General features: G+C 40.5%; 9 protein-coding genes, 1 long non-coding RNA gene, 1 other non-coding gene and 2 pseudogenes across 23 annotated transcripts; 7 read left to right on the top strand and 6 right to left on the bottom strand.

Moving 5' to 3' along the window:
* The first annotated feature begins 11831 nt into the window (after positions 1 to 11831).
* Positions 11832 to 12931, top strand: LOC136322793 (DNA repair protein XRCC4-like). The gene is given in 2 exon segments (XM_066254689.1): positions 11832 to 12306; positions 12308 to 12931. Coding segments are annotated over 2 exon segments (903 nt in total). The 5' UTR covers positions 11832 to 11857; the 3' UTR covers positions 12762 to 12931.
* A 32267-nt stretch (positions 12932 to 45198) lies between these two features.
* On the top strand, positions 45199 to 65824 carry LOC136322200 (serine/threonine-protein phosphatase with EF-hands 1-like; annotated as a pseudogene).
* Positions 65825 to 139756: 73932 nt separating this feature from the next.
* Positions 139757 to 150676, bottom strand: CAVIN4 (caveolae associated protein 4). The gene is made up of 2 exons (XM_066256638.1): positions 150174 to 150676; positions 139757 to 143389 (listed from the first exon to the last, which is right to left on the bottom strand). The coding sequence occupies exons 1-2, from the start codon at positions 150576 to 150578 to the stop codon at positions 142703 to 142705; spliced, it is 1092 nt and encodes a 363-aa protein (XP_066112735.1). The 5' UTR covers positions 150579 to 150676; the 3' UTR covers positions 139757 to 142702.
* A 502-nt stretch (positions 150677 to 151178) lies between these two features.
* On the bottom strand, positions 151179 to 247398 carry TMEFF1 (transmembrane protein with EGF like and two follistatin like domains 1). The gene is made up of 10 exons (XM_066256637.1): positions 246770 to 247398; positions 220188 to 220297; positions 211498 to 211627; positions 204560 to 204586; positions 201733 to 201829; positions 180875 to 181023; positions 178827 to 178892; positions 167615 to 167738; positions 157266 to 157424; positions 151179 to 152203 (listed from the first exon to the last, which is right to left on the bottom strand). Exons 1-10 carry the CDS (start codon positions 246951 to 246953, stop codon positions 152119 to 152121), a joined length of 1131 nt encoding a protein of 376 aa, XP_066112734.1. The 5' UTR covers positions 246954 to 247398; the 3' UTR covers positions 151179 to 152118.
* A 21230-nt stretch (positions 247399 to 268628) lies between these two features.
* Positions 268629 to 294017, bottom strand: MSANTD3 (Myb/SANT DNA binding domain containing 3). 3 transcript variants are annotated; one of them, XM_066256641.1, is made up of 4 exons: positions 293815 to 294017; positions 291217 to 291398; positions 280595 to 281045; positions 268629 to 271013 (listed from the first exon to the last, which is right to left on the bottom strand). In XM_066256641.1, the coding sequence occupies exons 3-4, from the start codon at positions 281010 to 281012 to the stop codon at positions 270604 to 270606; spliced, it is 828 nt and encodes a 275-aa protein (XP_066112738.1). In that variant the 5' UTR covers positions 281013 to 281045; positions 291217 to 291398; positions 293815 to 294017; the 3' UTR covers positions 268629 to 270603. The 3 variants fall into 3 exon arrangements, with proteins under 3 accessions (XP_066112738.1, XP_066112736.1, XP_066112737.1); XM_066256639.1 differs by lacking the exon at positions 291217 to 291398 and having other exon boundaries at positions 293815 to 294016; XM_066256640.1 differs by lacking the exons at positions 291217 to 291398; positions 293815 to 294017 and adding an exon at positions 293653 to 293798.
* Positions 294018 to 300534: 6517 nt separating this feature from the next.
* LOC136322201 (large ribosomal subunit protein eL15-like) lies at positions 300535 to 301248 on the top strand (annotated as a pseudogene).
* A 28007-nt stretch (positions 301249 to 329255) lies between these two features.
* Positions 329256 to 383217, top strand: TEX10 (testis expressed 10). Of its 2 annotated transcripts, XM_066256648.1 has the most exons (15): positions 329256 to 329433; positions 333011 to 333199; positions 334805 to 335517; positions 335904 to 336147; positions 341484 to 341596; positions 351003 to 351241; positions 352539 to 352674; positions 354019 to 354194; positions 356936 to 357113; positions 362132 to 362220; positions 363874 to 364007; positions 373145 to 373225; positions 374840 to 375021; positions 381658 to 381868; positions 382999 to 383217. In XM_066256648.1, the coding sequence occupies exons 2-15, from the start codon at positions 333020 to 333022 to the stop codon at positions 383137 to 383139; spliced, it is 2817 nt and encodes a 938-aa protein (XP_066112745.1). In that variant the 5' UTR covers positions 329256 to 329433; positions 333011 to 333019; the 3' UTR covers positions 383140 to 383217. The 2 variants fall into 2 exon arrangements, with proteins under 2 accessions (XP_066112745.1, XP_066112744.1); XM_066256647.1 differs by lacking the exon at positions 373145 to 373225 and having other exon boundaries at positions 329300 to 329433.
* A 990-nt stretch (positions 383218 to 384207) lies between these two features.
* On the bottom strand, positions 384208 to 520450 carry INVS (inversin). 4 transcript variants are annotated; one of them, XM_066256643.1, is made up of 18 exons: positions 520419 to 520450; positions 516508 to 516637; positions 503698 to 503864; positions 452791 to 452964; positions 448588 to 448755; positions 444504 to 444684; positions 442133 to 442242; positions 439507 to 439678; positions 431143 to 431298; positions 430511 to 430740; positions 425983 to 426089; positions 414757 to 414969; positions 400030 to 400316; positions 394518 to 395238; positions 388846 to 389075; positions 387741 to 387815; positions 384800 to 384934; positions 384208 to 384643 (listed from the first exon to the last, which is right to left on the bottom strand). In XM_066256643.1, exons 2-18 carry the CDS (start codon positions 516611 to 516613, stop codon positions 384528 to 384530), a joined length of 3348 nt encoding a protein of 1115 aa, XP_066112740.1. In that variant the 5' UTR covers positions 516614 to 516637; positions 520419 to 520450; the 3' UTR covers positions 384208 to 384527. The 4 variants fall into 4 exon arrangements, with proteins under 4 accessions (XP_066112740.1, XP_066112742.1, XP_066112739.1 ...); XM_066256645.1 differs by lacking the exon at positions 520419 to 520450 and adding an exon at positions 519639 to 519733; XM_066256642.1 differs by lacking the exon at positions 520419 to 520450 and adding an exon at positions 519186 to 519571.
* On the top strand, positions 434056 to 434159 carry LOC136327891 (U6 spliceosomal RNA). The gene has a single exon (XR_010729950.1). It is a non-coding gene; the product is annotated as a U6 spliceosomal RNA (small nuclear RNA).
* ERP44 (endoplasmic reticulum protein 44) lies at positions 519887 to 619195 on the top strand. Its single transcript, XM_066256654.1, has 12 exons — positions 519887 to 520018; positions 571415 to 571487; positions 573939 to 573978; positions 578615 to 578730; positions 594799 to 594983; positions 596257 to 596372; positions 596845 to 596902; positions 597978 to 598094; positions 601694 to 601805; positions 602637 to 602778; positions 616814 to 616916; positions 618628 to 619195. Exons 1-12 carry the CDS (start codon positions 519962 to 519964, stop codon positions 618727 to 618729), a joined length of 1221 nt encoding a protein of 406 aa, XP_066112751.1. The 5' UTR covers positions 519887 to 519961; the 3' UTR covers positions 618730 to 619195.
* Positions 619196 to 628830: 9635 nt separating this feature from the next.
* STX17 (syntaxin 17) lies at positions 628831 to 706993 on the bottom strand. Of its 3 annotated transcripts, none has more exons than XM_066256653.1 (8): positions 706917 to 706993; positions 693518 to 693701; positions 684333 to 684398; positions 658461 to 658686; positions 649698 to 649795; positions 649569 to 649619; positions 635690 to 635776; positions 628831 to 634956 (listed from the first exon to the last, which is right to left on the bottom strand). In XM_066256653.1, the coding sequence occupies exons 2-8, from the start codon at positions 693638 to 693640 to the stop codon at positions 634717 to 634719; spliced, it is 891 nt and encodes a 296-aa protein (XP_066112750.1). In that variant the 5' UTR covers positions 693641 to 693701; positions 706917 to 706993; the 3' UTR covers positions 628831 to 634716. The 3 variants fall into 3 exon arrangements, with proteins under 3 accessions (XP_066112750.1, XP_066112748.1, XP_066112749.1); XM_066256651.1 differs by having other exon boundaries at positions 649698 to 649813; XM_066256652.1 differs by having other exon boundaries at positions 649698 to 649813; positions 706818 to 706917.
* Positions 706994 to 707001: 8 nt separating this feature from the next.
* LOC136324169 (uncharacterized) lies at positions 707002 to 875756 on the top strand. 4 transcript variants are annotated; one of them, XR_010729053.1, is made up of 5 exons: positions 707002 to 707046; positions 718903 to 718965; positions 732399 to 732447; positions 872519 to 872641; positions 874768 to 875756. It is a non-coding gene; the product is annotated as an uncharacterized lncRNA (long non-coding RNA). The 4 variants fall into 4 exon arrangements; XR_010729056.1 differs by lacking the exons at positions 707002 to 707046; positions 718903 to 718965 and adding exons at positions 707263 to 707338; positions 731558 to 731649; XR_010729054.1 differs by lacking the exon at positions 718903 to 718965 and having other exon boundaries at positions 707009 to 707046.
* On the bottom strand, positions 751583 to 786174 carry NR4A3 (nuclear receptor subfamily 4 group A member 3). Of its 2 annotated transcripts, XM_066256650.1 has the most exons (9): positions 785750 to 786174; positions 782387 to 782560; positions 780775 to 780902; positions 779191 to 780167; positions 775282 to 775411; positions 774637 to 774809; positions 764672 to 764871; positions 761986 to 762164; positions 751583 to 752703 (listed from the first exon to the last, which is right to left on the bottom strand). In XM_066256650.1, the coding sequence occupies exons 4-9, from the start codon at positions 780163 to 780165 to the stop codon at positions 752456 to 752458; spliced, it is 1905 nt and encodes a 634-aa protein (XP_066112747.1). In that variant the 5' UTR covers positions 780166 to 780167; positions 780775 to 780902; positions 782387 to 782560; positions 785750 to 786174; the 3' UTR covers positions 751583 to 752455. The 2 variants fall into 2 exon arrangements, with proteins under 2 accessions (XP_066112747.1, XP_066112746.1); XM_066256649.1 differs by lacking the exon at positions 780775 to 780902.
* Positions 875757 to 1153433: the final 277677 nt, after the last annotated feature.

The raw sequence follows: 1153433 nt of genomic DNA on the forward strand, positions 1-1153433 counted from the left end.
AGCCTGAGCCAGTTTTGGATGAGGAGGTGTCACCTCAGGGTGTTCTGGAGACACTGTATTCTGCTGCAAGGTGGTAGGTTGTTCAGCCTTTTTCATAGAATGTGGATTGACAGTGAGCCCCAGGTCCACAGATTAAACTGAGCTTCAGCAAACTCTCGATGATGAGGTGACACTGTCGGTGCTGGACTGTCGGTGCACAGGCACACTGCGGAGCCTCTGCTTTGGGCCAAGAGCCACACAGGACAGTGTCTCATTCTTGCAGGAGCTTACAAACACCGGTGGTGGTTTTTTCTTCAGAATAAGGAACTAGTTCGAATGATTCTGGTTTCAGAGTTATAGTACCTTCCATGACCCCAAGCAAGGTTGGTTGTCGACTCTGAACAGAATCAGATATGAAAGAATCCAGACAACCTCAGGGTGCTCTGGCAGAGCTGTAGTCTGCTGCAGGTTGTTCAGCCTCCTCCATAAGATGTGGGTTGACAGTGAGCCCCAGGTCCACAGATTGGACTGTGAGCTGAAGAGTGGTTGACTGCTGAGCTTGAGTAGACCCTCGATGAGAAGGTGTCACCACAAGGTGTTCTGGAGACACTGTAGTCTGTTGCAGGGTGGAAGGTTGTTCAGGATACTCCACTGGACATGGGGTGATGGTGAGCCCCAGATCCACAGACTCAACTGCGATTTCAGGTGGGGTTCGCCCCTGAAACTGAGCAGGACCGGGATTGTGAGGTGTCACCTCAGGGTCTTCTGAAGATGCTGTATTCTGCGGCAGGGTGGTAGGTTGTTCAAGCTCCTCTATAAGACGTGGGGTGAATGTGAATCCCAAGTCCACAGACTCAACCGCGATTTCATGTGGGGTTCTCCCCTGAACCTGAGCAGAACCTGCATGGTGATGTGTCACCTCATGGTGTTCTGAAGACACTGTAGTCTGCTGAAGGTTTGTAGGTTGTTCAGCCTCCTCTCTAGTATGTAAGTTGAAAGTGAGCCCTAGGTCCACTGATCAGACTGTGACCTGAGGAAATGTTGACTGCTGACCTTGAGCAGACTCTCGATGAGGAGGTGTCACCTCAGGGTGTTCTGAAGATGCTGTAGTCTGCTGCAGAATGGTAAGTTTTTCATTTTCCTCCATAGGAGGTGGGGTGACGGGAGCCCCAATTCTACAGATTGGACTGTGATCTGAGGACCGGTTGACTGCTGACCTTGAGCAGACTCTCGATAAGGAGGTGGCACCTCAGTGTGTTCTGGAGGCACTGTAGTCTGTTGCAGGGTGGAAGGTTGTTCAGCCTACTCCATTGGACGTGGGGTGAAGGTGAGCCCCAGGGCCACAGATTCAACTGCAATTTCACATGGGGTTAGCCGCTGAGCCTGATCAGGACCTGGATGTTGAGGTATCACCTCACGGTGTTCTGAAGATGCTGTAGTCTACTGCAGGGTGGTAGGTTGTTCATCCTCCTCCATAAGATGTAGTGTGATGGTGAGCCCCAGATCCACAGACTCAACTGCAATTTTAGGCGAGGTTGCCTGCTGAGCCTGATCAGGACCTGAATGGTGAGGTGTTCACCTCAGGGTGTTCTGAAGATGCTGTAGTCTGCTGCAGGGTGGAGGTTGTTCAGCCTTCTCCATTGGACGTGGGGTGATGGTGAACCCCAGGTCCACAGAATCAACCGCATTTTCATTTGGGGTTTTCTGCTGAGCCTGAGAAGGCTATGGATGGGGAGGTGTCACCTCATGGTTTTCTGGAGACACCGTAGTCTGCTGCAGGTTGGTAGGTTTTTCAGCCTCCTACCTAGGATGTGTGTTCATAGTGAGCCCCAGGTCCATAAATTGGACTGTGACCTGAGGAACGGTTGACTGCTGAGCTTGAGCAGACTCTCAATGAAGAGTTGTCACCTCAGGGTGTTCTGAAGATGCTGTAGTCTTCTGTAGGGTGGTTGCTTGTTCAAGCTCCTCCATAGGACGGGGGTTGATGGGAGCCCCAAGTCCATAGACTCATCCGCGATTGCAGGCGGTGTTTTCTGCTGAGCCTGAGCCAGTTCTGGATGGGATGGTGTCACATCAGGATTCTCTGGTAATGCTGTAGTCTGCTGAAGGGTTGTTGTTTATTCAGCCTCCTCCATACGACGTGGGTTTACAGTGACCCAGGTCCACAGATTGGACTGTGACCTGAGGAGCGGTTGACTGCTGAGCTTGACCAGACTCTCTATTAGAAGGTGTCTCCTTATTGTGTTCTGGAGACAGTATAGTTTTCTGCAGGGTGGTAAGTTGTTCAGCCTTCTTCATAGGACGTTGGCTGATGGTGAGCCCAGGTCCACAACTCAACTGTGATTTCAGTGGGTGTGGTTTCTGCTGAGCGTGAGCAGGCTCTGGATGGGGTGGTGTCACCTCAGGGTGTTCTGGAGACACTGTAGTCTGCTTCATGGTTGTAGGTGGTTCAGCCCCCTTTCTAGGATGTGGGTTGACAGTGAGCCCCAGGTCCACAGAATGGACTGTGACCTAAGGAGCAATTGACTGCTTAGCTTGAACAGACTCTCAATGAGGAGGTGTCACCTCATGGTATTCTGGAGCCATTTTAGTCTATTGCAGGTTGGTAGATTGTTCAGCCTCCTCCATTGGATGTGGTGTGATGGTGAGCCGCAGTTCCACAGACTCAACTGCTATTTTAGGCGGGGTTGGCTGTTGAGCCTGAGCAGGACCTGGATGGTGAGGTGTCACCTCAGGGTGTTCTGAAGACACTGTATTCCGCTGCAGGGTGGTAGGTTGTTCAGCCTCCTCAGTAGGTTGTGGGGTGATGGTGAGCCCCAGGTCTACAGACTCCCGTGAATTCAGGCGGGATTTTCTACTGAGCCTGAGCAGGCTCTAGATGGGGAGGTGTCGCCTCAGGGTGTTCTGGAGATACCGTAGTCTGCTGCAGGGTGGTAGGTTGTTCAGCCTCATTTATAGGATGTGGGTTGACAGTGAGTCCTGGGTCCACAGATTATACCATGACCTGAGGACCGGTTGCCTGCTGAGCCTGAGTGGACTCTTGATCATGAGGTGTCACCTCAGGGTGCTCTGGAAACGCTGTAGTCTGCTGCAGGCTTGTAGGTTGTTCAGACTCCTCCGTAGGACGTTGGGTGATGGTTAGCCCCAGGTCCACCGAATCAACCACGTTTTCAGGCGGGGTTTTCTGCTGAGCCTGAGCAGGCTATGGATGGGGAGGTGTCACCTCAGGATGTTCTGAAGACACTGTAGTCTGCTGCAAGGTGGTAGGTTGTTCAGCCTCCTCCTTAGGATGTGTTCGGGAGGGGTGAGGGGTATGCAGCATAATCAAATGTCATAATAATCTACAGATGTTTTCTAAGAACATGTGTACCCTGATTTATCAATGTCACTGCATTAATAAAAATAAGATTTAAAAAAATATATGAAAAGGTGGGGGTAAGGGCTGTTGGAGATCCAGAGAGACTTCAGAAAGAGAGGCAACCTAATACAATGGGTAGATTCAAACAAAACAACTATAAAAATGCATGTAGGGGACAAATGTGAAAACTTTCAAAGAGAAAGTTTAATCAGATGATATGGAATCTTTGTTGATGGACAGTAGTGTTTTTATTCCTCGTATGTATATTACAAACAAACCAACATATTCGTGGGTGACATAGATTTGCGTTAATATGTCACCAAAAACTAAAGATGTGGGGGAGGAAAGAGATGAAATAAGATTGGCAAAATTTTAGTGCCTGCTGAAGCTGGTTAATTGGGTCCAGGAAGGTGCATTTTACTATTCTACCATTATGTGTGTTTGAAATATTCCATAAGAAGATTAAAAAGATACAACTGCTATGGAAAATTGTCCCCATAGTTTATCCTCCATTAACAAATCCCTGGAAAAAGTTCACAGAGGGGAGAGTGCACAAAAAGGGAGGAGAAAGAAGCAAGAAGGAGGAAGAAAAACACAACAGCTGGTCTGGTAGCTGCACGTCATTCTGCTCTCTCAAAGGGAGAAGACTTGAATTCACCTTTGTGATTGATTCTAGCTTTATTAAGGAAAAATAGTCTTTGATGAGCCCTTTAATTAACCATGTTCTCATTCATCATTTTTTCAGGAAAATGGCAATATAACATGAACATAGATGTTTAGTTTGAGAAGATACGATTTCCATTGGCAAAACAGATTACTGTAAAATTGTTTTGCCAGGATTGTGTCTCTAAGGCTTTATTGTTTATTTTAGAGTACTATTTCTTTTCTATGCATGGATTTAAATGGATGCTTTTCCATTGGAAATGATAAGTGGCTTCAGGAAAAGGCAGGTATATTCAGAGTTGCTTAGATAGATAAGGATATGGGACCCCCAGAATGGCAGAAAGACAAGCAGGCAAGGTCTTCAAATGCTTTAAAAGCACATCAAAAGGGGCTCCGCATGGCTCAAACTGGACAGGAATATGGCTTCCTTCTTCTGATATGCATTTTACTTAAACCTGAAAACCCCTAAATGTGCAGGTATTGGGCTACTGTAATTTGGTATAATTGCCTTGGTGGAAGCCATTAGTCAAGATCACTGATTGTGAGATTTCTTTAAAGAATTAAATATTCCTGCTGCCTACTTTTCTGAGAAAGAAGAGATCCTGAGGCACTAAACAAAAATTGAGAAGTCAGGCATAGACCAGAGGAAGAAATAAATTCCTTTTCTCTCTGGAAATTGGACCTGGCCTCCAAAGTGTCACCAGCCTGAGGTCACCATCAGGGACCCACCATCATGGATCCAGGCCTATGAGGGCTAAGAGGGTCTTCATCTAGAAGTGGTTTTTGGTTAAATTCCATTGTTAGATACTTCCCTTCCACTGTTCTTGAATCTTCATTAGTTTCATTAATGATGAGGTCTGGTCTGTCATCTCATGGGGACACACTCTGACAAAGGTTTGTGCCCATATTCATGATGCAAAGAAATAAAAGTTGCCAGTCAGGAATCTGTGGTGACCTAAAGCAGAGTGAGCAACACTGAACTCAAAACTCCAAAGCCAAACGGCTTGACACCAGGACAGGGACAGGCAAGCATCTGGATTCCTAAAGAACTGGGGGACGTTGGTCCTTACTGCTGCAAGTCAGAGCAGAAGCATGAGGACTCCGTAATATAGTCTATTAGTGGAACTGTGTTCTCACAAGCTGATGAGGCATATAACCAGTTAAAATTGTGAAAGAAACACTTAATTTCAGTTTAGATTTTAAAAACAAAACAAAATAGCAGTGCATTCAATCGCAAAGAATAAAACACGCTGCAGCTGAAGTACTGACAAAAAGCTCAAAACAATTAAATTTTTTGGATTTATATCATGTGTGTGTGTGTGTGTGTGTGTGTGTGAGAGAGAGAGAGAGAGAGAGAGAGAGAGAGAGAGAGAGAGAGAGATGGAGACAGAATTGTATCAAACAATGTATCCACATCTCCTGACACCAAGAAAATGGAAAAGGATTTTGTTAGGCATCAAAATTTGTATCAGATTCTGTTTTTGCTGGTGACCAAGTGCTCTGAATATGGTCATTTGATTCCGTTTGAAGAACTGTGGTGTCCATCAGTTGAGGTCTTCAGGCTTCAGGATACATTAATGTATGGTAAATAACAAGAATAGGTCTTCCAAAATAGATGGTGGTGTGAGCACAGTAACCAACTTTTCCAGCAGATATCCTCTAGAATGATCAAAGCCCAGATTTGGTTCTGTCTTCACTACTGAGGCTATATTTGGGGGTATTTTTAGGTATCTGCTCCTAGTCAGCTCTGCAGTAGATTCCTTACCCCCATCTCTATGACATCAGCTGAGAATCACTTATTTGATAGAGTCTAAGATTAAACGTGGTGATTACAACTAAACTTCCTCCCAGCATTGATTCTGCACCCACCCTCCCAACTGCCCTAACCAGGAAGGAAACCCAGTCCCTGTCAAGTTCATCTCAACATCCCCACTTAGTATCAACACACGCTCACCCAAGGATAAATGATCCTTTACCTAATCACGTTCTAATTAATCCCCACTATAGTTCTGCCATGGCCCATAAATTTCTTCCAATGTACTGCATCCCTGTCTAGTTGACACCCAACAGATCTAACCTCAGTAAAATTACCCCTATACAGATCTACATGAATCCTCAGTTAAATACCAAGTTTACTGTTCCCTTCCATGTGCCCAATACCAGTTCCTAAATTACACTAAACTGAAGATTTTTTTATTTATTCAGTAAATATATTTTTTTGTTTACTTACCCACCATGTTACTTATTATGTCCCAGTAAGTGCTGTAACACAGCTTAACTCATTTAATTCAATAAGCTAATATTTATTGACTGCCGTAAACCTAGGTATTAGACATTGTAAAACGAACAGAGCCATCTAATTTTCTAAACTTCACATCCTTGACATGTTGTTGAGTAAATAAGACTTAAACACAAAAAAAGCCATAATACATCAGTCAGTGCCATATAAGGGATTCAGACAGCAAGTTTTATAGAACCTTAGAAGTGGGAGAAAGATGTAACTGACACACAGTAACTGTGCAATCCATGTGTGATTGAATTAAACTGAACCAGGGCATTTAATATTGAAAGTAAAGACAGGTGGAGTGACATGAAAATTTGATAATCTGGAAATGTGCAGGAAAATGCTGAGAGATTATATGCATGGTTTCTTTTAAACAGGTTTTTTACTTAAAATAATATAAAAACATATTAAAGTGACACATTATGTTGGGCAACATCAGTTACACATGAGAATCTTTACAAGTGACATAGCTGATAATGTGCTAAAAATACGATCATAATTTTAATTCATTCTGGTTTTCAAAAGAACATCATTATAGTTGATGTGTATACTACAGTTTTGTTTAATTTGAGCCTTATGAAAAAGATGCTGTCATTTGATTAGTAACATTTCTTTTCTACTGCCATATTGGTTTTTATGTTTATTTCAAATAGAAAAAAAAGGCAGAATATGACATTATTCTGAAAGTTCACAATATATATTTGAAAAGTCATATTTTAAAGGAACACTACACAGGAAGTACTACAGACATTCCTGGGTGACAGGAATCTCACACCTTTCCTATGGCTTTGATTCATGAATCAAGATGTGTGTGGCTAAAACATCACAGTGTAGCATACTAGTATGATTTTCAATATAGAATCCCAGAACTAACATAGTCATATTAAAATGGCAAGGCCATAAATTGAATCAATATACTCCTATCAAAGTGGGAGGTTCATAATTAAGTCCCTAAAGTAGCAAGACCGGTATCACAACCTGAAATAGGCCTTGGAATTCCAATCTGCAGTCAGGATGTAAAAGAACAGATCTCCCAGGAAAATGTAAGTAAGGGAACCCTCTGAGTAATCAACTAGTAATAACATAATGAACATAGTACTAAAGGATAGTATATACTGCATTGATGTAGTGCTACTGTAAAGGCAGGCAGCCTGGAGCAGGGAAAGGACAGAGAGCCAGGCACATCCTGGTGTCGCCTGCAATGAGTGGATGGGGGGCCCTGGACAGTTGAGCAGCAGTAATGAAGGCTGGATGATACTGTCCATCACTATCCTTACTTCTCTTCCTGCTGTGGACTGGCCCCCAAGAAGCCTCTGGTTTTACTGGGCTTTCCCTGAACTTGCCGCATTGACTCAGCAAAGGAGGGTTTTCCATCTTTCCAGTGGAAGAGTCCTATTTGAAATAAATAACTTGAAACAAATGAATGTAGTTCTTACATTTTCTTCTTGAAGTGTGGTTATCCTGTGTCCAGAGCTTTGAGATATAATCACAGTGTAACTGATATTGTTGGTCTATGTACCCCTATACTGTGGCATTACTGTAATAATAACAGTAACAGCTAATGTTTATGGAATTTCTATTATGTACCAGACACTCTGCAAGGAATTTCTGCCCACTGCCATCAGTGAAAAAACAATGGCAGAGGTACTGAATCTGAGTCTCTGGCACATGGTAAAGGCGTGATAAATATTTGTTAGACAGGTGAACAAATGAACGTGACAAAACTAGGAAATTCCTATCCCTGCACTTCCTGGAGAAAAGGCATTCACAGTGGGGGAAGGGGCCTGTCCCTCCCTAGTGCTTTAATTATTGTAAGGTCGGTGGATAGAGGGATGGTGAGTAGGGACTCAGACCCGCCCACTTTGGCTAGGACCGCCCACAATCAAGCCCGCCAAAGGAAGCTTCCCAGGAACCATTTGGAAAGAAGTGATCATCTGCCAGCCAGTGAAATTTCACCACGTCATAGTAGCTCCACTTCCCTAGAGGGACCCTTTAAATATCTCCCACGCAGTTTAATCCGTGCAACTTCCCTAGCCTCCATCTTTCTTTCCTCGGGGCCAGGGAACCTTGCCAGGCGGGATGCGCGCTCTGTACTCAATAAAGCCGTTTATTATTCCACACTTTGCGGCTCTGGCCCGTTCCTTCCTTCTCGGCGGGGAAAAATACCTTACAATTATAACATGTTCATAACAAACACATGCACTCTTTTCTTGGCACCATCTCTACCAAGGTTCTCTTTACCTTCAACCATTTTCTGGTCCATTAGTTCTAAAACATGCTAAGAAGAGTCTAACTCTTACCCTCTTCATGTATCAGAGTAGCACATTCCGTGTTCCGTGCATGACAAATATGTGCAGAATTGAAGGAGCAGTTAAGAAAAGTCAAAGTAAGACCCAAGATTCATCCTGTAAAAGAAACATATAAATCCTAAGGGTGAAAGGGGCTTCAATTATTACATCATGACAACACAGCTCCTTCATCACCCAGTACATGAAGAACTGGCATGTGTGGTTTGAGTTTTACATGTTTCCAAAGCCAGGCATGAGCAGAAGCATAGAATCAATTGCCAATTTTGAAGAAATAGGCACTAATCTGAGTTTGAAATCTTCTTTTGGCCAGCAAATTCACACTGAGATGATAAAGGATTTCTCTATGTTCAGCTGTCTTTAGGGGTCATTTTGAGATAAGGGCATGAAAGAGCCAAAGGGATGACTATAGAAAGCCTGTTCTAAAAACGTCCAAACATTCGTATATTTATTTAATAGGCACTTACTGCATGCCTAACATGTGCATGACACCTCCCAGAGCACAAAAAAGACCTTTCAGTCTAGAGGGAGACACAGAAGTCAGGACTGTGCGTGGCTCCTGCTTCTTACAGGGAGCTCAGAGCACAGGAGGATCACCTGACCCAGCAGGGGCAGAGCACCTGGAGAAGATTATTTGCAAAACAAAAGGATCACTCTGAAAGAACCATTTCATCTGGCTTTCCGAGGCAGGGGTCCTGTCTGAAATATCTCCTCAGGCAATGCCAGAGCCCAAATTGAGAAGCCTTGGCTGAACACCAGAGGCAGGCGGAGAAGACCCTCTTGCAGACTCTCCTTCTAACCTGGAAGTTTTTGCTAAACTAACTCAACAACTCAGAGCAGTAAGATGTCCAAATTGTAAAATGCTCTTTGCATTATAGTAATATACGTAGTAATATAACGATGCTATGAAAACTTAGCTAACCTAAGCTTGAAATAGCCTGATGGTTTGGGAGTCAAGCTCAAACATACCTTCTCTCAGTGCAACCTGGAAAAAAAACTTACTTGAGAAAAAGAATCTCATCAGTTTATTTTCTTTCTAATCCCCCATCTTAAACTAGCTTTAATATGTTTTTAAAGGCATATAGTTCTTTATGCCAGAGTATGGCACGAATAAAAATATTGTAACTGTAGTTTTGCACACTATGAGCACTATCAAGCATTTTACTTAATAATGCCATTGTACAGGTACTCTCCCACTGAGTAACTGAGAACTGCAATAGAGCATATGAAAAAGGTTTTATAATTTAATTGCATTTTCCTGGAAAACTCTACAGATTCCAACAGTTTAACCTGGCATAATATACTGGTTTTTCTTTCTTTCATTTTTTTTATTCAATTACCCTATGATTGCATTAAGTAGATTGCTAATACAGATGATTAAATGAAGTTCTCTGAATGAAACGGGTGATTTTAATGTTCTTAGCTAAATAATAAATATCACTCCATTAAAGGCTTAAGTATGACTGTGTAGCCGGGAAAATGAAAGTTCATGAAGGTGGAGCTATGAAAAATGGATGGCTATCTTTAATTAAAAATCATTTGTTAATATTAGAAAAGAATAAATGGAAAGTTAACATGGCTATAAATGAATATTTAGATGTCAATGAGGTGTCAAGTTTACCAAGAATGCTAGGGGAGCTGGAAACTCAATTACATTAAAAAAAATTATCGGCCTGACCTGTGGTGGCGCAGTGGATAAAGCGTCGACCTGGAAATGCTGAGGTTGCTGGTTCGAAACCCTGGGCTTGCCTGGTCAAGGCACATATGGGAGTTGATGCTTCCTGCTCCTCCCCCTTTCCTCCTCCTTCTCTCTCTCTGTCTCCTCCCTCTCTCTCTCTCTCTCTCTCTCTCTCTCTTTCTCTCTCTCTCCTTTCTAAAATGAATAAATAAAATAAAAATTAAAAAAAAAAAATTATCATTGGTCCTGGACAGTTGGCTCTGTGGAATAGCGTAGAGCCGTAGACCTTGTGTTTAGAAGTCTCAGGTTCAATTCCCTGTCAGGGCACACCGGAGAAGCAACTGTCTGTTTCACCACCCTTTCCCTCCCCCTTCTCTCTCTCTCTCTGTCTCCCCCCCCCCCCACTGCAGCCCCGTGGCTCAAATGGTTCTAGCAAAGTTGGCCCCAGGTACTGAGGATGGCTCCATGGCCTCGCCTCAGGCGCTAAAGTAGCTCAGTTGCTTGCATGGTGGATCCTGGTCACGGTGCAGGCGGGAGTCTGTCTCTGCATCCTTGCCTCTCACTTAATAAAAAAAGAAAAATAAAATTATCATTGTTCATACCTGAAGTTATTTCTGTAAGATTCAAATATCCCCGTTAACATTTAAACACTAGAAAGTCTTATTTTATAGTCATATTGAAGTTTCTTATTATCAAAAGTAAATGTCAAAAATACAAAGAAAAAAGATTAAATCAGAGGTAAAGATTAGCAAGGTTTTCATTTATGAAAATGGCAGCATGGTAGATGAGAGCAGATGAAGAGTCCTTAAAACTAAAACAATAACATGTTAGATAAAACTACAAAATATTGTTTAAATGCAATTAAATGCAAAACTGAGCAGGTCAGAAAGTAGTACACACACAGAGCCCAGGAAGGAAGTGAACACAGGCACTCAAGCAAGCAGCAAAGCTGGCTGGTACCCTAAGGTTTGGGCTGAGCCCTAAGGACCTCAACTTCTACTTTGATTGCGGCATGGATCTCAGTGGATAGGAGATCATTCCTAAGATCTATTCAAAATGAGTAAACTAATAAAAAAAAAAACTACACATAATGCTGAAAGACTACAGTCTCAGGTGCAGAATAAACCCATTGCACAAAAGGGGATGGCAAATGTTGCCTGTTTTCACTTTGGCACTAGGTACATGGGGGAAATCCCCTGATAATTAGTAACAACTAGTCCGAACGTGAGTTTGTAGTCCAAATTCACACCACCTGTAAGGATAAAAATACTCAAGCGAGAATTTAACTCAAAGTGGTCCCAATTAAGTAGTTCCACTAAACAATGACAGAAGCTAGTGCTAATTAGAGGAACACTGTTTCGATCCAGAGCTCAGAAATAGAATTCCAAAGAAAATGTATAACCCACAGTAAGAAAAATGTTACTAAACACACAAGGCAAATAAGGTAATATGAGTAAGAAATATATAATAGACCTCCAAAAAGATCTGCAAATGAAATTATCAGGCACTGAAGGTAAAATAACCATATTGAATATGATTTAAAGAAATAAGAGAGAACCGGAAGTGGGATCACTGAGAGGTGACCAGAAATGGAGAAAAAAGTAAACAGAATCAGTCTTGCTTCTGAACCTGATATAATTCATTTTCTACAAATAGCTTGGGAGAAAACACTAGGATCTGGTTTTGTTATTATACTTACTGATGGCCAGTCAGCATGGACCGGGACAGTTTGTGAATCAGCGATTTCCCAAGAAGCTGATGACATGGCAATGGAAAAAGAGAAATATGTGGATGAACTGAGAAAAGCATTGGTGTCAGGAGCAGGACCAGCTGATGCATACACGTTTAATTTTTCCAAAGAATCTGGTCATTTCTCCTTTGAGAAAAACCTGAAAGACGTTTCATTCAAACTTGGTTCCTTCAACCTAGAGAAAGTTGCAAGCCCAGCTGAAGTCATTAGAAGACTTATTTGTGACTGTCTGGACACCATTGCAGACAACCAAGCCAAAAATGAGCACCTGCGGAATGAAAATGAAAGGCTTGAGAGATTGGAATGATGTTCAAGGACGGTTTGAAAGATGTGTTAGCGCTAAGGAAACTGTGGAGACGGATCTTTATAAGCGGTTTATCCTCGTGCTGAATGAGAAGAAAGCGAAGATCAGAAGCTTACACCAATTGTTAAGTGAAGTTCAAGAAGAAGAAAAGAACACCGATCCTGAAAGGGAAACTGCATGTTCTGACATTGCCGTGGACAGAGATACAGTCTACGATGAAAGTACTGATGAGGAAGGTAACAACCTGCCTGATTCCTCATTTTCAGCTCCAGGAAAAGATGATTCCATCATTTCAAGTCCTGATGTCACTGATATTGCACCAAGTAGAAAGAGGAGGCAAAGGATGCAGAAAAATCTCGGAACAGGACCTAAAATGGCTACTCAGGAATGTCAGCTTCAGGAAAAGGAAAAGTTTTTATTCTCTCCGCAATTGGCCTGATCTACTAGTACTGGAATATGTCATCAGTATAATGGTGGTTCCCTTATGTCTTCAGACAATTCATATGGAAACCCAGTGTGGGCTGCTACTCTTAATTGGCTTGTGTATATTATGTAAATTTATTCATTAGCTCATTACACCCCCTCCTGATTTATAGAGTTCACAGTATTTATTGTATTATCTCTTAAATAATGAATGAAAAATATATCCAATTTGCAAACATTACTGTAAGCAAACTCCTATAGGTTAATATGAGGAAAATAAAATTACAATTTGAAATATTCAAAAAAAAGAAATAAGAGAGCTTGAAAAACTGAGAGACAAACGAGAGTCCATGGAGAATAATTAAGCATACAGAATTGGAACCAAGTAGAATTATAAGTATAGATATTAAAATAAAAGAAATTAAAACCTCAGTGGAGAGATAAAATAGACAAGACACAGCTAAAAAGGGAATTGGTGGATATTAAAATTTTTCCCAAAATGAAATCCAGAAACATAAGGAAATGAAAACAAGCCCTGGCCGGTTGGCTCAGTGGTAGAGCATTGGCCCAGCATGTGGAAGTCCGGGATTCGATTCCCAGCCAGGACACACAGGAAAAGCACACATCTGCTTCTCCACCCCTCCCCCTCTCCTTTCTCTCTATCTCTCTCTTCCCCTCCTGCAGCCAAGGCTCCATTGGAGCAAAGTTGGCCTGGACGCTGAGAATGGCTCCATTGCCTCTGCCTCAGGTACTAGAATGTCTCCAATTGCAGTAGAGCAACACCGCAGATGGGCAGAGCATTGCCCCCTGGTGGGCATGCCAGGTGGATCCTGGTTCGGCACATGCAGGAGTCCATCTGTCTGCCTCTCCTCGCTTCTCACTTCGGAAAAATACAGAAGAGAGAGAGAGAGAGAGAGAGAGAGAGAGAGAGAGAGATATGAAAACAAGGAAAAACAGGTTAATGATATCAAATGGCAATATAGATTGTTCTTGACTTCACTCCCTCTCACAAGAAGACCAACTATCCATATATGACACTACTGTGAAAATCCTAGAACCCTGAGGGTAAGGCTGAAACCCCTGCTGGACAACTGAGATCAAGAAAGACCTCTTTAGAAGGGTAAGAGGAAACGCTTTACTTGGAATGCATTGCTCCCCACCCCCACCCCAGGTCAGCACAGCACCATAGGGAGAGAGCTCCTCTGGGCTTACAGTTTCACCAGTGGTTAAAAGTTCCCAGGATAGACATTCAGGTTCCCAAACTTTGAGGGGCACTTTCCAAGAAGCCCACTCAAATCTCACCCCATGGGGATCACTGAGGTAACTGCTAGGCCCAACCACTGGGGATCAAACAAAAATGAAATGTGCAGATCTGATACTAGAGAAATACAAAAGATCATAAGACACTAGTTTCAACAATTATATACAAACAAACAAGACTTAGAAGAAATTTTTTTAAATTCCTAGAAATGTACAACCTACCAAGACTAAATAATGAAGAAATAGAAAATTTGAACAGGCCAATAATGAATAAGGAGCTGTATCAATAATCAAAAAAATCTCCCAACAAAGAAAAGCCTAGGACCAGAACACTTCACTGGTGAAGTCTACCAAACATTTAAAGAGTAAACGCCAGTCCTTCTCAAACATTAACAAAAATAAGAAGAGAAACTACTCCTAAATTCATTTTACAAGGTCAACATTACCCTGAAAGCTAAGCCAGATAAGGACACTAAAGAAAAAAAAAATCTACAGGCCAATACTCTGATTAATACAGATGTAAAAAATCCTCAAGAAAATATGAGCATACTGAATTCAACAGCAAGCACATTAAAAAAATCATACAATATGATCAAGTGGGACTCATTCCTGGGATGCAAAGGTAATTTAGTACAAAAATCAATAAATTCTACATGATATTAAAAGAATGAAAGACAGGCCCTGGCAGGTTGGCTCAGTGGTAAAGTGTAAGCCCAGCATGCGGAAGTCCCGTGTTCGATTCCCAGCCAGGGCACACAGGAGAAGCATCCGTCTGCTTCTCCACCCCTCCCCATCTCCATTTTCTCTGTCTCTCTCTTCCCCTCCTGCAGCCAGGCTCCAATGGAGCAAAGTTGGCCTAGGTGCTGAGGATGGCTCCATGGCCTCCACCTCAGCACTAGAATGGCTCTGTTTACAATGGAGCAATGCCCCAGATGGACAGAGCATTGCCCACTAGTGGTCATGCCCAGTGGATCCTGGTCGGGCACATGCGGGAGTCTGTCTCTCTGCCTCCCTGCTTCTCACTTCAGGAAAATACCAAAAAAAAAATTAAAAAAGAATGAAAGACAAAAATCAAAAGGTCATTGCAATAGATGCAGTAAGAGCATTTGACACAATTCAACATCCTCTCAAGATTAAATTCTTAATAAACTGTATTGTAGAAAGATGTATTTCAACATAATAAAGGTGATTCAGGGAAAGCCCACAGCTAACATTATATTAACAATGAAAGGTTGAAAGGTTTTACTCTCAGATCAGGAACAAGACAAAGGTGCCCACCTCCCTACTCCTATTCAACATAATACTGGAAGGCCTAGCCAGAACAATCAATCAAGAAAAAGAATGAAAAAGCATCCAAATCAGAGAGGAGGAAGGTAAATTTCTCTGTCTACAGATTAATGAGTATACATATATAAAACCCAGAAGACCACCCAAAACCTGTTAGAACTAATAAACAAATTTAGTAAAGTTGTGGAATACAAAATCATGTCCTTTCAATGACCTCCTTCAGCAAAAAATTTTGATAACAGAGAAAGATGCCAATATACTGGAAGGGCCTTGAACAAAATTGTGTCATTCAGCATTGTTTTGTTATAGCATTGATCAGGAAAAAAATCAATTCCCAGCTGGGGCCACTGTCCATGTGAAATGTACATGATCTCCCCATGTCTGCAGTGGTTTCACCAGGTACTCATTTCCTCCTACATCCCAGAGATGTGCATGTCAGGTAAATAGGCATATCTAAATTGTGCTGGTCTGAGTCGGGGTGGGGGTGATTATTCCCTACAATGGGAGGGCGTCCTACCCAGAGTTGGTTTCCACTTTGTGCCCTGAGCTACTAGGATAGGCTCCAGCCACTCACGACCCTGAATAGCAATAAATGGGTTGTAAATTAATTATCTTGTTTTTATGAATCTTTCTTAAATGTTTGTATTGTTCGCATTTACTTCAATGTTTAATACTAGATGTCTTTGGGTCTTTATGTAGAAGCTTGGTGGTACTTTTGTGACCAGAAATATGCTGTATAAATTTAACTCTGTATCAATTAGCCTAGGGTAAAATAGGTTTTATTCTATGTTGTGGTGTATAAAGTTGCAGTTTCCAAGAACCTATCAACAATTTTAAATGAGGACTTACTATATTGGTAAATTACTATTATCTTGGTAGTGAATAAAGCAGATTAAAAAATGGTTGGTGTAGTATGATGCCAATGTGTTTATTTGAAAAATAAATATACATATAACATATAAAATCATATGATCTGAAAAACTTGAAGAATATATTTGTCATTGTAGCTACACCATCAAAAGATACTCCTATGCAAGACTTCAACTCTAAACCACATTTTGACAATGAAATTATCCATAGTTTTATACATTTTAGAGTTAATTATGTTTGATAGCAACTAAGTAAAAAAATATGCTAATTCTTCCTTCAAATCACCATAATGTGCAAATTACACGTGTACGTGATGAATGAATGCATGTTATAAAATTCTGCATGTAAATGATATTTAAGTTTTGATGGTTGCACTGCTTCTTTAGCCAATATACCTCCACAAATTATACATGTATATTAGAATCAGCAAAATAAAATTCACAATGTCTAGAATCCAATTAAAGATTACCATGACTACAAAAGAAAAAAAAAGCAGGAAACTATATCTATAGCGAGGAAAAAAAATCTATCAGAACTGACACAAATGTTGGCTTTAGTAGACAAGACATTAAAAAGTTTTAACTGTAATCCATAAATTCAAAATCTTAAGTATAAATACAGAAAATATTTAAAAGACCCAAATTGAATTTCTAAAGATTATAACTAAATACAATGTATAAAATGAATTGATGGTATTAACAGAAGAAAAGAAATTGCAGAATAAAGATTATCGAACTTGAAAACATAGCAATATCCAAAAAGAAAAATAAAGAGAAAAGAGAATATTTTTAATAATGTAGCATTAGTGAGCTGTGGGACAAATTCAAACGGCTTAATATATGTGTTTTGGAGGGCCTCAAAAAAAGAGGAAATTTGTTAAAAAGACAAAAAAATTCTAAAAAATTATAGCTGATATTTTTCCAAGTTTGGTAACCCATAGATCAAAGAAACTCAATAAACTCCAAATAAAAGAAATAAGAACAAAATTATACCAAGGCATCTCATAATCAAATTGCAAAAATAAAAGTGAAAAAGACAGATTTAAAGAGTAGCCAGTAAAAAAAGACCCACTGTATTTTAAAAAGAAGAAACAAATTCCAAAGGTGCCCTCGGAAGCTCTTGAGAGTGATGGATATGTTCATTATCTTGACTCTGAGTATTGCTTCACATTGTATTTATATACACATATACCTGGGTGTGAGTGTGTGTTTGTGTATGTACATCAAACACTGTCACATTGTACACTTGAAATATGTGCAGTTTGTTGTATGTCAGGATTCCTCAATAAAGCTGTTTGTAAAAAAAAAAAATGGGTCAAAGACAAAAGCATAGGTTTTGTCTTGGTCTTAGATCTCAAGATTATTTTTTATTTTCCTTTGTTTTGCCCTTGCTTCTGTGTACAACCTCAAACAGTCTTCTCTGTAGCATGGTATAATCGGAAGACTACTGGGTTAGAAATCAGAACCAAATTTTTATTTTGACACTAAATATCTGTGTGAGCTCATCATATTATTCAAACCTTGGACTCGGTTTTTTCATTCAAAAAAATTAGGTGGTCGAACTGGATAATCCCTACACTTCTTCAGCATCTGTGATTGCCTCTGAATCAGATTAGAAGTAACACACACAGACTCCTCCCCTCAAAACTGATTCCAGAGCAGCAGTAGGACTTGTATCTGGGCACACTTCCATCATTCACTATTCAAATAGATAGAAGCAAATGAAAGCAGAAAGAATATCTGGCACTCCATAAGTTTCCATCTGCTGTACATCGGAAGGTTATCAAAAAAGGGAAAGTATTGACCTGTGATATTGGACACCGAGGCAACAATAACAAGGCAGGCAGCCCCATCCTGTCATCCTGGGTGAGACACAGATACCTTCCATGGGGCTGGTGCAGCGAGGCCCACTTTGAATCGTAAATTAGGACTCTGGACTAAACGGTCTGTGAAGGCCCTCCTACTTGCTCCAACAGTCTGGGATTTGCATTTTTATTGTAGAATGAGAATTAAACTGAAAGCAGATGAACATTTTCACACCCAGTCCTAGTTTCATGTGAAATGTTTCTGCACAAAAATGTTTAATTGCTTTGCAAAGGTCACAAAGATGATTCAATGCCTCTTTCCTCTCCAAGTGTGTATAACTATTAACTCTGCTTGTACGATATAGAAAGTGTGATGTTTTGGGATAATTTGGAAATGAACATGGACAATATTTCATAAAACAGTTATCATTGCTATGTAAGTCAGCAGGTGCTTTCTGAAACTTCCTGTGTTCACTGCCCATTTTGGCTTTGGCCCTGAAGAATATTTGTATCTTTTAAAAAGTGTACTTCAACAAACAGAAAGATGGTGCAATTGTTTCTACAGTGGTTACTTACATTGATTGGTGGGTGTAGCAGCTCTTCGCAATACCCATTCCTGCCTGCCAGCCTTCTTCCACCTGCCTACCTTCATTAAAGTTTGAAGATATTTCTTGCCTATTTGAATCTAGGAGTGGACATGTGACCATTCTAGCCATTGGGTCATAAGCAGCAGCCTCTGGGAACTTTTGCTTATTTTGATGAGGTTTATACATCCCCATACTCCATATCAAACCACCTCACAGCACCTTCTTCCTTCTCTGCACACAGGTTTGATGTCCAAACTATTATATATAGCAGCTATAGAGCAACCATGCAGTTATGAGTCAGCATGCCAAGGACAGAAGAGGGAAAAAATAGAAAAGGCTTAGGTTCCCTAATGACATAGTTGAATCAGAAAGATAAATAAACAAACAAGTAAACGCCCATTTGTTTAAGCCTCTGTTCACCAGGCTGCCCAGTAGTTGCAGTAGAACCTATTCCTCATTGATACAATAGGTGTGGGCGGAGATTCATTGCCTTTTAGTTTAAGAATATACATGTCACTTGCCAAAACAAATGAAGTTGATCCTTGGTTATTTTTTAATATTAAGAACACCAGCACTACTTAACAGGGCTATTACATATATTGGTTTCCACCAACATTCCAAGGAGGAAATAATTAGCATAACATCATCATTTCAGATAAACAGCATATATGACACTATATATTACTTGTATATACAGTATATCGTGATCCAGTGTCTATTATGGTCATAGCCCTTTCCTGTTGTTAAAAACCATAGTTAAGTATTAGCATAAGTATATTTCATGCCTCAAGTCAAAGTCATTTCATTCATTCATCTAATAAATAGTTAAAAGACCCACTATGTGTCAGAAACTGATATTTTGTGTTTTCTCAACTGATAAGTGCAGGGACTTGTCAATCCTTGTCATCCAATGTGCTTCAAACTCGAAGGACCTACATTTTTTATGCATGGGAGAGAGTAAAATAGTTATGATTTGTTATATTATTTTAGCTATACTGAAAGTCAAGATCAGGAATCAGCAAACCGGTTCTATAAAGGGCCAAACAGTAAATATTTCAGGCATTACAGGATATAGGGTCTCTGTTGCAACTCCTCAGTTCTGTCACTGAAGCACAAAAACAGCCACAGACAACCTGAAAATGAATTAATCTGACTGTTGCAATAAAACTTTATTTATAGACAGTGAAATTTGCATTTCATATTACTTTCAGGTGTCACAAAATACTGTTCTTTCCAGTTCTTTTCAACCACATAAAAATGTAAACACCATGCTTAGCTCTTGGCTCATAAAAAATGTAGCAAGCCAGCACAAACCATTACTAAATGAAACCTGCTTGTTTCGCCCTGAGTACTTCAGGCACCTGCATATGCCTTGCAGAATAAACAAATGGGAACTTTTAAGACCTCACTAATGTTTCATGCGCAGTTTCTTTTCTAGTAACATTTTCAACAGCATCTCCAGTGTGTGATTTACAAATAAGTGATTCTATACTTCTTCATTCTCGCTTCATTGATTTGGGGGAAATCAGCCTTGTATAGCAAAAGACAGCATTGCCATGAATTATAATCTGAAATCACATTTCCACTGACAAGTGATAATCCCCATGGAAGCTGCATCCACAAAACAGGGGAACACCCCATTCACCTCCATGCTTACCCCTGTTATCTTCCCCAGGGTCACCCATCATGACTGCTCTGCTCATGTCACGTAACACCCTGGCAGGGTAATAAAGGAAGACATTCCTTGCGTGGCACATGATTTTAAGTGTCTTCCTTTAGTTTAGCCTGGTCACTAGAGATTTGCATCGTGTCCTGTTTCACATAGAAGTTAATGGGACATGGGGTCTCTAATAACTATTATTACTATTATAGCATTAAACAGGAAAAAAAAAGTGCTTTAGCACTCTTGGTGAAAGGACAACGTTATTAGAGAGTATAAGAAACTATGGTTTTTGTCATTCTAGGACTCAGAAATATAACCCCAAAGAATGCTTGGGCATTTCTTACTATTGTTGTTAAGATCATCTCCTATGTACATTTGGCATCAATAAATCATATAAACTGTCTTTGTAATCAAATATTTTCTAATTCCCTCATTGTGCTAGCCAGGAACAGAAATCAGTGCACTGCGAAAGCATCAAGCAGCTGCAGCCCACCCACCTTGGTCCCATTTGTTTGACTTATAACCCTTTCTGTGGTCGCAGCTCCTTTTAGGACTGGAGCTCTGCCCACATTTCCATTATTTTTGGCCAGAGTCCTATTAAATGAAGGTGACTTTGATTTTCAGGCCCAATAAAAAAACTTGAACATGGCTGTATGGAAAGTGAATGATTTAACTGAGAAGAGCAGCTACTAATAGTAAGGCACTATACTGAGCTCTTCATCTGTTTAACACATCACCTCGTATTATTCCTTTAACCTCTCGACAATAGCACAGATTAGGTGCTATTAACATCATCTAATAGATAAGGGGTGGTACTTGTCCCATTGCACCATACTGCCTCCTGGATTCTAGTTCTTTCCAGTCTCTCCCACTAGAATCTGAATTTAGTTCCACTTTCTCTGTATGGATATGGAAAGACTTCCCAAAACAATGCTCAATCACCCTGCATTGATTTTGGATGACCTGGAGCTGTGCCCATCATCTGTTTTCAGAATAAATTTGAGACTATCGTGTTCTTGCTCCAAGCCAACCCTCTACCCCTAGATAAGTTTTCTCCAGCCCATCTCCTATGCCTGGTGAAAAGATCCCACGCCCTCTCTGACAGACGGCCTTTCTAGTATACCCAAACCACGTCTATTCAAGTCACATTACTTTACTGTAAACCTTTGAGTGCGTAATCCTAACAGTGAATAGGAAGGACACTGTCTCACTTTAAATAACACTTCAATAATAAATTATATATATTTATAAAATTAAATTTGAATTTTTCTGTGAAATGACATATTCCAATTAAATTTTCATTTCTTTCAATAACAGTTTTCAGGTGTTAGGTCCTGGAAGATGTAATAGTATGTACAAAGAGATACATGGAGCTTTTATTATGTATTAATATAATGAGATCTAGTCCCAATTCCAAAATTTTAAATAAATCGGCTAGTGAATTTATGTCTACCAAAGAGTCTTGTTTTATGTTGCATAATGAGGGCACACACACCTGCAGCTCAGTCTGGGCCTATGTCAAGTACTGAAGTTGTCTCTGAAGTATTTCCACCCCCTCTGTAGTGCCTTTCCCTAGATACCATACTACTGTCATGTGTCACTCAGACCTGCCTATTGAGGGTTCCCTAAATGCCAGACCTTTACCATTCCCTGTTTTTTGTCTCTATCAGAATTACCTGTCTGGGGCCTCCTTTTCTCAGTCATATTCTCTATTTTCAACCATAAGAAAAAAAAATAAACATGATATATTCTAATTATAAATACCTTAGTATATCTCTTGTCAAAGAAAACAAATCATCAGTTTGGTTCCCAAGATTCTGAGCTAGAGGTCACTGGTCAGAACAAGGAGACTCAAGGTAAAAGATGTCAGATGCCCACAGAAGCACAGAATACTAGACAGCTTGGCGGATAGCCAAACACTGTGGCAGGTACAGATGGCAGCAGTCCAGGACCCAGGGATTCAGATGGCAGGGAACTGACAGGAAATAATCAGGCACATGGCTAACAGCACAGGAACAGCTATATAACATTAGGTCAGGCACAGAATCAGAAAAATCAGAACGTTAAGTCTGAGAAATAAGAAATTCATAGAAACTGAATAATTCTATCTGAAGAGCCTGGATTACTGAACTATTTCCCTCCCTATCTTCGGCAATACTTTTGTCCATGTGTGATTAACCATAAAAGTCTGAGAATAAAAGAGATGCGACAGGCTCCGATGAGAAGAAACCAGACCATCTCAGCTAAACTTAATAAGAACAGTGACTAAGTCTCATGAACAAATTCTTGATTATTTTCCTCCTTGAAGAGTGGGCAGAATTGTAATGACTGAATCCATTCTAAATGCAAAGCTCAAGTCCATTCTATAGCAAGGGGGGGGGGGGGGACTCAAGAGGTTAATTCCACCTGGAGCACCAGGTTGGACAAGAAATTGAGAACGGATGGTCAAGAGGGGTTTCACAAGGAGAGGATATTTGAGCTTGATTATAGAGCATAGAATATTATCATATAGGAAGAAGGCAAGGAGGCTTGAAAATACATATTGTACTTGAGGAATTGTGGGTTGTCTAGTGTGATTCGCTCATAGGCAACACGGTAGGAAATAGCAAAAATCAGCTGGACTATATATATACATACATATGTACATACACATACATGTGTGTATACTCATATATGTATATATAAATATACATGTATATACATACATATATATTTTGTTCTTGTTAAACTGTAATCAGATTGTGAAGGTCTTTGACTAGAATTTTTAGGGAATTGAACCTAACCTTAAGAAAATCCATTAAAAAAATTTAATCTAGCAGAGAGGTATTTCAGTTTTGTAAAATCAGTTAGAAGAATGCAGAGGGTGAACTGGAAGGAGAGAACCACAGCGCAGGGACCAGAGCCATCAAAGGTCAGTTATGACAGTCCATGCAAGAGCTGATGAAGGGCTAACGCGAGGCAGTGGTCATGAAGACGGAAAGAAAAGGGCCCCATCAGTAGTCTATAAGGCAGGGGTCCCCAAACTAAGACCCGCGGGCCGCATGCGGCCTGCTGAGGCCATTTATCCAGCCCCCGCCGCACTTCCGAAGGGGCACCTCTTTCATTGGTAGTCAGTGAGAGGAGCACATTGACCATCTCATTAGCCAAAAGCAGGCCCATAGTTCTCATTGAAATACTGGTCAGTTTGTTGATTTAAATTTACTTGTTCTTTATTTTAAATATTGTATTTGTTCCTGTTTTATTTTTTTACTTTAAAATAAGATATGTGCAGTGTGCATAGGGATTTACTCATAGTTTTTTTATAGTCTGGCCCTCCAGCGGTCTGAGGGACAGTGAACTGGCCCCCTGTGTAAAAAGTTTGGGGACCCCTGTTCTAAGGGGTCAAATCAACACAACTTCATAACCTGTTTTACATAAAGGAAGAGAAACATTGAGGTTCCTAACCTACGCAACTGATAAGATCTGAGATCGGAGTGCCATTAATGAAGACAAAGAAATAAGAGAAGATTTGAGGAATAGGATTATTAATTGGATTTAAATTTGAAAAAACAAAAAGCCTGGAACATCAGAGTGATGTTGTGCTACAGAATCAAGTATCCAGTATGTTCGGAGTGAAATAAGTAAATCAGAAAAAAACAAGAACTACATGATTCCATACATTGGTGGAACATAAAAACGAGACTAAGAGACATGGACAAGAGTGTGGTGGTTACCAGGGGTGGGGGGAGGGAGGATGCGGGAGGGAAGGAGGAAGAGGGTTAGGGGGAGGGGGAGGGGTACAAAGAAAACTAGATAGAGGGTGATGGAGGACAATCTGACTCTGGGTGATGGGTATGCAACATAATTTAGTGACAAGATAACCTAGACATGTTTTCTTTGAATATATGTACCCTGATTTATTAATGTCACCCCATTAACATTAATAAAAATTTATTTAAAAAAAAAAAGGATCCAGTATGTTAGTAATACTTGAACACTTGAGAATGCACTAAAATTATCCAGGGAAAATATCTAGGAGAGGAAAGGAGGAAGAGACAACATGGAGAACACTAGATTTGTGAAAAAATGAAAAATGTGTCATGACTACAAAAGTAATTATGCAGATAGTTCAGCCAAATGGCTATTACCCAATAGAGTGATTCTCTTTTGTTTTGTTTTTCGATTTTTAATTTATTGATTGAGAGAGCAAGACAGAAACTATCGATCCGTTCCTGTATGTGCCCTGACCAGACATTGAACCCGCAACTTTTGTGCATTGGGACAATGTTCCTACGAACTGAGCTATTCAGCCAGGACCAACAGAATGATTCTTATACTTGAAATAGGTAAAGGAGAAGGGGATAGATCATGCATAAGGGAGAAGTACTTAAATTAGCAAAGTTGTTCTCTATTCAAATATGCCCACAATGACAGCCTACTATTCTCCCTATTTATGGCTACTTGAAAGAACAAGAAAATAATGGTCTGTGAGGTCCTTTCTAGTCTTTGAATCTGTAGTCTTTTGACACTCTCCAATCAAAAGCACTTATTTCCCTTATACCTTATTGACAGAATCCTGGCCTTTTCAGGGGAGATGCTGGACTGGCAATGGCACAAGCACCATCTAAAATACATCTAATTAATGGGGTCATCACATTGTAAGGTTTAAAAAGTTGAATCACTATATTGTACACCTGAAACTAATATAACCAATGTAACATTGTATACCAACTATACTTAAATTTAAAAATAAATTTAAATAAATACATAAATATAAAATGTATCTAAGTTCATGACAACCAAATTTACCTACCATTGATATTATGCAGCAGATCTGGATGATAACTTTCTGGAAACATGCTATTTGTGACCAAAATACCCCATGCAAATTAAGCATTTATATTAATCCTTATTTGCTGGTAAAAAAACAATTTAGATGTAATTTTTCAGGTCATTTGCCAACATATACTAAGAGTCATCTATTATACTGGTCTAAAGCAAACACCCATATTAATTTAACCTGATTTTGGTAATTATTTCACAAAGCATACATATATCAAGTCATCATGTTATACACTTTAATTTTACTCAGTTTTACTTGTCAGTTATACTTCAAAAAATCTAAGGGGGGAAAGGACCAAACATCTCATTTATTATTAGAAACTTCAGTATTCTCAGTACTGAGATTACAAATGTACCTTACACAGTCAAATACTTGTAAAAATGTTTTATAAACTTTCAATTACTATATATTGTTAGTTGTTCTTAGTAGGATCAGACCTCTGAAGTTTTCATGTATAGCTAATGACACATAGGATTAAATGACAAAGTGATTTTCAATTCACTTTTACTACAGTTCATAAAAATATATGATTTAATACATTAACCCAAAGAAATGTGACATTTTAAGTCAAAATTTGTATTCTAATGAGCTTATCTGAAAAATATTCATAAAATTATATACTTTCAATTCAGCACCTACACAAATACAAACAGAAACCCTAGCCTTTTCATTGTGAATGATGAAATATAGTAACTAGTCTGCCAACAAGAACCTAAACAGATATGTTTCATCTAATCAATATATTGTGTGAATGGTAAAACTATTGAACATCAAGGAACTAAAAGAACACCAATTTCATTGCTATATTCTTGGAGTGATATTGCATGGAAATTATTTTCAAAGAAAATTCTGCTTCAAAATGATTAATCAAAGCTAGATAAAATGCAGAAAAGCACTGTTGTTCTTGATACTAGGTTTAATAAAGAATCAGGTAATTCTGAGGGGGTACATTCTAGTTTCCACACTTCCCTGCAATATTTTACATCTATGCTCAAGAAAGGCCTGGGGTGAAGAAAAAGATACAACTGAAAGATTGAACATTTCAGCGAAAAAACCCTTAAACTTATGGTAGAATGATGATGAGATGGGTTGGTTCAAGAGAAAATCAAACTATGGAAAGTAAAGAAAAATTTATAATCGAGATAAGCAAAGAAAATTCAAGCGTCCACATTTCACAAGAATATACGTTTGTAAAGCATAAAAATATATATGTTGACAATTAAGCCAGCTCTCTGCATAGCCCAAGCATTCGAGGGCATTGGGGAATGCAATTTTCTGAAAGAAAATTTCTGTTCAAGAAATAAGCATTATCTATAAATGGGGGCTTTTGTCTAAAAAGACAGGACAGAGAGAGACAAGAATCATTTGTACCCTAGAAGAAAGCTGCAGGTTTGTTCAGTGGTGATCTATTTGGGAGTACGGATCTAATTCTACTGTTCACGGTGCTTAATGTCTCCAGGAAATTTCAGCCCTTTGATTTTACTGAGACCCTGGTATATATGCTAACCACTAACATATGCTAAATGGGGCCCAGGATAAGAATCAATCCCAGCTGTCCATTTATGTGATCACAAGATAATTTTTAAAGCCAAAAAATTTTCCTTGATTGGGTGTTATGGCAATTGAGTTCTTTTTTCAATAGATGAAAATGCCTAACTATATATATTTAACCCTAAACACTTAAAAGGGAAGGAGAAAGCCATATTTCTCAAGAAAAGCCAGCGTGGCTTGCCTAGATTATTGATCAAATTAAGTGAGGGCCATAAGGCAAATGAGCCCAGATTTGGGACAACAAATTCTGTTGATTGATTTGGCTCCATTATACTTGGGGACAAACTACACCAAATAAATAAATAAATAAATAAATAAAATAAAGGCTCCTTCCCATTACAATCAACTACTACAGAATTCTGTAAGGGAAATACACTCAAATGAATTAGTTACATAACTGTTACTCTTTCATTAAAATGATTTAATAGTTTTACAGATGTCATGGTATCAGCATTTTATGCAAAGCTATAAAACAGTAGCAAGTAAAATATATCAACTGCCTTTAAAAGCCAGCACTTTTAGACTATGTTTATGACACTACACGGTCATTTTGTGATATGAAATGTTAACATCACTAAGATAAATACTATTTGCTGGCCAGTTTTATTTTGGGCAGGAGGCCATTAATGGAACGAGGCTGCCAAATTCATCTTTCGTTTGGATGGGCTTCAACAACGCATATACACTAACTAATGCATCCTATGGTTTCTCTGAGGAGAAGAGAAGCTTTTTGGAGTACATATATCCCTAAGAAACTATTTAATTACAAATTTTTACAATGTTTAAGCTGCCCCTTTCAAGGATACCTATCTAAATATCTAAATATAATAAATAAATCTCTATGAAAATATCTAAAAACATTTATAGGCAAGTAAGGGATCGATCGGTTATGGCAAAACCTTAACAAGTGACTTTCAGAAAGACCAAGGGTACATATGTAGGTGCTGACTATCTTGACAGTCTATCCTCAGTCCATTGGATCTCTAAATAAATATTAGACATTTTCCATCCTCATTAGAGTATGTAGGTAATGTTCATATTTTACATCTGTTATTTCCAATACTTTTCCTTAAACAAAATTTTGATGAGAATTAGCAACACACGTAGGCAGTATAGTAACTCACAAGGTTCCACAAGATTTACATTATTAATTGGACACTAGCCAATTGCTAAAGTTTAATGGTAACAAGGACCTAGTGAAATAGCATTCAGATTAAAAGTAGATGTTTAGATTGTCATAAATTTGAGTGTAAATTGATAAGATTTAAATTGCTAATACACTAAATGTGGTCTTTCAAGAGCTGATGCCACATAAGAGGTTGATTAGCAAATACGAATAGAAAACAGAATGTCTTTTCTGCGTTATTGGCCTTATTTGCATATTACCTAGGCTCTTCTTTTGCTTATATGTTCAATAACATGTGTTACAAAAGAGGCAGCAGGCTGTAGTGGGAGAACACTGAATTTGGAGTAAGATCTGAATTAAAATTCTGACTTGACCTTAGGAAATTACATAGCACATGTCTAAAACTAGGAGACTAGATTGGAAGATGTCTAAGATAACAGACTATGTGGTGTGAACAAAAAGAAAACACCTTGTCACCACACGACAGTGACAGACTTCTAGTGGTTTGCCCAACAGTTGTCAAGAGCAGTCAGAGTGTATAGAAAAGCTCTGTGTGGCCTCTTAATATCTATCTAATTGAATTGATGTGAAGTTTTGTCACAATGAATCCTAAGATTGCTTTTCTGGCCCCTATATTATTTCACTCCAATATCTCTTTTCCTTTATTATTAAAAATCTCCATTTTAAAGGCAGGCAAACTGCAGCAGGAAATGGAGATGCAGTGAGGCAGTGTCAGAACCTAGAGTAGTCATGAGACTATGTCCTCATTCTGGGTTCTAACCCTGTGGGGTCTTCCATTATTACAAGATGCTTTAATTGGAAGTTTCATCATACTGAATCTTTCCCACTGTTAATATATTTAACTTTCCTGCCTACATCAAAAGTACAAGTATAGGCCCTGGCCGGTTGGCTCACTGGTAGTGCCTCGGCCTGGTGTGCAGGAGTCCTGGGTTCGATTCCCGGTCAGGGCACACAGAAGAAGTGCCCATCTGCTTCTCCACCCCTCCCCCTCTCCTTCCTCTCTGTCTCTCTCTTCCCTTCCCGCAGCCAGGGCTCCATTGGAGCAAACTTGGCCCAGGCACTGAGGATGGCTCTGTGGCCTCTGCCTCAGGAGCTAGAATGGCTCTGGTAGCATCAGAGCAGCGCCCCAGATGGGCAGAGCATCGCCCCCTGGTGGGCGTGCCGGGTGGATCCCAGTTAGGTGCATGCGGGAGTCTGTCTGACTGCCTCCCCGTTTCCAACTTCAGAAAAATAAAAAATAAAAATAATGCAAGTATTACATAAACATGTAGTAAGTATCTAAACGTCCACAGATTTTATAATTTTTAGAATTCAGAATGTAGTAATAACATAATTCCTGACCTCAAAATATTTACTGTCTGATTAGAGAGGTGAATATAAAAGTGAAAAGTCAGCAAAGTGTGTGCAATAGTTCTCGTAATACAGTTTTTATTTTTCAGTTTCCAAGAATCACTTGGAAAGCTTGTTTAGAATGTAGATTCCTAGGCTCCACACCTAGACCCATGGAGTCTAAGACAGTAGAAGTGGGTTGTGTTCAGTAATCTGCATTCTTAACAGCACTCACATAGTTGATTCTAACTAATGCACACTGTCAGTAGACCACAGATTGAGAAACACCAATAGACAGGAGCTCAGGCTTGCGAGTCAAATAGTCTGGGTTTGACTCCCAACCCCTCTACTATCCAGCTGTGTGGCTTTAAGTTACTCAAGTCCACTGGGCCTTAGTGTTCATTTATAAACTAAAGAGGGTAATAATGCCTGTGTGTTAGGTGGTTGTAACATTGGAACGCACTAAGCACTTAATAAAAATGTTCTCGCTTTTGTTATCATTAATATTATTATAACACTAGAAACTGACCAAGTGCTAATGGGTCAGGTATTATTTCCAGAATTCAATGAATAAAAGGAGAATTCTGGATAAGGGTAGGGAAAGCCTTAAGGAGGAAGAAGTTGGCCTAAACGCTATACTCAGTGAAAGGTTGTATTATCAGAGTAATAAATTCTGGGTAAAAGAGACATACTGGGGAAAATTATCAAGGAAGGTGATAATGAGCTGTGTGAGAACCAGTAAAGAAGCAGCCCTGAAGTGGAAGGTTGGGATGGAGAGAAGTAGGAAATGAGTAACAACAAGACTGAAGGCTCAGAGAACCTTAAGTTCCCCCATCTTATTATTTGAAACACCTGTTTTAAGAGGCAACTACACTGAGGTAGGACCCCACATTAAGAAAAACAATATAAAAAGATCAATTTATAGTAACTTTTTACAAAAAAAAGCAATCCTTTATTTACAAACTACTTTATCACACAGAACCTAAATTCATTGGCTACAGTAACAGGTATAAGACACATTTCAATTTACTAAAGATAAATAATTCAACCTTCTAGTCATCAACCAAGGGTCACTGGCACCAATTCAGCATCAAAAGGAAATCCCCAATTTGGGATGCAGTGAAGCAAACTTTACTCGGTGTCAAACAGCTCAATTGTGATACAGCACAACTGTGAAAACAGGATGGCTGGGGAGGCAGTGCTGAGGCCAGGCCCCCCAGCTGGACCACTCTGCTCTGCTCCATGCTGCTCTGCTCCACTGTGCTCTGTCTGATCTGCACTGGTCTGCTCTGCACTGGCAAGACATCTTTGGTGTTTCAGCTCTGCCAGGGAAACACAGTTCACAGTTCCTAGTCTTCGCTGAAAAGAGAAAGTATGCTCCTTGAACCAGACGGGGTTTATATAGACAAAAGTCTCCACCCCTGATCCCTGATTGGTCTGTCCTCATGCTAATTAGGACTCCAAATATTAACAGTTTGGTTAGTCCAAAGGCACTGTCCTGGTTGGTCAGAATGAAGCTGCTGGGATTGGTGGGTGAAGAAGCTGAGCGTGGGGCTATAGCTATACAGCTCCAATTGGATGGGGTAAGCCTCAGTCCTATTGGTTGAAAGAGGATTCCAGGAACTCCATTGTAAGAACTGACTCAGAAGGCAGGAACACAATGCAGGCAGGCGGTTTAGCACAGAGGCCAGCAGTTCAGAGTAGACTTCTTCCTACAGTGCCCCTGTGTAGAAATGGCTGCTAGGCTCTGTTGCTTTTTTGTTTTTGTTTTTTTCTTGAGCCCAGTTAGCCACCGAGAGCCCTTCTTAGTAGGCATCTTCTTCCTTGGGGTCTACATTTTCCTTCTTTCAATCAGAACCTGTTGACAGATAGTGATGATCAATCAAGTCAGTGTGACCTGTGTCGGTGCCAGAGTGGCTTGACTACCTGCTCTGGTTCCATCTAGTCCCTCTGTGGGACTACGGTGGCAGGACAATAGCCAATAGAGCAACTAGAGCCATTTACTTATGAGAGGTCTCAGGCATCTGCCAACTTCAAAAATTTGATGGTCCCTTAAAAGCAGCCAAAACAAGGTGGGAAAGGTTAAAGAACAACAAAGGCACTTAATTCCTCAAAGAAACTAGGGCTGATCGACAAAAGGTATCTGGCATCATAATCATTATGAATCCAAAACATGAAGAGAATACAGTGCCTTGATGGATCGTTTCTATCCTTCATGCAACCATTACTCAAGTTTTTGTAGAAGACTTTAAATATTTGGTTGTACAGAACATTAACAGCTTGACAATGAAATATATTGAACAAATTAGATTGACAATTTGCAACCCAGACATTAAAATAGTTAAGCCCAGTTGGGAGCCAACTGAAAATATCAGAAAATGTAAATCCTCACCAGCCATTGACACTAGAAGCAAAACTGGAATGCTCAGTAATGGATCTGACAAGGTTAAGGAGTTTGGTTGTTTCTTATTCTACCTGGGAAGAAGTATCTATCCAGATACAGCAGGAGGTATTGGTTATGGCACATACTCCTCCTTAGACTGCGAGCACATAATCAGGGGTGACTTGTCAAGGACTGCTCATGCTCACGAATCTAAACATGTTAGTTTGCTGGGCTCAAATGGCTCTGGCAGTGGAGCAAGCGATTCAGTTGACAGTTCTAGTTAGGTTTCACATCATTATAGCTAATTGAGCACTACCAAGGCCACAGGATGAAAACACAATTCTGAGAAAGCAATTTGCCTGGCCTGTGGTGGCGCAGTGGATAAAGCATCGACCTGGAATACTGAGGTTGCCAGTTCAAAACTTCGGGCTTGCTTGGTCAAGTCACATATGAGAAGCACCTATGAGAAAGCAATTACCCTCATCTCCTGAAACACCTGCTAACAAGTGATACCCCACAGAAAGGCTGCAAGAGTTATCTTCATAAACAAAAGGATCTTCATCAGGGTAGGAATCTACTATGGATCTAGCCCTCTTTTTTCTCTGATGGGAACTTGAAGGGATGGCTGTTAATCATTTTCAGGATAATAAAAGATGTCAAGTGACCCAAAAGGCACTGTCCAGTCAGCCTCCAACTATCTAGACAATCAAATGTTCAAGGCTGATTTATGTATATACAGCCCAAAATAAAACCTGTGGGGGCACAATGGGTTCCTTCAAGAGTTTGATCATTTATAGACTGATTAACAGAAAAGGAGAACATTTTCCAATCAGAGCTCAGTCGGGTTGTAACATCCTTCTAGAAGTTTTCCCAGCATGCTTGAACATTTAGGGTGAATATTCAGGTCTTTGACAGTGTGGGCTGTTTCCATTCACAATAGTCTTACAAAGGGGAGTTCTACAGAAGTAGGGACTGAAATGTGTGCAACGAGATTTGAGGCATTTAAAATATTGGTATCAACAGGATAAGGGGTGGCTAGAAACCAGTTCAACAGTGGGAGATGGCTGTGTCCCATCTGGAAAGAGTGTGGCCAATGCATAGGTAGGTGTAGGCAGGTACAGGGTGAAACTCCCTTTTGCAGTTTAACCTGATACATTCAGAAGAGAGAGGTTTGGTGAAATCAACAGCAATGTTAGGGGTAGTTGGGAAATTGCTAACAGATCTAACAAGGGGACCATCAGTTTTATCAGAGGTAGAATCAGGCACTGGATGGGAAATCCAGCATTCAGATAGGTTTCATGAAGAGGCTAAAGTTTGAAGCATTGTAAAATAATATATCTTTGCCTGAGGTTTCCCATTTATAAGGGTTAAAACAGCAAAACCAGGAAGTACTGTATAGTCAAGGGTTAATAATAAGAACTAGAACACACAATTAGCAACTATAAAATAAAACTAGAACACACAATTAGCAACTATAAAATAAAATAAAATGTAAGTTATACATAGCAGGAGTTCAGTTTTCTGGCCCACTGCTGGATCCTAGCAAATGGTATTTGTTTTTAGTGCTATAAGCTTTTTCTCTGAGTGGTTTTCTGTTCTGAACAACTTTAATTTTGAGGTCTCCTATAGGCCGAGGTGTTCTATCAAGTAAATGAAATGCAAGTTTGGGAGCCTTTTAAAGTGAAAAACAATATCTTTTAACTATGCAACTCAGGCATTATGGAAAAATACCCAATGTGGTCCATTACAGTGAGGCTGGAGGGAGCCCTCATGGAAATGTCCTTTTTGATGGCCATGATGTTGTGTCTTGGTCATCTGGGAGCATGCTGTAGAAAGACTGACCTATAAGCTTGCATTAATTTCTAGAGCCTTTGTAAATTCTTTGAAATAAGTCTGAAGGTCTCCTTAATAAGGCAGATTCATATATTCCCTGATCTAACCTGACAAAATAGGTCTCCTGATAACAATTTTAGAAGTAAACAGTGTTTACCAAAAGAAATAGGTCTTAAGTTAAGCAAGACCAAGGGAAAGGCTTTAGGCCAAGGCAGATTAAAAGATTCAGTAAATTTTACCAACTGAATTTTGCCTACCTTGTCAGTTTGTTCTATAAAACCAGAGGACTGAGAATGATAAGCACAATGAAAATGCTACAATATCAGCCAAGTTTTGTATACCTGGTGTAGAATTTATCTAGTAAAATATGTTCCCCTTTCCCTACGGGACTCTGTGGGGATTTTCCAAGCAAGAAAAATCCTGTCTAAAAGTATTTTAGTAACCGCTGCGGCTGTAGCCTTTGAACATGGAAATGCTTCTGCCCAACGAGAAGACATATGGGTCATCATTAACACATTTTTATCCTTGAGGGAGGGAAGCTGGATTAAAAACCATTTTCCAAACACGAAATAGACCTAGTTACTTTCACTTCCCCCTTTTACAAAAAGAGATTCCCTTATTTTAGTTAAGAATTTAATCGTTTATTTAAAGTTCATAAGCTACTGTAGAAAGTTAAATGATTAGAAGTAAAATTTAGCTTTCTAAATATTAAGGTTTGGTTTACCTAAGCAATCAAAGACCTGAAAATGCAGAGCACATCTTTACTTTCCCTTTATCATCTCCTATTAAAAGCACACCAACAGTAGAGGAGGAAAAAACTTGTGTCCATTTAACAGAGATAGAAACCTAAATTTAAATTCTGCATCAGCACACTTTAAATTAAATAAATCCATCCCAATCTTAGTTTGACTATACATAAGATTTCTTTATCTCAAGATTCCTTTTCCATGAACTTTCTGTAACATATACAAACTTCCCACAACTTTCATAAACTTGCATCTTTTGTCCTTTTTACTTATTGCTTATTCCAGAACAACCATTTACTTTGGGAAAAAAATTAATCTTTTTTTTTTCAATAAAAATGTATTTCCATTCTTCACACCTTCTTTTACCAAACACACATCTTATCCTCTATATGCAATCATTTTCAATAACCATGACATCTAATCAGGCTTTATCACAAGTGTATGGCTCTTAATCTGAGGCACCTTGTGCCTTTCCAACATTGTAAAATGACACATTAAGCTCTTCACCTTATATCCTGGTTTCCCATCCGATTAGTTCCAAAGCTAAAGAAATGTGGACAACTGCATTGTCCTTAATTAAACCAACATTCTTAAGCTAGCTTTTATTTACTATAAACATTAAGCCTAGATCATGTGCATTTTAAAAGCAATTATGTTTGTTTCTGTTATTTCTCCAATTTGTATAAGCACTCATTTGTTTTAAGTCAATTGAATCAGGCCCTTTTACAATCTAAACTTCAATTTTACAAATCAATTGGGCAGTTCCATCTAATGATATCATTATCTATAAGAGACATACATATATATACATAAGCACAGAGATAGCACAAAACAAACCCCAAATGAACTATTATGGATCCATAAGTAAAGAGAATGGTCCCCAACGGTCTTAAAAGGAACAGATCTCTTCCTGGGGGTGGAAGGGAGACTGAAAAATGGCTCTAGAGGTGAATTCTGAGCATCAGATGGCTGCTGCCCATCTGGAGACAAAGATGGGGGAGGGGGATAGAGGTAGCATGTGGGCAGGGTGGTCGGCAAGGGTGGGAGATTGGAAAGTGAGAGATCTTCTAGAGTTGTTTTAGTAAACCAGGTTTTGGCTGGGTTTTTTTTATATTTTTCTTTTTTTAATTTTAATTTATTGATTTTAGTGAGAGAGGAAGAGAGAGACAGGAACATCAATCTGTTCCTGTATGTGCCCTGACTGGTGATCAAACCAGCAACCTCTGTTCTTCGGAACAATATTTTAACCAACCAAGCTATATATCAGGGCAGTAAACCAGGTTTTTGAGTTACAGGTGCAAGGGTCAGAGAAAAAGTTTTCCAATGATTTCTCTATTGTTCCACAAACACCATTTCCTTTTAATTTATCAAGGCTTTACCTAATTTAGAATTATTTTTTCCTGAGAAAGACAATAGTAGCCTCTCTTGATTTTACTCAGGGCTCTCAAGGTACCAGTTTTGAAAAAAAGGCCCTGACCAGCAGCCTAGTCAATAGAGGATAGGCCTGGCATTTGGACATCCCAGGTTCAACTCCCAGTCAGGGCACACAAGAAAAGTGACTATCTGCTTCTCTTCCCCATCCTTTCCCCCTTCTCTCCCTTTTTTCCTCCCACAGTCAGTGGCTCAACTGGTTTGAGCACCAGCCTCAGGCACTAAAAATAGCTCAGTTGTTTCAAGCATTGGTTCCAGATGGGGTTGCCATGTGGATCCCAATCACGGTGCATGTGGGAGTCTATCTCACTATCTCCCCTCCTCTAAACTTAAAAAAAAAAAGGAGAAGACAAGATGGCGCTGGAGTAGGTGGACGTACCAACATCCAACTCCCAGAACCAAAGTGGATTACAAACTAATTTTAAGAACTATCACCTGGAAAAACCAACTTTGGACTAAACTAAGAGGACTCTTAACCAAGGAACACTGAAGAAGCCACACCAAGACTGAGAAAATGCAAAGGCACAGAAATGCAACACAAATGAACCAAGAGAAATCCCCAGAAAAGGACCTAATGAATCAGATATAACCAAATTACCAGATGCAGAGTTTAAAATAATGATTGTTAGGATGCTCAAAGATATTAGAACAACAATAGATGGTCATTAAGAACACCTAAATAAAGAGAGAGCACATTAAAAAGGGACATTGAAATAATAAAAAAGAATCAGTCAGAAATGACAAATACAATATCTGAAATAAAGAACACAATGGAAGGAATTAAAAGCAGGATGGATGAAGCAGAGAATCGAATCAGCAAGTTAGAGGACACGATAAATAAAGGCACGGAAGCAGAGCAGAAAAAAGAAAAGAGACTCAAAAAGTCTGAGGAAACTCTAAGAGAGCTCTGTGACAACATGAAGAGAAATAACATCTGCATCATAGGGGTTCCTGAAGAAGAAGAGAAAGAACAAGGGATAGAGACTTTGTTCAAGCATATCATAGCTGAAAACTTCCCTCAATTAAGGCAGGAAAACATCTCACATGTTCAGGAAGCACAGAGAACTCCATTAAGGAGAAACCCAAAGAAATCAACACCAAGAAACATCTTAATTAAAATACCAAAGCTAAGTGATAAAGAGAAAATATTAAAAGCTGCTAGAGAAAAAAGACTATCACCTACAAAGGGGCCCCCATAAGGATAACTTCTGACTTCTCAACAGAAACACTTGAGGCCAGAAGGGAATGGAAAGAAATATTCAAAGTAATATAGAACAAGAGCCTACAACCAAGACTACTTTATCCAGCAAGGCTATTGTTTAAAATTGAAGGAGAAATAAAAAGCTTTACAGACAAAAAAAAACTCAAGGAATTCACTACAACTAAACCAAGGCTGCAAGAAATGCTAAGGGACCTGTTGTAAACAGATCAAAGGAGAAAAAGAATATAGCAAAAGAGAAAGACAGTTTTAAAGAATAAAATGGCAATAAACAATTACATATCAATAATAACCTTAAATGTAAATGGATTAAATGATCCAATCAAAAGACATAGGGTAGCTGCGTGGATAAGAAAACAGGACCCATACATATGCTGTCTACAAGAGACACACCTTAAATCAAAAGATACACATAGACTGAAGATAAAAGGATGGAAAAAAATATTTCACGCGAATGGAAATGAGAAAAAAGCTGGGGTAGCAATACTAATATCAGACAAAATGGACTTTAAAACAAAGACTATAGTTAGAGATAAAGAAGGTCACTACATAATGATAAAGGGAGCAATCCAACAGGAAGATATAACCATTATAAATATCCATGCACCTAATATAGGAGCACCTAAATATATAAAGCAGAGTATGATGGATTTAAAGAGCAAGATCAACAGCAATACTATAATAGTAGGGGATTTCAATACCCCATTAACATCATTAGATAGGTTCTCAAGAAAGAAAATTCACAAAGAAACAGCAGACTTAAAGGACATATTAGATCAACTCGATTTAATAGATATCTTCAGAACCTTTCACCCTAAAGCAGCAAAATATACATTCTTTTCAAGCACTCATGGTACATTCTCTAGAACAGACCCCATGTTAGGGCACAAAAGCGGTCTCAACAAATTTAAGAAGATTGAAATCATATCGAGCACTTTTCTGATCACAATGGCATGAAACTAGAAATCAACCACAACAGAAAAAGTCAAAAATACTCAAACAATTGAAAACTAAATAGCATGTTATTAAATAACAAATGGGTAAACAATGAGATCAAAGAAAAAATAAAAAAATTCCTGGAAACGAATGACAATGAGCATATAACAACTCAAAATTTATGGAACATAGCAAAAGCAGTCCTGAGAGGGAAGTTCATAGCATCACAGGCATACCTCAACAAGCTAGAAAAAGCTCAAATAAACAACTTGACCCAACATCTAAAAGAATTAGAAAAAGAACAGCAAGTAAAGCTCAGAGCTAGTAGAAGAAAGGAAATAATAAAGATCAGAGCAGAAATAAATGACATAGAGGCTAAAGAAACAATACAGAGGATCAATGAAACCAGGAGCTGGTTCTTTGAAAAGATAAACAAGATCGATGAACCTTTAACCAGACTCACCAAGAAAAAAAGAGACTCACCAGACTCAAATAAATAAAATTAGAAACGAGAGTGGAGAAATAACAACTGACACAACAGAAATACAAAATATTGTAAGAAAATACTATGAAGAACTGTATGCCAAAAAACTAGACAACCTAGATGAAATGGACAAATTCCTTGAAACATATAATCTTCCAAAAATTAATTTGGAAGAATCAGAAAACCTAAACAGACCAATTACAACAAATGAGATTGAAACAGTTATCAAAAAACTCCCAAAAAAGAAAAGTCCTGGGCCTGATGGCTTCACAAGTGAATTCTATCAAATATTCAAAGAAGAACAAACTCCTATCCTTCTCAAGCTATTTCAAAAAATTCAAGAGGAAGGAAGGCTTCCAAGCTCCTTTTATGAGGCAACCATAATTCTGATTCCAAAACCAAGCAAAGACAACACAAAGAAAGAAAATTATAGGCCAATATCTCTGATGAATTTAGATGCAAAAATCCTCAACAAAATATTAGCAAACTGGATCCAGCAATATATGAAAAAAATCATACACCATGATCAAGTGGGATTTATTCTTGGGAGGCAAGGCTGGTACAATATTCACAAATCAATCAATGTGATTCATTACATAAACAAAAAGGAGGAAAACCACATGATAATTTCAATAGATGCAGAAAAAGCATTTGATAAAATCCAGCACCCATTCATGATCAAAACTCTCAACAAAGTGGGAATACAGGGAACATACCTCAACATGATAAAGGCCATCTATGACAAACCCACAGCCAACATCATACTCAATGGGCAAAAATTAAAAGCAATCCCCTTAAGATCAGGAACAAGGCAGGGGTGCCCCCTTTCACCACTCTTATTCAACATAGTTCTGGAAGTCCTAGCCACAGCAATCAGACAAGAAAAAGAAATAAAAGGCATCCAAATTGGAAAAGAAGAAGTAAAACTATCATTATTTGCAGATGATATGATATTGAATATAGAAAACCCTAAAGTCTCAGTCAAAAAACTACTGGACCTGATAAATGAATTCAGCAAGGTGGCAGGATATAAAATCAATACTCAGAAGTCAGAGGCATTTTTATACACTAACAATGAACTGTCAGAAAAAGAAATTAAGGAAATCAATCCCCTTTACCATTGCAACCAAAAATATAAAGTACCTAGGAATAAATTTAACCAGGGAGATTAAAGACTTGTACTTGGAAAATTATAAAACATTGATAAAAACAAATCAGGGAAGATACAAACAAGTGGCAGCATATACCATGCTCATGGTTAGGAAGAATAAACATCATTAAAATGTCTATATTACTGAAAGCAATTTATAAATTCAATGCAATACCAATTAAAATACCAATGACTTACTTCAAAGATATAGAACACATATTCCAAAAATTTATATGGAACCAAAAGAGAACACAAATAGCCTCAGCAATCTTGAAAAGGAAGAATAAAGTGGGATGTATCACACTTCCGGATATCAAGTTATATTATAAGGCCATTGTACTCAAAACAGCCTGGTACTGGCATAAGAACAGGCATATAGATCAATGGAACAGAACTGAGAACCCAGAAATAAATCTGCACTTTTATGGACAACTGATATTTGACAAAGGGGGTAAGAGCATACATTGGAGTAAAGACAGCCTCTTCAACAAATGGTGTTGGGAAAATTGGACAGCTACCTGCAAAAAAATGAAACTAGACCACCAACTTACACCATTCACAAAAATAAACTCAAAATGTATAAAAGAGTTAAATGTAAGCCGTGAAACCATAAGCATCTTAGAAGAAAACATAGGCAGTAAGCTCTCCGACATCTCTCACAGCAATATATTGAATATTTGCCGATTTGTCTCCACAGGCAAGTGAAATAAAAGACAGGATAAACAAATGGGACTTTATCAAACTAAAAAGCTTCTGCACAGCTAAAGACAATAAGAACAGAATAAAAAGACAAACTACACAATGGGAGAATATATTTGACAATGCATCTGATAAGGGGTTAATAACCAAAATTTATAAAGAACTTGTAAAACTTAATACCAGGAAGACAAACAATCCAATCCAAAAATGGGCAAAAGAAATGAATAGACATTTCTCCAAAGAGGACATACAGATGGCCAATAGGCATATGAAAAAAATGCTCAACATCACTAATCATTAGAGAAATGCAAATTAAAACCACATGAGATATCACCTCACACCAGTCAGAATGGCGCTCATCAATAAAACAACACAGAATAAGTGCTGGCAAGGATGTGGAGAAAAGGGAACCCTCCTACACTGCTGGTGGGAATGCAGACTGGTGCAGCCACTGTGGGAAACAGTATGGAGATTCCTCAAGAAATTAAATATCGAACTGCCTTTTGACCCAGCTATACCACTGTTAGGAATGTACCCCAAGAACACCATAGCACGATTTGAAAAGAAGAAATGCACCCCCATGTTTATGGCAGCATTGTTCACAATAGAGAAGATCTGAAAACAGCCCAAGTGTCTGTCAGAGGACGAGTGGATTAAAAAGCTTTGGTACATATATACTATGGGATACTACTCAGCCATAAGAAATGATGACATCGGATCTTTTACAACATGTTTGGACCTTGATAACATTATACTGAGCGAAATAAGTAAATCAGAAAAAACTAAGAACTATATGATTCCATACATAGGTGGGACATAAAAATGAGACTCAGAGACATGGACAACAGTGTTGGGGTTACAGGGTGGGGGGGAGGAGAGGGTGGGGGTTGGGGGAGGGGAGGGGCACAAAGAAAACCAGTTAGAAGGTGACAGAAGACAATTTTATCAGTCACCCCATTAAAATTAATCAAAAAAAAAGACTCCCATTGTTTCTGAGAGGTACAGTACTTTCTTTGTTCTAATTGAGTGCACATATAAACAAGCTCTGAAATTGCAAAGAAACCCTATCTTGGTCAAAAAAGTTTTAGAGAAGTCTGACCTGTGGTGGCACAGTGGATAAAGCATCGACCTGGAACGCTGAGGTCGCCGGTTTGAAACCCTGGGCTTGCCCAGTCAAGGCACATATGGGAGCTGATGCTTCCTGCTCCTCCCCTCCCTCTCTCTCCCCTTCTCTAAAATGAATAAATAAAATCTTTAAAAAAAAATAATAGTTTAAAAAAAAAAGTTTGAGAGCAACTTGTGTGATTTTTGTTCAGATGCCTAATCAATTGCAATTCTATGGACTATAATTTTGGCACATGTAATCAGCCAAAGTCCCTGACAGTGGCTAATTATCGTGTAAAAATTTAAAGCGTCGGTTACCCATTTTGCATTCCTCCTTATGGGCAGCATCCCTGACAAGTGCCCATTAGTGTGAGCATCCTCACAAACCTTATGGACAAGGCCTAGTCCCAACCTGAAAGATACCTTCCTTAGATACCAAACATGACTGAGGAATACCCCTCCTAGGCACCAAATATGAATGGTATGAAGGAGCCCTCTTGGTCCAAATGTGCGAATCAAAGTCACTGGATGAGTGTCTCCTACCTAAACTGAATAAAGCTTGCATGGCTTCTATCGCAACTATGGAAGGTCTTGGAACTGAAAAAACCTACTAGAGGAGCTCCTCAGGCACTGCCAGGAATACAAGTCAAGCACTAGAGGCCCGTGCAGGCACCAGAAGAGTTGGTTTGAGAACATCAGGAGACTGAGTTGTCATTTCAGAGCTCCATGTTGGGCACCATGGAATGTCAATCAATGACATCAGTTCAGCACCAAAAGGAACCCCCAACTTGGGGCGTGATGAAGAAGGGGACTTTATTCAGTGCAGATCAGCGCAATTGTGAAACAGCACAACTGTGGAGGCAGCCCTGGGGCCAGGCCCCTCTCCAGAGAGACAGCTCTGCTCCATGCTGGGTGGGATGCCTTGCCCTGCACTGGTCTGCCCCATTCTGCATCTGCAAGGCATCTTTGGAGTTTCAGCTCAGCCAGGCAACACAGTCCTCAGTCTTCAGTGTAAAGGGAAAATGTGTTCCATGAGCCACAGGGGAGTGGATTATATAGACCAAAGTCCCTGCACTGGTTCCAGATTGGTCTGTCTTCATGCAAATGAGGACTCCAAATACTGGCAGTTTGACTGATTCAAAAAGGCAATGTCCTGACTGGTCAGAATGGAGCTGCTCAGATTGACTGGTGAAGAAGCTGAGGGGGCTATTGCTGCCCAGCTCCAGTTGGATGGGGAAAGCCTCAGTTCTATTGGTTAAAATAGGATTCAAGAAACTCCTTTATTAGGGCTGGCTCAGAAGGCAGGAACACAGTGCAGACATGTAGTTCAGTGCAGGGATAGGCAGTTCAGTGCAGGCTTCTCCCTGAAGTGCAGTTTGCGTGAGAGGTCCCTGTGTAGAAATGGCTGCTAGGCTCTGTTTTTTCCCTTTGAGCCCAGGTAGCCACCAGGATCTCTTCTCAGTAAGTATCTTCTCAGGGCCCACACAATAAAGGATTATGAGCTTTTTTGAAAGCAAGGGACTATTTTACTCATTTCAGAAACCTCAGACTCTAGCACAAGGCCAGGAACACAACATCAGCTCCAAAAACATATTGTTGCTCAACTAAATAGTTACAAATCTATATGGTTATATTAAAAGGAATAGCCATGAGGCTCTGGCCGGTTGGCTCAGTGGTAGAACGTCAGCCTGGCGTGCAGAAGTCCCGGGTTCGATTCCTGGCCAGGGCACACAGGAGAAGCGCCCATCTGCTTCTCCACCCCTCCACCTCTCCTTCCTCTCTGTCTCTCTCTTCCCCTCCTTCAGCAGAGGCTCCATTGGAGCAAAGATGGCCCGGGTGCTGGGGATGGCTCCTTGGCCTCTGCCCCAGGCACTAGAGTGGCTCTGGTCATGACAGAGCGACGCCCCGGAGGGGCAGAGCATCGCCCCCTGCTGGGCATGCTGGGTGGATCCCGGTGGGGCTCATGCAGAAGTCTGACTGTCTCTCCCCGTTTCCAGCTTCAGAAAAATACAAAAAAAATAAAAAATAAAAGGAATAGCCATGAAAAAAGTTTCTCTCCTTTGGAGAGCTGCCACATCCATTTATTGTTCATATTCCCAGGTGAGGCCATTGCTTTGAAATGCAGCCAAATTCATTGTTTATTTATACTTAGTGTTCATAACTATGTAAGCAGCAATAAATTAAATTAAATATTGCATACATCAATAGTCAAGCTGCACAACTCAACTGAAAATACACTGAACTCTCATTTGGCTTTGCAGGTATCTGACAACTTCATTCAAGTCATAATTTAGTGGATGATGAGAAAAACACACTGCACTGAGGTTCTAAGAGCTGTTCTGTTTCTCTTCCCTTGTCTCTGTTTACATGGCACCTTGGAGGGTCACTTACAGTGGCAACTTCATCCTTCATGAAACATGCACATCAAACATCTCTAAATCCCCAGAATGGAAGTACCCCCAAACTAGTTCCTATTGCCCATGAATTTCTTTTCTGATTTAGAATATTTTCAACTTCTCTCACTTTATTTCAGGAAAATAATGTTAAAGGAGCATCTGGGATAGTTCTTTTTTTCCTTTCTTTGACTCCTCAAATATCGTCTTGACAATTATGTCATGACCATGATACACTCAGAACACACAGCCACAAGTTCACGGAGGCGCAGGTACTTCACTGTCATGGAGGTTGTCCATACCCGCAGATAGGAAGCTGTGCTTATCGCCTATGAGGCACAAACTAAACACAGACCATGGGACTCGACCACTGAGGCATCAGTAGCCTAGGCAAGGGGAGATGGCCCTGCTGGTTATTAAAATATTCATTTTGAAAAATGAAAAGATTTGCCTTAAGAGAACCACAGCAGGAAATGGGAATTTATCTAAAGTGATACTTTTATATTACTATGCCCATGAAGTAATTACTATAATGAAAATATCGCAGTAATACAATTTGTAATCTTTGATGAACTAGAAAATATGTCTACTCCCACTAGAATTCATTTTCTGTTTTTGTGAACTGGAAATAAAATGATCAACTTAAGCTGCACTTCACTAATTTGGTTCCGGTTAATGCCCCAAGGGAGCTATCAGCATGTCTCTTCCAATTGCCTCCTAGGGAACAAAAGAGAAATATTTGGCCTATTAAAAACAATGGACACATTCCCTTCTGCGCTGGCCTAGTAGAGACCCCGTGCTTTCATTTACAACTGCCAGGTTCATTCAGCTCTTTGATTACCTTCTGGCAGTGTGTTCACAGCCAAGCAAGCCAATAGCAGGAGACAAACCCACTAAAACAGAGCAGTTTTTATGACCACACCTGTCTAATGTCACCCCAGTCCAGTTTCTGCATATGTAATTAAAAGTATTCTATGACAATAACTCAAACTTCCAGCAACATAGACTTTGGTGTTAAAAGTTTGGTTATTGCTTTGGAGTAAGCCAGGCCCGGGTTTGTGTTCCAGCTGACACATTTGGTAACTGCATGACCTCCAACACATTATTTAACCTCTTTAAACATCAGTTTCTCTATCTATAAACAAAGATAGTATTACCTCATGAGAATGCTGATAGAAAGAATCTACTACTCAGCATGTACTCAACCAGCATTAGTTCTTTAATGAACAATGCTCAAACTATATTAAAATAACTTTGATCATATGGGACTGAAATAATGAAACTGAAGATGGGTTCAGAACTGTTAGGTTTTAGTTACACAGAAATTAATCTGTCACATAAGTTCAAATAGTAAATAATTGCAATAAATTGATTCCCATCAAATATAAATGTGCCCTTAGAAAGATATACTGCCCTGTTATGAGGAACCTAAAATAATCAACTCATAGAAGTAGGGAGTAGAACAGTGGTTGTCAGAGGCTGAGAGCAGGGGAAAACAGAGAAGTTCAATGGGAATATATAGTTTCAGTTATGTGACATAAGTAAGTTCTAGAGATCCTTGGCACAACACAGTGCCTATCATTAACAATACAGCATCATACACTTTTTAACAAATGTTAAGAGGGCAGATAACATATTAAGTGTTCTTGGCACACACAAAACAGTTGGGACAGCATAAAGGGAAGCATTCTTCATACCATCTTGGAATGAGAAATTGAAGCTTTTTGAACATACACAATCTAGAGGACACAGGCTATGGTACTTCGCCCTGAGGATGCACTAAGATCTGTATTGATCATCCAGAAGCGGTACCGAGGTTACAGTGCTTGGCTGAGGACCAGACAATGCTATGTGCTCACCATCATCCAGTCCATCCAATATGCCAATAAACGAGGTCAAATGGAGCTATCCAACTTCTTTTTCTTCATGTTGGAAAATTACACAAATATACATGAGAAAGATTCAGAATTAGCAAATCAACTCTTTGGTACCATCTAAAACAACAAGGATAGACAGGACTATGTGAGGCTGATAGACATCCATTCTCCTATAGTGGCCCTTGGCTACAATTTGTGCTCACATTTACTGATACTGATTTACTAATGGAGGCCTTCAAGGACAACAATACTTCATGCTCATTATGTCTTAGAATTACTATTTGAAAACTAGAAAGTCCTGAAGCAAATGCTGAATTTTACTCACATAAAAACTTGTCCCTCCAGAATGCAGCACAACCACCATGGAAAACAGTGTGGAAGCTCCTCAAAAATTAAAAATGGAACTACCTTATGACCCAGTGATTCTATTTCTGGGAATGTATCCAAAGAATCACAAAACAATAATTTGAAAGAATATATGCACTTCTATGTTCACTGCAGCATCATTTGGGTTGCCAGTATCTGGAAGCAACCCAAGAGCCAGCCTATCAATAAATCAGTGGATAAAAAAAGCTGCGGTACAGACAGACAATAAAATACTACTTGGCCATAACAAAAAATAAAATCTTATCTTTTGCCCAGAGGGCATCATGCTAAATGAAATATGTCAGACAGAGAAAGACAAATACTGTATGATTTCCCTTATATGTGGAATCTAATGAACAAAGTTTTTAAAATAGAAACAGACTAATAGATACAAAGAACAAACAGACTGACAGTGTCAGAGGGAAGGGGTTGGGGGGCTGGGTGAAAAAGGTGAAGGGATTAAGAAGTACAAATTGGTAGTTACAGAACAGCCGCAGAGATGTAGATTACAACATAGGGAATACAGTCAATAATTTCCTGGTAAATATGTATAGGGCCAGGTGGGTACTTGAAGCAGCAGTGGGAGGGAACCACTCTGTAAAGTATATGATTTTCAACCAGTTTGCTGTACATCTGAAACTCATACAGAATAATATTGAAAGTAAAGTGTAATTGAAAAGTTTTTTTTAATTTTTTTTAAACTTATTCCTCCAAAGAGATAACAATCTGTGGTGATTTGCATGGGAAATTAGATGATCTCTTTTTTGATCTTCTCTATAAGAATGGTCTCCCTTAGGGAGGAACCCATGTGTTTTTCATGGTGAGTTTGTAGATTAAGGAAAAAATTTCACATAGATCTGAATAATCCTGTTTGTGAATTTCATTGTCTATCTCAGGGACCTGCACTTGAACAGAAGGAAAAATGAAGATTTTTTTTTAATATGGAAGTATGGCTTCAAAAGAGAAGTCTTGCATAAATATAAGCTATGAGTGTGTGCGGTGAGGGGGGGGGGTCTTACAAATCTTGGAAGAAGTCTACACCTGCCTCCCAATTGAACAATCACTTATAATGAAGTCCTGGTCAAACATGGTGGGATATCGGAGCCCAATGTTTTGAATTTACTCCATTACACAGAAAGAAACAAAATGATATTTGTGCTGACGCCACCAATCCAATAGATGAAGACCATACTTTATGACCTGAAGATATATAAAGTTAGTATGCCTCAGGAAGTCAAATGGATCTCTTTCTGAACAGTTAACCTTTAAAGCATAAGTAGAAACCGGTTATAAATATTCTGTGGAGTGACCCCAAAGGCAAAGAGGCTGTTATCCAAACACATGTTGAGGAGAGAGCTGCTATAGTAAACCAGATATTACCCTCAAGATTCTTAGTACCAACTGAAGATGCTTATTAGGGCTAATGAATGTAAGTCCTAAGGGTATAAAATCTGCCATGACGGGAAGTTTATTACAGTGGTGCCTCGAGATACGAGTAGACCAACATACGAATTTTTAAGATACGAGCTGTGACTCGGTCCGTAGTTTTGTTCGAGATCCAAGCGAAATTCCAAGATATGAGTCGTGATTCAGAAAGCTGCCTCTAGCTGGCGCGTTGGCGCACAGGTCCAGTATTGGCAGCACAAAACCAGCATCTTGTTCTTTCTCACGTGTTACCCACAGAATCAAGTCTAATCTCATGTGCTGTACTTGTTCTTGCATCATTTTTGCATTTTTTACTAACTTTTTTTGTGTGCTATTATGGGGACAAAGAAAGTGAGTGTAAAGAACAGTGGTGAGAAGAAGAAAATGATGTCAATAGAAGTAAAGCAAGAAATAAACTGATTTAGTGATTGAACTGGCGAGGCTGTACAACTGCAATACATCTACAATTTGTACCATCCTTAAACAAAAGGATGCCATCAAAAGCACAAATCCAGTGAAAGGAACTACAATTCTGTCCCAATTAAGGACAAATATCCATGAATAAATGGAGAAGCTTCTGCTGGTGTGGGTGAAAGAGAAAGAGCTGGCAGGAGATACAGTGACGGAGACTCTAATATGCAAAAAGGCACGTATTATTTATGGTGACTTGAAGAAGAAAGAACCATCAACCTCAAAAGAGGCAGCAGAAGATACATTTAAGGCAAATCACGACTGGTTTAAAATTTCAAGAAGAGATCTGGCATCCACTCGGTGGTGAGGCATGGTGAAGCTGTGAGCGCTGACGGTAAGGCAGCTGAGGAGCACATCACACGTTTTGCTGCACTTATCACAAAGGAAGGCTACATCCCCCAACAAGTGTTCAACTGTGACAAAACAAGATTATTTGGGGGAAAAAATGCCCCGGAGGACTTTCATCACCGCAGAGAAGAAGCTGCCAGGCCATAAACCCATGAAGGACTGTCTGATCCTTGCATTGTGTGCAAATGCTAGCAGTGACTGTAAAGTAAAGACATTGCTAGTGTATCATTCTGAAAATCCTCGAGCCTTTAAGACTCACAAGATTCTTAAAGAAAAACAGCAGGTTATGTGGCATGCCAATGCTAGGGCATGGATTAGGCGGCAGTTTTTTACTGAATGGGTAAATCTCATCTTTGGTCCTGCAGTGAAGAAATATCTTCAAGAAAATAAACTCCCGATGAAAGCATTACGAATCCTTGAAAATGCTCCAGCCCACCCACCTGGTCTTGAAGATGACATTCTCAATGAGTTCAAATTTGTGAAAGTCCTCTACCTCCCACCCAACACAACTTCAATCTTGCAACCTTTGGATCAGCAGGTCATTTCCAACTTTAAAAAGTTTTACACAAAGCACTTATTCCGCTGCTGCTTTGAGGTGACTGAGAATACAATTCTAACCCTTTGAGAGTTTTGGAAAGATCACTAAAACATCATGATATGTTTACGCATTATTGACTTGGCATGGCAAGAGGTTACAAGAAGAACCTTGAACTCGGCATGAAAAAAGTTATGGCCTGATGTTGTTGCAGACAGAGACTTCGAAGGATTCGAACCAGAGACCGAGATCGAGGTAGAAGCATTGAAGGAGACTGTGTCCCTTGGAAAGTCGATGGGTCTGGAGGTAGATGAGAGTGACGTAAACAAGCTCATCGAAGAACATGAGGAACTCTCAACTGAGGAGTTGAAGGAGCTACAGATGATGCAACATACAAAGCTTCTGTAAGAGATTAGTAGTGAGGAGGAGTTAGAGTCAGAGGAAGTGATTTCTACAAGTGAAATTAAAGACATGCTGGCAATGTGGGAGAAGCTTTCAAGTTTCAATGAAAAGAAACACCCTGAAAGAGTTTCAACTGGTCATGCTTCAGCACTTTTTAATGACCCTTGTTTGTCACATTTCCGTAACATTTTAAAAGGCAGGCAAAAGCAAACCTCTTTGGATAGACTTTTATTCAAAAGTCCTGCAAGTGAAAGTGCTGAAACTGCAGCCAAAAAGGCAAACACAGGTGATGATTAAATGAAAAATACGTAATATTAAGCTTAGGATAAGTTTAAAGTTAAAAAAGTGCAGTTTTTTACAATTAAGTTTTTGTGGTTTCATTTTAAGTAAAGAAAGTACCGTTTTAGTTTTGTTTAAAGAAAATGCAGTTTTAGTTTACATTTAGTGTTAAGAAAGTACAGTTTTAGTTTACGTGTCTACAGTGCATACATCCCTTCCTCCCTCCCTCCTCCTCCACCATTCACCTCCATTAGCCGCACTCATCTGTCTCCAAGGTAAGAATACAGTACTAAATAACACTTTTTTCTTTTATTTCATATATTTTGTTATGCACTGGTAAAGTATACATGTGTGTGTCTTAATTAAAAACATGTCTTTTTTTCATAATTTAGGATGGTTTGGGGATGTTTCACAGGACTGGAACAAATTAAATCTATTTCAGTTATTTTAAATGGGAGAAATTTGTTTGATATACGAGTTGACTGACTTACAAGCTCTGTTACAGAACAAATTAAACTTGTATCTCAAAGTACCACTGTACTGTAGTTTCTGCTTCTAATTATTATAAAGAAGGTAGCAATCGTGGAGCTTACATTGCTTGGGTTTTGGTATGACCCTTTGCTTTGTCCAGTACTATGTAACTAAGGCAATGTGCATAGGTCTCTTTATCAAAGGATGAATACTATTAAAAGTAGTGCCATCAGGATATTAAAAGAGAGAATGTTTCAGGAAAAATTGACCTCATTCATGCTTCCCAACTTCAAGACCACAATAAGTCAGGAAAACTTCCTATGGACCAATGGGCTTTTCCCATGGGGAATGTTTGAGGTCTGAACTTACCATGAAGATCCCTGGGTTCGCATCAGGTCACCACAGATAGCAATGGGAATATTGACTATATGTCCTGCTTCTACAATATCCACATTCAAAAGCCTGTGAAAGAGGTTCAGTCAGCTCTAATTGAAACTACAGATACTGATCTTACCTGCAAATCATCTTTAATGTCATTGATTCTGATCACCCAGGTCTGATCTCCATGGAAGAATTTTATTTCATGTGGAAACTCTTCAATAGTTACTACCATGTAATCATATTGATGATTCTCACATTGATGAGCTTGCAGAAAGAATAAACAAAGATAGAAGCACCAACTTTAATGAGTTTTTTTATTTAAAAGTTTTTAGTTTTTGTCTCTCCTTATATGTTTTCATTTAAATTTTATTTTTCAAGTACAGTTTACTTTCAATACTATTTTGTATTGGTTTCAGGTGTACAGTGTAATGGTTAGATAATCATATACTTTACATAGTGCCCCTTCTCAATAATTAATTCCAGTATCCACCTGGCACCATACATAGTTATCACAATATTACTGAATATATTCCGTGCTGCACTTTACATCCCCATGACTATTCTGTAACTACAAGGCTGTACTTCTTAATACCTTCACCTTTTTCTCCCAGTTTCCCAACCCCCCTCACCTTTGGAAACCACCAGTCTACTCTGTGTTTATATGTCCAATTCAGTTTTCTTTGTTCATTTATGTTCTTTTGATTCCACATATAAGTGAAATCATATGGTATTTGTCTTTCTATTTCACAGATCATAATATACCCTCTGAGTCCGTCCATGCAGTTACAAATGGTAAGATTTTGTTCTTTTGTATGGCTGGGTAATATTCCATTATAGTATATATATGTACCACTACCTTTTTATCTGGTTTACTGAGAGGCACTTGGGTTGCTTTCACATCATGGCTATTATAAATAATGCTGCAATAAACACAGGGATGCATATAATCTTTCAAATTAGTGTTTTGGGTTTCCTTGGATAAATCCCCAAAGGTGGAATTACTGAGTGATAAGGCAGTTCCGATTTTAATTTTTTTTAAGAAACTGCGAACTGTTTTCCATAGTGGCTGCACGAAACTGCATTCTCGCTTACAGTGCACAGGGGTTACCATCTCACAAAATCCTTGTCAGCCCTTGTCATTTGTGGATCTGTTGATAATTGCCATTCTGACAGGTGTGAGGTGAGATTTCATAGTTGTTTTAATTTGCATTTCCCTGATGATTAATGATGTTGAGCATCTTTGCATATGTCTACTGGCCATCTGTATGTCCTCTTTGGAGAAGTCCTATTCAGGTACGCTGTCCATTTTTTTTGGATTGTTTATTTGTTTTGGTGTTTAGTATGAGTTCTTTATAAATTTTAAATATTAACCCCTTATCAGATGTATCATTGGCAAGTATGTTCCCCCATTTAGTAGGTTTTCTTTTCATTTTGTTGATGGTTTCCTCTACTGTGCAAATACTTCTTAGTTTGATGTAGTCCCATTTGTTATTATTTTTGTTTCCCTTGCATGAGGTGATATGTCAGAAAAAATACTGCTAAGGAAAATGTCAGAAATTTCACTGCCTATGTTTTCTTCTAGGATTTTTATGGTTTCTGGTCTTACATTTAAGTATTTAATCCATTTTGAGTTTATTGTTGTATATGGTGTAAGAATGTGGTCTAGTTTCTTTTTTTTTTTGCCTGTATTTGTCCAATTTTCCAAGCACCATTTATTGAATAGACTGTCCTTATTCCATTTAATGTTCTGCCTCCTTTGTCAAATGTTGACAATATAGGTGTGTGTTTATTCCTGGCCTCTCTATTCTGTTCCATTGATCAACATGTCTGCTTGTAGGCCAGTACCATGCTGTTTTGATTAACATGACCTTATAGTTTCACATCAGTGTGATGCCTCCAATTTTGTTCTTTCTCAATATTGCTGAGGCTATTCAAGTTTTGTAGTTCCATGTAAATTTTTGGATTATTTGTTGTAGTTCTGTGAAATACGCTACTGGCATTTTGATAGGAATTGTGTTGAATATATAGATTGTTTGGGGTAGTATGAACATTTTAATGATGTTAATCTTCCTAGCCATCACCCTGGTATATGTTTCCATTTTTTAACATTTCTTTCTTCAGGATCTTATAATTTTCCTCCTTTTACCTCCTTGGTTAAATTTATTCCTAGGTATTTTTAATACAATTGTAAATGGGATTGTTTTCTTAGTTTCCCTTTCTTATAGTTACTGGTGTATAAAAATGTAACAAATTTCTGATTAATTCTGTATCCTATAACCCTGGCCAGTTGACTCAGTGGTAAAGAGTCACCCAGCATGTGGATGTCCTAGGTTTCATTCCCAGTCAAGGCACACAGGAGAAGTGACCAGCTGCTTCTCCACCCCTCCTCCTCCCCTTCTCTCTCTCTCTACCCCCCACCCCTGCAGCCATGGCTCAATAGATTCGATTGATTCAAGTGAGTTGGCCCCAGGCACTGAGGATGGCTCTGTGGCCTCTGCCTCAGGTGCTAAAAATAGCTCGGCTGCTGAGCAGCTAAGCAGCTAAGCAACTGAGCAATGTCTCAAATGGGCAAAGCATTTCCCCATAGGGAGCTTGCTGGGTAGATCCTGGTCAGGTGCATGTGGGGGTCTGTCTCTCTGCCTCCCCAGCTCTTACAATGTTGATAAGAATGGTGAAAAGTGGACATCCTGTCTTTCTGGTGGTAGGCAGACATATAACACACAAAGATTAATTCTAAGAGGACATTAATTAATTTTGTATTCAGCTACTCAATTCATTTATCAGTTTTAGTTTTTTGGTGGAGTCTTTAGGGTTCCTATATACAGTATCATATCACCTAAAAATAATGAGTTTACTTCCCTTTTTCCAATTTGGATGCCTTTTATTTCTCTTTCTTGTCCCATTGCTATGGCTAGGACATCTCGTACTATGTTGATAAGAATGGTGAAAAGTAGACATCCTGTCTTTCTGGTGGTAGGCAGACATATAACACACAAAGATTAATTCTAAGAGGACATTATGTGTTAGAATATAAGACACTGGTCAGAAGTTTTTAGTAAAGTTTTATGTTTAATTTTATGTTTGTTTAATTCAGATGTATTCAGTTTATGCCAGTGTGAAGGTATCAGAGTTTTAAATTGATTTTTTCCCTAAATACTTTCCTCCTTTAACGTCTATGATATAACTTTATCCTGATATTATCCTATCTTCTTCCTTCACTATCCTCCTTTTTTTATATTTAAGCCTAATTTTATCATTCCATCTAAGTAAAATTCCACCCACACACTACCTCTGCTCATCCTACATTATTTCAAGTTTAGTGAAAGCACCTACTGTCCTGGCACATACAACAAATGCCTTTGTTGCCTCTTTCTCTTTCCTTATCTGTTCTTTAGAATTCCTTCATCATCCAGCTTGCCCCATCTTCCCTTTTAGGAAACTGTCTCTAGCCTACCTAAGTACTAATAACCACTCTCACCTGATCTTAAGAAAAGTGGTTTCAGTTTTTTCCCACTGAGTATGATGTTGGCTGTTGTTTTATCATACATAGTCTTTATTACATTGAGATGTTCCCTATGTTCCCACTTTGCTGAGAATTTTTCATCATAAATGGTGCTAGGTTTTGTCAAATGCTTTCTCTGCATCTATTGATATGATCACGTGGTTTTCATTCTTCACTTTGTTTATGTGGTGTATCACATTAACTGATTTGTATATATAGTACCAGCCTTGCATCCCAGGAATAAATCCACTTGGTAATGGTCTCTGATCTATTTAATGTACTGCTGGATATGGATTGCTAATATTTTGTAGAGGATTTCTGTGTCTGTGTATCAGGGATATTGGCATATACACTTCTTTCTTTGTAGTGTCTTATCTGGTCTTGGAATTAGCATAAAGCTGACCTTGTAAAATGAATTTAAGAGTCTTCTCTTGAAATTTTTGGAATAGTTTGAGAAGGGGAGGTGTAAGTTCTTCATTCAATGTTTGATCAAATTCATTATGAAGCCATCCAATCCAGGACTTTTGTTTGCTTGGAGTATTTTTTTTTTTTAATCAATGCTTCAAATTTCATTAGTTGTAATTGGTCTGTTCAGATTTTCTGGTTCTTCTTGATACAGTTTTGGGAGACTTGACGTTTCTAGGAATTTACCCATTTCTCCCAGATTGTCTAATTTGGGGGCACATAGTTTATAATATTCTTACGATCCTTTGTATTTCTGTAGTATATTGGATAATATGTTGACAAGGAATATATCCTCTTTTTGGATTGATCCCTTTATGATTATATAATGTCCATTTTGTCTCTTAGGATAGCATTTGTTTTAAAGTCTATTTTGTCTGACAGAAGTATTGCTACTCCAGCTTTTTTTGTTTCTATTTGCACAAAATATCTTTTTCTATCCATTTACTTTTATTTTGTGTGTATCTTTCATTCTGAGGAGGGGTCTTATACACAGCATAATATGGGTCCTGTATACTTGAGCTACCTTATCTCTTTTGACAAAAACATTTAAGCTGTTTACTTTATAAAAAGATATTATTTATTGATTTTAGAAAGAAAGAAAGCACAAGAGGGATAGGAAACATCAACTCATAGTAGTTGCTCCTTGTATGCACCTTGGCTGGGCAAGCCTGGGGTTTAGAACCAGCAACCTCAGCATTCTATGTCGACGCTTTATCCACTGTGCCACCAGAGGTCAGGCTTTAAGCCATTTACTTTTAAAGTAATTATTGATAGGTACATGTTCATTGGCATTTTATTCTTTATCACTATGTTCCTCTTTCCCTTTTTTCTTCTTAAAGAATACCCTTTAACATTTCTTTTAATACTGGTTTGTTGGTAATGAGCTCCTTTAGTTCTTTCTTGACTTGAAAGCCTTTTATTTCATCTTCAATTTTAAATAATAGCCTTGCCAGGTAGAGTAGTCTCAGCTATAGGTTCTTGCTTTTCATCACTTTGACTACTTCATGCCAATATCTTCTGGCCTGAAATGTTTCTGTTGAGAAATCAGCTGTCAGTCTTATGGGAGTTCCCTCATAGGTAACTTTCTCTTGCCTCTTTTAATATTCTCTCTTCGTCTTTAACCTTTTCCATTTTAATTTTGATATATCTTTGGTGTGTGGGTCTCTTTGGGTTCATCTTTTTTGGACTCTCTGTACTTCCTGGACTTGTGTGTCATTTTCCTTCACTTGGTTAGGAAACTTCTCAGTCGTTATTTATTCAAATATGTTCTTGATTCCTTGCTCTCTCTCTTCTCCTTCTGGTACCCCTATGATGCAGATGTTGTTATATTTCATGTTGTCCCAAAGGTGCCTCAAACTATCCTCATCTTTTAAAGTTCTATTTCTTTTTGCTGCTCTGATTGGGTGTTTTCTGCTACCTTGTCTTCCAAATTGCTGATTCAACCCTCTGCTTTATTCAATATACTGTTTATTCCTTCTAGTGTATTCTTCATTTCAGACATTGTATTTATCATTTCTGATGTTCTTTTTTATGGTTTCTATGTCCTTTTTTATACTTGTTATCTCTTTGTTAAAGTTCTAAGTTCCTTCAGCATCCTTACAACCATTGTTTTGAACTCTGTATCTGGTAGCTTGCTTGCCTCAATTTTATTTCTTTTACTGGAAATTTCTCCTATTCTTTCATTTGGGGCATGTTTCTTTGTCTCCTCTGTTTCCCTGCCTCTCTATATTTTTTTCTGTGTACTTACTGGAGCCACATAACCCAGTCTCTTCTTTCACTATTTTAGTCAGTTCTGAGCTGTCCTCTCTCCACTGGAGCCTATGGTGAGTAGCCATAAATGAGATTTTATGCATTGGCCTTTTAAAAGGGTATCTGGGATTCTAGCAGACTCCCATCTCTCTGGCAGACAAAATTCATGCTGATTTTTACAGCCAGATGTTATGTGGGTACCTCTTCCTGGCACTGTTGCTCCAAGCTGGGAAGCCCCATATGGGGCTGAGACCACGTTCTTAAGGGGGGACCTTTGTAGCTGAGATATCCCTCCAGATTCTAAACCACTGCATGTGGGTGCTGGGCCAGCCCTTTTTGTGTCTCCACCCTTCCTAACAGTCTCATGTGGCTTCTTCTGTAAATCCATGGTTATAAGACTTCAGTTCAACTAGTCTTCAGTTGGTTATTCAGGTTAGCTGTTCTATAATTTAGCTGTAATTCCAGTTCAGGCCATGAAGGAGGTGAGTATAACTTCCACCTACTCCATCACCATCTTCTTCTAACTAATGAGTTTTTAGAGGCTTTCTATGTAGTACATAAACTTGGTAAGTTGAACAAATCAAACACTAAGCTTGTTTAACAAGAATTAGGGCTTTCCCTCCTTGTAAACACAGTCATTGATACAACCTTTTTCAGAACCCCTGAATTTCATGGTCAGTAGTAGAGAGAAGTAAACACCAATTTCTGCCATGAGCAGATGTATAGTGTGGGTATTGGAAATCCCTAGCTGTTACTGGTAAGATCAGATTGAAAGTCAGCTGATACATTTAGCCCCAATGATAGGATTCACACAGTTCTAGGTAGAATCTGGGTTTGAGCCTAGTATTGGTCTCTTGGATGTTATCTAGCCAGGAGATCAGAGTAGTCTGGAAGCACATTGAAAGGAACAGACAGAACAACATCTATGAGGGATAGGAGGAGGAATGCCAAACTATTAATAAAATATTTCCATCCTCAAAAAGATGTTGGGGGAGGGGCATGAGGGAACTTTTGGAGGTGATGGATGTTTACTACTTTTATTGTAGTGATAATTTCAGGGGTATACACATGTTCAAACTCATCAAATTGTATATGTGAAATATGCACAGTCTTTTGTGCACTAATTATACTTCAATAAAGCTGTGATAAAGGTTTTCTAAGTGTTTCTATTTCTTTCTTTTTTCTCTTTTAAAAAAAGAAATAGAAACACTTAGAAAGCCTTTATCACAACAGCTGCTCTCTACTCCACCCATGAAGAAGTGAATCTGGTGACTGGAAAGCTCTATAGTCACTGTTCGCTGCTTCATCTAACTGAAAGAGACTATCCCCTTTCCTTCTACTTGCCTTACTCAATTCTTCCATCCAGACTCAGCTTGGACATCTCATTCTCCAGCAAACCATCCCTTGAGTGCTCTCTTACATGCTCTACAGTGCCCTGTTCATAGATCTAAGGTTGCACTTAACACTTCCTTATAGTTTAACTCCCTTGGTAGGGCCACATCTTACTTATATCTCCAGCACCTACCAACCAGTGTGCAGCACATGTCAGGTGCCCTATAATGACTGCTGATATAATAGACACTGGTTTATAGTCAAGAACATGGAAACAAATTCTGACTCTACCATTTACCTCTCTGCCTTTTCCAATACTGTGACTCTAGATAATAAACAGAATGATGAAAGAATACAAATAAAGATAGAAATTACATTTGTTTGTGTATTAACAGTCAGTGCCATTGAAGTTCTCTCATCAAAAGTCACCTCTTTTCACTATAAGCAAGGGCAGAGTTGTGCACTGAACCAGACATTTGTTCTCCAAAGAATCATTTGAGTAGTTTCTCTTATGAAGGACAAATATGCACATTTGCTCTGGCACAAGAATAGAAACACTTGTGCCTTAACAAGTCAGACCCTTCATAATACCCATTGGCAACTGGGGCTAGTTTCTGGGAAGAAGGTGGATAACTAATTTGCATATTTCATATTCTAAGACAGAAAGGTCTGATACCCCCAAATGTGCCCTTTAATTCAGTCAGGAAGACCCACGAGAGTAGACCAGGGTGATCCAGAATAAGGTCCATAGGAAAGAAAGGCAAACCCTCTAGAATAAAATTACCTGTGGAAAGTGGTCATCTGAGTTAGCAATCCGAGTTTAAAAGGCCTTGCGATTTGGAAGTCAGAAAGCCTGATAATAGCACAATATATGCTGATGCTGTAAGTCTCTCAGGACCTAGCCATCCTAGCACTTGAAGTCTATACTCAAACGTTCCTTTGTCCAAATGCACTTAAGTATGATCATGAAGCCCAGCTGTGAGGCACCATAGTGGTTTCCACAGGCACCTGGGCCATGACCATACTGTAGAGAGAAACATGAGCATCCATGGGACACTAGAGTATCCACCTTCAAAAGTAACATGAGTTCATATGAGGCAATGTCCAGGATTCTTATTTCCCTCTAATTCTGGCTCTAGAAGAAGAAATAACCCTTCCCTCTACTTGGAAAAAATAAGCCTTTGGAGTTCTTATTTTTAACTGGGGTTAAAGACCTCAGAGCAAACACTGGACACCTTCCTAGTGAATCCTGAGGTCTTAAACATTTAATTTGACAAAATTAAGGTGATATGACCACATTTCTACACTGAATTTAAAAAGTAAGTTATATGTTTATGGGTTATGCTGATGCAAAGGCAGGATCCTTAAGAACAGGGCGGGCACCGGTCTGCTGAAGCACCAGTGCGGCAAGAAACATGCATCGGTCTCCCGGCAGCATGGAGCTGCCACTCTCTGAACCCACGCGTTTAGTTTACTTTCTTCTGTGTTAGAGTTCCAGACAAAGAGGAAATACGTCCATGCCCACTCCCAGTGCCAATTTAAATTTTTTTATTTAAACTTTAATAGAGAAGAGTATATGACATCTTCACATGAAAAACACTGACGTATTCCACAATGTTAGGCAAAGGGAACTAGATGGAAGGAAAGGTACCCGTTCCATGACGTCTCTCATGTATTAGACAAATTTATCTAAAGAGTAAGTGGGGGGTAGTAATGAGTAAAACAGGTCAAATATATGGTGACAGAAGGAGATTTGACTGTGGGTGGTGAACACACAATGCAATATACAGATGATGTATCATAGAACTGTACACCTGAAACCTATATAATTTTATCAAACAATGTCACCCCAATACATTCATAATAAAAAGTGGAAGATAACTCACTGGAAGTGACAAGTAATAGAGGAAGGCAAGAGTGTTCTGTGGGGCCATCCTCTGCCACATTTAATTCCCACGTGAGGCTTTGGAGAAAGCATGGGTGCTAGGGACCACATCAAGCAAGAACTCCAGTCAGGGCTTCCTCCTCCTGGCTCCCATTTAAGGGGCAATGCCATGCTTGACTCATACGGGGGCACTGTCAGAGCTAGCTCATTTTGAGAGCAGCCCTACCACATCAGAAAAAGTGACATTATTCTGGTTGAAGCCTGACTGCCACAACCATCAAGGAAATAAATACTGGTTCCAGCTCCCGCTCTTTTCCAACTAGGATGCTAGATCTCTAAATTAGTTGGCGGCTCAAAGCTCCAGACAACCTAACCTTTTCTTTTCCTCCTTCTTCATCTATACCTAATATATTCAAACAAGGATCCACATTCCCTCCATCAGACCCATTTCAACTTCCAATAGAAGATAAGCATTGACATCATTGACATTTTTCTCTAAGTTAAACAAAAAGGAGAGGAAAATATCACCATACAGGCCCTGGCCGGTTGGCTCAGCGGTAGAGCGTCGGCCTGGTGTGCGGGGGACCCAGGTTCGATTCCCGGCCAGGGCACATAGGAGAAGCGCCCATTTGCTTCTCCACCCCGCCCCCCCCTCCTTCCTCTCTGTCTCTCTCTTCCCCTCCCGCAGCCAAGGCTCCATTGGAGCAAAGATGGCCCGGGCGCTGGGGATGGCTCCTTGGCCTCTGCCCCAGGCGCTAGAACTCGGCTCTGGTCACTGCAGAGCGACCCCCCGGAGGGGCAGAGCATCGCCCCCTGGTGGGCAGAGCGTGGCCCCTGGTGGGCGTGCCGGGTGGATCCCGGTCGGGCGCATGCGGGAGTCTGTCTGACTGTCTCTCCCCGTTTCCGGCTTCAGAAAAAAAAAAAAATATCACCATACATGTAAAGCAGGGGTCCCCAAACTTTTTACACAGGGGGCCAGTTTACTGTCCCTCAGACCGTTGGAGGGCCGGATTATATAAAAAAAACTATGAGCGGTAGAGCGTCGGCCTAGCGTGCAGAGGACCCGGGTTCGATTCCCGGCCAGGGCACACAGGAGAAGCGCCCATTTGCTTCTCCACCCCTCCACCGCGCTTTCCTCTCTGTCTCTCTCTTCCCCTCCCGCAGCCAAGGCTCCATTGGAGCAAAGATGGCCCGGGCGCTGGGGATGGCTCTGTGGCCTATGCCTCAGGCGCTAGAGTGGCTCTGGTCGCAACATGGCGACACCCAGGAGGGTCGCAACATGGCGACGCCCAGGATGGGCAGAGCATCGCCCCCTGGTGGACAGAGCGTCGCCCCTGGTGGGCGTGCCGGGTGGATCCCGGTCGGGCGCATGCGGGAGTCTGTCTGACTGTCTCTCCCTGTTTCCAGCTTCAGAAAAATGAAAAAAAAAAAAAAAACAAAAAAAAAAACTATGAACAAATCCCTATGCATACTGCACATATCTTATTTTAAAGTAAAAAAACAGGGTCTGACCTGTGGTGGCGCAGTGGATAAAGCGTCAACCTGGAAACGCTGAGGCTACCGGTTCAAAACCCTGGGCTTTCCTGGTCAAGGCACATATGGGAGTTGATGCTTCCTGCTCCTCCCCCCTTCTCTCTCTCTCTCTCTCTCTCTCTCTCCTCTCTATAATGAATAAATAAAATCTTAAAAAAAAAAAAACAGGAACAAATACAATATTTAAAATAAAGAACAAGTAAATTTAAATCAACAAACTGACTAGTATTTCAATGGGAAATACTCCTCTCACTGACCACCAATGAAAGAGGTGCCCCTTCTGGAAGTGCGGAGGGAGCCAGATAAATGGCCTCGGGGGCCGCATGCGGCCCGCAGGCCGTAGTTTGGGGACCCCTGATGTAAAGTGATAAAGCAAATCAAATAAAGGGAAATTCAGGAGAACAACCAAAAAAACAAGTGCACATCTCTGAATTTATGACCACCTGAAGTAGGAGTAATTTTAGATATTTCCCGGTATGTGTTCTCAAAAAGAGTGGAGAGAAAAGCACACATTACACGTAACTGCTTACCTATCAAGAAGTCACAATATCCTGACATCAGAGAAAAAACTACATGGCATGAAAATGTAGTGAAAACACTACAATGGATGTAGTGAGTAGCTGTTTCAGTTTTTCTAATTTTTAATCGAGATTATAGAAGGTAAGTTCAAACTATTCTCCCACAAATGCAGAAGAAATTGACTAAAAGGCTTATTTAATGAAAGAAAGGATAAGATATACAGAGATCAGGAGCAAGTGCAAAAAGGAGGGCAGAAGTAAAAGCATACTGAGTTTCTCATTTCCCACAGGCAGAAGAGGGCTCAGAACAGCAAATGTTACTCCTCTCTTACCAATTCCAAGTTCACAGTCATTGTGTCAGGAGCTTGAAAACAGCCATGGGGAAAACATGTACACCACAGAACTCAAAAATGCTACAAATAATGCTCTTTTTCCCCCAGAGAGCCACTACTGTCCCACCACAGTAGGTAATATATATATATATATATATATATGCACACACACACACATATATATACATATATATACACATATATACATATAGGTATATACATATATATATATATAGTGGTAAAACACACATAACATACAACTTACCATTTTAGCAATCTTTAAGCACATACTTTAGTGACATTAAGTACATTCTCAATGTTAGGCAATCATCATCATCACCACCTATCCAGAAATTTTTCATCATCATCCCAAACTGCAATTCTGTATGCCGCATACAATAACCTCCATTCCCAAACCCCTCAATCCCTGGTAACAACTATTCTACCTTCTCCTTTAAATATCTTATGAAAGTGGAATCACACAATATGTGTCCTTTCATTGTCTGGTTTATTTCACTTAGCAAAACAGTTTGCAAAGTTCATCCATGTTATAGCATGTGCCAGAAATTCTTCCCATCTTAAGGCTGAAAAATCCCATTATCCATATGTACCACTTTTTTATCCATTCATCCATTAACGGAAGCAGACACTTTTTGATACCAGTTGATAAGTAGAAAGAAAATACATGTTTAAATAACAAAGATCAGTAGAAACTCTGTACTTCCTATTAACAGGGCATATATATACCCAAGCAATTACTTGGAAAATAAGATAAGAGCATACTGTAACTCACTATCAGTGAAATGGGTCATACTCTCTAACATGCTCAAGGATCCCAGAACACTGTGCTGGAAGCCACCGCTCACCTAGTCTTGATACAGGAATTAATGAATGAATAAACATGCACAGAGCACCTGTTCAATGCCAGGCGCGGTGCTGGGTACAGCCACACGCATCATCTCATTAATCCCCATGAACTAGAGACTGTCCCTATAAAATCTTATATACACACTTTGAACCAACAGTGTAAATCAATATCTAAACTTTTTAATGATACAAATGAAATGGGTTCTTTGTTAATTTACTAGTCTAGGCTGGACTGACAACAATCAAGGGGTTATCTATATCTAACCTGTTTCCATGTTCTCATAGCACAGAAGCCAGGCTCACAGAGGTATGTTGATGGGAATGAAAGAAGAGAGTTTTCAAATTTTTGCAAGCTCAGGATATTCATATTCATTTTTCAACAATACAAGGGAAGAAGGCAACTATTGCTGCTTTCCAGACAGGGAAAAAGGCTGAAAGTTGTCACGTGACTTACCAACCCGCCAAACAGGCTGGAAGTAAAAGGCAATTTCACCAGGAACTGAAAACCCAGTGTAGGGAATCCGACCCCCAGGACTGAAAGCTATGGGCAGTAAGTGGCTATCATGCAGCTTCGTGGTTTCCCATGACCACAGCCATGATCAGGAGCTGGGGTGGGATTTTGCCTCCCTCCCAAATATACCTAGCTTGGGATAGGGATTGTAGAGGGGACGATGTGGCCTCAAGGAATTCAGGCACTCCGAGTAGTCCCCTAACTTTGCCCTTTTGTCTTTCAAGTCAAACAAAGCAGAAAGGTGCAGGACAGTGGTCCTCAACACTGGCTATACCCTGGAGTCACCAGATCAGCTCTTATAAAGCACTGACACCCAGGCCCACCCAGATTAACCGCAGCAGAACCTGAGAGAGACACTAATGTAAAGCCACAACTCTCAGTAAGGGACCGGACCCTGCCTGTGTCTGCATCAAATATAAAGGGGTTCCCTCCTCTGCTATAACTTTTCTTGTGACCATCATTCCAGAGAGCAAAAGGCCAGAGTCCAGGGAAAGATTAGAAAGTGGAAGAACACACAGATGGTTCATAAACTATTCATCAAAATAAAAAGGAAAGCAATGCAGGCAACTCCAAGAACCTCATTTGAATTGTGGCTCAAATCTAAACAGTCCTCCGCGGGTTTCTTTTCTTCCACTCAGTTCTTTCTGCTGTTTTGACTTTGTTTTCTCTCTAGAGGTGATCTCTGTGGATCATGCCAAACAAGCTTATTCTGATTGATTCACTGCTATTAAGACACTTTCTGTGATTACCCAAGCCTCAGTGGAATTGTGGAAAGCATTCTCTATCCATTCAGACGTAGCAAACGAATAAAATGTTGGAATATATTATCAGCAGGCTACTGTAATGTTACAGTTAATAATACACTGCCTTCCCACAAATGAGCTAGAAGGACAGAGCCCTGGCTAGCTCATGACATTACTGAATTTTATTTCAGCTGGGTGCCAATGCTGATTAACCGGGACAATTTTTTTTTTCACTTCTCAAAATAAATATACAGCAGAGTTCAACTGAAGTGTGAAACATAAGAAACTGGTCCTAGTCTGAGCTCTGCGCTCCCCTCGAGAAGGTGGAGAAGGAAAGGGGGATGGCAACTACTAGATACTCTGAAGTGCTTCCTTGAAAAGAGAAGCTGCCATGGGAAGCTTTGGCCAAGCTTAGGCCAATTATGTGGCACTATCTACCCTTTAGGTATCACCACATGAGACATCTGTTATGGGTTGAATTGTGTCTCCCAAAATACCCCCCAGAACCTGTGCATGTGACCTTATTTGGAAATAAGGTCTTTGCAGATAATCAAGTTAAACAAAGGTGAACCCTAATCCAGTATGACTGGTGTCCTTATAAAAAGTAGAAATTTGGACACAGGCAGATATTTACAGAGGGAAGATGATGTCAAGATACAGCGCGAACACCACCTACAAGCTAAAGACCACCTGGGGCTACAGAAAGCCAGGAGAGCAACATAGCACAGATTCTCCCTCACAGCGCTCATAAGGAACCGACCTTGCTGACACCTGGATTTCTGATTTCTGATTTCTAGCCTCCAGGACTGTGAGGTAATAAATTTCTAGTGTTTAAGCCAGCAAGCTTGTTGTACTTTCTTACAATAGTGCTTAAGACTAATAAAGCATCAAAAAAGTAGTGATTTAAAACTCAGTGGGCCATTCAATACCAGACCCGTAATCCAGAGACCTAGGTCAAAAGAGGCATTCAAGATGACTATGTCAAAGAAGGCAGGCACCAGGGAGATGAACAGAGAAAGTTAAAGGGGTGGCAAGAACAGCACCAGAAGCAATCTCAAAACAACCAAAAAGGAGATTAGGTTCACTTCATGAACATGAATTTAGCATCCACGAGGTGCCAGGCACTGTCCTGGGTGCCGGGAATACTAAGCTGAGTAAGGAGTTCCCACTAGGCTTTTGGCGACCCGGTGTGCTGAGGGAGCAGTAGTGGGGTGCTCTGGGTCACAGGGGTGGAGGATGCTCGCACGCAACCTGGGGTTTGGAGAAGACTCCCTGGAGAATACAGTATCTGAGCATAATCCAAAAAAATGAGGATGGGCAGGGTTAACCAAAAGATGTCTATTTTCATAAAGAATCCAGGGGTCTCTTGGTACTGTGTTGAGATTGTCTAATAGGATATGATTTAAAAAAAAAAAAGAAGAAGAAGAGGTCCGACTTTCACACACACACATGAGCATAAACAAGTCCGGCACCTTTCGAGCCGGAGAGCACCTCCAGGATTAACCAGTGAAAGCAGCAGCCATGTTAGAGCAGACAGGGCAGGGCCAGTGGGAGGAACTGACCCCTCCCTGCCTACGAGGACGTGAGACCAGAGGGGAGTAAGACTGCACGTGCCACACAGAAATCAGCTGTACTGTTCATGATACATGAGAGACAGCCCACACCACTGCCACCTCTGGGAACTACCAGAAAAACACAGAAGACTTTGCATGGGCACGTGACAGCGAGAGGGAGCAGGCCAGAGAAACCAAGAGTAAAAGTTAAAATAATAAGGATCTCCTAGAGATGTTGTAGAAAATGAAGAAGGAATAAATAAGATAATATTTCAAAGCAACTGCAACACCCCCACTCCATCTATCAATGTTTGGTCCAATCTGCTTTTGTGTTTACTTTATCATCTTGTGTTAATTTGTCATCATTATCACTTACCAATATTCATTTCTTGAAAGCAACCTATTTTGGGAACGATGGCGCCGTACCACAAATGAGGCTGCTTTAACGACTCTGGCGAGTGACAATCTAATGGGGTTCATATCAGCTGCAAACGTGAGCACAGTCAGGCACGGCATGGACCTCCTTTGTGCCGCAGCGCGCTGCTAATTGGGTCTAATGGAGGAGTTGCGAGTATTCTCCTTCTGTTTTCCTAATGATGTTAACGTCTTCAGGAGGTTAATGAAACCATTAACACAAGCCGACTGTGAACGGCTTGCTGTATAACATAAAACCATCTAATTTCAGTCTTATGCAAACACTAGCAATTGTGGCAGTTTTGTATTGTATTTGTTACTGTGTAAAACATTGCAGCTTTTTTTTCTTCTTCTTCTTCTTAGGGCCAGAATCAGATCCCACCAAAGACCTAATACGGATTCAGAGACTCCTAGACTTCTAGGTGGACACCAGCTGGGGTGTTGAGGAGATAGCCCTGATTCTATCACATCCTTTATAGTCTCTACTGCTCCCTGCTGGCCTGTAGAGGGAGGAGCAGACCTCCAGCAACCCCTTGGGAAATGGAAAGCACCAGGAGACAAGATAAAATATGAACAGCTATTATTTACTGTCCCTTACTATGTGCTTTCTATTTTAATACATACAACATTCCCATGCGTTGGTCCTGTTGTGGCCGTTTTACAGATATAGAAGACTAGACTTGAGCAGTAAACCAAATTACCTAAAGATACAGGGTTTGTGAATGGCAGATCCAGGACAAATTATAAATCTGTCTCACGACTGTCTTTACACTCCCATTGTGAGACATGATATGGTGAAAAGTACACATATTTCACAACCAGATAAACCTGGGTTTTTATTTTAATTCTCCAGCTTAAGCTGTTTAAGATAAACAAGTTATTAAATGTATTTAAATTTTCTGAACTCGTTTCTTCATCTGTAGAATGTGAATCACTATACCTACTTTGGAGGATTGCTGTGATGGTCAGTGATAAAGTAGGCAAAGCACAGGACCTGGAATCAGTGGCTGCCCAGTAGACGGCAGGTGCTATCTGGGGCCAGAGACAGAAGGTTGACAAGGATCTGCTTTCCTGTGGCTCAGTGGTTGCTTCATTCAGGTTCCCAGGAAGTTTGCAACTCAAGTCTTCAGCTCAAAAAAAAAAATACTAGAATGTTCGAATAATAATGCCAACACATCTGAATAGCTCCTTAGCATTTATAAACCATTTTTGTGTACATTTTACTTGCCCTTCACAAACAGGTGCCTAGAAATGCATAAATATGCCACAAATAATTGAGGAAACTCACAATATGCCCAGCATTACATTACACACATAAAACAGATAGTTGAATTTCATCTTCAACCTATAGGATGGTATTATTATTTTCCCTATTGTCTAGATGAGAAAACTGAGGCTCAGAAAGGTTAAGTGACTTTCCCAGAATCACACTGCACTAAGTAGCAGAGCTAAGAGTTTAACACTGGCCCCTCTGATCACAAAGCTCATTTCTCCCAACCACTGACCTATATTGCCTTTTTCTGACGCAGGCAGGGCAACTATTACATTTTCACTATATACATGAGAACATTCTGACCCACAAAAGGGTAATCAACTTGCTCAAGGACTCACAAGCTATAGTTGGGAAAATCAGGCCTGAATGACGACCAGGAGTTTCTGCAACCAGGAGTAAGTAAGTCCCTTGTCTCTGAAGAAGATCAATGAGATAGGATGGCCATTCTCCAGATATAATACAGACAACACTTATAAATCAAATAAATGACATAATTTGCCTCTAAGATTCTTTTCAAACCTTTGATTCTATAATTCCATTTTTAATGTAGAAGGACTGAGTCTTAAGACTAATCTTTTATTAAGATAACTATAAAGCAACATTGGAACAGAAGGTTCCACGTGTGTTGGATTTACAATGTGACAGCTGGATAAGAACTTTGTGAAACTAGTCATTGTCCAAAAGTATTAATGTCCAAAGGTAAATTAATGATTATGAGAAAAACCAATTATTCGTTGAAACTGGAATGAGGTAAGGGAAAAAAATATTATCTCTTTACAAATATGGCCCAGCATTATCACTATAAATTAAAAGATATGTTAAATCACAAACAAATTGACTGAACAGCTGCAGCAGAAATTAAATTACCAAAGAAAAACTGCACATTTGGGGAATTTATGAACATGGAAACCACTATGAGAGATGATTTTAAATTCATTTCTTATTTTAAATCTTTTAAAGAACAAATGTGATGACTCCCACTTATTAGTTCCTTTTGAATATTATATATTTTCTAAGAACTGGACCGTGAAGAGAGTTTTCTCCAGGAGTAAATCCAGAAAATGTCATTGTCACAGTATCAGATACATAGGGACAGTGTAGCACAGGGAAGAGAATACATAACATAATGTCTAATTTCAAATTTAGCAAGTTGTGGATATAGATCTGAAACTTAAAACAATGGCATAAAACAAATCTCAGTTTAGTTATAATTATGAACATCATAAAAATGGAAAGGAAGCCTTTATATGATATATATGAACTTTCTCATCTTTAAAAATGACTTAGGTTTCTATATATAAAAACCTCCTTTATATTTAAAATGAACAGTGAGGAGAGTGTTATACAAGTAAAATAGCATTGTGTTTCCTAAAAGTTGTATATAAAGGGAAATTTTTTTTTTTTTTTTGTATTTTTCTGAAGCTGGAAACGGGGAGAGACAGTCAGACAGACTCCCGCATGCGCCCGACCGGGATCCACCCGGCACGCCCACCAGGGGGCGATGCTCTGCCCACCAGGGGGCGATGCTCTGCCCCTCCAGGGTGTCGCTCTGTCACAACCAGAGCCACTCTAGCACCTGGGGCAGAGGCCAAGGAGCCATCCCCAGCGCCCGGGCCATCAAGGAGCCTCGCTGTGGGAGGGGAAGAGAGAGACAGAAAGGAAGGAGAGGGAGAGGGTGGAGAAGCAGATGGGCGCTTCTCCTGTGTGCCCTGGCCGGGAATCAAACCTGGGACTTCTGCATGCCAGGCTGACACTCTACCACTGAGCCAACCGGTCAGGGCCGGGAAATTTTCTTAATCACTAAAGATCTTGCTATTTAAATAAACCTATAGCTTGTCCGTTTCCCTTTATAAAGTGAAAAATAATGTACGATTCCTCATACCTTATTGGCTTATTTTTATTAACTTATATTTTTCCTTTTAATGTAAATATTTATAGCTCTTCAAACAAGACTTCCAAGGTCTGAAATGAGGAAAGTTTGCCTTAAATACAGACTTTCCTGCTCTTCAAAGAGAGTTTTTTGTGACCACAGCATGAATGAGGACACACTTGGCCATTCGGCAATACTGCGCCAGGAAATTGCCTGCATCTCATAAACCACTATGGTCAACCACAACATAAGGACAACACAGAAAGATGGAAGGTGCCCAGGAGCTAAGAAAGAAAGCTCCCATCTATTACAACATGTTTTAATGTAGGGGAGTAGAGGGAGTCATCTCGACAACAAACATCACAAACTGTTAGCCTTTTCCTCTCCAAAACTGTGCCATCTCCTGATGAATTAAGGAGGCATCATTTTATCCTATACACCAGTGGTCCCCAACCCCCCGGCTGAAGACCGGTACCGGTCCGTGGGCCATTTGGTACCGGTCCGCAGAGAAAGAATAAATAACTTACATTATTTCCGTTTTATTTATATTTAAGTCTGAATGATGTCTTATTTTTTAAAAAATGACCAGATTCCCTCTGTTATATCCAAGACTCACTCTTGACGCTTGTCTTGGTCATGTGATACATTTATCCATCCCACCCTAAAGGCCGGTCCGTGAAAATATTTTCTGACATTAAACCGGTCCATGGCCCAAAAAAGGTTCGGGACCACTGGTATACACCATACTCTGCTGCTTATTATTTTTGCTCTTTCCCATTCCTGTTGATGGTATGATGTAAGACTCTCCTCTATATTCAACAGTGCGTCTCTTGGCAAAGAGGCAGACATAGCATTATTTTAGTTGTCTCTTGAGACATAGACAAGATCCACCCATTAGAACCAAAGCAGACCAAGGTATTCTCCATACCTTAGGCTGGACAGGACACCTGAGGCAATTAGGGCCAGGGTGTCCATGTGTCAGAAAGCCTCCTTATCTTTCCTCTAACAAGTAAGTCTTCACAACCCTGCCAGCGCAATAGCTGTCGACCTGGCCAAAGAAAATGTCCAGCCTCAATTTTTGCCATGTGTGAGTGTAACTTTGACATTTTAGAGAATACTATTATCTGGGTAAATAGTTTCTTTTCTTTTAGGGGGGGGGAAGACTAGGGAAGAAGTTTTTAATTTCAGAAATCCTTAAGGGATAAAATCAACCTAAACAGCCTAGAGAGGGAAATCAGTAAGTCACATATCAGAGCTTAAGCTTTCATTGGATACTAACTGTGAGCTGGGAGAGACACGTGGCAGAGGCCCGTCTGCCCCCTATGGGGTCTCAGACAGAGTATCACTACAGCTAAGACTGCGTTCCATAGCCAGACACTCCAGGCAGACCTGAGAAGATGGTCTTCTGCCTCCACAAACAGAAAGTCTAACTCAGAAAGCAAGAGACATCTCTATAGCACTTTTCTGACATGAAACTTATAAAAGGAGTTGGTGCTTTCTTTTTTTTCTAATGGTATAACATTATACAAATGTTAATGAGAATCATTATTTTCTGGAATAAATGCAGTAGAATTTAAAAGGAAAACATGCCAAAGTTTTATGGTGTGCGGTGAAGATGACTGGACCTCTATTCAGAAGACCCTGGCTCTCTCTGGCTCTCAGTTTCCTCATCTATAAACCTGGGAGATTGTGGCCCTGGCCAGTTGGCTCAGCGGTAGAGTGTCAACCCAGCATGTTGATGTCCTGAGTTCAATTCCCAGTCAGGACACACAGGAGAAGCGACCATCTGCCTCTCTACCCCTCCCTTTCTCCCTTCTCTCTCTGTCTCTCTCTTCCCCTCTCTCCGCCATGGCTCAGTTGGAGCAAGTTGGACCCAGGCACTGAGGATGTCTCCATAGCCTCACCTCAGGTGCTAAAATAGCTCAACTGCCAAGCAACAAAGCAATGACCCCAGATGGGCAGAGCATCACCCCATAGGGGGCTTGCCAGATGGATCTCGGTCAGGGCACATGCAGAAGACTATCTCTCTGTCTCCCCACTTCTCACTTAAGAAAAACAAAAACAAAAAATAAAATAAAATAAATAAAACTGGGCAATTGCAAGGATGGTGAATTGACAGCCCCTGAGCTGATTACTCCATGTTTCTCAAAAGTCTGAACTGAATCATCTTTAAATGGGGCACATGCTGCCAGGATGACAGAGCCCATCACTTTTTTGTCTTACACCTGGTCCTCCTCCACACATTTATGACACCAACCTAGCATTGGAGCTTGAAATTCAAGAACTCAGTCTTTCCCAGTCAAAAAAAAAAAAAATCCGTGTTTGATGCAGTCAGTCATAGCTAATGTCCCCTCAGTGCCCCTCTAACTGGATATCTCAGTTTGAGCTGCATTTTGAAAATGAAAAAAAGATACAAGCAGCCAGGTGCGAGGAAGGAAAAGCATATGTTAAAGTGTGGCACTGTGAAGCATCATGCCATGTTCCAGAAACACAAGCAGTTGGGCGCGAGCAGACAGAAGGGTGTAAGGGGAGAAATAAGGAGAAGAGGAAAACTGTAGAGAGATGTACAGCAAGAAGCAACTCTTGAAAGGAGTTGTGAGTTAAACTAAAGGCTCTGTACTTCATATTGCAAACAGAAGAGTGACAGCAGAAAGGGAATGGGGTCGTGGAAGGTTTTTAACCTGTTTGATTTGTATTTGAAGCCTCTCTACTCTGGCGGCTACATGAGAGATGGGCAAGTACTTCCCCCACCAGCAAAAGTACTCTCCCTATCAGTAAAATGACTTGGTGTAGACCAAGGGTTCACAATGCTGGCGGCAAATAAGAATTACCTGAGAAACTTATAAAAGTCTTGTGAAACTAGCCTCATGCCAAGAAATTTTTATTGAATTGGCAGAGGGGGAGAGAACGGAACAGATAAGGGAGTATTTTTAAAGCTTGCAAATCTTACAAACTGAAATTCTATCAGCTGTATCAAAGGAAGTTCCTACCATTCCAAGTGAAGTGTGGTGAAAAACCACTTCCTTTGCATCTTCAGACCCCAAATCTGGATCAAGGTTTGAAAAGCACCTCCAAACAGTTTATATCAGTCTTCTTTAAATAGGTTTCATTCTTGGGTGTATCGAGTTTCTCCCTGAAAAAGCATAGGATTACCTCAGAGAACAATTTCAAACTCCTATTTCAGAATTTCACACTATCGCCCCTGGCTGATTGGCTCAGCCCAGCTTGTGGACATCCTGGGTGTTCGATCCTGGTGAGGGCACAAAAGAGAAGTGACCATCTGCTTCTTTCCCCCTCCCTCTCCCCCTTCTCTCCCTCTTCCCCTCCCACAGCCGGTGGCCCCATTGGTTTTAGCTGAGGATAGCTGGTTAGTCCCAGCCACAGGTGCTAAAAATAGCTTGGTTGATTCAAGCATAGGCCCAGACCCCATATCCCAGTTGGGGTGTATGGGGAAGCCTATCTCCCCTCCTCTCCCTTAAAAAAAAGAAAAGAAAAGAAAAAGAATTTCACACTATTAAATCATTTAGATGTGAAACACCAGCACCTCCCAAATAAATGGAAAACCAATATAAAATGATCAGCAAAACCTTTTCACGTCTTGTGAAGGATTGCTTTTAATCAGTTAATGAACATATATAAAACCTTAGTCTGTAATATTTTCCCAACTTCCAGCCTGGTAAAAGAGTAGGTTCTTTACTCGTTTTCTGCCTCTCTCTCCCCTGAACCTGAGGCTGCTTGTTTATTTACTTGTTTGCATGTTTTTAAAGCTAATATTTATGGAGCACTTCCTATGAGCCAGGCATTGTGCCAAAGACATTCCAAAAAAGTATTTGTCACCATTTTATTAACAGGAAACTACAGAGAGGGGGGAAAAATTCCCTGGAGCGCACAGCTAGTAAGAAGCAGCGTCAGCATTTGAATCCAAATTTATGTCTCCTAAGTCCACATGCTTCACCATCTTGTATGGTCATTCCTCCCCACGCTCCCATCACATCTTGTCTCCCACCCACCACCCCATACCCCACACCTCTGACCAGATCTGTGGAACAGGATTCCACTTTGAGTTCACAAAAAGTATGTAAAAAGGGGACTGACATACACACACACACATACACACACACACACACACACACACACACACACACAACCTCAGGTCACCTGGTCCTCACTCCAGGGCAAGCTCTCAGCCTGCCTTCAGCAGGGTGCCCTCTGCTGTTGCGATGACTAAACACGGGCTAGGAAGAGGGGGACTGAAAGATTCGGAGGGCCACCTTACACTGAGGAGGTGTGATCTTGGAAAGAATCTGTATCTTATAAGCAAACTATACCTCCCGATCATAAAGAAAACATTCCTGCTCCACAGGTCAATTCAAAAGGGGCTTCAGGCCCTGGCCGGTTGGCTCAGCGGTAGAGCGTCGGCCTGGCGTGCGGGGGACCCGGGTTTGATTTCCGGCCAGGACACATAGGAGAAGCGTCCATTTACTTCTCCACCCCCCCCCTCCTTCCTCTCTGTCTCTCTCTTCCCCTCCCGCAGCCAAGGCTCCATTGGAGCAAAGATGGCCTGGGCGCTGGGGATGGCTCCTTGCCCTCTGCCCCAGGCGCTAGAGTGGCTCTGGTCGTGGCAGAGCTACGCCCCAGAGGGGCAGAGCATCGCCCCCTGGTGAACAGAGCATCACCCCTGGTGGGCGTGCCGGGTGGATCCTGGTCGGGCACATGCGGGAGTCTGTCTGACTGTCTCTCCCCGTTTCCAGCTTCAGAAAAATACAAAAAGGGGGGGGGGGGGCTTCAACCACCCATCCCAGCCGCCCCCCCAAAAAAACCCATGAGACATCAATCTGTTTCTAGATTTTATCCAAAGCTACAGTTCTTTACAGTTATCCTGAAATTAGTCCCCACCCCACCACTTAGGTGTTGTTTTTCCTGTGTTCACACTGTTCACATCAAACCAAACCTTTACCGCTACCATCTTCTTTTAAAAGTGTGACTGTGAGTCGGAGGAAGAATGTCTCCTATCTTAGGCTTTCTAATGATGCAGGATTTGCTGCTACAAGAAGCACATGGCCCTGGATGCTTTCTTCCTTTACTCAGGAATTATTAAAACATTTAAGCATCCCTGGGGCAGGCTCCTCATTAAATATTCAGCAACATCTGTGTCACATTATTTCCTGACACACTGACTAGACCCAGAAAACATGGCGCCGGTCCGCAGGCTGCCCCGCAGCACTTGGCCGTTAACTGCGGGATGGACGCGCGGCTTCTGGTTGGTCCTTCAATGGCCACCATGCTCTTCCTCAGGCACCCTTCCTCACCAGCACTCACAGGCACGGGGTTTCCAGGCCAAATGTAACAATAGGTTTATACGCAGTGTGTCCCAGAGCAAAGCAGTTTCTAACGACGGCTGCCTGGGAGGCTGATGAGCCACTAGGGAGCCAGGTCACAGCCTGAGGACGGCCTTACCTCCAAGTCAAAGTCAAGAGGACTTGGAGGAAACCGCTCCTACCCTGCCGTTTGCGCACGCGCGCTCGCACAGGCGCCCAGGGACACTTCAGGCTGCTCCGCCCCGGAAACTGGCAGAGTCTCGTGGAAATGAAAAGAGGGTGGAGGTCAAAATATCTGATTTCCGTTAGGCTGGCAGTCTATAACGGCAAAAAGTCACCACCTTCTCTGTGCCAGGCGCAGTCCTAGGCTCTGGCTTCCAGCCTTGCCTTTGCTGTCTTGTGACCCTAATACCTCTGTGATCCTCAGTGTGGGTTTCAGGATCCGGAGGGACAAGTCAGTCACCTGAGCTGTTGTAAATACATAGTGTTCCTGACACAGTAAATCTAAACAACTGCCTTCTCCTCCCCACTTCTTCCCATCCCCAATTGCATATTTATTGTGGAAAATATTCCTCACTAGATATAGCCCATCACCTTCAAGAACTACTAGATCAGACCCTTTAAAAGCAGAGTGACCGTACACCCAGCTTGTCCAGAACAATTTACACCTGTTGTCCTGGCTACTTTTACTAGTAGTATCCCCTTTCTTTCTCAAAAGTACCCCAGTTTGGGAATGTAAATTAAGGCCCCCTCCAGATTCAATGTGATTTTAAACACACCCTCACCAAAGATTTCAGACCTTCTGGAAACTCTTCTACAAAACTCTCCCCAGCTATTTTGGATTTCCCAATTGGGATGTGTCCTAAGTGTCTCATCCTTCATACTGAGCCTCCCATGCTTCCTCCCCTCCTGTTGTGCCTCCCCCAGGGTCTCCAGTGAGGAGCTATGTGAAGACCCCTCACCACTGAGGCTGCACGGCAGCAACTAACTGCCCTCAATTCTGTATATTGACGGGAGAGAAGCCTGCACACTTGCTGGTGCCACACCCAGAAAGCCTGGGAAGCAATATGAACCCAGGCTCCCTACGACTCCCAGAGGTCCTTCTTGCATAACACCAATTCTTACCGCTCAGTGCTCCTGGTAGACCACAAAATTAGGGCCAATCAACCAACCTAGGTTACAGGTATGTTTCTTTAGACTCACCCCGTTTTTTGTTTTTCATGTTGAACCAACATTTTAAAATTAGATTTCATAGAAAATTAATGATGTGTTCAAAATCCACTTGTGAGAGCCAAACGTTAAATGTTCAAGAATTTTGTGAGTTGTTAAACACAGATATTATTAAAACTTAAATTATACAAGCATACACCTAAATAAATTCTATTAAAAACAAAGGCCATACTTAGATTTTGATGATTGTTGAACAGTTCAGAAAACATACTAAAACTCATTGAACTATAAGCCTAACGTATTTAAAGTGTAAATATTATGGTATGTAAGTTATATTTCAATAAAAAGCTGTTAAAAAGCAAAATTTTATAGGTAATACAAGTCATCACTTTTTAATTATATTATTATAACTTACTATAATCTATATTCTTGATGTTATTTACATCTATTGGATCTGTAGGGTGGAAATTCTATCTAATAGCAAGCTACTGCACACCTCTTCTCAGCTCTACACTATGACATCTCTTCAAGGCTTGAAATAGCCAGAACAAGATTATTAACACCATGGAAATAGGCAAATGTTTCAAATCAGGACTTGGTTCCTTGTTTGTTGATTGTCTAGACTTAAGGTAATGGAGAAAATGTTAATAATTAATGTAAATTAAACTCAAAAGCATGTTGAGCCTGTTGTCTTTACATTGTGAATAGCACCAAGAATTGAGCCGGTGTTCTTCCAGTATTTGAAAACCATTATCCAATTCAGAAAATAAATCATTCACATCATGATGACCATGTGTACTTATGAGTGTTGATTGATATTTTCATTTACCATAACAAGTCATGTGAAAGTAAAACAAAGGCTTATGTCAGAATCACATTCATAATCAAGCTTTTATCCATAGTCTGATTTTGTAGTCCTCTTGTTGGTGATAGAATTATATAAACTGAGAGTGGATTTGGTAAGAAATAACAGTCACACAGAGTATTAATTTTTTTTAATGAGAGGAGGGGAGATAAGACAGACTTCCGCATGCACCCCACCCGGCATCCATCCAGCAACCCCCCATCTGGGGCCCATGCTCAAATCAATTGAGCTATCTTCAGCAGCTAAGGCTGACGCACTCGGACCAACCAAGTCATCCTCAGCACCCGGGGCCGACGCTCGAACCAATCAAGCCACTGGCTGTGAGAGGGGAAGAGGGAAAAGAAAAAGACAAGGGGGAGAAGGAAGGGAAAAGATGCAGAGGGTCGCTTCTCATGAGTACCCTGACCGGGGATTGAACCTGAGATATCCGCATGCCGGGCCAACATTCTATATCCACTGAGCCACCAGCCAGGCCCAAATATGTTAAATTTTGCAAATTGTTTGCTGCTACTTATCCTTCATATTAGTAAAATTTATAACACAGTATATATGTATACACACACACACATACTTTGTTGTACCAGCATGCCATTGTCTAATGTCCTCATTTCCAGGTTTCTGTTGAAAAATCCAAGCTGGTAATACTGTACCTATATGCCCACCTAGTAATTTGAATTGGCTGGAGTTGAGGCAATGTCTTGCCCCCTTAGACAGGCACACAGTCTCCAGTTCATGCACTGTCCTCACCATTTCCTATTGTCTTTACATTCCGCTTCTCATGTTTTCATTACCTGCCTGACGTCGGTGGGCTTCTGAGTCTAAGCCTACTGTTGTAGGTGTCCCGCCCCCCCACCCTGGAGAATCAGACACAAGTTCCTGATCCTGACCAGAGGACCAAAAACTAAAACAGATACAGTGCTGACCTCCTGTGGTAGGCTAACTAATGGCCCCCAAAGATGTTCAGGTCCTCATCCCCAGAACCTGTGAATGTTACCTTACACGGATAAAGAGATTTGCGGCTGTGATTAAGTTAAAGATACTGAGCTGGGGAAATTATCCTAGATTATCCGTGTGGGAAAAATGTAGTCACAGAGGTGATTGCAGAAGATGTGGGGACAGAGCAGTGGTTGCAATAATGTACTTTGAAGATGGAGGAGGGCTCCATGAGCTAAGGAATGCAGTTGGTCTCTAGAAGCTGGGAAAAGGAAACATTGTCCTCTGGAGCCTGCAGAAGGAATACAGTCCTCCTGACACTTTGATTTTAACCCCATAAGACTCATTTCCAATTTCTGACCTTCAGAACTATAAAAGAATCAATTAGCACTGTGTTAAGCCAGGAAGTTTGTGGTAATTTGTTACAGCAGCAATAGGAAACTAATATACCTCCCAGTTCCCTTCACTGATACATATTCTCCCTCTGCTTAAACTGTCCTTTTTTTTAACCAGCTACATACCTGCCTAATGTTTGTAACCAGATTCTTTAAACCAATAACTGTACTGCCGCTTAAAATCTTGACTTTAATTCTATGATGGATGGATGATCAAGGCAGAATAAGTAGGGAATTCACGTTTTGGAATTCTCCTGTTCTTCCATCTTACCGTATCTGGTACTACTCAACATATTCTCCATTCTTACTCAAAGAGACAGAGGTGGTGGGATAAGCAGAGTAGATGATCAGAACAACCCATGTTTCCTTCCCATCTGTCGGCATCGTTCTGCGTCTGGCTATCCTATTTCCAAATCTTTCTATTTTACCAACCCAATTTTTATTCTCCATCTCCCTTCCTACTTTGTCCTTTCAGATCAAGTAACTCACCAATCTGGTCTCCTGGTTTCTGAAAACTCCATCTAGCATGCTTATTTCTTCTATGGTGTAACCATGGACTGATAGTTCAGAATTAAAAGTCCCCCTGGAGCCCTGGCCAGTTAACTCAGTCAGTTAGATCATGGTCCCAAAGCAGAGAGGTTGCGGGTTCCACCCCTGGTCAGGGCACATACAGCTTGATATTCCTGCTTCTCCATCTCTCTCTCCCTGCCTCTCTCTAAAATAAATAAATAACAACATAAAAATAGAAGTCCCCATGGCCCAGTCCTAAAACCTCTCCTCTTTTCATGAAAACTGCCTTTATTCCACTGCTCAGAACTGTAAAAGAATTCAACTACTTAAAAATTATGAAAATAAAGTACATCGTTGGTACATATACTCTTTGTTAACAGCAGTATTTGAGAATTCAAATTCATATCACATTTTCCTGTAATAATTAAGTGGCAATTAAGCACTTGAACTTCAATGAATACAAAAAAAGAATGTAAAGTATTTCATTAATACTTTGTACATTAAGTAAATGTTTAAGTGACAATATTTGGGCACATTGGGTTAAATAAAACATTATTAAAATTAACTTCACTTTTTCAAGTTTTTAATGTGGTCTCTAGGAAATTTAAAATTATATTCATGGCTTGCATTTGTGGCTCACATTGTGTTTCCATTGGGCAGCACTTCCCAGACCCTTATATCCAAAGTGTTGTCCACAGACCAGCAGCTGGGAAGCTGCTGGCAGAATCACTGGCGCACTGATTTAGAGTCTGCGGTTTAACAAGATCCCCAGGTGATTGATTTATCTGTACATTAAAATTTGAAAAGCACAGTTCAGGAACCAGTAAGCTTTTTCTTTAAAGGGCCAGATAGTAAATATTTCAGGCTTTGAGAGTCATACAGTCTCCATCACAACTACAGAACTGTCGTTTTATGATACGCAAGTGAATGAGCGTGGATGTGTTCCTGAGAAACTTCATTTACAAAAACAGTTCACAAAGTTTGCCCGTCCTTGGCTAGACCAGTGGTTTCTCAAACGTTAGCATCCAATAGCATCACTTGGAGAGCCAGTTAAAACACAGCTTGCTGGGCCCCTGGCGTTTTTTTTATTCAGTAGGCTTAGGGAAGGGTCTGGAAGTTTGCATTTCAACAAGTTTCCAGGTGATGCCAGTTCTGCGGGACCAGAGACCACACTTTGAAAAACATTGCCCTATAGTTATGATTTTTCTATTCTGACTGTACATCGGAATTATCTAGTGTTGTATCGGAACAGCGAGAAAAAGACGTCTTACCACACACACAATTAAGTAGCCAAATTAAGGAGTCTTTAATGCCGGCGCGACCACACGGAGACCTAAGTCGTTCAAATCAATGCAGCCTCGAATATAGTCTGGGGTAGCTTTAAAAGGCAGAATTACTGATTGAGGAATGGGGAGGAGAGGAAGCATAGCAGTAGGACAGAGCAGTGAAACAAGCTTTCTTACAATGTTTATTATCTATAGGGTTAATTCAGGGAGAAACATTCTGAGAACACCTGCAACCTTGCAAAGCTAGGCCAAGGCCACAGTCTGGGAGACCAGCCTCAAGGCCAGGAATAGGGAGTCTTTTTAGAAAAGTAAGTCCTGCCAGAAGTCTCTTTGTTTTAGAGAAAGTAACTTCTGCTAAGAGTTGTCCATGCTAAGGGCCTTTCTTGTCTATATTTCATCTAGGAGTCTTTTTTAGAATCCTCAAGGCTGGGTCTCACTCCAGACCAATCAAATCACAATGTCTAAGGGTGGGGCCTGGTGGCATTGATATTTTTCTAAAAGTTCCCCATGTGTTTCTAGTATGTAACCAGGTATCCACACATAACAAAAGTACCTACTTTCCCTACATGATAATGGCAAGGAGTTAGGAGGACAGAAATATTAAAGAACTAATCTACAATTATCTGTGAAAGATCTATTACAGTGTCCCCAACCCCCAGGCTGCGGACCAGTACCAGTCTGTGGGCCATTTGGTACCGGTCCACAGAGAAAGAATAAATAACTTACATTATTTCCGTTTTATTTATATTTAAGTCTGAACAATGTTTTATTTTTTAAAAATGACCAGATTCCCTCTGTTACATCCGTCTAAGACTCACTCTTGACGCTTGTCTCGGTCACGTGATACATTTATCCATCCCACCCTAAAGGCTGGTCCGTGAAAATATTTTCTGACGTTAAAACGGTCTGTGGCCCAAAAAAGGTTGGGGACCACTGATCTATCGCACCTGAACACACCAAAGACAAGTATATTTTCTAAGGGATTTCTTCTTATGGCTCTCAAATAGAACAGTCAGCTCAACAAAGCATAGTTTTAAAGCTTGCTGGTTGTTTGGGAAGGTACTTTTAAGTGAGCAGGAAGAAAAATAGGTTATCAGGATTTGCTTTCCCACACTACTTCTTTTTTTGGTTTCACAAGTAAATAACTCAGCAACAGCAAGTACCAAGACCTGACTCCTAGTTCTGACCTTGCTGTTAAACCAGCAGTGTTATTTTGGATAAGTCACCTGAGCTTGTGCTTCCTTGACTATAAAATGAAAGGGTTAGACTTCTGTCCCTTCTAGCCCTAAATGTCTTTGCTTTTTGACTTGCATTTTACAAATCATGACTTATTATAAACATTTCAAGATATTTCTCTCTGCAGCAGTCATGGGTATTGTGTCAATATGGCCAGGCCAAGAATGAAGGCAACTGTTCATCCAGAGACATTCTGTACATACTCTTTGTTTATGTGGTTGTAAATCCTTCAGCACCAAGTAGTTGCCAGCTTTGTGGACCACCCTCAGAAATCAGAATCCTAGCCAGGATTGAAATCAAGTGGAGATGTCAGCTGCTGTGCCAAGTTCTCAGCTACTTTGAATATGGATATTGGGCGTGAGAGGAAGAGGAGAGTGAACAATCTTAACCATGAACAAAAAAAGTAAAGATGAAGTCATAGGATACAGGAGGCTTTATCCTTAAATGAAGAAGAGAAGAGACCCAAGAGAAGTCAATAGAGCTATCCCAGCATCGATATGAAAATACCGGTCAAGTGGGTAATGACAATTGCTGTGTACAGTCAGGAAGGCAACAGGGACACTCATGTGAACCAGAGGAAAACAGATGAGAGGGAAAAGCAGCAGACATACATAATTGACTTTCTGCATCTGTATTTCAGGCATAACTCACTCGAAAATAGTCTAAATGTCCTTAAAAAGCCATTTACAGTAATAAGAGCAATTCTGATTCTTTGGGAGCCTCCACCAAACAAAGATGTCCTTATTACTGGACAGATGTTGGACACTAAGAGTCATAATTTCTAGATGGGCTTTTTAAAGAAAGTATTTTATTAACTGACTTCACTAGATACTCTTTCTACTGAATCGTCTTTTTCATGTCATACACCCAAGGGACTGGCTTTCCAGTTAGATACTTATATTTTACTACTATAAATAATCTCAATTTAATGAGGAATTAACTAAATTTATATAGTGAAAAAAGCAGGTGGAATCATCACTAGCAACAGCCTAGTAATTCACCTTTTAATAATGGATGCGAATCAGGGTAAGGTGAATCAGTCTCTTTCTTCCCTTGAAGTCCTGCCTAGAGTCAGAAAATAGAAATTTTCACCAACACATCCACCCTCTTGAGAAACTTCCAACAACAATTCTGCCCTCTTCCTCTTCTGAAAGAGAGGAGGAGCGATTTAGCTGATTGTTGAGGTCAGGGTAAATGCATAGCTAATGTTTATCTTTGGCTGAATCTTGAGAACCAAAATGAGACACTAAAAAACTGAAAAGTGATGGAATTGGGCTGAATATTACTAAGCATTCCTGTTACTCAGCAGGGGGGAAATTTGAAAAAGATAGGTAAGTGACAGTTATGGAAGAAAATAGAAGCATTACATGTTTATGTTCCAATGAGGTGCATATTTGTGTCTGCATTTCTTTTTCTTTTTAATTTTAAATGGGATGATATGTTACACATTAATCTCCAACTAGCTCTCTTCACATAATAATGTCCCACTGGAATCCCTCTAGGTTAATATATGTAAATCTAATTTACTCTTTTTAATTGTGGTATGACAGCTTGCAGTAAAGATTATTGTAATTTCTTACCATTCTTCCATTAATGTTCATTCAGATTATTTCCAGCTTGTTATTTTTTGTTGTTGTTGTTGTTTTGCCACTACAAACATTAAATAAACATTCTTATTTATATATCCCTAAGTATCTGTGCTTTTGTTCCATAGTATAGGTTACCAAAAGAGATTACAAGATCAAGTGGTACGATGGATTTTAAACCTTGACAGATATTGCCACGTGTTTTCCCAAAATTTCTCACTATTCAAATTCCAATCAATACTGTATATAACTACCCATTTTTCATTATACCAACATGTAGCATTTTCAAACTTTCCCATTTTTAACACACTAATGACTTAATTTTTATTTTCCTAAAGTACTAATGAAATAAAGCACCTTTTCATGTATTTACTGGATATTTGCATTCTTTTTGTGAATTTTCTGTGCATATACTTTGCCCATGTTTTTAATTAGGTCATTCTCTTTATTCTTATCATTGTTTATTAGGGTTGTTAAATTTGTCCAACACAGATGTCAAAATGGTTTTTTTTTCCTTTTTGCCCTCTGTCTTTTGCTTTCATTTTTTAAATGTACATAGTTTTAAGTTTTTTTAAGTTTAAAATCCCAATCTCTTATTGCACCTGGGTTTCTTGTCTTGCTAGAAAGTTCTCCTTACCCAAGGTTATGAAAATATGCTCCTAAATATTATTATTTTATATTTCTACATTGAAATCTTTAATATATCAACAGTGTGTTTTTATTGAGGTAAAATATACATACAAAGAAAGGCACAGATCTTAAGGATAGGATTTGATGATTTTTGACAGACATGTGCACCCAAATAGACAAAAAAAAAAACCAAACCATTGAGATCTAGAACATTTCCATCGCTCCAAGAGTTTTCATGTGGCTTTTTGCCATCAATTCACAGACCTTTGACAGCCACTGCTCTGATTTCTATTAGATACATTAGTTTTGTCTATTATTAAACTTTATATTAAAAGAATCACACAGTGGAAACTTTTTTGTCTATCTTCTTTCACTCAACATAATGTTTTGAGATTTTTTCCATGGCCTTGGTAAGGCTGCTAAGCTGTATTCCATTGTATGAATACACAAGAGTTTTTCTACCCATTCCCCTGTTGATGGATATTTGGACTGTTTCCAGTTTGGGCTCTTATGAATACAGCATCCATGAACATTCATATAAAAAATCTTTTTATGGACAGATTGGATAGATATTTTCATTTCTCCCCAGGGAAATAGCTAGGAGTAGAATTGATATATGTCTTAGGGAAGATGAAGATTTAAACTTTTAAATAAACTGCCAAACCTTTTTCCAGAATGTATGTATCATCTGATACACCTACCAACAAAAATGAGAGTTCCTATTGCCTCACATCCTCACCATTTATTACAGTCTTCAAAGTCTTAGCCGTGTAAGTAGGTTTGAGGTGTCATCTCATTGTGGTTTAAATCTGCACTTCCCTAATAACTGATATGGAGCCCCTTTGAATGCCATTAGTAGCATTTAAATAGGGCAGTTTGTCTTTTATTGATGAGTTGCAGAGTTCTTTATATGTTCCCGACATAACCCTTGGACATAACCCTTTTGTCAGATCTATGCATTGCAAATATTCTTTCTCATTTGTGGCTTTTCATTTTCTTTCTCTGTGTGTGTGTGTGTGTGTGTGTGTGTGTGTGTGTGTGTGTGTGTCAGAGACAGAAAGAGAGAGAGAGAGAGGAACAGATCGGGACAGACAGACAGGAAGGGAGAGAGATGAAAAGCATCAATTCTTTGTTGTGGCACCTTAGTTGTTCATTACCTGCTTTCTCATATGTGCCTTGACCAAGGGTCCACAGCAGAACGAGTGACCCCTTGCTCATGCCAGCAACCTTGGGGTCATGTCTATGACCCAATGCTCAAGCCAGCGACTCCTCGCTCAAGCTGGTGAGCCTGCACTCAAGGCAGGTGAGCCCACGCTCAAGCTGGCAAGCTTGGGGTTTCGAACATGGGTCCTTAGCATACCAGTCTGATGCTCTATCCACTGTACCACCACCTGCTGGCTTTTCATTTTCCTAACAATGTCTTTTGATGACAAGGCATATTTAGTTTAAATAAAGCCTAATTCACAGATTTTTTTGTTTGTGGTTATCTTCATAAGAGATCTGCATTCTCTGAGTTTACAAAGATATTCTCCTGTGTTTCCTTCTAGAAACTTTATAATTTTACCATTTAAATTTAGGTCATTGATTAATTTTAATTAAGTTTTGTTCATCAGTATGAAATAGACCTTGGAGTTCATTTTTCTGAATGTTTAATTAGTTGTTCCAGCATCACTAAACTGAAATCTTCATGAGGGCAAGACTAGTCCAATCAGAATAAGAAGATAAAAATAATTGCAGTGCCTAGAATTGTCAAAGATAAGGAGAATTGGGCATTTTTATACAAGCTGGTATATAAAAATAAATCATAGATTGATAGTACTTTTCTTCATAGCAATTTGGCAAAGTATCAAGATCCTTAAAATATATGTAAACTTGGAACTAGCAATTAATTGATTCAAAAAGTTGAACTGGCAATTTAATTTCTATGGATTTACGGTAAGGAAATAATTCATATACCCAAAGATTTATGTACAATAGTCAGGATAGAAGTAATCCAAAATCAGGAGATAGGTAAAATAAATTATGACATTTATAATAAATTTTACAATAGAATTTTGTGCACCTATAAAATTGGATTCATAAATGCTTTACAATCCTACTGCTATGTATTTATAATATCTTAAGTAAAAAAGAAGTATAAAAGACCAAATATCATTTGATTACATTTTTGAGAAAAGATGACATAAAAGATCAGAAGGATAAACACCAAAACATTCTCTTTTTCTTTTTTTTTTAAAGTGAGAAGAGGGGAGGTAGTGAGACAGATTCCCACCTGAACCCCGACGGATCCATCGGGCAAACCCTATCTGGGGCCAATACTCAAATCAACCGAGTTATTTGACCTATTTTTAGCTCCTGAGGCTGCCGTGCTAGGGCCAACCAGAGCCATCCCCAGCACCTGCCAAAGCAACGCTGGAACCAATTGAGCCAAGCGGTGGGAGGGGAAGAAGGAGAGGCGCGAAGAGGGAGGCGGAGAGAAGCAGTTGGTTCCTTTCCCGTGTGCCCTGATTGGGAATCCAACCCAGACATCCATTTTCCGGGCCAGCGCTCTATCCACTGAACCAACAAGCCAGGGCCACATTCTACTCTTTTTCTTTTTTTTTTTTCTGAAGTTGGAAACGGAGAGGCAGTCAGACAGACTCCCGCATGCGCCTAACTGGGATCCACCCCGCTCGCCCACCAGGGGGTGATGCTCTGTTGCGACCAGAGCCACTCTAGCACCTGAGGCAGAAGCCATGGAGCCATCCCCAGCGCCTGGGCCATCTTTTGCTCCAATGGAGCCTTGGCTGCAGGAGGGGAAGAGAGAGACAGAGAGGAAGGAGAGGGGGAAGGGTGGAGAAGTAGATGGGCGCTTCTCCTTGTGCCCTGGCCTGGGATCGAACCTGGGACTCCTGCACGCCAGGCCGACCGGCCAGGGCCCCACATTCTACTCTTAAAAGAGCAATTTGCTCTTGGCACCCATTCATTTTTTAGCCTTCTGCAAAATTTGGGGTTGAGATTATAGACAGTGTTGTTGTTGTTTTTATATATATTTCCTTTTTCTCCACATATATTGCTTTTGTACTAAGAAAAAAATAATTTTAAAAGAAAAAAAGACAAGGTTCCAAAACCAGAATGTGTTTTGGTCTTTTTTTTTCCAATCAACTTCTAAACAGCAGTATTTCAGTGAATCACTACGTCTCTTCCCGTTCCCTGTGCAGAGATCACGTGGCTACATGGCAGATTTACAATTGCCCCTCCTCCACTTAGCGCATCCATTATTTTCATCCTAGCTCTGGTAGGTATGTGTCACGTGGGCAGCCATGGAGAAACAATGACAGCTCATCAACACTGCCACAGAGTCAAACAGGAAAATAAAAGACTAGGTTAGGAGAAAAGTTCACATGTAGCAGGTGTATCCAGAATTTCAGCTTTTGTGTAAAGAAGAAAATTCCGGCAAGACTGGAATTGCATTTACTGCCCACGTGTTAGAACAAAGAGAACTTGTCTCCTCGTCTACTCCCTCCCACCTTCGTACAGTTTGTACCAACATTTTATACACTTGCTTTGCAGATAATAAAAGAGGCATGCTGTTGTTGTTCTATTTCCTGTCTATGTCAGTAATATAATTTTAGCCCTATCAGCTGGCCCCATTTGACCAAGTGCCTGAAACCACAGGCTTTTCTTAAACCTTGAGCTGAAAGCACAATTCATTAGGATCAGTTTCCCTCTTCTGAAGTCAATTATTCTACGCAAAAGGAGTAATTTGCTCCTAGCTCCCATTCACCTGTTAGTCCTCAGTACTGCAGCATGCTGGAACCAGAAAAAGTCTTAGATAACAATAGCTCTCACTTAAGAGTGCTCACTCTATAATAGGCACTTTTCTAGGAGCCATGCACATGATATTAACACATTTATCCTTACAATTCTGAGGTCAGCTATATCCTCATTACAAAGAGCAGGAACTAAGGCACAAAGACATTAAGTGAAATTGTCCAATGTCACACAAGAAGTAGTCCAAGATTGAAAGGGAGTTTTTCTGGCACCAAAGTTCCCTTAACCTTCATGCTCTGCTTCACTGACATCATCTGTACATTCAGTCCCTTAGAGCAGTGGTCCCCCAACCCCCCGGGCCGCAGACTGGTACTGGTCCGTGGGCCATTTGGTACCATTCCGCAAAGAATAAATAACTTACATCATTTCCGTTTTATTTATATTTAAGTTTGAACGATGTTTTATTTTTTTTAAATGACCAGATTCCCTCTGTTACATCCGTCTAAGACTCACTCTTGACACTTGTCTCGGTCACGTGATACATTTATCTGTCCCACCCTAAAGGCCAGTCCATGAAAATATTTTCTGACATTAAACCGGTCCTTGTCACTGTCTTAGAGAACACCAAGTACCTTTCTGATAGGAGAATATTTAGAAAACACAGATTACAGAAACAATACATTATTCATGCATCTGTCTTTTATTTTTATTTATGGTGTTTCTGACATAGAAAACATTTTCCTCTTTATGTATCAAATCTTTCCATCTTATATTTCATGGTGTCTGCCTGTGGTGATATGCTTTGATTTTCAAACTTCCAAATGATATATAGATATGTCACCTGTATTTACTTCAGTTCTCCTACATTTATTTACTTATTCTATATCCTATTTACTTCAGTTCTTTTTAAACATTTATATCTCTAATTTGGATGGGATTTATTTTGGTGTAGTATGAAGTAACTTTTTCCTAAATTGTTTAGTCTGCTGCCTAGCATGATTTATGATACATTTATCCTTCTCCCACTGATTTTAAATGCAAATTTAAACATGAGCCTGTTTTTGGACCCTTCTATTCCATCAGTATGTTTCTTAACACTTTTTTATCCATATTTTTATTTTTAACATATTTTAATATTTATTGGGGAACACTCTTCTAAATTATCACTTTTTTGCAAAGTTTTTTCTCAACCTTTGGAAAATAATTGATATCATTTGAAATAACTTACTTTCCTTTCATTCTGTTGGTCTCTATTTGTGTGAATGTCTTTTTAGATCTTAGCTCTTGTCTGAAATAATAGAGCAATCATGTTATCTACCTAAAAAGATATGTTCTTAACCCAGGGATGTTTTCTTCTATGATAACTCTGATCATTGTTTCTGTTCTATTTGTTTATATTTCCCATCAGGAATACCTTTCATTCCTAAATTGGCTCATCTATTTTTGTTTTCCACCTTTCATCTTTGTATAGTGTCTTTTGTCTCTCCCCTTTTTCTCTGTATTCTGTGAGTATTCCTATGTATGTCTTCTCCTGTTTTGGTTTTCAGTAGGGTTAATTCTGCTCATACTGTCTCCCTGATACAGATGAGGAAAGTGAGGCTCAGAAAGAGTAAGCCACTTCCCCAAAGCCTCTCAGCTGCTGAGTGAAGAAGTAACATTCTAACCCAGATCCATCTGCTCATTGGTTACTCTATACCCACCCCCTTCTTGCAACTCTGTTGTTTCCTAATAACCTTTTGTGTAAATGAATATTAAAAGAGGGAGAGGTGGAATTTTGTACTTTTGCCATCTTAAAAGTCATCAGTTATGAAGAAAGGAAGATCAGACTGTGAGTTTAAAAGATGAGGCTGATATTGAACAGGAGGAATCACAGTATTTTTCTTTTTTTTCAAATGATGTCTGTTTCATAAGGTCAAAGATGGGTGTGCCAAAAAGAGAAGATAAAGGGGTATTTGTTAATCTACTCTCTGTTGATACATTCTTTTGTTCCAACCTTCTTAGGTGGTATGGTATGTACTGCTCACAATAATTACAGGATATTTCAAAATGAATATAAAGCGATAAAAAAAGCATTTAATTTTTTTTTATTAAACAAGAATATCAGAAAAGCAAATGACAAGTCAAAGAAAGTTGTTCGATTATACAAATGAGAAGCAAAACCAACTTTTATTTTATTGGTGAAATGCACTATACAAAAGGCTAAAAGTACTAGAGTATTTGCACATCCCCTGATCCCCTAATTTTTGTAAACAGTGTAGTTTTATGATTTTCCTTGTACCTTCATAGGCGTGGTCATGCAAAGTCGGGAAAGGCTATGTCAGAGACTGCTAGCCTAATATTATTTTAACCCTTCACTTTTCTACCATTAGGCCAGTTAGGTGGTTTACAAGAGCCACTGAAATAAATGGGGCACACTGACCTTCCCACCGCTCTCCGACACGTGAGCCTATTCCGCACAAACATAGATCACTAACCTGGGAAATCACAGAGGTCAAATGGGGAAATTTTCCTGCAAGCATTAAGCCACAAGTTTAAAAATACTCCATGCAGTTTGAGGTTAATTAGGGGACCAGTTTTGTCATAAGGCCAAACATCACCTCCAACCCAAAAGAATGATCATTCAGAGCATGTCAATCAAGGCGACAGAGAAGACCTCAGTCACTCAGTTCTTTTCAGAGTTGCTGGTTGTAATTATCTTTATTTATGTGGCCATTTTATAATTTTCTATTTGAATCAAATTTGGTGAAAAATCACTAGTATCCATTCTTTTCATCTCAGCATTCTTTTCATGCATGAATATGTTCCCCAGATATTTTTTCTGGATAAAGCATTAATTCAACAGAGAAGAATGCTGAGAAAGCAGGATATGATCTGGGTTATAAATTAACAGCTCATCCTATTAAATGATGAGGATCATTCATTAATGAGCTAAATACAATGGACAAAAAAAAATGCACTTTCCTTCTTCCAAGTCATTTGATGAAATATTAGAGCTTAATTAATTGTAACCTGAGAAAGAACATTCTCTAAAAATATTTTGACTTGATTCTTCAGTAACGGAAGCACACTATTTAGTTCCCAGGGGCCGTAAAATCTGTCCTTTATGCTCTTGCTATTAAGAATTTTGTACTTGGAACTATGAGTTACTAAAAATATTGAAGGAATTAGCACGGGGCTACAACAGACACTCAAAGCTGAAATCCTACGCCCAGAAACTGCTGTCACTCTGAAATCCCCCATCATTGCTGAGTCAGTCGTACAAGTGCATGTCTGCTGGAGAGCAGTGATCAACTTGTGCCAAATTTGGCAGGTGTTGTCCTCACATTCCCAAGTAAGGACAGAAGCTCTCTAAAAATATCTCCCTTCCTTATTCACACAGGCACCATACTCTTCTGGGAATGAATGCATTACTTCCAACAATAGGGTGTGTATGTATTTATTTATCTTTTATACCATTCCTTGTTACAAAAAAATAAAAAAGATTTGTGTTTATATCATATTTTAGGATGGAGCACCTGACCTGATGCCTGGCACATGGTACTCAAAGCAACTCAGAACCTCTTCCCCAGGAATTATATTGTAAAATACTAAAAGCCCAAAGAAGTTGCCTTGTTTATTTATTTTTTTATTAGTGAGAGACAGGGAGGCAGAAAGACAGACTCCTGCATGCACTCCTACTGGGATCCACCTGGCAAGCCCCTTACGTGGCCATGCTTTGCCCATCTGGGGCTGCTGCTCTGTCACTCAGGAACAAAGCTATTTTGGTGCCTGAGGCAAGGCTATGGTGCCATCCTCAGTGCCCAGGGCCAACTTGCTCAAACCATTCAAGCCATGGCTGTGGGAGGAGAGAAAGAGAGAGGAAGGGAGAGATAAAGGCGAGGTGGAGGTAGAGAAGCAGATGATCTTTCTTCCTGTGTGCCCTGACCAGGCATTGAATGTGGGACTTCCACACGCCAGGCTGACACTCTACGACTGAGCCAACTGACCAGGGCATGCCTTGTTTATTTCTAAGTACCAGTGCATTTCTTAGAAATTTCCATTTATTTTTTTTATAAATTTATTTATTTATTTATTAGAGAGGAGAGGGAGAGACGGAGAGAGAGAGAGAGAGGAGAGACAGAGCGAGAGAAGGGGGGAGGAACTGGAAGCATCAACTCCCATATGTGCCTTGACCAGGCAAGCCCAGGGTTTCGAACCGGCAACCTCAGCATTTCCAGGTCGATGCTTTATCCACTGTACCACCACAGGTCAGGCCTCCATTTATTTTTGTAGTACTGATTCTTGTGATTCTTATCTAGACATACGAAGTTTATGGAACTACAACTCTCTTTGCCAACATAGCCCTTGGCTTCTTTCTGAGCTTTCTCCTATAGGTATCTCCCTAGGATTCTTCTCACTATCTTTGTTCAAGCTGTTACTAACTCCTCTGCTGATCTCCTTATCACTAACAACAATAGGAATCATTTAAGCCCCAGCTCAAAATTCACCTCTTCTGAGAATCTTGCCCCAGGCGCCTGCCATCCTTCCCCATCTTCATCCCTCAGCACATACACACTCTGTCCACACTAGTTGCCCTTCTAGTACTTCTGGTCTCCATCCTTTATGGGTTCTCAAGCTCCATGTGGTGTGCAGCTATTTTATCTCTCCTTAATTATGAAAGGATTGATTTCCTAACTTTGTATATGATAAGAACTCAATGCATGCTTCACTGTTTAAAGATCACACTTCACAAGGTATCAGCCGACTCTAAAAGCAGTCTTTTGTTCTTGGTCCTTTGGGCAATCCACACAGCACTCTGTTCCACAGCCTTTGTATCCGGCACTTCATATACACACATTTTCTTACAACCATAGTCATGTTCTGGTGATGTATTCTAACTGATCTTCGATAAGGCCTTCCTAATGGGACCTCACAAGTAATTTTATGTCAGATTAATGTGTGGATGTGTTTTTATTTCTATGTCTAGAGCTTCCTTCCGCTTGTTCAATGTAACAATAGACAAATCAAGAGAAAGGTGTCATCGATGCATAAAATCATCTTTACTCTGGGAGCAAAAGAAACCATTGTATTTTGTTAATTGTACAAAGCAGAAAATCAACCACTGTCCTGTTCCAACTTCTCAAATGATAATGCTAAAAGAAATGGGGGGGGGGCGGCTTGGTAAGACAGTGGAGAGTATTCAGGTAAGATATGCTTCAAGTGCACAGAAGCTACTCGACAACTCTAAGCAGGGTGGAAGTCTTTTAAAGATCACTCAGAAAAATAAAATAAAAATTTAAAGAAAGATTTCTCAGGCTGCAAGGCTGAGAACAGTTGTAGGGACAGAGAGTAATTGCAGGAGGAGACTAGAGAGTAGTGCCATGAGGCTGGCTTGGACCATAGCGATCTTTCCTAAGAGCATATTGGAAAATAGCTGTAAAGAAAAATAGGTGGATAATTACAAAGAGGAAATCAAATGCACCTTTTTGCAATGCAGCCTTGGGGGAAAAAGAAAACCACAGGAGTTGAGTCAATAAACACAGAAACCTGGGGCATTCCTGGATTGCTTGTGAGAAAGCTGAGAGACTTGCATGCACATCGAACAGAGCAGGTAAGATTTCCCTACTGTGCCCTGATGTTTGCGGTTGGTCACTGCTTTGCCTGGGGTTCAGGAGAGTTCCTCAGGTGTTGAGAAACGTTGTCAGAATATTATGCTCCTGGAGGTATGTCAAGATTTCTCTCTGAGCTACACCAAGCTGAAAGGCTAAGCAGAGTCTAGCTGCATTATTTTTGTCTGAAGCACCTATTTACCGTCTATCTACAAACCAGGGGGGATTAGCATCCATAAAAACAAGTTTATCTGTGTCCATGAAACTGTGCTCTCGCATTCTTCAGTCACCAAAGTTAACTATCCAAGATCTGACCCAACAGATGTAGGGCAAATATTTTACAAAGGTCAGGAAATGAGAAATAATCCTTATTAAACTTCTCTGTGCCAAATTGTGATAGTTATTTTATACTTAGTGTATCATTTATTTCTTCCATCAAGCCAGCAAGGTAGTTATGTCCATTCCCAATTTACAGAACGGTAAACTGAAATCCAGCAAAGGCAAGGACATATAGCCATTGAGTGGCAAGGCCCAGATTTGATTTCAAAGCTCATATTTTTAAGGAAGCCAAATATATAATATGGCTTTGATTTTGCTAAAAGTTGATGTTTTAAAAAGTGAACTATTATGCCTTAAGTTCATAAAGCTTTGTTTTTGGTTTTGTAAAAGAAATACATACTCAACAGAACAGATTCAAATAATACAGAAGGTATTATTTGGTATCTGTAAGGTATTTTTCCCCGCCGAGAAGGAAGGAAGAGGGCTGGAGCCACAAAGTGTGGAATAAGTAAACGGCTTTATTGAGTACAGAGTGCGCATCCTGCCCAGCAAGGTTCCCTGGCCCCGAGGAAAGAAAGAGAGATGGAGGTGCAAGATGGAGGCTAGGGAAGTTTCACGGATTAAACCGCATGGGAGATATTTAAAGGGTCCCTCTAGGGAAGTGGAGCTACTATGATGTGGTAAAATTTCACTGGCTGGCAGACGATCGCTTCTTTCCAAATGGTTCCTGGGAAGCTTCCTTTGGCGGGCTTGATTGTGGGCGGTCCTAGCAAAAGTTGGGCAGGTCTGAGTCCCTAGGTCACCATCCCTCTATCCACCGACTTTACGGTATCCCACTTTCTGCCAATGCTCAACTCAGACTCATCCCTGCTCCTTTCCCTGTCTCTGGTAAATTCAAAGCCTTTTACAATTCTTAGTCCAAATTTCCTTCAAAGGCTTCCCTGCGTTCTTCACCTTGCCCCCCACCTCCCTCTGACAGACAGAGCCGCTCTATCCTCCACCTCCTGTGTAGTTCAGCTGATGCCTCTGGAAACACTTCTGTCATCTGCTGTTTCTGTTGAGCTCGCTCTCTCTCCTCCACTAAAGCATGAGCTCTATGAGGCTAGGAGCCAACTCTTATTCACCTTTATGTCATAAGCAGAAATCAGTGGTTCTCAAACTTTTTGAAGTCGGGGCGCATTTAAAATTCTACAGATAATTGTAGGCACACTATATACAAATTTCTGAGAAATGTTATAATAATTAAGTCAAATATTAAATAAAAAATATAAAGTCCAAGAGTGCTTTCATGATAATTAAATGAAATAAATACAACAAAATTAAATTTACTCTGACATTAAAAAACATTTTTATGTTACATTTTTTTGTTATGCTTTTTAGAATTCGTAAAAAAGAGGGGTTAAAAAATAAACGACAAAAAAAAATTATCTTTTTATATATATAGATACATTCTTAATATGATTTAGTAAACTCGACAGGTCCCTGTGTGAATGTGTTTTTTCATTCATACATATCATCTTAACTTTACACCAAACAAAGGATAGAAGAAACTTGCCTCCAGTCTTTCTGGGGAACATGGGGGGTAGTGTAAACAATCCAGCACCACAGCTTAACAGCCTTTTGCAACCTAATCAGGAAAGTGAGGTGGGGGGTTGGGCAGACTATCAGCTCACAGCCAATTCCCCACACCTCTGTCCCCCAAAAAGCTAAACTCCAAAAACCCTATTGGTTTTTTTGGTCCCCAACAGGCACATATTTCTCTGGAATCCCATAGGGCACACCTGGAAATCTTCTAGGGCACACCAGTGAGCCCTGGCACACACTTTGAGAACCACTGGCATAAGGCATGGCACCATTGCAGCCTAACCTGGCTACAGGGGAAGAAACTATTTATCTTTATTATTATGTGGAGAGACAGCATCATGCGGTGGTTAGGAGTAGACCTCGGACAGACTGCCGGGGTTCAAAACCAGGCTCTGCCCCTACTAGTTGTCTCTTTACATGAGTTAATCAAACTCTCCATGCTTCAATTTTCTCGTCTGTAATATAGGAATAATACTAGCCCTTACCTCACAGCAAGAGCATGAGAATTTTATAAGGTGGTATTTTTCAGAAGCTTAGAAGAGTGCCTGGTGCTAAATAAATGTTTGTTTAAAAATATGTGCTTAAAAATAAATATTAGTCAAGCCCTATTCCTGTGCCACATCATTCAAGAGAGAAGAAAATGCAGTTCAAATTCGAACTCTTAAGCCTGCCTCTCCCTCCCCCCGCCCCTGGCACTGTTTTTATCAAGTATTTGTGCAGTCAGCGCACATGGACAGTTCACATTGTTCCCCATCCTGAAAAGAGGGATTTGGTAGTTGGAGCTGATTTCAGAGATCACTGAGTTTAAGCTTATCATTTTATGGGCGAGGACACCAAGGTGAAGTGGCTTTCTGAGGGCACAGGCTCATTCACAACAACACTGCGTATGTCAACCCTATGCTCTTTCCACACATGCTCAGATAACACCAGAAAGTTGGAGCTTTCTGGTTGTTAAAATTATTTGGAGAAAAAACAGTCATCAAAACTTGTGTAAGCACGAGGCCAATGTTGATTAATCCACTGTTTCTTATTCAAAACAGACCTCATTATTTTCCGACCAACGTTGGCTTCTACTATTTCTGGTGAGCTGTTGTGCCCTTCTCCTTGGATAAAATTTCCATCAGTTTCAGAAAATGCCTCTAATTACTTAATGAGTGGCAGGAAGAGTTACAGAATGTTAAATTGCCTTAGTATCATCTGGGGAGAATCTCTTCAATTTTATGCTTCCAGTGGGAGAGTCCAGATGATTGTTCCTGTTACAATGTGGGGATATCATGGAAGAGAATGCAAAATGTGCAGACCTTTTTTTTTTAAGGGTTAAAGTGACATTGCAAAGAAATTTCTCGTGTCTTAGGGGAATGCTTCAGGCTACACGTCCAGCCCCTGGAGATCAAGTTCACTCTCTGCTACCCTCATGGGTACTTCAGTTGGACGTTTTAAGGATGCAGTGAAACAGTCAAGGATATGGACCACTCAGTGGGTTTACATTCTAAAATCCTCACACATGAAGTCTAGTCCTAAAGACACAAGCAAAATCCAAACCAGCGTGGTCTCTTGGGAAAGATGATTCCTGGTTTTTTGCCTGCTTCTCTTTGACAAACATGACGTGCAGCTGGGAGCATTTTCATAAATGTTTCATTCTCCCTTCTGCAGGCGTAGCATCGCTGGAGCATGAGTTATGGCCGCTTGGCCGGCAAGCCTCTTTCCATGAGCACATCCTTTCTCATTTGTGGTCACCAGAGTGCCTCCAGTGGAACTGACTGGGTGAAAAGAGCATTGGAAAACACCCGCGGCTTCCGCAACTGCTGGCCAATCCCTTGCCCGAGAGTTTACCAGGCAGTTGATTTATATTTTTTGCTCCAAGCCAAGATGAACGGTCTTTTCTTTTTTTCATGCTTCATTGCAAACATAGAAAAATTCTGCTGCTGCTGACTTCTCCTCCTTATGATTCCCGCTTTCAAGCACTATTTCCATTGTGCCATATTTGAACAATAAATCACTGTCAATTCTTTTTTTAAAATGGTGAACAACTCTCACAGTTGCTGAGTGATAATATTCGTGACTGATGCCAGTCAGGAGAATCTGTCCGCGGGTGTTTCCCATGGCAGCTGTACGGCAGCACTGCAGGGGAAGAACCAGGAGAAAGAACCCGATGTAGCCAAGAAGTTTCCTTTCCTCCTGTTGATGCCCACCCATCCCCATCCCAAGTAGCCTATGTTCTACGTATACTAGACAGTTGCCTTAAATGTACCTATCAAAGTACATTGCTGCCATCTTAGCTGGGGAAGACATAAAGAGGTCAGGGAAGGTTTAACAGAGGTATCATTCCTTGTCTGGATCTTAAAAGAAAAAAGATGGAAGCCACTCTAAATATGGTCCTGGTGGGTACAGAGGTCAGAGATGCTCTACTGTGCAAATATTCTTATCTGATTTTGGGGTTCTAGAATCAGAGATGCTCTTGCAGAAGCAGAAGCTCATGTCAACAAGATACTTGTTTGTGGAATGGGAGTTCTGGCACCAATATTCAGGCTATGGGTTTTTATCCACAAGCAATTGTTAGTGGTCTTCATATAATAGTAAGAAAGCAAAGATGAAATAGATGTTGGAGGACCTCTTGGGTGACTAGGAACCACTACACTGTGTGGTTATTTTTCAGGAGATTTATTAAGGGACAATCAAAGCTAGAAATAAGACATCAAGTATGATTAATGGCTTGCCAAAAGGAGACAGTGTTGGCTATATGAACTTAGGTGATGAGCAACCTTTCTGTGCCTCAGTTTTCTCATTTGTAAAATGGGGACAGAAATAGTTCTCTACCTTACAAAATTACAATGAACAGAAAATGAGATTTTTGAATGTAGAGTACTTAGCATTGCTTGGTACATAGTTAAGCACTTAAAAATTTAAGTATTATTATCACTAGTATTGCAATGTTTGATATTTTAACAGCCTATCAATAGTAACAGCTAACATTCTTGGAATGCCAAATCTGTTCTCGGTGCCATGTTAAATACTTCTAGAGATCTTCCTTTTTAATCTTGACAATAAACTTTGAAGGAAGCTACTAACATTAGCACTTACTACATGAGAACAGTTATGTTTAGAGTTTTTAACTTCCCCAAAGTGCAACAGCTGATCAGTGTGGGCAGCAATAGTCAGACCAAGCAATATGACCCATGGAGCCCATGCTTTGACTCAAGGGCTCTGCTGCTGCCATACTGAATCTGAAAGTCTGGGTTTCTGAGCAGTTCCTTGGATGTCACAGTTTTTTATTCATCCTTTAACTAATTATCTTTCTCTTTTTTTCTTTTTGCTGAGGAAGGCAGGACCAATTTTCAGTGCTTCCTGGGGAAAAGCCAGCATATTGGAGAATGGCTTAGCTCTGATCAATCAGATATGGGCCCATGTCTCGAACCATCCCAGCTCCATCACTTCAGCCGTGTGAACACGGGCCAGTGAGTTTACCTCTTGGACCTCTGATTCCTCATAGAAAAGAGCAACACATACCTGCGTAGGGTTAGCATAAGTATGCAGTTAGATAAATTAATGTATGTTGTCTTATTTATTACTAGGCTGGCAGTACTGCATTTGATTAAAAGATGTCAGCCTTATGTAGTAAGTATAAGCACCAATTCATAAAATGTTTTGTTTGCTGTTGATTGCTTTTATGCACATCCCACTGTGTCACCTTGTAAAATATGTTTGAGCTGAGGCCAAAGTTTCAAAGCCACTGCTCTAACTCCTCCTCCCTCCCACCCCTTTCTCTGAGATCTCTGGGGTCCCTTTCTACCCTCTTTTTGTTTCTCTTGCAATGAGAAGGGGAATCCCCTTTTCTTCCATGTCTGAGCTTCCTGACAGAGACATTAAAAATAGATTCATCCCAAGGAAATAAACTCTTCTGTACAGGCCCTTTCTGGTCTGGGGGAAAGAAACCAAAAACTTTATGATGGTGTCCTAAGCTAAGTGACAGAAATTTGTCTGATTTTCAAATGCTGTCCACAGATATCTCTGTACATACATAGAAGAAAGCCCAGCACAGTCCTCTGACCAAGTGGCTTGCTAATAACTCTTAAGTAACCAACAAATCTCCCAAGTGAGTGGGTCTGGTGATTAGGATCAAATACCTCTCTCTGATTCTTCCGTTTTTCTTGTGTTTATCTCCTTCTCACGACCCCTCTTGCCTATTTCTTTACTTCTTTAAATCCTTCTTTTCTTCCTTCTGGCCAAACAACTTATTGGAATGCAAAATGCTAATTTATAGTTCTTCATCATGTAGTCTTAATAACAGTAATACAAAATCAACTTCCTTTAGTCAATTTGAATTAGCACAACTCTTCGGTAGGAGATGGTCATCAGAACAGATTGGAACAGTAGTATTGATAACAATTGTTTCCACTTTCAGTCTGCCATTAATCCATCATCAGGGCCATTAAGCATACATTGAACTTCCCAAATTCAAGCAGCACCTCTACAAAGTGACTTAGGAAGCTGCCCTTTGATTTGCTAATCACTCAGGCTTATAGTAGAATAGCCCTACATTCAGAAGGCATCCTCATAGAAGCAAACAGCTCTATTAACAACCTGAAACACTGACAGTCATTCCAAGCCAGTATCATTATATACACAAAACAAGATGAATGGCACAGTTTATGAGGCCAAGCGAAATCCCTTCCAATTCAGGATAATAAAAAAAAAGACACCTGATTTAGCGTGAATTCAAGAGACAATCGTCATCCTATAATATATAGTTACTTTTCTCCACTGTAAACCATGAGGAAATGTTTCAATCATGTTATCTGGGGTTTTTACTTTCACCACAATAATTATTATTGACAGATTCATTTGGCGTAAGAAATGGTCTTTCAGAAAAACACTGGGGGATTGCAGCAGAGCCCCGAGTATGGGAGCAGATGTGCATTATAAAGCAATATGTGGCATAATGAGAAAACCATTCTTCCCTATCCTATTAATTGTAAGCACTACCTGATAATCAAGAATTACTGACCTCTCCCACCTTGCAGCTAGCAGATAGCGGTGCACCGTAATGCACGGTGGCCCAAACACAAGCTCTGTGTAATGTTGAGAACCAGAGTTTCAGTAATATCAACCACAACGCCGCCTATTCCCTCTGCATTCCCTAAAACACGACTTGTGAATAATACATAAGTTTCTTCCAATAGGTGAAGAGTTTTAGTAAATGATACAGCGTAATTAATGCCCTGTTGCATGGAAATTTTAATTGTTAATTATGAAAATGATTTTAAAATATGGAAAGTGCTTTAGACAGGAGGTTAAATGATAAAAGGAGAATGCAAACCTGTCAGAATGCTAAGATTACAGATAGGTGAAAATGCAGTTGGATGTAGGGAAGCAGGAAAAGGCAAGAACTGACAGAGGATGACAAGCAATTTCTTTATTTTCCTTTTGAAAATAGCCTTTAATGTTCTTATATATTCTTATCATAAAAGTTATTTTAAAAGCAAAGCTCTGCTCTGACAGAAAAAGTTACTCTTTATCATAAAATGCATAAACTAAAACCAGCATGTGATAAACACTGAAACTTTTTTTTTCCCCCAGGTTCAAAAATAGTGTTGGGATCTGCCAAGAAATCAGCTCACATTATTCAATGTCAGACACATTTACACTCATATGTATTAGTAATTCCTTTGGTTGACTTTTCCTTGCCGTCGTCATGGCAACCATTTCCACTGCCATTAGTACCTCTAGGGCCCAGCTTCGTTCACATATTTTTAGGCCATTTCTCTTCTAACAAAGCAATTAATACTTGCGGTATATCTGTATCAGAGGCCCTGGCGACCTGCTCTGCTCTTGGAATCGCTGAGCACTCAGTTTTCTTCCTTTCTGCTTTTATAGGTGTTTCTGTTTCTCTTCATGGTGTATTTCTTCACTAACTCTTCCAAGCCTCTTTATTGTTTCTAATTATATCCGATTTGGATTATTTAAAGTTTCTTATTTTCACACATATTCCGTGCTTCCCTATCAAATAATCCTTTATCCGTCATCAATAAAATAGCACCTTTTCATTAGTGGTCACTTTGGACTACCACCATAGAAGAGGAATCAAAATGCCATGGGACTGACTAATTGAGACTTCAGAGTGATTCTAAACTGGTCATCACAGGTTGATGTAGTCTGGACGTCCACAACTTTCGTCGCAAGGAGTTCACAAAAGCACAAGATAGCCCATTGCATTTTCTGACCATTGGAATCATCTAATAGTCCTTTCTAAGGAAGATTAAGAATATCAGCTTCCTTTTGCTAAGTCAAATTAATTTTTCATAGTAATGACTAATGTGGCAAGGTTGCTATAAGATGGACTCATTCTTATACTGCTGATTCAAGAATACATTTTGAACTTTCTGTTCAGCTATAACCACTATAAAAAGCCTTATCAATGTTTACTTGCTTTGGCTCTAAATTCTTGTAGTAATATTTTCTAAGAAAATAATCTAAAATATAGGAAATTAGGTATATAATTTATTGCAAAGTTGCTTATAATTGCAAAACCATTGGGAGCCATCTAAATGTCTAATAGTAGAAAATATGATATTTACAAGGTATAATTTATGCAAATGATACATCTAGAACAACATAGCATGGGCAGATGATATAATGATAATTTAATATGAATTTAAAAAGCCAGATGGGAATATGTGATAACTTTGTAAAGAGAATAAACTAAAGCACAAACCCCATTAAGAATAGGAATCATATTTGTCTTATCTATCTTGTATCTATATAACCTACAATATCTATATATATTTGTTGTCTAAGTGAGCAAATGAATGGACAGATGAATACGTGTACCCAAAGAAATGGAAAGCAATACATCAAATTTTTAAAAATGCTTGTCTTTGGGCCTGACCTGTGGTGGCTCAGTGGATAAAGCACCAACCTGGAAACACTGAGGTTGCTGGTTCAAATCCCTGGCTTGCCTGGTCAAGGCACATATGGGAGTTGATGCTTCCTGCTCCTCCCCCTTCTCTCTCTCTCTCTCTCTATCTCTCTCTATCTCCCCCCCTCTCTAAAATGAATAAATAAATAAATAAAAATTTAAATGCTTGTCTTTGGGAGACAACTTTCAGTGTTTTCTAAATTCTTCTTTACTTAATTCTGTTTTCTATCTTATTAACTTTTTTATTTATTTATTTATTTATTTTTTAGACAGACAGGAACGGAGAGAGATGAGAAGCATCAATCATCAGTTTCGCGTTGCGACTTCTTAGTTGTTCATTGACTGCTTTCTCACATGTGCCTTGACCGCGGGCCTTCAGCAGACCGAGTAACCCCCTGCTGGAGCCAGCGACCTTGGGTCTAAGCTGGTGAGCTCTTTGCTCAAGCCAGATGAGCCCGCGCTCAAGCTGGCGACCTCGGGGTCTTGAACCTGGGTCCTTCCACATCCCAGTCCGATGCTCTATCCACTGTGCCACCACCTGATCAGGCTATCTTACTAACTTTTAAATATTTTTTGGAGGAGTTGAATTAAACTTCTTAGGTCTATACCTTTCCTATGAATCAGTACAGAATACCTCTGTACCGTCTTTATAGGGAACCATTCAAATAGTGTGGGTCAGTTGCATTGATTTCAAACAGACTTTGTGTGACACAAATTCCCAACCTCACCTAAGGCTTTATCTACTTCATTCCATAGAATTAAATATTTTTAAATTAGGTAGAAATGTTAGAACTTAGTACTATATAGGAATTCTGTACATTAAAATTACTTTTATTATTTTATAAATTCTCTTCCTAATGCATGGGTCAGATCTTTTCCATCTTCAATAAAAATTTTTCTTATTAAATGAGAGGCAGGGAGGAAGAGAGATAGACTCCCACATGCCTACTGGGATCCACCATGCAAGCCCCCATGGAGCAATGCTCTGCCCACCTGGAGCTGCTGCACTGTTGCTCAGCAGCCGAGCTATATCAGTGTCTGAAGCAAGGCCATGGAGCCATCCTCAGTGCCCTGAGCCAAATGCTCAAACCATTGGAGACATGGCTGCAGGAGGTGAAGAGAGAGAAATAGAAAGAGTGAGGGGAGTGGGGGGGAGATAAAGGAGAGGGGAGAGGAGTGGAAAAGCAGATGGTTTCTTCTCTTGTATGCCCTGACCAGGAATCAAACCCGGGACTTCCACACACCAGGCCAACACTTTACCACTGAGCCACCCAGCCAGGGCCATCTTCAAAAATTTTCTTCCCTAGCTAGGTATCTCAGTTGGTTAGAGTGTTGTCCTGATACACCAAGGTGGCAGGTTTGATCCCCAGTCAGGGCACACACAAGAATCAACCAATGAATGCATAAATAAGTGGAACAACAAATTAAGCTCTCCCTGTTTCTCTCTCTCTCTCTCTCTCTCTCTCTCTCTCTCTCCCTCCCTCTCTCTCTTTCTCTCAATCAATAAATTTTAAAAAAAAATTTTCTCGCTTAATGAATAAAATTCAACTTCTTAGTCTGGCATTCAAGTATAGCTCCCAAACCTGGTTTCAAAGCATATCTCCAATTTTACATTCCATCACAGTATTACCCAAACCCTACACACTAGCCTCCCTACATTATTTGCCATTTGCTGTGTATACAGTACAATGCCTCGGCTTCCTACTTGCGCTCACACTGTACCTTGAACTTGAACTGCTCTTTCCCTTACTTCTTTTCAAAATCTTTCGACACCAACTCAAATATATCTTCTCTGGGCCATGAAGATATTATCAGTGGTGAAAATCAGTCTGTGGGATGCTTAAGATTAAATCCCTTTTACATTTCCAAATACTCAGGCATTTTAGTTTTCACTAATCGATCAAAAATTAAAGCATCAATTATTCATTACCCTTCTAATTAGGACCTACTGTGAGCAAGTCTCATTAATGAGATACATCCATTGTACCTGGCAAAGGTTCACTCAACTCCATCCTGACAGGGAACTCGTGTGTGTGTGTGTGTGTGTGTGTGTGTGTGTGTGAGAGAGAGAGAGAGAGAGAGAGAGAGAGAGAGAGAGGGAGAGAGAGAGAGAGAGAGAGAGAAAGAGAGAGAGAGATGGAGGTTAAGATTCAGGATTAATGTAACCAGCACTCAGCAGCATGTATTTAATGTGTACATTGGGTGATGAGAAAGAGTAGCACATAGGAGAAATTTCTGGGATTCTGCAACCATTTGAAGAGTTCTAAAACTGAAGCATGGATCACTGGTGGTGAGAGGAAAAGAGAGTAGTCATTTTCAAGCCTGGTAGACAGGCCAAGAATAACATGTGAAGGAAAAAATAAATTTCAAAAGACATGTGTCTCTACCTTTTAAGGCATACTTGGAGAATTCATCAAAAGATGACATTTTAAAATGTTTCTCTTTTATAATGGTTGCCCAATGCTAGCCTTCACCCTGCCAACGAGCACGCACACGAGATATCACCACCAACCCAGAAAAACACCAACTGTCAGAAGAGACTGACGCGTGGCAGCCTCAGTTCACTCGCACAGAAATGCCTTCACGAAGCGCCAGGCTCCCTTCTTTCCCTCCTGCTCCAAACCATTTTTCTTGCCTTGTAATCATCTTTCTGCAGTCTTTTAGAGTATTTAGTACATTTCCATTTTTTATGAATGTTCACATTTTCATCCTCATCAGTAAAGGCCATGTTTATAATACTCCTCTTCCAATTTGTATAAAAATTCACTCAACCAGTTCATTCCCAATAAACGGAATGCACTTTTCCTCCCCTTGTACGTCCCTAACTCCCTCAATAAGAGCTAACAGAATCACACCAATATTTCATCTCCCTGCGCCTTTTTCCACTAATTCGCTGGAGGATTGCTAGTTCAAACCGTTTCAAGGGTCCAGATAATTGATTGATGGTGACTGGTATTACTCCATCTCTCTGGAACACTGAACAAAAAGAAATGGAATTAAATCACCTCTAAGAGGAAATTCTGAGACAAAAGGAAAAAGTGTCTCAAGCATATAAATCAAATATTACAAGAGTTTCTGTGACAGTTTTATAACGCCAATCATTGAAGTTCTTTAAAAAGAAGTTGAATCTATTTTTAAAGCCCCAACCTTCTTGGAAGATGTAATCTTGAATGAAAGACCTCTTGATGCCTTGTTCTTCACAAAAATCTATGATTACCAAATATTATAGCAGCTGCTGCTGCTAACTGCCTACCTAAAATCCATTCTTCCCCCTTTCTGGCCAAGAGACTCCTCTCCTGCTGCTAGAGATGGCCATGTAAACCTGGCCAATGAGATATAAGCAGAAGTGACTGGGAGGAGCTTCTGAGGAAGCTTTTCAAAACGAAATCAGACTCAGTCAGCATACTTCCTTTCCCCTTTGCCCTTTGCTCTTTACCCTTTCCTAGTCTTCTGACTGAAAGGCAAATTTAAAATCCAGAAATGCAGCCACCATGCTGGAAATGTGATAAAAGGAGCCACTCACTAAACATAGCAGAGGAGGGACACAGTGGCACCTCACTCTAGTACTCCAGCCAGGCATGGATGGCCTCTTCTAGACTGATTGTTATAAGACAAAAATAAACATTTTCTTTGATGAAACCATTGGGTTTTCCATTGTTGACAGCTAAACCCAATGCTGAGACACTATATTCTCTCTTTCTTAAAATTACTTTTGGCTTTTATGACACCATATTTTTCTAGTTTTCTTCTCTCACTGCGCCTTAGTCCTTCTCCTTGGCTAGATATTCTCTGTTCAACCTCCTACGAACACTCCAGGACCCAGTCTTGGGCCCTTTGACAGGCAAAATAATGACCCCTGAAGTTGTTCACATCCTAATCCCCAGAACATATGAATATTTTAACTAACATGATAAAGGGATTTTGCAGATTAAGAATATTGACATGGGGAGATTATTCTGGATTATCCAGTTGGGCCCAATGAAATTACAAGGATTTTTATTAGAAAAAGAGAGAGGCAGGAGAGTCAGAGTCCAAAAAAGTTGTAACAACAAAAACCGGTTGGAATGGTGTACTTTAAATATGATGGAAGCTCTGGCCAGTTGGCTCAGTGGTAGAGCATCAGCCCTGTATGTAGATGCCTTGGGGTTTGATTCCCAGTCAGGGCACACAGTAGAAGTGCCCATCTGATTCTCTACCCCTCTCCCTCTTGCTTCTCTCTCTCTCTTTCTTTCCCTCCTGTAGCCATGGCTTGATTGGAGCAAGTTGGCCCTGGGCACTGAGGATGGCACCATGGCCTCACCTTGGGCACTAAGAAGAGCTTGGTTGCTGAGCAACAGAGCAATGCCCCAGATGGGCAGAGCAACACCCTCTAGTGGGTTTTCTGGGTGGATTCTGGTCAGGGTGCATGCAGGAGTCTGTCTCTGCCTCCCCTCCTCTCACTGAATTAAATAAGAAGAAGAAGAAGAAGAAGAAGTAGTAAAATAAATATGAAGGAAGGGGCCACAAGCCAGTGCAAGCAGGGAGTCTCTAGAAACTAGAAAAGGTGAGAAAATAGATTGTGCCCTATACCCTCCAAAGAGATCTCAGGAGATCTCTTGAATCAAATGCCTTGATTTTAGCCCAGTGAGAGACACATTTTTAACTTCTGACCTCCAGCACTATAAAATACTGAATTTGTGTTGTTTTAAGCTACTAAAGGTTTAGTAATTTCTTACAGCTGCAATAGGACATTAATATAGGCTCCTTTCCCTGCTCTATCTACATGTTCTTCCTAAGGGACCTCAAGGCATCCTGTGGCTTTAAAACCCATCTATAGCCCTCACCAAATCTTTCTCAGAAAATATGACTTCTCCCCAGAATAATAAACTCATATATCCAAATTACTTCTTGTGAGGAAAAAGAAAAGTAGCAGCCCCTTTACAAAATTCAAACTTAACTAAGTCTATTTTTGTCTAAACACATTAGTATTGAATTAGTCTGTTCCTTTCTATACTCCCCATGTGATGAGGCAGCATCTGATGACAGTGAGGATGTAGTGACAATGCAGGTCACCATCTTCTTCATTCATTCATTCTTTCACCCCAAAATGGTTATTGACCCAACCCAGAATGTGCCAGTTGTCATTCCAGTCCCAAAAATGGATAGGGCATGTCCTGTCTTGTGTGTCTAAGGTTATCTTACACTCCACACAGCCATTTTGGAACCCCTAATTTTATATTACTACCTCATCTTCCATACTAGCATCTTCCTTCCCCCCCCCAAAAAAAAAGAACTCAGCTCTTTTCCCAGGCTTCGTCCTCTCACTAAACTGTACACCACCCACCCAGTTGCTTACGCCAAAAACCTAACATCTTCTCTTCCATTCATTCTTCTTTTCCTCACTCCACACTTCCAGCCAGTTAGAAAATCCTACCTACCAACTCTGTCTTCAAAACACACCCCAAATACATTTCCATCCTTCCCTCTCTACTGCTTCCTCTGTAACCCAAGCCACCACTTCTATTAGTTGTTGTAGGACACCTTCAATGATCTAGTCCCCACCTACACAGCAGCCAGAAGTAGTACGTTTTTTCCTGTAAATTAGATAATAAATGTCACTCTCCTTAAAACCACCAATGACATCTCAATGCTTTTATAATGAGAGTCAACCTCCATAGGCTGGCTTTCAAAGACCTTCTTGCCTGTTCCTAACTCTCCATCTTTGTCCCGTTCCTGACTTGCTATGTGCCAGCCCTGATGGCCTTCTTTAAAACATGCCAATTTTCATTTTACAGTAGGACATTTCCACTAGTTTTTTTCTCTGCCTCAAATGTTCTTCCCCTAAAGGTTTTTTCTCCTCCACCTTTAGGTTTCAACTGTCACCTTCCCAGTATGTCTTTGTGACTATCATGTGCTCATCACACATGAGGGGCACATGAAGATATAAACTAAATTAACTGGTAGACAATTCACTCAAAAATAGACTTAGCTAGCCTGACCGGGTGGTGGCGCAGTGGATAGAGCATCAGACGGGGATGCGGAGGACCCAGATTCGAGACTCCAAGGTTGCCAGCTTGAGCGTAGACTCATCTGGTTTGAGCAAAGTTCACCAGCTTGGACCCAAGGTCACTGGCTTGAGCAAGGGGTTACTCGGTCTGCTGTAGCCCCACGATCAAGGCACATATGAGAAAGCAGTCAATGAACAACTAAAGTACCACAACAAAAACTGATGACTGATGCTTCTCATCTCTCTGCATTCCTGTCTGTCTCTCCCTATCTATCCCTCTCTCTGACTCTCACTGTCTCTGTTAAAAAAAAAAAAAAAAGACTTAGCTAAGGCTAAATTCTAAGAGGGGGCTGGGCTGCTTATATGATTCTAGTTTTCACTCTGGTCAATCCATTAGATAGAATCAACCTGACCTATGAATTGATATAGAAAAAACCCCTAAAGAGGCTCTGCTTAGGAATACTATAAAGAGTATAATAGGATTTGTAGGGAATTTCTAAACCCTCATTTTGCAATGAAAATGAGATACAGTTCACTAACTATGCTAATATACTAAAAGCCATAAAAAACATTGAGTGGATTCTAATATAAGTCTCATTTCACTATGGAACTAATAATAATATAATTACATTATCATTTATACAGCTAACATTTATGGAAAATTTAGTAGGTTCCAGAAATTTCGCTAAGAGCTCCATATGAGATATGATATCATTATTCTTATTTTGCAGAAAACATAACTGAGTTTGAAAAACACAGTTCCACCTGACCTGTGGTGGCACAGTGGATAAAGTGGTGACCTGGAATGCTGAGGTCACTGGTTCAAAACCCTGGGCTTGCCCAGTTAAGGCACATTCGAGAAGCAACTGCTGTGAGAAACACAAGGTTATGTAGTTATTACATCGCAGATCCAGGTTATAAACCTGGTGTTCAGACTCCTGAGCCCACACACTTAACCACCACACTAACCTGAATTAACTAGCGGGGCCAGGGGCTGGCCAGACTTTCTCAGATGGTTCTCTTAGAACCCTCTTCTGAATGGCTTCATATATGTGGCTCCCACCACATCCAGCCAGTCCTCTGCTGGGCTGTCTGGATGTCTTATGTTTATTTCAGGGCTCTTATTACAAAGACTTGGGTCTGTGGTTAAGTACATACTCAAAGACTGATTTTATCATAGCCTAAATCCTAAACATCTGGCTTGGCTTCCCTCTCACAGATTCTGGGTAGTGCTGTGCACGGCTGCTTAGGGCTGGAGCTCCCTGCTTATCCAATCGGAGTACTCTGCAGCTGGCTTTCTTGGCCCCGATGCTCCTTCCTATAGCTGAGCTCTGGCAGCAGGATTAACCAATTCCAAAGGCCCTTTGACATCAAAAGTATACATCTGCTTGAAGTAGAAAGTTAAAATGACTTCCCCATTGGACAGAAGCATGGAAGCAATGACAACCCTGTGAGAAACACCAGTGAACAACCCCACATAAAATGTTTAATTAGGCCCTGGCCGGTTGGCTCAGCGGTAGAGCGTCGGCCTGGCGTGTGGGGGACCCGGGTTCGATTCCTGGCCAGGGCACATAGGAGAAGCGCCCATTTGCGTCTCCACCCCCCCCCCCCCCCGCTTCCTCTCTGTCTCTCTCTTCCCCTCCCGCAGCCAAGGCTCCATTGGAGCAAAGATGGCCCGGGCGCTGGGGATGGCTCCTTGGCCGCTGCTCCAGGCGCTAGAGTGGCTCTGGTCGCGGCAGTGCGATGCCCCGGAGGGGCAGAGCATCGCCCCCTGGTGGGCGAGCCGGGTGGATCCCGGTCGGGCGCATGCGGGAGTCTGTCTGACTGTCTCTCCCTGTTTCCAGCTTCAGAAAAAATACAAATAAAATAAAATAAAATAAAATAAAAAAATGTTTAATTACTTCACACCCAATTTTGTCTAGGTGATTCTAGAATACCTTAAGAGGGAAGAGCGTTCTTTACTTGCTTTGGTAGATTCTAAATTGAAAACACTTTAACGTACAAACTCGCCGGGTACTTTCATGGCTTCAGCCTTCCCACCCTGCAGCACACACACAATAAGAGTGTCAGTTGTACTCCTCCATTAAAACGCCCTTGGCACTGGGTCAGACAGTGATACTTTTGTCTTTCTATAATGCTTTTTGCTTTGGCACTTGGCCATTTACCACAGAGGAGGTAAGGATGATAGGGATAAAAGATGGAAATGTGTAGTTCTGCTACTTCACCCCCCAAAAAATATTTTAAAGGCATATGGTCTCTACATTGTGTGTTTTTCTTTTGGGTTCCCATTATGGGAATATTGAAGTGCCGGGGAGAAGTCCAGCCAAACTGGAAAGGAAGAAACACCAAGGTAGTCATCAGTCATGTTTTCAAGCAGATACCAGCATATTTTTAAATGTTTACTAAAAAAGGCATCTGAATAAGGGGATGTTGGAAAACTCTAAAAATGCAACTACATTTGAACTGGCTAAAATTTCCTGCCTCAGTAAATGCAATAGGTAAATTCCAAATGGGGGCCATGTGGCTGGCTTTAAGAAAATAAAGGCTCTAACAATAGTAGATAAATAGCCAATCATAATTACCAAAAATAATTTGTCTATATTGTTTAGTGCCCAAGGCATCTCTTATACCCAAAAAGAAATATTAGGGCTTCATGTTATGGCAGCTTCTCACAGCTGTCAAAAGCCAGCGTTCTTATCAGTCCAGCAGGAGTGTAATTAAAGACAATAGCCAGAGCAGTTGTATTGAAAAAAAAACAAGCCATTTGTCTTCCCCTTCCCCCACCCCTTCTGCTAAAGTCGTTAATCTGCACATAGCATCAGCTCCAATTGTCAGCGCTTGTTCAAAAGGAAGAATAGGAAACATAGAACTCTTTCCCACTGTGTATTGTGAGGGCAGAAGAAATACTCGCTCTTATCTTGCTATCACATTATACAAAATGCAAGTAATTTAGGTCTGGAAATTCAAATGCTCCTGAGATAGGGCAAGTTTTAGAGAATGAGAAAATTTACCTTAGGGAGGAAGAGAAGCTGGGAAAACAGCTTATACTCGTTGTTATTGTATTTTGGAAAATGTTTAGCAACAGTGTCTCCAAGGGAAAAGCCCTTATTTGTAACATTTTCCGATGTCTGTGATGTGACTATGCCCACTGTGGCTGATTTCAAGCTACCAACATGACATCATGGAACAATGAGTTGGAAAAAGATGCCCAGAAGAATGCCATCCTATAATATTTCCAGCAAACATACAATAGATGCAAATCATCTCTAGAACATAGGTAATAGTAAAATAACTAGGAAGTAGTGCATCTTGAGTATTTGGTCCCTTTGTTTTTAATTTGTTAAAATAACATAGAATTTTTAACAATGGCTATGTTTTTCACCTTGCAGAATTCCTGAACAAAATCATCTCTTGCAAACCAGTCCAGGCCGACTCCAGCCGACCATTATCCATACTATGTTTTCTCTACCACATTACTGGCAATACTAAATAGCTCCCTAGTCATAACACGTGAAGGAGATTGCACGAGAACAGAATTCATTTTTTCCAACAGTGGAATTGGGTCACTTCTTTAATAATGTTCCCAAGACCTACCTTTCCAGAATGATCTCCCCAAAGCCAAGAAAAGGTCTAATCTGGGAACATGTTTATGTGTTGTTACCTAAACCATGAAAACCTCAGTGCTTGTCATAATCATAATTGTTGAGAATGTATTCTATAATCCTTCTTCTTCATGTGTATATAACTAGATGCTAATAGGATGTTTTGGCTGAGTCACCAAGACAATGATGTCAGATTCCAAGTGAACAGCAAAGCTATGCTGAGACCCTGCAAAAGAGGTGATCGAATAACAGGTACACAGCCTTCCACTTCTGGGGAAAATGGAGTTTTCTCCTGTACCATTACGTACGTCTAAAAACCTTGGACATTATAAATAAAACAAACGAAAAACAACTCTGAAAGGTGGAGAGAAGAAGGCAGACCAGCTAGGGAGTAACAGTGGTGAGTTTCCTGGTTTTTAATTTTGCCTCATAAATCGCAGAGAAGAAGCTGAAGAAGGCAGCAACCAGAAACAGCAATGGGTGAAGAATAAACCCCTGCAAGAGCCCATGCTCTCTGACCTCATGATCTGTGAGGATGGGACTGTCGGTTTCTTGACTCTTCTGCTGCCAGTGTCCTGCTTGTAATGCTATCCTGTAGTTTTGCAGCATGTGACCGTTGGGGAAAACTGAGAAGGGCACATGAGATCCCTCTGAATTATTTCTTACAACTGCATAAATTTATAACAATGTCAAAATAAACGTATTTCATTAAAACAGGAACAGTTATATCAGGACATACAAGGTTCAGAAGTCAGAGGTTATTTAGAGATTTTAAAGAAAGTTATTAGTGTACCAAGAAGTCCAACCTTCCTCCCAAGGCAATGAACTAGGAGATGTTTCTTGATGGCCTGCAAATCAAAATAGAGGGTCTTGAAGATGACCACTTGGAGAGTTTGCTATTTGGCCTCCAGAGATGGGGACATGTAAACTGACTCTTACCTGCAAAATCTACAGGGCAAGGAACCAGCTAGCCAGGGGCTTTGATCAGCCTACACTCCCAGAGTTTGTAAAGCAAAGGATATGTGACCATGTCCTGTGGCCCTAATGGGGACCACGCACAAAAGAGTCTTCTTAGATTGCATGGTCTTCTTAGATCAAGTCCAAGAGAGTCACTAAGAGGCACAGAAAGACGTTGACAGAATGAAGCCAGGATACTTCTGAGTCCCGGAGGGATAAGGGAGCTTCCCCAAGCCTTGCTTCAGAATATAAGCACCCACGTCAGCAGAACAGTGCCTTTTCACTTAGAAGGAACAAAAAATCAACATGGGGAAGAGGAACAGAAGCCCTAGGCTGGACAGAAACATGCAGCAGCCAATGCTGTATTGTCTATAGTGTTCACACGTGGAGTTGTCCTGTGTTACCACAGGACGGCAAACACTCGTTATTGGTTCTCAAATTGAACAATCCTATGGCCTCCTGTAAATGGGAGCCTAGAGATCATTTTTAATCATCACGTAAACAGGACAGGGTCTTCATATCTCAAATGTACTTTGAAATTGTTTTTTAATTAACAGAATTACAATATAAACAGCAAGAGTAAATGCATTAAAATTAAGTCAATGGAATCATTTTTTTCTTCCTAAACATATTCTCTGATGTTGCCGTCTTTTATGAGAAGACATACTTTCTTAGTCTTCTCTCTTACCTTCCCTGCTCTCTTCACACCCCTGCTCTGAACCCCACCCCCACCCCATTCTTCTCTCCAAAGAGGAATTCTAATTATAAGTCACATTCCAGGGCATGGATTAGACCACACTTGCATGGATTAGACCACACTTACTAGTGAGTGGAGCCACCATGCATAAAAGGGTCAGCATACAAGTGTGTTCTCTTTTCTTCTTTCAATTCATTATGCAATGTTGAAGTGATAAGGTGTCCCATGTCCTAGCCATATGCTCCCTGAGGATGATATGATGACTCTTAAAAAAAATCTTAAGGGGAGTAAAGGAGGTCATAGAAAATTACTATAGTATAATAATATCTATTTCTTTCTCATGTTCTCTTTTCCATCTTTTTTTTGAAAAGTGTCTTAACATACCTTTTTAATTTTGTACCTAGTAACTATTTCAGAATTCCTTTTTTTTTTTTTTTTTTTTTTTTTTGTATTTTTCTGAAGTGAGAAGTAGGGAGGCAGAGGAACAGACTCCCGCATGAGCCCAACCGGGATCCACCCAGCATGCCCACCAGAAGGCAATGCTCTGCCCATCTGGGGCATTGTTCAGTTGCAACTAGAGCCATTCTAGCACCTGAGCTGGAGGCCATGGAACCATCCTCAGCACCCGGGCCAACTTTACTCCAATGGAGCTTTGGCTGCAGGAGGGAAAGAGAGAGATAGAGAGAAAGGAGATGGGGGGAAGGGTAGAGAAGCAGATGGATGCTTCTCCTATGTGCCCTGGCCAGAAATCAAACCCAGGACTTCCACACACCGGGCTGATGCTCTACCACTGAGCCAACTGACCAGGGCCTCAGAATTCTTGAAGTTCTCATTCTACTACTTCTTTTGGTGACTCTCACTCAAGGTGAGTTGTTTCCATGTGTGTTTTGTACTCTTAGATTGTGAACTCATGTTTAGTGGAACCTCTAATTTGAAAGCTAAGTGTATAGCAAGAGTGTTCCCATCATTTACTCTTTAACAAACATTGACTAACATACCAGGTAGACCTATTCATAGTTTCTACCCTAAGAAACTTACAGTTATAACTACCTGTACTGATTGGGTCAAATAGTCAACATCCTAGTCATAATATTAATCACTAACACTTATTGAGCAATCACTAGGTGCCAAGCCCTTGATATGCATTACATGTCATCCTTCAACAATCCTTTCAGAAAGGTTAATTATTATCCCCATTTTATAAATAAGAAAAGCTGAAGCCCATAGAGAGGTTGATAACTTTTCCATGGTCACTCCTAGTAAATTGTAGAACCAGAATTTAAAATCATGTCATCCTGATTCCAGAACCCAAAATTTTATGCATGAGGCTATATTATAGTCACACATAAATTTCAAAGCACTCAGGCTCAGGCATGAAGGAAAGGTCACAACATAAGGCCAGCAAGAGAAAGACTAGACTTAGATCCAGACATTCCTCATTCATTTGGACATAAAATAGGGGCTGAGAATAAATAACCAGGGGCAGCAATCAGTCTTAGGGAGTCACATCCAAGGTCTGGTCTGAAGCAAGGTTCAATTTCCAGTTTCACAAAATAGAAAGACTGAATTTTTGAAAATACCTTTCCTTTAGAAGAGGTAGCATCTGCTAGTAAGTGGGCACAGGCATCCTTGATGTTTATTGGCACCAAGCATCTATTTACCAAATGATAAATAGATGCTCCCGTGCACCCATCGAACAGTCCTGGGCTCTCAGCAGTCCAGCTGCAGGGAGTTTGAAGGGGAAAATAAAGCTGGGGGCTCTGTGGTAGGGGCAGACACAAAAGCACCGACATGAGTGTGGCTACACTGAAGTTTACTGGTACACCAAAGCCCACCAGGTAGTACACACATTTTATTAGGATAGCGAAATCAGCATTTCATCCCATGCTGTGGTGTTCGAAAATGACACTGCATGGGTCTGGAGGACACAGCTCTGAAAAATTCATGTTTTCTGGATTTTAAACAGCAGACAAGTTCAGAAGAAGATTTGTTGACTTGAAAACATGAGAAGCTAAGGTGTTTGGGGAATGAGCTTCTAAGCAGCGCTTTTAAGTCATTCGGTAAATAGATGCTCAGTGCCAACAAACATCAAGGACGCCTGTGCCCACTTACTAGCAGATGCTACCTCTTCTAAAGGAAAGGTATTTTCAAAAACTCAGACTAAATGAAGTACAGTAAAATTCTTGCACCTCAATAGAATACGTTGTACAACCTTGAAAAATCTCATTTTAAGTTGTTTATACCACTATTGCCATCTATAGAAGTTCTACCTGGAACAATTAAGAAGGAGAAATAAAACGGTATACATTCTTTCAAAATAACCCATGCTCTTGAGTATTATGAAATAAGCACTATGTAAATATTAAACTATTGGATTCTCGCCAGAGGCTGGTTCATCTCCGGAGAACACCAGATAGGGTTCTGGTTAATGAAGCCATGGCCAGTGGCCAGTTATCAGGAAGGCTATTCAGGGTCCCTGTGTTTCATGACTTCCACTACCCCACCTAGTGGCAAGGGGACAAAGTAAGATAGAGGGAGGCAATAGCCCTACTGACAGCAGAGGAAGAGCACTGCCTATATATATATATATATATATATATATATATATATATATATATATAAAGGAAAACGTATTATTAGGTCCGTTGCTGACATTTAACAGGTAATTGACTCAAATGACTTGCCATTTCATACCCTGTAATATGAAGTGATTCTCCTCTTAATGGCGTACTAAACAGATGCACATTTCCCATTTACATTCAAAATCACAGTGATTTCTCCTTTCACCGGCATGGCTCTTCTGAAAGATGAGGAATAGGAAGGTGAGCATACAAGGGAGACATACACAGACCTCCGGACTTAACTGCCTGTCACGCCATCACTCTGCCTCCATCGGCCCTCTTCGCCTCCATGAGCCCGTGTCACCCCTGCGTTGGGGCTTGCCTGCTTTCCCTTCTATTTCAGAGCTAGTGTCCCCTGGGTAGTTTTTCAGGGAATCTCTCCCTTTGTGCTTCAGTATATAAACACCAACAGCATTCTTAAGGGTGTTGCCTGTTTATCACAGTGGGAAAACAAACAGGTGTTAACCATGGTAACAAATACACATAAGTCACAAACTGACAAAACTACCCCCGTCCCCTCCCCTGTAGTTGTCCTCTGGGAATCACAGTTCTTGGGATAGAGAAGATCCAATCTATGTGTCCAAAATGAAGAATGTACTACCATTGAGTAGTTTATGGTATAACTGAACAAAGTAAGACCTAAACTGCCTTAAAAAAAAAAAGAAGAGGTGAGGCAGGGGCAGGAGGAGGTAGGGGGAGCAGAAGAGTACTTGTATCTTCATATGGAGTGATCTCCAAGATAAATTAAGTGAACGCTAAGTGTAGAACAGACGCATTTGGTGTAAAAAAAAAAAGGAAAAATATAGTTAAATATGTTTATGCATAAATGAAAAAAACATGCCTACAATGATACACTAGAAACAGATAACACAGGTTCTGGCTGGTGGCTCAGTGGGTAAAGCAACAGCCCGGCATATGGATGTCCTGGATTCGATTCCTGGTCAGAGCACACAAAGAGAAGTGACGATCTGCTTCTCCCTCACTTCCTCTCACCTTCTCCCTCTTCCTCTTCTGCAGCCAGTAGCTCAATTGTTTTGAGCATGGCCATGGGTGCTGAGGCTAGCTTGGTTGGTCAAGCATGTCAGCCTCAGGTGCTAAAAATAGCTTGGTTGATTTGAGCATTGCCCATGATGGGAGTTGCCAGGATAGATCCCAGCTGGGGTGCATATAGGAGTCTGCCTCACTGTCTCCCCTGCTCTCACCTAAAAAAACAGACAGACAACACAGATTGCCTGTGGAAGGGACCTGTGTGGCTGCAGGTGTCCTTTGGCAAGAAAACTCTCTACAGTACCTTTTTTACCTGTTGACATTCTATTCTTTCCTCTCTCAGCCCTTTACATATTAATGTACTCACCATTTCATAGATATAGTTAGATTTATGATAGACAGGTTTTAATGTTAAGAATCTGAAGAGATCATCCAATCATCTGGTATGAGAAAGATGATCCTCTCCCTTTCTCTCATGGTCACACCTGTCTTCACCCATCCATACATTAAAGAATGGTTGTGAAATTAAAAAGCATTCTTGAAGTATAAGAAAAATAGAATAGATTCAAAATAACTACCTTCTCTTCCCCATTTCTCTCCTCTACCTTGCCTCACTTTATATAGAGCCTTCCTCTTCTTAAAAATAAATTTTGAACAAAGCTCTTGAAGGATATTTAATACCTTGTTGATTATTAAATTGAGCTTTCAAACATTTTTAAAGACTTGTGGCAACATACCCTTTGTTCCCAGGGCTTTTCATCTTTCTTTGAGTACCACCAGTATATTTAACCACCTAAAGTTAAACATTCTCTGAAAATTAAGTTGAAGGCCTTGCAAGTCTTCTGATACAAGACTACAAAGACTACAGTCTCCTGCACATAATGTCCCCCTTCCACTGAGCATTTTTCAAAAGAAAATTAACTTCCTCAAGTTTAGTAAAAAAAAAAAAAATTAATTCAAAGGAGAATTGATTGTTGCAGATGGCATTCAACTTCTGTTGCAGCTTTGGAAACATTCTTCCCAAGTAACCAAAAATTGTTAGTCTAAGGTGAAAAACATGAGAACTCAGCCCTGCCCTCAAAAATGTAGCAAAAGCCAATAACTTGCACTTCTGCAGAGCTGAAACTGAGAAGAAAACAGTAGGTCAAATAAAGGTACCACATTAAAATATGTGTCAATTTGCTGACACGATGGTTGACAACTATTTGTACCCTACCCTGCAAGAGAATCACACATCTTCGTTGTTTGCCACAATTCCTACTAGGCTGAGCCCATCTCACTGCCCATTGTCAGACTTGGCCACCATGGGCTTGATTGGCCAATGAATGTTAGCAGAAATCACAGTGTTCTCCTTCCAATCAGAAGCTTAAGTGGCCTGCTCTCGGTTTTTCATCTCTGCTTGAAGAACAGCATGCCCTAGATGGAATTAGCCTGGATTCCAAACTGAAGACCTGGAAAAGAGCATCATGGAACAGAGCCACAGCCACAGCTGCAACCGCAGGCAACCTGCAGCAATAGGGGGAGGGTCTGGCCCACCCACAGAGGACAGGCGTGAAGACAATCAGTCTCTGTTGTTATTTACCACTGAGATTTGGGGGTGGCCTTTTTATCACAGATTAATAATACAACAAACAAATCATGATGCACCCATCCCAAAAATGGGGAAACTAGATATCTGTGTTCTAGGAGAAGGGGGAAAGAAATGAACGTTTACAGAACATTTGCTCTACCTAGGCCAACTACCATTCTAGGAGTTTTCATGAAATTGCCTACTAATTTGATACCTGAAATAACCTCGAGTCTCATCTAGAAAGTGAGAGGATAGGGTTCTATAATCTGCAAATTGCCAGAGCGGCATTTCACATGAGTGTTTTTATTGGAGCCTTTTGTTTAAAAACAAAAAGATTCATGACATAACTTACAGTCACTGCTTTTTCAAGAAAGTGGATATTGAGATTAATCTTCATGTTTTTAAAATAATATGACTAGTGATTTCAATGTACCAAGAATTATTAGTACTATTTTCAGAGAAGATTGGCTTCTCATTCACTAATGTTTGAATTTTTTTTCTTCTTTTCCAAGTGAGAGGAGGGATGACAGAGAGACAGACTCCCACATGCACCCTAACTAGGATCACCCGAGAACCCCCCATCTAGAGCTGATGCTCTTCCCATCCGGGGCCATGTTGCAACCAACCTACTTTTAGTGCCTGAGGTGGAGCCTCCATGGAGCTATCTTCAGCACCCAGGGCCAATGCACTTGAACCAATCGAGCCATGGATGAAGGAGTGGAAGAGAGAGAGAGAAGGGGGGAAGGGAAGGGGGAGGGAAGCAGATGGTCACTTCTCCTATGTGCCCTGATTAGAAATCAAACCCAAAACAACCACATGCAGGCCGACATTCTACCACTGAGGCAACCAGCCAGGGCCTAAATTTTCTTTTACTTTAGAAAACAAACCCATTTTTTATTTCCTATTTTCATCTACTTAATATTACCTATCAAAAATCTTGGGATTCTTCCATTTGTAAGGGCAATCGTTAATTAAAATTTAGCTTCCTCTTACATGCTCATGAATTTCATTAAGACGCCAAGAAGTGTAATGATATAAATGTGAATCTAACTACTAATCTGTCTGTTTCAAAAGTTTATATAATAAGAGATATCACCAAAAGATTCCAAGTCATCAGAGTCTAGTATTATTAAAGATCAATACCCATCATCATTAATAACACATAGTCATTGTTCTGGGAAGGGAAACACATCTAGAATTTGATAAATGGATTTCAAATAAAGAAGAATGGAAATAATCAATTCAGGCTGAAGAAAAGCTTTTAAAGGCAGGCAAAGTCAAATGTAGTATTCTGAAGGAAAATTCCTCATGCCTCTCCTGATTTAAAAGGGAAAAATATCTATCTGCAGAAAGATACCATAAACATCTTCTGGTGATGTTAATATTTTTAATCATTTTATTGAATGCTTTATATACTGATTAGATAGAACAAGATATCTATAAATGTGCCAATCATTTTAATGCTAGGCAAAAAATAAGATGTTGGACCAGAATTAGAAACAGGGTATTAGAAAAAAATACATATATGGAGGTTATTTTTTTCCCCAAAGTACATCATTAAAATTCAATGCTATGAACACTCATTTAACATATGCACTATTATACCTGCATATGAAATGTAGGCAGAGACTGAAAAATATAAAAGGTAAGTCAAATGAAGGGATTCGAGGTAATGTTTTGGTTTATAGATCTTTTATTATTATCATAATATTTTTAAACAATTATAAATAAATGCTGCTACTATTATTACAGATACTAATTTTAATGTTCTATATATATATACATATATAACACAAGTATTTGATTAATTAAAAGAACAAAGAAAAAAGAGCATAGACTAGTAGGACAAATGAGTATTAAGATGACTGCTTTAAACCCAAATATATCAATAATACATTGAATGTGAATCAATCAAATACATAATTAAAAATAAAGGTTGGCAGATTGTCAAATTAAACATAAGCAATTCAATCATCATAACAGATATATCATAAATAAATGAGACTGAGAATAAAAGGGTGGTAAAATTACACATGCCCTGAAAACACTAACCAGAAGAAAGCTGGTGTATCTTCACTTCTATAAGACAAAGTAGACTACATATCCATTTTTTTTCCCCTGAAGCTGGAAACGGGGAGAGACAGTCAGACAGACTCCCGCATGCGCCCGACCGGGATCCACCCGGCACGCCCACTAGGGGGCGACGCTCTGCCCACCAGGGGGCGATGCTCTGCCCCTCCGGGGCATCGCTCTGTTGCGACCAGAGCCACTCTAGCGCCTGGGGCAAAGGCCAAGGAGCCATCCCCAGCGCCCGGGCCATCTTTGCTCTAATGGAGCCTTGGCTGTGGGAGGGGAAGAGAGACACAGAGAGGCAGGAGAGGGGGAGGGGTGGAGAAGCAGATGGGCGCTTCTCCTGTGTGCCCTGGCCGGGAATCGAACCCGGGACTTCTGCATGCCAGGCTGACGCTCTACCACTGAGCCAACCCGCCAGGGCCTACATATCCATTTTTACAGATGGAGAACTAAAACCACACTAAGAGCATTTATGGTCTTAGATGTGCATATTAGAAAAATGAGAAAGGCTAAGAAGCCTCAGAACTCATCTTAAGAAGTTAGAAAGAGAAAAGGACATTTAATCAAAAGCAAAGAATGGTGAAGAGAGGAAAAAGTAAAGATCAGAAATTAAATGAATCAACAGCAACCAGATGAGAGAATCCTTGAAAAGTCTATTGAAATTAACAAACCTTCACTAAGATCAAATAAAAAGGCAAAAATAGGAATATACAAGGACTTCAACTACAGTGTCTACAGACATTAAGACATAATGAGTGGAGCCTGACCAGGTTGTGGTACAGTGGATAGAGCTCAGAGGACCCAGGTTCAAAACCCTGACATTGCCAGCTTGAGCGTGGGCTCACCAGCTTGAGCACAGGGTCGCTGGCATGAGTGTGGGATCATAGACATGACCCCATGGTCACTGGCTTGAGCCCAAAGGTAGCTGGCTTGAAGTCCAAGGTCACTGGCTTGAGTAAGGGGTCACTCACTCTGCTGTAGCCCCCCAGTCAAGGCACATATGAGAAAGCAATCAATGAACAATGAAGGAGCTGCAATTAAGAATTGATGCTTCTCATCTCTCTCCCTTCCTGTCTGTCTGTCCCTATCTTTCCCTCTCTCTGTCTCCCTTTCTGTCTCTGTCACACACACAAAGAATAGATTTAATGAGTGGATATTATTGACAACTTTACACTGATAAATTTGAAATGATAGATCAGCTGAACTAATTCTGAGAAAAACATTAACTTACCATAAGTGTAATGCCAATGGCCAAGGCCAGGCAGGTTCACGTTGGATTCGGGCAGATAGTAGAGAAACTGCGGAGCCGGAAAGTGCTGGGCCATTCCCACTTAGTGTTTCACAATGGCAGACGAGCAAACAGGCAGGGAAAACTGCTTCTCTAGGCAAACGAACAGCAAAACGGCCCCTCACAGTGGCAGGCAAGCAATCTGCCCTGAGGGCAAGCACCTGTAGCCTTACAGAGGCTATATACACACTTGGTTCTGCCACATGCTCACGCACTAATTATGCAAAATGCAAGTGAGCAAGCCTAACACAGCTGTTTTCCCAACATTAAGCGAAAGTATTAGCAAGTAAGAGCAGCTCTATATCCTTAGAAATGGAATATAGCCTAACCTATTTTTTTATGTAGCAATTTATTACAAATATTTTCTTAATGTCATTAAACATACCTATTCAGCGATAGAGGACATTTATTATAGTAGCTAAGATTGAGGTTTCATAAACTTTACTAATTCTTTACAATGTGACCTTTGGTAAATTATATAACCTCTTCACACCACACTTTTTTTAAATGCTAACCTCATCGGTGGGATAGCATATATTCACTTAGTATGTTCAGGGCCTTGGATCTAGTCAATGTTTGATAAGGATAGCAATGAGTATGTTTAATGACTGTATAGTAGCCTATTTTTCCCTCTTACAAACGTTACAAGAAAGTCCTTGTTTATCTACCTTTACTCAGATCTCTAGTTTACGCAGGATAAAATCCTGGCAGTAAAATTGATCAAAAGAGATTCCTGATGCACAAGGCCCAACTGTCCTTCAGAAAAGCTGAATTTGCTTACACTTCCACAAACAGTATAAAAATGCTCATTTTCTCCTATACCTTTGTCCCCCTGGATATTATCTTTTTATATTTTTGCCAGTTTGGTAGGACAAAATGAAAGATCTAGATTACATTTATTTTGCCTTTTATTTATTATTAAGTGTGAAATTTATCAGCTGTCTTGACATCTATAATTGCCCTTTCATAAAGACTTTTTCCTACATTTTTACCAGAGCAGAAGAGAGGGTGGGAACCAGGTGCAGATCACAAAGTCCAGGGGTCCCAAGGCAGATATCTCCCTGTTGGCTCCCAAATTGGCCCCCGGACTTGGAGGGCAAGGAGAGATGAAGAAAAAGGCAGACTGTCCCAGACTGGCAGGGGGCAGGTTTCAAAAGCAAGGGAACTTACATACAAGGCTTGTCTTCAGCAGCCACACCTGCCCACTGGAATCTCAGAAATGTATAGAGAGGCCTTGACAGGGTCCAGCCACATGTCCAGTCCTGATGGCCCAACAGCACAAGGCTCTCAAGGCTGCCCCCTTGAAAATGACCCCCACCACGGGACCTGGGGGTGAAAGCTACCGTATTTCCCCATGCATAAGATGCACTTTCTTTGAAAAAGTTGGGGTCTAAAAACAGGGTGCATCTTATACAGTGGTTGGAGAAGTGTGGCATTTCAAATGCCATAGATGGAACCGAGGACGAGGCAGGCTATGAAGACAGTGATTCGTCATCAGACACAGCTAATGGATGGGAGTTTTGACAGTGATGAGGAGTTGTATGAATTTTATGATGAATAAAACTTGAGTTCAATAACTTTATGTAATACATTTTTTTCAAATTTCAGGCCCCCAAATTAAGGTGCATCTTATACATGGGAGCATCTTATACATGGGGAAATACGGTACATTCCGAAGACAGGTGAGGGGCCTGGGTTGCCCGAATTTAGCACTGGGGTCAACGGGACAGGACGTCTCCTCCTCTCAGTCCAGTCACCTTCTCAAACACCATCTGAAAATGCTTTAGCTAGTCTTCCCTTTCTGGAGACCTAAACATTGTATGGGCCTTCTTGACAGCCCTCCTTTCATCCATTTTTCTCCTGAGATACTGGTGTATATATTTTTCATATTGATTTACAAGAGTCTTACAGAGTTGTTACCTTTTAATTCTGCTTAAGTTTATTTGCTTTCACCCCCATTTAATAATGAAAGTATTAAGGCAATGGATTTGTCCCTGCAGTTTTTGTCATAGCCTACGGGTCCCTACAGGGAGTTTTCTCATTATCCTCTCAATTCTTGCAATCTGCAATTTGTTTTTCCTAGTATCTGGATTTCGTACAGAAATATAAGAGAGAAAATAAAATCACAGCACAATTACCAACTCACATTATGGTAAGTTTAGATTCTGTAATAATTATAGAATGTCAAACAAAGCACATAAAAACCATACCATGAGGATATTCTCAACCAGAGTAGTTGGGGTTGTTCCCAATTCAAAGGCTAAAGAAAAAAATACAGGAGCAGGACCTAAAAGGCAAGAAATTATATATATCCTGGGCAGAAGTTATACGTAGCTGAAATCATGCCGCACCCATTATTAAACAGTGTTGTGATATCCCAGATGAAATCTGTCAGGCTTAGGTCTCCCAAAATAAAAGCATTCCCATGCCAGGCTGTGGACAGGCACCAGCTGCAGTCGGGTCTTTAGTGATCTCAAGTGAAAAACATGCCAACACAACAAACTGCCCTGGGGTCTGTTTGCCTGGGACTAAAAATGGCTTCTATGACTCACAATGTATGTAGCATTGTTTATATCATAGTGTTGACAGTTTAGAAGTTGTTGACATTTCCAAAAGAGCCATCTGATGAGAGGTTTTGGAATTATTTGAATGGAGGGCAGCCCATGGAGCCTTGTCCAATTAAGCTCCTGTGCAGGCCTGAGGATACTGCGCACGAGGGGACCCAGCACAAGGCGCGCAGGAATGCAAAATACAACAAACAGATGCTGGAGTACTGACCAAACCGTGCCATTTACTAAACTTTTACAGATAAAACTCTTTACAGCCTGAGCAGGTGGTGGCACAGTGGATAGAGCGTCAGACTGGGACACAGAGGACCCAGGTTCGAAACCCTGAGGTCGCCAGCTTGAGTGTGGGCTCATCTGGTTTGAGCACAGCTTACCAGCTTGACCCCAAGGTTGCTGGCTTGAGCAAGGGGTCACTCACTCGCTCTGCTGTAGCGCCCCCCCCCCCCCCCGTCAAGGCACATATGAGAAAGCAATCAATGAACAACTAAGGTACCACAACAAAGAGCTGATACTTCTCATCTCTCTCCCTTCCTGTCTGTCTGTCTCTATCTGTCCCTCTCTCTATCCCTCTGTCTTTCACACACACACACACAAAAAACTCTTTACAGATAAACTTTACAAATAAAAGCTACATGTAATATCTGTGCAGTATTTGAGAAAAACGGGCAACTGTAATTTTGCTTAATAGTGTTTATAAAATTAATAGTTAATACCTTCCCGAATGAGTAGAGATACAATCGTATCAAAAAGATCCAGTAAAATGGGCCATGAGAGCTTGGAAAAGCAAAGAAAAAAGGATGGGCAAAATTTTCAGTTGCATAAAGGACACTGATTCTAGCTTCTATTGTTTCAAGTGACTCTGTTCCTGTCAAAGTATAACTATAACAATCTGAGGCACTGGCTCTTTTCAGATGTAAGAGACACAGAAGATTTCTGGATATCAGCGTTTCCCAAAATGACTTCCCGTGGAATCCTTATAACCCAGCGCACATGTAACATTGGTCTAGGAAACATCATTTGGAATATAGTATTTTGTAAAATTATGTTTATTGCCATGTGTACAATATGTTGCCAAGTTAGTGCAATGCAGCCTGAGCACATTAGTGTATATATTTTACATACTATTCTTATTTATGTGTCTATATAAGGTAAATATACGTAAAATAGTATATTCACATGGTATTTTTGTTATATATACATTATGCAGTTGATCTTCATTAATCTTAAGAGTCTATATCTGCAAAGTTGTCTATTTGCTAAAATTTATTCATAACCCCCAAATCAGACTCATGGCCCTTTCATGGCCATCTGCTGACATGCAAAAAGTGGGGGGAATGTTGAGTTGCCTGATGCTTATAGCCTCAGCTCTGATCAAATAAGGATAGATTCTGGCTTCTTGTGGTAGCTCTCCTACTATAAACAAATGTGTTTTGTGTGTGTATGTGTGTGCAATTTATTTAGTAGTTTGACTCTACTCCAAAATTCATTTTGTGTGCTGTATGTATGTGTGTGTGTGTATATACTGTATATAATACATATATACAGAAGCTTAAATCAACATTAAATATAGATATTAAAAATAACAAATATTAAACATTAAATAATATAAATAACATAGAATAACAAAGAACTAAAATTCAACACTGAAATTTCTTAAATATAAATCATAAGGATAATTATATCTAGAGGTTGCAAATAGGGGAATAGAATGTTTCCAAAAGAACAAATAATATTTTAAAAACAAATTTGTGTACAATAACCTGGAGAGGATTCTAAGATGTGATGTATGTATATGACTGAGCTTCCCGTGCCCAATTCCCTGCCTAGGTAGATGGAAAAATCCTATTCCATAATTACCTTGGAATGTAAAGAACCACTTCATGCCTGAAAAACTTTCTGCAAAAAAAAGGGTACCATTAAGAGGAGGGTGGACAGCCCACCCGCTTTGTTCTCCACCAATAGTCTCAAGCTGAAGGTTTTCCCTTCCGGCCTCTCCTTCCTGCAAGACTGCCAAATACAAACCTTCCCATGGTTACGGCAATCAGCTGCCTAAATTAGAGGGATCAAACAGGGGCCAGGTAATCTCTGATCTGTGTATACACAAAATAATTAGCTTAGTGCTGACTTGCCTGTTTTTATAAGAATACTCAGAAACCACTATCTTTTACCCAAAATGTCTTGTCAGGAAAATGATCCATAGACAAACGTATTTTACTGTTTAAAATTCACAAAACGAATTAACAACATTCTGACTCAGCAATGTATGAGTATTTACAAAACTCATAAATAATCCAAACTACCCATGTCAAGAATATTTCCTGAATGAAAGGTACATACCTACAGGGCCTTTGATTGGTATCTTGACAAATGAAGTAATTAGTATACCAATGACTTAATAGTCCCACTATGGGAAAGCTTGCTAAGAAACTACTAGTAATTTACATCATGTATGCCCATGTTTTCCACATAAAAAAAGAAAAGATATAGCACACTTGAATGGCTAACTCCTAAAATGAATTAATAAATATAATCTTGATTTATGTGGGCAAAATTTCCAAGAAACCTCAAGAAATTCATATCATCTCACCCAGAACATTTGCTCCTTGGAAAGACAGGTCTTCTCCCAGAAAGATCAAGACAGTGCTTTTTATGAGAAGTCAGCTAAATGCTAATCATATATCAAAGTGTCTAAAAAGATTACATCCCTCTGGTATTGGTTGCCCTTCTTGCTTGGGATGGGTGTGATTATATTCATGTGTGTTGGGGGCAGGCTGTGGGCAGGCAGGATCCTTGTAGCCTGGGGCTTGGTTTTGGGACTAAGCCTTTCCCACCCTTTTTGATGTGGAGTGGTACACTCTCATGAGGAATCCCATTATGCTTCAGATAAGTGACTTTGTATCAGAGACTTCCTTGTTTGTATATTGGATTAAAGGTTTTGGTTTCTACACTATAAAATGGGGGCAGACCAGGAGCTTGCTCTCTCTTTTGGTTCCTGAGATTAGCATTAGAGAGGAGAGCAGAAAAAGGCCATGTGGAAGAGGCCAGGAGAAGCAGCCAAGATGGTGGAGTGCTGAATGAGAAGCCAGTTTGTGCAGAGTTTGTGCAGGGAGAAGGAAGGAGATGGGGAACAGAAGTGAATAAGTCTGGTGTAAAGCCAGAAGCCACGGACAGGGCCACCATCAGAGCAGCCCAGCCCTTGCAGGTTCGCATTGGATTCGGACAGTCGGTAAAGAAACAACGGAGCCAAGAACTGCTGGGCCTTCATCTTTAATCCTAGCTTGCACCCGGCGGGCAAGTAAAACACACACTGGGCTCCAAAACCCAATCACATTCAGTGCTCACAAAGCTACTGATTTATCCGAGTTTCCTAGAATCAAAGGTTTCTAGCTCACCAGACTTATTCTCCTCAGTTCCCCATCTCCTTCCTTCTCCAGCGTCAAACTGCACAAACTGGCATCTCACTCAGCACTCCGCCATCTTGGCTGCTTCTCCTGGCCACATGGCCTCTTTCTGCTCTCTGCTCTGCTCCCTCTGCTCTCTCATGCTAATCATCCCAGGAACCAAGAGCATAAGCTCCTGCTCCGTCCCCATTTTATAGTGTAGAAATCCAAACCCTTAATCCAATATACAAAATAGGGAAGTCTCTAATACAAAGTCACTTCTCTGAGGCATGATTGGATTGTACCACCCCACATCAAGACGGGTGGGAAAGACTTAATCCTAAAACCAAGCCCCAGGCTACAAGGATTCTGCCTGCCTTTAGCCCACCGCCAACACACATTAATATCACCTGGGCGACGGCCTCCTCGTGGGCAGCGGCGTCTTTAACAAAGTGAGCATAATATATTTTATCTGCCCAACATCTGGTGAGCTAGAAACCTTTGATTCTAGGAAACTCGGATAAGTCGGTAGCTTTGTGAGCACCGAATGAGTGGGTTTTGGAGCCCAGTGTGTGTTTTTACTTGCCCGCTGGGTGCAAGCTAGGATTAAAGATGATGGCCCACCAAAAAAAAAAAAAAAAAAAGATTACATCCCTCTAAATCAGATGTCCCCAAATTTTGTCTTAAAGGGCCAAATAGTAAATATTTTGGGGCTTTGCAGACCCTATGGTCTCTGTCACAACTATTCCTAGTTGTGCAAAAGATTGACAATGTGTCAACAAATGGGCATGGCTGTTTCAATTAAACTTATTTTCAAAAACAGGCCGAGAGCCAGATCTGGCATTAGGGGCTAGAGCTGGCTGACCCGTTGCTCTAAGCCTTTCCTACTGAACTCAGTGTTAATGCAAAAAAAATGTGTGAGAAGGGCAATAAATACTCCCCCTTCATCCCACCTCTGTCCCTGCATCGGCGCTCAGAGTTCTGGGGGTTTTCTAAAGTACAGTAGCCAACGAGACTCCCTCCTTTGTCGTGCTTGTTAGTGTGACAGGTTGTTCCTCAGAGCCAGTGAAGAAGTGAAGAAGCAGAGGACGTTTTCAGAGAAATCTTCTGTAAGAGTATGTGACTCAATCCCACTTCAAAGGGATCCCCTTCTGGTTCAGAGAAAGGCATTTTAACCTGAAGCATCACTTCTTTGTCAAAGAAAATCAAGTACCAGAGTGTCTTAGCCTGTCACCTTGTGGCGAATTAGAGTATGGACAGGGAAATCGTTGGACCGAGATGACAGGGACACGCTGGAATGTCTGCTCTGAAACAGGCGTTGCATGACATACGCTAGACTCTGGGGCTACACAGGCTGTACAAGGAGCCAACAGAGCAAGTCTCTGGTCCTCGAGAAGTTTACAGTCTGCAGAGGAGCAGACAGATGATCATCCAAAGGAACTGTACAAACAGATATAAAACCACAGCCACAGAAATATAGTCTTATGTGGTGCCCTGAAAGGGAATCAAAGCAATTCAACCTAGGCAGGGAAGGTGGGGAAAGCTTCTGTTGGGCAGATAAAATGTACTGTGCTCACTTTGTTAAAAACGGTGCTGCCCACGTGAGGCCGTTGCCCAGGTGATATTAATGTGTGTTGAAAAATCCTTGTAGCTTGGGGCTTGGTTTTGGGATTAAGCCTTTCCCACCCTTTTTGATGTGGGGTGGTACAATCCAATCATGCCTCAGAGAGGTGACTTTGTATTAGAGACTTCCCTACTTTGTATATTGGATTAGAGATTGTGAAGCTGCAGTATAAAGTGGGGGCAAAACGGGAGTTTGCCCTCTTGGTTCCTGAGGTTAGCATGAGAGAGAGAGAGAGAGAGAGAGAGTAGAGCCAGCAGCGGGAGGAGGCCACGTGGAGGAGGCCAGGAAAAGCAGCCAAGATGGCGGAGTGCTGAGTGAGATGCCAGTTTGTACAGAGTTTGTATTTGGGATAAGGAAGGAGATGGGGAACTGAGGAGAATAAGGCTGGTGAGCTAGAAACTTTTGATTCTAGGAAACTCGGATAAGTCAGTGGCTTTGTGAGCACTGAATGCGATTGGGTTTTGGAGCCCAGTGTGTATTTTTACTTGCCCGCCGGGTGCAAGCTAGGATTAAAGACTATGGCCCACCAGTTTGTGGCTCCGTTGTTTCTTTACCGACTGTCCGAATCCAATGCGAACCTGCATGGGCCAGAAGGTGGCTGTGATAGTGGCCCTGGCCGTGGCTTCTGGCTTTACAGCTTCCCTGGGTAGGAGATGTTAAACTGAGGCCTGAAGGCAAGTAGGGACTTCCCAGGTGAGAAAGTAAGGGAGGATGACTGCAGAAAGGGGACAGTGTCTGTAAGAACGCTGCAAGGCACGGGGGACTCTGCCGTGAGACAAGGACAGGCCCCAGAAACCATGAAAATAAGGGGGAGGGAATGTCAGTAAGGTGAACTTATAAAAAGGTTTGAAGCAACGAGGAGTGACAAAATCAGATTTACGTTTACACTTACAGTCAAGGTGTAATCAGGAAACACAAACTACACAGTGATTTGGGGAAGTTTGACAGCAAGAATTATCAACTATTGAACAGGAGTTTGGAGTGACAGACAACCGGCCTGGAAGAAGTAAAGAGAACTCTAAAAATACAGGGTGAGACAAAAGTAGGTTTCCAGTTGTGAGTACTCAACGCACGGAGTTTATTCAGTATTATTACTTATTTATTAGTGTGTTATTTTCCATACTAACAGTTATAAACCTACTTTAGCCCACCCTGTATAAGCATAGCAAACAGAAGGAGCAACTGCTCCCCAAGGAAGAGCCTCCATTTCCAGGCTGAGACCTGGACCTTGTTGGAAAGGGAACTGTGTGGCTCCCTGCAGGGCAGGGGGTGGGGGGCTAGCTGAATGTCCCTCCTGCAGGAATGCAGGGGAAAGTCACTCAAAGGCAGGTAACTCTGGCATCACTCTGCTATGAAACCACCCACGAGAGGAACCACAGCGGGTTCCGGCTGCTGGGTGCTGTGCTGCTGGCCCGGCAGGCTATGGGAGCTGGGCTCAGGGGCCAGGGGCTGGGGAAGCCAGCACTGGAAGAGCCACGCACACCAGGGAGCCTGCTGAGAGCAACACTCCCACGAGCAGAGAGAACTCCCCTCCTCCAGTATCTCTCCAGTACCCTCTACTAACAAAGTTTAACACCATGCAGATGGCAAAGGAAACATTTAAAGGACCCAGCAACGCCCAGTATACTTGAAGCTCAGAGACCATATATTGAAAACCAGCACACACACGCAGGCCTTCATGTGGAGAGCCTTCTAGAAGAGGGGGAAGAGTGGATGAAAGCAGAACACCTAGGAGGTACTTAAGTAATCCAGGAGAAAGAAGAGAAAGTGGTAATAACCTATAAGATGCTACACAAAATACACTAGGCAAGTTCCCTATGGGTTATGGCAAGGACACCAAATAGCATGGTTTATGTCCCCATGTTCACTGGACTTGAAGAAGAGCTGCCTCGGAAGACACGGCTGAGAGAGTAAGAGGGTCAGCTGTCACGGGTGCCAAGGCAAGAGATTGGTAGCACCCGCTGCACTGAGTCAGGTCTTCATATACAAAAGGCACGGGAGTACTATTGCTCCCAGAGACAGACCGGCCAGGCTTACAGACACCTCCTGTGCCACTGGAGACGCATCCCATGTGGGCCACAGCCAGGCTCACAGAAGCAGTTTGGGTCTACAAATTACTAGAGAAAAAATGAGCATTGTTTGTGACAAACCATCACTCTTATTTTTTTTAAAAAACTCTTAAAGGCCCTCGCTGGGTAGCTCAGTTGGTTAGGTCAACGTCCCAATATGCTAAGGTTGCGAGTTCAGTCCCCACTCAGGGACCATATGAAAATCAACCAATGAATACCTAAGTAAGTAGAACAACAAATCAATGTTTCTCTCTTTCTCTCCCCTCCCCCACTCTCGTCAATAAATTTAAAAAAAAAAAAGTTTTTAAATGAACGCCCTTAAAAAAATCCAGCACACCTGGACTTCTGGTGCTTCATACAGGTCTTCGGTTGACCTGCTCTCTCAAGACCATCAGGGAGCAAGGCCCAGGCGAGGAGTCTAAGTGCCCCAGCTTGTCTATGGGAGTCACCTGCATTTCTCCACATTACCACCACCAGGTGGTAGAACTTGAATACCAGCTGAGAAGATAGGGTTGAAATAAATTTGTCCACAACTAAAACTTACTACCTGTAATGCCGGTGGCTGAGGCCACGCAGGTGCACATTGAATTCGAGCAGACGGTAGAGAAACTGCGGAGCCGGAAAGCGTTGGGCCATACCCGTTTATTGGAGGCTCACAAAGACTGACGAGCAAATAAACACCAAAAGGGAAAGAGCTAGTGAAATAAGGAAAACCTGCTGTTCGCAGTCAGGGCAAGGGAGCAGGGAAACCGCACCCCACGGTGGCGGGAGAGAGATCTGGGAGAACCCCGCCGCGGGGAAGCACCCGTAGCCTTATACAGGCTGTGCACACGTGCCTCTGCCACGTGCTCACCACCGATCAGGCAAAGTGCTTGCAGCCGGTAAATCCGCAAGCCTAACACAGAGAGTGACTACAGCTATAGTACACACCTGAGAAAGTCAGTGGGGAAAGAATATACCCGCCCCGCTTTGAATCCAACCGGCATCCATAGGACGTGCACTGAGAAAGAACTGTCTAGAACTGAGCTCTGCCTGCTCGGTGGGACCAGGAGTCGGACAGGTTTCATCGAGGGGTAGCCTTGGTTTCTGCGGGAGAGTAGAGCAAGCTCTTTTATTCCATGAAAAGTTTTGCTTGCTTCTTGCAGGTTGATTTTTGATAAAGTTGAAGCCTCAAACCTAAATTCTTCCTGTTTAGGGGGACATGAATCAATACAGGGGTGGGCAAAACTAGGTTAATAATAATAAATAATACAAGAATCAATCAATAATACAGGAATAAACTGTCTCGAGTACTCACAACTGTAAACCTACTTTTGTCCACCCCTAAGAATCAAAAGTAATAGTGAAACAGACCATCCTAGTGGACCTGCAAAGAACTTGGCTAAAAACATCTTGAATCCGTCATCCTGCCCATAGCAAGATATGAACGGGCAAGAGGAGAGACGGGGAGGAGGTGGGGTGGAGATTCCTTTGGAGAGCCCCGCCGGTGCTCCAACCCAGGTGGTGGGTGGAGGAGGCCGCCTCCAACTTCAAGCTTAGTCGTGGCCCCCCCACACACACAGGACTACGCCGAGAGCTTGTAGTTCAGGGTCAGTGAACTCCCAACCAGGGAATCGGGAGGACAATGGTGCCTCCCACGTGTGGCAAATTCTCAGGGCTGATTCTTTTTCCTGAAGAGCGATTTCAGAGCTTCCTCCTTCAGTGCCTCTCCTTCCTCCAGTCCCTGACGCCGCCGCCTGCAGCTTCTGCATCTGACAGCACAGCCCTACCCCTCGTCTGCTCACGTCTCCTCATCTCTGGAAGATGCCAGAAATGGAGGAGCTGGGTTAGACTCCTCTCTCCCCTTCACACCCAGTTGTGGCCAGTCCCCTAGAAACAGACTCCTGAGACCTGTGAGCATAGGATGGTTTATGGAAGGTGGGTGCTCTCGAGAACAGCGCCTCTGGGGACGTAGGGAGGGAGGATGAACCGTTGATACAGTTCCAACAGGGGCCTCAGCCGCTCCGACGCGTAGCTCTGGAGCGGGCGGGGGGGGGGGGGGGGTTCAGAACAGTACCACATGGAGGCAAGGGGTGGGACCCAAACTCTCCACTCAACCTGGCACTGGATGTGGGCCGTTCTCAGGAGGGGACTTTTCCTTGGGTGAGGTAGATCTCTTCGCTGAGGGCAATTCCTGTAGCAGGACTAGAGTGAGAGGCACCCGCCATTCAAACCACTAGCATCTGGAGGAATGAGCGCCTAGTCCAAAGGAGGGAACCTGGACATCACGCTAAGGAACCCACCGCACCTCTACTACTCCAAGTGAGTCACTGAGGGTCTTTCGTATCTCTACATTTGACTTTTCAAGTAAGGTCCTTCTCTCTTCAGATTCCTCTTTTCACTATTCCAAAAATACCTGAAAGTCTAAATGCACGAGGCACTGTGGTAGGGATAGAGCAATGGGTCAAGCAGACAAATAATCATCCAAGTACACTTTGAAAATATGCTGTCCAAAGAGAAGTTTAAAAATGCAGAAAGCTATATAACAAGATAACCAGGGAGGTTGCCCCATGGGGAGTAGGGGCCCCATGGGGAGTGGGGAGTGGAGTGGAGGCAGGGAAAGCTTCCCTGAAGAAATGCCCTTAATGACAGAATCTGAAAGATGAATGGGTGCTAACCAAGAGTGTTTTGGGTTGATTGGTGGCATGGGGTGGGAGAGGTGTGGACAGGCTAGGAGAATGGCTTATGCAAAGGTCCTGAGACAGGTGGGACAAGGGATTGGAAGGCCCTGAAGAAGACCAACATGTCTAGGGTGCAGAAGCTGAGGGAAGAGTAATGATTTATGAGGATGAACATGCAGTGAGAGCCATGTTTGGGTCCTTTTTTCCTAAAATTAACAAAAGCCACTAAACAATTTTAATCCCTAGGTAGTATAAATTAAATACCTTAGTTAAGCCCTGGTTGGTTGGCTCAGTGGTAGAGCTTCGGCACGGCGTGTGGATATCCTGGGTTCAATTCCCAGCCAGGGCACACAGGAGAAGTGCTCATCTGCTTCTCCACCCTTACCCCTCTCTTTCCTCTCTGTCTCTCCCCCTCCCACAGCCAAGGCTCCATTGGAACAAAGTTGGTCTGGGCACTGAGGATGGCTCCATGGCCTCTGCCTCAGGTGCTAGAATGGCTCCAGTTGCAATGGAGCAACTGCCCAGATGGGCAAAGCATTGCCCCCTGGTGGGCATGCCCGAGCGGATCCTGGTCGGGTGCCAGTCAGGTGCATGCGAGAATCTGTCTGTCTCCCTGCTTTTCACCTCAGAAAAATACAATAAATAATAAATAAATACCTTAGTTAAGCAGAAGATTCAACTCTCCCCAATCAATGCAGTAGGATCATAAAGATAACAAAATGGTTAAAAGCTAAACTCTGTGACTGTTAAGTGCTGGGGGCAAAAAAAAAAAAGTCTTTAATGCAGATGCTATTATTACTACAATAGCCTGTTTCTCTGCCTTTAATGGCTACTTGTGGTTTCTCTAAACAATAATTCCTAGCTGTTACTGCTTCTAAACGCTAGTGTGTGAAGTGCTTTGCATAAATTACCTGACTTAATAAAACATTTTCACAAAGCAGGTACCATTTAGAAACTGAGAGTGCAACTTGCCCAACTTCTCACAGCCAGTAAATGGCAGAATAAGGCATGGAGCCAAGTGTCCAATTATAAAGCTAAAGCTCTTTACTGCGGCATTGAAATGCCCCACCCAGGTTTTGGAAAGCACCCAACCTGACCTGAGCTTGCCAGTATTTCCACACTGCCTTGAACTTCCTCCCACCATGCCCTACTTCACACTCCTTTTATAAATCAGTGCCAACCTGTCCACGCCCAACTTTGAAACACACACACTCTTAGACACCACACAATAAACCACAGAGTACCTTTTCAGGGTCACCCCTAAAGTCAGAGACTATTCTCTGACTATTCTCCCCTTTCTAGCCCATCACTTTGATGCCGCAATATTCCGGCAGCTAAACTCACCATTTCTTATTAGAAACTCTCCTAGAAAAATGCAAATTTACCTGAATATGAGTAAAAAAAAAAACCAACAAGGAGGCAAATCCACTGTAATATTCTAATAGCATTATTATTGTTTTATCATCCTGTTTGTGAAATGAAAGTGTCACCCTCTGTGCTTAAAGAGCCGGGGCATTCCAAACTGCGGGTTTATAAAGTTATCCACTAGATGTCAGGCTTGAGCTACATCCAGGGTTTACTACGATGAGTAAGCTATGGAGCATATATTTGGAGTTTGGGTGGTTTCCTTTGCAGTGGGAACTAAGACAAGAATCGCAGGTAGCTTTTTGTGTGAACACTGTGGTTTGATTTTTCAATGAGTATAAATAATTAGAACAACAGATTAACTCGTGTCACTACTCAGCAAGCTCCAATGTGTCCTGATCATTCAGAGTAAAAATCAAAGCCGGCCACAGCCTGTAACAGCCACCTCCTCCCACTCTTCCATTCTCATCCACTTTAGCCATTGTCCCCTGATCTACTAGAATGTTTTCCCAGAAATACCTGCCTGGTTGACTCATTACATTCAGAATATGGCAGCCACCTCATCAGATACGCCTTCCTGGACACCCTTTTTAAGATGGCATCCAGCCTGTACCACCCCACCCATCAGGTCCTAACCCATACCCCTGACTTATTTTTCTTCATAACACTTAACAGCTCCTGACATGTTAGATTTACTCAGTCTCTGTCTGGAATGTTAGCTCTCTGAGAGTTAACTGCATTATTCCCAGAGCCTTGACTATACCAGGCTTCTAGGAGGTACTCGATAGATACCAAATAAATAAATGACCTGAGATCAAAGATCTTCAGAGATGTCGTAGTTCAGAGTCATTCATTTTCATTCAGCAAATACTTATTAAATACCTCATAGAAAGAAGACATTGAATTATGGAAGGTACAAGAGACATTACCTCATTGATGAGAAATAGTCTCTTGCCATGAACTGAGAATCTCAGACAGAAGGCACGCACATTATAAAAGGTTTTACAGAAACAGCTGTATCAGTGTGACACTCATGGCTGCTCACTATAAAAAAACTGTGGAACAAAACTATGCATGCATTCATCTCTAGACACTTGACTTACCACCCTGCTCCCAAACAGGAGATTGGTCCATTTGTAAACTCTTTCTGGAAGGAGGGTTAATGCAGAGTAGAAGCCCGCCATGTGGATAACCCGACTCCCTTTCCCTACATGGGAAGCCTGTGTCCTGTGCCTTCTCCTTGGAGACAGCGGAGACCACCAGTTGCCCTTCTCCAGATTCCTCAACATGCACTACTTAAAGACGGTCCTGGCTTTGATCTCTAATTCACAGTAGACCCAGTTGGCTTTGGCCTAGAACACTCACGATTAAGTTTCACAATTTTCATTTCCATTCTCCCCATTTCTACCCCTCATACCATGGGGAGGATAATCATCACCATCCTTTCTGAACGAAATTTTGAAAGGCAAGGAAAATAGACCACCTTCTGCCTATGGCCTGGTTTCCATTAAACCCTAAGAATAAATTACAGACTCCTTTGGACCCTAACCAGTTATTTAGCCTCTTCCCAGCCACGCTCCCTTCCAGATGCTATCATTCTGAAGAGGAAAAAACATGTTTAAGATTATCATCGGAAGGTAAAAATGTTTTAAGAATATGGGAGAATGAGTAGTAAATCTTAAGTGATTTTACTCTCCAATACAGGTTTGCCTATAACCTACAATGCTGGTGGTCTCTTTTTTCCGTGCGAAAGATGAGTTTCAAGTAGAGATCATCCTGGTGAACTCTTCCTCACAGATCTACAGCCAATGGCTTACTTGAATATTTTCTCTCCTGTTGAAGAAAATGCAGTCCCATTTCTTTACAGTTGACAAGCAGATGTGTGTTTTCCTCTGAAATCTTCATGGCTTTGAACTAGAGCCAAGCACATCCCATGCATAATTCTGTTGCTTTATTTCTCCACCTTATGGAAACAGTCTAAATAAATGTGGCCACTTCAAAGGTGCTAATACAATAAAAGTGACAAACTCCTTTCATTGGATTTTATTTTACCCTGAAACAACGTATCTACATAGCCAGTTTATTGAGAATTTAAAGTTTATTCAGATAAAAGGCCTAATGAGATGCTAATATCAAAGTTATGAATATTAGCCCATAAGATTACCAGGATATTTACAAGATTATGCTGTGGGCAAACTTCAGCTAAAACTAGTATATCAATAAACTCAAAGCAAGAAATTGAACCAAACCATCCAGACTGCGGTGTGCACTGTAGTTCCAAATTTAAGCTTAGAACAATCTGTTTCAAGTGAATTATATCAGGGAGGTTTGGAAATCAGTGTCCGAGGATAGAGAATCCCTTGAAAGGTAACGATAGAGTGATCAGGAGAAAACTCTAAATTGTTCAAAAGAAAAGCTTAATTTAGAAGTTAGCCAACTTCTTTTACCCACTCCTTTCTTCCAAGATCTTTATCCACTCCTTCCTTCAAAGTCAAGCTGCCTGAATTTTCTCGTAAAAACCCACGATTTCACTCACCTGACCTTCATCTAGCAGGTGAATTTCTCCAGCCATCTCCTGTGGGCTGTGATGTGTAAAACCCAGCGTGCCTCCCCTCCCCGGTGCTCACTGAAGCTGAGCACCTCAAGTCAGTGCGCCCAAAACAGGCCTCAGGAACAGCAGCCTCCTTCATTGGGCTGCACTTCACTGCACATCAGGCCTCAACAGCACGAAGCAAGCTGTAGCTTCAAACTAGACCCTGCCTTCTGATGGGTGGGTTTTCTGGCTACCTGCCCAGCCAAGCTGGGCCACTCAGAAGGGAAGCCTCCACTTCCGCTGCCCCCCCTGAAGCAGTGTGTGAGGCAGGCCTGTGGCAACTCTGCCAGCTGAGAAAATGGCCTCTGTCCGGCTCCGCGAGCCTCGCTCTCCATACTGCCCCACCAGAGCATGCAGTAGGGAGCGTGGGGGCGGGGGGGGGGGGGGGGGGGTGTCTATCACGTGTCTTAGGTGTCAGCTACATTCTCCAACAGCATCTACCAGACGCTGTACATTGGAGGGATTGGGCATGTAATAAAGTAATAAAGATGGTACTTCAGTCTCCTTACATGAACTTTCCCATCAGCCATAACCTTTAGGAAGAATGGGTTGCTTCAAACCCCACCTTAAACCCCTAATACATTTGTGATGACATGACTCAGGTTTAACGGGACAGTCAAAAACCAGGAGATGGAGGCTCCTGCTGTAACTACAGCGGCCAACGTGAGTAGCTGCATGAACTTGGCATTGGCCTCGGCCAATGTACCAGGTCGCAGCAGCTTTTCCTGTAGTGTCAGCAGCAGCATCAAGCACAGCGTTGACTGGAATCCTCAGGTACCAAAAAACTGATGTTGGAGGTGGGAAAATCCCATTCTAAGAATCAGGAGTGCTTCTCTTTGGTGCACACAGAGAGCAAGCAGACACTTGGCCTTGAGCAAAGCCTGGAATGGGAGGGAAGCTCTCACAATGGCCTTAAACCCAAGGCCATTCTGCTCCTCAAGGGCTTCAGAGTCCTGGTAGAGAGCTCACAGAGCTTGTTAAAGAGTCAATAAAGGGTCACTTCAAATCAGGCTTTTCTTCAAGCACAGGGAGAGCCGCCAGGGCCAGAGCAGGCCCCTGGCGTGGAGCTTCTGGAGTCCAGTCGTGGCTCCCCTTTGTTTCTCGGGCCATGTCCAGGGACGGGCCACCAAGGCCGTCAGAGCATCAGGAGTGTTATCTCAGAATCCCTATCCCAGCAAACAGCATTGACACTTGCCCAGGTCAGAAACTACCCTGTTCGCAGCTCCGTCAATGCTTTAGGTCAGGAATGACTCTTCCCTGGAAATGCAAGGGCCCTGGTCTCCCTGCCTCTGGGGAGTTCATGGAGCAACCTTTCGGAAACATCAATCAGGGCACTCCTTGTTTTAAAATCCCTATGACTTTCTGATAAGTCTTTGATGTAAATAAAACCCAAAACCCTGTCACAGAGCCTCTCTTAGTTGCATCTTGCCTTGAATGCTCTGTTATTTAGCTGACTCTTGGTCTTCAAATGCCCACGTAAGCATACTTCTCTCTACCTCTCCGACAGCCCTTCCCCAGCTTACCAGATGCTCTTCCTCTGTGCTCCCATCATCTTTTTTTAAACCCGAGGCCCTTATCACATAGCTCAACGACGCTGGGTTACGCGTTTGTCTCCTCCACGGGTGGAAAAACTCCTTAAGTGCAGGAGCCATGTCATTCATCTCCGGATTCACGATACCTAAGGAGGCTCTCCGACCGCTGCTGACCCAAATGCGAGCAAAATAATAGTTCCTGCCCTTGAGAAGGAGTCCACAGTTACACAAACTACAATACAAGGTAAGTGCTACGACAGATGTATACGTACTTAAAATTCTATATAAACCTCTTCCTCTCTACAGTTCCATCATCTTCCACTCAGCCCTCGTCACATGATTGAATTTTTGCTTGGCTGACTGTCAGAACACTGAGCCAGGGATAAAGGGTCAGGAGAGTGGGAGGGAGGGCTTCTATCCATCTCTCAATCTTCAGTGGCATATATAGAGTCTGACATATAAAGGTACTATATATAGTGAATATATGAAGTAATCGTGCCCTTCCTAGGGGTGTGGGAGGTAACCAAGGAAAACTAAAACAAGAAAATTGACTATCGTTGAATTGGAGTGTCATCTCCCAGAATGGCAGGGAAACAGATGGCATGGGCAAAGGCCTCAAGTGGCAAGGCAGACTGGCGAGGGCCCGTGACAAGCACAGCTGATTTTAGAAAGATGCCCAAAGTACAGTCAAAGCCTAAGGATATGCAGCTACTCCATTCTTTCCCCTCGGGAATCCTTGGATGTCCTAAGGGAATCGGCGAAGAAACAATTATTCTAGATCTCCTATCCACTTACAAACCATGAGGGATTCCGACCTGGCAAGAACAGTTATCAAGTCTTAGGTATCACATAACTGGGATGTAGTCACAAGAAAGAACACATTATTCAGCACTGAGGATTCTTCCTTTTCCGGTGACTACAAACCAGGGACTAGCATGCCCCAAATTCAAAAAGAACTGAAGATGAGACCATACTGATCATTCCCTCTAGTCTTGACTCTAATATGCCGTGCAATCTATTTTGGGTACAATTTCTTCTTTTTATCAGGTTTCAATTTTAAAAAAGCTATAGAAAACCTGTTTCAGCCTGACCAAGCGGTGGTGCAGCGGATAGAGCGTTGGACTGGGATGTGAAGGACCCAGGTTCAAAACCCTGAGGTCACTGGCTTGAGTGTGGGGTCACTCTGTCTGCTGTAGCCCCTCGGTCAAGGCACATGTGAGAGAGCAATCAATGAACAATTAAGGAGTCACAACAAAGAATTGATGCTTCTCATCTCTCTCCTTCCTGTCTCTCTGTCCCCCTTTCTCTCGCTGTTACAAAAAAGAAAAAAGAAAACCTGTCAGAAAAAAAGGCCCGGTAATGTCATGTAATGAAATTGCAGTTAACAATAATTCTGTGTGACCCATGCTTTTCAGCTCTTAGAATCACAATATAAGAAGCAATCAATGAACAACTAAAGTGCCACAACAAAGAATTGATGCTTCTAATCTCTCTCCCTTTCTGTCCCTATCTGTCCATCTCTCTGTCTGTCACACACACACACACACACACACCCCAAAAAGAAAAAAAAAAGGAGAGACAAATCCTGCTAGTGATTTTATTGGAATAAATTGTCTAAAATCTAACATATAATTTCAAAAACAGAGAAGAGTAAAATAAATAGAAAATCCATTGTGCTGTCTGAAACTGATAAGAAATGTTGACAAGAATACTCCTTGCATCAAAGGGGGATGTGTGATTTTACAACCCATTATAAATAGACATTCTTTACATCAAGAAAACAGGAAATAAGAAAAAATTATGAATGCAGAAATGAGGAATGTCCAAATATGGGGTACAATTCAAGAGACAGAGTGACAGGGAGGGAAAAATCTTAGTCCAAAAATGCAGTGCAAGGTCACAGTGAACCTCTGGAGACATGAAATTGTTTTACTGTTTCTGAGTTTGCACAAATCTTACCATGATGAAAAGCTGACCAGGTTGTAACTCCTTCTTCATCAAAATTCAAATATGTCTCTATGGGAACTGTTCCATAACATGTCAACTCTGGTTATATAAAGGGTCAGGAAGCAAACAGATGTTACAAAAAATCCTTGACAGTAACACTTGCCGAAAAATATTTTAGCCCAATTGACATGTATTCTGCACAGGGCTAGAAAAAAGACAATGCTTATAACTTTACATTCTTCTTAATCTAGAAACATATCTATTACTAGAAGAGGGTTGTTATATCAAATTCACACCATGCTATTTGCATTTATTATTCACAACAATATTTACAAATAGAACACGGACATCAAACTTTGTAATAATGTGTATTTTTTTAGATTTTATTTATTCATTTTAGAGAGGGGAGAGAGAAAGAGAGAGGGGGGGGGAGAGGGAGAGAGAGAGAGAGAGAGAGAGAGAGAGAAGGGGGAATGGACCAGGAAGCATCAACTCCCATATGTGCCCTGACCAGGCAAGCCTAGGGTTTCAAATCGGCAATCTCAGCATTCCAGGTTGATGCTCTATCCACTGCACCACCACAGGTCAAGCAATAATGTGTATTTTTTAAATTCAAATTTATTATGGCTTTAAGGAAATACGTGGTTAGGCATCTAAGCTCTTTTTAAGTGATAATATTTGTAAAATTATTCATTTCATAGTATTGTTTAATGTTGTACACTTTAGTTTTCAATATAAAAAGATGAACTGAACAATGTATGATTTTATGTATTCATGCAGCATGAAGAAAAGACACTGAATCAAACTCCGAAACCTAAATTTCTTAGTAACGAAGTCAAATATCTTCAAGTTGGTTTGTTGTGTGTATGACTGTTCTCTAGATGTGTACATTTGTTACTATATGAGCATCCAAAACTGATCTGAAAGCTGACTGTGGTCCAAATACTTCACATTTAATAATTCCATCATTTTTTCCCTATTACAAAACCAGAGGATTTAGACACCACCAGAAGTGTAGAACCAGTATGATCACTTCTGTCTTTCTTTAGCAATAATGTCTACTTCCAGATTAGCTAGATCTAAAGCTAAGGGAGGAACCTGGTTTCTTCCCAAAGCAGCTATGATGAACCCCTATGAATACTGTTTTGGACAGACACACCCTGAGGGGTTCACTCTATAAAACAGAAATATCTGCAGTCATTCCAAACCTACTCCACTGGGGCTGACTTAATAGGGAGCTCTTAAAGACACAGCCACAGTCTTCTGCCTCACACCCCTCATACCAATATTACTGCAGTCTACCACAGATCTAAATAAAAGTTAGAAAAAGACTTCTCAATAAAACTTTTAAGATACAATTCAATTTTTTTTAGTCTATGACTTAAAAAAAGAGAGAGAGAGACGTCACCCAAACATTTATTTTCATTGCTAACTCTATGAAAAGATTTCTGAAGACCAACTTTAATGTCTGTTCAATTTAGAGCTTCATGGCTTGGTGCCCAGAGCTTTTTCAGAAGCTGAAATGAACTCAGTTCTGTTTTTGAGAAATCAGTAGGGCTCGTCTCGTTTCCTCTGGATGTGTTTCCTGTTCCCCCAGAATGTACAACGTTTTCTTTAATCTTCCCAACAGGAGATGGGCAAACCCCTCTCCATGTCACTGGTGTGAGCTTATTAGCAGGCAACTTGCCAAGTGGCTCACTATAAGTAAAGCTACGATGCCAGAACAAAAAAGATGTGTGATTGCTAATTTACTAACAAATCTCTCCAAGTGACCATATGGATGAGATCAGCCCCTTGGACGTTGGCCACCACATGACATCTAGACCAAAACTGTGCCCTGGCCGGATAGCTCAGTTGGTTGAAGCGCCGTCCTGAAGTGCAGAGGTGGCAGGCTCAATCCCATCAGGGCACACACAGGAACAGACAGAATATTCCTGTCTCTTTCTCTCTCGCTCTCTCCCTTCCTATCTCACTAAAAATCAATAAATACATTTCTTTTAAAATCTACACCAAAAATGAGACTTTACTTGAAAATGTTGGCCACAAATTTACCCTTCACTTGTTTTAAACTACTAAATACCCAGCTGACCCCTCCAGGGAACCACTTCTCTAGTGGGCAGGAGAAAGGAACTTCAACACCCACAGCAACCACAGCAGTGACAGGGGAGGAGGCTGCTAGAATCTGATAAGCCTGGGGACAAAGAAAGAATTCCCAAGGAAGCTACTAGGCATTGTATTTAATATTTGTATTACCTTTAAGATTTCAAACATAAAAAAAATTTTTTTTAACTTTTATTTATTCAGTGAGAGAGGAAGGGAGAGAGAGAGAGAGAGAGAGAGAAACTGGAACATCAATCTGTTCCTGTATGTGCCCTGACCAGGGATCAAACCGACAACCTCTGCGCTTCAAGACGAAGCTCTAACCAACTGAGCTGTCTGGCCAGGGACAGAAATCTTTTTAAAAAAGAAATTAAAAATTCATACCGTTTAATTTTTCCCTAAATGACCTATAAATGTTAAGTGACTACACTACTTGAACTGGAACTGCATGATGAAGGTGATTCATACTTAAAATAACCTTAATTCCTCTTTAGGAAGACTGCTTTAAATCTAGCAAAAGAGAGTCGTCATCATCCACTTTCACCTGGGGTTTAAAAGTAACCCTTAAAGGCTCAGGGGTTGGGGTTTCCCCGCCTTCCCGGGGAGGGTACACCGCCCTGGCCTCCTCGCGGTCCGTGTCACTGAGCTCCTCACTGTAGAGCTCACGGACAGGACCCAGGGCCTCGCTCCGGGCAAGGATGTCCACGCCCATCTCCCGGACCTCCTCCGGACCCGCGGCTGCCGGCGGGCCTTTTGCCTTCCGGAGGCTGTGCATCTTAAAAGCTTCCTTCGAGGGAGCTGCATTAGAAATAGATTTCTTAAATCTCTCCCCGGACTGTTTCAGCCTCTCTCCGGACTGCCTCAGCCTCTCCCCTGACTGCCTTAGCCTCTCTCTCCTCTCTGGGGTCACAATTCTGGTTCTAATTCTGTTGACTCTCTTGTCAAAGTTCTGCCGCGTCTTCTCCATGTTTTCCTTGGAAAATGCCTTTTTGATATTATCAATGCGCTCCTTGCCTGACTTCCTAAGCTTGGCGGATCTGCTTTCTTCAACGAAGTATTCTTCATCTGAAGACAGATCTATTGGGGGGTCGAAGACCTCTTCCTCGTCTTCCTCTTGACTCTCAGAGAGGGTTTTGTCTTTAACGATAGACAGGGACGTGGGACACCGAACCTCCTCCTGCAGGAGAGAGAGAGAGAGCGCGTCAGGGGCCAGTTCCGCTACCCTCCGCCTCGCCTCGAATCTCCTCCGCAGGCTGTTTATCCCCCACCCACCCCTCAAACACTGGTGTTTCTCCGGGCTTCTCACTTCTTGGCCCTTTTTCCTTCTTCAGCTCCCAAGCTCACCCTGAGCGACCACAGCCACTCCTCTGCCTTCGGATCCAACTGCACATGAATTCACAAATATTTTCCCTTCGCCTCTCCCTTTCTCCTAAGATGAAGGCGCCTTTTAAAATAAATAATGGACAGACTAACGGACAGACTTTTGCACCTAGGTGTCACACAAGCACCTCAAACGTAATGTTTAAAACGTAAGGCCCAGCCATTATTTGCTCCACGGCTACTTCCCTCCCTGGACCTGTCAGGCCCATCCAGGTGCCATCCAGCTGAAACTTCAGAATCATTGTCCCGGATATTTCCTCTCCTCCTCGTCCCCTATCCAACTGCTCATGGCAGACTGTCAGTAACAGCGTGGTAACTCTTCTGTTCCCTCCTCCTTCCCCCTCACCTCTATCAAGGTCTCAATTCAGGTCCTTGTCACCCGAGGCCTGAATTTGTGTAATACTTCTACCTCCAAAGCATCACATAACCATTTCCTGAGAAATATTTCTAAACCAAGCTCTGATCACATCCTTTCTCTACTTTAAAGCTTCTGGGAGCTCACCAATACTTAAAGGACTGCGCTCAGACTCCTGAGTAAGATCAGAAGGCTCTTTGGTTTGAGGGGAGCCACTTGTTCACACCTCCAGTCCAGCAACACACAGCCACTGTGGATCCCCCAGACACATAATGAAAACACCGCATACGTGGTTCTTACTACCTGAAATGCCTCTAACACCTCTTTCCAGCTTTGTAAAGGATATCTTTCTTCAAAAATGGACTCAAATGCCCCCAACTTCCCAAAAAGGCTGTGTACCCAATTTACATCAAAATGACATGTGCATACCCCTATTTATAGCAATTATCACAGTCTGAATTGAATCGGGACCCTACTTATTTATAAATATCTCCCTAGGCTTTCACTTGATAAGTTCATGAAAGCAAAGATGTGCCCAATTAGAACTCATGTGCCCAGTATGACTGCTGGTCCAAGTAAGAGGCTTATATCTTCAACAAATAGTAACTAAGCATAAACCATGCACAATGTTCTAGGAACTGAGAACACCTTCCTGTGAAGAAAACAGTAAGAGGGCTGATAGTTTCAGAGAAGTAAGCAAGTTAGATATCAAGTATGGTGGATGGCGGTTAAGTGCTAAGAGGTGAAAAAGAAAGCAGGGAAGGAGGAAATAAATACAGTGACTGTAGTGGATTCTCAGAAAGGCCTCACTAATAAGGTGACATTCTAGCCTAGACTTGCAGGTGATGCACCTGAGAGGAAAGGACCAACAGCAAGGTGGGCAGAGTGGATGGAGCAGAGCGATCAAGGGGCAAGACGAGGAGGAGAGAGGGCAAAAGAGACAACAGGAGGGCCAAGTCACGTAGGGCTCTGTCTCCAATACCAAGGCTTTTATTTTGAGTGTGAGCGGAAGTCATTAAAAGAGTTTTGAGGAGAGTAGTGACATGATCTGACCCATGCCGTGAAAGGATCACTCTTAAAAAGGGGCTGTAGGGACAAGATAAGAAGCAGGGAGAACAGCTGGAGACCACTGAGATCAGTCAGACGAGACACGAGTTACGGTGCTGGCAGAGGTGGTGGTGAAAAGTGGCCTGATTCCCAACACACTCTGAAGCGAGGAGCCAACAGGATTTGCTGTTGATCTGGATGTGGAGTGTTAGAGAGTGTCAATGATAATTCTCAAGTGCAGGGTCTACATGACTCAAGGACAGATATGTCATTAAATGAGCTGACAAGCACAGCAAGAGGAAGAGGCTGGCGGGGAAGGATGGCTCTACACGTGATGACTCGGAGATGCCCACTATAAATCCACACAGAGATGTTAATCAGGCAGCTGAGTATGTAAGTATGGAGTTCAGAAGGGAGGTCTGGACCAGAAAGAGAAATTTAGGACTTATTAACATAAAGAGAACTCATGAGATTAAAGAGATCACCAAGATAATTGAGTGAATGAGTCTACACTATGTTATTCAAACTCCTTGGGGCCAGAGTATATTTCAGAACTCAGACTATTTCAGATTTGGGAAAAATAATATATTTTATATGACATTTCCACGGAGATCTTGGGGAGAAATATTTCTGTGGCACAACTCGAAGGTGGGCTAAGGACTATAAACAGCCTCATGCTATTTCAGGTCAGGTTCTGCCATAAAACAAGTTCAGATCAAGTTAGGGTCTTGTTGCCAAGCAAGTTATTAAAAAAATTAGAAATGTTTGGATTTTGGTGTTATAGATAAATGGATTTTGGACTTGTAGATAAGCAGAGATGAGAGAACCAAAAGGAGAAACATCAGCCAGTGAGGCAGGAAGGAATCCAGGAGAGAGGAGCACCCCCAGCAGCTCAGGGGCGGAAGTTTCAGAAGAGAGGGAGGGACCAACTACCAAATATGTCAAAAGGATAAGAACAAGACTTGGATTTTGGAAGAGGGAAGACACTGATGACCTTGAGAGCCATCCCAGAAACACAGCTGCTAAAAGAAGCCAACTCACTATTAGAGATTGTTTCTAAAATCAAACACGAGACTTTTAACTAAAACCCTGAGTTAAAATTTCTCAAGTACACTGTGCTCCTCTACTTGATATCCAGATTAAATCTGTTTGAAAAAAAATAAATAGGTAAGAAACACATTAACATGTATTCCAAAACCTACCGGCCTGATAGTCAAGAAGGTGTCCCTGGAACCTTATTTATTTGGATACTAATTTAAATTAAATTGGCTAGAGGACTAGAGTCTACCTACTAAAAAAAAAAAAAAAAAAAAAAAAAAGGCCGGTGGGCGTCTCATAGCTCCCTGATGAATCAGAAGCAGCAAAATGACTCCTCTCCTCTCCTGACAGCTGCTGCAGGGAGTAGCTTCAGCAACACTGCGTGGCTGGTATGGCTTGAGAAGGTGTAATTAGAAAAGGAAGGAGTCAAATAATAATTACTGCGCGGTAGGGGAAAAACCCCTCACAGTCCTGTTGTGAAATCAGATATAATTTAACTCAGGAATCACATATCCCTCTTCAACTGCACAACAAATTATACAAAAGCAGACTTAAAAAACAAAAGAAAATGGCAGAGTCAGGAAAGTACTTGTTATGCTGGATCTATTTGTTGTCACTCCTGTGAGTCAGAGATACCATGAGTCAGTGGTGAGTATACTGTAATAATAATTAAAGATTATAGGGCTGAATTATAATTGATTTCCAAATACAGTAATACATATATCTTTGTATGTAAAAAATCCAGGTAAAAAAGACCGTTTTTATAACAAAACAAGTACTTTGAATCATAATTGATATCATACTAACATAGCTAGGGGAATTGGGAATACATAGAAGTCTGGGATTTATCCTTAGGGAATGACCAATTATCTCATTTGGTGAGCACAGGCAAGTGCTTAGTAAGCAAAATTGTTAGAAGACATGCTAAGAGTCCTGGCTTGTATGAAGAGAAGGTCATCAAAGTGAAAAGTATGTTCAAAGAGACATGATAATTGTATGGGAAATAGTAGGTAATTATTATTTTTTTTTTTCACTTTTTCATTTTTCTGAAGCTGGAAACGGGGAGAGACAGTCAGACAGACTCCCGCATGCGCCCGACCGGGATCCACCCGGCACGCCCACCAGGGGCGACGCTCTGCCCACCAGGGGGCGATGCTCTGCCCATCCTGGGCGTCGCCATATTGTGACCAGAGCCACTCTAGCGCCTGAGGCAGAGGCCACAGAGCCATCCCCAGCGCCCGGGCCATCTCTGCTCCAATGGAGCCTTGGCTGCGGGAGGGGAAGAGAGAGACAGAGAGGAAAGCGCGGCGGAGGGTTGGAGAAGCAAATGGGCGCTTCTCCTGTGTGCCCTGGCCGGGAATCGAACCCGGGTCCTCCACACGCTAGGCCGACGCTCTACCGCTGAGCCAACCGGCCAGGGCCTAGTAGGTAATTATTTTAATACTAATGTTCAAGATTGAAAGCTCGGCCATACACAACTGGGAAATAAAATACCAATAAAGATCACCACCAAGGCCCTGGCTGGTTGGCTCAGTGGTAGATCATCAGCCAGCATGTGGAAGTTTCAGGTTCAATTCCCAGTCAGGGCACAGAGGAGAAGCGCCCATCTGCTTCCCCTTTCCCCCTCTTTCTCTCTCTCTTTCCCTCCCACAGCCAAGGCTCCATGGGAGCAAAGTTGGCCCGGGTGCTGAAGATGGCTTCATGGCCTCTGCCTCAGGTGCTAGAATGGCTCCAGTTGCAATCAAGCAACCAATGCTCCAGATGGGCAGAGCAGCGCCCTCTAGTGGGCATGCCAGGTGATCCCAGTCAGGTACATGCAAGAGTCTCTACCTCCCTGCTTCTCGCTTCAGAAAAATACAAAAAAAAAAAAAAAAAAAAAATCACCACCAAAAGATACATGCAGGGAAAACTTTTTGAGGAAAGACCCAAATGGAAATCATATCCTATAGCTGAATTACTCAGCTTCAAGTTAATTTTAGTAGAAGGGGCATTTTCAATACAACCAATTATACATATTAACTCTGAGAATGAATTTTAAGAAATAACTTTAAGAATAATCCTGTGAATATTGTATAGTGTTCTAACATCTGATAAACCATCAAATCTAAGTTCTACGTCCATTATTATTTGCCTTTGTCTTTTCTCTACAAGCTCTCCTTTTACAGCTGACCGCTTATTGACAAACTGCTGCTTATTCTGAACAACTTAAGTTCACGGGATCTTCATAGCACTCTATCTTACAAGGACAGCTATCTGACCTGACTAGTGCCTCTCAGCTGCCTTTGCATACTATCTTCTATTTGTTCAAGTAACTTACAGGAGCTCAAAGAAAGGGGAAAATAGCAAGTTTCAGGGAATAATTTTTTTTTTTAAAAAAAAGAATTATGTCAATAGACTAGAGTCAATTAGAACTTTTCGGAAACTTCTTGACTCTAGCCTCTACCAATCTTGATTGGCACACAGGTTCTCGGAGAAATTCTGGATGCTAAGAAGGTTTGGTGGCATGCTCCGTGCAAGTGGAGGCTGATGTGTACCCATTACCGCTAATGCCTTCAGTGGATTGGGGAACAGATACCACATTCTCCGGTAATAAATCTCATCCCCATTACCTACCTTAACACTGGAACTCACCTCTCAGCCTAAGGTGACTGATTTTTTCAGATTTTTAAGTCTGCGAAAGAACTTCCCGGGGGTTGGAAGGAAAGGGAAATGGCATGGTCCAACCTATCTAGTTTGAAATAGCAACACTTCTCTCTCCTCCCTATTCTTCAAATAACCAACAGGCTCTTAAACACATTCCAAATACTACACTGTAACTTTAACAGTCAACACAGGGCTATGAAGAACTGACTAATGTGTAAGGAATGCTCTGGGGGTTTAAAGCCCACATCCCTGGTATCTTACAAATATCTGCCTACACAATCCAACCACGTTCCTATTTCATTTCATTTCATTTTTATTCTCCTAGATTTTTTCTCCTGAGCATATGGGCATTCATCCATTTTATTAATATAGTGTGATAGCAATGTATATGTGCACCAATGAACATCCTTGAATATATTACTGATTTTATACTTAGGACAAATTCTTTGACATAAATTTTTTGGGCCAAAACATTTGTGAGTTTTTAAGTTCTTAATACATACTAACAAAACTTCCCTGTAGAAATGTACCAATTAATACCGCTACTAGAAGAATATGAAGTGCTTGGATTTTCCTACCCTTAAACTCTGTGTTATGTTTTATTTAGTAACTGCAAATATTTCAATAAATGAAGGTGGAATTCTGCTCGTTTGTCTTTTGTGAACTAATAATGATGTTCCCTTTTTTCTACCATGGGAGGAGAGTTCAACTTTTTCCTTTTGATCTGTAAGAGTTTTAAAATATATTATAGATATTATGCATTTGCCATGAATATGGTCCTTTTAAAAAAATGGAGTTCAACTATACAGTAATTTAGGAATTTTGCTCGATATACAATGCCACACAAAAACTACTCTATTAAACCAGCTAAGTAAAAACTTTGTAATTAAATCATATAAGGAAATCACTATGTGACTCCCACATTTGCATAACAATTAAAAATAAGAACAACTGCCTGATTCATTACAAAATAGTTTATTACTGTGTCTCATAGGTAAATATTTCAATTGATTGTATTATGGAAAGCTTAAATTTTGCTGTTTAGGGCTTTCCTGGCCATAATAACCAAAAAAAAAAAAGTCACATTGTAAGCCTACTGGTCCTCAGTTTCTTTATATAAGAGGTGTTTTATAGTAGAGGTTTCTTAGGTCTCTTCAAGTTCTAACACTCTAAGGTCTATGAGAAAGCATCACGCTAATATGGCTAATATTCTGAAAGAGCTTTACCAATATTAAGTTTCAAAGGCAAGAAATAGCCTCTGCTATGGCCTACAGTTCATATTACACGAAATGGTTGAGAGGCTCAAAATACTGATCTGATAGTACGTTACGTTAGCAAAGAATTGGTTTTACCCTGAGATATCTGCTGATACAGAATTCTCCATGAATATACAAAGTAGTTAAGCATCCACACTTCAAAGTTCTGATAGGACTTGTTGGCAGTTACAGGAGGCGAGAGACTGCAGCAGCCATCAAGGTAAACCCAAGTGCAAGCTTACCTGGAATATCACCACACGGAATCTGTTTTTCTTCATTATTTCCTCTTGCTTAGTTTCAACTTTCGTGACATGAATTTGTTGCTTCTCCACCCGGGCCTTCACATCTCTAATGTGAGCACTGACTTTGCGGGTTTTCTCAAACAACTTGTTGATGGCGTAGCCCGTGTTGCCGTGTGCCTGTGAGAGCTTCAGCAGGTCGATCTGCACCGACTTGATGGCATTTTCCATGCCCCGGTGTCGCTCCTCTATTCTCTTCTGGCTGGCCTGCACGCTGTCCACGATGGTGGCAACCTTGTCCAGCACAGTCACAATGGTAAGAGCAGCGTCTTGGTCTTCGTCTGTCACACTCGACAGGCGATTCTGGTGCATCTTCCCAGCATTTGAAGCAGACCCGTTGTGCTCCATTTTATGTCTTCTTCAGTGAACAATGGCCTACCACAATCAATTCTGGCACTGAGAGCAAACAGTTAGCTTGATAACAGGCCACGGGGCTGTTTAAAGGGTTGGAAGCCCCACCCCTGAAGGCTGGTCAAGTATTTATAACTACAAAAACCCATGCGTGACTGTTCTGCAACATGAGCCCTTGCAAAGCACTGGGGACTGTTCCAGACATGCTTACTGACTGACTAAGAGACTCAAATAAGACTGTGTGGATAAGAAGAAAGCTTTTTTCAAAAACTTCACTGAAGCCACCATGTTTCTTTTATATTAAGTCTAGAAACCAAATGATCAAAAAAGCAAACTCCAAAAGTTGGGTGAGGTTTTCGCCATTAGATAATTTCTAGCAGCATTTGTAAAAGCAAAGGGGGAATTTTAAGCTAAAAACCTGCCTTTTTCTGTTAAATTCACATATTAATTGCACTGGTATATCAATATCAAAGAATGCAGTAAATAAACACACCAAAACTAAGGGCATATAGTGAAAACATTATATTATGACATGCTTTTCCAAATCAAGTATTAAAATTAATATTCAATTTTGAACATATTCTTAAATTCTACATGCATACTTCTGAATATGTAAACTACACATTAAACAGCTGAATACATTCTACTCACACTTCAGATCTTGAAACACCAACAATCTATTAATACAGCTATTACTATAGGACAAATTTGGATAGAGGTCTTAGGTGATTTTTAAGCTCACTTTAAGAGCACCAATCATTAACAGTTATTTCTGCATTTTATTCACAAACACTGATACAATTTATTTATGTTAAAACAAATATTTTCTTTAAAAATTAATGTGTATTAAAGTATATAGGGTAACTGATAGAGTAGGCTTTATTCCAATCTGTTTGTTAAACAGACTATTTTTACGATATCTAAATCTACTTTTCAGTGATCGGTTCCCATCATTGCTACCAGATACTTCTTTGAATTATCAGAATTATTTCTTTCAATGAGAGGAATAATAAAATTCCAGTCCATACATCTTATAAATATTTTACACCTAACACACACAGCTTTACAGTTCATGCGATAGGCAGTGTCTAAAAAATCAGTTACTAAATCTCAAAACATTTAAATGTCTATTTAAACACAGTGTCTTCTAAAATTTTTTTTGTAAGAAAAGTAATCTGTAAACATCTTTACCTTTAGTTCATGCTTGGTCATTTGCTGTGGAAGAAGTGAGTATGACTTTATAACCATTTGTGAAGTGGTCCACCTTTGCAAAAATATTACATTCCATGGGTAAAGAGCAAGTCTTAGAATTACCATGTGGTACAAATTTGTGAAATCAATTTTTGTATTTAAAAACATAAAACAAAGACTACTAAACAGTCCAAAATTGTTGTAGCTGAAGAGTCTAAATACGAGCCAACTGTACTACACCAAAAATGTCCAAAAATAAGGCCTCTGAAATAAATATTTTCATTCTTTAAAAAAAGACATAATAAATGTACATCACATGGTCAGTGTACATATAAAAGTCATCATTTTAAACCATTCTGGATGACGTATCTGAAGTAAAATGACCTAGGTTTTGCTTCTGTCGTCGTCCTCTATTGTTTTTAGGGCATTTTCTGTTGAGTTAAAAAAAAAGAAAGAAAAAAAGTCATTTTGTTTAGGATATTTCAAATGTTTCCAGAGTAACGCACATTTCAAACATAAAACCGTATTGCATGCTATCACATGGAAGGGAAACAGGACACCATTTCATGTGAAACAAGGAGGTGAGGATCAGCATGTCAGACTATCTTCCTGACCGAGTTGGGAGGTGAGTGAAAAGCAGAAACCGCAGGACGAACCGAAAACAAGAGACTAGTGTGTTCCAGAAGGAAAATTTATTTTAAAAGTGCCTGGACGCTAGATACAAGTGGGCTGAGACCAGCAAGGTCTCAGCTCTAAACTGCGGGATGAGCAGTTAGATATAGGAGTTGCTGCAAATGTTTGCTGGCATGGGGTCGCTTGCACCTGGACATACTCAGATTAGCATATGGGGGGTGGCCTTATCACTGACTTGACAATGAACAGAAAGAGGGGACATCTTGCTGCAGAAACACAAGCTCTTCAATGTAGCACAGGTTTGGTGTCATAAAGTTGGTAAATTCTGAAGACAGCCAGGAGGTCAGGAATCTCCCAGGAACAGCTAGGGGCCTGAATCTGTGTCTAGGCTTTTACAAATGACTCTTGTGATTTAAAGCTCCCCTAATGGTCACACACGCGCACACACACACACACACACACACAATGCAAGCTTTCCCAGATATTTCTTCAAAGGTAAACTTTTTGCTACATTTCAAAGTGAAGGCCAGGAAGCTGTGAAGTGAGAGAATAGCCAGCAAGTTAACGACAACCTTACAGAACTTTCCCAGGGTGGGGGAGCTGCTTCAGGGAAGGAGGAGGTTGGGAGAGGTATAGTTTATTGAACAAGTTGCCCTCGTGGGAGTTGGGTGAGGGGAATTTGAGTTTTATAGGGGCTAATTTAACCCTAACAGTGAGAAGTCAGATAGATACATGATGCAGTTACAGACACAAGCAAAATTAATTTCCGGGGTTTCTACAGCTGACTTGCATCCCCCAAAAGACTTCTCACCCTTCCTCTGGCCCAGCAACCCCCAAGCCACAATAGCTAATAATAGATATATAAATCCACGACTGTAGAAAGGATCCTGGCCTACGTACTTTCCCTGAACACTGACACCCCCAAGATGATAAGTACAGCTTATCAGGCATCTCCAAACAAGGCCCGCGGGCCGCATGTGGCCCCCTGAGGCCATTTACCCGGCCCACCGCCGCACTTCCAGAAGGGCCACTTCTTTCATTGGTGGTCAGTGAGAGGAGCACTGTATGTGGCAGCCCTCCAACAGTCTGAGGGACAGTGAACTGGCCCCTTGTGTAAAAAGTTTGGGGACCCCTGGCTTAGATGAAGCAAGAAATCAGAAAGAAATATGCTTATTTAATCTCCAATAGGAATATATAGGAAATACCTAGAGATTTTAGGCAATGACTGAAAAGAAGTTGTTCCACACCCTGCTTGGGCAAAACCACAGAAGCTAAAAAAGAACAGCCATGCGGGGGATAAGGGACATTCCTGGACTCGGCCCTCACTTAAGCGTCCGAGTCTCTCCACAGTGGTGCGAGTCTCGTGCTGTAGCTGTGTCTGTCTGTCCACGAGGATGCAAACACAGAGCTCTGACCACGCACATGGTACCATGCAATAAAGGGACGGCCATGAATTCTGGTCATTCCGAGCTTGTGCTCTGCTCAAAACTAGCTGTTCAACCTTCTCTTCATACGTGAAAATTTTTAAAGAGTTGGACTAACCTCTAAAATCTCTGCCAGCAGGACATTTATAATCTAATGGAAAGAAAGGCTTGCAACAATGAGGACTCCCAAATTTCTGTTTTTAACCAATTTTAAAAAACACTGCTTTGTGTTGATTTAAATGCCTTGGTGGTAACACTTTCATTTTATACACTGGTTTTTCATAAACTTTATCTCACTAATCCTCATAAAAACACTTTGAGAGCATGTGGAAATCATCTCTATTTCAGGAATGGGGAAACTGGTTGAGAAGTCAAGCAACTTCTCTTTTAACTGTCACCAATTCACTATGACCTTGGAAAAGTTCCAACTTCCTGGGGCCATGGTTTTTTCTTCCATAAAATAAGGGGATATAGCTAGGATGATGTTGAAGGTCCCTGCCAATCTGACATTCTGTGCATCTAAAAAACAAGAAAAAAGATTCCAAGCAGAAAAGAAGAAAATTTCACTCCTGCAGTCTGGGTAAGTGGGTCGGTAGGAACACCCTTGAAAGGAAGATTCCTCTCATGTAACAGCCACCATGGCGAAAGTGGACAGCTGTCCCATAATGGACTGTGTGGGAGAGGCAGTCCTTAAAAATGCAAAGGTGACAAGTCCAAGTCATTACAATCATACTATTCTAAATCCAAGAGACCCAGGCATTCTAGGAGAGAAAATACCACAGTAAAAAGACAGGCCTCAAGGACAGCTCTATGATCAATTCAATGAGATGACACTTCAGTGGTGGAAACTGTGGGCAGCGGAAAACTACGCCCACAGTTAAAAATACACTGTGATGTCCTAGAGTCTGTGAAGCCAGGAGGTGGGTCTGGGGTGTAAACTGGAGGGTTTTAACTAGAAAACTAACTGCCAGATGATTTCCATACAGCAGTTTATTTATTTATTTATTTATTTTTCATTTTTAGAAAGGAGAGAGTGAGGGAGAGAGAGAGGAGAGAGAGAGAAGTGGGAAGGAGGAGCAGGAAGCATCAACTCCCATATGTACCTTGACCAGGCAAGCCCAGGGTTTCGAACCGGCGACCTCAGCATTTCCAGGTCAACGCTTTATCCACTGCGCTACCATAGGTCAGGCCTCCATACAGCAGTTTAGAATGACAGCCGGTGAGAACGGGAGCACAGCGCTGGACAAAGGTCTGGATGAGGCTTTACAGAAGGGCTCAACTATCACTGCGATCTTGGGTGAGGTACTTCCTATCCCGGAGCTTCAGTTTCCTCAGTCAAAGCCGGCCTCCCCTGACTCGGACATCCTTTGACCTTCTTAAAGATGACACTATGACTGGGCCTCAGGTTCCTCCCTTCCCTTTACTTCACTTTACTTCTTGCTCTCCCCTCCTACATCATTTATTACTCCACTCACCCTTCCTTTGCTGGTCTCCCCACCTCATATTTCCTCACCTCCAATGAATTTTGCAGATGACCTTCAATTTAATTCTCTGTAAGAATGTTTTATACCGCCTTGGCCGGTTGACTCAGTGGTAGAGCGTCAGCCTGGTGTGCAGGAGTCCGGGGTTCGATTCCCGGCCAGGGCACACAGGAGAAGCGCCCATCTGCTTCTCCACCCCTCCCCCTCTCCTTCCTCTCTGTCTCTCTCTTCCCCTCCCACAGCCAAGGCTCCATTGGAGCAAAGTTGGCCTGGGCGTTGAGGATGGCTCTATGGCCTCTGCCTCAGGCGCTAGAATGGCTCTGGTTGCAACAGAGCGACACCCCAGATGGGCAAAACATCGCCCCCTGGTGGGCGTGCCGGGTGGATCCCGGGCAGGTGCATGCGAGGGTCTGTCTGACTGCCTCCCTGTTTCCAACTTCAGAAAAATACAAAAAAAAAAAAAAAATGTTTTATACCAAATCCGTCCCCTGTGCAAAATCCTGAACTGCTACAAAATCAAGTTGAACCCTGCTCCCATGCAGAGATCAGACTTGGCAACTACATTTCCCAGGATGACTGAAAGTGGACCCCCTCTCAACGGTTCAGTAGAAAGAGGAATGGTTTAGGGGGATCAGGTAGCACTCCCCCCCCCCCCCCCGTCCAAGCCCTTACACTTACTAGTTGGGGTGACCACAGGCACATTCCTTAACCTCTAAGCCTCTTAGATGGCCCCGGGCAGGTCTGCTGCTGCATCTTTTGTTTCAGTTTTTTTCTCTTTTCTTTCTTCTGTCAGCACTTTTTATATCATTATGTCTCTACTTTAATCTACTGCCCAACTTTATACTCAGTAATCTTGTCTAAGGGTAGATCATCTGTTCTATAGAATAAAGTCCACTGACTTTGGGCCTGAATTTTATAAAAAGTACGTTACTCAGAGAACACTTTTTTAAAAAAAAAATAATAATTTCTAGATTTATCATTTCAGCTCCAGATGGCTGAAACTACTGATGTTCTGGCCGCCATCCAGACCTTGGATAGAAGAGTCATAAATCCTGTATGGCCTGCCAATCCCTGTACTTGATATGCTCCAATCCCCTGCCCCGAATAATGCAGAAAATTACACAGATGATGTTTGCGAAACTTCTGAACTAAACCACAAAGGACGTAAGAAAGAGGCAAGCAAGAAGGAGAGACATGAGGCTGGGAAGCATGACGACAATAGGAACTTGATTTGCTGCAACTTTTTTCAGGCCCAGCTCACAGTTCTGACTTAGTTATTGCCACTCAGTGTGGAAAACACCCACTTTATGCCAACTGCACTCTAAATAGTCCTTTAATTTGGAGTTGAGTTATGATAAGTTCCAATTGTTTTAGTTGTAATGAAGAATTTTAAAGTTTAGTAATTATGACTGCATTCCAGAAAATGAAGTAACATTAAGACAATGCTATAATAAGAAAAGCAGTTTTCTTTAACCTCTAGTTTTTTCCTTTCTTGTTATATTTACTACAGATAAAGTATATCCATAGGGCATAAAACACTTTGCAGCTCAGCGGGGCTTAAAAACTCTCAGCACTGCTCCTCCGTGCACGTGCAGACCACGCTGAAGTCTGCTACTACCGTTCCTGTCCCCGGACGCAGCGCTCAGAACTGACACACAGTCCTAAGATCCCTGAATTCCTCCGTGCGATTGAACAGTCTCACGCTCCCTCCACCTGCCGTTCGGACAGACTTGAAACCCTGGCAATTAGTTCTTGCCCATCTTCTAAAGAAGCAAGACAGGGAGAGGTCAGACCCACATGGAACTGTCAGTGAACTGAATCTAGGATTTTTTTCCCTAACAGGCTGGTGGACTTAAAAGCCCCTATCATTCTGAGTACTGTATGCTTCAAGGTTCTTCAACTGAACAGCTAGCCACTGCTAATTTAAAGCTGGTCTTTCTTAGGTCATCACCTACCTTGTTATGCACATGACAATAGCTACTATGATGGCAATCTGCACAGCTCCGATGATGGCTGCAATGAGGACATGAGTGAGCTTCTGCCTGCTTGGCACTACATAGAGAATACTAAAGTCTGTCTTTTCACAGTGCTGTCCAGTGTAACCAGATTCACATCTGAAAGGAGGGAAAGAGAATTCCTATGAGAATGATAAATTCTAATAACTTCAGGTTTTAAAATTCAAAGATACAAAAAGAATGATACATTTCAACAGGAATAGAAAATCAGGCAGCCTCCCACCATCTAAAAAAAAAATGCCATTTGTGGATTCCCTTACATTCTTCTCTATTTTACATAGTGTTTCTTTCCCCTATCGTTATATATCACATTATTTTTAAAGTTGCTAAATAGTCTTTCTTACCTTCATTCAAAAAGATACATATTTCTTTCAGTGACTATAAAATATAGCTAACTCATCTATTTCTTGTTCTAGACATATTAGTTATTTTCCATTTTTCACAGTTATAAATTATGTGTGGTACACATCTTGGTGAATGTGTACACTTCTATATTAGTATTATTCCTTGGGCTAGATAGTTAGAAATGGGGTTACTGAATAAATACGTATAAACATTTACAGTTTTTTTAACATAGTATCGAATTACAGTCAAGACATTTTTCAGTGTACATAATACAATCATTTATGATGCAGGAAGAAGACAAAAAATAAGCTATTTAAGACAATAATGGAGACAAGGAGTCAAGCAGGTGCTAGTCTTAAAAATTAATTAATTACAATTAAAAGTAAATAAAAAGGCAACATCATGATGATAATATGACAGGGAGAAACATTTAAGATATTTAACAGAAAAGTCACAATTTTAGCTGACAGAAGTTAAAATGTATGAATTAGGCAGCCTTCAGTTGGAACTGATTAACAAAACATCTGAGGTGTAAAGACAGTATACTTAAAAATGTCCCACACTTCATTACAAAAAAAAAAAAAAAAAAAAGCTTTTTAAATAAAGCACATATAACAACAACAAAGAAATCTGGAGGCAGGGATGAAACGGGGGAAGCCAGGGGTGATGTAAGTCTACCAATCCCATCCCTCAGGTGCCCAGACACCTGCCAGAATGTTTCACACTGGGCTCTAAGCTTCTTAGCAGACAACAAATAAATAAATAAGGAGTGAGGTAGGTATATAGACCAAGGAGTGGAATTGAGAGCCCAGAAATAAACCCATATATCTATGGTCAACTGATTTTTGACAATAGTACTAAAACAATTCAATGGGAGAAAAGTAGTCTCTTCAACAAATGGTGCTGGGACAACCGGCCCTCTTCTTCACAACACACCGAAAAATTAACTCAAAATTGATCACATTCTAAGCCTAAGAGCTAAAACTATAAAACTCTTAGAATAAAAGAAGTGAATCTTCAGACCTCTAGGTTAGGCAATGATTTCTTAGCTATGACACCAAAAGCCCAGGCATCAACAACAAAACGTTAAACTGCACTAAAAGAAAATTAAAATCTTATGTGCATAAGGACACTGTCGAGAAAGTAAAAAGATAACACACACTGCAGAAGAAATTTGCAAACTATATATCTGATAAAAGACATCTAGAATATATAAAACTATAACAACTCATTAACAAAAACTCAAAAAATTATAAAATGGGCAAAATATCTGAACAGACATTTCTCCAAATAATATAAATGGCAAATAAACACATAAAAAAGATAGTAACATCAGTAGTCTTCCGAGAAATGCAAATCAAAACCACAACCACAATAAGATAGTACCTCATACCCATTAGAATGGCCAGAATCAAATATTCAGACAAATGTTGGTGAGGATACTGCAGAAAATGTAATATGATATAGATACCTCTGAAAACAGTCTAAAGAGTTACTATTTGGCCCAACAATTTCACTCCTTCTCATTTAACTGAAATTAAAACATATGTCCATACAAAACCTGCAATTATTCAGGACAGCATTATTCTTTTTTTTTTTTTTTTTTTTAAACAGAGAGTCAGAGAGAGGGATAGAGAGGGACAGACAGACAGGAACGAAGAGAGATGAGAAGCATCAATCATCAGTTTTTCGTTGCGACACCTTAGTTGTTCATTGATTGCTTTCTCATATGTGCCTTGACCGTGGGGCTACAGCAGACTGAGTAACCCCTTGCTCAAGCCAGCGACCTTGGGTCCAAGCTGGTGAGCTTTGCTCAAACCAGATAAGCCCGCGCTCAAGCTGGCGACCTCAGGGTCTCAAACCTGGGTCCTCTGCATCCCAGTCCTATGCTCTATCCACTGCGCCACCTCCTGGTCAGGCGATTCAGGGCAGCATTATTCTTAAAGCCAAAAAGTGTAAACAATCCCAATATCTATCAACTGGTAAGTGGATTAAAAAATGTGGTATTATTCATTCAATGAAATTTATTCAGCCATAAAAAGGAACAAAAGTACTGATACATGTTACAACAAGGATAAACCTTGAAAACATTATATTAAGTGAAAGAGACTAGATGCAGCCGACTCAGTATTATATAAGTCCACTTAGATGATATGTCCAGAATAGGTCAATCTAGAGACAAAACAGATTAGTGGTTGTCTAAGACTGAGGAGGATGGGGAGGTCTGGGAGTAACAGATAAGGGTATGGAATTTCTTCTTGGGGTGATGAAATGTTCTAAAATTGATGTGCTGCTTGCAACACTCTACAAATACACTGAAGACCAATGGATTGTGTAAAAAATGAAAGAAAAAGAAGTGGACAGGTCACTGACCCAAAATACAATCTTCACAAAACAGAGTCAAAACAATTGCCATTGTTATTAAATTCAAGGGAACTTTATCTCACTGGTCCTGTAATGCCTTCTGATATAGAAAACATCATCCTCTACAATACAGCTGCAATAAATTCAGTAATATAATAGAGTCCCATAGGAGTCCTTAAATAATGTTCTTCATGGTAAGCTAATGGCCAAAAGTCAAAGCTCAGTAAAATAATAACAGTTCCACAGGGAGCCATACCAACGTCCTAGACGTGCAGCTCTCTGACAGTTATCCAAAGATTAAAATCAGAGTATCAAGAAGAATGTACAGAGCATATAGTGTTCAGACAATCCTCCCTGGATATTATTTTCTGCAACTGACTTTGAGTTATACCTTCCAAATATCTTGAGTATTAACTTAGGTTATTAGTTCTTCATCTGTTATTTATTAAAGGCAGACCCAGGCATTCGGTACCCTACCCTCTATTCTTTCATCCCACACGCCCACCTAGGTCATCTCACTCAGGCCCGCGGCCACAAGTGCTGATTCATTCAACTACCATGTTGACTTAGCACCTGACCTGTGGCAAGGACTGCAGTGGGCATTTGGGACACATCAATGAGTAAAAGAAATAAAGATCCCTGGCCTGTTCAACCTCTAGCTGGCGGAGGGAAAGCCAATAAACATGCAGAGTAAATTAAATGGTTATTTTTAGAAGGTGATATGTACTACAGAAGAGAGAGTGTGTTATGGCAAATTATGAGTGCCAGGTATGAGCTAGGAAGGGAGGACTGCAATTTTAAATAAGGTCGTCAGTGGATTATCATGAAGAAGATGACAGGCGAGTAAGACATGAAGGAGGTAAGGCAGTTTGTCATGTGGAGAGGCAAGAAAAGAATCAGTGCAAAGGCCCTGAGGTGGGAGCATGAGTGCAATGTCATGACTGAGGAACAGCAAGTTTGTCTGGAGTGAGCGGGCAATGAGGAGGGAGGCAGGGGACCCAGACAGAATGAAGGGGCCAGACCGTGTGGGACTTCTGCACGCAGCGAGATGGAGGGGCCGCTAGAAGAGCAATGACATGAACTGATTTTTATTTTTAAAGTCTCACTCTGGCTGTTGTGTTGAATATGGACCATGGGATACAATCAGGGAGGCTACTACAATAATGCCAGAGAGAAAAGATGCTGGCCTGCACTCTAGGAAGACCGGTAGCACTAATAAGACATAATCAAATTCCGAACGTATTCTGAAATAAAACTAACAGGATTTCCCAACTAACTGGATATGGGGTAAGAGAAAGAAAGAGAGAAGTCAAAGATGTATCAAAGGTGTTTTGTCTGAGCAAATGAAGATGGAGTTGGCATAAACTCAGATGAAGAAGGCCACAGGTGGAGCAGGTTTAAGGGATGGCAGGATCAGAGATCAGCTTGGGTCCTGCTAAGCTTGAGGTGTCAGACATCCACATGAAAATGTCAAGGGGGAGAGGGTCCCATGAGTCTTCCGTTGAGGTGAAAGGTCTGGGGCTTATGTAAATTAGGAGCCATCAGTATTTGTCATATAAAGCACTTAAACGGAAGCACTAAAGAAGAGGACCAGGACTGCACTCTGATGTGCACCAACACTAAATGGTCAGGCAGCCAAAGGAACCAGCTAAGACCAAAAGGAATGGCCAATGAGGTGAGAGAAAACCAAGAGAGAATATAATCGCAGAAGCCCAGTAAAGAACATGTACTGCACGGGACGGATCAGTTGTGTCAGATGTAATCTAAGACCAAGAACTGACCCCTGAATCTAGCAACAAGAACAGTCTTGGTGAAGTGTCGGGGGCAAAAGCTTACTGAGTGGCCTCAAGAGACACAGGAAGTGAGGAACTGGAGACAGTGGAAAACTCTTTTGAGCTCTACAAATGAAAGAAATGAGACAGGAGCTGGTGGGAGTGAGAATTCCCAAGAGAGCATAAAAATATAATTATATTTTTATAAAAGATATAGATAACTGATATGGAGAAGGGGCGGCAGGAGAACTGATGACAGGTGCTAGAGAAGAGTGTGTGGAATTTCTGGTCATATTCCTTCAGGTTTCTCAGTGAGCTTGGACACCAGGTCATCAGCCAAGAGTGAGGATGGGAAAGGAGATGCTGAAGGCCTGAAGAGAGGGGTGATGGTATAAAACAGACATCTAGGAGAGAAGGAGAATGAACGGACCGCAGTTACAGAATGACTGCCCAGCAGCATGCAGGGGCCACTTTGCGTATGAGCGTCAGTGAGACAAGTGAACCTTGTGGTATGCTTCGGAAACAACACCTGTAGGGGCACAGGTGTACAATGCAGGAAGGAAGAGGAATGGACCAGGATGCCGGTTTTGTCAGGTTCGTATGGTGAAGCAAGCTAGGGGCTAGAATGGCTGACCGTGGGATTTGAGCTGAGTAAGGACGGAATGAGGACAAGCAGGGAGTGAGGGACACTGAAAAGCGATAGGATCTATATGTTGAAGGCCTAGTGCAATGGAAGGAGTGCTAGGCAGGAGCTATAAAGGATATGCTACAGATGGAACGATTCCTGAACGTATGTCTTCAACCTACATCAGTCTCATGAGTTCTAAAGCCAACATATATCCAGTAGTCTACTACACACCCATAAGTGGATACCCACAGGCACCTGACACCAAGAATATTAAACTGAATACACAATTCTCCCCACCCCAATCCTCTTCCCTCTTCCCTTGTTTCCCTGCTCAATTTTGCCTTAGTCCAGAAAACTCTGTTGACTCTTCCTTCCCAATACCCCCCATCAATCCCACGTTCCCATCCTCGTATCTGACTAGTCACCAAAACTTCAGGTTCCAACCACCTCATCGTCTCTGCAATGCGTCCACTTATCTCAGTCCCAGTAAAATTCCCTGAGTTCAGCCTCTCCCTCCTCACTAATATAGCCTCCTAACTTTCAGTCTTCTAGTCCATTTCTAATCAGATCTGACCCCATCTTTCTTACTTAAACCCTTAAATGGCTTCTCACTGCCTTAAAATAAAGGACAAGCTCCTGAGATGGCACAAACGTTTCTGTAAAACCCACCCTTTCTCCCATAATGTCTTCCAACCCCTTCAGACTGCAGTGCCTTGTTTCAAGTCCCAAGTTACCTCATGGACATCTACGTATAAAACCATTTTCACATGATATTTTAATTGCTTATTGTCAGTCTCATCTATCGAATCGTTTTTTGGAAGATGAGACCCTGGATCCTCATCACATTTAAATTTGAAAGCCCAGTGCCAGGTAAAATTTGGTACAGAATAAGCAATTCACGAACAAACTAGTGGTGGGATAGCGTTAGAAGATTTTTACCTAACAACAGGATTGTGGCTAAGATGCTCATCCCCAACTATTTACTGCTGCCCAAACATACCCACTTACTAGTCAAATGCATGTGACGTTTTGCCTGATTCTCATAGACACCGTCAATACTTAAACAAAAGTAAAAGGTCAACTGCTTTTTGGGAGTTGTAAGTGTGCAGAAATAAATTCTTTAGCATTTAAGAATTTTCTCTGGGCCCTGGCCGGTTGGCTCGGCAGTGGAGCGTCGCCCTGGCATGCGGGGGACCCGGGTTCGATTCCCGGCCAGGGCACATAGGAGAGGCGCCCATTTGCTTCTCCACCCCCACCCTCCTTCCTCTCTGTCTCTCTCTTCCCCTCCAGCGGGGGCTCCATTGGAGCGGGGATGGCCCGGGCGCTGGGGATGGCTCCTTGGCCTCTGCCCCAGGTGCTGGAGTGGCTCTGGTCTCGGCCGGAGGAGCAGGGCATCGCCCCCTGGTGGGTATGCCAGGTGGATCCCGGTGGGACGCATGCGGGAGTCTGTCTGTCTCTCCCCGTTTCCAGCTTCGGAAAAATGCAAAAAAAAAAAAAGAATTTTCTCTGGTCTAGAGAAAAGGTAAAAGTTGATCATCATTATGTCATTCAAAAATTACTTACTGAGAAGCTGCTGGGATAGCTTCTATGCTGGGCACTGGGAAGAGTGGTTAGGAAAATAGCCCCTAACCGAACAGCACTTTCAGCCTAATAACATTAATTGCTATGTATTAAATATATAGTGTGTACTAGGTATTATACTAATCATTTGACATTTAATTTTAACAACACTGCCCTGGCTAAATAGCTAAGCTGGTCAGAGCATCACCTGATGTGCAGAGGTTGCTGGTTCAACTCCTATTCAGGAGACATATAGGAACAGATCAATGTTTCTGTCTGTCTGTCCCTTCCTTTCTCTCTAAAATCAATAAATTAAATTTTTTTTAAATGTTGAACAACACTAAGAGATAGGCGCCACTATTACTATAATTTTAGAAGTGAGGAAAACAAGGCTTATAAATGTTAAGTAACTTCCACAGGGTATAGTCAGTAACTGGGCACTCTAAAACTTGACCACTATCCCATTGAATCGTCTTCCTGTCAAATACTTAAAGCCTATGAAATAAGCTGGTATCACTTTACTAAAAAGGACATCACCTTCTCTCATCCCTCACTTGAGTATTTTGAAAGATGCCCCCTGTTAAGAGGATGATCTGAACTTCTATCAAAATATGTATGCCACTGTAAGACAAATGAGGAAACCACTGCATGATTTTTTTTTTTTTTTTTTGGTCATCAAATTATGTTGCAAACCCCTCGCCCAAAGTCAGATTGTCCTCCGTCACCCTCTATCTAGTTCTGTGCCCCTCCCCCTCCCCCTAACTCTCTCCCTCCCTCCCTCCCATGTCCTCCCTCCCCCCCCACCCTTGGTAACCACCACACTCTTGTCCATGTCTCTTAGTCTCATTTTTATGTTCCACCAATGTATGGAATCATGTAGTTCTTGTTTTTTTCTGATTTGCTTATTTCACTCCTTATAATGTTATCAAGATCCCACCATTTTGCTGTAAATGATCTGATGTCATCATTTCTTATGGCTGAGTAGTATTCCATAGTGTATATGTGCCACATCTTCTTTATCCAGTCTTCTATTGAAGGGCTTTTTGGTTGTTTCCATGTCTTGGCCACTGTGAACAGTGCTGCAATGAACATGGGGCTACATGTGTCTTCACGTATCAATGTTTCTGAGGTTTTGGGGTATATACCCAGTAGAGGGATTGCTGGGTCATAAGGTAGTTCTATTTGCAGTTTTTTGAGGAACCACCATACTTTCCTCCATAATGGTTGTACTACTTTACAGTCCCACCAACAGTGAATGAGGGTTCCTTTTTCTCCACAGCCTCTCCAACATTTGCTATTACCCATCTTGTTGATAATAGCTAATCTAACAGGAGTGAGGTGGTATCTCATTGTAGTTTTGATTTGCATTTCTCTAATAACTAATGAAGCTGAGCATCTTTTCATATATCTGTTGGCCATTTGTATCTCTTCCTGGGAGAAGTGTCTGTTCATGTCCTCTTCCCATTTTTTTATTGGATTGTTTGTTTGTTTGTTGTTGAGTTTTATGAGTTCTTTGTAAATTTTGGATATTAGGCCCTTATCTGAGCTGTCGTTTGAAAATATCAGTTCCCATATAGTTGGCTGTCTGTTTATTTTGATATCAGTTTCTCTTGCTGAGCAAAAACTTTTAATTCTGATGTAGTCCCATTCATTTATCTTTGCCTTCACTTCTCTTGCCATTGGAGTCAAGTTCATAAAATGTTCTTTAAAACCCAGGTCCATGATTTTAGTACCTATGTCTTCTTCTATGTACTTTATTGTTTCAGGTCTTATATTTAGGTCTTTGATCCATTTTGAATTAATTTTAGTACACGGGGACAGGCTGTAGTCGAGTTTCATTCTTTTGCATGTGGCTTTCCAGTTTTCCCAACACCATTTGTTGAAGAGGCTTTCTTTTCTCCATTGTGTGTTGTTGGCCCCTTTATCAAAGATTATTTGACCATATATATGTGGTTTTATTTCTGGGCTTTCTATTCTGTTCCATTGGTCTGAGTGTCTATTTTTTTGCCAATACCATGCTGTTTTGATTATCGTGGCCCTATAATATAGTTTAAAACTGCATGATTTTAAAACTGACTTACACATAATGTTATGTATCAATTATATCTTAATGTTTTAATTAATTGTTTTTCTTCTGCACAGCTGTGGGTTTGGGGGAGCTAGCTCCTTCAAAGACAAGTTCTTTTTTTATCTTCTTTTCCAAGTGAGAGGAGGGGAGATAGAGAGACAGACTCCTGCATGCGCCCCAACCAGGATCCACCTGGCAACATCTGTCTGGGGCTGATGTTCTGCCCATCTGGGGCCATGCTCGCAACCGAGCTCGTTTTAGCACCTGACATAGAGGCTCCATGGAACCATCCTCAGCACCTGGGGCTGATGCACTCAAACCAATCGAGCCATGGCTGCAGGAGAGGAAGAGAGAGAGAAGAGAGAGAGAGAGAAGGGAGAGAGAGAGAAAGAAAGAAGAAGATGGAGGAGGAAGGAGGAGGAGGAAGGAGGAGGAGGAGGAGGAGGAGGAGGAGGAGGAGGGTGAAGAAGCAGAAGGTCACTTCTCCTGTGTGCCCTGACCGGGAATCGAACCTGGGACATCCACACACCAGGCTGATACTCTACCCCTGTGCCAACCAGCCAAGGGCCAGACAAGAAGTTTCAATCAAGAAAAGGCCAAAAGCCTAACAAAAAATTATTTAACCATTTATAGGTTTTTTGTTTTTTTAAAGTAGGAAGAGAGGAGGAAAATGAAGATCAGAAGGGAACTAGAGGAGCAGAGAAACAAAGAGACCTGATTTCAAAGGGCCTCTTTTCTTCTTGGAGAGAAAGACTCACTGGCTTGCAGGCTGCTAGAACAAAAGACAGTATAGTGTTTCTCCATGGTTTTTGATGTTTTTACAAAGAAAGGAAAAGGATTCTGGCCAGACTTCGGGAGGCAGACATGCACAAAATACTAGCATCTCCCCTGGCTGATGGGAGCACACCTGGCTAACGAGACCAACCTGAGGGAGAGGGCGAGCGCGAAAGGCAGCAAGCAGCAGGAAGTGCCACTGGTAGACAGACAGAGAACAGCAAGAAGTACAGACACAGGTTGGGTATCAGGAAATCAGAGTTCTGTTTTTGTCCCAACTCTATTTCTAACTTGCTGCTGACCTTGAACAAGTTGCATAAGCTCCCCGGAATCAGACAGGTTTACACCCCTTCTGTTTCCATCTCTCACATCACACCTGGCTCTACCTCTTCGTCCCATTATTTTTAGAAATCTATTTTAGTATATATTCTGAGTTACAGGTTCTCTGTTCCTAACACATTTTTTAGTCCCTCAAGCACCTTATATGACAGATTACCTAAAAACCAAAATAGTGTTGAAACATGAAATATTTACTTCTATATTAAAATATATATAACATTATATTTAAAATATTAAATCTCAAAATCCTAATACAATATTGTTTTTTCCTATCATCTGCCAATTATGTTTGAAATGATCCTAATGTTTTTTTATATCTCTACTGCAAATAAACAGTCCTTTTTAGTAAGTTCATACCCATTTCACTGTCTTCTATAGAGCAGTGACCAGTGATGGAAAACACTCCTCATCACTGACCTTGCAGGAAATGCCAACTCACCTACAAGAAGCCTTCTGAGTAGCATAGATGAATTCACACTTTCCATGGATGCAGTAACCATTGAGGTTTTCAGGGCAAGGCATGTGGTTTCCCATATAAACATCTTCTCTTTGATCACTAGCATCTTAAAAGAACATAAACCAGGTCAATAAATAGTGAAAAGCATATTGAGTAATACAGACTTCTCAAGGGTTCTGAGACAACAAATAAATTCACCCTTCACTGGGTAATCGGGAAGGGAAATGTATCAAATAGGGGCTGGATAAGAATCAAGGTCCCATACTGCCCCAAACACAGCAGGTAGACTGTTTAGACTCAAAGTGTTTGAAAACATTTGCAGGATGTGACCACTATGAGCTACTGTTATTTAGAAGCAATCTACTATGCCCAAAATAATGGCTTTGTTAAAGAAATAAATGTGACTTCTGCAAGAAAGCTCACCTCTGTGACAGAGAGATGCTGTATATAGCATTGACTTCTGGGGAATCAACTTATTGTAGTCATTTACCTGGGGGCTATGAAATTGAGGCCAAAGAACACTGGAATAGCAGAGAGTAAGTTATGGAATTCTGAAATTTAGAGTGAAAGGTTTATTTTTAGAATGAACACTAAGGAGTACACTGATTTTTTACCAAATGAAAATAGTTTTACTATTCTTTTTATATAGTTTTTTTAGTAAATGTTAATGTAAAAAATTCAAATAATATGGAGAAAACAATATTTAATCACCTGGGATGCCTCTATCCTAATAAGACTATTGTAAACATGGTGATGAACATCTGTTCAGAATTAGGTATACTGATTTGAACTGAACTGAGTTGAAGCAAAGAAAATGGAAATGTAGTGAGTAATTCCACTGTCAGAAAAGGGAGTAAGGTCAGGAAGGAAAAATAAAAAAAAGCAGAATAAAGACATAAGGACCCAATCTTCAAAATTAATTATATCCATTAATTTATGCTCTCTCTATCCCTCTCTCTCTATTCTCTCTCTCTCTCTCTCTCTCTCTCTCTCTCTCTCTTATATACTTACTTGCGCACACTAATTCAATAAAGCCACACATTTTGGAATGGATTTTTGTACATTTTTCCAGCATATACATTTAATCTTCAACTCTATGGACCCAGAGTTCCCCAATGCATACAGGTCTGTCAACATGTAAGAAAATTTCCCGGGGTTCCTACAGTTTCTACAGACAGTTCCAGCTTCCAGATTCTGCATATCATTAGCTGTGTGGCCTGAAGCATACTACTCTCTCTAAGCCTGACATTTCATAACTGTAAAATCAAGATCATACTAGGACCTAACATCGTGCAGTCGTGAGAGGACTGAGTGAGATGATTAATGCACCCACGAGACACTAACACAACCAGTTAGCACCTCGTGTAACAGCAGAGGCTCATCTCCCCCAAATACAAACAAGGGTGCTAACAAGATTTGAAGAATGTTAATGGAAACAAAAAGACAAAAGGAATAAAACAGGAGGCTGTGTGTAGATACGGGAATGTGTATGAAAAGGGGAAGAGCAAAGAGAAAAGTGGGAAGAGAGGTGCCAACGGCTGAAAAAACTGAGAACAAACAATTCAGACAGATTTTTCTGAAGATCGAAATTTACACATAAGAGGAAAAAAATTTAAAGACTATTAAAGCTCGATGATAGGATAACTGAAGCAGAGAGGTCACATCACCCCTAACAAGACCAAATGAATGCCTTTTAACCTCAAATTTTCTGTGTTTACATTGTACTAAGCTATGCCTAGAAAAAGAACTCGACTAGAATTCAAGTACAACATGTAAATCCTGAATTTTGAAGCTATCTCTGCTATTTTGTGACCTCAGTCACAGCACTCCTCTCTGATGGAGTTAATGCGATCGGCACCGTCCAACAGAAGTGGAATATGAGACGCAATGTAATTTTTATCTCCTAGTAGCCATATTTTTAAAAAGTAAAAATAGGTGCATTAATTTTAATCATATATTTAACCCAGTATATCAAATAAATATCATTTCAACACTTAATCAATAGTTCTTGTAAAACTGTGGTATTTTCCACTCTTTTTTCTTAAGTCATCAAAACCCAGTAAGCACCTCATACTCAGTTCCTGCTAGCCACACTCCAGGTACTCAATAGCCACAGCTACCCCACTGGCCAGCACAGAATAGATGGCTTATCCATTCATCATTTACTCATCATGTTCCATATGTCATGCACTCTGCTAGGTGCTACAGACAGAAAAATAGTAAAGGCATATCCTGTCCTCAAAGGACCTACAAGGTGTCCTCCAGCTCCCAAACTGTACTTCTGCTGTGACCAAAGACATGAAGCCCCCTTTCAAGCTGCTGAAATCCTGAGCACCTGCTCGTCTGCTACAACAAACACTCAGGATACTGTCAGATAACTGTTTGGGTTTTTTAAATCAGTCTCTACCATCAGAGTGTGAGCCCCTCTGAAAATCTAGACATCTGTGTGACTCATTGCTGTGTAACTCCTAACACTTACAATGCAGTACTTTTCATGCTCCGGTTTAAGACTAAAAAGTGCTATTCTACATTTAATATCAAGCTGTAAGTGACTTCGGGGGGAAAGCACTGCCTCCCATAGCACCCATCACCCCGCCAACTCCTCAGAACGCGGTACTTTCGTGGCGTGGCACACAAGGAAGTACATAATAGTGGGACTATAGAGACTGAGGTTAGGTACCAACCTATCATAATGAAACCCTGTAAGGTGTACAACAACAGGATTGGATAGGTCCATAGAAACTGTGGTAATGTACTAATCTACCATAAGAAAGTCCTACAAGCAGCAGAAATTTTCAAGAATAATGCTGAAGCTGAAAGCTATCAGAATTCAGCAACATGACAGCAATGAGAAAAAGCTAACTAATTTAAGAATAGGGTTTTGAGAAATTGATAGACAAAGTATGGCACAACAGCATTTACTGAATGAATTAATAAAAGAATATGGCATCAAGCTCTAGACAAAGAGAAGCCGTATAAAACCTGGACACGTCAAAAAAGACTTTGAAGTCTGTGGCTGTCACAGAATCAAAATTCAGCATTCTGCTCAATACCAACACTGCTCATCCCATTATACCCACATGCTATTTCTGTGCATAGACATATGCTCAGCTAAACTACAGAAGATACTTTTAAAAGTACACATGGTCCCTTCCCTGAAAAAGCTCATAATCAATTTAGGAAATCAACAAACAAAAAGCTGAACAATACGTGGGAAATAATCCCACATGGAGTTTATAATTATATGCCAAAAGGTTTTACAATATTAGGTGCCAAGAAGGGTAAACACAAAGGAAACTAATAATACGCGACATTACTCGGGAAAGCATTCGCAGAGAGGGTAGGACTTAGGTCTCAAAACATAGATAAAGAGGAACAGTGGAAACTAAAGGGAAGGTAGAACACACACAACATTCTCGAGAACAAGTAGTAGATGAACCTACAAAGACCTGTAAATTCAGACTGGGGAAGGGTATAAGTCAAAATTAGAAAAATAAGGTGAAATCGGATTATGGAAAAACATTAAACTCCAGGTAAGAAATGTTTTCTTAATCATACAAAGAAGACACTAAAGGACTTGTAGATAAAAAGCAACAAAATCAAAGCCATGCTTTACATAAGAAGTGAATTGAGAGTGGTTGCCCAGGGCTGGTGGTCAGGGGAAAGGGAGAGTGGCTGCTAATAGGTGTAAAGATTATAACGGCCCTGGCCAGTTGGCTCAGTGGTAGAGCGTCCGCCCAGTGTGTGGTCGACCTGGGTTCGATTCCCAGTCAGGGCACACAGAAGTGCCCATCTGCTTCTCCATCCCTCCCTCTCTCACTTCTCTCTCTCTTTGTCTCTCTCTGTCTCTCCTTCTCTGCAGCCATGGCTCGATTAGAGAAAGTTGGCCCCTGGCGCTGGGGATGGCTCCATGGCTTCTGCCTCAGGTGCTAAGAAGAGCATCAGGTACTTAGAGCATCACCCCCTAGTGGTCTTGACAGGTGGATCTCACTCAGGGCACATGCAGGAGTCTGTCTGTGCCTCCCCTCTCTCACTGAATAAAAAAAATTAGATTATGATGATGCTTATACAACTCTAAATATACCAAAAACACATTGAATTGCTCACTTCACATGCGTGAACTGGCCCGACCTGTGGTGGTACAGAGGATAAAGCATCATCCATAACAGGTGAACTTAACAGCATACAAAGACTCAAAAAAGTTGAAAAATTAATTGGATACCAGCATGCAAGATAAAGGGGCACAAGAACTAGAAAGACCAGGTGACCTATTGGGAGGTTACTACATAATCCAAACTTGTGACAATGGAAAGCTAAGCTAGGGCTCAGGAGTAGGAACGGGCATTAGAGATGCAGAAAAACAAATATGGCTTAAAGATGTTCTGGAAAGTAAATGAACTCAATAACTCAGATCTGGAAGGGTCCTTGGAGGCCCTCTGGTCTGATGAAGGAATTCCTTTAGTTAATAACCCCAAAAACTTGTTTCTACCTGAATACTTCCAGAGGTTAGAAACTCAATGCAGTTAATTCCAACATTATCAAGTTTTCCTTATGCTAAATGAAGTCTCTTTTCCTTTAACTTGTGTAGATTTCTCCCATGTCTATTCACCCTCTAAACCACTGCCCACCAATTATTTTTCTTAAGGTCAAACTTCTCAGTCCAATCCTTTAGATCAGCGGTTCTCAACCTGTGTATTTTCCGATGGCTTTAGGCGACCCCTGTGTTTTGGTCGTTCGACCCCCACCAGGGTCACGACCCATAGGTTGAGAACCGCTGCTTTAGATAGTTTGATACAACTATCACTAACCCCCAGTACATTGAAGCATTTAGTAGAACAGAACTGCCCGGTTTATTAAAGATGCTCTTAACATAGAATTAATTACACAAATGACTCTACTCCAAAGAAGATATACAAATGGTCAATAAACACATGAGAAGATTTTCCACATCATTAATTAGGGAAATGCAAATCAAAACTACAAGACAGCACCTTACATTCATAAGGATGACTTCTATACAAAACCCAGAAAAAAGCAAGTGTTGCTGAGGATATGAAGAAATTGGAGCCCTGTGCACTGCTGGTGAGAATGTCTAATGGTACAACCACTGTAGAAAACAGTATGGTGGTTCCTCAAAAAAACAGCATTACCATCTGATCCGGCAATTCCACTCCCAGGTGCACGTCCAAAAGACTTGAAAGCAGGGTCTTGAAGAGATAGCTATAAGCCCACATTCATAGCAGCATCGTTCACAACAGCTAAAACCTGGCAGGATCCCAAGCATCCATCAGTGGATGAATGGGTAAATGGGTAAACAAAATGTGGTATATACAAGGGAATATTATTCAACCTGAAAAAGGAGGGAAATTCTGACGTATGTCACACCATGGATGAACCCTGGAGACCTCACGTTAATTGAAATAAGCCAGTCACAGACAAACTCTGTATGATTCCACTTACATATGGTACTTAGAGCAGTCAAAATCATAGAGACAAAGAAACCAGAATGGTGGCTGCAGGGGCTGAGGGGAGTGGGGGGAGGGAGTGGGAGTTATTATTTAACGGCTATCATCCCAATTTTACAAGACGAAGAGTCCTAGAGACGGGCGGTGGTGACAGCTGTACAACATCATGAATGTATTTAAAACCACTGAGCTGTACACTTAAAAATGGTTAAGATGGTGAATGCTGTTATGCACATTTCATCACAAATTTAAAGATTGGAAAATAAAAAACAAACTCGAAATGTGAGCCTAATGACAGAAGGTTCAGTCGAGAGAATGTAGTAGGCTGAATTCAAATTTAGACCTTCAGTCATCCAAAAGGCATTTATTAAGCACCTATTATGTTCTGGTAGTCCCTGGAATTTCAGGCAGTGGAGGTACAAACAAATGTTAAGTACAAAGACCCACAAGGAAAATGAATATACGAAACTGGTGCTTAAAGAAAGATGAAGGATAGAGAACAAATTTTGCCAAGGTGCTCGCTGAGAGGTAGATGAACTATTCAGAAGGAAATTAAGAAAGAAAGCAAGGGGAGCAGAACAGAATTCTAGAATAGTTGTGATCCCAGAGAAAGAGCACCAAGGTTCAGAGTCAGACATCCTTGCCTGGCCGTTCTACACGAACCACAGAATCTCCTAGTTTCAGCTTTTTCATCTGTACAGTGAGGATAACGTGGCTGACGAGGATAAAACAACACAAATATGTGGAAGCCCCTGGTACATAATAGGGTATTCAACTGATAACTGTTGAATGGGTGAACATCCTATTGATGTTTCTCATGAATCATATTAAACATGCTACAGATAGGAAGACCTTTGAGCACAGCCAGCTTACCAACAAGAAAACTAGAAAACGAAAGTATTAACCATCACTGTAAAAACACCAATAAGAAATTCAATGACACAGCATCTAATATTCAGAGAAATCTTAAGCTGTAGATATCGCTGCCCCCACCTTATAGATGTGATGACTGAGGCTCAGAGAAATCAGGCCACACAGCCTTTAGGTGTGGACCAAGCCTGACTCCTGAGCACGCACTCTCAACCTTCGCACTGTGTACTTCTCCAAGCTCCCCTAGGAGGCGTGTCGGGAATGGACAGAAGCAGACTGTCCAAGCACCTGCTCTCTAAGCCAAGTACATTAAAAACTTCAAAAAATGAAAGATAAAAAGGCTTTAAAGATGTCAGAAAGCCTGGGCAGACACAAAGCCTCACACAGCAAGAACTGGGCAGAGAATGGTCCAGTCTAAACAATGCCCTCAGGCAAGTGGTGACAGGCTCCAGGAGTAACAGCTGCAACTGCTGGTCTCTGAACAGTGTTCCGTGTGTCTGCAGCACACAAAGTGCACTTGGTCACCCAGAACTTCCTTCTACCCAGAAACAAATCCACCACCAGTGGCAATGTTTTCAAATACAAAAGCGAGTATGGTTCTAGGTGATGATGTTATAAAAAAAAAACCCAGCACCAGATGGTTTATCTGCAAAGGCATGTTCCACTGGTTATCTGTCCGGGTCCATCAGTGTACAACCCGAATAAAACATGAGGAGTTGTATTAATAACCAAGACAAGCATTTTGGAGGTCAACTGCTGAAACCACAACAACTACATCAATACTGTATCAGCAAGTCTAGGGCTCATTTCTTCTACAAATCCCCAATTAAAGCACTCAATATACTCTTTCTTTCTTCCCCTAAACTACCCTACACCCCAAGATTCATCATCACGAACATATCCCTCCATATATCCTTCCCTAACCCCCAGTCTTTTTAGACCCCATGAAAGAACTTTCTACACAAGTAAAAACTCCTACCTACCTCCAACCCTTCCCACTCTCACAGTCCTAAATCCACTGTTTTCCACACCAATCTTTTCCTAACTGTCCACTCTGCCCAGTGAAACACCTTTTCTAAAGAGAACACATTCATCCATCCCTTCAGCTATTCCCTTAGAAAGTCTTCCTTTCAGCTTCGTGATACATCAAGATGGCAGGACTTCCTTCAACACCTTCCCTTATACCTTCCCCTGCTGTCTTACAACCTGCCACCCACAGGTTAGCATTCCACTCTCCCCTTCAACAACCTTCCTTCTTAAGGGTCTGTGCTGTCCACCTGCACGTCCCAACCACCCTCATCGTGACTCTCCACCATGCCCCACACACACATCCTCAGACTTCCTTCAGTGATTTTAGCAACTGGCTCAGTCTGACCTTTTGATGAGGCAAAAGTTTTCAAGACCATTTTTAAAAGGGCATATCAGAAGTATTAAGCCCTGTCCAGGTGGTGCAGTGGATAAAGCGTTGTCCATCCCTAGTCAGGGCACGTATGAGAAGCAATCAATGGGTACACAACTAAATGGAACAACCTGAAGCTTCTCTCTCTCTCTCTCTCTCTCTCTCTCTCTTTCCCATCAATGGAAATTTTAAAAAATAATAACTGCATTAAAATATATAAAAAACAGTCACCAAGCAATGGAATACTTCAGTATCTCTGGTATCACTGGCCAGAAGTAGAGACTATTACGAGAAAGAGATCATAGATGCTTTGAGGGCTGGGGTGAGGTAAAGCCCAGGAAGGAAGCAAGACTGTCTTGGTAATAAAATTGTGTTATTTATTTAGGCTGTATGAAAAAATCTTTTGATAAAAAGTGGCCTCATTAAAATGTCATATGCCACAAAGGAACTTCCTGGGTAAGTGGAAATAATATAGATTGTGCTGAGGTGTAGTGCACATGGGTGTATCCACTTGTCAAAACTGATAGCTAACATTTGTGCGTTTCAGTTGTATGTCAATTATATCTCAAAAAACACCGTACAATAAGCGACAACCAAGCAGACGGGAGTAGAAAGGCAAAACAAGAATGACAACACTGATTACCTGATGGAGGTGAGTGCATAAGGGTCCATTACAGTATTCTGTTTTTCTATGTTTGAAATTTTCTATAATCAGGTTTTTAAATGTCACATACCCACCTCCCACACACCTCATGCTCAACCATCATATCCATTATGCCTTCAACATCTACGGAAAAGCTTCTAACACTGCAATTTCGATCGTTACCCATGGTTTTCCAACAGCCGGGGAAAAGCACTGACTCGGCCACCATGCTGAACACCCGAGCGCCCCCTCTCACGAGCACTCTGCCCCAGGAGCTCGGCTTCGGAGTCCTTCCTGCTGAGCTGGGCACTGCCTTACAACTTTTCCAGCTGCTCGCTGACGCTGCGTCCCTGCTCTCACTTTGTAGCCTCCATCCCTCGATCCCTGCCTATGCGCTTAGTCTTGGTTGTACACTGAGAGGACACCCATAGTTACTGAAGGCCTCCTATGAACGCTTGTGAGAACAAAAAAAATAAAAGCAAATGAAGTAAAACACAAAGTAGAGTAGCCTTTTGACTCTATTCCTCACTACTGGAACATTTCTTAACCACCATGATTTGGATCTTGCCTTTATAACTCGATAGAAACTCCTGAGAAACACTTCATAATCTGGCCCCGGGTTATCTTCCTCATCTTGCCTTCTACTTCTACCTCCTCAACCCCCTACTCTGCAGACAAAAAGGATTCCTCACCATTCTCTAATACGTCCTACCCTGTTAGCACCCACACCTCTCTTCGTGCTCATCCATCCTCCTGGGGTACTCTTTAGACCTCTGCTCAAATCCTAATCATCCTTCAAGGTTCAGCTCAACTTCCACCTCTTTCACAAAGTTTCTCAGATTCTCACTATCTTTCTTTTATGAATCCCCTTTTTATTTTTGAGCTGCATTATGTTCATGATGATAACCAATTTCTACTTTGTTAGAATTGGTTATCATTTCTTATTACATCACAAGCTCTTTAAAGACAGATGTTCATATATTAAATATCTTTCGATCCACCAAGAACATCTGGTAAAATGACGAGTATAAAGTAGGCAGATTATAAATTTTATCTACTGATTACTATCATTTCATTTGACTTACAGATCAATTCTTAAATGTAAAAAAATTTTCAGTATCTCAAACGTGACCTCGGCACTAAACTATCCCTGTGACTTATCAAAGGCAGACAAGTATTTTGAGCAGATACAACTCTCCAAATTGCCGTAAGTATGAGCCTCAACCTACTGAAAAATAGCTTTCCTATTACGGTCATGCACTATCAGTATAAAGTATAAAACTGGACTGATCTATCATGTCTCATATGGAAATACAGGAGATTTCCTATTTTAAATACAGCATTTTGTACAGACAGAACAAAGGTTACCCAGAGTGACAAGAAAATTTCTCCAAGAGAAGTATTTAATTGTAGAATGCAAAATGATGCAGGTCAGAAAGGGTGACCCCATGAGTAGCACACAGCCCAACCAAAAGAAAACAGTTAAGTTTTATAATAATCCTGGCCCAGATTGTTGAAAAATGGCCAAAATGTTTAATAAAAGTTCTGGGGGGAAAATAAATAAATAAAAATAAATAAATACCACATTTTGTATCAAAATGAGAAACTGATATATCGGGCTCATGGGATAATATTAACTGATTCAGGTTCAGTATGATTCAAGTGAGAAAAAATAAATTATTCAATGATAAGAACAGCCACCATTTATTAAGCACTTGTGAGTACTGTTAGAAACACCTGACATATATTACCTCATATCGTTTTTATGAAACTCCTGAGACAGGCACTGTTACTATTCGCATTTTACAAATTTTTTTTAAAAGTAGGCATAAAGAATGGATCACACATGTAAGAAATGGTGCATTAGTATAATTAAACAAATGAATAAAAGATGCATGTAGAAGAGCAACTATACAGAAGTCCCGGTCTAGGAGCTCCAAGACCTAGACCTGCTTTGGTCCTCTAGCTAGAACCTCATTCAGCCTCAATATTCCCATCGGTCCTTTCCTGAGAGTAGCTGTAAGAACCAAACGAAAGAATGAATATGAAAATGAGAAGTGAAAGAGCACCACACCGGAGGTCAGGGGACCTAGAACCCAACCTCTGCTTGGACCTTTACAACACATAAGATTATACAAAAAAACCCTATAGCTGCTTTGAGCTACATCCATTCTTAGAGAAGTACACAATGCCTACACATGTGTTAGACATTCTACTGAGTGTTAGGAATACGAAAGGGAACACGAAAGAGACAGTCTCCTGTCCTCACTGAACTCATGGCCTAAAGGGGGAAACGATGAGTAAAATAGGCATTAAAATGAGATTAAGTGCCGGCATCGAGGAGTTTGTAAGAGAGGTAGCTAATCTAGATTTAAGGGTCAAGGAATATTTCCCAAAAGGAAATGACTTTTAAGGTGAGCCTGAAATGAAAAATCAGGCAAAGAAGAGTTCCAGGCAGAGGGAACAGGGCTGAAAGGCCTGTGCTCAGAGGGCAAGCGTTAATAGTGGGTTCTACAGAAGTAAAGAGGATATAAAAAGCAAATATGAGGGATCGTTCTACACAATTTCCTACAACTGCAAGGGAGTCTACAATTATCTCAATAAAAATTTCAATTTAAAGAAGCATAGAGCATTCTGTAAACTGAGAAGCACTTTAGCTATTTCGGTTCATAGTATTAGTACTAATCACTATATAATGTACACTGCTACAGAGAGCAAAGTGGGAAAGGTCATTATAATAGAAATAGATCTACTAAGGACTGCTAGTGACCACATTTCAATAACTGGCCAAAATTTAAAAAAATCATGATTCAGTACCTTTCACATCTGGTCGATACTGTAGTCCATCATCTTTCTTTCCCAACAAACTAGTGTCATCTGTGTCTATAAGAGAAAACAGTTTTCAAATTAAGATACGTACAATGTTTCAGTCACAGCATGAAAACTCCCAAATATTCCACATGCTCCTCCAGGTCTTCGTCAACTCTGTCCACTATCCTGCTCACATTTTCTACCATTCTCTTGATCTACTGTGCCATTTCTACCTTCAGCCTCAGGGCCTTCCAGATATAAACGTGCTCTGCATGATGAAGTCTAATTTCATTTAGACTTCATCTCACATGCCATCGCCTTAAAACGTCTTCCTTGTGCACACTAAAATAACGCATACCCTGAAGAGAAAGGATTAATCCTTTCTCCAAGGGACAATGGTCTCAAAATTTACCTTCTACCACGGTTTCCCTGGAAACACATCAGATTAAGATAAACATGAAACCTCAGCTGTGTTATCAGACAACTGTCTATAAAAACAACCCCTGACTGGAGAATTGTATTTAGACTGGCAAGACTGAAATGAATAAATACCTGCTGGGAAGCACAGCTACAGCTCCCCCACACACACACACAGGGGGGAGGGAAGGGAAGATATGGTGAGGTATGGATGGAAAAATTACACAGGGGACCAAAATAAAAGTTAGGGACCAACCACTCCAAAGGATTCTAAATCTGCGTGAATTTGAATCAACAAAATTCTTAATCTTAGCCAACTGCTCCAAATTTGAAATTCCAGGTAGTACCATTCAACAATGCTCCAGTTCCTCCGAAAAAAAAATGTATATATATTCTTTCTCTAAGCTCCTCTTTCAACCTAGGCTCTAAATGCCGCCCATGAAAGACAAACAAACCATGCTACAGTCTCAAGATCAAAGCTACATGGACTGTCTACCTATCAGCAAATAGTTTCCTCTACCATGCCCATAATCCGACCCCCACCTAGAACTCCTCGGGTGAGTTTCTTAGGTATTACTTGGTTGGTAGCTTAGACCAGAGTGTTGCAAAGAGCTGTGTACTATTTCACAAATAATTTCTTGCCAATATAAAGTACCAAAGTTTGACTTAAAACTTTCCCCACGTAGCTCAGATAAAAATATATCCCTTTAGTAAGTCCAAAATAGGGAGAGGACCTCGTAAGCAAGAACAGTGTACAACCCTAGTCACTGAGAACGGGCCTGGCCCTCAGTTACGAGGAAATAATACAATGTGCTAGCTCACGTGCATATCACTGAGGAAAGAAGATTTGAAAACCTCTGCCTTTAGTGCCTGAATATTTCTAGTAAGGGTGCAAAACAAACACTCATTCTGAGTTGGAATCATGGCTTCTAAATTATAACAAAAAGCAAGAGGGATTAAAAAAAAAAGACTTTTTAACTAAGGTAATTTTTTCTTACATTCTGTAACTTCACACCCAAAGCTCTAACAGTGCAAAAACAGTAGTGAGAGTGTGGAGACAAAGTGAACTATTATACTCTAGAGAAAAAGATGAAGAACTATACAGCAAACTTTATAATTTTTCTATAATTAAAGTAAGTTGACTAATTCTTTTTTTATAAATTTTAAGATTTTATTTCTTGATTTTCGAGGGAGAGAAAGTAGGGTAGGAGCCAAAAGCATCAACTCGTAGTAGTTGCTCCTCTATGTGCCTTGACCAGGCAAGCCCAGGGTTTTGAACCAGCAACCTCAGCATTCCAGGTCAATGCCTTATCCACTGCATCACCATAGGTCAGGCAAACTGACTAATTCTTAAACAGCTATAATCATTACAAATTTAAGAACTAAAATGTATCTAGAAATCCATGATAAGGTCAGCTTCAAAACTAAATCATATGGCTAGTGCCTTGAGACAATGAAAATAAATTTTAAAATATCTAAAATAATAACAGAACAAAGAAATTCTAAAATCTAATAACAGAAAATAAAGCATCAAAGATTTCTAATTTTATAAATTTGGAACACTACCAAATGTACAAATAAGATTACAGACATGAAATATTAAAGACAGGACTCTGGGTAAGTAGAAGGAATTTTACCTGTGCAATGACCAAGATGCCTTATATCAATCTGTTCTTGCTTTATACAGGATGCTTCTCGAACAAAACAGGGATTGTTATATGAACTCCCATCAGAAGCACACACAGGATTAAAACTGTATCCACTGCAATCTATATTACATACACACCTGTAGGAAAAAACAAAAATTACCCATATTTTAAAACAAGTGTGTTTCTCAATGCTACAACTACAAAGAGAAATTCTTTTTTCCTGCCTTTTGTAGCAGAACTCAACATATTTTAAGTCACTCAACATATTTTAAGTCACTCAACATATTTAAGTCTATCTAAGACTTATCAAGTCTAAGCAAAGTGAATGCTCAGGTAACAGTTTCTTTCAGGTAAGAATTTACAGATAATTTCATCCATATACTGTATTATTAATCCAGTGGTTTCTCTAGAATTTTCCTATCTGGATACAATAATCAGGAGGTGTCAAATGTCAACAACATTCCTTAAAAAGCAACATGGTATACTGAAAAGGACCCAGAATTATGAGTCAGAAGTCATGGATCTAAATCCCAGCCCAACTGATTACCGGATTTGTGTCCAGATTCTTCCTCTACCTCTTAGTTTACTGGTCCGTAGAAAAGGAAGTAATAATAGTATACTACCTCACCAAATAATTGAGAAAAATAGACAAAATAAATAACAGTAGATATAAAACATACAAAATGGAAGTCCTTAAAAGTTGTACAGCTATGTACAGTGGTACCTTGAGATACGAGCAGATCAACATTTTTTAAAGATACGAGCTGTGACTCAGTCTGTAGTTTTGTTTGAGATCCGAGCAAAATTCCAAGATATGAGTCGTGATTCGGGAAGCTGCCACTAGTTGGCGCATTGGCTCACAGATCCAATATCGGCAACACAACACCAGCATCTTGTTCTTTCTCACATGTTACCCACAGAATCAAGTCAAATCTCATGCGGTGTACTCGTTCTTGCATCATTTTTGCATTTTTTACTAACTTTTTTGTGTGCTATCATTGGGCTGAAGAAAGTGAGAGTAAAGGACAGTGGTGAGAAGAAGAAGAGAATGATATCGATAGACGTAAAGCAAAAAATAATAGAAAAACATGAGCATGGTATACGAGTGATTGAACGGGCAAGGCTGTACGACTGCAATACATCTACAATTTGCACCATCCTAAACAAAAGAATGCCATCAAAAGTGCAAATCCAGCAAAAGGAACTACAATTCTGTCCCAATTAAGGCCAAACATCCATGAAGAAATGGAGAAGCTTCTGCTGGTGTGGGTGAAAAGAGAAAGAGCTGGCAGGAGATACAGTGATGGAGACTGTAATATGCAAAAAGCCACATATTATTTATGGTGACTTAAAGAAAAAAGAACCATCAACCTCAAAACAGGCAGCAGAAGATACGTTTAAGGCAAGTCATGGCTGGTTTGAAAATTTCAAGAAGAGATCTGGCATCCCCTCGGTGGTGAAGGCATGGTGAAGCTGCGAGTGCTGACGTTAAGGCAGCTGAGGAGTACATTGCATGTTTTGCTGTGCTCATCTCAAAGGAAGGCTACATCTCCCAACAAATGTTCAACTGTGATGTATGTAAAAGGATTGTTTTGGAAAAAAATGCCCTGGAGGACTTTCATCACAGCAGAGAAGAAGCTGCCAGGCCATAAAGGACCATCATGACCCTTGCATTGTATACAAATGCTAGCGGTGACTGTACAGTAAAGCCAATGCTAGTGTATCATTAGGAAAATCCTCGAGCCTTTAAGACTCACAAGATTCCTAAAGAAAAACTGCAAGTTATGTGGCGCGCCAATGCTAGGGCATGGGTTATGCGGCAGTTTTTTACTGAATGGGTAAATCTCATCTTTGGTCCTGCAGTGAAGAAATATCTTCAAGAAAATAAACTCCCGATGAAAGCATTACTAATCCTTGAAAATGCTCCAGCCCACCGACCTGGTCTTGAAGATGACATTCTCAATGAGTTCAAATTCATGAAAGTCCTCTACCTCCCACCCAACAGGACTTCAATCGTGCAACCTATGGATCAGCAGGTCATTTCCAACTTTAAAAAGCTTTACACAAAGCACTTGTTCCACCGCTGCTTTGAGGTGACTGAGAATACAATTCTAACCCTTCAAGAGTTTTGGAAAGATCACTACAACATAGTGATATGTTTACGCATTATTGACTTGGCATGGCAAGAGGTTACAAGAAGAACCTTGAACTCGGCATGGAAAAAGTTATGGCCTGATGTTGTGGCAGACAGGGACTTTGAAGGATTTAAACCAGAGACCGAGGCCGAGGTAGAAGCGCTGGAGGAGATTGTGTCCCTCGGAAAGTCGATGGGTCTGGAGGTAGATGAGGGTGACATAAATGAGCTCATTGAGGAACATGAGGAGGAACTCTCAACTGAGGAGTTGAAGGAGCTACAGATGATGCAACATACAGAGCTTCTGCAAGAGATTAGTAGTGAGGAGGAGGTAGAGTCGGAGGAAGTGATTTCTACAAGTGAAATTAAAGACACGCTGGCAATGTGGGAGAAGCTTTCAAGTTTCATTGAAAAGAAACACCCAGAAAAAGTTTCAATTGGTCGTGCTTCAGCACTTTTTAATGACACTTGTCACATTTCCGTAACATTTTAAAAGGCAGGCAAAAGCAAACATCTTTGGATTGATTTTTATTCAAAAGTCCTATAAGTGAAAGTGCCGAAACTGCAGCCAAAAAGGCAAAAACAGGTGATGATTATGTGAAAAATATGTAATGTTAAGCTTAGGTTAAGTTTAAAGTTAAGAAAGTGCATTTTTTTTACAATTAAGTTTTTGTGGTTTCATTTTAAGTAAAGAAAGTGCAGTTTTAGTTTTGTTTAAAGTAAAGAAAATGCAGTTTTAGTTTCATTTAGTGTTAAGAAAGTGCAGTTTTAGTTTACGGGTCTCCAGTGCCTGCATCCCTTCCTCCCTCCCCCCTCCTCCTCCATTCACCTCCGTTAGCTGCATTCATCTGTCTCCAAGGTAAGAATACAGTACTAAATAACTTTTTTCTTTTATTTCATATATTTTGTTATGCATTGGTAAAGTACACTATACATGTGTGTTTCTTAATTAAAAACGTCTTTTTTTATAATTTAGCATGGTTTGGGATGTTCCATGGAGCTGGAACAGATTAAATCTATTTCAGTTATTTTAAATGGGAGAAATTTGTTTGATATACGAGTTGACTGACTTACAAGCTCAGTTACAGAACAAATTAAACTCGTATCTCAAGGTACCACTGTATATAACTGAGTGCCCACTGAACACTGAGACTGCAAGACTGCCTTATAGAGAAGGCCAAGGGAGTCCAAGGCATGGATGATAAAAATAAAAACATGCAGAGACCCATGGTGGACTAGGACTCTGGACTAACTCTCCTGTGGAAAAACATTAAAAAACACTGGGTAAAATATTTTTAAACAGTCTCTTAAATACATTCATAGGTTGGCAAGAAAGCAAGAAATATGCAAGACAAAAGCTAAATGAAGACAAAAACAGAGAAAGGTCAAATGAGCATGCTGAGGCTGATTTTCAGCTTGAAGGTATTGACCAGTTAGTATTTTCAATTACTAACATTTTTGGCTTTGCAGCCTCTGGGAATAGAAGTCAAAGAATGCTGACCTACCCAAGGCGGGGAGTCTGAAGAGCCGAGAAAGATCGCACCTCAAACAGCTACAATCCACTGCACATGGGTAAGCTAGAAATCAGTTTCCATATCCTAAGGGGACTGGTTCAAGGGGAGAAAAAGTGCTGCCCTGAGCCAAGGCGGTGAAGAAAGGGAAGAAAAAAAGCATCTCCCCAGAGAATTCGAAACCACAAGCCAGCTCTCACATGGGAAATTACAACTTAAAATACTACTTGGGTGTTCTAAAAAACCTCAAAACCAGAATTTATTTTAAGAGTCAAGGAGCACAAGGGGCCCTAAGCAATTGACAGAAGCAAAGCAATCTCCTCTGGAGAAACCCTACTTGATTATCTCAGACTCCAGGCACTTTCCAAAAGACAGTTCAGAGAAAAACGCAGCCCAGACACACTCACATATCCACAACAAACAAGGAATTAAACACCATAAGCAGAGCAAGCTGATTTTAAAAGACCCAAACAGAACATATAATAAATAATGTATTAGTAGAAAAAAAAATGCAGCGGTCAGATTTCATAGCAGATTAGAAAATCTAAAGGTGAATGAGTGAACTGTTAGGTCAGAGAAAATCACCCAGACCACAGCAGAGAGTCAGAGACAGGACCCAGGGAAGATGAGGAGGCATGGACACGTACAACAACAGTGCGGTGACTGCCGGGAAGGAAGGAGGCGAGGTGGAGGAGGGCGTGCGGGATAAATGGTCACGGACGAAGACTTGACTGGGAGGAGGAGGAGTAAAACACAAAACCGTGTACAGAGATGTGTTGTAGAATTGAATGCTCAAGCCTGAGCTGTGGTGGCGCAGTGGATAAAGCGTCAACCTGGAATGCTGAGGTCACCGGTTCAAAACCCTGGGTTTGCCTGGTCAGGACACATGTGGGAGTTGATGTTTCCTGCTCCTCTGCCCCCTTCTCTCTCTCTTTCCTCTCTAAAATGAATAAATAGTTTAAAAAAAAAAGAATTGAACACTCAAAACCTGTATATTTATGTTAACCAGTGTCACCCCAATAATTCAATATAATTCAATTTTTTTTTAAATAGGGGCATGGACAATGGCGTCACAAGACCTAATAGAAAGAAATCTGAATGAGGCAACGTAAATATGCTCAACAACTGCTCATCAAACTTTCCAAAACTATAAAAACATAGTGTAAATATACAAGAAGCCTAATACATTCCAAACAGGATTATTCAAAAAGAATCTAGACACTAAAATATCACAATGAAATTCTGTAACAACAAAAAAGACTTATTTTAAAAGCAGCCAGAAAAAAGAGAAAGATTACCATCAAGAAGCAAGCATAAGAAGGGCAAGTGTCTTCAAAAGCAATGGGAAAGCCAGATTTTTACTTATACTCAAAAGACAGGGAAATAATACCTACAATGTCCTGATAAAATAGAATCTCATATAAAGAGAATCCTTCAGGAATGAGGGTAAAATAAAAAAATTTGGAAGAAGTAAAAACTTAAGTTTGTCACCTGCTGTCAATAAAAGAAATTCTAAAGGTAGCAGAAAATGATCCTATAAGGGAAACCTGGCATGTAAATGCAAATGAAGAACAGAAGTATACCTACGTGGTAATGTTTAACAAAATACTATCTCAGACAACATCAATAATGCTCTGTGGGGTTAAAGTTTTTTAAAACAAAAAAAGTGAAATACATGAAAGAAGAGACAGGAAAGGCAAGATCAAATTACAAAATAAGAAAAAAAAGCAGAATACACCAGTATTTATAATATATTTAAGTAAACTAAATTTTCCAGCTAAAACGCCAACATAACAATGCAATAAACAGATGATGTACTGACGAAATGTGCACCTGAAATCTGTATAATTTTATTAACTGTCACCCCAATAAATTCAATAAAAATTAACCCCCCCAAAAGATAATCTGTATAAAAATACAAAGGCAGCTATATGCTGCTTATTAGACAACGTGAAATGTAATGATATGGGTAATCGTCATGGGCGGGGGGAAAGGGAGACTGCCAAGTTAGTGTTTAACCGGTAGAGTTTTTTTGCAAGATGAAAAGAGTTTGGGCGGTGAATAAGGGTGTGGTAACACAACATTATGAATGTGCTTAATACTTCTAAACTGTACACTTAAAAATAGTCAAGATGGTAAACTCAAAGTTAGGGGTATTTTTACCAGAATAAAAAATAATTGGAAAAAAGTTCTTTTTTAAGTGAGAAGAGTGGAGACAGACTCCCACATGCACCCTGACTGGGTTCCACCTGGCAATCCCACCTGGGGCCAATGCTCGTATCAGCCAAGCTATCCTCCGTGTATGAGGCTGACGCTCAGACCAATCGAGCCACTGGCTGCAGGAGAGGAAGAGAGAGGGAAGGGGGAAAGGGAAGGGAAGAGAAGTGGATGGTTGCTTCTCCTGTGTGCCCTGACTGGGGATTGAACCCAGGATGGGCATGCCAGGCCAACGCTCTATCCACTGAGTCAACCAGCCAAGGTCTAGAAATTATTTAATGATATAAAAAATTGAAAATAAAAGTGATATCACACCTGAAATGGAAGAAACCTGGTGCTCTATCTAATATCAGACGTAAGAGACTGCACAGCAAAAAGCATTATGAGAAAGAAAGAAGGTCCCTTTACAATAATAACAAATTTCATTCACCAACAAGATACAATAATTCTAAACATTTTAAGATAGCCCCAAAATCAATACAGCAAAAACTGATAAAACCATAGTAGAAATAACCAAATCCACCGTAATGGATTTTAGCATGCCTCTTTCTGCAGTCATATATCAAAGAGATAAAATATGAGGAAAACTGAAATATTTACAGGTAAAATGACATGATGCCAGGATATTATTTTAAATACTTTCCCCAAGAATGTAGGAAGGTAAAAATAGATGAAACAAAACTGGGCTTTTTGAAGCTGAGTGATGGATCTATGGGAAGGAGTTAAGCTTTATTTTTTCTCCTTTTCTATGTTTGAAGATTTCCTTAATCCCTGACGAATTAAAGACCTATATTTGAAAGACAAAATTACAAAAGACCTAGAGGATCAAATATAAGAGACCAATAAATTTAACTTTGAAATGAAGTGTGCCCCCATAAAGAGAACAAAAGACAAGTTATAACTCAATAAGCAATGAATAATCAGTATCTAAAATATATAAATAAAAATCTATTTTAAAAAAGATATATAAGTCAATGGGTAAGAGGCAGGCAAAGTCATAAATAGAAAATAAACAGAAAAATAGGAATAAAAGAAGCAGCTTACAGGAGAAATATATGTGAAAAGATACGCAACTATGCAATAATCAGGAAAATGCAATTAAACCCACACTAAGATAGACACGATCACATTCACTAAAAGCCAAAACCTGAGAATAAGGACAATACAAGCGTTGGCAAGGATAAGGTACAAAGGGCGTTCTCTTCCTTTGCTGGGGGAGAGCTCACCGGTACAACCAGTTTGGAAAACAGACATTACCATGAAAAGCTGGATTTGCATTAGCCCAACAATTTCACTACTAATAAAATCTCTTACTTGTGCTCCAGGAGACAGGAGTGAGAATGTCCTCAGCAGCATTATTCATGAGAGCAAAAGACTGAAACAACCTAAAAGTCCAACAGCAGTGAAATGAACTTTGTAAAAAAAAGGATGTGGGCTAGTCAACCCATTCAATAAGCAGCAAAATTGAATGACCTACTGTTGTGTGCATTAACATTCATGAATCCCAACAACAGAACGCTGAGCAAAAGAAGGAACACATAACTACAATTCCAGTTATACAAAATTCAAAATCAATCAAAAGCCATATAATACAATGTGTCCGTAAAGTCATGGTGCACTTTTGACCATTCACAGGAAAGCAACAAAAGATGATAGAAATGTGAAATCTGCACCAAATAAAAGGAAAACCCTCCCCGTTTCTGTAGGATGATGTGGCAGCATGTGTGCATGTGCAGATGATGACGTAACACCGTGTATATAGCGGAGCAGCCCACGGCCATGCCAGTCGAGATGTGGATGGTACAGAGGAAAGTTCAGTGTGTTCTGTGGCTCACTAAATTCAAATCGATGACCAAAGTGCAACATGAATATCGGCGCGTTTATAACAAAGCACCATCACATAGGAATAACATTACTCGGTGGGATAAGCAATTGAAGGAAACCGGCAGTTTGGTGGAGAAACCCCATTCTGGTAGGCCATCAGTCAGTGACAAGTTTGTAGAGGCTATACGGGATAGCTACCTAAGGAGCCCTAAAAAATCTGTGCGTGAGCCCACATTGAACTGCACTGAATAGGTATGAAACTGGGAGAGTTTTCCTTTTATTTGGTGCAGATTTCACATTTCTATCGTCTTTTGTTACTTTCCTGTGACCTGTCAAAAGTGCACCATGACTTTATGGACACACTGTATATAATTACAAAACTTACCACATGTGGTAAAACTACAAAGAAAGCAGAGGCATGACTTCAACAAGACGCGATATAGCAAGTGGGTGGAAGAAAGATGCGACTGGGGAGGGACAGGCAGGGCCAGATCTGAAGTACGTATTGATAAAAGTCTATTTCTGGCTTGGAAGCTAGAAGTCACAAAAGTTTGTTTCATTTTTATGTATTAAACCAAATGTGTACGTTTTCATATACTTTTGAATATATGCTCTATTTCTCAATTTTAAAATTAGGGCACCAGAAAACAATGAAAAATTCATAGGAAGAACAACAGTTACTAACTTAAGTCAAAATGGTTTTTACATATTTAAAGGGTGGAGGAGAGGCAGAATACATAAGAGAGACCACATGAGGCCTGTAATATATTCACCATCTGGCCCTTTATAGAGAAACTTTGCTGACCCGAGGGTTTAAGGGCAAAATTGCGCTGGCAGTATAAAGAGAAACAGTGGCTAATGGAAGAAAGTATTACAGAACTATTTCAGGATTAAGACAAGGCTCATCAACAAAGATGAGATACCATTCCAATCTGGTAAGGAGAAACAAGTGACTCAGCAGCGGGCAATGCCGCTCAACTGGGAACCGGGTGGTCAAGTATATGAAAGTTGGCGTCCCCGGTGGGATGGCACCACTGCATCGAAGACCAAGAACAGAGAACAAACCATCGCTTCTGTTTCAACAGCACATGAAGGAAGAAAATGAAATTACCAGCTCAAGGAAAGTCCAGCTCAGTGAAACAGTGAGCCAAGGAGGAAAATATTAGACCCCAGAGGCCACTGATACACCTGATTACAGCAATGACAGGTGTTCGCAGACTGAGGACAGTAGCAGAGGGAAGGATGCCCAAAGCACGGGAGTGTGCACTCGAGTGGAAAGAAATCATTTCAGTAAATACAACAAATTCAACACACCTAGCAGCCATGTACTCTGCACCTACTGTAAGGGGATAGTCACATTTGCCTCCCGTAATCCTGACTCCAACAAATGATGAATAGAAAAATCGAATATGAAGGAAGTTAGCCTAAGACTGTAAGCTAATGAGTGGCGGAGACAGTGTTCTCTCTAGTTACAGCTGTGACATATATATCCAGCATAGACACTGACCAATGAAAGGAAGGAAGTAGTTATTTTCCACATTTATATCATGAAAAATATATATTTCCACTAAACTGGCCTTGCTGCTCCCGCAGACATGCCAAGGACCCTCGAGCCCCAGGCCGCCTCTTCCTGGGACACCTTTGCCTCGAACAGCCACCCGGCTGTCCTTTACAGCCTTCAAGGTGTTGCTCAAATCCTAAAAGAGCAGCTAAAAATGAAATCTCTAAGCATCCATTTAAGAAGTTAGAAAAAGAGTAATGGAATTAAGTCCAGTGAAAATAAAGGGAGGAGAAAATATAGGTGATATAGTTTTGGATATACAGATATATTTTAGCAGAAATAGAAAACACAGTTACAAATGAGAAGACCAATAAAGTCAAAAGCTGCTCCTTTCAAAAGACTTTCACACTGACAAAGCAGAATTTAAAAAAAAGAAAGAGAAAAAATATATATTAGGAATAAAAAAGACTATAGATTCAATGAGGATTATGGATTAAAAGATAAAGTTATCATATTATACAATATGTTAGCAAGTTTGAAAATGGGAAATTAAAAACTTTAAAAATATTAACTATCAAATTTTACCAAAAAAGAAACAGAAGTTGAATGGTACTATAGTCATTAAAGAAATTAAATCAGGTTTTTGGGGGTTCTTTTTTAGAAAAAAATCCCTAAAGACAGCATCAGATCCAGGTGTTTTTAAAAAGTTCATGAACACATTCATTCCAATCATTCAAGAAAGAGATAATACTGTTATTACACAAAGTCAGCCAGAGAATAGAAATAATACTGCCTAATTTATTTTATAAGGCCATATAACTTTAAACTAAAGTACAGATTATAACCCATTGAATACAAATGTGTAAGAGAAAATTTCATCATTTCATCAGATAGAGTACCAACTAATAATTCACAATCATAAAAAAGATATGTAATAGTGAAGCAACAATAGGATGTTATAAAAAAGGTGCAAAAAAAAAAAAGGTGCAACCATGAGAACAAAAATGAGCTTTTGGAAATTAAAAAGTGTGGCAGAATTGAAAAAAACTCAAAAACGTACTAGAAGATCAAGTTGAAAGCACAGAAAAACTGTTTAAAATAGAAAATAGGAAAGGAAAGAATTAAAAAACTAATCTAGAATGTCCAACATCAAATAACAGAAACTCCAGAAATAGAAAAGATAGGAAAGGCCCCGGCTGGTTGGATCAGTAGTAGAGCATCAGCCCAGCGTGTGTATGTTCCAGGTTTGATTACTGGTCAGGGCACATAGGAGAAGCACTCATCTGCTTCTCCATCCCTCCCTCTCTCGCTTCTCTCTTTGTCTCTCTCTTCCTTTCCTGCAGCCATGGCTCAATTGGAGTGAGTTGGCCCCGGGTGCTGAGGCTAGCTGCATGGCCTCTCCCTCAGGCACTAAGAAGAGCTTGGTTACTGAGCAACCCAGCAATGCCCCAGAAGAACAGAGCATCACCCCCTTAGTGGGCTTGCTGGGTTGATCCCAGTTGGGATGCATGTGAGAGTCTGTCTGGGAGAGAAGGACAGAGGGAAGGAGGGAGAGGGGACAGGAGGAGAGGGGAGAGGAGGGGAAGAAATGAAATCATCAAAGAATTAACTGGAAGATGTCTCAAATCAGAAGTCACTAAGTTTCCAAGGAAGGGCATCATAACACTGTGAAATTTCATTACAATGGGGACATGTACAAAGAAGATGCTTGGAGAGAGAAAACAAATCCTATACAAAGGCTCAGGAATCAGAATGGCTTCAGACTTCAGAGCAACACTGGAAGCTAGAAAACAACAGCAACACTGCTTTCACGATTCCAAGGGGAAATGATCTTCCAGCTAGAATTATGCACTTGCCAAGTTATAGTATTAGCTGCAGCTGAAAAACATTTTCAAGCATCTTGTACCCTTTTCTCAAGAAGATACAGAAAGATATACTAAACTGGGAGACTAAAATCAAGAAGTTAAAGATAAAAATTATAAGAAACAGAGTATTCTACATAGGCATGAGGTAAAGGAATTTATGAAATCATATCTGTGGCATAACAAAAAAATATATATCTGGTCTTTATCCCCTGTTCCTGGCTCAGAGCTCTTAAAAACCCTTTCTCAGTGATTGCAGTGTCTTGTATGCTGATGAGATGGCTCACAGCTCCCTACTGACTTCTGAGAGTCCTCTGAATCATTTTAGCAAATTATCAAATGTAGGAAAGGTCTTGGGAACCTCTAAATTAATAGTATGCTAGGCAGAAGTGCAAGAGACCTCATTTGTAGCTAGTGTTTAAAGTGGAGACAGTCTTGTGGGTCTGAGCCCTTAAGCTTTAGGCTCTATGCTAACTCCAAGTAGACAGTGTCAGAATTGAAATGAAATTAATGATGGCACATCCAGTTTGTAGAGAATTGGAGAACTGAGTGTTGTTGGCAAAGGCACTCATTAAAAGAAGATCCTGGGAAGACAGCTACATACAAGATGGAAAAGCAACCAGCAACACGGAAACAGTTTCACTGTGGAAACCATCTTGTTACTGGCTGCCATTACCAAGATGCCCAATGTCACTGTGTCCTCTTTTTAGCCAGAGGACAGAACGCCAGCCTGGTCCAGATTCTGATCTGTATTTAACTTGTCTTGACTGTATGGCATTAAAGTTCTTAGTCTCCCCTCCGTGTCCTGCTGCCTGAACCTAATGAGCACATTCACTTAACTGACATGCTCCCGAGAGCTAGAAGTCAGCTACAGTGAGGTCAGAAGTAGAAAATACACAAAGTCCACTCTCTGAGGATGTTCCTGCCCGTCAGCCATACTCAGGGACATCAGAATCCTGACAGGTATCTCAACTTCAGTGAGCCCTCTGTTCTCCAGGACTCACTCATGGTCTTGCCCACTGACTTTCCCAAAAGGGAACCATGTAAACTCTCTGGGAAGCCAAAAGCCAGGCTGTGACCCAAAGACTGCTCAATGTAAGAGTGGCAATACTGCTCTTTCTTCCCATGGCTGGGTTAATGCTCAGCAAGCACTGGTAATATGGCGATATTCTATTCTGCACCCAAAGTGTTAGGGACATAGGTGTACTATTCTTTAAACTGCCTGTACATGTGTTAAACACTTGTTTGCACAATGTACATTTTACAATAAAAGCTTTAAATAAAGTGCAGACCAGTATGTATAATGTGCTGTCATTAGCTTGAAAAAAGCAAAAAGAATGCATGTACATATTTGCCTGCAGATGCATAAAATATTTCTGGGAGATTAAAAAAGAAACAGATCACAGTGACTGCCTCTGGCAAAGACAACTGGGAGGCTGGGGAACGGGGGGGGGGGGGGGGGGAACAGACCTTTTAGTGTAATGCTTCTTAAAGTTTTTTCATTACTAACACTGCAAATTTCAAAGGCATGAAGGCATACATAAATAAATGATTCATTGACTTCTATGATTTAACTCTATGATTTTACAAATCACAAATAGGGATGATACCTCACAATACTGGTGGAAGACAATCAAATAAGCTTTTGTAAAAAGCCCTTCAAAATCATCAAATACTATGCACATTTGGAAGGTATTATTATTATGGAAAAATACCTACCCTTTCCCTTCCTTTCTCCTTAGTCTACATAAAAAGTGCCATTCTGGCCCTGGCCAGTTGGCTCAGTGGTACAGCGTCGGCCTGGCATGCAGGAGTCCCGGGTTCGATTCCCGGCCAGGGTACACAAGAGAAGTGCCCATCTGCTTCTCCCAGCCCTCCCCCTCTCCTTTCTCTCTATCTCTTCCCCTCTCGCAGCTGGGGCTCCATTGGAGCAAAGTTGGCCCAGGCCCTGAGGATGGCTCCATGGCCTCTGCCTCGGGCACTAGAATGGCTCTGGTTGCAACAGAGCAAAGCCCCAGATGGGCGGGGCATCGCCCCCTGGTGGGCGTGCTGGGTGGATCCTGGTCGGGCGCATGAGGGAGTCTGTCTGCCTGCCTCCCCTTTTCCAACTTCAGAAAAATAAAAAAATAAAAAAAAAGTGCCGTTCCTTCTCAACATACCATATTCCCCTAGGTATAAAACGCTCCCATATATAAGATGCACCTTAATTTGGGGACCTGAAATTTTTTTTTTTAATGTATTACATAAAGTTATTGAACTCAAGTTTTATTCATCATAAAATTCATACAACTCATCCCCGCAAAAAAGCAGGAAATGCAAGTAAAAAAACCCTACAACCACTGTATAAGACGCACCCAGTTTTTAGACCCCAAATTTTTCAAAAAAAGAGGTGTGTTTTATATATAGGGAAATATGGCAAGTTTACTAGCAGGTGAGAAAACAATGGCTTAAATAACTTTATGTGAAGTTATTCAGATTTAACCAACACTTAATGAAACTAGAAGTTCAGTATACTACTTACTAGTCTCTTTCACACATATTAAGTCCTCAAGATGACCCTGTGCACAGTTCTACATGAATAACAAAGCTCTGGTGTGAACTGCCGGGAGTTCACAAAAGATCCATGGAGGAACTCTATGATATCCAACCTTATGACAAATTCATCCAATGTAGGAATCAGCAAGACAGAGTTCCTGTCCTCAAGGAGCCCGCAGCCTGCAGGGATCCCAGCAGTGTACTAAGTGCGGTACAGAGGATGCTTCTCAAGACCAAGGAGGAACACAGAATTAAGTCACCTAATACATAGGGACTGTGGAACAGAGCAACAGAGGCTTCCGAGAAGAGGTACTAACTTCTAACTCAAGTCATGCTTCATCCAAGTCTAGAGGAATAGAAACAAATAGGTAAACAGAGATGGGACTCCAGACAGAAGAAATAACAGAGGCAAAGTATCAAAGAGTACGGGAGCATTCAGAAAAGTGCAAGAGGTCACAAGAGGTCACGGGGATACCACATTTTGCATTTTAAAAACAAACCTCTCAAAGGAAACATTCCCTGGCAGCACCTCCAAAGAGATGGACATCAAAGGGGTGGAAGAGCAGGAGCTACCTCCACAAAATGCATCACGCATCACTAAGTTAAAACAAATTTTTTGAGGATTTTTGTAACTCACCTTGTGAGTTATATGCCTTACACATCTACAGACTATCCAAACCATTCGTAGGCAGGAATTTAGGTCAGGAATTGAAAAGATATTAATGAAAAGGAGTTCTATGATTATTCGGCCCACTGTCCAGGCAAGTAGCTGATGGCTATCTTGCAGCAATAACTTCAGATTAGAAATATTACTTAGAAAAAGACAAGGTGTGATTGCTAAAAATATGTGGTTTAAGAAATATAATTTCCTACAAAACAAGTACTGTTTCCAACTTTTAGGTTTAAGTAGAAAGTCTACCCACTGTATTTCACAAAGGTCACAATGGGATACTGAAACCTCACCCACGTGAGAGTCGAATTTCTTGGAACCTCAACTACCTCATACTACATATAAATTCAAAAGGTTAGTATTAGTGAGGACAGCCACCACAAACCCAGGCAAAAACTCATGATATTACCAGAGAGACAGTGCTTCAGGAAGAAAGGGGTGGAAAAACCTCTCAGAAGCAAAAATAATTCAAATTGTAAAAATTTAAATAGCCACTAAGCAGACAAGAGCAATAAAATACAGTATATGCAATAAGTAAAGTTCCTACAGTACACTCAAGGACCTATTTACTCTGGTCTTACATTTAGCATTTATTTTACGTTAGATACAGTTACTACAATCGTTTTGTTTCCTATGGCAGGAAAGCAGAGAAGCAAATTAACAACTGGGGCCATCTTCAGTTAGGCTAGGGCTCACTGACAGGGTACATAGCACCAGAAGCAACAGCTAAGAGCTCTACAGGGAAGAAGAAAAAAATATTTTTAAAAAACAACAGAATAATCCAAAGCACAAGCAAAACGGATCCCCAAGCCAAGGGGTGAAACAAGTGCTACCAGGAGCACCAAAGGCCCCTGAGAACAGCGCAGTACACACATGTACACACAACGCGCTGAGTAAGCCCTTCGTGGTAAGGGCTGTGTTCTGGTTCTGCTGCTTACTTGCAAGCCACTCAACCTCTTCTGACCTCACCTTCATCTGTAGGATAAGGACAAAATTTCCTTACTCTCCCACCATAAAGAGCTAAAAATAATTTATGTAAAAATGTCTAAAAACTATAATAACACTAATATTGTTAAAATATGTTCTGTATACTCTGTTGAAGAAGACAATATATTTAAATCAATTTCCATTTAAATGACTAAATAAAAACTCAGCACTTATCTCCCAGCAGAAAATCAACCTACATGGTACCATCTATCCTCTTCCCCCAAATGCTAGATTTTTTTAAACTATTAACAAGATAAAGAGGGAAAGCTTTTCACAGCAAGAGAAAGAATTTAGCTGCCCTTTGGAAACTAACTAGGATATATAACATCTCTCCTGACAGGAAAGACATTTCAAAATGAGAAAAATATAAAATATTTTTAAATGAATAGCAATACCTAAAAGTATGACATTAAATACCATATCCTTTATGGTTATATTATAGAGCATTATTTTTCAAACTGAGGATCATAATCACTAGTGGGTTATGAAGTCACTTTAGTGAATCACTCCCAGCTGTTTTTAAGAAAATAGGATGGAGCCTGACCAGTGGTGGTGCAGTAGATAGTGTCAACCTGGGATGCTGAAGTCCCAGGTTTGAGACCCCTGAGGTCACCAGATTGAGCACGACTCAGGTGGCTTGAGTGTGGGCTTACCAGCTTGAGCAGAGGGTCACCAGATTGAGTATGGGATTATCAACATGATTATTACCATGTGTCTGTGAACATGGGTGTTAGGTCATAGTGTAAGCTGTGGTCAAAAAGTCTGCAAGTCATTGATAAAGAGAATCAATAATTGGCAGGTAGTAGTCTAGATAAAAACTAAACCAAAAATTTTAAAGCACTTAGTACTCAGAGGAAATGATAAGTAAAGAATTCACAGGTACAACCAGGCTAAAGAAGAGGGCACTGATTTTTAAAAAGTCATCAAGCCACAGTCCACAACATAGGAGAAAACAGACAAAAATAGGGAGGCAGGTGTTTAAAAAAAAACTGTTCTAGAACTTAGGAGAATTTGCCCCACAAAACCCTCTGACTTTAGTCCTCAGTATTCTCATCTGTAAAGCGAATGGATTAAATTAGAAAATAAATTTTATAGCAAAGGTTGGAGAGGCTGTGGAGAAAAAGGAACCCCCATACACTGTTGGTGGGAATGTAAAGTAGTACAACCATTATGGAAGAAAGTATGGTGGTTCCTCAAAAAACTGAAAATAGAACTACCTTATGACCCAGCAATCCCTCTACTGGGTATATATCCCCAAAACTCAGAAACATTGATACGTAAAGACACATGCAGCCCCATGTTTATTGCAGCATTGTTCACAGTGGCCAGGACATGGAAACAACCAAAAAGCCCATCAATAGATGACTGGATAAAGAAGATGTGGCACATATACACTATGGAATACTACTCAGCCATAAGAAATGATGACATCGGAACATTTACAGCAAAATGGTGGGATCTTGATAACATGATACGAAGCGAAATAAGTAAATCAGAAAAAAACAGGAACTGTATTATTCCATACGTAGGTGGGACATAATAGTGAAACTAAGAGACATTGATAAGAGTGTGGTGGTTACGGGGGGGGAGGGGGGAATGGGAGAGGGATAGGGGGTGGGAGGGGCACAAAGAAAACAAGATAGAAGGTGACAGAGGACAATCTGACTTTGGGTGGTGGGTATGCAACATAATTGAACGACAAGATAACCTGGACTTGTTATCTTTGAATATATGTATCCTGATTTATTGATGTCACCCCATTAAAAAAATAAAATTATAAAATAAAAAAAAATTAAAAAAAATAAAAAAATAAAAAAAAAAAAGAAAATAAATTTTATGATCCTATTCAACTTTAACATTCTCTGATTCTGACAGAATTTATAATAGTCATGATCCGAGTACTTGGTTTGTAACTAAGATCTTTTTTATTTAATAATTAAAATCTTATCTTTTAATAAAAATTATGTAATACCTTCTTAATAAATATGTTTTGTCAGCGGTAGAGCGTCGGCCTAGCGTGCGGAGGACCCGGGTTCGATTCCCGGCCAGGGCACACAGGAGAGGCGCCCATTTGCCTCTCCACCCCTCCGCCGCGCTTTCCTCTCTGTCTCTCTCTTCCCCTCCCGCAGCCAAGGCTCCATTGGAGCAAAGATGGCCCGGGAGCTGGGGATGGCTCTGTGGCCTCTGCCTCAGGCGCTAGAGTGGCTCTGGTCGCAATATGGCGACGCCCAGGATGGGCAGAGCATCGCCCCCTGGTGGGCAGAGCGTCGCCCCATGGTGGGCGTGCCGGGTGGATCCCGGTCGGGCGCATGCGGGAGTCTGTCTGACTGTCTCTCCCTGTTTCCAACTTCAGAAAAATGAAAAGAAAAAAAATAAATAAAAATAAAATAAAAAAATAAATATGTTTTGCCCTGGCCGGTTGGCTCAGCGGTGGAGCGTCGGCCTAGCGTGCGGAGGACCTGGGTTCGATTCCCGGCCAGGGCACACAGGAGAAGCGCCCATTTGCTTCTCCACCCCTCCGCCGCGCTTTCCTCTCTGTCTCTCTCTTCCCCTCCCGCAGCCGAGGCTCCATTGGAGCAATGATGGCCCGGGCGCTGGGGATGGCTCTGTGGCCTCTGCCTCAGGCGCTAGAGTGGCTCTGGTCGCAATATGGCGACGCCCAGGATGGGCAGAGCATCGCCCCCTGGTGGGCAGAGCGTCGCCCATGGTGGGCGTGCCGGGTGGATCCCGGTCGGGCGCATGCGGGAGTCTGTCTGACTGTCTCTCCCCGTTTCCAGCTTCAGAAAAATGAAAAAAAATAAAATAAAAATAAATAAATAAATAAATATGTTTTTACATAAAAATCAAGGCTTAATGGCTAATGTCATATTTTAGCATCTCTCAGTTTTCTATATCTAACAGGTCTAGATAGTTGTGTCAAAATTGCCTTTAGACAAATGTTAGTACTCACCTGGCAGCAACCATGAAAAGCACACAGAAGGTTCCTTGAAGTAGTTATACAACCCTTATACAGCCTTCTTGTACTATGGCCCATTTAAAAATTGTTGTTTTTTTAATTACAACAACCACTACAATCGATACATATAAAATGTCAAACCCAAGTACAATCAATCATAAATGTTTTATAGACTATAATAGAGATTCCTATAATTTCCTTTTGTCTCCTTCCATAGTAGGAACAACCATTTTATTTTATTTTATTTTATTAATTTTTTTTTCTTTTTTTCAGTTTTTAGTGAGAGGAAGGGAAGCAGAGAGACAGACTCCTGCATGCACCCTGACTGGGATCCACCCGGCAAGCCCACTAGGGGACAGTGCTCTGCCCATCTGGGACCCTTGCTCCATTGGAACTGGAGCCATTTCTTAGCACCCAAGGCAGAGGCCGTGGAGCCATCCTCAGCGCCTGGGGCCATCTTGCTCTAATCAAGCCACTGCTGCAGGAGGGGAGAAGAGAGAGAGAGAGAAGAGAGAGGAGAGTGAGGAGAGAGAGGAGCAAGAGGGGGAAGGGTGGAGAAGCAGATGGGCGCTTCTCCTGTGTGACCTAACCAGGAATTGAACCTGGGACATCCATACGGCAGGCTGAAGCTCTACCACTGAGCCAACCGAGGAACAACCATTTTAGCTTAATCACTTATTATCTAGGTAAAAGTACTAACTGCTTCCTTAATGTACTTTCCTATGATTGCATCAATTTCCTGGCCTGGACTTGGCTGCTGGTCCCAGTGTATCTCCTCCTTAGCTGGCTCCTTAGTCTGCATGCTCCTTATTATCAGTAAGTCCTCCATTATCAGTAAGTGTTCTGCGCTCACTTCTTTATGTTTAGAGCCTATATTTGCAAGAATAGTGGCTGCAATCTCTAAATAAATAAACACACACAAAATAAATTTAGTACACACCACAGAGTTGGTCTGATGGACATAGACTATCTATTATATCCTGAGGAAGTATTCAGAGAAAGATGTGCATTTTCCATGTAGATGTCACACTTGGACCACCTCTGATACTAGATGGAATTGGTTCTACTTCTAAGCCCAAGATCTCTTTCAATTTAGAGATGAAAAATGATTGCAGAAAAATATACAAAATAGGACTGAACAGAGAGAGATACTGTCAAAGGAATAAAAACAGATCAATAAACCAAGCCAACCCATCACTGACTCTGAATGCTATTATAAAACAGTCCTGAGGAAAAAACACTGAAAAGAACTAGCTCTCTACAAACACACACTCGAGCATGCTGCTGTTTCATCATGTCATATTATTCACAGAGTGAGGAAGTGAGAAGAGAGTGTAACATCGAGTATGTGTTCTCTCTGCAAGTCTATATTACTCATTTCTCCCTTGTCCTACAGACTATACTATCTACCTTGGAAAACATGTTCTTCCAAATCAAACCACTCTGACTGAAATCGATAGATGTATGTCAATCCAAGTGACCAGCATGCAGAAGCAGAGCAAATTCAGGCTTTGCTGAATTCACTTTTTCCTGAACAAACTGGTCGCTTGCCAATTCGCATCTACTTTGAAATACATAACAAGTAAATTATCAGACATTTTACCAAGTGCCATCCAAATGGCTGATTTTGAACATTACATAATACCGAAAATGGTGTGATCTTGATTTGTAAAACTCATTGTGGCAATCATGCCAATTATAGCGTATTACTACTATTCAATGAAAGGCTCAAACACACAGTGCAGGCTGAATAAAACACAGGACTGGAAAATACACAGCAAACGTGTATGAGTAAGAAAGAAACAGTAAGTCTCTATAAAACAAGCATTTTAAAATATGCACGGAGGGTAAGCTGAAGAAGTGAAGAGCCGTTTGTGCTGCGAGGGCCTGAAGAGGGCCTGAAGTCGGCATTAAAGCTTTTAGAAGCGGCCACATAAAGGGCAAGCACCACAGGGAGGGGAGAGCAGGCTGAGACCCGGAATAAATAGATCGGAGCCTGATAAAAGGAAGAAACAAACAGTACTGTGTTGGTGATTTAGTGATATCATTCCACCAGATAATGCCGTTTCTTACAGAGTAAATGGAAAACTGGACACACAACGTCGTCCAGCCACAAAACCCACCTCAGCGAAGGCTGAACATCAGTGAGAAAAATAAAACAACATAACCTTAGTCTGTGCAACAGGGAATTTCTATAAATAAATTTTACTTATATGATATTTACTTATTAGAATCTAAAATTTTGAAAGTTTGGGAATTTCTGATACATGAAAGTACAATGTAAATTTTTTGTGTAAAAATTCAAGTTAAGAAGAAACTATTGTTGACACTGAAGGTATAATATAGGATAATTCAGAATAGGAGTATTTCTACTTCATCCTTTGGTATAAAATATATAAAACTATCACTGGAAAAAAAAAGACAGAGGTAAAATTTTTTTAAAAGTACAATGAATTATCATTCTAAAATATAACACTTAAACAGACTTAAATAACTATAGCACCGTATCAACTTAAGAGAGAAGTCAATAGACTAATATTAAACAAAAAAAAGGTGCACATAAAATATAAAGAAACAAGTTAAATGATACTTTCTATAATATAATAATAAAAAACTAGTAAGTTAATCCGTTTTTCTTAATGAACTCACCCAACATTCTCTGCATCTTCGTCACACTCAGCTTTATATTTGCAAGGTCCACACTTGGAGTGTTTTCTGTGAACTTCGGCCCCTGACCCTTCCTCTTCTGTTTAAAAAGAAAAATTTAATTTTCAATCAAGAGTTGGGATCCTTCCCAGATATGCTTCACATTTTCAGCAGCAATTATTCTATTTCTGGGGAAAATGTACTCCAGCCCTTGAAACAATTACTTCCAAAATCTCTCAGTGCTTGAAAACATTGCCATTACTGAGTGAAACATATTCTGTGAGGAACAAGTACTGGTGCTAGCAAAGTAATACCTTAATCTATGCACAAAGGAACAATATGGCAGGTTTTCATAATTAGTTACCTTTAAAAAAAAAACTACCAAATAACATTATTTGAGAAGAGGAAAAAAAGAACAATAATTTTAGTCCAGTCACTTATTCTATTAAAATAGTCTTTCTAACTACATAACAACTAATTCTAGCGTTTAAAAAGATCTCCAAATTTTTAAAAGGAAAGGGGGGTTTCCATACAAAGGACTTGCCCCTTTTTTCTGCTTTGCCACTTAGCACAGCCAAAAATACCCAAGTGTGTGGGACTCCCATGATCCAGCTCAATAAACAATACCTACCATCAGATCCCAATTCAGCACACATCACACATTTTAGGGAACCCTACATTTGGAGGTCTGAACATGAGTGGACCCTATTATGATGATCTCAAACTAGACAAAGAAGTCAGTTTTGAGGCCTGCTTAGGGATTACAGCAGGAGTCCCCAAAGTTTTTACACAGAGGGCCAGTTCACTGTCCCTCAGACCGTTGGAAGGCCAGACTATAAAAAAAAACTATAAATAAATCCCTATGCACACTGCACATATATTATTTTAAAGTAAAAAAACAAAACGGGAACAAATACAATATTTAAAATAAAGAACAAGTAAATTTAAATCAACAAACTGACCAGTATTTCAATGGGAACTATGGGCCTGCTTTTGGCTAATGAGATGGTCAATGTCCGGTTCCATATTTGTCACTGTTGGCCGTAACAAGTGATATGACGCGCTTCCGGAGCCATGATGCATGCGTCCAGCGTCACTGGAAGTAGTACTGTACGTGAGTGACACTGTGCTTTGTGGCTCCACCACATACAGTACTCTTCTCACTGACCACCAATGAAAGAGGTGCCCCTTCCGGAAGTGCGGCGGGGGCCGGATAAATGGCCTCAGGGGGCCGCATGCGCCCCGCGGGCTGTAGTTTGGGGACCCCTGGATTACAGTTTACTCATTTAATTTCCCAGTCTGGTTTGGGAAAGAACACCTTATTCAAGGGATGCCAATCAGTGAAAAGGTGCTGAAAGAGAAGTATCCAGATCTAGTGTGCCTGTTTGATAAAACTTCCAAATTCTGGTGTCTGTCTATACTTTAAGTCAGAATCCTCACCAAAATTTCATGAACACTCCCAAAAAGACTCAAGGAATCATAATCCTAAGTAATTCTAAGGCCTCAGAAACATCATGAGATCTAGCAATCATATAGTCACCACGAGCTCACTAATGTTTACATATTAATCTCAGTGAACCACTAATATCACCTCCCTAAAAATATTGTCAGTCTACATCCACAAGGCAAGACATTCTACATCTGTACTATATATAATATATAAGCAAATCTTACAATCAACTTCCACTTCTTTAATGTAGTATCAATGACAGTTTCCTAATTACGTAATATCTGACCACACGGGCCAAACCACATGATCTCTTAAAATCCTTTGCAGCACTATGATATAGAATTCCTGATCTGACTCTTCACGCATGACCATGAAGTTTCTGCTGGAACATGTCCATTTCAATCAAATTCTCTTGTTCAACAGCCGCCATCATTTTTCCACGCTGAAACTGTCATCCCTGAACTTCTTCCTCAGGACAGGGCTATTCTCTAGGTGATTTTTAAAACCCCTGCCAGAGGAGAACTTTGAGGATTCTGTGAAATGTGGAAGTCTAGAGTCAGGTTTTAAATAGCGTTGAAAGGATCCCAACTGTAGTTCTCATTTGTGTAAGTGAGAACTTTCCCAGTGAGTTTTCTCTTACTACATCTATAGTACCTCAAACATTATTTTGTATACAGTGGATATCCATTAAGAATTAGAGCTTCATTAACTATGAGAAGAATAATTTAACTCTTATCTGATAATTTAGAGAAGCATTGTTAGCTTCTTTTCCCAAATATTAGTTTTATACAGCAGAAATAATTCATATACTTAGAAAATAAAATTAAAAACAGGAAAATATGAATGGTTTAATTTAAACTCTAGATTCCACTAGCGTTGCTCTGTCAGTCTTCTCTACGCTGTGCGCAACTCACCCTAGAGTTTCCAATACTGTACCTTGAAAATTTTTGATGAGAAAAAATGTGTAAGCATGGGGTGGGAGAGAGTTACAAATAGTAACCTGGTCCAAGCCAAAATCACGCGTGGGGATGACTAAGGAGAGCACGCTCTGGTACGACCCCAATTTAACAGGCACTACATTTCCCCTTCGTCAGACAACACACCTTTAGTGAAAAACAACCACATGAAACACAGAGTGCCAGGCTAGGGGGACAGAGGGACTAGAGTTCATGGCTAACAGGGGGGTTTCTTTCTGGAATAATGAAAATGTTTTTCAGTTGACTGTGGTAAGGAATGTACAACTCTGTGAACGTAATAAAAGCCATTGAATTATCCACTTTAAATGGGCAGATTGTATATGGAATGTAAATTTTAGCTCAATAAAACTATTTTAAAAAGTGAAAGAAAACAAATGCACTTTAAGGGGTACTTGAAACTTACCTCCTTCTCCAGATCCAGAGCCATTATCTGAGAAGGAAAACAGAGTAAATATGAACACTTTTCCTGGAAATTTCATTTTATCAAATAGAAAATTTCTTATCAAAATATCAAACATAGATATCCTTTTCTCATTTTTTAAATATAGCTAATGGTTTATTCTTATATAGCTATTTTGTATCTTTCTCACATATAAATTCCTTGGACATACAATCATCTGTATCTCATACATCTTTGCAGTCCATTCAGGAAATACCCAGGTGCCCTGCACAGAGCAGTAACCAAAAAATATGGTAAAGTAAAAGACTAAATAGAAAATATTTTAATTAACTCATTTAAAAGGTAGGAGAAAATTTAATTTTGTTAAAGCTTGAGAGTAATAATGAATAAGCTGTTTTTATTAAAAAGGGAGGGAAAGAGCTTTGGGTCTTGCTCCAAAAATCTTCTTAATGAAATTTGTGGATAAAAACTCAAAGCTGAAAAAGATTTTAAAAAGCCCCAAGGTTTTGAAGGGAATAACCTCAAGGTTGATGTTTTCATATCATTGATGAAAGCAACTTCCTAGCCTGACCAAAGCAGTGCAGTGGATACAGCAGGGGTCCCCAAACTTTTTACACAGGGGGCCAGTTCACTGTCCCTCAGATCGTTGGAGGGCCAAACTATAAAAAAAACTGTAAAAAAATCCCTATGCACACTGCACATATCTTATTTTAAAGTAAAAAAACAAAACGGTAACAAATACAATATTTAAAATAAAGAACAAGTAAATTTAAATCAACAAAATGACCAGTATTTCAATGGGAACTATGGGCCTGCTTTTGGCTAATGAGATAGTCAATATGCTCCTCTCACTGACTACCAATGAAAGAGGTGCCCCTTCCAGAAGTGCAGCGGGGGGCCGGATGAATGGCCTCAGGGGGCCGCATGCGGCCTGCGGTCCGTAGTTTGGGGACCCCTGGGATTCAGTGTCGACCCGGAATGCTGAGGTCGCTGGCTCTGAGAGTGGGCTCGTCCACAGGATACCAAAGCTTGCCAGCTTGAGCCCAGAAGGTCACCGGCAGGAAGACCTCAAGGTCGCTGGCTGGAGCAACAGGACTCGCCACGGTCAAGGCACAAGCACGTACAAGAACAATCAATGTACAACTAAAGTGAAAGCAACTAGGAGTTGATGCTTCTCACCATCTCTCTGAGCCTTTCTGTGTCTCTCACTCTCTCAAAAAAAAAAAAAAAAGAAAGGAAGGAAGAAATTAACTTCCCCTAGGAAACCTAACCAGAAGGAATCTCACCAAGATGTGTAGGTGGGAGACTTGTTACTAGTGAAATTAAAGAGCCTCCCTCAAAATTACAAGCAAGAAGTCAGCCTAAAATGTAATGAATGTAAAATATTTATTTTATAATCCTATAAAAAAAAATAACATATGGCGCAGAACATGTTGAAAAAAGAGTACTGCTATAGTATCATGAGCCCACAGCAGTAAAAAGCAGAGATGGCAAGTGGAGAACTTGACGCTTTCTCCAGCACTGCGCAGGCGGGGGAGATCCTAGAGAACCCACCCAGTTCCTCCAACAGTTCTCCAGAGGGGGAGACAACACTCGCGACAGTACTGCCCCCTCCCCTTCAAGCTCCTTCAGACAGGAATCAAATTCCCAGATGTGGCAGAATCAGGAAAAACTGGAAAAATTTTTTTTTTTTTATTTTTATTTATTTATTTATTTATTTATTTTCATTTTTCTGAAGCTGGAAACAGGGAGAGACAGTCAGACAGACTCCCGCATGCGCCCGACCGGGATCCACCCGGCACGCCCACCAGGGGCGAAGCTCTGCCCACCAGGGGGCGATGCTCTGCCCATCCTGGGCGTCGCCATGTTGCGACCAGAGCCACTCTAGCGCCTGAGGCAGAGGCCACAGAGCCATCCCCAGCGCCCGGCCATCTTTGCTCCAATGGAGCCTTGGCTGCGGGAGGGGAAGAGAGAGACAGAGAGGAAAGCACGGCAGAGGGGTGGAGAAGCAAATGGGCGCTTCTCCTGTGTGCCCTGGCCGGGAATCGAACCCGGGTCCTCCGCACGCTAGGCCGACGCTCGACCGCTGAGCCAACCGGCCAGGGCTATTTTTATTTCTTTTGCATTTTTCCAAAGCTGGAAACGGGGAGGCAGTCAGACAGACTCCCGCAGGCAGCCGACCGGGATCCACCCAGCACGCCCACCAGGGGGTGATGCTCTGCCCCTCTGGGGCGTTGCTCTGTTGCAACCAGAGCCATTCTAGCGCCTGAGGCAGAGGCCACAGAGCCATCCTCAGCACCCGGGCCATCTTTCCTCCAATGGAGCCTCGGCTGCAGGAGGGGAAGAGACAGAGAGGAAGGAGAGGTGGAGGGGTGGAGAAGCAGATGGGCACTTCTCCTATGTGCCCTGGCCGGGAATCAAACCCAGGACTCCTGCACGCCAGGCCGACACTCTCCCACTGAGCCAACCGGCCAGGGCCTGGAAAAATATATTTTATATAATACAGTACCCATTGCAAAATCCTAATGGGATTTTACAGAAAGTCTTACATTGTGTTCCATTTTGATTAATCCACCATAAAAAAAATTACATCTTCTATAAGTAAAAAGGAAAAGGAGTGAAAGCAGTAAAAGAAGAGATGGAAGCCCTGGCCGGTTGGCTCAGTGGTAGAGCGTCGGCCTGGCGTGCAAGGGGTCCTGGGTTCGAATTCCAGCCAGGGCACACAGGAGAGGCGCCCATCTGCTTCTCCACTCCTCCTCCTCTCCTTCCGCTCTGTCTCTCTCTTCCCCTCCCGCAGCCGAGGCTCCACTAGAGCAAAGATGGCCCGGGCGCTGGGGATGGCTCCTTGGCCTCTGCCCCAGGTGCTACAGTGGCTCTGGTCGCTGCAGAGCGAAGCCCCGGAGGGGCAGAGCATCACCCCCTGGTGGGCAGAGCGTCGCCCCCTGGTGGGCGTGCCGGGTGGATCCCGGTCGGGCACATGCGGGAGTCTGTCTGACTGTCTGTCCCCGTTTCTAGCTTCAGAAAAATACAAAAAAAAAAAAAAAAAGGAGAGATGGAAGAGGGGAACTCAATTTAAAATTGTATATATTTATGACCAAAATTTTCCTCTCCTTTTTTCCTTCTCTCCCACACTCATTGGGTACTAATGTGCTAGGCAACATGGTGAATGTCAGGAATAACTGATAAATAAAACTGCCCCAGTGCATGATACTTAATCACTCCCAACCTTTTTTTCAATCCATATCCAATCTCTTTTTCTTTTTCTTTTTTTTAAAGTCAGGGAAGGGGAGATAGAGAGGCAGACTCCCACATGCACTCTGACTGGGATCCACCCAGCAACCTTGTCTGGGGCTGATGCTCAAGTACTAAGCTATTTTTAGTGCCTAAGGCTGATGCACTTCAATGGAGCTATCCTCAGTGCCCAGGGCCACACTTGAAACAATCAAGCCATTGGCTGAAGGAGGGGAAGAAGGAGAGAAGTAGGAGGGGGAGAGAAGCAGATGGTTGCTTTTCCTGTGTGCCCTGAACGGGAATCGAACCCAGGACGTCCATACACTGAGCCAACACTCTATCCACTGAGCCACCAGCCAGGGCCCCAATTTTCAAAGATACATCTAACAGTTTCCTTTAGTGTTATTTAAAATTCCCAAATAAATTAAATATTGTAACTGCAGAACCAGCTCAAACTGGTCTTATCCTGTTTCTAACCAGATACTAGTTGTTTTTCAGAATACAACAATAAGACATGCAGCCAAAGCATATGCAGGGGAGAGAATTTTGACCTTCAATAAAAATAGGACCCAAAGTTTCACATCCCGTCCCCACCCCTCAACCAAAGAACCAGGATGGGACCAGAACTCAATCATGGGAACCCTTTCAGAAGCAAAAGGGTCCAGGAAGATCCCGAGCTAAAAAAGCCCCCCAGTTGAAACCTGCTCCACCTGCGCTTCCACACACCAGCCCCTCCTTCCCTAAAACATTAAATTCTACCCAAAACACTAATGGGGAGACAGATGTGAGCCTTGCCTCCAGTCTCCTTGCCAGCAGACCTCGCAATAAAGCCTTTTCTTTTCTCAAAAGCCAGCATCATGGTATTGGCTTCTCTGCACAGGCAGCAAGCCCTCGCTTGGTAACACCGTGACTTCTCTGATAGTGAGGTTGAATTTGTATTGTACACACACCTTCCCCGGCCCACACAACCCCATCCCAACCCTGGGATTATGATGTATCTCCCTAAGCAAGCCATACTGCCTTCCAGTTGAGAAATAACTGATTTGGCTAGAAACAGATATGTCAGGTAAATGAAATACAGTGTGATATATACACAGAGATATGCACAAAGTGTGAACAAACTCTGCCAGGAGACAGCATGAAAGAAAGGTTGCCGGCCTAGCGTGCGGAGGACCCGGGTTTGATTCCTGGCCAGGGCACACAGGAGAAGCGCCCATTTGCTTCTCCACCCCTCCGCAGCGCTTTCCTCTCTGTCTCTCTCTTCCCCTCCCGCAGCCAAGGCTCCATTAGAGCAAAGATGGCCCGGGCGCTGGGGATGGCTCCTTGGCCTCTGCCCCAGGCGCTAGAGTGGCTCTGGTCGCAATATGGCGATGCCCAGGATGGGCAGAGCATCGCCCCCTGGTGGGCAGAGCGTCGCCCCTGGTGGGCGTGCCGGGTGGATCCCGGTTGGGCGCATGCGGGAGTCTGTCTGACTGTCTCTCCCTGTTTCCAGCTTCAGAAAAATGAAAAAAAAAAAAAAGAAAGGTTTCACAGAGGAGCAAAGGCTTAAACTCAATCTTAAAGCATTAGGAGCCTTCAAGTGAACAAAAGAGTATGTATACTTAGCACAGGGCAGAGGACCAATCAAAGACCAAATGACATGAACAACACTGGCACACTCAGCACACAACAAAATTGATACAGTAACTTAGAGCTGAGCTCATTCAATCCTTATTTAACTACCCCAGGAGATGGTATCCATTTAACAATTTGGGTCAATGGGGCTCTGAGTGGTTAAGTGACTTGTCCAAGCTCATATAGTAAATAAGAGCTGGAGTTACTTTAAAGGCAGGTCTTTCAACCCTAGTGAGGTGCTCCTTCCAATGTACCACTCTGCCTTCTAACGTTTAATATTCACTGCCTATCAAAGCAGTTGGTGCCTTAAACACATACTCCTCATAAATGATGCACAATTAATCAGTGAATGTAAAGAACTCCATACTTCTTTTTAGTCTCTAAGTCAAGTCTTTGAAACACAATGTGCTTAGAGAAGTATACAAGAACCACACCAAATGACAGCTGACTGGCCTAAAGAACATAATTTCACCAAGCACCTAATTATTTAGTATATGGAAAAGAACTTGGCCTTGCCCAGGGAGAGGTCAGGCTTTTGTCCTCAGCTTCTAGTAGGTAATCTACGTCATACCTGATAGAAGTACAGGGGGTCCTCAGGTTATAACAGTTTCATTCCTAGGACAGTGATGTAACCAGAATTTTGGTGTAAGTTGAAATACACCTTAGCTTAACACAAACAGAACACTTGCACTTTTAACTGTCCGAAACGGAATAGGTAAGCTTACTGGGGAACACCAACTCCCTCACTCACAAGCTGCGCTACTGCGTATTCTTCTGCCCTGTGCAACCAAACTAGTTCGCCCACGTAGTCCGTAAGTACAATGCTAATAGCATAAGCTAAAACACTCCTGTCTCAATTTCTTAAAGTTTTTATGGGAGTGAGCACCATAAACTCGAAACATGATATGTCAAGACTGTCATAACCCAATGCCCCCCATCTTGTTTAGGGAGGGTTCTGACCATATAAGATATGAGGGCGGGGCCAGTCACACTCAGTAGTCATAGGGTGAAAGACCACCCATGTCATTTAGAGTGGGAGCTCTGAGTCATGTGGTATTAGAGGACATGGAGTTTGAGATCAGCCACATGGACAAATCAACCAACCATGCTTATGGAATGGAGCCTCAATAAAGACTCTGCACATAAGCACCATAATATGTGGGGAAAGAAAGGAAATGGAATTTATCATGAGAGAGTAGTCTCCACCTTTACTGCTAACCTTCATACAATAATTCTAATTGCCTCACCTTCCTCACTGCCCACAAATGCAAGAAGAAATTTGCAGTCATGCTCTCCAAAATAAACCACTACCAATTCAGGAAGAAAAAGAGAAGGAAGTAAATACGAACAACTGAGGGGAGGCAGGTGATGAGGGTTGGCAGAGGAGAGAGGAAAAGGGAAGAGCTAAGAAAGAGACGTACTTGAGATGCTACTAATGGCTTTCTGTGGATATTGCCCACCCCACCTTCCCACCAAAAAATAAAAACCAACACAATCGATCCCATATCATTTCCCAACCTTATTCTAATAGTCAAACCACAGGAAAAAAAAAAAAAAAGCAAAGTCCTCCCCCCCACACACATACACACACAAAAGCATTAAGCATTAAAAGTATACCAAGAAGTAACAGAGTTGATACAAGATCCCTGGTGGTTAAAAAAAAAACATGAGCCTGACCAGAGGATGCTGAGAACCCAGGTGTGAAACTCAAGATCGACAGCTTGAGTACAGGGTCATTCATCTTGAGCATGAGGTCACCAGCTTGAGCACAGGGTCTCCAGCTTGAGCAAGAGGTCACTGGCTGAGCCTGAACCCACCAACCCCCAATCAAGACACATAGGAGAAATAGTCAATGATCAATTCAAGTGTCACAACTACAAGTTGATGCTTCTCACCTCTCTCCCTCTCTGCCTGTCTCTCTCTCTCTCTAAAAAATTTAAATAAACTAAAATGGGAAAACTGAGCCTCCCCACCCCCCACACAATCACCACCATTCCATACAGCAGTTCTGAGAATACACCTCTCACTGCAACTTCCTTTTAGAAAACATGGCAGAACCATTACTAACATTTATTCAGAAGACTTTCACAACATACCAGAGTAACATGGTCCTCTTGCTACTACTGTTATCTCTTTCTGGTGCTTACAAGCAGCTCTTCTGAGAAAACATTCATTTTGATAAGTGTCCCCGTTTGAGGCACAGACGGGAATGTAATTTGTATGGCACTGTGAAAGAAACAAAAATAAATTCTCAGAAATAGGCATGAATATTAATAGTTTATTTCATATTCATGAATGCAATACCATGGTCTTATGACATACTTCTAACTACAGATTAGTACATTACTTTATTTGGTTAAAAAAAAAAGTTAGACTAATTTCTCATACCTTTTTTCACATTCATAATGAAAAGAACTATTAACTATCCATAAAAATAAGAATGAGAATCCCTTTCCTATCGACTTCACTTGCTTGCTATAAAGATCCAGTGAGATAGTTTGTAATGAGCACTAAAAATTCCTGGTAATGTTTGTAATGAGTGCTAAAAATGAAATGTCATTTTATTATAATCAAAATTCATTTATTCTATACTTCTGGTACATAGCCCCAGACACAAAGAAATACATGATCTCTGTTCTAAAAGACCTTATAATCTTGTTAGAGCACCATACAAATAGGAAAAAAAAAAAAGAATACACACACACACACACACACACACACATATTAAAGATAGCTCATGTACTAAATCAAAAGTGTAGACAATAAGTATACTATCTAAAACCTACTATTGTAAGCTGGATTATACAAGAAAAGCCTTCTCAGAGAAAGCGAAATATAAATTGGGCCTTGAAAGATGAGTAGAAATAAGACAGATAAAGAAAAAGGGTTTGACACAGGACCTGTAATGTTTAAAAATTTTTTAAATTCTATTAATATGTGTCAAAAATATCAAACAACCAATGTTTTAAAATCTGGAGAGAATGTAGTATGATACAAGTTACTGTCATTGCTAAAAAGAGATAATACAAATTAATAAAAAATGGACAGAAAACAAATTTACAGAATTACCAATGGCCAATTAATATATAAAAAAGGCCTACTTTTGCTAGTAATCAGTAAAATGAGATGCTACATTTAGCTTATAAAATTGGCTATTAAGAAAAAACTTCAACTTGGGCATTACCAATGCACCTGTTGTGGTAATGTAAATTGGTTCAAGCTTTTGAGAACATAATTTAAAAACATATTTCAAGAGTCTTGAAAAAGGAATGCTGTTTTCGATCCAGATTTGCATATTTAGGGAATCTATCTGAAGGAAACCATTATAGACAAAAATTCAGTATAACCACTTCAAACAAAAATTTATTTTTTAATTTTATCTTTCAATTAGTCAATATTATTTTGTATTAGTTTCGGGTGTACAACATAGTGGTTAGACAATTACATATTTTACAAAGTGTTTCTCTCAATATTTCCAGTACCCACCTGGTACCATATACGGTAGTTACTTCAAAATTATTGACTACGTTCCCTATGCTGTACTTTAATTCTTATGATTATTTTGTAACTAGCAATTTGTATTTCTTAATCCCTTCTCCTTTTTTAGCCAGTCCCCCAAGCCCCATCCCCTCTCTCAGCCTTCCATCTCTTCTCTGTACCTGAGTCTGTTTCAATTTCAAACAAAAATTTGTTAACATAAAAAAATGTAAAAACCTAAAACATGTTATATTGTTCAAGTAATTAATATTACAGTCACTGAAAATTACCTTCTATAAGAATAATGTGTGACAGAAAAAGATAACATAACATTAGGTGTAAAGCAGGCAATAATACCACATATATAACTTCTGAGAATTTTGTGCCATTTTAAAATGTATTATCTAGTCCACAAAACTAAATGCAAACTTTAAAATGACAAAAGTAAAAATATGGCAAGAAAATAAATTACATATACAAATATACATATATATATATATATGATCTCAATTATTTAGAAAAAATAAAGTCATAAAGTAAATCCTGGAAAACATCAATAAATTATTCACATTACTTGTCATGATTTTTTATTTCTATGATTTTCTGTATTTCTCAATTTTTTCCCAATGAACAAGATTTACTTTTATCATTTATTTACTCTTAAAAAGTGATCGATTTACTTTATGAACCATAAATATGACATGCTACCATGGGTCAAACACTGGTATAAACAATCTCTAATAAAATATTTTATGACCAAGTTGACTTGCTATACACATTATCAGCAGACTCCTATATCAACTTTAATTAATATTAAATTTTTACTTTAGAAAGCCTTCCTATATTGCTCCAATTATTCATGGATCATCTCCCTTTTACTCTCTTTCCCTAAAACGTACATAATAACTTGTATGATGTCTGCAGGAGTCAATATGTTGCTTTGTAATTATACAATGCATAATTAGCAAAGTAGACCATAAGCTCCATAATGTCAAGTGCAAAGTCTATGCACTTTTCAACCAACATTTTGCTCAACAGCTTTCCAATGGTGTGCTCTCAAAGCTGCTAATATTGCCCCCTACGCATAGATACCTCTATGAAGGACTTTTTGGTTGTTACAATGATAAAGGACATTACTGGTGGATTCCATGGATGCTAGATATATGTATTACACAGGAAAAAACAGTTCCACTCAACACAGACATACATGTCATACTATGCTAAGGCTACCATATACAAAGAAGCCTGCTCTGTTATAACTTATCCTAATACTAGTTTTTATTCTAGCACTCACCATACCTCTGCATTTTTGTTTTGAGATATTTCTGGTATGAAACTGCATTAATCTTTATTAAATCCAAACATTCAATTGTAAGTAGATATAAGCATCTGACTACCATATTGTCTGCTAGTGTAATCATGCCCAAGCATTTACATTTTAAATAATTTATAGTAACATAATTTATTTTACTATAAAATTTCTCTTTTACATTGCAATTTTATATTATATTGATTTCTTTAATTATGCAGGTTACATTATCTACAAATTTCATTAAAGAATAGTAAAGGAGTGGAATACAAATTATTGGTTATAAAAAAGGGCCATTAAGTCTGATTGAGAATCTCTAAGGTAACAGCAAACAGTTATTCAAGTTTCTACCTAGCAACCACCAGCTACAACTCTAAATGTCCCATGGAACTTAAACACTTTAACAATCCTGTGAAGCACACTGACTTAGTACTAGAGCTGGGACTCTGAAGTCAATGTTGTGCCCTGGGTCCACCATCCACATGACTATGTGCTAACACTAGTGCCATTTTCCCCCTAAAATGGTAATTATAATAGTCTCTTTCTAATAAAGCTGTTGTGAGGATTAAACAAAAGAAATTCATCTTTAGCATTTTTATGTGGCCATAATAAGTTCTCAATAAATATTAGCTGGTTCTGGTATTGCTACGATTATTTCTGAGTCTTAAGTAGGCCCAGGATCACAACTATTAAGTGGAAGATCTTGACCACTACACACTCAAGTTATATGTCACCTAGGTGGTAGTGACAGAGAGCTGAATACAGTCTAGGCAAGTCCCTCAAATTCAACCTAATGAGCACAAACCTAGAGTGAGCATGAGATGGTAGAAGTACACCTGCTATTCTTTGGTCTGTTTCCAGTCTCCTTATGCTATGGGCAATTTAAGAGATTTGGGCAATTTTTACATGCCTCCACCTGATTTAGGCACTGACTCTAACCTAAGGTCCGCCTCCTCTCTACTGCCTCTTGCTGGTGGGAAAGAACTCTCCCCTATAACTTCTATTTAGCAGGAAGAAAGTGATTCAAAGTGTATAGTTCAGAAAGGTTGGCAGTGTACAACTCTGGAGCCACATCCATTCATTCAAGCATTTATCGCGTACCTTATGTGTATCAGGAACAGTGCTGAACACAATAAATAAGAAAATAAGGTTGTGATGGCCAACTTAATGCATCAATTTGATTGGGCCCCAGGGTGCTCAGATTAAACAGAATATGTGGGTATGTCTGTGAGGGTGTTTCTGAATGATATTAGCATTTGAATCAGCAAACTAAGTGCCCTCCCCAATATAGGTAAGATCATCCAATCCACTGAGGGCCTGACTAGAATGAAATGGTGGAGGAAGAAAGAATTCACTCTCTGCCTAACTGTTGAATGGGAATTTGGGTCTTCTCCTGGTTCTTGAGCCTTCAGACTCAGACTGAGACTTAAATCATCGGCTTACCTGATTCTCAAACCTTCAGACTTGGACTAGAACAAAGAGGAGAACGAACACAGGAAAGACATCTTAGGCACTCCTCTTTGTACATTCCCCAAGTTTTAATGGAAATATGCAGTACTGACCACTTTTCTTTGTACCAAATAAATAAAAAGTAGCTTTGTTTATGTAATGTGGCAAGATATAATAGCTCTTATTCATAGACTAAAAAAAAAATTTTACCTTTAAAATCCTATTATTGTTTGTTAAAATCATATCCCTGAAAGCTTATATATATTAACACTGAAAGCAAGCTGGATCACAACCAAGTTTTTTAAATGAACTTAAAGATATTTCTAAAGCATCCATATATGTTTAATGAACTTATGAGGTCATTGTTCTTAAAATGGCAAGAACCTAAGTCTAACTTGAACCGATTTACAAGCTTCTAAGAAGACAGAGTAGTCAAAGGAAGGTGTGCTCAGCAGCAGGATCAAATCATGCTGTAACCCCCTAGGCAGTTTGCTCCTACAAGGCAAGGAACTTGACTTTAAACATCTTTATATCCTCAGCATGTAGCCAGCCTAGCACGTAGCACGAAGTAAGCACTGGATCAATGTCCACTGATCTCAACTCCTAACTTTTATTTCCCTTTCCTGCTTTGCCACAAAGTAAGAATGCAAGGGATTCAGACAGATCATGACAGGATTTTCTAGCTGTTCAAGTATGTTTAAAAGGTCAAAACCACTATTTCTTTATCATCTTAAGAGTTGCAGGGAAAGGCTTTCAAAGAATGATGAGAATCATAAAGACAAAGGCAGATAAGCCCTGGCCGGTTGGCTCAGCGGTAGAGCGTCGGCCTAGCGTGCGGAGGACCCAGGTTCGAATCCCGGCCAGGGCACATAGGAGAAGCGCCCATTTGCTTCTCCACCCCTCCGCCGCGCCTTCCTCTCTGTCTCTCTCTTCCCCTCCCGCAGCCAAGGCTCCATTGGAGCAAAGATGGCCCGGGCGCTGGGGATGGCTCTGTGGCCTCTGCCCCAGGCGCTAGAGTGGCTCTGATTGCAACATGGCGACACCCAGGAGGGTCGCAACATGGCGACGCCCAGGATGGGCAGAGCATCGCCCCCTGGTGGGCAGAGCGTCGCTCCCTGGTGGGCGTGCCGGTGGATCCCAGTCGGGCGCATGCGGGAGTCTGTCTGACTGTCTCTCCCTGTTTCCAGCTTCAGGAAAAAAAAAAAAAAAGACAAAGGCAGATAAATAGGAAGTGAAAAATTTAAATGATATAAAAAAATGGAAATGACATTAGGATACCTTCTTTAAAGTGCAGAATTCCTTTTCTATTATCTATGTAAAATGAAAAGGAACCATCTCTAAGGTAAATATTATTAACTGATTTATAGTACTTAAAGGAGAAATTAAACACTTGTATGTATAAGATAAAGAATATTTCTGGGAGGAAACATAAAAAAGTAACATGCTACCTCCGAGAAGAGAATTGGTAGTCTAGAACTGAAGGAAGACCTTTTTCATTATATACAATATTATGTGGACATGCTCACAGCAAACAACTTGAACAATATATAATAATATATTATTATTATATATAATTATATGTAATATATATTTATATATAACATGATATGATATAATATAAATATATATACTTACATATAATATTAAATATATTATATATGTATATATATAATATATATATGGGGTGACTAAAACACTAATAAAAAAACTACAGTCTTTCTTGGTTGCAAAACTGGAGGACAAAATTCAGGGCAACAAAAACCACTGGAAAGTGAGAGAAAATACCCAAAAGGAGAATCAGAGGGGAGTCCCATCTTCTGTGTACAAACTCAGAACAAATTTCTGGCTGACTTCTTCTAAACAACTCATGGGGTATATTCCAAGTAGCCCAGCTAAGGTTAAAAAGAAAAATGAGGCTCTGGCTGGTTGGCTCAGTGGATAGAGCATTAGCCTGGCATATGGACGTCCCAGGTTTGATTCCCGGGCAGGGCACACAGGAGAAGCATCCATCTGTGTCTCTCCCCCTCCCTCTCCCCCTTCTTTCCCTCTTCACCTCCTGCAGACAGTGGCTTGATTGGTTTGATTGTCAGCCCCAGGTGCTGAGGATAGTTCAGTTGGTCCAAATATGTCAGCCTCAGGAGCTAAAAAGCTTGATTGAGCCCTGGCCGGTTGGCTCAGTGGTAGAGAGTCGGCCTGGCGTGCAGAAGTCCGGGGTTCGATTCCCGGCCAGGGCACACAGGAGAGGCACCCATCTGCTTCTCCACCCCTCCCCCTCTCCTTCCTCTCTGTCTCTCTCTTCCCCTCCCGCAGCCAAGGCTCCACTGGAGCAAAGTTGGCCCGGGTGCTGGGGATGGCTCCTTGGCCTCTGCCCCAGGCGCTAGAGTGGCTCTGGTCGCGACAGAGCAACCCCCCAGATGGGCACAGCATCGCCCCCTGGTGGGCATGCCGGGTGGATCCTGGTCGGGGCGCATGTGGGAGTCAGTCTGACTGCCTCCCCGTTTCCAGCTTCAGAAAAATACCAAAAAAAAAAAAAAAAAAAAAGATTGATTGATTATAGCATCAGCCATACAGGAGTTGCTAGGTGGATCCTTGTCGGGGTGCATGCGGGAATCTGTCTATTTCCCTTCCTCTCACTTAAAAAAAAAAAAAAGAAAAATGAACTAATTTTTGTGTTGCTGCCACAACAGGGAAGACAGAATTTGCCATCTGAATTCATCTAATTTAACTGTTGCAAAACAACTATAGTCTTCAGAGTAGTATAACAGAATTCAACGCTCTAAAACACATCATTCACAATGTGTAAGATAAATTCAAAATTACACTAATACAAAAAGAAGGCAAGCACGATCCATTCTCAAATGAAAAGACCATCATCTACAGAGATGATCCCTGAGATGCCCCAGATGTTGAAATTAGCAAAGATTTTAAAGCAGCAATAATATTTGTGCTCACAGAAAATAAGCTTGCAATGAATGAAAAGACAGGAAATATCAACAGACGAACAGAAACTATATATTCTGGAAATAAAATATTTGAAATTAAAAACTCACTGGATAAGCCCTGGCCAGGTAGCTCAAGTCCTATATGCCAAGGTTGTGGGTTTGATAACCAGTCCGGGTATATACAAGAATCAACCAATGAATATATAAATAAATGGAACAGCAAATTGATCTCTCCCCCACCTCCACTTTCTCTCTCTCTAAAAATCAATAAATTAATTTTTTTTTAAAAAGCCTCACTGGATGAAAAGAATGATTATGAAAGAAGAAAGGACTAGTGAACCCAGAGATAGAGCAATAAAAATTATCTAATGTAAGTAGAAAGAAGTTCATACAGGGGGTATATACTATGCATAGTAATACCTTCTTTTAAGGAATGAAGCCCACTTTAGTTATCATCCCTTTAAAGAGGGTTTGGGAAAGGAGGCAGGGCAGCCAGACACAACATACTGGCCAGACAATTGCATGAGTAACCATATAGAGGTGAGCACAAGATTAGCTAAGCCACATCAAAAGTGGGTATTGTGAATAAATAATGGATTGTAAAGTCCCTCTTGATCATTAACAACCTATCTGACTGGACAATAGTATACCCACTACTATCCACTTCTTTTAATAAAAATACACAACATGATTGCTAGTTTATAGCTTTCAAAGAAGTTTCCTATGCAAGCTCTCTTTCTGATTTTGATTCTCATTACAATATCCTAAGAGAAAATCTGCCTTCTCTCTTCAGATGGAGCTCACAGAAACTGTCTGAGGTTACAGTTACTGAAAGGATTGACTTCCCTCTGTTTTGATCCCTGATCTCTGGAGCCTTACTTCCCCCTAAAATCCAAAATGGTGGGTATGATTAGACAAGATCGTGAGTGGAAAGAAAAGCCTAGTTCCTTCTTTATTTCCTCTGAAGTCTGGAATCAGGTACCATCTACAGAGCAACATGCTAACACCAGATTGTAATTCAATCACAGAAAATAAACAAAGAGAAAGAACTGAGCATAATACATTTTACTTCCCTTCTTTTTACTTCTTTCTTAGACAATAACATCACAACTGAAATAGCACCTGAAAAGCAAGATCTGAATGTGAGGTTACCGTTTCTACGCTGTTTCTAACCCTGACCTACCCTGAGGCACCAAGTCATGGAGGTTCTTTAACCTAAAAAGATGAGACAGCAGCAAGTCAGAATAGAAGGGAAAGAGGCTGGAAAGAGAAGGAAAGGGGGGGAAATGTCAATGTCTTAAATAAGAGTCTCAAATGCAACCTGTACCTGTTCCCTTTGGTGACAATTATACCTTACATTTGAATAGACCTTTAATCTTTTTTTTCAAACTATTTTCACATCTATTATTGCCAGTCTGTCCTCTTAGTTCAAGGGAAGTAGCAGAGAAGGTACAAATAAAAGCACTTCATTTGACAAAAAACAATCAGTGGACTGTGAACCCAATTTCCTTACTGGGGTCAAGGTGTTTTAAGCTCTGTAATTTGAAGAATGTGAAATTAGCAAATATAAGAAATGTAAAATATTTCAAAATAGGATGGGTTTTCTCACCTGAAATTGGCATGCACATTTCAAACCATCTCCATCTTCCTTACAGACTCCTCCATATTTACACGATGACTCGTCACAAACTCTCACATCAGACTCCCTCACATTTAATTCTGCAAAAGAGGAAAAATTGTTTCATATATATGTTTGTCTTTTTGTATCCAAATATACATATATAAATAAAATAAAATCCTTCACATTTGTAGAGCATCTCATTCACAGGTGTAATAATAAGACATAATATACAAAAAGCATATTGTACAGGACACAAAATGTTCAGGATTCCCCACTGAGAATCTTGCATGATAATATGCCTAAAAATAATCCAAACCAAAATAAAACTCAAAATTTCAGGATTCCACATAATTCCAAAGGTAAATCGACAAAATGTTTCTATTTTGGCCTCCCAAGATCTTAATATAATCTTCTTAGTATTGTTTTAATACTTTAGATTTCTTTTTTAGTGCTTTCTACTTTTAAGAACAAATAATTATGCAATGTGTAAATGTGGGGTCATTATGTTGTACATCTGAAACTAATATAATGTTATGTCAATTAAGCCTCAATAAAGAAATTTAAAAGAAATAAAAAGGCAAGTCACATCCAGAATAACACCATTTATACAAAGTTTAAAGCCATGAGAAACAAAACAATATGATGGTTAGGAATATTATTTGTGTATATAAAATATTACATGATAAAAGATTTTAAGCACTTTCAATCATCATTTCAGAAGCCAAAAAGATAAAACAGAAAAAGGAATAAAAGTAACAAAAAGGAATCATAATTCTTTTGATACCCAGAATAAAGTTAGGGTGATTATTATTCTCTCTAGACAAATAAACTATTTTAATTACAAAAGAACTATAAAGTGAACTTGAATTTCATACAATGGATATATACATAACATCTATATGCACAAAATTAAAGAGATTCAAAATATACTAGACTTAAATTTTTAAATGACTGATGTAACTTTATTCCACCACAGAAAGCACAGCCACTACTACTAGCCTTCTGTGGTCATTCTGTTCCCGCTCCAAGACTCAGTCTTTTTTTTGTATTGGGATACAGATTTCAAGTGTACAGTCTTACTCAAAAAGCATCAACTTAGCTTTCTAGAAAACCTAATAAATTGTTTCAAAGTATAAGCCATAAGTAAAGCTGCCAATCACGTGGTATTGGGTAAAAATATAAAGCAATTTTCACATTTTTCATATGGGGAATGAGCTCTACAACGAATGCCTTTATGCAAACAATAAACACATGCTTGTTTAAAAAACACTTCCCAGGACAGTGGTGAATAAATACATGAGTCTGGAAGGAGAGAGGCCTAAGTTAGCTTCTGACTGACACTCAATAGCTGAGGCTCTGGGAAGAGCACAAAGTCTCCTGCAGCTCTACATCAAGATGAGGTCTTGGCAAGTAGGTCTCAGGGACCAATTCTCCAGTGATCCCACATCCCTCGTTGCCAACGACTTCTAGATTTCAAAGCAGGAATTTGTAGACTGAGTCAAGGAAGTTCTGTATCTAGTGACATCCATCTTGGTGACATTTCATTGCCTCTCTCTGCCCTATTTGTTCTCACTGCTCTACAATGGTGTCATGGGGCCCCTACTCTTAGCTCACGCGCCAAGGAGCTGGTAGTCAAGTACCTAAATACCCAAGGAGTTGACAGCAACAGTTCTTAGTTGAGTAACCACTCTGAACCAAGCACTGTACTAGGGTAAGCATATGTCTGTGTAAGCATAGGTTACCAAAAATTTTTTTTCACTTTCCTTAAATGGATCTCAGGTGCACAGGATTAGATTCAAGCATACATGTTCAAGTATACATGTAAAAATAAAAGACATGAGCTAAAACTTATTACAGAAAATGAAGACAGCTGTTATGTTGTCCTCACTGTTTCACAAACTACTCCAGGCACTGATGACCACCTTTGAATTCCTTTTACTTTGGCCATGAAGGCTTCAGGTTCTTGGCTCTCCTCACATCCCAGCTTTTACTTCTTCATCCCCTTCTGCTTTGACCACTTGGATTAGCTCTTAAGTCTCAATCCTAAATATGGGGTCTGCTTTTTCTCAATCTACCTAGAATCTTACTAGAAACTTGCACAAGGTCCAGTTCCATTCCAATTACTATCTAATGTACACCCTGAGACCCAAGGAAGATAACTAAATGTTAATGAAGAACCATTCTGGAAAAGAGGTAAGAGTGTATAATATCTTTGCTCATACAGGCTTAACCAATTTCAGGGAATAATAAGAAATGAACAATTTCAGACATAAAATTTAGTCCCTTTCTTTTGTTTTCTTTCCTTTGTAGCCTTCAAGTTCCCACTGGGTTCCAATATAATCAGACATATAAAACAAGAATAAGTAAAGTTTTAATTTTGCCTATAGATCAAGATCATGCTGAGTTACAATTTGCTATCTTGCCTGGAGATTCTTCGAGTTGCAATATGGTTCACCTACTGTATTTTAAAAATACAACGGTATTTAATCTAGATCCTAAATTATCCCAGTCACTAAGCTTCACAAATGTCTGCAGACCTAAAATTTTTCAGGTATCTGTCTGCATGAGGCACTAAGGAACACCTGGGGAGAATACCTCTCCTTACTAAAGTGAGGTAGAAAAGCTTGGTCCAATAAGCAAAGCCTCGGACAGGTGGAGTGTCCCAAATACAGGGTGGTGTCTGGTACTCGGGCTGTTCCCACAGCCCAGCTACAAAGGCCCATCGTGACAGACACAGGAGCTACAGTGACACTGAAGAATGGTTTTCACTAAAAGCTCTGAAGGAACAGATAGAAAGAGCTCTGCTTTGATGCCCACATCACAAGAGGAGAGAAAACGGGCTGGAAACACCTCAATGGGCCCAGCATACCAGGAGCAACCAGGCAGGACAGCATAATGCCAAGAAGATAACAATGTCAGGCACAGAGGTACCTCTGATATCTCTGTCAGGGGGAGGTACCACTGTGCAAGCACAGCAAGCATCAGAGAAAGAAAAAAACATGCCACATGGCAGTGGCCGGAACACATTAGTGAGCCCACCTGAAACACCCCTTGGTGAACCCAGGAGTAAAACAAGGGGTGAGGATGTGGGGGGAGCATTCTGGGGGAGCTAGAGGTCCTACATGAATAGGAAAGGGTAAAAGTCATGAAATTCTGATTACATGATTAGTCATGTTTTACTTTATACCTATCTTGCTATCAAATCCACCTTATTTTCCAGTGTTAATATGTTAAATGTGATTATTTATTTGAACAGAAGCAATTCAGTATCTACTATGTACCTAATCCTATGCAAAGAATTTGGGACACACAGAAATATATAAGAGGGAGTTTATGATCTTGTAACATGCGAAATGATTAGTGGTGAATTTAATATAGCCTACAGTTATAGAACTGTGCTCTTGATGTTTCAAGAGGTAGGAAATAGCCTGACCTGTGGTGGCGCAGTGGAGAAAGCATCGACCTGGAATACTGAGGTCGCCGGTTGGAAACCCCAGGTTTGTCCAGTCAAGGCACATAAGGGAAGCAACTACTACAAGTTGATGCTTCCCGTTCCTCTCCCCCTTTCTTAATTTCTTCTAAAATCTTAAAAAATAATAATAATAAAGTAGGAAATAAGAAATAGATGTGAAGCATAAGGTGCAGTGTCAGAGACAGTAAGAGTTGCACTGACCTTCAAAAATTAGTAAGATCTTTTATCTAATTATGAAACTAATATAGGATCATTATACAAAATTTAGAAAAGACATTTAAAAATAAAGAATGTTTTAACTGCCCTCAACATATTAGTCATATCAAAAGAGAGAAAAGAGAATTTCTTATCTAGGAAAACAACATTAGTGAAAGAGATGCACATAAACAGTATCAGTGGGAAACAGGTCCTCAGCTAAATAATCTGATTCCCAGCCTCCCTCACTCCATACCACAGTTCATAAATAAATACTGTCCCTTCCCCCTTCATTCTCCCGCTCTCTCTCATGCCTGGAGAGTGAACCTGCGCCCAAGGTGGTAGCAGCTGCCTCACAGGCATGCAAACAACAGCTACAGACTCAAGAGGATAGACTAGAAAGGCAGAAGCAAGAACACAGAAAGAGAATTAGGATACCACAACAACTACCCTGGATTTCATCCCTCCAGACTTACTGTTAAAAGAAATAAACACATAAATAAAGCCCTTATTTAAGCCACTGGTAGTCAGTCATTGATACATGTAATTAAACACAATCCTGATATTTTAATTGCATGTAAATTTAATTAAAGAAAATTTTCCAAGTGAAAGCCTTTAATAAGTTTATGCTGCATCATATAATAAAATTGATTTATCAAGAGCATCCTGACTTCTTGGTGCTCTGACTCCTCACAAATACGAGAACCATTGCCTCAGCTCAAACTCAGAACAGAAGGATTTCTATTTTGGGGATCACCTTCAGAATGTTATTTCAAGTATTCTGTATCGTACAAGGCACCAAGAAGGTACTCTACTACCTATCAATAGTGACAATGATCGCACACCTACTCTCCTGGGCCCAAGATGGAAATTCAGCAAAACAGATGAACCATTGCTGAGGCCCTCAAAACTCAGCTCTCCAAATAGAAATATTTTACACAAAGAAGCACTCAGAAGAGTGGCTCAAAACAAAAACATTTAGCTCTGGTTGCAAATCTGCTCCATCAGACAATTCTTTCAATGTAAAACGTCTCAATTTTCATTAACATTTCAAAGCCGGGAAACAATACACACTTAAAGAAAGAAACCCTACACTACCTATGAACCTCAGGTGCCAAAATACCCAATTTTTGGCAGTATGAGCTCAGGTTGCAGTTCAAAATGGGACCCGCTGGCCTTCCAGAATAATATATGACTTTTCTACCACCTTTTCATTAAACAGAAGGTAGCTCTGAGAATCTAATGACTTAGACTGGAAAGCCAAAAGTGATTAAATAATGCAAGCTGTCATAACGGAATTCAGGGCTTGCCAACCTTGGCCCCACTGACATTTTGCGTTAGATTATTACTTGTTGTAGGGGCCTCTCCTGTGCACTGGAGGATGTTTAGCAACATCTACCCATTAGACGCCAGTAGGACCATCCCAGCTGTAACAACCATATGTCTTCAGACACTACCAAACGTCCCCCAGGAAGCGAAAATCACCCCCATTTGAGAACCACTACAAAAGTTGAAACCAAAAGCTTTTCATTTGGTTCTCTAACACAATCCCTATAAAAAATAAAAAAGAGTCAAATAAGCAGCAATCACCAAGATCTCTATACAACACACAGCTATTTTTCATTTCAACAGAGGGACCTTAAATATATTGCCTCCAAGTTTATGTCAAGTCCTGGCATAGAGTGGATGCCCCGTTTTTTAATTTAATAATTATTTTATTTTCAATTACAGTTGACATACAATATATGAGTTTCAGGTGTACAACCCAGTGATTAGGCATTAATGTAACTAACAAAGTGATCACCCTGATAAATCTAGTACCCATCTGGCACCATATGTAGTTATTATATGTATTACTGACATATTCCCTGTGTTATACTTTACATCCCTGTGACTACTATTCTTTAACTGGCAATTTGTGCTTCTTATTCCCTTCACCTTTTTCACCCAACCTCCCCAAACCCCTTCCCCTCTGGCAACCTTCAAAATGTTCTCTGTATCTATGACTCTGTTTTATTTGTTTACTTTGTTCTCTAGATTCCCACATGTAAGTGAAATCATAGGGTATTTGTCTTTCTTGTATGACCTATTTCATTTGGCACAGTACACTGCCGTCCATCCATGCTGTCACAAATGGCAAGATTTCTTTTTTTATGGCTGAGTAATATTCCGTTATACATATACCACCTCTTCTTTATTCATTTGTCTAATGATGGACACTTAGACTGCTTCCACATCTTGGCTATTGTAAATAATACTGCAAAGAACATCGGGATTGCATATGTCTTTTCGAATTAGTGTTTTTAATTTCTTCAAATAAATACCCAGAAGTGGAATTACTGGGATCGTCTTTGTCTCGTTATAATCATTGTTTCAAAGTCTATTTTGTCTGGGATAAGTATTACTACCCCAGCTTTTTTTTTTTTTTTTTTTCATTTTTCTGAAGCTGGAAACAGGGAGAGACAGTCAGACAGACTCCCGCATGCACCTGACCGGCACGCCCACCAGGGGCGACACTCTGCCCACCAGGAGGCGATGCTCTGCCCATCCTGGGTGTCGCCATGTTGCGACCAGAGCCACTCTAGCGCCTGAGGCAGAGGCCACAGAGCCATCCCCAGCGCCCGGGCCATCTTTGCTCCAATGGAGCCTTGGCTGCTGGAGGGGAAGAGAGAGACAGAGAGGAAAGCGCGGCAGAGGGGTGGAGAAGCAAATGGGCGCTTCTCCTGTGTGCCCTGGCCGGGAATCGAACCTGGGTCCTCTGCACGCTAGGCCGACGCTCTACCGCTGAGCCAACCGGCCAGGGCTACCCCAGCTTTTTTTATTTGTTTCTATTTTCATGAAATATCTTTCTCCATCCCTTTACTTTCACTCTGTGTTTCTTGCGATCTGACGTGAGTCTCTTGTAGACAGCATATGTAAGGGTTTTGCTTTCTAATCCCTTCAACTACCCTGTGTCTTTTGATTAGAGCCTTTAAATATTTGCATTTAAAGTAATTAATTGTTGATAGATACATATTTATTGCCATTTTACTATTCATATTTTTTCTATTTCTCTTCTTCTTAAAGAAGACATTTTAACATTTCCTGTAATACTGCTTTGGTGGTGATGAACTCCTTTAGTTTTTTTTTGTGTTTTTTTTTTGTCCAGGAAATTCTTTATCTGTCCTTCTATTCGAAATGACAGCTTTGATGGGTAGAGTAATCTTTTTTTTTTTTTAATATATGCTTTTTTTTTATTTTTTTTTTATTCATTTTAAAGAGGAGAGGGAAAGACAGAGAAAGAGAGAGAGAGAGAAGGGGGGAGGAGCTGGAAGCATCAACTCCCATATGTGCCTTGACCAGGCAAGCCCAGGGTTTCGAACCAGCGACCTCAGCATTTCCAGGTCGACGCTTTATCCACTGTGCCACCACAGGTCAGGCTGGGTAGAGTAATCTTGTTTGTAGGTCTTTGCTTTTCATCACTTTGAATATTTCGTGCCAATCCCCTCTGGCTTGAAATGTTTCTAATTAAGAAATTAGCAGATAGCCTGACCAGGCGGTGGTGCAGTGGATAGAGCATTGGACTGGGATGCGGAGGGCCCAGGTTCGAGACCCTGAGGTCGCCAGCTTGAGCACAGGCTCATCTGTTTTGGGCAAAAAATTCACCAGTTTGGACCCAAGGTCGCTGGCTTGAGCAAGGGGTTACTTGGTATGCTGTAGCCCCACGGTCAAGGCACATATGAGAAAGCAATCAATGAACAACTAATGTGTCGCAACGAAAAACTGATGATTGATGCTTCTCATCTCTCTCTGTTCCTGTCTGTCTGTCCCTATCTATCCTTCTCTCTGACTCTCTGTCTCTGAAAAAAAAAAAATTAGCAGATAGTCTAATGCCAGTTCCCTTGTAGATAACTGCTTTTCTCTTGCTGCTTTTAAGATTCTCTCTTTGTCTTCAACCTTTATTTTAAATATGATGTGTCCTAATGTGGGCCTCTTTGGGTTCATACTGTTTGGGACTCTGTGCTCTCAAGACTTGTGTGTCTCTTTCCTTTGCCAATTTAGGGAAATTTCCTGTCCTTATTTTTTCAAATATTTTATCAATTCTTTGCTCTCTTCTCCTGGCCTTCCCATGATGCAAACGTTGGTACGCTTGTTGTTGTCCCAGAGGCCCCTTAAACAATTCTTTTTTTTTATTATTCTTATTTCTTTTTGCTCTTCTGATTGGGTGTTTTCTGCTTGTCTTGTCTTCCAACTCACTGATTTGATCCTCTGCTTCACCTAATCTACCGCTGATTCCTTCTAGTGTATTCTTCATTTCAGATATTGTATGCTTCATTTACAACTATTCCTTTTTTGTTTTCTATCTCCATTTTTATGTTTTCTATCTCTTAGTCAAAGTTCTCACTTAGCTAACCCTATTCTTCCCCTGAGTTCGTTGAGCATCTTTATAACCAGTGGCTTGAACTCTGCATTTACATCCTCCACCATCTTGACCGGAAGCCTGGGTGCCCCTTTTTTAATAATGCCTTAACCTAAAGCAAGCCTGGCTTCCTCCTCATACTATGAAAACTCTTTTTTTCAACATCAACATGACCTCTGTTCTAAAGATCCCATAGCTTTTTTTTCTTAGTCTTTCAACTCATTTCTTGACCCTTCTACAGCAGTTAATACTGCTGCCCACCCTTTCCAACCTAATGATTATCCCCCAACTCTGACGACTTCTCATTTACTCACTCTTTTTTCCTTCTGTTGCCCAGTCCCTGTCCACAGAACTCTTAGAATTTATCTCCAACTTAATCAACTCTCCAAATTAATCAAAGTGTGCTATTCTCTGTAAAACATACCAATGATGGCATAATAGGACCCTCAAGGCTACTCTCTACCTCAAGGTCACTCTCTAGAATAGTCATGAGTGTTTTTAGCTCCAACCAGGGGAGCTGTTATTTTGCTTCAAAAAGCAGTTATAGATGTTACCCAGTTTATGTATGCCAACTGCATATGTTATCTCAAGTATGTGCTTTCAACTTTTCATAAAAGTGAAAATAAATTCTATCTATGAAAATAAAATTGAATGCTATTAAAGGACTTTTAAAAAGGTTAGGTGCTTTTTAAAAATCACTATTGCATTAGATATAGGCAAGATAGAAAACTAGACCTGTACATCCCCCCAAGTCTTTCAGTTTCTTTTTAAAGAGATTATAACCGGAATTTATAATCAATGTATTATGAATGTGGTTTATTCAAGAAAAGTAAAATTCTAACTATTCTCTACGAAAAATTCTGGACCTTCACTCAAAAAGTTGTTTAATAAATGTATATGTTTTCAAGTTAAAATAAAATGCTATAGGAATTTATGAATCATTTGTAACTCCTCACCTTAAATAACTTTCTTGAGCCCTGGCCTACACAGTGGAAAGAACATTGCCCCAAATTGCCAGTTTCATCCCAAGATCGCTGGCTCAATCCAGTGGTTCAAGCCCCAGTCAGGGCACATATGAGAAGCAAGCAATGGCACAATTAAGTGAAACCAAGAACTTTCTTGATTAACCAACTAACTACCAGAATCTCAAGGCAGCAAGATGAGGGGTCTCTCACAGGGTGGGACAAAAGTAGGTTTACTGGCCCTGGCTGGTTAGCTCAGTCAGCTAAGATCATCATCCCGAAACAACAAGGGTGTGGGTTCGATCCCCCATCAGAGCACACACTGGAAGCAACCAAAAAATGCATGACTCAGTGGAACAACAAATGCTTCCCTTCCCCCTCCCCTCTCTCTCCCTCCTTTCTCTATCTCTCTATAAATCAAGACTAAATTAAGCCCTGGCCTGACAGCTTGGTTGGTTGGAGCGTTCCCCTGGAGCACTGAGGTTGCCGGTTCCATTCCCCGGTCAGGGCACATACAGGAGCAGCTCCTTGTTCTGTCTCTCTGTCCCTGCCCCTCTCAAAAAAAAAAAGTAGGTTTAGAGTTGTGAGTATACGAAACACAGAGTTTATTCTTGTGTGATTATTTATTAATTATTGTCTTATTTTCCATACGAACTGTAAACCTCTTTTTTCCCAAACCTGTATACAAAAATGTACTGCCCTCAGCCATCCCATCATGTCATCTCATCTGGTTTCTTCGCTTCGGCGGTCTCATTCACTCCCACCACTTTAGGCTCTCCCCATCCTTACAAAGAAAGCCGAAAGTTGGCTCATCTGCTTTTGCCAGTGCTATTTCCAGTCTTCAGAGCCCTGCTGGGAAGTCCCACGGAGCGCTCTCAAAGTACTTACCAACATGTGGAAATTTTTAGTTCGCTTCTAGGTGATTCCTTCCTGACTCCCCACAAAACATGTTTAAACTTTTTACCAAGTTTCTTAGGAATAACCCAATTTCAATGGGTTTATACTCATCTAGATGTTAAAAGTATTTGGGAAAGCCTCCTCTCTTTTAGAAAAGCATGCCAATCTGATCCGACAGGATTCCCGCTGGGTGGTTTCCCTCCCAGAACAGGTTCAGCGTGTTCCAGACCAGGCATCCAGCTGTCCAGGAGACAGTTCCACACTCTCTACACTGAAAACTCAGTTTAAATATTTAAACATGTAGCCTGACCTGTGGCGGCGCAGTGGATAAAGCGTCAACCTGGAAACGCTGAGGTTGCCGGTTCAAAAACCCTGGGCTTGCCTGGTCAAGGCACATATGGGAGTTGATGCTTCCTGCTCCTCCCCCCTTCTCTCTCTCTCTCCCCTCTCTATAATGAATAAATAAAATCTTTTTTAAAAAATAAAAATATTTAAACATGTAAAATACCCTACACCAGGAAATGGTGTGGTATAGCCATGAAATGTTATATAGCTATTTAAGAGGTTGTGTATATTTTATGTGGCAATATGAAAATATGCTGATGACTGTCACGTGAAAAAACAGAAGACAAAACATAGGTCGTATGACTGCGTTATAACAAACTCATCTAGGACAATCCAGTCAGGAAAAAACAAAAAACGGTAACAAGGGCCGTGTTTACACCAGCTGGACAATGAATGATTTCTTCCTCTATTCTCTACGGTTATATTTAAGAGAGTAGGATGGGTGGGGGAGAATGGGATTTCTAACACATCCCAGACCATTTGCTACACACAGACAAAGCATTAGTTTGGGGGTCAACAGGGCCAGGTTCACATGCCAGTTCTTCACCTTTTAGAACAATAACACCTTCCTTAGACATTGTAATGGTTACATATGTACTCAAAAGCAACAGTGCCTAGAACAAGCGGTATGTGAGGAACAACTTTAATGATACAAATAACTGAAAATACACTTAAGGGTAAAAGCAAGTAATATATTTGGTAAATGTTGACGCCAGTCCCAAGAAATGAGATGAATTAGAAATTAAATTCTCTTCAACTTCTTTACTAAATTAACCATGTAACAGTTGTTATCTTCTACTAGAAAGATATGAGGGAGAAAATAAACTGTACTCAGCAACTCATGATACAAAACCAAAAGCAGTTTACATTAATAATAAAAAGCATTAACAGCAGAGATGACTAAAACTTCTCTAAGCTATATTTAACCAGAGCAATTTTGCATATGCCACACAATTATCTGACTCCAATATTTTTCACCCAATCTACATACTACTTACTGCCAAACTACCCTTTGTTCAACACCCTTTGGTTGGTGTCAGTCCTCCACCTCAACACCTACCATCATCCTCTGCTGCCTCCTTCAGTTCTAAATGGCTCTGTGTCAGGATGCTCAGCCAAGGTGATGCGGAGGACAACCTACTGCAGGATCAGAAGGCAAACAGACCTAGATCCCAGCTGGGTATTAAAGGTACTCAAGGTCTTTCCAGCCCTATCCAGTCCTAACCAAAGGTCTTGAACTGAGATACTCTCTCCCTTTACTCCTACTTCTGACTAGCTTGCCAAACCTGTGTGTTTCCCTCTCACAGACCCAGAAATGAAATGTTATATTACAGTTATTGAAAAGAATAATGAAGAATATGCACATTTCCTGGCATGATACATTAAGTTTTTTAAAACGTAGATTTTCAAAAATATATAACACAATTTATTTTTTGATGCCTATTTAAAAAAAAAAAATCTGGAAGATAATATAAACCAAAATCTGGACCAGAGTTATCTCTTGGTAGAATTTAAACTTTCCTCCTTAATTCCATATTTTTCTGAGTTGTTTGAGTTTTACAATGAACTTTTACTACTTATAAAATCAGATCAAACAATTACATACTACAACATGCAAGAATTGAAAACTATACGCTAAGTGAAAGTACGAGACCACATATGATATGATTCTATTCATATGAAATGCCCAGAATAGGTAAATCCATAGACACCAAGTCTCCATGTGGTTGCCAGGGCATGGAGGCAGAGGAGTACTGGGACTAAAATATAAAAAGGTACAAAAATTCTTTTGAGGGTAATAAAAATGTTCTATATAATCAGATAGTAGGTAATGGGATGGTTGCACAACATTGTGAATTTATTAAAAACCACTGAATTGTATAATACCTTAAAATGGCAAATTTTGTGTTTGTGAACGATCTCTCAATAAAAAATAGGCCCTGGCCGGTTGGCTCAGTGGTAGAGCGTCGGCCTGGCGTGCAGGAGTCCCGGGTTTGATTCCCAGCCAGGGCACACAGGAGAGGCGCCCATCTGCTTCTCCACCCCTCCCCCTCTCTTTCCTCTCTGTCTCTCTCTTCCCCTCCTGCAGCCAAGGCTCCATTGGAGCAAAAGATGGCCCAGGCGCTGGGGATGGTTCCATGGCCTCTGCCTCAGGCGCTAGAGTGGCTCTGGTCGCAACAGAGCATCACCCCCTGGTGGGCGTGCCGGGTGGATCCCGGTCGGGCGCATGCGGGAGTCTGTCTGACTGCCTCCCCATTTCCAGCTTCAGAAAAAAAATAATAATAATAATAATAAATAAAAATAATTTTGAAAATCAAATAAATCATATTAAATTTGGGGGGAAAAATGAACAGGCATTATATATAATTCTAGGGCAGACCCTAGAACCAGTCCGCCTAGATCAGTATCCTGGCTCTGTCACCCAGCAACATTTGACCTTAGTAATTTATCATTCTGTGCCCCCTTCCCCCATCTACACAAGAGGATAATAATAGTACCTATCTCATAAATGTTGACGGAGGACTAAATAAAGATATGGAAAGCACTCAGAGTAGTACAGGACACATCAGAAGTGCTATATTAAGAGTTAGCTATTATATTTTTTAATTAATACCAGTGCTGGAGAAGGTGTGGGAAAATGAGTGCTCAAACCAACTGTGAGGGTATACATTGATAAAACCTCTCACAGAATAATGTGACAGTATATTTAATTGCCTTTATACTTTAACCCAACAATTCTATTTCCAGGAAATTATGATACAGATAGAAGAAAAAGCATACAAAAATGTATATGCAAGATTGTTACCATCAGCATTTTTTATAACAGCAAAGTGGAACACAACCTAAGGCCCATCTGTTGGGAATTAATTAGTAAATCACTGATGAAACACTATACAGCCATTAAAATTACAGTGTGTGATGGAAACATGTTGATATGGAAAGATCAAGATCCTCTGTGAGGTAAAAAAAAAAAGGGTTATAAAACTATATACTATATATAGTGTTACAATCTCATTTATATTGTGCAACATATACATGTTTACTATATATTTCTTAGGATTTTGTAAGTATATTCAACACATTTCCTCCATCAAAAAATTTTAAATATCAATAAATAAAACTAAACATAAGACTATCACCCTTTGGCTCTATTCCGAACCGCTATTTCTCAGTGTCTACAACATTAAGTGATCTAAGGGGTAGCCAGAATCCAGCACTGGTGAACCTGATAGAAACTATTTTTGAAAAGAATTTTATAACTACTTTACAAAACTCTAGTGCATTAGAAAGAGCTCCCAAGTTTAGTTCCAATTATTTGATTAAGGAACAATATGATCTTGGCCAGTCCTAGTTCCCTGGAGTGAAAACAAGTATAACAATAATCTCCCCTAGGGTTGCAAGGACTAAGCGAGATCTTTACAAAACAGCAATGGAACCTTACACAGGATTCTTCTCCTCTTGGTTGAAACAACCAAAACCAAGACTTTAAAACAATACAACCTTAAACCTCAGCAAACTGTTGTAAAATCGTGAAGAATTAGAAAAACAAATAAGTCTAATTAAATGGTAATTAGGAAACAGTTATGGTCTAAACTAGAAAAAGGAAGCAATAATGGTAAACATAACTGCACCACCTAAAAAATACCTCAAAACACTTTGAAGAGAAAAAATATTATGAAAAATGAACACAGGATACTAAACAACTGAGCTGACTTGTGAACAACAGAGAATTTAAATATATCATTTAGGCTGTCAACAACAGAACAGATACAGAAATGTCAGCAGTTTAGATTCATTTGTAAAACAGTATTCAGATGAACTGCTGACAAGGCAAAATACATTGAATTTTAAAATCCGAAAAGGAGATCTGACCTGTGAACAACAGTGACTCCAAATTAAACCAAAAAAAATGCCAAAGTAAATTTACTCTTATCGTGAAGAAAAAGGCTCAAAATGTTTCTGGCATAAAATGAAGTAACTTCAGCATAAACAGTTATTACAGAGGCAAGTGGTAATCCTCACACATTTCTTCATATTTTTCCATATCCCTCAATTTTTTTTACATCAAATGCTGCTTTTTTAACAACAAAAAACAAAGGTGTGGTGTTTCTTTTTCTTTTTTAAACCATGGAAAAGCAAGCTCAGAATACCTGTACAAAAGTGTGAGAAACTGAGCTGAGGCTGCAAACAATACCTGTCAGTTTCTAAAGTCAGAAGGATATGTTAAGAACTTCAGAACCCGAAGAGACTTTTCAAAAAATGATGAAATAACTGGGCCATGAAAAATGTATGACACTGGTAAAAAAGAAATACATTCAAATAGTAGTAGGAAAGGATTAAAAATCATTTGATAAACTAAAAGCAAATGCTGAGAGAATTTTAAGACTTAAACAGAATTTCAAAGTGCATCAGAAGTAGGCCAACTCCTAAGTGCCTCATATTCCCCCACCAGAGCAGCTAATAAGGATACTAATAGTAGGAATAATGAAAATAATTTTTTTTAAATAATTTTATTAAAACAGTATTTCACAATAAAAAAAAGGAGGGAGGAGGAGGAAGGGAGGAAATAGGATGACATTATCTCCCAATCCAGCTTAAAAGAAATTAAGGGCCCTGGCCGGTTGGCTCAGCAGTAGAGCGTCGGCCTGGCATGCGGGGGACCCGGGTTCAATTCCCGGCCAGGGCACATAGGAGAAGCGCCCATTTGCTTCTCCTCCCCCCCTTCCTCTCTGTCTCTCTCTTCCCCTCCTGCAGCCAAGGCTCCATTGGAGCAAAGATGGCCCGGGCGCTGGGGATGGCTCCTTGGCCTCTGCCCCAGGCGCTAGAGTGGCTCTGGTCGCGGCAGAGCGAAGCCCCGGAGGGGCAGAGCATCGCCCCCTGGTGGGCGTGCCGGGTGGATCCCGGTCGGGCGCATGCGGGAGTCTGTCTGTCTCCCCGTTTCCAGCTTCAGAAAATTAAAAAAAAAAAGAAGAAATTAAGAATTCAGTCAATTAAAGAAACCACAAATGTATATAGGGAAAACGAGGGATAAAAAAAATATGAACTTAAAAGAACAAAGTTGGTTATAATACTTTTTTTAAAAAGAAAATTACAGAGAATGGCTACAATGTAGAGAAATTAGACCCATCAGACACTGTTGAAGAAAATAAAAAATGATGCAGGCACTCTGAAAAACTGTTTGGCAGTTCCTCAAAATGTTAAACACAGAGTTACCATGTGACCCAGTAATTTTACCCCTAGGTATAAACCCAAGAGAACTGAAAACATATGTCCATACAAAATCTTTATATGAATGTTCATAGCAGTATTATTCATAACAGCAAAAAAGTGAAAACATCCCAAATGCCCATCAGCTGATAAATGGATAAACAAAATGTGTGTATATATACACAAATACACACACACACTCACACACACACACACACACCTCCATGAAATAAAATATTATTCAGACACAAAAAGTAGTGAAATTCTGATATATGCTATAACACTGATGAACCTTGAAAACATGCTGCTAAGTGAAAGAAGCCAATTACAAAAAGCTATATGACTCCACTCACAGGAAATGCCCACAATAGGCAAATATAGAGCAAAAGATAGTAAATTAGTGGTTGGCAGGGGAAATGGGGATTAGGGAGTGACTGCTAAACAATATGGTTTCTTTTGGGGAGGAAGAAATTCATGTTCTAAAACTGATGGTGGAAATAACAGCAAAACCTTGTGGCTACACTAAAAAATACTTGTTTGTACACTTTTAAAAATGATGACAACACGCTGGCTGGTTGGCTCAGTGGTAGTGTGTCGACCTGGCGTGTGGCTGTCCGGGGTTCCATTCCTGGTCAGGGCACACAGGAGGAGCGCCCATCTGCTTCTCCACCCCTCTCCCTTCTCTCTTTCTCTCTCTCTCTCTCTCTCTTTCCCCCTCTCCCTCTTCCCCTCTGGCGGCCATGGCTTGATTGGTTTGATGGGTTTGAACGCACTGGCCCTGGGCACTGAGGATGGCTCCATGGAAGCTTCACCTCGTGCTTAAACAGCTCAGTTGTGAGCATGGCCCCAGATAGGCAGAGCATCGGCCTCAGACCCCAAGGGGTTGCCAGGTGGATCTTGGTTGGGGCACATACGGGAATCTGTCTATCTCACTTGGAAAAGAAGGGGAAAAAATGATGACGATAACAACAATGATGATGATGGACAGTAGCATAAATATCCTAATTACTCCACTTAAACTTGACGGGTGAATGCCCATGAAAACAGAATGGTCTATATATATGTTGAGAAACAAATCCTAACACTTAAAGACTAAAAGACAAACACAAATTCAAAAACAGATGGGCATCATTATGACTTCCGGAGATACCTTAAATCCAACTTACACAAAAATTAAAAGTACAACAAAAAAATGAAACAAGCTAAAATTTTGTTTTCATTTGTTTATATATAATATATATCTGGGAAAGTATATATGTCCTAAATAGAGCAACAAAAATGTAAGATAGGCCCTGGCCGGTTGGCTCAGCGGTAGAGCGTCGGCCTGGCGTGTGGGGGACCCGGGTTCGATTCCGGCCAGGACACATAGAAGCGCCCATTTGCTTCTCCACCCCTCCCCCTCTCCTTCCTCTCTGTCTCTCTCTTCCCCTCCTGCAGCCAAGGCTCCATTGGAGCAAAGATGGCCCGGGCGCTGGGGATGGCTCCTTGGCCTCTGCCCCAGGCGCTAGAGTGGCTCTGGTCGCGGCAGAGCGACGCCCCTGAGGGGCAGAGCATCGCCCCTGGTGGGTGTGCCGGGTGGATCCCGGTAGGGTGCATGCGGGAGTCTGTCTGACTGTCTCTCCCCATTTCCAGCTTCAGAAAAATACAAAAAAAAAAAGTAAGATAAACTGGAAAACTGTGAAAAAATATACCATTGTAATTGGAGGCTTCAATAGTTCTTTAACAGAAGATAAAAAAAAAAAACCACAAAGAAAAGTACAGAACTGGTATATTTTCAATGATTCCCCTGGCTTGGGGCCAACTTAGCTGAGTCAGGTTCAGAAAAAGAAAGCTTTAGATCAGTGGTAGTCAACCTGGTCTGTACCACCCACTAGTGGGCGTTCCAGCTTTCATTGCAGGTGGTAGAGGAGCAACCAAACTATAAATAGAAAGACAGATTTAACTATAGTAAGTTGTTTTATAAAGATTTATTCTGCCAAACAGCAAAAATCCGACATAAAGTACTTGGTAAGTAGTTATTATTATATGCTTTAACTTGCTGTAACTCTGCTTTATAAATTTATAAAGTAAAGTTACTTCCCTACTTTATAAATCACCATTACTGTGGAACCGGTGGGCGGTTAGAAAATTTTACTACTAACAAGAGATACAAAAGTGGGCAGTAGGTATAAAAAGGTTTACTACCACTGCTTTAGATAGATAAACAATACAACCAATCTGGTAAAATCTTAACAACTGGGAAACCTGAAACTTTTCTCCAAGTTTGAAGTTAATTCAAAATAAAAGATTTAGGTAAAATTAAGTTCTATAATTGGACTTAGAAGCCAAAGAAATAGAACTTTCTTTTCTAGGGTACAAGTATCTCTCACACAACTTGTTCTCATACTAGGACCCAAGCACACACCTAGCTTTAATACAAAAGCTAGAAATTCCATGACGGTCCCTTAGACCATAACGTGAAAAAACAAAATAAACTGTAAACACATCTAAATTCATGTATTATAATGATGAGAGGAATTTAAATTTTATCAGAAATACCTGAAGTAGAAAGAAAAACAACATGATGATCTATTTCCCCAAAAAGAATTTAGAAAAAAATAAAAGTTGAAAAAGAGGAAATACTAAAACTAAGATATAAAATTAATAAAGAAAAAATAGATATGATAACAACATCACCAGAAAGAGTTTCAGGACAATGGTATAATCAGAGGTAGCAGGGTAGCTTTCCAGTACAAAGAGGTGGGAGGTGGATTCCAGGAAAGAGTAGAAAAGACCAGAGTACAGTGGAAGTTGCAGGAGGGGGGTTAGGACAGGAAGGTGGGCACTGCAGGAGTAAGGATGTCCATCCAACTTGGTGATTGTGAATGACAGGAATGAGGGAAGAAGTAGACACCAATCCGACTCTCTTCCAAACAGGCTCTCTATCCCAAATTAAAAACATCACAAGTCAGCCCTCCTCCTTACAGCAGGAGAGCCAGAAGCTCAAGGGGGAAAAGATGAGAGGGAAGGCACCCGGACAGCACTGGCTGATGCCCGCAACACAGAAATGAGAACCCAGTGTTCAATACCTCCACCTTTAGAAGGGAAGACCAAACTCCAGATTTTTAAGTGAAACTTCTACATTTTTAATGGTTAATAACAACCAATGCAATTTTTAAAAAAAACACTGTGCTGGCCAAACATATCCTCTTAGTTCCCCTCACTTCACCATGCTCTCAGTCTCCTCCCTCTGCCTTTCATCTTCAGCAATTCCGACTTTGCTTTCTAAAACCACTGTTACCAAATCCTTTAAAAGTCTCCCTTTGTCTTCAGAGCAAGTGCCAAACCTTCAGACCAGCCTCCACGGCCTCCCACTAATGTGGTGGCAATGTGTGACTCATCTCCTGCCTAAATCTCCATTTCCCAGTGTCCCAAAATGTTCCCTTCACTGCCCCATCTTTGTGCCTTTTTATTTTTTTATTTAGAAAATTAAATTTAACAGGGTAACATTGATCAATAAGAGTATATAGGCAAAGGTCTCAGGCAAATGTTTCCACAGCATTGTTGTGTACCCATCACCAAATGTCAAATCATTTTCCATCACCGTCTATTTGTCCCTCTTTCCTCCCTTCCCCCACCCCCCACTCCTTTGTGCCTTTTCTAAGGCCAAATACTCTTCCCTACTTTCCTCAGTTTCTGTGTTCACTGAGTCATTAATTCATCCTGCATACATTAAATATGTAAGGGATGCCTCATTTTGTGCCAGACACTAACTAGGCACATTGATACAGCAGTGAACAAAACAGACAAAACCCCCTGGCGTCCTGGAGCTACAGAGAGGAGACCTGAGGAACACATCACACTGGCAAAGGTGCTCTGGAGCAGGAAAACAGGATAAAGGAAGACGAGGGGAGGAGAGGGGTAGAGGGGAGGAAGGTGGAAAGGGCTATAATTTTAGGGCATTATTTTGGAAGTGCTATTTAAACACCTGCAACAGCTGAAGGGTAAATAACTGGAACAAGAAGGTTCCAAGCAAAAGGACAGCAGCAAAGACCTCAAGCAAGTGTGCCTGGTGTTCTATGAGGCATTCCACTGCCTGGGAAGCCCAGTTCAAGTGTCACTAACTCAGGGAAAGGGTTTCTGATTCCTACAAATCAAAATGTCCCATTCTGCTGACACTGTATCAGAATCTTCCATAGGGCACCATGTACAGTGGAAGCCCTCTTTTCAAACATATACAGAACTAATGACTGAGAAATTTAATAAAAAAAAGTCAGGTAAAAAAGAAATCGTGTAGAAATGCTATGTACATATTTTAACCATTTTTAACCTCAAATAATAAATGCACATTTCTTTCCTCGTGTAGTACCAAAACTAGTTCTCCAAGCCTGGGGGTCACTTTCACAGCTAAACCACACCCACAATCCATTAACTACATGTCCACTTCTTTTCCTTTAAAGTGGAACCGGGACTTTAAAAACTATCTGCAAAGTTTTCTGGAACCAGAATCCTTCCAGAGATTGACAGCATTTCTCCAAACTGCTTCAGTTGTCCTGACCACAATCTAACACACTGAGAGGCAATTCTTTCAGCCTCTTGCCCTTATCAAGCCTTTTCAATGCCATTTCATAAAACTCTTTCTGTATTCCTATCTAATCAATTTGAGTAATACTTATTAATTTATACTAATAAACACCCATGGTACATATAAGTTTGACAACAAACAACTGACTTTCTTAGTAAGCAGAGAAATGTACTTACCAGTAGATCTTCTATCTGTGTACTATGGGACTCAGTTAGTATGGCTTAATTCAGATTGTTAAAATTACGCCAGAAAAGAATCCGAATAGACGTTTCTCCAAATAAGAAACTTATATGGCCATTGGCATTGCCAGTAAGTACATGAAAATGTGCTCAACATCATTAGTCATTAGGGAAATGCAAATCAAGACCGAATGGATACACAACTTCACACCCCCTAGGATGACTATGATCAAAAAGCCAGAAACAAGCATTGGAGAGGATGTGAAAAAATTAGGACCCTCAGACACTGCTAGTAAAAATGTAAAATAGTGCAGCCGCTTTGGGAAGCAGTTTGGCAGTTCCTTAAAATGTTAAGAGTTACCACGACCCAGCAATTCTACCCCTACATATATACCCAAGAAAACTGAAATCATATGTACACACAAAAACTTTACACGACTGTTCACAGCAGCATTATTTATAACAGCCAAAGAGTAGAAATAACTCAAATGTCCATCAACTGATGAATGGATAAACAGAATGTTATGTTTATCCATTCAATAAATAATATCCATACAATGCGATATTATTCAGCATAAAAAGGAATGAGGTTCTTATATACGCTACAACATGAAGAACCCTGAAAACATATTGTACTAAGTGAAAGAAGCCAATTACACAGGCCACATATTGTATTATCCCATTAGTGTGCAATATCCAAAGCAGACAAATTCACAGAGATAAAAAGCAAAATAATTGTCAGGGGCTGGGGGGAGAAAGGGATCAGCAATGACTAGTAATAAGTATGGGGGTTTCTTTTGGGGGTGACGAAAATGCTCTGGAATTAGATAGTGGTGATGGTTGCGTAACCTTGTGAATATACTGAAAACATTAATTGCACAACTTAAAAACTGTCAGTGTTGTCAGTGTTCAATAAATGCTTATTGATGCAAGGGGAGAATGTTCAGATGTGTTAAATAGAAATTTCCACTGTATATATAATATTTACATGAGGCTATTAACTGCTTCTTTTAGAAACACAAGGCCCTTAATGGCAGAGATGGCTTCTCATAACCAGTATTTCCCGTAACATCTGGTATATTAGATTACACTAAACAGGTATTCAATCAAAGTTTACTAAATAAATTAATAAATACCCACATGTTATATATACCAAGGATCTAGAAGTGCCCCGACCAAGATTCCATGCTAATTAGGGAAAACTTACTTTTTATTCCCCATAATCCTGCATTGCCACTAACAAGGCACTTCTCTTCATCTAAAGTACATGCCATCCACTTATACTAGCCTTACCACCATACCAAAATCCAAAGGACATACTTCTAACCTCCATGACATTTTTAAAATCTAGTTAGTCAGGCCCTGGCAAGTTGGCTCTGTGGTTAGAGCATCAGCCAGAGTATGGACCTTCTGAGTTCGATTCCCAGTAAGGGCACACATGAAGCAACCATCTGCTTCTCTCCACCTCCCTCTACCCCTTCCACAGCCAGTGGCTAGATTGGTTACAGCCTCAGCCCTGGCCAGGCACTGTAGCTCAACTAGTCTCAGCACATCAGCCTCAGGCACTAAAAATAGCTGCTGATTTAAGCATCCTCCCCAGACAGGGGTCGATGAGTGGATCTCAGTCAACATGCCAGAGTCTGTCTCACTATCTCCCCTCCTCTCACTTAAAAAACAAAGAAAAACCAACCAAACAAACAAAAAACACCTAGTTAGTCCAAATTCTCTACCTTGTCTGACACCAAACACGACCTAATGGTCTCTTAGTATGTTTTCCTACCTCTTTGACCACATTCCCTATGACAGAAACATCTCAAATATTTAGCCTCCTCCTCCTTCTCATGCTAGAACCAAAAAGGACTATTATCTTCATGATACAAATGAGAAAGAAATGTTAATGTCTAAGGTAATCTTTCTTCGAAGTTCATCTTTCTTTACATGAATTATGCATTTCCAAGTTCTTTTCTCTTTAGATAAAGAGGCAACTTTCTAATAAGTTGGATTTTAAAAGAATAAATATAAACAAAGCAGTAAGTATAAAGTCCAGAATGATTGGAGAGCTGAGGCAAGAGAACAATAAAAAAATAAAGAAAAAAGAAAGCCTGTTTATAATACAAAGAGCTAAACGAAGGGCCCACTGCTTAGAGAAGATGATGTAATAATATCAAGGGATGACAGGGACAAGTGCAGACCCATTTAGCTGCTTCTTTGCTTTGGTTTTCTTCATCAAGGAGCATGATCTTCAAACTGGGAAGGGCAGAACTCTGATAAAAGGGAGCTAATATTTAAGTAAGTGGCATGGAGATGGAGAGCAGACAGTCATGGGGTACAGAGCTAGTTCAAGAATTTCCTTTCTGATCCAAACAAATCACACTCCATGATACTGAAAAACTTTTACATCTAACTGCTGATTAAGCTATCTTGACAAGGATAAAAGAATATCTTCTCAATTTTCAAAATGGGAGAAATGTGAATCCAGAAAATAAAATCTGTGGGTAAACTTGCCATGTATCCCCTGAAAAATGCTAGAATGGGTAGGGTAAATAAGTATTTGAACGTATAAGAAAGAAAAGGCCTTGCCCGACCTGTGGTGGCACAGTGGATAGGGATAGAGCATAGACCTGGAATGCTGAGGTCACTAGTTTAAAGCCTAGGGCTTGCTGGGTCAAGGCACATGCCAGAGGTAACTGCAGGTTGATGCTTCCCACTCCTTTCCCCCGACCCCCCACCTCTCTTTCTTCACTCTAAAATAATAAATAAAATCTTTAAAAAAAGAAAGTGAGAGAGAAGGAAATAAAGAGCAAGAGAAAAAGAGAGAGAAGGAAGGAGGAAGGGAGGGAGCCACCATGGTGTCTTTATTAAGGTAGATTTCACAGTATTTGTTTTTTGATAGGATTACTAAAATGATAAAAGAGAGGATAATACACACTTATACATAACTGATTCTAACAAGACGATCTAACAGAATCTTTTCATGATAGGCTGGTAACAACTGGGAAAATGTTGAACAGCAGAAGCTAAAAAAATGTTAAACTCTACCAGGAAGATGTATGGAAGATGTACAGCTAGCTGGTTGAACATCTGGTTGATTAATGTGTCAACATCAAGCAATTTGGAAGAAAGTCTCTGGTAAAATATCATAGAATCCCATTTTGTCCATGATCTTGACTTCTATTAATTTAATAAAGTTATATACCAGCTCTACACATTTGCAAGGGCCACAAAGCTGTGAGTGACCCCATCACACACAGCCTGACAGCTCAGGCTGCAGAAAGGTCAGAGTAAGCTGATTTAGGGTCCAAAACCAAATATGAAAATCAACCAAGAGTAAAGGCCAGCATTTAGATTTTAAAACTTAAAAACATAAAGGAGAAAATGTGGCAAATACCTGGGTAATAAAAGCTACAAAAAGAACCTAATCTCAAGATGTGTTAATAGATACATATGTCCAGACCCAATTACTCTCATTTTCTAATTAATCAACTTAAAATTTTTTTCCATATGAATCATCCCCAGATCTTCACCTTAACAAAAATCTACAAATGACATTTAAGTAAAACTCTAGCTTTAGACTCAGTTATTCAAGTGTATCTTAGCATTAGAAAACATTTTATTTGATCAGCCTAATTTACTGACATTTATATCAATATATCCTTAAAGAAGGCTCAGATATTATTAAATCCAAGTCCTTCTTTTAATAGAAAAGTAAGAAAAATTAAGTAATTTGCCCCAAATAATACAGCTGCTTAGCAAGGGCCATGATCCCCAAATCAGTCCTCTTTTCCCCCATCACATGGGTTTCTGACCCTCTATGTCCTTTCTTAAAATGTGTACGCACTAGAGTTGGAAACATACACAAAACATATATCAACACTGTATTTGCTAAGGGAAAATTATCTTAGCAAGAACCACAGTACATTAACACATAAAATATTTTTATTTTTTTACAGAGACAGAGAGAGTGTCAGACAGAGGGATAGATAGGGACAGACAGACAGGAACGGAGGGAGATGAGAAGCATCAATCATTAGTTTTTTGTTGCGACACCTTAGTTGTTCACTGATTTGCTTTCTCATATGTGCCTTGACCACGGGCCTTCAGCAGACCGAGTAACCCCTTGTTCGAGCCAGCGACCTTGGGTCCAAGCTGGTGAGCTTTTTGCTCAAACCAGATGAGCGCCTGCTCAAGCTGGCAACCTCGGGGTCTTGAACCTGGGTCCTCCGCATCCCAGTCCAACATGCTATCCACTGTGCCACTGCCTGGTCAGGCGCATAAAATATTTTGACATGGTATGATCACTTACAAGTTTGAGAAACAATGTGTTACCAAAAGGCACTCTAAAAATACAAATGGTTTTTATTCTCAACCATTAGTGTGTGATTATTTATTAAAGCATTATCCCATATCCCATTTAACATTAGAAAAATAAAGTAAAAGTTATTACATAGGTGGAAAAGTTTTTTTTTTTTTTAATTTAAGTTTTTCTCTGTGTCATTTCTTTTTTATTTATTCATTTATTTATTCATTATAGGGGAGAGAGAGAGAGAGAGAGAGAGTAGGGGTAGGAGCAAGAAGCATCAACTCCCATATGTGCCTTGACCAGGCAAGCCCAAGGTTTTGAACCGGCAACCTCAGCATTTCCAGGTTGACGCTTCATCCACTGAGCCACCACAGGTCAGGCTGGAAAAGCTTTTAATAGACATGCCATTGTTTACTATGTTGAAAATCCTGCCCCATCATAAAACCATGACAAAAATTATTAAAAGATTTTAGACCTTCAAACTAAACAGCAGGCCAAAGGTTTTCTTCATTTTTTAGGGTTGCATAAGAGTCTGTGCTAAGGCCCTTTACCTTCCTTCTCACTCCTCCAGAAACAAAGCCCCTTCAATAGCCCAAAGGTACAAAGGTTCTGTGGCAGGCAAGCCAGCAGATCCCCAGCGACCTCATGTCCATTCTCCCCTTTCCCCTCCTCCTCCCTCTTGTCCTCCTCCCTCCCCCGCCCCCGCCCCAGCCTCTTGTCCCACCCCCTTAGTTTAAAGAAGACAAATGGAGAATTGAGAATTGATAAAGGGGGAAGTTAGCAAGGCTGTGGCTTATGATCACTAGCATCTGCTAGGCCAGCTCCAGGAGGACCCACCCACCCCTAAATGAGACCTGGATGTCTCTCCTAGCCCCGGGGCTCCTCTGGGACCCCTTTTGAAAGGAAAAGGGAACTTTACTGTCTGAATACCCTCCTCCCCAGTCTCATCCATTAGAGCCCCCGCAAGCTCTTTGTTTCCAACAGCTGTGGGGGGGTGGGGGGTAGGCGGCCTCAGAGTGAGGGGAGAGGTCACTCCCTAACTCCCGTTGCTGCCAATCTTCAGGTCCTCCTGCAAAACATACAAACACACATACGGGATCATTCCCTTGTTCCTCACCACCTTAATAACCCAGGGTTACAACTTGCTAAACCAGACACTCCCTGAAAGCTAATTACCTCTTATTCAAACCCTACACAGGATGACACCCTAATTTCTTCCTTCTGAGTCGACACAACGGGATTCACTCCAGGACCCCCATCTTTCCCACTCAATGCACATACTAGGGCATATCCATGAGCCCCAAGCTTCACCCATATACAACACAAAAACATAGGGTCACTTCCTGGGCCCCAAAAGTATTCCCTGCCCGGATTCACGGACCTGGGGTCACACCAACCCCCTAGCGCGCCCACCTCTGCACCCAAAGGACATACACACACACACACACACACACAAAACACACACACACACTGACTCTACATCGCCAATCTTCGTCCTCTGCGCCTCCCGTTCCTTTTACTCAAGCCACCGCTTGAGACCCCAGTGTCGTAAGGAAGAACCTCTCCAGCACATGGTCATTTCCCCGGCCCTTGGCGTCGGACCCCCGAGTCCTCGCCATCTCACACACACACACACACACACACACACGTACACACAATCCCTATTTGGGGTTTTACTCCCTCCCCTGAGCCTTCATCAACACAAACACGCGCTCCCGCGTGCACACCCACGATCGCACCGGGAGCCCCAGCCGGCTACCTCCGCCTTGCTGGGTCCCGGCCTCACCATCTCTCAACACGCCGGACCACCCTCGCCCAGCGACTCGACACACATGGACGCACGCACGGCCACTCCCCATCCCCAACGCCGGTCCCCAAGCCCGCACGGCTCGCTTGCGCTCTGCCCTCCGCCCTCGACCGCCCTCGGGCCCCACTCCCCGGGACCCCCACGCCGGGGCCTTTCCCAGCCAGCCAGGCGGCGGGGACCCGGAGGAAGGGGGCGCAGCGCAGGAGGGAGGGGCCGCAGGGGCAGGCTCCGGCCGGTCCTACCTGAGCAGTTGATGCTCTTGCCTTTGCCGCCGGGACACTCCCCGCCGCCACCCGCGGGCTGGTTGGACGCGCGGCTCCCGGGCAGAGAGAAGGCGAAGAGTAAAAGCACCGACGTGTAGCAGCAGAAGGCGAGCGGGGGCGCGGCAGGCAGCCGGAGCGGCGCCTCAGCGGCCGCGGCGCCCATGGCTGGCGCCCCTGGACGGCGGGAAGCGCAGGGAGCCGCAGGCCCGGGGCATCCAGCCGCGCGCCGGGAGCCCCGCCGCTGCCTCGGCGCCTCCTAGCAGCCGCGCCGCTGCGCCCGGGCGCAGCCCTTCAGCATCGCCGTCCCACCCGCAGCGCCCGCCAGGCCCCGGCCCGCCGCACTCGGGACAGAGTCGGAGGGTCGGGGCGCGTGCGAGGGTCGCGGGCGCGCGAGGGTGCGCGCGAGGGTGCGAGCTCGCGTAGGGGAGACCGAGGCTGGGGAGAGCGAGCGGGCGCGCGCACGGCGGGCGAAGGTCGCGGGGGCGAGCCAAGCCCCTCACTCGCCTCCTCTTCTTCCCTTTGTGTCCGCGACCGTCGCCTCCGCGTCACAAAGACCCCGGCCCGCCCGGTGAGGGGCGCGTGACAGAGCCGCCGGCGGGAGGGGTGGCTGCGACCCCGCCCCGCGCACACCCCCTGCGCCCGCGCCGGCAGCTCCGCCCCCGCCCGTGGCCGGCGCCGCCTCCGGGGGAGCTATTGTTCCTGCGGCTGGGCGGGAGCGCAGGGCGGGGGTCGCGACCACCCTGCGGTCCGACCGCGGTGGGCTGGCCTGCCCGGGGTTGCCCAGTAGACATTACCCTAACAGGCAGCTTTGCCGGCCTTTGTAAGCGTTTTTGAAGCCTTTCCTTAGCCCAGCAGCTGGATGGGAAAGAAAGGCAAGTAGTCTCTTATACAGTATATCTATTTTCTAGGTGAGCAAAGTTAGCCCTGAAAAGGTAAAGGTGACTTGTCCAAGGTCACAGACCCTGAAATGGGCCCTCCAGAATTAGAACCCAAGTTCTGACTCCAGCTATGTAATTCTTAGAGATGGGAGTAAATGGCTAAATTTCTAGAATCCTCATTCCAACTCCATTTCTACATACACTAACTTAATTTAAAATATTGTTTTAAAGTAAGGGATAGAGTGAAGAAATAAAAGGGAGTTACTATAGTCAAGCAGCCAAATTACTAAAATCAAGTAGGTTAAAATATGAGAAAATAATTCTGTTCTTGTTTTAACTAGCCTGGGAACTTAAACTTTTCTGAACTTTCTAGTCTTGCATAGGGATATACATCAAACCACCAGATAATCCTCTGGTAACCAACTGAAGGACTAAGGAAAGAATGGTCATGTATCCAGAATGTCACATAACCTGACATCCATTATGCAGACCACTGGTCATCAGCAACGACTTCCCACTGGTGCGCCACAAGAATTTTCAAAACATGAAATACCTGACTAGTCAGGGGCACTGACCTCTTTTCCCTTAGATTGCCAAATAAAAAAATGACAACAGCCAACACAACAGTAGCCATCCAGTATGAACGAATCAAAATTATACTTTTGTGTGTCAGGTCAGCAAAAAAAAAAAAAAATATATATATATATATACATATATGTATATATTTTTTTTTGGTGTGCCCAAAATTTTAGTAGTTTATGTGTGCTTCAAGATGAAATGGTTGAAAATTGCTGATTTAGAGAATTATTATCTAAGACCAACTCAGAACTGTTTCTTCTCAAGAATGTACTTTCTATTATAAGAACTCTCCAGCTTTTCTTTCTTTGGAACACTGGTATTGGCTAGTTGTGTTTACTGTTTGGAAACCATAAGAACCTTGAATAAATCTTTATCATTTATCTCTAGCCAAAGCCACCTGATTTCATTTTTGCTGTGTCAACAAAAGATTCCATAATAAGAGCTAATAGAGAGAGAGGATTTGCTATATACTAGACCTAGATAAAGCTCTTTACCTGCCTGCGCTCCAATTCTTTTTTAGTCCGACAGGGGAGTTTTCATTCTCCTCCCAGTTTTACAGGTGAGGAAGTTGGGACTCAAGAGAGGTAAAGATATCTGACTCCCAATCCAGTGCTCTTCCTATGCCATGATAAGTGAGACCCAGCGAAGATTATGGGGAAAATTCATAGGCGGATTTAACAGCAGGCGCACTGGGCAAATGCCCTGAGCCCCAACTTCTGGAGGGCCCCACAAACCCCCAACTTTACACTTTTCTCTAATGTCAACAAGTTTGGTTTCATATGTGCAATTTTAACATTAATAGTACATAATATTTTTTATTTATTTAAAAATATGGTTAACGTGTATTTTTATTTTCCCTATCTCTCTCTCCCTCTTAATTTTTTTATTTTTAGAGAGGAGAGAGAGACAGAGGAGAGAGAGACAGAGAGAGAAGGAGGGAAGAGCTGGAAGCATCAGCTCCCATATGTGCCTTGACCAGGCAAGCCCAGGGTTTCAAACCGGCGACCTCAGCATTTCCAGGTCGAAACGCTTTATCCACTGCACCACCATAGGTCAGGCCCTCTCTCTCTTTTTTTAAGGGGCCCAATATTTTCTTCTGTGCCTGGGGCCTCAATCAACCTTAATCTGCCTCTGGGCAAATTGTTTTAAAGATCTGTGCCTTTTTTATTCTCTTATACTGCCTCTAGCCTCAAAAGGATTTTATTTTTAATTTTTTTCAACATTTATTTATTGATTTTAGTGAGGAAGAGAAAAAGAGACAGGAACATCAATCCATTCTTGCATGTGCCCTGACCAGGAATTGAACCAGCAACCTCTGTGCTTCAGGCCAATGCTTTAACCAACCAAGTTATCCAGCCAGGGCTCAGAAGAAATTTTTTTAATCTCATTGAAAAACTGATAAATTTTACTTAAAACAATTTTAAACATGTGAAAAGCCACCACAAGCAAAGCCACATTAGGGAAAATATATTCAGTGTAAATAACAGACAATACACTTAATATAAAGAACTAATATAAATCAAGAAATGACAACAGAAAAGTGGGAAGCTATATTTTATGTCTTATTTAAAATACAGACAACAAATATATAAAAAGATATTTAAACCCTCTGGTAATAAGAAGCAAATTAAAACCACAAGTTTTTTTTTCTGTAGATGATTAACAACAGTTAAAAAAAGTGACAAAACCTAGCTCTATTAATTTATACATTTTAGGAGGGCAATGCAACCATGTATGACAAAAACCTTTAAACTGTGTTTACCCTTTAATCCAATTCCACATGTTGAAATTTATCCTAAAGAAATAATTGGGCCAGTACACAAAATGTATATATGAATGTTCAGCTGCCTTTTTATAATAGTAAATATATTCTAAATGTCCATCCATGTAAAATAAAATATGGTGCCTCTTTGTACATTGAACTATCATGCAGCTTTAACAATGATGATTAGGTTAGCGGTTATGGACACAGAGAAAAGCAGGTTGCTAATGAATAGGTATAAGAAAATCCTATGGTTAAGAAAACTTTTTTTTAAATATCCATGTGTGTGTACACATCCACAGGAAAATTCAAGAGGAATATACAGTAATATATTAATAGTGATTATTTCTGAAAGCTGGGTTTATGACTGATAACATACTTGTCCTTTATATTTATATTTTTCTGTGTTGTCTGAAATTTTTTCAACGTGTTTTTATTGTTATATTTTTATTTTTATTTTTTTTTTTTTTGACTTTTCTGAAGCTGGAAACAGGGAGAGACAGTCAGACAGACTCCCGCATGCGCCCGACCGGGATCCACCCGGCACGCCCACCAGGGGCAATGCTCTGCCCACCAGGGGGCGATGCTCTGCCCATCCTGGGCGTCGACATGTTGCGACCAGAGCCACTCTAGCGCCTGAGGCAGAGGCCACAGAGCCATCCCCAGCGCCCGGGCCATCTTTGCTCCAATGGAGCCTTGGCTGCGGGAGGGGAAGAGAGAGACAGAGAGGAAAGCGCGGCGGAGGGGTGGAGAAGCAAATGGGCGCTTCTCCTGTGTGCCCTGGCCGGGAATCGAACCCGGGTCCTCCGCACGCTAGGCCGACGCTCTACCGCTGAGCCAACCGGCCAGGGCTGTTATATTTTTAAAAGCTCTTTCCTTTTAAATTATACTTTCATGATGCTTTTTATGTAAATTTGCATTTTTAACATTTTATTAAGATTTGCCCCAGACGTCTAACCTATAAGCAATGGCATGGCATGTGTTACAACTGAAATTCAACTTCCGACCTTTGAATCAGGTATGGTCCTAGGTTGCTGACTGCTCAGCCACAGCTGAGGGCTCCTCCCCAGGCCACTCCTTTGGCAAGCTTCTCTAGTGAGCTTGACCTCCCCTGTGCTTCTTTCCTGCCCTGTGTCTTGGCTCTCCCAGACTCAGTATTTTCATTTGCCTGTTAACCATAGCAAGACAGAAATACTAAGAAGAAACTATCTTAAATAAAAAGCAAAAACTTGGCCTGACCTGTGGTGGCGCAGTGGATAAAGCATCAACCTGAAAATGCTGAGTTCGCTGGTTCAAAACCCTGGGCTTGCCTGGTCAAGGCACATATGGGAATTGATACTTCCAGCTCCTCCCCCCTTCTCTCTCTCTGTCTCTCCTCTCTGTCTCTCTCCTCTCTAAATGAATAAATTAAAAAATAATAATTTAAAAAAAAGCAAAAACTCTGTGGCTGTAGATCACAAATTAATTTTCGTCTGCATCTTTTTCCAAATTAGGTTTAAAAAATTGAACACAGATTTCTCAAAAGTTTTCAAAAACTGAAAAGCACTCTACTTCAGACCCAGGATATTTCCGATGTCAATTATCCAGTCTCAGAGAGGAAAAAAGACTTGTTAAGTGGTCATCTAATACAACCCCCCCATCACATGCTTTAATATTGGTAACCCCAAAATGTCAGAGAGCAAAGAGTGTGGGACTTGCTACATAAAACTACTCATAGTGTTCTAAAGAATGTAGATTTCTGAACACCACTCCAGACATTCTGGGGGAAATTCAAGTGCCCCTTATTTATATTAAAGTTCTATAAGTAACTCAGATACACTGCTAGTTGGAAAACCCTGCTCTAACCTTGATCAGTTAGTTATTGTTCCTTAACAAACAACCACAAAATGTCAGCTGTGTGCCACAATAAACATTCCTTTCCTAGAGGTCTGAACATTGACTAATGTAGGCTAGGCTTGGCTGAATGGTTCTGCTTCAACCTGGGCTTGACTTCTGTGTGCAGGTTGAGTTCCAATCTGCTCCAGTAGTATTCATTTTGGGGCCTGACTGAAGGGGCAGAAACTGTCAAGGGGGAATTCTTCCTTTGTTTTTTAAATTTATTTTCCAATTGCAGTGAACGTTCAGTAGTAATCTGTATTACTTTCAGGTGTACAGCATAGTGATTAGACAAGCATATACTTTACAAATGATCCCTTCAGTATTTCAAATACCCACCTGGAACCACACATAGTTATTACAATATTATTGACTATATTCCCTATGCTGTATTTTTATATCCCCATGACTGTTTTGTAACCACCAATCTGTACTTCTTAATCCGTTCACCTTTTTCACCCAGCCCCCGACCTCCTCCCTTCTGGCAACCATCAGTCTGTTCTCAACATCTAAGAGTCTGCTTCTATTTTGTTTGTTTATTTTGTTCTTTAGATTCTCCATGTAAGTGAAATTATATGGTGTTTGTCTTTCTCTATCTGACTCATTTCACTTAGCATAACACCCTCTGGGTTCATCAGGGGAAAACCTTATGGAGATGGCATTGGTTCCAGGGGACATGCCCAACTGTACAAATACTTTTCACACCCCTGCTTGTACATGTCTGCTAACATCCAACTGACTAAAGCAGCTCTCGTAGCTGAACTCAAAGACAAGGGGTAGGGAAGTCTATTCTTCTTAATAAAATGAGTGAGACAGAGTGAATATACGAGTATTTTTGAACAATAATCTATCAGAAAGAAATCCTATAATAGAACACTATTAGTTATGCTCTGCAGAATGTCTTTAGTTCCAAGCAACAGAAAACCCAAACCAAATTAGACAAGAAATTGACTTAGCTATTTTTAAAAAGCCACAGGTAGTGCCTTCTCGTATGAGTTGGTTTTTGTCCTCAATAAAGCTCCATTCATGGGAAACATTGCGTTCCTTCAAGAAATTGTTGTGGGCACGCACTGCATGCTAGGCACCACAGCAGCCTCTGGGGCAAGAGATTGTCCTGCCTCAATGTCTGGGGGTCAGGGGGAACATCTGAAAATTAACAATTACAACTCACTGTGATAAACACTAAATCAAAATGGGAGTGGGGGGGAGGTAGGAGGGAGTAATAAACAGCAAATTCTATACCACACTCCCAGCCCAGACAAAAGTCTGGCTTTTCCGGACCTCCTGCTGGAGGGTCTAGCTGCATAATGGAGCCCTGCTAAACAGTAATGAGACAGTTTGGGACCAACAAATTGGCCCTGGTAGGAGAGAGACACAGCACTTGAGCACGGTCCAGAAACACTGAAATAATTCATGGTGCAGCACTGGTGCAAGCCTGGGATTGACCTCTGACCTGGTGTGAGCTATTGGGCCCCACTTCCTAGAAAGAGGCATCTTTAAAAAGAAACAAAAAGAGCGAATAAAGACATTCATTTATTCAGTAATTTTTTATTGAAGGCCCACTACTAATCCCTGGAAATACAATGATGAGCATAACAGACCTCCTTATGAAGTTTACAGTCAAATATTAATCAAACAATTATGCAAATAAAAGTAAAATTGCAACAGTATTGATAAATGCTATGAAGGGGAAGATCAGAGGGTGCGCCTGTTAGAGTAACACCTGTGCTAAGATCAGAAGGGTGAAAAGAAATTAACCAAGCAAAGAGGAGGTATTCCAGGCAGAGGGAATATCATAAGCAAATGACCTGTGAGTACAAGGATCCGAGTGCTCGTGTAGTAAGGACAGAGATCAAGATCAACTTGTTTTAAAGTTCATTCACTGATTAAACAAATAGTTACTCAGCACCTATTATATATATGATTTAGGCGCTGTTAGATGCAGAGAAACAGTGGCAAACAAAGCAAAGTCCCTGCTTCTCATAGAACTTCTAGTAGGGGAGACCCATTATGGGATCAATAATAATATTGGTGGGAGAGAATAATTGTTGGATCGAGCCATAACGATAGTAACTATAATTTACTGAAGACCTGCTACATCCCAGGAACTGCCAGGAACCTTATATTTGTTATCATTAATCTTCCAACCCATCCAGTTGGTAGGTATTACTTCCATTTTATAGATGAGGAAATTAAGACTCGTAAACTTAAGCAACCTACCCAAACCACAAAGCTAGAAAGTTGAAGTTACTTGATTCCATCTGACTCCAAAGCCTTACCACACCACTAGCATGAACAGGTGAAGTATCATCACCTGGTACAAAATGAGGCAAAGATTGGCACCAGTAAGACTGCAGCCACCAAGGAGTGTGCAAGAGCTATGCTGAGCTCCCTGCCAATGTAGCAGGAGACTTTCGTGGAGGCTTCTTGTGATTGTATGTGGGGATTATTGTGATTGCATTGCTTGTAATTACAACTCCAGCTGAAGGCACTAGTATCGCTACCCACATCTCCTTGCTGGTCCTCAATCACATAAATGTGAAGCAGCCAAGGAGCCAAAGATCACCGATATCTGAATACAAAATGCTAAGGGATTGCAGAGAGGTAGCCTCACTCTGCCTGGAGAATAGGCTTCACCACTATCATTCTGTCAATTTGAAAGACTTCTCACCCAAACAGTCCCTGTGAGTGGGTAGAGAAACCGAGGACGCATGTCTGGGTTTTTCCTGCAGGTCTTGTGTTTTGATTGTTCAGGACCGCTCTGAATACAGAATGAAGATATTTCTCCACCTTTCAGCAAATGGAAATTTTTAACTTCAATTCAAAAATTTCTCCAAGGGTCTAACTCATAAAGGACTCTACCAAGGAAATAGCTTCCCTGATAAAAACAATCACACGTAAATGGCAAGAGGTATAGCATCGTAGTTAAGGGTGTAAGCTCTGGAACTGAACCATCTGGTTGTGCATCTGATCTCTGCCACTTGCTAGCTCTATGACCTTGGGAAAGTTACTTAACTTCTCTATGCTTCAGCTTCATAATCTGTAACATAGACATAAAAATGTTAACTATGTCATAGGGTTGTTGTAAGGATAAAATGAGTGTGTATAGGTAAAGTGCTTAGAACCAGGTTTAGTATATTGTAAGTACTCCATAAATAATCAGCTAGAAGTAATAGTGGCATAGTAAGCACATAATAAGTGGAGCTATTATTAGTAACAGTAGCCATTAACTGCATGTACATGCTAGGCTAAGAACTCCACGTGGATTATCTAATTAATGCTCCCAAAAACCTAATGGAGAAGGTGCTATTATTATCCTCATTCTGTAGATGAGAAAACTAAGATTGGGAGAGGTTAAGTAATTTGCCAGAGGTTACACAGTGAGTGGGCAGCAGAATTGGGACTCAAATTGAGGTCTCTCTGACTCTAAAACAAAATCAAGGAGTGAAATTCAGCAGTCGAAAGTGCTTACCTGAGCTGTCTGGCTACTAGAGACACCTGCAGGAGGGCAGCCTTGTACTAGCAAGGACAGCCAAACCAGAGAGGAAAAGTTGTGACAAATAGCCAGGTGGGTCAAAGGGAAGGACACAAAGTTATAACCTCAAGTTTCAATTCAAAAATGAGAATGGCATCCACTGATTTAAGAATTATGAAAGAGGCCCTGGCTGGTTGGCTCACTGGTAGAGTGTCAGCCTGGCATGTGGGTGTTCTGGGTTCAATTCTCATTCAGGGCACACAGGAAAAGTGCCCATCTGCTTCTCCACTTCTCTTGCTCTCACTTCTCTCTCTCTCTTTCTCTCTCTCTCTCTCTCTCTCTCTCTCTCTCTTTGATCCCCTCCTGCAGCCCTGGCTTAATTGGAGCAAGCTGGGCCGGGGTGCTGAGGATGGCTCCATGGCCTCTACTTCAGGTGCTAAGAAGAGCTCGGTTGCTGAACAATGGAGCAGTGGTCCCAAATGGGCAGAGCATCACCACCTAGTGGGCTTGCTGGGTGGATCCCAGTCGGGGCGCATGCAGGAGTCTGTCTCTGCCTCCCCTCCTCTCACTGAGTAAAAGAAAAAACATTGTGAAAGAGAGATAAAGCAAGGAGACAAGTATGTGGAGAAATTAGAGTCAAATGAAGCTAGTTATATTTTGCCACTGCATGTATTTAAGTATGTCAGCTTGTCTCTGTATGTATGCATATGTATCAAACATATGTCATTTGCCTGTGTGTGTACATATGTAATGAGTGTATCAGCTTGCCTCTGTACATATGCATAAGTGCCAAGCATATGTCATTTTACACTCTGTGTACATATGTAAGGAATGAGCATATATCAGGTTGCCTCTGTGAGAGTGTGTATGCATGCATATTTGAGTGTGACAGCTGGGCCTCGTGTTTGTATCTGCACACTCACATGTGTGTATCCATGCACACATTACTATATATAGCAACTGACCTATACAGCATTCATTCAACATTCATCTAACAGTATTTATGTTACGTGCCAAGCAACCATGTTAGCCAGTGAGGGTGGAGAGGTAAATAATATAGACGCAGTCTCTGTCCTACAAAGAGGAAGTCAGACTTTAAACAATCATTTACAATTGTGAAGGGTTTTATGAAGGATGTGTGAAAGCATCAGACAGTGACTCCCTAATATGCCAGGGGCTGGAAGTATTAAGGAAACATCCCCAAAGAAGTAATATTCAAGCTAAGGCTGAAAGACCGATGAAGAGTTAGAAGGGGGTAGAAGGGAAACAGTATTCTATAGAGAAAGCTCCACATGTAAAAATGAAATAAAGAATGTAGAAAGAAACGGAGAAAAGGCAGCTGTGGCTGAACCCTGGAGAATGAGGAGGCGACTCACACAAGGAACGAAGCTGGAGACTCCAGGAAGCAAGGGCCAGTCATACACGGCCTTTTAGACCAGAAGACAGATTCAGACTTGATCCTAAGATTATAAACAGGGACTATCCTGCTGAGAATTGTGTTTTTTAAAGATCATTTGATTAAATGTGTGTTTGTACATGCACATAATGTATATTAATTATATCTCAATGAAACTGCTAAAAAAATCACTTGGGCTGCCGTGTGCAGAAGGAACCTGCAAGGTAAAACACGCCCAGGGAACCCGTGGGGAGGGAGTGCAGTGGTCCAGGGGAGCGATGAGTCTGGCTCTGACTGGGGAAAATGGGGGCAAGTAGCTTCATTAGACAGATGAAGAAGGTAAAATCAATACAATTTGGTGACTGACTAGATGTGGGAGGTGAGAGACAGAAAAATGTCAAACCAGGGCTAGCCTCAGGTTCATCAGCATTTACTAAACTATCTATCTCTGGAGACAAAGCAGGTTTGGAAAGAGGTTAAGTTCAGTTATAGGCTCATATTGAGTTTGAGAGGCCAGTGAGGCACCTGTCTCAATCCGTCCAGTAGCAGTTAGATTTTTAGGTCTGGTGGTGTAAGTATGGGAGTTATCAGAGGATAAATTAAATGAAGTCATGGAAGTGGGTGTGGGACTTAGTGAGATACTATAAAATTAGAAGAGAAGAGAGCCTAAGCTGAAGCCCTGAGGAATTCCGGTGGAGAGAACAATGAAGGAACTACTAGAAAATTGAAAACAAGGAACAAAAAAATAAATAAATGAAATAAAAAATCCAACGGACAAAAGTGTTTCAAAAAGCAGGACAAGGGCCCTGGCTGGTTGGCTCAGCGGTAGAATGTCAGCCTGGCATGTGGATTCCATGTTTGATTCCCAGTCAGGGCACAGAGGATAAGCACCCATCTGCTTCTCCACCCACCCACCGCCCTTCCTTTCCTGCAGCCATGGCTCAATTGGAGCAAGTTTGCCCTAAGCACTGAGGAAAGATAGCTCCGTGGCCTCCGACTCAGGTACTAATAGGAGCTTGGTTGCTGAGCAACAGAGCAATGCCCCAGATGGGCAGAGCATTGCCCCCTTCTGGGCTTGCCACATGGATCCTGGTCTGGGCACATGGCTGGAGTCTGTCTCCCTGCCTTCCCTCCTCTCACTGAATTAAAAAGGGGGGAGGGCATGACATGGTCAACTGGTCAATTGCTGCTGAGCAGTCAAGCACGATAATTACTGAATAGTGTCCAATGGCTATCATCACTTGAAGTCATCAGTGACCTCAGCAAGAGCCATTTGGTACAGCAGTAAGAGCAGAATCCAGATTAGAGTTTAATGGATAGGAAGTAGGAATTAGAGACAGAACATTTAGACTGCTTGGCTGTGAAGAGAAGAGAAACAAAGTCAGAGGTGACTATAGATGGAAGGAGGACTTTTTTAGATGAGACTGTAAAATATTTAAAAGCTGGTGATAAAGACCCAGTGGGGTGGGGTCAGTTGAATACACAACACAGGAAAAAAGGGTAATGAGTGATAAAAGATTCTTTTTTAAAAAAAACATAAATAGTAATATAACACTTCACTTAGCTTTAATTTAGCTAAGAAACCAGATCCTGGAGTAAACTCAATACACTCTTTTTCCTTACTGGAATGTTTAAGTTGTTTTTAAACAAGAGCTAGCATATTTTAGTCTTTATATGGACATAGTAGCTACATAAAAAGTATACATATAATATTAAAGTACTGATTTCAAAAACTGATTTTTGCAGCTAGCAATTTAGTTAAGGACAGATTACTAAGTAAGTAATCATCTGATTCAACAGACAGAGTCCCCCTTGGGTGTGACCTGGTCATCTGGTCCACTGAAGTGGATCAAATGCAGTTCCTGTTTCAGCCTCAGGTTCTGATGAGGCTTCTGCCTCTTGCCTGGTCTCATTGAGTAAAGAACCCGTTTCTGATGTGGCTTCTTATGAGGGGCAGGGACTGAGTTCTGAAAAGGTCTTGAGAAGACAGGAAGGGGTAAAATTCAAAGCACAGATGGAGTGATTGGTTTTTGAGAGAAGGCACTTTCTTTTTTGTAACAAGAGGTAAGGTAGAGAGAATGAAAGCTGATGCAGGTGGTTATGGTAGTGAGATATCCACGAAGTTCCTGGATCCTGGCTTCTATGTTCTAGGGAAAGGGAGGTAGGGTGGAATGTGGGGAGTGCCTGCATCAAAAGGTGGCTAAAGGCAGCTTTGTTACCACTATATGTCTTTATTTATTTATTTATTTATTTTTAGCAAAAGAGAGAGAGAGAGAGAGACAGACGGAAAGAGAGAGAGGTGAGAAACATCAACTTGTAGCTGAAGCACTCTTAGTTGTTCATTAATTGCTTCTCATACATTCCCTGGTAGGGGTAGGGGGAGGCTCTAGCCAAGCCAAAGACTCCTTGCTCAAGCCAATGAACTTGGGCTCAAGCCAACAACTTTGGGCTCAAGCCAACAACCTTAGGTTTCAAGCTAGCAACCTTGGGCTCAAGCCAATGACCTTAGGCTTTAAGTCAGTAAGCTTTGGGCTCAAGGCAGTGATCATGGGGTCATGTCTATGATCCCACACTCAAACCAGTGACCCCTCACTCAAAGTAGTAAACCCATGCTCAAGCTGGTGAGCCCACACTCAAGCCAGCAATCTCAGGGTTTCAAACCTGGGTCCTCAGCATCCCAGGTTGACACTCTATCCACTGCGCCACCACCTGGTGAGGCAGCTTTGATACCACTATAATCTCCATCAACTCCCTCTTAGTCCTTCTACCCCAATCTTCATCATCATATTTGATGTGGGCAACTGCTTTCTCAGTCTTATATGAAAAGTTATTATTTTGAAAAAACTGATTTATAACATATAATGTACATAACAGGTACCATTTTCAACTAGATTGCTGCCCCAACTCCCTACTATACAGAAATTTTGGATCAGATTTGAGAAGAGTGGGAAAAATTTGAAGTTGTCCTTGACGATAAGGGGAGAGAAAGCATGTGATTGTCCCCAGCAGAGCTGAGGAGATAAGGATAGCACCAGAGACAGCCACTGGGTAGAGAAACAACCTGGAGCAAGGGCGCCGAGAAGCGAGTTAGGGGCCTTTTCTCTCTGGTGGGCATTTATCTGCGTTGGAGGGAAAACGACGCACCTCCAGCAAAGGAATTCTAAAGGAGATGGTCTCCTAAGAGAGTTGGGGCAAAGTGGAGCCTTTGCTTTCTTAGTAGACAGTGTGACTTGAGGTAACCTGATTCAGATTCTCTCAAATCCAGCATATCTTTTTTCCATATGAATCCTGGCAAATGGCAAAGACAGGTCTAAGCACCATTTGGCAATTCTCATGAAATAATTGAGTAATGAATGAACATCAATGGATGCTAAAACCATTGTACGAAAGGTTGTCGGGGATAAGAATATTCATAAAAGATCACTTCACAGATAACCGATTAACTATGAGTGAAAAAAAGTAACTTTATAATGGAAATCCCCTTCACCAAGTGATCAAATTTAGCCTCACTGATGGTGGGCAGCTTTTGATCATGTGGCTCCTGACATGATGTAATGAGAGGTCTGCAGACTGATGCTAGTCTGCTAGAATTTCAAGCCAGTCCGCAAAAGAGTGCCACCCTGATATTGTATGAAGATCATAGAATCTCTAATCATTGGGTCTATAATCTTCATACAACATCAGGATGGCTAACACTTTTGCAGATCGGCATGAAATTTCTGACAGACCAGTGGTTGAAAAACACTGATCTACACGATAGTCTTGTCAAAGGAGTTTAACCTGAATCTAATCACAAGGAAGTAATCAAATAAATCCAGAATGTAGGGCACATTGACAGGGCCTGGACTAAAAGAAACTTAATATCATGAAAAACAAACAAATGAGAGGTTTGTTCTAGATTAAATTATACTAAAGAAACAAAACAACCAAATGCAATAAACATGGATTGGACACAAGTAAATAGAGAGCAATAAAGGCATTCTTAAGACAACTGAAGAAATTTGTAGACTTTATGTAGATGATATTATTAATATTAGTTTTCTAAGGTGTGACAATGGGGTTGCAGTAATGTAGAAGAATGTTCTTATTCTTAGCACATGTATACTAGAGAATTTAGAGGTGAAGTGTTATAATGTGTGCAACTTTCTTTCAAGTGGTTGAAAGCGAGACAAAAGCAAACCGTTAACAATTGGTATACTCAGGTTAAAAATAAAGATTAAGAAAGAACTCGATGCAGTCTATTTCTTCATTACTTCAAACATTTTTCTTTTACCACGACCTTCGATCGCTTTATGTTTATAAGCATAACTGTGCTTCTTAATGGGCTAAATTAGATTGAAATCTTTAAAAGCATCATAGCAAAAAAAATCACCCTGCAAAGCTTTCAAACATAAAAGAACTTCTAATTTGTGTAGAAGTATAAGGGAAGCTATGGTAAAGTGAGAGAGAAAGCCATGAAACCATAAAAAAGAACTTTCCTGAAAGTTAGAAAATCTTTGTGTCCAGAACTTAGTCACTGGAAATGTCAGTTTCCTCATCTGCAAGATGGGGCTAATGGTATCCCCTTCATTAGCATTCTGAACAGGTTCAGGAGAAGCAGGATGTAAAAGGTTTTATAAACTGGAAATGGTGATGCAACAGAAGCAGTTTTTGTTATCAGGCCATGGTGATATCCTAATTAGCAGGGGTTCTCAAACTTGATTATGCCTAATACGTAACTGGGAAGCTTGGTAAAAGTCTAGATTCCCATCTTCCCCTTAGAGATTCTAATTCCGTAGGTCTGGGTTGTGGCCTAATTTTTTCTTTTTGAAAGCACCCCCCTTTCCCTAGGTACAAGGAATATGAAAAACACACTTAGCAGCCCTGGGTATTACTGTGTGCAACTGGCCCTGGCCGGTTGGCTCAGTGGTAGAGCATCAGCCTGGTATATGGATGTCCCAGGTTTGATTCTGGTCAGGAAACACAGGAGAAGTGCCCATCTGTTTCTCCACCCCTCCCTTTCTCATCTCTCCTCTCTCTCTCTCTCTCTCTCTCTCCTTCCCTCCTTCCTCCTCCTCTTGCAGCCATGGTTCCATTTGAACAAGTTGGCCTCAGGCACTCAGGATGGCTCCATGGTCTCTGCCTTAGGCACTAAGAAGAGCTCGGTTGCTAAGCAATGGAATAATGCCCGAGATAGGCAGAACATCACCCTCTGGTGGGCTTGCCAGATAGATCCCAGTTGGGATGCATGCGGGAGTCTGTCTCAGCTTCCCCTCCTCTCACTGAATGAAATAAATAAATAAATAAAATCCTTGCAACTCAGAGTGTGGCCCATGGACCAGCAACATCAGGAGTACCTTGGAGCTTGTTATATGCAACATCTGGCCCCACCCCAGACCTACTGAATCAGAATCTGCATTTGTAACGAGATGCCTGGGTGATTCCTTTGCTCATTCATACTGAAGAAGCACTAATCTAAATGGCAAGACTGATTGGTGACCTTCTTTTTGCCTTCGTCACCAATTCTCTGCCTGCTCTCAGATGGAATTGGGGTACTGCCTTTGCCATTGCTGACATCTTTCACCTCACCTCACTCTTCTCTTTGCTTCTCTTCATTTCTGGCTCTGCAATCGTATGAGATCCTGGTAAACATAACCAGGCTATCAAGTTACTTATTTTCTCCCATGCCATTAAGAGGCCAACCAAAGCATACTGACTCAGGATCTAAATCTAGTTAAGCTAGGTATGTGATTTTTTTTTTTTTATTGTGCTGAAATAACATGATGTTTACAGTTTTACCAATTTTTTAAGTGTACGGTTCAGTGACATTAATACAGCCACATTGTTGTGCAACCATCTCCAAAATTTTTGGTGTGTGATTTTGAACAAGCTACTTAACCTCTACAATCATTTCATTATCTTTAATATATGGGTAATATTACCTACTCCTGCAGACTATTGTGTTTTGTTTTGTGTTTTTTAGATTTTATTTATTGATTTTTGGAGTGGGAGAGAGGGAATGTGAGAAAGGGGGGAGAAGCAGGAAGCATCAACTCATAGTGGTTGCTTCCTATATGTGCTTTGACCAGGCAAGCCCAGGGATTTGAACCAGCAACCACCATGTTCCAGGTTGACGCTTTACCCACTGCACCACCACAGGCCAGACTCTTGCAGAATATTTTAATAACTAAATAAAATAATACACAAATGTGCCTAGGTTCCATAGAAGGTGTTTAATAAATGCTAACTTCTTTCCTTACATCTGAAGTAGGTTTTTAGAAAGCCCTAGATGTTTATAACAAATATCATCTATTGAAATCAACTGATAAATTTTAAAAGCATATACAAAAATCTACATATTCTGGGCACATTATTGCCTTAGAACAGGGCAATTTATAAAGTACAAGTATTCTATATTTGATAGAATCAGGCAATTTGAAACAGCTAAAGCCAACAGCAGCCAATTACATTTTGTTGGGGAAATTATATTTTGGAAGGCAACAACCTTTTTGTGCCCATTATATAGGAATTCTTATACTGACTATATTTAAACTGTTTTATAAACAATTTAAGTACAATCATGCTCATATCAATAACTTTCACAAATGGTGCATTCAGACTTGGGGCTGATCCACTTGGATGAAGCATTTGCATTCCATTTATGTACACATTATCTTTTAAGAAGAATGCAAAATTGAAAACTTGGGTTACATGAGGTAAATTGAAAAGATTCATTTAGCTTCAGAATTAGACTATTTAGAGCAGGGGAATGGAATTTAAAGATCCTCTCCTCCAACACTCTTATTTTACAAACAAAAAAAATAAGTTAATATCCAAAGAGACCTAGTAAGTTGTCCTCAACCACATGGTGAGTTACTAGCAAAACTGGTACCCAGAGCCCAAATTCCATGACTGTTTCCTAGAGTCACATGACCTTAAAGAATGAGTGACACTTTGGCAGCATAGGTCATGACGAGAAAGGGTTCTAAAGAGGCTGAGAGCACTCCATACAGAGATCAACAGAATTGCAGAGCCTGGCTCTGAAACCAGGAGACTGATGTTTGTATTTGGGAAGTGTTCCAGAGTGGGGAGGCTGGGAGAAGAGATGAAAATGAAGGTTGTGATGGGAGAAGAGAGTCTTGGACTCTCTCGTAACACGGACTATCAGAAGAGAAGTTTAGGAATTTTAGGGGGGTGATTTTATAGTTTATATGGTTCTCCCATATTTGTATTCTCTTGTAGTCATTAATAGCAATCTTGGGAAATGGGTACTTTACAGATGATGGTCTAATATTCAGAAGCAAAGATTTGAACTCAGGCTCTGAATAGAAAGCAGATACAGTCTAATTATTAAAAGCATGATTTTTTAAATCTGAAGCAAGGCAACATGGGTTCAAATCTTTCTGGCCCCATTTAGAAGTCATATGACCTTAAGAGAAAAAAAGTGGCTAAAACTTATAGTGTTTATATACCAGGGTCTGTTATAAATACATAGAACTAAATACATATTATTCACTTAATTCAACATCCCTATGACATATATTCTATTGTTATCACGATTTAAAGCCCCCTCCCTCAAAAAAAAACAACAACACAGAGAAGGAAAATATTAAGGAATGGTGTGTGTCTCGATAGTTAATAAGGAACACCCTCCACCCAGATTCTGTTTCTTGATTTATAATATAGTCTCAACTCCTTGGTATCCCACTAATTCCCTTCCCACTTGTGATACTGTAGTATTTAATTATTGTGCAAAAATATTTACCTCATCACCTCACCTTCTTAGGAAAAGTTTACTCCTCTCCTCTTGACTTTGGGTTCAACCATGAGACTTGCCTTGGCCAAGGAGGTATTAGCAGATACAACACTGAAACGTGCTTCCATAGTTGGGCTTGCCCTCTTGTATCTGCTGTTACAATGAGAAGAGCTTCCCCTGGATAGCTTCTATCCCTTTAGCCTGAGGCTCAAAGTGACTGCATGAGAGATCTGCCCCAGCCACCCCCAGATTCCTCAATGGCTGTGTGACTGGGGTGACCACCCTCCAGTCCTGTAGAAAGTGTAACACCACTCCATCTAAAGACACTCTTGAAAACTCAAGGATAAGAATCTAGATCCAGGCCCTGGCCGGTTGGCTCAGTGGTAAAGCATCGGCCTGGCATGTAGGAGTCCCGGGTTCGATTCCCGGCCAGGGCACACAGGAGAAGCACCCATCTGCTTCTCCACCCCTCCCCCTCTCCTTCCTCTCTGTCTCTCTCTTCCCCTCCCGCAGCCGAGGCTCCATTGGAGCAAAGTTGGCCCGGGCGCTGAGGATGGCTCTATGGCCTCTGCCTCAGGTGCTAGAATGGCTCTGGTTGCAACAGAGTGACGCCCCAGATGGCAGAGCATCGCCCCCTGGTGGGCATGCCGGGTGGATCCCAGTCCGGCGCATGCGGGAGTCTGTCTGACTGCCTCCCCATTTCCAACTTCAGAAAAAAAAAGAAAAAAAAAAGAATCTAGATCCATATGCAGCTAGCTCACCAGCACAGCACCAGCTTCTGAGTTTCCTTCTGGGTCGCTCTGGAAGCTGAGTCAAATAATGGGACAGAAACAGAACTGGAAGCTACCTTCTACTGCTACTTCCAGTATTTCCACTATCACAAGTATCTTTTTGATGAAAACTAACCAAATTTTTAAACAACAAGATTTGAAGTTTTTCCCCAACAAACCCATTCCCGTCAGTGGCAACAGTGAGAAAACTTTCGCACACAATCTGGGGATCCAGATAATGTAGAAAGAGACGTTGCCCATCCACTGATGATAAACTGCACTGTTAGGTGAATACTCAACTTGCAGATACTACAATGATATCAGGAGATACAAGTTCAACTGATGTATTCTTTAAGCATCTTATGTAAATCACCCTTCTATAAATTGAATCTCATGCTCAATGCACCAAGGAACTATTTAAGGAAATGCCAAGTTGAGATTTTTCCCAAATAATCACACTCTGGTATCTGTTATGGACTGTTTCTATCCTGGGTGTTCCTAACCCATGGTATACCTGGGTACTTCCCCTACAGAACAGCATCTCCATGAGGGCATTCATATCACAATGACAAACAATAATGTTAAAAATGCTTTACATCACCTTTATTTCAAAAGTGCTTTGCTAACAGACTAAGCTTCACAACATTCAAGGGAGGTAGATAAGTATTACACCACTTTCACAGATGGAGAAACTGAGGCAGAGATTAGTAAATTGTGCTGAAGGGCATAATATATAGCACAATTAGGAAAAGAATGTGTCATAGTCATGGATCATCAGTGACCTTTCCCATGACCTCTGAATCCCACTAACACAGAAGCAGTGGAGGCAGCTTGGACGCCAGTCATGGACAGCTTGGCCAGCCCAAGGCTGCACTTCACCTTGCTGATACCAGGTGTTGAATTTGCTGTCCTTTGGCAAGTATTTCCCTCACACACATTCTCACACGACTACATCTCTAAAACAGGGAAGAGAAGGATCGTTGTAGGTAGAGAGAGAGGTGTTGGAGAAACAGGGCTGGGAAGGAGGAAGACAGAAGGAAAAACAAACGGATATCCAAGCGAGGGGGAGAAAGAACAGGAGGACCAGCTGGGAAGCAGCCCCACAGACAGGAAAGCCACGGCAGAAAAGGAGTGACAGTCCATTTGAAAAGCTCCGGCATCCAGAAATGCTATTAAAGGGTAATTCTTAGCAATGACATTACAGAGCCACTCTTCCTGGCTTTGCCAAATATAATTATCAGGTCCTTCTGACATTCCCAGGAGGCAAAGCCATTCATTTCCCCTGGCCCGGACAAAGTGCTGATGTGATTGATCTGACACGGTGGAGGTTGCTGACAGCTCAAATGCACGCCCCCACCATGCCACCTCTCCTCCGAAATCTTTCTAAAAAAAAAAAAAAAGCCAGTGCATTATAAAATTCTGCCTGTCTGAAAAATTCCTACAATATTTCCTACCCTAACAGGGTATGATCCCATGTTTGGTTTTTGTAAAGGGGCTGCACTAAGCAATACATGGGGACTATAACAGCCCCCTCTCAGCCAGTACTCCTTTATACAACATGGGACATTTAAAAAAAATAAAATTTGTGGATGCCAACTAGCTAGAAAAGAAAGCTCAAGGCAAAGAAATAATCTTTTCTGATCTTTCTAGCACAAAGTCATTATAAGAGATAATGATTGACAGGCCACCAGCTGCGATGGAGATGATGATGGCAGCAGAGAAAGTAGCAAAGGAGTGGGGTGACAAGGACCCAGCAGGGAGGGGCTAAGGTGTCAGATGAACAGGTAGGGGAGGCAGCACAGGCAGCTGAAGAGGCCAAAGTGAGAGCAAAGAGGTGACAGCTAAACAGACGAGAGGAGGTGCTGGTGTTTGAAGCTGAGTGGGAGGCAATTGCACTGGTTTGTGTGTAGGTCTCCCTTAAGACAGGTCACAGCCATAAATGCATCCTTCCTTCTTTTATTTCAAGAGGCAGCATCATTCTTTCAGGTACCTAGCTTTAAACTTTACCCTTTCTTTCCAACAAAAGCAATCAACTAGCCAATTCTGCTTCTATTTCTGCACTGCCCTTCACATAGGTGTCCCTAGTGTTTACTACAGCCTCCTCTAGATCCCCCTATCATCTCATCCTAAGCAGGGTTAAACCCTCCTAGCTCGTCACCTGGACCTCAGTCTTCCCTATACTCAGTTTCATCTTCTCATCTTCCTCCTGGAGCACAGTATGGATCACATTACTGCCCAATATGGAAATTCCCCATGTTCTCAGTGCCTCACAATTTTGTCTCATCATCTTGAATAGTCAGTGGGCCCTTGCATCTAGTGAAGTTCCTCTCCTTTCCAACGCTCCACCTGCCAAAATGCCAACTCTAAAGATTTAGCTCGAGTGCCACTCCCCCAGGAGGCCTTCCTTCAAGTCTCTTTGCTCTCTGCTGAGAGCTACAAATACACTCGAAGACACAACTGATCGAGCATATGACGGCTGTACACAAGCCTTCCCTCTCCTACTCAGCTGTGTCCATGACTTGGCAGGGCAGAGGACGGTGAACTGTGTCAACATTTATCTGTCAATTCTCAAGCACCAGTCAAGAAATGGTCATTGCTTTTCCATCTCCAGTAACTAACTGCTCGAAAGTGAAATGAATTGGGATGGACCTGTTCTTGAATGGAGACGTTACAAGTACCCTGTAGATGTGATTTAGCTCTCAGGATATAACAAATCCACAATATAGCTTTGAGGGATGGGGCAGGGGCAGGCAGGTAGAACTATTTTTTTTTCCAAGTTGAGACCTGAGACTGAGATTCTGCTTTGCCATTCGATAGTTATGGGCTGGTGCCACGTGGTTCTTCTCTGAGCATTATTCCCTCACTCTACAGGACCTCATAGGATAAACGATCAAATGAGACACATTTCTGAACTCCACCCGAGTGGTTCTCAATCCAAATTATGTATCATGATCCCCTAAAAAGCTGTCCAACACTATAGCAGACCAGGCCCCAACCCAGGTCACCTGAATCAGAATCATCTGGTAGCAGGACCCAGTGGGATTAATTATTTAGTAAATACTGTTTCTAATGCATAGCCAAGGTTGAAAACTACTGTTAGAAACTCATAAATACCACTAACAGTAGAACAAGGTGCTTTAGACTGCCGGCTTAATTATCCTTGATTTGTTCAGTTAGGAATTTGTTTGACGCTTTTACAGTTACATTTTGTGTGTGTTTTAGATTATCATTTGTGTGCTTATGTGGTCAATTCTGAGCAAATAATACCCAGTACACAGCTGTACACAAAAAATACCTACCCCCCCTTTTTTTTTTAGAATCTCGGGCCCTCTAAAACCTTGCTACCCAGAAGTGTGGTGACCAGACAAGCAGCACTGGAACAACCTGGGTGCTTATGAGAAACGCAAACTCCCAGGTCCAGCTGTAGAGTCTGCCTAGCAACAAGATTTCCAGCTGGATGGACAGGTGAAGCAAAGGCAAATTTTTCTCAGTTCACGCCTGTGTTCCTTACAGGGCGAGATGAAATGGAAGTCAAGTTCCATCTGCCATAAACCACTGAACTTTGTGACTTGACTCAGATGCTTCTTCACTAAAAGGATCATCTGGTAAAATCTGAGTTAGGAACACAAATCCTTACCAGAGGATCCTAACTTTCAAAGACTAGTCCTCACAGGGTTCCTTTCTTTAAATAACCAGCTCCTCTAAGAGATTTAATATAATAGTGTACAATGATACCCATTTGTTTTATGCATATATAATGAGTATATGTGTACCTTACTGAACTTACAGTCCCTAAGACCCAAATTCCAAAATTAGGAAGGACGGAAGCTTAGCCAAAGCAGTAACCTATTGACCCATGCCCTTGGACAATTATGATGTTAGCAGTCCCCATCCAAGACTGTGGAGACCCAACTATAGTCAAGAAGTTGTAGCAAATTCTGAACATTCTAGACCAGCTCCCTTGTTGTTTTGTTTGTTTGTTTTTTGAGAGCAAAGACCATAGCCAAGGATTAAAAGGAGTCCCCCAAGGTCACGGAGCAGTTGAGGCAGAACTAAGTTCAGAAGGCAGGCCCTGACTCCTAGTCCTACACTCTCTACATGGCCTCTGACATATCTATTCCTCCTTCTTCCCTCAAATAATGGCCTTGAAATTTCATCCTCAGGAACTGTTCACCAGACTTGGCATTAAAGTGTCACTTTTGCTTCTGCCAGATACTGCTATGCCCAACTTCCAGGGCTGTTTTTAACACTCGGCTACGAGGAAAAGCTACATCACAGCTCAAACAAAATATCCACTTATCAATCCATATTTCCACATATGTTGGTGGTAATGGATTCTTAGAAAGCTCAATGCTAACCGCGTGATGTAAACTACATAGCGTTACTATTAGCTAGCACCAGGAGCATGGTGAGGGAAGGAGCCTTATGTGGCTAAAGATTAGCGGCAAGGGCACCCATGAACTCAGTGGTGTAAGTAGGCAGGAAACCTGAGAGGGAAGGCCAAAACAGGAGCACAGTAGGGAAGGCAGCACCTTTAAATAACATACACAGTGTGACTATAAAATTGCAAGTCTTCTTTTAATAAAACAGACATAACAGAATGTAGAAATCTAAATGAACATTTCTCCCTCCAAGTAGCTACATCCTTAGTTCCCGGAGAGCTACCTTCGTTGGCGGCATTATTGGAACTCCTCTTTGGGAAAGACCTTACAAGGCAGCTCAGGAGCCACAAGAGAAAACATCCTTCCAAATGTTGGGCTGTTTAAAATCAGAAAATCCACACTCAGAGGAGGCCACTGAAAAAAAGGAACAAGGTGCTACAGCCCTCGAGGTTCTCCAAAGACCTCGAGCAAGTGCTGAGCACCAGCTTCACCACCGGGGAAATGTGGAGCCTCCCGGGACAGCCATGCTCCACCGGAGGGCGTTCGTTGCGGCAGAAAAGTTCTGCTGTCCAGATTAAAAAAAAAGAAAAAAAAAAAAACCAAAAAATTCAGCCACACTCCTTCATAGTCACACTTACATTTGGTAAAAAAAAAAAAATTAAAAAAAAAAAATACAACAACACTCACACATGGTTCTTGTAGGAATTCTAATTAGGAGACATTACATTCAGAATTATAGCACTCATAGTGATAACGTTCAGAAGACTCTAACAGCTTCTTTGCCACATAAGCAGTACAGAAGGTGCAGCTGTTTACCTGAATGCATTTTTTTTTAAATAAGTGACTACTACCACTCTAAGTGTCCTAATTGTAGCTCTGTTACAGGTTACTAACCGCAAGTTCATGTTCCAGACTTTCTTTGCCAACACAGATTAATCACAAGAGAGCCACCCTCACAGTCTTAGGGTGAATTGGGAAAGGGCCGGTTAAATGAGGAAACAGGCCACTCCTTGGTAAAAGTTTGTAGTTTTCTTTCCCAATACATCTTCTTTTTATTGAGAACTTCCATTTTTATCCTGTGTTCCTCCTCTGCCATCTCACACTCTCGCTCTATCTGCTGGATTTTGGCCACATGCACCTCATTCATTTGTATCAGCTGCAGTTGTAAGATGGACATTTGTTGATGGTGTTCTTCCTCATGCATCTTTTTTAAAGCACCTTCCTGAGAGGTTTTGCTCCTGTAGTTTTTATTGGCTGTTATTCTGACAGCTGAACACGAGGGTTCAGGTTGAGAGGTCCCCTCACATACTGGAAAATGTATGAACTCTTTCTCATCATCGCACAGTTCTCTATTTGAAACAGCAAATGATTCTGAAAAACAGTAGCAGAAAACATACGTTCAAAGATTTTACAGGCAGCGAGTAAATCATCCTATTTCAACAACAGGGTCCCCCATGACAGGATAGATCTGAAATAGCACCCGCTTTGGCCTGCGTGTCTGTAGGAAACCTTGCAACACCTGACTTTTTAAAAACCCATAAATCCAAGGCAATTTTCCCTGAAGAAACAGTGATAAACTGTTTCATCACATCACTTCTAGAACTGCGGACTACAGGAACAGTGGTCAGAGACTGTGCATATCAGTCAAGAATCGATCACCTTGTTATGTTGATAGAAGTTCTAAAAGGCAGCGTACACAACTCCGAAAGAGCAGAAGACCACAGTACAAGGCCAACAGTGGGTTTTCAGATTAAGTTCTCCCTCAGTCTGATCCCCCTTTCTCATTTTCCTGTCCAGCCATGAACACATGTCCCACGCCCACAAGGGTGCCATTGCTCTATTTCCTGGTCACTACCCTTCTCCTGGGTAGCTATCTCATAAATGTTCTTCCTTGGACAATGAGTCTGCACTCCCTGGCTTAACTTCCTCAGCATGTCATGTCTTTTCAGTCTCCTACATATGGCTGTTACCTCTCACATGCCATCTGGGGATAAATTTTCAGATCCAAAGACACTTTTCAATGTCCATTTTATGTAACCTCTCCCTAGCACTTGACAACACTTTCTGAATTTTGTTTTCCTCTGTTAGCTTCTGAACCACCGCCCTCTCCTAAATTTTCTACGGCTTCCTCTTCGATCGCGTCTTCTCCCGACACCTTTTGGGTCTCAGATTATTGCTCTACCTTTTAATATTCTCTTGAGGTTCATTGGCTGCTTTCAATCTACCTAAATAACCCTCACAATCTGGTCCTAACCCTCCTTTATCTTTCCTGACTCACTCTCCAAAATACCCTGTGCACCTGTCGATCCTGACACAAGCTATTTACACGCTTAAAGGCCATGCTTTTGTTCATAATTCTCACTCACTGTTCCCTAAGCCTGAAGTTGGGCTTACTATCTGTCCTCCCAACTCACTCAAACACACAGACTCCAATCTCCCTTTTCCCACCTCCCCCCTAACTGCTACTTCATTCAGGATCAATGCCACTTGCTCTGTGAAACCTCAGCTCTATGCTAACTCTTTGGGTACAGCACTTAACACATACAGGGTGGGGGTTACAGTTATTCACATGAGAAATAATACAATAAGTAATAAATACAAATACAAGAATAAACTGTACTGCACATACAACTGTAAACCTCCTGTTGCCCCTCCCCCCCATATTAGTATTATTTTGGGACTACACTTTATTCGTTTCTGTTATCCTTGGCACCATTGCCTTTGCCTAACACACATAGATGCCTGGTAAACATTTACTGGACGAAGCCTTGAACAAAAGGGGTAAAGAGACTATGGATACAAAACGATGCCATTTTTTGGTGGTGCCATGTTTGCACCACTATTTTTATGGGGCAATGACATTAGTATCAATTAGGAGTTTCTATAAGAAAACCACCAAATCCACTAACCCACAGCTTCCAGCTGTGTGTCCAAGGCCTTCTTGGGAAGCTTTACACTTCCAATACTGAAAATCGTCTTGTTGGAGAAAAGCACTATCAATTTATTCATAGAGTTGATTACATTTTTATACCCTCTCCATTATTCCAGAAAAGGGGGTGCTAGGGATGTTGATGGCAACTGGCGGAAGCCTAACTCATAATAGTCTGTTAATAAAAGGAAAATGGCGGCTGTTAGATTATTTCACTCCAAGGGGTTCAGTAACAAGCATAACTAGTCCCTGATGAAGGTTAAAAAAAAAGGTAAAAATCTTACTTTTGAAAAAGAAGGTTAAAAAGAGTACATCTGTGTCATCCAGAGATAATGGAAAGGTCTCTCTAAAGATCTTTCCCAACTTCAATGGCTCAGCCTTTTCTAGATGTCCTTTCTTCATGCTGCCACTGCCTTCGGAGCCTCCGCCTGGCAGAGCACTCGTTAAAGCTGGTGGTTTAACTACCACCGCTTCAGGTCTCTGAATACTCTGAAGATAGAGGCTAGGCCCTGGCTGGTTGGCTCAGTGGTAGAGCGTCGGCCTGGTGTGCAGAAGTCCCGGGTTCGATTCCCAGACAGGGCACACAGGAGAGGCGCCTATCTGCTTCTCCACCCCTCCCCCTCTCCTTCCTCTCTGTCTCTCTCTTCCCCTCCCGCAGCCAAGGCTCCATTGGAGCCAAGTTTGCCTGGGCGCTGAGGATGGCTCTGTGGCCTCTGCCTCAGGCACTAGAATGGCTCTGATTGCGGCAGAGTGATGCCCCAAGGTGGGCAGAGCATCGCCCCCTGGTGGGCGTGCCGGGTGGATCCCGGTCGGGCTCATGCGGGAGTCTGTCTGACTGCCTCCCCGTTTCCAGCTTCAGAAAAAAAAAAAAGAAAAAAGAAAAAAAAGACAGAGGCTAGCTCTTAGTCATCCTCTGAAAAAAGCCAGCCCATAGCCCGGTACACTGCGGGGCATGCCAGAAATGTGGCGGGGATGAACTGGCTGCAGTGGGTTGCATCCTCCCAACACAGCACAGTCAGGTAGAGAGAGCAGTGTTCTGAGTGCTCAGCCGAGGCTGGGGACAAAGGAATGGGAAACGCTAAGAATAGGGTCCCTCAGATGTGAGCATCAATTGTAAAGAGATTACCTCATCCGTTTCCTTTCTAGTTGTAGATCTGAAAGTACCTTCTTTAAAAACTAGACACATTAGATTTCTTTTTTTTAGGTGCCTTTGGCCTCTTTCTTCTTGATTTCTTTCCAGAGGATACTCCTGAGTTCGTGCCCTCACAATTACTCCCCTCTCCCAGTATCTAAATGCTCATTTTTATCTTGATAATTCTAGGCTTTAGGGATATGATGACAGTGATGATGTTAATGACAGCAGCTATTATTTCTAGGTAGCTAACCAGGTGCTAGGCTAGTACTTTACAGGTATTACTACCTCATTTAATCTCCACAACAACCCTCTGAAGGAGGTATTATTCTAGAAAACCAAACACAACATCCAAGTTCATCTGGCTAGTTGAAAGAACCAGAATTCCATTCCAGGTCTTCATCATTCCAATCCAAGCTCATCAATGACAACACCTAGCCTCCTGTTACTCCTCTTGCTCAGCTGATCACTTACGTGTCTGAAAATACAGCCTCCAAGTTATGTCCACAATAAGACCATCCACTGATAAGAAGACAGATGTATGCTCCAGATTTTGATCTCCAGATTTCTCTTTAGAGCTATGAACATGAAGACAGTTCAAGTCTGGGAGCAAAAAAATGACTGTACTTTAAAACTATTCTTTTTAGTTTACATGTGTGCTAACCTACACATTTTAAGGGGAAATAAAATCCAGGCCTGTTAAGAAGACTCTGGCAGAAGCTGGGGCTTAAAACTAGAGCAGCCCAATGGAGTACCTAATTAACTTTCACACAAATATTAGCTCCGACAAATGGAAGCTAGCGTTCAGATGGGGAGAACCTTCTCTTAATTGGAAAAAGACTACTCTGGGAATGGCAACCTGCTGCAAACAAACACCATGTAATTTCTCTCCCAGGTAAAACAAAGCTACCCGAAGTAGAAAACAACTCAGTCTTGTGCAAAATGGATATGAAGGCCTAAGGGCTTTCCTGGGACAGGAGAACACAGTCAAGGGAGTGTTCTTTCATTCGGGCAATTGGAATAGATTTAATATCAGCAGGAAAAACCTACTATAGCCGTAAAAGAACGGGAAAGAAACTGTGTTCAGGCCAAAGCCCAGCTCTTCTCAACAGAACAAAGGGAATAGGACCAAGTGGTAGAATGAATAAATAATGTGTAATAGATGCATCAACTAAGAGAAACAAATTAGACTTATACGCTGCAATGGGAATAGATCTTAAAAATGTTATTCTAAATGAAAAAAAAGGCAAGAAAATGGTATCTTTAGCACAATTTTAATGTATGTAACTTAAAGATATATGCACACACAAAACAGCAATGCATGCTTTCAAGAACAAGTAAGAGAATGTGCAACCGCATTAGAATCATTAAGGGATAGGGAAAGAGAATGAAAATGCTGAAAGGGGATAAATAGGGAATAAATATATAAGTAACACAAAACAGGGCTTTTCAGTGGTGCTAGTGTGCCATGACTGGCAATATAACCCAGTCCCCTGTACTTGAACTCTTACCCCAAAAGAATAGGATTGGATTAAATAGCAATCATAGTAGAATTTATAAAGGAATGTAGTGTTACTTTATTATAAGTTTGAGTATCGCATTTGCATTATTTAAATATAGCTTTATAGCAAATAACAGCATATGAAATTAAATATAAGTTCTCTTAAGATATTTGAACACTACCCTAAAGCTCAGTTTGCTTAAATATATTTGACATTTAGTCCTCCTGTCCTCCTGATCACTTCCAGCAAATTCGGTGGTTTCCCTTAGTTTGTTCTTCAATCCTATTCCCCAATGATATCTCTCACTTAACTTAAAATAGAAGATAAGTGTCAAAGTCAAATCATCACATATCATAAATCTGTAGAATATATAGTGTTTTAATCTATTTAAGGGGAAAATACAGGCTTTTTTGAAAATATATTCCTAAGTGTTAAAACATATTTTAAAACTACTGTGTTCAAAGGCAGATGTGAGAAAGTCATTAACAAAGCTAGTAATGTCCAGGGTACCATGATGAAGATGACAACAATAAAATCATGTTACACACACACAAAAAAAAATTGTTGGAGGGAGGCCAAAAAAAAAATTGTTGGAGGGAGGCCTCTAGTGGAATACTGCTAGGCTCCATCCTGGTGAACAAACTCTAGCAATTCTCTGAGTCCCTACTTCTGTAACAGGTACTCTGTAAGGTGTTAGCACAGTGCTGTCCTAGAGAAATACAATACAAGCTACACAGGTGGGTTTTAAATTCTCATGTGCCACATTAAAGAAATAAAACTAATTGTAGTAAAATACCTTTCCATCCCATATTTCTAAAATATTATCCTTTCAGCATGTAATCAATATACAAATTATTAGTAAGAGATTTACTTTTCTTTTTCTTTAGGTACTAAGTCTTTAGGATACCATGTGTATATTGACAGCATGTCTCAATGTGATCTACCCACACTGCAAGGGTTTACTAGCCTGATATAGCTGATTGCTACTGTGTCAGACAGAAAACACAGTGTTAGAGATACTAATTAGAGTAAAACACACACGCACCCACACATGCACGCACGCGCACACACACACACACACACACACACACACACAGACTCTGTGTGTCAAAATACATGTGATGTAATGAGAGCCATAACCCTATTGCAGATTTTCAACATTTTTCCCACCAGGACTCAGAAGAAATGATTGACAGTTGCAGCTTTCTTTGTATTTCCTAAAAGTAAATTACATAAAAATGAATTGGGCCCTGGCTGGTTGGCTCAGTGGTAGAGCATTGGCCTGGCGTGCGGGAGTCCCGGGTTCAATTCCCGGCCAGGGCACACAGGAGAAGCGCCCATCTGCTTCTCCACCCCTCCCCATCTCCTTCCTCTCTGTCTCTCTCTTCCCCTCCCGCAGCCGAGGCTCCTTTGGAGCAAAGTTTGCCTGGGCGCTGGGGACAGCTCTGTGGCCTCTGCCTCAGGCGCTAGAATGGCTCTGATTACAGCAGAGCAACGCCCCAGAGGGGCAGAGCATCGCCCCCTAGTGGGCTTGCCGGGTGGATCCCAGTCAGGACTCATGTGGGAGTCTGTCTCTCTGCCTCCCCTCCTCTCACTAAAATAAAATTTAAAAATTAAAAGAAAGAAAAAAGAAAGAGAAAAAAACAGAAAGAGTTCCAGTGCTTTATCTACTGGTGTTAACAGATTACTTTGGGCACATTTCCCAACTGAAAAAGTATCATGGTTCTCCAATGCCCTCCAAATCTCACCTGGACACAGGAACAGGTAGCATTTGGCTATACTTTACCAGCAAAAAGAGAAGTCTCAAGTGTCATTTATGTACAAACATCTAATGTAATATCAATCTCTTTTCAAGTTAGTGTCTAGCAAATGTCACTATACCTTGAGAATCCATATTTATTCCCTTCTTGCTGGAAATTTATAAATTATGAATACATGAATTATATCATTTCCTCCAAAAAGAAAGAGAAAAACACTTATGTGATGAACTTTCTAGATCCTGCTCTAGAATTTGAAAATGGGGAAATGACACTGTCCTCTTTGAATAACCCTATGAAATCAATACACAATAGTATAGACCAAAGGTTTGCAAAGTGAACTAACAGCAGTCCCCATCAGCATCTTCCTCAGCAACCTCTCCCAGGGAACACAAGCAATCTGCAAAGCAGCCCTCCTGATTCACCTCCCTCCCTCCCTCCTCCAGTACCAGTACCTTCACTGCCTCTCAGCGAAAGGTTGGCTCCAAGACCAGCAAGACGGAGAGTGACTGAAGCTACAAACATCTCCAAAACAAGGACACTGTCAATAAGCAGTGGGCCCCATCCCCACAGAAGCAGTAATGTGAAGGGGCAAGACAGAGAGTTGGCAGTGCCCATATAATCACTGTTCACTGGAAGGTACGGTGGCTTGGGACTCAAGAACCAAAAGTCAGACACAGGTTTCCTATACCAGAAGATGATGCATGATGTTCATGATGTTCACCACTATGGCTCCCTGGACTTAACCTCGGTCAAATGATCAGCAAGCAAACTTCTGACTGTAATTTAGGTTCCCAGGATAGTCTACCTATATAATAATAATAATAATAATAATAATAATAATAATAAACTAATCACAACATGCATACAGTTCATTTGATTATTATCTTTTTTACTCTCCATGGATAACATTCTGTGACTTTTAATTAACTAGTCCCTCAGAGCTCAATCTACTTTGGGGACACTAATAAGTGATTTCTCATACTGTAAGCCCCAAATCAGATTTTTCTAGGTAACTGATTGCTGGGTCTTTAGAGCACCTTTGAATAGCCTTCTGGCCTTTCCAGGAACTAAGTGTGTCTTTTGCAAACTATAATGAATCTTTATATAAACTGGCCATTCTCATCTTAAAAGAGGCAGGAACTATTGACAATTTATCTATATGCATTTTCCCACCCTCCTCTTGCCTGGAGACATTTCAATAGCCCGTAATTTCAACCTTTAAAACTGTGACATACTAGGCCCTGGCCGGTTGGCTCAGCAGTAGAGCGTCGGCCTGGCGTGCAGGAGTCCCGGGTTCGATTCCCGGCCAGGGCACACAGGAGAAGCGCCCATCTGCTTCTCCACCCCTCCCCCTCTCCTTCCTCTCTGTCTCTCTCTTCCCCTCCTGCAGCCAAGGCTCCATTGGAGCAAAGTTGGCCCGGGCGCTGAGGATGGCTCTGTGGCCTCTGCCTCAGGCCCTAGAATGGCTCTGGATGCAACAGAGCGATGCCCCAGAGGGGCAGAGCATCGCCCCCTGGTGGGCATGCCGGGTGGATCCCAGTCGGGCGCAAGTGGGAGTCTGTCTGACTGCTTCCCCATTTCCAGCTTTGGAAAAATGGAAAAAAAACCAAAAAAACCAAACAAACAAAAAAAACTGTGACATACTATCATTACTTTCTTGATTATATGACAATCTCTCCTTCCCTTAGAAGTCTATGTAACATAGTTTTCTCCTTTCAATGAAAGTACTGTATATTAAAACCAAAATGATTTTTCCCCGAGAATTTCTCAAGTTCCCCAGGGTGCTACAAACCAAAACTGTAGATCACGATATTATAATGGATGGAAATGCTGGGTTTTAACCTGGGTGAATGATAATTGGGTATTTGTTCTATTAGTATCACAACTTTTCTTAATTCTGAAATAGTTCACTTTTTTAATGTGGCTTTTGAATGGCTTAATGCAGTGCTTTGCACATTATAGGTCCCCAAAAATCTTTTAAAAAGATTGAGTGCCCTGGCTGGTTGGCTCAGCGGTGGAGCGTCGGCCTAGCGTGCGGAGGACCCGGGTTTGATTCCCGGCCAGGGCACACAGGAGAAGCGCCCATTTGCTTCTCCACCCCTCCGCCGCGCTTTCCTCTCTGTCTCTCTCTTCCCCTCCTGCAGCCAAGGCTCCATTGGAGCAAAGATGGCCCGGGCGCTGGGGATGGCTCTGTGGCCTCTGCCTCAGGCGCTAGAGTGGCTCTGGTTGCAACATGGCGACGCCCAGGATGGGCCGATTATCGCCCCCTGGTGGGCAGAGCGTCGCCCCATGGTGGGCGTGCCGGGTGGATCCCGGTCGGGCGCATGTGGGAGTCTGTCTGTCTCTACCCATTTCCAGCTTCAGAAAAATGAAAAAAAAATAAAATAAAATAAAAATAAAAAAAAAGATTGAGTGAAGGAAATCAAACTTCAGACAAATCCACTTTAATCTATTTAAGATAGGTTAAGATAAGCAACTAAGGTACTTCATTAACAACTATATTAATGTAGCATCTTAGTTTTCCCTATTCTTAAGCAATTATAGATACAAGGGCTCTCTGTAAGAGAGCTCTGAGAGAGATAGCACCAGGATATAAACAGGTACTTTTGTTTTTATGTACTATGTGACTTGAATATGTAATCTGGAGATTTTGAATTAGGAAAGTCAAGTTCGATATGAAAGTTCCTTTTTGTAAAGAAGTCCCTTAGAATGAAGGATTTTAAAATTCTAAGATGGCCCTGGCCAGTTCACTCAGTGGTAGACCGTTGGCCCAGCGTGTGGATGTCTTTGGTTTGATTCCCAGTGAGAGCACACAGAAGAGACCATCTGCTCTTCCAGATGGTTGCTCCCCTCCCCCTTCTATGTATCTGTCTCTGTCTCTGTCTCTCTCTCTCTTCTCCTCCTGCAGCCATGGCTCGATTGGTTTGAGTACCTCCGCTCCTGGCACTGAGGATGGTTCCACTATATAATAGCAGTGAAAGTGCTAAAAATAGCTCAGGTACAAGTATTGGCCCAAGATTGGCAGAACATCAGCCCCAATCGGGGTCGTGGTGTGGATCCCGGATCTGGACACATGTGGCAGTCTGTCTCTCTATCTCCCCTCCTCTCACTTGGAAAAGAAAAAATAAAATAAAATAATAAAATAAAACAAAACAAAACTCAGGCCCTGGCCGGTTGGCTCAGCGGTAGAGCGTTGGCCTGGCGTGCAGGGGACCCGGGTTCGATTCCCGGCCAGGGCACATAGGAAAAGCGCCCATTTGCTTCTCCACCCCCTCCCCCTCCTTCCTCTCTGTCTCTCTCTTCCCCTCCAGCAGCCAAGGCTCCATTGGAGCAAAGATGGCCGGGGCGCTGGGGATGGCTCCTTGGCCTCTGCCCCAGGCGCTAGCGTGGCTCTGGTTGCAGCAGAGCGACGCCCCAGAGGGGCAGAGCATCGCCCTCTGGTGGGCAGAGCATCGCCCCTGGTGGGTGTGCCGGGTGGATCCTGGTCGGGCGCATGCGGGAGTCTTGAGTGTCTCTCCCCGTTTCCAGCTTCAGAAAAATACAAAAAATAAATAAATAAATAAAACTAAACTCAAAGGTTGAATAGGTACCCCCGTGAGAACATGCACACAGGGCTCAGGAGCCAATACCTTGGGCTGCGGTGTCAGGGTGGTACTCGGGCTCCTCTTCAGGAGGGCTCTGCAGGAAGTAGAGCTGCTCGGGCAGCATGCTGGCAATCTTCTCCTTCCCCAGCACGTGGGTACTCAGGAGGGGGCTGACACTTCGCTTCACTTTCTCTCTCCGCTCATGGGCCATAATCTTTTTGGTCCGAGCCTTGATGTTCTCCCAGCACTTCTTCAGCTGTTTGAAATCCCGCAGTGACACGCTTGGCTGAGAGTTGTACTCGTGGGCCAGCGCCTGCCAGGTCCGCTGCTTGAGGGCAATAGTTCGCGCATCACTTTTCTTACATTCCAGCACATATTTGTACTTTTCTACTAACGCCAGCAGGATGCTCTTTTCCAATTCTGAGAAGTATTTGGCAGGTTTTATAATTTCGTTGTTTTGCATTTTCCACTCTCTTTCTCCTGGCCGTTAGCTCTCCTGCAAAAGGAAGTTTGAAACAATAATTATAAGCTCCAGCAATAAAAATGTCAGCAAATCACTTCAAGTTAATCCCTGACGTGAGTCCCTTGTCTGAAATACAGTAGTGCTTTCTTTTCTGTTAATGTTGACTTATCACGGTCTTAGGAAAACATTCAGAAGTTTACTGGGAATGGGGTTGTCCGAGTAGGTCCTTTGTTGTAGGTCTTGGCCATTCTAAGAAAGTCAGCAAAAAAAGAAAGGTTGAACATCTTGTGTGGAACTTCAGTGTGGAACTCTAATTTTCTTAATTTATTTCATTTACTTCTGCTTCGTGTTAGGAAATTCATTATTACCTGAATTCAGATTATTAGGCAGTTTTTAAACTAAACAGATTTCTGGCCCTGGCCGGTTGTAGAGCGTCAGCTGGCGTGCGGGAGTCCCAGGTTCGATTTCCGGCCGGGCACACAGGATAAGCGCCCATCTGCTTCTCCACCCCTCCCCCTCTCCTTCCTCTCTGTCTCTCTCTTCCCCTCCCGCAGTCAAGGCTCCACTGGAGCAAAGTTTGCCCGGGCGCTGAGGATGGCTCTGTGGCCTCTGCCTCAGGTGCTAGAATGGCTCTGATTGCGGCAGAGCACGCCCCAGATGGGCAGAGCATCACCCCGTGGAGGGCATGCCGGGTGGATCCCGGTCAGGCACATGCGGGAATCTGTCTGACTGCCTCCTCGTTTCCAACTTAAGAAAAATACAAAAAAAATAAAAATAAAATAAAATAAACAGCTTTCTCAGAGTTTTGTTATAGCTGAAGACAGAGAAGTCACTGTGTCACCCAATATAGTAGATAATGTGAACACTGTCAATATCTCAGAATCACCAAGAAATCACTCAAAACATCTGACATTTCCATCACAATGTATGTGACCTTGGATACGTCCATGCTCTGCAGAACCTCAGTTTCTTCCTCTTTAAAATGAGGTCTTGGAGCCTGTGATCCTTAGGTCTAAAACCCACTTTTAGAAGTATAAAATTCTATGTAAATTATTTATATAATTTTAGAGGTAAAAGGGCACTTAGAGATTGAGTCCAACACTTCTCTTTCTTTTTTTTTCTTTTTTTTTTCCTGGACATTTCACACAAAGGGAATTATACAATATGAGTTCTTTTGTGATTGGCTTCTTCCACTTCATACAATGTATTCAGGGTATATCTACCTATAGTATGTATCAATACTTTATTTTTTGTTGTCAATTGATATTCCATTTTATGAATGTAGCACATTCTGTTTATGTATTATCTATTAATAAATTTTTTATTGAGATACAATTGATATACAACGTTATATTAGTTTCAGGTATACAACATACCTGAACATCAACAAGGGTGATGAGTACACAAAGATGCATTCAATCATTCTTTTGATCTTTGTGCATGTTTGAGAAGTTCCATAACAAAATGTTAGGGGATAAAAAGGCTGTGGCCTTTAAATTTAGGGTACACTAATTTCAAAGTCACACTTTTACAAGCCAGCTATTCACTTACTATTACTGTAGATGTGGTCAGCTGAAATCTGTTAGACCTGAGGCTGGAGGGGACTTGGCCAGATCAGAGAGCTTTGAGATTGAGTCCAAGGAGTATAGGTCTCCACTATGCACCACTTCCTTCCAAAAGTTAAGGTTAGATGAAGTACTACTGTGATCAGTGTCTCCACGTACCAGAAAACCCTGTCTCGCATTCATTCTGAGCACAGCCAGTATCAGGAATCAAGAGATTTAGATATATGTTAACAGTAGTTTGGCCCTCTGGTCTGGGGCAAAACTAAGTGAGGGAGCCTTTATCTTTGGAGATGTGTCTCTGTACTTCTAAATTCCCATGCTTCAATGACATTGCTCTACTGTTCCTACAATGACTTAAGGCAGGTCCCTTCTTCCCCAAAGATCCAAAATTCATTTCTTGCCTTCACCAGTACTCCTGTTTCCTGTAAATCAGTGTTCCCCAAACTGCAACTTATTAACACACATCTCCTAAAATATATCTCTTCTGCATCATCTCTATCCACCAAGATGTTTATGACTAACTTTACTTTCTATCGTTTTTATTATGAAATCAATAGGTATACTCAGTATTCTTAAACTACTCCTCCCAGAGCAGATTCTGATCCGATTCCCCAGCCCAGCTTCTCTGCCCCAGGACATGTCAATGTGCCTGCCTTTCCTCCTGCCCCACTCTTTTTAAGAATCACTGCTGTAAAGATTGAGAACCCGATTCACAAATGAAAAAGGGATTGTTCCCTCTTTTGTTCTATTATAGGTACTGTTATTTTATGTATTTTATAAATAGGTAACATATAAATATTCATAATATGTGTGTATTTTATACATATACAATATATTTTTTCCATCTTTGATTATTTCTTCAATTTAAATTCCCAGTGGAGGAATGGTTGCCACAAAAGATGCAAACACTTAAGACTTTTATTAAATCACCATCTGTCCTCTAGAAATGGTGTATCAATTTACATTCCTACTACATGAGCATGTCTGTTTCCCCACTTCATTTACTTTTGCTGTTAACATTTTTAAAAATCTGTGCCAACTGTGGAGGTGAAAAATGTCACCTCATTGTTTAATGATATATGAATTCCAGCTCTCAGGCAAATAAGCCACACTCTGACTGAACAACGTCCCTGTTATACTTGGTGGAATTCAAACTGCTTGGGATTAGTTCCAAGCAATTTAATAATTCTTCCTCACAATGTGTGCAGTACTACTAGCTGCCACCAGGTGGTGGTGTGCTCATGGGGAGTTTAAATTTACAAAAGATCTTGCCCTTAGTGTTGCCGTTTGAGTCTAATAACTGCAATAGTAACAACAGATAACGTTTACTAAGCCTTATATGGTGGGTTTGACCCTACGCTAAGTATTTAATATGAAATATATCATTTAATCCTTCCCAAAATAGCTCCTGAGAGCATCATTTGTTAAATTACATTATTTTGTTTAAAAAAAAAACTTTAATAAATAGTACTAGAAGAAATTATACAACTGCTTTCAAAAGCAAATACTCAGAATTACCAACACCTGGGGACCATTAATAGCCTATTAACTAAACTGTTATTTAATCACTAGCTAAGTAAATCCAGAGTTACCAATTTACTTGGCTTAATTTTGTAGAACAGCAGGCCTCTCTGGGCCATGTGGTTGCACTCTGCAGGGTTATAAAGAGATTCTGGTGTGAGCCAGTATACCCCAAAGGTCCCCATGGATTCCCAGCAACCTCAGAAGTAGACTGTTTATCCCCACTGACTAATTAGTATATTATTCCTATTTCCCAGATTAGTAAAGTGAGGCTCAGTAACTTGCCGGTGGTCTCACAAAAAGTACGTGCAAGAATCAGGATTCCAACCAGGTCTTACTCCAGTGCCCTTACCACCCATTGCTCTGCTTAGTTCTCTCCTTTCAGACCTAATGACAGCCTCTTACTGCCTTTGCTCAAATTACATGTGAAATTACAGAGCAATCTAATTGTCATCAGGGAAAGGTCACAGTGTAGAGCAACTTAGGGAAGCTGTGCTTGCTTCTCTCTGGTTCTACGTGGTGGCCCTTCCTCTCCCTGATTCTCCCCATCACCTCCTCCCTCTATGTCTCAAACCTTGGGCCCTTAACCCCCCACTGCCCACCCCAACCTAGGTGTACCTCTCTCACTCCAACCAGAGCGCTGAAATAATTTCCACTGTTGATCTGATAAGAATGTATGTATGAAAAGTAACTGTAGGCCCTGGCAGGTTTGCTCAGTGGCTAGAGCATCAGCCCAACGTATGAATGTCCTGGTTTTGATTCCCAGTCAGGGCACACAAGAGAAGCAACCATCTGCTTCTCTCCCTCTCCCTCTTCTCTCCCTTTTCTCCTCTCACAGCCAGTGGCTCAACTGGTTTGAAGATTGGCCCTAGGTGCTGAGGATAGCTTGGTTGGTCTAAGTGGTTGGCCTCAGGCACTAAAAATAGCTCAGTTTATTCGAGCATCGGCCTCAGATGGGTGTTGCCAAGTAGATCCCGGTTGGGGCGCATGTGAGAGTCTGTCTCATTATCTCCCCTCCTCTCATTTAAAAAAGAGAAAGATAGAAAAGACAAGTAACTGTAGAGATAATATGGAGCTTTGAAATGGTCTACTCCTTAAAAGAATGCTGACATTCTGCTTGAGCACCTGACTGACAGACTTACGTAAACAAGCACTTCCCAAAGAGATCTCCAGGCAAAGCTTATTAATAGAAACTTTGAGGCTAGAAAGCACACACCCTAGCTTAAAACTATGTCCATAATTGATTATAGATGACAACATAACAAGCCTTCCCTGCTGCATAAGCTTTTATGAGGCAGAGACTGGCCTTACCTACCCCCAACACTGCTCAGGACAGATCATCTTTTCTGTCTGAGGTTCCGCAAAATAGAGTGCCACCCATTCTCATGCATGGTTGTAGCCCAACAAGCAGCCCAGTGACACTCATACCAGCGGGCCTTCAGCAAACACTTAATGAATGAATACATTCTGATGTAGGCATAAAACTGCCTACAAGGCACAAGATGAGCATCATGCATGAGAAAACAGTTAATACACTAAAAACTGCATTAAAGATAAAAATGGTCAATTAAAAATAGCAAAATCCAAATGCAACGGAAGTTCTCCCTTGGGTTAGGCAAAAGCCCATAGACAGAACTAAACAAAAGAGAACAATTCCAATATGATAAAAAAACAAAAAGGGAAAAATTGGCACAATTCCCAAAACATTAACACTGACTCAACCACTAGAAGAGTGTAATAAGCACATTTAATAGCCACCTAATACAAAACCCATCAAATGTTTGTAACCCCCAAAATTCATGTGTTGAAGCCATAACCACCATCCATGGTGGCTGTGTTTGGAGATTGAGTCCCTAAGGAAGAAATTAAGGTTAAATGAGGTCATAAGACTGGTTGGAGATTAGTGCTCTTAGAAGAAGAGACACCAGAGAGCTTGCTCTCTCCATCCCCACCTACCCCAGGGCTTAGAAAGATGATATATGCCATGAGCACACAGAGAGATGGCAGCTACCTACAAGCCAAGAGAAGAGGCCTCAGAATAAAACCTACCTTTCACACATCTGGATCATGGAGTTCCCAGCCTCCAGAACTGGGAGAAATACATTTCTGTTGGTTAAGCCACCTAGTCTATGGCAGTTTCTTATGGCAGCCCAAGCTGACTAATACACCATCTATGATATTTTAAGTCCATGAAGAGTCAAACTATGTCCCAAAAGATGAGAAAAGGCTAGAGAAACTTGGCCAGATTTTACTTCTACTCTTCTTCCTGGAAAAGGAGTCTTTGAAGTCAACATTCAGAATGGGAGCCAGGATTGAACATCCGTGACATTGAGACCTCAGACTAATGTCAGGACATTTAATGAACTACTGCTTTCAAAGTGAAGTGAGATGAGCCAGAGACCTGGATGCAGGAAACCTGGGCTCAGATCCTGACTTCAGCACTCATCTAGCTGTGCTCCTCTGGGCAAGTCAATTAACCTGCAACTCTTATCTGTAAAATGAGATTAATGCCCCCTGCTCTGCCTTATTCCCTCCGCTCAGATGTCCTGCCATGGGAGTAAAGAACAAGCATAGACTAGAGTTTCAAAAAATTTAGTTCTTTCCACCCCTCCCGCCCTATTCAACTGCCTACAGTGGGGCAATTATCTTGAGGTTCATTTCAAGAGTGATTGCCTTCCTTTTCTTCTCACAAGAAGAAGGAGACACAGATGGGTATTTCTGCAGACATGATAGGATGTCAAAACGCAAAATACAATACCCCCTCAAAAAACACTAGCAACACAATACACCGCAGAGTATCGATTGTTTACCACCATGATTGCCTGGCTGACAGGAGTCACTGTTCACTGCCGCTGTCCAGCGTCAAAAGAGAGTAACATACCGCAGATCACTGGCCCAGGAAAAGACCAGAATTTGAAATCCCTAGTACAGTTTTTCAACAGAGTGAACATCGTTTTCACACCATCATAAAACTAAAAAAAGCAAACCCGTAAGTCAAAACATTATAAGTTGAGGACCATATGTATACTCAAATACTTATTGGCTCTTTTATTTCATAGACACAGAATTCAGCAAGTATGTAATGAACTCCAGCCAGAGGTTCAGCACTTTTCCAAAATAAGTGAGAGATACAAAGACAAGCTGAACCCCATAGCCTGGAAGGAGTGTTGGCATGCAAAAACATAACTCAAATGACAGGCACGCCAAAACAGACATCAGTATAGAGCAGGGGTCCCCAAACTATGGCCCACGGGCCGCATGCGACCCCCTGAGGCCATTTATCCGGGCCCGCCGCACTTCAGGAAGGGGCACCTCTTTCATTGGTGGTCAGTGAGAGGAGCATAGTTCCCATTGAAATACTGGTCAGTTTGTTGATTTAAATTTACTTGTTCTTTATTTTAAATATTGTATTTGTTCCCGTTTTGTTTTTTACTTTAAAATAAGATATGTGCAGTGTGCATAGGGATTTGTTCATAGTTTTTTTATAGTCCGGCCCTCCAGTGGTCTGAGGGACAGTGAACTGGCCCCCTGTGTAAAAAGTTTGGTCTCCAAACTTATTTTAAAGTAAAAAAACAAAACGGGAACAAATACAATATTTAAAATAAAGAACAAGTAAATTTAAATCAACAAACTGACCAGTATTTCAATGGGAACTATGCTCCTCTCACTGACCACCAATGAAAGAGGTGCCCCTTCCGGAAGTGCATCGGGGGCCGGATAAATGGCCTCAGGGGGCCGCATGCGGCCCGCGGGCCGTAGTTTGGGGACCTCTGGTATAGAGGATAAAGTGTGTTGGTCGTTCAGAGGAGGAAAGAAGTTATTTAAAGTCTTCATGAACAAGAGGACATTTGAACTAAATCCTTAACAATGTAGAGGACATGAACAGAGAGAGTTGAAGGAGATCACTGAGATAAATAATTGATAAGAAGAAAGGGCCTGGACTCTGAATGGTGATGATGTTCATGGAAAGGAAGAGGTGTGTACACCAGAGACTGTTTCTAAGCAAGAAATGACCAGGACATGTGTGTCCACACTAGGGTGAAGGATCAAAAGAAAACAGAGGCAAAGAGGATACATGAGGATGAACTGAGCACCAAATGTGCGGGCACCAGAGAGAAGAGTATTCCTTAGGCTCGAGGAAGGAATGAAGACATAACACACACCGCAGACTGTGGATGGGCTGGTGACAAGGCAGTGTGACATGCGCAGTGACGGAGATGTGGCACTGGACACTACTCACTACTCCAGGATTGAGGGGATCTAGAATAGGAACCCCAACTCCTATTAGAATTAGCACTAGCAGAGAACAGGGGCATGGCTTGGGAAAAGACTGAAAGAAGAAAAATATGCAAAAAGAGTGGGTGAGTGGCAAAATGTGGCACCCACTCCCTGAAGGGAAGCCTGGCAACAGGTTATGGGTGGTCAATTCGCTCGAAAAGGATGAAAGGCTATTTCCTATTCTGGTCTGTTGACTGTCTCCTGACGCAGCATCCCCCAAACAACCGTTTTGGGGGGAGCAACACAGATCCTAACATGCTAAAACTAAAAAGGGACCTCAGTCCAATCCTTTCACTTTACAGATGAGGAAACTGAGGCTCAGAGCAAAACAGAAGGCTTCTCAGGGCCCTCGTAACAGAGGAGAAACTAAGTGGGAAACTTCATTATTTATTCTAAGCCCGGACCCTGAATCTCTTTGGAAGCCTCTCACTATTAAGGTGCCCTTGTGCTAGGTACCCTCACACCTTCCGCCACTATCCCACTTCAAAACTCAAGGGCACTGCTTTCAACTCCGACACTCATCCTGTGACGAGGCAAGTCCCCTTTCCTCGCTGACTGACCATTTCTCATTTCTACATTGCAAAGTGAAAGGAAGTGTTCTCTAAAGTCCCACCCACCATTGGCAGCCATGGTAGCACCACCACAACACTGGTTTTCCTGCTACCTAATTTCCACATCTATGCCAAATATGAACAGATAGTATATATTTTCTGATTATTTATGAGGCTAGAGGAGCTACTAGCCAATGACAGAGAACAATGCAACAGAATAAAGTGATCCCAGCACTTTAGACAAGTTAAGGCCCTCACCTGGGTTTAATTCTGTAGGTTTAGTTCCAGGTGAAACGTCTAAAGCAAGTGATCAGCTCTTTTGTTTCTTATTGTCACCCCGGCACTTGAAGAGTGCCGGTACACAGTAGGCACCCAGTAAATATTTGTGAAATATATGTTAAAACTAACCTGCTATTTGCATTTTTTACTAATTATATCTACATGTTCTGTCTCCTTTGATAAAGGATTTATCATCATAAAAATCCTTTCCTGGCCGCTTCTTGTAAATTCTATGTAATTGTATGCCAAATTTTTAAGAGTCCCACGATAACTCTGACACCTTCACAATTTAATTTCATCCTGAGGTCAGAGTAACCAGACCTGCCTGTTCCTGTGTGCACACCTTCCCGCGCCTGCTCAGAAATGTTCAGAGCTGGCTCCCCAGCGTGGTCACTCACCTATGCCCTCTGTTTGCTCTCCTTCAGAGGGCTCTCCAGTCTGAAACCTGTGCGGAACTTGCTTCCTCTAACGTGCTGCCTCCTCTTCCCCTTCACCACCCACTCCAGGCGGTCCTGTAACTTGGAAGTGTTTATTTTTACCCCCTAGGTCTGAGTGTGACTGTGAGCAGAACCAGTACAGGTTTAAGGCAAACGCTCCCACCTCCGTCCTTCTACCTGCACAGTTCCCTCCATAATCATAAACCAGTAGACAATCCTTTAAAGCAGGGGTCCCCAAACTATAGCCCGCGGGCCACATGTGGCCCCCTGAGGCCATTTATCCGGCCCCTGCTGCACTTCCGGAAGGGGCACCTCTTTTTTCATTGGTGGTCAATGAAAGGAGCACATTGACCATCTCATTAGCCAAAAGCAGGCCCATAGTTCCCATTGAAATACTGGTCAGTTTCTTGATTTCAATTTACTTGTTTTTTATTTTAAATATTGTATTTGTTCCCGTTTTGTTTTTTTACTTTAAAATAAGATATGTGCAGTGTGCATAGGGATTTGTTCATAGTTTTTTTTTATAGTCCGGCCCTCCAATGGTCTGAGGGACAGTGAACTGGCCCCCTGTGTAAAAAGTTTGGGGACCCCTGCTTTAAAGCTCTGACCCCTTCTTTCCCCTCCCCCACAGCTCCATCCTAAGCCATCTCCCACCCCCACCCAGCCTTTCTGAAATACCCCTGGAATCACTATTAAAGTATCCTTCCCAGAAAGTGCCTTTACAACACAGAAAGTCCCCTGGGTAGGTGTTCCGCTACAGCCTGCTACTCTCTCTCTCTCACTCTCTCTCTCTCTCATCTCTGAGGACTCTCTTCGCTACCTACCCCCACCACTTTGGCAACAACCATCAGTTTCAACTCTCTGGGCCAAGGGCACTACGTGTTGCCTGTTATTGCAGCACTCAGAATCTCTGTGTAGGGCAATCTATCCATATCCTCTGAGGCTTGAACTCATCTTATTTGTATCTTTTGCACACAGTTGACCTTCAGTGTCCATTCAAAGAGAGTAGGGATATCAGCCACATCCTCTCTCCTTAACACACACACATTTCCAAGTTGTCTGCCAGTTACCTCTATCTAACTATCCATTATGGGCCCTCCAGAAACCTCCAATTCCCCATAGATAAGAGAAAATTGATCATTACCCTATCCCCAACATCCGGACTTCTGACTTCAGCCACATCAACTTAGCTCCTCAGAGCGGAAACTACAAGTGCTCTTCACTCATATGTGACCAATAATCAAGATCTACTCTGTTTCACCTCAATGTCTATCTCTCCTCTCCTGCCCTCACCTCCCATGTCCGAAGTCAGGCCCAAGTCTCCCAAAATGATCTCCTAAACCTCCAGTTCCTCTTCCACACAGTTACCAAAGAGATCTTCCAAACACAGGGATCATGCCATAGTCCAGACTGCAAACCTCTGACATCTCCCCCACTGCCTAAGTGACAAAGTCCAAACTGCCCACATGACACTCAAGGCCTTTCCAGATCTGGTCCTGACTACAGCACCCTCTTCACTCCACCCCACCCAACCTTTCCCAAGTATTTTTCAACCCAGCCAGACTCAACTCACCTTCACGTCCTTGAACCTGCTGTGTTTTCCTGTCTCCGGACATGGGCTTCCTCTGGCTGGAATCCTTTTCTCCAAAGTCCACCAAGGGCTCATTTTCATCCCTCAAGATCCAGCCTCTGTGTCATTTTTGTGAAGATTTCCTCAACTAATGCTCCAGCTGTTATATTTACAACAGCTTCTTTCTAAAGTAAGTTTGAGTCGACTTACAAACTATGCCCACAGTGCAACTACTGTAGATTTTTTTTTAAGAGGGAGAGACTATCAGGGCAAAGACAAGACAAGGGTAAATAAAAGACAGAGTGGGGGGTAAGGTAGCAATCAAAATCTCTATCCTGCCTCATACTCATCTTGTTGGAGGTAATTAGCCCTGAGTTTTCTATCCAAAATGAGTTCGTTATTCCTCTGTGAGCTCACTGCCAGTTGTATATGATTGTCCAGCAACACTTCCCTTATTTTTTATAATTTGCTCTTTGTGTCTATCACACTGTCCCTGGACTGGGAGATTCCTAAGGGAATACATAGTTTCTGATTCATCTTTGAGTCCCTCGTGTGACTCAGCACAGGACTGATACTCAGTAGACATTTGTTGAACAAATGTCACCATGGACAGGGCAAAGGGCGCTAGTGCTTCTTGAACTCTTTACCAGACATTTGAAAAAACATTGCTTTATCTTCACAAAACAATTACATGGCTAAGAAGTGGCAGAGCTAAATTCGAACCCCCTACTGTTTTGCTCTTCAAGCAACTGTTCTCTCCACTATGCGTGCTGCTCCCTACCTTTACCATGTATCCAGATAACTCGCCCCCCTCTTCAAGCCTGGTTTTAAAATCACCCTTCTCTAAGAGACCAAAAGCGAGCCTGAGTCTAACCATGACCTTCCATAACACTCCAGTGGAGTGTTGGAATGGTCACAACCCAAGTCAGGAGAGAAAAGGATGCCTCCTTCAGAACTGAGCAGCCTGCACAGACATTCTGCAGACAGTGCTGTGAAGTCCTCAGTTCCTGCTTCTATGCCCTGACCCCTGGTGCAGGATCTAGCCTTCTGGCCTTTCTTTTCCTTCTTCAGGTTTTCCCCATTCCAAAGTGAACCCCAAAATAATCCCCGCAGGCCCACTCTTCTCTAACCAGGTGGACTGTGTTCAAAACACACACAGTCATTACATCAATTAGGTTTCCATAACTTAATGTGTTATATCAAACTTTAGGATTGGTGAGCCTCCCAATCTCATCAAACACACTAAAAGAATGTCAGGAATCACACGAGAAGGGATAATGACATTTTAGGAGTCCCCATCACTTGCTCTCAACCCATCTTAGTACATTTGGGGTGGCCTGAGAGAAAAGACAACCTGTGTTCTCACCCCATCATCCCTCCTCCTGACTAACTTCCCCTCCCCCCAAGCAGGATGCCTGGTCTCTAAGGATAGGATGGAATCCTGGTCCAGAATGCTGCTGGGGCGGTGGATCCTGGTCCCTTCCTCCACATCCACTTCCAGAGCTTTGGAATCCTTACCTCTCCCCTCAATCCACCCTTGTCTCTGTCTGGCCCCAAACTGCCGCAGCAGACCTCAATCCTAACTCAGGAACTATGTTTTTGTATTACCATTCAACAATTTCCTTGGTAACACAACTGACTTCTCAGACATGCTGAATGAAATGCACCCCCCTGGCCCTGACATCTTACCTCCAGTTTTTACTATGTGACAAATATATTCCTACATCCCGTAACCACTTTACTGATACTGCAGGAACATTTGTAATCTTATTTGTTACTCTACCTAAGGAACACCTAACCTTCTGAATCAGAATAAGGAGACTAAATTCTTCACTGTTTCCTACTCCTAAATAAAGAGTGTTCGTGCAATTTACAGTAGCTCCATCATAGAGCCAGTTAGATGATTTAATTAGAGAACTCATGCCAACTGTTCAATGCCTAGGGCCTGGTACATAGAAACACTCAAATGTAGCTATTATCATTTACGTGCATTATTTACGTACCTTCTCTCCCACAATAGCACCTGGGATAAGTATTACAACATGCACTGCACCTCTACCCCACCGCACCCCCATTTACAAAAGCAGAGCCAAAGCTGGGAGTTAGGGAGCTTTCCCAAGGTCAGGTGGGCACCAGTGTGAAGCTCGGCCCCCGGCCTCGGATTGAGGGACCCCTCCCATTACACCCTTGGATGGGACACAAGGGGTCTTAGAGGAGACAAGTATGGAAAAGCGAGCTCTGTACCCAGCATATAATGGGGACGCCCGGATGGAAAGATCGAGGTACTGATGGAAAGATCGAGGTACTGAGGATCAGATGGATTCATCCCAAGCGGCTCCCAGGTCCTGGGGTATTGAGTCCGCGACCCCGGGTGCTCCACTGAACCTCCCCAAGGTCCGCGACCCGGGGCTTTGAACGCCGCAGGCCGACCCCACTCACCGAGTCCCAACGCGGCGCGCCGAGGCGGCCGCCAGGCCTGCAGGACAGGGGGCGCGGCGGCGCGGCCCGGAAGCCCGCCATGCCTGCCCGCGGTCCCCGCACGCCCGGCCCGCGCCCGCGCCCCCGCCCCGCTGCGGCCCGCCGGGCCGGGGAGCCTCCTACCTGCAGCGACTGCGCGGCGGCCGCGGCGACCAGGGGAGGGCCCGGCGAGGCGCGAGGGCGGGCGATTCGGCTCCTCTAGCAGGCTGGGCCGCCGGGAGGGCCGCGGGCTCCGGAGCGCCGGGCGGCGGCGGCGCGCCCCCGGCCGGCCAGGCCCCGCTGCGCGCGCCGCGGCCACAAAGCCCGGGAGCCGCCGCCCCCTCGCGGGCCGCCCGCCGCCGCGGGTCGGTCCGCGCCAAGGAGGGCGGGAGCGCGGCCGGGCGCAGTCGCCACCTCTCCGAGCCGCGGCTGCGGGACGGCGGGGTGGCCTCCACCTGTCCCACCCTCTTTCTCCGTGCTGACACCCTTGTGTTAGTGTTGAGTTCCCTTTCCCACCTTTACGGAGGAGTTCATGAGGGGCCTGGAAACCTGCGCTTTATTTCCAAGAACAACAAAAGAATGCATTGTCACAATGGATTTGACGACCATGAGCACTAGTTAGCTCAGTCCAAGTCCCTGTCTGAAATAAGCTCCTTTTCTTTAGGGACTTCCTACTCGTACTTGGAACAACCAAGTCTTCCATGCTGACTTCATTACGGAGTTTTCTTTTTTTAATTTGCGGGATGGATCTGTCTCCCCCTAGACTGTGAGCTCCCTAGGACAGGGACTCCAAAACCTAAGGAAATCTGAATACAGTATGAGTGGTAGTTGATAATATCAGCGTTCCTCTTCCCAGCCCCGTGCCGGACATAAAAGAAAGAAGAAAAGAAAGAAATTGCTGACCTCAGGATGGACAATAAATTGAGTCCAATAAATAAATATTTGTAAAATAATAATGTATCACTAGTTGTTCATTAGTTGTGACGAAGATTCCATACTAATATGAGGTTAATGATAGGAGAAACAGGGTGTTGGAAGTCTATGCAATCACTTTATTTCAGTGTGACCTTGACAGTTATAAGAAGTATTATTCAGATATTTTATATAATATCCCTCAGCTCTTTTCAATACTCTACTCACTTATGGATTTGGGGAAGAGCAGTATCTATTCGCATTTTTGAATCAGCAATTCTAGGTATCTAGAGAAATGCTACTTGCATATATGGAAGAAAGGGCATGAATTTCACTGAAGCATTGTTTGGGGAAAAAACATCAAAAATTAACATCTATCCATGGAGACATATTGCGGGCTTTGGGTTTGTGGGATGAACAGGGAGGGACTGGACTTCTTGTGAGGCAGGAGCCGCAAAAAGTTTCCATTCCACAAGTGTTTCATCACCCATCCATTTTGTCCAGAAACATGTGTTAGTGACAAATATGTGGGAACCCACTTGGCATGAAGACTGTTTTCCCTGGGGTCCCCGCCTGATAGGTAAAACAGAACACGCGAGAGTGACGGACTGAGAGACGGGAAAATGTTCCCTGAAACCCGGCCTACGCGAGAATAGGCGATACAGAGGAGGAGTAGCATGTCTGCAGCTACCAGGGAATTGGCACCCAGGTTGCTGCTAGGCTTGCCTTTCCATTCCCTTCTCTTCTCCAGGGCACATGTACTTACCCCATCTGCTTTTCTGTCACGGTCCGGTCAGCCCTACCTTCTAGAAGCTTACACTCTGGTGGGGTTACAACACTCCACCATACTGTAAGATGAGGAAAGGGGACACTCAACAGAGGGGCAAATAGCTAGGGATGGGTCTGTACTAGGCAGAAAATTAAGCCTCATGTAGGTCCCCAGGATTACCACTGGTTCAAAGTAACTAGGAACTGACACACCCAGTTTATTCAGAATACTTAAGAAAGTGAGGGCCATTCCTCAGAAGGCTCACAGATTTTTTTTTAAATTGAAGAGTAAAGCCCTGGCCAGATAGCTTAGCTGGCTAGAGAATTGTCCTGAAGCGTAAAGGTTGCCAGTTCCATCCCAGGTCAGGGCACACACAGAAACATATCAATATTCCTCTCTCTCTGTCTCTCCTTTCCTCTCTCTAAAATCAATAACATAAACATTTTTTTTAAATTAAAGAGTAAAAACAATAGGTTGTCCTAGGAACTAGGAGAAAGCAAAATAAATAATTATTAGAAAAGTATTTTGTTTGCTTGCTAATGTGTGTTTTTGTGACAAACTTTTTCTTGCAATTCTGTTTTCTGTGAAGTTGAATAGTTTCTCAAATCTGTAGCAATTTGAGCATTTTTGGATAAATTCCTTTTCTCTTAATGTCTACTTCCTATTGCCCTTCCGCCCTCCTTCCCAGGGCTTTCTCCTTGTGCCTATTCCCTCTCCCTAATCGCTGTGTAACAAATCCTAAACTGTAGAAAGAGTTTCTGCTCCCCCTGTTCAGCTTCAAAACCAACCTCCTTTACCCCTGGAATATATAGTTTTTAACTCATTAAAAAACAGCCAAACTTTTGCCCTGGCCGGTTGGCTCAGTGGTAGAGCGTCGGCCTGGCGTGCGGGGGACCCGGGTTCGATTCCCGGCCAGGGCACATAGGAGAAGCGCCCATTTGCTTCTCCACCCCGCCCCCTCCTTCCTCTCTGTCTCTCTCTTCCCCTCCCGCAGCCAAGGCTCCATTGGAGCAAAGATGGCCCGGGCGCTGGGGATGGCTCCTTGGCCTCTGCCCCAGGCGCTAGAGTAGCTCTGGTCCCGGCAAAGTAACGCCCCGCAGGGGCAGAGCATCGCCCCCTGGTAGGCAGAGCAGAGCGTTGCCCCTGGTGAGCGTGCCGGGTGGATCTCGGTTGGGCGCATGCGGGAGTCTGTCTCTCCCAGTTTCCAGCTTCAGAAAAATACAAACAAACAAACAAAAAAAAACAGCCAAACTTTCTTCTTCCACTCTTTTAACTTTATTGACTATTTTATAATTTCCCAGTTCCAAAAGCTTTTCATTTATCTAGCATTCCAAGCAAATAATCTAGTAGATTCCTGAACACTTCCCACTCCCACACCCCCATATCTGATATATACCAAATCTTATCAATTTTATGTCCCCAAAATTTCTCAAACATTTCTTTGCCTCACTGTTCCCATTCACCACCTTAGTCCACCTGGATTACTACCATACCCACCTCTGTTTCATTCTTGCCTCTCTGCCACTCCATTCTCCCCAGAGGAGAGTGATTTTCTTAACACACAAGTCAAATCTGTCAGTGGATGCCTGATAACCTATCAAGGACTTACCTTTCTTTTGTAGATAAAATCAAAATCCTTGATGGGACATACCATGTGGCTTTGCCATAATTTTCTTCTGTTATCCCCTTTTGTCTTTTCATTTAACCCACTGCCAGTTCAGTTCCTTAAACCACAGGGACTTTGCATGTGCTATTCCCTCTGCCTAGTATTTTCTTTTTCTTACTTATTACACTTTTTAAGTTAAAAATATTCCCCAACTTAATTGAGGAGTAATTGACAAATATACTTGTACAGTATATATTTAAAGTGATGATTTGATATACATAAACATTGTGGAATGTTGACTAAGACTAAGATAATAAATACCTCTATCACCTCATATGATTAACTCTTTTCTTGTTTGTGGGGGGGAGAATGTTTAAGATCTATCAGCAACTTTCAAGTATACAATACAATTATTGGGGTTTTTTTGGAGACAGAGAAAGAGTCAGAGAGAGGAATAGATAGGGACAGACACACAGGAACGGAGAGAGATGAGAAGTAGCAATCATTAGTTTTTCATTGCAACACCTTAGTTCAGGAGTCCCCAAACTATGGCCCGCAGGCCGCCTGCGGCCCCCTAGGCCATTTATCCGGCCCCCACTGCACTTCCGGAAGGGGCACCTCTTTCATTGGTGGTCAGTGAGAGGAGCATAGTTCCCACTGAAATACTGGTCAATTCGTTGATTTAAATTTATTTGTTCTTTATTTTAAATATTGTATTTGTTCCCGTTTTGTTTTTTTACTTTAAAATAAGATATGTGCAGTGTGCATAGGGATTTGTTCATAGTTTTTTTTATAGTCTGGCCCTCCAACGGTCTGAGGGACAGTGAACTGGCCCCTTCTGTAAAAAGTTTGGAGACCCCTGCCTTAGTTGTTCATTGATTGCTTTCTCATATGTGCCTTGACCATGGGCCTTCAGCAGACCTAGTAACCCCTTGCTCAAGCCAGCGACCTTGGGTCCAAGCTGGTGAGCTTTGCTCAAACCAGATGAGCCTATGCTCAAGCTGGTGACCTCGGGGTCTCAAACCTCCACATCCCAGTCCGACACTCTATCCACTGCGCAACTGCCTGGTCAGGCTACAATACAGTATTATTAACTATAATCACCATGTTGTAGGTTAGATCCTCAGAACTTCTTATAACTGAAAGTTTGTACCCTTTGACCTATATCTCCCCATTTCCCTCTCCCCCCACACCCTTGCAACCCCCATTTTATTGTCTAATTCTATGAAATCAGCTTTTTGGTTGTTGTTGTTGTTGTTTTTATGGTCCTCATATGAGTGATACCACACAGTATTTATCTTACTCTGTCTGGCTTGTTTTACTTAACATAATGCCCTCCAGTTTCATCCAATTTGTTTCAAATGAAAGAATTTTCTTCTTTTTATGGCTGACTAATATTTTATTATTATATATATATAGCACATTTTTTTTTATCCATCATCCATAAGTAGACATTTAAGTTGCTTCCATATCTTGGCTATAGTGAATAATGCTGCAACGAACAAGAGTATGCATGTGTCTGCTGATTCTTTTTCCCAGATATATATCCAGAATTGGGACTGCTGGGTGAAATGGTAGCACTATTTTGGCTGGCTGCTCCCTCAACCAAGTGCCTGCTATAGCTTCTATCAGACAGGGCTCCTCAGATTTAAGGTTACTGCCCACTCTTTTTTCCTCGTGCCTTTAGGCTAATTAGTGCTATTAGCAATGTGGTCACAGGCTAATAGTTGCCATCAACAACGTGGTGGGTCACAATACTGCATTATTACTTGTGGTTTCCCTAATCCCTGCCCACTAAAGGATTTTTGTAAATAGATCCTGAGTTAAACAATCCTTAAATTACTCTCTTAAACTATGCCATCTGTCTCCCCCAGGGACTCTAATTGAGACATCGCTCCAGGGAATTTTTTCTGTAACTAAAATTTACATTATTGGTGCCAAAACATTTCCTTATAGCCAACATAAGAGATTTTCTAATTCTTTACAAAACGTTATTTGGTTATTGGAAAATCATGTTTTTAAGAAATAGAAATAGAATACAAAGAATATGTTGAAATTGATTTTAATTTTATAAAACAGAACAATTTAAATGAGTATATGTGTATGAAAGATTGAGCAGATAATGCTCCAACATGGTAATAGTCACTCTTGGAGTAACAGAAGTATTTTTTCTTTATGATTTTCTATGCTTTTCTAGTTTTCTGCAATAATATTTAATCATTATTATAATGAAAAGTGTACATATATAATGCTATTTTAATACATTTGATCCAATTATACAAATTATAAAAACCATAATTAATTAAAGTATAAATTAAATAAGACAGTGTAAGTATATTGCCTTGGACATTACTTGGCACTGATTAGTCATTCAATAAGCCAATAATAATTTATTGTTCACAAATCAATGTTTGATATCGTGAGGGTTCAGAATGAGCCACCTCAAGATGTGCCTCAGTGGTTTGCAGGTTACTTTGAGCTAAAGGCAACGTTAGCCAAAGGCTCAAGAGAAACTTCTGCACCCTCCCCCTTTAACTACCTAGAAGAATTTTAATTCAGGTCCTTGCCCATAAGGACTAACAGAGATAACTTCTTTTGACCTATGTATAGGGAAGGGAGAACTATTTACTAAAGGTCAGTTCTTCTTATCATCCTGCAATGACCCTTTGAAGCCCCCAAGGTGTATTACCTTATCCATATCTCAGGATGTCTCATATACCTCAATTTCCCTTTTTCTCTCTAAATCTTTCCTGCATATGAGGTTTCTGACTCTCTCACATATGTGGGGTTCCTATACAAATGTATGTGTATTCTCTTGCTAATCTGACTCATGTCTATTAGACCAGTCAGAAGAACTTTAAGGGTAGAGGGAATTTTTTTCCTCCTCCACAATATACTTCTCTACCTTACGTAACAAAATACAGAGAATAAAAATTAGCCTTTGACCTGTGGTGGCACAGTGAATATAGCATCGACCTGGAATAATGAGGTCACTGGTTCAAAACCCTGGACTTGCCCAGTCAAAGTACATATGAGAAGCAACTACTACAAGTTGATGCTACCTTCCCCTTCTTTCTCTTTCTAAAACCAATAAATAACATCAAAAAAAGAAAAGAAATTGACAATGGGAATGTCAATTATTATACTATACTTTAATAACTTGTGATGCTTTGAACTCAGTTCAATCCTATTGAAGCCGGCAGTTAACAGTAAACATATTTAGGTATTACATCATAGAGTTTAAAGGTATGAGCTTTAACTAAATTTCCAGATATGTTTCATTGTCACATATTTTATATTCAAAGATTATTAAGAAAATATGCTAATCATCTCCTGGAGGCCGACCTGTAAAGCAGGTTCCAGGAAACAAAATGTTTAAAGTAAATGTTTGCTTGAGATAATAAAAAATATAGTTAGCTAAGCACTAAACAATAATGGAGGTTACAAGATATTTAGTTTCTGCTTTTCTGCTTTAAAGATAACATCACTGAAGCACAATTTGGAATTGTTTTTGCAGAATCTTGGTTCTTCAACCCAGTTACTTCACCCAACCACAGTGACAAAGGCATCAGACAAGATGACATCAGAAACTGAATTAATCAGACTAAGAAAAACTCCTGAAGCTTGTTCAGAAATATCACTTTTCCGCCCAGCTGCAGCCAGCAGGTCAGCCAAGACAGGCGCTTACAAGTACACCCAGGAGCTACGGAGGAAGAAGCAGTCAGACGTAATGTGCTTCCGTCTCAGGGTGCGCTGCCAACAGTACCGCCAGCTCTCTGTGCCCCACTGGGCCCTTGGCCCAACCCAGCCCAATAAAGCGTGCAGGCTGGGATACAAGGCCAAACAAGGTTATGTCATATATTGAATTCAAGTGTACCATGGTTGTCGCAAATGCCCAGTCCCTAAGGATGCAACCTATGGCAACACTACCCATCATGGTGTTAATCAGCTAAAGTTTGCTTGAAGCCTCCAGTCTGTTGCTGAGGAGTGAGCTGGACCCCACTGTGGGGCTCTGAGAGTTCTGAATTCTTGATAGGTTGGTGAAGATTCCATGTACAGATCCTTTGAGGTCATTCTCATTGATCCATTCCATAAGGCTATCAGAAGGAATTCTGACGCTCAATGGATCACCATACGAGTCCACGAGTACAGGGAGATGTAAGGGTTGACATCTGCAGGCTGCAAGAGCCATGGCCTTGGAAAGGGCCACATGTTCTACCACACCATTGGTGGTTCTCACTGTGCAGCTTGGAGTAGACACAATACTCTCCAGCTCCACTGTTACTGCTAATGCAGGAAATGTTTGTAAAACTCTTCTGTGATAAACAATTTAGGATAGTCATATCTGCTTAAGTGTTCTGCTTAAGTGTTCTTTAATTTTGTTAAAACTAGTTGCCTGCTGATTGTTTCGTGAATGCACTGCCAAATTATGAAAGTTAAAGTGCAATAGTGTTGAAAGCCTCTAAGTGATGATGTATCTCATTTCTCATAAGATAAACAATTTTGTCTTTGTCTTATTAGGGAGTTTCTATGTCAATGTTTAAAATGTTGTTTGCGGCCCTGGCCAGTTGGCTCAATGGTAGAGCGTCGGCCTGGTGTGTGGAAGTCCCAGGTTTGATTCCCACACAGGCGGAGCACCCATCTGCTTCTCCACCCTTCCCCCTCTCTTTCCCCTCCCACAATTGAGGCTCCATTGGAGCAAAGTTCTCCCGGGTGTTGAGGATGACTCCATGGTCTTCACCTCAGGCACTAGAATGGCTCCAGCCTCAACGGAGCAATGGCCCAGATGGGCAGAGCATTGCCCTCTGGTTGGTATGCTGGGTGGATCCCAGTCAGGCACATGTGGGAGTCTGTCTGACTGCCTACCAGTTTCTAACTTTGGAAAAATACGGGGGCGAGGGGAATGCTGTTTGGTATAATAGATGTGAAATAAATTCAGTGAAAGAGAGAGAGAGAGAGAAAAAAGAACAATCAGACTCTCCCATGATCTCTAACCCCTAAAATCTCAATCTTTGCCTTTAAAAACCCTTGATTAAAAACCACCCAGTTCAGGTCCTGGCCGGTTGGCTCAGCGGTAGAGCGTCGGCCTGGCATGCAGAAGTCCCGGGTTCGATTCCCGGCCAGGGCACACAGGAGAAGCGCCCATCTGCTTCTCCACCCCTCCCCCTCTCCTTCCTCTCTGTCTCTCTCTTCCCCTCCCGCAGCGAGGCTCCATTGGAGCAAAGATGGCCCGGGCGCTGGGGATGGCTCCTTGGCCTCTGCCCCAGGCACTGGAATGGCTCTGGTGGCAACAGAGCGACGCCCCGGAGGGGCAGAGCATCACCCCCTGGTGGGCAGAGCGTCGCCCCCTGGTGGGCATGCCAGGTGGAGCCCGGTCGGGCGCATGCGGGAGTCTGTCTGACTGTCTCTCCCCATTTCCACCTTCAGAAAAATACAAAAACAAAAACAAAAAAAAAACCCCATCCAGTTCATATTCCAAGCATTAGCTCACCATCCTCCTGAGCTGATGCCCTGCTTAATAAACTGCCTTAATTTCTCCACTGCAAAACTCAGTGTTTGGCTCTGGTGTGTGCTGAGTGGCAGGACCCTCTTTGTTTGGATAACACTATTATTTAACATACAAGAAAATCTCTAAAATGGAATGACCCTAGAGAGATTAGGTGACTTCCCTGATGTCATATACAGCTAATCAGTGCTCTCAGCTCACCTTTTCTTTCTAAAGACTTCCTCCTAGATAGCCTTCCTTCTCTCTGGAAAAATACCACTTTTCCTGTGCTTGTTGCTACCTACAACTAAAGCAATCCTATTAGTTAATCCTATTATAGGCTTTTTCTTAAGTAATTAAATCTATTTCTAGCTTTATCATAGTACATCTCATAGTTTTTTTTCCTCTCCCTGAGTTCTATTTTGTTTTTAGAAATGGAACTAATCAGGTGTGAAAAGAAATCCAAAAGTTTCAGAGTAAAATTAAGTTTCATAAAGGATTAATGCAATCAATTCTTCAAGCCCATTAATATGTCTTTCTGTCAATGGACACAAATGTCCATTGTGCTTCTACAGCTTTGTATCCTAACAGTACTTTAGTGAGGTATAATTTATGTATTAAAAATGAACAAGTTGGCCCTGGCTGGTTGGCTCAGTGGTAGAGCGTTGGCCTGGCGTGTGGAAGTCCCGGGTTTGATTCCCGGCCAGGGCACACAGGAGAAGCGCCCATCTGCTTCTTCACCCCTCCCCCTCTCCTTCCTCTCTGTCTCTCTCTTCCCCTCCCGCAGCCAAGGCTCCATTGGAGCAAAAGATGGCCCGGGCACTGGGGATGGCTCCTTGGCCTCTGCCCCAGGCGCTAGAGTGGCTCTGGTCACGACAGAGCGACACCCCCGATGGGCAGAGCGTCGCCCCCTGGTGGGTGTGCCGGGTGGATCCCGGTCGGGCGCATGCGGGAGTCTGTCTGACTGCCTCCCCGTTTCCAGCTTCAGAAAAATACAAAAAAAGAAAAAAAATGAACAAGTTCAAGTGTAAACCTTAATAAGTCTTGACAAACATATGTCTATACTTGTGCAACCATATTCTAGAGCAAGATAAAACAACATCCTTCACCTCAGAAAATTCCCTCTCCACATGTCAACTTCTTGTCATTCCAAACCTTGAACCTCCTCCCCAAACCCCTCCCTGCCCCTAGCACAATAATATCTCTATTCTGATTTCATAGCTCAGATTTGTCTATTCTCGAACTTCTTAGAAATGGAATATCATAGTGTGTACTGTTATTGTGTAGATCAATTGTTCATCTCTTTATAACTATCTGTAATATTCTACTCTATGAATATACCACAATTTCTTTATTCTTGTATGGATGGACAATTGGGTTGTTTTCAGCCTGGACTGTAATGGAGAAAGCTGCTATGAACTTCCTGTACAAGTCTTTCTGTAGACATGTGCATTCATTTCTTCTGGGTATATGCTTAGGAGTAGAATTGCTCTATCATGGTACCTATTTCACTTTATAAAAAAATACCAGTTTTCCAAATTGGTTGTTCTACTTTATATTCTCTCCCATTACCCCACAATACCTCCCCAATACTTAGATTTCTAGTCTTGTAAATTTTAGCCATTGTGTTGAATATGTGGTGATATTTCATTAGGATTTTAATTTGTTAAGCACCTTTTCATAAGTTTAGCAGTCATTCGGATATCTTATTTTGTGAAACCTCTGTTCAAATCTTTTGCCTATTTAAAAAATTAGGTTAGCCTGGCCTGCGGTGGCACAGGAGGTGGGGCGCCGACCTGGAATGCTGGGGTTGCTGTTTCAGGACCCCAGACTGGCCCCATCAGGGCACATACACGAAGCAATTGCTGTGAGTCGGTGCTTCCCACTCCCCCCTCTTTCTCTATCCTCTCTCTAAAATCTATACATAAAATCTTTCTAAAAAAATAAAAATAAAAAATTAGGTTGTCTTTTCATTATTGATTTTTAAGAGTTCTTAAGATAGTCTACTTAACTGTCCTTTGTCTGATTTATTGTGAACATTTTCTTCCAGTATGTAGCTTTCTGTTTCACCTTTTTTTTTAGGCAAAGGGAGAGAGAGACCGGAACATGGAGCTGCTCCTGTATGTGCTCTGACCAAGGAATCAAAACCGGCAACCTCTGTGCTCTGGGAGAACGCTGCAACCAACTGGGCTATCCAGCCAGGACTTAATTTTTATTGATTTTTAGAGAGACAGAGAGAGAGAAAGGGAAAGAGAGGGGAGGGGGAAGGGAAGCATTTGTTGTCCCACTCAGGCGTGCATTTTTTGGCAGCTTCTGGTGTGTGCTCTGACCCTGGATTGAAATGCCTGCAACGTTGTTGTTTCTGGACGTCACTCTTAAACAACTGAGCTAACTGGCCAGGGCCACAGTTTCTTTTCTTTAATGTGCCATGAACAGCCCAAGGTTGCAAGAGGACACTGGCGCAACCCTGGTCAAGGCTTGCACAAGAAGCTCAATGTACAACTAAAGTGAAAGCAACTGTGAGTTGATGCTTCTCACCCCCTCTCTCGCTTTTTATCTCTCTCTCTCTCAAAATTAAAAAATATTATCTTATTCTGCATGGATAACTAACATATCTTATTATTTTAAATGGGACTTTCCTAATTACTAGTCAAGTTCATATTTTGATTAGTTTGTGTACATGTGTGCATGTGTGTGTGTGTGTTTAAATAATCTAATGCTTGTCTTTTATTTGTTATGATATCTTTTTACTGTATCAAAGCTTGAAATTTTTATAAAATCTAATGGTCATTCTTTGCCTTATGAACTTCAGGTTTAATTATCTCCTTATACAAACCTTCTACATGCCCAAGAAAATACTGTTTTATCTGTCTTTTCCTAAGGTTTATTTTAACATGTAAATGTTAGGCTGAAATATATAAATACAATTTTGATCTTCAAGTCCACAGCCAATCATCCCAACGTCATTTATTGAACCACCTTTTCCTTCGTTGACTTGAAATGTCACATTCGTCATATACTAAACTCTGATATATGTGTATATCAGTGTGTCTGTGCATGCGTGCATGCCTCCATATGTACAGCTCTCAGATCTCCTACTGCAGAACAGTAATTACCAGTAACTCCAGCTCTTGTTCTCTGAAATCCATCATTGTTTTTGCTCAGCCTCACTTCCCATGGATTGCTCTTAGTTAATGACTGAGTGCAGCAAAGACACAAAGGCAGATCCATTTCTGGGAGACAAGAATTCCTCTGACCAATGACTTTAAGTGGAAGACTTCCTATTGGCCTTGTTGAAACATTCTCCATTTTTTTCAGCTTTATTGAAGTACACTAGACAAATGAAATTGTAATATATTTAAAGAGTACAACAGGATGATTTGATACATGAATAAATTGTGAAAGGATTTCCACCAGTGAACATATTCATCATCTCACATATATTTTTTTTTTTTGGTAAGACCACAAGTTCTACTTTCTTAGCAAATTTCAGTTATATAATACAGATGTTATACATTAGATCAGCAATTATTTCAACTGTAAGAATGTTTTTTTTTTGTGACAGAGAGAGAAAGACAGAGAGAGGGACAGATAGGGACAGACAGCCTAGAAGGGTGAGAGATGAGAAGCATCAATTCTTCATTGCTGCACCTTAGTTGTTCATTGATTGCTTTCTCATATGTGCCTTGACCAGGGGACTATAGCAAAGCAAGTGACCCCTTACTCAAGCCAGCGACCTTGGGCTCAAGCCAGTGACCATGGGATCATGTCCATGATCCCATACTCAAGCCAGCAACTTCACGCTCAAGCTAGTGAGCCCCTGCTCAAGCCAGCGAGCTCGGGGTTTCTAACCTGGGTCCTCCGCATCCCAGTCCAACACTCTATCCACTGTGCCACCATCTGTCAGGCTCAACTGCAAGAATTTTTAAAACATGCAATACCTGACTACTTTATAGTCAGGGGCACTGTCCTCTTTTTCCTTAGATTGTCAAATAAAAAATAATACAATAATAATTGTGTGAATGAATCAAAATCAAATCTACTTATTTTGTCAAATTGGCAGAAAAAATACTTTTTGGTGTACTCCAGAGTTTTAGTTATTAGTTTATGTATATATATCATGAGATAAAAAGTTTGAAAATTACCATATTAGATTTTCAGACCCTATTCATTTTATAACTGAAAGTTTGTACCTTTTCCCCAACCTGTCTCTACTTTCTCCACCTCCCAGACCTGGTAATCCACCATTTGACTCTCTGAGTTTTTTTTTTTTTTTAAGTGAGACGAGGGGAGATAGTGAGACAGCTTCTCTCAGTGAGGCAAATTTTCCCATGCACCATGACCGGGATCCACCCAGCAACCACCGTCTGGAGCTGATGCTCTGCCTAACTAGGGCCATGCTTGCAACTGAGTTATTTTTAGCTCCTGAGGTGGAAGCTCCATGGAGTCATCCTTAGCGCCCAGGACCGACATGCTAGAACCAATCAAGCCATGGCTGCGGGAGGAGAAGAGAGGAAGATGAGGAAGAAGAAGAAGAAGAGAAGCAGAAGGTTGCTGGGAATTGAACCTGGAACATCCATATGCAGGGCTGATGCTCTATCCACTGAGTCAACTGGCCAGGACCTCTCTGAAACTTTTTATTTTATTTTATTTTTCTGAAGTTGGAAATGGGGAGGCAGTCAGGCAGACTTCCGCATGCGCCTGACCGGGATCCATCTGGCATGCCCACCAGGGGGTGATGCTCTGCCCATCTGGGGCATTGCTCTGTTGCAACAAGAGCCATTCCAGCACCTGAGGCAGAGGCCATGGAGCCACCCCCAGCGCCCGGGCCAACTTTGCTCCAATGGAGCCTTGGCTGCGGGAGGGGAAGAGAGAGACAGGAAGGAGAAGGGGAGGGGTGGAGAAGCAGATGGGTGCTTCTCCTGTGTGCCCTGGCCGGGAATTGAACCTGGGACTCCTGCACGCCAGGCTGATGCTCTACCACTGAGCCAACCGGCCAGGGCCTCTCTGAAACTTTTTAAAAAGTGTATTGTAGGTGCCCTGGCTGGCTAGCTCAGCGGTAGAGCATCAGCCCAGTGTGTGGAAGTCCCAGGTTCAATTCCCGGCCAGGGCACACAGGAGAAGCGCCCATCTGCTTCTCCACCCCTCCCCCTCTCCTTTCTCTCTGTCTCTCTCTTCCCTTCCCGTAGCCAAGGTTCCATTGGAACAAAGTTGGCCCGGGCACTGAGGATGGCTACATGGCCTTGCCTCAGGTGCTAGAATGGCTCCAGTTGCAACCAAGCAACAGCCCAGATGGGCAGAACATTGCCCCCTAGTGGGCATGCTGGTTGTGTGTCTCTCAGCCACTCTGCTTCTCACTTCAGAAAAATACAAAACACACACACACCAAAAAACCCCCAACACTGCATTGTAGACTAAGACCTTCCTTTTCTTATTCTCAGGGGTATCTGCATAGTGGTCTGACTGCATTTCCAGCCCTTTCCACTTGTCTTCCATTTTTCCTCTCAGGGATTTCCCCCAATAGATGGGAGACATCTTATCCCATCTAGTTTCTCAGTGTATCTGAATTAACAATATATATGGGACTTTTGTTTCATGGAGCTGTTTTTCTATTCTGGGTCTAATATTACAGAGCTTTAATTAAAATTAGGTGGAGTAAGTTCCCCACATTGTCTTTGTTAGACACAAGGTGTGGGCAAAAATAGGTTTACAGTTGTGAGTGACATACTTTTGAGTTAATAAAACTATTGTAATAATAATCATAACCTGCATATTTAAAGATTTTCTTTTTATCAATTTATTTTAGAGAGAGAAGTGGGTGAGGAGGAACGGAAGCATTAACTTGTAGTAATTACTTCTTGTGTGTGCTTTGACTAGTCAAGCCCAGGGTTTTGAGTTGGTGACCTCAGCATTCCAGGCTGACAATATCCACTGTGCCAGCATATGTCAGGCAAGTTGCATGTTTTTTTCCCATATAAACAACGATCAGTCTACTTTTGCCTACGTCTGTATTTTTGGCTATTCTTTTATACATACTTTCAGTTGAACATTTTTGAAAAAAAAGATTTTTTTAAAATAAATGTACACACATAGTAACAAAAGGATATGTGAAAATTAAGTTTCCCTTCCGTCTCTGACCCTCAGATCTCAAGGTTGCCTAAACAAAAACACCTTTACTAGATCCTTCTGTATCATTCTAGAAACATTCTAGATATATATGTGTGTGTGTCTATGTATGTTTGTATGTATGTGTGCATGTATGTATGTATGTATCTATCTATCCATCCCTTCCTTCTTGGCCTCGATAACGTATTGTGCATCCTGTTCTGTACTTTGCTTTTTTCACTTAACAATAGATCTTGACAAGATTTCAATGTCAATATTTATAGTTCTACATCACTCTTTCTAATACTTACTTAGCATTCTATTGTTCCTTCCGTATGCACATGTAAGTAGTTCCCAACCCTTTGCTATAACAAACAACACTACAGTGACTCACAAGAGCTTTAGAATCATCCTGTCAAGTTATATTTTTAAAATTTCATTGAGATTTTATATAGAGTTGCCTTGAAATTTATAGACTTCATTTTGGGGGGAAAAGAAAAATATCACTGTGTTTAGCTCTTCCCAACCAAGTTATAGAGTATATCTTTCTTTCCATTTAGTTAGAAGGATAAACTTTTATACCCTGTGGCCAAGTTTTATAGTTTTTTGTTTTTTTTTTCATTTTTCATTTTTCTGAAGCTGGAAACGGGGAGAGACAGTCAGACAGACTCCCGCATGCGCCCGACCGGGATCCACCCGGCACGCCCACCAGGGGCGACGCTCTGCCCACCAGGGGGCGATGCTCTGCCCATCCTGGGCGTCGCCATGTTGCAACCAGAGCCACTCTAGCGCCTGAGGCAGAGGCCACAGAGCCATCCCCAGCGCCCGGGCCATCTTTGCTCCAATGGAGCCTTGGCTGCTGGAGGGGAAGAGAGAGAGAGAGAGGAAAGCGCGGCGGAGGGGTGGAGAAGCAAATGGGCGCTTCTCCTATGTGCCCTGGCCGGGAATCGAACCCGGGTCCTCCGCACGCTAGGCCGACGCTCTACCGCTGAGCCAACCTGCCAGGGCAAGTTTTATAGTTTTTATAAATAGGTCTTGCCCTTCCATTTAAATGTTTTCCTAAGTTTTATTTGTCAATATTGTACATGGAAATTTTGTATTATATAACAATTTTTTTATTTTTGCTAATTTTTAGTTAACTCTTGACTTCCATAGGCAATTCCCATGTCCAGTCTCCTCTTTAATCTTTCTTATTAGTTCTAATAGTTTTTCAGTTGATTGTCTTAGGTTAATAACATTCTAACTAGAGAAAACAGCTCATGTGAAGACCAAGAGGAGAACAGCCTCATTTGACTGAGAAATTTTAAAAAGTTCCGGGAGACTAGGAGTAGCAAGAGCAAAGCATTGATGGGGCATGACTGTCTGATTATGACATTTTGTTCAGGTTGGTGGTAGAGGCAGTGGCAGGTAAGGTGTTGTTAGCATGCTGTGTATGTTGGACTTTATTGTCTGGTTAGTGGAGACCCATTAAAGAGCAGAGTGTGCTCTACTTACATGGTAAGCATGCATTACAGACATCTACAGCAAATACTTCACGACTGTAACTACCAGCAAACACTTATTAGGCCTTTGCTAAGTATATAACACTTAGATTCAAGTTTTAGAATTTGTTTTTGTGTGTGAGTGATGGGACAAGTTAGAGGTAAACATGATGAATAAGAAAAAGTACAGAAAATAAATGCCACAGAGTTCAAAGGCGAAAGAGAGCATTATAAAGTGGAGAAGCTGAGGAAGGTTTTCTTTTTTTTTTTTTTAAATATACTTTTTTTTAAAGATTTTATTTTATTTTTTATTTATTCATTATAGAGAGGGAAGAGAGAGAGAGAGAAGGGGGGAGGAGCAGAAAGCATCAACTCCCATATGTGCCTTGACCAGGCAAGCCCAGGGTTTTGAACCGGCAACCTCAGCGTTTCCAGGTTGACACTTTATCCACTGCGCCACCACAGGTCAGGCGAGGAAGGTTTTCTTGAAGAATTAAGGTTTGAACACGATCTTGAAGGATGGATAGATCTTACATGCAGTAGAGAAGGTGGAAGGTATTCTAGGCAAAGGGGTTAGTGAAGTGGAAAATCACAATAGGACACCAAAGATAGAATTAGTAAAAGAGGAGTTAGTTGAATTAGTGGGCTGAAACCAATATATGTTATTTTGTAGACAGCTAGAAGTAATTATAGATTTTTAAAAAATTTTAAAGAAAATATTGTCTTCTACAAAAGTCATGTTTAATAGGAACTTAATTTAACATTGCTTTGGAGAGGCTGCAAATTATTGGCAGAGAAAACAGCCTGGCCTGAATGAATAATTCATTAAGGAATTATGAATGACAAACTGTCAATTGGGAGTTGAGTTTTGTGCTATTGTTTAATGTAATAGAAAACTCAAGTAATGATAGCTTAAATAAAATATTCAAGAAAAAGTTTTCATTTGGGTTAGGGAAATAGCTCAAAGATTTCAAGGCCAAGGTCTTTTTAGTTCTCTTAGTAAAATTTCCAACGTCCAAATTCATATGTTGAAGCCCTAACTCCTAATGTGACTATATCTGGAGATAGAGACATTAGGAGGTAATTAAGGTTAAACGAGGTCATAAGTTCTGATAGAACTGTGGCCTTGAAAGAAAATAAAGAGAAACAGTCTCTTTCTCTCTGCCACATGAGGACACTGAGAACATGGTTATCTCCAAGCTGGGGAGAAAGACACACCAGAAAACAACAATGTTGGTACCCTGATCTTGGATTTCCAACTTCTAGAATGGTGAGAAAATTAATTTCTGTTGTTTAAGCCAATTAATCTATGGTATTTTGTTATGTCAGCGCAAGCTGACTAACATACCATGTTTATTCCCAACTTTTGTTGCAAATAGTTGTTGCAGCCCTAGCTATCATGTTTATGTTTCAGACGAAAGATAGGAGGACTTACCAGCTGAGTCTGATTCCCTTTCATGAGGCCTTTCTGGAAATTCCCACCAGTGACTATGCTTCCATCTCACTTTCCAGAACTCTGACATATAGCCACCCTTATATATAATATACAAAGGTGACTGGGAAGTATACTTTTTTGGCTAGACATATTACTGTACCTAATAAAATTGAGATCTGTGTTAGTAAGAAAGATAATAAATATTAGACAGGCAACTAGCTATACCTGACATAGCCAACAAATATATAGACAAAAAGTATCATCTTGAAAATCTAATAAATTCAAATTACACCTACAATAATATATTTGTATCCCACTAGCTTAGAAAGGATTTTTAAAAGGTAGTAACCAATGTTGGCAAGGGTACAGAGAAGGAGGCCCTCTCATTAATGCTGATGAAACTCAAATATACCCAGTGTTACTAAGTAGATCTTAAAATAGAATTTTTTAAAACAGAATTTAGATTTTTTAAGAATCAAGTGAGAGGCAGGGAGGTGGAGAGACAGATTCCTGCATATGCCCCAACCAGGATCTACTGGTCAAGACCCATCTGGGGCTGATGTTCTGCCCATCTGGGACTACTGCTCCATTGCTTAGCAATGGAGCTATTTTTAGTGCCTGTGGCAAGGCCATGGAGCCATTCTCAGCACTCAGAGCCAACTTGCTCATTTGAGCCATGGCTGCAAGAGGAGAAGAGTGAGAGAGAGGGGAAGGGGAGGGGTGGAGAAGCAGAGGGGTGTTCTTCCTGTGTGCTCTGACCAGGAATCGAACCACACGCCAGGCCGACACTACCACTGAGCCAACTGGCCAGGGCCTGGATTTTTAAAAAAATGTTTATTTTATTTATTTTAAAGAGAGAGAAAGGGGTATATATAGAGAGACAAAGACAGAAACTTGATCGGTTCCTATATGTGCCATGACCAGGACCTGAACTGGCAACCTCTGCACTTCGGGATGATGCTCTAACCAACTGAGCCAGCCAGCCAGGGAACAGTATGTACATTTTTGACCCAATAATTTTTATTTCTAGATTTATTGAAGAAGATGATTAAGGATTGGGCAAAAATTTAGCTATAGTTATGTTTATAATAGTATTTAAATGTATTATTGTTCATGTAGACAAAAGTATATAATGTAGCCTTTAAAAATAATGTAGCCCTGGCTGGTTGGCTCAGCGGTAGAGCGTCGGCCTAGCGTGCGGAGGACCCGGGTTCGATTCCCGGCCAGGGCACACAGGAGAAGCGCACATTTGCTTCTCCACCCCTCCGCCGCGCTTTCCTCTCTGTCTCTCTCTTCCCCTCCCGCAGCCAAGGCTCCATTGGAGCAAAGATGGCCCGGGCGCTGGGGATGGCCCAGGCGCTAGAGTGGCTCTGGTTGCAACATGGCGACGCCCAGGATGGGCAGAGCATCGCCCCCTGGTGGGCAGAGCGTCGCCCCTGGTGGGCGTGCTGGGTGGATCCCGGTCGGGCGCATGCGGGAGTCTGTCTGACTGTCTCTCCCTGTTTCCAGCTTCAGAAAAATGAAAAAAAAAAAAAAAAAAAAATAATGTTGTAGAGCTATATTTTATAACATGTAAAAGTTACTACATATTATTGAGAAATAATACAGATCACAAAGAAATATGTAGAGGCTGTTATTATTCTTACAAATATTTGTCTATTTACATAAACAAAAATGACTAGAATGACACATGTGAAATGATAACAAGTTGTTTCTTGGTGGTGGGGTTACAATTAATTTTAATGTTCTTTTTACTTATCTAAATTTTTCTAGTTTATCTGAGTGGATATATATCAGTCATGTAATAAAAAAGTTAAAAGGAAAAACGAGAATTTAAAATGATAGATGGTAATAATTTATTGGTATATCTCCAAACTTTTATGCAGATATAAAAATAGAATTATCACAATAAAAGACAAATAATTCAATTTTAAAAAGGGCTGATTTCTGAATAAATATTTTGTTCAAAGAAGATATACAGAGAACCAATAAGCATATAAAAAAGATGTTCAACATCAATAGTCATCAGGAAAATGCCATTTGAATAATATCTATTCATAATAAAATATTTCTTAAATGCCTTAATGTCAGGTATTGGTAAATACACTGCATATGACTGTTTTGTGAAGATCAAAAGCATATAATGAACTATAGAAATGATCTCTAAAAGGATAGTCTTTTTGTGTGTGTGTGTGTGTGTGTGTGACAGAGACAAAGAGAGAGACAGACAGACAGGGAGAGAGATGAGAAGCATCACTTCTTTGTTGCTGCACCTTAGTTGTTCATTGACTGCTTTCTCATATGTGCCTTGATGCGGGTTACAGCAGAGTGAGTGATCCCTTGTTCAAGCCAGTGACCTTGGGCTTCAAGCCAGAAACCTTTGGGCTCACTCCAGCGACTATGGGGTCTTGTCTATGATCCCACGCTCAAGCCAGTGACCCTGCACTGAAGCTGGTGATCCCATGCTCAAGCCAGCTACCTCAGGATTTCAAACCTGGGTCCTCTGTATCCCTGTCTGAAGCCCTATCCACTGCACCACCGCCTGGTCAGACTAAAAGGATAGTCTTAAAAAGCATGCAAACTGAAATTAAATATAAACTGTAGCAAAGAATAATAAGCATTTATATGAGCAAAAACAGCTGCAGCCTAGAATACACAGATTCAGGTAGCAACTTAAACTGTGCTCTACTAAGAGGAAGAGGAGGCCATCTTTTATAGAGAAAATTCCCAATTTGGTCTGTTTTATGCAAATGAGGTTTCCAAATTGTGAGGTTCTAATTGGTCAGTATAGATGGAATTTGTATAATTCTGATTGGACAGGAGAATCTCAGTCTGCTGATCCAAAGACAAAATCAGGGCTTTGCTAAAGTGGTTGACTCAGAAGGCGGCAACAGGCAGGGGCATATAGAAGAGGCTAAAAGCTCTGACTACAGATTGTTCATTCTTGCATTATTATTTATTAGCTATTATATTATTTTCCATACTACCAACTGTAAACCTATTTTTGCCTCACCCTGTATAGTTGAGATTTTATTTTGAATTATGTTTTTGTGTTGTTTACTGTGATCCTGAATAACAACTAAACAGAACTTAGAAAAATGCCTTAGGCTAGAGAATATAAAAATCCAGAACTTGCAGTTGATGCATCAATTAGTTTTTCTCCTTAATCACAGTTGTCCCTTGCCATATCGCGGTTCACTTTTGGCGGTCTCACTGTATTGTGGATTTTAAAATTGTATATATCTAATTTTGTATTGTGGATTTTTCACTATATTGTGGGATTTTGCGGTATGTAGGTATTTTTATATATTTATTATTTTAATTATTTTTGCAGTAAAATAAGCAAAATAAGTGTGGGAAAGGTTAATAACGGTGTGGGAAAGGTTTATAAGAGTGTGGGGAGGGTTTATAAAGCCTTAAAAGATATGTAAATAATAAAATAAATATAAGGTTGTTGTTTTGCAGATTTTTGCCTATTGCAGGGGGTTCTGGAACCTGACTCCTGCAATAGATGAGGGACCACTAGCAGTTCACAAGAAAAACTTTGAGTTTCCAAAATTTGCTTAGTTCCAAAATATATATAATTAAGCGTTTACTATTTATAAAAAAAAAATGAGAGGTTATCTATTCCAGAGGGTCTTATAATCTAAATAGATGCAAGAACATGAAAAAAAAAATCAAAGTTGTTTATCCAAAAGATCAAAGTAATTAAATACAAAATAAATAGGTAAGGCACACACTAGAATGATTACAGCAGAACTAACTGGTTTGGTCAGGGAGGTTTTCTGAAATGGTGATTGTGAGTCACTCTCTCCTATAATTACTCTCCTTTAAAGAACTTCTTGTGTTTATTTTCAATTACAATATACTTTTGAAACTTAGTAAAATGTGCATAACATAGGAATTTACCATTGTAACTAATGTTCAGTTCAGTAGTGTTAAGTACATTCACATTGTTACACAGCTGATCTTGAGAATGATTTTCATCTTGCAAAACTGAAACTCTATACCCATTAAACAACTTCAATCCCTCTCCTCCCACCCCTGGCAACCACCATCCTACTTTCTGTTTTTATGGAGTCTATTATTCTAGTTACCTTGTATAAATGGAGTCACACACTATATGTATTTTTGTAATTGTCTTATTTCAAGTAACATAATGTTCTTGAGGTTCTTCCATCTTGTAACAGGTCTCAGAATTTCCTTCCATTTTAAAGCTAAATAATATTCCATTCTGCATATATAACTCATTTGTTTTAATCATTCATCCATTAATAGACACTCAGGTTACTTCCACCTTTGCCTATTGTGAATAATGCTGCTATGAACATGGGTGTACAAATATCTCTTCAAGAGTCTGTTTTCACTTGACCAGGTGGTGGCACAGTGGATAGAGCATCAGACTGGGAGCTGGAGGACCGGACTCAGGTTCGAAAACCCAAGGCTGCTGGCTTGAGCAAGGGGGTCACTCACTCTCCTGTAGCCCCCCCCCCCATCAAGACACATATGAGAAAGCAATCAATGAACAACTAAGGTGCCACAAAGAAGAATTGATGCTTCTCATCTCTCTCTCTTCTTGTCTGTCTGTCCCTCTCTCTGACTCTGTCTCTGTCAAAACACAACAACAACCTTGTTTTCAATTCTTTTGGGTTTTTACCCAGAAGTAGAATTGCTGAATTGTGTGGCAGTTCTATTTTTAATTTTCGAAGGAACCACCATACTGTTTTTATAGTGGCTATACCATTTTACATTCCATTTCAATTTCTCTACACCAGTGGTTCTCAAAGTGTGCACCAGGGCACACTGGTGCACCATAGAAGATTTCCAGGTGCGCCCTATGGTATTCCAGAGAAATATGTGCCTTTTGGGGACCAAAAAACCAACAGGATTTTTGGAGTTTAGATTGTTGGGGGACAGAGGTGTGGGGAATTGGCTGTAAACTGACAGTCTGCCCAACCCCCACCTCACTTGACTGATTAGGTTGCAAAAGGCTGTTAAGCTGTGGTGCTGGATTGTTTACACTACCCCCCATGTTCCCCAGAAAGCCTGGAGGCAAGTTTCTTCTATCCTTTGTTTGGCGTAAAGTTAAGATGATATGTATGATGGGGGTTTCTGTACTCAACACAATTAAGATTTAAAAGAGAGGAATTCTTCAATGTATTGATGAGGAAATGAGAGTTTGCCTTTCAAATATATGTCCAAACATTGAAGAAATCACTAAGACACATCAGGCTCATGTTTCTCATAAACACAAGAATGAAAAAACTTAACACATTTGTGCCAGGACCTGCCGAATTTACTAAATCTTACTAAGAATGTATCTATATATATATATAAAGATAACTTTTTTTAACCCCTCTTTTTATGACTTCTAAAAAGCATAACTCAAAAAATGTAACATAAAAATGTTTTTTAATGTCAGAATAAATTTAATTTTGTTGTATTTATTTTATTTAATTACCATAAGAGCATTCTTGGACTTTATATATATATATTTTTTTAATATTTGACTTAATTATTATAACATATTTCTCAGAAATTTGCATATAGTGCAACTACAATTATTTGTAAGATTTTAAATGTGCCCCGACTTCAAAAAGTTTGAGAACCACTGTTCTATGTTAATCCAATCTGGAGGGACCTGAAACATTGAAGACATGAACAAAGTCCGTCGATTATACACCAAAGCTTTATTGTCTAGCTTGGCCAAGCGGCAGCAACTCCGACAGAAATCTGAGGGAGAGCGTGCCGGCCCTTTGTTTTACCTAGTTTTTATAGTTTTGTAAGTGGGAAGTACAAAAGCAAAAATTGTAATTAAGAACCCCTTACCACTATTGGTTATAGTCATATGTCCTTTAATGTGATAGGACCACGTTCAATTTGCAAGCCATACATTATTTTGGAGAAAACAAAATTTACAAGTCAACACAATGGCAGAAAGATATCTTTTTACATATTAAAAGGCATTCCCATATTATCTAGTGTTCATCTGCTATCTCTCTGTCCATAGTCACACGTGTTAACTACACGCATTTATATAAGAGAGGTAGTTTCCGTGGGGACAAATGCCTGCAAATGGCTCATAGTTATAAGAAAAGGTTTATTCTGGCTTTGCTCTCCCTGTACCTGGCTAGCCATTCATCCCTTTCCCCACAGGTGTGGTGGAATGTCTGGGGATCCATGTTTTCCTCCCCTTTGCATTTACAATACAATGCCAAGGGTCATCCTGACTATGCCAATCACACAGTACAGAGACTAGTCTCACAATTTCTCTGCACACCTTAACCCAAATTAATACAATGTTCTCTAAGCCTCTTAAAATATTAATATTAATTCTGTAGTTTTTGATACTTTACAACACCTGCGGGTGAAGTGGCTCAGTGGCTCCTCATTCTACACCCTTACCAACCCTTCTTATTTTTTCTGTGTGTGTGTGTGTGTGTGTGTGTGTGTGCACGCACGTGTGTTTCAATAGTAGCCCTCCTATCAATGTGAATGGCATTTCTTTGTGCTTTTTTTGATTTGCATTTCCCTAATGATTAGTGTTATTGAGCATTTTCTTATTTTCTATTTTAATTACTCAATTAGTACATATTAACTTAGAACAGTAGAAAATGTTTATCTAAATAAAAATGAGGAAAAGAATATCATCTTCAATCACACAAGCATAAATAACCATCTCTAAGATATTGGTGAAATTTTATCCAGACTATTTTCTATATACTCATAATCTCAAAAACTTAATATCATGCTTAACTTTTTATTTTAATAAGTATTATGTACATTACAATTTGAAATGACTACAGAATATTTCCTTGTTTGAATTTACTGTAATCAATTTAACCAAACCCCTATTGTTGAGCTGTTAGGTTGTTTTTAACTGAGGGGTATTATAAATAGCCCATGGTTCTTTTCTATTTGGGATGAGGGAGGATCAGGGAATAATCTTTAAAATTATTAACATATGTCCACTAAAAAAAAATGGTAAGAGCCTTCCACATCTTTCTCTATTTTAATTATTACATAAGATTTGCATTATTTTGTCCTTTATTATATTGTTCAAACAATTGGGTCTGTTCCTTGTCACTAATGCCTATTATTTGTTTGAGTATTATATTTTCCAAAAGTCTCTAGATTTGGATTTTTATTTCCATTTTCTTCCCTAGATATGATTAAATTATAAATAATGTTAACTGGTAGGAATAAAAGTGTCCTTGCTAAAAGTGTAGTGGGCTAAAGAAATGTCAGTATTTAAAAGTTTGAAAGTAAAACAATCATGTTGAGTGTATTTTATATATATCTCCATATCTGTTCTTTATTTATGCCCCTCACCCCGCCCCACCCTGATCCCATCACATTATTCATCATCTCTTACCTGGGTTATTAAAATAGCCCTGTTCTTAGTGTCACTCTCCAACTCCCATTCTGCATTAATAAGGATGGCTATGTTAATAGAAAACAACAGACCTCCAAAATCCAGTGGCTGGAAGAACAATAAGTTTATTTCTCATCTCATTCCAGAGTAGGTTGCCAAGGAAGCACATGACTCTCCTTCATATAGTAATTTAGGAGTCCAAACTCCTTTCATCTTTTGTCTCTGCCATCTGCTAGGACATATCCCTCATTTGTACAATTGAAGCAGGGTCCCCATGTCCATATTTCAGCTAGTGTTTAGGGAAAATAGAAAAAAGTTCAGCCTGGTCTGAGGTGCTGGTGTGGGAGTGCCATCCTTACATTTAGAGAGGCTGGGAAATGTAGTCTAGCCGTATGCTCAGGAAGAAAAGGTGACTGGGTTTTTCTAGAAAGCCCTCAGTATGCCACACCTCCTCAGCCTTGCTCATCCTCCACACTGTCAATGCTAACTATACCGCTCACAAAAATTAGGGGATATTTCAAAAAGAATATGAAGCGATAAAAAAAGAAGCATTTGATTATTTTTTATTAAACAAGAACATCAGAAAAGCAAATGAGCTTGACCAGATGGCGGCGCAGTGGATAGAGCGTTGGACTGGGATGTGGAAGACCGAGTTTCGAGACCCTGAGGTCGCCGGCTTGAGCACGGGCTCAACTGGTTTGAGCAAAAATTCACCAGCTCGGACCCAAGGTCGCTGGCTCAAGCAAGGGGTTACTTGGTCTGCTGAAGGCCCATGGTCAAGGCACATATGAGAGAGCAATCGATGAACAACTAAGGTGTCGCAATGCACAACGAAAAACTAATGATTGATGCTTTTCATCTCTCCGTTCCTGTCTGTCTGTCCCTCACTCTGACTCTCTCTCTCTGTCTCTGTAAAAAAAAAAAAAAAAAAAAGAAAGAAAGAAAAGCAAACGACAAGTCAAAGAAAGTTGGTCAATTATGCAAATGAGATGCAAAACCAACTTTTATTTCATTGGTGAAAATGCACTATACAAAAGGCTGAAAGTACTGGAGTATCTGCACGTTCCCGGATCCCCTAATTTTTATGAGCAGTGTATCTAAATCTCCAATCTGATCATGCCAGTCCCCTGCTAGAGATACATATGCAGTGGTTTTCTTTTTTTTTTTTTAATTGAATTTACTGGGGTGACACTGGTTAACATAATTATACAGGTTTCAGGTGCCCAATTCTGCAACACATCTCTGTACACCACATTGTGTACTCATCCCCTCCCAGTCAAGTCTTCGTCCATCACCATTTATCCCCCATACCCTCCTCCATCTTCCTCCCCTGCAGTGGTTTTCTATCATTGAACAACAGATATTTTTATTGAGTAGATACTATGTACTGACATTATAGTTATAATAAGGAAAGTAAAATTCTGTAATTGTCCTCCTGGAACTTATAGAGGAGCCAGAATCCTGGGAATCATATGTGGCTCTTCCTTCTCTCTCACCATTATACCCAGTCTATCATGAACACTTGCAAATCCACCTCCATCCAGAGTACCCCTCTGTATCCCCTCCTCTGTTTCCCATCAATATTACTTGTCTAGATATTTTTAAAAACCTCAAATTACATAGCTTATACATAACCAGATTTAGAGGACTTTCTCAAATGAGCCATGGATGTGCAGTGGGAGGGAAATGAAGCATTTAATTGTAGCTAATTTGTTGATATTATCTATGCTTATGTTTAGTCTGGCTCTGCTCTGGCTTGAAGGTGAGAAGGAACTTTTCCAGGAATGCTTTGTGGAGTGTCCAGGTTCTTTATCAATGCTTGTGGTCCATGAGATTTCCTCCTCTATTCTTACAACAAACTCCCTTTAATTTGGGTTGCTTCAAAGGCTCTCATCCTGGCCACCAAACGATTCTTCAAAAAACATCATTTCCATTTTATTTTTGAAGAGTATGTTTAACATCGAATGTGGGTATTGCATGGTACCAGATGTTTGGGGACTACCATATCATCCTTAATGCAAAGTGCTCTGGCAGTGCTTGTGTCCAATTGAAAGAAGAGTAAGTCATCTGTAACATTTTTATGCTGCTTGCTACAACAAATTGCCACAAATGAGGTGGCTTAAAACAATACCCATTTATTAGCTCATGGTTGTGTAGATCACATATCTGAAATTATGTCAAAATTTAAAAAAATATTTTTAACTGAGAGGCGGGGAGGCAGTCAGACAAGCTCCCACATGTGCCCCAACCAGGATCCACCCAGCAAGTTCTGGGTGATTCTCTGCCCATCTGGGGCTGCTGCTCCATTGCTCAGCAACTGAGCTATTTTAGCACCTGAGGCAAGGCCATAGAACCATTTTCAGTACCTTGAGCCAACTTATTCCAATGGCTGCAGAAGGGGAAGAGAGAGAGAGAAACAAGAAAGAGGGAGGGGTGGAGAAGCAGATGGCCCTTCTCCTGTGTGCCCTGACCGGGAATTGAACCTGGGACTTCCACATGCTGGGCCAACACTCTACTGCTGAGCCAATTGGCCAGGGCCAAACTTTAAAAATATTTTAAAAATACATGTAACAGTGAACTTCAGTTCAGATGGTAGATATATACACACACACATTCACATTTCATTCTCACAATGACCTCATAAAATAAGTACTAATATCACCCAAATTTGATAGATGAGGAAACTGAAGCACAGAAATATAAAATAACTTCCCCAACCTCACACAACTTTCAAATTCAATTTTACCTGGTACTCTGCCTTCACTCATCACATACTGCATCTCCAGGTATAGTTCATATAAACAGATAGTTAGAATATGTATGTTGTTACCATATTTCATATCCTGTTTTATATCTATTTTATGTAATCAATTTACTCTTATGTACAAATAGAATTGGCCTGAGTAAATGATCTTATAAATTTGGCACTTGTGCCCTTTGCTTTCCTTAAACTTCCTTATTTTTCTTTTCTTTTTTCATTAGATTTTTAAAAACTGATTTTAGAGAGAGAAAGAAATATCAAATCGCTGTTCCATTCATTCATGCACTCATAAGTTGGTTCTTGTATGTGCCTTGACCAAGGATTGAACCTGCAACCTTGACGAATCAGGACAATGCTGTAACCAACTGAGCTACCCAGTCAGGGCACTGGTTATTTTTCAATTATTTGGGTGCTGAGGTGTAATTTTCCATCCTGGGTCAGGGAGATGATTCTAAAGGAGGAAGGAGAACTGACAAAGAGCTGTCATGTTAGAGCAGAGAGACATTCTGAGGTTGCTCAGCTCTAAACCTCTGACATCCAGTACTGTTTCACAAAGAAGGTAGTTGCTGTCTAAATAGAAATATCTGTGAACCACTTGCCACCCACAGGTAGTTTTCTTAATTTGTAATTTACTAGTCCCTGGTAATTACATATGTAATCATGTAATATAAACAAATATGTAATTATATTTCATACAAAAAAAAGTGCCTGACCCAGGTGGTGGTGCAGTGGATAGAGTATCAGCCTAGGATGCAGAGGACCCAGGTTTGAAACCCCAAGGTCACCAGCTTGAGAGCCTGGTCCCTGACTTGAGTGTGGGATCATAGATATGACCCCATGGTTGCTGGCTTTAGCCTAAAGGTCACTGGCTTGCACCCAAGGTCGCTGGCTTGAGCAAGGGGTCACTGGCTCAGCTGGAGGCCCTCGGTCAAGGCACATATGAGAAAGCAATCAATGAACAACTAAGGTGTCACAACAAAAAACTGATGCTTCGGATCTCTCTCCCTTCCTGTCTGTCCCTATCTGTCCCTCTGTCTGTCTGTCTCTCTCTTGCTAAAAGAAAAAAAAAAGAGTGAGTGGTGCAAAAAAAGAAAAACATGAGTTTTCATTATTTTCTAGTTTTAGATTGTAACTGATATAAATGTGCAAATATTTGTGTGTGAAGGTATATTATTTAACTAAAAATATAAATATATATATTTTTACAGAGACAGAGTCAGAGAGAGAAGTAGACAAAAACAGACAGGAAGGGAGAGAGATGAGAAGCATCAGTCATCAGTTTTTCATTGTGACACCTTAGTTGTTCATTGATTGCTTTCTCATATGTGCCTTGACCATGGGGCTACAGCAGACCGAGTAACCCCTTGCTCGAACCAGCGACCTTGGGTCCAAGCTGGTGAGCTTTGCTCAAACCAGTTGAGCCCGCGCTCAAGCTGGTGACTTTGGAGTTGCGAACCTGGGTTCTCCGCATTCCAGTCCGATGCTCTATCCACTGCGCCACCCAGGTTCGAGACCCCGAGGTAGCCAGCTTGAGCGAGGGCTCATCTGGTTTGAGCAAAAGCTCACCAGCTTGAGCCCAACATCCCTGGCTCAAGCAAGGGGTTACTCGGTCTGCTGAAGGCCCGCGGTCAAGGCACATAAAAAAAAAAAAAAAAAAGGATATTCTCACAAAGCTTCACAAGTTCTGAGACAATCTTATATCTCATAAAATGTCGTTTTTTTTGCCAGAGTATTCAAAAAGAAACTTTTTCATCCCTAATTCTGATTTTGTATAACTGTATAATTAATGGTGATGATTATATTATAAGGACAGATTTATGTGTGTGTAGAAGGTAGCAGTGATGGGGAGGCCCACATAGAAATTACAAATAATGAAAATAAAAACTCCATGTTTTAGGGTTAAAGTACAAGAACAATATTTACCAGTTTCAAGTAGGGAGGGCACCACCACTTAAAAAGAAAGACTGATTTCTAGGACTGTAAGACTGAAGCTAAATTCAATTTATTTCTATAGCTAAAGAATGGTTCTATCAGAAGAGAAACTGATTGGCCTTTAAGCAAAGGAAAAGGAAAATCCCTGAAGAAATTTTGGCTGTCCTTACTCAACACTGCTCAGGGGAGGAAAGTTACTTGAGAAGCTTCCAAATCACTTTCCCAGTAGCAAATCTAACCAAATTTTGAAAATACGTGCATCAGGTCTCTTACAAGTAAAAATTCAAGTTATTTGGCCCTGGCCGGTTGGCTCAGCGGTAGAGCGTCGGCCTAGCTGTGCGGAGGACCTGGGTTCGATTCCCGGCCAGGGCACACAGGAGAAGCGCCCATTTGCTTCTCCACCCCTCCGCCGCGCCTTCCTCTCTCTCTCTCTTCCCCTCCCGCAGCCGGGGCTCCATTGGAGCAAGGATGGCCTGGGCACTGGGGATGGCTCTGTGGCCTCTGCCTCAGGTGCTAGAGTGGCTCTGGTCGCAACATGGCGACGCCCAGGATGGGCAGAGCATCGCCCCCTGGTGGGCAGAGCGTCGCCCCCTGGTGGGCGTGCCGGGTGGATCCCAGTCCGGCGCATGCGGGAGTCTGTCTGACTGTCTCTCCCTGTTTCCAGCTTCAGAAAAAATGCAAAAAAATAAAATAAAATAAAGTTATTTGACTTAGTTTCTTTGTTCCATTTCCATGTCCACTATTCAACCTTGTGGTTGTAATTTTCTCTGTTGTCATGTAGCTATGCCCAAGGAGAGAATATACCAGGCTTGTTAACTTGAGTATTCTGGCTTCCGGAACAGGTTCATTTTTAAAATTATAAATGCAAACATTGACACTCAACATTTTATGCACTAGCCCCTTTGAGTTTAGTTAATGTGAGCTTACTCTAAGCCTGCTTAAGCCAACCTTTAAGCCTTCAGAGAGTAGGAGTCAGACCCTACAGGCACTTTAGTAGTTATCAAGGTAACGGCACAAAGGACCAGCATTTCCCACCAAAAGATCTCTGCATCGTTAACATGATTCTCTTTCAAAACATCATTTCAAGAATCTATTGAGGTATCATGAAATAATATGTATTTATAGTTTGTCTCTCCTTAAAAAGAAAAAAAAATTGTCATTTGTTAATTTACAGAATCAAATTAATAGCAACATAAATAATGTTCTATTTTGCAGATGGAATGACCTCTAGTGATGAAAAGGAAAACCATATGTCTAAAATGGCTCTAAAAATTAAAGATAAAATTGATGAAATATTCTAACTCTTGAAAAGTAATTTTTAAAAAACTCACAATGAAATCAATTAGTTGGGAGGCAAGTTCCAAAAACTATTTAAATGTCTTGAAATGAACCAATGAGAAATAATAAAATCAAACTATTTTGCATTTATATGTGGAAAATTTAATTTAAAAGTATATATTGCCCTGGCCGGTTGGCTCAGCGGTAGAGCGTCGGCCTAGCGTGCGGAGGACCCGGGTTCAATTCCCGGCCAGGGCACACAGGAGAAGCGCCCATTTGCTTCTCCATCCCTCCGCCTCACTTTCCTCTCTGTCTCTCTCTTCCCCTCCCGCAGCCAAGGCTCCATTGGAGCAAAGATGGCCCGGGCGCTGGGGATGGCTCTGTGGCCTCTGCCTCAGGTGCTAGAGTGGCTCTGTTCGCAACATGGCGACGCCGTGGAGGGGCAGAGCATCGCCCCTGGTGGGCAGAGCGTCGCCCCTGGTGGGCGTGCCGGGTGGATCCCGGTCGGGCGCATGCGGGAGTCTGTCTGACTGTCTCTCCCTGTTTCCAGCTTCAGAAAAAAGAAAAAATAAATAAATAAAAATAAATAAAAGTATATATTATAAATATCTGTAAGGATAATAATAAAATCTGAGTCTTGTATAATAAATGATGTATGAGACCCTACAGTAGATTTATTTGTTCATTAGAGAAGAAATTTGTAAAGCTTACTTGGAAGTGGTCTTACCAATAGTTCTCATTCACAGATGAGACGCCTAGGACTTAAAAAGGTTAAGGAAGGTTTCCAGAGTTACAATGATAAAAAGTGGTAGAACAGGGAATTTCATATCCTTTCATTCATAAATTATTCAGACTATTTTTATAAAAGGGGATCTTTTAAAATATAGTTAAAATTCATCATTGTCCATGATTCCTTATCAAACACCTAGTGTTCATATTTCTCTGATTGTTGTATAAAGCAGATTTATACTTGTAGTACAAATAAATGATACAATAATTAATAAATAATAATAAAAGAATAAACTCTGTTTTGTGTACTCACTACTGTAAATCTGTTTTTGTATATAATTTACACTACCGGTATTTTTTGTTTGTTTGAATCAGGATCCTTGGAAAGTCCATATATTACAATTGGTTGACATATGATTTAAGATTCTTGTACTCTATAGCTTCTTGCTCAGGCTCTTTTTATTCTTTCGAAACAATTTTTTTAAAGAAACCCAGTTATCTTGTTGAGTTTTCTACATTCAGATTTGGCTGATTGCATTGCTATGGCCAGTTCAAAACCCTTGACTTGTCTGATCAAGGCTCATACGGGAGTTGATGCTTCCTGCTCCTCCCCCCTTCTCTCTCTCTCTCTCCCCTCTAAAATGAAAAAAATAAATAAATAAATAAAGACAGAACTGATTTCCTGTTACTTTATCTAAGAAACCTAACTAAAAGCTTTATTTTGTACAAATGGGGTCCAATGACACATCATCAATAGTCATATCTGTTGTCCTTTATGGAGGGCTTAATGGTGTCCAAGGCAGTGTGCCAAGTAATTTGCATAAATCATATGAAATTTATTTCTACTTGTAGTAGCAAATTTGGACTCATCCTTTTCAGCTTTCTTCAAAGTGCCTCTGCTTTTTGTGTTAGTAATAGCTCTGAAATATAAGATATGAGCCAATTTAATATATTTGTGCTTTTATTATTTGCCTTGACATTATAAAAATCAAGTTTTTTGATTAACAGGTTTCAGCATTTTTTTTAACAGTGGTACCCTGTTTTCAAATAGAGAAACTGCAAGGGTTTTATAGACAGTGTGGTAGTAAGTTTTTTAACTTAGAATCTTGTGATGTTTCTGAGCATAGACAAAAAAAAAAAAAAAAGAGGATGTTCAGATAATGAAATATTGGCATTTTTGGACACAAATCTTGGTGGCTATTATGGGTTAAATTGTGTTCCTCTCAAAATACAGGTCAAGTCCTAACACCTAGGACCTCAGAAGGTGACCTTATTTGAAATAAGGTTTTTAAAGAGGTATTCAAGTTAAATGAGGTAATTAGGGTGGGCCCTAATATGAGTGGGATCTTCTAGAAAAGAGGATTATTGGACACATACACAGAGAAAAGATGATGTGAAGACACGGAGAAGGCCATTTTAAGCTAAGAATGTCTAAGGTTATCAGGAGCTGGGAGAGAGGCATGAAACATTCTCCTTCAGAGCTCTCATGAGGAACCGACTCTGCCAACACCTTGATTTCAGTCTCAGAACTCAGAGCCATTAGATTTCTTTTGCTGTTTAAACCACCTCCTTTGTGGAACTTGTTACCATAGTCCCAGGAAACTAATATAGTGGTTTGCATGGCCAACTGAACAGATTTTGAAGGTGAAATATTCTACCAATTCTAGAATGCACATTCATTGTACAAGCTTTTCTGGCATTGGTCAAGGACCTTGATTAACTAGTTATATGCTTGTTATTTATCAAAGATCTATTCTGGCTCAGCTAAGCAGACAATACTTGTAACTATTGAGTTCATTACTTAAAGTTGGAAAAAATCCCATCTTTATGTACATACTTTTTATGTCTTAAAAATAGAGGTTGTAAACTGGCAACCTACCCATAAGTATTTTGTTTGGCTCACACGGTGTTCATGGTGTTTTAAAATAGGACACAATGTACTTGCTCACCAATTGTTAAAGAATTCTTATAAACATTTCTGGATTTCTGGGTTTTTTCCCTTGAAAATGTGATTTACACTCCATAACAACAAAATTGTTTGTTGCTGAGCACAGGCTGCTTCCATTAGCCAGGTCGCCAGCACTCTGTCAGCTACGTCACCACCAGGCTCACTTTGCTACAGGCAAAGAAGCCAGGATGGCTGGAGCAGAGTGAAAAAGAAGAAAGTTTCAGAAGTGCTCAGAGGTTATTGGGGATGTGTCAAAATATGGCAGACCTTGAGGCCATCATAGGGACCCAGCTTCTACTGCAAGTGACATGAGGAGCTAAGAGGGGTTTGAACCAAAGAGTGACTTGACCTGACTTAGACTTTGAAATTATCCATCACACAGCTGCTCTGCTAGTATTAGATTTTAGGAAAACAACTCTAGATTGCAATGGTGGAAATAGGTGGACCTGTTCAGAAGATTTTTACAGTGATCATGAGATGATTTGGATCAGCCAAGGAGGTGGTGTTCAGTGGGGGAAGTGAGGATGTGTTTGAAAGTGAAGTCAACCGAATCACCTGATGGATTAAATGTGAGATATGAAGGAAAGAACCAAACCCCAAAGCTTTTGGTTTGATTGACTAGAAGGATGGAGTTGCACTTTGAGATGAAGAAGCTGGAGGAAGAGTAGATTTCAGGGGGAAGATCAGGAGTACCATTTTGGACATGCTGACCTTCAGACACATAGTGATATTGAGTAAGTGTTAAGTAACACATAGGAAGTGTTGAGTAAGCTGTTAGATACAAGTCTGGAGTTCAGAGGGACATGTTTGAATGACAATAAACCTTTCATTTTCTTATCCAGTCTCATTATTTAGTACCATATAGTGCCACATAATACTTGGCTCCCAAATGTTTGTTTATGGTGAATTCGAGCCAGTATGGTTGTATGGCTGTGTTGCCAGGAAGACAGGTGAGCATCTTGGTCTGCCTCTATCTCTGATCACATGATAAGCATGGTCTTAGTCCCACTGTTTGAGTCTGCCTTTCCTCAGACATCACTGCTCTGAATCCCTATCCTGTAAACTGAGGTTCATACCCTTGTCAACTTTACTAAGTCATGTATCTGGTAAGCTGTAGAGACAAATTTGAATCAAGGCCTAAAATCCATACCTGGGGCTCTTTCCTCCACACCACCTGTCAATCATTAACAAGGGTATCTTTCAAAGACCTATTCTCCTTAATTTCTCTTCCCTTTCCTAGGCACTTTAATCTCTCCCTTAATTTCCATGGGCCAACTTAATTCCAGTAGCAGGAATGGTAGGGCTGGCTGACAAACTGAAATATTAGGGAAAATCGTCTATGAAGACTCCAGCTACTAGGGCCATTTTGCCCTCCGCCAAGTAATTCCTAATTGCTCTATCCAGGTTAATGGCCCTAGGGATTTTATTGCCCTTGCAGTCCCAAACTTTTCTTTTCCTCAGTTCAACTTATATTCTTCTTCAAATACGCCTTTAGGTCTGAAGAGCCGTGGTCTAGCGTAGGGAGAAGAGGAATGCAGTCAACCTGCTGTAACCTAGACAACACTCCCACGCGGGACCGAGAGGTTCAAGGAGGGATCTAGGACCCAGATTCCTTCTCTGGCCCCGCGCCCTTCTTCCTCCGCTTTCCGGAGCGCAGGGGGCTTCCGGCGCGGCCCCCTCCTCCCGGGGGCGGGGCCTACCGCTCCCGCTCCCTCCTCCCCGGCTGCGCGCGGCTGCGGGTCACGGTCACGTGAGCGCGGCGCGGCGGAGGAGGGACCCTGCTTTCCGGGCGGCGGAAGGAGACGCGGCCGCGTGAAGCCAGGGGATTTGAAAACACGATCCGGGAGCGAGAGGCTGAGGCCGGCGGCACACGCTGTTGCTCCGTCGGCTTGCGCTCAGGCGCTCTTCTTCGCTACCTTGGCTCCCCGGTCCCGGCCGGGCCTTCTGGTTAGTAGCAGGCGCCGGTCGGCCCAGGCCCTCCGGGGGCGCGGGACGGCGCGCGGGGCCGTCGCCCCCTGGTCCGCGGCCCAGGCGGGCAGCGCCGCCCGAGACCGGTCTGCGCCCCCTGGGGCCCGGCCTGGCGCCCTGCGAGCATGGCCCGCCGCAGCCGAGCGGTGCGGAGGCGGTGCCTGCGGGCGTTGAAGCACCTCGAGTGACTGGGCGGGTTCGCGCGGTTTGGGGCTGGGGGACTTCCAGGCCGGCGTGCGCGGCTTGGGCCCCACGTCCCCGACTGCGCTCCTGACTGCGGTCCACCCGCGTAGGGAAACGATAGTTCCTCGGGACCCGCGGGGTGGTCGCCTCTGGAGTGCGGGACCGAAGCCCGGGATAGGGGTAGGGGTAGGGGTAGGGGTACGGGCAGGGTCTGGGGCAGGAGTAGGAGTGATCAGCCGTTTCCTAATCGGCCTTAAGCGTTCTGTGCCCAGAAGAGCCGGGCCACCGGTTCTGCCGAGTTGCCTGTGTGGGCATTTGCTCTAAGGGAAGTCTGGTATCTCCCATTGGACTCCTCCGTAGAATTTGGGGGAACTCGTGAGCGTGAAAGCGGTTGGGGAGGAAACTTTCAAAGGCCGAATGCTGTGTTTTCTCTCTGATATTTTTTGGGAAAAAGAATCTGGAAATATGGGGGGAAGATTTTGGACACTAGAAGACCTGCAGTTTGGATCTGTGAAGTTCCGTTTTAAAACTTTTGGGGCTCCCCTCGGGGAGCTCCCGCGGTGGGAGGGGTCGGCGCCCGAGGCTGCCGTGGCGACCTGGCATTTAGCTGCCGCTAATGGAAAACGGGCTCAGTCTGACTGTTGGATTGGCTGAGCTATGAAAATTTTCAAGTAACAGAAATTGCAATAGACCTTTAGGCATTCCTATTATGAAAATGTTCTGCATGGAACATAAATGCAAACCTACCAGCCTTAAAAAAGTCCAGGAAGGCTGATGAACCCTCTTAATTTCCTAATGGAGGGAAGGCATTCGCGTGACAACTGCAAAGTGATGGATAGTATGGCATGAACTTGACAACAGGCTGTGTTGGATACCGATCCAGGTAGCTGGTGGCTAAAGATAGTGCAGCCTTGTCCGGTTGGTTCAGTGGTATACCATCGGCCCCAGTGTTTGGATGTCCCGGGTTCGATTCCCGGTTAGGGTACACAGGAAAACTGCCCATCTGCTTCTCTACCCTTACCCCATTTCTCTCTCTCTTACTCTCTCTACCCCCCCCCCCATTGCCTCCCGCAGCCATGGCTCCATTAGAGCGAGTTGGCCCTGGCGCTGAGGATGACTCTATGGCCTCCGCCTCAGGCGCTAAAAAAGTGGCTCCAGTTGCAACAGATCAAGGACCCCAGATGGACAGAGCATTGCCCCTAGTGGGCTTGCCGGGTGGATCCCGCCGGTTGGGGCTCTGCCTTCCCTCCTTTCACTGAAATAAAAAGAATAAGTAAATAGCCCTGGCCGGATAGCTAAGTTGGTTAGAGCATCATCCCGAAGCACAGAGGTTGCCGGTTCGATCCCTGTCAGGGCGCATACTGGAGCAACTCGATGTTCCTGTCTCTCTCTTTTCCTCACTTACTGAAACCAATAAATAAGGATTGGAGAGTAGAGGGTTAATTCATTCGAATTTTCTGAATGCTTTATACCATTTATTTTCATCTCGGGTACTAGAGTAATGAAACTGAAGGGTATGCTCACAAAATGTGCTGCTTAATTAAGGAAAACGAGTGTGTATATTAGTGTTAAAAGAGGCCAGATAAGTATTAGACTTTTTTTAGGTTTTCCTTACGCATTTCTTTTAGACTAGAATTAGTAGAGGTGTGAGTGGGATGAAAACTTGGGAATGGGATACGTGAAATAGCTGAGCCATTTCGCTACTGTTTTTTTCCAGTGTTCACCTTAGTTCCAGTATATATAACAGTAAGCTGGTTATGCAAACCATCTTCAACTCTAATAACGGATTGGCAAACCTTTCTGAGCCACATCTTTAAAGTGGGTTTAATTCCACTTTCCCTAACGTGCTTTTCTGAGAATTGAATGTGCATAATGCATCTGATATGCTTGGTATCTACTACTTCAAGAAAATATATACTATAAATGTTTGTGTTTATAGCTTATATGTTAATCAGTGTGCCAGCACAGTTCCAAGTGTTTTACAAATAATAAACTCATTTGCTTCTCATTCATCCTACTTCATAACAACTGTACGACAATGTGTTGTTATTTATTATTACAGGTACTCCTATATTGTAGATAAAAACTGAGGCACGGTGGTTAACAACAGCCAGAAAGTGGCTGTCCTGATAAGAACCTAATCAGTCTAGCTCTAGAATCTGCTCTTAACCTGTATAGCCAAACTGTAGCTCAGTGGTAGTCAACCTGGTCCCTATGCCCTAGTGGGCGTTCCAGCTTTCATGGTGGGCGGTAGCGGAGCAACCAAAGTATAAATAAAAAGATAGATTTAACTATAGTAAGTTGTTTCATAAAGATTTATTCTGCCAAACAGCAAAAATCCGACATAAAGTACTTGGTAAGTAATTATTATATGCTTTAACTTGCTGTAACTCTGCTTTATAAATTTTATAAAGTAAAGTTACTTTCCTACTTTATAAATCACCATTATTGTGGAACCAGTGAGTGGTTAGAAAATTTTACTACTAACAGAGATACAAAAGTGGGCGGTAGGTATAAAAAGGTTGACTACCCCTGCCTAGCCTGTGGATCATATGAAATTGGCTTCTGGATTTTTGCAGCTTGAGCTGCCCAGTTTTGCACCAGCCATTTTATTACTCTCACAATAATGCAAACCTTCATTTTACTCACATTTTTTGGGACTTTCATGTGTAGTGTTGAATTTTTTTTTAATAGCTGGGCATAGGATAGTTATCGGTAGACCAGAAGAAGTTTTATTTATTTCAGAGTATTCCAGTGGGGTATACAGTGGAAGGTAGAATTCATTATTTTTACCGTGTGTGGAAGAGGCGTCAAGAAGAGCTGAGCTGGTTCTAGGTATTAGACTTTTTAGGTAGAAGTTAGCTTGTAGGAAGATAAAGCTGAAGAAGTTAGGAAGGACCTGATATGTCCAGCTAAGGAGTTCACTGTCAAGGGAGTTCAAGGAGCCCCTGAAAGCTCCTGAGCCTTGGTCAACTGTGTCCCAGTGGATGTAAGGTATCTCTAGCAACTCTGCTGCTTTGCAACCCACCATCTCAACCCTCACCCTCTGCCCACCCCCAAATATTTACAAAGGTTTCCATTTAGCATATTGACAAAAGGTTTCATGTCTAAAACCTTGACAGATCTCTAAAGCCTGTTGCCTTATTGTTAATGACTCTTCATTACAAAGCTCCTGGCTAAATTGTTTTTGTGTGTGTATACTTTATAAAGATATTTTCCATTTAATATTTTGATTCGTGGGTATAGTCACTTTAGGCCTTGATTCTTGATTATCTTTGGAATAAATGGTAATGTAAGTGTTGAAAAATACCATCTTGACTCTTTATAATTTATTTTTTATCCACTGTTACTAAATCAATTCTCTTCATTATAGCACTCAAGAATGACTAAAAAAAGAAAACGCCAAGATGATTTTCAAAAAGTAAAACTAAAAGTTGGTAAAAAGAAGCCCAAGTTAGAAAATGCTACCATTACAAACTTTAAAACAAAGGCTATACATCTGCCTGAGCAACTCAAAGAGGATGGAACACTTCCAACAAACAATAGAAAGCTTAACATAAAGGTAAATCAGAAACACTGTTTTGATAAAATCACCTAGAATGTTATGTTTTGGGGAAAAGTTGTTTTCACTCTTAGGGTTTATTGATGGTTGAAGTTTGACGTTCGTCTGTTAGAACCTGTTATTGCCAGTGTAGCTTTCCTACCTCCTGCAGAAAGACTTTCTCAGCTAAATCCGCAGTGTTAACTCCCCTGTATACCTAGTTGATGATCTAATAAATTATCTGGAAATACCTTATATTTAACTTTTTGATGTGTCAAGTTTTTGATGTTTCAGTTTTCATAGGTTGAAATTGAGATAAGATCCTGTCTTGCTCTTTTTTGAACCCTTATAACAAGCACATAGCTTATAGGTTCATAGTAAATGTGTGAAGTTAACTGAGGTTTGAACAACAGTTTTGCTTAAAGTTTTAACAGCTTTGTTAAAATGTAATTTACATATAATACAATTCACCCATTTAAAGTAGACAATTCAGTGGTTTTTAAAATATTTAGTTATGCTATCACCATAACCTAATTTTAGAACATTTTTTATCACTTCAGAAAGAAATGCTGTACCTATTAGAAGTCACTCCTGTTCCTTCCCTCTAGCCCTAGCAGCCATTAATCTACTTTCTGTTTGCATAGATATGGGACATTCTGTAGACATGGAATCATACAATAAGAGGTCTTTTGTTACAGGTCTTTCACTTAGCATATTTTTGAGGTTCATCCATGTTATAGATAGTATGTACCAGAGCAGTACTTAATTCCTTTGTGTTGTCTACTAGTATTCCAGTGCGTGGTTATGTGACATTTTATTACTTAACGGTTGATGGACATTTGATTGTTCCCACTTTTTGTAATGAATATTGCTGTTACAAATATATGTGAACAAGTCTGAAGATATATTTTCTAGTTTTGCTCTTAAGATTCAAAGGTTAAATGATATTGGAAATATATTCAGTCATTTTTTTCATAGGTTATGTAAATTATTCCACCAAGAAAATTGTCAGATTTTATACTCTGAATAAAATATAAGTATATACCCTGAAAAACCATTTAAAATAGACAGAAAGGGCCTGTTAAATTATGAGTAAATAGCCTGACCTGTGGTGGTGCAGTGGATAAAGCGCCGACCTAGAAATGCTGAGGTCGCCGGTTCAAAATCCTGGGCTTGCCTGGTCAAGGCACATATGGGAGTTGATGCTTCCTGCTCCTCCCCCTCTTCTCTCTCTTCCCCTTTCTCTCCTTTCTAAAATAAATTTAAAAAAATTATGAGTAAATAAGTACACGTAGCATATGTTTAGTACATAGGTCTTTAAATAGTTTTGATGATCACCATCAATTTAAATAATACTGTGCTTGAGCCTGCATGCAGGTTATTTTCCAAAATAAGTTTTAACCAAAAAATACGTGATATTTTTTATTAAGCTAAAACTATTTTAAAGGTCTATGTTTCTGATCTTAATAAAAGCTAAGTGCCTTTTAGAAATACTTACTGAAATAGTTTCCTCAAGAATTGTCAGTTTTTTGGTATAATTTTAGTTAGCATGTTTATTTGAAAATGATATAATGCATGTATATATGTTTGTATACCTAAAACCTGTATTTTTATTTTTATTTGTAGGATTTGCTATCACAGATGCATCACTACAATGCTGGGGTTAAACAAAGTGCTCTTCTTGGACTAAAAGACCTTTTGTCTCAATACCCATTTATAATTGATGCTCACCTTTCAAACATATTAAGTGAAGTGACTGCTGTGTTTACAGATAAAGATGCTAATGTACGATTAGCAGCAGTTCAACTTCTTCAATTCCTGGCCCCCAAAATACGAGCTGAACAAATTTCTCCATTTTTTCCTTTGGTAAGTGCCCATCTCTCTAGTGCCATGACTCACATTACTGAAGGAATTCAGGAGGACTCTTTAAAAGTTTTGGACATTCTGCTGGAAGAGTACCCAGCTCTAATCACTGGCCGTAGCAGCATATTGCTTAAGAATTTTGTAGAACTTATTTCTCATCAGCACCTGTCCAAAGGATTGGTAAATAGAGACAGATCCCAGTCCTGGATACTTTCTGTAAACCCTAATCGGAGACTCACTTCTCAGCAGTGGAGGCTGAAAGTCTTAGTGAGACTCAGTAAATTCCTTCAGGCCTTGGCAGATGGATCCAGTAGGTTGAGAGAAAGTGAAGGACTTCAGGAACAAAAAGAAAATCCCCATGCCACTAGCAACACCATTTTTATCAACTGGAAGGAACATGCCAACGACCAGCAACACATCCAGGTTTATGAAAATGGGGGTTCACAGCCAAATATCAGTTCACAGTTCAGGCTACGGTAAGAAGGTTTTCAGTTATGTCCACACTCAGTTTTCCTGTATTGAATTATAACTGCTGACCATTGATGGCTAATAGTGGGAAGACATGCAGTTGTCTTTCATAGTTTTCATATAGTTATTCATGATTTGGTTTTATTTACTAATGGGAGGAGTCATTTGAAAAAATATTAATTTATTAATTTCTAGCAAAGCCTAATAAGTAAAACTTGGTAGTCTCTTGGCTTTGTCATCTTAGAATTTTATTTTTATTACTAGTCTTGGTCAATGTAATTATTAATTCATGGTTTGTCATTTTACTAGTACTTTAATATTTAAGATTTACATTAAGCAAGGAATATTTTTTACTCATTGAAAATTATTTTTCACTCTTACCCTTCTTTGTTAGGCACCTGGTTGGAGGACTAGGCAATGTGGATGAAGGCTTGTCATCTACTGAAAGCTTAAAAGGATTTATTGAGATAATAATTCCATTGCTAATCGAGTGCTGGATTGAAGCTGTGCCTCCACAACTAGCTGTTTCTGGTGGAAGTGGTATAGAACGGGAACCACTGCAGGTTATGCAGCAAGTTCTTAATATTATTTCCCTTCTGTGGAAACTCTCTAAACAACATGATGAAAGCCAGAAATTGGTGAGAGCTTTATTTTCTGAGTAATGCCTTTTATTATAAATGGGCAGATTAGATAGCACCATATTATTACTAATTGGTTATACATTTTCCAAAAAAGTCCCTAGGTTTGACTTAAAGTAAGTTTGTTTCTTACTTTTGCCCAAAAATGTAAATTAATATAGTTTGTTGAGATTTTTATCTGAACATTAAAAAAATTTTTTTTAAGTCTCTGGCCAGTTGGCTTTGTGGTAGAGCATAAGTGAAAGGCATAACTTTTAATGTGCTTATTTTCATTTGTTTTTTATTAGGTATAATTCACAGTAGTGTTATAAGTTATTGTATATGGCTGATTGATTATGTAGGAACATTCCAGTGTCGGGAGGCCTCTTCTAGGATTGTAAAAGTCGCTTCTTAGTCTCTTCTGATTTGTGCCACATTGCTATGTTTCACAATTTGAAATGGATCAAATTAAAGGTCTTATAACCAGCCCTGAGTTGTTTTTAAACCACTGTTTTAGAGAATAAGTTACACACAAACTTGCTGAGTGTAGGCTCTTTCATCTTGATAAAGGTTGTAAGATCAGAAAACATTTCTGAAACTTTCTTTACAGTAGGTAAGCTATAGTTGTAGGTGTACTTGAGTGAATTTCAAGTCAGATAGCAGTTTTTTAGTAGAGAGCTAGTAGTAAAGACATTTCTTGATGAGTAAAATTTTAACCTCCTATTTGGGCATAATTGAATGTTCTCAGCTTTTTCAGTGCTGTCAGAGTGAATACAATATATAGTGCATGATGCAAGTAAGGAATAACAAGCTTTAGGATTAATTGGTGCTAAACTAATATGGTAGCATACTTAAAAGGGCAGCTGCAGTAACAGTACTTTAAAGCTTGACCATCTGGTTTATAGAACTCCTGCAGGGACTTTTGACCAGGTGTGAAACCTTGAAGCTGCCTACATATGTGCAGAACTGACAGGGCAGTTTTTTGGTTTTGTTTGTTTTTATTTCAAGCTGCAATTTACAATGAATTAGTATGCCACATAAAATAAGACTAGGGGCCCTGGCCGGTTGGCTCAGCGGTAGAGCGTCCGCCTAGCGTGCGGAGGACCTGGGTTCGATTCCCGGCCGGGGCACACAGGAGAAGCGCCCATTTGCTTCTCCATCCCTCTGCTGCGCCTTCCTCTCTGTCTCTCTCTTCCCCTCCCGCAGCCAAGGCTCCATTGGAGCAAAGATGGCCCCGCACTGGGGATGGCTCTGTGGCCTCTGCCTCAGGCGCTAGAGTGGCTCTGGTCGCAACATGGCGACGCCCAGGATGGGCAGAGCATCGCCCCATGGTGGGCGTGCCGGGTGGATCCCGGTCGGTTGCATGCGGGAGTCTGTCTGACTGTCTCTCCCTGTTTCCAGCTTCAGAAAAAAAAATAATAAATAAGACTAGGGATAAATTAAAAATAGTATTTGATAATCTTGATAAACATGTAACCATACTGTGGTGTGTGTTTAAGAGTTTGCTCTGTTGCTATTAGCCTCTTACCCATCTATAGGAATGTTTGATGAATTGTTTTTCAAATAGGATGGCATTTTGATTACAGTTTTTGAACCTATTATATAATTCCTTGCATATATTGGCAAGAAATAGATCATGGTTGGGGTATAGTGTGTGATTTTTACGAAAGCAAACTTTGCTGTCCTTTATTGCAGTGAATCTGGGATGTAGGCTAGTGACAGTAATAATGCATATAGCTTCTTAGAAAAGTATGTATTATTTGCAATTTTGAATGAATCTATTTTTATCTTATAGGCTAAGATAAAAATGAAAAGTAATGATAATTCAACACGGGCCTAACTTTAGTTTTAGAAAGCTGGGAAATAAAAATTTCAAGCATTGTGGTATTTGGTTACATGTGGGCACTAATGAATTTTTGTAATTGCTGTAGTAATAGTATTAATAATTAGATAGAAGGGTAGCAGCTTCATTAATTGTGCCAGTTTTGGATTGTCAATCATTCAAATAACACTGACCTTAATTATGTGGATATTTAAAGTATGTTTTTAAACTATCTTGTCATTATAATATGACTACTTATTAACTGTTCATAAACATAGGATACTAAGTTCAGAAGATTGTTTTGCATAGACTGTTGAAGGCTGTGTAGAATACTAAGTTGGAATACTAAATGTATATACAATTGAAATAAAGTGAGGGGAGATTAATTTAACTAGGAATGGTATTTAAAAGCATCCATGGTAGGATTCTTGGCAAAGTATTATATTGAGCTGTTAATAATAAGATCTATTATCTTAGAGACAGGATAAATATGTATGTTATTTGTACAAAGTGGTATTAATATATGTTTGTTTTTGTTAACATTCTTACTGTTAGTTCCCCTCTCTCTCTTATTTTTAGTTATAGCTTAGTAGTTAAGATATTGGGTGACCTGTAACAGCTCAGATTTTAGGAAGAATAAAATGGCATTCCTTGGCCTTGAACTCAGATCACATACTGTAGACTGAATTGTAGCTTTTCTCTCTCAGAAAATGTAAAGGTTTTCTATTGATAAATTGGAATCCTAATCCAAGGTGCAATCTTAGAAGCATTGACTCCTTTAGATTTTGCTAAATGCATTTAGTTTGTTAGTATTTGTTACATCATTGAAAAGTTTCATTTTTATCCAAGTAGTATTTTTTAGAGCCTTTTTAGAAATCTGAAATTTTTACTTAAAAAAAAAAATCTCAAGATACATTAAACCTTACTTGCAGTGATTGAGTACTCAGATCCTTCTGAGGTTCCTACTTCTGATACACTGTGTCTATCCCTAAGGTATAGCTTGTTTTAAAAATGAAATGCAATTTAACATTAACTTTCTAATCTATTTTTGTTTTTGGGATCCTGTACTAATAGCTAGCTATAGGATCAGTATTATCAATAATTTTCAACTCATGTGCCGCAAGAATTTTTAAAACATGCAATACCTGATTTGTCAGGGGCACTGACCTCTTTTCCCTTAGATTGTCAAATAAAAAAATGACAACAGCCAACACAACAATAGCTGTCTGGTGTGAATGAATCAGAATTATACCCTTTTATTTTAAAATCAGATTGGCAAAAAATTTATTTTTGGATGTGCTATAGAATTTTAGTAATTTTTATGTGTGCCATGAGATGAAAGAAGCTGAAAATTCCTGGTATTATAATTACGTGCTCTACACATTCTGTTGTGTCTCAGTTTTGTGTTTTAATGCTTACTATTTTTTGTTTCTGTTGTCTTTTTCCCATGAGGATTAGAAGTTGAAGCACAGGTGCAATAATTTCTCAGAGATTTTTTTAGTATCTATAAATGTGGCTGTTAAATTAAAATTCAAGTCCTCAGTCACACTAGCATCATCTCAAGTGTTCAGTAGTTAGTTACATGTGGCTAGTGGCTACTAGATTGCACAACATGGATATAGGACAATTTCATCATTGTGAAAAATCTGTTGAACAGCACTGCTCTAGAATATGCTAGATGCTAGTCTAGGCTCTGGGAGTACAGAGGTAAACATGACTGGTAAGGTGCTTGCATTCACAATATGGGGTTGGTAGATGGTAAACAAATACATAATGCCAGCTCTAGGAAGAAAGATGAAAGGCAGGGGAGAGAATATGTGCTGGAACAAAGTGAGGGGGACCTATTTAAAATAAGGAGTCAGGAATGACATTTGAATGTCACTGAATGAAGTGAAGGAGAAAGTCTTATGAAGACCTGTTGGAAAAACCTTCTAAGCATATGAACAGCAAGTGCAAAGGTCCTGAAGTGAGAACAGATTTGATGTATTTGAGGAAAGGCAGGAAGGGCTGTGCATGTGAGGTACTGGGAGAATGGTAGAAGATGAGAGAGAAAAAGTGATAGTGACCAGATCAGGTCAGATGTGGTCCATGGTAAGGAGTTTAGATTTTAAACTGATTGTGGTGAGAAGACATTGGAAGGTTTTGAGCAGAGGAGTGGCATGATCTGAATTATGTTTATTTAACTTTAATATGTTGAATTTGCAAATAGAACACTTCTAATGAACTCACATATGCCGACTAGCCAGCTCTAGCAAAATTGTGGGGCTCAAACTCAGACCATTCCATGAAACATCAGTCCTGCTCTACCTATACACCTCTTCCCTTTCTCCATTTCTGTATTATTTTGAAGACTGGTTTATGTTTTATAAGATCACCCTGGCTGCTTTGTAGAGAATTGACTTTTTGGGAGTAAGAGGAAAAGCAGGTGGAGCCATTAGGAAGCTATTGCAGTAATCTAGGTAAGAGATAAAGTGGCTTGGGGTAGAATGGCTAGTGGTTGAAGTGATGAAAAGCATCTGGATTCTGGTGAAGCCAGCAGAAGTGCTGGTGTGGATAGTAAAGGAAAGAGGAGCAAGGATGGTGCTTGTGTTATGGTCCAAAGGACAGTGGCTGCTGGGTGGGGAGGGTGCAGTTGAGAGTTTAGTTTATTTAATATGCCATTAGAAGTCCAAGAGAAGATGTTGGGACTACATTAATAGGTCAGAAAGAAGAGAAGAATCCAGTAAAGGATACTGAGGAGCTGTATGCTCACCAGCTATTTTGGCACCTGAGGTCTGCATCCCAAGAAATCCCTCAATCTCTGGCAAAATGGAATGGTTGGTGCTCTGGAGAGGAGATAATAAGTGTTGTGATCTGGAATTAGTGTTTCCTGTAGGAGATAATGATATATTCACAAGCACTGCTGAAGAATTTTAGTGAAGTGCATTGCTGTATAGAAGAGTTGAATATCTTTAATGGGAAATCATGAAATTGCTGGTATAAATAGAACACTAGGTAGAATACTTTTGTAAATTTTAAAAATATTGCATTAGTGGTTCATGTTCAGGGTTTTCTTCTATCTTTATGCTCTCCCTTTTTCTCCTCTTAAACAGGACATAAAATACAAGTAAAAATAATAATAAAGTGCCAGAAAGATCTGTGGGTGATAATTGGATGCCTTAACAGTTTATTCTGATTTTTAAATTTATTTACTTATTATATTATGAGCAGAAAGTTGGTTATAATAGTGAATTTATAGTTGAATATTGATAGATTGTCAAATTTTTGCTTTAAGTTTTATTGGTTATTTTTTTTAGGTTTTATTCATTGATTTTAGAGAGGAGAGGGAGGGAGGAAGGGAAGGAGGACCAGGAAGCGTCAGCCCACAGTAGTTGCTTCCTGTATGTACCTTGACCAGGCAAGCCCAGGGTTTTGAACTGGCAGCCTCAGCGTTCCAGGTTGACTGTTTATCCACTGCACCACCACAAGTCGGGCTTATTGGTTATTTTAAATTACTGTTTCTAGTAGGTTTTCTAATCTTTGCTTATTTTAATAGGAGTCGTGGCTTCGGAAGAATTATCTTACTGATTTCAAACACCATTTTATGAATCATTTTCCGTATGCCTTAAAAGAAATAACCAAGCACAGAAGGAAAGAGAGAAATAAAAGGTATTGTGATTCTTTGCCACTGTACAGACTTGAAGAGTTGTTTAACCTGAAATTATCAAAAAATAATTAGCCTTAGACTAGAACTTCCTGTAGTGTGAGGTGTTTATATCTAGATTTGTGAAATAAAAATAGCAGAAACTTGGCTGATCTCAAATCAGTCGATTTAAGCCTTAGGACTTCAAGTATTTTTATTTATTTTTTAATCTGTAAAGTGAATGTTTTGTGTTGAATGTCAAGTATCCAATGATATAAATAGGAATTTAATAAAATTTGCTGGGGTGGGTGGTTTCTCTGTGAGAGGCACTATGTAATTATCTCTAATTAAGAGAGTTTCTTAAAAGTCATGTAGTTCTCCTTTCATCTATACATGAGGAAACTGGTAATGAAACTAATGTCAGTATTAGTATGTTATCAATAACAGTAGCCTGAAGGAAAAGTGATAATTGGCAAAAAAATAGTTTATTTTCTAAAATAAATAGAAGGAAAGGGTTATAGATAAGATAAAGTTTTAAAAAATGTATGCCTCAAAACTATTTAAAATGTTTATTTCAAATGAGAGCAGATAAACGTATAAGTGAGTTAATGACATTTGGCAAGCTAGAACACTAAAAGTGCAGGTCACTCAAATAAGCAGACACTTGAAGGGATCTTAAAATCTTTCAAAAACTTCTTAAATTTACCAACGGGAAAAAACTACCTGGAAAGTGTGTGGGTCTCTATGAGCAGGTTTCACAGGATCTGCTCAGAAGTGGTAAGCCCATTGCAGGCAGATGAGCTTTTCATTCATTTATTCTGTATTTATTTTGGTTGCTTACTATGAACAAAGTATCATAATAGAAATTATTAGGTGTCTTAAGGTATGCCTCTTGTTCTCTTAAGTGATTTCATAAAATTGCTTAAATTGGTGAAATCATAAAATTGGTCAAAGAGTATGTCAGTGTCCTGTCAGGAGACAGAAACAACAACAGTGATTTTGACAGAGAATTTGATATTGAAATTGCTGACTAGGTATTAACTGAAAAGACAAAAAGGAGCAGTAAGGTATTATAGAGGTAGCAACTGCAGGAATCAGCTATAACTCTAGGACTGGGAGAATAGAGAAGAGGGGAAGAAGCTTGGAGGAAAGGCTATGTGGAGCCAAAACTCAGACCTCTGGGAAGGGTGATGCTCAACTAGCGTGGTTGTCTCTAAGATCAGAAGAGATCGATGGGGCTGGAGCCCAGAATTTTCCAAGGAGGTTCTGGCTGCCTGCTGCTGGTGATTCTTAGGGCCACAATGATGCTGGTCCTGTGTTAAGAAAATCTGCCAACCAGAATCAACTGGCTACTAGAATGAACTGCAGCTGGGTTTTGGGGTTGCACATTCAGCAAAGGGAAGCAAAAACAGAACTAGGAAGCAAACAGGAAAGAGTGTCCCATCTTTCTCCATAGCTTTTCAGTCTTTTTGTAGTACTCCTTTATTGGCATAGCCTAATAATCCAGCTGTAAAGGAAAAAAATGTGGCTCACAGAGTCCCAACACCAGGTTCACAAAATGGATTATAGAAGGGTGAGTTTGAAGCTGAGAAATAATGGTTCAAAAACTGGCAAGAGGAAAAGTGAATTTACATATGTAAATAATATAAGTGTAATTGGAGCTATACAATTATATTAAAGTAATTGGGCAAGAATATATCTTAGCAGGCAGAAATAGAGCAAAGGATGAGAGATTATTTTACCTGGAGGAGATAACATATGAGAAAGTTACAAGATTAGGTAAGGGAGATCACGGGACAGATCTGGGTTAAATCAGGTTTCTGCTATTCACCAGCCTTGATGCCAAAAGTGATTTCTTGTCTCTGGAGGCCTTGATTCTTTTGGCATTGAAGACTTTTGGTTGGATCAAAACTATGTTTTAGGAAGATTAATTTAGGGCAGCCATTTTTATCTAATGGGACACATAAACTAATTACTAAAATTCTGTAGAACACCAAAAAAAAAAAAAGTTTAATTTTGATTCATTTACACTGGATGGCTATTGTTGTATTGGCTGTTGTCATTTTTTATTTGACAATATAAGGGAAAAGAGGTCAGTACCTGTAGTCAGGTATTGCATGTTTTAAAAATTCTTGTGGCACACTGGTTGAAAAATGTCTGATTTAGGGAGTATCTGGAGTTGGGGGGTAAAGAGAATCAAATAAGGAAATTTCTTTTTGTGTGTGTGTAACAGAGAGAGAGAGGAGGACAGATAGGGACAGACAGGCAGGAAGGGTGAGAGATGAGAAGCATCAGTTCTTTGTCTCAGTTTCTTTGTTGTTCATTGATTGCTTTCTCATATGTGCCTTGACTGGGGGGCTGCAGCAGAGCAAAGTGACTCCTTGCTCAAGCCAGCAACCCAGCACTCAAGCTGGTGAGCCTGTGCTCAAGCTGGATAAGCCTGTGCTGAAGCCAGTGACCTCTGGGTTTTGAACCTGGGTCCTCTGCATCAATGCTGTATCCACTGCGCCACTGCCTGTTCAGGCTAGGGAGATAATTTCTTTCTTTTTTTTCCTTTTTTTTTTTCCCCCTGTATTTTTCTGAAGTTAGAAGTGGGGAGGCAGTCAGACAGATTCCCGCATGTGCCTGATTGGAATCCACCTGGCATGCCCACCAGGGGGTGATGCTCTGCCCATCTGGGGCATCGCTCTGTTGTGGCCAGAGCCATTCTAGCATTAAGGTGGAGGCCACAGAGCCATACTCAGTGCCTGGGCCAACTATATTCTATTGGAGCCTTGGCTGTGGAAGGAGAAGAGAGAGAAAGAGAGAAAGGAGAGGGAGAAGGGTGGAGAAGCAGATAGATGGGCACTTCTCCTGTGTGCCCTGGCCAGAAATCGAACCCGGGATTTCTACACACCAGGCCAACACTCTACCACTGAGCTAACTGGCCAGGGCTAGGGAGATAATTTCTTAAGTAAGGTGTTAGGTTTCCCTCCTTATCCCCACATATAGTTTTCTTAGTAGAGCAAAAGTTTTAAATCCAATCCATTAATAACTTTCAGAAAATCTTGAATTCTTGAATAGAATTGTATGTTTTTCTTTTTTTGGAGGGGGGTTTGATAAGAGATTTCATATATAATTTTCATCAAAATGAAATTAAATCAATGGTTAAGATGTTTGGAATTTAGCAGACCATTAAATAAATATAAGTAAATTATCCAATATTATATGATGTCATTCAATAAATTCAATGTCATTCAATAAATTTATGGACAAGGCATTTACTATACTGTATGCTGAATATTTAGTGGTAAAAGAGATAGGTAGAGAGGTAGGCTCCCAGTTTTCATGGTGTACAGTCTGATGACGGAGACATTTATTTCTGTGATTCTTTAATCATTGACTGACTGTGATACAGTTAATGAAGGAAGGGTTTAGATTAATACAAGAGTATATAATAGGAGCTGGTCCTGATCTTCATGAGGGGGAGAAGAGTCCTATGGAATGCTGCCCTTATGAAGTGATTTGTGCCAAGATAGAAGAGTTGAAAAAGGAGTTAACTTGATAAAAAGAGGCTGAGATGGTGAATTTGTGGAGTTTTTAGCAAAATTAGATTGGCAGTATAACTTATTCTCCATTAGGTTCCTTAGTGGATCATTTTAGGGCTCTTAGGCTGCTCTTTTACTTCATAAGGCACATTGAACACTTAGCAGCCAGCTTGTGGAGGGCAACACAACTTAAAGTTAGGGGAGCCAATAATGATGGAGGCCAGTGGTCCTCACATTTCATGTTTACCCAGTTAATTTTTGACTTGATGTCTTAATTTTTCGTGTAATGTTGAAATACAGAGTCACAAAGGATAGTATTTACTTTTACTGTGGTAAAATATTTGTAACATAGAATTTACCATTTTAACCTTTTTTTTTTTTTTTTTTTTGTATTTTTCTGAAGTTGGAAGCTGGGAGGCAGTCAGACAGACTCCCACATGCGCCCGACCTGGATCCACCCGGCACGCCCACCAGGGGGCGATGCTCTGCCCATCTGGAGCGTCGCTCTGTCGCAACCAGAGCCATTCTAGCGCCTGAGGCAGAGGCCACAGAGCCATCCTCAGCGCCCAGGCCAACTTTGCTCCAATGGAGCCTTGGCTGCGGGAGGGGAAGAGAGAGACAGAGAGGAAGGAGAAGGGGAGGGGTGGAGAAGCAGATGGGCACTTCTCCTATGTGCCCTGTCTGGGAATCGAACCCAGGACTCCTGCACGCCAGTCCGATGCTGTACCACTGAGCCAACCAGCCAGGGCCATTTTAACCATTTTTATTGTACAGTTAAGTGGCATTTAGTACTTTTTGTGCAACCATCACTGCTACGTTTTATTTGTCCTTTTGTGTTTGGTTTAGTTGCACTTAGCATAATATCTTCAAGGTTCATCCTTGTTGTAGTATTTACCAGTATTTCATTCTTTTTTAAAAAAACAGACTTTATTTTTTAGAGTATTTTTAGGTTCATAGTAAAATTGAGCACAATTCCCATGCTCCTGCTCCTACAAATGTACAGCCTCCTTCACTGTCAGCATACCACACCAGAGTTACACAATTTTATATTGACATGCCTTTATCACCCAGAGTCCATAGTTTACATTAGGATACAGTCTTTTATGCATTCTGAGTTTTGACATGTATCTACCATGACAGTATCATACAGGATAGTTTCACTATCCTAAAAATACCCTGTGTTCTGCCTCTCCCCCCTACCCCCCTGATATCTTCATGGCTTGGCTGCTTTTTTTTTTCCTTAAGTATTTCATTGTATGGGTGTCTTGCCATTTATTTATTCACCTACTGAAGGACATCTTGGTTGCTTCCACATTTTCATTTTTAAGGCTCAGTAAAATTCCACGGTGTGCATATACACTACTTTGTTTATCCATTTGTCTGTCAGCAGACATTTAGGTATTTTCTACCTTTTGGCTATTATTAATAATGCTGTTAATGAACATTGGTTTACAAATACCTGTTCGAGTATCTACTTTCAACTCTTTTGTGTGTATCAGGATATAATTTTGGCATTATTGCAGATACTGACATTTCAAAGATTCAGGCTAGTTAAGTGGTCTCTAAGAAAACTTTATTTTTGCACTCATAATTTATTAGTTTATGTGGCGATTATTCTAGTGAGGTAGTTCTAATATGTACTGGGAACAGATATAGCTATGTTTTGCCTTTTGCCTGCAAATCAACTTGTGAGAACAGATGTCTACTGCTGACTAGAGTAGTCTACTAATTGAGAAGATTTTCCATTATGCAGAGAAATTAGTTTCTTTTTTCAGAGGGAATAGAGAGCTTTGATTGATTTAGCTAGTTAAGATTAAGTGGTAGTTGGGTGGTTGGGAATTTATTGCAAAGTTTATTAGAAAAGGCTGGGTTTTTGTTTATGGTAGTGACAGAGGTTTTTTTTTGTTTATTGTTTTACAAAACAAAACTAATTAATAGTTCAGACAGATGTAAATGATGACATTTTAGAAAAATGTACTAACAGATAGATTCTTTTTGGGAATCTGAGGACGGAATAAGCTACAGAGAAGTGAGTACTTAAAGCGGAAATCAAAAGGATGTTTACTTTCATCTAGAGAAGAAATCTGGGCTCTTAAGTCTCCATATAGTTAAATTGAACAGACATATCTGTTAAGGCTAATCATCTGGAACAGCATAAAAGGACCCCTTTGAAGATCCAGAATCTGAAATTTTTATATATATATAAAAATATATATATATATAAAATTTTTTTTTTTTCCTGAAGCTGGAAACGGGGCGAGACAGTCAGACAGACTCCCGCATGCACCCGACCGGGATCCACCCGGCCCACCCACCAGGGGCGAAGCTCTGCCCACCAGAGGGCGATGCTCTGCCCCTCTGGGGCGTCGCCCTGCTGCGACCACTCTAGCGCCTGGGGCAGAGGCCAAGGAGCCATCCCCAGCGCCCGGGCCATCCTTGCTCCAATGGAGCCCCGGCTGCGGAAGGGGAAGAGAGAGACAGAGAGGAAGGGGGGGGGGGGTGGAGAAGCAAATGGGTGCCCCTCCCATGTGCCCTGGCCGGGAATCGAACCCGGGTCCCACGCACGCCAGGCCGATGCTCTATCGCTGAGCCAACCGGCCAGGGCCCAGAATCTGAAATTTTTAAGGACAGGTATCACTTTGGACTTCGGGAGAGTTATTTTTTCTTTTTGGAGAGGAGAGTAGAGATAGGCAGACTCCCACATGCACCCCAACTAGGATCCATCTAGCTACCCCAGTTTGGGCTGATGCTTGAGTACCAAGCCATTTTTAGTGCCTGAGACTGAAGAGTTCAAACCAACCAAGTCCTGGGGCTACACTTGAGCCAGTTGAGCCATTGGCTGCGGGAAGGGGAGAGGGAGGGATGGAGAAGCAGATGGTCATTTTTCCTATGTGCCCTGACTGGGAATTGAACCCAGGATGGCCATATGCTGGACCAACGCTTGATCCACTGAGCCACTAGCCAGGGCTGGCTTTACTCTTAATGCCATTTATTTAAGACAATGGTTCTCAAAGTGTGTTCTGTGACACACACACACATACCACAGGTCTATAAGAGCAGAACTATTTTCACAATTATATTAAGACATTATTTGCCATTTTCATTGTTCTGATATTTGCACTGATGATACAAAAACAATGGTAGTTTTTACCAAACTACAGCTGTCTTGGCATGATTTAAGGCAGTGGCACTAAACAGTACTAGTACACATTGTATTCTTCATCACCATGCACTTACAGATTGAAATAACATGCCAGTTTCACTTTATAATGTCCTTAATAAAGCAGTGAAAATTACTAATTTTATTAAGTCACAAACAACCTTTGAGAACACATTTTTAAAAAAATTCTCTGTGATGAAATGGGAAATGTGCATAAAGTATTTCAGCAGCATATGAAAGAATGATGGTTGTGTCAAGGAAAAACGTTTGTATGATTATTCTACTTATATTTTGCTATGATGGACATGATTTTAACTTGAAAGAAGAGATAACAAACTGGTTAGTCAGACGTGGGTGTTTGGCAGCTATTTTCTCAAAAAAAAAGTGAGCCTATTCCATGAAAGCAGCTGATAGTATTTGTGCCAATGATAAAATTTGAGTGTTCAAGCTAAAATTAATATTTTAAAGAACTTGTAGCTACCACCTGAGTCCTATCCATGTATTTCCTCCCTTTTTGCTTTTCACGTCTTAATGGTAAAATTCCCAATTTTTAGCTGAGCATCTGACTACACGAAAAAGAAACTATTCAATACTATAGATTTCCCAGCTTCTTTTGCAGCTAGGATTGGTCGTGTGGGTAATTTCTATTAAATAAATACCTCAGACTTTTTCCTCCTATATCAGACTTGTAAATTGAGTTGTTGGCCAATTCTACCTTGATTTATACCAGAGACATGTTAAATTCAACATACCAAAGTAGAATTAATTTTCTGGATTTCTGTATCTCCTTTCTGCTATATCATCTCCATTTACCCAGTCACCATTGTAGATAAATCCTTGATTTCTCCAATCCCCACCATCCCAAAATTCACATACAGATATACATTTAAGCAAATTACAAATTCTGCTAATTTTTATTCTTCCTAAATTGTCTCCCCATTTTCTAGTTCATGTCATTGTTGACCCTGGTTCTTGCACTTATCATCTCTTACCTGAATTGCTGCCATAGTCTTATCACTAACTGCTTCTTTATTTATAGTCTTAAGACTCATTTTCCCTATCGATCCACAGAATCATCTACCTCAAATACGTTTTCACATTTCCTGCAGAATTAATTTCAGTGTCCTTAGCTTCCAGCTCTCTGATCCCATTTGACCTTTCCAGGTTTTTTGTCATTTCTTGCCCTACATTTGATGCTCTGATAGCACAAATTTCTTTTATTTTTCTTCCTGTGTGTTTGTGATTCCTCAATACTGTGACCTTCCTTGCTCATGCTTCATGCAGGATTAATGTGTTTTTTTTTAATTGGTTTGAGATATTTTTATTTCATTTATTTGTTTGTCTATTTATTTATTTTTAGGTGAGAGGAGAGGAAGATAGTGAGGCAGACTCCCATGTGATCCCTACCTGGGTTCCACCTGGCAACCTCATCTGGGACCAATGCTCAAGTACTGAGCTTTTTGTAGTGCCTGAGGCTGGTGCTCTCCATCATAGCTATCCTCAGTGCCCAAGGCCACACTCTAACCAATTGAACCACTGGCTGTGGGAGAGGAAGAGCAAGAGAGGGGGGATGAGGAGGAGGGCAGAGAGGCAGATGGTTGCTTCTCCTGTGTGCTCTGATTGGGAATCACATCCGGGATATTCATACACTGGGCCAGTGCTCTTACTAGCCACTGGCCAGGGCTGAGATGTTTTTTTATTTTATCAGCTTTATTATTTCTAAACATGAAACAGGCTCTGCTGTTGAATATGCCATAGTCTGAAATGGGTATTTATAGTCCAAGTTGCAAGTTTTGTTTTTATTAAGGTATTCTAATTGAAATGTCTTTCAATTTTGAAGGAAATGTGTTTTATTTGGCTAGAAAAAACTTGATTTTCATATGTCAGTTATAAAATCAAGTCATTTCAGGATAGTGCTTATCTGGATCAGTGTCTTTATTTCACGCATATGGAAACTGTGGCCAGGATAAATGAATGATTCTTAAGTCATGATTAGTTAGAAGCAGAGTCAAGGTTTTCTGTGACCTCCATCAAATATAAGTATCTGCTTTAAAAAAAAAAAACCCCATTGTGTATTGGACTATGTTTTTAAGTTTTCTTATCTCCAAATACTTCAAGATTACCAAGCAGTGTTATAGAGGCCTTTACTTTTGTGTGAATAAGAACTTGGGTAATGAGCTGAGTATAGTATACAGCAGGGGTCCCCAAACTTTTTACACAGGGGGCCAGTTCACTGTCCCTCAGACTGTTGGAGGGCCAGACTATAAAAAAAACTATGAACAAATCCCTGTGCACAATGCACATTATCTTATTTTAAAGTAAAAAAACAAAACAGGAACAAATACAATATTTAAAATAAAGAACAAGTAAATTTAAATCAACAAACTGACCCGTATTTCAATGGGAACTATGCTCCTCTCACTGACCACCAATGAAAGAGGTGCCCCTTCCGGAAGTGCGGTGGGGGCCGGATAAATGGCCTCAGGGGGCCGCATGCGGCCCGCGGGCCATAGTTTGGGGACCCCTGGTATACAGTCTAATCCATGACTTCGTAACAGTCCTTATTCCATAATGAATGGTTTTACAAACCTGTGTCCTAAACCTTGCCTTCATACCTATCTTCTTGGCAATTTATTCTAGAAGAAAATAATTATTGGCTCGTGGATAGATTGTTTTAAGTATTCTAAAAGTGAAGTAGGCATGATAGGTACCTCACTTTATAGATGTGTGTATCTTTGTTTTTAGCATCAAGCATTGCACGATTCTCTCCAATAATGTAGACCATCTCTTACTGAATTTAACACTGTCTGATATCATGGTCTCCCTGGCAAGTGTCTCAACTTTGCAAAAGGATTCCAATTGGATAGAAATGATAAGAAAATTTGTGACAGAGACCCTTGAAGATGGCTCTAGGCTAAATAGCAAGCAGCTGAACAGATTGCTTGGGGTATCCTGGAGATTAATGCAGATACAATCAAACAGAGGTAGGTGATGCTGCTTTATCTTTATTTAAGACAGGAACTCTTATGCATGCTATTTAGGGTCTAGCTTTAAATTGATAACTTTCAAATGTTCCATGTAGTCAATTTAGTTACATTTGATTATAAAAGGTAGCTAGCATAATTACAAAGGGCTATACTTGAACTCCGAAGTTGTTATGGCTCACAGCATCCCTTTTTCAATGGATATGTCCCTTTCTGAAGCAAACTGATAAGATTTCTAGTAGATTACAGAATTGGTGTAAGAAGAGATAGATATTATTAAGAGGAAATGCTGTCGAACCTAATGAAGTATCCTTTTCTGATCTAGTTGGACTAGATTTTTTTTTTAATTGAGAGGAGGGGAGACAGACTCCCTCAAGCACCCGGACTGGGATCAACCCAGCAACCCACTAGGGGGCAATGCTCTGCCCATCTTAGGCTGCTGTTCTGTTGGCAACTGAGCTATTTTTTTTAGCATCTGAGGCAGAGGCCATGGGGTAGTCATCCTCAGCACCCAGGGCCAAATGGCTTGAACCAATCGAGCCATGGCTGCGGGAGGAGGAGAGAGAAGAAGAGCGGGAGTGGTGGAGAAGCAGATGTTCGCTTCTCCTGTGTGCACTGATGGAGAATCCAACCCAGGACATCCACGTCCTGGGCCAACTTTCTACCACTGAGCCAGTTGGCCAGGGCCAGTTTGACTAGAATTTGAGAGCTTTTTCTTTTATCCTTACAGAAGGAATCCTGCCGGTCACTATGTTTCTTCTAGCTTGAAGTTACGTCACATTAAGACAGTTTTCAGTGTGACTTACTAATTTTCTCATTCAAAAGCAAAGCTTTAGCCTGACCTGTGGTGGCGCAGTGGATAAAGCGTCAACCTGGAACGCTGAGGTCGCCGGTTCAAAACCCTGGGCTTACCTGGTCAAGGCACATATGGGAGTTGATGCTTCCTGCTCCTCCCTCCCCCTTCTCTCTCTCACTCTCTCTCCTCTCTAAAAAATTAATAAAACAAAAGCAAAGCTTTATTCTTTGGTTTCTATCTTATTCACCTTTTTGATATCCTGGTTTTTGTTGTGCCTACTTAGATTTGTTGTCCCTTAGGAAAATTTATAGTATAATCTATGGTTGGTTTGATTTTTATATTAGGCCATTGCTGTAGGATTTTGATGATAGACATCAGTTTGTAGCTAAGAACGGCTTTGTTATAGGAACAAAGAAAATTACCTCTGTACTTTTAGAGGTATTTGGGGGTTGTTGACAAAATATTTTTGATTTATGTGCAATTGTTTTTCTCTGTTTTTAGAGGCTACAGAACCTCTCATCAAGGCAGTTTATACATTGTATCAGCAGAGAGGCCTTATTCTTCCAGTTCGGACTTTGTTACTGAAATTTTTCAGTAAAATCTATCAAAAAGAAGAACTGAGATCTTATAGATTCAGGTAAAGTTTTATTTATTTTGCCTTTTTATTGCCTAGTTATTTTATAATCTATTTAAATAAGATTATATGGTGATTAAATTTTTGGAGGAGTTCACTCTTTATCCTAGATGGTTACATTTAAGAAAAGGTGTAAACCTTTATGAAGGATCATACATAATAGTGCCGGTCATCTTTATACACATAACTGAGCAGATAAAAGCCTCTTTAAGCATATATTTCCACTTATCTACTTACAGCTAAAGGATAGTTGTAACAACCTAGAACAGCCTCAGCCTTTTCTTTTGCTTCCCATAAAAATCGTGGAGATTGAACCACTAGTGCTTACTGACATTTGGGCATATGTAAGAATGAAGGCAATAGAAATGAGAGTTTCTGGCTTAGTTTGGTGGTGCTATCAGTGAGACAGACAACACAAAAGAACTAAGGAATTAATTTTTTGATGTGAAGAGTTTGAAGTTTATTTGGGATAGTCAAGAAGAGATAGCTGAAAGAGATTTTGGATTCCTTGGCATATGTAGGGAGTTGTTGGAATATATATTGCTCACAAAAATTAGGGAATATTTCAAAATGAATATGAAGTGATAAAATATCCCCTAATTTTTGTTAGCAGAATTAGAGGATATTTCAAAATGAATATGAAGCGATACAATATCCTCTAGTATTTGTGAGCAGTGTATTTAAGTCTTTTACTATAAACCAGATGCTTTTCATAATTTTTCTGAATAATTCTAATAGTATTGTGATGAAGGGGATAAGTACTGTTACTCCCATTTTACCAAAGGAAACAAGCTTAGGTTAAATAAGTTGGTAGGTGTCATCCAACTAATGAGTAATGGAAGTAGCTGAAATTTTAAATTCAGATCTGTGGTGACAATGGTCGTGCCTAAATCACTAATTTCTTGGGGGACAGTAAAAGTGATTGCTGTTGTCTGAGCTTGGAGACATTGGAGCTTTAGTAGGTATTCTAAAGAACTGAAATAACACAAGTTCACAGCAGTTTAGTGTGGGGGCACCCTACAATGAACGCATCAGTAAGTTAATACATATAGTGTAATAATTAATAGTGATTAGGATAAATAGAACATGAAGAGTTAAGCAGTGTCTGCCTCTTAGGATAAAAATATAACTTAGTGCCCCAAACTTAGTAGGTAAAACCTAGAAAAATGCTACAACTAAATAAATGCTGCTGGCACTCTTATTGGCTCTCAGATGTTTAAATGGGTAAATATGTTACTGGTAGATGATTTGTCACTTTATGAAGTATTTCCACTGAAAATTTTTTTTGTTTAAATTTGTTTCTTGTCTGTCGAATTATACTTTATTTTGTTCTTTGGCTTTTCTTAGATATCGTAGTAAAGTGTTATCCCGTTGGCTGGCTGGTTTACCATTGCAACTTGCTCATCTTGGTTCCCGAAACCCTGAACTCTCAACACAGCTTATTGATATCATCCAAACTGCTGCAGCACGAGCAAATAAAGAATTACTAAAAAGTTTACAAGCTACTGCTCTTCGAATCTATGGTAAGAGTTTGCTTAACTGTAATAGGTAATCATTGGTATACCTTGATTTAGAAAAGATGTTTCTATGCCTGACCAGTGGCAGCGCAGTGGATAAAGCATTGACCTGAAATGCTGAGATTGCCGGTTCGGCACCCCAGGCTTGCCCTGTCAAGGCACATACAAGAAGCAACTACTATGTATGGGTTGAGGCTTCCTGTTCCTCCCTCCTTCTCTCTCTCTCTTTCTTCTCTCTAAAATCAAATAAATTTTAAAAAAGAGAAAAGATGTTTCTAAGGGAAGCTCATTAGGTTTGCCTGTCTTTAAATTGTCATAAATCAATTATGCCATGATAAAATTACCATAACAAAATCACCCATCAAATAGTAAATTCATTTTCAATAGTATGTATTCTTTATTAGTTTCAGAAGGTTAACGGTTATAGGTGCTTCTTGCATTCTTAAATTGACTATTAAACTACCTGTTATTCTCAAATTCAAAACTGATCAGGTATTTTTTAAATTCCTTTGAAGCTTTGCTGGGAAATGATAGTACTTCTTTAATCATAATGGATATCTTGTATGACTTCCATATTTTAATACTTCTTCATCCCTGAAACTACTTCATATTTTAGGCAAAAATATCAAAAGCATTCTGTGATATATATATATGATATATATATATATGATATATATATATAGTTTGCATTTATATATATAGTTTTTATATCATATATATATATATATAGTTTACATTTATTATTAAGATATAATTTATGCCTGACCAAGCAGTGGCGCTGTGTTTAGAGTGTCATACTGGGACACCGAGAACCCAGGTTTGAAACTCCGAGGTTGCTGGCTTGAGCATGTGGTCACAGACATGACCCCATGTTCGCTGGCTTGAGCCCAGGGTTGCTGGCTTAAGCAAGTGGTCACTCGCTCTGCTGCAGCCCCCCCCCCCCCACAGTCCAGGCACATATGAGAAAGCAGTTGATGAGCAACTAAGGAGCCGTAACGAAGAATTGATGCTTCTTATCTCTCTCCCTTCCTGACTGTCTGTCCCTATCTGTCCCTCTCTCTGTCTCTGTCACACACAAAAAAAGACAATTCACATTACCATAAAATTTGCCATTTTATAATGTACAATTCAGTGACTTTTTAAAACCCATTCCCAAGGTTTTGCAATCATATCACTATCTAATTCCAGAATATTTTTATTACCCCCCAAACAAACTACCCATTGATAGGCCCTCCCCATTCTCGCTTTTCCCAGCTGCAGGCAGTGACTCATCTGTATTCTGTCTCTGGATTTGCCTATTCTGGACATTTCTTTCTTTTTTATTTTTTAAAGTGAGTGGAGGGGAGATAGACTTCTGCATGCACCCTGACCAGGATTCACCCAGCAACCCCTGGTAGGTGATGTTCGAATCAATCCAGCTATTTTTAGCACCTGAGTCTGACGTGCTTGGAACAGCTGAACTATCCTCAGCACCCAGGATCGATGCTCAAACCAATCAAGCCACTGGCTGCAGAAGGGGAAAATGGAGGGGAGGGGAAGGGAAGCAGATGGTTGCTTCTCATGTGTGCCCTGACTGGGAGTCAAACCCGGGACATCCATACACTGGGCTGATGCTCTGCCACTGAGCCAACCAGCCAGGGCTGTGAGCATTTCTTATGAATGGAATTGTGCAAGATGGGGCCTTTTGAGTCTGGCTTCTTTCACTTGGAGTTTTTTTCAGGATTCATCCATATTGAAGCATATATCAGTATTTGATTTCTCCTTTATTGCTGAGTAGTATTTCATTTAATGTATATACCACTTATATTTGTCCATTTGTTAAGTGATAGACCTTTGGTTTGTTTCCACTTTTTTTTTTTTTTTTTTTTTTTTGCATTTTTCTGAAGCTGGAAACAAGGAGAGACAGTCAGACAGACTCCCGCATGCGCCCGACCGGGATCCACCCGGCACGCCCACCAGGGGGTGACGCTCTGCCCACCAGGGGGCGATGCTCTGCCCATCCTGGGCATCGCCATGTTGCGACCCTCCTGGGTGTCGCCATGTTGCGACCAGAGCCACTCTAGCGCCTGGGGCAGAGGCCACAGAGCCATCCCCAGCGCCCGGGCCATCTCTGCTCCAATGGAGCCTTGGCTGCGGGAGGGGAAGAGAGAGACAGAGAGGAAGGTGCGGCGGAGGGGTGGAGAAGCAAATGGGCGCTTCTCCTATGTGCCCTGGCCGGGAATCGAACCCGGGTCCTCCGCACGCTAGGCCGACGCTCTACCGCTGAGCCAACCGGCCAGGGCTGTTTCCACTTTTTATTGGGTGTATTTTAAAATTTGTTATTAGTATTGCTTGCATGTAGGGGGGTATGTGTATATGTATGTGTACATATATAAACAGGGCATATTGTTTTAGATTAGGTTGGTATTGTAATCGTCTTTGTTTAGCAAAAGTGCTAGTTTTTTGTTTGTTTTGCTTGTGTCCAATCTCTACCCTCATGAAAGTTCTTATTTCAAACAAGACAACTTCGATATTATGAAATTATAAGTGTCAAATAAATCTATTTTTACATAAATAAGGGTTACATTCAATGTTTTACTTTAGAAAATAGCTTAAGCCATACACATATGCTTTATGATAAAACTTCATGTAATTGATACATTGGAATTCAGTATAACACAATAAAAATAATCAGTCTGCATATTAATTTAATCTCTGCTTTGTAAATCTTTTATAGTTGAATTTAATATGTCCATCTACCCCACTAGATCCACAAGAAGGCACTATGGTGGTTCTCCCAGCAGAGTCTCAGCAGTGTTTGGTCCAGCTTATATATTTTCTACCCAGTCTACCTGTTGATTTGCTTTCTCGGTTAAGTCGTTGCTGTATTATGGGAAGACTCAGCTCAAGTTTGGCTGCCATGCTCATCGGGATACTGCATATGAGGTAGCATGCTCAAGTGAGCTGTATTTTAAGTGTATAATCCTTTCCCTCTATCCTTGCAACTTGTGAATCATGATAGGCTTTTAAAATCACACCTTACTACTACCTTCATTTGCTCTTAATGCAACAATGAAAACTATATTTAGAGTAAGTGGAATAAAACTTTTCAAGTTATTTTTTAGTCATTTCTCTAGATAGATTGGAATAAGGGTTGCAGTTATCAAAAGCATGTAGTAAGGGTTCAATGGCAGGTGAGAGTTTTGTGCTTCAAATCTTTGTTAGTATGGACTTGTGATACAGACCTTCTTTTCAGGGATCTCATACTTGAACGTAGCCAGTGAGATAAGTAAGTATGTGGACTCAGACAAGGAATCATTTGAAATCTGGTGTGTGTGTTTTAAATATAAAATTTACCAGTTTTAAGTATACAGTTTCAACTGTACAGTGGCATAAGTACATTCAGATTATTGTGTGACCAGCACCACTGTCTGTCTCCAGAACTTTTTTATCATCCTAAACTGAAACTTTACCAATTATATAACTTCTCATTCACCCTGTCCTTTCCTGCCACTGGTACCACTATTCTGTGTTCATGATTTTGATTATTCTGGTACCTCATAAGTTGAATCATACAATATTTGTCCTTTTGTGTCTTGCATATTTCATTCAGCATAACTCTTCAAGTATTATCCATGTTGTAGCATGTGTCAGAATTTGCTTCCTTTTTAAGTCTGAATGACATACATCATTGTATGTATATACCACATCTCTTGATTTCTTGGTAGACACTTGATTGTTTCCACCTTTTAGCCATTGTGAATAATGCTACAAATATTGGTGTATAGATAACTGTTTTAGTCTTTGTTTTTAATTCTTTTGGCTGTGTACCCACAAGTAGAATTGCCGGATCATATGGTAATTGTTTAATTTTTCAAGAAACTGCTGTGTTATTTTCCACAGTGCCTTTTCCAGTTTTCTCTGAAAGATTTTATACCTATTGTTTCATATTGTGCATGTTCCAAAAAATCTTTAAATGCCTGTTTGTATCATCATCACGCACAGTATTTTAGTATTCAAAAATATTTGTTACTGGTTGTGACTCATGGTCAGAGTCAGATATGGTTTTAGGCAGAATTGACATTTAGGCTGTAACTGTAAAATTTAAAGATGAGCTTCCTTATGGCTTCTTGTACAGATTCCTTATCCTAGTTAAATAGGAGTAGCTCACTTCATTAGTAAACTATTTATCTTTGTTTGCCGGTCTTTTCATACCAGTTTAGAACATATATTTGAAACCAGTCACCCAAAGTATGCTGTATAACTGATAACCTTTCCTTTTAGCAGAAGAGAACTATTTGCAGTGTGTTTTTATATGTAAAAATTCAAGGTTTATTTCTTTGTGCATGTGCAATAGAGAGAGACTTGGTCTTATTTTTAAGTATTTTAAACATTTTTTAGTTTCCCAAGTGTTTCTTTTTTAGAAATTAAAAACCTGCTCTTTGTCTAGTGTAAGCAATTATTTTATGCTAGGCCTTTGAAAAAAATTATTTTTCTCCTTTAAGTGATTCTGTGTTTATTAACTTCCAGTAGAGGGCACTCTCTTCCTTTGATATAACTAACGGAGGGTCTGTTTTAACATTCAGTTAAAATCACCTTTTGAACACTTACGTTTGAAAGTGGTTCTCTTTGGAAGGGGTATTTTTATAAACATCAATTATGCTTAATTTTGTCAAGGATGTTTTCAAGTCTTTTCTTTTTGTGGAGATTTGTGGTAACTTGAAAAACATTAATTTACAGATAACGATAATAGGGGTTCATAATTAAATTAAAAGTTGATTGTCTTTGTAGTTAAAAGTCCATGCTTTTTAGCATTTGCAGAGTGTCACTTCTCTCTCTGTACATGTATGGTTTCCAAACTCCTCTCTTTTAAAAAATAATACAAAATTAGGACTTTTCAACTTTATCAAGCCAATGGCATTATTGCGTCGCTTTCCCTAGATTTAGATTTCTTTTTTTTTTTTTTAAGCGAGAGAGACACAGGGGGGACAGACAGGAAGGGAGAGAGATGAGAAGCATCAATTTTTTTTTTTTTTTTTTTTTTGTGTATTTTTCTGAAGCTGGAAACGGGGAGAGACAGTCAGACTCCCGCATGCGCCCAACCAGGATCCACCCGGCACGCCCACCAGGGGGCGATGGTCTGCCCCTCCAGGGCGTCGCTCTGTTGCTACCAGAACCACTCTAGCGCCTGGGGCAGAGGCCAAGGAGCCATCCCCAGCGCCCGGGCCATCTTTGCTCCAATGGAGCCTCGCTGTGGGAGGGGAAGAGAGAGACAGAGAGGAAGGAGGGGGAGGGGTGGAGAGGCAGATAGGCGCCTCTCCTGTGTGCCCTGGCCGGGAATTGAACCCGGGACTTCTACACGCCAGGCCGATGCTCTACCACTGAGCCAACCGGCCAGGGCAAGAAGCATCAATTCTTTATTGCGTCACCTTAGTTGTTCATTGATTGCTTTCTCATATGTGCCTTGACTAGGGGGCTCCAGCTGAGCCAGTGACCCCTTGCTGAAGTCAGCGACCATGGGCTCCTGTCTATAATCCCACGCTCAAGTCAGGAACCTTGGGGTTTGAAACCTGGGTCCTCAGCATCCCAGGCCAACACTTTATCCACTGCGCCAGATTTAGGATTTAAGAATAATGTTTAGTTTCTTTTATTTATTATTCATTGATTTGGGGGGGGGGGTGGACATAGATCTGTTCCTAAATGTGCCCTGACCAGGAATTGAACTGGTAACTTCTGTGCTTCAGGTTGATGCTCCAACCAACTGAGCTATCCAGCCAGCGCTAATGTTTAGTTCCCTTCAAATAACATCAATATGATGAGGTTATTTCATATCTTTGGTTTTCTCTTCAAAATATCCCCACCTCTTCTTGATCATGATTATAAACTAGCTTTTTTCTCTTTCACTTGTACTATTATAATAGTCTTGCTTTTCAATCCCACCTATTTTGTTCAATGTTGCCAGATTAAATTTCCTGAAATATTTCTTTAGTAATTTTTGATTTTGTTTGCTACATTAAAAACTGTATATAGAGTTGCTGTACCTACCTTTTTCCCCACCCATTTAGAATTTTTTAGAGTTCAGTTTTTTCCTCAGACCATTATACTTGTGTTGTTCCAGTGGCCTTTGCTCAGTCCTATCTTCTCTGCCCCTAGTTTTTTTTTTTTATAGCTGGATTGGGAACATAATATATAAATGTTAAAAGTCTGTAAGAGAAACGAGAAATTCTTTGGCAAAGGAGTTTGGCTTGTGTAAAACCAGGAGCCACCATCATGGCCATTCACATGCAGGTTTGCATTGGATTCGGACAGTCGGTAAAGAACGGAGCCAAAAGCTGATGGGCCATAGTCTTGAATCCTAGCTTGCACTCGACGGGCAAGCAAAAACACTCACTGGGCTCCAAAACCCACTCACATTCAGTGCTCACGAAGCTACTGACTTATCCGAGTTTCCTAGAATCAAAGGTTTCTAGCTCACCAGACTTATTCACCTCTGTTCCCCATCTCCTTCCTTCTCCAGCGTCAAACTGCACAAACTGGCCTCTCACTCAACACTCCGCCATCTTGGCTGCTTCTCCTGGCCACATGGCTTCTTTTTGCTCTCTGCTCTCCTTTCTGCTCTCTCCTCTAATGATATAATCTCAGGAACCAAGAGGGCAAACTCCTGTTCTGCCCCCACTTTATATTGTAGCTTCACAACCTCTAATCCAATATACAAAATAGGGAAGTCTCTAATACAAAGTCACTTCTCTGAGGCATGATTGGATTGTACACATCAAAAAGGGTGGGAAAGGCTTAATCCCAAAACTAAGCCCCAGGCTACAAGGATTCTCAACACACATTAATATCACCTGGGCAATGGCCTCACATGGGCAGCGCCATCTTTAACAAAGTGAGCATAATACATTTTATCTGCCCAACAGCTTGGTTTTAAGTAAGGTGAATATATGAGCTGGTCTTCAAGGAGCAGTTCCCGTTTACTTGTGTCCCAGCATAATAATACTCCGAAATGTTCCGTTTTGGACAGTATATCTGGGCATCGTAGTTTTAAGGACAGTGTGATCTATACTGTCTTTTGTCCAAAATAGATGCCTAAATGGATTTGTACCCTTTTTAGCCACTAGATGGCACAGTTGATTCCTACTTTCAATGGGTTAAATACAGTTAACAGTAAAAATATTAAGCACTTCTAAGTTGAATTAGACTTTCCTAATTTTGTCTGACATTTATTCAGATATCTGTGATGAAATTTTTAGTCTTAGCTTATTGGATCTGATCATTCTCAGCCTTTTGCTATCTTCCTGGTTGACATATGCTCTCTTCCTTTTCAGCCTTATCTTAAAGGGAATTTTTAGTCACTGAAAACTGAACTCATAGCAGAAACCAGATAATCATTGTTTAATGAGAAACTGATTTACATTTGGCTGTTCCCTTGAGTCCCCTTCCATTACTTTAGCTGCACTATTGTTATGTTACGTAGACTTAGTTAAAGCTTTGCAAAGTGTAGGAACACATAGTTATCTTAAAGTGGCTTTAAGTAGAAGTATTCTTTGCCTGATTAAGGTATTTTGGCTTAGGTAGGAAACTGGAGCTTGTTTAAGCCAAATAAGACTTCATAAAAGTCAAGTAGTAAGTATATGGCAACTGAAACTACTAAAAAGCAAAACTTAATCTTGGCTCCTTAGAACATGATTTTCAAATGGTGTGGAAATTTTCTAAATTAACCATATACTGTGTGGACCAGTTATACTTTTTAATGAAATTAACATAAATATAAATATGTTAGAAGTTACAATTTCTGTATCATGGTAGATGAGCCCTTATATATAAATTAATACATACTAGAGGTTTCGTTAAAGTTGTTCAGACTTGTTTTTAATAAAGAGAAATGGTTATATATTGTGTTATTATTCTTGAGTGTTCAAATTGGTCACTTTTCGTAATAGTTCTCCTATGGTTTATTTTAGATCATCGTTTTCTGGATGGAAGTATTCAGTTAAAGACTCTTTGATAAGTGATGTGGATTATTTGAGCTTCTTATTCTCAACACTTACAGGTAACCACATTCACCTGTTAAGGAAAGGAAAAAATTGATAAAGATTATCCTAAAATTTACTGTCTTATATGGTTGGTTCTAAGTTTTAAGGAAGATAAATAAACTATCTTAGAATGATTTTTATCAATTAATAAGTAGAAATCTTTGAGGGAATTGCGTTTTCTTTTTCTTTTCTTTTTTTTTCAGGTGAGAGGAGGGGAAATAGGCAGATTCCTGTATGTGTCCCAATTGGGATCCACCCGGCAACTCCGTCTAGGGCCAATGCTTGAGTACCGAGCTATTTTTAGCACCTGAGGCTGATGCGCTCCAATGGAGCTATCCATTGAGTTTGAAATATTAGTACCTAACATTGTCAGGCTCTTGAGGCAGGGAGATGCATGATCCATCTTTCATAGTACAACTACCAAAATCCTGGGATTACTTAAATGTCATCATTGTATTTTTCACTTTGTTCTTAGTCTTATTTCTCAACTTCATTGTTATTTTTGTTTTCAGTGAACTGACATACCTGACTTTTATTCATATAGCCAGAGAAAGCCCAGTTGGCATACTTTTAGAAATTGATGCATAGAATATTCATTCAAAACATGTTTAAAATGTTTAACTTGATAGGAAGAGTTTCAAATATAGATTAGTCTTTGTTCTACATTCCATTTTCCCTTAAAGCAAATTTAGTAAAATGAATCTAGAAGTGTTGTAAATTGGATTGTTTAAATGATTGTAGTTGTTCATTATTTCAGTTTTATACTTGGATGAGTTTTATACTTGGATGATTTCAGTTTTATACTTGGATGATGAAGATGAGATTCTTTGAAATTTTTTGAAGACTTGGTAATTAGAAGACTTATATATAATTGATATGTTAAGACTCCAAAGAGAATTTGACAGGTTTTTATAGGTGAATCTAGCAAAATAAATTTTATATAAAAGATAAATGTAGACTCCTACATGTTTGTTTGATAGTTTTGTATGTACACATTTGAGATGGGGTGGGGGCTTTTTTGTTTTAGTAGTACCTTTTGAAAGATTAGTGGTTTTAGAAAACTCATTAGGAGTCAGTAGTGTGATGTGGATCAAACTAGATGATGCCTCTTTAGGCTATGTTCATGAAAGTAGAGTGATCTGAACATCAAAGCAGAAAGCCACGGTCTTACTGACTACATTGCTGGTATTCTGATCATTCTGAGAGCTATTGTTCAGGAGGGACTTTGGCAAATGGTTTCTGTAGGACAGGCCAAGTGTAATAGAGGTGGTAAGAGAATCAGTAGTTTGAAAGGGTTATTATGTACAAGAATACAGTTTGGTATATGTGTGGAGTATATTTTACTTGTTCATTTGATTTTTTAAACCTATCATTTGGAAAGGTTATACCTTTTACCTTTTATAGCCCTCTGTATGAGGGGTAAACCTGTTTTTTGCTTTATTATAGTTTAGATCAGAGCACACGTGCTTTTATCTATAATTACTGTCTCTATTAATAGCTACTCATTTTTTAAAACACTACATGAAATGCAGAAATTCAGAGAAACAAGGTAGCTTAGAGAAGAATTTAACTTAGAGGTACATGTTATCTCTTTTTTTAAATAAATAACAAAGAATGTCACTTGCTTTGTGATTTATTTTTTAATTTGACTTTTTTTGTACCCAAATTAGGGTTTTCAAAAGAGGAGTTGACTTGGCTTCAGAGCCTTCGAGGTGTTCCTCATGTCATCCAGACACAGCTTTCCCCTGTGTTGCTTTATCTCACAGACCTGGATCAGTTTTTACACCATTGGGATGTAACAGAGGTAATAGTGCATTTAAAAAGAAATTCCTGGCTATTAAAATTAAGTTCATCAACCACCAATGGTTAGAATATATTAGGATTGCCTTGTATGAGATATTCTTAGAGATGATACAAAGTCGTTTATAAAACATGATCCATGTTCTGAAAGTGTTAATGATCTTGGCTAGGAGATAAATGTTTCTAAACACATGTCTCTCTCCATATGCTTTTCATTATAAATAATGCCACTAGAATAAAAGTATCAATTGAATGATAGAGATGATTTTATTTTCTTTTATGAAGCACAGGACAGATAAGATAGATACATCTAGGAAAGGAGGAAAGGCTTCTTGGAAGAGGAGGAATTTGACTTAGGTATTGAGGGATGAATAAGACTTCAGTAGGGTTTGGTGGCCTTAAAGGTAGCCTTTTTTAAACAAAAGGATTATTGAGCAATTCCTTTGGTTTTGAGGTAACATAGTTTATTAAAGTTAAATTTAAAACTCTTAATTTTTCCTCAAACTTTAAAAGTTCAATTTATAAATCTTACTTTCTAGATACAGTAAAATTAAGCAGTCATTTAAAAAAGAACTGATTATATTTTACTTCTTTTACAAATAGGTAAAGTTTTCTGTTTAAATAACTTTTTTTTCCTTTAAGTGAAAAGCAGGAGGTAGAGAGACAGATTGCCGCATATGCCCCGATGGGGATCACCCAACAAGCCTACTGGGTGATGCTCTGCCCGTTTGGGGATGTTGCTCCATTGCTTGGCAACCGAGCTATTTTAGTGCCTGAGGCGAGGCCATGGAGCCATCCTCAAGACCTGGGGTCAGTTTGCTTCAACTGAGCTATGGCAGTGGGGAAAAAGCAGATGGTAACCTCTCCTGTGTGCCCTGACCAGGGATAACTTTTGTTATAGTTACTATCTGTCAAGTAGTTCAGTTTTCTGACAAACCTTCACAAATGTTAAAGTGAATCTTAAACATCTAATAAGTTAAATTAGATATGGTTAACCTTTTTTATTTTTAGTTTTTCTGAAAGAGGGAAATGGATAAGCATCAACTTATAGTTGTATCACTTTAGTTGTTTATTTGTTTTTATTTTTTATAGAGACAGAGAGAGAGTCAGAGAGAGGGATAGACAGGAACAGACAGACAGGAACGGAGCAATGAGAAGCATTAATCATTAGTTTTCCGTTGTGCATTGCAACACCTTAGTTGTTCATTGATTGCTTTCTCATATGTACCTTGACCGCAGGCCGTCAGCAGACAGAGTAACCCCTTGCTCAAGCCAGCGACCTTGGGTCCAAGCTGGTGAGCTTTTGCTTAAACCAGATGAGCCTGTACTCAAGCTGGCACCCTCGGGGTCTCGAACCTGGGCCCTTGGCATCCCAGTCCGACGCTCTATCCACTGCGCCACCGCCTGGTCAGGCTCATTTTAGTTGTTTATTGATTGATTCTCATATGTGCCTTTATGTGGGGGGGCTCAAGCCAGCAACCTTGGGATCATGTTGATCATCCCATATTCAAGCCAGCAACGTTGGGGATTTGGATCTTGGACCTCAGCATCCTAGGTTGATGCTCTATCCACTGCACCACCACTGGTTAGGAAAATATGATTGGTCTTAATATAGCTTAAGTTTTGGTACTTTTGATAGTAAAATTAAAATTAAAATTACTAGTTTAATTACTGACATGTTTTAAATTGGAATTATAAGATTGATCTTTTACCCTAATGGGCAAATTATCTTATAGATACATAAATTAAATATACTAAAACATTATAAACATTCTTACTAAGGATTTGATTCTCTAAAACCTGTCTATATTAGTTTCTATTACTTATTTCTTCAGTTCTGTCTTTGCATTGAAAGGTATTTTCTCAGTATGAATGCAGTTAAGTCATCCACAAATGATTTTGGTTTTAACCTTCCTTGCAAAGTCTGAGGTTGTATTCTCTGCTGGCTAATTTTATTTTAATGATTCAGAAGGCCTGTCCAGGACACTGACTATATTCTTTCCTTGTAATTCCTAACTGCCAAGCCAAGTCTATTCTTTTAAACTTCCTTGTTAGCATCCAAGTTACAACCTTCTTCTGTTCTGTTGCTATATCAGTTTATTTTGTTCAGCTGACTTATTTTCTTCTTTTGTTCTATTCTGAATACTGTATTTTTTGTAGGTATTTTTTTTTAGATATTAAGAGTATTTCATGAGTCCTGGCTGGTTGGCTCAGTGGTAGAGCATCGGCCCAGTGTAGGGATGTCCCGGGTTCGATTTCTGGTCAGGGCACACAGGAGAAGTACCCATCTGCTTCTCCAACCTCTTCCCCCTCTTACCTTTCTCTCTCTCTCTCTCTCTCTCTTTCTCTCTCTCTCTCCCCCCCCTCTCCCCCTCTCCCTCCCTCTCCCCCCCTTCTCTCTTTTCCTCTCCCTCTCCTCCCCTTCCTTCTCCCTCAGCTGCAGCCATGGCTCAATTGGAGTAAGTTGGCCCTGAGTACCAAGGATGGCTCCATTGTCTCTGCCTTAGGCACTAAGAAAAACTAGTTTACTGAGCAATGGAACAACGGCCCCAGATGGGCATAGCATCGCTCCCTAGTGGGCTTGCCAGGTGGATCCTGGTTGGGGCACATGCAGAAGTCTGTCTCTGTCTTCCCTCCTCTCAATATTTTAATTAAATATTAATTAAAAATAAATTAATATTTCATGGCTTTGACTCATCATAACACTTAACTCATGCCAGTGATGTTTACCTTCTCTTTATTACTGTAGTATCTGGTACTGTGTTTACATGTAGGTTCTCCAAAAATAGTGGATTTTAAAAAGTGAGAAGAAATAATGAATCGGTTAACCAACTTAATTATTTAATATCTAAAATTTTACCTTGCCTGACCTATGGTGGCACAGTGGATAAAGCATCGACCTGTAGTGCCACGGTTCCCTAGTTCGAAACCCTGGGCTTGCCTGGTCAAGGCACATACCAGAAGCAACTACTACAAGTTGATGCTTCCTGCTCCTCCCCCCACCCTGTCTTTCTCTTGCTCTTTCTCCTTTCCAAAATCAATAAGTAAAATCTTTAAAAAATATATTTTATCTCGAATCCTTGACTGGGGAGTTTAGGTTTACCAGCAGTAGTTAGGGTAGCTTAGAAGACACACTGTTTCTAATGTATTTCACCTCTCATGATGTATTGGAGAAAGCATCGAGTGGGGATTGGTGGGCCCAGATTCCAAGCATAGATTCGCCAGTATGTAGTTGGGTAACCTGGAGAACTTATATAACCTTTATCTTATAATTTAAAATTTTCATAAGTATCATTTGTGTAAAGCCAAGACATAATTGTCATGAAAGTGCGATCAGTTATATTTCTGAAGTGAACATTTGGCAAAGACATATATTAAACTTCAAGGTTGCTGTCTCTGAAATGTTAAGACATAAATTAGGAAAAATGAGAAAGTCTCATTTTTGGTTTTGAAGTTCTTCAGTAAAGATTTCAGTTTTCGTTTTGGTAGACTTACCTATATTTGAGTTGGCCTTTTCTTATGAAAGTAGAACATATTAGAAATATACATACTTTTTTGACACCCTTAGTGTAAAAACATTTTTCTAATTACATCATTTGGATAAGTTATTAGTTGATAGAGTGGAATTGCTTAGTTGAAGTTTAATCTGCCTAGGCCAAAGTGATTTTTTTAAAAAAACACACAAACTTTAAAGATGAAAATCTCAGACTTTTTTGTAGTAGGTATTCACAAAGTGTAATTCAGGAGAACAGAAGGATAATAGTAAAAAGTCTTCTTCCATTTCCTGTCTCTCATCCACCCGTTTTCCTTCCTCAGTTTCTAAATGTATTCTTTCGGATATCTTCTGTCTTCACAAATGACTACATATATTCTTACGTTTTTCTCCTTTTATAGAAATAACATACTCTATACACTGATTTGGACCTTGCCGTTAATGATGGAAACAGTAATTAACAGGGAAAGATCACAAAGGGAAAAGGAATCTCTGGACAGAGATACCTTTCCCAAATGGAGATTTCTATTCCAGAGCCAGTGAAAGATTTTAAGGTTAATAATTGTCATTTATAAAATATTGAATGGTTGTAAAATAATATTTTTAACATGAATAAGCTCTGAAGGGTAACAATAAAACATAAGTCCAGTTTAAGAAAAAGAACATTTTTCATTATTTTTGAAACCCTGTGTGCCTTTTCCATCTCCCTTTAGACTAAGACTGTCTTTAAATTTTTTATCATCCTCTTGCTTCTTCATACTTTTACCATATTCATATGTAACTCCAGACTATGTTGTTTAGTTTTACATGTTATTAAGTTTTTTGAAACAGAAATACTTTTCAGTAATTTGCTTTTTATGCATTCAGTTTATTAAGGCATCTATATTTATAAACAATAATTCATTCTTTTTCACTGTGGTGTAGTATTTCATACTCCGCTGTAGTCTGATATGACTGATTCATTGTTTTTCAGTTTGAGTATTTTAAGCATTCTATTTTGTCTCTACTTTTGGCATATTACCTTTGCCTGTTGTTTTGTTTTTAAGTGTTTGCTTGTTAACACATCCTACCTTCGAATTATACTATACCACTTCATACTATATGCCATGTGTAATAATAAGTGAGGTCATTCTTTTCTTTGTTGTTTATATGTAATGTTTTTTTATTTTCTACATGCTTTTTTCCTACATATTTTAAAGATTTTAATTATTTTTTTCAGCAGTTTGCTTATGCACTGGTGTTATTTGTGTTTCTCTTAGCTCAGTGTTTGCTCAGTGTTTTATTAGGTTTAAAATTTGTGTTTAGAAAAAAGCGTCAGCCATTATTTCTTCAAAAAATGTTTTTGTCCCCTTCTGGTCTCCAGTTTACGTTATGTTACACGACTTGGTATTATCCTGCAGATAAGGTTAATAATTGTCATTTATAAAATATTGAATGGTTGTAAAATAATATTTTTAACATGAATAAGCTCTGAAGGATAACAATAAAACATAAGTCCAGTTTAAGAAAAAGAATATTTGAGACTATTTTTTAAAGGTGTTTTTGATCTATTTCAGAAACTATGTTATGTCTTGAAATGCACTGAGGTTTTTTTCCCTAAGGCAGTGGTTCTCAAACTTTTTGAAGTCGGGGCGCATTTAAAATCCTACAAATAATTGTAGGTGCACTATATACAAATTTCTGAGAAATATGTTATAATAACTAAGTCAAATATTAAAGAAAAAAATAAAGTCCAGTGTGCTTTTATGGTAATTAAATGAAATAAATATGACAAAATTAAATTTATTCTGACATTAAGAAACATTTTTATGTTACATTTTTTGAGTTATGCTTTTTAGAATTTGTAAAAAACTGGTTAAAAAATAAAAAAACGACAAAAAAGTTATCTTTTTATATATATAAGATGTACCGGAAAGTTCTGTCCGTTTCTATCACAACAAGTTTCGACACATAAGCACGTTTATTTGGCGCATTTGTGCCTCTCTATTTTTATCAGTTAATGTATACATACTGATGTAGCAAAGTAACTAAAACAAAGTTGATTCACATTAGTCTTATGTGTGAAGCGATACTGTACCCCTGGCTACTCATAAAGTTCATTTACGCCACTGTAATTTTTACAAATCTCAACAAGGAAGAAATGCTACAGTAGCATGTCTGTTGCATCCACCATATTCCCCAGACTTAGCACCCTCCAACTATCACTTGTTTTTGTCCTTACAAAATTTTTTGAAGGGCAAAATATTCAAAATTGAAGAAGATATCAAACAAGCACTGGTTCAATTTTTTGCATCGAAAGATAAAACATTTTTCAAAAATGGGATATACAAATTGCCCTCACGCTGGCAAGAAACCATTAATAATGCAATTATATTATTTAATAAAGTTTATTGACGGTAAAAAAAATTTGTATTTTGTTTTATTCCCAAAACGGACAGAACTTTCCAGTAGACCAGATATATAGATACATTCTTAGTAAGATTTAGTAAATTTGGCAGGTCCCAGTGCAAATGTGTTAAGTTTTTTCATTCTTGTGTTTATAAGAAACATGAGCCTGATGTGTCCTAGCGATTTCTTCAATGTTTGGTCATATATTTGAAAGGCAAACTCGCATTTTCTCATCAGTACATTGAAGAATTTCTCTCTTTTTATTCTTAATTGTGTTGAAGGTAGAAAATCCTAATTCACATAAATAGGATGTTGAAAATTGTACAAAAATGTTTAAAGCTTTTTTAGACATTGCCACATATTCTTCTCTTATAGAAATCCAAAAGGCTTCAAGAGACTCTTCCTTATGTTTAATCATCAATCCAAAACCCCCACTATACATATCATCTTAACTTTATACCAAAGGATAGAAGAAACTTGCCTCTAGTCTTTCCAGGGAACATGGGGGGTAGTGTAAACAATCCAGCACCACAGCTTTACAGCCTTTTGCAACCTAATCAGGCAAGTGAGGTGGGGGGTTGGGCAGACTGACAGCTTACAGCCAGTGCCCCACACCTCTGTCCCCAAATATCTAAACTCCCAAAACCCTGTTGGTTTTTTGGTCCTCAACAGGCACATATTTCCCTGGAATACCATAGGGCACACCTGGAAATCACTTTGAGAACCACTGCCCTAAGGTATCTAATCTGCTCTTAAATTCAATCAAATATTTTTTTTAAAATTCAAGACTATTGTATAGAGCAGTTTTAGTTTCACAGCAAAATTAAAGGGAAGAAACAGATATTTTCTATATACCCCCTTCCCACCCGTACACAAAACTTCCTCCATTATTAACATCTCCTGCCAGAGTGGTAAATTTGTTACAGTTAATGTATTTACGTTGATACAATCATTCAAGTCTATAGTTCACATTATGGTTCTTCGCCCTTGGTGTTCATTCTATGGGTTTGGACAAATGTATAATGACATGTATCCATCATTGTGGTTATAATACTGACTATTTTCACTGCCCTTAAATCTTTTGAGGTCTGCTTATTCTTCCCCCAATCCTCGGCAACTAGTGATCTTTTTATTGTCTCTGAAATTTTGCCCTTTCCTTAATGTCATATATTGAAACCATATAGTATATAGTTTCTTCAGGTTGTATTATTTTTTCTTTTTTCTTTTTTGTATTTTTCTGAAATGAGAAGTAGAGAGGCAGAGAGACAGACTCCCACATGTGCCCAACCAGGATCCACCTGGGAAGCCTGCTAGGGTTCGATGCTCCATTGCAACTGGAGCCATTCTAGCACCTGAGGTGGAGGCCATGGAGCCATCCTCAGCACCCGGGCCAACTTTGCTCCAATGGAGACTTGACTGGGGGAGGGGAAGAGAGAGATAGAAAGGAGAGGGGGAAGGGTGGAGAAGCAGATGGGAGCTTCTCCTGTGTGCCCTGGCCAGGAATTGAACCCAGGACATCCACACACCGTGCCGACACTCTACCACTGAGCCAACTGGCCAGGACCCAGATGTATTTTTTTACTTAAAGTTCCTTCATTTTTTTAATGGTTTTATGTAGCTCATTTCTTTTTAGTGCTGAGTAATAGTCCATTGTCTAGATGTACCAGGTTTTTATCCATTCACCTACTGTGGGTCATCTTGGTTGCTTCCAAATTTTGTCAGTTATGACTAAAGCTGCTACAAACATCCATGTATAGGTTTTTTTGTGTGGACATAAGTTTTCATCTCTTCTGTTTATAATTAATCGTTTTCTGGTGCCACGTCTCTCCCATGCAGGTGTCATTCTCACCCCAGTTGAACTCCAGCTCTCTGGGACAGTCTGTTTATTCATAGGTAGCCTGCTCTCTGGGATTCTGCCCAGTCTAGTGCTGATGATGCCTTTATAACTGAATTTTTCAGGAAAGGAAAGGGAAGCAGAAAAGAAGGGGTTGAGTCATTGACTATTGAATAGACATTTGCAACATGATTTCCCTTTTGATAATGAAAGTATTCCCTGTGCTCATTTTGAAGTAGAAAGATGGCAATGGAAATACGTTGTTTATATTGTTATTTACAAGAATAAAAGATAAGAAAAATTGCCAGGCGGTGGCGCAGTAGATAGAGCATCAGACTGGGATGTGGAGGACCCAGGTTCAAAACCCCGAGGTCGCTAGCTTGAGCGCGGGCTCATCTGGTTTGAGCAAGGCTCACCAGCTTGGACCCAAGGTCGCTGGCTTGAACAAGAGGTCCCTCGGTCTGCTGTAGCCCCACAGTCAAGGCACATAAGAGAAAGCAATCAATGAACATCTAAGGTGCTGCAATGAAGAATTGATGCTTCTCATCTTTCTCCGTTCCTGTCTGTCTGTCCTTATCTGACCCTCTCTCTGTCTCTGTCACAAAAACAACTCTTGAGTGCTATCAATCCACAAGAGGGTTTATAGAGAAATAATGCATAGAGCTGTTGATTTTAAGGGTTGATTGACAGTTCTCTTGATTATCTTCTTCTTAGAGTGATGTTCTTCTTTCCACCAGTCTTACCTTTCTTTCTCCTTGCGATTTTTCTACATGCTTCATTTTTGTCACTGCATTCGGTCAACTTCTGGAGTTTTGTTACATCTGAGAACTCAGTGCTGTCCTTTCTTCTTTTTGTTTTCTTTAGAACTTAGAAAATTTAAAGTACCAGGGATTGGACTCACACCTCCCTCATTTTCTTCTTATAAAATTGTTCTCTCTTATCTTTGGGGAGTAGGAGGCAGTGTTACAATTAAATTGAACAGGGTATTAATATCCAGATCATAGGTACTTTTTTATGATATTTTTCTACCAAATGGAAAAAATGCTTTTGTTGCCCCTTTGTTGACGTCACTCAGATCTTTTTGTTGTAGCACTTAATAGAACTATAGTCTCTGCCTTAGTAAATCATAAGCTAAATCAGGGCTGTGAGAGGGAAGAGCTTCTCATTCTTTCATTCTTATGTATGGCACCTAATAGGACTAGCTTAGTGCCCAGTAAATATTTAATAAATGAATGCTTTTGAAAATTAACCCATATATATGAGGCTTGATTGTTAGACCTTTGACATTTTCATCTTCAGAGTCATTTTTTTTTTAAGTTTCCTGTTAATATGTAGAGCAAGTAGGTTAAAAAAAAAAGAATCTGTTGAACTTGTTTCTGACCTAAAATGTCCTGATGTGGTTATTGGTTTTCTCCTTTTCTGACAGACAGTTTGTCACAGTTTACTGGTTATCCCTGCTCGAAGCCAGAGCTTTGACATTCTACAAAGTGCCATCAGTAAGCATTTGGTAAATATATTTGTATTTTTTTCTGTTATACAAAAAAGCATATCGGTTCTTTGCTTAAGATTAGGTTTGTCATAGCCTAGGAGAGAGTGAGAATCCAGAACCCTGAGATTACTAACCTCTCACAGCATGATGCTGCAGCAAGAATTGAGAAAATCTTGGTGTTTTTTCTGGTTGTTGCTCATTAGTTTTTGAGCTTGGGAAAATGCCCTTATACCAGGACCTTATAGGACCTTATATTCTACATCTGTGCAATTAAAAACGTTAAAATTATGCCTTAGGTCCTTCTGCATTGTAATGTTTTAATTAACATGTGCCTGGTGTTAGTGTATTTAGAGTCCAGAATCCAGATTGAGATCTAATTTTCACCCAGAAGGTTTGGGATCTAAAGTATTAGGGATATAACCTAACTGGCTCAAGGCTTGGTCACTGGAGGCACTGAATCCAGCCATGAGAATGACTTGTCTTCTGGACAGTTAGTGGTCCTTTTTTCATTGGTATTAAATTCACTTTAGGTATGTCTGGTTTTGCTTTTAATTTCCTCCAGTCTTGATACTTTAACCTTTGGCTTTTTATTATAATAATGTATTATAATGCAAGAGAGGAATTCGAAATTTTGTCTTCCAGGGACTTTTGTTGCATAATTTTACAGGCATATCCACACCTTTTGTCTTTTAAAATGCTATTTCCCTTGAGTTGGAAGAATACTGCTTTGATTTCTCATTACTCTTTTTCTCCCTGCTATCAAACTGCTAATATTTATTTCTTTTATTCCAAAGATACCCACATTTTTCTTTTTATTTTTTACCTCCAGTCCAGCCAGAAATGTTTGCTTTCCTCTGACTATATTCATTATCCCAGTAAAAAAAAGCTCAACATGCCAGTCTAGGCCATTATCTTCAGACAGTCTGATGTAAAGGTTAAGACCTCAGAACCTGTAGACTTTTTTTATGTTATTCAATGGTAGTCTCCAGGAGATTTAAACCATGTATACATTCAGTTGCAAGTTTATCCACCTTATAGTTTATACAGTAGAATCCAGATGGATTAGGATTCCATGATGTCCCTTTTGTGGGTTTTGAGGCAGTGAAGCAATTAAATGTTAAGTAATAGTTTCTTGACTCCTGTATTTAGTCATGTCTGAATGACTAGCTTAATCAAAGGACAGGGGAGGCTAAGTGCATAATGAATTCTGTTTTGTATATTGAATTACCTGGGATGGGGCTGGTACCAGATATTAGAGTTTTTCAGTTTAAATAATCTAAAGATAATGTAAATGTGATTGTTGGTATCAAGATTTTCTTTGAATGCATGAAATCCTTTTAAATAATATTTCTAACCATTTGTAGAAATTGTAATACTCAAAGTTTTAAAAGACTTTGTCATGAAGAGGATGGGTTAATAGTATTTCTTGAGTCTGCATGTTTTCAGAGTCATTTAATGTAGAGATTAAATTCTCAAAAGAAAACTGGGCTCAAAGTGTGGCAGGTAACATGTATTATGTATATACTATAGTAGTTTTCAGTAGAAGTGTGATGTTAACCCTTCAATTAATAGTATTTGGTTTATCCTGGGGAATATTGTGTAGACTTCATTAATCTTCTTTTTCTCACCTAGGTGGGGTTCACAGTGATTCCTGACAGCACAGCTGGCTGTGTTTTGGGTGTTATCTGTAGGCTTCTGGATCACACGTGTGTACTTAGTGAAACTGTACTGCCGTTCCTGGCTTCGTGTTGCTACAGTCTTCTGTATTTTCTGCTCACTTTAGAGAAAGGAGAAGTAGAACATCTAAGAAAGAGGTAATAGTTTTTGTATTCTTCAACTTTAATTTTTTTCCTACCTGTTCCAGTCCTTCCCCATCAAGCAATCATTCAATTTAAAAAATTAAAAGTGAAAGACAATTAGATTTTAGAAATATTCTAAATTCTTTTTGTTTGCATAAACCTAGCTAGTTTCTTATTTTTCTTTTTTATTGAATTTATTGGGGTGGCATTGGTTAATAAATAAAATTATATAGGTTTCAGGTGTACAGCTCTATAATTCATCTCTATATTGTATTGTGTGTTCACCACCCCAAGTCAAGTCTCTTTCCCTCACCAGAGCTTTTTCTTTCTTCTTTCATGGATCTCCTTTGTGCTATGAGGATTTTTCATTTTTATTTTTTCCTTTCAGCAACAAATTTGGAAATTTAGGTGGCCTTATAAAATTTTTTGAGAGCTTCTTATTAACATTGTGATTGGTATAGTAAGAAAAAAATTCTTTGAGAAGGATGGGTTTATTAGTACAAGTCTTTTTATTTTGTTTTGGGCTTCTTTAGAACTAGCCAGAGTGGAATTTTAAATTCTAAGTGTTTTCATGCTTATGTTCTTACTGGTATGTCTATTAAAATAAATTGCATGAAATTTTTCAAAAATCTAATAGATGAGCAAAATAGGTGACTTTTTTTCACCTGTTAACTTTTTTTTTTTTTTTTGTATTTCTCTGAAGCTGGAAACAGGGAGAGACAGACTCCCGCATGCACCTGACCAGGATCCACCGGGCACGCCCACCAGGGGGTGACGCTCTGCCCACCAGGGGGTGATGCTCTGCCCCTCAGGGGCGTCGCTCTGTCGCGACCAGAGCCACTCTAGCGCCTGGGGCAGAGGCCAAGGAGCCATCCCCAGCGCCCGGGCCATCTTTGCTTCAATGGAGCCTTGCTGCGGGAGGGGAAGAGAGAGACAGAGAGGAAGGAGAGGGAGAGGGGTGGAGAAGCAGATGGGTGCTTCTCCTGTGTGCCCTGGCAGGGAATCGAACCCAGGACTTCTGCATGCCAGACCGACACTCTACCACTGAGCCAACCGGCCAGGGCCTCACCTGTTAACATTTTAATGTTTGCCTATCTAGTCTTTTTTTATCTTTTAGATGTCATAAAAATATATCATACATGATTGTATAAAACATTTTCATAGTTCAAAGAGTAAGCATAAACTGAGTATCCATTTAAACAGTCTTCAGGTTCAGAAATAGAAAGAACATCGTCAGCACACACACTCTCCATGTTCTCTCCAGTTATATTTCTCTTCTACAACCCAGAAGTAACCTTTGGGTTAATGACTTCCTTGCCTTTTTATTTAAAAATTTTATGTGCATTTAGCTGTAGATAGTAACATTTTTGTTTTTGCATATTTTAAGAATTTTATATAAAAGTAATCATACTGGTTTTTGTGTGTGATTTGATTTTCATTGTGAATCATTTTATATTGATTCAGAAATGTATTTCATTCATTTTTGTTCTTTATATCAGGAGTTAGCAAATTTCTTTCAGTAAAGACTCAGAATAAATATTTTAGGTTTTCCGGGGTATAAAATCTTGTTAGAACTTCTTAACTCTTACCTGGTAGTGTGAAAGCAACAAGTAATACATAAATACATACATGTGGCTGTGTTTCAATAAAACTTTATTTACAAATATAGGCAGTGAACTAGATTGGCTGTGGCCCATTACCCCTGCTCTGTATTATCCGCTTAAATGACTGTACCATCACTTACCTATTTTACTGTCTACAGACATTTCGATTTTTTCAGCTAAGTGTAAGAAAGTGTGTGTGTGTGTATTTAAAACTTTGTAGATTTCACTGTAAATACACTAAATTTACACAACTAAATAGAGTTGATGATACTTTTCTTACATATCCATCTTTAGGTTTGATAGGTTAAGAAGAGGTTATAAATAGCAAGGAACTTCTCAAAGTTCTATAAACTTTATAGTAAGCGTAAATGTGTAGTTATAACATATTTATGAAATGTGTATATTGCTATTTGTCACTTCCTGTCACTTGAAATATAGCTACTTTCTTAAACACTGATAAATTCCAAAGATCTTTTTTAGTTTCTTTAGAGGAACATCATGTTTTGACTTTATGTGTCTGGACTGAACAAAATTCAGTGTATGTAATACTTTTTGCCTTTTTAAATGCCTAGTTTTTTGTTGTTGTTCTTTTGTGTGCATGTGTGACAGAGACAGAGAGAGGGACAGACAGGGAGAGAGTTGAAAAGCATAAATTCTTCGTTGTGGCACCTTAGTTGTTCATTGATTGCTTTCTCATATGTGCCTTGACGAGGGGCGGGGGGCTACAGCAGACCGAGTGACCCCTTGCTCAAGCCAGCAACCTTGGGCTCAAGCTGCTGAACTGTGCTCAAACCAGATGAGTCCGCGCTCAAGCTGGTGATCTTGAGGTTTTGAACTGAGCCTCTGCGTCCCAGTACAACACTCTATACACTGTGCCATCGCTAAATGCCTAGTTTTAAAAGTGTTTTATAATGGATATTGGAACGGTTGATGTTACCAGGACCCTGTGTGTCTCTTGGGATGATATTACTTAGTCATAAGTCATGTCAGCCAGAGCCTTAGGTACAGGATTCCCCTGCTGCAGTATTAAAGTGTTCCTATGAAAACTTATGATCCAAAATGGTGCAAAGCTAAGAAGCAATTACTGCTCATTTATATGGAAAAACTTGGAGTGTTCCCAGACACAAAATTCAACACAAGCACAAACCACTATCAAAATGCTTAATTTCGTCCAGTTTTTCACTAAGCATGACATCTTAAGAGCTCTCTTAGGTTTTTCTGATTCCTTACGACACATCTTCTAATGTATGCACAAAATAATAAAGCACAGATGCTCACAGACAAATTTCAGAGCTCTAGCCACTTGATGCTAAGATGTGGGTGTAGCTGCCCAGGAAGGAGCTTGGTGGCCCCACTCTTGCTACTCAGGTTTGCACTGCTGCAAAGGAAACACGGAATACTTTTGCACCTTGCCTTTTTTTTTTTTTTTTTAACAGAGATAAAGAGTCAGAAAGAGAGATAGACAGGGACAGACAGACAGGAACGGAGAGATGAGAAGCATCAATCATTAGTTTTTCGTTGCGCATCGCGACACCTTAGTTGTTCATTGATTGCTTTCTCATATGTGCCTTGACCGTGGGGCTTCAGCAGACCGAGTAACCCCTTGCTCGAGCCAGCAACCTTGGGTCCAAGTTGGTGAGCTTTTGCTCAAACCAGATGAGTCCACGTTCAAGCTGGCAACCTCGGGGTCTCGAACCTGGGTCCTCAGCATTCCAGTCTGATGCTCTATCCACTGCGCCACCGCCTGGTCAGGTGCACCTTGCCTTTTTGTAAAAGTGAACATTCTTTTTGGATATCTTTGGTTAGCAAAATAGGCACTAACGCAGGTCTTTTGTAACAGTGAAGTGGCATAATGTGAACTTTCAAAATGGGGGGTATGCCTGTGCCTCAATTTCTTTTCAGGCTACTCATACCCCCTTAGAGAAGGCTTTTGAGAGATTACAAATAATAAGGGCCAAATTATTAGGAGCCTTAGATTTCACAAGTGTTGGCTAAATTATACCGTGCTTTATCAATCTGAGTTGCTCAAAACTGGCTGCTGTACTTTGAAGAAACTATTGTCCCCCAGACTTGTTAGTAATGAAAAATCTGCTTGGGCCCTGTTGGTTTGTAGCTAGTAATTGATTCTTTTCTGCACTTTTATTGTTTTCTCCATATCTTCGTTGTGTTGCAGATCAGGATGTGTTCTAGTGTAGGTTTGAGACTTACAGTGCTTTTAATCTGAAGAGTCAGTCTTTTTTTCCTCAGGTCTAGGAGACAGTTATTTCTATTAACTCCCCCATTGTTTTCTTCTAAAAATTTCTTTTACTCTTCGGAAGCTTCCTATTCTGTCCTTTATCTCTGAACATTTTGCTCGTTCTTATTATTTAACCCTCCTATTGAGTTTTATTTCATCAGCTAAAAGTTCCTGTCAGTTCTGTTTGGTCCTATTTTCTCTGGTGCAAGAATTCTCCCTTTCCTGGGGTTGAACAAACTCACATCTTGGGCTGTGTACCTTTTCTCTGAGTGCATTTTTTGTTGAGTTCTGTGGAGGTTGTGGCCAACTCCTATGGGAGTTCCACATTTGTATTTCCTTGCTTGCAGCTGTATACAGGGAGCCATTTAGTTCCCTGACTCCCACACCGAGTTCCCAAGCCTAGCCTTTTGAAAAACTAATCTTAAAAGCCTACATCCAGTTCTATATCACTTTTGGGCATCTTTATAGTTGTCATAGTTTCTTGCACTTAGTGATTTGAACTATTCTGGCCTTTGAGCTTAGTTGCCGTGTGCATGTGTGTATTTTATCTGTATTTCTCTGTTTGAAGAAGAGGAGGTTGGTATTTTCTGACCAGAATATATCAGATGTTTCTGGAGTCTGCTGAACTCCTGAAATTTGTATATAAAATATTCACATTTCATTATTCTTTCAAGTGGTTTAGAATTATTGCTTTACATTGAGCTGAAATCTCAATTTCACTGGTCCTAGCTCTGTATTTTAAACATGTACTTCATAGATAAGTAACATGATTCTTGTACATGACACTTGTAGAAAAGTCCCAAAAGGCCAATTCATAAGGCATTTCTCCAATCACTTATATTCCCCAAGGCTCTTTATTTCTCTTTGGTTTGATGGTTTTCTGTAGTTGTAATATGTGAAGATTGGATTCTAAACTTATCTATTCAGTATACTCTATTTGGTAAGGTATAGAATTCATTAGCATAGTGTTGGTTAGTGAAGTAAATTAATATATTGGCACATTTCAGGAGCAACTTATAAAACCCAAGTTAGGCATTGTGGAAGTAGGAATCTGAAACCTAGCATGAATCAAAGTAGCTTTGTTCTTTTTCTTCTAGATTGTGTAGTCTTTATCTTTGTGCCTTTGCCTCAGTATGAGCTATGGCAACAGACTAGCTTTCTCTTTTCTCCTTGCACATGGCTCTTCTATCCTGGCTGTGCATGAATGAGAAGTAGAATCAAGTCCCCCCACCTTCCCTGTGGTAACCGTCAGTCTGTTCTGTCTTTGAGTCTGTTTCTATTTTGTTCTACATGTAAGTAAAAAGATATGGCATTTGTCTGACTTATTTTACTTAGCATAATACCCTCTAGTTCCATTTATGCTGTCACTAATGGTAAGATTTCATTTCTTTTTAGGCTGAGTAATACTCCCATCTTATATATGTACTAGCACTTTTTATCCATTTGTGTATTTTTATTTTTTAAATTTTCTCCTGGCCAAGCAGTGGCACAGTGTATAGATCATCAGTCTGAGATGCAGAGTACCCAGATTTGAAGCCTCGAAGTCGCTGGCTTGAGCAACCGGGTTGCTGGCTTGAGTGTGGGATCATAGACATGACCTCATGGTTGTTGGCTTGAAGCCCAAGGTTGCTGGGGTCACTGGCTCGACTGTGGTCCCTTGGTCAGGAACTTAAGAGAAAGCAGTCAGTGAACACCTAAGGTGCCACAATGAAGAAATGATGCTTCTCATCTCTCTCCCTGTCTGTCCATCCCTATCTGTCCCTTTCTCTCTCTTGCTTAAAAAAAAAGACTTAATTTTCATTTATTGATTTTAGAGAGAGAAAAAAGAAACATCAGGGTTTTGTTCTACTTATTTGTGCATTCATTAGTTGATTCTTACATGTTTCCTGACTGGGGCTTGAATCTGCAACCTTGGTGTATTGGGACAACACTCTGACCCACCCAGCCAGGGCCACTTGTCTGTTGATGGGCACTTGGGTAGCCTCCATATCTTGGCTATTATAAATAATAGCCTGAACATAGGGGTGATACATTCTTTTGAATTAGTGTTTTGAGTTTCTTTGTATATAAACCCAGTAGTGAAAATACTGGGTCATAGGCAGTTCCATTTTTAATTTCTTGAGGATCCTCCATACTGTTTTACATCATGGCTACACAGTCTGCATTTTCCCCAGCAGCCCAAGGGTTCCCTTTTCTCCACATCTTCACCAACCCTTGTTGTTTGTTGATTTAGTGATGACAGACATTGTGACAGGCATAAGGGGATATGCTTAGTGACATGGTGCATCTTTTCATATGTCTATTGGCAACCCGTTTGTCCTCTTTGGAGACATGTCTGTTCAGGTCCTCTGCCCATTTTTTTAACTGGAAATTTTTTTTTTGGAGTTAAGTTGTATGAGTGGTTTATAGATTTGGATATTAACTCTATTGGACATATCATTGGTGAATATGTTCTCTTGTTCAGTAGCTTTTTTCATATTTTGGTGGTTTCCTTTGCTGTATAAATACTTTTTTAGTTTGATTTACTCTGACTTACCTTTTCTTGTTTGCCTTACCCAAAGAGATAAATCAGAAAAACTGTTGCTACAGTCTAAGAAATGTCAGAGATTTTACTGCCTATGTTTTCTTGCAGGAGTGTTATGGTTTAGAGTCTTAAATTTCAGTCTTTAATCCATTTTGAGTTTATTGCATATGGTGTAAAAAGTAGAAATCACATTTTTTAAAAGGACATTTTCTGTTTTGGGAAATATAGAAAGGGTACTTTTCCTGTATGTGTTGGCTCACTGACTCATTTTGTCACTGTTACTGTAGGGACAAGCTGTGGGGAGTCTGTGTCTCCATCCTGGCTCTCCTGCCTCGAGTCCTCCGATTGATGCTGCAGGGCCTGCGGGTGAACAGAGCTGCTCCTGAGGAGCTGCCTGTCGTGGGCCAGCTGCTCCGCCTGCTGCTCCAGCACGCTCCCCTCAGGACTCATATGGTGACCAACGCCATCTTGGTGCAGCAGATCATCAAGAATATCACGGTAAGAAGGATGGAACAAGGGCTTTGTACTCTTAGCACTAGAAAGAATTCATGGGCTAGGCCTGGGGCTTCACAGGGTTCCTGGTGTTAATTAAGCCTACTGTGGTGACTTCCCAGGGTTTCTCCTGTTGTCTAGTCCTGGACTGTCACTTAAGGTGGGGGATTTCTTTGATCCCCCAGTCAGCCATGAAAGCCTTAAAATACTCAAACTGAATTAAGGTAGCTGGCCACTTAGTTGAAAAGGGTACAGGCATCAGAGTCAGTGCTGCCTAGAGACTGTTAATTAACTGATAGTTTGGCAAGGATTTTTTGGTCTTTTTTAAACCTATCAACGCTTGTTTTCCTAAGTGTAGAAATAGGACTAATAGTTACTTTGTTGGTTTTTGGTGACCATTAATGAGTTCTGCCAAGTCAATTAGTATAGCTGGCATTTATTAATTGCTCAACAAATGTTAGCTGTCATTTGGAAATTATTTAGCAGGAATAAACTTCAGGCCACTTTCTAGTTCCCTGGAAAGTTGCAGGCTTCAGCTTTGTCTTATGGTTAGTCTCTGTTCAGTTTGTATGTGTTATTTGCTTTTTTAGGGGGTGGGGTGGGTTTGGGAGTCCTCTTATCTGATTCTTTCAGTGTTCTTAGTTTGGAAGAGTTAGGTTTTTTTAATAGATTTTGGTTGGGGGATTATTAATTTGGTATATGTAGTAATAATTCAGAAATAGTAGAAGGGAGGACAGTCAAGAATTTTGCTTATTCCAAGATTGGACAATCAGCCCATCTCCATAAGGAAGAGAATTGCAGATATTGTCAGTCGGCCATGTTCAAAATACAAGAGATTCTAGAATGCTAAAAGGAGGAAGTCTGGAGTGTAAGGATGGTGGGTGGTGAAATTTCATTAGTTCCTAGCATATGTGGGGGGAACAAACCAAACAAGAAACTATTACTTGTACTTGAGGGCGTTACTAATAATTTTCACTACTATCAATCAATAGGCCCCCCTTTCCAATAAGATTTCATGTGGTGACTTACAGATGGGGATTCTGTTGCAGTGGCTCTGAGATGTTGTTTGGACATGAAAAACACTTCAGGTAGCAGAGTAATTTTAGTTCTCAAATTACTCTTGTTTTTCTCTGCAGACATTGAAGAGTGGAGGTGTTCAGGAGCAGTGGCTAACAGACTTACATTATTGCTTTAACGTGTATATCACTGGGCATCCTCAAGGGCCCAGTGTGTTGAATACAGTATTTGAAAGAGGTACCGTGGCACTTCCTGTTTAAAATTGTTTATTCACATCTAATTTTGAAGAGAGACTGCTGTAATAAATGTTTGTCATTAAAGCTGAACTTTTAAAGAAATTGTTTTATGAACCTTCCTTTGTACTAAGGTAGGAAAATAATGCAAGTTGGCTTCCTGGACTGGCACAAGATATGTGGTAGGTAGTATATTTTACAGTTTATAGGAACTAAATATTTACAAAATACAGAGTGATATAGTACCATCTACTATTTACCAAGACGTTAGCTAAATCTTAGCAAGAGGAGCCAGTTTTGTTTTGTGTGGGCATGGTCACCCATGATGACACTGACCTGCTCACTGTGGACTTGTTACTTACAGTGTCTAGCTCTCAGTGCAGGGGCAGGATTTCAAGACTGTTGCAGTTGTTTTGGATTTTCCTATGTTTAAATGGTGGTTGGTCTGATTGAGATAACTACCTTCAAAGTGATTTTCTAATGATTTTCTAACCCATCATAGTTCTTTAAAAATTACCAGCTCTGTATATTAATTTCTGTGATATATTCATTTTCCTAATCATGAAATAATTTAATTAGCAGAGTAAAAAAAAATCAAAGGGATTAAGTTAACATCTTACTGCTTCCTCTCTCTTACTGTCAGGACAAGGGTAATTCTTAAGAAAATTGAAGCCATCCTAAAAGTACTTGTGAGTCTACTATGTCACTGTTTATGCCTGTCTACATTACTAATACATTAGCTTTACCCTTAACCCTTTGAGTAGTACGAACGTTCATGTACGTCCTCACTCAAAGGGTTAACAAAAAACTCACTATTCAAAGGGTTAAAAATGTGAAAAAGGCCGCTAGTCACTGGATTTTGTTTAAAGCAGGTGTTCTTAGCTAGATTGTGTATGTTGAACAGTTTTCCGTCAGTAGGAATGACATTTTGGTAAGACTGCTTACTTCTGCAGGTCAGGCAGAAAATATAAGTGTAAAGTTAAGGCCTGAATTGATACCTTGTGTATAAGTGGTCTGGTCTGTACACCTACCTGCCTGGCTGATTTCCTTGTTGCCATGTGATACCAGTAGAGCTGTTCACTGAGGACATGGCATGAACTGTAAGATGTAAGGAGTCAACAGAGATGAGCAGAGTTTCTATGTGGTCTTACAGAAGGTTTCTAAAAGCAAATCCTGGGTCATAATTCTGGTCTAAAACTTAAAACTGATAATGTTGAAATAGCAGGATGTGGTGTCTGTAATGGTTTGTTGCGTTCAAGTCCAGAAACATCATGAAATGAAGATGGCTGCTGTAGGACAGGCTCCTCACCATCTCGTTCTTCGCTGAAGCCAGGAAGCCTGGCCTGCACCAGCTGGCTGGCAGAAATCTACTCAGCAGCCCTCATGTTCAAAGTTTACTTGGACTTGACTGTGACTTACACATTCTCCTTGCAGCCATACTGGCTGAGGTAAGGCAGGTGGCCAGGCAGTTTTGTATAGTCATGATCTACCCTGGTCTTCTGGCACAGGTTAGGATAACTTCCAAATAATGCTGTGTAAGAGCAGAAAGAAATCATTCTGGCATTTTCTTTCAGTTGTTACCACATTTTCAGGCTAATAAGGCTTCAGGCATGCGTATTCAAGTTTTCCCAAGATATAAAAGATAATCATCAGAAAATCAGAACTCGATACTAGCCATTCCAGTTACCCCGGACACAGTCTTCCTCCAGAGGCAGTCGAGACTTGGCTTTGGTTTTTGATTGAGTAGCTGATTGCAGGTTATAAGAAAAATTCTTTGATCTTCCACTGTTCTCAAGGAGGTGTATACACTGCAAGTTGCTCACTGTTAAAAACAAATACCAGGTAGATAATTCTGAATTTTAATGCTGAAGGTAAGAGTTCATTGGTGGTAAGGAAGAAAGGGTTTAGTTTGGGACTTTACACGTGGTGCTAAAAATGGTGATGGCCAGTGTACTGTAGAGAGAGAGGATGATTATCAGCCTTTCATTTTCTATCATCAAAGAGCAATGGCATCTCTCACATAAGAACCTTGAGGGGGAAGGGCAGGTGGGACCCTAGGTCTTCAGTCAGAATAACTAGTATATCTTTCTCCGTGTGCATCTCTCCAGTGTAACAACAGAAACTTACATGTACATATACAGTATGTGTCTTTTAACTCTATGTGCCACACACTTGACTATAGTCCATTCTAGAAAATAGGTTTGTTTGAAAACTATTCAAATGGTAGACTGATAGGCATATCAAATGTAAAATGGACTTCTTAGGCCTTTTTATGACTTTGAAATTATAAAATTATAGGATACCACAGCTGGAAAAATTAGTGGTATACTCAACCCTCTCATTTAACAAGCGAGGATATTGGGGCCCCCTACAGTTAAAGAGACCTTGCTGAGGCCATAGTGCTGTGTGCTCCTAACTTTATATGCAGCAAATAAGCAAGTATGAAAGGTGAGCAGTTATAAAGATTACAAACAGGAGAAAGGTAATAAAACCAGGAGAGAAAATGATTGTTATTTCAGTAACATTATTTTAAAGTGAACTCTTGGAATTCTGGCATGTGTTTTGGCTGCCTTTATGTTTCGAGTCTTGAGTTTTCTGCATACGCCTGTGTAGGTGGACAGGAATAGTCTGCATTCATACAAGGGGGTACCATTACTAGTAATCACTTTAGCCATGCTTATTCTATTCATTGGAATGTTTTTTCTTTTTTTAAGGGAGTTCTTGTCTTTTTAAAGAGCTGGACCCAAAAATTTAGGCGAGTCATTCATACTTGTGTATGAATGGCTGATCACACACACTGATCACTACTGTGCTGCTATTCTTTGTGGGTGGTGTGCAGGGATGGGTGTGGAAGACTGGACAAAGCAGGGATTAAACAGTCTTCCAAATACTGTAGAGAAACAGCCTGTGGATACTGTTACTTTCACTATAGCCAGCTTAAATTCTGCTCCTTGATAATAGGTAAAGGTACTATAAAACCTATTCCCCATGGTGGAGGTCAGTAGCAACAGTCTTCACTCAAATATTTGGATACCTATCGTGGGCCAAACAATTTCCTAAAGCTACACGGAACAGTGAGCAAAATCAGGACCCTTAACCCCATGGAATTCTCAAAGCAAGAAATTAAATGAAATGACATGTCTAGTCAAGGTTTGAAGACCAAAATTCATTTTCTTCTTTTTGGTTCAATCTGACATCTGTGATTCCACATTGCAGAAATTTCAATATGTTCTAGTCATGCCCATATCATGGAAATTAATAATAGACATGTTTTCTGTATAAAACATAGACTTCAACTAATCTAGCAAGCAGCTCTGTCTGACCATCCACCTTCTTCACTGGTAGGCGGGGTAGATGAGACTAATAAACCTTGCATTGCTTCAAGTTCAGGCTTAGGAAAAGACTCTCGGTCTATGTCCATTTTTAAGCCAGTCTGGATTACAAGTGTAGGGCCAAAGAGCTGTTTGTTCCTACGAGTCCTAAGAAACCGCTGTGCATTTCTGTGAATTTGTTTATTCTTGAAGTTCTTTTAAAACCTTTTATGCTGCTAAATACCTTCATTTTGAAAGACTGCTAATGGTTTAGATTTTTCTCTTGAGAAACAGTAAAAATGCCTCTGATTAATTTATAATATTTGTTTATATGGTGCTTCTCTGGTATTACACCTGACAGTTCTATTTTTGAAGAAGCTATTCTTAATTCATATATATCTATATTATATGTATTATAATATATATATTTTTTTACATAGAACTATGGGCCTTAATTCTTTTGTAAGTTTCTAACTGCCCCACCCACCCACCATTTCCTGAGCAGCCTGCCTATATTACAGGAGATGCCTGACTCTTATTAAAGATTTGGCAGTAATTACTCTCCCCCACCTCCAAGTTTTCCCCCCATCGAAAATTAAATGAATGTTAAAGTTCATGCTGACAGTCCTTGTTCAGCATCCCAGCTGCACTCTGTCCCTGCAGGGTGACAGGAGCGGTGAGCTAGGGAGCGCGTTGTCATGGCCACCCACGTGAGACACTGGCCTGGCATTAAGTGCTGACAGCACTGAACTTATCACCCACATTTAATGCTGGTGTGAATGAAGGGGCTCTGAGCAAAGTACCCTGCTGTGCAGCTGAAAAGTAAGTTCCCTGAGCCGCTCCCGTGGAATGTGCAGCTGCGTCCAAGCTGCACGCTGCTGAAGACACCAGCTTCCGGTGAGGCCCCAAAAGGCAGGGCCTTCTTCCCAGCTTCAGGGAGGAGGTAGAGGGTCTTACTTAATGTGGAAACAAAATGCAAGGAGAACTCCCAAAGCATGGCTTTGAAGAACAGGGTTTCACCTCCCCTTTCTTTATGTGCACAAATAAGTAAAGGTGATCAGCAGCAGCTACTGTTTATTGTTTCTGCTGGAGGAAATTTCAGTAGCTTTGGTTACAAAAATAACTGGCCTCTTATGGAGACAGACGGTGACTGCAGTAATAGCTTCATGATGGGGGTGAAACATGTATCCCTGCAATCAGTGACCCATTGGGAACCTCTGGTGATTGGTTTTCTGTCATTGGGGATGACACATAAAAGGAAAGTGCATGACCACACTGCCTTCCCGACCTACTCTGCCAGCGCGGTGGCCGCCTTACCTGAGTTGAGATGCAGCACTGAGTGGGCTTTGGAAGATCTTGTGGGATGATGTCCTTTCCCTTCTTGAGAACAACCTGAAACCAAGCAACAGTGATCATCTATCTCGGACGCTTACAGCCGGGGCCTGAACAGGTTCTTGATTCTTTGTGGTGAGGGCTTGAACTTGCGAGTATGGGCCAAGGTAAACGAGGTATGGTGTGGAAATACCATGTACGCCTGGGCCACAGATCTATTAAAGGTGCCTTGGCTCAACATTTTTCTGTTGTGGACCTAGTCAGGCATGTTCTCTGCTGAGTTATTTTGATAGGCTCTTTCCAGAGCTGAAAATGTTCTAATTCACAGTAGTTCTGCTAAACAGTACTTACTGGAGTGTTTGGGTTTGGGACATTTCACCAGATAGGCAACTCTGTGCTGTCTCAGCAAAGGAAAGGCCAGTTAGGCAGGCAGGATTGGCCTGTGCCAGGAAGCCTCCAAACTAGTGATGTCAGGAAGACCCACGCAGTGACCTAGAACAGTGGTCCCCAATCCCTGGGCCACGGACCGTTACCGGTCCGTGGGCCGTTTGGTACTGGTCCACAGAGAAGGAATAAATAACTTACATTATTATCGTTTTATTTATATTTAAGTCTGAACGATGTTTTATTTTTAAAAAATGACCAGATTCCCTCTGTTACATCCGTCTAAGACTCACTCTTGACGCCTGTCTCGGTCACGTGATACATTTATCCGTCACCCCTAAAGGCCGGTCCATGAAAGTATTTTCTGACATTAAACTGGTTCGTGGCCCAAACAAGGTTGGGGACACTGGCCTAGAGAATCTGCAATGTAAGGCTTCAGTTACGAAGCCCGGCAGAAAATCCCTCTAGAAGGCTGTGGGTTGAGATGCCAGAATGCCCCCTCTCAAACCAATTCTGATCCAGAATTTCTGAAGGGAGGCACTAAATGTGGTGCTACACTCTTGGTGACTGTGAGTACATATAATCAGTTCCTACCTGAATGGAGTTTTGCCCAATACAACGAAATCCTATTTCAGATTCTGAAGTGACATGCTGGGGTGGGGGTGGGGGCATTTGTAAACTACAAAGTGCGCAGAAGGACAGTTACCGTAGATTTGCTTGAGCACTGAGTGCCTGGTGAACTTTGTGCCCGAGCTGCTCTTGGATGGATTCTTGGTGGTCCTGCTTGCTGTGGTGGTCTTTGGGGGTTTTAGTTCCAGATCCTTCCTCCAAACATGAAGGAGCAATGCCATACACTCTAGGTTGCAACTGTCCATATCTCTGACTCCTTGCTGCTTCATATGCAGAAGGTGGGATAGGTGCTTCCTGAGCTGGTAACTGGTGGGATCAGAGAGGGGAAAGGCTTTTAAGATCACGGTATTGAGAAAACCAAATTTCCTTAAGGTTTCTCAAAGCTATAGGAATAGTACTTATTGAACTGGGAGTATTTCAAGCTCCCATTCCTAATTTCATTGGCAGTATGTTGAAAGTTGAATATTTTCCATGAAACAGTTCCTGAATTAGTAAGATGAGTCCTTACCCTCAAGATGTGATAGGCCACTGTGTAAACAAATATAGTGTAAGAAGTACTGAGAGCAAGGAGCTGGGTGGCATGAGACAGAAGGGGGACTGGTCGGTCGTATGGGTTGGTAAGACTACAAGGCTGATATTTGCTGGGTTTTAAAGGATGAGTAGGCGCTCAGCAGTTAGAGGAGGGCATTGTAGGCAGCAGAATTGGCATGAGTAGACAGGTATGGACATTTGCACAGGAAAGTCAGTAAAGAGGTGTGTATGAAGCATTGTGTATGTGGTGAGGAAAGGAGATTGGAAGACTGGCTACACTGGAAGAGGCCAACATTTGTTTCCAGGCACTTTCCTCATGATTAAGCCTGGAACTAAATCTGTGAGGCAGAGGTTATGAGTCTGAGAAAGGCTGAGTTGAGGTGATGTAACCAGGACTTCATTTCTGACTAATTCTCCCTCACCAAATAACTAATAACTGTTCATGGACAAGACACCACTGAGAAAATCCTGGAACGCAGGATTTCTAGGACCTAAAGGCTGAAGAACCCCCTGCACCACAGAGACCAGGACAGAGGACATTAAAAGGTAAGAGGAGTGGCTACGTGATGACAGCACCACTTAGAGGTTTACAGTTGTTAAGAGGGAAGTTGTACATGGCAATAAATGCCTACACTAAGAAATAAGAAAAATGTCAAACAACCTAACTGCGTGCCTTACTGAACTGAAAAAAAAAAGACAACAGCCCAAAGTTAGATAGAAGGAAGTAACAATTAGAGAAGAAATGAAATAGAGAACAGGAAAAGGAAAGATGGACAAAATGAAGAGTTGGTTCTATGAAAAGAAACAAAATTGACAAATCATTAGGTAGACTAACCAGGAAAAAGAGAAGACCCAAATCAAAATTATAAATGTAAAAGGAGACATTACAACTAATACCACAATTGCAAAGGATCACAAGAGGTTATTATAAACAACCATGTGCTACCAACCTGAACAAAGTAGAAGAAACAGAAAACTTAGAAGCATACAACCTACCAAGACTGGATCAGGAAGAAGTAGAGTCTGAAAAGACCAATAACGAGTAAGGAGATTGAATCAATAATCAAATCTCCCAATGGAAGAAAAGCCCAGGTCCAAATGGCATCACTGATGAACTTTCCCAAACTAAAGAATACCAGTCCTTGATCTATTCTAAAAGTTTACAGAGGAGGGAACAGTCCCAAACTCACTTCACGAGGCCAGCGTTACCTTGACACCAAATCCAGAAAGCACACTACAAGAACCATCCCTGATGAACACAACCAAACGTCTCACTGAAATACTAGTAAACCAAATGCAACAGCACAGTAAAGGCATCATTCCCCATGATCAGGTGGGATTTATCCTAGGGGTGCAATGATGATCCAATGTATATAATTCAATGTGAAACATCACATTAACAAAATGAAAGAAAAAAAATCATATGATCGCCTCCAAAAATGCAGAAAAAACATTTGACAGAATTCAACACCTGTTTGTGATAAAAATCCCTTAACAAATTAGGTATACATCATATATGAGAAACCCACAGCTAACATATTTAACGTTGAAAGATTGAAAACATTTTCCATATTGGTTCTTAAGACTAGTGGCAAAGGTAAGAGCTCTATTTTACTAATATTGACGGCTGGAGGGCAGAGTCTAGGGTGGGAGAGGTCAGGGGCACGGGCGTGATGGCTGTTGTGTCTAGTATCTATTTGGCAGTGCCCATCCCACTGCACTCCACTCTCTGATCACAGCTGTGTGGAGCCTCACAAGGAAAGCTGCATCCGTCTATCTAGTTAAGTATCTGGTTAACGGCTCCTGGTGAGCCTGCAGGTGCTGCAGAGGGCAGCAGGCCCCAGGCCTGACTGCAGTACACCAAACCGGAGACAACCCTCCTGAATCTGCTCAAACCTCCCTGAGCACTGGGTGCAGCCCTCCCTCCTGCCGTAAGGGCTCCTTTCAGTCAAATTGCAAGATTTTTCCTTTCTTGACCTGGAGTGACAAATCATGTCATCCCTCGAATAGAAGAAAGCCCCACACTTCCAAGAGCCAACCCCAGAGAAAAGCTAGAGTTATGGGGCAGTACCCCTCCATAGTTCAGTTTTGTCTGTGTGAGATGCCAGGTGGCGTCCACACCCTCTGCTCTCTGGGCAGAGCTCGCTGGGACACCCAGGTGGTGGCTGAAGCTGCCCTAGTCCTGGCTTTCAGTGGGCACTGCTTCCACTTAATTGCCCTGGTGTGGAGACAGCCCGGCCAACGGTCCCCGTTCTCAAGGAGAACTTGCACTCCTGCCTTGTCGGGGAACCTCATGTCCCCTCTGGTCCAGGGCTCAGGGCCCAGCCTGCCCTTGCTGAGGGCACTATAGGCTGCCAGGGCGGGGCTCACATGGGGGAGGGAAAGGGAATGTTTCACTCGGCCAGGCTCTTAGCCACAGCCCTTGCCAGTCCAGGTTAGCTTGTCCAGGATCTGGGTTCAATCTATTAAGACAGTCAAGTAAAACTGACACTTTTTTTTTTTTTTTTACAGAGACAGAGTCAGAGAGGGATAGACAGGGACAGACAGGAAAAGAGAGATGAGAAGCATCAATCATTAGTTTTTCGTAGCGCATTGTGACACCTTAGTTATTCATTGCTTGCTTTCTCATATATGTGTCTTGACTGTGGGCCTTCAGCAGACCAAGTAACCCCTTGCCAGCGACCCAAGCCAGCGACCTTGGGTCCAAGTTGGTGAGCTTTGCTCAAACCAGATGAGCCCGCGCTTAAGCTGGAGACCTCAGGGTCTCGAACCTAGGTCCTTGGCATCCCAGTCCGATGCTCTATCCACTGCACCACCACCTGTTCAAGCTAAAACTAACACTTAAGAATGAGCTTCACTGGCTGTGGCCCCTGGTGCAGGAGGCTCACCCCATCCCAGCACACCTTGCAGCCCGTCCCCCTCTACATCTCCCCTGACAATGGCCAACACCTATAGGGCGGAGCACTTCTGTGAGACCGTCCCTGCTCCTCAGGTCTGGTTTCCACGCCCCCCCTGCCCCAGGACAGCACTTGGGCTCCTGTACTTAACGTGGAAGGTGTATAAGGTTCTAGCAGAATCAAAAACATTTTTATGCCCTGGCCGATTGGTTCAGTGGTAGAGCGTCGGCCCGGCGTGTAGAAGTCCCAGGTTCAATTTCTGGCCAGGGTGCACAGGAGAGGCGCCCATCTGCTTCTCCACCCTTCCTCCTCTCCTTCCTCTCTGCCTCTCTCTTCCAGCCAAGCTTCCATTGGAACAAAGTTGGCCTGGGCGCTGAGGATGGCTCCATGGCCTCCCCCTCAGGCGCTAGAGTGGCTTCGGCTGCAATGGAGCAACACCCAGATGGGCAGAGCATTGCTGCCTAGTGGGCGTGCCGGGGGATCCGGGTCGGGCACATACGGGAGTCTGACTGGATCCCTGCTTCTAACTTCAGAAAAATAAAAAAATAAAGGCATTTTTAATGTCACCAGACATGCAACATCCCACAGTGTGCAGCTTCCCAGAAGGCCTTTGGCAGTTGGTGTCCCAGGTCTCAGAGCTGCACAGTGACGCAGCTGGAGGGGGTCTGTGTGACTGCCTCCCCAGGCGGGCACTTGGACTATGAGCCACTGTTCCTGGGGCACTGACTGAAGGCTCATTTGCTGCTATAGACACTTACTGACAGGACCTGTCGGCCTCTGACTCTTCAAAGGAGTCAGAGCCCTCCGACTGGAAGGCTGCTCGGCGGGGGGCAGCTGCGGCCCACGGGGCCCCGGCCCGCTGGCGATTAGATCCCAGGTTTCAGCTGAAATACTTAATAAAAGTTCCTCTGGGACGGAGCCAGCGCACATCCTGGCAGAACTCCCCTGGACGGAGCAGGACCCCTTCCCGGCGGCGGCTCCAGGCAGCCTGACCCTCAGAGCCAGGGTGGCACTTACGTGCTCTAACGGCGCGCCGGCCTCACTTGCTTTGCTTTCCTTGTCTGTGGGATGAGGGGGAAGTAGAGTCGCCGCGCAGGGTCTGGCACAAGTGCCCAATCAATGCCAGCTATTACTACTAACAGTTACACCACCTCCCGGTGACAACGGTTCCCTGACAGTGTGAGCCCTGCCCAGGCGGCCCTCTCCAGGCGGCCCAGGGTGAAGAGCAGGGGCCGCCCGCCAGTCCCTGGCCCACAGCACCGGCCTGAGGCAGGACGGGACGGCCCTCGGACCCGGTCAGACACAGCTTCCAGGGCTGCAGCTGCACCACTGGCACAAGTCGTTTTTCCTCTCGTGACACCATATGCTCTTATAAAAATGGAGACACTCATCCCTCCGCTGAAGGCTTCCCGGTGTGGCTGGGAGAGCAAAGGTGTGAGACGGCCTTGTAAGCGGCCAGGAGCTGGAGCAGACGTCAAGGGCGCACCACAGCGGAGCCTGTGCCGCGGGGCTCTGGGCGGGGCCCCTGCCCGGCCTCACAGGCGCCGCGCCCCCGCATCCCCCACCCCACCCTCGCACCCTCTGCCAACAGTAAGGGCTCCCTGGCCCTTTTATCTACTGACAGGGCCGCTGATATGTGGCGCACCTGTGCTCATAGTGATCTGCTTGCTTTGTTCCCCCCTCACCCTTCCTCTCTCTGGCGATGGAGGCCACGTGCCTCCCACCTGTTGGGGTGATTCCAGCCCTCCCCTGGGCACTGGCCATCACTGTAAGGTCTCATCTGGATGGAGGCCCTCGTGGGGCCTGCCGTGTTAGGGAGAGCATGAGACGGGTAAAAACTTGCAGCAAAAGACTCCTCATCTCCCCATAAGTGCTCCCTGGAGGTGTCCAGCTCAGCATTTTGGGAAGCCTGCACCCCCCTATTCCCCCACTCACCCTACATTCTGAGCTTGAGAGATGCTTACACAGGTTTTTGTAATAAATTTCAGTCACTCATTCGAGGCCCTGGGTTAGGTATTTGGGGTGTGACTGATTGATTCCTGGTAGTAAAGACATAAAAAGAAGAAACCGAAAATACTTTATGTGTGCAGGGCTTTAGAATTTATTGAGCACACGTTATCTCATTCTACAACCTGTCATATAAACAGGACAGGTGCAGCCATTGTTAAATCATTTTCCAGGTGAGGAAACTGAAGGTTAGAGAGGCCAAGTGATGAGCGCAAGGTCAGAAAACCTGTCTGAGCGTCACCTGAAACTCAGGCTGCCACAGAGCACAGGGAGTCGGGTTAGGGGATGGGGCAGCCACACCGCCGGCTCTCACCTCCTCCAGGCCCGCTGGATGGTGGCTGCTGCCTTGTTCTTTCTGCGAAACAGCTCTTTCCTGCTTCTTTCTCTCTGGATTATCTGCAGCCGCAGCTCTACAGGGAGAAGGTCAAAATTCACACTCTGCCCAGAGAGGAGACAAGGAGTGGGATCGGTCTGAGAAGTCTGAACGTCCTCAGACACGGTGGATGTCCCCAGCTTCCTGACTCCTGGCCTCAACACCTCCGTCCTCCGTGGCAGATCGGAGCAGGCCTCTCCTTCCAGCTTGTCCTGTGTCCCTTTGTTTCTTGGTGTCCGATGGTGGAGGGGATTCTGCCCAGCATGGACCACCTCCAGCTTGGCACTGCCAGGCCGGCTGGAACCGGCCGGGGAGCGCCGCCCTCCTCTGAGCTCTTGAACGCGCCTTTTCTGGGAGGTGCATTTGGCCTTGGGTCCTGCCTCGTGCCGCCTGCTGGGCTTCCGCTGGCCCTCCTGCTGGGGAAAGCTTGCAGCTGCCCCACCGGAGTCCTGCCCTTTCTCCTCAGGCCTGGCCACCCTGGTACTGGTACCGGACGGCTGCTTCAGCAAGCCCTTCCCCCTGTCGCTCCGCGGCTCGCCCGCTGTCTCAGCTCTGGGCTTCTCAGCAGAGGAGACTACTGGACACCTGTTTCCACCGTTGCCTTCACTGGGGCTGAAGTGGACACAGGCAGATCGGCCTTCAGAATGTTCTCTGGGTGTTTCTTGGGGAAACAAGGAAAAGGGGAAAGAATCATTATTGTTCAAAACTTATACAGCAGGGCAAGTCTGCCCCCAGGTACGTAAACTTCAGGCCCTCTTACAGCATTGCCACGATAGTGGTAATTATGATTAGAAAAAACTTCTATTTCTAGCAAGGGTAGATTTGATAACCTAAAAGCATTCCGACTATAACTACCTAGAAATGCTGATTAAAATATAGTAAACATCCTTTAAAAAGGACCATAATGCCTTCAAGAAAATAAAAGTCATCTCTGACAGCCAAAAACAGAGAAAACTGAAAATCAGGTAGTAGGGGTATGAGCTGATTGAGGCAGGTACTGGGGGTGCAGTAGGCAACAGCTGGTCTTATTAAATATCTGGTAGTGTTTTAACATCCAGAGAAGAACAGAAAATGAAGACTTGCAGGCAGAAAGTGAACTAAAACCAAGACCTTGCATGCGCCAGGATTATTGGATACTCCTGGGAAATACTAGTCCAGGTAAGAAAATCTGCTTGTCAGCCCTGGGTGATGCCAAGGAAGTCTGTCTTAGCCTAGGTTCTGGGTGAAGTCACCAAAGTCCTGGGCCTCACATGAGTTTGGCATTCATTTATTTCTAACCTATAGAAAAAATTGATGTAATAACTGGCCTCAGAATAGAGATATGATAGAAGGAAACACAATATTGCTTTAGTGTGGCATGTGCTCAACTCAGGCTGCAGAGAGGCGTTCTTCTGAAAATGACTTCACAATCCAAAATTACAAAGTGCATGAGGAAACTACTGACCATGACTGACAATTAACAGATACAATAGCAAACTTACATCAGTAAGAACTAAAGCTAACAGAACACTGTGTGTTCACCTGCACATACAGTGCTTAAACAAAGGAAATTTAAAATATGAGGAAAGAATAGATATATTTGAAAATGAACTAAATAGAACGTCTAAAATAGAAAATTTAGTCTGAATGTAAAAAGCAATGAAGGAACTTCTGCTTCTACGTTGGCTGGACTGAGCCACATTCACCACTGAGGACAATGGAAAAGTCAAGCAAAATACTACAAACCACCTGTTTTCTAAAATAATTTTTTTTATTTCAATTAAGTTGACATACAATATTCTATTAGTTTCAGGTATAAACGTAGTGATTATTTACATAACTTATGAAGTGATCCCCCAGCAGTAAGTCCAGCACTCATCTGACACCACATCTAGTTAAACAGTGTTACTATCTTCCTTATGCTGTGCTTTACATCCCCACGGCTGTTTACCACTGGCATTTTGTACTTCTTAATCTCTTCATCTTTTTCACCCATCCTCCCCACCCAATCTTGCAACCATCAAAATGTTTTCTACCCTGACTGGCTAGCTCACCAGTACAGTATCATCCTGGTGTGTGGAAGTCTGAGGTTTAATTCCCAGCCGGGACACACAGGAGAAGTGCTCATCTGCTTCTCCAACCTTCCTTCTCTCCTTCCTCTCTATCTCTCTTCCCCTCCCACAGCCAAGGATCCATTGAGAAAAGTTGTCCTGGGCCCTGAGGATGACTCCATGGCCTCTGCCTCAGGCACTAGAATGGCTCCAGTTGCAACGGAGCAATGGCCCAGATGGGCTGAGCATCTCCCCCTAATGGGCTTGCCGGGTGGATCCTGGTAGGCACATGAAGAAGTCTGTCTCTCTGCCTCCCCACTTCTCACTTCAGAAAAATACAAAAAAGAAATGTTTTCCATGTGAGTTTTTGTTTTGTTTGTTATACTGTATTTTTTAGATTATACATATAAGTGAAGTCATAGAGGATCTGCCTTTCTGACTTACTTGACTTAGCGTAATTCCCTCCAGGTCCATCCAAGCTGTCACAATTTCATTTCACTGGCAAGATTTCATTTTTTTTTATGGCCAAGTAATATTCCATTTTATACATGTACCACATCTCTATCCTTTTGTATATCACTGGACACTTAAGGTTGCTTTCATATCTTGGCTGTTATGAATAATGCTGCAATGAACATAGGGGTGCATATTGCCTTCTGAAGTAGTGTTTGGGTTTCTTCAGATACAGAAGAGACACATTGTTCCTATGACAGATTGTTTAATGGCCAAAGATTCTTCCCTCCCCATCCCATTGCAGTAGGCACTCCACTTTGAAATGTGATTTCACAACGTCTTCAATCCAGAGGTGGAGTCTAGGTCTCCACGCCCTTGGGCTGGGCTGGCCTGTGTTGCTCAGATTAGCAGAATGCAGGAGTGGTGTGAAAGTTGTGGAGCCTAGGTCCCAAGAGGACGTGGGTCAAGGAATTATTATAGTCTGGCAATGTTTGTGATCATTAATGTGTTCTTTTATGTGATTGTTTCTAGTAGATAAGCATTGTGGTTTAATAATAGTAGTTACTGTTATAGGTAATGGTCTATAACCAGTGCTCTACCTTTTTTATTTCCATTCATAATTACCCTGTAGGGTGGAGAGTATACCTCCCCCCCCTTTTTTTAAGCAGAGATAGAGTCAGAGGGACAGATAGGGACAGACAGATAGGAAGGGAAAGATGAGAAGCATCAATTCTTCATTGCGGCACCTTAGTTGTTCACTGATTGCATTTTCCTATGTGGCTTGACTAGGGGGCTACAGCAGTGTGAGTGACTCCTTACTCAACCCAGTGAACCTGGGGTCAAGTCAGCAACCCTGCGCTCAAGCCGGATAAGCCTGCATTCAAGCCGGCCACCTTAAGGTTTCAAACCTGGGTCCTCCATGTCCCAGTCTGACACTCTATCCACTGTGCCACCGCCTGGTCAGGCGAACATACCCCCATTTTATAGCTAAGAAAATTGCAGTTTTAGAGAGACAGACTGAATTGTCCAAGCCCTGAGTTAGGTGGCCGTGAGATTCCAGAGACCCTTTCTGGGGGTCCACAAGGTCAGACCTATTTTCATAATAACACTGAGACAGTGTTTGTCTTTTTCATTTTGTTGGCATTTGCACTTAGAGTTCTGGAGGATTGTCACCATTCCCTAACTGATAACAATGGCTCAATGTGCTTACATTGCTTTGTACACAAACCATACAGTAGTTTATATTGAATATCCGCTTTCCTTCTGGGAGGCTGGAGATTAAGCACATGCTAAACAGGGGGTACCTACATGACTGAGCTTTGATAAGAATTTTAGAGTCAAAGGTTTAGGTTGCTTTCCTTGTGGAAAAATGTTGTCTGACTGGTTGTTACCATTTGTTGCTGGAAGAATTGTGTCCTGTGTGACCACTAGGAGAGAACTCTTGGAGAACTCTGGGACGTTTGCACCTCGTTTGCTCCCAACTTCAGTCCACACGCCTTTTTCTCTTTGCTGATTTCACTTTGTGTCCTCTTGTTACAATAACCCACAGCCATGAGGACAACATGCTGAATCTTGTGAGTCTTCTCCTGAATTACTGAGTTCAGGCAAACTCCCGAACCTAGGCTGGACCTTGCGCACCACAACACACTAAGCAAACTCCAAACGGGATCAACTCCACAAACCCGTTTCAAGACACGGCATAGCAAACTCTTGAAAAAGATAAAGAAAAAATCTTGAAAGCAGCCAGAGAGAAATGACACGTCACCCAGGACCATCGGGGAGGAACACCAGTTTGAATGACAGCCAGTTTCTCCTCTGAAACCATGGGAGGCAGAAGGAAGTGGCAGTTTTTTCCAAGTGCTATGGGAACTGCCTCCGGGAACTGCCGGCCGTGATGTCTGAATCTGGTTTAACAATCCCTCATGACAAAATAGAAACATTCTCAGGCACAGGCAAAATCAAAGAATCTGTTGCGGCCCTGGCCGGTTGGCTCAGCGGTAGAGCATCGGCCTGGCGTGCGGGGGACCCGGGTACGATTCCCGGCCAGGGCACACAGGAGAAGCGCCCATTTGCTTCTCCACCCCCCCTTCCTCTCTCTCTCTCTCTTCCCCTCCCGCAACCAAGGCTCCATTGGAGCAAAGATGGCCCGGGCGCTGGGGATGGCTCCTTGGCCTCTGCCCCAGGTGCTAGAGTGGCTCTGGTTGCGGCAGAGCGACGCCCCAGAGGGGCAGAGCATCGCCCCCTGGTGGGCAGAGCGTCGCCCCTGGTGGGCGTGCCAGGTGGATCCCGGTCGGGCACATGCGGGAGTCTGTCTCTCCCCGTTTCCAGCTTCAGAAAAATAATAATAATAATAATAAAATTAAATTAAAAAAAAGAATCTGTTGCTAGCAGACCCACCTTTAAATTAGCTAAAGAAGGTTCTTCAAACAGAAAGGAAATGATAAGAAACGGAATTTGGAACACCAGAGAGACAAACGCCAACAAAAAATAGATACATAAAATAGACTATCCTTCTCCTCATGAGTTTTGTAAATGATATTTGATGACTGAAACAAAAATTATAAAAACACTTACCCAGCGAAGATATTTAAAAGTGGGGAAGGTAAAGGTACATAAATGGAAGTGAGGTTTCCATATTTCACTCAAATGGTCAGATGCTGATACTAGTAGACCATTATAAGTCACTTATATATATTGTGATACTCGGGCGCAACCATTACAAGAACTAGAGAGATATACTCAAAAACATGATAAATCAATCACATTGGAATCCTAAAGGATGTTTGAGTAACCCACAGGAAGCAAAGAAAGAGAAACAGGAAAGAGAACCAGAGGAAGTAAATAGAAAATAAACAATAATGTGGCAGACTTAAGCGCTGACATCATTACCTAAATGTAAATGGTCTACCCACCAGTGGAAGGGCCCACAGTCCATGGGTCGGCGTCGGTAGCAAAGGCAATACACCTACCGTTTGGCTTTCTGGGGTCTGTTCCCTGCAAGTCTGGAGAAAGATGCTGCTCCTTCTGGGGGGCTCTGCTTGGAGACCCTCTGCCCGGAGTCCTGCTGCAGGGCCTCTGCTCAGGGCCCTGGGCCGCGCTGCCGGTGGGAGGCTGTTTGCTGGGGCCAGTGCTCTGCCTGGGGGGCTCAGCCTGGGTGCTGGGCCCACAGGGAGAGGCTTGGGGCCTGCCCGAGTCTGGACTCAGCCTTCCCTTCTGCTGTTCTGCCTCTCTTCGCTTGTTTTCTTCCTCTCGCTTCCTGAAACAAAGGCAAGGAGGAAGAGGAAAAAATTAAAAGAGTGTTACCCACTCAAGTGTTCCCAAGTGAGATTTAAGTTTTAAGAGCTACCAAATCACAGGAGGGATTTGGAGATTCACATTTCTGAGAGCAGTCTTTTCTCTGAACTTTATAGTTCATAGGATGATGGAGATAAAAAGAATCTTACAGGTCAGCCTGTGGCGACACACACGACAAATGAGCAGGGAACTTGACGTGACAAATAACAATCCCAAGGTGTGTGTCCCCAAGCCTTTCCTCCTGTTCCAGGGAGCACAGCAGAACACAACTGAGAATGACAGAAGGACAACCTTTACTTTTCTCTATGAAAAAAACCACTGGCAGACTTTAATGATTATACAAAAACATTACAAAGCACCTCACAACTGATTAGAACAACTGTGAGTTGCAACCCTGCCGTGGAGAGCTCTGGCTGATGAGTCAAACCTACTCTTTTTGCAGATGAGGTCCAGAAGGCAGGGTCACTTTCAACAAGTCTTTGCAGTCAGAGTCACAAAAACACCTCTGAGACCAATGTCCAGAAGCTTAGTGGTTTGTTTTTACATATGTTCACTTTTATTTTATTTTTTAAATTTTATTTATTTATTTTTTAATGTTTCCTTTATTTATTTATTTATTTATTTATTTATTTATTTATTTACAGAGACAGAGAGAGAGAGAGTCAGAGAGAGGGATAGACAGGGACAGACAGACAGGAACGGAGAGATGAGAAGCATCAATCATCAGTTTTTTGTTGCGACACCTTAGTTGTTCATCGATTGCTTTCTCATATGTGCCTTGACCGCGGGCCTTCAGCAGACTGAGTAACCCCTTGCTCGAGCCAGTGACCTTGGGTCCAAGCTGGTGAGCTTTTTGCTCAAACCACATGAGCCTGCGCTCAAACTGGCAACCTCGGGGGTCTCGAACCTGGGTCTTTGGCATCCCAGTCCGATGCTCTATCCACTGCGCCAGTGCCTGGTCAGGCCATATTTCACTTTTAAATATCTGTTTTCTTCAATCACAAAGAGGGTCAAATATGTGTTAACAGAAGGAAACAAAACTTTGGTGGTGAGCATGCAACACAGTACGCAGACATCGAACTAAAACATACAACAGAAATTTATGTTACCTCAAATTTAATAATAATGAAAAGAAATAAAATAGTCTCCAAAAAAAAGTCATGTACTAGCAGCTGGTGGCTAAGTTGGAACCTTGGGACAGCAACAGAATGGAAGGGCTGGCCAGGGAGACCAGGTCTAGAAAGAAGCAGCAGTGGGAGGCAGAGGGCCTGAGGCAGCTCAGGTCCAGACAGGGGCGAGGTGCTCGAAGATAAAAGGCTGGGTTCAGAGCAGGATTTGTCTGTTTGACCAACACCGTTAATACGTAGGGATTTCCGAGGGAAAGGAAGGATGAGGAAAACTGCCTTCTGAGCCTCTCCCGCACAGGGTGCCGATGACACAAGAACGAGCCCCGAGTCCAGCCCTCCCTGAGGGGCCTTCGCCAGCGGGAACTGCTAGGAAAGCAAAGCTATCATCAGTGGAGAAACAGTGTAACAGTGGGCTGTGCAGAGAAGCAGTGACTAATGCTGTCTGGAGGAATCCGAAGACAGTCCCAGGTGTGGGTTCTTAAGGAAGGTAGAAGGAGTTTGCCAGGCAGACAGGTGGGAATGGAGGAGGATTTCAGTCAGACGGGGCAGTTTGGGAAAAGGCGGCTGGTTTGGAAAAACTGGGCCTGTTTGGCCTCTTCTGATCTTTCAACGGATCCTCTATTCACAGGGGGCATCTGATGGACATTTGCTGCCCAGATATTCAGTTGCTGCAGGAAGAGGATCTGGGAGCCACTGAAGGGGTCAGTCAGAAGCAGAACGACAAGGGGTGTAGTGGGGAGAAGCCTGCCCTGGGAAGCAGAAGACCTTTCCTGGTCCTGTCTCTGCCAAGAACCACAAAATGAACTCGCACGAGTCGTTTTCCTGTCGAAGACTCAGTTCCCCCAGGTCTAACACTTACATGATAGCTTGTAATCCTGAATTGATGTAGGGGTCTGTTTGGAAACCAGGTATCTTTATAAAATCTGGGATCTCTTTTGTTATGAGAGGGAGGTATTTCTTTTATTGAAGTAGCTGGTATCAGGATGTCTCTCTGAAGGGGCCCTTGTTTGGACAAATATAAATACTTTTTAAAAGCTGGGGTCAGGACTGAGACCTGGCCAGGGTGAGACCTTCAGGGTCTCCATGGTGACCGGCTCGGAGCTCCACAGCAGAGAGCTGCTCTGTCATGACACAGAATGTGTCTGAGCTCCTGCCGGGGAGGGAGGAGGTGAGAGCAAGTGAGAGAGAGGGAGGAGGAAAGAGAAAAGGGCTGGGGCCAGGACAGGGACTCCACCCACGGGGAGGTGGCAGAAAAGGACTTAAGATCTGTGCTCCTCACACTGTAATGAACTTAATCTCCTGATATCTTGCCAAAATCTAGATATCTGATTTAGGAGACCTGGGGTGGGGCTCCAGCCTCTGCATTTCTAACAAGCACCCCGAACCCTCTGACCACACCCTGAGCATAAAGCTAAGAGAACAGAAAGTCTTGTATAATCTGTAAACCAGGGGTCCCCAAACTTTTTACACAGGGGGCCAGTTCACTGTCCCTCAGACCATTGGAGGGCCGGACTATAAAAAAAACTATGAACAAATCCCTATGCACACTGCACATATCTTATTTTAAAGTAAAAAAAACAAAACGGGAACAAATACAATATTTAAAATAAAGAACAAGTAAATTTAAATCAACAAACTGACCAGTATTTAAATGGGAACTATGCTCCTCTCACTGACCACCAATGAAAGAGGTGCCCCTTCCAGAAGTGCGGCAGGGGCCGGATAAATGGCCTCAGGGGGCCGCATGTGGCCCGCGGGGCCGTAGTTTGGGGACCCCTGCTGTAAACTATACCTCTGTGGACAGGAAATGTGATTCTCCTCAATGGCACCAGCTTTTTGTAAGGCCTGCCATGCTCACACAGGCCTTTTCAGAAGCACCCTGATAAACTGCAGAGCTAAGACACCAGAGACGGAGCCCAACAAGTCATAGAATTCGGATTTCCACAGACTGGAATTTGAAGCCAAGCTTAGTCAGATCTCAAGGGTCAGGGAAGACCCAGATGATCGCTATCTGGATCTTTGATCTATAGCCTTGTCAACCACACTTTCCCTTCTGAAGGTCCTTCTTCCTGTGGCGAAGCCCCTGGTCTGGGGTCCAAGCTTGCTTCTCTAATAGTTTCCCAATTGAGTCCTTTCCCAGAGAAAGTGGCCAGATGGGTCATGCTAACACCTGCCTGGTGCTAATGTTTTTATTGGACTCTGGTTTCGTCATGTGCTTTGCCAACTGCTGACACTTCAGTGTGCTGCATGCGACTGATGGGCGAGCTGGACAGCTGTCATCAGCGTGCCTGAGACCACACGAATGCTCGCAGGTGCCGTTCCAGGGAGATCTGTCAGGGAGAAGGCTGCTTTTCAGCAGGCGGAAGCCCCTGGGTGGGTGTAGTGCTGCTGACTGACCTAACAGCCCCATTCCTGACAGGCAGAGAGAGGGTGCTGCTCCTTTCACCTGCACGGACGGATGGCGAGGACTCTGCACAGACGGCGGGCGCTGCATGGACAGCGAGAGCTGCACGGACGGCAAGAACTGCTCCAAGAGAACACTGTTCTTCAGACAGACACTGCCACGCGGCTGTCTGGCTTGGACCTCACTGCCACTAAGAGGGGCTGACAGGAGGTAAATGAGACTTCATTTTACAAGCAGTCATTTCTCTTTCTTTTGGAAGCCAAACAGCTTTCTTTTTCATTGCCAGGAAGTCTGTACAGTCAGCCCTGGGCAAACCTGTCACTGCAGACCTTTCTGGGCCTGCGACAAAGGCCCAGGACAAACAGGGGCCCAGCTTCATAGAGCGATCTGGATGTGCAGAAAGCAAGGGGCTCTGCTTTCTGAAGACTTCTTGAACGGGGAGCGTTGGAGGGGGTGGTGGTTTCATTTTGGAAGAACTACATAAACAGATTTGGGAGAAAGACTATAATCATTGGAATATATCACTTGACCCCCAGCTTATGAACAAAAGTATATTACTATTATTTTTTAAATGAGCACTAAAAAAATTTAAAAACCTTCCAGCTGGCTGGCACACAGCCTGTAGTTGTGCAGAGCTCCAGAGCTGTGATTCTTGATGTGAAAATGGTGATCACTGGGGCCAAGGGGTGGAATTAAAACTGTGTAATTACGCATAACCTACATTCTGTGTTATCTATACTGCTACCTAAAACAAAAGCACCACCACACCAACACACACACACACCAACACACACACACACACACGATGCCATTCCTGAGAGTGCACTGCTCAAAACCTCGGATCACTGAGGGTGACACTCTTATTTGGTAGATAAGAAAACTGAGGCAGAGAGGAAAGTGACCTGCCCGCAGAGCTGAGACAGAACTCAGTTGCTTTGCTTCTCCCTGTAAAACTCATCTCAGTGACAAAATTGTTTTTTAAAATTTCACTCAATCTTCTTCCATCTAAAAAAATGAATTGGGTCATATGAAGAAATATCACGTCAAAGTAACGTTGCTTCCAGTGTGGCCACTGGTCCTGATGGTCCTGGGCCCTGGCCAGGTAGATCTGCTGGTTGGAGTACTGTCCCGATGCACCAAGGTTGCGAGTTTGTTCCATGCTCAGGGCACATACAAGAATCAACAAAATAAATGTACAAATAAGTGCAACAACACATCAGTGTTTCTCTCTCCCTTCCCCTCTCTCTAAATCAATAAAAAGAAAAGAACTGTCCTGAAATTTAAGTGGTTTTTTCCCCCCAAATAATTTATTATCGAATACCAACGATCTTTAATCTTCATGGTGGGCTATGCTATAAACTTGACCTATTTTTGTCAAGTTTAGGAAACAAATACCAGAAAAAGGACCAATATTATTCTAGTTTATATGAAAATTTAAAGAGGAAAAAAGGGTCCTCTCCATGACAAAGCAAGTAACATTTTAGCAGGGAATTTATTAACAAGGCAGAATATTAATATATAAAACAGTCCCACATTTTCCTCTCCTGTTTTTCTATTATCTTAAGGGAAAATGGCCAGACAACAGCTTTTGATAGGCTGCCCATTAGTCTGGTTTGTGCCGTCTTTTCTAGAGACTCACAGTACAATCAGGTGAGAACGTCAGCGGGGACCAGAGCTTGGCTAACGCCTGCGTTGGGTCCTGTGCACCTCAGGTAAGAGGGTCTCCAGACCACAGGCTGAAGGGGCGGGAGCTGTTTCATCCGGCGAAGGGATTTCAAGGACACCCTGCTGCTGCAAGTCACTGCAGGGCTGCTGTGGAGCGGAGACGGACCCCGGAAGCCCCACACCCCAGACCAGATCTAAGACCCAAGGATGGAGCTTTCTACAAATTAGCAGCCCAGATGACAACCGCAAGGGGAAAAAAAGCCAATAAGAACTTAAGGAATCAAAAGATTGCGTGATGTGCAGAGAACCAGATCAGGGGCAGTAACCAAAACGACTCGAATGTCCGGTGGCTTCAGTGTCTCAGCACCAGATGACTGCACGACATGGTGCAGACCTGCCTCTGGGCCTGGACAGTTTGAGTCCCAGAAGTGGACATTTTTACCACCCCACTATATGGCTGCCATAGAGTGTTTTGACAGAAGAAATTAATTATGTCAGACACTGCAGAAAGAGGCAGGCTTTTTCTCATTCAATGAGTATTTAAGTTTCCATGAATACAGGACCTAAGAGAAGGCTGGGAGGTGGGATCGGATTGGTTGCCACGGAGAAGGAAGATCTGGTTAGTGTGTCTTGTACCAATTTAATCTGGCTCTGCCCTAATGCCGTTCTTATTCATTGTCCTGGTGGAGGCTTGGAGCCAACTGATTTTCTGAACTGTCTTAAGAACTAAGGAATTAGGAGAATATTGGTGTGTTCTGCTATGTTAGCTATGAGTGACAGAAAGATTTTTTTGAATTATGTTGCTGAATTGATGATGGCAACTTCACACCACTCTCCTAATCACTGGAAACAACACTGGCACAAGTGAATAAACAGCGGGTGAGGAGCAAAGGTGAGGTGGGGGCCTGGTTCTGCCACCGGCAGTTACACTTATGGGTACAAGTCAGAGAAAAGATGCCAGAGCTGCTGCTCCTTGCGGGCCCATCAGACAGGTGCTAGGATCGGGAGAGAGCCCCCATATAAGCATGGCTGGTCGAGTGAGTCCCCTGAACCAACAGTGGTGGGAACCCTGGCTGAGGGTGGAACTGACATTCAAGTGCCACCTCTCTCCCTTAAGAGGCTGTGGGACGCCTAGCAAGCTAACCTCTGTCTGTGCTTTTCCCATCTATAAAATGAGATCCAGGATACTTGCCCTGTCTACTTTATTTGGTTATTGTATGGATTTAGTGAATTAATGTATAAGAATTTTGTAAGCTGGAAAGCAATATATAATTAATCATTCTTACCTTTATGTAGAGGTAAGGCTATCTTTTTGTGTGTGTGTGTGTGTGTGTGTATTTTTCTGAAGTGAGAAGCAGGGAGGCAGAGAGACAGACTCCTGCATGCACCGTACCAGGATCCACCCTGCATGCCCACCAGGGGGCGATGCTCTGCCTATCTGGGCTGTTGCTCTGTTTCAACTGGAGCCATTCTAGTGCCTGAGGCAGAGGCCATGGAGTCATCTTCAGTGCCCGGGCCAACTTTGCTTCAGTGGAGCCTTGGCTGCGGGAGGGGAAGAGAGAAACAGAGAGGAAGGAGAGGGGGAAGGGTGGAGAAGCAGATGGGCATTTCTCCTGTGTGCCCTGACTGGGAATCGAACCTGGGAATTCCACATGCTGAGCCGATGCTCTACCGCTGAGCCAACTGGCCAGAGCAAGGTAAGGCTATTAAGACAAGCTTCCCTGTGACTAGATCTGGTTAGAAGTGAAGAAATCAGGGTGTTGCCCGAGAACACAGGGCATAACGATATTTTTAGAAAATGCTCCTTGTTGAAACCACACAACTCCCTGTTCCATGAAGCCATTTAATCATATCTCTGAAAGCTCTCTTGGGTCCTCGACTCATGGCAATGGAAACCTGAGTATTCAGGGAACATAGTATCTGACAGAATGAATTCATTCTTGTCAAAACTGGGCAAATACAACTCAGTTGAAGCCTCACAGTGGGGTCTAATGTTCAAGCATATGCAGTGGTAAACCCCTTTGGTCTTATGTTCCTTTTTAAGATAATAAACCTGCCAAATGGCAATCTGCTCATGATAAATATGGAGGGAGCTGGAAAACCAAATGAATAAATATATAAGCGCTAGCAAGCACTGTGGGATAAGTGCTGCATAAATGTGCTTGCTGCCGGAGTCAGGCACACAGTTGAAGTCGCACACTTACAGAGATCCACCGTGCTAGAGCTGAAGGAGACCAAGGGAGGATCTGCCCACCCCTCCCATTCGGCGGAGGGGAGAGCTGAGGCCTGGAAAGATGAATGACTAGTGTAAGGCCTGAGACCCATGTGCAGGCAGTTGTTGAACACTTATTATCAATGCTTATTACATACCAGGTCCTCTGAGCACTGGAAATACGGAGCTATAGAACACAGTCCCTGCTCTCAAGGGACTGACACTCTGGGGAGGAATCAGACCCACACACCCCTGCAGAGTGTGGGTGTGGCCACGATGAGGGCTGAACAAGAGGTGTCCACACAGAGCTCTGGGGGGATACGGGAGACTAATTAAACAGGAAGAGGGAAAAAATAGCTCCACAGAGGGTCAAAATGAGAAAGGAGGGAAATGAGAGGTTGTTTCAGGCAGAGGGAGGAGCATGAGCAAAGACGCGCAACCACGTCTCACAGAGTCTTCGACTCAGAAGAGGTCTTCGAGACCAGCTCTTTATGTAACTGTAAAAAGTCCTCACATATTATCCTGGAGAGAGGATAATTCCATTTCTGCTGGAACAGTTTCAATGAGAGAGGGCTGAGCACCTCGTCAGACAGAAAGGTTCCATCCTAACCTTTTCTGCCGGCATTGCACCGCACGGAGGGGACCTGTCAGAGACTATCTCTTCATTGTTGCAGAACAACAGGCCTAGTAATATCTGGTCTTTGACTACCTCTCGGGGGAAGAAGAAAATGTCATGTGTTTTCGAACCTCTGACTTATAGAATGTTAGAGCTGGGATGGACCTCAGACATCATTTGGTACAATTTTGAAAAATCTCTCTGTGACTCATGGACCCTCTTTGAGAATATGATAAAAATGTGCAGACTCTCCCCCCAAACCCACACGTGCTTGTGACACATGCAATGCTGCGGCCAGTTTCAGGGCATCACGGAGCCCCACAGCCTGTCCTGGAGGGAGGTGTCTTTGGTTGCACTGCTGGGAAACCGAGGCTCGGAGAAGTGGAATGGCATGAGGTGGCACTGTGCACGTGACTGCCGTGGGTCAGGCCACAGCCCAGTACGGGCACAGGATCAGGCCCCCGGGTCAGCCTGGAAGAAAAGCGTGGGCACGGTGAAGGTGTGCGGAGAGCAGGCGCACGGGAGCCAGGGTCAGGCGCAGCGGGCGACTGTCGTGGGCACTTCTTTAAACCTGAAGGTTGGTTACAGAGCAGCTTTAGACATTTCTCTTTAGCTCAAAACCAAAAGGTAGACAAGAGCTTCTGCCAGACAGAACTGTCCACTAAGAAAGGTACTGCATGAGAGGCAGAGAATCCCTTGTCACCTGGCTTTCGGAGGGCACAGAACAAGCTCCTGTAGAAGGGACTTCAGCATCACAAGCGTTTGGATGGGGTGACCCAAACTGGACTTAATAATGTAACTCTGAGGAGCACACTCAACCTCACATAGCAGCCAGAAAGGAGCCCTGTCTCCTAGAGGGTGACGTAAGTAAAGAAAGTGGCAGGACAGGAGGTGAGGAAGGCTCAGGACAGCTGAGACCTCGCTGTCAGGGTGTGGGAGGGTGGCAGCAATGGAGAGAAGAGACCTGGGAACATGAGTGGAAGTAAAACATTGACGGGTCTCACACAGCACTGTGGCTGGTAGTCCAGAATAATGGCTTGTACAGAGTAATGGGACAGAGCATGAAAGCAAAAGGACATTGTAAGGCCAGTGGCCGTGGCTGCCACCCATCACAGCCACCTGGCCCATGCAGGTTCGCATTGGATTTGGATAGTTGGTAATGAAACAACAGAGCCAAAAGCTGATGGGCCATCATCTTAAATCCTAGCTTGCACCCGGTGGGCGAGTAAAAACACACACTGGGCTCCAAAACCCACTCATTCAGCGCTCACAAAGCTACTGATTTATCCGAGTTTCCTAGAATCAAAGGTTTCTAGCTCACTAGCCTCATTCTCCTCTGTTCCCCATCTCCTTCTCTCTGCACAAACTCTGCACAAACTTCTCCTTCAACACTCTGCCATCTTGGCTGCTTCTCCTGGCCTCCTCCATGTGGCCTCTCTCTGCTCTCCAACCTGCTCTCTCCTCTAATGCTAATCTCAGGAACTGAGAGAGAGCAAGCTCCTGGTCTGCCCCACTTTATAGTGCAGAAATCAAAACCTTTAATCCAATATACAAAATAGGGAAGTCTCTGATACAAAGTCCACCCCACATCAAAAAGGGTGGGAAAGGCTTAGTCCTAAAACAAAGCCCCAGGCTACAAGGATCCTGCCTGCCCACAGCCCGCACCCAACACACATTAATATCACCTGAGCAACGGGCTACCATGTGGGCAGCGCCATCTTTAACAAAGTGAGCATAATATGTTTTATCTGCCCAACAGACATAGTAGTATATTTCAGAAGAGGAATGGACAGAACCAGTGGTGGCAGCACGAGCAGGGAAATCAGGTGAGACAAGAGGCTGCAGGTCTCACACAGTGACTCTGATGTGACGGTGACAACAGGACATGCACATGGAAATGCCCAGTGAGCTGAAGTGTCCGCAGGTGACAAAGGACAGTGAGGTGGAAATGCCCAGCAGGCAATTGATGAGTTGGGATTAGAATTCCAGGAGGCCGAGATGTGAGACAGATTAAGGGGTTATCTACAGAGATGAAATAATTTAAGTTTTTAAAGTAGATACATTTCCAATTTAAAAAAGTACAGCAGGAGTAGAAGTCTAAGAAGTGAGCCTACAGAGCCGACCTCGGTGTGACAATGATGTAATTAAAAAGAAGTGAGAGGAAGAGCGGGAGAGTTAGAGGAGAGCTGGGATTAGAGGGGAAATAAAAACCGGCAAAGAGGGAGCTTCAGGGAAGAAGTGTGTCACCATCAGTACCTTCCTAACCTACTGTGCATTCAGCCGTGTCCTTCAGCAGGTAAATGACAGTCATGTTCATTCTGGCAGCAGCATAGGAGGTGCAATACGAGTTATAAAGTGCTTCTGAATGGATTATAAGTATTCCTTAAATACTATTTTCTAAAAAACGTGCCTTGGAAAATATGACTAAAATTTCTCTCCACATTTCTCTATTGGGAAATTAGAAATCACTTTAACTTAAAAAAAAATAGAAAAGGTCCTTTCACATCCTACGGTAAGGAGGGTGACTTCTCCCACGTGACCTGGGAAGGGTGCACTGAGGCGCTGCGCCGGCCGCCTGGGCCAGTGAGGCCGCAGCGGCACAGACCCAACTGAACATTCTGATTTCTGTTCCTTAAAATAAAATCGAAATACAATAGTAAACAGTGACTCATCCTTTAAGAAAATAATTCTTGACAAATAATCTTAAAACAAATTAAATCAGTTTGTTTTCCATTGAAATATCTCTCAGAGTTCTATGCTACAATGACTGTCTAAGTATAAAAAACTTGTTTATTTCTGGTAATGACACCCAATAAAGGAAAGACTGTGAGCTATAAAAGGTAAAGGAGATTATAATTTCTCAGTTTTGGCAATTTCACATATACTGCTCACAAAAATTAGGGGATATTTCAAAATGAATATGAAGCGATAAAAGAGCATTTGATTATTTTTATTAAACAAGAACATTAGTAAAGCAAACGACGAGTCAAAGAAAGTTATTTGTTTATGCAAATGAGATGCAAAACCAACTTTTATTTCATTGGTGAAAATGCTCTATACAAAAGACTGAAAGTACTGGAGTATCTGCACGTTCCCTGACCCCTAATTTTTGTAAACAGTATATATTATCACAATAAGCACAGCTCCCATTTCAAAGGATTTTTTTTTTTTTGTATTTTTTGTATTTTTCTGAAGCTGGAAACTGGGAGAGACAGTCAGACAGACTCCCGCATGCGCCCGACCGGGATCCACCCGGCACGCCCACCAGGGGCGATGCTCTGCCCACTAGGGGGCGATGCTCTGCCCCTCCGGGGCATCGCTCTGCCGCGACCAGAGCCACTCTAGCGCCTGGGGCAGAGGCCATGGAGCCATCCCCAGCGCCCAGGCCATCTTTGCTCCAATGGAGCCTTGGCTGCGGGAGGGGAAGAAAGAGACAGAGAGGAAGGAGGGGGAGGGGGGTGGAGAAGCAAATGGGCGCTTCTCCTATGTGCCCTGGCCGGGAATCGAACCCGGGTCCCCCGCACGCCAGGCCGACGCTCTACCGCTGAGCCAACCGGCCAGGGCCTCAAAGGATTTTTAAAAATGAACTTCAGAAACTAAGAATTAAGAACAAAGAGGCCCTGCCTGACTAGCTGGTGGCACAGTGGATAGAGCGTCAGACTGGGACGCAGAGGACCCGGGTTCGAGACCCCGAGGTCACCAGTTTGAGCGTGGGCTCATCGGGTTTGAGCAAGGATCACCAGCTTGGACCCAAGGTCGCTGGCTCAAGCAAGGGGTTACTCGGTCTGCTGTAGCCCCCTGGTCAAGGCACATATGAGAAAGCAATCAGTGAACAACTAAGGTGCTACAACAAATTGATGTTTCTCATCTCTCTTCCTTCCTGTCTGTCTGTCCCTATCTGTCTCTCTCTCTGACTCTCTCTGTCTCTGCCACAACCCCCCCCCCAAAAAAAACTCCCCAAAACATTATCTTAAAAAAAAACAAAAAAACAAAGAGGTCCTATCTTCCACAGAGTGAAACTAATCCCAGTAATAAGTGAAAGGGTAAAGGGTGTGGGCGGGGAAACGAGCTGTTCCCTAAGTCCTGTGGTTCAAGCCCTCTGGGCTGGGAGTCACAGAAGGCCATGCTGGGGAAAATGCCATCAGCCATTGTGTACTGAATTTACACATCATTGTTTTAAGTTCCTCCCTCTGCACAGAAGGTCTTCTGACAAAGGTATTGTTAGCTCCCAGCTCTCCACTGAAAGAGCTCCTGGCCCAGGCGGCACCACAGGCAAAGGAAGGGAAGAGGAGGCGGAGATCACTGGCAATGAAGACGGTGATCCACAGAACAGCAGAGGTCTAGAAATCAACTAGCCTAATCTGTCATGATTTATAGATGAAGAAGCTGCGGCCCACAGAGAAATGTTGTTAATTCATTGCAAGTAAACACCAGAGGCTGGATTTGAACCCAGGACTTTTTTACACTCTATCACAACCATTCTATTCTGCTGGAAAGGGAGTTTGGAGGAAAGGAGAACCCCAGGGTCCCCTCTCTCCAAGAACAAAGTTAAATGTATCTGTATTAAGATGCTCCTTTTTTGGAGACACACAGTCAGTCACATTGTCTTTGTAGAGTCACACCTCATATTCAGGTAGATATGACTTCAAATTCTGAAAATAGATTTCACACATTAAACTGGACTTTATAGAAACACCAGTAGAAGCAAATACAACATTTCTTTTTTTTTTTTTTAATTTTTTTTAAAAATTCATTTAATTTTAGAGAGGAGAGAGAGACAGAGAGGGAGAGAGAGGAGAGAGAGGAGAGAGAGACAGAGAGAGAGAAGGGGGGAGGAGCAGAAAGCATCAACTCCCATATGTGCCTTGACCAGGCAAGACCAGGGTTTCGAACCTGCGACCTCAGCATTTCCAGGTCGACGCTTTATCCACTGCGCCACCACAGGTCAGGCCAACAAATACAACATTTCATGCCCTGAAAAGAATATTTACTTGCAGCTCAGGACAGTTTGTCACATGAATGGCCTACTTAGAGTCACTCGCATGTAATACTAAGAACTGTGATACTAAGGCTGTAAAAGAGGCATGTGGAGGCTTTAGGTCAGCGGTTCTCAACCTGTGGGTCACGACCGCGGCGGGGGTCGAACGACCAAAACACAGGGGTCGCCTAAAGCCATCGGAAATACATATTTTATTTAAAAATGTATTGTATAATAAATATGTATTTTCTGCTGCTTTAGGTTAATACTGGATTCTTTGGCAAAAGTGAAGAAAAGAGAGCTTCCTTAAGAGAACAATGCAAAATAATGCCACCTACTTTGGTAGCTTCAGAGTCACAGAACATAATGTTTCTGTCGATCTTGTCTGGCAGAGGCTGACAGTATGGTTAGCATTCCAGTTCACAGTGGTACTTAACTTCCTGCTAACATGGTTTATCCTGCCTTTTATTATTACTTTTAATTGCTATTTATTACACTTATGCTTCCCCCTTGTGGGCAAGATATGGAAGGAATTAAGAGTTGGAATGACCCAAGGTTTGGAAACAATCAAGATGCAGCTCAGGAGTTATCCCTAGAAGTCTGCCTGCTGTCTGCATCTTGTCAGAAGTCTTGACCTCTATACCTGCTAAGGACACATTCTCCTGCTGTTTAAAATACCCAACACAGGTATCAAAGAAAAGGCAAACCAAAGCATAGTCCAAAATCAATCACTGTATAATCCCAATGTATAGTAGGCACATACGACTATTCTGCACATTTTGTATCATTATCCAAGAGTGTGAGGTCCTTGAAGCAAATATTTTCCTTTTAGTTACTATTTTCTCTGTAGGCTCTAGCTAAGAGTTTTGTATGTATAGTAAGGATTCAATCAATGTTTCTTGAATAAGTTACATTATTTAGTATATATTTGTTAAGGAATAGGTGGGGGAAAGCAAGTAATTTATACAAGTTAGTTGTTTTAATCAAATCAAAACTAGACCAGTCTACAAGTAGGCTCGATACTGGTGGAAGTTTCTTTGGAAAAGCAGGAGAGGCAAGAAGACTGGTTTTCTCTTTGTAGCTCACTGTGGGCAGCACGGCCGCCCTCCAGTCCTTCCCGTGGGTGGGTGTGGCAATGGTGTGTCCCTGGGTGACGATCAGGACACACGGAGAGAAACGGCCACCATGCAGAGACTAGCCCTCAGCCTTCATTTAGCCTCTGTGCCCTGAAGGCGCGGTGAGCAGTTGGGGGAAGGTGACATGGGTACAGGATACAGGGATCAGAGCTATTGCAGATTCTCTCCCATCCCTTCCCCACAGGCCGCTCCGCCCCTGCGGCCCTGACGCTGAGCCCGGGGTGGGGGTGGGGGATCCCTAAGATCCCTAACAGCAAAACTTACTTGGCAGCCGCATCTTTTCTCAACTGCTCGTGCTTCATGAGGAGGTTCTTCCGGTCTCGGAAGGCTTTCCTGACCTTGTAGCCTTTGTAGACGGCTTGGATTTTGAAGGCAGCAATGTCCTGGATGGCAGCGATGGACAGGGCCCCGTGCTCCAGCATGTACTGGATGACCTCATGGCGCTCCCCAAGCAAAGCGTAGTCCAGAGGAGTGTACCTGCAGCAGGAAGCTGTTTTTAGTGGTGGTAGGTATTCAAGGCGCAGTTAAACTGCCAACATCTGCAGGAAAAGGAAGCGTCGTTCTAAGGTTTGTAACACTCCTCAGCACAGCTATCTTCTGTACTCTGGGGCTGTTCCTTTACTTTTCTGGAGGGAGCAAAGCCAGAGTGAGTGGGGTGCCCTGTGCTCCTAAGCCAATTCCTGAGTTCCCCCTCACTGGCTCACACCCTGGTGGCTGTGAGAGCACATGGTCTCTCTTCCCCTTCCCCCTGTCCCATGTAATTCCTTGTCCTATCTGAAAAAGCACTGCAAATAATACTCTGAGATTCATAATCCAAGTCCTTGTTTACCGATAGCGAATGCTTATGAAATTTAAAAAAAACAACCTCCAAATGGAGAGATTTAGTCTATGATAAGGATGATCCTTTAACTGGAGAAAGGATGAATTATTAAACAGTGTTGGATTAATTGGGTAGCCATCAGGGAACAGAAAGATTTTTAGATCATATTTTACTCCAAAACAAATTCTGGATGAAGCAAATATCTAAATATATACATATATAAAAGAAACCATGAATGCACCTGAAGAAATCATGGAAGGCTGTTTAAAAATTGAAATGGGAAATCGCTTTAAAAAAATTAAAAAGATACAAAACTCAGAAACATGTCTGATAAAACCAACTACATTAAAAACAAAACTCTGCACGGCAAAAACAAAGATAAAAGGGTTCCCATAACAGGAGACACTACCGGCTCCTAAACATATGTCCAATCTCACTAATTCCAGAGAAATACAAATTCTGACTCATATAAGAGAACACTTTAATAATTAGATAGTAAAGACCAGAAAGTTTCAGAACATACTGTGCTGGCAAGGATGGCACAAGACAGCCACTCTCACATACCACCTTAATCTTTTTCCTTTTTTTCATTTTTCTGAAGTAAGAAGCAGGGCGGCAGAGAGACAGACTCCTGCATGTGCCCGACTGGGTTCCACCCGGCATGCCCACCAGGGGGCGATGCTCTGCCCATCTGGGGCGTTGCTCTGTTGCAACTGGAGCCATTCTAGCACCTGAGGCGGAGGCCATGGAGCCATCCTCAGCCCCCAGGCCAACTTTGCTCCAATGGAGCCTTGGCTGCAGAAGAGAGAGAGATAGAGAGAAAGGAGAGGGGGACGAGTGGAGAAGCAGATGGGTGCTTCTCCTGTGTGCCCTGTCCAGGAATTGAACCCAGGACTTCCACACTCCGGGCCGACGCTCTACCATGGAGCCAACCAGCCAGGGCCAACACCTTAATCGTTAGGGAGAACCATGCCATAGCTACCAAAATTATTTACGCACCTGCCTTTCAACATAGCCATTTCACTTACAGGCATTCATCCTACAGATTTGCTCTCATTTGTGAAATGCTTTATGTACAAGGGTATTTCATAGAAGCACAGCTTGAAATAGTAAATGAATGGGAAGGATCTCAATATCCATCAACAGAGAACTAGTTCATTAAAGCACAGGCCATCCGTACAATGGAGTCATCTGTATAATGCAGCTGTTACTGTTACTGCAGTATATGAATAAATAAGGGACAATCTCTAGGATGTCTTGTTAAATGAAGAAAAAGAAAAGAGTAAGAAAGAGAAGAGTGTTATGGCATGCTCCATTTGTACAAAAAAGAATACATCCCTGTATGTTCACCTATATAAGATATATCTCCAGAAGTTTCCCAAGAAACTGGTAACAGTGATGTGACTGAGAGGAAATAAGTTGTCTCAGGGGCAAGGGTAGACAGGACATTGAGTTTTCACTCAATACCCTTTTATGCCTTTTTTATTTTATACAGTAAATATAGCATCTTTTATGATGAATATATTACTTAGAAAGGATAAATCTTATTGTCATGTAGTTACATTTCAAGTGACTTTCTAATTGTGTGATTTTAGGTAAATTCTTTCTTAAAACATATTTTCTACTTTTGGAAATATAAAGTGTAGGGTGATGGGCAATGGGGGAAGGTCACATGGGGAACTCAGGCCCGGGAACTTTGGCTAGGACCACCCACAACCAAGCGTGCCAAAAGAAACTGCCCAGGAGCCCTTTGGAAAAGAGCGACACCTCCGTCAGCCAGTGAGATTTCATCACATCATATTAGCTCGACCACCTAGGGACCTTTTAAATCTCTCTCACACGGGTCACACCTTGCAACTTCTCTGACTCCTGACCCCAGGGATCAGAGGACATCATCCAGGCAGCGCGGTACTCAATAAAGCCAAACTTTGTGGCTCCGGCCCCTTCCTTCTTTCTCGGTGGGGAAAAATACCTTACATTTTGGTGCCGAAAACCCAGGAGGAGTTGAAGTCTGCAAGGACCACTCGTCTTCCTTTCCTTTCTGAGAAAGAACCAGGATCTCCGACCTTCCACCCACTTCGGCGCGGTAAGACCCCTACCTCCAAACTCCCCTCAGTTCTTTCTACTGAGACTCCCTGTCTGAAACCGTAGCTACGTCAGGGACCTCTTTCCGTCTGAGTGCATGTGTGCCCATGGAGATGTCCCGAGCACATCCACTTTCCCTATCCATCCATGGCCAGAGCTTGAGTTTTGGGACGCCAGTTCTCAACTCTGACCACTCTGAGGACTGAGGGCAGCCATGAGGGCACGGGAATCTCCCTCCCTAAAGAAGAAGAAACTGTTCTTCTTTTCTGCTGTGGCCAGGCCACAGAACCCACTGGATTAGCCTCCTGAAGGGACTTTTGGTTTTAACACCCTCACCAATTTAACTATCGCCAGAAAGCTGGGAGCTGTTTGGAGATCCCTTACACACAGGTCTTCTAGTTATTCGTGCTCCCGTCTTAATCTCTGTGCCGCCTGTTCCACCATGCAGATCCTTTTTCTGGCCAGAGAAATCTCACCTAAAACTTCCACTCCTGATCTTTCCTTCTCCACGGACTCCCAACTCTCTTCCCCTCCTGCCTGACCCCTGGGGACGCCCCTCTCTTGGGACTTCTCTCTGGACCCTCTGCGGACCTCTTTCGCTCCAGTTTCTTCCCTCCAGAAAGCCCCCTCCCTTCGCAGAATTCTGTTTCTCATTCACTTGCAAATACCATTCTCTCTTTCTCCTCCCCTGCTGGCCAGGGGCCCCTCCCTTTTCCACTGTGTTCATAAACCCCTACTCCGTCAGGCCATTCTCCACCTACTATTGGCTCTTACACCAGTTTGCAGGACCTCAAGGCCGGCCCAACCCCAATTTTCTTGCAGAAAGTACTGGCCCTGTTCTACCTTTGGCTCCAGTGTTTTCTGCCAGATCTGGGTGCCGGGCTCCCCACGAGCCCCCCTCCTCTTATTCTCAACCCCCAAATCCATATCCGGGACCTGTGAACAAGGCATTTAAGTTTTTAATAGTCCCAACTAGTAGAAACAGGCCAAGGCGGTTCACCAGGCCCACATGCAGCAGAAGGTAACGCTCCAAATCCCAGCTCTTGTGGCAGCCCTGAGGCCAGCAGAACAACAGGGGCAAGACACAGGAGGTGCCCGACCCAAGTCCGGGCCGCAAAGAAAATCCCTACCAGGAGCTTGCTTTAAGTGTGGCAAGCAGGACCACTGTGCCCAACAGGGCCCCTGCCCATGGCTGCCCACTGAGCCCTGCCCTGACTGCAAGCAGCCCGGTCACTGGGAGAGCGATTGCCCCTTTGGGTAACAGGCTTTTCCTCAGTGTCCCTACGTGGAAGACAAGCTGCCCGAATGGGAAGGCCAAGCTAGCCGGACGGGCCCATCGTTTGAAGTCCTGGGACTGATGCCCTGGACTCAGAGACCCTCATCAGCCTCACCAAAACCCAGGGTAATGCTACAAAAACAGGTACATCCATCTCATTTCTTGTGGACATGGGGGCTACCTTCTCTGTTTTGCCATCACACTCTGGACCTCTAGTTCCCTCACAGGTCTCGGTTATGGGAATGAATGGAACCACCCCTTCTTTTCCTCTTTGCACACCACTCCTGACATGCAGTTTTTCCCCCTTTGTATGCCACTCCTGGCATACAGTTTTGCCTCAAGCTTGCCTCCACGCAGACCACTGGCAGTCGGAACCACTGGACTCTACCCATCTCCAGCTCACCAAAAGGCTGGACCATGTAGCTCACCCTATTATTCCACTTTTTTAAAATTCTTACAGGATCACATCACGAAGTTTTTCAACTCACAGCCAAACAGATGTTCCTCCTGACACCCCTCAAAACCACCACCTGCCTATCTCCCCCTCCCCACGATGCCCCTAATCAGCAGGAAGTAGCCAGACGAATAAGTGGCACCCCTAATTAACATAAAAGACCGGAATGTAGGGTGGTGGGCAATGGGGGAAGGTCACGTGGGAACTCAGGCCCAGGAACTTTGGCTAGGACCACCCACAACCAAGCGTGCCAAAAGAAACTTCCCAAGAGCCCTCTGGAAAAGAGCGACACCTCCGTCAGCCAGTGAGATTTCACCACATCATATTAGCTCGACCACCCTAGAGACCTTTTAAATTTCTCTCACACGGGTCACCCCTTGCGACTTCTCTGACTCCTGACCCCTGGGACCAGAGAACATTGTCCAGGCAGCGCAGTACTCAATAAAGCCTTTACTATTCCACACTTTGTGGCTCCGGCCCCTTCCTTCTTTCTCAGCGGGGAAAAATACCTTACATCAAGTAAGTCAAATAAATACACAGAAGAAAATAAGTATTCTTATCACTTCACAATTAAACCACTATTAATGTCTTGGCAGATATGTTTTCTTCTTTTTATTTAAAAAAAGTCTACTTCATAAAAACGATACATTTAAGAATTAAAACAATGAAAAAAGTAAAAAAAAATTTGAAGTAAAAAATCCTAAACCCCAAATTCCCCCATCCAACAATGGTTAACGATAACTGTTGTAGAAGACAGCTCTGCACCAGTATAAATGGCAGTTAACAGCAGAGCAAGGGTTAACTGGAGACAGGAGATCTCGGAGTGTGTTGGCCATGGAGAGACACTGGCCTGGGTTACTCAGTGCATGTATGCAGGATTCTTGGAGGAATGCCTGCAAGAACCAGATGTCCTTTGTGATTCATAAGCTCTGAGACTCTGACTCTCCTTGTGTCCTTGTTCATGGAAAGAAACAGTAGATGTGCAGGGTTGGGGATGAAACGGATGGGAAAAACGGCTTGTGTAGCTTTCTAGTTTTAATTGCTGAGCTATGGTTTTTGGAACTCAATAAATATGCAGAAGCACTGTTTCTCGAGGCTGATTCCGCATAAGAGTTTCAGCCCTCTGCCCGGTGTAGTACATAGAATCTGGTGTTTCTTTTGCCTTGTGAGTCCGAACTGTGAAGAAATTCGTAACAAACTGTCACTTCTTAAACAGCACACTTGATGCCTGTAAGCCCAGCTCTCCTCATCACAGACTTGGCATGAGGAAAAAAATAAAATAAATATAAAGATGAATACTGTCCCTGGAACAAAGGAAGGAGGTCATCAATGTTGGCTATTATTGTTATTATTATGGGACATACGCTGCAGTTTGATTTGTGATACCAGAGTCACTTATCATTAATATTATTTCCATTGGACTTAAACTAGTATTGATAACTTCCTAATGGCTACCACTGATCCAATTCCTCTCTGAGTAACTGTTACTAATTCAATGTAATAAGAGATGTTAGGAGGAAATAATCAGCTGACTGCTGAGGTGGAATAAATGATAATTATATAGATGCATCATTAGACACAGAAAATCATCCAATGATTAGAGGAAAAAAGAGATCTCTCTTCACAATTCACTAACAGTCACAGTAAGCCATAAAAGGACAAGGTTTTCAATGTAAGCAAACAGTGGTTTGGTCACTTCAGTAAGAAAACTCTGAATTCAGAAAGAAGCCCCTTTAAGAACAGCTCAATTTGCCACTACTGGTAGGAACCAGAAGGCCATAAAAAAAGAGATGCATATATAAACTTTAAAACATTATTTATAAGTAGGTAGCATTTTGTAAATTCAGAAGAACTTTAAAAAATTTAACTACATATTCAATGAAAAAGATTATCACACAGCAGTAGAGCTCAATTGAATTGCAGAGGATATTTAGTGTAATAGAATGAATAAACAGACCCAGAACATTTAAACAACCTGTTGAAGGTTATATAACTAGCTACCTGCAGAATCTAGACTGGAACTAAGATCAAATGACTCCCTGTCCAATAATCTCTCTATAACACATCAATCAATTATTGAGGATAAGTCTGTTATAGAATGAAACTTTTAAAAAATTGGATTTATTTGGGTGATATCAACTAATAAAAGTATACAGGTTTCCGGTATACAATTCTACACTGCTCACAAAAATTAGGGGATATTTTAGTGCTTTATATTCATTTTGAATTATCCCTTAATTTTTGTGAGCAGTATATATACATCATCTATACATTGCATTGTGTCTTCAACACCCCAAGTCTTCTTCCCTCATCATTTATTCCCCCTTTAACCTGTTCTACCTCTCCCACCCCCTCTTTCCCTCTTGTAATCACCATACTTCTAAATATAGGTGCAAATAACCTATATTGAGTAAGGTAATTTCTTCTATAATTAAAACGTAGTTCTACCTGAATCATTACCAGCTAGAAGCAGCTGTCATTGGGACTTGGACATGAGCTGCAAAGTATAGAATGGTGACAAAATTCCAGTGTCATGTGGACTTTTCCTGTGTGGACTTTTCCTGGACTCCTGCTCCCTGTGACAGCTCCTAACAGACTGAACTGTGGTTGGGTTGCATTTCTCAGGGATTTGGCATGGTGATGGGGCCAACTTGGACTTGGTGAACATGTTAAGGACACTACTCTTTTATGGATTCTTGCTGTATTGGCCAAGAGTCTGCTTAAAGGCTTTTTTTCATTTTTTATTTTTTATTTATTTATTCATTTTTTTTATTCTTTATTTATTTATTCATTTTAGAGAGGAGAGAGAGAGAGACAGAGAGAGACAGAGAGGAGAGAGAGATGGGGGGAGGAGCTGGAAGCATCAACTCCCATATGTGCCTTGACCAGGCAAGCCCAGGGTTTCGAACCGGCAACCTCAGCATTTCTAGGTCGACGCTTTATCCACTGCGCCACCACAGGTCAGGCCTTAAAGGCTTTTAATCACTGTAAAAAAAAAAAAAAGAAGACTGGATACAGAAGATGGGGCACATATACACCATGGTATACTATTCAGCTAGAAGAAATGATGACATCGGATCACTTACAGCAGAATGGTGAAATCTTGATAACATTATGCGGAGTGAAATAAGCAAATCAGAGGAAAACAAGAACTGCAGGATTCCATGCATTGGTGGGACATGAAAGTGAGACTAAGGGACATGGACAGGAGTGTGGTGGTTACGGGGGGGGGGGGGGGGGGGGGAGGGAAGGAGGGAGCGGGGGAAGGGGAGGGGAAGGGGTACAAAAAAAATTGGATAGAGGGTGACGGAGGACGATCTCTCTTTTGGAGATGGGTATGCAGCAGAACTGAATGACAAGGTAAACTGGAAATGTTTTCTTTGAATATATGTACCCTGATTTATTGATGTCACCTCATTAAAATAAAAATTTATTTATAAAAAAAAAACAAACAAAAAAAAAACCGTAGTGTCTTCCACGTAGTACACAAACAGGATTATCCAAATCTGGTTTATGAAAGTAAGGCCCAAACTATGCCTTTACTTACACACACGACCACAGGAATAACAGGTAGCATAATATGCCCTGAAGACCGCTGAACTGGGAGTCAGCAGAGCTGTGGGGTTGGGCGTTCTCTTCACCTTGCTGAGCTTCAGTTTCCTCATTGGTAAAAGGTGAAAGGAAGGCGGGAAGAAGAACTAGATCTCTCAGGCTGTTGTTGAGGGAAATCGCATTTCAAATGTTTTCAATATTTTTATTATGAGAAGTTTCAAACATAAACAAAAGTAGGTCCTTTACACACTCATCATCCCTATTTAACAATTAGTAAGATCTTGGCCACATTTGCTTGCTCCAAGTCCTACGTTTTGACTTTTGCTGAAGTATTTGAAAGCAAATCCCAGAACTCCTACCATTTCAGCCCTGTATTTCAGTGTTCGTCTATAAACAGAATGAGCACAACCACATTTGTCATTATTGTATTAACAACTAACAGGAATTCCTCAGTAAGATCCAATGCTCATTCCAAATTCCCTCTAATTTTCTTAAAAATGTTTCTCTTTTTTTGTAAAACTAATTTATTTAGGATTCTTAGTCAATTAAAAAGATTTTTTTTCTATGACTTGAGAGAAAGGGAGAAAGGGAAAGAGGGATGGAGAGAGGGAGTGAGAGACAGAGAAAGAGAGAAGCATCAACTCATTCCACTTAGTTGTTCCATTTAGTTGTGCACTCATTGGTTGCTTCTCTTATGTGCCCTGACTGGGGATCAAACCTGCGACCTCAGCACACTGGAACGACACTTTATCCACTGAGCTACCTTGCCAGGGCCAGGATTCTTAGTCAATTTTTGATCAAAGAAACACAATCCAAATAAATAGCAAGGTTGTTTTTTTTTTTTTTTTTTTTGTTTTGTTTTGTTTTTTTTCTGAAGCTGGAAACAGGGAGAGACAGGCAGACAGACTCCCGCATGCGCCCGACCGGGATCCACCGGCACGCCCACCAGGGGCGATGCTCTGCCCACCAGGGGGCGATACTCTGCCCCTCCGGGCGTCACTGTGCCGCTACCAGAGCCACTCTAGCGCCTGGGGCAGAGGCCAAGGAGCCATCCCCAGCACCCGGGCCATCTTTGCTCCAATGGAGCCTTGGCTGCGGGAGGGGAAGAGAGAGACAGAAAGGAAGGGGGGGGGGTGGAGAAGCAAATGGGCGCTTCTCCTATGTGACCTGGCCGGGAATCGAACCCGGGTCCCCCGCACGCCAGGCCGATGCTCTACCGCTGAGCCAACCAGCCAGGGCCTAAATAGCAAGGTTTTAAGATTGACATCTATATCTAGAGTTTAAGCAATTGACCATATTGTGATTATTACTATTGAATCTTTTTTCATCCCAATTCAATTTAGAAACATTCAAGTGCTGTGAATATTCCCATCGATGTCAAAGTGTGGCTGTCAGATAGTTATTGACTGAACGCCAGCAGGAGCTGGCAAAAATTATGTCTACGCAGTGCACATCAAGAAGTTAGTGTCACTGCATGAGAAGTAAAAATTAGCACTTCATTGATGGTAACCAGTCAAGAAACAATGTAGATAAAGACAAGAGACAAGACACAATTGGGCCTGCCATGTGAGAATGGTCTGATGGGAAGAGTGGAATGCCTAAACTGGGATGTCAATAAACATAAAAGGCAGTGCCAAGTTCTAAGATTTGTACATCAAGGTGCATTGCTGATGAAACATTAAAGGGGCCTGGAACACTGCCACTGTTTTTTCTTCTATAGACTGGCAAGTAGTATTAGGCAGATTTTTCCTTTGGTCTTTTGGTTGGTAATTAACATATATTTACTCCAGGAGGCAGTAAGCACCTTAATTCACAGCTTACTTAGGTCTGAAATTTAATTCTTAACATATAAATGGGAACTGAATTGCCAACAAAAATTTTTTTACTTTTTCTAAAAAAATGGTAGCCATGTGGTAAACACTGTAATAGAACAAACACTTTATAGAAATGAATCATCACTAATTCTTCAGATGCTTAAACTCCCCACCCCTCTTTTCTTTAGGATTTCAAAGGAAGAAGAAATCTTCAACTCTCTCACACATGTACTTGAATGTCAAAACCACACCCTTGAGGATTCCACTTGGCTTTCCCGCTTCCTAAAATGTCCAGCCCCCTAAATCTTCCGATCCTTTTTGTTCTGCAAGTATCATTTGACTATAATAGAGATAGTGAGTTCTTTATACAATTACTCCTAAAGTAAGACATGCTAGCCTTCTTTATCTAATTCTGCATATGCTCTAGAACTGCCAGACGTTTCTAATGCAGGTATGAAGCAGGGTGATGCTTACTAAGAGCCTGAAAACACCAACATGACAATGAAACAGTTATTTACTGAGGATCTACTTCATAAAAAGCACTGTAAGCAAACAGGGATGACCACGATCTTCAGGAGTTCTCTGCTAATGGGGAAGACAGAGTACATAAAGTTATAATATAAAGTGAAATGTGCCCAGGGCTATGAGAGAACAAAGATTGGGGCACATCGCTGTGGGACCAGAACAGTCTCCTTAGATGAGACCACATTTGAACAGAGGAAGGACATAATTAACAAGTACATTAGAAATATGATTGAGCGAGGCCGCTTTAGAAGCAGATGAGTTGAATGAGGAAAAATCAAAGGAGGGAAAACAGCAAGGAAACACTGTGACAGTCCCAGAAGGAGTCAAAGAGGGCTTGATTTAGAACAATGCTGGCAAGGGAGAGAGGATGACTGTAACATAAGGAGAGAGGCTGGGCCTGAAACAGTTTTAGAAGTCAACAGGACCTGGGTGACTGCTGCAGCCTCAGAGGTAGGTCAGGTCGCCGAAGGAGACAGGCTGAGAGAAGAGACCCAGTCCTTGAAGAATGTTTATATTAGAAAAATTAAAAACAGAAAGCCAAAGGAAATGAAGAAGGATCAGACATGATTAGAAGAGAATCAGGAAAATAAACTGTCACAGAAGCTTAGAGATCTAATCTCAAAAACGTAAAGAACGGAAGGCAACAGAGCCAGGATGCAGAAAGGCCAATGGCAGTGGTCAGAGGACAACACAGGATTTTTCAATTAGAAATCTGTCAGTGAGCTTACCTTAGGTAATAGATAGTATTTGAGTAGCTTTGAAATCCCAGGATTCTAAGTCAACAATGCATAGAACTCCTGCTGTTCTTTTTCTGATTCAGGATTTCTTAATGTAGAGTTAGTTTCCTTATGAGTATACTTATTTTACATCTGAACCAGTATCTACACTTCAGAATTTTAATCTGGCAGAAAAAAATATGACACGGACAAGAAGAATATATTCTTTTTATCAATAGCTTACTTACCTCTCTTCATTGTTTTCCATCTGGTTGGGAAAAGCAGCAAAGTCTAGGAGTAGTTTAATGGCATCGAGGTAACCGTTGTTACAGGACCAGTGCAAAGCGGTTCTCCCCTGTAAGCAGGAGCAGAAATCAGTACATCTGGAGTGGGTGTTTCTGTACAGTCATTATTTATGCTAACTCAGAAAACAGTTCTCTCCCCATATTACTTAATTACAATAAGAGAAAATATTAATACAGTGCAGAAAAGGACAGTATTTAGCCAAGTGATCAACATCAGCACTCTGTGGAGAGGCGCACAGGCCTCCAGCAGCGATGCCGAGAGAGATTGGTCTCACTTATCACATATCCCAACCAAAATGTGACACTTGAATCTCATTATGAGGAACCATAAGGTAAATCCAAATTGAGTGAAATACAATAAATAGCCTGCATTCTCAAAACATTTCAATGTTATAAAAGATAAAGTCCTGAATCATTGCTAGAGATCAAGAGGGATACCGCATAGTGTTAAAGCAAAGAAGAAGATATCACAACTCTAAATCTATATGCACCTAATAAAGATGTCTGCATCCGAATTTCTAGAATGTGTAACTATGTTATGTTAGCTAGAAAGGATGTAGATGGAATTAAGGTTGTTAAATCAGCTGACCTTGTGGTGGGTAGGAGGTTATCCTGGGTTATTCAGGGAGGCTCAGTGTAAACATGAGGGCTCATAAGTGAAAAAAAGAGGCAGGAGAGGGAGTATCTGAGCGATGCAGTGTGAGAAAGCCTTGGCCAGTCACTGCTAGCTTTGATGATGGAGGAGTGGAGCCCCTGCCAAGGAATTAGGGCAGCATCTAGAAGCTGGAAAAAGTCAAGGAACAGATTCTCACTTAGAGCCGCCAAAATGAAGGTAGTCCTGCCAACACCTGGATTTCGATTTTTCGCCCAGTGAGCCCCTTTTTGAGTTTCTGACCTCCAGAACAGTAAGATAATTTCTGTTGTTCTAAGTCACTAAATTTGTGGTAATTTGTTATAGCAGGAATGGGAAATTAATGCAATCAATAACAAAAAGACAGGAAAATGCTCAACGACCTGGAAATTAAATAATACACTACTCAAATAATCTATGGGTCAAATAATAAATCAAAAATAGAAATTAGAAAATGAGCTCAATGATAGTAATGGTTTAATTTATCTAAACTTGTAGGATACAGTTAAGCAGTGCTTAGAAGAAGCACACTTAAATACATATAGAAAAGAATATTGAAAAAAACGATTTAAACTTTTATCAAAAGAATCTTTAAAACAAATAGTAAATCAAACCTGAGGAAAGTGGACAGCAAGAAAAAGATAAGTGGAAATGCAGCAGTTAAAAGAAGAGCATAGCCCTGGCTGGTTGGCTCAGTGGTAGAGCGTCGGCCTGGCGTGCAGGGGACCCGGGTTCGATTCCCGGCCAGGGCACATAGGAGAAGCGCCTATTTGCTTCTCCACCCCCCCTCCTTCCTCTCTGTCTCTCTCTTCCCCTCCCGCAGCCAAGGCTCCACTGGAGCAAAGATGGCCCGGGCGCTGGGGATGGCTCCTTGGCCTCTGCCCCAGGCGCTAGAGTAGCTCTGGTCTCGGCAGAGCGACACCCTGGAGGGGCAGAGCATTTCCCCCTGGTGGGCAGAGCGTCACCCCTGGTGGGCGTGCTGGGTGGATCCCGGTCGGGCGCATGCGGGAGTCTGTCTGTCTCTCCCCGTTTCCAGCTTCAGAAAAAAAAAAAAAAAAAAAAAGAAGAGCATAAATTACTATTTTCCTATGACTACATTCGACTTTTTAAAAGAAATGGACCAATATCTCAAAAATGCAATTTCTAAAGTGGAAAGGAAAATAATTAGAAAATATAGTCTTGTAATTAGTAATGGAATTGAATCAGTTATGAACAACTTTTGCACAAAGAAAACACCTCGACCTGATGACTTCCCCAGGAAATCCTTCCAAGCATTTAAAGGAAGAAGTGACCCCAATCTTACCCAAATTTGTTAGGAGAATAAAAAAAGAAGAACTGCTTCTTAACTCTGTTTGTAAGGTCAGTGTGACCCTGCTACTGAAAACTGGCAAGTATAATACAAATACAGGAAGAAAAATTATAGGTCAAACTCTCTAAGGAGCATAGATGCAAAAATCTCAAAATATTAGCAAGTAAAATCTACTAATACACATATTTTAAAAATATATCACAAGTGGGGGAATGAAAGAGTGGTTTAACATCTGAAAATACAATGTAGTCAATCAATCATCAATATAATTCATAATAACAGCAAAGAGGAGAAAAATAATATCACGTTGATAGGCCCTGGCCGGTTGGCTCTGTGGTAGAGCGTCAGCCTGGCGTGTGGAAGTCCCGGGTTAGAGTCCCAGCCAGGGCACACAGGAGAGGCGCCCATCTGCTTCTCCACCCCTCCCCCCTCCTTCCTCTCTCTCTCTTCCTCTCCAGCAGCTGAGGCTCCATTGGAGCAAAAAATGGCCCGGGCGCTGGAGATGGCTCCTTGGCCTCTGCCTGAGGCGCTAGAGTGGCTCTGGTCTTGACAGAGCGACGCCCCGGATGGGCAGAGCATCGCCCCCTGGTGGGCGTGCCGGGTGGATCCCGGTCGGGAGCATGTGGGAGTCTGTCTGACTACCTCCCCGTTTCCAGCTTCAGAAAAATACAAAATATATATATATATATATATATATATATATATATATATATATCACGTTGATAGATGCAGAAATAGTATGACAAAAATTAAACAGCTAATAGTGATTTTAAAAAAACTTTTAGCAACTAGAAATATAGGGGAACCAATAGAAAATATCATTTTAATGGTAAAATATTTAAAGCTTTCTCCTAGAGAAGCTAGAATGAGTTAAGCATGTCAACTATTACCAGTTCTATTCAACTCAATATTGGAGGTCCCAGCTAGTTCAATAAGGGAAGAAGTGAAAAGCATAAGGATTGAAAAGAAGAAAAGTGTTATCATTCATATAGTATGATTATTTACATAGATAATCCAGAACAATACACATAAAAAAACTACATATAAAAATTGTACTGGCCCTGGCTGGTTGGCTCAGTGGTAGAGCGTCGGCCTGGCGTGCAGGAGTCCCGGGTTCGATTCCTGGTCAGGGCACACAGGAGAAGCGCCCATCTGCTTTTCCACCCCTCTCCCTCTCCTTCCTCTCTGTCTGTCTCTTCCCCTCCCGCAGCCAAGGCTCCATTGGAGCAAAGTTGGCCCGGGTGCTGAGGATGGCTCCATGGCCTCTGCCTCAGGCGCTAGAATGGCCCTGGTTGCAATAGAGCGACGCCCCAGATGGGCAGAGCATTGCCCCCTGGTGGGCATGCCGGGTGGATCCCGGTTGGGCGCATGCGAGAGGCTGTCTGACTGCCTCCCCGTTTCCAACTTCAGAAAAATACAAAACAAACAAACAAACAAAAATTGTACTGTAGAGTAGAGTAAATAGAACTTTACTTATGTAAGAAACAGGGAACTTGTAAAAAATGTAAAAGGTACTGCAAATTATAAAAGATGTATTTCTAACAACATAGGTACAATAACATTTATATTTTTTATATTGTTAATTTTATATATAGTAACAACGATGGTAAATATTTATTGAAAGGATTAATAGGCAATGTATTTTCTGACTTGGAAAACATAATACGTAGGGTTTTTAAGGCATTGAAAGTAAATAAAGTAGCAAAAGAAGTCAATACTGGCTAATTGAGAGAAAGCAGTATGTTACTACACAGCTAGGGGAAGCATAGATTAACCCACGTTTTAGAAATCAGTTCAACAGTACATATCAGTCTAAACACATCCATATACCATTCATTCTTTGATACAATCATCTCACTTAGGGGAAATTATTCCAAGGGAATAATACAAAATTTTTAAAAAGATAAATGCACAAAAATGATTAATGCAACATGATCATGTGTGTAGAAATAGGATAATTAAATACTTATTTAATTTAAAAATTTGGGTGACAGACATAGTTTGGACCCTGACTCCTTCCAGCATGCCACTGTTGCCACCTAAGGGTAATTATTTAACCTCCATGAGCTTCAATTTCTTCCTCTGTAAAATGGGGATAATATATACTTCTATACAGAGTTGCTATGAGGATTGAGTGAGTTATTAAACTTTGTAATGTTAAACATCCATGATTATGAAAAGCCAAAAGAAAAAATACTGGTGAGTGAACAAAACAATATGTGGTTTGTAAAATCATATCACATATACCTATATACAGACATATCCATATGCCATATATATATATATTTTACAAAAATTATAAAATTATTCCCATCTTATAATATGCCTTTGCTAAACTATATAGATATATAGGCAAGGACTTGAAGAGAACATGGACACATAAAAATCATTTTTAATTAAAAGATCGGAGAGGGAATCTCTTCATTTGGCTCTTCATTCTCAAACTGTCGTTTTCCTTAATTTCAGCGAACAAAGAAAAATACTCTAAACACTTTGGAGCAAACAATATGGAAAAGACCCAGAACTGCTACCTCTTTGTCCTGAATGTTAGGGTCTGCATTATTTTCCATGAGCACCGCCATGCAGTTGATGTATCCCCCATAGGCAGCACACTGCAAAGGGGTTCTTCCGGCATAATCTTGCACGTTCGGATTGATTTTATTTTCTATCAGGATCTGGCAAACATCAGCGTTCCCTCCCAGCGCTGCCCAATGCAGCAGAGAGTGTCCATCCTGGTCAACCAGATCTACCCTTGCTCCACCTGAAAAAGCAAGAATGTAATGGAAATGACTAACAGAGACAGCATGTATTAAAAATGTAAAAAATATGTAACAGCCCCTTAAATGCTTTACACTTAGCAAAATGCTTCTGTGTATATTATCTACTTCAGATTTTTACACTAAGCTCGTACATTGGTCAGGGTAGACATCATTTTCCCTTTACAGAAAATGAAACAGGTCAGACAGGTGAGGTGACTTTTGCCAAAATCACACAACTACCAACAGGTGGAGCCAGGCCCTTGCGCTTCCTGGTGTGGTGGTGCTCTTGCCTCCACCCTTCTACCCCGGCGGCTCTGCTGTGCGAGGCTGTTGTTTTCAAATGGTGAGTGCAAGAATTCCTACCTTTTGGGAGGAAATCATTAGGAGCACTCTTAATAACTAACCTTTAATAAGTGTCTGAATCACATCTTTGTGTCCCATCTCACAGGCTCGGAAGAGTGGAGTGTGTTTCATGACATCAGTAGCATCGACTTGAGCATTATTTTCCAGTAATAACTTCACGGTGCTGACATGGCCAGAAAGGGCAGCTGCGTGTAAAGCTAGAGGGAGCAAGAGAAAGCAATGAGCTTCTTAGCAGCAACCCGACGTCTTTATTATTCTGGCTATGCATCTTTCCCTCTTTTCATTTCCCCATCATGTTGGCTAATGCAATCTGATCTTCAGGATTCTGTTACTTTTGCAGATTTCTATCTTTCTTTCTATTCACATGTATTACTCACACTTTCCCCCCTCTCCTTCTACCTTTCTCGTATCACTGTTTTCTTCCTTTCCATCCTGTTGGTTTGAAATGGTCCCTTCTTCTCAGTTACTAGTTTACTATCTTTTCCTTTTTCAAAGAGAGCAAGAGAACAAAAATGGCAAAGAGAAATAATTTAAATGACGCAGGCAATTCCGCCCTCCAACCCACTCGATAAGCTTATGTCCAAGGGTTGGTGTGACGGGAGACATCATCGTTCCTTCAGTGAGTTACATGAGCTATTCCTGCGGCTGGCCTGTGCACCCACGCGCTACTGAGAGTTTGGGCATCTTACTGAGTTGAGTACATTTTTCATACAACATGGCTCCAAAGGCAGGCTGGCAATTTCCTCAGGGCCCAATTTAGGAAACAGCAATTCATTTCGACATCTGAGAAAACACTGAGATGGAATGTGGCCCCTTCTCTGGTGCTTTGAAAGGGCTTTGAAAGCGTAATTGTGACTGTACGTGAGTGTCACGTTGGGCTGCCCCCGCCTGTTACTCCACTCTCCAACTTGCCTGATGCCACTGCTCTTTCGGTCCCTGAAATTCTGCTGAATTTGCCGGATAACTATCTAGAGGCCTGGGCCAGTTCTTTCTGAGTATTTTGGCTCTGTAGTGCCTAGAACAATTTTCTTTCATAATGTGTGACCCATGAATCAGAACCTAGGATGCCTGTAAAACTGCAGAATCCTGAAGATTTGCTGAGAACCTACTATGGGCTGGATATTAATGTAATGATGGGAATTCAGCAGGGAACAAAACAGATAAGGTTACATTCTAGTAGAGGAAGCAAAACAAACAAACAAACCCAAAACCCAAAAAACAAAACCCAAATATATAAACAAGGAAGTACTAGGTAGTGATGAATGGTATAAAATAAGAAGTAATAAAAGGTATTTTGAGTTTAGAGTGACTGGGGACTACTTTTGACTGATGGTTAGGGAAAGCCTCGGTAAGGAGCTGACATTTAAGTTGAGACCTGAACTATAAAAAAGAAATGCGGTGATCTGGAGAGAGAACAGCTTGGGCACAGGGATCAGTCAGTACAAGGACAGGAATGAATCTTTGCCTGAGGAAGGCAAGGAAGCTGCAGCACAACAGGAGAAAAGGCCAGATCATAAAAGGCCGTGCAGGTCACAGTGCTGGAAGACACGAGGGCTCTGCACAATGAGTGGTATTCCTGATTTATGGTTTAAGCAGAAAACACTCCAGCTGTCTTGAGGAAAATGCACTGTAGTAGGTTAGAATACAAGCAGGGAGACCAGTTGAAACTCTTGCTGTAGACCGGGTGAAAAATCATGGCTTGAACTTGGGTTGCAGGAGTGGAGTTGGAAGGAAGTAGAAAGATTTAGAACATATTTTGGAGGTGGAGCCAACAGGACTTGTTGACAGGATTTGAAACAGGATCTCTGTCTGGACAGTCTGGAAATCTGCATTTTGCCAAAAAGCCCTAGTAATTCTTATGCATATCTGAGTTTGAGAACTCTGATGTAAATGGATAAACGCTGGTTTGGCCCAGATTAGATTCAGACAGGTGTGAGAGATTTCACATGTTCAAAGTACTGTCATGTGGAACAAAGTACAGAGCAGAGCATTTGGGCTGACAAATTTTGGCTGAGTGTTAGGAAGAACATTCCAGTAGAACCAGGTTAGGAGGGAAGCCATGGGTTCCCTATATTGGAGCTGTTCTGACAGAGGCTGAAAGACCACTGCTGAAGAATGCTATAATGCAGGCGAAAGCATGATATACCTACGATACTTCAATTATTTTCACATTTTAAGAGCCCGAGAATGTTTTCCCCCACAAATGAAATTTTATAAAACACTCAACATCCAAAACAGGTAAGAGTTGTTCTGCTAAAGCAGGTGTAGAGGGTCACCCAGTTAAGCATCCACACCCTCAGCTCACTTCAGGTACCTCTGTAGAAGCCTACTGTTCTGAAGAACATGGTTGGGAAACACTGGACTAGATCTAATTCTAATTTCAAAATTTTCTAATTCTGAAAATCTATAATTCTGTTATCTGGCATCAAAATACAATAGATACTCTTCAGATACATACCATTGTCAATAAAAAAGATACAATTCAAGTAAGCAAAACCTAGAACAAATGATCGAATTAAAGAAAATCCCCCATTTCTGAGTATTTATATTTTCTTTATTTAAAAATAATCTGAGACCTGACCAGGTGGTGGTGCAGTGGATAGAGCATCAGACTGGGATGCCGAGGACCCAGGTTCGAACCCCCGAGGTCGCCAGCTTGAGCGTGGGCTCATCTGGTTTGAGCAAAAGCTCACCAGCTTGGACCCAAGGTCACTGGCTCCAGCAAGGGGTTACTCCGTCTGCTGAAGGCCTGCAGTCAAGGCACATATTAGAAAGTAATCAATGAACAACTAAGGTGTCACAATGCGCAACAAAAACCTAATGATTGATGCTTCTCATCTTTCCATTCCTGTCTGTCTGTCCCTGTCTATCCCTCTCTCTGACTCTCTCTCTGTCTCTGTAAAAAAATAAATAAATAAAAATAAAAATAAAAAAATAAAAATAATCTGAGCCTTGTGCTTCCTTCGGCAGCACATATACTAAAATTGGAACAATACAGAGATTAGCATGGCCCCTGCACAAGGATGACATGCAAATTCGTGAAGCGTTCCATATTTTTTAGAATCTATGTAAACCCAATAAATTAAGATAAAATAAAATAAAATAAATAAATATTAAAAAAATAGTCTTAGCCTTAACTATTGCTGCTGCTTTTTGAAAAAGTGCCAAAAGTTTACATAGAAGTGCTCTTTTTTAAAATTTAAATTTATATTATAAAAAATTTTAATCACATTCAAAAGTAAGGAGCCTGACCAGGCAGTGGCACAGTGAATAGAGTGTTGACCTGGGACAACTGAGGACCCAGGTTTGAAACCTGAGGTTACTGGCTTGAGCGGGGGCTCACCAGCTTGAGTGCAGGGTCTCTGGCTTGAACATGGGATCATAGACATGGTTGCTGGCTTGAAGCCCAAGGTCTCTGGCTTGAGCGTAAGGTTATGGGCTTGAGCCTAAGGTCAATGGCTTGAAGCCCAAGGTGGTTGACTTGAGCAAGGGTCACTCACTCTGCTATAGCTCCCTAGTCAAGGTACATATGAGAAAGCAGTCAATGAACAACTAAGGTGTCGCAACAAAGAATTGGTGCTTCTCATCTCTCTCCTTTCCTGTCTGTCTGTCCCTATTTGTCCCTCTCTCTGTCTCTCTCTATCTCTCTCTCACACACACACACACAAAAAGTAAAGAAAGACAGTAGTCCAGTAAACTCAACATACCTATCACCCAGCTTTGGCAATTATCAGCACATGGTTAATCTTGCTCCCTCTAACTGCCATCTATCCCTTCCACTCTTAATTGTTTTTATTAAAATTCTAAAGTCATGTCCTTCTATTTGTAAATATGTTAGTAAGTATATGTATGAAAGACTTTTTTTTAAAAAGAAACATAACCATTGTATCAGTCAGGGTCCATTTAGGAGATAGAAACCACACCAGACACTTTAACAGAGAGAATTCAATATAAAGAATTGTTAGCTATGCACTGAGAAGTGAAAAGGCCAAAAGGGAATACTATCACAGAGGTAGTAAGTGCAGAAAGTAATTACAAATTCTAGGACTGGAGGAATGAAAAGAAGAGGGTAGAATTATTAAAATTTAAAAAGCTTGGAAGAGGAGCCCTGCAGAACCGAAACTGCGACCTCTGAGCAGGGGCTCCGCGTGGCCAGCTGGTGCTGGTGTCTTGGAGGAGGGTGCTGAGGGTGCTGGAAACTGAGGGAGGGAAAAACTGCAAAGTGAAATTAACCGTGCCACTGGAATAAAGTATCCCTGCTGTGTTGAAGAAGACTTACTATAATATAAACAGTGAGGTACACAGAAACAGGACACAAAAACAAGAGTAGTAAGCAAACAGGAAGATGTGCTGTAATTCCCCAGGTATAAGATGTGCCTTTTTTCCCCCTAAAAAATTTAGAGTCTAAAAACTGGGTGCATCTTATCTTATACAGTGGTTGTAGATTGTTTTACTTGAATTTCCTGCTTTTTCACGCTTGATTTTGTGCTCATTGTTGAAGACAGTGATTTGTCATCAGACACAGATGAGGACAAACTAATGGATGGAAGGTGTTTGTTTATTTAAATAATTTATTTATTTTTATTTAGATAATTAATTTAACAGGGTGACATTGGTCAACTAGAGTACATAGATTTAGAGAAAACATCTTCACATCATTTGGACAATAGATTATGTTGTATACTCATCACCCAAAGAAAAATCATCCTCCATCAACTTATATTTGTTTCTCTTTACGCTCCTCCCTCTCCTCCCTTCCCCTCCCCCGGTAACCACCACACTCTTGTCCATGTCCATGAGTCGGTTTAGTGTCCCACCTATGTATGGAATCATACAGTTCTTAGTTTTTTCTGATTTACTTATTTCACTCTGTATAAGGTCCATCCATGTTGTTGTAAATGATCCTGTCATCATTTCTTATGGCTGAGTAGTACTCCATAATATATATGTACCACATCTTCTTTATCCAAACATCTATTGAAGGGCTTTTTGGTTGTTTCCATGTCTTGGCCACTGTGAATAATGCTGCGATGAACATGGGGGTGCATGTGTCTTTACGTACTAATGTTTTTGAGTTTTGGGGGTATTTACCCAGTAGAGGGATTGCTGGGTCATATGGTAGTTCTATTCTTAATTTTTTGAGGAACCACCATACTTTTTTCCATAATGGTTATACTAATTTACATTCCCACTAACAGTGAATGAGGGTTCCTTTTTCTCCACAGCCTCTCCAACACTTGTTATTACCTGTCTTGTTGATAATAATAGCTAATCTAATAGGTGTGGTGGTATCTCATTGTAGTTTTGATTTTCATTTCTCTAATAGCTAGTGAAGATGAACATCTTTTAATATATCTATTGGCTATTTGTATTTCTTCTTGGGAAAAGTGTCTATTCATGTCCTCTTCCCATTTTTTTATTGGATTGTTTGCTTGTTTGTTGCTGAGTTTTGTGAGTTCTTTGTATATTTTGGATATTAGCCCCTTATCTGAGCTGTTGTTTGAAAATATCATCTCCCTCCCTAGAGGTGGGCTCAGCAGTAGAGCGTTGGCCCGGCATGTGCAAGTCCTGGGTTTGATTGCTGGTAAGGGCACACAGGAGAAGCGCTCATCTGCTTCTCCACCCCTCCCCCTTTCCTTCTTCTCTCTCTATTCTCCTTCTGCAGCCAAGGCTCCATTGGAGCAATGTTGGCCCAGGCACTGAGGATAGCTCCATGGCCTCCTCCTCAGGTGTTAGAATGGCTCTAGCTGCAAAAGAGCAACACCCTAGATGGGCAGAGCATCGCCCCCTGGTGAGCATGCCAGGTGGATCCTGTTCAGGCACATGTGGGAGTCTATCTCCCTGCTTCTAACTCGGAAAAATACAAAAAAAAAAAAAAGAAAGAAAATATCATCTCCCATTTAGTTGGCTGTTTGTTTTGTTGTCAGTTTCTTTTGCTATGCAGAAGCTTCTTAGTTTGATGTAGTCCCATTCATTTATCTTTCCCTTTGCATCCCTTGCCTTTGTAGACAAATTCATAAAATGTCCTCTACAGCCAAGGTCCATGAGTTTAGTACCTATCTTTTCTTCTATGTAATTTATTGTTTCAGATCTTGTATTTAGGTCTTTGATCCATTTTGTGGATGGGAGTTTTGACAGTGATGAGGAGTTGTATGAATTTTATGATGAATAAGACTTGAGTTCAATAACTTTATGTAATACATATCTTTTCAAATTTTGGGCCCCAAAATTAAGGTGCCTCTTATACATGGGAGCATCTTATACATGGGGGAATACAGTCATCGCCTGTTGCTCATCCAGCTCCCCAGTCTCCCTCTATCGCCCCTTATGGGCTGATTCTAACAGGGCACCTGCAGGCAAAGGGGAAATGTGGTTTGCAGAGCCCCAGCCTCAGCAATCAAAAAAATAATTGTCCCATTATTATACCTTGAAAACATCAACAAAAATTCTGTAATATCAAATATCGACATAGTATTCATATTTTCCTGATGGCTTTATCATTTTTTTTTTTTTTTTTTTTTTTTGCACTTTTCTGAAGCTGGAAACAGGGAGAGACAGTCAGACAGACTACCGCATGCGCCCGACCGGGATCCACCCGGCACGCCCACCAGGGGGCGACGCTCTGCCCACCAGGGGGCGATGCTCTGCCCATCCTGGGCGTCGCCATGTTGCGACCAGAGCCACTCTAGCGCCTGGGGCAGAGGCCACAGAGCCATCCCCAGCGCCCGGGCCATTTTTGCTCCAATGGAGCCTTGGCTGCGGGAGGGGAAGAGAGAGACAGAGAGGAAGGCGCGGCAGAGGGGTGGAGAAGCAAATGGGCGCTTCTCCTGTGTGCCCTGGCCGGAATCGAACCCGGGTCCTCCGCACGCTAGGCCGACGCTCTACCGCTGAGCCAACCGGCCAGGGCGGCTTTATCATTTTTATAATTGATTCAAGATTCAAATCATGTCTGCATATTGCAGTTGATAAAAACTCTTTTTAAGAAAATTTGAATCTACTGATTATTATTATTTTTTAATTTTTTAATTGCAGTTTAGAACTTTTTTTCAATAGAGAAGATAAAACAATGTTGTAGAGGGATGATGGAGAGGAACTGACTTTCACAGACAAGAGATGTCAGGAACCGTCTCTGATCTATAATAAAACCCATAGGAGAAAGAGCCCAAGGAATTAATGAATCTGAGAAGAATTTATGGCTGAACTCCAACCATGGTGCACATCAGAAAGACACCTTTGGTCAAAAGGATGCAAGTATTTTCACCTATACTTTTTAAAAATACATGAAAAGTTAAACTAAAAGCAAGGCTAGAGATAAAGTGAAAGACTGCATACCAATGAAAGTCAGAGAAAAAATTAAACATTCAAAATCATTTATAAACTCAGTGTCCTATGTATCTGCACTATACCTCTCAGGAAGCTTAATGTCTACTATGAGGCCTTTGTTAAGAAATAATTTTGAAAGTTAAAGCCTCTATTAAAATTGGTATTACTTAAAAATTCTTTAAAAATCACAGAGGGTGTGGTGGTATAGGTCCAGGGAGAGAGATGATTAGGTATAGCAACTTCCCTCTCCACTCTTCCCCCCAGGGCTGGAGCATCGGTGTGGGTGGCAAAGAAAGACCTTATTCAGGACAACAGGTAGATACAAATGGCTCTGGTATGTTTCTACAAGTAAGAAAACAACATGGAGAAGTTCGTAGCTGCAGTGTTATTGTGCTATTGTGTGATTTTCCTTTCTTTCCGATTTGCAATTGGGATCAGTACACAAGAAAGGGATCGCCAGCTGACAAAGGATGCTAAAACACTTGTACCTCTCTTAGTAACTGACACATAGTTAAAGGACTCTCTTATTAGAGACAGAGACTGAAAACAGCATCTAGTAAGAGCTTGATGCAAGCTGACTTGGAGCTTTGAAGCTCCTATAGTCATGGGAGGTTACCTCTAAAAAGGCAGGATGAGGTAATGCTATTCAAATCTGAGAAAAGAGAATGTTAAATAAGATGGTGAGAATATACTTAGATGTGTGCATTTCTTAAAAAATAACATCCACATTTCTGAAAATACAATTAATAACTTCTAAATATGTGTAGTATGGGTTTATGGTTTTTTTACACAAAGATAATCAGAGAAGTCCCATAAAGCATGTCTAAGGAGCAACCAGGGTTTTAAACCAAACGCCACCATTCACTTGGTAGAAACATAGGCTAACTTTAGCCATAATACTTGGGAGGAATTTAGGCCTTTGAGTGATATCCTGGCAACCTAAACTGAGAAAGTAAAAATGAAAGTCAAACAATATTAGATTAGGGACAATGATTTTCAGGTACTATTGTACAAGTTATATAGCATTATCTACATTTTTGAGCCTGAATGAAAGCAAATCAGTTCTGTCTACCAGTTCTTACCTGTACCTCCATACTTGTCTGCCATGTTGATATCAATGTCAGATTTTAAACTCAGCATAGTCCCAAGGACATCGTTACTGCCTTTCCCAGCAGCCCACATAAAGGATGTTCTTCCTTCCAGGTCTGAATCATCTTTCACTGAAGGATGTGTTAAAAAGACTTTAACTGTTTCCTGTAAGAAAATTTTATTTAAAAATTTGAGACAAGAGTAGTATTTTCTATGGTAACCAAGACACTCTTGTATGTGATTTTCACTAAGAAGCAAAATAGTTTCCCCTGCTTTTGAATTAAAATTATGGTAGGATGTTTTGGGGTTTTTTTGTTATTATTGATGTTTTACAAAAGGAGAACGGAAACCTCTCATAAATTAATAAAGCTCAGGAGAATCAAGGGGCTTGAAATTGAGCTTAGAATTTTGCATAATTATTAAAAATCATCTCTGGAGTTGGCAGATTATTATTATCCAAAACAAGTATTTCTTTGAATAAACATCCACAATATTTTACCATTCTTTCTTAGTCCCATAGCATACTTAATCACTGGTATCTGTACATATGTTATTCAGATCTTGGGCAAGTCATTTAATCTCTTAGAACCTTGGTTTCTTCACCTGTAAATAGGGATAACCTGACCAATCTTATAACATGCTCTATATCATAGTCTTATATAAAAACATGGCTTGAGTTTCCATTTTTATAGATTGACTAGAATGGGCCAATTGATTTTCTTATCTATTTGTAATAAAAAAGAGATCCTCTTCAAAATCTACTTTGTATTTTTCTGAGATCTTGGAAGATAAATAAGATAATGGTTTGCTAAAACTCCAGGCAATAAATTTTTATGAATACCAGGGAGGAAGGACTATAGCTATAGTTGTGAGTACTAGAGAGAAAGAAGGGTGGGAAATAAGATATGTTAGCAATCTGAGTACTCAATATATTCAATGGTGCATTGGGGGAAGTCAAGAAGATGGAATTATACTATGCTGATGATAGCATTCTTGTAATTTACCTACTTATTTATTTAAAATATTTTATTTATCACCTGACTTGGTGGTGGCACAGTGGATAGAGCGTAGGATTGGGATGCAGAGGACCCAGGTTCAAAACCCCAAGGTCACCGTCTTGAGTGCAGGCTCATCTGTCTTGAGCGTGGGCTCACCAGCTTGAGAGTGGGGTTGCTGGCTTGAGCGTGGGATTACAGACATGACCCCATGGTCACTGGCTGGAAGCCCAAGCTCACTGGCTTGAGCCAAAGATTGCTGGCTTGAGCAAAGGGTCACTTGCTCTGCTGTAGTCCCCCGGTCAAGGCACATATGAGAAAGCAATCAGTGAACAACTAAGTTGCTGAAACAAAGAATTGATGCTTCTCATCTCTCCCTTCCTGTCTGTCTGTCCCTACCTGTCCCTACCTGTCCCTCTCTGTGTCTCTATCTCTGTCACACACACACACACACACACACACACACACACACACACACACACACAGTGTGTGTAAGGGGGTGGGGAGCGGGAAGCATCAATTTACGGCTTGCTTCTCATATGCACCTTGACCAGGCAAGCCTGGGGTTTCCAACTGGAGACCTCAGCATTTAGGTCAACACTTTCTTGTAATTTAATGAAACCAAGGGTTACACTATGCATGCCATGTAGAAGGCATCAAAATCAGCTGTGACTACTTTAATGTGTGCCTCTATGGAGGAGTTGAGTCTCTGGTTCTTGGTGGCCACTCATACTCAGAAAGCTGACACAGCCTAGACACAATCATGTTCTGGCTGGATTGAGTGGCACACTGGATGAGAAAGTGCTTTGTAAATTACAAAGGGTGGGAAGTAAAACACTGTTAACATTATTCAGTATCTTTGGAAATATTAATAATTCATAAGATTGCTTTCTCAAGTATATAATGTACATAATTATTAGCACTAGTAACAATAAAAATGCATTCTATTTCTTGGGTACCTGCTCAAGTAGAATAGGTACTTGTCATAAATTCTTTCTAATTCTTACAACAGTCCTGAAAGAGAAGGTATAATTATCTTCATTTTACGTATGAAGAAATTAGGACTCAAAGATGTTAAGACACTCGGCACAAGATCACCCGGCTGGTAAACAGCACAGTCAGGAATCCAGCCAAGGTTTGTCTAATTCCAAAGCTTTACCACACGTGCCTTCAAGACAATTATGTATTGCTGACACTAAGTTATCCTTAGTGCTATAAAAGTAACAAAAAGATAGAGCAACTTACAGTAAAGCAAATGTTACCCTGAACAGTTAGAACAAAGAGTGTATAAAACATCACGTGACTAGCGATTTCATAAAAACTGAGACTATCACTTGCATTACAGAGCTAACAGTATGAACAGTTGTTGAAAGATAACTGCTGTACAAACAGTCATAAATACGCACATGTAAAACGGTGAAATTTGAATAAGGTCAGTGGATTGTATCAATGTCAATTTCCTGTTTATGAGATTGTATTATATTTTTGCAAGATGTTACTATTGAGGCAGATGGGGTGAAGATAACTGGGCTCTTGCTGTTTAATTTCTCACAACTGCATATAAATTTACAATCATATCAAAATTAAAATTTAAGAAAAAAGATAATTGCCATGATTTACTTACAGCAAAGTTACTCTGAGCTGCATAGTGCAGGGGTGTTGCTCCCTGGCTGTCGGATGGGATGGTTCCAGACTTGTTTCTTTCTAAAAGCAGATGGACAATCTGTGCGTGGCCTGAAAGCAGACACAACAAGGTAGCTACCTCATACAGAGAACATTAATTAATTTATAATCTATTTAAAGGAAAGGGGTAAGAAAAATACCAGCTCATGATACAACATTCAAAATGGTTTCTGAGTGCCGGTCCTCAGTGCAGCCTTCTAACTTCTCATTAAAATACTATGATTATGTAGAACAAAGGCAAAACCTTACAACACTAAAAACTTAAATTGTCATTCAGGAGGAAATGACATTAATTACTATTGCCAGATTGAGAAAAAAGAATATTAGGTGTCAGTGTATTGTATTCTCGGGCCTTGCTTTATAAAACTGCCCACAAGAAGCATGGGGGGTGTGCAGAAAGCCAGCCCTGCTCAGCCACCAGCGCCCCTCCGCTCCAGGTTCCACTGCACGACCAGTCTGAACTGCACAGCTGTTCTCTCCTATGGTCCAGGAAGACAAACTAGAATACACTCTCTGAGGCTTTCCATCCACCCACTCTGTCCTCCCTCCCCCAGTCTTTTAACATCTAAGTCCCAGAAAACCCGTGGGCAGGAAAGATAAGGCAGAGATGGAGAAAAGACTCTGCAACGCACTCTGGAGGATGTGGTCTCCACGAGTGAAGAGCTGCAGACAGGATCGAAGAAGGAACAAACCTGGTAGCAGTGTATTTAGGAAACCGGAGTTTCATAAATTCTCTTGCTGCAGTATACTGAAGAACCAGGCAGCGAAGAAGATGCCACAGGAGCAGAGCAAGGACATGCGCGGGAAAGCCAGGCAGGAAAGAGGACTTCAGTGAGAGTTGTGCTCATCGACCTGCCCTCCCACTACGGTTTGAGATGGTATTCTCCAGAGCACAGACAGACAGAAGTAGATTCAAAGGTGATCTATGCCACGGGGTCGCCTGAAAAACATCTATCTTGTTTGAAGGGTAAACCACCATCAGAGAGATGAATGCCTCAGAAAGTGACCTAGAGAAGGATCCAGAGGAAAATTTCAAGAAACTGTTCAGCATCTTCAATTTAGTGTAAAGAGATGGCCTCTAAGAAATGAAACACACTGTCCTAAGAAGAAAATGGACCGAACTGAAAAGGTATAGAAGGAGATAAAAAGGGACATAGATAAAAGAAATATGAATGAGAGAAGGAAATCAAAATACAATCTATTAGAGGCAGAAAGAAAGCAGGATTTATGGAACAAGTCAATTTAGTGATGTGGAGACAAATTTGTGAAGTCCTCCCAGAATGGAAAAAGAAAAAAAAAGGGAAAAAGATGAAACTGCACATTGAAATGAACTCTAAATAACAATAAATGTGATTATAAAACTAAATGCAAATATAAAATTCATTTTTAAAAAGACAATGCATAATTTAAAAACTAAGAGCGCAATAATAATTAAGGGGAAAAAACTCAGGTTATATCAACAAATACTAAAAGAGTGGTAAATAAGAGTGTGCTAAAGTCCTCATTTTAAATAGGCAGGAATCGATAGATGCAGTTTTGCCCTTGACTTTGACTCAGGCTTAAAAAAGTTTTTGATCAATTTAAAGGTAACCACTAATAAAAGCTAAATAACTTCCTGAAACATTAGGGAATTCAAAACCAAATAACAATAAGCCTAATCTTTACACCTAAAGCAGAAAGGAAAAGAAAACAAACAAATGAAAAAAATAAAATAACAAAAGCAAATTTTAAAAAACCCACAACAATAATATTCAAAGAACAGAATAGCAGAAAAAATACCATTATGTATCTTACAGAAATGACTACTGATGGGTGAAACTCCTTCACTAACAGAGAACGACTCAGATTGCCCCCCAAATCAGACACATGTATGCATTCTCTCATCTAGAAAAGTGATCCCCAAAAAGGTTAAATAAGAGGCATATTAGGGAAATATAAAGAAAAAAACAAATATGATTGTTTTGGCACAAACAAAAAATTAAAGCCCTTCTCAAAAATAAAGGCATTGAATGTGAAAAGCGGATTATTTTACATTTATATTTTTGTTGTAATAGTACTACTTGCTAACTGATCGTAGTGTGCATTATTTTTATGATAAAATTAAAAGACATGGCATTGAAATTAAAACTAATATAGGACAGAGAACACGTTTATATTACTAAAATTTAAGCATAAATAGATTTAGATGTAAAATAATGTCACACAATTAAAAACAAAAATACACAGGAGTTAGAGAAAGAGAAGGCAGGGAAAGTTCCCTATACTCAGGCACTTCCTTCTACTGCTGATCTTTTAATCCACATTCGACTCACCTAGTAAAGCTGCCCAGTGAAGTGGGGTTCGAAATAAGTTATCATAAGATGTTATATTGCAGCTTTCATATGAGGTCAAGACATCCACCACCGTCAGGTTCCCATCAGCGACGGCGAAGTGCAGAGGGGTTCGGCCCTCATAGTCTTGCCAGTTCAGCAGAGACTCCGTGGGAGCAGCATCCTATTGTTAAGGAACCAGAGACTTCAGACATGTACAGAATCCTCAGTACACCACATTTGACAAGTATTAACTGAGCAGTTTTTTGTTTGTTTTTAAAGTGGGAGAGAGAGAGGTAGAGAAAGAGGGAGGGACAGACAGACACAGAGACACAGACAGGAAGGGAGAGAGATGAGAAGCATCAATTCTTTGTTGCAGCACCTTAGTTGTTCACTGATTGCTTTCTCATATGTGCCTTGACGGGGTGGGGTGGGGGGCTCGAGCACAGCGAGTGAACTCCTTGCTCTCAGGCCAGTAACCTTGGACTCAAAAGGCAGAGACCCTGGGCTTCAAGCCAGAGATTTTTGGGCTCAAGCCAGCGGCCCGCACTTAAGCCACTCAAGCCACTCAGGCCGGTGAGCCCATGCTCAAGCTGGATGAGCCTGCGCTCAATCCAGTGTGACCTTGAGGTTTTAAACCTGGGTCTCAGTGTCCCAGGTCAACACTCTATCTACTGTGCCACCACCCATCGGGCTGTATGTTTTATTCTTTTGCTACCTATGTATAGACACAAAAATAATACATAAATTATGTTTTTAATATTTACACTTATGCATTTTACTCCATACATCCTTCGGCAATTTTTTCTGTCAACACTATACTTTGGGGTATGTGTGTTGATATTAGTTCATTTGTTAAACCCCAATTTAGTTTTCCACTCTCCTACTGAAGGATACTGAGGTTATTACATCTTCCCCACTATTAACAACACTGCTGCAACAAGAAGGCTTCCTTTTCATGTCTGCTTGCAGCACATGTGAGTTTTCTCTAGACTGGAGAGATAGAAGGGGAATTGCTGGGTTGAAGGATCTCTGTATCTTCAGCTACATATTGTTCAGCTGTTCTCCAGATGGTTGTACCAATGAACACATCCATGGCAATGGGTAAAAGTTTTCATTTCCTCAAATGCTGGCACAAATTAACCATTTGGTATTATCAAGCTTACTGAAATTTTCCCCTTATAGGTATAAAAGGCCTTTCACTGATGTTTTAATTTGCATTTCTTTTATAAATAAGGTTGAAATTTTCAATCATATGTTTATTGGCTATTTGATTATATTTCTCTGTAAAATGACAGTTTACATTAATTCATTTCTCTACTAGATTTTTTTTTTTTTGTATTTTTCTGAAGCTAGAAACAGGGAGGCAGTCACACAGACTCCCGCATGCGCCCGACCAGGATCCACCCGGCACGTCCAACAGGGGGCGATGCTCTGCACATCTGGGGTGTCGCTCTGTTGCGACCAGAGCTACTCTAGCGCCTGAGGCAGAGGCCACAGAGCCATCCCCAGTGCCCGGGCCATCTTTGCTCCAATGGAGCCTTGGCTGTGGGAGGGGAAGAAAGAGTCAGAGAGGAAGGAGAGGGGGAGGGGTGGAGAAGCAGATGGGCGCTTCTCCTGTGTGCCCTGGCCGGGAATCGAACCCGGGACTTCCACACGCCAGGCCGACGCTCTACCACTGAGCCAACCGGCCAGGACCTCTACTAGATATTTGAAGCAGATACTATGAGGCATTGCTTAGGTCCCCTTCAATACTAAAGGACTTATTTCCCCAGCTGCTGGGAGTACTACCAGCAGATGACCCTCAACAGTCAGCCTTCTAGAATTGCTTCAGCTAGAGAAGGTTACTTCACCCAAGGTCATATCCCTTCTCAGATTAGGTCATATACAAAGCCATGACCTCTTACCCCAATGTGAGAACTCTTTGAAGGGCCATCTCAGATTTAGACCTGCTTGTACAGTTAGCCTATTTTATAAAAAAGAGTATAACAGGTATTATAACCACTTCAAAAATACCACAATTGTATTATAGGCCCTTGAATTTCCCAAGGACTAAGATATGCTTATAAGAAAAAAAAGATAAATCTTGAGGAAATAAGATATGAGTGAGAATTATCCTTTAAGGACTTCAGATATTAAAATTAACACATAAGAATATATAATAACTATGAAATATGTGAAAAAATAAAAATGAAAAAGAAAGTCAGCAAGAAATAAAAGCTATCAAAATGACCAGGAAGATTTTTAAAAAACCAAATAGAACTTTTAGAAGTGATAAAATATAATCACTGAAATTAAGAGTCAATGAACAGCCCTGGCCGGTTGGCTCAGTGGTAGAGCGTCGGCCTGGCGTGCAGAAGTCCCGGGTTTGATTCCCGGCCAGGGCACACAGGAGAAGCGCCCATCTGCTTCTCCACCTCTCCCCCTCTCCTTCCTCTCTGTCTCTCTCTTCCCCTCCCGCAGCGAGGCTCCATTGGAGCAAAGATGGCCCGGGCGCTGGGGCTGGCTCCTTGGCCTCTGCCCCAGGCGCTAGAGTGGTTCTGGTTGTGACAGAGTGACGCCCCGGAGGGGCAGAGCATCACCCCCTGGTGGGGAGAGTGTCGCCCCCTGGTGGGCGTGCCGGGTGGATCCCGGTTGGGCACATGCGGGAGTCTGTCTTTCCCCGTTTCCAACTTCAGAAAAATACAAAAAAAAAAAAAAAAAGAGTCAATGAACATAGGCCCTGGCTGGTTGGTGCAGTGGTAGAGCATTGGCCCAACATATAAATGTCCTGGGTTTGATTCCCAGTTAGGGCACACAGGAGAAGCACCCATTTGTTTCTCCATAACTCCCCCTCTCACTTCTCTCCCTCTTTCTCTCTCTTCCTCTCCTGCAGCCATGGCTCAATTGGAGCAAGTTGGCCCTGGGTGCTGATGATGGCTCCATGGCCTTCACCTCAGGTGCTAAGAAGAACTTGGTTGCTGAGCAATGGAGCAACGCCCTGGATGGGCAGAGCATCATCCCCTAGTGGGCTTGCCGGGTGGATCCCGGTCGAGGAACATGCAGGAGTATGTCTCTCTGCCTCTCTGCCTCTCCTCCTCTCACTGAATAAAAAAATAAAAAAGAGTCAATGAACAAAGTAAATAAGAGACTAGACTCAGAAGAAAGATTTAGTAAACTGGATGATAGATCTGAGTGCATGAGTATTTGTTGTCTCCTTATTCTTTATATTTTACATCTATTTTACAACCATTCACTTATATCTATTCACTATTTAATAAAAACAAGTATAATCAAAGTCAGAGAATGAGAAATATAAATTCAAAAAGTAGTGGATGAGGGATAGGAATGAGCATGTATCACTAAAATTGGCACATAGAAAACTTCTAAATGGTCTTAAATAGTGGTATTACAATGTTCTATTTCTTTTTTTTTTTTTAATAAATTTTTATTAATGGTAATGGGATGACATTAATAAATCAGGGTACATATATTCAAAGAAAACATGTCTAGGTTATTTTGTCATTAAATTATGTTGTGTACCCCTCACCCAAAGTCAGATTGTCCTCCGCCACCCTCTATCTAGTTCTCTGTGCCCCTCCCCCTCCCCCTAACTCTCTCCCTCCCTCCCTCCCATGTCCTCCCTCCCCCCACCCCTGATAACCACCACACTCTTGTCCATGTCTCTTAGTCTCATTTTTATGTTCCACCAATGTATGGAATCATGTAGTTCTTGTTTTTTTCTGATTTACTTATTTCACTCCTTATAATGTTATCAAGATCCCACCATTTTGCTGTAAATGATCTGATGTCATCATTTCTTATGGCTGAGTAGTATTCCATAGTGTATATGTGCCACATCTTCTTTATCCAGTCTTCTATTGAAGGGCTTTTTGGTTGTTTCCATGTCTTGGCCACTGTGAACAGTGCTGCAATGACAATGTTCTATTTCTTGAGTGAGGTGTTCACATGTTTGTCATATTCCTTGGCTTGATAATTCGCTTGTGTGTCATACACAGGATATGCTTTTGTGTATACTAGCTATTTCATAAGAGAAAAAATTGTTTTGGAAAGGCCACCCAGCTCTAAGTAACACCACCGTACTCACCAGAATGCATCGCACTGTATGGACAGCGCTCGGATCTTTGTGATTGGCTGCCCAGTGGAGTGGAATCTTGCCTTCAACATCGGGAATCCCGATGTTGGAATCATGCTTGATAAGCAGCTTCACGTGCTCAGGGTTATTGTAGTACGCACTCCAATGCAGAGCTGTTTGCTGCAAAATTGAGATTCTCAAAATAACAGTAACAATAACAGCACAACAACAAAATTTCCCCAGGTTTTTACTATGTAACAGGCACTGTTGTAAGAGTTTTATGTATATTTTATCTTACTAGTTGTCATGACAAATCTGGGAAAGTACCCTTGAATTTGCATGTGATTAAGGAGGAAACTGAGCACAAGCAGGATGAGTAATCTGCTCAGGGACATACAGGCAGTAAGTGGCAAACTGAGATTTTAACCGGGGCATTCTGCCTCCAGGATCTCCCCTCTTCACCATGTAAGCATGTAGGTCATCAGGTACTAAGAAAAGATAATACCGAGAAAGAGAAAAGCAGTCCAATGATTTATGAAAAACTATCAACAAAATAAGTGATGATCTTCATATTCCACCCAGCACCTTAAGAATTTGATACAATGTTTTGAATTTTATTATCTATCAAAAAGAAAATCCATTTGTAGAAATCATACATCTGGAATTCTTTTCTTGTATCAAAGAATAAGTTTAACTATAATTTTACATGACAAATTGTTAGACCTAGTTATTGATGAAAGAGACATTTTGAAAATAAAACATGATTTGCTTTAGATAAAAGTTAAAAATGAATGTCCAGAATGTGTTGACATTGCTTTAAAATCTCTTCTGCATACTCATCAGACTGCTTTCTGGACCAAGAGATATATTAAAAAGACACATAGAAACTGTTAAGATATACTTTATCCCTTTCAAGTAGTACTGTCACCATTTCAATTTAGAAATAGGTCATTTAACAGCAGGAATCAAGCTCATTTGTCACAATAAAACATTTTATACATATGTGGTATTCATTCAAAGTGTACCTGATAGGCATCTAACATAAAGAGTTAATATTTAACTTACCACCTTTTATTTATTTATTAATAATTGCAGGACAAAAAAGTGACAAATACAATAGTAATTAATTGCCTATAACAACATTTTCAATAAGTAACGTACAGTTTTTATAATGCTTTTCTTTCCCATGTTATGTTTGTTCTGAACATATTTATTGAAATATATCTGTTGAATTTAAAAGTAAAAAGTTTGAGACTGTATTCTTTACATCTTTGTTTTTTATTTTCCTAGTAATTCTTTTTTTTAATTTTTTTAAATTTATTTATTCATTTTAGAGAGGAGAGAGAGAGAGAGAGAAAGGGGGGAGGAGCAGGAAGCATCAACTCCCATATGTGCCTTGACCAGGCAAGTGCAGGTTTCAAACCGGTGACCTCAGCATTCCAGGTCGACGTTTTACCCACTGCGCCACCACAGGTCAGGCCCTAGTAATTCTTTTTTACTGTGATATACATAACATAAAACTCTCTATATTAACTGTACAGTTCAGTGGCACTAAATACCGCACAAACTGTTATGCAATCATCAGACCATCCATCCCCAGTATTTTCCAACTTCCCAAACTGAAACTCCACACCCATTTAATAATAACTTCCAATTCCCACCACCTCCCAGCCCTGGCAACCACTGTTCTACTTTCTGTATCTATGAATTTGACTATTCTAGGTACTTAACAAGCAGAATCATACATTTGTCCTTTTGTGTTTGACATTTTACTTAGCATAATGTCTTCAAAGTTCATCAATGTTGTAGAATGTGTCAAGATGTAATTCCTTTTTAAGGCTGAATAATATCTCACTCTATGTACACACTGGATTTTGTTCATCTATTATAGCTGTCTGTCACCAATGGATAGCTGAGTTGTTTCCATTTCTTTATTTTTGCTATTCTAAATAATGTTTTTATGAATGTGGATGTACAAATATCTGTCCTACTTCCTGATTTCAATTATTCTGGTTGTACATCCAGAAGGAGTTTTACTGGGTCACATGGCAATTCTATGTTTAACTTTTTCAGGAACTGTCATATTATTTTTCACAATGGCTGCACCAGTTTACATTCTTAACAGCATTGGACAAGGGTTCAAATTTCTCTATATCCACAGCAACACTTGTGTGTGTGTGTGTGTGTGTGTGTGTGTGTGTGAGTGATAGTAATAACAGCATCCTAAAGGGTATGAAGTAATATCTCATTGTGGTTTTGATTTGCTTTTCCCTAGTGATTAGTGATGTTGGGTATCTTTTCGTGTGCTTGTTGGCCATTTGTATCTTTTTTGGCAAAATGTCTATTCATGTTCCTGGCCCCTCTTTAATTGGTTGTTCTTTTTTTGTTGTTGTTCATTTTTAATGTATGTCATAAAATAGTTGGCCTGTTACAGATTGGAAATTAAAAAACAAACTAATCCGTCCCCTCAGATACTTTGAGAACCACTGCTCTAGGCACTGGTCTTGCGCTTTTCTCTGTCTGTGCCTGCCTGGACCGTGCAGATTCATCCTCCATCAGTCTCACTGGGCCTCCCACCCTGTTCAATACAGAATAACATACAGGTACTAGAAGACAGTAGAACATTTCTAGAATATTTGGGGAAGACATTATAAAGTCCAAAGACATCTGAAGCTTCTTAAGTGATTAATGGTCATTGTGGATTTATCACAGTGCTTATTTTTCAGGAAAATATTAGAACTGTGGACATGTTTTGAGTTAGGATTAATATTAGTTCACAGTAAGCTATAAAATAAAATTGATTACTTTGGGTTATGTCAGTGACTACTAAACAAAATCTGGAAACTAAAAATACTATGGGAGTGAAAAGATTATTGAACATAATCCCAGTGGATCTAATCATAAGAAGTTTAATTACATGGGAGTGTTAGCAAGAGTCTGTAATTAAGTACCTGGTGTAAATGAAGAGGATTATTGTACTTGTCTAACTAGAGACCACACTTTTTTCCCTGTAAAAAACAATCTGAGGACCTGACCAAGTGGTGGCACAGTGGACAGAGCGTAGGACTGGGATGCGGAGGATTCAGGTTTGAGACCCTGAGGTCGCTAGCTTGAGCGTGGGCTCATCTGGTTTGAGCAAAGCTCACCAGCTTAGACCCAAGGTCACTGGCTCAAGCAAGGGGTTTCTCGGTCTGCTGAAGACCCGCGGTCAAGGCACATATGAGAAAGCAATCAATGAACAACTAAGGTGTCGCAACAAAAAAACTGATGATTGATGCTTCTCATCTCTCTCCCTTCCTGTCTGTCTGTCTCTATCTATCCCTCTCTCTGACTCTCTCTCTGTCTCTGTAAAAAACAAAAACAAAAAAAATCCAAAAATGATCTGAGCAATAAGATGATCAAAGCAATGACCAATGAGGCCCTGGCAGGTTAGTTTAGTTGGTCAGAGCAACGTCCCGAAACACTAAGGTTTTGGGTTTGATCCCCATTCAGGACACAGATGAGAAGCAGCCAAAGAATGTATAACTAAGCGGGACGACAAATGAATGCTTCCCCCTCCCATCTCTCTCTCTTTCTCTCTAAAATCACTTAATAAAAACCAAACACATAAAAGAACCAAAAAAAAAAAACAATGACCAGTATGCACAATATGTTAAAATTTAAGGGAAGATAGTGGGTCTGAGCAACAAATTCCAGAGCAGATATTAGAACTGAAATGAAACTATTAATATTTCATCAACACCCTTTTCACAGACGAGAAAACTGAGGCAGAGGAATAATTTGTTCCAAGGACACAGAACAAGTAAATGGCAACTTCTAGATTGAAATGCAAGAAGTCTGACGCCAATACCCAGACCATTCAACAACTATGCACTTAGTACACTGCCTCAGGCACTGGCCTCTGCAAATCTAACCACCGTGGTCATTACCCACAACTAGCTGCTCAGTAATGGGTTTCCATTTGATGTCTAGTACTGCCACTTGGATCTTGGGCAAAATTTTAATCTTTCTCAGCTTCCATTTCCCCTCTGTAGAAAGGAGATGAGACTACCTACCACACACTTTAGGTGAAACACTTTATTCGGACATACGGAGACTTGGAATTGGTCTACCACATGAATGAATGGTATTGTAGGCCTTCTACCTTGAGAGTTCATAGTGTCAAAGGACGCATTTGCTTTCTGCTATTTGTCTTTGGTTTTGACACTCCATTACCTTGTTTTTATCCTGTGTGTCCACTTCTCCTGGCGCCATAAACTTCAGCAGAAGTGCTAAACACTTAGGGCTCTTGTGCCGGGTGGTCAAGTGCAAAGGAGTCATCTCTTCCAGATCCTTCTGCATCCAATTTGCTCTCCGTGTAAGTAAGAGTTTCATGAAGCGATAATTTCCCTAAATAAAAAAATGAAAGACGGTAAGAAGAAATTTAGTTTAGGGTCAATTTTTTTTTAACATTTTAAGTATTTTAATTATTTTGCTAAAGTAATAACATTCATTAAAATTAATAAAAGGATACTTATAATTCTTCTGCTCTATCAGTTGTTTTATTTTTTTCATGTTTCCTTTCATACCCTTTCTATATACATATAGTTTATAGAGTTGCTGGTCAATATTTCATTGTGTAAAAGCAACATTTTATTTAACCATTCTAATATTATTTCTAATATTTTCTTTATAGAAAATGCTACAATGTACATCTTTTCCACATAGTTTTTTCTTTATTTTTTTCATAAGAATAAATTATCAGGAACCAACTTACTGGGTTCAAAGCAGTTTGTACATTTTATGTTTTTTTTATGTATTCTCCAAATTGCTAGCTATAGATTAGCAGCAGTAAGTATAATAGTTTCAGCATATTCTGACCAATATAACACATTGTTTATATTCAAAATATGACAACTTTGTGAAATAAGCAGAGATTTTACACCCAAATTTACAGGTGAAGGTAGTGATATTCAAAGGGATTAAATATTTTGCTCACAGTCACCTGGTTCATAGGGAGAAGGTAGTTAATTTTCTTGAATACAACTATTTATGGGCACAATAAGGTAGGAGCAACTTGTTCAAACTTTGGGTTCCTGACTAAAATGTGATCTAAACACCAACTCAGAAGTCATTATAGACCATCCACTTGCAGGCAATACTCTCTACATCAGTTAACCCACCAATCTGGTAGAATAAACTCATCTGGAGAAAGAGACCACTATAAGGGCTAGAGCCACACACTGCTGGGGATCCTGGTCAATTATCATAGAATAGTCCATGGATATTCTAAGGGACTATGGACCCCTTATCCATGGTTTCACTTGTCATGGTTTCTGTCACCAGTGGTCAACTGCAGTCTGAAATTATTAGATGGAAAACAGTAGAAATAAACAAGTCACAAGTTTTAAATTGCATGTAATTTTGAGCAGTGTGATGAAATCTTGTGCCACCCAGCTCTGTCTTTCCCAGGACAAGAATCATCCCTTTGTCTAGTGCAGCAGTTTTCAACCCCTCGCACACATAAACTAATTACTAAAATTCTGTGGTGCACCAAAAAAAATTTTTTTTGCCGACCTGACTAAAAATTGGTATAATTTTGATTCATTCACACTGTATGGCTATTGTAATGGTCATTGTCACTATTTATTTTGACAACTAAAGAAAAAGAGGTCAGTGTCCCTGACTGAATAGTCAGCTACTGCATGTTTTAAAAATTCTTGCTGTGCACTGGTTGAAAATCACTGGCCTGGTGTATCCATACCGCATACTGTACCCACCCATTAGTCATTCAGTAGCCATCTCAGTTAGCAAAGAGAGAGTAACCACACTCACAAAACTTTTATCACAGCACGTTGTTATAACTGTTCTATTTTATTATTGTTGTTGTTATTCTCTTAACGGTGCCTAATTTATAAATTAAACTTTATCACAGGTATGTATGCATAGGAAAAAAAACAGCATATACAGGGTTCAGTGCTATCCTTGAGTTTAGGCATCCACCAGGGGTCTTGGAAGGTATTCCCCACAAACAAGGGAGAGTACTGTATAGTATAGTATGTCTAATACAAAACAAAACCCACAAAAATAGCTCTTTTGATGTCTTTCCTAAGATGCTTAGTACCACAGATATTTCAAAATCAACATAACCGAACAGTATTGCATGATCAAGTTTTCTGTCTACATCATTCCTATTTATCTCTGTTCAAAGCATAGTGCAGGGTTATCTGTCCTTTTCATCTTCTGAGATCCTCTCCATCCTTAAGCTTATTGGAAACGTGGCCATTTGGGATTATAACGCGTTGATGTTCTACTATGAGGGGCTATCAGTATTAGTAAGGAAGACATATGTTAAGTAAGCAGCTCCGCCCATGATGCAGACTATGATGCTCGAAGGCAAAGGGGACCAGTCAGAGCAACAATGAGGTGCAGAAGAACGATGAGAGTGGCCTGCTTGCTCACAGGGGCAGAGACAGGATTCAACACAGCTCAGGAATTGGGGCAGAGATAAGAAAGAATAAGGCTAGGAAAAGGGGTCCATGAGATTGTCTATATCAGATGGGAAGACCTGGAATGGACTGAAAAATGAACTGGCTCAACTCAGAGAGGCTTGTCCTTGACCACCCAAAGTAGAGAACCCATTTGTTCTTTATTTTATATCACGCTTTTGTATCAATTATATAACTTTTCTCAGCTTATAATGACATATATATTTATTTCTCTTCACTGTGATCTCCCTCACAAACTTTATGCTACAGAGACTGTTTTAGTGACCATTGTACTTGACATAGTTCCTGGCACAGAATAGGTATTTAATAAACATTACTTGAAGGACTGAGTGAATAAGAGGAAATGAAATACCCTCTAGAGGTTTTGTTTTTACTTTAAAATTCTTACAGTTGCTACATTGGATCATAGCAGTTAGGAATCTTAGTTCTTAGATATTTATTTTGTTACTCTTACTTTTTAATGTTTTGTGTATCTGAGCTTCATTCATAGTAAACACCATTTATCAGGACTTCTCATATTGCCCAGAGTCAACTTCTGAAAAGGAAGGTGCTGAAATTTCCTCAAGAGGGCACCCTGCTCTAAATCTCTTGCCATCTTTTCTTTGAAAAAAGAAAAAGTGCTCAGGAATAACAAATCTATGTGGTACTTCATACCAAAAAAATAAAGGTTGACCTTTCTAAGCATAACATTTCAAATATTACAGAATAATTCATCATGACCTTTTAATGATATTCAATCAGACAACCATTTTGATTCTGAAATTTAGAGAAAAAAGGAAGGGAAAAGAAAATAGAATATGTTGACAGGGTGACTACTGAGTTACAGACACAATACTTCACATATTCACATTTTACATTATTCTGGGGGCTGTATCTCCAAGGTACATCTAGTAATAACTGATTTACTCATTCATTCATTCAACAGTTGTGAGCCTTTTCTTAAGCAGACAACATAAAATGTTTGCACTGAACCTCACTTATTACAAAGATCTTTGACAGATTTCATTTTTGCTGCTCACGGAAGTATGGAAAATTTTCACAGATGAAATAAATTATCTTTTTGTGCCTCTACTTCCTCAGCTGTAAAACAGGAATAATAACAGTACTTGACATTATTATGCATATGATATGATAAAGATAATATCCATGAAGTACTTAGAACAGTACACAGAGAAAATGCTCAGTAAATGTTTGCTAGTTTTATTATGAACAGTTTTCCAGTGCGGCGGAGGCGATAAAACACAGACGGTCAAGTGAAACCAAGAATGGCTCATGACAGAGGGCATGTAGATAGGAAAAGATGACTTTACATGGTATGCATAGTTCAGTTAGTGATCAGGATAAAAGGTTAGGAATAGGTAAAAGTAAAAATAGCTGGGATGTTATAAATAATGTTTTTATGATATTTTTTCTTTACACTGAGAATGATATCTATACTCTACCCATACATAAGGATGATATAGGACCAACAAGGGCATACCCAACGGGAATTTTAGCTGGTGCTATGATAGGTCAGCTACATAATCACTACAGCTTCTCTTATTTGAAAGGACAAAGACACATCAGAATGCTTAGACTTGAAACAATATTTTGCAGTTGAACCAAGGTCAACATCCTTGGTCTCATGAACAAGTATTTATTAAATTCCCGGTGTATGCAAACTCAATTCTAAGAGTGAGCATAAGGGACAGAGAAGCCATGGAGATAAATTCAGGAGAATACTTCTCGTGTCAGTGGGAAAGGGGAATTAACTTGCTGTCTAGTTCGAGGCAGCAAGATAATTTTATCTCTTTGAAGGCTGTATGATTCTGGGGACCCATGTTAGAGGCTACTTTGCTTTCTGAAGAACCTCCTCAATACAAAAGGAAACAAAATGTCTAACATTTCCTCACTATTGCTTGAAATCGGGACTTCTTAAGTTTTCAGGGTTATTCTTGTAACACAAATTCTTTGGGGAGGATTTTGAAGTTAATCATTTAGTATCATCTCTTGGGATCACATAAACCTTATCCTGAGGTGTAGACTGTTTTAGGAACTTCTTTTATAATTTTTGACTGGGTAGAAAATAGCAGAAGAGCAAAGGAGAGAAAAGAACAAAAGAATGTACATTCTTAAGAAAACTCTGATGGTTAAGACAGAAATGAGAGAGCTGAAGTTATAGAAAGTCCTGATTTAGTCATTAAAAGGACATTAACTCTGTTATGACCATGGTCATATTAATGGTCTATTAATGTTGCTGAAATGTGAAAAACTTTCCTAATGTCTCTGAAACATGGAGTGTTTTGTTTTCATTTCGTGAGGTAGTTGTAATCCTCATCTTATTTTCCCATCATTATTAACACCAAGGGCCTCTTCTTTTGTTTGTAATGTAGATGATCATAACATGTGGCTTTCCCCTAAATGCATGAGAAGGAGGATAATATCTAAAAGGGTTAAAGAGAATGAAAAAGTGCCCTGACCTGAAGAACAGAATTTAAAATTAATCTGGAAAATAAATCAACTCAAAATGCCACTTTTAACTTTATATAGTATTTTTGTCTGTCCAGTTTTCTAAGATAAACTCCTCTTTAAGAAAAAAGCACACAGCCATTAAATCTTAACAACAACAATATAGAAGTTTTGAGGGAAATACCTTGATATTTAATTTTAGATTTTTCATTTTTAAAGATTATTTATTTATTTATTTAGAGTCAGTGAGAGGGATAGACAGGACAGACAGACAGGAATGGAGAGATGAGAAGCATCAATCATTAGTTTTTCGTTGCACATTGCGACACTTTAGTTGTTCATTGAATGCTTTCTCATTTGTGCCTTGACCGTGGGGCTACAGCAGACTGAGTAACCCCTTGCTCGAGCCAGCGACCTTGGGTCCAAGGTGGTGAGTTTTTGCTCTAACCAGATGAGCCTGCGCACAAGTTGGCAACCTCGGGTCTTGAACCCTGGTTCTCCGCATCCCAGTCCGATGCTCTATCCACTGTGCCACTGCCTGGTCAGGCTAGATTTTTCATTTTTAAAGAAGTAAAACATAACAGATATGGTTGATGTTCCCTTTTTGCCCTTCCCCAATTCTATGACCTTCTCTCCCTCTTTAGACACTACTCTCCTGAATTTGTGTTTTTCATTCCAATGATTACTTTAAATCTTTTATTTCTTAAAAATATATGCCTCCATAAGTTACATAGCATTGTTTTACATGTTTCCAATCTTTATATAATTTGTACTATATGAATCACTCGCCACCTTTTACTCAAAGCAATATTTTGAGATTTTTCTAAGTTGCTTTGGTTCATACATTTTCACTGGAGAAAGTATTCTGTCATATGAAAATAATATATTGCATTTATTTATTCTCAAGAGTAATATTTAGCATCTTTCTTGTTTTTCACTATCACAGACAATATTATAATAAATTTTATTGTATGTATTTCCTGGTAAATTTGCAAGAATTTCTGGGTTGAAAATGCTCTCTAAAGTAGCTACTCCAATTCACATTTCCATCAGTAATGTAACTGAATTCTTATAACTCCACATTCCTGCCTCACTCGGTTTTGCCAGACTTGCTAACTTTTGCCAATAAAATGGGCAAGTAATTGTGTTTTACCAGGGATTTTCATTTTCCTATTGCAGTGGAATGTTTTTATATACTCATTGGCTATTTGTTTCTTCCTTCTGTGACTAGCCTTTTTGCATTTGTTTACTCATTTTCCATCTTAGCTATTTGCCTTTTTCTTACTGATCTGTAGGAGTCATTTACATATTCTGGATACTAATTCTTGGTTGGCTTTGCAAATATCTCATCTCTTTGTGTGACTTATTTTGCCTTGTTTATGCTATTCCACTAGAATTGAATTCATGATCTGAATAATGATATTGTTAGCTTTCTCAGTACTAGATTTCTTCATATGTTTTGGAATTTTTATTGCAGGCACATTTTAAAGAGAAGATTGTTTGCTGTTATTTTTCATTTGTCCCCCTCTTTGCTCACCCTTATATAGCTGCTAATACCCAGCTCCCAGTCTACTACGGTATAAGACTGCTTCTTACGAAGATCTTTGGCAGCACTATGTCTAGTGATATGAGGGATATCATAGTTATTGCCACGGAGCTAGTGGGTAGCTTCCTGGCCCTTGATCTTTGCCCTGCTCCTGCCACTTCTCTTGACAAAACAGCTTCCTCTAAAGCTGTGGCCTCATATTAAGGCAAAGAATATCCCCCCAATTCTACGTATTTTCTTGGCTTTAGTGTGGACAGGACCACCTTCACTCATTAAGTAGAAAAATAGAGAGTATCTTTCTGAACAGCAGTATCTGAAATCATAGTCTACAAAATTGCTGGCTGTTCCTGGTTAAGTGCCTTAATCATTAACGTCTACACAACTGGTAGCTGATCATCAAAACATTCTGGATCTTCACCTCCACATTTCTTCCCCAGATGGCTACCACAGTTTCTGTATTGGGCTCCTAGAAGCCTTTTGACATTTGCTTCTTCTTCATTTAAAACACTTACTTTAATCGACTTCAATGCTCAAGACTTGGCCAACTCTCCCTAAAGCAGCCCCTTCCCCACTGGGATGCCATGTTTCCCAATTAGTATCTTTGCATTCTCTCTGTGTCCTCAGCTCATATAGTTATTCTCATTGTAGCTGGGGAGCAAGTAATTGTTCACTATAGACACAATGTGCACTCCCTGTTTTGTTCATTTATAGGTTTGTGTATAATTTTGCCCTGGAGATATTATAACTATATATACAATAACACACATAAATGTAATAGAGGCATTTTACCATATTTCATTCTGAATCCTAATCATATTAGGTGCCTAAGGAAACATTTAAAACTGAAGTGGAAATAACAGAAACATGATGTTATTATTAATTTTAATGATATCAATATAATTACATATTTATAAACTCTCAAGGTATATTAATTTTTTGTGTGTGACAGAGACAGAGAGAGGGACAGATAGGGACAGACAGATAGAAAGGGAGAGAGATGAGCAGCATCAATTCTTCATTGTGGTTCTTAAATTGTTCAGTGATTGCTTTCTCATATGTGCCTTGACTGGGGGGCTACAGCAGAATGAGTGACCCCTTGCCCAAGCCAGTGACCTTGGGCTTCAAACCAGCAACCTTTGGGCTAAAGCCAGCAACCATGGGATCATGTCTATGAACCCACGCTCAAGCTGGTGAGCCTGTACTCAAGACGAATGAGCCTGTGCTCAAGGCAGCGACCTTGGGGTCTCAAACTTGGGTCCTTAGCATCCCAGTCTGATGATGCTCTATCCACTGCACCACCATCTGGCCAGGCTATCATATTAATTTTTAAAAAAGAATCACTATCACCTGACCAGGAGGTGGCGCAGTGGATAGAGCGCCGGACTGGGACGTGGAGGACCCAGGTTCAAGATCCTGAGGTCACCAGCTTGAGCGCAGGCTCATCTCGTTTGAGCAAGGCTCACCAGCTTGAGCCCAAGGTCACTGGCTCAAGCAAGGGATCACTCGGTCTGCTGTAGCCCCCCAGTCAAGGCACATATGAGAAATCAATCAATTAACAGCAAAGGAACCGCGACAAAGAATTGATGTTTCTCATCTCTCTCCCTTCCTGTCTATCTGTCCCTATCTGTCCCTCTCTCTGACTCTCTCTGTCTCTGCCATAAATAAATAAATAAAAAAAATAAAAAGAATCACTATCCTGAGAAATATATAGCCCACAATGTCAGTAACCTCATTATATCTACCTTTTCTGTAATGGCTACAGACAGATACAAATGAGTCTTGTAAATACCATAATAGGGATGGGAGAGGTAATATGCCCTGAGGATTGTCCCTGCATGCACTTACAGGGTACACCAAGAATGCAAAGGCCATTTCTTAGAGTTGGGTTTGGAGCAAGTAATTTCAAAGAATGAAGTAATGTCACCCTCCTGGACATTACATAAGAACAGGTGGCTTATACTAACTAAAGTCTGGAGAGATTCCCAAAGTTCAGCAGTCCTCAGATGTCATGTAAACCCATTATGTGTTCAGTGTCCCTCTGTGTCCTCTGCATTGTTGCCATGGTTCTTGGGGGCAAGGGAAATTGATGCAAACATGCAAATGCTTTTTCTACTTGCTATGCCACTAATAGAAAAGGTTTTATTTGGTCTCTGATGGTAGTCTTGTATCTTCTACCAGTACCCATGGCCAATTTATTACCTTTTAAAAAGTTAGTACATACAAAAGGAAAAAGTGGGGTAAAATAAATTCAAGCAAGACCTTACAGTACAGGTAATGAGAAGGGGATGCTGACAGGGTCATAGTTTTCTTGAAGAGTAAGGACATGGGCCCTGCAATTCAGGTTTAAGGATGAGAAGCCTCCCTGAAATCATACCCAAATGGTGGGCAAGGTTGGGGAAGTAAGGCACCCACTGTTCTATCAGTTAACGAGTCTGGTGAGGAGTAGGATTATACCAAACAGCTTGAACGATGGACGGGTGTCTCTGGGCAGGCAGAGGAAAGGATGTTAGCATGACAATGGGGCAGTAAGTGCAAGGCAACATGGTGGGGGCTGCTGAGCCACAGAATCTCCAAAGTAGAAATCAACGGTATGAGGACCTAGCTCTTCGATACAGAACTTTGAATGGACAAAAAATATTAGATGTTTACTTTGTTGAGACATGAGCAAGCAGCTGCTCAAAAGTGAAATGGAATGCAAAGCCTAGAGCCAACTGCTCTATACACCTGATCCCTGCTGTAGCCCAACCTGTCCGGCAATGAGGACAGAGCTCGGGTGTACAGGTGGCCACTGTCTAAGGCAAAGCTGCTGGCTTAATGGTGCCCTTGATTAATGGAGGTTCCACTGAAATCCTTGGCCTGGTTAACTGATGATTTGACTGAGTTAAAACATGATGGTGTCCATGGGAGGCAGTCAAACCTCAACTGGGGGGTAGTCAAACACTGGAAGAATGACTGTGGTCATGGTAAGTCACCCAGTGGCCCGAGAGCCATCATCCTTTCCTTGAACACTACTCCTAAGGACAGGCCTGTTACTATAAACTCTTGGGCTGTTGCCAATGCTCTAGTTACTTGGTCTGTCACTTGAAAGACTACACATGGTATAAAGATATCCCTCTTTGGGGACAAAAACTGTGGAATAAATTGTAGCTGCAAATCAAACAATCTGGGTCACTCATGTAGACACCCACAGTAAAGGTCTATTTTCTGGTAAGACTGACTAGAATCAAATTGCTAAATAAGCCTGCATTGCCCAGGTCATTGGTAATTTGCCACCTGGATCTATCACTGCCCTGAACATGGCAATGAATACATCATAGACTGGGCACAAAGTAAAAGGTATGTGTTATTAATATAAATTAATATTAATTTATATTTAATGTTAAAATGTATTTTAATATAAAATATATACTTATTTTTATTAAATTTTTTTTTCTCATTTTTCTGAAGCTGGAAACAGGGAGAGACAGTCAGACAGACTCCTGCATGCGCCTGACCGGGATCCACCCGCACGCCCACCAGGGGGCGATGCTCTGCCCACCAGGGGGCGACGCTCTGCCCATCCTGGGCGTCGCCATTTTGCGACCAGAGCCACTCCAGCGCCTGAGGCAGAGGCCACAGAGCCATCCCCAGCGCCCGGGCCATCTTTGCTCCAATGGAGCCTTGGCTGCGGGAGGGGAAGAGAGAGACAGAGAGGAAAGCGCAGCAGAGGGGTGGAGAAGCAAATGGGCGCTTCTCCTGTGTGCCCTGGCCGGGAATCGAACCCAGGTCCTCCGCACGCTAGGCCGACGCTCTACTGCTGAGCCAACCGGCCAGGGCATTTTTATTAATATTTGATACAATTCATTATATGCTTATTAAATTTACAAATTTAATATAAAATTTTAATATAAAATACAATTTTATTTTATATTCTTTATAGTAAGTATACATTTAAATTAAAGTATACATTTATATTTAATATTAAAAAATAATTATTAGTGATTACATCAAAGATCGCCAAGCCAGTCAAACTGTCTTGCATGAGTCGTAACAGATAACAGACCAGCCTTGAAGTACATCCTGGTTGTATAAAATAAGACATACTGTCGTACTTGCTCCTTATTCACAATTGACTCAGTCCAGGATACTAAGGGGCATAGTTGAAGCCAATACTGCAAGTTGTTCTCATCGTACTGCTTGAGGTCCTATCAATTAAATGATGTATGAAATACATTCAACAGATTTGTTCCCAGCATCTGTTGCTCAGATTAATCAGAGTAGCTGTTGAAAGGGCATGCTCAGGTCAAGACCATTCAGGACTAAGAGATGGATTGTTGGAAAGGACAGTTTACCATGAGTCCCAATCACCCCTGCATGTTTTTATGCTGAGAACGCAAAGTCTTGACCACTCTTACCTAGGCAATGTCTCAGAGTTGTGTTTGCAGCAATCAACTTGAGGGTGAGGTCATGTTTTCTTCTGGACTTACTGCTTACTATAAAAGCAGGAGATTCCTGAGATTCAATGTTCCGCAGCTGTGATGAAAACCCACTGTGTGTTGTAATATGAAACGCAGTGTAAGAGGAAGTAAAAAATATGACTAGAGAGGCTAGAAAATGGAGAGTCCAAACTGGCATGGTAAAGGGTCTAAAATTTATTCCATGGAAAACGGGGAGCCAATGAAGAGTTTAAAAAGAAATGACATGCCTGGATGTGTGTTTTTTAAAAAATATCTGGGGGCTATAAGAAGCATTGGTTTAATTGGAACAAATCTTTAGGCTGGGAGACTAGTTACTACAGCAATCCAGAATAAAAACATTGAGAGCTAAATGGAAATAAGGAGACAGATTAGTGAAATATATGAGGACCCCTAAAGGAGCAGAAGATGGAAAATGGTGCCAACAATTGTAACGCTGGAAGGAAAAATAGACATGGGGAATGAAGATTTATGAGTTCTGTATTTTTAACACATGGAGTTTGGGGCATGTGAGGGAAATCTATATAAAGACGTCTAGCAAAAAAAAATGTATATATGTGGATCTGAAGACTAGAAGGGATGGCTAGACTCAAGATACAGGGTTATGAGTCATCTATATTAATAGTTGCTTCAACTGTTTTATCCAAAGACAGCAATTTCTGGCATAAATAAAAACACATAAAACAGGAAAAATGAATTTCCACATCCTAACTGAAATATAAACATAAAATAAATACTCACATAAATAGCTCAGTACAAAGTAATCTATTATTATTGTTCTTTTATGTAGACCATAAGATACCATTATCTTATCAAATACAGAGTATAAATGGATTGGAAAGGAGAAAGGCCTTTCCACACTATTCTTATCTACCTGAATCATTTTCTTGTCTGGACTGGTTTAGGAGCCTGGTTGTACTCTGGTTTCTTTTTTTTTTTTTTGTATTTTTTCCGAAGTTGGAAACGGGGAGGCAGTCAGACAGACTCCCGCATGCGCCCGACCGGGATCCACCCGGCATGCTCACCAGGGGGCAATGCTCTGCCCATCTGGGGCATCGCTCTGCCGCAATCAGAGTCATTCTAGCACCTGAGGCAGAGGCCACAGAGCCATCCTCAGCGCCCGGGCAAACTTTTGCTCCAATGGAGCCTTGGCTGCGGGAGGGGAAGAGAGAGACAGAGAGGAAGGAGAGGGGGAGGGGTGGAGAAGCAGATGGGCGCTTCTCCTGTGTTCCCAGGCCGGCAATCGAACCTGGGACTCCTGCACGCCAGGCCAACGCTCTACCACTGAGCCAACCGGCCAGGGCTGTACTCTGGTTTCTTTGGACTTTTATTTAACATAAATTTTATAGGAAAGCAAATAATTACATAAACCAACTTTCTGAATGACACTGAATCCACTGAGCTATAGAAATAAAGCTGAAGTTGCACTGCTTTTCCCAGCCACAGACATTCTCCCTCTTGCCTTTCATTTCTGATTGCCAAGCCTAACTACTGTGTTTATAGGTAAACTTTCTAATTACTCAATGACCACGATGGTAATCACATTACCAACTTGCCACTTTAAGCAAATCTTTAAAAACTTTTTCAAAGCTATTTCACAATTCTCAAAGGAAAGGCTAAGAATGGCACTTCAAAGACAGAAAAGGAGCTTTATTTGTTATTTTCCAAGTTTAAGATGTTCATCCATCTGGCAGAGCAGCTAGACAATACATCAGCCAAGAACATCTCTCTGGCTTAAAACAGATTCTGGCTCTCAAGGAGGATTTGACTGAAGGAAAGGCAACATCTTTAGTTGCTCTGTGGCTGAACTCTTCTAATATTTCTCCCCAGTGCCTCCTCCAAGCCTTGGCTCTATCCACTAACTTGGTTTCCATAGGAATAGACAGAGCTATCAAGTGGCACAGAGTCAAACAATACAACAGAAAGAGAAAATGTTACTGCTCAGAAAAAAGACAGGCTTTGCTTTAAGATACTATGGAAAGGTATCCCTGCCTCTGAAGCTTCCTTATCCAACACCAGACATTTTGTGTGCTTTTCTCATCTAATATAGCATATTTTATTTAGATTATTATGAAAATTAGTCCCTTTGATGGAGGACATTTCATAGAAAAAGTAAATATTTTAAAAAATTATAAAATGTAGTGATGTTTGTGCTTGTGAAATACCTGTCTTTTTTAGAAGGGTCCTTTAAATTGTTACAACCTTTTTGGATAATTTTAAAATGCATCTTGTTTCTCATAGTTGATATTTTATTTATAGAAAAACATTAAAAATATTTTTTTATTTATTCATTTTAGAGAGACAGAGAGAGATAGAGAAGGGGGAGGAGCAGGAAGCATCAACTCCCATATGTGCCTTGGCTCGGCAAGCTTAGGGCTTTGAACCGGCGACTTCAGCATTCCAGGTCCACGCTTGATCCACTGCGCCACCACAGGTCAGGCTTTATTTTAAATCTGTAGTTCTCAAACTTCAGCATGCTTCTGGGTCATTTAGACTAGAGGGCTTGAAAACACAGGTTGCGGAGGCCTTCCCTCAGAGTTTGTCATTCACTAGCTCTGGTGTGGGGTCTGACAATTTACATTTCAAACAAGTTTCTGGGAAATACTGGTGCTGCAAGGTCTGGGAGTCCACAATTTGAGAATCATAGTTTATACAAAGAATCTACTGTAAGAGTTCTCAACCCTGAAGAACTTAAAAAAATAATAACAACAACAACCAACTACCAAAATAAGAATGCATGTTCCACCCAGATCAATGTAATCAAATTTCTGAGACTTTGGAATTAATATTCCCTTAATGCTCTGCAGGTGATTCAAAAGTGTATCAAGATTGAGAAGTATGGACCTATTTCAACCATTCATTCAACATTCACTAGTTATTTACTATGTAATTACTCTGAATCAGACATTATGCTAAGGGTTTTGGAAGCTTTAATATGTATAAGCAATGGGGGGGGCGGTAAGTGCATAAAAAATCAAAACAGACCATAGAGACAGATAGATAGAGGATGTATTTTCAGCCTTTTGTGGTGAGGGGAACAGGTTAGATCAGGAGAGAATTCATGAAAATGATGGCAGCTGAGCTGGACCTTGATTTGATATTTCCAATACGGCACCCGTCCGTATCTCCATCTTGTTCTGCTTCCCTATTTCTTTGATATGGACAAGTGACATTTTCTGAATTGTACGTAAAGTGCTAAAAAAAGATAGCTTTGGATCTTATTCCCACATCTTCCAATTAATTTGTTCCCACATAAGCCCACATAAGTTCTTACTATGTAGAAATTCCAAAGCCAACATTAGCTCAGTTGTATATATCAAGTCTCTTGTATTCACTTATTACACAGTATTATAATTTCCAACTATCCCTCACTTTTGATAATAAATAATAGATAGTAAGGCCATTTGCAAATATTATTCACTATTATAATACAAAGAATGAGATCAGCTCCATGTAAGGCTAGACTGTGAAAAGAACTCTGAAAATGAGACACTTAACCCAGACTCAAGGGGCTGATATAGGCTTCTTGGAGAAAACTGTGCTCGAGCTGCTCCTGAAAGTATACAAATATTGATCGACTTATGACCTATGTAACTTACGACCATTTGACTTTATGACCACAATCGCTAGCCACGACTGCTCCACGTCCGGCAGCGCAAGCGTTGCCCAGCTGGGTGTACGACAGTGCACACCAGCTTCCGGCAGCATTACCATCTCCGCGTGCACCATTTCAACTATTATCCCAGACTCGGTACAGCAATTTGTGTTTTGTGTCTTGGATATTTTTCATCAAACCCCTCCCAAGATGCCTACCAAGAGGAAATTGTCTTTGCAAATATGTATTAAACCAGTTGTACTAGTAATGCAGTGTTTTACATAAACCTGACGAATGTAAAAATAAGAAACAAAATGGTGTAGAGATGATACAAATGGCATAAAATAAACAAAGAAAATTATGATATATAACAATAATAAAAGAAAATTATGATAAAATATGACAAAGATTTTTATAACATCATTTCATAGTACTGTACATATATATAACCTACTTGAAGTTCAGGACTGGGGGGGCAGAAATGTTACCTCATGGGGATGCAGGAGAGTATAATTAAAGGAAAATATTATATATTATTCATATATTTATTTATTTATTTTAATGTTTCCATTGATCTGAGAAAGAAGGAAGAAAGGAGGAGAGAAAGAAGGGAGAGAAAGAGAGAAGCATCAACTCATTCCACTTAGTTGTGATCTCATTGACTGCTTCTCATACATGATTGGCAATCAAACCTGCGACCTCTGCGCACTGGGATGACGTTTCATCCACTGAGCCACCCAGCCAGGGCAGAGAAAATTATTTTTCAACAAGTAAATTTGGAACCAATCAGATCTGGGTAACTGGGAGCATGTTATTGCTCAAACCCTCAGATTTCCCATTGGTAAAAAGAAGAACCTAAGTGACTCGTTCACAGAAAGGGTTCGATAAATACTGGTTTCTTTCTCTGATACCATTGTGGTTCTCCTCTCATCATAAAAATAGCTTTTGTAAACCAAACAACTTTTTATTTGACCATGCTTGTTTTAGATACCAAAAAATAAAGAATTCGCTCTTAATTGTTCTCACTTGGATGATATCCATTATAACCTGCCTGGCCTGTTCTTTTCACTAGCCTTCTGAGTTGCACTGCAAGTAGTTATTTTAAAAATCATGTTTTAATATTAAATTTAGAACAAATCTTGTTTACCTCATGGATCCTTGAAGCACTCTGAGTCTTCTGGTAGGCCTCATCTTTAGTTTTTCAACTATGTACTTAGTTTTATTGATACTAACATGCAGTTAAAAAAAAAGCAATTCACCTACTCTGTTAAGATATGGACCTTTGGGGGAACTGTCTCAAACAACTTATTGGCTATCTGTTGCCTCTTCTACTTCAGTTCTACACTGTGGATACGATATCTTAGCTAGTAGAAAAAATACATATATAGATAAACATAAAATTCAATTAAACTCACAAATTCTTAATGAATCTCATTCAGGCTATGCATTAAAGGTTTTAATTAAATGCTGAGCTCCAACTAGTAATCTGACTTAATAACTATTATGTATTTTTAAAATGGTAGCCAAGGTCTTTTTTTTTTTTAATTTTTATTTATTCATTTTAGAGAAGAGAGAGAGAGAGAGAAAGAAAGGGGGGAGGAGCAGGAAGCATCAACTCCCATATGTGCCTTGACCAGGCAGGCCCAGGGTTTTGAACCGACAACCTCAGCATTCCAGGTCGATGCTTTATCCACTGTGCCACCACAGGTCAGGCAGTAGCCAAGGTCTTAACAGTGGTAAATACTTGAGTCAAACTTGAGTTTTCTAGCCTGAAGTCCAGCCATCTTTTAACATCATACCATAACCTACCTCCATCTACAAATCAACCCCTGGACTTGGTACTCATCCTTTTGCCACCATTCTAGCTCCTTCCTCTTTGAACCTAAGAGACAGGAAACTGAGTTGGCTAAAAATAATGCTGAGGTTCAGTGGTTGGAGTGGGGAAGAAAGATTTGCAAATCAAAAGCTATTTTTGTTGTGCCATTTTGTAAGGTAGGTGTCCTGTTTGCCACAGCTATGTTTTAATTCTACTCTAACAGGTGCTCTGAGTTCAGGCATGTCACAATTAAATCAACATTTTAGTATCTGTATCAAGCTCTTTGTGGGCCAACTGGAACTAAACAAACACATATTTTAAAAAACCATTCAAGCCTGACCTGTGGTGGCGCAGTGGATAAAGCGTCGACCTGGAATGCTGAGGTCGCTGGTTCAAAACCCTTGGCTTGCCTGGTCAAGGCACATTTGGGAGTTGATGCTTCCTGCTCCTCCCTCCCCCTTCTCTCTCTCTCCCTCTCTCTCTTACTCTCTCTCCTCTCTAAAAATTAATAAAAGTAAAAAAAAATTAAAAAAAACATTCAAAATTTATGAATTATATATTGAAAAATTATTGAAAATTGGTAAAATAAAGTAAGAAGACGGATCATTTACAATTTCATTACCCTAAGCCTAACATAAGCTCTGTTAGCATTATGGTGCAATCTCTTCCATTCCTTCTTACTTTTTTGTTTAACGTGAGAGGTTATTTTTATTGTTTCTGTCAAACTGTACACTAATTTTAGATCTGGAATAAGCAGTGACATTTAAAATAACTTTTACTGGCCCTGGCTGGGTAGTTCAGTTGGTTAAGAGTTGTCCCCATATGCCAAGGTTGTGAGTTTGATTTCTGTTCAGGGAACATATAAGCATCAACCAATGAATGCATAAATAAAGTAGAAATACAAATCAATATTTCTTTCTCTCTCTCAAAGTCAATAAATAAAATTTGCTTAAAAAATTTAACTTTTGGCCCTGGCCGGTTGGCTCAGCGGTAGAGCGTCGGCCTGGCATGCAGGAGTCCCGGGTTTGATTCCCGACCAGGGCACACAGGAGAAGCGCCCATCTGCTTCTCCACCTCTCCCCCTCTCCTTCCTCTCTGTCTCTCTCTTCCCCTCCTGCAGCCAAGGCTCCATTGGAGCAAAGTTGGCCCGGGCACTGAGGACGGCTCTGTGGCCTCTGCCTCAGGTGCTGGAGTGGCTCTGGATGCAACAGAGTGACGCCCCAGATGGGCAGAGCATCGCCCCCTGGTGGGCTTGCCGGGTGGATCCCTGTCGGGCGCATGCGGGAGTCTGTCTGACTGCCTCCCCGTTTCCAGCTTCGGAAAAATGGAAAAAAAAAATTAACTTTTACCACTTGGCAACTATTATAATATAATAATAACTAAGTTAGGTGTGAGTGGTTATAGGATGCTAACACCAGTGGGTATAAGTTTGAGGAGTAACAGGATATTTCCATGGTTTCAAATTAGCTATTCACAAGATACTTAATAATCCCATAGGAAAAACTAGCAATATTATAGTTCAGTACCAAGTGCTAAGAGTCAACATCACCACGTGCTTTCTGATGTGGTGCACTGAGAAGAACACAACCCGGCTCCTGTGGTATCCTTACCCCCGTGATAACCTGAATCACAAACAGGGAAACATCAGATAAACCCAACATGAATGTAATTGGTCTGGACTCTTAGAAAATGTCAATGTCATGAAGTGTACACACAGAACACATTCACATACACCATAGATGAGGAAGCAGAAATTTTAAAAATTTGTATCGATTACCAGTTTATATCATAGAACAGAAAAAAAAAAAATAATGCCACTAAATAACTGGTTGACTGTGATTCATAAACTGGCTACAATTTGTAAAATGATAAGTTTGAAGATGATATTCTGGGATTCCTTCTAACACTAACATGCTACGATTCTAACTTCTATTAGCACCAACATTTTTTTGTATACAGACTCTGTAGTGCCTAGCACAGTGCTTTATATATAGCAGGCATAAATATTTTTTCAATGAATTTATAAATGATAAAATAGTTATGTTATAGAGATCATGAAAATTAAATAATATATAAAAGTGGTTTGTAAAGTATAATTTATAATTATAATTGTTATTATTGATTATTTAGAATAGAACTAATTGTCCATTCTAAAATAAAGATTAAAGTTGATATGCCACCTTTTAAAAAAAATAAAGATGTCACCTTTTTGTAGGAATCTAAGATATTTATTATGAAGTTTATCTCTATATTACTCTGGTTTCAAGTATAATTCACCTTATTCTCATCAATAACCAATTTAAGTGACTGTTTACAGACAGATGAAGAGACAAATGACAAATTAGTATTCTCTAGGTTTGTGGCATGGACATAAAAGTGAATTTATTTTTCAAATACCTTTTATAGCCATAGCCTTACAAGTAGAAGACATCTTATCTGGTTTACTATTGATCCAAATGACAAGGCTGAGCATCAGATTAAGGATATGTCAGAAACCTGAAAGGAGGTTACCAACGCATTCAGCAGGATGGTAGCTTCTTTCAAAATGATCTATTAAGGCTATGGTGTTTACAAAGGCAGTTGAGAAAACACAGCACAAGACCAGGTTGCATCAAGCAACCAGCAGAGTGCCCATAAAAACTTCTGACAAGCCCCCTATGCCAATCATGATTCAGGTTTATTTCTAGCAGTAAAAACTATACACAGATTTTTGATGATAAAATAATACATACAGTGCTTTGCCTTCATCTCACATCTCTTTCTCATTGTCAGTTTCCTTCCCGGCAATGGTAGCATTCCTAACAGGTGATAGGTATTTTAAGACAATGGCAGGTACTATCTACTTTAAATGACTGCCAACCAGAAAGGTCAAACACAATTCAAGATTTATTTTTTCTTTTTCTTTTTTTGTTTTGTTTTGTGACAGAGACAGAGTCAGAGAGAGAGACAGATAGGGACAAACAGACAGGAAGGGAGAGAGATGAAAAGCATCAATTCTTTGTTGTGGCACCTTAGTTGTTCATTGATTGCTCTCTCACATGTGCCTTGGCTGGGGGGCTACAGCAGACTGAGTGACCCCTTGCCCAAGCTGGCAACCTCAGGGTCTCCAACCTGGGACCTCCGCATCCCAGTCCGATGCTCTTTCCACTGCGCCACCGCCTGGTCAGGCACAATTCAAGAACTTAATTCTAAGATATCCTCTTTGGTGATAGTGAAATAAGAATGATTTAGCTAAGTATAGTGATGACCAAAAAAACAGGATGCTAAGATGAAGTCCTGAAAAGTAAACATTCCAAGAATGTTTCTTATGTGCAGTATAATATTTTGTGAAAAAAGGATACATCTTGGAGATAAAATATGAAGCATACTAAAAAAAAATCAGCAAAACAAAGGAAGATACCTGATCAGATGTGGGAAAACCTGTTTCCTGTTATCATCTTGGGATAAGCATTTCTTTAAGATATATTACTTTCTAGACTAGAATAAATTGAGGAATTTGGTGAGAATCATGGAAAAAGAAGAAGCTTAAAAAAACTGCCCTTTCTGATAGCTTTAGACAGACCGGAAGTGGCTTTGCAAAACCTAGAATAGTACTAGGTTTCAACAGTACCAATTTCAAGGGACCAGCATTTGATGTTGTTACAAGACCTAAGAGACAGAGCTGCAGTCTAAAACTATTGAAAATACCAGCAAACTACATAACTTTTTTTTCTGGCATATAATGCTTTTTATAGCAATGAAATCGGTTTTTATGTATCATCAGTTTAACAGTATTATCAGTACTAAATGCTGAAGATATGTGTTAAGTTTTCGTTCTGGCTCTCACTAGTTATCTGATCATGACCATATTATTGAGCATCACTCTGTGTAATGTGAGGCATTGTTTTTAAATATGAAGAGGAGGACAGCTTTCTGGGCCTCAGTTTCCTCAACTGTGAAATAAAGGAAACCAATTAAAATATGAACTATAGTTTTTAGCAAAGGGTTTTACAAATCACCATTTCCTTAAGATGCTATTACCTTATGCTAAAAAAAGTATTGAGATCAAATGATTATGAGAAAGCCTGGATAAAAAAAATAAACAGGTTTTTTTACTGTATGACTTCTCAGAGCTTTCAGGTTGCCAATATGCACTGTAAATTTCCAAGAAGGAGCATGTAGTGTTTCCCAAACTTATTTGACCATGAGATCCATTTTTCATGCAACAGTTCATGACACTATTGTTCTAAGGAAGAAGCTGCACAGAATGACTTTTAAGGTCCTTTTAAGCTTTTATAATGTGTTTTTAAAAAACAATAAGACATAGAGTTGCTTAATATCTAATCTTATTTTTCTTGGATGAAATAACCTTGGGAAACTGCTTGAAAAAAAAATTCTCACAAAGCCAAGGAGAAAGTTTCTTCAGACTACAAGTCCAACTACAGCAGAGGTCCCCAAACTTTTTACACAGGGGGCCAGTTCACTGTCCCTCACACTGTTGGAGGGCCGGACTATAAAAAAAAACTATGAACAAATCCCTATGCACACTGCACATATCTTATTTTAAAGTAAAAAAACAAAACGGGAACAAATACAATATTTAAAATAAAAGAACAAGTAAATTTCAATCAACAAACTGACCAATATTTCAATGGGAACTATGCTCTTCTCACTGACCACCAATGAAAGAGGTGCCCCTTCCGGAGTGCGGCGGGGGCCAGATAAATGGCCTCAGGGGGCCACATGTGGCCCGCGGGCCGTAGTTTGGGGACCCCTGGACTACAGGGTAATGGGTAATAGAAAACATTAAGAATAAATGCCAGAAAATGTGGCAGGAAAACAAAATTACCATACACACACACACACACACACACACACACACTACCAGAAGCAGGGATTCTTTCCCTTCAAACCTCCTTTCAACCTACTTTATCAAAAATAACAGGTAGGTACTTTGCAATGGGTCACCAAAAGCTATAGGTGATAAATATCAAATATATATTGAACTTTATGTTTTGTACCTTAGGAGATTTAATTTGCCTATAGTTATGGTGGAATACCTATCTTATTACCTCTTGCATTCACTGTCTTCAATTCTATCACATTACATCCATGTTCAAACTCCCAATCACATCCTTAACTCTCCTCTGCCAATGGCTAAGAGATATTGCTCTGGTTGGAATAAGGTGGCAATAAACAGGGCTGTAAAACTCAGAGCTTCCATGAGCAGTCATGCACATCTGAGGAGGATTTCTGGTAGCCCATAATAAATCTAGCTAGTCCAAAGAGACTCAATTTATGAATGAGTCTGTTCAGTAATAGAGCCAAGTTCAAGAATGACTCTGCTGACCTGATAGTGGAATATTCAATGGAAAGAACACAACTTGGAGGATGTAGCAACTTCTTTCATTCTGAAGGCCACCAAAATGAGTAAGCAGTGTCTCTAGATTCTACTGTGCAACTGGAAGGTTTAAGCTATAGGCAAACGGTATGGGGAAAGCAAGAAAGCAAGTGTGAAATAGTAAAAGGGAAATAAAACCAATTAGGATTAGATAGGAAAGAAAGAAATTTATATGATAGACAACCCTAATCCATCTCTCATCCTCTCTTGTAATCAACTTACTTAATGTTTCTAATAATGCCATGGCCATTTCTGCCTTTCAGTCTTTGCTCATTCTATTCCCACTGCCTGAAATTCTAATCCCCAGTTCCTTTCCTTGTTTAAGTTTGACCCTTTCATTAAGGTACACCTGAAATTTCAATTCTATCATGTATTAGGTAGGTTCAATTCAAAAAAATAGTAACTACTTTAGGTATTTGAAGCAAGAAGGTCTTTAATACAGGGAGTTATGTGCCTATAAAATAATCAAAAGAACTCTATCTAGGTTTTGAGGAATGACTTCCTGAACAATGTAAAGCCACAACTGTGGCTAGTTCAGCGCCCATCTGAGGCTGCACCAGGAAGTCAGAGTAAAAAAGCTGATGTAATAACTACTTCTCAACACCTAGGAGGAGAAATAATAGAAACTGAAATGCTTCATAAAAGCTTCCCTTGATGGTTGCTCCCACATAAGAGGCATTTCCAGTCTCACCTTCTTGTGAGAGACACAGCATACCAACACTGTCCTGTAAGACCACTCCTCATGTATTGGCCCATTCTCCTCTTGAGTATAAGGCCCTTGCAGCTAGAGTCATAGTGCATATCTCTAATCTCTCCCTCTTCTGATCAAAACAGACTCAGTTCCTTTGGTTAATTGCTCAAAGTGTTAATAAGCGACTAATTATAAACAGATAATATCTTTGTAGACCACACCTTTCCAGTTTAGTGTAAAGGAGTGTAAGTCCAAGACTTTCAAGGTAATTCTGAATTTTCACCCTTCTATCTTCTTGTGGGATGAAAGATTTAAAATCTATGTAACAGCCTGACCAGGCGGTGGCGCAGTGAATAGAGTGTTGGACTGGGATGTGGAAGACCCAGGTTCGAGACCCTGAGGTCGCCAGCTTGAGCGCAGGCTCATCTGGTTTGAGCAAAAGCTCACCAGCTTGAGCCCAAGGTCGCTGGCTCAAGCAAGGGGTTACTTGGTCTGCTGAAGGCGCATGGACAAGGCACATATTAGAAAGTAATCAATAAACAACTAAGGTGTTGCAACGCGCAACGAAAAACTAATGATTGATACTTCTCATTTCTCCGTTCCTGTCTGTCTGTCCCTGTCTATCCCTCTCTCTGACTCTCTCTCTGTCTCTGAAATAAATAAATAAAATAAAATAAAATAAAATCTATGTAACAATTTAAGCCTATAATTAGCATGCTGCTGAGATTTCTTTTGCAGATACAAAGAGGAGTATAACAGAACTTGGGGGTCAGATGGACACATTTCTGTTATCTCTGAGAACACTCTCCAACCTTGACCTAAGCTTTGTACTTTGGTCCTTGTACTTTACTTAGGAGGCAATCTCCAGTGTTTCTATATGTCTAGTAACTAGACTATCTTTTCAAGGATATCTGCATCGCAAGTGGCCTTGGAAGCTATAGACAGCATCTCCATTCAAGTCAGGAGGATATATTTGTTTGGTGACCAGAATAACAAAGATAATGTATCACTTGGGGACAAATGTTGGGCCTGTTGCTCAAAGTCTTAATATGAGATTGGGGTTTTTCTAAGCTCAGGTTTCCTCAGGTGTGACACACACCCTCTGCCTGTGCAGCATCTACCTGAACCTGCCCCCATATCTCCCTATGGGACTTGGGGTAAAAGGGAACCAATGTAAACATAAAGCTCATGATGCTTATTATACATGAGTAATACACTATCTAAAAAAAATTTGGTCTTGTAGTCTCTTTACCAGCTGAATCTAGATGGCAAGCCAACTTAACAGCTACAACAGCTTGGCTACTTGACAGTATTGTCTTTTGGGTGATCATCAACTATTTGACAAATGAGTAAATGAGAGAATGAAATTTAGCTGCTGCATGGAGAATGGTTTGAAGAGGAAAAGACCTGAATCAGGAAGACTAATAGACTACTTCAGTTAGACAACAGATTATAGTAGACTGAATTAGAATGACAAAATAACAGAGATGGAAAAATGAGCCAAAAAGAGAGAGACCTCAAATGCATACCGATTTCTCATGAATCCTTGGCTGACCATTGAATTTGAAAGGCATGGGGTTTACAGAAACCAACAAATGGAACATTGAAAAAGCTGTCAGAGATTTTGGCTACTACCCAACACAAAAGAGACAGAATTTGGAGTTTGAGTCCCACCTAGTTAGAGGGCTTGGTACTTATCTCAGGCTTTTCAATGAAATCTCAGACAATCCAGGCCTTTTTTGTGGACTATGGATAGATCAAAGAGATTCAACTGAAGACTATTAAAAAAATTAAACTCAACAGGTTCAGGGGGTTGATTAGCCATTTTAAACTGCCAGATAAAACAAAATAAACAAATAAAATCAACACTCTTTAGAGCAGTGGTTTTCAACCTTTTTACACGTGGCGACTGGTGAAAATAGGAGAATTATTTCGGGGATCATTAAGGCAGAAATCAGCCTGAGCATACGCGAACTCAAATAAGATCACTGGGTCAGTAATCTTCATACAACATCGCGGTGGTTAACTCTCTCTCAGACCAGCACGAAACATCTGGGCACCGGTCTGTGGACTGGCGGTTGAAAAACACTGCTTTAGAGGATAGGAGAATGAAAAGTCCTAATATTGTAGCATCCAAAATTCTCTGAGTATACAATAAAAAATTACTACACATGCAAAGAAACAGAAAAACAGGACACAGTGTTAAGAGAAAAAATAATTAATATAAATAGATTTCAAGATGATGCCAATGTTGAAATTAGTACACAGGACTTTGAGAAGCTATAAAAGAAAAGATGGTCAAATGACTGCCCAGATGAAGAAATCTCAGCAAAGAAAACATAACTGTAAAAAGAACCAACTAAAATTCTAGAACTGAAAAGTACAATGTTGGAAATGTAAAAATCACTGCATGGACTTTTTACTTTTGGTTTTACTATTGAAAACCAAAGCTAAAAAAGAAAATATTGAAAGAAACTAGAAAAACAAACATCACCCATCATTACACACATGGGAAGAATAGGAATGACAGTGTGACAGAAATAATGGAGACCAGAAGACAATGAAATGATATATTTAACTTATGTTTGTCATAAGAAATAGTACAATATTCCAAAAGATGCAAATTGTCAACTCTAATGCAACCTCGGAGAAGTACTAAAAATATTAAAAAATATTTGATTATTCCAAAAAAGAGCAGGTTGAAAGGAACATGAAGAGATGTCTCAAACAGAAAATAAAATAAAATGGAAGACTGAAATTCAACCATATCAATAATTCATTAAATGGAAATGGACTAACCATTCAACTAAAATGCAGATATTGTCAGATTAGGTAAAACAAACAAAACAAAACAAAAAAAAAAACACAAAGAAAAACTCAACTTCATGCTGTCTACAAGAATTCTACTTTAATATAAAGACACAGGCCCTGGCTGTTTGGCTCAGTGGTAGAGTGTTGACCTGGCATGTGAATGTCCCAGGTTTGATTTCCAGTCAAGGCACACAGGAGAAGTGACTATTTGCCTCTCTACCCCTCCCCATCTGCCTTCTCTCTCTCTTTCCCTCCCACAGTAAGACACTGAAAATAGCTCAGTTGCAAGCATGGCCCCAGATGGGCAGAGCATTGGCCCCAGATGGAGGTTGTCAGGTGTATCCTGGTTAGAGGGCATGTGGGAGTCTGTCTCTCTGTCTCTCCTCCTCTCACTTGAAAAAGAAAATAAATATGTGGAACTCCTGGGTTTGATTCCAGTCAGGGCACACAGGAGAAGCACCGATTTGCTTCTCCATCCTTCCCCCTCTCTTTCCTCTCTCTCTCTTCCCCTCCTGCAGCCAAGGCTCCATTAGAGCAAAGTTGGCCCGGGTGCTGAGGACAGCTCCATGGCTTCCACCTTTAGGAGCTAGAATGGCTTCGGCTGCAGCAGAGCAACGCCCCAGATGGGCAGAGCATTGCCCTCTGGTGGACATGCCGGGTGGATCCCAGCTGGGCACATGAGGGAGTCTGACTGCCTCCCTGCTTCTAATTTCGGAAAAATACAAAAAAAAAAAAAAAAAAAAAAAAGAAAGAAAGAAAAAGAAAAAGAAAAAAAATATATAAGCCCTGGCTGGGTAGGTCAGTTGGTTAGAGGTTTGTCCCAATATGCCAAGGTTGTGGGTTCAATCCTTGGTCAGGGAACATACAAGAATCAACCAATGAATGCATAAATAAGTTGAACAACAAATCTATATTTCTCTCTCTCTCTCCTCTCCTTTCCTCTCTTTCTTCCCCTTTCTCTCTCTCTCTCCCCCTTCCTCTCTCTCAAAAATCAATAAATTTAAAAAAATTAAGGACAGGTAAGTTGAAAATAATAGAACTTATATCTTAAATGATAATCATAAGAAAGTTGGAGTAACTACATTAATATCAGATAAAGTAGACAATAAGGTATTTACAGACTTTCAAAGTACTTCCCCACAAATATTTATTAATTACAAAGATGAAAAAGTACCTCTACAGTAGAGAAAAGCAAACACTACATTAATTGAGCGAGTAAACATCACCAGGAATGGGAAAAATAAAAATTCTGTGACACCTGACACGATTCAATGAGAACAGAGCATCGCTTCTATCTCTGCTAATATGAGTAACATAAGTCTGATTATAAGAACATATCTAACAAACTCAAATTGAGAGACTTTTATCTAGCCTATAATTTTCAAATGTGTCAACACCATTAAAGTTGGGGAAACATTAGACATATTTCCACCTTGAAGGAGGCTAAAGAGACTTGAAAACTAAATGCAGTATGTGATTTTGAACTTAACCCTCAAGGATATTATTGGGATAATAATGTAGTCTGAGGATTAGATAATAGTTCTGTATCAATGCTATTTTATTTTAATAGTTATATTGTAGTAAGGTTGTGGAAAGTCCTAGTTTCTAGAAAATACACACTAGAAAAATGAACGTGGCGAGGTGTCAGGTGAGCAATTTATTCTCAAATGGTTCAAAGGAAAAAGTGTTTGTTGTACTGCGCTTGCAATTTTTCTGTGTGACATAGTTGTAAAATTTTTTAAATAAAGTCAGTTTGCACATTAAAGATCTGAACACCACTATCAACCACATTAGCTTAACTGCTATTTTATAGAACATACCCAACAACTGCAGAATACAACTGGATTTGTATTGTGTGTGTGATGTGTGAATGTTTTGCATATCCACGCTGGAAGATATCATTTGAAGTTACATAGGTTTAGTATCCAAAGGGGTATCTAACTAAATAAAACTGGGAGCCTATGTTAGCTTGTGTCGGTTTCAGGATCTGTTCCTTTATATAATATGGCATTCGCATGCCTTCCTCCCCAATTCTGAAAACACATGGTTCCTTATTCCCTTCACTATGAATAAGGCCGACATCTGACAGCTTCACAAGGCTGACAGGGTTACCCAACAGCCCACCCTCCCTATTCTCAATCCAATTAGACCTCTAATCCTCCAGATGAAAGGCCCAACTGCTCACGTTCCTCATGACAACGACAGCTATTGATTATTTGTCACCGCAGCTAACACCTTCCCTGTCGAGGCTGCTCTGACAGAAGCAACCCTACCAAATTAGACAGCACTTTAACTGCCCTGGAGGCCAAATGGCACAACAAGTAAAGGCTAATAAATGGTATAAAAATGAACAAATCATAACATTATGACAAGCTGATCGTTGCCAGCAGCCTCCTTGCTCAAGCTTGATGTTCTGTTAGACTTGTTCCTCTCTTCCCCTCTGCTCCAGCTCCAACTTTGACTGAATTAAAGGCCAGAACAATTAAGGCATTTGACCAGCAAAGATAAGCCAATTGAAGTATCACCAAGGGATGTAAATGTCAATAACTGACTGCCATTTGTCAATACAAACATTCTGAAAATGCAAATCTGCAGGCTGCAGCTCTCCACGAGGTTGCACGGACTCACTTCCCAGGGAGGGTCAGCTCGAATGGACAGCCTGTGGCTATTAACCAGGGAGAAAAAAAAAATATATGATCCCAAGAGAGGAAGTATTCTATGATGAACAAGCAGGAGTGATTAGGGTGAGGGCAGAGGACTGCATTAGGAAAGGAGGGAGAGCAAAGCAGAGCCATTCTTCCTTTTAAAAAATATCCTAATACAATATTAGGCAACTGGAATATCATCATGTATCTTTAGTTGAGAACACAGGCACATGAAAGAAATGCTGGACCACCTGGGAAAGCTAATGAAGCTATAACTTTAGAGGTACACCATTCATTGAATGAATACTGTTTGATCACCCATCATGTTCTAGGCAATGAGGAGAAAGCAGTGAAGAAAAAAACAGACCAAAGAAATCCCTGACTTCATGGAGATTACATTCTAGTGGGGTGTTGGTCAAATAAGTTTGTAAATATGATATATATGTTTGCTTGCTTATAGTTTGCATTGTGTGTGGGGGACAGGCTGTAAACTGCCCAGTCGTTTTAGCCTGAGGCTTAGTTTTTTTTTTTTTTTAATAATTTTATTTTTTTAATGGGGTGACATCAATAAATCAGGATACATATATTCAAAGATAACAAGACCAGGGTATCTTGTCGTTCATTTATGATGCATACCCGTCACCCAAAGTCAGATTGTCCTCTGTCACCTTCTATCTTGTTTTCTTTGTGCCCCTCCCTCTCCCCCTTTCCCTCTCCCATTCCCCCCTCCCCCCCGTAACCACCACACTCTTATCAATGTCTCTTAGTTTCACTTTTATGTCCCACCTACGTATGGAATAATGCAGTTCCTGGTTTTTTCTGATTTACTTATTTCGCTTCGTATCATGTTATCTAGATCCCACCATTTTGCTGTAAATGTTCCGATGTCATCATTTCTTATGGCTGAGTAGTATTCCATAGTGTATATGTGCCACATCTTCTTTATCCAGTCATCTATTGACGGGCTTTTTGGTTGTTTCCATGTCCTGGCCACTGTGAACAATGCTGCAATGAACATGGGGCTGCATGTGTCTTTACGTATCAATGTTTCTGAGTTTTTGGGGTATATACCCAGTAGAGGGATTGCTGGGTCATAAGGTAGTTCTATTTTCAGTTTTTTGAGGAACCACCATACTTTCTTCCATAATGGTTGTACTACTTTACATTCCCACCAACAGTGGATGAGGGTTCCTTTTTCTCCACAGCCTCTCCAACATTTGCTATTACCTGTCTTGCTAATAATAGCTAATCGAACAGGTGTGAGGTGGTATCTCATTGCTGTTTTGATTTGCATTTCTCTAATAGCTAAAGAAGATGAGCATCTTTTCATATATCTGTTGGCCATTTGTATTTCTTCCTGGGAGAAGTGTCTGTTCATATCCTCTTCCCATTTTTTTATGGGATTGTTTGTTTGTTGTTGAGTTTTATGAGTTCTTTGTATATTTTGGATATTAGGCCCTTATCTGAGCTGTTGTTTGAAAATATCATTTCCCATTTAGTTGGCTTTCTGTTTATTTTGTTATCAGTTTCTCTTGCTGAGCAAAAACTTCTTAGTCTGATGTAGTCCCATTCATTAATTTTTGCCTTCACTTCTCTTGCCATTGGAGTCAAATTCATAAAATGCTCTTTAAAACCCAGGTCCATGAGTTGAGTACCTATGTCTTCTTCTATGTACTTAATTGTTTCAGGTCTTATGTTTAGATCTTTGATCCATTTTGAGTTAATTTTAGTACAGGGGGACAAACTGTAGTCCAGTTTCATTCTTTTGCATGTGGCTTTCCAGTTTTCCCAGCACCATTTATTGAAGAGGCTTTCTTTTCTCCATTGTGAGTTGTTGGCCCCTTTATCAAAAATTATTTGACTATATATATGTGGTTTTATTTCTGGACTTTCTATTCTGTTCCATTGGTCTGAGTGTCTATTTTTCTGCCAATACCATGCTGTTTTGATTGTCGTGGCCCTATAATAGAGTTTGAAGTCAGGTATTGTAATGCCCCCAGCTTCATTCTTTTTCTTTAGGATTGCTTTGGCTATTCAGGGTTTTTTATAGTTCCATATAAATCTGATGATTTTTTGCTCTATTTCTTTAAAAAACGTCATTGGAAGTTTGATGGGAATTGCATTGAATTTGTATATTGCTTTGGGTAATATAGCCATCTTGATTATATTTATTCTTCCTAGCCAAGAACAAGGTATATTCTTCCATCTCATTATATCTTTTTCAATTTCCCTTAACAATGGTTTATAGTTTTCATTATATAAGTCCTTTACATTCTTTGTTATGTTTATTCCTAAGTATTTTATTTTTTTTGTTGCAATCGTGAAGGGGATTATTCTTTTGAGTTCCTTCTCAGTTGTTTCATTGTTGGCATATAGAAAGGCTATTGACTTCTGAATGTTAATTTTGTATCCTGCGACCTTACTGTATTGGCTTATTGTTTCTAGTAGTCTTTTTGTGGATTCTTTGGGGTTTTCGATGTATAGGATCATATCATCTGCAAAAAGTGATAGCTTTACTTCTTCTTTTCCGATATGGATGCCTCTTATTTCTTTGTCTTGTCTGATTGCTGTGGCAAGAACCTCTAGTACCACATTAAATAAGAGTGGAGAGAGTGGACAACCCTGTCTTGTTCCTGATTTAATGGGGAAAGCCTTCAGTTTAGTGCCATTTAATATGATGTTAGCTGATGGTTTATCATATATGGCCTTTATCATGTTGAGATATTTTCCTTCTATACCCATTTTGTTGAGAGTCTTAAACATAAAATTGTGTTGTATTTTATCGAAAGCCTTTTCTGCGTCTATTGATAAGATCATGTGGTTTTTGTTCTTTGTTTTGTTGATATGGTGTATTACGTTAACCGTTTTACGTATGTTGAACCATCCTTGAGATTCTGGGATGAATCCCACTTGATCATGATGTATTATTTTTTTAATATGTTGTTGTATTCGATTTGCTAGTATTTTGTTTAGTATTTTAGCATCTGTATTCATTAGAGATATTGGTCTGTAGTTTTCTTTTTTTGTGCCATCCTTGCCTGGTTTTGGGATGAGGGTTATGTTGGCCTCATAAAATGTGTTTGGAAGTATTGCTTCTTCTTCAATTTTTTGGAAGACTTTGAGTAGAATAGGAACCAAGTCTTCTTTGAATGTTTGATAAAATTCGCTGGTATAGCCGTCAGGGCCTGGACTTTTATTTTTGGGGAGGTTTTTAATGGTTTTTTCTATTTCTTCTCTACTGATAGGTCTGTTTAGGCTTTCTGCTTCTTCTTGACTCAGTCTAGGAAGGTTGTATTGTTCTAGGAATTTATCCATTTCTTCTAGGTTGTTGAATTTAGTGGCATAAAGTTTTTCATAGTATTCTACAATAATTCTTTGTATATCTACAGTGTCCGTGGTGATTTCTCCTCTTTCATTTTGGATTTTGTTTATATGAGTTCTTTCTCTTTTTTCCTTGGTAAGTCTTGCCAAGGGTTTGTCAATTTTATTGATCTTTTCAAAGAACCAGCTCCTTGTTCTATTAATTTTTTCTATAGTTTTTCTGTTCTCTAATTCATTTATTTCTGCTCTGATTTTTATTATCTCCTTTCTTCGGCTGCTTTTGGGTTGTCTTTGTTCTTCTTTTTCTAGTTCCTTAAGGTGGGAAGTTAAGTGGTTCACTTGGGCTCTCTCTTGTTTGTTCATATATGCCTGAAGTGATATGAACTTCCCTCTTATCACTGCTTTTGCTGCATCCCATAGATTCTGATATGTCGTATTGTCATTTTCATTAGTCTGTGTAAATCTTTTGATCTCTGCACTTATTTCTTCTTTGACCCATTCATTTTTTAAAAGTATGTTGTTTAGTTTCCACATTTTTGTGGGATTTTTTTCCCTCCTTTTTGCAGTTGAATTCTAGTTTCAAGGCTTTATGATCAGAAAATATGCTTGGTACAACTTCAATTTTTCTGAATTTGCTGATGTTGTTTTTGTGGCCCAACATATGGTCAATTCTTGAGAATGATCCATGTACACTGGAGAAAAATGTATACTCAGTCACTTTGGGATGAAATGTCCTGTAGATGTCTATCATATCCAGGTGCTCTAGTGTTTTGTTTAAGGCCACTATGTCTTTGTTGATTCTCTGTTTGGATGACCGATCTAGAGCCGTCAGCGGTGTATTGAGGTCTCCAAGTATGATTGTATTTTTGTCAGTTTTTGTTTTAAGGTCAATAAGTAGCTGTCTTATATATTTTGGTGCTCCTTGGTTTGGTGCATATATATTAAGAATTGTTATGTCTTCTTGATTCAGTGTCCCCTTAGCCATTATGAAATGGCCATTTTTATCTCTGAGTACTTTTCCTGTCTTGTAGTCAGCATTATCCGATATGAGTATTGCTACACCTGCTTTTTTTTGGATGTTATTTGCTTGGAGTATTGTTTTCCAGCCTTTCACTTTGAATTTGTTTTTATCCTTGTTACTTAGATGAGTTTCCTGTAGGAAGCATATAGTTGGATTTTCTTTTTTAATCCATTCTGCTACTTTGTGCCTTTTTATTGGTGAGTTTAATCCGTTTACATTTAGTGTAATTATTGATACTTGTGAGTTCCCTATTGCCATTTTATATCTTGCTTTCTGTTAGTTTCGTGTCTTGTTTGATCCTTCTCTTTCGTTTTTCTATCTTTTGTTTTTATTTGGTTGTATTCCATACATCTTTTCTCTGTTGCTATCTTTTTTATCTCATGTGCTTCTGTGGTGGTTTTTTCAATGGTGGTTACCTTTGAGTAATGAAAAGGGTCCCTACCCTGTTCATTGTAGCAAACTATTTTGTGAGTACTTTTGCACTCCATCGTCCTTTGCTACTGTTAATCTCCATCTTCTCCCCCTCTTTCTTTTTGTTGTTGTCACAGTTTAAATTTGGTTTTATTGTGTTCTTCTTGGAGCTTTTACTTGTGGCTCTGTTTTTTTTTTGTTCTTTGTATCTGATTGGAGAACCCCCTTTAGTAATTCCTGGAGTGGGGGTTTTCTGATGATAAATTCCCTCATCTTTTCTGTATCTGTGAATGTTTTTATTTCTCCTTCATATTTGAAGGATAGCTTTGATGGGTATAGTATTCGTGGCTGAAAGTTTCTCTCTTTCAGGACTTCAAATATTGGGGTCCACTCTCTTCTAGCTTGTAGAGTTTCTGCTGAGAAATCTGATGATAATCTAATGGGCCTTCCTTTATATGTTGTATTCTTCTTTTCCCTGGCTGCCTTGAGAATTTTTTCTTTGCTGTTGGTTTGTGTCAATTTCATTATGATATGCCTTGGAGTAGGTTTGTTGGGGTTAAGAAAACTCGGTGTTCTGTTTGCTTCTTGAATTTGAGGCTTTAGTTCTTTCCACAGGCTTGGGAAGTTCTCATCTATTATTTGTTTGAGTATGTTCTCCATTCCATTTTCTCTCTCTTCTCCCTCTGATATACCTATTATTCTTATGTTATTCTTTTTGATAGAATCAGATAATTCTTGTAGGGCTATCTCATTTTTTTTAATTTTTGAGTCTCTTTCTTCTTCTCTCTGTTGTGCCTCAAGTTGCTTGTCTTCTATTTCACTAATCCTCTCTTCTATCTGACCTGTTCTATTAGCTAAGCTTGTTACTTCGTTTTTCAGCTCGTGAATTGAGTTTTTCATCTCTGTTTGATTTGTTTTTATAGTTTCAATTTCTTTGGACATATATTCTTTGTGTTCATTGAGTTGTTTTCTGAGCTCCCTAAATTGCCTTTCTGTGTTTTCTTGTATATCTCGGAGGATTTTTAGGATTTGTATCTTGAATTCTCTGTCATTTAGCTCCAAGGTTTCCAATATATTAAATTTTTTCTCCATAGATTTTTCCTCATCTAGCTGTGTTACCTCTCTTTCTTTTGTATCCATGATATTCAATTTTCTCTTCCTTAATGGCATCTGAGGGTGGTTTTGTTGATAGTATTAATGAGATTTAATAAAGAATAAAATGTTAAAAAAAATAAAAAATCAAAAAGAGTTGTTTTTTTTTTAAAAAAATTAATAATGAAATAAAGAAAAATAAAATAATAATTTTTAAAAAAAGGAAATTATTCCCCCCCTCCTTTTTTCCTCTCCTCTCCCCTTTTTCTTGAGAAAATCTTGTGGTGAACTGTGAATTATAACAAACAATGCCTGTGATGGAGGTCCTGAATTGGGGAAAAGTAATAAAGGGGCCAAAAAAAAGAAAAAGAAAAAAAAAAGGGGGGGGCGGTATGGACCCACAAAAAGCAAATAAGGAAAAAATTTGGGTCAAGAATAAAATGATTTGCTTTTAGGTGTTGGTGTTGTCTAAGAGTTATGATGAGAGGAATAAGAGAACAGAAAAATGGGGGGACAAGTTAAAAAAATACTATTGTATTTAGTGGAACAAGAACTAGATAAAATGGACAGCCAGGGATGGGAGCACTGCTAGTGAGTTAAAAAGGTGAAGTAAAAACCCCCCAAAATGCCACAAACATAAGTTTGAGTCCCAGATAAGATAATTTGTTTGTTATTGAGGTTTGAATGAGAGGAGATGTAAAGGAGAAAGGAAGAAACTAATATAGAGGGAGAAAAGAAAGAGAGAGAGAGAAAAAAAGAGGGAACCAGTAAAAGAAGAAAAAAGAAAGGAGAGAGAGAGAGTTAAGGGTTTTGGAGTGCAACCCTCATAGAGAGAAAGGAAGAGGAGAAAAAAGATAATGGGAGATGTAACACTTATGGGTAGTGTAGTTCAAGGAGAGGAGAGAGTAAGACCGGCAGAGAGTTAATCGGCCAAATTGGAGGAGGAAAAAAAGTATCAAGAATGAAGATAAGAGAAACAAACGAACAAATATAATAAAATGGGATAGGTTATAAAGTCTGCAGATTATTCTTGATTTTGAGAGGTTATCTTCTTGTTTTTTCTTTTCTCTCCCTCTTCCTGGTCGGTGACTCTGTACCCCAGGTTCTGCCCCTTTGGCACGCTCAGGTAGAGGTTTGCAGTTGATAAGTCTCTATGGCAATGTCATGTATTGTGCTTTAGTCTCGTTGGGAGTCAAGGCTCATTAGCTTTCATAGGCTCCGACAGTGAGAGAGTCCGTGTTTCTGGAGCCTTTCTCCTAGTCTTTCCTTCCTCAATTAGTAGCCTGATAATCCAGCTATGGGGTTGTTGCTGCCTCTGCCTGGATAGTAAGAGGTTCAAAGAGCTGGCAACTCCCCACTCTATTTCCACTCAGCACAGGGCTCTGGGTAAGGCTCAGTCAGTCAGAGCTGCTAGCATAATCAGGCGGGCTTTCCGCCCACTCAAAGACCTCTGGCTCTGCCACTCTGTCCGGTAACACAGGCGGGCACCCACTTCCGGGGTGCTTGGAGGAAACTCTCATTCACTATCTGCGCGCACAGACCAGGATATCCGGCCAGCAGTCTCACGCTCTGAGTGAAACCCCCAACCGCATGGAAATTTGCAGCGCTGGAATTCGCTCTCGCTCCGTCCCCGTGCGCGGCTTTTGCAAGGCACTGGGGCGGCCCGAGATTCCGCTTTTGCCCACACAAAGGCCCCTGACTCTGCCCCTCTGTGCGATAACACGGGCGCGCCCTGCTGAGGCACTCAGAGGAATCGCTCACTACCTATCTGCGCGCGCACACCAGGATATGAGGCCAGCCGCGTTTCCCTGAGTGAAACCCTCACCAGCACGGAAAATTTCCACCGTTGGAATTAGTTCTCGCTCTCTCCCGTGCGCGGCTTTCCCAGGGCGCTGGGGCTGCCCAGAGATTCTGCTTTCGGCCCACAGAAAGGCCTCTGACCCTGCCTCTCTGTGGGGCAACACGGACACCCACTTCTGGGGCTTAGGAAGAGATCTCTCGCCCACTAACTGCGCACCAACCAGGAGAACGGGTAAAATGGCTGCCCCGCTTGTCTTTCTTTCTTTGGGTTTGGCGCGAGTGTTAGCTTGTATTGCCCGGCTTGCCACAGGAACAGTTTTTCCTCCGCTAGGATCTCTGTGCCACAGCCTGGTTCGGCCCTTTGTGCCGCAGCCTGGATGTATTCACCCCCTTTGCCCGCCTCAGTTTCTATATTCACAGTTACCAGAGAAAGCCGCCCTGTTTAGGTTAGTGAGGAAGGCGGAGCATTTCTTACTCCCTATTTCCTTCAGGATTTGGTTATATATTTAGCCAATTTTTCACTCGACCATACCTTCGGGTGTATTGTGAAGCATCTGGAGGCTCCAATTATAGGTTTTTCTGTTTCTGGTTGAAGATCTTGTTGAGTTTTGGGGGAGATTTATCGGTATCGCTTCCTACTCCGCCATTACTCTGACGTCATCTGAGGCTTAGTTTTAAGACTAAGCTTTTCCCCACACCAGGGGTCGGGAACCTATGGCTCACGAGCCAGATGTGGCTCTTTTAATGGCTGCATCTGGCTTGCAGAAAAGTCCTTAATAAAAAAATAATAATAGCCCTGGCCGGTTGGCTCAGCGGTAGAGCGTCGGCCTAGCGTGCGGAGGACCCAGGTTCGATTCCCGGCCAGGGCACACAGGAGAAGCGCCCATTTGCTTCTCCACCCCTCTGCCGCGCTTTCCTCTCTGTCTCTCTCTTCCCCTCCCGCAGCCAAGGCTCCATTGGAGCAAAGATGGCCCGGGCGCTGGGGATGGCTCTGTGGCCTCTTCCTCAGGCGCTAGAGTGGCTCTGGTCGCAACATGGCGACGCCCAGGATGGGCAGAGCATCGCCCCCTGGTGGGCAGAGCATCGCCCCTGGTGGGCGTGCCGGGTGGATCCCGGTCGGGCGCATGCGGGAGTCTGTCTGACTGTCTCTCCCTGTTTCCAGCTTCAGAAAAGTGAAAAAAAAAAAAAATAATAATAATAATGTTAAAAATATAAAACATTCTCATGTATTACAATCCATTCATTTCCTACTACTCATGTTCATGGTTGCAGGTGGCTGGAGTCAATCACAGCAGTCCTCTGGGACAACACCAAATTTTTATTGGATAATGTGTAACATACACAGGTCATTGTATGGCTCTCACGGAATTACACTTTAAAATATGTGGCATTCATGGCTCTCTCAGACAAAAAGGTTCCTGACCCTTGCCCCACACCTTTGATTGATTGCATGATGTGGGGTGGTGCACTCTCATGAGGAATCCCATTATGCCTCAGATAAGTGACTTTGTATCAGAGACTTCCTTATTTGTATATTGGATTAAAAGGTTTTGGTTTCTACACTATAAAGTGGGACAGACCAGGAGCTTGCTCTCTCTTGGTTCCTGAGATTAGCATTAGAGGAGAGAGCAGAGAGGAGAGCAGAGAAAGGCCACGTGGAGGAGGCCAGGAGAAGCAGCCAAGATGGTGGAGTGCTAAAGGAGAAGCCAGTTTGTGCAGAGAGAAGAAGATAGGGAACAGAGGTAAATAAGGCTGGCGAGGTAGACACTTTTGATTCTAGGAAACTTGGATAAGTCAGTAGCTTTGTGAGCACTGAATGAGTGGGTTTTGGAGCCCAGTGTGTATTTTTACTTGCCGGCCGGGTACAAGCTAGGATTAAAGGTAATGGCCCACCAGTTCTTGGTTCCATTGTTTCATTACTGACTGTCCGAATCAAATGCGAACCTGCATGAGCCAGGCGGCTGTGATGGTGGCCATGGCTACTGGCCTTACACTAAACAAAGTAAATAAGTAAAAATGTAGTAATTTAGATAGTATTAAGTGCTAGGGGAAAAGAAATAAAGCAGAGTAGAGAGAATAAAATGTGTGAAGTTGAGTGGGCATTAGCTAGGATAGCCAGGGCAGGCGTCATTAAAACAGTGACTTTAAAAAAAACAAAAACAAAACCCAGTGACTTTTTTTTTTTTTTTTTTTGTATTTTTCCGAAGCTGGAAACCGGGAGAGACAGTCAGACAGGCGCCCGCATGCGCCCGACCGGGATCCACCCAGCACGCCCACCAGGGGGCGACGCTCTGCCCACCAGGGGGCGATGCTCTGCCCCTCTGGGGCATCGCTCTATTGCAACCAGAGCCACTCTAGCGCCTGGGGCAGATGCCAAGGAGCCATCCCCAGCACCCGGGCCATCTTTGCTCCAATGGAGCCTCGCTGCGGGAGGGGAAGAGAGAGACAGAGAGGAAGGAGAGGGGGAGGGGTGGAGAAGCAGATGGGCGCTTCTCCTGTGTGCCCTGGCCGGGAATCAAACCTGGGACCCCTTGCACGCCAGGCCGACGCTCTACTACTGAGCCAACCGGCCAGGGCCTAAAACAGTGACTTCTGAGTAAAGAATTAATGAAAGTAAGAGTGGAACACAGAGACATCCACTGGGATAGCTTTCCTGTCAGAGGGATGAGCAAATGCAAGGCAGGAAGAACATTCTTTGCTTCTAGGAGGAACTGCACTGAGCAGAGCAGCTTATGCAGAGAAAATGAGAGGAAGGCTGGAAATAAGGTCATATAGATGACAGGGGATTCAAAACATTTAGGGCCTTATAAATCACAGGAAGTGTGGGCTTTTGCTTGGAGATGGAAAACCCTTGGAGGGTCTAGAGCAGAGGAGTGACATGATTTGACTTGGGGTTTTACAGGATCATTCTGGCTGACGTGACAGGCCTAGACTGCAGGGGGCAAGAGCAGAAGTCAAAGGCCAGTTAGGAGGCCCCCTCAATAATCCAAGCAAAGCTACTACAGTAATCCAACCCAAGATGCTGGTTGCTACGACCAGGGTAGTGGCAAAGGGGTGTCGGGAATGGCTCAATTCTGGATACTTTTTAGAAGGTAGAGCTGACAAGATTTGCTGATGGACATTAGTCTTACATAAGAGAACAGAATTCGGCATTAAAATGGGTGCTCAGCACATGCTAGTTGAACTGAATTCTCTATCTGGCAGTTCTATGAAAAATGCTAGGCTTCAAAGCAAGAGAGCCGTGTCAAGCCAAATTTTTAAAAGATGAATGGAAGCAAAGACTCTGGAGTCATATCTATGTTTGAATCCTGGGCTCTGCTATTTAATGAAACAGTACTCAAGCTCTTCAAGTCTCCATTTCTTTATCTGTACTGTGTTACTCTATCACTCTCACCAGTTCGAAGTGCCAAGGTCGCTGGCTCTGACATGGGCTCATCAGCATGGGGTTGCTGGCTTGAGCGGGAGATCATCCACATGATCCCAAAGCTCACCAGCTTGAGCCCAAGACTCCTGGCTTGAGCAAGGGGACACTGACTTGGCTCCAGTCACGGCACGTACGAGAAGCAATCAATGTACAACTAAAGTGAAAGGAACTATGTGTTGATGTTTCTCACCCTTTGTCTCCTTCTTGACTCTCTCTCTTTCTCTCAAAAAAAAAATAAAATAAGATATATAGTATAAAGCCTGATACATATTAAACACTAAAAGCATATTTGTTGCACAATTGAATAAATGAATTTCATACTCATCAGAACTAGAACAGTGAACAAATGGCCTGAATTACATAAAAGTTATAAATCTTAGTTACCACTGATGTCATTGGTTAGAGTATACAACTATAAAGAAATAATAAAAGCAGCATTTTAAGTTAGCAAAGCTAATTTTAGTAGCAGTGTTTTAATGATTAAGCTTTTCTGCAGGAAGGATCTATTTTGATATCAAAAATTAGGGTGAAAATTCTGGTGACTCGTATGTGGGAGAAATGACAGTTAAACTGAATGATTGACTGCATGATCCAAAGGACCCTGACAGCTTGCATGATGAACCCAGTTCAATTTACCAATCATTAACTGAGTATTTGTTAAGTACTAGGCACTAGAAATAAAAAGATGACCATGACACTCTTCCTGATATTAAGATGCTCATTGTCTGTGGGGAAATCACATGTGTAAACAAATACTTTTCAGTGTGATAGTTGATATCACAGTGGTTGTTGAGTACACAGGCACTAGAGGAACAAAGGAGGGAATGGTAAACTCTACCTAAGTAAGTCTGAAAAGTTCAACTAAGTAATTAAATCTGGATACAATAAGATGCTCCACTTGGGCCTAAAACCACAACAATCTGAATACGGAATTAGTATAAAGCAGGCTTTGAGATTTTTATGTGAAAAATGTTAAGCATGAATCAACTGTATTTAGTAGCCAAAATGTTCATGGTCATCAGGCCAACATTGTATTCTACTCCAGGTGTCTTATTTCAGGGGTATTTGGGCAAATGTGTGCATATATGGTTAAAAAAAAAAGGATTAGGAAAGGAAGGAGACTTGAAAGCTACTATATGAAGAAGGAATAGATAAGAGTAAAATGGTAGAAAAAAATTCCTTCACTTGGTCAGAACAATTATTTTATGGAGAGATATGTCAGCTCGTGTCACTCCTTAGCTCAGAACCTTGCAACGCCTCCTCATCCCATTCGGAGTGAAAACATGCCTTCCAGTGGCCAGAAGGCCCTACAGGATGTGGTGTCCCTGTCTTTCATGTCCTCATCACCTACTGCTCTCCCCCTGCTCACTCATTATAGCCATCTGGCCTCCCTGTAATTCCCCAAACATCCAGGCATGTTCCCATTTTAAGGGGTTTGTTCTCACTGTTGCTTCTGCCTGGAACAATAGAATGTTCTTCCCTCAGCCATTCACATAGCTAACTTCCTCATCTCCTTCAAGTCCTGCTTCAAATGTCAACATCTCAATGAAGGTGATTTGACTACCTTACTCAAATGTATGACCCGCTCTCCCCAGTCATCTCTCTCCTGCCTTTCCTGATCTCCCTCACTTTAGCATATTGGTTATGTTTCTGTTATCATGTCAGTAAATGATTATTTGGGCTTTGTAAAAGTTTAGCATTCAAAGGAGGTTTAAAGGGCCTTGTGACAGGTGATGGGGAAAATGTTGTACCCAGGGGTTGACAAAATTCATACTATAGAAATAGTAGCCCCTCTGGGTCCCCCTTACCATCTTTTCAACAGTAAAATATGAGTAGAAAATAATTATATGCACAAATATGGTCTTATGACATAAGAATGTAATTAGCAAACTGATGCTCAAGTTTTCCTTGGAACTGATATTGAAGAGGTTCAGAATAGGCCCCGCTAAGATGTGACACTTTGACATGTATATTTTTCTGAGCTTTACCCTGTGAGCTCATGAGAAATTTTTATCCTTCTCTTCAAAAAATTAAATATCCAAATGATGTGGAGATGTTTTCTCTAAATCTATGTACTTTGGTTGACCAATGTCACCCTGTTAAATTTAATTGTCTAAATAAAAATAACTAAATTTAACAAAATTTAAATGTAAGGTCTTGCCCATCATAAGAGTTATTACCAGAAATAATGTTTTATGACTTTATAGCAGGGCAAACTTCTAATTACTGACCATCTGCTCATACCCTGTGAAAGACCTTCCTCCCCTCCGAAGCTGCAAGGTGCCTCACCTCATCCTTAGCTCAGAATGCCATATATGCCTTATTTTAACTTTCCGTCTCTGTATCTGGGGTCTCTGACTCTCTCAGTATGAGGTTCCCATACCTATGTAATTATACTTGGTTATTTTCTCTTGTTAATCTGTCTCATGTAGATTTAATTATTTCACCAGGCAGAAGAACTTAAAAGGGTATAGAAAATTTTGTTCCTCCCGCACAATGTTATATACAAAATTAAAGTAAATGGATTTGAAGCTCCTTTTTATCAGCTGTAAAAATATTTGCTGGCCTGTGCCCAGAGTTTAAAAGAAATCAGCATGACTCTAATGAAAAACAAGCTGTAGGTCTCAGAGAAATTCAATATATACTCTTTCTTTTCCTTTTAGCTTTTGATTGGTTTCCATGGGAATCCAGGCTGTGGAGATCTCTAACCTATTCATGGAAAGCAGATGCTTGTGTTTTCGTGACTTAGTAAAAGCCGTGGTCAGTGAAGAGATAAAGATGATTAGAAAATGAATATGGTTGTAAGAAATATGATCATGTTCAAACAAAATTCTGCAAGCCACGTAGATTTTAAAATATAATCTGCAAGGATAGTCTACTGTGCTTGAAAGGTATTATATCATAAAGAAAGAAACACGAACCTAAAGGCAGAAGCTCAAATTCTGAATCTGGCCCATGAGAAAGAAACTCGTAGGTAGTTCTTTGGGGCTTTGACTAGGAAAGTGGATTTGGGGATTAGTCTAGGTCAGAAGAACCAGAAGTCTGAGAAAGTAAGCTTCCAGAGAGCATGGGAGTGCTCTTTCACTGGAGCTTTAGAGGACCACTGCGCTGGGAATCAGAAAAACAAAATAACTCCTGGCCCTACAAATGACAAAGTGGCCTTTAAGTACTCAAACTATACCTCACTTTACTTATATAGAAGAATAGATAATTTGACTATTTTAACTGCTATGAAAGTAAATAAAATATATTTTTCTTACTAGAGCTATGTTAGAAAAATTCAATTAAAATTTGTAATGTTGTTCCTTGTGACAATAAATTTCATCCATGTAAGTAGAAGTATATTAAGTATAATCAAACTATTAAAGGACAGTCATGATTTTATTTCAATTCTCAGATGAAAACAGAACAAGTCCGGTTTTGGTTGGAACACTTAATTTGATTATTTGAAAAACAGTTTCTAAACCGAAAAAGCAAAGGACAGGTTTAGAGATAGTTTCTGAATACTCAGAAGGGGACAAACTTGATGCTAATTTGGAAACCTGAGAAGTTGGAATGTAGTGAAGCAAAGATTCTTTAGATTAGTGCTCTGCCTGCCTGGAAAAGGTAGCCTCGCTGGGGTGGGAGTCAAATGGGTTAAACAGCAAGGGCTGTCTAACTAACATCACCCACCCCAGTCCAGAGATTTCTCAAGAGATCAAGATTCCTGAATGTAAGCGTTCCACACACTCAGACTTTTCTGTGTTTCTAAGTAATGGCACTGCAAATGTCTCTGGAGCTTTCTTTTTAGAAGCACACCAACAGGTAAACCTTTCTTGGTTTGTGGTAGCATGTACTTATTAAACTGTTTTTAAATGCACTGAGAGAATATAGCCCCAGAGAAGCCTAGAAGTACCCACTAAACACCTCCAGGTGATTCTGATGGATGCTCAAGTTTGAGAACCACTGGATTAGAACTTGGACACAAGCTTTCACTAAGCTTCCGAGGAAAAGGCTGGGGAAATATAACTTAAGTGCTTCAAAGCCTAGGCTAGTAACCATTCTTGATTCCATTTCCCATTATACCACCTACAAATCATGGTCACCAAGATCCGGTCATCTTACCATTTTTTATAATAATTTTTTTATTGAGGTATAATATATAAACCATATACAGTAGTACATAATTCTCAGTATAGAGGTGGAGAAATTTTTATGTAACCAACATGCAGTTCAAAATACAGAGCATTTCCAGCACCCCCAAATGCCCTTCATGCCCCATTTCAGTCAAAATGTATCCCTTGAGTAACCACGGATCTTATTTGAATTACCATAGTTTTGCTTGCTCCTGAAATTCACGTAAATATCATGTGTCTGACTTTTTTTTTGTATTTTTCTGAAGTGAGAAGCGGGAGGCAGACAGACAGACTCCCGCATGCACCCAACCGGGATCCACCCAGCATGCCCACCAGGGACGATGCTCTGCTCATCTGGAGTGTTGCTCTGTCGCTAAGGGAGCCATTCTAGTGCCTGAGGCATGAAGGCATCCTCAGTGCCCTGGCCAACATTGCTCCAATGGAGCCTTGGCTGCAGGAGGGTAAGAGAGAGAGAGAGAGAGAGAGAGAGAGAGAGAGAGAGAAAGGAGAGGGGGAAGAGTGGAGAAGCAGATGGGCACTTCTCCTGTGTGCCCTGGCCAGGAATTGAACCTGGGACTTCCACATGCTGGGCCAACGCTCTACCACTGAGCCAACTGGCCAGGGCTGTGTCTGACTTCTTTCACTCAACATAATATCAAGGAAATTCATTCATGTGGTTGAATGTGTCAGTAGTTCATTCTTCTTTATTGTGTAGTATTCCACTGTAGGAATGAATGCACCACACTTTATTCACCCATGTTCCTGTTGATAAGTTTGATAGGTGTTAGGTTTTTTGTCTATTAAAATGTTTGCTATTATAAATAAAGCTTTCATGTTCATTCTCATATATGTATTTTGGTAAAAAAAACTCTTATCCTCTTAGGTGTTAACTGAGTTGAGGTGTAAATTGCTGTGATATAGTGTGTGTATGTGTGTGTGTGTGTGTTTATTTTATTTATTTATTTTTATGTTTAGCTTTTGTAGATATAGTCAGCTTTCCAAAATGGATGCACCAATATACATTATCACCAAAAATATTTGAGAGTTCCAGCTGATCCATAGCCTCACCATCAACTGGTACTGTCAGGCTTTTTCATTTTCATTTTATAGCTTCAAACAGCTTTGTGGTGGTATCTCATTGTGGCTATAATTTATATTTTCCTCATTAATAATGCTGTTGAACACCTTTTCATGTGTCTTTTAGGCATTTAGATATAATGTTTTGTGAATTAGGGCTACATGTTTCAACATGAACAAATCTTAAAACCATGATGCTAGGCCCTGGCGAGTTGGCTCAGTGGTAGAGCGTCGGCCTGGCGTGCAGGACTCCCGGGTTCGATACCTGGCCAGGGCACACAGGAGAAGCGACCATCTGCTTCTCCATCCTTCCCCCTCTCTTTCCTCTCTGTCTCTCTCTTCCCCTCCCACAGCCAAGGCTCCATTGGAGCTAAGTTGGCCCGAGTGCTGAGGAGGGCTCTATGGCTTCTCCCTCAGGGGCTAGAATGGCTCTAGTTGCAACAGAGCAATGGCCCAGATGGGCGGCATCGCCCCCTGGTGGGCATGCCAGGTGGATCCCAGTCAGGCACATGAGGGAGTCTGTCTGACTGCCTCCTGTTTCCAACTTCAGAAAAATACAAAAACAACAACAACAAACAAACAAACAAACAAAAAACATGATGGTAAGTCAAAAAAGCAAGTTGGGGGGTGGCACACAGTATACGACCATTTATATAAAGATTTTAAGCATGTAAAATAATATTATTTTGTATGAATATTTACACAGAAAAATATACATGAAAACTAAAAGCACAAAAACTAAGTTCTGGTGAAGAGGCAGAAAAAGAGGGAAATGCGATTTTGAAAATTTGTTTTATTTTATTTAAAAAAATCAGAAGCAGGCCCTGGCCAGTTGGCTCAGTGGTAGAGCGTGAGCCCAGTGTGTGGACGTCCTGGGTTCAATTCCCGGTCAGGACACACAGTAGAGGCACCCATCTGCTTCTCCACCCTTCCCCCTCTCCTTTCTCTTTATCTCTCTCTTTCCCACCCAGAGCCAAAGATCCAATGGAGCAAAGTTAGCCTGGGTGCTGAGGATGACTCCATGGTCTCAGCTTTAGGCACTAGAATGGCTCCAGTTGCAACAGAACAATGCCCCTGATGTGCAGAGCATTGCCCCCTAGTGGGCTTGCTGGGTGAATCTCAGTCGGGTGCATGCGAGAGTCTGTCTCTCTGCCTCCCTGCTTCTCATTTCAGAAAATTACAAAAAAAAAATAATAATCAGAAGCAGAATTTTTTTTAAGTGAAATGAGGGGAGATAGTGAGACAGACTCCTGTATGTCTTCAGTGCCCAGAGCTGACACTTAAACCACTGGCTGTGGAAGAGGGAAAGAAGGGGAAGAGGGGGTGGGGGTGGAGAAGCAGATAGTCACTTCTCCTGTGTGCCCTGACTGGGAATCCAACCCTGGACAGCCATATGGCAGGCCAATGCTCTATCCACTAAGCCACTGGCCAGGGCCAAAAGCAGAAAATTTTTAAATTCACTGTTATCTCTTTTGGGAATTAAGTACCTCAGTGTTTTTTATGTTACTTTCTATTCTTATCTATAAGTTTAAAATAATTAATTTTAAAAATCGAGCAAAGTAAATTCAGGCATATGAAAAAAGAATGATGAATCATTTATTAAGAGAACTGAAAGGAAAACGGACTCAATCTCTTCACCCAATGATGACTGGACTAGAACATCCTGAAGGACTTTTCTTTCTCTGACATCTACTGATTCCTAAAGAGTCATTTGATTTTTATACCTGTGCACTATGATTAGGAGCAATAGTATTGATAACTTACATTCTTAGAGGGTATATTTTCCCATCAAGCAAAAAACATTATACCTAAGGACACATCTTTCCTATCTAGTACATAGGGAAAAGTATTATCCCATTTTATAGATGAAGAAATTGAGGCATACAAGAGTGATATATGTTGAGAAATTAAGCTCATAGAGTCTTACAAAATTCTACTTACAAAATTGTGAGAGGATGGGTTAGACAATAAAAAGGAGTAACTATAATTAGTTCAAACTTCAACAGTTTTAAAAGACCATACCATTCATGATGAATGTATTTGATGTTCACATTTATTGATTGATTGATTCATCCCTTCGTTCATGTATCCATTAAATAAATGCTAACTGAACTGTTTTAAGACTGGAACTATAAAATCAAATAAGGCATGGTGTCTTCCTCAAATAGCATTATGGGGATGGAAAATAGATAAATCTATAATTAAAAGTGGTAGGTGAATAGTTATGGTAGAGACATACATGTACTGAGAGGGAATACAGGAAATATATAGAGTTCAATGGGTCCAGTGAGTGGATTGTTTAGTATATAGGTGGGTAAATGTGAGAAAACCCAATACTTATTAAGTTTTTCTGAAAACTTTTAGAGGTATTCTAGTCTTCTCCTTTACTCTTTTGTAAATCATTACCATGACAACAACATATTTTGAAAACTGAAAATTAATATTCAGTTTTCACTGATGAACAAAGAATTCTGTTTATGTTTTTAAAAAAGAAAATAATAACAACACAACCATAACCTGGAGCTTCTTTAATTTTTTGTTTAACATGATATAATTTTTTCAAAGTGGGTAGTGTTAATCTTCTTGAAAGCAAATTAATAACCCCTGGAAGATTAAAAATGCATAACTATGAACATTTAGTAAGACTGCTAGAGCTTTTTTATCCTTATTAACAAATAAATGTATCTGTGGAAGTCAGAGAAATAGTAGCTTCCCTGGAGCAAAACATTTCTAACAATTAGGTATCTTCTTTGAGAAACCCAGAAAAGGTCTGACTGATTGCTTTCTTGGATTAAACTGAGGGCACTAAATGAAAAACAAATTAGGTACAGATGTTCAGTTTATTGAGATTAATTTTATTCTCTTGGGTACCATTTCCTTAGCTGCTTGGACTAACAGCAATTTGTTTCCAGAGAAGTGACTATGTGTCAAAATAACTAAGCCAATCACCACAGTTCAATAAGTTTTTCCCATATATGTATTTTGAGAGTGGATAAATGTTTCTAATAAACAAAATGTCTAGCATTTGTATTAATAATGACTTTCTATATAAGTAATATAATATATATTCATGCATTCAACCAAGACATGTCAGATACTGTGTTAGATTCTGGGGGATTCAAAAATAAATAAAACAAGGCTTTTGCCTGGAGCTCTAATCTAGTGTGAAACAGACGAGTAAGCAATAATTACAGTACAAGATAATGGGGCTCTGACAGAGACATGACGAAAACGCTATGGGAACATGAGTTTTTCAGCCTCAAGAGAGATAACATAATATAGTTCACTATCACAAAAAGGCAAAAACAAAATAAATAACATACAAGAATGGTTGTTCTTCAGGTCAATAATAATAACAATGATTATTTACATGTTATGGCTGTTGATATTTTATAAAACGGGTATTGTAAGGTAGATAGGCCAGCATTCATTATTATTTAATATCTTTATCCATGATCTTTGTAAACAATTTAAGAGTAGGAAGCATGCCTTTCACCTTTTTATTTCAAGTCCTAGCACAGTGCTTGTTACATAGTGAGTTTTAACATGTTGAAAGAATGAATGCATCTAAGTATACATGAATATTGATGATTACATAGATGCCAGACTTCTGAGTTCACAATTAACAGAATTAAGTGGCTAGGCAATACTTGAAAATAATATTTGGTATCCAATATATCAGAGAGGTTCTACTAAACAAAGGGAGATGAAGTTTAATAGGGATCAGTACTGACAATACTTATCCAGAGCAGACATATGAGATTCATTTTTTAATAATCTCTCTAGGTATATAATCACGACGACATAGTAGACATTTGGTAACTACTTACTGAATGAACAGTTATACTGCCACAAATATCTCTTGGATCTAACTCCTCCTCTCTACATAGCTTTCTATGTACTTCCACTCTGTTCTTCCCAAGTAGCCTTAGTTGCCATATTTAGTGTCCCTAAAGTGTTTTGTGTAATTCTTATTTTCATATTTCCTAAGTGGCTCCCTAGTAGTTAGGACCTTTCATTTAAAAAATATAACTTTTTTAAAAGTATAGGAAGTACATAGTACTAAAGCCTGGCACTGGCCCACATTAGATGCTAACTGGCTGTAAATTAATAAGCAAGGTTGTTCTGAGAAAATGAGTTTTTCATATGCTTTAAAATGAGAATAGATGAATCCCTACATAAAAATATATTTGTAATATAATAAAGACTTGAACAGGAAAGAAAATATAGAGTAATTTTAAAACAGTCTCTGCTCAGTTGCTCAGTTCTTTAGTCTCCTGGCTGTTTACTGCTGGGGCTTGCGAGCCTCCCCTCTAAAAAGCACAGGTTAGAAATCTGCTAATGATTTGTGAAGAGGGCGTACCCTTATCTTTGGGTTCCTTCTCTGCAGTCCCCTTCTCTCTGGGGTTTTGCCCTGCTAACTCTAAACTCTATCCAGGTTTCTCAGCCTGAGATCACAGCTTCCTGCTAGGGGTGTATTCTTTTGCGTGCCATTTTGGAAAATGCTCTAAAGGAAAAAGGCAGAATGTATGTGGAGCTAATTCCACACGCTTCCCTTCTCTGAATGACTGCCGTTTCTTAGATCCTGCCTATGCTGCCTTTCCTCAATGCATTCAAACAATGTACTGTATATATTTCGTTCAGTTTTTAGAGATGTTTTTGGAAGATGGGTTATTCTAAAGTAAGTGGTCATGATCAGAACTTAGCATAGTTTCTTATTGGTTGCTCATCTATTTGATTTCTTTTTTTATCTTTAAACATTCAATGGTTATTTTATATTGCATTTATAATGATGGCAATATCTAACGTTTTTGATGAAATAAATCTGCTTATTATTTTTGCTCTCATTCATGGTAGATTGTTTCCTCATGTGTTTCATTGGGACATGAGGAAATCTTAGAAGTTTAAGATGAAGATGTTTTCTCTTAGAATTTGTGCTTGTGTCTGCTCAGAGGAGGATGTGCTACAGTTTGGGAACATATATCATCTACAACTACTCTTTGGAAATTATTCCTAGATTCTTCACCATCTTCTTTCTGCTTGATCTAAATAAACTTTGCCTTCTTAATAATGTATTTTTGTATGAAGCACAAAATCAAAAACAATACCTAAGCTTGATCTGGACAGACAGTGCTAAAGAATTATTACTAACCTTATTCTGGAAATTCTACTAGCACTTGTGTAACCTAAAGATATAGTACTGCTTTTGGTGAACATGAAAAAACAAACTGCAACTCAGAGATGGGGAAACACATAATTGTCAGGTAGTTGAATGAACTTGAAATTTATTATTTATGAAGTCAGCTATATAAAGTGTGACATGCAAATTAAAGTTCTATTTATTCCTTGACATTAGAAAAATCACAATAAAAAATAAAAAGAAACAAAAAGCAAAAGAAAACAAGGCATTTCATCTCATGAAGAGACAGCTAAGCTAGTATGTCTGGTTGTGCATTCCCCTTCTCTCAACCTTTCTCATATCACACTACAAAAATGTCTTACTGTTGGATCATTGGCTTCAATCCTCATTTTTTCTCACACGACCTACTGATATTGTTAGGTTCTTCCAACGTACAGTTTTGAAACTGAGTTTAAACCTAAGTGAATCACAATTTCAAAAATCTAGCACATTCTTAATATTGGGGCTTTTCCCCAATCTGAAATGTTTACTTTACAAAAACAAATTAAATGGAGTTACCCTTCCCAAATGAATAATTTTAACAGCTGACAAGGTTAGGTGAAAGGTTGTAAGTACCTGAGCAGTAGTTAAAAGTGAGATTGAAAATGAGAGAAATTTATTCAAAATTACTATAAAATATAATGAAAAGCAAAGTCAAAGCATTAAGTGTGGAAATAACCTGACAGACCTAACATCTAACTACCATATTCAGCAGTATATATTAATGTCAGTCTCTTTTTACGTACTTAACTAATGGAAAGGTATTTTTCTTACCCCTCAATTAATATGCTATATCTGGTTCACATTTTTCATGGGAAATAAATTTGATAGTTTCTGCTGGATCTAACTAATTTTCATTGCTTTTTTACACAAAAAAATACTTAAGTCTAAGATAATGAAAAGAGAAATACCAGGCAGTAGAAATAAATTTTATAGATCAAAACTTTATGTTGGGCAAATAGTTTTCAGGTAAATAAATCTTCAAATAAATCTGAATTTTCCAATTTTATTTTTTTGATATGTTTAATTCTAAAAATCTGATATCTTGACAATGTCTTTAAAAATTTGAAATCATTTAAACTGGCAATTGAGTTTTAGGTTTTTAAAAAGTTGAAGATATATTCAGAAAATAATTTTTTTATGCCACTTACTTTAAGGAAGACTACAGATTTTTATTGTAAAAGTAATATTTATTAAGGAAAAAATTTTAAACAGTGAAAAGTACAAAAATTCCTAATATTCCCAATACTTAAGTCCAACCACTCTTAGTGGGGTGTTTTTTGTTTTTGGGCTTTGCTTTTTCCCAAGCATAAGTTGAGTCATAATATAGTTTAATCATATTGTACATACAATTTTGATTCCATCTCCCTTGACTTAACCTTGGATCATAAAATAAATTCAGTTGTTCAAGGAATTCAGATGAGTGAAAGGAGCCACTGGTGGTTACCTGTGCCTTAACTCTCGGCACTTTTAAGACTATTTGTAGAGAAAATATATGAAACTAAGAGTCACGTACTTGTGATTTCTTCGTTTTTAAAATTATTTTTATTTAATTATTCATTTTAGAGAAGAGAGACAGAGAGAGAGGAAGGGGGGAGGAGCAGAAAGCATCAACTCCCATATGTGCCTTGACCAGGCAAGCCCAGGGTTTTGAACCAGCGACCTCAGCGTTCCAGGTCGACGCTTGATTCACTGCGCCACCACAGGTCAGGAGTGATTTCTTTATCATCTGTCCATTGCACAGTTCCATGAACCAAATAGCAATTACCACACCAAATGTTTATACTTCAAAGTAACGTTACATCTACCTTTTGAGCTGCAAGGTGGAGGGCTGTTCTCCGGCTATGGTCGGTTTTATTAACATCTGCCCCTGCCTTCAGGAGAGTATCCGCACAGTCCAGTCTGTCAGCCAACACACAGTACATGAGTGGTGTTCTCCCAAACTGATCTTCCTTGTCTTTAAGGGCAGCGTTTCCTGTGAGTATAAGAAACAGATGATGATATTTCATAATTGTTGTTGTTTTCACTAGTATGTCTCAGAACTACATTACCTAAGTGTTTATCAAACACTGTGCTAAATGCATTGAATATATTATCTCATTTGTACTGACCCTGTGAGATAGATACTATCATCCGGTTTTAGTGAATGAGACTCAAACAAGTAAAGGAAACTTGTTTACGTTACACTGAACGTAGGTAGTGGAGATAAAATTCAAAATGATTATTGACTATAAAGGCCATATTCTGAACTACTGTGTTAGGCTAAATTAACATTTTGAGATATGAAACTACTTACTTTTCTCTCTCATTCCTTTCTTTTGTCAACGAATACTTAGTGCAGACCATACACTAGGATATGTGGTATGTTTTTGAGATATACAAAAACAAATCATGGTTGACCTTCTGTTTTAGACAATATGAATAGAGCAAGTGTGTAGTACCCTGATCCTCCTGCTCTTCACAACTAAACATTGTATGAAAAATATATGAAAGGTGGAGAGAGCCTGATTAGAGAACTACAAACTCCAGGAACAGCTTGATGGTGCATGCCAGGATGGATTTTTTTTTTTTTGAGAAAGAGATAGAAAGGGGGAGAGGGAAGGAATGGGAAGCATTAACTCATAATAGTTGCTTTTCATATGTGTAAGGATGGGGTTTTAAACCCACGACCTCAGCATTCCATGTTGACACCTTATCCACTGCACCACCACAGGTCAGGCCCATGATGGATTTTTGTTGGGTTTTTTTGCCATATATATATATGACCAGCCTGGGTGCTATAGTAGCCCACCAGAAACACTACTGGACACAGACACAGACACAAAATTCCCCAAGATGTCTACTCCCTCTAGCCAATAGACTGGGAAGAGGGTAGCCCTGCAGGAGTGAAGTCTTTTGACTGCACCTGTTCTATTCAAAGCACATACAACAAAAGAAACTGCAACTGCTCTCTTCTTTGCTGAGTACTGCAGAGACTGAGGGGAAGAGCCTTATGAACCACTGTGCCTCAAATTAAGCAAAAGATGGCAATGAGGTATCTTACCCCTGCCCAACTAGAGAGTGGGGGAGTATTGTGGAGAGGGGGAAGCTGAAAAAAGCAATTCTTTAAATAGTTGCATGAAGTTGAGGACAACTCAACTGAGAAGCTCATGTGTGAAACTAACCACAATCAAACTAGAAAAACCTTTGAGACTAGAACTCTGGGTAGAATACTGCCAGGCTCTCAACTGGCCTGGGTAGCACAGAGGTGGGGCACACTGAAAGAGCCCTGCAGAGCTCAGAAATATAACTTGAAATTTCAATCACAGTCTATAAAATTGGAACAAAATCTTCATTCGAACCTAAATAGACTGTCAGTCTACTAAAATAGGATAGGTAAGCAGGACCTAGTCTTATAACATAATACACAAAGTACCCAAGATATAACCCAAAATTACTAGATAAACCAAGAGCCAGGAAAATAGTTACTTAAATAAGAAAAGATAGCCTGACCAGGTGGTGGTGCAGTGGATAGAGCATCAGACTGGGATGTGGAGGACCCAGGTTCGAGACCCTGAGGTCGCCAGCTTAAGCACAGGCTCATCTGGTTTGAGCAAAGCTCACCAGCTTGGACCCAAGGTTGCTGGCTCGAGCAAGGGGTCACTCGGTCTGCTGAAGGCCCACGGTCAAGGCACATATGAGAAAGCAATCAATGAACAATTAAGGTGTCTCAATGAAAAACTGATGATTGATGCTTCTCATCTCTCCGTACCTGTCTGTCTGTCCCTATCTAGCTCGCTCTCTGACTCTGTCTTTATAAAAAAAAAAAAGAGATAATCAACATTGTGATGATGTATACATTAGAATTATCTGACAAGGATTTTAAAGCAACAGTGATGATAAAAATGATCTGACTAGCAACTATGAAACTCTTAAAATGAATGGGAAAACACACAAAGTATCAGCAAAGAAAGAAAATATAATGATGAACCAAACAAAAATTTTAGGATGGTAAATATTTAATAAAAAAGTAAATAACCAAATTAAAAAATTAAAACTTCATTGAATAGGCTTAACAGTAGAATAGAGATGACAGAGGAAAGAATCACTGAACTTGTTATAGACAACAGATATTTTTCAATCTGAACAACTGATAGAAAAGATAGGAATAAAAAAGAATCAACGGAGTCTCAGGGCTCTGTGGGACAGAAACAAAGTACATGCCATTCATATCATCACCGAAAAAGAGGAAAAAGAATGAAGGGCTGAAAACATATTGGAAGGACCAATGGCTGAAAATAGCCCATACTTTGTGAAACAAACAAACCTAAAGATTTAAGAAGCTGAGCAAAGCTCAGACAGAATAAACCCAAAGAAATCCATGCTGAGTCAGTCACAATCAATTCCAAAAACTAAAGATAAAGGAAAAAACATTAAAATGGCCAGAGACAAATAACACATTATTTATAGAGGAGCAGCAATTCAAATTACTGTGTATTTCTCATGAGAAACTATAGAGCCAGAGGCAATGACACAATATTATCCAAGTGAGAGGGTGGGGGGAGGGGGAAAGAGCTGTTAACCCAGAAATCTATATCCAGTGCTTGCCTAGGACTGGGGATGGGGTTTGAGGGGGTCATAGCTAAAGGGTACAGGTTTATTTTGGAAGTAATGAAATTGTTGTTGTTGTTGTTTGTATTTTTTTGAAGTGAGAAAGTGGGGAGGCAGAGAGACAGACTCCCACATGCACCAAACCGGGATCCACCCAGCATGCCTACCAGGGGGCAATGCTCTGCCCATCTGGGAAGTTGTTCCATTTCAACTGGAGTCATTCTAGCACCTGAGGTGGAGGCCACAGAGCCATCCTCAGTGCCCGGGCCAACTTTGCTCCAATGGAGCTTTGGCTTCGGAAGGGGAAGATAGAGATAGAGAAAAAGGAGGGGGGAAGGGTAGAGAAGCAGATGGGCGCTTCTCCTGTGTGCTCTAACTGGGAATCGAACCCAGGACTTCCACATGCTGGGCTGATGCTCTATTACTGAGACAACTGGCTAGGGCTAGTAATGAAATTGTTTTAAAATCACTTGTGGTGATTGATGTTTGTGTAACTCTGTGAATATACAGAAACCATTGAATTATACATTTTATTTTAAAAATTTTACTTATTGATTTTACAGAGGGGTAGTGGGGGATGAGAAATTTCAACTTATAGTTGCTTCACCTTAGATGATCACCCATTGCTTGTCATATGTGCCTTGACCAGGCAAGCCCAGGATTCTGAACCCGTGACCTCAGCATCTCAGGTCAACACTCTATCCACTGCACCACCACAGGCCAGGAGAATTGTACATTTTAAACTGGTGAAGTATGTGGTATGTATGTATGGTGAATCTCAATAAAGCTGTTACAAAAAGCTCTACTACATATAAATTAAGATAGAACACTGTAACATTCAAGAAATGCAGAGGAGGACAGGAAAAGAAAAAAAGAATAAAAATAGAGAGAATAAACAGTAAATATAATAAATTGGAAATCTTAAATCCTAACAATAATTACATTAAAGGTAAATGGTATGAAAGCAACAATAAAAAGATAAGAGATTTAAATAAGAGGACCCAACTATATGCTATTATAAGAAACTCACTTGGGCCCTGGCTGGTTGGCTCAGTGAATAGAGCCTCAGACCAGCTATGGACGTCCTGGCTTTGATTCCCAGTCAGGACACACAGGAGAAGTGACCATCTGTGTCTCTCCCCCACCCTCTCCCCCTTCTTTCTCTTTTCCCCTCCCACAGCCAGGGGCTCTGTTGGTTCAAGCCTCAGCGCAGCGCGCTAGGAATAGCTCAGCTGATCTGAGTGCATTAGCCTCAGGTGCTGAAAATAGCTCAGTTAATTCGAGCATTGGCCCCAGATGGGGGTTGCTGGGTAGATCCCGCCCGGGGCACATGTGGGAGTAAATCTCACTATCTCCCCCCCTCTCACTTAATAAAAAAGAAAAAAAGAAATAAAACTCACTTGAAATATAATGATATAAGTAGGTTAAAAGTAAAAGAATGAGCACAGATATGCCTGATAAATACTAATCAAAAGAAAGCTGATTACAATCATATCTGATAGAGTACACTTCAGAGAAAAGATAACTACCAGGGACAAATAAAAACATTATATAATGATGAATGGTTCAATTCATTAAGAATACCTAACAGTCCGTAATGTATATATTATCAAACCACAAAGCTGCAAAATACAGGGAGCAAAAACTGATAGAATGGAGAAAACTTGAAAAGCTCACAGTTATAGTTGGTAACTTCAGCACCCCTCTCTTAATAATTGCTTGAGCCACTAAAATGAAAATTACCAAAGATAAAGAACTGAAAACTACTATAAAGCAGCAGAATATAACTGCTACTTACTGACCATGTCACCCAAAGGTAGTCAGATATAGTCTTTCAAAGCACCCATGGAACAGTCACCAAAATAGACCACGTACTGGATCAAAAACCAAATTTTAATATATTTAAAGAGGGGAAGTCATACAAAGTATGTTCTCTGACAATAATGTAATTAAACTAGAAATCAGTAACAGAAAGATAATGGAAAATCATTGACTATTTGGGAATTAACACACAGATAATCCATGGGATAATGATAAACTCTCAAATGAAATTTTTTAAAAATTAAATGAATGAAAATAAAATACTATGGTAAGGTTCATGATTAGGAAAAGCAGCATTTGGCCTCGCTTCAGTCCTGTTGAGTTGCTTTAGGAGGATAGTGGCTTTGTGGCTAGCTTCTGAGTAATGAGGGTCCCATCAGGTTCTGAACTTCCTGACTGAGAGAGGCCCGTGCCTTTATCTACCTACCCTACCACCTTCCTTAGTTTCCTCAGTTCCTAAGCTTCGGCCAATACATGCCCAGCCTACACAATAGCTTATTTTGATGTTTGAGTGAAATGATTTATTGTTTGCAAGTGTCTGATAACTGCAACTTTTGCACAAATGTAGGACCTGTGATGTGCATCTAATATGCACTAGATGACAGCACTTAAATTGGCATTCCTGTCAGATACAGCTACTATAGAAAGCAGCTGGCTAGTGTGCTGTGCTGTTGTAATTATTCTGGCAACTGCAGAGATGGCCTCTAATCCATGGCCTGCTGGTGCCTGCTTAACCAGGGCTGGCACCCTGCACGCGCTCAGCCTGAACAGAGCTTGGGAAGCTGAGCTGGAACTGTGATTGCAAAGCCACTGCTCTACTGCACTCAGTTATTTTAAGGCTAGTTGGAGCAGAAGAGGCTGTATGGTTAATGGGCTCTTATGTGCAGCCACCAGAGCTCCAACTCGAGCACTTACTGGAAATAGCTGTCTCTTATGACAGCTGTGCCAGTCTACACAATGGTTATAGTATTATCTATACTCTCCAACATAAGAAAATCCAGCATTCTCTACAGATATCTTCTTATCTTGTTCTGAAATATCACCTTAGCCTGACCTGTGGTGGCGCAGTGGATAGAGTTTTGACCTGGAACACTGAGGTTGCTGGTTTAAAACCCCGGGCTTGCTCAGTCAAGGCATGTAAGAGAAACAAATACAAGTTGATGCTTCCTGTTCCTCCCTACCACCTTTCTCTCTCTCTGAAATGTGACCTTCATGTGGCATCAGAGATGCACTTCATTTGCTTTAACCCACTTTTCATACCACATGTTTTGTACTGTCACAATCTTGGGAAGCCATTTGTGGTCATTCAAGAAATATCTGATTATTGTTATAGAGGCAACAAACAAACAATGGAAAGAAAATGGGATTTATATTCAAAAGATTTGGTTTGACTCAACGCTGTAGTCTGCAACCAAATTTCTTGACTTCTAAATCTGTGCCCTAACATACAAAATGAGAATACTGTAACATATATTCTGAGGACACTCGAGATTTTATAAAATACTTTTACCTATTAACTCATTATACTTGTTGTGATATCTTAATATATCATTTACACTTATTGCTATTTTGAAACTGTCATAGTTGTTGGAATGCCAACAACTATGCCACTAGATCTTGCTATTTAATGTGTTAATAAGTAGTGATTATAGGTATATTGTATAATTTTAAAATACTTTAATAACTATATTACTATATATTATATTAAGCTCTTAAAAACAGTGCTGAGAAGGGCCAAAAGCTTTACCAGATTGCCAAAAGGGCCTGTAGCATAAAAAAGTAATTAAGAAAAATCCAATCTAGGTACCCATTATGTTCATCAATCAGGTTTAGACTTCATCAGTTTTCTTCTTTGCCTCACCCGTTCTCTATGCATTTGTACATATGAATGTGCACATGTCTGCACGGATAGCCCCACAGTTTGGTATTTAAAAACATATGTTCTGGAATTAGACTTCTAGACTTCAATCTTACTTCTGCTATTTATTAGAGAAATTGCTTAATCTCTCTGTGTCTCAGTTTCCTCACATATGAAATGAGGATTATAATAGTACCCCAAACTATTATTATTAAATATTTTAATGCTATTAAATATTTATTAATGCTTCACTATTAAACGAGTTAATGAGTTGCAATACACTTAATACACTGCCTGGCACATATAACATACATCTGTAAATATTGGCTAATTTTAGTACTATTATTAGTATGGATACATAAACATGTAAGTATATATATTGATATACACATATATATTAAGGAACCATTTATAAAACATTTAGTGACCCCTAACATTGAAGGTTGGGATTGAGGTAAAGGAAGAAGTATCCTGAAATAATCCCACTACTCTACTACTAATGAGGTTCCTTGCCATTCCTAACTACTGTGTTTGAAGATGTCATAAACAAAGAGAGAAAATGATTCAGAGAGACATGTACTTGCTGAGATCATGGACATGGGGAGAAAATTGTGGTAGAATCAGAATGGTGCTGCCTGGTCACTTAACTACTGCCAACCTCGCCAAACACTATCAGCAACAATGACAGCATCAATCTTTACACACTGTGCACGTTTACAAATGATTTCGTTTGGTTTCCACAAAGAAAACAGTATTATTCTTTGTTGCATCACCACACATAGTTACAATGTTTTTTTCCTGTGATGAGAACTTTTAAAGATCTACCCTCTTAGAAAACCTTCAAATATATAATATAATAATATTAACTATAGTCATCCTAGATGTTTTACAGTCATTATCTCATTTAATTCTCACATAAGCAGAGTATTACAATCTAGAGTTTACAGATGAGGAAACTTAAGCTCAAAAAGATTAAATGGCTTAGCCAAAGTAATACAGCTTATAAATGACAAAGCCAGAACTCAAAACTCAGGTTTATCTGACTCAAAAATCTTTAACCTTTCTACTATATCACATGGTACAGTATTAAAACAAATCTACTAAATTCTATTATCAGCTATATCTCTGATATTCATTCAAATTATTTGAATTTGATGTTGAGGAAAGCTTTATAACTATAAATGATAACCATAGCATATAAGGATTTTACTATGTATGTTTATGCTTTTAGGGCCACAGAGCTCTAATTCATCTGAATCTAGGATGTTATGAATTATGTTAAAACATTAATCCATTGTATTAGGTTAAACACTAAAAATTCCTACTAAAATGATGTCTCACTCCGGGAAGGCCTCTTCAATCCTCCTCCCAGATACTGGGCAGCACAGAAAGTGTTCGATTTAATTAGCTGTGTATGTAGGAAGAGATGCTCATCTGTTTCCATGGAGGCAAACACACCACTGACATACTTCTCCATGGAAACAGAGAAGGGAAAATAGAAACGCTAAAGTGAATGAATTCGCTGAACAGTTGGTGAGCAAAGATTCAAGAAAAACACAATTCATCTGTAGTACTTACTATGTTACTAGTTTAGAAAAAAAACAACATGTGCCATGGAAAAGAATATATAAGATACACTGAGATTTGAAATGAAAGTTATTATTTTAATAGGAATATACAAATGGGAAGTAACGCAGAGAAAATGTATTGCTGTTCTTGTACAGAAGACATAATGGCAGAATTCTTAAAGATGAGTGCTACAGCTCAAAGTCAATAATGACACAAGATGATAATTGTAGTGAACCAATTTGTAATTAAATTTATTGTCTATATAGTGATTTCACATCATCATTTTTGGGGGATTTTTAAGGATTTTTTTTTCTTTGAGGGTATAAAATTATAGGAATATTTCAAGTTTTATTATGTAACATTAATTTGCATGACTGAGCCTGTATAAGTTTTTTTTTGTTTGTTTTTTTGTGTGTGGCAGAAACAGATTCAGAGAGAGGGACAGACAGACAGGAACAGAGAGAGATGAGAAACATCAATTCTTTGTTTCAGTTCCTTAGTTGTTCATTGATTTCTCATATGTGCCTTGACCAGGGGGCTACAGCAGACCGAGTGACCCCTTGCTCGAGCCAGCGACCTTGGGCTCAAGCAGGTGACCTCAGGGTCTCGAACCTGGGTCCTCCGCATCCCAGTCCAATGCTCTATCCACTGTGCCACCGCCTAGTCAGGCTGTATATTTTTAATTTATAATATATTGCATGTTCTTTTTTCTTTCAAATTTATACTTTTCATTAAGATAATAAAAAATTCATTTTATAAGATATTTCCTCTATGTATTCTGACTTAAATTTTTTTCCATTGGAATTTCATCCTAACCTGCCTCTCCATTCAATTCAGTTCAATTCATCTCAACTCAATGCCCATTTAATTCCAGGCCTCAAGATGATTATAGACTTCTTAGAAGATATATAAGAGAATAATTAGAATATTTATTCATTTCTTTAACAAATATTTCTTATTGTGCTTACCATGTGCCAAGCACTGTGTCAATTTTGTGGATATAGTGATGAACTAAACAGACACTGTCTATCCTCATGGAGGCTACCAGCTTATAGAGAAGAGACAAAGTTATATATACAAATGCACAGTTACAATATGAGCCTAGTTCTATGAGAGAAAACCACAGAGTTCCAAGAGAGAACACAATGAACAACTCACTGAGATTGGATAGCTAGAGCAGGTCTCTTTGAAGGAGCAACTTGAATGCCGAGATCTGAAAGATGACTAAGAGTTAGTCGGAGAATGGGAGAATAGTATTTCATGCCAAAGTCCTGAGATGGAAAGGGCTTGGCAGGGTTGAGAAACTGAAAAAAAGCCAGTTCCTCTAGTAAGAGTGGGAAGGGTGAGGGTGGAGAGGAGAAAAGGCATAGGTACACTTTGAATTTTATTCCAAATACAATGAGAAGCAATTAAAGAGTTCTGAGCAGGAAAATGACAGAACTATACACACATTTTCAGTATGAAATGTTTAGCGAAAAGAGTTCAAAAAAGCAGAATGAAACTATAGGGTTTAAGATCTGTATCTAGGAGGTAAAACTACAATGAAATTATTACCATAAATGTCAAGATAGCAAATTACTCCAAGGGGGAAGGAAGAATGTATTAGGGGCTTTTAGGGGACCAATGTTCTGTCTCTTGAGTGGTTACATGAATGTTTGCTTTATATTTATTTGTTAAACTGTACATGTAAGTCTTAAGTACTGCTCTATATGTATATTTCAAAATAAGAAAGTAGAGTTTGTTTTCCTTTAATAACAGACCAGTAAAGCAGTGGGAACAATGGGTACGGACAGTTCAAGAAGCTTGATTTGGTGAGGGAGTGATAATTGCCCCTGTATCCATTCTCTGATTTTAATTTTCATGAATTGAGCACCCTGAGTTTTAGCTGGGCATGACAGGATCCAGGGAGAGGGTTCTTCTTCTCCTCCTTCTCTTTCCTCTCCTTCTTCCTCTTCTTCTTCCTTCTCCTCCCCCCCCCTTCTTCTTTTTAAGCCTCTTTCGTCGTAGGTGTGGCATTGTGTCTAAGGCCAGTCTACGTCCTTCATGGCAAATTGCTTTCCTGTTAGCTGGGCTATGATTTAGTGTATCTGCCTTTGACTGAAAGATGGAAGCCACATGTTGGGAATGGCAGAACCAAGTCCTAACAGCATCCCTGAATGACTCTGTGAAGCGGAAACGTCTACCCACTCTCCACTGTCCAATTACCTTTGTACTATTACGAGCATGAAATACACTTACTTCTATCTTAAGTCGCTGTTACAGCAATTTAGTCTGTGCACTGATAGAGTTAAGAGGGAAAGTTGAGAAATAGGCAATACCTAGAGGGGGATGAAGAAACAGGGAAGGAATTTCTAAATAATGGAAACAATAAAATGTGTTTAAGTGTTAATAGGAAGGACAATACAAGAAAAAGTTGAAGATGTAGTAGCCAGATTTTTTTTTTTTGTATTTTTCCGAAGTGAGAAATGGTGGGGAGGCAGAAAGACTCCCGCATGCACCTGACAGGGATCCACCTGGCATGTCACCAGGGGCGATGCTCTGCCCATCTGGGGCATTGCTCTGCATTCTAGCTCCTGAGGCAGAGGCCATGGAGCCATCCTCAGTACTCAGGCCAACTTTGCTCCAATGGAGCCTTGGCTGTGGGATGGGAAGAGAGAGACAGAGAGAAAGGAGAGGGGGAAGGGTGGGGAAGCAGATGGTTGCTTCTGTGTGCCCTGGCTGGGAATTGAACCCGGGACTTCCACATGCCGGGCTGATGTTCTATCGCTGAGCCAACTGGCCAGGGATCAGATATTAAAAAAAAAAAATGGAATGAGGCCCCTGAGAAGACAGGAAGGGATAGAACACAGGCCATGTGTGGAAGAACTGACCTTTGTTAGAAAGGAGTATTTGCTCCGTTTTAGTAGAAAGAGAGAAAATGGATACAGATGTAGGTTGATTTGTAAATATCTTGCTGAAAGAGGATGGAGTTCCTACTTAAGGTTTTATTTTCTGAAAGAAGCATAAAGCTTTAGTGAGCATGAAGGGAGGGAGAGAATTGGCAGAGGTTTGGTAGAGTGAGAAGGTATGAAACCCTCATTATGGAGAAAGGTGGCATTATGAGCAGAAAGTATTGAGCAACTATTGAATTTAGGACACTACCACTCTTCCAGACAGGTTAAATTGCTCAGGGATTGGCAGAGGTAGATGGACTAGGTCCAGCCAGAGCTGGAATTGCAACAACCAGGTGCAACTGAAGGTGAGGAGAAAAGATAATTTTCCAAGAGAAGGACTTTAATAACCGACTATGGAATCAGGGTTGAATACAGGGGAAGGTGACTAATAGTTGAAACTGGAAAAGATAATAGATTGTGAATGTCTTAGTGACACAGGAAAACTATCGCTCTCATTAATAAGTGAGCAGGAAGTAAAAGAGTTTCAGTCAGTTGGTGGAATGCATGAATGAATGATTCAGACATAGTGAGGATGTCAAGTTTTAGGGAGTAAAGGAGGAATTCCAGTGACTCCAGAAAGCTGAGGTATCAGGTGATAACATCCCGAATAGAGAAGAGAAATCATCACAGTATGTGGTAAAATAATTTTGTTTTTAAAGATAAGTAAGAGCTTATTTAGTAAAGAAGGTAAGGGGGAAGAAGGTAGGAAAGGGGAGAGGGAACAGATGTGTAGAGAAAAGACAGACAAATTTCATGGCATACTGGGGAACAGAAAGCCCAGCCAGAAGTTAGGGTGCCTGGGTAGAGTGCCTGGAGAAGCTGGAAAGGTAGGATGAAAATAAATTCTCAAAGAACAGGTATGAACATTCAAGCAGAGTGGATTTTATTATCAAAGCCCAAGTTGTCAATCATGATATCACCAGACACTGGTGTGTAAAATGATCGCAAATAGTATACTTTTTTTTTTTTCTTCTGAAGTTGGAAACAGGGAGGCAGTCAGACAGATTCCTGCATGCGCCTGACCGGGATCCACCCGGCACGCCCACCAGGGGGCGATGCTCTGCCCATCCGGGGCGTTGCTCTGTTGCAACCAGAGCCATTCTAGCACCTGAGGCAGAGGCCACAGAGCCATCCTCAGCACCCGGGTCAACTTTGCTCCAATGGAGCCTTGGCTGCGGGAGGGGAAGAGAGAGACAGAGAGGAAGGAGAGGGGGAGGGGTGGAGAAGCAGATGGGTGCTTCTCCTGTGTGCCCTGGCCGGGAATCGAACCTGGGACTCCTGCACGCCAGGCCGACGCTCTACCACTGAGCAACCGGCCAGAGCCACAAATAGTACACATTTTTTTTTTTTGTATTTTTTCTGAAGCTGGAAACGGGGAGAGACCATCAGACAGACTCCCGCATGCGCCCAACCGGGATCCACCCGGCACACCCACCAGGGGTGACGCTCTGCCCACCAGGGGGCGATGCTCCGCCCCTCCAGGGCGTCGCTCTGCCGCAACCAGAGCCACTCTAGCGCCTGGGGCAGAGGCCAAGGAGCCATCCCCAGCGCCCGGGCCATCTTTGCTCCAATGGAGCTTTGGCTGCGGGAAGGGAAGAGAGAGACAGAGAGGAAGGAGGGGAGGGGTGGAGAAGCAAATGAGCGCTTCTCCTATGTGCCCTGGCCGGGAATCGAACCCAGGTTCCCCGCACGCCAGGCCTACGCTCTACCGCTGAGCCAACTGGCCAGGGCCAATAATGTTTTTCCATTAAAATGTGTAAGTACAGTGCAAACTAGAACTAAGATTAACAAACTTTCTTAGGACAAAGAGTTATTTTAAAGCTTGTGTGTTTCCAAGGACCGCTTACCTATGACGAGCCTGTGAAGAGCACCCTTGTCTCCATTAATAGCAGCAGCGTGAACTTGGGATGCTAACGAGGACCCGGTAAACAACAAGTTCTCTGACCTGTTCATAGTCGTCTTGACAACTGAAGCAACCTGAAACAATGATTTAGGCCATGAGCATATGCAGAACACATTTCCAAAAGCTGTCTCATCTATTGTAAGTGGTTATATTATAAACATGGTTTACTAGAATATGTGACTAGAATTCCAAAAATCTGCACTCCTAGTCCTAGAATTGCCATAACGTGGCAAATTAAGTGAACTTATGTACAAGTTGCTCATCCTTAAAACGAAGGGTTAATGCTCCCAAGAACCTTCTCAAAACCTGAGGGGAAAAATATGGGGGGGATACTCAGTATCTAACATTAGGCAAAGGGCCCAAACACGACCTTGATTTCTAAGTTAATACATGTAATTTGATTCTACATAATATTAAATGTTTGAATTGATACTGGGAATAAAGGTAATGACCAAACCACAAAATAGAAATGATGTGAACTTACTTATTAGGTTAGAATGAACTCTTTAAGCACTAAATTAAAAAGTATCTAGTTATTCCTCTCATGCAAGTAAAAGGTGGAATTTTTAGTTGTTGTCTCTTTGTGTCCACCAGGAAAATACTCCTAGCTTGAAATCCTGACCTTAGGATCTTACTTGGCACACTATATCATATGGATTAACCATATTTCATTAAGGAAAAATTTGTTCTGACTGGCTATTTAATACGGTTTCTAGAACTGTCTAGAAATGCATTATATGCACAGGAAAATAGTGAGTACTCTATTGTGTTTAAGTGGAAGCTCAATTATGATATATCAGAAATGCAGCAAGTATTCAAGCACCTGATGGGAAGAGGGTTGCGTCAATGAACTTAAACTTCCTTCCTTAACATAAGATGTTCTAACAAAGTTGAATGCCTATAAGGACAGGGAGTGTAAAAAATGCAGGGAGTTTTGTGGATCATGGCAAACTGCAGTATGTAGTTTTTTAAAGAGAGCAGCTGTGAAACAGCTACTGTTAATAGCTGCCATAAGGGTGGGCAAGGTCCTCTTCTAATTTTACCAACCTGTGTCACTCCAATCTCTGTGATTCCTGAAAATCTGGGTGTTTGGGAAGATAAATGTATCACTACTGATGAGCGAGTACTTGTGTTGTCACTGACAAGTATGTTTGGCTCAAATTCTGCCTTCAAGTGGAAGTGTTTTCTTAATTTTGGTAAAGGTCAGCTCTTCATGTCTTTATCTTACAAGGGCATTGTGAGATACTTCTTCATGTCTGAGCATGTCTTTCATGGCAGAAAAACCACTGTCAAACGCAGGGTTATATTAAAGTGACTTGAAAGAAGCTACAAAATAGGGGTGGAGGTAGAAACACAGTGGAGGAATAATTGCACTGGAGCTCCCGGCCCTGCTCCATTAATAATAAACAGTGTGCCCTTTCACTAACCTCAGCTCTCTGACTTTCTGTAAAATGTGACAATTGAAAAAGTAGACCATGTAGATTCATTCAACAAATTAAGTACCAATGATGTGCTGAGTATTGTACTGGACTCTAATACGTTCATTTTAGATTTCATATGATTAGTTTTAGGCCCATCAGAATCTCTTTCTCTCTCTCACACTCCAAAATTTTTCATACTCTTTGAAAATACACTAAAAATTAATCTCATTTATATATAATATAATATATATAAATAAATATATATAATATAATATATATTTCATCAACAGATCTACACCTGGTGTACTGCAAATGTTTGCTGAGTGAAAAGTCAGAGTCTGGGTTCCAAGTGCAAAGGGTGAGCAGGATCAAAGTTTAATTTCTTGGAGTAATGAATTCATACTCATGAGCATCTGCTCTTTTTAAATTCCCCATTTCTAGCTCCTCTGTCAGAGAAGTGAGTGCCACAGAGGAAAGAATACTGGACTAGGAGAGAGAAACCCTCACAAAAATTTGCCACTGTTTAATTTTGTCACTCTGGGAAAGTTATTCTCTAGGGTCTTTTTCTTTCTGGCTCAAATGTATTTCTTTTTTTTAGCGCTATTGGTTTTTGTAATAATATTTATAGATGAAAATTAAAACCACTTTGTTACCTATAAAGTGCAATGGTAATATCACTACTAATTATAAAAGAAGAAGCCAGTGTAATAAATGGTCTAATAATTATAACTGTACTAAACTAGTGGTGCTGTGGTCACAAGCAAGGAAGAGTAATTCTGATTAGGAGTAAAGGGTTGGTTGTTTGGGAAGTTATCAGCGATTAAGGCATTTGGGATGAAATTCCAGGTAGAGAAGGGGTTACGGCCATTCCGGACAGTAGGAAAGATTAAGCAAAAGCAAGGCACAGGGAGAACCACAAACAAAAGCGAGTGCCTCCCGGGTACTCAGTAGCGGATGTTTGGATTCCATTTGGGGCACGTGACCGGACTGGGTGTTTGTAGATGAGGCTGGAGAGATAACTGGGACCCGGTTAAGGTCCTCGACTGCGTGGTTAAGGAATCTGACAACTGTCTCGTAAGGAGTGACTCATGCATTAGCAGCAATCACTCTTACACTTGAGCTTTCCATTTTACAACGTGCTTTCCTATCCTATCCCACATCTACTTATACGAGCCCACAGAGACAGGGATAAGTCATTTACTTGTTCAGCTGAAGCCCTGAGAAGTGGCTCCGACTTTATAACGCAGGAGTAAGCGCAGAAAGAAGAGGCAGCAGGCGGGAGGCCAATGATGGAAGCTCAGGCCACAGCCCAGGCCAGGAGGGCCGCGAATCTGAGGCAGGGGCCAGGGCAATGCAGACCGATTGGAGCTTCCCCAGCCAGGAACCCTCCTACTCACCCTCGCCTCTCCAGGACTCAAGTCCCGGGGGCGGCTCCAGGAGGCACGACCCTCACTGGGCCGCCCCTCCCTCCAGGGCAGTGCATTACATCCAGCTGGGACAAACCCCACCTCGCTGAAACTAACGGAGCCCCTCTGAAGGCCGCCGGAGACTCTAGACCGCACAGCCTCCTGGGTACTGTAGTTTCCATCCCCCACCGAAACACTCGGATACACCCGCTGTCCGTCCTTTTTATCCCGCAGGGCCTCGCGCATACCGAACCCAGTGGACCCGGGCCGGGAGCCTGATGGGAAAGGAGTTCTGGATGCCCGATGACGTGCTCACTGGGAGCGGTGCAGGACTACATTTCCCGGTGCGCTCCGAGGTGGGCAGGACCCGGAAGTGAGGGTTGAGAGGCCTCTCTGGAAGTTGTCCCGGGTGTTCGCCGCTGGAGCTCCGGGTCGAGAGGACGGGGTATCGCTGCCGGGAGAATCCTCCGCTGCCTGCGGCTCCCGGAGCCCAGCCCTTTTCCTAACCCAACCCAACCCTACCCTGTCCCAGCCGCCAAAGCCTGTCCCTGCCGCGGAACCCAGCGTTACCATGAATCCTGCCGTCTTCCTATCCTTACCCGACCTGAGATGCTCCCTGCTGCTCCTGGTGAGTGAGTGAAGGAATGACAGACCCTTCGACTGACGCGGGGACGGCCTCCCGCCGTCACCGGGGAGGGGGAGCGTGGACACAGCTGCCACTAGCCCTGCTTTCTTATCTTTCTCTCCGGTGGCGAAGAGTGCACCCTCCCCCCCGCTGTCTTTACTGTCGGCATCCGTCTGTCCACTTTTCAGGCCTGGGATCCCCGAGGCCTCAGAAACCGCGGTCGGAGCTTGGGACCTGTAGACAGGAGAAATAGCCCTGGAGAAGGGATACATGGGAGGGTCCCAGCGAGGCGCCTTTCTAGTCCTCAGAGTATGGAGGTGGTTTCGGTCTCCAGGGCTCCTGGACCTGGTTGTAACCTGAATCGGAAAGGACGGGGGATAGACCTGCTGCTTCCTCTCATCACCTTTTGGAAGGGGTGTGTGGGCGACAGGTGCTGGGGTCGAGTGAATCTCACTCTGGACTTCTGAAACGGTTGCCTGGGTTGGCAGAGCCTTGTGTTGTGGCTTGATATGATTGGTTGTGAACCCGGAACTGGAGACTGGTTTGGTGTCCACTGGGGGAATAAATAAAGGTGGAGGCTATTCCCTGAAAGCCTTGGCTCAAGGCCTCCTTCGATTTTTGTTACAGCCCCATCCCCCAAATTTAAGCAGAGTTCTTCTTCAGTGCCCCTGGTTTGAGAATGATCACATTTTCTGCACACATATGCCCTTGTTCCTTAACTCCTTGGATTGCTCAGCTCCCTCGCATCGTATAAAGGAATCTTTTGGTTCTTTTTCGTCCAGAGTTCATCTTGAGTGTGCAACCTAAGTAATTCAAGCTGGAGGTCAAATGGAGACAGAAGTAAGGGACTAACTCCGTATAGAAAAAAGTGACATGCCGTTAACTGAGCTCTTACTGTAATACAATATTTAAAAAAAAAACATTGTAGATTTTTAAAAAAGCCAAATTTAATATGGACATTAAGTCAAAATCACTTTCCTTACAATTTAAGAAATATGATTCAGTGACTCAGAGGAAATTATATATCTGGTTACCAGCAGAACTGGGATTTGAATCACGTCTCTTGACTTACAGTGCTTATTTCACCACAGTACATTCAATTTTTAATATTTGTGTTTAAATAGTTTTTGTCTGTCTATCCCTCTCCTCTCTCTCTTCACTTCCCTCTGTGATATGCAAGTCATATTCAAAACCCATATACAGTACTTGAACCTTTACAGAGGAAAAACACTATAAAAAACTAAAGGGGATGTCAAAGTATTTTTGAGAACTAAAAATGGTTTATAAACATGGTAATATTAAATGAAAAACTGTCTTATTGCCACATATACAACAATCAGTGACTTCTGGATATAGGAAAATATCCTGAATAGAGCTGATTTTTGATAATTTCATTATACACTATGGTTCTCTTTTCCTTCTGAAAGTACTGGAATAATAATTGTCATTAGAGACTAATCTTTCTTTAAGGACACTAGATAATATTCTTTTCCTTATCCATAAAATGGCCTGAAATATGAGTTGTCTGCCAGAAATTACTTTTAGGTTACCAAAAATATATATACACAGAGGGGGAAAAAATCTTAAAACAGTGGCAAGAAAAGTTGATACTGAATAGGAAAACTACATCGGATGCAGTTTTTGGAATGGTATGTTTGATTGCAGAGCTAAGTTTAAGAAGGAAAAAAATTATTTTGAAATAACTCATATTTTTTATAGTCAACCTGCAAATCTAGTTAAAGGTAAAAAAAGGATTTTTTTTCTGGTAATTCTAAAATTTAGTTAACATTTTGTATATTTTAAAAATTATTGACTGATTGATTTTAGAGAGATAGAAGAAGGAAGAGAAGGTGGAGGGGAAGCACCCATTTGTTGCTCCAGGTAGTTGTGCATTCATTGTTTGGTTCCCATTTATGCCCTGACGGGGATGGAACCTGCAACCCTGCGTTCAGGACTGACTGCTGTAACCAGCAAGGGCCAGCATTTTATATATTTAAGTAAATGTAGAGGAATAGAAACTTAGAAAATACTTTAGAGAATATCTGTAAAGATTAATGTTGGAAAATAAAGCCCAAGAAAGGGTTTAATAAACCAGAATTACAAGGCAAGCTAGATTCCGTTTGAACACAGTATTTACCAAAGTAGTTTTAATAATATATATATATCAGTTAGCAAATACCTAAAAAACATTTGTCTAATAAAATTTGAGTTACTTGCCCTGGCTGAATAGCTTGGTCAGTTTGAGCATTGTCCTAAAGTGCAGAGGTTGCCAGTTCGATCCCTGGTCAGGGCACATACAGGAATGGCTAGATATTCCTGTTAGTCTATCTCTGGCTCTCTCTGGCTCTCCGCCCTTCCTTCGTTGCTAAAATCAATAAATAAAAATTAAAATAGTAATTTGAGTTACTTATCTAATTGGTAATTCTGTCCTAGTGGTGAAACTTGCTTACTCAGTATCTTACCTGTCTGAAAATACATCCTTTATCTTCCCTAGTGTATTTTCTTCCTCCTCCCTCGCTTCTCCTCGCAGGCTTGTTTTATTCTTTCCCATGTGCAGACATTTAATATTCAAGTTTCCACCTACTGAGTTCATCATTTTTTCCTTAATTGTTCTAAAAAATTTTTTCAGGCAACTATACCTCATCCTTAAAGAACTAGATCTATCCCAACTTAGTGGTGTTCATAAGATAATAGTTAAAATATAATCCTAAACTTTAATAGGCAAGTAGTTTTCCCTGATCTCAAAGGCATTTTGGAATATCACTGTATGCCTAAAAAGCTCATTGGAATCATTCTCCACCCCCGCCCCGGGCAGAAATGCAAAATTATAAAAAAAATGTAGAAAAGATAGACACACAATGATATTAACTGCAGACCTCCAAATATATCTTCAGGTAACTTTTCTAGAGTTACATTTCTTAGATTCTATGGTATGTGTTATTTAGGATTTCCGATACTAATCTGATACATTGTATCAAATTGCCCTACTGAAAAGTTGTAAGAATTTGTCTTCCTTCTAGTTAGTGAGTGTTTTTGTTATATGTGCCAATTTAGTAGACCAAAAATGGTATATGATTTAAATTTATATTCTTTGATTACAACCTAAATTGAATATTTTTTCATATTTATTAGCCATTTCTATTTCTCTCTGTGTATGTAATGTGTTTACATTATTTGTTCCTTTTTCAAAAAAAGTTTGCCTTTATTTTCTCCAGTAATTCAGATGTACTCTCAAGATACAATTTAAAAACAATGGACAGTGTTATTACTTTGTTCACTTAATGTCTGTTCAAAAGTAGCATAGTGTAAAGAATACTGGACTAGTTGTCAGGGCATCTATGCACAAGTTCCAAATCTTCCATATACTTAATTTAACACTGAAAACTAGTTTAAATCACCTAATTTTTTTGTAAGCACATTGGATTTGATGATTCAGTGATTCTTTGTGTAGTCTATCTTGTTTTTCAGAAACGATTGTCCTCTAATTCCCCTAATTAATATGCTTGTTTGATTGGGTATTTCCTCAAAAAAAAATCTGCTAGCTTTTCAACAAGTTAGAGGTCTGTGCCCCTCACCCTGTTATCCAGTGTGAAAAAGAACATGCTTTGGTCACAGCTTTCCTGATACTGACAGTTGCTGTGCTCTGCATCATCTAACCAAGTAAGCGATTAAAAAACGGTTGGAGCCTGACCAGGCGGTAAAGCAGTGGATAGCGCATTGGACTGGGATGCAGAGGACCCAGGTTCGAGGCCCCGAGGTCACCAGCTTGAGCGAGGGCTCATCTAGTTTGAGCAAAAGCTCACCAGCTTGAGCCCAAGGTCGCTGGCTTGGGCAAGGGGTTACTCCTTCTGCTGAAGGCCCGCGGTTAAGGTACATATGAGAAGGTAATCAATGAAACGAAAAACTAATGATTGATGCTTCTCATCTCTCCATTCTTGTCTGTCTGTCCCTGTCTATTCCTCTCTTTGACTTTCTCGCTCTGTCTCTGTAAAAAAAAAAAAAAAAAAGGTGGACTTTTCACAGTGTTTATTGCTGTTTAGCCTACCTTTCATGCCATGGAGAGACACTATCTGTGACCCAGGCTGCAGGAATTGGTATTATTGGTATTATTCTTTCCTTTCCTCCTGTCACTTGAATGCTTGTTTGCCATCTGCTATGAAAAGGGAAAAGATATTTGAGATTCGTATCATGCTTCCAAGAAATTTATAATTTTGTGGGGGGGAGAAGCTGTGTATGTAAATAATTAGAATTACAGAAGGAAAGTGATCAAGCCCTGAGGTATTTGTAGAAGTGAGTTATAGATATTGCTATATAGAAGTGTGGTCGTGAGCCTAGGCATTTGCATCACCCGGGAGTTGCTTCTAGTGTCCTCACCCCAAAGCCTGCTGAGTCAGTATCTGCACCTTAACAATGAATGTACTCAGCTGATCCTTATACACCCATTAAAGAGAAGGACAGCTGTAGATGTTTGAAAGAGGTATTGCTTGCTTCTCAATGGGAGAATCAAAGAAGTCTTGATAAAAGATGAGAATAGAGCCTTGAAGATTAAATTGATAGGTTAATTTTCAGTCTTGAATGGAATGAATTAAAAAGGTTCAATAACTTAATAAAGGTTTTTTTGTTTGTATGTTTGGTCTTTTTGGTTTTGCATGTTTAAGAAGTCTTGTCTGTGCCTGACCAGGTGGTGGCACAGTGGATAGAGTGTCGGACTGGGATGCAGAGGACCCAGATTCGAGACTCCGAGATCGCCAGCTTGAGCGTGGGTTCATCTGGTTTGAGCAAGGCCCACCAGCTTGAGCCCAAGGTCGCTGGCTCGAGCTAGGGGTCACTTGGTCTGCTATAGTGCCCCCCCCCATCAAGACACATATGAGAAATCAATCAATGAACAACTAAGGAACCACAACAAAGAATTGATGTTTCTTATCTCTCTCCCTTACTGTCTGTCTGTCCCTATCTGTCCCTCTCTCCGACTCTCTCTGTCTCTGCCAAAAAAAAAAAAAAAAAAGTAAGTCTTGTCGTAGGCTTGCTGACATGGCCAGATGTCAGAACTGGTGCTCAGGAAACTAGCAAACCATTTGGCAAGTTTTCATGAGAACAGCTCATTATTACCTTAGCCAAAATAAAGATCATGGCCTTTAGTGGATTTTCACCAGCGGTCCCATTACTCCATTCAAGAGGGGAGGGAATAATAACCACTTTGTCGAAGTCTCTTGGGTAATGCCATAGATCTCAGATTTTGGTTTTGTTCTTGAGAAGATTACAGTTGAATTCTGTTTTGATGCCCTTGGTGATATCGTGGTCAAGATCTCTGGTTTTTCCAGCCCTGTGATTTTATTACATAGAACTTTGAGCATTATATTTTCATGTATCTAATTTTTAGTCGCCAGAATTTGTGGACATGAACATTATTAATATCATTGCTAACATAATAGATTAAAGAAATGAAAAGAAGGAAAAACTATCTTAGAAAAACATTCTAGTAGTATTTGAACTAAGATAAATTATTGGATGAGTAGCAGAGTGACAGTTCTTTTCCATAAAATTATCAGAGTCTTACTAGACTCTGGGACTTTTGGTAATTGGATTTAAGAGATTTCAGAAAAATATCATTAGTAATCAGAAGAATTTTTTATCCTGATACAAAGGAATCGAGTCCCTTTTCATTTGTGGGACTTTCCCATCAGTGTCTTGCTCAGTTCAGTAGCCAGGAAGGGGTATAAAAACCATGCAGTTATAATGACTGAAGTTATAGTTGTCTAGAGTTTTACTGTCATTTAAATTTACTTAAAATATAAAATTCTATCCCTCAGTTACAGTAACCACATTTTAAGTGCTCAGTGATCACATGTGGCTAGTGTATCGAACAGCACAGATTATGGAACATTTCTGTTATTGCAGAAAGTGCCATTGGATGGTGCTGGTCTAGAGCAGGGGTCCCCAAACTACGGGGGACCCCTGAGGCCATTTATCCGGCCCCCGCTGCACTTCCTGAAGGGGCACCTCTTTCATTGGTGGTCAATGAAAGGAGCACATTGACCATCTCATTAGCCAAAAGCAGGCCCATAGTTCCCATTGAAATACTGGTCAGTTTCTTGATTTAAATTTACTTGTTTTTTATTTTAAATATTGTAGTTGTTCCCGTTTTGTTTTTTTACTTTAAAATATGTGCAGTGTGCATAGGAATTTGTTCATAGTTTTTTTTATAGTCCGGCCCTCCAACGGTCTGAGAGACAGTGAACTGGCCCCCTGTGTAAAAAGTTTGGGGACCCCTGGTCTAGAGCTTCTCTCTTACTCTGTCTTGGAAAGGAAGACAAAGTTGAGGTAAAGGATGAGGGAAATACCTCAAGTAGTGTTTCAGAGCTTGAAACTGTCTTGTCTGGCTAAGGGTAATAACCTGAAAAATGCCAGTAATCTCAGTGAGCACAGATTAGGCTTGTGTATGCCTGATTGCAAATTTAGGGAAACACCAGAGAATACTAGCTAAAATCGGAAAATAAAAGTTTGAATGTTAGTATTAATTCTCCTAAAAGGGTAAGTCACTTTTCTTCTTGAGACCTTAGTTTTTCAACTAAAAATTGAGTGGGATTGAATAGACTGTTTTGGAAGTCTAATGCACATTTGAGTGGAATGTGACTGAGACTTTGTGATTTGAGATACTCCACTTTGTGTGATAAAGATCCCTTTTGAGAGTGACATCTTTAGAAATAATACTTTAGAGCAGCGATTTTCAACTGGTGTGCTGCAAGAATTTTTAAAACATGTAATACATACCTGATTATTTAGTCAAGGTCACTGACCTTTTTTCTCTAAGATTGTCAAATAAAAATATGACAGCAGTCAACACAACAACAGCCATCTGGCGTGAATGAATCAAAATTATACCTATTTTTTTTTGTCAGATGAGCAAAAAATATAATACACTTTTAGGTGTGCTGTAGAATTTTAATAATTAGTTTATGTATACCATGAGGTGAAAAAGGTTGAAAACCACTGCTTTCAAGGAAATTTCTTAAATAAGAATATACCTATATATTAGTTGAAAAATTACCTGTAAAAAGATGGCCTGTCAATATGTTTTCTTTGCTTCAGGTATCACAAGGATACCCTTGCCAGGAGCTAATCTTCTATACTGCTCACAAAAATTGGGGGATATTGCAAAATGAATAGGAAGTGATAAAATATCCCCTGATGTTTGTGAGCAGTGTATTTTGATAAGCCCTTAAATCAATGCATATCTCTTACTGCCTACTTTAAAATGGCTTGAAGTTGTATGAGCTCATGAAGGCAGACTAATATTTAATATTTAAAGCAGTTTGCTAGGAAATTTGAGGCAACTCTAAAATGTGAAGAAAGTATGATGGAGTATATAGCTCATCAATAAGTCAAGCCGAGTTAAAATTTCTTGGTTCTTTGGACAAGATACTCTTAGTTACATGCCTGCTATTTTGCTGTTCTGTATATTTGAAGTTTTGGAAAATGTAGGGGAAAATTCAGCTTTTAAAAAATTACTGACACAGCACTGAAATCTATCTTTTTGTAGAAAGAACAGTTTCAAAAGTAAGTGTGATTTAGAGATATCCTGAGAGAAGAAATTTAGACACTCTTCAATTCCTTTAACTTTTATTACTATGGTTCTGGCCTGCCTGCAGTAAAATCTCTGCTAGCTGGTAGCAAGCTCACCCTTCTGTAATGGCTTCACATTCTGGAAGAGCTGAGAAAGAATAAAGAAAAGCTGCTCCTCTTTGTAATCAAAAGTAATTTCATAGAAAGCATCTCCACAAATGGATTCATTCCTCAAGCTTTCTAGATAGCAGTAGTTTTTACTATAAGAATGGATACTAATTCTCTAACATCTTGTGATCTGCTTACAGTTAACAAAAGTACCACAGTATTGCAAAATACTTGATTCTTTGCTTAATCTTTAAATGAACGATGCCAGAGACCTTAATTTTGCTTTAGAGTTGTAAAAACTATGCTACATTTTCCCCATGGAACTTTATATTTTATTTACTTATTTTTTTTTTATTACAGTTTGCATTCAGCACTTTTTTGTATTAGTTACAAGTATACAGCACAGCAGATAGACATTCAGATTCCCTGCAATAATTCAAGTGCCCACCTGGCACCATAGGTAGTTATTACGGTATTGTTAACTATATTCCCTGTGCTTTACCTTACATTCTCATGCTGTTTTGTAAATACCAATTAGTACCACTTAATCCCATCACCCTTTTTACCCTGTCCCCTAACACCCCTCCCCTTTGGCCTCTAGCAGTTTGTTCTCTGTGTCTATACATTTGCTTTTATTTTGTTTGTTCATTTATTTTGTTCTTTAGATTTCACATACAAGTTATATTCTATGGTGTTTGTCTTTCTCTGACTAGTAAGTCATTTAGCTTAATACCCCTAGGTCCGTCCATGCTGTCACAAATGATAAGATTTCATTCCTTATCATTGCTGAGTAATATTCCAATGTATACATATGTACATAATGAATACATATGGATGACCACTTTTTTATCTTCTCATCTATTGATGGACACTTAGGTTGCTTCTATATCTTGGCTATTCTGAATAATGCTGCAATGAACATAGGGGTACATATATTCTTTTGAATTAGTGTCTTCACTCTCTTTGGATATATATCCAGAAATGGAGTCACTGGGTCATAAGGCAGTTTCATTTTTAATTTTTTGAGGAATCTCCATACTGTTTTCCACAGTGGCTGCACCAGTCTGCATTCCCAGTAACAGTGCATTAAGTTACCTTTTCTCCACATCCTCACCTATGCTGTTTATTGATTTATTAATGATAGCTTTTCTGATGGGTGTGAGGTGGTCTCTCATTGTGCTTTTGATTTGCGTTTCTCTGGTGATTAGTGATCTTGAGCAATTTTTCATAAGTCTTTGGCCATCTCTATGTCCTCTTTGAAGAAGTGTCTATTCAGGTCTGCCCACTTTTTATTGGGTTGTTTGTTTTTCTAGTGTTGAGTTGTCTGAGTTCTCTATAAATTTTGGATAGTAATCCCTTATCGGATATGTCATTGGCAAATATCTTCCTCTGTTCAGTAGGCTGTCATTTGGTTTTACTGATGTTTTCCCTTGCTGTGCAAAACCTTTTAGTTTGATGTAATCTCATTTGTTTTTTGTTGTTGTTTTCCCTTGCCCCAGAAGGTAGAGTATTTGTTCTAGTTCAGAGAATAATTCCATTGCTATTTTGGTAAAAATTACATTGAATGTATAGATTGATTTGGGTAATATGAACATTTTATGATGTTAATTTTTCCTATACATGAATATGGTATATGCTTCCATTCATTAGTATCTTCTTGGATTTCTTTCTTCAGTATCTCATGAAAATTCAAGTATAGGTCTTTTACCTCCTTGATTAAATTTATTACGTATTTTGTTTTTAATGCTGTTATAAATAGAATTTTTTTCTTAGTTTCTCTTTCTGATAGCTCATTATTGGTGTATAAAAATGCAACCAGTTTCTGAATGTTTATTTTGTATCCTGCTATTTCACTGAATTCATTTATTTTAGTGGTGTTTTTGTGGAATCTTTAGTGTTCTCTATACACAGTCATGTCATCTGCAAGTAATGACAAAAACATTTTAAAGCATGTTTTGTTTTCATAATCATCCAGTTTATTTATTTAATTATGCATGTACTGTGTTTTTAGGATATCTTTCAGAAGTAATATGAAGTATTTTCCCCTTAATGATAACTTAAAAGTATATCAACTATAAAGAAAATTTTCAGAAGAATATTTAGTTTAGGAGTCAGAGGTCTGAACTCAAATCTTGGATCTGTTATTTTTCACCATTGTTATTTTGTCTGTTAAGTTCTGAGGAATAATACAAGTATGATATCTGAATTATAGGAGGGGTTATTTGCATGCTTCTATGATTTTGTGGAATAAAAAGTAGTAAAAATGTATTATATTTTCTTATTCTTAGATCTTAGTGTCTAGTACAATATGTTATACAGGTTAAGTGCTCGGTAATAATTTTGTTAAGTGTATGGGGTAAAAGGTATAGCTCGTGTATGGAGGATCAGGAATGCATAGGGGATTTGTACTTTGAAAGCATCACAGAGAAGGTGAGCCTTGAAATAGATGAGGGAGTTAGTCATTTGGGTTTCTTAGGGGAAGAGCCTTCCAAGCAGGGGCTTAGCCCTAATGGGGGCTGCCCCAGGTATATTCCAGGAGCATTGTGGTTGTCATACTGTGTAGCATATTAGAAGACTAAGCCATGAAAGCTAAAATACCGTTTTGTAAAACTGTACTTATTTTTACTATGTATATTGTTTCTGGATATTTTCTTTCTTTCTTGTCCTGTCCAGTGCTTTATTTTATTTTTGAGAAATTGTCTATTTGACCCAATATAGTAAACATCCTAACAGGGTTGCTGATCATATTGATCTCCTTAGCCCTTTGGTCAGATGCCTCTGCTGGGAGTAGCTTTGATTTTATTTACCCCAGAGTGACCCTAGTATGTGAAATTAAAAATATTCTCTATGTGTGACACGGACTGTAGTTGTAATAACTTAAAATGTTAATACAAAAGATTTCCTGATAAAGAGAAAGAATAAGAAAAATATTTAAAAACGAGAAAAATTATTTCCTGATATATTTTTTGATTCCTGAAATTAGTATCCTTTCATGGACAGAAAAGCATAATGAAGGAAAACGCCCATGCCTCAGCCACTGAAAATACTTTCATATGCAGCTGACCTTGAGCTACGCGGGGATGAGGATTGCTGACTCCCCACACAGTTGAAGATCTTTTCATAATGTTTGACTCTCCAAAAACTTAACTACTAATAGCTTACTGTTGACCAAGAAGGCTTACCAATAACATAAACAGTCAACGCATATTTTGTGTTGTTTGTGTTATATACTGTAGTCTTAAAGTAAACTAGAGGAAAAAATGTTAAAAAAAATCATAAGGAAAAGAAAAAAAAAGTGTAAGTTTACCCATGCAGTTCAAACCCGTGTTGTTCAAGGGTCAATTGTATGTTCTTTTATTTTTTTTTCTGTGTATATTTGAAAGTACTTTTTAACAGTAACGTACACCATGAACAAGATAGGGGAGGGCTCTTTCTCTTGTTTGATCCTGGTATGGAGTGGTAGACCATTGGCTATGTGGACTATAGAAGGAAAAGATGCCCACATGTGTACATGTACTTGTACCCATATTAACTTGAAAATGATGTCCAGCTTGACCACTTAACTTATAAACTTACTTAACCATTTTAGCTTTTGTTTTTCTCCTCTGTCAAATGGTATAAAGACCTCTTCTGCAGAGTTCTGGGAAGACAAAATGAGACTCTTTATGAATGTGTCCATGGCACATGTAGGCACTTAAACTTTTCTGGTTTCTGCCATATTTGGTGCTTGAGTAATGTTTAGATGAGGGACTCAGTGAGTGAGTGAATGAATAAATCATTTCCTTTTTTGTAATTTTTAATTGTCCATCCAATGGTATTAAAACTGTGTGCATTGAACTGGCATGACTAGCTTCTAGCCCTTATAGTCTTCTAATGTTGATAATTGCAGTCATAAAAACAGTCTAACAATGTAACAGTTAAGGGAATAAGTTATCTGCCAGCTCTGTTTTATAACTACTCAGTTTTGTACTTATATTCATTATATAATGAAGAACTCTGTTCAGTGATTAGTTTGGACAAATCATTTAGCCTATTTGAGTCTTAGTTAACAAATATTTGCACTTACTATACATTATAGAAATAAATAACTAACTTGATATGCATTTCTGCTTTTAATACAAAAACAAATAAATTTGCCTGACCAGGCCATGGTGCAGTGGTTAGATTGTTGATCTGGGATGCTGAAGACCCAGATTCAAAACCTCAAGGCCGCTGGCTTGAGCGCAGTCACTTGCTTGAGCATGGGGTCATAGACATGACCTCATTATCACTGACCTGAGCCCAAAAATCACTGGCTTGAGCAAGGGGTCACTGGCTCAGCTGGAGCCCCCTGGTCAAGGCAAGTATGAGAAAGCAATCAATGAACAAGTTAATGCTTCTCATCTCTCTTCCTTCCTGTATGTCTGTCCCTGTCTCTCTCTCTCTCTCTCTCTCTCTCTCTCAAAACAAACAAAAAGTAAATATTTCTGTAAATGGTATAAATGAAAGTGGTGAAACATACTTTATACTCTATCTACTGTTTGAAAAGTATCGTTTGCTCCACATAGAAAAGCATGATTTTTAGTTATACACCCAAAATTATTTTAAAAATATATCTTTGTTCCAGTTGACAAGATATTTGGAAAATGATGATGATTGTTTAGAAATACATAATATTTCTCTAGTTGAATTTAACAAAGGAAGAGAAGATTATCACAGCAATGTTTTGGTCATCGAAAAGATGCAAAAATAAAAATCCTATTTGTGTACATATGGAAGATTTGAAATTGCTGCTTGTATGGTTTCATTTGTCCCAACAAGCCTAACTTGCATATACCATAGTTATGTCCTAAATATTGCTTCCGGTGGGGTGTAAAGTTATTTACACATAGCATGTATTATATCTACTACTGTAGTAAGTTTTGGTTATTAAGCTAAATCTGTTTAAAGATTTGATGAAAACTGAGGCTATGACAAATCTTTCTGAATTTAGATACTGTGATGAAAGTATCTGTTGAGAACCTATTGGCATATACAATAGATCATGATGAGTATTTCAACTTGGATCAAGAGAAAGCTATTATATAGTCTTAGTTTTCTAAGCTCATGAATACATTTACAAATCCTTCCCATTGGGAAGAAGGATACTTGGTTAGAAAAGGTGGGTAAGTTGTGTTTCCCGGTCCACAATGCTAAGTTGTAAAGGCTTCCTTGATATATACTGGTTATTATCTTGAACAAAAGAATGGTTTATGGTATATAAGAGGAACCCTCAAGAAATAGCTTTTAAATGAGGTATATATAATATTTTTTAGCAAAATAATCAGATTTTCAGTCTTCTCTTTTTTATTTGACCCAGGAGGCAGGAGAAACCACCTGGCTAGATATGACTGAAGTAGTGAACTGTTCATAGGGCTGTTGTATTTGATCCCTTAGTGAAGCTCTTTTTTTAACTTACTTTATTTGGAGAATACTGCTTTGTACCGTAGTATGAACTTCTATTGATCATCTATAGCTGTTACTTCTAATGCAAAATGGATTATGATATTAAGAAATTAGCAAAGAACTTGTCTATATTCCCACATGACATGACTTCTGAAGAGTCTTATAACTTATTTTAGAATATTACAGCACTTTAAAGTACAGCAAGCCCTCAAATAATGCCACTTTGTTCAATGTTGTTTTGTTACAAAGCTGGTGAGATTCTATAGGAACTTCACTCTTGTTTATGTCAATTAGCTTATATTAAAGTTGGTTTTGTTATGCATCGTTTCCCTTAAAGTCACAGAACCTATCCACAATGTTAAGTGAGGACTTACTGTACTAAGTCAAATAATATCCCTGAGTATTGTAAAAATGGGATAGAAAATACTTTTAATGTCTTAAAATGGATTTTTATTTAGATTGTTTAAATGGTTTTTAGTTACAGGAGGGAACAAGGATGTCCTTAACACACATTTTCTTCTTAGAGATATACAGAACACTTGTAAATTTTCAGTTTATTAACCCATTGTTAACCCATTGTCAGGACTGGGGTAATTCATGTCAGTAAGTTTTTTTTGTTTTTTTTTTAATTTTATTTATTCATTTTTAGAGAGGAGAGAGAGAGGGAGAGAGAGAAAGGGGGAGGAGCTGGAAGCATCAACTCCCATATGTGCCTTGACTAGGCAAGCCCAGGTTTTCAAACCGGCAACCTCAGCATTTCCAGGTTGACGCTTTATCCACTGCACCACCACAGGTCAGGCTGGTTTTTTTTTGTTTTTTGTTTTTTGTTTTTAAGGTAATTAAAGCCAATACTATAATACATGTAAGCCAAATGGGTGTGTGAGTATAACCTTTTTTTTGGGAGAGGGCTGGAAATCATTGAGAAATACAAAGAAGCATTTTGTCTTTATGTTCAGGTTCTGAAATAGTATTTGTTAATGCCCTAGTTCATACATTGACAGTGACACATCATGCAAGGGATGGCTAATTTCATGCCCAGGATGTGTTCCTCAGGTAATAGTAACCTCCTAATTGTGAATTATACTATACCTTTGTATAGTATAATTTCTTCTTCTTTCTTCTTCTCATAACTTTTATAACATTTCATAGTTATCTACCCTATTTCTTTATGTGGATACTCTCTAATGCAGTGGTCCCCAACCTTTTTTGGACCACAGACCGGTTTAATGTCAGAAAATATTTTCATGGACCGGCCTTTAGGGTGGGATGGATAAATGCACAAAATAAAATTATGTGACCAGTGTAAAAACTGTGGTATTTTAAAATATAATTGTCGAACTACGAGATAAGCATCAAGAGTGAGTCTTAGACAGATGTAACAGAGGGAATCTGGTCATTTTTTAAAAATAAAACATTGTTCAGACTTAAATATAAATGAAACGAAATAATGTAAGTTATTTATTCTTTCTCTGCGGACTGGTAACAAATGGCCCATGGACCAGTACCGGTCCGCGGCCCGGGGTTGGGGACCACTGCTTTAATGTGCTACTAGCTTCTTTTCTCTCCTATCATATCTTGTCGTCTACTCAGCTTTAACTGTTGCCTCCCTAAAGAGTGGAGTGGCTTGGGAGTCTGTTGGTGCTTTGGTTAGAGCCTTAGGCTCAGATACCTTCCTGCTGCTTCAGTCCTGGGTATGTGGAAAGTAGTCAGATACAATTTCCAAATTTTCATCTCTGTCAGCTGTTTTCTCATTGACTGGGCAAGGCATAGAAATAATGAAATTGTAGTTGATCAATGACTATAAACAAATTTTTCTCCAATATAGTCTTACTCCCCATTGAGTTCCGCCAGTCACCTCGTATAACTTTGTCTTGTTGAGGTTTTCAGCCCTTTAGTTTGTCATCATGACCTGTTTGTCTTTCTCTTAAAAGTTTCCCCTAATCTCCTCCACCCCAGTCTAGGCCCTTGTTTTCCTTTCTTCTTACCATTGCACTTGTCCCAGTCTTTGTTACAGAGTATTAAACACTAATCTTTCTTAAACCTTGAAATCATCATGCTCCTCCCTCAATGAGTAGTCTCCCTTATTTTCTGCCACAGTGGATATCAACCCCCCTCTCTGACTTTCAGGGGTATTATGCTCCCTCTCTTAACACTTTGGCTTTTTTCATTAGTAATCTGGCTCCAACCTAACCTTCCAACTTCATCTTCCAATTCTGCACTACATGATTTTCGGTAGCCTGCTTCCTACTCACATACTTCATCCACTGCTTATCCAACCCATACAGTGCTCTTTGCTTTTTTTCTGCCTTCACTCTAAGTTTTTTTTTTAGTGTATTTTTTGTAAACCTTACAGTACTTGCATCATATATCTTGTGTGGCTGATTTTTTTCATGCATGGTCATGGAACTTTTTTTTTTTTTTTTTTTTTTTTTTACAGAGAGAGCATCAGAGAGCGGGATAGCTAGGGACAGCAGACAGACAGGAACGGCGAGAGATGAGAAGTATCAATCATCAGTTTTTCGTTGCAACACCTTAGTTGTTCATTGATTGCTTTCTCATATGTGCCTTGACCGTGGGCCTTCAGCAGACCGAGTAACCCCTTGCTCAAGCCAGCGATCTTGGGTCCAAGCTGGTGAGCTTTTGCTCAAACCAGATGAGCCCGTGCTCAAGCTGGCGACCTCAGGGTCTCAAACCTGGGTCCTCCACATCCCAGTCTGACGCTCTATCCACTGTACCACCACCTGGTCAGGCAGTCATGGAACTTTTGAAAGACAAGAATATGGCCCTGGCCAGTTGGCTCAGTGTTAGAGCTTCTGCCCGACTTGTGTATGTTGGTTTGATTCCTGGTCAGAGCACGCAGGAAATGCTACAATCTTCTCCTCCTCTCCCCCTCCCCCTTTTTTCTTTCTTTCTCTCTCTCTCTCTCTTCCTGTCCCGCAGCCCTGGCTCAATTGATGTGAGCGCATCAGCCCTGGGCACTGAGGATGACTCTGTGGAGCCTCTGCTTTAGGTGCTAAAAATAGCTCGGTTGGCAGCGTGGCCATAGATGGTCAGAGCATTAGTCCCAGATGGGGGTTGTTGGGTCATGGCCCTAGATCAGTGATGGGCAATCTTTTGAGCTTGGTGTGTCAAAATTCACCAAAAAACCGAGCATAACTCGGGTGGTGTGTCACTTTGAGAAAAAAATCATAATTTCATGATATTTATAGTTTAAATAACAAAAATGAGTAATTGTAATATATAACTATTTAATAAACCAAAAATTAATTATTTAACTTACCTGCTTAGTGACTTCTTTGTTTATCTGTCAGTCGGTTTCTTTTGTTGGTCTTGATATTTAACTTGTGTGGGGTTCCATGAACTAAGATAAGTGAGGGTGAGGGGGAATTCTCTAACTAACCTACCTATTAGTGACTTTTTTGTTGCTGAATTTCATTGGCTAAATCTTCAATTGAAGGTTGGTATTTTGTACACTTCAAGCCCAAGCAAATGCTACTAACTTCATCTGTCAATCTGTTTCTTTTGTTGGTTTTGATATTATTTAACGCTGAGAATAAGGTCTCACAAAAGTACGTAGAGGGAAAAATTGTGAGTAAAGCCATTGCTGTATTTTTCAGGGTGCTAAAAGTGTCTGGTAATCGGTTCCAGGAACTCCAAATTTCCTGTTCGTAGTGGCACTCCTCTTGATTCTCTCCAAGCAGTACCTTTCCAGATTCTCAAGCTTTGAACTCAAGTCAACAAACACCTGAGCCCAGATGCTGTCTTGAAATTCTGCAAGTTGCATCTTATGTAAATTAAGATGGCTGCTGCTATTTCTAATGGCAGGAAATGGCACCCGTAGCACAGGCCCTCACCTCTCCCAACCTCCCCCTCACTTATCTCAGTAATGATGGTCAATTAGAAATCCATGGCACCCCAGAACTGTAGATTGGATGATGGTTGCTCTGATTATGTGGTTGCTGGTAATGGTGATCACAGGGCCCCCAGAGATGCGTCCCCCGTGGCATTTCCCTGCTTCCTGCTCCAATGGCCGGAAGTGAGGTCAGAGATCCCCTAACTACCTAACCGGAAGTCCCAGAACTAGACGCTCTGTGCTGGAGTTCTGTTGTTTTGGCCTACAGACCTCCAGCACAGAGTGTCTACACTACAGCAAATGTTTTATCCTCGGCTACTGCACCTGGCCGTGTAGGAGCCGAGGATGAAACGTTCTTCTCGGCATGCGGCCCCATACGTCTCTGGTATGCAGCTGCATGTCATCGAAAATGGCTATGCGTGTCAGTGCTGAAACGCGTGTCATAGGTTCGCCATCTCGGCCCTAGATGGTCAGAGCATTAGTCCCAGATGGGGGTTGTTGGGTGGATCCCGATCAGGGCTCATGCGGTAGTTTGTCTCTCTATCTCCCTTCCTCTCACTTGGAAAAGAAGAAAAAGATAAGACAGAATGTGCCTTTGAACTTTCTGCAGGCCCTACCTGGTTCAGCATTTCCATACCATAGTTCTCATCCAGGTACTGCCAGCCATAAGCTTGTGGAAGAGTAGGAAGATATGTTTTTATAGGATTGTGATGAATGTATAAAATTGAACGATGAGCAGGTTCTCAGCCTGGTGAGGTAAAATTTTCTAGTAGCACAGCTTTTCAGTGGACTGGCTTACCTTGTAAGTTCCCTGTCATAGCCAGTGTTCAGTTGGAGGCTAAGTGGCCTTTCTGCCAGGGATGCTGTCAGAAAGAATCCTGCATGAGGTAGGAGGAAAATATTACATAATTGATAAGCTGAGGCTCCTTTAATTTCATAATTCTAAATAACTGCTGTTTTGACCTAATACAATAAAGGCTAGAGAGGTTGACAGGAATGAGGGATTGACTAGAATAATAACAAGTTAAACAATAATACTGATAATTTATAGCTGAATAATATTTCTAGTTTATGGTCCTGTTTTTCAGTGCTCTCTTTACAGCTCATGATGTTGAAAACAAAATCTGAAATTATAAAATATATTTTTGTGACCTTCACATTTGATCATTTATTTGACTACTGAGAGAATTCTACTTAGGGGACTATCTAGCCTACATAGACTATTTATCTGAAAACTTTATTGTTTTGAGTTACTGAAAATAAAATGTTTATTGGACTGCTGCATTCATTTCACTTACTGATAAATAGGAAAGTTATGCTCATTCCACAATAGAGAATGTGAACTTCAATTGTTGAGACTTTCTTTTTTCTCCCTTTGTAAATCACATTCAATGGTGAGTGCTGCACTCTTTATTATTCACTCTTAGTTTGAGTGTAAGTTGATCTGTCACTTTTTTACTCACTAATTTGTCCTAAGGCATGACAAGTATTTTTCTTAAGTTTTCTGGGAGGTGGGAGGTCTCTGGAATTCTTCCTGTATGATGAATTATGTGTTTTTGCTATTTAAAGTGACCCCTTTTACTGGCAGAATTTGAGTTTTCTATTCCCCAAGCAAATATTTTGGAAAATGCCTTCTAACTGTAAAATAAGTATAATTCATCACCTTTCCCAATTTTTAATAGGTGGACCCCTTTGTGGTCCCATCGAATAATAGCATGTCTAAAAATAGAACTGGAAGGTTATTTGGTTCAGTCTGTTTGTTCATTTAGCAAACATTGTGGAGTTTCTACCATATGTCAAGTACCACACTGGATACTAAAGAAACAATAAAAACAATATACAATCTGCACCTCCTTGGCAAAAGTAAAATGAAATAAAACCAAAAGAAAGACATTCCCACAGTGAAATAACTTTTTTATTAATTTATAACAGTCTTAGATTTTTCAGATGCAAGGTCATTATCACACTAAAGGGCTATAATGGTCATGATTTCTTGTCAGTGATGTGTTTGCTTTGGCAAGTACATACACAGTGGTCATGACTGCTCTTGTACCTGTACTTTGTACTTAAATGTGAACTATTGGGATCTTGTCTCTGTTAGTTTCTTAGGGTTGCCGCAACAAATACCACAAACTTGATGGCTTAGAACAAATTTATCCTCTCACAGTTGTGGGAACCAAAAGTCTAAAATTAAGGTGCTGGCAGGGCCATTGTCCCTCTGAAGGTTCTGGGGGAGAATCCTTTGCCTCTTCTAGACTCTGGTAGGTCTGGCATTTCTTGGTTTGTAGACACATCATTTCAATCTCTACCTCCATATTGATGTCATCATCTTCCTTTTGTGTGTCTGTCCTCTCCTCTGCTTGTAAGGGCACCAGTCAGTGTACTTAGGACCTATCCCAAATCCAGGATGGTTTCATCTTAAGATCATTAACTGATTACATCAGCAAGAATTCTATTTCCAAATAAGGTTACATTCTAAAGTTCTGGCTGACATGCATTTTGGGGGGGACTCTGTTCAACCCACTGCAGCTTCTTTTTGACTCCACATCTATATTTACATAGAACTGGAGGCAGAAAGAAATAAGCTATTCGTGTGCATGTGTGTACATCTCAAATGTTATTTCTCAAACTAGAAAACAATAAAATTAGTAAATTAAATACTTTTGTTGCATAATGGTATTTAGGAAAATAACTTTATTTGCATTGATAGCAAAATAAAGAATAATACTTTAAAAAATACACTATGTTTTTTAGAACAATTTTAGGATCACAGCAGTATTGAGTACAAGGTACAGAGATTTCCTATACTATATTCCCTGCCCCTACATATGCATAGCCTCCCCTATTATTAACAGTCCCCTACCAGAGTGGTACATTTGTTATAGTTGATGAGCTTGCACTGACACATCATTATCGCCCAGAGTCCATAGTTTACCTTAGGATTCATTCTTGGTGTACATTGTATGGGGTTGAAAAAATGTATAATATCATATATTTACCATTATTATATTATGCAAGTAGTTTTACTGGCCTAAAAAATCCTCTGTGCTCTACTGATTCATCCATTTCTCCTTTCTAAACTCTGGCCACTAATCTTTTTACTATTTCTATAGTTTTGATTTATTTTTTTCTTTTTTACTTGTTCTCATAGAATGTCATATAGTTATAAACAAATATTTATAGATTTTTTTTCACTTAGAATAGGCATTTCAGCCTGACCTGTGGTGGCGCAGTGGATAAAGCGTCGACCTGGAAATGCTGAGGTCGCCGGTTCGAAACCCTGGGCTTGCCTGGTCAAGGCACATATGGGAGTTGATGCTTCCAGCTCCTCCCCCCTCTCTCTCTCCTCTCTCTCTCTCTCTCCCTCTCTCTCTCCTCTCTAAAAATGAATAAATAAAATTAAAAAAAAAAAAAAAAAAAAAGAATAGGCATTTCAGTTTCCTTTATATCTTTTCATGGCTTAATAGCTATTGTATTCCCCCATGTATAAGACAATCCCATGTATAAAGACGCACCTTAATTTTGGGGCCCAAAATTTGAAAAAAAATGTGTTACATAAAGTTATTGAACTCAAGGGTTTTTTTTTTAACTCAAATTTTATTCATCATAAAATTCATACAACTCTTCATCACTGTTAAAACTCCCATCCATTAGCTTGTCCTCATCTGTATTTGATGATGAATCACTGTCTTCAGCAATGAGCACAAAAACAAGCGTGAAAAAGGGAGAAATGCAAGTAAAAAAATCTACAACCACTGTATAAGATACACCCAGTGTTTAGACCCCAAAATTTTTGGGGAAATGTGTGGCTTATACATGGGGAAATAAGGTATTTCTCTTTAGTGCTGAGTAATATTCCTTTGTATGATTGTACTATGTTATATCTTTGTCCATTGAAAGCCATCTAGGTTACTCTGGTTTGGAAAGTTATGAATAAAGCGGCTATAAAGACCCATATGCAGATGTTGTGGATATAAGTTCTCAGTTCTTTTTTTTTTTTTTTTAATTTAAATTTTATTTTATTTTTCTTTTTTTTTTATAATTTTATTTTTTAATGGGGCGACATAAATAAATCAGGATACATATATTCAAAGATAACAAGTCCAGGTTATCTTGTCATTCAATTATGTTGCATACCCATCACCCAAAGTCAGATTATCCTCTGTCACCTTCTATCTAGTTTTCTTTGTGCCCCTACCCCTCCCTCTTTCCCTATCCCTTTCCCCCCTCCCCCCGTAACCACCACACTCTTATCAATGTCTCTTAGTTTCACTTTTATGTCCCACCTACGTATGGAATAATGCAGTTCCTGTTTTTTTCTGATTTACTTATTTCACTTTGTATCATGTTATCAAGATCCCACCATTTTGCTGTAAATGATCCGATGTCATCATTTCTTATGGCTGAGTAGTATTCCATAGTGTATATGTGCCACATCTTCTTTATCCAGTCATCTATTGACGGGCTTTTTGGTTGTTTCCATGTCCTGGCCACTGTGAACAATGCTGCAATGAACATGGGGCTGCATGTGTCTTTACGTATCAATGATTCTGAGTTTTTGGGGTATATACCCAGTAGAGGGATTGCTGGGTCATAAGGTAGTTCTATTTGCAGTTTTTTGAGGAACCACCATACTTTCTTCCATAATGGTTGTACTACTTTACATTCCCACCAACAGTGTATGAGGGTTCCTTTTTCTCCACAGCCTCTCCAACATTTGCTATTACCTGTCTTGTTAATAATAGCTAATCTAACAGGTGTGAGGTGGTATCTCATTGCCGTTTTGATTTGCATTTCTCTAATAACTAAAGAAGATGAGCATCTTTTCATATATCTGTTGGCCATTTGTATTTCTTCCTGGAAGAAGTGTCTGTTCATGTCCTCTTCCCATTTTTTTATTGGATTGTTTGTTTGTTTGTTGTTGAGTTTTAAGAGTTCTTTGTATATTTTGGATATTAGGCCCTTATCTGAGCTGTTGTTTGAAAATATCATTTCCCATTTAGTTGGCTTTCTGTTTATTTTGTTATCAGTTTCTCTTGCTGAGCAAAAATTTCTTAGTCTGATGTAGTCGCATTCATTAATTTTTGCCTTCACTTCTCTTGCCTTTGGAGTCAAATTCATAAAATGCTCTTTAAAACCCAGGTCCATGAGTTTAGTACCTATGTCTTCTTCTATGTACTTAATTGTTTCAGGTCTTATGTTTAGATCTTTGATCCATTTTGAGTTAATTTTAGTACAGGGGGACAAACGGTATTCCAGTTTCATTCTTTTGCATGTGGCTTTCCAGTTTTCCCAGCACCATTTATTGAAGAGGCTTTCTTTTCTCCATTGTGTGTTGTTGGCCCCTTTATCAAAAATTATTTGACTATATATATGTGGTTTTATTTCTGGACTTTCTATTCTGTTCCATTGGTCTGAGTGTCTATTTTTTTGCCAATACCATGCTGTTTTGATTGTCGTGGCCCTATAATAGAGTTTGAAGTCAGGTATTGTAATACCCCCAGCTTCATTCTTTTTCTTTAGGATTGCTTTGGCTATTCAGGGTTTTTTATAGTTCCATATAAAACTGATGATTTTTTGCTCTATTTCTTTTAAAAATGTCATTGGAATTTTGATGGGAATTGCATTAAATTTGTATATTGCTTTGGGTAATATGGCCATCTTGATTATATTTATTCTTCCTAACCAAGAACAAGGTATATTCTTCCATCTCATTATATCTTTTTCAATTTCCCTTAACAATGGTTTATAGTTTTCATTATATAGGTCCTTTACATTCTTTGTTGTGTTTATTACTAAGTATTTTATTTTTTTTTGTTGCAGTCGTGAAGGGGATTATACTTTTCAGTTCGTTCTCAAATGTTTCATTGTTGGCATATAGAAAGGCTATTGACTTCTGTATGTTAATTTTGTATCCTGCGACCTTACTGTATTGGCTTACTGTTTCTAGTAGTCTTTTTGTGGAGTCTTTGGGGTTTTCGATGTATATAGCATCATATCATCTGCAAAAAGTGATACCTTTACTTCTTCTTTTCCGTTATGAATGCCTCTTATTTCTTTGTCTTGTCTGATTGCTCTGGCTAGAACCTCTAGTATCACATTAAATAAGAGTGGAGAGAGTGGACAACCCTGTCTTGTTCCTGATTTAAGGGGGAAAGCCTTCAGTTTAGTGCCATTTAATATGATGTTAGCTGATGGTTTATCATATATGGCCTTTATCATGTTGAGATATTTTCCTTCTATACCCATTTTGTTGAGAGTCTTAAACATAAAATTGTGTTGTATTTTATCGAAAGCCTTTTCTGCGTCTATTCATAAGATCATGTGGTTTTTGTTCTTTGTTTTGTTGATATGTTGTATTATGTTAACCGTTTTACTTATGTTGAACCATCCTTGAGATTCTGGGATGAATCCCACTTGATCATGATGTATTATCTTTTTAATATGTTGTTGTATTCGATTTGCTAGTATTTTGTTTAGTATTTTAGCATCTGTATTCATTAGAGATATTGGTCTGTAGTTTTCTTTTTTTGTGCCATCCTTGCCTGGTTTTGGTATGAGGGTTATGTTGGCCTCATAAAATGTGTTTGGAAGTATTGCTTCTTCCTCAATTTTTTGGAAGACTTTCAGTAGAATTAGGAACCAAGTCTTCTTTGAATGTTTGATAAAATTCATTGGTATAGCCGTCAGGGCCTGGACTTTTATTTTTGGGGAAGTTTTTAATGGTTTTTTCTATTTCTTCTCTACTAATAGGTCTGTTTAGGCTTTCTGCTTCTTCTTGACTCAGTCTAGGAAGGTTGTATTGTTCTAGGAATTTATCCATTTCTTCTAGGTTGTTGAATTTAGTGGCATAACGTTTTTCATAGTATTCTACAATAATTCTTTGTATATCTACGGTGTCCGTGGTGATTTCTCCTCTTTCATTTTGGATTTTGTTTATATGAGTTCTTTCTCTTTTTTCCTTGGTAAGTCTTGCCAAGGTTGTGTCAATTTTGTTGATCTTTTCAAAGAACCAGCTCCTTGTTCTATTAATTTTTTCTATAGTTTTCCTGTTCTCTATTTCATTTATTTCGGCTCTGATTTTTATTATCTCCTTTCTTCGGCTGCTTTTGGGTTGTTTTTGTTCTTCTTTTTCTATTTCCTTAAGGTGTGAAGTTAATTGGTTCACTTGGGCTCTCTCTTGTTTGTTCATATATGCCTGAAGTGATATGAACTTCCCTCTTATCACTGCTTTTGCTGCATCCCATAGATTCTGATATGTTGTATTGTCATTTTCATTAGTCTGTATATATCTTTTGATCTCTGCACTTATTTCTTCTTTGACCCATTCATTTTTTAAAGTATGTTGTTTAGTTTCCACATTTTTGTGGGATTTTTTCCCTCTTTTTTGCAGTTGAATTCTAGTTTCAAGGCTTTATGATCAGAAAATATGCTTGGTACAACTTCAATTTTTCTGAATTTGCTGATGTTGTTTTTGTGGTCCAACATATGGTCAATTCTTGAGAATGATCCATGTACACTGGAGAAAAAAGTATACTCAGTCACTTTGGGATGAAATGTCCTGTAGATGTCTATCATATCCAGGTGCTCTAGTGTTTTGTTTAAGCTCACTATATCTTTGTTGATTCTCTGTTTGAATGACCGATCTAGAGCCGTCAGTGGTGTATTGAGGTCTCCAAGTATGATTGTATTTTTGTCAGTTTTTGTTTTAAGGTCAATAAGTAGCTGTCTTATATATTTTGATGCTCCTTGGTTTGGTGCATATATATTAAGAATTGTTATGTCTTCTTGATTCAGTGTCCCATTAGCCATTATGAAATGGCCATTTTTGTCTCTGAGTACTTTTGCTGTCTTGTAATCAGCATTATCAGATATGAGTATTGCTATACCTGCTCTTTTTTGGATGTTATTTGCTTGGAGTATTGTTTTCCAGCCTTTCACTTTGAATTTGTTTTTATCCTTGTTACTTAGATGAGTTTCCTGTAGGCAGCATACAGTTGGATTTTCTTTTTTAATCCATTCTGCTACTCTGCCTTTTTATTGGTTAGTTTAATCCGTTTACATTTAGCGTTAATTATTGACACTTGTGAGTTCCCTATTGCCATTTTATATATTGCTTTCTGTTAGTTTTGTGTCTTGTTTGATCCTTCTCTTTCATTTTTCTATCTTTTGTTTTTATTTGGTTGTATTCCATACATCTTTCCTCTGTTGCTATCTTTTTTATCTCATGTGCTTCTGTGGTGGTTTTTTCAATGGTGGTTACCTTTAAGTAATGAAAAGGGTTCCTACCCTGTTCATTGTAGTGCTCTATTTTGTGAGTACTTTGCACTCCATCGTCCTTTGCTACTGTTAATCTCCATCCTCTCCCCCCCTTTTCTTTTTGTTGTTGTCACAATTTAAATTTGGTTTTATTGTGTTCTTCTTGGAGCTTTTACTTGTGGCTTTGTTTTTTTTTGTTCTTTGTATCTGATTGGAGAACCCCCTTTAGTAATTCCTGGAGTGGGGGTTTTCTGATGATAAATTCCCTCATCTCTTCTGTATCTGTGAATGTTTTTATTTCTCCTTCATATTTGAAGGATAGCATTGATGGGTATAGTATTCGTGGCTGAAAGTTCCTCTCTTTCAGGACTTTAAATATTGGGGTCCACTCTCTTCTAGCTTGTAGAGTTTCTGCTGAGAAATCTGATGATAATCTAATGGGCCTTCCTTTATATGTTGTATTCTTCTTTTCCCTGGCTGCCTTGAAAATTTTTTCTTTGCCGTTGGTTTGTGCCAATTTCATTATGATGTGCCTTGGAGTAGGTTTGTTGGGGTTAAGAAAACTCGGAGTTCTGTTTGCTTCTTGAATTTGAGGCTTTAGTTCTTTCCACAGGCTTGGGAAGTTCTCATCTATTATTTGTTTGATTATGTTCTCCATTCCATTTTCTCTCTCTTCTCCCTCTGATATACTTATTATTCTTATGTTATTCTTTTTGATGGAGTCAGATAATTCTTGTAGGGCTATCTCATTTTTTTAAATTTTTGAGTCTCTTTCTTCTTCTCTCTGTTGTGCCTCAAGTTGCTTGTCTTCTATTTCACTAATCCTCTCTTGTATCTGGCCTGTTTTATTAGCTTAAGCTTGTTACCTCGTTTTTCAGCTCGTGAACTGAGTTTTTCATCTCTGTTTGATTTTTTTTTATAGTTTCAAATTCCTTGAAAATATATTTTTTGTGTTCATTGAGTTGTTTTCTGAGCTCCCTAAATTGCCTTTCTGTGTTTTCTTGTATATCTCAGAGGATTTTTAGGATTTGTATCTTGAATTCTCTGTCATTTAGCTCCAAGGTTTCCAATATATTAAATTTTTTCTCCATAGATTTTTCCTCATCTAGCTGTGTTACCTCTCTTTCTTTTTTATCCATGATATTCGATTTTCTCTTCCTTAATGGCATCTGAGGGTGGTTTTGTTGATGGTATTAATAAGATTTCATAAAGAATAAAAAGTTAAAAAAAATTGAAGAGTTGTTTTTTTAAAAAAATTAATAATGAAATAAAGAAAAATAAAATAAAATAAAAATTTAAAAAAAAGGAAATTATTCCCCCCTCCTTTTTTCCTCTCCTCTCCTCTCCCCTCTTTCTTGAGAAAATCTTGTGGTGAACTGTGAATTATATTGTATTAAATAGAACAAACAATGCCTGTAATGGAGAGCCTGAATTGGGGAAAAGTAATAAAGGGGCAAAAAAAAAAAAAAGAAAAAGAAAAAAGGGGGTATGGACCCACAAAAAGCAAATAAGGAAAAAATTTGGGTCAAGAATAAAATGATTTGCTTTTAGGTGTTGGTTGACTAGGAGTTATGATGAGAGGAATAAGAGGGAAACAGGAAAATGGGGGTGCAAATTAAAAAATTACTATTGTATTTAGTGGAACAAGAACTAGATAAAATGGAGAGTCAGGGATGGGAGCACTGCTAGTGAGTTAAAAAAGTGAAGTAAAAACCCCCCAAAATGCCACAAACATAAGTTTGAGTCCCAGATAAGATAATTTGTTCGTTATTGAGGTTTGAATGAGAGGAGATGTAAAGGAGAAAGGAAGAAACTAATATAGAGGGAGAAAAGAAAGAGAGAGAGAGAAAAAAAGAGGGAACCACTAAAAGAAGAAAAAAGAAAAAAGAGGAGAGAGAGAAAGAGAGAGAGTTAAGGGTTTTGGAGTGCAACCCTCATAGAGAGAAAGGAAGAGGAAAGAAAAGATAATGGGAGATGTAACATTTATGGGTAGTGTAGTTCAAGGAGAGGAGAGAGTAAGACCGGCAGAAAGTTAATCGACCAAATTGGAGGTGGAAAAGAAAAATATCAAGAATGAAGATAAGAGAAACAAACGAACAAATATAAAATGGGATAGGTTATAAAGTCTGCCATTATTCTTGATTTTGAGAGGTTATCTTCTTGCTTTTTCTTTTCTCTCCCTCTTCCTGGTCGGTGACTCTGTACCCTGGGTTCTGCCCCTTTGGCACGCTCAGGTAGAGGTTTGCAGTTGATAAGTCTCTATGGCGATGTCATGTATTGTGCTTTAGTCTCGTTGGCAGTCGAGGCTCATTTATAGGCTCCGCCAGGGAGAGAGTCCGTGTTTCTGGAGCCTCTCTCCTAGTCTTTCCTTCCTCAATTAGTAGCCTGATAATCCAGCTATGGGGTTGCTGCTGCCTCTGCCTTGATAGTAAGAGGCTCAAAGAGCTGGCAACTCCCACTCTTTTCCCACTTAGCACAGGGCTCTGGGTAAGGGTCAGTCAGTCAGAGCTGCTAGCATAATCAGGTGGGGCTTCCGCCCACATAAAGACCTCTGGCTCTGCCACTCTGTCCTGTAACATGGGCGGGCACCCACTCCTGGGGCGCTCGGAGGAAACTCTCGCTCAATATCTGCGCGTGCAGACCAGGATATCAGGCCGGAAGTCTCATACTCTGAGTGAAACCCCTACCCGCACTGAAAAGTTCCAGTGTTTGAATTGGCTCTCGCTCGGTCCCCGTGCGCGGCTTTTTCAAGGCACTGGGGCAGCCCGAGATTCCGCTTTGGGCCCACACAAAGGCCTCTGACTCTGCCCCTCTGTGGGATAACACGGGCGCACACTGCCGAGGCACTCGGAGGAATCTCTCGCTCACTATCAGTGTGCGCAGACCAGGATATCAGGCCGGCCGCCTCACCCTCTGGGTGAAACCACCACCCGCACGGAAAAGTTCCAGCGTTGGTATTGGCTCTCGCTCCGTCCCCGTGCGCGGCTTTTTCAAGGCACTGGGGTGGCCCGAGATTCCGCTTTGGGCCCACACAAAGGCCTCTCTGACTCTGCCTCTCTGTGGGATAACACGGGCGCCCACTCCCGGGGCTTTGCAAGGAATCTCTCGCCCCCTATCTGCGCGCGCCTACCAGGGGATCAGGGAAAATGGCTGCCCCACTTGTCTTTCTTTATCTGGGTTTGGTGCGAGTGTTAGCTTGTATTGCCCGGGTTGCCACAGGAACAGTTTTTTCTTGGCTTGGATCTCCGTGCCACAGCCTGGTTCGGCCGTTTGTGCCGCGGCGTGGATCTATTCACCCCCTCTGCCCGCCTTAGTTTCTATATTCTCAGTTCCCAGTGAAAGCCGCCCTGTTTAGGTTAGTGAGGAAGGCGGAGCGTTTCTTACTCCCTATTTCCTTCGGGGTTTGGTTATATATTTAGCTAATTTTTTCGCTCGACCATACCTTCGGGTGTATTGCGAAACATCTGGAGACTCCAAGGATAGGTTTTTCTGTTTCTGGTTGAAGATCTTGTTGAGTTTTGGGGGAGATTTATCAGTATCGCTTCCTACCCCGTCATTACTCTGACGTCATCTCCTTCTCTCAGTTCTTTTAAGTAGCTACCAAGTAATATGATTGCTAGATCGCATAGTAGGTTTTGTAAGAAACAGCCAAACTGTTTTCTAAAGTGGCTGTATCATTTTGCATTCCCACCAACAATGAATGAGAGTTTCTGTTGCTCAACAAATTGTCAGCATTTGATGTTGTCCGTGATCTAGAATTTGACCATTCTAATAGGTAGGTAATGCTATCTCATTTTAATTTGCATTTCCCTGATGACATATGACATAGAGCATCTTTATTTTTAATTATTATTATTTTTTTTTTAGGTGAGAGGAGGGGAGATAGTGAGGCATGTGCCCCGACTGGGAACCATCCGGCCACCACTTTGGGGGCCAATGCTCAAATCAGCTGAGCTATTTTTAGCTCCTGAGGCTGATGCACTCAGACCAACCAAGGTATCCTCAGAACCCACGCTGGACATCTGAACCAGTTGAGTCATGGCTGTGGTAGGAGAAGAGAGGGAAAGAGGGGAGCGAGAGGGGAGGAGAAGCAGATGGTCGTTCTCTTGTGTGCCCTGACTGGGTATTGAACCTGGGACATCCACATGCTGGGCTGACACTCTACCACTGAGCCAACTGGCCAGGGCCCATTAAGTGATTTTCAAATTCTGCACTGGCCTTGCATACCTGGGATAAATCCCACTTGCTCATGGTATATAATTATTTTCATTCATTATTTTTTTTTTTTTTTAATTTTTTTTTTTCTTTTTTTTTTTTTCATTTTTCTGAAGCTGGAAACAGGGAGAGACAGTCAGACAGACTCCCGCATGCGCCCGACCGGGATCCACCCGGCACGCCCACCAGGGGCGGTGCTCTGCCCCCCAGGGGGCGATGCTCTGCCCATCCTGGGCGTCGCCATATTGCGACCAGAGCCACTCTAGCGCCTGAGGCAGAGGCCACAGAGCCATGCCCAGCGCCCGGGCCATTTTTGCTCCAATGGAGCCTTGGCTGCGGGAGGGGAAGAGAGAGACAGAGAGGAAAGCGCGGCGGAGGGGTGGAGAAGCAAATGGGCGCTTCTCCTATGTGCCCTGGCCGGGAATCGAACCCGGGTCCTCCGCACGCTAGGCCGACGCTCTACTGCTGAGCCAACCGGCCAGGGCCTATTTTCATTCATTATTGATTCAATTTGTTAATATATTTTTTAGTATTTTTGCATGTATGTTCATAAGAGATATTGGCTTGTAGTTTTCTTATTATATTTTTGATTTAGGTATTAGGGTAACATTGGCTTCATAGAATGAATTAGGAATATTTTCTGTTTCAGTCTTCTAAAAGAGATTGTAGAGAATTAATATAATTTCTTCCTTAAATGTTTGGTAGAATTTACCAGTGATCCAATCTGGGCTTAGTGCTTTCTGTTTTGGAAAGTTATTAATATTTGATTTAATTTCTTTAATAGATACAGGCCTATTTCGATAGTCTACTTCTTCTTGTGTGAGTTTTGGAAAATATGTCATTCAAGGAATTGGTTCATTTCATCTAGGTTATCAAATTTGTGGCATAGAGTTGTTCATAGTATTTCTGATTATCCTTTTATCCTTTTACTATTTATTGAATCTGTAATGATGTCCCTTCTTTTGATATTATTAATTCCTAATTTTGCCAATGCTTGTTACTTCTTTCTTTCCCTTATCTCATGGCAACTAAGACAGACGTGTGCCAGGGCAGATGACTCCTAAAGTCAGATTTCTTCTTAATAAACCATGATCATTTCCTAATTAGTTTTTTTGGCAAAATGCTTAGAAAGCCAGAATACTACATGGTAGCAATTGAGTTCATGGGGTATTAACCCTTAATATATATGAAAGCTTGGAGAGCGTCACTGGGCGTTAGAAGGAAGGGAATTTTAGACCAGATGAGGGAAAGATAGACTCAGATGTTTTATAAAGTTAATTAAAACAGTATGTGGCATACAGGGCAGTATTGAAAATACTTCTAGTAATAATTTAATTTGGATAGGTATCCCGGAAGTATATGGCTTTACAAGCACTACTTCTGATTGATGTTTAGAATTGGTTTCTTTAGAAATAACAGTACAAATATGAAGGTACAGATTTTTAAAGTAAACAGTGGATTAATGCATTAGGCATGTATAATAATGGAGTCATTCTTGGATTTGGTAATAAAAATATTTTTACCGTAGAACATAGTACTGAAGCGTAAGCAACTAGAAAGCCTGGAAGTCATTATAGAACTAAGTGATTGTGAAAAATAAGAAACCAAAGATTTGTGAAAAGTAAGAAAGCCAAGATTTCACTGAATAAGTTTTTCATCGAAGACTGTTGACTTACCAAAAAACGGTAACTTGCTTAGTACTGAAATAAAAGCATTCTTTGACATATGTATATGTTTTCTTCAGATTCTGCAGTGTAGAAATGCATATGCTACTAGCAGAAACTGGTAGTAACCGAGTTAAAGAATTTAAATAATACAATTTGGGAGATATCACAGTCCGTTTGGTATATAACTTGAAATTTCTTTTTTTAATTTTAGATGAGAGGAGAGGAGATAGGCAGACTCCCACGTGCACCCCAGCTGGATCTACTCAGCAACCCCATCTGGGGCTGATGTTCAAGTACCAAGCTGTTTTTAGTGCTTGAGGTTGATGTGCTGCAACAGAGCTATCCTCAGCTCCTGGGGCCATGCTTGAACCAGTGGAGTCACTGGCTGTGGGAGGAGAAGAGAGAGAAAAAGGGGAGAGAGAGAGGGAGAGGAGAAGCAGATGGTCACTTGTCCTGTTGCCGTGACTGGGAATTGAACCTGGGACGTCCATATGCCAGGCTGGCACTCTATTCCCTGAGCCACCAGCCAGGGCCAAATTTTTTTTTCAAAAATTAAGTGAAGGCCCTGGCTGGTTGGCTCAGTGGTAGAGCGTCGGCCTGGCGTGCAGAAGTCCTGGGTTCGATTCCCGGCCAGGGCACACAGGGGAAGCGCCCATCTGCTTCTCCACCCCTCCCCCTCTCCTTCCTCTCTGCCTCTCTCTTCCCCTCCTGCAGCGAGGCTCCATTGGAGCAAAGATGGCCTGGGCGCTGGGGATGGCTCCTTGGTCTCTGCCCCAGGCGCTGGAGTGGCTCTGGTCGCAACAGAGCAATGCCCCCTGGTGGGCATGCGGGGTGGATCCCGGTTGGGTGCATGCGGGAGTCTGTCTGACTCTCTCCTGTTTCCAGCTTCAGAAAAATACAAAAAAAAAAAAAAAAAAAAATTAAGTGAAAACATTGGTATTTTAGTTCATTATATTATATTGTATATTGGTTTTCTTCCCCATCACACATTCTCATTTCTCCACAGTACTTCCTTTTTCTTCCAAGTAAACTGCTTGTATTTAACTACTTGTCTTAGGATTCATTTCTGGGGGCATCAAACAGGCTGTCATTTTTTTCTATAAAATTTTCTATATTTTGACATGGCTGCTTGCATCCTCATGATGTCATTTTACATGTTCCTCTGTACCAACTTTTTTCTATATGTTAGCTCTTGGGTTTGATTAGATTGAGGTCAGGTTCATTTTTAGGGGGGTTAAATATACTTAACAAGTGGTGCTTTCTGTTTCCTATTGCATCATATCAAGAAGCATTAATATCTATCTGGTTGTTCCATTTTTAGCGGTTAAGTTTGATTAGTAACAGTATCAGTGCAGTTCTGCATTAAAATTAACTTAGAATTTCTTGAAAGTCTAGGCAAAAGGTGAGTATGACATACTCTGTAATTCTCCGTGTTCAGTGTCCAGTGTATCTTAAAAGAAGAATGGATAATGACTTGGCTGAAATTATGGATAACTCAAATTAAAATACTTGATGCCCTGGCTGGTTAGCTCAGTCTATTAGAGTGTCGTCCCAAAACAACAAGGTTGCAGGTTCAATTCTGGGTCAGGGTACATATGGAAAGCAACCAAAATGAGTGAATGACTAAGTTGAACAACAAATTAATGCTTCTTGTCTCTCTCCCTCTCTCTCCCCCCTCCTCTTTTTTTCTCTCCATTCCCTTCCTCTGTCTCTAAAAAGAAATCAATAAAAATCAAAATTAATAATTGAGAAAGAGAATATTTCTCTCTCCCTCTCCCTTTCTGTTTTAATCTGAAAGTGAAATTAAGTTTGATGATCTTGATAGATGTAATATAAACATCTATATAATGTTATTCACACCCCTATCCCCAGAGCCTATTATAGTGACTAGCACATAATAGATGACTCAGTGAATTATTTGTGGAATGAATAACCACCAAAAAGAATATATCATATGTACCAACATGTATGTAGGCTCTTTTAAGGAAACTTTCTCTCATCAGACATCCTGGGCAAAAATTAGAGTGTAGCACAAAGAGCAGTCGTTTCTTTTTGTGGCATCTATTTGCAAGTATTTGTCCTGGACTGTTGTTATAAGACCCAGTGCAAAGTACTAATTAGGAGATAATGAAGAAAGGAACAGTATCACACACCGGTATACCCCTACCCCACCCCAGGTTCCAGAGTGTGTTTGGGAAAAGAAATCAACAATTCTCATCTGGAATTGTCTCCTAGTTCTCGTGCTTTGTTAGTACCACCATTGCTAGAAGGTTGAGTTTTAGAACAGTATGTAGTAAATTTAAGACAAAAATCCTTTCCACACATTGAGAAGCTCATTCCTGGTTCTGAAAAGCTTTTTATAACAAGAGCATTCTTCTCTGAAGGTCAGAGAAGTACATTGTCTATTCCAGGTAAATTAGATCATCCTATTTTTAGAATATAGCAAAAGACAAAACATAGATACTTTAGTTTTTAATGGAAATCCATGCATGATCAAATAACTAATATGTGGGGAAAAGTAGGCATTGCAACAATTTTTTTCTATTTTCTGTGATTGTTTTTACCTACAGAATTTGGATTTAGGGATTATATTATCTATATTTGAATTATTATTATATTTTTGCATAAATTTGTTTTTCCAAACATGCCTGAGCCCACCAAATTTTAAATTCCTTAATGAAGACTCTAGTAATTGTTCTAATAGGTCTGGGTTGGGCCTGATAGTCTGCATTTTTCACAAGTTCTCAGGTGATGCCAAAGCTGCTGGTTCAGGGACCATTATTTGAATATCAAGATTTTTAAGATGTTGATCTGTTTTTTTATAAAAGCAGATTGGTTCTGACTTGTCCAAATAGGTTACACTGATATTATAGGAAGGTTGGTTATTATCACCCAGCACTTTGAGGGTTAAAGAAGCTTCCCAGTGTTATTCTATACTTAGTCTTATTTTCCTCTCTCTTTGAACTTCTAGTTCATTATAATGCTTCTGGGAATAATAACAGTGAGATGTGCCTTGATTGATACCCAGCTTCATAGCTCTTACAATGCCTTCAGCCTCAGCTTCTTTCCTCCTGGGACCTTTCATATCTCTTAGCACCTTGCAGCCAACTGCAAACCTCTAGGCTCTGTTGCCTAGCAGCTTAATATAAAACTGAGGGTGAGAGAAGTGGCCCCGAGAAGGAGAAGCAGTCTGGTCCTGGCATTGGGACATCAGGTGGGAGGCTGCTTTATAAATCTGGATTAGAAATGGAAGGGAGCTGGTTCCTGGTATATTACTTATTTCTTGCTACAGGAGAGACATAGTTTGTCAAGGGCTTTGAGAAGCTCCCAACAGAAAGCAGATAAATGAAGCAGGTAAATGAAAGGTAGCACAAAAGTACACTGAGCTGTTACTGCAAAATGCCCAGGAGTTGTAATGCCAGTTGAGAAAAGTATGCCACAGGGAAGGAAACATTTTCTATTGAAGCTTCTATTTAATGCCAGTAATTTTGATGCAGAAATATCTATTTAAGCAAAAAGCAGTATACTTTTAAAAATTAATATCTATGTACATTTCCTGTAAGATTACAGATTCCACATTTTTCTAAAAATCTCACTAATTTGCATGTTCATACAGAATTCTCACAAATGAATCTTACTTATTCTTTTTTTTTTTTTTTTTTTTTTTTTTTTTAAGCTGTTCTACTTAAATTTTATTTTATTTTTTTTTTTTTTTTTTTTTTTTTTATTAATGGTAATGGGATGACATTAATAAATCAGAGTACATATATTCAAAGAAAACATGTCTAGGTTATTTTGTCATCAAATTATGTTGCAAACCCCTCGCCCAAAGTCAGGTTGTCCTCCGTCACCCTCTATCTAGTTCTCTGTGCCCCTCCCCCTCCCCCTAACTCTCTCCCTCCCTCCCTCCCATGTCCTCCCTCCCCCCCCACCCATGGTAACCACCACACTCTTGTCCATGTCTCTTAGTCTCATTTTTATGTTCCACCAATGTATGGAATCATGTAATTCTTGTTTTTTTCTGATTTACTTATTTCACTCCTTATAATATTATCAAGATCCCACCATTTTGCTGTAAATGATCTGATGTCATCATTTCTTATGGCTGAGTAGTATTCCATAGTGTATATGTGCCACATCTTCTTAATCCAGTCTTCTATTGAAGGGCTTTTTGGCTGTTTCCATGTCTTGGCCACTGTGAACAGTGCTGCAATGAACATGGGGCTACATGTGTCTTCACGTATCAATGTTTCTGAGTTTTTGGGGTATATACCCAGTAGAGGGATTGCTGGGTCATAAGGTAGTTCTATTTGCAGTTTTTTGAGGAACCACCATACTTTCCTCCATAATGGTTGTACTACTTTACAGTCCCACCAACAGTGAATGAGGGTTCCTTTTTCTCCACAGCCTCTCCAACATTTGCTATTACCCGTCTTGTTGATAATAGCTAATCTAACAGGAGTGAGGTGGTATCTCATTGTAGTTTTGATTTGCATTTCTCTAATAACTAATGAAGCTGAGCATCTTTTCATATATCTGTTGGCCATTTGTATCTCTTCCTGGGAGAAGTGTCTGTTCATGTCCTCTTCCCATTTTTTTATTGGATTGTTTGTTTGTTTGTTGTTGAGTTTTATGAGTTCTTTGTAAATTTTGGATATTAGGCCCTTATCTGAGCTGTCGTTTGAAAATATCAGTTCCCATATAGTTGGCTGTCTGTTTATTTTGATATCAGTTTCTCTTGCTGAGCAAAAACTTTTAATTCTGATGTAGTCCCATTCATTTATCTTTGCCTTCACTTCTCTTGCCATTGGAGTCAAGTTCATAAAATGTTCTTTAAAACCCAGGTCCATGATTTTAGTACCTATGTCTTCTTCTATGTACTTTATTGTTTCAGGTCTTATATTTAGGTCTTTGATCCATTTTGAATTAATTTTGGTACATGGGGACAGGCTGTAGTCGAGTTTCATTCTTTTGCATGTGGCTTTCCAGTTTTCCCAACACCATTTGTTGAAGAGGCTTTCTTTTCTCCATTGTGTGTTGTTGGCCCCTTTATCAAAGATTATTTGACCATATATATGTGGTTTTATTTCTGGGCTTTCTATTCTGTTCCATTGGTCTGAGTGTCTATTTTTTTGCCAATACCATGCTGTTTTGATTATCGTGGCCCTATAATATAGTTTAAAGTCAGGTATTGTAATGCCCCCAGCTTCATTCTTTTTCCTTAGGATTGTTTTGGCTATTCGGGGTTTTTTATAGTTCCATATAAATCTGATGATTTTTTGTTCCATTTCTTTAAAAAATCTCATAGGGATTTTGATGGGAATTGCATTAAATTTGTATATTGCTTTGGGTAATATGGCCATTTTGATTATATTTATTCTTCCTATCCAAGAACAAGGAATATTTTTCCATCTCATTGTATCTTTTTCGATTTCCCTTAACAATGCTTTGTAATTTTCATTATATAGGTCCTTTACATTCTTTGTTATGTTTATTCCTAGGTATTTTATTTTTTTTGTTGCAATCGTGAAGGGGATTATTTTTTTGAGTTCGTTTTCTAATATTTCATTGTTGGCATATAGAAAGGCTATGGACTTTTGTATGTTAATTTTGTATCCTGCGACCTTACTGTATTGGTTTATTGTTTCTAATAATCTTTTTGTGGAGTCCTTCGGGTTTTCGATGTATAGGATCATATCATCAGCAAAAAGTGATAGCTTTACTTCTTCTTTTCCGATATGGATGCCTTTTATTTCTTTGTCTTGTCTGATTGCTCTGGCCAGAACTTCTAGCACCACGTTGAATAAGAGTGGAGATAGTGGACAACCCTGTCTTGTTCCTGATTTAAGGTAGAAAGTCCTCAGTTTTATGCCGTTTAATAGGATGTTGGCTGATGGTTTATCATATATGGCCTTTATCATGTTGAGATATTTTCCTTCTATACCCATTTTGTTGAGAGTCTTAAACATAAAATTGTGTTGTATTTTATCAAAAGCCTTTTCTGCATCTATTGATAAGATCATGTGGTTTTTGTTCTTTGTTTTGTTGATATGGTGTATTACGTTAACCGTTTTGCGTATGTTGAACCATCCTTGAGATTCTGGGATGAATCCCACTTGATCATGATGTATTATTTTTTTAATATGTTGTTGTATTCGGTTTGCCAGTATTTTGTTTAGTATTTTAGCATCTGTATTCATTAGCGATATTGGTCTGTAATTTTCTTTCTTTGTGCCATCCTTGCCAGGTTTTGGTATGAGGGTTATGTTGGCCTCATAAAATGTGTTTGGAAGTATTGCTTCTTCTTCAATTTTTTGGAAGACTTTGAGTAGAATAGGAACCAAATCTTCTTTGAATGTTTGATAGAATTCACTAGTATAACCGTCTGGGCCTGGACTTTTATTTTTGGGGAGATTTTTAATAGTTTTTTCTATTTCCTCCCTGCTGATTGGTCTGTTTAGGCTTTCTGCTTCTTCATGACTCAGTCTAGGAAGGTTGTATTGTTCTAGGAATTTATCCATCTCTTCTAGATTGTTGTATTTGGTGGCATATAATTTTTCATAGTATTCTACAATAATTCTTTGTATTTCTATGATGTCTGTGGTGATCTCTCCTCTTTCATTTTGGATTTTATTTATTTGAGTCCTGTGTCTTTTTTCCTTGGTGAGTCTTGCCAAGGGTTTGTCAATTTTGTTGATCTTTTCAAAGAACCAGCTCCTTGTTTTATTGATTTTTTCTATAGTTTTTCTGTTCTCTATTTCATTTATTTCTGCTCTGATTTTTATTATCTCCTTTCTTCGGCTGGTTTTGGGTTGTCTTTGTTCTTCTTTTTCTAGTTCCTTGAGGTGTGAAGTTAAGTGGTTTACTTCGGCTCTCTCTTGTTTGTTCATATAGGCCTGAAGTGATATGAACTTTCCTCTTATTACTGCTTTTGCTGCATCCCAGAGATTCTGATATGTCGTATTTTCATTTTCGTTTGTCTGTATATATCTTTTGATTTCTGCGCTTATTTCTTCTTTGACCCATTCATTTTTTAGAAGTATGTTGTTTAGTTTCCACATTTTTGTGGGTTTTTCCCCCTCTTTTTTGCAGTTGAATTCTAGTTTCAAGGCTTTATGATCAGAAAATATGCTTGGTACAATTTCAATTTTTCTAAATTTGCTGATATTGTCTTTGTGGCCCAACATATGGTCAATTCTTGAGAATGTTCCATGTACACTAGAGAAAAATGTATACTCTGTCGCTTTAGGATGAAGTGTCCTGTAGATGTCTATCATATCCAGGTGTTCTAGTATTTCGTTTAAGGCCACTATATCTTTATTGATTCTCTGTTTGGATGACCGATCTAGAGGCGTCAGCGGTGTATTGAGGTCTCCAAGTATGATTGTATTTTTGTTAGTTTTTGTTTTAAGGTCAATAAGTAGCTGTCTTATATATTTTGGTGCTCCTTGGTTTGGTGCATATATATTAAGGATTGTTATGTCTTCTTGATTCAACTTCCCCTTAATCATTATGAAATGACCATTTTTGTCTCTGAGTACTTTTTCTGTCTTGTAGTCAGCATTATTAGATATGAGTATTGCTACGCCTGCTTTTTTTTGGGTGTTGTTTGCTTGGAGTATTGTTTTCCAGCCTTTCACTTTGAATTTGTTTTTATCCTTGTTGCTTAGATGTGTTTCTTGTAGGCAGCATATAGTTGGATTTTCTTTTTTAATCCATTCTGCTACTCTGTGTCTTTTTATTGGTAAGTTTAATCCATTTACATTTAGTGTAATTATTGACACTTGTGGGTTCCCTACTGCCATTTTATAAATTGCTTTCTGTTAGTTTTGTATCTAGTTTGATTCTTCTCTTTTGTTTTTCTATCATTTGTTTTTGTTTGTTTGTGTTCCATACTTCTTTCCTCTGTTGCTACCTTTTTTAAGTCAAGTGTTTTTGTGGTGGTTTTTTTAAGGGTGGTTACCATTAAGTAATGAAAAGGGTACCTACCATATTCATTGTAGTACCCCATCTTGTAAGTATTTCTGCACTTCATCATCCTTCACTACTGTTACTCTCCATCTTCTCCCCCCTTTTTTTCCTTTGTTGTCACAGTTTAAGTTTGGTTTTATTGTGTTCTTGGTGGAGCTGTTACTTGTGGTGTTGTTTTCTTTTGTTCTTTGAATCTGGTTGGAAAACCCCCCTTAGTATTTCCTGGAGTGGGGGCTTTCTGTTGATAAATTCTCTCATCTTTTCTGTATTTGTGAATGTTTTTATATCTCCTTCATACTTGAAGGATAGCTTTGATGGGTATAGTATTCTTGGCTGAAAGTTCCTCTCTTTCAGGGCTTTAAATATTGGGGTCCACTCTCTTCTAGCTTGTAGAGTTTCTGCTGAGAAATCTGATGATAATCTAATAGGCCTTCCTTTATATGTTGTACTCTTCTTTTCCCTGGCTGCCTTGAGAATTTTTTCTTTGTCATTGGTTTGTGTCATCTTCATTATGATGTGCCTTGGAGTGGGTTTGTTGGGGTTAAGAAAACTTGGTGTTCTGTTTGCTTCTTGAATTTGAGGCTTTAGTTCCTTCCACAGGCTTGGGAAGTTCTCGTCTATTATTTGTTTGAGTATAATCTCCATTCCATTTTCTTTCTCTTCTCCCTCTGATATACCTATTATTCTTATGTTATTCTTTCTGATGGAGTCAGACAATTCCTGTAGGGCTTTCTCATTTTTTATTATTTTTGAGTCTCTTTCTTCTTCTCTCTGTTGTGCCTCAAGTTGTTTGTCCTCTATTTCACTAATCCTATCTTCAATCTGGGCTGTTCTGTTAGCTAAGCTTGTTACCTCGTTTTTCAGCTCGTGAATTGAGTTTTTCATTTCTGTTTGATTTGTTTTTATAGTTTCAATTTCCTTGGTAATATATTCTTTGTGTTCATTGAGTTGTTTTCTGATCTCCCTATATTGCCTTTCTGTGTTTTCTTGTATATCTCTGAGTATTTTTAAGATTTCTATTTTAAATTCTCTGTCATTTAGCTCCAAGGCTTCCAATATGTTAAGTCTTTTCTCCATAGATTTTTCCACATCTATTTGTGTTACCTCTCTTTCTTTTGTATCCATAATATTCGATTTCCTCTTTCTTATCGGCATCTGAGGGTGGTCTTATTGATAGCACTAATTAGAATTAATAAAGAGAAAAAAAAAAAAAAAAAAAAAAAAAAAAAAAAGGGTTAAAACCCCCCCAAAAAAAAAAAACAGTAATAATTTATTATTTCCCCCTTTTTTTCTCTCTTCTCTTTCCCTCCTCTCCCCTCCTCAGGGAAATATCATGCCTATAATGGAGGGCCTGATTTGGGGTGGAGAGTTCAAGGGGCAAAAAAAAAAAAGGGAGTAGGGACCTACTAAATGCAAAAAAAAAAAAAAAAAAAAAAAAAAAAAAGAAAGAAAATCTTAGACAAGCATAAGATGATTTGCTTGTAAGTGATGGTCAACTAAGAGATATAATGAGAGGGATAAGAGGGAATCAGAAAAAAGGACCAAAAAAGAATAATAAAGAAGAAAAAATAAAAATAATAAGTAAAAATCTGTTGTATTAAGTGGAGCGAAGACTAAATACCATGGAGACCTTGGGTTGGGAGGACCCAAAATGCCACAAAAATAAACAACCAAGAGAAAAAAAAAATAAATAAAAACAAAAGCAAAAAAGAGAAATAAAGCCAAAAAAAAAAAAAAAAAAAAAAAGCCTTGAGTCCCAAATTAACTAATTTGTTCGTGATTGAGGATTACATGGGAGGAAAGTAAAATGAGAAAAGAAAAAAACGAATAGAAAGGAAAAAATAAGAAAAAGAGAAAAACGAAGGAAGAAATAAAATAGGAGGAGAAAAAAACAAAATAAAGCAAGACAAAAAAAACAAACAAACAAAAAAACAAAAAAAAACAAAAGAGGAGAGAGTGAGAGTTAAGTGTTTTGGAGTATAACCTTAAAGGAGGGTGAGGATGAAGAAGAAAAAAAAAAAAAAAGCAACACTCATGGGTATTGGAGTTCAAGAAAGGGGAAGCATAAGATGGGCAGAGAATAGAAGGACCAAGGTGGAGGAAATAAAGGCAAAAAGATAGAAGAAACAAACAACAAAATAAAAAATAAAAAAATTAGTGGATCAAGTTGTAAAGTCTGTGGGTTTTTCTTGATTTTGAGAGGTTAACTTCTTCCTTTTTCTTTTCTCTCCCTCTTCCTAGTCGGTGACTCTGTACCCCAGGCTCTGCCCCTGTGTCACTCTTAGGTAGGGATTTGCAGTTGATGGGATTCTATGGCAATGTCATATAATTGGCTTTAGTCTTGCTGGAAGTAAAGGCTTGTTGGCGTTTGCAGGGTCCAACGATGAGAGAGTTTGCTTTCCTGGATTCTCCCTCCTGGTCCCCCCTTTCTGAATTAGCAGCCTTTTGATCCAGCTATAAGGCTGCAACTGCTTCTGCCTGGGGAGTAAGAGGCTCAAAGAGCTGGGAAATCCCCACTCTATCCCCACTCAGTGCAAGGCTTTGGGAAAGGCTCTGACAGTCAGGGCCTCCAGTGTAATCAGGCGGGGGTGGGGGTCAATTGTTATCAAGGTGACTGTTCAGCGCCTATCATTTAGTTGGACCTCTCAACCCAGGCTTTCCAAACTTTGTAGCCTGTTTTTGCAGGGAAGAGGAGGCACTAGTCTCTGCTTGCGACTAGTGTAGTATAGACCTTATTATCTGCCAAGTCCTTCTTGTTAGCGTTTATCCCTGAATATGGGGGCTCTATCAATCAGAACTTGTCCCCGCCCCTTTAGCGAGAGGCACTTAAAAAATATCACGCCTCTTGTCTTGGATCGCTGAACTGAGAGAGATCTTATCAATTAGAACCGAAGGTGCGCACATTTTATGGGTTAAGCTAATTTCAGTGATTGGGTCGCAGCTGTGCTCCAGAGAGTATTTCAGGCTGCCTACGCGCCCCTCGCCCAACGCTTGATTGATAGCTCCAATGGCTGGGTAAGGTGCCCCGTTCACGGAGAGAATCTCCTGACTAGGAAAGACAGGTTTGGCGCCCCTCCCAGACTATGGCACGGGGCCCGCGGCTTCTCAGAGCACGCCGGTGGTCGCCGGCACGGATGTGGCCGCTCGGGGCGCGCGCGCGGCTTCCCAGAGCACTCCGGAGGTCGCCGGCACGGATGTGGCCGCTCGGGGCGCGCGCGCGGCTTCCCAGAGCACTCCGGAGGTCGCCGGCACGGATGTGGCCGCTCGGGGCGCGCGCGCGGCTTCCCAGAGCACTCCGGAGGTCGCCGGCACGGATGTGGCCGCTCGGGGCGCGCGCGCGGCTTCCCAGAGCACTCCGGAGGTCGCCGGCACGGATGTGGCCGCTCGGGGCGCGCGCGCGCGGCCCCTCAGAACGCGGTTGGGGGGGGGGGGCGCGTGGCCTCTCAGAGCACGCCCGCGGCTGTGGGCACTCCCCGGGACACGGCAAGTGCGGGGGGCGTGCGGCTTCTCAGAGCAGGCTGGTGTTTGCTGGCACTCCCCAGGACGGGGCGCGGGCAGCTGCACGCGTGGGTTGACTCACCACAGGCGTATTCCCTCCTCAGCAACAGTCCTTTTGCTTTCAGTGTGTGTGTGGAATTCTAGGATGCTCCGAAGATAAATTTTTCTGTTTCTAGTTGACAAATTTGTTGAGATTTTGGGGAGATCTGTCGGTCGCGCTGCTCACGGCGCCATCTTCGTGACGTCACTCCTTACTTATTCTTATATACATATTTGAAGACCAAAAACACTGTACAGCGTTTAAAATAAATTTACTCCATGCTTGTTTGTAGAATCAAAAGCCGTGTTCTCTAAAGCAGTGCTTTTTAAACTTTCATGTACATAGGAGTCACTTGTGGATGTTGTCAAAGTGGATATTCTGATTCAGTAGGTCTGGGTTGTCCTGATAGTCTGCATTTTTCACGAGTTCTCAGGTGATGCCATAGCTGCTGGTTCAGGGACCATTATTTGAATATCAAGATTTTAAGGTGTTGATCTTTAAAAACAAACAAACTTGCACACTGAAAATACTTCCTTGTTTTCTAAACTGTTTGACTAAGATTTTCTGATAAGACACTTAAAGCAAAATCTAGCAAATGTTTTTGTGACTATAAATCTTGCTAATAGAAATTATATTTAATGGCATCATCTACCTGATACTTGATTAGCTTCTGATCCTGAAAGTCCCAAATCATTTATTTTCATGACTGAAATAACAATCTTGAAATAGTATAGTACAAAAAGCATTAGGGTTTTATCCATTAATGTAGCATAGCTGTTCTTAAATGTGGGTGTTCTATGTTCTGAAGTATCTGGAAATCATGCCAGAGAACGGCTCAGGGAACCAGAAGGTATTACTAGGTATTCATGAGGGCTCTTAAACAGTGAGGTAGAGGGGTTTCTGCTGTCAGTGGGAAGATCACTTCTGAGATCCCCTCTAAATCTGAGTCTGTGAATCATCACCTAAAAAAAGTGCTTTTTGCCACTACATAATTAAAAACAAAGTTCAATATAGACTTCATCTCTATTTGATAACCTTACTGTCTTCAAACACGTTAAAAATGTTTGTTGACTATTTCCATTTCTGAACATCTTTCCTTTTTTCTCAACTTCAACAATGCCCCTAAATTTCTAATATAATCTCCCCATTCATTCATTTGGCACGTATTTTAGTGCTTATTTATACAAATAGGTTACTGTAGTAAGTGATCTGTTGGGTACAAATTTGAGTAAGATACAGCCTCTGTTTTCAAGGTACTCAGAGTCACCTACATGAGGTAAGTAGCACAAATAACTTGTGTGGAAAGTAATATTAACACAAAAAGTGCTCTGAGGGTTCAGAGGAGAGAGAAGTGTATCACTATTGTCTGGGACCATAAGGAAAGCATTTAGAAAAACAAAAAGATAGCTTTTGAATTTGGTCTTGAAAACTAGACAGGTTTTCCCAGCTGCCTAAGTAGAGGAAATTGCATGAGCCAAGTATGGAGGCAGAGAAGAAGACAGGGTAGCTGCCTTGTTGCATGCTTGGATTTGTAACTTACAGGATTTGGCCCATTTGTGAGTTACCCTTGAAGGGTCATGTAGTAATTTTTCTGAGTTACTGATTTTATACCTTTTCTAAGAGCTTTATGTTTGAGGTCAATGAGGGAGGCTAGTGATTGATTTAGCATTGTATCTTAGCTCCTGTTTATTATTCTTGTTTTACTCTCATTCCATCTTTTATTTTACTGTATTTTTTATGGGAGGGCATTATATGTTTATTAATAATTTAGGATTTGTGAAGAGCTTGTTATAATTCCTCTCAATTGCCAAGGGATTGCTGCAAATAGGGTGGCCATATAATTTATTGCCCAAACCAGGACCCTTTGGAAAGGGGTAATAATGTTAATAATATTTCAGAGTAGCAGGCATAAACCAGGGTTGTCTCAAGCCAGAGTATATGGTCAACTAGATTGGTTATTCTAACTATAGTTTATGTTGGTTGGAGTATAGAGTAGGATGTGATTTAGGAAAGCTATTGTTAGTCAAATAAGTTTGTAAATATGCTGTATATGTTTGCTAGCTTATAGTTTGCATTGGATGTGGGAGATAGGCTGTAAGCTGGCAAGGTCCTTATAGCCTCAGGCTTAGTTTTAAGACTAAGCCTTTCCCACCCTTTTAATACTAAGATCTTTTCAAGATCCTTCTAGAGATCTTCTCAAAACTAAGCTTTCCCCCACACCCTTGACTGTTGCATGATGTGGGGTGGTGCACTCTTATGAGGAATCCCATTTATGCCTCAGATAAGTGGTTTTGTATCAGAGGCTTCCTTATTTGCATATTGGCTTTGTTGGTCAAATAAGTTTGTAAATATAATGTACATGTTTGCTAGCTTATAGTTTGCATTGGGAGTGGGACAGGCTGTAAACAGGCAGGGTCGTCATAGCCTAAGGCTTAGTTTTAAGACTAAACTTTTTCCCGCACCCTTGGCTGTTGCATGATGTGGGGTGGTGCACTCTCATGAGGAATCCCATTATGCCTCAGATAAGTGACTATGTATCAGAGACTTCCTTGTTTGTATATTGGATTAAAGGTTTTGATTTCTACACTATTAAATGGGGCAGAGGAGCCATGCAGGAGGAGAGCAGAGAAAGGCCATGTGGAGGAGAGGAGAAGCAGCCAAGATGGCAGCCAGTTTGTGCAGAGAGAAGGAGATGGGGAACAGAAGTGAGTAAGGCTGGTGAGATAGAAACCTTTGATTCTAGGAAACTCGGATGACGCAGTGGTTTTGGGAGCCCTGAATAGAAAGAGAAGTGTTTTCCCACTGTGTATTTCTTGCCCGCCGGGTGCAAGCTAGGATTAAAGGTAATGCCCACCAGTTCTTGGCTCCATTGTTTTATTACCGTCTGTCTGAATCAAATGCAAACCTGCACGGGCCAGGCAGCTGTGTTGGTGGCTGCGGCTCCTGGCTTTATATTTGGTGTAGTCTGTGGCAGGATTCAATACATTTCGGTATGGAGCCACCACCACCTTTGAGCAGTGGAGTAGAGGACTGGCTGCTGTTATGGTTCCCCTTGGCTGTTCTTTTGGGGACCGTAGGCTGGCTGACTTTTACAGCCATGCGTGAGGAAACCAAGAGCTCTGTAGAAGAGGCTGCCCAGGACCTGCAAACCAAGCAGCAGAAGGAGGTGAAGCAAAATTGAGAGAAAGAGATGCCGACTCTGGAGCTGGAGCAAGCACCGCAGGAGGCCGACCAGGTTTGTGAGATTCATTTGGAAATGGAGCAGCTGCTGGAGAAGGAATCGCAGGTTTGTGAGTTGCAGATTTCCCTGGACGTTGTGGAGAGCCAGCAGTGGCAGAAGGCTGGCGCTGATGCTGGGGCTGGGGCTGCAAGGCCTGTGGAGCAGGCGACGGCGGCCCAGGGCTCAAGCCCAGCAGCAGGAGATGGTGTTTTCAGTTCCTCTTTGGAGGATGGGGAGAATTGGTCTGGAGTTGCGATCCGCAGTCTCCAGAAGGTGAGAGCCCATCAGCAAGAAGTACCTACTACGCCCCTGGTAGGTCTGTGATTTTGGGACATAGGGGCGAATGTCATCATGCTCTCCAGAGCAGAGATGGAAATACTGACTGCCATTGCCACGTGCTCCTCCTTGGGACAGTGTAAGACCTGCCAGGATAGCAGGGATGAGGGGGGTGGCTGAGGCTCCATGTGTGTGGACTGATTCCTGGACTACAACCAGAGTGGGCACTGGCTCCTTTGTTGGATGGACTTACAGATTTTGGACAATGTGAAATACCCTGATGGGGCTGGGGGTGGCTTTGCTGGAGGCCCTCCCCCTGCCCTGGGAAGCTTTTCTCATACAGGCTTAAAGGTTTTAACTTTCTACACTCTAAAATGAAGCAGACCAGGGGCTCTCACTTGCTCAGTTTCTGCCATTAGCACTGCAGAGGAGAGGCAGCCAAGATGGCGGAGTGCTGAAGGAGAAGCCAGTCTATGCAGAGTTAGTGCAAAGAGAAAATGGGGAACAGAGGTGAATAAGGCTGGTGGGGCCTTTGATTCTAAGAATACTCGGATGAGTCAGTGGCTTTGGGAGCCCTGAATGGAAAGGGAAGTTTTTTTCCCACTGTGTGTATTTACTCGCCCGCCGGATGCAAGCTAGGATTAAACCTAATGGCCCACCAGTTCTTGGCTCTGTTGTTTCATTACCGTCTGTTCGAATCAAATGCGAACCTGCATGGGCCTGGCAGCTGTGTTGGTGGCCCCAGCTACTGGCCATACAGCTATGTAGTTTGTGAATGGTCCTAAATGCTAGGTTAATGAGGCTTTTCTATTATAGACAATTGAAAACCCTTGGAGTGTTTATTGGGCAGAGGAATTAATATGTGCAAATCAGCATTCAGAAAGATTAGTTTGGCCTTTACGGGCAGGTTGGATTGAAGGGAATGTCACAGTAGTTCTCATTAAGGGTATATTCAAATGGTAAAACTTAGTCTTAATGTACTAGAAAATTTTATTTATAAAATTGTGAACACAGAAGCTTTAATAATTCACTTTCAGTATTTGTTATTGATGTTAGTTCACACTTCTGAAGGAGATCATGTTGGGTTACTGACTTACTCAGTTAAAATTTTTTTTTTTTTTAAATCACACTGGGGCTTAGCAGTGAGTGTCAGAGCATTTTGTATATTTATATATTAATACTGTAATGAAGTTTGACTTAACATTGAGAGAGATAGTGCTTAATAAAAAGTCTTTTCAAAATTTATTTTTAAAATACTATCTTTTATCATGTAATCAAATTTTCCTTGTGTCTTTGTAGGGCCCATAGCTGCCATTGTGGCCATTCACATGTAGGTTCTCATTAAATTCAGGCAGATGGTAAAGAAATGGCAGAGTTGGAGGATGGTAGGCCATTCTGTTTATTGGTGTCTCACCAAGACAGGCAAGCCACAAGAGAAGCCATGGAGGGCCAGGGGTCAGGGAGGAGAGAACAAAGAAATCTTCCTGCACTGCTCCTTGGAGGGGGAAGAATCTGCCTTCCAGTAAACAGTAGCAATACAACGGCCCCTCCCAATCAGGAAGGCAACCTGCAACCTCACAAACCACTATACCTGGCGTTGCCCAGCCCCCATTGCAAACTACAAACGCGCAAACATCTACATCATATTTACAAACTTACTTGACCAACAGTCTTGTTTCAACCTGACAGCTAATCTAGAGAGAATTATAATTTCACAGTAACTCCTACTTCCCTAGTCTACATTTTTCCTTTTTCTTTCGTTATGGAGCAGATCAGGGTTTTGAGAAAGAACCAGGAAAAACACAAAGCTTCATGGAAGAGGGAATCTGTGATTGAAGGAGGATTGATTATGCAGTGGTGGAGAAGAGGACACTTCCAAGAGAGTGAACTGTGTACACTGAGGGACAGAAGCAGAAAAATTGTGGTGCATGTTTTGGGAAAAGCAATTGGCTGCTAGGTGGCTTCAAAAATGCTAAGGAAATACACCCATTGTACTGGCATCACTAGCCAGCTAGGGGGTCATGGAGGGCCTGGGGAAATTTAAGGAGAGGAAAGCTTTTTAGTTTCAAAGATGCCTTAATGTTTAAAACCCATATAATGGAAGAAAATAATCTTTACTAGCTGAAGAAGCTCCTATTTAATTTTTTTAAATGAATTTGGGTGCAATATTCACCATTTCAGTGATGTGTCTTTTTTTTTTTTGATGTGCCTTTTTTTTTATGTACCTTTTATATAAGAGTGTATTACTAGACATATCTGAGATAGAATGTTTATAATACTTGGTACAATAAGTGCATGTGGAAGGAATTATCTGATGAATTGTAGAAGATTGGCAATGCCGCTCAGTTTTTTTGGCAAGAAAATGAGCTAATGAACTGAAGAGAATGACTAATTTGTAAAATAGTTTCTGTTTATGTCTATATATTTACATATGTTGTCAAAATATTCCAGCTTTAGAGGTCGTTTTCTCTGTGATTACTAAGATCTTCTATTCAAATTTCTGTGTAGATTTTTGTTATTTCTTTCTATAAAATAAATTTAAAATCTTACTTCAGGTCAAATTTAAAAATTAAATTAATGATTCCCCTTATTCCTTCATGGTTTAGGGCTACTTGTCTTTATTTTACTTAAATGTTATAGCATTTGACACATAAAGCTGTTTCCCCAGGAGAGTCTTGTTTCTGCCCGGGCTGACATGAAAAGAAGCAATTTGTCAGACCAGTGGAGCTTGCTAACAAAAATAAACAACCTGTCTGTCCCTTAATACTGCATATTAATAGAAATGTTAATGATGAACACCTCCTTTATGCCCTACTGGGAGGCAAGATTATTGGGTCAGAGACTATTTCCATGCTTTGGGCCATCTTAACCACAATAGTTAGCTGAACAGTCTTATCAGTTGCATGCTTATTAGCACAATATTTAAGTAATTATTACCATTTAATACAGCCAAATTGATCATTTTTTGCGTTACCTAGCATATAAAAGCAATTAAATTTAGAATATATATAGTTCTTGTAAGGTATTTTTCCCCACCGAGAAGGAAGGAAGGGGGCCGAGCCATGAAGTGTGGAATAATAAAAGGCTTTATTGAGTACAGAGTGCACATCCCACCCGACGAGGTTCCCTGAACCTGAGGAAAGATGGAGGCCAAGGAAGTCGCAAGGAGTGACCCGCGTGGGAGATATTTAAAGGGTCCCTAGGTGGTCGAGCTAATATGACGTGGTGAAATCTCGCTGGCTGACGGACGGTCGCTTTTTTCAAAGGACTCCTGGGAAGTTTCTTTTGGCGCGCTTGGTTGTGGGCGGTCCCAGCCAAAGTTCCTGGGCCTTCCCCCATTATCCACTGACCTTACAGTTCTCTGTAAACATATATTTTGATAGGCAATAATTATTTAAAAATGGGCTTCCTTGTATTGTACAATTAAGATCATTATCATATCTTTATTTTCCATACTTTTTTTCTCTCGTTACACCACCATTAGTTTGAGAGCTCCTTCAGGCTTCAGGCAGAGCATACCTACACCTTTCATGCTGAATTTGTGCCCAGTAGACACTCTATAAATGACTGTGGGGTTATTTAATGACTTGACTTTGGTAATGACAAACTTTGTTGCTTTATGATATTTTTGCATCATCTTCTTGAATTATTTTTCAATACACAGTCTTGCTGACCAATATAATTGGGTTTGTTAAAAACAAGACAAAGGGCCCAAAATGGAGTCACTTATGCCAAGCCCTATATCACTAAACTGCGAATTATAGTTTCGGGTCTCATAAATGGAATCTTAACCAGTCAATCAGGAATTGCCTGATCAGCACTAGTTAGGTTATCTGCTTGACAAATTCTTGCCATCCCCTAAAGACAAGTTAACTTTGCAATAACCAGCCAGCCACTATTTTGCCTAGTATAATTTCCTTATTCCCACCGCCTGCTGCCTTGTAAGTCTTGCATTTTGTATATCTTCTTGGAGCTCATTTTCATCTGTTGTACCGGATGATGCCTGATTTGAATTGTTACTTACTCAAATAAATTCTTAAACATTATAATAGGCCTCAGTTTACCTTTTAAAGATTACACAGTTATCTAGAGCTGGCCATATCCTGATGGGGGAAGGGATATGTTAATTGAGGTATGGATAGTAAGTAATGACTAGTAAAAGTCAGATCTTTATAGTTTTTGAGGTGTTGAAAATGAAATTAGTTATATATTCAGGTATTTTAAATTATCTGGCTTTTAGGATAGCATAATTTATTGGTTGCTAGCAGAAATACTAGTTAGCTATTACCTACACTATTGTGGTAACTTAAAAAAAAGACTAGTATTATTCTTAGGCTTTTTCTGAGAAATGAAAAAAATTATAGAACTGTTTCAAATAATCAGCTGGAATTATTTACATATCAGCATCAAACATGTCTCCTGATACCATTTAAAAATATAATTGTAGGTGAATTATAAAATTTTTGAGTTGTAACTGTTGGGAGTACTGAAGTGTCCATGAATGGGTGGGCAGAGGAGTAGTCTTTAGTACTTTGATTAGGTCCTGACATTAGTTGTCACTCAAAAAAGTGGAATGGTTCAGTGAAGAAATTTCCATACATAAACTCTGGTTTGAACTCTGGTTTAAAATAAGTGAACAGTTACTAGTTTAGTTTAACATTGTACTTTTTCTTTGTTTTGTGGATAGCAAGCTGAGATTTTCTTTGATACTCTTGAACTTTATGTTTCAGACACATTAAAGTGGAAGCAAAACATTCTTATTCTCTTTTTAATAGCCTCTCACTTAACATACTGTTACCAGCAGTGAGTGAAGGCAAGGCAAGAAGGGCTTTTGGATCGCAATTTGAAGTCTTTTTGAATTTTCTCTATTATTTGTTTTGTCTTGGAAACATGGCAGGATAGATTCAAGTAACTCAGCTTTGGTTTTTATATTCTTTCAAAACTGATAATTATCTGGCAATTTTTTCTTTGTGGTGCTGAGAGATAAAATTGTTGAAAATATTTAAAACTGACTAAATTTTCAATTTACTTAATTTATATATATATTTAGAAATAACTTTTTTTTATATATTTGAAAGTAAAGAAAGTCTTATTTGACCAGTTTCCAGGCTTGAGAAATTGTACTTCTCTAATTTCATTGATCCAATGGAGGGTTAGAGTAGATAATAAAGATTAAAACCAATTGATGGATGGTTTTGTAACTAACAAAAGGTACCAGCTTAGTCATAACTTTTCTTTTTAGACTTTCTGCATTGTTTGCCTTTTGTGGAAACATTTATTAATTTCACTGTTTTGAAATTTCCAGGTAACTTGGATTTTTACTCCTGTAACAACAGAAATAACAAGTCTTGATACAGAGAATATAGATGACATTTTAAGTAAGTACTTCGATATTTTTTTTTTTTATTTCTTGGCATTTTATTTTTTTATTGGGATGACACTGGTTCACAAAACCATACAGGTTTCAAGTGTACAACTCAATATAACACCATCGACACTCTGCATCATGCATCTTCTGCCCAAACAGTGTCTCTTTTCGGTCTCCATCTTCTCCACCTTGGCCCAGCTCCCCCCACCCCCAACCCCCTTTCCCTCTGCCATCATGTTGTCTGTGTCTGTGTGTTATGTATATATGGTTTTTAACTAATCCATTCACCTTCTTCCATAAATTTTACGTACATTTCTTTGATATTTTAAAGTATACTTTCTCCTCTATAAAGAGTTTGTATACAAAAACAAAGTATCATTTATCTAGAACAATTGGCATTCTAAGGGTGTTACAAGTAAACTTTTAGTCCTGTTTTATTTCTTTGCCTTGTTATAAATACCACTCCTAACAATTCTTAAAGTATTTTGCTAAAGCTTACTTAGAGGCCAACAGTTTTCACTGTGCAGTACTAATGTTAATGACTTTAGGACACAGCTAGAATTTTTTGTCTTTTTAAACTTTTAACTGTCACCTATCTGATCTCCTTTATTGTTATTGATCCGATTAGTTCAATAAGTGTTTTACTGAACTTTGCTGACAGTGTGCTTGTGGGTATAGTTAACTTTGGGGAAACATTTCTTGTTCTTAACAGTAGTAGAGGGAAGATGGAGATGTGGTTTACAGATAATCACAATTTAGGAGATTTAAGAAAATCTACAATGTGCATAAATGATTTTTTTAAGCACTCCATTTTAACCCACTGATTTGAGCAGAACAAAACCAAAAATAATTATTCATTGAGTATCATAATTGTTTTATGTTCTTGGAACTGGTTTTAAGTACTAAAAGTCTACCCCCATGTTATGCGATCTCTTAGAGCCATGATGGCAAACCTTTTTATAAAAACTGCCCACTTTTGCAGTGCCTGTTAACCTGGTCCCTCCCTCCCACTAGTGGGTGTTCCAGCTTTCATGGTGGGCTGTAGCGGAGCAACCAAACAGCGCCGTGATTGGCCCGCCATGAAAGCTGGACCACCCACTAGTGGAGGGGGACCGGGTTGACCAGCACTGCAAAAGTGGGCGATTTTTATAAAAAGGTTGCCATTACGGTCTTAGAGCAATGGTTCTGTAAACTTTAGTATAGATCAAAATCACTTGAAGGACTTATTACTCTCTGTACTGCAGGCCTGGCCCCAGTTTCTGGTATAAAACTGCTAGACTCCACCTAAGAATTTGCATTCTCTAAGTGCCTGTGTGATGCTGGTGCTTCTTGGCCCAGGGCCCACAATTTGTGAAAGGTAAAAAAGGAAGAAGAGAATTGACACATATTATCTTTTACTCTTCCAAATCTAGAATATCTGTGTGTTTTACTTTTATGAATACTTGAGGAGTTTCTCTTTATATTAAGTTTAGGGGAAAGGACAATATATCTTCCTCATGTCTTCGTATTCAGATATTCAAATAATACTGTTATTTTTGAAACAGAAAATAACTCTTAAGTAGATAGAAACCAGAAAAAGTACATTTTACCCAATACTATTATTAGTAGAATACTTGTTGCAACTATAAGGGGCATCTGAGCTTAGTTATACAGGTTTGTTATGTGAAACAGGATTTTACTTGCGGAGTTGATTGTTATTCATAAATATGGAAGGTCAAAAATGGATTATTGCCCTGGCCGGTTGGCCCAGTGGTAGAGCATCGGCCTGGCGTGCAGAAGTCCCGGGTTCGATTCCCGGCCAGGGCACACAGGAGAAGCGCCCATTTGCTTCTCCACCCCTCCCCCTCTCCTTCCTCTCTGTCTCTCTCTTTCCCTCCTGCAGCGAGGCTCCATTGGAGCAAAGATGGCCCTGGCGCTGGGGATGGCTCCTTGGCCTCTGCCCCAGGTGCTGGAGTGGCTCTGGTTGCAACAGAGCAACGCCCCGGAGGGGCGGAGCATCGCCCCCTGGTGGGCAGAGCGTCGCCCCCTGGTGGGCGTGCCGGGTGGATCCCGGTTGGGCGCATGCGGGAGTCTGTCTATCCCCATTTCCAGCTTCAGAAAAATACCAAAAAAAAAAAAAAAAAAAAAAGGATTATTAAAATCCAGATCGTTCCACTTCACTTTTCATGAGAGTAGGTTATTTGCTTGCCTGATTGGGGTCTGTTTCGCCTTTTGTTTTATATAGTCATTCCATGCAGGTTTAAAGATGGAGCATATAGAGAGGAACAGAACTCCCACAAATTATATAAATTGTCCATGACTATGTATGTGTTTCTGAGCAAGAAGTAACTTGTCATTGTGTATTTTTAGTGGGCCCTTAAACAATAGAAAAAGACCATGGTGAAAACCACATCTTTAATTATGTCAGAATTATATAGACACAAATAACTTAGGTTGTTTGGTTTTGTTTTTTCAATTTCAGACAATGCTGATGTTGCATTAGTAAATTTTTATGCTGACTGGTAAGTAATAATCTTATTTCTGTGGTTTAACTCGCTAAAGGTAAATTTTTCTTTGCTAGAAAGGGGTGAGTGGGGAAGCCTTTTTTTGTGAGACAATACTCCATATACAAAATCAATTAGGGTTTATTCATAAATGAAGAAGCTTAATTTTGTGAGCATATGTGTTTTAAGAGAGAAATATACCTAATTCCATATCCCACATCTTAAAATAAAACATATAACATAAAGACTCAAATCTCTGTCACACACACACACACACACACGCACATGCACATACATGCGCACATGAGCGAGAGTACATATTACAATTCTGTATTTTTCCTGATTGAGGAAGCAGATCAGTGGGGCAATATTTAGAGGTGAGGATGTGAGTTTGGCAAGTTTTGAAGGAAAAACAGTATTAACATTTTTAAAACATATACCATCTATTACTACTTCTAGGAAGCTTCCTTCCCTGTGTGAATCAGATTGTCTTCTGTGTTTTTGTTAGTACCCTTTGTACCTCTTACTTTTTCTTACTACATTGTTCTGTCTCTTATCTTTGTTTGTGTCCTAGGAAACAACCTGTGAGAGCAGAGATAATGTCTTTACTCAGTATTCCCAGCATCTATAACAAGAGCATAGTAGGCAGTAGATGTTCAAGACTGTGGCATTGGGCCCTGGCCAGTTGGCTCAGCAGTAGAGTGTCTGCCCGGCGAGTGGAAGTCCCGGGTTCGATTCCTAGTCAGGGCACACAGGAGAAGTGCCCATCTGCTTCTCCACCCCTCCCCTTCTCCTTCCTCTCTCTCCTCTTTTTTCCCCTCCTGCAGCCAAGGCTCCATTGGAGCAAAGTTGGCCAGGGCACTGAGGATGTGAGGATGGCTCCATGACCTCCGCCTCAGGTACTAGAATGGCTCCGGCAGCAAGGAAGCAATGCCCCCGATGGGCAGAGTATCGCCCCCTGGTGGTCATGCTGGGTGGATCCTGGTCAGGCGCATGCAGTTTGAAACACTCACATAATCCTTATTCCTAAACAATCTATATTTTATTTGACCCTCTTAGGTTTACTACCTACTAGTTAGCGTTATACTATTTCAAGCCATATTTCTCCAATTTAACTCTATTCCTGGGACAGTCTCCTAATTATTTTTATGTGCCTCTAGACTTGTCTCCATTCTGTTTTCTACAAAGTAAGCCAGAATGGTTTTTCCTAAAATGCAAATTGGATCAGCTTACCCTTCATCTTAAAACCTTAAGTGGTTTTTTTTAGGTAAGTCTTTTATGTGATGGTTGCTTTCTGCCCCTGCAGCTGTGTCTTTAACCTCTCCCACTTTCACATCACATTCTGTTCTGGTTATATTTAATGTCTGTCAGTTTCTGTAATATTCTGTAGTCTTCCATCACCGTTAGTCTTTGTATTTTCTCTGTCTGAATGGCTCACTCTTTTTTTTTTTTTTAACTTTTACCTAGTTATAACGTTTTAATCATCTTTCAAACCTTAGATTAGATGTCACTTTCTCCAGATCAGCTTCCTTTCTCAAGTCAAATTAGGAACCCTTTTTATATCTTGAGTAAAAACACCCTGTATTTACTCAACTGTAACACTCATGTGCTATAGTTGATAGCTCACTGCTATTGTTAACTTTGTGAAAAGTCATCGCATCTTTTTTCAACATTGTCAAGCACTTTGCATAATATTTGGCAGATAAGTATATAATTAATATTTACTGAATGATGTATATGTATTTAATGAACAGATGCTGAGGATATACAGAATAAAATGTCATTTATAAAATGTATAATAAAGATAGCATTTTCAAGATAAATTAGGTAGATGCTTATCTAATCTAATCCTTTAAGAATAAAATTGAGGTCCGGAGGAATAAAGTATTTTCCCAAAGTTACCTGACTAGATTGTGACAGAGTTAAAACTAGAATGCAGTTCTCCTGATTAAGGGGTGTTATGTGTTATAAGAAAGAGAAATAGAACATGCTTCTGACTTGTAAAAACTTAATTGGAAATGTGGGTTAATGGCAGTTTTTTGGGGAAAACATTACCCCCAAAATACTTTGAGTTGTTTATGAATTAGAATTATTTTACTGAGCTGAAAAAAACTTGGGTAATTGACTGTAGGACACAGACATATACTGTATAGCCTCAAAGGCTATATAGTCTGTGTTCCTCTGGAAGATATAAATGTGCCACAGGTTAAGAAAGGATTCTGTAACGGAGCTGCCTAAAAATACTGATATGCCTCAGATGGTAATAAACCATAGTAGGTATGTAATAATGCTGTATGTGCCAGGTTCTTTACAGACATTGTTTTTAATGCTCAGAACTACCTTGCTGGTAGGTATTATAATGTATGTTTTAGGTTGAGGAAATTGAGGCTCAGAAAGGTAATACAGCTAGTAAGTGGTGGAACTGGGATTTAAACTCAGGTATGTCGACTCCAAAGCTTATTATTTTTCTTCACTAGATCTTACTAGTAAGTGCCTCCAAATTGTCCCTGCAAAAAGACTTTGTTGCTCATTTGGCTGATTTGTAAAGGGTTGATTGAAGCATTAAGTTTGATTCAGATGACTCTTAAGGCCCTTTTAATAGATCTGTTGCTATTGTTATGTTTTATAAATACAACTTTACATATGTATGGGAACATGTGTTTGAAGGTTCAGTGATATTGCAGTTGAACTTTTGTTTCATTTTCCCCTTCCACCTTTTGGTTTTAAAACAGGCTTTTCTTTAAACAAGACTCTGTGCTTAAATGCTTACTGGGCACCAAACTAGACAGTCCAGAAAAGGACTCCTTAATGTGTGTCTTTCCCTTTCCCTTAAGCTGGAGTCTGTCTACTGATTCTTTCCGAGGCCATACATATCCTGCTTCCAGGAAACTATTAGTCAGTCTCTACCCTTGTCTTCCTTGCCTTGCAGCACCCTATTTTTAGCAAGCTGCAAGAACCCACAAACCTGTGGTCCTAGCCTTTCTCGTTCCTCCATTCTGTCAGTTTATTCATTTAACAGACATCTATTGAAATGCTTATTAGAATATGTAGTCAAATAAGACACGGTCCCTGATGTCCACAGACCCCACCCACCTATCCCAGATGGGAGAGATTTAAGAATGCTAAAAGAGGAAAGAGCCACTTGAAAGCAAGAGATTGAAGATACAGAGATTGTGTCTCCTTGATATATTCTAGGACATCTCCTTAGGAAGTCAGGTGAGTGGGCTAGAAGAGATACATACACAAAGAAATAGGAAGGAAGTATAAAGTTTGTATCCTTTCACAGGCTTTATGATATTTTTGTTGTATTATAGTTAATATGTATGACCTAATCACATTAAATAGTTCACAGGCTTCACTTAAGTACATTTCTTGGTGCACAAGGGCTCTGGAAGCAATAGTAGCAATTATAGTTTGTTTTTTTTTATTAACAAGTTCTCAATACCCTTTTCATATGAGAATAACTGTTCTAGCCCAGCTGGTTTGTATGCTGATTCTATTCTTTTTTCTTTCTCATCAGGTCCCTTTAATGACTCACAGCCTATATTTGTGAAGTGTTGGCCTGATTAAGGGACAGTCAGAATTACAAGGGTCAAGCTTCTGGAATATTGTGGGGTTTGTACCCCCCCCCCTTTTTTTTTACAGAGGCAGAGATAGACAGGGACAGACAGACAGGAACGAAGAGAGATTAGAAGCATCAATCATCAGTTTCTTGTTGCGCGTTGCGACTTCTTAGTTGTTCATTGATTGCTTTCTCACATGTGCCTTGACCGTGGGCCTTCAGCAGACCGAAACCCCCTGCTGGAGCCAGCGACCTTGGGTCCAAGCTGGTGAGCTCTTTGCTCAAACCAGATGAGCCCGCGCTCAAGCTGGCGACCTCGGGGTCTCGAACCTGGGTCCTTCTGCATCCCAGTCTGATGCTCTATCCACTGCGCCACCACCTGGTCAGGCTTGTACCCCCTTTTAAAAGTAAAAATGAAACAAATAAAAATGACAAAGGAAACATGAACAGGAAGTCTTGTTTAGGAATTGAAGATTTTTTTTTCTCCTGGACTTAATGTATTTAATATGTAATTAATAGATACAAAAGCCATTTTAACCAGGGATAAATTTTGAGGGAAAGCAGTTCATTATATACTATATATCATTTTCATACATCTTATTTATTTATATAGTATGCCAACTTGCCTATGAAATTTGATTGAATTAGTCGGATGAATTGGTCTAATTACAATAAACTTGCCATTTTAAAGATTTTGAACAATAGTCTAAAAATATATTCATTATTTGGAGAAAGCTAATTTCTTTTATAAATGCCTAAGTCTCAGTAGTTGCATGTCCAAGTAGATATACCTTAGATGGCTTATTTCAGGCTTGTTTTATGGCCTTTATGAGAGGTCCTTAGCTGTGTGGTCCATAATATTGGGCATTTTCCTAAAGTGAAAGAAAAAACAAATTATTTTATTTATACAGTCTATGAATTCAGAATTGTCTTCATCTCCAATGAATGACATCAGGATTCATCACTAAACTAACTGTGATTGTCTTAAAAGCTATTTATTGTATATATGCTAAATATCAATGGATAATAACTGAAATGAGATTTTATTGAGTCTGCTTTTCAGTTTTAATTGCTATCTTTCTCTGTGCATAGGTGTCGTTTCAGCCAGATGTTGCATCCAATTTTTGAGGAAGCTTCTAATGTTATTAAGGAAGAGTATCCAAAGGAAAATCAAGTAGTGTTTGCCAGAGTTGATTGTGATCAGCATTGTAAGTACCTCAGTAGGAAGTCTGGAGGAAAGTGTCCCATCCTTACCTCTCTCTTTCTCTGTCTCTGTCTCTGTCTCTCTCTCTCTCTCTCTCTCTCTCACACACACACACACACACACACACACACACACTTCTTTAAAAAATGCTCTGCTTCAAGTGGAGAACAAATCAAAAAAGTACTAGTAACCTTGCTCAAAAATGTTAATATTTAATCTTTTCTTTTTACTTACAAAAACTACTTTCCATTTTTCCTATGTGAAGGGTTTAAAATATTATTACTTTATTTTTTCACTAAAATATAGTACAGCAAGCATATAGGTAGTAAATCATAATTAGCAGTGTTTTCTACCAAAGCTAATACTTAAATCAAATAAAATTGAAATACACTTTTAGGGGAAAAAATGGATATCTGTGGTTTTAGAATCATGCAAAAATTCTATTTGTAGTCATGCCAAATAAAATATATCTTAGATATTTGTGTTTCTGTTACTTGAGATTCTGTTAAGATTGGCTTAGAGTGTCTTTGAGGTGCAAATAGCTGTAGTTACTGTTTATAATTATTGCGAGTGAGAAGCCAAGGTTAGACTCACTGAAAGTTAGCCTCTTGGATTTTGCCATCCTGGTGGAGCATTCGCCATAAAATCATCTTGGGATCCATATACATGACAGATTGCTTTACCATGAGCTAGTGAGCTTGCAGTGGTGTTTCCTTCTGTGTGCCCTCATTGCACTTGAACTTTCTTCGCCATCTTACCAAATTAATTGCCTTTTGTAGTTCTGGTTCATTGTGTCTAGTTTTCTTACCAGTCGCAATGTCAATTCTTCAAAAGTGGGAAATTATTCTTTTCTGTTTTTAGTGTTTTTGTTTTAATCCTTTTTAAGTGGAGACCAAACTACTCACTAATCTCTGAATCTCAAGCATCTGACAGTTTCTGGGAGACAGAGGCTGCTTATTAAAAGCTTGTTGCATTGACTTATTGGTAATTGGACTGAATATAGAACTCTCCCATTCTGCAAATTTTCTGTCTTTTATACTTCAAAATAAGTCTGCGTGTGTATGCCCTAACTTAATTTTACTGATGGGAAAATGGAAATAAAGTGGTTTAACCAATGTCATACAGCTTAATGTCTAATCAAGTGAGATTTAGAATCCAGATGTGACCAAATGTCATCACAGGCTACAGTAAGTTCTCAGTGTCGATAGTTCAGAGACTTTAAGCAAAAGGACATATAAAAAAACCAGTTTTACCTTAGTCTAGTTGATATAAACAAGAATTAAGTTCCTAAGGCATGTCACTAACCTTATAGCAAAACAGAGTTGAACAAAATGATGTTATTCAAGGTCCTGCCATGTTTGCTTCTTTTCTGTTCACTTCAAAAACCATTTTGGAGATTTACCGGTAAAATCCTGTGCTAGATAGAAATGGCTAACCCCAAAGCATTTTGGAATCTTACAAGCCATACCCTGCACTTCTGTCTGCTGAGATTCAGAGCTAGACAGGATGAAGGGAGCAGTGGAAGGTGATTAACACAAACATGGACTTCATCTCCCACCTTTCACTGACAGAACATGTTTTTGATGCGGGCTCTCGTTTCAGATCTATTTTTTAAAAAATTTATTTTAATTTATTGTGTTTACATAGATTTTAGTGTCCCCCCCCGAATACTTTCTTCCCTCCCCCGTGTTCCCCAGTACCTCCCCATAACGCCCTCCCCCCTTCCCTCCAGGATTTGCTTTTCTGCTCTCATCCCTTCCTATCACCCTCTCATCCCCTTTCCCTCTGGATCCTTTGATCCCGCCTCTGTCTCAATTCTGCTCCTCAGTTCATATTGTTCGTTGGATTCCTCAAATGAGTGAGGTCATATGATATTTTCCTTTCTCTGCCTGGCTTATTTCACTCAAAATAATAGTTTCCAGGTCCATCCACGTTGTCGCAAAAGGTAAGATTTACTTTTTCATGGCACCATAGCATTCCATTGTGTATATGTACCATAGCTTCTTAATCTATTCGTCCACTGTCGGACATTTGGGCTGTTTCCAGATCTTGGCTGTTGTAAGTAATGCTGCCATAAACATGAGGGTGCATTTCTCCTTTTGAATCATTTATGTGGTGTTCTTGGGATATATTCCCAAAAGTGGGATGGCTGGGTCAAAAGGCAGTTCGATTTTTAATTTTTTGAGGACTCTCCATACTGTTTTCCACAGTGGCTGCACCAGTCTGCATTCCCACCAGCAGTGCAGGAGGGTTCCCTTTTCTCCACATCCTCGCCAGCACTTATTGTGTGTTGTTTTGTTGATGAGCGCCATTCTGACTGGTGTGAGATGATATCTCATTGTGGTTTTAATTAGCATTTCTCTAATGATTAGTGATGTTGAGCATTTTTTCATATGCCTGTTGGCCATCTGTGTGTCTTCTTTGGAGAAGTGTCTATTCATTTCTTATGCCCATTTCTTGATTGGATTGTTTGTCTTCCTGGTGTTGAGATCTTCCTGGTTTTACAAGATCTTTATAAATTTTGGTTATTAACCCCTTATCAGATGTATTTGTTCTCCCATTGTGTGGTTTGCCTTTTCATTTTGTTTATATCGTCAGATCTTTCTTTTATATATATATATATTTAGACATTATAGTGCAAACAATTCTGAATTTGGATCATAAAATCTGAAATCAAGCTCACAGTCATTGGGAATAAAAATTAACTATTGTATTCTAACTATCATTTATCTTTTAAAGAGATCAACTTTTCAGATGTATCTGGCATGCTGGTAATGTAGTTCTCTTTTAATGGGAATAAATAGTCATACTTCACATCTTTCTGAGCCATTAAAGACATTCACAAAATTAGTTTTTTACTAATGTAAATTATATCTCAGGTATTGTGTATTTTCTCTAAAAATGTATTCTCCTCTGTAATTCTTCACTTTTATTTTTTTTTACAGAGACAGAGAGAGAGTCAGAGAGAGGGATAGATAGGGACAGACAGGAACAGAGAGAAATGAGAAGCATCAATCATCAGTTTTTCGTTGCAACACCTTAGTTGTTCATTGCTTACTTTCTCATATGTGCCTTGACTGTGGGCCTTCAGCAGACCAAGTAACCCCTTGCTCAAGCCAGCGACCTTGGGTCCAAGCTGGTGAGCTTTGCTCAAACCAGATGAGCCCATGCTCAAGTTGGCGACCTCAGGGTCTCGAACCTGGGTCCTCCGCATCCCAGTCAAATGCTCTATACACTGCGCCACTGCCTGGTCAGGCTAATTCTTCACTTTTTAAAAGTAACATTATAAAATCCTTATTGATTTTATATTCTACTCTCTTTAGAGCTGTAAAACAAACTGTACTTTGGGTAACCCCTTATGTGCTAGTTGGATTGTAGAGGTTTGAACTGGATGGACCTTAAGAATCCTGTGGTCTGGACCCTGCTGGTTGGCTCAGTGGTAGAGCGTCGGCCTAGTGTGCGGGGGACCCGGGTTCGATTCCCAGCCAGGGCACACAGGAGAAGCGCCCATTTGCTTCTCCACCCCTCCCCCTCCTTCCTCTCTGTCTCTCTCTTCCCCTCCCGCAGCCAAGGCTCCATTGGAGCAGGGATGGCCCGGGTGCTGGGGATGGCTCCTTGGCCTCTGCCCCAGGCGCTAGAGTGGCTCTGGTCGCGGCAGAGCGACGCCCCGGAGGGGCAGAGCATTGCCCCCGGTGGGCAGAGCTTCGCCCCTGGTGGGCGTGCCGGGTGGATCCTGGTCGGGCGCATGCAGGAGTCTGTCTGACTGTCTCTCCCCGTTTCCAGCTTCAGAAAAATACACACACACACACACACAAAAAGAATCCTGTGGTCTGGAGATGAATGCCTGTTAGATTGTTCTTTGGTAGGATTTTATTTTATTTTTTAATTTTAATTTTAATTTAATTTTTTTTTACAGAGAGTGTCAGAGAAATGAATAGACGGACGGACAGACAGGAACGGAGAGATGAGAAGCATCAATCATTAGTTTTTCGTTGCACTTTGCAACACCTTAGTTGTTCATTGATTGCTTTCCCATATGTGCCTTGACCGCGGGCCTTCAGCAGACCGAGTAACCCCTTACTCAAGCCAGCGAGCTTGGGCTCAGGCTGGTGAGCTTTTTGCTCAAACCAGATGAGCCCTTGCTCAAGCTGGTGACCTTGGGGTCTCGAACCTGGGTTTTCCGCATCCCACTCTGATGCTGTATCCACTGCACCACCGCCTGGTCAGGTCTTTGGTAGGATTTTTTTAAAAATAGATTGTAGGCCCTGGTCAGTTGCTCAGTGGATAGAGCTTTGGCCCGGCATATGCACATTTCAGGTTTGATTCCCGGTCAGGGCACACGAAGCAAACATCTGCTTCTCTACTTCTCCTTCTCCCCCTTCTCTCCATCTTCCCCTCTTGCAGACAGTGGCTCGATGCTTCGAGCGTCAGCCCCAGGCACGGAGAATAGCTCGGTTGGTCCAAGCTTAGTTAATTAGAGCATTGGCCCCACACTGTTTTGCCAGGTGGATCCCGGTCAGGTGCACACGCAGGAGTCTATCTCCCCTTCTCTCACTTAAAAAAAAAAAAATTTAAAATAAATTGTAGAAATTTAAATTATACAATTTAATGTTTTGATACATGTATACATCCATAAAACTGTCACCACAATCAAGATAATCAACATATCTGTCATCGCCCAAATTTTCCTTGTACTCCTTTGTGGTCCTTCTTTCCCTCCATCGATCCTCAGGATACTATGGAACTGCAGATTAGTTTGCATTTTCCAGGCTTTTATGTAAGTGAAATCATACATTATGTGTTCATGTGTGTATATATTTTTTTGACTCTGTGGTTAAGACTGTTGGTGTGTCATTTTTTAAGTGAGAGAGAGAGACAGAGGGACAGGCATAGACTGACAAGAAGGGTGAGAGATGAGAAGCATCAGGTTGTTGTTGCAGCACTTTAGTTGTTTGTTGATTGCTTTCTCATACATGCCTTGACCAGATGGCTCCAGCTGAGCCCGTGACCCCTTGCTCAAGCCAGCAACCTTGGGCTCAAGCCAGCGACCATGCATGGGGTCCTGTCTATGATCCCATGCTATAGCTGGCGAACCTGCGCTCAAGCTGGTGAGACGGTGCTCAAGCTGGTGATCTCAGAGTTTCCAACCCGGGTCCTCAGTGTCCCAGTTCAATGCTCCACTGCACCACCGCCTCATCAGGCTGTCATTCATTTTTATTCACTGAGTGTCGTTCCATTGTATGGTGTTATATATACCACAATTTGTTTAACTGTTCAATTCTTAACAGACATAGGGGTTGTTTCCCATTTCAGGCTGTTACAAATAAGGCTGCCATGAACATTCAGGTACAACTCTGTACATATGAGTTCATTTATCCTGAGCATAAACCTAACTGTGAAATATCTAGATCATATGGTAGGTGTATGTTTACCTTTAAGAAACTGACAATTGTTTTCCAAAATATTTCTACTATTTTACATTTCTACAAGCAGCATCTGAGCATTCCAGTTGTTCCACATTCTTGCAAACACTTGGTATGGTCAGTGTATTTTAATTTTATCTATCTTAGATTATTAATAGTTGTAATATTTACTTACTGGATTTTGAGAGCTTTTTATATTTTATGAATACAAATTTTTTTTCAAATATACAATTTGCTAATATATTCTTCCACTCTATTCTAAAAGTGTCTTAAATTGTGGTAAAATATACAGAACATAAGATGTAACATCTTTACCATTTTAAAATGTACAGTTCAGTAGCATTAAGTATATTCACATTGTTGTATAACCAATTACCAGAAGTTCATCTTGCACAACTGACATGCTATACTCATTAAAAACAACTTCCTATTGCCTCCTCCCTCATCCCTTGGTAACCACCATTTTACTTTTTGCTTCTGTAAATTTGACTATGCTATTCAATAGATACTTCATGTAAGTGAAATCACACAGTGCTTGTCTTTAGTGACTGGCTTATTTTACTTAGCATAATGTCTTCAAGGTTCATCCATGCTGTAGCACATGTCAGAATCTCCTTCAATTTTAAGGCTGAATAATATTCTATTGTATCTATATGCTACATATTGTTTATCCATTCACTTGTCTATGGTGCTTGAGTTACTTCTATCTCTTGGCTGTTGTGAATAATGCTGCTATGAACATGGGTATATACAACTATCTCTTTAAGACTCTGCTTTTACTTCTTTTGGATATACACACAGAAGTGGAATTGCTGAATCATATGGTACTTCTATTTTTTAATTGTTGAAGTCCAGTTTATCCTTTCTTAAAACATGATTTTGATGCTGTACCTAAGAAATTTTTGCATCACCCAAGATCACAGATATTCTGCTATGTTTTTCTTTATAAATTGTATGAAGTTTTATATTTAGATCTGTGATCCATTTGGAGTTTTTATATGTGGCACAGTATTTGGATTGGAGTTCATTTTTTACATATAATTATCAAGCTGTCCTGACACTATTTGTTGAAACTGGCCCTTCACTAAATGACTGCATCTGTGTCAAAATCAACTGACTATATATACATGTGAATCTATTTCTGGTCTCTCTATTCTGTACTGATGATCTGTTTGTCTATGTTCATACTAATGGCACACTTTCTAGATTACTTTAGCTTTAAAAGTCTTGAGGTCAGTGGTGTAAATCGACCGACTTTGTACTTTTTTTTTTGGTTTGGCTTTTCTGGTTGCGTTGTATTTTTGTCTGACTTCTAGCTTGTCAGTTTCTAATATGTAGTTTTTCATCCCACATGTCTTTCATATCTTAACAGATTTATTCCCACATATTTTTTATGCTATTGTATATATTTTTAAAATAAACAATTCTTACTGTAGAAATATAGAAAACTTAGCAATGATAGTAGAGAGTTCCCTTATACTTCTTACCCAGTATGTCCTAATGTTGATATCTTATATTTCATGGTACATTTGTCAAAACTACAAAATTAACACTGGTACGTTATTATGGACTAAACTGGAGACTGTATTGAAATTTTATCAATTGTGCCACTCATGTCCTTTTTTGTTGGATGTTGCATTTAGCCATCATGTCTGTTTAGTTACCTTTGATCTTTCCATTTCTCATGCTTTCCCTTTTTTTTAACACGTTGACAGTTTTGAGGATATTGATCAGGTCTTTTGTAGAATGTCCCTCATTTTGTTAGTCTGGTATCAGTCTCAGACGTTTTTTGCGAGATCTAGGTCTAAGTATTTCTTATTTTTTGATACTATTATAAATGATTTTTTTAAGCTTTAATTCAGGCATCCCCAAACTACGGCCTGCGGGCTGCATGCAGCCCCCTGAGGCCATTTATCCGGCCCCCCACCGCACTTCCGGAAGGGCCACCTCTTTCATTGGTGGTCAGTGAGAGGAGCACTGTATGTGGCGGCCCTCCAACGGTCTGAGGGACAGTGAACTGGCCCTCTGTGTAAAAAGTTTGGGGACCCCTGCTTTAATTTCTGGTTGTTTGTTGCCAATATATAGAAATACAATTTATTTTTGTCTATTGATCTTATATATAAATACTTACTAGTTCTAATAAATTTTATGTAGCTCCCATAAGATTTTCTACTCAGGCAGTTATGTTGTATGCAAATGAAAACATGTTACCTTTGGCCAGTTGGCTCAATGGTAGAGCATCAGCCCAGGTTCAATCCCTGGCCAGGGCACACAGCAGGAGCACCCATCTGCTTCTCCCCCCTTCTCTCCTTCCCTTTTTCTCTCTCTCTTCCCCTCCCACAGCCGACGCTCTATTGGAGCAAAGTTGACCCAGGCACTGAGGATGGCTCCATGGCCATCTGCCTCAGGCGCTAGAATGGCTCCGGTTGCCATGGAGCAATGCCCCAGATGGGCAGAGCATCGCCCCCTAGTGGGCATGCCAGGTGTATTTCAGTCAGGCACATGCGGTAGTCTTGTCTGTCAACCTCCCCGCTTCTCACTTCAGGAAAATACCAAAACAAAAACAAAACCATTTTATATCCTTCTGTGGTCTGTATTTACAGTATTCTTTCTAGCTAAGTGTATCTATTTGATGCTTCAGGATTAGTTTTTGTAAGTCAGAAAATTTTTATGAAGCTTCCTAGCAAAGGCAGAGAGTGACCTGAGCATCAAAATATGACCTGCTCACAGAAATCTCTTTCTTATTAATCACCTGTCTGGCTTTGTGGCAGCCTACTCTGCTCTGCCCTCGGATATTTGAGTCTTTTTGCCTTCCTTGTCACTCACTGTTTTACCCAGACCTTTCATTCATTGTAATAGTGTTAAATTTCTTGGAGAGAGGCCCTGGCCGGTTGGCTCAGTGGTAGAGCATCGGCCTGGCGTGCGGAAGTCCTGGGTTCGATTCCAGGCCAGGGCACACAGGAGAAGCACCTATCTGCTTCTCCACACCCCCCCCCCCCCGTCTCTCTCTTTCCCTCCCACAGCCGAGGCTCCATTGGAGCAAAAGATGACCCGGTCGCTGGGGATGGCTCCTTGGCCTCTGCCCTAGGCGCTAGAGTGGCTCTGGTTGCAACAGAGCGACGCCCCGGATGGGCAGAGCATCTCCCCCTGGTGGGCATGCTGGGTGGATCCCAGTCGGGCGCATGCGGGAGTCTGTCTGACTGCTTCCCCGTTTCCAGCTTCAGAAAAATAAAAAAAAATAAAAAATATAAAAATAAAAATAAATAAATAAATTTCTTGGAGAGAAAAAAACTAGTTGATGGCAATGCAGATGGTAGGTTCTAGAGATATTGCAATGAGCCAGACAAACCCAGAAAGGTAAGGGCAATAAATAAATACTCATCTAAATACTCATCTGCTCTTGTGATACTGTTCTGAAGTGAAGGTCTCATGTGCTGTGAGATAATATGAGTCTAACGTAGTCTGGGGGGATAGAGAAGACCTCCCTGAGACAATGAAACAATACTGGAATGAAGAGGTGGAATTTTTAAGGGGAAGAAAAGTGTTTTAAAAGAAGTGAAGTTTCTGAGGTAGGAATGAACATTGGACTTTCAGAGAGCTGGAGTATATTATTGTTTACAGATGAAGACACTGAAAGGCTTAGAGAAGCTGAGTAACTTACCAAGGTTAATGGTAAATGGAGGAGGCTAGACTGCAACCCAGGAACGGACAGCTTTTTGTATTTTTCTGAAGTGAGAAACGGGGAGGCAGACAGACAGACTCCCACATGCACCCGACCAGGTTTCACCCGTTAGGGGGCGATGCACTACCCATCCGGGGCATTGCTCCTTTGCAACGAGAACCATTCCAGCGTCTGAGGCAGAGGCCATGGAGCCTTCATTAACCCCCCGGACCAACTTTGCTCCAATGAAGCCTTGGATGCTGGAGGGAAAGAGAGAGAGAGAGGAAAGAGAGGTGCCCCGGCCCGGGATCAAACCCAGGACTTCCACACGCTGGGCTGGGCTGACGCTCTACCGCTGAGCCAACCAGCCAGGGTCAGGAACGTACAGCTTTGGAAGTATGTTCAAAAGAGTAACTCTTTTGAAGGTCAAAATAAATTGGATTTATCATAGAAACTGAGAATTCATCCAATTTCTATATTTAAAAATGTCTGTTCTGAATTATATAATATCCATTAAATGTTCCAATGGCACAGTATCTAAACAAAAATGTAATTGTCTTGCTTGTGGTATTATTTCTATTATTGTTATTGTTTCTATACAGTGGTATCCAGCTCTCTACTAAGGTATACACCTATGTTCTAGAACCAGAAGCCCACTGCTTACTGTCATATTCAGTTGGGCAGTTACTTAAAAAAAAAAAAATCACTCCATTTGTTTTAGCACTTGCCATAAAAAGTGTGTGTGTGTGTGTGTGTGTGTGTGTGTGTGTGTGTGTAGCAAGAAAGAGAAATATGATAACCAAATATAAAATGTTAAATCTAGGTGAGGGTATTCAGGTGTTCATTATATTACTTTTTCATTTTTTCTGTGTGTAAATATTTGTAAAATAGAAAGTTGTTATAAAAAGTCACTGGATTTGTAATTTGTCTTTGGCTAAGAAAAGAGCCAGAAGGAAGGCCTTGTTGCTTTAGAGTTTTGGAGATGTGTGTGGAAGAAGCTTTAACTGTGTCCTGTACCATTGTACTGTGATACTGTTAATTGAATTTCACTATGACAAGAGGCCTTCAACAGTCATCAAATTTAAAAGAATTTTCTAAATAGACTTTTACTGGCATTTTGAGGAATATTTAGAGTCTTCTATGGCTTCTGGAACTGACAAGTCTTCTCATCAGTTTTTCAGTGAAAACCTCTGATAAACAGGCATGGCAGTTGAGGCCATTTTGTTGGTCATGAAATTGCCCTCCTTCATACATAAAAATGTAATGGCACTAATTTTCGTAAAACACTCCAAGTGAGTATTTTCAAAGTAGTGCCTGTTGGTAGCAATGCATGTCCTCATGCCTTAGAATGTGTTGGGGATTCTTTTGAAGTCCTTTGTGCCAGTTACTAGTTGAGGAGGAAAACTCACTTTAGTACATGATTACGGCAGATGTGTCTTTGGTTTGCTGCCTGTATTTCCTTCTGTCTCCTTCTCTTGAACCAGCAGCATTCAGAGGTGTGCTTTCTGCCTTACCTTTTCCTCATTTCTTTATATCTTTCCTGGGACTTTCTTTGTTGAAAGGTTCGGGTAAATAGGCTGAGAACTTGGAACTGGAGTAGGAAAGAAGGCAAGAGTGGATACAACAAGCTGATTTTACCTAGTCAGCCCTTTTGTTTCTGGATATGAGCTGGATGTAGCAGCTTTGACTCCCTCCTCCATCCTCCACCCCAAATTCAGGAACTATAGAAAGAGAATTTTGACACTTGAGTGTCAACAGGAAGCTTCCAACAGTTGAAACTTGATATAGTTTTTGAAATCCCAATTTAAAACTTATAGCTTGAATAACCCTCACCTAGTGATAAAATTTAGTTCACTTCCTAAGCCCCTAAATTTCCCATTTATTGTAGGACACAAAGTAAGAGAGATGTAGAAGGAAGAAAGGAAAAGGAGGTCAGGGAAACTGGAGAGACAGAATGTTGAGGGACAGCCTCTTCCCACTGCTCTGACGGCAGCAGAGCCGGCGCAGTCACTGTTCCTGCAGAGGACTGGGGTGCCAGGTTTCCCATTTGTCACAGATCTGCCATTACTCTTTTAGATTCTCCCATCTGGAGGGCCCATAAAATGAATCTCTACGTCTCTGGTGCAGATTTATTGACTTATTATAGAGGGCTCTTCTTATACTGTACTTAGGGAATCCTAACTGGTACATCTTTTTTGTATATGTATTATATATTAAGAGCTTTAAGAATTTCATTTGAGGGAAACAATTAGAAATAGCAGCAGCAGTAGCAGTAATGTTAATGAGTTTCATAATGATAAAGTGTAACTATAAGAGCCAGGGACCTTGTCTTTTTAGCTCCCTGTCTCTAGCACTGGAATAGTGCCTAGCACATATAGTAGGTGTTCAGTAATAGTTGAATAGATGGATGGATAAATGAGTAATAAATAGTAACCAGCATTTATGAACTGTTTGGGAGATACTTCATTAAATATTTTAAGTTGGTTATTTCATTATCTCCCAATGGTACAATAAAGTATTTTCTGCGATATTTTGCCAAATCTAAATTGTCATTGATTATAAGTCACACTTTTATCTATAACTGAAGAAAAAGAAAAAATTGAGCTATAACACACTTTCTTATTACATAGAATTTTTATATCTATGGTAATAACTTTTTTAAAATTTTATATACTTTATTTACTTATTTATAGAGAGGAAGAGAGAGAAAGGTAAACATGGATTTGTTGTTCTACTTGCATGCTGTCATTGGCTGACTCTGGTATTTGCCCTGACCAGGAATCGGACCCGCAACCTCAGCATGCTGAGACAATGCTCTAACCAACTGAGCTACCCAGGGCCTATAAGAACTGTGTTAGACTTGCTGAGATACAGATATTTTTTGTCATATTATTATGTATACCTAAAAAGGAAAATAAATTTATTCAAGTAATCCTGAAATAATTTCACATTACAAGTCTGACTCTTGTCCAGTTCTGAGTTACTGATTTTTGTGTTTTTCCACACATTATCAACTTTTGTGCCATTAAGAGTGTTGGCAATGTTCTTTTTTTAAAAAAATTTTTTATTTACTTTTTAAGATTTTATTCATTTTTATTAGAGAGAGAGGGGAGAGAGAGAGAGAACAGGGGCAGGAGCAGGAAGCATCAACTCCCATATGTGCATTGACCAGGCAAGCCCAGGGTTTTGAACCAGCAACCTCAGTGTTCCAAGTCGACGCTTTATCCACTGCGCCACCACAGGTCAAGCCGGTAATGTTCTTGATTAAAGAATGCTACTCTACTCTTTTTAGGGGTTTCTTCCAAGCTGCTGATACCCATTCTGCAAGTATTGATGTTGGCATTTTACTATTTGACAAACCTCAGTTAATATTTTTCTCAATTGAAATTTCACTGTTAGACAACTTTTATTCAAAGTTAGCAAAATATAACCAAAACAGTAATAGTGGTTTTCCATAGTGGTTGGATTACAAATATTGATACTTCTTGCTTTCTTCTTTGTAATTGTCTTTTTTCCCCCAAATTTCTGCATATACACATAATTAGAACTTGCCTTTGCTTCAGCTGTGGATCATGATCTCACTCTCATCTTCTGCAGGTTTCTCATTTGGGGAGTTCGGGGGTAAATTCCATCACTCTCCCCAGTGGTGGTCGTGCTGCCTTAGGTGTAGGAAGTTCATCAATCTGCCCCTGGTGCGACAGGGTTCTCTGCTGACCCCCAGTGGCTATAGGCTGTATGGCAAGAGACGTTTGTAAAGTATTTACTGGTCAGTGCGGTACTCCTACTAGCATTTTTAGGAAAGTATTTTGTAATTGTCCTTGAATTAGGCAAGCACATGCTCCTAAATACCAGAGTTACTCTTACCTGTTTGCTTTCCATTGCTAACATTAACCTTCCACATTTTAAATTGAGAAGCTTTATGAGCGCTATGCATAAATGAGGCATTAAGAATAATAATAAGAGAATGGATCTTAATTAGCCTAACCACAAAAAAAGAAATGTCAATTATGTGAAGTGATAGAAGTGCTAATACTCCAATGACAATCATATTGTAATACTGTAATATATAAATGTGGCACACCAACATATTGTACAACTGGAAATTTACACAATGTTGTATGTCAAGTATATTTCAATGAAACAAATTTAAAAAGAAGAATAAAATATACAGTAAATAATTCATGTGCATAAAACAGAACTTGGATGTGCAGGCTTAACCTGAGTTTTTTTGTTTGTTTGGTTGGGTTTTTTGTGACAGAAACAGAGAGAGACAGAGAGAGGGACAGAGAGGGATAGATAGACAGGAAGGGAGAGAGATGAGAAGCATTAATTCTTTGTTGTAGCACCTTAGTTGTTCATTGATTGCTTTCTCATATGTGCCTTGACTGGGGTGAGAGGGGGCTACAGCAGAGTGAGTAACCCCTTGCTCAAGCCAGCGACCTGGGGTTCAAGCTGGTGAGCCTTGCTCAAACCAGATGAGCCCGCACTAAAGCTGGCAACCTCGGGGTTTCAAACCTGGGTCCTCTGTGTCCCAGCTCAACGCTCTATCCACTGCACCACCGCCTGGTCAGGCACCCAGAGGGTTGAGTAAGCATCCAAGCTTTCTTTGTAATTTTTCTGTTTAGGGTTTTATTTTGTTTTTGTGTTTTTGTTTTGGGTTTTCTTTTCTGCCCTAATTGAGGGAGGGCATGGTTGGGAAGAAAGAAAGGTACATTCTTATTTTTCTTTTTTTTTTTTTTTTTTGTATTTTTCCAAAGTGAGAAAGTGGGGGAGGCAGACAGACAGACTCCTGCATGTGCCCGACCTGGATCCACCCGGCATGCCCACCAGGGGGTGATGCTCAGCCCTTCTGGGGCGTTGTTTCACTGCAATCGGAGCCATTCTAGCTCCTGAGTTGGAGACCATGGAGCCATCCTCAGCACCTGGGCCAACTTTGTTCCAATGGAGCCTTGGCTGCAGGAGGAGAAGAGAGAAAGGAGAGGGGGAATGGTGGAGAAGCAGATGGGTGCCTCTCCTGTGTGCTCTGGCTGGGACTCGAACCCGGGACTTCCACACACTGGCCAACGCTCTACTGCTCAGCCAACCAGCCAGGGCTAACTGTACATTCTTATTAGCAGTGGTTCTTATCCTGGAACCACAAGAACAGTCAAACCTATCTGTTGAAATTACTTGCCTCTTCGTACTGTCTGCCATGGATAGCTGTAGCCGGGTGGACACTGCTGATATAGGACCATGAGGCAGTCTCCCCGTTTGGCACCGTACTGGGCATCAGTGAGGGATGCAGGCAGACAGAGCCCATCAAGGAAAAGCAAGTGAGCATTGAAACAAAAGTACTTGCTAATTTTCCAATCAGTGAGCTGTTAACCTTCTGTAATTTATAATTCCTTTGATATCCATTCTAACACTTGATCCATCCAGTTAATAAAAAAATTATTATACCTCTTAAGTCATTTTTTGGTATATTGTCAAAATATCATATTGTAATTATCTTAAAATTGCTTTTGCCAAAGCTTGTAAAAAGTTGCCTTTATGTCTGAGATTATTGATCAATGTAATTTTAAGGTTTTTGCTTTTTAATAATTAACAGCCACCTCATTGTGCAGCACTCCTGCTGTGTGATGTTGTTTGAGGATTAAGCAAGCCTCTGCTCCCCCCGTAGTTTTCAAGCATCATTAATCTTCAATCCATAAGTAGAATTTTAAGGCATCCTAAAGGTTGCAGTGTTTAACTTTGTAGACAGACGTGTTATTCGTGCCAAGACTATTGCAATAGCTTCCTTACTAGTGTCCCCTAGTGTAGTTGTTTCTGCTGTCAGCTCTCCTAGAAAATTAAGGTGGTCAGCGGAGGCTTATTGCAGTTCTGTGTGTTATGTTTTGGTTTTTTTACAACTACTAGAAATAGAGGCAAGACTGATTGATTTTCATTGTATTTTGTGCCACCATTTTAGAATTCTGCCCTCATTTTTGCTCAGTTAAGAAAAACATTTTCAGACCCTGGCCCAGTATCTATCTATCTATCTCTCTCTCTCTCTCTCTCTCCTCTCCCCTCTCTCTCTCTCTCTCTCTCTCTCTCTCTCTCTCCTCCTCCCTTTCTCTCAGTTTGGAAAACTAAAAGAAAAAAAAACACCCCAGTTTCATCTGTTTTAGACCACTTCAGTGCTCTCTAAGGTCACCATTCTAAAAATTCAGTGCATCTTTTATCATTCTCGTACATGACATAGGTATCTTAGTAATTGTGATTCCTAAAATGTGACATCAGCATACATTTTGATTTTGGTTCTTATTTTGAGACTATAAACACAAATTTTAATGATCTTTAAAAGAAAAGAATCTTCACTAAGAATATATTCTTAGGTCATAATAAAGGTGTAGTTTTTTTTTAAATGTGTGTATACTGCTGAGTTTCGGTTTTTTATTGTAATAACTTACAAAAAATTTTCATATTTAGGATTATAAATTATTCTTCTAGCAAAGAATCTAATATTAGCTGTTAGCCTTTGAAAGTGATTTAAATTTAATTTTCTTTTATTAAATGCTGTAATAGGCCTTAGTGTAGAGTGACTTGAATAACTATTTTCAAAATTGGAATTTTGTGCATTCTAATTCCTTTCTGAAATATATCTATAGTAATGTTCACTAACGTTTATTTAGTTTCCTGTGTCATGCATTTGTGTTATCTCATTTAGTTCTTAAAACAGTCTTACATGGTAGAAATTATTGTCCTTACTTAACAGATAAGAAACTAAGGCACAGATAGTGCAAGCTACAAGTTATACAGCCAGTAAATACCAAATTTGGGATTTAAAGAGGTAATATATGTCCAGAGCTTGCCCTCTTAGCCAGTACACACTCATCACGATTGATTTTTTTTCCTCTCACACTGAAAAAGAATTATTGAACCAAAATGTCTAAGGTTTGGATTGTTTGGCTAATGGGCTTTACCCAGATCACATACAAGGGTGAAGTTAATTATTTTTTCATTCTTTTAGCTGATATAGCCCAGAGATATAGGATAAGCAAATATCCAACCCTCAAATTGTTTCGTAATGGGATGATGATGAAGCGGGAATACAGGGGTCAGCGATCCGTGAAAGCACTTGCAGATTACATCAGGCAACAGAAAAGTGACCCTATTCAAGAACTTCATGATTTAGCAGAAATCACCACTCTTGATGTAAGTTGTTAAATTTGGCTGGATCAAATGAACACTGCCTGTTTGATTAATGTAAACAAATTCTTATGCAATCAAAGGCTCTCTGTACATTTTCTTATAGTTCACTGCAATGGACATATTTGACATATACATACTTAGCAAGTTGAAATTTTCTTCAGTTTGTCAAAAATGCTAATGTTTTACTGAAACTTTGAATAAAATGTATAGCATTCAGTAAAGTTGCACTAATTTGAATTGATTGAGGTCAAGTGGTCGCCTGAATTATGAAGAAATAGATGTTAACATCAGGCCTGTACAACCAAATTTCTGTATTTTCCTTAGTGGAGACCCTCCAAGTGGCTGCTCTGATTATACCTGTACCCGCTCTTTGATGTATGTTTCAGTGTCCTTTAAAATAGCCCCCCTTAATAATGAGCTCAGTAAACCCTTCGTACACTAAGTAGTGTTTAAAAAACAAAAACAATTGAGTTTGGGCTTTAGATTGTCATTGTCAAGTTTGAGATTTTATTTTTATCCTACTTTCTTACTAGTAAGTAAACCAGTTGTGGTTTCATGGATGCTGTCAAAAGACATAATTATGGCTTATGGGTCAGTGGCAAAGGACTTTATTGCTTACATTACAGCCACCAGTGGGAGTGTGTTTGCATGTTTCTTTGACCCCCTCCCCCAAGTCTTGTGGAGATGACACAGGGGCCCAGTTGGATGCCTGCATGTGCAGTAGGTGTGTTAAAGGAGAACTCTGGGCTCCAGGAACCCCCATATCAGTGCTAGTAGTAAGCCTGCTCTCTGTCCCAGAAGGAGACCATTGTTACCTCAGCTCAGTGATGCTCGTTGCAAGCAGGACCCTGAGAAGTCTGGGAAAGAGTGGTCAGGGTTTTGCAGTTTGTGTCTACCTGCATATGTAACAGTGTGAGAGACCCATGGAGGAATCTCCACCAACAGTCAGTCACATGTTAATAATTGATGTTCTATTTTAAAATATTTTAGAATTAGTCACCTTATTTAGGAAAAGACAGTCATTGATTAAATAGTTATCTATTTCTTGAACTTTTAAAATAAAATGCAAGAAAGAAATGTTCATAATTACATTAGACTGTATAGCTAAGACTCTTTTCAATCATGTTATCTTTAATAGTTTTGAACTAGGTATTAAAAGCCAAATATGTTATTTATAGTCGTACTTCATTTGGAGATAATTTGATCAAGCTGGGTAAATGAAATAACATGGTTATAGAACTGTATATGTTTGTAAAATAATTATATTATTTTACAGCGCAGCAAAAGAAGTATCATTGGATATTTTGAGCAAAAGGATTCAGAACACTATAGAGTTTTTGAAAGAGTAGCAAATATTTTGCACGATGACTGTGCCTTCTATTCTGCATTTGGGTAAGTATCGTGGTTGAGAGTGTGTTAGTGAGAGTGGGTCAGTTTGGCTGAGATATTAAAAGTAAAAAATAGAGAATTCATGGATGAGTCTGACTTACAAGCAAATAATGTGTGATTAGTCTATGTGACCACATCAATGACCTTGATCCCAAGTTAGTAGTAATAGTCTGGGTTTAAAAGTAGGTTTTTAGTGCTAAAAATGCTAATCCAAATTTATAAAATACCAAGTCACAAAAGCACCTAAAATTTTCCTTTAAAAAATCTCCCTTGTATTAAATTTTTATTTAATAAATTTTAAAAATATATGCTTTAGTTAGTATTGCATAGCCTTGTCAGTAGGAAAAATAATGGACAGGTATATATTTCAAAAATATAATTCACACATAAAAACAGCCAGCTCTGCTTCATTCGGGTATATTATTATTATTATTTTTCTTAAAAATTATTAGTACTACATCTCTCTTCCCATTAGGGCTGTTTCAAAACCAGAAAGATATAGTGGGGACAGCATAATCTACAAACCACCAGGGGTAAGTTGCTGTTTTGTAGTGTATATAATTTTAAATATAAATTAAATATCAATACATGAATTAATTAACAGTCTGTCATTGTAATTTTTCCCACACAAAAATAGAATCTGTATTTTTTCAATTTATAGTTTTCATTTTAATGTTTGCAGTGTTTTGACATACTGAAGTTTTAAATTTTTATGTGGTCACATGAATGAGATTTTTGCTTATACAGCTCATTTCCTGTTCTGAGGTTAGAAAATTATTGGCCTGTATTTTCTGTGAGTGCATGTCTTTAGAAGTAGGTTACATAGCATGACCTCCAGGTCATCAGAACCTGGTAGTGTCTCACCGTGCAGTTTGGTTGTTAAGAGCATGGGTTCTGGAATGAGCCTGAGTCTTAATGTCAGACCTGCCACTTTCCTAAGTGTTTATCTCTGGGGAAGTTTCTTAGCTTCTCTGTGCTTCAGTTTTTTCATCTGCAGAAATGGCTATAATAATAATAGTCCGTTTTAGTGGATGTTTTTAGGACTAAATGAGTTAACATACATAAAGTACTTACAACAGTGCTTGGACATAGTAAGTTTACTCAGTTCATGTTAGCTATTATTTTTATCATTTTAGGTACTTCATAACTATTCACTTTTGAGTCTATATGGAAATAGATAGTGTAGATAATGAATATTGGAGATGGCTATGCCTTAGATTTATATGGTATCTTCTATTTTTCAAGGCTTTTTCACTGGAAATTTTCTTCTAATATCTTCAACTCCTAAGAGATAGCTAACTTGTTTCTTTGAATAATTATTCTTTTTCACAATGCCTGCCTGCCATTGGTGAAGATACTGATAAACAGTTGATTGGCTCAAATCCAAGGAAAAGCAGAAGGCTTAGGTATCAGAGTTTGGATAATCAGGTCCGTGACAACTACAGAATTAGCTTTTTACCATTTGCAGCCCTCTTTCTCAGAAGTTTCATGTTTATTGCTTCTTTGTATTCCCTGTAGATTTTCTGGGGTCATGGGTGGCTTTAAGAATGCATTTTTGCTGGCACAGATTAGATTTGCTTAATACATATATTTTTGTTTTTATAACAGCATTCTGCTCCAGATATGGTATACTTGGGATCTATGGCAAATTTTGATGGGACTTACAATTGGATTCAAGATAAATGTGTTCCTCTTGTCCGAGAAATAACGTTTGAAAATGGAGAGGTATGGGATTTCTAATGTGGGCCATTATTTTTTAATTCAGATTTCTGAAAAAGCAAATTTTGTCTACTCCTCTTACTGTTTTATTATATACTGACCTGTAGTAAAAATTTCTGTACTGCAGGCCAGTGTTTCTCACCTGTGTTGTTCCAGGACCCTCTGTTGCATTTCCTGCAATGTCAGTGGTACAGTCTTGAAAGTGAATTTGAAAGTGCCTCTCAGGTGATTCTGATAACCACCCTTGGTTAAGATTCTTGTCCAAGGGCTGTCCTTTAGAAGCAATGCTCCGCAGGTTTTAGTTACCTTTAACTATAGAGAGTGAGTAATCCTTTGCCATTTATCCTAAAACAGTGAAGTTATGAAAGCAGTCATCAGTTATCATGTGCCTGAAATAAAGCAAACTTACCGCTTCCACAGAAACAGAGCACAAAATGCTCAGAAGCTGAAGAGCAGGTACAAAGGGCTGCGTCTCTGAGGTAGCTCTCCCTGTTGTATTCAAAACACCTTCCGTTTCCTGTCACTCCTTTTTAAAACCCACAGTCTCAGAATGCAATTTTTAAAAAATGTTTTAAGTACAATTAAAAAAACCTTTTATATTCATATACACTTCAAAAAATTATAGTGTGTATGGCTCAAATTTGAATATATGTCCTAAACAATTAACACACAGTAAATACACTCCAATAATCACCATCGGGTCAGAAGTTAGCAATTCTGTAAAGTAATCAGACATAAATATTTTAGGCTTTGAGGCTCATACAGTCTCTATTGTCAAAACACCTCCACTATGGAGTTGTGGCACAAAAGCACCTTAGTCAGTATTTAAGTGTGGTCATGTTCCAGTAAAGCTTGCTCGCTTGTGTTCTATTCTTTGTTTATTTATTAAATGAACACCTCTGCTACTTTTCTCATTCTCTTGGCTTCAGGTATACTTGGCTGAATTACTTACATTTTTATTATATTAGCTCATTTAGTCCTCAGAGGCTTAAAAAGAGTAACTTATCATAATTATTCATTCACCTGCTTTGTTCTTGCAGAGATAGTTTCAGAACTAGAGTGGAAAGGTCTGGACTGGTAAATCTTAAACAATAAAACAGGAGTTCCAACTACTCCTAAATCGTGTAAACTGGGGGCAAACCTATGAATCTAGCTGTCTTTTTTTTTTTAATTAATTAATTTTTTTACAGAGACAGAGAGTCAGAGAGAGGGACAGATAGAGACAGACAGACAGGAACAAGAGAGATGAGAAGCATCAATCATCAATTTTTTGTTGCAACACCTTAGTTGTTCATTGACTGCTTTCTCATATGTGCCTTGACCATGGGCCTTCAGCAGACCGAGTAACCCCTTGCTCGAGTCAGCGACCTTGGGCTCAAGCTGGTGAGCTTTGCTCAAACCAGATGAGCCCACACTCAAGCTGGCGAACTCGAGGTCTCGAACCTGGGTCCTCTGCATCCCAGTCCGACGCTCTATCCACTGCACCACCGCCTGGTCAGGCTGAATCTAGCTGTCTTGATATCCCGTTCCTGAATCTTTTAACATCTGCTTGGTAGAGAATATGTTGACGGACATGGGAACACTTAGAAGCCCACGCAGCATAAACTGCCAACTACTATGTTTATGTAAATGAGTTCAGCAGATAGATTTTTTTTTCAAACTAATCTGCTTATTACTTTTCTCCTAATAGTTGTTAGTTTATCCATACTTTTGTTTAGTCTAATAAATATGTTATATTTGTTTTGACTTTTAACTCCCTGGCTCCTAGTTTTCTAAAGGTCACTGCTAAGTCTTTTTTCCCAGTTAGTATTTTTTGTCCTCATTTATTCCATCATAGGTTGATTGCACATTATTGCATACAAAAATCTGAGCAAAAGAGCAGTGCAATCAGATTCTGTGTGTTTAAGGGGTAGTCCACACGTACAGATAATATAATATAAAGACATGTCATACCACATGAGAGGCACTGAGGAAATATCTGGGAACTCAGAGGAGAAGTGGGTCAGGATCAAGGATGGTTTTCTAGAAGAGGCTTCAGTCCAGAAACAAAAGGGGTAAAAGAGAAATAGAAGTATTATTGGAAACCAGGAAATAAGAGAAGGAGACTGCATTAATATTGAGTGTTGAAGGTGGTTAGACTTTAAATGGAGATACTAAGAGGAAGTTGGAAATCTAGACTTGGATTCTGAACTGGAGCTGGTAATGGAGAGGTACAGGTAAGGGACCATTTAGAAGTGCTGATTAAGGTTCTTGAACTAGTTGAAGTTACCAGGCTAGAGCAGAGAAGTCCAAAGACAGAACCATGGGGAGTAAGTAGTAGCACTGTGTTAGGGAAAGAGACAGTGTGAGCCCTATAGAGTGGGGAAGAGGAGACTTCACATCAGCTTGCAAAAGATCAGTGCAATGCCAGGGCTGGGGGTAGGCAAGATGGGGAGTGATGCTAATGAGTGTGGGGTTTCTTTTGGAGTGAGGAAATGATGTGGAATTAGGTAGTGTTAATGTTCACAGACCTTGTAAATATAGTAAAACCCACCAAACTGTACACATTAAAATGATGAATTTCGTGATATGTGGATTATATCTCAATTTTTAAAAAGGTAGACATGACAAGAAGCTTTATAATCTATTGTGTATGAGTGTAACAGGTTTATACATGGAGCTACGTACCAGAAGAAAACTCTTCTGTAAGATAGGTTCCAGTTTTTTTAGGGTATAGTACATTTGAGCTTTCTGCTGAGGCAGTTTCTAAATTACAGAAAGACATGCAAAAGGATAGATGGAAATATTTAATATTACTAGGCCCTTTCTGGACTTAGCATTTGTTAGAACTTAGCATTTATCAGAGAAAATAAATGATTAAAATCTCTCTACACATCACATTTCTCTTATACTATTCTCCAATAATAATACATTTTAAAGCACTTTATAATTTTGAGGCACTTTTTTGTATGTATCTATACCAGGTATGTAAACATACGTATTCAGTGGTAGATATTTGTTAATGTAGGAAAATTGCATATTGGTTAAAAGCTGGCTATGTTATGGGGGTTTTGTTATTTGCTCTTAACCAAACCCGTTTCAGCTTTGGGTGCGTTTCACGTAAGTGTTTGCGTACTCCTTAAAATGAGCAGAAGTTTGCAAATCAATTAGATTTATTTACTGCTGGTACACTCAGCTTTTCAGTGTTATCTGTGAAGACAGTTCACCCCACCCTAAAGTCTGGTGGAAAACATGTTTACCCCACCCTAATATCAACGTCTTGATAAAGAACCAGCGTAGTTTCTCCTTTGGTCAACTCATTCTTCAAATGCCATGGCTTCATCCAGTGCTAGCTAAACAGACCTGCCCAGTGGTTACTGGGAGGCAGATCAGCTCTGCAGTAGAGCAGGGCGTAGGGCCCTCTGAGTGCCTGGGCACTTCAGGTGGAGGGAGGGAGTTCCTTCTGCCATTAAGCTGGTGTGTATTTATAGCACTGGACATTTTTTTCTGGGATGTTGCAACCGTGGCATGCTACATGGGTTGGATTCAAAATTGCTCCTACCTAGAAAATCGCTAGGATGGAATGGAGAGGCCTGCTAATTCTCATTGAATTCTTCTCTGCACAGGAACTGACAGAAGAAGGACTGCCGTTCCTAATACTCTTCCACATGAAAGAAGATACAGAGAGTTTAGAAATATTCCAGAATGAAGTGGCTCGACAATTAATAAGTGAAAAAGGTAGACAGATTAAGGTGTTTATTTTCATCCTTTCTCTTTTGTTTCTTTTTTTCCACCCCTCCCCCCTTATAACCATATAATTTTCATGTAAATATGGGGGTGGGAGGCTTTAGTAAAGAGATAATATGAACAGTGCCTTTAAAAAAAAATCATGGCTGTTTTAGCTCCCTAAAACCAAATAGCAAAAAAAGAAGGGTCACAGGTGGACGCCTTTTGAGACACTTTCTTCTAGCACCTTGTACTTGCCTTCTCCCTTTCTAATAGTCCCAGACATATTGCTGAGAGAACTTAACATTTATTTCTAAATGAAAGAAAGTTGAGTTCTCTCTGGACTTCTCCAAAGTAGCAAAAAACAATTTGAGGTGTCACCAACTTTCCCTTTGTAAATACAAAAGAAAATCAAGCATAATAAACTGAAGGCATTGTATAGAGTCATTACCCATAATAGTGACTCATTAGATATTTTGTGGGTTGAATTGGATTAAAAATCAACCAGGATTGGAAGGACATCCTTGATGAAATGAGCATGGTCTCAGGAGAACAGTTCAAATATCAGTTTCAGGAACTTCCTCCCTAGACTTGGGTAATCTCCAGAGCAGAGAGGAGTACCCATGTAAGAAGAATAAATTCACTACAGCATTTGAATAAGAACGTACAACCTACCCCTTTTTAGTGATGTAATATTTAGGCTTTAGTTTTTGTGATTTATATTACTCTAAAGCATTTTGTTCTGTTGTTTTTTTAGTATGTCATTTTTTATGAACTTGTAATCTTATGAGAATACAATAAGAACATTCCAATCTACCTTTCCAAATTCCTTTTCTTTTAAAGGTACTATAAACTTTTTACATGCTGATTGTGACAAATTTAGACACCCTCTTCTGCACATACAGAAAACTCCAGCCGACTGCCCTGTGATAGCTATTGACAGCTTTAGGCATATGTATGTGTTTGGAGACTTCAGAGATGTTCTGTAAGTATTCATGTCGGTTTTCTAAAATTACTAATACAGGTCTCAAAAATGAACTGAAAACCGTTGTTTGGATATTTTAAGTAATCATGATGGAATGGTAATACTTTATTATTTGGATGGAAAGTTTTGGGGGTTTTTTTGCTCTAAAGTGTAGTATAACTGACTATGAAAATGATGATATATCCCTATAGAAATGCCAATATTAGGTGATCCTAATACTTGACAATTATCTCTGAAAGAAAATTTTGGGCCTTTAAGAAATTAGTTCTGAATCATGTTTGGTCTTTGTCAGCACATCAAGGTAAGTGGAATATAATGCTGATATAATCCTAGGTTGGGTTAAAGGAAATCGGTAATATTGCTCCTTATGTGTGACTATGTCTAGCAAGTATATTAGTGCTATTTAAGACCCTGATGATGATTATGCCTGGGCATTTCTAAGAGCCTAAAGCAGGGGTCGGGAACCTTTTTGGCTGAGAGAGCCATGAACGCCACATATTTTAAAATTTAATTCTGTGAGAGCCATACAACGACCCGTGTACGTTATGCATTATCCAATAAAAATTTGGTGTTGTCCCGGAGGACAGCTGTGATCGGCTCCAGCCACCCGCAACCATGAACATGACTGATAGGAAATGAATGGATTGTAATACATGAGAATGTTTCATATTTTTAACGTTATTATTTTTTATTATTAAAGATTTGTCTGCGAGCCAGATGCAGCCATCAAAAGAGCCACATCTGGCTCACGAGCCATAGGTTCCTGACCCCTGGTCTAAAGATATGGACCTTTGAGAGAACATATAAGCTTTCTGACTATCCTCAGCCATTCATTGTATTATTTTTCACCTATTTGTTGTTTTAATAAACATAAACCTTGTAACTACCATAGATACTAAATTTTTATCAATTTGTTGGCTGTTAAATACAGTGATAAATAGTGGAGATATTTCTTCAGATATGAAAAATTTAAGCAATACTGTTGTATTCATATTAGACCTTTTCTTTTAAAACTTCATTTACCCTTTTTTATGTCCAAAGATTAAATTGTACATTTAGAGGATGATTTGCAGTCCTTTTGCAGAATGAATTATCTCACTTGCTTCTAAATACCGTATTTCAGAAGAGATGTGGTTGTTTGATAGGAGATTCTTAGTCTTAACTTATCGGAGGCCTAGAATTGAGTCCTGTCTAGGCAAGTCACTTAACTTCTCTGTTCTTGTTTCTTCACACTTAAAATATGGTTGATGGTATAACCTACCCAATGGGATTGTTATGAAAATTAATGTGTTCTCAACCCTAAAGTACTAACAAACAGTTGTTTTTACTTTACCTACACATAGTAGAATACCATCTAACCTGTAAATTCAGTAAAGATTTATCCAGTCTTCTATGTGGCAGTCACTGTATAATATAAACCAATGGTTTAAAGTTTGCTAGGACTAGATAGATCCCTGCCCTCAAAGAACTCCCAACAGGTAGAGAAGGGAAACAAATAGGGTAACAGACTGTTGTTTCATCAAGTGGTAAGCACTCTGGTAGAGTTCAGCAGAGAGGGTACCTGATCCAAGATTCCAGGAGATGTTAATGCCTAAGGTAGGTCCTAAAGTTCTGTAGAAGTTGAACATGGAGGTGGAAACAGGGCTGAGAGAAAGGGCACATTTGCAGAGACAAGTACGATCTGTTGGCTGAATGTGAGTGGATGGGAGGGGAAGTGCAGAGGGATGTGGTCGGGGAAGTAAGCAGGGATTAGCTCATGAAACTTTGTATTCTGTGTTACAGGAGTTTGATACAGCCTTGGAAACTCTGAAGAGCCACTGAAGGGTTTTAATGAGGGGATTGTTGTTTAAAGATCTTTCAGGATGCAAACTGGAGACTAGATTAGAGGGGGTCAGAATAGAATCTAGGAGACTGTTCAGTAATCCAGGAAAGAGTTGATGATAGATAACCCGTAGATGATTTTTCAGTGAATGAATTACCTAAATAAATTCTGGCCTTAGCATTAAAGCTAAAGAGAAGCAGGATTTTTGAGACATCTTGTAGGTGGAATGGGAAGACTTGGTATGTTAATAAATGGGGGGGGGCAGCCCTGGTGGCCAGAAATCTCCCTCAGACAGCTAACTGGGTTGTGTTGCCAGTAACAGAGCCTAGGCACTCAGTGGAGTAGTGCCTTGTCATAAAGATAATGAATTCCCTTTCTTGGTACATTGAATTTGAGGTTCCTATGAGCTGCAAAGAAGAGGGTCCAGTAGGGAGCTTCTCTGCTCTGGGATTCAGCAATGAGTTGAGAGAGGGTTGGGTTTTGAACACATGAGGCTATAGCTGAAATACAAAAACAGATGAGATAACAGGGCTGAGACTGGAACCCTGAATTATATGAATATTTAAAAGGGCAATGAAGAAGGAGCATGAACAAAAGACCCAGGAGGAAGAGGAGTCAAAGAAGGGAAAGAAAAGCCAGAAAAGAGTGATACAGTAATTGAAGGAGGAGCACTTCTGACAGAAGGAATGCTCACATGTTAGATCTGACAAAACAAACAAAAAACCTCTGTATTGCAAAGAATTGAAGAGGGAATATTTGGTAAGGAAATGAAGATTTAACATGAAAATTCTTGCAAGAAGAGAGCATATAAGAGGAAATAAAAATAAGGGGATAGTTAGACACATAGGATAAAGTTTTAGCTTTTTGTCCTTTAGGGTACAAGAAATTAGTCATGATTAACTTATTGTGAGACAGAGTCAAATGGAGTGAGGAGTTACAGAAGAGGTTGGGAAATGGGGTAATTGACAAGGCAAAGCCATAAGGAACACAGGAAGTGAGAAGCAAAGCAAAGGAAGTAACTTCCTTTCCAGTGGGAAAGAGCGGAGAGGAAGGGGCAGCGTTTCTGTGGGGTTGCCGAGGCTGTGTGGTGGCAGCGGCCGAGTGCCGACTTCCCCTCTGGTGCTTGATTGTAACTGTGGCTGAAGAAGCAAGGACTTCTGCTGAGAGTGGGGACATGGGGCATAATGGCAGAGGCAGGACTATGCTGGATATAAAAAGGAAGAGTAGCTGAACCCAGAAATCCCCTTTAAAGATCCACATCTCCCTCATGTCCCGGCATTTGTTTAAAAATTGGAAGGCATCCAGTCCCCTTAGGAAATGTGTGAGCACTGACCGCTGGCCGATGGGAAGCCTCTGCTGCGTGGGTGTCCTCTTCCTCTCATATCCTAGGCTGCTTCTCGAGGCTGCACGCAGGCCTGAGAACGCGGTGGTCAGGAGGAAGGCAGTCCCAGGTGGAGTAGCTGTGCTGGGCACTGCAGCGCTACCTTCCTGGGGCTCCTTCATGTGACGTTCTGTCAGCACACTTCCGACTTCTAGTAGTTGGGTTGTTCATATACCTCTTCCCTTTCCCTGGAAACTTACAGCCCTGCATATAAATTCTCCAGTGAGGGGAAGTCAACAGGATACCGACTAAAAGTTACTTAGGTTTACTGATCGCTAACCAAACTTTGGCTTTTATTCCTAGGAATGTTGGGTTACACATCAAGGGAAACTTGCGAGGAATTCCATCTTGCCTATCTTAAGGTTTCTCCTCCAGTTCTGAAGTCAGATTTAAAATCTTTAACACTTACTCCATTTTGATGTCTGTCAGAGAAGCCAGACTAAGGAGCGGCTGTGTCATCTATCACATGGGCCAGTCCCCTGCTCTGCGGCTGTAGGTCCCTGGCCCAGGAAAAGGCCACCTATCAGCTGGCAGCGCTGTGCATATGCCCTGGTGCAGGCAGGAACTGAGCCAGTGAGTTCTCCAAAGAAATCTGGAAATGGGAAATGTGCTTCTCCCCTCCTGCAAGTTATTAGTCCTATCAGTAGGGAGGGAGATAAGAGAAGTGACTATATTTGAACCTCTTTGAAACAAATTACTTCTTTAATTTCTCCCTTAGGTGCCTGGTTTTCCCTTCTAGGCACTGTTCCTGCTAATATTTTTTTAATTATAAGTAGGTGCATGCTGTGTGAACTACAAACTGAGCCTATGTGGATGGATGATAGTGTTAAAAATCAAATAAAACATGCAGCAAAGTGAATCTGACACATTTATTGGTTTGCATAATTGTTATTGTACTGCATGGTAATTAAGGCTTAAATGATAAGTAGTTTCCATAAATTACTGATATTACTATTACTTTTACTGAGGAACAGCATTTCCGGGGTCATATGGAGGAAGTATCGGCGTGTTAAGGAGAGAGAAAGCAGACTTATGGTGCAGTCTCCTCCTGTGCCGCGGATAGGCGGTGAGGGCACACGACCAGTGTTCTCTTTGCCTAATCCTCCCTGGAGAAACTGAGGCTGAGGGAGGTAACATAACCAGCAAGGCTATCTAACCAGTTAGTGGCGGGGCTAGGATTCACGTCAGAGTATACTGGACCCCAGTGTCCCAGGCACATAACACTTTGATCCCAAAGCAGTTACATTTTCAGCACATATATATAAAAAGCAAAGCAGTATGACTGTGAAAGATGTTAGAAGAGACAATACTCGCCAGTACCTGAAACTAAATCACAGATGTGTGAATCTTCCAGATGTTTTTTTTGTTTTTTTCTATAGTTTGACCAGATTGTTTACTTGCCAGATATAAAGGAATGGACTCTGCGTGGAGCTAGGAGAAGAATGGAGGCAGCCTTGGAACCTAAGACAGGGACAGGTCTAGGAAATGCTCTACAGCCCAAGAGAAGAGAGCAAGTCAGAGTATGGTTTAAGATTGATAAAGGGCTTTGAAGAGAAACTTACTTGTAAAAACTTGTGGCCAGCAAATACTCTACCATCTGTCCTTTTGCCTAAGAGTTCTTAGCTGTCCCTGGAGCCCCAGTGCCCGGAGGTGGAGGGAGCGGCGGCAGGCAGGACAAGCTTCAGCGTACTCCTAGGAAAATGCAACATTTTCATTACTCTCATGTTAATGAGTTCCCCAGTTCTGGGTTCTGAGTGTTTTATCCCAAGTCATTAAATGACTGAAAATTGTAATCATAATTCCTTAAACTACTCAGTTTGGGGAAGTTGGCAGCATTGAATGGCAGCAGGTGGCAGGTGTGGGTGGGACAGTGCAGGGAGCAGGTGAGAGAACAGGGCCAAATGGACACTAGGGCGGTATCTCGCTAATTCATCAGTTGGTCATCTGCTGTGACACATCAGTCTACCTTCGTGCTCTTGGCGGGAGCAGACCAGGAACTGGATGGAATATAAAGAAATTAGAGGGAGAGGTAGAAAAAAATTTTGTTCTTTTTTTTTTTTTTTTCCTGTGACAGAGAGAGGAACAGATAAGCAGGAAGGGAGAGAGATGAGAAGCATCAATTCCTCGTTGCGGCACCTTAGTTGTTCATTGATTGCTTTCTCATCTGTGCCTTGACCAGGGGACTACAGCAGACTGAGTGACCCCTTGCTTGAGCCAGCAACCTTGGGCTCAAGCTGGTGAGCCTTGCTCAAACCATTTGAGCCTACGCTGAAGCTGCTGACCTGGGTCTCGAACCTGGGTCCTTCGTGTCCCAGTCCGATGCTCTATCCATTGCACCACTGCCTGGTTAGACAGAAAAAAAAAATTTTTTTTTTTTTGTATTTTTCTGAAGCTAGAAACAGGGAGAGACAGTCAGACAGACTCCCGCATGCGCCCGACCAGGATCCACCCGGCACGCCCACCAGGGGCAATGCTCTGCCCACCATGGGGCGTCGCTCTGCCGTGACCAGAGCCACTCTAGCGCCTGGGGCAGAGGCCAAGGAGCCATCCCTAGCGCCCGGGCCATCTTTGCTCCAATGGAGCCTCGGCTGTGGGAGGGGAAGAGAGAGACAGAGAGGAAGGAGAGTGGGAGGGGTGGAGAAGCAGATGGGCGCTTCTCCTGTGTGCCCCGGCCGGGAATTGAACCCGGGACTTCCGCACGCCAGGCCAACGCTCTACCACTGAGCCAACCGGCCAGGGCAAATTTTTTTTTTTTTTTTAAGATTTTATATATTCATTATAGGGAGGGGAGAGAGAGAGAGAGAGAGAGAGAGAGAGAGAGAAGGGGGGAGGAGCAGGAAGCATCAACTTCCATATATGCCTTGACCAGACAAGCCCAGGGTTTTGAACCGGCAACCTCAGTGTTTCCAGGTTGACGCTTTATCCACTGCACCACCCCAGGTCAGGCAGAAAAATATTTTAATTAGATCATCATTAAGGTTCCTTTGAACTCTGAGAATCTGGTTTTGTTCAGCATTATCTAGGAGGTTCTTTTATTTTTTTAAACCCAAATTAAGCTTTTCTTTGATGGAAAAAAATTGATATACTGAGAAAGCGTCTTAAAAGGCAAATTTTATTTAATTTGTTTTTACTATCTCTTGCTATACCAACTGCTTTGTGATAGCATTAGATATTCAATAAATATTCTGATTACTTTGCTTTTAGCTTAATCCACTTACTATAATTTTAGGTGTTTGACTACATTGAATGTATGAATTCTAATATTTATCAGCTATCCATTTGCCCTTGTGTTCCCTGCCTCTCTGATTTGTCGCTGTAGTTTTGATTTTCTGAATATCTTTACACAGCCACTGGGCAGTGTGGTGGCCTGAGTCCTGAAGCACTATTTTTATTCCCAAGTAAGGCACTTACGTACAATTGACATAGATTACCTACTTATAAGTACTCTATATTTTTACCTTACTTGGTCCTTCCGGCAAAAGACAGCAAGCATTGACAGAGCCAGGTGCTATGCCAGCCCACTTTACACTTTATATGTGTTCTTAGTTAACGTAAAGCGTATAAAATAGGTATTCTTTCCACTTATACAATAAAGAAGTTAAGTTCCAAGAGCTCACTAAAGGCAATATAGTAGCGTTTAGGTGCTCAGACTCTAGATTAAAACTTCTTAGATTTGAATCCCATTCTGTTACCTACTAGTTGCATCATCCTGGACAATTTCTTACCATCACTGTGCCTCAGTTTCCTCATCTGTAAAATAGGAAGAATAATAGTGTCTGCTTCATTGAGTTGTGAGCATTGAATGAATGTGTATCTATAGCTATTAGAACAGTGTCTGATGCATGGCAGGTGCTATTGTAAGGCTAGCTATGGTTATATTTAATAATATATTTGGATTCAAATAAAAGTCCGTATAAAAACAATATAATTAAGTTAAATAAAACAGTTATTTTACATATCAGAAAGCTGAAGCTCAAAGAGGTTAAGTAACTTAAATGGCAAAAACAGTGTTTTTTACACTGTAATATATTAAATGAATTTATACAACATTATTGTATAAGTTGAGTTAAAAGTAGTATACAGCAGGCCCTGGCCGGTTGGCTCAGTGGTAGAGCGTCGGCCTGGCGTGCAGAAGTCCTGGGTTCAATTCCCGGCCGGGGCACACAGGAGAAGCGCCCATCTGCTTCCCCACCCCTCCCCCTCTCCTTCCTCTCTGTCTCTCTCTTCCCCCTCCTGCAGCCAAGGCTCCATTGGAGCGGAGATGGCCCGGGCGCTGGGGATGGCTCCTTGACCTCTGCCCCAGGCGCTAGAGTGGCTCTGGTCACAACAGAGCGACGCCCCGGATGGGCAGAGCATCGCCCCCTGGTGGGCAGAGCGTCGCCCCCTGGTGGGCGTGCCGGGTGGATCCTGGTTGGGCGCATGCGGGAGTCTGTCTGATTGTCTCTCCCCGTTTCCAGCTTTGGAAAAATACAAAAAAAAAAAAAAAAAAGTAGTACACAGTGTTAGGAAATTGAACTCAGAAATATATCATAAGAGAACAATAAGTCACAACTTTTATCCTAAGCATACAAGGCTGGTTCAGTATTCCAAAGTCAATCAATGTAATTTAGCCTATTAATGAATAAGCAAGAAAAACTTCTAATTACTATAATATATACAGAAGCATTTGACAGAATTCAACATACATTCATAACAAAGTGCTTAACAAACTAGGAACTAGGAATATCTTTCTTTGTAGATGATATGGTTGGGTATGTAGAAATTCCCAATGAATTTACAAAAAAACCCTCCTAGACCGAACAAGTGATTTTAGCAGGGTACAGGGTTATCCTGTTTAAAAACTTTTTAAAAATTACTTTTCTATACACTAACAATGAACAATTGGAAGCCAACACACTGTTAAAGTACCATTTATAAGAGGGGGGCTACTGAGGTATATAAATCTAACAAACTATGTGCAGGATATTAATGCTGAAAACTGAAAAATGCTGATTAAAGAAATTAAAGACAACCAAAATGAATGAAAAGACATACTGTGTTTCATAGATTGGAAGACTCAGTACTTTTAAGATGTCAGTTCTCCCCAAATTGATCTATAGATTTAATGTAATCTCAGATTTATTGTAACTATAGACAAGCTGATTCTAAAATTTATGTAGAATGGTAAAACTGGGATAACCAAAATAGTGTTGAAAAAGAAACAAAGTTGGAGGACTTATAATGTCTATATTAAGGAATACTATAAAACTAAAATAATTAAAACAGTTTAGTATTGATGGAAGAAATAGGCATACAAAGCTGTGGAACAGAATAGAGTCTAGAAAGTGGTCCCTAATCCACCGCAGAGGTTAGTTCCAGAACCCCCTGCAATAGGCAAAAATCCGCGAAGTAGCGACTTCATCTTTATTTTATTATTTGTATACATTTTAAGGCTTTATAAACCCTCCCCACAGTCTTATAAACCTTTCCCACACCTTCCCACACTTATTTTGCTTATTCTACTGCAAAAATAATTAAAATAATAAATATATAAAAATACCTATATACCACAAAATCCTGCGATAGAGCAAAAATATCTGCGATAAAAAATTAGATCTACACAATTTAAAAATCCATAATACAGTGAGACCGCAAAAAGTGAGCCGCGATATGGCAAGGGCTGTAGACCCACACATAGAGGTATTTTTTTAAAGGTGCAAACAATTCAATAGGGAAGGATAATCTTTTCAATAAATGGTACTGGGCTACCTGAACATCCTCATACCAAACAAGGAATTCCTCCTATGCAAAGGTAACTTAGAATTGATCCTAGATCTAAATGTAAAGCTCTTAAAAGGAAATGGAGGAGAAACTCTTCAGTGACCCGCGGTTAGGCAGAGTTCTTAAAAAGAATATCAAAAGCACCATCCAGTAAAAAACTAACGAAACCCAAAACAACCCCCCCAGAAAAACCATTAATTAATTGGCCTTCATCAAATTAAAAACTTTAGCTCTGCAAAATATGCTCTTAGACTGTAAGGAAGATAGATGAATGACAGATAACATGAAGAGGTGCTTAGCATCATTAGTCAGCAGAGAAATACAAATTGAAAGCACAAAGAGACCTACGTCTTTTAGAATAGCTGAGTTCAATACTGATAATACCAGGTGTTCCTGAGGCTGTGGGGCAACTGAAACTCTTACACATTGCTGGTGGGGATGCAAAACAATTTGGCAGTTTCTTAAAAAGTAGAACATACACCTAACCACATAACCCATTATTTTTCCTAGGAAAATAAACTGTGTTCACACATAACCTGTGCACAAGTGTTTGTAGTAGCACTGTTCAAAATCATCGAAAGCTGAAAAAACCCAAATGTTCTTCAGTGGGTATATGTATACGTGTATGTATGTATGTGTGTGTGTGTGTCTGTGTGTGAGTATACACACAGACACACACACACATAACTCACAGACACACACACATACCCAATGGAATACTATTCAGCAGTAAGTAACTCACAGACACACACACATACCCAATGGAATACTATTCAGCAGTAAGTAAAGGAAGAAACATTTTTATACACGCAACAAAATGGATGAATTTCAAATGTAGTATGCTCAGTAAAAGGAGCCATCTCATGATTATGTACTGTATGCGTCCATGTGTGTGACTTTGTGAAAGAGGCATGTTATAGGAGCAGAGAACAGATGAGTGGTTGGTAGGAGTTAGGGTCAAGTGGAGGGTCTGACTAGAGGTGTAGGGATCCTTCTGTATCTTGTTTATGGAGGTAAGTAACGATGCTTTTATGCGTGTTAAAACTAATAGAAATGTAAGCGTAAAAAACTGAATTCTGTACATAAAATTTTTAATAGTAAAAATACTTCTCACTTTGTATGCATTTCTCAAAACTGGTTTAATGATACACTTAACACTTGTGCATTTCACTGTGTCTCTATTTTGCATCACTTAAAAATAAAGATTGTAAACAAATAAGTGTTTGGAGGGTGGGAGAGAAAACACCTCAGTGATATAATTAGAAAACTTACCCTAAAGTGTGAAAATATAATTGAATTTATTATGGCAAGGGTACATTTCTTTTCTTTTTCAGCAGATAACATGTTGTCTGTTTTCTTGACAGTAAATTGTTGATTCACTGATTGTTACTTAATAATAATGGATGGTTTCTGGCCACAAACTAGATAAGAGCTCTTCTGTAATCTGTTTCACTAGCATGGATTCAGATGTATTCTGTCTCCCTTGTCTTTGCCTTTTGCTCACAATTCTTTCTCTTGTCTGTTTACAAGGGGGGGGGTGTCAAATTAGGGGAAAATCTGTTTTGAGTGTTCTCTGAATTTGTTTCATTTAAGATTTAATTATAAGTCACTTCTTAACTAGCAGAAGCAATTCACACTGTATTAGTTGTAATCATCTTTGGACCTCATAAAATAACATACTTGTAACAGGGACTTTATCTTAAACATTGTAGACCATTTGCAATTCTTTGAATCGAATGGTTATATTTTAGTCCTTTGCTGAGGGTGACAGTGGATGATGTCAGATTAAATTTGAATTGATCTCCTCTCAGTGTTTATCTTTGGTGTTTGTGCAATTTCTTCAGCACCAGAGAACCTTTCAGAGGTATTCTGTCAATACAGCTCCCTGACAGTCATTTATTTGTAAACTGTGCATTTGGCACCTGCTGTTCTCTGCTGCGTCGGAGCTAGTGGGGAGCCAGAATGGTGTGCAGGGAAGGTATTTGTTGGTACATCTCAGTGGGAGTTATTGAAGGAAAAAAATGCACTTGCAGGACCTCAGGAAAGGATAAAAAGAAAAGGAGACTGATAATATTAACACCAGCCAGCTAGTCTTTGCTACCAAAAATGATTTAGAAACTCAGTTCTACTGAAGGAGCTAGTGTTTGTCAACCTACATTTTAATTCTTGTAACAGATACGAAAAACAGCTTATATTTAAATATATATAATGAATTTTTAAAATAGCACAATCTCAGAAGAAGACAATTCATGTCAGCAGAAATATAAATTAAAACAGAAAAAATGCTTAGTTTCTGAAGAAATGAGAATTAAAATGCAGGTGTCTTTTACTTATCAAAATAGCAAAGCAAATTTTAATAAGAAAAAAAGACAAATGTGCTGTCAAGATTTCAATGAATAAACAGGTAGACAAGTAGCAAAAACTGAGTGACATTTTGTAGGTGTCATTTGCCCATCCCTTGTCAAAAGTTCTTATTTTCAACCCAGTACTCCTACTTTATTGGCTACGACTCAAGGAAATGATTACCCAATAGGGATGGTACATAAGTCCTCACTTAACGTCATCAATAGGTTCTTGGAAACTGCAACATAAAGCAGAATGACATATAATGAAACCAATTTTACCATAGGCTAATTGATACTAAACACGAGTTAGGTTCGCATGGTATATTTCTAGTCACCAAAACATCACCAACCTTTTTTTTTTTTTTTGTGACAGAGACAGAGAGAGGGACAGATAGGGACAGATAGACAGGAAGGGAGAGAGATGAGAAGCATCAATTCTTTGTTGCGGCACCTTAGTTGTTCATTGATTGCTTTCTCATATGTGCCTTGACCAGGGGCTATAGCAGAGCGAGTGACCCCTTGCTCAAGTCAGAGACCTTGGGCTCAAGTTGGTGAGCCTTGCTCAAACCAGATGAGCCTGCACTCAAGCCGGTGACCTCGTGGTTTCGAACCTGGGTCCTCTGTGTCCCAGTCCAACGCTCTATCCACTGTACCACCGCCTGGTCAGGCCATCACCAAACTTCTAAATGAAGACCCAAAACATTTCAAATATTAAACATTGAAATGAATGTGAGCTATACATACCATACATTTAGGAAAGATTAATAAAAATGAGACAGACAGACTCCCGCATGCGCCCGACCGGGATCCACCCGGCACGCCCACCAGGGGCGATGCTCTGCCCCTCCGGGGCGTCGCTCTGCCACGACCAGAGCCACTCTAGCGCCTGGGGCAGAGGCCAAGGAGCCATCCCCAGCGCCCGGGCCATCTTTGCTCCAATGGGGCCTTGGCTGCGGGAGGGGAAGAGAGAGAGACAGAGAGGAAGGAGGGGGGGGTGTGGAGAAGCAAATGGGCGCTTCTCCTATGTGCCCTGGCCGGGAATCGAACCCGGGTCCCCCACACGCCAGGCCGACGCTCTACCGCTGAGCCAACCGGCCAGGGCATGATTTTCTTTTTTAAGGTAACGATTTTCCAACTCGCTTATTCCAGTTTTGGGTGGCAGGTGGCCAGAGCCTATCTTGGCAACTTGGGATGAGAGGCGGTGCCCAACCCTAGACATGATGCTCTTCCATCACAGGCTGCACTCACACACACATGCACACCCGCACTAGGACAGTGTGGACACACCCATTCACCCGCCTGCACAGCACGGTGAGAGGAAACCAGGTCCCCGGGCGAAGCCCACCTAGACGTGGGGAGAACATGCCAGCTCCACACAGTGGCCCCAGCCAGGGATCAATTTTCCTTTTTCAAGTTATAATGAGACAACATTATTTGAGGACCTGCTGTATACATATTTGCTTAGCTTTATAATGACCTGTTTCGCTACGATGCATGTCTGTACTGCAAAAGTGCTATACCCTGACTAGTAATTAGCGGAATGATGTCAATATACAAAGAGTTGTGCTGGTTCACGTTATTTTCCTCAGCGTTTTGAAGCCATCAAAGACAGCTTTTTCACCATTAAAGAGAATGCCTTAGGGGTGAATGAAGACCTCAGAAAAAGCCAGTTTCGTGGCCTTGAGAAGTGCTTTTGAGTTTCACAATGTTAAGCTGCCCAGGGTGATGCTGCCCCTGTGGTTAAAGGAGTTCTGAAGAACTTGCTCCACGTTTAAGAAAGAAAACAAAAACAAAACTCTCCAGTCTGCCTTAGATTATCTGATAAAACAGGTTCTGCTGAGCGGGAGTGCCCTGGAGGACATGCTCTCAGAAGGACTCGCAGCTCAGGCCAGGGCTGCAGAGGCTCATCTGCTGACACGGCGAGTGCTGGTAGAGGCCCGCTGTGCTAACAGGTGTGTGCTAGGCCTTCGTAGGGCTCTGCTTAGAAAGCCACAGGGCTTGAACTGCTTACTACTATTTTTCTCTTGAGTCCTGTTATTTTCTGTGTGATTTTCCAGAACAAAAGTGTTTTTAGTTACATTAATTAAGGAAAAACCCAGAAGAAAGGGTTAAGTATGTTTAGGACAGCATCTAGACCAGGGGTAGTCAACCTTTTTATACCTACCGCCCACTTTTATATCTCTGTTAGTAAAATTTTCTAACCACCCACTGGTTCCACAGTAATGGTGATTTATAAAATAGGGAAGTAACTTTACTTTATAAAATTTATAAAGCAGAGTTACAGCAAGTTAAAGCATATAATAATAATTACTTACCAAGTACGTTATGTCAGATTTTCGCTGTTTGGTAGAATCTTTATAAAACAACTTACTATAGTTAAATCTATCTTTTTATTTATACTTTGGTTGCTCCACTACCGCCTACCATGAAAGCTGGAACGCCCACTAGTGGGCGGTAGGAACCAGGTTGACTACCACTGATCTAGATAAATGGATTTATCTGTGAAAACGATAAACAGAAAAATTTCTGTGTAACAAGTACAGGAACTAGTATGTGGATAAGATTACACCTGTATAAAAATGTTCGACGTATACCTGGTCTGTAATGGTTACAGTAGGATGTTGTAATTATAGATGAAATTTTTAAAAAATGTATGTGAAGTTGGTAAAATAGACGTAAGTTTATTGTAACAGTTTAAGCTGAATTTTTATTTGCCTTTGGTTTTAGAATTCCTGGGAAACTCAAGCAGTTCGTATTTGACTTACACTCTGGAAAACTTCACAGAGAATTCCATCATGGTCCTGACCCAACCGATACAGCCCCAGGCCAGGTAGGACTCTCCTTTTTCACTGGGAGCCTTGTTTCTTTTTCAAGAGACTCTAAATAGTATTACAAACTATGTTCTTTTTTAAATTATTTAAAATATTTAGACCTTGAGAAAAGTTGCACAACATGTTACAAGATAGTTTTTGGTGGGAGCATGCCTTCTGTGGAATATGGTTATAAAAGGTTAGAGACAGTTGGCTTCAAATAGAAGCGGAGCTAGGAATGGGAGCCATAGATCAGTGAATTCTGTTAGTCGTTCATACCACCCTCTGTGGCTGGAAGATGGGCCCTCCTAAGAAGGTAATAATGATCTGGTGTTCTTGTTTAACCGTCCCAAGAGCCCTCACCAATACAGGATTCATAATGCTCAAAACTTACGGTTTAATGCAGCTTTTCCAGTTTGAGATATAGAACGCTTGACATTTTGTGTCTGCTATTTATTTTTTAACCTCAGAATTTTACTGTTTCTATGTTCCTGTTTGCATTTTGATTCATTATCAATTTATATTTATCACCATACCAAGAGGGAAGATGATATATACCAAACTCTATTTTATATGTCCAGAGCTTCAATCCACTATTTTGCAAAATAAATACTAAGTGAATTTTTCTTTACTTTTTTTCAAATTAAGAGTCAAAAGAGTTTTAGCAATCTGATAACATGCCTTTTCCTTAAAATGTGAGGTCAGATTTTTTTGTTAATTAAGCAACTAGATAAACTAGCAGATTGTTGGCAATAGCCCAGAGGTGATTATTTTCAAAAGAAAAACAGGCCTGCTATGCATTTTATCGGGTTAAGAAAAGATGTAGTTTATTGTTGTTATATTATCCTGATTTGTTTCGGCTTCTCCATGAGACAGTTGAACTCCTTGTATTTTATTTATTCATCTTTGTGTACTGCTGGCACCAAATACATGTTTGTTTTATAGTAACATAATTTCAGCCAAATTAAACCAAACATACATCTCAGCAAAAAATGAAAATATATTAGGGAAGTGGAACATGACAGTGACATGGGAAGTGTGTGGGTACATTGTTGACCATTATGATGGGAATGGGCCCTTGGGTATAGGAGGCGATGTATGTACTGTGTGCTGTGCTGCCCACGGGGGACATGGAAACAGTGACAAGCGTGTTGCTCTGGAAGGGCTCACAGTGTGGAGATAAAGGATAGGCTATGCTGCCTCTTTGTAGACATTCTTGGAAGTCACTCTTATAGTCCCACTGTGTATTTTTATCTACTGTTTATGCACAAGTAAAGTAATGCAGAGTTCATTTCTTGCGGTATTGAAGTGTTTGCTTTCTTCCTTATGTCACGTTAGTTCTGATTGTTCCTGGCATCCAGGTCGTTGTAATTCTAGCTGCTTTTATTCCTCTTAGCAGTCATTGGTAAGAGGCAAGGGCTTGGGCCCACTTGGGCCAGAGTTGGGCTGCATCTGTAGAATATTCTAGGAAAGTGCCAGGCGTTCTGTTTCCGTGCCTTGCACCACGGAAACTGCAGCGGGACCACAGTTACTGGCTGTGCGCCGCGCCGCCCTGCAGGGTCCAGGACGGGCATGACGTGGGGAAAGCAAGGTTTCAAGCCGCACTCTTGTCGTTGGTACACAGTAGCTATCTTTCATTGATTAGTAAGCAAATAATTAGAGGCAACTACCGTTCATCCTATAACTCCATAAAATAATTAATATAAAAATGTTTTATTCTCTCTTTTGTAGGAAGTCCAAGATGTAGCAAGTAGTCCCCCCGAGAGCTCCTTCCAGAAACTAGCGCCCAGTGAATATAGGTATACTTTATTGAGAGATCGAGATGAGCTTTAAAAACTTGAAAAACAATTTGAAAGCCTTTCAAACAGCAGCATCAACTTACGTGGTGGAAATAGTAAACCTATATTTTCATAATTCTATGTGTATTTTTATTTTGAATAAACTGAAAGAAGTTTTGGGTTTTTAATTTTTTTTTTCTCCCCTGACTCAGAATGGATTGTCATTTAATATAGCCTCTTTTAGAAAATCTTTTAGGGTTAGGAAAAAATACAATCAGAGGCCTATCTACTTTAAATCTGTCCTGTAAAATTTTTATAAATCCGCTGAAAGGTGACGTCGCCAGAAACACACCGTTAGTGTGCACCGCTAGGTCAGGGGGCTTCCGGTGCTTCCTGTGTGCTGTGTGCACCTTCCCTCCCTGTGAGCAGTTCCGTCAGTATTGTCGTCATCACATTCCACAAAGCGAAGGGGTTCCTATTCTGGATACTTGGGAGGGGAATAAATGAAAATTTTCACACTGTGTACTGTGTTTTACTGATTGGTTGGCTTTTGCTTATAAAACTCCTTCGGGGTATATTTTGGATTCTTGAATGTGTACTTAAACATACAATGAAGAGGAGGGGAGCTTAAGCCAGAACATTTGGCAGGAATCCTCCTTATGAAAGGTGTTATTAAATTTCTGTTTGTCTAATGAAGTGGCATATGGGTGGCATTTAACACTTTGAATTATACCTAAATCTGATACAGGAAGACACTTGTGGAGCAGGGCACCAGTGTTGACATATATAACTTTTAAGGTTCCTCCTATCATGATGCTTCGATTTCAAAAGAGACAAACCAGCAGAAAAGTTGTATTTCAATAATTCTAACCTCCTTCTATCCTGTAGTCCTTTATAGTTGTATAAATAAAAAACCAAGACAATGGGCACATACATTTTTCTATTGTGAAATTGTCAGAGGACCCTACCCCCTCTAGATGCTCAGATTCCCCAGGCCTGCAGTGTACCGTCAGATGGGCCCTGTGCCAGCCCTCTTTACTGCCAGGGAACAAAACCAGAGGGAGAGGACCCTCCGTATCATATCAGGAAGCCCAATGCCAGAGGACAGACAGGTTCAAAATCGGCTTTCCTCTGGGCTGGGTTGGTGCTATAGGCCAAGAGTCATTTTATATTTGGAGTCGAAGTCAATCCCAGTTTGGGGAGAGATTATTTTTAAGCTTAAAAGGCTGACATGTGCCATTATATGTAGTATGTAATATATATGTAACATCTTCCAATTCTTTCAAAATAAAGTGAATATTTATAATGTATATTTAATGATTGTTATTTTAAAAAATTAGCCTAGAAGTCTTAGTTATGCATGACTTATCTATCGTTTCATTCAGAATAAATGTTATTAATAAGGCGATAAGGGGCATGTTTAGTATATTTTACCAGATTAGCCAAAAGCTTCCTAAACGTTGGACCTTCATTGCTTTTAATCAGTAACTTGGAAATCAGAGTTACAGTTTTCAGATCAGAAGATGGACCAAATCTTAAGGTGATCAGATTGAAAATTTAACAAGCATTCAACAAACTGGTATACAAAACAAGTAGCACATGCAATTAACTTGGATAAGTTTTAGTCCTATAATTGTCTTTAAAAATAACAAAAGCTCACACTCGGGTAGTGGGTGCGGAGCGCTGGCAGAGGTTAGTGAACAGGGCAAGGCCTCGGCCCACGCTCAGTGGCGGCGGATCTCTAAGCCCTGGAAGCTGAGCAGCGCTGAGGCTGCGTCATCAGCATTCGTGCGCTGGGACTTATGTCACTACCATTGTCTATTAGACTGAAGGCAGCGAGGGCAAGGAAACTGAATTTTATGCCCATCTCTCCAGTGTCTGGCATTTCTAGACACTTAGTAGTTATCATCAAAATTTTTATTGAGTGAATGGGATGCAAAATGACCTTGGGTAATTTTGTACCCCTGAAGGACTCGGCATTCATGAGGAACTGGTGGCCATTTTATAAAAAATTCATTACCCAGCTTAAGTATGAAACAGCAACATGCTTTACAGAAACTAAGTTCTTGTCACCGAGCCAGTGCGTGTTGCATGGGGAGAAGGGCTGTGGCCGGGAGGGAGCCCCGCCGATCCGCAGGGCCTCGCGTGCCGCGCGGAGGGCTTCGTCTCCTACCTTACTGGCAACAGAGATCTGGCAACAGATTTTAGGCAGAGAAGTAGGTTCATATTTAACTTGAGAAAGAATACTGTGGTGGCAGGTCGAGGTGTAACAAAGGGAGTTCAGCAGAGGAGACGCAGTGGCTAGAACTAGATGACAGCAGAGACGGAGAGGGACAGATGACAAGGATGTAGGTTCTGTAGGGATTCGGCACCAGCTGGATGTACAGAGAGAACTCCCAGAAGTCTAGAACTGGATCGGAATGTTCCAGGGGGGGAGTCTGCTCATTTTACCCAGTCCGCCTGGGCCGCAGGCCTCAGCCGTGACGAGAGAGTGAGAGACTGAGGAGCACAGTGAGTGCAGGACGAAAGCTGGGAGCGGGCTCTTCTCCGGTGTTGCAATTATTGTGCCAGTAGTGAGGGGCCATAAAAGGATGCAGACTTTAAGAAAATTCTGAACACTTAAGAGATTGGACATTTCTGCATCTCACAGCTCTCTGATGAAGTCAAGTTGTCAAAAGTCACGTACACAAGAAGGCAAAACCAGCATAATTAAGGGCCAAAAAGAAGAATGAAATATACAACTGTTTGAAATATTAAAGCTCAGAATGAATTTGAATTTGCAGAAAACGCTAAAGTTGCCAAGAAGGCATGAGAAAAAAACAAAACAGTAAAAGGAAGAATGGACAAAGCAGTGTAATGGATTAACAATCAGGAAAAGCAGAGTAACTGAATTTTCCTCTTTCCTCTGACAAGGAACTAGGCGGGCTGGCCGGTTGGCCAGCCAAAACTAAAATGACAAACCACAAAAATGAGCAGTGTTGCCACCTTAAGTAAATTCCGGGCTCTCAGGCCCAACCTCAGTACTCCAGAGAGCTGCTAGAGTGCAGGTGCGTTCTGTTAACAGCCTCGGGGGACTGGGAAGAAACCACGGGGAGTGTAAGGCAGCAGAAGACGGGAAACGGACAGATGGTATTTCAGTTTTCAAAATAATGCTAGTAAATGGTTTTACCTATTTTTCTAAATGAAAATCTCATGAACCAAACTGAAATGTTAGTAGTCTATATTTGGGGGAAAGATTTAAATAAGTGTAAAGAATAAAACAAATTAGTTTTTAAGCCCAACGTTTAAAGACCTTGAGGATAATAACTTGTTTCAAGACTTAAATTGTTTTATGCTGATTATAACTGTTTTATGTGTTCATTAAAACAGGTTGGATAGGACCTCTGCTTGCAACTGGTTTTTTGTTTGTTTTTTAGCTCTGTTTGAATTTTTGTATGTACTTCCAAGTAATAAAACTATATTTATAAAATATTTCTATATGAGACTTGACTAATTCAATTTGTCATCTATAATATCATACTGTGAATATTTTACTCAGAATACAGATAGCCAGAGTCACAAGCTCTTCCAGTTTAAAGTTTTTTTAGATTATTTAATTGAATCAGAATGGGAAGCCACATGAATCCATGCTGATAGCTCAGACCTGGCCTTGAGGTGAAGTGTCTGAGCTCCCTCTTACAGAATACACTGGGGGAGGGCTCACCTGCATTGGACAACAGGGTGTTGAATCACTAGAAGAAGAAAGAAACTGTAGCTTAGAGCTCGCTCATCTAAAATGCCTCTTGGCCTCTCCCCTCCCCTCGCCTAATCAGGTCCTATCCATCCTTCAGTGCCTGGGACAGTGACCACCCCCTGCGGTCCCACAGCTTTCAGTGTGTTTCAGAGTGCAGTTGTACTCCCGTCTAACAGCGTTGGAAGTACGTGTCCCCTTTTCTTCACATGTTCCTTTTCCTTATCACCATGTGAACGCCCTGGACGCAGAACTCTATATTGTATTCTCAGCAACCCAGAGCGCTGTAAATGATCAATAAACCTGATGGGAGAAAAGGCAAATTACCTAATATATGAATAAATGAATGAAAAGGACAAGAAAGCGTCACTGTAACTGGAATGGACTCTGCTGGCTCATCTGTGAATACCAACAACCCGATGGCCAGTCACCTTTCATCCTATCTCCTAAATTGACAATGGGGCCCTAAGTTTTAGTCTAGAAGATTAAAATCTTACACTATCAGAATGACACTTGAGTTACCCTCTCGGGCACTGCAGAGGCCACAGAGGTGCTAGATGCTCTCAGGAATGCTGTTTTCTGTGAGGTAGATGTGACCCCAGCTTAGTCACTCAGTCTAGGGGAAGGACAGGCTGTAATGTGTTGATAAAACATTGTATTGTTTACAAAACATTTACCATTCCTCAAGCCCTAATAATCTGGTGTTGCCAGGTTTAAGATACAACAGGGAACAGGAGACTGCCCCTATCCTAGGGCTCAAAGGTGAGTGAAGGAGCAGAACACACGGGGAAAGAGGTGATTCCAACAGAACACTAGGTGCTGCTCCGGGGGCCACGGGGAGGGAGGTGTGTGTGGCCTTGGGAGTCGGGAGCCCTTCTACAAGAAGTGGTTTCTTGGCTAGGTTCAGAGAGAGCTATCTGTATTTTCTTAAGTACATCAGACTCCTCCCCTCCAGGCGCATTATAGGAACAGAAGCTGTCACTGTATTAGTAAGGACCATTGTAGCAAAGTATTGGTAAATATTGCTGCCCTGTTTCTGGCCCAGTGCTGGGCCATGCTTGCCTATCTGTGCTGGTTCCCATGTGTTTACTTATTGGGGGGGTGCTAAGAAGGAAGTCGTATGCTCGCTCTTCATGCCAGGTGTGGACTTGCCTAGGTAGGAGCAGATCAGTCTCGGAGGCCTGGCGCTAGGATTGTTTTCTTGCCCTCGCCACTGCCCCAGAGGAGGAGGGAGTACAGAGCAGGTCATCCCTGGCTGTGCGCATGAAGGGGGTGGACCGGCATCTATTCTAACGTCCCCGTTCTCCATAATCCACAATTCTGCACGTCTTCATAATGTACATGGCTTTCTGGCTTAAGACATTAATAATCACGTCAGAAATTTTCTAGACTTGGAAGGTAAATTGTCTGGTCTGAGGCTTCTGGGGTCCAATGTCACCCCTTCAATGTTAGAGTTTTGCCCAAGCTCAGTGTTCTGCACTTTTCTGTTCTCTGGTTCCTTAGAGATTACTGGTGGCACTTCACAATCACATCGGCCTGTTCCCACTGACCCTTCAATCGGAGCCTACAAAATTCTTTTGGAACACAGAAGCTTTCTTTTTTTGTGACTCCACACTTTTCATTGCCTTTATAAATAGGGTGACTGTAACACCAGTAGCCGCGGCCACCATCACAGCTGCCTGTCCTGTGCAGGTTCGCATTTGATTCCGACAGCCAGTAATGAAACAACAGAGCCAAGAACTGGTGGGCCATTACCTTTAATCCTAGCTTGCATCCGGCGGGCGAGAAATACACAGCTGGAAAACATTTCCCTTTCCATTCAGGGCTCCCAAAGCCACTGACTTATCCAAGTTTTCCTAGAATCAAAGGTTTCTACCTCACCAGCCTTATTCACCTCTGTTCCCCATCTCCTTCTCTCTGCACAAACTCTGCACAAACTGGCTTTGCCTTCAGCACTCCGCCATCTTGGCTCCCTCTCCTCTGCGATGCTGATGGCAGGATCTGAGCGAGTGTGCCCCTGGTCTGCCTCATTTTATAGTGTAGAAATTAAAGCCTTTTAAGCCAATATACAAATAAGGAACTCTCTGATACAAAGCCACTTATCTGAGGCATAAATGGGATTCCTCATAAGAGTGCACCACCCCACATCATGCAACAGTTAAAGATGTGGGGAAAAGCTTAGTTTTGAGAAGATCTTAGTATTAAAAGGATGTTGAAAAGATCTTAGTATTAAAAGAGAAAGGCTTAGTCTTAACATTAAGCCTTAGGCTATAAGGACCCTGCCTGCTTACAGCCTGTCCCCCACATCCAATGCAAACTATAAGCGAGCACACATATATATCATATTTACAAACTTATTTGACCTACATTCCACCCCTTTTGCCCACTTCACAATCTAAAGCACAGGTATTCCCTGCACAAGGAAATTAGGCACATTACACAAATTACAACAGCACAAATCATAGTTTCAACAATTACAAAGGTACATTTCACCAGTCTCTGAGCATTTGCCAAAAGCGCAAAATGTCCTCGGCCTTCTTTCTAGCCATGTAAAAATCTTCCCGGGGCAGGGAGGGCCTCTAGCAAAGCCGCCCCCACCCCCATCAGGGTATTTCACATTGTCCAAAATCAGTAAGTCCATCTAACAAAGGAGCCAGTGCCCACTCTGGTCGTAGTCCAGGATTCAGTCTATGCACATGGGGCCTCAGCCACCCCCCTCATCCCTGCTGTCCTGGCAGGTCTTTCACTGTCCCAAGGAGGAGCACGTGGCAATGGCAGTCAGCATTTACATCTCTGCTCCGGAGAGCATGATTGGCATCCACCCCTATGTCCCAAAATTGCAGACCTACCAGGGGTATAGTGGGTACTCCTTGCTGCTGGGCTCTCTCTCACCTTCTGGAGACTGCAGACGGCATCTTCAGCCTTCTCATCTTCAGTAGAGGAGCTGGAAACACCAGCTCCTGCTGCTGGGCTCGAACCCTGGGCCACCGCCACCTGCCACCCCACAGGCCCTGCAGCCCCAGCCCTGGCCTCGTGCCGCAGCTGGCTCTACACAACGTCCTGGGAAATCTGCAACTCACACACCTGTGATCCCTTCTCCAGCAGCTGCTCCATTTCCAGGTGAATCCAATGAACCTGGTCAGCGTCCTCCTGCGGTGCTTGCTCCAGCTCCAGGGTCGGCATCTCTTTCTCTCAATTTTGCTTCACCTCCTTCTGCTGCTTGGTTTGCAGGTCCTGGGCAGCCTCTTCTACAGAGCTCTTGGTTTCCTCACGCATGGCTGTAAAAGTCAGCCAGCCTATGGTCCCCAAAAGAACAGCCATGGGGAACCATAACAGCAGCCAGTCCTCTACTCCACTGCTCAAAGGTGGTGGTGGCTCCATACTGAAATGTATTGAATCCTGCCACAGAATACACCAAATATAAAGCCAGGAGCCGCAGCCACCAACACAGCTGCCTGGCCCGTGCAGGTTTGCATTTGATTGGGACAGACGGTAATGAAACAACGGAGCCAAGAACTGGTGGGCCATTACCTTTCATATATCATATTTTCAAACTTATTTGACCTACAGTGATCATGTAATTTGTTTCATCCAGACCAGGACATTTAGGAGTGAAAGGGAGCATTAGTAATAATATCACCAGGACAACAGATATAAATCAGAACTTTCCCAGACAAACCAGGGTGTGTGATCATCCTACTCCTAACAAGATCTTACACATTTTCATGTTTGAATTCCTAACAGAGATGAAAAAGATTTTCTACCAGGCATCTGTCATCTTTATTCCACGTTAATAACTGAGCCTTTTTTAAACAGTCATTTTAAGACTGAATGAGGCCCTGGCCGGTGGTTCAGTGAGTAGAGCATTGTCTCAGCACACCAAGGTCACAGGTTTGATCCCTGGCCAGGGCACATGTGAGAAGCAATCAGTGAGTGCACAACCAGATGGAACAACTACGTGGAGCAACGAGTTGATGCTTCTCTCTGTCTCCCTCTTTTTCTCCCTCAAATCAATGGGGTAAAAAAAGAGTTCTTGATATTTTATCAAGACTCCAATCGATTATTTTAGGTGTCTCCCTAACACTCTTCTTGTAGGTACATGATACAATCAGTAGCAACTAACATTTATATGGTTACTATAAGCCACGCTCCATTCCAGACACTAAACATATATTCTTTTCATCTTCATTACCACACTGTAAGGTAGGCAAGGCGTCGGTGGGGTGGGTGGGTGAGGGTACAAGAAGAGAAAGCTAAGGAAGTCCTGAGTTGTTGACCCACCACCTTAACCCAGATAAGAGGCAGCAATCTTTTATGAACAATAAAACCTAGAGATGAAGGAAGGGAACTAACATCTATGGAGAATGAGTAAGTGCTGAACACCTGACTCCCTTCATTCCCATCAAGTCACTGAGAGGTGTTTGGTGGAATAAGTATATGAACCCAAGTATTAGAGATCTTGGTTCAAATCCTGTCAAATACCTCTTTGGCTCTGCTTCTGCCTAATTCCAATCTCTGCTCACCTACCAGAGCAATTAAATCCCTGCTTCAGTACTATACTCAGATTCTCCATCCTTCTTGGGCCCCTATTATCCTGACCACTGACGGTAAGACAGGAGGTCAACCCAGTATTTCCACACCGTTTATTTCTTCAGTGATTCAGTTCTTGTATCCTCTCTCTATCCCAAGTCATGACTTTTCATTGGAAAGAGAAAAATATCTTTACCTCCAAGTTCTGAAATTTTCAATTCATGACTTCCAAGTCCTAGAGATATTTTCCCCAATCTCTTTCGTTGTATCATCCACTCCTATGTTAATATACAAAAGTGGCCTGACCTGTGGTGGCGCAGTGGATAATGCATCGACCTGGAAATGCTGAGGTCGCCGGTTCAAAACCCTGGGCTTGCCTGGTCAAGGCACATATGGGAGTTGATGCTTCCAGCTCCTCCCGCCTTCTCTCTCTCTCTCTCTCTCCCTCTCTCTCTCCTCTTTAAAAATGAATAAAGAAAAAAAAAGAAAAAAAAAAGATTAAAAAAAATATACAAAAGTGAGAATGAGTACAGAGCTCGATAGCTCTTAGAAAGCTCTTTCCCATTTCAATACATATCTCTGAAAGACGGCACAACACACTCTCACCTGGGAGTCACTAACAAAGTGTAGTTTCTTTTCCCTTTTGTGCTGTATTTCATACCATGAAATATTCCCAGAGGCAGATGAGATGGTCCCTGCCACGATCTAGATGGGGAGACCCCACCACCAATGTTTTATACCTATGAAGTTGTAAAACATTGCAGAATTAGCCACACATGAAAGTGGGAGCCACTGAACTGCCGTGGTCAACAGATACTCATGTGCAGATGGAAAGCTGGGCCGCGAAGGTCTTGGACACCGAGGTGACTTTCATCACTGTCTTCTCAGTGGATTTTCAATAAATATTTATGGAATGACTAGCAGGACAGGAAGAAAGCAGGCATTAAATATTAAGCAAGGGGCCCTGGCTGGTTGGCTCAGTGGTGGAGCGTCGGCCTGGCGTGCAGGAGTCCCAGGTTCGATTCCCGGCCAGGGCACACAGGAGAAGCGCCCATCTGCTTCTCCACCCCTCCCCCTCTCCTTCCTCTCTGTCTCTCTCTTCTCCTCCCGCAGCCGAGGCTCCACTGGAGCAAAGTTGGCCGGGCGCTGAGGATGGCTCTGTGGCCTCTGCCTCAGGCACTAGAATGGCTCTGATTGTGGCAGAGCGACGCCCCAAGATGGGCAGAGCATCACCCCCTCGTGGGCATGCTGGGTAGATCCCGGTCGGGCGCATGCGGGAGTCTGTCTGACTGCTTCCCTGTTTCCAGCTTCGGAAAAATACCCCCCCCTCAAAAAAAGGAAATTATATATATATGTATGTGTGTGTGTATATATATATATATATATATATATTAAGCAAAGGATCTCTTCCTTTTTTTTTATTTATTCATTTTAGAGTGGAGAGAGAGAGACAGAGAGAGGGAGAGAGAGGAGAGACAGAGAGAGAGAAGGGGGAGGAGCTGGAAGCATCAACTCCCATATGTGCCTTGACCAGGCAAACCCAGGGTTTCAAACCGGCGACCTCAGCATTTCCAGGTTGACGCAAAGGATCTCTTATTTTATATATATATATATATATACACACACACACACACACACACATATATCCCTTGCTTATATATATATATGCCTCTCCCAGGCAGGGCCACTCACTCTGTTCTGTGTGCATTCCTGCTACGTTAGTCATTCCTCTTTTAGGGTACTCACCAGATCTTCTTGTGATTTACTTGCATTAGGCGTTTGAATTCATTCACCCAAATGCTTCACAAGGGAAGATTCTATAGGTTTAATATTTTTCTATGTATGGCCCTGGCATTCAACACACAGGAGGCATTCAGTTAAATGTTTGCTGAATGAGTGAATTTATTGCATGTTTCCCTAGAAGCACCACTCAACAACAAAAGGAACGAATTCAGTAGGCTTTACAGAATTTGTAGGACTTCTCACTATTGGGCCTTTTCTTGGGCTGACCCTTGTGAACACCAAGGGTTTAACAATCAAATGGAAAATATCTTTAGGGGGTTTAATGAATGCAACTCAGGTAAACATCTTTTTAGTGATTGGCCTTAATACAGGAAATCTTTAGTAATATGTACTCTGGACTGTTTTATTAGTCTAGTTTCTCACAGGAGTTGGACAATGGTCCATTCACGGCTGGGGTAGCAGTGCCACTGAAGAGAATTCCTCACGCTCTGGCTATCAGATGCACAGATGACAAGACTGACATTGTTTTGGAAGCTAAGAAATTGACTGTACCTTCTTTTGGAAGACAAAAGATTTCTTTTCCTTAGGATACAACTTTCTGGCTTATTTGGGAGCTTAAACAAATCTCAGGTGACTTTTTTTGTAAAAGGTTATAGTATAGAATTATTGTAGTCCGGAAAAATGTAAACATAGCATATTACCATAGTACCTCCTCCCCAGAGAAACCTTGAACTCATTCTTGGGGATGTCTGATTCCCAGTGGCATAATCAGATGATGAGTAGTACGTCAGAAGGGATGAAGCTCAGGCCTGACTAAGGAAGGCTCTGATGGCCAACCTAAGGGATCTGCACTGTGTCAGGTGGTCTGTGGAACCCACTGAAAACATTTCACTAGAAAAATGAAAGGTGGGCCTGATTCTCATTGTTGGGGCAGTGATGTGGGAATGGCTTAAAGTGGGGGACAATGAGGTAGCAGGTGTGAGGTAATAGCCTTTGAATGGAGTGATGCCATGAATCTATTTAGAGATTGATGCAACTAACATTCAAAGTCGAATTGACAGGGCCCAATGAGAGGCTGAATATAAAGAATGGAGGTGTGGAGCTGGGAACCACTAAGATCTATGGTTGGAGATCTTGGTTAGACTGGGAGAAGGCGGTCAACCCTGAGAAAAAGCTTCTACAAGAGATGAAGCCAAAACTAGAACTCCGACCTCTGGATTCCCCATCCAATGCTCCCTTACTACAGCTATTGCCTGACCTGGGACAGTATCACTGGCTTGAAGGGCAACACGCCTCAGCAGGCAATGTAACGTGGCATAACAAAAACTTAGTTGGGAAGATTTTTTTTTCCTTAGGCCATGGTTATAATTCTAGCTTTTGTGCTAACTAGTTTTGATCTTGGGCAAATCATTGGCCTTGGACACCTTTGACACTTTTCTTTCCATTTATTTCTTTAGTTAATATTGCACAGATGCAGTCCTTGTCTCCCACAGAAATCATTTCTTTGAGGGCAGCAATGTGGATAATAATATATAGATCTTTTACCATTGACTGTTTACAACACCCAAGAAGTTTCTCTGTAAAATGGTGTCAAATTAGCGAAAATAAATAGTGAGAAATGAATCGAAGTGTTAACAGCAGCGCAGAGAGGACCTGAGGTGTTCGTTCCTGCAGGCCGGCAGGGAGGCCCCTCCTCTCACTAGGCCTCTGCCACTGACAGCACTAACACTGGTCCTGCAGGCCGGCAGGGAGGCTCCTCCTCTCACTAGGCCTCTGCCACTGACAGCACTAACACTGGTCCTGCAGGCCGGCAGGGAGGCTCCTCCTCTCACTAGGCCTCTGCCACTGACAGCACTAACACTGGTCCTGCAGGCCGGCAGGGAGGCTCCTCCTCTCACTAGGCCTCTGCCACGTGACGGCACTAACACTGGTCAGCACAGCACCACAGCCTCGCTGGCCTTCATTCCAAGAGAAGGAAATGTCCCATATGCCACAGGACCTTTCTCCCAGGCTATTCTTGGTCCTTTCTCTCAAAGATGTCATGGGGCAGGAACGAAGGGGGAAAGGCCTTTCAGTTTTAAAAAGCATAGCATGGTTTGGGTTCTGCACTTTCACTGGAGGAAAATGCACACTACAATTTATTTTTCAGATGGTTCACCCTCCTGTGATGGACAGGACGGGCAGTCCGCTCCCACCCTGTGCAAACCCCTTAGGCACTTAGGGCAGACGGCCGCAGAGGGGTTTGGACTCGTCTCTTGCCCCTTTGCAGCATCTAGCGTCAGCATCGCCTACAAGTCCCGGCTCTGGCAGCACGGGCCAGCACACCCCCTCGCGGGCATCCTTAGGTGCGGGCAGGTAGGAGGGCTAAGCCAGCAGGAGCAAAGCAAAACTGGGGAAGAGCGGAGAGGTCGTAGGACGAGGGAGTGGAGTCTATGACTAATATACACTGACATGGCTTTTTTATGTGCTTGGCAAAATGTCTTTGGAGACAATTCCAAAAGAAAACTTTCAAAAATGTTCTAATAGCAGCGTCACTACAGTGAATGCATGGCTTCCTCGCGGAACCATTTTAAAGCATAATACTCATTTGATTCTCTGAGTTATGATAGATTTATCTTTTTAAAAAACCATGAATTTTTAAAATTAAGTAGAAAGACCACTGCTTAAGCGGTAGCCACAGCCCACAAACAGGAGGAGAACCTGGAGGCTGTGTGGGTGGCCCGGGGACACTTCTCACTCCGTAGTCTGAGGACTGTACCCAGTGCTATGCACTTCTGTGTTGGCCAAGGGTAAGAACTCTGAGGCTGCTTTAAGGTAAGAAAAATACTTTTTAAAGTGCAAATGAATGGTACACGTAATTTCGAAGCACCTGCCTTACAGGACACATGGGTGTTTGGGTGAAGCAGAAGTAGCACAGCACGCGACTCACGGTGTGTGGAGCTCGCCAGACCGCCTTACCATCCCGGCTTCACTCTTTGGACTCGAATAACCCTCTACAGTGATTTCACTTCTCTGAGACTCACTTTTCCTACCTATGAGATGCCTATTGAAATGCCTGGCAAGCAGAGGATAGTCAATGAGTATCAAGTTCCCTGTAATTGTGCTGTTTTTACTTTTCAAACTAAGGGTCTCAACCAATTGGCAGATTATGAAATCGCTGATTAAGTTGTAACCAGCATGTTGTAGAAACTGAAACAATGACAAACATCAGCGTGCACGGCCCACGATGGTAAGAACTGTTCCATTCTACCTGTGCTGAGTTCTGATGTGTGGGTTACAACCTAAAAGTTTCACTCTCTGCTCTACAGAGAGATTATCCGATTATTGTATCAAAAAATCTATAGGAGTGCTGCCTTTATCCAAAGAAGCCTCTATAAACTGAAAGAACTTAATCAGTGTCCCTTCCCTTTTAACTTGTTGCAGTAAAAATAAGAAATGAATCACAGAAGATGAATTTGATCTGATACTATTGGGTATTAAAATCAATCTTAAGATTAGTTTCTGTGTCATATTGACCAATATATACTTCTAAACACTACAGTTTATAGTCATACTATTTTTAGTTGATTAAACACTTCTAGAAATTTCTACAGAAAGTTGGCTATTAGGTTCTATTATGGGAAAATTTGATACAATTTCTAAATAATTTTAAATACAACTTTTTAAAAGATTATACTTTGCCTATTATGAAGACTGCTAGAGTAATTTTCCAATCCTGTCGAGCAGTAAAAATCAAAAGCCTATATGAGCACACACAGCAGTGTCTCACATTGCCTCAGTCGAAATGAGAGAGCCCAGAACAAAACGTGAGCTTCAATTACAGGCCTCCTCTCTCCTTCGGGTCCTGATGTAAAACCAGCCTGACAGTATAATGAGTCCACAGTTGTGTTAAGATCGTGGGCTAGACAATGTTGGGGTTGGCAGAGCAGGAATAATGTAAAATAAAGAAGATTGGGCAACGTTGAGGGGTGGAATACTACAATAGAAATTACAGAATTCAGTGATATGGATGAATCTTGATGTAACTGTATTTTAAATTTATCATTTTAGCTGAACTGGCCAGAATGACTATTATTAGAAGCACCTATGGGACTGAAGTTTAGGAATCTGTCTTAAATATGCACCCAGGGGATTCTGACCCTCATTCGCATCTGAATGCCCTGTGTTAAAGGGACAGCAAGGATCAGAAAATTAAAAAGGTGGTGGTCAAAAGTAGTTGTCCCAACCTTACAGGTATCAACATCAAATACCGGATCAGAACCTGACACTTATTCAAAGTACATCCTTATAACTAAAGATACAAGTCAGCAGGCAGCAATATAGTACTTGATATTTTCTAGTTATTTAATGACAGTAAGAAATGGTGCTTTCTCTCTTTGGAATTTATTGGTAAGAATCAAAAAGTATGAAGGAGAAACGTCTTTTTAGATTAGACACAGAAATAAAAGATAGCAATCAATAAAAGTTATTAAGAGTAAGTTGAGCAAGAAGAGTAAAATCCATTCAGCTGGCTGCTGGCTGGCCCCAAGCAGGGCAGGTGCACACCTCCATGGTGGTGGACCCACCCCGCCATCCTCAGAGAAGAGCAAAGAATAAGGCAAAGGTGATTCTTTCCTATTTCAAATGAGCTGGGGGGTCAGGATGAGGCTGCCTGTAATGACAAATTCTTTCTTTCCAAATTTAAAACCTTTGTTCTATTCGATGTAGACACTGGTTTGGGATGGGCCATACTTGCTGTCAATGTCAAGTGTTGAGATTAGCACCACAAATCCTTCATCAGGACTGAGTGTTGGCACCAGGCTTTGTCCATCATCACCTTGACTGTGAGAGAAGGCAAACGGGAATGCCACTCTTAGGAACAGACAGCAGCTGTGAGAGTGGGAAGCACAGGAGAGCAAAGCCCGGGGAAGGGGGTAGTGAGAGGCGCGAGGTAGAAAGCTGGTTCTCAGCCTCACAAGGGCTGGCTGAAAGGACCACGTCAGGCTCCCTGTGCGGCAGGTTCATCAGCCCCTTGAAGTTGGAAGATGCCCCAAGAAATGATCTGGCGTAATCCCCAACTGCTTATTTTTTACTCAAACTCTTAACAATGTGGGAAGTATCTGAAGATCTCTCTCTTCCCTCCTCACTCCCTCTCTTACCTGGAGATTATAGGAAAAGATAAATAGAGATAGGAGATAATAAAATAAAAGCAGATTCTGGGGAAAGCCCTCATTACACACGGGTAGAATTCACCCACAAGTCCAAGAACTGGGGAAGGTACAAGGGACACAAGGGAAGGCAGGCAGAGGGTACTAGATCTTTCCGGGGAAGAGATCGGCTGACAGCCAGCTTTGTGACAGGCCTAACAGGACTGTCTCCTGTCACTTGAGAGTCTGTACTTAGAGAGGCAGAGGGAGGAGTTCAGAGAAGGGGTCAGTCTCACATACTGAGATATTTGAAATAAAACGCTGGGCCTTTCTCTCCATTTTCCCTCCCTATTAGTTTCCTTCATCAGAAAGCATAGTTGGATGAAACGGTAACAGGGTTCGCCAAAGGGACTCCATTCCACACTTCCCCATGCTCTTGCTAGATCTGGATTCCCCGATTTGGTAAGAAGGTTCCTGAACGCCCATTCTTTTCTTTGCTAACTGGCCTAAATACTCTCTTACATTTAGGAGATAAAAAGCATAGTTATAATATGCTTAGCCTTAGGGTCTCCAAATCAGGGTTATAAAAGAAACTATTCTCCATAACCCAACATGTCCATACATCTCATGTCCTCATCAAAGTTATGGTTCAGTTTTCACATTTCTGCAATAAATCTGCTCGTTGGCCATCTTTAAACTTTACCTGACAAGCATTATACGCCCTCAGCCAAGGCCCCTCGACCCCATTAACATCCCAGCAAACAAAGAACCACATCCACGTATCGCAGTTCAACCCCACGTGAGCACCCAAAGCCACTATGTTGATATAATCATGTCCCCAAAACTGAGTGTCCGACGGCAGCAAAGGTCCGTTAGGATAAACACGGTGGTGCCAGTAATACTGGTTTGGCTTTTAACTGCATTTTTTGTCAGTTTGGCTGGGGAGATCTGGACAGCTGGAAGTGAGCTTCTCCATCATTTTCTGTTTCTTTCTTTGTATCAGTTTTCCACCTGTGAAGCCCAACAGCCCACCACCAAGGGCAGCTGCAATTCCTGCCACTTTGAAGCCCGCAAGGAGGCCGATCGGGCCCCCCACCACTCCTCCGATGAGTGCACCTGCCACAGGCAGAGCTGCCAGCTTGTATTTTGCAGCCTGTAAAAAAAAAAAAAATTCAATTTAGAAATTGAGTTGAGAATATCTGCCTGTGGTGATGTGCATTTTCCTCTCATTAGTTCTGGCAATGCCTCCTTTCTTGGTACATAATTAGCCCCAGAGCCTGTGCTGGGGGGCGGGGCAGAGCAAGTATTCCACAGGTACTACCATCGCCCCAGTCCTCAGAATGTAGAGAAATGGGCTACAAAGAGTGGATTGCTACAAACTGATTTCACTTGCAAAACAATCAAACCAATAATTACCTGGCTGGCTTATTTAAACAGTTTCAACAGCCACAGATATCCCAAAGATTTTATGTTGCCCAGAGATTATCCTATGCTTTGTACCCAGGGTTAGAAGCAATATTCTATGGAAAATAGATGGTCCCACTCCACACTTGCCACGTCCTGGATTTTCGCCCCTACTGGGTACTGGCATGCCTCTCTACTCTTCTTGCTGAATCTCTGAAAACATTCCCTTCTAATGGCAAACGCCTTATACAGTAGTGGGCTGCAGTCTGTGCTCTCTCTGAGAAAATCTCTCCCGACAGAATGAATGTAGAGTAGCACATTACTACAGCCATTGATTTCCTGCACTACCTTTGTGTCATTTCTTCCTTATTTCCTTAATTGCTGGTTTCCTCAAGATTAAAGAGAGCAGATCAATTGGGTTAATACTACAAATTCCTGGGAGCCAGAGTAACATTGATTTGTCAGCAGGAGCAGAGTCTTACCTTCCCCAAGTTTTTGGTTCCCTCTTCAACATTCACAGCGGCACTGTTGACATGGTCTTCAATGCTGTCAATCTTCTCCTGCTGAGACTAGATGCAAAGGAATTATGAGGGAGCGCTCCTGCTGGGGAGCAGCAGAGGGCCAGTACACACCATTTTAATTCCTGTATCAGGGCCCTGTGCACTGCAGCCTTGCAGTCTGAATAGTGGTTCATTAATAGCATCTGATAAACCATGTCGGAAGTACAAATTCACTTGTATGAAAAAAAAAAGAGGGTGCCTTAATTATTAGGTAATAAAAGGGTGGGGTGGCACCTTTATAGGAAAAAGCATCTCACACTAAAATTTGTTCAAATGTACAAATATTCTCCAAATGAATCTATTTTCCAGGAGAAAAGAAATCCAAATAAGCATTTACATGTCATGTTGGGTTTGCTAGGGGGAAAAAAATCAAACAAAAAAAGTTTCCCTAACTTATCTCTTTGAAGAATCATTTTAAAACAGACAGTTTTCACTTAGGAGTAAAACACCCTTGAATCCAATAAATATAAATTATTATGTTTTAGAAATAAGAAAATGTGGTTTGATCTGCCACAAAACCTTTCTACTTCTGATAGGTAATAAGGAGCAGAGAATGAATTTACTGCCCCTGTTTAATTTTTTTTAATTAAGTGAGAGGTGGGGAGGCAGAGACAGACTCCAGCATGCACCCCAACTGGGATCCACCTGGCAAACCCCCTACTGAGGATGCTCTGCCCATCTGGGACCGCTGTTCCATTGCTCAGCAATGGAGCTATTTTAGCACCCGAGATGAAGCCATCTTCAGAGCCTGGGGCCAACTTGCTCAAACTGAGCCATAGTTGCGGGAGAGGAAGAGAGAGAGAAGGACAAAGAGAAGGAGGAGGGGTGGAGAAACAGATGGTTGCTTCTCCTGTGTGCCCTCATCGGGAATTGAACCCAGGACTTCCACATGCTGATTGGATGCTCTACCGCTGAGCCAACTGGCCAGGGTTACCACCTGTAAAACTTAATACATTTTAAAAGTATGACAAGTTAGAAGCATGTTTCTGATCAAATATATTAAAAAATCATTCTACATAAAACAGCAACACCTGCATGACACAACTGAAATTGTGACTCATGGAATCTCTGGGTAGAAGGAGTGTGTGATCACTGAGCACAGTTTTCTTCTGAGATGTGTGAAGCCCACTACAGCATCTGACAAGTGGTGACTGAACCTCCGCTCATCCACCTCCAGTGACAAGAACTTGTTACTTGCTACAAGGACACATTACCATTTTAAAATCAATTTCATTTATACAGAATTTACACGTATTCACTCATTTTATGGGTACAGTATGAGTTCTGGAAAATGTACAAGCCCATGTAACCACTCTCACATCAATTATATAGGCTATTTAGTTTTTGGGGGTTTTTTTTTGGTGACAGAGACAGAGAGAGACAGAGAGAGGGACAGATAGGGATAGACAGGAAGGGAGAGAGATGAGAAGCATCAATTCTTCGTTGTAGCACCTTAGTTTCTCATTGATTGATTTCACCTATGTGCCTTGACCAAGGGGGCTACAGCAGAGTGAGTGACTCCTTGCTCAAGCCAGTGACCCTGGGCTCAAGCTGGAGACCTCGGGGTTTCGAACCTGGGTCCTCCGTGTCCCAGTCTGACACTCCATCCCCTGCATTACCACCGGGTCAGGCTGTTTTTTTTTTTTTAATTCACATAAAAGAGAATCCCTTTTTGATCCCAGCTAAATGCCAACTTCTACAATGACTGTGAAATAATTCAGCTTTAATCCTGAGGTATTTGATTGCCCTTATATAACTTTCTTCACTTAATACTGAAGCAGATATAACACTCTTCTAATTCTAATCATTTTATTTGAGAACATGAAACCCAAACACAATCCCCCCCATAATGACTTCCTATCAGCATTACTGACACTCCTTCCCTTCTCAAAGAACACGTGCCTTTTCCCTGTTACAGCTTCATGGTATCCCTTCATTCTTATGTTATCCACCACCATCTTGACATTTTTAACACAATCCCTAAAAAGGTCCTTCAACAGTTTTCCTTCTACCATCTTGGTCAGAGACAAATGCAATAGTGGTTCTCACTCTTGAGAACAAATGCACCAGAACCACCTGGAGGACTTCTCAACACACAGACTCCTGGGCCCACGCCCAGGGCTCCTGATTCAGTAGGCGTGGGGTGAGGCCTGAGAACGCGCGTTTCTAATGAGTTCCTAGGAGTTGCTGATGCTGCGTGATGATTCCATGATCCCCACACTTTAAAAACCACTTGTGCATGTACATGGTGGGATTGAGGGCACGACCTCTGGCCAGTTGTCATGCATTCAAATCCTATAACTATCCCTGTGCCCATGAACAAACTACTCGGGTCTCCAGGTGTCGGTGTTCTCATCTCTCAAGTGAAGACAATGATATTTGTATCCCAGAGAGTGGAAGTGAGGGTAAAATGAGAAAGTGTCTGTGGAGCATGAGGGAAAAAACAGAGAAAGTCATTCTGCTCTGCCTAGGAAAGCTGAACCCCTTTCTTTCTTTTCTATCAAAAAATATATTAAACTTTTTCCTATGATGCTTAAAAATTCTAAAGCACTAAAATATGAGGTCTGTCTTAGCATTCATCCATTCAGTTATTTTCCTCAGACAATAGAACTGCTTTAATGTTAGCTCCCCCGCCCTCAGCCCCCAGAAGCGTTAAGTGCCAGCACTTGTCTGGGTTTCTGACACCCTATGATTGTTTCTGTCTGGGACATCCCCAACACTTTCTCTTCTCGTTTGAAAGTCTATGCTGGATGATAAATCACAGGTGTAAAACTCCACCATCAACTTCCATATCTTGATGAATTGGGGGGTATAGGGAAAAGAACCAACAGTCTACTTCCTCTCTGCCCCAAAAGAATTCCATCATGATGGGGAAGCCTACCAGGATTATGACCATTTCTGATACCCGAAGTGTGATCTCAAGACGTCAGGGAAATATCTTTCCTAAAAGGCTGGATATTGAAGCCCTATTACTTTTTAAAAATAGAGTAAAATTTAAAAATAATTTTATTTTAACATTTTTTGACAAAAATATTTTGGAATAACTGGAGGAAGGACTACAAAACAAAACAAAGCCTGAGACTGACTATTGAACTGCAGTGCTCCCCTCGCTGCAATCACTGGTGCTGCCTGAGGCCTGCCTCACCCGGGAGGGGCCCACACCTCCAAGTACTTACTCACTGACATAAGGAAGCTGCTCAAATGTGGCCATGGGAGTATGGCAGAGGACAGACCAGCCCCTGAGGGATCAACAGTCATCCCTCAGTTGTGCAGATCTACCTTTTCCTCCCCTCTTTTGCTTGGTTTGAATCCCAAACTTTGCCCGTTTCTTCAAATTCTGCTTCTTGAGTAGGAAGGACCCAACGACAAAACAGAGGCAGGCAGCTGGTGTCAGCACGAGCTGTTGATCACTGTGCACAGAATGACCAACTAGACTCCATTCAGAGCGAAATCTGGTCCCTACTCGTCCACTGTGTCCTTGGCTCTTCATGTTGGGCCAAACCACACATACACAACCTCATCTCAATGCCGGCAACCAAGCTCCTACCAGCAGTGGGTGCTCAGGAGCCTCCACACTCCATCTGCCAACCTCCCCTTTTTGCTTCTGACGTTTGCTTTCATCTACCTGGACTGCCCACATCTGACACTCTTCAAACTTTCTTCCTGACATTATATACTCTGGTGGTTTATATTTGATCTCCGCATTCCTTTCACAGTGAATTAAATCACTTATGAGGGTCACTGTAGTATTTCCCACACTAGAGTAATGCACAGACATTTTCCTTTTTAAAAGAAAAAACGTTCCAAAAGACTAATAACATATGAGAAACCAATCAATAAACAACTGAAGTGACACAACTATGAGCTGATGCTTCTCATCTCTCTCCCTTCCTGTCTGCCTCTCTCTTTCTCCCTCCTTCTCGCTAAAAAAAAAAAGGAAACATTAAATTAGGTTCTGTATCTGCCTGAAAAAATATCTGAATCATAATTAGCAGTGAAGAAAATGTGACTTATTAATATTTGTCAAAGAGAATGTAATTTGTGCATTTGAAATCAAACTTCAAAACTAATGAAGAACTGTTTTCCCCTTGAATGCTGCTGTGGAGAGTTATAGGCCCAGCATCCTCTCTATCAAGTAATACTAATACATGCAACAAATCCATTCCGAAATCCACTGACATAAAAAAATGCTCTCCCTTGAATAGTCTTGCTCCTAGTTGTGTAGCTTTATTATTGTGCTTGAACAGCTACAGGTTCTTTCAGAAGCTAGTGCCAGAACTCCAGGTATTCTTTATTACTGACGGAATCTCAGCCAGCTTTCGAGGCTAGGCCCCGATTCTCAGCTCCAGCGGGGTGTAATCTCGATCCTGAATCATACACAGTCACTACACAGAAAAGCCCAGAAACAAACAAACAAATGCAAAGACACACAGGATTCTTTTCACCTAGAAGAGACAATAAATGAAGTCGGTAAGTAGGATGTTGACAACAGGGATTTAGCAACAGGAAAAGGACTGTAGGCACTAGACTACTTAGACTAAAAGTAATGTTGGTAGCAAAAGTAGAATTCTAAGCAAGGAGTTTAAAGGAATCAAATAAAGGAAGTGAAAGTAGGAATGCAGCTGAGGGAGTAGAAGGGAAGGGGATGAGAAGCAATAGGTACTATTTCATTCAGTCTTACAATCAATTTTACAAAGCTCGTTACTATTAAATAATGTCCTGAAGGTCATATAGGTAATAAATGAAGGAATCTGATTGAATCCATCACAACCCAGTTTTTTTTTTTTTTTTTTTTTTTTTTTTTTTCTGAAGCTGGAAACGGGGAGAGACAGTCAGACAGACTCACGCATGCGCCCGACTGGGATCCACCAGGCACGCCCACCAGGGGCAATGCTCTGCCCACCAGGGGGCGATAATCTGCCCCTCCAGGGCGTCGCTCTGCTGCGACCAGAGCCACTCTAGCGCCTGGGGCAGAGGCCAAGGAGCCATCTTTGCTCCAATGGAGCCTCGGCTGCGGGAGGGGAAGAGAGAGACAGAGAGGAAGGGGGGGGGTGGAGAAGCAAATGGGCACCTCTCCTATGTGCCCTGGCCGGGAATCGAACCCGGGTCCCCCGCACGCCAGGCCAACGCTCTACCACTGAGCCAACTGGCTAGGGCCACAACCCAGTTTTTATGCATCAAGAAAACTTGATTTCAAGTAAATCAGAAAAAAACAAGAACTACATGATTCCATACATTGGTGGAACATAAAAACGAGACTAAGAGACATGGACAAGAGTGTGGTGGTTACCAGGGGTGGGGGGAGGGAGGACATGGGAGGGAGGGAGGGAGAGAGTTAGGGGGAGGGGGAGGGGCACAGAGAACTAGATAGAGGGTGGCAGAGGACAATCTGACTTTGGGCGAGGGGTATGCAACATAATTTAATGACAAAATAACCTAGACATGTTTTCTTTGAATATATGTACCCTGATTTATTAATGTCATCCCATTACCATTAATAAAAATTTATTAAAAAGAAAAAAAAAAAAGAAAACTTGATTTCAAAAGCCATAGGGAAGCAGGCAAAGTGTAGAGACAAAATTGGCCCTGCAGTGGGGGTGACATGCTATTGAGCAACTGACCCAGCATTCTTTAAATTCCCCTTGACTAGAAATAGGGCTGGTTCCACAGATATAGGAAAGAAGGCACTTGAGCAATAAAAACTGAAGAAAAATGACATATTAATTTATTAATATCTACTGGACCATACCTGGATCTCTCAATTGCTTTGCAGGTCCTTTTCTTAATGTGGTACAAATTAACATAACATAAAATATACAATTTTAACCATTTTTAAGTATACAATTCAGTGGCATTAAGTACATTCACAATATTGGGCAACTATCACAACTATCCTATAGGTTCTTTTTCATGCTATTCTCTACTCTTCATTGAGCGTAGTTCAGTACTTATGCACACAGAAAGTGCTCCGTAAATAAACGGTTCATTTGCCTAGACACTATCATGTCCGTGTGACGATAATGAGAGGATGTGGTTACTCTGGTTATGTTCCCAAGTCATTTGGTGCCTAAATGGAGCTTCTGTTGAGTCCTTGACGATGTGGTCATGAGAACGCAGTCACTCTGGGAATAGTAATCAGGGGTTCTCCTTTGGGCTTTTGCCTAATAACCATCTGTACAGATTATTATAAATAGGACATTTGTACAGAGCTATGGCTATAGCCAAGCTCTTCCTGCATGGACCTCCCTTAGGTTAGGGGTTAGGAGCTGCTTACATAACCTAATAGTGTATATAACTGTTAAATGGCCACGAACTCTTAATTTTCCTTTCATGCGTCTATGTCATTAGAAGGGAAATATATTTGTCCTGAATGAGAACTTTTTACATGTTTGTTTTTTAAATCAACTTTATTGAAGTATAGTTTACATACATTATGCTTCACACATTTCATATGTACATATCAATGACTTATATATATTTGTATAACCAGACTTGTACAGATTTAATAAGCTGCATTACATCAAAGATTATGCATTACAATAGAATAAATCTTGATTCTAAAAACAACAAATATTTGGGGATCCTTGTATCATTCTCTTTTATATACAAACTATTAACAGATTGTATAGCTACTAATCCAGAAACTTCAAATATTTTGCTTCTTCTGACTTAGAGGCATCAAAAATAAATGCTTTAAGCAATTTACTATATTCAATTTTAACCCTTTGAGTAGTGAGTTTTTTTCATGCTTGCTGACCCTTGGGAGTGAGTTTTTTTTTTCAAATAATGAAATTAGTTCCAGTTCCAGTTTTATTAACTTAAAATCATGTTTGTTTGATAACCAATTTATGGAAACAAGAAGAACATATATTTACTGCTCCAGCTCAATGTTTAAAGATGTACATGTACGACTGTACTCTGGATGGTCAGGAGGCATGAGGACGTATGAAGGTTTGTACTACTCAAGGGGTAAGCATTACATTAAAAAAAATCCACAAAGTAGAACAAGCAGAGTAAGAGACTAGTACTGAAAGCCTATACATCATATTCTAGAAATATTTATACATTAAAGAATCAGGGTGTTTTTTTGTTTGTTTTTTAAATTTTATTGATTAATTGATTGATTTGAGAGAGGGAGGGTGGGAGACAGAAAGAGAGAGAAAAACACTGATCTGTTGTTCCACTTATTTATGCATTCATTGGTTGATTTTGTATGCATCCTGACTGGGATCGACCCACAACCTCGGTGTATCAGGATGATGTTCTAACCAAATGAGCTACTCCACCAAGGCTGAGAATCAAGGGCTTTTAAAAGAAGAAACTACGGCCCTGGCCAGTTAGCTCAGTGGTGGAGTGTTGGTCTGGCATGCAGGAGTCCCAGGTTCGATTCCCGGCCAGGGCACACAGAAGAGCCCATCTGCTTCTCCACCCCTCCCCCTCTCCTTCCTCTCTGTCTCTCTCTTCCCCTCCCGCAGCCAAGGCTCCATTGGAGCAAGGTTGGCCCGGGCGCTGAGGATGGCTCTGTGGCCTCTGCCTCAGGTGCTAGAGTGGCTCTGGTTGCAACAGAGCAACGCCCCAGATGGGCAGAGCATCGCCCCCTGATGGGCATGCTGGGTGGATCCCGGTCAGGCGCATGCGGGAGTCTGTCTGACTGCCTCCCCGTTTCCAACTTCAGAAAAAAAAAAAAAAAGAAAAAAGAAAAGAAGAATATACGATGAGGTGGGGTACAGTGAGGAAGGATGATGTTGGTCTGAACTGGTTGAAAAACTCTTCTATGGAAAAAAGACAAAACTTGCTCAGCATATGGCTTCAGGAGGCAAAAGTACCAGAGGAAAGTTATTAGAGGGCAGAGTTCACTTTACATAAGGAGATGACTGAAATATAAGGTATCCCTGCATTGTAACCATTGAAAAATAAGCAAAAGACCATCTGTTTGAGAAACTGGGGCAAGAATAGAAGGGTTAGATTAGTTGTGCCCTCAAGTCCTTTTCAATTCCAATTCTGAGATTGTGTGACCTAGGATCTTGTTATAATTTAAAGCCAGGTGTCAGGGAAACCATAACTCAAAAAGTACAACCCCCAAGTCATAGTTTGGCCAAGAACAAAGAACTAAGCCTAGCCAGAAGCAAAAGCAGAAACAGGCTTGCTCCTGAATGTACATACATGCACACACACCTTCCCATAATTCCTGAGAAGAAAATATAACTTAGAAAAATAGTAACAAAATATATTCTATCTTTTCCACCAAATTGATTTTATGTTCTCTAATCCAGTGGTCCCCAACCCCCGGGCCGCGGACCAGTACTGGTCCGTGGGCCATTTGGTACCGGTCCGCAGAGAAAGAATAAAAAACTTACATTATTTCCATTTTATTTAAGTCTGAACGATGTTTTATTTTTTAAAAATGACCAGATTCCCTCTGTTACATCCATCTAAGACTCACTCTTGACGCTTGTCTCGGTCACGTGATATATTTATCCGTCCCACCCTAAAGGCAGGTCCGTGAAAATATTTTCTGACATTAAACCGGTCCATGGCCCAAAAAAGGTTGGGGACCACTGCCCTAATCTATGTTAACTGGCGACCTGATTATGCAGCATAAAGCCTTCATGTTTCTTATCTTTGACTTTTCTATCTTCCTCTGATTTCCAACCCAGAAATACCTCTCCGCTGTCTACTTTTACACAGTAGTCCCCCCTATCTGCAGGGAATACATGGCAAGAGCCCCAGTGGATGCCTGAAACTGAATAGTACTGAACCCTACATACACTGTGTTTTTTCCTAATCATACACATACTTTATGGTTTCTCTTTGGCATTTCCAAATTGCCAGCATCAATACACTTGCACTTTGTGGCCATTATTAAGTCAAATAAAGGTTACTTAACATAAACTTAGTGGATAAAGCGTTGACCTGGAATGCTGAGGTCACCGGTTTGAAACCCTGGGCTTGCCTGGTCAAGGCACATATGGGAGTTAATGCTTCCTGCTCCTCCCCTCTTCTCTCTTTCTCTCTCCCCTCTCTAAAATGAATAAATAAAATCTAAAAAAAACCCCCATAAACCTGCAGTGCTATAAACCAAGATGGCTGTTAAATGACTAAGGGCAGGGAGTGTATGTAGCGTGGAGACTACAGACAAAGGATGAATCACATCTTGGGCTGCATGCAGTAGAATGGTACCAGATTTCTTTTTTTTTTTTATTTTTTTATTTTTTTTTGGTACCAGATTTCATCATGCTACTCAGAATGATGTGGCATTTAAAACTCATTAATTATTTCTGAAATTTTCCATTTAATATTTTCAGACCATGATGGACCAGTGACTGAAACCATGGAAAGTGAAATCGCAAAAAGCAAAACTTCAGATAAGGGGGGACTACTATGCCTGTATTGCCGTTGGTCTTGGTGCAACTCGTGCAATGGACTCCTGACTTGTCATCCTGCCTACACTCCCCCCCCCCCAAGCCATTATTTACACTACTAACTGATCTTTCTGAAGCACAGACTGAATAGATCACACCACTCTAACCTGCTCAAAGGCTATACTGGCTCCTACAAAGTCAAATTCAAATTCTTTGGTATGACCTTAGTACCATCTCATCTCATCCTAACCCTCCCTGCCTTGTTGGGTACCTTATGCTCTGACGACACTGCAGAACTTGTCACTCCTGAAATGTACTGTCTTCCTTGTCTTTGCTCAGCTGGTTTCAAATGCACCCCCTTACTCCAACTGTGGACATTTCACTCAATTTTCAAGGCTCAAGTAAATTCTACCTAGTTTGTGGAGCTATCCGTAATGCTTCTACCTCACAACCCCTGCCTCCCTCCCTTGGAATGAATTTCTTCTGTGAGCTTATAATACTGCCCATCATATCTTATTTTTGCATGTAACAGTCATGCTTAAAATTTCAGTTTTGGGGATCCAAGCTTATCTCCACCCACTGTAAATCCTTGAAGGCAGAGAGCAGGCTTCATTTATTTCTATATCCAATGCTGTCAGGCCCCCAATGCCAAGGATCTAACTCAGTACCATTTATATAACAAGTGCTTAATAAATGTTTATTAAATAGATCTACAGTTTGAGAACATGGCTATCAATGGTCCAATAGCAGTCTTAAAAATTATAACTTCTATTAAAATTCTAATTGAGGATATAGAAGGAAAATATTTCAACATAATAAAGACCATTTATGACAAACCATCAGCTAACATCATATTAAATAGCAAAAAACTGAAAACTTTTCCTCTAAAATCAGGAACAAGACAAGGTTGCCCACTCTCAACATAGTGCTGGAAATTCTAGTCAGAGCAATCAGACAAGAGAAAGCAATAAAAGGTGTTCATATTGGGAAAGAAAAGTAAAGGTTTCACTTTTTGTAGATGATATGATCCTGTATATAGAAAACCCCAAAGATTCCACACAAAGACTATTAAAAACAATAAACCAATACAGTAAGTTCGCAGGATACAAAATTAATATACAGAAGTCTATTGCCTTCTTATCTGCCAACAATGAAACTTCAGAAAGTGAACTCAAAAAATAATCCCTTTTATGGTTGCAACAACAACAACAAAAAATACCTAGGAATAAATATAACAAAGAATGTAAAGGACCTATATAATGAAAACTACAAAGTATTATTAAAGGAAATAAAAAAAGATACAATGAAATGGAAAAATATTCCTTGAATAGGAAGAATAAATGTAGTTATTAAAATGACCATATTACCCAAAGCAATATACAAATTTAATGCAATTCCCATCAAAATTCCAATGTCATTTTTTAAAGAAATGGAACAAAAAATCATCAGGTTTATATGGAACTATAAAAACCTCAAATAGCCAAAGAAATCCTAAGGAAAAAGAACGAAGCTGAGGGCATTACAATACCTGACTTCAAATTATATTACCGAGCCACGATAATCAAAACAGCATGGTATTGGCAAAAAAATAGACACTCAGACTAATGGAACAGAATAGAGAGCTCAGAAATAAAACTACATACATATGGCCAAATCATTTTTTATAAAGGAGCCAAAAACACATAATGGAGAAAAGAAAGCCTCTTCAATAAATGGTGCTGGGAAAACTAGAGACCCACATGCAAAAAAATGAAACTTGACTACAGTTTATCTCCTTGTACCAAAATTTATTCAAAATGGATCAAAGACCTAAATATAAGACCTGAAACAATAAATTACATAGAAAAAAACCATAGGTACTAAACTCATGGACCTTGGTCATAAAGAACATTTTATGAATTTGACTCCAAAGGCAAGGGAAGTGAAGGCAAAGATAAGTGAATGGGACCACATCAGACTAAGAAGCTTCTGCTCAGCAAAAGAAACTGACAACAAAACAGCCAACTTCCAACAACACACAATGGAGAAAAGAAAGCCTCTTCAATAAATGGTGCTGGGAAAACTGGAAAGCCACATGCAAAAGGATGAAACTGGACTACAGTTTGTCCCCCTGTACTAAAATTAACTCAAAATGGATCAAAGATCTAAACATAAGACCTGAAACAATTAAGTACATAGAAGAAGACATAGGTACTCAACTCATGGACCTGGGTTTTAAAGAGCATTTTATGAATTTGACTCCAATGGCAAGAGAAGTGAAGGCAAAAATTAATGAATGGGACTACATCAGACTAAGAAGTTTTTGCTCAGCAAGAGAAACTGATAACAAAATAAACAGAAAGCCAACTAAATGGGAAATGATATTTTCAAACAACAGCTCAGATAAGGGCCTAATATCCAAAATATACAAAGAACTCATAAAACTCAACAACAAACAAACAAACAATCCCATAAAAAAATGGGAAGAGGATATGAACAGACACTTCTCCCAGGAAGAAATACAAATGGCCAACAGATATATGAAAAGATGCTCATCTTCTTTAGCTATTAGAGAAATGCAAATCAAAACAGCAATGAGATACCACCTCACACCTGTTCGATTAGCTATTATTAGCAAGACAGGTAATAGCAAATGTTGGAGAGGCTGTGGAGAAAAAGGAACCCTCATACACTGTTGGTGGGAATGTAAAGTAGTACAACCATTATGGAAGAAAGTATGGTGGTTCCTCAAAAAACTGAAAATAGAACTACCTTATGACCCAGCAATCCCTCTACTGGGTATATACCCCAAAAACTCAGAAACATTGATACGTAAAGACACATGCAGCCCCATGTTCATTGCAGCATTGTTCACAGTGGCCAGGACATGGAAACAACCAAAAAGCCCGTCAATAGATGACTGGATAAAGAAGATGTGGCACATATACACTATGGAATACTACTTAGCCATAAGAAATGATGACATCGGAACATTTACAGCAAAATGGTGGGATCTAGATAACATGATACGAAGCGAAATAAGTAAATCAGAAAAAACCAGGAACTGCATTATTCCATACGTAGGTGGGACATAAAAGTGAAACTAAGAGACATTGATAAGAGTGTGGTGGTTATGGGGGGGAGGGGGGAATGGGAGAGGGAAAGGGGGAGGGGGAGGGGCACAAAGAAAACAAGATAGAAGGTGACAGAGGACAATCTGACTTTGGGTGACGGGTATGCATCATAATTGAACGACAAGATACCCTGGTCTTGTTATCTTTGAATATATGTATCCTGATTTATTGATGTCACCCCATTAAAAAAATAAAATTATTTAAAAACAAACAAACAAACAAACAAAAAAACCAGCCAACTAAATGGGAGATGATATTTTCAAACAACAGCTCAGATAAGGGTCTACTATCTAAAATATACAAAGAACTCACAAAACTCAGCAACAAACAAGCAAACAATCCAATAAAAAAATGGGAAGAGGACATGAACAGACACTTCTCTCAGGAAGAAATACAAATGGCCAACAGATATATGAAAAGATGCTCATCTTCACTAGCTATTAGAGAAATGAAAATCAAAATTATAATGAGATACCACCTTACACCTGTTAGATTAGCTTGTATCAACAAGACAGGTAATAACAAGTGCTGGAGAGGCTGTGGAGTAGAAGGAACCCTCATCCACTGTTGGTGGGAATGTAAAGTAGTACAACCATTATGGAAGAAAGTACGGTGGTTCCTCAAAAAACTAAGAATAGAACTACCATATGACCCAGCAATCCCTCTACTGGGTATATCCCCCAAACTCAAAAACACTGGTACGTAAAGACACATGCAGCCCCATGTTCATTGCAGCATTGTTCACAGTGGCCAAGACATGGAACCAACCAAAAACCCTTCAATAGATGACTGGATAAAGAAGATGTGGTACATATACACTATGGAATACTATTCAGCCATAAGAAATTATGACATAGGATCATTTACGACAACATGGATGGACCTTGATAACATTATACTGAGTGAAATAAGTAAATCAGAAAAAACTAAGAACTATATGATTCCATACATAGGTGGGACACAAAACTGAGACTCAGGGACATGGACAAGAGTGTGGTGGTTACCAGGGAGAGGGGGAGGGAGTAAAAGGAGGGGGTGGAGGGAGGAGAGGGACATAAAGAAAACCAAATAAAAGGTGATGGAGGACAATTTGACTTTGGGTGATGGGTATACAACATACTTGAATGTCAAAATGATCTGGAGATGTTTTCTCTGAATCCATGCACTCTAGTCTAGTTGACCAATGTCACCCTGTTAAAATTAATTGTCTAAATAAAATAAAACAAAAATTCTAATTGAAAGCCTAGTGATTGAGAAAAGCCTTTTAATTATTTATCTAATGTCTAATATTTACCTAGTATCTTAGCCAAAAAGTTATATACTTACATGCACTAGGAGAGAGAATTCTGTGACCAGTTGGCTAAGTTCAACTAAGTCCTTAAAAAGAAAGAGAAAGAGGAAGTTACTTACTTTTATGCCTCACAGGTACCGAAAGGAAAGTAAGTTTTAACATACCGCTTCTAAGTTGTCCCATGACTCTGCAGCATTTTGATCCCGAGGAATTTCAGGCAATGCATACATCTGAGCCACACTCTGAGGATCAGCTTCAGCTTCTGTAGTGTGAAATGCCCCTGGGTGAACAGAGCCTCATGTTTAGAGTTTATCTGTTTTGTTAGAAAGGCAGAGAGCATGAACTGACTCTATAAAAAAAATCCTCATTTAAAATGCTAATTAAATTCAGGCTAAAAGTAAATTGATTATTCTATAAAAATAGATTTATCTATAGGCAGACTGTTCCCAGGTAAACAAATATATTTTTCTTTAATTATTCTACAAGTCATAGAGAAAAAAAAAAGGCTACAAATACTATCTACTCCATTGGAATAACCAGGGCTGGATGTGGAAAAAGCACGAAAGGAAAACTATTCTATTTGACCAACGTTCCATGAAGAGATACCCAGGTTTAACACGTTTCATTGCTAAATCAACTTTTTCTTTGGCCATTTTAGCAATAAATATCAGATTCTCAACCTGTTAAAAGTAGGAAAGTCATGTGTTTTTAGCAATGAAAACCAGTCATTTTTGGTAACAAATCTGTCATCAAGCTAACCCCTTTCCCATATGTGTATTTTTATACAGATTGTCACCTTACTTCTCTATAGAGTCATTTTTCTGGCCATACCTCCATTGCTCCAATTCTTTTCCGAGTTTAAAAAAGTCAACACCCCACCAAAGCTTTCCTCAGTAAACAGTTATGATGATGAATTAATTTATGCTCCACATTCTACCTTCAAGTCTTTCTATTTCCTTGTATTGGTTTTACCAATCAATCCTTCATTAAACTTATACAATGCCTACTATGTATATTCCGGTCAGTGTGCTAAAATCTTGGGGACACATGGTAAACCATAACAGTTCCAAGGGGTCAACCTAGGGTAGTGGCTAAGAGTATGGGCCTTATCAGATAGATTTGGGTAAGAATCCTGTTTGGCTATTAATTAGCATTTTGATTTGAGAAAGGGATTTCATCTCTCTGATTTATTTTCCTTATTTATAAAATAAGATGGTACTTTGCACTGTGTCTGGCTTACATGTCAAGAGTAAGTGGTAAAAGTTACTGCCTCTACCACCATTGCTACTGCTGCTAATATTCATGGAGCGTACCATGTAATGTGTGATATAGACATGCTAACAGACAAGGTCAGTATAGTCTGATAAGAACTGTGACATGGGTAAGTATAGAATGTTATGTAAGGACAAAAGAGAGATAGTTAACCTAGACTTTTGGAGGAGAGAGTGGCCGAGAAGGTTCTGAAGCTAAAGCCTGAGAATGAACAGAACTTATATACGTAACTGAACTCGGGCAAGATTGGAGGGAGAGGCAGAGAGTCTTCAGGTGAGGGAGAAATGTGCATAGGTTTGGGAACTGGAAGGAGCTCAGTATAGGTGAAGCACAGTCTATGACAAGAGAAAAGCAAAGGCTGAGGTTGCAAATCGAGGATGACATTACTCATGGCATTGTAAACAATGTTAAAGAGTTGTCTTTCTCATAAGATCACTATGGAACTATTAAAAGGAGTAGGAGACTATTGGGAAGCTGGAGAGTTCTAGATCAGATTTCAGATTTAGAAAGGGAATAGTATGAAGAACAGACTAAGGATGGAGTTCAAAAGTAAAAATAATTAGATGGTGAAAAACCAGTTGTAAGGCTTTTCAATATGTTTGGTGCAAAATGATGATGCTCTAAGATGGTGGCAGTAGAAATGTAAAGAAGAGATCTGAAGGTTTACTTCCCTTTTGCCCCCCCTTACTTCATGCTTTAAACACCTTCCACTTCAATGTTTTCTGAGCACTCATTATGTATTGTGTTGGGACCAGGAATGAAAAAGTAATACAAAGTAGCCGCTCTCAAGGAATTTATGTTCTAGAAGGATTAAACACGCAAGGAGACAACTGTAAAACAGTACGAGAGCTCATCAATATTTAAGTAAATAGATACAGAGACACATAGTACTTGTGGAAGTTCCAAGCTGGGGTGGTATCTGACCCAGCTTGGTGTGGTGTGCAGTTTATAGAACAGCTTCCTAAAAAATATTCTCTCACTAGGCAAAGAAAATAGAAATACAAATTCTAAGTAGATTCTATTCTTAATTTTTTTCAGGAACTGCCATACTGTCTTCCATAATGGCTATCTAGTTTATATTCCCACCAGCAGTGAATGAGGGTTCCTTTTTTTCTCTATAGCCTCTCCAACACTTATTACCTGTCTTGTTCCTCAAAAAAATTAAGAATATAATTATCACATGACCCAGCAATCCCTTTACTGGAATCTACCCAAAACACTTGGAAACACTGGTATACAAAGATACACGTACCCCCATGTTCATTGCAGCATTCGTCACAGTGGCCAAGACATGGAAACAATCAAAGTGTCCCTCAATAGAGGACTGAATAAAGAAGATGAGGTACATATAGACAATGGAATACTACTTAGCCATAAGAAATGATGATCTACTGCCATTTATAACAGCATGGATGGACCTTGAGAACATTATACTAAGTGAAATAAGTAAATCAGAAAAAGCTAAGAACTATATGATTTCACATAGAGATGGGATATAGAACTGAGACTCGCGGATGTAGAGAAAAGTGAAGTGGTTACCAGGGGGAAGGAGATGAGGGGAGGGGAGTAAAGAACAAATATATGGTGATGGAAAATAATCTGACTTTGGGTGATGGGCATACAACACAAATAACAGTCCAAATGCTATAAAAATGTTACCTGAAACCTATGTACTTTTATTGATCAATCTCACCCATTAAATTTAATTTCTAAAAATAAACAAATAAGCAAATAATTTCTAAGTAGAAAGACCAGAATGAAAAAGGCCCTCAAAAAAAATATATATATAGCTTAACCTAAAATCAACAGTTTGGTCTTGCCAAAGCATAATGTATAAAGGACATAAAGTTACAAGTTTAAGACATTATAGCTGGTAAGAAGGGGTCTTATAGTCCAGTTAAAGACTTTGGACTTTATCTGGTAGATAAAGAGAGCTGCTAAAGGGTTGTAAACAGGGAAATGACAGCAACATGTGACAGCTGATATAATCCTGAAAGTAAGTCATTATCATTATAACACTAAGTTCAACTTCTCTCTCAATTTCTTTTCCCATGCTACCCTATAACTGAACAGTATTTTATAAAACTGCATTGCTAGTTTACTGTCAAAGTTTATGAATGTGCTACCTCTCAAGGGAAAATAAACTAAATTGTTTAAGGGCATAGTCAATTGACTAAAAAGTAATTTGTAGGCTTATCAGAATTGATTGCAATCTTTTAATTTTGAATCTTATACAAATACATTTCCTTAATCTTAAAGGAAGAGCAAAAACATGAGATACAGAGTTAGCTTTACATGACAACATTATGGCAAGTATCCAATACTTTAAAAGCTCTCTATGATCTTTACAAATGCTTAAGAGTCATCTACCCCATGTCCTAACATCACATAAAACACTTTTCTTTTAACTTCAATCAAAATAGATGTTACTCTAACACCTTTCTTACACTTAATATTCCTACTATAAGAATTCCAACCTCTTTAATAGCAGATGAATAATGATAACTTCACTAACTGACCAAATGTAAAGCATAACTTCATAAGCACAGCACCCACTCTAAAGATTTTTTAAGGCATAATCTTTGTACTATTAGAGAAGATTTAAATACATTATGCAGGGTATTTAAAAAAACGAGGAGAAATGATCATATATAAATTCTTGATCTAAAAAATGAAGGGATGGGAAATGTTTGACATGTTAGGCAAACAATAAGATTTCCTTCAGTAAAAAATAAAAAAATGTGTAAGTCATTTACATCTCACTTAAAAGTAAACTGTGTATATATCTTAGTTCTAATGAGTCTTAGAACAAAGAAGTCTTTTCTCTTCCATGGAAAATCCTGCTGTAAATTTACAAGGCTAAACATCACTAATCAATTCAAAGCATGACTAATAATTAAGAAAGGAAAGCCTTTAATTACTACAACTTCCATAATTCATTTATTCCAGCTTGTATTAAAAATCTGTACCTCAGTGGTCATCCACTGACTCTGAACTTTTACAAATTGCTATGGACATGAGGAGACAAAACATTGAGATAGATTATAGCTGTGGGAGAGAAGGCTAAAGAACTCTTATTCTATCCACATGAGTCAAAATTGCTGTTGTTTTATATGACATAATAATCTCAGCTAGTTCTATGTATATGCAAACAACTATAAGTATAAAGGGTACAGAATATAGCACTCACCACTGTTTTTCCAGCTCCAGTTTTAAAACCTTATTATTGACCATAAATTCAAACATTAAGATATTTTTAGTTGAAGTGAGAAATAAGCTTAATAATATAGACATAAGACTTTTCTCTCTGTTTAAATACCCATCCATTCATTCACTCATTTATTCATACTCATTTTCTCCCTCTCCCCACCATCCCTTCTTTCTTTCTCCGTACTTCATGAAGGGCACTGATTCTACTAAGAATTACAACACAATATATAAAAAATTTCCACTAAACTTTACTACATTAGAAAAAGTGGCATTATAACTCTAAATTAATTCAAAAGCATTTCCTGAATTTTTCATGTTCTGACAGCTTAAAAATAGTGAAATTAATATACTGATCATCTACATAAACCTATATATCAAAAGAAAATGACTTTTTAGTCATGACTTAATTGTGAAAAAGGTTAGCTGTAAAGCAGAATTTTTAAGGAAATTAAAACCAATTGAAAAGACATTTTCTGAATAATAACAGAAAACCATCTACACGTTTTATGGAACAGTTCAGTACATGTATATACCTGTGGTAAAATCTAATATTTTATCAAATTCAATATGCTAGTCTGAAGTTCCCAGAAGTTTTAAGATTGGATTCTTTTCTTTTGTGAATATTTGTTTAAAATGTAATAAGATTCTGTTCCTATTGCGCTGGTAAAGTTGTGTGCTAGATGGTAAGAAAGACAAAGACAGAGAGAAGCAATGATTCACTCTGTATGACTTGATACACCTTTCTAAATACAAATCACATCAGTAGGCTCATCACTTCTCTTGGTGGGAAGCAATATGCTAAAAACGAAGCTAGACACACAAGTGAGACAGGAGGGAGTTTCTCAGATCAAGCAACACTGGCAGAGAAGATTTCCTTTAGGATCTCAGTAGCTGGACAAAAGAAATAGTAAAATCATCACAGGTTTTCCCTAAACTTAATAAGCTCCTTTCATTCTCCAGAGAACATAAATACCTTATTCTACTTGTTATTTCTATCTGTAACTGAAAAACTATTTTTGTATTTTGATCTCACTTGTGGAAATGTAGCAACATTGCTTCTGAATCTCTGCTGATGTTTCCAACCAATTTATTTAGAATCAGATTGAATTTTCAAAGAAAAAGTATTTTAAGGCACTTAACTTCTATGCAAATCAACCACATTTTTTTCTGTATAGGCTGTCACTACTATAATGAGTATCTAAAGCAAAAATAAAGAAAAACAAGAGAACACTGGGTAAAAACATGACAGAATGACAGAAAAGATTCTATAGCTAAAAGAAGACCACACATGGAGCAAATCCAATTCCTAACCCACTTCTAAAGTCTTATGTAAATTAGTGCTTTCTTTTCATATTCGTCTCCTCTTATCTTCTCAATTTAAAAAAAATAATATTTCTTGATTTAAGGCAACCTAGGAGAAATTCCCATATTTGGTGAAAAACTCAGGGACATAGTGAGATTGTTAATTTTAACTGCTTAATGTTGGCAATGAATTCAAAGTCAAAGCACAACTGACCAGCAGACCACTCAGAATTTGAAATTCTAATATTGTTTTAGATATAACTTAGGTGTTTCATTTTATAAATGGAATGATTACCTTAATCAAATCAGCACTGATTGCAGAGATTTAATTTTGTAGTTTCTCTCAGTGTTCAAGTGATTAGGTCTCAGGCCAATTTGGTGTTACAAGAATTGTGAAGTTTGAGAATCAATAGAATTGGAAAATAAATTTCATCTGTTATTTCTTCTCCCTCATATGATAGCTCTGCTCCAATATTTTTCATTTCCTATTTATTTACATATGCTTCTCAAATTTTCCCAACTTTTTTTTCCCTGCCAATCAGCTTCCTCTGGAGAAAGTTAACTGCCAGCAAACTGGGTAAACTGCCTTCTTCTCATAACCAACCAGTTCCTCTGATGATATATACTGTAAATCCAAGTTTGTTGAGCCCAAACAATCTTACTATTAGAAACACAAATAATGTAAGAATAAAATAAAAATTAAAACAAGTATTAGAGGCCCTGGCCGGTTGGCTCAGTGGTAGAGCGTCGGCCTGGCGTGCAGAAGTCTCGGGTTCGATTCCCGGCCAGGGCATACAGGAGAAGCACTCATCTGCTTCTCCACCCCTCCCCCTCTCCTTCCTCTCTGTCTCTCTCTTCCCCTCCTTCAGCGAGGCTCTATTGGAGCAAAGATGGCCCGGGCGCTGGGGATGGCTCCTTGGCCTCTGCCCCAGGCACTAGAGTGGCTCTGGTCACAACAGAGCGACGCCCCAGAGGGGCAGAGCATCGCCCCCTGGTGGGCGTGCCGGGTGGATCCCGGTCGGGCGCATGCGGGAGTCTGTCTGTCTCTCCCCGTTTCCAGCTTCAGAAAAATACAAAAAAAACCCAAAAACAAAAACAAAAACAAGTATTAGAATAGAATCATATTGTAAGAAAAATCTGATATAACTGAAATCATTTGTTTGCTGGTGATGAGAAATTCAAATATAAATAGCAAAAGAAACTGATGCCAGCAATGCTTTCCAGAAAAAAAACACCTATCTTCACTGTTATTACTGCCATCACAACTGTCAAAACGTCTGGGTGCATGAGATGGCCCCTTCATCACATGGAAGTATAAAGCTCGGATTCTCTCCACATACACATCAAGTATCAGTTTTACAAAATGATAAGAACAGCATTCAGCCCCATCAGTATGGTAGTGATAATTATATATGAACAGAATAATGTCAACAGTAAATATAAACTATCAAAAAGCATTCTTCTCAAATACTCCAACTAAAGATTAAGTGCTAACATTTCCTTCTCCCCCAAAACCATTTTAGGTACTGGTTATACACAGAGTAATATGATTATAGCACACCTGAAATTACAAAACTTCCCTGCCTGGTTGGCTCAGTGGTACAGCATCGGCCAAGCATGTGAATGTCCTGGGTTCGATTTATGGTCAGGGTACACGGGAGAAGTGACCATCTGCTTCTCCACCCCTCCCCCCTCTCACTCTCTCTCACTCTCTCTGTCTTCTCTCTCTCTTCCCCTCCTGCAGCCATGGCTCGAATGAGCAAGTTGGTATTGGCACTGAAAATAGCTCCATGGCCTCACCTTAGGTGCTAAAATAGCTCAGTTGCTGAGCAATGAAGCTGTAGCCCCAGATGGGCAGAACATCAGCCCCAGACAAGGGTTGCCGGGTGGATCCCGGTTGGGGCGAATGCAAGGAGTCTGTCTCTCTGACTCCCCGCCTCTCACTTGATTATAAAAAAGAAAAAAACAAAGAAATTACAAAACTGTCTCTAAAAATATATTTACTCATTCACATTTAGAAAACATTTACTAATGGTCTACTATGTGCCAAGCACTAGGTACTATCCGCTATATACTTCCTATGTGCTAGGTACTAAGGATACAAATAAAAGCAAGATTATCTGGAAGCTCCAGATGATGGCCTAAATGTTTCTTCCAATTTTTGTGTCCTACTTCCCTGTAAATTACTGGATTATTAACACTGAAAATAAAAGGTTAAAAATAATTAGGAACCTTCTATGTAAACGAAAGAGGAAAACTGGGCAGGTGTAGCTTATCTCAGATTCTATGTTAATTTGAAATTTACATCCACCTTTTCCATAAAGACTTAGGACAATTTAGAACATATATAAAATGTAACAAGATGGCATAAATTAAAGATTAAAAAGAAACTAAAACCAAAAGGACAGCAATTATAAAATAAAGCCAGGATGGTTTAAAAATTTGGCATTTGGTAGTTAAAATATTTGGATTTAAGCTTTTTAGTAGAGAAATAGTGATTCAATACCCATAAGATTAAAAAAAAAATTAAAACCATTTGCTTTGAGGTATTACTAATAGAATTAAACTAAGACTTTTTCTTCAGATTCCTTATAAATATATTATGATAATGCAATCAACAATTATCAATTACATCCTTAATAATGAGAAGTTTCACTGGGCTGTTTCTTAGAGTTTCACCGGGCTGTTTCATAAAAGTTGATGGTATAATCTCCACTGCAGATTTTTAAAATGCTGTCAGTTAAATTTAGAAAACTGAGTTGGGAGATACATTTCTGTGAAAATCAGAATGCCTAAGAATGAAACATGACAGAGCAGGCCACCCTTGTACTTGGAGATGAGGGACAAGTACTCTGTAAACAAGGATGACATTCTCTTTAGGAAATACTTTAAAATTTATTTTTAGAATATAGACAAATAGGTACTTGAAGCCCTGTAGTTCCATTTTATACAGCATAGCCTCAGAATTTTTATTCTGCAAAACTTCTAGAATATGCATTCCCAGGCACACTCAGGGTCCAAGAATTCAGTACACTGGAATAGGAGGTAATCCCTGGACATATACATTATCTTCAATATCTATACAAAGAAGTGAACTTTAATTAACTGTAACACTATGATAAAAAACAAGACTAGTACATTACCACCAACAGTCACAGATCTGGTCAAAGAAGGCTGCAATAAAGTTTCTTCATCCTTAAATTGCTTTTCGAGTTCATGCACAGATTCCAGATGGAGTTGGAGAAACTCTGCTGTTGCTGCTGACGCTTCTTCTTTAACAGGATCTATCATTCTCTGCAGAACTCCTAGGTCTTCCTTCCGGACTTTCAAACAAAGCTTCTCCATTTCTCGAATGTTGGAGCGGAGTTGCTATAAAAAAAATCATTAAAACCACCATATGTCTTATTATAATATATCTTTATTTCCAGAGGTAATTTGTGATAATGGTTATGTATCAAAATGGTTACAAGTATTCTGTAAAATAGAAGGTATGCATAATACTTTTCTATTTGTCATGTCTCTGACCAGACCAGCTTCTTTAGAACTCACATCCTCATACTTGAATTCATTTAGTGTTTTTCCTTCATTAAAAATGATTATTACAAAGGTAACAAATGTTCTCCATAATATATCAAAACTACAGAAACAGATAAATAAAAATTTAATGATTTTCCTACTTCACCAATCCCACCATAGCCATTTTCTTTTTTACAAAAAATGGAATACATAATGCACAATAATCTGTAATTTGTCATTCAACACCCCCACTTAACAATATCATCACGGATATCCCTCCTGGTCAATGGCTGTACCACATTCCATAATTTGGATGAACTGTAACTTATTCAAACACTCCTCCAGGGATCAACCGTCATTCATATTGTTTCCAGTTTTTAGTTATTACAAACTATGAAAGAAATATTCTTGACTAAAAGCCCTAATATACTATAACAGTATATATTAGTAATATAGTAAATACATACTATGTTTTGTACAAATGATTCCCAAAACTGAATTACTCAAAGGATAATGTGCATTTTTTTTTGAGATAGTGGGAGAGAGACAGGAAGGGAGAGAGAGGGTGAGAAGCACCAAGTCGTAGTTGCTTTCACTTTAGTTGTACATTGATTGCTTCTCATACGTATGTTATGTCCCCAGTTGAATTATAGTGTCCAGTGAAGAACTTTAATACTATGAATGAAGGGGAAAATATTAATGGAGAGACACAAAGTACCCACTGAACTATAAAATCTGATAGTACACAACGATGACAAAATTTTTATTAAAACTTGTTATAAGTTGTCCACTGTGCTGTTTTACCTTTTTATTCTTGTTTTACTTTCACTATTTATTTTTGAAATGGATATTACTATTATTCTCATTTTACAAACAAAAAATTAAAGCAAGAGATTAATAGTCCAGGATTATACTTCCAGTAAAAAGGAATGCCAAGAATCAAATCCAGGCTACACAGCATGTGTTTTCAACAACTTTACTATACAGGTACACCACCCAACAAAAATATAATGGAAACTGCAAATATAAGCCATATATGTAATTTAAAATTTTATAAGTCACATTAAAAAGGTAAAAAGATATATAATCTGTACTGTTTATAGATTTATGTTGTATTTTCTAGACCAGCCAACCAAATGAAAGGAACCCCAGCATAGATGGCTTCGCTGGCCAATTCTTCCAAGGATTTAAAGGAAAGTACACTAACTCATCAAGAGAACAGAAAAAGAACATTCTCTAACTTATTTCATGATAGCAAACCTTGATACCAAACTCAACAAGGGGAGTAAGAAAAGGGAAAAATTCAGGTAAGTCTCAATACTTGTGAATAAGAGGCAAAAATTCTAAAGAAGATATTAGCAGTTTCAATCCAGCATCACCTAAAAAAAGAATAAATAAATAAATAATGTTCATGGATTGGAGGACTCAGTATTGCAAAAGATGTCATTTGGATAGACATATAGACCAATAGAGTCAATAAATCTATTTAATCTATAGATTCAGTATCTACTAATTCAATAAATTCAATATAGATTCAATAATATATAGCTTCAATAAATAATATATTTGAAAAAGGTTTTTTGTTTTGGTGTAACTTGACAAGATGACTGTAAAATATATATGCAATATACATTTTATATTCCATAGGGCTGACACCAGCTTTTATAGAAGAAGGTAGAACTTCCCCTATTAGATTGCGGCTGATTATAAAGCCACAGTAATTAAGATAGTCTGATTTTGATGCAAGAATAGAAAAATACACCAATGAAACAGATAGCCCAGAAACAACCCAAACATAAATGCACTGGATTTTTGACAAAGGTGGCGCTACAGGGCAGTGCTGATGAAATGATCTTTCCAAAACCAGTGCTAGGTTATTCAGGTACCCATAAGAGAAAAAACAAAAGTTGGAAACACCACCTCCCACCATACACAGTAATCAATCAGATGGACTGTAGACCTAAATGTGAAAGGCAAAACAAGAGAAGAATAACTTCACGGCATAAAGAGCTCCTAGAAGTGGCACAAAAAGCATCAACCATTATTGATTGATAACTTTGACTGTTTTAAATTGAACGAACTTCTAGTCACAAGGGACACAACTGTCCTTTTTTTAAAAAATAAAAAGGAAAAAAATATTGCAACACATACACTGATAAAGGAATCATAAACAGAATAAAAAAATAAAGAACTCTTATTACTTTACAGATCAGTAAGAAAAAGACAACCTGTATTAATGTGGTCAAGAAACCTAAAGAGGCACTTCTCATAAACAAATGAAGAATTACTCAATCTCCTTAATGATCTGGATAAGTGTAAATTAAACCATAATTAGTTATCTGCTAAAATGAAGTCTGACTTGACTTAGTATTGGTGAGGATCTGGCAACCATAGGAACATTCACTACTGGAAGGAGTGTAAAATTAGTACAACTTTTTTGAAAAATAGTTTGGCATTATCAACTGAACTTGAAAATAAGGATGTCTGGTGAACCAGCAATTCTTGTCCAACAAATACACTCAACGGAAATATACACACATTTGTACCAGTAAAAATATCGAAGAATGTTAGTAGAAACTGAAAAACTGGAACGTCCATCAATAGAATGGATACACTATGATATAAACTCATACAATGGAATATATACAACAAAGAAAATGAATGAATTGCTGCTACAGACAAAAACATAAGTAAATTCTAGGCCAGGAATAAAAGATATATTTATTCTGTTTATCTCAATTTATGTAATGTTAAAAAAAAGATTAAACTACAGTTTTAATGACACATTTTTATTATAAAACTATACAGAAAAACTAGGAAGTAGTTACCATATAAATCAAACTAGTGAATAATTCTGGGGAGAGAAAGTTGGTTATAACTGGGAAGAGGCTATAAGGGGCTTCTAGAATGCTGGTACTTGTCTATTTCTTGATCTGAGTAGTGGTTACATGAGAGCTCACAGTATAATTTGTTTAGGTACATATTTATGTATTATGCACTTTATAGCATGTTATATTTCACAGTAAAAAGTTTTAATATATACATATATTTTTTGTGTGTGACAGAGACAGAGAGAGGGACAGATAGGTACAAACAGACAGTAAGAGAGAGTTGAGAAGCATCAGTTCTTTGTTGCAGCTCTTTAGTTGTTCATTGACTGCTTTCTCATATGTGCCTTGACTGGGGGGCTCTAGCTACAGCAGAGTGAGTGACCTCTTGCTCAAGCCAGCAACCTTTGGGTTCAAACCAGCAACCATGGGGTCATGTCTATGCCAGCGATCCCACACTCAAGCCAGGTGAGCCCGCACTTAAGCTGGAGACCTTAGGGCAGTAGTTTTCAAACTTTTTGCAGTTGGGGCGCATTTAAAATCCTACAAATAATTGTAGGCACACAATATACAAATTTCTGAGAAATACGTTATAATAATTAAGACAAATATTAGAGAAAAAAATATAATGTCCAAACATGCTTTTATGATAATTAAAAGGAATAAATAAGACAAAATTAAATTTATTCTGACATTAAAATACATTTTTATGTTATATTTTTGAGTTATGCTTTTTTAGAATTTGTAAAAAAGGGGGTTAAAAAATAAAAATAAAAAAACAACAAAAAAGTTATCTTTATATATATATAGATATATTCTTAGTAAGATTTAGTAAATTTAGCAGGTCCTGGTGTGAATGTGTTAAGTTTTTTCATTCTTGTGTTTATGAGAAACATAATGATGTGTCCTAGTGATTTCTTCAATGTTTGGGCATATATTTGAAAAGCAAACTCTCATTTCTTCGTCAATACATTGAAGAATTCTCTTTTTACTCTTAATTGTGTTGAGTGCAGAAAACCCCCACCATACATATCATCTTAACTTTACACCAAACAAAGGATAGAAGAAACTTGCCTCTAGTCTTTCCAGGGAACATGGGAGGTAGTGTAAACAATCCAGCACCACAGCTTAACAGCCTTTTGCAACCTAATCAGGCAAGTGAGGTGGGGTGTTGGGCAGACTGTCAGCTTACAGCCAATTCCCCACACCTCTGTCTCCTAAAAATCTAAACTCCAAAAACCCTGTTGGTTTTTTGGTCCCCAACAGGCATATATTTCTCTGGAACACCATAGGGTGCACCTGGAAATCTTCTAGGGCGCACCAGTGTGCCCTGGCACACACTTTGAGAACCACTGCCTTAGAGTTTCAAACCTGGGTCCTTTGCATCCTAATGTGATGCTTTATCCACTGTGCCACCGCCAGGTCAGGCAGTTTTAATAATATTTTAAGAAAATAATATACTAACTTGTATGGTCAATTAACCTAAGGATAGAAACAAGTTTGAAAGCACTGGGGTACAGGTAAATTGGGTAGCAGTCTCATTGTAGAAGTGTGTTAGGTGCCATCTTGCTGGATAAAATATATTAATTCATTAATTCAACTAGACTATAAGGTTAGTAGGAACAGAAACTATGCCTATTTTCTTCACCGTTATATCCTCAAGGCTGTGTTTGATCCCTGATACACAGTTTGATTCAATAAAACATGATAAATAAATGAATGCTTTCTTATTATTTTCTACAAAGTAGCAAAGCAGTGGTTCAACAACAAAAGGGATCACCAACTATCAAGAAGCTAGCTAGAGTGTCCTGGCTGGTGGCACAGTGCTAGAGCACCATCCTGGAGCACCAAAGTCACCAGTTCGATCCCAGGGACACTGCCTAGATTCCAAGGGCGCCGGTTGGACCCCAAGGGTGCCAGTTTGAGCCCGGTCAAGTGGAACGACTTGATGCTTTTCACTGTCTCCCCTCTCCCTTCTCTCATTTCCTCTCTCTCTCTCTCTCAAAAAAAAAAAAAAAAAGAAAAAAAAAGAAAGAAAAAGAAAAGAAAAAATGAAGGAAGGGAAAGAAAAGAAACTAGCTAGAATTCTTCCCTAGAAAAGCATAAAAGAAGTCCCTAGCATAGGAAACATTTCATCTTACATTAGTCAGAAAAAGTTAATGAAAGGAGTGACATTTTTGGAATTAATTCTGACATACAAGCATAAAATATTAAGTGGGAATGAAACCCATGAGAGAAAGTAATCATGCAGTCTTGGAATTCATACTAGTTACAGAAAGGAATACTGGAAATAGTGATACTTTAGGGAAGTGAATCAAGTTTATAGAGAAAATAGCTGTATGATGCTATAGTAGAAATTATATTGCAATAGGACTTTTTAAAAGGAGAGTTTTTAAAAAGTGAAATTCTGACACTGAAAAAATGTTCATCTGATAAGTAAATAAAGTGGCATCTTTAGAATCCAATCTAGTTATATAGGCGTGCTATCATACGTTTAGAATTTTAAGAGACTTAAAAAAAAAAGAAATGAAAAGAAAGGCATGTGAATAAGGATGAATACAAAAGAGTGGTGTGAAATGAGGAGAAACATGTAAGTAAAATAAGAGCCCAGAATGAGCGGAGGCTGGTGAAAAATGTTAAGAACAATAAAAAAGTTTTAAAAAATACACGTAGAGCAGGATGAACAGGATAAAAGGTTTAGGCCTACTGCTTGGGGCAGATGGTATAATGTTAACAGATGATGCAGAGAAGCAGAACTACTTAACTCTGATTTTGCTTCTGATCCTCTATTAAAGACAAATATTCAAAACGGAAAGAGGCATAAGAAACATGCTCAAAGGACACTTGAAACATCTAACTGTGAGGAGGTATGATCTGAGCTGCCCCTGAAGAAGAATACAGGGAAAACAGAACATCCTAAGTAGAAAGACTAGATTGGGAAAAGACAGAAGTGAAGTATAAGGGTAGAAACTTTCTAAATACTATATTTCATCAATATTAGGGCACAATGTCTTCTCTACATTTTAACATCTCTGAAATTGGAATTTATCTTCAAATAGATGGTAAAAAAGTACTGTGTTATTCTTAACTGGCGCCACTTTCTCTTTCTTCTAGGTACTCAAAATAAAGGTATATCTTACAATTGGTGCCTTGGATTTTACTTCCTCCCTAAGATTCTATAGTCAGAGTAAGGATCAAGGATCTTAAGTCTCAATTAATCACCTTGTGAATATTTAAAAGCAAAATTTAAGTTTAAATTTCTTTAAAACTTATCATTGAAAATAAGTTACCTTCTAATAGCATTCAGTTTGGTTTTTTTAAAGGCTTTTAAAAATTTATTGATTTTAGAGGGAGAGAGAAGTGGGGAGAGAGAAACATTGATTTGTTGTTCCACTTATTTATGCATTCATTGCTTGATTCTTGTATGTGCCCTGACAGGGGATTGAACCCACAACCCTGGTATATGGCGATGGTGCTCTAACCAACTAAGCTGTGCAGTCAGGGCAGCATTTATTTTGGAATCTACTCTCTTATATTCTCTTCCATTCTCTATCTGGCCTTGTTTCTCGCTAATCATTTCTGTTCTCCTAACTTCTGTCTACTGTTGTCACTTTTCCCTCTTTCCTCCTCATTCCCTCTCCTTCCTTTCTATTGCTTCTCCCTTTAAATTCTTTTATTTTTTACAAAGACAGGGAGTCAGAAAGAGAGAGAGATAGGGACAGACAGACAGGAACGCAGAGAGATGAGAAGCATCAATTATTAGTTTTTGTTGCAACACCTTATTCATTGATTGCTTTCTCATATGTGCCTTGACCGCGGGCCTTCAGCAAACCGAGTAACCCCTTGCTTGAGCCAGTGACCTTGGGTCGAAGCTGGTGAGCCTTGCTCAAACCTGATGAGCCCGCGCTCAAGTTGGCGACATTGGGGTCTCAAACCTGGGTCCTCTGCATCCCAGTCTGATGCTCTATCCACTGTGCCACTGCCTGGTCAGGCTAAATTCTTTTTTTTTAAGTTAAAAAAATAGATAGCTCAGGTATTCTATATTCCTTCTAGTAATATCATGAATGTCACATTTTACAAGTTCCACTGACTTTTCTGTATTTATGCTACCTTTGAAAGAGTGATAGACTTTCTGTACAGTATTATCTTTCTAAATGTAGCCTGAAATCTACCGAATCAGAATTTTGAAGGTGGCCAGAAACCTGTATTCTCAATGAGTTCTGCATCACCACTGCTATGGCAGACTAGGCTGATCGAGTTTCTCTAAAAGTCAGCTTAATATTCTTTAGTGAATCATTACAGTAATAACAAATTTCTAACTTTTTCACTTCTTTCAAAATCTGATCACAAAATCTTTTTCAATGCTAATACTTTCTTATCCCCAAGAAGAAAATCTATTCTACTTGCAATTTCATAATAATTGACTGACTGTAGCTTCTGCAGAACTTGCAGAGCAGAGTACTGGAGAGGTGAGAGCAGTGCAGAAAGAGAAACCCCGGAGATATGCAGAGAACTGATCAGAACATGGAGATGATGCATATAAGGAAACTGCCCAAGGCTGGGAGGGAAAAAATGATTCAAAAAGATTAGAGGGCCCTGGCCAGTTGGCTCAGTGGTAGAGCGTCGGCCTGGCGTGCAGGAGTCCCGGGTTTGATTCCCAGCCAGGGCACACAGGAGAAACGACCATCTGCTTCTCCATCCCTCTCCCTCTCCTTCCTCTCTGTCTCTCTCTTCCCCTCCCGCAGCCAAGGCTCCATTGGAGCAGAATTTGTCCGGGCGCTGAGGATGGCTCTGTGACCTCTACCTCAGGCGCTAGAATGGCTCTGATTGCGGCAGAGTGACGCCCCAAGATGGGCAGAGCGTCGCCCCTGGTGGGCGTGCTGGGTGGATCCCGGTGGGGCGCATGCAGGAGTCTGTCTGACTGCCTCCCCGTTTTCAGCTTCAGAAAAATACAAAAAAAAAAAAAAAAAAAAAAAAAAGATTAGAGAGAACAGTGCCCAGCAGTCACTCAAAGCTGGAAACACTGTCTGTTCCCATCACTTAATCTGGAAAAACTCTTAATTCACAGGGCATGGGTGACCTGTGGTGGCGCAGTGGATAAAGCGTCGACCTGGAAATGCCAAGGTCGCCGGTTCGAAACCCTGGGCTTGCCTGGTCAAGGCACAAATGGGAGTTGATGCTTCCAGCTCCTCCCCCTTCCTCTCTCTCTATCTCTCCTCTGTCTCTCCCTCTCCTTTCTAAAATGAATAAGTAAAAAAAAAATAGTTAAAAAAAAAAAAGTAAAAACACAGGGCATGGGTAGAGCACTCAGAAAGGTTTTACTTCAGTAGTAGAAAAATAATTAGCCCTAGACTGAACATTACTCCAGTCAATCCTAATAAATCATAAAAAACTTAAAAAGATTAAACTGTTCCCAAGTAACTATATTCCAAAACAAAGCTTAAGAAGATTTATAAGAACACAAAAATATCTAGCATCCAGCCAGGCAAAGGTCACCCAATCAAAAAGTTACCAGTCATGCAAAGAAATTTTAAAAAATATGACCCATAATGAGGAGAATAATCAACTGAAACTGATCTTGTATTGACATAGATATCAGAATTAGCAGAGAAGGATATTACAACAGTTATTATAATTATATTCCCTATGTTCAAAGGGGTAAGCAGAAACACAGAAGATATATTTAAAAACACCTTAATCAAAATTCTAGAGTTGAAAACCACAATATGAGAGATAAGAAATACACAGAATAAACAGAGTAGACACTGCCGCTGCTAAGACTAGCAAACATGAAAGCACAGAAATAGCAACTATCCAAAATGAAAGACACAGAGAAAACAGAATAAAAAATATTTAACAGATCATTAATGAGCTGTGAGATAACTCCAAACAGCCTGACACGTGTGTAGTTGGAGAATCTGAGGAGGAAGAGAGATGGGAGAGGACAGAAAATTATTTGAAATAGTGGCCAAAAGAATTCCAAATTTGATGCAAACTATAAACCTAGAGATCCAAGAAACTCAACAAATTCAAAACACAAAAAATATGATAAAGGGAAAATCATAAAAGTAGCCAGGGAAAAGATACATTACATACAAAGGAACAAAGATAAAAATGAAACAGATTTCTCATTATAAACAATTCAAGTAAAAAGACAGCTGAACATCTTGAAAGTACTGAAAGAAAAAAAGTCAAAGTATAATTCTACATTCAGCAAACTTTCTTTTAAAAATAAAGGCCAAATAAATAAAGGCTTTTCAGTTATCCAAAAGATGAAAAGATAATCACTAGTAGAACTGCCCACCAAGAAATGTTAAATTAGTCTTTTAGGTAAGAGAAAAACAATATGAAATGGGAATAAGGGTTTACACAAAGACATTAAGCACATCAAAAATAGAAATGGCCCTGGCCGGTTGGCTCAGCGGTAGAGCGTCGGCCTAGCATGCGGAGGACCCGGGTTCGATCCCCGGCCAGGGCACACAGGAGAAGCGCCCATTTGCTTCTCCACTCCTCTGCCGCGCTTTCCTCTCTGTCTCTCTCTTCCCCTCCTGCAGCCAAGGCTCCATTGGAGCAAAGATGGCCCGGGCGCTGGGGATGGCTCTGTGGCCTCTGCCTCAGGCGCTAGAGTGGCTCTGGTCGCAACATGGCGACGCCCAGGATGGGCAGAGCATCGCCCCCCTGGTGGGCACAGCGTCGCCCCTGGTGGGCGTGCTGGGTGGATCCCGGTCGGGCGCATGCGGGAGTCTGTCTGACTGTCTCTCCCTGTTTCCAGCTTCAGAAAAATGAAAAAAAAAAAAAATAGATTTGACACAGGTAAATATATACAATATTATCCCTTAATATATAAATTACTTGAAAATGATAACCAACTGTTTAAACATTACAAAGTATACAACATATAGTATAAGTAAAATATATGACAATAGCCGCATAAAGACTGGAAAGGGAGAAACAGAAGTATATTTTAAGTTTCTTAAACATATGTAAACCAGTGTACTATATCATTTGAAGATAAATTATAAGATGTATTCCATGAACTCTAAAGCAACCACTAAAATAAAAGATTATAGCTATCAAGACAAGTAAAAGGAAATAAAAATACAATTAATTAAAAATAAAATGGAAATATAATTAATCAAATAAAGATTAAAATTACAGATGCCAGTAGAGATTATTAGAATAGGTAAAATTAAAGACTAACCATATCAAGTGTCTACTAGGATATGGAAGAACTGGTGGGAATATAAAATGGTACAGCCATTTTGGAAAAAGAGCTTGGAAATTTCTTTAAAAGTTCAAGAATAACAACTACTATATGATCCAGCCACTCCACTTATAAATACTGATTATAAATAAAGAAAAATGAAATCCTTTGCTCATACAAAGTCTTGTATTCAAGGCATCTTTATTAATAATAACCCCAGGCTGGAAACAACCCAAATGTCTGTCAATAGATGAATAGATAAACTGTGGTATATCCACACAACAGAATATTTACTCAACAATAAAAATGAATGAAATGCTGATAAACATTATAACATGGATAAACCTCAAAATATTTATGCAGAGTGCCTGACCAGGCGGTGGTGCAGTGGATAGAGCACTGGACTGGGATGCGGAGGATCCAGGTTCAAGACCTCGAAATCATCAGCTTCAGCGCGGGCTCATCTGGCTTGAGCAAAAAGCTCACCAGCTTGGACCCACGGTCGCTGGCTCCAGCAAGGGGTTACTCGGTCTGCTGAAGGCCCGCAGTCAAGGCACATATGAGAAAGCAATCAATGAACAACTGAGGTGTTGCAATGAAGAACTGATGATTGATGCTTCTCATCTCTCTCCATTCCTGTCTGTCTGTTCCTATCTATCCCCCCCCACCACCTCTCTCTGTCCTTGTAAAAAAAAAAGAAGGCCCTGGCCGGTTGGCGCAGTGGTAGAGTGTTGGCCTGACATGTGGGAGTCCTGGGTTTGATTCTCCGCTGGGCACACAGGAGAGGTGCCCATCTGCTTCTCCGCCCCTCCCCCTCTCCTTCCTCTCTGTCTCTCTCTTCCCTTCCCGCAGCCAGGGCTCCACTGGAGCAAAGTTTGCCTGGGCGCTGGGGATGGCTCTGTGGCCTCTGCCTCAGGTGCTAGAATGGCTCTGATTGCGGCAAAGCGACGCCCCAAGATGGGCAGAGCGTTCTCCCCTGGTGGGCATGCCGGGTGGATCCCGGTCAGCGCATGTGGGAGTCTGTCTGGCTGCCTCCGTTTCCAGCTTCGGAAAAATACAAAAAAAAAATACACACACACACACACACACACACACACACACACACATATCTATGCAGAGTGAAAGAAGTCAGACCAAACAATGGACTGCATATTTCATGAATCTATTTATATAAAATTCTAGAAAACCCAAACTAATGCATAGTGAAAGCAAGTGAGTCAGTGGTTGCTTAGGTGGGAGTGTGCGCGCATGTGTAGAGAGAGGAAAGGAGTAGAGAGAGATGTGGAGGAAGAAGCACGGCCGAGGGTTACAAAGGGGTATAAGGAAACTTTTGGAGGCAATAGGAAGATTCATTATCTTGACCGTGGTGATGGTATCATGGTGTATACATGTGTCAAAACTTATCAAATTGTGTATTTTTATAGTATATTAATTTTACCTCAAGAAAACTAGAAAAAAGCATAAAAATACAAGAATAATATTATATATAATTTATATATAGTTATATATACAGTAATGATAAATAGTTAAATCATGGGAAAAGGTTTCCCTCAAATGAAGATAAAAACAAGGTAATGGAATTAAGGAAGAGAACACAGGGGACTACAGTGGTGTTTCTAAAATTTTCTTCAAAATGGAAGAAATTGTGTCATGAAAGAAAGTGTGGCAAAAAGTTAAGATTTGACAAATTTGGGTAATGAGTAAATAAGTGTTATATTATTTTTATTATTTCCTACATTTTTGTACGTTTGAAGTGCCTGTGTAATTTTTCAGCAAGGTACTTCAGCATTAAGGCTGATGTCAGAGTAGTTTCTTATTCCTTTGTCTTCCTTGTGAGTTCTGAATTATATATTTACCAGGGCTACAAAAAGAATAGTTAAAAATCTATCATATTAGCCTCCTGATATTCTATACAAATATTGTAGAATATCAATATTGTCTGCACATGTGTTTATCTGCATATTTTCTGTACATAGTATGCTGATTATTAATTAGCCACCTACCTGGTATTCTTGCTTCTATCCTTGCCCCCTTAGAATCTACCCTTTTCATAAGAGTCAAGGTGATCTTTTAAAGCCCTGTCAGGTCATCTTCTACTCAGAACCTTCCAAAGGTTTTCTACTCAGCCTCAAGTTACCATATCCTGCAAGGTCTTCCATAATCAGACCCAGCTGATCTCTCTGACCTCATCTCCTTGCTCACTTCAGCCATAATGACCTCCTTACAACTCCTTGAATATGTCATACATTCTTACCTCCCAGTGACTTCCCCTCTGCCCAGAACAGTATATTCCTCATGGTTGATGCCTTTACTTCTTTCAGCTAGCTGCTCAAATGTCATGAGAAACATTCCATAACCACTCTCTATATTAAAAAGTCATTACCTTCTTTGCTCCCGTTAACCTGCTCTACTTTTACTTCACGGCACTATAACCATCTAAACATATATTTATTTATTTTAAAAATGACCTATCTCTACTTTTTACACTCATCACTCAGATTATAAATTCAATGAGAACAAGAATTATTTTTTGTTTTGCTCACAGCTATATTCCATTGTCTAGAATAGTATCTAGAACATAGTAAATGTTCAAATGTTTCTGCTTTTCTAATAATCAGGTCAGAAAAGTAGATGGTATGCCAAGTTCTAAAAATTTGCAGAAATAACCACAAGTTAGACAAATGGGTCTATAATCAGTGCAGTATGTTTAAGAAAAAGAGAGAGTATACTAATTCAGTAATTAACAAGCTTTGCATTATGCAAGTAGTAAACTGTAAACTACGGTAAAATTTCCAGTAAAATAACGGTGACATCTCTCTCTCTTCAGTTTTATAACTAAAAAAATTTCTTTTTTTGAAATGAGAGGCAGGGAGGCAGAGAGACAGGCTCCTGCATGTGCCCCGACTGGGATCCACCCAGCAAGCTCCGTACAGGGCAATGCTTTGCCCATCTGGGGCAGCTGCTCTGTTGGTTGGCAACCAACCTATTTCTGCATCTGAGAGAGGCTATGGAGCCATCCTCAGCACCCAGGGCCAACTTGCTCGAACCATTCGAGCCAAGGCTGTGGGAGGAGAAGAGAAAAAGAGAGAAAGAGAAAGAAGGTAAAAAGTGGTAGAGAAGCAGATGGTTGCTTCTCCTGTGTGCCCTGACAAGGAATCAAAACCAGGACATCCACATACCTGGTCCATCTACCACTGAGCCAAATGGCCAGGGCATGACTAAATTTAATAAACAGTTTTTCACAGGGCATGGGTAGAGCGCTCAGACTAAATTTTATGACTTTTTTTCCCCTTCTTTCAGTAATATCCTGAACTTTTTGTCTAAAGAGTAAAAGATATGTTTAAATATATAGTTATGATATATATACCGATAACACTGGGGAACAAAATTTTTGTTGCATCCACAAAAACACTTGTTCTTATCTAATTCAAGTGTGCTGATCTCAAATATGACATTAGTTTTTCTCTGTAAGCTACAATTTTTTTGTATTTCAAGATTTTAGGTTTTCATCTTATTGTAAAATTTTCAACATTTAGTTTAACATAATGAAATAGAATGTATTCATGGGCATCATCTTTGTGAAAATATAATAATTTATATAATGCAATAAATACACTAATACACTAAAAGGTATGATTGCATCAGAATTTGTCTACAATTTTGAAATAGAATATATCAAAACATTTATTTTAATCATAAAATTTGCACAAAACTTAAATTCTATTCAGGCAAAAATTTGTGTTTGTAGCTCTTGCGTTTGTGTACTTGTTGAGGACAATCTCATTTGATGCTCCAGCAGTAGTCTGCTCATCACTAACAGCTCCAAGATTTTCGGGAAACTTATCAAGGTGACTGTTCAGGAAGTGAATCTTAACACTCATGTTACATCTAATGTTGCGGAAAGCCAACAGCATCCTTTGAACCAGAAGTTCATAGTTTTCTGTTTTGTTGCCAAGGAAGTTCTTTGTACCTGCCACAAAAGACTGCCATACTGCTTTCTCCTCCGTATTCATCTTCCTGGCAAATTCTTCATCATGTATGAGGGTTTGAATATGAGGTCCATCGAATACACCTGCTTTTATCTTCTCGAAAGACATGGCAGGAAAAGCAGAAATAATATGTTGAAAGCATTCACTTTCTCTATTCAAAGCCTGAACAAACTGCTTCATTAAGCCAAGTTTGATGTGAAGTGGGGGGGAAATGATCCTGTCTCGATTAACTACAGGTTCATTTATAATATTTTGCATCTCTACTTCCAGAGCTTCACATTTCTGCCACTCCTGTGTCCAGTGTTTCTCCCGAGCTTGGCTGTCCCACAAACACAGAAAGCAAGGATACTTCGTGAAATCTCTGTTGTCCTAGCAGAAAAATTTCCATTTTAAGATCCACACAAATGATCCAGTTGCTCCTCATAATTCAGTAAGTCAAGGACAATTTTTATGTCATTATAATCTTCTCACAGATGAGTTGAATAACCAATTGGAACCACTGCATAAACATTACCGTTGTGTAGGAGAACACATTTCAGACTCCGTTTAGAACTGTCAAGAAATAGCCACCATTCTGTTGGACTGTAAGTGGTAACACCTAGCTGGCTGAAAAGACTACTGATATCATGACAGTAAACAAAGTGTTTGTCTTCGGAAAAAAAGTCCACAAAAATTTGTTCACGCTTCCTGAAATGGGATACTTTAGCTGACTGGTGAAGTACATTTTTTTCTTGAAGCCTGGAGGCTAATAACTCAGCTGCTTTCTTTGCTAGGCCCAAATCTCTTACTAAGTCATTCAATTCAGGTTGGCTTAAACTGCTGAGGGTTTAATGACTGCTTGGCATCAGAAGAAGATCCTTCAGATTCTACAACCATTTCCTCATGAATCTTATCAAAATACACTTGATCACCATGTTCACTTTCTTCGTCCTTAGAAGAAATAAAACCATTAAAAACTGGAACCGGGAGTGTCTCAGAATGTGGGATAGGTTGTATTGCTGAAGGAATATTAAGATATGCGATCATATGCCGTTTTTTCTTGCCGATGCCCTTTGTATGGATCAGACAGAAATAACAGTCACTGCTGTGGTCCTTAGGTTCACGCCAAACCATGGGAATACCAAAAGGCATTTCTTTGCGTTTTCCTTTTGTCCAGTCATGAAGCATTTCCTCACAATTATGACACACAATATGAGAAGCCCAATTCTTGTCTTGATTGCCAAGGGGAACTTGAAAATAGGCAATATATGCACATGTCACAAATGATGAAATATTGCGCCTTTGATGTTGAAGTGTGTAACAGTCACATATATAACAGAAGGTGTCAGGGCTATTTTACATTTACACCTACTCAAAGAAGCCATGATTCAATCTTAAAACAAAATAAGAGGGTGTTTTTATCAGATAATAATTTTTTACATTTAAAAACAACTACAATTATTTAAAAGTGATGTTTGTAAAGCATTAATTGCCTTATGGTTATGTTCAATCCAAGAGTCGTTGCTCTTTAACTCCAATTTAAAAACCAATGCATGCCATTAACTGTAACAAAAAGAACTTAAAATTGCATAAAAACTACAGCATACACCAAAAAATGGATTTCAGATTTGGAATCAGTGATGCAGAACTATATAGAAACAGTTCTAAAACCTCATGTAACAGAAAATGAAAAAAAATTGTTCCCTAGTGATTGGAGAAAAGTAGTTCTGAATTAATTAAAATTCTGAAAAATGGCTACTTACATATTTAATAATTTAAAAATGATTATGCATATATTTGCCTTAGTTAAACATTGATTAAAGGATTCCTAATGTGTTTTTACAACATGTAATTTTGAGAGCAAAGTGTCTATTGCGAAAAACATTTGGTAGCATAATAATCTGATTTCTTTACAAACACAGAACACAAACATTTAAACAATTTAGAATAAACACTACAAGGTCATAGTTATCAAAACAGCATGGTACTGGAATAAACACAGTCTAGATGTCATATAATTTATTAAGTGCTCGAGTCATAACTATTTAATTAAGATAAATCTGGACTTTTTTTTACTTGTATAACCTAACTATTACTCTAAGGTATCGACAGTAGTGTAATGACTTCACTCTTATTTCAACATTAAAAGGCACCAAAAAGAATATATACAGCTTAAAAAATAATAATTGAACTACCAAAAGCAGTAAAAATCAAAGGAGAAAAAGGCCTCCATTCATTTATTCAACAAATACCTAGTGAGGACCTACTTATATAGGTATTAAGTGCAGTATTCCACTTCCTATCCACCTGAGTTAATATTAAAAATAATTCCAGATTATATTCCTGCACTACCACTTATTACGGCCTTGTTCTTTAAACCAGCGATTTTCAACCTTTTTTCATTTCATGGCACACATAAACTAATTACTAAAATTCTGCAGCACACCAAAACATGTATTTTTTTCTGATCTGACAAAAAAAAATAGGTATAATTTTGATTCATTTACACCAGATGGCTAATGTTGGCTATTGTTTTTTTTATTTGACAATCTAAGGTAAAAGAGGTCAGTGCTCCTGACTAAAATAGGTATTGTGTTTGTTTAAAAAATTCTTGCCGGCCCTGACTGGCTGGCTCCGTGGATAGAACACTGCCCGACATATAGATGTCCCAGGTTTGATTCCTGGTCAGGGCACACAAGAGAAGTGGCCACCTGCTTCTCCACCCCTCCATATCCCCCTTCTCTCTCTCTTCCTCTTCCGCAGCCAGTGGCTCAATTGGTTCGAACGTTGGCCGCACACTTAGGATAGTTTGGGTTGGTCCCAGCATTGGCCTCAGGTACTAAAATAGCTTAGTTGATTCAGGATCAGCCCTAGGTGAGGGTTGTTGGCTGGATCCCAGTTAGGGCACATGTGGGAATATGTCTATCACCCTTCCTCTCACTTAAAAAAAATTCTTGCAGCACACCAGTTGAAAATTGCTACTTTAGACAAATACTACATTTCTCTGTTCCTCAGCCTTCCTTTATCTGACGAGTGAGGCTAATACCACCTTTACCCAGCATTCAGATAGCTGGCACTCTATCACTTCTGGGCTCTATAATATATATTTGACAATCACATACTGACTTATATTAATTCTTTTACTAAAGTTTTAAACTATTATTTAAATATTTTAGTTAAGTTTTCATGAATTCTCATCTAGCTAAGTTCCCTCAAAGCCAAAACTGTGATATAGTCTTTAGAATCCTTTATTATCAGCTAGCATTATTACTATATGTTAAGTACTTGGGGCACGGGGTAGGGAAGACTAAGATTTTTAAATATACATTTTATACTTTTCTACGACAAGCCAAACAAATTGGGGGGAAATGATGAAATAGTATGTGTTTTAAGCAAACAAAAAATCCAAAAATTTTTTAAAGCTTGATATAGCAGTTAAAAGTGGGAGCATCAAATCAAGCTTATTACCAATTCCTCTCATTTACTGAACATCTACTGTATGACAGGAGCTATGCAGGCACTTTGCACACATGATCAACAATCTTTACAACTACCCTGGAATACAGTAGAATGAGATTGCACTTTCAGAAAAAAAATATGTATAATTAGTATTAATAATTCCTTTGCAGAGACAGCTACTATCATTTATAAGATCATTTTTTTAAAAGATAAATTTGATCAAACTTGTTTATAACCAACTGTTTCTTCCAGTAAACAGACTGAAAAAAACCACAAGGAATCAAAACAAGAAAGAAATCAGGAAAAATGGGTGATATTATAAGAGAAGAAAAAGACTACTCAAAAACAAAACAAAACAAAAAAACAACAAACCAACCTATGAAGTCCAAAGGGATTTAGACCAATTAGTAGCAATAACAAGAGTTTTTAAAAAATTGGCCATTAGCTCTATGCATGAAAATTAATCATATTTCTATATATATAGCAAAAGTTAGAAAGCATAATTTATTTTTTAATTTTTATTTTTTTAAATTATTTTTATTCATTTTAGAGAAGAGAGAAAGAGATAGAGAGAGAGAGAGAGAGAGATAAGATAGAGAGAGAGAGAGAAGGGAGGGAAGGAGCAGGAAGCATTGACCAGGCAAGCCCAGGGTTTTGAACTGGCGACCTCAGCATTCCAGGTCGACGCTTTATCCACTGCGCCACCACCGGCCAGGCTAGAAAGCATAATTTAAAAGAAAAACATTTAACATCTCTCTTAAACACACACACACACACACACATTCTAAAATGGTAAAGTAATTAAGAACAGATTAATGAAATAGACAAATAAAAAAATAAGTACAAACTCTGCATGTATTTCAGTCATCTGTTGCTGTGTAACCAATTCCTCCATAAGTTAAGGGTCTAAAACCACCCTTTGATATTGCTAATAATTCTGCAGACCAAAAATTTAGGAAGTCCTCAGTTGAGCAGTTCTCACTTGGGGTCTCCCATGCAGCTGAGTCAGATGTAGACTGCAGCTGAAGGTTCAGCTGCAATAAGTGCCTAAGATGCACTCATGTGGCTGGCACTTCAGGCTGGAAATTCCTAAGAGCTCAGCTGTAGCCATCTCCCACATGAGGTTCTCAGGATACTCGGACACTTCACATGATAGGTAAGTTCCCCCAGACCAAGCATCCTGACAGAAGCTGTCTGGTCTTTTCTGACCTCGCCTCATAAATCAACAGCATCACTTTGGCCTCAGCCCAGTTTCAGAGGGAGGGGAATTAGATTCCACCTGTTAGTGGAGGAATAGAAAAGTCATATTGTAGAAGACCATGTAGAATGGAAGACATTTCGCATATATCTTTAAAAAGTACAATGTAGCACAACCTGTATGTAGAAAACTATAAAGATACACAAGTTTTAAAGAGGGAATAAACAAGTGCAAGAATCCTACTAGAAATTGTAAATGTGTTGATTTTCTATAAATAAATAAATAAATCCAATGCAATTCCAACATTCCCAATAAGATTGTATATGGACTTTGAAAACCAGATTTGAAAATTTAATGGAAGATTTGGCCCTGGCCAGTGGCTCAGTGGATAGAGCATTGGATTGGCGTATGGACATCCCTGGTTCGATTCCTGGTCAAGGTACAGAGGAGGAGTGACCATCTGCTTTCTGCCCTCCTGTCCCCCTTCTTTTTCTCTTCCCTTTCTGAAGCCAGTGGCTTGATTGGATTGGTTCGAGCGTGGCCCTGCGCACTGAGGATAGCTCCTTTGGAGCGCACCACCCTCAGGTGCTAAAAATAGCTCAGTACTCAAGCACTGAACCCAGATAGGGTTGCCAGGTGGATTCCCGTTGGTGCATGTGTGGGAATCTGCCTCACTATCTCCTCTCCTCTCATCTAAAAAAAAGATAAATTTAAAAAAAATTATATGGAAGACTAAAGAGCCAAGTATAGCCAAAACTCTTGAAAAGGAAGAGTAAAATGGAAGTATTGTCCTATAAGCTTTATTATAAGACTGTTTTAAGGTAATGTGGAACTTGATGGAGAAGTAGACATATTGATCAGTGGAAGGGAACCAAAATACCAGAGACAGAATCATGCATATATGGAAGAATCAGAAACAGACTCATGCATATATGGAATTAAAACTGAAGAAATCAGCTGATAGTGAGAGACAATATGTTTTCCAAATGGAATAAAATGAGATTTTATTTATATCTACCTCATACCATCAATTCCACATGGATTAAAGACTTAAATGTTAAAAGCAAAAAATTTAAAACATTCAATAGGGAACACAGGAAAATATCTTCTTGATGTTAGGACTGACAGCATTCCTTGAACAAGACACCAAAAGCATAAATAATAAGAGAAAAGACTGATAAATTACACGACATTTAAATTAAGAACCCCTTTCCAATGGAGACACTTCAATAAAAGAGAAAAGACAGCTCTTACTATATAAGTTTAATAATGATAAATCTAGAAAATCTATGATAATTCATTATATTGTCCAAAAATAAGTTTTACACAAACTAGTAAAGAACAAACCCATATACAAAATTCAGGGCAGATATGAATGAAAACTAAGCAAATACCTATATCTAACAGTAGTTTCAATCACACTATTTTAATGACACACACATCTTTTGTGCCAGATGGAGACCTATAATGTAAATCTATATTTTAAAAATGAGTAAACAAACACTTTGACCATAACAATAATCTCAAAAACATTAACTGGTTTTTAATGATATATTAAACAGTAAAGACGGTAAGAAATACAAGTCATAATAATCTCATTGACAGAAATGTGCTTAGAACCATTCAATAAACACTAATCTTGCTGAGTACTAGGTACTGTGGGATACACAAACAGCGGAGATACTGTCCCTGATCTTTAGGCCTATAAATTAGTTAGCAAGCAGTACAACACAGACAGACAGACAGACAGAGAGAAGTAAAATTTCTATCTAGGCCTGACCTGTGGTGGCTGAATGGATAAAGCGTTGACCTGGAACAATGAGGTTGCTGGTTCAAAACCCCTAGGCTTGCCTTGTCAAGGCACATGTGGCAGTTGACGCTTCCTGCTCCTCCCCCCTTCTCTCTCTCTCTCTCTCTCTCTCTCTCTCTCTTTCCTCTCTCTCTCTCCTCTCTAAAATGAATGAATAGAAACTAAACCCTTAAAAATTTCTATCTAGATCTTAAATCAGTCTGTTTTTCTCCACCTCCATCATCTCTGTAACCCCTCCTGAGTGATCTCAGGCATTCACCTCATTCTATCCCAATCTAGTCACTTTACAGCAGGCAGCTATAGTAACCTTTTTGAAATGCAAGAGGACCAGAAATGCATTCTTCAGAGAAAAAGATTCTAGATTTAGAAACACCAGCCACAGGACTAAAAGAAGCCTCTGGATACTGAAGCTTGGAGATTTATGTGAAAGCCTCTACTGAACAACGAAAGCCCAGCAGCCTTCATCCAACCTGCTTCTGAAACTGAAGAATAAGTACTTACTTGCCCTATGGGGAGAATGAAGATTCTTCTTTAGAAAACTAAACTAAAACAACCTCTGGATACTAATACTTGGAGATGCCTCTAAGGAAAATGCCAGTCTGCCAAAGCACCTTGAAGTCAAGTCCACCAGCAGACAAGCAATCAGCTCTTCAGTGTCTGCAAAGAGCAGGAGAAGTTATCATATCAGAAGACAAAAGATTATGAAAAAACAAAAAAACAAGAAAAAGGTCTTGGTAATTAAATAGCAGAAATAAAGAATTCAGTAGAAAGACTGAACATAAAACTGAGGAAATCTCCCAGAAAGTAGAAGAGAAAATTAAATAAGCAATCCAAGAGTCCTAACATCCAACAGAATAGAAATCAGCAAACTTTGGCTGCAAAGGGCCAGAGAGTAAATAGTTTAGGTTTTCCAGGCCATATGGTCTCTGTTGCAACCACTCAACTCTCCTGCTGTAGTGTAAAAACAGCCAAAGACAACGTGTAAACAAATGGGCAGATAACAGGCCAGATCTGGCCTGGGAGCCATAGTCTGCTGATTCTGCAAGATCAAAAAAGGAAGAAAAAAAGAGAGAAAGAAAGAGAGAGAGAGAACACAGAGGAATAAACTATCAAATAAGTAACTTAAGAAAAATTTCCAGAACTAAACAATATGTTTTTAGAGTAAAAAACACATAATTACCAAATTTCAGAACAACAGGGATAAACAGGTCACAAAAGTTTCAAATGAAAAAAAAAAGTTCCTAAACAAAGACTGGAAAATTAGATGATATCAATATTTAAATTTTTTTTATTTTTTAATTACAGTTTACATTCAATAGTACTTTGTATTAGTTTCAGATATACAGCAGAGTAGTTCAGACAGACAATCACATACCGTATTTTACAAACTGTTTCCCGAACTTTCCAGTACCAACTCAGCATCAGTTCTTTCAATATTATGGACTATATTCCCAATGCTGTAGTTTACATCCCCATGACTATTTTGTAAATACCAATTTGTCCTTAATTCCTTTACCTTTTTTACCCAGTCCTCCAACCCCACCCGCTCTGACAACCATCTGTCTGTTCTCTATATGTATGTCTGTTTCTCTCTCTTTTTTTTAATTGAGCTTATTTGGGTGACACTGGCTAATTATTTATATAAGTTTCAGGTGTACAAGTCTAGAATACATCATCGTATATTATACTGTGTGTTCACTAACCCAGTCAAGTCTCTTTCCATCACCATTTACACCCCCTTTACCTTCTTCTAACTCCCCACCCCCTTTCCCTCTGTAAAAGTCTGCTTCAATTTTGTTTGTTCATTTATTCTGTTTGTTAGATTTTTTTAAAAAAATATTTTTTATTTATTCATTTTAGAGAGAAGAGAGAGAGAGAGAGAGAGAGAGAGAGAGAGAAAGGAGGAGCAGGAAGCAACAACTCCCACATGTGCCTTAGCCAGGCAAGCCCAGGGTTTTGAACTGGCGACCTCAGTGTTTCCAGGTCGACAGTTTATCCACTGCACCACCACAGGCCAGGCTCTGTTTGTTAGATTTTACGTGTTAGTGAAATCATGGTATTTGCCTTTCTCTGGCAAACTTATTTCACTTAGCATAATGACTTCTGGATCTATCTATACTATCACAAATGGTAAGATTTCATTCTTTTTTGTGGCTAGTATTCCACTCTATATATGTACTACTACTTTTTTGTGTGACAAAGACAAAAAGAGACAGAGAGAGGGACAGAGAGGGACAGACAGGAAGGGGGAGAGATGAGAAGCATCAATTTTTCGTTGCAGCACTTTAGTTGTTCATTGATTGCTTTCTCATATGTGCCTTGAGCAGGGGGCTACAACAGAGCGAGTGACCCCTTGCTCAAGCCAGTGACCTTGGGCTTCAAACCAGCGATCTTGGGCTCAAGCCAGTGACCATGGGGTCATGACTATGATACCATGCTCAGGCCAGTGACCCCACGTTCAAGCTGGTGAGCCTGTGCTCAAGCTGGATGAGCCCGCACTGAAGCTGGTGACCTCAGGGTTTCAAACTTGGGCCCTCCGCATCCCAGTTCGACACTCTATCCACTGTGCTACCACCTGGTCAAGCTGTACCACTACTTTTTTTGTCCATCTGTTTATTGATGGGCACCTGGGTTATTTGCATATCTTGGCTACTGTAAATAATACTGCAATAAATATTGGGGTACATATATCCTTTCAAATTAGTGTCTTGGGTTTATTTCCAGAAGGCGAATTTCTGGGTCATAAGGCAGTTCCATTTTTAATTTTTCGAGGACCCTCTATACTGTTTTCTACAGTGGCTGAACCAATTTGTATTCCCACCAACAGTGCACAATGGTTCCCTTTTCTCCACATCCTTGCCAACATTTGTTAATTTATTGATAATGACCATTTTTGACAGGTATGAGGTTATGTTACCGTGGTGTTGATGTGCATTTCTCTGATGATTAATGATGTTGAGCATCTTTTCATATGTCTACTGGCCATCTGTATGTCCTCTTTGGAGAAGCGTCTTCAGGTCCTCTGCCCATTTTTTAATTGGATTGTTTGTTTGTTCAGTGTTAAATTGTATAGTTCTTTAGAAAAATTTGGATATTAACTCCTTATTGGATGTATCATTGGCAAACATCTTCTCCCATTCAGTAGGCTGTTTTTTTGTTTTGTTGATGGTTTCCTTTACTGTGCAAAAACTTTTAGTCTGATGTAGTCCTATTTATTTTTTCTTTTGTTTCCCTTGCCTGAGGAGATATTTCAGAAAAAATATTGCTAAGAGAAATGTCAGAGGTTTTACTGCCTATGTTTTCTTCTAGGAGTTTTATGGTTTCAAGTTTTATATATCAGTTATGTTTTTATATGGTATAAGAAGGTTGTCTAGTTTAATTCTTTTTTTGCATGTATCTGTCCAATTTTCCCAATATAATTTATTGAATAGACTAGACTGTCTTTACCCCATTTTATGTTCTTCCCTCCTTTGTCAAATATTAATTGACCATATATCTGTGGGCTTTTTATTCTTTTGTTCCATTGATCTATATATTTTTTTATGTTAGTACCATGCTGTTTTGATTACTATAGTATTGAAGTATGATATAAACATTTTTAAAAGCAATACAAAACTAGAAAGCCTAGAATACCTTCATAACTGAAAATAATTTTTAACTAGAATTCTCTATTAAAATTAGCAATCACAAATGAGGGGATAATAAAGGTATTTTTCAGTTAGGTAATAACTTAAAATTTTACCTCCAAGGTTCCCTTATTTACAGAGCTACTGAAAAATGTACTCAGACAAAACAGTAGAATAAACCAAAAATTGAGGAAGACATGATGTCAAGGCAAACAGGGACCCAACACTGAGGAGCAGCTCAGGAAGCTCCAGAATATCATCTGCGCAACAAACCATGAGTGAGTCCAGACTGGAAATGAGGAAAGAAGGGCTTCAGGAGAGAGTCTTCAGGATAAAGAATAGAAGTGATGCGTTGAGCATACGAAATATTATTGCTAGTATGTGGCAGAGATGTGCAGCATTTAGGGAAAAAAACTACAAATATACAGGAAGCTGGGCAATTAAAAATAATAAGGCAATTATTAACTTCAAAATATCACAATGGTATACTTTATTTCACTAATTAGGCTGAGCAAGAAACTATATCTTTATATTCAAATAATGAGATGCCAGTAACTAATTTAACCAAAAGTTTTATGTAATTATATAAGGGGAAGGAGCAAGGTAGAAAGCTAGGTCTCCACCTATTATGGCAAGAAGGGAAGAAATCATACCTAAACCTGGTTAAGAAAACCAGTCTACACATGGTATTTAGGAATAAAGAGCTAAAGCCAGGGAAAATGACCCAAAGGATTAAAAGTGGTTTCTTCCAAGTAGGACTTGGAGATAGATAAGGGTAGGGTTTTATAAGTCTTTTAATTTTATTTGGCTTTTAAGTATGTAAGTATGTGATTTTAAAAAATTAATTTTAAATAATTAAATTTTATTTATCAAAAAGCCAATAACTAGCAAAGAATAATTACAACACTATATTAATTCAACAGTATTATAGGCAGAAGATCAATAAATTATAAGGAACTCTTACAAAAGACAACATAATTAATACATGCAAGGGGCAGGAATAATTTACAAAAGAAATATTACCATCCAAGGTGCATATGAACAAAACCATTCACACTTCAAAGCAATAAAAGAAAAAAATCCAGATTAAACAAATAAAAAATAAAATTATTTTAATCTATTAATTAGCAAAAATTTGAGAAATGGGTAATATTAATATTGGTAAGGTTTTTGGAAAATGCCATGATCATGAGAATGTAAGTAGATATATAATTTCTGGAGAAAATTTTGGTAATATGAACCAAAATCTTAACAATATATATGACGTTTAATTCAGTAATTCCTAGCAAAAATAAATCCTTAAGAAATAGTTACAAATATGTATAAAAGGATTTAGCCACCAGGTATTCATTTTAGCAGAATTTTCTGAAGCCCATCTTTTTCATATTGATTAGAAACAGCCTTACCTGAACTGTACGTCCTGCATTGATATGCTCTTCATGCAACTTGTCCCAGATTCTGCATCTCTGATACTACAGAAAAGAGAAGGAAAAGATACTCACTTTTTTAATCACTAAAGTGATTATTTCTAGTTACCACAAAATCCCCAGTCACCTCCCTAAACTTAAACATACCAGCAAAAATGTCAGTGACTTAGTAATGATAGTTAACTCTCCAAAGACTGTACTAAAAGGAAGTTTTCAAAAACATTACATACAAAATTCTGGTAAATGGTAAATGATAAAACACACAGAAATTCCTAGATACTCCTTATTTTATTGAGAGTATGAACTTTGTCTATTTTTTATCTCCAAAGAGTTTGCAATTGTAAAGAATGAGAATGTAAAAGTATGTGAAAAATAAGTTTAATAGCATTCATCAGATATTCTTACTATACAGAAAAGATTTTGTCAATGATAGTGTCAAGTATTAAAAATTAAAATCTGATTTTGAGAAAAAGCAACATTGCAAATGGAAAGTTTATAAAATGAGAGTGAACATTTAATATACGTTTCAGTTTTTGCCAGAGCAATGTTTAGCTTTCAGAATTTCATCTAAGAACCTTTATAAGCATGATAATGAAAACGGTTCCATTTGACAGGAACTATAGCAAAATGTGATAACATTATAGCAGAATACTTTACAGAATAGAAGCATCAACACCAAACATCACATATTTTTGGCTGACATAAAAAAACCAAATAATTAACATGTCAGCTGGTGTAAATAATGACATTAAGCACATTTTTTGTATATATCAAAAAAATAAATAAATCTAAAAATATCTGAAAGGACATATGAAAATGCCCCATGTATGCATGGAAAACATAATAGGTTATAAAAGTAGAGCTCTAAAAAAATTTCAATGGCATTTTTATATTCCTTATTCTGTATAGTCTTTAAATTTTGTAGTGAATAATACAGCAATAAAAAATAAAAACTCTTGAGCCCTAGTCAGCTAGCTCAGTGGTAGAGCATTGGCCCAGTGTGTGGAAGTCTCAGGTTCAATTCCCGGCCAGGGCACACAAGAGAAGCGCCCATCTGCTTCTCCACCCTTTACTCTCTCCTTTCTATTTCTCTCTTCCCCTCCTGCAGCCGAGGCTCCAATGGAGCTAAGTTGGCCCAGGCGCTGAGGATGGTTCCATGGCCTCTGCCTCAGGTGTTAGAATGGCTCCCGTTGCATGGGAGCAACACCCATGTGGGCAGATCGCCCCCTGGTGGGCATCCCGGGTGGATCCCTGTAGGGCGCATGTGGGAGTCTGTCTGATTGCCTCCACCCCCCCCCCCCTCACCCTCGGTTCTCACTTTGGAAAAATACCAAAAAAAAGCCACTTTTATATGTATTAATACTAACCTGCCATGATATCTTTAAAAACATTAATATTAAGGAAACAGAGTTAAGAATTCAGGGAGCAGCTAGAATTCATGGGCCGAACATCAGAGAGGAGAGAGGAGAGAGCTGCAGTGAGAGCAGAGTATACCGAGAGAGCACTCCAGAGAGCTGTACGGTTTTCTCGTCAAGTCTCAGTCAGTACAAATCACCTGCACACGTGGAAACTACCTGAGGTCAGAAAAAGAACCACTTAAAAGGAAGGGATGAACTCATCCACAAAGATCACACAAGGCCAGAAACAGTTCATGTGACCATAAGTTGGAATGGAAAAACCTTGCAATATACACTGGACATCATGTAGAATACTAAGGTATTGCCCTTTATGGTGAAGAATTAGCCCTAAAGGCTGTTCTGATCCTATACAAGCAAGTGTAAAAGAAAACTTTAAAAAGATCAAATTGTTCTCAAATAAATTGTCTCAGAATAAAGCTGAAAAATACAAAGGCTATTTTAAATATTGTACCCATCAAAGTATACAATGTTTGTATACAATGTTTGTAAACAATTACCATCATGCAAAAAATGATATGCAATCATAAAAATCAACACATAATAGAAATAATGGAATTAAAATACAAGGATATCAAAAGTTATTAGGATGGGATGTTGAGAATTACTCATGTAATGAAGAAAAATAATAATACCTGTCCCATGGTATAGGTTAAAGTGATTCACCTCACAGTGCCTACCAAATATCAAAAATATAAAACCCCAAACAAACACAAAGGATATATCCCAGGAATGCTGTGAATCTCCTAAAGCTTTAGACGCTATTAACTGCACAGTGCCAATGCTGAGTTTGTGAGTAGGCTAATTTACTTAAGTAACCCATTTCCAAATATCAATCTTGTAGTCAGGAGTTTTTCCACATATCTTAATCCTCACAATAACCCTATGAAGAAGATTTTAATTTTACTTTTACAACTCTAAAGATCATGGGCATTTGCAGCTTTTCCCTGAATAGTTAAATTGGTAAATACTAAATCTGTGAACCTCAAGGTCCACTCACTACACAGTGTTGTGTGGAGATGGTATGTTTATATCTGACTGGGAATGAAATTAATCAGCCCATGTTCTACACTAATTAAGTAAATTGAGATTTTAACAAAAAAGTGGATAAATGTTGTGGATATTGCTAATAGGTGTAGGAGAGAAAGAAAAAGTATTCAACTCTCTATTTTTTCCATCTCTCCTCCTCATTGAGGAAAATGATCCTAAAAATAGACCATTCTATTATACAATAAACCGGATTTAAGGGGAAAACGTAAACCAAGAAAGAGCAAGAACAAAGCTAGAGTTCAAGTGAACAGGCCCAGAGAAATTACATCTGAATGAGCCAAAAGACTTTGCAAATGTGATCACAGAAACACTTTTGCTTATTTATAAGGAACCACAAAGAATTGTAAAGGCTCCTACAGACCAGCAAATATTGACCCAATTTTTGCAAAAGAAAGTATCTTTAAAACACTGCAGACTGTAAATCTTTGAGAAAATTCTATACCAGATTATCATAAAGATGGCTTAAGAGAATTTTAAAAAATGGTGACAGTATATCACAGTGCTGTCCCCTTTCTGTCCAACATCTTTCATCAATGCCTTGAAAACAAAGAATGTATAATTACCAAATTTTCAGATAACATAAACTAGGAGGAATAATTACATAGATGAAAGATCACAATTCCACAGAGTAAGAAGAAATGTAACAATGACAAATGTAGACTAACATTTAAATTAAAAAGAGCAATTATACAAGTATAAGAAATAGGTGTTGTCTGGTTCAACAGCTGAAGTTCATATAAAAAAGTCCTATGGGTTTTATTTAGTTGACTACAAAATAAAAAATCCAGAAATAAAAAGTAGCTTCTAAAACAATTGATGTAATCTTAGGCTGTATACATGCATACATATATTCATTCATTCAACACACTTTCATTAAGATAATGCTATGTTTCAAGCATGACATTAGAAGTTTAACACATTTACTAACATAGTGATCTCAAGAAAGTAATTTAACTACTCTAAGTCTCAACCTAAAGAAGGAAGTAAAAAATACAGCCCATCTAGAAGGATGTTGTGAGGATTAAATGACATGATATATATAAAACCCCCTAACATAGCACTCAATAAATAAAAACAAAAGCTATTACTTTTGTTATTATTTGCTCACTTGTCAAGTCAACTGTAGAAGATATTAGTGTCTTCGATAGAGACTGAACTAAATGACCTTATCTTTTATAACAATAAAATTCTAAGAGAGAAGGAATAAAATAGTTCAGATTTCCTACTGCTTGCTACACAATTTTGTATCTAAATTAGGTTACATTATTAAATATTTGGAGGTGAAGAAACTCAAAGTTATTTAATATATGTGAAAAAAATTATAAGAACTCCTTAAACAGTTAGTTAAGTTGGGGCCAATGACAAGCATATCTAAACTGCACTGTTTTTACAAAGTATTATTTTGTATTGCCTATTTATGCAGCAGCACTCCAGAGATAGCTTAAAACAGTGCTATAACTTGAAGCAATCAGATGCTTTTGAAGGCAAATAACAAAAAACTCAAATTTTTTAAATGGCTTTCATAATTGGAACTATCTCACATAAGAAGGAGCCCAGAAGTAGGATAATTCCAAGGTGGTTTAGTTCAATAGCTTAGAAAGTCATCAAGCATCCAAATTCTTTCAGCTTTACTATCTTCAACAGAGATCTGTCCTAAGACTTGTCTCCTACTGGCTGTAGTTCAAGATACAACAGGGATACACAAGGCCAGTAGAAGCAGGGATTGTCTCCTCTCTCATATATCTTCATAACAGTAGAAAAATATTTTTCAGAAATTTCAATGTCTCAAACAGGCCTTTCCCCTCAAGTCTCATTAGCCAGAATTACAGGGTATGTCTATTGTTCACTGCTCATCAAATACTGACAAGAATGAAATTAGCCCCGTTAGACTCTCTCTCATTCACCACCTCTGCTGAGGCTTTCCGATCCTCAGAGAAACAGAGAAGGCAACCTGAATCAGGGTTCTGTTAGAAAAAAAGAAAAAGGGGGGGGGAGAAATGTGGTTAAAATATTGAAATAAACAACCTCAGACTAAAAAGAGAAATTGAAAAGGTTTTTGTTGTAATTACAAGTTAAAAAACAAATCAATAAAAACAAATCAATCAATAAGATTGACTTTGTCTGATTTTGTACCATATAGTTCAGGCTTCATACTTCCTGAATAGTCCATGCTACTCATTTTCACATCTAATTATATGTTGCCTCTTATCATTCTCTAAATATTTCCTATCTGTTCTAAATATTTCCTATCTTATTTCCTAAATTGGACTGTAAACTTCTTAAGAATTAGAAACCAAATTTTTATGTCATTTTCAGTGCTAACAGTACAAGCAAATAACAAACACCAACAGTTTTGAAAAGCTAACCTATATTTATTTCTTGTAATACATAATTTCCCTTATCAGGACACCTGGCAGATTGAAACATTCATTTCTGCTCTTGTCCAAAACCCAACTAAAACGACAGTAAAGAACTTTCAAAGGTATAAGTTCACAAGAATAATAAGAATACAACAGAAGATATCAGTGACAAGAAATTTTAACAAAATTTTGGAAGCTGAAGAGTATGGATATGCTGCAACTAACCTACCTGACTAGAGAAAGCTGAAACCTAAGGCTGCAGGAGGGGTGGGAGGTGGAGGGTGGAGGAGAGAGGCAGTAAGAAGCAAGCTAACAAGCACAGCACTACTTCAGAAAGACTCAGTAACCAGGGGTACCACCTACCCAGTAATCAGGCATATGTATTCAGTGGCGCTAAAAGCAGAAGGACTGGTTGAAGTTTATGTAAGGAACAGGTAGTCTACCAGAGGCCCTCTCCCCAGGCCCAAGCAACTGCACTGCCCCTGTCACCACAGAAGACCCCACTCCAGAAGAGTACATGGTGGTTCCCCATTAAAATAGATCCTCACCTATTCATCCTCCCAGGTAACAAGGCCCCCACTGCTACCCTGCTAGACACATACCTTTTGATTAGTACTCTTAAATATCAACAGCTAGCCAAGAAAGCCTGTAATTCTGCAGGTTACCACCAAAAAAAAAGAAGGAAGGAAAAAGAAAGGGAAAGAGAAGGGAGGAAGAGAGGGAAAAGAGTAAAATAAAAGGAAAGAAATTTTTTTTAAAAGGGAAACAAGAAAAACAGACAAGGAAGCAGAAGAAAACTTAAAAAAATAATACTGTCCCACCACAGAGAGATGATATGATATTGCATGGTGAAACAAAGGAGAGAGAGAGAGAGAGAGAGAGAGAGAGAGAGAATACTGAAAGAAAAAAGAACACATAAAAATATTATTCTGCTTATTTCACCTATGCTGGAATATGGACGTGAGAGTCAGAGCTGGAGCTCCCATTTTACATACAAGACAGAAACAGGAGGATCGAACAGCCAGTTAAAAAGAACCTGGGTCTTCAATGACTTTTGGGGTGCCAGTGTAGCCCTAGGCTGTCTCCATAACTATTAGATTAAAAATAAAAGCAAAACCAAAGGACCCCTATTTTATTTCATACACTATTTTGGGAAGTCCTGCCACTTGTACTCTAACCATATACTAACTACATGCTACACAATAAGTTTTTCCTCAAACTCTTAAAATATGCAACAAAAAAAATTATGCTTCAAGCTTACTACCTTATTGTTCCCATTAACTATGCTTAGGTCTATCTTACTTTACCAAGAAAGCTGAATGCTAACACAGATTTCAGGATTGCATTCTAATCAAGTCTATCATGTGTAATAAAATGTAATGCTGAAGGACCTATGGAATATAGTCCCAGGTGTCCACAACACACTACTCTCTTTGTTTTCAGATGTTGCAGAATCACTCCACTAAGGCTTACCTTCAATTTCCCTTCAGTCTGACTTTTAAATTCATATTGGATGACTGATGCCTAACATAATGAATATTTTATCTTTCTACATTCGTGCCCCAGGAAGAATATGCCTTTTTGAAAGTGAAGCACCATTAGACACCTGAAGTCCAAAATTAGTTCTTAACTCTTTTGTCCACAGTGAACAGTGCTGCTTTTAAATATTTTTACACTGCTATAAACTATCTACTAAAATATGCTATTCAATCTTATATAGATACAAAATCACTTTCAAAACTAAACTAGAAATCCTAGAGACAGCATAATGATCAAAAATACGGAATAAAACAGAGATCGGTATGAGTTTAACTGCTTAGCTTAAGACAACGTCATCTATATTGTAAATCATTGTTATTCTGATATAGTCTAACATTTTAACAATAAGTAAAAATTTCACAAAAAGTCAAAAGAACACTGTTCTGGTAAAGAAATATCAATATAACTCTAAAATAATCTTCTTATAAAGTCTGATACAACTAATCAAATCGATAATAGACCCATTCCTATCCCTACCCACCTTTCTCTCAGGATTCTGACTTTTCCCCTGATGACCGGATGGTACACATGGTTAATCTCTGAGGGTAATGACTGTAGGCCCCTTCATGTAAAATCAGTGTAAAAAAAAAGTCTAAAACATGCCAAACCTCAAATGTAAAATAAGACAATAAAGGGGAAAAACGGTCTCAGTAAATCACAGTCTACTTATTTCTGCCTTTCAGAATAAATTCTGCCAGATTCTTGTCATCTTTGTAACCAAACACTTCAAAATGAGCTCAGGACTTTGAAATGCATCTTATCAAACCTCCCACCCAATGTGATCAATCAAAAGTAAACAACTCTAGTTCTATAATGTTATATAGTACTAAAAGAATCAGCATTGCTCATCAATCAAACCATGGAACCCTTTAATTTGTTTCTACTTGTGACCAGAATAACTGGTTTACTAGATAACTCCCCCATCCTTAAAAGCAGGGGTCGGGAACCTATGGCTCGCGAGCCAGATGTAGCTCTTTTGATGGCTGCATCTGGCTAGCAGACAAATCTTTAATAGAAAAAATAATAACGTTAAAAATATAAAACATTCTCATGTATTACAATCCATTCATTTCCTACCGCTCATGTTCATGGTTGCGGGTGGCTGGAGCCAATCACAGCTGTCCTCCGGACAACACCAAATTTTTATTGGATAATGTGTAATGTACACATGTCATTGTATGGTACTTACGGAATTACATATTAAAATATGTGGCGTTCATGGCTCTCTCAGCCAAAACGGTTCCCGACCCCTGCTTAAAAGTCACAGTGGCCTAGTAGGGATGCTCAATGGATAGAGCACTGTCCCAGCATGCCAAGGTCACAGGTTCAATCCCCAATCAGGGCACATATTATACAAGGAGCAACTAATGACTGCACAGCTAAGCAGAACAACGAGTTGATGCTTTTCTCTTTCTCTCTCTCTCTCAAATCAATGGAAATATTTTAAAAGTCACAGTACTTACTGTTTACGGATAAAGAAGAAAGAAATGAAGGGATGACAAAATATTAATCTTGAATTTTGGAGAACTTATTTGTTTGGAAATTTTCATCATAATATAGAAAATAAGCAGTTTTCTATAATTTTTATAATTTTTAAAAATACTTATATACTAAGAAGATAGATGGTACCTATGGAAGAAAATGTTGACATTCTTCTTACTTGTATAAGGTCGTCAGTTGAGGGTGATATATATTGTTTATACAAAAAGGCTTATCCACCCCCCATATCCCAATCAATAGAGGGCCACACAACTTAAAATTTACACTGGGGGAGGTGCTTTTGAAGGAGCAAATACCACTGACCTGCCTCACAGCAAATAAGACAATATAACCTATTAAAATCAATGTTTAATACTCAATAAACCTCATAGTCTCATAAATGCCACTATCATTTCACCAGACACGGGCCAGTCCTGAGTCTATTCAACCTCCATCATAGTCCCTTGCTTATCTCCTAAACTGACCTCTAGACCAGGGGTCCTCAAACTATGGCCCACGGGCCGCAATCGGCCCCCTAAGGCCATTTATCCGGCCCCCACCGCACTTCTGGAAGGGGCACCTCTTTCATTGGTGGTCAGTGAGAGGAGCATAGTTCCCATTGAAACACTGGTCAGTTTGTTAATTTAAATTTACTTGTTCTTTATTTTAAATATTTTATTTGTTCCCGTTTTGTTTTTTTACTTTAAAATAAGATATGTGCACTGTGCATAGAGATTTGTTCATAGTTTTTTTTTTTATAGTCCGGCCCTCCAATGGTCTGAGGGACAGTGAACTGGCTCCCTGTGTAAAAAGTTTGGGGACCCCTGCTCTAGACAATATTCCTTAATTTGGGGCTTTCCTCAAAGGGAGGCAGTGAAGTTGGGAAATTCCCTCACATCACACAGTGATTTGCCTCTTTAATCTATATGCACCTGAAGAGGTTAAGAGTTACTACTGATTGAGACACACTCAAAGTTCAAAAACACTTGCCGTGAGGTGAATGAAATTAAGGCAGGCCCCTTAGCCAAAGCTTGGCACCTTCACATTTTAGTGCACTATCAAAATGTTTGTATTTTAATTAACTGCTTAATATGTTAGTATGTACTACCAAAACGATGCAGATTTTATTATTATATCCCATCCTAAAAAAGGAATGAGATGTATTTGTAGAACAACAAAACGATAAAAGAATAATGTTGCTAAATCAACAGAAGCTAAATGTTTTAACAATCTCTTAACATTCTGAATTTAGCTAAAATGTGCAACAAATATAAATCAGAATATGTAACTGTTTTCTTGTGATAGAAATGAAAAAACTTACCTTCTCAATATTTATCTGGTGCTTTCTTAACCTCTCCAGGTCTGTTGGGATTACTATTTTAATGAATTTTTGAATAGCTGGTTCAAGTCGGCGTAATTTCACTTTTTCTTCATCTTCAGACATCCTAAAAAATGTTGTGTTACTTCTACTTGCAATAACAGTCTTCTCCACTCAAGTAGAAAACCTAAAATGGAAATATTTATTTAAGAATGTTTTTAAATGAGTTCCTATTATTTTTACAAGCCAAGTATTGGATAATTTTATAAATTGATTCTAAATACATATTCAACTTAATGCTAAACTTCAGTGACTTGTTTTTTTTTAATTTTATTAATTTTAATGGGGTGACATTGATTAATTAGGGTACATAGATTCAGTGAAAACATCTCCAGGTTATTTTGACATTTGATTATGTTGTATACCCATCACCCAAAGACAAATTGTCTTCCGTCACCTTCTATTTGGTTTTCTTTGTGCCCCTTCCATCCCCTCATCCTCACCTCTCCTCCCGTCCCTTCCCCCCTGGTAACCACTGCACTCTTATCTATGTCCAACTGAGATGTGTCCCACCTATGTATGGAACCATATAGTTCTTAGTTTTTTCTGATTTACTTATTTCACTCAGTACAATGTTATCAAGGTCCATCCATGTTGTCATAAATGATCCTATGTCATCAATTTCTTATGGCTGAGTAGTATTCCATAGCGTGGGTGTGTATGTGTATACACACACACACACACACACATACACACACACACACCACATCTTCTGTATCCAGTCATCTATTGAAGGGCTTTTTGGTTGTTTCCATGTCTTGGTCACTGTGAACAATGCTGCGATGAACACGGGGCTGCATGTGTCTTTACGTACCAGTGTTTTTGAGTATTGGGCTTATACCCAGTAGAGTGATTGCTGCGTCATATGGTAGTTCTATTTTTAATTTTTTGAGGAATCACCATACTTTCTTCCATAATGGTTGTACTACTTTACATTCCTACCAACAGTAGATAAGGGTTCCTTTTTCTCCACAGCCTTTTCAACACTTGTTATTACCTGTCTTGTTGATACTAGCTAATCTAACAGGTGTGAGGTGGTATCTCATTGTAGTTTTGATTTGCACTGACTTATTTTTTAAAAAACCTTTTTCTCTGTTCAAATGTAACATATATTTCTTTTAGAATGCTTAGAAAATATAAAACAAAGAATAAAATAAAATCAATAATCATCTGCTTTCCCAAAGTCAAATACTTTTTCCATTTTGTCTTTCCAGGTCTTTGTATATGTGTATGTAAATACCCTTTTTTTTTTTTTTTTTTTTTTTTTTTTGTATTTTTCTGAAGCTGGAAACGGGGAGAGACAGTCAGACAGACTCCCGCATGCGCCCGACCGGGATCCACCCGGCACGCCCACCAGGGGGCGACGCTCTGCCCCTCCCGGGCGTCGCTCTGTTGTGACCAGAGCCACTCTAGCGCCTGGGGCAGAGGCCAAGGAGCCATCCCCAGCGCCCGGGCCATCTTTGCTCCAATGGAGCCTCGCTGCGGGAGGGGAAGAGAGAGACAGAGAGGAAGGAGAGGGGGAGGGGTGGAGAAGCAGATGGGCGCTTCTCCTGTGTGCCCTGGCCGGGAATCGAACCTGGGACTTCTGCACGCCAGGCCGACACTCTACCACTGAGCCAACCGGCCAGGGCCGTAAATACCTTTTTTAAAAAAGCTAGATGTATACTGCCCAAGTTTTCATTTCCCAATGTATCTCAGACATTAAATAACCTTCTGAAAAAGGTGTCAAATGGTAAAATTCAAAGAAAATATTTCATTCTTAACATCTATGCTTGTATCACACTTCATTTATAATGTCATCATAATGTGTCTATGTAATTATATACTTTAAATATAACATAGTATTAAACTCTTATTTATGTCCTTTAAACCGTCTCTTCCCTTTCTTGCAAAGTGATTAGCATTGTCTACAACCAATACAAATAACCAGTGACAGCTGGAATAAGAAGCCAGTATTCCTTAGTACAAGCAAATGCTCTAATTCACCAGTAGTTTTCTATCAGTGTTCCAGAAAGTCCAAGGATATGCCTTTGAGGTACGAGAGTAGGGATAGGCTCCAGCACCCCACAGCCGCTCCAACTGGAGAGAATTTATTTATGTCTATCTCATAAATTTGAGTTTATTAGATTTTATATAAAGGACTCCACTGCTTAACCAAGACTGAAAACCACTGTTGTGCACTATGGTTCCATACCATCCCATTAGCCATAACTTCTTCTATATTTTTTAAAATTAAATTGACCATGTTAATCCCACTGGGCTCTAATGTCTTAGACCAGGGTGCAAACAGATAGGGGTTCATAAAAAGATTTTGTGGAATCACTGAATCTTTATAAAAAATTGTGAATGCATTTTGAGTTCTTTTGGAGGACAGATCCATTGCTTTCATTAGATTATCAAAGAGATCTATCACTCCAGAAACATTAAGAACTATTATTCTAAATAATGTTCTGTTTCTCTTTCTTTCAAAGTTGAAAATTTTGAAGTGCTGGTTATTCAGACTATCTTATTTACTTGTAATTTGGATTTTATGTTTGATGTGAGCTCAAAAGCAAAAATGGAAAAATCTCTAGACACCAAGAATGAGTCCTACAGTAGTGAGTGGGAATTGGAGACACATGGAGAAGTTAACTGCCTAAAGGGTTAGCCCTCAGACACAACAAAACAGAAAAATTCACAGCTAAGGGACTTCATATAATAAATTAATCTAAACCCCCCCACTAAAATAGGTATATTTTAAAATATTCAAATATATAAAGGAAGGAATAGAATTTTTAAAAATTAGATAATGTTGATAATGTTATAAAGCAGTTAACAGGTCAATCTAAGAAGTCTACTTAAAAAATTCTATTCAAAAACCTCAAAAGATGGGTTAAACAGTAAACTCTGTAGCTGAAGATAGATGTTTGTTTGTAAGATGTCGGTCAGAACACAAAGGAAGAAAGAGGTACAAAATATTTAAAAATAATAAGGGACATAAAGGATAAAATGAGAAGTTTAGCAACAAACAGGAGTCCCATAAGGAAAGAATAAGTGGTGAAAAGGAATTATTCAAAGAGAACATGCTGAGAATTAAGGCGTAGGACCTCAAATCGAAAATGCATAAAGCCCCAAGTAGCATTAAACAAACAAACAAAAATTAAAACAAAAAACACCCCACCAAATTTACCTGAACACATGGAAGGGAAATTGAAGAACATCAAGGACAAGGAGAAAAATCTTAAAAAGCAAACTAAAGATAAAAGACAAATAAACTAAATCAACAAAGCAGTAAACTGTTCATCAAAGCAAGACCTCAAAAGACAGGAATATCTTCAAAGCGCTGAGGGAGTTGGTATCTACACAGGGAAATTATTATTTAGAAGTGAAGACAAAATAATAATTTTCAGACATACAGAGTCTGAGTTTATTACTAAGCCTATTATTAAAAGAACTACTAAAATGTATACTTTAATAATAAAGAAAATAAATCCAAAGGAGTGTAATGGCAAGGAGCATCAATATAATGAAGTATAAAGTATACAGTTACTGGGTAAATGAATGAATGAACAAAGAAAGAATTTATTTTGAATAAGCTGATTAAGTATAATAAAAATACTGTATTGTCATTTAAATTAGTTTTTCTACAACACATCTTTTATAACAAATCGCGTTACTTGACATAGATGTTCCATAATTTAACTAATTACTTATGATTGGCTACTTAGGTTATTTCTAATTTTCCACCATTATCAACTATGCCACAGTGTAATCACTCTCCTTACACATAAGCCAACCTACTATCTAAAATTATTTCTTCAAATACCTGGAAAAATATTTAGTAGGTATACACATTTTTTAGGACTTTTGATACTAAACATCCTCCCAAAAATTGTGCCTATTTACATTCCCACTAGCAACATATTGAAATGTCCACTTATCCACACTGAAACCAATACTTGGACATTTGATGGTGACAAAAATGGTGCCTAAAATTATTTTACTTTTCAATTCTTAAATCACTAATGGGATTGGTTTATTAGCCATTTGTATTTTTTCTCTCATGAATTGCCAGCTTGTATAACAGGGGTTGTGAACCTTTTTGGCTGAGAGAGCCATGAACACCACATATTTTAAAATGTAATTCTGTGAGAGCCATACAATATGTTTAACACTAAATACAAGTAAATGTGTGCATTTTATGTAAGACCAACACTTTTAAAGTACAATAAGTCTCTGAATTCTTTTTAATAATGTTGTTATGCTGTTGCTAACCAATGATGAATAAAGTACTTCTTACCATTAATCTGACTTCTGGTGCTGCATAGTTTTGCTGATGGCTTTGTAGTCTGGTTGATATGTGGTGAGGTTAAGCTTCATGCAGGCGTTGAGACTTCCATCTGTTAAACGTGATCGTAGGTTGGTCTTAACATTCTTTAGATGTGAGAAAGAGTGCTCACATGCATACGTAGAGCCAAACATTGTCAGTACGGCAATACTCACACTCTGCAGTGTGTGGTACGTGATGGGAAGTGCGTGCCAAGTTTTGACAATCAGCTGGTCCACGGGTTGAAGTCTTTTCATTTTTCCCCACTTGTGTTTGCTCGCCAACTCTGCTTGCTGTTGTGCAAGTCTTTTCAAATCTTCATTCAGTGACTTGAACTTATTCACCACATGTCTGAGGCCTTCAGGTCAGCAGCTTGTAGCTCAAAATCTCTAATGGAGACACCGGGGATGTAACTCAGGTCGGCGCTGTCCACTGCACACTCATGTGGATGGGTGATGAACTTAAAAAGACGAGTGCGCTCACAAAATTCTCCAAAGCGCGCTTTGAATGACTGCAAGAGATTAGATGTGAAGCCTGCTAGCTGCTGGAGATCAAGATGTTGAGCAGGGTCACTTGCTGTGCATGCATCTTTAAACTCTCCCAGTTTTTCAAAGTGTAGTAAACGACCTGTTTCAATGTCAGTGATGAAGAGTTCCAGCTTGTTTTCAAATGCAAACACTATTTGTTGAAGGGATACGACTGTATTTCCAATGCCTTGCATTTTCACATTGAGCTGGTTCAGATGTTCAGTCATGTCCATGAGATAGTAGAACTTCAGGAGCCATTCAGTGTTAGCTAACTCAGGATGCTCGACGTTTTTCATTTCAAGAAAAGTCCGAATTTCACTCAGACAAGCCACAAAATGGCTGAGCACCTTCCCTCTTGACAACCAACGCACATTGCTGTGCAGAAGCAGACCAGGATAATTATTCCCAACTTCACCCAGCAGTGTTTTAAACTGGTGATCATTTAAAGCTCGGGCAACAATAAAGTTGACCACCACTCAAATGACCAGCGACATCACCTCACCAAGCTGCTCGCCACACATCTGAGCACAAAGCACCTCCTGATGTAGGATGCAGTGAAAACTTAGGATGGGTCTCTTTTCATGTTCACAAAAAAGCGCTATGAATTCTGTTTTTCCCCACCATGCACGGAGCACCATCAGTACACACCGAATTAAGTTTATCCATCTGTAGATTTTTTTCTTTAGCGAACTCAGTGAAAGACTTGAATAAATCCTCCCCTTTGTTGTCTCTTTCAGACAAAACAGCAAGACTTTCCTCATGTAGTGTGTCACCAATAGCATAATCACGCTGAACTGGGATAAATGGCTTACGTCTGTTCACTCATCCAAAGCGAGAGAAAAGAATGGTGCTGCATTTATGTCCTTCACTTGTGTTGCCTCAATTTGATTGCCATTATGATGGTACGATTGTGAACAGTTCTTGCTGACAGAGGCGTGTCTTTTATTCATTTATCTTGTCTTTATCCAAAAAATCATCAAAAAGTTCATTGGCAACATGAAGCATGAATGTTTTGGCATACTCCCCATCTGTGAATGGCTTTCCATTTCTCACAATTGCTAAAGCACCAGCAAAGCTAGCCAAATTCCAGTCACCTTGTTGGGTCGAAACAGAGTTGCTGTTGACTAGCTTGCACTCTGCACAGTAGCTCTTGACATGATTTCCTTCTGCTGTACCCCACTGGATATTTCGATGAAAATGTAGTATGGTGTGTGTGGAAGTGCCGCTTTATATTTGACCGTTTCATCGATGCAATTTTATTATTGCATATTAGACACACTGCAGAATCTGCTCTCTCCACAAAGGCGAATTTCTCTCTCCATTCCTGCTGAAAAGTATGATACTCCTCATCTTTTTTTCTTTTAGCCATCTTCTTCGTCAAAAGGGTTTCTGCAATTAGTTAGCTGACTACTTGATTAAAAGGAGGAAAGTTTACTTCCTGACCTCACAATGACCCGTGTACATTACTCATTATCCAATAAAAATTTGGTGTTGTCCCGGAGGACAGCTGTGATTGGCTCTAGCCACCCGCAACCATGAACATGAGCGGTAGGAAATGAATGGATTGTAATACATCTGAATGTTTTAATTTTTAACATTATTTTTTTTTTTTAAAGATTTGTCTGCAAGCCAGATGCAGCCATCAAAAGAGCCACATCTGGCTCTCAAGCCATAGGTTCCCAACCCTTGTTGTATAAAATGTGTTTTACTACAAGGTAGATCTTTTTATTATATTCAATATATAATAGACTCTTATAAATGATCAACTATTTGTCTGTTTCCCTGTTTATCACACTGCCTCTTGTGTTTTCTTCTACTCTGCAGAGTATATACTATAGGAGTACATCTTTATTCTTACCACTTTTCCTATCAAATGTTTTTAAACATTCCTGGTGCTAATAGCTGCTGATAGAACTAAAATAATTCATGTTCCCTTTCTTCACCATTTCTAATCCTATCATTCTAGTCAAGCAGCACAAAATGCACAGCACATGACAACAGTGTCTTCCTTTGCCTGCCTTTAGACACTTTGCCCTTTCCAACCCCCCCCCCAATTATTATTTACCTAAAACATCAACTGCAATATGTCCTCCTCTGAACAAAACTTCCTAGTATTTTAACAAGAAAATACAATGTTCATAAGTAGATCTACCCTTCTACCTATTATCACCCAATCTCTACTTTGGGCTTTGTACCAATGTTCCCTCTGTCTAGAAGTTCTTTTATATTCCATCTGCTTCTAAACTTTATGTATCATTTGAGATATAACTCAAATGATTCTGCCTTCTCTTCCACTAATAAGGTTATAGTACTCAACAAACTCTGGTTATTGAGTACTTGGCTTATTTTCACTGTTGTCCTATGTTATGCTGTTAAGTTTTCTTTTTTGAGTTTCAGAGTGATATTTCCAGGTCAGGGTTATGCATGACTCTGCCGCTCAGCTTTTCATGCCCAAGGAAAACCTGAGGCCTCGTAAGGGCCATCTCTCAGAGACCATCTGCCCCAAGAATCTCCCAACTTGTTTTCCAACTCTTGGTCACCTTCTTGTCAGTATTTTTTTCTACTCTCCACCATTTGCATTTTTATATAATTATAATAAAATGCCTATGTAAAACTCAGAAGAGGACACTGAAATAATTTCATAAATCATGTTACGGAAACAAATTTGGCAGTGGCTTTGATTATAAAGTAGCTCAAATGTTTATAAGCTTTTCAGGGAAGATCTTAATTCAATATACAAAATGTAGTTTAAAAGTGAGATTGAATAAGTAATTTTCAAAAATTCTTGGTTTTTCAGTCAGAATATTGGAACACATTACTTATATAAACACACACAAAAATATGTTATATTAACACCAAATTATGTAAAATATGCCTATGAAAAAGATAAGGAAAAACACAAAAATGCCTAGTTTCCCAAACTTCTGTAGAGTTGCTGTCTTTTTGGTTTTAATTTATTTTTTATTTAGACAATTAAATTTAACAGGGTGACATTGGTGAACCAGATTACATAGATTTAGAGAAAACATCTCCACATCATTTGGACAGTCGATTATCCTGTATATCTATCACCCAAAGTCAAATCATCTTCTGTATTTTGTTTCTCTTTAACCCCTTCCCCTTCCTCCCACTTCCTACCCTCTCCATCCTTCCCTTCCCCCTGGTAACCACTGCACTTTTATCTATGTCCATGAGTCTCAATTTTGTGTCTCGCCTATGTATGGAATCATACAGTTCTTAGCTTTTTCTGATTTACTTATTTCATTCAGTACAATGTTATCAAGGTCCACCCATGTTGTTGTAAATGATACTATGTCATCATTTCTTATGGCTGAATAGTATTCCATTGTATATATTACCATATCTTCTTTATCCAGTCCTTCATTGAAAGGCATTTCAGCTGTTTTCATGTCTTGGCCACCGTGACCAATGCTGTGATGAACATGGGGGTGCATGTGTCTTTATGTACCCATGTTTTCAAGTTTTGGGGGTATATACCCAGTAGAGGGATTGTTGGGTCATATGGTAGTTCTTAATTTTTTGAGGAACCACCATACTTTTTTACAGTTGCACCAAAAACAAAAACAAAAACAAAAAAACCCTAGGAATAAACATAACAAAGAATGTAAAGGACCTATATACTATACTGAAAAATACAAAGCATTATTAAAGGAAATTGAAAAAGACACAATGAAATATAAAAATATTCCTTGTTCATAAATAGGAAGAATAAATATAGTTAAAATGGCTATATTACCCAAAGCAATACACAAATTTAATGCAATTCCCATCAAAATGCCAATGTAATTTTTTAAAGAAATGGAACAAAAAAATCATCAGGTTTATATGGAACCATAAAAAACCTCAAATAACCAAAGTAACCCTAAAGAAAAAAAAAAACAGAGCTGGAGGCATTATAATACCTGACTTAAAACTATACTGCATTGCCACAATAATCAAAACAGCATGGTACTGGCAGAAAAATAGACACACAGACCAATGGAACAGACTAGAGAGCTGAGAAATAAAACCACATTCTGTCTTAGTTTTAACATTGTTTTTTTTTTTTTTTAAAGAGTGTAATGGAATATTTGAGGTAATAGAATTGTTCTGTATCATGGCAGTAGTGATGGATGTACAATTATATGCATTTGTCAAAACTCATAATACTATAGACCACAAAGTGAATTTTTATAAATTAGAAAACAAAAATAACAGTATGCAGGAGAACCCAAATGGAATACAAACTGTATAGAACAAAACTAACTGTATGACAAATGAATAGCATAGCATACACACTGAAAGAAGTGGGAGAAGAAAATAACTAATCTAGGTAACTTTACAAAACGGTATTTTAACTGGATACTACAATGTTAAAGACAAAAAGAACTACATACAACTACCCTGTACTCTAGTTGGTAAATTTATTTCTCATAGGAGTATGGGTTAGAAATACTGAAATTACCCTGGCTGGTTTGCTCAGTGGAATAGAACATTGGCCTGGCATATGGACAGCCTGGGTTCAATTCCTGGTCAGGGCACACAAGAGAAGCGATCTGCTCTCCTCTTCCCCTTCTTTCCCTCTTCCCCTCCTACATCCAGTGGCTCCATTGGTTTCAGCATTGGCTCTGGCTTCTGTGAATAGCTTGGTTGGTTCAACATTAGCCTCAGGCACTAAAAATAGCCCAGTTGATTGGCACGTTGGCCCCAGGCAGGGGTTGCCAGATGGATTCTAGTGGGGCTACATGTGGGAGTCTGTCTGTCTCCCTTCCTCTCACTTAAAAAATACTGAAATTATGTATATTCTAGAATTGAATAAAATATTTTGTAGAAAATGAAAACCAGATTTCTCCCTGTCAAAGAAAGAAATTATAAGTGGCAAGAATAGAACGAGTCCTTTAGTGTTATATTAGAATTAGAGGTATCAGAATAAATTTTTGTTTTAAAAAAATATATTTATAAACAGCATGTACACAGACTTATGTACAGATATATGTCTATACAGATAAATAAAATATAAATCTTTGTGCATGCACGAATGTGTGTATATATATTTCCCTATATGTATATAGATCTCCATATATGTAAACATACACAGACATACAGGGTGGGGCAAAGTAGGTTTATAGTTGTTCATGTGGAAAATAATATAATAAGTAATAATCCAAGAATGCATGTGTATTTGTAAATACAGTGGTACCTTGAGATATGAATTTAATTCATTTTGTAACTGAGCTCGTAAGTCAGTCAACTTGTATATCAAACTGCCGATACTGGACCCGTGCGCCAACGGGCCAACTAGCGGCAGCTTCCTGAATCACGACTCGTATCTTGAAATTTCTCTTGGATCTCGAACAAAAATACGGACCGAGTAGCAGCTCGTATCTTAAAAAAGTATGTTGGTATGTTCGTAACTCAAGGTACCACTGTAAATTTATATATTGCTCTTCATATATGTATATAGATTTATACATCTCTCTCTATACATACATATACATAAAGGGTGGGGAAAAAGTAGGTTTACAGTTGTTCATATGGAAAACAATACAATAATACAAGAATGAACTGCTTCACATACTCACAATTGTAAACCTTCTTTTACTCCACCCTGCATATCTCCAGATATATATAGCTTATATGTACATACACACATATACATGCCTATATGTATACACACACATATACATGCCAGGCAGGGAAGTAATGATGCCCTACTAGCAATGAGCATACCTACTACCTAGATCAGGGGTCCCAAACTTTTTACACAGGGGGCCAGTTCACTGTCCCTCAGACCGTTGGAGGGCCGGACTATAAAAAAAACTATGAACAAATCCCTATGCACACTGCACATATCTTATTTTAAAGTAAAAAAAAACAAAACGGGAACAAATACAATATTTAAAATAAAGAACAAGTAAATTTAAATCAACAAACTGACCAGTATTTCAATGGGAACTATGCTCCTCTCACTGACCACCAATGAAAGAGGTGCCCCTTCCAGAAGTGCGGCGGGGGCCGGATAAATGGCCTCAGGGGGCCACATGCGGCCCGCGGGCCGTAGTTTGGGGACCCCTGACCTAGATCTTGGTGTTTAAATACCACTCTTCAAAAAATGAAACCAAGGATCCTTGGAGAAGTAGTTGATGCCAGGGCCGAGGCAGGGAAAACATAAGATAACCTTGGAGTATCTTACAGTGCCAGAAAGTAAGTTCTCAAAAAAAGATGGGGTTTTGTCAAAAGGGCACAAGGAGCACCTGAAAAAACTCCCAATGCCCAAAGCTGGAACATTTTGAGCCTAAAATAAATAAGTGTAGGATAATAACCAATAGGAAAATAAATGAGTCCCTACTGACACAAATAAATAACTGAAAATAAATGGGAAAAAGGAATAGCTTTTCCTTACAGATGAACTCCAATTAATAAAGAAATGAGGGAAACAAAGTCACCATCCTAACATTACGGTAATAATTACTGAAGGCAAGATCCATCAATGGATACTAGAATCATTAAGTGAAAGTTTGAGGAGAAACAGGATATTTGCATAGTTTCTAAGTTCTCTCCCAAGATATCGATAATTACCAAAGGGAAACATAGTAACTTTATATGAGAGAATCACAGCCTTAACTAAGCTATCAAAAGTAGTTTCAAATGCAGTGTGCCACAGCATGCACCCCCTTAAGTGATTAGCTGTGAAGGGCACACAGACTTCTGTGGTATTGACAAACATGCATCACCTTAATCAAATCATGAGAATGGTTCATACAAAACCCAATTGTGGGGCACATTCCAAAATAAGTGAAACAACTGACCAGGACTTTTCTTTTTTTTTTTCTTTTGCATTTTTCTGAAGCTAGAAACAGGGAGAGACAGACAGACTCCCGCATGCGCCCGACCGGGATCCACCTGGCTCGCCCACCATGGGGTGGCGCTCTGCCCACCAGGGGGCGATGCTCCGCCCATCCTGGGCGTCGCCATGTAGCGACCAGAGCCACTCTAGCGCCTGAGGCAGAGGCCACAGAGTCATCCCCAGCGCCCGGGCCATCTTTGCTCCAATGGAGCCTTGGCTGCGGGAGGGGAAGAGAGAGACAGAGAGGAAGGCGCGGCAGAGGGGTAGAGAAGCAAATGGGCGCTTCTCCTGTGTGCCCTGGCTGGGAATCGAACCCGGGTCCTCCGCACGCTAGGCCGACGCTCTACCGCTGAGCCAACCGGCCAGGGCCCCAGGACTTTTCTAAAACACAAAGATCATGAAAGGAAAAGACTGAGCTGTCAGAGGGGAGGAGACTAAGGAGCCACGCCAACTAAAGGCAATGTGGGATTGTAGATCGGCTCTCCGCACAGAAAAAAGGTCATTAGTATTAGTATTAAAAAAAAAAAAAAAAAAAGATGAACTCTGAAGAAAATTGGTATAGTACTGGACCTATGTTGATTTCTTATTTTTGACCATTGTACCAGTTATATCAGGCGTTAACATTAAAGAAAGCTATAGACTCTGTATGACTTTTGTAACTTTTCTGTAATGTAAAATTATTCCAATATAGTGGTTTTTAAAAATGTGTGAATTGATTTTTTACATAAAAGGCTAATATTTACATGTCAGAGAACTGCCATCATATTCACGGCACTATCACGGGGCGGGGGTGGGGGAATATAAGGGAGTTCCAGATGCTACAAACTCGATCATTTAGTACTTGCAACTATCAGCTGAGTACCATAATGCTCGTTTCCCACGAGGAAAAAATACTGGGACATTAACTAAATTACTTAAGAGATCATTTATAACTGAAAAGCCCCATTTCTTAGAAAAAGACTAGTATCTCTGGAACACCCCCACCCAACCAAAGTGATGAAAGCACCTTCCATCAGCCTCTATAGGGGTCCCACATTACCCGCACTGGTGACAACGAACTTCCTCGGGCACGTCGCCCGTGTTTCTGACCAGGGGAGGGGGTTTTGAATTTGGAAAGTCAAGGCCTTTGGTCCTACCATATGGTCTCCTCTCGGAGTCTCAGAGTCCGAATTTACTAAAGGAGGGAGAGGTGGGACCCCTGAGACCCACCTCCCGGTCTGACGGGCAGGAGGCTCCGACCTCGCGCCCGGTTCTCCCCTCACTACCCCGAAGCCCAGTCACCCCTTGCAGTGTCACCCTCGGCGCACCCGGGCCACACACACCCCAAACGCCCCCACCGGAGAACGGATGCACGGGCCAGTCCCGGGACCGAGACGCCGGGGACCCCGACAGTGCGTCACGGGCAGGGCAGACGCGGGGAACTTTTTCGCCTCGCGACCCCGGGAGGCCATCACACTCGTCCCGTCGTCCGCCTCCCTACACCCAGTTCAAATAGTGCTTCCAAAAACGAAACCGCCACTTCTGGGAGTCGGGAGGAGTCCTCCCAGCGACCGCATTTCCAACCTGATTCCCGCTTCTCGCGGGGCGCCTCATCCGCGCGCCCCGCCCACGGTACAGATCCGGGCCCGACGCCCCTGAGGCGACCTCCCGTGAGCCCCTTACCTCCCGCCGGGGCTCTCTGGGGGCAGTCGGTGCGCACGGCGCAGGCGCGAGAGCGACGGGGCGGAGCGTCGGCTTAGGCCACGCCCCCACCCGCTCTGTCCGGGCCTCGCGGAGTGTGGCCAACGCGCAGGTAAGAGCAGATGCGGGCGAAATCTTTTTTAAAAAGTGGTCTTGATTTATGCAGTGTTGAAATACTAGGAGCCAGGAAGAAAAAGATGCATAAACAGTTTTTACATCAGTTTATGTTTTAAGTAGAAGACAATTCACATTTGTATAGCCCTCTGCATCTTGCAGAATTTTTCTGTTCGTTTTCCTCTATTCTTACAGGAATTTTATTGACGGGCTGGTCGTGTGTTCATAGAAATTGAAGCTCAGAAAGCCTTCTCCGTCTCGTCCCCCCACCCACCAAAAAACCCTGTGAGGTAAAGAGGGTACAAGTCTTAATTGTAGCAGGCGCAGAAGCTGAAGCTCAGACAAGTTGTGATTTCCTCCCCAAACTGGTGGAACCCTTAAGGCCAATGCCTTTATTCCAGTGTATGGCTAATGACAGGCTCCAGAAAGATTGTTAAGTGACTCAGTCCAGTACAGCTAGTTAATGAGACTTTGAACTCCAACTGTGGTTTGCCAATTTTCTTCCCAAGTTCTTCCAGTTATACCAGCTCCTGTCAATGAACAAGCAGATGATTGGCCTTGAAGCCCTGTCTGGGTCACAGGTGATGGCCTATCTTCCAGACCCAGTCTTTATAATATTTGTTTGTGAGTATTCAGATGGCTTGCCAATGGTATTATGCTCAGAAGTCATAAGGATGTTCAAGCCTAAGGAAACTCAGTTCTTAGGGACTTCCAATGGAGTGGGCATAGAGGTAGAAATTGCAGACCAAGAAACTGCAGAAGATTAAGGGCCTATATATAAAAGCCTTGAAAGGCAATTTCTAAAATAAATCCAAAAATCTAAGCAATTTGGATTTTCTTTGTGGGTATAATAAAAGCTGATGTTTGTTTTACTCTAGGAATGAGATGGTTATAAAATTTTAATTCTAAAGTATTAGGTAATATCATGGGAAAATGTTTTTTAAACAAAGGTCAGTTAAACAAGATCTTTTTTTATATTTAGAAAATTAATTTTAACAGGGTGACATTGATCAATAAGTGTACATAGATTTCAGGCAAACATTACTCCATCATTTGAATAGTCAGTTATGTTGTATATCCATCACCTAAAGCCAGATCATTTTCTGTCATTTTATATTCGTCCCTCTTTACACTCTCTCCCCAATCCCATACCCCCACCCCTAAATCTCTCTACCCCACCCACTTCTTTTTGTACTCTTCTTTGTGAACTTCTTTTTGTACTCTTCCTCTGGTCCCTGAAGTTGTTAGGAACAGGCCTGCTGCTACTAGCACTCTTATCTATATCCATGAGTCCCAGCTTTGTATGTCACTTATGTGTGAAATCATACGGTTTTTTGCTTGTTCAGATTTACTTATTTCACTCAGTATAATGTTTTCAAGGTTCATCCATGTTGTTGTAAATGACCCTATGTCATCATTTCTTATGGCTGAGTAGTATTCCATTGTATATATGTACCACATCTTCTTTATCCAATCCTCTATCGAGGGGCACTTTGGTTGTTTCCAAGTCTTGGCCACTTTTTTTTTTTTTTCTAATAAGATCTTTCGAAGTAAAGGTCATGTGAGTTAAGTTCTGAAAAAGCTATCTCAGGTACATTAGGGAGGCATGGCATTCAAGGAGTCTAAATTTGAATCAAACCTTCTAGGTTATTATATCCATGTTTGCTGCAAGTTAGGTGTGTTGTGGTAGCAGGATAGAACTTTTTAATCTAACAGTTTGTTAGTTTGATTTGCAGTCTTTAAATTTATAAATATTTGATGTGTGAACTTCTTTTTGTACTCTTCCTCTGGTCCCTGAAGTTGTTAGGAACAGGCCTGCTGCTACTAGCCAACATTTTGAGGTCCTAACTGAACCAGGAAGGGCAGTGTGTGTGTGTGTGTGTGTGTGTGTGTGTGTGTACAAATATATACACACATATATACATACATTTACATATATTTATAAATATACACATATACATAACATGCAACAAATTTGATAAAGTGTCTAGAGAAATAAACAGCAATTGTCATTATAAAAATGTGAGAGAGCCTGACCAGGCAATGATGCAGTGGATAGAGCATCGGACTGGCATGTAGAGGACCCAGGTTCGAGACCACAAGGTCGCCAGCTTGAGCACGGGCTCATCTGGTTTGAGCAAGGCTCACCAGCTTGAGCCCAAAGTTGCTGGCTTGAGCAAGGGGTCACTCGGTCTGCAGTAGCCCCACGGTCAAGGCACATATGAGCAATCAATCAATGAACAACTAAGGAGCTGCAACGAAGAATTGATGTTTCTCATCTTCCTTCCTTCCTGTCTGTCTGTCCCTATCTGTTCCTCTCTCTGACTCTGTCTCTGTCACAAAAAAAAAAATGTGAGAGAAAAGATCACTTTCAAAAATAGTTTAATCAAGTTTGTGTTTATAGGGAATTACAGAACCTATTTGAAGAATTAAGGATAAAAAAAATTAAGGATAATAGCTAAATGGAGTGAAGGCAGAGGGAGAGATTACAAAGGGGCATGAGGAAGCTTTGGGAGTGGTGGAACTTTTCATCATCTTGATTGTGGTACTAGTTCCATGGGTGTATACATATGTCAAAACTTACCAAATTGTACACTTTAAGTATATGTGTGTTTATTGTATGTTTATTATACTTGAATAAAGCTATTTCTTGAGGAAAGGTATATACAGGATGGGGCAGAAGTAGGTTTACAGTTATTCATATGGAAAATAATACGATAATTAATAATGCAAGAGTAAACTGTTTTGCGTACTCACAACTCTAAACCTACTTTTGCCCCACGCTGTATTATGTTTTCTTAGAACCCAGCACAGTTCTTGGAACAGATTAAGAGAACAATATATATTAACTATATGAAATAAGAAATGATTTTTCTGGTGTCATAGAGCGAGTATATGGAGAACCTGAGAATCAAACTCAGATTTAACACCATAATATAGATCTCCTAGGTTATCTTCCCAGCCCATATCTTTTCTGAGAACCACTTCTCCCCACCAGATCTGTGTGCAATCGGTTACAAGCTTCTGTGTGCAATCATGTACAGGCATGAGCCCACACTCCAGACCATAGTGTATTGGTCCAGGAGCAGACATCTGACTTTGGAACAATAAGATAACTTTCCAGGAATTTGGGGTTAGGACTAGGATTCTAGCTTTAGTCTGGTTGGTTTCTTGAGTGGAAAAGATGCTCACAGCCGAGCTCTTGGGGGTTTGTGTTTTTCACTCTGTAGACTGGTGAATCAGAGAAAGCCATACTGCTCATACATCTTATTTGTAAGTGTGGAGAGATGAGTATGTCTGTCCTAGTAATAGCGAAAAAAACAAAAGTTGTTTCTTTACTGTAGGTCATGTTCAAAAACATTTAAATGCCATTACCTTCACTAGGTAGCTGTGAATTATTGAAATATCTACTGTAGTTCTGAATTTATTGTTTCTTTGTGCATTCTATAATCCCAACCCTCTTGTGAACTGAGATGAAAAAAGGTTAAAAATAAGGTGATAATAATGATCTCTTATGGAATGGGATTAACTGGGAAAGAGCATGAAGTAGCTTTTTGGGGTGGTAGAAAGGCTCCGTGTGTTGATCTAGTGTGATTTCACATGTGAAAGTCCATCACGCTGTACTCCTAGAATTTGTGTATTTTATGTAATTAATACCACAATAATAAAGGAAATAAAGAACTAAAGTCAGCCCTGGCCAGTTGGCTCAGTGGTAAAGTGACAACTTGGCATATGGAAGTCCTGGGTTAAATTCCCGATTAGGGCACACAGAAGAAGTGACCATCTTCTTCTCTATCCCTCTCTCTCCCCCTTCTCTCTCTCTCTCTCTCTCTCCCCCCCTCCCCCTCCTGCAACCATGGCTCGAATGGTTTGAACAAGTTGCTTGGGCACTGAGGATAACTCCATGACCTTACCTCAGGTGCTTAAATATGTAGCTTGTTTTCCAAGCAATGGAGCAGCAGCCTCAGATGGGTAGATCATTGCCCTGTAGGGGCTTGCCAGGTGGATCCCCATCAGGGCACATGCGGGAGTGTCTGCCTCCCTGCCCCCCTGTCCCCTTGCATCTCCGCCTCTCACTTAACAAAAAAAAAACCAGAAAAACGAACTAGTCAAATGAGGCTATTCTCTGGCCCCCTTGTTTCTCCTCTAAGGGGGTCTACATAGGACTATCGACATGCCAGTGGAAGAAATGTTAAAGGAGGGTTCGAACCACATTACCAGCAATACGAAAGGTCAGGGGGATCTAAACTACAATATGAAATGTCAGGGGTCTAAACTACATGACTAGCGATATGCTAGGAAAGAAAAGGTTACCTTGGGTATAAGGTCCCATCCTACAATACTTGTTTTCCCAGTTTTGCCCATTACTAGACACTTGGGGTTTTTCATTCTGCTGACTTTCTGTACCTGGCCCATCCAAATCACCCTCAAAGCTGCTACTTTAGAGTGACAAGATAGCCACAGAGTAGGCGGATGTTCCAGCTCCTACCTCCCAGAAACAAAGTGGATTACAACTTAATTTAAAGAACAGTCATCTTGAAAAACCAACTTTGGACTAAACTAAGAGGATTTTATAACCAAGGACCACCGAAGAAACCACACTGAGACTGGTAGGAAAAGCAGAGATATGGAAAGGGCTGCCCTGCTCCCAGGAGCGAGCAGCGGCCCAGAGGGACTCTCGTGGAGAGGAGGGTTTCCCGGAGAGTTGTGGGTCCTCAGACCCAGGACCAGAGCGCCAATCTAGAGCCCCAGAGCCTAGAAAAGGCGTATGGACAGTATTTAGCTGAGAAAAGCGGCGAGATACTGTTTGCGAGAGAGAGACAGAACTCTCAGACCCAGGATCCATCTTAAAGAGACCACGCAGAAAACCTTGCTCACAGCCACTTACCCAGGGCTAAGGGAGTGGGGAGTGCTGAGAGGACTGGAGTTGCCAGAAGAGAGTGCAATCTCGGAGGCACAGAGAAAGACACTTTGAGGGACAGCCACCCTAACTCCTGGGCTGAGTCACTCCCCAAATCTAAAGTGACCATTTTTCCTGGGAGCAGGAACACCAGCAAAGGGAAGAAATTACCCTGCCCATTGGAGGCTCTCCTGCTCCAGTTAGAGCAAAGAGGCACTTAGAACCGGGGAGCACATTAGGGACAGAGGTAGTGAATGCTAAGGTCTGAGCTACATCGCCCCCCACGCTGCTGAGTATTCACTGGGGGGCAGGTGGGCTGGCAGCCGGTGGGGCATGGCCACAGGGGCTAGGATGGTTGGAGCGCACGCGCACGCATGGGAGCCCAACCATAGAGGCAAAAGCTGTGGTGGCAGCGACAGTGGTCTGAGCACACATGCGCAAGCCCGCCCACAGCAGCGGGCTGGTGCCGGCAGTGCCCGAGGCTGAACGCCCAAGGCAGCAGCAGTGATGGCAGCGGGCCAGTGGACAGACCACACATCGGGAACACAGAGGCCACACCCACTGGACTCCTGTGGCCACACCCTTCTGAGGGTTGAAAAAAGAAGAAAAATAAGTAAATAAATAACTAAAAAATAAAGTCTGGATAGAATGACACCTGAGGCTAAGGGGCAAGCCACATCCAATACCGTACCTAATCTCTGAATTACAGTACTGAGCCCAGCAAGTAGCCAGCAATGAGAGGCAGCAGAAAGTGAATCTCAGGGGAACTTGAACTTTTAAATGAACTTCTCCCAGGCCAAGAGTAGATAAAAGCTAGCCTAGGACTGCAGCTGATATTTACAATGGCATCTGGACAGCAGAGGCAGCCACAAGATATGGATCACCTGTAGCTCCAAAAAGGTTGATAAGGGCCAGTCATAGGCAGTGACCCCCACTGATCTGCACCAGACTCTGGCCAGGGAGGTCCAGGGCGGGCACAGCCAGCAGCCAGATACAAAGAGCATCAGTTCAGGACCTAACAACCCTTGTTAGTGTGGTATCTTAAGGAAGGGCTCCTCACACCTGACCCACCTAAAACATAGAAAATACCGACAAAAATAGCAAAAAGGACAGTGACAGCAGACAATTAGCCCACAGTGGATAACAAACAGCAGCTGAATCCAACCCAAGAAGATATAGAAACAACACAACTGGAAATTGGAGGCAGACAATACCAACCCTAAATTCAGCTAGCTACACAAAAAACACACCCAAAGGAAGAGTCTATACACAGAAAAAATGGAAGACAGAGAAATGAAATCCAAATGAATCAACAAGAGAAATCCCCATAAAAAGAACTGAATGAGATGCAGAGTTTAAAGTAATGATTGTTAAGATGCTCAAAAATCTTAGAGCAACAATAGATGGACATAATGAGCACCTAAATAAAGAGATAGCAAGCATCAAAAAGGACATTGAAATCATAAAAAAAGAACCAATCTGAAATGACAAATACAATATGAGAAATGAAAACTACACTAGAAGGAATTAAAAGTAGACTGAATGAAGCAGAGGATTGAATCAGTGATTTAGAAGACAGGATAAATGAAAGCATGGAAGCGAAGCAGCAAAAAGAAAAGAGGCTCAAAAAGTCTGAGGAAACTCTAAGAGAGCTCTGTAACAACATGAAGAGAAACAACATCCACATCATAGGGATTCCTGAAGGAGAAGAGAAAGAACAAGGGATAGAGAACCTGGTTGAAGAAATCATAGCTGAAAACTTCCCTAAAGTGATGAAGGAAAAAGTCACACAAGTTCAAGAAGCACAGAGAGTCCCATTAAAGAGGAACCCAAAAAGGCCTACACCAAGACACATCATAATTAAAATGCCAAAATTAAGGAATAAAGAAAGAATACTAAAAGCTGCAAGAGAAAAGCACTCAATTACCTACAGAGGAGCCCCTATAAGGCTGACATCCAACTTCTGAACAGAAACACTAGAGGCCAGAAGGGAATGGCAAGAAATATTCAAAGTAATGCAAAACAAGAGCCTACAATGAAGACTTCTTTATCCAGCAAGGCTATTATTTAAAATTGAAGGAGAAATAAAAAGCTTCCCAGACAAAAAAACAAAACAAAACAACAAACCTCAAGGAATTCATTACAACCAAACCAATACTGCAAGAAATGTTAAGGGACCTGGTGTAAACAGAACAAAGGGGGAAAATATAGAAAAAGAAGAATGTAGAATTAAAGAATAAAAAGGCAATAAACAAGTACATATCAATAATAACCTTAAATGTAAATGGCTTAAGCTTCAATCAAAAGATAGGGTAGCTGCATGGATAAGAAAACAGGACCTGTACATATGCTGTCTACAAGAGACCCACCTCCAAACAAAAGAGACACACAGACTGAAAGTGAAGAGATGAAAAAAAAATATTTCATGCAAATGGAAAAGAAAAAAATAAAGGTGGGGTAGCAATACTTATACCTGACAAAATAGACTTTAAAACAAAGGCTATAGTAAGGGATAAGGAAGGTTACTATATAACGATAAAGGTAGCAATCCAACAGGAAGATATAACCATTATAAATATCTTTGCGCCTAATATAGAAGCACTTTAATATATAAAGCAGATTTTGATGCACATAAAGGGTGAGATCAACAGCAATACTATAATATTAGGGGATTTTAATACCCCACTAACATCAATGGATAGATCCTCAAGAAAGAAAATTAACAAAGAAACAGCAGCCTGAAAGGACACACTAGATCAACTGGATTTAATAGATATCTTCAGAACCTTTCACCCTAAAGCAGCAGAATATACATTCTTTTCAAGTGCTCATGGTACTAGACCACATACTAGGACACAAAATGAGTCTCGATAAATTTAAGAAGATGGAAATCATACCAAGCACCTTCTTTGATCACAACGGCATGAAACTAGAAATCAACTACAATAGAAAAACTGAAAAACATTCAAACACTTGGAGACTAAACAGCATGTTATTAAATAACAAATGGGTTAACAATGAGATAAAAGAAGAAATTAAAAATTACCTTGAAACAAATGAAAATGAACATACAACAACCCAAAATTTATGGGACACAAAAAGCAGTCCTGAGAGGGAAGTTCATAGTATTACAGGCATAACTTAAGAAGCAAGAAAAAGCCCAAATAAACAACCTAACTCCACAGCTAAAAGAACTTGAAAAAGAACAACAAACAAAGCCCAGAGGAAGTAGAAGGAAGGAAATAATAAAGATTAGAGTGGAAATAAATGACATAAAAGCCAAAAAAAAAAAAAAAAATACAGAAGAGCAATTAAACCAAGAGCTAGTTCTTTGAAAAGGTAAACCAGATTGATGAACCTTTAACCAGACTCACCAAGAAAAAAAGAGAGGACTCAAATAAATAAAATTGGAAACGAGAGTGGAGAAGTAACAACTGACACAGCAGAAATACAAAGGATTGTAAGAAAATACTATGAAGAACTGTATGCCATAAAATTAGACAACCTCGGTGAAATGGACAAATTCCTCGAAACATATAATCTTCAAAAATTATTCTGGAAGAATCAGAAAACCTAAATAGACTAAATTTATCAAATGAGATTGAAACAGTTATCAAAAAACTCCTAACAAACAAAACTCCTGGGCCAGATGGCTTCACAGGTGAATTTTACCAAATATTCAAAGAAGAACTAACTTCTATCCTTTTCAAGCTATTTTAAAAAATTCAAGAGGAAGGAAGACTTCCTAGCTCCTTTTATGAGGTGAGCATTATCCTCATTGCAAAACCAAGCAAAGACACTACAAAGAAAGAAAACTATAGGCCAGTATCCCTGATGAACTTAGATGCTAAAATTCTCAACAAAATATTAGCAAACTGTATCTAACAATACATGAAAAAAATCATACATCATGACCAAGTGTGATTTATTTTCGGGAGGCAAGGCTGGTACAATATTCACAAAACAATCAATGTGATTCATCACATAAACAAAAGGAAGGACAAAAATCACATGATAATATCAGTAGATGCAGAAAAAGCATTTGATAAACCCAGCACCCATTTATGATCAAAACTCTCAGCAAAGTACCTCAACATGATAAAGGCCATCTATGACAAACCCACAGCCAACATCATACTCAGTGGGAAAAAATTAAAAGCAATCCCCTTAAGATCAGGAACAAGGCAGGGGTGCACCCTTTCATCACTCTTATTCAACATAGTTCTGGAAGTTCTAGCCACAGCAGTCAGACAATAAGAAGAAATAAAAGGCATCCATATTGGAAAAGAAGTAAAACTATTATTATTTGTTGATGACATGATACTGTACATAGAAAACCGTAAAGTCTCAGTCATAAAATGACTGGACTTGATAAATGAATTCAGTAAGGTGGCAGGATATAAAATTAATATTCAGAAATCAGTGGCATTTTTATACACCAACAATGAGCTGTCTGAAAGAGAAATTAAGTAAACAATCCCCTTCACTATTGCAACAAAAAAAACAAAGTACCTAGGAGTAAATTTAAATAAGGAGGTTAAAGACTTATACTCGGAAAATGATAAAACATTGATAAGGCCCTGGCCAGTTGGCTCAGTGGTAGAGCGTCGGCCTGGCGTGCAGGAGTCCCGGGTTTGATTCCCGGCCAGGTCACACAGGAGAAGTGCCCATCTGCTTCTCCACCCCTCCCCCTCTCCTTCCTCTCTTTCTCTCTCTTCCCCTCCCGCAGCCAAGGCTCCATTGGAGCAGGGTTGGCCTGGGCGCTGAGGATGGCTCCATGGCCTCTGCCTCAGGCGCTAGAATGGCAACAGAGAAACGCCCCAGAAGGGGAGAGCATTGCCCCCTGGTGGCCATGCTGGGTAGATCCCGGTCGGGCGCATGTGGGAGTCTGTCTGACTACCTCCCCGTTTCCAACTTCAGAAAAATACAGAAAAACAAAAACAAAAAACATTGATAAAAGAAATCAAGGAAGATACAAACAAGTGGAAGCATATACCGTGTTCATGGATAGGAAGAATAAACATCATTAAAATGTCTATATTGCCCAAAACAATCTATAAATTTAATGAAATTCCTATTAAAATACCAATGTCATACTTCAAAGATATAGAACAAATATTCCAAAAATTTATACAGAACCAAAAAAGAACACGAATAGCCCCAGCAATCTTAAAAAAGAATAAAGTGGGTGGTATCACACTTCCTGATATCAAGTTATACTACAAGGCATTGTATTCAAAACAGCTTGGTACTGGCATAAGAACAGGCATACAGATCAATGGAACAGAACAGAGAACCCAGAAATAAACCCACAGCTATATGGACAATTGATATTTGAGAAAAGCAGGTAAAAGCATACAGTGGAGTAAAGACAGTCTCCTTAACAAATGGTGTTGGGAAAACTGGACAGGTATTTCCAAGAAAATGAAACTAGACCACCAACTTATACCATACACAAAAATAAACTCAAAATCAATAAAATATTTAAATGTAAGTCGTGAAACTATAATCATCTTGAAAGAAAACATAGGTAGTAAGCTCTCCGACATCTCTCGCAGCAATATATTTGCTGATTTATTTCCATGGGCAAGTGAAATAAAGGACAGGATAAACAAATGGGACTATATATCAAGCTAAAAAGCTTTTGCACAGCTAAAGACAGTATGAAATAAATAAAAAGACAATCCACTCAATGGGAGAACATATTCGATAATATATCTGATAAGGAGTTAATAACCAAAATTTATAAAGAACTTGTAAAACTCAACACCAGGAAAGTATACATCGCAATAAAAAAAATGGGCAAAAGAACTGAATAGACACTTCTCCAAAGAGGACATACAGATGGCCAATAGGCATATGAAAAAATGTACATCACTAATCATTAGAGAAATGCAAATTAACACCATAATGAAATATCATCTCACACCAGTCAGAATGGTGCTCATTAACAAAACAACACAGAATAAGTGCTGACGAGGATAATGAGAAAAGGGAAACCTCCTGCACTGCTGGTGGGAATGCAGACTAGTGCAGCTGTGGAAAACAGCATGGAGATTCCTCAAAAAATTAAAAATGGAACTGCCTTTTGACCCAGCTATCCCACTTTTAGGAATATAGCCTAAGAATACCAAATCACTGATTCAAAAAAAGAAATGTAACTCCATGTTTACTGCAGCATTGTTTATTATAGCCAAGATCTGGAAACAGCCCAAGTGTCCGTCAGCGGATGAGTGGATTAAAAAGCCATGGTACATATACACAATGGAATACTACGCGGCCATAAAAAAGAAGGAAATCTTACCTTTTGCGACAACATGGATGGACTTGGAGACTATTATGCTAAATGAAATAAGCCAGGCAGAGAAAGAAAAATATCATGATCTCACTCATATGAGGAATTTAATGAACAATGTGAACTGAGAAACGGAATATAGGTAGATAGAGGTGGGATCAAAGGGACCCGGAGTGGTCAGAGGGACAGGGGAGAAGAGGATGGGATCAGAGAAGGGAAAGAGATTAGTGAAATTATATGTACATAACACAGCATTATAGAGAGCAGGACTGCAAATCCTGAAGGGAAGTGGGGAAGGTGTTAGGGGGAGGGGTCAAAGGTGGTATCAAGGGGAACATGGGGGTGGGGAGAGGAGAGATATATTTGGTGGGACACTTGAATCTATGTAAGCACAATAAATTAAATAAATTTAAAAAGAAGAAAGAAATAGAAAGCTGCAACTTTACACCATGCTTGCAATTAAAATATGGTAAACATACTTAGCATTAGAATCATATTAAATGCTATTTACACATTGGCAATCACAGGGCACCTTGAATTTTGTAGTACTTTAGTTGTTATTATAATGAATGGATATATCACATGGTTGATAGACATGAAAATTGATAGATGTTCCACATGAGCTGAACCTTGCTCTCCAACTTTATTTCCCATTATAGTTGGCCCTCCGTATCTATGAATACAAGACATCTTCTCAACCACTGTGCTTGAATGTGTTGCAGGTATGTGGAGACAATTTCCCCAGCTCCCAGTGCAACTGGGCCAGTGGCAGAGTCTGAGAGCAGCCTTCTCTCTTAGTTTTGCTTTATAAATATCATTTTCTATTTGTGTCATGACAGGAAACAGGTTGAAAAGCACTGGAGGTGACAACAAGACACATAAATCACTGTAATAAAATTTTTGACAGTGATGTTTCAAAAAAAAAAAGATCACATTATAAGGTAGATGTTTGGAAGAGGGAGGCATTAACTCTAGAAATTTTAGAAATAATAAGAGAGGTCATATTTGGGGTGGACAAGGAAAGACAGATTTGGATTTATGGAGTGGGAGGGGCAATTGGTAGAGAATATTCGAGGTGAAAGGGCCAGGGTGGGACTGGGGGAAGGACTGGGATGAAGTATACTGAGGAGTGCAGTTTGAGTAGAGCAGAGGGGATGTGGAGGGGAGCACAGTTGTCCCTTGACATCCATGGTGGGGAACTGGTTCCAGGACCAGGGGGGTCAGGAATGGATGCCAAAATCTGAGGATGCTGAAGTCCCTTATGTAGAATGGCATAATATTTGCATATAATCTATGCAAATCCTTTTGTATACTTTAAATCAGGGGTCCCCAAACTACGGCCCCCTGAGGCCATTTATCCGGCCCCCGCCGCACTTCCGGAAGGGGCACCTCTTTCATTGGTGGTCAGTGAGAGGAGCATAGTTCCCATTGAAATACTGGTCAGTTTGTTGATTTAAATTTACTTGTTCTTTATTTTAAATAGTGTATTTGTTCCCGTTTTGTTTTTTTTTTACTTTAAAATAAGATATGTGCTATGCTCGCTTCAGCAGCACATGTACTAAAGGAAGATATGTGCAGTATGCATAGGGATTTGTTCATAGCTTTTTTATAGTCCGGCCCTCCAACGGTCTGAGGGACAGTGAACTGGTCCCCTGTGTAAAAAGTTTGGGGACCCTTGCTTTAAATCATCCCTAGAGTACTTATAATATCTAATACAATGTTAATTTTATGTAAATAGTTGTTAAACTGTATTATTTAGGGAATAATAACAAGAAAAAAAAGTCTGGGCGTGTTTAATACCAACACAACTTCCTAGGCCTAACTACATAGTACACATATTTTTCTGTTTTTGTTCTGTAGTTAGTTGAATTTACAGATGAAGGACCTACAGATACAGAGAGCCAATTGTAATTGAACAAATGACAAAATGTTATCTAAATTTGCTTTTACAGGGTTCTGAGGGCTTCCAGGTTTAGCTCTGACATGTAACGAATTTGAAAGTTGTCAGTCATGTCCTTACCAAAAAACAAAAAAAACTGAACGAACAGAAAACCAATTACTTTTCTTGGACTCATCAGAGCAGGGGTCGGGAACCTTTTTGGCTGAGAGAGCCATGAAGGCCACATATTTTAAAATGTAATTCCATGAGAGCCATACAATGACCCGTGTACATTATGCATTATCCAATAAAAATCTGGTGTTGTCCCGGAGGACAGCTGTGATTGGCTCCAGCCACCCGCAACCATGAACATGAGCAGTAGGAAATGAATGGATTGTAATACATGGGAATGTTTTATTTATATATATATATATATATATATATATATATATATATATATTTTTTTTTTTTTTTTTTTTTTTTTTTTTTGTATTTTTCTGAAGCTGGAAATGGGGAGAGACAGTCAGACAGATTCCCGCATGCACCTGACCGGGATCCACCCGGCACACCCACCAGGGGCGAAGCTCTGCCTACCAGGGGGCGATGCTCTGCCCCTCCGGGGCATCGCTCTGCCATGACCAGAGCCACTCTAGCGCCTGAGGCAGAGGCCAAGGAGCCATCCCCAGCGCCTGGGCCATCTTTGCTCCAATGGAGCCTTGGCTGCGGGAGGGGAAGAGAGAGACAGAGAGGAAGGAGGGGGCGGGGATGGAGAAGCAAATGGGCGCTTCTCCTATGTGCCTTGGCTGGGAATCGAACCCGGGTCCCCCGCACGCCAGGCCGACGCTCTACCACTGAGCCAACCGGCCAGGGCATGTTTTATATTTTTAACATTTTTTTTTTTTTATTAAAGATTTGTCTGCAAGCCAGATGCAGCCATCCAAAGAGCCACATCTGGCTCGCAAGCCATAGGTTCCTGACCCTTGCATCAGAGGATTGAGATTGCAGGGCAAACTACCCCCCAGAATCTGGAGAGACAGACAAATACATAGAATTACAGCCAAGATCAGCTTAAAATAGGAGTCTCTGGAGCCTGGTAAGAACATTTAAACAGTAACTCTGACAAATTATTGGAGGTGGAGTGTGGACTAGTGTGTGAGTGAGAAACTGCTGGGGGCTGTTTTAAAATGTAATTCCGTGATACATTATTCTATACATAGTCATAGGGGAACCCAACACTTCCATGGATTTTTACCTCCAGGAACCTCACCAGATCCTCAAGGTGAAGAGATAGTGAAAAAATTCTCATGTTTCTGGCAGAGGAAGGGAAAATAAACCATTTTGAAATATACCCAGGGTCTTCTTCCGTAAGAAAAGCCTACTCAGCAGGGGAAAAGACAACCAGAGACTAGGGGGAGAGGGTCATTACCTAACTCCAGCTCCTTCTAGCCTTCCTGTCTGTTCTAATGGGGGAAAGGATAAGAAACACTTTTAAAGGTCACAGCCCAAGGATACAGGCCCACTAAAGACTGAAACTTCATCATAAGATTATAAAATGTGGCCCTGGTTGGTGGCTCAGTAGAGAGACTGGCAGCTAGGAGTATGGATGTCCTGGGTTGGATTCCCAGTCAGGCCACACAGGAGAAGTAACCATCTGCTTCTCCTCTCCTTCCTCTCCCCCTTCTCTCCCTCTTCCCCTACTGCAGCCAGTGACTCAGTTGGTTCAGGCATGGCCCCAGGTGTTGAGAATAGCTCGGTTGGTCTGAGCGTTGGCCTTAGGTACTAAAAATCACTCAATACTTGAGCATTGGCCCCAGGGTGGGGTTGCCAGGTAGATCCTAGTCCGGGCACATGCAGGAGTCTACCTCACTATCTCCCCTCTTCTCACCTAAAAAAAAAAGTATAGAATGCTGTCCCTCCCCCTTAGTTTACCACCACATCCACGGGGCTCCAGTAAACCAACTGGATTACAGTTGAAAGAACTGCAAGGTACAGTCTCCATATAAGAAATATTTTAGGAAAATTCAAAGACAACAAGGACTCTAGAGGAAATTGAAGACTCAAGTATCTACTGGTAGGGCAAATATTAAACACAGCCCAATTCCTAAACAGATTAACGTAAAACCTGACTTTAAAAGCTTATTTACTTCAGTTCTCACTACCAGATACACTGTATCTTGTTTTCAACCAAAAATTACAGGATCTACTAATAGGCAGGAAAAAGCGTAGTCCAAGATGACAAAGCAAGGATCAGAATCAGACTCCGATATGGCATAGATTTTGCAATTATCAAATGGAATTTTAAATAACCATGATTTATATATCAAGGGGTCTAATGGAAATAGTTGACAACTTGAGAGAACAAATGGGTAATGTAAAGAGAGAGGTGGAAACTCTAAAAAAGAATCAAAAGGAAATGTCAGGAATGAAAAACACAGTAATGAAGAAGAATGCCTTTAGGAACTTGTCAGTGGACTGGCGGTGTAAGAAAGAAACAAGCGAGTTTCAGATATATCAATAGAAAATTCCCAAATTGAAATGCAAAGGAAAAATAGGACAATATGTAAGAAGTGCGAGACAACTTCAAAAATGTAACATATATGTAATTGGAATATCAGAAGGAGGGGAGAAAGAGAATAGAGCACAAGAAATATTTTAAGTAATAATGCTCAAGAATTTTCCGAAATTGATGACAGATACCAAACCACAGCTCAGAGAGAACCAAGCAAGATAAATGCCCCAAAAATCTACACGTAGGTATGTTGTATTCAAACTCAAAAAACCAAAGACAGTGAGAAAATCTTGAAAGAAGCCAGGGGAGGGGGAAATACCTTAGGAAGAAGGATAATAATTACAGCAGAATTGTCATTACAGACCATACAAGCAAGGGGGGAGTGGAGTGAAATATTTATAGAATGTTGGTAAAACAGCAACAAAACACAAACCTAGAATGTGTTATCTAGCAAAATTATCCTTTGAAAGTCAGGAATAAATAAGGAAAAGAAAAAGATGGAGTTCATTTTCAGCAGAACTGCTCTGCATGAAATGTTAAAAAAAAGTGTTCATAGAGAAGGAAGATAATACAAATCATACATTTGGATCTACGAAGGAAGGAAGAGCCCAGAAGAAGGAATAACTGAAGTTAAAATAAAATATTTGATTTATTAATTGATCTAATAAATGTTCAAAGTAATAATAGTAACAATGTCAATAAGTACTTTAAATATGAATGCTCTGAATATACCAATTTTTTGTCAGCAGGACTGTCAAGAGTGAACAAAAAATGACCCAACTGTGTTTTCTGTAAGAAACCCACTTTAAACAGAAAGCTTAGAAGTAAAGGGATGGAGAAAGGATACCATACTAATACTAATCAAAAGAAGGGTGTTGTAGATGTATTAACTTCAGACAAAGCAGACTTCAGAACAAGTAAAATTATCAGGGATAAAGAAAGAGGGCACATTACATAATGATAAAGGGATTAATTCTCCAAGAAGATGTAACAATTCTTAATATGTATGAGCCTAACAATAGAACATCAAAATAATGCAGCAAAAGCCAATAGAACCTCAAAAAATATATATATATCAAGTGCTTTACAAATAAGGTATGAGAACAACAGTTCAACAATTTTTTAGCTCATGAAAGTTGCCATTTCTTTCAGGGGCAGCAAGATTGCTATAGAATAACTAAGAGAATAAAACAATAGGGCAAAATGATTTTTAAGATACCAAATACATCTAGATTCCTGTTGGAGAAGCTGCCGGAGCCCTCTTTTATAGGATTACAGAATCTACTCTCAATCCTTTGACAATTGACACTCTCACCAGTAAACCTTTTAATCCCCCAACTAGTGAAATACATTTCAGGAATTGGAAATCAACAAAGTGCACAAAGAGCCCCACCCTCCCTCTTTGCAACCCAGCAAGCCCCCAAATCCCATTGTCACACCCCCTAGGGGAGTTTTTCCCTTCTGTAGGCCTCAGTGGATTTCAGGGGCTTTTTGAGTGATACTATATTTCCACTAGCCAAAAACACATTAACTTTAATATTTCCTTGGCAGATTATTACTAAAGAAAGAAATATTTCTTGCTATATGGAAATAAATTGATAAATTCAGCAACTGCGACTTTGCTTACATAAGTGAAAACTTCAGAATATAAATGTTTCAAGCCTGAGAAAATGGTTTCAAATGTGGGAAAATTTTTCCTGAATTTCTGTACTCAAAACATAAAAGGACATAATTGTTAAATTTGAATCTTTCCAACATCCTGTAAGTGCTTTCCCATTCATTCAGACAGTAAGTCTGCAAGGCCAACATGCCAGCCATGGTGCCAAGTCCTAGTGATTGAAAGTTAAAAAATCCCACTTCTGTCCTCTAAGGTCTTACAGTCTGGAGGGAAAGACAGACATCTCAGTGAATACAGTACAATCAGCAAGCAATGTTATTTGCTATCCCTGCAAAAATGCTATAGGAATGAAGCATAGAGAAGGTAACTTCAAAGTTTGGTCAATACATAGAAGTCATCAAAGGAGGAAGGACAGCGCATTCTGAACAGAGAATTTATGTAAAAGGCACAAAGAATGCAAAAGATGTATGTTCAGGTCCCCAGGGAAGTGGGGGCGCTTAAGCAGAGAAGTGGTTACCAGAGGGCAGAATGAGTAACTGACTCAGATGTATTTATCAAAGTTCATGTTAATCATGTTCTTGTTTGTTTCAGATGGTCATGGAGCTATTTAGTTTTAAACCTTTGTTGTGGTCCCCTGCATCTAAGACATTATTCAGAGTCCCAGAACACCTGTTGATTTTTGTGGGGGTTTCTGAGGCCCTCCAAATTTTCATTTAAATTTCCAGCCTCATAGCTCTTCATTTACTGAAGCTCCATCAGGTTCCTGTAATTTCCTAATATCCCATCCACTCCCTTGCTTCTGTGTCTTTGCTCAAGCTATTCCTCTCTTTAGAGTACTATTTGTCTCCTTCCCATTGACCAACACTTGACCCCTAAAAATCCACCTCAAATCCCTTCTCTCCCCCCACACCTTTCCCATTTTCCCAGCATGCTCCCATGGTACCTCAGTTTAATTTTCCTCTACAGTACAGCTGTTCAGTTATCTGTCTTTTCAACAAGAGCAGAAACTCACTGAGGGTAGGCATCTTGTGTTATTTATTGTGTGTTCCCAGCACATGACCTGGAATGTGGTGCTTCATAAATATTTGTCTTAAATGACATGTCTCATCACCTTTGTGATTTCATTGGTCCCTTCAGTTTAACAACTGAGTTCTTCCAGCTGGCAAACCTTCTGAAGCTCAGTTTGCCACCGAGGGTGAGATCAGAGGAAGGATAAGGACACCACGTGAGGCACAGACTCACAGCCCTTATGGCACAACAAAGCCACTTGGGGACCTTTTTAAAAAATAGAGTTCCTTGGCCCCACCTTCAGAAATCATGACTTATTTGGTCTGAAATCTATATCAGGCATTAATATATGTTTTTCAAATTCTATAGGCAATGCTAAAGTGTAAGCAGTTTCAAGAACCACAGTCCTGAAGGGCAGGTGGGAAATAGTCCCCAGGCCCCGGATGTGAATGCGAACTCACTTTTCTCAAAAGGTGATGCTTTCCTCAGGAAAACATAGCCAGAAGAATGGAGGCCACGGTCTCGTGACGCTGACCTCTTTCTGAGTGAAATTTTGCCACACAGTCTGAGTTATGCTATGGGAGGAATCACACATTGGACAATGCACTGGTCCTCATGGTCCCACTTAGTATGTCCAGAGAATCCCATTGTGCCCCACACCTACACAGACATTTTTAAAAGAAGTTACAGGAAGCGGTTAAATGAACTGAAGTAGAAATACCAAGCACTAAATCATCAAAGGAGTTATGAAAGCCTAACAGTTTCCAGTTCTCTTGAGGGTCTTCAACATGTATATCCCCTGTGGCACACAGTGGAATGGTGGGACAGAGCCAGACAGAAAGGGGAGGACTCCATTCACACAACTCTGAGGACACCATGCACATTGCATTCCATGTGAAGAGTGTTCCTTAGAATTGTGTAATGCCACATCTTGACATAAGAATTCCTGTCCTTAGACACAGATTCCTGGTAGTGGCCTCCATCTTGGTTCTGTTCCTCAGCCTTCTGGCTTGAAACTGTCACTCTGAACCAAGGTGAGGAATAAAGAGCCTTCTTGTCAAAATACCTGTGCTGACATCTTTTCCTCCCTGGTGATGTCTTCATCAGAAGTTCCCCCAAGTGACAGTTCTCATCAACACATTCTTGATCCACCAAATGTGTTACACCATCCTGCTGAACTCCAGCCAGAATTGGCCCCTAAATCAGTCACTGCAGCAGAGTTTCAGAAAGGATGTCAGTTCCTTCTCTGCATCACTACCCCCTTTTTTTTTCATTAGTCAAAGTATCCACAGAGAAGGAAAATATATTATTTCTAGAATTTGGGTGGAGTTTTTTTTTGAGGGGGGAGAAGAATCAGATTTAACACTCTAAGAGCAAAGAACAGGTGAATTGGAGTAGCATTATCTATAAAAAATTAGCCCAAAACCTGGCAGAGAGCAGGGACCTAAAAAATGTTAAGTTTCTATTGTTCTTGGAAGAGGATACCATGGCTTTTTATAATTTTGAGTGTGGAAATAGCAGCAGGGTCTTCAGGGTAAGAAGAGGATTCATGTTTTTCTCAAATAAGTTGTGAGAATGAGAGAGAAATAGGAATTTAGCATGATAAAGTGTTTTGTAAATTGTAACAGTATATAAAATGTATGATGTTATTAGCAAGTGTTATAAGAAATGTACAAATCAAATGCTACAAGGTTTTGAAGGAGAGGAAGATAGCACACCCTGTTGTGGAAATCAGGAGAAAGTGGCATCTACCACTTGATAAGGGTGTACCTTCTACACCCTTCTACATTGTAGAACACAATCATGATTCCCTACTTAGACCCACAGAGCAAGCTAGTTCTGAGAATAGATTAAAATATCTGTGTCCCTGTTCGATTAGCTGTTATTAGCAAGTCAGGTAATAGCAAATGTTGGAGAGGCTGTGGAGAAAAAGGAACCCTCATACACTGTTGGTGGGAATGTAAAGTAGTACAACCATTATGGAAGAAAGTATGGTGGTTCCTCAAAAAACTGAAAATAGAACTACCTTATGACCCAGCAATCCCTCTACTGGGTATATATCCCCAAAACTCAGAAACATTGATACGTAAAGACACATGCAGCCCCATGTTTATTGCAGCATTGTTCACAGTGGCCAGGACATGGAAACAACCAAAAAGCCCATCAATAGATGACTGGATAAAGAAGATGTGGCACATATACACTATGGAATACTACTCAGCCATAAGAAATGATGACATCGGAACATTTACAGCAAAATGGTGGGATCTTGATAACATGATACGAAGCGAAATAAGTAAATCAGAAAAAAACAGGAACTGTATTATTCCATACGTAGGTGGGACATAATAGTGAAACTAAGAGACATTGATAAGAGTGTGGTGGTTACGGGGGGGAGGGGGGAATGGGAGAGGGATAGGGGGTGGGAGGGGCACAAAGAAAACAAGATAGAAGGTGACAGAGGACAATCTGACTTTGGGTGGTGGGTATGCAACATAATTGAACGACAAGATAACCTGGACTTGTTATCTTTGAATATATGTATCCTGATTTATTGATGTCACCCCATTAAAAAAATAAAATTATAAAAAAAAAAAAAATATCTGTGTCAACTATAAAGCACTATACAAATGCGAAGTGATGTTATTGTAGCTATTATTGGTGACGAAGAAATTATTATCGTTATTATTGGCTTTGAAGATACTGAGCACCATTCAACAGGTGAAGCTGTCAGGGGAACACCTTACAGGTAGAGAGATGAGGGCTAGAAAAATTTCCATGAACTTTCTTAGCTGATCCAGAGTCCCTGTATATAACATCTTTGAGCAACAGTTGTAACATCTTTGTTACACTGGATATAACATCTTTGAGCACCGGTTGACAGCTACTCTGTCACAAAGGCCTGTGACAGTGCTAGTATTGAATAAGAAATGCCATCTCCCTTGATTTGGTTTTGAGAATGGCCTCAATATCAGCCCAAGAAGTTTATATTTACCATATTTTTTGCTCCACAAGATGCACCTGACCATAAGATACACCTAGGGTTTTAAGGAGGAAAATAAGAAAAAAAATATTCTGAACCAAATGATGTGTTAAAATATTTAATAAAATACCGTATTTTTTGCTCCATAAGACACACAGGCATTTTCTCCTCCACTTTTAGGGGCAAAAAAAGTGCATTTATGGAGCAAAAAATACAGTAATATATAGCCAGGAAATATTTTAGCAGGTGATTGAGTGGTGCTACCCTCAGACTTCAAACCTATTATCTATCCCCACCCTTGCTTAAATAGCGTATTTTTTTAAAACTCTGTGAATCATGGAACTGATTGTGTCTTTCTTTGCAATGGCTGTTATAACGCCTAGGTCAAATTTAGCAAGTATATAAGACAGCAAAGCATGAGTCTGAATACTCACTTCAGCCCTGGCTTACTTTTCCCATATTTATTTTCTTTTCAATCCCTCCCTTGCTCTTAAAATACCTATTGAATTATATATAATATTAGATGTATATTATCTTTAATCCTTTGGGAATAAGGTTAAATTTATAAATAAAGATCATTTCTTATTTTTTTAAATTTCTTATTCAATTAACTGCTGGTGAAGAGTATTTGAAATGTCCCTAGGGAAATCTGCATGGCTGAGGCATATTGGAAAAGTAACATGACTTGCATTTCTTACTGGTACTATTGCTGATCTTCTAAGTTTTAAAACTTGGTTAAAGTCATGTATAACATAACACAAATATAATGTGAATCTATTGGTAACTGAATATTTTGCATTTAGAGTTAAAGTTTGAATGTTGTATTACAGAAAAAATACAAACTTAAAACTACCTAAATCCTTGTTCCTGTGTTTCAAAACTTCTCCGTAAGTTTAAATAAAAACTAAGCCTGTCAGAACATTAGAAAATAAAGTCTGTCATCCCGATTTTTAAAAATCATGCATATAAAAATACGTTTGAAATGGAGTGAAACTCGTTCTGTTACTAAAAGATATTGGTAATGCTTGGATTACATTGCTAGATCAGGAGAAAGATATAGAGAAGTCTCTCTGTCTATCTATAGTCAATCTCCTTTATCATTTTAAACTTGCATTTTAAAATATCTGATAGCAAAACAATCTTTAAAAATCTGACTTTATTGGAGGATATTTTCCTCCATCAAAAAAAACTCTGTTTACTCTGACTCCTGGCAGCCCGCCCTGTAAGCTGGAGCTCTCTAGGAGGTGCCGGCAGAATCTGGGACAGACTGAATTGTGTGGCTCTAGAACAGGGGCCATTTTTCCCTTGCATACCCAGCCAGTGCATAGCCCTCTTTTCAATTTTAGCGTATGTGCTGCCGAAGCAAGCACATAGCCCTATTTTCACATGGCCAAATCTTGGTCTGTGTGGGGACTCTGCTGGCCCCACCCTGATGACTCCCTGAGACCTTGCCCTACCTCAAAGGTAACTCTCCTTCCTGCACTTCACAATAACTCACAGTGAAACCCTTCTGATGCCCACTTCCACAGGCAACTTCAGGTCTTTTTCAAGGTAAAGTTCAATATTTATGATACCATTTAAGAACTTCTTAATCACCTAATATATAAAACACATCACTGTTTTTTTTAGGCTTCTATTTATTTTTATGTGTCACTGATAAAGTGTTTGAATGTTTTGCCCCAGTCCCATTTTTTTGCATAAGGCTTGTGATGTTCATTATATGATTTTGCATGGCAATGGTAATTTTTTTAAAAAGCCCTATTTAGAGATTGCTTTAGGACCAATTTATAAGACCCCCCCCAAATAAATCAGTTTCCTTGGTTTATGTATATCATTAATCTTTGCGTTCCTCTCTTTCCCACCCTGATCAAAGTTTATCTTTTTTTGGTTTTTAATAGACTTGACTATTTCTAAAATATTTTAAATCAGAGGGCATTGACTTTCAGCCTCTGAAGACAGAAAGTAAATTTCAGAAGGGAATTCTAAAAGAGGAATTTAGAGATTTTCCAAATAAAGGCAATGTTATTAGAATTAAAAAGTTGCCTACAGGGTGACTGCAGAAGATAGAGTGGGCACATGGTCAAGATGGACTCACTACGGTTTTACCCAGACTTCTAAAGAACAAATAATTGCTACTACATTAACTGATTTTGGACATAGAAAGAAAATCAAATACCATCTTGTTGATTTTATGATGTATATTTGGATTTGGTCTTAAACTTGATAAACCAGTAAGTACATATATCTGTTAATAACTCAGTCTAGAATGTAAGTGGCGAACAGGTTGGATGGATGATGCATTTGTAGTAAACTCATGTTACTTCCTAGGGATTATTGCCTTCTTTTTTTATGCTTATCAATCTGCCTAAACTTTTCCAGAGGTTTGTTTTAGACTTATTTTTTCTGTTTTTTTTAAGGCTCAAGTCATTTCCCTATTTAGAAAATCAGAACATATGCTTGTTTCTAGAGTTCAAACATCTCTTCCCAACTCTACAATGTCTCTAAATGTCTCAGAAAATAAGCAGTGTCTGTTTTTCTTGTATATTATGGGATAAAATAGATCTGTGTCTAGAGATTTAAAGTCATGCAGAATAATTAAGGACACTCTTTCTTCTGCATGATATAGTTTGAGCCACACTTCTCTACTGTTGTTTGACCCTTTTGAGTTCCTAGTCTGCTTCCATTTGCACCAGAAGAAAATGGAAACCAAGCTGAAATTGAATATAAAATGTCAGAACTGAAAAGCTACTAGATCAAGTCCAGATAAAGAAACTGTGAGGGATTTAAACTGTCTTCTTCCTATGGAAATAAGTGTAGTGGGCTATATTTCAAAGCTAATGCAATTAAATACTGGACTTGTGTGTTACTTCCCCTTGTTCTTTGTCTATGCTTATGTGCAGCTGACTTTTGATAGTAATTAGGCTTTCTGTGTAGATTTTTCTTTAGATAAAGAATATCCTTATCAGAGAATCCAAGTCCCTAGTTGTAAGTTAATAAATAAACTTCCTGGTTTATGCATCAGAGCATGTCAGTGGGTGACCATCTGAGAAACAGAGAGAAATAGATTCACTCTGACCATGCTACTAAATCAGGTTCCAGAGATGTAGCCTCAGGAACATGGAAATCACCAGGACACTTTGAGGCCTCTCAGGGCACCTAGCAACTTTTTAGCATGGGCTACTTTGATTCCATCTTGTTGCTAGTTGTCCACAAACATCCACACTGTGAAGACAGTCCACCTCTTGGCTTGCAAAGCTAGAAATAAACACAGCCACTTCTCAAGAGGCAGTTACCACAATAGGTTCTTTCTTCCTCAGAGCAAAAGCTGGAATTCTCCCACCTGTTAACAGCTGTGAATCTTCTGAAATGCTCCATAGAACAAAGACTCATTTTTCTTTAGACATATGACGTGAGCATTCATTTTTACATCCATACAGCAAAGTATACGCAGTTGTGTGGAAAGCTTCAGGAATAAAAAAAGATTACAATAGATCCCTTTTTGAACCTTTTAGAGATTCTTCAAATGATGGTGTCTAATTTCAGAATTTGATACATGTTCCAAGGGATGAATTGTGGGTCTTTATAACAAGTAGGAAAAAGGATTGAAAATGTCTAAAAGCTCTAACACCTATTTTTTTAAAAATGCTTACAAAATATAATTATTGAAAAATTCTATTTGGAAATATATATATATATCATGAGATTAAGGAAGTATCTGAAATTGCTTGGCAATTTTGAGTTACTTTCCAACTAGAAACTCTGGTTAATGGACTTTAAAAATAATTTTGTATTTGAGTTGAAAAAGTATGCATCTCTGTCCATTGATAGTTTAAGTACCAGACCTTAGCAAGATAAAATCCGCAGTGACTAAGGCAGTGCTTCTTAAATAAGATCCAATTGAAACTGCATCCCAAATCACTACATCTCTTCTGACAAGACTGGATTAGCACTAACTCTCCTCTGATGAGGGATCCCCTCGACCTTGGAAACAGCCAGTCTGGATCACTCATCAGGTACAGAGTAAAATCAGAGAAGGACCCCAGAACTCTGTTCTTCAGCTAGCCTGTATAAAGTGGAGAATCTTGTAGAGGTGATGTAGTCAACAGTTGGATGCATTTCAGAGAGAGTATGATTCCGGTTTCTTCTCTGTCTCTTTAGGCAAGCTCAAAATGACCAAGCAAGCACCTGCCCTCGCTGACCTCTAACGGTAAGTTACTGTTACGTTTATTTTTTATTTTTTTTATTTTTTAATAAATTTTTATTAATGGTAATGGGATGACATTAATAAATCAGGGTACATATATTCAAAGAAAACATGTCTAGGTTATTTTGTCATCAAATTATGTTGCAAACCCCTCGCCCAAAGTCAGATTGTCCTCCGTCACCCTCTATCTAGTTCTCTGTGCCCCTCCCCCTCCCCCTAACTCTCTCCCTCCCTCCCTCCCTCCCATGTCCTCCCTCCCCCCCCACCCTTGGTAACCACCACACTCTTGTCCATGTCTCTTAGTCTCATTTTTATGTTCCACCAATGTATGGAATCATGTAGTTCTTGTTTTTTTCTGATTTGCTTATTTCACTCCTTATAATGTTATCAAGATCCCACCATTTTGCTGTAAATGATCTGATGTCATCATTTCTTATGGCTGAGTAGTATTCCATAATGTATATGTGCCACATCTTCTTTATCCAGTCTTCTATTGAAGGGCTTTTTGGTTGTTTCCATGTCTTGGCCACTGTGAACAGTGCTGCAATGAACATGGGGCTACATGTGTCTTCACGTATCAATGTTTCTGAGGTTTTGGGGTATATACCCAGTAGAGGGATTGCTGGGTCATAAGGTAGTTCTATTTGCAGTTTTTTGAGGAACCACCATACTTTCCTCCATAATGGTTGTACTACTTTACAGTCCCACCAACAGTGAATGAGGGTTCCTTTTTCTCCACAGCCTCTCCAACATTTGCTATTACCCGTCTTGTTGATAATAGCTAATCTATACTGTTACGTTTATTATTTGCTCCTGCTTTATGTCTCCTCGTTGCTTCATTATGTTTGGTTCTGCTTCCGGCCCTTTGGAATTGATGTTTGAACTTGGTCTCTGTTCCTTTAGATCCTGGACTTTCCTAACAGATTCCAATTTGGTTTATTCTATCAGCTTTCTATGCTCTGGGCTAGCCTAGTACTTGCCCTTCTGAAGCTAATTTCCAGCACAGTCCACTTGGCTGGATGGTGGGTATTCTCTGAGTTTGCAGGAGTGTATCTGAGTGTGTGGCGGGAAAGGCGAGGGTATATTCACAGTTTGGATAATCACTCACTAAAATGAGAGGGGGGAGATATCTAAATAGAAACAAGGGGAGTGGGGAAGTAATGTATTTGCTACTCCTCATTAACCATCTTGAGGTTTGAGATAAATTCTTAATTAGGTGTTTACTTTCCTGCCAAGAGTTTTATCTCAGCTCTCAGATTTTGCTGCCACCTGGTGCTAAAATGTTCCAGGTTGTGATGACTAAATAGTTTGACAAACTCCAGAAAGTATGACCTAAATTCAGAAATAACATGAATTAGGATACTGGATACTTAGTGTAATAAGTAAAAGATATAACGTTAAAAAATAAAACTGAATTAATATAAAAAATGAACATGGTATACCTGTGATAAATTCATAAGAAGTAATAATAGTAAATAACTGTGTACTTCTGGGATATCACCACCTCTTAGAGCAGGGGTCCCCAAACTACGGCCCGCGGGCCACATGCAGCCCCCTGAGGCCATTTATCCGACCCCCACCGCACTTCTGGAAGGGGCACCTCTTTCATTGGTGGTCAGTGAGAGGAGCATAGTTCCCATTGAAATACTGGTCAGTTTGTTGATTTAAATTTACTTGTTCTTTATTTTAAATATTGTATTTGTTCCCGTTTTGTTTTTTTTTACTTTAAAATAAGATATGTGCAGTGTGCATAGGGATTTGTTCATAGTTTTTTTTATAGTCCGGTCCTCCAACGGTCTGAGGGACAGTGAACTGGCCCCCTGTGTAAAAAGTTTGGGGACCCCTGTCTTAGAGTATGGTCCCCAGCTGAGCTGTATTTCCTGAATATGACACAATATAGTTTAATAACAAATAATGTTTCTCAGTTAATAGGCCCTGTAGTTAAAAACAGTTTGCTGCCTACTCCTTGTAAGCTAAGGTTGGCTAATTTTGCCCAAGGTTTATTTACATTTCACATAAACTATTTTTCCCTTTATGGCCTTCAGCGGCCTGCCATTCCTCCCCATTCTCTGTCCTGCCTGCCACCATTGTTCGCCATTGTCTCTCCAGGCAGGATCTGCCCTCATTGCTTCTGACTTTCCCACAGATATGGTTTGTCCTTATATTTCCAGTCACAGTGTTGGAAGAGATTATTTCTTATAGGTGATCACACATGCAGCTAACGTTTCCTACTTCAACTTTTAAAGGCATGCTGCCTTACTGGACTCCCAGATAGAGCAATACTTGGCTCACTTAGCCTTTGTGTCCAAGCTGTGGAGGGACCTGGAAAGAACTCCCCCAAACCCAGGCCAGAGCACAGTCCGGTAGCGCCATCCATCTGTGCAGAATGCATTTTCCAAAGACGACCAAAAGAATAACCCCCCACTCACGTGCCCCTCTTTAAAATGTGCCATTGACACTCCTCGCAGAGAGAAATGGAATCTGTGTCCCCTTCCCAAGAAACTAGGTGGGTTTGTGACTTTGGAAGAAGTAACACTAAGTAATACAATAGTAAGTAATAATAATACAAGAATAAACTCTGTTTCATGTACTCAGAACTGTAAACCTATGTTTGCCTCTCCCTGTCTGTGACATCCAAGGTAAAGTTATAAAAAATGATCAAGTCTCTCTGGAGGTCCCACTTTTGGAACCCAGACACCAAGCTGAAGAAGCCTAAACTAATGCAGAGACAGCTCTTGGGAAGGTCAGTTATACTTTTTCTAGCTGTCAGCCCACCTGAGATCCCAGCGACAGTCAGCATCAACTACAAAGACACCTCCAAATTATTCCAAACCCTAGCCGTCAAGTCACCCCCAACCTTCAAGCCTACCTAGCTGAGACCCCAGACATCAGAGAGCAACAACAAGCCATCCCTGCTGTGCTCTGTTTGAATGTGTGGCCCATAGAAACCATGAGTGTAATAAAATTGTTACTTTATGCCACTAAGTTTTGGGGTCATTAGTTGCATGGCGATAACAACAGAAACAGTATCCTATTCAGTGAGTTCCTCACAACTGGTGGATGCAGATTCCAAGTCCTCTCCATCTCATACCTAATTTTATTGTCATTCTGAGACATCTCCTTTAACCAGAACTTAAGCAGCCTTCCTTTCTTCTGGTTTTCAGGGTTTTATTTCTGGTGTATCGGAAGCCCACCATTCATTTCAGAGTCTGGCTCTCTCTTTTTCCCAGGAGATCTGGGACTTCATTGTAAATATTTCTGCCTCACTCATTGATGGCCCATTTCTAATGTTTTCTCTCTTACTCCTCATTCCATCATCTGTCCTTGGGAGCCACATCTTAAGATGAGTGCAGTGGGAATTTTACTTCTTTTGAAGAGACTGTAGCCTCCCCAGAAGAGTGTGGCTTCTCCTGCTGGTTGTACGAGACAGTTCTATCACTGATGGCCCGATATCAGTATTTTTCTAGATTATTCAGCTTTAACCCCAAGATAATAACAATGGCTAAAAATTATTATATGCCAAGCTTGTGCTAAGCCTCTAGAGATCCCTTTCAGTCCTCCCAGCAACCTTATATAGAGAGTAACAACTAGCCTCCCTCCTATTTTAAAATAAGGAAAATCAAGAACAGGGAAGTTAGAATTTGCTCAAGGCAACAGGTAGAGGGGGATTCCAGAGAAGGTGGTCTCCAGAGCTCATGCTCTTAACCACATGTCTCATGAACAGGACATTAGACAGCTGGCAGGCATCAAACCAAGCCAGCTGTTCAAAACACGGTTCCAAGGCCAGGTGAAGCTCTGGCTGATGCATCCCTTCTCTCTTTTTCTCCCTCACAGCTTCCTGTTTCTGCCCACAGAGCACATCTTCACAGGAGTAAGCAACTGCTTTTAGGTAAAGAAAACCCAGTTGAATTCTATGCAGAGAAAATAAACATTTCTACTAAAGAAACAACAAAGCCTATAGATGCATAATTCTGGCTGCTAAAACCTAGCTGGGACAATTTGTATGACACCACAGTCACTTAACTTTATAGGCTAAAATATCTGCATTCAGGTTGCAGTACAGCTCTTCCCAAGAACAATAGGTGGAAGCTTGTTTTATATTTGAATAACTCAAGGGCCAATGCAGGACTGACCCCCCTTGAAAGGAAGGATAATGTGCCTCGAGATATCTTCTTGCAGGGCAGAAACTGCTCACAGCAATTTAGTAACAGTATTTTGCCTTATTTTTCCCCCACCAATGTAACAGATATAGCAGGCTTCTTGCTCCAGGCTTACTACGAGATTGCACTTACACTCAGCACTTTGACATATCCCCAATATAGGTCCATCTCTTTTGAGCATTGAAAAGACATGGATATTTTACTGAAAATTTCATGGCACTAGGGAAAGAGATTTTATATTGCAAAATCTTATTTTAAACCTTAGTAAAATTCCCTTAAAATATCTCTGTTCTTTCAGCATTTTCCGCTGTAGACAGCAGCTTTCCTTTCTTTTCAAAAATTTGACACCTCTCTCCAAAATGGTTCTCTAGACCCACACTCCTTTCCTTTTCTTTTTCTTCTTCTTTTTCTTTTTCTTTTTTTTTTTAGATTTTATTTTTTTAATTTTAGAGAGAGGAAGGAGAAAGAGGGGAAGAGAGGGGAGAAGCTAGAAGCATCAACTCATAGTAATTGCTTCCTGTATGTGCCTTGACCGGGCAAGCCCAGGGGTTCGAACTGGTGATCTCAGCGTTTCAGGTCAATGTTTTATGCCCTTCGCCACCACAGGTCAGGCCCAGACCCACACTGCTTTTCAGCCGCTCATTCTAAGTTGTCACCTCACCTCCATCTCACAGTTCCCTCTCCAGTTTGCATCCTCAGACCCATCTCAGCACTCAGAAAAGGATTCACCTTTTTAGAAGAGGAAAGAGTATGGTGCATATAAAATGTAATTTTTCCCAGTCTCAGATAAATTTTTTTTACAAATATCTCTCTTGCAGGAGCTTCTATGAAAATCAACTTTTTTTTTTTTTTTTTTTGTATTTTTCTGAAGCTGGAAACAGGGAGAGACAGTCAGACAGACTCCCGCACGCGCCCAACCGGGATCCACCCGGCACGCCCACCAGGGGCGATGCTCTGCCCACCAGGGGGCGATGCTCTGCCCCTCCGGGGCGTCGCTCTGCCACGACCAGAGCCACTCTAACACCTGGGGCAGAGGCCACAGAGCCATCCCCAGCGCCCGGGCCATCTTTGCTCCAATGAAGCCTTGGCTGCGGGAGGGGAAGAGAGAGACAGAGAGGAAGGAGGGGGGGGTGGAGAAGCAAATGGGCGCTTCTCCTATGTGCCCTGGCCGGGAATCGAACCCGGGTCCCCCCGCATGCCAGGCCGACGCTCTACCGCTGAGCCAACCGGCCAGGGCCGAAAATCAACTTTTAAATAGGTATTAAAATCTTTTAAAATTGTGAACTAAATTATACATGCAAAAGAATAAACAATGTATATGTATCTGTTATAAAATGAAAAATTAAAATACACAAAACTCAGTATACTGGATTATGCTGGGTCAGCCTGGTTAAGCTGGGAACTGTGTTTCCCAGTACAGGGAGTCCTCGGGTTCCAACATAGTTCTGGTCCTACGACGACAGTGATGTAACCCGAATTTTGGTGTAAGTCAAAACACACCCTAGCCTAAGTCACTTACCAATCCAAACACAGTTGTAAAATCATAATCTTGAACATGAAAACAACTAAACCACAGAGAAAGGAAAGGGACATAAACAATATACTGTACTGTACACTGTATGCGTATTCTTCCACCGTGCACTGCCAAACTAGTTCACCCACATAGTCTATAAGTACAATGCTGATGGCGTAAGCTGAAACACTCACATCTCAATTTTTGAAGTTTTTATGGGAGTGAGTGTCGAAAACTTGCAGTTGTATGTAGAAACTGTTGTAATCCAAGGATGCCCTGCATTCCCTTTACTCTGTGGCTCAGAATTAGAGTTGGCCAAAAGAAGAACTTGCACCAATAAGGAAATTAGAAGTGGAGCAGCAGCCAGTATTCTCTGAAGGTCATCACAGTCAGATGTGATGGACAGATGCAGAGGTTTCCAGCAAGTTCCAGCTTGTTCTTGCTCTCCTCTGCTCTACCAATAACTTTTCTTCCCAACTGTTCCAGATGTGATTTCTTTACTGAAGCAAAGCATATCCTCTGGCAGCTATTGATATGGCAAATGCTTTTTCTCTCAATGCCCATTGGTTAAGACCACTAGCAGTTCTAATGGTTCTTAGACTATCTTGACAGAGATCCCTTATAGAGCATTGGACAAGCCTTTGTAGGTGAATCAGCACAGACCTTCTGAGATTTATGTCATCCTTTTCCAACTACTATTCTTTTGAGAAATAGCTTCTGGCTTGTTTCTGGGCCAGTAGAGACTAAACACTGACTGTGGGCCACCAAGTTCACCGTCAACCTGAGATGCCCATCACAAAGTGGCTGACGTCTGACTCAACAAGCTTGGGTGTGTGCATAGTAGCACTTCATCATCAAGTGGGAGTGAAACATAAGATGTCAGGCCCAAGGAGGTCTTGAAAATACAAGTAAATTTCATTAGTGAGTGGCTCAGATTGCCATACATGCTGTTTCTGCTATAGTGTGTCTCCTCTCTCAATATGCACCTATTGCTTCACGAATCAATCTTTATGATCATTTGATTAAGGAAGAAAAAAATGTGTCACATTTATAGCTCTTTCTGCCAAAAATGCTTGAAGAAGCTAAAACTGGATACCTATAGCAGTGGTCCCCAACCTTTTTTGGGCCACGGACCTGTTTAATGTCAGAAAATAGCCTGACCTGTGGTGGTGCAGTGGATAAAGTATCGACCTGAAATGCTGAGGTCACCAGTTCAAAACCCTGGGCTTGCCCAGTCAAGGCACATATGAGAGTTGATGCTTCCTGCTCCTCCCCCCTTCTCCCCCCCTCCTCTAAAAAATGAATAAATAAATAAAAATTTAAAAAAAATAAAAAGAAAATATTTTCATGGAACGGCCTTTAGGGTGGGATGGATAAATGCACAAAATAAAATTATGTGACTGGCATAAAAACTGTGGTATTTTTAAATATAATTGTCGAACTTACCAGACAAGCGTCAAGAGTGAGTCTTAGACAGATGTAACAGAGGGAATCTGGTCATTTTTTTAAAAATAAAACATCATTCAGACTTAAACATAAATAAAACGGAAATAATGTAAGTTATTTATTCTTTCTCTTCGGACCGGTACTGGTCCGTGGCCCAGGGGTTGGGGACCACTGACCTATAGCATTGTATCCTCACTAAAGTGTGACCATGAATAACAATGTGAAAAAGAAATCTGCAGTGGGCAAAACTCCAAGCAATGCACCTGGTTATCTCTCCCTGGAAGGAGAGATGACCACAGGTATGAGTTTATATTAACTTATGAGCAATGACTTATGGTTTAATTGATTGGCTATGGATTTGGAAGGAAGATGATTAGAGAAATGGAGGAAATGAAATACGGTGATAGCTATGAGGATAAACTTCTCTGAATAAGCACAGAATATGATAATATTGTGTGTCAAGTGAGTGCTCACCAAAGAGCAATCTTACCAGAGAAGAATTTTAATAATCAAGTAGACGAGATGACCATGGCCACTTTACATACGAGTGGATTGGGCACACACAGGAGTGACTGGGGGGAGGGGCTGACTGATATCCACAAAACAGATCATCTTGTCAACGTGGACTTCCTCTCATTAGAGCCAGTTTGTTTACCTACACTGCTGAGTCCTCAACTGCCAACAGCAAAGACAAACACTGACTGGAGATATGACACTAACTCTTCAGGTCACTTGGCATCAGGCTGATTACATTGGCCCATTTCCAGGAAGCGGAAGGGCATTGTTCTTACTAGAACAGATACTTATTTTGGAAATGGACTTGCCTTTCCTTCCCATGGTGTTTCTTTCAAAACCCCCATCTACAGACTTACAGAATGATTTATTCATCATGGTATCCCATACAGCCTTGTTTTGTTTGTTTGTTTACCAGAGAAATCATTTTACAGAGAATGAGTGGTGCAGTACTAGTCTTCCCATCACCTGGAGGTATATCTGACCCGATTGAATTATGCAATAGCTTTTTGAGGAGTCAGTTTAGTGCCAGATGGGTGGTGAAATTTTGCCCTTCAGAATGGACGAAGGGGACTTTGTTTATCCTTTTATTAGAAGTGTGTGTGTTTTCAGTGGTATGGATAGATGAATTATTTCATACAAAAGCATGGTCTTGTTGGTGACGTTATTTGGAAGTGAAATGTGCCTGAAGAAGTGTATGCAGATACCAGGTTGACAAGGAGTGGACTGGGCTGGATTGAGCAGTGTGAACTTGGAATAACTGAGAACTACATTTTCCAGAATTTCTTTTTTGTACAATTCTGAGTTAGAGTTGGCCAAAAGAGAAACTTCTAGATTTGAAAGACAGAAGTAAAAGTTGTGACCAGACATGGTCATGGACAGATCCAGAGCTCCCTAGCAGGTTTGTCTTGTCCTTTGAGGTTAACATTTAAACATGTCTTTCCCATCTTTAAAAATCTCTCACTGGCCCCTTGTTCCCTTCCATGCTACCCTCTCTTCTTTCACACTGTCCATTTTCACCTTCTCCTCCATCCTCGGCTACTGGTTTCTGTCACCCCCTTCTCCCTGAAACTGTTCTCACTGTTCTTCTCCCAATAGTCGTTTTTCCCCCTGGACTTCTATTACTGTTATATGCTGATAGTGTTCAAGAATATCTCTCCAGATGACCTCTCTGAGTTTCATACTTGGAGATCCAATGGGCTACTCAATACTACCGCCTGGATGAAGGACAGGCCCCTACAAATCAGCGTTTCCATAACTAAACTCATCATACAAACTCTACTTCCTACTTATCTCAGTGAATAGCATCACCATCCGCTCAGGTGTCCAAGCCAGAAACCTGATTTCAAATTTTCCCACTTTTCTCCCTCTCACTGCCACTCATTGTTTCAGTTTCCTTTATCCCTTGCCTGGATTACTGCAACAGTCATGCTTCCTGAAGTTGTGAAGATTCAATTAAAGAATACAGCTGGAATGCACCATAAAAATGTTATGGCTGATCTTCAGTGTAGACCCATATTAACCCTGAGAATATAGGACAATAATCCATTTTATGTGAGAAGTTGCAGTCAATAATGGGCTAAAGTAAACAAAAGGGAAACACATTTGCACAACAGTGGGCATTTTCAGTGTGTTAGACCTGGTTACAATTCTGTTCATTCCATAAATATTTACTATTTTCCTACCATGAGCTATAAGAACTGTGCCTGCAGGAAGCACTTCCCAGGTATTGATTCATTGTGTACTTTTTGAGGTCCAACATTTTGTGACATACAGGGGATACAAAGACAAAAAAAGTCAAGATCCCAGTTCTTAAGGGGCTCTCAACTTTCTTCAGTTACTGCTCATGTTGAGTGACATTTCAGATAGCCCCATCTAATGCTTTGGGAGCCCCTCCCAACAGACAGTGTTGCATTAAAATTCTTTCCAGGGCCCATGATTTTCAGAGAATAAATTAAGTGCAGAAGGAAAGAAAAAGTCAGTCTAGAGCCATATGTACACTGTTGTCTAGATGCAAAAATTCTTTTTCGATGACACATAGAGACCACCTCTTTGGGACCTGAATTAAATGGCAAGCAATCTCAGTAATGAATTCAGCCTTGTGCTCAACCCATTCCCAGAATCTCTGGCTTAATTATGAGAAGGAAACTTATTTATTCTGGGACATCACCACTTTGGTATAAATTCCTGGAAGCCATCAGAAAAGCAAAGAGGAGATCTTTCTCAGAGTCTCTCTCCTCTGGATTTCTGAGAAAGAAGTGTTTCATGTCTGGCTTGTCGGGTTGCTTTTAATATCAGCCCAAGGGTTTGCCCCTTACTTATTAATTCTTTTTGAACTTTGGTCTCCCTGCCCATCCTGAGGCCCCGGTCTCCTGCTGGGGAGTAGAGTCAACCTTTTTTGTGTCTTTAGCTATCATCTTTCCAGGTGCACATTCTTCATATTATTAGTCACACAACACTAAGAATAATATAATATATTTCTATAGTACTTTACATTTTACAAAACTCTTTTCATGGATTTTACTTAACTTAACCCTAACAGCAACTCAGAGAGGCAAGAGCTACGAGGAACCTGAGGCTCAGAGGAGATATTTGTCCAAGATCACACAGCTCTCAGATGACAGGCATCACAAAGAACCCGGATATTCTAATGCATATCCTGTTTCCATCATTTCTCCTTAAATCCATCCAGCGGTCAAAGTAATTTCTAGCCCTGATCCCTTTCTAAATTACTCAGACATATGAATAAAATCATGCTGACGCCTGACCTGTGGTGGCGCAGTGGATGGGGCGTCGACCTGGAAATGCTGAGGTCGCCGGTTCGAAACCCTGGGCTTGCCTGGTCAAAGCACATATGGGAGTTGATGCCTCCAGCTCCTCCCCACCTTCTCTCTCTGTCTCTTTCTCCTCTCTCTCTCCCTTTCTCTCTCCTCTCTAAAATGAATAAATAAATAAAAATTTTAAAAAAAATCATGCTGACATTGGGGGCCAAGGAACACTGATGTTTCTCTTGGGGCCTTGGTTGGTGGAGAGGACCCATGGCCTGCCAAGTACAAGGACATACAGAAGTTCTCAACCTGGGCTACACACTGAAGATGCCTGGGGAGCTTTAAACACTATTGAGGCCTGGTTTCTAGCCCCAGAGATTGTTATTTGATTGGTCTTGTGGCAGCCTGGCTATTGAGATGTTTTTAAAACTCCCTAGGTGATATTAATATGCATCCGTATTAAGAAACATTGCCTGAGGGCTTCCACAGGTTTATATGTTCCTTGTAGGACCTGGGGACTCATTCTTTCTCTTTTTGAAATGCTTTATTACACCATATGCAGTCATTGAATGAAATCTAGAAAATATAGACTAATCTTTGTAGGTTAATCATAATTATTTCACAGAGAAATAAGAGTATAGCTTTTCAGACTTTTTTTTCTATGTAAAGAAACATAAGTAAGCCTATGATCTTTTTTTAAATCAAAATGACACACTGCTGTCTTTGCCATTTTCTTTTCTATATCAGTAAATTCAAATCAGTATCTTTTCAAAGGCTCTATAGCATTCCTTTGTTTGGGTACCTCATTTAGTCTTTAATAACAAGTAGGAGTTTTCTTTTTATCTTCATATCCACTTTCTTTCAGGCAATGAGACATTTGAAATCCTAAAATCTAGTAAGAATGATGAGATTTTGTTGTTTCCCTTGGCTTCTGAGCCAACTCCAATTTATATGAAAGAATTACAATTAATCAAATAGTATGCCAATGTGGAAGAATCTCTTTTGGGGGGAAATTTGGAATCTATTATTAACACTTCAGCCCCAGTAATCTTAAAGAAAGTGTCCCTGCTATCCCCATCCTACATATAAGACAGCTAAATTTAAGTTCACCTGTTAAAACATGGAGTATGTCACGGTTTACTCAGCATTGTGTCTCAGAGCCTAGCTCAGTGCCTTGCACTGTGCCAAGCAGAGAGGAGACACTCCATGCATAGTTGATGGATGGCGAAATATTTCAGTCACATGCTGTTTCATTCGTTCATGCTGCCTCTGGCTGATGCAGAAATGCTCTCCCCAGAGGAGATTTGCTTCCCGGGTTTTCATCCTTTGCCACTGATTACACACAGAGGAATGACTTGGTGGGTCATCGATGTGCCTGAGTTCTTTTCATTCTCTAGGGCAGTTGTCTTCAAAATGTGGTCCCTGACCCAACAGTGTTGGTGTCACGTACAAACTAGTTAAAAATGCAAATTCATGGACCCAACTCCAAACTGCTGAATCAGAATTTCTGGATTGTTTTCAACGGCTTTCCAGATGATTCCAATGAACGTTAAAGATAAACATTAAAATTTGAGAACCACAGGGAATAAATGAGCACCTTCCTGTTCTGAAACACACAATAGTTTAGCTTGGAGAAGCAATTTTCAACCTTTTTCATCTCATGGTACACAAATTAATTACTAAAATACTGCGGCACAGTATTTTAGTGTGCAAAATATATTTTTTGCTGATCTTAAAAAACAAAAAAAGCTATAATTTTGATTCATTCACGCCGGACAGCTATCGTGTTGACTGCTGTCTTTTTTTTTTTTTTTTGGTAATCTAAGGCAGTGGTCGGTAAACTCATTAGTCAACAGAACCGAATATCAACAGTACAACGATCGAAATTTCTTTTGAGAGCCAAATTTTTTAAACTTAACCTATATAGGTAGGTACATTGTTATTAACTTAATTAGGGCACTCCTAAGCTGGCCAAAGAGCCGCATGTGGCTCGTGAGCCGCGGTTTGCCGAACAAGGGAAAAGAGGTCAGTGCTCCTGACTAAATTGTCAGGTATTGCATATTTAACATTTCCTTGGCACACCGGTTGAAAATTGCTGGCTTGGACAATTGAGTGAATGGAGGAGCTTTTTATAGAGATAGGGAAGACAGAAAGGGAAAATTTGGATGGAGATCACAGATTTGGGTTTGATATGTTCAATTTTAAGTACGTGTGGAACATGCAGGTGAAGGTCTCTGGAGGCATTTGGAGCATCCAGGTCTGGAGCCCGGGGTAGGATTGAGTTGGGAATACATTCAGGAGTGGTAGTTGAAGCTGTGAGTAAGGCTGCCCTGGATAGTGGAAAGCATTAGAGAAGAGGCAAGTCGTTGACAGGCCCTAGCTAACAGTAAGGAGGGCCAGGAGAGATGTCAGAGAAAGCAAAATCTGAGGACAGTCATTTTTCCTTGCAAGTGACTCATTGAAATGTTTGTCTCATCTTCCCCTCTGGATTATAAGCTCTTTAGTGACAGGGACCATGTAAACTTTAATAGGCCCCTCAAACAAGAGTACATTGCTTCACAGTGTGTGAATAATTAGTGAATTCCTGTCAGGATTCTGCTTTGCAGAAAACGCCAATGTGATCAAAGCTACCAGCAAGATGTTTCCCCAAAACTCATCTATAATTTCCCAGTGGACAGTGTGGCAGGTTAAAAATAAGTGAATAAATAAAGGGGATCATGTGTAATCCACTGATATCCATGCTAATCACATTAATCAGAGTGAATTAATTATACCTGAAAACAGATGCAAAGTTAAATTCCTTAGAAAATCAATTCAGTAAACTCATATTGGAATGCACAGTCAACAACCCCCCATGTTTAGAAACTATCAGCATGATTTGTGGCAACTTCTGATTTACTAAAGAAACTGCTTAAAACATTTTTAAAGGCAATTACAATTACTGTCTGGCATTTGATGGAAAGAAACCTCTTCAGCATTGTCCCTCGTGTGTCAACTGTCACAATTTTCTAAAAATTTTGAGGCAAAAAATAGGCAGGCTCTACTATTTGCTAGCCTCGATTAGGGTTAATTCAATGTGTGTCTGCAAATAATAGTGTTTAATGTAATCTCTCTAATTACAGATAAAATGCATTTTCAGTCATGCTCATCACTGACAGTATTTTGGGATAAGTTAAACTGACAGCTGCTTTCTAAAGGAAAGGAAAAAACAAACCTTCCTTGGGGTTGTGCTGATTTTCACTGTCTTTCTCTACCTTTTTATTTTCTTTTTTTTTTTTTTTGCATTAAAATTCAGAAAAATATGAACCTCAATACTTTGGCTTCAGATACATACCAACTTTGGAAATCATGACATAGTCTATCTCTTGGGAATTTGATATGTCTTCTATCTCCCACCCCCATAAATGAATATCTAACTCGAATTAACTCAACCAGCATTTTTGAAGGGTTTCAAGGAACCAGGCATTGTGCTAGGCACTAAAGAGATCAAGAAGGAATGATTCTACCAAAGCTGCCCTCTACAATTGGCCTCATGAACCAAGTCGAGCTTCCTACTATACGAGACATGACAGTCACAGTGCCACTATACTCACATCTCTTTCAGACTGAAATGATTCAAGTTACAATATTTTCGTAAGGATCAGTGCATGTTCTCCCTCAACCACAGCTCATCTGGCCAGAGATAACTAAGGGCACCGAATGCACAGATTGTTCAAGGACCTAATTTGGCCTGGCATGGAAAGTTCAGCTTAGACCTATTAAATTTTCTCTCTCAGGAATAGGAATTGGAAAATACTGAGTAACGTGGTTAGTGGTGAAAGTGAAATTAGAAGGTGATAAGAGAGAAACCACAAGACAGAATTTCCACCATGAGGGGGCAGGCTGCATCCGGTGTATGAGGTTATGAAGAAGCAGAAACACAGGACCTAGTTCAAAGTTGAATGAATCGAGGAATTAATAAATGAACAAATAATTGGTTTTTTTTTGGTAGCCTCAACACATGACTGATTCACACCAACTCACCATCCTTAATACTCCTGACACATTTTAAAACCTATGCTGCAGATGGGCTATATTTCCTGCATCTTATGTGCCTTAGCTGGGATATAGTTCAGCTTTGAGTAATGGAAAAACTCAAACTAACAGTGGTTTAAATGAGGAGTTTATTTCTTTCTCATGAAAAGTTTAATGTAAGCAATCCAGGACTGACAGGGTAGCTCATCTCCACAAAACTCTCAGAGACCTGGATTCCTTCCAACCTATTTTTCTACGATCTCTAGGTGGTACTCTTACCTCCAACTTATTTTTCTACGATCCCTAGGTGGTACTCTTACCTCCATAGTCTAAGGTAGGGTTCATGTTCCAGATTGAAGATGGGAAGAGGGATGGACAAGAAGAGGTGAATGAGACCAACTATTGCTGAAGATAGGTTTCTAGAACCTGAGAAAGTCTAATGCATGATTTGGGGGTGGAAATTAAGGAAAAAATCCAGAAATAGGGATGACACCAGGAAAAGGTACAGCAAGATAGCTCACTGACAGAGCTAAGCAAACAAGTGGCACACTAAACCCAGGACTAATGTAAATATTGAAAGAATTTGAAGATACCTTGAGGAGGTCTTTGGACCTTCCCTAGTGGTGGAATAGGAAGTTCAGAAAAGTACCTTCTAGACCCTACAGAGCAGAGGCCACAGCTAACACGGGTTACAATATAAATCAAACATATTCTAAGACCAGTTTTATATACAGGCCACCCTAAAATATCACCTATCATGGTACTACTCTTGATCCTTCTCCAAGTTAAAATTTCCACTCATAGAGACACTTTCTGGTATCAGACAATAATAATGCTATCTCTAGAAGGCTGCTTTCAGATGCCATCTGGAAGGAGAGAGTGGCCTGTAGGACATAGTACCAAGATGACACTCACTTACATCCGATTGGCCAGAACAGTCTGCCAAGACTGCCCCTAGCTGCATGGAAGTCTGAAAAACATGTTTATCCTAAGTGGCTAGGTACCTAGCTAAATATTCTTTTTCTGTATAAAAAGGCTTGGCAGCTTCTTATAAAGTTAAAGCCACCCAGCAATTCCACTCCTATGAATTTACTCTGGAGAAATAAAACATGTTTGTACAAAGACCTGTAGGTGTCTCAGTTTTGCAAGATGCAGAGTTGTGAAGATTGGTTAAACAGCATGAATGTATTTGACATCACTGGACTGTACATTTAAGAATGGATAGGCTGGCCCTGGCTGGTTGGCTCAGCGGTAGAGCATCGGCCTGGCGTGCAGAAGTCCTGGGTTCGATTCCCGGCCAGGGCACACAGGAGAAACACCCATCTGCTTCTCTACCCCTCCCCCTCTCCTTCCTCTTTGTCTCTCTCTTCCCCTCCCGCAGCCAAGGCTTTATTGGAGCAAAGATGGCGCGGGCGCTGGGGATGGCTCCATGGCCTCTGCCTCAGGCGCTAGAATGGCTCTGATTGCGGCAGAGGAACCCCCGGATGGACAGAGCATCGCCCCTGGTGGGCATGCCGGGTGGATCCCAGTCAGGCACAGGCGGGAGTCTGTCTGACTGCCTCCCGGTTTCCAGCTTCAGAAAAATACAAAAAAAAAGAAAAAAGAAAAAGAAAAAAAGGATAAGATTGGAAGTGTTATGTGTATTTTACCACAAATACTTTTTCAAGTCAATAGTTATCTTCTTGTATCAACTCCAGGCAAGTACCCCTTATTTTGACCTGAACTTCCTGCCTTCCTAGTCATTCAAAGCAGACTTTTGCTCTTACTGTTCCCTGAGAAGGAACTTAACCCTACTTTCTTCCCCCCTCCTTTTTTTTTGCTAATCCCTATATTTAAATTCATATGTAAGATGATGCTTCATTACCTCTCATTTTTTTTCTCACTAATCATATTTTACTGCTGAGGAAGTGAAGGCACTGCTGAGAAGCAGGAAGAAGGGTGTGACTTTTAAACCACACATGGCACTTAGATGTCACAGAAAATACTTTACACATAAACTGATGAAGTAAATCATGAGCTTCACATTTCTGTTTTTGAATGATCAACACACAAAAAAATGTGTTTGCAGTAACTCAGTATATGATGTTTGCAGTAGAGTTTGCTTTGCCCACAGAGAAGGGCGTCGAGCAGTGTTGTAGTAATAGCTTCCGCCAAAAGGCAGACTACTGATCAATCTTTGAGGATTATAACCTTGATTCTTGTAAATTCTGGCTCACAAACAATTGATATCCCATTGTCTTGATATAGAAATAAATCCTCATAGCCCTAAAGGATACACTTAGGCAACAAATTGTTAGCTCCATTTAAGTTATATACAGTTGAGAGAAAAACGGTTTCATCCACTGTGTGTTTGTCATCTCCTCAAAGCACCTAACAGTGCTTTGCCTGCAGGAAGCAGTCAATAAATGGTTATTGAATTCAGAATGTCCTTCTTCCCAATCAGCGAGGTTTTAATATATTTCCAATTGGAATGCCTATTAATTTTTCAGCATTAGTAAGCCTTTTAAAAAATCCATTTGGGGATGTATTTAAGAGTCCACAGCAAATACTATTCTATAAATGATTTAAGAAAATACTGTTAAGTGAAGCATGGTTATTCAACACACCAGTAGCCATGGATAAAATGTAATTTAATTTAATCATTTAAATTTACATTGTTAATATACAAGAGCATTTCTTTCAAACCACAGGTTAACACATACTAAAGAGCAATGCTGTTTGAGGAGCAGAGAAACTCGAGATAACTCTGCTGTTTGAAATAAAAGCAAGGCACTCTCCATTAACAGCTGGTGGGTTCCTGATTTCCGCCCACAGAAGGCATGTTCACACTGAGAGAGCTCTCCCGCAAGGGAAGAATCACCTGCTTTAATTCTTGCTTTCCTCTTCTGAGCTAGTTGCGTCATCCACTCTGTATAAACTTGTGTGTCAACATTAAGACAAAAAAAAATTGATAGATGATTTGGGAGGCTCTCATAGTCATAAAACAACTATGGAAGACAGAAGAACGCTGGCTGTAATCTTTATTTTCAGCACTAGTGTCTGGACCTATGACTAAAAACCTTCCTCATTCCTTCCAACCAATTGATATGATTAAAAAAGACTTTTCCTTAAATCTGATAGGTGTAAAAATAAAAAGTAACAGCACTTCTCTGGGGCTCTGCTTTGTTGTTGTTGTATTTTTTTCTTTTTCAGACATGACAAAAAACAAGGACTGGCTTTCCAATACTAATGATGCACGCAAGGGTTATGTATGCACAGTACTTCTAATTTATTCAAATTCAACTTGAATTTGGTCTGAAGCTACATTATATGAAGTGTTAGCTTTCCTTATATTTAGTAATGTTGATTATGTTTGCATATAAGCTGAAAAAAATTAATGCAAAAGTACTACTTAACTCGTGGCTATTGTCAGGTAAAATGTTAAGTATTACTGGTTATTTTAAAAAGCTTGTTTTCCTATAGATGTAGTAAGTTGAGTTAAAAGATTATAGAAAGGAGAATTAGGTCCTAGTCTTGATTCTGGTACTAGCTGTTTGACCTTGGGTAACTCTTTACCCTTTGGTAGGCCCTGGTTTTCTCCTCTATGAATTTCCAGGGGGTGGACTAGTTGACAAGGCCCATACCAAGTCTAACATTTCAAGATGCTAACACTGCAGGTCCTATCATCTTGATATAAAAATAATAATCTTTCATAAAAGCTCACACAAACATATGATCAAATATCAGAATGACTCTTGGAAAAAAAACATATGGTTTGCTATCTGGGTTACTCTTTGCAGCAGTCAGGCAATTCATTTGGCATTTGTTTGATTGTATAATTTAATGACAATATAAACAGCATAGTTTTGTTATTTTTCCTTTAAAAAGACTAAAGCAAAAATGATTTAAAGCTAACAAAAACTACTGTGACATCAGTTTGACATTCAAAGTTTGTTTCTTAGCAAAATGGCCAAAGATATTTTGACTTAATACAGACTATATAATATAAAGACTTTTAGACCTAAAAATCTTTAAACATTATTTGAATTTAGCAAAACGTAAGCAAAATTTTAATATCAAAGTGCTAAACAGTACTGCCTTAAAAGTCACTGCAAATGAACCATAAAATAACCACATGGGAAGTAACATTTATTGTACAAATGGTTAATAAAAAGACACGTTATAAATATATATGTAACCTGCTATATTTATATATATTTGCTTATTTTATTTCTAATTGGCGTATCCAAGTCATGTGAACACCCCATTTAAGTACTCTGTAACTCAGCTTCCAGGAGCTGGTGGTCTTGCAATAAATACAGGCAAAGCTATTACAATATAACGTGCATACAAATGTTTATACAAATAAGGACACTATGCAACAAATTATCTCATAGTAATATGGCATTAACAGTATAAACATACAAAAGGGATACAACACGGAATGTTGAAATGCAGCCCACTAATCATTTCTAGTACTCACATTCATACTATTTTTTAAAAAATAAGACTTGCTTGCTCTCCAAAATTGTCTTTTTAACTGGTAACAAAAATTAAATTATGTATTAAAAAAACCTTATTACCCCTGGTGTTTACCCTGTATGATCCAGTTCCTGTTAATTTGCACATTCTTATCTAGGGATCAAACACTTGAGACACACTGAACGCATCTGGGCTTCTGAATAAATGTGTCAGTCAGTTGCTGTAACTGAAGGAGGTTTAGAGAACTCTGGATGGGTTGATGGAACACAACCAAAACAGTTGCGTGCAATCTGTCTTCGAATCTGAGCCCCCTTCAGGACAGCTGGACAGTCAGGGCAGCTGGATCCACTAAGAACGGCCTGATCTTGGACGGCCCATACCTCAGAAGGGTTCTTAAAAGGCCAGTGGACAAAGCCTCTGCTAGGACCGTAGCATTTGTCATCTGCTAAGTTGACTGCCTCCCTTTTTATTTCTTTATAAAATAAAGGAGAGTTAATAAACAAGACTTATAAGACAGCACTTTAAAAATTGCACTTGTATATGGAAGCGAACAGCCATTATCATTTTGCTATGTCTGACTTATAGGTTATCCTCCATCGTTCACCATTTGTTAAAATAAAGGAAGGAAGAAATTAAGACGAGGGAATTTCTGCCTTGTTTGCACCACATACATACCCTTGATACAGGAAGTATATTCTAAAGCGATCATCTCAAGACAGGTCCTACCCTGGAGAACAACCCTTGGCTGTTCTTGTTTTTAAATACAAAGCAACTATAATTGTATTCCCAAGAAACAGTTTTAAAAGTTATATTATCCTTTTTTTTTCCTGCTGGGATAGCATTGTCCAAAAGTGCTTTGTTAACAATTTCCTAGAAAACCCTCATGAACTATAACCCTTCCCACCCCAACCCCAAAGCCTAAATATAAAACACAACCCCAACACAATACTCTGCAAGTTTTCTGGCTTTAGGTTGTAAGGAAAAATGCCAGAAAAAAAAAAGTCTTTCTTTTTGTCAGGAGCTGCTTTTTCTCTTAAGGAAGGACCGGAATGGAAGGTGTCCAGACCCACGTCCCTCTGCTGCTTAGCAAGCAGGTGCTAGCAGATGAGGTGGCTCCCTGCTCAGGCTGCTCCTACTCAGAAAGGCAGGGTGTCCAGGAAGAGCTTGTCAATGACGGAAGGTGGAGACACCAAGTCTTCCAGCTTCAGGTAGAAGATGCGCTGGAGGCCCAGGGTGCAGATCTTCCGCAGTTCTACCAGGGCACCCAGGACCTTGGGCTCGGTGGGCTCCAAAGCCTGTCCCTTACTCTGGTGGTCTTTTAAACTGCTTGTGATCTTGTTGCATAGCTCCTCCACTCTCTTTGGTTCTTTTAACCCATGTCGTTCTGCAGAGGCACAGAAAAGGGCAAGTTTAGGAGGCAGTTACATCTTATAGAACTTTGAATCCCGATTCGAGTCCTGTGTCCCATTCTGCCCGCTGAGATGGGATTTTACAATCAAAGTGGCCTCCCCTCCTAGAGGTAGTTCATGCCTTTGGTATCCAACAGCACCCGGGTGTGAATCCCAGTCTGTCTCTTACTCTGTGCCTTCGAGTAAGTCCCTTAACTTCTCAGCCTTGGTTTCCTTCTAAAATGAAGATAATAACATACCCTATTTAGGGTTTGTGGGGAGACCAACTTAGGTGAATAATGGAGATGAAACACACAGTTTCCTGCCCGTAGCCACAATGAATGAATGACCAGATGGTTATTATTCGGCACACTTTATCCTACTGAGGAGGTCACACAAAAGCCCTGTGAGGAGGCAACTCATGTTCAGAGTGGCATGGAGTCACCTCCAGGCAAACGAATGCATGTTCCCATCTTGACAGACTCCCTTGGTGAGGGAGGCTGGAAGTTCTATCAGCTAACACAAGGGCTGCTTGCTCCGCAAGACCCAAAACAACGTGCACTCTTGTGTTTTCATACTAACCAGCCTTGAAAAACAAAGCCCACTTTTCCTTTTCCTTGTCCCCTCCACCCCCAAAACAGCTAGGGCCCCATACCTGGCAGTCTGTACAAAGTACACATGCCTCCTGCTGTGGAGATGGCAAAGTCAAAGACAAGGGGGGCAGCCCGGAAGGAGGCAGGGCAGGCATTTTAGACACGAACACCAGTATCTTTTTGTTTTATAAAATGTAGAATGATTGTTGTGTTACATATTATGATCTGTTATTTTATGTCTAAGGTTAAGTGATCTTCCTGAAGTCACACAGCTGCCAAAAGCTGGGCTTTGAACCCAGTCGTCTGAGGCAGATTCTGTCCCCTTGCTCAGAGCAGTGTCACGTCCCCCTGTAATGAGAAAGGAGCAAAGGCACCAGGCGCTTTGCTCCCCGGCAAGTAGGTATCAGAGCCTCTTTCCTGAGTGAAGACCTTGGCCCCAGTTATCGCCCTCTAAGTTTTTACCTCTCAGTACAGTTACGTGTAAAATAGTAACTCGTGAGAGATGAGAGACATCCATCCAATGGGAAGTTGCACTTTAGTCTCTTATTTTCCCCATATTAATTTTTTTAGTTGGGAATGTTTTTGTTAGAAAAACTACTGCCCTAAAGCAAAAGTCATCAGAAAGAAAAACAAAGCAACTATCCAGACATTTTTTCTTCCTCTTTTGCCCTAAAAGGTGGTCTGAGGACCAGGAGATCTGCATTCTTCCTTAGCTTGGCCAGTTGTGTCTGACTTGGGTGAGTTCCCCTCTCTAGGAGCCATCTGAATAGGAGGAGGTTGGATTTAATAGCCTCCAAGGTCCCTTCCAGTTTTGAGGTGTTATAATTATATCCCAGTCCAACCATGAAAACTGCCAACAGCATCTCAATGGATTGTAATGCACAGACGTTGCATCTCAATGCAACATAACACAGAGAAAAGGGCGCTGGACTTGGAGTTGGACCCGCGTTCTAGTTTTGGTTCTGTCCCTTCCTAGTGGTGTGACCTAATCTCTCTATGGCTCAATGTCCTCCTAGGAAAAATGGGGAAATGGGGATTACAGGGTGGCAGATACATAAATCTTGGCTGTATTCTTCTTCCCTTTCTTCGCATCTTAAATATTACACAATAAGTCAAAAGAAAAAGTGGGATTGTAATAAAGCCCACTCCCAGTAGGTTACTGTGAGGCTCAATTAAGATGATGCTACGTGAGTATGTCCTGATAACTGAAGAGTGTTACAATGTGCTACAGTCAGCACCTATGTGCCTGACATGTGGCAAATGGTTGGCAACTGCAGGGTCAAAAAAAAAAAAAAAGGCAATAAAGTCCCCTAGTTCCCAACTTGGCAATGTATAATTTTGCTTTCCCCAGGAAACTATTAGCTAATCAGTCCAGATGCAAATCTGTCCTCTATGGTTTACCTTTGCTCAATACACGCACTCAAGGGTAATCCAGCCTGCTATGGTGTTCTGCTTAAAGCTTTATTTTCCCCCCAAAGGAAAAAAAAAGGCAGGCTGAAAATTTGGCAGTATATTTCAAGAGCTATAAAACGTTCAGAGCCTCTGACCAAGTAATCCCACTCATGGGAGTTTATCTGAAGTAAAAATTCAACAGAAGAATAAAACTGTAAGCATGAAGACATTTTGGAGCGTGTTATCTTTTAAAAACTGGGAAAAGATAATGGGTGAAAGAAAAGAGGAATGGTTAAGTGCAAAATATAGATGTCCACGTGATGGAAGATTCTGTATACATCGGAAAGGACAAATACTAAGGCTATGAAGCAACACAGAAAATGTATATAACATCATGGTAAATAGAGCATAGAACATAAGTGGTATCTAAACTGTGATTGCAGCTACGTAGAAATTATTTCTGCATATAGAGAAGGATGAAAGAAAACAGAAAAGTGAAAATACTTATGAGATTGTCAGATAACTCTTTTCTTTCTTTTAAAATTTCCCAGCTAATGCTATTTCTTAAAAATAGAACAGATGAAGATTTGGTCCTTTGTGGAGCCCTCTAGTAGCTATAAAATGATCACACAATCATCTTGCTGATAGTACGTTCCATTAATACTGAGATATATCAAATTAGATTCATAACCCAGGGAGCCATGCTTCTCCCAGAATAAAATACTAACCCATTGATTTAAACTTTCCCTTCCTTTCAGTGCCTCATGTCTTGAATTTTATTAAAGATCTCATATTCATTAACAGAATAAAGAACTGAGCAATGTTGTTGGCTGCACTTTGGGAGGGGGTTGATTATGAAGCCTTGTAACCAGACTTTCTCATGGCCAAACTCACAAAAGATGCCTCAGAGTTTTCCCTGCTCTCCAACCAGTTGTGACTGCTCAATAACTATGGCAACCATTATTTATTCAGTGAATTCAAGTGGAGATCGATACCTCCTGCCAGCTGGATCAACCCTAGGCCTGGAATTCCTTGAGGAATTCAGAGACACTCCTGTTAGAAGCCAAAGGCACCTTCTTTGTTGTTTTGAACAGCTATGGATTTGTGGCTTCTTTACTTTTTCAAAAAGGCTGAGATAAAATTCAGTCTCCATGCAAACTACTGCCAGCAGCCAGCTAGGTTTTCAAATCACTAGGGAGTCACTAAGTGTCTAGGAGCTTCCTAGTAATTTGAAATTCCTCAAAACCCCAATCAGTGACATTTTAGTTTAAGGAACCCCCTTTCTTCTTGCAGCTTGGTAAACATGGCTGCAGAGCTGACACTCAGCCACAGATGCTGGAGAGAAGCAGATGTTTGAATCCTCCCCCTTCCTAGAGAATTATACACAGATTTTCTTTTAAGATCTTTGTCCACCATTAAACAAAACAAGCCCCTTGTTATTTCTTGCATTTTGATCTACATCATTTTTATTCATTACTTCAGTATTTTAACTCAGCTTTATGTATTCAAAACTTTAAAATACAACTTATTAGAAATGGTTAAGTAATGAATGTATGTGTCAAAACCATAGTATATATAGATTGGAAAGAATTTGTGTCATTTAGTTCAAATTCTCACCTAAGATAAGACTCTTCATTACAAGATTCTACAGAGAATGCCTGGCACCAGCTAGACCAGGAGTTCACTATTTCACTTGATATTAGAAATACATATATTTCAAAGTACTTTATATTACATTTTTACCTATCTTATTTTATCACGTCCTCACAATAACCCTTTGAATTAGACAAGACAAAGATGAATTAAGTGACTTGCCCATGGTCAAAATTAACAACTGGTTAATTTCTCTCATCTCAAATCCAGAAATATTTCCATTATGCCAGCCAGACTGCCTTCAACATTATGTTAGAATGTCCCTCCTCATTCTAGATGATCTCAGCCTCCCTATACTTCCCTCCTACATTGTGTGTACCTAATTAACTAATTGATTAATTACTTCTTTCAACAAATATTTATTAAGTACCTTATTCTGCACCAAGCAGTGTTATAGCTACTAGGGTTAGAACAGCAAACAAAACAGATCACACTCCTGTGTGGTGTTAATATCTAAAGACACTGTTGGATTCCTGTGCATTTTAGCTATCTGTGCCACAGATATCTCCACTGAAAGAGGAAGGGAGGCTATTGAGATTACATTTGTGTTTAACAAATGTTTAATGTAATTCCATTGTACTTGCCTCTCCCTAAAATGTGCTGGTGTTCCACTGCCATGACTTTGCTATGCTGTTGCCTTGATTTGCAACGTCCTTCCTCTGTATCTTGCCCTATCTATATAACACCTCCTTGGGAAGCCATTCACGACCAGCACCTCCACCTTTCTACACCCTGCAAAAGTTAGCAGTCCTCTGGACTTCCCTGGCACAGAATCTGTCCTTTTAAGGATCTGAGTAGTAACCACCATACATCAAGTTCATTGCATCATAATCAGGCACGGCCAACATAAGGCCCGCGGGCCACATACGGCCTGCGTAATGAGTTTATGTGGCCCGCGATTAAATTTATAATATTCTCCGCTACTTTAAAATCTCAGCTACTCAGAAGCGGAAGCATCTTTGACTATTGGAAATCGAGATATTTAAGATAGATACACGGAAAAGAATTCTGCGTGTGACTATTTCCAATAATTGGTCGAATGGATTTGCGATACTTCTTTATTTTTTAAAATAATTCCATTATAAAGATTTACAACTTTTGTACTCGTCTGTACTTGTTAAGAACTGTTTGACATTTAGCGGTGATATGAAATCCACATTCTTTTAGGCGGAGATTGCCAGTGCGCACCCAAGGTCAAACAATTCGTTATTTTTGTGGTCAAGTGTGCTGAATCAAGTGGCACTGTAGCATAGACAATAGCTGCAGTTGATAACTGAAAACATGTCCAGGCTGTTTGTAAAACGAAATAATTGTTTTATTTGCAATATAACCCTTCAAGCTCATTCTATTCATTAAATATTGTTTCGATTGATTACGATACAGTTTGTATATTTATACAGTATGTGACTATATTTTTATTAAAATAATATTGTATATTAAAATTTTTTTCACTCACATTTATTCATAACAAATTACATAATAAAATTTTGTTTACTTAAACAAATCATTTTTGTATTTAATATTTTTTAATTTTAATATTTCATCCAGCCCGTGAAAAAAGTTTTCTTTCTAATCTGGCCCAGGAGCAAAAACTGTTGGCCACACCTGGGGTAACCTATATACTTTCTGACAGCAGAATTCATGCATGGCTCATCTCTGCATTCCCTAGAGACTGACACTGTGCCTGACATACAGATGGCCCTCGACGTCATTTAATGAATGGATACTTATAAAATGGTAATTCCACATAAAATTTCTATTCGGGGGGGTATTATTTATTAACCATAATTAACTGGAACTAGACATCACCTTATTGGTACCCACATCAGAAGCAAAGTGCTGTCATTACTCTCATGTCAGGGATGTGGCACTGGCACAAAGGAATCAGTAGGGTAGATGAACTGGGGACAGAAAAACATTTAGCAACCGCAACTGTGGGGAACTCCCTTTTACTGTAGGGAAGGAGAGTGATCTGAAAGAAGCCATTTCCTGCCCCACCTCACCACCCAGTTTTTCACATAGCAGTAGAGGAAGACAAAGAAAAAAAAAAGCATTAGAAAAAAAAAGCCATGTTTGTGCAATCTACCAATACCGTCCAGATGATTCTTAATTTTCCTGGAAGCAAAACTGGTGAGACTTCTAAGACCCTGTTTCCTTTCCCTTGGTTCTCTGTGGTTCAGCAACAGACAATTTGGGGTTGCCTCTTCTCTGATGCCAACAGCCCAACTGATATTCCACAATCTCCCTTTATGATCAGTGGAGCTTTATTCAGAAATTAAGATTTCAAGGGAGCCCATATTCAAATGAAAATTAATATCCACAACAATGCTCATGGCTGTTTCCCAGGCATTGCTTTCTCTGCCACTTCCTGATGCTTTCACACATTTCAAACCCCCTCCCAATCAGCAAATCAAAGAAAGAGTACTGTAGGGTCTAGAAATGAGAGTGAAGGGGCCTGTGTCTGTTATAACCACAGCATCTGACACAACCTGCTGTGCACATGCTGGCAGACTGGGGCAGCAACTGGACTCGGCCCATACAAGATTCGGCCCATTCGGGTTTTTTTTAGAGAGAGAGGAAGGGAGAGAGAGAGAGAGAAAGAAAGAGAGAGAGAGAGAGAGATTTATACATTTATTAGTTGATTCTTATATGTGCCTTGACCAGGGATTGAACCCACAACATTGATGTATCATGACAATGGCTTTGCACTTCTAACTGCAGCTTAATTCCTTTAATATCATTATCTTTCTCTGAGCCCCTCTCAAACATCCAAGGAGAAATTCACCAAATGTACTGCCTTCTAAAGCCACCACCTATTTCCTCATGTCACTGAGACTGATTTTGGACAACCTGGGGTTCCCAATGGGAAGAGGCAGGCCTGTACCTAATTTGAAGGCGTCCTTGTCACCATCCCTCCAGAGTGGAACCCAGGAGGATCAAGTGCCTGTTATGAATTCAGTTTGGCTGCATCACAAGCCTAATTTTCTGTAATCCTTACTGCCGCCCCGCGGAATAAATGTCATCCCCACTTTACAGCTGGGGAAACTGAAGCTCAGAGAAACAGAACAGCATCTATTTATATATTAAATATGCGACCCCAGATTAAAACCTGGGGGAGGTGCTAGGTTCCAAAATGCATGCTCTTCCTGCCATGCCAAATGGCCTCCTCCCTGAGCAAGTCTCTACATAACGGGCAGTGGGCTGAGCAGCCATAACCACAGGACACATCGCAGACCGCAGGCGGAGGTAGGACTGGCACCCCCTTCTCCTAACTCCTCCTCTGTATTATCAGCACGAACATCCTATCTCTCCGGGTTGGGACTGCGTGGCCTCATAGTTGTCTATGAATATTTACTTAAAGAGTAATACAAAGAAAGACATAGACCTTGGGCCTTCCTTTTCAACTACAGCTCTCACCCTTGGACTGACCTATTTTCTCTTAGCCTCTTTTTGTACAATTGAACAGAAATACGATCTCTACTGTGTACAATTGAGCACAAATTGTAGCTCTGTCAGGGTAGCTCTTTCTAAAATGCAAGCTTCGCCACTATGCTCCTCTGGTCACAACTTTCTGTAGATCCCCATTGCTTCCAGGATAAGTGCCAACCTTCTTACCTAGGTAGGAAAGGTTCTTCACGTCCTACCCCTCCCTCACCTCTCTTAGCAGTTTAATTTCCCACCACTGTACTCTGTTTAGACACTTCCCTCCTGAAACTTATGACAGCTCTATTTTCAGTGGCTTTTTATTATTATTGTTAATGCCTAGAAATCTCACTGTTTTAGCTTGGTGACATCACATCCTTTCATCAAGGACCAGCTCACGTTACCTCTCTGGAGAAGACCACCCTCACCTTTGGTCTCTCTGCACTTTGTACCCTCTCCCACCTCCCCACCGTGGCTCTCAACATTCGTATCACTGTATCCTCCAGGGATGTATGTTATCCCCTCTGAAAACCTACCGACATGCCAGTGTGCCTAGATCAGTGAACACCTGTTGATCAACGATAGAGATTTGTTGATTTCCATAGAGATGTGGCGATGCTGGGTTTCTTTCCAGAAAGACAAGCCTGGCTCTAGATTTTGTTTCTGCTTTTTAAAATTAAACTGCCACCTATTTTTGAATGTTTAACTGTCCTCGGAAGAGCTGAATGGTTTTGAAGTTGAGTTGAAGAGCTTTAGTGGCAACCCATTTCATTACAGTCCTGCTGGAGTACTATGCTTGTGTCTTAAATGTGCTTATTTTCTTCGGGTGCTGACTGAAAGTCCTTTAAATCGAATCCCTACCCTTAGAGACTGCCTTTATTTTTTGTTTTATTAATGACTCCCTTGGAAGTCTTTGGCAGCTCCCATCAAAAGAAGGGAGTTTCTCAGCCAGGACCAAAGACCCGGAGGAGGCGAGGTTTCACTTGGAATACTGAGGAAACAAGCTAGCCCCTGATTCCTACTGTAGCACATGCCATTTAATTTTCTTTGCCTCCACGTACATCATTAAATGATGAACCAGCCTAGCCTCTTACAGTACTCAGACATACCTCACGTTAACTAATAGGAAAGGCCCCAAGAAGGTGCATGGAAACAATGCACATCTCTGATGATCAGAAAGAAAGGTCCGTCTGCCAAAGGATGCATTTGGTCTTCTGTGAAACACATCACCTGCCGCAAAATCGTGTTTTCTACAGTTAAGAGTATATCAAATCTGAACCTCCATTCTTAGTCCAACAACCTAGGCTGTGCTGAAACCAGTCTGATAAAAAGAATGGGTGGTAAACCCTAGGCCTGGCTAGCCTCTTCTGGAGCCCAGACCTGCTGTCACTGCCTCACCAGGCCCCAGTCTGGGAAATCTGAAGGTCTCACAGCACAAAGGGAGCTGGGGGTCCTTGGGCATTGGGAGCAGCCTCAGGGAGACAGCATCTCCTCTTTTACCCGATATGCCTTTCTGGTTCTCTCTCTTCTCATTCTCGGTCTCTTGTTCTCTCTCTCTCTCTCTCTCACTCCATCTTTGGACCTTTTATCTCTCCAAAGACAGACATGAAGAGACATATAGGGAGAGAAAGGTGTGATGTAGAAATTGAGTGTTTTATGCTTCCGTTATTTAACTTTAAAAAATTGTTGAGTTGAACCATTTTTGCTGTTTACGAATATTGATTTTCCTTAGTCCTCTGCCAATCAAAGTTGTTAAATAAAGTTGTAAATAAATAATTAAAGGTGGGTTTTATGTGTGTGCGGTTCTTCAGTTTTACTTTGTTTTGGGTCAGCAGCCAAGGACCAGGGAGAGAGGAAGACTTGCCCTGCACCCCAGGAACAGGCTGGTTAAGGTGACCTTCTTTCGAAACCCCATGAAACAATAACGCTGAAAGCAGCTAAACTGTCAACAGAGCGCCTGTGGAAATTCAGATTTTCATATAATAGGCTTGTTGACAACGATAACTCAATAGGAATCCTCTTTCCTGGAGGTTCATGGTAATAAGTTGCAGATCTACGTCTCTTGTTTCAACGAGGTTAAACATAGCAGATTTCAGAAAAGTGGCGGTCATTTTTCTAATTTTCTAGTGTGTAATAGCCAAAGGCAGAATCCATCTTAACACAGGAAAGGAGAGAAAGGGGGCGTGGTCACTCCGGTGACAGCAGGGTGGCGCTTACCTGTGATCATGCTCAGTGCTGACAGGCATGCTAAGGCTTGGATATCAAGGTTCAGGCTCTGCAAACTTAAGGAAAAGTCTTTAATGGAGTCGAGCCACTCCCCAAATCCACGAAGGCACTGAAGTCGGTGCAGGACAAGTCCATTACAGAACACAAACTTATCTTCAGCAGTGTTTGACCTACAAGAGAAAATCATGGGGGTGGGGGATAGAGACATATTAAAGTCTCAGTGTGTCCAATGGGAGAACATCATAACACACAGGCACCCACAGAGCCAAGGGAAGAGTGTTCGGAACCCAGCGTGGTGCTGTCAAACCTGCCCCAACACCCTCCATGATTAACTGTGCTCCTGGGATTAACACCCACCACTTCTTTATGCTCACTTGCTTGGTGAGCCCCAGCCCCGGGGAGGCTGCTAGACTGTGTTGGGGGCTCACCCTGGGACATGGCATGAAGGAACAGGCACTCATGAATTATGGAAGTGAAGCTCAGTGCACCGCCCCTCTCTGCAGTGAACCGAGACTGTGCCCTCGTTTTCTTAAGTGTCAAAAACTGATCAGGCCTGAGGCGAGACACTGCACTTCCACTATGCAGACTCCAAAAACACCAAGTCCCTGCAAGTGCCAGACGTCAATCATAAACTAAAAAGTGGCCGGAAATAAAAAAGAGTACTTATTTTCTATTTGTTCTCTGCTTTTAACAGTGAGGCTGCAGAGGGCTATTCCTAAATCTGTCCTGATAGTGTATATTACGTCCACAAACACTCCATGCTTCTCATGAAAGGTGCCCTGGGACTTCTAGCTGGACACCACCGTGCAGCAGTGGGACCTTGGGCGCTCCTTGACTCTCTCTGGGTCTCCTTCTCCTTATGTATAAGACAGGAGTTCTAATCGCTATCTGCTAAGATTGATGTAGTCATTAAATATAGGATTTGAAAGCCCATGCATAGTGCCTGGTACACAAGAGGAGTATTAGGTGTAATTAATTGTGAATTCTGTGTGGTCCTAGCTTGAACCTTAGCCTTCCTTTAATTTTCAAATCCTTTTCCACATATTTCTGTCTTTCGGCCTACTGCACTGACACGTTAATATCTCTCTAACTGTGCCTCTCAGATGAACAGCTTCATTCATTCATTCATTCATTCACTCACTCGGTATTTCATGAGCACCACATATGTGCCATTCCCAGAGCCAGGCACTGGGGAAAGTTGGTGAACAGAGCATATACAGTGCCGGCCCACATGCGGCTAATCACTTCCCGAATTCTTTGCTGCCCACTTCACAGATGGCAGTCATGTCACCGGCTGGGCTCCTGCGTACACCGGATTAGATGTAAGGATGCTAGCTAGTTGCTGGCACTTTGTAATTACACCTCTGTGTCCCCCATGGATCCTTCCACAGAGTTACACAAGGACAAAATGGCTCAGTCTCAGGGTTTAACATCTGGACCTCAGCCCGCTGGCATCAGAATGACAGGAGCATGAGATAAATGCAGATTTCTGGACTTCCTCTAAGACAGCTTCAAACCCAAATAGCTGGGCATGAGACATGGGAATCTGCAGTTTAGACAAGAATTTCTGGTAATACAGTATGGAACCGGAGAGGGGGCTAAGGAAGAGAATAAGGAGAATGGGGACTTTTATCCCTAATATTTGGTGACATGTCAGTCCCATGTCCGAAAAATACATAACGGTGAGGGAGCAAGGAAGACTGAATTTAAAATGCTGTACATGGACTTCAAGAGATGAGCTGAGATCCCAGGTCCCAGCATTTTGAAAATGAACTCCCGCTTTGTGTTTGGTGTCCGAGAATATGACAGGTTGAACTAGATCTTTTGATCCAGAAGCTCTTCTCTTGGAGTAAACACTGGGGGTTGAGAAGCTGTGGGAACTCTCTAGAGCCCCATCTGGTGTACTGAAACAGTGGCTTGTAAATAGAAACCCGTGAGGTAAATGCAATGTTCAAAATAAACACTTGCTCCCAGGAAATACCTTACGCTCCATGGGACTCTCTCTAGGATCACAGGATATTGGAGTTACAAGGAGCTTCAGAGATCACCAAATCTAGCCTCCTTATTTTACAAAGAAGGAAACTGAACTTCCGATGAGGGCAAGTGACCTGCTTGGAGTCTTATAGCAAGTGCATATTAGAACTGGGGGCGGAACCCAGGAGTCCTGGCTTCCAGTCCAGTGCTCTGTCTACTACTGCATTTTATTTTTTTACAGAGACAGAGAGAGAGTCAGAGAGAGGGATAGATAGGGACAGACAGACAGGAACGAAGAGAGATGAGAAGCATCAATCATCAGTTTTTCATTGCGACACCTCAGTTGTTCATTGATTGCTTTCTCGTATGTGCCTTGACCGTGGGCCTTCAGCAGACCGAGTAACCCCTTGCTCGAGCCAGTGACCTTGGGTCCAAGGTAGTGAGCTTTTGCTCAAACCAGATGAGCCCGTGCTCAAGCTGGCGACCTTGGGGTCTCAAACCTAGATCCTCCATGTCCCAGGCCAACGCTCTATCCACTGCGCCACCGCCTGGTCAGGCTACTTCTCCATTTTTTAATGCCTGATCATATTTTATATTTCTGTCCTGAGCCAACTTCTCTCTGATGACCCATTTGCAAATGCAGCAGGTTTCAAACTTCAAAGGAAGGAGTGGACCGAAGGAAGATAAAAATAATAGTAATTACCTGATGGAAAGTCTGAGAACAAACAGCTCCAAAAAGGCTGATTCTATAAGTAAGGTCTGATCTTCTTTGGGGAGATCAGTAAATCCAGGGATCTTTTCTGCCCAGCTTCTGGAAACATCGATGGAGGCTGTCAGAAGGTTGTAGAACTGTTGTACATGTTCAGCATCTGTGCCCACAGCAGCCTGATCAGTGGGACAGTACTAGAATGCAAACCATAGACAGCAGCGTTATCTCAGCTCGACGGGGACAACAGCATCATTTGCAAATGGGTTCTTCCAAGACTCTCTGTGCCTGCATCCTTACTTTTAGGTCCCACAGTTGATAAAACCCTTTTGCATTCAGAGTCTCATCTCACCCTCACAATGGCCCCACGGTATAAAGTGGATTTTGTTACCACTTAACAGACAATGTGCTGTAGTCTCACCCACGTGAGGTTTTCAATCTTGACTGCAACCACCTGTGGGGGGCAGGGAGGCTTGAAAAACTACTCATGTCTGAGTCAAAGCCACTGATATTCCAACTTAACTGCTCTGGGTTGAGGGTAATCGGGACTTTTAAAAGCTCCCCAGGGGGGTTCCAAAGGGCAGCCACTGCTGAGAACCAAGATCTCAGGGGTTCGTGTCTGTGGGAGCCTCGAGGATCTACTGATCCCACTAAAGCACAGCTGTCTCCCAACAAGATGCTTCACTAACCCGTGGTTCTCAAAGTGTGGCCCCTGGGCCAGCAGCACCAGCAACACCAGGGAAGGTGGTACTAGCAAGGAACACCTCGGGCCCTGCTCCAGACCCACAGAATCAGAAACTCTGAGAGTAGGTCCAAAACTCTGTTTTCACAAGACCTCCAAGTGATTCTCGTGCACACTGAAGTTTGGGAATGACAGAATTAACGAAGAGGAGAGGAGAATGATTTCTGCCTGCTGCAGATGAATTTCTGTGAGGCAGACCAGGACGAGGACAGGGGGGAGCGTGTCTCCTGGGCGGGACCCAGGCAGCCGCACACCGTCAGGCTCAGAACTTGTGGCTACTTAAATTAATGAAAATTAAATTAAAAATTTTGTCCCTCAGTCACACGAGCCATATTTCAAGTTCAATAGCCACATGTGGTGTAGAACGTGTCCATCACTGCAGAGCATTCCATAGGATAGAATTGACCTAAACGGTCCCAGGGGAAGAAAGATACAAGTAGGAATAATACCCAGCTTTTGGATAGTCCGGTAGAGTTAGGTTCTGCCTGAAATACAGGAAGAAAATTTTTCTTGCTTTGGGCAGAAAGATTGATACAGCAAGGTCGTAGTAATCAAGGGACAACCGAGAACACCAGCAGATCTGAGGAAATACGTAACGAGGCGCATCACTCTCTCTGCACTGATGGCGGCCACGTGGGCTTTCGCCTCCCTTCTCTCAGTCCTCCCAGAGTATGGACTTTAATTCTTATTTTACAAATGACGAAACTGAGGCTCAGAGAGGCTAAGAGACTTTCCCAGTCACATAACCAACAGTGGTACAGCCAAGACTTTAACAGTGGCCTTGTGGTTCCCAGTCCTACCGACCCTGGCTGCTCATACATCTGATGTTCCTAGCTGGTGGTTCGTGGTATGGTTTTTAAAAAAGCATTTTACTTTGCTCTAATGGGAGGTCTCTGGGTATATATTCATTTAGTCCCTTTGTCAGCAGCACAATGAATGGCATATTATTGCCCCTCAATAAATAGTTGTTGAATATTGTCTAATGAAAGAAGAGTCAAGGGCGTTCCTAGGTTTGTTACAATGCCCTAACCTGGCTGGAGGAGACCCAGCCAATAGCAGTCAGATCCTTATTGTAGAACTACTTAGGTATGAGGAAATGAGGCACTTATCTTAATTGGGTCTTTTTTTTTTTTCTTTGTGCATTCCCAAGAGGCATCATGAAATAACAAAAGAAACATCAGACGAGGAGCTGAGCTACTTTAATCCTAGATGTGTGCAGCACCCTAATTTGTGAAATAATATAGTTCTGCTGCTTAGTTGAGTTGTCTGGGGTAAACGACTTCACTTTTCTGAACATGTTTTCTCTTCTGTAAAATGAGGGTAATATTTTCCTCAATATTTTGTTGCAATGATGCAGTGATTAAATGTCATAATATATGTGAAGGGCCTGACACATAGAATGTATTTCACAAACAAGGACAGTGATGATACTAATGGTTATGACACTTGAAACACTCACTGTCCCTCAGTGTTCATATTTATGAAACCGGGGAAGGTTTCCACTTTTCAGCCCTGACTTTCTAGGATCCTCTAACATCAGGTTGATTCAGAGCTCCGGATCCTCTGTTCCCACCTGTCCCCCCCCCAGAGCCCAGACTCTATGAAGCCCTGGATGTTTCTGTGACATAATAGACCATGGGAGCAAAGTCCAGAAGGAACCAGCCTTCCTTCCCAGGAGTGGTTAAGGGCGGCAGCCTGAGCCTGCTGTCAGACACTTCCCACCACCTCTTTCCAGTGGACACACACCATATTAACCGGAGGAGTGTGGAAAAGGAGGACTCTATTTTACTTTCTCCTCTGATATGACCCTGATTCCATATGCTCTCCAAGGGCGGGGTGAAAATCAGAACAGAACCACCTTTAGAAAGCTGACAGCACTACATATGAAACTCCCCAGTGAGTGGTAACATGGAGTAGAAGCAGCAGCTCATGCGGTCCTCCTCCAGGCTCTGGGCTGACCTGCTGTGCAGCTGTAGACAAGTCACTTGACTTCTCTGGGTCTGTTTCTGCCGCTGAAGTAGGAAGCGACTGCACTGGCTGACCCCTAAGATTCCTTCTGGCTCTTGCATTCAGCTGTCTCTCTGTTATTGATTTCTAGCTTAATTCCATTGTGGTCTGACAGCCTACATTGTATGATTTCTTGTTATTTTTAATTTGTTGAGGTCTGTTTTATGGCCTAGACTATTGGCAATCCTGATGAAAGCTCCATGTGAAGGCTCTTGCATTCAATGATTCTAAATTTTGCTTAATCATACCAGGTATGATGTTATTGCCTAGAATTTGAGCTTGATAAGGCATTATTTTGTTTTAAAATAGGGTGTTAAGTAGAGAAAAAAAGACTAAAGGGTGTAAACGTTTTCCCGGGAATGGGACCTGACAGCTCCCTCCTGCCCTGACCGTGGCTCACAACTCAATAATCTCTCCGCCTCTAATATTTGCTCACCATCCTCCAGAGCACTTAGCTTTCGCCCAGGGTCCTCTGCAGGCCTCCGCCCCTGCTGGGCTCGCATTTCATGCATCCTGCACACAGGGAAATGCAGTCCCTGCCTGCCCTGCGTGTGCAGTTGCCTCTGAGGAAGCTCAGCAAGCAGGAGAGCCGGCAGGCCCGGCATGCCAGGCTCCAGCCAGACCCTCTGGGCTTCACCTGTAGTGATCCCAGTCCACGTCCCAGTATTCTGGAGCCAAATTGGACTCAGCATGAGCCACCTGTAACTTGGAGGTGAATGGAGGGTCAGCATTCCATGCTGAGGGAAAAGACAAACCAAGTATCCCCTCTACTGAACGTAATATTTGAATGAACCTAACACAACATTTTAGAGTCTTTCTCTGCCTTGCCTTTCTTTCAGAAAAACCTCAACCAAGGAATACTGAACCTGGAGCTGGAAGCACCAGACTCCATCTCTGCTTGTGTGCTCCCCTATATCATTTTTTCAGAGATAGTCAGATTTGGGGTTCGCCAGAGAAAATCTAGAAATATTTGTTTATTGATCATTCCAATCAAACGCAAGCCAAATAGAGAAAGACTTTAGAAATGAATCTCTTTTTTTCCTGTTTATGCTTTTTATTTTAGCCTATATGGATAATTGATCCATTAAAAATCTGGCTTTACCACTAGTCAAAGACACAGCATTCCATTTACTGACAGCTAACGTCTAATAGTGATTTCACTGAGGCACCCGGAATGAGAATCCAGAGCTACAAACAACCATGAAAGTTATGTAAACTGAAATGAGCCTACACGTTTCATATGGCAGTAATACGGCTATACAGTCAGATTTCAGCACAGCCTAGGCCTAGAACAAGTTATCTGAATGGAAACAAGGAACAAACACCAGCCCTAAAAAACTTAGCAATGTGATGCTTTCATAGCAATGTGGAATCTGGTATTTATCTTACTTGTCAGTCCAGGCTAAACATATAAAATATCCTAAGAGCATTTTATCTCCCTTACCATGTTACTTTTCCCTGGGTCTTTATATATTTTAGATATGATCATTCTATAAGCCAAACTACTATATATCTATATATATATATATTCATATATATATTCATATATATTCATATTATATATATTCATATATATATATATTCACACATATATCTTCATCCTTAGGTTCTTACACTTGAAAAAGTGACACTTTAAAGTTGGCAGTGAATATACTTTCCCCATATTTATTCCTTTTTTTCTAATTAACTCCCCTTAAAAACAAAACCAGAAACAAACACAACCTCCCCTCCTCCCACCAATGGTGTCACTGTAGCTATTTGTTAAGTTTCCTTTCTCTTTCTTTCATGGCATGTAAACTCCATGAAGGTAGGAGCTTTTCTTATTCAGCAATGTGTCCCTTGCTCTAGAACAGTGCCTGACACCCAGGAGCCATTCAATATTTATTCAATGAATTAACTGCTTTCTTGCAAATTTGTATCTCCACTGCTCATTCCTTTTCAGCCCAAGGAAAGCTGGGAAATAGGAGATTCCAGGTAAAATTGAATTATTCTTATTAAGCTATACTGATGGTCCTCAAATTTTAGTGTGCCAATGATTCACCTGAGGTGCTTGTCCCGCCTGCCTTCTCCCTTCCCCCCATTCTGACACAGCAAGCCTGGGTGTGGCTGCAGAATCTGCACTTTAAGCAAATACCCTGGCTCTTTCTGATACAGGCAGTCTGGGTACCACACTTGGGGAAATGCTGACCTGTACCCATAGGGAATTACAGCAAGCAGAGAATGAGAACACTGGGGGGGTCATGGGAGTGCACTTAGTCCAATCTCCTCACCATTCAAATGAGGAAACAGCCGCATAGAAGGGCAGGAACCAGCCTGAAATCATCTAATGAATTGGTGGTAATTTGAGAGGATCTTCTGAGGCACCTCATGAAACCACGCTTTGCAGAGTTTTCATGCTGTTTACTTTGTAGGTCTAACATGTGTTAGTCATGTTGTTTCACCAGCTATCTTGTGAACATACTTAAATGCCACTTGCTGGTGCCTGGTTTTATCTGAGCAATATCTCTTGTATTTGGCATCTGTTACTATGCTAAGTGACACCAATTACCAGAAAACATCCTGGTTTGCTGACAAATACTTGAAATGACCAAGTAATGAGGACGTTAGGTCTATTTTCTCTCCCATAATCTCTCTCAGTAATTATGTGGGCTCTGAAGCCAAGCCCAGTACCTATATATGCTTGTATTGCTAAATGAAAAGCAACTGTGGGGCAGAGAATAGCAACATTTCAAGAAGAAACATATCAGATGTGACATGTTTTGACTGCACTGATATACAATGATCTGAGCTCAGTTTTGAAGGAGCAAAGTTTGGCCCAAAGGAAATGAGAAGGCCCCAGAGCCAGGAACGCTTCCCCGAGCTAGGCGCTCTCTTTCTGGCCTCTAAAACATTCGCTCTCTCTGTGACTTGGAACCCAATTCTTGCACTTCCTTTTCTCACAAATGAGGACAACCAGTCACTCCCTACCTTAAAGGCGCGTGTACTGGTGTGAGAAGATTAGAACATACCTGTCTGGCAACCGTTTCCTCAGTTCTCTAGCTGTCTGATTCACCGAGAGAAGCTAGTACCTTTTATAGATAATTTCCATCAAATTGACTGTCTGAGTCAAATCTGACAGGGCAAATTCTTATTTAAAAATGAATAAATTATGGATACACAGTACTGCTGTTATCGGCTACTGCGCAAGAGTGGAATTAGGCAGAAACAAAGGAAGAGACTTTCATTTTTCACTTTATCCATTCCTGAACAGTTTGTCTTTAAAAAAACAAACAAAACCAAACTAATGGATATATATTACTATTATTGTAATTTTTTAAAACTGAATAAAGCTTGTTTTTTTCTTTAAAAAAAATCTAGTTAAATTGCCATTAAATAGAAGTGGCCGTATAGTGAAAGAGAAACATGTATTCAAGTACCTTGAATGAGATTTGGATCTAGGCCACGCTCTGCCATGACTTGTCTGACCTCAGACCAGTCACTTAACCCCTGGAAGCCATTACTTTACTCCTCTTAAAACATGGAGCTTGGATTAGATGATCCCAAGGTCACCTCCAGTTGTATAAATTTATAAACATAAAACTTTAAGAAGAAGTTTTTATGAAAATTAAGTTTTAATGTATGACATTCTTACAAAAATTACCAAAACCATAAATTAGATCACAGAAAGTTAGGGGTTAAGTATACTGCTCACAAAAATTAGGGAATATTTCAAAATACATATGAAGTGATAAAATATCCCCTAACTTTTGTGAGCAGTATAGTAGGCGCTCAATACATTCATTTTGCTTTTTTTTTTTTTAAGGAACAAAGCAATTCAATCTTGTTAAATAATAAATTACTTAACAACACATATTTTTATATGTATATGTAGATATAATCACTTGCATTTAGAAACAATAAGGTAAACCCCAGAATCATAAAATTTTAGAGTTGGAAGGAACTCAGTATCATCCCAAATAAGCTCTCCGCTAGTGAGGAACCCTGTTAATGTGTTCTCCTTAGTTACTATAATGTTGGTGATCACACTTCCACAGCAGCTCTTACAGCTAAGAGAGCTTCATCCCTGTCTTCAGAGTGAGCTGAAAGGGGCTCACTCCCTTTTTCTCTAGATCTGTCCCTGGGAGCAACAGTCGTCTTTGCCACAAGGCAAAAAAGCGAGCTACTCCTGCCAAACCTCCCTGTCCACATATTGTCATTTCCTCCAATCGTTCCTTGCAAGCTTCCTGAAGCAGTATGTCCACATCCCTTTTAAACCCCATCTTGGACCAGGACTCAAAACCTGAAGTGTGGTCGGACAGCACAGGGCCCGTGGGACCACCCTCAACTTGGTTCTGGCCCCACACTTCTGTGGCCTATGGTTCTTGAGTATCCGTCTGTTCCACCACACATATACTCTGTTGGTTCATAGTAAATGTGTATGGAACAAACTCCCAAGCTCCTCTTAACATGAACTACTGACAGGCCAAGACCCTCCCATGTTTTAAAATTCTAAATGCTCAGCTTCACATTTATTTTTGTTAACTTTCTTCGTGATGGTTTCAGCCCATCTTGTTCCAACCTGTCGAAATCCTTCTGAATGTTGATACTGACATCCATCATATTAGCGATCCCTCCCAGCTTTCTGTCAAATGTGATCAGCATGCCTTCTCTGCCTTCATCCAAGTTTTTGATGAAAAAAATCACTGTATTTTTTAAAAAAGATGACTTTTAATTTAATTGATTTGGGTCCAATTTTTGATAATTTTGTAAAGCTATCTAAGAGCAGGAGAATCCGAGCTATGAGGTTCAACCTGATTCCAAAACAATGCAATTAAAATAAATATGCTTTACAAAATTGCCAGGCCCCAAAGGTAATATCAATGTGACCCAGACTCTGGCATGGTCAATCTGCTATTTTGGACAAAGCTAACAATTAAATTGGATAAATGTTTGTTGATGAGGATGATGACTCTAGTCTAACACGCTGAATGGTACAGAGGCAAGCAAACAACGCTGGATTGATTTTTCAGTGTGGAGACAGTTCCCAGCTGGGACAACTCAAAGTGCTAGGGAGGGTATGCCACTGAATAGTCCACATAGACCCATAATCAGATAATCTGATGCAAAAAAAAAATCACTTTTGGAGCCTAAACTCTCTGGACCGACCACCAAAAGTGACTTCAAATATCCTGGAATAATGACAGCTTGTGTTATGTAGCCTCGGCATGGGCAGTAAGGAAAAGCTTCATTAATTCAGAAATATTGCATGAGGAGAGGCCAAAATTCCTTTAGAGAGAATGTCTTTATTCCAGACTGCCTTTCCAGCACCCTCTCCCACTGAAACCAGAGGTGCAATAAAGCTTGGTATTTAGGAACACTGACTTTGGGGTCCGACACACTTGGCTTCTAATTCTATCTCTGATGCATATTAATTTTATACCCTTGGGCAAGTCAGTCGTTTAGCCTTTCTCAGTTTTAATCTCCTCATCTGTCAAACACAGATCATAACTCTTATGATATTGCTCACGGCACCTGACATGTGAAGTGTTCATACTCATTAGCACATTCAACAAATGGTAGAAGTAGAGGTTTAGTCAAGGGGGTGACACACAAGGAAGGCACGGTGCTAAAGCTCTGATGAGTATCATCTTATTTAATCTTCACAAACCCCAGGAAGTAGATATTATAATTATAATTCCATAACACAGATGAGGAAACTGAGGCATTAAAAGATTTAAGCAGTTGTTCAAGGTCATTTGATGATGTTAGGATTTTAATCTAGGGGCCTGCATGGTTCCAAAGCCTAAGCCCTTAACCAACTGCATTATTATGCTAGACTCTTATTTAAGACTTGACTTAAGTCAAGAGACCCTCTTTGTAATCAGGAGAAGAGTCCTCAACCTTTGGTGCTAAAGATATACCACTCTTCTCCTATGAAGTCTTGTGAGCAGGTGCAGAGAGGAGGCTTCACAGCCCATAATTAGGGTAGGGATGAGGTAAGGAGGATCGAAGTGAGTGTACCAATCACAACATTGTAACCTAAAAGGGGTACATATAACAGAAACACTCACTGTTTTCTAGCTGTTCAAACAGAAGTTTGAAATATTGATTAGACCTGGAGAGGGGAGTCTGGTAATAGATGCCAATCCACACCAACCAAGCTGGGGATCCCAGGACTGGTATCTCTCTGGTCTGTGTGCAAACTCTCTAAGTTCTCTTGTCCTCCAGGGAGCGTAACTATCCCTACAGTTCATGTTTCTTTAAATGGTTAAATGAAACAGTGTACCACAATGTCTCGCATGTAGAAATTGCCCAATAATTGTGATCTTTTTTTCTTCCTTTTCCTCTTTGGCAATACCCTGTCTTAATAGAAGTTTGCTTTTCCAAGTCTTTTTTAAAAATTCCTTAGAGTAGTGTTTGTACATTTGCTCAGAAAATCCTTTCTCGTGGTTCTTGTCTGTTATCCAGATTTCCAGCAATTTGTAAAATTCAAACTGATGATATTTTACTATATGAAATAAAAATGTTGATATATGTTGGTTGACTTAAATAACAACACTGGTGGTAATCATTTATGGTTTTCAAATGTTTTCTCAACCATTTTTCCTGTGTGACTAATGATCAAAACATCCCTCTGAGATTAAATATTATAATCATCATCTCTGCTGTAGGGATGAGGAAGCCAAGAGCAGGAGCCAGGTGACACAGGTAGAAAGCAGAGAGGCGGCGTTCCATCTCAGTCCTCCTGATGTCTAGGCCAGAACATGCTCCTCTCCATCAAGTCTCATCCCACTGAACAAGCAGCAGGTCAGTCAGTGCCAATGAAATTGGGTCAACTGCTTCAGGATAACTTACAGCTCACCCAGATGGTTTGATCACAACATGAAAAAAACAGTAGTCACTATGTCTAAACCATGAAAAAAAATCTACAGATTGTAATTCACCTGCGCAGATTTTCATTGGCACAACCACCAGGAATCCTGCAGCAATGGGTATGACAGGTGCAACACTGTCAGGGCCACTTGTTAAGGCATTCAGAGACCCAGTGAGGCAAAATTATTTGGTGTAATGAATGCACTGGAATTGCTAACTGAAGTAAGAAATATAGAAAAGGTATGAAAACTGTTTAGCACAGTGGCAGGCACAGAGTCCTCCAGTCAACTCTAATTATTACTAGTATCATGAGTTAGAGACCCTGATCATTCATGCAAAAGCAAGACATTACAAAACTTACTCTGGAATAATCAAGATCTCTGGGCGTTGAGTCTGTTAAAGCTCGGACAAGGGCATTCATCATACAGATCGGAGGAGAAGGTGGAGAGGGCTGAGAAGGTTCCTGCTGTAATGGGCTCTTTGGTTTTGAAGGCAGCCGACCTCTCCTCCCCTTCAGACTATCTGTACGGACAACTGATGCCAAGGGAGAGAGAGAGAGAGAAGAAAATGTCTTCAAAGATATTCATGAATAGCCAGAGATCACAAAAGGGAATCAAAAACACTTTACAGATGAGCCATCATTAATGAGACCAACCATTTAAAAGTGGCAATAAGTTTGGAATAATATTCACACAATGATTTAATGAGAGTTGAAACAAGCAGCATAAAAGCCACCTCATACTTACATTTGGTAATGAATTAGCCCTAAAAGTCTCCTTCTTAAATAGAGCAAAGATTTATGTACACAAGCTCTCTGTTGATTCTGAGAAATTAGAATAAGTAGTCCTCAGCTACTTTTAAATGTAAACAGACACTGTAGATACAAAACGTTGGAGGGAAAGGGAAACGAGGAAGAATCACCCTCCCAACGTAAATATGAAAATTTTGTTCCAGTGAGACCTGAGAATACATAAAGCAAGTTGGATAAAAGGCATTATATCCATACCTTCTTTAACCATTCCGACACTGAGACACTTCTGGAATCGACAGTACTGACATCGGTTTCGACGTCTCTTGTCTACGGGACAGTTTTTATTTGCCAGGCAAACATATTTTGCATTTTTCTGCACCGTTCTCTGAGGAAATACAATACAGAGATAGTCAACTAATAGTTTCTGGAAAGAGGTAGAACCTGACAAGATGTATTTTAATTACAATGTGAAAAGCGACAGTGCAATTCGTATAATTAGATAAATTTAATTTCCTAACACGCTAGCCTGCAGGAAAAACAATTTTATTAGTGTTAGCTGCTGACAATGAAAATCATCTTGGATTGTTCTGAAGCAAGTCTCAGGAGACATCCAAGTCTGAATGATAAAATCATATCTGAAATTACCAGGTCAACATATCATACCTTGGAGGATTAGATTATCTCCACTTTTAATATCCCTTTGGGAACAATTTTCTACTTGTTCCACTCCCCTGATTATTGCTGACCTTATTAAAATAAAATCAAAATTATCTGGGATGTACTTTGTTGGCTATCACTTTTGTAAGTCAAATATCACAGTAACTGGCTTTGTTCCCCAATAGAGATGAAATCTAAAAGGCAAAGTCAGAATGTATCTAGTTAAAACATATAGAAAATAATGTTTTCATGCAAAAGAAATTAATCAGCCTGTGTAGTTTATTTTATCTTTAAGAATATAGACAGTAAATGGTCATATTTGATATCTGAAATCAAAATCTTAAAATTGGGCACTAATAACCACTATCACATCCAAGAAAGAAAAACCAAAAACCAAAACAAAAAGAATGGGAGAAAGAAAGGACTATGTGAGCCATATATTTTCAATGAAAATTCCCAGGAATAGGTTATTTCATAAATGGCTATTGACATAGACATCAAAATAGCAATATGTAAAAGATATCTCATAAAACTTGGACTTGGATATAAAATAATGTTGTATTTTTCTGAATCACATATTATTTTAAAATGCCACAAGGAGAAATAGTTGAGCATAATTTTATTCTCCAAATATAAAGGAAGCTTGACTTTTTTAAAAATTGAAAATATTGGTGCAAACAGATGGGTGTATTTACCACTTTGGGTGAAATCATTCAGAAATTACCTTAATCTATACAACTCCAAATAGAGAAGAAAGTTGGGATTTATTTGATAAGCCTAAAAAAAAAAGAAATCCAGGTAATTTGGGGTTGGTCATCTATCTCTTGCCCAAAATTCTAGCCTTATTTTCAATCTTTACTTTTAGCTCAACCCCCATCTATCAGTTTTACCCTATCACCTTTTAATTCCACTTTAGGAGATCATTTCTAAACTGCTTATTTAAAACTTTAAAAATCTAACAGAGCCAGAAGCATCTTCCCTGCATTAGGAAGTGATTTTAGTTTCAAGTGCAAAGTTCCACAATACAGACATGCTTCCGAGTTTCCATCATTTAAATTCTCAGCAGTCTTTAAGGGTGGGAAACTTGTATTTCCTGAATGAAGCTCCCTTTGATGGAAAATTACAGCAATTTCTACGCCTCTCTTTCTTGCCATCATCCTCAAGGCTCTATGCCCATTTGAGTGCTGGTGGCATTTTGCTTCAGGTATAAATTTCCCAATAACCTGAGATCTTTCCCACAGTTGTGTGTGCCTGCCCAGTTTAAGGACAGGGAGAGATCGTTACAGTTCAATCACTGAATTCCATCATTAACTGCATTTCATGTCACATTTTTAAAGAATTCAATTTAATGGTAGAAAGCCACTGGGTAAAACCTGCTCCCATTCCCTTAATTAACAGATCTGTGGGGTGGTTCTCTCCCATCCTACCCCCCACCCTTCCAAGTATAGATTTGTTTTCAAGGGATTGCTGCAGAAAAGGAACGCTGTGGGGGAACACTTAATTGACATTTCTAGACTAGGAATGTATTACCACTCCTTTATTTTGGTCCACTCTCAATCATTCAGGGGTGGTTATATTTGGAGTTACTCTTTCTTTTCCCCTTTTTGGCTGCCCATTTTACTGCCCTTCAGCATTTCCATTGAAATGATGTAAAAATCAATCTGGGAAAGGCATGCAATTCCTTGAAAATAACCCTGGTAAAGCTTGAGTCATTAAGACAAAAAAATTGGCTAACCTGAGGGTTCTACATTTAAAACATCATAATCCTACATACCTTCTGTATGGCTCTGAACACATTGTGAATTCTTTTCACAAGCATTTACTAAAACTTCTGCAGAATTTAATTAACCACATGATTTCTAACCCCATATCAAAAATAACTGTTGCCTGTTGGTACATATCCCAATCCACAAAGATGTGAATTTTTATGTATATATACTCTGTCATTTTCACTTATAAATGAATTATTGTTTTATGGCCCTTTAAAAATTAGAAAGTGCTTTCATAATTGTTTTATGTCATTTAGTACTCACAGCCCTTCTCTGAATTGTATTCAACTGATGGGGAAATTGAGGCCTAGAAAGAAGTGTCATGCCCAATGTCATGTAATTGGTAGGTGACAGATCAAGGCCTCCTATTTGAGTTCTCCAAGTCCAGCTTGCTCCCATATACATCCTATTGGCTTCCCAAATCCCAGTTATCCAATCAGCATCCAGTTCCCCTCTCCAGCCACCCTGCCTAGCACTGTAGGCTAGGGAGTGATTCTTTTTTTTTTTTTTTTTTTAACTTTTATTTATTCATTTTTAGAGAGGAGAGGGAGAGAGGAGAAAGACACAGGGGGGGGGGAGCTGGAAGCATCAACTCTCATATGTGCCTTGACCAGGCAAGCCCAGGGTTTTGAACGAGCGACCTCAGCGTTTCCAGGTCGACGCTTTATCCACTGTGCCACCACAGGTCAGGCCTAGGGAGTGATTCTTGTTAGAGAACTTTCGTGGGTTTGCAAATGCCTGAGATAATGGTCAGGATAGTGGGAAGACTGGCACAGAATTAAATGTCTGAAGAAGTCTTGGAGTCCAAAGCAAAAAGAGAGCAGCAAGAGAACAAGTCCTTTCCCCCCTGAGTGGTATAAGGAGCACCCAACTTAAAAGTCCAGAGAAACCAGCTGGAGCTGTCCCACATACTGATAAACCACTGTTTACATGCTACACAAGGCTTCACCTCTCTAAGCTTCGGCTTCCTCCTGGGTGACATATGGGGGAGGCTGAGGACCACTCCCACTGTAAAATTCTCTTTGTGTCTGTGAGATCATGAACAACTTCCACACCTGGCACTGTGTGTGGCACAGAAGTAAGGTGGATTAGTGAGGCTCCAGCTTCTATCTTCTATGGAGGGAGCTGGCCCAAACTGCATCTGGCCAGTTGCCCATTCTGCAGCTGCAGAGGTGTGAAGACTGTGCATTTTGGGGTCATGTAAACATGAGCTGGCATCCTGTCTCCCTCACTCTCTGAATGTGTGTACTGGGCAGATTAATCTCTCCATTTAAGACATTTAAAAATAGCTAGTGAGTGGTCAGAATGCATTCTCAGGTCTGTCTGATTCACCAGTCCTAGCTCTTACTATGAGGATTAAATGAGATACAAATGTATACGCCTGGCACCCACCCAGTCCCCTCAGATTGGACACAGGAGAAATGCAGAGGCTTTTGCACTTTTGAGGTCACATGTCCCTTTGAAAATCTGCTGAAAGCTCCCTTCAGAAAAGTGATCATAAGATAATGCCAAGTCAGGAAGTGCACAGTCCCTCTAGTCCATGTGGGGTGGCCTCCTGTAATAGACTTCAAGTTAAAGCACCCTGAGAAAACGGATGTGAAGGTGCTAAACTGCAGGAATGCAGAGTATAACAATTACACCTCTCAAATGGGAAGGACCCACTTAGTCGCTCGCTTGAGCGGGCAGCCGAGGAGGCTGGCTGCGGAAGGAGGGGCGCCAGGAGGAGATGGACGCTCACCTTAAAGAAGCCCTTGCAGCCCTCGCAGGTGCGCACGCCGTAGTGCTGGCAGGCAGCGTTGTCCCCGCACACGGCGCACGTGCCCTCACCCGATGACGAGCTCCTGATGGGCGGCGACGGCAGGCTGGGGCTCTCACCCAGCAGGCTGGACGCGGTAGGGGAGGCCGTGAGGCCGAGCGGCGGGAAGGCCAGCGCGGCCGGCCTCTTGGCCAGCTGCAGCCCGTATGGGTGGCCCTCGAGTACGGCGGCCTGGCTGCTCGCGGCGGCGCCTCTGGGGGGCAGGCTGAGCGCAGCGGCGGCCGTCGGGTCGTAGCCGAGGTGGTGGCCGCCGGCCGGGCTGGGCGCCGGCGGGTGCGGCGGCGAGGGCTTGAAGGGGAAGAGAGGGAAGCGCGCGGCGGGCACCGTGGGCACCGCTTTCATTGGCGGGTCCAGCAGTGGGCTGGGTGCAATGCAGCTCTGCGCCGAGGACAGCGCGTCGTCCCACAGCGTCCCCGCCTGCGGGGGGAAGCCCGGCGTGGTGGGGGTGGACGGCGGGGACTGCTTGAAGTACATGGAAGTGCTGGGCAGCACCTCGTCCTCCGGTCCGGAGGGGGGCGGAATGGATGGCTGCTGCTGCGACTGTTGCTGGTGATGGTGATGATGATGGTGGTGAGGGTGGTGGTGGTGGTGGGGGTGATGGTGGTGGTAGCCATGCGTGTGGCCCTCTTCCACCTTGATCAAGGGTCGTGGGCCAGGGGGCTCCATTTGGTACTGGCAGGGCTTGAATTCGTAGTTGCTCGAGTAGCCCTCCACGAAGGTACTGAAGCTGGGCAGAGATGTGGTGGCCGTGGCTGTGATTTCAGTGCTGCCGAGGTCCATGGTCAGCTTGGTGTAGTCAGGATTCATGATCTCTGCTGTGTATTCTGAGCTATAGGTCTGCGCTGCATAACTGGAACCTGGAGGCGTAGGATTATACTGGGCTTGCACGCAGGGCATATCTGCAGGGACAGGGAAAGGGTCTTTCAGAAAAGTCATCACTCTTTCCTAGCTAAGAGGTAGCACTGACGTCATTGCACTTTAATCTAGGTCGAGGAAATAGAAAGGAAGTGACATCCTTTCCTCCTTCTGCTAGCATAGATTTAAAGCCCCATGCTTCCATACTTTCTTCCCCGGGAAGAAAGCTGAATCCCTGACAGACTGTCAAAGGGACCACAGAATGCCAAACCCCAATCTCCTAGGGACTTCTAAGCCCACCTCTCTTCCTTTCCCTGTCTTCCACCAGATCTCGGAAATTTGATGTCTACCCTCACAGGCCCAGTGATGCTTTTTAAAGTGGTTTTGAGCCCTAAAAATTAATTGGAGTGACTTCAGCAACTAGTTGGGAGGACAAGAAGAAAGCCAGTGAATGCTCTGTTGGTTTATTTGGGGGGGGGGGGGAAGAGGCCACTGGTCCCCTAAGTCTCACACATATTGATTTATAAACCTATTAGGGGGAAAAAAAAGTGTCCTATATGGGACTTAGTGGCCAAGGGAAACAGTGACAGTCTAACATTTTATAAGTGCCAACTAAGGCTACCCACACACGTTGTGATTGCTTTCTCCCACCTCCTCCCCACTCCTCCAGACAGGGCTAGCAGCCTGCATAACTGGGAACCCTGTTGATGACTTCAGCCAGCTAGGTGGTGAGGTGGGAATGTAGGCCCAGGAAATGGACTCATGGGAGTTTGCACCATCTGTAAAGAAAAAGACCAGCAGCTGCAACAAAACACCCACCAAACCTGCTCTGTGTTATATAGAGTAGATATATATTTTCCCCCCAATTCTGACATAAAAAGGTATATAAGTGGCTGTTTTATGACAACAGTTTACAGCTATCATAATAGGCAAGTAAGTTTATATATTTTCTTTTGACAGAAGAATTAGTAACCCTAAAAAAGAAAGCAGTTTTTTTAATAGGTTTAGTTTCTCTGCCAGTATGACTATGTTGAGCCCCAAAGAGACTGGTATCCATTTTGCTTACTATTGTTCAGGGAGGCTGTGCTGGATGAGAAGGCCCTGAGAATTATAGGATCTAGTGAATGACTTACCTAACTATTTCCCTTTCTTTGTGGCTAAATATAAATGGTAAAATGGGCAATTTCTGGTGGTTGTTTTTTTCTGAACCAGAGGAAACCCGGGTTCTTAATGTCTATATGGAGTCTATGGTGTAAAAATTGTGACTAACAGAAAGGTGAGTACTTCACATTTCCTTTGACATCTTTCTCTTATTCACATTGCCAAATCTGATTGAGTCATGTGTGTATGGGATGAAATCTTGACTTGACAAGAGGTCATGAGGGCCTGTTGGAAGAAGCAGTGATGAGGAGGGGCCAGTACAAGCCTTTATTTTTCAAGCAGGACCTTAAAAACACTCACTAGTTTGAAGTTAAAGGATTACTTATCATGCTGTCAACTCATTGGGATGAAATGAAAGACCAATCATTTAAAAGAAAGAACACTGCCTGATGTTTCGTCTATTCTCCTTCTCCCTTCAGACCTCTAGGATGTCTCTATTAGTCTTTTCTATCATTCTTCCTTGCCAATCCTACCTATTGCTCTTGTGCCTTTCTGTGGTTTCTAGCTAGAGTGTGAGTTCACTGGGACTGAGTTCTATTTATCTGCATAACTTTGGTGCCCACACAGGCCTGGCACCCGGTATCCCTTTGACAAGTGCATAAAGAGGTGTTACAAGCCAAGCCTTTAATCCTTTATTTTGCCAACTCAAATTACTCCTTGGATTTCAGGTCAAATATTTTTTCTCTTTCCCTCAAAGCTTCAATAATCCATACTTCTGCACCCAAGTGATTTGGGTTATATACAAACAAAAAGGTTCTGTATTGCTCTAAGTGATCCCATAATTCTTAAATGCATAAACTGCATATAAAAGGAGAGGGAAAATGACATCAAAATGTATTTAAAGATCCTAATCTATGGTGTATTTTTCTTAGGAAAAATATTTTTGAGAAATGCAATGCTTAATCTGGCTGCTCCACTGTAACAACAGGGCGTGGTATCCATTGGAGCTTCCTAGAAGGAAGCGACCTGTGCTGTGAAATTAGCGGCCAGCAGTCGCTCTCCTGGCGCTGGGCACGCTGACCAGTTTGTCCGCTGGTTGCATGGCTACCCTACCTACCTTTCCCAGGCCGGGAGGAATGAGGGGTCGTGCCTTTAGACCTACCTGGAGGATATCTTGCGCGCTGAATGGTGGGGCTGTGGGTCTCTCCAGCGGAGGCTGAGAGTGAAGGAGGCGGTGACGTCCGGCTAGGCGAAGCTGCGGCGGTGCGGCCCGGCTCCGCCGAGGGTCCAGTCTCAGGGCCGGGACTAGCCGGGCTGCGCTCTTCCGCAGTGGGCTCTGCGGGCACCCGCAGAGAGAACAAAGGTCACAATAAGTCCAGGCTGTCACCAGGGCCTGGGCTGGGAGCATTGGGAGTTGGTGGGGGCCTCTAAAAATGCAACGTTAATTACAAAAAATTATAAGGGTAAGGAAGCAGTGCTTAAGGTGATTGGAGTCCCGGGACAAGAAGCATCACACCACCTTGGGGTAGCTGTGCTCACTGCTGTTTTGTGGCACCCGAACCCAAGCTCAAGACGCGAAGCCTGACGTCGCCCAGAAATTGACACCCACCTCCATTGGTTTGAGCTCACCAAGTCAGGAAAACCGAAAAAAAAAGAAAAAACACTTGAGGAAAGAGTTCCGCTCGAATTCAGGGAGTCAGTGAGTGTATACCAGCGGGAAATAGTATTTCCAATTCCACCCGCCCCCCCCCCCCCTTCAAATACAAATTTTACATGATGCAAAGGAAATGCACAAGGTCCGGAACGAATGCATGAATGCCCCGAGGAATTAAGAAAGTCAGAGCTTTTCATTCTAAATGCTAATGGAGCTTTGCTTCTCTTTGCTTCTATTAGCAGCGAGTTTCGGGGGCCAGGGGTCAAGCAAACAAAAGGGCACAGTGGAAACAGGCCCGCGCTGGAAGCAAGGCGACAAGGCGGATGGCGTTCGCAGCTGGTGGGGAGGACGGTGGGGAGGCCCCCTGCACCCAGCGGGAGGTATCCTCAAGGGTGGGCGACTTCGAGGCTCGGGGCCATCCGGCTGTCCGGAGGGGGCACATTCCGGAGGGCGTCCGCGCAGCTCCGGGGCAAGCGTCTCTGCGCATTGCCTCAGCGAAACTTTGTAGCAGTTCCGCCGGCCTCGAGGAAAGATCCCACTGTCCTGAACTCCGGCCTATAGCGCCCCCTTTGTCCGGACCCACTCACAGCTCCAGAGGAGGGAACGTGGAGCCAAAATAAACAAAACACCAAAATCCTCGAGAGTGCGCGGGCGGCGAGGGTCATGTAAATTTTGTCTCCAGCAGCCCCTGAGCCGAGGGTTTCCCTTAAGAAAATGAGCGGGACTCGGAGTCTTCATGCCCGGGAAGCCCTTGAAGGCCAGGTCATGAAGGATTCCCTTGACACCCCCAGCCCCCCAACCCCAGTCTTTGCCCCAGCCACAGCTGATACTGTGGAAAGCTTGCGCAAGCTCTGGCTCAGGCAGGCACGGACCTTCCCACGGCTGTAGCTTGCGCTTGCAGTCCCCCACCCCTCGCATCTCCAGTGAGGGTCTCCAGCAACCTCCCACCATCTCCTTCAGCAGGTGCCCGCATTCCCACCCTTCCGCAGGGTCTTTCAAGCGGAGCCTTTCTCTGACTCGGGTGGGGAGGGTCGCGTCTCTTCAGAGAAGAGGCTCTTCCCGAGCACCAGCGTTCGCGGGAAGGAACCACCCTACAGCTGAGCAGAGCGCCCCTTGGCTCTCTCCCCCACCCCCAAAGGCCGGTTACCTAGGCAAAGCCTCCGCGCCTGGAAACACGTTCCGTGGCTCCTGCTCGCGGCCGCCGGGGCTGGGAGCACGGAGCCCAGGGGTTGTAAATTAGGAAGAAATAACTACCTCTGTCAAAGCCCCTTTCTTTCTCGTGGGCGGACGAAAGGAACACCCCCGTGTTCCCCTCCCCGTGGTAAAGCGTGTGGAGGAAACCGTGAAACGCACCATTGTGACCCGGGCTCCTCCGCGGAGTTTCCAACCCTGGGGAGCGGGGGCGGAGGTTGGGCGGGGGCAAGTGTAGTGGAGGAGAGACCGACAGAAAGGGAAAGACCGAGATTCTCAGAAAGACCGAGAAATAGGAGAGACAAACCGCGGGGAGAAATCCTGCGAGCGCAGGGGCCAAGGCTCGGGTGCGGGGGGGTGGGGAGGGAGCGGGTGCGGAGGCTGCTGCGGCCTAAAGACTCTTGGATATTCATATTGGAGCATCCCGTTCAGCTAAGGTAACTCGACTACACTGTAACTTCATTCATTGTGCCCAGCAGCCGCGTTGGGCAGCTTTCTCTTTCCCCAACTTAGTTCTAGAAAATATTACTTCGTCGTGGGAAAAGAGAATTCAGGATTAAACTGGCGATGAAATGACTGAACAGGCGCCCTGAACCTCCCTCCTGGCACCCCAGGGCTCTGGGATAACAGCCCGAGATTTCTGATTTCCAACTCCTTACAGCTAGCTCTTCCCTCTGGAGTACCCGGAGGCATAAATAAAAGGCAATCTTCAAGAATATTCTTTGAAATCAAGGGACAAATTGCTTAAGCCTCACGACTGCCTGAAGTTTTCCGCTGGTTCTAGAGGTGCCTTTGGAAGGCAGTCTCCGCAGGCTGCTTTGGCACGACCGCGCTCCGCTCACCATCGAGAACTTTCATTTCTATCAATAGTAAAACAGAGCAACTTCTCCAAAAGCGCGAATTCTGTCAGTTACGAGTAAAACATGCCTTTCCCACACTGAGCCAAGCCTTACGGATAGGGAGCCCGTCTCCACGCGTGTCGGAGCGCGGGAGCCCGCAATTACACCCGATTACCTCCGAAGGGAAAAGTGTAAACGGGCAAGTCGGCGGCGCCGGGCAAACGTGCCTAGCGGAACCCTAGGCTCATTTCAATACAATAAGCCACATTCCTACAATTATGCCCACTTTCCTGAGATCCTCCGAGCGTCTTTGCAAACTCCAGCCGCTGCTGCCCAGACCCCTTCCCTCCCAAACTCTCTCCCAGTTAACTGGCTCGGACTCACTCTTAGTTTATATTAACTTGGACCCACCGGAGCCCCTATTTTCAATCCTAGTTAAAACGCAGGAAAATTACTGCCGTTCATCACCGGAGCTGCAACTCCCTGCCGCGGCTGCCGCCGCCACCGAGAGCATCATTACCATGACAACTAGAGCCGAAATACCCTGAATTACATCGCCGGAGCTGCTACTGCACAAATCCCGGTCCTCCTCTTTGTTAGAGGCTTTTCGCCCCTTCGGGCGAGGGGAAGAATCCCGCGAGCTCCAGATATCCCCGCGGGTCTGCTACAGGGGAAAAGTTTAGGATCAGAATCCACCCGCCGCTCCACGAGCAAAGCCGCAGTGAGGAGGCGAGGGGGGGAAAACCCCAACTCAAAGTTGTCAATTTCGGGAGCGGCGCTTCCCAGTGCGCCAACTTTTTAGCAAGTCCCCCAATTAAGTGGGTGAATCTCAAATACGTACTTGAGTGCTGTGGCGGTTCCGTCTTTAGAGAGAGTTTCTAGAGAGCTGCCCCGAAATCTGCACTGGGAGGGGAGTCACAGCTGCTGTCCCGGAAGGGCTGCGGTGTACAAGCCCAGCGGCTCCCAGTGGCGGTGAGCGGCTGGCAGGGATGCTGCGATCCCGACTCATGGGAGGGCGCCGCCGAGGGGTTCCGCGGGCGTCCTGGCTCAGGCTGCGACCCGGGACAAGGATGCCGCTGCTGTTTCCACCTTCACGGCCACCGCTGTCAGCGTTGCAAAGTGCGCCCGGGAAGGGCGTCCGGCTGCCGCGCGGCGCTGCACCCCCGAGGGCGCAGGGCGAGAGGGGTGTGAGCACTCGGGAGAGAGTGGAGTGTGTGTGCGGAGCGTGTGTGCCCGCGTGTCTGTGTGTGCGAGTGAGGGAGCGGGTGTGAGCTTGTCTGTGTGTGGGGAGCGGAGGAGGAGCAGAAGCTGGAGGGGTGGGGGGCGGGAGGCAGGAGACTCCGCTCTCCCGGCTGCGCGTTCGCTCGCTCTCTCGGCACGTCATTTATGCCACAGGAGCCCTAGCGGCCTCTCCATAGAGTGCCTGGAATGCGAGACGTCAATGTGACGCCATGGGACGCTACGTCACCCTCCTCCTCCCTCCCCTGGCCCAGGCGGTTCCGCGTGTGCGAGGGAGGGTGTGTGTATGTGTGTGCGTGTGTGTGCTTGTACGTGTGTGTGCGCGCGCGCGTCCCCAGGCCATTCGCCGGGCGGCACAATGGAAACTCCGCGGCGCAGCCAGCCCCAGCCCTGAGGCCTTTCCGATACTCGCTGGCAACCCCTTTGCAGTGGTGCTGCTCGCCCGGGCACGAGTCTGCGAGAAAGAGCGGCGGCCCGCCCTCCGGTCAGGGAGGACCGCCCAGCTGTCAGGCTCGGGTGGAGTAGAGTTGGAGGAGTGCTGCTGGCTCACCTCCGAGGCTGCCCCGAGGCAGCGAGCCAGGGCGAGAGGGTAAGGGAGAGGACAGCTCTTCCGAAAGGGAAGGCTCCGCCAGCCGGTTTCTCCGAGTGACCTGGCAGCGGGCGCAGAAGAAGTTAGGCACCAGACCAAAGACTCCCTGAGGTGCAGCTGCGCTTTCCGCCAACAACAGTTCTAGAACTGTTTACGTCTCTCCAGCCCTCTGCGCCTAGGCTAATCCCTGTTCTCGCATTATTTGCTGGGTGCGTGTTTCACACAGGGATGCAGATGGTTCTGGGAAAATATGGTTTTATTTCTTTATACTTAAGGTGTGCGTTTAAAAACTGGACCAGTTATAACGCAACTAAGTGTAATCTACCATCCACGCGCGCGCTGCAGCAGAAACTATTTCAATGTGTGTAAAACAAACACACACGTGTTGAACAGCTGAGCAGGTCTGACTGTTGCAAGTGTTCTCCCTGCCCCTCCCTCTTCAGAAATTGAACTCTCAGTTAGCACTTTCACTTTTTGATGGTTGTAGACGGGCCTCCCCTCCCATCTCCCAAATTAAACATTTCGAAATCAATCAACAAGATTTATTAGTCAGTACCTCCCTAAGGGATTTGCTCTGGTCTCCTGGGACACATTTTTCATTAAATGGTGTGCGGAAAGCTTGGGCGACTTGTGTGAGGGAGAGCAATATCTTACTGGAAATGATGAATTTAAGTGCGATCCCCCCCCCCCCCGCCCCCCGAAAACAAAAACAAAAATTTATGAGTTTAAAGGCTCCTACTTCCAAAGGTTGCCATCTGAGTGGAAGCATCCTTTTTTAAAGAACTTAATTTTTGAGAAAATATTTGAGTGAAATAGTGGAGACAGACATGATCCCTGTGTGTTCATTTAAATCAAATTGACATTTTATTTTTTTGACCTGTCACAATCTTTGAGTGTGTGAGAGGGTAGAAGTTGGGGAGAGCATCCTGCTGTCCACAGCACACGTTTCAGAGTCCAAGAAGGTTCTAATTAGCACTAGAAACTTGAAAACAAATCTAGTATTATATGACACAGTATATTTCTTCGCCTCCACTTCCAGTTGAGACAGAGTGGTGTGGAGGAGACCGTGGGAGGATGCTCCGAAAGTTGACCCTGTGGAGAGGAACCAAGCCTCTGCATTGCCGCGGGTTCCAATCCAGTCTCGGAAGGAAGGAGGGCGCTGCTGCATTGTATCCATTCAAAGACTGGGAGGTGGGGGGAGCAGGACCTGGAGCCGCGCGGCGCTGACGCACGCGAGGCGCGTGATTGACGCAGGCGATGTTACTAAATTCGGCGGTTGGCCCGGCCCCGCCGCTGGCGCTCGCGGCAGATAGCAGAGTAGGTTCCCCCTCGGTCACCCCCGCCCCTTCTCCATTCAGCGCCGCGCGGGGCGGAGCGGGGCGGGGCGGGGCGCGCCGGGCGGGGCGGGGTAGGGCGCAGTGCGCGCGGCTGCGCCGGGATCCGGCCGCACCAAATATAGTCGGGCCTGGCTATTTTTAGCCTGGGCTCGGGCGCGAGCGCCCCGCGTGAGGGGGTGCCTTAACTTAGCCAGGAGCGGAGGGGCGGGGGCGGAGTCGCCATGTTGGACTCCGCTCGACCCCGTCTGGTGACCAGCGACACTGGGCCGGGCCCGGCGCTGGGGGTCGGGGTGAGTGGGTGTGAGTTATGGAAGAGAGGGCGGTGCGGGCTGTGACGGGAGAGGAGGGTGAGGCGCGGGGTTCACTAGGTGGGGTGGCGCGGGAGAGGTAGGGGGGCGCGAGGCCGGCGGGGCGTGAGTGTGCGACCGACGATGGTTCCCCCTTGCCGGCAGGCCCGGCTGTCCAGCCACCCGGCGGCCTGGCCAGCCCTGGGTCGCGTGGGGGCGGAGCCGCCCTCGGCCACCACTTCCTGAGAGCCGGGGATACCCCTCCTAGACGTCACGGAGGTGCCGAGGCGGCGGTGGCGGCCCGGGGCTCATCCTGCACTTGCATCACGGGTGCAGCAGCAGCTGCTATGCTGCTTTGTGGCTTTTTCCCCTGTTGAGTAACTGCTTTGTTAACTGAAAATACCATGACGGCCAGTGTGATCACCAGCTTCAGACCTCAAAGAAAGTGAAGCTGTCAGGCTAGAAGAGGGAGACTCCCTTAGCCGGCTGCGATGGTATCTGGTGGGTGGGTGTGTAGAGAAGCACTTGACAATTTCCACGTATTACTTCTTGCCTAACTCTTTACCCCCCAAGAAGGTTTAAAAATACTTTTATTTCCATGCTGTGAAAATTTCATGTGTTCGGCACCCCACCTAGTCCTCCTTCAATTTGAAGTTTTATGCCGAATTGGAATCACACTAAAGCAGGAACCCTAAAATTAGGTACAGTTTTTAGGAAACAGGACATCTTTCAACGAATTTATTTAATAAGCTAGATTTTCTAAATGTCAATATATAAAAAGGTCTTTGCCCACTTCAGGTAGTTATAAAGCTACTAACCAAGTTTGTTCCTGTGAATTGGGCTCCCTTAGCTTTTAGCCGGTATCTTTGTTTACTTTTAATTAAAAATAATTCCATTCCTTGCAGAGTATCAACAGGTAAAGCACTTCTCTCTTTGAATAGGTGTATCTTTCTGGATCTACGTTAGTTAATTGTATGCTTCCCGGCCTTCCACTCCCTCCATACCTCTTACCTTCCTGAGTATGGTCACCAATCTTTGTTCCTTGACGACTGTTAGGCTCAAGGCTGTTGTCTGATTGCCGTGAACCAATCAGCTGGCATAGTGCTCCTCTGAGTAGGAAGCTGGACTGACTGTTGGAGAGGTTCCAGCCATCACTGATAAGTGGCAGCATTTTTACATGGAAAGTCATGGAAGCACAGACAAGGCTCTCTTAAAAACTGAGACACCATCCTCTGCTTAATCTAAGGTCCCTGAACATGCAGTTCTTTAACCTCGAATGAAATGAATTATTCTCCTGTTTTCCAAATTAATACCTGTTCTGTAACTTTCCAAAAGTCTGGTTTACTAGAAATCAGTCATAATATTCTGTGAGGCACATGTATGACTATTTCAGAAATCTAAATTACCTTTTAGGAACACAATAAATTAAAAAAATTAATAAAAAAAACACAAAGTAAATTACCTTTTGGCTATTTTTTTTTTATTAAGTGAAAGTTAATACTTTATAAATCTCTTTTTAGGAAATCAAGTAGAATAAGATTATCTTAATTGATGAAATGTTGAAAACTTACCTGGTTTGGCCCTTTTTCTAGAAGAAGGACATTCATGTGTGGCCTGGTTTTTATATGCAAAGCAAAGAAAGCAGTAAGGTTTTGCTTTGTGACAGGGCAGCCAATCTAGTAGTAACTCTGTGATGTAACTATTACAGATTCACTGGGTAATCAACATTCATTTTGTTTTGGTTTTGTAAGTATACTCTGTCTGCAAAAATGAAAGTGCTCTTTCTCTTGGAAAATAAGATGAAATTTGGGGGAAATTTATTGTGTGATATAAAGTTATTGCTTTAAAAAAGTGGGACTCAAACTCTTGCTTTAAATGCTCTTCTGATTCAGCAAGGACATATAATCTTGTTGATTTTGCTAATATGTAAAGAGTGGTGATGCATCTTAATGCAAAAATTGGGTAAAGAAAGGTAAAATAAAAATTCTAAGCCAGAATTTGTTAACCAAGGTGAATATAGGAAGGAAAGGTTAAAAAAAATTGTAAGTTCAAGTTTTCTAGAATCAGTGTAGAAGTTCTGTACTGTATTTAAGATATGTATATAAAATATAGTAACTTGAGTTTCATTGAGTTAAGTACGTAAGTGTATGGGGCTCAGCAATGTGGGACTGTTATAGTAGTTTTCTATCTGATCTACCTGCAAACTATATCTCTTCTTTATCAACTCAATCATTGTCAGTTTAATCTTCCTAAAATATGGCTTTTGTTAAATCACTCTCAGGCTCAGAAGTTTTTAAGACTTGTGAGGAGCCCTGAGGAGCCACTGCGCCACCTCACCCGCAGGTGTTGCAAAGTACCAAAAGCTACAGAATCAATACTAATATTTTAAGAGGCTTAAAGAACATTTTATTAATTTGGGTTAAGATGTGCAGAGAAATTTTGTGAATGATCTCTGTACTGTGTGATTGGCATAAAACCAGGATGGCCCTTGGCATTGTATTGTAAATGCAAAAGGAAGGAAAACATGGATTCCCTGACATTCCACCATACCTGTGGGGAAAGGGGTGAATGGCTAGCCATGTGCAGGAAGAGAAAAGCCAAAATAAACCTTTCTTATAGTAATGAGCCATTTGCGGGCATTTGTTCCCACAGAAACTACCTCTCCCATGTGAATGCATATAGTTAATGTGGGTGACTCTGGACAAAGAGATGGCAGATAAACATTAGAAAATATAGGAATGTCTTTTAATATGTAAAGAGACATCTTTCTATCGTTGTGTTGACTTGTAAATTTTGTTTTCTCCAAAATGATGTATGGCTTGCAAATTGAACATGGTCCTATCATGTTAAAGGACATATGACTATAACCAATAGTGGTAAAGGGCACCTAATTGCAATTTTGCTTCTGTACTTCCCGCTTGCAAAACTATATTATATAAAAACTAGGTAGAACAAAGGGCCGGCACGCTCTCCCTCAAATTTCTGTCGGAGTTGCCGCTGTCGCCACTTGGCCAAGCTAGACAATAAAGCTTTGGTGTGGAATTGATGGATTTTGTTCGTGTCTTCAATGTTTCGAGTCCCTCTGAATTAGGCTTAACAGTTGGACCTTGTCTCTACAATAAAACCCCAAAGCCTCTATATCATGGCCTCTTAATTTCCACAGGATTTCTCTGTTCTAGTCAAATTGGTATCCTCACTGTTCTTCAAACATCCTTTTATCTTCCCACACTTGTTCATAGTTTTCCTTTTTATGGTATTTCCTTCTTCCTCCTCTCTGCTTATTTGAAATTTTACCCTTCCTCTAAAATTAGATCAGGAAATCAGCTTAAGTTGTGCTTTAGTCTTTCATAAAGTTCCTATTTCACTGCCTTGTTTTTGTGCTCTTCTGTCTGTTGCTTATTCCTCTGTCAAACTAAGCTTTAGAAGCATGTCTCCCTTAGCTTTGAGATTCCTGTGGCACCTCAGTTTAACATAAATAGTAAATATCCATGAAATATTCCCCCATTTAAATTTGAATTAATACTATAAGTAGTATGAATGGATAGTCTTGGCATGAATCGACATACATGAGATCATTCATTAGTTGTTTTCTTTACCTGAACTTTTGATACTCATGATTGAACATAGCCTGTCAAGGTGACTGCTACAAGTCCAGACAGCTGAAGGTTGATACAAGGAAATTGGAGTTTGGTTTGTACCTGTAATATCTGCATAGGAAGATTTGCTATGATTTTTTTTTTCTAGTAGACTTTTGATTTGACTCTCATTCAACCCTCTTTCCCCTATTTTCTCTTAGGCTGCTTCTTCTCAGTGATAAATTAGATGCTGTAGGCTAGGAAATATCAATAGCTTCTTTTGGAAAAAGGTCTTAAAGTTTAGAAAATTGAGAACCATAACATCTATGTATAACCAGTTAAATATAAAAATTCTTGAATCTCTTACCTTTTCTAAAATATATTTAAATAGATCTGTATTAAATATATTATATATATATATATGCAGAAGTAAACAAGGCAAAGAGATTTTGGAATTTTGACTTGTTAGATGTTCTAGAGAGAGGCACACGTAACTTAGAATATTAAATTTACTTTAATAAAGAAAAAGTAATAAATTAGGAGACTTTCTATGTTACAGAAAATTTTGGAAAAGAGTGAAAATCTAAGACGGAAAGATTACTTAGTAGTATAAATGCTGATAATATTTTAAAATCTCAAATAATATTTTTCTTTTCATTAATAAATAACAGGACAGCCTTGCATTCTAGTTAAAAAGGTAGTTTATTTCTTACATGTTTTCCCTGGTCTCTGGTAAACTCTGGAAGACTACAATGGTTTGGGGAGAAAAGTTATTCCTCATATGTGATAAATCAATTCAGGATATTATTTATGCCTGTGAAATAAGATCTACATTTTAGCTGGAGTTGATGAGTAAAGTAAATATCTCTTTACATATAACTGCACAGTTTCCCATCACCTAACTCTGAAAAAAAAATTGCCTCACATTTACAAGTTCAGATCCTTCAGCATATTCTCCAAAAGTGGCGTGCTGTGTTTCCTGGCGTCCACTTAGATTGCTTTTCAGAGGCCTGGATCTGGCTTTGCTGATTCGAAGCTGCCAGGCCTTGGGTAAGTTAATTGTTTGGAGGGTCTATATATCATCATCTGTAAAATAATCATGTTGGGCTCATGCTATGATTTTAAAAAAAAAATATATTAAGTGAGAGGTGGGGAGGCAGTGAGACAGACTCCTGCCTGTTCCCCTACTGGGATCCATCCGGCAAGCCCCCTATCTGGTGATGCTCTGTCAATCTGGGGCTGCTGCTCCACTGCTTGGCAACTGAGCAATTTTAGCACCTAAGGTGAGGCCATGGAGCCATCCTCAGTGCCTGGGACCAACTCACCTAAATCAAGCCATGGCTGCCGGAGGAGAAGATAGAGAGAGACACGGGGGTTGAAGAGTGGAGAAGCATATGGTCACTTCTCCTGTGTGACCTGACCAGTAATCAAACTTGGGACTTCCACACACTGGGCCGACTCTTTACCTCTGAGCCAACTGGCCAGGGCCTCTGTGATCTTTAAGGATCTTTCAGGTTATAAAGTTGAATGCTTTTTTAGGTTTGTTAAATATCATGAATCATGAGTCAACTCTGGCCTTGTTCTCTTTTACTGGATTGCTGTAATCAGAAGGCTCGTGAACTCTTTTTGTATTTAACGTGCATGCTTATAGTAATAACATTAGTAGTAATGTTATATTAATCTGCTTTGACCTGCATGATAACTAACTGTTGCCACTGTGTGGGATCTCAGTGGCCTGAGAGAGTTAATGCACTGCCAGTGTCACAGCCTTTGCCTGTCCATAAAGTGGAAACAGGCAGAAACCTGGATAGTCCAAAAGTCATTTTATATTTTTAGCTTTGAAATTTGTTTTTTTTTTGTAATTATTTAAATATGGATGAGTCACAAATTGACTTCATAAAAATTAATAAACTTTTATTGGAATGGATTTCATTGTTTATTCCTTTTCAGTTCTTTTCTGATCTTCCCTGTGTGCTTGGAATAAGCTATTTCTTCTTCAGTGTTCCAGCCGAGGAAAAACTGTCCTTTCTGCCTTTTTCCTAGAGCAGGACCAATGATGGTGAGGCTGCCAGTCTTTATATCTCTCTCTTTTTTTTTGTGTGTGTATTTTTCCAAAGCTGTAAACGGGGAGAGACAGACAGACTCTCGCATGCGCCCAACCGGGATCCACCCAGCACGCCCACCAGGGGAGATGCTCTGCCCACCAGGGGGCAATGCTCTGCCCCTCTAGGGCGTTGCTCTGTCGCAACCAGAGCAACTCTAGCTCCTGGGGCAGAGGCCAAGGAGCCATCCCCAGTGCCCGGGCCATCCTTGCTCCAATGGAGCCTCGCTGCTGCGGGAGAGGAAGAGAGAGACAGAGAGGAAGGAGAGGGGGAGGGGTGGAGAAACAGATGGGCGCTTCTGTGTGCCCTGCCCTGAATCGAACCCGGGACCCCTGCACGCCAGGCCGGCGCTCTACCACTGAGCAAACTGGCCAGGGCTTTATATCTCTTTTTAGAGGGTGAGTAAATGAAGAAGTGAGATATAAGAAAGCAGGTCAAAAGAAAATGACCAAATAACTGTTAAGTTGAAAAAAAAATGTTACCAAAGCAAGCAGAAAGAATACATTTTGTTGCAAACTTATTAGGTTTGCAGTTGGGTATATCTTTATGGATTAATAAGAACTGTTTGATAGGCATTGGGAAATACCTGACTTTTAACACATCACAGATTAATGTATTATCTAAGTTTGGATAGTAAAAACATTTTCTCCATTAATTTAGGGCTATTTTTTAATTGTGTGTTGTACATATTTAGGTATTTGGTTTCCTGCTTAGATCGTGTAATTAGTAACTGATTCTGATATTTTTCAAACCATAATACATTTTCCAGTATTTATTCCGCATGTTTATAGTTCACTACTGGAAAAATTCCTCCTTAACATCTGTTCTGAATTAGTTCCCTTTTCCAGTAATGTTTTCCTGTTTTATCAGTTGTAGTAATGAGAATAAAAAGCCATATTTTAAAGATTTGTGCATTTAAATTTAGTACAATTGAAATAAACTACCTGGTTTTTTATTTCTGAAAATGATTGTTTTATTTTAAATTCATATGTTAAGTTACTTTTTAAAGAACAATGGAATAAACTGAATAAAATTTTAATCAAATCATTATAGTTTTGTTGCACTTTATAGTAGTCAGTTGACTTCTTAGAGACTTTTTCATATTTCAAATTTTTTGAGAGAAGCTTCTATTTATCTCACAATCTCTTAAAAAATGTTTTTTTTTGTTTAAGTTATCTAGGCCATATTTGTTTTAGAGGATGAATTTATTGAGCACTTAAAGCAGTTCTTGGCACAGAGTAGATGCCCTGTAAACATGTGATGAATGAATGAAATCGATTTTCAAGAAGCTTTATTCAAAACTATCTGTTTTCTTTATTCTAAACAGTATCGTGGTCTTGTTAACTTTTCTGAGAGGGTTTTTAATCAGGAGTTAGGCCTAAGAAAGGAACAGGGAAGGCCTTACATTGTTGTAGGCATACGTTTTTGTGCTTCTGATAACTACGCCTTCCTTTCCTGTCATTTGCAAGTAGTCTTCTGGTTGCCCATGTTGAGGATAGTAGCCCTGAGTTACACCACTCTGTGACATCTAAGTTTGAGTTAATAACCAAGACAGGTATCCTAAGGAATTGTACCACATTTTGACCCCAGTACCCTAAGAATTAATCTCTGGTTTATCTCTTTATCTTAATGTGTCACTTTTGCCATGAGACTTTCACAGGATTGTGTCCTTCTCTTTCTTCACTGTCTCTTCCCTGGGCATGTGCAACCATTCATCAGTGAGTTCTCACTTCTAGTCTTCAGATTTTCAACTGTAACCCTGACTTTGTTTTCCAGTTCTAGAGGCTACCATTCAGTGCCTCCAGGTGAGGTCATTTGTCTACCATCTGTCATCCATAGACTAAGGGGCCCAAATGTAGAATATTATCTGGGAGCTTGAATTATAACTTCTAAACATTTCACCTATTGAACGTTCTACAATTTAATTTTTGAAAAGGTAATGCATTTACATGGCTCAGACATATTTAGTAATGAAGTTTTCCTTCCACCCTGTCCCCTATCTACTCAGTTCCCATCCTTCCAGAGTTTTAAAATGCATATCAAAGCCAAAACAAATATAAGTTCTGTTTTCTTTTCCTTTTTTATACAAAATGGAAGCTTATATGTGTTATTGTACCTTTTTCACTTGACAATGTGGAGTTTGTCTCATAACAGTGGGAAAATATCCAAGATATATTTCACTTTAACAATATAATTGCAGATCTTTTCCACATCCTTGTTTGATTGTAGCATTTATTTAACCAGCCCCATAACGATGGACTTTTTGGGAAATTTTCAATCTCTTGCTATTACAATGCTGCAAGAAATACTTTTGTTACATAAATTATTTCATACTGGTGAAACACTGTATTTGTAGGGTAAATTCCTAAAAGTAGAATTGTTGACCAAAGAATATATCTCATGATAGTTTTATAGGTACAACTAAATTGCCCTTTATAGAGGTGGTACAGTTTACACCCCCACTGGAGATGTATGAGAATGCCGGCTTACCATATTCTTTTTTTTAAAATTTAGTTATTGTATTATTATTTTTTATTTTATTATTATTATTATTAAATTTAATGCAGTGACATTGATAAATCACGGTACATATGTTGAGAGAAAACATCTCCAGATTATTTTGACATTTGATTATGCTGCATACTCCTCACCCAAAGTCAAATTGTCTTCTGCCACCTTCTATCTGGTTTTCTTTGTGCCCCTCCCCTCCCCCACCCCCTCTCTCTCCTTCCTCGCCTCATCCCCCCCATCCCCCACTCCCATTACCATCACATTCTTGTCCGTGTCTCTGAGTCTCATTTTTATGTCCCATCTATGTATGGATTCATATAGTTCTTAAGTTTTTTCTGATTTACTTATTTCACTCTGTACAAAGAAATAAACCACAGCTCTATGGACAACTGATATTTGACAAAGGATGTAAGGAAATACAATGGAGTAAAGGCAGCCTCTTCAATAAATGGTGTTGGGAAATTGGACAGCTACCTGCAAAAAAAATGAAACTAGACCACCAACTTACACCATTCACAAAAATAAACTCAAAATGGATAAAAGACTTAAATGTAAGTCATGAAACCATAAGCATCTTAGAAGAAAACATAGGCAGTAAGCTCTTCGACCTCTCCTGCAGCGATATATTTGCTGATTTATCTCCAAGGGGAAGTGAAATAAAAGACAGGATAAACAAATGGGACTAGATCAAACTGAAAAGCTTTTGCACAGCTAAAGACAATAAGAACAAAATAAAAAGACAAACCACACAATGGGAGAACATATTTGACAATATGTCTGATAAGGGGTTAATAACCAAAATTTATAAAGAATTTGTAAATCTTAACACCAGGAAGACAAACAATCCGATCAAAAAATGGGAAAAAGAAATGAATAGACACTTCTCCAAAGAGGAGGTACAGATGGCCAATAGGCATATGAAAAAATGCTCAACATCACTAATCATTAGAGAAATGCAAATTAAAACCACAATGAGATACCACCTCACACCAGTCAGATTGGCGCTCATCAACAAAACAACACAGAATAAGTGCTGGTGAGGATGTGGAGAAAGGGGAACTCTCCTGCACTGCTGGTGGGAATGCAGACTGGTGCAGCTTCTGTGGAAAACAGTATGGAGATTCCTCAAAAAATTGAAAATCGAACTGCCTTTTGACCCAGCTATCCCATTTTTAGGAATATACCCCAAGAACACCATAGAACTGCTCCAAAAGGAGAAATGCACCCCCATGGTTGTGGCAGCATTCACAATAGTGAAGATCTGGAAACAACGCAAGTGTCCGTCAGGGGACGAGTGGATTAAAAAGCTTTGGTACAGGCCTGACCTGTGGTGGCGCAGTGGATAAGGCATCGACCTGGAAATGCTGAGGTCGCTGGTTTGAAACCCTGGGCTTGCCTGGTCAAGGTACATATGGGAATTGATGCTTCCAGCTCCTCCCCCTTTCTCTCTCTCTGTCTCTCTCTCTCTCCCTCTCTCTCTCCTCTCTAAAAATGAATAAAGAAAAAAAGAAAAAAAAAAGCTTTGGTACATATACACTATGGAATACTACTCAGCCGTAAGAAATGATGACATCGGATCATTTACAATAACATGGACGGATTACCATATTCTTGCCAGCAAAATGTGTTATTGAACTTTTGGATATTTTCCAATCTGATAGGTAAAAAATGTTATCTTAGTATAGTTTTAAGTTCTATTTCTATTTTATGAATGAGTTTGAATACCTTTTTATATGTGTAGACCTTTGAGTAGTGAGTTTTATTCATGCTGCTGACTCCCGGGAGTGAGTTGTTTTTTTTTTTCAAAAAATGAAATAAGTTCCAGTTGTAGTTTTATTAACTTAAAATCACGTTTGTTTGATAACCAATTTATGGAAACAAGAAGAACATACATTTTGCCTTTTTAAAATGTTGCCTTACACATATATGATTGTACTCTGGATGGTCAGGAGGCATGAGGACATACTACTCAAATGGTTAAGAACCATTTGTATTTCTAGTCCTTTAAAAATAACCTGTAGCCTACTTTATTATGATGGAGATTGGCCCTCTGTAATGTGAGTTGCAACATCACCCTCCCCTCTTTCCTTGTTTGTCATTTGTTTTTTTTTCTTTGCTTATGGTGTTTTTGCTCTGTAGATATTTTCTAAAATGTAGTTGAATCTGTCAGTCTTGTCTTTTGTGACTTTTAGATTTTGTATCATAGTCAGAAAAGTCTGTTCTATGACAAGATTATAAAAGAATTTTCTCGTATTGTCTTCTACTTCTGTTTTTATTTTACGCTTAAATTTTTCACCCTTTTTTCTTGGTGTATGGTTGAGGAATAGGTCCAGCTTAATTTTTTTCCAAATAGTTACTTAGTTGCCCCAACAGCATTAGTGAATAATCCATCTTTACATTGTTTTGCTTCTGGCCAAAAGCAACAAAACTATTAAATCACTCCCCCCCCCCCCCCCCACATACTCTGTTGTGACTGAATATGAATACAGTTCTCTTTTCTTCCTATGGAACACCTTTAAAGGCAAAAGTATCTTTCACTGTGCTACTTCCTTGCTTGCCTCAACACCACCAGCAGCGTGGCAGACAGTTAATATTTGAATGAATAAAGGCTGCTCAGAAAGCTCTCCAAGATTCTAGCTATAATCAAGGTCTTTAAAAGACTGTTCAAACTAGAAATGTCTTCTAGCTCTTTCTAGCAATTATGACCAACTAAGCCACTAACTGGGTCCTTCACTCCTGAGGCAGTCCAAATCATATTTCTTCCTTCGGTGCAGATTTCTATGATTTGCCACCCCTGCTTTGTCTCACAGTATGGATATTACCTTTTGAAGTTTGGAGCGGGAACCAGAACATGCCAAAAAAGTGGTTTGGATTCTCTATCATGCAGTGACCACTCCAGAACCTAATTTCCTTGGGAAAGGGATTGTGGATGAATGAAATTTTAGGGGACATGCGTCCTTAATTTGAACTCCAAGAATATTAAGTTTTTTCATCTTAGGGAAAACACCAGCATAGTCTGCCTAGGGCAGGGGTCCCCAAACTACGGCCCCGTGGGCCACATGCGGCCCCCTGAGGCCATTTATCCGGCCCCGCTGCACTTCCGGAAGGGGCACCTCTTTCATTGGTGGTCAATGAAAGGAGCACATTGACCATCTCATTAGCCAAAAGCAGGCCCATAGTTCCCATTGAAATACTGGTCAGTTTCTTGATTTAAATTTACTTGTTTTTTATTTTAAATATTGTATTTGTTCCTGTTTTGTTTTTTTACTTTAAAATAAGATATGTGCAGTGTGCATAGGGATTTGTTCATAGTTTTTTTTTATAGTTTGGCCCTCCAACAGTCTGAGGGACAGTGAACTGGCCCCCTGTGTAAAAAGTTTGGGGACCCCTGGCCTAGGGGAAAGTGTCCAAGCTGGCAGATGAAAAGGAATTTACTTGATACCCTTACTAGCACTTTCAAAATGAATTGGGCAAGTTTTCCAGCTCTTTGATAAAGGACTTTCTTCCATGTAGAACCATTGCCCCAGGTGATCTTTGTCTAACTTGTTTAGGGCATCTTGCCTAGTCTTTATTATTAAACCCTTTTTTTGGGATCATAGTTCCTATCTCTGCCTTCAGACTTTCTTCTGATGCTGATAGTATATTGTTTGCCCAACACCCATTTGACTTGAAGTTATGTAGGCCAAAACCAATTTTGCCCACATACAGTTTAGTTGAAAGTACACTGGTCAACTGGACAAATTGGTTAAAACAGTGATCTGGTTAAAAAAAATATATGTTACTAGTTTTTTGAGTAGTGGTAATTTAGTGTATTTTGTAGTGATTAAACATTTTTGGTTTATTTCCTAGGGATTTTTCTTTCTTTACTTTTTTTTTGAGATATTTTTCCTTTCTTTTCCAAGTGAGAGGTGGGGAGACAGAGAGGCAGACTCCCAAATGAACCCTGCCCGATTGGGATCACCCAGCAGCCCTCATCTGGGGCTGATGCTCTGCCCATCTGGGGCCATGCTTGCAACCGAGCTATTATTGGCACCTGAGGCAAAGGCTCCAGGGAGCCACCCTCAGCATTCAGGCCATTGTGCATGAAACCAATTGAGCCATGGCTGCAGGAGGGGAAGAGAGAGAAAGAGAGAAGGGAAAGGGGGAGGAAGGAGGAGGGGTAGAGAAGCAGATGGTTGCTTCTCCTGTGTGCCCTGACTGAGAATTGAACCCAGGACATCCCCATGCCAGACCAACGCTCTACTACTGAGCCAACCGGCCAGGCCATTGGGATTTTTCTATTTTTTCTTTTCTTACACTTCAAATTAATTTTCAGCACAAGAGCACTTTTTTGTTTGTGATACCAAAAGTTAACCTAGCTGCCCAACAATTGGAGAATATTTGAACAAGCTTGATATTAACTACAAGGCAATAAGAGGTTAATTAGAACAACCAAAACATTAATTGATAAGATAAAAATTTTTCCTTTATTTCTTTTCCTCTTCATTAAAAAAGCAGTGTGTGTGCAGTACAGGACACTCAGAAAGATGTAGATAAGGAATAGAAGGACAAAGAAAAAAGAAAGGTAAATATTAACTCACTCAGGACTAACCACTGTTGTCCTTTAGTGTTATTTCAAATACATTTTACACACATAAACTGCATACTGTTTGTAATCTGCCATTATTTAAGCATTTTTCAGTTATTGAATCGTCACCCTTGTCCAGGATTAAGTTTTAATTCCTTTCAGTCTTTTGTCTTGTAAGTGTGGGCCAGTACTTCTGTCCCTCAATCCTGCCTAGGCACAAATGCGGACTGGGCCCCAAGAACCCCCCTGCTTTCTTTAATGGAGATAGTTTGTAAATGAAGTCATTCTTTCTGTGGATTTACAAAAGGGGCTCGGTTCCCAGAAGGCCTGCGGAACTCTCCCTTATATATATAAGATAATTTTTGGAGTTCATGCTTGATAAATATGTTATGTGGATATGTATATGTATGCAAATTAGATAGGGAGAGTTACATGAGGGGAGGGATTAGACTGGGTCCCCACTAAAATAAAAATGAGAGATTCATTATCATTGGAGGGAAATTGTTTAAAGAGATTTTCTCTAAGTCATTGTTGGCAAATATATGCCACGTGTTGTGCCCAAACCCACGTCCATGGTAGATATCACTAATCAGTCATCGCAGTATTTCTCATTGGATCCAGACTCAACTTTGGGTCTTTCTTGAAATGGGATTTTAGGTAGTTGTATTTATTGGAGTTGCTATGGGAGACAGACATATTTACCATTCTTTCTCTAAAATATTGCATTGAAGTTGTTTTTTGTATTTTTTTTTTTTGTATTTTTCTGAAGTTGGAAACGGAGAGGCAGTCAGACTCCCGCATGTGTCCCACCAGGATCCACCCAGCATGCCCACCAGGGGGTGATGCTCTGCCCATCTGGGGTTTTACTCTGTTGCGACCAGAGCCATTCTAGTGCCTGAGGCGGAGGCCATGGAGCCATCCTCAGTGCCCAGGCCAACTTTGCTCCAATGGAGCCTTGGCTGCGGGAGGGGAAGAGAGAGACAGAGAGGAAGGAGAGGAGGAGGGGTGGAGAAGCAGATGGGCGCTCTCCTGTGTGCCCTGGCTGGGAATCGAATCCGGGACTCCTGCACGCCGGGCCGATGCTCTACCACTGAGCAACTGGCCAGGGCCTGTTTTTTTTAAAATAATGGCTCGAACAAGAAAGTTATAAAATGTTTTATATTTGGTAAATAAGTTTATGGTGATAAATACGGGATGTGAGCAAAGACTAATTATCTGAATCTCAGACAGAGCACATGCCTCATAGTTAAGATTATGGAAGCACCATAATTAAATTATAGGTTTGTTAATGGAGTGGAAACAGTGTCACGATAATACTCATCATTACAAATTGCCCATAGTTTGGTCATGATGATTGACTCTGCAGCATTCATCCCACCCCAGATGATTAGTCTAAGCAACTTGGTTAATTCCATTTCCTTTGTCAGTGAAGGGTTAGGAATGAATGGCCTGTAACCTGTTCTGTCCAATGAGATATGAAGGAAAGTCTGGAAGAGGGCCAGGTGCTTCTGGCAGAGGGTTTCTTGTCCCTAAAAAGAGGTAAAAGAAAGAGATGGAGCCTCTTTTCCTCTGGTGATATTCTTTCTGAAAATGATGGCTAGAAATGCCCAAGCCATCTTAGGAGAAACTAGTTTTGGATGAATCTGATCTAGAAGATGACAGAACAAAGAAGAAACCTGAGCCCTTGATGATCTTTCTGAACTGATTATATTGTACTTGGTCTGCCTTACCTCTGAACTCCTGGTTCTGTGCGATATACAGTTCCTTATTGCATATGCCAGCATGGTCTGGGATTTTGTCACTTGCAGCCAAAAGCATTCTGAGCTATATGCCCACTTTGTCCCAAGAAGATTCAAGTCATATGGATTTTATTTTATTTTGATAAAATCAAGGGGGCTTCCCTCACTTCTCTTTTGGCTTCATAAAGTGGGTGCAGATTTTAACTGGCTAGTCTCAGTCTTCTCTTAGGGGGGGTGCCGTAGAATGGTTTTTAAAAGAAAGCAAGTAGCCAGCCAGCACCCACATTTTCTAGTCTTGTATTGTTCAGATATCTAGTGGTGTGACTGCTCCTGGATGTTGATCATTCCTTCTTTTCCTAGTTCTGATTGACTCTGATTTCTTGGATTCCTTGCTTTGAACTGAGTTTCTGCTCTTGCATATTTTGCATTTTATGCCTGGCTCTAAGATTGTTTAATAGATTTATTTTCCTCTCTTCTTCCCTTTGCCTGTTTTTCTCCGGATATCTCTCATTCACTTCTTCCCCACTTTGTAATGTTACCCCTGTGGCCACTGGGGGCTGTTCTAAGCAGATTTATATAACCTTTGCCAGTTAAGTTAAATAAGTAATCATAAGCTACTTGATCTAGACTGGTATGCTAAAAAGGAAGAGTAGGTTAGTACTTGGCCCATTTTCTCATCCAGTGCCTTTTACTCTTGACACAGAAATGATCTAGGGGTCAGGACACTTGGGTCTTCATTATGGCTTCACTATTTGCTATCTGAAAAATCTGGGTTAAGTCAATTAGAGACATTGAGTTTCTTTAAAATTTGATAGTAATTCTTGTCTGATTTTTTTCATAGTATTATGATTTAAATAAAATAAGGCGAACATGAAATTAGGAAATTAAAAAAAAGAATACTTGAGCTTTGTTTGATTTTCTGATTAATTTCCAGTGAACTAATGTCAGAGTCTCTAGAATTTGCTTTGGGTAGCTTGTTAGTCTTTATAAAGGCAATGGAGTAGGATGTGGGGCATAATAATAATAGTAATTAGGGATTGAAGTTGATATTTTTGTGGCAACTTAGAGCAGGAATGAGAAGAAAAGGCCATATAATATGAAGGGGAAATAAAGGTCGAAATGTTGATCTTGAGGCTTATTTCCAGTTCAACCAGAAATTCTTGCGTGCCAAGTCAGGGGAAAGAGAACCCAATAGAAGAAATACCCCCTCTAGTGGCGAAGGGCCAGATTCTATACACTTGATTGCGAAGGTGGGTAACTGGGGAGTGAATGACTTAAGAATCCTGATAATCTTGAGCTGGAGCTAAAGATCTTCCCTTTAGCTCCAGCTTTGTTTATGAAGAGAGTTAACATACTTCACTGAATAAGTAGTGTCTTGGCACTCGACATGGGACTGATTGTCTCAGAAATGTAGAGGTTATGGTTGTTGGAAGAGTTTTACAGTGTACTTTTATGTAGGCCATTTAGAGGTCATCAAAATTAGGAGACTATTGTTGCTAAACTGCTTACTCTTTCTGAGATAATACAGTAGGTACCTTTATAAACCCATTTGTAGTGGGATAAAGTCTATATTTAAAGTTATGGATAATGCCAAAGAATAGTATTTGTCTACATTTATATAAAATAATGGTTGGGGATTTTCTAAGTATGATTTTTGATTTGAAATTTTTAGTAGTGATCCTGAGAACCAGATGTTTAATTTGCATCTTAAAAGTGATTTGCTACTTGTAAAAAGGTAGTGAAATTAAGTGTATTACAATAACGTATTACTCACAATTCAGTGGCTTGATAGGAACACTTAATGTATTCTTGAAGGACATTTGATCTTAAGGATGTATGTTGTTGATGTTTATAATTGTACGTGATTATTACATTACAAATTTCAAAGTTCACTGAAGTTTTTACTATTTTAATTTCTGTTTGGGGAAGAATTCTTTTAAATTTATTTAAAGATCTCTGAAAAGACAAAATTGTAGAGAATAAAATATTCATGTACTTTGTATCAGGTCTAAGGAAGATTTGAATTTTATTCAATTCTAATATGGAAAAGAATGATTAAAGCACAAGAAAATAAATTCTGGTACAAGACTGCATTATTAAAATGCCATTTCTTTATTTTTAATGTCAAACTTTCTTTACTCCAAAGAAAGAAATTTTTTTTTTTTTTGTATTTTTCCGAAGCTGGAAATGGGGAGACAGTCAGACAGGCTCCCGCATGCGCCCAACCGGGATCCACCTGGCTCGCCCACCAGGGGGCGATGCTCTGCCCATCTGGGGCGCTGCTCTGTTGCATCCAGAGCCATTCTAGCACCTGAGGCAGAGGCCACAGAGCCATCCTCAGTGCCCAGGCCAACTTTGCTCCAGTGGAGCCTTGATTGCGGGAGGGGAAGAGAGAGACAGAGAGGAAGGAGGGGTGGAGAAGCAGCTGGGCACTTCCCCTGTGTGCCCTGGCCGGGAATCGAACCCGGGACTTCTGCATGCCAGGCCGATGCTCTACCACTGAGCCAACCGGCCAGGGCCCAAAGAAAGAAATTTTGAAGCTTGCAGTAGAACCAGCCCCTCAGTAATCTGGAATATGTTTGATGATGTTTCTTGTGAAATGAAAATGGAAAAGTTCTGTAGAAAATATAAATTTGTACATGGATAGAGTCAGATTATAGAGTTATGGGATTAGCCTTTGTGCATAACTTGTGGAACTAATATCCATAGTTTATGGTTATATGTCATAAATATACTTAATTTCAGGAAAAAAGAACTAGGTCTGGCAGTAGAGCAGACCAAACTTCTGAGAATTAAGCTATCGTTAGTGTACACACTGTAGTACTGCTGTAGTACAAGGATTTAAGGAAGGTCTATTGGGGAAAAACAAATAGAAAGGAGAGGTTATTAATGGTATTCCTAGGTGAAAAAAATTCAGTATGGAATTATTAAGGTCAGCCAGAGAAAGAATTATAATTATGTTAAGTGAGTTCAAAGACATTTTTAAAGCAAGTCACTTAGAACTGATCTGTAAATATATATGGGAACAATAAATCAATTGGATGATTTCTTTCCTAGATTAGTGTGACATTACTAGAAGATATCTGAGGAAAGTGAAATACAATAAGGTTAGTGGTGATTAGACCTTCCTTAAATCCTTGTACTACAGCAGTACTATAGTGTGTACACTAAGGATAGCTTAATTCTCAGAAGTTTGTTATTAAAATTGATATGTTTGGCATTGCTAAAATTAGGCAAGTATTAATGTTTTTTTTCAGAGACAGAGCGAGAGTCAGAGAGAGGGACAGATAGGAACAGACAGGAACGGAGAGAGATGAGAAGCATCTATCATCAGTTTTTCCTTGCAACACCTTAGTTGTTCATTGATTGCTTTCTCATATGTGCCTTGACCATGGGCTACAGCAGACCGAGTAACCCCTTGCTCGAGCCAGCGACCTTGGGTCCAAGCTGGTGAGCTTTTTGCTCACACCAGATGAGCCCTCACTCAAGCTGGCGACCTTGGGATCTCGAACTAGGGTTTTCCGCATCCCAGTCTGACGCTCTATCCACTGTGCCACCGCCTGGAGAGGCCAGGCAAGTATTAATTTGTATAATGGGTTGCCGCATGTGGGCTTGAATAAAGAGTCTCCACACTCATTTTAAATTGCAGAGTAAGTGTAAGGATAGTAATTCTTATCTGTACAGGATTTTACAGTATTTGAAGTGTTTTTACATACGTGATCTCACTTGATTCTTATCAGAATGCTAGCAGATAGTAGCATTCGATTGTTCAAGTTTTACAAATAAGGCTCAGAGAAGCTAATAGACTTAGTAAAGAGGAAGTAGGGACTAAGTAACAGAATGGATCTTGACCCCAGGGCTTCTTCCCAAAATGCCTTTGTTCACTCTACAGGGTGGGGTAAAAGTAGGTTTATAGTTGTGAATACACATGAGTTTATTATTTTATTATTATTTATTAATTATTGTATTATCTCCCATATGAGCAACTGTAAATCTTCTTTTGCCCCACCCTGTATTAGTTTCCCATGGTTGCTGTAAAAATGACCAAATCTGGGGGTGGAGGGTAAAATTAGAAATTTATTCTCTCAGTTTTGGAGGTCACAAGTCTGAAATCAAGGTATTGGCAGGACTGCACTTCCTCTGGAGTCTCTAGGGGAGAATCAGCTCTTTGCTTCTTTCAACTTCTGGTGGCTGTTGACATTCTTGACCTTGTTACCTCAGTCCAATTTCTGCATCCATGGTCACATAGCCTACTTCTTTGTTTCTGTGTCTTTTCCTTTCTCCGTCTCAGACCTTTCTCTGCCTTTCTCTTACAAGGATTCTTACAAGGACTGACTTTTACACTTGTCATTGGATTTAGGGCATATGTAGATAAGTCAGGATGATCTCCTCATCTCAAGATTCTTAATTATATCAGTGAAGACCCCTTATTCAAATAAGGTACTATTCACAGGTTCCAGGAACTAGGACAAGGACATATCATTTCAGGAGCCACCATTCAACCCACTACATTCTTTATATGACATTTAATTATTTATCTTCCTTTTGGATTGAAGAAATAATCTGTCTGAAGATGAGCAGTGGACTAGGGAATTTTTAGCTAGTATGTAGAGAGGAATATTTAAAGTATTTCTGGTTGGTGCTAAGTGTTTAGTAACTAGAATTGAACTTAATTAATGCACGACTTCCACCAAATTGTTATGATATCTTTTGCTTTCAAAGAACTATAAAAAATAGGGTTAAATTAAGTTAAAATAACATCTGACTATTCATAATTAACAATATTAAAAGTTAACTTTTTTGTTTCTTGCATAATTGGGCTAAAATGGGTGTGTTTGCACATGTGTGATGATTTTGTTAATGGCTTTAGTCAGTATGATTAGTTTTTTACATCACATTGGCATTCCAGTGTGGGTCATATGAGTCAAGATCCATGTATGTAAACTCTGGGGGAAGGGACTGGTGTGTCCTGTTCACACTTAGATCCCTAGTGTAGTTTCTGATACATACATAGATGTGCTCGATTTGCTGAATGAATGAGATAACTTTTTATGACACCCAAGTCAAGCAATGCAGGTTCCTTTCTGTTTCACTTTTTGGAGGGTCCTGAATGTCACTAATAAGATCTAGTTATTGTAGGCAAGTCCTCACTGACTCTGAGGCACTCATGTGAGTCCATTTACTTTCCACAGAATCTACGATCTGCTCATCTCTGATAATCTCGAGTTCCATGCCAAAAAACTGTCATCCTTACCTTTTTCACATTCATAATAATTAATCAATGAGATTCATCCTGCACATCAATCAGTTCACTTCTCACTAGCATGAGCTGAGGTGCCATTAGTGGTGTTAGGGTGGGGCTCCTTCCACAGCTTTTTAGATCATTAGTGCTGTGTCTTAAGCTCTAGGAAAGGTTCAGGTTTTGCCCTCTCAAAAGTCTTCAAAGATTTGTTTCTCTAAAAGCTTTCAGTGTTTACAGATTCTAACCAATTGTGTGCCAGACTCTTGTATGTATTACCTCAAATACTGCTTCTAGACAACCTTAAAAGCTAAGCACTGTCATCATCCCTATTTTATAGAACCACAAAGAAGTAACTTGCTTGAGTTCATACCAAGATTTCAACCCAAGTGGCCTTACTTTAGAGCCTGTGTTCTTATTTATGTCCAGTGTGAGCCTATGCTCATTCATTTGTAAGTAACCTGTTCTTTTTGGAAGCTTGCATTTTTACTTTTTTAAACTTCAGAAATTTCACTAGGATATGTCTAAGTGTATGCCTTTTTCATTTATCCTGCCTGGCACTCAGGGCTTTTAATCTAACAACTAAGTCTCCTCCTGAGGGAAGTTTCTTGTGTTGTGTTTTGATTATTGAGCTCTCCATTATGGTTCCTCTAGAACTTCTTTTATTTACAATTAGGCCTCCTAGATCTGCCCTGTCATTCTTTTTTCATTCAAGAATTACGTTTCTTTTTATTTTTGCTCTGAATAGTGTGATAACTCATTCACTTGCTTTTCCAGATAACAAATTTGTTTCTCAGAAGTATCTCTTCTACTTTCCACTTCCATAGTTGACATTTGAAATTTATAAATTACATTTAAAGAATTTCCCAGTCTATTATTTTGTTCTCATAATTCCTTTGTATTCAGTAGCATATAAAAATACCATAACTAAGTAAACATGGTTTATTTTTGTTAGAATCCACGGGAGTCCGAAAGACCAGAGTAACAGGCTTTATTGAAAGGAAGAAAGGAAACCTGCCGGGCACTTCTCCTGGGGGAGAAGAGCACCGGTTACAGACTAGGGGCCAGTTATATAGTGTTTGGGAGAGCCTGAGGGGATACTGAGGCAAAAGTCTTGGTATGTCCGGAATGTTCCTCCTTGGGGGGCTTCAAGCATGTGGGTGTTGAACCAAAAGTCCTGAATGTCTGGAGCCCCTCCTTGGGGCGACTTCTCAGCTTTTTTGGAATTCCTCTGTCTCAGGGTCATTAGTCTAGTAAGGATGAGGTCTGACAGATAAGCGGAACAGCAAGAGGGCAGTTTGGAATTCACGTATCTATCAATTTTAAAAATCTGAGGCTATTGTACAATAGGAAGTATTACTGTAATATATCACTTTAATAGATCAAAAGGATCTATTAAAAGGAAAAAATCTTCAGCTCATTTCCACAGATACTGCAAAGGTATTTATTTGATAAATCAATACCCATTCTTGATTAAAAAAACAAAGAAACAAAAAACAGCTATTGATAACCCAAGAAATGAAGGATACTTTTTTTTTTTATTGGAGTTTCACTTAAATCTATAATTTGAAACTGCAACTAATGGAGGAATGGTAAATCAGTCAAGGTATACTTGCTGCTGAGATTCCTTATATACTAAATATTACTTCAAAGAAATATTTGCCAATGCCCTTTCTTACTTAGCTTTTACCCTCAATGGTTCTTCCTACCTTATTTTCAACTGTATTGCATAACTGCATTTTACCATTAATTTTCTCCATCAAATGCTTTGCACACTGCCCCTTGCTTGTTTGGTATATGCTCTTAGGGATGCTATCTTAACAGTCATTGGCATACTCAACATTGGAATACTTTACATTTCCTAAGTGTGCCCTGTGAGCTGTGGATATGGGGTTTTATAAAAAAGGGGTCTTGGTGTGTTAGGGTAAAGCAAGATGTTATAACAAACACTAACATTTCAGCAGCTTAATACAATAGAAATTTATTTCTCCCTCATGTAATAATCCAGTATGGATGTTTCTGGTTGGTAGACAGATTTTCTCTACATGCTGATTCAGGGACTCAAGTTCCTTGCATCATGTGGCTCTACCCATTCTCGGGCCTTGGAAGCTTCGGTTTCTGGCTGGTGGAAGAGCAAAGATAGGGTGTGGAATGCTCATTCTCTTCTCAATGACTTTGACCTGGACGTGGCACATCTCATTTCTGTTTACATTTCCAGATTCTATGGCCAGACCAGTGACCTCACCTGTCTGTAAGGTGTGTGTGTGTGTTGGGGGGTGTGGGGAATGGAAAATAGTGTCTGGCTAAGGTATAGGTAAGCATTCTCAGTTGTAGCTGGCAGGAGGACCAGCTGAATGGGATACTGTGGTAATACCTTCCAAATTTTCAAGTAGGCATATCCTTTGACTTTAAAACTCTATTTCTAGATATTTTTCTTGAAGATACATTCACAAACATGCATATTTATATTTTGAGGATATTCATAGCAATACTGTACTAAAAGATTAGAAATACTCTGAATATCCATCAGAGGGGACTGGATGAATAAGTTATTGTATATCAATATGATAGAACACTCTTCATCCACTAAAAGTAACAAGGCAGTGATAGGAATATTGCCCGCAGAGAGAAAAGTGAGGTACATGTCTTGGCAGGATAACTTGGTTTGTTAGAGCACCATCCCAAAGTGCAGAAGTTGTGGGGTTCAATCCCTGGTCAGGGTACATACAGGAACAGATTGATGTCCCTGTCTTTCTCTCTCTTTCTCTCTCCCCCCTCTTCTTCTCTCGCTAAAATCAATAAATAAAAAGAAAAGTGAGGTACAAAACTGTGTGTGCACAGCTGCCATTAATATAAAAGTAAATACATGCACATGTACTCATATATTGACAGAATATTTGTGGAAGGATCACAAGAACTAATAAAAGTGGTTACTTCTGTCAAAACTATAAGGTAATGGGTTGGGATAGTAAAGAGACAAGCTTTTGCTATATACTCTTATGCCTTTTGATATGCATCTGTTTAGATAAATATAAAAGCCAGTTGTAGAAGTATAGCAAATAAAATTGAAAGTTGTTGCCTGAAAAAAGCTGCTTACTGAAAAGAATGTACAATGTTTAATTTTTATAAATAAAAATTTTAAATGGTATATACAAAATTATAGTGGTTTGTTTGCGATGTTTTGCTTATCTTGTATTTTTAATTTTTTAAAATAAATAACATATCTCATTTTGTAATTTAGAAATATATAAGAATAAAAAAGAAACAATGAAAACTTTTCCTAGGAGTCCCAGTTAACCCTGTCATGAAATCTCCCCTCATTTATCCTGTTAAGATAATTTATTTCTCCCTTATGTATTGTAATAATCCAGTGTGGATGTTTCTGGTTGGTAGACAGATTTTCTCTACATGCTGATTCAGGGACTCAAGTTCCTTGCATCATGTGGCTCTACCCATCCTCTACTCTAGGGCCTTGGAAGCTTTGGTTTCCGGCTGGTGAAAGCAAAGATAGGGTGTGGAATACACACCCTAGGCCAGTGGTTGGCAAACTCATTAGTCAGCAGAGCCAAATATTGAAATTTCTTTTGAGAGCCAAATTTTTTAAACTTAAAATATATAGGTAGGTACATTCCTTATCGAGGTAGCGCCTGCACGTGGTGTTTTGGAGAAGAGCCACACTCAAGGGGCCAGAGAGCCGCATGCAACTCACAAGCCGCAGTTTGCCGACCACTGCCCTATGCCATTTTAAACTTTTCAGGGCCCTAGAGAATGATCCTCCTGCCATCTACAACTGAGAATGCCTATCTATTTCCCTGCCTGTCCCTACCCAGCCTCTCTTTTTGCTTTCATGCTACATTTTTCTTACATTCATCACAGTCTGAGTTGCATTATCATATACACATTTGGCCCAGCTACTTTGTGCATTCTTTCAGGGCCTGGATCATACCAAATTCATCCAGGTATTGCTGAGCCAAGAACAGTCTTTCCCATAACAGGTGTGCAGTAAATATTGAGTTGGTGCTTAACGCAGGGAGCACAGTGAGTAAAGTGGTTGTGTATTTTGTTCATGTGTATTGCAACTGGTATTCAATACTGTACCAGATTCACGAACTCTTTAGTAGTAGTGCCAGTGGCTAATTAGGTACAATGCAAAGTATGTGGGCCAAGGGTTTCCTTTCTAAAATCATATTGGTTGCCTCCAGGGATCTCTTGTCTCTACAGCCTAAATTAAATTAGTTAGTGTGGTTCTGTTATAGAAATGTGTGTAGTAAGAATGACGAGAATAATCAAACTGTTGATGACATGGTTCTTGCTCTGATACAGATGGGACACTCCTCTATGCTTAGTATTTTAATTTAGAGCACTTTCCTCCTATTTTCTCTGCATAGTTTTCTTTTTCCTATTTCTATCCTTTGCTACAACTTCTTGTAAATATAGCTATATTTTTGATGTGGACATCAGAGGCCAGTTATGCATGAATGGAAAGAAGTACAATAGAAAAACTGGGAGCTGATAACATTACTTGTGCCAGTATGGTTTTTTAAAATTGAAAATTGCTTGAGAATAGATTTGATGGCCTGAATTCACTGCTATTCCCAGTTTTATTGCCAATATATTCTTATCCTTCATGTTTCTTCACTATGTTCTAGTCACAGAAGTTTACTTATTGTGCCCTGAAAGTTCCTTCTAGGTCCTTTCTTCAGCCATTTTCTTCCTGGGAGGTCCTGTACATCTATCTATTGATGCAGGCACTATCTTCTCATAGAGAGTCAATTCAGATGCCACCTCCTCAGAGAAGTCATCAGACCCTGTCAGTCAGGGGTCGGGAACCTATGGCTTGCGAGGCAGATGTGGCTCTTTTGATGGCTGCATCTGGCTCGCAGACAAATCTTTAATAAAAAAAAATAACGTTAAAATATAAAACATTCTTATGTATTACAATCCATTCATTTCCTACCGCTCATGTTCATGGTTGCAGGTGGCTGGAGCCAATCACAGCTGTCCTCCGGGACAACAACAAATTTTTATTGGATAATGCGTAATGTACACAGGTTGTTGTATGGCTGTCATGAAATTACACTTTAAAATATGTGGCGTTCATGGCTCTCTCAGCTAAAAAGATTCCTGACCCCTGCCCTCAGTCAATTTCATTCTTCACTCATTCTTTCATTAAATTGTTACAGTTCTGTAACAGCACTAATTACAGTTTGTTTATTTATTTTATACACATTTTTTGAGTGTCTACTGTTCATATGTTATTTTGGGGGCTAGGATAGAGACCACTATGACAGTCTGTCCTCAGGAACTTAAAGAATAGTGGAGGAGGCAGATAAGCAGAACAGTTTCAATATAATGTAGTAAGTGCAGTGAGTGTGTGGATAGTTTTGTGGGAGCACAGTGAAGGAGCATGTAATCTAGCAGGGAATGGAGAATCCCAGAAAGATTTGAATTGAATATTGAAGTTGGAGAAACAGAGGTAAGGAGAATTTCCCAGACTGATGGAGCAGCACATTCAATGTCTGAAGAATAAATAGCTCAGTCTGGAGTGTGGAGGGGGGCAGTGGCAGGAGAGGAGGCCAGAGAGGCAAGCAGGGGTCGAACCTGATGGGCCTGTTATTCTAAGCTAGGGATGTGAGCTTTTGAGAGCAATGTAGGACCCTTGCAGGATTTTATGTAGGGGAGCAATATAAGTAAACCTTAAATTCTGTGTTTCTTGAGGACAGGAACCAAGTCTTATACTTTTATCACCTTAGCTCCCAATACATAGCTTAATATAATTGCTCACAAAAATTAGGGGATATTTTATCGCTTTATATTCATTTTGAAATATCCCCTAATTTTTGTGAGCCGTATATAACAAACTCAGTATAATTGAATTGCATTTTCTGGGTACTGCTCCAATTTTTCTAAAAATTTGTGTATATTAAGTAATACCAGTAGCAGTGTGGAGCACTTTTTGTGTTCTACTGAGTGTATAAGCATTATCTTACCTAATCCTTATAACTGCTCTCTGAGGTAGGTATAGTGGGTTTAAGAGATGGGATTGTAGTATAGTAGTTAAATCTGCTTATGTTTGCCTAACCAGGTGGTGGTGCAGTGGATAGAGCATCGGACTGGGATGCAGAGGACCCAGGTTCGAGACCCCGAGGTCTCCAGCTTGAGCACAGGTTCATCTGGTTTGAGCACAGGCTCATCTGGTTTGAGCAAAAGCTCACTAGCTTGGACCCAAGGTCGCTGGCTGGAGCAAGGGGTTACTCTGTCTGCTGAAGACCCGTGGTCAAGGCACATATGAGAAAGCAATCAATGAACAACTAAGGTCTCGCAATGAAAAACTGATGATTGATGCTTCTCATCTCTCTCCGTTCCTGCCTGTATGTCCCTGTCTATCCCTCTCTCTGACTCTCTCTCTGTCCCTGTGTAAAAAAAAAAGAAGAAGAAAAAAATCTGCTTATGTTTGAATTTCAGCTCTTGCGCTTACTAGTTTCGGACCTGAAAGTTACACATGTGCCTCAGTTTCCTCATTCATAAAATGATAATGATAAAAATGATACCTACGTCATACCTAATACTGAGGATTAATGATACTTGTCAGTATATGTAAGGTGCTTGGATATATAGTTACTATATGATTACATGTTCAGTGAGTGTAATTTTTCTCTATTATTAAGAAACCCCAAAGTCATAGAGCAATTAGTAGTGAAGCTTAGAGTGAACAAAGCAATTGCATTTCAGAATCTTTAGTTACTATACTATGTTATAACTGCTCCTGTGGTTATAGTGAGATGGAAAGGAGGGGTCTGAGGCAGTGAAACAGAATTAATTCCAGTCAGCATGGGAAATACCATTTGGGATAGAAAATTTTTCTTAGGTGCTCTTCAAAGAACCCCCATTGAAGAACTCACTCTTTGCTGCCCTGTCTACAAAGGGGGTAACATGAAAAATACATCCCTGCATTTTAGGTAAATGACTTTAAATCCAGGTTTGTAATGCATGTGGCTAATGGACCTGGAGAGTATTCTACACAGGCCTCCCTTTAGGAGTTGGTCTGCTCGTGCTCACACCTGGTATACTGTGTCAAGTCTTGTTGCTCTGTTCCCCTTCTTCAAACTCCCTAGATAGTTCCAACTTTAGGATCCAAGTGGGAGTCTTATGTTGGAGGATGTTGTGCAAACCACATGCGTAAAGAAAATAATTTACATTTTTCCTTTCTTAGCTTCTGGAACATCAGTGATTCCATCCTCCCACTTCTATTGGGCAGAAATTGAGGTATTCTCCTTATGCTCCCTCATCTTCTCCAAAATCCACCAACACACACACACACACACACACACACACACTCTCTCTCTCTCTCTCTCTCTCTCTCTCTCTCTCTCTCTCTGTCTTTGCCATGCTGGGCAGAGGGATCCAGAATAACTACTTTGTTTTTTCTGATTCAACGACCCAAGAACACTCAGTCTTCGGTAATAAAGCAGTTTACCAGCAGTTCACTTTCTTCTCCATTCCTGCTCTTCCTGCTCCTGGCTGTCTTTTCACTTTCTTTCTCTGTTTATTTACTCACCATTTTCCCCATGCAAAATGTCTAGTCTATAGTAGGCATTTAGTAAACAGTTTTTGAAAGAATAAAAGGCAAGGTGCATTGTTTATTCAATACCTTAATGATATTCAAGTACAGAAAAACTGCATGAGACCCAGAGCCAAATATTGCCTTGCTTTAAACTCTTTTTATGAGAGCAGATTGTTTGCCCCACCTTCCCTTCCACTGCCACGTTAGAGCTCGCACAACTTGTAGATGTATTTGATTACCCTGGGTATAGTTATGCTGGTAAAGGAACTGGATGGATACCTCAACAAATGTGGGAGGGGATCTCCTGGTTGGAGGCAGGCCTATCTCATGGTATCTGTCATTTCTCCATGTTCCTTTGCAGTTTCATGACTTCACAATAGAAAAGTTTCCACAGATTTAAGTCCACAAAGGAAATTAATGTCGCAGGAGACATACTGCTTACTATTAGAAATGGTGAGAGAAAGGAATTTGCAGAAAGTAGAAGATATCTGGAAAACCCAAGTTTATTGTTTCAACTCCCTTTCTAGGTTCAGAGCCTCCTTGGAATTCACTGGCTCCTCCAGACTTCAATGTTGAGGCGGTGGGGGTAGGCAGCAGACTTAATTCTGTTAGTTTCCAGTTTTTGAATCCCTTGCTTATATCATCAGTTATATTTGAATATGTAGTAATTGTCCCTTATAATTGTCTTGATACCTCAGCCCTCCCATACACCCTTTCTTCCACTATTAACTTTTTAGAATTTTTAATTTGAATTGTTTGACATTACTTATTGATCATGTGTTAAAATTTGCAGAATTGTGGATATTTGAGTTATGGTCCAGAGTAAATAACCTTCATAATTCTAGTATCTATAAGAACTAAAACCTACATAGACAGTGGTGCTTGGACAACTCCCCTCTCACTGGTTTCCTAGTAAAACCTTTAGAAATGTGAGAAAGAATCATTAAACATTAGGACCTTATCTTTGCCTGAAAGTCTAGACTCATGTTTAGTCCAGGCCATGACGACATACCACTGGACTAACCAGACATGCTCAGAGCAGTGAACCTGGGCCTTCAGGACCGTGGCCTTGGATCTCAGTGTGCTGTAATATGCAGAAATACTGTGTATCCAAAGATGAAGAACATCTTCTAAAGCCAAGCATTGTGTGTGTGTGTGTGTATGTCTATCTGTGTCTGTAACCCAGAGGTATTCTCAAATACTTCAAGTGAAAGTGATAACCAGATTTGAATTTGCTGTGCTTCACATATGAATCTTGTTCACTGCCTACTTCATATCCAAATCTCCTTAAGAAATTAGAAAAAGAAGACCAAATTCAACCCAAAGCAAGTACAGATTAAAGCCAAAATCAGCCAAATGGAAAAGAAAATAGAGAAAATTAAAGTCAAAAGTTTGTCCTTTGAAAGTGTAAAATTGATTAACCTCTATCATGATTGATAAAGAGAGAAAACAGGAATTGCACAACATTAAGATGAAAGGAATATCACTTATAGATCAGTGTTTTTCAGCATCTACTCTGTGGACTGCTACAGCCTGCTAGAAATTTTGTGCTGGTTCATGTGTTAACCACTCTGCTGTTGTATGAAGGTTAAGACTGTATAATCTTCATACAATATTGGGGTAGTTAACTTTCGCAGACTGGCACAAAATTTCTGGCAGATGAACACCAGTCTGTGGACCAGCAATTGAAAAACACTGCTTCTCTGGCTGGTTGGCTCAGCGGTAAAGCGTCAGCCCGGCATGTGGAAGTCCCAAGTTTGATTTCCAGCTAGGGCACACAGGAGAGGTGCCCATCTGCTTCTCCACCCTTCCTCCTCTCCTTTTTCTCTATCTCTCTCTTCCCCTCCTGCAGCCAAGGCTCCTTGGGAGCAAAGTTGGCCCGGGCGCTGACAATGGTTCCATGGCCATCTCAGGCGCTAGAATGGCTCCGGTTGCAGCGGAGCAATGCCCCAGATGGGCAGAGCATCGCCCCCTGGTGGGCATTATGGGTGGGTCCTGGTCGGGCACATGCAGGAGTCTGCCAAACTCCCGCTTCTCACTTTGGGGAAAAAAAAATCCAACAAAAACACCTAACAACAACAACAAAAAACCCCCAAACACCACTGCTATAGATCATACCAACATTAAAAAAATAATAATAGAATATTATGAAAATTTTATGCCAATAAATTAAATTAGATGTTTTAATTTTTTTTTTTTTTTTTTTTTTTTTTTTTTTTTTTTTTTTTTTTTTTTTTTTTTACAGAGACAGAGAGAGAGAGTCAGAGAGAGAGAGATAGACAGGGACAGACAGACAGGAATGGAGAGATGAGAAGTATCAATCATTAGTTTTTCGTTGCGCATTGCAACACCTAAGTTGTTCATTGATTGCTTTCTCATGTGTGCCTTGACCATGGGCCTTCAGCAGACCGAGTAACCCCTTGTTTGAGCCAGTGACCTTGAGTCCAAGCTAGTGAGCCTTGCTCAAACCAGATGAGCCTGCGCTCAAGCTGGCAACCTCGGGGTCTCGAACCTGGGTCCTCCACATCCCAGTCCGATGCTCTATCCACTGTGTCACCATCTGGTCAGGCTCAATTTTTTTTTTTTAAGATACAACTTACTAAGGCTAACCCAAGATTGGATAGAAAATCTGAATAGTTATATCTAGGCTTTTGATTTTGTGATTATAAAAACTTTCCTATGAAGAAAACTATAGGTCTAGATGGTCTCTGATGAATACTATCAAACATTTAAAGAAGATATAATATGAATGTTAAATTAAGAATACAGAGGAAGAACATTTACTAACTCATGTTGTGAGGCAAGCATTATCCAGATACCAAAACCTGAGAAAAATATACATAAAAAAAGAAAACTGCTAATATATTGTGTGATGGTAGACACTGCAACAGATATGAGTGAATATTTGTGTCCCTTTAAAATTCATGAATTGAAATCATAACACCCAAATATGCTGGAGAAGTCAGTGGCTTACAACCTGGAAGACAACCCTCACCAGACACTGAATTTGCTGATGCCTTGATCTTGGACTTCATAGTCTTCAGAACTGTGAGAAATAAATGTTTGTTGTTTAAAGTTACCCAGTCTGTGGTATTGTCATAGCAGTTAAAACTGATTAAGACAAATAAAAATTTTAAACAAAATATTAGGTTGAATCCAACAATATATAAAAAGGTTAATACATCATGATCAAGTGAGTTTATTTCAGGCATACAAAATATTAAAGTCCAAATATCAATATATTTCATATATTACCATCATAAAGGAGAAACACTAAGTAATCCTTTCATTAAGTACATAAAAAGCATTTCACAAAATTCAATAATTCTTGATTTAGGAAATCAGAAATAGAAAGAAATTAATCTGATGAAGAACATTTACAAAACACCTATAGTAGCATCATATTTAACACTGAAATATTGAAAACCTCCCATGATTGAGAACAAAGTATGGATGTCCTCTCTTACTACTTCTATCTGATATTACATTGGAGCTCCTAGCCATTGCAATAAGACAAGAATAAGAAATAAAGGCTTTAAGCTTGGGAAGGAAGAAGTAAAATCCCCTTTTCCACCTAAAGGTGATTCTTCATACAGAAAATTTTAAGGAAGCTACAAAACAACTACTAGAACTTAGAACTGAACTGAGAAAATCCATAAGAAGTTAGAAAGGCCGCTGTGAATTTAGTAAGTGAATTTAGAGAGACCGTAGAAAACCAGGTTAATTGTATTTTTACAGATCAGCAGCAAACAATTGGAAAAAGTGATTAATAATATTATTCTATATTATCTGTATTTTATAGATAACAACAACAAGAAAATGAATACGTAAGAGGTAGATTATAGACCCAATCAAAACTATCAAGCTTCTAGAAGAAAACACTTGAGTTAGGCAAGATTTCCTAGAGCGAGCATTAATAGCACTAACCAAAAGTGAAAAAAAAATGGAATTAAAGACTTTTGCTCATCAAAAGTTACTATACCAGAAATAAAAGGGAAGCCTGACCTGTGGTGGCGCAGTGGATAAGGCATCAATCTGGAATGCTGAAGTTGCCAGTTTGAAACCCTGGGTTTTCCGGGTCAAGGCACATATGGGAGTTGATGCTTCTTGCTCCTCTCCCCTTCTCTCTTTCTCTCAAATGAATAAATAAAAAAAATCTTAAAAATTAAAAGGGAAGATGGACTGGGAGAAAATATTTATAGTGAGTGCACACATCAATAATAAATAAACAACCCAATACAAAATGGGTAAAAGATTTGCCCATTCATAAAGAAAGATGTACAGATAGCCAGTAAGCACATGATATTACTCAATAACATTAGTATTCATAGGAAAATGCAAATTAAAATTACAATGATGTACCATTTCATACCCACTAGGATGACTGAAATTATAAAGACAACAAACACTATTGGTAAAAATGTGGGGAAACTTCTGGTGGGAGTGTACAATTATACAATCATTCGAAAAAATTGTTGGCAGTTTCTTAGAAAATTAATCATAGAGCAGGGCTGTGGCCCAGAAATTCTACTTCTAGGTATTTCAAAAGAAACAAAAATATGCCCACAAAAATACGTGTGTAAGAATGTTCACAGCAACTCTAGTCAGACTCTTCACAAGCATGAAAGACCCCAACTATCCATCAAAAAGTATAAATTATGGTATAATTCATGTAAGAGAGTACTACTCCATAAGAGAAAAAAAGAATGAAGATATATATGCAGGAACAAGAGCAAATTTCAAAAAGATTATGTTGAGTGAAAGAAGCCAGACACAAAAAAATATTGAAGGATTCTATTTGTATAAAATTCTGGTTCAGAAGTAGGCAGATTACAGGAACAGAATCCAAAGTACAGAACAATGAGTGTGTGTAGCATTACATATAATTATAAATTCATTTTAAGTCAGTAGGGAGAATGTTGTATTATAAAAGAAAATAGCATTGGATGGGGCACTAGTTCACTTACCTTAGAACATCCTTTTGGAACTTGCCTGCTCCAATTGCTCCTCATAATGTCAAATTCTTCTCACTTCCAAGAGCTTTCGCATCCTCTGCAGCTGCTTCCAATTCACTTCATTACTTCGTTGTCCAAAATTTCTTTCATATTCTCTTTTGGACCCAGCTTTATTTTCTTCCTCCCCAACTTTCCTTTTCTGTATCTGTTTTCCAGCTGATAATTCTCTTTCCACTGCAGGACCAAGACCTCACAGGTCCTTTTGGCTTTGTGCACCTACCTTCCTTAAAGGGCCTTATTGCTTGATTGGACAGAACAGTCTGTTTCTGAGGCCCGTTGAGGGTGGAGTGAGTTAATGGGGTCAATTGTCATTAGATAACTGCAGAATTTTTTTTGTGGGTTTAAAAGAGAAGAGGCTATGATTACTCAGGTGCTGATATTGTCATCAGCAGAGTTAAGTAAACTGTGGGTCCTTTACAAACTGGAGTACAGTCATTACAAATGAAACCAAGACGGGGATTTTCAAACTCTTACATGTTAAGATGACCCAAAGGCTGCTGAGGTGGACAAAGAGGATTAACAGATGACTTCCTAAATAAGCTTTAACCAGAGCAATATTGGTATATTGAGGAATCACAGAAAATTGTTTTAGGGCCAGTTACTGCTACTAAAAGTCTGGAGATCACTTTTTTTGTTTGTTTGTATTTTTTCTAAAGTGAGGAGCGGGGAGGCAGAGAGACAGACTCCTGCATGTGCCGGACTGGGATCCACCTGGCATGCCCACCAGGGGCGATGCTCTGCCCATCTGGGGCGTCGCTCCATTGAAACGGGAGCCATTCTAGTACCTGAGGCAGAAGGCCATGGAGCCATCCGCAGCGCCCCGGCCAACTATGCTCCAATGGAGCCTTGGCTGCGGGAGGGGAAGAGACAGAGAGAAAGGAGAGGGGGAGGGGTGGAGAAGCAGATGGGCGCTTCTCCTGTGTGCCCTGGCGGGGAATTGAACCCAGGACTTCCACACTCTGGGCTGATGCTCTACCACTGAGCCAACTGGCCAGGGCCTGGAAATCACTTCTTATAAAAATACTTTTATAATAAATATGTTCAGTAGAAAATAACAGATTGAAAAAGTAGCATGATTTGTAAATTAAAATATACGGCTACAAAAAACAGTTAACAGTAGTTATATCTTAGTGGTGGAGAGTGAACCAATTTTATTTCTTTTGCTTATCTTTAAAATACTTTATAGGGCTAACAACTTGTTTATTGTTTTTATTTTATATTTTTTGAGGTGTAATTTAGATCAATAAAATGCACATATTTCAAGTGTGCGATTTGATGACTTTTTACATATGTATGCACCCATATGACCACCACTCAGATCAAAATATAGAATATTTCTATCACCCCAGAAGGTTCTCCCATGTCCCCTTTCAAGTCAGTAGCTCCACTCCCTATCTCCCACCAGAGATAACCACTAATTAACCTAGTGTAGACTTATTTTTGCCTGTTCTTAAACTTCGTATCACTCAGCTTCAATTCCTGCTGGTTTTTACAGCCAGAAGTTATGGGGACTTTTCTTCCTGACACTGCAACCCTGGGCTGGGGGCCCTGGTGTGGCGCTGGGACCCGCTTGCATTTCAGGGGGGACCTCCGCAGCTGAGATACACCTCCCTATTTTTTATCCACCTCACATGTGTGTGGGACTAGCCCATTCCGCATCTCTGCATTCCCACCAATCTCGATGTGGCTGCTTTAATTCCCTAGTTGTAGGACTTCCATCCAGCCAGATTTCAGGCAGTTCTGAATGATGGTTGTTCTGTAGTTTAGATGTAATTTTGAAATGGTTGTCAGAGGAGATGGGTCCTGCACCTACCTACGCCTCCACCTTGACCAACATCCTGTAAGATTCTTACTAAGTGATGGATGTAGACATACATGTTCTCCCCGTTATGTTTTTTTAGAATGTAAGTCTTATGGCATAAGACTATAGACAGGTATTGTGCAAATGCCAATTTCTTGGTTTTGATATTTTATACTTATGTAAGGTACAGCCATGGAGGAGGATTGGGTGAAGGGTATACTCAGATGAAACTTTGCTATATCTAACTTACTGTGAATCTCTATTTACTTCAAAAAATTTTAATGTAAGTCTTTACAAGGTGGTTAACAGGGCTGTCTAGGGTTGATTCCTTAATGTCTTTCACAGTTGTCTGAGGTTTTTGTTGTTGTTTTGTAAAACACAGTGTGGATAACCTGACAATGCAGTGGCTTTTCATAATTTAATTATGAAGTCCATTACCAAGGAATTTTCTATTGAAGGCTCAACCCACACATTTAGTGGCCCATGTGTTTATGTTATGTTTGAGCGCACCAAGGCCAGCCTTTGCAACGGCACAGTGTGTGTTGGTCTTTCTGGAATCTTGGATTCCATACCATGTACCGCCTTTCTCTTCTCCATCTCTATGCTCAGCTTTCCCCAGCTCTATGCAGACAGAGGGCTACAGAATAGCCTGGCCACTGAGGAGAGAATCCCCAAATGACCACGAGGACACGTGGGATAAGATACGCCCCATGGCCAGTTAGGGATTTAGTCGATCTATAATCCATTGTTCTGTAGGTGAGGGTGGTGGATATCAAGGGATGAAGGGAGGTGTTGAAGGGAAGAGAAAAGATTAACAGCCCCCTCGGATGTCTGTATTCTTATCCCCAGAACCTGTGAATACATTAAGTTACAGGGCAAAGGGGAATTAAGTTGCAGATGGAATTCAGGTTGCTAATCAGTTACCTTAGAGAGGGAAGTTATCCTGGTTTATTCTAGTGGGCCCAGTGTAATCACAGATGTCCTTAAAAGTAGGAGAGGGAGGCAGGAGAGGAGAGTCAGAGAAAGAGATGTGATGATGGGGGCAGGATCAAAGTGATGCTCTGCTGCTGGCTTTGAAGGTGGAAGCAGAGCATGAGTCAATGAATGTGGGTGGCGTCTAGAAACAGGAAAGGCAAGTGAATGAATTCTCCCCTAAGCTTTCAGAAGACGTGTATCTTGATTTGAGTCCAAGGAGACCTATGTCAGATGTCTGACCCACAGAACTGTGAAATAATAGATTTGTGCTGTTTTAAGATACTGACTATATAGTAATCTGTTACAGTACTATAGAATATTGATAAAATAGAAAACTAATATACTATTGCAGTGCTTAAGGTCTCAGGGTAAGAAGAAAGCCTGGCCTCAGGAATCAGAGAAGAGTCCAGGGGCTGTGTGCAGTGAAACCTGAGACAGGAGCTGGTGATTGGGTGGGGCAAGAAGCCAAGGCTTAGGGGGCATGGTCTTAGGAAGAACAGTGGTGTTCCAGGAGGCGCTGAGTAAAAGAGAGGTTCAGCCTGAGCAGCTGGAGAAGTGGTTTTGGGGATTTGGAGGACATAGGTAGTCGCATATAGAGGTGAGACTCGGATGGGGAAAGTGTCTATGGGAACAGTGGGTTTGTAGTAAGCGAGGGAACAGAGAGAGGGATTGGAAAGAGCACCGGGCTAGGCATCAAGAAAGTCTGGCCTTTAGTCATTTTGCTGGCTGAGCTGTCTGACACATGTATGTCTCTAAACTTCTGAGTTTCAGTTTTTCCAAATACAGGTGGGGGAGCAAAAGTAGGTTTGCAGTTATTCGTATGGAAGATAATAAAATAATTAATAATAATATAAGAATAAACTCTACATTTCACATACTCACAACTTAAGCCTACTTTTCCCCAACCCTGTATTTGATGAAAGGCTCCGAGTATAGAGATTGCTTTCCAGAATGAAATAAATACTACGTAATGTGGTGAAAGACCTTAGTAAGCAAGTTAGGAGTAACCTAACTGTGATGATAGCATTTCAGCTCCCTGTGTCACTGAGTCATTGCCTTTGGACGCAGCTTGCTGCAGTGCATGGTAAGACAGTATAATGTGGCTTTCCCCTCAGCGACATAATGTCTCTCCACTTGTGAGTGTCCCTTGTATTGCTTCAACATAGAAATTATGACCATGGCACACACGAGTTTCCCTGTAATTGAAATATTTTGCACTTAAGGAATCGTCAGTATATAATGCTTTTCATGGGACATGCTCAAAATTGTCTCAACTGCCATCTCTGATTCTTTTTGGGGTAAAAAGGGAATAGCCATTTTGAAGTTGGCCAGACAGAGAAGCACAGGGTTGTGAATGTCCAAAGCTCGCTTAATTCTTAACATTAAGTAGTTCAGAATCCTGAAATACTGAATTTAGTAAAAATGTCTTTGCATTCTGTTTGATTTTGTACACTTTTCAGTTTCTCACAAACCTTTTACTGACAGAGCATTGTAGCATCTGCCAGTGATAGGGCAACCAGAGGGTTTGGCAGCTTGTGGGTGGGAGTTTCAGGGCTTGGGGACTTGGCTGTAGTTAGATTGGGCTGTTGGTGTGGGAGGATGGAACTGTGTATTGATGATGGTCTTGGCTTTTCCTAAATCACAATTGCATCATATGAGATAGCTGAATTTATGTTGAGCTTTACAAAAGCCTCCTGGGAAAAGGGCAAAACTGGTTTTAGTGCGTAAGAAATTTATTTATGGCATTCATGGTACCAAACTGAGACTGGAGACTGTTGAGAATCTGGACCGTTTTCTGGTGGAGAAAAAAAAAAATCTATTTTACTTTTGTAAGTAGGAATCATAGTAGCATCACGTTGTAGTGCAGTGATTTTTGAAAGTCTTCTTGTCCTTTTCACGGGGCAGCAGGTAGCAGGATATTCTTGTCATGTTAGTTCAGTTAAGGATGGCTTTTGGAAAGAAATTGGAGAGAAATGACAGAATAAGGGTGAGTGGAAGGAAAATGGCCAGCTCCCGGGGAGGTGCTCTGAGGATGTCAAGTACGGTTGGCAAGGTTTCTTATGACTCATTGGCACAGCAGAGCTGCATGACTGGTCCTCCTGGAAACTCAGGGTCACAGCTCTCTGCGGTACTCAGATGACTCACAGAGAGGGGGACCGTAAGTTCCATCGCGGGTTTACCTGATATGCATAAATGTGACTTATGCCTATGGTTTAATTTGATTCTTTAACTTGTGGTGCCCTGATTTCTAGTGATAAAATGTCATGGATGGGAAATTGTATCAAATGATTTAAAAAAAAATACAAGATTAGAATACCTGAGCATACCTCTGTCATCCTTGCATTTTAGTCTTCTAAAATGGCTTCATTTTGGTAAGGTTCTGATGAGAGTACTTTTAATATCATGTAGTATAATGTGATCTATCTATTGACAACTCAGTTGGAATACACACTTTAACTCTTTTTTCTGGTCACCTCTTTTAACTAAACTTCAGAATCTACTTTCCTTTCCTTTAATCACATCTTAAGTAAATATCAAAACACCCTGATCATTTTGGATGAGTAAAGAGAGCAGTCCAATACTGTTTTAAGACTTCAGTATAATGTCAATTTAAAATTCTTCCTCTAATCTATTGCTTGAGACTCAGAAAGTAGGTTGGAATGGGAAGGGTTTGAAAGAAGGAGGGAGAGGAGAGAGAGAGAGAGAGACAGAGACAGAGAGAGAGAGACTGACTGCTTCTGAGATATCTTCTCTCCTCTCTGCATGTAGGCCATTCAGGATTGGGGCGAGGGGCACTTAGAGGAGGTAACGATAGTCTTACACACTTGACCACCTGCTGTTTGTGGGAAGGTGGCCTTACTCAGGTCACTCTGGTTCTGTCTGCTTCTAGCAGCCTCTGCTGATGAAATGGTCTCTATATGATGGTTTCTTATTCAGGTCAACCTGACCCACTTTTTCAGTGAGCGCTTTCTTAGAGAGAGGCAGCCCTGTGTGGTCTGTAGCTTCAGTCTCCTTTCTAGTGGGTATTACCTCATTTGTCTTGCCTGTCTGGATAGCCCATTTTGCCTCTGTCCCTCCTCTGTTTTGTAATCTATTCTGAGGACTGTTGGAACCACTGAGGTTTTCTTCCATACCTTCTATCAGGAGTAGGGGTGCCACATGCCTTTTCCTCCCCAAGACTACTACTATATACTATTTCCTCAGTGTGCTGCTGCAGGGCCACTCCAGTAACCCTCTTGCCTTCAGAAATCTCCATAAGTCTCTGCTCAAGTGCATGCCTCCCCTTTTAGACCACGCCCTCCCTAGAGCTTTTTCACCAAGCTCCACTCTGCTCCGTTCACAGGACAGTGGGATGCGAGTTGTCTCCCTTCCTTGTGGCTACCCTGAACTCTACCAAGAGTTCTCTGGGAGCAGTGCATCCTCCTTCCTTCCAACCTTGGCTTTGTAGGGTAGGAGAAAGAAAATTTTCTTACGATAAACATTTTGCTCTTTCTGCCCAGCCTCGTATGTGGATTGGGAAGAGATGAGAGAGTTAGCTTGATGGCTGTCAATCAGAGGGTTGGTTTTATCTATTAGTAAGCCATGTGGGATGATGTTTGTCCCTTTAGATATGGAGACTCAGTTCCTGTAGATTTCATTTAAAGACCCTTGTGCCAGTTCTGAGGCTGCAGGAAGAGTTCAACTCAATATCCTGGCATACTGGGTTTTCTATGTGACTGTTCTCCTGTCAGTCAGTGGCCTTTCAGCAGTATGGGATGGTATGGCAGTTTTTTTGTGTTTTTTTCTTGTATCTGCCAATTTATAGTCCTAGAAAATTAATAAAAAATAATGGTCTATAAAAAATAAGGCTCTGTTTACTTCAGTAGTGACTTGTTTCCCAGAAAATATTTAATTTCCCTGGCTAGATGCTGTAAATACAATAGGACTTTCTATTTACATTGCTTATTATAATAGGTATTTATTCTATAAGTTAAATCATGGTGTTCAAGATGTGTGCCATATATTAAAAGCTCAGGGAAGGCAGTAGAGAACATGCTGGAATTAAATCAACTTGTCTAGAGTCAGCAGCTGTGTGAGACTGGGCAAGTCACTTAACATCTTCCTCATAGGCAAAATAAAACTAAGGGTTATGAGGGTTATGAGGACACCACTGAATAATGTATATAAAATATTTAACATGATGTCTGAATCATAGAAGTTTATAACAAGGTTAGGTACTGTTATTATCTTTATGGCTATTATTTATATAAGACTGGGAGTTCTATTAGCAATAAAGAGATTTAGTATATATCATGTTAGCAGGAAAAGGAGTCAGGTTCAGGAGAGCAGACAGCAGAGATTAGGGACTCTAATCTAAAAGATTGGGAGGTACAAGATCAGGTCATAAGGTCTCAAAGAGTGCGGATAACTAAAAATTAAACCTAGTGCAGTAGGGATAAAGCTGGGTAATTACAGATTTGAAAGCTAAAGTCTAGAGCACATCTTAGATGGCCGGCCTCCTGGAATGATAGACTGGGACAAACAGGACCTCTGACAGCAGTGCTTAGCATGTGAGAGAGGGTAATTCTCTAAGGCATTTCTCCTTTTGCCAGAGGGATGCTTAAATATTTTTTTGTTCTGATCAGCAGGTCTCACTTACCCTGTTAGTTTCTTTTCTGTTAGCTCTGATAAGGTTAAGTAGAATTGAGCACTTTAAAAAAAATATTGCTAACTGGATAAGCAAAAAATAAAAAAATCTTACTTAAATTTTTACTGTTTGATCCTAAGTGGGATTTAATATATAACCCATATATATTAGCTGACTGCATTTTTCCTTTTGTGAATTATCTACTCATGCTATTTGTAATGTTTATTGATTTAGAGTTTTTCTTATTCAACTGTGCATGCTTTTGAAGACTTTTTGTCAGTTATATTTCTAAGTATTTTTCTTCATTTGTATTTATTTTTTAATTTTTGATTTTACACTTTTAGGCTATATGGAATCAACAAAAAGAAAAGGCAACCTATGAAATGGGAGAAAATATTTGCAAATCATACATCTATTAAGAGGTTAATATCTAAAATATATAAGGAATTGTTGCAACTCAGTAGCAAAATAAAAACAAACTGATTAAAAATGTGATAAGGTTTGGAACAGACATTTTTCCAAAGAAGATATACAAATGCCAACAGATATCTGGAAACATGCTCACCATCACTGATCATCTAGGAAATACAAATCAAAATCACAGTGAGACATCTCACACCTGTTAGTATGGCTGTTTTCAGAAAGTCATAAGATAGTTAGTATTGGCAAAGTCGTGGAGAAAAGGGAACACGTGTCTACGTTGGTGGGATTGTAAATTGGTACAGCCACTACGCAAAACAATATGGAGGTGACTCAACAAATTAAAAGTAGATCTACCAATAGATTCAGCAATCTCACTTCTGGGTATATATCCAAAGGAAGTAACATCAGTATCCGGAAGAGACATCTGCACTCCCATGTTCACTGCAGCATTATTCACAGTAGCCAAGATATGGAAACAACCTAAATTTCAACTGATGAATGGATAAAGAAAAAGTGAGCAATGTAATGGAGTATTATTCAGCTTTGAGAAAAAAGGAAATCCTGTCACTTTCACCAACATGGATGAACCTGGAGGACATTATGCTAAGTAAAATAAGTCAGACACAGAAAGACAGAAACTTCCTGATTTCAGTTACGTGTGAATCTAAACAAACAAACAAACAAAGCTGATCTTATACAGAGAGTAGAATGGTGGTTACCAGAGGTTGGGGTGGGAAGGGTAAGGGGAGATTAAGAAAAATAAAAAAGTAGACTGACTGCCTGAGCAGTGGTGGTACAGTGGATAGAGCTTCAACACGGAATGGTGAGGTCCTAGGTTCGAAACCCTAGGTTGCCAGCTTGAGTGCAGGCTCATCTGCCTTGGGCACTGGGTCGCCAGCTTGAATGTGGGGTCATCAACATTATCCCAAGGCTGCTGGCTTGAAGCCTAAGGCCACTGGCTTGAACCTAGAATTGCTGGCTTGAAGAAGCCCAAGGTTGCTGGCTAGAGCCCAAGGTCATTGGCTTGAGCAGGGGGGTCACTGGCTCAGCTTGAGCCCCCTGCCCCACACAAGGCATGTATAAGAAGCAATCAATGAGTAACTAAAGTAATGCAACTAAAAGTTGATGCTTCTCATCTCTTTTCCTTCCTGTCTCTCTTTTTCTTTAAAAATAAATAAACAAACAAATAAATAAAATGATGGTTGCTAGGGAATGGGGAGAGAGGATTATAGGAAGTTATTGTATGAGTACAGAATTTTAGTGTTTTCAAGATAAAGAGTTCTGGAGATGTATGATGGTGATGATTGAATGACAATATGAATGTACTTAATACCACTAAACTGTATACTTAAAAATGCTTAATGTATATCAGTGATTTTCAACTTTTTTACACTAGGGACTAGTGAAAATAGGAGTTATTTCAGGGATTGCTAAGGCAGAAATCACCCTGAGCATAAGCAGATTCAACTAAGATCATTGGATCTATAATCTTCATACAACATCAGGGTGGTTAACGCTTTTGCAGACCAGCACGAAATTTCTGGTGGATTGGTCCTCAGACCAGTGATTGAAAAACACTTAAAATTTTACCACAATAAAAAGTTGAAAAAAAATTGAAACATAAGAAAAAAATTAAAATAAGGGACATGTTTAGATATTACAGAGATTAAACAAATAATAATGAGATATTATGGTAGACAACAGTTTGGTGGTGGTTCCTCAAAAAGTTAAACAATTACCAAATGATCTTGCAGTTCTGCTCCTAGATATATACTGAAAGTAATTAAATACAGGGACTTAGGAAGGTATGTGTACACCAATGTGCATGGCAGCATTATTCACAATAACTAAAGGTGTAAAACCAAGTGTCCATCAACAGATGAATAAACAAAAGTGATGTGCACATACAATGGATAATTTTACTCAGAATAGAATGGAATTCTGACATGCTGCTAAAACATGGACGACCCGTGAAAGCATTATGCTAAGTGAAATGAGCCAGACACAAAAGGACAAATATTGTATGATTCTGTACTTAAAAAGTAGCAAATGGGTAAATTCATAGAAACAAAAAATAGACTAGAGGTTACCAGAACTTGAAGAGAGAGGAGAAAGAGGAGTTCTTATCACTTACTGGGTAGAGTTTGTTTGGTGTGATGAAAAAGTTCTGACAATGTTGGTGAACATAACATTGTAAATATACTTAATTCCATTGAATTGTACACTTAAAACTGATAAAATTGTAGGCTTTAACTTATGTATTTTTGCCACAATAAAACATTTTGAAAGAACTACTACTTTAGAAATTCTTTCATGAGTTTTCAAATAACATACATGACTTTTCATGAATGTTTTGTTTTACATATAATTCTTTATACTTTCCTCTAGGCATCATAAAACTCAATTTTTGCATGAAAACTGTTCTCCAATTGAAATTTACATATGAGATACAGATACAAATTTATGGCAGCATCATTTATTGTATGTTTTGGGAGTGTAAATATGGAAACTGAACTTCTGGTTGTGTGTTTACCTAAAGCATCTCTTTTGGGTGTCATATCTGTCCCATGTTAGTATCGACTCAGTGTTTTTAGAATGTAATTATCAAGTGATGCTATATAGCTCATTCAGTTTCATTTATAAATAACTAGTCTTTCCACATATAGCCAAAGCTTGACACCACTGGTGTTAACAAGAAGCAGTGCATATCATGTTCAGTTTCATTAGCAGGGTGAGGAATATTAAAGACAGAAACCTGCTTCTGTACTATTTGTAGAGTTGTTATTATGTCATATTTGTTTTTATAAGTAATCACACTTACCCTTCCAACTGGCTGGTGGCTTTTAATTCAGCAAACTTAGTTTTCCAACTGAGAAAAATTGTCCTTGCCTCAAACTCATGAATAGAATGACTGGTGATATCTAATTCATCACAGCAAGGCAAGTGGCCAGAACGGTGAAATTGAACATGGCAAAGACTGGTGAAGATTCCTATTGCTTAATTTCACTAATAAATTTTATCTTTTCACTTTAATAATGATATGTCTACATATAGGACTGTATTTAGAGGGTATACATTTTCAATGTGAAGCTGCTTCAGGTCTTGTTTTAGAATACTTTAATCAGAATTCTTTGGATGTTATTTATCAAGTGATCTTGTCCATTTGAGTAATGCTGGTCTCTGGGGAAAGGCTCTACTTGCCCAGTGATATGCATCTGGGTTTTGTAACTTACATCGTGTGTATATGTGGGCCGGAGTGTTCAGGATCATAGAGGAAGACTTTAAGACTATTATGTCTTTCTTAGGATTTGATCATCTAGCCATTTCTGCTTCTGTTTGGATTCTTGTTCTCCTATCTAAGGAATCCAAAGAAACATAAATTTTTTGCTACTGAGTAGAGCATCAAAAGTTAAGCGATTGTTTCTTAAAATTTTCTGAGCTTCCTTAGGTTCTTGGTGTGATGATATGCACTAATTGTTTTAAATTTGACCAATGGGCCAAATCATACTATCTCCTCTTTCATTACAGTGAAAGAAGCAGAACACTGCACAGAAGCAGGAATACCATTCCCAGTGGGTTGGAAATCTGGCAAAGACTTGATTCATGGATACTGTGGATGAAAGATACTTTATTTTTAATCAGTGCCTGCGGATTTGGTGAGGTTATAGGAAAAACAACTGGAGGTTTCTGTGGAAAGCAGGAAGAGTTTTAGGGAGTTTAGGAATCAGAATTGATAGTTGAGACAGAGCTGTTAGAGTGTTCAGGGACTTAAGGGAGAAATGGACATATCTTTCTGGAGCTTTGGCTATTTTCTAGGACTCATGGAGAGAGAGGTTTTTATAACCTTATCTATATATCAGAGGTTTCTTTTGTAGGTTCAGGACAGGATGGAGGAAACAGCCTTTGCACAGCCTAACGACATAGGGATGAGCAGTAGTGTCCAGACAACTTAGGAAGAATGGTTCCTAGCCCTTGAGATGTAACTGTGATTGGCCTCCTAGACCCTAGTAAAGAAGTGGCCAGAAGGGAGGGTCAACAAGTAATAAGGAGGCTGAAGGTAGCTGAAGTATCACTTCATAAGTTCATATCTTCAGTTTAATTTGGTAACGGAGAGGTCTCCCCCTTCCCCTGTGTTCAGGGCTTGTTTACTTAGCACTGGAGAAGTGATCAGTTGAAGTTGGGAGGACCAGGCCTTCATAGTGTCAAATGCCAAAAAAGAAGCAGTAGGGATGGGAACCCAGGATTAGAGATGAGAGAATAAAAGGTCCAACGTCATAAGGATTCTAGTATGTTAAGTGAGACAACCAGATAGCATAATCAAGCAAGAATAAGCCTCATAGATAGGCATAAGGTAATAGCAATAAGAAGGCACAGCTTTGGGAGATTGAAATCTTGTTCAAGATTTTAATTTTTAGAAGAAACAAGAAGTATATATTATATAACATATAACCCAAGGATTTCTCTACTAGATAATTAAAACAAAATTTGGTCTCTAGAAGTTTTAACTTTTAATAACAGATTAAAAGCTAAAAATACAATGTCACAACATATTTGCGAATATTCTTGCAAAAATTTCTCAAGTTATCATAGGTATGGATTATATACAAGATTGATCTATCTATATATCTACTTGTCATCTATCTGTATCTATAATACAAAATTAGTTTGATTCCTTCCTGATTGTGTACTTTTATTTTTGGCTTGCTGTTCGCAGTGACTCAGAAACGGAAGTGAAAAATCATTTTACAGTTTAGAGATTTTTTTTCTGTTAAGGTTGTTGTAATTGTTACATAATACAAATACAAACCTCTGAATGTTTGTTAGATGTCTGGTGCTATGTTTCTGTGTAAGATAACAATACCAGCCCCCTAACTTCCATGCTTCTCTCATTATGTGTAAACTTGTTTAAGATCATCAAGTGCAATGATTCATCACTCCAAGGTGCTCTGTAAATGGCTACATTGTTATAAGGCCATTGTTCCCTTCTGAATATATTTATTTTGAGCTTTGGTTAATTTTATATTTTTAACATAAGCTCCAGATCTCTATCTGTACTCATTATGTAAGAAATAATAAATATATACTTGAATACAGTTATCTACTTTTAAAACTTTACTTCTTATAAAAATAGAAGGCTACTGCATCTTAAATGTCCATTTATTCTTATTATCAGCAAAATCATAATTATCATCATAATCTGTTAATATTGGTTGCTAACCATTTAGCTCAGGGATTATCATAAGTTCCAAAAGTATTTACAAATACTATATGTCAAACACAGTCCTTACCCTTTGAAAAAAGAAATAAAAACAAGTAATGGTTAAAATTAGAAGCAGTGTCTTATTTTCAAATTGGGCAGTTACCAAATTTTGTTTGTAGGTAGTTTGAATTTAGAACCTTTTTTATTTTTACTTTTTTATTTATTTATTTTTAGGTGAGAGGAGGTGAGATTGTGAGGCAGATTCCCATGTATGCACTGATTGGGATCCACCTGGCAACCCCATCTGAGGTTGATGCTCAAGTACTAAGCTATTTTTAGCACCTGAGGCTGATGTGCTCCAACAGATACTCACACCTGAGGCCACTCTTGAACCAATAGAGCCACTGCTTGCAGGAAGGGAAGAGGGAGAGAAGGGGGTGGGGGTGGGGGAGAAGCAGATGATTGCTTCACCTGTGTGCCCAGACTAGAAATCGAACTTGGGACGTCCATATGCCTGGCTGACGCTCTATCCAAAGAGCCAGCCAGGGCCAGAACCCTTTTTATTGATGGATTGGTAAACAAAGTTAGCTATGGGGTATATGTACCCAGTTTTGCTCCCCAAAACTCATTCAAGAGTTGAAATGCTACATGTTTAACCCTATGACAGGGTATTTGAATGTGGGTCTTTTGGTAAAAATTTATGAAGCCTCAACACAGAGCCTTCCACTAAAGTTGGTAGGGAGTAATTCTTTTTCTGCTGCCTTCACCTACACTTAGGAAAACCTGAAGACATATTTATGCCCTCTGCTGTAATTTGAATTGTGCCCCCCTCCAAAAAATAAGATGTGTTGAAATCTGACTTTGGGTGGTGGGCACACAATGCAATATACAGATCATAGAAATGTATACTTGAAACCTATATAATCTTATTAACCATGTCACCCCAATAAATTTAAAAAATTTTAATCCCAGGTACCTGTGAATATGCCCTTATTTGGAAATAGGGTCTTTGCAGATGTAATCAATTTAACATGAAGTTATATTGTATTAGGATGGGCTCTAGGTAAATTTAGACACAGAGACAGCCATGTGACAATGGAGGCAGAGATTGGGTTGAAGTGCCTATGAGCCATGGAATGCCAAGGGTTGCCACAACCACTAGACACTAAGAAGAGAGAGGCAAGCAAATAGTCTTTCCTAGAGCTTTCAGAGGAAGCATTGCCCTGCTGAGACCTTGATTTGGACTTCTATTCTCCAGAACAGTGAGACAAAACATTTCTTGTCTTAAGCCATTGAAGTTGCGGTAACTTGTTATGGCAGCCCTAGGAAATGAATATACCTTCTAGATAAACAAAATTTGACCATTAGAGATTCTTCATGTGTCTATATGCTCCACAGTAAGTCTGAGAAAGGATTTATTATGAAAACAGTGCTGTGGACAGAATGCTTCTGTCTCCATAAAACTCATGTTGAAATCATAACCTCCAGTGTGATAATATTAGGAGGTGGGGCCTCAGGAGACAATTAGGTCATGAGAATGGAGTCCTCAACAAGTGGGATTAGTGCCCTTATAAAGGGACCCCAGAGAGCTCTCTTGCCCTCTTTTCACCATAGGAGAATACGTGAGACGATGGCTGTGTACGAACCAAGAAGCTAGCTCCCACCAGTCACTGAATCTGCCAGCACACCTTTACATTGGACAGCCTCCAGAACTTGGAGAAATAAGTTTAGTTTGTTGTTTTAGCCACCCAGCCTGATATTTTTGTTATAGCAGCCCAAAGATATTAAGACAGCATGCTAAATTAACATTGACATGTGGTTTAGTGTGCCATCTTAAAACATAATTGTGGTGATAATATTTAAATGGCTGTATTTTTAGTGCTTTTAAACTATAAATCCTTTAGTTCCTTAAGAATTTTATAAAAAGTGATGATACATAGAATTACTGTGACAAGACATGAATATAAGAAAAATTCTAAAGACCATTTACAACAGAAACCTGTCCATGTCAACCCTTGCCTTCAGTGGGGAGAGAACACATATTAGGTAAAGATAGATTAGATATAATTAAAATTTTTAAAAGAAAATGCTTATTATGTTTACTATTCTTACATTTTTTAAGACTTTATTCAATTTTCAGAGAGGAGATAGAGAGAGAGAAGGGGGAGGAGCAAGAAGCATCAACTCCCATATGTGCCTTGACCAGGCAAGCCCAGGGTTTTGAACTGACGACCTCAGTGTTCCAGGTCGATGCTTTATCCCACTGCGCCACCACAGGTCAGGCACATTTTTTTTCTTTTCAACTGGAATGTTGCTAAACTCCAAATTTCCAAAGTAACAGGAGTCTATTATAGCTTTAGGGTTCTTCCTGCCTCCAGAAAGGACTGAGAATCCAGGAACCTCAATGAGTTCATAGAGGCCAGTCATCTTTACAAATAGCTCACAGAGAAAGAGAAAGAACTGGAAAATTTTATCAGTCTTCTGTTGGGTTTCATTTTTCATCGGTCCTTGTTTCTGTTGTCCACAGTTAATGGTAACAGGCCCTAATGGTCTGACGCATCCTTTCCCACTCCTGTGATGCTATGCTTTCTGGTAAGTAACCCAGTGCAGCAATGTTGTGTTTCAGATCGGACCTTAGTTCTTTAGTTCACACTCATTGGTTAAGAGCACTGGCTTTAGAGTCTGACAGTTCTGTGTCTGAGTCCCAGATCTGCCACTTACTAGCTAGGTGGCCTTGGAAAATGAGCTTAAGCTCACTAGACCTCTGCCTCTATTTCAGAACTGTAAAATGGTTATACTTTTGTATCTTCCTCATAGACTAATTGTAAGAATTAAATGAGAAATGCATATAAAATACGGAGGAAAAAGCCTGGCACATAGCAATATATAATAGTGAAACCTGAATTCCCTAGCACAAAGTTTAGCATGTGGTGGGCTTGTAACACGTTTTCTCATCAATTATGAATTCATTAGCCCACGGTGCTGCAAAAAAAATTGGGAAAACTGTGTGAGTGGGAGCAGTTCTAGTTCTTCCGGTACTTTTGTACTTATATACAATTTGTAGAATTACTATGAAAAGACATGAATATATATATACTTCAGTAGTTTGGTGCACCAACAAATGATGATGGGTTTTGCCTTAGTCCTAGACTCGTGGGTGCCATCCTAATGTATGTGACTGTTTAAGGTGGTACTTTGGGGATTTATTATACTTGAAGCATAATTTTGAACATACTTTTTTGAAATTTAGATTGTCTGTAAAGACTTGCTTATAAAATCTAAATGCTTTATGTATTACTTTTTAGCCAACTATTTCTGGAGCTCTCTCCATTTCTTAGTTGATGTATTCATCAGATAAATTAATCTCATCCTCTCCTTCCAGGCTTTTTTTGTATTATCTCCATTCTGACTGAAAGATGAAAAGTCTATTCCAAAGGCCAGATTTTGGGTGGATTCTAAGCCACATTTTTTAAAGTTCAATGGTTCAGGTACTATGTGCACTTGAACTTTACTCAGTAGGGTATTTGGATGTAGCTGCTCCCAAGGAATGAACATTATACTCTTTACTCTTTGGCACAGAGAGCCACAGTGATCAGTATGGAGGCTTGGACGAGGATGGAGAACATTCACCTTTCTCTTCCCAATACCCACTATTTGGGAGAGAGAGGTAGATTTTGGTAAAGTTTGGGGAAGGAAGCTCTATGTAAGTGGAAGCTGAAATTACATAATAACCATTAGACAAAGCATTTCAAAGAGAGTTTAATGTGGAAATGAAGAGCACAGTTATACATTTAGTTTATCACGAAAAAAATAAATATACCCAAATGGTAGTCACTCCAAAGCAAAGTGAAAATGATTCATGAAATTCTAATAAACTTACAAATAATATAGTCTGAATTAGACTTGAAATGTTAGCTGGCATTTTTTTTTGTTTGTTTGGTTTTTTTTTTGTGAAGTTGGAAACGGGGAGACAGTCAGACAGACTCCCACATGTGCCCGACCAGGATCCACCCCGCATGCCTACCAGGGGGCGATGCTCTGCCCATCTTGGGGCATCTCTTTGCTGCAATCAGAGCCATTCTAGCGCCTGAGGCAGAGGCCACAGAGCCATCCTCAGTGCCTGGGCAAACTTTGCTCCAATGGAGCCTTGGCTGTGGGAGGGGAAGAGAGAGACAAAGAGGAAGGAGAGAGGGAGGGGTGGAGAAGCAGATGGGTGCTTCTCCTGTGTGCCCTGGCCGGGAATCGAGTCCGGGACTCCTGCACACCAAGTCGATGCTCTACCACTGAGTCAACCGGCCAGGGCCTTAGCTGGCATTTTGTTACATGTCCTTGTTACCAGACTCCTATTACCTAAAGGTAGAGTGTATGGTTCTTCTTCATGGAGGGATGTAGAGAAAAACAAGAGAGGTTCTCCTTCCTCACCTCGGTCCTTTGATGAGAATAGGGCCAGGGTGGGACAATGGTAGGTGACAGCGAGTGGAAAAACTCAGAAATGAGGTTTGAAGAAGGGGAAAAAGAGAGAGTGAGAAGAAGAGGTTAAAGGAGAAATGTGAGTGGAGAAGAGGAAGAGGGCAGAAAGGGATTGTGAGGAGGGAGCAAGAGCCAGTAGTCTGGGCCTGATAGCTCCATTAGGTGTGCGAGCTGGAGATGATGTGATGTAGGGAGACAACTGTTGTCCACGGAGACTCTTTCTTTATTCTCCAAGTGTCCCACACATCAGTTGTATAAAGAGGGGAAATAATTCATAACTGGTGCCACTATAAAGATTCGTTGGAAGAGACTGATATTCCTAATTTTGAGAAAATCCTTGTCTCTACCCACAGTGAAGCGCACTAAAAAGAACTAAGCATTTATCAAGGGCACATGGCAAGCTCTGTGAGTAATTGCCTGAGAATTAAGATTCGAACACCTTGCTTATTTCCACTCTTCTAATTTCCCTTTTGTTTTTCCAGTTTTCTGACATATTTAGTGAGGACTGCCTATTACACTTTCTCTGGTCTGTGGAAAATGTTGTGTGTTTTTTTTTCCTGAAGAAATATTTACTGCTCTCTCTTTACTTAGAGAAATTAGTATCTTAATTTTTCTCTATTTAAAAAAGTATTTGGAGAGAAAACTTGAAGGTTTTCTGTGCAGGCATTTTCCTAACATTCTGTAGCTGAGTCATGGGGAGAGAATATTTCTAGTCTTCACAATAACTGTCTTCTCTGTGGAAAGAAGACAAAGATAGAGTATTTCTTAGTATCTCCCATAGCGCCTAGTCACATGCTTTGTTTCCAGAGGGTTCTCAATAAGAATTTACAAAATTATAAATTTTCATGTCTTTCTAAGCAATGGTATATACATAAAAGAATTTTTTCTACCTACCTAAAGAATTGTGAGAATTGTGGGCTCTTAAGCCAACTTGTGCATCTGTTATATTTCATATCTGAATTATACTGCTGGCTTTATGTTTTTATTATAAGTTGTATTTTTATCAAACCAGTGTAAATGCATGACTAAAAAGTCAAACAATATGACTTGCAGTGAAAAACAAGCAATATACTATGCCATTTTCTTACACTTGATTCTTGTCCATCATTCTTCATTATTGCTGTTTCTCTCCTTTCTTCTAAATAACACCCTTATACTAACTTAAAGTTTTTAAAAATGTATGTACCAGTGTCATTCTGCTATAAATGATGAAAATGAAGCTTTAGCTCTCTTCTGTCATCCATTTTCCCCCCTCCTCCTTCTCCTTTCCTTTCCTTATTCTCCTGGTACAGTAATTTAAGAGTCTTGGTTAAATCAATATTTAGATGTTATTTTATTTAAAATTCTTTTTTAATGGTTGTACCCTCCCTTATAAAGTATTCTTCTGGGCATTTATTTTAATATAATATCAGAAGTGTTCACAGAAGATTTATGTGCTAGGATGTTCATTACAGTTTATCAGTCATTATGAAAAAGTTGACAAAATCTGAAGTCTAACATTAAGACATTTTTTCATTAAGGATATTTTATTACCAATTCATGATGTTTTGAACCATTAAGAATAATATTTTGGAATACTATTGTTAATAGAATAGACAAAAGTGTATGATATAATAAATAAAAAAAGTTGCTAATAAACCATTTGACAGTATACCTTGTTTGATCCAATTTTTTAAAAAGAAAAATGTATATAATAAGAAGGTATGGAAGGCTATGCACCAAAATGTTAAAAGTGATTTCTCTAGTTGACACCATTGAAAAATAATTTTGTTTTCCTGTTTAAGTTTTTCTGTAATTTCAAAATGAATCATGTTGGTAAAATTGCTCTCTAGTAAGATACTAGTATTTTGCAATACCATCAGCCATTTACAAGATTAGTTGCTTTATTGTATTCTCAACATTACTTGGTCTGGTGCAATTACTTTTAAAATTCTTAGTCTTAGGTGTGATTCCTTTCTTTTTATTTATTTTTGTACATCTCTGTGGAATTTTGACAAGCATTAAGCACATTTTCTTTTATATTTTATAGGAAGACAAGAACTGTCATCGTAAGGTAGTCATTCTAAATTTATTCCTGCTAACTTAAATAAAAATGCTGTACCTTAGTTTGAGTTTTGTTTCTTTGATTGTACTCAAATGATTTTTAATAGCTTTCTTTTCTCCTTTCTTTTCTTTTTCATTGACTGTTTTGGGATACCTTTTATGTCTGTTCATGTCCTTTAGATAGTAGATTTGTAGACAGGAAAATGGTGGAAGAGATTATTCTAAGCAGAGCAGAGGCCTACAATTATATAATCGTGGACTGAGTTTTTGAGATAGCAATTCCTGCTTGACAAGATTGTCATGTGCATGTAGAAGAATAAGACAGGAAAAGAGAATGCCTTAGAGGTGGTAATCATTGCCTGTCCTTCTGAAGGATTCCTTCTAAAGGAATTTTTTCTGCCCATGGCCCTGTTTCCCAAGAGTCCATTCTCTGAACCTTGTCCAGGCCCCATGTGATTGGGTCACAGCTAATTGGGCATCTGATCCCAGTGCAGACAATCCATAGGCTGTTGGGTGACTTTTCTGTCCAGCATGAAAAGACAGACTAAGGCGTTTGAACTCTTTGGAACTGGGGAATCAAGAGACTGAATTAATTGGCAGTGGAGACAGAAACTGCAAAGAAGTATTGAGAGTTACCATGGTTTAGAAAGTATTGGGAGTGGTCATAGTGTGCTATATACTAGCTAAAACTGTGAGGGAATGGAAACTGAATAAACAGAAGAAGCAGGTCAACAGAGAGAAGGGAAACTGAAAAGAGAAGCAGAGACACCGATAGAAAGAGAGAGTGCTTGCATTTCAGAGCTTTCTTGTTTTCTGACAGCTATCAGTTGATCAATAATTATCCTTTTAAATGCTTTCTTTATTGAGGTAACTTGAGTCCTTCCTAGCATACAGGTATTTTGGGAGGCCACATTATGAAGAACTTTGTGTGCTAGGGCAAGATGTTTGTAATTTGCTAAGCAAGGGATAAATACGAACTATTTTTGAGATGCGATTAATATCAGAAGTGTACTAAATGAAGAGTTGGAGAAAGTGATTTGGGAAGCTATTAAATAAGATATGTGGGATGTAATTAAGATCTTGAATTGAGGGTATGACAGAAAGAAATTCAATGAGTAGACAGATATAAAAACACAACAAAAGAAGAATCAATAACATGTTAATTTATTAAATACAGGGGACAAGGAAAAAGAACACATCAGAGTTGGAGCTGAGATTTTAAGACTGGGAAGTTAGAAGTTGGAAATATCATTAAGAGAAATAGGGAAGTTAGGAGGCCGACTTGTTTTGGGTTGTGGAGGGCTAGACAGCTGTTTAGTTTTGTTTTTGTTCAGTTTCAGGTGCTGTGGGAATATATTGTTTAGTTCAGCTTGACTAACTTTTCTTGAATTCCTGGCCCTGGCTGATGGAAGTAGGGGGTTGAAGTACAGGGATGACTAAAGTATAATTTGTGCCTCTGAGGGGTCCCTTGTGTTATGGATGAAGTTATCTGTCAGGTAGAGACATGCATGTTGAGCAGTTTGTTAGAGAACTTTTGAACTGACGACCTAGATGAGATCTCAACAGAGCACCAAAGCACTGGATTTTGAAAGGCCAGTGAGGTGTGTAAAGAGGACCAAGGGTGAAACCACGGGGAATACCTGGTGTCCATAGGGCAGGAGACAGAAGAACAAGGGCATCTATGGCCAGGACAGTCTTAGGAGAAACAGGACAGTACAGGGCACAAGACCAAGGAAGGAGAGGGTTTTCGGAGACACCAGGTCACCCATAAGTGTTAAATACTGTGCAAGTTTGAGAGAATGATGTTGGATTTGACATGTAAGAGGTCAAAATTAGAAGGAATTTCAAGTAAAGGGCCAGTGAAGGAGTGTAGGAAGCAAATGCAGACCACTGTTCGATAATCTGGGCATTGAAGGGATGCTAAGAGGAAGAAACTTGAGGGAAAGCGCAGGGTCAAGAGATTGTGTTGTTTTTTTGTTTTGTTTTTAAACTGGGTCTATCTGAGTAGGTAGATGAAGAGATGATTGGTCAGGAGAGATTAAAAGGAAATTAAGGAAGGGAATAAAAGAGCAAGGAAGCAAGGAAATGGAAGGTTTATGATCAAGTGTAAAGATGCAGAGGATAACATTCCCAGAAAGAGAACCATTTCATCCTAGAGCCAAAGATTGATAAGAGGAATACAGTGTACAACACAGAGGAATTCAGAGGGGAAGACAAAGGAAGTAAGAAGAAAAATACCTCACATGGCTTCTATTTTCTCAGAATAGTAGCAGTCTAGAAGTAGGAGTCTTGTGATTGGGGATTTTAGGAACATAGAGGAAGAGAAAGTCTGGAAAGGCCACCAAAGGGAATGGAAGAGGGAATTAATAAGAGGTGAGTGAGAAGGGAGTTGAGTGGTAATAAAGAAACAAATAAGGATGAGAAACTGAGAGAGGAATCAAGAAAAGGAAAACTATTTCAAGTAGTAGTACTCCAAGAATGTCACCCACACTAGGGTATTTTACAAACAAAGAGTTTAATTCCAAGCTACTTACTCATGGGTTTGTTGGCGTTTCAACCCCCCACCCTCTTTCCGTATGAAGAGATTTGAAAGTTGATTATAAGGTTAATTTAGGAAACTGGTGAAATCTGAAATAGGACTAAATCTGGAAAATATAAAATTGACCCAACCAAAAGATCTGTGCCAATGCATGTTGAGCAAACGTGATAGCTAGTCAGTGAGTCACAGTAAATGATTCAAGAATAGTCTATGAACCATAGTGTGCTGGGTAAGCATATCTTTTTTAAAAAAAATTTTAAACAATCTTATTTCACATATAAATATTTAGATGTCTAATTTATACAAAATGAGCTCCAATTAACTTATTATCTAACAGAAACTTAGCTGTCACAGTGCCCGTTCTAATAATGAAAGGCCAGTTTTCAGTGTGAAAGTTATAGTCGTGGAAGATAGGCTGGGAAATTATTATACATTTGGAAGGAATCAATCATTTTTAGCAAGGGAATGAGAGAATTATTTAAATATTTTTTAAAACATTTAATTTATTCCCAGATCTCAAGATTTAGTTTCTAGAAATCATTTTAAAGATTAGGCTGAATTTCTAAGAACTTGTTTTGCAGCAGAACTCCAAGAAAGGTTGAATTTCCTTAGAGGTAGTGGGGAAGTAGTACTCTTCTCTGTATTTGTGGACAGGATAAAATAATAACTTCCTGCTGCATTTCAGTAGTGACCATTAGGGGCCAAATAAAATGACCATGGACTCTTCTGTGTCATTTTCACATGCAGTTTTAGTAGCCACAGACAAAATAGGCAGAATTGTCACAGCAACAGGCAGAATATTATTATTACTCCTGGCCAGAAAATTCTCTAGACATTTTTTCTTTATGGTTGTTGAAATGAAATAGGAAATGATTTTAGAGAAAGATGAAAGTTTTATTAGACATTTTGTGTCCTCAGAGCACGTTGCGATTGTTGGTGATCTTTTATCCCGCTGTGACAGCAGATGGGAAAGCCATCAGTGATGTCCGTAGGCTTCAGCATTAGGTGGGGGTCAGTGATCGTTCTGGCCTCTTGCCCAGGAGATGGAATGGAATGATTCAGTATTTTTGGTTGAATTCCAAAGGCGGCCACGGGAGAGCCCTTCAGACTGAACTGGTACTGAAACCTTTAACACTTTTCTGAATCGGTAGAACTTGTCCTCAGGGTAAGGGCATTGCTAGTGATACACCTGTCTCTACTGGTGTGTGTGTGTGTGTGTGTGTGTGTGTCCACTGCTGCTGGCAGTCCACACTCCTGAACCCACAAGGGAACCGCTGGTTTCTGACCCTTACTATCTCTTAGGTCTCAGTTTAGGAAGGGGCGTTCTGCATTCATGAGGTCTTCCTAACCAAAGAATCAGCTTTCACGATCAAGTATTGGGAGATTCTGTGGATGACGCCTTGGTGTGGCAGGCCAGGCTCCCTACCTGAGTCAAGGGCTTCCACAATATCTGTGGATATTCTTATCCATGAGGCCACATTCTGAAAAGAATGCCCCCCTTAAAGTGTGTCTGAGGTTTAAGTCAAAAGAGCCTGAGTCTACTCTTCACTATATGCTCAAGCTGCTTTAACTTCCCCTGGAATCTTCAGACATCTTGTAGTTTACTCCAAACTTCTGCCACCAGTATTTCTTTGGTACCTGGCTATGTGCCATTTCTTTTGCTACTTCTATGCCAGGAATTCTGAAAAACTCTACCAGGTACAGGTAAGAATTCTGTAACAGAAAGGCAGACAAGCTTCCTTTGCCCCCACATTCTGTTCCCATCACTAGGATGGCACATACTGCTGCTGGAACCTGGCATTTCTACTGCCACACAACCAAGGCTGTTCTTTCTCTTTAACCCAAGGCTGAAGTCCTTTCGAGTATGATAAAATTATTATCAGTTTTCCATATCTCCTGCAGGGCCATCTTGGTTCTCTTTAATAAGAATGTTTACCTTTTCTAGCAAAACAGCTATGACCTCAGCATACTCATCATATACAACCCACACCAACTCTCAGTCGAAGAGGCAATATAGCATAAAGCAGAGACCAGAAGCATGGGAACCAATTAAGATACAGTTTTTTGCCTGACCTGTGGTGGTGCAGTGGATAAAGTGTTAACCTGGAATGCTGAGGTTGCCGGTTCAAAACCCTGGGCTTGCCTGGTCAAGGCACATATGGGAGTTGATGCTTCCTGCTCCTCCCCCTGTTCTCTCTATCTTCCCCCCCCCCAAATAAAAATGGACAAATAAAATCTTTTTTAAAAAAAGATACGATTTTCATTTTTGGCTTTACTACTTTCTAATTAAGTGACTTGGTAGAAGTTGCTATAAGCCTTGTTTATCCACTGTGGGACGACTGTGAGCATTAAATTAACTTATATACATACAGTTATTATCATAGGGCCTGGCATATACTAGGTATTCAATAAAGGGTAGCTATTACACTGGGGAACAATTCTTTTTTCATTTTCTGTTGCATGAGGTTTTAGAACTGTTTCTATATATTTCTGCATCACTGATTCCAAATCTGAAATCTGTGTTTTGGTGCATGCTGTAGTTTTTATGCAATTTTAAGTTCTTTTTGTTACAGTTAATGGCATGCATTGGTTTTTAAATTGGAGTTAAAGGGCAATGACTCTTGGATTGAACATAACCAATAGCCAATTAATGTTTTAAAAACATCACTTTTACATAATTATAGTTGTTTTTAAATGTAAAAAATTATTATCTGATAGAAACATTCTCTTATTTTGTTTTAAGATTGAATCATGGCTTCTTCGAGTAGACGTAAATGTAAGAATAGTCCTGACACCTTCTGTTATATATGTGGCTGTTACACACTTCAACGTCAAAGGCGCAATATTTCATCATTTGTGACACGTGCATATATTGCCTATTTTCAAGTTCCCCTTGGTGATCAAGACAAGAATTGGGCTCCATATACTGTGTGTCATAATTGTGAGGAAATGCTTTGTGATTGGACAAAAGGAAAACGCAAAGGAATGTCTTTTGGTATTTCCATGGTTTGGCGTGAACCTAAGGACCACAGCAGTGACTGTTATTTCTGTCTGATCCATACAAAGGGTATCAGCAAGAAAAAATGGCATATGATCACATATCCTAATATTTCTTCAGCAATACGACTTATCCCACACTCTTAGACACTCCTGGTTCCAGTTTTCAATGGTTTTATTTCTTCTAAGGACGAAGAAAGTGAACATGGTGATCAAGTGTATTTTGATAAGATGCATGAGGAAATGGTTGTAGAATCTGAAGGGTCTCCTTCTGATGCCAAGCAGTCATTAACCCCTTAGCAGTTTAGCCAACCCGAATTGAATGACTTAGTAAGAATGGCATAAAAATTGTCCTTGACTTTCTGAAGTATGAGGAGCATAACTGGATCATTTGTGTGGATCTTAAAATGGTAAATTTCCTGCTAGGACAACAGAGAGGTTTCACAAAGTATCCTTGCTGTGTTTGTGGGACAGCCGAGCTCGGGAGAAACACTGGACACAGAAGGAGTGGCCAAAACGTGAAGCTCTGGAAGTAGAGATGCAAAATATTGTGAATGAACCTGTAGTTAATCGAGACAGGATCATTTTCCCCCCACTTCACATCAAACTTGGCTTAATGAAGCAGTTTGTTCAGGCTTTGAATAGAAAAAGTGAATGCTTTCAACATATTCTTTCTGCTCTTCCTGCCTTGTCTTTCGAGAAGATAAAAGCAGGTGTATCTGATGGACCTCAAATTCGAACCCTCATACGTGACAAAGAATTTGCCAGGAAGATGAATGAGGAGGAGAAAGCAGCATGGAAGTCTTTTGTGACAGTTACAAAGAACTTCCTTGGCAACAAAAAAGCAGAAAACTGTGAACTTCTGGTTCAAAGGATGCTGTTGGCTTTCTGCGACATTGGATGTAAGATAAGTATTAAGATTCACTTCCTGAACAGTCACTTTGATGAGTTTCCTGAAAATCTTAGAGCTGTTAGTGATGAGCAGACTACTGCTGGAGCATCAAACAAGACTGTCCTCAACAAGTACACAAATGCAAGAGCTACAAACGCAAATTTTAGCCTGAATAAAATTTAAATAAGTTTTGCACAAATTTTATGATTAAAATAAATGTTTTAATATGTTCTAGTATATTTTGAAAGTGTAGACAAATTCTGATGCAATCATATCTTTTAGTGTAGTGTATTTACTGCATTATATAAGTTATTATATTTTCACAAAGATGATGCCCAAGAAGACATTCTACTTCATTATGTTAAACTAAATGTTGAAAATTTTACAATAAGATAAAAACCTAAAATTTTGAATTGCAAAAAAACTGTAGCTTACAGAGAAAAACTAATGTCAGAGTTGAGATCAGCACACTCGAATTAGGTAAGAACAAGTGTTTTTGTGGATGCAACAAAAATTTTGTTCCCCAGTGTTATCATCATTATCACTGGTCTCTCTGAACACGGGGCATACATCTCTATGAAATTTCACAGCTAGGACAGTTATGACTTTGTTCTTGAAAAGTGGCATGTAAGCCACATCCTTGCAGGCATATTTTGATGAGTCTGACTAATACAGGGTGTGACAAAAGTAGATTAACAGTTGTTCATATGGAAAATGATCTAATAATTAATAAATAATACAGGCAGTCCTTGGGTTACAAATGAAATAGGTTCTGTAGGTTTGAAAATATTAAAGGATTTATAAGCACAGAAAGTGCTATGTTAAGACAAACATCTAAGTTGCATTTAATAGGTAAATGTACCTGTTCCAACTTACATAAAAATTCAACTTAAGAACCAACCTACAGAACCTATCTTGTACGTAACCCAGGGACTGCCTGTGATACAAGGATACACTCCATGTGTCATGTACTGACAACTATAAACCTACTTTTGCCCCCCACTGTGACTGGTGAAGCCATTTGCCATCTTTCAACACCTGTGGAACAACATCTTGGATAACTTCCGCAACTGAGAAATCAGTTGGGTGACATGATATACTTATATGATTTACTGTCACTTAAGTCCCTGTTTTGGATAGTTTCTATAAGCTTCCTCTTATATCTCTAGGTCAATTCTAAAAAATGTGTTTTTGAGAACCCAAGAGTGAAACTAATCTTCCTTTCAGAGATTTGCCAAGTAATTCAGAAGTAAAATATGCCCATAAAAGGGTGTTTTGCTTTATGTCTATATCCAAATGTTATAAGTATGTAATGTAAACAGTTCTACCTGTCATTCAAGCCATTGAGATCACTCCATAGGAAGTTCCGGGATCAACCTTTCTTAACTGCCATAGACTTCTCATACCACAACTCTCGACTCTCAGCGTGCAGTCCCACAGCTGCTAATGTTTGCAGCCCCTGCTCCTTCCCTTCAACTCCCTGCATCTCTCACCTCATGGAGGTCTTTCATGACCTGGGAAGAGCGTGGGCCATTCCAAAGGGCCTTCAGGACACTCTGTAGCAAAGAACTAATGCAAGAAGTACTTACTTTAGCACTTGGCTTTCAGGGAAAATATCTGTGTGGGTTATACCATCTGTCTTTTCCTGTACCTACTTCCCACTTGAGGTGAAAGCAGACTGTTTCCACTCAAGGTCCTTGGAGGGGGTTGGCTCTGTCAAATGTCATCACGCCCTCCAAGTGAATCATCCACACCTTCTATTGTATGTGTGTGTATATTTTTCATGTAAAAAAAATGAAATGTCCTATGCCAATTTTTAAACTGATGTGAAATTTTTCTTGTATTTTTAATTTTGGTAAACAAGTGCATTTTATCATTGAGATACAGGGTAAAGTAAAACAATCTAAAGGGGTACAATGCAGGCTTCCATTTTCAGGTCTCCTCTTTTAATTCTGCTCAATCCCCTAGATCATTTCATCCACTTGCATGGCTTCAGTTACTACCTTTGTGCTCATGGATTCAAATGTCTTTCTGTAGCTCCAACCTTTGTCCCAGATGATGGACAATTTTAGCTGCCTCCTGGATCTAAACCTGTTAAGACCTGGCCACAGTTGATGGCTGACGGGTAGTCAGAACTCATCATTTGGGTTTTTGAAGTTGGGACCAGTGAAATCATGGTCTGCAGTTCTGTAGTGGTACAGCTGAGATGAAGTGTGGTAGCTGCTGGCAACTGTTTTCCTCATCATGTGCTTGCAGCTAGTTTCAAAGAATAAAATAAACATGCAGAGAAAAGCAACAGCGAGAGAGAAAATTCTGGTGGAATTCAGGTTTCTGGTTCCAAAGTTGCTGATGCTGATGTGTCTATCTTTGAGGTCCAGCTGTAGTCCTTTCCTTCTCGTAGCACTCAAACCAATCTGGTCCTCCCTTCTGCCTAATCTAATTCAATCTGAACTTCTGTTACTTTGCAACCTAGAGTTTCAAGCAGCCCACTTTTCTCATATCTTCCTCTATATAATCTGTTCCATGCATTTTGTTAATATTGTTTTATTAATGTCCTTATGATATTAGATGACTTGCATTGAGACCACTTTTGCTGAGCAAGTAAGTAGAACAAGTGAGATGATTTAAGAATAACTGGAAGGTTAGTCAGGAGGGCTGATTTACATCTAAGGTTAGTCAAGATTATTCTCTGGAAGATAAGAGACAAAAATCTTATCTAAAAAGAATAGAAAGATCTGAGGTTTGAACTCTGAAGTTCAGAGAACCTAGAGAAAAAAGATTTATTTTTTTTCTGAAGCTGGAAACGGGGAGAGACAGACAGACTCCAGCATGCGCCCGACCGGGATCCACCCCGCACGCCCAGCAGGGGCCACGCTCTGCCCACCAGGGGGCGATGCTCTGCCCCTCCGGGGGGTCACTCTGCCTCGCGACCAGAGCCACTCTAGCGCCTGGGGCAGAGGCCAAGGAGCTATCCCCAGCGCCCAGGCCATCTTTGCTCCAATGGCTGCGTGAGGGGAAGAGAGAGACAAAGGGGAAGGGGGGGGGGTGGAGAAGCAAATGGGCGCTTCTCCTATGTGCCCTGGCCGGGAATTGAACCCGGGTTCCCCGCACGCCAGGCCGACGCTCTACCGCTGAGCCAAACCGGCCAGGGCCTAGAGAAAAAAGATTTTTAGAAGATTGTAAGCACTGATTTATTTTTTTCCAATTTTATTGAGGTATAATTGACACCCAGCATTGTATAAGTTTAAGGTATCTTACAGTAAGCACTGATTTAGAATGGGGGGAAGTGGCTTATATTGTTTTACAGAAATGTGTACATTGGCCAGGGAATTCAACATTTGCTTAAGAGTTCAACATTTGTATATACCCACTGTATATATCCCTGTATATATGGGTTCAATATGAGGAGGAGGAAGAGGTTTTAATTTGTTTAAAAAAAGAATTTGTTGAAAAATTGGGTTGCAGGTTTTTTAAAATAGGAAATTAATGACTAAAAATGTGACTCAGGGCAGCCCAGTTCATATATCTTGCTTTATGGACTTGAAAGAGTTCTTTTAACTTCAATCTTATTTTTAAAATCATCATAATAAAAAAGAAATGCAACCTAATAAAAATGAGCAAAAGATTTGAACAGATACAAAAAAAAAAAAGATATACAAATGGCCAATAATAAGGTCATGAAAAATATGCTCAACATCATTAGTTGTCAGGGAAATGCATTTAAAACCACAATGAGCTAACGTTGAATAACCACCAGAATGGATAAAGTTAAAACGTCTGGTATCACCAAATATTGGAGAAGATGTGGAGCAACCAGAACACTCATTCATCGTTGGTAGGTGTGTAAAATGGTTTAACCACTTTGGAAAAAAATCTGGAAAACTTTTATGTAGTTAAGCAAACAATTGCTTTATGACCCAGCAATTCTACTCTTAGGTATTTACCCAAAGAAAAAGAAAATTTTTGTCCACAAAAACATGTACTTAAATTTTAACAACAGCATTGTTCATAACAAATAAAAACTGGACACAACCTAGGTTTCTATCTATACAAGAATGGATGAAGATACTATGATATTTTCAAAGAATGAATACCACTTAACAATAAAAATGACAAACTACTTATAGAAGTAACAACATGAATAAAATATATATAAAAAAACAACCCTCAGAACAATATGGACCGACAAAAGTATAAAAAAGAGTAAATATTTTATGATTCCATTTATATGAAGCTCTAGAACAAACAAAACTAATCTATAATGAAAAAAATCAGAACAGTGGCTACCTCTGGGGAGTGTGGGCTGCAAATGATTGAGAAAGAGAGGGAACTTTCTGGGTTAATGCTAATGTTCTGTAACTTCATAGGATTGGGTTACACCAGTATGCATTTGTCAAAATCATCAACTATTATACTTAGATTTTTGCATTTTACTGTACAAATATATCATCTCAGAAGAACTGTAAGTAAATATTGAACTTGCCAAAGTGTTTTGGGGAAAGTGTTCTGATATTGCAAGTTGCTTTGAAGTGCAATAAAAAAAATAAGATGGATTGGTGATTGGGTAGAAGGATTCCTGGCTTTATATGTGATGAAGATATAGCAAAATTCAAATGACAAAGTTCAGTTGGTAGGTGTATGGATGTTCACCGGAGAGTTCTCTCAACTTGTCTCTGAAATTTTTCATTTTAAGATAATGGAAAAACAAATAGCAAAATGGGGAAAGAAAGACATCAAATATATTAATGCGAATTGATCATATAATAACAAAGGAATTATATGCTATTTATTAAAGAGCCAGCTTAAACATTAATATATTGCCACCACATAATAAATTACAAACAATATATAGGCACGCCCCAAACAATGCTAATTTGAAATAGTGATGACTATTTCAGAACTATTTTTACATTAGAAATACATACATATATATATATATATATATATATATATATATATATATATATATATATATATTCATTCCAGCTCTGAGCATTATGATAACATAGACCCTCCTCATGGTCCCTCAGCAAGTACCCAAAAATCTGTATCCGAGGTAAAGTCCCTAAGGGAGCAGTGACAGTTTAGAATTTCTTGTGGTAGCAGTGGTGGTGGCCTTGACATCCAGCAGCAAGTGGTGGTTGTCTCGGCAGTTTTAGTCGAGTTTTCTAAGGGGCAGGAGGTGGCAGACCAGCTGTATCATCCAAAGCTCAACCTGGCTATTCCTGTTATGAGGCCTTGGCAGTGGTTCTGGTTTCCTATATTTTCTTGGTTTCTGCTTATATTTGAAGCCTAGGTCTACAGTCTTTGTGTTGATTCTGTGGATTACCCAATAGCTTTCAATGAATTCCTTTTTCTCAGTGATCAGCCAGGCTTGATCTTACTGTTTCCAACCTGAATCTGTGCCTAATGCTAATGAGTGGGTTTTCCATGAGCCCCTAATCCTGTTCTCTACCTACTGCCACAATGGCCATTTCTTCACATCAGAGCAAATGTATTGATTGGAGAAATGTGTAACCTTTGTCTGTGGCAGTCATTTAAATCTCAATTTTTAAAGTACAGGCCTTGTGTGTGCCCAGACATAATCAATCATATTTCTTGTCAGAAAATTACTGTATTGCCATAATATGCATGATTTCATTCAATTCATTTTAACTTGTTAAACACCTACTGAACACATACCTTGTTCTAGGTGATGGTTAGGCTCTGAAGATACAAAATCAAGTAAGACATGGTTCATCCTGCACAGATTTAGAAGTATAGCTGTTTAATTGATTATAGCATGGTGATATGGGGGCAAACCAATTAGAAAAAATAGTTCAATGAATGAGTAGGAGTAAGGGTGGGGAAGGCAGTGTCACATGGGGATTAAAAATCTTAATTTAGAAGTCTGACCAGCCTTGGTTCATATTCAAGCTCTCATTTGGTATGTGAAATGGGACCAATTTCTTAACCTATCTAAACCTCAATTTATCAGTAAAGTGATGACATCCTCATATTATTTGAAGTTTAAATGATATAATTGATACAAAGTGATTAGCACAATGCTTTGTACATGAGAAAGCACTTGGCAGAATGGTAGCCGCATTCACGTACTGGAATAGACTACTTAGAGAGGTTGTGTAATCCTCAGGTTAAGTGCAACTCTCAAGAGCATAACCTTTGCCTCGATAGTCTGTATTAGTCCTATAATTTGCTTGACCATTAGTCCCTCTTTTTTTTTCTAGTCCAGTTCTATTATATTACAGTCCAGTTTCTGACCTGTAGTCAGAAACGTATGTTTTCTTCCAGCATGGATAAACCACAATTTTAACTAGAAGTAAGCCACATTTTTGCTTTTTTCTCCCTACTTAATGCAGTGTAGCATCATTTTTTTTTTTTTGTATTTTTCTGAAGTCGGAAACGGGGAGGCAGTCAGACAGACTCCTGCATGCGCCCGACCAGAATCCACCCGGCACACTCACCAGGGGGCAATGCTCTGCCCCTCTGGGTGTCGCTCTGTTGCAACCGGAGCCATTCTAGCGCCTGAGGCAGAGGCCACAGAGCCATCCTCAGTGCCTGGGCCAACTTTGCTCCAATGGAGCCTTGGCTGCGGGAGAGGAAGAGAAAGAGAGGAAGGAGAGGGGGAGGGGTGGAGAAGCAGATGGGCGCTTCTCCTGTGTGCCCTGGCTGGGAATCGAACCCGGGACTCCTGCACGCCAGGCTAACGCTCCACCACTGAGCCAACCAGCCAGGGCCTGTAGCATCATTTTTAACGGAATGTTTGGCTGCAGCCACATGTCCAGGCAGTGTCCTTCAGGGAACTTCTGTCTTGTCTCTAGGTTGGAGTTGGTGTCATGGTGTAGGCTTCATAGTTGAGAGTATTGTTTTTCTCCTCATTGCATGAGTATGTACTTTACACACAGTGAAACCTCTTTGCCCCTTTCCTGCTCACTCATGGGCATTTGCCAGTATTTGATATAGAAGGCCAGACTTGTCTGTTTCAAGACATGATGATGCACGAATCTCCCCTGCAGCATTCCCCCTATGAAGGCCAAGAGAAATGATTCATTTAGCCAATTTGCCATCTGATCTTTTCCCTGAGTGTACCTCTTTCAGACCTGATCATTAAATTGTTATTCAGATTCTTCAGCCCACTTTTTTTTTTAATATGTCATAAAAAGTGTTTTATTGTCTTTGGAGTCCTTTTCAAAGTATTTCTCAAGTTATATTTGGTCTAGTTTTCCGTTTATAGCCAACCTGTTATGTTTCGTGGGCTTCTTTGTTTTCCTTATATGGGCTAATTTTCTATTATTAAAAACTGATTTTTTTAAGCCCCTATAATTGCTTTTTTGGCCATTAATTAGACAGGTGGGGTTTTTGTCTGTTCGTTTGAGTTGTTTGTTTGTTGGAAGAGTTCTTAATTTAAGAAAATTGAGAGGGGGGATGCTCCCTTCCCAATCTATGTACAACTTTATTTTTTGGCTTCTGATGAGGTGTTTGGAAATAGTCTCCAGACTTCTTTTTTATTTTTACTTCTCATTGACTTCTCTCGCCACCCCAACACCTGCATCTGCTTATGTTGAAATCAGTGGAAATGATACCAAATGAGGAATTGTAGACTGAAGTTTTAGTGCCAGGACTGCTTCCAAGTCACCGTGTGACTTTGGTTAGGTCATTTGACTGCTATGGCCTCCAATTTCCTCATCCCTGAAATTAGGGGAGTTTATTCACTTATTCAACAAGTATTTATTAGGCACAAATTATACGGTAGGCACCTTGCTAGGTGTTGGAAAATCTGTTACGAACAAGCATCAAGATGCCTCCCCTCATGAAAAGCATTTTCTACTGTTAAATTGTACGAGATCGCCTGACCAGGCGGTGGCGCAGTGGATAGAGCGTCAGACTGAGATGCAGAGGACCCAGATTCGAGACCCCGAGCTTGCCAGCTTGAGCGCAGGCTCATCTGGTTTGAGCAAAGCTCACCAGCTTGGACCCAAGGTTGCTGGCTTGAGCAAGGCGTTACTCAGTCTGCTGTAGCCCCCTGGTCAAGGCACATATGAGAAAGCAATCAATGAACAACTAAGGTGTTGCAACGAAAAACTGATGATTGATGCTTCTCATCTCTCTTCGTTCCTGTCTGTCTGTCCCTATCTGTCCCTCTCTCTGTCTCTGTATAAAAAAAAAATTGTACGAGATCAAAGGCCCTTCTGAGTTTATAACGCTGTATGTACAGGGAGGGGCAGAAGCAGGTTTACAGTTGTGAGTACGTGAAACACAGTTTAGTACTGTATTATTTTTCTATATAAACAACTGTAAACCTACTTTTATCCTATCCTGTATAAAATGTGGTACTTCCATTTAGTTTCAATACTCTTTTGAACATAATAGAAAAACATGTAAAATGTGTAAAGTTTGTTTTTGGCTTCTCAAACAGTTGGGGATTCCTTCAACTTAAATACCTTATAGAGAAGCAATCAATGAATACACAACTAAATGGGACAACTAAGTGAAACAGTAAGTTGATGTTTCTCTGTCTCTTTCTCCCTTCCCCTCTCTTCCTCCCTCTGTCTCTCTACCCCCCTTTCCCTCTCTCTTGAAAATCATTGGAAAAATTAAGAAAAAAACCTTACAGTTTGCCTTTCAGGGTGTTCCCTAGAAACTAGTGTGAGATGCTCTTATTAGAAAGGATTTAGGTCAACAGCTGCATACTGTATTCATCCCCCTCTTAAAGTGAAGCTTAAAACACTTTTGGAAATACACTTCAAATCTCTACTTTTAGAAGCACATTAAAAAAAGAATTACTGGAATAATTACTACTGACCTTTATTTAGATGTGGGAGTCAGTATCAGCAAAAGAGGAAATTAAATTTTTCTTGTTGCTATTCAATATAACAAGACTTATTGAGTTATAAACTTGTCTTTAGTTGTAGATGATAAAGCTCTTTACTGGTGATTAGTAAAGTAATAATGAATAATAATGGTAAAAATGTAAATTTTATTATTTGGCTGATGATATAGTATATAACAAATGCCTCGGGAAAATAATGGGCTGGTAAACTTTTAAACATACTTGCCAACGAGTTATTAGTGTTACAGAAACTGTCACGATAGGAGTCCTTGAAAGGATATTTAAGCCAAGTCTTCTCTGTTTCCTTCATATTCCATTTAATTTAATGTGGGCTACTTGATATATACTAGATAGTAAGGAAAAGTTGGACTGATATTGAAGTAATTTGGAAATATTATCAGAATGGAGTCATCTGAAAGAATTGTTTATAACAAATAATGGCAAAACAAAACCAAAAACAAATAATGGCTGACAGGAAAAATAAAATAGAATGAGAGACACAAGCAAAGTGACAGGAAATAACGGATGAACTGGTGGAATATCCAGAAAACATCTTGCATGAACATCAACACGTGACAAGATTTTGCTTGATGTTATGGGAAGAAATTAAAGAGTAAATGGCAACTTTCTATCTGTTTCTCAAATTCTGTCTTTATTCAGAATAACAATTTTTCAACCTTCAATTATCACCCTTTTTTCCCCCCTGTTCATGAATTCATATCAAATTGTCTTAATGTCATGACTCTAATTCGGTTTGTCTCCTTAGATTAATATCAAATTTCAGGAAAAATAATCATACTTCCTGAAAGGAAGTAGAGTCCAGTATTCTGAAAGTGTTCATGAATATACATACTTACACAAATATAACCATAAAAGAAAATATGAAGCAGTGCCAAAGGAAAATTGGAAGTCAAGAGTTATTAAGATTACTAAGGAGGGCAAGAGCATTTCCAAATTGGAGGAAAAGGGGAAAAGCTGGGTTTAGGGTTTATACTGGTTTTAAAAGATAGTAGAATTAGGGCACTCAGAGATGTAGGGAACACTCCCTAGGTGGTAAGAAGAGTAGCCCCCTACAGGTAGAGTAGGAATGGATATTGGCTTGGAGTTAACTGAACTTTGGTTCATTTTTCTCTAATTCCTAGTTTCAGCTGTAAAAATTGGAATAATGACATCAAAACCTTATTGCAGGGTTGTTGTGAGGTTTAACTGGCATAATGCAGTGGATATTCCTAGGGAAATTCCTGCAAAAAGTGGGTGTTTGGACAAAGTCCCTCCCTTTTTCATGTAAATGTGGAGAACATTGGAGGCCAGGCAGGGAGACTGCAGCAGCCAGCATCCTGATTCTGCCATTGACTAGCAGCATGACCTTGGGCAATTTATTTAACCTTGCTTGGTCTCAGTGTTCTCATCCCTAAAATGGAGATCAGATCAGTACCAATTTCATAGGTTTGGTGTAAGGAGGAAACAAGTAAGTGTATGTGAAAGGCTTATAAAATATGTGGCACAAAGCATGTGCTTCTTGTGCATGCTCCCTGAGGAACAAGTGGAAGTTTTTGAGTCAGGGAATGGGGGAGAGAGAGTGCCTCAGTCTTTTCTGTAGAAAAGTCAGATTGTTGGTGGTTTATGAATAGGAACTGGGTGGTTAGAGATCGAGGAGAGACCCAAAGTGGAGCCGTCTAATGAGGAGATTGCAGAGACTCTGAGAGCCTGATGGATAATGATGGCAGCAGCAATAGAGATGGGCCGGTCATGCAGACTGGACATGTGCTTTTAAAACTTCCATCTGGAGATCTTGTAAAAGTGCAGGTTCTGGTTCAGTAGGTCTGGGTGGGGCCTGTGATGCTGTGTTTATAACACAATCTCAGGTGGTGCAAATGATGCCGGTTTCTAACCACACTGAATACCAAGTGTTTTGAGGGCAGGATAGGAGTCCTCCAAACAGGAGGAGCTGATGATTGCCCATAGAGGTAGGGAGGAAACAAAAGGATGGTGAGTTTTCAATAGAAGGAACTAAATTGGGATGGAAAACTATGAACTAAGATTGACATACAGAGCTCAATTTCCTGAAATTGGAGGTAGCCAAAAGGGTAGAATTATTAGAAGACCTGGATTAAATCCTGGCTCCAGCAGTTATTAGAAAGATGGCTTTGGACTGTAGCTCTTCATTTCTAAATGAGAGACAACAAGAGCCACTTCAAAGGACTGTTTTATGGATGAATGGAGAAACATTGCTGTGAGAACTCCATGGTGGCCAGCACGTAGGTGGCACTTCTTGAATTCAAAATTAACTTTATAGACTTTATGGGATTTATGAACTAATCCAGCTCCTGATCTAGGTTTTAACATAAACATTTTTCCTACAGTGCATGTACTGATATTTCAGATTGTACAGTAATTTGACAGCCTTCTGAACTTTATGTTTTCTAAGTATTCATTAGCTGACATAATTTCAGGGGACTTGAATGCCAGGATTGGCAGCGGTTCCACCAGAGCTACATCCATCAGAAACCTGCAATTGTCAGATTCTTCCTTTTAAGGCACTTCTCCAGGAATAACTGTCTGAATCAAAGAGGAAAATATCTGGTCAAAGTCATTTATTATCACAGTCCAATAATGGTAAATGGCAGGCTGGGGGCTAAATCTGTGGACTTTCACTTACATTTCCAACCAGAGGCAGCATTATTGATCATTGAAGAATTAGCTCTTCAGAGCTTATCTGTAACCTTGAGCTGGATATTTTAGACTGGCTGAAAGTAAATATTTTCCTCTTAAACTTAATTTGAACTTTCAAAACTGTCCTTGTGTCTGTTCCTACCTAAAACTCAATCAGTGCGATTTGAAGGATAAGGTTAAACTGAAGTGAACAAATAAATTTATGATAACAAAGGATTTATGGTACATACTTTATTTTGGAAGACTTTACAAATAATTACTTATAATATTAACAAGTTGTGAATATACTACGATGTTGCTGGACTATGCAAGAACAAGTACTTTTATCTCTTGCTTCATAAAAGAGATCAGAAAGAAATTCCAGGCCGTCTTATCAAGATATTATCTTAAGAAGAACTGAGATCAAGTCATCCAGAGACTCATTAAGTTACAATTCTTTTAAAAACAACTTCTCCTTTCCAAAAATTAAATTACAGAAAACACGCAGGAATATTTTGGGCTCGATGTCAGGGACATCAACAATGCAGATTTTGGGGGACTTTATCTTCTTTGGTATCACTTCAGCACAAGGAAATTCAGATCACGTGCATGGATAGATGATTAAACAAGCCATCTCGGTTTCCATTCTTCCTCTATTTTGTCGTCTCCAGGATTCTCTATAGCCAAAATCCATTATTTTCATCAACTGTAAAAAAAATAAAAATAATAAAAAAATAAATCCAGGCTTTTAATGCTAAGAAGAGCTCCAGAAGAAAATCTTTGCTGTCAGAATTATTTTGATCTTGTGTGACTAGTTGACTGAGGTCCTTGCCAACCTGTTTCCCTTCATTAGCTCCACAGGTGTGGTTCCCTCAAGATGAACACGAAGCGTAGTTGACTCTACATTCAAAAAGGGAAACCCTCCACCTCCTGAAATTGCATAACCATTAATGCTGTCAGGCACTTCCTCACAATAACATCACATTTCTTCTTCAATTGAAAGACTGAGTCTCAATCTAAGTGCTTGCTTGCGTAGGAGCTAGCCAGTTCTGGGGACAAACTATTTGCTACAGATAATGGCTATTAAAATATTTGTTGAATGAGTAGATTCTGTTATTTACTTTATCTCCTTCAAAAAGTAACAGACTTTTGTGAAACTTTTATCTGGATAAATCATCCCCCCCCCATAAATTGTCTCTTCGTGTATCTAACTACCATCCATCCAATAATTGGAAGAGAAACCTGGAAGCTATCCTGGTATCCTCCCTGCTTTCTGCATAGCCATCCAATTTCCAACATTGGCTGACTTTTACATCCTACATGTGTGCTGACCCTGTTCTCTCCTTTGATTCCTCTGACACTACGCCAGTCACAACCCTCACACTTCTCCCTGGGCTCTCCCAGTAGCATCCTAAGGGTTTTCTCTGCCACCAGGGACGACCTCTTCTGATTTGTCCTTCAGAGTGATATATTTAAAATTCAAATTTGATCAGTTAATTTCCTTCCAGTGGCTCTCCATCACTCACAGTACAAAAACAAACAAACAAAATACAAACTAAGCTCTTTGGCATAAAATCTAAGGCCTCCCATGATTTGGTTTAAATGAACATCTCAGGTTTGTTTTCTACCTGTCGCTCACTGCCTAACACTCCATGCTGGAACAGTTCTTTTGTCTTGGGTACTGCTGACAGTTTGGGCTGGATAATTTTTTCTTGGGGGCAAGAGGGCTGTTCTGTGCCATTGTAAGATGTTTAGCAGCATCCCTAGCCTCTGCCTACTAGATGCCAGTCGTACTCCCTTCTCCCAGTTTCGACAACCAGCAATCACTCCAGCCATTGCTGAATGTCCCCAGGTGAGCAGAATTGCTCCTGGTTGGTAGGTTGGGGTTGGGTGGCGAACCACAGACTCTACACACACACACACCAGACTATGGAGCGCCTCTACTTCTTTGCTTTTATTGTTTTTTTGTTCCTGAAAAGCCTTTCTTCTTCTTTGCCTAAGGTAGGGAGAAAGGAACACAATCTGTCCTTCTGTCCATGCCCTTTGTCTCCTCTGAGGAGGAGGGACTACCGATCAGATTGTTAAAGTACACTGCTCACAAAAATTAAGGGGTATTTAAAAATAAATATGAAGCGTTGGAATATCCTCTAATTTTTGTGAGCAGTATACCTGAGCCCTGATTGGACTACAGGGGGAATCATTTCTTTGAAAGGACCACATACCAGTATAACCCACTCTTCAGTTTTTTAAAATTAACCTATTAATTCATGAATCCATGCTTTAAAATGGAAAATAATATAGAACATAGAATTAAAAATGAAAGCTTTCCAGGGTCAAAGCATTCTAATTCAAGGCATTTGTTTTGATAACTACTACTCCAATATTATCACCACCAGACCTCCTTCCCCTCTGTGGCCCCAGCCGCTTGGCATTCCAGGATTGTGTATAGACTGGGGCTAGGATGGCTCACCAAATGGCAGGAGACTCTTTATTTTCAGATGCTTGCCAGGATTACTGAAGCAGATATTCACAGTTCAGGCCTACCTGGCTCAGAGAGAAATTTCAGCAAAACTTCTAGAGGCCATGTGTTCCTTCCCTTCTCCAAATCCTTAGTTATTTCCCTTCTATTTGCATAACAGTCCAGAAGCCATCATAATATTTGGAGCTGTTACCAAGAAAGAGAGACTTTTTGTGCCGTATGATGCCACAGACATCTGTCCATAGAGCAGCCTCAGAGATCCTGCTTCACAAGATCCAGGGTAGGTCCTGGGCTCTCCATCTTTTACCAGTTCTCTCCTTCTCCCCCAAGATGAATGTGATAGCTAGTCCTGTGTCAATGCCAGTGACTAAAGAGCTACAAATTAAAATACAAAAAGATGCATGCAGGTGCCCAACATTTTGACATCTGAGTTTGCCACTTCACAGTCATGTGGCTTCAACATGTAGTATCCACACTTAGAAAATTCCAAGTTACATAAATCCTTGTAGCAGATGGAAGAAAAGATGTCTCTATGTGCCTATGTCCTAAATACTAAGCAAGCCCTAAAAACAAACTAGGTAAAGAGGAAATACCTGCAAGGGCTCTTTCTTAAGATAACAACAACATGCCTGATGGTGGGGAAATGTAGCTATTTTCATAAAGGTTTCCAGCTACAAAGTTTCCAGAACAAAGTGTGAAAGAAATCTTTTCCACATAAGTTCAATTCTACAGAACCCATCTTTTAAACAGGGAACTTAAAATAACCCGTTCCCCTAATTCTGTTGATTATCATTCGTTTTCATTAGTTCTCACTACTTAGGGTCCCATGGGAGAACACTAAGAATGGTTCCTTGTAGTAGAAATGAAGATGGTGGAGTCAACTGGAAAAACGCATTCAACAATCTAATTGAGACAAACCTGACTACAAGATTGTGTCTGTGATATGATTACAACTGTACAAATTTCTGCATATGGACAGGGACTGAAAGGGAGCATGAGAAAAAATATCAACAGTTTGGTTTGTAGGATGGCAGAATTTTGGGTGGCTTTTCTTTCTTTTATTTTGAGTTTTGTCAATGTTTTTGTAATGTTTTATAATAAACAATACGATTAAAAAAAAAGCAGCTGAAACTGCTAATTATTGTTAGAAAAAGCAGCTTAGCATCAACTCTATCAGAGCTAAAATTGCTGCTTTTGCCAGATGGTCTCCAACATTTAAGTTGATAATATCAGATAACCTTAACCAAGGAGTCAATTCTTTCTGGTCCATAGGAGCATTTTCGTTTTCCAGATAAGATATTTTGGCAGGCAAACCAGGTATTAGTTCAAATGGGGCCATAAGGAGAGTGTTTTGTTTTGTCATTTCTTATTTTATTTAAAAAGAAATAGTTAAAATTGATGATTGGTTTATCTGTCCTAAGAAAGATCTGGACAAACTCACCATCTACAATACAGTGTCCTTAAAAGAGTGTTTGAGTGAAAATACTGGTTTTGTTTTTTGGGTTTTTTTTTTTATTGGAAATACTGGTGTCACCTGCAGGAGCTCCTGCAGCTTATCTTTGTGCAGAAACGGAATGGCAAGAATACAAGTCAGGTTCTTAAAAATCTGACAACAAATGTTAGTTTCACTTCCTGTACATCTGGTGTTTAAATCATGTGGATAATTAACATCATAGACTATTGGTACTTGAGGCATTTGTCAGTGAATTCAATCCTAAAGTGACTTGTAACTGCACTTGTTGAAGGCTCACCGAGGACACATAATACTGGAGAGAAAGACAATTTAATGGGCGGGCGACATCTCTGTTTCTCTTCTAGGAGCTCTAATCTCTATTCTTGTGATCTGTTGTAGAATTAGGAAGCAACATAGCTGGGCCAGATTACCTCTGTTCTTGACAGAAATGCTCTCCCTGAGTTAAATATTTAATGGTATGCTTTGAGCCTTTATTCAACGTCAGAATAGTCCATTGGAACAGTGTTGTTGCATTTTCTTTTTGCAAATATCTTTGCTGAGGATTCTGTGCCTTATGTTAACTAAAATCTGTTATTAAAAAAATATATGCTAAATTCCTATTGGATCTGGGACATTAGCTTTTACTTGTAACAGAGATTAGAAACTGGGTGTTTCCCTTTGTGCCTTACATCCCAGGAAACTCATGGTTTATCTTTCATACTCATCCGCGTGCTGTTGCTAACAGATCAGAGGAAGTTTTTAGCTCAGAGAGAACTGGGCACAACAAGGAGGATACCATTTGGTGCCCATTCAGTTGTTGTGCCCGTTATGGCTTAGGTAAGTACAATGCTTCTCGTTTTAATGATCCCATTAGAATTTTTTTCTCTGAGAATTTGTTGTTCCTGAAGTGCTAGATTTTCATAAAAGCGGAAATGAATATCATTTTCTATAAATATCAAAATTAATTACTCATTGTGATAACTATTCATAAAAATTCAAAGTTAGATGAGCAAGTTATTCATAGATGTTTTTTGAGCCCCAAAGAGATTAATTATATTATAGCATTTACAGACCTACTATTTGAGGAAATTATGACATAAAGGTTATAATTGAATTAAGCAATACCTTTGCCTAAATCATAGGAAGAAATTAGTTAAAATTGGTGGGTAAAATGATGGCATCTTATTAGGAAAAGTATGGGAAATTAAGTAGCATTGCTTTTGTAAATTTCACACCAGTGTATCTAGTGGGGAACATTTTCATTCATTTGCTCATTCATTCTTTCCATCATTCATCATGTGCGTCTAATATGTTCCAGGGCCCATTTTAGATGTCGAGGATTCATCAGTAAACAGAACACACAGAGCTTCCTGCCTTTACATAATCTGTATTCTAGTGTGTGCGTGCGTATGTGTGTGTGTGTGGGGAGGGGGGAGACAGTCAATAATAAACAAATAAAAATACATGGTGTGACAGTTGTTTTAAGTGCTATGGAGAAAAGTCAAGTGGGTAGGGGAGAGAGAGAGAAAGTGCACTGGATGTGGGGGTGGAATTTGCTATTTTAAATAGTGTGACCAGGTGGCATGTGAGCAGAGATCGGAAGGAGAGAGCTGAGTGAGTCTCTCTGGAAAGAGTTGACATGCAGAGAGAACATTTTGTGCAAAAACCTCACAGCAGGTGTGTGTTAGGTGTGTCTGAGGAAAGCGAGGGCACTGGTGTGGCAGGAACGGAGTATGGGAGCATAGTGGTGGGCGGCCAGAGAGGGCGTGGGGGCCAGATCGTGAAAGCCATTTAAAGGCCTTTGAAAATGAGACGGGGAAAATTGGAGGGTTTCAAGCAGAGCAGTAACATGACCTGACATGTTTTTAAAGCATCATCTGGCTGCTTTTTTGGAGAATACAATGTAGTAAGGCGATGTGGGAGAAGTGGGTGCAGGAGTGGGTTAGGAGATGATGGTCATTTTGCGCTTGGGTTGTCGTGGTGAACGTGGGAAGAGGTGGTCAGATTCTGGATCTATTTTGAGGGAAGAGCCACTAGGATTGCTGACTGTTAGGATAGGAGTTATGAAAGAAAGGTGAGTGTTTGGTCAGAAGAAGTGCTTCAAGGAATGCAAAGAATGGAGTTGCCATATACTAGATGTGACTGGTTTATTTCATTTAGCATAATGTCTTCAAGGTTCATCCACGCTGTAGCATGTGTAAGCATTTTTGTCCTTTATCTAGGCTCAATAATATTCCATTGTGTGTATATATTGCATTCTGAATATCCATTTATATATACATTGATGGAACCACAGTGATACTTATTAAATATTACTACTCTTAGAAACTTAAAGTAACTTGTTCCCATCATTCTCAGGGTAGAGCTAAAAGTCTTTCGGATGGTGTACAGGGCCCCACCTAGCACTGCAGACTTCTTTCTATATACAGTCCCTGACACTCTCACTTTAGTCAGACTCCTGGCCTTGCCCCAGCCTTTTCCACATCTGGGGCTCTGCCCCAGCTTTTCCCTTAGCTTACAATACCACTTTTTCAGAATAAGTCAGCTCAGTCCTCCGGACTCAGTTCAAGATGTTGCCTCCTCCAGGAAGTTTTCCCCCTAGGCTGCGTTATGTATCCTCTCTTTTGTGCTTCTAGAGTCCCCTGAACTTTTCTTTCTTTTTTTTTTTTTTTTTTTTTTTTTTTTTTTGTATTTTTCTGAAGCTGGAAACGGGGAGAGACAGACAGACTCCCGCATGCGCCCGACCGGGATCCACCCGGCACACCCACCAGGGGCGACGCTCCGCCCACCAGGGGGCGACGCTCTGCCCATCGGGGCGTCGCTCTGCTGCGACCAGAGCCACTGCAGCGCCTGGGGCAGAGGCCAAGGAGCCATCCCCAGCGCCCGGGCCATCCCTGCTCCAATGGAGCCCTGGCTGCGGGAGGGGAAGAGAGAGACAGAGAGGAAGGGGGGGGGGGTGGAGAAGCAAATGGGCGCTTCTCCCATGTGCCCCGGCCGGGAGTCGAACCCGGGTCCCCCACACGCCAGGCCGACACTCCACCGCTGAGCCAACCGGCCAGGGCCCTGAACTTTTCTTTACCAATGCACTTGTCACACTTAGAGTCAAGATGATGTTTTATTTACCAGTTCATTCCTGGAGTCTACTCTACTTTTTTTTAAAATTGATTGATTGATTTTAGAGAGACAGAGGGAGGGGGGAGAGAGAGAGAGAGAAGTATTCATGTGTTGTTCCACTTCATTTTGAACTCATTGGTTGTTTCCCATATGTATCCTGACCAGGGATCAACCCTGCAACCTTGGTGTTTTGGGACAATGCTTTAACCGACTGAGCTAACTGGCTATGTCCAAGTCTAGTATACTTTTAGTATTCAATACATTTCTGTTAATGAAAGAAAAATGGAGTGGGTGAGGATCTGGGGTCATGAAAGATGTGGGCGTCAAGGCAGTGGCCTGTGTGAATGACTTACCTCAAGGCCACTGGATGTGAAAGGGCGATACTGTGTAGCCCGCTGAACACTGACTCCCTTCACACCCATGAATGAGGCTTTTGGTGCCCCCAGTGGGACCATGATGCACTGAGCTCCACGATCCCCAGCCCACAACTCTAAATCCTGTTAGGGGTTTTGGTATTTTCAACTTAGTTTTACTCTTTTGGTAAATGATGCTTACACCCTTCCTGCCTCTCTTCTCTACCAATTCTTCTCACTTTCCTCCCCTACTCTGAACTTGGAAATAAATTCATGGCTTTAGGTCACTTAAACAAAAATGAGTCTTTATTCTGTGAAGTAAGCGTTCAGTTTGTAAAAGGATCAATGGGCTATTTTGGATCAAATAACTGTTCTCTTTAGCCATTTAAAACAGTCTATTTTCATTTTTTTAAGCCATTGCCTTGTGAAAGGACCTAAGAATATCCCCAACTTAGTATTAGATCCCGTAATTACATTTTCCCATTTTGAAAGCAGTTATGCAGTCCTTACAATAGAGTCAGCGCAGCTAAAAATAAACCTCAGGCAGTTCATATTAACTGGGTAATAATAACAGGCAACAAGGAGGCTCGGTGTCCAAATATGATGAAAACAGGAAGTTCATTACACAAGCTGTTCTTTCCTGATAGATCTGGATTCTTAAAGCCTTAACTCAAAACTAATCCCTTCAGGTTATAAATAAAAGCAGAGAATTGTCTCTTACTTGTGGCTTAATGGGGATGATAACATTGTAGCTAAATAAATCCAGGGAGTTACAATAGAAATGGACGATAGAAATGGAACGTCTGTGCCTGGTAGAGAAAAGTAAGTTTGGAGACCCCTCCCCTCCCAGACAGGCGGCTGGATGCATGTGCCCTGAGTTGACTCTTTTCTTACCCAGGGCACAAGTTGCCAAGGAGATATTGCTTTACTTGGGTACAATGGTAGGAAAGCAGAAAGCCTGCAGGTGTGGAAAGTGCTTTTATTTTTCCTTGGGGATAAAATGGATGAACAGAACAACCCCAACCATCAGTGTCTGCCAGGTATTGTACATTTCAGAACTGGATATTCAGGGTGAAGTGAGAGTGAGGCCCAAAGGAGGAGGTTGAGCCCCCACCGTAATCAGCTCCTTTTCTCTAGGGAGTCCAACTAATTGTAAAGATTTGGATTTTCTTGATTAAAATAAAGTGGGCATGGAGGCAAATTTTAATTTATGTAATTAGAATAAACCCTACCAGCTCCCTTCCTGAAACCAAATCCTAACCCTCTAGGTGTCACTGGGCGTTGTGGGGGGTCATGTGACCTTTCCATTCACCTCCTCTTTGGGAATCTCTCATTAGTTGTTACCTAGGCCACCAGGAGGGTCACCCTGGCTCAAGCAGGCATCAATCGCATCTTTCTTTGATTTCCTGTAACAGAGTGGAGACCCGGCTGGGAGGTTTAATCGAGACTTGATGACTAGATTGGGGTGGGGAAAGGACTGGGGAGGACAAAGAGGTGTCCATCATAGAGAGTGACAGGTGCACTGTGATCTGGCACTTTTCTCTCCCAGGTTGGGCCAGTAGCATCTACAGGGTGTACCTTGAACAAAAGAGCATGCTTGGGGGTGTCTGGAGACATTCATAAGGGGAGGACTCCCAAGTGTGTCCACTTCCACGTTGGGCATGCTCTGTCTTCCAGGAGAGTGATCTTTGTTTGTTTTGTTTTTCATACACAACAAATCTAGAAAACATCCCAGAAGCTGGTTCTTACTATTTTTGAAGTGATAATGTATAGGCCCAGTCACAGAGAGTTTCTCTTGGGAGGGCCACATTGCCAAGGCCTCACATTGAAGAACAGTCCCAAATGTGGACTTTTAATGTTATTTCCAAATGAAATTAAACATGCAGCCACTGACACACACTGATCTAATTGGGGGTGGGGGTGGAAAAGGGCAACACACAAGACTTTGAACTTACGTTCTATGACCAGATCACATTAGCTCTTAGATACTATCAATTTTATATTTAGTAAACCCATGCCTAGCACAATTATATTGCACTATATATATTTACTGAGTGTAAACATTTGGAATATATCACATTTTTTTGTAATCTTGTTTTGGCATTTCTTTGTTTTCTGAAATACGTACTGCCATGCTCAGAAATTGGAAGCGGTCTGGCCTCTGAGAGGCCCTGACCATAGACTTTCTGCACCTTCAATGCTGCCCACAGGGAGTGGTGGGCTTCTGTAAGAGAAGGAGAGGAGGGATGTACAGGGATATTCCTCGTGGTGGATGAATGCAGTGGCGCTTAAACTGACATGTGTGACAGAATCTCCTAGGTAGCTTGTTAGAAATGACATACGGTGCACGGAGAATTTCTGGCCCAGACACAAGATCTTGACTCAGGGAGTCTGGGACTACTCTTTGAAAAGCCCTGCAACAGATTGTAGAGGGAGCTGTTGGGGAGAAGGTCAAATAACAGAAGAAGTCACCTTTGGGAAATAAATAATGATTCGCTCTGGGAACAGTGAAGACTCTGTCATAAAGAAAGGCTTCCCCACTAGGAGCAGTACAGAAACAGAAACAGAGCAAGGGACCTGGTAACTGAGAGAGCAGAGGGAAGGCAGGGTGGCCGCCAAGCCTGGCTGCCCGGGTGCGAGGAGCAACTGAGGAAATGTGTGACTGAGGAATGAGCAGACTGGGGGGGTGGGCAGTTATGCCAGAGGGACAGCTTCTGGAGGAACCTCACTGGAGGGCAGAGGCAGAAGACCTTAGAGAGGAGTGGGCATGTCCCAGAGGGTCATAACCTTGAGCACAGAGCTGAGGAAGGAGAGGCTCTGTGGGGCCCAGTGCAGGAAGAAGCTTGGAACGCACCATTCCCTTCACTAATTGTGGACAAACGTGAATATTCCCTCTAGGTAGCTTAGCTAATCCATGCACAATGAAGACAGACTTTCTATGAGATCTTTGATTAATAGTTTTATAAAAATAAGGGAGTATTAAGAATACTTGACCTAGGGGAGGGAAGTGTCCTAAGCTGTGGGGTAAGGAGTGTTTTTCTAGATTTCTGAGTTATAGTTTGAGCTCAGCACAGCATGACATTCCTTCATAGATCGCCCTGTGCCTCTCATGCCATTAGTAATTCTGCCACAGGGGCAATTCTATGCATTTAGAAAATTGTAGTTTAAACACATCGGTTACATTTCTATGATCCACTTAGAACTCAGTGCTACAAATCCAGAACTCTTCTGTGTTACTGTTTGTCCATTCCAAGGACCTACCACAAGAGCCTTCCTATGAGCAATAAGAGAAGTTTATCCACTCTTTATATGATTGAATGATTATTGGGCTTTCTTTGATTTTAAATAGCAATCATTTGTTATATAAGTTATATTAACTTTAAATTTCCTTCCTTAATTTTTGCTGATGATAGCAACTGTGCTCCATATTTTGGAGTTATCTGCTTAGCAACTTGAGTAAGAGCCATTTGAGCTAACAGTACAATTCTCAAGCTTTCTGGATTGCAAAGCTCTATTGTTTCTTGACTTCCACATATTATACCTTTTTTTTCCCTCTACTGGAACGACATTAATAGATTAGGGCAAAAAAGTCCTAACAACTCAACTTCTATTTTGCTTCTGTTGTAGTCATCACAGGTAATGGTTTCTAGGGTATAAAAAATAGAACAAGTAGGGCTTTTAAATCAATGACAGTTGTTAGATGTGTATGTGTGTTTGTGTGGTTTGTATGTAGAAAGTCAAAAGATAGTTTATTAAATAACTCAATAATTTTTTTGAATACCTAATTTATGCCAGATATAATTTAGGTGCTGGGGATATAATACTGTATAAAGCAATGCTCCCATTCTCAAGGGACTTATATTCTTGTGTTAAGAGATGAATAACAAAGAAAGTGACAGGAAGTGGGGTTTATGTGCTATTTTATAGTAGGGTAGTTAGAGAAGGCCTCTATAATGAGTGACATTTCAACAGAGACTTGAAGGAAGTGAGCAAGCTCAGTGGTTATCTGGGGGAGTGCTTTCTAGTTGAAGGATCTTGGGTACAAAGGTCTTAACAGTGGAGATAGCATAGGATTTGGAAGAATATCAAAGAGACCCATGAAAGTGGTGTGGAATGGATGAGGAGGGGCTGGAGAGGGGAAGGAGATGAAGTTGGAAAGTTAGCTGAGTGGTCTTTTTTGGCCTTAGTAAATACTGTACTGAATTTTTTTTTCTTGGTGAGATAGAAAACCAATGCATGGATTTGAACCAAAGAATGATGTGAACATTTTAACAGGCTCGCTGTGCCTGCTGTAGGGAAGAGTGTTACACTAGGAGGGCAGGAGAGAGAAGGGGAGGTGTGTGGTGTGTGGACAAACTGCTGGGGGTGAAAGAAGCAGGGTAGAAGAGGAGAAGGAGAATGACAAAACTGTGGTTTGGAGTAAGCTTCAGCCTGGTCTCATGGGAAGCTCTGGTGCATAAATTAAACTGTAGAGACAAGGAAGAGAGGCAGCTTTTAACCTTCCCTCTGGTTATAGGATAAAGACTCTGAGGATAGGGATGGACAGTGTCAATTCCAGGCCCCTCTAGGGGTAGTGGCTTCCATTGCCCAAGTGCAATTCTCACTGAGGAACTAACAGCAACTGGGGAAGGGCTCACCAACCAACTGATGAAAGAGATTTCAGAGGATCTGGTTGCACAAGCCAATGGTATCTTCTACATGGAACAAGGGTGGAAGCAGAGACACCAGTTAGCAGGAAAGTGCAATAGTCCAGAAGGAAGATGCAAGTGGCCTGGACTAGAATGTAGCAGTTGAGGGCTGAGAAGTGGTTGCATTCTGGAAAAATGTGAAAGGCATAGCCCACAAGATTTGCTCATGGATTACTTATAGAATGTGAGAGAAAGAGAAGAAATCAAGGATGACTACATGGTTTGTGACCTGGCCGTTTATCGAGATGGGGACGACCGTGAAAAGAACAGGTTTTGGAATGGGCTGAAAAGTAGAAGCTCCACTGGAAACTGACTAAATCAGAAATGCCTCGTAGATGTCTCAGTGAAAATGTAAAGGAGGCATTTGGATGTAAGGGTTCAAAACTGTGAAAAATGTTTCAGTTCCTAAGTTCAGATGATTAACTGCTCATGATATTAAAAGAATATGCATGTGTTTGAGGTGGCACTGTTGGAAACTTTTATTAGGGTTCTGAGAATGGATGTGGAGTGAAAAAGCCATAATTAGACCCAATAAACCTCAAAAAAGAACAAAAGTTGAGTATTGGAGACCATACGTCAGTAAGCTTCAGGCAGCATTTCTAAAATCGACCATTACAATAAGTTATAAATAAAAATTAAAAAATAAAATAGACCATCAAACAAATGATTTTTCAATGATTTACCAAAAGTTGTAAGAATTTTGAGGTAATAGGGATTCCCAAAGACCAATTTGGACCATGCTAACTTCATTTCTATTTTTGAAAGTATTCTAGGCACAGAGGTTGGGGAAATTCGTCTTAGTATACCCTGATTTTTATAGAGTGTTTGTTCAATTGTTTTTTTATCATAGCCTTCTGACACAATGAAGAAGTGTGGGCTAGGATGGAGAATAGTCACGCAGCTCTCTAACTGACTAACCAAGAAGAGCAAAGAAGGGTCAATCCTTAGGTTATATTTTGCTGCCAAACAAGTGTTTACCGCTCTAGGCCCTTTGCTAATCATAATTTTTAAAAAATCAATAACTTAAGTGAAAAGCTAGAAAGCTCATTATCGTATTTGAAGATGACACAACCTGGGGAGAAATAATACATTGAATTATAAAATGCAAGTTTAAAAGAAGAAGAAGAAACTAAAACTCACAATCTTGAATTTAATAGGGATGGATGCAAGATAAAGCAAAATATCCGATTTCACAAGCTGTGAGAGATCTCCCTTCACAGCAGTGAACAGTATACACAGCTTTTTATTAAGAGTTTTTATTTGCATTGTCATTTGTGGCATGAAGTTAGGAGTGCAGGCTTTGGAGCCATCTGCCTGGGTTAGAATCCTGGCTCTGCCACTTACCAGCTGCATGATCTAGGGTATGTTTCTTAAAATCTGTGTTTTCCTTACCTGGGAGATGAGGATGATATCAGTTCCAACTAATATTGTCAGAATTATGGTAAGAATTAAACTCATGTCAAGTACTTAGGACAATGCCAGGAACATAGTAAGTATTCAATAGATACCTATAATAACAGGGTCAACGGTGTGATCTGGTTGCAAGAACAGCAAAACGATCACTGAGTATAGTTGTAGAAGTGAGCTGTCAAGCTCAAGGGGAGCTCATAGTCCACTATGCTCTTTACTGTTGACATTTTATTCAGTTCTGGGCATCCCTAATTAAAAGAGTGTTTTCAACCTGTGAGAAATGGAGTGCTGAAGATGGTAAAGAGTAGACTCACACCAAATGAAGAAAAATTGGAAAAATTGGGATAGAGGCAATGACTTCTTCTTTTGGAAAAAGACTCAGCTGATGAAATAAAGATTTCTTGAAAAACCTGAAGGCTATCATGTGGAAAAGGAATTGGACAGAGTCCCTGTTGCTCTGGAAACAGAAACAGAAACAAAGAGTAAGATTAAAAGGGTCCAGAGTGGGGTGCTTAAGTGTTTCCACTTTGTGTTATGTCCAGAGAGAGGACAGAAGCCTGGTATGGTTCTGCTTCTAAATTACTGTGCAGTGTCAGATCTCTCACTCAATAGGTCGCAGTTTCATAATCTGTGAAATCAGAGTCTGGATTATGATGTTCTCTAAAGTGGAAAGGACAGTTGACCTATCAGTGGACTGTCTTTCTAGATAGTGGGTTTTCTATCACTGGAAATGCTTAAGTCAGGACATGTTAGAGTAGGCATTATTATATAAATATTTGATTAGAATTTATCGGATCTAAATGGCATAAAAAATCTCTCAATTCTAAGATGCTGGGGAAAATGTTATTTCTTTCTTTTTTTATATATTTTTGCAAAGAATGAAGAATGCTTTATTTCCAGGAATTATGGAAGCCAGTGGAATCCAGGGCAAAGGGAGTGTGCTGTAACCTGGTGTGATGGAAGGAATGGCCACCTAGTCTCACTTTCCAACCACAAACACAATGGGGAAGCTCATGGTTTAAGGTAAGACAAGGTGAGCACAAAACTATAGGTTCGCTGGGCACTGGGTTCCCTCATTTGCTCTAGACATTATGAGACAATTGGCAGTTACAAACCTTGAGCTGTAGCATCCAGATTTAGATGACCTATCCATCACTCATCCCACCCCTTAGCTCTGCTTTCTCATAGAGATAGAGACTCTTAAATGATTAGGTGAGAACTCATTACATTCTCTGTTAATGAGACTGAGGTGTGATTTCCACCCATTCACATTCCCTTGGGCATCAAACTCACAGAAAATTGAACGAGCTCCTGAAAGAGCTCTCTGTACTAATTCCCTTGGTGCCTAAAGTGTCACTGCAGAATTTCCAGTGCTAGCAGAGTATCATCGCTTCCATTCTTTCTCCTGAAAATGGAAAATGTGAAAAGTACCCTTAAGCCACTGACTCCACATCATGCAGTCCCTACGTTCATGGCTGTGCATTGAGAATCTGGTGCTGGTAGAGGCTGGGATGTGCAGGCGGGCGGTGGGTGCAGCAAGAGAGGGAGGGGCTGAGCAGCAATGGCAGACTGGATGGTAGCCATGAATGGCAGAGTGGTGGGGCACCGTCATCTGTTGCCTGCAGCTGCCAGGCTGACTTCATTCCTCAGACAGCAAATATTTATTGACCATTTATGCTGTGGAAGACACTCTACTAGGCACTCTGAGGGACACACAAGAGTGTGACATGCTTCTAATTTCTGGCAAGGAATCTCTAGTCTGGTTGGAAGATAGTTACTGGCTAGCAGTCCTTTATTGTTTGCAAAGCACTTTCAGGCAAATCATTCTCCTCTCAACAGCCTGTGGGTTGAGACCCTTCCAGTACCCTCATGATACCTGTGAGGTACTGTTATTCCTATTTTTTAAACAGGAAACTGTGCCTTTGATAGTTAAGCAACTTAATCTGAGATCACCCATTCATGTCTGAAATGCCCTTGCTGTTGTTGGTATAGACCTAGGCATATCTCTAACTCCAATTATAGTGCTCTTTCTGCTACACCACACTATAATAAAAGTACAAGACCAGTGTATAGCCTATATAGGACATAGCAAGGGACTTTCACTGATGAGGTGTGTTACAGGAATTTAGGAATACAACACTGTGGCTGGGTACAGAAGGGAAGCAGGACTACAGAGATGGCTTCTAACTCGATAGGTGGAGAGCAAGGGAGGGCATTCCAGACAAAACAAATATTTTATTAAAAGTGAGAAGTAAGAAAGTAGAACTTTAAGGAGATTTTCACAGGGCTGCCGTGTTTGGCCATATCATTTGCATCTAACTCCAAGGGTGCCATTCACATAGACTCTGATATAAGTGGCACCCCGGGCATTATTGATTATACATCCTGCACAGTAGTCCAGAGGAAGCCCTGAATGTATACATCAGTGGGACTTGGAGAGTTGAGTAGAGAAGTGAGAGAAAAAAAACCTAGAAAGATGGGCAAGGGACTGATCATGAATAGCTGGGAAGTGCAGGGTACGGGTTTCCTATTTTTACCTATAGGCATTGAAAGATTTTTAACCACAAAAGAATCACAGTGAAAGCACAGTTTTGGGAAGATTGATCTGGAGATGTGCATGTTAAATTTGAAAAGGGAGAGGTTAAGGATAGATCAAATAATATTTTGGCCACCTAAATATGAGATTAAAAATGTCCTGAACAGTGGTGATAGCAATGGGAAATCAAAGAAAATGACAAACATGAATAGTCTTTCATTAATTCCACTAGTGGTTTTTTTTAGTTTTTAGTAAGTGCAAAGCAATATACTATATACCAGCAATTTACTAGTGATCCATATAGGCATGAGTCTTGCCACTCTAGAGTTTATAGACCAGGAAGGGAATCAGACATTGGTAAAATACTCACATAAAGATTAATTACAAACCATGATAATGCTATGAAGTGGAAGTATAAGATGGCGTGAGAATGTATAACAGGTGGAATCTGTGATGCATCACCTGGATATTGCCTTGTGTCCCTGCCACCCAAAGTCAGATCTGCCATGTCTTTGACCATAGTAGAGAGTAAAGGGTTCTTTGTTTTTATATCAAGGACAATGCATAGGCACTGACATATTTTAACCTGGAGATGACGTGTTCAATCTTGCAGTTTTGAATGGACGCTCTTGCTGCTATATGGAGAAGAGATGGGAGATGGGTGCTCAAGGAAACTGATAAGAGCCTACTGCACCAGTCCTAGAGAAACATCTCAGTGGACTGGATGATGAAGATGGCAGTGGAAACAGAACCTTATGAAAGAGAACCTACCAGGACTTGACCGATAGGAAGTGAGTGAAGAAAGAGAAAACTTAATCAGCAGTTAAGGTTCTGGATATGGAAGTCTTGTAGCCCCGTGGTACTCTTAGGGATATTATGGAAAGCATGGGGCAAGGGGGTGCTGGCTTGATATGTAGAGTTAGGGGGCACGATGGGTTATCCCAATGAAAAGTAAGCAGTAGGATTGGAATTTTTTAAAAAGAGAAGGATTGTTGTGGTAAGACTGAGAACTATTGATAAAGTCATAATAGTTAAGATGTGAGTGTGTGTGTTGGGTGGGGGTTAATGAAAAATTATAAAGGGTTTAGAAATTGAATTGTGTAAACCAGTGCCACTGGGTAAGGTGGACTGACAAAGTAAGGTGAAGCTGCAAAGAAGCAGTCACAGAGGTGGAAGGGTATTATTTCTCAAAAATCAGACATTTAGTCACTTAGTTCTTGTTCTATTACAAGGTAGAAGGGTATTATTTCAAGAAAATCAGATATTTAGTCACTTAGTTCTTGTTCTATTACAACCTCATATATACTTTTCTGAATGAAATAACAAGAGACATCTACCAGGAAGAAATTATTCTGTGGCCCACAATGCTATTGTCACCATAATGTGTTTGCTTTCAGTGTATATTTGTTTAGGGATGGATACAAATCAAGCTGAAGGCCGAGGCCTCCCCATCCCTGCATTTACTGGTCACAGGCAGAGAAACTACATTTACTTTGTAGCTTTTGCTAGTGAATACTGTGGTCTAAAATCAGGTTCTGCAAGACTCATCTATTGTAAAGAAATAGATCACGGATGTAAAATCATCACGATGCTTTTTCCCCCTAAAATATTAATAAAGTAATCTGCTTCTGTATTTGAGAAATCACAGTGTGTTCCTGTGACCGAAGTACACCAAACTTCCGTTCTTCTTCCAAATGTCTCTAAAATCCACTTGTCTCAGCGTTGAATAAGCACATTAAAAATAAACTTATCAACGTTCTTTGCTGAAATATTTTCATCCACTTACAGGTATGCCCAAAGACTTCAGTTCTGAAGGATGGTACCATGCTCAATTTTGTCAGCTGTTGTCAGGGATCATGGGCCAAACTGGATGTTTTTGGATGTGAAACCAACTTGAGGCGGACACCAATGATTTAATGCACTCGCAAGACAAAGCATTTAGGTGAAAGTCAATTGTGTTCTCTTCTTTGGAAAGTCTTTTGTGAGAGCAAATCTCAGGTGGCTTCATCCAGCGAAGATTACATTCAAGATTGAGTACTTTAAAGACAAAATGGAAAAGATCCAGTCAGTGGAATGGGTGATTTGTCCAGCTTGTAGTTAGTGGAAAATATAAGGCAGACACGCTAATGACCTCTCTGCATCTATGCCCAAGGAGTGGCTGTGAACCCTTCCTGACAGCCTCCTTACGTGATTTGGTACCTGGCGAGTCAGCTCTGGAGCACTGTCCCAGAGCAGGCTGGGAAAGTGCCTGTTTTTGTAGGATTTGTCCCACTCTGTTCTTAGAGTTTATTCTGAAATGCTACTTCCCCCTCCCCTTGAGGATCTGAGGCCAACATTTCAAATGGCTAGGGGTGACCACACCCCAACCTAAGTACAAGAGGTTCATGGAATTATAGGGAGAATCAAGTTATGTATGTCAGAAGTCAGTGCAGAGCCAGGGCCTTAGGAAAGTTTACATGTTTATAAATTACCTCTAGTGAGGCGCTACCTGAAATCTAAGCCTTTAGCAACATTTATTAACCTTTCTTTTAAATGAGGTATAATTTCTATACAGCATATAATTTATATATAATTAAATGCAATTTATATTTCTATCCATGGGGATATTGTCCAAGACCACCAGTGGATGCCTGGAACTGCGAGTATACCGAACCCTGTATATGCACTATGTTTTTTCCTATACATATACACTTTTTTAGTTAAGGGAAGCACTTGACAGTTTCTCTTTGGTATATATGAATTGCGAGCATCACTAATCTTATGGCTTGGGGCCAATATTCAGTAAAATAAGGGTGACTTGAACACAAGCACTGTGATACCATGACAGTAGATCTGATAACCCAGACAGCAACTAAGTGATTAACGGGCAGGTAGCCTCTACAGTGTGGATACACTGGACAAAGGGATAGATGAGTCATATGCCAGGTAGGATGGATCGGGATGGCAAGCGATTTCACCATGCTGCTCAGAACGGCACACAGCTTAAAACTTCTCAATTGTTTATTTTTAGAATTTTCCACTTAATATTTTCAGGCCTTGGTTGACTGTGGGTAACTGAAACCACAGAAAGTGATTCTGCGGATAAGCAGGGACTGCTGTGCAGTAAAACGCTTAGGCCTTTAAGTTCAATCACTTTTGACAACTGCATATCAAGACGTCAAATATTTTCACCAGCCCATTATGTTCCCACATGCCCTTAGTCAGTTGCCAGGCTTAACCTCTCCACAGCTGATCAGCTTTGTATCATCATAGATCAGTTTTGTCTATTCTAGATTTTCTTATTAGTGGAATCATATAGCACGTGCTCTTTTGTGCTTTGTTTCTTTCATGAGTATAATATTTTTGAGATTTATTTATGTTGTGTGTATCAGTGGTTCATTTGTTTTTATTGCTGGGTAGTTAGTATTCCATTCTTTGAATGTACCAGTTTTTAAAACCTCCTTTTCCCTGTGATACGTATTTAGATTGTTTCCAGAGTTTGGCTATTATGAATAAAATTGCTGTGAACATTCTTATGTAAAGCTTTATATAAACATATATTTATATAAACATGTTTTTATTTCTCTTGAGAAAATATCTGTGAATTGAATGTCTGGGTCATAGGTTAGATGTACGTTTAAGTTTGTAAGACACTGCTAAATATTTTCCCAAAGTAGTTGTGCCATTTTACACTCCCACCAGAACAAATGAAAATTTGACTTTGTTCCACATCCTTTCCAACATTTGGTGGTGTTAGTACTTTTATTATTGCTCTGTGTGTGTGTATGCGTATGCAGGCACATACATGTTGTGTCTCATTGCATTTTATTTGCATTAACCTGATAACTAATGATGTTCAATACTTTTACATGTGCTTATTGGCCATTTGTATGTCATTGTGAGCTGTCTGTTCAAGACTTATGCCCATTTAAAATATGAGTTCTTTGTATTTGCATTATTGATTTACAGAATTTCTTTGTATTGTCTGGACATATTTGTCAGATATGCATATTGTGAATATTTTTTACCAGTCAGTGACTTGCCTATTTGCTTTCTTGATAGTGTTTTTAGATTAGCAGATACTTTATAGTTTGATATTGTATAATTTATCAATGTTTCTCTTTTATGGTTCATACTTTCTCTGTCCTTGGAAAGTTTTTGCCTACAGCAAGGTTGTAAAGATTTTTCTCCTGAGTCTCCTCCCCCTCTAACTTTATTGCTTTATTGTTTTACCTTTACATTTAAGTCTATGACCCATCTCAAATTTATTTTTGTGTATGATGTGAGATATAAGTCAAGATAGTTTCTCTCTCTTGCTCACTCTCTTCTTTTTGGTATGAATATCCAGTTATTCTAACCCAGTGATTGAAGAGATTTTCTTTCCACTGAATTGCTTTGGTACCTTGTCAAAAGGCATTTGACTGTGTGTGTCTCTATTCTGTTTCTAGCCCTGTTTTCTTTTCTAAGTGTTGTAACGATTTTAAATGGAAATGGATTAAGATTCTTAGGTATATATAGAAGTTTATGAATTGGTGTAGGAGTCCCATAGTAAGTAAGCATCTTTCACCACTTGAAGACTTTTTCTGTGTGTGTTCAGTGAACACAAGATCACTTTATTTGATTCTCATGTGAGTACTTCAGGAGAGGCTGTTATAAGGAGCCAGTGTTGATATGTATTGGCTTTATTTGCCGCTTGTAGCAACATCTTTCAAGAATGAGATGAGCTCAAGCAAGATTTAGCTGGTTGGAGGTCAGAAACAGAGGGAATAGAGTCTAGAAATGTAGGGCTTGGCAGGGCTGTAAAACAATAACTATTCCTAAACCCAAATAAGCTGTTGCCTTTCTAGTCAAGCCTGTTCATTTTAAATAGTTCCCATGTAGCTGCCATGAATTAAGAGAGATGAAAGTTAGCCCATACCTGTCTTTTCACGATTAGTTAAAATTTTCAGCTGAATTCTTCTTAGTCACTGGTATAACACCCAGTGTTGCTTCCTCCATTTTCCTGGCTCTCTTTGGAAGGGCTGGTCTTTCCTTAGAATTTAGGGTACTTGGTTATCTTGCAATGGCAACTCTGACGGTTCGGAAGAAGTTGTGATTTGTCGGCTAGCCAGCTTTTTTCTTTTTTTTGTTAGGGTTGGACTAAGCTCTTACCAGCTTTTTATATTCTAGGTGGAAACAGAACTCTCAAAAGGGTGATTTATGAAGGTATTCTTCACTTTGTAAAATAACTTTTTGTAATATTCCTAATATTCTTTTGAATTGCAATCCCTAGTACCATTCCAACTCCTATTACCACTCAAGTCTCTTGACTGGATCTTACTCATCTGCTTCTAAACCTCAAGACCACAGCTCTTGGAGGGCGTGACTTGATATTTATTTCTATTCCTGGTAACTTGCACAGATGCTGACACAACTAAAACACCCTGTTTGTTGATTAACTGATGAATGGAATGCCTTGGCCAGTCTCACTTCAGAAATGCCTATCTGCCTTTCAAGACCAAAAGCAATCTCACCTCTTCTGAGAAAACTCTGTGAGTTCCCTTAGAATTAGTAGTTTCTTCTCTATTCCTCCTTAATACTTGGTACATTCCTCCACTGGCAGTGTGTATGATGATGATTTTTATATTTTTGGGTCTAGTTTGTGAGTTTGTTGGGAGCATGAACCAGTTCTTCTTATTCCATATTTCAGGTACCTAGAACAATGTGTGGTTTATATAATTATAACTCAGTTTGTAAATGGATCCATAAGAATGGATTTTCTAAATGAACTGTTGAATGTGTTGAGTGATTATACAAAACGGGTTTAGATTTATGCAACTTTTATGCAAGTGATTAATAGAATAAAGAAATGCATTTGTAGGATGTGTATCGGTGGCATGTTTTACCTCCTAATGACGTAGGTAACTGTGGAATTTGCTTAGGGCGAAGATGGTCGCCACGTGGCACCTGTGCCACCATTTTCTCCCTTTGTGTGCATGGCAAACCATCCACTTCAGTTCTTTTTCTCTAGTGATCCCAGACATAATATCAATATCCTATCTTCCAACAGTAACTCCGCCAATGTACTAGGTTTGGTGCATGGAATAAAGATGGTTTTCCCTTTCCTAGTCTAAGAGGTTCCTGAGGCAAGGAGGTCACCCTTGATGCCTTGCTCGGATTCTAGTAAGCTGCAGACACTTCGCAGATTCCTGTCTCTCAGAACTTAATCACATTTGCATTTTGGCTATGATCAGATGGTGGAAACGCAAACTCCAAACTGTCAATCAACTTGGGCTTCTTTTCCAACTTTTTCTAAATCATTTTCTTTAAAAAAAAAATCTTTGAACACCAGAATTCTACAACTAATTTTTAAACAATCACAATGTTTTATATCTGTATATTGCATTATAGATGGTAGTGTAGAATTGTTCATTACTGAAAATCTAGTTTAGGAGGTGTGCCTCTGACTGTGTGTGTGAGTGTGTCCACACACTGAGGTGTTTGTGAGATTTGGGGGAGAGCAGAGGGAAGATAGATACTGAAAATACATTTTTATGTTGTCCAGTTTTTACCTTTAAATATCAGTAGAAAAATTTCTGAAGCATAAAGATTTCTGGCATTGTAATTATCTTCAAAACAGAAATTAAGCCTAACCAGTTATAAATTTGAGTTTCATTCTGAATTAACCATGTTGGCATCACCCCAGCTCCCTCCTTATGTTCACATGGTTGCTTCCAGACTCTATGTAGAATTTTATGTCTCTGTAGTATCAAATTTGTTAAATGGCATATTTTTATATCAGTAATTTTTATAGCATATTGTTATTCCAGACTTTTACATGCCTCTAATTTATTCTTAACTTCAAGATAGCAGTATTGATTTTTTTCTTCTAAGTTTGATGGTATGAACACTTTAGCTGTGATTTAAAGTCATTTTAACACCATCACTAATTTATACTTTATTTTCTATTCTTTTGCAAACTTCAGATATTTGGACAGGCACAACTGTAAATATTAATGCTCCTATAGTGTTCTTTTTATAGATTATTTCTCTTTTTGTGTGTGTGTGTGTGTGTGACAGAGACAGAGAGAGACAGAGCCAGGGACAGACAAGCAGGAAGGGAGAGAGATGAGAAGCATCAACTCTTTGTTGTGGCACCTTAGTTGTTCATTGATTGCTTTCTCATATGTGCCTTGACCGGAGGACTACAGCAGACCTAGTGACCCCTTGCTCAAGCCAGTGACTTTGGGCTCAAGCTGGTGAGTCTTGCTCAAACCAGATGAGCCCATACTCAAGCTGGCAACCTTGGGGTTTTGAACCTGGGTCCTCCGCGTCCCAGTCCAACACTCTATCCATTGTCCTACTGCCTGGTCAGGCTAGATTATTTCTTAATATTATTCTGATGACCTTGGATTATTCATGGTACTTAATGCAGAATAGTAATAACAGTTTTGATTGCAAACCAAACAGAAATGGATGAAGTTTTCTTAAATCATATTCTGCCTTAGTCCCCTAATAACAGGAATAAGTTGGTCATAGTCTTTTTCTTCTGTCTTTTACAAAATGAGGTCATTAGGTTGCAGAGTTTGCCTCAGGAAAGATTCTGTGGCAGTGTCTTTTCTCAGCTGTCTGGGTACCATGTTTCTGTGGCTGTCAGGACTATGGCCAAAGATAACATGGATAAAGAAGGCTGATGAGGAATGTTTTGGTTGCTAGGTAAAGCAAGATTTACAAGTACAGCAACCATGATATTGATTTTTTTCTTTGGCTACTTTGCAGTTGTAAATGGGGGTATCTTGGTTTTCTGGCATATTCAACGTTTTTGCTTATATTTCTCTTGGATATTTTTTTCCATGTTGGTTCTTTATATATTCTGGATGTCAATTCTTTGGGTTATATGGGTTCAAATATCTTCTCCTGTTCCATTTTCCCTGTCTTTATGTTGTCTAGTAGTAAATAGATTATAATTAGTTTTAGTATAGTCAGATTTATCAAAGTTTCTTTTAAGATATTTTTTCCATTGTGTCTTAAGTAAAATTTTTTCCTCAAGGTGTTAGAAATATTTTCCTACATTGTGTTCTGAAAGTGCCGTTGTTTTGTCTTTCACAGTTGTTTTTTCTTTCTAAATGGGCAAAAAAAAGTAGGGGGTATATTTATTTAATTATTAAAATTTTCAATTATAGTTAGACAATCATACACTTTTCAAAATGTCCCCCTTTCTACCCCCCTGATATGTCCAGTACCCACCTGGCACCATACACAGTTATTTCAATATTACTGACTATATTCCTTATGCTGTACTTTATGTCTCTATTGACTATTTTGTAACTGCCAATCTGTACTTCTTAATCTCTTTAGTTCTTTCACCCAGTCCCCCCACCTCCTTCCTTCTGGCAACCATCAGTCCATTCTCTGAGTCTATGAGTCTGTTTTGATTTTGTTTGTTCATTTATTTTGTTCTTAGATTCCACATAGAAGTTAAATCATATGGTATTTGTCTTTCTCTGACTGACTTATTTCACTGAGCATAATACCCTCTAGGTCATCTATGCTGTCACAAATAGTAAGATTCCATTCCTTTTTATGGCCAAGTAATATTCCATTGTATAGATGTATGGTACAACAGCTTTATATCCACTTGTCTACTGATGGGCACTTGGGTAGCTTCCATATCTTGGCTATTATAAATAACACTGCAGTGAACATAGGGGTGCAGATATTCTTTCGAATTTGTGTTCTGGGTTTTCTTTTTTCTTTTAAATAAGGATACCAGTTGTCTCAGTACAATTTATTAATCATTCTTTCTTCACTGATTTGCAATACTAGCCCTATCATAAACCAAGTTTCCATATATGTATAAATCCATTTCTGGGATCCATAATTTATTCCTTTGCTTAATTTGTCATTATATCAATATGTCTTAATTATGTCAGCTTTATATGAAGTTTCGATATCTGATGAAACAAATCTTCTTGTTTTACATTAGGAATGTATTCACTAATCTTGGCCCTTTTTCCTCCTTTCCTTTCCTCTCCTTTCCTCTTCTCTCCTCTCTTTTCCCTTTCTTTCTCTCTTTCAGATCCTCCCTCTTCCCCTCTTTCCTTTTCCTTTCCCTTCCCTTCCCTTCTTTTTTCCTCCTTCCCTCCCTCCCTCCCTCCCTCCCTCCCTCCCTCCCTCCCTCCCTCCCTCCCTCCCTTCTTCTCTCCCTCTCTCCCTCCTTTCCTTTCTTCCTTTCTTATCTTTCTTTTTCTTTAGAAGGTAACACTCTTGTTTATTTTTCATTCTTATACATTTGGCCCTTTATTCTTTCCTATAAATTTTAGAAACAGTTTAGCAGAGTCAATGCAGAAAACCTGCTGAGATTTTACTTAGAATTTTATTCAGTTTATAGATTAAATTAGGGGAAATGTACATCTCTGCAATGCTGAGTCTGCTAGTCTAGTGAATGTGGAACTCTGTTTTGTTTATTTATATCTTCCTGAATGCTTTTCATAATGTTTTAAAATAATTATTCCCATGGAGGACTTGTGCAACTTTTGTTCAATTTCTTTTTAATGCTGTTGAAATTGGCATTATTCCAATACATTGAAAAGGTGTATTACATTTAATTTTTTAAAATACATACTCTAATTATCTGTTTCTTCTGTTACCGAAATATAATTTATTCTTATAAATTGAATTTGTATCCAGAAAAATACCTAAATTTCCTTTTTAATGCTAACCATTTATTTGTAAGTTGTTTTGGATTTTATCATGTGCAAAAAGGTAACAGTTCCGTTTCTTCTTTTCCAGTCGGTATAGCACTTGTTTCTTTCCTTTCCTTACTGCGCTGTTTTGGATTGTCAGTATGCCATCTAATAAAGATGGGGATAGCGCATCTTCTTTCCTGCCGCAAAGGGACAGCTTTCAGAGTTTTCCTATTCATTCTGATGATTTCTGTAGGTTTGTATTTATTGTTGTTAACATCCTGTATTAGGTTACAAAGCTCACTTCTATTTTTATGTTGCTATAAGTTTTTTTAAAATCATGAATGGATATTAAATTTAAAATTTTTTCTTTATAAAGTGATTATGTTATTTTCTCTTTTATTAATGGAAGAAATACATAGATTTTTCTAGCATTGAACTAGTTTTATATTTCTGGAATAAATCCAACTTGATAAATCGTCCTATCTATCTGATGATAGTTGTTCTACACTGTTCATTTGCTAGTATATTTAGGGTTATTACACCCGTGCTCTTGAGTGAGATTGGCCTATGCTTTTCCTTTGTCTTAGGTCCTTGCCAGGGTTTAGAATTAGTGCTCTGCTAGACTTCTAAAATAGAAAAGAAATTAAAAAAAAAATGAATTGCAATGTATTTCTATGTTTTTTATTCCCTGGATGAGTTTTCATACATTTAAAGTTATACCTTTCTTGAGTATTTGGTAGAACTTGCTAGTGAAGTCACCCAATCTGGAGTTTTCTCCAGATGCGGAAATTTATCTCTGATTCAATTGCTTTAGTGGTTGTAAGGCTACTCCTATTTTAAAAGGCTATAAAACTGTTTTAAAACTCTGAATAGATATATGCTAGACTTCTACATGCATTTTATGCTTTTTAACCTTCCTTCCACACGTTCCCTCTGCTTATCCCTGTGCACTGCATTCTGAATCATTCCTTCAGATCTCTTTCATTTCACCAATTCTCTTTTCCACTGTGTTTAGTCTGTTGTTAAATGCCCCCACTGAGATTTTAATTTTAAAGATTATATTTTTAATTTCTGAAAGTGTTTACCTATTTTCAAGTATGACTGCTGTTTGCTTATATTTTCATATTTATTTGTTACTTTCTAAAAATTATTAGATGTTCTTAATTCTTGATTTGTTCCTGTTCATTCCAATATACAAGTACAGTATTTGCATTTCTAACATCTGTTTTTTCATCTTATTTTATTTTGCATTATGTAAATTTTGATTGTGATTATTGCCTTGAAACTTTGGGTAAATTCTATGAGCCTGTGATGAAGATGGTTTGTTTCAGAGAGAATTTTCATTTGTTTTCTCTCAGGTGCTTTGGGGATAATATCAGATGTGACAGGGCAGTTTAAGTTAAAATCTCAGGTTGAGATTTTAAAAATCTATTTCTTTGAAAGCTATGTAACCTAATGTAAGTTTTGAATGCAAATGCAGGTAAGTGCTGGTTGTTGTTACCTGTTCTCAGGGTACTTCTACTGATAATGAAGGTCCCACACAAGAAAATTTCTTTAGAGTTCTTTGAAGGTGGAAGTCAGTTTATCTGGTTCTTCATGGCTCTGGGGCATAGCCCTTTGAGAAATCAACTTTATGGGAAGAATTGTCCATTGGACTTCACACCTTGAGCAATCCTCAAGAGGCTATGAAAACAAACTCAAATTGAACTGATTTGGCAAATCTACTCATGGTGAAAGTGGACTTCATTGCTCTCTTTTCTTCTTTGAGTTTTTGTCTTTGTTTAGTTTTTGAATTGGATATCTTATTCTCTTATATCATAAATTAAGATAACAAGATATAAAATTTTTTATCTTTCAGTTTTGGAGTTTTTTTGTTTTTTTTTTAACCGGTGGTCAGTTTTGGTACTTAGTTTACCATACTACTGGAAATTATTTTTTAAAACCTAATTTTAAATGACTGCATAAAAAAGAACCATGTGTGGCCTGACCTGTGGTGGCGCAGTGGATAAAGAGTCGACCTGGAAATGCTGAGGTCTCCGGTTTGCAACCCTGGGCTTGCCTGGTCAAGGCACATATGGGAGTTGATGCTTCCAGCTCCTCCCCCCTGTCTCTCTCTCTCCCTCTCTCTCTCTCCTCTCTAAAATGAATAAATAAAAATAAATAAATAAATAAAAGAACCATGTGAATATATCACTATTTATTTACTTTACAATTAACACTTTGACATTTCAGATGAACTCATCAAGTTGATGAGCCACAACTTACTTAACTGCTCCCCTTTTATTGGGCACTTTTCTGTTTCCAGTGTTTATCTGCTATAAAATATTCAAATGAAAGTTAAAAATAATTTTGTATCTATAGGTTTTGTATGTCATGATGAATTTCCATTTCATCATGGAGGCTGTGGTGATAAAGACCTACCTATTTTGAGCCACATGGTCAGATTTGCATTTTAGAAATTGTGATAATTAGGTGGTTGAGATAAAAGACAAAGAAACTCATCAGAAAGCTATTTGAGTAGTCTAGGTAAGCCCAGAATCAGAGGAGATATAAGGAAGACTTCAGCGCAGTTAATGCAGTTTAGTGGATAATAATGTCCTTTACTAAAACAGGGAATATAGACAAGGAGCAGACTGTGGATACACATGTATACATGTTGAATATTAAGTGCCTGTGGAGATAGTCACTGGGCCTTTAGATATTTGTAACAGGAGTAGTTTGGCTTGGAGATAAAGATTTGGGAGTTATGAAAGAACATACAGTAACCAAAATTTGTAACTTGAATGAGACTGCTAGGGGAGAGTGTAAGAAAAAAAAAGGTTTAGGGTAAAACCATGGGGAACACAAGTCTTTAAAAGGTTAGAAGCAGAGCCAATATAAATGAAAATATAGTACCTATGTTCAAAATGAAGAAAAGAGTGCTATTAAAGTTATGTAACAAAGAATTTTCCTTTCTTCTATGGTCTCTCTCTTGACATAATTTATTTGCTATTTAAGATCATTATAATAAAGAATAAGTAAAACTTTAGATTATCACCATGAATTTTATCATTCATTTTTATATTGTAGAATGCCAGTTTTGTTAAAACCGGTTTTGAGATCTAATTTGCATACAATAAATTCACCCATTGAAGTGCGTAGTTCAGTGGTTTTTAATACATTTACAGAGTTATGCAACCATCACCACAATCTAATTTTAGAACATTTTTATCATCCTCAAAAGAAATCTCCCTACCCATTACCAGTCTCAATTACCCCTTTGCCCAGCCCTAGGTAACCACAGTCTATTTTCTGTCTCTATAATCTTATCTATTCTGGACATTCAGTATAAATGGAATAATACAATAGGTGTGCTTGGAAACTGGCTTCTTTCAGCAATGCCAATTTTAAATACAAATATCAGAACTCTTAACTTGTATGTGGAATTAATTGAAATCACGTTTCATATTTCATGGCTCATTTCTGGAGGGAGCCTTGAGCTGGACAGAAGAGACAAATTTAAGCCAAACTCAAGAAAGTTGAAAGAAGGAAGAGAGAGGATTCTCCTCCCTGCCTCTCACCCTCCAATACAGCCAGCTGAAGGAGAACCTCGGGGCGAGGGGATGCTTGTCTGGCAAGTGCACGCCCTGCCCCACGGTTTTCCCTTCTATCAAAGTGGAGTTTCCACAGCAAGTGCTGGTCAGAGGTGGGTTTGGGGAAGCTGAGCCAGTAATTTCCTGTAGCCATGATCGGCTGCCCCAACTCATGGCAGGTTGGCTCCCAAGGACCTTTAAACCTCTGTGCCATGATACACACTGAGTACCTGGGTGGCCAAGAGGTTTTTGGGCCATGACTTAGCGTCCAGTGTCCATCTGCCGTACATGCTATGGTGTTGCTAGTGTGGCCCAGCAACGGGATGTGCACTCAACCCTGATCCTCCAAATACCATGTCCAGGCTCTGTCCAGGGACTGAGAGTGGCCACAGTCATGGGATGGAGGTGGAGTGGGGAGGCCAGGCAGGGCCTGGCATCCAAGGAGGCATGGCAGTGGGCAGTGAGGACCCATCTCTGGGGGTAGCAGGAGGCGGATGAACGCCAGCCAAGACTCTAAGCCCAGTGCATGTTTCAGTGTCCCACTGGACTTCACTTTCAAAACAGAAATTCAAAGAGAAAATGATTAAGAATTCAAGACAGTGACTACAGTACATTAAACCCCCAGCCGGGGCCCTTCTGAACATTGGGCTCTGTGCATCAGCACCACTGTCACTTCCATGAAGCTGATCCTGGCCTAAGAAGAGGAAAACTCTGGACAGAAGAAAGAGAAGTTTGACAGGAGCTTCAGGAGACTGTTATCAAAGAAGCTGATTGAGAAGGATGTTCTGAGAGAAGGAGAAGTGGACAGTCACTGAAAGAGAAAAGCATAGCTATGAAAAGGACAGAAAACTCTCAAGGAACAGTACTGATGACTTTGCTAAGGTTAATTTGACTACATTGGAGGGAGTAGATTACAAGGATTGTAGAGTGAATGGGAAGTGAGGCAGTGGAAACAATGAGTGTTGATTTGTTCAATAAACATGGCTGAAAAAGGCAGAGATGAAAGTAGAACTATGAGCAGCAAGAGTCTAGAGCAGAGATTGGTAAAGGACAGCCTGGAGGCTGGTCTATGACCTGTTAATTCAGATAAAGTTTTATTTGAACACAGCCATCTCCATTCATCTACATGTTGTCTTTGGCTGCTTTCATGCTCCAACAGCAGAGTTGAGTGGTTGCAACAGAGACCATAAGTCCTGCAAAGCCTAAACTATTTACTCTCTGGCCTTGACAAAAGTTTTTGACCCCTGATCTACAGCAGGGGTCCTTAAAGTGTGGTTCCTGGATGTAAGGCCAGTAGCCACGGCCACCATCACAGCCACCTGTCCCATGAAGGTTTGCATTTGATTGGGACAGACGGTAATGAAACAATGGAGCCAAGAACTGGTGGGCCATTACCTTTAATCCTAGCTCATACATGGTGGGCGAGAAAATACACACAGTGGGAAAACACTTTCCTTTCCATTCAGGGCTCTCAAAGCCACTGACTCATCCAAGTATTTTTAGAATCAAAGGCCCCACCAGCCTTATTCACCTCTGTTCCCCATCTTCTTCTCTCTGCACAAACTCTGCACAAACTGGCTTCTCCTTTAGCACTCCGCCATCTTGCCTGCCTCTCCTCTGCAATGCTGATGGTAGGATCTGAGAGAGAGAGAGAGGGAGAGCTCCCTGTCTGCTTCATTATAGAGTGTAGAAATTAATGCCTTTAAGCCAATATACAAATAAGGAAGTCTCTGATACAGAGCCACTTATCTGAGGCATAATGGGATTCCTCATAAGAGTGCACCACCCCACATCATGCAACAGTCAAAGGTGTGGAGAAAAGCTTAGTTTTGAGAAGATCTTAGTATTAGAAGGATGTTGAAAAGATCTTAGTATTAAAAGGATAGGAAAGGCTTAGTCTTAACACTAAGCCTTAGGCTATAATGACTTTGCCAGTTTACAGCCTGTCCCCTTCATCCAAAGTGAGCAAACATATACATCATATTTACAAAATTATTTGACCTACACTGGAACAGCAGCCTCAGAATCACCTGGGAATCCCCCCCCCCAAAAAAAGCAAATTTTTGGGCCATACTCTAGACCAGTGGTCCCCAACCTTTTTTGGGCCACGGACCGGTTTAATGTCAGAAAATATTTTCACGGACCCGCCTTTAGGGTGGGACGGATAAATGTATCATGTGACTGAGACAAACGTCAAGAGTGAGTCTTAGACGGATGTAACAGAGGACATCTGGTCATTTTTTAAAAATAAAACATCAATCAGACTTAAATATAAATAAAATGGAAATAATGTAAGTTATTTATTCTTTCTCTGTGGACCAGTACCAAATGGCCCATGGACCATTACCGGTCCACGGCCCAGGAGTTGGGGACCACTGCTCCAGACCTATTGAATCAGAAACTTTGGGTGATAACCAGCAACCTGTATATTATTAAGTTCTCCATGTAATTCCAATGTGCCTTAAAGTTTGAGCACTACTAGAAAACAGTACAGATGGGAAGATTAGCTTTTCATTGGAGGAGAGAACCTCTTGCTCTGAGGCAAAGGAAAAGAAGGAAGGATGGCTGGCAGGCACGGTGTTGAGTCCCACTCATTGGAACTTCATTCACCCCCTACCCTGTCTCAGATTAGTAACATTTTGCCTTCTCAGATCCCATATTAGATGGAAGCAACTAGGATTGATTTCTAAATGACATATGCACCACTACCTTGAGTCTAAAGTTAGACTTTATGGGGGTGGGGGGCGGGGTTCAGCTTAGGATAAGAAAGGAAGCTCTCTCTATTCCATTGTAAGGTGGTGCACTCCCGGGAGAACTGCACGTCCCCCAAGCCAGACTGTTGTAGAGGCCATTCTTGCATTGTATAGGTACTGGGATCTTAAAACAACCTCGCAGGGCTTCTCCAATCTAAAATTCTGTGATTCCTGCCTAGGTATTTCCTGATTACTTATTCTATCTGCAGTCAAAGTCCCTTCTTGAAACCCATTTTGGTCTCCAGGGCTCCTTCTTTGTTTTTAGGGGGCCAGATTGTTCCCAGTTGTTTTCAGCTGCCTAGGGTTTAATTAAACTAGCTAGTCAGGTAATCTATTGGTCTGCTTATAGACCAATCAAAGGGCAGTGGGTAAATTTGTCTTTCCTAATGGACCCTCTGCTCTGGGCTAAGAATACCTGTTGATATTTAGTGAATGATTCCTGTGTTCTGAAAAACTGAAAGCCACGGTAGGTAGGTCATCAGTTTAGTCTACACTCCTCAATGATGTCTCTTACACCATGTGAATCAGCAATTTAAATGAAGTTGTATCCTTAGCAAACCAGTTCACACAGGCCCAATCTATTTTACACTTGCTTTCTGCTACGGAGTCAGTGTTGGGCAGATAAAATATATTATGCTCACTTTGTTAAAGATGGTGCTGCCCACGTAGAGGCCCATCACCCAGGTGATATTAATATGTGTTGGGGGCGGGCTGTGGGCAGGCAGGATCCTTGTAGCCTGGGGCTTGGTTTTGGGACTAAGCCTTTCCCACCCTTTTTGATGTGGGGTGGTACAAACCTATCATGCCTCAGAAAGTGACTTTGTATTAGAGACTTCCCTATTTTGTATATTGGATTAAAGGTTTTGATTTCTACACTATAAAGTGGGGGCAGAACGGGAGCTTGCTCTCGGTTTCTGGGATTAGCATTAGAGGAGAGAGCAGAGAGGAGAGCAGAGAAAGGCCATGTGGAGGAGGCCAGGAGAAGCAGCCAAGATGGCGGAGTGTTGAGTGAGAGGCCAGTTAGTGCAGAGTTTGTGCAGGGAGAAGGAAGGAGATGGGGAACAGAGGTGATAAGTCTGGTGAGCTAGAAACCTTTGATTCTAGGAAACTCGGATAGGTCAGTAGCTTTGTGAGCACTGAATGTGAGTGGGTTTTGGAGCCCAGGGTGTGTTTTTTATTTGCCTGCTGGGTGCAAGCTAGGATTAAAGATGATGGCCCACCAGTTTTTGGCTCTGTTGTTTCATTACCATCTGTCCGAATCCAATGCGAACCTGCATGGGCCAGGCTGCTGTGATGGTGGCCGTGCCTACTGGCTTTACAGTCAGAATTACTTTTTTTTTTTACGAAAAGGCCAATATGTTTTCAGGTGTGAGGCTCCTGATCTCCAAACTGGTTTCTCCCAGCTCTGCTCATCATGAAAGAATTCCAGAGGCAGAGATAGAAGTCATTTAGTGATGAAGCAAAGCTGATAAAGCTGATGTGTCACATTGGGACCTCTTGGCTCCGAGGAGCTCATGTCAGCTCACTCCTAGGGTGGGGGAAGGGCTGGTGGCCCTGAGAAGACAAAATGAAAGAGATGGTAGTCTAGGTTAGGGCAAGGTGGTAGAGAGTCTCCAGGGGGTTCCACTTGTCATTCAGTCACTAATCTGTTCTGAAGGAATACACTCTGCCTCTACATCCTAGGTGTTCTGGGGGTCATTAGAAATGGCCATGGTGATGTTCAGGACCATTCAAATTATAGTTCTGAAGCTCTGAGAAATATCATTAAAAAACATTTTTTGAGAGACTAAACAGTAAATAAAATATAGTGCCTGTTTGCATAAACATTTCTGATGGCCAGTGTGTATGTATTGTATAATAGTTGTATTTTCTCTTTGGTTAATTGTCTTTTTATGACTCGTTTTTTTTTTTGTTTTTTTTTTTATCAATTAGTTTCTCAAACAACAAAGATATAAATTGTTTATCTTTCATTTTTGCTGTATTTTTCCCATTTGGTTGTTTGAATTTTTATTTTGGCTATGATTATATTTACAGAATTAAAAAATATCAAGTAGTCAAATCTGTTAGTGTTTCTTAAATGAGAAGGTGGAAAATGTCATGCTAACCTGTAGGCTAAAGAAATTCCCAGTGTGGGGGAATGTTTCATGTTTCAGGTGTGCTGCAGGGAGTGAACAGCATCCTGGCCTGGCTAATCTGCCATCTCTGGTCAGGAGTAGTCCTGGCCTGTGGTGGCTCAGTGAAAAAACCTTTGACCTGGAATTCTGGTCAGGAGAATAGGGTAAAGAGATGATGCAGTATTGCATCCAACTACTTTATTAAAAAAAAAAATCTTATTGAACTTATTGGGGTGACGTCAGTTAATAAAATTATACAAGTTTGAGGTGCACAATTCTACAGTACAACATCTGTATGTTGCATTGTGTGTTCACCACGCCAAGTCAAGTCTCCATCCATCACCTTCTATCCCTCCACTACCCTCCTCTACCTCCTCCCACCCTCCTTTCTCTCTTGCAAAGAAAAATGTAGACACAGGCACCCAGTTACTTTAGATGTCCAGTTCTTTAAGGGCTTTGTCAGATTCTTCTTAAATAAGCTGGCATGGATGTACATCCAAGTCTGACTCCTCGTTTATGGTTATTAGTAAGAAGAGACAACAACCACTACCCATACCAGCTCATCAGACCTGTGGAGGCCCTGGCACAGTCAGTGCCCTTGTATGAGTAAAAATCCAGGCAATATGAGGGGTCCTTCCCTATGTGCTTGCTTACTGATGGGCACCTAGAGTGATGCTCTCTCTATGCTGCATTAATCCTAACCTCCTTGATGACCTGCTTGCAGATGCTAGGTAATTTTTGAACTGTTCCCCTTTAGGAAGAACTAGCCAGGTTCAGCATCGTGCCCTCTGTTCTTTTATGATTGTCAACCTACTCTAGAGTGTTTGCATTGGCTTTAGAATGATGAGACTCTACAACGTGTCTGCTGACAATGTTTTACAATGAACTATAGACTAAGGGACAGATTTAAAAGATTACACTCTGTTTTTACCAATGTACCTTCTAACATGACTGAAATCCTGCTGGGGTAAATGACACATCAATAGGGAGGTACTTCTGGGGGAGCTTACAATGTAGATGTTCTTACACCTGGATGTCCAGGCAGAAGGTCACATGGAGCCATTCATATTTGAATTCCCAATTTTCCATGTTTCCTTCAGTATTGGATTCAGATTACCTTGAGGACCCTTGCCTAGGGGTGATGATACTGCCTTCAGAACTAACTAGTAGGTGTCGAAGGCAACACAGCATGCCTTCCAAGAAGGTGAACTTTTGGGTGTTGTCCTCAGAGCAAGAAGACAGGCATGGAGTTGCCTGCCATTATCTAGGAATGTAAAATCACCCTTGTCCTTAGAATAGAATTATAACTTAAAGGAGGATACTTCCTCTTAAAACTAGAGCCTAAAGCCTCTGAAAACACACTGACAAAAATTTGTGGTTAAGGTTTCTTTGTTCTGTATTATCTCCGGGAATTCTATGATAAGAAGCGGGATGAGCACAGTCTTTCCATGACTAACATCTCCCTGATGCACTCAAGACTAGAGTTCACTTCCATTCAACCCTGATTGTATGGACTACTTGTGAAAGGCTGGCATATCAATGAGCGTGGACACTGGCCCGATGGCCCCCCGCTATGGGTGAGGGTTGGGATGGATAGAATTCCATGTCTCTCTGTATACAAGAGGGATAGATGGGAGACCATCTTCAAATGAAACCCAGACTTGCTCAAGACCTGTCTGTCTGATACTACTTGGTTTGTCCTATCTTAACACAATATATGACAGTCTATATTTTTCATCCTAGACAGGCTCTTGTATCAAGGGCAGTTCTTCAAATGTCTATAGTTTATAATCATATTGCACCTGAGTCTCCTTTTCTTCAGGTTCAACATACTTTTTTTCCTTTAATTATTCCTCATGGGAAGAATCCCAAAGAAACGTGCTACTTTCTACCCCAATAGCCATGAACTTTCTGATAGAAAAATAGGCAAAGGATAGAACCATCATGAAAAAGAAATAATGAAAAATGTCTGATAGCCATGTATGAAAAGTTTTAACTTACTACTAAACAGAGAACTCCAGTTAAACTGGTTACCTATTTGTTTGGCAAAAGTTGAGGTTATAGGACCCAGTGTTGGTGAAGCTGTGGGAAATAGGCAGTCTTACATGGGCCTGCTGGAGAGTGAAGTGTAATTCTGAAGACAGTCTGGCAAGAGTTGCCACAAGCCTTAAATATGTGCATACCAGAAATTCCACTTACAGGAATTTAGCCTGCAGACATAATCAGACAAGCTGTAATACAAGGATATTCACCTCAGCATTGACTATAATAACAAAAGAGCAACAAATAATGTCTAGTACTAAGGCATTGTTTAAATAAATGATGATACAATTGCATAAAAGGATGGTGTAGCTTTATATTGAAATGAAAAGATATTCACAGTATTTTGTTTTTGGAGTACACTGGTTTATGAAACTAAAAGAATAATATGATGTTGTTTTTGAAGGTCATACATTAAAATGTTCATGGTAGTTATTTTTAACTGGTAAGATTATTGGTGGTGATCTTTACCACATCTTTATTTCTAGTTTCCCCCCAGTAAACAAGTATTACTGAGATCTTAGAGAAATATAAAAGGTCAAAGGTATTATCCTGGCCAGATAGCTAGTTGTTTAGAGCATTGTCCTGAAGCACAGAGGTCGCCGGTTTGATCCCCAGTCAGGGCACATACAGGAACAGATCATGTTCCTCTCTCTCTCCTCTCTCTCTCTCTCTCTCTCTCTCTCTTCTCTCCCTTTTTCTCTCACTAAAAAAAAAAAAATCAATCCATCAATAAAAAAATATTTTCTAATTTGATGGGCAAATTAACCTCTTGATTTAATTTATGTTTTTGATTACTAGTGAGTTTAAATAATTTTTCATGTTTATTTCTTTTTTTTTTTTTAATGTGATATGATTTCTTTTTTTTTAAGTTTTTTTTTTAAATTTTTTTTATTTATTCATTTTTAGAGAGGAGAGAGAGGGGGAGAGAGAGAAACATAGAGAGAGAACGGGAGAGGAGCTGGAAGCATCAACTCCCATATGTGCCTTGACCAGGCAAGCCCAGGGTTTTGAACCAGCAACCTCAGCATTTCCAGGTCGACGCTTTATCCACTGTGCCACCACAGGTCAGGCCATGTTTATTTCTTAATAAAGTATAGTTAAATAGGTACTAAATTCAAGTCTTTTTTTTTCAAAAATAATATTTCATCTGAAATCTCTTTCAGCCCCTTTTAGTCTTGCTCTCTCATTTTATAATAATGACCAGTGAATCCAAGGAGGTTATTTGATTGATTTGACCGAATGTACGCAGAATTATGGCTGGTTTCTAACCTCCCTCACTCCCCAGGCCATCAAGCTTTGTTAGCTTTCTCATGTTAGGGTCTTGGTACCTACCTCATATATGCTTCCTGGCAATATCAAGTGTTCTGTTGTATCAATTCAGAGATTGATTTGTGACTCATTATTACAAATGACTAATTTTGGAGAGGATTTTATGATAGATGTTACTTTTATTTGTATCTATATCTATCTATCTCTAATCTATCTATCATCTATCTATCTATCTATCTATCTATCTATCTATCATCTATCTATCTATCATCTATGGAGCTTAAGAAGGGCACTCATTATACAAGTAAGTCTGTACAATGGAAAGAAGCACTTGTGATTTGGGTCAGAGGACCAGGCGTGACTCCAGAAGTACCATGCCCTAGCACAGGACCTTGAGTTCGTTACTTAACCCTTCTCAACTTTGTACATAAGTGGTCAAAAATATCTATTTTGCAAAATTGTAAAAGGATTAAATAGTATGAAAAAAGACCAGTAACATGCTAAACTGAATTTTATATATCTATTTATCCTCATCTGCTTATTTAAATCCCCTCCTTTTTTTGAAAAAGGATTTGAGAAAGCATATGTATATCACTATTGTTGTTGATATGGTTTCTACTATTATGCCAGCTCTGGAGAAGTCAGTTGTCAAGTGGGCTACAGCAAGAAAGCATAAATATTCACATACAACCTGTTTCAGACAACCAGGGGAAAGGGGTACCTCCTTGGGTAGGAAAGTTTTTACCAGCTACCCAAGGCTAGGAGTGGGTCTTGTTAGTCATGATGGGGCAGGATGATCACCTGAACCAGGCTTATGATTTACTAAGAGCCAAACACTTTTTGGTCTTGGGGGGAAATGTATCTTTCAGTGGAGTCTTTTGGGTGATATGTGAAGAACACTGAACCTCCATTAGCCTATGAGCTTCCAAAGCCGGGGACTGTCTTTCCTGTTTGCTGTTGAACCACCAGTGAGTGCCTAGCCCAGGTCAATAAAGATTAGTTGTAGTTACTTCTAACTTCAATATCTTGCTGAGCACATTGTGCTGAGCTTATAGGGACCATTTCCACTGGGAACTGAATTTCCTTCGGTTGTAGGAAATATGCCTGAATTATTTCTTAGTGTCCTCTCCTCCCTTATCTCTATTTGTTCTTTTTGATATTCTTTTTCCTTAAATGTTAGATCTTTTCTATTGACACTCTCACTTTTTCTTTTTGTTCTGCTTTCTGGATGATTTGTTCAGTTTTATCTTCCAATATTTGTATTTACTTTTTCCTTTTATCATATTTAAATACCAAGAGTTTTTTCCTTATTCTCTGAATATCTGAATTTTTTTTTCATGGCATCCTATTCACGGTTAGCAAATCTAATAGGCATTTAAAAAATCTCTCTGAAGTTACAGATTTTGGGGAGGGTTCTTTTTAAATTTTTGTATTATATCTAGTTCTTTGAACTTTTAAAATTTTAGTGTTTTCATGTTTATATAGGTCTCTGTCTTAAAAACTGATTGGAATTTTTTCTGAAATGACTAATGATTTTTGTAGGTTCATATTTTAAAAATGAAGCACTAAAGAGCTGATTGAAAACTATATACTCATGGGCAGATCTTGATCATTGCTGGAGTGAACTTCAGTATCTGCTCAAAAAGAACCCACCCAGCACATTAGTTGGAAACTCTCAAATGCCAGTATCTTTTTTTTTTTTGGTAGGCCTGTTTCCTTAGAGTGTAATCCTTTAATTTCTTGTCCTGATTGAGGATAGGTGGTATAAGTCTCTCTCAGCATTTTGAGAGCTCATTGGGGAAAGGGGGACTGGAGGTTCCTCAATGTTTACCTTTACCCCCAGGATTTCTAGTTGACCTCAAAACTAACAGAAGCCAATAAGGGGATGAAACAAGTAAAAATAAATGAGAATATTTCTGAAAGCACATTGTAAACTAGAAATATATTAATGTAAGTATTCTGTTTACTTACAAAAGTGGCCATCTTGAACCACAGCAATTGACTTAAAGTGTCCTAGTCATGGAATTTAATAACCCTATTGTACTTTATACTGGTTTGGGCATCTTTAGATCAGTGTTTCACTTTCTGTGACACATTTAAAAAGGGATGTTGACAAACTAAAGGAGGTGGTAAGGTTAGTAAAGCATCCAGTGCAGAAGTGGGTCAAATCCAGCCAAATCTCTGTTTTGATAAGTTAAGCTTTATTGGCACACAGCCACACCCATTTATTTACATATTTTCTAAGGCTGCTTTCATGTAAGAAGAGCAGAGTTGAGTAGTTGTGACAGAGATATATGGCTTGCAAAACCTAAAATATGTAATGTGTGGCCCTTTACTGAAAAAGTTTGCTGACCCCCAATCTACAGGCCACATTCCATGCTGCACGCTTGAAGGAAGTAGAAATGTCATCTGAAAGCAAGATGATAAAAAAATTATATAATAGTTACTAAGAATAGTGTCTAATATTTATTGAGTGTTTACATGTGGTTGGCACTTGTAGGCATGCATTATCAGCAAACATTATCATATTTAATAGTGATTAAGGATCATCTCCCCAACTAGATTATGCTTTTCTCAATGTCAAGTTTATAATTTTAAGTTTACAGCTCCAGAATCTAGCAAGTCAGGGCTGTGAGTGAATGAATGCTTGCTGAGCTGAATGAGCAATGTGATCATGTAGAAATGAAAACACCTTGTTGGCGATCGGGATGGAAGTTTCAGAGAAGCAAATTTCAGGTCATGGAGTAGTATCATCAGCTCCCTCCAAAATAATGAGATCTCTACCCCCAACAGGGGTTCACAAGAGCCTGGCTACCCAGCCAGTAACCATACATATTACAGGGGTTTCTTGCTCTGGGTGGCAAGTTGAACTAAATGGAGCCTTGACTTCTAGGATTCTGTCTATCAAACCAGGAGAATGAAAACTAGAACTCAGAATTTACAGTTGTTATAGTTCTCTGTCTACTGTAGCACCCAGCCTCCAGGAGACTTTCCACAAGAAAAGCCATGAGGAGATGGGCGTGGCCATGGAAAGAGCATCCCAATGAGCATCAGGAGGTTTTGGGTTATAATTCTACCCCTGCAACTATTTACTGCATGAGCCTGGCAAGTCTTTTAATCTCTCGGGGCCTAAGTGTCCTTAAGTGAGGGGGCTGGACTAGATAATCTCTAAATTCTCTTTCAGCTCTAAAATAATTTTATCCAAGGATTAGTAGGGCCCCTCCTATCAAAAGCACAGGACAGACTAGTTCAAACAAGATGTTTCCCTCTTATGTGTTGCCAGAACACTGAGGTTCTGCTTTTAAAAAATATTTTGCCCACCCTCTGATTCCACCCCTGTCTCAGCTACTCAGTTCTTGTCCCCTTTCTGTAACCCTCCTCCTGCCTCGATTTATGGCACTTCTTACCTGGGAAGTTAGGTTTAAACAGGCTGCACTTTTAGCCTATCTTCAGTGTGGGGAAAGCAAGCTCTTTCTTGTTCAATTCTGCTCATTTGGCTGGTGAAGAACTTGGAGCTGTTCAACTCTTGGAAGGTTGGGGATATTAATATTGACCTCAGAAAGGCGATGGGGCCTCCTTTATTTAGGGCGCCAGACATGGAGAGCTCATATTTCTCATGGGGGAACATTTTATTCTTGGTGGAAGCTGTTTCAACTCTCAGAGTGAGCCATCTATCTATTCTTTGATTTAAGTTTTTTTTAAAAAAAAATTTTAACTAAAGAGCTTAACCTAAATTTTTTTAAAAAAATTATGACAAAATTCAATCAATCCCAAGTGGGCTATCGTCCCACAACATTTCCACCTAGCCCACTCAAAGAGATCATCAACTACTAACTGTGGTATCCAGTTACCTCTAAGGTTTTGTTTGAACTCTCCCAAGTTTTAAAAATTTCACCTGACTTAGGTGCTTAGTACCCCACTGTTTTATAGTTACCCCTATTGCACACTGTATTTGACCACATATCTCTTATTAATTCTGAACAGCCCTAAAAACTGCAGTGTCATGTCAAGAACTCCTTTTAGTCCAAGGCATGTCAATATGTGTTGCCAACTTCCAACTGATTCTCATCCAGAAGATTAGCAAGGCCGCCACATGGTGTTCTTTTTTACAAAACACCGTTGCCTGCATTGTAGCTGGGACTTGGGGTGGTGACATTAATCCCAAATCTGCAGAATGGTACTCTTAATTCTGCTCGGGTGGAGAGCAACATGAGCTGCCAGCATAAGCCTTTTATTTTGGGAATACCATTCTTTGTCATCATTTCTATAAGGAATCTTAGTCAGTTGTTAAGAATTTTATTTTGCTCCTGAAGAAGAGTATTTTCTCTCTTTTCACATTGAGATAGCCAGATTTGACATTTTTAGTGAATAATTTCTAGCCTTGATTTTGTTGCTGAATGCCCCCCCACCCCGACATGTTTTTAATTATTCACTAAGAAGCTATAGGAGTTCCAGCTAAAAATGTAGCCTGGCTAGAAAGCCCTGGGGAAGTCTTTCTCAACTTTCCTTCTAAAATATCTACAAAGACAAAGAAAAATATAATAATTTAAACATGAAAATACAAAACAATGGACAGCATAATCTCAAAATTGGGGAAGACTTTATATTAACTGTAAAGCAAGACTGAGATAAACCTACCTACGTCTTGTTCTATGGCACACACAGTCAGCGTTACTACACGACACAGAAAGCCTTTAAAGTGAGGCGGGAAGGCACTGTGTCCGCTTTACTGTCTGTCCATTCTTGGGAAAACCGGGCAGGCAGGCTTTTACCCTAGTGGGTTGATATGTGAGGTTGAGAGTATTGTCACATCATTCTATAGCCAGAGAAATTAAAATTCTCAGAAAACAACTTGCATTCTCAGAAAACATGGTCAGCTTTTGCTGAGTTGGAAGATTGATGGAGGTATATTACTGCATCTTCAGGGGAAATTTTCTTGCAGGTAAAGCTTCTTAGGTTTAGGTTGGGTCAGAAACAAACAACAACAAAACAAAGTGCCACCACCACCCAAACCCTGGTACAGTGCATGCTGGGAGTTATAGATTTTATGTGCATTGCAGGTTCACAATACTAGGGAGTTAGACACTCCTGGTGGAACAAGGAACCTCAGCAGAAGGGTGCACCAGAGGAAGTCATGCTGGAAACCGGGGCTCGAGCAGATGCTGTGCACATCTCAGACAGAATGGAGCCAAGGGTACTCCAGCTCTCCTGTGTGGTTTTTTTTTTTTTTTTTTGGCAACCACCAAATATGAATAGATTTCAACTTGTTAAAAGATAAATAGGGAGTGGGGAAAAAACATATGGAGTATTTAAAAAAGACTTTGTTTCATGGGAAGCAAGTATCTAGAAGACCCAGAGGAAGTCCACCTCTCTGAAATGGTTTATGAGAGAGTCCAGAAACTGGAGGATTTCAGGGAACTGTTTGGCTTCTGCCGCGAGATGAAAAAAATATATGGATGTTAAAGATCAGAGAATAAATAGATAAATAATTGGTTATTTCTGAAGAAGATACTTAAACTAATGGAATAGAAGCAATAATTAAAGATTTAAAAACCTCTGTATCTAAGGAAGATTTTTCTTAAAACAAAAAATATATAAAACAGATACAATGGGCATTCTCTGGTTAAATATGGTAAGATCCATATTGAAAAAAATCATTGTGTCCCAGACAAGTCAATGCACAAAGACACACACAGGACTGTATCCTGCAACAATTTTAATTTATAAGGATATGAAAAAAACTTCCACAAGCATATAAGCAGAAAAAAACAGACTACCTTTAAAAAATTACAAAAATCTGGCCGTTCTCTGACCTTGAAAGCCTAAATTTAGAAGAAAATGGAATACTATATGCAGAGTTTTGAGAACCAAAGTTTGTAGCTTATCTTTATTATATGCGGCTTAAGTGTCTGTTTGTCACCGATAGCTTATTGGTTGCTTGCGTAACTGTACTAGCCAGTGGGGTGAAGTTGCCACGGCATTCAAATAGTCCCGCCTTCTGGCATGCCACCTCACAAATTGAGATTAAAGATTGGAGCAATTATTATGCTGTTAAGAAATCTTAACACCAGAAGGGGTCTTTGCAATGGTACAAGACTAGAGGTTCTCCAATTGAAAAATAATGTCATAATAGCTAAGTCTTTGACTGGCTCCTCTAAAGGTGAAATACATGTCATTCCAAGAATTGATTTGGCTCCATCTCAAACAGGGTTGTGGTTTCAATTGAGACGTAGACTATTTCCTGTAAAACTTGCCTTTACTATGACCATCAATAAGTCTCAGGGCCTAACGCTTAAGCGTGTTGGCATTTTTTTTACCTGAGCCTGCATTTGGACATGGTCAACTTTATGTTGTCTGTTCAAGAGTTTGTGAAAGAACGGACGTAAAATTAAAAATAATTGATGGTCCTCTGCAAGGCGAGCTTAAAAATGATGGAAAGATCTACACAAGAAATGTTGGGTACAAAGAGATCTTTGACATGTGAATTAACATTTTATTATTTAAATCACCTTTATTTATTGAACTAGCGGTGGCTCTTAAGAAATGTACCGCCAGTGGTTTCCTTCATTGCACTCTACTTTAAGCAATTAAGCAAGTAGAAAGGGGAAATCCCATGGGGCAGTAAGCAAAGGGGCGTCCTCGCTGCCTGCCCTGGGTAATTCAGTTTGAATTAGCAGACACCTTTGCACAAATCATTTTAATTACAATTTATAATATCTAGAACAGCGGTCATTTTGTATGACCGCCAGGCTTTCTAGTTATTTTATACCCATCTTAGTCTTCTTTAACTTGTGAAATAAAAAGACTTTTCAGATATGAAAGGTCTCAAAATATGTACCCTCCCTAGAAACAGTTACTTGAAAGAAAAGCCTAGAATTGGAGAACTTTCTCTTAGGTCTGAAACCAACTAAAATAGGGATATGTCCTAATCAGCGTTTATCAGATGTTTTAGTCACTAAATTCTGTATCTGGAGAAAATCTTCCTTGAAAACAAACAAAAAAAATTATATAAGACAGATACAATGATCATTCTTTGGTTAAAGAGGGTATAAAGGACGAAGAAACCCACCCACAGGTAACCTGTGTAGTACTGCTTCAAAACCTGAGGGTTCCATGGAACAAAGTCTGAAAAAAACACTGCTCAAACGTAGTTATTGTGAATCTTTTTATAGAGCTGATACAGACATCAAAAATGATTATCAAACAAGATTGCAATGGATAAATCAATTTGTTAATATCCAGTTAATAGAAAAAGAATTTATAAATGGATAGGTGTATTGAGAATACTGTGGAGTAGGAGAAAATAAGAGATAGCATTTCATACTTGACTCCAACAGAAAATAGTGGCTTTTGAAAGTGAAGAATTTATTAGATTAATTTAAATAAGAATGTAGTCTAACCCCCCAAAAGTAAAGAAAAATAAAAACAGAAAACAAGATGAAAGAATAAAGAGCTGATGTATCAGTCAAAGCTGAGATAAATTACATATTAAAAGGTTTTGAATTCTCAGAATGCTTCAAGAATTCTATAAAATTCAACTAAATTCTGTTTATAAGAAGTATATCTAAAGCAAGGTGACACAAATAATTTAAAATAAAATTATTTTAATAAAGGGTACAATTTTAAATGAAAATCTATTTAAGCAGACTAAATAACATTCTTTTGAGATATGTGGTGCAAAATTTGTTCAAAATCTAAAGAAAAATTCATGGTTGACAGATTATGTTCAAAACTATGAAAACTAGTTTGACCAGGCGGTGGCGCAGTAGATAGAACTTGGATGCAGAGGGTCCAGGCTTGAAACCCCGAGATTGCTAGCTTGAGAGTGGATTCATCTGGTTTGAACAGGGCTCACCAGCTTGAGCTCAAGGTCCCTGGCTTGAGCAAGCGGTTGCTTGGTTTGCTGTAGCCCCTCCCTGTGGACAAGGCCTACCTACACCTCCCTGCCCCCGTCCAGTCAAGGCACATGTGAGAAGGCAGTTGATGAACCAATGAACAACTGGGGTGCCACAGCGAAGAATTGGTGCTTCTCGTCTCTCTCCCTTCCTTTCTGTAGGTCCCTGTCTGTCTCTCTCTGTCTCTGTCACAAAAAAAGAAAAAAAACTATGAAAAATACAGTCTTTTTTATTTTCATTTTTATTCTTTAATAACCTTCTATATATTATGTATCTATTTGGCTAGTTCCACATTGTCTATATCTTTTATATCTATTTGGATATTTTAGGCTTTCTTTTTAAAATTGGTAATAAAATCTCTATAGAAATTTATCATACATTCATTCTGATGGAAAGATATTTATAAATATCAATAGTAGAAATTATAAAGTTATAAAAATATCCTAAAACTAGACATGAACAACTGTATATCTAAATAACAAAAATTCAACCATTTGAGAAAAATTTTAAACTATAATTTCCTAAACGATACTTATGATGAAAATTAAGAGCTCAACTTACGACAGCAAACTGCTTAGGACAAGTTTCTGAAATTTTTAAACTTAGGTCCCTTCAGTTATAAAGATTTAGCCAAGCTTTACTTAAAAAATTTATTGAGGTATACAATCCATGCAATAAACTATGCAGAGATGAAGTATAATTTGATGTATATTGACAATTTATGTACCTGTGGTGTATAGTTAACTTTATTAAAAATGGACAGTCTTCAAAAGTAGTTGTTAAATAGCACCAGCAGTGAATGAGTTACAGCTACTCCATCCTTGCCAACATTTGCCATTGACTTAAAAAATTTTGGCCTGAGCTGTGGTGGCACAGAAGATAAGGTGTTGACCTGGAACACTGAGTCGTCAGTTTGAAACCTAGGCTTTGCATGGTCAAGGCAGATACGGGAGTTGATGCTTCCTGCTCCTTCCCCTTCTCTCTCTCTTTCTCTCTCTCTCTCTCTCTCTCCTCTATAAAATTAATAAAGTCTTAAAAATGTTAAATTTTTTTTTTTAATTCTAGTAGTTGTGATCTGGTATTCCACTGTGGTTTTAATTTATATTTTCCTTGATGACTAATGATTTAGGGCACCTTTCCAAGTATGTATTAGCTATTCATATATCTTTAAGTCACAATTTTTATGTATATATTTTGTTACTGAATTATAGAAGTTCAAAAATGTATATATATATATATTTGGATATAAATCCTTTTCCAGATATATATGTTATAAATATTTTCTCCTAGTCTATGGCTTAAATTTTCATTTCATGGCATATTTTGATAAGCAGAAACTTTATTTTGGTAAAGTGCAATTTATTAATATACGGTTAATGCTTTTTGTGTCCTGTGTGTCCTTCTATGCCAAAGTTGTATAGATATTCCTCTATATTTTTTTCTAGAAAGTTTATTATTTTGCCTTTCACATTTAGGTGTGTTATCTATTTTATATAAATTTTTATATTTGGTGTGAGGTAAGGATGTAGGGTTTAGGTTTTTTTTCATTACAGATATATAGTTGTTTTGACACCACTCATTGAAGAGATTTTCCTTTTCCAGTGATTAGCCTCAGTATTTTTGTTGAAAACCAATCGACTATATGTGTATGGGTCTGTTTATGGGGCTTCTTTTCTGTTTCATAGATCTTTTTGTCTTTATAACAATGTCAGATACAGTCTTATGGTAGTTTTATACTAAATCTTGATATCAGATATGTTCTCTGACTTTATTCTACCTTTTCAAGATTATTTTGACTATTCTAGGTGTATTGCAATTTCATATAAACTTTAGAGTCAGTTTGTCAATTTTTTTAAAAAACAGAGAAACAGAATGCCTGCTGGATTTTGATGGGAATTGGATTACACCTAGTTATCAATTCAGAGAGAGCTGACATGTTAACTATATAGGTCCTTCCAAACCTTGAACATGATTTATCTTTCCATACTTTTAGCTCTTCTTTAATTCTAGCTCTTATGTATAATTTTAGTATTCATTGTAGAGGTCTTGTACTTTTTTTTTAGCATTATATGTTTTTGAAACTATTATAAGAGATATTGCTTTAATTGCATTTACAATTGCTAGAATATAGAAATATAATTGATTTTGCTTCTTTACCTTGTATCTTGTTTTTATAAAATATAATTTCCTAATTGTTATTATGTGTGGAAATGCAATCAATCTGTGTATATTTATTTCTTGCTAAATTCACTTACTAGTTCCAGTAGCTTTTTTGGTAGATTTCTTAGAATTTTCTAATATATATACAATCATGTCATCTTTAAATAAATGCAGTCTAGTATACATTCATTAATAGACTTATGTACTACTTTTTTAAATTTTCAACATACAGCCAAAATTTTAGTTTGAATCCCCTTCACATTCAAAGTCTGAAGTAATTGCATTTCTTTTTGTAATTATCAGTTTTGTCTAACATCATGGTGACACACTGCTTTTCATTTTTGTTCTTCTGAACATAACCATTATTCACTTTAGACTTAGCAGTTTAATTTTAAAGTGAACTGAAAGGGGTTCACTTGCTTTTCATTTTGGGTTAAACTATTTCTACTGTGTTAAAATAATTTTTTTTCTTAATTAGTGTACATATAGCTCGACAACAATTAGCATCTCTGAAGTCGGCTAGCATTGGTCCCATTCCCTTCCCTAGCTTTGGAAGTTTTATTATCTGTTTGAGAAATTTGTGATTTTCTACCACCTTTAATTGTACTGCCTTGTATGAGACAGAAAACCATCTACGTGCATAAAGTTTTCATTTCAATGCTACTACATGGTATGATATTTTGGATTACATTTTAGGTGAAAATGTAGAATTAATTTTTAAGCTAAAATTTAACCCTCACCTCCCTTTCATTTCTTGGTGTATTTCAGTTAAATTTCTACTCTCACTGCTCTTCTGAAACTACTCTTATAAACATTGACAATGGCTTCTAAATGTCAAATCTTAGGTCTTCTTCTCAGTCTTGATCTTATGTAATAACTTTTTCAGAAGCGCTTGTCTATCTGCTGATAATGTTCCGTTCCTTCTGACCACTGTTCCTCTGCCCGTGTTGCTGGCTCCTCTTTTGTCTCTGCTTCAGACTCAAGTATTCCTATGGCCACTCTTCTCTTCTGACTCTCTACTCCTACTGTCATATCTACCTCCATAGGGATGCTTATCTCCATAGGTATTTGGTTGCCATGTCTGTAGTTACAGTCCTGAATTGCTAACTACTTTCTAGATGTCTTCATATAGATGCCTAAAAATATGACAGTTTGAATATTTTATTTTGCATACACATCACACCTATTTCAAAAGGAATCTCAGAAGATTGAAACTACTATCTTCACTTCCTGTTGAAATCTTACTCCATCTTCTGGGTTAAGTGGAGAGTTGCCTCTGCTAGAAAGCCTTCCCGAATTCCTATAATACAGGGGTCGGGAACCTATGGCTCTTGAGCCAGATGTGGCTCCTTTGATGGCTGCATCTGGCTCGCAGACAAATCTTTAATAAAAAAAAAATGTTAAAAATATAAAACATTCTCATGTATCACAATCCATTAATTTCCTACTGCTCATATTCATGAATGCGAGTGGCTGGAGCCAATCACAGCTGTCCTCCGGGACAACACCAAATTTTTATTGGATAATGCATAACATTCACAGGTTGTTGTATGGCTCTCACAGAATTACATTTTAAAATATGTGGCATTCATGACTCTCTCAGCCAAAAAGTTTCTCGACCCCTGCTATAATACAATGAATCATCTTTGAGATCTTGTGTCATTTTAATTGTATCATGGCCACAGATTTATATTATAAAAAGTTGTGTCATCATCCCCTATACTTTGGACAGCAAGGACTTGTCTTTTCATCCTATTCCCAACTCTGAGCACAAGATCTTGCAGATAGGGGGAGCACTCAGAAACTGTTCTAATTCTAAATTGAACTAGCACAGGAGGGCAGGGCTTGACGCTTCAAATAAGTACTGTAGTTGTAAAGCAAATAAAAGGGAAATATTCTGTTACACAGCAGGGCATAAACTTGTTACTCGTCTAGGTAGGAGAATAAAGAAGATGAAAATACACACAGGTTCTATAAGAATTTAACCAAACTTAAAGTTTAGAGAGATGTAGAATGTGTTACTAGGAAAAGAGGGACATGCCTTAGCTTTCAAGTATAGGCCATGGTTGACAATTACCACAATTCCTCAGGACTGTCCGGGCTCACACAGAACATCTAGTCAGCCACAGATTTGGCAATAGTTCAATTATTCTGTTCCATTCAGATCACCAAGCTGGCTAATACATGCTTTCCACTTCACTGCGAGCTCTGGAGACACAAACGCTTGTCCACACCCCAGAATAAATCCAAGCTGAGGTTCAGCACAATTAGTTATTTGTTTCCTCTAACATCTGAACCTTGTGAGATTCAGCCACCTCCTGGGAATGAGCCGTCTGCCAGCGAGGCATGAATAAAACAGAGAAGGTTCCAGCTGGCCTCACCTGCTGTGTTTTGCCTTATTTCTCTATACACATTTCTAGACTTTTGAAATCCAGGGGCCTCTCTCAAGAGGATGCATGCCACATGGGTTGGGCCTCTGAGACCTTGATTTTGATGTTGAATTTTTTTAGTTTTAAGTCTCAGTCTGACTCAGGTAGGAGACAATGGATCTGGGGCTCTGATGCTCAGATTCTCACATGGTTCTGACCCTGGTTACTCTCACCTTCAAACTTTTTCCAGGCAGTCCCCTGGATATTATTAATCTTTAGATTGTATAAAATTTCTGCTTAAAAGTTCATCTTTTAAGAGTACCTCTACTCTGCCGAGATTTCTCTCTGGTCCTATAATATGGCATTTTGGGTTCATTTTCATTCAACTGCTGTGAGCTGTGGATGGTATGGCTGGGGTTTCCTGCTCTTCTTTCCTATAGAGAATCCTTTTGTGAATGCGCAGGTGACCTTTCTCCCATTTCCACTGCCCTCCTCTTAGCTTAGCCTCTTGTGACACCTTGCTTGCTCTCTTAAGGACGGTCAGAGTTGTAGTGGTTCCACGCCTGTATTCTGGAGTTGGATGACTTGGGCTAAAGTCCTGGGGCTGTCACTTATTAGCTGTGTGGCATTTGGTAAGTCACAGTCTCCCTGTGTCTCACTTTTCTCATCTGGGAAACTAGACATCATACTCATACCCATCTCTTAAGGTTATTGGGATGATTAGATAAGTTGATATTTACCATGGAAAATGTTAAGAGCAAAACCTGGCTTATACTGGAGCTGCGAATGTGTTAGTTGTATTATTATTTTTATTGTTGTTATCATTACCCTTCATACTATTGATAGTTAAGACACTGCTCTGCAGAACACCAGTTTAATTCCTAAATGAAAATAGGGTTATTTTGTAGCCACTCTCTCTATGTTGGCAAAAAAAAAAAGAGAAAAAGGAAAAGGAAAAAGAAATAAAGAGAACCGCTTGCAGGTAGGAGGCATTTGAGAGGAATTCAGTAAAGATGAGGTCTGTGAAGTGCAGGTAATCCTCAGTGAAGAGATTGGAGAGGTAGATGAAATACAAACTGCGGAGGACCTCTCACCATGGCAAAGCTGCTGAATTTTGTGATCAAGGCAAAGGAGAACCACGAAGAGCTTTGAGCTTTTTATTTCAGTGCAATAGTAAAAGCATCCTAACTGACTGAAGAGATACGTTATGGCGAATTCAAGGAACTACCCACCCAGATAAGATCTGAGAAAGTGGGAGCTGGAGAGAAAGAGGGTGCTCTGCTTGTGATCTGAGGGACAGTGTGACATACTGGAAAGAGTGTGTGGACGTTAGAGTTGGACATACCTGGGTTTCAACCATAGTTCTGCCACATACTAGCTCTCCGATCTCATTCGCTCATCTTAAATTGAGGTTATTAATAAAACTTGTAGGATAGTAATGAAGTTTAATTGAGATTAATTAGGAAACTGGCCAAGTCCAGTGCCTGCTGGTACATTGTGGATACTCCAAATATGAGGGCTGTTGCTTTCAGTGGCATCTGCTACCAGGTACATGGTGATGAAAGGTACCAGGATCTAGGGTTAGGGACTGAATCTTTATTATATGCGGCTTAAGTGTCTGTTTGTCGCCAATAGCTTGTTGGTTGCTTGCGTAACTGTACTAGCCAATGGGGTGAAGTTGCCATGGCATTCAAATAGTCCCGCCTTTTGGCATGCCACCTCACAAATTGAGGTTAAAGATTGGAGCAATTATTATGCTGTTAAGAAATCTTAACACCAGAAGGGGTCTTTGCAATGGTACAAGACTAGAGGTTCTCCAATTGAAAAATAATGTCATAATAGCTAAGTCTTTGACTGGCTCCTCTAAAGGTGAAATACATGTCATTCCAAGAATTGATTTGGCTCCATCTCAAACAGGGTTGTGGTTTCAATTGAGACGTAGACAATTTCCTGTAAAACTTGCCTTTGCTATGACCATCAGTAAGTCTCAGGGCCAAACGCTTAAGTGTGTTGGCATTTTTTTACCTGAGCCTGCATTTGGACATGGTCAACTTTATGTTGCCTGTTTAAGAGTTCATGAAAGAACGGACATAAAATTAAAAATAATTGATGGTCCTCTGCAAGGCAAGCTTAAAAATGATGGAAAGATCTACACAAGAAATGTTGTGTACAAAGAGATCTTTGACATGTGAATTAACATTTTATTATTTAAATCACCTTTATTTATTGAACTAGCGGTGGCTCTTAAGAAATGTACCGCCAGTGGTTTCCTTCATTGCACTCTACTTTAAGCAATTAAGCAAGTAGAAGGGGGAAACCCCATGGGGCAGTAAGCAAAGGGGCGTCCTCGCCGCCTGCCCTGGGTAATTCAGTTTGAATTAGCAGACACCTTTGCACAAATCATTTTAATTACAATTTATAATATCTAGAACAGCGGTCATTTTGTATGACCGCCAGGCTTTCTAGTGACATATAATAAGGTTTGGTATAGCCAGTGGGATGAGGCACCTGCAGTCGCACCAGGCTTGGATCTAATTGGCGGCAGACATTATGATAAATATAGCTGGTATAAAAAATAAGAGACAAAAATGGAAGAGAAAGTTGTGTGCTCTAAAAGGGCAATTCTTTCCATTAGGCAGAATTATTTGGTTTGATTGCCTTTTTTGTTGTAAGTATGGTTTTCCGTAAGGAATCAATGTTGCTCATATATAATAGAAACACCTTCTTCCTTGTATACTGCTGGGTAAAAACTGCTAAGTGTTTGCTATACAATTCGCTCTTTTATCACTTCTCAGAAGTAACTGTAGCAAAGTAAGTAAAATACAATAGGAAGTATCACTGCTATCTCTACCTCCATTGCATTACAGGCACATCCTCTTAGAAGTGAATTTTAGTTGTCTTGGAAGAATTTGGGAAATACTCTGGTGTTGATAGAGACTTTGAAAACCACTCTATTCTTCTTAGCAACAGATTTATACACTTTTTCTTAAGATGGGTTATTTCTACAGAAGGTTATATAATCTCCTATATACTAATTATTTACTAATATCAATTTTAGAAAACATCAGCTCTTTGCTTTATTCCTAGATGCCAGGACAGCATGCTATACAGAATCAATGGCCCCAACTTCTCACCTGGAGTTGGGCACCAGAAGTAGAATTTTGAAAGGAGAGATATCTGTAACTTATCCCAGCCTCCAGGATCAGCCTCTCCTATATGCCCCACTATTGTGGCTTCTGCTGCAATTTAAAGCCAATTTAAAGAAATACAAGCAGCTAAGTCTATATATCTTTTTCTTAACTAGTTTTAACTGTAATTTGTCATTGCCTGTTCTGATTTGAAATAGTTTGTTGTTGTTGTTTTTTTCTTCACTCTGCTCTAAGGACATTGTCTTATTTTCTCATACTTTAGTATGTGGGCTTAACCCTTTTTTTTTATGACAGAGACAGAGAGGGACAGATAGGGACAGAGAGACAGGAAGGGAGAGAGATGAGAAGCATCAATTCTTCGTTGTGGCACCTTAGTTGTTCATTGATTGCTTTCTCATACGTGCCTTGATGGGGGGGCTACAGCAGACCAAGTGACCCCTTGCTCAAACCAGTGACCTTGGGCTCAATCTGGCGAGCCCTGCTCAAACCAGATGAGCCCACGCTCAAGCTGATGACCTCGGGTCGAGAACCTGGGTCCTCTGCATCCCAGTCTGATGCTCTATCCACTGCACCACTACCTGGTCAGGCTGTGGGCTTAACCTTTACTAAGGATTTCTTCCTTGGCCTTTGGTATGAACCACTTTGCCAGATCTTAGTATCTGTTGAAAGAATATTTTCTTTTCTTAGGGATGCAAAATTCTTCTTTCATGTAGGTTTCTCAGCTGCAGGCATGACTTTGTGCTGAAGGAACAAGATTACCAAGGAAGGCACAAACCTCATGGATGTCATTTTCCAATCAAGGCAAGGTCATAACAGGCTAACCACTTGTATGTTTTTCCTTCCAACTTCACATGTCTGATATGGGGGGAATGTGGGGGCAAGGTATGAGCTTTGAGTTTAAGACCCAGCTTTGCAACTGATTTCTGTGATCTTGGGCAGCTTCTTACCCTTTCTGAAACCTTGTTTTTTCATCTATAAAATGGACTACATTTAAAAATAACTATATCATAGCATTATTATGAATGTGATATAATATGTAAATCACCTAGCATGGTACCTGTGCATAGTTAGTACTCAATACATTTTTGCTCCTTAATATCTCTTACCCTTCTCTTTCGAGGTTTACAATTGTGGCAATATTATTTGCACAAAATACTATCATACTTGAAACACTCTAACAGCTTGCAACTTACTTGAAACTTAATTCTCAAAAGAATGACACCTGACTTTTCTTGGACTAATATAAAGTTTACTGCTTCTATTATTTGCCCCAGAATACTGAAAGAACTGGCAGTTGAGAATTCACAGCTATTATCAGTGAACTTTAAAAAGACGTGGAGGGTAGGAGAGATTCCAGAAAACTTGGAATAAGCAAATTTTCCAGATTTCTAAAGGAAGACCAAAATATGCACCCCACCCCCACCCCACCAAATGAGAGAGTAGCCAGCTTGATAACAACCCCTGGAAAAATTCTAAAAATGCAACTATGCTTATGATTTGTAAGCATTTAGAAGAGAAAGCAGTGATTGTTAGGAGCTAGTGTGAATTCACTAAGACCAGGACATTTCCTTTTTTTTTTTTTCATTTCAATGGTTGTCAGTTTTGCAGGACACGTTAATTTTGTAGACATAGCAGTTTTTTTTCCCTTCTTTTCCAAGGCAGAGGAGGGAGACAGACTCCTGCATGTACCCGACCAGAATCCACCCAGCAACCCCCATCTGGGGCTGATGCTATGCCCATTTGGGGCCATGCTCACAACCAAGCTATTTTTAGCATGTGAGGCAGAAGCTCCACCAAGCCATCTTCAGCTCCCAGGGCCGATGTGCTCCAACCAATCGAGCCATGGCTGTGGGAAATGAAGAGAGAGTGAGAGAGAAAGGAGGAAAAGGGGAAGGGGTGGAGAAGCAGATGGCCCTGCTTTTCCTCTGTGCCCTGTCTTGGGAATTGAACCCAGAACATCCCCACGCCAGGCTGATGCTCTACCACAGAGCAAACCAGCCAAAGAAGACAAAGTGTGTTTTGATGCAGCAAAGCATTTAATAAAATTCTCATGATATCTTTGTGGGTAAAATACTTAGAGAAATGTAGTCTGGATTATCTATCTCTCTTCTATCTTTATTTTTGTTCTAAAAATATTGTTTTTGGTGGCTTTAACAATTCAAAAAACTCAATAAGATAAGGCCAAAAAAGAAAAAAATAAATTAGGAAGCTAAGGTAAGGCTAAAACAAGTGGTGAGGAGAATAAAATGAAACCACGAGTATGTGGTTGGTCCGTAAAGTTTGTGCTGAGAGATTCTGTTAGTCCATACGCTGTACGCTTTCTAGAGGTGGTTCACAGATTTTGCTGTGGGCTTTTTTAACAGTCCAAGCAAAGAGGAAATGTCATAAATAAAGTGTCTGTGAAAAAGAAAAACAGTACTGAGAGCAGAGCGAAACTTCTGTTTCTCTAAAGAGGACATATGTCATGTAGTAAACCGTCTTCTCAGTACACCCTTATGGGAATTGCAATGGTGAGATTCAAAGGCTGCTCCTGATGAAGTACTTTGGTGTAGGCAAAAGCACTATCTTGCGAAAAGCATTCAATGGGCGATAGGGGGTTAAGGGTCTTGATAATGCCGTCAAGATAAGCAGCTCTCGAGTACTCCTCGGGGAAACACTTTTACCAGTAGGCTTTAGTTTGACTACTGGTTTGTTGACAGTCAGAGGTTAAAGGATTGATGTCTCTACTGCTCTGCTTCTATACTTGGATACCCAGAACTATCATCAGAGAGAAAGCCACTGAAGACACTCCTCACATTTTTGGAGAATGAATTTGGGAGGGACGGTGGATATATACTTAAATTGTCTTAATACCTGAAATATTGGGTCAAAGCCTACAAGCTAAAATAAAATAGTGGATTGAGGTTACAAAGCAAATCCTTGTGATAGAGAACCAGGGACACCCTGAAAGCAAAGCAGACTCTTTGAAAAGGACCCCAGGAGCTTTTGTGACTGAGCAAATAGTGTGACACGGCTTCCAAGAGCGGTCAATTCTCATCTGTGGAAGCGCTGTGCCCGCAGAGTCTCGCTGTACTCTGCCCTGGCCAGGTCACATCTGGAGCCTCGTGTTAAAGTTTACACCATTTTTCCAGAAGAGAAATCCATTCAAAGAAGAGTATCTGCGGCCTGACCTGGGGTGGCGCAGTGGATGAAGCGTTGACCTGGAAGGCTGAGGGTGTCGGTTCGGAACCCGGCACTTGCCTGGTCGGGGCACATGTGGGAGTTGATGCTTCCTGCTCCTCCCCTTGTTACCCCCCCTCCTCTCTAAAAAATGAATAAATAAAATAAAATTAAAAAAAAAAAAGAAGAGTATCTGGGATACTGAGAATTCCATAAGAAAATTTAGAGAAACTGCAGATGCTTTTTCTGAGAAGATAAAACAAAATAAAATCTACGTCAGTTGAAGAGGTGTTATGTGGATAAGAAAATAATTTATTTTAGGATTGATCTAGAAGGAAATATGAAAAACTGTTGATTGATTATATAGGAATACATGAAAGAAAATATTCTGAAAATGAGAACTATCTGTAAAACCCAGTGCTCTTTGTTATGAGTAGTGAGTTTCCCATCACTAGAAGAACTCAAGGAGAGTCTGCATGACTGCCAGGAATATTAGAGAGGATAGTCTGAGGAGGGTGAGAGATTATTTTAGGTGACCTTTAAGTTCCCTTCTAACTTTCAGATTTTAAGCATTTTTATCTGAAATGGCAAAAAATTCAACAGTTTAAAAAAAATTTACAAGTTATTTAAGGAAGAAAATCAATCTAGTCTCAGACTATTGTTAGTGCCTCAGAAGATCTGCCCACAGATGACTAAGTTAAAATAACACAAGCAGAAGATGATGAATCATGCTGCTTTTCCTAATGGTCTCTAATGTGCAAAGCCCAAGCTCACAGCTGCCACTCTGAGTGACTGCGGGGAGGGGAACTAAACGGTGGTAGGTAGAGCACTGCACTGTTCCCAGTGGGTAGCTGGTGTGTGATTACCTAGTATTCCTTACCAGCTGCTTTTTAACATTAGTCATACTGATTGAAAACAACCACCCCTCTTTTCATTTATCTCAATAAGCACTGTTCTTTTAGGGGGAGTAAGACATTTCATCTAAAAGTGGAAGCTTTTTTTTTAGTTCTCAGGTGCGCATGATATGATTGTGTAATATGTATATACTTCACTAGGTCATTGTGAATCTCAGGTGAAGTCATTATTGAGCTTCCACTCTTTCTTCTTATTCTTGTCCCAGGTCACTGAGGTGGAGCAGGATCAGGAGAGTGAGGAAAACTAATAGTCTCTTCTTGGGCCAGAATAAAGAAAGGCTTTCGTGGTGGGCAAGCATTTGGAAGATGAGCAACCAGGACAGATGGTCCCCAACAACCTCTCTCCCTTCCCAGGGTGAAGGTACTTACATGTGGAGAGGGTTTTTATTCTTGGAGCTTCTGGGGCTTGAATGAGGCAAAACCCTGAGGTGTGCTGGATTGATGACAGGGATATGATTGTACCAGGTCTGGAATGGGGTTTGAGTCAGCAAAGGTAAGCAAGGCCAGGGACTAGGTGAGACCCTGGAGCAGTTTAATCAGGGGTGATATGTGTATGTGTGTGTATGAGACCCTGAAAGCCCAAATCCACGGTCAAAAGCCAGAATAAGAACCAATGGGGTGTCTAGATATTAGAAGCTAGAAAAAAAATCAGATGAGGGCTATCCACAGAGATTCTGCTGAAAGGATTGCTGACTTCACAGGCTAGCTTTATCATGGTGGACAAGCTAATAGGATTCACAGGACTCTTATTTCCTATTAGTGGGAATGTAAATTAGTACATGATTTACAGAGTTAATCTGGTAATATATATGAAAAGTCTTTTAAAAATGTGTATCACTCTTAATCTATTAATTAACTTATAGAAATGTATTTTAAGAAAATAATTATGTCTGCAAAGATGTGGTAACAAGGATACTCATTAAAACATTATTTACAATAGCCAAGATGGCCTAACCTGTGGTGGCGCAGTGAGTGGATAAAGCATTGACCTGGAATGCTGAGGTTGCCGGTTCAAAACCCTGGGCTTGCCCAGTCAAAGCACATATGGAAGTTAAAACTTCCTGCTCCTCCCCTCTTCTCTCTCTCTCCTCTAAAATGAATAAACAAATAAAAATAATTAAAATAGCCAAGATGTAAAAACATCAAAGTCCAGAAATAAGAAACTGTTTAAATAAATACTTTTATGTTAATATAATATAATATGTGACCATTAAAATCACATTTTTGAAAGTGCCTTTAATCGGAATGAATGGATGTTCTGAAGTTACTCTTAAGTGGTAGGCATCACATCTGCTCTGCTCAATGTTTCTTTTATTCTTCAGAATCAGACACTGTTATAGTCTTGTGTTATCTTGTGTATCTCACGGTCATGAAGCTGATTGTGTGTAATTTTTTTTTTTTACATAGAACTTTTCACTTGTGTCTTTCCTGAAGTTTGCATAAAGACTTTGTGCATGTTAATATCTGTGTGGTGTTTTTTCCCCTTACTGGTTCTGCCCCAGGGACTCTGCCTCTAAATATTGGCATGCTTCCATGTTCAGTTCCTGGGCCTATTTATTTTCTATCTGCGTTTACTACCTTGGTAATCTCTTCTAGTCTTGATACCATGTGTGTGCTCATAACTCCCTAATTTCTAACCTGGACCTTTCCCTAAGGCTCTAACATGTCTAACTATTTCATTAACATCTGCATTTCGATGGCTAATCAATTTAAATGTCCAAATCTGGATTCCTAATTACCCCCACTGCGAGCCTGCTCTTTCCACAGTGCTCCTTTCTGAGTAAACGGTAACTCTATTCTTTCAGTTTCCAGGGACGAAAACTTGGATGGTCTCCTCAGCTCTCCTCCTTTCCTCACGGCTTACATCAAAAACACTCGCCATATCCTAAGGCCGCATCTTCAAAATTTATGCAGAAACTGAGTGCCTCTTCCCACCCACACTGCTGCCCTCTGCTCCACGTCACTGCCTCCTGGATTGCTCCATATTTTGCCTAGTCTTCCTGCTTCTACTCTTGCCCTCTACAATCTATTCTCGACTAGGGAAACCTCCCCAAACCCACCTTCTGTCCTGTCCCTCTTCCCTGCTCCACACTCACCATCAGTTTCCATCACCCTCAGAGAAAAGTTCAAGACTTTCCGTGACTTACAAGGCCCCATGTGATCTGGCCTCTGGCTACTTTTCTCACCTCATCTTTTATTCCTCTTCTCCTCATTCTGTTCTACCCATGCTGACCTCCATGCTGTCCCTAGAACACGCCCTAGTACTTTCCCACCTTAGGTGACTGCCTGGAATTTTCTTCCCTTCTTCCCCTCATGGTTCCTTTCTCCCCTACTTTAGTCTTTGTTCTAAAGCCACCTTCTGTGTCAAGGACACTCCTGATGGTGCTGTAGAAAACCACAGTCTTCTTCCTTCACTGGCTGCTGATGACTCTTGCTTGCTTGCTTTCCCTCCATGGCGGTGATCACCATCAAACATGCTTAGTTATTGTCTTATTGTCTGATTTCTCCAACGAGAACAAAAGCTCTACCAGAACAGAGATTTTTCCTCTTTTGTTCACTTGTTTTTCTCCCCCAAATGTTGAGAATGGTGCCTGGTGCATACTAGAAACTCAATGAATATTTGTTGTTGAATCAATGTACAGATGCAGTATTTGAGGAAATGTCAAGGTGTGACCCTTGGTGCTGAGGTGATGAAGTAAAGAGCATGGTCATTTGGAAACTTTTAAGTGCTCATGGGACAAATGACTGCTGTGGCATCATAAGATGCCCAGAAGGAACAAGGGGGAAGTAAGACGAAACCTCTGGGTCTCCTCTGGGATGATGGGTGTTCCTTAACTGTCTTCTGATTATCTTCTGTCACTTGAGCTGGGATGTAGCTTGTTACAGTGGTGGAGGGAAGGGTGCTGCCCCTGGGAGAGAATTGTGAAATGTTATAATGAGAGATGGTTCAAAATCACTCTCTTAAAGCTGGACATAATCTTATCAATTAAGTCTCCAAAGACTGCGGTATCCTGACAGTTTCTATGTTATTTACATTACCCATTACTTCACAGCTGTTATAGGGGTTATTATAAGGGGTTTCAGATTCTGGAAGTTAATATAAATTGACAGGGGAATATGTTCATCATCTACTAAATTTTAAGAGGTTATAAAATACCACAAAGAGAGTAACCTTATTTAGTTAAGAAAAAACAAAACAAAAGCACAAACCCTGATCTTTTCTATCACCCATCTATTTAATGATACATGTGCCAAGCCCTGCCAGGAAAGCTCAGTTGGGTGGAGTATTGGCCCGAAGCATGGAGGTTGCTGGTTTGACCCCTGGTCAGGGCACCTACAGCACAGGTTCACAGGTTGATGTTCCTGTCTCTCTCTCTCCCTGCCTCTCTCACAAAAACAAACAAACAAAAAGAAAACAATAAAAACAGAACAACAACAAAAGGTATGTGTGCCAAGAAAATGTAATGGAAGGATATATACTGAGGTCCTCTCAGTGAGTGCCTCCGGATGTTAGAAATGTATTCTTATTTCTTGTCTTTTGGTTTAACTAGATCTCTAATGTTCTACAGTGAATATATGGTGCCTTTATAATAAAGCATACGTTGTGAGTGTGGTTGTGGAGTTATTAGGCTGTCTGAGGGTATGGCGGGGTGGTAGGCAAGGATCATGGAGTCTCAACACTAGGAATGACTTTTTGGTTATAAGACTCACCTCTTCAATATCCTTGCCAAGTGGTTTTCTACTTGTAGACCTCTGATGGCAGAGAACTCACTGCCCTCTGAGTCAACCCGTACCGTTTGCCCACCTATGACTTCCGCACGATCGAGACTCGACTCTCTGGATTCACAGATTCTGGGTTTTTGCAATAGCCTTCTACTTGGTCTTCCTACTTCTACTCTCACCACTTTCCAATCTATTCTCAACAAAGTGATCCTCCAGACACCCAAGTCAAATCACTCCTCAGCTCAAAACCCACTTTCCAGCTCTTTCAGAGAAAAGTCAAAAACTTTCCATGACTTACAAGGCTCTATGTCATCCATCTCCTGCATGAAAATCAGCTCCCTTAATAACTGCTTAATGTTTTGAGACATCTTGCCTACCTGGGTGTTTCAGTTTGGACCTTATTCTTCTTTTAATTGTCTTTTATAGTTTGAGCTGAACACAGTATGCCTGGGATTACTGAACACCACAGACCAGAGAATGCTGTTTCCTTTCTTATTCTGGGTACTTTGCTTCTTTAATTCAGCCCAAGTGTGAATTATCCTGCTTGATGATTTGTCAAGAGTTCAAGGAGAGGATGATCATGTTCCATTTTCTTATTTATACATTGCTCATGGCTAAAAGATTTATTTCAATTCTCTTTCTCTCATTCTCTCCCTCTGTCTCTCTCTGTCACACACACACACACACACACACACACACACACACACTCACCCCCCCCCCCCCCCCAGCCCTATATAGTTTCAGTCTGCTGTAAGGAGAAGAGAAGGGGAGAAAAAGTATAAGGAGGATTTGATATTAGGCACTGAAACTTAAGAAACTTGGTGCTTGGAGAGGTATCACCAACATAAATAAAATGAATTCTCGTTCTTTGAATTTTTTTAGCTATAATTTATCTTAATCTAATGAGATTAACTTGTCTTCTGTGGAAGTAACACTATGATGGGCACTGTTGTCTAAGAAATAAGGATATGAGAGGAACTGAAGATATGGACTTTTTGCTCATAAAAACACATTGTCTCGTTAGAGGAGCATACACACCTGAAACAGATAAAATAAAACATCCTGAGCACAGGCACAATGTACCATAAAGTGAGCCATGGACACAAGGTTTCAGAGGATTGGTAAATTAAAGGGTGATGAGAGAGCTCTGGTGTTCACATTCCACTCAATAAATATGTTTTGAATATCTACTCTCTGCAAACCACTGTGCTGTGTTCTGTGGAAATATACAAAAAGGAATAAAGCATTGACTTAAATCTTGTTGCCTGTGGTTCAGTGGAATGCAAGGTTAAGCAGTTAGAGGAGTTTTTAAAGACTTGGGCAAATGTTCATGATTATCTTAAATTAAATAAATGGCACAAAAAGTTACATATTTGGTATGATCAACTGTGTAAAGTTCCCGGAAAATTAGAAGAAAATATGCTGAAATGTTGAAAAAACAAACAAACAAATGAGTAGTTAATCACCTCAGGGTGGAATTATGGTGACACCCCTGCCCTCTTGGGCCCAACTTCTTTTACTTTTTTGTACTTACCAATTTTCTATCGTAAAATGTGTCATTATGTTTAACAATCATTTAAAAAGTAAAGTTAATTCCATCCATTTTACTAATATTCTTGTCTTCAGATTTTATCTCAAGTCCTGAGGTCATTTCTTAGCCTTTTTTTTTTTAATTTGTGTCAGAGCTTTTGACCACTCATTTTTTTTCCTTGATGCATACTTGACTCCTATGGATTTGTACTTTTCTAGCTCTTTTCCATCTTGCATTTCTTCCTCTTCCTCCTTAGCCTCCAAATACGTGTTTTTAAAGCTCTGTCCTTAGCCCTTACCTCTCTCTGGGACTATTTTGTACACAAGCTAAAGTATCCCGAGTGTACCGTCTGTGACTTTGGCAGCACGTCCAATTCCTGACTCATGACACTCGAGTCCTGGCCCCTTTCGGGAGTGTCAGGAGCCAAGGTGCTCTTCTATAACACACATGCGCCCTGGCCCTTCCCCATCAGATCATTTCCAAAGATAATGTGAGGGGGTAGGACAAAGAGGGGAAACTGGGTCTTCTCTGAGCCTCTGTTTCCTCATTTGCAAAATTGAACCTAGGATTATTATGAAGCTTCAAAGAGTTAAAATATGGAAAGTGCCCAGCATGGTGCCCACATGCAACAGCTGCTCCAGGAAGGTTCTTTCCCTTCTTCCCCCTTCTTTCATTTCTACCATCTGCCCGAATACGCGAATGACGGTCTTCAGGGCATATTGTTCACAGCTCTTATCATATACATCTATGCAGGACCCAGTTAATCTATTTTGGTTGCCATCTCAGCAAAGGATTGACATCAAAAGGTCTATTTATGTGAACAGAATGGAGTACTTTATTGATCTACCAGTTAATAGTGTTCTATTTTGGTCTAGTTTTAGTGTTTGGGAGTTTCTTCTGTAGTTAGCAGAATATCAGTGAAGAAACAAATACAGTTATTGTGAGGGATTAAAACAATAACAAAAGAGATTATTGAACTTACTTAGTATCATTTTTATGGTTTTCCTCATGCCTGTTCTAGCTGCTTTTCTACCATTTATAAGTTTGAGTACAGTAGATCCCTGGGATTCTGCCTCAACAAACACACTAGACTATTGAAAATAATTATGATTTATCTGGAGAGGGAATACTTTTCTCTTCCCACCCTGATGTCCCTTGACATTAAAGTGAAAGACGGTGGGAAAAAATGTAGAGTGTTTTGGACTTTAAGTCAGAATAGCATTATTTGCATTTAGGCTCCAAAAAATGGGACATAATTCCTACTTCATTGGGTTTGTATGAGGAGTAATCAGTTAGCATCTATGAAATCATTTTTTAAGAAACTGCTAAGAGTGTCATTATTATTTCTTATACTAATCCACATAACATCCAGAAATGTGTCTATAGCTTTCTTGATGTAGTCTAATATTTGTTTTCCACCATGCCTGCCCTTTAAGCAATAGCAACAAAGAAAAACAGATAATTATCTTTTAAAAAAATAGCAACCTAAGAACTTTAGCTACACTATCTCTTGTCTCTTAGTTAATGTATGGCTCAGAGTGGATATTCAACAAATGTTTATTGAATGAGTAGTGAATGAAATAGATTTATCTCACTTTTGTGATAGGAATAAAGTCATTGAGGCTTTTTAACAGAGAGACAACCAAAATTCACTGACCATTTTTGAAAAGGAACCGTGAAGCTGTGATCAGCTTGGGCTATAGCTCCCTGAACACTGTGTACAATGTGTGCTATTAGGTTTCAGGTTGGGTTTTCACTATTAGTTTTAACTAATCTTTTATTCTTTTAATTAAAGAACTTAAACATTTGTTGAATACTTTGTAGTTCATGAAGCAACTTCCGTTTCAATATGTCCTTTAACATTATAGAGTTATACTAATCCTTCATTATGGATTAGGAAATAAAACTTAAAGAAATTAAGTAACTTGTTGAAGGTAACACGGAAGGTAAGAAGCAGAATCTGGCTGTGAACTCAGGCCCTTTGGGTCCAAGCCCAGGGCAGCATGACCGAGGACTCCTGCCCTGGCCGCTGCTAATGTGGTACTTGAGTGTTTAGCCTCTGAGTTTCCCCAGGGCCTCCGATGAGTCACAGGGAGGCAATTTGGTTTTGAAGGTGTGGAGGGGGAAGCTGGCTGTTCTACAATTGCTTGCTGAGCCATCTGCTTTCTCTTCCTCTTCAGAAATGATGCATTCATTACTGTGGGCTGCTTTTGCCGAATACTTGGATTATGTCATTTTCCCTGTGTGTCCCATGTGAGGCATTTGGTAACATGCAACTCAGCCTACATTGGTTTCCTTACGCAGTGTGATAGGTACACACACATTTGCTTTCATTTCAATGTCTGAACAATTTTAATGCCACTTAGACAAGTCATATGTCTGTGCAACAAGAGCTTTCACACGCCAACTTCCCTTTCTGTGTGATGCTAATAGAATTCAGAGGGGAAAATCAACCCCATATATACACACAACCAAACCAAACCAAAGGAACCTACTGGTTAGGTAGGACACTGGTCAACCATGTCACTTAGTTTTATATCAGCAGCAATAATTGTGTGTGTGGATGTTTGTCCGTTATAGTACAACTTAGTATCCAACCTATTCATTTTTAATAATAATTATCAACAATAATTCTGAAGCAACTTGTGAGTGAACTAGTAGTTTCAGGGCTTATGTGTGGGTGTGTGGCGGGGGAGAATTAATGTTTACACTGTAATAATATTGTTAAGATGACTGGGAATCAACAGACTTGGGTTAGCCTTGCTGCTAATTTGCTTTATGACCTTGGGGAAGTAATGTCACCTTTTAAGGTCTCAGTTGTTCCATTTATAAGATGATGAGTGCAAAAAGTTTCGATAATCATCACTCTGAGGCTCTGTGATCAATTGATTTTGTGCTATGCAGAAATTAGTGATGACATACATGGGAGCTATTTTCAGGGAGTTGGGAAATGGCTTCAATTCTGTTTTCCTCTGTGAGTAAAGAGAAGCATTATGGGAGGGTTGTACTGTGAAAATATCTCTAAGCATAAAGTATGAAGTTTGTTGTTTAGCTAGAAAGCCTATATGAGGCAATATTTTGGCAACAAAGGACTGGAAAGATTCGATTTCTGAGAATGTACTCAATACCTTCATGGTCTAATAGGATATTCAGAATCCCTGAAAACTTGATGAGTGGTAGCTTATTTCAGATTGTATTTATTAATTGATTATTTCTTCATTTTTCAAATCTGTAGTGAGTACTGACTATGTTCCAACCATTTGCTAGATGCTGGGGGTTTGAGGGTAATTTAACTTTTTACCTGATCTCAGAGGAGAAACTGTGTGGGGAAGGATTTATGGGAACTCTAAACGTTTTGTGCAATTTTTCTGTGAATCTGAAACTGCTCTTAAAAGTCTATTAAAGATGATGGGGACTTATCAATTGGACATGGGTACCAGCTTGAATGGACTCCCATTCTAGAACAATTAGAACATAAAAAGAATGACTTCCATTGACTCTAATCTCTTGAACAAAATAGAAATCCATGAACCCATACTGATTAAAAAAATAAATGAAGAGTTGGAGGTTAAAAATCTTTCCCTTAAAAGCAACGCAAGAAATATAGAAAGTGGGTAAAAAAAATGATTAAGAAAAAACCCCTAAGAACCTTATAGACAGATACCAGTATGGTGATTACCAGAGAAAAATGGGGTGGGGCAGAGAGGTAAGAGAGGGTACCAGGGGTGAATGGTGATGGAAGGAGACCTAACCTGGGGTGGGTGAACAACACACAATACAATATGCAGGTGATGTGTTATAGAATTTTACCACTGAAACCTACGTAATTTTATTAACTAATGTCACGCCAATACACTTAAAAAATAAGTAAAAAAATAAAATATAATCTTAAAATAAATAAATAAATTCTAGCTCTACTCATCCCCTAAAGAAAGAAAGAAAGAAAAAAGGAAATGTAGAAAGATATATATAGTTAGGAGATCACCATTTGGCAATTAAGAAGGGAAATGGTAACTTGTGCACCAGCAGTTGGAATCTATCCTTGTCAGCCAGTCTAGAAAGCAATAAAGCAACATTATAGTGTTTAGTGTGCCTATGTTCAACGACCCAGCAATCTGACTTTTTGATATAAATTCCTGCAAAGATAAAAAGGAATAATGTCTAAGTATATTGTAGTACATTGAAGGTAAACTTGGCTTTCTGCAGAGAATGGATGAATGAGATATACTAGATGGGTCCCATGGAATACTATGTGGTAGTAAAAATCAATAAACTTTAATAGTATATATGCAGCATAGATATAAATTTTACACACACGCGCACAAACACACTACATAGTGTTGAATGAGAAGCTGTCAAACTGTTTTCGAAAGTGGTTGGACCATTTTATATTCCCCTCAGCTGGATATATGAGAGTTTAGCTCCATACCCTCAACAACACTTGATATGGTCAGGTTACTTAATTTTAGTCATTCCAATAGGTAAGGAATTGTATCTCATTATGGTTTTGATGAGCATTTCTCTAAATTATTTTGAGTACTTTTTATGTGCTTATTTTCACTTTGTCTTCTTTAATTGTTCAAATCTTTTGCCCATTTTAAAAATTGGGTTGTTTATTTTCTTATTAGTGAATTGGGAACATTCTTTATATTCTAAGTTCAAGTCTGTTATCATATACTGTTCTGTATAAATACTTGTATTTATAAATTCTATATATACTTATGTGCTTATATAGTTAGGAGATCACCATTTGGCAATTAAGAAGGGAAATGGTAACTTGTGCACCAGCACAAGTAATTATATTTTTGTTTTCAATACCAGTACATTGTAAGCACACTTTTTTCTAGTCTGTGACTTAACTTTTCATTCTTTTAACAATGCCTTTTAAAGAGCTGAAATATTAAATTTTGATAAAGTCTAAATTATAATTTTTCTTGACTGGATTGTGCTTGTATTGTCCTATATAATTTTACTTACCCCAAGGTCATGAAGATCTTATCCAATCTTTTCTTCTCTGAATTTTATAATTTTAGTTTTTATATGTATGTTTATGTTCAATTTTGAGTTAATTTTGTATATAGTGCAAAGTGTGGATAGAAGATCACTTAAAATACATAGATATCTAATTGTTTTAGCACCTTTAGTTGAAAAGTGCTCCTTTCTCCAGTGAATTGTCTTTACATCTAATTTTTAAAAAACTAGTTGTCCTTATATCTATGGGTTCATTTCTAGACTTTTTATTCTGTTTCATTGATCTAGTTCTCTATCTTTCCATCAAAACACACTGTTTTGATTGCTTTAGTTTTTTATAATAAAACTTTAAATCAGGCAGTGTTAATCCTTACGGTTTTTCTTCTTTTCAGATTTGTTTGGGCTATTCTAGGTCTTTTGCCTTTTTATATGAGTTTTAGAATTGGGCTGTCAATATCTAGAAAAAAGGCATATAGACTTTTTATTGGGATTATGTGAAATCTACATATCAATTTAGGAAGAGTTGACCTCTTAACATTGAGTCTTTAACCAATAAACAAGGCAAATCTCTACATTTATCTCGGTTATCCTTACTTTCTCTTAGCAATGTGTTGTATAAATATTGCTCATATTTTCTTTTTCAGATTTATCCCTAAGTAAGACATTTTTATTTTGATGTAGTAAAATTCATCTATATATATTTACCTTACAATTTGTGCACTTTGAATCTTATTTAAGAAAGATTTTCATATCCCTAGGTCACAAAGATATTCTCGTATTTCACTATAGTATCTTTATAGCTTTTCCTTATACAGCGAGGTCTTTAATCCAACTTGAGTTCACCTTTGTATATGGTATAAGGCAGAGGTCCAATTTAATTTCTACCGAAGTGAGCCAATCTTTCCCAATAGCATGTAGACAACTATTTCTTCCTTGTTTTAAAATGGATCTTTATCCTTATTTGAAGTTTTCATACATACATGGGTTTATTGCTTAGTTCTCCATATGATTCCATTGACCTATTTGACCTTCACCATGGTAATTTTTTAGCATGTCATAATATCTCATAATATACTCTTCTTTTTCTTCTTCAAAGATTTACAAGCTATTTAAGGGGCTTGTACAACTCCATCTGATGTTTGGATTATTTATTTGAATGTTTTTAAAAAGTTGAAATTTTCTTTGTGATTGCATTGACTTTGTAGAGAACTGGGCAGAATTGACGAAGTTGATCATCTCTCCATGAACCTGGTGTAGCACTCCCTGAACTCAAATCTTTTGATTATCTTTTATTGGGGTTTTCCTTTGTTCTTTGTTAGGTTGACGGTTATATACCTTTTGGCTTTCTCATTGCAACTATATTATTTCATAATTCAGTTTCTCAATGGTATTGGAATGCTATTGATTTTTATCAGATGTTCTTATTTTTGACAACCTTGTTGAGTTCTCTTTTTAGTTCTATTCATCTGTTTCATTCCACTGTGGCCAGAGAACATACTTTGTATTAAATCAATCTTTTCCATTTATTGAGACTTTTTTTGTGGCCTGACATATATATGGTCTCTCCTGAAGAATGTTCTATATGAACTTGAGAAGAATATATGTATATATATATTCCACTGTTGGGTGGAGCATTCTGTTATCTCTGTTAGGCCTGCTTGATTGATAGTGTTTACGTCTTCTCTTTCCTTTTTGATCTCATGTCTGGTTGTGTTATCCATGATTGAAACTGAGTTACTGAATTCTCTATTATTGTTGAATTGGCGTTTTCTTCAATTCTTGCTTCATGCATTTTATTGTTAGCTTCATATATGTTTATAATTGTTACATCTTCCTGATAAACTGACACTTTTCCCACTTAAAATGTTTTTTTTAAATCCTTATCAACTATTTTTAACTTAAAGTCTGGTTGTTTTTGTTTTTTGTCACTCCCATAGGCATCCAGCTCTATTTTGTTCACATGGCATATCACTTTCTATCATTGTCCTTTCAATCTATTTGTTGTTGGGTATTTGGGTGTATTTTGTAGAAAGCATACACAATAGGCTCATGTTTTGTTTTTAACCTTTCTGCCAATCTTTCTTGATCGGAGTATTTAATTTATTTATATTAATGTAACTACTAATAAAGTAGGATTTGTGTTCACTACTTTATGTCTGCTATTTGTTTTTTTATATGAATTAAGTCTTTTTTTGTTCCTTTATTATTATATTAATGCCTTCTTTTGCCTCCTTTTGTTTTAAATATTTTTATGTACCATTTTAATTCCTTTGTCATTTACTTTACTATATATATATATATTTATTTTCTTAGCAGTTGCCCTGAGTATTAACATCTTAGTATTAACATAACAATACACTTTGGATTAATACCAATTTACTTTCAATCACACAAAAATTTCTCTTTATGTAGTTCATTTCCCTTTTTATGTTACTGTTATTACACAAATTACATCTTTATACACTATAATAAACCTATGCACACAGTTTTAAAATTACTGCTTTATTCAGTTGTCTTTTCAATCAAATAGAGGGAAAAAAAAGAATTACAAACAAAACTCATTTATAGTGTCTTTTTACTTACATTTATTTGTTTTATTTTTACCTAGGTAGTTACCTTTACCTTATTTCTTCTTATGGATTCAAATTACAGTCTAATGTCCTTTAATTTAATTTTTAATATTTAAATTTTTAGCATACTTTTTTTTTTCAATTCACACCAAACTTCTTGATATTTTATTTTATTTTTTTTTACATTTTTATTATTAATTTTAATGCAGTGACATTGATAAATCAGGGTACATATGTTCAGAGAAAACATCTCCAGATTATTTTGACATTTGATTATGTTGCATACCCCTCACCCAAAGTCAAATTGTCTTCTGTCACCTATCTGGTTTTCTTTGTGCCCCTCCCCTCCCCCATCCCCTCTCTTTCCTTCCTCGCCCCCTCCCCTCCCATCCCTCACCCCCGTTACCATCACACTCTTGTCCATGTCTCTGAGTCTCATTTTTATGTCCAATCTATGTATGAATTTATATAGTTCTTAGTTTTTTCTGGTTTACTTATTTCACTCCGTATAGTGTTATCAAGGTCCATCCATGTTATTGTAAATGATCTGATGTCATCATTTCTTATGGCTGAGTAGTATTCCATAGTATATATGTACCAAAGCTTTTTAATCCACTCGTCCACTGACGGACACTTGGGCTGTTTCCAGATCTTCGCTATTGTGAACAATGCTGCCATAAACATGAGGGTGCATTCCTCCTTTTGGAACAGTTCTATGGTGTTCTTAGGGTATATTCCTAAAAGTGGGATAGCTGGGTCAAAAGGCAGTTCGATTTTTAATTTTTTGAGGAATCTCCATACTGTTTTCCACAGTGGCTGCACCTGTCTGCATTCCCACCAGAAGTGCAGGAGGGTTCCCTTTTCTCCATATCTTCACCAGCCAGCACTTATTCTGTGTTGTTTTGTTGATGAGCGCCATTCTGGCTGGTGTGAGGTGATACCTCATTGTGGTTTTAATTTGCATTTCTCTAATGATTAGTGATGTTGAGCATTTTTTTCATATGCCTGTTGGCCATCTGTATGTCCTCTTTGGAGAAGTGTCTGTTCATTTATTTTGCCCATTTTTGATTGGATTGTTTGTCTTCCTGGTGTTGAGATTTACAAGTTCTTTATAAATTTTGGTTATTAACCCCTTATCAGATGTATTGTCATATATGTTCTCTCATTGTGTAGTTTGTCTTTTTATTCTGTTCTTATTGTCTTTAGCTGTGCAAAAGCTTTTTAGTTTGATATAGTCCCACTTGTTTATCCTGTCTTTTATTTCACTTGCCCGTGGACATAAATCAGCAAATATACTGCTGCAAGAGATGTCGGAGAGCTTACTGCCTATGTTTTCTTCTAAGATGCTTATGGTTTCACGCCTTACATTTAAGTCTTTTATCCATTTTGAGTTTATTTTTGTGAATGGTGTAAATTGGTGGTCTAGTTTCATTTTTTTGCAGGTAGCTGTCCAATTTTCCCAACACCATTTATTAAAGAGGCTGTCTTTACTCCATTGTATGCTCTTACCTCCTTTGTCAAATATCAGTTGTCCATAAAGCTGTGGGTTTATTTCTGGGTTCTCTGTTCTGTTCTATTGATCTATATGCCTGTTCTTATACCAGTACCAAGCTGTTTTGAGTACAATGGCCTTGTAGTATAACTTGATATCAGGAAGTGTGATACCTCCCACTTTATTCTTCTTTTTTAAGATTGCTGAGGCTATTCGTGTTCTTTTTTGGTTCCATATAAATGTTTGGAATATTTTAGCATCCTTTAATTTTAGTCTGAAGGACGGACTCTCTTTAGTATTTCTTTTAAGTATGTCTGCTAGGGATTCATTCTCTGTTTTTGTTTGTCTAGGAGTGTCTTAATTTCTCCTTCTTTTCTAAAGCAGAGCTTTGGCAGGCGTCCCCAAACTACGGCCCGCGGGCCGCAATGCGGCCCCCTGAGGCCACTTATCCAGCCCCCACTGCACTTCTGGAAGGGGCACCTCTTTCATTGGTGGTCAGTGAGAGGACCACTGTATTTGGCAGCCCTCCAATGGTCTGAGGGACAGTGAACTGGCCCCCTGTGCAAAAAGTTTGGAGACCCCTGGATATGGAATTCTTGAGTCTTGTAGCACCTGAATATATCATCCCAGTGCTTCTGTCCATCCTGGTTTCTGATGAGAAAGCAGCTCTTAGTAGAGTATAACTTGAATGTAATAAGTCTCTTTATTCTTGCTGCTTTTAAGATTTTCTCGTATTCTTTACTTTCATTTGACAGTTTGATTATGGTGTGTCTTGTGTGGATCTCTTTATCCTACTTAGAGTTCATTGAGCTTCTTGGATGTGCAGATTATTTATTTCTGGCTATTTCTTCAAATATTCCTTTTGCTCTTTTTTTTCTCTGTCTCCTCTCCTTCTGAGACTCTCATTATGTGTGTATTGGTATGCTTGATGTGGCCCCATGGGTCTCTGAAGTTCTGCTCACTTTATTCATTATTTTTTATTCATTTCCTCACAGCAGGTAATGTCAATCAGTGTAACTTCAGTCCACTGATTATTTCTTCTGCTAGTTCCTATATGCTGTGGAGCATCTTCAGTAAATGTTGCATTTCAGTTATTTTAGTTTTTAATGCCAGAATTTTTATTTGTTTCAAAAAAACAATTTATATTTATTATATTATCTGTTTGATGAGACATTTTCTCAGTCTTCCCTTCACTTGTTTAGAGATGGAGTCCTTTATTTCTTTGAACTTGTTTATAGTAGTAATGTGACGTTTGTGTCCAGAAAGACCAAAATCTGCACTTCCTCCGGATAGTTTCTATTGACTATTTTTTTTCTATGTATGGGCCATGCTTTCTTTGCATATATAATTATTTTTCTTGTTAGAAACTGGACATTAAAATAATATAATGTTGCAACTCTGGAAATCAAATCCTTCCTCCCCCAAGGATTTGGTGTGGTTTTTTTTTTGTCATTGTTGCTGTTTGCTACTTTAGTGACTCTCCTGAACGAATTCTATAAAGTCTGTATTCTGTTATGTGAGGCCACTGAAGTCTTTGCTTAGCTAGCTGAACAATCAGCTAGTTTTTGAACAGGTATTTTCTTAAATGCATTGCCAATAATTTTTCAAGCCTTTGCTGAAAGACTCTGTTAATGTGTTGGGCATACCTTCCAAATCAAAGGCAGCTAAATACTCTGCCTTAGCCTATCACCTTCTGTTTGCACAGACCATCAAGTTAAAGGTGATAAATTAGGGCTTTCTTAGCCCTTTCCTGGATGTGTGTACATGCTCTGTCCAAGTTTCAGAAGTATGCTGGAACATTTCAACGCTCCTCATGGACATTTCATTCCCCAGCTTTTACTTTTATGTTCTGAAGGTCAGTTTCTTATTGGTCCCAACTCTTTTTTTTTTTTTTTTTCCCCAGAGACAGAGTCAGAGAGAGATAGGGACAGACAGACAGGAAGGGAGAGAGATTCTGAAGGTCAGTTTCTTATTGGTCCCAACTCTTTTTTTTTTCCCCAGAGACAGAGACAGAGTCAGAGAGAGATTGGGACAGACAGACAAGAAGGGAGAGAGATGAGAAGCATCAATTCTTCATTGTGATACCTTAGTTGTTCATTGACTGCTTTCTCATATGTGCCTTGACCGCAGGCCTTGCCCAGACTAAGTAACCCCTTGCTTGAGCCAGCAACTTTGGGTCCAAGCTGGTGAGCTTTTTGCTCAAGTCAGATGAGCCCGCGCTCAAGCTGGTGATCTCGGGGTCTCAAACCTGGGTCCTCCGCATTTCAGTTTGACATTCTATCCACTGCGCCGTCGCCTGGTCAGGCTTTTTTTTTTTTGGTCTCCCAACTCTTGTCAGCTCTACAGGCAGCCAAAATGTTAAATGGTGGCCACTGATTGTTTTTGACAAATGCCTCAGGGAAAAAGCTGTTCTCACTGAACAAACTTTGAATCAGGATTATGAAGACAAGCTTTGCAAATGCAGATTACTAGGGAAACTATCAGATAAGTCCAATAGCAATAATTATCTGAGTTGGGGCTTTTGGACAGGTCCAACCAAGTCAACGCCCCTCCAGTGGCTGTAAGGCTGCTGGTGTCACAGCTACCATGATTGTGAGGCTGTTGGTTTTCAAGGCTTCCATGGAGATGGAAGAGGTGGATGGGAATAGGGCAAAGTAGAACACCACAAAAACTCACTGTTTATATAAAGATTTGGCATTTTTCTTGAATAAATGATTCTCAGATGGTTTCAAATTTTTGGTTAATCACTAGAGTTCTGAAAAAGTTGATTTTGACATATTCTTCTGCTGGTTTTATTGCTTTTACAGAGGAGCAGATTTCCAGATCTCTTTATCATCCCAGAAGTCAGGCTCTTTTGATTTGAAAAGTCTATTGAAATACTCATGATTTTTCTCTTGTAGCTATTTAGTATTTTGAATTACAATGATAGATTTTCTTTGCATTCTAGGGCAAATCTATATAATCATGATGCATAGTTAAAAAAAAATTTTTTTGAATTTAGTTAGTTAATATTCACTTAGAGTTTTTGCATCTATATCTGTAGAAGTAATGGGCCAACATTTTAATTTTCTTGTTCTAATCTTACCTAGTTCAAAAAATTTGATTATATTAGTCTTAGAAAATTGGGCTACTTTATTGCATTTTCTATATTTTGAAAAATAAAAACCTTGCATGAGAGAGATGATCTGTTTCTTGAAAGTTTGGCAAAATGCATGTATAAAATCATCCGGGCTGGATAATATTTGGGAAGATAAGCCAACTTCATTAATGGCCTTGGTGAGATTTAAGTTTATTTCTAATTCTTTACTTAAAAAAAATTTTTTTTAAGTGAGAAGTAGGGAGGCAGAGAGACAGACTCCCATATGGGCCCTGATCACCCGGCAAGCCCTCTAAGGGGCAATGCTCTGCCCATCGTGGGCCATTGCTCCATTGCTCTGCAACCGACTTATTTTAGCACCTGAGGTGAGGCCATGGAGCCATCCTCAGTGCCCGGGACCAACTTGCTCCAACCAAGCCATGGCTGTGGGAGAGAAAGAGAGAGGCAAAGAGAGAGAGAAAGAAGAGGAAGAGGGGTGAAGAAGCAGATAGTTGCTTCTCCTGTGTGCCCTGACTGGGAATTGAACCAGGACATCCACACACTGGGTTGATGCTCTACCACTCAGCCAACTAGCCAGGGCATTCTTTGCTTTTTAATGCCCCCTTTTTTTATTACTCTTTAATGCTCTTTCATGGAAGCCTAAATTTTGCATCTCAACAAAATATTACACAAAAATTTCTCATGAATTCTTCTGCTTACTGTAGAAGAGTATTTGCAGAAGGTTGTTTTTTCTTTACTTTTTTTTGAAAATTTATTTCTTATTCAAGTATAGTTGGGGTACAATCTGATATTGCTTATATTAGTTTCAGGTGTATAACATAATGATTCAACATTTTTATATCTTATAATATGATCATCCCACTAATTCTAGCAATCATCTGTCACTGTGTAAATTTATCATAATATTATTGACTGTATTCCCCTTCTCTTTTCACCCATCCCCCAACCCTCCTTTCTAATAAAGATCCCTTTGGTCTCTGTTTCTATAAGTCTGTTGAAAATTGCTTTTTCTTTTAATTTTTAGGATGATGGACTTTCCCTTCTTTTCTGCATTTTTTATAGGTCAAGTGTGTGTGTGTGTGTGTGTGCGGGGTTATTTACTCATTTTCTAATGACAGAGTTATCCATAGAGACAGTGGTGGGATTCAAATAATTTAACAACTGGTTCTTTGCCTTAATAACCGTTTTAAATATAAAAAAATGATATACCGAAAGGTAGTTTATTATTTAATGCATTTAATACTTAAATAAGAACAATAAAAGAGGTACACAAAACTAGATTGTGTTATAAGAAAGAGTTTTAAAATATTAATGAAAAAATATTAAACAATACTTGAAAAAAAACAATAAAACTGTTATTTAAATATTTCCGTAGTGTTTCTTGATTGGCGTCCTCATTTGCAATTTTTTTCACCTATGGATGGAATGAACATTACTATGGGTGCTTAGAATACACTGTTGTTTGTGCAGATAAATGTTATAAAAGAGTAAGGAATGTAAATTTGTGATTTCCACTTTGGGTGGCTGCCCAGATGCCCAACTTAGAGAGAAGAACCCTGATTACAAGTGCCATTTTAACAACTAGTTCGCCAAACTCAACAACAAATTCGGTATCAGTTCTGCAAAACGGGTGCGAACCAGCTGAATCCCACCACTGCATACAGAGATTTTTACAAAAGAGAGAGATTGCATGGCTTTTCTCTCCTCTCACTGCCTTCTATGCCAGATTTCTTCTTAGATCTGCAAATGGTTGTGTGTAATTCTGGGCCCAATTTTAAGTATTTACCCAGCATTCATGTGGCTCTGCTCACCAGAGTCCCTGTATTCTCTCTCTTTCTGGCTTTGAAAGAGATACTCTGAAACAATGGAATAAATGACAAACTATTTTCCCCCCAACAAACTGTACAAAATGTTATGAACTCCTTATTATGTGGAAAGATATTTAATACAAAGGGTTATCTACTTAAAACCATAACTAGCATTCTGCATAACTGAGGAAAACATTAGAGAGGTTCTCATTAACAACAGACATTGTTTTTCTTTTTAAAAATCTTTTCTTGAAAAGAATTTCCATTCCAGCTATTATCCCTGTTAGATTAGCTTTTTTAGTGAAACACCTTAACCACTTTTAACAATCTTTTTTTTTAGAAGTACCTTCTCTGAATGAATATCAAAAGAAGAGGGGTTGAAAGAAGAGTCATTAAAAAGGCATATTGTATAATCAGAGGGATGGATGCTGACCAATTTGGTTGGCTCTTGACCTAGCTTTTTGAGCCAGGGAGGAGATGATGAATGAGAAGCAAATGTCTTCATATTTTATTTTATGTTGTTTGGACTTTTTATTTATTATTATTGTTGTTGTGATGCAGATGGAAGCTACCAGTTCTTTTTCTCAAACTGGCTCCATAGGTCTTTTATAGTGAAAGTTCTCCCACATTCTGGGAAACAGATTCTCTGCCATGTCTCAGTTTTCAGAGTTTTTAATTTTGGACTTCTCTTTCTTGGTAATTTTACTGGGCTGCTGGAAGTAACTGCATCAGAGATTGCTAATTTGATTCCATCTAAAAAAGGAATTTCATTGCAAATGAATTTTAAAATAAGTTTTCAAGTTACATTAGGGATAGTTGAGGTTGACTTTTGAGTTGCTATAATTTACAGATTAACCTATGAAGGAGTTTTATTTTTATAATATTTATTCTTACCTTGAGAGAATTTTTATTCATAATTTAACATAAATGTTGCATTCCTTTAAAACATTTTTATTTTACATTTTTGGTGTTGTTATAAAAATTGTTTTTTTCATTTCTGACTACTTTTCATATACAAATATTGATCGACCAATGACCTATGCAACTTACACCCATTCAACTTTACGACCACAATTGCTAGTCACGACTGCTCCACGTCTGGCAGCGCAAGCATTGCCCAGCTGGGTGTATGACAGTGTGGACCAGCTTCCGGCAGCACTACCATCTCTGCGTGCACCATTTCAACTGTTATCCCAGACTCGGTACAGCAATTTGGGTTTTGTGTCTTGGATATTTTTCATCAAAACTCTCCCAAGATGTCTACCAAGAGGAAATTGTCTTTGCAAATATTAAACCAGTTGTACTGGTAATGCAGTGTTTTAGTTAAACCTGACGAATGTAAAAATAAGAAACAAAATGGTGTAGAGATGATACAAATGGCATAAAATGAACAAAGAAAATTATGATATATAACAATAATGAGAAAATTATGATAAAGTACGAGTTAAAGATTTTTATAACATCATTTCACAGTACTGTACATATAGCCTACTCAACTTACGAACCAATCATGGTCATAAGTCGAGCACTAGCTGTATGTAAGTGGTATAAGGCATACTATGAACTTACGTTTATCTTATCACTGACTACTTTGCTGAACTCTTTTAATGACTTATAGTTTTAGAGTTGATTAAAAAACTTTCATATGCAATGTTATCTTAAGTTAATATTCTTTTTTTTCTCTCTAATATATAAAGTTATTTCTTTGAAAGTGTAATTGTATTTGTAGGAATCTGAAATGCAGTATTAGTAAACAGTGACAGTGGGCATTTTAATTTTGTTTCTATTGTTAATGAGAACATCTCTAATGGTTTCCTCAGTTATGTAAAATGCTCGTTCATGGCTTTATATAGATACTCCTTTGTATTAAATATCTTTCCATAGTAGTTAAAACATCTTTTGTGAAGTTAAAATAAAATATTCATCTATTCCTAATTTTCTGTTTAAAACTTACAAAGAAATAAAATTTATAAATAAATTCTGATGTTTCTTGGAAACTCATTGGACATATATTTAAATAGGGTTTTTCTTATTTATATTACTAATGTGAGATATTGTTTTGATAATTTTTTAATATTAAATATTTTTTAAATTCCTGTGACAAATACCTGTGATTTCTTCATGGTGTATTTTTTTTTGTAGTAAATGGCTGGATTCTGTTTGCTAATATTTTGTTTAACATTTTTGTATGTATATTAATAAATGAAATTGGCCTGTAGTTCTTTTGTATTCTTATTATCAGGTTTTAGCACCAAGATCATAGTTTCTAGTTTTATCATTTTTGCTATGTTCAAAAGTGGTTTATGATACATTGATATTATTTTCTGATCATTTAAGATAATTTATCTATAAACATATAATCCCTCTGCTTTCTTTAATATTGTCTCCAATTTGTTTTTCAGTTTTTGTTTATCATATTTTGTGGAAAGAAATTATTCCTTAGATAAAATTCATTTTCATACAGTTGCATGTTCACTCATTTTATTTTGTATTTTGATTATGTATTCTTTCTCATTTTTATTTAATTTATTTGCATTTTATGCTTGGTTAAATTTTTGCTCTTGGTCTCTATTTTTAGCAAGTCAGATCATGGTTTCATTTTTCATTTATACTTCTGTTCAATTTTTCAATATGCTTATTTAATTTAATTTTACTTTTCCCCTTTCTCAGTTTTGTTTGGGCCATCTTTTAATTCTCTAAAATAGTCTGTTGCTATTCTTTAATTCTTAAAAAAATGAGAGGCATAACAGCATGACTTTTTTTTTCTGCAAGAGTTAACTTTTGCTGTATTCAGCAGACACACTGAGTTTTCAAGGACATCATTTTCTGTATTATCTGCTATTGTGTTCTTTTTTATTTTTTTCAATTATAGTTTGCATTCAATATTATTTTGTATTAGTTTCAGGTGTACAGTATAATGGTTAGACAATCATATATTTTACAAAGTGTTCCTCCCGACATTTCCAGTAAACACCTGGCACCATACACAGTTATAATATTATTGACTATGTTGTCTATGCTGTACTTGACAACCATGACTATTTTGTGATTACCAATTTGTACTTCACTATCTCTACTTTTTTTACCCAGTCCCTCTGTTCCCCCCCGCCCTCTGGCAACCATCAGTCTGTTTTTTGTCTATATCTATGAGTCTGTTTCTGTTTTGTTTGTTCATTTATATTGTTCCTTAGATTCCACATGTAAGTGAAATCATGTGGTCTTTGTCTGTCTCTGACTGACTTATTTCACTTAGCATAATACCCTCTAGGTCCATCCATGCTGTTGTAGTCTTAAGTATTGTTCTGTGAATACATTTTGTTTATAAGATATTTTTCATTATTCAAAGGTCTTATTCATAAGAGCATTTTTTTGTGGTTTTCCCTATATAAAACTTTGTCAGAATTCCTAAAGGATGTATGGCTTGGGTGATGGTGACCTATCTTCTATAACTCTGGAGAGCAGTGATGGATGAGGGGCTTGTTTAATTTTCCCTTTGCTGGTTTATTAAGGTCAAGGTTATTATAAAATGATTAAGGCTAAAATATGAAAAACAAAATTACCAACATATCTCTATGGATTACATATATGATAAACTGTGATAAGCAGCTATATCAAGCTATAAGTGTTTTCATATAAAGCTCATTTTCTTAATTCTTTATTTCTCTACATCATTTCTCAGTTTACAGAGCTGTTTTCTTAGATACTTTCATTTGGTCCCCATAAGAACCCTATGAAACAGGCAAGTAGATATGTGGTGTTAATCTATTTTGCATCTGAAGAAATTGAGGCTCGTGGAAGTCAACACTCTACTCAATTTATCAGGTTAATTACTGGACTCTTTGGAAGTAGAACCCAACCCTCTTCCTTCACAGGCCTGTGCTTACTGCACAGTGGCGCATTACTTCACATCAGCCCTGCATTTAAACACTGCAGCGTGGATTCTGTTCTAGCAGTTGGCTACAAATGATATATAATTTTAATAACATATGCTTATTTCCAGAGAAAGGATTTCACTCCCATGCTATGCCAATGTTATTTTAATGTGTGACATTACATAGCGGGCTGCATACTCTTATACAAAAAAAAATTTTAGGAAAAAAATGTTTGCATGTATCTATTTTTGCAGATACATTCTAATTTAAGGAATCATGATGATTGAAAACCCACATTTCAGAACAAATTAGAATAAAAATTTCTGTTAAATCTTGACTTTTACTTCCTTTGAAGCCCGTGTAATTCCAGGGAAGCATTTTAAATTTCCACCCTGAATTTCATGAATGAAGTCACGAGGCAGGTGTGTGGTGGAATCCTGTCGCACCTTCCTGTCTCACCGTACCAAAGAGCTCACTGCTGGAGCTGCTTCTTCGTCACGAGACACATTTGAACAATCGTAGCGATACCTACCTGTACCTCTACTTAGTACTTCCAAGTTTGCAAAGCCCATTCCCAGATACACTCTTTAGACTCCTGTGAGAGACAGGGCAGCCCTATTCTGCAAATGAGGAAGTAGATTGAGGGATTGAAGGGTCTTGCCTAAGGGTGAAGGGTGGAGTTCTGGCTTAAGCCTTTGACTCACTGCTTAGGATGCTGTTTGTCCCATACCATATTGCCTTCAGTGTGGTCAGTAGGGAGATATCTGTTAACTGCAGTGTTTCAGTTGTTCCAGACTGTAACAGCAAAGTCATGGAGCATTTTATAAGACTGCAGAACAGAAGGAAGCATTTTTTTGTATATGTTATGTAGTACCTTGGGATGGAAATGTAAGAAGTTATGTAGTTTGATGCAGGGACTTATAAAACAAAACAAAACACTTATATCTATCTGACTTTATAGGCATTATTTTGATAATGAATAGCCTATTTTGATTTTCTTGTGCCATGTTTTTAGGTCTCTATTGCATTACATCAGCTAATATGCCCACAAGCATAAACACATGTACAAACCAAAGATAGATGTGTGTATGTACGTGTGTGCACATGGACATATACTCAGATATACATGTGTTCATAGGTACTAAAACATTGTGTTGAGATTCCCCAGTAGCCCAATAGAATTAGCAATGCCCTAAATGGACTCAGATGCTTGTCTCCCAGGCCATGTCCATAGGCAACGTGAGCACAAAGACTACCCTCCAGAGTTTTAGAAAAAACCTGGCCAGTTCCCTGGACAGGCAATAAATCAGGCACACTCAGCTTTGTCTGCGTGAGTGCGAGGTGATTTGCAGGGGCGTCTTTTTCTCACTTCTGAATACAGTCCTAGTGTTGCAAAGTTATTTCTTTTCTTTTAAACCTTATTGTGATCCCTAACAGTCTAGCTGGGTGCTTTTTAAAAGTGTACACTTGATAACACTCTATTTCAGAATAATAGATGACAGGGAGAAGAAGTCTTAGTTACGCCAGTAGACGAAGGCCGGGCCAGGGATGTGCAAGTGCTTTTGTCATGGTTTTCCGACCATTGGATGAGAAGCCACTGTGTTCTTCTGGGCTCTGTGCCTGTGAGGTCAGTGATGTGGCAATCCCGACCACTGCTCAACTGTCCACTCAAACAGTAATACGGACATTCGCTTGAAGGTCAGTAATACCCCTTATTGGTCGAATTCAATGGCCTATTCTTGATACCCAGTCTCCCGGAGGCCTCTGCTTCTCCAGAGGGAGCACACAGTCACGGTGAAGAATAAACATGGGTTTAGGAATGATGGGAAGTGAGAGGGAAGGCACATCTCTGAGGAGCTGGCAATCTGAGCCTTAGACATCATGAAGTAGAAATCAAGGAAACCAGACCTGTCCCAAGCTGCAGAAAAAAGAGTGTGACAAAGACCCCTTATTTAAAATCAGATATCCAGGAAGAAGAATGTGAGTCCCAGTATTGGTCTGAGGGTGTGGGGGCGGGGTGGCTTACCCCTCCCGTCTTGTGTCAGGAGTGATCTAGACTAGAGTATTGCTATCCAGAAGAAGAGTATAATATGAGTGTCAGATGTGAGCTACATAAATAGTTTTAAAATGTCTGGTAGCCACTATAAAGTAAAAAACAAACAACAACAAAAAACAAGTGAAATGAAATTTAATAATATATTTTATTTAACCTAATACACACTAAATATTGTTCTTTTGACATCTAATCAATAAAACATTATTAATGAGATACTTTACATTCTTTTCCTCATAGTAATTCTCTGAAATCTAAGTTTGTTTTGCAATTATGGCATATCTCAGTGAGGACTGGTCCCATTTAAGCTCAATAGCCGTATGTAGCTATGGGACAACACAGGTCTAGGACCTAAGGGGCAAGACTCAGCCTGTGGGTGAAAGCCCGGCAGCCTCGGCTGTGGGCACAAGGGGTGACTTGGCCTATGGAGACTGGAAGCAGTAAGCCTGCTAGCTGCCAGATTAATTTCATTAAGGCCATTCCGTTGACAGGCCCCAAAACCTTTACTATCAAATAACAATGACAACAGAAGTCCTGTTTTGTAATATGTTTAATTGACCGAGTTATTGAAAAAGAGTTACTGAAAGAAGGAATTATACAAATATATCAAACTTAGACACACATTCCTGGCCAGATAGCTCAGTTGTTTAGAGTATCATCCCAAAGCATAGAGGTTGCAGGTTTGATCCCTGGTTAGGACATATGCAGGAACAGATTGATGTTCCCATCTCTCTCTCTCTCTCTCTCTCTCTTTCTCTCCTTTCTCTCTAAAATTAGTAAATAAAAATTTAAAGAAAACTTAGATACATATACACCTTAAACACATTAAAACTTGAAGAATATACTGCACATACAGCATATATGAGGAAGGGATAGGATATTTCTTTAAGCCTGGGTCATCTAACTGAAATTTTCATAACATTTCTTGCATAAGCCTAACTCATAATAGAAAGTATATATTAAACATATTTAAAAATCTGATTATAGGACCTTTTGTATTCTTACTGTTTCCTCCAAAATCTTTTTATTTTCTTTTTTTATTTTGTTCCTTTTTTTTTTAAAATTTATTATTTTTTTTAGAGAGAGAGGAGAGAGAGAGAGAGAGAGAGAAGGGGGAGGAGCAGGAAGCATCAACTCCCATATGTGCCTTGACCAGGCAAGCCCAGGGTTTCGAACCGGCAACCTCAGTATTCCAGGTTGACACTTTATCCCACTGCGCCACCACAGGTCAGGCTCTTTTTATTTTCTTAACCACAGTTTAAATTGTTTTTAGTACCTTACCTTTAAGGAGTCCTTCCGAAGAATTCATTAATTTGCATGGCAACTACTTTCTTTTCACACTCATATTGGTTTATGCACTGTTTAATTAAATTATGTGTTACAATGACAAATGCAACTGGCCTAAAATAAGTTTGGCAAGAAACACAGCTGGCTCTCGGTAAGCATATATAATCATCTGGTGGAAGTACCTGTGAGAGGGTGGCCTAGAGTAGTCCTCCAACCACAGTATTCAGTATAGGTTCCCGTAGGTGGTACAGGGGGACTGGAGAAGCTGGTTAATCGGGTGAGCTGGTTAACACAGTGGTCTTCAATCTTTTTTGGGCCATGGACCGGTTTAATGTCAGAAAATATTTTCACGGACCAGCCTTTAGGGTGGGACGGATAAATGTATCACGTGACCGAGACAAGCATCAAGAGCAGGGGTCCCCAAACTTTTTACACAGGGGGCCAGTTCACTGTCCCTCAGACCGTTGGAGGGCTAGACTATATAAAAAAAACTATGAACAAATCCCTATGCACACTGCATATATCTTATTTTAAAGTAAAAAAACAAAACGGGAACAAATACAATATTTAAAATAAAGAACAAATAAGTTTAAATCAACAAACTGACCAGTATTTCAATGGGAACTATGCCCCTCTCACTGACCACCAATGAAAGAGATGCCCCTTCCGGAAGTGTGGCAGTGGCCAGATAAATGGCCTTAGGGGGCCGCATGCGGCCCGCGGGCCATAGTTTGGGGACCCCTGATCAAGAGTGAGTCTTAGACGGATATAACAGGGAATCTGGTCATTTTTAAAAAATAAAACATCGTGCCTGACCAGGCGGTGGTGCAGTGGATAGAGTGTCGGACTGGGATGCGGAAGGACCCAGGTTCGAGACCCCGAGGTCGCCAGCTTGAGCGCAGGCTCATCTGGTGTGAGCAAAAAGCTCACCAGTTTGGACCCAAGGTCGCGAGCAAGGGGTTACTCAGTCTGCTGAAGGCCCATGGTCAAGGCACATATGAGAAAGCAATCAATGAACAACTAAGGTGTTGCAACAAAAAACTGATGATTGATGCTTCTCATCTCTTTCCATTCCTGTCTGTCTGTCCCTATCTATCCCTCTCTCTGACTCTCCCTCTGTCTCTGAAATAAATAAATAAATAAATAAATAAAAATTAAAAAATAAAACATAGTTCAGACTTAAATATAAATAAAACAAAAATAATGTAAGTTATTTATTCTTTCTCTGTGGACCGGTACCAAATTGCCCATGGACCAATACCAGTCTGCAGCTCAGGGGTGGGGACCATTGGGTTAATGGACTCGAGTGATTATCCTGTCAGTTCCTGTGGGTCTGTCTTGCTCTTGGCCTGTACCTCCTCCTGGAATCCCTTCCTTCTCATCTCTATCCTCTTTGGCAGGCCGCATACTGGCCCTCAAGGATGTCGGCATCCTAATCTCTGGAACCTGTATTTATGTTACATGGCAAAGGGGACTTTGCAGATGTGGGTAAGTTAAAGATCTTGACATGAGGAGACTCTCCTAGATTAGCTTGGTGTGTCCAGTGTAATCACAGAGACTTTTTCTTAGTTGTGGTCAGAATGATGTGCACCCCTGGGAAAAAGGCACAGAGAAATGCAACATGGCTGGCGTTGAAGGTGGATGAAGAGGGCAATGAACCAAGGAATGTTAATGGCCTCTAGGAGCTGGAAAGTCAAGGAAACAGATTTTTTTCCTTACAACCTCAAGAAAGAAATGTAGTCATGCAAACACCTGGAATTTAGGGCAGGGAGACCATACTTTGGACTTCTAACTGATATAGCTGTAAGATAATAAATTTATGTTGTGTTTAAGCCAGCCACTGTGTAGTGGCTTATTAGTAGAAATGGAAAACTAATAGAAAATCTGTTTGATTACATAGGCTAATCTTTTTTTTTTTAATAATTTTATTTTTTTAATGGGGCGACATCAATAAATCAGGATACATATATTCAAAGATAACAAGTCCAGGTTATCTTGTCGTTCAATTATGTTGCATACCCATCACCCAAAGTCAGATTGTCCTCTGTCACCTTCTATCTAGTTTTCTTTGTGCCCCTCCCCCTCCCCCTTTCCCTCTCCCTTTCCCCCCTCCCCCCATAACCACACTCTTATCAATGTCTCTTAATTTCACTTTTATGTCCCACCTAAGTATGGAATAATGCAGTTCCTGTTTTTTTTCTGATTTACTTATTTCACTTCGTATCATGTTATCAAGATCCCACCATTTTGCTGTAAATGATCCGATGTCATCATTTCTTATGGCTGAGTAGTATTCCATAGTGTATATGTGCCACATCTTCTTTATCCAGTCATCTATTGATGGGCTTTTTGGTTGTTTCCATGTCCTGGCCACTGTGAACAATGCTGCAATGAACATGGGGCTGCATGTGTCTTTACGTATCAACGTTTCTGAGTTTTGGGGGTATATACCCAGTAGAGGAATTGCTGGGTCATAAGGTAGTTCTATTTTCAGTTTTTTGAGGAACCACCATACTTTCTTCCATAGTGGTTGTACTACTTTACATTCCCACCAACAGTGTATGAGGGTTCCTTTTTCTCCACAGCCTCTCCAACATTTGCTATTACCTGTCTTGTTAATAATAGCTAATCTAACAGGTGTGAGGTGGTATCTCATTGCAGTTTTGATTTGCATTTCTCTAATAGCTAAAGAAGATGAGCATCTTTTCATATATCTGTTGTCCATTTGTATTTCTTCCTGGGAGAAGTGTCTGTTCATGTCCTCTTCCCATTTTTTTATTGGATTGTTTGTTTGTTGTTGAGTTTTATGAGTTCTTTGTATATTTTGGATATTAGGCCCTTATCTGAGCTGTTGTTTGAAAATATCATTTCCCATTTAGTTGGCTGTCTGTTTATTTTGTTATCAGTTTCTCTTGCTGAGCAAAAAACTTCTTAGTCTGATGTAGTCCCATTCATTAATTTTTGCCTTCACTTCTCTTGCCTTTGGAGTCAAATTCATAAAATGCTCTTTAAAACCCAGGTCCATGAGTTTAGTACCTATGTCTTCTTCTATGTACTTAATTGTTTCAGGTCTTATGTTTAGATCTTTGATCCATTTTGAGTTAATTTTAGTACTGGGGGACAAACTGTAGTCTAGTTTCATTCTTTTGCATGTGACTTTCCAGTTTTCCCAGCACCATTTATTGAAGAGGCTTTCTTTTCTCCATTGTGTGTTGTTGGCCCCTTTATCAAAAATTATTTGACTATATATATGTGGTTTTATTTCTGGGTTTTCTATTCTGTTCCATTGGTCTGAGTGTCTATTTTTCTGCCAATACCATGCTGTTTTGATTGTCGTGGCCCTATAATATAGTTTGAAGTCAGGTATTGTAATGCCCCCAGCTTCATTCTTTTTCTTTAGGATTGCTTTGGCTATTCGGGGTTTTTTATAGTTCCATATAAATCTGATGATTTTTTGCTTCATTTCTTTAAAAAATGTCATTGGAATTTTGATGGGAATGGCATGAAATTTGTATATTGCTTTGGGTAATATGGACATCTTGATTATATTTATTCTTCCTAACCAAGAACAAGGTATATTCTTCCATCTCATTATATCTTTTTCGATTTCCCTTAACAATGTTTTATAGTTTTCATTATATAAGTCCTTTACATTTTTTGTTATGTTTATTCCTAAGTATTTTATTTTTCTTGTTGCAATCGTGAAGGGGATTATTCTTTTGAGTTTGTTCTCAAATGTTTCATTGTTGGCATATAGAAAGGCTATTGACTTCTGTATGTTAATTTTGTATCCTGCGACCTTACTGTATTGGCTTATTGTTTCTAGTAGTCTTTTTGTGGATTCTTTGGGGTTTTCGATGTATAGGATCATATCATCTGCAAAAAGTGATACCTTTACTTCTTCTTTTCCGATATGGATGCCTTTTATTTCTTTGTCTTGTCTGATTGCTCTGGCTAGAACCTCTAGTACCACATTAAATAAGAGTGGAGAGAGTGGACAACCCTGTTTTGTTCCTGATTTAAGGGGGAAAGCCTTCAGTTTAGTGCCATTTAATATGATGTTAGCTGATGGTTTATCATATATGACCTTTATCATGTTGAGATATTTTCCTTCTATACCCATTTTGTTGAGAGTCTTAAACATAAAATTGTGTTGTATTTTATCGAAAGCCTTTTCTGCATCTATTGATAAGATCATGTGGTTTTTGTTTTTTGTTTTGTTGATATGGTGTATTATGTTAACCGTTTTACGTATGTTGAACCATCCTTGAGATTTTGGGATGAATCCCACTTGATCATGATGTATTATTTTTTTAATATGTTGTTGTATTCGATTTGCTAGTATTTTGTTTAGTATTTTAGCATCTGTACTCATTAAAGATATTGGTCTGTAGTTTTCTTTTTTTGTGCCATCCTTGCCTGGTTTTGGTATGAGGGTTATGTTGGCCTCATAAAATGTGTTTGGAAGTATTGCTTCTTCTTCAGTTTTTTGGAAGACTTTCAGTAGAATAGGAACCAAGTCTTCTTTGAATGTTTGATAAAATTCGCTGGTATAGCTGTCAGGGCCTGAACTTTTATTTTGGGGGAGGTTTTTAATGTTTTTTTCTATTTCTTCTCTACTAATAGGTCTGTTTAGGCTTTCTGCTTCTTCTTGACTCAGTCTAGGAAGGTTGTATTGTTCTAGGAATTTTTCCATTTCTTCTAGGTTGTTGAATTTAGTGGCATAAAGTTTTTCATAGTATTCTACAATAATTCTTTGTATATCTATGGTGTCCATGGTGATTTCTCCTCTTTCATTTTGGATTTTGTTTATATGAGTTCTTTCTCTTTTTTCCTTGGTAAGTCTTGCCCAGGGTTTGTCAATTTTGTTGATCTTTTCAGAGAACCAACTTCTTGTTCTATTAATTTTTTCTATAGTTTTTCTGTTCTCTATTTCATTTATTTCTGCTCTGATTTTTATTATCTCCTTTCTTCGGCTGATTTTGGGTTGTCTTTGTTCTTCTTTTTCTAGTTCCTTAAGGTGTAAAGTTAAGTGGTTCGCTTGGGCTCTCTCTTGTTTGTTCATATATGCCTGAAGTGATATGAACTTCCCTCTTATCACTGCTTTTGCTGCATCCCATAGATTCTGATATGTCGTATTGTCATTTTCATTAGTCTGTATATATCTTTTGATCTCTGCACTTATTTCTTCTTTGACCCATTCATTTTTTAAAAGTATGTTGTTTAGTTTCCACATTTTTGTGGGATTTTTTCCTCTTTTGCAGTTGAATTCTAGTTTCAAGGCTTTATGATCAGAAAATATGCTTGGTACAACTTCGATTTTTCTGAATTTGCTGATGTTGTTTTTGTGGCCCAACATATGGTCAATTCTTGAGACTGATCCATGTACACTGGAGAAAAAAGTATACTCAGTCACTTTGGGATGAAATGTTCTGTAGATGTCTATCATATCCAGGTGCTCTAGTGTTTTGTTTAAGGCCACTATATCTTTGTTGATTCTCTGTTTGGATGACCGATCTAGAGTACCTAGGCTAATCTTAAACTCAAAATTCTCAATGAAGATTTTCTTGATTCTTGTGATTTTTTTTAATGTTCCCTTTTTTGGACTTTGTAAACTTTTTATTGTACTTATCTTAATTTTTGTTCTATTATAGTAATTAGCACCCTTCACTTAGCTCTTTACTGACTACCAGCTCCTGATCAGCAGGGGACTATACTCATTTTTGTGCCATATGTTATAGCCTCTATGTTTAGCCTCTGGAATTTATACAGACCTGTGCTGTTGTGCAACAGTGTAGCACTAGCCACATGTGGACACTTAAAAACAAAATAATTAAAATTAAATTAAATTAAAAATCCAGTTTCTTAGTCTCACTAGCCACATTTCAGGAGTTCAACAGCTATATCAAGTTAATGGATACTACATGAGGCATCAGAGATTTAAAACATTCCAATTAAAACCACAATGAGGTACCACCTCACAACAGTCAGAATGGCACTCATTGACAAAACAACACATGATAGGTGCTGGCCAGGATGTGGAGAAAGGGGAACCCTCCTGCAGTGCTGGTGGGAATGCAGACTGGTGCAGCCACTGTGGAAAACATAATGGAGATTCCTCAAAAAATTAAAAATTGAACTGCCTTTTGACCCAGCTATCCCACTTCTAGGAATATACCCTAATAACACCATAGAACTGTTCCAAAAGGAGGAATGCACCCTCATGTTTATGGCAGCATTGTTCACAATAGTGAAGATCTGGAAACAGCCCAAGTGTCCGTCAGTGGACAAGTGGATTAAAAAGCTTTGGTACATATATACTATGGAATACTATGGGACTATGAAAAAGAAGGAAATCTTACCTTTTGGAACAATATGGAGGGACCTGGAAACTATTATGTTGAGTGAAATAAGCCAGGCAGAAAAAGAAAAATATCATATGACCTCACTCATTTGAGGAATCCAAGGAATAATGAGAACTGAGGAACAAAATTGAGACAGAGGGATCAAAGGGACCAGAGGAAAAGAGGACAGAGGGAAAGGGGATGATAGGATGGGATAAACCTGAAGGGAAGTGGGGAGGGCACTGTAGGGAAGGGGGCAAGGGAGATATTGAGGGGAATATGGGGGAGGGGGGATGCATTCAGGGTGACCCTAGAATCTATGTAAACACAATTAATTAAATTAAAAAACAAAAAAAAGTTCCCATCATCTCTGGAAGTTCTATTGATTAACACTGTTCTAGACCATTAATTTTGAGTAATAATTGCTTGGCTGTGCAGAAGTGTTTTTATTGCGATGTGTTTGAGGGCTATTGCTATGCTCTGGCTTTTTTTTTTTTTTTTTTTTTGAGAGGAGGCTTTTGAAATAAGTATTGCTGTAGGAATTCATCTATTTCAATCAGATAGGAAAGCCACACCATTCCTTCAAAGGAAGAGTCTTTAAGGACAAATGTGAATAGAGTTAAGAGAACAAACAAAAAAAATGCTAAACACCCAAAGATTTGCAAATTAGGAAACTGTTACCATTTTGGGCTAAAGGGCCATTGGGGTCATGTGAAGTGCCACCCATCTGTAGCTGTGGTCCTGAAGGAATGCAACCTTTAAGGCAGGGGTCAGGAACCCATGGCTCACAAGCTAGATGTGGCTCTTTTGATGGCTGCATCTGGCTCTCAGACAAGTCTTTAATAAAAAAACATAATGTTAAAAATATAAAACATTCTCATGTATTACAATCCATTCATTTCCTACCGCTCATGTTCATGGTTGTGGGTGGCTGGAGCCAATCACAGCTGTCCTCCAGGACACCAAAATTTTATTGGATAATGCATAATGAACATGGGTTGTTGTATGACTGTCACAGAATTATATTTTAAAATATGTGGCGTTCATGACTCTCTCAGCCAAAAAGGTTCCCAACCCCTGCTTTAAGGGAAATGTGAGCAGAGCAAAGAGGATGGGGGGGGGGGATTCTCCATCCTTTCTCTTCTCCTGAACTCCAGTCTACAGCCACACGCACCTGAAACCCATCAGCAAGGATCCTGGGAGAGAGAGTCTGCAGGCTGAGCCTCTGTGGCACAGAATAGAAAGGCAGAGAGTGAATTTGGGCTATTGAAACAAATGGGAAATAACTAGTACCCCGGTTAAGGGCTTTATACCACAGTCTTCAATCCAATTGAGAAATACTAATTTTAGAGGTAAGTGATTAAAAAACATTTTCCTTTTCTAAAAGGACAGCTACAATTTAGCATCATGAATAATAAGGATAATGATTAACTTTTGCTGTGACATTGAAAGATTAAATTCTATAACTCAATACTGTGTGAAGGCAGCAGGTTGCCTATCTGAGCTTGTTTGTTTTTTTTTCCTGGCTTATACCTCTTATTTATATTTTACTTTGTTCTGTTGTTTTCATTTATATTTTTCAATTTCATTGTACTTCTTTGTGTTTGTATTGTGAAACAAGGCAAAACAAAACAAAACAAAAATACCAGACAAATAAATACCTGTTTTTTTAAATTCACAGAATCATCTAGCATTGTGTCTTGTCCATAGTTGGATTGGCGGTTAAGTGCAGACCAGTTCAACTAGGCAGATAAATAATTTATATGGTAATTTCTCTTTCTACCCCTAGCTAATGCTGATTATTCTATTCAATAGCTCACAAAAATTAGGGATCCGGGAACGTGCAGATACTACAGTACTTTCAGCCTTTTGTATAGAGCATTTTCACCAATGAAATAAAAGCTGGTTTTGCACCTCATTTGCATAATCGAACAACTTTCTTTGACTTGTTGTTTGTTTTTCTGATGTTCTTTTTTTTTTTTTTTTTTTGTATTTTTCTGAAGCTAGAAACGGGGAGAGACAGTTAGACAGACTCCCGCATGCGCCCGACCGGGATCCACCCGGCACGCCCACCAGGGGCGAAGCTCTGCCCACCAGGGGGCGATGCTCTGCCCCTCCGGGGCATCGCTTTGCCACAACCAGAGCCACTCTAGCGCCTGGGGCAGAGGCCAAGGAGCCATCCCCAGCGCCCGGGCCATCTTTGCTCCAATGGAGCCTTGGCTGCGGGAGGGGAAGAGAGAGACAGAGAGGAGGGGGGGGGTGGAGAAGCAAATGGGCGCCTCTCCTATGTGCCCTGGCCGGAAATCGAACCCGGGTCCCCCACACGCCAGGCCGACGCTCTACCGCTGAGCCAACCGGCCAGGGCCTGATGTTCTTGTTTAATAAAAAATAATCAAATGCTTCTTTTTCTTTTATCGCTTCATAGTCATTTTGAAATATTCCCTAATTTTTGTGAGCAGTATATTTCTTCTACCTGAAGCGTTTGGATAACTTCTAACTTTTCTCACCCTGCAGAGGGAATAATAAAGGGAACTTAAACTGAAACTCTGATACTATAAGTGAAGTTTTAACTGTATGAGTCACAAACTCAAAAAAGTGGTTCTTCCACCATGTGTTGGCTGTTTTGGTGAGAGTCAGGGACTTTTATGAGAGAATTTTACAGAAGTAGACAAGATGAAATAGTGTCTGCTTAAAGTGAATTTGGTTGGAGGTTAACAATAATAATTTCATGTATTTTTACATTTGTTGTTTTTGTTTCACAATGAGCTGCTCTGCTTAAGTCATAGATTCTTAGATATACAGTTGAGAAAAGACACTAGAAAAAGAATTCAGGCTTGCAGAAATCCTCTTTGGTATCTGTGTTCAAAGTTTTTAAGTCACAAGCTTCTAACAATCTATTTATAAGGTATTTTGCTATTTTAAAACTGAAAATTAGACACTAAAAAAATAAAATATACATTGACCTCTCTCCAATCTTTCCACTCCTAAGTTTTCTACAGACTCACTAAGTTGTGCTTTCATATTTTTTCAGTGTTCAGAAACAATGAAAAGCATCAAATTCAGAAACTTAGTAAAAATGATCAAAATCTCCCTTTAGTCATATTTCTTTTTGGCAACATATTCTCAGTTCCCCTTTCTTATCTTTTTAATTTGTCATATATTATAAATAGGTTAGCATTTTGGATGTATACGTTTTGTTCAATCTGGTCATAATTATTTATTTTTTAAAAAAATTAAAGGCAAATTATATTTAATATATTTAATGGTAAGGCACATTCTGTAATAACTCAGGTCTTTCTTTTTGGAGCTCATTGATGGATTGTTATGAATTATAATTCAGACTTGTGGGATGGAATAACACTTTGAATCTAGACGTAAGATATACATTTTTTAAATTACAAAAACATATTTTTGTAAAATTTTTTGTATTAATAATTTTAAATGGAATGATTAAATTTACTTTTATGTGGTTCTGATTTCACTCTAAATGGGATTTTCAGCTGTTGAATTCTAAGAAGAGAGTATTTCTTTGTTTTAGCCCATTTATAGGAAACTTTAGAAGAACGAAGATGGAGAAACTTGTCAACATCAGAGTAGAGCTTGGTAAATTCTTGAGTTTGCTGGAAGCAGCAACCTCCATGGTGTCAAGCGGAAAGAAAGAATTCATCTTCAGGAAGAGAACTGTAAAAAAAAGCTGAACAGCACTGAAGCTTGTTGAACTTTGTCCAATTAATGCTTTTCCTGAGCAGACATTAGTATAATATCTACTTCTTCAAATGCCTTCTTTTATCATTTTCATGGACTTCCATAAACTCAAGTCCCTGCACCCCCTCCAGCTTATGATGATTTCCAGTGAATTACTAGCAGAAGGCATTAGGATTTGGCTTCCTAGGTAGAACTTCATACATAAAATTGCTATTTGACGAATTCTCTTGCAGTGAACTTTTACAATGGTTCACTATTATGCTAATATACTAATATTTCAAAGTATTTCTTATAAAGACTAGGAGGAAATAATTTTTTTTTTCATAGGAGACTTACCTACTAGGAGGGATTTTAACTGAATATTGGAAAAGAGATTCCAGTAGGAAGAACATAGAAGAAGCCAGTGGAGACAGTGCTCAGAAATTCTCAGGGAAAATAACAGGTCAGGTACTCAAATGCACAGAAAATGTATAACTATAATAATAACCTTGAAAGACAATGCATAGTGATTCTGTAAACACAGGTCCCCATTCCTCCAGATTAATACCACAATTGCAGGGTCTGAGAGAGCTGTTATGAGTTGAAGCTTGTTAAACAATTGTGTACACCAGTGGAAATATTCCTCTGGGTTGACCTTGGTACATTAAGCAAGACCTATTGGGCAACTATATGATCATTCAGTCCATATTTCTCATTCTAATACATAAGTATATTATGAGACAGTTGGTCAGATATAGTACTGAGTGAGACATAGTACTTTATATCTGCAGTCTTCTCCTGTATTAGAAAAGTAGATGAGATTTGTTCTTATTCTGGTGAACTTATGCATGCTTGTGTTCCATAGAGGGAACTCTGTTCGCGGCACAATTGCTATCTTCTATTTCCTGGCTGTTGAGGAACTAAGTCCTGGTTATTGTATTTGACCAATCTATTCTCCTCCAAGATCACTTAGGCTGATGTTTCTATTTTGTGGTTTTTAAGATTTAAAAAAATCAAAATAATAATATAAACCAAGGAAGATGTAGTACTTTTAATCTAAAGGACACTTGCTAGAGTTGAGGACTGTTATATAAGGTAAAGAGAAGCTCTTAGCAATGTCTCAGTCGATGCTCAGGGACTCTGAGGATGCCATTTCCTTTCTCACAGTACCACAGAAACAGGACAGGCATCCAGAGTGCACTCGAGACAAGGATACCAGGGATGCTACTATGCTCTGCTGATGAAGTGGGTACTGGATTTATATTCCCCAGAGCTGGAAAAGTCAGAAAGTTTCTTCATGTGAGTCACTTTTATAGTTTCTTCAGATCTAGAGAGTTGTCCTTCTAAGTAACTTAAAATACAGTGGTTTCTCCAATTGTTCAAAATGCAGAGAGGAGAGCAGAAGCAGCTGTAGGCTGGCCTCAGACAGCAGAGAAAGTGGCCACTTGCCACTGCAGATGCAACATTCACTGGAGTCCCAAGTGGGTGCAGAAAGTAAGAGTTGGTTAAGACTCTTACTGGAGTAAGCTGGATTGAGATCTATACTTCTCATGGTTACTTAGGCCAATTTCCTAAGGAAAAGGGTAGGGTGAGCATCTCACCCAAGGCATATTGCAGTGTGTGTGTGTGTGTGTGTGTGTGTGTGTGTGTGTGAAAGAGAGTGATGTATGAGCTAGCATTTTATTTTATTGTTATATCACTATGCATTCATTTGACAATTAATATAGTCTGTATGACTTGCTTTACTTAGGGTATAAATGTGATTATATTGCTTTAAGTACCCACAAAAGATTACATACGCATTTCTAGCCAATCTTTGCAGGAAGTTCAATATGTTCCTTTTGAGGCCTCCCGGCAGTCCCTATCTCTGCCTCCTCGGAGAACCCTACGTAATGGAATTTGCCTGACTTCCAAATGTGGAGGAATAAGATAACTGGAGACCCTGAGTAGCGCCTCCTGTCGGAGGATGCCAAGGGTGTCACTGTTGAAGACTGCACTGAGCAGTTGGGGTCCTTGACCTGCGCCCCCACACACGCTTGCTTGGTATGTCTCAGCCCAGCAACTGTGCCAGGTTGGCTGGAGTGTGCTAGTATTTCCAGCACGCCTTCCCAGCTCCCATGGGATCCATACCGGCTGCTGGTGATCACACCTGTGGTTTTTTTCTTTCTTTCTTTGTACTTTCAAACGAAAATACAAGTTGTGATCCTTTGCAGGAGCTGGTTACCTTTACTCTGTTTCTCTTCCCTGTTTCATGTTAGGGAGTTCATGTGAAGAAAAGGCTTTGTTTTCTGTTTCCATTTCCTTATCAACAGGTAGACATCAATGTTTATAAAACCCGGACACCCTTGGAGAGCCTCGCTCATTGCCTTCCTCTAAAGAAAGCACCTGTTGTCTTGACTATCCTTCTTTTCCATTATTTTTTTTTCAGGTTTGACTTTTTTAGAGCCCACCTATAAGTGATATCACTCCCATCCTTCTTCATTAGAGAAGTTAACAGAGTGGGAAATAGAGCAGAGAAAAGTTCTACTGGCTCAAACTGCCTTGCTGTCCTGGAGTAAGGTTACCATGGACACCCTGATGGAACTGTGTGGATTTCAGTGAGGATCACTAATACTTCCCAGATAGGGTTTTTTTTTGGGGGGGGGGAGACATAAATGGTCTGTTTGCTGAATAAAAATGCAATGCTGTTTTCCTAGCAGCATGTCTAATTTTCTGAAGATGATTTACTTTACAAGAACCATTGACCCGTATGTCTTAATAAGTTATACTGTGTTTTAAAATTGATTTTCCCAAGTTTAAGGCTTCAGCTTTTTATTTTTAATTCTATCAACAAGTAAATGTTTCTTTTTTTCCTGTTGTACCTACAGAGTTGCATGAGGTGGACAAGGATCCAGCAGTATTGACAAGAAGAAGCAGAAGGCAAATAAAAGACACGCAGAAAAGGCATAGTCGCCAACCGAACAAAAACACCATTGCACAGTGGCGATTCTCCCAGGGGAACTTGTGTTTCTTAGGTGCCTTCTCTTGAAAATGGCATTAAGGAGAGTTCACACATCCCCAGTAGTTCAAGTGGGGTTTAGCTCTTGGCATGATTAACAAAGTGAGGTTTCCAACATATTTATTTTGGGGACTTTTCACCCCCTGTGAATCTTTAATCTGGTTGCCAGACCTTTCCCTAATTTCATTGTTCTGTGCTTTTCTCTTGGTGAGTATACTATTGAGTGAAACTTCTGGGCACATTATTCAGCCTGGCAAGACCGGGGAGGGGGAAGGAATGACGATTTTCTGACATGCACTTTTTTAAGGAGATTTGCTTGTTTCCCTGTTTGATTGACTGTGTTGACATTCTCCTTCTGTGTTGCTGCGCAGAGTGAAAGACTTCACTCTAAATGACATTTCCTCCAAATACCTTGGTGCAGCTATGTAAATAAAGCCTTACAATCCCTTAGAACCACTTGATATAAGAGCAAGCCTCCTACCTTATCATGTTAAGCCCCCTTTTTCTTTCCGATAATAACTTCCTCTTCTTAGACTAAAATTAAAACCCTTAGGTACTTTGCTTCTGAGTCCAGGTTCATTTGACTGAACGTAAACCGCAAAAGTCTCAAGGGGTAGCACAGAACCTGTGCCGAGTTGACTAGAAACCTAGTTTTCACTCCCTTGTGCAGATCTCATGACTATATCACTTTCCAGTGGTCCACCTTGCCCTCAAACTCCCTCAGCCAAACTGGTCCTGTGTCCTGTCTTTTGGCTGAAGGCTTTGGCCATTTTCGCTCCTCTCCAAGTTTACACAGGGTTACAATCTTATCTCTCCCTGCCTAGGTGAGTGCTACTTCATCTGCAGAGCCTCTCGGGAGCCTCCTTGTCTCCCATTTGAAAGTAATCTCATCCTTTTCAAATTATGTAGCAGTTTATACTTCTCTCTCATGTCTCTGTGCATTTTCTCCCTGTTCTTGTAGTCACTTTTCAGCATGGTTTTTTATATTAGAAGCGAAGGTATTCGAACAGGAGCCATGTCTGACTCTATTCGTATCAGCCCAGTCTCTGACACAGATCCTGACAGACAGGAAGTGCTCAGAAATGTTGAATGCCGATGAAGAAATATGAAAGAAAGGGGCGGGCCTGACCTTCCCCGGAACACAGCATTAGGCTTGATTAATCATGAAGAGATGGATTAGGGTTAGCTGTCTTCACTGAAGCCTTGTGAAGAGGGAATGAGTTTAAATCATGGGAGAGGGATTTTGTGTCAACATAATTCAAGCTCTGGAACCCTATTAGTAAAGGTCTAGGATCCTGTACTAGAGAGCCTTGGAATTTCTTTTTGTTAAAGTTTTTAAGGTAGGCCTTGGAGCTATAGATGTGGGTAGATGCTCAGGAGTGGGGGAATTAGATGAATTTTCTTCAGGATTTATTGTTGTTTCCAGGAAAAAAGTACAGTTCAGAGCAGGAATCTCCACAAATCGGAAATTGTGGACTCATTGGTCCTATAGTCCCCTCCAAGAATGAGTAGGAAACATGATTCTACTTTGAAGAGCAAGCTAGATGCATGTGTGTTCTCTTAAATGTTTGGAAAAAAATGAATAATAAAAAAGTTATTAATAATTCCAGAATAACAACCCTGTTAAAATATAATGATTAAGGCCCCAGCCCCTGAGACTTCTCAGAATATACCTTGAAAGATTAGCTACCCGAGAAAATGTGCTTTGCCAGTTAGGATGCTCAACTCTAACCGACGAATGTAAAATCTCTCCCGATCATTGGTTCTCTATTTTCAGGAGTCTCTACCACAGTCACACTTTCCACCAAGTCCATTGTCTTTTTCTTCCACTCTATCATGTTGGTAGAACTGCTATTTTATCCCCAACAACAAGCCCAGATCTTGGTCTTCTTTGACTTCTCCTCACACTTGCCTCCCAACTAAACATTTTCAGGTCCAGGTCTTATTTCTTCCCACCTTCTGTAACAGTGAGGCCCTCTGTGCCCGGACTGCACATCTGGACAGTATATTTACCTCCTTCCTAACTGGATTCTCTCTCTCCTCTCCCTCCTTTCTCCAAGGCATCATTCCTAAGCCCTCGGTTCATGACTGCATTTCCATGCACAATACCTTTTAGTGGTTCTCCATTGCCTACTAAATAAATCCTAAGCTCGTTAGAATAGTATTCAAAACCTTTTACAATCTGCTCCTTTGCCTTATTCTTCCCTTTCAAAATTTTACCCATTCTCCAGGGTAAAATTCATCTCTATGTCAATTTAAATTTAGTTGTTTATATGTTTGCTTTCCCCGTTAGGTAGTAGCTACTTGATGGTAAGAACTGAGTCTGAATTATTTTTTCATTCCCAAGGTGGCTAAGCACAGAGAAAATCCTGAACTCTGACTTTATGAGGGGATAGACTATCTGATTCACTTCTGGGATCATGGCACTCACACAGCTTCTAGCTCTGATAAACAGGCATTGAATAACAAATAAATAACAAAATGTATTTCCATGAAGGAAGATATAGTTCATCCTGCTTTCAGTTTGTCTTCGAAGGAGAGGCCGTATGCCGTCAAATGATGGTTAAAATGTTGACGCCTCTATTTATGGAAGTTAGACCTTGGGCTTATCACTGTTTTCTGAGTCTCAGTTTTTTGCTTTCATAAGAAGAGGAAGTTAAGTTTTAGATGTAATTGTGTGTGTGTGTGTGTGTGTGTGTGTATGTGAGAGAGAGAGAGAGAGAGAGAGAGAGAGAAAGAGGGAGAGGGAAAGAGAGACAGAGAGACAGAGAAGAGAGAATGAATTCCATTGGTATTTCCATGGGGAAAGAGAAATAATCTTCCTTGCAATTAAGCTTCATTTATATAAATTACCAAGGGTGATATCAAGGCCAAGAGAAGTTGAAGTTTAGAGTTCAAAGAGGTCCTTTTATCTCCTGAGGCTGGAAGAAGCATTGATTTATGTTTGCAGACTTGACTTGGCTCCACAATCTTGGGACCTAATAATGATAAATCACATCAACAACTAAACTCATCCTCTAGGTTTACAAAGTGCCTTTGTTTGCCAGCTTCTGTCTTTCTGTCTTCCTTTCTTGTTCTGCTACAGATATTTTCCAAGCACTTTCAAATCTCTAATCATTTCATTGGAGCTTCATAAACACCTTATGAAGTAGCTTGGGTAGATATGGTTATGATTATTTTAAATTGTGTTTTGCCTTTAGAATTAAATCGCCTTTTAATTTCATAAAGTCATTTTTGTTATGAAAACTTTCTAGCCAGCCCAGGTTTGGAAGCCTAGTTTATTTCTCACCAGCTGAATGACCTGCCTCGGGTCACTTAATCTCTCTGAAACGTGATCCCTCATCTGTAAAATAAGGTTAACAGTGGTATCTACAACACAGGTTTATTTGAGGATTAAATAAAATAATACTTATAGAGGACTTATTGTGCCTAGATCACAGAAATGCTAAATTAAAAAGGCTATTATTATTTGATAATTTCTTGATAAGAGGGGACTAGACACCCAATATTCTTTCCTAAAGTCTTTTAGGTTACAAGCCAATCTTAGCATTATCGTTTTTTTGTGTGTGTTTTTGTTTGCTTGTTTTTAACATTTGAAGTAGAAGCTTTCAGTTCTTTGAACTTGGGCTTAATGTTGGTGTTGGATTCGGCAGTTTTAACTCCCTGACTACCATTGCTCCTGGAATATTTTTGTTCTTGTTTTACTTTCTTCTTCAAGTTGCTGTTAAGCAGAAAGTAAGAGCCCAGCCATCTTAAAGAGCTGAAGCTCTCATGCCATTTTCAAGATCCATGCAGGTTTTATCTTTGCCTATTTTTATAACACTATCTTATACCCTTGGTCACTCCTGAAATAAAAAAGAGTTCAAAGAGGTCCTTGTGCTTTTTCTATAGATCATGATCTTGAGGACACAGAGTATTTCTTGCCTGCAGAGATTCTGGCACTTGTTCAAGTACAGTCTTGGCCCATTCTTTACCTATGTGTGATTCCTAAAGAGCATTAATTAAAAAGTTATTTTTGATCCTGGCTGACTCAGTGGATAGAGCATTGGTCCAGCATATGGACATTCTGAGTTTGAACCCTGATCAGGGCACACATGAGAAACGACTAAGTGCTTTTCCCTCTTCCTCACTCCCTTCACTCCCTCTTCTCCTCCTATAGCCAGTGGCTCGGTTGGTTCGAGTGTCAGCCTCTGGTGCTGAGGATAGCTCGGTTGATTCGAGCATTGGCCCCAGATCGAAGTTGCCGGGTGAATCTCATTTGGGGTGCATGTGGGAGTCTGTCTCTCTAGCTTCCCTCCTTGCTCTAAAAAAAAGTTTTTTTTAAGCTATCAGGGTTTAGTAGAATAAAGATGTCAGCAAAAGGTGTCACTATTGCAATCATTTTTGACATATGATACAATTCTGTCCTTTCTTTTCTACTAAAAATGTGTCCCTTGGACCAGCACCTGGGAGCTGGTTAGAAATGCAGAACCTCCTAGCTAGACCTACTGAACCAGAATCACAGATTCTGCATTTTAACAAGGTTACCAGGGAAATCTAAGCACAGTTAAGTTTGGAAAATGCTACTCTAGAAGGTGTGTCCTCGGTCCAATCCAGTGATACGCCGTGCTTAAACCACACAGTGGCACACAGGCTTTGCTCACCAGGTTAGTTCCCAAACTGGCTATTAACAAAGGTTCTTGATCTTACCTCATTTTATTTTGTTTTGATACCTCCTCATTTCTGTCTTCCCATTTACACCACTTTGGTAACCCACTCAGACTTAACTTTTGGGGTGCTTGACCCATCTGTTTTGCTTCCCACCTAACAATAAACATTCTCTCTTCTGGCATGGTTTTCCTGCAGATTGCTAATTTTAAAATCCCCATGTCTGATTATATGTTCTCATGGGTCACTCTCATTAGGCAATCTCTCACTACTTCTCTGCTCAAATCTTAATCAATGGGACCTTGCAAAAGGTATCAATTAAGAATTGTGTGTGCATCCTGACCAGACGGTGGTGCAGTGAATAGAGTGTCAGATTGAGTCACAGAGGACCCAGGTTTGAAACACTGAGGTTGCTGGCTTGAGCATAGGCTCACTAGCTTGACTGCAGGGTCACTAGCTTGAGCGTAGGATCATAGAGATGGCCCCACAGTCACTGGCTTGAAACCCAAGGTTACTGGCTAGAGCCCAAGGTCACTGGCTTGAGCAAGGGGTGACTTGCTCTACTGGAGCCCCCTACTTAAGACACATATGCGAAAGCAATCAATGAATAACTAAGGTGCTACAATAAAGAATTGATGCTTCTCATCTCTCTTTCTGCCTGTCTGTTCCTCTCTCTCCTTCGCTAAAATAAATTAAAATTAAGGAAAATAAGAAAAAAGAATTATGCATGTTGTGTGTGTCAAATTGCGTTTTGCCTTTAGAATTAAATTGCCTTTTAATTTCATAAAGTCATTTTGAAATGAAATCATGCAGCCTGATATACTGAGCCCCCTCTCTTCCAAAGTATTAGTGGGACAATCTATGAACGTAGCGATAATAATCTATGAATGTAGTGATAAGTGTTTTAAAAGATGGTGGCTATCCTGCATTGACTAGACTTTATTTTCTTAAATGCAGGAGTTACCTTTGCCATACATAATTTTTATTAGAGAGAACTTATATGACACTTATATGAACTTATACTCCTATACTGAATTGTTTCATTTAATTCTGCTTTTCTTAAAACAAATCAACTCATGGGGGGGGGAGATATAATTTTTAAAAGGTTTCATCTTTGAGGGGAGAAGAGCACTTTTGAGTTTCTTCTCCACTGAAATTTTTTGTGTGCACAGCAAAATACCAAAATGAAATAGATTCATTGCAAAGAAAAGAGGAACATAATGACCTTGGATGTTTTCATTGTATTTTTTGAAATATTCTTCCTTTTCTGTAAGGTTTTATAGTGCAATAACACCCTTGTCAAAATGTCTAAGCACTCTGATAGTAGGTGATGGGAAGGGTGACAGAAAGCACACAGGTGTTTTCAGCCCATGGATATAGCATCCAGGCAAAGATTTCCATTTTTATCTGCTCTACAGTCTTGATGAGAGTAAAAATGAATACATATAATGTTCACTTCTTCTGAAGAAAAATTTTAACTTTAATATTATTAAAAATGAGAGTTTGCTTTCTCTTTGGTTACCAATGCTTTTGTTTGAACACTGGCAGGGTAAAAAAACCAACCCAAACTATTAATAGCTATTCTATGTTAATTTGTGCTAATCAGCCAAGAAATACAGTATCTTCTCTTTAATTTGGAAATCTCAATATTATGAAAAATATTTATATCAATGATGGTCATAGTTCTGTCATTCAATTAGAACCAAGTAATGCCAAGTGCTCCGGTGCTCCTTAAAACTTTCTGACTTCTTGTCCCTTTCCCCCAGTACACTGACATACGATTATATTAAGATTAAATAAGATAATATAGCAGCAAAATACAGTAAACTCTACATTGCCATATAATGCTGCTCTGATCTGTAAAACTGAGTGTACAATTTTATGAGTCAATTTAAACCAATGCTGTATTAGCTGATGATGGCTTTATCTATAAACTGCCTGGGTAAAGTTGCTTTGTGACTGCCGCTTGCTATCTAGTACCCTAGAGGAGTGAGCAATGTGCAAGTCATCTTTGCATCAGGCCACTGTCTGTGAGTTGCTTTATGTGCAGGGCAGCCTGTCTTCTCATCCCTGAATCCAGGACTCCAGCACATCAGTACAATCTCCTGGCATAATGCAGTCTGTTGTCATTGCCTGAAATCACACCACCTAGGAGGAGACTTCCTTTGCTCTGGTGAGAGTGCCTGCATTTCCTATGAACTAGACCTTTGATATGCTGCTTTGAAAAAGCCATTTCATATTTTTGTTTAAAAGTCTTGAGATATTTGACTTCCAGAGTTTTCTAGAGTATAAAAGTAAGTTATAGTTTAGAACTCTGCTGTCCAATATTGTGACCTTGAACCACAAGTGGCTATTAAGTACAGTATTTGAAGTGTGGCCAGTTCAAATTTGATGTACTGCTAGTAAAATAGAGATTTTTAAGGACAGTAAAATAAATAAATAAATAAATAGATAAGAAAAAAGATGCAAAATATTTCATTGATAGTTTTTTTTATGTTACTGGACATTTACATTCAAAAAAATGAAACTAGACCACCTCTTTACACCATACTATACGAATAAACTCAAAATGCACTAAAGACTTAAACATTAGACATGAAACTATAAAAATCCCAGAAGAAAACATAGGCAGTAAAGTCACGAATATATCTTGTAGCAATATTTTCTCAGATATATCTCCTTGGGCAAAGGAAACAAGAGAAAAGATAAACAAATGGGACTACATCAAGCTAAAAAGTTTTTGCATGGCTAAGGAAACCATCAACAGAAAGAAAACACAACCCAGTGAATGAGAGAACATAGTCACCGGTATATCTCATAAAGGATGAAAACCCAAAGTTTATAAAGAGTTTTTAAAACTCAACATCAAAACAAATAAACAGTCCAATTAAAAAATGGGCAAATGACCTGAATAGATACTTTTCTAAAGAGGACATAAAGATAACCAGTAGACATATGAAAACATACTCAACATCACTAATCATCAGAGAAATGCAAATTAAAACCACAATGAGATAACACCTCACATCTCTCAAAATGGCACTCATCAATAAATCAACAAACAAGTGCTGGTGAGGCTGTGGAGAAAAGGAAACCCTTGTGCACTGTTAATGGAAATGCAGATTGTTACAGCCATTGTGGAAAGCAGTATAGAGTTATCTCAAAAAATTAAAAATGGAACTGCCTTTTGACCCAGTGATCCCACTTCTGGGAATACATCCAAAGAAACCCAAAAACTAATTCAAAAGAGTATATTCATCTCTATGTTCATTGCATTGTTATTTACAATAGCCAAGATCTGGAAGCAGTTCAAGTGCCCATCAGTAGACGAATGGATAAAAAAGCTGTAGTACATTTACACAATGGAATACTACATGGCCATAAAAAGGAATAAAATTTTAGCTTTTGTGACAACATCAATGACCTGGAGTACATTTTGCTAAGTGAAATAGCCAGTCAGAGAAAGATAAGTACCATATGATTCCACTCATATGTGAAATATAACAACAACAACAACAAAATGAACTAACAAGCAAGATAGAAATAGACTCATAGAGAGCAGGCTGACAGCTGTCAGGTGGTGGGGGGCATTAGGTGAGGGACATGGAGGAATAGAGCAAAAAAGGACCAAAAAGTAAAAACCTCATAGGCACGGACAATGGTGTGGAGACTGTAAAGAGGCAGTGGAGGAGAGTATGGGGGAATAAATAGTGATGGACAAAGACTTGATTTGGGGGTGGTGAACACACAATACGGTGTACAGAGATGTGTTGTAGAATTGGGCATCTGAACCTGTATCATTATGTTAAACAGTGTCACCCCAATAAAATTCAATTTAAAAAATAGTTTTTAAAATGTTGAACAATGTTGAAATGATGTTTTGGCTATACCAAGTACCTTAGTCCATTTGGGCTGCTATAACAAAATATCCAAGACTAGGCAGTACATAAACAACAGAAATCTATTTTCCGCACTGGAGCTGGAAGTCCAAGATCAAGGCATCAGCAGATTCAGTATCTAGTGAGGTCCCGGTTCATAGATGGCTGCCTCTTTGCTATAGCCTCACATGGCAAAAGGGGCAAGGAAGCTCGCTGTGGCTCCCCTTACAAGGCACTAATTCCATTCACAAGGGCTTTGTCTTCATGACCTAATTATCTCCCAAAGACCCTACCTCCAAATACCAACATATATGGGATTGGATTTCAGTATATGATTTTTTTTATAAGAAAAACTGCCTTTAAAATTTTTTTATCATTATTTAATTAGTTATTCATTTTAGAGAGGAGAAAGAGAGAGAGAGAGAGAGAGAGAGAGAGAGAGAGAGAAGGGGAGGAAGAGCAAGAAACATCAACTCTTATATGTGCCTTGACCAGGCAAGCCCAGGGTTTTGAACTGGCGACCTCAGGGTTCCAGGTCAATGCTTTATCCACTGCGCCACCACAGGTCAGGCCTTCAGTATATGATTTTTGAGGAGGCACAAACATTTAGTTTATAGCATTAATTTTAATAACATTTTAATAAAATTTGTAATTAACTCATTTTAATTAATCGTCTCCTCTTTTTTTACTTTTAAAACTGTAGCTACTAGAAAATATATCTCAGAAAAACAGAGAGGACAAAAGTTGTAAAAAAGTGAAGGCAGGAAGCTATTGGTCGAATGATCACTTTGCAGTATAACTCAGGCCAGCAGGAACGATACCACCGTGCGCTTCTTTTTCACGAAGTGAGAGAGAATATATGTCATAGCTGCGACGTGGCAGAACACTTCTGGTGGAAGCAGAGTCCTTGGAAAGGAACTACATGGTTATTCCTTCCACAAACATAGAGTTCAAATTCTCTCCAGCCAGAAAAAAAGACAGGCAGCAAATGGAAGGTACCTGCAAGGATTTTTGATGCTAAATTGCTTTGAATTCTTCCAAAATACCAAACTCATCAGTAGGTTGTAGGAGCTTGTAACTCTGAGAGGTTCTGGGTGCACTGGTGGCTCAGGCCTAACATGAAAGGCGAGCTTCCTTTGCGTGGTGTGTGCTTTGTGAACTGACTGGCAAAGCCACTCTTTTTTCTCATAATCAGAGCCTTTGATATTTTGTCTGTAGCTTCCAGGCTCCACATCTCCTCCAGTTTTGGAAATAGTCACATCTTCCTAATCTCCCCTCTTCTCTAATTCTTTGTGTGATTTGCGGGATTATTTATGGACTATGTTTCTGCAGTCACCCTGTGTGACTTCAGCACACGCATCTGGGCTGGATACCGTGCAGTTGAGAGTATTGCTGCTCAAGAAAAACTTTGTGTGACCCCACCCCACCCCACCCCCAATCTAAAGTGAGTCCCTCATTCAATTTCATCTCACCTTTCCCTTTTCTCATAGTGCATCACAGTTTGTACTGATATATTCGTGTGATTATTTGTAACGTCCCCTCTCTCCACTGAACTACAACCTGGGTGAAAGTGGGACCTGACCTCTTTGTTCCCTGTGGTGCTCCCAGTGCCTGCCACATATTAGGCACTAAATAAATGGCTGACGAATGAGTGAAGATATAGGTGGATGGATGGATGGATGGATGGATAGATTTAACATTACTAGGAACTCTCTTGAGACTTGTTTGGAGGGTCTAGCAGGGGAGCGCAGCTACTCGTATAACCTTACCGAAGAACGGTCCTCTCCTCTAGTGGGGAAGGTCGTCCTCTTCGACCGAGCGCACAGCTTCGGGAGGGACACACATGGAGTGGTGAAGGAGGAAGAGGACACCTGCCTAGCCAGCCAGATCAGCTGAGTCAACCCTGGCGATCAATGGGGTGACAGATGTCGCAGCCAGATCGCCCTCACATCCAACTAGGAACTCTCTTAATACCACTTACTTATCATGACATAAATTCCATATTGGCAATATTTTTTTCTCCCTTATCCTATTTGGAGTTCATTTTTATATGAAAAAAGGAAGGCATGGCATTGCTGAGTCATTCTGTCATTTCTAGGACATCAATTAGTTGACACCATAGGCCTGTCCCTTCCTTATAGTTACTCTTCTTGCTTGAAACACACCTTCTTTGTTGCCTGGCATTGTTCACTTTCAGCCTCTCCCAGAAGCCTTATTGCACTCAAGATTTCATTCTTTCTGATAGTTATTCTTACTGATTAGACTTCTTTGGGTTCATTATGGATTTATATTACCTGCCTTCTTTATCCTTTCTTTTGTATATGGACATTATGTGTTTTTTTTAATTAAATGCTCCAGTTTCTTTCCTAAAAGCAGTTTGAAGTCCTGCTTTTAGAGCTTAGAGTCCAAGTTCCATGGGAGCATGCATAACTTTTTTGGGAGGGAGGGGGAGTTTTGCACTTTGCCTTTTTAATATTCAAGACTAACAACTCTGCAACTGCTCCTGACTCGCTTTTTAATCAAAGCTGATTTTCTAAGTGTATTGGTCTCCTATTCCTGCTGTAACAAATGACCATAAACCTGTTGACTCAGAACATCATATGTTAATTGTCCTACAGTTGTGGAGGTCAGAAAGTCTGAAAATCGGTTACACTGGGCTGAAATCAAGGTGTCAACGGGGCCATCCTCCCTTTTGAGGCTCAAGAAGAGCATCATTTCCTTGCCTTTTCCAACTTGCTAGTGGCAGCCCTGTTACTTGGCTTGTGGCGCCGTCAAAGCCAGCAGTGTAGCACTTTGCTTCAGTTGTCATACCGCCTTCTTTTTCTGTGTCTTCTCTATCCACCTCTTTCTGTCTCTTTTTAACTTTTCTTGCTCTCTCTTTCTCTCAGATGCCTCTGTAGGTTTTCTTTTCAAATTTACCAAGAATAACCTCATTACCATCATTCAGAACACAATGAGATCTCACTAATTCAGGCTGCATTAACCAGTATGTTTCATGGACTGAGAGTAAATTTACATTGGTATTATCTTCTATATATATTTTTAAAGATATACTTAGAAATTAAACATATAAACCTGACTCCAAAGAACATTTAAAACATTTATCTTTACCAATATCTCCAAAGAGCATTTAAGTATCATCTCAGTACAGACAATTATATGCTGGCCATTACCACTAAAACTGGCCAAAGAATGAAAATTTTAAACTATAGTTAGTTACAAAGCAGCTTACCCCATTAATTAAGCAGGGGGTCCTCTATGTCCCTCCACTAACTTGATGTTATTCACTGTGTGTGCTTTTTAAAGTTCTAAAGTTTCATTTTAGAAAATTAGTCTGTAAATCAGATGTCCTCTACAACAAAATGCCTCCAGGAAGTCTAAATTAATCATGTTTCTTCTCATAAAAATAAAGGGATTCTAAAGATAGAACACTAAGGTTCTATTGGCTATTTTGCAAATAAATTTTCTCTATTTTCTGACTTCCTTTTATAAGGACATTTGTGATCATTTGAAGCCCATCTGGATAAACCAGGATAATTTCTCTATTTCCAGATCCTCAACTTAATCAAACTACAAAGTTCCTTTGCTATATAAGGTCACAGTCACAGGCTCCAAGAATTAGGACCTGGATATCTTTGATGACCATTATCCAACCTACCATGGTGAGAAAAACAGAATATCAAAATTTTATATACATGATGAAGTTTTCTTAGGCAAGAGATTGATTATATAATGTGGAAAAATATACCAAGATAAGTGGTGTATATATTAGGTTTGTATTTAGGGGCTCAAGGAGACAACTGGTCACCTGGTTTTGTTGTAAATGTTGTCTGAGAAGTTTGGTTTTGCTCTCCAGTTACTCTGTTTTGTTGTGGAGGTTTGAGATTCTCTGAAAATCATCCTGCCACTGTCATCTCCATCTTTCTAGAACCCTCCCTTTCTTTCTGAATTACATGTTAGAAACTTATTTACATTATCGCTATGGTCAAAGACTGGTCCTTTTGGGGGTTTTTTGTATGTTTATTTTTTAACCAATTTGAGTACTGGCTATTTAATTAATCTTTATTTCTTTACCTTTATAATGCTCTTTTATGCTTATTTATTACTTTCTTATTTTGAAAAGTTATTCTTTTGTGTTTTTTCTCTAGATTTTAAATAACACATTAGTTCATTTTTCCATTTTTCTTGTCTAATACTGAAATACTTAGGACTATAGACTTTCTCTCAGAATAGTTTTGGCATTTTATATAAATTTATATACATAGTTTTCTTACCTCTATTTTAAAATTTTATCTGCAATTATAATTTATATTTTCTCTTTAACAGTTGTTTAGCGGAGTGCTTTTTTAATTTCTAAGATAATGGCCTTCTCTTTAAACTTTACTTATAAATTTATTTTTATTAAATTTATTGGGATGATGTTGGTGAATAAAATTATATAGGTTTCAGGTGTATAATTCTAATTGTATTGTGTGTTTACCACCCCAAGTTCCATCACCATTTATCCCCTTTTACCCTCCTCCACCTCCCCTACCCCCTTTTTCTCTTATAATCCCCATACTATTGTGTGTGCTTATGAAGTGTTTTTTTTTCTTAATCTCTTAACCTTTTTTACCTATACCTCCCAACCCCAGCTCCTCTAACAGCTGTCGGTCTGTTCTCCATAGCTGTGAATCTATTTCTGGTTTATTTTTAGTTCATTTTGTTCATTATATTCCACATATAGTTTTGTTAAATTGTAGTGAGAGACACAATTTGTGAAAGTTTGGGGACCTGGCCAGTTGGCTCAGCAGAAAAATGTCAGCCCGGCATGTGGAAATACCGGTTTGATTCCCAGTCAGGGCACGCAGGAGAAGTGACCATCTGCTTCTCCACCCCTCCTTCTTCTTTCTCTCTCTCTCTTCCCCTCCCGTAGCCATGGCTCATTGTTTGAGCAAGTTAGCCCTGATGCTGAGGATGGCTCTGGGGCTTCTCCTCAGGCTCTAAAATAGCTCAGTTGCTGAGCAATGGAGCAGCAGCCCCAGATGGGCAGAGCATCACCTTGTAGGGGACTTGCTGAGTAGATCTCAGTTGGTGTGCACACAGGAATCTATCTCTGCCTTCCTGCCTCTCACTTAATTAAAAAAAAAAACAGTGGAAAGTTTGGTTTGGGGACTTTGAAATTTTCTCTATATCTGAATATAATACATTATTATAAATAGTTTATAGGTTTAAAAAGGAAAGTATATTTTTTATTTGTATAATATGAAATTATATAATTTTATAAATATGTATATTAAATAAATGTCAATAAATAGATTAATCAGCACCTTGATGTTCTTTTTCATTTATTTTAGTGGTCACAGACAGATGTGTAAACAATTCTGAATTTGATCACATTTCTGTCATTTGTCTCATTGTATTTCTAAAAATGTTTGCTTCACATATGTTGATATCATGGTATTTGGCATTAAATATTCACAACAATTATATTTTCATTGTAAATTGTTCTGTGTTAACATTTCTGAATACAATCACATTTGTTATTTTTTTCTTTGTATATCTCACAATTTTTGCTTTACACATGTAATGCAATATTATTTTACTTATAAATGTTTATGACAATTATATTATCATTGTAAATTGAACCCTTTGCCAATATAAAATGGTGGCCTCTTTGCATTTGCCTGGTATTCAGCATTATCTGATAGTGATATTATAGCCATGCTCTATGTTTGTGTGCATTTATATAATATTTCTTTACCTAGTCTTTACCTAGTCTATATATATGTATATATATGTATATGTATATGTATATGTATATGTATATGTATATGTATATGTATATGTATATATATATATATTTGACAGAGATAATGAGAGAGTCAGAGAGAGGGACAGATAGGGACAGACAGACAGTAAGGGAGAGAGATGAGAAGCATCAATTCTTTGTTGTGACTCCTTAGTTGTTCATTAATTGCTTTCTCATATGTGCCTTGACTGGGGGGCTCCAGCAGAGTGAGTGACACCTTGCTCAAGCCAGTGACCTTGGGCTCTAGCCGGTGACCTTGAGCTCTAACCAGCAACCTTGGGCTCTAGCCAGAGACCTTGGACTTCAAGCCAGCAACCAGGGGGTCATGTCTATGATCCCACGCTCAAGCCAGCGACACTATGCTCAAACTGGTGAGCGCATGCTCAAGCCCACAACCTCGGGGTTTTGAACCTGGGTTCTCTGTGTCCCAGTCTGATGTTTTATTCCCTGCACCACTGCTTGGTCAGGTGAGTGCTGATTTGTTGAGGTGTATTTGGTAAACAACAAATAGTAAGATTTTGTTATCTGACCCAATCTGAGAATCTTTGAATACAATATTGAAATTCATTTAAATGTTTTTTGTTAAAACAGATATATTTTAGATCATCTTGTTTCATTAACTTTTTTATACTTTCTTTTTACCTTTAAGGCAGTGGTAGTCAACCTGGTCCCTACTGCCCACTAGTGGGCGTTCCAACTTTCATGGTGGGCAGTAGCAGAGCAACCAAAGTATAAATAAAAAGATAGATTTAACTATAATAAGTTGTTTTATAAAGATTTATTCTGCCAAACTTAGTGAAAATCTGACATAAAGTTCTTCGTTGCGCATTGCGACACCTTAGGTGTTCATTGATTGCTTTCTCATATGTGCCTTGACTGCGGGCCTTCAGCAGACCAAGCAACCCCTTGCTGGATCCAGTGACCTTGGGTCCAAGCTGGTGAATTTTTGCTCAAACCAGATGAGCCCATGCTCAAGCTGGCGATCTCGGGGTCTCGAACCTGGGTCTTCCGCATCCCAGTCTGACGCTCTATCCACTGCGCCACCGCCTGATCAGGCGACATAAAGTTCTTGATAAGTAATTATTATTCTATGCTTTAACTTGTTGTAACTCCGCTTTATAAATTTTATAAAGTAAAGTTTCTTCCCTACTTTATAAATCACCATTACTGTGGAACCGGTGGGCAGTTAGAAAATTTTACTACTAACAGAGATACAAAAATGGGTGGTAGGTATAAAAAGGTTGACTACCTCTGCTTTAAGGGGATCATTTTCTATGAGAGGTATATAGTTTCTTTCCTTTAATTTTTCTATTTTTTGGGAAATATGTGGTCTATTTTAAATTTTATAAGTCATACTTTTATAGTGAAATGTATTTTCTAAACTATTTTGTCTAATTTTAGAGAAGAAGGTGAAACAATATCTTTTGAGTCTTCCCTCCTGAAGTCAAGAAATCTCACACTCCTTCAACTCACCTTTTAATTTCTCTTTCATTCTCTAATCTTAGTGATGTTATCTCAGGTTTTTTAATCCAGATTTTTAGTGTAAGATATTACTATACTACATATTTCTCCTAAGTAATAATAATAATGATGATGATGATGGATTTTAAAAACATCAGTTGATTAATCCAACAAATATTTAGACTCTGCCCCAAGAACTGAATAAACATCTAAAAAGAATACATACACTGTTCTTGATCATTTTCTAAACTTTACAATCTAGTAGGTAATCGAGAAAAGTAAGTAAGTGATCACAATATTTCAACTAGTGGCCTAAGTGCTGTGAGGAGGGTGCTAGGATAAGGGGCATCTAGGAGAGACTCTAATCTTTCTTCGTCGTTGTTGTTGTTGTTGAGTCAAAGAAGGTACTCAATGGTTATCACCTTTAATTAGAAGAAAGAAATTGCTCCCCACATGTTTTAGTTTCCTTCACCTCATAGAAAGGCTTTCAGATTTCTTCTGACTTCTTTGTGCTTGAGTAAACCTATAGACATGAGGGAAGAACCCAGAACATTTTATGAGGCACTACAATTTCGTGGGAATTGTGCCAAGTCCTTTACATGAGTCATCTTTTTTCCCACTTCACAGATGGAGCTACTGAGGCTCAGCAAGCTTAGGTACTTTGCTTCTGATTGCATGACTTGAAAGGGATTCCCATCCAAGCCTAGCCAGCCACATTGCCCTTGATCTTTCTACAGGAGAATGCGAGACTGAGAGTTCGAGTGTGTTTTTGGAAGATAACACCCCCAAATTTGCTGCATTAGTTATGTATGGTATAAGAAGTACTCCTTTTTCTCCTGAAAGGGGTGTATGCGTGTGTGTGTGTGTAGGGGGCTGATAACAAGATCCTTCGTACTTTCTAGTGCCCAAGTCTCACTGAATTTTTTTATAAGGATTAGAAATTATTGCTTTTTCAGAAAACTTGTTTTAGAAAAGGGACTTTCCCATAGTAAGAGCTGGTGGGAGAGTTTCATTCCTCTTCTCACCACTTTTTAGGTTATTAACGTTGATTTTAAGTCCCTGCTGCTTTAGAATATTTTTCTTATTGTTTCATACTCAGATGCATTCTTGAGTATGTGTCCCCTTGGAACCCAAATATGTGGCAAGATATTTCTTTGAGACCCTTCACGGTGCCTTCCAGGCAGGGGTGCCATTGTTCTCTACTGTATTGTTCTCTACTTCCAGTAGGAAGGGAGACAGAACTGCCACAGGAACCTTCTCTTCAGGCTGCCCCGTGAGCTAGCTGACTTCTGTGCACCCCTAGAAATTTCCCTGCTTGTTGCCACAAAAAACTGGTTGATGGTGCAGTTCCTAGTCTTTTTTTTTTCTTCTTCTTTTTTTTTAATTGTTTTTTTTTTCTGAAGCTGGAAACGGGGAGAGACAGTCAGACTCCCGCATGCGCCCGACCGGGATCCACCCGGCACGCCCACCAGGGGGCGACGCTCTGCCCACCAGGGGGCGACGCTCTGCCCACCAGGGGGTGATAATCTGCCCATCCTGGGCGTTGCCATGTTGGGACCAGAGCTACTCTAGCGCCTGAGGCAGAGGCCACAGAGCCATTCCCAGCGCCCGGGCCATCTTTGCTCCAATGGAGCCTTGGCTGCGGGAGGGGAAGAGAGAGACAGAGAGGAAAGCGCGGCGGAGGGGTGGATTAGCAAATGGGCGCTTCTCCTGTGTGCCCTGGCCGGGAATCGAACCCGGGTCCTCCGCACGCTAGGCCGACGCTCTACCGCTGAGCCAACCGGCCAGGGCGCAGTTCCTAGTCTTACAGAAGAGCTGATTTTAACCTTGCCTAGTGACTCCTCACCCTTCCTGCCTTGGTATACATGAACCCTGTGTGTAAGCCTTGTGTGTCAGTCCCTTGCTCCACTAAAGACCTTTGCAACGGCAGCTGTGCTGTTATAGAAAGAACACGGGCAACCGACTCCCTCAGATCCTCCTTCAAAATGGCTTTCTAGAAGAACTGACCTTTGAGCTGAAGCGTGAGTTGAGGAGGCAAAGAGGCTGGGGAGTGAGGAAAGCAGCACAGGGAGGCAGATGGGAGCAGGGAGGAGAGTGTCAGACCAAGGCGATGCCTGCCCCACAGGATTGCAGTAGAGATTCCCAAGGAGCACGTGGTGCTCTTGTCAGTGGGTAGGGCTCCACCTCAGTCTTCACTGTAACTAGTGCTCCTGCCTCTCTGTGGGTCCAGAACAAATTGTGATTGGTGTGACATTTTGCCTCTAGAATTTTTGAAAGAAAATAGCCCTCGTTCATTCATTCATTCATTCATTCATTCCCTCATCAAACCTTCATTAAGTGCCCGTCCTATACCTTCCAGAATTGCGCTTGGCCCTGGTGGGAGGCTGGGCTCTTCTCAATGTCTTCCTTGCTGTGTGTGTGCTTGGCTTACCAGGTGGGCCCGCTGTCCAGAGATGTCACAGCAGAGGGAGGGCAGAGTCTCAGAGGCAGGCCTGGCTTCCAGTCCAAGATCATGAGGCTCCACTGCGTGGCAGTTTGCTTTACGGACATATCCTTACTTGTGTGGTGGGGGATGCTTGTTGATCAGAAGCACGGATTTTCAATTCTTTTTACTAAGGATTTGGTGGTAGCATAGTAACTGGGTTAGTCCCCCCCAAAGCAGCAGGCTGCCCGGACGGGCCTTGGCATGTTGAAGTAGATGTTGAAGTAGAACACCCCCTGTGGGGGTGGGGAATTTGAGGGCCTGCCTCTTCCCCCCCCCCCAAAGTGAGAAGCGGAGAGGAAGACAGACAGACTCCAGCATGTGCCCGACCAGGATCTACCCAACCAAGATCCACCCGGCATGCCCACCAGGGGGTGATGCTCTGCCCATTTGGGGCATTGCTCCTTTGCAACCGGAGCCATTCCAACACCTGAGGCAGAGGCCATGGAGCCATCCTCAGCGGAGGGCCTGCTTCTTTAGAGACTGTGCTCTCAGGCTAGCCAGGGGGACCAGTCTAGGCAGTAGACACTTACCAAGTGCAACGAAGTGTCACAAATACTACAATAAATGGAAGGCTGTGGAGGGTGTGCCAGACACAAAAACAGGAGGGCCAGTTCTGATCAGGGTAGCCAGGAAGGCAACAATGCTTAAACACATTGCGAATTTTACTTTGCATAATTACTGGTTTCATCTTCTACTTCCCCATTAGATAGTTCTACCACACAGGCATGGCTTATGTTTGCCTTCCAGAATTCTGTGCTCCTAGTGTTCAGCATGGTGCTTTGCACACAGTGGGTGTTCAAAGAGCATGTGGCAAGTGAATGACTCACTGGGAGGTCAGGGGGCCTGGAGCCTCTTTGGAGATCTCTGAGAGGGACTGAGGGGGAGGTGGGAGGCAAGTGACATTGTGGTATTACTAAGAGGCTTGCTTCCAGGGATCTTCAATGAATTCCCCAAAAAGAGCTGGGCAGATCTGTGGTGGCCAGGGTAGGGGAAAACCAGAGGCCATGGAAGCCAGGTCCTTGTCAAGAACATATTGTTGTAATTTGGTTTCAGAACAACAAAGGCAATCCCGAGAAAGAGAAACTTATTTCTCAGTAGAAGCACTAAATACACCCCTGGTACTTCTGACACTGTGATGGTCAGAGCTGGAGGGAAACATAGAGACGCCTAACTTTTTGAAACTCCAAGAGGGAAGGCAGCTTTTCCCAGGACGCAACTCCAGACGGCAACCAGGTCTCCTGGCTTCCGAACCAGTTCTTACTCCACTACAGCAAACTGCACTCTGATTGGGGGCCACTGTTGTAGTTGAAGAGAAATCGTTCGAAAAATGAATGTTTCCTGAAATATCACCTGCAATTTATTGCACTCAGAATTTCACACTGATAAATAACCTCTTTCTCATTAACATGCAGGCTCCCTACAATTAGCACTCTCATTTGCACTATGTAAACAGCTTCTAACTGTGCCTTTTACCTCTTTGTTCAAACAAAGACTTCTGTTCGCAAAGAAACAAGAAGGAAATTAGTAGCAGGTGAGAGCTTATTTTTAATTATATTGAGATTGACTGTTGTTCTCCAAATCTTCTCTAATTCCCCCAAGATATTTATTTGCAGACCAGAGTTTTTAATCTATTAGAGCAGCAGCCATTTCTGATCTTTATTTACTAAATGAAAACACAAATGGCAGCAGTGGATTTCTGGCTTGGTGCCAAGGGAGGTGGCTTGGGGGGGATGGTGCTGCCTCCAGCTTTGATCAGAGGAGCCAGCCGTCAAAGTGAAGTAGGAAATAGAAGAGACGCTGAGAAGCACTGGTTTCAGCATGGGATGGGCTGGTCTCGAAGGCAAGGCTTTCTCAGTGATAACCCCTAACCCCTACCACCTGAGGTAGAGTTTAGGTTCTTTAGCAGAAGGATTTTAGTTTGTCTCCAAGAACGAGAAACTTTGTGTCTGCCAATGGTAAAGGGATTGGCTTAGAGCGTCTGATGATGAGAGCGTGACACACTGAACGGCTGTAAGTGAAGCGACTAAGAGGTGACGCTTCTCATCTCTCTTCTCCCTCACTCTCTCTCTTTCCCTTCTTGTCTCTCTTTCTCTGTCTAAAAAGAGAAGACAGCCGTAGAGCGTCGGCCTAGCGTGCGGAGGATCCGGGTTCGATTCCCGGCCAGGGCACACAGGAGAAGCGCCCATTTGCTTCTCCACCCCTCCGCCGCGCTTTCCTCTCTGTCTCTCTCTTCCCCTCCCGCAGCCAAGGCTCCATTGGAGCAAAGATGGCCCGGGCGCTGGGGATGGCTCCTTGGCCTCTGCCTCAGGCGCTAGAGTGGCTCTGGTCGCAACATGGCGACGCCCAGGATGGGCAGAGCATCGCCCCCTGGTGGGCAGAGTGCCGCCCCTGGTGGGCGTGCCGGGTGGATCCCGGTCGGGCGCATGCAGGAGTCTGTCAGACTGTCTCTCCCTGTTTCCAGCTTCAGAAAAATGAAAAAAATAAAAAAAATAAAAAAATAAAAAGAGAAGAAAATAAGGGGACAAAGTTTATCTATTACAACTTCTCACCAATGGCATGAGTCCCTTTTGAAACATCTGAAAGCTGATGTTGGAGGAGTTGCTGTTTCACTTGTTGATGTGTTCCATTCTGAAATCTGTCTTCCCCTGAAATGGCATCTTGTCTGCAGCAACTTTCAAACTTCGGGACATCCACACCGAGAGAAACAATTCCCTCTTTTACATGACAATCCTATTTTTTTTTATAACCTCTCAAGACAGGGCCATGTCTCCTGATTCTGCTCCAGTCCCTATGTTCCAAGTGTCTTTAACTATTTGCGCAGTGTTCAAGGCCTCTTACTACGCTGGTCTGTTTCCTTTGGACACGTGATATAGGTGGCGAAGCCCTCCCACAGTGAGCTATAGAATCAAATACAATGCTTCATGCATTGATCTGATAAGTGCAAAGTCGATGTAAACCTAAACTCCCTGACACCCAAAGGCCATCCTTCCCAGCTGGGGACCTCACCCTGCCCACTTTGTCTTGCAAGTTTTCATCTGTTTGAGAAACCCATTAGAACACTCTAGCATTCTTTTAAAAACCTACCTTCCACCCTGTTCTAGAAACAAGACAGCCCTCTTTGATGAAGAGTCAGCACATCAGAGTGTATTTTATTTAGCATTTCTGGGCTATTTCCATTACCTGCTAAACAATTTGCATCCTATAAAACATTTCATTTTACAAAGAACTTTTACAATAACTTCCACAGACAGGCAAGAAGGTTGTTACTCACATTTCACAAACGAGGACACTAGACTAACAAAGGTAATGATTATGGAATGCCGTCAGAGTTGGGGACCCCAGTTCCCACCCCGTTTTTCACTGTGCTCCTGCTGGCTCTCCTTAGCAGGTAATTGGGTTGCAAGGGAACAAGTGAGCTTGTGGAGAAACCGAACAAGACCTTGGTCCCTCTGCTCTGTCAAGTAGAGCAGTTTCCCTGGAACCTTCGTCTTCTGTCACTTGTCCAATGAGGCAGGTTGATGGGAGTCCCATCATGAATATGACTGAAAAACACAAGATTCACGCACATTTACAAGCTGAATAGAGAAGGTGACTTCTGAAATTTAAGGTAAAGCATAAATTGGAATTATTTATATCGCACCAATTTGTAATTTATGCTCTGACTACTTCCAGGTGACTTAATTCAATGTTACATTTTTAAAGAATATCTAAAGAACCTAATAATAGAAAGAGAAACAATTTATACCTAGAAATCTAATCCAGGAAGAGTTACTATCAGCTTTCAGTTTCCTGGTGTCCAAGGCAAGAATGAAAACAATGGGCTACCTGACTCTTCTTTTCTTGTAAAAGGAAGCAAACAATTAGAGAGAAGTGACACCTACATAGGCTGGAATCCCTCACTTTCATCGTTATATAAACAACTCTGAACAGCATAGTAATGGTTCATGACTTCCATCAATTTACAAAATGTTGGATATTACCTTAAAGAGGTCTGGGTTGTATATTGAGAAGCCACACTCTGAAACTGATCCCAGATGTTTCTGGTAACCAAGGAATACTACCCTGTTAGCAATGCAGTTTTATGGCTCTGCCCCAGAGAACCCTGTGCCAAGGATTCTTACCTCTTGGCCTGGCTTCTGATCGGGGTAGTGAGTAACTTGTTAGCTATCACTTCAGATTCTCTAATGAGGTGATGGGAAAGGCAAAGCATTCTTTATAGGAGCAAGGAAGCGGCAGCAATGTTTTCATCTGACGAGTATGGATCAGCAGCCTCACTGAGATAAGATTACTCCTCCTTGTCACAGCCCAGCTAGGAGAACCAAAAGGGTGGCCCAAACTTCTCTTAGTTAGGAAGCAGTTTTTGATTCTGATCAGTTACTCAAGGCATTTGCAACCCAAGGGTTTGACACCACGAGGAAAAAGCAAATCACTTCAAACCAGAAAGATTTTAGAGGAGAGTCCTCTCAGTCGTCTGGCTGTCAACAGAAGCTTAATATGGTGCCTACAATTCTGCCTAATACAGCAGTCATCTGGTCCCTCTGTACACCTCTGTGCGCCTCTGCCTAACCTGCTAAATTCACCTGTGAGAAATATTTAATATAGTGTGTCTGAACGCTGAAGGGGGTCTGCGCATCAGAATTAATGTTGGTCTTGGACATGATAAATACGATCCTAGTGACTTCTCCACACAGCTTCTCTGGGGTACCATTTTATTGTATGCTGTCTCAAAGGCTTAAATCTTTTCCTCTGCCTTCAGCTCCTAGGGTAGAAACATGTGAAATCCCTGGGATTTATATAGGCAGATTTGGCAGCTCTTTCATTTTTCACTTGGACTGTCAGATGTAAATCAACGTTACAGCACTCTTTCCAAGAATGTGTTAGAATGTGCATGTGTTTGGGGAACAGACATGGTATTTCTATTATAATTTTGTTTGTTAGGTGTGATCTGAATTGTTTGGCTTTGTTTTATAACATTCGCAATTTGTAGTTACTTAATTGGTTACCCCTACTCACTGACTGTCGGTTCTTTTTTTGATGCTGTGTCTTTACCCCTGCCCAGAATGCCCACCCTCTCCTGCCCATCCTTTAAGACTCAACTCTGGAGCCAGTTTCTTGATAAAAGTTTTTTTTCTGATGTCTCTGTTCTGTAGCGCTCTTCCTTAAATTAAACTTCTTTAAAATTTGTTGCCAAGACCATATACTTCACATTTTATTGTACATCTTCTAGTTATCAACCATATGTACGGCTCAATCTAGCACTTCATTAGAAACCACTCTGTTGTCCAACAGTGTCACATGTGGATCATTTTCCCAGTTCGATTTTTGAGCTCGTCATGAACAGAGTCCACATTTTATGTCTTTTGTATACCACTCCCTCCCCCAATGGTGTGTGCTTACGACTAAGCACATGTAGATATATCTAGTTCAGGCTCTTCTAACAAAACTTCCATAGACTGAGTAGCTTAAACAACAGAGATGTATTTCACACAGTTTTAGAGGCTGAGAAGCCCCAGATCAAGGTGTTGACCAATCCAGTTTCTCGTGAGGCTGCTTGCTGGTTGGGCTGTCCTTTCGTTGGATACTCACATGGTGCAGAGCAGCAGAAGGAAGCAAGTTCTCTCCTGTCTCTTCTTATAAGGGCACTAAGCCATCATTAGTACTCCACCTTGTGACCTAATTACTTCCTAAAGGCACTGTCTCCACACACTATCACTGGGGTGTTAGAATTTCAATATATAAACTTTGGGGCAACACAAACACTTAATTTATAGCAAGATGTTTTAGGGTATGATTGATTGTTTGTAGTGGCTTCTGTGTGCAAAACCAATTGAAGGAGCTGCAAGGATCATTTGATTATAAACTCCACGAAGACAAGAACCATGTGTGCTCTATTTATCCCTATATCTCCAGTGTCTGTCTTCAACTTGAACAGTGCCGAATAAATTTGTTAAATGAGGTATTTTATCTGAACCTGATTGCACCTGAATATATCTCACATGAGTCTTGTGTGTAGAAATGGAAAGCAAGGTATTTATTTCTGGTAAGGCAGAGCTTCTGGAGTTTGAGATGAGCTGGAGTCTATTCTTTTCTTGCCAGTGATGAAGGTCATTCCTCCTTGTCACATCCCAACATGAACAAAACAAGAAGCAAATGGGAAGAAGTCCTGACCCTATGGCATTATGGAGGGAGTAGCTTCTTCTTTGAAGAAAACTCCAACCAATTCTAAAACCATTTGGTTTTTTTAGACATCTCTAATCATTTGGACTTTTCTGCACTCCAAAGAATTCTAGATTCTTTTATAGTCTCCTGATATCCAATCTACATAGGTTTCATTTACCAGAGAAGGTAAAATGAAATCTTTGTTAAGAATGTCCTAAATATAGAGGAAGGATTCTAAAGCAAGGAGAACAAAGAAAAGTCATTATGTAAATTTCTTGCCCTTCAACTTCGAGGGTGGGGGAAAAAGCAGGAACAAACAGACCGAAGAATCTTCCACTTTGAGTTTTCATATTAGACATGCAGGTTTATTACAAGAAAATATGGGAATGTCCCTTCATCAACCACTCAGTCACCCAGGCTTCCATTTCTTCAGTCCACATTTCCCATCCAGTCTCAAGCAGTTCCAGAGAACTGTGGTCCTCTTCTGTTTATCTGACTCATTTTGCTTCCCTACAAAGGAATTTGGTGGGGTCAGAGCAAAGGCGCCCTCAGTAAAGAGTATTTTATGGGTAGTTAGTCTTTGTGGGTCTTGCTCATGTAAGAACCTCAGCATGGGTACTGGTCTTTATTTCAATCCACTGTGGTGAGGGTGGCAGTACTGGTTTTACTTCAAAAATAAGTATATTGGGAAGAGGATAGCAAGGGAAAGCAGGAAAATTGGTTGGACCTGCTTCCCTTGGAAGGAGTATGGTTTGGGGCAAAGTGACCGGGCTGAGGATGGCAGGGGGAGGAAAAGCAGGGAGGAGACCAGGGAAGACTGTAGGTTTAGCTTGTTGAATGAGGCCTATGAGTTATTTAGATAATTATGGGTTTCATATAAGACAACTCGTTCTGGGAAGGAACATTCTCATTGGTAAGCAATCTCATTTCACTTTTCTCACAGATTTAGGGGTTAATCAAAGATCATCTCATTCCAGGTCAAGTGATCAGGGCTCACTTATTAGAAGGTTATGTTTCTCTTGATGTGTCACTGACTAGTTTTTATGAGGATTTAAGGCAGTTGGCAATACTGACAAGAATGATGAGTATATAGCCCAAAACTATGACTTAGGAGATACAATTAAAAGACCTTTCTTGTCTTCAGATATTGGAAGTCCACCATGGAGAGGAGGAGTTAGATTGATTCCATGATATTTCAGAAGACACAATGAGAACCAAAGGTTGGAAGAGGTAGGGAAGCAGATTTAGGTTCAATAAAAGGAATTACCTGTAACTGAATCTGGTCAGAGATAGCCTCATGCCCTCAGGGAACTGTGAGTTCCTCATCCCTAGAAGTGTTTGAGCAAAGTCTAGTGACTACTCACTAGGAATGTTGGGGAAGAAATTCTCTTTTAATAAGTAGCCATATGAAAGACCGATATGTTCAACTTTGTCTTTGGTTTTGATGGCAAAGGCTCAAGAAGTAACAATGACAAGAGCAAGGGCAGACCTTTCCCCTTTTCAGAGCCTCATTTTCCTTCCTTTCAAAATGAGAAGGCTGTGCCGTGCACCCTCGAAGTTCAGGTGGGCTCTGGCATTCCGTGCGAATGCTAACAATCTAGGTAATTTACCGTTCCAGTTTTGAGGTCACATTGCTAAGAGCACATCCAGGTGGTGTGTCGGGTCCTGCAAGTACCTTAATTCTTGTCCGTAGGGAGAAGGGAGGGATCAAGTTCAGCCTTGGTTCCCATGACCTCACATGCTATCTTTCAATCAAGGGCCTGGGAGATGTTCTTGGTTGCCTGCCAATTTTCTTGGCGCTTTTACATCTTAGCCTTATCTGTGTGCACCAGGGGCCTCAGGAAGCCCCAAGAGACACTGCTGCCCAGCACGAGGGAGCTAAGGGCTTTCAAGAAGCAGTTGAGGACTGGCTCTGTTCTAATAGTGCTGGGATTTCGGCTCTGATCATTTGACATGTTCCTAAATTGGAATTTATAGGAACTCTTTTCCCTAGTCTTAGGGATCAAGAGATAGAAATCGACGAAAGGGAAGGCCTACTCTCTTATCTTAAAATCCTAGTGTTGGCAGATAACTAGAGCACACCTCTGCTTATACAATTAAAAAAAATCCCCCCATAAGGATTCCAAAAAAATCAACCAAAATGTATTCCTCATTCACTCATTTATTTCATCAGTGTTTAAGTGCTGACCGTGTGCCAGTCATTGAGATACGCTCTGTAGTAATTTGCTAGGGCTTCTGTAACCAAACACCACAGACTGGGTGGCTTACACAGCAAGAATTTATTTTCTCGCAGTTTGGAAGCTGGAGAGTCTGAGAGCAAGGTGCCTGAGGGTTGGTTTCTTCTGAGGCCTCTCTCCTTGGCTTGCAGACAGCCACCTTCTTGCTTTGTCCTCACATGTGTTTTTTGTCTCTACTAATCTCCTCCTTTTTTTTTTTTTTTTTTTTTAAACAGGGACAGAGAGAGAGTCAGAGAGAGAGAGAGAGAGGGATAGATAGGGACAGACAGACAGGAACAGGGAGAGATGGGAAGCATCAATCATCAGTGTTTTTTGTTGTAACACCTTAGTTGTTCATTGTTTGCTTTTTCACATGTGACCTGACCATGGGCCCCCAGCAGACCAGCAACCCCTTGCTTGAGCCAGCGACCTTGGGTCCAAGTTGGTGAGCTTTTTGCTCAAGCCAGATGAGCCCGTGCTCAAACTGGCGACCTCGGGGTTTCGAACCTGGGTCCTCCGCATCCCAGTCTGATGCTCCATCCACTGGGCCACCGCCTGGTCAGGCTAATGTCCTCTTTTTATAAAGACATCAGTCATATTAACACAGGGCCTACCCAGAAGACTTCATTTTAACTCGCTTCTTTCATGGCCTTATCTTCCAATATGATCTCATTCTGAGCTACTAGAGGGTTAGAATTTCAACACATGAATAGTGGTGGTGAGGAGGAGGACACAGGTCTGCTCATAATAAGCACAAAGTTGTGACTTAGTGGCTGATATAATAATAATGCAAATACAATTTCAGCTGATAGGAAGGTCAATATGATTTAACTGGCTGCCTAAAGTTAAGATGGCAATCCTAAGCTGTGTGATAAGAAGTATGACATAATATATGTTCTCTTAATAAGTTTCCCTTTTATTGACTTATGAGATTGATGCATTCTCTCGATTACTTCTGTAAATTATCCAGACCGATGCCCACAGTGTGCTGAATGCTGGTGGCCAGTGGCTTATTCTCTAGTGTGCTCAGGCACTTGTGCTCCACCAGGTAGGTACATGCTTACCAAGAATCACTTGTGGTTGTTCACAAATATGCAAGTTTCAGTTATACTTGTTATGGTAATTATAGAGCTTAGTTATATATTACATAAATCAATGAAATACGAGTGCAAAAGAGAATCAGCTCTATGAGAACTAACTTGAATGCTTTAGGAACACTTGATAAGGGAGAGTCAGTAAAAGAATTGGTATCATTGTGTGAGACAAACATGGTCCAAATCTTGGCTCTGTCCTTTTCTAGCATCTTATTTTACCTGTACAAAGCCTTGACATGATGAGTAAAAGCAAAGACCTCATTAACTATAAAAGACTAGAAGGATTATGGGCTCAGATTGCTTTACAAGTGTTTTTAAGTTTTTAGCTTAGCTTAGTCCTCTAACTGTAAGCTGTATGAAGGCATCATACAGGCTCCATTTTTTTCTCACCACACATAGCACAATGCCTGGCGTATTATAGGCACTCAATAAATACTTGTTTAGTGAAGGACCTTTGTTAACATTTCGATGCATTTCCTTCCGGTGTTTTTTTCTATGTGTATATTATACAGTATTTTTGGCATCATCATATATATATTTTTTGTTCTTTGCCTTTTTCCCACTTAACCTGATTATGACCTCAACAATTCCCCAAGTCATTAGAAATCCTTAAGGAAAAAAAACTTTGTGTTTTGGAATGAAAGCTGGTACTCCGGGATTCGTGCCCAAGGCACCATCTGCATTAACGTGAAGGTTCTAAGACATCTTGGGTGTGGCTCAGGGGATGCTGTCCATGAATAGCATCCTCCCCATGTGTTGCTGCAGTAAAGAGGTTGTAATTGCTGCTTTCTTGGCTTGAACAGCTTACAAAGAGCAGATTGTTTTTTTAATTATGAAGGCTACTTAAGAAGGTCTTTGCCAGAGACCAGGACACTAATTCTTACTTCCTGGAGTGACTTTTTCCTGGTTAGCCTCACAGTTCCTTTGTCCTGTTAGGTTATATTATACGGGCAGATGTTATTTATAACTTTACCATTTACGTTTCAGTTACTGGAATTTACTTCTTCTAGAAAGTTAAGACAAGGGGTAAGAACTGAAATGGGAAGCTCTGTGCACCAGGCTGGGTGAAGAGAGAGAACCTTCCCTATTTTTACTAATAAATAAAGAGAGGCCTCCCATGTGATAAAGGAACAACCTTTCCTACCAGTTTTTTGTTGAAATTGAAGAAACGAAATGGGCGCTGACGGAGATGGGTGATGTCACATTGTCATCTGCCATCCCTGAAATCCACTTCCTCTTTGTGGGGGCAATGAGGACCCAACATAGAAACACAACTCAGTCCCTCACTGAGGGGGTGTCAGTTCTTCAGATGCTCATTTTGAATGGAACAGTGTCATTGCCAAACGCCTGGCTACCTGTTCCGAGGGGGGGAAAAACGCAACCAAGATGCATACATAAGACACCAACATAAGGGCAATTACTTTTCAGACAAATTATCTCAAAGGCCTCCTGCCTTATAAGCTCCCCCCTTCACCACCGCACACGTACACTTCAATTCAATTCTACAAAAATAAATTCTGGGAGCCACATTTATGCTAAGTATCATTCCAGATGCTATGGGAAGTCACAGTGGGGTAAATACAAAGATTTCTCTGATGTAGTATTTCTCTGACCTAGTGGAAAGATGGAAGTAAGGCCCTGGCCGGTTGGCTCAGTGGTAGAGCATCGGCCTGGCGTGCAGAAGTCCTGGGTTCGATTCCTGGCCAGGGCACACAGGAGAAGCGCCCATCTGCTTCTCCACCCCTCCCCCTCTCCTTCCTCTCTGTCTCTCTCTTCCCCTCCCGCAGCCAAGGCTCCATTGGAGCAAAGATGGCCCGGGCGCTGGGGATGGCTCCTTGGCCTCTGCCCCAGGCGCTGGAGTGGCTCTGGTTGGGACAGAGCGATGCCCTGGAGGGGCAGAGCATCGTCCCCTGGTGGGCATGCCAGGTGGATCCCGGTCGGGCGCATGCGGGAGTCTGTCTGACTGTCTCTCCCAGTTTCCAGCTTCAGAAAAATACAAAAAAAAAAAAAATAAATAAATAATAAAGTTATATATTTAAAAAAAAAAAAGAAAGATGGAAGTATTCTACAGTCACCAATAATCTGTAAAATAATGCAAATATATTGATACTAGTGAAGAGTAAGCAGAGAGTCATGAGACACCAAGGACAATCTCCACATGGCACAGGTTGTACAAGGGATTTTATAGATTTCATGTTATTTCTTCCACCGAAAAATCAAATGAGGTCTGTATTATTAACTCTTTTATAATTGGCTAAATAGAATCTCAGAGAGGCAAGTAACTCAACCAGATCATGCGGTTAGCCTTCATCCGGGTGGCACCCAGATTCAGCGTCTTGGGAGTTTCCTTTCTGCTAGAGATGACAAGAGGCAGCTTTTGATTGTGGCTGGAAAACATTTCAACAGGCGGAAAGAAAGGGTATAGAAGGGATATGAAGAGAAGGCTTTCACCTTGAAGAAAGGATGTTGTGTTTTGAGGGAACTTAGTAACCATGGTAGAACCCCACCTGTCTCATCTGTAGCATCCATTCTGTCAAACAACATGCATACTTTCTAGGAGACGGGCCCTGTACTAGTTACAAAGATATGGGGACATAAGACAAAAATCCATGACTTAACTGATATGTCATATGTTAAAATATACCCTGTGAAACTTGTGAACAACATGCAGTATATTCAAGGGCTCTGGTGTATTTCGAATCATGATAACTTTACCTAAAAGAGAATGATGGAGACAAAAAGTGTCCCAAAAAAGCTCTGGACTGGAATTTGGAGGATTTGAGTTCGAGCCCTAACTTGGCTACTTCCTGACTTTGTAAATTTGGACCAAGTCACATCCATTTTCTGGGCCTGAATTTCTTCATGGGAGTAGTGAGGCATAGTTTAAATGATTTTGAATGTCTTCTTTCTAGCTCAAAGCATACGTGGAAGAGCTTTGCTAAATTTCCTTGGTTCTGGCAGGTACTTTCTTCTCTTTCAAGTTTTCTCCTCAACATCTTCCCTAAGATGGCTGATGCTCCATCTTGGGAACATTTATTGCAAACCCTCAACCTACCTCAGAATGAAGGAGCGTACGATGAGGAGGGCAGGGAGCCGAACACCAGCTCTGTCTCTGAGAAGGAAAGTAGAGTTAGACACTGGCTCGAGGCAGTGCCGACGCCCTCTCTGGAGGTCAGCTGCCTGTGGCTGGGAAACCCCAGACTGGAAGATCTCTAAGCCCCTTCAGCTCTGACTATCCATGTCTCCGTGAATGGAAGTGACACTGTGGGTCTGCATTATTCCCCCAGACACAGACAGTGTGTACAAAACATGACTGGTAAATGCTGGATAGTTAGCCACTTCCGGGTAAAATAGAAAATCACCATGTCATTGTGTTTCAGCCCAGTGGAGAAGAGAAAAGGTAGAAAAAAGATTCACTGGATGCTAAATTTAAGCATTTGGGTCACTTATTATCACTGAAACCCTAATTCCTCCTTTCTGTGTTTTTAATAAATGTCAACTTAGTCTTGGACTGCTAAATATACAAATTAAATCATCTCTTCCTAGGTACTCTGTTGGAAGGCTAGTTCCCTAAGAGCCTGTGTTTTTACAGTGTTAAAAGCCTTGTATTCCAGTCTGACTTCTGACACCAACTCTCTATGTCATCTAAGACAAGCTACCAGTTGCTTTGTGCCTGAGTTTTCTCATTGGTAAATGAGGAAGTTGGGTTCACTAGCTATGATTACCTTTTTCTTACCATTGACCCCACATTTAAAGACATTCTTACTCTCAAAAATGTACATTAGTAATAACCTGTTTTCTGTAGTGCCTTCATTTATCATAAGTGTATATCATTTCTAGTCAGAAGTTTTGGTCACAATGAAGTACCAGATGTTACCACACCGGGACAATGTATTCCAGATGCCATGGAAGAAACTTGGCCCATGACCTTGTGTGGGAGCCTTATCACAGGAATACTTGGGATTTCTGGGGAGATGTTAAAAGGTTGAAAGAACTAGAGGAATCAAATTGCCCAAGGTGTAAACAGGTCTGGGCTTAGATCCTCATTTTACCATTCAGTAACTATGTGAGTTTGGGAAAGTTATTATTTGATCCTCATTATTCTCATTTGTAAAAGGGAGACTATCATGAATTGGGTTGACCCTGCCTACCTCACCAGTTCTTTTTCTAGGAATGAAATTAAATAATATACTTGGAAATTTGTTTAAAACCACAAAACCCAATACAAATCTAAGTTGTTATTCCTGGTATATTCCAATTTTACATATTATTAGAATGTTTGAATGCAACCCACAACTTTTAAGACTTAGATCCCCTCATTCATCCTGTCAGAGGTACGAGATGATTTCCCTCATCATTGTCATCTGTTTCTTTCTCTTATACACAGTGATTCTTTTTTGTAAATTATGGTGGGAACATACATAGCATAAAATTTACCATTTTAACCATTTTAAGGCATACAATTCAGTGGCATTTAATATATTTATAATGTTGTGCAACCATTACCATATTTAGTTCTAGAATGTTTTCATCATCCCCAAAGAAAACCCCATACCCATTTAGCAGTCTTTCCTTATTCTGTCTTCCCCTGACCCTCCAGCTGCTGACAACCACTGCACTCCTTTCTGTCTGCGCAGGTTTGTCTATTCTGGACATTTCTTTCTTTTTTTTTTTTTACAGAGACAGAGAGTGAGTCAGAGAGAGGGATAGACAGGGACAGACAGACAGGAATGGAAAGAGATGAGAAGCATCAATCATTAGTTTTTCATTGTGCGTTGCAACACCTTAGTTGTTCATTGATTGCTTTCTCACATGTGCCTTGACCGCGGGCCTTCAGCAGACCGAGCAACCCCTTGCTGGAGCCAGCGACCTTGGGTCCAAGCTGGTGAGCCTCGCTCAAACCAGATGAGTCCGCACTCAAGCTGGCGACCTTGGGCTCTTGAACCTGGGTCCTTCCGCATCCCAGTCTGATGCTCTATTCACTGCGCCACCACCAGGTCAGGCTGGACATTTCTTATCAATGCAATCCTATAACGGTCTTCTGTGTCTGACTTCTTTCACTTAGCATGGTGTTTCCAAGCTTCATCTGTGTTGTAGCATAGATTAGCACTGAATTTCTTTTTATGGCTGAATAATATTCCATTGTATAGATGTACCACACAAGGGTTTTTAACCTTTGGTTTATTGCCTTCTTTGAGACTCTGACCATACACACAAATACACTCTTCTCCCTACACAGTTGCATGTAACAGTAAGGCATTAATTAGCAGATGACCCCAAGCCCCTTAATGAACCCCAGATTAAGAACTTTAAAAGAGCCTGACCTGTGGTGGCGCAGTGGATAAAGTGTCGACCTGGAAATGTTGAGGTCGCCGGTTCGAAACCCTGGGCTTGCCTGGTCAAGGCACATATGGGAGTTGATGCTTCCAGCTCCTCCCCCCTTCTCTCTCTCTCTCTTTCTCTTCTGTCTCTCTCTCTCTCTCTCTTCTGTCTCTCTCTCTCTCTCTCTCTCTCCCTCTCCTCTCTAAAATGAATAAATAAAAAAAATTAAAAAAAAGAACTTTAAAAGATCATTCATTCTCCATATGCTTTCATTCATTTACTTGTTCATTCATTCACTTGTTCATTTATTCATTGCTAATTGAGTAGAAGGCACTTTTCTATGGTCTGGGGGAAATAAAAGTGATAAAAAGAAGCAGACAAGAATTTCTTTTACCCACGGAGCTAACTTCTAGTGATGGATGACAAACAGTGAACAAATTACTCTTATGGTTTGTGAACAGGCTGTTGAGTGCTATGGGGAGAAACAGAGCCAGAGGACAGGGCACAGTAAGGGCTAAGGAAAAGGCATTGCAACTCTGCACAGGTAATCAGGGGGAGCTTCCCTGAGAAGGTGACCTTTGGAAGAAGAGTCAAAGAGGTGAAGAAGTAGCCATGGGTTTTCTTACCTGTAGGAACACCTGATTACCCTTGCAGAATACACCTTAGCCAAGAGGCCTGTATAATGTTTCTTATCCTGTTACAAGGGCAATTCTGTCTTTAATGACCAACCAAGAATTCACCCAGACATGAATTTTCACAAGTTTCCTCTCCCAAAGCCTAAAATTTACTACATTTCATGGTAATTTCAAGCAGTGGCTTGGTAGTTAGACTCTTACCTTTGCCACAAAAAAATAGTTAGACTCTATCTTTGTCAAGAAAAATCTACATGCCTCTCCAGAAAGCCAGTTACCTCTCTTTATAGCCTTTTCATTTATAAAATGGCAACACTAACCCTCTATATCTCATTCCTATAACCCTATATATATATATATTTTTTACAACAACCCCATTCAATGAAATAAACTATTTAAAAACACCTGGAGATGCTTCCTGAAGTATAGATGTTGCTCAATAAATGGGGGATACTTCTATTTGTTTACAGAACACTTGCTGACCTTTATTCTTTCCTGAAACAAAATGCTTGTGCATGTGGCTTACCCCGGGGAAAGAGGAAGTGTTTGTTCTGTTGTATGTGTTGCTTTTGTCAGGAAAAAAAAAAGGAAGTGGGAAGGTGTGTTACAAGGAGAGGCAGCCCAATGATTGCAGCCTCACAGATACAAGTTGTGTGTGTCTCACCTTCCTGTCTCTCTTTCAAGATTCATTTTTGGATTTTCCTGAAATTTGAGTTCTTTGTGTTTTGTTTTGACCTCAAAAGGCAGAATGCCCCTTATCCCACTCCCTCCCTTAATTCTTCTAGGTCTCTTGTTCAGAGACTCCTCCCCTGGACTCACTTTGACCTCTGCGTCCCCCACCCTGTCCCTCACCACCCCTTACCCTGCTTTAGTATTCTTCATACTATGCAATGCTCAGTGCGTAGAACAGCGCTTAGCACCAGCAGGCACTCGAGAAAATATTTATTGAATAGGAAAATTTATTGAAAATCTTGGAAGTCATGAATTTTGTATTTCTGCCCATTTTATATTACGTATGACTAAATGACTTACTTTAACCAATGAACTGTGTAAGTGGAAGTGACAATATATCACCCTTGGGTAGAAGCTTAAAGAGACAATGCATGCATACTCTGTTGCCTTCTCCTTCCTTCTGTAAGGCAGATAGTAATGTTTGAAATAATGGCTATATCGTCATCCTGGATCCCAGAGTGGTTATAGTGAAAGGACCCTCTCCTGATTTCTTGTGTTGAGCACATAATATGAGCAAGAAGCAAAGCCTTGTTGTTTTAAGCCATAGAGCCTTATATTTTATTTGTTTTTGTTTATTTTACTGCATCATAACCCGGATTATCCTGACTAATACAAGTACCAATCTTATAATTAAGTCTTCTTATGCTCTCTCCCCACAAGAGAGATCTGGGTATCCTTTACCTTCAAATAAAAGACTCATGATTTAAAAAAATGAATGTTTCATTATAGTATCAGGTTAGGTCACGTCTAACTTATTCAAAGATGTCTGCAGGACAACCATTGGTCAGCTCCTTTTTCATGTGCGCTTCCGCCACTGGGGAGGGAGATTAAGTTTTAGAGGTCAATTTCTTCGGGGAGCGGAGGTCTCTACATGAGACAGCCCTCACCTTGCTCCAGACCCTATGCCATTTGTTCCACCTCAGTTTCTGCTACATTGATCAATTTACCTCTTATCAATTTATATGTTAACAGGACAGTTATCTTAATATTCAATTCCAGATTGTTTGAAGTTTTAATGTTGTGTGGAGCACAAAGGCCCCAAAGATTTGGCATCAGAGGATTTGGATTTAAGTATCTATTTACTGGTGCTATAATCTTAGGTAAATTGCTTGGCTTTCCTGAGCCAAAGAATCCCAGTTGTAAAATTGGGGTGACAATGTAAGTCTATGTTCTTTGCAACCAAAATTCTTGGGGCAAGATGTATATATTTTGGAATTCAGAACATTTCAGATTTTAGGAAGGTAATGTGTTACATACAATGTATACAGAGCAGAACAAACCCAGCAGAACCTGGGAAGCCCTCCAAAAGCAAACACGTCAATATTTCTGCAGCAAAATGTATTGCTGTTTAAGTAAATAGGATAGAGACTGTTAAGAGGCTCATTTCAGCTCAAATCAGGATTTGTAATCACATAAAATTTTCTCCAAACTTTTGATTTTTAAAGTTTAAAAAGTTATGGATCATATATTGTGTACCAATGCTATTTTTCAGGTTGTTATAAGGAATAAATTATATAAGCTTTAGCAAAAAGACATTGTGTGCAATGTCACCATAAAAATGAAAATTGTCATATCCTCACAGCACAGAGTTGGTAGTTCATTCGACAACATTGAATGAGGACAATAATATTCTGCTATGTGTTAATCATTGTTCTAGGTCAGGGGTCCCCAAACTTTTTACACAGGGGGCCAGTTCACTGTCCCTCAGACCATTGGAGGGCCAGACTATAAAAAAAACTATGAACAAATCCCTATGCACACTGCACAGATCTTATTTTAAAGTAAAAAAAAAACAAAATGGGAACAAATACAATATTTAAAATAAAGAACAAGTAAATTTAAATCAACAAACTGACCAGTATTTCAGTGGGAACTATGCTCCTCTCACTGACCACCAATGAAAGAGGTACCCCTTCCAGAAGTGCAGCGAGGGCCGGATAAATGGCCTCAGGGGGCCGCATGTGGCCCGCGGTCCGTAGTTTGGGGACCCCTGTTCTAGGTGTTGGTACTTATGTCGTTAAAGATCAAGGGCCCATATCTTCCATTCAGCCTCTTTCCTAGAGGATGAATGTGCTTCTATGCAATCCTTTCCCAAATGTGTACACACAGAGTCAGTCTTTTGATGGTTCCTTTGGCTAATTAAGATAGTTATTTGGGGCTTTAAAAAATGTCAGATAAATTAAATTTCCTACTTTTCAGAACAAGTTAGCCCTAGAAGGTCTTCTGGTGAGTCACGTTCTGAGCAGGGAAATCTGTCATTGAGGCATAATTAACATTCTGGGTTGCCCCTAGTTTCTATGGAGATGAGTCTAGCCCCTCGGGGTAGGAGTGATGGATGTGTAATCTCCAAGATAAGTAACTGACAGGTAAGAAATTTTCCTTTCTCAAATGCATTAATTATTCACATTCATTATTCATCAAACACTGTGAGTTCCCATTTAGAAATTGGATCAAAATAGAGAAATTCTCCAATCTCCACCCACCATAATCAAATTATTTTGTACCTCTGAGTAGGTCTGCTGTTTGGTCTGCAGTTTAACGATATGTGTTTTTCTAATGTCACTGGGAGACAGAATGAAGACTCGATGGCTTGTCGACTCCAGTAGCAAAGACTTTGGGGGGATTTTAACTCTCTCAATCCCTGATATTTTTCTTATTATTGTTTAATCCCTCCAGAATGTAAGCTTGGTGAGAACCCAGACCTTGCCTGTCTTGTCCACTATTGTATTCCCAGCCCCTACAGCAAGGTATAGACACTTGATAAGTATTTATTAAAAGAAAGAATAAACAAATGAGGTTTGGGCTGGGGATGGCAGAGTCCATTGGAGTAGATGCACATATGAACTGTCACATGGATGATCCAGCCCTGGTGCTTTGAGTGGGATTTCTGTCCACATCCTGCATTCCCTGGATAATACATAATGAGGCATAGAGAGAAGGCAGTTGAGGCAAGACCTTTAGCCCATTCTAGGATAGGCACCTCTTGGCTCATCCTTTAATCCTTTCTTACTGCAAACACTGCCTCTTAATCAATTTCTCTGAAACTAGACCTGTTCTTTGCCTGACGTGTATTCTGGAGTCATGGTTAAGCACTAGGGCTTACCTCAGTGGGCCAGGTTGTGAAATGTTGCACAGTGCCTCATGTTGGTATCCAGCCTTGGCTCCAGGTCAATTCCCCAAAAGTTTGTTTGCAAAAAATGTATTTGCTAAAGGCTGATTTGTCCAATGACTAATTTTCCAAAAATACATTTTCTACGATCTACTTATAAAGTGGATAGCTATTGGTATTCTGTGGTATGGTTTCAATCTTTGAGTTTTTCAATAGTGTCTGTTTGTTCCATATCCCTGCTTATTTCATCAGAGTCATTTCTCTATGTCAGGTCAAGGTTTCTTGCTTTGCAGATTTTCTGTTCTTTGTATCTTTGACTTTTGGGCATGAGGGTGTGTGTGTGTGTGTGTGTGTGTGTGTGTGTGTATGTTTCTCATCAGGCCTTGTGCATGTCTTAAATGTTAAGGATAGTGTAAAAGATAGAGTAGGTGTTTCCTGTAACAAATTCTAAATTCAGTTACTATCTAAATGTTTGTTGACTGGTTCAAGCAAATCATTTTGTTTGGGTTTTGAGTAATAGAGAAGTGCTTCAGGATCTGAACTACTAAACACATAAGAAATTGACATTCAGTTCTAAACTGAAAAGGCCAAGTGACTGAGGAGAACAGTTATGGGAAAGCTAAAAGGTAATTGTACTTTGTAATAGCACATCCTTTCATTCATTCATTCATTTATTCATTCAACATGTCTGGAGTCCCTCTTTAATCCCAGGTCTTATTCTAGGTACTTGAAATAAGGGGAAAATAAGACTTGGTTTCTACTCCAGAGATCAGTCTGCTATCTTGGAATCTCCTGGTAAGATTGTAAAGCCCATTCTTGAATCCATTTGACATTTTATAAATTTTGTGGCCATTCTTTTAGCCCCGTCTACCTTCTATTTACAGGTGTAGCTTATAAATCCTAACTATACTGAATTTGATCTTCATGGCTTATCTTACTTCTCCTGAAAAGCCCTTTCTCATCTATTTCTTTTTTTAGCGACCGTGAGAGAAAGACAGAGACAGAGACAGACAGGGACGGACAGACAGGAAGGGATTGAGATGAGAAGCATCAACTCATAGTTGTGGCACCTGAGTTGTTCATTGACTGCTTTCTCATATGTGCTTTGACTGGAGGGTGTGCTCCAGCTGAAACAGTGATCCCTTGATCAAGTCAGTGACCTTGGGCTCAAGCCAGCAGCCTTGGGCTTCAAGCCAGTGACCATGAGGTCATGTCTATGATCATGCACTCTATCGATGACCTCGGGGGTTTCAAACCTGGGTCCTCAGAGTCCCAGGCCGACACCACTGCACCACCGCCTGGTCAGGCACCCTTTCTCATCTTATAAATGCTGACAGTATTGTCAGCGACTCGGGACTAACCCTCTCAGCTTCTTCAGCCCTTTCTTGCCCTGACAGCCTGTCCCTTGAGAGGCTACATGAATCTGAAGACCATGGTGCAAGTTCCACTTTCTTACTTATCTACTGTGAATGTAGTGAGTCATTTGACCTTTAGTACCAGAACCTGCATCTGGTAAGTGGGCTAATAAAACTGACAGTGTCATTGCAAGTATAATGGAGCTAAGAGGACTTTATAACCAATAAAGCATTAATATGAGAGATTATACTAGGTCAGTGCAAGTCAGGTTTTAACACACTGAATAAGGAACACACCATGGGAACACAGAGGAGCAAGTAATTAGGGAGATCAGCAAGGTTTTGCAAAGCCGCTATGGCAAACTTGGCCTTGAGATTAGGGGCTCTCAGTGAGGAAGACATTCCACGCTGAAGAAACAGCCATAGAAAATCTCAGAGGCACCCAAAAAGTCCTGTGTGTTCGGCGAATAATAAACAAGACTGATGGTAGATTAGGTGGGAAGTCATAGTTGTTGATAAATTAGGTACCAGCCAGTTGTTGGAGAGCTCCGTACTCCATATCAAAGAGACTGAGCTTTATTTCCCAAGCTGCTGAAAAGTTTCATTCTACAAAAAATTTCTTGTGTGAGCCAATATATGTCAAGAATGGTGGTAAGCACTTGTGATACATCAGAAGAATAATAAAAAGAACATCCAAGTACCCACTTTAAGAAACAGTTTAAGAGATTACCAATGCTTATGCGACTGTGTTCCCCTCCTCCATGGAATCCTTCTAATTCCTCAAGAGTAATTCAAACTCTGAATTCTGTTTGTCATTTTTTTTGGTTTGTTTCCTTTTACAGTTTTATTCCTATATGAGGAAACAGGCTCAATACATATTTGTTATATAGATAAATAAAAACACATCCTTGTGTGGGTGGTCTTTAATCTCTTTTTTTGCAGATAAAGCTTTTATTTCTGTTATGACTCCAATACTCTCTACCTGTCTTTCGACCTCAGGTTTCTAGATTTGCATGGACCAATGTGTGTTTTTATTAAATGCTTACATTTATTATCAAAACAACTTCATACAAATGAACTCACTTTTTTTAACATAGCAGCTATTTATAATTCCTCTCTTCTTCCCATTGTTATCTACGTGTAAGGGGAGTTTTTATAAAGGTAGATGTTTTGTTTTTTGTGCCTGAGCTTTTTACTTCATATTATTCTGTAGTTTCTGTATTGCTAGATCATCTTTGTATTTAATTATTTTTATGACTGTCCAATATTCTATCAAGAAAATATATTATTATTTGCTTTATCATAATAAACAATTTCTGAATATTCAGGTGGCTTCTAATCTTAAACTATTATAAGTAATATTGCTTATAAAAGCATTATTGCTTTCAAGTTTTTCTTCTTGTTTTGAATTATTCCCTTAGGATAAATTTCCATGAATGAGATTATTCAGTCAAAGGCATAACTAATTTTGTGGTTCTTGTTACCTGAGGGTCTTTCTTTCTATAAAACAAATGGCTTATTTTTCCTATTGCAAAAGTTATTCTTGTTCATTATAAAATATCTGGGAGATACAGAAATTTATAAAGAGAAAACCAAAAATCTCCCTTAATCTTATACAACAAGGATAACATTAATATCAAAATTTTTTTTACCTATCATTGATATTTTGATGTATTTTCTTTAACTTGCATAAAATTTGGACCATATATTGTTTTGTATCCTGCTTTTTAAACTTGATCATCAGCTTTTCCTGTCATTAAATATTTTTCAAAGAGACATTTTTTTAATCTTTTTTTTTAACATTTATTTATTGATTTTAGCGAGAAAGGAAGGGAGAGACAGAGAGCGAGAGAGAGAGAAAGACAGGAACATTGATCTGATCCTGAACAATGCTTCAACCAACTGAGCATCTGGCCAGGGTTCAAAGAGACATTTTTTTAATGGCCACATCCTGTTGTGTTGTGTGATGACTAGCAATCCCTTCTCACTGGTCTTTTACTGGGATAGATAATGCTGTCAGTGAACATCCTGATATAAGCCTTCATGAGAATCTGGTTCTTCTTTTAGGATGAATGTTTGGAGGTAAAGTTCTGGATGAAAGATACAAATATTGTTGGTCTTTGATCCATGCCAGAATCATGCATCTTGACTTGTAATAATATTCTTTTGCCACACTGTATTAGTTTTCTATTGCTGCTATAATAAATCACCACAAATTTTCTTTCAAATTTTAACTGAAAGCAATTGCTTGTAAGGGCTGTGTAGGCACAGCCTGTGTTAATCACTGTTGTATCTACAGCTCCTTGAAGAACACTTAGCACAGCTAATTGCTCAGTAACTATTGTATGAATTAATGTCTAATCAGGTTGATGAAGACTCTTGTAGTTTTGATAGGATTCCTTTGTACTTTCCAAAAACTACTGTGGTTGACACAGTCCTGAACACTTTAGCTCTCATATTCCTCTTAAGTAGCCAGATGTTCACCTCCTACAGTTGTTTGTCTTTTGAGTTTACACCTTTCAACTGGAAGAAGTGGGCCCTCTAGTCGTTTAGTTTTTATCCAGTACTTCAAAGTGACAAGAAATGTAGTCTCTGGTCTTTTGGGTGCTCTATGGATCTATAGACCTGTGTAGCAGTTGGTGAGTTTAGGAAGATTGGTCATCTCTGTGATCTCTCATGACTGTGTATTTCTCACACTATGTCTATCCGGGCTACCTCCTTACTCCTCAACAAAGATAAGTCAACCTTGATCACAGAATGCTTCTTCCCAGCAGGTCCAATGGATTTCTTTGCACTGATGGCATTTTAAATTTTTTTCAAGTAATTGACTGCTCATTTTGGCACTGTTTTATATTACCTACCTATTGTTTCCTGTGTATACCTTGCTCTTTCTTTTCTCTTCACTATAATATAAGTTCCTTAAATATGTGTATAGAAATAAACAAAGACCACCCAAATAAGAATAAGCAAAGGCTATGTATTCAGTGTTTGCCACAGCAAGGGAGTCAGTCACCATCGCTTGGGTTTGGCAAAGATTCAAAGGCAGACGGAAGAGTGGGAAAGCTTGATAGTGGGGGAAAAAAAGATTCAGGTGTGCCCTGATTGGAGGCTGTAGACATGGGGAAGCTGGTGGCCAGCCAGCTGGCAGCGGGATATCCTGTCTAAGTGGTTGAGGGAGCATATTTGGCTTTCTCTGGTTGGTCCTATGTTGTAAGTCAGAAAATATTAAGATAGCTGTCAGTTATTCATCAGTTCTCACCATTTTGGGATGATTGCTATAGGAGTCTTTGTTTGGCCTCCTCAACTGTTTATCATCGTTAGTGGGTTGGCTTTCTAGACTGATGGCTGCAAAGTGTGGGTTAGAGTTCTATCTTTATATAATGGTCTGGCCACATATTTCGTCTTTCACAGGGATCATGTCTTGTGCTGCAATTACACCAGGTCTTTCTTCTTCTGGTCCTTCAATATATATAACATGGCCAGACACAAAACATGTACATAGACCCCTCTGGCCAAATAATGTAGCAGCACATCAGGTAGGAATGGGCACTGAGCTGTGAGTTCTGTTGCTGTTTCTTTCTGGCTTGGGCAGGTCACTCAGTTTTCTATTCCCATATATACCATTCCATTCACAGGCATGGTATCCCTGTCATATGTCAGGCCTTAGGAAATATGCTGATGGCACAAAGAAGAGTGACACAAAATCCCTGCTCTCAAATCATCCTCAAAATATATCTCTCTAAACTTTAGGTTTTCATCTTGAAAATAGCAACAATAATTGCCTCCACCTGATGGGATGTTTACTGAGGTGCCTGGGTATAGTTATACTCCTGTCTTTCTGAGGGGATGTTAGAGTCTCTAAAGCCTGTATAAAGGATTTCTAATTGCCAAGCTGTCCTGTGAACTGGCCAATTTGATTCTTTGAATCATCGCCCAGTGTGGACCCAATTTATATTTGGAATTTCATGCCATCTTGAAGGAACACCATCCAGTGCCAGGGTCTACTCTGAGCTAATTGGGCTTTGGCAGTGATGTCATTCCATGGTGGGTGTTTGTCGAGACTATGGCAGTGATAACTCAAACCCCGTTTTCAGCAGCGGGTGCCCATGTGTGCAAAGAGGCCACTCCTCTCCCTCACATGCCATCGCTCTTCCTGCTGAAATCACACGTCTGGTCCCTTTCTGAAGACAGGAGATCAGTAGATTATTTATACCCCATGGCTGGAAGGATTTCTCTCTTTTTGTTCTATGTGCAACTGTTTCTCCTTTATTAATATGGTTTAAGATGAGTGAGAGCAATAATTGAACTTCTCAAACTTTTGTTCATCAGTAAACAGTTTTAGAATCATAGATGGAAGAATCTCCTAGGATTAAAATGATAAGCCTTGGAATCAGGGAGACATGTTTTGAATGACTGCCAGGCCACTATTAGCTATGTGTGTTGGACAAGCTTGTTGACTGTATGAGCCTTGGTTTCCTTGCTTGTAGGATGAAGGTAGGACCTGTTGCCTCCAAGGTTGTGGGTTATATGCAATTCAGATTTATGTCTGTCCTCTTATGCCGGCTGCCTTTTCTGACTTTATATTTTTCTTTCTATGTTGGCAAGAGGATTCAGGAATAAGGAAAATTTTTCTGGTGATTTTTCTAGGGGATCTGTAGAAGAAGGTTTCATGGCATATCCCCCAGTGAGATTTTCACAGTCTCCAAGACACCTCTTGAGCACTGTCTTTAGCCTGTCCTCTATTATTTCTGAGCAACTCAGTTCTGCCTCAGATTTGCACACCATCCCACAGTCCAGTCATCTCACTTCTCAGCAGTTCCGAAGCCCTGCTGTAAAGTGAACGCCAGACTGTCTCTCAGAAGGAATTTTAGCACTCACGAGCACATCTTCTTGGATTTCATTTCTTACTCAAATAGTCTATCAAGATATTGCTGACCCTGGCCGGTTGACTCAGCGGTAGAACATTGGCCAAGCGTGTGGAAGTCCTGGGTTCGATTCCTGGTCAGGGCACACAGGAGAAGTGAGTATTTGCTTCTTCTCTCCTTCCCCCATCTTTCTTTTTCTCTTTCCTTCCTGCAGCCACAGCTTGAATGGTTTGAGTAGAATTGACCCTGTGCACTAAGGATAGCTTAATGGCCTTGCCTCAGGCATTAAAATAGCTTGTTTGCTGAGCAATGGAGTTGCGGCCCGACCGGGCTAGTTGAAGCTTGCTGGGTGGGTCCCAGTCAGGGTGCATGCAGGAGTCTGACTCTGCCTCCCTACCTCTCACTTAATTCATTTTTTAGGCAAAGTGAAAGCAGTGTGTGTGTGTGTGTGTGACAACTCCCCTACTTAAGAATTTATGTCTTGTATTTGTCTCTTAATTATTAACTTTCTATAAGAAAAAGTAAGTATCAGCAACCTTGAGCCAGACGTGCCTAAGGCAGAAGAGACATCTAGAGAGTGTCACTTCAAGCTCAAACTTCCATCGGACACCTGGGAACATCCCTGCACAGACAGCTCAATGTCACCTTCTTTTCCTCCTTATACAGAGAGGTTAAATGACTTTCTTAAGTTTGTATCAGCCTCTAAATTGCAAAGTGGTGGACTATAGTGTAATTTTATTAAAGAAAATAAATATGTACTCTACTGCCATTCTATGTTCTCCAACAGGCAATTTGCATTGACCCCAACCCCCCACAATATCCATGGCCTCTCGAGGTCCCTCAGTGAGTAGTTATTGGTGTTCTTAGCTGTTTAGTTGATCTCTCATGTCTGGGCATAGTATGTCTGTTTGGACTTCCTCCTATCACTGTGTGGTTTGTCAGCTGTTCTGTTGGCCTAGTGACGTTTTATCCATTTAGCTACAGAGAATGTGCTCAGGCCAGACAGTCAGCCAAAGGCTGGGGAAACAGAGAGAGAAAACACGGTTCTCAGACAAACTCAACTATAAGTCACACGGAGTGGTCAGCTGTATAACGGTCAATGAGCTGCGTACTTAAAGCAGGACAGGAGGAAGGGATTAATTCTGGTCCGGGGAGTAGGGAGCCGGGGAGAGTTTCAGGAGCCCTGATGTTAGATGTGGGCTTTGAGGAACAAAAAGGGGTTTTGCTAGGCTGTGAAGTAGTTGATGACAACCATGTCAGACTTTGTGGGTGTGTCAGCCAGAATTAAAGTGAGAACTCAAAGGGGAAAAGAAACTAAAGGGGACAGACTTAAGGACTTTTATCACATCATCCCTTCCCATGGAGAGACCCAGCTCATGTACTGGGGGGCTTTGTGTTCTCCTTTAATAAGGGTTTATAAATAAGGGTTGTTTTCTCCTCATATAGAGAGCTTTAATGACTTCTCCAAGTTTTTGTACTTAGTAGGTGACAAACAGAATATAAACTCAATGCCTGTCCCAGGGCCTAGTCCCTAGTTTGTGGTCCATAACCAATACTTACTACATGAACAATGAATGAATGAATGAATGAATGAATGAATGAATGAATGAATAAGTGAATGAATAAACCTGGTTCTCCTGGCTCCCATTTATAGTATGATTTCTCCTACTGGGCACTTACTATTTTTGTGTGGTCATACTACTAGCAATCATTGAGTATTATCACCAGCCATAGCAACATCCCAAGGGATGAACCCTGAGGTCTTTGTGAATCCTCAAATTCATGAAAACATCTATAACATAACTTTTTCTTCAAGTGAAAATTTTATGCAGGGCAAGGAGTCCACTGAACAGTTTTTTAAAATTGCTTTCTTCCTGCCTCCAGTCTCAATACCTTTCAACCTCTTGTGTTATCAAGGGCTTGGCCTAAGGGTGTCTTGAGCCACACCCCTCATATGCTTTCCACATGGCCTTTCAATGGTTTACAGGCCAAAATTGCTTCCCCAGCCCAGGGTCAGGGGCTCCCACCTGCCTTCCCATCCTTATCTTTCAAGTCCTCTGTTCTTGCATTTATTCCACAGTATTAATTGAGCACATCTGAAGACTCAGACCCTGTCCTGGGCTCCGAAGATACAGAGGTAAAGAGGAAAGACACACAGTTTCACCTCCTGGAGCTCACTACTAGTGGAAGAAACAGTAAAAAGTGAAAGTGGTTTATATTATGAAAGGTAGTTTTGATAAACACCACAAAAGGGAAGTATGGAGTGCTGAGTTTGTGTAGCAGGGGAATCTCATTTGTTTAGGAGGGTCAGGACCAGCTTCTCTGAGAGGCTGATTGCATTTATGGGAATAAGAAATGGCTCAGAAAAGATATAGGGAAAGGCATTCCTAAGAGCAGGCATAGCACAGGCAAAGGCCCTGGGGTAGGGCAGGAATTGGCTTTCCCAAGCAGACTTAGAAAGTCTTCTGTGGCTAAACTGGCTAGCTTCAGCGGCAGCCAGCACTGGCTTCCTATTGCACTGAGAGCAAAATCCAAACTCATTCAAGCAAACAAGACCCCCTATGGTCTAGAGCCCTACAACTTAGATCTCACTGTCTCACCCATCCCCTCTCTGGCTGGGCTCATTTTACTATTCCTCTAACACGGCAAACATAGTTCATTTTCTGGGCACTTGCATTTTTTTCTTTCTTCTGCCTCATTTTAGATATCACCATAGCTCACTTCCTTAATCCGTGTTGGTTTGGCTAAAATGTTATCCTACCAAAGGGGCCTTCTCTGGTCACACTCTCTATAATAGTGACCCTTTCCTGCTCTCTGTCCCCTCACTCTGCATGTTGTTTCTTTCTCACACTTACCACCCTCTGGCATATAATTTTTATTTGTTAATGAACTGGGTCTCTCCGGTACTCCGTAAGGGTTATGAATAAAACTACTTTCGTGATTGCTATATCCTCAGCACCTAAAACAGTGCCTGACTCGGAGTTGGCCTTCAATAAATATGTATTGATAGCAATTGAATGCGAAGAGTGATACATGACAAAACTGGAGAAGAAGCCGAGAGTCGTACCCCATGACACATACCACACACTTTCATGCCTCTGGGACTTACTCATGCTTTTCCTTCTGCTTGCAATGCTCTTTCCTACCCCCTTCCATCGCCATCCCCACAGTGGAAGTCCCATGGACATATCCCATTGCTTGAACTTCCACATAACATTTATTTAATTACTCTTTGGATTCTGGTGAGTGGTGTATGTGTGACTCCTTCTTCAAATAGACAGTTCCTGATGGACCTATTGGGCCATATTGGATCCATGCCTGTCCCCAAGCCAGCATAGAGCATGACCCAGAGTAGGCACTCAGAAAAAGTCTTCGCTTACTTGGCTGGCAGGAGGGCAATAGTCCAGGAGAGCCAGCAATCCAGGTTATAATAGGCCAGGGAGCTGAGCCAAAGTTGTGATTGGATTTCAAAGAACATTTAGTTAAGAGCATGAACTCACAACCTGGTTGCCTGGGTTTTGAATGTGGCTCTGTCAATCATCTGTGACTTACTTAACCCCTAAAGGTTTCAGTTTTCTTCTCTGTAAAATGGGCATAGTAAGAGTACCTGTCTCATAAAATCTTTATGAAATTTATGTCAACCACTATATGGAAGTGTTCATAACAGTGCAAAGAACATAATGATACTATATACTTGTATTGTCTAAGAAAATAAATAAAAAGCCTAGGATGTTGTTTCTAGGCAGGAGACATCAAAGTCCAGGGGAGACTTGAACTTGGTAGAGGACAGCAGATGGAGATGCACTTGAAAACCCAGGCAGGGTAATCGGAGGCCAGGTGTTCTTGGGAGCCAAAGCCCCATCCCAGCCAGTGCTCCAGCCCCTGTTCTTACAGAGGGGCGACTGAGTTCAGAAAGCATCTTCCCGAGCTCCCGTCCTGACAGATGGATGCTGACAACTCAAGTGACCCCCAGCCCAACGCTCCCTCTGCTGTTTCCTCACAATGTATCAGTGGGAGCCAATAAGTGGTGGTTTAGAATTTATTTTCTTACTCATTTCCCTCCTTGTTTCTCAGAATTTATAGGAAGCAATAGAAGTAAACTGTGGATTAAAAACAAAAGCTAGGACTAGGAAAGGCATACACTAAAGTAGGAGCCAGAATGGCAGTGAGGTGGGGTGGGAGAGAGCACTGACGACCACAGAATACAAGCGTATGCACGGTTGTTATTATCATGTGCCAATCAAGTAAGTTCTGAGCTTCCCAATGGCCAAAGTGAAAAGACACACAGTCAGTAATACAACAGCGAAGTTCAAAATGTGTACTGAATTATTAGCCTTAAAAGTTTTTCATTCGTACCAGGCTCTTTAGGAGGACATTGAAAGCAAACTTTTCTTCTGATGGCCTTCATTCGTATGCCGTGGGGCCATCTTGGCTGTTCAGTTGTCCAGCTTTCTTCCCTAAGGTGGTTATAACTTCTGAGTTTGCCTGAGAATCCTAGATCCTCATTCTGACTCTGCAGTGATTATGGGGTTTCCCTGATCAGCCAAGAACTACATTTGTGATTCAACCTCTTAGAATTTTGTTGTTCTTAAAGACCTTAAAGGTCATCAGGTTTAACATCCTCATCTCACTCACCTACTGATGCTTGAAACTTCTCTGTAACAACTCCATCAAGTGGCCATCTAGATTTTTCTTGAGTGCTTCAGCGACAGGGAGCTCACTACTTCAAAGGCATCGCATCCCATCTGTCCATGAAGTTTCTTGTTCAGTAAAGTTGACATCCAAATCCTAGCTACACTTACTGCAAAGAGACATTTCATCACCGAGGAAAGAAATCAAACCAAATTGGCCAGCAGGAAGAAACACTGGGAATCCTGAGCTTCATTAGATGTAGACTTTTGTTCAAATAAAGTGTTAAAATTAAAGTGGTATATATCTGAGTGGGGCCAATTGGCATTAACTCACCACAGCATATGGTGTGCTTCCTTTTATATGCATGTTTAGCAGCTAGTGAGTACCAAACCTCACACAGCTCTCAATTGCTAGCACTAATGAAGGATCTGTTTGCTTTGGGGGATAAAGATGGTATCACTGATTCACAGTTGTTTTTCCAGGAGTGATGAACAGATTGTACTTCATCCACGCTCTTGCTTGGCCCTTTCTCATCCCCACTACCACTGCCCTACTTCAGACCTCGCTGCTTGCGTGCCTCTGCATGGCCTCCCTGCCTCAGTTCTGGCGACTCTGGTGTTAGGTCACACTGCCAGAGGGACCTTTGTCAGGCACAGATTTGCCGTGTCACTTCCAGCTTCAGTGGCTACTGTGAGCTCCAACTTTGGAGCTACCTAGCTTCTTAGCATGTAAGATGGACAGAGCAAGGGAGGGGGTCTCTGTGGCCATTGACTAAGACAAAGCTAACTGTCCCTCAATCAGGGACAGTTGAGCCTCCAAAAGTAGTGTCAGGCTTTCTGGAACAATAGCTCACATTTATATAATGTTAAAACATTCACAGCCTGTGCACCGACAAGAATGAATTTCATGTCCAGTTAACGAGGAAGAAAGAGATTCTCTGAATACTCTTGCCACCCGTGCTGCTGGTACTGGTAATAAGAACACCGAATATTTTTACAGCATTTCCTGTGTGCCAGGTTCTGTTTCTAAGCACTTTATTATTTCATTTAATCCTACAGCAAGGCGATGGCTCTCACACAACCCTGAGAGCGAGCTCCTCTTCAGAATTTGTACTCTGCCGCCTCACTCTCCTCTCCCTAGTCCCAGCCCTGGTAGGACTCGTGTGTCAATGGCACCTGCAGTGGGCTTGGGGGCATCAGGTGGGGGGAAGCTCAGATGGGAGGTCTGGTCCGAGCAGAGGTCCGGCCTCCCTGCTGGCGGTGGAATCACCAGGACCAGCCCAGAGTTCTGCAGTTGGGGTGGGCGACCCAGGAGGTCATTCCCACAGTCGGCAGCATGGTGGAGAGGAGACCACAGGGCTGGGATCAGGGCCCCCATCTGTGTCTGCCACCGGTGGGAGGCTACGTGCAGTGCTGTGTTCCTGGGCCTCAGTTTCCCCCTCTGCCCTATCGAGTGCGGTTCCCCCATCCCCTTTCCAACTGGGTCAGTGTGACGATGGTGGCGAAGGCAGCAGGAGGCAGGGAGAGGATGTCTGGGTGAGCACGAGGAGCCTGGGGTCAGGCTCATCTCCGTCACTGACTGGCTCACCACTGACACAACTTCCCCCTTCTGGGAAGCCTTCGCATCTCATTAAGGTGGATGATACAACTCAGACTGACAAAGGTGGCTTCACTTCATGTCCCTACTAGGAGAAAGCTCCCATGCCACCATCCCAGCCCAGGGGCAGCCCACAGCCACAAGCAGCATGGCCTTCACATCCCAGCCCAGCTCTGCCCTCGTGACAAACACTTCTTCTAGCTCAGTCACAATCAAGTATCTCCTTCTTCCACATCAACCTGGGGCTGTGCCCCTGCCTGCCTCTCTCATCACCCACACTCCCCTGGCGTCTCAGAGCATGTCACTTCCTCAAGGCTCGGAGGCCCACCCTAGGAAGTGTGAGAACCGTGTTGATAACTAGCTAGGAGGTTAGGCGAGATATTCTAGGGTTTGCATGGTAGTTCTGTCAAATCTAGTAAAAAATCATTCTTATCTACCATAACCAGTAGTTACGCAAATCGGCAATGGCATTAATTAAAGGACTTCCTTACTTCTCAGAGCATTTAACACAAATGAGGAACAGAGCATTCTGGGGCCTCTCATTCTCTCCGGGAGCCACAACTCCATCTGAATTAATGCCGTATGGGGAAAGTCTACCCCAGAGGGTGGGGAATTTATACCTTGTGGTCAGATATTTGAGTTCCGTTCTGTATTTGTGTGGCGCTGTGTGTCTACCAGGTGTCACTTTGGACGGGACAAGCTGTCCCCCAAGTGCACCGTCCCACTGCTCCTATCTTCACTGGACCCCATGTGGTGGGCAGAGCAGATGCCATCTACAGAGTATTTGACATCCACTCTCTCTTTTGATCTTCACAACGGCTCTGTGTGGTTAGTTATTGTCCCTGTGTTTCATGAGAAAACTTAAACTTTCTGGCTATAAAATGTGGTTGACCAAAATTTTTGCACAGGGTCAGGTAAGTGAGTATTTTAGGCTTTGCAGATTTTAAGGCCTCTGTCACGACTCTCCACTCTGTCACTGTAACACAAAAGCAGAGCTAGACTCCAAGTGAACGAGTAGACGTGGGTATGTTTGAATGTAACTTTATTTACAAAAACAGATGATGGGTCATAGCTTTCTAACCTCCGCTGTAAAGCACTGAGTTTAAGGGGCAGGTGGGTTGGGGAGTTACGTTTGGTAAATAGAAAACCTCAATGAGGGGATTTGTTATAAACTCAATAAACATTACTGAGCATTTACTGCATGTCCGGCACTGAAAGGGACACATAGATGGATCAGGGAGCTCATGGTTTGGTGGGGGAATATCTATATGAATTCACCTCACTGTCCTGTAAAGCCCAGAGTGCTCAGGGCTGTTAAAGGAGACAGATGGGACTCAGAATTCAAAACATCTGGAACATCAAGAAACTTTCTAGAGGAGGTTACATGTTATCTGGGCTTTGCAGAACAACTAGGAGGCCCTGTCCCTGGGGCCGGGGGAGGCACGCTGTGGGAAGGTCAGCATGATTGTGTTTCCTCTTCTCATTTGGCTCCTCCAGCCAATAGAGGCCAGGTATCCTGGTGGTCAGTGCCCAAGCGAGACCCCTACAGAACAGGAGTGGTGGTGAAGGGCCACTGAGGGCCACTCGGGGTGGTGCTCAAGGCCTCTGGGAGGAACAGAGTCAAATGAGGCCGTGCAAGTTTGCCAGCTGAAGTGAGACAGGTAGCTGTGGGCAGCAGAGAAAGAGAAGTGGGGTTGAAAGGTGTCCCGTGGCACTGAGTCACAGGGAGAGGGCTGCAGCTGTGTGGGACCTGAGGCTGAGAATCGCGGTGCTGTGGCTACAATGCCTGCCTGACTCTGACTCCCAGGCCAGGGGGCGTGCCCACCTCAGTTACAACATGGATGACCTCACTTTGGGCTGGTGTCTGTGGCACTTTGAGACAACAAGGCACAATCCCAGTCGTTGTGTGTTCATCTTCGCAACAAATCCTGTGAGGTTAGCACTATCCCCCTCATTTCACAGGTAGAGAAATGGAGGCTCAGAATGCACTGCTGTGCCCAAGAATTTGAAGCTAGATGTGTGGGACGCAGAAACAGGTGCTTTCTTACTGTTCCATCTGCCCCTTTGTACATGGGCCGGGTGTTAGAGACAGAAGAGTAGGAGAATAAGAAAATATAGGCCAGAATCCCAATCAGGAAAAGTCACTAGAGTGGATTTAGGACTTCAAAAAGTGTTATGGGAAGGAGACTCATTCCCACGTGCTCTGGACCTCTAGGCTCCCACAGAACGGTGAGTGCATTCTCATGGAGTTGACTAGCCGGACTAAGAGGGTTTCAGCCCCAGGCTACGTTCTGCAACTTCTCAGAGCAAGTCGCTACTCGAATGGCTACAGGCTGGTGGGCTTGGGAATGCTTCTGGGCTCCATCCCCTTTGCTTCTAGCTTTTCCTCGCAGGCTGATCTTTCTAGCTTCTAGATCTTTCCAGCCAGCACTTCTGAATTAGTTATTTCTTTGGGAAGTTTTTCTTTTTCTTTTTAAAAATTAAATGAGAACAGGGGAAGCAGAGAGACAGACTCCCACATGCACCCCACTGGGATCCACACAGCAACCCCAGTCTGGGGCCGATGCTCTGCCCATCTGGGGCTTTGCTCTGTTGCTTAGCAACCAAGCTATTTTTAGCACCTGAAGCAGAGGCCACTGGAGCCATTCTCAGCATTCTGGAGCCAATGGAGCCATGGCTGCAGGAGGAGGAAGAGAAAGAGAAAGAGAGAGGAGGGAGAGGGAGAGGGAGAGGGAGAGGGAGAGGGAGAGGGAGAGGGAGAGAGAGAAAGAGAAAGAAGAGAGGTGGGAGAGGAAGGAGGGAGAAGCAGATGGTTGCTTCTTCTATGTGTCCTGACCGGTAATCAAACCCAGGACATCCACACGCTGGTTGATGCTCTACCACTGAGCCAACCAACCAGCCTGGGCCTTTAGGCAGTTTTTCAAGGTCAACCCCAGAGCATCGACAGCCAAGCCTTGGTGTCTATCCAGAGGACTGCATACCCAGGCCTCACACTGATGATAAGCCCCTATAGTTCTTTGTAACCTCATCTCTAGTTGGGGTTATGTAGTCTCAGTGAGGCACTGCCAAGTCTGGAAGAAGACCCTGATCATACACTCACAACTGAGACTAAAGCCCTAGTGGTATAACAGAGAAAGTCCATCATTGTCTCTGAAGAGTAAACAAACACACAATGCATGGTGCATGTGTAAAAAACCAAAGACTTCAGAGACACTCGTCTGGTGCCGTTTTTGCATTTCTTTCTTTTTATTTAAGTACCAAAGCCTCAAACATGGAAATGCCCAGGATTTCTCTTCACCCTCGAGGACCTCAGTCTTCTGGGTACAGAAATCAGATGGAAAATTCTGCCGCTTGTCTTCTGTCCAGATCCTGGTTAGCAGAACAGCTCTCGGCTCAGTCGCCCAAGTTAGAACCCCTCTCCAGTCAGTGCCTCTGCCCACACGGCCACTGCCTTCATCTGGTCTTCTCCCTCTTTCTCTGAGACTGTTATTTAAACATTCTGGAACGTGATCCTTCTGTTACCAGTTTCTTAGAGTGGTCGCTATAAAAAGCAAATCTAATCGTGCCCCTCCCTGGCTGAAAAACCTGGGTATTTCGGTTTTACTCCCAGCTTAGCTGGGGTGCGGGGTGGGGTCTTGGCCGCTGTCCTAGCCCATGGTGACTTCTCATACATAGGAATGCCTGCGGAGGACAGCATCCTTCCAATGTCACAGAGCAGAGGCGACTAAGGCCAATCCCTTCCCGGTGTCTCCCTACCCCATTCTGCCCTGCCGGCCTTCACCAGACCCATCCACTGGACAATAGTGTCATTATATGAGGTTCTTTCCCAGATCTAGGAAGGGACATAATAGTATCAAGATACAAAATCCGGATACTTAATCATCGTTCTTTTACGCCACACAAGAAAAGGGCTAAAGGCCTGAGGTCCCCCTAAGGAAGATGTCCGCGTTTCTGCCCGGGTGTTCTTCTCTCCACTGGACCCTTTTCCCACACGGTTTCCTCTTTAGTCCTCACAGCACACCTTTACCCAGGAGGCAGTTCTAGCACTCTGATCTTGCAAACGCGAGTGACACCTCAGGTTTCAGCAGGTCCCAGAGTGAGAGGTGAGGCCGGCGCTTGTCACCAGGGTGACCGAGTCGGGGTCCCAGTTCAGATCCCTCCCGCCGAGAGCAGTGGTTGATTCCTTACATGGTTACCCAAGAGGCGCATATGGCTCACCCAGACAGCAGTGGGGTTTTCTGTCTGTTTTTAAATGATTCAATCTCATTTCAAGTCCTAGCCAGGAAAGAATTTTCCCTCCCATTAGCATACTTTGGCCCTGCCCCTTTTAGAAACCTAGGTGTCTGTCCTCAACTGTCGTGTCTGGTTTTGGCTCCCAAGCTTGGCTTTCCTTGTAGAGGATCCAGGCTAGCTGGAGTGGCCTCTGTCTTTGCTGCACAGGAAGGGACAGAATGACTCAGATCCACACTACTGGCAAGACCTAGCAAGCGGGGCCGCTGGTACACCGGCAAAGCATCCTGAATTCCTGCCGCAGGAGACTTCTGGCCATCTGTATTAGTTTCCTAGGGCCGCTGTGACAAGTTATCCCACTCTCAGTGGCTTAAAACAACAGCAATGTTATCACTCACAGTTTTGGAAGCCAGAAGTCTGAAATCAAGTTTGGTCGGGCCATCCTCTCTCTGGAGGTTCTAAGTGAGAATCCTGCTGCGCCTCTGCCAGCGTCTGGTGGCTTCAGGTGCTCCTTGGTGGTGACAGCATCCCTCTGACCTCTGCCTCCATCCTCGCACGGCCCTCTCCTGTATCTTTTCCTCTGTCTTGCATCTCCCTTTGCCTTTCTATCATAAAGACACTTGCTATAATAATTCAGATTAATCCAGAACAAACTCGTCTCGAGATCCTTAGCTTAATTACACCAGCAAAAGACCCCTTTCCCAAATACAGTCACATTCTCAGGTCCTAGGTGTTAGGATACGAGCATATTTGTTGGGGGGGGGAGGGGTACCGTTCAATCACTACACCATCCCAAGACATACCTAGTTCTTTCACGTGGTGACTCAGCACAGGTTCTCCTCTCTCTACCTTTGATGTTCTTCACCCTCTCCCCACCTGTCCACCATCAGCATGTTTTCCTCACGGGGAGAAGATGTCTTATCCTTAAGGCACAAGCTCAAATATCACCATGTGCTTAGAGCCATCCCAGACTCTCAGAAGCACTGTCACATGTCCCCTCCCCTGGGACCCTGCAGCACATTGCTCACTTGCCTGAAAGGCAATTGCTAGCCTGAGTCTGGGAGATGAAGCCTGTGAGGCGAGTGCACAGGGCTGAGCAGGAGAGCCCCTCCCACACTGTGAGGGAGGGTGCACAGGAAGGCCAAGGAACTTACTCTACAGATATTCTCTCCCCGCTTTTAACCCCTGCCCATGGCTGCTTCTTAAGGAGATCAAAAGTACCGGAGAAGGAGGAGGCAGCTGAAGTTGCAGAGGTCATGAGAAAATCCTCCTATCCTCACTAAATCTCTCCTCCTTTTCATTTGGAAATTCCTATATAGAAACCAACTAAATATTCATCAGTAGATAACTCATTAAAGAAAATGTTTTACATCTATATATAACACATGTTTCTGTGTACATATATGTAAGGCCAGTGGCCGCGGTCACCATCACAGCTGCCTGGCCCATGCAGGTTCACATTTGATTCGGACAGACGGTAATGAAACAATGGAGCCAAAAACTGGTGGGCCATTAGCTTTAATCCTAGCTTGCACCCGGCAGGCAAGAAATACACACAGTAGAAAAACACTTCCCTTTCCATTCAGGGCCTCCCAAAGCCACTGACTTATCCAAGTTTCCTAGAATCAAAGGTTTCTACCTCACTAGCCTTATTCACCTCTGTTCCCCATCTCCTTCTCTCTGCACAAACTGGCTTCTCCTTCAGCACTCCGCCATCTTGGCTGCTTCTTCTCTCTTCCACATGGCCATTCTCTCTCTGCTCTCTCCTAGCATGGGCTCCTCTGCCCCATTTTATAGTGTAGAAATCAAAACCTTTAATCCAATATACAAACAAGGAAGTCTCTGATACAAAATCACTTATCTGAGGCATAATAGGATTCCTCATGAGAGTGCACCACCTCCTATTATGCATAGTCAAGAGTGTGGTGAAAAGCTTAGTCTTAAAATAAGCTTGTTTAGGCTATAACCACCCTGCTGCTTACAGCCTGTCCCCCACACCCAATGCAAACTATAAGCGAGCAAACATATATATCATATTTACAAACTTATTTGACCAACAATATTTATATTTCGAATATTATTCAGCCATAAAAAAGAAAGAAATCTTGTCATTTGGGACAACAGGGATGAACCTGGAGGACACTATGTTAAGTGAAATAAGTCAGGTAGAAAGACAAATAATGTATGACCTCACGTAGACACAGAACTTAAAAATATAGAACTTACAGAAGCAGAGTTCAGAATGGTGGTTTAGGGGCTGGGATTGGGAGCAACGAGGAGATGTTTGCCAAAGTTAGTTCACAACCTTGGGAGTTCCCCAAGCAAAATCTGAAACTGGCCCCCATACATGGAGAGCAAGAAGAAACCAAAGAAAGAGGCAGCCACTCCAGATTGGTAGGAGGCAGTTTTAAATAGCAAGGGAACTTGTACACGAGGCTTGTCTTTGGTGAACGCAAGACAAGTAATGCTCTGCACCCACCCACCAGAATCTTAAGAGTTTATATAGAAGCTTTAATAGATTCAGTTACGTATATTGTCCAGATGGACTCAATAACACATTGCTTTCTTAAGGCCATGTCCTTGAAAATGGCTCCTAGTGTGGAAACAGTGGGCGGAACATACACTCCAAGGATAGGGGAGGGATGAGGAGGCTCTGATTGTCTGGGTGCAGCTCATGGGTCAACTGACAGTCACATCCTCTCAGGGACCTCCTCCTACAATCAAAGGGTACAAACTTCCAGTTACAAGACGAATAAGTTCTGGGGTTTTCATGTACAGCATGGTTACTGTATTGCAAGGGTAGTCAACCTTTTTATACCTACCGCCCACTTTTGTATCTCTGTTAGTAGTAGAATTTTCTAACCGCCCACCGGTTCCACAGTAATGGTGATTTATAAAGTAGGGAAGTAACTTTACTTTATAAAATTTATAAAGCAGAGTTACAGCAAGTTAAAGCATATAATAATAATTACTTACCAAATACTTTATGTCGGATTTTCGCTAAGTTTGGCAGAATAAATATTTATAAAACAACTTAGTATAGTTAAATCTATCTTTTTATTTATACGTTGGTTGCTCTGCTACCACCCACCATGAAAGCTGAAATGCCCGCTAGTGGGCGGTAGGGACCAGGTTGACTACCACTGCTTGAGATTTGCTAAAAGGGTAGATCTTCAGTGTTCTCACCACACATAATAAAGCGTTAACTCCGTGAGGTGTGTTAATTAACTTGATTGTAGTAATCATTTTACAATCTATGCATCTGATATACTGAAACATCATGTTGTACCCTGTTGGGCAGATAAATATATTATGCTCATTTTGTTAAAGATGACGCTGCTCACATGGAAGCCCATCACCCAGGTGATATTAATGTGTGTTGGGGGTGGGCTGTGGGCAGGCAGGATCCTTGTATCCTGGGGTTTGGTTTTAGGACTAAGCCTTTTCCACCCTTTTTGATGTGGGGAGGTACAATTCCATCATGTCTCAGATAAGTGACTTTGTATTAGAGACTTCCCTATTTTGTATATTGGATTAAAGGTTTTGATTTCTGCACTATAAAGTGGGGCAGACTGGGAGCTTGCTCTCTCTGGGTTCCTGAGATTAGCATTAGAGAGGAGAGCAGAGAAAGACCACGTGGAGGAGGCCAGGAGAAGCAGCCAAGATGGCGGAGTGCTGAAGGAAAAGCCAGTTTGTGTAGAGTTTGTGCAGGCAAAAAGAAGAAGATGGGGAACAGAGGTGAATAAGTCTGGTGAGCTAGAAACCTTTGATTCTAGGAAACTCGGATAAGTCAGTAGCTTTGTGAGCACTGAATGAGTGGGTTTTGGAGCCCAGTGTGTGTTTTACTTGCCTGCTGGGTGTGAGCTAGGACTAAAGATTATTGCCCACCAGTTTTTGGCTTTGTTGTTTTATTACCATCTGTCTGAATCCAATGCGAACCTGCATGGGCCAGGCTGCTGTGATGGTGGCCGTGGCTACTGGATTTACATAGCCCTTAAAGATATACAATTTTTTATTTGCCAGTTATACCTCAGAAAAGCAGGGGGGAGAGAAGAAATTCCTTTACAAGGAATAAGGTTTTCCCCTCCCTATCATGGATAAGATGGGAGATATACTAGGTCTGCTTCAGATTTAGTTTCCACCGGTGCCTTCTTCTGTTAGTTGTGAGGGAGGCAGAGAGTAGGGGGCTCCTGAAAGATGGTGGTGGGGGGAGGTACAGTGCAGACACCAAAGATGTCAGGGGTGAGGGTCAGTACTGCTTATTCTCAATTCTCAGGGCCAAGAGGAAAGGGGCAACTTGCTATTCTGGCATAGACAGTGAATTAGGAAGCATCATTTTCACGACAGGCCTCTGCTTTAACTGCCCATGACCCTCCCTGCTCTGGACTTCACTTTCCTCTTTAGTAAAATGAGATGATGGGTTAGGTGATCTGTGAGAACTCAGTGGTCCTAGGAATAACTCTTATCAAAGACTATTCAGTTCTTTGGGGATTGGCTAGAATGTTTATCCAAGGCCATCCCATCGCTCTTTATAAGATCATAGAGAAGGAAATCTCCACTGTCCACATATTTTCTGGAATCACCAGCGAGTTACTAAACACTCAGTGGATGCAAGGACAACACCAGACTCTGAAAGGCACTCAGAACAGAGAAACCTTCTTGGATCTCAGAGAGCTTATAATCTAATGAAGGGGACACACATCTTTAACCATAATACAGACCAGACAACGGTGTACACCATGATAAAGCAAGGTAAGAGGAATCAGTCTTCAGAGAGGAGGTGACATTGTAGTTGGGTTTTAAGTGTGAGTAGGATGTAGGCAGGCAGCAAAGGAGAAAATGAAGGAAGGGCATTGGAGCAGCATGACCGATCTTAGCAGAATGTATGGCGGTTCACGATAAATGGCTGATGTGTCTGGATATGAGTGATGCTGAGAATGAGCCCAGAGAGGTATGGTTAGAGCTTGAATCAATTATAATGCGTTTCATTGTGGTTAATTAAAATCAGGTCAAACATACTTAACCGTTACAAGGGATTTATTGGTTTAGGGAACTGGAAAGTCCAGCAGTATGGCAGATTTCAGAATTGGTTTATTTCAGTGGCTTAATAATGTTCTTAAAGTCTGTCTTCTTTTAGTCTTTCTCTTCTGCCTTCTGCAGGGTAAGAGCTTCATTCTAGGCTGATACACCTCCAGCCAAAAGACGGCTGTCAGCTAACTCCTCCCCTCCACCCCGCAGGGTTCTGTTCTTCGGGGATAGAACTTCAGTCTAAGAGTAGAAGAAGCAATTGCTTCTGGGAGCTCTCTTGGAAGTTTAAGGTAGTTTCTTTCACAAAAATTGCAAGCAAATGTCTACTTTCATGCCATTGACCTGAATTAGGTCGTATGTCCATTCCTGAACCTGTGTCTGTGGCCAGGCAGTGGGAACTTTGCTCACTGCCCTGGACCAAGTCACAAGTATGATCCATAGGTTAAGGCTAGAGTGCTTCCTCCGGATCCAGTGTACTACCAGGTTAATAACAATCAGGGCAATTACCAAACAAGGGGAAATCGATGACAGATATTGTAGATTCCATAGACTCCGTAGCATTTAAGGAATCCTCATGTGCCATGATCTGCCAGCGAAAGGATGAAGCAAACAATGGAAGGAGCTGGTTGTGTGGACAGATTGGCTCTTCTGACAGGCACTGTGTGGGAGGTGCTTGCTTCTTCTGGGGCAGCTGGTAGCGTTTCGAGACCCAGCGTGTTAGAACTGTCCTGGGAGATGTTTGGGAGTTTCTCCTGACAGAGTTGCTCCCGTATCTGCTGTTTCTGACTATAATTGCATCCAAGTCTGGTTCTTGGGCCCTTCTGGACATTTTGTGAGACACCTCATATCCTTCCATAAATCTCTTTCTGCTCCCCTGAGTTAAAATGGATTCTGTTTGCAACTGAGAACTCTGACAATTATTGTTATCCTCTATAGAGTTGGATGGTGGGAAGTTACTTTTATGGTAAAAAAAAAAAAAAAAGAAATTGTGGCCTTATCCCTTCATGTGACAGACAGGAATTATTGATGGGTTTTAAATGGGAAAGTGGCGATGATGAGATAAGAACTTGTTCCCTTTTTAAACTCCATTCCACTGAAACTGCTCCTCCCAAGGTCACCAGTGATTTGCATTTTGCCAAATCCACTGGTCGGTCAGTGGGTCACTTCCTTTTTTTTTTTTTCCTAACTCGTTAATCATTTGGATGCTTATTGCTCACCCCTTCTTGATCACTTTGCTCCTGGCTCAAGTACGTGACACTCCACTCATTTTCCTCCTCCACTTCTCTGGCCACTCCACTGCTAAGCCTGTGATATTGGAGCTCCTAGGGTCCTTCTCCTCCCTCTCTGTATCTCTCCCTAGAAATTTCCACAGCTTCAACTAACAGGTGTCTATGTCAATGACACTTAAATTTATGTATGTCCCCCCAACTTTCTGTTTACCTCTGCATTTGTGGATTCAGCTATAGACTGGACATTTTTACTCAAATGTCGAATGGCTACTTAAAATGTAACATGCTCAAAGTGAAACATTTTTTTTCTCCAAACTCAGTCCCTTTCATTGTCCCCGCTCAAAATGGCACTGCCAGTTGCTCAAGCCAAAGACCCAGAATCCTCCTGGATTCCTTTTCCCCATTGCCCATGTCAGATCTGTCAGAAAGTACTGTGAATTCTGCCTCCAAAATATGTCTTGACACCCCCACCATGTATTTTCTTTCCTACCACCGCCATTCCGGCCTCTGCCTCACTTTCCTGGCCTCACTGCCCACCGCTGTCCTTTCCTCACCATCTTCCAGCCTCCTGGGCCTTCTCTGTGTTCTGCAGACAGCCACACTCATTTCCACCTTCTGGATCACCTCTTTTCTTTGTCTAGCATGCTCTTCTCTTTGGCACAATTTCTTTCTTGTCCCTAAGATCTTGGTTCAAAGGTGGCTTACCACCTGCAGTATCTCCCCCACATCACATTCTAGCTGAGACCCATTTTGATTTCTTTCTGTTATTAAATAGTTAGTTGAAATCATCTTGTTTATTTGTTTACTTATGTAACCATCTCCTCTCTCTAAACAAACAGAGATACTTGTCTTCTTTGATCACTTAACATACCTAAAAAAAGTGCTTGGCACCCGATAGCAACTGAATACATATTTGTAGAAGAAATGAGTGTATGTGTCAGAGAAAATAAATCACACTGGTGACGATTTGGAAAATAGGCAGGAAGGGAAGAAATCTGTGCTTTAGGAAGTTATCTCTGGCTAGAGTGTGCAGTGTGGACTGAACTTAGAAACACCAGTGTCCTGGAACACCAGACATGGTCGGATGTTTGGTGGGGCAAGTTTTGTCTGACAACAGCCTAGAAATGATTTAGGAGATTGCTTCATTGATTCTAACAGGTGAGCTTCTTTCCCTGTGCCTTTAACTTGAGTAGTTAAAATGTGGCCAACATAGATTTGTGTTTGAGTCGCTGACACCACAAGTGTGTGAAAGTGGAATTAGATACTTTTCCTGTGGCAGCTGCTGACCCAAAAATCACAGACAGTCGCTGTGGGCAGAGTCACCCTGAGAGCGCTGTCTGGCAGAGAGGCAGCGAGGGGAAGAGCCTGCAGCAGAGTGCACTTGCTCCCCGAGTCAGAGGTCCTGTTGGCTGGCCTCATGGTGGATAATGTGGGGACAGTTCTTTTATTTCCAGCTCTTCATTACTGCACAAAAGGTACACAGATCTTCACAGAAAGGGGGTTAGCCAGGCTCCGTAACTCTAGGATTCTTCTTTCTCTCTTTACCCCAGAGCCTCGGTTCTCTTGCATTCTTTTTTAAAGCACAGTGGAAATAGAAAGGATGCTTAGAAAAGTGGATAAAAAGAAAACAAAATAGAAATCTCCTAAACTTGCCAAAGTCTTTCCTTGAATCCCATGTCATACAGAATTTAGAGTCAGCAAAAAAAAATTTTTTTTCAGGACAAATGAAAAATCATTTCAATGGCAATTATTCCATCTCCTTTTTTATTTTTAGTATTTTAATTTTTGTAGACTTTATGAAGTGATTCGAATTCTTAAGGCATCCCTTTCATTGTGCATCCTGAGAAATTGAAAACCTCGTAATCGGGATAGCTGGTGATCCAAGAGAGTGGGCAAGCCAGACTCGAGGGGCTGGCCGGGGTCACGGACCCACACGGAAGCTGAGCTTCGCCAGTCTGCATGGACAGTCCCCTTTCTAAAAGGCATATGCTGTTCTACTTGGCAGCACAATCTAGTAGAAAAGGGTGGAATTAGAAGACAGGAAATGGAGCCTGCAATTCCCACTAGTTGAGAGATCTTGGGCAAGCTATTTAGGTTTTTTGAGCCTAGGCTTTTCTGTCATAAATGAGAGTGACAATATGTCCTTCCCCTTTTTACAAGGCTATTCTGAGAATTAATGTATATGGGAGAGTGCTCAGGGAACTGGGAAGACCTCTATGTATCTTCGTCATTATTTTCCAGTTTGTCAAATCAAAGCCTTAATCTAGAATGGATAAATCTATTCACAGTAAATGTTCATTCATTACACAGACTGATTGATGATGAGTTGGGATTCTGGATTCAGACCAGAAGACGGAAATAAGCCTACTCTTGATGCTGTTTTAGAGCCTCTCCAATTTAATATGACTTAATTTGCACATTTGGTGTAGGACTTGAGTGTTAGATAGGGCTAAAAATGTGTCTCTTGGTACATTCTAAAAATAGTGAGAAAAGATGGCTTTGATCATTCAACATTTACTCAATAAATATTTTTTTTGGGTGCAGGTAAAGTGTTTATAACAGCGCTTGGCACATGTCAAGTGTTCAATAAAGTCCCACTGTTATTATTTTCATTGCTATTTGCCAGGTCCCGGGATGAGCTTTTGGGTTGCAAATAGGCAAAGCCATGGTATCCTCCCTGTTGGAGTTCTGAGTCTAGTGACGGCTTTCAGCAAGCCAGGGGGTTCGTTTTCACCAGGAACTGAATTGCCTGGCACCCTGATGTTGGACTTCCAACCTCCATAATGATTTAGGTGTAAGCCACCCATCTGTGGTATTATGAGTGACTAGCCATGGAAATTTGACAAAACTGTATGAGCCCAAACTGTATGAGCGACTAGCCATGGAAATTTGACAAAAGACAGAGGTAACAGGCTGGACCGCACTCAGAGAGCTGGAGGACACGCTCTGTCCCTGACTTTCTGACTGACCCATGTTCATCCATCTTCCTTGCTGGGCCCCAGTGTCCTCTTCTGTAAACTAGGGGCTCCTTTCAGTTCTAGTGCTCGGCAAACTGTGATTTAGAAAGGAATTGTTAGAAAATGTGTATCACTGCATTTACATGGATTTTTAAAAAATATTTTCAATTTTTATTTTTTTATTGTGGCAAAGTATACATAACGTGAATTTTACCATTTTAACCACTATTCATCCCCAGAACTTCTTCATCTTCCCAACTGAAATTGTGTATTCATCAGAGAGCAAGTGTCCCCCTCCTCCTTCCAGCCCCTGGCAACCACCATTGTATCTGTCTCTATGAGTCTGACTCCTCCAGGTACATCCTGTAAGTGGAATCATATAGTCTGTGTCCTCTTGTGACTGCCTTCTTTCACTTAGCTTGATGGCTTCAAGGTTCATTCATGTTGTGGCGTGTGTCAGAACTTCATTCCTTTTTAAAGCTAACTATTATTAGTCATGTGGGTTTGAGTCACAAGACCTGTGCCCAAATTCCAACACTTATGAGCTCATGTGACCTTACGTGTGCCCTTAGCCTCTCATATCCTCATCCTTAAATAGTGAAAATAGTACCTACTGCACGGACATGTTGGGTGGAGAATTTGATATAATGGATGTGAAACCTCTTTGGAAATATTATGATGCCATGACTATTTTTAGCACTAAGAGCCCACTAGGTTGGCTGCCAAGGCTTGATTCTTTTCTCTTGGCCACCGAATGACAACTCTCTAAGCAATTCCTTGGCCCGACTACATAACTGATTCAATTCACTTATCATAGCAGTCAAAGAAATGAATGGACTTGGTGGTTTTCCTGTCAGCTTCTCAACGTGTCGCATCAGTACAGCTGAAGATAAGGGACCTCTATCTCTGACCCAGACTCTTGGGCCTGGGTGCCTCCGCTGTGTGCCAGGGAAAAGTGCACACAGATGCTGGAGAAAACCTCCTCCCACTGGCTTTTTGCTGCATTCTAGAGCAACATCAGGTTCCCTGTTTCTGGGCTTGACTCCATGAAGTCATTCCACCCTGGAGAGGGGGGTGGATGGATTAGTGGGAAGTGACATGAGGCAGCTTGGCCTGGGAGTGTGGGGGCTGAGGACCAGGCAGGACCTTCTATGGACTCACCTTGTGACCTGGAGCAAGGCACTTTCCCCCTCCGGTTTGGTTACCCTCTGGTAAAGCCAGTAGCCATGGCCACCATCACAGCAGCCTGGCCCATGCAGGTTCACATTTGATTTGGACAGTCAATAATGAAACAATGGAGCTAATAATTCAATAACTGGTGGGCCATTAGCTTTAATCCTAGCTTGCACACAGCGGGCAAGTAAAAACACACACTGGGCTCCAAAACCCACTCATTCAGTGCTCACAAAGCTACTGACTTATCTGAGTTTCCTAGAATCAAAGGTTTCTAGCTCACCAGCCTTATTTACCTCTGTTCCTCATCTCCTTCTCTCTGCACAAACTCTGCACAAACTGGCTTCTCCTTCAGCACTCGGCCATCTTGCCTGCTTTTCCTCTCCTCCATGTGGCCTTTATCTGCTCTCCTTTCTCTGCTCTCTCCTCTAATGCTAATCTCAGGAACCAAGAGAGAGCAAGCTCCTGGTCTGTTCCCATTTTATAGTGTAGAAATAAAACTTTTAATCCAATATACAAACAAGGAAGTCTCTGATACAAAGTCACTTATCTAAGGCATAATGGGATTCCTCATGAGAGTGTACCACTCCATATCATGCAATCAGTCAAGGATGTGGGGAAAAGCTTAGTCTTAAAACTAAGCCTTAGGCTATAACCACCCTGCCTGCTTGCAGCCTGTCCCCCACACCCAATGCAAACTATAAGCGAGCAAACATATATCATATTTAAAAACTTATTTGACCAACACCTCTGTGTGCAAAGGTGGGACTTGATGACCTCCAAGGTCATTTCCAGCTATGGCCTTCTGTAAACTATGAATTCTTTACAAATTATCATCTGACTGTCTATTAATGGCTCTTACCTTTCCTTCACCTGCTCCTCTTTGTGTACTTTACTTGTCCCCCAGAGCTACTCAGTTCAGGTTCAGCCTTAAACTTGACCCCTAGCCCTAGCTCTTAGCCTGCCTCTTTCTTCCTCCCTCTTCATTTTGATGCTGTCCTGGTCTGATTTCCTGCCATCTCAGAGAGCTGGTTCTGGGAACATCTGCTTTCCTAATGCATGCTGGGAGAGTAATGACAGATTATGGCTTCAATTAGCATTTTACTTGTGTTTTAGGAGCGGAGTGATACTTCAGCCTCAAAGGAGTGACCTCACAACAGAGTTTAGGCACAGAGTGGGGAGATAAGCTCAAAAAATAGATGGGGCCATGTTTTGGAGGCTTCCAAAGAGAAGCTGAGAGGTTTGGACCTCACCCAATGGCCACAGGAGCCACTGAGGGGTCTGAGCTGTGGCTGAGAAGTATCTGCAGGAGATGGTTGAAGCAGCCTCAAAGACAGGACGAAAGCGGGGAGAAAGCAGAGGCAGGCAGGAGAATGAAGGCAGCATCTAGGTGACAGAGTCCAAAAAGAGTGACAGGAAGGAAAAAAAAGAGACCCATTGTTGGGCAGATAAAATATATTATGCTCACTTTGTTAAAGATGGCACTGCCCATGTGGAAGCCCGTCTGCCAGGTGATATTAGTTGCCCTTATACTTGGAATGGGCGTAATTATATTAATGTGTGTTGGGGGCGGGCTGTGGGCAGGCAGGATCCTTGTAGCCTGGGGCTTGGTTTGAAGACTAAGTCTTTCCCACCCTTTTTGATGTGGGGTGGTACACTCTCATGAGGAATCCCATTATGTCTCAGATAAATGACTTTGTATCAGAGACTTTCTTATTTGTATATTGGATTAAAGGTTTTGATTTCTACACTATAAAATGGGGGCAGACAGGGAGCTTGCTCTCTTGATTCCTGAGATTAGCATTAGAGGATAGAGCAGAGAGGAGAGAAGGGAGAGGCCACGTGGAGGAGGCCAGGAGAGGCAGCCAAGATGGTGGAGTGTTGAAGGAGAAGCCAGTTTGTGCAGTTTGTGCAGAGAGGAGATAAGGAGCAGAGGTGAATGAGACTGGTGAGGTGAGAAACCTTTGATTCTAGGAAACTTGGATAAGTCAGTGAGTTTTGGAGCCCAGTGTGTGTTTTTACTTGCCTGCTGGGTGCAAGCTAGGATTAAAGATTATGGCCCACCAGTTCTTGACTTCGTTGTTTCACTACTGTCTGTCTGAATCTAATGTGAACCTGCATGTGAATGGCCACAATGGTGGCTCCTGGCTTTACACCCATCTTGGAAGTTTTAGATGAATTAACTGGACTTTGTCCCCAGTGAATCTGGAGATGAGAGGGAGGGCTTGAGAATGACACTGACTTTTCCAGCTTGAAAGGTTGATGCAAAGTTTGATGCACTGTGGCCGACACAGAAAACACACTCCCTGCCTTTCTTCCCCAGCTCAGGATGATGGTGCAGCCATGCCCAGGTCTACTGCTTCTGCTCCTGCCTCCGGGCTTTGGCACGGGGCTCACATGTCACTGCTTTCAACAGGCTTCTTTGATTAAAGCAGTCCCACTGCCCTACTCATCTCCCACCTCATGTTTTTATTCACCTCATTCTTTATCGCGGGCTGAAATGAACTTATTCATCTGTTTGCTTACTTCAACTAGAACTAAGATTCATGTGGGTAGGGGTCTTCTCTGTCTCACTTGAATATATACCTGACACCTGGAACAAGACTTGGCTCATAGCAGATGCTTACACATTATAAGTTTAGTGAACAAGAAAGAAGCAAGAGATGGAGGAAGGGAGGGAGGAAGAGGGGGAGGAAGAGAGGAAGGCAGAAGGAAGGGAAGAGAAGGGAAGGGAGAGGATGGAAGGGAAGGGAAAGGAAGGGAAGGGAAGGGAAGGGAAGGGAAGGGAAGGGAAGGGAAGGGAAGGGAAGGGAAGGGAAGGGAAGGGAAGGGAAGGGGAGGGGAGGGGAGGAAAGGAGTCAGATTATTTCCAAAGATGGCTGCAATAATGTCTCCCATCTTGCATGCCTTTTGCAATGAGACTTGCACCTCATCTATCTCAGCGGTGGAGTCTGTTCTCTTTCTCTTGAACATGGGCCGGTCCTGGGACTTGCACTGACCTGTAGAATGTAGCTGAAGTAACACTGTATGGCTTCAGAGTCTAAGCTTTAAGAAGCCTCCTGCTTTGTGTTTTCACAATCTTACAATGCTCCTTTTTGGAAAACGGTCTTGAGACCATCAAGCCATGAGAAAGCCCAAGGACCTGTGCAGGGAAACAGCCCTTCAGCCAGCAGCCTCAGCCGAGCCTGCCTCCAGCTGAATGTGACCACACTAGTAATCTCAGGCAAGAAGAGCCATCAGTCAAGCCACAGAGTTGTGAAAAACAATAGATTGTTTTAAACCACTAAGTTCCTTTCTCCACTCTGGGCATTAAGTTTAAGGAACTGGTTAACATCCAGCTGGAGATGTATAGCAGAAATTGAATATATTATCTTTTCTACACACACACACACACACACACACACACACACACACACACGTACATGTACCATATTTCCCCATGTATAAGACACACACTTTTCAAAAAATTTGGGGTCTAAAAACTGGGTGCATCTTATACAGTGATTATAGATTTTTTTACTTGCATTTCCCACTTTTTTATCATTGTTGTCTTCGTGCTCACTGTTTCGCATTTGTTACTGGTATATTATAGTAGGTTACGTTTTGCCACATTCTGCCCAGAAATGGCTCAGAAAAGATTTTTGTACAGTGCTGAATTCAAGTTAAAAGTGATCCAGTTTGCAAAAGTGAATGAAAGTTGTGCTGCTGAGCGTACGTTTGGTCCTCTCCAACCGAGAAATCAATCTGAGACAGTGATGAAGAGTTGTATGAATTTTATGATGAATAAAACTTGAGTTCAATAACTTTATTAATACATTTTTTTTTTCAAATTTCGGGCCCCAAAATTAAGGTGTATCTTATACACGGGAGCATCTTATAGATGGGGAAATACGGTATTTATATATGTAGATATGACTACATTATATGTCTATATACATGTATATGTACATATACATTTCTGAAAGAAATAGGAAGTGACCTATGAATTTTATATATATAAAGTTATATGTATATATGCCTTTAATGTGATTAAGAAAAAAGTTCTTTTGTTACTTGAGGAGTGTCATTTTCTATTTCCACTCTGAAAAGTTTTCAAACTGGTGAATTGGAGGGGCAGTGATAGTCAAATAAAGGGAACGTTCCCCGTCCACTGTGGTTTAAGAAGCATTCAGGACCTCTGCACATTTTCTGTCCCACTGCATTGTGCTCCCCGAGGACACTTTTCTGCCCTTCCTATTGTTACTTCTTCAGCCAAGAGTCAGACCGTGGATGCGGACGCGTCACTCAGGCCACCCTCGTAGCTTGTGCAAACATGCGTCTTGTGCTTTTCTCCCATCGTCATCTCATTTCATCTCCATAGATAATTCTGCAGCATAGGTTCTGTTGTTTTCTTTGAAAATGGGGAAACAGAGGATCAGACTAAAAGTCACAAGGTGCGTAGGTAGCAGAGTAAGGAGCATCCAGCAGACTCTGGACTCCTGGGTCAGCGTGCTTTCAGCGCAGTGGGTCTCACCAATAGAGCCCTCTGAGCTTCTTGGAAACCACGTAACAAAGAGAACTAACTCCCTTGGTCTTGAAAGCCATTCATTGTCTGTCACAGGAGACGGGGAGATAGCATCTTTGGGCAAGATCTTCACCTATCTTGTAATTTAAGTAAAACTTGCATGCTAATTTCCTCTCCCTCCTAGTGTCAGCCCTGGCTCCTGGGAAGGGAAAGGAAGTGCTTTCACACTTTGTAGACAAACCTGGCTTCCATCACATTATTTGCTCCATTTCTTTCTCCTATGAAATAGAAAAAAAAAAACAACACCCAGATATAAAGACTTTTCTGCTTCTCTTTAAAGGAAGAAGATAATAGTCGTTTGCACATTTTAATTTAGTGTATTTTTTTAAAAAATGAAGAGTTGACTTTTTTAATTGGAAGATTTCTTCTGGATAGAAAATTAATTTGGGACAAGCTATGAATATTCTTTTTGAGTATTGGGAAATGAGGAAAGCTCTTGAGATCTGTTTACAAACCTCCAGCCGCCTTGATGGTCTTCCTGAGACCAAGCAGATGCTGCCTGAGACCCTGGTCCATCCTGGCAGTACAGGAACGTGGACCACAGCTAGGATATTTGACTGGGTGTGGCTGCCTTCTGACCAGGCCTCACACCTCGGCAATTCCCTGTTTTATCATGCAAGGCCACCCCGACCCTTTTTCCTGTTGGTCTTCCACTCATTCTCCTTGACTGATCCAAGCTTCTTCTTTCTATTGACTTCCCCACTCCTCTCCACTGTGTCCTGGACTCCCTGTTCCATGGTGAGCCAGTGCCCACTCACCTTCTTCTGTGAAATTCGGGTCGCCCTATGTGGACGCCCCCAGTGGAAGCTACTCATTTTTCCACTTTCCATGCACCGGGGACCTGGGAAAGCAGTTCATGTTCTCTCAGATCTTTTCTATATTCACAGACATGATACTTGCACCCTAGTTAAAACTTGTTATTTATTTTGAGTTTCATTTTATTTGGCTATATAAACCACTATCTCTACTATAGCACTGTCACCTGCGAGCCTCCCAGTCACTGTTTTTCACCTTTATCTCCGCCTCAACTCCTGCCATCATCGTGTCTGGGTTCCTCCCATGCTCTACCCTCTGCAGCTGCCTCAGCCTCACCGGTCAGCCCTCTCTGCCTGATCCAGTCTGCTTCACAACAATGAGCTGTACCAGGGCCACACCCGACACCACCCCCGCCCACGAAGGAGAGTGTTCTTCCCTTGCCTGGAGGAATCCCACTCATTCTTTAAAACTTGGCTAAAAACTCATAGACACAGACAATAGTATGGTGATTACCAAAGGGAAAAAGGAGTGGAGGAGGTAGAAGAGGAAAAAGGGGTCATACATGGTGATGGAAGAAGATTTGACTTGGAGTGGGGAACACACAGCACAATATACAGATAATGTTATAGAATTGTATACCTGACACCTATATAATTTTATTAACCTATGTTACCCCAGTAAATTCAATAAAAATAAAAATTAAAAAATAAAAATTCAGCCCAGAAATCCTCTCTGGGCTCAGGTATCAGCCTTTCCCAGAGAACTTCCATAACACCCCATGCGTACCTTCACCAGATTGCTTTATACTCTTCTCTGTCTATCCTTCCACTGCATTGTCAGCTTCTTGAGGTCTCATTCAATATTCTGGCTTCTTGCCCAGCTCAGGGTCAAGTATCTAGAAGGTGAGTGGAAAGAGCTCTGGGTTCGGAATTAGGAGCCAGAGTTCAAATTCTTAGTCTTTAATGCATTATCCTAGTGACATAGAAAAATTGCTTTTCCTGTTGGAGCCATGCTTCCTTATCTATTACTATTTTATTTACCTTTCAAGGAAAATTGAAGGCCACATGAGATAATATATCTATTCCTTGCAATATGCAAAGTACTGTGAAAATGTTTTATTATATAGGATATGCAGAAACATGTAGGGAAAAAAAAGCTCTATTATGGGTCCTGTACAAAAATTTAATGAGAATTCATATTCATTCAAAAATCTACATAATCATTTCTCTATCAGTGTGGTGGTCTGCAAAATGCAGTGAAAGAATTACATCTTTGTTTCAAAAACCTGGTCAATGTGCCTAGAGGCACTAGAATTGGATTTATGAAAATAATCAGCTAATATTACTTCATTGCTATGAAAAGAGAACTAATTTAGCTTCAAACTTAGCAGGACATGAATCTCCAGAGACTCTTAAAGAATTTATAACATCACCTCTTCTTTCTTCTGTGCCTTCATTTTACACATTTCTCAATTCTATAGAATCATGCCATGGAGAAGGGATAATTCAGATGAGACCTCCCAAGCTGACCTGCTTTACCTTACATGAATACATGCCACTTGTCCAATTTTTTCTTTACTGCTTGACAAGGGAGAAGGAAAACAGTTCCACACTGCAAGAACAACTCACAATTCAGATAAATGAGAATTAGAATGAATGACCGAGCAATTACTAGAAGTGATCTGCTCTAAGGAGTCATGTCTTTATAGAAAATTGAAGCTGGACAACTCATAGCTCCAGGTTATATAAAACTTGAAGGAACTAAAATCATCAGACCAGTGGAGCATAAACATTTCCCCTCCATGGGGAAGAGAGGGTCAGAGCAAGTACTTCCTAAACAGGGAAATGATATGGGGGGTGGTCAATGGCCCCAAACCTGGGTTTTGGAGGTAGTGATCTCCACTTACTGATCAGATGGCCTTTGGCAGATTATTTTATTTGTTTGGACACTTTTCTCATCTGTCATGTGGGGATCAACCAAAATATGTGTCTCATAGAGTGTTTGAGGGAGATAGAGATAGTGATAGGGGGAGAAAATGGCCTATATTCAATAAATAGTAGATACTATTTTAATTAAAGGTAAATTTGAAGAAAAGTGAAAATGCAGGGGTATAAAGAAAGATTGGGAAAATATATTGGGTCCAGATTAGGCAGGTATGGAATTTTAGGTGACAAAGTTTAGATTTTGTTTAGACAATGGAAAGCCCTCGAAGGTTTTGAGCAGACGTGTGATAGTGACAGATGCTTTTTGAAGACTGGTCTGAAAGCATGGTGCGGAATGAGCTGGAAGGGAAACATTGGAGGCAGAAGAACCAATCAGGAAGCTACCATTTTAGTCCAGGGAGACCTGATGAAGTCTGACGTAGGGCGGAGGCAGTGGGGATGAAGAAGAGGGATGGAATCGCCAGTAGGGAGGGAATTGTGCAAGACGGCTCCTGTGTTTCCCACCTTCGTGACTGAGAGGTCAGTGGTACTCTTTATTTCAGAAATAGAAAGCTTAGGTGCAGAAGCGGGCTTGGGAGGGTCCATGATTTAGTGTGCAATCAGGTGTTTCAGATGCGGGTAAGCTGTCAAGGCGGCAAGAGCCAACAGCCACTGGGTCTAGCACCCGGCCCTGTGTTCAATATTTTGGTATACTTTGTTGGACTACTGGTCTCTATTTCAAAAGGATCTCTGTATGATTTTTTTAAAAATGCAATCAGTAGGAACATAGCATTCACCAATAGAAACTCCCTCTGTGGAAAACCTGGCAAAAGTGCATCTTTTCTATTAGGTGACTGAAGGAATTGTCAGCCCACTGCTACCCAGGTTAATCACATTTGTTTGCTGCTAGGAAGATGTTTGAATCCAGACAAGATCTCATGCAGACTCCTCTATCTCTTCTTCCTAGAGTGTCTGTGTTCTGTTCCCCACCCAGACTGGCTGAAACCACGAGCAAATCTGATCCTAGCACAGCCATGTTGAAAGGTCTGCTCCTTCATTCTCCTTATCAAAGAGCTGTCCCTGGCCGCAGAGGCTCGGCTTCCCCAGGGAAAGCCTCGCTGAGACCTACTGTCACATCCACCTTATCTGTGTTGTACTAGTCTGTCCTTCTTTAAATCTCTATCTGTTTCTGTTGTCCTGATACCGAGGTGAGGCTTAATGGTCTGTAATTCCCAGGTTCCCAGAGGTGCCGCTGAGAAAGCCTGGGCCACCTGAGCAACTTCCCGATTTCTGACAACAGTGCTTTTTGTAACCCACTTCTCTGTTGACCAGTTCACATTTGTCCAAACCCCAGACGAGGGCGAGAGGGTCCCACTGTCTTTGTTGGTCATATCCAGCTCCCAAGGATAATTTTTTTTTTTTTGAGAGAAGCTTTAGTGTATTAACTGATTTATTTTAAAATGTGTATTTGAATTTATTGTGTGCAAAGCATTGAACTAGACAGCGCTGGAGGCCTCCTCAAAAAGAAAGAGAGATCAGTTTTGTTCTCTAGTGAGATTGGGAGCCAGTGTGTAAACATATGAGGCAGGTGAGGCTGAGTAGGAGTGGGTGAAGGGGAAGAGGGGGGAAAGCTACGCATGTGTTAAGTGCATCTTATCAACTCCAAGACTTTAATTTTATATTGAGAACAGGGCGCTTATGAGCCCTTTCTCTAAGAATGACTGGTGGTAGAGTCCAAGAAGGCTCTGGGGACATACCGAGGACCTATTTCAATGCTGTCTCTGAGGCCCATTAAAGGTAGAGTGGCCCAGAGGTCTGATTGAATGGGCCATTTTGTTTAAGTGAAAATGAACACATGAAAAAGGTGGCTGAGGCCTGACCTGTGGTCATGCAGTGGATAAATCGTCGACGTGGAACGCTGAGGTCACAGGTTCAAAACCCTGCACTTGCCTGGTCAAGGCACATATGGGAGTTGATGCTTCCTGCTCCTCCTCCCATTTTCTCTCTTTCTCTCTCTCTCTCTCTCTCTCTTTCTCTCACTCTCTCTCTTCTCTAAAATGAATAAATAAAAAGAAAAAAAGGTAGCTGAATTGCCATCTTTAATGATATACAAAGGAGATCAAGACAGTGCACTGCTTAAGTAATTATGTTTTTTATTTCAACCTATAATTCAAGTAAGGTTTCTTCTAATTAATTAATTTGTTGGACTTTAATTGTTTTCAGACCGAGGACCTCATTGATGCAGCCTCTAATGGAAGACACATTTTACAGAACGTTTTTCATGTGCAGAATGTATGTGAAGTTATTGCACATTAAACAGGGCAGGTCTTAGCCCCAAAAGTTATGGAACTTACTCTAGTTTCTCTTTAACTAGAGTGTAATGATCTGAAGTCAAGGACCATTTTGTGTCTCCATGGACTAGAAAGAACCAACTGAAGAGTCTGAGACAGAGCTGCAGCAAAGTCTGCAAAGCTTTCCTCAGCTCTGTGCTCTTCCTGAAGAACAGAATAGTGTCCAGTGTTTGGATAAAGTGGGTCAGCTGGGACTATATCCAAAGGAACTGGGACATCACTAGTATCCTATGGTGTCAGAGGGAGGTTTCAGCATGATCAGAAATTCAGAGATTGTTGGGATCATATAGAAGAATAAAGACTCATGTCCATAGGTCCAGAACTAGAAAGGGATGAAGTCCAAGGTAGACTTAGTGGATTCATAGCTATGAGGTCACTGAACTATGCCTTTTCTTTAAAAAGGCATCTTCAGGCTCAACTGCTTTTATCTTTAGGTTTCTATGGTCCATCTCATTGTCCTAACCCTGAGGGACACTTATGGGAGTTTCAAGCAGTTAAAACATCTCTGAGTTCTCTAAGTAGAGATACATCTTTATCAGTGTCCATGTCCTTAGTTAAGCCAGGGCTGGGTTTTTTAGTGAGAACTTAGTTTCAATAATGGGGACAATAACCACAGTAATCTGATAAACTGTGTTGCAAAGGTAGCAATATGGATTATGGTTGAAATATCCTCAAGCCTTTTCTTTTTAAGAGAGAGAGAGAGAGACAGGAAGGGAAGGGGGGAGATAGAGAGATGAGAACCATCAGTTTGTAGTTACTTCACTTTAGTTTTTTGTTTGTTTGTTTTTATGAATTGCTTCTCACACATGCCTTGACCAGAGGCCTCAAGCTGAGTCAAGGCATGTGTCAGTGACCCCTTGCTCAAGCCAGAAACCCTAGACTTTAAGCCAGCAACCTTTGAGCTCAAGCCAGTGAACGTGGGATAATGTTGATGAGCCCACACTCGGGTGGCAACCCTGCACTTGAGCCAGTGAGCCTACACGCTAGCTGATGACCTCAGGGTTTTGAACTGGGTTGTCAGTGTCCTGGGCTGATGCTCAATCCACTGTGCTGCCGCTGGTCAGGCTCTTGGGAGGACTTTACCTTTTCCAGGACAGAGTGAGAAAATGTGACCTCTAATTAAATTTAAAGATTCTAATTGAAACCATGGAATGAGATAAAGCATGACAACAGCGCACAAAGTCTGTGCTGGTCACAGAGCACAGACAGTGTTAGATATTATTTTAAATTTGGTCTTGAATCAGCCTCTTCTTTTCCTTCTGTATTTACAAAGAGCAAAGGAAAATTCACATTTTATTGTTAGCTGAGCTTGAGACTGCTTCAGATGCAGAGAACTTTGACAGGTATGGCTGGAGCACCTTGGGTCCAAGCTGGTGAGCTTTGCTCAAACCAGATGAGCCTGCGCTCAAGCTGGTGACCTCAGGGTCTCAAACCTGGATCCTCTGCATCCCAGTCCGATGCTCTATTCACTGCGCCACTGCCTGGTCAGGCATATTGAGACTTTCAATTCATAAACATATGTGTATCTCTTAATTTATTTAAGATATTCTTAATTTATCATAGCAACATTTTATAGTTTTTAGTGTACAGGTCTTGCATATATGTATTAAATGTATTCCTAAGTGTTTCACTTTTTGTTATAATTGGTATTGTTTCTTTGATTTTGTTTTTAAACTTTCATTGATAGTCCATAAAGAATATGATTGATTTTATATAATTACCTTGTAACCCATGACATTGCTGAATGCATTCATTAGTTTTAACAGGGTTTTTTTTGTAGATGTAGGATTTTTTGCCTATGTAATTGTATTTTATTTCACATAACTTTTGAAATAATGCTACTGCCTGTTTGAAAAAGTGGCTCAATTCTTCTCTTGGGAACTGATACAGTTGTGATTTCCTCATCTTTGGGAAAATCATGGGTGATACCCTTGATGGATGAGGGCAAGTTGGTTATACAGTGAGTCAGTAATCGGCAGTCACTGGGAGTCTGGACAGATTTCCCTGACTGAGGAAAATGTAGAAGAGCTTGATGAGTGCCTCTTGGTATTCCTCCTCAAGAAAGGGTCGACAAGGTAGGAGAATGAAGGCCAAAGAGAAAATCAAGGAGTAAAGGATTTGAAGGGACTGTAGGTTGGGCCAGTCATCCAATTCAGGGAAGATGAACCTCTTAAAGCATGTGTCTGGGCTGTGACAGAGTCTGCTAAGATACCTCTCTTCAGGACTCATTTGTGTAGGCAAATGTCATCATCAACACCTCCAGGGATTGTCCTGTGCTGCACAGGACACGGCAGCACCTATGGGTCCTGGTCTGGCTCTCTTCTCTACTTCCTCAGGCCGTTAGTCAGAAGAATTAGGGCTATCTGGGAAATAGTCACTTCTTAAGACACATATCTGAGTATGGAATTTGGACTTGGAGATCAAAAGGTTAGAAACCGAAATTATGAGCTCTTAGTATAAGATAAAGATGTCATGACATTTTGAAAAGAGAGTTGGAGTTAGACAAGGCAGGGTTCAAAGTGCCACCTCTGAGGGTGCTGTCCATTTTCTTCCAGACCCACATTCCACCCTCTCCATCTCACTGTCTGTGCTGGGAGGCTGACCTAAGGTTTTCTCTCTTGCTTCTTGGGTTTAGCCAATGGGAGGCCCTGGCTGGTAATCAGAGGGTGGGAAGTGAGGTCAGGATATTTATTTTCCTGCTGTCTCTCTACTGGGCTACAGTCTGGCCATGGCTGCTCCTGACAGGTGTTTCTCTCCTACAGCTTTCTCTCCAGGCCTTAGTAATCACTAGCCCTTCTTGCCTAAGAATAGTAAAAGCTTTCTGCTGTTTCTATCCATGGATTACTTTATGCCTCCCTGAAGTTTTTCTATAACTCTGCTCATACCTTTATGTTGTCCCTTCACTAAACTCCTTAATCATCTCTCATCTGAACCTTGTTAGACAAGCCTATACACTTAATTCTTTGGAACTTTGAACAAATTATTCACGCTCTTGAGTCTCAGTTTTTTCATCTGTAAAGTGGGGATGAAAATATCCCATGAGAAGATAAGACATACTATATATTTCTAAATAGCACATAGCAGCTACCCACTAAGTGGTACCTGTCATCATCAGTCTTAGTAACTATTATGACATGAGCACTGGCAAGCTCATGATGTTTCCAGAGGAATAAGACTAAGGGGAAAAAGTTCAGGGAATGAAAGATGAAAACTAAGCAAAGGGTTTGAAAGACTTATAAGTATTGTGAAATAGAATATATATATATTTGTATTTTTTCCAAAGTTATAAGCAGGGAGGCAGGCAGACTCCTGCATGCACCCCACCGGGATCTACCCAGCATGCACACCAGGGGGCAATGCTCTGCCCATTTGGAGCATTGCTCCATCGTGACATTCTAGTGCCATGGAGCCGTCCTCAGTGCCCAGGCCAACTTTGCTCCAATGGAGCCTTAGCTGCAGGAGGGGAAGAGAGAGATAGAGAGAAAGGAGAGGGGGAAGAATGGAGAAGCAGATGGGCACTTCTCCTGTGTGCCCTGACCGGCAATTGAACCTGGGACTTCCACATGCCGGGCTGACGCTCTACCGCTGAGCCAACTGGCCAGGGCCAATAATTTTTTTATTTTAAATACAAGAAGGGGTATATGGTTTTAGGGATATCAGAGACTTGATAAGAGGATCCTTATACCTAAATATTGCAATGGAGGTGTTCACCTTATTAGAAAGAAGCAGATTTTAAGAAGGAGAAGTATGGCCTCATATCACAAGACAAATACTTGAATAGAGATGCATTGATCTGTGTGTCAAATATCAAACAAGGCAAAAGTAAAAAAGAAAAAAACTATTACCAAAATGCAGGCCTCCTGAAGACCAGCCAATCAGATGGGAGAAATGTATTCCTGACCCAGATCGCAGGTCTGGTAAGGAAGCAAGGTGTGTAGGTGTGGTACCTTGATTGTCCCCAGCTTGATCTCCTGCCATCACTTGACGCCCACTGCCATTCTGGCTGGCTGGTCCTTTCCCTCCTCCACATCCTAGTCTCTGAGAGATGCCCACAACCAACTTGGGTGGAAAGCACTTTCAACTGACTGACTGCTCCCATCTTTCTAGGACACACATATCTGCCTGAATGGAAGAGTCAGAGTGAGTCCCAATAAATCTCCCTACCTTGACACTTGGAACCTTCTCTCCTCACAGACACTCAGACTTCACCACTGACTAGTTAGACTAGTCATGCAGGCTTCTCTTATTTTGAAGCAAATTATCTCCAAGAGATCCTACAAGTCCTTTCACAATTTACTTTCTGTAGAGTTCCCCTCCCTCACTTATGCTGATGTACCATGAATGTCTGAGTTCTTTTCCCAGGAGGCTCCTCAACTCTCATGTAATTCAAAGGACAAAGATAGAAACCAGAGGGCATCACACCTAACCAAATCTCAGATTCCAGCCAGCTTCTAGTAAATCCTTCCTTGCTCTGTGAATTTTTTTCCTTGCAGCAGGTAGACGAAGTGATGAAACGCTTCCTATATTTAATTTTGATTACTTTTTTTAAAAAAGGAAAAAAATATGAAATAGCTTAAATTAGCCATAGAGAGAAATAAAAAAGAAATCCAAAGAAGAAATCCAGCTAGCTTGAAATTCTGAAGTGGTAGATATCTCACAAGGTTTCAGAAGGTCCCCACATGGACAGGTTGTCTATTAACATAAATACAATCCTAATGAAGAAGAACCCGCATGGTCTCTACGTAAAAAGAATCCTCCACTTTATGTGAGCTGAGATCTTCAAAGGGCATGACCAGAAACCAAAGAATGAAGATAAAGGATGATGAAGATTTTTGCAGATGATGTCAGAAAAACGAAAGCGCAGGATAAATTGTGACTTGTAGACAATGCTCAGGACATCGTGAAAGACACAAAATTCTATTTGGAGAAAGCTGAAGAGCGAAAAAGGCAAAAACAAATGCTTTGGTTAAATGCTTTCAAAGCTGTTCAAAAGCTCTCAGCCTTTGTTTGTTCTGCCAAGGAGAATGACCTTATGAATGGAAAGGGTAGAACAAACAGCAGCATAAAAACGATTACTGAAGGCCAAGCTGGTGGAGAGACTGTGAGTGAGCACAAAGCTTCAAGCCTCCTGCCCAGGAACATTGCATTCTAGGGAACCGAGAGACCTTCAAACAATTTACTGAGTCACTTTGGGGGATATCGGAGGGAGCTGTGAAAAATGAGGGGTGTGTCAGAAGACTGGAATCAGCTAAGTTCAGTCCTGATTTTCTAAAAGAGGGAAGAGTTATGTAGAGGGATTGTAAACTAGAAGGTTTACGAGACCGGAATACAACCAAAAAGAGCCACGCAGGGTGGATGGAGACCCTAGCGAGCTTCGACAAGGCAGGCTCCTGCTCGAAGGGACAGCTGTGATTTAGTCCCAGTCGGCTGTAGCCATGTCCAAAATTTCTAGAACGTTGACATTTTTATGTTAAACTTTATTATTTTCAGATGGGGATAACTATTTCAAATTGGAAAACATTTTTGGAGGCTGAATTAAACAAGTCTGTAGACAGATAGGGTCAGTAGGCCACCAATTTGTGACTTCTGCCCATAAATCTGTCACTTTGCAGCTGAAAAGCTAGGTTCCTCTACTAAAAGATCACCTGTTAAGCACTTTAAATTACTTGATGGTCGTTAGGAGCTACTTGGCTTCACTAAGGACCAACATGCCACACACTAACTTCCCTCCTTTCTTTGATTGGCAGTATTGTGGTAGTTTTGGGTGGCCTGATTCCAGCAAGACTTCAATAAGGATGCTCATGTTCTCCTTGGGGACCAGATGGAAAAGTTCAAATGGAATGTCAGTACTTCTAGGTAGATTCTTAGTGAACTAAAAAACTGTGCTCAAGCCCTGGCAGGTTGGCTCAGCAGTAGAGCATCAGCCCAAGTGTGTGGAAGTCCCAAGTTCAATTTCCGGTCATAGCACACAGAAGAAGCGCCCATCTGCTTCTCCACCCTTCCCCCTCTCCTTCCTCTCTATCTCTCTCTTCCCCTCCCACAGCCAAGGCTCCATTGGAGCAAAGTTGGCCCAGGCGCTGAGGAAGGCTCCATGGCCTCCCCCTCAAGCACCTGAATGGCTCCAGTTGCCATGGAGCAACGCCCCAGATGGGCAGAGCATCGCCCCCTGGTGGGCATGCCAGGTGAATCCTGGTGGGGCACATGCGGGAGTTTGTCTGACTGCCTCCTCCCTCTGACTTTGGAAAAATACAAAACAAACAAACAAAAAAACCTGTGCTCAAGGTTGATGAATTAATAGACCAATATTGACCAACAGGGAGGTCTCCTTTCTCCAGTTTCTGACTAATTAAACTTTTAGAGCCCAGAAATGGTCTCAAGAATTATCTATGGCTTGATGTCTGTAGGATGCAGTTAAAATATCAACTCTGTGATCTTGGCTCTATATTTTATAGCCCAGGGGTCAGCAAAGTGACCCAGTTTGTGTAACTAAAGTTTTATTGGAACATAGCCACACTTAATTTTTTAAACAGTGACTGGCTGCTTTTGATAGACAATGACAGTTGAATAATTATGACAGACTGTACAGCCTGCAAAGTCTAAAATACTTAGTATCTATCCCTTCACAAAAAAAGTTTGCCATCTTTCTGATGTAGCTAAACACATTAGTCATCTTATTGACCTTATCACACTGTTGATTAATATTGGATTTGCCAGTATTGGTCAATAAAGGTCCAACATCTCTATATTATGTGAATTACTATCAAGCCACATCTGGAATCCTAGATTTAAATAACTGATTTAGTAACTCAAAGAGCAGAGCATTAAATTTATTGTTGATAAAATTTAGCTTATTGTTTTATAATTTTTTTTGTCCAGTGTGTTGATAATGCCTTTGGTTTTATGCCCAACACATCCTGCTTTTGAGGTGGACCAGGGTGGGCCCCTATTGTGGGGTAAGATTCAGAGACCTGGCCCCAGATGGCAGCTCAGAATGAGTCAGAAACAGACTTAACCTGAGGGCAAGTTCAACATGAGGACTCAGGAGAACAGTTAAGGGTCAAGGTCAAAGAAGCTGTCCATCATAAGTTCGATGGACAGCAGCAGAGCAAAAGATCAGGGGGTGAGTGAATGCCGCAGCAGGAGTAAAGTGAAGTCAGCATGAGAGCAAAGCAAGGGAATTCTGGGTCTTGTCCGTTCAGGGGGCGAGGGTGCCCAGAGCCCTCTCTTTCTGGACGCCCACTACAGAAGGCAATTAGATTTAGAAGAATTCCTGAAGGCAGGGCCCCATGATGGGATTAGTATCTTTATAAGAAGGGGAAGAGACCAGAGTCTACTTTTTGCCTTGTGAGGACACAGCCAGAAGGTGACTATCTGCCAGGTAGGAAGAGGGACCTCACAAGGAACAGACCTCCCAGCACCTTGATCTTGGCCTCACTAGCCTGTAGAACTGAGAAATAAATATCTGTCGCTTAAGCCACCCAATCTATAGTATTTTGATATAGCAATCCAAGCTGACAAACATAGATGTCATCAATTTTTACCTTTTTAAAAAATTGTGTTATAAAACACAGAAAGTCTACTCTCTTAACCATCTCTAAGTGTCCAGTTCACTAGTGTCAATTCGTTCACATTGTTGTGTAACAGATCTCCAGATCTTTTTCATCTTTCTATACTAAAACTCTGTACCCATTAAACAACAACTCCCCATTTCCTTTCAACTGTACTTTTTAAAACAGAAAAATTATTAAAATAAAAGAGAAACATTACCAGATATTTAAGAAACTACTTCAAAGGCAAAATAAGAAAAAGTAGGTACAATTTTGGTATATTTTCATTGCTTGCTAATTAGTATCCTCTTTTCCACTTAAGCATTTGAAGGGAAAAATACATAATTTCTTCTCCCATTTACCTACTTGAAGGTTGAGAGCTTCAGGGGCTAAGACCTAGATTTTTGGCTCTTGCCAGAAGGATCCCACGTAGTGCTCTCACGGCCATAACTGGCATACAGAAGGAACCTCGAAAGAGGATGTGTCTTTTCTCTGGGGGCATGCCCCAAAGGCTCTTTTTTATTTCTTAAGATTTTGTTTATTGATTATTAAAGAGAGGGGCGGGTGCAGGGGATGGGGAGATAGAGCAGGAAGCATCAGCTCCCATATGCGCCTTGACCAGCAATCCCTGGGCTTTAAACAAGCGACCTCAGCATTCCAGGTTGACACTTTATCCACTGTGCCACCACAGGTCAGGCTCCAAAGGCTTATTTTTAAACAGTCAATTCCTATGGTTGCCTTCCTTCTTGTTACTGAAGAAATTCCCTAGGGTTTTAGAATTCCTTCTCTCCAGAGTTCTCTTTTTTCCTATTTCTTCCATATGGCCGGACCAAGGCCCAGAGAGGAGATTGCTACCACATGCAGTCCACATGTTCCAGCATGACATGGTAATTTTCTTTGCCCTAATGAGACATGCCTTTCGAGTGTGCAAACATTACTTACAATTCTCCTGTTTATTTACTAACCAATTTCTCTATATATGCAATTCTGTAGATTTTAGTAGTTTGTTTTGTTTTGTTTTTGTTTTAAATGCAGATTGCTATTTGAAAGCTCCAGGAGTTATTTTTATTCCATGCAACATTTTAAGAGTAGAAATATCTTTGTATTTTCTGGAGGTACATGATTGTTGTAAAAAAAAAAATTCAATTTTATAGAATATAAACGAAAGTCCTCTTACATTGGTATCGTAAGAGAGTATTATGTCTTTAAAAAAGAAAACAACAAACACTGACCCAGAATTCAACAACGATTTCACACATCAGTTCAACAGAACGTCTTCGCTGTACCTGTGAGCTGCTGTAAGATACGTGACGTTGATGATGAGGTTGTGTGGTTAAGGGCCAAGGCTCAAGAGTCAGAGAGACCTGGGCTGGACCGCTGTCTCCACTTACTGTGTGTACCCTGGAGCATTTTCTTTCTACAAGCCTCAGTTTCCTCATCTTCAAAGTAGAGATAACAATGCTCTGCAATGTAGGGATAACGACACCCAGGCTTGCGGGATGGTGGACATAGACCATCTGCAGATCCTAGCGTTAATGTGTAGGATAGAGATGCTCAATATTGGTAGTATCATAATTACTCCTCTTTTAATTTTTAATTGTGAATATGCATAACATAAAATTTATCATCTTAACAATTTTTAAGTGTCTAGTGCAGTGGTACTGAGAACACTCACATTGCTGTATAACCATCACCATCATCCACCATTGTGTTCATTATTAATATGGCCTTGAAGCTCTGTCCTGGGGTGCGGGGGGATATGAATTTACCTCTTTTCTATGTGAGGCTTTGTCAGAATAGACTCCTTCCTAGTGCCTCAAAATCTTTTGAAATGTGGTTATATCTGTTTGTGGCTGGATTTTGAAAACCCCTTTGTGTGAAGTGTTCAAGGCATCGAACTGATTCATAGATGTAGGTGTGGGAGCTGAACAGACCTGCGCAGCTACTCTAGGGTAAAATTAATTCCCAGATGCCCTTGCTGACACTTTGCAGTGTCTTTCTTGGCAGATGTTTCTGACTGCTGCTGGCCTAGGCTCTGCTAATGGAGGTTTATAAAGGCTTTCACAATTCCTATGGTAACTCAGGAGAAAAGCCGTTGCCATGGGGACTAGTCAAGCCTATATAAACCTTCCATCTTCATCAGACAGATGAGAACGATGTGAGAATGAATCCTTTACTAGTTCACCTTCTGAAACTGCTAACAATTATCTCTTTTTTTGGAAAAGGTTTCATCATTTCTTTCAGACGGAAACTCATTCACGTTTTCAGCTTTAAATAACTATTATTTAAAAGCTTGCTTGATGATCTTGGTGTCAACCAAAGTTGCCCAGAGAATAAAATGGCTGGTGATGAAACCATTTCCAAATTTCTGCAGTGTTACCAGCAACTAAATAACATTTTTTTCACAAGCATGTGAACTTTCATATTGTTTTTAAAGAATAATATGTTCTTTAAAGTGTATTAACTGGACGCACGTGTCAAGTAATACACTTCGACATTGTTTTGCAATTGCATGTAGGAGAATCTGAGCTCCTGGAAGGCGGGGTCTATGTTCTATTTACCTCCCTATCACCAGCATCTAGCGCATTGTGTTGCAGTATTGCAGATTCAGTAAATGAATGAATTAATGAATTCCTTGTATACCCCCATGCTGATGTAGCGCTAAGGGATGTTGGTGCTCAAGAGTGTAATAAATAGAAGCTACCTCTAAAACATTTATTCATCTATTAAAAGGCTATTTGTTAATGCCTACCAGCTTTGTTCATCCAAAGATGGTGCAATTCCTGCTTTTAATGAATGGAGCTAGTCTTTAGGTATATAACACTGAACAGGACAAGGTCCCCATGTTCCTGGAGCTCCTGATCGGTGGGCAGAGACACACATCTACATACCCCTGGCAGAGGAAAGTGAGATTGATGTTAGAGTTCAAACATAACCACCCAAACCGTATTTAATTCTGACCAGGGTACAGGGAGAGAGAAGATGAAGCTGGAGCTTGGCCTTGATGAGCGAGTAGGAGTTGCATCGGCAGGTGAGGTGGGTGCAAAGCGGTTGCGTGAGGAGGGGAGGGGGTATTTTAGGCAACAGGAAGAGTGTATGTTAAAGAACATGGTGCACGAAGGGACTGGTAAACATTTTCAGATGGCCAAAATATAAGTTTGTTTTTGTTTTTTTTTCTGAGAATTGAGGCAGAAGACTGAACTGGCCAGATAATGATGAGCCTAATATGCGATTCTTCCCCACGTTTTCCTCTTAGGCGAGGGGGTACCTAGAACCTGGTGGGGGCTGGATGAGGGTCTGCCCCTGGATGTGGCGTGAAGAGGGAGAATGCTTCTAGGATGTGAAGGTGGATCAGGAGCAGACCCACAGCATGCGGGGCCCACCATTCAGAGGGTCCGGCAGTGAGGCAGGACCAGACCTGCCCTGGGACAGCCCGAAGGAGTGGGAACGGTGGCCTGCAATAGGACATGAAGGAATTAAATTTTTTTTTTCAGCAGGGGTAAGACATGTTTGCAGAATTCAGATTGACCTGTTTTACAGACATCCTTCTGTTGGGGACCGAAACATAAACAGGGTATTTTTACAATCTGGATATCTTGGGGATAGAGGTGCTGGGTCTAACCCCCCACTTCACCTGCCTAGTTAACAAAGAGCTATACCTGATTCTCACTTGTCCCACCCATGTTCTCCAGAAGAGGTTGCAAGCTAGTTTCTTATTAGTGTAAAGTTAGATTTGAATGGTATGGTGGGGGTTGTCTTTGAGTTGTCTTGGAAACAATTGAATTGCTAATGGCCACGTTTTTTTTTCCCTGAATAAAAACGGATGCTTCTCTGGGAGCAGCCATGTTACGGCTCAGGAACAGTAGAGACTGTTTGCCGTGCCATCCCCCCGAAACCACCTGAATGTATATATCTTTAAGTCTCTGTCTATCATTTATTTAATTCCGTATCTTTTCCCGTTCGTTCGAGACCCCGTAATAGACTCGTCATGGCTGGACCACGACATCCTTCTAATGCAGGGTCATGTGTTGCATTTAGTCATTGTGCCACTGTACTCTGGCATAATTCTTTTATCTTTCATGACAGTGACATATTTGAAGAGTATAGTCCCATCATTTTGTAAAATGTCTCCCAATTTGGATTTGTCTAATGTTTCCTAATGATTGGATTTAGGTTACTTATATTTGTCAGAAAAACAATAGAACTGATGACATGTTCTTCTCAGTGCATCATATCAGGTGGCACAGAACGTTGATTTGTCCCATTACTGATGATGTTAGGTTTTGTCACTTGGTTAAGGTTGTGTCTGTTAAGTTATCCACTCAAAGATTAAAAAATAACTATTTTGTATTCACTAGTTAATAAGTATTTTATGTGATAATAGTCTGGAACTATGTAAATATCCTGTTCCCCATCAAACTTTCACCCATTTATTTTTAGCATCCACTGGTGACTTTTCCTGAATCAATTATGATGGTGATGGTTACCAAATGACAATTTTCTAACTTTTATCATTTGTTCTATATTTCTTAGTTGGTATTCTGTTAGGTATAGCTTACCTTCTCTTCCATTAATTTTTTTATTCATTTATTCATTTGTGTTGGTATGGATTCATAGATTATAATTTTATTCAAAGGGTTATAATCTGTGACTTTTATTGCTTATCTTGCCTGACCAGGTGTTGGCGCAGTGAATAGAGCGTCAGACTGGGATGCCGAGGACCCAGGTTCAAGACCCCGAGGTCGCCAGTTTGAGCGCAAGCTCATCAGGTTTGAGCAAAGCTCACCAGCTTGGACCCAGGGTTGCTGGCTCGAGCAAGGGGTTACTCGGTCTGCTGAAGGCCCACGGTCAAGGCACATATGAGAAAGCAATCAATGAACAACTAAGGTGTCGCAATGCACAACGAAAAACTAATGATTGATGCTTCTCATCTCTCTATTCCTGTCTGTCTGTCCCTGTCTATCCCTCTCTCTGACTCTCTTTCTGTCTCTGTAAAAACAAAAAACAACAACAACAAAAAACTATTGCTTATCTTGCTGCTCAGATCATCTCTGATTTGGCCAAGCATGAGTAAGGGTGTTTGGGAGACCAGACACAGGTAGGAGGGAGCCTCTTCAATCTGGCCTGGTGAACTTTTGACATGTTCCCAAGATTTTTGAGCACTTTCTTACTTTTTAGAACTACAGATGCTCCTGGCTCATCTTGTCTTTTCATTGTCCCAGACCTGCAATCCTCCTTCTTTCCAAAGTGTTCTGATTTCTTTTAGTGGAAAATAGTATTTTAGAAACTGAATATGAGTACTGGTATGCTCATTGCTACTCATGTATCTTGGATTCTAGGCCCTCTTGGTGGAAAGACCCAGGAAATATATTCACCTCCACACCTCCATATAAATTCTATCTACCTATATTAAAAGCCATTAATGTACATTGATATGTACAATTCCAATCCAAAATCCCCTTCCATATTTAAAATTCCTTTCCTAGACAATAAGAAATCTGGGATCCATTATTCTCTATATATTTATTTATCGAATCAATCCCCCTGCATGTAAGCTACACTTGTCCATATGGTATCTTTGTATCAAATAGAAAAAGATGCCTCTTCTGAGTAAATTCACCCTGCAGTAGGGGTACATCACTTTTGAGCGAGAGGCTAGATTCCAGGCCCCAACCCTCAGTGGTTGCCTCTGTGCCCTGAGCAACATTCCTAACTAGCGATAGCGTGCCATCTTCCATCTCTGTGCTCCTGACAGTTAGCCTATGATGCTTCTTTTAGCATAGTTACAATTCAAATGTGACACTGATAGAAATGGCGCAAACAAAACGCAATTTGAGTCCAGCAAGCCATTTCTTTTTTATTTCTGCCTAGCTGAAGTCTTGTGTGTGATTTCTGTTTTTATTTTTAATTTTTAAAAGTTAATTTGAGCAAAAAAATCTATTCAAATCAGGCAGCAACAGAAGCGTTTAGGAGCGCTCCCCTTGTGTGCGGTTTCTTCATAATCATATTCTTAGGATTCGAGAGCACGAGAAAAATTTGGATGTGTCACCCTGCTCCGCGAAGGTCTGGTGTTCCTGCAGCTGGCACATGGCATGCTGTTGGGTTCGGAAAGTTTAGAATATATAAAATTAGGGGGGAAGCTCTGAAGGATAAAAAGAGTAACAACAAGATTGGAAAGATGTTACATAGAAGGAGAGAGTGCGCGCGCTAAATATACCAGTCTGAGAATATATAGAAGGAAGCTGAGAAAACCCTGATTGGCCCATAAAGAATTGCATAATCTGATTGAGGATTATTCAATTCCTCAATGTCTTCCTTTCTTAATTTTTTTGATAAGCGCCCAAATAGGGAGGAAGTCATTGTTTGTGGTCCAGCTTTAATGCTTTTTGCCTTCATGAAACCTTCCCTACTGTCTGCTAATGAATTCCCATACCCCTGCCCCAAATCTTGGCAGAAATTTGCATGTGAGGTGAACTGAACTTGAACCAGAGTGGAGAGGAAAGAAAGAGTCATCTAGAATTAGAGATGGCACACTGACAACGATAATAATAGCTCATATGTATCGGGCACTTACTGTGTGCCAAGCACTTTTCTCCGTGTCATCCACGTGTTTACTCATTTTAGCTCACAGGTGCACTATGACTAAGATATTATTATTGACATTCCTGTTGTATAGGTGAGGTTACGGGATCAGAGAAATTGAGTAATTTCCCCAAGGTCAGATGGCTGTTGAGTGGTCACATGGTCATTCTAGAGCCAAGAAGCAAACCCAGGTAGTTTGACCCTGGGACCTTAATGAAAGTACCATGCTGCCTCTCACAGTAGGAAGGGAAAGTGAGTTCTTCCAATAGTCATGTTCCCTCCAGGAATTCCTGGTTGTCTAGAAGCAAACGTGGCTTTCAGAGGCTGTTCAAGCATGAGTGGGGGTATTAGGAGGGCCAGAGGCAGGTGATAGGAAAGGGTTTGCAGTGACAGAACCGGGGCTAGACTGAGACATGTGGGCACCTTGGCAAAGGAGAATCTCTAAATATCTGTTGAATATTTTAGTAAGTTTTGGGAGAAACTGATTTCCTAGTAATAGAAATGGTGTACCTCTTTACATTAAAAAATAAAGGATTTATTATGTCTACTCAATGTATTATAGCACTTTAATTTATTTAGAATTGTCTAAGAATTCTGATTTTTTAAAGAATCAGATAGCTTTTGGGGAGGTATATTAAAGGGTTTAAAATTTTAATAGTGCCTGACCTGTGATGGAGCAGTGAATAAAGCATCAACCTGGAAACACAGAGGTCACCAGTTCGAATCCCTGGACTTGCCTGGTCAAGGCATATATGAGAGTTGATGCTTCCTGCTCCTCCTCCTTCCTCTCTCTCTCTCTCTCTCCTCTCTAAAATGAATAAATAAAAAAATATTTAAAAAAATTTTAAATAGTAAAATGAATCACTCATTCCCAGTGAACAACTTTACACTATGTACCATTTGGTTTTACAACGTTAGCTAGCTGGTCTCAGAGTTAGTGGTGCATCCCGTAGTTATACTGTACATTTGCATATGCAAAGAGCTAAAATATTCACCTTGGATTAGGTAGTGCCAGCTAAGAATTGTTTAAAAAAAATTTTATTCCAATGTGCTATCTATATTGGTTTCAGCAGGTCCCATTTATATTCTGTCAGTTATTTAAGACTCGTGTGGAAACCTGACTCAGCTGGGACCACAGTAATGTTTATCCCAATAATGTTTTATCATCCAAAGCAGGTAGAGCTAGAACAGGTTATATATCAATACAACAGGCTGTAAGGAATCTCAACATTAATCTTTTCTACCTCACTCATAAAAATTTGAATCCTTTCCTTAGAAATGATCAGTAGGCTGGGCAGGTGACTATGGTGAGCAGTGGTGTGAGAATTTTGAACTGGTTGACATGTTATATCTGTCCTAAATGTTATAGCCTGTGAGTCTATGACTTTTTAGATAGATTCTCCAAGACCAGAAGAAAGTGCCTCAGTTTACGAAACCTCAGTCTATGAAGCTAATTCAGTCTATGAAGTGCAGTGACCAAGCAATGAATCTAAACCATTGATCTAAAGAGAAAAGCTAGGTAGCTCCATATTCATGGAGGTCACAATCTATTTGGCAAATATGTGGGTGTCAAGGCAAAAGTTGAGGAGACAATGACTTCCCAAGGAGTTGATCTAGAAGGAAAGTTCCCTGTGATTCTTCTTCAGAGTTATCTTCATCTAGCCATCATCATCATCACAATCCCACTCATCATAACTATCGTCATCACCACGACCATCATGAAAAGAACTGGCAATTTTTTGAGACTACTAATGTGTCAGCTTCTGCTTAAACCTCTGCCTGGGATTTTTTTCTTTGACTCTTTAGTACCTGGGATTTTTTTTTTGAGCCCAGATATGCATTTTTTAAATGTTTAGTTATAAATTGCCCAATATATATATGTTAGAAGTGGGAAAAAGAACCAGAAAATTTCAAGTCAGTCTGTCCTATAACTGGCAATCTCTCACAGAAATTCGTTTATCAATTCAACAAATATTTAGTAAGTGCCTACAATGTGGCAGGTATATCTCTAGGTGTTAAGGATAAAACAGACCAAAAAAAATCCTCACTTTCATGGGGCTTAGATTCCTGTGGAAACATACTCAGGGCTTACTATGTGTCAGAGACTATTCTAGGATTTACATATACCAATCATTGAATCACTACAGTCCCCCTGTGAGGGAAGTACCATTAATACCTCAGTTTTACAGATGAAGAAGCTGAGACATACAAGGATAAGCCACTTGCCCAAGATAATTCAGTTAGTAAGTAAAAGAGTGAGAATGCAAACCCAGGTAGCGTTGGTGCTGTGTTCAAAGTTTAACCACTGCACTGTATAACCTTTCTGTATGTGAACCTATGCCTAGAATATGGGGGGCTCTTGACAATTATTTGTTAAATGATTAAATGAAATAAGTGAATGATCACTTTGTACCACATCATCCACTTTGTGTTCTCTAGCAGGTTTTGAGCTCCCTGAGGATAAGAACAATGTTTTCTTTGACTTTATAGTGCCATGGGCAGGGCCTGTGTGGCATACTTACTCAGAAAATGTCCAACACAGGAGTGAATGAACAGACGGTTCCTAGAATGGCCATGTTTCTCAACGTTAGCGGGTGTAAGAGTCCCTGGAGAGCCTGGGCAAATGAAGATTCAGTTCCTGGTGTCTTCATTTTTAACAGGCCCCACAGGTAGTCTGCGCACCCCCTTCTGGCCATACCTGTAGGAGCTGTCAGTGAATAACTAAGAGCCACATGGCAGTGTGTTTTGTTGATAGGTCACTGAGGTCTTGACAGCTCGGGAGCTTTGAAGCCTCATTTTAGAGAAAATTCTTGAAAATCAGCAAGAATGATTTACTTTTGGAGGAACCAGGGGAAATTGCCTTCAATATATAAAGTGACTCAAAGCTGTGGAGCCTCAAGGTCATCATCCCAGATTTGATGTTCCACAGATCATTATAAAGAGCTACATTCTGCCATCTAACATGGCTGAGTAGATAACCTGCAGGTTATATTATCACATCTCAATTCCTGTTATAAGTGATGGTTTGAACAACAACATGGATTTTTGGAAGTCTCAGTGTAGGCATTTACACAAAAACACTTCCGACACTAGGAGAAAGTGAAAGGCTATTATATAATTTAAAAAAAAACACTGGATAAAGAATCCTTTCTCTTAACTGGTTCCCAGTGTTTTCATCTGCTACATGGGAAGAGTGGATTAGATGATCTTTGAAGCTCTTTCCATAATCTTGGTAATGTCTATCATTTATCACACCTTTATTGTGTCTAGTAGCTAATTCTCAGAATAATGTGACAATTCAGTCATTATGTTCCCAGAGAGATGTGTTATTTATTCGTTCATTTAATATCTATTGACAGTGTAGGGTGTGCCAGGCCAGGCATCAGGCTTGACACTGAGTACTTCCAGGGCACTGGGGCACACATGGTCTACTGTCACAATGCTAGTGAGTAGTAGGATGGGCCTGAGCCTCAGGTATGTTAAACTGAAGCCCAAGCTCTTCTTCCTCTTGCACATTTCTTCTAAGATTCTATAGCTGTAAAATACGTGTGAGATCACTGACAATTTTTCCTAATTCCTACACCAGTAGTTTCCTGGGTTACACATTAGAAATATTCAAGACCCTATTTCAAAGCAATTAGGTAAGTATCTCTAGAGGAGGAGGGGAAGGAGGAGGGAGAAATCAACGGCTTGTTTTAATCTTTTTCCAAGTGATTCAAATGCATTGCCGGAAGTAAACACTGAATCCTGTAGATTCCTAAATTGGAAAAAAAAGTCCTAATTGTGGTAAAATATACGTAACTTGAAATCTACCATCTTAACCATTTTAAATGTACAGTTTAGTAGCTTTAAGTACATTCAGATCCCCAGAACTCTTTTCATTTTCCCTAACAGAAGCTCTGGATCCATTAAACAGTAGTTCTCATTTCCCTCAGCCCCTAATAACCACCATTCTACTTTCTATCTCTATGAATTTGCCTATTTTTGGTACCTCACACAAGTGCCTAGAATACTTAGGTACAAATACAATATTTGTCTTTTTGTGACTGGTTTATCTCATTTACCATAATGTCCTAAAGTTTCATTCATGTTGTAGCATGTGTGAAATTTCTATCCTTTTTAAGATGAAATATTTTATTGTATGTATATTCCACATTTTGTTTATCCATTCATCCATCAGTGGACACTTCCCATTCTTGGCTATTGTGAATAATGCTGTTGTGAACATGAGTGTACAAATACCTTTTCGAGATCAGGTGCGTTCAGGATGGTATGGCTGTAGACGCTTCAAATACCTTTTCAAGACACTATTTTATTTTTTTTAGGGTATATACCGAGAAAAAGAATTGCTAGATCATATGGTAATTCTCTTTTTAATTCTTCGAGAACAGCCATACTGTTTTCCACAGTGGCTGCCCCATCTGACATTCTCAACAGTGCACAATGGTTTAAATTTTTCCATATCTTCACCAACATTTGTTATTTTGTTTTTTGATAACTATCTACCTTAATGGGTGTGAAGTTGTAGATTCTAATTTTTCATTCAACTATATCTGTGTGGGGGAGTCTATTTTATCACATAGTTGTAACTACTTGTACATTTGTAATGACTTCACTTTTATTTCACATTATTTTTCTTCCCTCATTTGGAGAATCTATTAAGATTCAGTACTGATGACTCAGTACTGTGGGGAGGGGCCTTGTGTTGAGTAGGCATTAGACAAGATATCTACTTTCAAGTTGCTATGGTCTTTGGCTGGGAACTTGCTTACAGTCTTGCTGGAGTGTTGACTTTGTTCAAGTCCTACTTGCTCTTATCTGGTGGTTACTAATTTGCTCAAGTCCTTGAAAGGTAGAGATGACTAAGTACATACTGCAGTCAAGTGAAGGGTGAGAAGATATTTCATGTGTAAAGAATCAATGGAGTGAATTGTGGAGCTGGGAATAGACATGGTATTTTGGAAAGAAGAATGGCCTGATTAGAACTAAAATTCATATTGGAGAAAGGAGGGAAATAATGTCAGATCGGTTACAGATCTGAGTCCAGATGTGGAAGGATCTTGGCAATCAGCTGGGGCATTAGGAACTGTCGGGGCAGGTGGTGAGGTTGCCAGCCAGGGCAGTGTGGGCAGGCCGGAAGCAGTGTCTGCACTGGGGGGTGGAGAGCACGTGCTGTACCAGGGGAGTGGCCGCCCGGACGGGAACAGCATCAAGGACGCTAGACTGGAAAGGCGAGTCTGAAACTTATCTTTAAGGAAAAAACTGTAAGCTCTGAAGATAGATTGAATATGGGGACTCAGGGAGAAGCAGCTTTTTTCAAAACTGGAATGTTCTAGGAATGAAGTAGTTATCTCTTCAAAGGAGATTAGAATTATGAGGACAACGAAAACTCCCAATATTGGTATTAGCTAGGCTTATGCTTGATTTCAAGGGATAGAAAACCCCAAATATTAGTGATTTGAACAAGATATAAATTCTTATATCTGTCACTTATTACAAAGTCCAGAGATGAGCAGACCAGGATTCATATAACCGGCTGTGTTTCCCATGGTCACATCAACCTTGGTGTTGCCAACACCCAGCTGGTCTTCCTGCCCCTTTTTACTCTTTCTCCTCTGTTCACTTTTGTCTGACTGTTAAAATCCAGCCTTTATTCTTGTTTGCTTCCCCACAACCAGCCAGGAATAAATGCCATTGTACATCTGCCATGGCTTTGAGCTTCTCTTTCACTGGGGCCCTCCTGGCCCCGCCTTTGCCTCAGCTCTCTCGTTTGGGTTTTTACCCTGATCTCCTCACGTGGTCTTCCCATCTTTTCTGACTCCATCCTCCTTATGGCTGCCAAGTTAGCCTTTCCAGAGAGCACATTACTCCTGGCTCACAGCCCTTCAGTGATCTCTCCTATAGCTTCGCAATAGCTAGAACTCTTTTAGCTTGACATTCAAGGCTCAGGTCAATAAAACAAAATCTCGCCACCTAAGACAATTGCTTAATTTCATTTTAACATCCTTATTTTAATCTCATCTCATTTGCAAAACACTTTACAAGAGATGACTTTTAGGTAAATTTCTCTCTAGGAGAATTAATGACGAGGAGAAACCACTTTAGCTGAAGTGTTTTCACATTCAAGGCCAAATAACAAGCTGACTGCACTCTACTTTTTCAGGTGTAGTCCAATTTTGTCTTATGAGATCAAGACTGTGTTTCTAGCTAACTGAAGATCCATGAGTTTTGGGGGGTTTTTTCTTATGGTCTCCACAAGTCAGAGTAATGAAGTTAGATCTGAGAAGGGAAGTGCATTAGGTGTGTATATACTTATTTTACAGATAGGGAAACTAAGGTTCAAAGCACAGTGTCCTGATTGCAAACAGTATTGTCTTTGGGGTCATAATGGTGGCTGCCTCTTGGCTCAGTGCCAGCTTCCTCCTGGATTGGAGATAAATTCCTGGGCTTCACATCACCCAATGCAATGCCACACACAGGGCATGATCTGTGAGTAGCTCCTGGTGGTGGGTGATTCAGACCTCAAGGAGGAAGAAGAAACTACTAAACAGGACATGGTTCAGCCAGCACATCTTGATCTAGCAGCTACTAATGTTGCCAGACACTGCCCTAGGCCCTGCGGACTCCACAGTGAACAAAACAATCATGGCCAGATGACGTCAGAGTAATGGCGTGGTAGGAAGCGATACCGATAAATCTCCCCCAAAACTCAACAAGATCTTCAACCAGAAACAGAAAAACCTATCCTTGGAGCCTCCAGATGTTTTGCAATACACACCCGAAGGTATGGTCGAGTGAAAAATTGGCTAAATCTATAATCAAACTCCGAAGGAAATAGGGAGTAAGAAATGCTCCGCCTTCCTCACTAACCTAAATAGGGCTGCTTTCACTGGGAACTGAGAATATAGAAGCTGAGGCGGGCAAAAGGGGTGAATAGATCCAGGCCGCAGCACAAACGGCCAAACTAGGTTGTGGCACGGAGATCCAAGCCGAGGAAAAACTGTGTCTGTGGCAACCCAGTCAATACAAGTTAACACTTGCGCCAAACCCAGACAAAGAAAGACAAGTGGGGCAGCCATTTTCCCCGATCTCCTGGTCTGCGCGCGCAGATAGTGGGTGAGAGATTCCTTCGAGTGCCTCAGCAGTGGGCGCTCGTGTTACCCCACAGAGAGGCAGAGTCAGAGGCCTTTGTGTGGGCCGAAAGCAGAATCTCCGGGCTGCCCCAGCACCCTGAAAAAGCCGCACATGGGGAGGGAGGGAGAGCCAATTCCAACGCTGGAACTTTTCCATGCGGGAGGGGTGTCACTCAGAGGGTGAGGCGGCTGGCCTGATATCCTGGTCGGCGCACATGGAGAGTGGGCAAGAGATTCCTCCCAGCACCTCAGGAGTGGGAGCCCGTGTTATCCCACAGAGGGGCAGAGTCAGAGGCCTTTGTGTGGGCCAAAAGCGGAATCTCCAGGCTACCCCAGCGCCTTGAAAAAGCCGCACACTGGGAGGAAGCAAGAGCCAATTCCAACGCTGGAACTTTTCCGTGTGGGCGGGGGTTTCACTCAGAGTGTGAGACTTCCAGCCTGATATCCTGGTCTGCGCACAGATAGTGAGCGAGAGTTTCTTCCAAGTGCCCCAGGAGTGGGTGCCCGCCCGTGTTACCAGACAGAGTGGCAGAGCCAGAGGTCTTTGAGTGGGTGGAAGCCCCGCCTGATTATGCTAGCAACTCTGACTGACTGAGCCTTACCCAGAGCCCTGTGCTGAGTGGGAATAGAGTGGGGAGTTGCCAGCTCTTTGAGCCTCTTACTATCCAGGCAGAGGCAGCAGCAACCCCACAGCTGGATTATCAGGCTACTAATTGAGGAAGGAAAGACTAGGAGAGAGGCTCCAGGAACACAGACTCTCTCACTGTTGGAGCCTATAAATGCCAATGAGCCTCAACTGCCAGCGAGACTGAAGCACAATACATGACATCACCATAGAGACTTATCAACTGCAAACCTCTACCTGAGCGTGCCAAAGTGGCAGAACCTGGGGTACAGAGTCACTGACCAGGAAGAGGGAGAGAAAAGAAAAAGCAAGAAGATAACCTCTCAAAATCAAGAATAATCCGCAGACTTTATAACCTATCCCATTTTATTATATTTGTTCGTTTGTTTCTCTTATCTTCATTCTTGATTTTTTTTTTTCCTCTTCCAATTTGGTCATTTAACTCTCTGCTGGTCTTACTCTCTCCTCTCCTTGAACTACACTACCCATAAGTGTTACATCTCCCATTATCTTTTCTTTCCTCTTCCTTTCTCTCTATGAGGTTGCACTCCAAAACCCTTAACTCTCTCTCTCTCTCTCCTCTTTTTTCTTTTTTCTTCTTTTAGTGGTTCCCTCTTTTTTTCTCTTTCTCTCTCTTTCTTTTCTCCCTCTATATTAGTTTCTTCCTTTCTCCTTTACGTCTCCTCTCATTCAAACCTCAATAACAAACAAATTATCTTATCTGGGACTCAAACTTATGTTTGTGGCATTTTGGGGGGTTTTTACTTCATCTTTTTAACTCACTAGCAGTGCTCCCATCCCTGGCTCTCCATTTTATCTAGTTCTTGTTCCACTAAATACAATAGCAATTTTTTTTTTCTTTCTTATTAATCTGGAAACGGGGAGAGACAGTCAGACAGACTCCCGCATGCGCCCCACCGGGATCCAACCAGCACGCCCACCAGGGGCGACGTTCTGCCCACCAGGGGGCGATGCTCTGCCCCTCCGGGGCGTCGCTCTGCCGTGACCAGAGCCACTTTAGCACCTGGGGCAGAGGCCAAGGAGCCATCCCCAGCACCCAGGCCATCTTTGCTCCAATGGAGCCTTGGCTGTGGGAGGGGAAGAGAGAGACAGAGAGGAAGGAGGGGTGGGGGTGGAGAAGCAAATGGGCGCTTCTCCTATGTGCCCTGGCCGGGAATCGAACCCAGGTCCCCCGCACGCCAGGCTGACGCTCTACCGCTGAGCCAACCGGCCAGGGCCTACAATAGCAATTTTTTATTTGTCCCCCATTTTCCTGTTTTCCTCTTATTCTTCTCATCATAACTCTTAGTCAACCAACACCTAAAAGCAAATCATTTTATCTTGACCCAAATTTTTTCCTTATTTGCTTTTTGTGAGTCCATACCCCCCCTTTTTTTTTGCCCCTTTATTACTTCTCCCCAATTCAGGCCCTCCATTACAGGCATTGTTTGTTCTATTTAGTACAATATAATTCACAGTTCACCACAAGATTTTCTCAAGAAAGAGGGGAGAGGAGAGGAGAGGAGAGGAGAGGAAAAAAGGAGGGGGGGAATAATTTCCTTTTTTATAAATTTTTATTTTATTTTTCTTTATTTAATTATTAATTTTAAAAAACGCTTTTTGATTTTTTATTTTTTTAAATTTTTATTCTTTGTTAAATCTCATTAATACTATCAACAAAACCACCCTCAGATGCCATTAAGGAAGAGAAAATCGAATATCATGGATACAAAAGAAAGAGAGGTAACACAGATAGATGAGGAAAAATCTATGGAGAAAAAATTTAATATATTGGAAACCTTGGAGTTAAATGACAGAGAATTTAAAATAGAAATCCTAAAAATACTCAGAGATATACAAGAAAACACGGAAAGGCAATTTAGGGAGCTCAGAAAACAACTCAATGAACACAAAGAATATATTTCCAAGAAAATTGAAACTATAAAAACAAATCAAACAGAGATGAAAAACTCAATTCACGAGCTGAAAAATGAGGTAACAAGCTTAGCTAATAGAACAGGCCAGATAGAAGGTAGGATTAGTGAAATAGAAGACAAGCAACTTGAGGCACAACAGAGAGAAGAAGAAAGAGACTCAAAAATTAAAAAAAATGAGATAGCCCTACAGGAATTATCTGACTCCATCAAAAAGAATAACATAAGAATAATAGGTATATCAGAGGGAGACGAGAGAGAAAATGGAATGGAGAACATACTCAAACAAATAATAGATGAGAACTTCCCAAGCCTGTGGAAAGAACTAAAGCCTCAAATTCAAGAAGCAAACAGAACTCCGAGTTTTCTTAACCCCAACAAACCTACTCCAAGGCACATCATAATGAAATTGGCACAAACCAATGGCAAAGAAAAAATTCTCAAGGCAGCCAGGGAAAAGAAGAATACAACATATAAAGGAAGGCCCATTAGATTAGCATTCGATTCCTCAACAGAAACTCTACAAGCTAGAAGAGAGTGGACCTCAATATTTAAAGTCCTGAAAGAGAGGAACTTTCAGCCACGAATACTATACCCATCAAAGCTATCCTTTAAATATGAAGGAGAAATAAAAACATTCACAGATAAATAAAAGATGAGGGAATTTATCATCAGAAAACCCCCACTCCAGGAATTACTAAAGGGGGTTCTCCAATCAGATACAAAGAACAAAAAAAAAAAACAAAGCCACAAGTAAAAGCTCCAAGAAGAACACAATAAAACCAAATTTAAACTGTGACAACAACAAAAAGAAAGGGGGGGGGGATGGAGATTAACAGTAGCAAAGGACGATGGAGTGCAAAAGTACTCACAAAATAGTGCGCTACAATGAACAGGGTAGGAACCCTTTTCATTACTTAAAGGTAACCACCATTGAAAAACCCACCACACGGCCCTGGCCGGTTGGCTCAGCAGTAGAGCATCAGCGTGGCGTGTGGGGGACCCGGGTTCGATTCCCGGCCAGGCACATAGGAGAAGCACCCATTTGCTTCTCCACCCCTCCTCCTTCCTCTCTGTCTCTCCCTTCCCCTCCCGCAGCAAGGCTCCATTGGAGCAAGGATGGCCCGGGTGCTGGGGATGGCTCCTTGGCCTCTGCCCCAGGTGCTAGAGTGGCTCTGGTCGTGGCAGAGCGACGCCCCGGAGGGGCAGAGCATCGCCCCCTGGTGGGCAGAGCATCACCCCTGGTGGGCGTGCCGGGTGGGTCCCGGGCGGGCGCATGCGGGAGTCTGTCTGACTGTCTCTCCCCGTTTCCAGCTTCAGAAAAATACAAATAAAATAAAATAAAATAAAATAAAATAAAAAGAAAAACCCACCACAGAAGCACATGATTTAAAAAAGAGGAAAGATGTATGGAATACAACCAAATAAAAACAAAAGATAGAAAAATGAAAGAGAAGGATCGAACAAGACACAAAAGAAATGAAAGCAAGATATAAAATGGCAATAGGGAACTCACAAGTGTCAATAATTACACTAAATGTAAACGGATTAAACTCACCAATAAAAAGGCACAGAATGGAGTAGCAGAATGGATTAAAAAAGAAAATTCAACTGTATGCTGCCTACAAGAAACTCTTCTAAGTAACAAGGATAAAAACAAATTCAAAGTGAAAGGCTGAAAAACAATACTCCAAGCAAATAACATAAAAAAAAAGCAGGCGTAGCAATACTCATATCTGATAATGCTGTCTACAAGACTACAAAAGTACTCAGAGACAAAAATGGCCAAAGTTGTACCAAGCATATTTTCTGATCATAAAGCCTTGAAACTAGAATTCAACTGCAAAAAAGAGCAAAAAAATCCCACAAAAATGTGGAAACTAAACAACATACTTTTAAAAAATGAATAGGTCAAAGAAGAAATAAGTGCAGAGATCAAAAGATATATACAGACAAATGAAAATGATAATACGACATATCAGAATCTATGGGATGCAGCAAAAGCAGTGATAAGAGGGAAGTTCATATCACTTCAGGCATATATGAACAAACAAGAGAGAACCCAAGTGAACCACTTAACTTCCCACCTTAAGGAACTAGAAAAAGAAGAACAAAGACAACCCAAAACCAGCCGAAGAAAGGAGATAATAAAAATCAGAGCAGAAATAAATGAAATAGAGAACAGGAAAACTATAGAAAAAATTAGTAGAACAAAAAGCTGGTTCTTTGAAAAGATCAACAAAATTGACAAACCCTTGGCAAGACTTACCAAGGAAAAAAGAGAAAGAACTCATATAAACAAAATCCAAAATGAAAGAGGAGAAATCACCACGGACACCGTAGATATACAAAGAATTATTATAGAATACTATGAAAAACGTTATGCCACTAAATTCAACAACCTAGAAGAAATGGAAAAATTCCTAGAACAATACAACCTTCCTAGACTGAGTCAAGAAGAAGCAGAAAGCCTAAACAGACCTATTAGTAGAGAAGAAATAGAAAAAACCATTAAAAACCTCCCCAAAAATAAAAGTCCAGGCCCAGACGGCTATACCAGCGAATTTTATCAAACATTCAAAGAAGACTTGGTTCCTATTCTACTGAAAGTCTTCAAAAAATTGAAGAAGAAGCAATACTTCCAAACACATTTTATGAGGCCAACATAACCCTCATACCAAAACCAGGCAAGGATGGCACAAAAAAAGAAAACTACAGACCAATATCTCTAATGAATACAGATGCTAAAATACTAAACAAAATACTAGCAAATCAAATACAACAACATATTAAAAAATAATACATTATGATCAAGTGGGATTCATCCCAGAATCTCAAGGATGGTTCAGCATATGTAAAACGGTTAATGTAATACACCATATCAACAAAACAAAGAACAAAACCCACATGATCTTATCAATAGACGCAGAAAAGGCTTTCGATAAAATACAACACAATTTTATGTTTAAGACTCTCAACAAAATGGGTATAGAAAAAAAATATCTCAACATGATAAAGGTCATATATGATAAACCATCAGCTAACATCATATTAAATGGCACAAAACTGAAGGCTTTCCCCCTTAAATCAGGAACAAGATAGAGTTGTCCACTCTCTCCACTCTTATTTAATGTGATACTAGAGGTTCTAGCCAGAGCAATCAAACAAGACAAAGAAATAAAAGGCATCCATATCGGAAAAGAAGAAGTAAAGGTATCACTTTTTGCAGATGATATGATCCTATACATCGAAAACCCCATAGAATCCACAAAAAGACTACTAGAAACAATAAGCCAATACAGTAAGGTCGCAGGATACAAAATTAACATACAGAAGTCAATAGCCTTTCTATATGCCAACAATGAAACATTTGAGAATGAACTCAAAAGAATAATCCCCTTCATGATTGCAACAACAACAACAAAAAATACCTAGGAATAAACATAACAAAGAACGTAAAGGACTTATATAATGAAAACTATAAAACATTGTTAAGGGAAATCGAAAAAGATATAATGAGATGGAAGAATATACCTTGTTCTTGGTTAGGAAGAATAAATATAATCAAGATGGTCATATTACCCAAAGCAATATACAAATTTCATGCAATTCCCATCAAAATTCCAATGACATTTTTTAAAGAAATGGAGCAAAAAAATCATCAGATTTATATGGAACTATAAAAAACCCCGAATAGGCCTGACCTGTGGTGGCACAGTGGATGGAGCCTCAACCTAGAAATGCTAAGGTCGCCGGTTCGAAACCCTGGGCTTGCCTGGTCAAGGCGCATATGGGAGTTGATGCTTCCAGCTCCTCCCCCCTGTCTCTCTCTCCTCTCTCTGTCTCTCTCTCCTCTCTAAAATGAATAAATAAAAATAAAAAATTAAAAAATTACAACCTTACCCGTTTAAAAAAAAAGATTTTATAAAAAACAAAACAAAACAAAAACAAAAAAACAAACAAAAAAAACCCCCGAATAGCCAAAGCAATCCTAAAGAAAAAGAATGAAGCTGGGGGCATTACAATACCTGACTTCAAACTATATTATAGGGCCACGACAATCAAAACAGCATGGTATTGGCAGAAAAATAGACATTCAGACCAATGGAACAGAATAGAAAACCCAGAAATAAAACCACATATATATGGTCAAATAATTTTTGATAAAGGGGCCAACAACATACAATGGAGAAAAGAAAGCCTCTTCAATAAATGGTGCTGGGAAAACTGGAAAGCCATATGCAAAAGAATGAAACTGGACTACAGTTTGTCCCCCTGTACTAAAATTAACTCAAAATGGATCAAAGATCTATACATACGACCTGAAACAATTAAATACATAGAAGAAGACATAGGTACTCAACTCATGGACCTGGGTTTTAAAGAGCATTTTATGAATTTGACTCCAAAGGCAAGAGAAGTGAAGGCAAAAATTAATGAATGCGACTACATCAGACTAAGAAGTTTTTGCTCAGCTAGAGAAACTGATAACAAAATAAACAGACAGCCAACTAAATGGGAAATGATATTTTCAAACAACAGCTCAGATAAGGGCCTAATATCCAAAATATACAAAGAACTCATAAAACTCAACAACAAACAAACAATCCAATAAAAATGGGAAGAGAACATGAATAGACACTTCTCCCAGGAAGAAATACAAATGGCCAACAGATATATGAAAAGATGCTCATCTTCGTTAGTTATTAGAGAAATGCAAATCAAAACTGCAATGAGATACCACCTCACACTTGTTAGATTAGCTATTATTAACAAGAGAGGTAATAGCAAATGTTGGAGAGGCTGTGGAGAAAAAGGAACCCTCATACACTGTTGGTGGGAATGTAAAGTAGTACAACCATTATGGAAGAAAGTATGGTGGTTCCTCAAAAAACTGAAAATAGAACTACCTTATGACCCCCAATCCCTCTACTGGGTATATACCCCAAAAACTCAGATACATTGATATGTAAAGACACATGCAGCCCCATGTTCATTGCAGCATTGTTCACAGTGGCCAGGACATAGAAACAACCAAAAAGTCCATCAACAGATGACTGGATGAAGAAGATGTGGCACATATACACTATGGAATACTACTCAGCAATAAGAAATTATGACATCAGATCATTTACAGCAAAATGGTGGGATCTTGATAACATTATACAAAGTGAAATAAGTAAATCAGAAAAAATCAGGAACTGCATTATTCCATATGTAGGTGGGACATAAAAGTGAGACGAAGAGACATTGATAAGAGTGTGGTGGTTACGGTGGGAGGGGGAGAGGGAGAGGGAGAGGGAAAGGGGGAGGGGGAGGGGCACAAAGAAAACTAGATAGAAGGTGACAGAGGACAATCTGACTTTGGGTGATGGGTATGCAACATAATTGAACGACAAGATAACCTGGACATGTTATCTTTGAATATATGTATCCTGATTTATTGATGGCACCCCATTAAAAAAATAAAATTATTTAAAAAATTAAAAAAAAAACCAAAAAACAAACAAAAAAAACAATCATAGCTGCTGTCTGCATGGAGCTCAGGAAGATATGCACTAAACCGATAAGTACTAAAGTTTGATGACCAGGATCAGTGTGTGATACGCACACAGGGGAGGTTCCCAGTGATTTGGGTGGAAAGGTGGAAACCAGGGAAGGCTTCCCTGAGGAAGTGAGGCTGCAACCCAAACCTGTCCAAGGTGAGGAGGTGGGCTGCCCCTGGCACTGAGGGTGGCCCCCAGAGCTCCGGGGAAGCTGGAAAGGAGACCAGAGCAAAGGTTTTATTTTATTTCTTTTGTAGTAATCCCAGCTTCCTGAAAGGGAATCTTGAAAAAAAGAGAAAACAGTTTCAGGAGCTATTATTTTTTGCCTCCTTGACCTCAAAACTGGAGTGAATGGAAGAAGTTTAATATAAAACTTTTAATGCATGGTGGGTTAAGTAATTGAATGTAAAAGGCATTTCATGTAAAAGTGAAGGATTCAGAATCACCCAGTGCCTTGCGTGGACACCAGGACTTCGTTTGCAGGGTCCTCAGGGATTTAGGGACCAGCCTTGCCTTCACCTGAGAAGCCATGAGGGCATATCCAGGGGTGGGGGTGGGAGTGGGCTGTGTGTTGGGGAGGCAAGCTCAGCTGCAATTCCATTCTTTTCCCTCCCACGACACCCTCACCTGGGCCTCTCCCAGCTGGGAAGTCTACCCCATACCCTCCTTTTCCTTCTTGCTCAAAGGCTGTCCCAGGGGACCATGGTGTAGACCAGTGGTTCTCAAACTTTTTGAAGTCGGCACACATTTAAAATCCTACAAATAATTGTAGGCGTACTATATACAAATTTCTGAGAGATATGTTATAATAATTAAGTCAAATATTAAAGAAAAAATATAAAGTCCAAGCGTGCTTTTATGGTAATTAAATGAAATAAATATGACAAAATTAAATTTATTTTGACATTAAAAAACATTTTTATGTTACATTTTTTGAGTTATACTTTTTAGAATTCATAAAAAAGTGGGGTTAAAAAATAAAAAAAGATAAAATAGTTATCTTTTTATATAGATAGATACATTCTTAGTAAGATTTAGTAAATTCGGCAGGTCCCAGTGCAAATGTATTAAGTTTTTTCAGTCTTGTGTTTATGAGAAACATGAGCCTGATGTGTCCTAGCAATTTCTTCAATGTTTGGGCATATATTTGAAAGGTAAACTCTCATTTCCTCATCAATACATTGAAGAATTCCTCTCTTTTTACTCTTAATTGTGTTGAAGGTAGGAAATTTTAATTCATGTAAATAGGATGTTGAAATTTGTAGTAAAATGTTCAAAGCTTTTTTAGACATTGCCACCTATTCTTCTCTTATAGAAATCCAAAAGGCTTCAAGAGACAATTCCTTATGTTTAATCATCAATCCTAAACCCTCACCATACATATCATCTTAACTTTACACCAAACAAAGGATAGAAGAAACTTGCCTCCAGTCTTTCCCGGGAACATGGGGGGTAGTGTAAACAATCCAGCACCACAGCTTAACAGCCTTTTGCAACCTAATTAGGCAAGTGAGGTGGGGGGGTTGGGCAGTCTGTCAGCTTACAGCTAATTCCCCACCCTTCTGTCCCCCAAAAATCAAAACTCCAAAAATCCTGTTAGTTTTTTGGTCCCCAATAGGCACATATTTCTCTGGGATACCATAGGCACACCTGGAAATCTTTTTTTTTTTTTTTTTAACCTGGAAATCTTCTAGGGCAGTGATCCCCAACCCCCAGGCCGCGGACCGGTACTGGTCTGTGGGCCATTTGATACCGGTCCGCAGAGAAAGAATAAATAACTTACATTATTTCTGTTTTATTTACAGTTAAGTCTGAACGATGTTTTATTTTTTTAAATGACCAGATTCCCTCTGTTACATTCGTCTAAGATTCACTCTTGACGTTTGTCTCAGTCACGTGATACATTTATCCGTCCCACCCTAAAGGCCGGTCCGTGAAAATATTTTCTGACATTAAACTGGTCCGTGGCCCAAAAAAGGTTGGCGACCACTGTTCTAGGGTGCACACTTTGAGAACCACTGGTGTAGACAGACAGACACTAGACGTAATCTGAAAAACCTTACTCAGTTTTTTTCCTTTTTAACTCCATGGCCACAGTTTCCTCACCTATACACGGGCACAATAATGCCTACTTCTTAAGATCAGTCCTTTGAATTTTCCAGCTTTTGCATTTTATAAATGTAGCAACCGGACTCGGGATATTAGGTGATTTGTATAAAGTTATGCAGCTAGGAGCTACAACCAGGAATGCAGCTCAGGTCTTGTCTCTAAATCAGTGCTTTTTCTACTAGCAAACCTTCTACCTGTGTGCTGTGGCTTATTGATGTGCCATCGTTGGGTTGTCAGCATGCCAAAATGTTGATCCCCTGGTGTGACCATACAGGGTCTGGGCTGCAAGAAAAATGGGTTCAGAAGTCCTGCATATATGGCACTATAAAAAACAAAAGAAAATAAAAAGCAAACAAAAAAACAAAACCAAAAACCCTCCGATGGGTTAGTTTTGCTATCATGTGACATCATCAGTCATAGCTTTAAATTTTGTTATTGTTTTTGTGCCAAGTCATTGGTTGGAATTAGAATTCTATATCAGAACATTGGCCTAAGAGTGTCCCCTGTGTTGTATGTTAAGTGACACAGAGTACTTTGTCTTTGGCATGGTCAGATCTCCACTTCCCTTTGTGCTAGGCAGCTGAAGGTCATGTGTCCCTAATCTTGACCCTGCATTTCTGAGTTGCTGTGCAGTCATGCTGTGGCCATCCTACCACCAGATTGTGACATGGCCTTGAGGCGTCACTGCCACCTGTTTTATTTCCCTGGCTCCAATTCCAAATGTATCAATATTACGTGGCTTCCACTGTCCTTACGTGGACTCCATTACATTTCATGGGAGTTTAGGCTACACTCCTTTTAGTTAGAAAACATGGGTGAGTCCGTGTGTATTTTGTCTTCGCTGTTAATTTTCTTTAAAAAAAATAAAATAAAAGGCTAGGAGAACGTTAAGCATTTTGAAAGAGAGAGTTAATCAATACACATTATTCTCCAAACATTCGAGGAAATTCAAGGAAATTATAAAGTGCTTCCTAAAGGCCTCTTCAGATAGCTGTGTGCCTGCCCTTCAGGTAGAAAGTTTCCTCTTGGCACAGAAAGAAGTCAAATTAGGCCCATAAGGACTATCCTTGTTGGTGCGTGAATGTCAAAGAAACAATCTTCAGTGAAATAGCTTTCCCTCTCAGCATGCTCCGGAGAGAACAACTGTGGTGATTGAGCGTAGCGGGAGAGTTTGGGGGATCACAAAAACGGATATTTGTATGAGATTGGAAGGCCTCGCTGAGGGCTCTCACTCAATGCGCCTTTGGGAAGACAACTCAATTCGGAGAGCACTAGGATTTCAGAGGAGGGGCGGGACCCTGCCTCTGGCAGGGCAGGAGGGGGGTGTTGCCCTCAGGCGTAGTGGTGCCTACAGGAAATTGTGAAAAGTCTAGTTGCTCACGTGTGCAGACAAACGTTGACCCATCCCCTTCGCCAACTGTGGAGGACCTGGTAAGCCTCTGAGGTCAAGATGTCATTTCCAAGAGGACAGCCCCATTGAAGAATATTTAAAACCAATTTCCTGGTGATCAGCTTTCAATGCTGATAGATTTCAAGAGAATTGGAAAAAGAGACAGCCCCTAGGAACTGAAACCTAGAGTTTCGCAATCACTAACTAAGCGAAAAGTCACCCTTTCGTAGGCAAATTCCATGATACCAGGTCAGGCTAGGCCAATAAGCTGGCATCTCCTTTTGGGAGATACTCCCAGGGCCTGAGAAGTGGCCACACCTCTTACATCCTCCTGGGGGTCAGAGGCGGCAGCCACCAGAGGTCTTTGGAGCAGTCATCGTGGTTCAGGCTCAATGTCTCTGCTCACCAGCTCTAGAAATTCTGCAGCATCTGTTCACACCGCAGGGGCTAACTCGAAGGCCCAGTTCACCTCCATCCAGGGGACACTGCAGGGACATTTGATTCAATTGAAATACATTAGGGAGGTAGCTGTGTTCTATAGAGTATGATTCTAAAGAAGAAAAAAACTTTCCTCTCTCATTTTTAAGTTCTGTGGCTGGATCTGAGAATTAAATTGACATAGGCCAGGTTAACAGGAGAAAAGCATCAACTTTCATTGAGTATTTTAATGCATACATAGGAGCCATCTTAAGAAGAATGGAGAAGGTGGGGGGGGAGAAGAGGGAGGGGGTTGGGGAGGGGAGGGGCACAAAGAAAACCAGTTAGAAGGTGATGCAAGACAATTGGACTTTGGGTGATAGGAATGCAGCATAATCAAATGTCAAAATAACCTAGAGATGTTTTCTCTGAACATATGTACCCTGATTTATCAATGTCACCTCATTAAAATTAATTAATTATTTATTTTTTTTTTGTATTTTTCTGAAGCTGGAAACAGGGAGAGACAGTCAGACAGACTCCCGCATACACCGGACCGGGATCCACAGGCACGCCCACCAGGGGGAGATTCTCTGCCCCTCCGGGGCATCACTCTTTCGCGACCAGAGCCACTCTACTGCCTGGGGCAGAGGCCAAGAAGCCATCTCCAGCGCCCGGGCCATCTTTGCTCCAATGGAGCCTCGGCTGCAGGAGGGGAAGAGAGAGACAGAGAGGAAGGAGGGGGTGGGGGTGGAGAAGCAAATGGGCGCTTCTCCTATGTGCCCTGGCCGGGAATCGAACCCGGGTCCCCCACACGCCAGGCCGACGCTCTACCGCTGAGCCAACCAGCCAGGGCCTAAAATTAATTAAAAAAAAGAAGAAGAATGGAGACCCTGAGAAGCACTTAGGACTGAGAGCTTACATACCTTTTTTTGTTTTAACAAAGACTGATAAGTTAGGAGAAAAGTAACAAGACAAAGGAAAAGGCAGACTTCTGGGGGCAGTAGTAGTGGAAGGGACTGGGAACCCGACAGACAATGAGGGTTACTGCAGCAGGTTGTTTGTACACACCCATTTTGGTGTTGATGCTCCCCGGTGATAAGAACATTCTTCTCTCTCTGGTGCAAGGAGGTCATCTTTCTCACGGGAAATCTCATAACCTGTTTTTAAATCGAAAAGAGGACGTCAGAGAGCCCTTCTGACATCTGCTATTTCTCAAGTGCTTTCAGATCAAAAGAATCAATCCACCAAAGTGGCATCTTTGGGGGCAGCATGTTCTGAGCCCTTGCCATCTGAATCTCAATTTTTCCATTTTCTATATGTATACTGTTGGCCAAGTTACTCCTGTGAGCTTCAGGTTTCTCACCTGTCAAATAGGGATAGTATCTCATTTCTTTCTTTTTTCTTTTTTTCTTTCTTTCTTTTGTGACAGAGACAGAGAGAGGGACAGATAGAGACAGACAGGCAGAAAGGGAGAGAGATGAGAAGCATCAATTCTTAATTGTGGCTCCTTTGTTGTTCATTCATTACTTTCTCATATGTGCCTTGACCAGGGTGGTGGCTTGGGGGTGTAGAGGCTGCAGCAGAGCAAGTGATCCCTTGCTCAAGCCAGAGACTTTTGGGCTCAAGCTAGCGAGCATGGGGTCATGTCTACGATCTCACACTCAAGCCAGCAACCCCACACTCAAGCTGGTGAGCCCGTCCGTGGTCAAGCTGGATGAGCCTGTGCTAAAGCCAGTGACCTCGAGGTTTTGAATCTGGGTCCTCTGGGTCCCAGTCCAACACTCTTATCTACTGCACTACCGCCTGATCAGGCAGTATCTCATTTCTTAGTAACACACATGATATAGTGCATACACATTGTTCAATACCAGGCCTAGCTTGAAGTAGGCCCTCAATGAATGAGAGATTAAAAGTATGTCAGCAAAAGAAGAGACAGAAGTAGAAGTTTCTCCTTGGTCAACTCATTTACTTAGGGCACAGATTTTCAACCGGGGTGCCTCAAGAATTTTTAAAACATGCAATGCCTGATTATTTAGTCAGAGGCACTGACCTCTTTTCCCTTAGATTGTCAAATTAAAAAAAATGACAATGGCCAACACAACAATAGCTGTCCAGTGTGAATGAATCAAAATTATACCTTTTTTTTTTGTCAGATCAGCAAAAATATATACTTTTTGGTGTGCCGCAGAATTATAGTAATTAGTTTGTGTGTGCCATGAAATGGAAAAGTTTGAAAACAGCCAACTTATGGACTGGCCCTCTCTCTTGGACTTATGCCTGATAGGAGCCCATATTCGACCGCAGAGCTCCTTGGTGAAATCGGGTCCAAGAGAACTGGGCTTGGAGAACGTAGCCCTGAGGGCAGGGCCCCTTCAGTACTCTGAGGAGGGTTCTGTCGGGTGCTGGAGGTCAAGGCCCCTCTGTCCTGGCTGTGCTGGAGTCTCCAGGATCTCATGTTCTCTAGTCACTCCTTGGTATTCCTCAGCTCTGGCAGAATACCTTTGGATTGTCGCATGGTCCTCCCTATAATAAACCCTTAATTATACCATTGACCGAACTGATTAGGTATGTTCCCAACGGAAAGGCAGCTCTTGTCTCCTGATGAACTCAAGGATACGTTACACAGCCTCTTAAAGCATCTATAACTTACCAATTTAATCTGAATTCTGGGGATATGGCAATAAATAAAAAAAGGCCATAGCCCTGGCCGGTTGGCTCAGTGGTAGAGTGTCGGCCTGGCGTGCAGAAGTCCCGGGTTCGATTCCCGACCAGGGCACACAGGAGAAGCGCCCATCTGCTTCTCTACCCCTCCCCCTCTCCTTCCTCTCTGTCTCTCTCTTCCCCTCCCACAGCCGAGGCTCCATTGGAGCAAAGATGGCCCGGGCGCTGGGGATGGCTCCTTGGCCTCTGCCCCAGGCGCTAGAGTGGCTCTGGTTGCAACAGAGCGACGCCCCAGAGGGGCAAAGCATTGCCCCCTGGTGGGCAGAGTGTCACCCCTGGTGGGCGTGCCAGGCGCATGCGGGAGTCTGTCTGTCTCTCCCCATTTCCAGCTTCAGAAAAATACAAAAAAAAAAAGAAAAAATAAAGGCCAAATGCCTACTCTTTTGGGGCTCATATTATGGTAGGGAAACAAGTAATAAATAAGAATATACTATATAATGTGATATGATATGATATGATATGGTATAATATAATATGTAATATATCATATCACATGGTATGGCATAATATACTACATGATATAATATGACAAAATATAATATAATATCATGCAAGTGGTGTAGCATAATGTAAATAGTATGACATACTATGGTATACTATAGAATATAATCCATGCTAGAAAGAAAAACAGGCAGCAGTGGAGCTCAGGAAAGGCTTCTTCAAGGAAATGATGTTTATGCAGAATTTTGGATAAAGTGAAAGAATAAAGCATGTGAATAGAGTAAAAATGACTCAGGCAGGGGAATGATAAGCACAACTTTCTTGCAGGAGGAGGGGTAATTGGTGGGCAAGTGCACCTGATTGGCTTGAGCAAAGTGAGGAGATGACAGGAAATGAAGGTGACAGGTGGTGGGGAGCCTGTCGGTTCACAGGGGCTTTGCAGGCCATGGTAAAGACTTTGGCTTCTATTCTGAATGGGACAGGAAACTATTGAAGGTCTTGGTGATCAGCCCAACTTACATCTTTACACGGTTGCTCTGGTTGCTATGGAGAGAATGGACTGTAAAAGGGTCAGGCAGGAAAAGGAAGACGGGTGCAGACTTCGGCAATATTCCAGAAAAAGGATGTTTGTGGGTTGGAGTCAGGTGGCCTTGGTGGAGAAGGTAAGAAGCGATGGTAGGCATGATGTATTTTGCAGGTAGAGTGAGAGTAGTGGGCGATGATATTGATGGACAGTGAATGGAATAGAAGGGTCAAAGGTGACCCTCACTCCTTCAGTTGGGCATCTGAGTGAATGGAACTGCTATTTACTGAGACAGGTTTGGGGACAGGCTGGAGAAATTTGAAGTCAAGGGTCAGCTTGAGATGGTTATTGGACATCTGAATTAGTTGTTCGATGGCCTTTTGCATGTAAGAATGCTTGGAAAACTAATTGAAGGCCTGGCTTTCCTCAATCAAGGATGCAGCAAACACTCCCAAGTCTGTGAGCAGAGAACTGAACCTTGGGGAGCGCCCGAAGAAGGCTCTCTCAATGTCCATTCTTAGGAAAGGCGCAGAGCGAGTGTGACCAAGGCTGGGCAGCTGAAAGCTACCCTGAGTTGGTAATGAATAATATCTGAGCATGGACAGATATTCAACACTGTGTTTGGATTTAAATTTTTGTGTAAATAGAAAAGGAAAACTTGGTTTACCATTTAATTACCACTTTTAAACCCATCATTTTATTTAACCTGTGAGGGAGGAATTATTACCTTCATTTTAGAGATGAGGAAAGAGAAGTTCAATGACTTGCCCAAGGTCACACACAACTAGTAGGTGAGAGAATCCTGAAATCTAGGTTTTGTTTTGTTTTTTGCCCTAATGTCACTTCCATTTTATTGTGTTATTTCCATTTTTGCCTGGTTGTTTTGGAGTAGTCACATATTAATTATGTCAGTGGAAAAAGTCAAATCAATAGTACCTAAAATGAGTGTTAAATGTTCTCTTTGTCCTTTTGGACTGCAGATAACCATGTGGTTGGCCCCGCCTCCTACCACCCCCACCCTCACCCTGAGGCGTTCCTCTCCAATCCCAGCTTTGCAGGCAGCTTTGCTTCCTTGACAACCAAATGGCTAATGAGCTTCACCCCCAACTCCTGTCTCTCTTAACGAATTTCTTTTTATCAATGGCTCATTTGCATTGAAAGAGGTTTTCATGCCAAGCAATATTTTTGGGAACGTTTTACAACTCCTGTTGCTGAAGTTTTGAGAGAAGTGAAAGCTGCTTCTAAAAGGCCCAAACCCTTTCCCCCATTGGATCACAAAACACAGTTAGAGGGGAACGGTTTTTCCGTGAGCATTTCAGTAATTCCTGAAAAGTGTCACTTAGTCCTAATTGAGACCACAGTTGTGTCTACATGGTGCCCAACATCTGCATGAAAAATAAAAGTAGAATGCATTGGGATGTCAATACTGGGTCAAAAACTAGCCTTGCTGCCCTCATACTGTGAGTGGGTGCCCTTGGGTCATCCAAACCCGCTTCGGGTCTCCTGTCAATCATGTCAGTGTGTGAGGACGTGGGCAGAGCGCTGGACTTGAAAAAGGAAGGTTGGGGTGCCAGTCTTGACTTTGGCACTTCCTGCTGTGTGACCTTGCCCAGCCTCAGCCTCCTCATCTATAAAATGGCATGCTTATGCCTGCTCAGTTTCCTAAGGTGTTTATAAAAAATATTTATAAATATATATAGCAAACATATATAAATATATATTGCAAAATATATATATATAAAGCAAATTTTGAACTAGGCAGGGTCATAGTGTATTTAACTTTGCATCTCCAGTTTTGAACACCAGCCATGTAGTAGGGACTGGGCACATCTTTGTTGAATAATTTAGGAATGTGTGTAGTAGAGACGATTCTATATAGTTCTAGCACCTATTATTTATGTAGCTCTGTTCACATCCGTCAATTCTCTCTGATACTTTTGGCAAATTTACCATTTCTAGAATATGAGGATGCATAACCCAGGGAAAAAATATTTACTAAAAGCATAAAATGTAATGTGCTAGGTGTAAATAATTTTTTCCCCGTTTAGTCCAAATGGTGAATAATCCCAGCTTTTGTTCTATTTGGAGCACCTGTTTGTAATCCATGTCATAAATATTTTCATGACGATTGCTTAGTAGTCAATGAGTTTCTTTGTTGGCACAGAATTTAAGATATTTCCCTAATAAGGACACCCAGTGTTAAGGCAATGAATTTCTATAGCTATGCAGTTCAGAGAGTTACCTAGGAGATGAAAAGCTAATCTGTCTGGAATTTCTGCCCTTGAGACCAAAGATACTATAAATTTGCTCAGGAGGAAAATAATCATGGTAAGCATCTTAATTTCTTCCATCTTGTTTCCAAGCAGATGTCGCCGTGTTTTAGCCTGGAATTCATCATCTCTCTGATACATCAACATTGACATATTACATCTTCATCTCTTATTATAGAAAGTGGAAATGAAACCAGAATGTGAGCGTGCTGAATGGATTGGACTCCCCAGAGAAAGGGGGCAGAAGAAAGCCTCCCACTCGCCTTTGACTTCTGGATTTCTTGTTTTCCTCCTGTTTGCCTTGCACTTTGAGGAGTCGATCTGAAAGTTCACTTTTTATATTTTGCAAATGCAACTTATTTTCCCCCAAAGGAAGAAAAACAGTGTGTGGGGACTGGGAGGAGTCAGAGAATCACCCCTCAAATCCAATGATGGTACTTAAATTTAAACTCCAGAAATCAAACTCTCTTTATTTCTGGGCTTGGCTTTGCTGTTTTGCTAGTTTGGGTGAGCTCATGGATATGCTTAGACATTTGCTTCTATCTATTAAGCTCTCCGTTCAGAGGAGGAGTTTGAGTAGGTGTGAATACTCGCAAATGTCATCAGCCCTCTAATGCCTTTGTGGCACTGGGTTATCAAAGTAGCACTTGCTGTCTGCTTGAGACTGCAGTCACCCTGCGGTGGGCACCAGTACAGGGCCTTCCTTTCTCTGGCCTCAGGAAAGCATGCTTAAGATTTCAGGATCCTATTATATGTTGAGTGAATTGCGTTCTTCTTGAATTCCTTAGGAAGTTAGTCTGGTCCTTCTGGTCCTTGGAGATTAGAAGTTTAAAGTTTGAAGGCCATACCTCACTGAGCTCTCTTCCCTTTGGCTCCCCAGCCGTTTCTGTGGCAGCCAGACTTAATCCTCTCCAGACATATCAAGCCAACCATCAGTCAAGGTCTTCTTTATGTCCTCCCACGTGCTCCAGAGATTAAAGCCGCCTGATTTTCTCATCTGTTCCCTGGCACCCTGACCATAGACTCAGCTGCTGTCTCGGGTTGATGTAAATATTGTTTACAACTTGGTCCAAAATTGTTGGCCATTTTTGGGAAGGCTCCCTCTTATCCTAGAGTCACAAAGGCTAATGCCATCTTGGCCATAGCAGAACGGCTAGCTAGAGCATGAGTACCCTAGAATCTCTCTGTAGATTTATGGGCCAGATAAAAAGTCAGTACAAATAATTGCCTACTGCACAAGTGAATGGATGGATGCATGAATGAAAGAGAGAATGAATGAATGAAGATTCTACTAACCTCCTTGAAAAGGAGCATCTTTGTAGCTGGTGCAGATCTGATAGGAAAGCAATGCGTTTGGGAGCCAGAAAGAATGGTAATGGTTGTTGAAATGCGGAGCAGCAGCTGATACCCAGGCATTCTGGACATTTTTAAAGACAAAGACTCCTTTGAGAATCTCATGAAAATTATGGCTTCTATGCTCAGAGAAACAAACATTTGCATATTTATACAACATTTATGCATACAATTTCAAGAGTGCAGTTACCTGCCCTCTGGCCTAAGTGTATGCTTAACAACTGGGTCTGACTTAAGTGGAAAATTTTTGTGTTTGCTTAAGCAACTAGGATTTTGAAAAGAGAGGAAGGACACTAACATGAATGTACCCTAAGTACTAGGTATGTGCTTGGTGTTTTATTTATACTAGTCAATTTACTTTTCATAATAACTGCGTGCGCTAGGTACTAATACCCCATTTTATAGATACAATCTCCATAAATTTGTTATATATAGTATATATACACAAAAATACTATATACATATGCACACATCTATGTAAAGAATGTCACATGAATGCCCTTATCTTTTTCCCTGTTCTTCCCTTTCCTTCAGCCTTCACTAAATAGCTTTCATCCCTCTTGCCTCTCAAGCCTCAGAATTTAAAACACAAAAATATTGTTTAGCACTCCTCTTTGAAGGAGCCCAGTGTCATCTGGTGACTTTCCTAAAACAAAAGTCTGGCTAACTTCCTGGGGCAGGAACATAGACTTTGTCTATTTTTTTCCTGATGCGTCTGGGTAGTGAGAAACAAACACAAGTCAATTTTTCAATTGTTTTTTTTTTTTGTGTGTGTGTGTGGTATATTCTTGATAAAGTACCCCCAATTATGTGAGAGCACAGAAATAAATAAGAAGTTCACCATGTAGTTTGAATTAAACTACTTTGTGGGTTTAATTAGAATCAGCAGCAATCCCAGATGGCGGTCCACGAGTTAATGACTATATCCCTAGGAATAAATAATAACATCTTTGGGTCTATTGAGTGTTGTGTGCTGAGTAGTACAACTGGTACAGGGGGGAATGAGGTCTGGTATGCAGGGTCTCAAGTCACTGGCATAGACCGCCAAAACCAGGGTCATGGCGAAACTCACCCGGAGCTCTCTGGAGAGTGAGAGGGGATGACTGAAGCCAGAGCGCTGAGCAACACCCCTGGTTATCAAGTGGGAAAGGAAGAGGATTAATGTTGGGACCCCAAGAGGGGGCAAAGAGAGTAAAGGTAGGAAGAGAACCAGAAGAAGACATTGGCAAGGGAGGAAGACTCCAAGAAGTAGAGTGAGGCCAGCAAAACTATATTTGGAGCTGGAGAGTGCCGCTTGAGAGCTGTGGACCCTTGCAAGTCACCTAGTTTCTCTGTGCTCCTCTTTCCTCGTAGACAAAATGCAGGTTTCTACAACACTACCCTGTCTTCATGTTTACTGTAAGGATTAGATGGTGAATACAATTCCTCAACTCTAAAGTGGTATAAAAATACTAGTTTTGCCTGACCTGTGGTGGTACAGTGGGTAAAGTGTCGACCTGGAACGCTGAGGTCACTGGTTCAAAACCCTGGGCTTGCCTGGTCAAGGCACATATGGGAGTTGATGCTTCCTGCTCCTCCCCCCTTCTCTCTCTCTCTCTCTCTCTCTCTGTCTCTCTTCTCTAAAATGAATAAATTAAAAAATACTAGTTTCTATTGATGACAAAATTGATTATCTTTTAAAGTGATAATTTGGTCCAAGGTCACATAGCTACTTGGTTGCACAATAAGAACTTACAGCAAAGTCTCCTAATGCTAAGACCAGGGATTGCATAACTCTAGGCAAGTCATCTTTACTGTGTGAGCCTCAGTTTCCCTATTAGTAAACTAAATAGATCGGGCCAGGTAATACAGGGTCTTTTGAAGCTCCAAAGAGGCTAAAAAAGCACTCTCATCCGGGTGACTAGGTCCGGAAAGGCGGGGTGAGGTGAGGTATATATCTGACATCCCTGGTGCTTCAGAGCCCAGCCAGGCTGCACTCGGAGGCTGGGGGAGGCTTTGTGATGGGCTCACTTTAGGCAATAGCTTCGGTGCCATGCAGAGGCTGTTGGTGGCACTGTCCATGAAGGTGGAGCTCACTCCTTTTCTTGTGCTGCCAGCCCACGTAAGCCCCTGCAACAGAATCTTATCATTTGTCATTTCAAACCATGTACACTTTGGATTTCAGATCGTGCCAAGGGAATTCATAATGAATTCCATTTCCCATTCATGAAAGAAAGAAAGTAAGGCTTGGCGGAAAAAATACCTCAAAACATTGCCTGAGAGTTTTGTAGAAGATGTCGAACATCACATTTTGAATAAGACTGAGAAAGTCATAATTCAAAGTAGAGTGTTTGACTGGAGTAACTTGATAATAGCATTGTTAGCTGGTGTTTATATAACATTCAATAGTTTTCAAAGCACATTTACAGTTACATTCTCATTTGAAGCTAATCATCCTCATTTTCAGCTGAGAAAGTAAACCTCGGGGGAGTCAGGTAAATTGAGGTAAATTGTAGCAGAACCAACACTTGAACTTGTGCTCATCACTTTCCAAATTGCGTTCTCTTTCCACGGAACTGTGGGGGCTCTTGTTGTAGCAAGGTTTCCTGTTCTCAGCAGCGGTGATTTTGTTATTGTTGCTGGTGTTGTTCTCCAAGAGTAAAAATCTCTTCAAACACAGACTAAAAATGATCTGATTATGGTCACACATCGTGAGACGGATTTATAATTGATGATGCCTGACAAGTGAGTGTTTGCAGGGTTTTGTAGCCAGCAGATCTGAGGCCCGTGTACCACTAAGCATCTCCATGAATGTGGAAAATTGATGCTTTATCTTTCAAATACATGGCTTTGTGGTTGAAGAGCCAGGAGCTTCTTTGGAAGAGCCAGAGGAAATAGTTGTGTGTTTTTTTTTAATTAAAAAAAAATTTTTTTTTGTATTTTTTTCTGAAGCTGGAAACAGGGAGGCAGTCAGACAGACTCCTGCATGCGCCCGACTGGGATCCACCCGGCATGCCCACCAGGGGGCGATGCTCTGCCCATCTGGGGCGTCGCTCTGTTGCGACCAGAGCCATTCTAGCGCCTGAGGCAGAGGCCACAGAGCCATCCTCAGCGCCCGGGCCATCTCTGCTCCAATGGAGCCTCGGCTGCAGGAGGGGAAGAGAGAGACAGAGAGGAAGGAGAGGAAGAGGGGTGGAGAAGCAGATGGGCGCCTCTCCTGTGTGCCCTGGCCGGGAATTGAACCCAGGATTTCCACACGCCAGGCCAACGCTCTACCACTGAGCCAACCGGCCAGGGCGTTATTTTTTTATTAATGCTGAAATGGCCATGTCGGTCTCTGGCCTTGGGTGGGGACGGCATGGAGCAGGCCAAAGAAGGAGGTCTGATCCTGGTGTCAGGGATGTGGAGGTCTGGGAATAGGTTCTGGCAGAGGAGAGTTGGCCCAGGGCTGGGATCAGTGACTGGGGAGAAACTCAGTTGCAAGAAGACATTGAGGGGGTTTAAAGTCAGGCAGACAGATCTGACCTGAATTGCAGTTCCATCTCTCCTGGCCATGTGACCTTGGGCAAGTAAGTCTCTTTACCTTCTTTGTACCTTTGTTTTCACAACTAAAAATTAGAGATGTTGGCCCTGGATGGTCGGCTCAGTGGTAGAGCATGGACCCAGCATATAGAAGTCCCAGGTTCAATTCCTTATTAGGGTACACAGAAAAAGCAACCATCTGCTTCTCTACTCCTCTCCCTTTCTCTTCTCTCTCTCTCTATCTCTCTCTTCCCCTCCTGCAGCCAGGACTCAGTAGGAGCAAATTGGCCTTGGGCGCTGAGGCTGGCTCCATTGCCTCGCCTCAAGCATTAAAATAGCTTGGTTGCCAAGCAATGCAGCAACCCTCCCCCCCCTCCAGATGGGCAGAGCATTACCCCATAGGGGGCTTATCTGGTGAATCCTGGTCAGGGCACATATGGGAGTCTGTCTTTCTGCCTCCCTGCTTCTCACTTAAGAAAATAAACAAAAAAACAAAAACAAATAAATAAATAGTAAAAATTAGAGATGATACCATTGTCTGTTCTGTGTACTCACCTGTTTGGACTGCCCCATGAGATCTAATGCTGGACAGAGCTTTTAGCACAAGGGTTGGCAAACTAGGGCGGCAGGCTGAATGCAACCTGCTGGCCGTTTTGTACAGCCATGATGAATGGTTCGCATTTTACATTTTTAAATGGTTGGGAAAAAAAATCAAAAAACAATATTTTGTGATAATTATAGAATATAAAATTAAGTATTTATATATAATTATGTGATGATAGTATATAAAGCTATGTTATTATATATAATGTATATTACATATAAATATAAATTATATGTTTTTAAATTTCAGTATCCAAAAGAAAGCTTGATTGGACCATAGTCATACTTGTTCATCTAATATCACTGTCTCTACTACATTCATGCTACAGTAACAGAGGCAAGCTAATGACGGAGACCATGAGACCATAAGCCCTGAACAACTACCATCTGACCTATATGAAACAAGTGAGCTGACCTCACTTTTGTAGGCTCAAATGGCTCCTACAACATATATGGTAAAGCGATAAATGGTATATAGATGATGTGGTGACAAAACTAGAGTACTCATATACTGCTCATAGCAATGCAAATGAGTTAAAAATACCCGACTCATGTTAATTGGCACTAGGTAATAAAAGCCTTTGAAATGTTCTTATTCTTTGATTCCATTTCTGAAAAATCTATCCTTAAAAATAATTCTAAATCCAGAAGAAAGATGTCGATGGCAGTTTAGCATCCAATTGGAAGTAACTAAGCATCCAGAAGTAGAGAGCTGGTTAGTGAATTGCGTCGTATCAACCTGATGGAATGTTATGTAGACACTGGACCGCTAGAGACTAGACAACAAGATAGAACAATTTTTTATTATCCGAAGCAAAAATAAAAGAATAAAGATTATAATTTTTCTATGCTTGTGCTCATGCTAAAGTTAGGTCTGTGTTGAAATAAGGGTAAACAAAATAAAATTAGGTGGTTTGTTAAGGAGCTAGCACTCCAAATCCATTGTTGTGATGGTGCGGGCGGGGTGAGGAAGACTGCAGACCTCATGTCCTGGAGAGTAGATCTGAGTTGGCTTGGACTTGCATCAAGGCTTCAGATTCCCCCATACCTCGGCCCAGGATAGGGTCCAAAGCTGGGACCAGGCTCAACCCCCAGGGAGGTTGAGGAGGCATGCCTGCCAGGGTTAGACAGGCAAGGGAAGAGGGAGCAGGAGGTGGGCAGGTCTCTGTGTATATTCACGGGGACCTCCCAGCTAGCAGGTGGTTGTGTTGCATCGGATGCTGGTCTCAGAATCAGAACTCTGTGCGGAAATGAGGGCAGGAGGCGTGGTCAAGCACCCAGGAATGGAGAAGGTCTCTGTGGCTGACCTCCCCTGTGTACCAAGAAGAGAGGCAGGAATCAGACTCAGCTTTGTTCCTGAGGAGCCCCATCAGCACACAATTATAATACACAGGCTACCTCAAGGAAAAGGAGTATTAAACATAGCGAAACTGCTCTGAGGACGAGAGCCCTCCAGCACGGTCTGAACAGCTCTGCTGTCCTGAGACTCTCTGGTTGGCCTAAGGGATGATCATCTCTGCACTGACCAAACACTAATGTTTATTCTACGTTCACGTCTAGTTCCTTATTATTTATGGATTTTAATCATGGTCTTCTAGAACATTGTATATTGAAAGCCCTCTGAGGATATTTGCTTTCTTTCTGTGGCAAAGACTCCCTGAAGCTCCTCTTTCATTGGTTTCTTTCCCTACACTACATTTTTCCTTCATGCAAATCCTGTCTGAATATGGGTTGACCCTCGTATTCAGATTGACACATTAGCCAAGAACTCTGAACACGGTGAGAAGCAGAGAGTGTGAGACTTGGATGAGGGGTAGGATTTGGGCAAGAAGATAAGGGGCTTATTTGGGGTAAGAGTGAGCGCTTCAGTTTGGAATTAATCCAAGAGTTGTGTTTTTATTATTTCTTGAACGTAGGTCATCTAGGGGGACTGTGATCATTACCTACTGAGCACTTCTGTGAAGTATTATTGTCTCCATTTTATAGATGACAACACTGAGCCTCACAAAAGTTAAAAGACTTGCCCAGGATCACACAGCTAGTAAAGGCTGATGGCAGAACGCCCATCCATCGTACTTCAAAACTTGTGCTCTTTCAGTTGCTTTTGAAAAGGAAAGGTAGTGAGAATGGCTTGGGTTAACCACTTCCTAGCCGCTTTTCTCCAGGGACTGAGAGGGAGTGAGACATTTAAGAGATTATCTGTGGGGCAGACCCTTAGCAAGATAAGCGCTGCAGCTGCAGAGGATGAGGACCCAGCTGCACCTTCTGTGAAACTGGTACTGGGGTCGTGGGGCCATGCCTCCCTGGGGTAGGTTATCAAGAGAAGTGATGAGAACCTTGAGTCTGGTGGGTGGGAAAATAATATAGCTGCTAACAGCTGCCCAAATGAAAGCAGGGATGTAACCATCAATTTACCTCTGGACCACTCTGTGATTTGTGGAGTTCCTTCCCTTTTATCATTTTCTGATCATCTTGCTCCAATCCTGGTTAATAGGGACGATAAACTTGCTTTTAGAAACCAGCAAATAGAGGCTCAGAAATGCTATGCAATTTTCCTTAGGCCACACAGCCTGTTATCAGTGTCGTTTGCATTCAAGTTTGTTGAAGCCATTCTTCCCACCCTGTTCCCCTTTCCATTATATTTCTGGAGGGATTTGGTGACCCATGGGCAAAGTCAACATGATGCTTGTCAAGAAGAGTTGGGGAAAGTGAAAAGAATGAGATAAAACAAGCAAATAAAGCCATTAAGGCTAATCACCAGACCCAGCAAGGAAATGGCAGGGAGAAGAGGTTCCTTCTGAGGACAGGCTGCCAGAGTGGGTCCCGGGGTATCAACTGAATCTGAGTCCACAGAGGAAATGGGGGGTGGGGGGGGTGGGGAGGGATACGTGGAGAAAGGAATGGAGGGCACATGGAGAGAACAGGGTAGCAAGTCTGCTTCAGATGGGACCCACCTGGGAGAGACTAAGGAAGGGAATGGCAGGATTTCACAGAGCAGGGGCAGTAAAAAACAAAACAAAACTACAACAAAAAACCAGTTGCCCGTACCACCGGGACTCTCTCAGTCATTTGTGAGGAAAGCAGGAGTTCAGCACTCCTTTTGAAAAACAGCACTCATTACCAAAATATGGGTGAAGTTTGACTATGTACTAGAGAGTCTATAAAAATAGAGAGAGGGGATGTATTCTTATATTCTTTTCTCTTTCATTTTTTTCTTTCCATTAAACGAGATGCAGGGAGGCAGAGAGACACACTCCCGCAAGTACGTGTGCACCCGATGGGGATCCACCCGGCAAGCCCCCTACTGGGGATGCTCTGCCCATCGAGAGCCACTGCTCTGTTGCTTGGCTACTGAGCTATTTCAGCACCTGAGGCAAAGCCATGGTGCCATTCTCACCACCTAGGGTCAACTTGCTCGAACTATTCAAGCTATAGCTGCAGGAGGGGAAGAGAAAGAGAAAGAAGGGAGAGGGATGGAGAAGAGAATAAGCAGATAGTTGTGTCTCCTGTGTGTCCTGACCAGGAATTGAACCCGGAACTTCCACACTCCAGGCGGATGCTCTACCACTGAGCCAACTGGCCAGGGCTGAAGAGGGGATATATTCTTAAATAAGGCATGAAGACATCAAAACTGGGTGCACTCTTATTACAATAATTAAGGCTGACTTTCTTTTTTTTTTAAGGGCACTGTTGGGGGTGAAAAAATTAAATTTGAGGGGGGGGGGCACTTGAGCCAGATGGCCATCTTCAAGGTGCTGTGGGATGCCTTTACTCACATGTCCCCTTGAGTGCCATTCACTCCTTGGTTGGCCTGCTGAGGCCACTGCCAGACTGCCAGATCTGGCTATTTCAAGGTATCAATTAGGCATCAGTCCTTAGGCTGTGCTTTTGGTTGGAGTCCTTAAGCAGCAATGAGTAATATTCATGAATCCTATTCTAAAGATGTTAATTTTTTTTTAGAGTACTATTATTGAATATAACAAACCTTTTATAAAGGTAGCCAAGTAAACAGTTGCAATCAATCCTCTAAGCCTCATACCTGGAAGAGGATGTTTTAGATGTAAATTTGCTTTTCATATTCTGTTGAGAAGTGGAGTAGTTTCAGTATCAGAGAGTATTACTTGATTCTTCTTCAAATTTGTTTTTTAACACAGCACCAGATAAATTTGTTACAACTAGTGAATGTAATCATTTAAATAACTCTAATTCATATCTGGAAAGAAGGTAGCAACTTGATACAGGTATGTTTTTAAATTCAGCTTAATTCATGGTTGTTAATGAGGACCCACTTTTAGTCATAGGTTTCTATGTACTGTGGACTTTACCAGATAAATGGATGATATTATTCTTTATTTATAAAGTGTCCTATCTGGGGTTGACATCACTACAAACTGTGGGTGTCAAGATATCTGGGAAGTAGTAGGGTCTGATTATAGGTAGCATATGAAATGAAGCCCAAACATGGTTGGGAAGGCCAGAGAGAAACCATTAATGGGTCCCAGCCCAGGAGATAACATATGTAGGAACATAGAGGTCTGTGTGGGAGTTGTAGTCACTGGACAAATTCAGTCTCAAAGCCAGGGTGGGGGGACCTGGGAAGGGACAGGGAACAAGAAGGGCTTTATGTGAATAGGGCGCTGGGAAGGGATCTGGGACCTCATGGCCTCCTTTGAAGGACTCCCACCCCCAGGAACCTTGGTTTGTGATGGTTCAGACCCAGAGCCTGGTGGTTACATGTCGCCGGGAGCTGATATCTACCTGCATGTAGGAAGCCTTGGAATGAAATTACATCATGTTTAGGGACCCATGGAAAGGGGCGTTAAGAATAAGTTTAATTACTGGCAGATATTCAACATCCGCTCTGTGTTACTCTTCCCTGTTAACCTTTCTGGTTGTATTTTATGGAAATCATAATAATCTTGAAAGTTGGCTAACCCAGAGAAAACAATTTTAGGGACCAGAGGACAAAACATTTAGCAAGAAGGTGTAGTCTGTGTGCTGTGTCGCAGAGAGCACCGAACAGAGACTGGGTTCCGTGCCGGAGCCACCGCTGCCAGCTGTGGACAGGGACAGGTCACGCATCCTCTGCAGGGCTCATGTTCCTCCCTCTCACCTAGGAATGGAGGAACGTACAGAGTAAATGAAGGTGGTCATATAACCAAAGCAACAACTGAGTGAGAACAGGGCGGCAGGCCTCACACTGTCGCCCCCCTGGCGAGGGGCTGAGGAGGGAGGTTGGCAGAGGTGAAGTGGAACTGCTCCTCTCACATTCTTCAGCTCTATTCTTGGCTGTTTAGCTTCACGTGAACCTCACAGCTATCCTCCCAAGCTTCCATAAAGGTCCTCCCATCCACGAGTGGACGTCACAATCAGTGTTTCTATGAGAGTTGTGAGTTACTGCCTCATATTCTGCCATCTTGCTGACATCTTATGATTACATTTTAAAGAAAATAAAAATAAAAGGAAAATTGTCCAAGGCCAGGCTGAGTTCTGGAAACTTCCAGCAGGCTTTAAACCTAAGCGTATCACGCTGAACTTGGTTGGGAAGGCCAGGGGGACTAGAGCTGTCCAGACAGGTGAAGGGAATATGTTTTTGCTAGGGTAACCTAGCCAACTGCCAAGTGGACTCATGGTCTGATTCATAAATTATTTCAAGTCACCATGGGCTTGTCCTGGGCAGGGGAGAGGGGACGTGTGATCAGTGGTCAAGAAGACATGATTAGGACCAGTGGTGAGGAGCTACAGAGGATAGAGTGAGCACAGCATGAGAAGACCCTTTCCAGCAGGGTTTTCCCAACACTAGAAGACTAGTGGAGGGGCCCAGCCTGCCACAGGGTGATGGTACCCAGATAAAACAGGAAGCCTGCCTCTGGGGGTTCTTTAGGGTTCAAAGGTAGGATAGGCCTAACCCCCTGAAGTGGCCCCTATGATCAGCTAACACCCTCTTGCAAACTTGCAGTCCTTTTTATCCTTTTCAGGTAGGTTCATAAATTCATTAACTTTTATCTTTTCTATGGCAGCAAATGATATTAGAAAGCTAATTAGCTCCAGAGCCAATTTTCATGTCAGAGCTAAATTATAGGTTTCACGGTATAGAACAAAATTATGTTTCCGTCCCTCCTCACCCTCCAGTCCCCCACCCTCTCTAGTTCCTTCTTCCTGCATATGGATCCAGTCCCCTCTGCCGGCTGGTCACAAATGTCAGCAGAGAGGGGTAGCCACTCCAGGCCCTTTTCTTCTGTGTCAGGCATATTTGCATTTGCAAACAGCTTTAATTGAGTAGAATTTTCATTGCTCTTTTCTCTGCTCCTGCTTTTAAATGCAAATGTTAATGTTTGGTTAGCATGGCTTCAGAGTTAAGCCCCTGTTACCTGTGGCTGCCTCCTTCCCTGGGCTCTAACTAAGCGCTGGTGGAGTTTTGCGACCTGCTGAGAGCTTTCAAGACCTGGGAGGCTGGAGTCCAGCTAATTGCCAATCACGCTGAGAGGGCTGGGCAGAGCCCTGTCTCGCTTACCAGCTCTGTGGAGTCCTGCTTCCTACTAGCACAAATGGAGAGAAAATTAGTGTGCTGGGAATGGAAAGCTCTTTGGAATGAGGTTCTGGACTCCCTTTTGGCATCACAACTTGGTGGCATTGAGAAGCCCGTCAGAGGTTATTAAGTTTGAGTCCCAAAATTTAGTCTCTTAGACCGTGCTCTTCATGGTTTGTTATTGGATCTCTGTTTGCACACTCCCACTGGTGGGGGGCTCCTCACTTCACAAGGCAGCCTCTTCCCCTGACAGCCAGATCTGTTAGAAAAAATGTACTTAACATTGAGCCTAAATGAACGACTTATCTTCAGCTGTTGGTTTTAGTTTTCACATAGAACGTGGTTTGATCTCATTTCCAAATGACCGCCTTTCAGATACTTGGAGGCAGCTCTCCAGAGCCGAAAGTGCCTTCTTCTCCACTTGCTAAGGATTCCCAGTTTCTTCAGATGTGTTATATGTCCGACCTTTTACCCACCCTGCTCCTCTTCCCATTGTAGACGCAGATAATGTGCCTTCTGTGATGGGAATTATAATTGGGAGAATGATAATTCACAGACTGACCGGCACAGGGCAGAATGGGGTTGCCTGTTTCCCTTCCATTCACTGAGCTGCACTCATTTACCAGACTGCCCAAGATGCTGCACACTTGCTAAGCAGCCATGTCACACTGTGCACCCTTGCTGAGCCCTCAGCCACCTTCGGCTTCAAGCTCTTTCTCACAAAGATGTCTTCTAGATGAGTAAACAATGTGTAATTCAACCCTTAGCTATAGACACTGAGCTCCTCATTTAGTGACAAAGAACGTATACTCTTCCAAAGTGTCAGCCTGAGCACTAATCCAGTGAGAGACTCTTACACGGCATTAGAAACATGTCATAGAGGATATGTTTATGTGTCCAATTTTCTCTTTCAAAAAGGAAGACATGAACGCTCAGATATCTTAGTGAAGCAGTGTCCCGGAAACCTGGCTGCCTCCCTTGTCTTGGGCCTTCAGTGCATAATTTTGAGATAGAAGTCAAATCTAAAATCTGTGGATAATCCTAAGAAGTTATTAGTCTGAAAGGAACTAATTGGAGAAGGAACGTCTGAAAGTGAGCTGCTACTGGATAGAAACGAGTGGGGAGAGGGCTGCAGGGACTTGAAGGTAGAGGCCCACAGCTGGTAAAGGTGGACTTGACTGTGGTTGGACATGGAGAAATGAAAGACACAGGGCAGAGAAGCCATGGCCAATAGCAAAGTGTCCTCCTTCCCCCTACGGTCGGTGCTACCGCAGCTGCGTCACCATAACAATCCGCGTCCCACAAGAAACTGTATTTGCAGGACAGACAGGAGAAACAACCTGTCATTGTGACCTTTGTCCACAGTTCAGAGGTGTTTGTCCCCTAAAGTCTTTGGACATATTGCATTATACAAGAGCTCCTCAAAGCCCCACATGGATACATGGATCTGGCCCTCCTGCCATTTTGTCACCAAAGGTATTTCTCTTTGACTCATCTCTGAGCTCCCCGTGTCTATTGTAGAATCAAGAGACAAGATGAACATTCACATTATGTAAATTCTACACATCAAATAATGGAAAGCTGAAGGATCCATGCTGTATTTTTATGGCCACACTCAATTCTCTCTCTCTCTCTCTCTCTCTCTCTCTCTCTAGCACACACATGCACGCGTGCACGCACACACACACACACATGCACACTCACACACACACACCTCAAGTGGCCTCAGCTGTAGGCATATATAGGCTCCTGATGTGCTGGAAGCATTGTAAACAAAGGAAGCTAAATACTGTATCTTAACATAGGATGCCAGTACAATTTTTAACAATTCCATTTTCATTTCCCTGTTATTGTCACCATCTAGACATTCCTCCTACTAAAATGAATCTCTCCGGGATATGTTAACACTCTACGATAACAGAGGGGTTATGTGATATCTATTACTATTTCTGGACCCTCTATGTAGACACCTGACCCTGGTGTCTTGATTAACTCCATTTGCAGTTATGAAATTTGAACTTCCGGAGACTGCTGTTGGCTGTGGCAAGAGCATCTACTGCTAGGGTGGCTAACAATGTTGTAAATAGGTCAGAGATGGACGGAAAGGAAACAGAAAACAGTGATGCCCGCAAGAGGAGGAGGAAGACGGTGATATTCCCAGAAGCACAGATTTGCCTTTTCTGTGTTTCAGCTGCCCTGCAAGCTTTTTTGCATATACTACTACACTGAATCCTTACAACAACCTGTGAAGTACAACAACCATTTTGCAATTGGTAAAAACAAGCCCTATTTTTGGAAGACCTGAAATGACTCATTCAATTAGAGTGGGTGAAATTGGCCGTGCACCCAGGACTCCTCCTCACCCGTCCCACACTCTTTTCTACTTTCCCTCCAGCTGAAGGCCGAGAAGGGCACCTTGGTTGGAAAGCTCTGTGGATGAAAGCGGGAAGCTCTGGGTTAGTGGGAAAGGAATCTTGGCTCCGATCCCGGAGCTGACCTCAAGGGTTGGATCTTGGAAGATCTTATTTATTCAACCAGAATGTCCTGAGTGTTTAGTGAGTGCAAGAAAGGGAGATGAATTAGACATGACCCTTGCCTCAGGAAAGCCGTGATCTGGGGAAACACAGGCAATTCATGAAAAATGTTATCACGGCCTACAGTATAGAGGGGAAGTGCGAAAGAATCTGTACATGCACGTGGACCGTAAACTAGCTCTGGGGCAGGTGAGACCAGAGAGCCAGGAAGATCAGGAAGGCTTCCTGGAGGAGGGAGAACCACTGCATGTGGTGATTGGGAGAGATAGTTCAAAGAACAAGAAAAGCTGTGGGTGAAGATGCCAAGCTAAACACGCTCCTGCGTTGATGCTGACGAAGGAGTCTGATTGCTCAGAGCATGGCCCATAGTGGGGAGCTGGAAGACGAGCATCCAGTCCCCTTGAATTTGTTTGGTTTTAAAGTTTTTTAAAAAAGGATTCACCCCTCTGTGCCCTCTATGTGCTGACATACCCAAAGGGTAAAGAGGTAACTGAAAAGAAGAATAAACTCATTTATAAAAATGGTCTCCACAAGTAGTCAAAAAAAAGAAATACATTGGCACCCTTGCCCTTGATTCTGATGGACTGCCTGAGTCCTCCTCTGAGAAAAGCCGCAGACACATGTCCTTGTCTCAGGATGCTATGACACAGTGGCTACTACAATCAACAGCGCATTTCTGTCCAGTGTGCTGGCCAGGGCTCCAAACTGAGCTGTGCCCGTGGTGGGATGCCTTGTTTCTGGACTGAGAGCTCATCAGGACTGAAAATGAAAACAATTAAAAATTTTAAATATCAAAGACATTCTTAAAAAAATAAAATAAAATAAAACCAAGCCTAATACAACCAGAGCCACCAGCTAATCAGTTCAAACTAATACATGAATTCAATAAAGTTGCAGGATACCAAATCAATGTACCAATGTTAGTTCCATTTTTATATACCAAAAACAAATTATCTGAAGAGAAAATTTAAGAAAAAAATCCATTTAAAATAGCAGCAAAAAGAATAAAATACTTAGGAATAAATGTAACCAAGGAAGTGAAGGGTGTATACACTGAAAACTATTGTATAACAGCATTGGTGAGAGAAATTAAAGACACAGATAAATGGAAAGGCATCCTGTCCTTATGATTTGAGAACAATATTGTTCAATTGTCTTCAACCAAAGTGATCTACAGATTTAATGCAGTCCCTATCAAAATTCCCATGACAGATTTTTCAGAAATAGAAAAAACAATCCTAAAATTCACATGGAATCACAGAAGATCCCAAATAGCCAAAGCAAGCCTGTGAAAGAAGAACAAAGCCGAAGGCATCACACTTCCTGATTTCAAAATATATTAAAGTAATTAAAACAGTGAGGTACTGGCATAAAAACATACATCTAGACCAATGGAACAGAATAGAAAGCCCAGAACAAAGAATGTAGATCTTATCACAATAATACTTATAATAACAGTTAAACATGAAGAATTCTCTTTGGGCATCAGTACCTGCTAATCACTCTAAATATTAACCTAAAAAAGTTGTTTCTAGTTGACTCCTTGGTGTTTTGAAAGAATAATAGTACAAAAACAATATAAACTTGTAAAGGTCTTAATAGGAATTAAAAGGAAGAAAATTTCCCTACTTTGTTTTTAATGTTACCCCCTCCCATCAAAATAATACTGTTAGAAGGAAAAAGACACCATATATAATCTCAATGTTTACAAGCAACCTCTGTTAACATTTTGACATGTTTCCATTTGGGACTCTTTTTATGTTTTGTTGTTTGCTTGTTTGGGGTTATTTTCATAATTAAGTTCATACTACGTGCATACAATTTGGGGTCCTATTTTAGTTTTTTTTTTTTTCATTAATCCAACCAACAAACATTTATTTATAACCTATTATGCACGAGGCATTTTGTTAGGCTTTAAGGAAACAAAGATGAACAAGATAGCTGTAAAGAATCTCACAAGCCTAGATGGGAAAATAGATAAGTAAACAAACAATTAAAATTGAGTGTGATAAGTTCTTTGGTGGGGGGAGCCCACCATTCTGTGTGGGCAGAAAGGCTTGTTGGTGGTTACAAATACTTCAGCTGAAACAAGGATGAGTTAGCACACAGTTTCTCAGCAAAACACTACATTTCATAGCTACCCTTGAAGCCAAGTGTGGGCAAGCAACTAAATTATGAGCAGTGGGATGTGGTTGGATATATTCCCTCTTCTGGATTCTTCCCTTGCCCCTTTCTCTCTTCACAGTGAATGACAGGGACAGTGATAATGAAAGCAGGAGCACTCACCTAAGCGGCACAGTGAGGATAGTAGACCATCAGGATAGAAGAAATTGTGTTCCTATATCAGTCATGCACTGCTTACTCTGGGATTGCTGAATAAAAGAGAGAGGGAGAGAGGGAGAGAGAGAGAGAAAATCAGCCATCTTGTTTTAAAGCTCCTATGATAGTTGTGTTTTTGTTATAGCAGCCGGAGCCTCCATCCTAATACAGATGGCAGTAGATGGAGTCTAAAGAAGTAGGCAGGGAGGTGGGGGTCAGACACAGAGGAACTTGTGAAACATTCTCAGATGATTAAAGCTTATCCTGAAGGCAGTGGTGAGCCATTGAAGAGTTGTAGACAGGAGAGTGACATGACCCAGTTTGCATTCTGGGAAAAATCAATCTAGCTGCTACATAAGGAATAGGTCAAAGCAGGTAAGAACGGAGGCAAAGACACCTGTACAAGGCTGTTGCCATTATCCAGGTGAGTGAAGTTAGAAGAGTGACCAAGGTATCTGACAGTTACTGAAGGTACTGAGAAAGAACCAGCATGTTTAGCATCACTGCATGTGAGAGGAGGAAAGAGGAAGTCAAGAACCCATGGTTCTTGCTTGGATTCTCTATTAGGAGGCACAAGAGGAAGATAATTGTTTGGAGTTGGATTGATCTTGGGGATAAGTTCAGCTTCTGACATGGTAAGCCTGAATGCCTGTGGACCTTCAGATGGAGATGTCCCATAAGACAGTGGTCCCCAACCTTTTTTGGGCCACGGACCGGTTTAATGTCAGAAAATATTTTCACGGACAGGCCTTTAGGGTGGGACAGATAAATGTATCACGTGACCGAGACAAGCGTTCAAGAGTGAGTCTTAGACAGATGTAACAGAGGGAATCTGGTCATTTTTTAAAAATAAAACATCGTTCAGACTTAAATATAAATAAAACGGAAATAATGTAAGTTATTTATTCTTTCTCTGCGGACTGGTACCAAATGGCCCACAGACCGGTACCAGTCCGCGGCCCGGGGGTTGGGGACCACTGCCATAAGAGGTTGGTGTTATAGACCTAAAATTATTTTTGAGATCTCTGGATTGGATGGAGCTACAGATTTGGGAATCACGAATATAGAAATGGTAACCAAAGTCATGGAAGCAAAAGAAACCATCAGGGTCACAGCAGCCAGAAAATAAGGGGCCCGTGGGCAGAGCCAGTGTCTAAGGGGAGGGCAGAAGAAGAGGAACCTACCTGAGAATCTGCGCTAGGGACCCTCAGAGAGTCAGAGAAGTGTGTTTCCCTAGACCAAGGAAAGGTGGTGGGAAGATGACAGAGGCCAGATATGCCAAATGTTGCAGGGAGGCCAATTAAGCTGGGAGCACTGGGCACGGTGTTCTGTGAGCTCAGCATTTACTCAATACATATCGGAGTGAACTGCTAATTGGCAAACCACTAAATTGATGCTGTTGTTTTTAACTTAATTGTTTGGTCTGTTTTGGTTTTCATTAGAAACAGCACATCTAAATTGTATTTGTTGAGGGAAAGTGGTAAACCCTGCTTATGCTAATTTGTGTTTCTTTGTTTAAATAATGGACTTAAAACTGAAAGAAATATATATATTTGTTGTCTTGAATGACTATGAAGGTACTCTTTATTCAATGAAGAAAATTTCACATATACAGATAAGAATAAAGGAAGAAAATAAAAATCACACCAGGCAAGGCAGACAGAGCCTGGCGGCTATTTCCTTTGGTCATGGTCATGGTCATGGTCATGGTCATGGTCATGGTCATGGTCATGGTCATGGTCCATAGGAGCCACTCCCAGGGAACAGGACCTGGAAGAGGGTGATTCAGGTGTGAAAGCCACTTGGAAGTTTAGAACAACTGATCTTTTTCTTCTGTGGGTCAGGATAATGCTAAGAATCTCATAAAAGCTTTGAACTTTCTCCCCAGAAAAATACCTGGAGCCTTTGTGCCTACAATTTAATGTTCAATGTCGTGGAGACTTCAGCAAGAATTGTTTCCACTCAGAGCTGTGCCCCTGTTCCCCCTGACTCATAAATGATCCTACTAGAAATTATCCGCAGGGGCCTCTAGTCGCCTGGGACTGGACCTTTCCTTCCATTTATAGAGAAGTCATGGACACTCTGGGCTCACTCGGGGTCCCAGAATTTCACTCACTGTCAATGGCGACTGGACTCACTGATGGGACTCCTCTCCAGGCCAAAGGGACAGTAGGAAGAGGTTGACTTTAACCTTTGCCAGGGACTCTCAGCAGCTTCTTAGAGGGAAAGAAGGACTGGGCCTGGGGGAGGAAGGGCTGGGTTTAAGTTTCATCTCTCCTTCTCATTCACCACATGACCTAGAGTCAGATACTCTCCCATTCTCAGCCTCCATTTCTTTGTCTGTCAAATAGGAATAACAATTCTTGCCTTATCTGTGTCACAGAATATAAATCCCATGAGTTAAGTGATGCGGAGGGGCTTCATAAGGTGAAAAACGTGACATCAATGTGAGGGGTTATAAAGAATCATTAAAGCAACTAATGTTCATTGAGTATTTACTATGTGCTGCTCATGCATTAAGTACTCTGTCTTCATCTCATTTCATTCCCACAACTCTGTGAGGTCATTACTCATTGTTTTACCTTATGAAAAAAAAGGGGGTGAGGCTCAGAGTGGTTAAGTAAGTTGCCCAAGGCTACATTGCTGGTAAGTGGATAAAAGACAAAGAAATGGCTACACTAGAGCAGTTGGATTTTATAGACATAAAGGTTCAGAGAGAAAGCTCCATCTTGTCCAGTGCCTACCTGCCTATCAGGTATTTTACATGGTTGCCTCAGAAGAATTCCTGAGAAGTAGATTGTGTGTGTTATAGCCGCCGAGGACATGAGACAACAGTTCCTAGCACATGATATTAGCTATTAGAAGTATATTATTATTGTAGAAACCACTGTATGCTGAGACAACCAAGGCTTAGAGACGTTAAGTGATCTGGCCTAGGTTGTATAGACGGTACCCTGCAGAGCTGAGCTTGGTATTTGAGTGTTTGGGGACAGTTTAGGCATTTCCCACTGCTCCACACTGTCTCCTGCACAGGAGGGCAGGTGTGTTTTTTCCTAGACCTCCACCCCTCCATAATGCTCCATGGCCCTGAAGTTTCAAGGTGTGTGGCCCACCAGACCTCTGGCCGTTAGTACTGTCTGCTACTCCTTTGGAATCACTATGCTGGATTGCCAGGTTTGAGAATGGGTACCATCCTGATTAGACATTTATTGGCCAGATTCCTTGTCTGTCAATGTGCCAGCTGATAGGCTGACAGGCACAATCCTCCAGCCCTGGGGACTGTCTGGTTTGAGCAGTGAGCTGTCCTGTTAGCGGCTGGCTGGCCCCACAGCCAAGCCCGGAAGGTTGGAGGGGAGGGTTGGGGGGACCGCCAGATGACAGATAGGAGACAGCAAGTCTGCATGGGGGTGTAGAGAGGCTTTCTCTCCAGCTCTGGTTTTATTTATGCATCATTTAGACCCCAACAACTTCCCAAAATAATTTGACGTAGCTAATGGCTTAAGTTTATTTTGTGTTTCTATTGACAGAGCACAGCTATTCAGTGATCTGACTTGAATCAGGGAAACATCACTGGAGGTGGGCGATGTGACTTCCATTTCATAGATGAAGAATATTGAAGGGAGGTAGGGGGGAAATAACATACCCGAGGTCATTAAGTACATAATAGTCAGGGCTGAGACTCAGGTCCAGAGCTTCAGACCTGAAAGTGGCTGTATTTCCACCCAGCATGCTGCTTCCTAATGTAGTTAGTATCCATTGCAGGTAGATGAGGATCAGGAGGGAGGGTGCTCAAAGGAAGGTGGAGGCAGAGGCGGATTTAACAGCAGGCGCACCGGGTATGCACCCTGGACCCTAACTTCTGAAGGGCCCTGCAAAACCCCAACATTACATGACATCAACTTTGGTTTCATATGTGCAATTTTAACATTAACAGTACATAATATTTTTTATTTATTTAAAAATATGGTTAACATGTATTATTATTTTCTCTCTCTCTCTCTCTCTCTCTCTCTCCCTTTTTAAGGGGCCCAATATTTTCTTCTGTGCTGGGGGTCTCAACCGACCTTAATCCGCCTCTGGGTGGAGAGGCTGTGCCACCCTGGGGCCAGTGAGGGGGTGGGGAGCAGGGCTGAGATCTGCCCTCCGTGGAGTGCTGGGCCTTTGTGGGTGGCCCACGGGCTGCCCCCTGGGCCTCTGCTGACCTTTCCTTAGTCAGAGGCCCTCTGACCACAGAGCTTGTCGGTTGGCCTGCATCACCTGGCCAGTCTAGGAGACAGCTTCCCACAGCCTCAGGGAGCCTCTGTAGCGATCCAGGAGTCCTAGAGCCTACTCTTACCTTGTGTCCTCTGTAGCTCAGCATGAACTCTGAGCTGCCTTGCCCTCTGTCCCTGCCTGACCCTGTTTGTGACCAAGCCATTTGCCTAAGCTGGAGTTGGGAAGGGAGCCTTAGAAATCACTAGGTGTAAGCCTCAATCTTTGACAGATAGGGAAACTGAGGATCAGAGAGATGGCACTCATGTTCTGTACACCTTTCCTGAGTCATGTTCTCAAGCCCTTGGCCTTGACCTTGACATCACTCACATTTTTGTAGAACTTTTATGGTCTGACTGCACCCCTACCTCCAACCAGGTCCTTGACTTGCCTTGACTCAGGCAAGCGTGACAAGGCCGGCAGCTCTCCCTGTAGACCCAGCCTGCTGCCCTCTCATCAGAAGCAAGGGCTCATCCTAGCCGTCGCCACAATCCCAGCCTGAAACTGCCAGATGTCTTTGACCTATTCCAGTACCGGACCCAGGGAATGAGATTAGCTTCAGTGAATGCAGAATACAGGGGTGGGAAATCCTCTCCTCCAATCCTTTTGGATCCCTTAGTATTTGAAGAAGGCACATGGTGTTACTGTGAGCAATAGTCTGAGATGCCTGCAGCAACCTATCACAGGCCTTTCAAAGAGCCGTGTGGCCTGCCAAAATTTCTCCCTTCATTTCAGACTCCTCAGGATAAGCCCCAGCTGAAGTCAAATGCACTTCTGTCCTCTTATCTTAAGTATAAGGGCCTGCAGGAAAGAATTAGGAATAGTGCACTGCACAAAGGTGTCACAAGCTTATTTACAGCAGTGCCTGGAACTAGAGGAGAATGGGGATGAGATATTGGGAGTGCTAACGGAAGATAGGGGGAATGCTTCTTGCAAAACTCACTATAAAAGGGATTCCTGCTGATGGCTTCTATATGAAAGTGCAGTGCTAGACAAGGGAAAACTGATTATATTGTTAGGACAGAAAATTTTGTTTTATAAAAACGGGCCCTTGTTCAAACACATTAATTAGTGATTTAGTTTGCCTCATCAGGAAAAAAGAAATTGTCATTTAAAATTGTTTAAAGTCTACAAATATTTATTTATCTACTTCTATACTTTTTAAACCTCATGCTACCCCATCCTCTATGTCCTACAAATTCTTATTAATTATGCTAGATCATGTAACTGAATTGTGCCGAGTTCTGGAGAATCAGAAGGGAATAGAAAAGACCCAGTATCCATCCTTTAAGAACTCAGCTTAATGGGATGACGATTCATGGATGCATAATCACAGTCCAGCACCTGGAGGATGACAATAAAAAGAAGTGTAATTTCTAGCAGGAGTCAGGGCCGCCTTTCCCAAAAGCTGGGCTCTGAAGGCTGAAGGGTTTTCAAGGTTGGTGTAGAGAGACGGTGGGACAAAAAACAGCATCGGTTATGAGTTTGTGCAAAGGCACAGAAGCAAGAAACAACCAGGTATATTTAGGACTGGGAATGGGAAATGAGAGGGAAGGGCAGTGACTGGAGAGGAAATTGGGTCGGCAGGCAGGCCCCAGGTGATGAGATGAGGTGTATGTCAATCCAGATATTCCAATTCTAACTCTGAAAAACCAGGGGGATTTTACCTGGTCAATTGCAAGTTGCACTGAGGAGCTAGCATTCAGTTTTGTATGTTGTATTATTACTTATAATTACTATTGTTATTATTATTATGGATATTAGGATGACAAGGCTTTCTGATTTTTAAATTTAGAGACAATAAAATTCATGCTTATATGGTATATAACTTTATGATTTTGAAATACTTAGAGTTATGTATCCACTACCACGATCAGGACACAAAATAGTGTCATCTTCCAAATACATATATTCACTCATGCTGCCCCTTAGGAGTCAATCCCTACTCCCACCCACCACCTTGGTTTCCTATTGCTATAGTGTTGCCTTTTCTAGAATGTCATATATGTAAATGGATCAGATCGTATGTAAACAGGCAAGCTGTTAACATAGAAATGATCCCATTTGGACCTTTTCAAGTTTAGAGATGGGAACATTTTCACAAAGAAGCAGGGAAAATAAAATGAGTGTAATAGGTAAAAAGTTAGTGAATACTGAAAACATGGCTTTCCAGTCTTCTCCCAAATCATTGACAAATAAGTTGAGCAAGAAAGGGTCCAAATCTAGACCCTTTTGTAAACTCCTAGATGCCGCCATATTAGTAACCTATACTTGGTGAACAATCTTGTTAACTCTGTGGCTACGTTCCCTAAGCCTTGCAGTCCACTTTTCTCTATGCATTTCCACAAATATATTGCAGAGATTTGGGCAAATATCTTGCTGCAGTTCACTGACATACATTAAGGAAACTCCCTTTTACCAAAAGGAGAATTAAGATGGTTTGGTTGGACACATTGGGGCATTTGTTCCAACTTTTCGTGATAACAGTTTTCTGGGCTATGACCAGAGAAAAAAGTTTCAAGTTCTACTGTAGACATCATCATGAGGTTCAACAAATAGCCAAAGTTTGGTGACTGTTGTAGAATGAATCAAGGAGGCTAAAATATGTGTGATTGAGGAACTCACATGGTGTCAGCAAGGATGGAGAGGACAAAAATTTTCTCCAAAGGCTAAAGTCTTCAGGAAGAAAAAAAAGGGACTCATTTGATGAAGACCTCTTGGACATTTTTTTAATATTCATTTTTGATGTTTTGAAATATTTATTAATAAACTTGTGATAAGAAATTCTGTGTGATTTTTGTGTTTCTTTTTTTTTTACCTTTCTTTTTTTTTTAAGTTAGAAGAGAGGAGATAGAGAGACAGACTTCTGCATGCACCTCAACTGGGAACCAGCTGGCAAGCCTCATCTGGGGCTGATGCTCGAACCAACTGAGCTATTTTCAGTGCCTGAGGCTGAGGTGCTTAGACCAACTGAGCTATCCTCAGTGCCTGGGGCCCACACTAGAATCAATCAAGCCACTAGCTGTGGGAGAGGAAGAGGGAGAGAAGGGAGAGAAGGAGAGGGAGGTAGAAAGAAGCACATGGTTGCTTCTCCTGTGTGCCCTGACTGGGAATCAAACCTGGGACATCCATACACTGGACTGATGCTCTATCCACTGAGCAAACAGCTAGGGCCTGTGTTTCTTTAAAATTTAGATTATTGTGGTTTAAAAAAATATATTAGAAGTAGTGTATTCTCATGGTAGAACTTACACATAAAGATGAAAGGCAACAAGTAAAAGCCTCTTCTCTTCCTCTTTTTATTTTTTAAATTTATTAATTTTTATTAAGTGAGAGGTGGGGAGGCAGAGACCGACTCCTGCATGCACCCAGACCAGGATTCACCCCGCCAGCTCCCTACCAGGCGATGCTGTGCCTGTCTGAGCCACTACTCTGTCGCTCGGCAACTGAGTTATTTTAGTGCCTGAGATGAGGCCATGGAGCCATCCTCAGCGTCCAGGGCCAACTTTGCTCAATCGAGCCATGGAGGGGAATACAGTGAGGTAGAGAGAGGTGGGGAGAGAAGCAGATGGTCGCTTCTTCTGTGTGCCCTAACTGGGAATTGAACCTGGGACTTCCACACGCAGGCCAATGCTCTGCCACTGAGCCAACTGGCTAGGGCCTCCTTCCCTTCTTAGCATTTCCCAGCAATTAATTTTCTTGCACATCCTTCTAGAAATTTTCTGTATATATACGAATAGATAACATTTTCTAATAGATCAAATGGGGCCATATTATATGATACTGTGACTTGTCTTTTTACCACTTAGGAGCTTAATGTATGTTGGACCCCATTCTGTGTCAGGACACGTAGCTGAACTGCCTGTTGTTAAACAGCTGTTTGATATTCCATAGTATAGATGCACTGTAATTTATTCTAACTGGTCTCCCATGGAAAGAGATTTAGATTATTTCTATTTCTTTCTATCACAAATAATGCTGCAACGAGCATCCTTGTGCATATGTCTCCATATACTCTTTCCGGTATGCTGCCAAATATCAGCATGAAGAAAAACAACTTCTTGAATTCAACGTCTATGTTCAAATGCTCTTGTCTTTTGTTTCTATGATGCTTCTCTCATAGGATCCAGCCACCATTTGAAATTAATCTTTCAATAAATTCAACCTCTTTTGTGTTTCTCTTCTCAGTGTGTCCTTTCTGGAGAAAAACCTCATGAAACCACGTAGAATTCCCTTGAAGCCTTTCACGTTTTCTCCATCACAGGTCTGGGTCTTTTTTCAAAATACGAATATTCACCATTGTCTCATATTTTCAAATCTGTAGAATCTAAAATACGAAACTCTGTTTATCTGAAGACCTCTCTGATCCCTCCACTCTGGTTAGAGCATCCTGAGTGGGCTTTGCACCTGTTTGGGCAGTGGGACTTAGATCTATGGAAGAATGAAAGAAAATAATTTTTATATTTCTAGCAAGAGCGTGAAGGAGCTTCAACTTCCCATCAGCTGGGGGAGGAGGAGAGTGAGGCTGGGAAGTCTGCCACAATATTTGGCATGGCTGGGCTTCCAGATTGTATCTATTTTTGTAGCTGCACAAGTTGGGAGGAGATTAGAAGGATAGTCAGATTTCCTGCTCCAGGTTGTAAATTGATCAAGAGGTGGAGAGAGCACTAGATTGGGATCAGAAGACCTGGTTCATGGTCCCCGTTTCCCTGCTGTTACTTATAGGTCCTGCCCTTCCCCAAAACCCCTCTCCCTCAGCTCTGAACAAGGGTTGGTTTCCCTGGTTCCAATGTCCCTCCAGCTCTAATATTTTGTTGTTCTGAATTTCTAGGAATGTTTATGCCAAAAAAAGAAAAACTTGATAAATGCTTACCCACTTATTGAAAAAGATTAATTAGGAATCTCTTTGTTAATAAATAACAGCAGAGGTGAATTGAGGGTCAAGTCTCCATCCTTGTGTCCCTTGTTTCAAAGCTTTGCTTTACCACGGTGACACACAAACTTTAGAAGGAGGTCCTGGAGCCAGGCAGAAGTTTCTAGAAAAAAACTGTTGTGACGCTTCAGAAGCAGGGAGCTTGCGTGAGTCCCAAAGAGAAGTCATCATTTGGGTTTGTCTATGAGAAGTTGTACGAGTGATCGAGTCTCCACTCCAGGGGGGGGGGGGGTTGTCAGGGCAGAGCATGAGAGAGTAATGAGGGTGTGTTCTTCAGAGACTGTTCTAAGAAAACCTTATATCTCTCCAGGGATTTTTGATCTCTCAGGATCAAAATTGCCAGACCTGGCTTGCCTAGCAATTTCAACTTTTTTGAGGGGGTGGGGGCTTATAAGGCAACTCATACACCATTATTTTTAACAATAGTAAAAAAAAAAAAATCTCTAAATATGAAAAAGAAAATAATTTCTATTGAAATAATATATTCTTTTCTAAGAAAATAATGGTATATAAAATGGAATTCCAACAAGATAATCAATAATATTAATAATAATGTTCTAATGACAATTTATTGAGTACCTCCAATCACATAAGCTTTATAGGATCGAGGTCCTTGCAGGTCCTGTTATGTGCTGTTATCTTCAGCTTTCTACCAGTATCTGATATATGGTAGTTGCCCAATCAATGCTTACTATGATCCAGTTGGTATTATCATTGTTTCCATTTTACAGATGAGGTAACTGAGGCTTAAGGGTTAAAGAGATTGTCATGCCTGAAAGTACAGCACTAATAAGTGTCAGAGCGGGGATGCATACTCCAAAATGACTTCTATTTGGCTCAGTGAAATAAGTCAGACAGAGAAAGATTAATGCTGCATGATCTCACTTATATATGGAATCTTAAAAAAAAAAAAAAAAAAGAACAACTGAACTCATAGAAACAGAATGGCAGTTGCCAGGAGCTGGTGTGGGGGTGGGGGAAATGAAGAGATGTTGGTGAAAGGTTATAAACTTCCAGTTATAAAATGGAAGTTCTGGGGATCTAATGTTCAGCAGAGTGACGGTAGTTAACAATTCTGTGTTATATAATTACATATACTTGAAAGCTGCTAAGAGAGATCTTAAATGTTCTCACCATGCACACACAATTTATTACACGAGATGAAGGATGTGTTAACTAACCTTACTGTCATAATCCCTTTGCAATGTATCTGTGTATCAAATCATCACATTGTATATCTAACCTTATACAATGTTATATGTCAATTAGAGCTCAATAAAGCTGGGGAAAAGAGTTAATAGAACATATGAAGGACCACAAAAATAATTAGAATTTTTACACTAATCTCAGCAGGAGAATAAAAGTGGAATTGACAAGAAAATAAAAGAGCTCTATTGCTACCATATGTCCTTCCATGTTTGTAGGTCATTTCAAGCTGCTCAAGGTGATGTATTATGCTTTCTTATATCTATGGCGAATGACAACTTATTTATTTGCTTACATAATCACCTTTTATAAGTCTCCACCCTTCAAAAATTCCACTGGATCAAGCTAGTGATTTCTTTAGAAATCAACAACATCCCACATCTGACCGCTGTGGGGTATGTGAAATTGGAAAATAAGGAAGTAGAATTTACAGCTTTCTTCAGAATTATTGTTACAACTTCGAAGCAGAGAGGCTGATTGTCCAGGAGATCTTTAGGATTACTAACTGTCCTGTGAAAAAGTCCTGTGAATGCTGGATGTCAGAAATATCTAAAGCGCATCTCTGAAGGAGGGTGTAGATTTTGGAGAGAGGCTTATTAGAAATTGCATTCTCCGCCTCTCCCCTAAAATGCTAATTTGATGCGCGCACTTACCCAGGAGATGACTGATTTGTTCGTCGGCTGATTGATATTTGGCATCACCCCCACACTGCTGCTCCTCACTGAAAACGCAGGAACAATAATCAAATGTTAAGTTTCTCAAGAACCTTTCTTCCAAAGAAAATCAAACCACTTGCCCTTTGTTATCTCAATTATCTCCAGAGCACCTTGAAAAGAGCTTGTTTTTACCTTTTTAATCAGAGAGGTATGTGTGACAGAAAGAGAAGCAGGCTTGGGTTAGAAGACCTGGTATGAGTCCCACTCTGTTACTGTAAAAATTTATAAAAAGTACTTTTTTTTTACTGCTCTTTTTAGTGTAAGGGAATTACCTACCTCATCGGGCTATCGTGATGGTTGAATGACGTAGCTATATAAAGTAAAATAAAATAGATGCTGCGTGTGAATTGCTGAAAGCCAGCTGAGCACGTTGTCATGAGCATAGTCTTTGGAGCCAGCCACCCCGGGAGTGTATCGCCAACTCTGCTGCTTATTGACTGTGTGACCTTCGGCAACTTCCCTGACCTCTCTGCGCTCCAGCTTCCCCATCTGGGGTAGGGAGATAATAATAGTGCACTTGCCTCATTGAATTGTTGTGATGATTAAATGAGATAATGCACTTAAGGGTGCTAAGAGTAGAGTGTGGCCCATAGCTAGTGCTCATTTAACAGGATTATAGCGAACACTGGTATTTTGTGGGGAATAAATAAAATGGTTTACATAAAAATATGTATAGAAAGTAAAGCATTGCACCACCATCCATTCAGTTAAGGTCCGTTGGGCTGATGAGGATTTAAAGATGCTCTAGGAAAGGCCCTGCCTTCCAGTACTGCTGCCAGCAGCCAGAATTGGAAGTGAGAGAGCAGGAGTCACCTGGGATAGTGAAGGAGTAGTTGAGAGAATTCAGCTTCCTGGGGAGATAGTCTGGTCTGGCCAAGTAACCTTCCTTCTGGCTACAGTAATCGTCAAAGGATGCTTTATTGTTTGCAAAGCATTTTCACAAACTGTCCTTGTGTTACTTCTCACCTTCTCCCTGTAACATGGCAGGGTGGCTGCAAATATTTTGCAGATGAGGGCACAGAGGCTTGGAGGTACAGTGGCTTTCACAAGGGCTCTCTGCTGATAAGTGATGGAACCTGGGCTCTCTCTTCCTCCTCCTCCCTGAGCTGTGCCTGGTGACCATCCGTCCCAGGCTCAGATCTTGTCAGTGTTCTAGGGCCCGCTGAAGTCCAGTAGTGGTTATTAAATGCAGAAGGTCTGTTCACACCTAGCTGCGTGTATGATGCGAGAGGCAGGGAGCTGGCCAAAAGGAGGGAGGACTGGAAGCTCATGCACTGTCAGCTGCCCAGGTGCAGTGATGCTTACAAAAGGATCATCATACTTGCGGTCCCTAAAATGATTCACATCCTGCCTTCTCATCCTTCATGGTGTTCAGGACTCCATAGGAACTTCCCTCCTATCCCCAAAGTCACCACACGGGCTCCATCTATAGGTTTTGCTGAAGCGAAGAAAGGGTCTACTCTCCCAAACCCTGTGAAACACCCGCCTGTATTCAAATGTGGGCTCTAGTGAAGAGGAACTGGCCACCCCAGCCTTATCTCGACCTCTGGTTCCTCCTTGCACTCTGTTCCTGCTCCATCCCACAGGAATTGGTCTGAAATGTCAGAGAATCATACTTTTTAGCAGAGGTCACAACCTAGAGGTCATCCAGACCAGCTGCCCTTGCATTTACGGTGAACACATTCAGATTATCCTTGTACATATCTGATAGCCCAGGAAATGCAGGTGGCTTCTAAGAAAACCCCTGGAGGCAGATGCTGGGGCCAAGACATCCTCTCTGCATCATCTTGATAACATTGCTGCTTGGATACCTCAAATGACAGGAGGTCTATGTAAGTTTTGGTACTGTGGTTTTGCATAGATTTGTGTTTTCTCTATTTAAGAATAGCACTAAGGCTCTGGCCAATTGGCTAAGTGGATAGAATGTCAGTCCAGTGTGCACATGTCCCAGGTTTAATCCTTAGTCAGGGCACACATGAGAAGTAGTCATCTGTTTCTTTCCCCCTCCCTCACCCCCTTCTCTCTCTCTTCTCCTCCCTCAACCAGTGACTTGATTGGTTTGAGCATCAGCCTCAGGCACTGAGGATAGCTGGGTTGATTTGAGCATCGGCTCTAGTTGTGATTCCTGGTTGTGGTGCATGCAGGAGGGAATCTACCTCTTTATCTCCCCTCGTCTCACATAAAGTAAATATTTAAAAAGAATAGCATTAAGCCACTGTTGAAGTAACATATAAGGGAAACAGGCTTCACTCTCCAGAAATTTAGACTTACTGAGATGAGTCCTCGTGCTGCATTCCAGCCCCACCCACAGCCTCTTCACCAGGAAGCGGCAGGCCTGATCCCCCTCCTCTCTGCTATGGTCCTGGGCAGTTCTGCATGTGTTGGTGACCAACCAACCTGGCTACTCTGGTCATAGCTGATTGGATCAGGGATGGGTACTTGACCCACAGGCAGCCAATCTCTAGGCCAGCCAATTGAAAATGAGGGATAGTGAGGAATTGGACAAATCCAGTTTTTTTCTCTTGGGGAGTTTAATGAATGAGTTTAACATAATAACTTATTGATACTTGGCGCCAAGGCAGATGGACCCGTAGAAGGAAGCAGAGACAGAGTCTAAAGTCAGTGAAACAGGGAAGCTCAGGTTAAGGAGTCTCTGTTTCTCTAGAAATAGAAGATCAGGCACTGAGATTCTGAGCAACTTCCCATTTCTGAACAACTCTGTTCCGTGTCTAGAAGGAAATTCCTCTTTTGTCTGGGAGTCTAGCTGGGAAGAGGGAAGATTTTCCCCTCTGTTTTCCTTGGAACTGATTTCAGGTGATGATCTTGTTTTCTTTACTTCCACATGTATCCTTCCTATAAATTCATCTCTTGAAATGACCTGAGTCTTAATTCTTTGTATCAGGAGTGTCAAGCTGTCCATGGCTAGTGAGCTCACTTTTCTTGCTGGACAGGACAAGGCAACAGAGAAGCTGTTCTGTCCTATCTTGAGCACATTGTCAATTGACACCCCTGCAGAATGACCTGCCCTTACCATCTAGTTGAAAGCAGAAGCCTGTCCCCACCCCCAGCCAGTCACATCATCAAGTCCCCTTGTATTTTCTTTTTATGAATTTTTTGATTGATTGATTTGTTTTTAAAAGAGAGAGAGAGAAAAATAAACATTGATTTGTTGTTCCACTTAATTATTCATTCATGGGTTGACTCTTCTATCCCTGATTGGGGATTAAATCTGGAACTTTGGAGTATTGGAACAATGCTCTAACCCAGTGGTTCCCAACCCCCGGGCCGCGGACCAGTACTGGTCCGTGGGCCATTTGGTACTGGTCCGCAGAGAAAGAATAAGTAACTTACATTATATATGTTTTATTTATATTGAAGTCTGATTGATGTTTTATTTTTAAAAAATGACCAGATTCCCTCTGTTACATCCAAGACTCACTCTTGACGTTTGTCTCGGTCACATGATACATTTATCCGTACCACCCTAAAGGCTGGTCCGTGAAAATATTTTCTGACATTAAACCTGTCCATGGCCCAAAAAAGGTTGGGGCTCCCTGGCCAGGGCCCTTATATTTTCTTAATTAAACTTATCATCAAATAATATAACATTTGTGTTAGTTTGCTGTCATTATCGTAACCAATTACCACGAATTTAGTAGCCTAAAACCTCATGCATTCATTCTCTTACAGTTCTGGAGCTCAGAAGCTTGGGCCAATGAGTTGGGGGTGTCGGCAGGGCTGGCTTCTGGAGGCTGCAGGGGAGAACCAGCTCCTTGCCTTTCTCAGCTGCACGCATTCCTTGGTTTGTGGTCCTGCATCACAGAGCCTTTTCTTTCTCTGCTTCCATCATCCCATCACCTTTTCCTCTGTCTGAAATTTCTACATCTTGATTGTCAGGAGATTTGTATTTACATTCAGGGCTCACCTGGAAAATCCAGGATAATCTCTATATATCTCAAAATCCTTAACCCAATCACAAATACATAATCCTTCTTGCCTTAAAGTATCAAGCGCAAGTTATGGGGATTAAGATGTGGACATCACTAGGGCCCATTGTTGAACCTACCACAATCTTGCCTATTTATTTGTTTACCTGCTTATATTTTTCCTTTCCTTTCTCTCCTCAGTAAAATAGACCCTCCATAGGAGCAGGGGTCTCATCTATCTTGTTCACCACTGTATTCTCAGGGTCTAAAATTGGGCCTAGCATATAACAGTGCTGATAAATATTTGTTGAAAGAATAAATGAATAAACTGATGGAATGGTAGAATTTCTAATGTTCCAGAGGCTCTTTTGGTCTGGAATGATAGTATTCTCTTTCGGACCTTTTATGCCAGCGTTCTGTAAACCAAACTGCTCTGTAGAGTGCCATTTCTGAAAGACATTTATGAAAAAAAAAAATCCTGAGATCGAATAAGTCTGGGAAATACACTTACTATATCTTCTTAGAGATGTTCAGTGCACATTAGCTATTAAAAATCTCTGTGAAGCCCTTAGCTAAAGGAACTTCATTAATCGACTGTACAATCCAACAATTCTATAAGAATAAAAGCACCAGACTTGTGCTTTCCCTTCTTGTATCCTTCAATAACATTCCACAAAATGCCCAGGAATTCGGGTTGGGAAATGCTGTTCTCACTGTTGGAATGCTCTTTATTTTTCCTCTGAGCTTGCTCCAATCTTTCATTTCTTCTTCTTTCTCTTTCTCTTCCTACTCTTCTCTCTCAGCTTATTTTGGTCTCAGCATTCCTAACTTTGTTCTTGTTAAAGCTCCTCTTTCCATCTGCCTTCCTGTCTTTCCTTGTGGGTCTTCGCTAGAGACCCACTCCATACCTCCAGGGTTCAGGCCTATTGACACTGCTCTTTAAGTGTCCCTACCCCATGTTTATATACATCTTTGGTTATGTGGCAATATTTCTATCTTGTGTACATTTTTACAAAGTCCGAGCTTTTCAAAGATGACCTTAAGATATTTCACAGATAAGAAATAAAATAAGTGCTGTTAGTCTGTTGACAGTTTGCCTACTGCATGTCCTTCCCTAAGCCTAGGAGGAATTCTGTTTTATGATTTGGAATGTGCTCTTTCTTTTAGGAAGGCCTGATCCTGGAGGACTGGGTACCAAACCTGGTCTTCTAGCAATGTGGTAGCCTGAGCTGGACTCTGTCACTTAAATGAGATTAGAAAAGCTATTGCTTGGATAGACATACATTTACTCAGTTGGAACCCCATGCCCATTGAAATGTTTGTTCTCCCCTCAAATTAAATTGGAAGCTTTGAACAATCTTTCAATCTCAGCATAACTCCAGCACACCTGAGGTCCCACAGTAAGCATGTTTGGTATAGCCGTATTTCTCTACTGTTTTACTGTGCGTAGCACTTTCACCTTCACTATTAGTACCCAGTTCTCTCAACAGCTCTGTGAGGCAGCACTGCACCCAGGACACAGATGAGGGAACAAAAGCATGAATTCATGCGACCAGAGAATAAGTGACATTTACGATTCAAGTTCAAGTCTTCAGACTCTTCTTCTATAGCTACTTTTATACAAAAATGAAGAAATAAGAAAATATTTGTAAAAGGCTCTTATGTTTGCAGTGCATTTTTATATGCATGATCATCTGTAATCCTAGCAAGTATTCTGCAGTGTAGGCAAAGTGAGAATTTTAATTTTCATTTTATAAGTGACAATAACGTGAGGCTCAGGTCATATACCTAGTCAAGGACAGAGATGCTGTTTGAAAACAGCTTCCAAATTCATGTGGCGAACCCCATGAGGGCTTCCGGACTCCGTCGCATCCCAGGACTAGTGGAGGCCTTCTTACAAAGGAAAGGGTATACAATTGTAGAAAACAGGGGTTGGAAAAAAGCCCAACTAGCGAGCTGGGGATAACCATTGACTGAGGTATTTAAGGTAGTAGAGTTCAATGTTAGAGGCCTGCCTTTTGCTACCTGAGGGCAACTAGCTCTCAGAAACGGGTGGGGGGGGGGGGGGGAGGGCATAAGGAAGCCCCTTGCTGTGTATTCCAAGGGGAGGGTCCCTGACTGAGGGAGGTTTTACCCCTTATATCTGTTCCTATTCACTGTCCCTTCTCATTGTCAGGAAACTCTTTTAGTTGTAAAGAATTCCCTCCTCCTGCAATTTGAATCCTTCTCCCCTTGCTCTGCCCCAGGGGAGAGGAATCTGGTTTGCCATCAGACCTTGCCTTTCTGTTTCACCCTGGCTGGGATATCATTGCCGGTGGTGGCTGAGTTTTAGTTTCCCAGTTGCCTATGTCCTTGCCTTGAACAGCTCAGTTAGAAGAAGCCTTCTCCTTTTAGCTTTAGAGAATTGCAGCAGTTAATATGAAAGCCATCTCTCCCCCCACCCCCCGCAATGTTATTAATTACCTCCCTGGTTCAGTGTGGAAAAACTCCAGCTAGTGACAGGATATAGGTTCGAGACCACACAAGGACAGCGAGCAGGGCTGGAGGCCGCTCGCCTCCCAGAGCGGGATTCTGACAGGGTCTCGGACAAGGCCACGTGGTCCTGTCACTGTCAGGCGAGTTCCACCGGCTGGGCAGGCCTGTCTCGGGCCCTGCGGGGACTCGCCCCTCCCCCTCCTCGAGGCCTGGGTTCCTGAAGGGAAGTGACCAGGCAACTCCTCATTTGGAATTTTCTTCCCTCCCCACATGAAATAATTTATGGCAAGCCCCAAAATAAGCTCCTTAAAATATCCAAACCCGGTTGTTGTTGTCAGGTTTTTTCTTCCCCTCTAAACATTTTACATCCAGGCCTCCATCAGGCAAATTTCGGATAAAAGGTGATTAGTGTTTTGGCAGGATTTTCACGAGGCTTTCTCTTGTATTCCTGCCAAAGAGCTTGCCAGGCCCAGATTTGATTAAAATGGCAGTGGGCTCTGCTACTTGAATGTAATTAGAACCATTCATTAAAGCTTTTGCTGACAGTTTGGCAACCTGTGCATTTTTTCCGCGTATGGCCAGCAGCCCATGGAAACGACTGAGGGGCGGAGCAGGGACCCAACAGCCCAGGCCGAACTCGAGGAACGGGGCATCGTCTGCGGCCAGGAGCTTCCTGCATGGCCTGGCCGGCAGTTCGCAGCCAGCAGCGGAGAGCTGCTTTAATTGGATTAAGGGGGATGGGAGTGCTGCCTTTTTCTAGAAACAAAAGTTAGGGGGAGGTTCTGTGGTGCTTTTCAGAGAGAATACAATGTGATTAAGTTCTAATGACATGCACCCTTGAACAAACCATCACAAACCACATAGCCACCCAGGGTGGCTAGCAAGGTGAATATCTCATTCTTTCTACCTCAGTGCCTAATACGGGGTCTGATACTTAGTAGACAATCAGTAAATGTTAATGAATAAAGAACAGATGACAAGTAGAAAAAGAAAGTCTTTCAGATTTGCTCTCTTCAATCCATTCACCACAATGATCTTTCTAAAATGTCAATTTGACCATCTTTCTGCTTAAAATATTTCAGTGGTGCCTTTTATCTTTACGATGAGGTCCACGCTTCTTAGCATGGTCTATAAGGTCCTGCATGACCCTTGATTACCTCTCTGGCTTTAGCTCTCGCCACCTACCCTGTCTCCTGTCTTCTCTCCAGCTCTCTCTGCTTTGGTGACCTCAAATTCCAAGCAGCTCCCAACATAGTCTGTTAAGCTCTCACTTTTGCTTGAGCTACCTCTCTACCGGAACACAATCATGCCATTCTATCTACATCTGAGTCACTTTTGCATATTTGGAATTCTTTGCTTGAATGATGCGACTTCTTCCATGAAGTCGCCGTGAGCTACTACTTAAAAGCACTCCAGAACAACTTTTCCGGATCTGTGGTTGGAACCAACACAATCTACTGAAATAGTCTCAGTCCCAATAAAATATTATCTCCCTGGAGGCAGGGATGGTATCTTATTCAGCCCTGAATCCTCAGAGCCTAAGATAGGACTTAAATTTGGTCAATGTTCAATAAGTATTTTTAAACAAATAACTGAATTCAGTTGAATATTATGAATATATGTACACTCAACATGGTTGGAGTTCTAGGTCTTAACCATTGTACAAAGTGACTCCAGTGTTCTGGTTTGGCTCGCAGGTGGTTGGTTCAACCCTTAGCAAGTGGTGGATGGTGCCTTTAAGATATTCTGCAGAATCATCAAGGAGGTGTGTGGTTGGCTCCACAGAGGGGCCTCGTGTCAGGGAATCACCACCCAGAAGGAGGATTTGGTTGGCCATGCAAACCCTCCAGCGCCACACTGTACCACGCCTTGCAGTCCCATTCACTGGTTGCACAATTGAGTCACAGAGAGGTTGGATGAAAACACTGAGAAAGTGAGCAGTACAGTCAAGTCATTGGACACAAAGTGTGTATTTGTATCATGGCAACAAGCAGAAAGGGCGATGGGATTCCCAGTCATTCTTAGGTGGAAAGAACCAGAAAACTAAAAGGTTTTAGAGAGTAATTCACAATGGAATTGCAGTGAACTACAGGTGTTTGAAGTCCCCAGCCTCGGGTGATAATTTTGATTATCAATTTCGCTATCCCTGTTGGCATCATTGGGTTGGCTGTCCAGCTTTGAAAACATAATCCCATCCCCCCATCTATTTTCAGGAGGAAGATGAGAGTGTTGGTAAGACAACACAGCATACGCTACTTATGAATCTTCATACGAGCACAACAGAGCTACTGTTTTTGTAAAAATAAATTATCTAAATAAGTATATAATTTGCATATATAGAGACATATAGTTATTGAGTTATATAAATAGGTACATGGGTACATCTAGACATATAACAATAGATTTTAAATAGATATTTAAAAACCCTGGAAAATGTAGATTGACAGGCTTCCATGGAGGGAATACTTTCACTTATTTGTATATTTTGTTAAAAAGAGAATTTGAAATGATTTTTTAAACTTTTAAAAATGTTATTCTACCTTTGTTTAGCAATTTTACTTCTGGGATTCTATTCTAAGATGATAACAGGATAATGTATGTAAATTGTGTTATATATATATATATATATATATGGACATTATTGCAAGACTGTGTATAATAGCAAACATTGAAAATAATATAAGTAGTCAACCATGGCACTAGTCAAATTAATGGTGTTATTTCCTTAGAATAAAATTCATGGAGCCATTAAGAATAACGTTGTAGAAAAATGTTTACTGACATGAGAAACCTTTTACAATACATTATTGAGTGAAAAAGAAGATGATAAAACAATATATATATTATGATGCCATTTTGTTTACTACATGTATATGCACAGAGAGAACTAAAGTCTGAAAAGGATACAACAAAATGTTATCTGTTATTTATCTTTGGGAGATAGATTGAACTGTATTTTAATTTTCTTTTTGTTACATGTATTTTCCAATTTTTCCACAATGGAAAGAAATCACATTTATAATAATTTAAAAAGTTATAAATCAGAATTGTGCCGCCTGGAGTTTAGCACAAACATGGGGCTCCAACTGGGGCTCTGCCATTGCCAAGGAAAGTGGAGAAACCAACTGTTTGGTTTCACACATGATGTTGGTGAGACTGCAGCCAAGGGCAGCATTTGTGTGTGAGTGTGACCATTGAGACCAGTGCCGGGGAACTTGATCATCACTCACGCCCACGTCCTTTCCATATTGTTCCCAGTCTGGCTAGGATGCTGCTCAGAAGATGCATATTTCGTTCAGGAGAAAGAAATCTGAATCAGACTGGGTCCTTTGCTAGCTACACCATGCATTTGCACCAATATTTATCCCATCTGTTCTCAGAGTCTGCTCCCCATTACTTACCAAAACTGTCAGTGGCTCCCCCTTACTTACTAATTCTTTGGCCTGACGCACAGGGTCTTGTGAGGTCTGCCCCAGCCTACTTCCCCAGCCATCTCCCTCAAATTCCTTTCAGGTGCTTTCTGCTCTAACCAACTGGGACTGTTCTATACTTTTTAATGACTCGGAATGCTTTCAGCCGCCATGATCAGAAACCCAAACTGATTGCGAGGGAAAAGAAATGTATTCTTTTACCTAAAAGAGATTCCAGAGATTGAGTGGGTTATAGGGATGATTGATGGAGCAGCTCATTGATGTCATCAAGGTCCCCACCCATCTGTTCTGCCGTTCTTAGCATTGGATTCAACCTCAGACCAGAAGCAATTGGTTGCCACAGTTCTAAGCATCATTATGTCCAGACATAACACCATCTTGAAGACAAAAGTACACTGTCTTTCCTGTGGTTCTCTTATTCCAAGGGTAAAAAAGACTATTCCAAGAAACCCTCCTAGAAAACTCACTGTTATGTCTCACCAGCTGGAGATAAGATGATGCATGCCATTCCCAAATGGGTCATTGACAAAATGAATGAATTACTCTTTGACCAGTCATGGCTTTGCTTAGAACTAGCTGTCAGTCTTTTCTGATGCATGAGGGTAGGGCAGATATCTAAAAGAAATTGGGGTTCAGTTAAGAAGAAAGGGAGTGTTTGACAGCCAATCTGTCAATCTGACCCATTCTCTCCTACCTTGCATATTTGTTCACACTGGTTCCCCTGCCTGGAATGCCCCCTTTCTAATTCTTCTTGCTTATATTTGAACATGTTGTTCATCTTTCATAGCCTGACCCAAGCTAAGTCTTCCTTAATGCTGAATCTGGTCTCCCCAGTTAGTTGTAGCATCTTTTCCGTTCAAGTTAAAACTGCAGTTACATATTTTTTTCCTAAATGCCTTTAACATAGTCTGCTATATACTGTGGTTATTTGTGAGTGTGTTTGTTTTTTATATGACTAGGGATTACAAGACAAATGATGCATTTGTTAGAATGATTACTACCAATGTGTAGTTTCCCATACAAGGCATGGCATGTGTGCCTCTATTCTCCTCTCTCTCCCACGTGTATGACAGACAGATTATAGCACTATTTCTAACTAAATCTTCTGTCAGCTTCAGAATCATTCTCAATACAGTTCTCCAGGAAGCATTATCAAATGATTAGAATTAATGCTACTATTGAAACCTACTTGCCATTTGGCTTGGTGTTTGTAAGGTTCAGGTCTGTCTTGAAGGGCAAAGGTAAGAGTCAGGGTGGATAGAATAGATATAGAGATGAGCAATAGCACATGGTCCTCTGGATGTGGGAAGCGATAGCCTAGGGACGGGACATATCCATACACAAATTCTTCAAAAGTGAGTATAGGTGATGCGTGCCATGGCAAGTTGCTCATACTGAGCTATATAAATGTGCGACTTTGGGGAAGACTTCTTGGAGAGGGGATTTACCCAATTCTTCTGTGTTGAGTACACACACTTAACGAATCCCCTGTTGCTGAACATTTAGATTGTTCCTAATTGTTCAATGTGATTAGTAATACTAGAATGAAAGTCCATGTAGTCAAGTTTTAATATATCTTGATTTGTATGGGATAAATTCCTAGAAATAAAATAACTAAGACAAAGAGTGTATATAACTTAGGGTTATCCATATATATTATCAGGATCATATATACACACATACAAACACATGTATTTGTTTCTTTTGGGGTCTCAATTGTGCAAAGGTAACATTTATTCAATTAATTATTAGGTAAAATAATATGCTATATTGCAACAAGTAGCTATGTACATATATCCTCATCTATTTTGGAGTTAGGTTTCTAGAATTGGGATGGCTGGGTCAAAGTATACACACATATGATTTTTATAGATATTAACCAAGTCCCTCTATAGAGATGATATCATTTTACATTCCATCAGCAATGTATGACAATGACAATGTCTGTTTCCTAAATCTTGCCAAGAGTCAAACTTTTGGAATGGTATCTCAATGTCTTTTTCACTTATGTTTCTCACTGTGAGTTTCATATAATGAGGAGCCATTGCATTTTTTCCATGCTAGTTTTGCCCATTTTATTATTGATCATTTTTCTTTTTCTTTTCTGTTTTTAGATACACACACATACACACACACACACACACACTAAATATTAATCTGTTATCAGGGATACAAGTTAATTATTTTCAACTTTGCCTGACTAGGCAGTGAGGCAGTGGTTAGAGTGTCAGCCTGGGACACTGAGGACCCAGGCTTGACACTCTGAGGTTGCTGGCTTGAGCACAGGCTCACCAGCTTGAGTGCAGGTTCACTGGCTTGAACGTGGGATCATAGACATGAGCCCATGAACACTGGCTTGAGCCCAAGGTGGCTGGCTTGAGCAAGGAGTCACTTGGTCTGCTGTAGCCCCCTCCCCCCCCCCCCCCCCAGTGAAGGCACATATGAGAAAGCAATCAATAAACAACTAAGGTGCCAAAACAAAGAATTGATGCTTCTCATCTCTCTCCCTTTCTGTCTCACTGTCCCTGTCTGTCCCTCTCAAAATTTCTCTGTGTGTGTCTCTCTCTAGCTAAAATAATAATAATAATAATAACAACATTTTTAACTTATTTGTCTTTTACTATTTTTGGTGTGATTTTTCTATGTAAAAGTTTATTTGTAAAAATTTTATAAGGCAAATCTATTAATTGTTCCCTATGGCCTCTAGATTTTGAACCATAGGTTAAAACTTTTCCCCATTCCTCTGTTATAGAAGGAATTGACCCAGGCTCTCTTCTAGTGTCTATGTGGTTTCTTTCTTCCTTTCTCTTTATCTTTTTTCCAGCATTTAAATCTCTAATCCAATTAGAATTTATCCTAGTGTATAATGTGAAAAATGGATCAAATTTTATCTTTTTCCATCTGGCCATCCAGTTATCCCAGATCATCTTTTTTTCTACTGATTTAATTCAGCATACATTAAATTTTCTTTTAAAACGGGCCTATTTCTAGATTTTCTATTCTATTGGTCTATTTATGTGACAATACCACACATTTAATTATAGAACCTTTAAAATATGTCTAATACCCAGTAGGATTCACCCTGCTCCCCAATTTCTTTAATTTTCCAGAGATTTTCTACTTGGTTTTGCCTGCTCGTTTTCGAAATGAACTTTATAATCAACTTGTCAGAGTCTTCAGGAAAAAAATATTTTTTTAAATTTTTGTGTTAGATATTTTTATTACAATCACAATAAATTTGTAGTTTACCTTATGGAGAACTTGACTGTTCTGAATCGACTCTTTCTAACCAAGAACACCTTTCTTATTTATCAAAATATATTTGTGTGCCTTTGAGAAGACCTGTTGTTTTTGCATTTTTTAAATAAAGTTTTAGATATTTCTAATTGGGTTTATTCTAGGTACTTGTTGATTTGTGTGAACAAGCTTTAGAATCCATTTTGTGGATTTGTGTTTGTAACTATAAGAATTCTTACCTTTCTATATAATTCTTTTACTTTGATATAATTTTAATTTATAGAAAAGTTGAAAGAATTAATTATACAAGGAACTTCCATATACCCTCTCCCCAGATTCACTCATTGTTTAATATTTTGACCCATTTGCTTTCTCTTTCTCTACACACACACACACACACACACACACACACACACACACACACACACACACTATTTGTTTTGAAGATACCATGCTCTTTCATTGTAAAATAGTATGCATTTCCTAAGAGCAAGGCCATTTCCTTTCATTACCACAACACAGTCATCAAGTTCAGGAAATTTAACATGGCAATACTACTATTTAATCTACAACTGATATAATTTAACTTATATCAATTGACCCAATGCTGTCCTTTATTTTGCGCCTCCTGCTGTCCCCCTTCCCGCTCACCTGGGATCTAGGCCAGGATCACACAATGCATTCAGTTCTGTTTCTCTAACTTCTATCCTGGAACAGTTTCTTGGTCTTTCTTTTTTCCCCTTTCTTGACCTTGACATTTTTGAGGAGTACAGGCCAGTTAGTCTATAAAATGTGCCTCAGTTTGAATTGATGTGCAGTTTATTCATAATTGGATTCAGGGAAAACTATTGATTTTCATATATTGATTTTTATAAAATGCTACCGCACCGCGTTCTCCGGTTGTTCGCGGGAATTTTTTCTGAACTTGTCTTCCGGATCCAGAACCAGACCAGCTGCACGCACAGGTCCTCTCGGCGCTTCCTTTCCCGTTCTCGGGGCTGTGTCGTTAGACACTCGGGAAGGCATGTGGACCTTGCCCTCTGGAAAGTGCTTACATTTTTCCTGACTGCCTCACGCTGGCTACCAATTCACTACTCGGGAATGACTGCACATTTCCGAGAGGAATTTGCTTTCCTCCAATTGTATCTGTGTGGGCAGGCAGTGGTGGCGGGATGGTGAGCAGTATGCTCACCAGAACCCCAGATAAAACAGGGTTCATTCAAAATGAAGGAAGAGGATGTTTATCTGCTATGAAGTACAGTGGTGCCTTGAGATACGAGTTTAATTAATTCTGTAACCAAGCTCGTAAGTCAGTCAACTCGTATATCAAATTAATTTCTCCCATTTAAAATAACTGAAATAGATTTAATCTGTTCCAGCCCTGTGAAACATCCCTAAACCATCCTAAATTATGATAAAAGACATGTTTTTAATTAAGAAACATACATGTATACTTTACCAATAACAAAATATATGAAATAAAAGAAAAAAGTGTTATTTAGTACTGTATTCTTACCTTGGAGACAGATGAGTGCGGCTAACGGAGGTGAATGGTGGAGGAGGAGGGAGGGAGGAAGGGATGCAGGCACTGTAGACACATAAACTAAAACTGCACTTTCTTAACACTAAATGTAAACTAAAACTGCATTTTCTTTACTTTAAACAAAACTAAAACTGCACTTTCTTTACTTAAAATGAAACCACAAAAACTTAATTGTAAGAAAAATGCAATTTCTTAACTTTAAACTTAACCTAAGCTTAACATTACATATTTTTCATTTAATCATCAGCTGTTTTTGCCTTTTTGGCTGCAGTTTCGGCACTTTCACTTGCAGAACTTTTGAATAAAAATCTATCCAAAGAGGTTTACTTTTGCCTGCCATTTAAAATGTTACAGAAATGTGACAAATAAGTGTCATTAAAAAGTGCTGAAGCACAACCAGTTGAAACTTTTTCTGGGTGTTTATTTTCAATGAAACTTGAAAGCTTCTCCCACATTGCCAGCATGTCTTTAATTTCACTTGTAGAAATCACTTCCTCCGACTACGTCACTACTAATCTTTTGCAGAAGCTCCGTATGTTGCATCATCTGTAGCTCCTTCAACTCCTCAGTTGAGAGTTCCTCTTCATGTTCCTTGAGGAGCTCATTTATGTCACCCTCATCTACCTCCAGACTCATCGACTTTCCGAGGCACACAATCTCTTCCAGTGCTTCTACCTCAGTCTCGGTTTCTGGTTTGAATCCTTCGAAGTCCCTGTCTGCAACAACATCAGGCCATAACTTTTTCCCTGCCGAGTTCAACGTTCTTCTTGTAACCTCTTGCCATGCCAAGTCAATAATGTGTAAACATATCATGATGTTGTAGTGATCTTTCCAAAACTCTCAAAGGGTTAGATTTGTATTCTCAGTCACCTCAAAGCAGCAGCAGAACAAGTGCTTTGTGTAAAGCTTTTTAAAGTTGGAAATGACCTGCTGATCTATAGGTTGCAAGATTGAGTTGTGTTGGGTGGGAGGTAGAGGACTTTCACAAATTTGAACTCATCGAGAATATCATCTTCAAGACCAGATGGGTGGGCTGGAGCATTATCAAGGATTAGTAATGCTTTCATTGGGAGTTTATTTTCTTGAAGATATTTCTTCACTGCAGGACCAAAGATGAGATTTACCTATTCAATAAAAAACTGCCGCGTAATCCATGCCCTAGCATGGGCGCGCCACATAAGAATCTTGTGAGTCTTAAAGGCTCGAGGATTTTCAGAATGATACACTAGCAGTGGCTTTACTTTACAGTCACTGCTAGTATTTGCATACAATGCAAGGGTCAGACGGTCCTTCATGGGTTCTGGCAGTTCTTCTTTTCTGTGTGATGAAATACTTCTGGGGCATTTTTTTCCAAAACAATCCTGTTTCCTCACAGTTGAACACTTGTTGGGGGATGTAGCCTTCCTTTGCGATAAGTGCAGCAAAATGTGCGATGTACTCCTTAGCTGCCTTAACGTCAGCACCCGCAGCTTCACCATGCCTCACCACCGAGTGGATGCCAGATCTCTTCTTGAAATTTTCAAATCAGCCGTGACTTGCCTTAAATGTATCTTCTGCTGCCTCTTTTGAGGTTGATGGTTCTTTCTTCTTCAAGTCACTGTAAATAATACATGCCTTTTCACATATGACAGTTTCCGTCACTGTATCTCCTGCCAGCTCTTTCTCTTTCACCCACATCAGCAGAAGCTTCTCCGTTTCTTCATGGATGTTTGTCCTTAATTGGGACAGAATTATAGTTCTTTTCTCTGAATTTGCGCTTTTGATGGCATCCTTTTGTTTAAGGATGGTACAAATTGTAGATGTATTGCGGTCGTACAGCCTTGCCAGTTCAATCACTCGTACACCATGCTCATGTTTTTCTATTATTTCCTGCTTTACTTCTGTCGACATCATTCTCTTCTTCTTCTCACCACTATCATTTTCACTCACTTTCTTTGGCCCCATGATAGCACATACACAAAAAAATTAGTAAAAAAATGCAAAAATGATGCAAGAATGAGTACAGTGCACAAGATTCGACTTGATTCTGTGGGTAACGTGAGAAAGAACGAGATGCTGGTGTTGTGCTGCCGATACTGGACCCGTGCACCAATGCGCCAACTAACGGCAGCTTCTCGAATCATGACTCGTATCTCAGAATTTCGCTTGGATCTCGAACAAAAATATGGACCGAGTTGCAGCTCGTATCTTAAAAATTCCTATGTTGGTCTGCTCATATCTCAAGGTACCACTGTACAGAGATGCATTCACTGATTATAAAAAACATTTAGTGAGAGCAGCTTTATGTCACAGCTTGAGCTGGACGATGGATTAAAGATTGATTCACAGTTGAGAAAAATTCATTTAGAGTTATATGCTACTTCATATCAGAGGTGAATGAATTATTTCAGGCCTAATAAATAATCAAATATAAAAGAAAGGCCACATACAAACACATAAACATAAAACTTCCAGAGTTTAAGGGAAAGCTAGGAAGGTTACAAGCGACTGAAGAAGAAACAAAGAACAAAGGCTGGCAGGTTTGACCACAGAAAAGTTAAAACACTTTGCCATAACCAAAATGAAAAGGCAAACTATCACATGGTTGAGAAAGTTAACGTTTGGTTGGAAAAACACATGTGAAGTAAAGCAGAAGTACACTAGAAGGATGTCAGTGCCCCAATGAACAAATAAATGCACATTTGAACAATAACGAGGTATGGTCTTTTCTTATTGAAAAGTGTGTGTGTGTGTAAGGGTATGTGTATGTTATGGTAGAGAGAAATGATCATTTTAAAGATGGGGGCTGAATCTCATAAGTGGGAAAGTCATCTGTGTCTAAAGAATAAAGCACTTCGGTAGGAAGGGAAGCCCCAGGACCCAGCCGGAATGGACCTGGTGAGAGAGATGAATGACCCTAAATACATAGTCCGCGTGGAAGGACTTGGAGTTTAGCCAGCCATGGGGTGTGTGGGCGGGGTGGGGGTGGGCATAAATGTCTAAAGGATGAGAGTCAGGGGGAGAAGACAGGGAAGCAATTTGTCTTCTGGGAATGGCTTATGAAATTTGGTGACAAAGGTGTGGTGTCTTCTGCTGAATTTTAAGTTGCTGGGCCAGAACCCTCAGCAAACATCTGCTCCACACAGCTGCTTCTCGCGGTGGGTAGGCACAGTGCTTTGGGGGATTCAGGGAAAAGATGCTATTTTTCCATTTGGGCTGAGACAGAGCTAAAGGAAGGAAGTGTCCCCAAGAGGTGAGCGGCAACTAAGACTCAGTGACCAAAAAACGTCTGCTTCAAACAACAAAATAAGAGATAACAGATAGTCATTTTTTAATTTTTAAAAATGCATGGCTATACTAGAAACCAAAAGGAAAAGTTCTGAGGAATGAGTGGGCCCCTACAGTGCTGAGAAATGGTTGAAGCTACTTCCCTCAGCTGGGAAGCTGACGCCGGGCCGGGGTATCAGAGCAGCCAGCAGGAGTTCATCTGCCTCCCACCTGGCGGGGGAGGCGGGGTTGCTCCCTGTAAGACAGGCCAGCACAGTGGTTCTCAAAGCGTGGTCCCCCAGCCAGCGGCACCTGCATCCCCTGGGAATGTGTTATAAATACCAATTCTTGGGTTTCATCCCAGACCTCCTGAATCAGAAATTCTGGGGATGAGGCCCAAAATCTGTTTTAACAAGGTGATTCTGTTGCATGTGAGAATTTGAGAGCTGTTGGCTTAAACTACACCTGAGAGGAGATTCCAGTAGTTACTATTCATTCACCTAATCTTTCATTCAGCAATTTATTCCACAGGTATTTACTGAGTGCCTATTGCGTGACAGATATTGTTCTAGGCTCTAGGAATACAGAGAACAAGAAGGATAAAGTTCTTGTTTGGGCAGTATTCTCTGAGGATCTTAGCATTTTCTTTCAGAAGTTCTCTTGTGTTCCATATTATGCTAATTATTAAATATCCCTCCAGTTGATTGAGGCCAAGATCTTTAGCATTATCTTTTTCTACTCACACTTCACCTCAGAAAATCTGACTCTACCTTCAAAATACACTCACCTCCACTGTCCTCACCTTGAACCAAACCACTATGTCTTGCAATAATTGGGGTGTGAGATGATGGAGGTTTGAGCCGGGATCAGAGAAAGCATAGGGTGGTGATAAAGTAGACATTGCTTTAACTCTATCTCTGGAGTGATCTACTTAAAGTTCAAGTCACATTGTGAAACTCTTTTGCTAAATAAATACTCACATGACTTCATATTTCACCCGGACCGAAAGCCTGTGTTCTTAGAGTAATTGACAAGGGTGTTCAAGGCATGGTTATCACCTTAATGTCAATCTGGCAGCTGGGCAGGTGGCCTTGTTGTGGTGTTCCTCTAACAGTGATTCTCAAGGTGTGCGCCAGGGCACACTGGTGCGCCCTAGAAGATTTCCAGATGTGCCCTATGGTATTCCAGAGAAATATGTGCCTGTTGGGGACCAAAAAAACCCAACAGGGTTTTTGGAGTTTAGATTTTTGGGGGACAGAAGGGTGGGGAATTGGCTGTAAGCTGACAGTCTGCCCAACCCCCCACCTCACTTTCCTGATTAGGTTGCAAAAGGCTGTTAAGCTGTGGTGCTGGATTGTTTACACTACCCCCCCCATGCTCCCCAGAAAGACTGGAGGCAAGTTTCTTCTATCCTTTATTTGGTGTAAAGTTAAGATGATATGTATGGTGGGTGTTTTGGACTGATGATTAAATACAAGGAATTATCTCTTAAAGCGTTTTGGATCTATAAAAGAAGAATAGGTGGCAATGTCTAAAAAAGCTTTGAACATTTTACTATAATTTTCAACATCCTATTATGTAAATTAAGATTTTCTACCCTCAACACAATTAAGAGTAAAAAGAGAGAAATTTTTCAATGTATTGATGAGGAAATGAGAGTTTGCCTTTCAAATATATGCCCAAACATTGAAGAAATCTCTAGGACACATCAGGCTCATGTTTCTCATAAACATGAGAATGAAAAAACACATTTGTGCCAGGACCTGCCGAATTTACTAAATCTTACCAGGAATGTATCTATATATATATAAAGATAATGTTTTTGTCTTTTAAAAAAATTTTTAACCTCTCTTTTTTACAAATTCTAAAAAGCATAACTCAAAAAAGGTAACATAAAAATGTTTTTTAATGTCAGAATAAATTTAATTTTATCGTATTTATTTCATTTAATTACCATAAAAGCACACTTGGACTTTATATTTTTTCTTTAATATTTGACTTCATTGTTATAACATATCTCTCAGAAATTTGTATATAGTGCGCCTACAATTATTTGTAGGATTTTAAGTGTGCCCTGACTTCAAAAAGTTTGAGAACCACTGCTCTAACACAACAGAGAGCCCATCTCACGGCCTCTGCACTGGATGATCCCTCTGTCTTAGTGCTCTTCTCTCAAATATGTGCATGCCTAATTCCTTCACCTCCTTCAGGTCTTGTCATGGATTTCACCTTCTCAATGACCTTGACTACCTATTTCAAACTATAACCCTATGCCCACTGCCTATAGTCCTAACTTGCTTCACCCTGCTCACTGCTGTTCCCTAACACAAACCCTTGAAAGCGCTAGACAATTTACTCCTGCTTTGTCTCCTCCTTTAGAACAAAAGCTTCTTTAGGGTGGGGTCTTTGTCCACTTGCTGTCTGCTGTAACCCAAGTGGCCAGGACCTTATCTGGTGTGTAGCAATTACATTGAATACTTGTATTAATAAATAAGATGTTTAATGTTGTATGTTGCTATTATAAATCGGCTTTCTTTTCACGATAGTTACTGACTATTTTTTCAGCTTCTCAGGAATTGGTCATTATGCATCTATTTGACATTTGCCACATGTTTTACCTTACTTAGATTTCAGGTCGATTCCCTTGAATTTTTAGAAGGTGGCATTTTTCTCTTTTCCTTTTCTATGTGTATTTCCTTTTGTGAGCAGCTCTAATTACAGAGTATCTCTGATCTACATTAAAAACTGTAATATCCTATTCTTTCCAGGGGCATGCCTTTCTGCAGTTTCTCCACTGAGACAATATAAACTTACTCATACATGTAGCTTATCGTGTGTGTGTGTGTGTGTGTGTACCATTCACAAATGCACAAAGGTTTTTACCAAGTGCATGGCTGGTGTGTCTCCTGAGAAGCTACTAGAAATACCCAAGCCTCTCAGTTTATAGCTGCCTCTGTCTCACTGGGTATTCGAGCTGTTTCCCAACCCCATGCCAGATTTCCTTCCTCTGTAGAATGTGAATTTGGACGAGCTAACGGAACGAGAGCTGTTTTAATGCTCTATTGTAGCCACAAAACCTAATTTGTACTGCTTTGTCTATTGAAGTGATAGATTAGTCTAATAATTTTCCTTATGTTGAACTAATTTTGCACTTTTGAGAGACTCATTTCTTACTACAGTCTCTGGCACTTACACACTGTTTCGGGATGGAGGGAGGAAGAAAGAAATGACAAGGAAAAGACCAGGATGTTTTTGAATAGAAAGAAGCTGGGTTGAAATAAAATTTCTCCCAGTAATATGCTATGAGATTTAGAGTCTCGGTGTCATCTTTTGAAAAAGAAGATACTTTATCAAAAATATTTATTGTGACAATTAAATGAGACTGTAAATGTGGAAGAGCTTTGCAAACTGTAAGGTGCCATAAAAATATTATTATTATTGTAATAAAAAAAATAAGGGCTTACTAAATTCAGTATACTCTATTAGGATTACTAATTAAAAGAGAGCCTCAGATTCTTCTGTTATTCTTAGCCTGTGATGTGTAATTTGAATATATCTGGCTTCCAAGCATGACCCCCTCCCCATATTCACTGCTAGTTTACCAATATTATTGATAATACTTCCCAGGATATTACACTTCCTCTCTCCTGTGACCCTATCATGAGAACCAAAGGCTTCCACATTTTGGCAGTTGTAACTGACATGCAGAAGCACTTAATACTAATTAACCAGTGATTGACTATTTGACATGGGTATTGGCATTTCTCAGGACTTGGGTAAGGAACTGACAAAGTCAATTGACTGTCGCTATAATTCACTGACTTTTTCTTTTGCATACAAGTGGGTATATGCATTTTTGTCAAAGGTGGTGGTGCTGATTCTTAGAATAAGATATGAAATGCAGCCCATGGAAATATCTTAAAAGGATAAGCAGCTGTAGTAAAAATACCTTTGCACTGAAGAATTAAGAAACCTGATCTTCCTCATCCCAACTCCACCGCTGACTGTAAAAATCAGAGCAAGTCTCTTAACACCTTTACCTCCGTTTCTTCGCGTCTAATACAAGAGATTTAAAGAAGATCTCAAGGGTCTTTTAGCTCTGAAAGCCGGTGATTCTAGGTAATGGAGAGGAGGAATTTCAACACTAAGAAAACTGCTAACATCACCCAAATAGAAGTTACTAAGATTCAAAAGATAACATGGTAATATCACTTGAAGGAGTCTTAATATATTTAAAAAGTAATTTTTGAAAAAATGCACTACATGCAAAAACTAATACGGAGCCACACAACCTGAGAGCTGTTAAAACAACAGAAAACTTCCCTGAGCATAAAGTAGCTGGCTTCCAATACCAAAAAGAGCTGAAAAGAAAAAAACCCAACAAAACAGAAAAAGGTAATTAAATTCTTTGTTTTCTAAAGCTGGGTAAAACAAATTTAGCATCAGAGCACCACATTTTAAATAATACACAGATGTTACAATTAATCTAATAATTAATTTGTCCATGCAGCTCATGTACTATGGGCAGTGGCAGCCAATGGAGCCAACCATGCCCTTGGAATCCCGTGTGGCATCTCACAGGACAGGACCCTGGGCGCTACTTGCAGCCGGAGCCAGGTACTGCTGGCGGACATCCCACTGAGCACTGTCTGCAGAAACCCCCCAGTTAAGCAGCAGCCTGGAGCTTACAGAGTCCTGCTGACCCCAGCACAATGTTTTCTCCCTACTTTATCAGAATCGGACATGCTGACAGCCTCACACACCTGCTAGGTTTGGAACTCACTGCTGCCTGATTCCTGGCAGTTGATAAAAGCCCAGAGCAAGCAGGGTTGAGAAGAGCTTAGGTGACCTGTGTGAACACTGGATCCAGGCCCCCTAACCACCTGTAGAAATGCTGAGGATGCCTTGCATGGTTTGTCAGCGGGGAGTCCACAGGCTTTCCATTGTGCATCTAGGTTTACAGAGTGTTTACCTATGAACAGGAAGTGTGGAAACAAAGTGAGATGAGCTGGCAGAACAACTTGAATCAACACCCTGATTTATCTTAGGAATTGTTCTCTCTCCCACCCCATCAGAACAGGAGTCTCCAAATTACCTTTCATTGGCATGTAGGTGGACTATGTGTTTAGTGGGATACTCAAGGATACACCATTCCTTTGTTCAACAGAATATTCATGGAGCATCTTCTTTGTGCCAGGCACTGACCTATGCACTCACTGGTGGACTTCATGATGCAGCTTTCAGAAACACCCATTTTTAGTGCACACCCTCATTATACTATACTTGTTTAGCATGACTATCTGCAGCAGACACATAATACTTCAAAACCAATTCACAATGCGTTTGTAGTTTGCTACTAATATATCCAGTCTAGATTAGAGAATATACTCTTGAAAACTGCAGTTTAAAATTTGAGTTCATTATTTATTTTCCAAACCACATAATGACAGCATTAAGAGAAATCAAGATGTTACTGTGGGGCCTGTTGTCCAGATATAAAAAGAGATTTGACATAGCAAGTGCAGGGACATGGTATGGATATGCATTTAGAGTGATCAGAAAAGCATCCTTTGACAAGGGATGTTTAAACTGAGGCTAGAGGACCTGGCTGGTTATCTCAGTGGATAGAGTATCAGTCTGGTTTGTGGATGTCCTGGGTTTGATCCCTGGTCAGAGCATACAGGAGAAGCAACCATCTGCTTCTCCCCCTGCTCCCTCTCCCCCTTTTATCCTTCTTCCCCTCCCACAGCCAGTGGCTTGATTGGTTCAAGTGAGGCCCTAGGTGCTGAGGATAGCTCCACTGGAGCACATCAGCCTTAGGTGCTAAAAATAGCTTGGTACTTGAACATCAGCCCTAGATGGGGTTGCTGGGTGAATCTCGGTCAGGGCACATGAGGAGTCTGCCTATTTCCCCTCCTCTCACAAAATAAATAAATAAACAAACACAAATAAACAGCCTGGAATGTGAGAGGGGTTGGCCAAGCATAGGGAGTGGAGGAGAGAGAGCAGTCTAGGCAGAGGGAACAAGAGAGACAAGAGAACGGATTTCAGAGGGAGAACAAATAAACAGCATCCCATGGAGCAGAAGAGTGAAGGAGACAAAAGTACCAGAAGGAGCTGGAGATGGAGATGGGGAGCAGATCATAGTGGGCAGCAGAATGAGGGGGAATGCCATCAGACTTTTATTTTAAAAAGACTGCGCTGGACTTCTGGTAAAAAGCCTGTTTGCTCTAGTCCCCAGGTTGTAACCTACTAAGATAATCCAAAGAACAGAAATAAAGAAGGGAACTGTATCTTCAAGTACAGTTAGAGCTGTAACTTTCAACTCACAGGCTAAGGAGAGTATCTGCCAACTCACTAAATTTGGGATCAATTTGAAGGATACTGAATGATGATATTTAACCCTCTAGACCTCAGCATGGTCCAGATTTCTTTACTATTAAATGAGATGGACATCAGTGGTAAGTTAGGGATGTACTGTGAGCCAGCTGTAGCTCCTGTCTAGGCGATCTGCTCAACTGCATGGGAAAACAATAAAAATTAAGAAAAAGATGCTCTCTGAATATCTTCTGAAACAATGTGTCTGGACTAGTGCTGTCAGCTGCTCCAGGTCACTTCCCTGCCCCAACCACACACACTACTCTGGAGCAAATAGCAGACTCAAGTACAACAGCCCCCTTCTCAAAGAAGAGGTAATTTTTTTAAATGTACTTTTAAAATTTATTTACTTATTTATTCATTTTAGAGAGGTGAGAGAGAGAGAAAGAGAGAAAGAGAAGTGGGGGTGGAGCAGGAAGCATCAACTCCCATATGTGCCTTAAACAGGCAAGCCCAGGGTTTCAAACCAGCGACCTCAGCATTCCAGATCAACACTTTATCTACTGCACCACCACAGGTCAGGCAAAGGAGAGGTCATTTTAAAAGACCCATATTTACACACTATAGAAAGGAAAAGAATGAGGAAAATTAAGAAGTGAAAACCAGATGAGGAATTCACATCTAACACAGAATTATTCCAAGCTATGAGAGAAAATTATTTCAGCATATAGAAAAATGTTTTCAGCTACATACTCTTTCAACCCTCACAGAAGTTAAAAAGAGCATGGCTTCTTTGAAAAGAAGGCACAACAGATGGAGAAAATGCTCTAGGAAGAGCTTCTAGATGGCCAAGGGAGAAAAAAGTGAACTGCAAGTGTTTAGGAAAGAAAGTGAACATGGCAATAAAACTGGCTGGGTAGCTTAGTTGGTTAAGGCATCGTCCCAAAACGCTAAGGTTGCAGGTTCAATCCCTGGTCAGGGCACATATAAGAATCAACCAATGAATGCATAAATAATGGAACAAGAAGTTGTTGTTTCTCTTCTCATTCTTTCTTCTTTCTCTCTCAAATCAATAAAAATATAAAATAAAATAAAGAAAACTACCATCCATAGAGGAGCCACCTTAGGAGCTGCAATAACCAGTATCTGGAGTATGAGTGAATTAAGGAAAATGGAAAGAAGATGGTTATAAATTGTTAGAAGAAAAGTCATGGATGTGAAGTACAGCATAGGGAACACAGTCAGTAATATTCTAATAACCATGTATGGTGTCAGGTGGGTGTGAGATTTATCGAGATGATCATTTTGTAAGTTATAAAATGTTTAATCACGGGCATGGCAAGTAACAATGATACAGGTATGTCAACTGTAATTGAAAAATAAAAAATGATTAAAATAAATAAATAAACAATTAAAAAGCTGACTGAGGAAATAAAAAACCTGTAAAACATTCTCTGTGGCATTTGACATACTGCTCCTTGGCATATGTCATCAGTTTGGTTCAAATAAACTCTGACAAAAATTCAAAAAATGGAAAGAAAAATCATGGACATGGAAGATAAAAGTCAATCAACACAAGCATATCAGTGCTATAGAAAGGAGAACGGATACAGGAGACATAATAAATGCCCTGGAAGAGGCTACAGTAAATGGGGCAGAGGGTAGTAAATGAAGTGTGAACAGAAGCAGATTAAGGTCGGTTGAGGCCTCGGGCGCAGAATAAAATATTGGGCTCTTTAAAAAAAAGAGAGAAACAGGAAAAATAAAAATACATATTAACCATATTTTAAAATAAATAAAAAATATTATGTACTATTAGTGCTAAAATTGCACATATGAAACCAAACTTGGTGTCATTAGAAAAAAGTGTCAAGTTGGGGTTTTGCGGGCCCTTCAGAAGTCGGGGCCCAGGGTGCGTGCCCAGTGCACCCATCTTTAAATCTACCTCTGCAGGCCTGGGAAAAATATAGTAAACAACTCCAGAAATCCAAGCATATTCAGAATTTTCTGAGTTGCTGAGTGTATCGGTAGGTCACTATTTTATCAGAAGGTCTTCCTGAAGCTTTACCAGAGCTTGCCATCAAAATCACTGTCACATTTTCACCAGTATTTCAGCAGATAATCATAATGTTCCCCAGATGTCAACTGAAATTCTTTTGTTCTTTAAGATTTAAAACCATGTTTCAGGCAATTTGACCTGTGACCCTGGAGTTCTGGGGTACAGAATTTAATGCCAGACCCAAGCCTGAAAATAAGGTGACCAATCGTCCTCCTTTAGGGAGGACAGTCCTTCCTTTGTAAGTTCCATCCTCCCTTGAAAAGTGGCCTCCTACATGTCCTCCTTTTTGATATGGGAAGACTAATCTGTAAATGTCCATATTCGATCAATGCAGAGTTGATCCATTGTGTGTGATGTGACGTATATGTATCTAAGTGAGTACTTTTTTCTTACAATTACAGTATTATTAAAAATTAATAGGCATGTAAGCATAATTACAATATAAAATATTATAAATGTTTTTATTATGCATTTATCATGTTATAGTGTATTATTGTTGCAATGAATAAAATGTTTCTTTTATTTATGATATTGTTTTCCTCCATTTATTTTTGTCTTCCTTTTCATTGTAAAAAAGTTGGTCACCTTACTGAAAAAGAAATCCACAAGCAAGACCCTGTGGAAAGGGTCTATGGCAACAGAAGGAGCCTGCGTTGGAAGGAAGCTGCCCTTTCAGGAACAGTGAGGCCCTAGGTGGAGATGAGTATTTGAGACACAAGTATGGCGGCCGCAGGGAGAGAGGGTGGGAAGAGGGGTTAGCCCGGGGTCATCTTGGATTCCTGCAGGGAGGACTGCCTGTGGATAACAGGAAGGACCAGGACTTCCTGATACTCAGAGGCTGAAGTGGGCTTCAGTCTCACCCAGGGGGCCACAGTCAGAGGCTGCTGAGGGGATGTCTCTGTCATCAGAGATGATGCTTCCATCATCTCTGAGAATGATGGAAGCATCATTCGGGGAACAAAATTGCAATGGGACTTTGCCCTGCCCAAAGGGCAGCATGCCTGATTGCATCTACACCAGTGACAAAGCACCTTTCCTGTTCCTTGTTTCTTCTCTGTCTAACCCCTCTCCACTTTCCCCCATTTTGCTGCCAACTCCCTGGAAGCCAGAGACAGTCCAACGAAAAGGTAAGAAGCAGAAGAGCAAGCAGCGGGGTGGGGTGGGGGCACAGGAACAAGCTGACCCGCCACGGTCTCCGAGCCTCAGGCAGGCCTGGGCTGGGGGAGGGGAGAGCTTTAACTTTGAATCAAGTTTTGACAATTAGGCTTCAACTGGTCATTTTCTTTACCAAAAGGGGATCATCTTTGTGATTGAAAACGTCAGGACTTTTTGTTGTTGCTGAGAGTGCCTAGAAAGGTGGAAGGAGGGACTTGCCTAGACTTTCATCCAGGGACAGAGGAGGAATGTCCTCTTACACAAACCAGCACCTGCGTGCTTGGGATGGGCTGGAGGGAGGCTGGGCGTGGTTTCACCCCTTTCCTTCCATCTTCTGGGTGGGTGCTGAGCTTTTGGTGTGGGCCAGGAAGGCGGGAGAAAGAAGGGCCGACATCTCTGTATTTAACTGGGTATGGTTGTGGCTTTGGACTGTCTACCTGCCCTTCTATCTCATTTTCAATGGTTTTGATATGGTGGTTCCTGCATGTCCATTGACAAGGAACTTGTGCTCAAGCAGCAAGCTTGTGCATTAAAGATCTCTTGAAAGATCTGACAGAAAATTCTAACTGAACCCCAGTTGTGGCCTTCCCACCACGTTCCTCTGATGCAGATGCCTCTTGGTCCTCTCTGTGGGAGTGACCAGGGCGGTAGCCCCTAACTGCACCTACATAAACGAGCAGACTGCCTCTCTCTTTTTCTCATCCAGGTTGCACAGCCTGAGTAGTGATAAAGAACTTAAATGACAGCTCCTCCTATCTTTGTGAATAATTATAGAGGTGAAGCACATCACTTCAAGACAGTCTAAGGGGAGGAAAAAGCCCCCCTAACCTTCCTCGTGGAAGGGAATAGCCTCTCTCTGTAAATGCAGCAGAGAGTGACCCTCTCCCTGCAGGACTTTTCTCCTATGAAGCTGGCATATGGGTGGTGAACAGAGGTGGGTGGCAGCGCTCATTCTGGAATTATCTATCTCAATGAACCCATGTTGTTGTGTCTGGGCCCAACCACCAAGGCCCCTTTGGAGAGATTAGGACTTCGAGAAACACAAAGTATTTTTTGCTCAACACTCACATCCTTAGCTGCAACTCGGGGACAACAGGAAGACCCCCACTATCAATCCTTGTTGCCTGTGACGACCCCCAGACAGCTGTGGAAGGCCCCGCTTTGATAGTCATTTCGACACCACCCTTTCCCAGCAGTGCTTATAGCTCTTCATCCATAAAACTATCCAGACGCTTTAAAAGAACATTGCTATTTCCTATCAATAACCACTCTTGAGTTAGCATGCAGCATACATTTATCATCTACTGGGTGTAATAGAGTTACTGAGCAATACTGGTAAGCCTGGGATATAACCAGAAGGAGAAATAAAGGAGAGAATTCATCCTCTAGTCTAGACAGTTTCTTTATATAAAGGTCAGTTGACTTATCTCATCTGCCCCCTCTTTGCAGGTAGGCAGTGCTTGCTTTAAGAAGGCAGCAATTTTTATGTTTGTATGTAAGCGACTGGAGCAACACTGATTTCTTGGATGAGTTTAAGAGCGCCTAGTACTCCTCTGTGACTAATGAAGCTGAATTCCACGTGTACAGGAAGCTGTTTGGCATCCGCCAGTACCTGTGCAGACCTGCTGAGTTTGATTACCTTAGTTTGTGGCGTTGGACAGACCAGCCAACTTCCAGGGTTGTCTCGATGATCTAGATACCTTTCTGGCTAAGTTTTGACATCTGCACATAATCCCTGTAGAGACTGTGTGTTTTAAACTTGGCCCCATCTGGAGGACTAGTGAAAATGTTGGGTAGTTCCTCCTAAGGTGGCCAATGAAAACCTTAGCAATCACAGAAGTACAAATTACTTTACAATAGTTCCTATTTTTGTCAGTGCTAAAAATACTCTTGCATTTCTATTTTCTTCTAGATTTACTATGTCCCTTTCCAAAGTGAGGAATTAAAAAAGAAAGGTTCTGAATATCAACCTTATTACACTAATGACACAACATTTAAGAAGATGAGTTAAAAATGCATCTATGAATTATAGATAATGTATAATATAGCTGTATAATTTGATGCATCTACAAACATTGCTGCTTTTTTTTCCTCAGGGGGTAATATTTTCCCACTTGTGGATTTATATTAAAATCCCAAGTCCTGGTGGTGAGATCGATGGTCAGAACTTTAATTGGGGCTCTCTGGTGATTATCTAGATTGGCAGCTGCTGTCAATCAGCTTCTAAAGAAATTTCTGAGCCAATGATTAGGCTGCCCTGGAGATGTCAGGCCCCTAGGGGCAAAGTGAAGGCTCCTAATAACAGGGAAACCCTTAACCACACTGGAGCTATAATTTTCCAAATTGCTGGCTTACCTGGCAACATGTGTGTTCCAGCTTTCCGACTAAGTCAACTCAGAAGGATATCCTGACGTATACTGGGTCCATGTGATTTTATAAAGAAAACAATGCTACAAGTACTCCTACAGCTTCAATTAAAGTAAAACAATAATATCCTATGTATGTTTATGGATCACTTCACAGTTTCATATATATAATTTAATTCCATTGATAAAGTAATGATGTATTGAGTTCTTTTCTGAGGAGAATATGCAACATTCACAAAATTTCTCCCTTCTTGGTACATGCCATATTCCTTTAGACATATTCTATGTGAATTAAAAATCCAAACTATTTTTGTTTTGTTTTCATTGATTTTAGGGAGAGAGGAAGGGAGAGAGAGAGAGAAACATCAATTTGTTGTTCCACTTATTTATGTATTCATTAGTTGAGTCTTGTATGTGCCCAGACTGGGGATTGAACCTACAACCTTTACATTATCAGGATGATGCTCTAACCAACTGACCTACCCAGCTGGGGCCCAAACTATTTTTGGGTTAAAATAACATTTTATAATGGCTTAATCTCATTAATTCAGATCCCACTAATTTCAACATTATGATAATTCAAGTAGGATTGAACTAAGTTCATTTTTTTCCTCATCCTTGAAGTATGGAGAATAATGATAAGTGGTTATTTCATTAAGAAATGAGCTGCTGTTTTCTTATATAAATGTAAATGTACACATATTTACTGCATGACCTGGAAATTCCACTCTTAGATATTTTCTCTAGACAATAGACATAGATGTTCATTCACTCAAAGACTTGCACGCAAATCTTCAGAGCAGCTTTATTCATAATAACTAAAAACCAGAAACAACCCAAACATTCATCAGCAGGTGAATGTATAAACAAATTGTGGTATGTCCAAACAAGGGGGTAGAATAAAATTAAATACTGGTACACGGAGATGGGTCTCAAAAACATAATAATGCTGAGTCAACGAAGGCTAGACACAAGAGATTTTGTGCGTATGTTTACATGAAATTCTAGAACATGCACACTTAATTTATAGTAACAGAAAGCTGATCAACGGCTGCCTAGAGATGAGGGCAGAGCTACTGACTGAGCAAGAACACAGGGAACTTTCTGAGGTGATGGAAATGTTCTATATGTTGATGGAGGTGAGTTATATGGGTATATATGTATGTTAAAACTCAATGAACTGTACACTTAAAATGTGGGCTGTTTATTGTATGCAAATTTTTCTTTCATAAATTAGATATTTTAAAGTAACATGTTACATATATCTTTATTTTGTTATTCCAATGCTTTATTTTTTTATTAATTTTAATGGGGTGACATTGATAAATCAGGATACATATGTTCAGAGAAAACATCTCTAGGGTATTCTGACATTCGATTATGCTGCATTCCCATCACCCAAAGTCCAATTGTTTTCCGTCCCCTACATATATCTTTATTAATAACCAAAGTCCTGCCCTACCCTACCCCTTATGTGTCCCTGAGCTTCCCCTCTTCCCAGAAAAAAAATGTTTTAAGTAATATTATATTATTTCCAACATGCAAATGGTATAATAAGGAATTCTGGCGTGAGTTCAACAAATACCTTATAAAACAAGGAAAGGAAGATTCAACCCTTCCACCCCATGTCTAATCCATCCCCAAATTGTACTTATACCACTGCCTAAATATTTCTTGCATCTTTACACTGCTGCCTCGCTTTACCTCTGCTGCCTTGATTTAACTTTCAGTTATCTCCTCCTGGTAGTCTCTTTTCTACTTTGATTTCATTTAAACAAAAGGATCTTCCACACCATCTTACAGGTACCAGAAAACAAAATGGTACCCAGAGGCCTTATGGGTAAGAGGAGGGCAGGGAACTACAAGGGCTGGAAATGGAGAGGGCATTGGGGAAAGCTGGGTGAGGGTCTCCAATGCTTGCTTCTGGGAGCCTTGTGATCAATGTGTGAGCTTGAATAAATTGGGTTGTTTATAACGCCTCTGATGTGTTCTATGTTTGTTTTATTGGCCCATTTTAATAATGTTCAAGAGCAACCTGGAAAGGTTCTGTGTTCCTAAGGGGCTGGTAGGGAAGGGCCAGGTGTGGGGATGGTTACAGGAATCAAAGGGAAGAACCTCAAAATAGACAGCTACTTGTAAGAGCAAGATGAGAGCCCAAAGGTGCAGCCTACCCTAACCCCTAGCATCCACCCACCCTCCATAATGTCTTTCTAAGTCACTGCTTTTCTTCCTGCCTCCAAGAGCAGGAAGTATTGTATGTATTATGTACATGCTGTCCTGTATACATTAAGGTAGTTATTTCCTTTCTGTTACTTTCTTCCTGATTGCCAGAGAGGTGATAGTGAATGGTCACCCAGGAGGGAAAAGGTGGCGATTTTAGGTCAGCTTAGTCCATTGTGAAAGGTCTCTAAGAGCCTTTCTCATCCCTGAAAGTGCCTTTTAGCAAGACTCAGGGTAGGGCAGCCTCCACTGAGAGATTTTCCATCGATTACACACTTGTCAGGAAAAGCACAGGCCCAGCCTAGAGATTTCCACCTTAAACTTTCGAAAGAAGCCACTTGCTAACAGTTCTGGGGCTGGGGATGTCAGAGGAGCCACTAAAAATCAAAAAAGTGAGCAGAAACTGAACTTGACTTTGGGCCCCAGGGGCAAGAGCGATGGAGATGAAAGCTGAAGCGCTCCTAGTGACAAGGCCTCTGTGGAGTAGAAATGGGTGACTCGCAAATTGGAGTGGCACTTGCTCTCCATGGGCCATCCTGAGCGCGAGGCCAGAACATCCCCACTCAGCCCCCGGATGCCAGCGCTCCCGGGCCATCCGGCCTGGCGTACTAGCGGGCAGACCCTGACAGCTCCAATGCAGGACATGTTTTTGGGGGTACATCTTTAACCTCAAAGACAACCATGAATTTAACACAGCAGATACTTTTCTGTGGCAAAAAAAAAAAAAAAAAAAAAAAAAAAAAAAAAAAAAAAAAAAGCAGTGCACATCTTATCCTAGGGAACCACTGGGCATGAGCCCTGGTTTTAGAATATCTTCTAGTCCTGGCTCTGCTATTGATAAACTGGGTGACCTTGAAATTGACTAAGTTCACTTAGTCTTTAGGAGCCAGAGTTTTCCTAACTATCAGCCCAGAAAACGAGGCAGTAATCTGACATCGAGGATGAATCCCCAAAAGCCTATTGTTCCATGGAACAGGTGGGACATGTAAACAGTGATATTAGAAGTCAGTGGTAATGCGTGGGGCCCAGACAAGGGACAGATTAATCCCATGGAGAGGAGGTGATGTCTGAGCCAGGTCCTGAGAACGCTGTAAGAGTTTTCCAGTCGGGCAAGAGAGAAGAATGTTCTGGGCAAGAGAGAAGAATGTTCTGGGCAAGAGTAACACGTTTCTAAAGGACTGGAGGCAGGACAGGGAGGGGAGGTTTGATGAAGCCAGTGTGTGGGAGAGGCGCTGGACTTGAGAGCATGAGGGTTGGGGGAGGCTCGAGGGGTTTACCTGTGCAATCAGGAGGTGGTGGCTGCTGGGTGGGGCTCCCCACAGTCAATAGAGGATGGCCTATTGCCTCCTGCCTTGGGTGACTGGGCAGAGGATGATTTAATTAAATAAAATACTCAAAGCCGAAAAAAGTGGGAAAATGATGAGTCCATTTTCCGACATGTTGAAATGAAACTATCCACAGTGAAACCACCAGCCTATTCAGCAGACAGCAGGTAAACGGGCCTAGAGCTCAGAGGAGTTGGTAAAGGGACAGGTCTGGGTGTCATCGGGTAACATTGATTTCAAAGTTCCCTTCTAAATCTAAAGTCAGAGGGTCTTGTACTTCCCAGTTCTGCGGAAGGAAAAGTTTAAAAATCAACCTTTCTTTTCTTCCTGGCGTATTATTCTAACGAGACCTGTGGTCTGTTTTTCTCTGCCTCCCGTTGTGTGGTCTTTAGACGCCCCTGCAGGATGCTCATAGGATTCTTGCTACTAAATTTTGTTTCCTTGAGTTTCTGTCAGCTCTTAGTTGCAGTAATTTAGTCAACACAGCATGATCTCGGCCCAGATAATACAACGGTAATCTGACATCATTAATGAATCCCAAAAAGGTGTGGGAAAGATTCTCAGCAATTTCCATCAATTACCATCGGCTCCCCATTTCATGTGAAATCAAGTTCAGGCTCTCCAGTTTGGTATCCAAGTCTCTCTTCCTCCCTTTCTCTCTCTGGCCGTTGGCCATGTCATGAGCAGCCCTTTGGAGAGGCCCATGTGGCGAGACACAGGGCTCCAGCCACCAGATACATGAGAGAACATGGGGATCGGTTGTCCCGCCCAGTCAAGCCTTCAGGTGACTGGAATCCTGGAGACACCTCACCTGCAGCTGAGCCACTCCTAGATTCCTGACCCTCAGAAACTGTGACAAAATTTTCTGTTGCTTTAAACCAGTGGTAGTCAACCTGGTCCCTACCGCCAACTAGTAGGCGTTCCAGCTTTCATGGTGGGTGGTAGCGGAGCAACCAAAGTATAAATAAAAAGATAGATTTAACTATAGTAAATTGTTTTATAAAGATTTATTCTGCCAAACTTAGCGAAAATCCGACATAAAGTACTTGGTAAGTAATTATTATTATATGCTGTAACTCTGCTTTATAAATTTTATAAAGTAAAGTTACTTCCCTACTTTATAAGTCACCATTACTGTGGAGCCAGTGGGCGGTTAGAAAATTTTACTACTAACAGAGATACAAAAGTGGGTGGTAGATATAAAAAGGTTGACTACCCCTGCTTTAAACCTCTAAGTTTGGGGCAGTTTGTTAAAGTACAATCAAGAGGAAAAAAGTGCTCTTCTGATAATGTAAGGAAAATGGGCTGGGAAAGGTTTACAAGAATTTCATCTGTTTGAAAGGAGAGCTTGATAGCATGCTAAAAGCCTGGGGTCTCATCTGACTTTTTTTAATTAAAAAAAATTATTAAGGCCCTGGCCAGTTTGAGCTCATTGGCCCCAGACCCTGAGGATGGCTCTGTGGAGTCTTCACCTCAGGTGCTAAAAATAGCTCAGTTGCAAGCATGACCCCAGATGGGCAGAGCATCAGTCTCAGATAGGGGTTGCTAAGTGGATCCAGTCAGGGTGCATGCAGGAGTCTGTCTCACTATTTCCCCTCCTCTCACTTGGAAAAGAAGAAAAAAAATTATTGAATTTATTGGGATGACACTGGTTAATAAAATTATCTAGGTTTCAAGTGTACAGTTCTATATTAGATAATTTGTATATTGTACTGTGTGTTCACCTCCCAAAGTCAAGTCTCCTTCTTTCACCACTTATCTTTCCTTTACCTTCTTCTACTTCCTCCCACCCTTCTTTCTTTCTGGTAATCACCATACTGTTGTCTGTGTCTATGAGGGTTTTTTCTCTGCTAATCTCTTCACCTTTTTCATGTAGTCTTCCCCAAACCCCTTCCCTCTGACAGCTGTTAGTCTGTTCTCTGAATCTATGAGTCTGTTTCTATTTTGTTTGTAAGTTTATTCTGTCCATTAGATTCCACATATAAACTGAATCATATGGTATTTGTCTTTCTCTGACTGGCTTATTTCACTTAGCATGATACTCTCCAATTCCACCCATGCTGTCACAAAAGGTAAGATTTCTTTCTTATTCTATTGAGTAAATGTACCACAGCTTTTGTATCCACTCATCTACTGATGGGCATTTGGGTTGCTTCTGAGTTTTGGCTATAGTAGATATTGCTGCAATGAACATAAGGGTACACATATTTTTTTGTTTTTTGTTTTTTGTTTTTGTATTTTTTTAGAGACAGAGAGAGAGAGTCAGAGAGAGGGATAGACAGGGACAGAGAGATGAGAAGCATCAATCATTAGTTTTTCATTGTGCGTTGCAACACCTTAATTGTTCTTTGATTGCTTTCTCGTATGTGCCTTGACTGCGGGCCTTCAGCAGACTGAGTGACCCCTTGCTCGAGCTAGTGAGCAAGCTGGTGAGCTCTTGCTTAAACCAGATGAGCCCGCGCTCAAGCTGGCAACCTCGGGGTCCCGAACCTGGGTCTTCCACATCCCAGTCCAGCGCTCTATCCACTGCACCACCGCCTGGTCAGGCCACATATTTTTTTTTAATTAGTGTTTTGGTTTCTTCAGGTGTATTCCTAGAAGTTGTATTGCTGGGTCATAAGGCAGTTCCATTTTGAATTTTTTGAAGTAACTCCATACTGCTTTCCACAGTGGCTGCACCAATGTGCATTCCCAAAAATAGTACACAAGTGTTCCCTTTTCTCCACATCCTCATCAAAACTTGCTGTTTGTTGATTTATTGATGACAGCCATTCTGAAAGGTATGAGTTGCTATCCCACTGTGGTTTTAATTTGCATTTCTCTGATGATTAGTGATGTTGACCATCTTTTCGTATGTCTATTGGCCATCTGTTTGTCCTCTTTAAAGAAGTGTCTGTTTTGCCCACTTTTTAATTGGATTGTGTGGGTTTTTCTGATCTTGACTTTTATAAGTTCTTTATAAATTTTGGATATTAATCCCTTATCATATGTATCATTGGTGACTATGTTCTTGCATTTAGTGGATCTTCTTTTCATTTTGTTGATGGTTTCTTTTGCTGTGCAAAAACTTCTTAGTTTTATGTAGTCCCATTTGTTTATTTTTTTCTTTTGTTTCCCTTGCCTGGGGAGATAGATATATAAGAAAAGAAATTGCTACAAGAAATGTCTGAGATTTTACTGCCTATGTTTTCTTCTAAGATTTTTATGGGTTTTAGTGTAAAGTTTAAGTCTTTAATCCATTTTGAATTTATTCTTGTGTATGGTGTAAGAGGTGGTCTAGTTTTACCTTTTTGCACATATTTGTTCAAATTTCCCAATGCCTATTTTTTGAATAGATTATCTTTACCCCGTTGCCCTATTTTATGTGTTTGCCTTCTTTTTTTTTTTTTCTTTTTTTTTTTTTTTTGTATTTTTCTGAAACTGGAAACGGGGATAGACAGTCAGACAGACTCACGCCCAACCGGGATCCACCCGGCACGCCCACCAGGGGGCGACGCTCTGCCCACCAGGGGGCGATGCTCTGCCTCTCCGGGGCGTCGCTCTGTCGCGACCAGAGCCACTCTAGCGCCTGGGGCAGAGGCCAAAGTGCCATCCCCAGCGCCCGGGCCATCTTTGCTCCAATGGAGCCTCGCCACGGGAGGGGAAGAGAGAGACAGAGAGGAAGGAGAGGGGGAGGGGTGGAGAAGCAGATGGGTGCCTCTCCTGTGTGCCCTGGCCAGGAATCGAACCTGGGACTTCTGCACACCAGGCCGACACTCTACCATTGAGCCAACCGGCCAGGGCCTGTGCTTGCCTTCTTTGTCAAGTGTTAATAAACTATATAGGCATGGGTTGATTTGGGGGCTCTTTATTTTGTTCCTTTGGTTTATATGTCTGTTTTTATGTTAGTATCATGATATTTTGATTACTATGGCCTTGTAGTATAGTTTGATGTCAGGTAGCATGATTCTTTCAACTTTGTTCTTCTTTCTCAATGTTGCCATAGCTCTTTAGAGTCCTTTGTGGTTCCATATAAACATTTGGAATATATTTCATGGAATACACCATTGGTATTTAATAAGAATTGTCTTGAATCTATAGATTGCTTTGGGTAGTATGGATATTTTTATAATGTTAATTCTTTCTATTGATGAATATGATATATGTTTCTACTTATTTGTATCTTCTTTAATTTCTTCTTTCAGTGGTGTATAATTTTCTAAGTACAGGTCTTTTATGTCTTTCGTTAAATTTATTCCTAATTGGTTTTTTTTATGTAATTGTAAATGAAATTGTTTTCTTAGTTTCCTTTTCTGATAGTTCATTATTGGTGTATAAAAATGCAACTGATTTCTGTATATTTTGTGTCCTGCACTTTAGTGAATTTGATATCAGTTCTAGTGGTTTTTTGGTGGAATATTTAGGGTTCTCTATATACAGTATCATGTCATCTGCAAATAATGACAATTTTACTACTTCCTTCCCAATTTTGATACTTTTTATTTCTTCTTCTTGTCTGAGCACTGTGGCTAGGACTGCCAGTACTATATTGGAATAAGAGTGGTGAAAGCAGACATCCCTGTCTTGTTCCTGATCTTAAGGGAAACACTTTTAGTTTTTGCCCATTGAGTATAATGTTGGCTGTGGGTTTGTCATATATGACCTTTCATATGTTGAGGTATTTTCCCTCTATTCTCACTCTGCTGAGAGCTTTTATAATACATGGGTGCTGGATTTTATGAAAGGTTTTTTCTGTATCTATTGATATGATCATAATCATGTGTTTTTTTATCCTTCCTTTTATTTATGTAGTGTATAACGTTAACTGATTTGCAGATATTGTACCACCTTCATCCTTGGAATAAGTCTCACCTGATTATGGTGTATAATCTTTGTAATGTATTGTTAGACCCAATTTGCTAATACTTTGTTGAGGATTTTAGCATCTGTGTTCATTAGGGATATTGGCCTACAATTTTCTTTCTTTCTTGTGTCTTTATCTGGTTTGGAGTTAGGATAATGCTGGCCTTGTAAAAAGAGCTTGAACATCTTTCTTCCTCTTGAATTTTTTTGAAATATCTTGAGAAGGACAGGTGTTAGTTCTTTGAATGTTTGGTAAAATTCTCCTGTGAAGCCATCCTATCCAGGACTTTTGTTTGTTGGGAATTTTTTTTTATTACTGCTTCAATTTCGTTAGTTGTAATCAGTCTGTTCCTATTACAACTCTACCTTGGTGTCCTAATAAGAAGTCTGGCTGCTGAACACAATGTTGGGCTGCACAGCCAATCTTCAATCACATACAGACAGCAGAGAGCTGGAATTCCTGAGATGCTCAGGCCGGGTACCTGGTTATCAGTGCATCACCAGAGCTGTCATGAGCTGGACATAATTATCTATTGCTATTATTTCTGAGCTAATTAAAGCACTTTAAAATTTTTTAATATATAGTTTTTATCCTTATGAATACTTTTTGTGGTAACTGCCACATTGTTATAATTTGAATATGACTTAAGTCCTCTCTGATTTTTATCACAATGTTCTTTATCTACTGGGAAATAAGGATAAGGGTGGGTGATTCTGGGGGGACTTTGGCTCTGTTGAATGAACCAGGGTAAAAAAGTTTGAAAAGCATTGACTTAATGGCCACAGGCTCATCTCAGGTTCAGATTCCTTACCTTGACTTCTGGTCTCTGTGGCTTTCTAGATCCTGATTATTCTCTAATCACCATTGTCCTGGAACTAATAATAAAAGAAGAAAGGAGGCCTTGGCTGGTTGGCTTGCTGGTAGAGTGTCGACCAGCATGTGGATGTCCCAGGTTCGATTCCTGGCCAGAGGACACAAGAGAGGCGACCATCTGCTTCTCTACCCATCCTCCTCTCACTTCTCTCTCTCTCTCTCTTCTTTTCCCCTCCTGCAGCCATGGCTAGATTGGCATGAGTTGCACTCAGGGGCTAAAAACATGGCTCCAGTCACAATGGGACAAGGGTCCCAGATGGGCAGAGCATCACCCCCTAGTGAGCTTGCCAGATAGATCCCAGTCGGGCACATGCCGGAGTCTGTCTCTACCTCCCTTCTTCTCACTAAAATAAAATTAAAAAAAAAAAGAAAGAAAGAAAAGGGTCAGGCTAAATTCCTGACCTCTAGCGCTAAAAGCATCTGCATGCTTCTTGTTACTCTTTTGTCTCATTAAAAGCAAAATCTTTAGATTTACTGAAAAGTGGAAAATCCAAGTCATAGAGGAAAACGGTGTAAAAGTTAATATCTCGTTATGCTCTTATCTAGTAACTGATTGGATTTCTGAAAGCCCTCGAGGTGTTTCTGCTGGCAGCTGGGCCAGGGGTTCAAAGAAGGGAAACGGGATATCGGGAAATGCTTTTATTGCATTAATTTTTTTCTCACACCTGGCGATAGAATGAAATATGCAAGGACGAGTGGAATGGGAATATAAGTACTGCAATAAGGTATTACCATCAGATAATGCTCTCATACCTGGTATGGGGATGGAGTTTGGTTTAGTCCTAGAAGGATGAGGCAGGGAGTATGAGGAGATTGATTCTGAGACACTTATGAAACACAGAGTGGTGAGGGTCTATGCAAAGAGTACATTAAGGAACTAGCCCAATTTCTGCCTGTGTAGTCTGCCATCAAGAAAATTATCTTATCCTTTTTTCTCTCATTTCCTGTTATGTGTAGCACAATTGTAGATTAGGATAAAAGAGATGCTCCTGGAGCTTTCTCTGAAAACAATGGCCCCACCCCAGTGACAGGAAAAGGATTGATGCTAGAAATTACCAACTTGAAAATGGAAATTAATACTGTAATTAGCAATATAAGAAAATCCATCTTATTGTAAATAGTGATACTTATGAATTGTGATATTCCCTCTGGGATCACCAGGTTATTAAAAAGGAATAAATCAAGAACCACACTCGAGTCCATGAAGAATACCAGAAATATTCAGAGCAGACATACACCTAACCTCGACAAAGTTTTCACGAGGGTTATAAAGCAGCGGGTAAAGCCCATTTTAAAAAAGATGCATTTGTGATTTTTGACACTTCTTATGTAGAAAATGTTGTTCAGATTGGCTTTTGAATATTATCATTGCCACCTAGACATTTTTCTAGCAAACAGACTTGAGACATTATGATAAAAAGATTAGTGTCACACACACACACACACACACACACACACACACACACACAAATGAGATGGATGCTGCATCTCAAATGAAAACAAGGCTCTCCAAGGATAAAATACAAACATTTGATAAATCTGCAGTTCTGATAAAAATCTATATAATGGCCTTATGTTTCTATAGCTCATTAAAATGTAAAACCTGCTTTCACATCTATGAACTCATTTGATTCTCGTGTGTGTGTGTGTGTGTGTGTGTGTGCGTGTGTGCGCGCGCGCACGTGTGGTGGGGGGATGGTATTGGAAGAGATAAATGGGAAGGATGTAAAAAAGATGGTCCTCATCTTACAGATGAAGAAGTGGAGCCCAGGAAGGTTCAAGCTCACACCACCTCCCAGGTATTAACAGACGGCGTGTATTTAATGTTAACAAATTGCAGCCGTACTTCTCTAGGCAGCGAAATCCATGAACATGATGGCATTCTTGCCACAGCAGGGCTCAAGTTTATGAGTTCAAGAATAAACTGATGCAAGGGAGTTAGGAAAATTACTCCCCTCTCTCCATGAATATGGGTATTAGGAATAGTAGAATTGCATCTCATTGTCCCCATTACTACACCCATATGTGTCAGACTGGTTAGGGCTCTGCTAGTTACAGCACATCACTTCTGCCTTGAATCAGGGCTTTTCATGTGTTTGTGTACTCCCTTCTGGACCACAAAAGTCCAGAGACCAGCAGCCAGGTCTTTCATATGTTGTCTCCATCCAGTGCCTATCCCAGTGCCTGTGCTTCATAAACATGTGTGAGATTGAAATTAGCATGGAAACAGACACTTTGCAATGCCACCAATTGGGTAATGATATATGATAATAAGCATGCAGACTGGAAGACATAGTCACATCCACTTGTAGGGTTAGAGGTGTCAGATGCTTCTCTTTTAAACCATGTGATTCAGTTCTCATCTTTCTGCATAGTTTGGCCTTATTTCTTGGATGAACTCAATTATAGGCAACTCCCTACTTTCATACAGATTGAAAATGTGTTTGAAAGTCAATTGACAAATTCATAGGCTAAAACAGAGTGGTTTCCATTTCCCAAAACTTTAAATCCTGTATCAGGAACAGTAGCTCTGTTGAAGGGTTGGGGGAACCCTGCAAACACACAAAAGTGATGGCCCATGTGATGTTATATCCCCCACCTCCACCCTGGCCCACACCCCAGGCTCCCATCCCAGCCTGGCTCTCACAGAGAGACGGGACAGATGAAGTGTGGCTGAAAAGTCAAGGATTAGTGCACAAGTTTCAGGAATGTCCACAGGAAAAAAAATCTTTGCAAACTTTAAAGGGGCAATGCAGCATGTAATAACTTCTGTTTTGTGTAAAAAGGGGAGAAAAAGATTATGATAAATATATATATGAATAGACAAAAGACAGGAAAGAAATAGACCAAAAAAAATTTTTAATGACTTTTTCTAGCTGGTTGGTTTTATTTTCTATATTTGGGTTGCTTTAATGTATTCATTTTCTAAACATCTATAAATTCTTTTCAATTTATTTTTAGCACTTGTAAGACATTAAAACATTACGGATAAGACTATGTCTTCTTTGACCACCATCCCCAAATTCCCCAAGGTGGTCATGTGATTTTTGCATGCATCTTGCCAGGCGGGCCTCAAATCTCTCAGGGTTAGAGACTGTACGACTTTGTTCCTAGTATTAAATTAAGAATGGCAACTCTGCGCCTATTTGCAATCAGGAGGGGAAATGTGTACTTTGGGGTATTTAACTGGTCAGAGCTGATGTAAGTTCATCGTTTTGCATCAGGAAAACAGAGTACCTCCAAGGCTACCACACGGTGGGCGAGTCTGCAATGCCGCATTGCAAGCCTAGAATGTTAGTTAGACCTGCAAGGACTCTAGCGATCATCCACCAGACACTGTATTTTATAGATGAAGACATTGAGCCCCAAAGAGTGAAAGTAACAGCATAGGCTCCCATAATCGCCCAGTGACAGAATCAGACTAGAACCTAATGTCCTTGAGCTTCAGGAAGCTGTAATGGCTTTCTCGACTGCTCATTGGGGCTTGGGTGATAGTGTTTTGGGGGGGGGGCAGTTTCCAATATTAATATGTATGCAAGAAATGGCTGAAAAAAAATTTTATAAAATAAAGGCAAAAGGTAAGAATAATTAGAATTTGCTCTTTTAGACCTAAGAGTAAAAAACTATTTTTTGTGACTCCACTGATTTCTTAGCTGTGGGACAAGTTCTTGAGTAATATATTACCTAGAAAGTGTTTTCAGGCCTAAGGTAGTTCTTTTAAATAAAAGGTCCAACTAATTCATCCACTCAATTCAACATTAAAATATGTGAATACAAACATACATACAAATATAGAGAAATATTATTATATAAATAGCTAGCAAATATTTGGGGTCCCAATGTGATTTTTTAAAAATCTCATTCTGATGCATGGATGAAAGAGTTTGAAAAACTTTGAACCCTTAAAACAGAATAATTCCCAAATGACTATGAAAGCAATTAATTTTGTATAATGTTAGCCCCTTAATAAATAGATATCTAGGGATATCCATCTCTGGTTTGGAAGGAAAAGAAAGATAAACTAACAATAAATATGAGGCATATTATTTTGTTCAATTGCCTAACTATGTGAAATGTTGATGAACTTTGATCCATAATATTTTTTGGTGAGACCTGAAACAGGTAAAAACAATGTTTATCTATTACTTTCTCTCCCAAAGTAAAACCTTCAATTAGTGTATGCAAAAGTCATCAGGGAGGTTTATTAGGCTTGAGGTAAAATGTTAACAAAAGCTGACCAGTCTGGATGCTAATACAGGGCAGGTCTCAGGGTGTCACCTTGGAGCACACCATTCTGAATCCTGATTTCCATATACTGGGATGGGGAAACTCTTGGTATATGCCCTTAGCATTTTATTCTTAGGACTTGAGAGATCATACCTTCTCTTACCAATGACTTCCAATGCTAGACACATTTTGCTACTCCTCACTTCCGGGAGGAACCAAGGAGAAAGGTCAAGTGACTTATACAAACTAAAGTAGAAGCGAGGTGACCTGAAATTTGAGTTTTCAGATGATATCAAAATTATCCCTAAAATAGATAAAGAGATGGCACTTTATAAGTCACTATCCTTAATTCTCTAGTGCTGTGTAGCAGATTATTCCTCAAACTTTGTGGCTTCAAACAATAAACATTTATCATCTCACAGTGGCTGTGAGTCAGGAACTCAGAAGCTTAGCTGGGTGGTTCTGGTTTAGTGTCTCTCATGGGGTTGCTGTCAAGATATGGACTACAGCTGCTGCCGTCCTAGAACAGGACTTGGGCTAGAAGGTCTGCTTTCAAGGCTTACTCATCTGGTTGGCATGTTGGTGCTGGCTATTGGCAAGAGGCTTCCGTTCCGGGCCATTTTGGACCTCTCCAGAACGCTGCTTGTCTCACAGCGTGGCACTGGATTCCCCGGAGCAAATGATTCAAGAGAGAACAAGGTAAAGTCGCAATACCTTCGATGACCTAGCCTCAAAAGACATACACCACAATCACTTCACTACTCCACTGGTTAAACAAATCAACCCTCTTCAGCAGGGATCCCCAAACTACGGCCCCGCGGGCCACATGTGGCCCCCTGAGGCCATTTATCCGGCCCCGCCACACTTCCGGAAAGGGCACCTCTTTCATTGGTGGTCAGTGAGAGGAGCATAGTTCCCATTGAAATACTGGTCAGTCTGTTGATTTAAATTTACTTGTTCTTTATTTTAAATATTGTATTCGTTCCCATTTTGTTTTTTTACTTTAAAATAAGATATGTGCAGTGTGCATAGTGATTTGTTCATAGTTTTTTTTTTTAGTCCGGCCTTCCAATGGTCTGAGGGACAGTGAACTGGCTCCCTGTGTAAAAAGTTTGGGGACCCCTGCTCTTCAGTAAGCAAGGGGGCTATTCAAGGGCATGAACACTAGTCACTGAGGATCAGTGGGGGCCACCTTGGAGGCTGCCTACCATGGCTTCTTTAAGAAACTGTGAGCACACAGAAAACACGTTAATAGTCAGTGTTGAAGATTTGAAGATTTGGGAGAAATTCTCATCCCAGAGGATGAAAGCTACATTCCCAAAGAGGCAAGAATGCGGACGTGAGCCCTGGTCCTCTGAGGCAGGTTGTCCGTCACGGCTCACAAAATGGAGGCCAGGAGGTCTCAGTGCAGCACAAATCCTCTCCTCTCAGCCCTGGCCGGTTATCTCAGGCAGTTGGAATGTCGTCCTGAATACCAAAGCTGCAGGTTTGATCCCCATTCAGGGCACATACAGAAGTGACCAATGAGTGTATGACTAAGTGGAACAACAAGTAAATGCTTCTCTCTCTCTCCCTTCCTCGCTTTGTCTTTCTAAAATCAATAAATAAGCATCCACTTCTCTCTGCGACACTGTCCTAACTTCTTAAGAAACTTTTCGGTAGAGAAGGTGGGTGTAGGTAAGTTAGAATGCAAGCTCAGGCGTTTTTTGAGTCCCCAAACATTTGGGGTGGAGCCCATATCGGGCTCCTGCTTCCCGTGGCCCTGCCTCAACTCCTACATCCCCTGAACAGGTTTGCTCCTTCTTCCTGCTCCACAAAGATGTTGCCCTTATTCCCAGTGTGTTTAAAGTATTTAAAAATTTTATTAACGGTCCTCTGCATTCAATGAAGAGGAGTTTATGTACTTCCTCTACCATCCTGACAAGAAGGGTAGTATTTGACCTCTTTAATTCTGGTTCCTCGTTTTAAAACTAGAAACATAAATTGCATGTACAGGAACATTGTGCAGTCAAATGAGATGATTCATATAAGATGTTCACCACACTGCCAGGCACAGAGGTCATACACAGTAAATAAATAGTTATTGAACAATCAATAAACATTTATAGAGCAAAGCGTTATACTTGCTATAACTGGGCACTTTACCCTCCTCGGACCTGTCTCTTCATCTGAAAAATGAGTGAATTGAACGAGATTGGGGATGGGAAGTAGGCTTCCTTGTGCCCACTCTGTCATGGAAAAGCTACATGGGCTGCCTCGAGAAGAACTGTGAGACTGAACCTCAGGTCGCAGGAGCGCTGCTATACTAGTTAGTGATGTCTGCTGAGGTCTGGGAACATAGTGGTGACACTCGGGTATTTCTTTGCTATATTCTGAGTAGTCAGTTAGGTCTATTGAACTGCAGGAGTGTAAGATTCCATAACTCACGGATGCCTTCTCCCACACGGAAGAAATGTCCTGAAACCAATCTCTGGAATATCCAGCGTTTCCTATGACCGGCTCAGCCATAACCAGTGTGCCTTTATAGGGTTTTATTCTCTTTTGTAAGTAGCCTGCTGGTGACTCAACCGAATTCACTCAGTTTTCAAAAACAACCAAGAGTATGACCAAATGCAGACTTTTCTTCGAACTAGTTTTGCGTGTCCCTGTGACATGACGATATACGTTATTTTAAACTCTCCTTATTTTTAATGATATAAACAATGAAAGCTCAAGTAAGAGAAAGGAGCTAACACATTTATTCCCATTCTGCCATCTGTTTAAAGCTGCTGATGTAATTCCAGTTTGCAATTGCATTAGCGCTTGCCTCCTGGACTTCTTCCTTATTTCCTTTCACATTTCAGGCCTTCTGTACTTAAGAGAAAGCACTGCCTCTAGGATGCTGGTCAATTAATGCGGAGCTACAGTCTAGCTCTGGCCATTTTCAAACTGGTCTCCGATCTGGATTTCCTTCACGATTAGTTCGAATGACTCTAACGGGAGTGTTATTTGCTTAAATGTATTTGGTATTTAAGGTTTGATTAGTGATGTTTTCAGCAATATCATCAACAATCAGCAGATTTGTTTACACTGCCGAGGATGGCAGAGATTAAGGGTTGTGGTTTTGCATACTCAATCACTGAACATTGGCTCTTTTTTTAAAAGTTTTCTCTCTTAAATTATGCCTCAGAATTCAATTTTAATTTTTTTTTAATGCAGCTGCTTCACAATGGTCTGAATAATATTGCGCAAGAGGGTTTTGTTAAATGGCGTGCTATTTTGTGGGTATGCATGTCTTTTATGAGGCCAGGTTTCATTTAAAATTATATTTTGGCTGGGTGAGTGACCAAAGTATAGTTTCTTTGCTTGGGTATGGTCTTTTGACTTTTCATTTTCAAATATCCACCAGTGGGGACTTGCTACTGGTGAAGTTGACAAGGCTTCTGAGGGCACCAGTGAGACTGGGGCAGGAAAACTGGGAAGTTTTGTAGCTGCCTTCACTTTTCTGAACCTCAGTTTCCCCACCTGGGATATTATTCTATTTTAACACCTTCCTCCTCTAAACAAATCCCATTTCTATCTGAAATAGGCATCTTTCCCTTTCCCTGTCACAGAGGACACAACATATAGGGCATGAAACTGAATCTCATGTCAGAAAACACCGTTAGAGTAATAGGAGGATGGAGTGGAAGTGACCTGAAGGACTCTCCCCAAAGCACACTCAGAGTCTCTGTCATACCCGCCCTCAGAACCTAAGGGCATGGCCAACAGAGAGCAGTGTAGTCACTGGGTGCCAAGAACATGGCTTGGCTTCAGCAGGCTTATCTAGAGTGTCACTTGCTATTCAGAATCATGGCTTGTCACTGTGGCTCAGAGCCATCTGAGGTTTTTTGTTTAATATTAATGTCTAGGTCCTACATTTGATTTGCCAAATCAGAATTTTTGAGAGTCGGGACCGGGTAGTTGTATATTACAAAGCTCCCTGGCTGATTCTGGCCCCAGCCAAGGTGGAAACTTTTCATTGAGATGGAGTGGAGTCAGAAAGAGATCTGACTTGGGAATCCAGAGACCGAGGTTTGAGCCATGACCCAAGTTCTAGGGAGCCCAGAGGAAGGAGGGAGAACTAACATGACCAGGAGAAATCAGGGAACCTTCTTAGAGGAGGTAACATTTGAGTTCAACCTTGAAAAACAAGAAGAATTTTTTTTTTCAGGGAAAAAAGAAGGATTGAGAGAAGGAAGGCATTGAAATGTGTCACAAAGAGTGTGTGCCAAAGCAGGAGGAGCGGAAGGCAAAATTTCATCTATTCATCTCTTCCAGAGACCTTGTAAAAAGCTAGTGCTGGGTAGACCTGGCTTCTCCTCCCCTGGGGAGGCTGACGGGCACACACACGGAGAAAGGAAGTACCAGGAGCTGGGTCTGTAAGGGTAATCTGTACAGCTTACCAAAAGCCATGACTCCAGGCAATGAACTTGGCATTGATTCTGTAGGCCATTGTTCACAAGGGTAAGGTCACAGCACACTGCTGTGTTATAGTCAGTCGTGAGGGGTGATTGGTAATGTGTTAGTGCTGGCCCTTAGGTCCAGCAGCAGACAGTGGGTGAAAGGGCAGCCTCTGGAGCCAGACCATCAGGATTCAGCAATTCCACTTATCAACCATGGCCACCTACTGAGCCCTGGGCAAGTTATCCAAGCACTCAGTGCTTCGGTTTCTTGATCTGTGTAACAGAGATAATAATGGTGCCTACGCTGTAAGGTGGTTATGAGGATTAAGTGGTAGTACCAGCAAGACATTTGGAAAAGTACCTAGAAATATAGATATTGTCATTATTACTGTTGCTATGGTTTTTTGCTATTTCTACAAGAGTTTGAAAAGTCACACACACAAGTTTGAGGAGACTCAAGCTATTTCATACTTACTTGCTTTACTGAATATCAGAGAACCAAGTAAGGGTTGCGCCATTATCTAGAAGTTGCCAGGGCAACTTAGCCCTGGTTATGCCTTGGGCAGGAAGTGGACCTATAGATGTCTTCCAATAGGAACCACTGTCACAGGCACGCCAAGACAGCTACACAAGGCGGTCAGATAAAATACAGGACATCCAGTTAAATTTTAATTTCAGATAAACCATAAATAATCTGTTAACATAAGTGTGCTCCAACTATTGTATAGGACATATGTACTAACAAAAATCCTAAGCATGGCAGAGGGGAGGGACCACGGAACTCTGGCTACACTTCAGGAGCCAGAGGTCGTTCCAGAAAGGCTGTCTCCATGGCCTCTCAGACAGGGGATTCCCACTCATGGGGACAGAAACCTCATCCCTGAGACACCTTCAGGGAAGTTGGTGTTGGGCCCTGAGGCTGAAAAGGATTTTGATGGTGGGGAAACAGCATACAGTGTTGCAATCTAGAGCACAGCATCCTGAAGGCACAAAACATGGGAGAGGTTGCTGTGTTTCGGGACAACAGAGAAACCAGGCAGCTGGGGCCTTGGGAGTGTGCGTGTGTGCGCGTGCGCGTGTGTGTGTGTGCCGTGCACATGCACCATCCTGCCTGCATGGGGTGGTGCTCAGGAAGACATATGGTCAAGGAAGTGTTTGGGGGCCAGGAGCTCAGGAGTTTAAGAAATTAGATTGAATGAGTTTACTACCCAGTTCCTGAATTAGTCATTTTGCTTCCTTTCTTAATGGATTTCATTACAGACATTTAAGTTCCTCTAAGCATTGCCACTTTTCTCTCATTATCATTAGTTTGCTTGTTTGCTTGTTTGTTTTACAATTCTTCTGTGTTCAGTTGGTGAAAGGTTGTAAGATGGATAGGAACAGAAAGAGTCAACGATTATTTAACAAGTAATAAACTGACTGCAGTCGAACGAGGTTGTCATTGCAGCCTTATTCTGCTATCTGGAGCAAACATGGCAGAACTCATTTATTTAATTAGAAGCTGTTTTTACTGGAACCCTTCCAGGAGGACAGTGGGTGTATTTTATGGCATTTTGGGGCTCCTTGGATTTCAGAGGTCTCACAGACAGAAATTTAATAAAAGAGGGGACCGTTCAAATAAAACCTCGTGAACTATTCTTTTCCCCGAGTGTCTGGTGACTGCTTCCTCCACTTCAGCTGTTTGGGGATGGAGACCTTTATCCTCAGAACTAGGCAGATACAAATTACATAAAAATGTACCAAGTTCCTTTGGTGTTTTTCCCAGATTTAGAAGACACACATCTTGCCATTTCTTGATTAATTACTACATGGAAGTTGCTGAAAGGCAAGCTTGGCTCAACATAATGAAGGGCTCGCATATGATTGCGGAAACCCTGCCAGGCTGGGTGGGGGGACTGGGGTTTCAGTCTCAAGCACAGCAGTTAATTCTTTGTGGGACTTTGGGCAAGTTGTTTCCCTTCACTGGGCTTCTATCTCCTCGTCAGCAGACTGAGAAGAGGACCCCCTCGTTTCCTTTTGGTGGCTCCATTCTGAAATCCCGGAACACACTGGCAAGACGGCAGTCCAAGGTGGAGTGCCTGGGCAGGACAGGGCAGCAAGGACAAGCCTTCTGCATGATGGACATGCTGCATGGAGCCTTCGTGGAAGGGCAGGTACAAGCGAAAGGAGAGGACTTCACAAATGTATTCCGAATAAATGTTCATAGGCATATGCAGAGACTCGCCGAGATGAAGGAGTCCCTTTGGATAATTATTGTTTTGAGGGAAGTTGATGCACGTGCAGTGTGAAGTGCTTGGCACAGACCTTCTTGTTTCTACAAAGACTGGAGTGGGTTAGTTAGTTCCATCCTTCCTCTCAAAGCATCTAAAAATATAGATTTTTTTAAAATCTTCTTAAAAGCATCAAACATATGACAAGAAAATAGAGAATTACTGGATTAAAAATAAAAGGGAAATGAAAACCTAGTGAAATAAGCGAAATACAGAAACCGCTCTTGAGCTGAGCACATCTGCTGACCCCTCAAAATTAAAGCTTTGTTCCAGCAGTCTCCAGAAGGGAGAGTAATAAAAATTGAAGTCCATGCCAGGTACAGGGAGGCCTTTCCCAGGGAGACCCTTCCCACAACCAGCTGAGACCCCAAGGGCTTCACCCCTAGGATGAGAGTGAGCCAGAAGAGACACCGTTCCCGTAGATTAGGTAGAGCCTGGCTCCAATGCTTTGGGTCCTCTCCTTGTTCCTTGGTACCCAATGTGTGGTCCATGGAGCTGCAACACCAGCAGCCCCAGGGAGCTTATTAGAAACTCAAATTCTTGAGCCTTACCCCAGACCAACTATATCAGAATCTACACTTTAACAAAAATCCTTGGTAGAAACAAACCCAAATTCTCTCAGGAGAAATGTACTTTTATTGTAGACCTCAAATTATTCCTGAAAATGATCTTTCTAATACAATTTCTAGTAAGAAGTCAAAGATAACAAGTCACAAAAGGAAATTAGGCTCCATAAGAGAGCAGAAACAACAGACAATAAAAACAGAACGACCCAGACTTCGCATGGTAGAGTTATCAGATGTAACCTATAAAATAACTTATATTCACAACAGCTATGAGTGAAAGGAACCATAAAAATAAAAGTAAACTTAAAAATGCCTGCAATAAATAAGAAGTTATAAAAAATCATAGCAGATTTGGAAAGAACCATAGCAATTCTAGACGTAAGTACTATTTAGCATGATTCCAAAATCCTTTCCATTTGCAGATGGCTGGCTTGGGGTAATGAGCTACTTCTCATTAACAGTATATGAACAAGTCTAGACAACTGGTTATCAGGATCATTGAAAAGGAGATTCTAGCTCTGGCTAAGAATTAGCCTGGTCATCTTCAAGTCTTCTGCTGCAGATGCTATATTTTTTAAGAATGAGACACCATTGGCAGGTCCCTTGGAATCTTTTTTAGCTTGACTTCTCCTTATGTAGGCTTGAGAATCCTGCACAACATTGCTAGATCACCCACTCTCCTGGCGTAAATAACACCATGATGGTTCAATGCTTGCAGAAAGATAGGGGTCATCTGCAGAAACTCCAGATGAAACAAAGACAGGTTATAAGAGGGACACATCAGGTGCCATGGATCCAGAAGTTAATGAACTACGAATCAAACTGATTATTTGCACACTTCTGCGTGAGTCTTCACAGCCCTTCCACTCACAAACATTCTCAGAGATTCATAATGTTCCAGAATAAAAGAAGGAAGCACTGGAGGCCTTCTTCTGATCTTCTGCCCTTCTTGGCTCTGTTTATCCTCGTTTCTTATGTTACGCTATCAAACTCTCCGAAATGAAGTCTACGGCTGTATTTCCTGCTCACCCTCGCTTCAGAGCCCATGCAACCTGATTTCTCTGTGTGCCATGAGCTTATTCAAGGTCCACTTCTCCTCTGATTTATCCTCTCTGGCTTCTCTGTTCCTTTCCTCCTACTCGGGGCTTTCTTTTTGGAAACCACAGTTACCATTCTAGGACACCTAAACCACTTTCCATTACATCATTTAATCCTCACATTAATCATTAAAGATTAGCACTTTTATTATTTCTATTTTATAATAATATGCATTCATTACAGAAAAATTAGAAAATACCTGTAAACAAAAAGAAGCAAATTGAAATCCCCTCTAATGCTACCCAGAGATAACTTTCCCCCTGTGAATATTTATTATATTTTCTCCAGACTTCTTCTAATTTTTTTAAATGAGTTTTTGTATTTTGTATGCTGAGCATATGTTCTTATAACCTATTTTTATTCACAAACAATAGCTAGTGAAACTCTTTCCATATTAGTAACTACATTCCTTCAACATAATTTTTAATGTTTGCACAGTATGAGTGAGTGTATAATAACTTATTTAGCAAATCTGCCATTGGGCATTTGAATTAATTTAATTTTCACTATTAAAATAGCATCTTATAGCTATATTTTTATTCATATCAATATTTCTCCAAGATACAGTCCTTGATGTAAGAATGGATTTATGCTTTTGATTTTGACAAATTTCCCTTCCAGAAAGTTTGTACTAGCTTAGACTTCAAACCACGCTGTGGGAAAGTGAACATTCTCCTGCACCCTAACTAACATTTAAGTATTATTGTTTTTTATCATCTTGGTTCATTTGCAAGCAGCCTTTTATTGCTATTTTAATCTGAGTATAAGTAAGATAGAGAATTTTCTCTTATGTTTATTACTGATTTTTAAAAAGATTTTACTTATTGATTTTAGAGAGAGGGGGTAGAGAGAGAAAGAGAAAGTGAAAGGAGGGTGGGGAGGAGCAGGAAGCATCAACTCCCATATGTGCCTTGACCGGGCAAGCCTGGGGTTTTGAACTGGCGACTTCAGTGTTCTAGGTTGACGCTTTATCCACTGCACCGCCACAGGCCAGGCATCACTGATTATTTTTAAAAATTAAACTGTTAGTATTTGGTATATATTAATATACAGTTTGACACATAGAAATAAATATTAGCATCTTCATTATATTAGCAGCAGCATCCTAATAGGTAGTAGCCATTGTACATTAAATAAATATTAGCAGCAGCATCCTAATAGGTAGTAGCCATTGTACATTCTAAATAGTTTCTCCAAATTTGTTATTTTCTCTTAATTTAATTCAATTCCATTTTATCAATTTAGGTCACATAGAGGTTTACAGTTTTGATGTGAACAAAGTGATGATCTTTACGGTATCTGCCTTTAATAGCATGCTTAGAAACATCTTTCCCACCCTAAGATTATATAAATATTTACCTGAAAGTATGTTTATAGCTTCATATTTTACATTTAATTCATTGATACACCTGGAAGTGATTTTCATATAAGGATGGGATAGAGATAACTGGCCTTCACCAAATGGCCAAATGGTTTTCCTACTCAACATTTTAAGTATTTTTTTAAAAGAAACAGAGCAGAGACATTTTTGAATCAAGACCTGTGAATGGCTATATCTCTGAGTAGAAAGGAATTAATTACTGCATGTCAGAAATCAGCATGGGGCCAGAGCTATTAGACATACTAATGGCTTGGATGGAAGGAGAGCAGCGAAGCAGGCTGCGAGCTTCTCCCCGTCCAGTTGTGACTTAAGTGGGTTACTTACAACCCAAGATGACAAAGTGAGGAAAGCCAGACACCCTTTGGTGTCAGGGATGGGAGCAGTCATGGTGTTAGAAGACAGAATCGGATCTGGTTGTAATCTTTCTGCAAGGCTCACCCGACTCCTTGGCTCTCATTAGGAAGACTGGAAAGGGAGCAGAAAGCCTGAGAAGGACCAGGACCTTCAAAAGCAGCACCCCTTCATGGCCAGGCCTGGAAAGACCATACCCAGTGGCTTTAGCTGCTAATACCTCAGCAGTACCTGTGCTCAGGGTGCCTTTCCAGCATGGCCGCCCTCATGGACCTCTGACTTATGGTTCTGCTCTCCTACATCCCTGACTCTTGTTTTCTTTAAAGCACATATCTCATATTAAAACCATCCTTTTCTGGACTTTTTTCCTTATGCTGTAGGGCAGTCCCAGCATTGCATGATTTTTTCACCTTTAAACTGTTTTTCATAACACAGTATTATCTGACATCGGACTTTGGTTTACCTACGGGCAAAAAACATAATGAGACCCTTGGACAACTGCAATTTGCTCCCACATGTTTTAACACAAACCTCTGCAGAATCCTGACAAGTAGGCAAACCCAGAGGCGGATTAGGGTCGGTTGAGGCCCCAGGTGCAGAAGAAAATATTGGGCCCCTTAAAAAAAAGAGACAGGGAAAATAAAAATACATGTTAACCATATTTTTAAATAAATAAAAAAATATTATGGCCTGACCAGGCAGCTGCACAGTGGACAGAGCGTCAGACTGGGATGTAGAGGACCCATATTCGAAACCTCGAGGTCCCCGGCTTGAGCCTGGGCTCATCTGGTTTAAGCAAGGCTCACCAGTTTGAGCCCAAGGTCACTGGCTTGAGCAAGAGGTCACTCGCTCTGCTGAAGCCCCCTGGTCAAGGCACATATGAGAAAGCAATTAATGAAAACCTAAGGTTCTGCAACACAGAATTGATACTTCTCATCTTTCTCCCTTTCTGTCTGTCCCTACCTGTCCCTCTTTCTGTCTCTCTCTATCTCTGTCACACACAAAAATAATATATATATTATGTACTATTAATGTTAAAATTGCACACGTGAAACCAAACTTGGTGTCATTAGAAAAAAGTGTAAAGTTGGGGTTTTGTGGGGCCCTTCAGAAGTCGGGGCCCAGGGCACGGGCCCGGTGCACCCGCGGTTAAATCCGCCTCTGGGCAAGACCCTATGGACAAAGGCCACATTTGAGAAGGGGTTTATCGGAGGGGCACAGAGAGTCAGGGGCAGCAGGGATCTGCGCCCAGCTTCAGGACTGTGCCCACCACCCTCCAAGGCCCCTTTCCTATTCAACTTGATGCCCTTGGGAGTCCTGAGTCAACAGAACTCTAATTTCTCTGTTGCAGCCCAGTGTTATATATTATATTTTGAGGGGACCAAGAATACTGATTCACACCCAGTCTCTCAGCAGGTTCACTCCAGAACTGATTTTTATATATTTCCTGTATATACAATTAGAGATGGACAAGGAGAGTGTGTCAACCACAGTCAGGCTGTTGGTCAGGGAAGACTTCTTGGAACATCGTGTTTAGGCAGGCTGCAGGCTTCTCCCTGTTGGGGCCTGTCAGACTAGACCTGCTTTAGAGTCTGTAAAGGACATCTGTCATCCTGCCCTGCTTTGCACCCACCCCCACCCCCACTATGCTTTCCCATCACCCACTCCCAGTTTGTGCTGTTTCATCCCCTGACCACAGGTGCAGGCTCAAGTCCGGGACCCTCATTGTGGTACAGCACAACCCTGGAGTTTTTGTTAATACCACTTGCCGGGAAAGACTCCAGTCTGTTGCATAGGGGTATCTGAGAAGCTGATGACCATCTAGCTTCTGAGAGGTGAGAGCCTGCCTGAGGAAAGTGCCCAGAGGAGGGCCGAGCTGATGGGGACAGGGGGAAGACTGAGTCTTCAGGACATTGTCTGGGTTCTGAATTCAGCCACCGTGGAAAGCAAGTATCCTGAGTTTTATGGTCATGTGAGCCAAGAGAGTCATTTCCTCATGCATGTAAACCGATCTGAGTTGCAACCCGAAGATCCTGAACTAAGACAGAGTCCCATCCAAATCCGCGGCTGTGAGTCTTCGGCCCACTGGGGGCGGAAACGGTGTCTACTCTGCCTCCGCGTCAGCTCCTCTGCCTGGTGGGTCCTGCTGCCCGGCATTCATGAAATGATTGGGTCCATGATCATTCTGCTTTCAAAGCTGTCTTGGTTTTTGCTCCTTAGCGGTGTGAGGGTCCAGACCAGCTGGACTTTCAGGACAACTACTGAAGGCTTTCCTTTCTAATATTTTATTTTATTTATTTATTTTTCTATTTTTCTGAAGCTGGAAACGGGGAGGCAGTCAGACAGACTCCCGCATGCGCCCCACCGAGATCAACCCGGCACGCCCACCAGGGGGCGATGCTCTGCCCACGGGAGGGGGGGCGATGCTCTGCCCATTTGGGGCATCACTCTGCCGTGACCAGAGCCACTCTAGCACCTGGGGCAGAGGCCAAGGAGCCATCCCCCAGCGCCCGGGCCATCTTTTGCTCCAATGGAGCCTTGGCTGCGGGAGGGGAAGAAAGAGACAGAGAGGAAGGAGAGGAGGAGGGGTGGAGAAGCAGATGGGCGCTTCTCCTGTGTGCCCTGGCCAGGAATCAAACCCGGGACTTCCGCACGCCAGGCCGACGCTCTACCACTGAGCCAACTGGCCAGGGCGGCTTTCCTTTCTAGTAAGCACTCCAGCTGCAGGAATCCTAAGTGAAGGTCACAGGTGATGGCTAGGGAACAACTGCTATATTCTGTCTTTCTAGAACAGTACCCCCCACCTTCTTCTGAAAAATAACCCCTTCCCCACTCTAGCCATATGGGATAAATGAGGCCTGCCAGGATCTTAGTGACACAGCCATGTGACCAAAGTGATTGGCCTGGAGTGGGCACCTACCCAAGGATGGGATAAAGAAAGGAGCCTCAGATCTTCTCCAACAGTGGAGATGTCCAGAGCCAGTGAGCAGGTCCCTTGCACCGTGGAAAACGCAGCCTGAGGAGAGAGCACATGAAGCGGCCACACAGAGAGAACCCGGTGGGAAGAACACGGGGGCATGGGTCAAGTTAGATCAGTGTCTATTCACACATTCCGTGTGTCCTTGAGATCTCTCTCCATCCCCTACATGCCACTTGATTTAATAAGCCTTCTAATAAATCCCCTTGCAAATAATGAAGCCAGTTTAGCTGAATTACAGCGTCTGTCATTTGCACACCAAAGTATATATAGCTGTCAAATACCCCAAGGCCAGGACAGCCTCCACTTAACCAGTGACCCATGTGACCAGTGGTCTGCAGCCCTGGCTCACATTAGCATTACCTCAGGGGTTTTAAAGCACAATGGTAGCCAGCCCACCTCTGAGACTCTTACTTAACTGATCTAGAAAACAGCCCAAGGAACATGTGTGTTTTTAATCTCCCGAGGTGATTTTAATATGTATCTAGGTTTGCAAACCACTGCAGAGATGATGAATTCACCATACTTGCCTATGAATGAGATATGTGGCCATAAGGCTGTGAGGGCCTTCTGTGAGGGGGAAAGGAGTTATTTTTCAGAAAGACCATTCAGTTTTCTTGGCATCTGAAGGGTTCATCCCAGCCCTGCCTTAGTCACCAATTCTGTGACTGTAGGAAAGTCTGTTAAACAAGCCGCAGGGCCTCCACTTGTAAGATAGAAATAACTATTGCCCTGTGGTCCTCACTGAGGTCTGGTGGGGACCAGATGTGAAGGAACCTACAACTCTAGGAATCCCAAACCTGCATCTCACTTCACACACTCTTTTACACAGTGGATGGGGACACTGTGGTGTCTTTGCCTGTTTCCAGGGGTCAGGACTGAAGCCTCGGGAGGGAGAGGGCAACTTCACCCCGGCAGAGAAACACAGCAGAAAACGGGCCTTAACCTCACAGTCCATACAGTGTCTGGTCCTCAGCGTCCCGCGCCACCCCGTGCCAAGGCCGCCTCCACTCTACCCCACCCCCATCACAGCGCTGGAGGAACACCTCAGAGATTCCTTGTCAACAGCCAGCCACCCATCAAGGCTACTTAATGATCAAATCAGCCTTTCTAGGCCTTTTCCT

The sequence above is a fragment of the Saccopteryx bilineata genome, chromosome 2 (assembly GCF_036850765.1).
Source record: "Saccopteryx bilineata isolate mSacBil1 chromosome 2, mSacBil1_pri_phased_curated, whole genome shotgun sequence".
Lineage (NCBI taxonomy): Eukaryota > Metazoa > Chordata > Mammalia > Chiroptera > Emballonuridae > Saccopteryx > Saccopteryx bilineata.

Coding starts and splice junctions, on each gene's coding strand:
- CAVIN4 (XM_066256638.1), bottom strand. CDS start 150,578: ATGGAGCACAACGGGTCTGCTTCAAATGCTGGGAAGATGCACCAGAAT. Junction 143,390..150,173: donor TCCGTGTGGTGATATTCCAG/GTAAGCTTGCAC, acceptor TCTCTCCTGCAG/GAGGAGGTTCGGTGTCCCAC.
- INVS (XM_066256643.1), bottom strand. CDS start 516,613: ATGAACAGGTCAGAGAACTTGTTGTTTACCGGGTCCTCGTTAGCATCC. Junction 426,090..430,510: donor CTAACATTCAGGACAAAGAG/GTAGCAGTTCTG, acceptor TCCTGCTTACAG/GGGAGAACCGCTTTGCACTG. Junction 400,317..414,756: donor AGAAAAGATGCGGCTGCCAA/GTAAGTTTTGCT, acceptor CCTTTGTTTCAG/GAAGCGAGAGGAAGAAAACA.
- STX17 (XM_066256651.1), bottom strand. CDS start 693,640: ATGTCTGAAGATGAAGAAAAAGTGAAATTACGCCGACTTGAACCAGCT. Junction 649,814..658,460: donor CAGATCTGTGACTGTTGGTG/GTAATGTACTAG, acceptor CTGTTCACCCAG/GGGCATTTCACACTACAGAA. Junction 634,957..635,689: donor GAACCAAAAACTTGGGGAAG/GTAAGACTCTGC, acceptor TTTTTTTTACAG/GCTGCAAAATACAAGCTGGC.
- TMEFF1 (XM_066256637.1), bottom strand. CDS start 246,953: ATGGGCGCCGCGGCCGCTGAGGCGCCGCTCCGGCTGCCTGCCGCGCCC. Junction 201,830..204,559: donor CTCTGGATCTGGAGAAGGAG/GTAAGTTTCAAG, acceptor CTTTTTAAACAG/AAGAGGAAGGGTCAGGGGCC. Junction 157,425..167,614: donor ACTCAGAAGGCTTCTTGTAG/GTGAGTTGGCAT, acceptor CCCTCCTTTCAG/ATGTGAATCTGGTTACACTG.
- ERP44 (XM_066256654.1), top strand. CDS start 519,962: ATGAATCCTGCCGTCTTCCTATCCTTACCCGACCTGAGATGCTCCCTG. Junction 594,984..596,256: donor CAGAAATCACCACTCTTGAT/GTAAGTTGTTAA, acceptor ATTATTTTACAG/CGCAGCAAAAGAAGTATCAT. Junction 602,779..616,813: donor GGAGACTTCAGAGATGTTCT/GTAAGTATTCAT, acceptor CTTTGGTTTTAG/AATTCCTGGGAAACTCAAGC.
- TEX10 (XM_066256648.1), top strand. CDS start 333,020: ATGACTAAAAAAAGAAAACGCCAAGATGATTTTCAAAAAGTAAAACTA. Junction 352,675..354,018: donor CTGAGATCTTATAGATTCAG/GTAAAGTTTTAT, acceptor GGCTTTTCTTAG/ATATCGTAGTAAAGTGTTAT. Junction 381,869..382,998: donor AGATCATCAAGAATATCACG/GTAAGAAGGATG, acceptor TTTTCTCTGCAG/ACATTGAAGAGTGGAGGTGT.
- MSANTD3 (XM_066256641.1), bottom strand. CDS start 281,012: ATGCAAAACAACGAAATTATAAAACCTGCCAAATACTTCTCAGAATTG. Junction 271,014..280,594: donor CCCTGACACCGCAGCCCAAG/GTATTGGCTCCT, acceptor ACTGTTTTTCAG/AATCATTTGCTGTTTCAAAT.
- NR4A3 (XM_066256649.1), bottom strand. CDS start 780,165: ATGCCCTGCGTGCAAGCCCAGTATAATCCTACGCCTCCAGGTTCCAGT. Junction 775,412..779,190: donor GCTGCAAGGGCTTCTTTAAG/GTGAGCGTCCAT, acceptor GTATTTCCTCAG/AGAACGGTGCAGAAAAATGC. Junction 764,872..774,636: donor GAGATCTTGATTATTCCAGA/GTAAGTTTTGTA, acceptor TTTGCATTCTAG/TACTGTCCCACTGATCAGGC.